At 41.7% G+C, this 1,153,433-nt stretch overlaps 5 protein-coding genes, 2 long non-coding RNA genes and 3 other non-coding genes across 45 annotated transcripts; 4 read left to right on the top strand and 6 right to left on the bottom strand.

The window, feature by feature from the left end:
- Window positions 1-216,774: 216,774 nt before the first annotated feature.
- USP46 (ubiquitin specific peptidase 46) lies at window positions 216,775-277,878 on the bottom strand. 3 transcript variants are annotated; one of them, XM_060012559.1, is made up of 9 exons: window positions 277,701-277,878; window positions 251,796-251,876; window positions 249,090-249,303; window positions 247,446-247,675; window positions 233,293-233,369; window positions 225,678-225,761; window positions 223,398-223,595; window positions 220,076-220,154; window positions 216,775-219,226 (listed from the first exon to the last, which is right to left on the bottom strand). In XM_060012559.1, exons 1-9 carry the CDS (start codon window positions 277,734-277,736, stop codon window positions 219,125-219,127), a joined length of 1,101 nt encoding a protein of 366 aa, XP_059868542.1. In that variant the 5' UTR covers window positions 277,737-277,878; the 3' UTR covers window positions 216,775-219,124. The 3 variants fall into 3 exon arrangements, with proteins under 3 accessions (XP_059868542.1, XP_059868541.1, XP_059868544.1); XM_060012558.1 differs by lacking the exon at window positions 216,775-219,226 and having other exon boundaries at window positions 219,784-220,154; XM_060012561.1 differs by lacking the exon at window positions 216,775-219,226 and having other exon boundaries at window positions 219,784-220,154; window positions 223,521-223,595.
- Window positions 277,879-299,132: 21,254 nt separating this feature from the next.
- LOC132425977 (uncharacterized) lies at window positions 299,133-304,743 on the top strand. The gene is made up of 3 exons (XR_009519560.1): window positions 299,133-299,193; window positions 299,483-299,619; window positions 300,326-304,743. It is a non-coding gene; the product is annotated as an uncharacterized lncRNA (long non-coding RNA).
- Window positions 299,886-300,007, top strand: LOC132426363 (small nucleolar RNA SNORA26). The gene has a single exon (XR_009519660.1). It is a non-coding gene; the product is annotated as a small nucleolar RNA SNORA26 (small nucleolar RNA).
- Window positions 304,744-321,413: 16,670 nt separating the features above from the next.
- LOC132425979 (uncharacterized) lies at window positions 321,414-338,214 on the bottom strand. 3 transcript variants are annotated; one of them, XR_009519563.1, is made up of 6 exons: window positions 338,014-338,214; window positions 336,879-336,990; window positions 332,034-334,711; window positions 328,522-328,659; window positions 323,338-323,394; window positions 321,414-321,802 (listed from the first exon to the last, which is right to left on the bottom strand). It is a non-coding gene; the product is annotated as an uncharacterized lncRNA (long non-coding RNA). The 3 variants fall into 3 exon arrangements; XR_009519561.1 differs by lacking the exon at window positions 321,414-321,802 and having other exon boundaries at window positions 322,946-323,394; XR_009519562.1 differs by lacking the exon at window positions 321,414-321,802 and having other exon boundaries at window positions 322,951-323,394; window positions 332,034-332,098; window positions 338,014-338,213.
- LOC132426364 (small nucleolar RNA SNORA26) lies at window positions 328,149-328,270 on the bottom strand. The gene has a single exon (XR_009519661.1). It is a non-coding gene; the product is annotated as a small nucleolar RNA SNORA26 (small nucleolar RNA).
- A 75,404-nt stretch (window positions 338,215-413,618) lies between the features above and the next one.
- On the top strand, window positions 413,619-418,357 carry RASL11B (RAS like family 11 member B). Its single transcript, XM_060011746.1, has 4 exons — window positions 413,619-414,165; window positions 414,777-414,833; window positions 416,005-416,081; window positions 416,873-418,357. The coding sequence occupies exons 1-4, from the start codon at window positions 414,024-414,026 to the stop codon at window positions 417,341-417,343; spliced, it is 747 nt and encodes a 248-aa protein (XP_059867729.1). The 5' UTR covers window positions 413,619-414,023; the 3' UTR covers window positions 417,344-418,357.
- A 4,969-nt stretch (window positions 418,358-423,326) lies between these two features.
- On the bottom strand, window positions 423,327-821,350 carry SCFD2 (sec1 family domain containing 2). The gene is made up of 9 exons (XM_060012557.1): window positions 820,392-821,350; window positions 805,660-805,828; window positions 773,793-773,920; window positions 751,339-751,514; window positions 654,142-654,391; window positions 462,403-462,548; window positions 450,800-450,934; window positions 435,859-435,978; window positions 423,327-426,232 (listed from the first exon to the last, which is right to left on the bottom strand). The coding sequence occupies exons 1-9, from the start codon at window positions 821,227-821,229 to the stop codon at window positions 426,140-426,142; spliced, it is 2,055 nt and encodes a 684-aa protein (XP_059868540.1). The 5' UTR covers window positions 821,230-821,350; the 3' UTR covers window positions 423,327-426,139.
- Window positions 766,676-766,748, bottom strand: TRNAE-UUC (transfer RNA glutamic acid (anticodon UUC)). Its single transcript has one exon. It is a non-coding gene; the product is annotated as a tRNA-Glu (tRNA).
- Window positions 821,351-828,700: 7,350 nt separating the features above from the next.
- On the top strand, window positions 828,701-894,605 carry FIP1L1 (factor interacting with PAPOLA and CPSF1). 30 transcript variants are annotated; one of them, XM_060012526.1, is made up of 19 exons: window positions 828,701-829,017; window positions 830,197-830,241; window positions 830,345-830,384; window positions 834,022-834,079; window positions 835,187-835,290; window positions 840,046-840,110; window positions 840,660-840,767; window positions 841,447-841,577; window positions 841,869-841,937; window positions 849,606-849,715; window positions 856,680-856,787; window positions 863,975-864,068; window positions 865,771-865,927; window positions 875,312-875,338; window positions 877,370-877,424; window positions 878,821-878,876; window positions 885,257-885,470; window positions 892,761-892,898; window positions 893,666-894,605. In XM_060012526.1, the coding sequence occupies exons 1-19, from the start codon at window positions 828,933-828,935 to the stop codon at window positions 893,811-893,813; spliced, it is 1,812 nt and encodes a 603-aa protein (XP_059868509.1). In that variant the 5' UTR covers window positions 828,701-828,932; the 3' UTR covers window positions 893,814-894,605. The 30 variants fall into 30 exon arrangements, with proteins under 30 accessions (XP_059868509.1, XP_059868508.1, XP_059868513.1 ...); XM_060012525.1 differs by having other exon boundaries at window positions 840,657-840,767; XM_060012530.1 differs by lacking the exon at window positions 830,197-830,241.
- Window positions 894,606-895,032: 427 nt separating this feature from the next.
- LNX1 (ligand of numb-protein X 1) lies at window positions 895,033-1,047,678 on the bottom strand. Of its 3 annotated transcripts, XM_060012521.1 has the most exons (11): window positions 1,047,641-1,047,678; window positions 1,015,644-1,016,136; window positions 942,862-943,100; window positions 942,205-942,357; window positions 935,937-936,139; window positions 932,577-932,948; window positions 912,395-912,529; window positions 905,973-906,150; window positions 904,088-904,319; window positions 896,019-896,177; window positions 895,033-895,622 (listed from the first exon to the last, which is right to left on the bottom strand). In XM_060012521.1, the coding sequence occupies exons 2-11, from the start codon at window positions 1,016,033-1,016,035 to the stop codon at window positions 895,487-895,489; spliced, it is 2,199 nt and encodes a 732-aa protein (XP_059868504.1). In that variant the 5' UTR covers window positions 1,016,036-1,016,136; window positions 1,047,641-1,047,678; the 3' UTR covers window positions 895,033-895,486. The 3 variants fall into 3 exon arrangements, with proteins under 3 accessions (XP_059868504.1, XP_059868506.1, XP_059868505.1); XM_060012523.1 differs by lacking the exons at window positions 1,015,644-1,016,136; window positions 1,047,641-1,047,678 and adding an exon at window positions 1,000,692-1,000,711; XM_060012522.1 differs by lacking the exons at window positions 1,015,644-1,016,136; window positions 1,047,641-1,047,678 and adding an exon at window positions 1,000,370-1,000,461.
- Window positions 1,047,679-1,153,433: the final 105,755 nt, after the last annotated feature.

Here is a 1,153,433-nt window from a genome sequence, read left to right as displayed (position 1 = left end):
ATTGGGGAAAAGGCAGTGCGAAGTCTTCTGGGTAGAGGAAATAATTTGTGCAAGTAAGAAGAGTGAACAGACATTTTAGGAAATGACAAGTAGTTCTTTGTAGCTTTGGAGATGAAGGTAGCAATGTGGGAAAGGGTCAAATCATAAATGGTATTCTATACCAGAATAAGGAGGTTAGATATTATTCTGAGGGCAGTAGGAGACCACTGGAGAATTTTCAGCAGGAAGGTTCCCTGAACAGAAATGAGCATTGGAAAGATGTATTGGAGGAGGGATTCAAGGCAAGTGGAGGGGGCCACTGATGGTAGACAAGACCAATGGTATTGAGACAAGCTAGGAAACCATTGCTCTTTAGAAAGAATGAGACAGGGAATCCTGGCTCTGCTACTTACTGCCTGTGACCTTAGGCAACTTACTAAACCTCTCTGAGCTTTAGTTTACTCAACTACACAAATGGGAATATTACTTGACAAACTTTTCATGAGGCTTACATTAAAGAGTAGTGGTAAAATTACCATTTTATCATTTCATGAGGATTACAGTAAATAAACGAAACGGCAAATGCAAAGAGGATTACATTAAATGGTAGGGGAGAAAGTGTGGCTTGTAGCAGACACTCAGTCTTAATCTCCTCTCCTTCACAATCTCTATCCTGATTATACGGTTCCAAAGTGCATCCCCAAATAGTGTTGCAAAATAATTAGCTATCCATCTACAGTATGATAACATCACTCCTCCATACAATCTGAATAAAGCATAAAAAGAAAAGTAAAAAAAAAAAAGGAAGTAAATCAAAACTGGAAAAAAATAATGGCATTTCCTGCTTCCTCATAAACTGGAAATAAAAAGTTGGCTAAATGTTTCTTTATCCATGAAATCAGCATTAAAAAACCAGATAAAGAAAATAAATGTCAGTTGTATCTGTTAGATGAAACTCTATAACCTCGTTGAGAGTATTAGAGAAAATCTAATGCCAGGACAGCAAAGAGAATTTTACTCAGTTAAGACTGTGCATTGCATGGGTGGCAAGGACAATTCTGAAATACATGATATAAATCCCTTATCTGAAACTCATGACCAGATGTATATCAAATTCAGAATTTTTCAGATTTGAGAGAGATAATGTGCTGTGTATTCCATAACACCCCTGGTGTGGGGTTATTACTATTTCTTCAGTGAAATATGAGAATATTCATACTAAGTGGGATAAATAGAAACCCATAAAGACCTTCAGCTTAGTATAGGTGAGGTTTTCCTACTAAATGAGTTTGTGTCCAAGTTGGAAATAACTTTTCTTGTTCAGACTTCGGGGATTTTTGAATTGTTTTTAAGAGGTTGGGGATCTAATGCCCTTCCCTGGATTTTGTGTACCCCTTAACCCAACCCCTTCCTTCACAGGGCTCACAGTGGCTGCAGGGGGCCTGGGTGGTAGGGGGTTCAGACCCAGCCCTGCCTTAACCCTGACGCCCTCGTCCTTCTGACCTCCAGGCCCTACTGCTGACCTCAGCCGCCGCACTGGAGCCTTCTTCATTCATGAGGTCCTGGAGTCGCCCCCTGAAATCAAACCTCTGACTCTGTCCCACCCCGTCTACCATTCATGTCTGAACTGCAGTCCTACATAGCTCAAGTGTCCTCCTCCGGGACCCCCGACGTCCGGGTATGTATTTTGGGACAGCTAAGTGATTTGGGGTCTGCACGGTAAATCTCTGGGGCGGGGTGAGAAGCAGCTTACATCATCAGTCTGCATTTTCTAATCCGGCTCCAGCGTTTCCAGACACTTTTATATGTAAGTTTTGGGGTGGTAATTCATTCAGACTACGTTCAGATGTGCAGGGAAAAAACAGTAGTTTCTTTACTAACTGATGATTGATTTGACTTTCGTCACAAACTTCCTACCTTGCTCGGTAGAAATGGGGGTTGGATAAATTTAGTCCAATCTGATCAACTCTTCCATGTTAGGGACAGTCTGTTTAGGTAACAGAGTCCCTTGTGGATCTATATACCCAGTTTTTCAGACTTTTTCCTCATCTACTTCTCATTCCTGAGGTAGCCATCAGAGTATGATGGACAGTCGGGTCCCTTGGTTACAGCAGCAATTTTCCAATAGCAGATACAGGGAACTGATTATAGTTAGAGAAAATCACACCCGGCCTTACGCTGAGTAACTAAGATTTATCAAGTGGGCAAAAGTCCTCTATCCTTGGGATTCCTCTCATCCTACCTGACATATCCCTCTGTCTTGAAGTAGAGAGACTGAGCTCTACAAGTCTTATCCCACCTGTTTCTCCCTGTTTCTCTCCATAGTTTTTTTGCACATGGATGTGGGCTTTTGACTTTCTCCCCTCTTCCAGTTATAAAATAAATAAGTCATGGGGATGTAATGTTGAGCATGGTAACTATGGTTGATAATACTGTATTGCATATTTAAAAGTTGCTAAGAGAGTAGATCTCAAAAGTCACAAGAAAAAAAATTTGTAACTACGTATTGTGACAGATGGTAACTAGACTTACTGTGATCATTTCACAGTATATACAAATATTGAATCACTATGTTATATACCTGAAGCTAATATAATGTTGTATGTCAATTGTATCTCAATAAAAAATCCTCTCTCCTTGAACAAATCTTGGCTCTTACATGCACTGTCTGCAAGATCCTATTTGAGTCACGAACATGAAAATGCAAAAGAAAATACTCATTAATAGTTTTTAAAATATCACCTCTCATGATACATACAAAAAAAAGGGGGGGAAAGGATTTACATCAAGGTATTTATACTGTTTATAACTGTATGACAAAATTATGTGATTTTAAAATTTTTCTTATTTTTGTTATTTTTTGGCTTTTTTATGATGAACATATACTGCTTAGTTAAATTTTTTTAAGTTCTTTTAAAAATATGCCTGTAGCACTATCAGTTAGGAAAAGGCAAATTATGGTCTCTGTTGGAACAAATTTAAACTTGTCAGAGCAGTTAAATTAATTAGGTCTTAAGTGACATTTAATAGCCAGGGTGGTAGGCCTGATACAACTTAGCAAAGACTTAGAAAATTAGGCATAATAGCGTACAGATTGTACTCCTGCAAAGCACGCTCAATTCAGGGGAAACAGCGCGTCAAGCAGGGTTCCTCAAAATGCTTCTGCGTCTTAGTTTGTTCTTTCTTTTGGAGAGGGGCATGGGTGAAATTTCTAAGATGAAACACACGCCCATTTTTGTTGGCATCCCTCCTTCGTGTATGATGACAAGGGAATCACTGTGGGCTGTGCTGGAATATGTCATGTATGGATCATTGTAAGTAAATCCTTTTTTCCCCGTAACAAAGAGGGACATAAAGCTCCCTTTTTTTGGTAAGTAGATTTCCTTGAAAAAGTGAAATATAAGAGTTAGATTTATAATGTCCAGGAAGGTGTGAAACTCTCGAAGTAGAAGGAAGAGAGGGGCTTTGTTGCCATCACGCTCATCCTGCCTGGCCAGTCTGGGACAGATCTGGGTGAGGGAGGAAGGAGAGGGACCAAGCATGCCTTGTAGAGTCATCTGAAAGAAAGTGCAGCTGAATGTCCCAAGCAGGAAATTTAAACCTCAGCCTTCAGGAAAGGAAAAAAGTTCAGAGGAAATTCTAAACTATATTTTTCTTCAGGTAGGTCTGGTGGGAGCATCTTGCCCCTTGCGTGTGTGAAGCAATCCGAAATAGCCCCCAACTTCAGAGTGCAACGTTACTTGCTAAGGGCTTTTCATTTTCCACTGTGGAAACCTCCACAGCCATGTCAGACACTGAGTCAAAATATAGCAAAGGGGGATGCCAGACACTTCTAGGGCAAAGGTTTCTTTCTGTAGCTCTACCGGGCCCCGACTATTACCTGTCTGCTGCCTTCCAGACTGGGTCTTAATCGCTTCCAGCTGTGCTGGCTCCTACAGTCCCTCTGGCCCCTCCCCGTCTGGCCTCCCTGCCCTCTGCCTTTTGTGTAGGAAAAATTAAGTATCACACTTAAATCCCCCCTTAGGACTTGGGGATCCTGAGCAGGAGCCTGGCCACAGTATCCGTCTCCAGCAACAGATGAGGGGGCTGGCTTGCCTCACATGGGGTCTCCTTTCTGCCCTGGGGCTGAGTCCTGTCCCTAAACAGTTACAGCTAAGCACACAAAGGGACGTAGGTACACAGGGCTCCAGTGCACACCCCCCCTCCCCTCAAACGCCACCCTGGTACCCTGAATGCCCTCAATTCCTTCCTAGGGATTGGTTCTTTAGGGCTAAATTTAACCCTCTCCAGGTTGTCATCTTTTGAAATATATATTTTTCTGCCAGGGTGGCCGGTATCTCCATCAAACCAATGCCACACAAGCCTTGGTGAATTGGGGGGATTGAAAATCTGTGGCTGGAGTGAGACTGGAAAGGGCCTGACATCGTGCCACGAATACCCTATCCCTTACACATGTAGACATCATAGTCAATTGTGGAACGGTTCTCCTGCCCAATACACCAAGGCTAAGGCTTCAGCACCCTCAACACAGCACATCAGGTAGACACTAAAGCCTGGAATGATTGACAGATTGTGTGAAGTCCCTGCCATCTTTGGGCTAAACCATAGGGTGTATGTTGGGCCGTAGGGAGCTACGAGTCTGGGTCAGTGGGCAGGGATTGCCTACATTAGTGCATCTCAAACTTGGCCTTACATCGGAAGCACCAGGAGAGCTTGCTAAACACAGATGGTTATCCCCACCCCCCCACCCAGGGTTTCTGATTCAGTAGGTCTGGATGAAGGTACAGGCGATGCTGCTCCTGGTCTGGGGACCACACTTTGAGAACTGCCGGTCTGCATGATATCAAGGAACTTGAACTCTGTTTATCAGGCAGTGTGGGATCCTTGAAGGACTTTAATCTGGGTGCAAGCGGGTCGTGAGGTCAGGTTTACACTTTCCAAAACTCAAACTGCCATAGCGTGGAGGGTTGCCTTGAAGGGAGTGCAGTTGGGGGCAGGAAGGCTAAACAGAGGCTGTTGGCATGATCCAGATAATCTTACAGAGGGAGATCCTGGCAGCGAGGTTGCACTGGGCAGCCTCCAGAAGCCTGAGAAAGATGGTTTAGGAGAAAGCACGAAAAGGAGATAGGGAGCCTCAAAGACATGGTGGCCATTCCCCAGTTTTGCCAAGGGTGGGCTGGTTCCCAGAACAGGAGACTGTGACCCTGCAGAGGGGTCTGCAGAAGTGACACTCGCCAGGCAGACCTGCCAAATCCGTGTGGCTGACTCTCTCCCTCCTCCCCTCCCTCTCTTTCCTGTGGGGAGATGTTACTGGGGGTAGGGGGGGCTGCTTAGAGAACAGGTGGTGATGATTACCAGGAGACCAGCAGTTTCCCTGCCTCATCTTTCAAAGTGTCAAAAAAGGCTGACTTAGGAAATTATGGAGTGTAGGAAGCTTCCCCGATTTGTTCAGTTCAGTAATATTTGGCGGAGCCTGGTCATTCCGACTTAGTGGCTGATGTATAATTCTGAAAGGACACTGAAAAATATCTAAACTCTAGTAGCAGTGCTTTCCTAAGGAGGGTAGGCCTAGAATTACCAGCATACACACAGTAAAAGAGAATTCAGAATTTTACTACACATTCCAGATACGTAAGTGAAGTTACATCAGAATCTGAACAAACAGTAATAATAATAATAATAGCTGTGAGAGGTATCATGTCAGGCCCCTGCTCACCAATTATCCGTGGATTCATGTGGCCTTTGATCTACCTTGACTCATCTACAAGCCACAAAATAGGTCAGACTGGCCTGCTACACTGCTCGGAATCTTCTTTGTGCATTTTCACCTCTGGCTCTGCCCAGGCATTTCTCCAGCTGTAAGATTCCTGAAACTTCCCTCCTTGCCTTAAGGTCTCTCTTAAGTTTACTCGCATTCATAACTTTTCTTTGAGCACACCGACTCATGGCCATTCCTCTCCCGTCTGAAGTCCTATGACATTTACTGGCTGAGTGTACCCTTTGGGCCTTAGTAGTGGCCTTCTGGTATTAGTTCCCTTTTTAGGAGGAAAGTTCTAGCTCCCCAGTGGATACTTTGAAGCCTGGAGCAGCCAGGTCTCATTTGTCTGAAAGTGAAGCATTACACTCACATGAAACTTACATGGGTGACATGGGGAATGTGGTGAAGGTCCAGGGGATGGACCTTCCATCATAAATCTCAGGAAGATGAAGTCTGCGGTTGGGTCCCACCTGGAACCAGGGACATGAACACTGCCAGCATGCTCTCTCTTCTTCTCCATCTCTTGTTTCTGAAACTTGCTGCATTCTGTCAAACTGGTGTCCTCAACAGCACTGGGAACTTGGCCATCGGCAACTCTCTGGCTCATTTTGACCATCAAGACACCAGGGAGGCGGTGGCCTCCTTCCTTGTTTTCAAGCTCAAAAAATTAGATTGACCTGGTTTAGGACATTCCTAGCCTTGGACTAATGAGTGAACTGTGGCTGTAGGGGAAGGGAATGTCTATTTCATGCTTGCTTCCTCCTTTCCAAAGAAGCCCAGTTTGGTTATATCATTCCCCTCCTCCAGGTGGCTAAGTGCTTCAGGGGCACCAGCCCCAGCTCCAGCCTTGAGGGTGGTCCTGAATGGTCAAAGCCAGGAGTCAGCAAACCTTTTCTGTAAAAAGCCAGAGTAAATATTTTAGGCTTTGCAGACCATGTCTCTGCTGCAGCTACCCAGCTCTGCCATTGTAGTGTGAAAGAGGCCATGGACAACCTAAATGAATGAAAGTGTGACTCTCTTCCAATAAAATTTTGTGTATAGGCACTGCAGTTTGAATTTCATATACTTTTAACATGTCATGAAATATTATTCCTCTTTTGATTTTTTTTCAGCCATTTAAAAATATGAAAACCATTCTGACCCCTGGTCTAAGCTAATCATCCCCCTTGCCAATGGCAGGTTTAGACCAGAACACGTGATACCCTTGGGCCAGTTGGATGTGCAATGAAGTCTGCTGGGAATCTTCGGGAAAGGTTTCCTCACATGTAAAAAGACGCATGGCAGACACATCTCCTTTCTGTTCCTGGGCTGTGTCTAGCATGGATTTGACTGCTGGGAATCCCGGGGCCATCTTATGACCAGCTGGGGGGTTGGGCTGAGGACAAAGCCCTCATGCGGACACTGGCCAAGCTGAAAGATGGAAAGTGACTGGGTCTTTGACGAAGTCTTTGAGCCACTGAATTAACCACCCTGGAATGGCCCCACCTACAGCCTTCTTGTTCTGTGAGTTTATAAATATCTTTGTTGTTTCAGCAATGGAGTTAGATTGTAGCTATTAAATTGTAGCCGAAAGCAGCCTCATCTGTGAATACCCCAGGACACCACGAATGGGAGCTCCCAGAGTCTCCCCTGATTGGAGTGAGGGGCGGGGAGCAGAACACCTAGAGACCAGTCTGGAATCTCATTTTACATTTCCTCTTACCTTGTTAGACTACACCCTCACTATTACCATTTGACTGAGCGCTTCTATTCCCTGAAATTCTATCTCTCCGACATTCTCACTGTCCTGCCACTGCGATATTGATGTTTTTAGTTCCTGCTACCGACTGAAATATTCCCAGAGATTGCTCCAAATGCACATCTGAAGCCCCGTCAGAGAGAGGCTCAGCATGACCTCAGGTCTCCCAGATCACTCACCAAAGCACAGCCCAGAGAACGCCCTCTTGTGACCCGTGGCTTCAAGCATCTTGCCCTCCGCCCTTCCTGATTCCAGCCTCCCCGGCATGATGCATTCACTTCTTGAGTTAAACTCCTCTTCCCGGGGTTCCAGCCACCTTCCACCACATCCTTCCGCTCTCCCCAGCTTCTCCCGGGGAGAAGGTGCGCTCAGGTGCTTGTATAAATACAAGGCAGCCATTGTTGCTCAGCGTCTGACCACAGAGATGGCACAGGCTCCCGGTCCCAGAAAACACCCTGATTTGACCTCGGACGCAGCAGCAGGTCCGGTTAGGCGGGGGGTCTTCTCCATTTACATCTCAGGCAGCTATTCAGCCCGCTGCCCGCGTTTTCCCACCAGCAGCTGCTTTTCTCTCTTTCTCCTCTGTGTTTATTTTCTTTGCCTGCACACCTTGTTTTTCTTTCAGGGGACCCCTACCCAGACCTGCCATCTGGTTCCCCTTGAAATAAAGTGTGGAGTGTGCAGAGGTAGCTGGGGAGTCGGGGGCGAGTCCATTGGAGCTCAAGCGGCCGCCTGCAGAGAGGCGCTGAGCCCCAGCTGTGGAGAGGAGAGGGGGTCCCAGAAAAAGTCCAAGGCAGGCCACACACCTCATTAGTTCATTCTGATTAGTCTCTTTTATCTGGTTGTTAGGAACGATGAACAGTGATAGATGAGGCAGTCCTGAGATTTTCAGCCCCTGAATTATACACAATTTGGCAAGATTAGATAAACCATGGAGAAAGTACACAGAAGTTGACACGTATATACAGGCTGACTTGTAAGATTATAGAAGATTGCCTGAAATCCCAATTCCACAGCCCTTCCTCGTTTTTCCTGCAAATTTGGAGGGGCTTATACTTTGTTAGTCTTCTTTGCCTTTTGGCTCCTTGCCCATTTGTGCTGTTTCTTCTTCCATCAACCTGGGCTGAGAACCAGGGCCACTGTCCACCTAGACACAGCATGGACCCTGCACACAGGCGCCCTGTCCAGAGACAGGATGGCCACTAAATCTAGCTCCAGCTCAGCTCTCCAAGGAAAGCCCAGAGGAAGGAGTGTTTTAGGTAACTCCTCCACCCAGAGAGTATACCATTTTGTAATTTGTTTCACCTGAGGGGTATCTTTTCTAATTTGTACAAAGATATCACATAGACTGAGGGTCCTGTGCGGACCTCAGCCCTTCACTGCTTCCTAGAAGGGAACATCCATTCACACCAGACGTAAATGAGTTTCTAGTAAACCAAAGATTTGAAGGGTCCTGGGTAGGTGGTCACTTTGCACAATACACAATCTCTCACTCTTGTTCTATCTCCTTTGTCCCCTTCTCCTTTCTCTGGGGGTTGTCATCCTTGCTGCTTGAATGTGCCCTTGGGAATCTCACCCTCCATTTTCAATGAGTTATCCAAGGAGTTCTTCCAAATGAATGCAAAGCTCTCCTTACAGTGGTGTCTCCTTTGTCCCCTTCTCCTTTCTCTGGGGGTTGTCATCCTTGCTGCTTGAATGTGCCCTTGGGAATCTCACCCTCCATTTTCAATGAGTTATCCAAGGAGTTCTTCCAAATGAATGCAAAGCTCTCCTTACAGTGGTGTCTGGTGAATAACATTTTCTCTAACTCAGTGTGTTGGCAGAATCCAAAAAAAAGAGTTTATCTTTGCTAAACTAGAATACACTGCATGTACCACATTGCTAAACAGCATTGGTCGTAGAAGTAGAACTGGTGAGTTTAAGAGCAGGAAACAACGCAATTATTCTCCCCTCCTTTCTCCCCTGACTCACTATTCAAACTTGTTCTATGTAACTACTACGTTTTCCTCACAAGATGTGTGTTTATTTTCATTATAAGAACAGTTGCAAAGCAGAAACTAACACACCCCTGTAAAGCAATTATACTCCAATAAAGATGTTAAAAAAAAAAAAAAGAATAGCTGCACTTCTGTGATTAAACTCTAGTCCCATCTAATAGTGAAAACTACTTCCTTTGAAGTGGAAGCTCCCATCCCCCAACCCCTACAGGTGTGCTTGATGAGATTCCCCTGCCAATGCTCTGCCCGCCACCTCTGCCCCCAGCCCACCAGGTGGCCCTGGGTCGTCCAGGATTGAAGTGGAGGAATAGGGGGCATCAAGGACAGGAGAGGTGTGTTTGACACCCGTGTAATCTTGTGTTGGTTCCCTCTGGCCCTGGCAGAAGGTTAAAGCTGAGTCTCTTTGAGCCTGCTGGATGTTCAAAGCTTTTCCCTTTATTTTGAAGTGCATTTGTGGGCTCTTGGGGGTTCCCTTGCTGGACCCCACCGACTGTAACTTCAGCAGACAATCCTCCTCAGCTTTGCATCGGAAGGTACTTCTCCAGCCTCCTTTTTGTTGTGGTTTCTACCAACATTTACTGTGTCTTCTGCATTTACTCTATCTTCTGCATTTCCTGTAAAATAGTACATAGAGTTAAAGGTTTGATCAGAACCGGTTTCCATGTTCTGCAAGATTACTCTTGGAGATGTTGAGAACTTCCTATTGCGTTGCATAATGTCTGGCAGTCTTTCTTTTTTGTGAGGTTAAGATTGGTCAGTGGGCTCAGATGTTATCAGCCTGATCTGGGCATCTGCTTTGACCTAATGATTTTAGCAGTTATTAGTGATTATTACCTAGATCCATAATTTCATTAGAATATCACCCTTTTATACCCACTCATGAAAAAAAGGAGTCCATTCTAATTCTAACATCCCAATGCATTAATTGGCCTAATTTCTCCTGTAAAGAAGGACTTTCCTTCAACAATTACTTGGTTTCCCTGGGATACAATCCATACAGGAAAGGCAGAATAAATGCTTGATTGTTTCCCTTTATTTACCAGTTTCTAGAATAATAAGTTGGTTCCCTAGCATCCTCCAGAAATTACCAATTAGAGGGTTTTTTTTTTGTCTCATTATAAACTAATAGATTCTAATATATTTGGTGTGTCTCAATCCACTGCAGTTATTATTTTTATTGCTGCTTAAATTGTCCCATCTTTTGTCTGTGGGAAGCTCTTCAGGTTGGCTCCTGGGTCAATGTGACATGACATTAATGTTCTTTAATACCTTCCTTCCTTTCTAGTAGAACAATTAATTTTGGCCCATTTAAAATATTTTCTCTCCCAGACCCAAACTACTTTTTCAAAGAGCCCCGGTTCTTTTCAGTGGGAAATAGTATTTAGAGAACACATCTGGGCACTACAGATACTTATTGTTATTGGGTGGGTCATTATTTCTATACCTTTTCATTGGTCAAGGCCAGGAACCTGTATTTAAGAAAATATTTATTTAAGATGGGAAGGGAACCAGAACAGTTTTTTAAAAGTAAAAGAATTGAATGGGAGGATCAGTGCATTTCATAGGTAAGAAGGGTAAGTATTCATTTATGAAAATTCTGTTTTATTTTATTTTATGTGCATGTATACCAAAGACAGATTATTCAATATCTAAAAATTATATAATTTAAATCATGGGTCACACTCCAAGAAGAGATTTGAAAGCGCTGGAAAAGATCAGTTGTTTGAGCTGCGATAAAGAACAGCCCCATATATTGGAAGATTGCTCATCACCTTCAACCAAAAGATCAATCAGGTGTTGAGACTTGAAAATCAAGAATCCCTTGTCTAGGTTGCCCACTCTCACCACTATTACTCAACATAGTTTTGGAAGTTTTAGCCACAGCAATCAGAGAAGAATAAGAAATGAAAGAAATCCAAATCGGAAAAGAAGTAAAACTGTCACGGTTTGCAGATGACATGATATTATACATAGAGAATCCTAAAGATGTTACCAGAAAACTACTAGAGCTAATCAATCAATTTGGTAAAGTGGCAGGATACAAAATTCATGCACAGAAATCTCTTGCATTCCTATACACTAATGATGACAAATCTGAAAGAGAAATTAAGGAAACACTCCCATTTACCACTGCAACAAAACGAATCAAATACTTAGGAATAAACCTACCTAAGGGGACAAAAGACCTGTATGCAGAAAACTATAAGACACTGATGAAAGAAATTAAAGATGATACAAACAAATGGAGAGATATACTATATTCTTAGATTGGAAGAATCAACATTGTGAAAATGACTATACTACCCAAAGCAATCTACAGATTCAATGCAATCCCTATCAAACTACCAATGGCATTTTTCACAGAAATAGGACAAAAAATTTCACAGTTTGTATGGAAACACAAAAGACCCCGAATAGCCAAAACAATCTTGAGAAAGAAAAATGGAGCTGGAGGAATCAGCCTCCTGGACTTCAGACTATACTAGAAAGCTACAGTAATCAAGACAGTATGGTATTGGCACAAAAACAGAAAGATAGATCAATGGAACAGGATAGAAAGCCCAGAGATAAACCCATGCACCTATGGTCACCTTATTTTTGATAAAGGAGGCAAGAATATACAATGGAGAAAAGACAGCCTCTTCAATAACTGGTGCTAGGAAAACTTGACAGCTACATGTAAAAGGATTAAATTAGAACACTCCCTAACACCATACACAAAAATAAACTCAAAATGGATTAAAGACCTAAATGTAAGGTCAGACACTGTAAAACTCTTAGAGGAAAACATAGGCAGAACACTCTTTGACATAAATCACAGCAAGATCTTTTTTGACCCATCTCCTAGAGTAATGGAAATAAAAACAAAAATAAACAAATGGGACCTAATGAAACTTAAAATCTTTTGCACAGCAAAGGAAAACATAAAGAAGACAAAAAGACAACCCTCAGAATGGGAGAAAATATTTGCAAATGAAGCCACTGACAAAGGATTAATCTCCAAAATTTACAAACAGCTCATGCAGCTCAATATCAAAAAAACAAACAACCCAATCGAAAAATGGGCAGAAGACCTAAATAGACATTTCTCCAAAGAAGATATACAGATTGCCAACAAACACATGAAAGGATGCACAACATCACTAATCATTAGAGAAATGCAAATCAAAACTACAATGAGGTATCACCTCACACCAGTCAGAATGGCCATCATCAAAAAATGTACAAACAGTAAATGCTGGAGAGGGTGTGAAGGAAAGGGAACCCTCTTGCACTGTTGGTTGGAATGTAAATGGATACAGCCACTATGGAGAACAGTGTGGAGGCTCCTTAAAAAACTACAAATAGAACTACCATATGACCCAGCAATCCCACTACTGAGCATATACCCTGAGAAAACCATAATTCAAAAAGAGTCATGTACCACAATGTTCATTGCAGCACTATTTCCAATAGCCAGGACGTGGAAGCAACCTAAGTGTCCATCAACAGATGAATGGATAAAGAAGATGTGGCACATATATACAATGGAATATTACTGAGTCATAAAAAGAAATGAAATTGAGTTATTTGTAGTGAGGTGGATGTACATAGAGACTGTCGTACGGAGTGAAGTAAGTCAGAAAGAGAAAAACAAATACCGTATGCTAACACATATATATGGAATCTAAAAATAAAAAAAGAAAAAGGTTCTGAAGAACCTAGGGGCAGGACAGGAATAAAGACGCAGACGTAGAGAATGGACTTGAGGACACAGGGAGGGGGAAGAGGGGGAAGGGTAAGCTGGGATGAAGTGAGAGAGTGGCATGGAAATATATACACTACCAAATGTAAAATAGATAGCTAGTGGGAAGCAGCCGCATAGCACAGGGAGATCAGCTCCGTGCTTTGTGACCACCTAGAGGGGTGGGATAGGGAGGGTGGGAGCGAGGGAGATGCAGGAGGGAAGAGATATGGGAACATATGTATATGTATAACTGATTCACTTTGTTATAAAGCAGAAACTAACACACCATTGTAAAGCAATTATACTCCAATAAAGATGTTTAAAAAAAAAGAATCCCTTGTCTGTATTTTATGGGGTTTTTTATTACCACACATCATATTTGTAATGAGAAAATCAAAACAAATAGTAAGGGGAAAACTTTACAGGAACAAAAGAGTGAGTTTAGTGTCACACGGATGCCGTCTGAATGTTTTTTCTAGACTTTTAATGTGGTCATAAAGCTAATTTGTTCTAGTTCTTTCTTGGAACTTTAAGAACCAACATTTCAAATGTTTTAAAAGGTAAGAGTAATAATGGTCCCTAGCCTGGAGGGAAGAATATATGGGAGAGGTGACAGCCTACTCACTAGGTTGACAACCAGTGACTTTGCTGTCCTCGAGACTTTACTATACCCTCGCTTCCACATTTGAAAAATAGCTTGCCCATTAACCACTTTTAGCCTCATTGAAGTTGTTAAAAAGAGAATTATACAAAGTCCTTTGAAAACTATAGTGCCTTCTGCTACTACCCAGGAGACAGGAGATAGGAGTCTGGGGTCAGCTTTGAATATGAAGGTAATTCAATCAGGCTTAGTTTTCATATGCCATAAAGATGGACATCAAGCAGTGGAAACAGGGCCGTTTCCTCTTCGTTCTAATGTAGATTGCAGGTGCACGTATCAAAAGATAATGAAACTCTAAAAGCCCTAGGAGAGCCTAAAGCTACACTGGATTGACTGTATAACAGAATTCAAAACTGGAATAACGGACAGGAGAGCTATAAAACTGACGGGACTCATTTTTAGATATGAAGTTTAAAAGAAACTGTTCTTGAAACTCAACGTTTGCGAGCCCTGCCGCTTTTATACATTTTAGAAGCAGTGTGTGAAAACTCACAGACATTTTCTTTCAATAAGTCACACCAGGAAATGTGCAATAAAACTCAAAACTGCACAAATACCTGCCCAAAGGCCCCTTACTCTATACCCGTGCTTCGAGCCACCTGCACTTTAAACAGCCCTGGGGACACCACTCACCAGACAGAGGGGGGTGGGTGTTTTAGGAGAGTGATCTCTCTCTGTCTTCTCATTCTTTCATTCATACACATGTCACTTCACTCTTCCACGCCTGCGTGCTCACTCGCTGTCCCTCTCTCCCCTCTGTGCGGTCATGGGGAACTCAACACCTCTTTGAATCCACTCACACAAAAGCATTAGTAAGAAAGGCAGCTTTTGCTAAACACTGAAAGAGAGACAGAGGAGAGGGTTTGCAACACCCATCCCACAGGAAGCCACTTTAAAAATTCCTTTAAGATGTTCACAGATATAAAGAACAGACTTGTGGTTTGCAAAGGGGAGGATGGGATTGTGAGTTTGGGATTAACGGTTGCAAACTATTGTATAGAGAATGGATAAAAAAACAAGGTCCTACTGTACAGCACAGGGATCTATATTCAATATCCTGTGATAAACCATAATGGAAAGGAATATGAAAAGTATAACTGAATCACTTTGTTGTACAGCAGAAATGAACATGACGTTGTAAATCAACTATACTTCAATAAAATAAATTAAAAAAAATGATGTTTATGTACTCCAAAGTCCTGTCTCAACCTCACCCTCCATCCTGAATGATTTTCTCCCCCCTCTTCTCCGTTAAGTGCCCCCTGTCCTTTCTCCATACTCTCTCACTAAGATGATCCCAGGAAGTTCAAACTCTTCCAACTTCTATTTGACAGATCAACTCAGCTGCCTCTGTTCCTGCCTCTCACCTGAAACTCATTGCAAGGACCCAGCACAAGAAAGGATTCTCCAGTTAATAGAACCCCTACTCCTTAGAAAGCAGACTCCATTATTCATACATTCAACAAAGACTTACTGAGCGCCTGTCATTTGCCAAGGATTATTCTAGGAGGTGAGGATATAGCAGTCAGTGACCATCATTTTCTACGTGAGCAGGCTTTTTGGTGTCTCATCCCTACCCCATCCATCTCATCAAGACATTTCTTCCTAACACACATAATATTCTCCAAGAGAATTCTGATGGATGAAGTCCACATCTCACTGTATTTATTAATGTTTCATATATTCTTTTATATTGTTAATACGTTTTTAATTAAAAGACAACGCCAAACTGAGATAATACTATTTCCTATCTAACATAGTAGAAGAGATTTTTTAAAGTAATACAAGCTGACTTTCAGTCCCAAAACGGACTGGGGTGAACACAAGCACTGGTCTGAACTAACCAGCCCTTTGGCAAGAAAAGAGAGCTCTCATTCAGAGTTTTGGAAAGCAGCCTGGCAAAATGGATCAAGAGCCTGAAAACTTCCCATATTCTTTGACTCAGTAGTCCTGCTTTGGGGAAATCTCTCTTAAGAAGTAATGAAGTAATGCTAAGTCTGAGAGAGACTTATGCATCAACTTGTGAAGTTAAGAAATAGAAACACTCCAAATATTCATCAGTAGAAGAATGGCCAAGTAAACTCTGCAGTATTCCATCAAAGGAATATTGTGAAATCACAAGGTATGATGGTAATACATTAGTCTTCTCCGCTGCCATAATGAAATACTAGGTATTCTAACAATAAACTAGGTAACGTAAACAACACTAATCTATTTTCTCACAGCTCTGGAGACTGGAAGTTCAGATCAAGGTCCAGCAGGGTTGGTATCTGGTGAGAACTCTCTTTGTGGCTTCTGCTGATGAGACAAATTTGCAAGTGGAAGCAAAACTGGTTTCTTCCACAATGGGGGAGGAAAGTCAAGTGAATGTCTACGTATGCGCGCGTCTATGTACAAGAACTATTTTTGCATTGCTATCAGTTATTTACAATTTGCAGAATTGTAAAATAGCTCAAAGACAATGGAGGGTTAGAACAGGATAATTTGGAAGGGTGTGATCTAAACAATGCATAGCTTTGAAGTGCAAATTTTTCCCTATCTTAGCAAGAAAAAAACCCAATATTTATTTATACTTATTATAAATAACTCCTCCTAAACCTATGCATATTAAAAACACTAGTAGAAAATCTTCCCTCATTAAAAGAAATATATATATACATACACACACACACACGTGTGTGTGTGTGTGTGTGTGTGTATGTGTATGTGTTCGGGGGGGTTATTTTACTTTTCTGTAATTAAAAAATTTTTTTTCCTTAATGAGCCTGCATTATTTTCTTAAGAAAAATAATTTTGGAATCTTAGTGTATGAAAGAAATTCTGTCTCCAGACCTTACTTCTTCCATGAAACTTTCCTTGATTAATTTCAATCATTTCCCTTCCGTTTTCTGCTGACTCCACACTTTCATACTGATTTTCATCTGTTTGTTTGTGGATATTCCCTGTGTGTGTTTCAGGACTGCCCTTCCTATTAGATTGAAAGCTCTTCAAGAGGAAGAATCTGTCTTCAGTTCCCTGTGTATTTTGTTGTCTACCTATAAAACTACTACCTGTTTGTTGAGCAAATACACTGATTAGATTTTACTAGGTCAGCATTTCTCAAATTGTGTGCCAAGAGATCCTCCACAAATGAAGAGTTTCCTAAACAAATAACTTTGGGAACACTGCACACTTTATATCCCTGTTGAGGATTCACAATGCATATTAGCACACTAAAGGTTCTGAAAAGTCCTGCAGTAAATAAACCTGCTTAACTTACTTTAACTCAACACTTCTCAAACATATTTCATATGAACACTTTTTTTTTTTAATGATACCTATTGACATTGGGTGTTTTCTGGGATACTTTGAGGGAAATAAATTATTAACTTCAAGAAGACAGGGATAGAGATTATATCTTATTCATCTTTGTACTTGACCTTTCATGATGTTGTCTGATACATATAGTGTTGGACAAAAGTAAGTATTTTTGTGTGAGTGAAGAAGTGCCTGAAGGTGAGCTTCTGTGAACCAGTGTGATGTGTGTTAAGCAGCTGTAGGGAAGGGAGGGATTGATCAGTTTTAAAATACATTTAGGAGTTTGTTGGGGGTTTCTTTTGCGGTACGCGGGCCTCTCACTGTTGTGGCCTCTCCCGTTGCGGAGCACAGGCTCCGGACACGTAGGCTCAGCGGCCATGGCTCACGGGCCCAGCCGCTCTGCGGCACGTGGGATCTCCCCAGACCAGGGCATGAACCCGTGTCCCCTGCATCGGCAGGCGGACTCTCAATCACTGCGCCACCAGGGAAACCCTAAGAGTTTTTTTTAACCTGAGTCCACATGAAGCTGGCCAATAGAAAAATGTATGAAAATATCCCAATCCCAGGATGAAGACTAACTCAGACCTGGAAGATTTGCTAAAGATATTGTAGCTTACGGGACAGGAACCACGTATGCACAGAATATCCAGACTGCAAGCAATATATAAGATCACCAAGTTCAATTCTTCTCAAATTTCTCCCTGACATATGCCTGTGGGCCAAGGATAGTGAACACGTACTCTGAGGGAGGTCTCTGGGAGAAATCTAACTGGCCAAATACAAGCAGGAAGCTTTTTGGAGTTTTGTATTTTATCTTAAAATAAAAATGTCAGTTCTATGGATAAAGAAGATTGTGGTATATATATACTGTGGAATATTGCTCAGCCATAAGAAGAATGAAATATGCCATTTGCAGCAACATGGATGGACCTAGAGATTATATACTAAGAGAAGTAAGTCAGAAAGAGAAAGACAAATATCATATGATATCACTTATATGTGGAATCTAAAAAATGATGGAAACAAACCTATTTACAGAAGAGAAACAGACTCATAGACATAGAAAACAAACTTATGGTTTCCAAAGGGGAAAGGAGGGGGATAAAAAAAAATGTAAGTTCTACAATTGCTCCATAGTATACCTGAGTTTGTTTTAATAAAAAAGTAATGCTTTACATTTTTTAGTTGAGTGGTATAATACTTCCATTCAAGATGCAAGGACTTATTCCTGCTCTCTCATTTAACATGGGAGAAAACTCACATCCAGAGAAAGAAAGTGACGTGTTCAAGACCATACAGCAAATCTCTGGCAAACCTGGGGTTGGAGCCCAGGTCTCCTGAATGCCAATTCCGTGCTCTTGCCCGACTAGATGCACCCTTCCACCTCACCCTACACCCACAAAATGCCATTTGATCCAGTAATTCTACTTCTAAGAATCAAGCCTAAAGAAATAGAGCTTCAGGGAAAGACCCGAAGATGTTATTTATATTAGCATTAAATTAGAAACTACCTAAATCTTTAACAATGAGAAAATGGCTAAACAAAATACATGACAGGATATTTTGTAGCTATTAAAAATGATGCTTAGAAGAATTATATACAGTATTATAGTATTAAAATATATAGTATACTATATATTAGTATATAGTATTTTAAAAGGAAACAAAATCAAGCTTTCCTACTCTGTATAAAAATATTATATAGACATCTATTATTAATTTTTCTATCTCAAATGCAATACCTTAAAACATTGAGTTGTCATCTTTAGGCAGTAAGTAATGGATGATTCAATTCTTTTCTTCATACTTTCCTATGTTTTCCAAATTTTCTCTAATAACCATATTATTTTTATATTTAGAATTAAGCAGAGCATGATTTTAAAATATATTTGTAATTCCCAAAAACAAAATTCATGGAGAGACAAACACAATGCTTGGCTATTTTAGCCATGTGATGCCAAGTTCCCTTCCTGGTCTTGCTTTCTCTGATCTACCACCCATTGGGCCCCAGTTGCATCTGTTTTCTCCCAAAGGCTCCAAGCCTGGTGGTAAAGACCGGGCAGCTGATAAGACAGGGTGCTCTTCTCAAAGGTAGCGCATGCCTGAGTTTCCCAATGAACCTTGGAGGAAAATCCCTCACGTGGCTGGCTTTGTCCTGATACTTCCCTCTTTCACCATTCTTTCTTTCTTGTCTCTCCGGTTGGATTTTCACTCTAGAAAGAGCCAGCCTGTAGGTTGTGCACTGTCTGTGGGTGTCCTGGGAGGGTCTTGCCCATTAGTATTTGTCAGTGAGGTAGACTCATCATCCCAGGAGGCTGCAAACACATGTATGGTTTCATTTACAAACAAATGAAGCTGGACTCCTATTTCCAGAGGGGAGAAACAAAATATCCTGGAAGAAAAATGTCTTGAAATAAAACACAATAACACCGCAATACTCTAGCACAGTGGTTCTCAAATTTGAGCACGTGCAGCATCACCTGGAGGGCTTCTGGAAATACAGATCGCTGGGCCCACCATCCGAGTTTCTGATTCAGTAGATGGGGGAGAGGTCTGGGGAGCTGAGAATTTGCATTTCTACCCAGGTCCCAGATGATGCTGAAGCTGCTGGTCTGGGGACCACACTTTGAGATTCGCTGCTCTGGCAGAATCACAGACCTGGTTAAAACAAGGGAGAGGGGGCTTCCCTGGTGGCGCAGTGGTTGAGAGTCCGCCTGCCGATGCAGGGGTCACGGGTTCGTGTCCCGGTCCGGGAAGATCCCACGTGCCGCGGAGCAGCTGGGCCCGTGAGCCATGGCCGCTGAGCCTGCGCGTCCGGAGCCTGTGCTCTGCAACGGGAGAGGCCACAACAGTGAGAGGCCCGCGTACCGCAAAAAAAAAAAACAAGGGAGAGGAGGGCATCTGTGACTTGGGACCCATGTATGGCTTTTAGCAGAGGAAGCTTTTGCATGTGTTTCTTTCCTTTCTTTAGCCTAATTATTCTCTGTATTTCCATATTTCAATGACATTCATTTACTCATTCAACAATTTAAAGGGTACCCATAATACACTAGACACTAGAGATACAGCAATAAATAAGACGGACAAAGTCTAACTTGTGGGAGCTTCTATCCCAATGGAAATGGTTTGCGTTAAACAGTTGTGATGTGTGTTTCCAGTATCATTTGAGAATATTCGATTCTACTATAGGAGATGTGAAACTCATGAGATAACACAAGTATAGATAATGAGTAAGCAAGCACCTTGTGAGATGTAGTCAGAGTTTTATAAGTTAAATATTAAGTTAATAAGCAAAACAAGCCCATCAGTGTTGAACATAGAAAGGGACGGAAGGACCAAGAGAAACCTAATATTCATGAAACACTAAATAGACACCAGCCATACAAGGCCTTTAATATTCATGGTTTTAATGTGAGAAAACCATGGTGAGATCCACTCTGTTTCCATGTATCCTCTGCCCACAAAACACGAGTACACTCCAAAGGCGCTCATCAGGGTGATTGGCAGGCTACCGCTGTGGCCAAGGGGACTTGTTCCTGCATCTGTCCCATAAAGCAAGTGTGTATCTTGGCCCCAAGTACAGGCAGACCTCCAAGATATTGCAGATTCAGTTCCAGATAACTGCAATAAAGCGAATATCAGAATTAAGTGAGTCACATGGATGTTTTGGTGTCCTAGTGCATATAAGCTATGTTTTCACTATACTGTAGTCTATGAAGTGTACAAGAGCATTATGTCTAAAAAAAGCAATGTGCCCTCCTTAATTTAAAAATACTTGTTTGCTAAAAAATGTTGACCATCAGTGGAGCCTTCAGTGAGTCATATTTTTTTTTGCTGGTGGAGGGTCTTGTCTCGATGTTGACGGCCGCTGACTGATCAGGGTGGTGGTCGCTGATGGCCATTTCTTAAAATAAGACGACAATGAATTTTGCCACATTGATTGACTCTTCCTTTCACAAACGATTTCTCTGTGACATGTGATGCTCTTTGATAGCATGTTACCCACAGTAGAACTTCTTTCAAAATTGGAGTCAATCCTCCCAAACCCTGCCACTGCTTTATCAACCAAGCTTATGTCTAAATCCCTTGTCATTTCGACAATCTTCACAACATCTTCACCAGGAGTAGATTCCATCGCAAGAAGCCACTTTCTTTGCTCAGCCATAAGAAGCAACTCCTTATCCATTAAAGTTTTATCATGAGATTTGCAGCAATTCAGTCACATCTTCAAGGCTCCGCTTCAAATTCTAGTTCTCTTGCTATTTCCACCACATCTGCAGTTACTTTCCCCACTGAAGTCTTGAACCCCTCAAAGTTATAAGGGTTGGAATCAACTTTATCCAAATTCTTATTAGTGTTCATATTTTGACCTCTTCTCATGAATCACAAATGTCCTTAATGGCATATAGAATGGTGAATCCTTTCCAGAAGGTTTTTTTTTTTTAATACAGCAGGTTCTTATTAGTTATTTATTTTATACATATTAGTATATATATGTCAATCCCAATCTCCCAATTCATCCCACCACCACCACCCCCACGCCGCTTTCCCCCCTTGGTGTCCATATGTTTGTTCTCTACATCTGTGTCTCTATTTCTGCCCTGCAAACCGGTTCATCTCTGCCATTTTTCTAGATTCCACATATATGCGTTAACATACAATATTTGTTTTTCTCTTTCTGACTTACTTCACTCTGTATGACAGTCTTCAGGTCCATCCACGATGTCTCTACAAATGACCCAATTTTGTTCCTTTTTATGGCTGAGTAAAATTCTATTGTGTATATGTACCACATCTTTTTTTTTTTTTTTTTTTTTTTTTTTTTGCGGTACGCGGGCCTCTCACTGTTGTGGCCTCTCCCGTTGCAGAGCACAGGCTCCGGACGCACAGGCTCAGCGGCCATGGCTCACGGGCCCAGCCGCTCCGCGGCACGTGGGATCTTCCCGGACCGGGGCACGAACCCGTGTCCCCTGCAACGGCAGGCGGACTCTCAACCACTGCGCCACCAGGGAAGCCCATAATCAATGTTTTTAAATCCACTACCACCCCCTTCCCCCACCAAAAGATGAGCCCCCTTCTAATTCACTAGGAAATCATAAGAATTCCCTTCGTATTTGAAATGTTCTATAGCACTGACATCCATGAGCTCCACTAAGCAGCTCTCTGGGTTGGGACAGGAAAAGCTGGAACACCTTTAGCAAGGTTTTGTTTTGTTTTTTAAAATGCAGTCTTCAGGGATCTCCCCACTTCTTGAGCTGAGGAACTAAGCCGTTGAACTCAGCTGAAAGCAGCAGCTCGTAGGAGCAGCTGAAGGTTATTTCACAGTGAAGCCAACCTTGGCAGGCCTGGAAAACTCCATATGGGCTGCAGCTCTGGTCTCCAGGAAGCACCTAGCTCATCGTCCCCACTTGGTTTTCCTGGCATATAATCCCAGAATGTGTGCTTGAAAGGCAACTGTATAGAAAAAATGACTTGCTCTGCATTTTTTTTCTTTTTCTGTTAACCTTCATGTGAATCATTCACGGAGATGCAATTTAATATTTATTCCATCTATGTATTCTCTATCCATTTAGGTTGTAAGGTAGCTAAGCATGTCCCAAGTCAAGAAGGACTCAAGGAGGAAAACATCACTGTTACCCTCAAGTGGCCAGCGCATGGGAAATGCGTCTACCTGTACTGTGGAGGCCTCCACAACACTGAGTCCTCCTTCATTCCCCAGCTCTCCCACCTTGCTTCCCAGAAAATGACTCTCTCCCAGCCCCCAATCCAAAGCCCTTATGCACATAGAGACCAGCTCTGCCACTTTGTCAAACCCACAGAGACAGACGTGGACTCTCTCCTGCCTCAGCCCATGCAGAAAGCACCCTGCTCAGACTCCAACCTGATCTCAACGGAAATGTAGATCCTGTGAATTACCTTAGAGAATCTGCTCTCACCTTTCATCACTTGATAGAAAAGCAGAGAAATTTCAGTCCTTCTTTACTACCGAAACTCAAGTGTTAGGTCCATGCTGTGCAACAGAAATAGAATACAAGCCCCAAATGCTTGCTGTCCTTGGACGAATGTGGTTTACAATGCTCTAGAAGACACATTAAAAAAATTAAAAGGAAATAGGTAAAAATTAACTGTAATAATACATTTAATCTAACCCAATATATCCCAAATATTACCAATGCACCCTGCAATCAATACAAACAATTATTGATGAAAAAGTGTTCTCTGTTATACTAAGTCGTCAAAATCTGATGTGCCTTTTACACTTAGAGCACATCTCAATTTGGACTAGCCACATGCCAAATTGCCACATGTGACCAGCTGCTACCATATTGGACAACGCATGGGTGTAGAAGTTCAAAACAAAATGGGTGGGGGAAGCAGAACCTCTGAGTGAGAAATTTCAGTGGAAATAGCATCCTCTTTTATATGTTTGGGAATTCCCTCCTCTGGAGAAGAATGTGTTCATCAAATCCTAACGCCCTTGGGATAAAGCTGGCCTGTATCTGTAGGAAAGAAGCTGGCTTCTTCATCTGCCCCCTCTTTTCCAGAACAGTGTTCCTCTCACTCTCCTGGGCACACAAATGCCCCAGGACCTTCTTAAAATGCAGATTCTGATTCAATAGATTTAGAGTTTTGCATTTCTAACAAGCTCACTGATGACCCCATTGCTGGTCCTTGGATCCCACTTTGAATAGCGAGGTTCTATAGGCTGATGCCCTCCAGAGTCCTGTGTGTGATTAAATGGAGGTGGTATGTATTGAGGTTGGAGGAACGTGAACTTGGACTCAGACCGCCAGGGCCTGGGGCTTTGGTTCACCACTTAGCTGTCTGGGTTGGGCAGGCTGCTTACCCCCTATAATCCTCAGTCTTCTCATCTATATAAACACAGGCAGTGACAGGGCTGCCAGGTTGGGTGGTGCTGGTACACTAGGAAACAACCAAGGTCAAACATTTTAGCTTTTGGATGTGAAAGTACAAGCTTACCTTGAGAAAAGCAGGGACTTAACTTTCCTTGATTTAACCCGAAATGGGTCCAATGTAAGCATCACCTCCTCAAAGAAACCTTCACTAACCTTCTAGTCTGATGAGGATGTACATGAATTCCCTGTTTCTTAAATGCTTATATCTCTCTCATAGCCTTTATCACAGAATACTGTAATTATGAACTTAGTTCTCAGTCTCTCCCACTGGAATTGAAGTAATTTGTAGGCAGCAAGAACAGCCTACAGTGTCCTTCCAGTGCCTTCTAATTGCTGGAGGACCAATTCTGGTTTAGCTGCATAAAATCCCTTGAGGAATTTGTTAAATATATAGACTCACAGGCTCCATCTTGATAGTTGGGTTCAGTGGGTCTCATTTGGATCCAGACATCTATATATTTTTAAAGCTCATCAGAGTTCTGCTGCCCAACCAGGTTTGGGAACCACTGCCTTCTTCTACTTTGTATCCTCAGTACCTACCCAATGCCTGGCATAAAGGCAGCTCCCAATAAAATGTTTGCTGGATGAATCAGTCATCCTTTACATCGACATATGAGTCACAGCTTCCAAAGGGCCATCCCATATATTTTATATATAATCTTATCTTCAGGGGTAGATCATGTTTTGTAGACCTGATCCTTATTCAATTTGGAAGGCCTTCTTTAAGTAAAGAATACAAAATTAGATGTAAACATGAATATTTACTTAGAATGAGAAAAATCACAACAAATTCAAGTTTTGAAAAGCTGACAATACATCACAAAAATCAGTGAATACTTTAATCAATTACCTGATACATCTTTATATTACTTTTTCCCTAACTTTTTTTTGGCTGCATATTCTTTTATCACTTCTTCAAGTCACAAGTTTCATAATATTATAATATAATTTCTCAATAGAGAAATAGCAATATAATTTAGTCATTCCTCTAACATCATTAATCAAAAAATTTTTTTATTATAGGTGACCTAGGATGCCTAAAACCTGTGATTTTCCTAAACTGGAATGACTAGAAATAACTTTATTATATCTGAAAATGACTGAAAAATCTAATAAGTATTCCATTAAACCTAAACTACATGTATTCTTAACTTGGCTTCCCCTGAGCTGAGCTCTCAAAATACCTTTGGCCGCTCCATTTTCACCCAAGACAAGGGAAAATGTGATAAAGGGAAAGCCAGAGTGGAAAGGAGCAGCGGTTGTAACCAATTACTATTAAAATCTTCCTTTTGCAGTGAAAACATACAACCATGTGAACACACTGCCGGGGCTCATATGAGTGCCTTGGAAGGGGTCCTGATGCCCAAGCTCAGAGAGCTTTCCCAGTGAACCTATCTTTGCCCATTTGATACTCACAATCCCTATATTAGTTAGAGTCCCCTGGTTGTGAGCAACAGAAACAACTCTGGGTCAGGAAGAAGGCATTTATTGGTTGTGATGTTGGGTCCTTGCAGAACTGAAGGAAAAAGGTGAACAATAATTTCTCAGAAAGCAGCACTGGTATCCAGGAAATAGAGACAGATAGTCTCTTCATACTTTCCCTGTGAGGATAAATGAGATACGAATGTTTTTCAGCCTTTGCTTCCTTAGCTCAAAAATGTAATTCTAGGGACAAAATGGCTGATTGGACAAGCATGGCTCCCGGGCCTGCCCTCAGCCAGGAGAGAGCTGTACTGCTTGATGGACACTTCCACCAAGACTGGGTCCAACGGGAGAAGCCTAGTTCCCCAACGCTGAATTGGGTGCTGCTATCAGAACAAAGGGGACTGGGGTTCGGTGGATGACCTCCACATCTCCTCTTCTGGGCTCCCATCAGGCTTCATGTAGCATTTATCACTTTATGTTATAAACAATTGAGTGTATGTGTGTGTTTCCAGTTGAGTTTGCATCATGCATCTTCCATTCGTATGTATGGAATACATGTTTATTAAATGAATGAATATTGTGATGAGGTAGTGGAAAGGTATTATTCCTTCAAAGTTACTTATGAAGCAGTGTGATCTAGAGAAGGTTTACTAACTTTCGCAGGCCCACATGATCAGAGAACGTTCAGAGATAGAACCAGATAACTGACCTGGAGACAGAGGGAATTTGCTGTATTCTCTTCCCATTGGGGTTTGAACCTGGGTCCACTAGTAAATGTCTAGAAGCTGAGGAGACTCTCATGAAGGAAAAGTCACAGGTTCTGGAAACTTCAGTGCCTGTCCACCCCGCCTGCCTCAATCACATCCCTAGAGGACCAGCCAGAGAGAGTACTGCTTCATATCATGCCATACCTTGTGGCAGGGCCATGGACCATGGAGCCAGCCCCTTGCAGGGAAGCGTTAAGCTCACACTCCCCTCTGCTATGAAAAAATTTGTCATTCAAAATGCCTGGGGGTTTCCCTGGTGGCGCAGTGGTTGAGAATCCGCCTGCCAAGCAGGGGACACGGGTTCGAGCCCTGGTCCGGGAAGATCCCACATGCCGCGGAGCAACTGGGTCCGTGAGCCACAACTACTGAGCCTGCGCGTCTGGAGCCTGTGCTCCGCAACAAGAGAGGCCACAACAGTGAGAGGCCCGTATACCGCGATGAAGAGTGGCCCCCACTTGCCGCAACTAGAGAAAGCCCTCGCACAGAAACGAAGACCCAACACAGCCAAAAATAAATAAATAACTAAATTTAAAGCCTGATCACATCTGAATGTGTGCCATCTGGTGGCATTTCTCCCCCCAGGTGGCTCTCAGCAAGGCGTCTTGTAATAAGAGGTCTAAGTCATAACGACATTTGCTTTCTGCAGCTAGAGGTTGCCTAAGCTCCTTGAAGCATAGAGCTGCTAGCAGGGAGATTCCTGGGCTGAAAAGATTGTCAGGAGTCCCCACAGCTGGGCCCAAGCTAATGCTTTTCCAAGTGCTATGTGGCAAAATCTGAGTTGTGACTATTGTTCAGTCAGCGGTTCTCAAACTACAGCCTGGGTTTGAATCACCAGGAGGGCTTGGTAAAATGCAGATTGTCGGGGGCTCACCAACTCTGCATGTCTGGAGTGAGGGCCTAGTTTTTGCATCTCTAACAAGCTCCCCGGGAGGTGCTTATGCTGCTGGTCTGAGGACCACACGTTGATAGGAACTGGTTTAGATACTTCAGGAGCTCCCCCTCTACGCCACCCCCTTTGAAACTGCTGCAAGGGATTTCACACCCTCTACCTGGCTCAGCTCTCCAGGAGAAGATTTCAGGGTGTGTATCAGAGGATTAGCAGCTATCAAGTCACCCAACAACTGCTCTCTGGCTTTAAGGCTCAGGGTGTAAGCATATGTACACATCAGGCGTTCTCCATCTCAGAACTATTGACATTTTGGATCCGGTAATTTGTGGTGAGGGGCTGTCCTGTGCACTGTTAGATCTGTAGAGGCACCCTGGCTTCTGCCCTCTGGGTACCAGTAGCATCTCTGCTTCCTCTCCCACAACCATGACTGTCAAAACTGTCTCCAGACATTGCCAATGCCACTTGGGTGGCAAAATCGCCTCTAGTTGAGAATCACTAGTATACATAAAATAACATGCTTTGGTGGGGTGGTGAAGGACATTAAAGATTTCTCCGGCTGGGTTCCATACAGCCCCCCGAAATAAACTGTAAACTCTAATAAATAAACTCCATGCAGCCCCCTGACATAAACCACAATGATGCCTTTCCTCTGGAACACACCTTTTAGGGCTGTTACACATATTCAAGTCCTTTGATCCTGACCCGTTTGGAAGAGCAGATATTACCACTGTCTCCGTTTTAAAGATGGGGAGACTTAGTCTCAGAGAGGTTCGGGATTCGCCCAAGTTTACACAGGGAATAACTCTCAGCAGAGGACCAGAACACACATCTTCTAATTCTTAGGTGAGTGATTTGTCCATCCCATGATACAACCTTTGTTCAGTCTACAAACATTCCATAAACAGTACCAGGTAATGGCATTTACATAATTTTTGGTGGTGGAGAGGCAGAAAGGACAGGAGAACATTTGTTTGTACAGACTGTGGGCTTGGGGGCTTCGAAAATCCCAGGAGGGGGCTAATGAAATCTATATATCCCGGGGACAAATTGATAGCTGTGGAGGCTTCTTGGAGTATGGGATCAGGTAAGCCTAAAGTTCCCTAGGAAACATGCCTGACCAGGCTGATGAGGTTCTTCTGATGACTGATCTGGATCCTGTACCCATAAGCAGAGCAGGGACACCCTGCCTCAGTGTCCCCAAATTACCTCTACCCTTTCCTGTGTGTCAAACCACCTTTTCAATGGATGCCATCATGGCCAAGTAACATCTATGAAACAAATTCTCTCTCTCGCTCTCTCTGTCACACTCTTAGTTTATTCCGGAGAGGATTTGATGCCAAATCCCCAGTTAGAATATTGCTCCAGACAGAGAGCCCAGGAGGTACTAGAAATTGAGGGTGCAATGTGTAGACACTACATTGTCACCTCCCACCATAACTACCAATTTGCACTGCATTTTGCTGCTCTGGTTTGCTGGGATGAGCATTTAGGCAAAGACCAAGCCTTGGGAAAGTATTTTCACTATTATTTCAATTTAGCCTTCCTGCCTATCTAACTTCCATGTAACTTGCAAAGAAATTTAGATAAGAACAAATCCAGGAAATCTTAATTAAGATGAGCAAGATACAAGTATGGAAACCTAGCACAGTCTTTGTGTTTTTACGCTAATTTGAAAGTGTCACTGTTAAAGGGATCGTGTGTGTGTTTGTGTGTATCTATGTGTTTATGTATATATGTAATGTATGGTGTATGTGTGTGTATGTGTCAATGTGTGTGGTGAGGTAGTGTGTGTGTGTGTGTTTGTGTGTGTGAGTTTTGAGGGATTATTATGGGGGAGGAGTAAGACTTACCGGTTAGAACACTATAATTGAGACACAGTTTGCCCACAGTTTTCAAAGCTGGGTGCTGTTTACGTCTCCTGCTTCCTTGGGTCAAGAAAAGCTTTCAGTATGAAGCTAAAATGGTTGAGGGTTGCTGAGTGACCCAATAGGGCCATCCCAGAGAGAGTAATGGACTTCACCCCTAGTGAGATCAAAACAGACCTCTCAGCTGGAAAGGACCCCCATAAGCCCCAGAGGAACCCAATAATGGAAGAGCTTGGATTCCCCCCGACCAAGGTGAGATTGTCTCAATGTACCTGCATGCTATTGGAGGCTCTGGTGATGCCAGGCAGATGGAGTTGCAAAAATAATCACTCAGCCAGAACACTCCCTGCCATGTGGCAATGAATTCATGTCACGCCTGCACTTGCCAGTGATTTACCCTCCAAACAAGATGAAGTGACTCTAATGGCTTCCACTCAGCTCCATATGGCCTCTCAGTATTCATTATTCCCTTCAGTGGGCTTTTCTTTGGTCATATATTTTTTCTGTGAAATCTGGGAAGAGGAATAAAAGGAGAAAGGATGAACTCCTAAATCCTTACTTACCTGAGTGTGGTAGAAAAAAGGAAAATTTTATGGAAAATATATAGAAAGAAAAGATGAAATGAAATTAATACTTTTTCAGACTTTGAATACATCTTATAATAATAACAAAATAAGAGCCTCGGGCTTCCCGGGTGGCGCGGTGGTTGAGAATCTGCCCGCCAATGCAGGGTACATGGGTTCAAGCCCTGGTCTGGGAAGATCCCACATGCCGCGGAGCAACTGGGCCCATGAGCCACAACTACTGAGCATGCGCATCTGGAGCCTGTGCTCCGCAACAGGAGAGGCCGTGACAGTGAGAGGCCCGCGCACCGCAATGAAGAGTGGCCCCTGCTCACCGCAACCAGAGAAAGCCCTCGCACAGAAACGAAGACCCAACACAGCCAAATAAATAAATAAAACGAATTTATTAAAAAAAAAAAAAAAAGATAAGAGCCTCTTGAACTACTATTTTATAATTTTTTTTTGTTCTGGGTAGATTGTGTGTTTCTGTCAATACATGTGAAAAACGTTGTGTCAATATATATCGAGATCTGAAGTCATTAACAACATTAATTTCATTGGAAATGTTCTAATAATTGAGGTGAGAGGTTAAGGGCAAGTATGTTGAGTTACCAGTTTCATCCTTGCTAGCTGTGGCATGTGGCCCTAAACTAGGCATTCATTCATTCACTTATTCATTCATTCAACTGTTTATTCACCACACATTTATCAGGTTCCTACTATGTGCTGGGCACCATTCTGAGTACTGAGGATATAGTGGGAAATAAGAAAGACAAGGTCTCTCATGGAATTGACATTTCTGATGGGGTGTAGAGACAATTAAAATATACACAAATCAATAAATGAAAATACCAGCTATTGAATGATACTTACTAATAACTCTTTCTTGTCATTCAGACCACAGCTGAAATGTTACCTCCTTAGAGAAACTTTGGCTTTTCTTTTAACCCTTCCCTTTGTATTTGATCTAAATTAAAAGGAAGGACTGAAAGACAAGAAAGTGTCATCCATGGACATGTGGGGGAATAGCATTTGAAATCGAGGGAATAGCAGATACAGTCACTTAGATGGAAGAGAGCTTGGAGTGTTAAAGAATGAGAGAGAAATTCAGCCTGGCTGGAGCCCAGTGAGGTGGGAAGAGGGTGCTACAGGAGTTGGTCAGCTGGAGAGATAGATAAAGGGCAGTTTTAAAGGCCTTGGTAAAGGATTAAAGACTTCATTCTGAAAGTGTTGGAAAGTATATACATTATGTACTGCTGTGTAACAAATTATGGATTGCTGCAATAGAATTGATGTTCCCTCAAAGCCAATTTAAAATTTTATTCTTTGTCATTAGAAGCAGCTGAGAATTTTCAAAACCTGCAAGTCCAGACTCCTTTTGTTTAAAAATCCTTCCTCAATTGTATCTCTTTCCTCTTGCATTTAAATATAAGCAGGAAGAAGAAAGCAGGAGGCTCCTTCAGCACTGCCTGGAAATTTCCTTCCCTAGTTCAGCTAGTTCACTGGGCACATTTTTTTTCCCCACAATCCCACAGTTTAGGGTTGCTAAACTTTCTACCATTGCGTACCTCTTTCCTCCAGTTTCCAAGGCCATTTTCTTCCTTCCCTTTAAATTCTCTCTGGTAGCCTCCTCTAGGACCAGTGGGCTTCTGCTAAACCTTAGTCAAAACTCCTAGGTTTTCACTAGCACAATTTCCTAAAAGTTCTTTCACCCACTTCCTGATTACAAAGTTACTCCTTTTGTCAAACCCAAGTTCATGTGCCTGACGCACAGTGAAGCCAAGCGAACTTTGAAATGTTGTCAGAGTTTGGAGCAGAGAAATGTTCATGCAAGGGCCATATAAGGAGAATGGGTGGCTCGTGCTCAAAAGACCTGAGCTCCCCGATGGGTTGCAGGGAAGAAGTTTTTATAGACAAATTTTGGTGTGTAACACTTCTCTGATTGGTTGACAGTGAAGTAACAGTGTGGTGTTCCAGGAATCTCGATCATCAGTCTTCTGGTTCCAACCAGTCTGGGGTCCACATGCTTGTGCTCAGCCTCAACTTACCATCCTCCACCTGGGTGGGGTCCTTAGTTCCTGTAGAAGAACTCAGAGATTTGTATCAGGTTGTTGTGAACATGCCCAAAGAAGGAACGGGCCTGGGCCCCATCGAGGCACTATTGTTTCTTTCTGCATTCCCTCACTCTCCTACACAGTGATTGTTTATGTGACTTTTGGAACTCAGGGAAGGTCTAAGAGGCTGAAAGCCTTTTTCCTACAAACTAGAAATTGGGGACACAGCAAGGCCTTTATATTTGGGAGGTCCCCACAGGGTCCTGCTTGGTTTCAATCCCACATTTTGTTTTTGTTATGTTAGCACCTGACTTCCATGTACCAAAATCTATAATGGTTATCAATTACCATGTAACAAATTTTCCCAAAATCTAGTGGTGTAAAGCAACAGATATTTTTTATTTCACATAGTTCCTGTGAGTCGGGAACCTAGGAGCAACTTGGTTGGGTGGTTTCACTCACAGTCTCTCATAGGTTATAATCAAGGTGTTGGCAAGGGTTGCAGTCACCGAAGGCTTGATTGGAGTTGGAATATCCACTTCCAAGATGGTGCACTCAAATAACCGGCAAGTTGGTGTTGGTTGTTAACAAGAAGCCTCAGCGCCTTGTCATGTAGTCCTTGCCAGGGGCTGCTTGAATGTCCTCATGACATGGCAGCTGGCTTCCCCCAAAGCAAGTGATATGAGAAAGAGCAAGATGAAAGCTATGGTGTCTTATGTGTTAGCACTGGAATTTTCAAAGCATCGGTTCCACAATATCCTAGTGGTTGCACAGGTCAGCCTTATTCAGTGTGAGAATGGAATCCACAAGGGCATGAATATAAGAAGGCAGATATCATTGAGGCCATCTTAAAGGGTGACTACCAAAAATGCCCTGAGGTTTTTAAGCAAGTGAGTGACATGATCTGATTTATATATTTAAATGTTAGTCTGCTGATGTGAAGAGAATGGATTTTGTAGGGGCAAGAGTAGAAGGCCAGAGATTAGACCAGAGCCCAGCAGAGTAGAGAGATGTTGGTGGCTTGGATTAGGTTGATAGCAGGGAGGGAATTTAAGTAAATGGATTCAGGATAGGTTTTGGAGTTGTATAATCAAGACTAGCTGAGGGATTGAAACCATTCAGGACTCTGCGGGGCCCTCCCCAATACAAAGGCCTTTCTGTGTCCCCCATCTCTTGTTTGTAGGAAAAATCTTTCAGCCTCCTAGACCTTCTCTGAGTTCCAAAGCGCAGATTCAAACAGTAATTAGAGGAGTGAGGGAATGCAGAAAGAAACAACAGTGCAGCATGGGGCCTGGGCCTGGTTCCTTCTCTGGGCCTGATACATATCTCTGAGTTCTTCTACAGGAACTAAGTCCCCCACCCAGGTGGAGGATGGTAACTTCAGGCTGAGTACACTGACGTGGACCCCAGACTGGTTGGAACCAGAAAGCTGAGGGTTGAGATTCCTGGAACACCACCCTGTTAACTTACCACCAACCAATCAGAGGAGGGTCACATACCCTGCATCCCGCGCCTAAAATTTTGCCTATAAAATGCTTTGCTCAGAGAGTTCGGGCTTTTTGAGCATTAACTGTCTTGGACTACTTGTATAGTGCCTTACAATAAATGCTGCACTTTCTTTCACCACCACCCGGTACCAGTAGATTGGCTGTACTGGGCATGGGTGAGTGGGCCGAAGTTTGGTTTGGTAACAAGATGTGGGAGGAAAGATTATAACTGAGGATGGCAGCTGAGTTTTTGGCTTGCCCAATTAGGTGAATGGTGATTCCAGTTACTGGGATGGAGAAAAGTGGAGAAGAAGCAGATTTGGAGAGGATCAAGGGTTCAATTTGAGATATGTATAGTTTGAGATGTCTACTGCAAATCTAAGGACAAAGCTGCCGACAAAAATCAGTTCAGGGGAAATGTTAGGGGCACAAAAAGGTTCAGGGGAGATGTGAAGAACTAAACAATATGGTACCAAGTGGGTATTCAATACGTCCAGAAGATACTGTAGTTAGGAAACTTCCTCACTGATCTTCCTCAAAATACAACTGTGCCTGGGATCTCAGATTCCTTTTTCCTTTTTTTAAAAACTGCTTACTATTAAGACATAATTTACTTACCATAAAATTCATTTGGGGGTTAAATTCCATTTGGTCATGTTGTATAATCCTTTTTAAAATACATTGCTAGATTCATTTTATTAGTATTTTGTTGAGGATTACTGCATCTATGTTCATAGGGGTGCTGGTCCCTACTTTTTTTTTCTGTGATGTCTTTGTCTGGCATTGGTAACAGGATTATCCTGGCCTCATAGAATGAGCTGGGGACTATTTCCTTCTTTTCTATTTTTTTGGAAGAGTTTGTGAAGAACTGGCATTACTTCTTCTTTACATGGTTAGTAGAATTCAGTGGTAAGTCATCTGGGCCTGGGCTTTTCTTTGTGAAAAGTTCTTAAATTACTAAGTCAATCTGTTTACTTGTTCTAAGTCTATTTAAATTTTCTACTTCTTCTTGAGTCAGTTTTGGTATTTTGTGTTTTTTAGGAATTTCTCCATTTCATCCAGATAAACTGATTAATCATAGTATTTCCATATAATCATTTTTATTTCTGGAAGGTCAATTCTAATATCTTCTCTTTCATTCCTGATTTTAGTAATTTGAATCCTTACTCTTTGGTTCTTGTTAGTCTAGCTAAAGTTTTGTCAAGTTGGGTGATCCTTTAGAGGAACCAATATTTGCTTTTGTTAATTTTTCTCTATTGTTGTCATATTCTCATTTACAGCGAGAGGCTCAGATTATCCACATTTGCACTCCAACTATACGACATCACATTGTGTAGAGCACTGTAGAGTTAGCAATCAATCTTTTGTGGGATCCTTCTCCCAGCTTGTGTATAAGGTCAAATTCCAAAGAATTTATATAATCTTCTGCAGAGGTCCAAAAAGACCAAGAAAGTCAGTAGGGAGAAATGGATGCCCAGTTCCTATGCTGACGTTATTCCCTGCATCTTGAATGCTCCCAGTTTGTAACAGTGAAACATTTCCACTGGGAAATCCTTGTTAACTTCAAGGCATGTACTCATCATTCCAGATAATAGCTATAAAGTTTCCCCTAGTAAAAAATGAAGTTCCAGCCAACATTTAAGATGAGCTCAACAAGAGACAAGTAAACAAGTAAAAAAAGTTTTACTTGAGATTTGCAGGTGCATATTTTAACAATAGGAGTCAGTACAGAAATCTGTAGTGTTGGAGAATAACTAAAATTGTGATTATCCTTGCAAAAACATGAACACAGTCACTGATCTTTGCACACCAGGTGTTTCTAATTACCTCACCCATTTACAGACTCTGTCTCTCCTCATAATTCTCTGTCCTCTTCCCAAGAACGATCTTTATGCCAATATGTTATAAACCTAATGCTTTGGGTTTGCCACTCTCTCCTACTAATCACTGAATTTCTCATCAAAACTCTATTGACAGGAGACTGTAACATTTATTGAGCATTTACTGTATGCCTGTAGGGCAGTAGGCACAATAAAGGGAAATCTCAAAGAAATCAAACACTTCAACAATAAATTTAGTATGTAGGGGGGATTATTGTATGCTGGAGGATGAGTTGAACTTGTACCTTTCTCAAAATACAGAAAGAGAAAAAATGTGTAACATTAGAAACATGATAGAACTGTCAAAAATACACTAAATATACTGTGATAAATCAGGACTGGTTTTATTTGTTTCTTCTACAGTGTAAAAGTACAAATTGCTCTTGGAGAGAGAAACAGAAAGCAAGGAAATTTAGTGGCACTTTGCTAGGACAACTGACAATGAGACTTCTATTGAGACCAGTAACTGATATAACATATGCTAGTGGTCCCAGGACCATACTTTGGGTTACTTGGACTCACTGTGGTCCTGCTCTATGCAAGGCATAGTCTCTGTCCTAGAGTACCTGAAAATCTAATTGGAGAGTAAAAACACAAAACAAAACAAATGATAAAGAAAGAAATAGCAATATTTATTCACTCAACAAAATTTATCAGGTGCCTATGAGCCTGGCAATTTACGAGCAAAATAACGGGGTGTTAAAATTGGATTCTTCCGGGACTTCCCTGGTGACGCAGTGGTTAAGAATCCACCTGCCAATGCAGGGGACACGGGTTCGAGCCCTGGTCCGGGAAGATCCCACATGCCGCGGAGCAACGAAGCCCGTGCACCTCAACTACCGAGCCTGTGCTCTAGACCCCGAGAGCCACAACTACCGAAGCCCGCGTGCCTAGAGCCTGTGCTCCGCAAAAAGCGAAGCCACTGCTATGAGAGAAGCCCGTGCACCGCAATGAGGTTTAGCCCCCGCTCGCCGCAGGGAGAGAAAGCCCGCAAGCAGCAACAAAGACCCAACACAGCCAAAAATAAACAAATTAGTTAATTAATTTTAAAAAAATTGGATTCTTCTTGTTACAGTTTACCTGAGGTGTCAAGATACAGAAGCCACATTCCCAAGTGAGATGTGAGACCATCAAGCAGGACTTGCAATAGGAAGTTGTGGAAAACTGGGATTTTCCCTTAACTGACCATCAATCTCCAGCTTTTGAAGCTGAGGAAAGAGTTGGAGGCATGAGAAAGCTTGTCGGAGACAGAATTGCTGGTGTGCGGTAAGGTCCACCCTCACTTCCGGGCAAGGGTGCTTCCTCCTAAACAAACGTCAAAAGGCAGGGGCTCTGCGAAAGTTAACATGGGTCCCTGCAGTTGGGGGACAAGCGGATTGTCTTCTAGCTAATACCCAGGGAACCTAAGGGGTGGGAGGGGAAGGGCTTTTTTGCTGGAGGGGTCTTTCTGCCACAGCTCTTCCTTTTTCGCTGAAGGGGATTTCTCTCTCCTGCCCACTTTTGTGGCCCTTTTCAACCAAGGGCTTCAATGTGATTAATTGTTGAACTCTTCGATACCCTGGTGAGAGAGTTGGGTGTCATTATCCCTAATGTCCAGCTGGACAAACAAAGGAGGTTGGCTGTGTTGACCTAGATCACACAGGGGCAGGTTTGGGAAGAGAAATGGGCTGTATCCTCCTGCAGCCAGAGTGGGAGCTTCGGTCAGGCCTCCTACAGAAGATCTCCAGTTCCTAGGCCAGGACTTTGAACGTGCCTCCTTCAAGTGCAATGGTTCCTGGGACATTCTGTAATTGCCGGGGTGTGTGAGCTGAGAGCAGCTGTGTGATGAAATCTGAGGGAGGGACAATTTTTCTAAAATATCCTGTTTCTAACTTGCACCTGGTTGGCAGAGAGGAAGAAAATCTTGCTGCTTTAATTGGCAAGGGAAATGTACACCCAAGAGACTGGTGTTCCCTGGCTTTAAATTTTCAATTAAAAGATTTATGTAATGTTTGAATGAACACTTACACACCTTAGCTTGCAAGCTTTTGGCAGCAACAAACAGTGTCCCTAGAGCTCTCTAGAAACGCTGTCCTGTGCAATGGGATGCTTAATGACTACAAAACAATTCAATTAAACCAACACTGAGCTAGCATGGGAGTGGAGTGGGGGGGTAGGCGGACACAGAGATAAATGTAATACAGTCCCTTCCTCCAGAAGCTTACAACCTAAATGTGGATAAACATAGTGGAGTTCCACTTTAATTGGGGTTAGCTTCTAAAATGAGTGAGTAAATAGAAAAATCTCACTTAATCAAATTAATCATAATTCTTACGTCCTTCAAATTTTAAGAACTGTAGGAGTCGTAATCTGAGGAACAAAAGAAAGATCGTGTCGTTTATCTGAATATTCAAACTTGCCTACCTGTAAGACAGCTAGCCAAGGGCCAGCTGTAAATGGGGCTCGGACTGTAATATCATACTGCGGATTGGCTTAGATTCTCTGCATAACAAACAACCCCAAGACTCAGTGGGTTACAATAGCAACAACTTATTCTCTTGGGGCTGATGGCCAGTTGAGTGTCAGCTCACTTGCCTGGACTGGGCTGGGACAGTTCAGCTTTGCTGCATAACTTCTTCATCCTTCCCCTGAGACTAGGGAGATAGCCTAGGCATGTTTTTTTCATGGCAGTGGCAGAGGCTCAAAATCACAAGACCAGAGAGTCATGGGCATAGAGAAGATAGTAACAGAAAGAGCCTTTAGTTATAATAAAACTAAGGAAACTTACCTCTGGTGTGCAATTGCCTAAAAGGCAAGGAGCTCATCTCACTCAGCATCAGGTCCCTACCCTTGCCGCACCTTGCTCTTGGTAGGCGCTCAATTAATAGTTGTTGACTGATGAATGTTAATTACATTGGACCCTCAAGGACCTTCATTCATGCTGGTCCCGAGAGCCAAGTGGAATCACACACTGGTGCCATCTGTCCAAGCTGGGATAGGAACACAGGCCTGATTACCAGGAAGCTTAGATCCCAAAGGAACTTGTGACATGTTCTGAGAAACTTGAGCTTGTGAGCTCATCGAGGCCAGGCACGTCTCTTAATTACCATCTTTCCAGAGAGTAGCACAATGTCACAGGGGAGCTAGACCTTTACTTCTATACTTATCCATAACCCTGTGTGATCGGTGACATATTTTCATGAAGAACGGAACCCTCTGGAAGCAAGAGCATTCAGGTTAATTCTACGTGGGAACATGGCTATAAAAGGGAGTTATTCAAGAAGATTTCAGAGAAAAGGTGAAGGCTTCCTCTTCTTTTCCTGCTGAAAGGCAAGTCCATTGTTTGTTTGTTTACTACAAAACACCTGCACCTTTGATCTCAAATTACATCTATGGATAGAAAATGAGCACTTTGACAATCTTCAACAAGGGAACAGAGGGCTAGTCTGTGCTGTGTATAAAGTATCACATGTCTCCTGAGCTCTGTTCCTTCAAGCCTTCCTCTCAAAACAGCACAGTCCAAACAGACATCAGATAGCATCTAATATCAGGACTGAGTGGAAGTAGAGGCAGTTTCACTGCATTTATTTCAGGCAGCTGGGAAACACAGTCTGGCTTTCAGAGAGCCTCGTTTCCTTGTCTATTAAATGGATTGTAAATAGCCATGTGCTTGACAATGTTGACAAGGCAGGAAGATTGCTTCCCAGGGAGAAACTTGACATTGACCTTCAGATCAGGATGGGACTTAAAGTTTGGGAATCGTTCCCCAAGTCACAATATTTTATAGAGAAACTAAGAGTTGAACAAAACCTTGAAGTCTGTAGAATTTCGATAGAATTTAAACAAGAAGAAAGAGAGGAGAATGCCTCTGGGAGGTGAAATAAAGAGACTCAGATGGATAGCTGGTGAAAATGAGTAGGTAAAGAGAGGCAAGAACTTAACAAGTCACTAGTGGGAATTCATTAAAGGTTGTTAAGAAGGGGAAACTATAAGTTCTATGGAGACCCAGACTCTGTCTGTTTTGGTCATCATTTTTTTCCCAATATCTGGCACATTACAATGCATGAATGAAGATAGATAGATAGATAGATAGATAGATAGATAGATGAGATATATATCTATATACATACATAGATAGATATACCTATATACACACATATACATATATATATATGTATATAAGTATAGTTCAAATTTTTAAATTATATAAGTAGTACATGAATTGATTTTTATGAAAAAGTCAAACAATAAAGAAGTATATTAAAAAGTGGAAGCTCTTCTTCACTAACCCCCAATTCCACTCTCTCTCCCAGAATTAATTGTGGCTATGAATTTCATATATGACCTTTCAGATAGCTTTCTTTGCAATTATAAAAATATATTTCTTTATAGCAACACGTGTTTTAAAATTTTTTATAATGGGGTTATACTGTAATTATTGTACAGCAATATCCCTTTCTTATGTAATATGTCTTGAATCTTTTGATTGTAACATATATGTAAAGCCATCTGATTCTTTTTAGTTCCTGCATAGTATTCCATTATATGGAAGCACAGTAATTTAGAGTAACTTACTGAATATCTGCTATCACCACAACATCACCACTAGCTCTTTCTGGAGACTACAGTTCCCAGAATCCTCTTGCCCAATGGTTCCCCTGTTGGGATTTGCTAATAAGAGACGCTCATGTCAGTTTGAAAGCCAACCTAGAAGGAGAGGCCGTTAAGCCTGGAGGCAGCTGTGCCAGAGGAGGAGCTTGTGCACTTCGTAGTGGCTTAAGGGGAATGAGCCTTTGAAAACCAGCCACTTCACTGCTACAGACAAAGGCAGTGGCCAGAACTTCCTGGGGGTTCTTGAGATTTGCAGAGGCTTCCCGGTGAGCTCCTGAGAGCCACCTGCCTCAGGGATGCAGGCTCGGATGATCAGGGCGGCTCCCCCAGCCTTTCCAACAATTCTGGAATCCTCGTATTCCTTGTATTAAAACCTTCTTTACCTGGAAGACAGGAGGTGTTTTTGTTTTCCTGACTGAAGTCTGACTTTAAAATATTACATTTTTTCCCTCTGTGTCTATATTTATTTACTTTTATATTATGGGCCCCATCTCAAGTCGTTAAACATTCCTTGGAAACCTACTGTAAATGAATATATCATAACTCATTATATGCATTAAAATGATTGATTTAAACCATTCCTCTATAGTTGAGCATTTAGGCTGTTTCCACATATAACATATATGTCGTGGTAAACATCTCAATATGTATATCTGACTATCTATTTTGAGGCTATGGAGACTGGCAGGGTTTTAGTCTGAACACTGAAATTAGAAGAGACACTGAACCGTGAAGGGAAAGACAGAAGATGAGCTCACGTTTAGTAATATCGAGTGTAAGCTACTGAAAAAGACATCCAGGGCTTCCCTGATGGGGCAGTGGTTAAGAATCCACCTGCCAATGCAGGGGACACGGGTTCAAGCCCTGGTCTGGGAAGATCCCACATGCTGCGGAGCAACTAAGCCTGGGCACCGCAACTACTGAGCCTGTGCTCCAGAGCCCGCGAGCCACAACTACTGAGCCTGCGTGCCACAACTACTGAAGCCCATGCACCTAGAGCCCATGCTCCTCAACAAGAGAATGCACGGCAAAGAGAAGCCCGCGCACTGCAATGAAGAGTAGCCCCCGCTCGCCTCAACTAGAGAAAGCCCGCGTGCAGCAACAAAGACCCAATGCAGCCAAAATAAATAAATAAATGAATAAAATAAAATACATTCGTGAGAAAAATAATTCTTTAAAAAAAAAAAAAAACTCCAGGGACTTCCCTGGTGGTCCAGTGGTTAAGAATCCACCTTCTAATGCAGGGGAAATGGGTTCGATCCCTGGTCAGGGAACTAGGATCCCACATGCCGTGGGGCTGCTGAGCCCACATGCCACAACTAGAGAAGCCCGTGTGCCACAACAAAGATCCCTGTGTGCCACGACTAAGACCCGAAGCAGCCAAGTAAATAAACAAGTGAATAAAAAGTTGTTTAAAAAAAATCCAGGTGTGCTTACCTAGCTGCTGTTAGATGTAATGGACCAGGTCAGGAGCTAGATTAGGGTTGACAATCAGTGTCTAGAGAGTTGACTCCAGTGTCAATCAATACAATGTCTGCTGTAAAGATTATGGAAAAGTAAAAGCAGTAGAATTGATAAGGGACAAGACAGAGGGTGGAGGGTGCAGATCTAGGATAATATCTATTTACCAGCTTAAGTAAAATGTACTTACTTAAGTAACATAGTGCTTTTCAAGTACTACTGTGGTCTCTCATCTACCATTCCAATTCAGAGTGCTTAAATAAACTCCATCCCTTGACAACTGTGTCTCTTTAAATTAGTCAAGGGACTGACTAGATTGCATAGAATGTGAAATGTAACTCACTCTCCACCTGATTGATTCACATTACTGCATAAATCATGTTGAAAGCAGTAAATTTATTTGTAATCTGTATTCATCCTTCATTCATTCATTAAATGACACTTTGCTCTTTTTAAGCAGAGCATACTATGCCAAAGCTTCCAAGGAGGTTGGCCATCCTTAAGATGTTTGAACCTCACTTAAAATATCCTATTAGAGCTATTTAGTCCTTTAGCCAACCATAAACATTGTGTGTGTACTCCAAAATTCCCTTTTTTATATTGAAGTATGGCTGATTTACAATATTATATTATTTTCAACTATACATCGTAGCAATTCAGTATTTTTGTAGATTATGCTCCATAAAAAGTTATTACAAGATAATGGCTATAATTCCCTGTGCTATACAATACATCCTTCTTGCTTATCTATTTTATACACAGTAGTTTGTATCGCTTAATCCCATACCCCTAAGGTCCCCCCTCCCCCTTCCCTTTCCCCACTGGCAACCACTAGTTGGTTTTCTACATCTGTGAGCCTGTTTATGTTTTGCTATATACATTTGTTTGTATTATTTTATAGATTCTACATATAAGTGATGTCATACAGTATTTGTCTTTCTCTGCTTGACTTATTTCATTAAACATAATATTCTCTAGGTCCATCCATGTTGCTGAACATGGCAGGATTTTGTTCTTTTTTATGGCTAATATTCCATTGTATATATATACCACATCTTCTTCAACCATTCTTCTGTTAATGGACACTTGGGTTGCTTCCTTACTTTGACTCTTGTAAATAGTGCTGCTATAAACTTTGGGGTACATGTATCTTTTCGAATTAGAGTTTTTGTTTTTTCTGAATATGTGCCCAGGAGTGGAATTTCTGGATCATATGGTAGCTCTATTTTTAATTTTTTGAGGAACCTCCATACTGTTTTCTGTAGTGGAAATTTACATTCTCACCAATGCAATTCTCCACATCCTTGCCAACATTTGTTATTTGTACACTTTTGGATGACCGCCATTCTGACAGGTGTGAGGTGATATCTCATTGTTTTGATTTGTATTTCCTTAATAATTAGCAACGTTGAGCATCTTTTCATGTGCCTGTTAGCCATCTGTACATCTTCTTTGGAAACTGTCTAGTCAGATCTTCTGCCCATTTTTGAATTGGGTTGTTTGTTTTTTTTAATATTGAGTTGTATGAGCTGTTTATATATTTTGGATATTAACCCCTAAACATTCTTAAATTCTCTAAAATTTAGAAAGAAATGCTTTTGAGGTTAATCCTACATTCTTGATGTTTTAGTTTGCTAGGGCTGCCGTGATAAAGTACCGCAACAGAAATTTATTGTCTCACAGTTCTGGAGGCTAGAAGTCCGAGTCTAGAAGTCCTCTAAGAGCTGAGAGAGAAGGATCTTTTCCAGGTTTCTCTCCTTGACTTGTGGATGAATGTCTTCTACTTGTGTCTCTTCACATTGTCTTCCCTCTATGCATGTTTGTCTCAGTGTCCAAATTTCCCCTTTTTATAAGGATACCAGTCATATTGGATTAGGGTTCACCCTAATGACCTCATTTTAATGTGATTACCTCTGTAAAGATGTTATCTTCAAATAAGGCCATATTGTGAAATACTAAGGGTTAGGACTTATTTTTCAGAGGACACACAATTCAATCAATAACACTGGACGACCTCAGATAATGTGTAAAGCACTGTCTGAGAAATCATTCTTTTAGTTGATTTCAGTTATTTTATTTAGAGGAAGTCAGACCATTAAAGGGCCTGAACTACATTATTTTGGCCACTTGTAGCTTGGCTTTTATAAACATCTCTCACCCATTATCAGGCACTTTGTTTATCAGATTTTTTTTCATAAAAATGCACATCCAGCTTAGCTAATGAAGGAGATAAGATGGGTCGGAAGGCCACCCTCTCACCACGCACCCCCCCCCCAACTTTAATAGATGAATTCTGGCTACACCAGAAATTAACTTCACTACATTGTTTACCTCTATTTCCCCCAAAGCCTCACCCAATTCAAAACAGAGTGGTTTGAACTTTGCTGGTTGTAAACTAGTGTTTTCAGTGAACTGTTAAATCTTACCACTTCCCAGAGAAAGCTGTACTTCAGAGGTGGGCATTTGGTTCAGACGTGTCACTCCAAAGTGATTGGTGGAGATGCCACCTCCTCCACAGACTGACCTTGTGGAACACATCCTTTGGAATATGGAAGCTAGGGGAACTATTGAATTGAAAGGTGGGATTCAACATGAAACTTGTGGAAATGTATTGACATCTGTGACTTCAACTGAGACAGCCGATGTACCCTGCCCAAGTTTACTGATACGTTTATTCAGCGACCACTTTGAAGGAGGTGATTTCTCTATGCCGAATCCAGGAGATGATAATGTTCCTCCATTAATTTATTCTGGTTCCAAATTTTATCTCAATGTCTAATGTCTTTCTTCCAAGAAATTTTCCTTTATTTAAAACTCTTTGCTGGTAAAGTTGCACCAAGAAGGAAGAGACCATGGAAAGCGGGAGTGACCACTCTCGCACATTAGCTACGGGAAGGAGGACCCCCAGTTCAGTACTAGCTCCCCAACTAGTACTCACGAGCTTTTCACAAACTCCTCAGAACCACCAAATGAAAATTAAAGTTTGTTTACACGTATGGCAAACCACTTTAATTCAATCAGTAGTAATTCAGAGACTGTTTTAATGGGTCAGGGAAATGAGGGAGGAAATTTTGGAAGGAAGACCTGAGAGGGACGGAGAAGTTTTAGACAGAGAGAGAGAACTCCCCACTGAGGTGTATTAGTTTCCCGAACCTTCCATAATGAATTACTACAAACATGGTGGATTATAACAACAGAAATTTGTTCTCTCATGACTCTACAGAGCAGAAGTCTGAAATCAAGGTGTCAGCAGGGTTGGTTCCATCTGGAGGCTCTGAAGAAGAATCCACTCCATGCCTCTCTCCTAGCTTCTGGTGGCTGCTGGAAATCCTTGGTATTTCTTAGCTTAGAGCTTCATCATTTCAATCTCTGCTTCTGTCTTCACATCACTTCCTGCTGTCTTCTTCTCTTCTTATGAGAACACTTATTATTGGATTCAGAGCCTTCCCAGGTAATCCAGGGTGATCTCATCTCAAGGTTCTTAACTTAGTAACATCTTGCAAAGACCCTTTTCCAAAATAAAGTCACATTCACACGTTTTAGGTGGATATATCATTTAAGGGCTCACCATTGAACCTACCACATAGGGAGATAAGGAAGAAGAGGACAGCTGTGGGAATGGGATTCAGAAAAGAGCATGGGAGTGTGCCAGGGATCAAATTTGCCCTCTATAATTTTGCCTTGAAACCTGAGACAGCTGATGTACCCTTGCAAACTGCTGCCTGAGGTTACTGATACCTTTATTTAGTGACCAGAATTAGTAATGCAGCCTCATCTCAGGGCTGCTGCCTCACCTGGTTTTCTTATCATGAGGCTACATTACCATTACTGGCTCAAAGTGTATAAAATTTTATCAGGGCAAAGTGCAAACTTGTTACACTCTCTGGGTGAATCCAGGCATTGAAGGCAATCATCTATGCCCCATATTACAGAGCAGTGGGGCCCAAATCAACTTTCCCAAGGCTCCCAGGGAGGGGAAGAGGGGAAACCCTGCTATTTTGTAAATGCGCCTAGTGGGACTTTTTTTAGCATTTTTATTGGAGTATAATTGCTTTACAATGTTGTGTTAGTTCATGCTGTATAACAAAGTGAATCAGCTATACGTATACATATATCCCCATATCCCCTCCCTCTTGCGTCTCCCTCCCACCATCCCTATCCCATCCTTCTAGGTGATCACAAAGCACTGAGCTGATCTCCCTGTGCTATGCGGCTGCTTCCCACTAGCAATTTATTTTACATTTGGTAGTGTATATATGTCAATGCCACTCTCATTTTGTCCCAGCTTACCCTTCCCCATCCCTGTGTCCTTAAGTCTATTCTTTACGTCTGCGTCTTTATTCCTGTCCTGCCCCTAGATTCTTCAGAACTTTTTTTTTTTTACATTCCATATATATGTGCTAGCATAAGGTATTTGTTTTTCTCTTTCTGACTTACTTCACTCTGTATGACAGACTCTAGGTCCATCCACCTCACTACAAATAACTCAATTTCTTTTTTGTTTTATGGCTGAGTAATATTCCATTGTATATATGTGCCACATCTTCCTTATCCATTCATCTGTTGATGGACACTTAGGTAGTTTCCATGTCCTGGCTATTGTAAATAGTGCTGCAATGAACATTGTGGTACATGACTCTATTTGAATGATGGCTTTCTCAGGGTACATGCCCAGTAGTGGGATTGCTGGGTCATATGGTAGTTCTATTTTTTAGTTTTTTAAGGAATCTCCATACTGTTCTCCATAGTGGCTGTATCAATTTACATTCCCACCAACAGTGCAAGAGGGTTCCCTTTTCTCCACACCCTCTCCAGCATTTATTATTTGTAGATTTTTTGATGATGGCCATTCTGACTGATGTGAGGTGATACCTCATTGTGGTTTTGATTTGCATTTCTCTCTCTAATGATAAGTGATATTGAGCATTCTTTCATGTGTTCGTTGGCAATCTGTATATCTTCTTTGGAGAAAAATCTCTTTAGTTCTTCTGCACATTTTGAATTAGGTTGTTTGTTTTTTTGATATTGAGCTGCATGCACTGCTTGTATATTTTGGAGATTAATCCTTTGTCAGTTGCTTTGTTTGCAAATATTTTCTCTAATCCTGAGGGTTGTCTTTTTGTCTTTTTTATGGTTTCCTTTACTGTGTAAAAGCTTTTAAGTTTCATTAGATCCTATTTGTTTATTTTTATTTCCATTTCTCTAGGAGGTGGGTCAAAAAAGGATCTTGCTGTGATTTATGTCATAGAGTGTTCTGCCTAAGTTTTCCTCTAAGAGTTTTACAGTGTCTGGCCTTACATTTAGGTCCTTAATCCATTTTGAGTTTATTTTTGTGTATGGTGTTACGGAGTGTTCTAATTTCATTCTTTTACACGTAGCTGTCCAGTTTTCCCAGAACCACTTATTGAAGAGGCTGTCTTTTCTCCATTGTATATTCTTGCTTCCTTTATGAAAGATATAGTGACCATATGTGTGTGGGTTTATCTCTGGGCTTTCTATCCTGTTCCATTGATCTATATTTCTGTTTTTGTGCCAGTATCATACTATCTTGATTACTGTAGCTTTGTAGTATAATCTGAAGTCAGGGAGCCTGATTCCTCCAGCTCCGTTTTTCTTTCTCAAGATTGCTTTGACTATTCGGGATCTTTTCTGTTTCCATACAAATTGTGAAAATCTTTGTTCTAGTTCTGTGAAAAATGCCATTGGTAGTTTCATAGGGATTGCATTGAATCTGTAGATTGCTTTGGGTAGTATATTCACTTTCACAATGCTGATTCTTCCAATCCAAGAACATAGTATATCTCTCCATCTGTTGGTATCATCTTTAATTTCTTTCATCAGTGTCTTATACTTTTCTGCATACAGGTCCTTTGTCTCCATATGTAGGTTTACTACTAGGTATTTTATTCTTTTTGTTGCTGTGGTAAATGGGAGTGTTTCCTTAATTTCTCTTTCAGATTTGTCATCATTAGTGTATAGGAATGTAAGAGATTTCTGTGCATTAATTTTGTATCCTGCTACTCTACCAAATTCATTGATTAACTCTAGTAGTTCTCTGGCAGCATCTTTAGGATTTTCTGTGTATAGTATCATGTCATCTTCAAACAGTGACAGTTTTACCTCTTTTCTGATTTGGATTCCTTTTATTTCTTTTTCTTCCCTGATTGCTGTGGCTAAAACTTCCAAAACTATGTTGAATAATAGTGGTGAGAGTGGGCAGCCTTGTCTTGTTCCTGATCTTAGTGTATATGGTTTCAGTTTTTCACCACTGAGAATGATGTTGGTTGTGGGTTTGTCATATATAGCCTTTATTTTGTTCAGGTAAGTTCCCTCTATGCCTACTTTCTGGATAGTTTTTATCATAAATCGGTGTTGAATTTTGTCAATATCTTTTTCTGCATCTATTGAGATGATCATATGGTTTTTATCCTTCAATTTGTTAATATGGTGTATCACATTGATTGATTTGCATATATTGAAGAATCCTTGCATTCCTGGGATAAACCCCACTTGATCATGTTGTATGATCCTTTTAATGTGCTGCTGGATTCTGTTTGCTAGTATTTTGTTGAGGAGTTTAACATCTATGTTCATCAGTGATATTGGCCTGTAGAGTTCTTCTTTGTGACATCTTTGTCTGGTTTCAGTATCAGGGTGATGGTGGCCTCATAGAATGAGTTTGGGAGTGTTCCTCCCTCTGCTATATTTTGGAAGAGTTTGAGAAGGATAGGTGTTAGCTCTTCTCTAAATGTTTGATAGAATTTGCCTGTGAAGCCATCTGGTCCTGGACTTTTGTTTTTTGGAAGATTTTTAATCACAGTTTCAATTTCAGTGCTTGTGATTGGTCTGTTTATATTTTCTATTTCCTCCTGGTTCAGTCTTGGAAGGTTATGCTTTTCTAAGAATTTGTCCATTCCTTTCAGGTTGTCCATTTAATTGGCATAGAGTTGCTTGTAGCAATCTCTCATGATCCTTTGTATTTCTGCAGTGTCAATTGTTACTTTTCATTTCTAATTCTGTTGATCTGATTCTTCTCCTTTTTTTTCTTGATGAGTCTGGCTAATAGGTTATCAGTTTTGTTTATCTTCTCAAAGAACCAGCTTTTAGTTTTATTAATCTTTGCTATCATTTTCTTCATTTCTTTTTCATTTATTTCTGATTTGATATTTATGATTTCTTTCCTTCTGCTGACTTTGAGGGTTTTTTGTTCTTCTTTCTCTAATTGTTTTAGGTGTAAGGTTAGATTGTTTATTTTAGTTGTTTCTTGTTTCTTGAGGTAGGATTGTATTGCTATATACTTCCCTCTTAGAACTGCTTTTGCTGTATCCCATAGGTTTTGGGTCATCGTGTCTTCATTGTCATTTGTTTCTAGGTAATTTTTGATTTCCTCTTTGATTTCTTCAGTGATCTCTTGGTTATTAAGTAGTGTATTGTTTAGCCTCCATGTGTTTGTATTTTTTACAGATTTTTTCCTGTAATTGATATCTAGTCTTATAGCATTGTGGTCGGAAAAGATACTTGATACAATTTCAATTTCCTTAAATTTACCAAGGCTTGATTTGTGACCTAAGATATGATCTATTCTGGAGAATGTTCCATGAGCACTTGAGAAGAAATTGTATTCTGTTGTTTTTGGATGGAATGGCCTATAAATGTCAATTAAGTCCATCTTGTTTAATGTATCATTTAAAGCTTGTGTTTCCCTAATTATTTTCATTTTGGATGATCTGTCCATTGGTGAAAGTGGGTGTTAAAGTCCCTTACTATGATTGTGTTATTGTTGATTTCCCCTTGTATGGCTGTTAGCATTTGCCCTATGTATTGAGGTGCTCCTATGTTGGGTGCATAAATATTTACAATTGTTATGTCTTCTTCTTGGATTGATCCCTTGATCATTATGTAATGTCCTTATTTGTCTCTGTAATAGTCTTTGTTTTAAAGTCTATTTTGTCTGATATGAGAATTGCTACTCCAGCTTTCTTTTCATTTCCATTTGCATGCAATATCTCTTTCCATCCCCTCACTTTCCGTCTGTATGTGTCCCTAGGTCTGAAGTGGGTCTCTTGTAGACAACATATATATGGGTCTTGTTTTTGTATGCATTCAGCCAGTCTATGTCTTTTGGTTGGAGGCTTTAATCCATTTGCATTTAAGGTAATTATTGATATGTATGTTCCTATTACCATTTTCTTAATTTTTTTGTGTTTGTTATTGTAGTTCTTTTCCTTCTGTTGTGTTTCCTGCCTAGAGAAGTTCTTTTAGCATTTGTTGTAAAGCTGGTTTGATGGTGCTGAATTCTCTTAGGTTTTGCTTGTCTGTAAAGGTTTTTAATTTCTCCGTCGAATCTGAATGAGATCTTTGCTGTGTAGTGTAATCTTGGCTATAGGTTTTTCCTTTTCATCACTTTAAATATGTCCTGCCACTCCCTTCTGGCTTGCAGACTTTCTGCTGAAAGATCAGCTGTTAACCTTATGGGGATTCCCTTGTATGTTATTTGTGGCTTTTCCTATGCTTCTTTTAATATTTTTTCTTTGTATTTAATTTTTGATTGTTTGATTAGTATGTGTCTTGGCATGTTTCTCCTTGGATTTATGCTGTATGGGACTCTCTGTACTTCCTGGACTTGATTGACTATTTCCTTTTCCATATTAAGGAAGTTTTCAACTATAATCTCTTCAAATATTTTCTCAGTCCCTTTCTTTTTCTCTTCCTCTTCTGGGACCCCTATAATTCGAATGTTGGTGCATTTAATGTTGTCCCAGAAGTCTCTGGGACTGTCCTCAATTCTTTTCATTCTTTTTTCTTTATTGTGCTCTGTGATAGTTATTTCCACTATTTTATCTTCCAGATTACTTCTCCGTTCTTCTGCCTCAGTTACTGTGCTATTGTTTCCTTCCAGAGAATTTTTAATTTCATTTATTGTGTTGTCATCATTGTTTGTTTGCTCTTTAGCTGTTCAGATCCTTGTTAAACGTTTTTTGTATTTTCTCCATTCTATTTCCAAGATTTTGGGTCATCTTTACTATCATTACTCTGAATTCTTTTTCAGGTAGACTGCCTATTTCCTCTTCGTTTGTTTGGCCTGGTGGGTTTTTACCTTGCTCCTTCATCTGCTGCACATTTCTCTTTCTTCTCATTTTGCTTAACGTACTGTATTTGGGATCTTCTTTTCTCAGGCTGCAGGGTTGTAGTTCCTGTTGTTTTTGATGTCTGCCCCCAGTGGGTAAGGTTGGTTCAGTGGGTTGTGTAGGCTTCCTGGTAGAAGGGACTGGTGCCTGTGTTCTGGTGGATGAGGCTGGATCTTGTCTTTCTGGTAATCAGGACTGCATCCACTGGTGTGTTTGGGGTGTCTGTGAACTTAGTATGATTTTAGGCAGCCTCTCTGCTAATGGATGGGGTTGTGTTTCTGTCTTGCTAGCTGTTTGGCATGGGTGTCCAGCCCTGGAACTTGCTGGTCATTGGGTGGAGCTAGGTCTTATTGTTGAGACAGAGATCTCTGGGAGAGCTCTCGCTGATTGATATTACATGTGGCCAGGAGGTCTCTGGTGGTCCAATGTCCTGAACTCAGCTCTCCCACCTCAGGGGCTCAGGACTGACACCTGGCCAGAGCACCAACACTGTGTCAGCCACATGGCTTCTTGACCCCCAAGAAAGCTGCTCACTGGACACACCATTGCAGTGGGGATATGAGGGGCTGCCTGGGAACAGGAAACGATGCCACCGCTTGGCCTCAGGCACCTGAGGGACGACCTGGATGCTCCAGGGGCACTGTCCAGGGCAGGGTGAGAAGAGCTCCCGTATGCATGCCTTGTGTTTTGTAATTTAAAATAATGAGTAGCTTCTGTCTCCAATGGTTTTAAATATTAGTGAATATAGTGTATGTGTTTGTATCTGCACAGGCTTTATTTTGGTCTGAGGTTTTTCCCAGACTATATTATCGCATGAATCAAGAACATATATGTTTCATCTAGGGAAAATAACTTCTGCACTTCTATGTTGGGTTTTAATCCTGAAATGTCTGTACAAATTTTCCAGGATTACTTATTACATTAATATGGAGAACTAAAGCCAAAGCCTTCAATTTTAAGTAGTCTTTCTTCAATGGTGAATGGATTCTGCCTAAATAGGAAATGTTACACAGGGTTATAGAAAACCAGTAACTTTGAAAGAGAATTTATAATAAAAAAAAAACTATAAAATTTCCAAGCAACTAAAGAAAATAAAAACCAAATAAAAACAATAACCTATTAGAAATTTTTTGAGAGAAAAATAAGTTTTTCTTAGTAAATAGAATAAATATAAAACAAACTTTTTCCTTTTTCACGTTTGGAGAAGATTTCTACTTGTAAAATAACACAGTACCTCTTTAAAAGGCACTAGCACCAAATGGGTTTACAGGTGACAGATAAAATAATGTCCCAAGAATGTATAATTCTCATGTTACAAAAATTGTCCCAGAATATGAAAAAAAAAGAAAACACCTGAACTCAATTTTAATGCCAGCCTAACACTGATTCTAAAACCAGACACAGCTGGTACAAAGAAAGAAAATAGCAGGCTAATTTCATTTTTAAACACTGATGCAAAACCCTAAATAGAAGGTTGGCAAATCAAATCCTGTAGTGGGTTGAAAGAATATCACATCATAACTAAGTAGGATTTAACCTAATAATGCAAAAATAGAGTTGAAAATGTTAAAGATCTTATAATGTTACTCATTGTACTAACAGATTAAAGGATAAAACCACATGAGCATCTCAATAGATGTGGAAAAGCATTTGCTAAACTTCAGCAGCCATTTCTCATTAAATAACCACAACACATAAACTAGGAGCATGAGAAACTACCAGAAAGTATCATGCTAAAACATGAAATAAACAAACCAATGATCTTCCTATAGAGCAACAGTAACTGGTTAGAAGGAAAATGATCTCAATCACAGCAGCAATAAAATGTGCAAGAGGTACAAGAAAAAAGCTATGAAACCTTACTGAGAAGATATTAAGGAAACCTTGGAGAAGTGGAGTGGTAGTCCATGTTTCTAGAAGGGAACACACAATATTATAAATATGTCAACTCTTCCCAAGTTAACTTACAAATTTAATGCATTTCAATTGAAAATATTAACAGGATTTTTCATGGAAATTAAAAATTTTTTCTAAATGTCATCTGAAAAACCTTAAGTAATAGACTTTTGGAAAACAGTGATGAGAGAGATCCTAGGCTGCCAGATATCAAAATATATTATAAAGTCATCAAACTCAAGACAAGAATTAAGACACAATACACACATAGATCAGTGGCCAGACAGAAAGTATGAAAAACAGATTCACATATATTTGAAAATATAACAAGCAATGAAGGTGACATATCTAATCAATGACCTCAAATTTGGACTCTTTAACAGACGGTGTAAAAATTGGCAGTCCACTTAAAAAAAAAAGAAAAAGGAGGTCCTTAATTCACCCCATATATAAAAGTAAATTAATGATAGATTAGACAATCATGGGTTTGAGTGTGGTTACAGGCATCTCAAGAAATTATGGGGGAAGGATATGCCTCTAAGATCACTCGTGGTGGTTGGCAGGATTCAGTTTCTTGTGGGCTGTTGGACTGAGGTCCTCAATTCCTCACTGGGAATCTCACAAAATGGCAGCAGGTTTTCTCAAAGTGGGCAAATGAGAGAGAGCCAGAGAGTGCATCAAGACAGATGTCAGAGGTTTTTGTAACCTAATCTCTGAAGGGACATCCCATCACTTTTCCTGTGTTTTGTTTGTTAGAGGTAAGTCATTAGGTGCAGCCCACGCTCAAAAGTGATTACACATGGGTGTGAATTCACACCATTTCCTGGCTGTGAATAGCAAGAGGAAGAATCATGGGGTTCCGTCTTACGGTGCACGTGGTCCACAGTAATAAGCAATGGTTACAAATGGGAAATTCACAGAAGAAAATGAAAGCCCAGCACACAGAAAATAAAATGGATATTCTCACACTGACCAGAGCAATTCAAATAGAAACAACAGCATTCCACTTTCCTCCCATTTTCCTGGCAAAACACAATTCTGGGCTCATGTTGGGTGAATTACTATCCCAGCTTCACCACTTAGTAACTGTGTGACTTTGGGCATTCACTTAACTTTTCTTGCATCTATTTCCTCATCTGTAAATAGGGGATAATAACAGTACCTACCACATAGCATTGTTCTGATAATAATTAAATTGATATACACAGAGCATTTTGTTCCTGAGACATAGTAAATATTCAATACATGTTTTTAAAAAAACGTTGCTTTCAAGGTACAGAAAAATGACATACATCACTGGTAAGAATATGAATTGGTAAAGTATTTTGAGCTATATATTTGGAAGACTTTTTTACTAGTTAATTGTATATCCCGTTCCACTGAGCAATTTTTCTTGTCCCACAGTTACTTGAAAACACATGTCTAAGAATTTTTATTGTAATCTTGTTTATAATAGAGAAAAAACTGTCCATCAAAGTGTTCATTAATAGGGAAAGGGTAAATATACTCTAATATATTCATACTTTGTAATTTTTTGCAGCAGTAAAAAAAAAAAGATCTTTAAATGTAGCAACTAAACGCCCAAAGTTACAAAATGACAGCAAACACTGAAACCTGTTTGTAATCAAGGTGCTTAAAAAACAAAGCAATAGCTTTGAAATGCTACAAAACTTCTGCTCATATTTCACTGGACAAAGTAAGTCACATTACCAATTCTGATATCAAAGGGGCAGGAAAACTCAATCCTCTCACAGGGAGGGGCAGCAAATAATCAGGAATGATAATGCAATCTATCAAATTATTAATCAAATGTCAAAGCTGTGATGCATAAGGCCACATTTTTTGACATCTGTGATTTTGCTGTCCATGCCTGCAAAAGTGAAAAATGGTGGAGGGGATGTTAAATTCATCCACATCCTATGTTCTTGTTTTTTCTTCCCTTGTTTTAAGAGTCTGTGACAGGATTCTATATATTTTCTTTCTCAATCTTTCCTTCTCCTAAGGATGTATGGGATGTGGTTTGATGTTTCTTAGCTTCCAGGAATATAAAAAAAATTTGGCGGGTAGATCATATTATTGCTCTTAGCCCTTCACTCTTCCTTCCTATGGAAGAATTGCACTTCTCGTCTGTTGCCATAGACTTTCCGTGACTCCTCTGAGAAGAGGAAGATACAGTCCCATCCCCTCAACGTAGGGCTTGGCCATGTAACTTGCTTTGGCCAATAGAATGCAAGCGGATATGAGTTATGCCACCATTTAAAGAGAAGTCCTTTGCCATGAGAATTACATGTTGTAAATAAAGGCTCCTCCCTCAGCCTGTAACCCAAATAGAGCAGAGTCCAGCAGGGTCATAGTAGACAGAAGTAAACCTTTGTTTTTGCAAGCCACAGGGAACTGGGGGTCACCTGTTATCACAGCAAAGATGCTCAATGTGCCTTTGGTTTAACCACCTCTGGTATTCACACAGTTACCTCTAGAGCCCGAAGATGGGAGGTAAAAAATCTCTATTTACTGTTCCTCCCTCCAGTGACCAGCAGCAGTATTCTTCACTGGGAAACATTGTTCCATGAAGCGTGGAGTTTAGTTCTTTTTCCAAATGTCCATATTTGCCTCCTGTGAAAAGAGACTCCTAGGAGAGTAACACCAACTGTAGTGTTGCCTTCTTTTTCTCTGTGTCAGAAACTAATACTCATCTATGATATGAGATTTGATTCTCCTTTGATGCTTTGAAATCTTTAAAAAAAGTTTTCCTGCTTCCTTCTTGGCTGTCTCCTTCCATGCTCTCCAGAAGCACTTAGTCTTCTCTGATGAGCTGCAGCCACAGAGGGCAGGTGAACATAGTGAACAGCAGACAAGGCCCTGCCTCCAAGAGCTTAAATTCCAGTGGAGAAGACACACAAGAAACAATAAACAAGTAAAAATGTACCATACTGCCAGGAAGGGGTAACTATGTAGAAAAATGAATAAAGGAGAAAGAGAATTGCAGGAAGTTTCACCTTAGATGGGGTGATCTGGAGCGATTGCAGGTATAACGGGCTTTGACACAGGGCCATCTGGGTCCACACGGGTAGACCACACCGCTACACTGCGTGCTGTCACCAGCTAGCGCTCCGCAGGACTGTCCGCTCCTACAGCACATTCCACCCCAGCCCCACCTGAGAATATCCCCCTAGATTCTACTCGCTGCTCTGAAAACCTGAATGGGGCTCTTTTCTTAACCGTGGGCCAAGGTATCCGCGACTGACCTCAGGTTTTGCTTATCATGTTATTTTAAAATATTTCTCTTTGTGCCTCAGATTTAGAATGGAACTCAAGAGGGCACTGGGGAGATGATAAATAAGTGAGAGGAAATATTTTTATGGCTTGAAAAGACAGCAGCCGAAAGCAGCCTTGACTGTGGTCCTTCAAGACTTTGTTCCTGGGGTTGGGGTTCATTGATAACAAGGAAGCAGCCTGATAAGAAATGAACTTTTATCTGTAATATTTTACTTATTAAAAAAAAAAAGACTGGAAAGAAATATGACCACAAGAAATGACTAATTTTGCATAGTAGAAAGGTGGGTGTTTGTTATGTTCTCTCTGCATTTTAAAAATTTCTTAAAAGAATAAAAAGAAAGAAAGGAAGGAAGAAAGGAAGGAAGGAAGGAAGGAAGGAAGGAAGGAAGGAAGGAAGAAAGAAAGAAAGAAAGAAAGAAAGAAAGAAAGAAAGAAAGAAAGAAAGATGGAAGGAAAGAAAGAAGAAAGAAAGAAAGAAAGAGAAAGAAAGAAAGAAAGAAAGAAGAAAGAAAGAAAGAAAGAAGAAAGAAAGAAAGAAAGAAAGAAAGAAAGAAAGAAAGAAAGAAAGAAAGAAAGAAAGAAAGAAAGAAAGAAAGAAAGTTTCTTAAGGAAAAAGAAGAAGATGAGATTTAGCATTCAAAACCTTTGGTCCTGCCATTGCATTACCCTCTGCTGGCTGTGTGTCCTTGAGCAAGTAACTGAAATTCCATAAGCTTCGTTTTCTGTGCCTGTAAAATGATGATAAGGTGTGCCGTTTAGGACGTGATGGATGTTAAGTGAGAAAATGGATGCAGAGTGTTCAGCATTGATCAGTCCTTAACATGTGGTGGCTGTATGGCTTTGTGATTTCCCAAAGTGTGTCTGTGGGACATTAATACCATAAGAGGTTCCCAAGTAAAGGATTCCAAGGTCAAAAAAGTTTGGGAAACTCTACATATTACATTCCCTTCTTGGGGACTCAGAGTGACATTAGGATATTAAGGCCACTGAGAATATCTGCTGTAAAGACATCTGTTTTGTTTCTTCATTTAAATCAGTGTTTTCCAGATGTTGAACATGAAACGCTGGCGGACGGTGTCCTTGCCTGAAAAGAACAAGGGAGATACACGGGGAGTTCCTGAACTTTGTGAGAAAAGACTACGTTTCTGTTCCTTGAAGAGCTTGGTGCATAGGGTAGGGGTGCTAATGGTGAGGATGTTCTCTCCACGGGGATGTGGCAAACTGTAGAGAGGGGTGGTCACTCAGAGCTGAACCTGACGTGGAGGCCACCCAGAAAAACATCGAACTCTACTGGTGGGTGCCCGTTAGCTGGTTGAAAAGCTAAACCTGGTATCTTTACAGTTGGGAAATGATGGGAATATTTGAAGATCCCACAAAGCAAACAAAATATACATTTTAATGACTTTGTATTTCTAGCTACTGAAAACTACCCAACAGGCAAGAATCAGCTTCTACCAAAAGCACGTGATTTGTGCCTTGTTTTGCAGGCAAGAGACTGTTAATAACAGCCCTACCACTAATCCTATTGGCAGAGGGTCACTCGGTGTGAAAAGGACAAATATAGATGGGTGTCATGCTTGGAGCTCATTTTTATGATCCGCTGGAGCACTTGAAGAGTTTTATCATGAAAGGGATTCATCCTCCCTGCTCTGGGTTATGCATCTGAGGAGGAAAGCTGGGCTGAAAGGAACCTGCATTATTACTGGCAGTGGGTCCTGGGACCGTTGGCTGAGCGTGACCTCAGAGGAGGCAGACGGATCTTCAAAATCGAAGACAGCATGTCTCCAAAGAGGATGAAGAGGCAAGGAGAAAAGCAACACGTTCAGCAGCCTAGGCAGGAGCAGAGGGATGCAGACGATAATGTCTCCTTTCCAGGGAGGAGGTTTCTTTCCCATGCATTCGTCTTTTCTAAACAGCGAAGGGCTGAGTGTTAGGAAGGGGTGGAAGGAAACCCTTACTAGGAGTGGAAACTCGGGTCAGGTAATTATCGTCTCCAAGGCTTGATTTCCTGATCTATAAAACTGAGATACTAGTAATTGTATCTCCCTTGTGTGGTTGTCATGCGGATTCTATGAGATTAAATCTGGAGTCTTAGCATGGTACCTGGCTTCTAGGAGGAGTTCTGTTAACGTTGGATGTAATTTAGATTGTGATAAAAGAGAATTTAACTGGCAGGTCCCATGTCATGTGCTGGCCACATTTACCCTGCTTTTCCCAAGAGGCACCTGTGTCCCAGCAGGCACTTGGCTGAAGCATGCTCCTTGTAATTGAATCTAAGGTCTGGTCATGCTGTGTAAAGATTAATTGATATGCAGAGACTCTGAAACAAGCTTTGGGAATCAAACATCTGGTTTGGAAGGCGGCCTTGTAGGCCAACCCCCTGTAGACCTGGGTAGGAGAGGAAAACAGGAAGTCTTATTCAGCTTAACTTTCTTGGTTTTTCAAGTTATGGTCTCCAGCTGTTTACATCAACTCTGTTTTTCCTAAAGTAAAGAGAGAGAGAGAGAGAGAAAGGGAGAGCCACTATAAAGAACCATAAGTCACAATCTTTCCATGAAGTAGGCTTTTGTGGAAAATCAGAGTTATTCTTTTAACTTGCTAGCTCAACTTTTATTTTTCTCTACTCCTCCCAAAGCAAATATCATTTCCCTGGCTGCTTTTCAGGCCTAAATAAGTTGTGGAGAAGAAGGAGAGAAAGGAAGTCTACGGAGAAGGTAAGGAAGAGGCAGAAAGAAATAGAAAAAAAAAAAAAAAAAAAGCCTGGAGAAGAGGAAAGAAAGAGAAAGAGTTCATGCCCCTGAAATTAGAGATGGTTTCAGGATTGTAGTTTCCGCCACAGGAATGGATGGATGTATGTGAATGCGGTGGGCATCACAGATGTGGGTAGTTGGCCTCAGAGCTGAAAAGAACAAGGGCAAAGAAGCCCTCAGAGCATAAGCGAAAGACTGTTGCTGTGTTTCTTGAAAATAAATGATATTTAAGTGTTTTATCCCGAAGTTAACGAAACACAGGGCAAACATTTAATGTGGTATTTCCTAATGTGCCCTTTGTTTGTGGATCCTCATCTTCTAGAATAGGGGAGAAGCCAATGTTGCCTATTGTCCTAGACTACAGGGGCTCAAACCCCAGCGGGGCTACTTACTTGCAAGCTAGGTGACCTTGAGCAAGCCACTGAACCTTCTGGATCACAGTATCTTCGTTTGTAAAATGGGGATAATGGTGGTGATGATGACGATGAAAGTAAGAGTTTGTCTACAGCTTAGGCTGCTGTGGGGATAAAGTGAGTTAATATATGTAAAGCACCTAGCCCCAAGATAAGTGCTCTATGAATGTTAACTATTATTGTCCTATCCCACTCTAATGCAGGTATTTAATCCTATGCCACAGAGTGGCATGCATTGGCCCTTTATAGCATTTGCAGGCACTGTCCTGAACACTTCACACACCATTTCATCTCACACCAACCCTGGGAGGCAGGTGTACTATCATTATCTCCCAAGTGATAGGTGAGGAAACTGACACACAAAGAGATGGTCACTTGCTTAATTTCATACATATGATAAATGGCTTAGCTGTCCTTAAACCCAAGTAGTTTAGCTTAGAAAGGGGTCTCAGAGAAGGCATGGAAACTCCATGCCCCTTCCCACATCCTCGCTCCATGCGTCTCTCCCATTTGGTCGTTCCTGAGTTGTAGCCTTTATAATAAACAAGTAACTGTAAGTAAAGCATATTCCTGAGTTCTGTGAGCCATTCTAATAAATTATCAAACCAAAGGAAGGGGTCATGGGACACCCCCTCCTCAATTTATAGCCAGTCAGAACCTGGGACTTGCTCTTGGCATCTGAAATGGGAGGAGCCTTGTGGGACCAGGTTCTTGACCTATAGGTCTCTACTAGCTCCTGGAGGTTACTGCCATTATTGAATGGTAGCACACCCAACTGGTGTCCAGGGAGTTGGAGAACTGGCTGATGTAAGAAAAACTCACACTCTAGCATCAGAAGTGTTGAGAGTAGGAGAAACAGGTTTTTCTTTTATGTATATATAACATTATATTATAAACTTTTGGGGTCCATATTAAAATTTGCCTTTTAATGTCTTCAAACATAGTGAGTAACACCAGAGAAACAGATGTGTAACTGATGAAAATATGAAAAAGATTTGTACAGGTTAGGATGGCTCATGTAGTTTGGCCAGCTTTCTTCAAGGAGGGCTACTCAGGGATGACTCCAGAGTTTGCAACAGCTCATTCTTTTTTTTTTTTTTTAATTATTTTGAATGTATTTAGAGTTTCCTTATTTTAATTTTTATTGGAGTATAGTTGATTTGCAATGCTGTGTTAGTTTCAGGTGTACAGCAAACTGAATCAGTTATACATATACATGTATCCACTCTTGGAACAGCTCATTCTTGAAAAGGTGGCATCCCAGGGTTTGAAAGAGCAGAGGTTTATTTTCCAGGGAGATGTTTACTTTTACTTTTCCTTCCCCATAAGACCTGACTCATTATTATTCTTTCATCCCTCCCTCCTTGTATATAACCTTTCAGTAAAGGATCAAACTCTGGCCTTGTTCCCCCCTGACACCAAGGAAGAAAAAAACAAGGGAAAAACTTGGACCCGAAGAGGTCCAGGGAGACCTTCTGTAACTAGGAAATGTGCTATTTGCATTTATTTATTTTATATATGGTTTTGAATTCTTCAAGATCCTCAAGGACTTTGGTTTGGCAGACTTTGGGGCACATCAAAAGAAGGTCTATGTGGTTCAGCATTTGGTTGGCTACCTCTCCTGGTCTCTGCTTTGCTATTCTTCCTGAGACCTGCTTTGGGCTGTAGACAAACATGAGTGGACATGTGGGAATTGGGCGTTACAATGGAGTCCAGGAATTAGGTGAAACTTAAAATGGACAAAAGTTTAAAAAGATGAGCTATTCATCTCGATGGCAAGTGTATACCTCATTCAAAAAGAAAGTATTTTACATGTAAAACTGTCTCATAGTAAGGAATATACAATACCTAAAGATCAAATTAAGTAAAGCTCAACTGTGGCTTAAAATGTTTTAAAATAAATGGTCGGGGTGCGGGAGAGAGAGAGAGAAAGGGAAAGATGTTAAGAGTCTGTTGTATAAAAGACATTATGTTATATTTAGCATAAATCATGTAACCGGAGGATTTTTGGTGTCTCTGTAGGTTTTCCCTCCTCCCTAACTATTTTGAACACTGTCATTATATTAATCTTCCCAAAAGATTACTTCCATCTTTAAAGAGCCAGAAAATATTTGCTCCAACCATCTCATTTTGGATTTTAGAAACTGAAACCCAGAAAGGTGATTTGGCCAAGGCACACAACTGCTACATGAACTGAAGCCCAGATTATCTCATTTCCAAGTGCAACACTATACTTCCTGAAGACAGAGACATTGCAAGGCAGTGCAGGAGACCTGAAGAGATGTGCAGAGGAGCTAGGAGTCAAGAGACCCGAGTTATCACCCAGGCGCTGCCATTCCTTAGCCGCATTTGGAATAAAATCTAAAACCCTTAGCCTGGTGATTGGTTCCCATCAGAAACTGACCTCAATCTCCTTTCCCACCCACCTCCAAATAAATTCTCAATTCAAGCAATATGCATCTAGTTATTCTAGATCATTCCCCTTGTCCCCCTCCATGCTTTTGCTCATTCAGTTCTCCCAACTTTTTCTCTTCTCCATCCTTCAAAGCCCCCCATCCCTTGAGACCCAGTTCAAGGGCTCCATACCTATTATATCCCCACCCCCATGCACCCCTGGCCCACCAAAACACCAAAACCTCTATCTTTCACAGCAAGGGATGACCAGAGACTATTTCCATTTCTTACCTGATCTACATTAGAGTCATGGCCTTCAGAGATGCTCTAGAAAGTTTATTGCTGCTGAATGTTTGTAACTATGTCCATCATTCTCTGTCTACTAGAGGGACAAGAGGATGATCCAGGAAAGGACCACAGGGCTCCTTCTGGGTTGTTTGCCAGTGGCCTCTCCAGGGCAGTGTTGGTTTTTACCCAAGCAGTGCCCAAACTAAACTTTCCATGGGACTGGGAGCTTCCTCTCCCCAGGAGGGGGGCATGCTGTACACACACACCCCATACACCACGGGCCCCCATGGAATCCAAGTACTGAGCATCTTGCGTTCTGCAGCTTCTCCTAAACGTCTGGCATCCAATTCAGACAGACAATATCCACTCCCACTCAAGCTGAAAAGCCTCCCCCTCAAGTTCAGCTCAAAAAAGGGGGAACCAGAAGAGGGCAGAGCACCTCTCCTGGAGTGTAGCCCTATGTGTTCAGCAAGCTGGCCTGACACTTCTCTGCAGAATGGAGAGAGATCCGGGAACCACGTGTGTCTTATCTTACTAATCCTTGACTTCCAATCTGATGAACCGTGTTCTGTGACTCCCATGGCATGGCACTGCAAGAAGCCTCTTCTCCCTCCTGGCCACAGCAACTCAATGCAAATGGTCCCCAGCAGACTTTGGAGTCTCCAGAGCTTCTGCTGTGAATGCTCTGAGTTAAGCTTCCAGTGAGTTCTCCAGACACAAATCAAGGTAACGGACATTCTGTTATGCAACTTAGCATGCAACGCTCATAACTTTGGAACTTGTCATATCAACAGTAGCTACTTTGAACTGAACGTGTATTGTGTGCCTGCTCCCAAGATTTTTTCACTTAATCCCCATAACAATCCAATGAGGTTGGTACTATTTTTTAATTATTATTCAAACAGAAAGTCACAAAAATTATAATCATACTCATCAGTTCACTCGGTCCCATATAATTAATTTTTTTTAATCTTGATCTTTTGTTAGCCCTTTTATGAATTCATCAGTTTTCCACTAGAGTTCTGAAAATGCTTATTCATTCAGTTCAGCAGTCTAGTCAGTTATCAGAGGTTGGTGGTATTATTATCTTCATTGTATATTTGATAAAACTGAGACTTGGTATATTCAAGAAAAATATATAAGCTCAAGGCCCCTTAGTAAGTGGCAAAGACCAAACCCTGAACCTATTTGACTATATGCATATATATATATATAATATCATTAATATATATATCATCATTATCATGAGTTTGTTGTATATCCTTATAGTTATATTTTGTAGTTTTACATAAATATATGTAGATCCATTAGCAATACAGTTTACCATGTGTGTGTTTAAAGGTTACATAAATGTCATCAAAACAGATATAGCTTTCCTAAAGCCTGTCATTCTCACTTTCTTCGTCCTCACCAATTGTCTCCTCATGTCTTTTTACAGAGCAGCGTGGTGATGGGGATGAGTGGACAGAGGCTGTTCTTAGATGGCTGTGACCATAAAGCAGAGAAATCGTGGTTGTACTGCAGGATGCCTTCACTCTGGAACGCTCTGCTGTCCGGGTCAGTAGGCCCTTTAACTGTATGTATGTGTGTATTAGTGACTGTGTATTAGTGGTGTTTGTGCCAAGGTGGTTTGAAAAGCTCCAATTCAATAAGATACTACTGGTCAAAGTTGGACAAGCCTTATGGTCTATTCCAGGGTCGTCTGGTGCTAAAATCCTGGTAGATTCAAATTTGTTTCCATAGATGATTGTGGGTCCATTTGTAGCCTTTATCCATAAGGTCGGTGCTGTATCTAGTAGCCAGATGCGAGTCTGGGTTCCAGTAAACAAACAAACACAACTTCCAGAACTATAAAATCTACTTTTTATTGATTCATAGGTTTGAGCTGCATTTCTTAGGTTGATTTTTTTTCCTTATTGCCTAGTCATCCTTCAATAATAATATTTTTCCCCAATAAATAACATGCTGCTGAAGTGTGTCCTTTACCTTCCAAAGTCTACAGAAAGCTGTGGGAAGGTTCTGGCTTTCTAGCCCTGGCTAGAGAGTGAGGCATCCCATTTTCCAGGGCGTATGTCAGCTTACTCACAAGCCAGCGTGTGGTTAGCCATGAACTGCCCTTAGATGATTTTGTTCATTTGACTTCAAAGCTCAGTTTTTAAAAATGTAATATCAACTTTTCCCCTATCATCCAGGGTTAATAACTTAACATTTAACTAAACACACAATGTGTATCCATTAGCAGTATACAGCTTACCTTGTTTATGGTTTAAAAATGACATAGAATGTTAAAGATTGCATAAAAGATTATATACAGTGTAATCTATACTGGGCTAGGTTTTAAAATCAGCACATAAGGGAAATCACATAGAGACATGTTCTCCCTGGATCCTCCTTAAGTAGCCCATAAAGTACAGCATGGAAATGTGACACTCAAGATTTTTAACAACAGGTTCAGCACAGTCACTGGTCAATAAACACCCTGGTTGTAAATACCTTGGGGGTGCAATCACACCCATACATGCAGGTGCATCTCTGCATGGCACAGGGCACCCCTGCACATCAGTGGTTCTCAGCTGGGAGGGAGCATGCCGCCCCCAGGGGACTTAGGCCATGTCTGGAGACATGTCATGACTGGGGCTGGGGATGCTACTGGCATCTAGTGGTTAGAAGCCATAGATACTGCTAAACATCCTACTATGCACAGGAGACCTCCCCCACTGCCCCCCACCTGCCCCAATCAACAAAGAATTACCAGCTACAAAATGCCAATAGTGCTGTGGTTGAGCCCCACTGGTGTATATGACTTTGTGTGCAGTGCTGTGTTTGCATAAAGGTACCATATTGACAGTCATGTATAATTGAAAACTATCACTTTAAGCACACAGGGAGCGACACAAGCAATAAGCCTAACCTCAGCGTTTCCAGCTCCACTCTCTGAGGGGTTTGCTCATGGAGTGAGTGACTGGTGGGTGGAGCTATTTGCTCTCCTAGATTTTTCTGTGTGTGGTCATGCATGTGCTTCCTCTTACAGGTTCTTTCTTCAGCTCTGGAGTGAAAATTTCTTTAATAGTAAGGCCTTAACTATGGACATCTTTAAAGAATCCACAACTGTAAAATGGTTTATACTTGGAATATTTCCCTCAAAATTTTAATGATCAAAATAATATATCATAATTATGGAAAACTTGGATTGTGTAGAAAAGTAGAGAAAAGAAAACAAAACACTGCCCATAATGCCACCCATCACCCAGAGAATTGACAGTGAAAATCTTAATGCTGTTCTCTTTTGTATTCTTTTGCTTTTTTTCCAGGTTTATTGAGATATAACTGACGAATAACATTGTGTAAGCCTAAGTATACAAAGTGATAATTTGATATGACATATGTACTGTGAAACGATTACAACAAAGTTAGTTAACATATCTATGGTGGCACATTGTTACTTTTTTTGCGTGGTGAGAACTTTTAAGATCTACTCTCTTAGCATCTTTCAAGTATAGAATACAGTATTACCAACTAGTCACCATGTCTTGTACATTTTGTATTTAATGCATGTATATTTTCCTCTGCTTGAGATTCGACTATAGTTTTACTCTGTCCCTTAACTTTATGAACAGTTCATGGCTATATAATTAAATCATGTGGGTTGCAACGTATTTTACGTATCAATTTTCTTTTTGTGAAAAATTTAAATTCTTTACACCTTTTTCTGATGTAAGTTGTACTGCAGGGAATACTTTTGTATATGACCCTTTTCCTATATTTTTTGATTTTCAATAAATTTCCAGAAATTTATTTATTGGAACAAAGATTATGCGCCTATTTAAACCTATCATTGTGAAAGTGCTTTTGTGAAAAGTTGTATCCACTTTATATTCCCAAAAGTAGTGCAAAAGTGCAGTCACCTCCGCCTCCTCTCCTGTGTTGAACCATTCATTCATTGTTGTCTTAAAGCTTTGCCATTGGAGAGGTGAAAACTGGTATGTTGTGTCTTAATCTGCATTTTTCTGATCTCCAGTGAGGTCAACGTTTTAAAATTAGTGTGTTAGCCATTTTTTCATGTTCTCTTGATGATTTCCCCTTGTCTTTTTAGGATTGGGTTCCATAGGCTCTTTATCTGATGTCAGTACTTCATGATTCTGAAAAACTATAAACATTTCTATAAATTTACAAGAAATTGACTCACCAATCCTTTAGAAATAAGCTTACTCACCTTTAAGTTTGACCTTGGGGAAAGAGGGCAGCTTCCTCTTTCTTTGCATGCGGTTTGGGAGTTCTCGAACTTGTTCTTGGAGATGAAACACCTGAAGATCGTGTGATCCTTATGGAACAACCTAAAACATTGACATATTCCTCTTAAAATAACAAAATAACTTTATGCTAAATCAGTTGCCGTCTTTCCTTAAATCTAGTATTAAGCCTTAAGAAGAAATTTGGGTAAAATCTTTAACATTGAGACAGTGCATCCTATTAACACACTTTATCCATTAACTGGGGCAAAACCTCTACTGTGCACTTGTTTTTAATGGGAAAACACTGACCTAAAACACAAGCATCCCACAAAAGCGTAATTTCAGATATAATGACCCAGGCATCAAATCCTACACGTTGCACTAGAGTGGAAAGTCCCTGAAGGCAGGGATTTATGTCTGTTTTAATTACTACTGAATTTCAATGCTCAGAATAAGCCAGGTACATAATAGTCGCTCAGTAACTATTTACTGAACTCATAAATTCTGCCTCCGTCAGGAGACAGTGTGGTGTCTTGGAAAGAGCATTGTCTTTTGGATTACACAGACCTTTATAGAACTATGTCAGACGCCTACCTGCAGCCTTCACCAACTCATAGTCATCAGAAATAACTGCTAAGTACCAAGGGTACCACACCTGCTTCCCTTCACTCTCTGAGCTAAGAAAGACAAGGGCTCTCCCAGGGATTTCTGGGAAAATCCTCTGAAGCAGCAGCTCTATCAGGGAAGAAGAAAATGATTGCATATAAAACTTGTGTATATTATCTTCTTCCCAACTTGAGTACAGTCCTTTGTAAATATTCAGGCTATTTGTAATGGAGCAGATGTTTTGTTTTGCATTTTTATCATCGCAGACCAATACCTTTATAACGTACAATACTAATGAATTACTAGCAAAATTAAACTTTAAAAAATCAAAATATATGGCCAGTTTTTAAATTATTAGATTCAACAGACATAAAGTTACAGTTCAATAAACGTAGTCAGAACAAACATAATATAGGGGAAAAGAAAAAAATCACCAAAACTGTGAATGCTGTTCATTGAAAGAGTAGGCATAGGTGATTAAAACAGAGTTGTAATTTACTTGTAGATTTCTATTTTCAGCAAGAATAATAAAGAATTCATGAGTGAAATAACCCATATTAGTTATCTGTATGCACACTTAGAACAAACCCCATGTATATCAATTTTTAAAGTATTAATGTGACCAAATGAGCTTGTTTCTTGCTGGATAATTTATGTCATCTAGGTAGGATTGATGGCAAATGACCCTCACAGAGGATACTATATATCTAAATAGTTTATACATTTTGTTTTAACACTCATAGTAGAGAAACTAATCTCACAGAGGCATGTTGATAGAAATGGAAGAAGAGATATTAAAGCAGTTTCCACAAGCTTAAGATATTTATTTTTAGGGACTTCCCTGGAGGTCCAGTGGTTAAAACTTCGCCTTTCAATGCAGGGGGTACGGGTTCGATCCCTGGTAGGGGAGCTAAGATCCCACATGCCTTGCGGCCAAAAAACCAAAACATAAAACAGAAGCAATATTGTAACAAATTCAATAAAGATTTTACAAATGGTCCACATCAAAAAAATCTTTAAAAAATATTTATTTTTAAATTTTATCCAAAATTAAGCAAGTAGGAGGACTTCCCTGGTGGTCCAGTGGTTAAGAATCCACCTTCCAATGCAGGGGACATGGGTTCTAGCCCTGGTGGAAGAACTAAGATCCCACATGCCGCGGGGCAACAAAACCCACGCGCTGCAACTACTGAGCCCATGTGCTTTGGAGCCTGCGCGCCACAACTAGAGAAGCCGGTGTGCTGCAACGAAGATACAAAAGAAAAAAAAGGCAAGTAGGGCTATAATTTCAAAACTTTCATCAGTAACCGGTACACACACACACACACACACACACACACACACACACACACCCCTTGGCTCTGCTTAAGAGCCTCTCCCACCCCTGAATCTGACAGAACAAGAGCTCAGAGCCATAAGTGAATTTGAATTATGGAAAATGTACAAAGTTATATTTCTTTTACACTGAAGTTTGCGAAATGAGATTCACATCCATTAAATATTTCATATATCAAAAAGTGATTCAACGGTATCTTGAGAAACTTAAAAAATATCTACCAAAGACAACTGTTTTGTTTGATGTAATCAGTGAACAAAAACCTTCTGAAATGTAACCTTTTCGAAGACAATCAGCTTTGGTAAAATGTCTTCTTTAAGTGAAACTCGTTCTTTGTATTTAATGTATGGAAGAAGCATATGTTTTAGAGAAAGGTATATTTTATAAGGCGTTAGGTTGGGCCCCCAGCCAAATGGAGCGGGGTGAGATGTAGAAAGTGTAGCAGCCAAAGTGACTCTGACCAGTTACTCTTTTTTTTTCGGTACGCGGGACTCTCACTGTTGTGGCCTCTCCCGTCGCAGAGCACAGGCTCCGGACGCGCAGGCTCAGCGGCCATGACTCACGGGCCCAGCTGCTCCGCGGCATGTGGGATCTTCGCGGACCGGAGCACGAACCCGTGTCCCCTGCATCGGCAGGAGGACTCTCAACCACTGCGTCACCAGGGAAGCCCGTGACCAGTTACTCTTGAGCACCTTCTTCTAGGTCCATTTAAAGCCCAAATGAAGCCCAAATGAAAAGCATTGGGAAAAAGCGGGAAAAAACATCCCTTTTTCCATCATCTCATTTGGTTACAACTGAACTCACTTAGCCAACAACAAAAAAGTAAATTGAATGAAGTTGTTCTTTCTAATAGCTGACATTGCTATTTTGATCTTTTCCCATACAACAACAGGGCAATCGTGCAATAATGGTTTTTATCCTGTTCACTGACATTTTCTTGAAGGAGTGCCAAGTTTAATAAAGTGAAGAAACATTTCTACCAATCTCCATAAAGCTTTGTCTGTAAGTAATAAAATATAGGAGAAAACACCTCTATATTTAGTCCAATGTTGCTGTGTTTCCCCAAGGTGGTTGATTAACAAACACATGAAGTCAGCAATAAAATTCAATGATGTGTCCACCAACAAGACAAAAATTATGGCTGAATCTACTGTAAGAAATAATTAATGTAAGGCAAATAATGACACTGTGGGATTAGGAGGAGGGAAGAAAACCCACTTGGTATGGTTTTTAAAATACTCTTGGTGTACTTAAAGGAGTTTGCATGTTTAAGTGAATTACACTAGAGAACATTTACGCTAAGTATCTGTTTTATTATCCACTAGGAACCTGTGCAGATACCTTGGCTAACCTCTTCCTTGTCTGCCAAGGTAAACATGCCAAAAAATGGACTGGGTTTGGCCAGGAATAAGCCTGCTCTGCTCCATCAAGCATTTTTTCTTTGTCGTGAGGCAGCACTCAACAGGTATTCCAAAGGCACACGTGCAAAATGGAATTCTCTCTGCCTGGTCGTGGTGCCTCTTCCTGCCTCAGGACACTTTCAGAGGGCTGCATCTTTCCCCAGTGGGACCTGGATGATTTATAACTCTGGAGAGAAGCTTACACTCCATCTAATCGGGTGGCCAACATTTGGACTCAATTTTGAAAAATTTTTTTTTTCTGTTGTCCTTATAAACCAAACAGGATAAAAACAAGTATAGTTAATTTGGATGTGTCTGGGCTGTAATTTTTATCCATTTGTACCTTGCAGCTTAAATTTTGAAACAATTGAACCAGAAGACTTTTGCTGTTGAAAAATTGCTCTCTTAAAGGATGTGTGTGTGCATGCATGTGTGTGTGTGTGTGTGCGTGTGTGTGTGTGATTCCAATAAAGAGACATAAGGAATCATTAAATTGTAAGTTTCTTGAGGGTATGATCTTGTTTTATTAAACTTTGTATATTTTATGTCCCTAATTTAGTAACTGGTACAGAGTAGGCACTCATAAAATGTTTAATTCCGTCACTTTAATTCATTCCTTTTAATCAACGAATATTTACTCTTTTCCTAACACTACCAATCAATTGATAAATGAATAAAGAAATAAATGAACAAATGAATGAATAAACCACCAGCTCCATGATATTACCATATCTCTCTAATATTACGTGCTCTTGATTTTCATGTCCTCAGAAAATATAACAATTTTTTAAAGCCTGTTACAGTCCATAGACCTTATACTTGGGAAATAAAAACAGCAGTAAATGTCACTAGTATCAAGGAAAAACATTTTTAATGTACAGTACACATAGCTTCATGGTAATTAATGATTCAGTTGAGTACCTTCTGGCTTTTCACACACTGTGGGTATTCTAATATCAGTCAACATTAAGCCTTTACTGTGGATGAAGGAATATTCTAAATTTATGTATATTTTCTAATGTAATTCTCATGACAATCCTACAAGGTGGGTACTGTTACCTCCCCTTCAGAGTTGGGGAACTGAGGTGCTAGTACGTGAGGGAACCCTGGCAGTCTGACTCTAGCACCTTAATCAGGCCATACTTCCTACCCTCTCTGTAGTGCCATCGACCGGTCCAACCACAGTAAAGAGTCTGGCCTGTTGCAAAGGGCTCTATCTGCTTAGAGCAAACTTTCTTCTTTACCCACAATCATCATAATCATAAACTTCAATAAGGAAACAGAAGGTTTGAGTTGTACTGACCAGCAAGCAAAAAGAGCTCCATGAACCGACATTAGCGTAAAGATTTCATTTGTGCAACATGGTGTGTGCCCGTGTGTGTGTGTGTGTGTGTGTGTGTGCAAGCTCGCTCATGCACATAAAGGGATGCACAGAAAAATAGTTACCAAATATGAACGTACATTATCTCAAGGTGATGGCATTTCAGGTGAATTGGACCCTTCCTCTTACATTTTCCTGTGTTGTTTGAATTTTTACAACGAGTAATATGTCATTTATAAAATCAGAAAAGAACATACTAAATTATTTTTGTTGTGGAATAAAGAGTGGGGCTCTGGAGTCAGCTTGGGTTTGAGTCACTGTGTTTCTGAGCTTGGGCAAGTTTCTTATCCTCCCTACCTTGGGCTTCCTTATCTGCAAATAGGGCTAATGGAAAGCACCTGCTGTGGGAGTGGAGGGAAGGATATGACAGAGCGGTGTATAGTGCGGAGTCCCAGTCACTCTCACAGGCCTGAGGAAGAATGTCAAAGGAAGATGGACCCTGCATTCAGGGAAACTCCTGCCGTTGGCTTCTGAAGAAACAAATAAAATTTGCATCCCTAAGACCTGCCACTGGGTCTCATTTCCAAGGAAGACCAGGCCACCACCACAGGTCAGGCAGTTAGATTTGTTTCAACTCCAGTTTGGATTGTCAAAACCCCTTTTCTGTTTTATATCAGGAGTTCAAAACAGCTCCAGGCAGCAGTGGTCCAAATGACTCCACTCTTGGCCATCCTTGCATGGGAATCGTGTGGGAACAACATTCCAGAATGTTTAATCCATTGGTCTCCTTTTGTCTGGCCAAAGAGGAGGCGTGTCACATAAAACAAGTATAGCAGTTCTTGTCTTTAATGCTGACAATGCAAGTTTGCTCTTTGAAAAGAGCAGTGATTGGCAGTAAAATCCATCCGAGGACCTGATGATGGAGACAACTGGCAAGACTGGTTTCACTGCTGCTTGTGGGTGGAGGATACTCTCAGAGAAGATCGTGGCAGCTGAGAAAAGAAAAATGCAGGAGCCAAGGGCCTGAGCAATAATACCACACTCTGTCACCTTCCCTGTCCGTGGAAGAACTTTGCGATATTTGGAGGAATTCCCGGACGTCTATGGCCAGGTTCAGTGAAAACCTGCAACCCTTGGTTTCCAAAACAGCCAGGGCAGGTCATGTGATAGAGGCTCCTCTAACCAGGCTCACTCGGGTGACACTTCTACTTTGGGAGATCAAGTCTATTGGTAAGGGTGGCACCGGGGGTGTCTGGCTTCCACAGAGGTTTACAATGTCAAGTTCCTGGTGGGGCAGTAGCCCCAGTGGTTTCTCTAGTGTCTGGTGGAGCAGCAGTTGCAGTTTCCTCATCAGGCCATCCTGGGCTTGGTTTTGTCCATGGCTCCTGGAAGCCTTGCCTCAAGTCATCCAGTATCTTTTTACAAACTCCTTCTGCTTAGTTAGCAGCAAGCTTCCTTACATATAACTAAGAAGCCTGAAAGATACAAGTGCCGAATACCAGGGAATTGTCTTCAGCCTTCCAGGAGCCCGAGAAGCGCTACTGGGCAGAGTTACTGCTAACGAGTCATATGCACTTTGAGACTCTGAGCACAAGTGCACTCTTCACCCGCCTGTTTATCACTGTCCAGAGCAACGATCTTCTGAAAGGGATGGTTTACCACTTCACACACTCGGGGATTCTGATGCCCTCATTCTTTTTTTTTTTTTTAAGCTTACATATATATTTTTTGTAATTTTTATTTTGTATTGGAGTAGAGTTGATTAACAGTGTTGTGTTAGTTTCAGGCAGAATGGCCGTCATCAAAAAGCCTACAAATGCTGGAAAGGGTGTGGAGAAAAGGGAACCTGACGCCCTCGTTGTTCTTCACATACGAGTTTCTGTTCCCATATCAGTGGTTCTCAAATTTTGTTACACATTACCATCACCTGGGGAGATTTAAAAAATCTCTTCTGCCCAGGTCAACTTCCATACAAATTAAATGAGTCACTGGGGGTGGGGTGCAGGCATCATTAATTTTTATGTAGCCAGGTCTCAGAGCCAGTTATCTAATCTAATCAGTGGTTCTTAAAGTGTCCTCCCCAGACCAGCAGCACCTGAGAGCTTGTTAGAAATTCGGATTCTCAAGCTCCATTCCAGACCTACTGAATCAGAAACTCTAGGGACTGATTGCCACCCCACAGCAGCGATCTGTGTTTTAATAAGCCCTCTTTGTGCCTCTGTTGTACACTCAAGGTGGAGACTAAATCGCTCTCGTCTGTCATATAGGCATTTTTAGAGCTTACTCTTTCAGGTCACTGCTTAAGAAAACTTTCATTATTTCAATGAATACATCGGGATTCAAATTTCTTCACAGACAGAATTTTCCATGTCCCAGAGTCAGTACAGATTCCAAACCAAACTCCATCCCTGATAAGTTTTGATGAATTCATTTTTTAAAAAAGCCTAAAATATCTATTTCATTGTGTCTATTCCATGAGACTTTGTTTACTTAATTTGGAAATGTTGACCTAAAAATAAAATAAGAGGAGCTGCTTAACATAAAGAACACAACCAGAGACTTGAGCTCTAGCAAACACACACACCTGTGCGCCCATGCACACAAATGCACACATGAACAGATTCTCATGTGCACGCACACAGTTCCATGAGGTGAATGTCGCCCGTCCCTAGCAGCCCTCCTGGATCTAAGGGACAGGATGAAGTTGGTAGTTGACCAGGAGAGACCTGTGTGAGACACTGCATTGCCTGGCACAAAATCGTAGAGTCCTAGGTGAGGACTGTGACCTTTTATCCTGTGACCTTTTCTGTAATAGACGATTGGACTTGCTTTCAAAGCCAGCTTCTGTCACTTACCAGCCGTGACATGAGAATACTGATGTTCCTCCTCTAGTAACAAGTACCATCAATCAACGGTGTTATAGCTGTTCATTTTATTATTGCTCTTAGCATCATAACGGCAGTGGGCACCGGGGGTGCTTCCAGATACAATCGCCCACTTGAGACTTGCAAGCACAGAGAAGGATTTCCCCATCAAACTTATTTTTTGGTTCAATCCTGAAAAAGTAGGCTTCAAGAAAGCCTGAAAGAGAGGAGAGTTTGGATAAATTTTCAGTACAAGCCACCCTTCCCAACCTCTAAAATAAAATAGAGCACCTGGGTTACAGGAAATCATATAAGAAAGTGAGTAATCAGCTTAAGAATGTTCTAAGGTGTCTATTCTCTATGTAATGTGCTCACATTAGCTATTTTGAAAACAGCATAGTGATCAGTAGCCAACACCCTTCCATGAAGGACCTATTAAGGGACTAGTGGGAAAAGAAGAGATGTTTATATCACATCTTGCGCAGTGAAGTCCTTGGAGTAGATTGCAGCAGCTTCAAAATGAAGAAAGGGAACGCCAGGGGTCTCAGAAGTGATAGTTGATCATCACAACCAACATTAATTAAACACTTCAATAATGCAAATTAAGCATTAATTGTCAGGTTCTGGGATAAGAGTTCCCACCCATTTTAGCCAGGTACCATCATGAGCCCCCATGTTACGGATGGAAACTGAGGCACAGAAAGTTTACCTAAACGCAGTTTCCCGATTGGCGAATGTCTGAATTTGAAACTATTTGCCACACTTGACCAGCCAAAGATTGAGAGGTGACTTCCATCCCCGCCCCACCCCTTAATTAAAATCTCCAGGGTCCTGTTCATCTCTTCTCTACAGATACCATCGCTTTTATTGCCTACCAACGATGCAGCAAGTATTGTCTTAGTTCGGAGTGGAAATAATGGTGGGTAAGACAGGCACAGACCATCTTCAGGTGGGCGTACAGGAAATAGTGTCACCCTGGGGGCTTATTAGTGGGAGTTACAGTTGAGCTGAGAGCTAAAGGAGTTATCACTGGCCGAGGAGGGTGATCCCAGGCAGAGGGAATAGCCTGGATGAAGCCTGGAGGCTGGAAACCACGGCCCTTTAGCAAGACACAAGAGTTCAACATGGCTGGAATGCAGGTCAAAGGCCCTTATTAGTTTTTTTAAGGGCTTTTGGATAGGGAGGGTGGGAGGGAGGGAGACGCAAGAGGGAAGAGATATGGGAACATAGGTATATGTATAACTGATTCACTTTGTTATAAAGCAGAAACTAACACACCATTGTAAAGCAATTATACTCCAATAAAGATGTTAAAAAAAAAAAAAAGAGATTTTGGCTTGAGCCTGACAACTAAGGAGTCATTGAAGGCCCTTAAATAGGGAAGGGTCTTGATCAAATTTGAGTTGTAGAAAAATTGTTCTGACTGCAGCATAGGAAATGTATTGGGTTTGCGTAGTTCCGGACCAGGGGCGTGGGGAATATTAACAAGTATCAGTCGAGTGTTTCCTCGCCATGTGCCCATCACCACTCTGGCCTTGGGTGCTGTGGTTAACAAGACAGCAAGAGCCGGGCTCTCCTAGGACTCACATGTTAATGGGGGGAGGAAATCAAGCAAGTCTCCACATACACAGAGGTGATGGTGAGAGGTGCGGGGTGTTTCCCCCATGCTTCTCAAACTATCTGTACTGAAGATGAGAAGTTCTTTCCAGTTCAGCCTAGACCAATATGTGATTCTAATGGGCACGATGAGCGCACCCTTACACCACATGTGACCCACCACTTGGGCTTGTTCACACCCGAGTGTCCTCTACTCCATTCCAGGAGACCAGTTCATTGATTTTGCATGGCAGTGTTGCAGCGACGTCAAATTGCAACCAAAGTTTTTACACCTTTACTCTCATTTACTCACAGCTAGGGAGGGGTATGAGATAGAAGCAGATCTGGAGGAAGGTTCTATGTTGGAGATATTGATTACGGGGTACTTAGTGGAGTACAAGAGATGGTGGGACAAATGAGTAGGTGGGGTTGAACTTGAATCCCCGTACTCAGACGGGAAGAGCAATATTCATTGTCCTTTCCATTCGTTCCTTCAAGTCAACTTAAATCTGAATCTGATTCACTGTCCCAGAATTTTGGATCAACTAATTTAGATGATAAAGCCAATTTCAACTGACTTCACAGTGAAGAAGAAACAATATTGCTAACCGAATTATGCTCGTGCACCTACTGAGTGAGAACGTAATAGGGAAGAGAAATGAGAGAAACAGACCCAGAGGCAGCAGGATCTCCAGTATACACAGCATAGTGAACTGGCCCCTGCTGGTAGGAAGCTGCTTTTTCCCAAAAGGCCTTGACTCTCCGGATGAGGTCAGTGGTCCGCATCTTGAGCATAAATCCTTGTTCGTCAGTGTCAGGAAGCAGAGGCAGGCCCTGGCTTTCTCCTTTCAGGTAGCCAGCCCCGCAGGCGCTATCTCCGTGGCCTTCCTTCTGCTCTTGCAGCCAAGTTCTGGGATCAGGGCTTGGCTGCAGGCTCTTGTGATGACCTTCAACCCTGGGCCAGCCCAGAGAAGATGTGAACAGAGGCACGTAAGAGGCCTTCCTACCCCCATCTTTTCTAAAAGTGCTGACATCCAAGGGAAGAGGGTCCCACAGCTTTTCACTTGGTGGTGGTGTACTGGGAAGACTGACCAGGGACGGTGCACCCCCTTCCTCGTACTTCCCGTGCCTCCTCCACTGCCCCTCACTGGAGGCCCTGTGAGTGCGTCTCCTCAGTGCTATCCCTGGGAGGGAGGGAGGCCACTGACCTCACCTCACCGTGCCAAAAGCCTTGCCATCATCCCAAAGGCGGTGCTGGATGCAATTAGGGACCAAGATGGATTATGAATGAAAGAAAACTACTTTGTCTTCCATCCCTAGACTGAACTGCCAGCAGTGTACTTTCAATCGACACTTTCACAAATCTAATTATTTTGTGGAAGCACCGTTACAGTATTTTGTATTTGTGTGTGTTTAAAATACGAATCAGCTAAATATAAACACGTTTTAAGTATCACAACTTCCATTTCTTCATTGTAAAAGGTAAGTAAACTGAGAATCTCAACTAGTGGAAATTGTCTGACCCTATCTCCCCCTAAGATGCTTGCTTCTCCCTCACCCATCCACCCCCAGGAACCTGCCCTTTTATTTCCTTAGTGAAAGAAAAGAAAGAAAGAAAGAAAGAAAGAAAGAGAGAGAGAAAGAAAGAAAGAAAGAAGGAAGGAAGGAAGGAAGGAAGAAAGAAAAGAAAGAAAGAAAAAGAAAAAAATACAAGCAATAGTTTTCCCAGCAGGGGGCAGCAAGAGACAAAAAATATGATGCTCCATTGGGCTTCCCCAGCCCCCAACTTTGTCTGAAATCCTAGATTTAAATTGGGAAGAGGGTGGCGGTGGGGGAACAGGGATGCAATCCAAACCACAGAACCCAAATTCATAAAGTTAAGTGGATGCAGAACTTGCTGGAACAAGATTTACTGAGGACAATAGCAAGATTGCTTTTTTAAAAAAATTTTTTTAAAGCTTTATGGAAGAAGGCGGGCCAGTGGAATTTTTAAAAGAATCTGGTTCTCTGTGGTGACGTCCACAAACTTGGTAATATGATTGTTCTTTAGGAAATATCCCATATAAGAGGAAATCATGTTGTTCTCTTTGAATAAAATCCCCCAACCTACCTTCACACAACTATGAGCTGGAAACATGGGTCTCACAAGCCAGAAGTACCTGGGTAGCTGGGATATACAGCACCCAGCATGGGGCATCTTAAATAGGACTCACCTGATCCGGTGAGAAGTAATATGGGATGCTGGAAAGAGAGTGAGGTCAGGTAGGCTTTGTGGTCCAGGACTGAACCTCTCACTGGCCCAAGAATCCTTGTGGTATGTAAAAATGTCAGCCCTGATACAAAAAAGCCTAAACCAGAAGAAGAGTGTAAGGAGAAACAGGAAACGAAATGACTGCAATGGGAGGGTTCTGCTTGGGAAATACTTATCCGGGCTCCCAGGCTGTAAATGTTGTAATTATAAGTCCTGGCAACAACAGCTGGGAGCGCTTGGGCTTGTGTCCCTTTCAGGGAATCTTACTAGTTTCTTAGGGCTGCCATAACAAAGTACCACAAACTGAGTGGCTTATAACAACAGAAATTTATTCTCTCGCGGTTCTGGAGGCCAGAAGTCCTAAATAAAGTGTCGGCAGGGCCACGTACCCTCTGAAGTCTCTAGGAAAGACCTGTTCCTCTCCTCTTCCTAGCCTCTGGTGGCCCCTGGCATTCCCTAGAGACCCTTGGTTTGTGGCTGCAGTCCCTGCCTCCATCCTCACGTGGCCTTCTTTCCTGTGTGTATGTGCCTGTGTGTCTGAATCTCCTTCCTTTTCCTCTTATAAAGACACCAGCCATTGGCTTTAGGGCCCACTCTAGTTCAGTATGACCTCATTTTAATGTAAATCCTTACATCTGCAAAGACCCTATTTTCCAAATAAGGTCACATCTTGAGGCTCTGGATAAATATAACTTTAGGGAACATTATTCAGCCCAGCACAGACCCCAAATAGCACTTATGTTATGGTGATAAAACTAGACAATGCTGCTCTCAAATCCTGGCTCTGCCTCTTCCTGTCCCTTCATCCCATGAACCTTGGCTTTCTTATCTGCCAGATGGTAGCAGTAATCCCCAATGGGACTGTGGGATGGGTCAGAGGTTCCATGCTTGGTACAGGTGGTATAAGACAGTAGGGGAGGCTGGTGGAGCTGCGGTAGGGGCTCCTCTCTCCCATTCACAGGAAGCCCCAGGGCACTTGCCCAGGCTCGTCCTCAACTGCTTTGCCCCAAACGCTCCTCTCAGGAGCTTCGCTCACCAACTTACCAGCTGGAAATCTGGTACATGGATCTTCGATCTTCGTTGATGAGCTGTTGTTCGTCTCCTACTGGATGAGATACATTTAAAGGGATACTTCCTACTTAGATTCTGCTTTGGCTTCTTGGGGGATGACAGGTGCCTCAGAGACTGTTACAGACCAATGAAGGAAAGGGGGCTGGGGGACATTTGAGCAGGGCCATGATTCCTCGGCCTCTGATGGCATCCAGTAGTGACACCTGACCTTGCTGCTGGTGGGGCCGGCCTGGCTATAGCGGGGTTTTGTTTTGGAAATTTGGCACAATCAACAGTCACCAGTCCTGTGGGAAGAAAACAGGCACATCCTGAGAATTGTGCTGCAGGCTTTTATAGGAATATTTCTAGTTTCCAGGGGCTCTTACCTTCGGGCTCGTTCGGGCACCGTGTTTGGTAGGGCCAGGAGCATGGTTTCTCATCCAGTGTCCACACTGGATGCCCTGAGATGGATAACTGCAAAGGTCCTTTGATATTTGATAGTGTTATTCACTCATTTACTCGTCTGAAGTCCTTCTTGTGTCTCTGTTGGGCCAATTTATTGATTCCAAAAGGGAATTTTTTTTAATGTGCAAATATGGTCACCTAGGATTTATTTATAATCAGGAAAAATAAGAAATAGCTACATAAGCATTTTGGCCAAGGAAGGTTAAAAAAATGCAGAATTTTTAATAATCTTTTCTTAAAAGCAACCTGTCAATGTGCATTGAGATATATATATTTTTAAGTATTTATACTCTTTTTAAAAATTTTTATAAGTATAGTTTATTTACAATGTTGTGTTAGTTTCAGGTGTACAGCAAACTATATCAGTGATACATGTATCCACTCTTTTTTTAGATTCTTTTCCCATATAGGCTATACAGAGTACTGGATATAGTTCCCTGTGCTCTACCGCTGGCTCGTATTAGTTATCTATTTTACATATAGTAGCGTGAATATGTCAGTCCCAGTCTTCCAATTTATCCCTTCCCCTTTCCCTCCCCCCACCCCAGTGGTCATAAGTTTGTTTTCTACGTCTGTGACTCTACTTCTGTTTTATAGATAAGTTCATTCGTACTCTTTTTTTAGATTCCACATATAAGCGATATCGTATGATATTTGTCTTTCTGTGTCTGACTTACTTCACTCAGTATGATAATCTCTAGGTCTATCCACGTTGCTGCAGATGACATTATTTTGTTCTTTTTTACGGCTGAGTAATATTCCATTGTATGTACGTACCACATCTTCTTTATCCATTCGTCTGTGGATGGGCATTTAGGTTGCTTCCATGTCCTGGCTATTGTAAACAGTACTGAAATGAACATTGGGGTGCATGTATCTTTTTGAATTATGGTTTTCTCTGGGTATATACTGAGGAGTGGGATTGCTGGATCATACTGTAGCTCTATTTTTAATTTTTTAAGGAACCTCCACACTGTTCTCCATAGTGGCTGAACCCATTTACATTCCCACCAACAGTATAGGAGGGTTCCCAAAAGGGGATTTTTTTCTTGGGCTCATATCAGTCTTTTTTGGTTTATTTAAGGAAAGGGGTTTTTTATACATGTATATGCCCAAGATTTTTATAAGCCTGAACCTTCTTGAGCTTTTAGCCTAAATATATAAGATTCATGAAACTGACCAAAAAAAGTGATTTGGAAGAACTTTTAATTATGTGAGATATTTCTGACTGCTTGGAAATGGCTCACTAAGAACTTGAAAATATGCATAGATTTCAGAACAAAAGGTGCCTGGAAGTTGGATTAGAAATTATTTCAGATGAGATCAGCCTCTATAAAATTCAACTTTATTAATGGAACCACTGTAAATAAAATTAGAAGAGGAGGTAATGAGGTCATCCCACCCATTTCTGTTACTTCCTTTTCCATCAGTAGTATGTTTTCTGCTCTAGAGTAATTGCAAAACATACACTATAAATAAAGTACACAAATAATATTTGTGCCAATAAGAATAGAAAGACTTTGAAGGAAACCTCTTGTTAAAATTTTGGGCCAGGATTCTCCGACTCCTATGAAGTCAAGGTCCTGAACTTTAGGATCTGTTGAAATTTCCTGATTTTCTACTCTGTTTATACCTATGTTCCCAAATTTAATTCCAGAAAATTAGCTTGCTACCCAAATGCACTGGAGAGAGGCAGTTGAATCGAAGCATCTCGGGTTCAGTAGAAGGGTCCAAACTGGATGAAATGGAGTGGTGGAGAGAGAGTAAAGAAGAAATCCAAGGACTGTGGGCTGATAAACTCCAATGTTAGGAGGGCTAGAAGCAAAGGAGAAACTCAGAAAGAAAACTGAGAAGGTCTAGCTCGGCCCCATCCAACACAGGATTCACTGGGAGGGAAAAAATGTTCATATTGATTCATGAAGATTGTGTCCTTGGTTCTTTCTACCCTCCATCTATGCTCTCACCCTTAGTTATTTCGTTTATTCCCTTGACTACTATATATTCATTCCCATGAAAATGATTCCAAAATTTATGTCTTTATTTCTACATTCTGGACGTCTCTACCTGGATATCTATACTCAAGTGGCATCTCAATGCAGCATGTTCCAAACCAAACTCTCTCTTTTTAAAATTTTTATTGGGGGATAATGTTTTTTAAATTTTTATTGGAGTATAGTTGCTTTACAATATTGTGTTAGTTTCTACTGTGCAGCAAAGTGAATCAGCTATACATATACATATATCCCCTCTTTTTTGGATTTCCTTCCCATTTAGGTCACCACAGAGCATGGAGTAGAGTTCTCTGTGCTATACAGTAGGTTCTCATTAGTTATCTATTTTATACACAGTATCAATAGTGTGTATATGTCAATCCCAATCTCCCAATTCATCTCACCACCATCCCCCCGCTTTCCCCCCTTGGTGTCTATACATTTGTTTTCTACATCTGTGTCTCTATTTCTGTCTCGCATACTGGTTCATATGTACCATTTTTCGAGATTCCACATATATGCGTTAATATACGATATTTGTTTTTCTTTTTCTGACTTACCTCACTCTGTATGACAGTCTCTAGGTCCATCCACGTCTCTACAAACCAATTTTGTTCCTTTTTATGGCTGAGTAATATTCCATTGTATATAGGTACCACATCTTTATCCCTTCATCTGTCAATGAGCATTTAGGTTGCTTCCATGATCTGGCTATTGTAAATACTGCTGCAATGAACACTGGGGTTCATGCGTCTTTTTGAATTATGGTTTTCTCTGGGTATATGCCCAGTAGTGGGAATGCTGAGTCATATGGTAATTCTATTTTTAGTTTTTTAAAGAACCGCCGTACTGTTCTCCACAGTGGCTATATCAATTTACATTCCCACCAACAGTGCAAGAGGGTTCCCTTTTCTCCACACCCTCTCCAGCATTTGTTGTTTGTAGATTTTCTGATGATGGCCATTCTGACCAGTGTGAGGTGATACCTCATTGAAGTTTTGATTTGCATTTCTCTAATAATTAGTGATGTTGAGCAGCTTTTCATTGTCCTCTTGGCCATCTGTGTGTCTTCTTTGGAGAAGTGTCTATTTAGGTCTTCTGCCCATTTTTTGATTGGGTTTCTTTGTTTTTTTAATATTGAGCTACATGAGCTGTTTCTATATTTTGGAGATTAGTCCTTTGCCCATTGATTCATTTGCAAATATTTTCTCCCATTCTGAGGGTTGTCTTTTTGTCTTGTTTATAGTTTCCTTTGCTGTGCAAAAGCTTTTAAGTTTCATTAGGTCCTATTTGTTTATTTTTGTTTTTATTCTCATTACTCTATGAGGTGGGGCAAAAAAGACCTTGCTGTGATTTATGTCAAAGTGTTCTTCCTACGTTTTCCTCTAAGAGTTTTATAGTGTCTGCTCTTACATTTAGGTCTTTAATCCATTCGGAGTTTATGTTTGTGTATGGTGTTAGGGAGTGTTTTAATTTCATTCTTTTACATGTAGCTGTCCAGTTTTCCCAGCACCACTTATTGAAGAGACTGTCTTTTCTTCATTGTATATCCTTGCCTCCTGTGTCATAGATTAGTTGACCATAGGTGCATGGGTTTATCTCTGGGCCTTCTATCCTGTTCCATTGATCTATATTTCTGTTTTTGTGCCAGTACCATATTGTCTTGATTACTGTAACTTTGTAGTATAATCTGAAGTCAGGGAGTCTGATTCCTCCAGCTCCGTTTTTTTCCCTCAAGACTGCTTTGGCTATTCGGGGTCTTTTGTGTCTCCATACAAATTTTAAGATTTTTTGTTCTAGTTCTGTAAAAAATGCCATTGGTAATTTGATAGGGATTGCATTGAATCTGTAAATTGCTTTGGGTAGTATAGTCATTTTCACAATATTGATTCTGCCAACCCAAGAAGCTGGCATATCTCTCCATCTGTTTGTGTCATCTTTGATTTCTTTCATCAGTGTCTTATAGTTTTCTGAGTAGAGGTCTTTTACCTCCTTAGGTAGGTTTATTCCTAGGTATTTTATTCTTTTTGTTGCAATGGTAAATGGGAGTGTTTCCTTAATTTCTCTTTCTGATCTTTTGTTGTTAGTGTATAGGAATGCCAGAGATTTCTGTGCATTAATTTTGTAGCCTGCCACTTTACCAAATTCATTGATTAGCTCTAGTAGTTTTCTGGTGACATCTTTAGGATTATCTATGTATAGTATCATGTCATCTGCAAACAGTGACAGTTTTACTTGGGGGATAATTGATTTACAATGCTGTGTTAGTTTTAGGTGTACAGCAAAGTGACTCTGTTATACAAATACATATATCCATTCTTTTTTAGATTCTTTTCCCATATAGGCCATTACAGAATATTGAGTATAGTTCTGGGTGCTATACAGTATGTCCCTGTTAGTTATCTATTTTGTATATAGCAGCGTGTATGCATCAATCCTAATCTTCCAATTTTTCCTTCCCCCCTTACCCCCCCAGTAACCATAAGTTTATTTTCTACATCTGTAACTCTATTTCAGTTTTGTAGATAAGTTCATTTGTAGCCTTTTTTCTTAGATTCCACATATAAGTGATGTCATATGATTTTTGTCTTTCTCTGTCTGACTTACTTCACTCAGTATGAGACTCTCTATGTCCATCCATCAAATCAAACTCTTAAATCTCCCCACAGATGCCATCTTCTCCTGAAACACCTTCCAGGATCAACTTACCTAAAAATCCTCCTACCCTTCCCCTCAATCACTATTTCCTTAAATTGTTTTATTTTTAGTAATAGCACTTACCAACATTGAACATTACATTATGAATTTATTTCTTTGTTAATTCTCTCTCTCCCACACTAGACTATAAGCCGTATGAGGGCAGGGACTTAGCCTCTGATTCCCTGATGTATCCTTTGCTCCAAAAGCGGTCCCTGGCCATAGTAACTGCTCAATAAATATCTCCTGATTCAGGTTTTTTGAAACCTCTCATTACTGGATTTTAAAAACTAAATTTATTATTTTTAGATAATTTTAGATTTATGTGCAGTTCTAAGAAACAATACAGTAGGGATCCAATGTAGCTTTTACCCAGTTTCTCTCAGTGATAATGTCTTACAAAACTGTAGTGCAATATCACAACCACAATACTGACATTGATGCAGTCAAGATACAGAACATTTCCATCACCACAGGGATCCCTCACATTGCCCTTTTATAACCACATCCATTTCTTCTTGCCTCCACTCCCTCCTTAACCCCTGACAACCACTAATCTGTTCTCTAATTCTATAATTTTGTCACTTCAAGAATGTCGTATAAATGGAATCATATAACATGTAACCTTTGGAGATTTGATTTTTTTCACTTAGCATAATTCTCTGGAGATTGGTCCAGGTTTTTACATGTATCAACAACTTCTTGTTGCTAAGCAGTGGTCCACAGGATGCATGCATCACAGTTTGTTTAACTATTCAACCATTACAGGACATCTAGGTTGTTTCCAGTTTGGAGCTATTAAAAATGAAGATGCTATAAATATTCATGCACAGGTTTCCATGTAAACAGAAGTCTTCATTTCTCTAGGATAAATGCCCAAGAGTACAATTGCTGCGTTCAATGATAGTTGCATTTTAAAGAAACCATCAAACTGTTTTCTAGAGTGGCTGTACCATTCCTACTAGCAATGTATGAATGATCCAGTTTCTCCACATCCTTACCAGCATTTTGTGTTTTCACTATTTTTTAGTTTATTTTTTCTAACATGTGTGTAGTGATATCTCATTGTGGTTTAATTTGCATTTCCCTAAAGGCTAATGATGGTGAGCATCTTTACATGTTATTACTTCCCATTTGTATATCCACTTGGTGAAATGTCTGTTTAGGTCTTTTGTCTATTTTTTAACTGGATTACTTAGTTTTTTAACTGCAGACTTTTCAGACTTCTTAATATATTTGAATACTAGGTTTTTGTTGGGTATGTGCTTTGCAAATATTTTCTCTCAGTCTGTAGCTTGTCTTTTCCTCCTCTTAAGAAGGTCTTTCATAGAGCAAAAGTCTTTAATTTCTATCAAGTCCAGTTTATCAATTTTTGTGCTTTTGGTATTACATCTAAGAACTTCTCTCCTAGCTCTAGATCCTGAAGTTTTTCTTCTTTGCTTATTTTTTCTAAAAGTTTTACAGTTTTACATTTAAGCTCATGACCTATTTTGAGTTAAATTTTGTGTAAGCTGTGAGACATAGGTCAAGGTTCACTTTCTTGCCTATGGATATCAAAATTTGTTGAGAAGGTTATCTTTCCTCCCTTGAATTACTTTCACACCTTTGTGAAAAGTCAGGCGTATTTTGGGAACTCTATTTCCGAGTTCTCTATTCTGTTACATTGGTCTGTGTGTTTATCCCTCCAACACAATCCAATATAACAAAATCCTGATAACTGTAGATATTTAATGTCTTGAAATCAAGTAAACTGATTCCTCTCACTTCATTCTTATTTCTCAAAAATGGTTTCAGCTATTGTAGCTCTTTTGCCTTTCTATATGAATTTTAGAATAATGTTGCTATATCTGCAAAAAATCTAGCTGGCATTTTGATAGGAATTGCATTAAATCTGTATATCAAATTGGGAATAATTGACATTTTGCTATCTTGAAATCCATGAACATGGTACATCTCTCCATTTATTTAGATCTTCTTTGATTTCTTTCATCAGCATTCTGTAGTTTTCAACACACAAGTCCTGTACATGCTTTGTTAGATTTATACCTAAGTTTTTCTGCCCCCCGCTTCTGCAATTGTAAATGGTATTGTATTTTTAATTTCATTGTCCACATGTTCTATGTTTTATGAATTCTTTACTTGCTAATATTTTATTAAGGATTTTCTGTGTCTGTATATTTTTGAAAATATTGGTCTGTAGTTTTCTTTCTATATAATATATTCCCTTGGTTTTGGTATCAGGGTAATGTTAGTCATAAAGTGAATTGTGAAGTATTCTTTCCTCTTCTATTTAGTGGAATTGATTGTGAAGAATTGGTGTTAATTTTCCTTTAGACATTTGGTAGAATTCTTCACTGAAACCATGTGTGCATGGAGATTTCTTTGGGGGAATTTTAAAATTACAAATTTAAATTTTTTAATAGTTATGGAACTATTCCAATTATCTCTTTCATATTGAGTGAGCTATGGTAGTTTATGGGTTTTTTTTTTTGAGAAATTGGCCCATTTCATCTATGTTTACCAACTTAATGTCAACATGATGTCAAATTTGTTGTCAACAAATGTCAAATTTATGTGTGTAGAGATATTCAGAGAATTCTCTTTTTATCTTTTTGGTGTCTGCAGGATCTGTAGTGATATTCTCTATTTCATTCCTGTTGTTGGTGATTTGTGTCTTTCTCTCTCTTTTTCTTTTTGTCAGTCTTGCTAAAGATTTGTCAAGTTCATTAATCTTTTCTAAGACAACTTTTTCTTTCATTGATTTTCTCTGTTTTCAATTTCAATAAGTTCAGCTCTTTATTTCTCCCTTTCTTTTACTTGCTTTGGGTTTATTTTGCTCTCTTGAAATGGTAGCTTATATTATTCATTTGAGACTTTTCTTCTTCTCTAGTGTATGCATTTAGTGCTATAAATTTTCCTCTCAGCAGTGCTTAAGTGTCTCCCACAAATCTTTTCCAGATTTATTGAAATATAACTGACAAATAAGAATTTGTACAACTTGATGTTTAGATATATATATGTAATAATCACCACAATCAAACTAATCAACATATCTATCACCTCACATAGTTACCATTTTCTTCTCCTTGTGGTGAGAACACTTAAGATCTACCTTCTTAGCAAATCATGCATACAATACAGTATTATTAACCATAATCATATTGCTGTACATTAGATCTCCAGAACTTAACTTGCATACCTGAAATTCCCATGAATTTTGATATGTTGTATTTTCATTTTTGTTCAATATATTTTTTAAGATCTCCCTTAAGATTTTCTCTTTGATCCCTGGATTATTTAAAAGCATGTTGCTTCCAAGTTTGGAGATTTCTGTTATCTTTTTAAATTGATTTCTAGTTTGACTCCTTTAATGTCTGAAAACACACTCTGAACACTGTATGATTTCAATTCTTTTCAATTTGTTGAAGTTTACTTTACGGCCCAGGATGTGTTCTGTTTTGTTATATATTCTATGGGTACTTGAAAAGAATGGGTATTCTGCTATTATTGGGTAGAGTGTTGTATAAATGTCCATTATATCTTGCTGGTTGATGGTGTTGTTGAGTTCTTCTGTATCTTTGCTAATTTTATTCTATTTCTTCTATCAATTGTAAGAGAGGACATTACATTGAAGTCATCAACTATGATTGTGGATTTGTCTGTTCCTCCTTTTAGTTCTATCAGTTTTGCTTCACATCTTTCGTACCTCTGTTGCATAAACATTTAGAATTACTTTTTTTTTTTTGGTGTATTGGCCCTTTTATCATTATATATGTTCCTCTCTGTCTCTGGTAATTTTCTTTGCTCTGAAGTCTACTTTATCTGGTATTAAAATAACCTCTTCTGCATTCCTTTGATTAATATTTGCATGATGTAACTTTTTCCATTCTTTTGCTTTCAACTGGCTCCTATATCGTTATTGACGCATATAGTTGAGTCCTGTTTTTAAATCCACTCTGCCAATCTCTGTCTTTTAATTGGTGCATTTGGACGATTTCCATTTAATGTAATGATTGATGTCAGTGCATAAATATGCCATTTTAATGTTTGTTTTATTTGTTATCACTGTTTTTCATTTCTCTGTTTTCTTTTTCCTTCCTTTCTGTGGATTACTTGGACAATTTTTAGAATTCCATTTCTGACTTATCTGCAGTATTTTTGAATGTATATTAATATGGATATTTTTAGTAGTTGTAAATATTACTTTATATAACTTAACACAATCTACTGGTGTTGCCATTTTAGCAGTTCAAATCAAGCGTAGAAAACTTACCTTTCTTAATGTCCCTTTACTCTTCCCCATTTATAATGTAATCATTGTAAATATTTTCTCTACATACACTTAGAACCAAAGCAGACAATGTTATCCTTTCTACTTCCACCATCAGATATACTTTAGAAAACTCAAGAGAAATAAATTCTATTGTATTTATCTGTACTTTTGCTGTGTTCTCTCTTCCTTCTTGATGATCCAAAGTTTCTTCCTTTATTGTTTTCTTTCTGCTTAGAGAACTTTAGTTAGCCATTCTTTTAGCGTAGGTATGCTAGTGACATATTCTCTTAGTTTCTTTATCTGAGAATGTTTTGATTCCTCTTTCATTCCTGAAAGATATATTTTCACTGGAAATAGGATTCTGGGTTGATAGTTCTTTTTTTTCAACATTTGGAAAATGTGCCACTGGCCTCCATGGTTTCTGATGAGAAATCCAATGCCATTCCATTTGTTTTCCCCCTTTAGATAAGGTTTTGCTTCCCTCTCATTACTTTCGAGATATTTTTCTGTCTTTATTTTTCAGAAGTTTGATTGTGATGTGTCTTGGTGTTAATTCCTTTCAGCCAATTATGTTTGGGATTCACTCAGCTTCTTGCATCTGTGAACTTATATCATTTGCCAAATTTGGGGACTTTTCAGCCATTATTACTTCAAGTACTTTTTCAGCTTAACCCTCTTTTCCCTCTCTTTTTGAGACTCTGTTAACATGAATGTTAGATTTTTTTTTATAGTCTATCTTGCATATAAGTAACGTCATTCTGATAAATTGCAGGGATGGAGTTTACCATTTTTCTTACAGTCACAGCCAGGCACTGCCTCCAGCATGTATTAAAAAAAAAAAATTCCATGCCTATTGTAAATCCATTTCTCTCACAGTGTGTGACCTTCTGTTAGGGCTCCCATATTTCTTTCTTTATTAAAGGCAGATTGGGACTTCACAGCATTTAATAGGCTCTTTATCTCTTAAAGAAAATTTTATGAAGGAGTTATAGAAAAGGCAAAATGAAGCTTGAAATAATGGAAATAATATTTAGAGAAAAAGATCAAAGTAGTAAAAAAGATTAAATATAATGCTTTGTTAAAGGGCTGGCTTTGAACATAATACTTTCTCAGAAAGGCTTTAAGAGAAATAAAATGGTGCTCAAAATTCCTAATGCAGCCTCAGAACAGAATGATTTACCCTTGATTAACAGTTGGAAAGCCCTGTTATGAGCCAGTCTGAGCCTCCCTTATTGAAGACAGGTGCTTGCTGCTAAACAGTTTATCAGTGTTCATAAAAACAATCAAGGTCATCCCTTATGTAAGGTCTGGTCCCCTCGAGTGGGTTCATGCATTTGCTGTCAGGCCGAACTCAATCCTGCTGGATTGACAGGTGTTAAAACATCATCATTTGCTCCTGGAACAAATCTGAGAGTGTCCCCCTACCCCAAAAGTGGCTTCAAAGCCCCCAGAACTTCCCCTGTTACCACTTTTCACACTTTACTGATACTCCTTCTTGAATGTCTGTCTCCTCAGATACACTCTGTGCTCTGTGACATCTGACAAAATCCCGTCTTTTTACTCAGCACATGAACCGTATACTGGCACATGGGGGCACTGAGTAAATGTTTGTCTAATAAATGTCTAAGTGAACAAGATCTCTCTATAGGTATAGAAAAAGATCTACCCACTCCTAACTCTATACTTCATTCTGTAATTTATTCCAAGAAAGTTTTATGGTTGTCTACTATGTGCCAGGTGAGGTGTTAGACACTGAAAGTACAAGAAAATAAAATGTGATTTATATTCTGACCAGGAGTCCCATGGAAATATCCTGCCTGATAGACACTGAAAGTACAAGAAAATAAAATGTGATTTATATTCTGGCCAGGAGTCCCATGGAAATATCCTGCCTGATCTATGCTCTCACATGTTGGGTTGGGCTCCTACATGTGTCCCTAGATTAGGGTTTGGCAAATTATTGTTGGTGAACCAAATCGGGCCACTACCATTTTTGTAAGTAAAATTTTATTGAAATGTAACCATGGTGATTTATTTGTGTATTGCCTAAAAACGCTTTCACACTAGAATGACCTGTAAAAGCCTAAAATATTTACTGTCTAAACATTGACAGAAAAATGTTGCCAACCTCTGCCTTAAATCATAAATTGGGGAATGTTGGATATGCCCTCCCCTTACCTGGAAATTCCTGCGATGCCAAAAAGCAGGCAAAGACATGGCTCCATCCGTTAGCCAGCACATCCTTTGGTCAAGACTGTTAGGGAAAAATATTTAATTAATAAACAAAATATATATTGTTCCCTAAAAATCTGCAGATCACATATTACTGTTAACAACCTGATTTTACTGGACTGTCTTCTATCTGCATTAAGACTCCTAGGATGGACTCACAGGACTCGCTAGCAAAGGCGGTCTGTAATCAGAGTTCAGGGCAATTGTTTGTTTCCCATTATATAGAGGTGGGGGACACGTGATATTTAAGCATGTGCAGTATGCAGCTAACACCCCATTGGCCTTGAAGTCAGACCGTGCCTGACATGTTTGAGGAACTGCCAGGGGTTCAATGTGGCTGGAGGGAAGTGAGTGAGGGGATGCAGTGGGGGATAAGACCAGAGAGCTGGGAGGGGATGAAGAGCTGGCCACTGAAAGGACTTGTACTCTAAGATGGGAGCCATCAGTAGGTTTTGAGCAGAGGAGTGATCTGATCTGATTTGTGTTTTAAGAAGACCACTCTGGTGAACACGTGGAGACTAGACTGGGGCGGGCAGGGGGGCGAGGGTGAAGCAGGGCCATTGGTGAGGAGGCTGTTGGAATGATCCAGATGAGACGTGATAGTGGCTGGCTGAGCCCAGGAAGCAGTGGTGGAGGTGTAAGAGGTGGTTGGATTCTGCACTTTGAAGATGGAGCCAATAGGATTTTCTGAGGGATGAAATGTAGGAAGAAGAGTCAAGGAAGGGTCCGAGGTTTTTGAACTGACCGACCGGAAGGATAGATTGCTGCTGACTGAGATGGGAAAGACAGGGAGAATTGGGTTTTGGGGGGTGAAATCAAGAGTTCATTTTAAACATGTGTGACACGTCTTATTTTTCCCAAATTTCATCCCCTTCCCTTGAATTACCCTTCTTTTTTTTTTTTTTTTTTGCGGTACGTGGCCTCTCACTGCTGTGGCCTCTCCCGCTGTGGAGCACAGGCTCTGGACGCGCAGGCTCAGCGGCCATGGCTCACAGGCCCAGCCGCTCCGCGACATGTGGAATCTTCCTGGACCGGGGCACGAACCCATGTCTCCTGCATCGGCAGGCAGACTCCCAACCACTGCGCCACCAGGGAAGCCCTGAATTACCCTTCTTTAAAAACCAGGACCTCTACATTCTTTTCTTCAATAGTTGATTTACAATGTTTCAGGTGTAGAGCAAAGTGATTCATTTATACATGCATACATACATATGTATTATTTTTCAGATGCTTTTCCATGATGGATTATTACAAGATATTGAATATAGTGCCCTGTGCTTTATAGTAGGTCCTTGTTGTTTATCTATTTTATATATAGTGGTGTGTATCTGTTAATCCCAAATTCCCGATTTATCCCTCCCCCCGCCTTCCCCTTTGGTAACCAAATGTTTGTTTTCTATGTCTATGAGTCTATTTCTGTTTTGTAAATAAGTTCATTTGCATCATTTTTTTGGATTTCACATGTAAGTGATCTCATATGATATTTGTCTTTCTCCTTCTGACTTGCTTCACTTAGTATGATAATCTCTAGGTCCATCCATGTTGCTGCAAATGGCATCATTTCATTCTTTTTTTATGGTTTAGTTGTATTCCATTGCGTGTGTGTGTGTATGTAGACCTCATCTTCTTTACCCATTCATCTGTTGATGGACATGCAAGCTGCTTCCACAGGCCCTCTACATTCTGGTTTCTAGACCTGTCCCACTCCCTTCCCTTCATTAACACCCCAACCAAGAGATGTCAGTGTAGCACAGTGGTTGAGAGTGTGGACTACAGAGACAGAATTCTGCACTCACATCGGTCTGCCACTTCCTAGCTGTGTGACCTTGGAAAACTTGCTTAAGTTCTCTGAACTTCAGTTCCCCTATTCGTACAATAGAAAAAAATAGTCATTGCTTTCCCCTCGTGGTTGTGAGGATTTCGAGGGAGATTATACGAGAAACTGGCAAGTGTACTGTCAGTGTTCTCTCCCTGGCTATATCCCAGTTTCCTGTATCCAAATTTTTTTCCAGTTTCTTGTGCCATATCTCAGGACTGGGGTGTGAGGATGAGGTTCTTAGGGGAGGGAGACAATGTGGGGCAGGTGAGAGGGGAGGAGCCAGCATCTAGTACAAGGATCTTTGTCTACTAGACTGGCCTGGGGCTTGGGTGCAGGTATGATTGACCAAAGAGAGTTGCCCAGATAGACGAGTCACGTAAGGACTTAGCACCCTGCCATCTCTTGGAAATAAACCATAATGCTTCCCAGGAGTAAGAGGGGCAGATGGGGACGCCAGGACCTGACTTGAGGCACAGCTAGGAGGAGAGGGCAGTGGGTTAGTAGCTAAGCAAGTAATGTCTGGTGTCCAGGAACAAGGCAAGAAGTATTAAGATTTTACAATGGCCTGCAAAGGGCTTCCAGGAAGAAATGGTGGGATTCTAACAGAGGCTGGAACACAGTGATGGAAGGTAGGCATCATCTGGAAGGTTTTTCTATGGCTGGGGCTCCCCAGCAGAGCCCAGGCCCTTGTGGTGAGTAGGTGAAAATAACAGTTATTCCTCCAGACCCATGACCCAGGTGTCCCCACCTGAGTACTGGGCTCTGAATCTCTGTCCCTCCTATGCCCATACACCCTAGTCCCTGGGACTGAACCACTGCCTTTTTTTCAGGAAACTCTTCCCCTACCCAGTTCCGCTGTTAGGGAAATAACAGCATGTTATTAACCTCACCCTTTGATGAGCAGTTGAGTTCTCCAGCTTTGGAGTCAACACTGGTCACTGCCCTGCTATATAACAGAGCACTTCTCTCATGCTCTCAAGCCTCAGTTTCCTGATCTAGAAAATGGGTATACTAGTAACACCTCCGTCTCAGCATTAGTTGTGTGGATTCAGTGAAACTTAGCACTGAAACTGTCACACTGCAAGCGTTCCTGGGATGGCAGCTATGATTATGATCATGAAGTTGACTTGCCCGCCCAGCCTACTTTTCACTGCTTGGTCATCAAACTGGGTGATTACCTCCTATGGTACAGAAAAAGATGAAAGGAGTCTAAATTCCTTTTGTAGTTTAAAAACTGGATAAGAATGCAATTCTTTAAAAGATTTTCATGTTTTTAGCAATTACATATGATGTTCTTATGGAAAGACCACTGAAAGATGGTCCTTGTTTGCATGTAAGAATTCCAGTGTGTTTATTAAGAACTACTCACTGGTTTTATAGTCACACCTAGATGTATGAGGTGCAAAATTCAGGAGGGGGAAAAAAGAAATCCCTCTATTACCATGATGAGCATTCACATATCTAGAGCAAAATATTTTTGCTTCAGAAAATTCTAATCAAGGTAGCCTTGGTGTTAATTTTTCCTATTCGGGCAACCCGTGAGGCTACCTCACAAATGCTGTTTAATTCTTTTTAAGGAGACGCTGCACCTACCAATTGTCCAGCCCCTCACCCTAAGGAGAAGTCTGCACAGCGTTTGTAGGAAAACATTTTCCTCTAGCTCCCATCTGGTTCTCTAAATTAGCAGAAGTGCTTCTGCAGAGCAAGATTGTATTATGCAGCAGAAGCTACAAAGATGTCAGAAATTCTATTCCTAAGAATTTATTCTAAGGAAATGTTAATAAGAAGGCAAAAACTATATGCAAGAAGATGCTTCCGGCAACATTAACTAAAGAGGAGTAAAAATATGAGAAATGAACTAATTGCACAATAATGTGGGAAAGTTTAATAAGTCATGAAATATTGTGAAGCCATTGAAATTTTTAAACATGAAGGCTTTGCAAACATAGAAAATGTTTTTGATGGAATGTTAAATGAAACGGCAGAATACAAAATAGACATTGCTTTGTGGTTGCAAGCGTATAAAATGCTTATATGTGGATGAGCATGGGTAGATAATGGGCAAAAATGAATCATTACTTGAGGGTGCTGGAAATAGAATCTGTCCCTTCAGAATATTTGTCCATGCTGTTGCCATGACAACTTTTCAACAAAAATGTTTAAAATAATTAAGTAAACCAGAGGGACCAAAGATGTGGACTCCCTAAGGCTTTGTGAAATGATGCACTGCTTACGAGAGAAAATGCCTCCTCCGTTGCTTAGGCATACTTACAGATCACCTGCTGACATGCATCTTTTCACTGAGGCAGGAAGCTACTGTTGCTGGTAAATCTTCAGTATGTGCCTCATAGACATCAAAGGCCCCAAATCTATGTAGCCAGAGCTAGAAACACTTGCTGCCTCCACCAGGAATTTTAGTGATTGATTTCCTGTCCAGAGAAACTGGGTCTGGGTGAAAGAAAAAGTTTGACTTACATCCCTTTACCTATAGGAATGGTAGGGTCCATGCTTTGAATACTTAGTTCTTTAAGCCAGACTAGGCTTGTAAACAAATTCATTTTTCCTGCTCTGTAGTCGTTCACTCATTCATTCATTCACTCACTCGCTCACCAAGCCTTTTTGAAACATCTTTCATGGGCCCAGCATTTGCTCTGCATGAAGAATTAAAATGCATAAGAAATAATCTTATCAAGAACTCAAAATCTAATTGGGAAAGACAGACATATCCTCAATTTTACATGATGAGTTAAGGTCTTGCTTTCATCATCTGTGAAGTGGAGAGAGGATTTAGTGAGGTGACATGTGTAAGAAACACCCAGGAAATAGATAATACTTGGGAAATACTGGTTTGTTTCCTATTGACATTGATCATTGGGCTGTTGTGGTCATTCTAACACGGAGGAAAAGCAGAATTCCTAAGATTTTGCTGATTATAGGAAGGGAAGGCTCCTCAGATGCAGGGACGCTTATCCTGGACCCAGGAGGATGGGTGGGATTTCTCCAGCGAGAAGAGAAGGGACAGGACCATTCCAGACAGAAGGAACTGGGTACACAGGTACAGAGGGGGTAGAACCATGCTACATGCATGCAACCTCCATGAGTATTGCTCTATCATGTTTGACTAGCTTGGGGTTCAAAATCAGGTGACAATACTTTCAACATTCTCTGGAAATAAACGAAGACCAACCAAATGAGATCAAGCAAAGAATATTTATTCGGAGCTTGCTATAGAAAAGGAGTCAATCACCATCATTTATGTTTTGGCAGAGACTCAAAGGCAGAGGGGTAGGAAAACTTTATAGTGGGGAAAGGGGAAGGCTTTGGGCGTGCCCTGATCAAAGGCTGCTGGCATGGGGAAGCTGGAGGTGGGCTAAGGAAGCAGGCATCCTCTGTGATTGGCTAGGAGTACATATCCGGCTTTCTCTGATGGGTCCTAAGTTGCAAGCAGAGACAAAAATTAGGGAAGCAAGGCCTGGCCGTTTAGGGAAGATTGTTGCAGGAGTTACTGTTTGGCTTCCTGGTTTGTTCCTAGAGATAGCCATCGGACTTCCTACAAGTCTGACTTACAGCAGGCTGGCTTCCTGGGCTGGTATGTCTCAATAATGGGTTGATTTCCTGAGCAGGTTGCTGCAGATTGTGGGTCAGAGTTCTATTCTTATAAATGATCTGGCCGTTGTCCATTTGTATATTGTCTCTCAATTGAAATTAAATGTCCTGGGTCCCCCATCTCACTTAGAGTGAAAATGTTCTTCTTTCCTCCTAGGGTTCCCCTAAGGGCTCACTTGTGTCCAAAGGACCGGTTCTGAAACCATGAAAGATGTCTCCACCCTGACTTCAGCCCCCAAGCATGCCCTGTTATCCCAGAACATGCTTCATTCTTCTGCATGCAGTTGTCACCAACCTCTCAGGAGTCTGAGGAGACATGGATCTTTCTCTCCCGCCAGTCCTCATCCTGGGCTTGGAACTAGCCCACATTCAGTTCAAAGGCACATTCTAGCTTTTCCTGCCTCACTGCCGGAGCCAGAACTCAGCTCACTCTCAGGAAGCAGACACTGGATTATAATTGGCAGCAACTTTAACTATGATTTTGCAAAAGACAGATTTTTCCCACAGATGGGTATTTTTTATATTTCCCTCTACCAAAAAAAAAGTTAAATCACAACTTTTTCCCCACCAAACGCACTTCTGTGAAAAGCTCAAATAATAGAGCCCAGACCTGCTGTTTTTGAAGAATAGAGCCCAGACCTGTTGTTCTTCTAGTGAGATGACTCTGTACTGGGATAACACTTAGAGAATGAAGAGGAATGGGGAGTTAATATGCTGTTTAGACCATCTGAAAAATCAGATGTCTCCATCACTCTCTTGGCAAATGTTGAATTGCAATCAATTCTTGGATGAATTCTCTGACAGGTGCTCAAAGTGATGACATTCTGGGCTGTTGATTAAAAAGTGAGCCGTATGTTTTAGATGCCAGTTGTGCAGACAGCAAAGTCAATAGTTAGTTGAGAAAATGTAAGAGCCTGGCTGATATTTCCCCCAGATGGATGGCAGGGTTGTCGGCAAGTGAATGAAGTATTATTTTTTTAAGGGTTAGGTCATAAAGAATGAAGCGATCATTCTTGCCAGAAAAGATAGAAAAGGCATTTAAAAATCATTTTTAATCTGCTTGGATCTCCACCAGTTTATTTTCGAAAGGTGAATTACCCTTCCATTTAAGAAAATAAATGTCCACCGAATGCCTGCTAGGCTAGCTTTTGACTTCCTGCAGGAAACAGAGATTTTAAAGGCAACCAGAATACAAAGGAGAGGGTGACTATTACATATTGGTTGTTCCTCATAACATGATTCTGAGCCAGAGCAGGATTGCTGGCTAATAGAATAAGGCACTTCGGTACAAAGAAGAGCTGTCCTCAGATCACACACAGACCTACTATGTGCAAAATACCATACTTAGCTCTACGGTAGATGATAAAAGGAAAGTGACATCTATCTAAAGCAGTGGTCCTCAACCAGACCATTCTGCCTCCCAGGGGACATTTGGCAATTGTCACACTGTGGGCGGTGCTACCTGCATCTAGTGGGTTGAGGCCAGGGATGTTGCTAAACATCCTACAGTGCACAGGACAGGCCCACAACAAAGAATGATCTGGCCCCAAATGTGGTGGAGATACCCTGGTCTGGAGGAAGCTGTGTGCTCCATTCCCTGAAGAAGCTAAAATTGCTGGTAAGGGAGATGGCTCTGTGATATATTGCTTAGAACAGGGAGGCAGCCTGACACTCAAAATCTAGCGGGAGTGGCTTATGGGCTAGTGATGGCTCCCACCCTCCTCCTCTTCCCTGTCACCTCACCTTTCCAGCCTCCCCTTCCTGGGATGCCCCATGGAACAGCTATCACTTTCCCGGCAGCCCATGACTCTTGACCTCTGCCCCCACTCACTCTCCTCCTTGCTCTCTGGCAACTTCTTAACTATCCTTCAAGAACCCATTCAGGGACTTCCCTGGTGGCACAATGGTTAATAATCCACCTGCCAATGCAGGAGACATGGGTTCGAGCCCTGGTCCGGGAAGATCCCACGTGCCGCAACTGAGCCCGTGCGGCACAGCTACTGAACCTGCTCTCTAGAGCCTGCGAGCCACAGCTACTGAGCCCACAAGCCACAACTACTGAGCCCGAGAGCCGCAACTACTGAGCCCATGAGCCACAGCTACTGAAGCCTGCATGCCTACAGCCCGTGCTCCACAACAAGAGAAGACACCACAATGAGAAGCCCGGGCACCACAACGAAGATTGACCCCCTCTCGCCACAACTAGAGAAAGCCTGCATGCAGCAACGAAGACCCAACACAGCCAAAAATAAATAATATATATAAATAAAATAAATACATTTTTAAAAAGACCCTATTCAGACGCTACACACCTCCTTTGTGACACCTTCTCTTACCCCCACCTCGCAGTCCACTCTGTCCTTCTAGGCAGAGAAAATTCCCTGCCCCCCTCTGTCTCCCACTATAGCATTCATTACATCGTATTGTGATTGTTTTTTTGCATTTTAGAGAAAAGTGAGCTCCTGAAACTTAGACATGGAGCCTTTCCCATCTCTGTATTCCTAAGACCAAACATCACGTCTGGCATTAGTAAGTGAGCAATAATTTTATGCCAAATTACTCCTTTAAAAAGATCCCCAAGTACTATGTCTTTCCCACAGTGATCCCAAATTTCAAAAATAGAGAGAAACAGCTTTTGTTGTGATTCAGGGAGAACCTGTGCTGTCTGGGTTTTATGGAAATCTCCTAGCACAATGCCTGACACAGATTTGATTAAATGAGCATTGTTTTCCTTTCCAAGCAGCCAGGGTGGCCAAATGAGTTGCATGGTAGAGATCTAGGGAACACGCCGGTGTGACGGTGTCACACCACACTGCTGTTATAAAGACTGTTGATTGTTGTCGAGAAAAGTGTAATTCTGCCCAGTTCTTACCATTGCCTCCCTCCTCCATCCTGGTCCCTTTCTTCACTGACAAAGAAGACCAGATGTACAACCAGATCCATCCACACAGAGGTGTAGCTGAGAAGGGGCTGCCTAGTTAAGAACTACGTGGTCCATCCTCCTTGATTCTAAGTGGATATAAGACTAGATCTCGCCAATAGAATGCGTGCAGATGCCACATGTGTGCTGCTGGCCCAGTGCTTTTAAGAAGCAGGTATGCCTCTTCCACACTCCTATTCGTCTTCTGCCAGCCAGGTGCAGATACCAGGGCAGCCCCAAGGGGTGGCAAAACCATAGGATAGGTCGAGCCTGGGTCCTTGAATCACTGCATTAAGGAGAGCCATTGCCAGAAACCTTGGACTATTATACTAATGTGAAATAAACTTCTATTCTATGGTATATACTTTAGGATCAATTTGGTACAGCAGTTCAGCCTACCTTAATCAACACACCATGTTTTTATAATTAAAACAAAGATAGCAGTGTCCAAGGTGACAGACTGAACATGATGTTTATCCCTTCTCCCTCCCATAATCACACTAAAATGACATGAGGAATGACAGCCAGGACAGGAGGGGCCCATCAGAGTCTGTGAGATCTCAGGACTTTCCGGGATATAGGAAGCAGGTGGAAGAACACTGACTGAGCGGCGTGGACAAGGCAGCCCCAAGTCCAGTAGGGTGCACCAGGAGGGAGTCTTCCGTGTCTTCGGGATTCTGCCTACTAAAGTCCCGTGGACCCGCCAGCCGTGGAAAGATACAGTGGAGGGCAGGAGTGAGAAGGGAGGTACAAAATAAAGGTATTATTTAAGAATCAGTCTATGGAGCAACACGCCCACCAGTGACCTCCCCTCCCCAGTACTGTGCTCAGAACAAGCAGCAGCCAGGCATCTAGCTCCCCCTCTGCCACAAAGAGAGACTTCTTTTCTAAAGAGACCACATAAGCTGCTTAGGAATCACCAGGGCAGCTAGTGTGAGTGTTGGTGTCCCAGATAAATTCTCTGCATTCCAATGTTTGGAGAGGCCTCGGAATAAGAGACAGCCCCCTTTTCACCCTGAAGTGAAATCTATTAGCCGACAAGCTCTGCTCCCATAGACAGAGCTCCGAGCCCTCCTGTTTATTGATTGATATCCAAGTATGAATTAGGAACTGAGGATCTCCAGAAATTTGAAAACAAACTGAAATGTCAGAGAAAGACTACGATAAGCAAACTCTTGAGGAAACAGAGTAATTCTGTGAACTCAAGAGATCCTCCTTGCCAAAATCTCCAATGATATTGTCAAAAAATATTAAGACAGTGTAGCATGTGTTTACTAGGGAGAAGAGACAAGCTTCCCATGCAGAGAAATTCCAGATAATTTATGTAAATAATTTCATGTTCTCCTCTCGGGAGAGGAAACATAACTCCCCAGGCCTTAAGTGTGGGCTGCACATAATGACTTCTTCCAAAGAGTAGAATATGGAAAGTGGGAGAGGGAGAGGGTAACTCCACGTGGAGAAATATGGCAAGCACTGCCTCAGGCAGGTGGCCAAGACCAACCTCGACCATCGTACATCATGCTGATAGAATGCACCCTTGATAGGATGTGGTGACAATGGCATTCTACCACTGAGGTCTTCCTCCCAATAATCCCTAACCCCAGTTTTATGATAAGGAAAACATCAAACAAATTTCAGTAGTGGGACATCCTGCAAAATATCTGACCAACACTCCTCAACACTGTCAAGGCCATCAAAGACAAGGAAATTCTGAGAAACTGCCACAGCCAGGAGGGACCTAAAAAGACATGATAACAAGTGTAGCATGGGATCCTGGATGGGATCTAGGAAAAGAAAAAGAGCATTAGGTAAAATCTAAGGAAATCTAAACAAACTGTGAACTTCAGTTAATAATAATGTATCGATATTGGTTCATTAATTGTAAACCATGTATCATACTGGTGTCAGATGCTCATAATAGGGGAAACTGGGGGCAGGGTATATATGAGAACTCTCTGTACTATCTTTCCAATTTTTCTGTAAATCTAAGGCTGTTGTAAGAGATCAGTTCTACTTTTAAAATGTGGTGCCTGAATTCAAAGTGTCAATAGTCAAGTTTAAAGAGAAAACTGAAGAGTTTTCTCAACCTGTAAAACAAACAAACAACGAGAAAATGGGACTTTGCAGTAGAAAGGTAAGAGATATAAATGATTAATTTGAGAGATTCAACTTACCACTACTGTGGATTCTAGAAAGAGAAAATGAGGAAAAAGGGAGGAGTGGAAATTACCAAAAGAGTACAAAAACATTTATGAAATAAGACATGTCTTTAAAATAAAAGCATCTACCAAATGTCAACCAGGATAAATGGGAAAAAAAGACTATTAACTGTAATGTTCAGTTGTTGCACTGTTTGAAAATATGCAATTCTGCTACAGAAGAAAACAAATGGGTTGGATAAAACTCATAACATGTCTAAAGCATAGGTAAGTGGTGAGTAGAGAATGTGTGTGTTAGACATAGAAGGGATGGAAGAACTAAAAGATAACTAATATTCATGAGACATTAATATACATAAGGCACCTGGATACTAAATATTCATGATACATTAAATATACAATGGACACTAAGTGCTCATAATTCACTGAGTATACACAACTAGTATTCAGAGGCCTAATTCAACCACCCATTAGTGACGACCATTCTGGCTCCATGTGTCTTCTCCTCAAGAAACAACAATAAAACCCATGGCTACCAAGCTGGCTAATTGGCTAATTATAGCTATAGCCAGGCGTACTTGTCCTGCATTTCTCCAGCAGAACACGTCTCTGCCATTGGCCCAGGGTAGCTTCCATCTTCAGGCACCATTGCATAAACACATCCAACTCTGCTCCTAATAACCAACCATCAATGGGGAAGGCTGATGCAGCAGAGAAAGAGGGAGAGAGATGACACATGCACGTGTGCCCCAGGAAAATCAGGGTCATTCACAGTTACAAGTTCAGCCCGCACATTCTGCAAAACATTTGTTCCCGTGGAAGGAAAATGTTAAAAAAATTAATAAATAAAATAGGAAAAGTTAATCTTGTTCAGTCTGTTCATCACACATCAGAAGTTCTTTCCTCTCCTGAGTGTCCCCCTTTCCTATCTCTACCAGCTCCACTGCCACACACACACACATATTCTCTCTCTCTCTTATATACGCACACACATAAATCACATACATACACACACACTCATACATACAAATTCTTACTCAATCTGTTCACCCCTCTGAGACTTTTCACATAGTCTCCCCTCTCCTGAATGGCTTCTTCATCCAACGCCACTATCACACAGACTCATACACACAATTGGTGCACATGTTTTACCCACCTGGCAAACTCCTAGTCATCTTTCAATCATTCTTAGGGTACCTGGTCCATGGTAAGATCTTGGAAAAATATTTATTGAGTGACTGTGTGAGGGTATGAGTTAGGTGTGTCTGTTTCCCCACTATCACTGATCTCCTCGAAGCAGAGACCATGTTTTTTTGCCATGAGTCCACAGCAGAGTGATTTAAGGCCTAATGGCAATAAATGAAAATAGATTTATGAAATTGAAAAGTAGTGAATGTTAGACAATTATGTAACTCAAAGAGTTTTTTAATTCAACAAAAATTCCATAAATGTCAATGTTTTAATCCTCTATTAATTCATACATTTTGGCTAAGTCATTGTGTTTAAGTCAAACTCAATACTTTTGACTCAGAATAGTTTTTTTTCAAAATTACCTTTACCATTTTTACACTTTGAAAGAAATTAATTTTCTCCATAATTTAAGCAGGGTATATTTGTTGGTTTGATGGTACAAGCCCAAGCAAAAAGTAGAGTCTCTGGAAACCTGAGTTCTAGAGTTAGATTACCTGGGTTCAAATTCTTATCTTTGACACATAATAAGTAAGTATTTGGGGGCAGATTACTTGATCTCTTGAGTCTTTGGCTCCTCATCTTTTAAACGGGAGTAACAATAATAAGACCTAATATGATTATTAAGCAGATTAAATGAATTAGTGCTTATGTTAGTCTGCTTGGGCTGCCATACAAAATGCCACAGAATGGGTAGCTTAAACAACAGAAATTTATTTTCTCACAGTTCTGGAGACTGGAAGCCCAAGATCAAGGTGGCAACAGGGTCAGTGTCTGGTGAGAACTCTCCCCTTGGGTTGCTGATGGCTGCCTTCTTGCTGTGTACTCATGTGACCTTTCCTCTCTGCATGTGCTTGGAGGGAGAGAGAGTGAGCTTGCTCAAGCTCTCTGGTGTCTCTTTCTATAAGGGCACTAATTCCATTGGATCGGGGCCCCACACTGTGGTCTCATTTAACCTTAATTACTTCCTTAGAGACCCACCTCCAAGTATAGGCACATGGAGCAGGGGATGGGGCCTGTGTTAGGACTTCAATGTATGAATTTCTGGAGAGACACAAACATTCAGTCCATAACAGTGTATGTATGTCAGCAGAATACCTGTTGTCCATGGGCAACAATGTTAACTGTTTTTGTCAGCCACTTTCTGTTTACGAGAAGAATCAAGCTGGACCTCTCAGATTCCATCCCACAAATATTTATTTTACGTCTCACCCTATTGCTGGCTTAAATTTGACGCATAGTCTGGACAAAAAGATTGACTGTTAAAACAAGGGGGTGAGTGTAAACCAGGCAAAATGTGAACAGTGAGGGAAAGGAGCCAGGAGCCATGTTGAGGTAGCAGATCAGAGCAAAGCAGAGAATTCAAAAACAGATGCGAGAGGAAGGAGAAGAAAGAGAAAGCAGAGAAGGGGGTAGGCTGTGAGAGAGACAGACAAAGAGACAGGAGAACAGTCTATTTGGTGACCCAGCAGGACCTTACAAACACCTCTTAGTGTTTTTCCATCATTCCTGGGCTTGGCTCAGCACTGTAGCCTCAGAATCTTGATTTTGTCTTCTCATCAAGAATGGGTCACCTTTCAGAAAGCAATTCCTAATAATCAAGTCTATGAAAATAAAAAGAATTAATCATATAATCAGTATATTTATTTTTAATAATAGGTGTATCTCCCCGGAGTCATAAATGCCAGATGCTGCTCCCCAGGTACCTAGTATTGATGTACTTGAGAAATAAAATCAGTAATCAGGATTGTTCTTGGTAAGCAAAACATCGGATCAAAGAATGGTCTAGAAGCAGTTTCACATGGGAGGAACCCATTGTAGAATGGTCTTCACTTGCTTCTGGCATATCCAGAATGTTCATACAGGGTTTTCCCCTTACTTTTTTCACTCACTGTCTCTCAGACAAAAGAACTAAAGCTTAGAAAACTAATCTCATAGGAAGTTTACTTCAGTGTCCTAGAGGCAGGACCAGATAGGCATTTAGAAAAGTCAGACTCCCATCTAGAGATTTTTAAGGGAATGGAGGGTTCAACATGTATCTGCCTACATACTACATATGAAGCACTCTGCTGGGTGCTTGCAATATCTTATGATATTTAATCCTCACAATAACCTTGTATTATCCTCTAATTTTCAGAGATGGAAATTAAGCTCAGAGATATTGCAAATAATCTAGGCAAGATCACACATCTGGTTAGACTTTAAAGCACGTGTAACTATGATACATAATTGTTGGAGATTTCTAAACTCAGAAAGATGCAAATATTAAGAGACCACTGCCATTGTGAGAACTCAGTGGTTAGAGAATGCATAGATGAACTAGAATTATCCATAGTCTAACAAATACTAGTAATCAGCAAATATTTAGTGTTAGCGTAGTTGCGAAATGTTTTATATTTGAACTCTCAGATGGAATAAAAACCTCAGTGATTTGTCAGAAGGCAGAGGACAGTTATGATTTAAAGCTTATTATCAGTGGAGGCTGTGTACCTATGCTGAGACGAGGAGAGCCCAGCTGAATCAAAATAGATGTCTTCTAATTAAAAGCAAATGCAAGGCTTTGACAAACATGATGAGGACAAATCACGTTCGATAAAAGGAAAGAGAATCTGAGATTGTGTGATGGCAAACATCTGGATTTGGGGGAATGGATGGCTGGTTGAACCGAATTATATGTGTTTGGACAGCTGGGTTATATCATATTTAGGGCAGGATCTTCTCACCACCCTTGCCCCAGCTTCCTAGCAAACAAAAATAAGTTTCTTCTCCAAAGCAGTCCCAGGTCACGTTTCCAATCTCCACTGGTGAAGATAGTTGGGACCAGAGGCTGTCACTTCATCAAGCGATTGACCTGCAGCCCGAGGCTACCGGGGTCATGCAAGGAGTTGAAAGCTTTCCAATCATAATCATAGCATTCATGAGACTTTGGAAATAAATATCTCCTGGTTTCTGAGAAGGCAAAGTCATGTCATCTTGCTGCCGTTCTGTTTCTCTTTGCTCTCTGCTTAGAAAAGGAAACAAGGTCATCAGAGCCAAAGGTATTTTTTTTACTTTCAACAATTCAAGGTCCTTGTTTAAAGTGACATTTTGGAATGCCCTTGCTTTCTCTTAGGCTTCACTGTTTGTTTAGTTTCCTGCAAGGTGAGATAATAAGAAAGAGATCAATGGGGTGATCTCCGTTCGCGTACAAGAATTTTCATTGTAGCAGTCTTCAATATAATGAAAAAACGCCAACAGCAAAAATAGCTAACAATAGGAGTAAGTTAAATACATCATGGAATATCCATAACTACATACTTTGGAGCTATTAGAAATCTGGAACGTTTAGAGAAACAATGGCATAGAAAAATGTTCTCGATAAAACATATTAACTGTTAAAAATCAGGTCATCCCCAGTTCTGTTTAAGAAACACAATTAGATATAATAATGAAAGGATCTATTCTCAAACTGTTAACAGTGGTTGTATCTATTGATGGGAATATGGGTGGTATCTATATATCATCCAAACTGAAACATTTTTGAAAGTAAAAAGGGGCACCAAAACTTATTAAAATTATGTAACCTTTGAAATAGTCATTTGTTAACAGACCAATGGTTTTATCATATTGGTAAGTCTATAAAATAGGTCTAAAATTATCTTCAAAATATAAAAAATAGTTCTTAAAAACTAAAAATAATACCTATTTTTGTATATTAAAGCAACATAAGAAACTTCTTCAATCATTAAAAATTACCATAAACAATGATTATTTTGGTACTTACATGCTTTGGTACATATTAATGTACTTTAATCTGTCTCTTTGTACATCTAATATCATATCACTGGTATTTTTAAAGAATGTACTTATTCCAATATGGCTTTAAATTTTCCAAAAATATTGTCTGAAATCTTTTTCAAAAATGCATCTTAAGTTTTCAGTACATTGCAAAATAGCCCCAGTTCACCATCTATCCATGTATCCACACTCTTTGACAAGTAACTTTGCCATGCCCTCCCACTCTGACTCTAGGCACAGCCATATGACTTCCTTAGACCATTGGGATGATAACAAATGATACAAGCAGAGTCTCGAACAGCCCTTGCCATGAGAACATACACAGGCTACCTGCTAGGGAATAAGGGACAGGGCAGCAGAGCAGAGGTTGTACCAGCTGAGGCCAGCCTAGATCATTGAACAGCCAGCCAACAAGGCTGCAAGGCCAGCCAGGATCAGCAGAGTCCCTGGCTGACCACCCCAGACATGTGAATAACAAGCACTTTTTGTCATATGCCACTGACATTTTGTGTGATTGTGAGTTACCGAGTATTGCTGTTGCAATAGATAAATGACATAATAATTAATGAATTAAAAAATATGGACACTTTTGGGGACTTCCCTGGTGACGCAGTGGTTAAGAATCCGTCTGCCAGTGCAGGGGACACGCATTAGAGCCCTGGTCTGGGAAGATCCCACATGCCTCGGAGCAACTGAGCCCGTATGCCACAACTACTGAAGCCTGTGTGCCTAGAGCCTGTGCTCTGCAACAAGAGAAGCCACGGCAGTGAGAAGCCCGTGCACCGCAACGGAGAGTAGCCCCCGCTCGCCACAACTAGACTGTTCTGCCTATGTTTTAAAAAATATATATTGATTCCTTCAATTAACTCTTCTCTGAGATAACATTTTAAGTTAAGAATATTTTCTCTCTGTAGATGCTGACGTACTTGGTAGTTTTGGAGTCAATTGTGGTAAATGGAGGATATCTCTATCCTATTTTTTATATATTGAAATGTATAAGTATTCCAACTGAACTATTTTCTTTTTTCCTTTATTCAGATTACCATCCTCTAGAAAGAAAAACGGAAAGGAAGAAAGTTGGAAGAGAGATGGGAGAGCCATGAAAACAGGCAGAAGAATTTAGAAGTAACGAGGTAGTTAAGTCACAAGTGTCATCTGTTCCACAGTTAGAAACTGGCAGAAGAAAAGTGGGGTTTGTGTGTATGTGAAGGGTTAACTGGAATTAAGATGGACTGGAAGCATGGACCCCAGGTAGGATGCTGTTACAGCAATAGAGACCCAAGGTGGTAAGGTCCTGGGCTATAAGTGGGGATGAGGGTAACGGTGAGGAAGGTGGTGAGATATTGACATGCATTAATGATGGTGATGAGGTAATGGATCAGGTGATGATGAAGAGGATGTTGATGATCACGTTGGTGATGGTGGTGCTGATGGGGCAGTTGGGTATCAGTGGAAGAAAAAGAGGAAGCAACGGCCACTGTGTTTCTTTAGAGAGAACCAATATGTTCTGAGTAACACCCACTCCACTCTCGCGGACACGTTTAACTTCCATCAGTGGTCCTGAACAAATGGGCAAACATGAGCCATAAATGTGCCACCCTCACAGTTCTGACATATTCATGAGTTATAGTCACGTTTGCTTCTTTAAATCACTTACTTTTTAAACTCAAGGAATGTCGTTTTTAAAGAAGACAAAGTGAGAGAGTGGCATGGACATATATACACTACCAAACGTAAAATAGATAGCTAGTGGGAAGCAGCCGCATAGCACGGGGAGATCAGCTACGAGCTTTGTGACCGCCTGGAGGGGTGGGAGGGAGACGCAAGAGGGAAAAGATATGGGAATATATGTATATGTATAACTGATTCACTTTGTTATAAAGCAGAAACAGCACACCATTGTAAAGCAATTATACTCCAATAAAGATGTTTAAAAAAGTTTTATTTATTATTATTCATGGGAAATTTATTTTTTAAAAGATACCGAATTATTTTATTATTATTAAGTGAAAAACAGTCTATCTTTGGCATAAATTGGAAACGCTAGTAAAATTAAACACTGTGAAAACAAAACTTTATAGTTAAATCTTAGTGTGCCCAAGACTCTGAACCTGCTCTCTGCTCTTTCTTTGTTAAAAATGAAGGCTGAAAGCAATAGAGACTTGTTAAAGACACAATAGTGCTAAACTGTAGACTTTCCCCTTCATGAAATCAAAAGCACTAAAGAGAATTGAAAGGGAATGATTTTCTCAGTATGTGATAAAATGTCATGTCATGGAGGATCAGTATGTCACCTACAATCACTTAAAATCACATTCCACAGTTTGGGAACGCTGTTCTAAGAAAAGATCGTTTCTGCACATCTGGAACACTGCGGACTCCTGTATCTTAGGAATGATGGATGCGTAAGGGAAGGGAGGAAAGAGGGAGGGTGAGCAACAAACAGGCAGGGTCTAATCACGTGGCAAAGTCACTGAGAGATGGAGACAGGTGGTTGGTAAAAATACCTTTGTTTTTATTCTTACAAAAAGTGCCATTAGCAAGAAAGAAACCATATATGATCATATAAGTACCTCATGGTGAAGAGGTCAAAGGAACTGAAAGAGAAAAAGAACTTTGATACCACAAGCTTTGTAAAACGTCCACTTAAATAAACAAATTGTTGCGGGGAGGCTCCCAGAATGCCATCTGGGAAGTGATGGCAGAACTGAGGCCCCAGCATCTGCGGAAACATAAAAGTGTATATTTCTTTCCTATCTGAAAAAAAAAAAACAGAATCTTGACATATGCCTTCCAATTTGTGTCGCTGATTTCTCACACTTTGAACAGTCTAATCATGTCTTCAACAGCAAGAAAATTTTTTTTCCTTTGGGAAGTTGATGTAAGGGATGAGACCGGCCTCTTCGTGTCTTCCCCAGCACTTCGCAGATGTTTACATGAATATTCTCATTTTTGGCAGCCCTAACAGCTAGGTAATGTTAGCCATACTCTTGCGCGGATCTGAGCCTCATGAAGGCTAGAGCAGCAAAACTGAGATTCATCCCAAGTCCACGCCTTTGCCACCATCCTGACTGCTCCCAGGTAAAGTGAATGAACTTTGGTGGTTGTGTGTGTGTCTTTTCTTCTTCGTGCCCATAGGGACTCCTTTGCTCAGCATGGCCATTATGTGACGAAGAGCAGCGCTCGGCAATTTGATGGTTATTCTTCACCCAGATATTAAGCTGCCTTAGATTCTGGTCAGCACACAGACATCTCAAATAAGTGGGTGGAAAGCAAATGCCCAATACTGTTTCCAAATAATACCCAGAAAACCCACGGAGTCATTTGATTCTTAAGACTAGGGTTTTCGCATTCAATATATACTTTTCTTTAAAAGTTGTTATTCAGGAATTGAGAAATGTCTTTGGGTTTGATAAATAGATATTAGCACCCTCGAGCAACATTTATCAAGAGCCCACCCAAGCATGTGAAAACTGCAGTATTGTTCAGCGTGCATGCAAATTAATTAGTGCCTTACATGTTAATAGCACGTATCTTAGGAACACCTCAAAAGAAGTTGCCAAATAAGTGTCTGAAGCTGACTCAGGGGAGTCCTGTGGTTATAATCAACACAGAAGTGCTGAGCTACTTCCTGTGTTCTGAGATATTTTTTGCTCTCCCCCGGGCACCATTTAAAATACCCAAGGAGAAAATAAAATGTATTGAGTGAAGGACCTTCTGTTTACCCACACGCCTCTACTAGGAGACTATTCTTCCTGCCTCTGAAAGTACCATACAGCTTGATGGTGAGTCAGTGGCACTACAGACAGTTGGTGAGTCAGTGGTTAGGGGCGGTCCATATGCCCGGATCTGTTTTCACAGAGGATCCGGGTGATTATTATTCAGGAAGGCTATGTGGATGGGAATCAGGACACAGATTTCTATTTCCACTTTGGCTAACTTGCTGGGTCTTATGAGATGGGTTACATTTTACCTCTGTAAAAAGAAGAAATGGGTTAGAATCTCTCCAGTTCCAAAACCAAACAAACGTACAGTAAAAACAAAACCTCTGGAGCTCGAATGTTGATGTAGAAAGTCTATAAAGTGCAGCGTTTCTTAGTGGGAACTACCATAGTGAAGCTGAAATGTTAAAGGGACTTTGTGATTTATCAGATCTACCAGAAGCCGGAGGGATGTCATGCTCAAGGCATTCTCTGCACAGGGTGATTGCCTGAACCCCTGCAGGGCTCAAGGTAGTTGGAAGAAACAAGTCGCAGAATCCTCATGGGAACCTGATCCCTCCAGCTCCATCATAGACTCGCCGTGGCTGCCTTTCATGAGCTGATTTGTGCAGTCAGTTTACAGATGAACCTTGGGAACACAAATTCTTTTGTAATTAATGCTCCCTGCTATCCAAGCAGAATTTGGAGATAAGAAAACACGTGTTCTGGGATAAGCATATCCGAACCAACCAGCAGCGTCCGCCTCCACTGTTAACTTGGACGCCAAGATTTAGTTCTACCTAGGTTTCAAGTAGATGAAGAAGGAAGGGTGTTTGTTAGAATTAGATTTGGCTAAAAGAGACAAAAAAAAAAAAAAAAAAAAAACCCAGAGAAACATCGGCTCAAACAAGTTGAGAATTGATTTCTCTTTCAGGTAAGTGCAGATTGTACATGTGCAGAAGAGATAATACAGCAGCCCTGAAACTGCTCTCCTTAGAAAGACCTGCTTGCAAGGTCAGCCTTTCGCTAGCATCTGGGAACTTGGCTCCCAGGGTGTCCAAGTCGACAGTAAGCCGATCTTAAGGAACATTAGCCATCTCTGGCACAGAAGACAAGAAATAGCGGGTGATTCTTTTTTAAAATTGTGATCAAGGGTCTTATCCCACTAAGCCTATGCTTCAACTCTCTGTCCACTTCCTCATGAGAGTTTGGGATTTGGGTACGTCCTGGGCAGAGAGTGCCTAACAGAACCAGCTCCCAGTGGGCACGGAGTCTCTGCTGGGCTTTCCTGTGCAGAGACATCTCATGCACATTGCTGCATTTTCACTGCTAAGGGAAGAGTGGTTCTGTGTTACCCCTCACGGGAGGCAGAACGCACAAGGAAGCCTGCACGTGGATTCTTCCAGACTCCACCTATCCGTTTTTCCCTTACGATTGGCTGTATACCCTCATGACATGACGGTAATGAATCTTAGCAGTGAGCACACCCATATGCTGAGTCCTGCGAGTCCTAACAAATCTCCAAGCGTCAGGGTGGTCTTGGGGAGCGGAAACCGTTCGGGACTGCTGGGGCAGCTCCACAGTGATAGAGACCTGGGCTTCCACTCCCTCTCGTTTGCTGTCTTCAATGAGCATCTGGTCCTTGTGGTCCAGGATGACCCTTCCTTACGTCTACATTCCAACCAGCAGGAAGGAGAAGAAGAACAAGAGAAGAACAACCCTCCCCACCACGATTTAATTACATTTCCTAACTGTTATACAAATCAATTACATCCCATAAGCCAGAATTTAGTCAGATAGCCACACCCGGCTGCAAAGGCAGCTGGAAAATGTCATCTTTATTCTGGGCAGTCACGTGTCCAGCCAGCATCCCAGAGTTCTCTACTGAGGAATGAGGAGATGGATACTGGGGGAAAACTAACAGTTTCTGACACAGAAGGCAAGAAAATAGTGGGGGATTGTTGTTTTTTTTTTTTAATTGAGATCAAGTTACGAATTTTTATACCATTTATACCATTAAGCAAAATTAGACAGCTCAGTATTACATCAATTTTAGGCTGGATCTTCTAACAATGAAAATGAGGCAGGCTTCTTGCCTATTAAAAGATTTATTCTGGGATCAGTGACCAGCTGCTAAATCATTTATAAGCTATTAAATGATTTACATATGGATGGAGTTGAGAGTTCCTGGACGTTTTCCTCACTCTCTTTCTCACCTCATTTTCTGAATATTTCTAAAAAGAAAGTATTTTGACTGGAAATCTTCAGGTCAAATGGAAAAATCAAGGCTACTATGCTTGGTTCTGTATACAGCTCATAAAATTGTACCAGGCCAACATATTATAACTCTTGTCCTTAGGGAATTTCAAATTTAATACATGACAGTATTGAATATTATGACATATTTTTATGCAAATCTATTACTATCTACCAGACACCGATGCATGCGTTATTAACCTGGGTATTCACAGATGGGCTTCGTGGAGTTCTATGTCCAGCCTTGAAATGTGCAAAATTATGTACAAATATGCATTTTTTTCTGTAGATTTCATCAGCTAATCAAAGAAGTCTAACTCCCAATGATTACAAATCTTGCCATTCATAGTTTAATTCCTCACTGCCTAGAGATGATAGATGTTCTGTGATCCAGCATGGTAACTTCCCAGTGTCCTGGACACTAGTGGTAAGGGAGGAAGAATTCACCAGCCAGCCGGTCAAGACCAGAGGTGTCGTCCAGGGAAGAAACAGAGCCAAGCATCGCTCCCTAGAGGGTCAGAACTCAAAAGCTAGGTCTTAATTATAGAGGAGCTCTACCAAGCAACACCATTTTTTTAGGACAAGCAACATGTCTGACTTTCATGGAGTATGGCCCACGGTCTCCTGGCCCAGCAGCTAATGCCAATCCAACGACATCCATTTTTCGTATAAATCCCAAGCTTCTTGCACACAAGCCCCTTGCAGCAGTCTCCTATCCTGAGCGTGACTTCTGCTTGTCCTGGTGAGGGCTGCAATAGATGATGAGGGCAATTAGAGCAAACTTCAGAAGCCCAGGTTTAAACAGGTAGTGGATCACATCTGCTGGGCTAGCCGTCAGCAGCCATGAGAAAACAAATAATATAGTCAGTGTGTTAGAACATGGTTGATGAAATTGCTTGCTTTGCTTTTGGGGGGGGGGGCAGGGGTGTATGTTTTCTTCATATGATAGAAAATTGCAGGGCAATGCATTGGTGACCTGAGCCATTCTGCTCAGTGATGGGAAAGCAGACTTATTCTCGTGAGATTAGCAGTTTGGATGCAAGGATGAATAGCCTCCTGCCGTCTCGTGTTAGGTATGTGCAGGACGGGGCTTGTCATCTGAAGGCTGCAGCAGGCTTCTAAAGCTACAGGGACATCCAGGATCACACTGTTTAGGGACTGAGCCTGATGATGTCAGGGGCAAACAGACCTTTGTCAAAGGGCCTTGAAGTCAGCAACCCATCACAACTTGTAATTTTTACGTATCAAGAGTGGGCCAGCTCTGACATCCTAGGAAACTGTGACTAGCATTCTTGCATCACGGAAATTGTATCAGTTAGGGAATAATTTAGGCTACAAAAAGCTACAGTGGCTCAAGTCAACTAGAAATTTCTCTCACTCCCTGCCCAGAGGTAGGTGCTTTGTCCAAGCTCTCATTGTCCAGGGACTCACACTCCTTCTAGCTTGTTGCTCTACCATATCAGGGAAGGCCTCCAGCACTGCCACCATGTTCCAGGCTACAGAAGGGAAAAAGAAAAAAAATAGCGGACAGCAGGTGGTCTCCCTTCAAGGATGTGCTGCCCAGGTAACCCACAGTTACTCCTCGGTTCTACTGGGGAGAAGTAAATCCCAAGGTCACAGCTTGCTGCAGGGCGAGCTTAGAGACGTGAGCTGCAGCTGGGAGGCTGCATGCTCTGCCGAAACGGGCAGGGGGAGGGGGCGGGTAGTCAGTTCTATCACTAGAAGGAAAAAGGGGAGAATGGGTTCTGGGAACAATGCTCAGTCTCTGACACAGTGTGGATTCTCTTTCGTAGCGTTAGTCGGAAGCAGTAAAGTGCAGTAGAAAGAGCAGGGCTTCTGACTGAAACAGACACCTCTCAATCCTGTGTCTCTCACTTCAGGTCTGTGTGATGGTAAACATATTATTCTATTTCAATGAACTTCCATTTCCTTAACTATAAAATAGGAATAAGAACCCCACCTAACTCACAGACCTATGAAAATTGAGTAATTATATGTCCACGGCGCCTGATACATAGAAAAAAATTGTGTGTGTATCTGTACAGACACTTGTCTATATCTGTATCTCTATCTACATATATATCCATATCCATTTACATATATTTTTGCCAGGTTATGCAAGGAAGAAGATACAGAAAAGGCAAATGATCAAGGTTGCACTGACCTTGAAAACGGAAATGAAAGAACTTTCCCTTTTAAAAGTTCCATTGAGTCTGTGTCCTTAACTAGAGGCCATACTCATTTCTGAGAAGGAAAAGAGACAGACTACATTCCTTGCGAGAATAAGGCAGCAGATTTACCGTCTAAGACACTGTCAGATAATGAATTGAAAGCACCTGAGTTGATGTTACACATGACACTTTGGGTAGAGCTTCATGACAAATGTCAAGAGTGAATATTTCTTGCTTCTCTGCGGTATGCTTATCTTCTCAGGTTTTCGGAATCCTGCTCCTTGGAGGCCCAGCTTATAGGCTGACTCTCCCCCCTCAAAGCTTCTCCTCTTCTCTCAAAGGCAGAATGAATGCTTCTTCCACTCTAGTTCCAAAACTGCACCTTCTGCCCCTATCAAGTTCTTCTGCCTTTCTGACTGCTGGTGGTTTACACATCTGCATTCTCTAGAAGCCTACAAGCCCCTTAAGGGCAAAAATCACACTTCATGTCTTCTTTGTCATTGTCTCCCCCCTCCCTCTCTAGTTCCTAATACAAAACTTCGCACGTACCGCGTGCACAATAATCAACGGTAGCTACGTGAATAAATGAAGGGATTCCTCTTTGACCACTCCAGGTCTATGTTCCAGCAACTATATATTCTGAATTAAAAAATTAGGACTTGTTATCTGAGACAGGAACATATCGGGATAAGGAAAAGATTGCTTTAAATCTTAACTGTCCTGGGGAAGATCTGAGATATTTGGCTGTGGTCAAAAAACATGCATCTTTCAGTGAGTTAATACAGCTTTAAGTTTTGTTTACCTTAAGTAAGTCATTTAACCTTTGTAGCTTCTCATTCCTCTTGGCCCAATGAGAGGAATAATACTTGACCGGCCTGCCACACAGGGTTTCATTGCGATGAAATCACGATGTGGGTGAAATCTCTAACTCACTGTAAGAGCTGAGGTCATAGTTACAGAAGTAGCTTCCCATTTTATGGAACATAAAAATTAAGCTCCCAACTTTGACTTTTCTGGTCCCACACCTCCATAATCCTTCATGGCACAAGCTGGTGTTTCTTCTTGTTTCGGAGCAGTGACCTCTCACCTTTCATAGCTAGGAAGTTTCAAGACTTAGAAGACACTTAATAAATAAGTCTGAGTTAATCCAGTGAGTCAAAAAATTCAATGATCTGATTCAGCCTCTTATATTACCCCATAGAGATCAGACCAGCTAGTTCCTTTTTCTATCAGTGATGGACTTTCCTCTCTCACCTTCTGCCCCAGAATGTATAGTAATCTACCATCTTGAAAGAAAATTCTGCAAAAATAAACTTTCACGGAAAAGATGTATGAAGGCCACCCTCGCTGTGAAGATGTTAGGTTTCCACAAAAGCAGAGCAGACTGTAAATTTGAACCTTAACAGGGGCAGCATCCACCTAAGGTATGGTCTAGTTTCCTAAGGCTACAATCTATTAACATTACAAAGAGGGTGTGATTAAGGACGTGGGTATATGATTTTAGAATTATGCTGAATAGGAGGAAGGAGAGAGTAGAATCCTTCGGGAAACAGGAAATGGCCTGGAAGATCAAAGGTTCTTGTCCCCGAAGTAAGATTTCATTATTCATACAGTCCTTTTTAAAAAATGAGAAGGGTCCTGGGGAAGCACAGTTAGATAAATGATAACCAAGTCCAGGAGGCCTCCTCTTGTGTCTGAGCCACAGAGAATACAGAAGAGTCATTCAGCAGAAGGGTGCAGGATTTCTGCTGGTGGACGAAGCAGGGATGGGGTGCTGCAAAGCTGTGAAAGCCTTGGAATGTGATGTATTTTTTTTTTAAACTTTTTTTTAGAGCAAGGGTTCTCAGCCTCAGCACTAATTGATATTTCGGACCAGATAATTCCAAAATGTCATGGGAGGCCCTCCTTTGCATTGAAGGATGCTTAGCAGCCTCCCTGGCCTCTACCCAGTAGATGCCAGTAACATCCCCCAGTTATAAAAACCCAAAATGCCTGCAGACATTGCCAGTGTCCTCTCATTGCCGAAATAGCTCTCCTCTTCCCAGCTTGAGAATATTGTTCTAGAGCCTATGAGTATTGGGGGGTCAGTTCTTAGAGAAAAGTTCAATGTGGTTTAAAAATGTAAGACTTCTCTTTTGTTTTACTAAGACATAAACAGAGTAGGCAAAGCTGGTGCAGAGGGCATAGACTTGGGAGGAGGGCAGGACTGTTCTAGAAGGAACCGTAGGGATAGCAGGTAAGGGATGGAATTCTTGGGAAGGGTGGTCTGGGGGGGTGGGCAGGGGAAGAGATCTACTGATAATACTGCAGGGAAATATCCCAGCAGGGAAGATTGCTTAGGTAAAGTCAGCTCAGATAGGAAGAATCTGGTCAGTACCACAGGCCTAGGCAAGCAAGATTCAAGAGTGCAGAGGATGAGAGAACCAAAACCAGCAGCAGTCATGAGCAGTAGCCAGTGAAACAGATTCCAAGCCCAGGAACTGGCACCCAAACTGTGTATCCCACCTCTAAGTTTGACGCCCTTTTCACTGGCTGCACTTCATAATTGCATCTTCACTATGCGTTAATGATCTATGTGGTGATGTCCTCTTGGGATGCTTTGGGCAACATGTATACAGAACCCAATTTAAATTGGCCTAAACAACAAGGACATTTATTATCTCAATAGGACATGTATTATCTACAATAAGACCAAAGGTCAAATGTCTTCAGGTTTGGATAATTCAATGGCTAAGCAATGTCATTGGCCATGCAGGTTCTTCTCTCCTTTCCACTCTGCCATTCTCAGTGGGTTGTCTTGTCCTTAGCTAATTCCTTTCATGGCTCCAGAATGGCTGCCCAGCTCCCAACATCACAACATAGAAGAAACAGCAGAAAGAATCAGTTCCTATATATCTCTGACAAAAGGAGAGAAATCATTTTAATTGGCCTCCCTGGGCCCAGAGGTAGAGCTCAGCTATCTTGAGCCTGTGGGTGGTCTGCAAATCCCCAAGCAAAACTGTGATCTGTGAACAAGGAAGAAATAGAGAACTATTGAATAGGCGTCCAAGGGAATCTACTACCCGTGGATGATTTCGTTTGTTTTAAACTTCACTAAAATTCTGTGAGGGTGGTACTATTATTAACTTCATTTTACAGATAACGAATTAAAGTTAAATGTCTTGCCCAAGGCCTTTCAGCAAGCAAGTGGTGGGGTGATGTTTCAAATAGGGTCTGACTTCAGACACCATGCTCCTTAAGAGTCATTCTATGCTGTACGGATTGCCTCACACTCACACCCCACATCATTTGTACTGAAAACTGGGCTACTGCTAGCACCCTGTCCCATTAGTTTCTAGGAATAGATCACAATTTCAAGGTCCAATCTGAAGAACTCCTAAGTTTTTGTGAGTGTGTGTGTATGTGGGTGGGTGTGTGTGCAAACACAAAAGCCAATAGGAGAGTTTTTACTTTCTTTTGTTTTTCAGTCTTCCCTCTCTCCCTGCATCTCTCCTGACTTAGTCTTTCACTCTCTTTCTTTAAATAGCTGTCAATAAACAGATACTTTATGAGAATATTACTTCTCTTTGTTTAAAGCCCCACCCAGAAATCTGCAGTAATAGCTCCTGGGCTACCCAAGACACTGACACCATTTCTCCAAGTTTCAGAGAGTTTGGTCATGATGTGTTAAAAGGAGTTTAATTAAGCAAAAGAAAATTCAATAAACATATATTTTGCAACATACCATCATAGTGTACTGATATTTATTTTCAATTTATCCATGTTGAAAGAAAGAAAAAAAGAAAGAAAGAGAAAGAAAAAAAGAAAGAAAGAAAGAAAGAAGAAAGAAAAGAAAGAAAGAAAGAAAGAAAGAAAGAAAGAAAGAAAGAAAGAAAGAAAGAAAGAAAGAAAGAAAGAAAGAAAGAAAGAGAGAAAGAAAAGGGGAGGGGAGGGGAAGGAAGGAAGGGAACAATTCACCAAAAGCCAATTCACTGAGTTATATGTTTCTCTTAAGTACTTACAGAGCATACAATCCCATTTCTGAATACAAGTGAATCTTTGGGAAAATTACTTAAGTCTCTAAGCTTTGTCTTTCTCCTGCGAACATAGGACAATGGTGCTAACCCTCTGGGCAACGGTCACGGTCAGTGATAACGGAGACGCTGTGTTTTGAGCACATAGCAGAGGCTGGTCCAGGTAGGAGCTCAGGTCACGTTAGTTCTCTCCACGCTCCTGCTTGCTAATAAGTTACCCATCAGGAAGTTCCTTCTCTTGAGGTTCACCCTACCTCCTAGCCCTGATGTACAGCAGTTCGGGGATACCCACTTTCAGCTGCCTACCCATAGGCTCCTTCTGTATGAAACCCTTCCCCCACCCACTCCCAGGTCTCCTCTTGAATAACTCGTATTCATCCTCCGTGTTTCGGCTTAAACATCACTTCCCTGAGAAAGCCTCCTCTGATTGCCTCCTAGACCAAGTCAAGTCCTGTTGAATACTCTCTTGACGCCATGTATTTCTCCTCCACAGCACTCAATACATTTGTGATCAAAGTATTGCCATGATGAGCTATGTCATGTCTGTCTTTACCTCCAGACTGAAAATCATCCAAGGGAAGTTACTCTGTCTTGTTTGCAGTTGTATCAGCAGCATATAGAACACACGCATAGAAATATCAATTAAGTGAATAAATGAACTCCAAGTAGTACCCTGCCCTCTGCCCCCCATCCCCATCACCTCTTTAAGAAGTAAGCTTCAGGGCTTCCCTGGTGGCGCAGTGGTTGAGAGTCCGCCTGCCGATGCAGGGGACACGGGTTCGTCCGGGAAGATCCCACATGCCGCAGAGCGGCTGGGCCCGTGAGCCAGGCACATGGCTGGAGCTGGGACAGAAAGGCCAAGAAAGGCCAGGCTGTGTGTGATGGGACGGGGTGGAGGGTGTGAGAGGGAGGGAGAGGGGAGCAGGTTGCAGGCTGTGGCTGGGACTTGATCTTCCTGTGCTGCCATGTTCAAGCTCAGATCTCAGAGGAGTCCAGGAATTCTGAATTCAAACCCAGGCTTCCAGGTCTTCGTAAAGGTATATTTGTCAAAGTATATATATTTTTTGTTTAACAGTTTGTGAGGTTATTTATACCTTCTAGATGTTTAGACATAATGTATGCAAACCTCCATTTGTACCTTGCCATGGGCCCTGCAAATATTGGGTGCAGGCCTGTCTAGCAGGTTATGGAAACTTTCTGGGGCCCCTTCCTTTCTCCCCATTGATTCAAATATTCCTCTTTAGGTCCCATGCCTACCTAGACGGTGGTTGGCCACGGCCCCAAGACCTCCATTTAGTGAGAGTTACCTAGGAAATGGAGTCCCCTTTCTCGGGTCCCTTAGAGCCGGCTTGCTGAGGCCAACCTCTGTCCTCCCTGAACCAGATCATCAGAGGCTAAGATTGTCGCCATGGTGCTGGGACTAGATAGAAAGGTGGAGGAGGGGGGAGGCTACTTCAGGGAACACCTGGCGGCAGGAATCACTGCTCTGAACCCTCAGCTTCCAAAAGAGCTCCGGGTGGAGATTAGGGGCTTAACAGAGCCTCCGTGTCATGCCTGGATGTGGACCAAAAAAGGCAAGACCTTATTTTTATAAATCAAGCACCAATCAGAGAGGAAAAATTCTGTGAGACCATCTTCAACAGTAAACGGAGGTGGTCACGGTTCACTACGGAATGGAAGCTTAGGGATGAAAATTAGATTTCTGTGAAATTCATTGAATGTTAATCCACTGAGAAAATTCTTTGCATGCAGTCAGGTCAGACACTAGACTAGCAACACTGACACCCAGGATGATTTGCCTCTTAGTATTCTCAAAGCTTATTAAATATTTTCTCCTAAACACAGACTGGTCCTGATGTGTTTAGAATGCAGAGAGGCCAAATCAACTAATTCCCTGTGGTGTGGCCCCTTCTCTGTTACGTCTTGGTAGTGCAAGCACTAACAGCTGTACATTCTCTAGCACCTGGATTTTAGAAATTGCTAGAACTAGCCTGTAGCAGCTTGTTACTTACTTGGGAGTTAATTGGCTGGTTAGTAGATTATCCAGAATGCTGAGACAATAGCCAGGTCAGCTAATGACTTTCTGCCTTTGTAGGTAGAAAGCTCTCTTCTATTTCTTTGCCTTTGTCAGGATTTGTCCATATTTAAAGGGGTGTGGGGGTGTGGGGGAAGGGACCTCTACAGCCGTATCTGAGCTGGGCTTCACAGAAAGTGCCTCTTTTTGGGGGATGACTGACTTTCAAAGCCCTCTTCCTGCTGATGAAAGTTCAGGGGTTTAGAGCTTTGTTTTTACCATCATCATGAGCTGTGTTATTGATTTGCCTTTATTTTTCTGAGGCTTAGCTATTAAACACTGAAATTCATCCAAGTGTCCAAATTGTAACTTTATCTTTTTTTTCAAGTATCCAAGGACTTTATTTTCCTCTCCAGACAAGTGATTTTTCATTCTTTTGCTATTAAAAGATTTTCACAGTACCAGTTAAGGTTAGCGTTCTGAAGTACTTGAGGGGAAGTATACTGATGTCTGCAACTCCTTTGAAATGCATCAAAAAGCAAGATGGATTGATGGATGGATAGGGGATTGGCTAGATGGATAGAAATGTGATAAATCCCGTATAGTAAAATGTTAAATGTAGAATCTAAGTGGTAAATATGTGGGGGATTGCTGTAAAATTCTTTCACGTTTTCTATATTTTTTAAACTTTCATAAGAAAATGTTAAGTAAAGTAAAAAAGACTTTCACAAACTCCCTGATTATGAGTAGTCCAACCATTCCCTCAGTCAAAACATCTGAATTGTTATCAACCTCAGGCTCCATTGTGCAAATAACAAGGAAAAAAAAAAGTGCATATTTGTGTCTGGATTAAGAGAATAAAGAAATAGTTTTTTTAAATAAAGAGACTTTAGAACAGTTTTATAAAGTCAAAGTATGTGGTGATTACACACACTTGAATAATATCCTTAAACTTGTAGTATCATATAATATCTTGAAAACAAGATTTACTGTAGCAGCAAGGTGTCATGTTCTATACATAGTTGCCTTGTATTACATAACCTGTATAAACTTCCAAGATGGTCGTTTCAATAATACACATCCAGAGAAATGATAGCCTACATTACTTCATTAATTTCCTCTTCCACTATCTAGACTGCTTTTAATCTTTTAAAGCTATGTATCAATTAAGATTTGTAATCTTTTATAATTTCCTTTATTCAAATTTGAACATTACATGTCCATGAATTGAAAGATAAAAATTTTATAGGCACTCAATCTAACCATCATGTATTTTTTATCTCATTAGATTAGTTTATCACCTCTCTCAACCTTAACTGTTCATAAAAATCTCAGTTCAACTAAGACATATAAAAGGAAATGATTTTCAATTCTCCACACACTTTCCAAGTAAAATATAGACATAGAAAAACTAAAGATACCATGCTCCCCAAAGTGAATCTCTATTTTGTTAAATGTATAATTACTCAATAATTTTCCCTCTTAAGATGGTCTTACACTAATTCAGCTGCCTATTTAAAAGTTCAATTAAAGAAAAAAATAGAATCTTAAAAAATATAAAAGAATACATTTTCTTTGGCTCAAGATTATCAAAATACAATTGCTGTATTTCTAAAATAGCAAAGGCCATTTCCTCCTTCATTTTTTAAAAGTTTCTTTTACTTATTGAAAGATGTTAGATTCAGATTTGACAATTTTGTCTAGCAGAGAGAAAATTACACCTATTTAAATATCTAATTCAGTTAATTTAGCCAAGAAGCATTAGTCAAGTTAAACAATATGCTCCTGTTCACAGTAGCTACATCTTTCATTAAGTGAGCAGCTTTATAATACTGAGGAGTTTGAGAACTACTTCATATGAGGATGGAAGCAACTTAACACATATATACCTACACAATCACATGTGTATTCTGGGGCTGCCTCATGCATCCTAGAAAGGGAGGTGTATGGTGCATGCAAGGTATGACACTAATAACATTTATATATTGTCTACATACAACCATTCATTACATTTAAAAAAATAAAAATGAAATAGCAAGAAAAGAGATTTGTTGTATAATACTTGTTCCATTTTTATAGCATGAAAGCAGGTCAATCCACTGTTTCTTTTGCAGTAATTCTTACCAACGACTTAGAATTTAGATGAGGGCCATGAAAATGGCCTGCATTTGCATTTATCCTTCAACAGATTCTAACATATACTCTGCATGAAGTTCAGTTTCTCTGTATTTAACATTCACTATTCAATGCACATCTCTTGCTTTTTACATTGTCTCATGCTTTCCAAGGAAATTTTCCCTGAAAAGAATAGGTGAAGGTAACAGCACAAGGTGAGCTAACACGGGGACCACCTGGAACACAGCTGCTCTTCTGTACATGATTAGAATGTCTCCACATGGAAGGAGCACTCAGAGAGAGAGGAATCTGTGGATGCTACGCTGCCCAGGATGAGACGAAGCTGGTTTCTGTTTTTCCAAGTAAAAGGCCAAGGATTGTTAACCTCGTGGGTTCAGGTGCTGTGCACAAGGCCACTCAGGATCAGGCGAGACTAAGGTCACCCCCAGTGACTTCTGTGAAGCCTCAAGACAGGACACCACATTTATCCTTAAATGAGCAGAATCTTCTAGCAACATTTAGTATCACTTTTCAGAGAAAATGGATAAGGCTGCAGAAAGACCGGGCTGCAGCGGGAAGCTGTTGCTTATTTCTACACTGGCCGAAACGATGTTCCCGCTGGTGACAGCAATTCCATTTGTGAGAAATTATAAGCTGCTGTGGCAGAACAATTAGTGCAGCCATTCCTTTCCAGGACAGTGCATCCACTGTCGCAAAATGCATCCTCTTACAACAAAAGAAGTTTTCAGAGTTGAAAACATTCTAAAGTCATCTTATTTTGTATGTCTTCATCTGATAGTGGAAGCCAGTTGTCATGGTGGCCAGCAACTACACTGAGCTGCACGTGAGGTGGATGACTGAACACTTGACAACATCTCCCCAAACCATCCATTAGCCTAGAAGGAGCCCCACCTTCCTTTCTTCTGAGGCATCAATCAGAGCAAAGATGGTCTCAGGTTGCAGCAACTATGCGTGGTCTGGAAGGTTCTCTCTATTTGCCATTTTCTTCATAATCCATCTATCTCGTGACCTCTTATTTCCCCTAGTAAGTGGCTATCAGCCAAAAACATGATCCGTATTAGCGCAGGATCAAGAACCGAAAGCTGACATTTTCATCTCAGGCCAACCATATTGAAAGATTACTAAGTAATAGATAAAAAATTCACAAAATAGAAGAACTGCAAAGAGAGCAGCCGTGAGCATCAGCTGCAAAACTCTCTCCTTCTTTAATGGAAAAAAAATTCTGCCTTCTAAATCCTAAACTGATTGGAGCCTTTTCTTCTGCATAAGCTGGGTTCCAGTGTTGACCTGTTGAATCCAGGTCAGCATGATATGATATCACGTATCTGTGGAATCTAAAACAAAAAAAGAAGAAGATACAAAAAAACCCTTTTCTTTCTAATTGTTCATGGTACATAGAGAGAAATACAATTGGTTTTGTACATTGATGTGTATCTTGCAACCATGCTAAGCTCACTTAATAGTTCTAGGGGGGCTTCCCTGGTGGCGCAGTGGTTGAGAATCTGCCTGCTAATGCAGCGGACACGAGTTTGAGCCCTGGTCTGGGAAGATCCCACATGCCGCGGAGCAACTAGGCCCGTGAGCCACAACTACTGAGCCTGCGCATCTGGAGCCTGTGCTCCGCAACAAGAGAGGCTGCAATAGTGAGAGGCCTGCGCACCGCGATGAAGAGTGGCCCCCGCTTGCCACAACTAGAGAAAGCCATCGCACAGAAACGAAGACCCAACAGAGCCAAAAATAAATTTAAAAATATAAATAAATAAATAAGAAGACCCCAAGATCACTATTAAAAAAAAAAATAGGGCTTCCCTGGTGGCGCAGTGGTTGAGAGTCCGCCTGCCGAAGCAGGGAACACGGGTTCGTGCCCCGGTCTGGGAAGATCCCACATGCTGCAGAGCGGCTAGGCCCGTGAGCCATGGCCGCTGAGCCTGCGTGTCCGGAGTCTGTGCTCTGCAACAGGAGAGACCACAACAGCGAGAGGCCCGCATACCGCAAAAAAAAAAAAAAAAAAAAAAAAGTTCTAGGAACTTTTTTAGAATCCTTGGCATTTTCTATGTAGAGAATCATGTCATCTGTGAATAAAGGCAATTTTATTTCTTGCTTTCCAGTCTATATGGCTTTACGTCTTTTTCTTGACTTATTGCACTGACCAGAATGATGCTGAATAGGAATTGTGAAAGTAGCCAGCCTTACCTTGTTCCCAATCTTAGAGGAGAAGCATCCAGTCTTTCATCCTTAAATATGATGCTAGCTGTAGTTTTGTTTTGTTTTGTTTTTTTAATAAATTTATTTATTTTCTATTTATTTATTTTTGGCTGTGTTGGGTCTTCATTGCTGGGTACAGGCTTTCTCTAGTTGTGGCTGTAAGGCCAACTGGCCCGAGGCAGGGGAACACAATCAGATTCACAGGTTGCATCAGACCGAAATTCTCCGGACCACCCAGTTCCAGAAACTGCCCTGGAGACAATCTGGACCACCCAGTTCCAGAAACTGCCCTGGAGACATTCCGGACCACCCAGTTCCAGGAACTGACCTGGGGACTTTGAACCCAGCCCAGCCTTCCCGCCTTTCGAGGGGCGGACTAACAGTCCCCCAGGATACCCGAAAAGACCACCAAATAAGGAATACCCTGCACCCTCCCAGATTCACCACACCCCTTTCCCTTCTTCCCCTATAAAATCTTGCCCAACCCTCACCCGGGTGCGACTTCTCTGGCCCCTTTCTCTCGGACCAGTGACCCTCGCCCGGGAGCGCTCCCTAATAAAGCTCACTTGAAGCTTTCCTCTGTTTCGCGGTGCCGTTTGTTAAGATCCGACCTTACAGTGGTGAGCGGGGGCTACTCTTTGTTGCGGTGCGCGGGCTTATTGCGGTGGCTTCTCTTGTTGCGGAGCACGGGCTCTAGGCACACAGGCTTCAGTAGTTGTGGCACATGGGCTCAGTAATTGTGGCTTGCAGGCTCTAGAGTGCAAGCTCAGTAGTTGTGACACATGGGTTTAGTTGCTAAACTAAATCTGTCTGAACTGCAGTTTCCTCATCTGTAAAATAAGAATCATTACACAAACTTCATAAGATTGTTGTGAGGATTAAATCAGACATTACGTGTGTAGCGCCTGCCAGTGCTAGGCACATAAGACATGGTAACTATTTTTATTGTCAGGAACAGTTTGCATTTTTCATGTTTCTTTAACCAATTCTAGTCAAAAGACATTCTCCTTTGCTTTGTGGTCTTGTTTCAGTGCTCATTATATCAATAATAATCAGACCTCATTCAAGATCATTGCAGGCTATGGATTAAATCAGTCAGAAGCATCTTGAAAATGAAGATTCATAAGGAATCTGTTTGCTTGTGTATTTTTTGAGGATGTGGTTATGGCAGATGGCAGTGACCCAACAACCAGCAAAAAACAACGTCTTCCAGAGAAACATTTACCAGAGGTTTGACCACCCAGAACGGAAGAATCAAAATAGCTGTGGAAGCACAAAGGAGGGCAGAGAGCACAGTGACATCTTCTACCTTTAGCAGAAATCTTTTAGCACAGTAGTTTGTTTTAATATTGTAGCTTGGACTCATTTATTTCTTTGTTCCCTGAAATATCCTGATACCAATTATTTTCTATTCATCAATCCTCATTGTAAGTTTAAAAGATTGTCACTGCCTGGAATTTCTTTGTTGAAACTGAAGAAGCATTTTTAATAATTCAGCCTTCTTTGGGGCCCCTAATTATCTTTTTCCATTTGCTAATTAGTGGTCACACTGTTTTTTTTTTTTTTTCATCTCTTTTTGATTTTCTATTGCCTTTCTCATATCTGGCAAGTTATAACTTGCTTCAGCATTGGCTTCTTGAATTTTTTCTTCTTGCTACCTCTCTTGTTTATGAGCTTATAATGCTTGCTTGGGACTTTTTAATTGCACTCTATTTGAACACAAATGGCTTCTGAACTTTTTATTCTTCATATTTCTACAAGTTATAGAGTCAAATCTAACTAGAGAAGAATATCGCAAGTTCTCTAGAGCAGAACACAGAATAATACAGCATTTCATTAGTTTTCAGCACCCACGCTGGAAATTTCACGTGCTGTTAATTCTTTTCCATTCCATTGCTATTGCTACTGCATTCAAAATTTCTGCCATGATTTCAACAGTGCCAAAATAAAGCGATGATTCCTTCCACAGGGAAACGTAGGGCTGGAAATTGAGCTGACTGCTAATAAAGGGAAAGTATCGGTTATACTGAATGTTGAAATTCCACATTAACCAATAACCAAGTGTCTATTGTCTACATGAGTGCCTACTGTATACCTAGCAATGTACGAAAATGAAATATGTCAAAAGCTCCTCCCTTCTCTATACCATCTCCTGCTTCCTTTCATTCTAGCTAATCAATTTTTATCCCAAATACTCTTTCTTGAAAAACATGAACCTTAAAAGCTTCCCAAATTTGACTTTCCAGCCCCCGAGAATGTGTAGGTACAAAGAATCCTGAGAGTCCAAAGTGTGGGCCACCAGAACCCCGCTATGCAAATGTGGAAATGTCATTCAGGTTTGTGAGCGGAACTGGATTGTGAGGGAAGATATCGTGTAGCTCTTCTGTTTTGGCCGAACAGTCAGGAAATCTTCCATGAAACTGGTGTATGTGATTCATTTCATTTTTTTTAAAATGGTATTATTGTGATGGTAAGGGGAGGAGTGAACATCTGAAAAGAGACCTGCATTAGCAAAACATTCTGAGCTGTGATCTGCGTTTATTGCTGCCTTTTGTTATTTCCAAGCTTGTTAAGCTTTTGTAGTCAGCTAAGAAAAAATATATCTTAAATTGATAACGTTGTGTTAAAAATAAATTCCTAACAAAGATAATAAAAATAGATGTCTCTCGGGCTTCCCTGGTGGCACAGTGGTTGGGAGTCCGCCTGCCGATGCAGGGGACACAGGTTCATGCCCCAGTCTGGGAAGATCCCACATGCCGCGGAGCGGCTGGGCCCGTAAGCCATGGCCGCTGAGCCTGCGCGTCCGGAGCCCGTGCTCCGCAACGGGAGAGGCCACAACAGTGAGAGGCCCGCGTACAGAAAAAAAAAAAAAAAAAAAAATAGATGTCTCTGTAACCGGCTGTCAAAAGCTAAACTAAGAATTTGTTTTCTTCCCAACCTGCTGGAGTAATTGGTCTTGAAACAGCCCTCCTGTTGAAAACAGCTATAAAACTGAAAAAGGTACACAAAACACCGAATTTCTTTGACTACAGGAATGCAGAACTATGATCCCAGAGTAAAGGAAAGCAAAGGAGGTGAGCCCCACAACCGGCCTAGCACTTACTGGACTGGGGTGCAGGAAGCAGAACAGTCATGGACACTGGCCATCTCAGAAAGTGGAGGGACACGGATTAGAATGCAGATACTGAGTAGGCCGGCAATGATGGGGCCCACCTGGTCTGCAGAGCACTGCCCCATCCATTGTCATGACCTTCTTGAAGCAACCTGCAAGGAAAGTGAAAATATTTGGCCTAAAGCCCTAAACAGCAACACTGGCTCCAAAGTCCCCTGCCTGCCAGGTTAGCCAAGGCTTGTTGGGCCTTCACTAAAGTTTAACTTCTAGCTTTACCCAATACTCTTCCCTCTCCAAATAGAAGTGTCGATCACAGGAAAACATCTTCCATCCTCAAACTCCATCTCGGCTTTGCTTACAGAGATTCCAACCTGCCACACTGGTGAATTCTAACATTTAAGCAGGAAATAATAACAATCTTATACACACTCAGGAAACAGGAGAAAAGAACACTCCTGATCTATATTATATGGCCAGCAGATACCAAAGTCTGAGAAGGGCATTAGAAGAAAACCAAAGATCAATATCCCTCATAAACATGTATGTAAAAATCAAATTTCATTGACTATGTTAACGACAGAGCTAAATCATATGACCATCTCAATAGATGCAGAAAGAGCTTTTTACAAATTTCAACATGACCTCATGATTAAAAATTCTAAACAAAATAGAAATAGAAAAGAATATCTTCATCTGATAAAGGGCAGCTATGAAAAATCTACATGTAACATGATATTGAAAGAATTAATTAATGAAATTAATGAAAGAATTAATTTTTCAGAAATTAGAAATTAGTGAAAGAATTAATTTTTTCCTCCTAAAAGATCAGGAATGAAGCAAAACTGCCTAATCTTATACTCTATTCAGCATTAGACTGGAAGTTCTAACCAGTTCAATAAGGCAACAGAAGAAAGTAAAAGGCAAAAAGTCTGGAAAGAAAGAAGTATAACTGTCTTTATTCACAGACAACATGATTGTGTATGTATAAAATTCTAATAAATATATAGAAAATGTTCAAACAATTCAGTGAATTTAGTAATGTTGTAGGGTACAAGGTCAATATGCTAAAATCAAATATGTTTATTTATACCAGCAACAAAAACCTGGAAAATATATTTAAAAACAGAACCATTTATAATAACAAACAATGCTAAAATACTTAAGGATAAATGTAATGAAAAACACACATTATCTCTGATGAAGCCTGAGAAATTAAAGACTGAAATAATTGGAGAGTAATCTTACATTCATAAATTGGAAGACTTGATTTTATTAAGGTATCATTTCTCCCCAAACTGATCTATAGATTGAAAGCAATGTCAATCAGAATCCCAACAGGTTTTTTTGTAGTAATTAATAAGCTGATTCTAAAATCTATATAGAAATGATAGGCATAGAATAGTCAGAGCAATCTTGCAAAGAAAATCAAAATTTGAAGGCTTACACTACTTGATTTCATGACCTAGTATAAAGCTATAGAAACCAGGACAATATGTTGTTGGTGAAATGCTAGACATGTAGATCAATACAGACCAATCAGTATAGTCTGGAAATAGACATATATGGCCAATTGATTTTGACTAAGTCATCAAGGAAATTCAGTGAGGAAATGATAACAGGTGGTGTTGGAACAACTAGATATCATAAGGGGGAAAACAATCTCAACTTTTAACTCATACTGTACAGAAAAATTAACTTAAAATACATTATAGAACCGTGCATAGAAGTTAAAACTCTAAAACTTCTGAAAGAAAACATGTAAGAAATTTTTCACAATCTTAGAAAAGGAAAAGATTTTATAAACAGGACACCAAAACCAAACAATAATAGAAAAAATTCATAAATTAAATTTGCATCAAAATTAAATTTTTCTCTTCTTTGAAAGACATTAAAAAATAAAAAAGCAAGCTACACACTGGGAGAAAATAATTGCAATACATATACTTAACAAAGAACTTATTTTAAAAACTCAGCATTTTTTTCTTTTCCATTATGTTTTATTACAGGATGTTGAATGAAGTTCCCTATGCTATAGAGTAGGACCTTGTTATCTGTTTTATGCATGGTAGCTTTTATCTGCTAATCCCAAACTACTAATTTATCCCTCCTCTACCCCCTTTCCCCTTTGGTAACCATAAGTTTGTTTTCTAAGTCTGTGAGTCTATTTCTATTTTGTAAATAAGTACATTTGTACCATATTTTAGATTCCCCATATGAGTGATAGCATATGGTATTTGTCTTTTTCTGCCTTACTTCACTTAGTATGATAATCTCTAGGTACACCCATGTTGCTGCAAATGGCATTATTTCATTCTTTTTATGGTTGAGTTGTATTCCATTGTATATATGTACCACATATTCTTTATCCATTCCTCTGTCAATGGACATTTAGGTTGCCTCCATGTCCTGGCTATTGTGAATAGTGCTGCTATGAATATTGGGGTGCATGTATCTTTTAGAATTAGAGTTTTCTCCAAATATATGCCCAGGAGTGGGGTTGCTGGATAGTATGGTAACTCTATTTTTAGTTTTTTAAGAAACCTTCATACTGTTTTCTATAATGACTGTACAAATTTACATTCCCATCAACACTGTGGGAGGGTTCCCTTTCCTCCACACTGTCTCCCACATTTGTTATTTGTAGATTTTTTAATGATGGCCATTCTGGCTAGTGTTAAGTGATACCTCATGGCAGTTTTGATTTTCATCTCTCTTATAATTAGCAATGAAAAACAGTGAAATTTTTTAAAAGGGAAAAATATCTGAACAGGTACTTCACAAGGAGATAAAAAAATAACCAGGAAGCAATGAAAAAATGCTCAATATCAATCGTTATGAAAATACAAATCAAAACTATGAGATACCACTTTACATGCACTAGGATGCTATAATAAAAAAAAACTGATAAGAACAAGTGTTGGTGAGAATATGGAGAAATTAAAAACCTCATGCACTAATGGTGGGAATGTAAAATGGCATAGCCACTATGGAAAACAATATAGTAGTTCCTCAAAATGTTAAAAACAGAGAAACTGAGCTCTGCTCACCAGAGCAACAGCAAGCTCTACCCTCCACCAGTTCTTCCCATCAGGAAACTTCCACAAGCCTCTTAGATAGCCTCATCCACCAGAGGGCAGACAGCAGAAGCAAGAAGAACTACAACCCTGTAGCCTGTGGAACAAAAACCACATTCACAGAAAGATAGACAAGATGAAAGGCAGAGGGCTGTGTACCAGATGAAGGAACAAGATAAAACCCCAGAAAAGCAACTAAATGAAATGGAGATAGGCAATCTTCCAGAAAAAGAATTCAGAATAATGATAGTGAAGATGATCCAGGACCTTGGAAAAAGAATGGAGGCAAAGATTGAGAAGATGCAAAAAATGTTCAACAAAGATCTAGAAGAATTAAAGAACAAACAAACAGAGATTAACAACACAGTAACTGAAATGAAAAATACACTAGACAGAATCAATAGCAGAATAACTGAGGCAGAAGAACGGATAAGTGACCTGGAAGACAGAATGGTGGAATTCACTGCTGCGGAACAGAATAAAAAAAAAAGAATGAAAAGAAATGCAGAGAGCCTAAGAGACCTCTGGGACAACATTAAATGCAACAACATTCACATTATAGGGGTCCCAGAAGGAGAAGACAGAGAGAAAGGACCTGAGAAAATATTTGAAGAGATTATAGTCGAAAATTTCCTTAACATGGAAAAGGAAATAGCCACCCAAGTCCAGGAAGCACAGAGAGTCCCATGCAGGATAAACCCAAGGAGAAACATGCCAAGACATATAGTAATCAAATTGGCAAAAATTAAAGACAATGAAAAATTATTGAAAGCAGCAAGGGAAAAATGACAAATAACATACAAGGGAACTCCCATAAGGTTTACCAGCTGATTTCTCAGCAGAAACACTACAAGCCAGAAGGGAGTGGCATGATATACTTAAAGTGATGAAAGGGAAGATCCTACAACCAAGATTATTCTACCCAACAAGGATCTCATTCAGATTCGATGGAGAAATCAAAAGCTTTACAGACAAGCAAAAGCTAAGAGAATTCAGCACCACAAAACCAGCTTTACAACAAATGCTAAAGGAACTTCTTTAAGTGGAAAACACAAGAGAAGAAAAGGACCTACAAAAACAAACTCAAAACAATTTTAAAAATGGTAACAGGAACATACATATTGATAATTACCTTAAATGTGAATGGATTAAATGCTCAAACCAAAAGACACAGCCTTGCTGAATGGATACAAAAACAATATCCATATATATGTTGTCTACAAGAGACCCACTTCAGACCTAGGGACACATACAGACTGAAAGTGAGGGGATGGAAAAAGATATTCCATGCAAATGGAAATCAAAAGAAAGCTAGAGTAACAACACTCAGATAAAATAGACTTTAAAATAAAGAATGTTACAAGAGATAAGGAAGGACACTACATAATGATCAAGGGATCAATCCACGAAGAATATATAACAATTATAAATATATGTGCACCCAACATAGGAACACCTCAATACATAAGGCAACTGCTAACAGCTATAAAAGAGGAAATTGACAGTAACACAATAATAGTGGGGGACTTTAACACCTCACTTACACCAATGGACAGATCAGCCAAACAGAAAATTAATAAGGAAACACAAGCTTTAATGACACAATAGACCAGATAGATTTAATTGATATTTATAGGACATTCCATCCAAAAACAGCAGATTACACTTTCTTCTCAAGTGAGCATGGAACATTCTCCAGGATATATCCCATCTTGGGTCACAAAACAAGCCTCAGTAAACATAAAAAAAATTGAAATCATATCAAGCATCTTTTCTGGCCACAACACTATGAGATTAGAAATCAATTACAGGGGGAAAAAAGTAAAAAACACCAACACATAGAGGCTAAACAATACATTACTAAATAACCAAGAGATCACTAAAGAAATCAAAGAGGAAATCAAAAAATACCTAGACAAATGACAATGAAAACACGACAATCCAAAACCTATGGGATGCAGCAAAAGCAGTTCTAAGAGGGATGTTTATAGCTATACAAGCCTACCTCAAGAAACAAGAAAAATCTCAAATAAAAACCTAACACTACATCTAAAGGAACTGGAGAAAGAAGAACAAAGAAAACACAAAGTCAACAGAGGAAAGAAATCATAAAGATCAGAGCAGAAATAAATGAAATAGAAACAAAGAAAACAATAGCAAAGATCAATAAAACTAAAAGCTGGTTCTTTGAGAAGATAAACAAAATTGATAAACCATTAGCTAGCCTCATCAAGAAAAAGAGGGAGAGGACTCAAATCAATAAAATTAGAAATGAAAAAGGAGCAGTTACAACAGACACAGCAGAAATACAAAACATCCTAAGAGACTACTACAAGCAACTCTATGCCAATAAAGTGGACAACCTGGAAGAAATGGACAAATTCTTAGAAAGGTATAACCTTCCAAGACTGAACCAGGAAGAAATAGAAAATATGAACAGATCAATCACAAGTAATGAAATTGAAACTGTGATTAAAAATCTTCCAACAAACAAAAGTCCAGGACCAGATGTCTTCACAGGTGACTTCTATCAAACATTTAGAGAAGAGTTAACACCCATCCTTCTCAAACTCTTCCAAAATATTGCAGAGAAAGGAAAACTCCCAAACTCATTCTATGAGGCCACCATCACCCTGATACCAAAAGCAGACAAAGATACTCCAAAAAAAGAAAATTACAGACCAATATCACTGATGAATATAGATGAAAAAATCCTCAACAAATACTAGCAAACAGAATCCAACAACACATTACAAGGGTCATACACCATGATCAGTGGGGTTTATCCCAGTGAAGCAAGGATTCTTCAATATATGCAAATCAATCAATGTGATACACCATATTGAGTAATTGAAGAAGAAAACCATATGATCATCTCAATAGAGGCAGAAAAAGCTTTTCACAAAATTCAAAACTCATTTATGATAAAAACTCTCAAGAAAGTGGGCATAGAGGGAACCTACCTCAACATAATAAAGGCCATATACAACAAACCCGCAGCAAACATCATTCTCAATGGTGAAAAACTGAAACTATCTCCTCTAAGATCAGGAACAAGACAAGGTTGCCCACTCTTACCACTATTATTCAACATAGTTTTGGAAGTTTTAGCCACAGCAATCAGAGAAGAATAAGAAATGAAAGGAATCCAAATTGGAAAAGAAGAGGTAAAACTGTCACTGTTTGCAGATGACATAATACTATACACAGAGAATCCTAAGATGCTACCAGAAAACTACTAGAGCTAATCAATGAATTTGGTAGAGTAGCAGGATACAAAATTAATGCACAGAAATCTCTTGCATTCCTATACACTAATGATGACAAATCTGAAAGAGAAATTAAGGAAACACTCCCATTTACCACTGCAACAAAAAGAATAAAATACCTACGAATAAACCTACCTAAGGAGACAAAAGATCTGTATGCAGAAAACTATAAGACACTAATAAAAGAAATTAAAGATGATACCAACAGATAGAGAGATATACCATGTTCTTGGATTGGAAGAATCAACATTGTGAAAATGACTCTACTATCCAAAGCAATCTACAGATTCAATGCAATCCCTATCAAACTACCAATGGCATTTTTCACAGAACTACAACAAAAAATTTCACTATTTGTATGGAAACACAAAAGACCCTGAATAGCCAAAGCAATCTTGAGAAAGAAAAATGCAGCTGGAGGAATCAGGCTCCCTGACTTCAGACTATACTACAAAGCTACAGTAATCAAGACAGTATGGTACTGGCAGAAAAACAGAAATATAGATTATTGGAACAGGACAGAAAGCCCAGAGATAAACCCATGAACCTATGGTCACCTTATCTTTGATAAAGGAGGCAAGAATATTCAATGGAGAAATGACAGCCTCTTCAATAGGGGGTGCTGGGAAAACTGGACAGCTACATGTAAAAGAATGAAACTAGAACACTCCCTAACACCATACACAAAAATAAACTCAAAATCGATTAAAGACATAAATGTAAGGACAGATTATAAAACTCTTAGAGGAAAACATGGGCAGAACACTCTATGACATAAATCACAGCAAGATCCTTTTTGACCCACCTCCTAGAGAAATGGAAATAAAAACAAAAATAAACAAATGGGACCTAGCGAAACTTAAAAGCTTTTGCACAGCAAAGGAAACCATAAATAAGATGAAAAGACGACGCTCAGAATGGGAAAAAATATTTGTAAATGAAGCAACTGGCAAAGGATTAATTTCCAAAGTATACAATCGGCTCATGCAGCTCAATATCAAAAAACAAACAACCCAATCCAAAAATGGGCAGAAGACCTAAACAGACATTTCTCCAAAGAAGATATACAGATTTCCAACAAACACATGAAAGGATGCTCAACATCACTAATCATTAGAGAAATGTAAATCAAAACTACAATGAAGTATCACCTCACACCAGTCAGAATGGCCATCATCAAAAAATCTACAAACAATAAGTGCTGGAGAGGGTGTGGAGAAAAGGGAACCCTCTTGCACTGTTGGTGGGAATGTAAACTGATACAGCCGCTATGGTGAACTGTATGGAATTTCCTTAAAAAACTAAAAATAGAACTACCATATGACCCAGCAATCCCACTACTGGGCATGTACCCTGAGAAAGTCATCATTCAAATAGAGTCATGTACCACAATATTCATTGCAGCACTATTTATAGTAGCCATGACATGGAAGCAACCTGTGTCCATCGACAAATGAATCGATAAAAAAGATGTAGCACATATATACAGTGGAATATTACTCAGCCATAAAAAGAAATGAAATTGAGTTATTTGTGTGAGGTGGATGGACCTAGAGTCTGTCATACAGAGTGAAGTAAGTCAGAAAGAGAAAAACAAATACCGTATGCTAACACATATACATGGAATCTGAAAAAAAAAAGGTTCTGATGAACGTAGGGGCAGGGCAGGAATAAACACGCAGACGTAGTGAATGGACTTTAGGACATAGGGAGGGGGAAGGGAAAGCTGGGACGAAGTGAAAGAGTAGCATGGACATATATACTACCAAATGTAAAATAGATAGCTAGTGGGAAGCAGCCGCATAGCACAGGGAGATCATCTCGGTGCCTTGTGACCACCTAGAGGGGTGGGATAAGGAGGGTGGGAGGGAAAGGCAAGAGGGAGGGGATATGGGGATATATGTATACGCATAGCTGATTCACTTTGTTATACAGCAGAAACTCACACAACAATGTAAAGCAATTATACTCCAATAAAAATGTTAAACAAAAAAATAATAAAATAAATCAATCAATACATTCAAAAAAAAATGAATGAGCTTTTGATACATGCAAAAACACAGGTGAACCTCAAGGCGAAGAAAAGTGTACATACTCTATGATTCCATTTATATAAAATTCTAGAAAAATGCAAATGTAAACAGAATGACAGAAGATCAGTGGTTGCCTAGAAATGAGAGAGGCAAGACAGGGAGGGAGGGAGGAATTAAAAAGGAACACAAGGAAACTTTTGACAGTGATGGATATGTTCATTATCTTGGTCGGGGGTGATGGTGTCATTCATGTGTTTATATGTCAAAATTTATCAAATTGTACACTTAAACATGGGTAGTTTATTGTATTTCAATTATGCCTTAATAAAGCTGTTTAAAGAAATAACTATATTTTCCAAAACAAATTAGTGAGAAAAGTGTCACTGCTTGACAGTTTTGCACATCTGTTTTATGTCACGCTTAATAAAAGACAGCTGGATTCTCATACATGCTTGCTGCATTCAGTATGTTGCATTGCGTTGTTTCAGTTTACATATATAAAGAAAACCCATCTTCATACAAATATATGGTTGGAAAAGGGAGAGATTTTTCAGATAATTGTCCTTGATACCACGTCAAAACTTGACAAGTGGTAGTTTCTTAAGTGTTAACTTCAGTGTGGATTAAACCAGATGAATGAATTTTCCATACTCTGTTATATTAAAATCTTTTGATCCATTTTATAGTTTGGATGGATCTTTTCCCATGCATGGTTGTACAACAGCATGCGTTGGTCACTTAGAAAATATTGGTTCACTGAGTTATGCAGCTCTTTCAGATGTTGACACTTCATTTTATATATAATATCATTTTAATCAATATTATATATAAAATGAAATGTATCAACATCTGAAAGATCTCTGTGTGTAGGTATGTGTGTATCTATTTCAATAACATACCACGGATCTTATCACAAAGTCTTCAAGTATTGGAAAGCTGTCAAATTCTAATTTTCACTTGAAAACTCGAATTTTGTAAATGGCAACAGATGCTGTTAGCTGTTTTTCTTGAAATAACAGTCTCATTTATTTTCTAGAAAATGTCTACCGAACATTCAAATCAAAATAACCACAATTTCTATGTCAGTCATTCCTTTAAAAAATGGTTTCCCCTAAAGAAAGTGGCTAGTTCAGCCTGCAACTTGGACAATCTCACAGAGGCTTTTCCTTGAGACAATCATTATACCTTGGTATGCAGCAAACATACTTCTCATTTCCTAACACCAAATGTCAAAAAGTTATTTACTTAAGGGTTGAGATTTAATACAGTTAGTTTTTACATCAAGAACATTCTTAAGTGAAACTGGTAATTCTTTTTCCTACAAGCGTATGATGGTAAATTAGACATTGGGTGCAATGCTAATGGTACAGTTTCGTGCCACTGCATTAATTTTTGCTACATCATCAGCAGTTTTACTCAGCATTGTTTTGAACTTCTCAGTCCAAATAGTAACAAAGTGAAAAAAAAAGTCTCTAGGACCCTCTTGGGTCCAGAGACCACACTTTAAAAAATGCTGCCTTAGCCTGAAAACACAACTGTTTGTGCTTGACCCACATCATCCTTCCTAGAAATCAGTGCGCCCTTAACAAGACTAGCCAAGCTTGAAGAAGCCTGCCTCACTCATCGCTTAAGAATTTACTGAGTGCTTTCTCTGGGCCAGGTCCTATCCTAGGTGCGGAGAATAGTGAATGCAACCTAAGACTCACTCCCTTAGCTCTTACATTCTAAAAGCGATAGACAGCAAACAAAAAAGTAGCAAGAATAAGCAAAAAGTAAATATTTAGGATGCCTGATGGTGACAAGTGTTATGTAGAAAAAGTAAACACATTTAGGGAGTGGAGGGCAGCTTTTTTGAATAGGGGTGTCAGGGAAAGCCTCACTGATAGGATATCTGAGTTAAATCCTAAAAGAAGTGAAAGAGCTAACTGTGCTGTAAATTATTACAAAATGGAAGCTTACACATGGGCATGGCAGTAAAGAATCGGGGAGGTAATACTGTATAATTCTTTGAAGAAGAATGTCCAGTTTTGAAAACTGATGGAGCATTGCACAGCAAATATCGACAAGCTTAGGAATTAAATTTTTACCACCATCACCTTTGGTGGAAAAGAGCACTATTTTCACACGAAACTTCAGATGAACCACTCATTAATAAGGAAGATTTTTAAATTAATTTCCTTGTGTTAAAAATACAGCAATAAAGTACATAAACAGGCATTTTGAATTATAAACATATCATGAAGCCATGTTCAGTTTCTTGTACTATTTCTACAAGTTACAAGAACTGTCAGAGGAAACATTAAAATGTTATTGTATAAATTTATACTTAAAATTAAATTCAGAATTACACGAAGTAGACTTCTTTGAAGAGTTAAATCTTTTTAGAAAAATTGTTCTGTGAGAATCATCAACTCTAGATGTATGAAAATTTATATTTTGAAATAACTTATCAAAATGTATCCCAGTTTTGTTACAAACTATAAAATAATCTTACTAAATCCAATAACAGTTGTGTCAGCAGTAAGATCATTTTCAAAATTAAAGATGATCAAAAATTATTTGCAGGAATTCCCTGGAGGTCCAATGGTTAGGCACTTTCACTGCTGGGGCCCGGGTTCAATCCCTGGTCAGGGAACTAAGATTCTGCAAGCTGCATGGCGTCGCCAAAAAAAAAACCCATATATATATGTTTTCAATCTTGCATTTGCCAAGAGCAACTGATATCTCTTTCAATTATATCAAATGAACTAATAAATGAATTTTCAGAGATGTGAGCCAGAAAAATCTTATGATCAATCAAGACATCACGTTAATCAAGTATTATGTGTTACTTTACATAAAAATACAGCACTACATTTCTTTTTCAGTTTGCAAGTTTTTGTTACTCATGTATCACTCTTACCCCTATTAAATTTTATAAGTGAAAAAATGTTTTTCACGGGAAAAAATTTCGGTTTTAGTAACATGAACAAAACTTTTCCCCTAGTGTTTTAACAAAGAGCGCTTGTCTGACCAAAAAAACCTGACAAAGTTGTTGCTGGATCTCAGGGTACTCTAACCAGAGCATACTTCAGACTCTCCACATGGTCCACAAACCACAGGGCAGTGACTGTATCAGGGCCTTATATTCAGGCGCCCCTAAATTAATACTGAGTACTGCACAGTCACAGGGATATCTTGGCTTCTTTTACAGGCAATGCCAGGACACTCAGAAACTATTTTTCAAAGGATATTGATTTGAGTATGGAGACTAAATAAACAAACCAATTATCACACATGTTTTATTTAACTATGACCACACCCATCTTAGAGTATGGATATCTTTTCCATGCAGAAGTAGTTTGACTCACGACCAATACAAATGTCATTGACTGAGGTCAAAGTGTAATGAAGAAACTTATTCACCAGATCTATAGGTTCCAGCTGTAGTCTAAATGAGAGCCAGACACGTCTGGGCACATCTGGCAAATCGGCTGGGGGCGTCTGCCAAGTACTGACTGGCAGGAGAATGGGAGGCCTCCCAGGAGAGCTCGTTCTGGGAAAAGAAGATGCTGGATAAAAACAGCTAAGTTTTGGGGGCTTCCCTGGTGGCGCAGTGGTTGAGAGTCCGCCTGCTGACGCAGGGGACACGGGTTCGTGCCCCGGTCCGGGAAGATCCCACGTGCCGCGGAGCGGCTGGGCCCGTGAGCCATGGCCGCTGAGCCTGTGCGTCCGGAGCCTGTGCTCCGCAGCGGGAGAGGCCACAACAGTGAGAGGCCCGCGTATTGCAAAAAAAACAAAAACAAAAACAAAAAAAACAGCTAAGTTCAATAAAGCATCTGTAGTGACTGGAGAGGAGGTGTGGCTCTGTTTCAAGCATGGTGATTGTAACTCGGCTTCCTCTCTGGTCCAACCCCATAGCTGGGTCCTAGGGTTAAGAGGACAGTAAAAACTGTAATAGCTATTTGGCTAAACTATGTGATTGGAGCCTAAGCAGCACCAGTACAGGGCACCATTAACAGAGTGTGGCACGATGGAAGTACAGACAACCACATAGTGAGAGGTGGTGGAAGGGCATGGGTCTCCATCCACTTTCCCTTACCTTCAGTTGGTTCTCCAACCAGCAGCCAGAGGAAACTTCACAAAACAATCAAACAACCTCTGCCTAGAACCCTTCAGATTGCTATAAGGACACAGTTTATCTATGGTAAGATCTTGGGATGGAGACCAAGCTTAAGTCACAAACATGTACACTAGACTGCTATGCAGAGGACAAATGAGGGGAATTAATGGACTCCTAGATAAGACGGAGGAGAAGAGTGAAGAAATAGGTACTGCATCCCAAATCATCAGTAGAGTGCCCAGTACCCATGGATGCTAGGTGATGAGGGCACAGCCACGGCAGCATTGCCGGTAGCTGGTGTCCAGGATACAGAAGAGGCCAGAAGAACCTGAGTTCCCCTGACATTTGATGGAAATCCCTGGAAGATCTTTGGACATTCACATACCGTGGAATGGTGGTGTTCAAATAAATCTCATTTAGATCTCAAAGAATGGGGAGTTCCCGGCTGACATCTGAGATAACACTGAATGAATGGAATGAATGAGGGAAAGAGGGAATGAATGAATGAATGAATGACAGCATCAGGTTCTATGAAGCTGAACTGGAGAATTTTAGAATTTTATATACTTCAATTCTTATAGAATAGTCTAGAAGAGTGATGTCTGAGTATCAGATACTCCAAAGTCTCCCCATTTTACTAGAAATACATCTTGAGAGTACTTCTTGTACTTTAGCCCTAGATTTCTAGTTATTATGAGCCTGAAACATTGAGGTCAACCTTGTCTCCTCTCTTGCTCTCACAACCTGCCTCCAAGCTGTCTGTAGATCCTAATGAGTCTGCCTTCAGAACATATCTAGAGGGAATTCCCTGGCAGTCCAGTGGTTAGGACACGGCACTTTCACTGCCGTGAGCCCAGGTTCGATCCCTGGTTGGAAGAACTAAGATCCATGCCATGCGGCCAAAAAAACAAAAAACAAACAAACATATCTGGAATCTAACCACTTCTCACCAGCCCACTGCTAACCCCCTAGTCCAAGCCACCACTATCTCTTACTGGGTTACTACTGGAGCCTCTTCACTGGTCTCCCTGCTTCCACACTTGCCTTTCTTGGAATCTTCTCAACTCTTCTAAAAGTTGTTAGGTCATGCCACTCCCGCTCAAAACCTTTACCAGTTGTTTCTATACCTTAGCTATTGTAAATAATGCTGCTATGAATACGGGAGTGTAGATATCTCTTTGAGATAATGATTTGTTTCCTTTGGATATATATCTAGACGTGGGATTGCTGAATCGTATGATATTTCTATTTTTCATTTCTTGAGGGGGCCCCCATACTGTTTTCCACAGTGGCTGTACCAGTTGACGTTGATGGATGTGTTAATTAACTCAGTGGGGGAAATCTTTTCACAGTGTATACGTATAGCAAATCATCACCCTGTACACTTTAAATATCTTATAATTTTGTCAATTATACCTCAATAAAGTCCTTTATGGCTTACAAAGCCCTAAGTAATGTGCCTACCCTCCCCCTGTCCATTCACCTTATCTCCTACTATGGTCCCACTGCTCTCTTCCCTTCAGCCACACTGGCTTCCTGGCTTTTCCTGCTGCAACTCAGGACATTACACTAGACATTCCTGCTGCCTGGAACATTCTTCCTCCGAAGAGATGCGTGGCCTGCTCCCTCGCTTTCCTCAATACTCTGCTCAAATGTCACTTTCTCCATGAAGGCTTCTCTGGCCACCCTTTACAACTGCAAAACTGCCCACCTCCTGAGATACTTCCTATTCTTCTTCCCTGCCTCATTTTTCTCTAAATAGACATCACTGTCTGACACAAGGTGTATTTCACTTAGTGGTTTTATTTATTGTCTGTCTCTGCCCAATAGAGTGAAAGTCTCATGGGAGCAGGGATTTTTGTCTAGTTAATCAGAAGTGTATCTCTAGCTCCACTAACAGTACCTGACCCTGTAGTAGGTGCTCAATAAATCAATGAATTAATGCATTGGTCATTCTAACTCTGATTTGAGGCCATTGTTCTTTGCACATCTCAATTTATTTATAACCCTCTTAACACCAGCCCTATCCTGGAAGCAGATAGTGACATGTGAAGTAAATTGTGCCTGGAAAAACACAGTCCCTCTCAGAAGCCCTAAAGGCATTGCTAGGGCAACAGAGATTATGTTTTTAGCTAGTTTCCTCTCATCATTCATAAATCTAGAGCAGAGACTGGCAGAGAACAAGTTGACCCAGGCTGCGCAGCAGTTAGAAGGGGCATTTGATAGGTCCCCCTGAGGAGCCCAATGACCCTATCTGAAAACCAACTGGACTCTGGCAAAACCCCCAGAATTCTGGGAAGCTCTGCCTCAAAACAGGAAGCACAAACCCTCTTCTTCTGGGCCTGCTAACTGGCCTTTCCCCACAGGAAAGTCCATCTCCATAAACAGCAACAACCTTTATGCCAAAACCAGACCAGTGTCCCTGCATTGCTTGGGCTATTTATGTTCATTGCTTATCCTTCGGTTTTGAGATTAAAACCATGATATTTTAGACTGGCCTTGCCTCTGTCCATGAAACACTATAATTATAACTTGGCTTTTTGTAATGCTTTCTGTAGAAATGGTCTCCGTGGGGGGCATTCTGCAATGGGTAAGCTAACCTTGCCTGCCCAATCTGGGTGCTAACACTGGGGGAACCAACCCAATCCCCAGCAACTCTTCTTTACTCTGACTCACCAAAACAATAGGAAGATTAGGCAAGAAGCCTTGCTGCCTCGACAGATCTCACTACCTGTTACAAACTGAATTGTAACCCCTCAGATTCATCTGTTGAAGTCCCAATACCAATATCCCAAAATGTAACTGTATTTGGAGATAGGGTCCTTAAATAGGTGCTTAAGGTGGAGCACCTAATCCAATATGACTGGTGTCTTTGTAAGAAGAAGAAGGGGTGAGTGCACAGAGAGATAACCACGTGGGGACGCAGGGAGAAAGAGACCATCTGCAAACCAAGGAGAGAGGCCTCACAGGGAACCAACCCTGCAGGCACCTTGATCTTGGACTTCCATCCTCTAGAACAGTGAGAAAATTAATTTCTGTTGTTAAAGCCACCCAGTCAATATGATTTTATTATGTCAGCCCTAGTAAATGAATACATGAATTATTTCTCCTGTTCTATTTCTGTTCCTATCTGCTTTACCACACATCATGAAGTGTTGAAAATTCTGAAGATGTGTGTGTCTTCCTATGCAAAAGCCCTTCTTAAGCACCTGCTGCAAAGTTCTTGTAAATGCCTTGATAAATAACGGCCCACAACCAATTCCTATGGCAATGATGAGATGGTCTTAAAAATAAACTTCCGGGCTTCCCTGGTGGCGCAGTGGTTGAGAGTCCGCCTGCCGATGCAGGGGACATGGCTTTGTGCCCCGGTCTGGGAGGATCCCACATGCTGCGGAGCGGCTGGGCCCGTGAGCCATGGCCACTGAGGCTGCGCGTCCGGAGCCTGTGCTCCGCAACGGGAGAGGCCACAGCAGTGAGAGGTCCGCGTACCGCAAAATAAATAAATAACTTCCATGGTGAGTAGGGAAAACCATGAAGTTGATTTGCAGGAGAAATCTGATCAGAATCTTGCTCTTAATTTGTTAGTGTACAAAGTTGGTTGAAAACCAAGAACGCTGATTCTTGTCATTTAAGCTCATTGAAATATATAAAGCAAAGCACAAATACATTACTTTACAGTGAGAGTTACTTCTTTCTAGTGGCTAAAATACTGCTAGTCCTTTATGAAGCATTCTCTTTCCACTCACAAATACCGGGGAAGACGTACTGGCAACAGGCGATCAGACTTGGGAGTGGGGCATCAGATCAGAGGAGAGTGGTGGATGGACAGTAGTAGAGGTGTTTTTCCAGGGCGTGGTCCCTGTGCCAGCAGAGCGTTCCTCACCAGGCACCAGAAAACTTATGCTCTCCAGAGAAGCACCTCTCTCACCTGGAGAGTGCCAGGTATACACTTCCCACTTTGCATGCTCCAAGTTGACCCTGCTCTTTCTGTTCGCCTACTCTTTATCCAAAAAGGAGACAATTCAGTTGATTAGACTTTCTTTTTCTAACGACAAATCACGTTCGGGTTGGAGTTTTAGCTGTTCCCAAATTCTTGGAGCCCTCGTTTACACACAGTTTCTTGCTTTACTCGTGAAGACATCAATCGTACCGATCGGATATGGATTTTATTAGATGAACACTGAGGACAGCCATTTTTCCAGGGTTTAGGGAGCACATTACTAGGATCTCATGAATGGACAATAATACCTGGTTTTCAGTAGGGAAAAAAAAATGTCCTACGCACCATTGTCTATTGTATCCCCTTCAATAATTCCCAAGCTGAGGCTGCCCCTTGCTGCTCTTTAACTTCCATGCCCAGTCGTGTCTGTGCTCTGCTTCTGGGGCAAGTTCCACTCATGGCACTCCGCATCCCTCTTAGCGCACAGGGCAATAGAAGTCACAGAAACTCCAGGTGCTCTGGTCAGGATTTGCTTGGTTGCCAGAAATACCCAAACTAGCTCGAATAAAAATAGGACTTCTTACATAGCTACGCAGCCTTCGGGAACTTGAAGGTATTAGACCCAAAGCTCACCCAAGCAAAGCAGCCCCAGTTTGGCTCCAGTGTCCCAGAGGGAGGAGTGGAGAATGATGAGACAAGCAGGGGCTCTCCCAGGACTGCAGCTGATAGACCACACCTTCTGTGAGAGCTTGTGTAAAACAAACTTCAAAGTTACTTGGCGGCCTAAGGAGAAAAGAAAATTGTTAAAATATGTATTTTATGTGACTATTTTTTAAATTATAAAAAGCACTCTGCTTTGTCTCCAGGTGAAGGAGTATGTTTGACTGCATAGACCCCCCTCTGTTCATGTCTCCTGCTCTTTTTCAAATAGCTGTTGGCAGATGGATTCCTAAGAGTCTCTCCTAAGAGTCTCACCTAAGAGTCTCTCTCTCCTAAGAGTCTCTTGAGAGCTCATGCAAGGAGTCTCTCTCTCCAGGTCTACGTTGCTCTCCTCTGGTCTTTCATCTCCATCCTCTCTGTGCCTCTTGGCCATGCTTTTCCCTCACACACTGTCTCCACCAGCTTGCGTTCTCAACTGCACATTCTTCTTTAAGTTTAACTTGGCACATGGCTGTAGCATCCATTTATTTAGCCTCAATATTCCAAAGATCATATTCCATATGATCTTTCAGTGCACATTAGCAGTCTCTGTAAATCTCAGGTGAAGATTCTCCCAAGAGGGAGAATCTAATTGGTTGCAGGCCACCCAGCTGCTGAGTAGGTCTGGGTCAGGCATCCACCCATGATGTGATCAGCAGTGACTGAAGAAAGAAGGTGACCACTAGCTAGCTGTAGAGGATGAGACACAAGAAGCCAGGAGGGAGTGTTGGACATGGCAGCAAGAGATCAATATGTCCTCTGCTCCTAAGTCTCCCAACGCCCCTGAAAAAAAACAGCCCTGAAAGCCAGGGCTTCTGATGCCCAATCCAATGCCACATCCACTGGAATATTTATAGTGAGTGTACTAAAAGTAGAGTTTCTCCATCCAGAAATAGATCCACATATATGCTGTCATTTCATTTACAACAGAGGTGTCGTCATACTGCAGTGGGAAAGGATGGCCTTTCCAATCAACAGTACTGGAGCAATTGGATATCCATATTGGGGGCAGGGAGGGGGAGGATAAGCCTTGACCACTTCCGCATATCACACTTAAAAGCTAATTTGAGACATGTCATAGATATAAATGTGAAAGGTACAATGATGAAGCTTCTAGAAGACACGTAGGAGAATATTTTCTTGACTTACGCTAGGCAAAGATTTCTTCAACAGTACACAAAAAAGCACGAAATGTGAAAGTTAAAAAAAATTTGTTTGATAATTTGGGTCTCAATAAATTAAGAACTTCTGTTTTTCACCATCAATATAGAAAATAGACAAGCCATAGAATGGGAGAAAATATTTGTAATACATAATATAATGAAGGACTCATATCAAGAATATATAAAGAACTCCTACAAATCGGTAAGAAAAAGACAATCAACCCAAAATAAAAATGGGTAAAAGAAAGGTACTTCTCGGGCTTCCCTGGTGGCACAGTGGTTGAGAGTCTGCCTGCCGATGCAGGGTACACGGGTTCGTGCCCCAGTCTGGGAAGATCCCACATGCCGCGGAGCGGCTGGGCCTGTGAGCCATGGCCGCTGAGCTTGCGCATCCAGAGCCTGTGCTCCTCAATGGGAGAGGCCACAACAGTGAGAGGCCCACGTACCGCAAAAAAAAAAAAAAAAAAAAAGATATTCCTCAAAAAAAAAGTATTCAGTTGTCCTATAAGCTTATGAAAAGCTTGGTCAACAATATTATTCACCAAGGAAATGCAAATTAAAACCACAATGATCATAAAGAGAAAGACAAATATCATATGATATAATTTATTTGTGGAATCTAAAAACAATTATACAAATGAACTTATTTACAAAGCAGAAACAGACTCACAGACTTAGAAAACACATTTGTGGTTACCAAAGGGGAAAGGGAGGATAAATTAGGACTTTGGGATTAGCAGATACAAACTACTATAAATAAAATAAATAAGCAACAAGGTCCTACCATATAGCACAGGGAACTATATTCAGTATCTTGTAATAAACTATAATGGAAAAGAAAAAATAAAAACCACAATGAGTTACCACTATATACCCACCAGAATGGCTAAAATTAAAGACTGAGACACCAAGCACTGGTAAGGATATTGAACAACTGGAACTCTTACACATGGCTGATGGAATCTCAGTCATTTTAGACGACTGGCAATAACCACTGAAGTTAAACTTACACCTACCCTAGAAGACAGCAATTCCACTCCTGGGTATATAACGAAGACAAGGGAGTGCTTGTGGCAACTAAAAGATAAATGCCAATGTGTTCCTAGCAGCTTTATTTATAATGACCCAGTATTGAAGACAACCCACATGTCCATCAACTAGAGAATGGATCCATTCTGATATAGTCACATAAGGAACTCTATACCCAATTTAAAAAAGAAAAATCTACTGATGCAGGCAACAACATGAATAAATCTCACAACCATGTGGAGTAGAAGAAGCTACACACAAAAGAGAAATAGTGTTTGATTCCACTGATATGAGGTCCATAAGGATGCAAAACTGTGAATTGTGGTAAAAAATCATATTAGTGGTAAACTCCAGTAGAGGGCCAGGTATGGACAGGCAAGGGGTGAAGGAACTTTCTGAGGTGCTGTAGATTTTTATATCTTGATCTGAATGGTAGTTACATGAGTGCATACATGTAAGTAAAAAGTACTGAGCTTTACACTTAGGATTGTATATTTTGTGCACTTTGATGTTAACTTAAATTTGGTACCTCAATAAGAAAATACATAAATTCTAAGTAAAAGACTAAATGGTGGAAACAATGATTCTTCTTATTGTTTGTCTTTTCTAGACTGTGTTTGAAGCCATAATGAAAGAAGGGGGTAGAAATTAATAGTATTGATACAGTAATGAATCATGAATAGTCTTTAAAATAATGGTGGCATTGACAATCACATGTACAAAAATCCATATATCCTCTCATAGGGAAATGGAAAATACTGTTCCTTTTTCAGTGTTCCGGGGTCTTAATTTTCTTCACAATATACTGGTTTTAACAATTAAACACACAGCACACTCTCTACCCTTAAAACATTCTGGAAATCAGTTAGATCAGGAAAAGTGAAGCAGGGAAACAGTTTTTATCTTATCTAATCTGAAAAAGACAGACCAATGGATTTCTATAAAGAACATAAAGGAATTGTTAATGCTATCGATATATAGTTAGGCTTGTTTGCAATCCGCCTCTGGAGGGCAAAGCAACCATAATACAAACACTTCCCACACTTGGCCTCCTGTTTGCTAGGAAAACAGGAAACAACGTTGACATTAGGAAGATAAATCTTGCACGGAACGCTGCTCCAGACAAAATGGCAATAGAAGCAGCCACCAGACTGAATGGGAGACGAGGGGTGTTGTATACATTGAGATAAAGTCTAGGAAGCATGAGGCTATATCTGAAAGCAATGTACAGAAAAGCAGAAATAAACTGGAGCAGGTGGAAACACTTGGGTCTGAATGACAGCTTGCCTTCATCCTTAGTGCCCTCGTGCTAACCTCCCAGAAAATTCGATTTGCATCTGAGGGAAAAGTCCGCATAAGTTTCCTTAGCCATAATTTATTTTTTAAATAGTATTAGATAAGAAAATAATAAGACTATAAAGAGGAAAAGAACAGAGTGGCAGGATGAAATAGAAAGAACTTTCCAAATATTTCCTGAAGGCCTGGTTCTACCATGAATGGGTTATATGGCCTTGTGTGAGTCCCCCAACTTTTCTGGACCTCAAGAACATTTGCTGCCCTAAAGTTTAGATCAAATCTGTAAAACGTCTCTGAAACAGAAACAATTCACATTTTGTGAATTCAATACAAAAGGTATTTAACTTTGGATAAATCCACCAAGTTTCTGACTCAAGATATATATATATATATATATATATACATACATATATTTTTTTTTTTGGATGAAATTGCCTTTTCTCCTAGACAACTCAGTTGAAGATAGTACCACTAGCTGTACTTCATGATTCAACTAGACCAGGAAACCATTTGACACAATCTCCTAGGCTGAGTAAGTTTTAAAAAAATCTTTTCATCATAACTCCTTCTTTGTTTTAGCTGGGGACCAGCAGGAAGACATAAGGTTAAATGTTTTGACCACAGTTGACCTTGAAGGTGGTGGCTGGTCTTAATGGCCAATGATCACAACCTTCAACAGAGCTCATCAATATGAAGGAGAAGGGCAGATTCAACCTCACACTCTCTTCTAACACTTCTATATCTGACGCTCTGCTCTTATCTTTTAACCTTTGTCTGCTTCTGGAATTTGTATTTAAAATCCTCAACCACAGTCACAAAACAGCATTTAAAAAAATATGATTCCCCCCAAACATGATCCATGGACAGCCAGCATCACAAAACCACTGGGTGGGGAGGTGGGGGATGCGGTCCTCGTGAACATGCAGATTCCTGGGCCTAGGCCCAGAGTTTCTGAGTCAGAAACTGTGAATATGGGGCCTGGCACTGTGTGCTTTTGACAAACATCCTGAGTGATTCTAAAACACAGTGAATTTGAGAACCATTTATACAGCTTCCCAGCCTGAACAAAACTGAGGCTTCACTGTTAAATTTTAACAGCAACTAAAAAAAAAGATGGGAGGTGGGAGGTTAGAAGTTTAAATCATCATAGCTTTGGTTCTATAATATGGGGTATCATTTTTTAAAGTGTTTTTTATGTGCTCAAGGCTCACCCGAGGATCTGGTTAAAATACAGATTCTGATTCAGTGGATCTAAGGTGGGTCGTCATGTTCTACAGTTCCTGCAAGTTCCTGGGTGATGCTGGTGCTGGTGATTCGTGGACCACACTTTGAGCAGGAAGGGTGTAGAACTTTGAGATCCGCTCTGGACCTGTGCATCCGTCTCATACTAAGGGATCTGGTCTCTGGCATTCTCTTAACCAGTAAAGCCTCTTGTCAACATGTCTGCATCTGGAACGTTATGGTAGTTGACTTGGGAACAGCCCTTCCAGGTGTTGACAGTATTCTAAAAATAGTGATTAGCACTTGGGGGTTATCAGTTTTGGCTTCATGTCCCACTTTCACCACCTATTTCTTGTGTATGACGTTGGGCAGAAAACTTAATAACCTGTGCCTCAGTTTCTTCATCTGTAAAATGGGTACACTCCTGATGCCTAATCCTCTGAGCTGTTGGGAGAATCAGATGAGAAGAAAAGTAAAAACACTCTGAGCTACAAAGTGCAGCATGAGTATGGATGATGGAGAACTCCATCAGGCTCCAAAGTTCAACTTTCCAGTTGTGGGACTTTGAATGAATCCCTTAATCTCTCGGGGCTTTGGTTTCTTCATCTGTACGATAAACCTGTCTCAAGGAGTTGTTAGGAGAATTAAATCAGACACTGTGCAATGCAAGGCACGTAATATATTTGTTAAATGTTAGTTAAGATAATGTGTATTATTGTTTATTTCACTACTACAGGTATTTTAGTGCACTCTATTTTTTAAAGAAAATATGTAATACATTCATTAATTAGATTAATGAATCCTTGCTCCTAATGTGATAACCTTCCCTGGGTTTACCTAATGCCTAAACTCAATTAAAACATGAATCTCCTTATCATCTCACACCAGTCAGAATGGCCATCATCAAAAAATCTACAAACAATAAATGCTGGAGAGGGTGTGGAGAAAAGGGAACCCTCTTGCACTGTTGGTGGGAATGTAAATTGATACAGCCACTATGGAGAACAGTATGGAGGTTCCTTAAAAAACTAAAATTAGAACTACCATATGACCCAGCGATCCCACTACTGGGCATATACCCTGAGAAAACCATAATTCAAAATGAGTCATGTACCACAATGTTCATTGCAGCTCTATTTACAATAGCCAGGATATGGAAGCAACCTAAGTGTCCATTGACAGATTAATGGATAAAGAAGATGTGGCACATATATACAATGGAATATTACTCAGCCATAAAAAGGAACAAAACTGAGTTATTTGTAGTGAGGCAGATGGACCTAGAGACTGTCATACAGAGTGAAGTAAGTCAGAAAGAGGAAAACAAATACCGTATGCTAACATATATATATATATGGAATCTAAAAAAAAAAATGGTCAGAAGAACCTAGGGGCAAGATGGGAATAAAGATGCAGACCTACTAGAGGATGGACTTGAGGATATGGGGAGGGGGAAGGGTAAGCTGGGACAAAGTGAGAGAGTGGCATGGACATATATACGCTACCAAACATAAAACAGATGGCTAGTGGGAAGCAGCCGCATAGCACAGGCAGATCAGCTCGGTGCTTTGTGACCACCTAGAGGGGTGGGATAGAGAGGGTGGGAGGGAGGGAGAAGCAAGAGGGAAGAGATATGGGGACATATGTATATGTATAACTGATGCACTTTGTTATAAAGCAGAAACTGACACACCATTGTAAAGCAATTATACTCTAATAAAGATGTTTAAAAAAGACAAAAACAAAAAAAAATCATGAATCTCCTGAAAAGACCATTAAGAGGGATCAATGATGGGAATTTGGGCAGAGGCGGTATTAAATTAAAATGAGGCCTTATGGGTGGGACCCTAATCCAACACGACTGGTGTCCTCATAAGAAGAAGAAGAGATACCAGTGGTGCGTGCACAGAAGTACGGCCATGTGAGAGCACATAGAGAAGACTGCCCTCTGCAAGCTAAGGAGAGAGGTCTCTGCAGATACCAATATTGTTGACACCTTGATCTTGGACTTCCAGCCTCGAGAACTGTGAGAAAATAAATTGTGCTCTTTAAGCCACCCAGTCTGTGGGATTTTGTTATAGTAGCCGTAGTCAACTAATACAGGAAGGAAACACTTGGGCAAAAGAAGCTTTTGTCATGCACAAACCACACCGCACAAATATGTTGCTGTTTTTCAGCAGTGCCCCCGTTCCACATAATATTTGCTGTGTTCAGTAAAAATATTTAATGCACAGCTAGCATGCGTCATCTTCATACTTCCACATGAGTATGAACAACTCTATGAATATGGAGGGAGAAATCTTCGCCAGTCCTCTGTATAAGTTTTGATTCATACTCTGGTCTCCCTTCCTGTAGCAGGTATGAGGCTCCCACAGAGAAGCCACGCATGGGGGTGCCTCTAATACCTGGCAGGCCTGGGGTGTAACGGTCCCTCACAGACGTCCACGTCCTAATTCCTATAAATGTGGTAAAAGGGATCTTGCAGGTGTGATTAGTTAAGGATCTGGAAATAGGGAGATTATCCAGGTGGGCACAATGTCCTCCTAGGCGTCCTTAAAAGAAGGGAGCAGGCGGTGAGAGTGAGGTGTAGGAGATGTGATGATGGAGGCAAAAATTAGGAGTCGTGTGAAAAAGGGGCCGCAAGCCAAGGGATGCAGGTAGCTTAAGCAAGTTGAGAACAGCCAAGCAAACGGATTCTTCCCTGAAGCCTCTGGAAAGAACACAACCGTGCCAACACCTTGATTTTAGACTTCTGAAGCCCAGCCCTGTGAGATAATACATTTGTATTATTTTAAGCCACTAAGTCTGTGGTACTTTGTTACTGGCAAGCAGCAGAAAAGTAACATAACAAGCTCCCACTCTGGTTTGCGGAGGTGACCAGATCCCAGGGAGCGGACCATCTCTGCAGTGAGTGCGGTCCGGGGCTGAGAGACTCAGTGAGGGGCAGAGGAGGGAGGCCACCTGGAGGAGTGTTGATTCCACCCCTGCCTGCTAACAACTGTCCACAGCACAGCTGGGCAGTGTCAGCCCCCTGTTCCCTGTCCAAGCACCTCCCTGACCTGGGACAAGTCTCAGCACCCCAGCATTTTCTGCCCTGCTCATGGGCACCAAACTGTCTGTGCCAGGTACTGGAGCAAGGTCTCGGGGGCCCCAGACGTACAGGTACTACTCATTTGGTTGCCGGTTCATAGGGTTCCTGAGGAAGGTGGTCTGGGTAGCTGGGGGCAGCAGAAGGACATTGAGGGGCCCAGGTAGCGGCTATGGAAAAATGTCGGTATTTTTGACAGCCTCCCTTATGCGACCACCTGATAATACAACCTGGCCGTGCTCCTCATGGGGCTTTGTCCCGGGTTTCTCCCAGAGATGGAGGCCCAACCATAGGAGCAGGACAGATGGAGTGTCCAGCCTGCTGATCCTTAACCTGGCAGCACAAGCCTAAATTAGCTACCCTTGGGTTGGACTCCGTCTCTGTTCAACAAGCTGTGGCCCTGGAGGCGGTGTCACATGGCACAGAACCTGGTTATTTCTGTGCAGGGACCCAGAAGCTTAGTGCAGTGCATAACTCTGACTATAGCCCTTTATGGGAGCGGATGGGGGTGGTGAGTTCCGAGGCCTCTCCTATCCCGTGTACATCTGCTGACCTCCTCCAACGCCCACCTACAATGGCTTTTCTTGTCAACTGCCCATTGTCTTGATCAAAGATCCCATGTTGTAGGTTGCCCCCTGCCCTACTTGGACAGAGGACTAGTCTTTTCTCTCTAGTTGAGAGTAAAAATGAGAGGGGGGAGAGCCAGTATAATTTGGCTTCTTCAATCAAAAGAGACCTCAAGGAGAAGGCAGTGTTTCATGGTGATGTGTAACAGCACACATGCCTCGTGCAAATGCAGTCGGTGGGGACTCTTTCCTTGGGAAGAGTTTCCCAGGAAGGAGGAGAGGCAGGGTGAGGTGGGAGGTGCTTGGAGAGTAACCTCACGCATCACTGTCTTTTTTCCTTCAAGACTGCTGGTCCTCCAACTGTCCAGACTTCACATCCTGGGACAGTGCCAGCCATGGGACCACATGACTCAGTCAGCCTTTTTATGTAGTCCTTGAGCACAGACCTAAGATCCCTCCCTACACCCCCCACCCTGACTTATAGTCTCAATCTTCCATTTGCTTTAAATAGCTGTCAGGGATTGTGCAAAGACTCTTCTCAGCCTTACATTTTCCTCCTCTTGGTAGCATTCTCATTATTCCAGTGATGTGGACAACTACACTTCTCTGCAAAGTTCCAGCGTCTGACTCCTGCATATCAGGGGTGACCCTCGCTCTACTGTTTAAACACCAGGCTCTGTTTTCTAGTAAAATCCAGGGTTCCGAGGGCATAAGTTCCTACCACGCTCCAAGCACTGCTATAGGAACCATAGGTTCCTAATATTCAAGACAAATGTATCTGTTAAGGGAATTCTAGAACGTGTAACAAACTCAAGCACGTGCAATGGCCCAAACGTGACGGATGTTGATTTCTCCTTCACATACAGTTCACAGTGGGCATTGCTCACAAGTGGATGCCTCATCTAAGCAGAAATCTGAGGATCCAGTCTTCTTCACCTCATGGCTCTGACAGGTTTAGCACGAGGCTTTCCAGGTCTCTGCGGAGCGTGGAGGACGGCCTGTAGGGGCCTAGAGGACAGAGCAACTAATTCTATTGGGGGAGTGGTTTAACCACGTTAAATAAGAAAAACCAGAACCGTGTTGAATAATCATGATATTATTAGGTATCTTTTTTTGCTTCTTGAACTTGATGTCTAGGCTCCCTATGTTTTACTGTTAAGTATCTGTGGAGATGTCCCCTTTCTCCCACATTCAGAGAGTATCTCTGTAACCTTAGGTTTGCTTTTGAAGCAGATCCGTTAAATGGGGACCAGAGATGACTGGTTATGGGAGACAGCATGTGAGGCAAACAGGCAGCAGACAGGAGGCTGTTTCCTTCTTCCCAGGTGCACTCAGGAGGACCAGGACCAAGGCCGTGGCAGGCACCGGGCCAGGGCTGGAGCCAGGACACATCTGTGGATCCCAGGGCTTGGAGAGGGGGTATGAGGGACTTTGGGTATCTTTATAGCTTCTGCCTTGGGAGAGTTACCCCAAGTGTGCTTGGGAAGAAAGGAGGTGAGATGGATTAGAGGAGGAGGATAGCGGGCTCTGGTTGGGGACCGGCAGGACATCTAAGGTGACATAGTAAATAGCTAGTTGGAAATATAAATCCGGAACTCAGGTAAGGAATCAAGGCTGGGCAGAGAGCGACATCAATGTATGTATTGTGTGGGCAGGTAGCAGTGAAAGTCGTGGCAAGTAGAGAATGAAGTTGTTGCGTTTTTTTTGGGGGGGGGTTCCATTTGTTTTTTGGCTTGCGGGGTCTTAGTTCCCCAACCAGGGATTGAACCCCAGGCCCTAGAAGTGAAAGCACCCAGTCCTAACCACTGGACCACCGGGAAATTCCCGGAAGCTGTTGTTTGGAGTGTGTTAGAGACACACACAAAAAGGAAAGGTGTCCCTTAAGGGTCGACCCCTTGAAGATCAACACATTCCAGCATCTGGGAGGAAGGGAAGACAGGAAATCAGGCAAGGCAACAAGATAGATAACCCGTCTCTAGGCCAGCACGGGTGCAAAATGACCCTCCTCGGGCCAGAATTCATTCTGGACTCTGAGCTGCTCTGCTGTCCTGTGGTTCTTATTCTTCTCTGGAGGTTGTGTGGCTTTCCCTTGATTCCAAGGGGGCCTGGCCAAGAGCTTGAGATTATGTTTTCCTTATCTCCATATACATACTAGCAAAACCCGCCTTACTTGAAGTAACACAGGTAAGTGTACTCCTTTGCGTTCTTTACTACCAAGGAGTGTGTGTGGGGGGGGGTGTTTGTAGAGTGTGTCCTGTGTTGGAAAGATGAGGTGAGAAGTGAAAAGGCATAGAGGGCAGCAAAGCGGTGATGAGATTGGGAGGACTGAGAGGTGATAGAGTAGGAAAGTCTGGCCAACGGAGTAACGGAAATGGACAAAGTCATCATTCCGGCTTCTTGACACATTTGTCTGGCACCAGAGCCGTGGCTTCCTGTGTCCCTCAGATTCCCTTTCTCTTAAATATATCACATAGGCAGAGAAGAGGGTACATATCCCTTCTATTTACATTACTGATCCATCGTTGTATTTACTCAGAAAGTCAGCTCATCTTCTTCTAAAGAGCTGCTTTGTAGACCATATTGGTCAGGACTCCTGTTCAAAGGGGGAAGAAGCCCAGTCTGGACCAACCTCTGGCTTCTCCTGGCCTGTCAGTCACCTTCCCACGGACCTGCTGTCTCCTTGGGGCTGGGACCATGAGGGGGCGGCTCCTGCATCCACATCCTTGCAGCTTCACCTGCCCAGACCACAGAAACCCTTAGAGTGAGCACTGTAACCAGAATGGAGCTGTCCTATTTGCATCACACGTGAGAGCCTTGAAAAAGGTTTGGGGCAGACCAGGCAACCATGATAGGGGAGTTGCTGGGATCCACACACACACAGAGCGTCTGCCACATGAGCTGTGGGCCTGGCTCTGGATGTGACCAGCATAGCCGCCACTGCCAGGGACACCCCACTGTAGACTTGCAGCTTCCCTCTATCCCAGTAGGAGGCAGCATTGCCTCTCCTTGTCTGCTCAGCCCGGGCCTCTCCACAGGCTGTGATTCCAGGGTTCCTACTCAGCAGGAATGGAATTGGAAAAGAAGATTTTATCTTCAGAAAACTCTCTCACCCCTCAAATGTCAAGACTCTCCAAGAGTAATCTAGATTTCCCTCCTCATTTTAAGGTCTCAAATTTTAAAATGGAATCATAAAACAGAAGAAGCCTTTGGAATTATATCACTTCCAACACTCTGGTTTAAAGATGAAGAAATAGAAAAAATAAAGAAATAGAAATACATGAAGAGAGGCAAAGAGATTCAAATATATACTTTAGTATTTGGTAGCAAATTTCTAAGTCATCTGAACCAAACATAAAGCAATCAAGGAGAGAGAAAAATAGCTAAATGAGGTATCGGTTCTCAGTTTCTAGAAGGTAGGAACTAAACTTTTCATAGAAAGACAACTTATAAAAAGCACCCAAGTAACCTTGAAGAAGAAACACTTGTACAATAATTTGGACAAGCACTGTGCACTAGAAATATCATTTGAGCCACAAAGGTTAAGTCATAGACATAATTTTTTTTTTTTTTTTTGTGGTACGCGGGCCTCTTACTGTTGTGGCCTCTCCCCTTGCAGAGCACAGGCTCCGGACGCGCAGGCTCAGTGGCCATGTCTCACGGGCCCAGCCGCTCCGCGGCATGTGGGATCTTCCCGGACCGGGGCACGAACCCGTGTCCCCCGCACCGGCAGGCGGACTCTCAACCACTGCGCCACCAGGGAAGCCCCATAGACATAATTTTAAAGTGGCTGCCAGAAAATTTTTGAAAGATAAAAAGAAACAGGTAAAATTAATTTTAATAATACTTTAATATTTAACCCACATATCAAATATATTATTTCACCATGTAATCAATAAAACATTATGAATGGGATCTTTCGCAGTTTTTTTCTGTACTGAGTCTTTGAAAGCTGGTGTGTATTTTACCCTCAGAGCACCTCTCAGTTTGGACCAGTCACATTTCAAATACTCAGTAGCCACGTGCTGGTGGTTCCTGTATTGGACTGTGCAGGATTGAACACCAGGTTCATTCCAGACCTTGCAAAGCCTTCAGGACACACTGTGCAGACACCTGTGCTTACCCAGAGCCCTTCTGAGAAATGTTTTATCTAAATGGAGTATAATGGACTGATAACCTTTGATCAAAAGGAGCTTCCTGTTTCAAAATAACCTACTTTTAACTCCACCTCTCCTCCTCAGATAAAGTCCAGAAGGACGCATGATAATCTCATCCTTGTTATTCTTCAACAATGAGCTAGAGTGGACACGGTCAGGTCAACGTCCACGGGAGTTGGATGGAAGAGGCTGTCCTGCTCTCTCCCAGAGGGATGCCACACTCCATGCCACAGGAGGGATTCACACGCAATCAGCAAGCCTGCTGAGAACAAATGTGCTGAAAACACCAGGGACAACTTTCACAGAACCACCCTTTCTTTATAGGGGGTGGTGGGAGAGGAAGCTGTCATCAGAGTGTGTTATGAGGACAAACAGAACACCTCGGGCAGATTGCTCCTTTTGACAAAAGCCAAATAAGCAAACTAGCTTTCAGGATTTCCAGCCACTTTCACATGCTCAGGAATGGATAGCGGTTCCACACCCAGCGTCAAAATGGAGAAGAGTCAAGGCCAACCTGGATGCCAGCAAGGAGTGGGTTAAGAGGCCCTCGAGCGCTTCCCTGGTGGCGCAGTGGTTGAGAGTCCGCCTGCCGATGCAGGGGACGCGGGTTCGTGCCCCGGTCTGGAAGATCCCACATGCCGCGGAGCGGCTGCGCCCGTGAGCCATGGCCGCTGAGCCTGCGCGTCCGGAGCCTGTGCTCCGCAACGGGAGAGGCCACAACAGTGAGAGGCCCGTGTACCGCAAAAAAAAAAAAAAAAAAAAAAAAAAAAAGAGGACCCCGAGCCCCACCTTCCCCAGTGGGGATGGGGGTGCACGTCAGTGTCTTTTGGGGGGAATGGGCGGTTTGCACTCTGCTCTCCTCAGCAGACTTGGAGGTTTGTTGTTACTGTTGCCTGGCCCGGTCACAGGGCCCACGTCTGCGCACCCCCTAACCATCTCCCCTAGAGGCGGCTGCATTTCTGTCATCCTTGCAGTGGCCTCTGAGACTGAGGGTTTCTCACCAACCAGTGAGCAGAGCTTCAGGCAACCTTGACCCGGGCTCATCCTCACTGCATTGAAGTAAAATAAGCATTTGTCCTAAAAGGAGGCAGAGTCTTCCCTCTATAGGGAGTGCGCGCGCCCTCCCCCAGAAGTCTGTGATGAGGGTATTTGTCATTCAGAGCCTCTCAGTCTTTTGTTCTAAAAATAATGACTGACAGCTACTGACCACTAACTACATTCCGCACTGGTTTCTTGTAGCAACTCATTTAATGCCCTTTCTAATAATACTAATTCCAACTCAATCTAAGTGCTTTACAAACCGCTAGGGCTGCTGTAACAATGTACCACAGACTGGGCAGACTAAACAGGGATTTGTTTTCTCATTGTTCTGAAGGTTAGAAGTCCAAGATCAAGGTGTTGGCAGGCCTGATTCCGCCTAAGGGTTTTTTTGTTTTGTTTTCTTTTTGTTGTTGTTTTGTTTTTGGATTTTTGAAAATCTTTTTAGATATTTTATTTACTCTGATAGCCAAAAATTTACTTTCTACCCACTATTTTTCATATTTTTAGCTCCTAAAAATGTAATATAAAAGATTACTTTATCTTCAAGTGTATTTTTTAACATCTTTATTGAAGTATAATTGCTTTACAATGGTGTGTTAGTTTCTGCTTTATAACAAAGTGCATCAGTTATATATATATGTATGTCCCCATATCTCTTCCCTCTTGCGTCTCCTTCCCTCCCACCCTCCCTATCCCACCCCTCTAGGTAGTCACAAAGCACCGAGCTGATCTCCCTGGGCTATGCGACTGCTTCCCACTAGCTGTCTATCTTACGTTTGGTAGTGTATATATGTCCATGCCACTCTCTCACTTTGTTCCAGCTTACCCTTCCCCCTCCCCATATACTCAAGTCTATTCTCTAGTAGGTCTGCATCTTTATTCCCATCTTGCCCCTAGGTTCTTCTGACCATTTTTTTTTTTAGATTCCATATATATGTGTTAGCATACGGTATTTGTTTTCCTCTTTCTGACTTACTTCACTCTGTATGGCAGTCTCTAGGTCCATCCACCTCACTACAAATAACTCAGTTTCGTTCCTTTTTATGGCTAATATTTCATTGTATATATGTGCCACATCTTCTTTATCCTTCATCTGTTGATGGACACTTAGGTTGCTTCCATGTCCTGGCTATTGTAAATAGAGCTGCAATGAACATTTTGGTACATGACTCTTTGAATTACGGTTTTCTCAGGGTATATGCCCAGTAGTGGGATTGCTGGATTTTGAGAGAGAGTCAGTTCCATGCCTGTCCCCCAGTTTCTGGATGTTTGCTGGCAATCTTTTGTGTTCCTTAGCTTGTAGAAGCATTGCCCCAATCTCTGCCTTCATCTCCACATGCCATTGTCCCTGTGTATATCTGGGTCCAAATTTCCCCTTTTTATAAGGACACCAGTCATCCTAGATTAGGGCCCACCCTAAGGACCTCATCTTAACTAATTACATCTACAATGACCCTATTTCCTAATAAGGTCAATTTCTGAGGTACTAGGGGTTAGGACTTCAACATATCTTATTTAGGGGCACAATCCAACCTATAACTCATACATTAACTCATTTAGTCTTCTCAACGGCCCTCTGAGACATGTTCTTTGATAGTTTCTCCCCCGTTTGCAGAGGAGGGCACCTGAAGCACAGAGAGAAGAAATGACTTGCCAAGGTCACATGATATGTGTACAACCCTGAGATAAGTACTGTTCTTACCATCTTGAACTTAACCCTTGAGGAAACAAAAGCCTGCAAGGGTCACAAATCCCACCCCAGGTTACAGCTAGTCATTGGTAGAGCTGGAACTTGAACCCACTGCTACTTGGCTCCAGTATCCAAGTTGTTGACCACTCAGCTATACAACTTCTCTAAAATAAAATAAGACTTCCCAGAACTCAGGAAAGGCTAGTTTACCATTTCACACTTTCCAAAGTCTGAATAATGTTTTGGTGTGGGTGGTTATATATCATATTAGTGCTTGGAAAGGAACCGTGATGATATTTTGTACCAGTGGAACCAGGTGAGTATCAAGAAAGGGTAAAGGGACCTTGGAGGTTTGCAAGTGCTTGAGCCCCTATCCCAGCACTGCCGTGAACCACCCCAGGCTCTGCCATGGAACAGGAAGAGGATGGACAGGGCCATTCTGGGCTGCTTTGATTAAAATAAAAGTGGGACGGGGAGTAAAAGGATTCGGGTTGCTGAAAGAGTCCCACAGATCTCCCCTTATTCCTTCTTCATTCCTGGAAGAAAGCGGGTCTCATCTTACTCACTTATGAAGAAATGGGGGAGCCTGGCTCCTGACCAAGCAAACCAGTCTTGCTCTGAGTCATACTGTAATGATTTTTCTCTAAAAAAATAAGTGAAGAGACACAGAAACTAGGAGTTGAGAGCTGAGTCTCATTAATGTCACAGTTGGGGTCCACATGGCCCTCAGGACTGGCTGTTCAACTCCTCCTTGAATTCTGAGAGGAATCCATTGAATTCCCCTCGCCCAACACGGCTACTTGTAATTGTTACTGAAGAGCGCTTGAGTTGTCTTTTCAGTACGCTTGGCTTGAGTCCTGTATACTCATACAAGTCGTATCACTACCTTTTATTTCATTGATTCTAAAAGATCATCTCCCAATTTAAAGAAGTGTCCTTTATTTAGTTCTTACAAACAAGACACCATACTCTAAATAGTAGTGTCTAAAATAAATCAAATTTATTTACACCCTTAGTGTAAAAGCTCCCCAAGGGCATTGATTTCATCTGTTTTGTTTACTTCTGTATCCTGAGCACCTAGCAAAATGCCTATTACTTAGTAGTATTCAATAATAATAATAATAATAATGAACAAAGAGCTATGTATAAATATTTTCTCCCATTTTAAACATGTGGTAACTTGCCATATATACTGTTCTGCATGTTGCTTTTTTTTCTTGAAACTTATTCATATACAGTAGATATTGTCAACAGAGGGGCAGGAGGCAGGATTCGTTTAATGAAAGAGTTCTAAGCAGAAAAAAGCAGCTCTCCATCCGTGCATTAGTGTACTAATCCCAGGAAGCAGCCATCATCCAGCATGAATTAAACCCGCTGGGCAGGGCATGCGTGGTATGTGACACAGCCCCACTTTGTTCTGTTTTTAAGTGAGATGGCCCACACAATAGCCTACATACAGAACCAGTTAAATTTTTAAATGTCTATTTTGCCCTGTGGAATCCTTTTATCTTCCTACAAAGCTAAACATGAGTGACTTACACATTATAGGCACTCAAATGTGTAGGGGGTGAATTAAAAGTTAAGGTCTACTAAAAGTAGCTTATATTAATTTTTTTTACGTTAAGGTGATTAAAACAACAATGAGATACCACTACGCACTTACTAGAGTGGCCAAAATCCTGAACACGGACAACACCAAGTGCTGATGAGGTTGAGGAGCAATAGGAACTCTCATTCATTGCTGGTGGGAATGCAGAACAGTACAGCCACTTTGGAAGACAGCTTGGCATGATAAAACTAAACATATTCTTACCATACAATCTGTCAATCGTACTTTTGGTATTTACCCAAAGGAGATGAGAACTTATGTCCATACAAAAACCTGCACACAGATGTCTATAGCAACTTTATTCATAATTGCCAGAATTTGAAAGCCCCCAAGATGTCCTTCAGTAGGTGAATGGATAAATAAACTGTGTTACATCCAGATAAGGGAATATTATTCAGCACTAAAATGAAATGAGCTATCAAGCCATGGAAAGGCATAGAGGAAACTTAAATGCATATTTCTAAGTGAAAGAAGCCAATCTGAAAAGGCTACATACTATATGATTCCAACTATTTGACATTCTGGAAAAGGCAATGCTATGGAGACAATAAAAAGGTCAGTGGTTGCCAGGGGTTGTGGCAGAAGGGGTGAGTGGGGGGATGAATAGGCAGAGCACAGAGGGTTTTTAGGGCAGTGATAAAACCACTCCGTCTGATACTATCATGGTGAATACGTGGAATTATATATTTGTCAAAACCATAGAATGCACAGCTATGGACTTTGCATGGTAATGATGTGTCTGTGTGGGTTTATCAATTATAACACACATACCGCTCTGGTGGGGGATGCAGATAATGGGGGAGGCTCTGCATGTGTGGTGCAGGAGGTATGTGGGAAATCTCTGTACCTTCTGCTCACTTCTGCTGTGAACTTACAGCTGCTGCAAAAAATAAAACCTTTTTAAAAAAATCAACACATTTAAATTTGTTTTTAATGAGGTAGCCTTTGCAATAACATTGGGGTTCAGCACAACAGGCTACTTGTAAAATCATTTAGGTGATTTGTCCCCGGTGCCCACTTATCCATCAACTTCATGACCTAGGGCCACATTTTTCTCTCTGCAGAAGTGTACCACTTCTGTAAGAATCAGCTAATGCAAGAGATCCGTTCCCAGATGGCAGGGTCAAAGTTTTCTTTTATGTCCAAGGACATCTTTGTTGCTTCCAAGTTTTGGCAATTACAGTATTATAGGATAGAAAGTAGGATATAGGCAGAAGTATTGGAATCTAGAAGTGGCAACAGTGCGAGATGAATGGGTCATCAGAGATCAAAGGGGACCCCTTTTTGGGGTTACTCTTATCATAGACTTGAGTTTCTTCAGAGCACTTACATCACCTCCTGAAATGTTCATGCCCATTAGTTTATTTATTCTCCATCTCCTCCCACTGGAATGTACACCCCATGAGAGCGGGACCTTCACCTTTCTTGTTCACAGCTGTATCTCCAGTGCCTAAAATAGGTCCTGGCCTGTGGTAGATTCTCAATGGTTATTTGTTGAATACATGAATAAATAAAACAAAATGAAGGTGACTTTCGGCTTCATACCATTCCTGGTGTTTAGGAGTCGTTCATTTTGGAAATGCTTCTGGAAATTACCTAAGAAATCTTTTTCCATACAGACAAGAGGGTCATTGAGAAAGGAACAGCCACCTGGGGTTCAGTGGAAAACTCTCTCTTAAAATGTAAAGTTTGATTTCAAGGGCCTCCTGCCTCTGAGTGTAGGGGTAGCAGGTGAAGGTGCTGTGCTGATGTCTTCAAAGATGTACAGGTGTGACATAGCTACATAACATTGCCTGAGAAAGAAAACTGGAAGTGGAGGAGGAAGGGGAAGAAATGGAGTTGCTGTCTCTAAGCTGAACCTGGTCACCTTTTTTGAGCAAAGAGCCCTGGGATGTGAAGAAAAGGAGATAACAGTCATACACCCAGGTAGGTTATTACAGACTGTTGAGGAGAGTTCCCTGTGCTATCAGCCATGTGGCTGACAGGGTCTTGGTGCTCTGGTCAGGTGTCAGGCCCGAGCCTCCAAGGTGGGAGAGGTGAGTTCAGGACATTCGTCCACCAGAGACCTCCTGGCTCCACATAATATCAATCGGTGAAATCTCTCCCAGAGATCTCTATCTCAATGCTAAGTCCCAGCTCCACTCAACGACCAGCAAGCTACAGTGCTGGACACCCTATGCCAAAAAACTAGCAAGACAACAACACAATACCACACATTAGCAGAGAGGCTGTCTAAAATCATAATAAGTTCACAGATCCCCCAAAACACACACCGGACGCGGTCCTGCCAACCACAAAGACAAGATCCAGCCCCACCCACCAGAACACAGGCACCAGTCCCCTCCACCAGGAAGCCTACACAACCCACTGAAACAACCTTACCCACTGGGGGCAGATACCAAAAACAATGGGAACTATGAACCTGCAGCCTGCGAAAAGGAGACCGCAAACACAGTAAGTTAAGCAAAATGAGAAGACAGAGAAATACACAGCAGATGAAGGAGTAAGGTAAAACCCCACCAGACCAAACAACTGAAGAGGAAATATGCAGTCTACCTGAAAAATAATTCAAAGTAATGATAGTAAAGACGATCTAAAATCTTGGAAATAGAATGGAGAAAATACAAGAAACATTTAACAAGAACCTAGAAGAACTAAAGAGGAAACAAGGATGAACAACACAATAAATTAAAAATTCTCTAGAAGGAATCAATAGCAGAATAACTGAAGCAGAAGAACGGATAAGTGACCTGGAAGATAAAATAGTGGAAATAACTACCACAGAGCACAATAAAGAAAAAAGAATGAAAAGAATTGAGGACAGTCTCAGAGACCTCTGGGACAATATTAAATGAACCAACATTTGAATAATAGGGGTACGAGAAGAATAAGAGCAAAAGAAAGGGACTGAGAGAATATTTGAAGAGACTATAGTTGAAGACTTCCCTAATATGGGAAAGGAAATAGTTAATCAAGTCCAGGAAGCACAGAGAGTCCCATACAGGATAAAAACAAGGAGAAACACGCCAAGACATATTAATCAAACTATCAAAAATTAAATACAAAGAAAAAATATTAAGAGCAGCAAGGGAAAAACAAAAAATAACATACAAGGGAATCCCCATAAGGTTAACAGCTGATCTTTCAACAGAAACTCTGCAAGTCAGAAGGGACTAGCAGGACATATTTAAAGTGATAAAAGGGAAAAAACTACAACGAAGATTACTCTACCCAGCAAGGACCTCATTCAGATTCAATGGAGAAATTAAAACCTTTACAGACAAGAAAAAGTTAAGAGAATTCAGCACCACCAAACCAGCTTTACAACAAATGCTAAAGGAACTTCTCTAGGCAGGAAACACAACAGAAGGAAAAGACCTACAATAACAAACCCAAAACAATTAAGAAAATGGGAATAGGAACATACATATCGATAATAACCTTAAATGTAAATGGATTAAATGCTCCAACCAAAAGACATAGACTGGCTGAATGGATACAAAAACAAGACCCATATATATGCTGTCTACAAGAGACCCAATTCAGACCTAGGGACACATACAGACTGAAAGTGAGGGGTTGCTTAAAGATATTCCATGCAAATGGAAATCAAAAGAAAGCTGGAGTAGCAATTCTCACATCAGACAAAATAGACTTTAAAATAAAGACTATTACAAGAGATAAAGAAGAACACTACATAATGATCAAGGCATCAACCAAGAAGAAGATACAATAATTGTAAATATTTATGCACCCAACATAGGAACACCTCAATACATAAGGCAAATGCTAACAGCCATAAAAGGGGAAATTGACAGTAATGCAGTCAGAGTAGGGGACTTTAACACCCCATTTTCACCAATGGACAGATCATCCAAAATGAAAATAAATAAGGAAACACAAGCTTTAAATGAAATATTAAATAAGATGGACTTAACTGATATTTATAGGACATTCCATCCAAAAACAACAGAATGCACTTTCTTCTCAAGTGCTCATGGAATATTCTCCAGAATAGATCATATCTTGGGTCACAAATCAAGGCTTGGTAAATTTGAGAAAATTGAAATTGTATCAAGTATCTTTTCCGACCACAATGCTATGAGACTAGACATCAACTCCAAGAAAAAAACTGTAAAAAATACAAATACATGGAGGATAAACAATACCTACTAAATAACCAAGACATCACTGAAGAAATCAAAGAGGAGATCAAAAATTATCTAGGAACAAATGACAATGAAAACATGATGACCCAAAACCTATGGGATGCAGCAAAAGCAGTTCTAAGAAGGAAGTTTATAGCAATTCAATCTCACCTCAAGAAACAAGAAAAATCTCAAATAAACAACCTAGCCCATCGACAGACGAATGGATAAAGAAGATGTAGTACATATATACAATGGAATATTACTCAACCATAAAAAGGAACAATTTTGGGTCATTTGTAGAGGCGTGGATGGATCTAGAGACTGTCATACAGAGTGAAGTAAGTCAGAAAGAGAAAAACAAATATTGTATATTAACACATATATGTGAAACCTAGAAAAATGGTACAGATGAACCAGTTTGCAGGGCAGAAATAGAGACACAGATGTAGAGAACAAATGTATGGACGCCAAGGGGGGAAACTGGTAGGGGGAGTGGTGGTTGTGGGATGAATTGGGAGATTGGGATTGATATATATACACTAATATGTATAAAATAGGTAACTAATAAGAACCTGCTGTATAATATAATATAATATAATTAATTAATTAATTAATTAAATAGAAAAAACCACAACCTAACCTTACACCTAAAGCAATTAGAGAAAGAAGAACAAAAAAATACCCAAAGTTAGCAGAAGGAAAGAAATCATAAAGATCAGATCAGAAATACATGAAAAAGAAATGAAGGAAACAGTAGCAAAGATTAATAAAACTAAAAGCTGGTTTTTTGAGAAGCCAAACAAAATTAGTCAACCATTAGCTAGACTCATCAAGAAAAAAAGGGAGAAGACTCAAATCAATAGAATTAGAAATGAAAAAGGAGAAGTAACAACTGACACTGCAGAAATACAAAGGATCATGAGAGATTACAAGCAACTATATGCCAATAAAATGGACAGCCTGGAAGAAATGGACAAATTCTTAGAAAAGCACAACCTTCTGAGACTGAATCAGGAAGAAATAGAAAATATAAACAGACCAATCTCAAGCCCTGAAATTGAAACTGTGATTAAAAATCTTCCAACAAACAAAAGCCCAGGACCAGATGCCTTCACAGGCAAATTCTATCAAACATTTAGAGAAGAGTTAACACCTATCCTTCTCCAACTCTTCCAAACTAAAGCAGAGGGAGGAACACTCCCAAACTCATTCTACGAGGCTACCATCACCCTGACACCAAAACCAGACAAAAATGTCACACAAAAAGAAAATTACAGGCCAATATCACTGATGAACATAGATGCAAAAATCCTCAACAAAATATTAGCAAACAGAATCCAACAGCACATTAAAAGGATCATACACCATGATCGAGTGGGGTTTATCCCAGGAATGCAAGGATTCTTCAACATATGCAAATCAATCAGTGTGATACACCATATTAACAAATTGAAGGATAAAAACCGTATGATCATCTCAATAGATGCAGAGAAAGCTTTCGACAAAATTCAACACCCATTTATGATAAAAACCCTCCAGAAGGTAGGCATAGAGGAAACTTACCTCAACATAATAAAGGCCATATATGACAAACTGACAGCCAACATTGTTCTCAATGGTGAAAAACTGAAAAAGTTTCCACTAAGATCAGGAACAAGACAAGGTTGCCCACTCTCACCACTATAGAAATAAAAGGATTCCAAATTGGAAAAGAAGATGTAAAAGTGTCACTGTTTGCAGATGACATGACACTATTCATAGAGAATCCTAAAGATGCTCCCAGAAAACTACTAGGACTAATCAATGAATTTGGTAAAGTAGCAGGATACAAAATTAATGCACAGAATTCTCTTGCATTCCTATACATAACAATGAAAAATCTGAAAGAGAAATTAAGGAAACGCTCCCATTTACCACTGGAACAAAAAGAAAAAAACACCAAGGAATAAACCTACCTAAGGAGACAAAAAACCTGTATGCAGAAAACTAGAAGAGACTGATGAAAGAAATTAAAGGTGATACAACAGATGGAGAGATATACCCTGTTCTTAGATTGGAAGAATCAACATTGTGAAAATGACTATAATACCCAAAGCAATCTACAGATTCAATGCAATCCCTATCAAACTACCACTGGCATTTTTCACAGAACTAGAACAAAAAATTTCACAGTTTGTATGGAAACACAAAGGACCCCGAAAAGACAAAGCAATATTGAGAAAGAAAAACGGAGCTGGGGGAATCAGGTGCCCAGACTTCAGACTATACTACAAAGCTACAGTAATCAAGACAGCATGGTACTGGCCCAAAAATAGAAATATATATCAATGAAACAGGATAGAAAGCCCAGAGATAAACCCACACACATATGGTCACCTTATCTTTGATAAAGGAGGCAAGAATATACAATGGAGAAAACACAGCCTCTTCAATAAGTGGTACTGGGAAAACTGGACAGCTGCATGTAAAGAATGAAATTAGAACACTCCTTAACACCATATACAAAAATAAACTCAGAATGGATTAAAGACCTACATGTAAGGCCAGGCACTATAAAACTCTTAGAGGAAAACAGAGGAAGAACACTCTGACATAAATCACAGCAAGATCCTTTTTGACCCACTTCTTAGAGAAATGGAAATAAAAACAAAAATAAACAAATGGGACCTACTGAAACTTAAAAGCTATTGCACAACAAAGGAAACCATAAACGAGACGAAAATACAACCCTCAGAATAGGAGAAAATATTTGCAAACGAAGCAACTGACAAAGATTAATCTCCAAAATATACAAGCAGCTCATGCAGCTCAATATCAAAAAAACAAACAACCCAATCCAAAAATGGGCAGAAGGCCTAAACAGACATTTCTCCAAAGAAGATATACAGATTGCCAACAAACACATGAAAGGTGCTCAACATCATTAATCATTAGAGAAATGCAAATCAAAACTACAATGAGGTATCACCTCACACCAGTCAGAATGGCCATCATCAAAAAATCTACAAACAATAAATGCTGGAGAGGGTGTGGAGAAAAGGGAACCCTCTTGCACTGTTGCTGGGAATGTAAATGGATACAACCACTATGGAGAACAGTATGGAGGTTCCTTAAAAAACTAAAAATAGAACTAGAATTTGACCCAGCAATCCCACTACTAATCCCACTACATATACCCTGAGAAAACCATAATTCAAAAAGAGTCATGTACCACAATGTTCATTGCAGCACTATTTCTAGTAACCAGGACATGGAAGCAAACTAAGTGTCCATCAACAAATGAATGGATAAAGAAGATGTGGCTGGAATATTATTCAGCCATAAAAAGAAATGGAATTGAGTTATTTGTGTGAGATGAATGGACTTAGAGTCTGTCATACAGAGTGAAGTAAGTCACAAAGAGAAAAACAAATACCATATGCTAACACATATACATGGAATCTAAAAAAACAAAAAAAAAGGTTCTGAGGAACGTAGGGGCAGGGCAGGAATAAAGACACAGATGTAGTGAATGGACTTGAGGACATGGGGAGGGGGAAGGGTAAGCTGGGACGAAGTGAGAGAGTGGCATGGACATATATACACTACCGAATGTAAAATAGATAGCTAGTGGGAAGCAGCTGCATAGCACAGGGAGATCAGCTCGGTGCTTTGTGACCACCTAGAGGGGTAGGATAGGGAGGCTGGGAGGGAGACAGTAAGAGGGAGGAGATATGGGGATATATGTATATGTATAGCTGATTCACTTTGTTATAAAGCAGAAACTAACACACCATTGTAAAGCAATTATACTCCAATAAAGATGTTAAAAATAAAAACAAATAAATAAAAAAAATAGAAAGTTACAACCCAGTTCGGTAGACTTGACTTCAGGTATCTCTGCATTGTTTAGGCTTTCACTCTCATGCTTCTCAAAGTCCTTCTGTCCATTACCCCATTTCAATGTCACACTCGTAGGTTCAGGATTTTGTTTTGGCAGCACCCCACATCTGGATTAGTTACCAACTACTGAGTAAAATAATACCTCAGAGTTTAGTTTGGCTTAAAACAATTGTGGGACAATGGAGAATATATAGAGTCATCTTTATCCACAGTTCCTGGCACACAGCTTCTAAGACCCTTGGAATTTCTACAAGGATGTGTCTATTTTTTTCTTTTTTTTCTGCTTTCGGGATCTTAGTTCTCCGACCAGGTATTGAACCTGGGCGACCGCAGTGAGGGCACCAAGTCTGGACCGACAGGTAATTCCCCAAGAGTGTCTTTTATATGCTAATGAGATGACTGGTGACCTGGGACCCCTAGGTAGCTTCAGGGTGGGGCTGGTGGCCAGAAAGACCAAGGCATGGTTAGAGGGTTGGAAATTTCAGCCCCACCCCCTCAATCATTTCCCAGCCCCTCCCTGGCCCTCAGAGGGGAGAGGGGCTGGAGGTTGAGTTCAATCACTAACAACAAATGATTTGATCCAGCATTCTTATGTAATGTCACCTTTGTCAAAATCCTAAACCACGAGGTTCAGAAAGGTTCTGGCTTGGTGAACACATCAAGGTGCTGGGAGGGTGGTGCTCCCAGTGAGGGCATGGAAGCTCCACCCGCTTTTTCCATATCTTGCCCTGTGCAGCTCTTCCATCTGGCTGCTCCTGAGTTGTGTTCTTTGCAAAAAACTGGTAAAGAGACGTCAAGTGTTTCCTCCGTTCTGTGAGCTATTCTAGCAAATTTTATTATCTCACAGTTTCTGTGAATAAGGAATTTGGGAGCAGCTTCACTGGACGGTTCTAGGTTAGAGTCTTTCTGGGAGGTTGCAGTCAAGAAGTCTCGGAAGGCTACCGTCATCAGAAGGCTTGAGTGAGTGGGCCAGGAAGATTTACTTCCAAAGTAGCCCGCTCACGTGACTGCCAAGTTGGTGCTGGCTGTGGCCAGGAGGACTTGGTTCCTCACCTCTGGGGCCTCTCCTGGGGGCTGCTCAGGACATGATGTCTTCCCCCACAGTAAATGCACCCCAAGAAACAAGATGAAAGATATCATGTGTTTTCTGTCTTAGCCTCCTAAGTCATACCCTGTCATTTCCACAAAGTCCTCTTGGTCACCCAGGTTGGCCCCAAGGATTATAGAAGGAAACTACCACATAAGAACATAAATAACAGGACAGCCGTCTCGGAGACTGAAACAGTGTTCAAATATATTTTTCAAATAAATTAATGAATGATTTAATCATCTCCAAGTCCTCTAAACTCAGTCCATTTGGATCTAGTGTTTAGCATGAGAGCTCAGGCTTCTGGCAGCATGAAACTTTTTATTGGCTTTTGTGTTTTCACTCTGGAGGAGCTCAAATGATCTGCTTTCATTGTGTCTCAAGTCTTAAAACGGGGGTTGTAAAATCACCATGAAATTAAATAATTTTAGAGCCATGAAGAATGTTCACTATTAAAATTCTCCCACGGGGCCAGCCCCAGGCAAAATTGTGAAGCGAGAGGAACTTGGCTTTTCTACCCCAATTCTACAAATCTCCACAAACCCTCCACCCACAACCATTACCTAAGTAACACATGCAATATCCAGCTCCATGGACAGACATGTATTTTGCAGGGTTTGCTTGAGGAAGAACCAGCTAAAAATCATAATACTATATCACTGCACATTTTAGTAAATTCAGTAAGACCAATTCTTCCCCTGGCTTTGAAACACATCGCTCAGTCAAAGTTGAGCATCTGATAAAATTATTGGCTTACAACTAGGAGTTGAGGCATATGGAAATCCTTAACACTAGGAAAGTTCATCGTGGGGAGATAATCAATGTCTAGATCTCCCTAAGGTGCAGCAGATTCCCGCACCCCATCTCAAGCTCACTTGAAGAACACATGCATTGAGTGGAAAGATAGAGTTTACTTATCTGTTCATTTAACAAATCTTCTCTGAGCCACATATTGTTCTAGGTGCCAGGTTACTCTCACTTCCAGTCTTTGCTCAAATCTCCTTTCAGTGAAGACTAGTCTGACCGTTATATTTTAAATTGCAATTTAAATTGCAGATTTCTTGTATCTTTTACTCTGCTCTATGCTTTCTTGTTTCATAACATGTGCTACCTGCTAACATACTATAATTTACTCTTTTTAAATTTTGTATTGGACTATGGTTGACTAACAATGTTGTGTTAGTTTCAGGTGTACAGCCAAGTGATTCAGTTATACATATCCATGTATCAATTCTTTTTCAAGTTCTTTTTCCATTGAGGTTATTACAGAATATTGAGCAGAGTTTCCTGTGCTATACAGTAGGTCCTTGTTGGTTATCTGTTTTAAATACAGCAGTGTGTACATGTCAATCCCAAACTCCCAATCTATCCCTCCCCCTCCTCCTTCTCCCCTTATAATTTACATCTTTATAGCTTTTTTTTTTTTTTTTTTTTTTTTTTGTGGTACGCGGGCCTCTCACTGTTGTGGCCTCTCCCGCCGCGGAGCACAGGCTCCGGACGCGCAGGCTCAGCGGCCATGGCTCACGGGCCCAGCCGCTCCGCGGCACGTGGGATCCTCCCGGACCGGGGCACGAACCCGTGTCCCCTACATCGGCAGGCGGACTCTCAACCACTGCGCCACCAGGGAAGCCCTATTGCTTTTTATTTGTATCTTTCTCCCCCATCCTGACTCCATGCTGGAAGTTCAGCTCCAGAAAGCAGGAATCTTAATCCATTTTGTTCACTGATACAGGGCCTGGCTCATAATAGGTACTGAATAGTTAGTGAGTGAACAGAACGAGGCCTGGGGGTACAAGAGTGAATAAAACAGACACAATTCTCTGCTTTCTGCAAACTTAACCGGCTGCCCCACTCTCTCCATCCATAAGCAGAGTTGCGATTCACTGGGTTTAATCTAGCAATGATGGATTTAACACATGGTCCTGAACTTTCTGCTGTTTTCTGCAGATGCCCCAGGCAATCTGTGGCTTCTCCTTTCCAGAGAAGCCTAAGTGCCTTGGCTGCAAAACCTACATCCTCCAGGTCACTCCAGATTCTAATTTCACACTTGTTCTTAGGAAAATAGAGTTTGCCCTTCAAATGTAAAATGTTCCAGAGCTCCAGCCCTGTTTCCCGAACTCTCTGCGTGGCAGTACTTCTGGGCTTAAGGAAGAAAACCTGCTTGTTTTTACTCTCAAATCATTCAAAACAGGGTTACAAAGCTACACTCTTTTGTCAGTAAAGTTAAGATTATCACCCGTCCCTTTCCAAACTATGAAAAAGACAATGCCCGTTCCTCTCCAAAAAGCCACATTAAAGGCAAGAACATTCCAGTGACAGTTTAATAAAAAACAGACCATGCCAAAAGGAAGCATACAGAGAATGACAACTGGAATTAAACAAGGGGGCCAAGAGAGGCCAGATTAAGATTCTTAGTGAGCATGTCAACAACAGGCATGTTTTAAGGCGGGTTTTCATTAAAGTCCATGAAAATGGTAACTGGCTTAAGTAACATCCATGACCTTTCAACAGAGATAATTCCATTAGTGTATGTGATACAGATTAGACATGAGGAAGTATTTTTCCAGGTAGAAAACAAAATGAGAACAAAAAGCATTATATGTGGAAACCAACTGGGCAGAAAAACAGAGGAAAAAAAGAGAGGATATGAGTAAAAGAGGAAAGATGCTGAAACCAGCAACGAAGGGCTGTCTCAGGAATTTAAAGGAGTGTTTTGGTGGGAGGGTGGGAGCAGAGAGGAACACACACACACACACAAAAACCTTTGCGGCTTTTGTTTCTTTTGCTGAAGAAAGGCCAGTAGTATGTGGTCCTGCAAACCTGGGACAGAATTATAACAACCCCGATCCTCTAGAGCTCAGTCCAGTAAGGTAGCCACCAGCCACATGTGCTATTTAGAATTAACTAAAATTAATGGAAATGAAATAAAATTTAAAATTTAGTTTCTCAGTCACATTAGCCACATTTCAAGGGCTCAGTTGCCACATGTGACATAGCACAGTGCAGATAGCGATAGTCTCTATCACTCCAGAAAGTTCTCGAGGGCAGCACTGCTATAGAGCTTGATAGTGAAAAAGCAAATACATGTCAATACCTATACCAGCTTGACCTATTCTCTTATCCCCCTAAAGAGAGGCAGACTCGTAATGTTGCAGTTGGCAAGGACCTTGGCAACCTAGGTCGAAATTCTTCTTACTGCTCCTAAACCTTTTTTTTTTTTAATAAATGAGGCCCTGGGCGGTTAGTTTAAGCCATTTATTGAACATATATTTATAAAGATGCCAGAGACACTAAAGTGAATAAAACACAGTCCAAAACCTCTAGATGCTCACATCTAAGTCAGAAGAATGGACATGAAAGAAACTAATTGTATCAAGTTGGTAAATATTATAATAGAGGTGTGTATAAAGCGCTGTAACAGATGGATTTTCTAAAAACAGCCACGGCAGTATTTTCAGTTCCACATACCTTTCCAGAGCCCTCTCTCCCCCATCAAGAGGCAGAATCAATTTCCCCACCCTCTCCAACCTAGGTGGGCTCATGACTGCTCTGCAGGATACAGTATGGCAGAAGTGATGCTATGTGACTTCCAAGACTGCTAGATCATATAAAGAATACAGCTTCTTCCTGGCTCTCTCTCTCTCTCTCTCTGTACACCTCTGGAGCCCTGAACCACCTTGGAAAAAGTCCAGCCACCTTGAAGTTGCAATATGGGGAAACAGCAGAGATATAGAAAAAGAGGCCAAGGAAGCCCCACTGTTCCACCCCACAGATGTTTGGCCCTTTCCATCAACCACCAGCCAGGTGAGTGAACAAGTCATCAGATGATCCCAGCCCCACCATCAAGCCTTCCAACTGAAGCAAGGACAAGTCACCCTGCTGTGCCGTGTACAAATTCCACGGAATCCGGGAATATAATAAACGGTTATTTTCACCACTAAGTTTTGGAGTAGATTGTTACACAGATATACTGAGTGAAACAGCCACTCTGGGAGAATGGAATTCTTCACTCTATTTAGAGAAGTCAAATAAGATTGTCCAGAGCGGCTGACATTTGAGCTCAATCCTGAAGGAAGATGCACAAGGAATTCCCTGGATGAACAATAAAGGGATATTCTTCCAGACACAGAATCAATGGTGCAAAATGCAGAAGCCAGAGAGCAAGTCTGCAAACTGTTCACCGTCAGATACAGCTGGAGTGTGGGAAGCTGTGCTCGAGGTAGGAGTTTCATTCATTCATTCTCTTATTCATTCATCCAATAAATACATATTGAGCCCATGGTGTCTGGTACCCAACTCATGTATCACTGAGGACTGCTTTTGACTGCAAATCCCCCCTCCAAAAAAGTGGTTTCAACACTAAGGAACTATTGTTTACTTAATGAGAAAATCAGAGGTTGCCAAGGCAGGCAGCATCAGGTAATGCAATGCAGAGCCACGGAAAGACATGGAAAGGTTGCAGGCAGCACACTGATTTTTTTCAGAAACACAGTGGGAAACAAAGGAGAGGGAAAGAAGGGGAAGCAGAGTATAGTAATTTCCACATCACACCTTCACAAAAGTCACTTTTACACACGCACACACACACACAACATACACACACAGAATCATATAATTGTTATTTAATTCAATAAGAATAATAGGACACATTAGAAAACTCTGGTGTTGTATGGGAGATGGATTGGCTGTGACTAAGTCAGAAGCAGGAAGACTAGACTTGTCAAAAAAAAATCCACCTTAAACAGACATTTCTCCAAAGACGACATACAGATGGCCAAGAGGCACATGAAAAGATGTTCAACATCACTAATTATTAGAGAAATGCAAATCAAAACTACATTGAGGCATCACCTCACACTGGTCTGAATGGCCATCATTAAAAAGTCTATAAGTAACTGCTGGAGAGGGTGTGGAGAAAGGGAACCCTCCTACACTGCTGGTAAGAATGTAAATTGGTGCAGCCATTATGGAAAAGAGTATGAAGCTTCCTTAAAAAACTAAAAATAGAGTTACCGTATGATCCAGTGATCCAAATCCTGAGCATATATTTGGAGAAAACCATAATTCTAAAAGATACATGCACCCCAATATTCATAGCAGCTCTATTTACAATAGCCAAGACCTGGAAGCAACCTAAATGTCCATCAACAGATGAATGGATAAAGAAGATGTGGTACATATATACAATGGAATATTACTCAGCCATAGAAAACAATCAAATGATGCCATTTGCAGCAACATGGATGGACACAGAGATTATCGTACTAAGAGAAGTAAGTCAGACAGAGAAAGACAAATATAATACAATATCACTTATATATGAAATCTAACAAAAAAGATACAAAAAAATGATACAAATGAAATTATTTACAAGACAGAAATAGACTCACAGACATAGAAAACAAATTTTGGGGGGAAGAAAACTTCCCCCCAAAGGGGGAAGGGGGGAGGGACAAATTAGGAGTTTAGGATTGAAATATACACACTACTATATATGGAGTAGATAACCAACAAGGACCTACTGTATAGCAGAGGGAACTATACTCAGTATCTTGTAATAACCTATAGGGAAAAGAATCTGAAAAAGAATATACATATATATATATGTATATACATATGTATGTATAGCTGAATCACTTTCCTGTACACCTGAAACTGACACAACATTGTAAATCAACTATATTTCAATAAAAATTTTTTTAAAAACACAAAAAATCCACCTTAGTTTTAAAGCAAACTTGAAGCCAAGTTTGAAGAACCTACTTCATTATTATATGATCTACAGAAGCATAAAAATTGCCTTCTCCAGAATTCCTTTCGATTTAAATATTTTCTATAACCAAAGCAATAGAGAAAGAGGCAGAAGTAAATTTCTTTAGATTCAAAGAACTTTCCAGTGCATTAAAAAGGAACAAAGGAACTTTGTAACACAAAGAGTGTCAGCTCCAGAGAGGATGCCCGCCCCCTCCTGTACCAACTGCTCACCTTCCCCCAGCACAGGAGGGCAAAATGCAATTCATTTTTCACTGAACTGCCAAAGCACATTTTCTCTCCACCAAGCTCAGTCCTGAGCTTGATAGATAGAAAGCGTTCAAATAAGAAATGGCTCTGAGATGTTCTAAAATAGTAATTAAGCTGCATACACAATTGCTCTAGCCAAAAGGATCTCTAATCATTTTTCTGCGGATAAGAAACAATTACCCAAAGGCTTCTGAGTGTTGGTGTTCAAAGGGCATATTGAGAGTGTAATTACAGTGGAAGGCTAGACTAAACATAAAAGTAAACTGGCTCATTCTTCTAGGAAAAGTTACCTTTTTGCTGAAAAATGAATCTGACTGCTAGGTCTTGCTTTTCTCCCAAATCAGTGTTCAACCAGGAGATTGGAAGTATCTACAGGGATGAAAAAGGAACATGTGTGAGTGCTGGGTGTATACGGATGGAAGGGAATGGGCACAGCTTTTTGCTGAGGGTGGAGAAGGAGGTGAAGGATCGTACGTAAGAAGTGAAATCTCCCTGACAGCTGCTCTTGTCCCTGAGTTGCCCCAGCCAGGTGTAGCTCTGGGTGACTCCAGCACAGCAATGTGGGGCCCACCTAAGACAGGCAAGTAAGCATCAACCCAGCTGCCCAGGGTTCTTGGTGTCCTGCAGAAGCCACTGGAGCCACACTCTGCCCCTCCTGCAGGCTCCCCAGTCATCCCCTGCATTCAAGCCATGCCCCTCGAAGGAAGGAGCCACTCAGACCGGGCAGGGTGGTGGCACATGTTAGAGAGTGACCTGTTTGGTTGGGGAATAAGGGAAATGGGAGACTGAGAAACTGCACCTCCTCCACCCCAAGGTCTAACCCTTCCACCCTCTCTCACAGGTATGAATAGTGATGGTTCACGCGTCAGCTTGGCTAAGCCACCCTACTCAGATATTTGGTCAAACATTGTTCCAGATGTTTCTGTGAAGGTATTTTTAGATTAACGTTTAAGACAGCAGATTTTGAGTAAAGCAGATTACCCTCCATAATGTGGTGGGCCTAATCCAATCAGTTGAAGGCCTTAATAGAACAAAGAGTGACCTCCCCTGAAGAAGAGGGAATTCCGCCAACAGACCTCCTTTGGACTGAAGCTGGGTGTCCAGCCTGCCAGCCCACCCTACAGATTTTGAACTTGCCAGCCTTCACCGTTGACTATCGTGTGAACCAACTCCTTACAATTTTTCCTCTTTTTCTCTCTCTCTGTCATGCTGGGGGGAAGCAAGCTGCCATGTATGACCAGCCTGACGGAGAACCCCATTAGACTAGGAACTGCTATCCCCAGCCAATATCCAGTGAAGTTCTGAGACTTGTCAACAGGCATAGGACTTAGCTTGAAAATGAATATTCTGTAGCCTGTCAACGGCGACCTGAGTGAGGTTAGAAGCAGATCATCTTGTAGTCAAGCCTTCAGCAGCCCCAGCTTAAATGCAACCTCATCAGAGATCCTGAGCAAGAGGCTCTCAGCTGAGTGACACCCAAATTCCTGACCCATAGAAACTGAAATACTGGATATTTGTTGTTTTAAGCTGTTAAGTTTTGGGGTAATTTGTTACACAGCAATAGATAACTAATACACTGCTGAAGAAAGTACAACCACTTGGAGGGCAATTCGGCAACATCTAGTAGGGCAGACAAGCCTTCGAACCAGAAATTCTAATCCTGGGTATTGTGGTAAACATTTATTATGCTTTTTAGCCACCAAATACCCTTTGAAAACTGTCCTCCATTTGAGGGATTTCCCACCTTTAGCTCCATCTCCACGGGGCAGAACCTCGTGCTGCCTCTTTCTCAGCCCCCCTTACTGCTAAAGCATAGGATTATGACCCAGGCTTCACCATTTAGATACACTCATGTGAACCTATGATTTAGAAGAGAATAGGGTGGAAATGATTCAGGCAAGGGGGAACCACATGACGCCGGCCTTTCAGAGGCAGTAGACATGGAGTTCCCAGTGATAAGAGCCATGCCTGGCATCATGATGAGAACGGCAGTGCCCCTGCTAGAAGCCTCAGCAGCTCCTCTCCCCTGGGGCAATCTGACAGTGTTGGTGGATATTTTCCCTCACTATGAGCTTCCAAATCTGCTTCTCTGCCCTTTCTGGAGATTCTGTTTGAGTTAGAATCCTCTAATACATCCTTTTTACGTGTACCTAAGCCAACTAGGGCAGAGTCTATTTTTTGCTACTAAGACCCCAAAGGAGTTCAAGGAACTGTTGGGTTGAAGGCCTTAGTTCCTCACTGGCTGGTCATCAGAGGCTTCTCTGAGTTTCTTAGCTGATTTGAGTTGCTATAACAAAATGTCGTAGACTGGGGAGCTTAAATAACGAACATTGATTTCTCACGGTTCTGGAGGCTGCGAAGTTCAAGATCAAGGTGCCAGAAGATTCAATGTCTGGTGAGAGGCTTCTTCTTGGTTTACAGAGGGTCTCCTTGTTGTATCCTCACATGGGAGGGAAAGAGGGTGGGGAGGAAATGGTGTCTTCCACCTCTTATAAGGACATTAATCTCATTAGGGCAGGTCTACCCTCATGCCTTTCAAGTTGGCACTGAACTATACGTTAAGTGCCTGTGATGTGAACACTGAGTATCCTACATGCAACTGGTGCTCCATCAATGCTTTATTGGTTGCTAGATTTGTGGATTCTTGTGTCTATAATGTCCAGGCCTGTATGCTCTCTGTCCTCTCGTCCCTACAGTGGGGCCAGCCCACTGAACATAACTAGAATCTTTTTTTTTTGGCTGCACCGCAAGGCTTGTGGGATCTTAGTTCCCCCACCAGGGATTGAACTGGGGCCCTCGGCAGTGAAAGCGCGGAGTCCTAACCACTGGACCACCAGGGAATTACCCATAACTAGATTCTTAATTAAAGCAGTCCCTATCAACCCTCTACTGGATAAGGCAAAATTTCACCACCTAAAAATTTCACCTGATGCCACTGGACACTGCAGAGAAGGTGCAAGTCAGCTCTGGACCTCTCACAGCTCCTCTCCAGTTGCCCATGCTGCCAGCCCTACCACCCCTTCCTGAGGTTCAGGGACAAGGAAAGTTTTGTGGGAGTAGGTGGTGCCGGCTGTTAGACAGTAGTAAAACTGGGTGTCAGGGAGAGTGAAAAGGCACATCGAACCCTCTGTGAATTTCTTTTTTAATTTGCACTCGAGTTACTAAAGCTATATGATCAGAATTTTTAAAGGATGCCCAATCAACATGATCTTATCTCCTATTCCAGGTAAAAGGGGAAGCATAGTTTTATTTATTTTTTTAGTATATTGGCCAATAAATTTGCATGGGCTCTTAGAAGAACTCTCCTAGCACTCCCCCTTTTCCCCTCCACTACCTTGGCCTAACTATATTCTTGTCCTTTGGATCTTAGCTTAGAAGTAATCCCCCCCAGCATATTAATTTTACTGCCACACATCATACTGCATGTACTTGCCTGTATACCTGAGAGCAATATCCATGACTTACTCATGATTAAATGCCTAGGTCCTGGCAGAATGCTGAGCACATGCTAGATAACTGTTGAGTTTAATGAATCTTGCCCAATCCTTTACCATGCCCCAACATCATTTTATCATGTTTGCTTTACTAGGTGGGAACAAGGCACTCCCCACCCCACAAGACAGCTTGCTCCAGATTTAGAAAGTTCTAGGTATCAGAAAAATAAGTCTTCCTTAAAATGGACTTACAGCTGCCTTCCTGTAATTGTTTCCACCCACTGGCTCCAGTGCTGCCTTCCTAAGCTACGCAGAATAAGCCCAGTACCTATTCCATCAATCAATCCTTGAGCGTTTGGAGCCACACCCTCCCTTCCCAGACTGGGCGAAGCTCCTTCTCTTTATTCTTTAGATCAAGCATCTGGATACTTATCAACACGTGTGAGGTATGTGTTTTCCTAGTGAATACTGTTTATAGGAAACCAAATAGACTTCAGACCCAAAAGAGGTAAGACATTTCTTAAGGCCAGCAGTTGAATGTTACTTTTCTTTATATCTACTTCCCAGGGCTCAATAGATGTTCAAATTTAGCTATTTTGGCTATTCTTTTTCTTTTATTGTATAAATGTGAAAAGACAAGCATGGCTCCACAAAGTCTTCCCCTACATTGTCCCTCCTCATGCCCACCCCCAGCCCTGCTGGAAAGAATTCATTGATCCTTCAGGTACTTTCACAGCCCTTTGTACAAACCTATGTGAGAGTCCTGATCACAATGTATTATCATGAAGTTTCCTGTGTGTGTCTATTTCCACACTAGACCATGAACCCCTTGAGGAGGGCAGGGTCTTATTTGTTATTGTATCCCATTACCTAGCACAGTGCCTGGTACATCATAGATAGTCAATATATGTTGCAAGTAAATTCCATAGAGTATCTAAGCTAAAAATACCTTATTTGTATACAGGATGCCTTGTCTTATCCATTTTAAATAAAGGGATAAAGTTCTCCTTTGCTGGGCCATTTGGGGGCAAGAAAAATGACTGTACCTATATTGTAGGTATAATGTTCAGATATTTGGGGGCTCTCAAAAGGGAGTCTTTGCAGGTTTTCAGAAGAAAAGGTATATATTTTTTATGCTTCCGTGTAGTAAATTTGCAGAGCACAGGCTACGCCCTGAGCTGAGTTTAATGGCATGACGCTTCATTGAGGGCACTCTGATGTTCCAAAACATGATGCCTGGAGAGTGCAGAAAATGTCCTCGCCCCTTTAAGGAAACCTCTGTGGGAAACAGCAATCCAAGACAAGACTCCCCCCGGGGAGTCAACCCTTACAATGAAATTTCTTTCTTTCTTTTTTAAAAATGAATCTCTATAGTCACTTTAATCTTCTTTAGCGACCTAATGGATTGGTGGGTTAGAAGTCAATAGCCATGAAAAGCTTTTCCCAAGAGGCATCCTCACAGCTGCTATGAAATCGGAAATGTGTGTGTAGCATGGAAGTGACGGGTCAGGGGGACTTCAGTTCAAAAAGGACCAGAGGGTACTAGAATTTCACTGAGATGCCCCCAAGGACAGACACTCAAATTTACAAAAGTGAAGTCCAGACAAATTCCATGGCAACCATCGTTAGGAGATGTGGGGTTAGTAAGGGAGAAGAGAGCTGGAAACAACAGATGAGTTTTTATCTTATGGCTATTGCAAAGCATGTAACTGTCCATTTCCCTTTTGCAGTTGGCTGTTGAGTGAGCCAAATCTGTGGTCCACCCTTAGGAAGTGTGAGTTTACCTTCTGTGTACGACCTCTTTGTTGAACTATCTTACGTGTCTACCTTATCTTTATCAGTCCTCATAAATTTGTTTGGGAACAAAGTCAGAAATAGTGGAAACTCTCTGTACACAGGGCTTGTTGCCTGGTGGGCTTCTCTGGTGCGACAGCAGGCTAGAGATCACTAATTCTTTGCATGCTCGGGCTAGATACCACTAATTCTTTTCTCTTGGGCCGACTGGTTTTACCAGAGAGGCATCTTCTGATTTCCTGCCTAGGAGTAGAGAGGGACTTAAAGCCTCTTTCCCTGTCTGCATGTGCTTTCAGAACCCAGTGAGAAGGGGAACTAGGGAAGAGGGTAGTCACTGTTCAGTTGATGTCCTCTTGTGAATTCCCCCTTTGGTTGTCCCTTTACTAGATATTAGTGATGGGGGGAAGGGTGGTGGACTGAGGTAAGCATGTGTTTTCAACCTACCATGATGAATTGCAAGTCCTTCCAGGGATGCCAGGGCACGGTGGGGCCCTGTAAGTGATTGCATGATCAGGAACATCAAGTATGACCTGTATCAAGTATCAAGTATGATCTGAAGAACACTCAGCTGAACTTTCTCTTTGGAAACAGAGCTGCTATTCTTCAGGTTACCTACCATTCCTTGGACCATACTAACCTAGTATATTCCTGGGGGACTTAAAAGATCCATCAGTGAAAGTTCCAGAAAAGGGCCAGACACTGTCTGCTGTGTAGGTTCTAAGCCATCCCCAATTCATCTGGGGTGGCCTCAGCCTGCAATGACTTGAAGCAGGATTTTGGTCCCTCGGCTGGAGGTTGAAATCAGGCCGCAGCAGTGAGAGCGCTGAACCTTAGCCACTAGTCCAGTGGCCAGTGACAAGGCCCCTGGCCTGTTGTCTTTGTAGAAGTGAATTCCCACAAAGAGACAGAAAGTAGTAAAACAAGTGTTTATTAGGAGAAAAAAGGGTACGTGTGAATAGACTCACACGGGTGGGCTCAGAGAGAGAGTTGTGCCCTTGTGGTAGTTTGAATCACTTATGTGGGGCATTTCTTCCCGGTTTCCTTTGGCCAATCATCTTGCTTTGACTGGTTCTGAGTCCGTATTTGGTTTGTCTCAGGGTCCTCCCCTGTGTGCGTGCACATCTCTTAGCCAAGTTGGGTTCCAGCAAAGAGGCCTATGGGTAGGTTGACATCACTCACTTTTTGACCTCCAAGGAGCCTTTCTGTGCATGCATAGCTGGGAAGGTCTCATTGACCTTGAGAATGAGAAATATGTGGTTTCTCTTTTATCTGGACAGGGCCCAGCCTCTCCTATTATCGTCCTGCCATTATCTTCATCTTGGAGTATCTGTCCACAGGGGACAAACTCCAGCTGCTCAGCCTGGAGCCCATCTATCTCCCGCCTCACAATCATTAGGAACCCCATGGTCTTTGGAGCCATTATTGAGAGAGGTTTGTGTACACACCAGGACTGTCCTGGTCCACTTCCTCAAAAGGGGTACTCCAGATCAGATACCAGGCTAAGGTCCTGCTAGGGGTGCCTACTCTCCTTCTCTGTGATTATCAACTCTAGAGAGTCCTAGTGTCCTCAGGTGACCCCCAAGCAAACTCAAACCCAGGAAGCTCTGGGAAGCTGGGAGAATGTGGAGAGGCTTCCCACGTTGTACGAGGCACATTTCTATATACCAGGGATACAACAGGGAAGAACATAGGAAAAAATCCTGCCCTGGTGGAGCTGACATTCTCAGGAGCATGAAAGAGAGCTTAAATTTAAAGGGAGCAAGACCAACTTTAGGAAAAACCTACCCACTCATTCTAATTTGGTAAGAAAAATAAATACAAGTGGTGCATGTAGGCTTCTAAATCTTAGGAAACACAGGTCTTTATAAACTCAAAGAGTGAAGGTGGTGGCCACAGGGGAGCAGAATGGCAGGTTAGCAGGTCAGCAGTGAGTCAGCAATGTTCCCTGAGCCCCTGTGAGGTCTGGACTGGATGTTCGTCTCCATCCATTGCTGAGCTGGTGATCTAACATTTTAATTTTTCACATTTGCACTTTCTCTATTGGATACAGAAACACAGGTAAAGTGTTGTACACATGCTCAAAGGATAGATGCTGATATTACAGCCACTGTAATGAACTGTTCTGCTTCTACCCCTTATTCAAGTCTTACTGTGTACACATATGTTTCCAGACACACTCCTGTTATCTGAAACTTTGTTCCCTTAAAGCACTTGGTTTATGCTCTAGATAAAATTTCTCATTTAACCCCATAAAAACACATTTGGAAAATTGCGGTCTCCTTTGACTGTTTAGGGTGTTGACTTCTTTTGTTATCTTAATGCAGAGATCAGGTTTAGGCAGGTCTGGTAAAGGACATTTGTTGATTTGGGGTCATCCAGTATCCATTCACCCTACTTCCACTAATAGGCCGTGCTCTCATTTTCTCTGGGGAATCCACACTCCCTTATTCTTATACCATGTAGATCAGATGTACACCACCCCTCATCTCCCCGTGACACCATATCACCCCCGCTAAAGCACAAGGGGTGAAGCATGTGAACTCAGCTAAGCCGCTCATTCAAACTCCCCACACACAGTGATTGAGCTAAGGTACCAACACACATTCTAATCAGAACTATGGAAATGCAATGAGACCTTCTGTGGAAATGCTACGATAGGAACCAGTGTTCTTTCCTGATGAACCTGAACCTCAGACATTGGAAGACCTAGGGCCACAGACATCTTGAACCAGGAGGACACTGAGAATAGAGCTAAAATTGAGGAAGTAGAGCTGAAAGGGTGAGAGAAAATAGGGGAGACAAAGGATATAAAAGGAAAGAGGAAAGAGAGATTGGATCCTGTTGACGTTATATGAGCCCTGGATTGACCTGTGCTGGAGCCGGGAGAGAGCGCCCTGGACTTTTCAGTTATGTGAAGCAATCACCTCCCATTTCCACTTAAACCAATTTGCATTACACTGATTGTCATTTGCCAAGAAAGAAGCTTACTTGTTAAGCTGGTGCGGCTACCAGCAGAATGAGGAGGAAAGGATGCCTCACGGATGTGACTTGAAGGACACCAGGTCCAGGACCAGCTGACCTGATGGGAGAGAAGTGCACACATCAGACCCTCCTGGTCATCCTACAGGACCTGGGACTGCTGAGAGCTTGGAAAGAGGATACACTGTTTGTGTCAAGTAACACTGAGCCTATATGGCTATAAATTTGGAGAGGACATGTGATTTGAGAGATTGCAATTAGGATAATAACAAAGTGCTTCATAGGTAGATTTCCTAAGTCTCTCAGATTCCAGAAAGGAAATGATTCTCATAGGGTTCTAACACATGGATTCATCAAAAGATCACTGGGTCAAAGGAAAGAACCCAGTTCCCACATTCTAAACCCCAGAAACTCTTTTTAATGTGAGGTACAAAGTAAACCACTGTCTTAGCTCAGGCTGCTATAACATTAAACAGGTGGCTTAAACAACAGACATTTATTTCTCTCAGTCTGGAGGCTGGGAAGTCTGAGATCAGGGTGCCAGCATGGTGAGATTCTGGTGAGAACCCTCTTCCTGGCTTGCAGACAGCTGCCTTCTTGCTGTGTCCCCTCATGGCAGGGAGAGAGGAAGCTCCAGTGTCTCTTTCTTTTCTTATAAGGGCACTAATCCCAACATGAGGGCTGCACCCTCATGACCTCATCAAAACCTAATTACCTTCCAAAGGCCCATCTCCTAATACCATCACATTGGAGGTTAGGGCTTCAACATATGAACTAGGGGGAGAGGGGAGGCAGGGAACACAAATGTTCAGTCCATAACAATCACCAAGATGTTGCAGATATTCAGAAGATTCCTGGCTGGTGCAGCTATTTAAATTTCATACTATTACAAACCCCTTCTGTTTTTTCAGAGGCTGCTGTGGCAATTTTGATAGCTGAGATTCCGGACCCTCAGTTTCAACCTAGCACCCCAAACCAACGTGCCCCATTCTCATGGAGTCAGCAGGTTTTCTCCGTGTTTTCCTTCCTTCCTTCAGTTCCAAGTTTGGCCCTGTTTTCTAAATTGGTATGCTGCCCTTGGCTGCGGATCATAGTGACCTGCTAAAGGGGCTTAGCCAAGAAAATAAGCCTCGTTCATATGAAAGACCCCTGCTGGAAAAGCTTAACCTAAACCACATTCCACAAATCACACCACCCCCAGAGAACCCTCCGTTCTAAGAAGATGATTGCACTTTTTGTCTATTAAGTAGAGCTCAAACTCCTGTACATTCTGTCAGGGATTCTCCATGGGATAATGAGATTTGGGAATAGGATGAACACCAGAGTATGTATCCCCAAAGTTTCAAAGAATTACTATTCTTTAAATCCTGTTTTTCATTTTGTTAGAAAATGAAGTTAAAGGGACAGCAAATTACTCACTGGCTTGTTTGTTAATTAAAACAATATGGAGCAAAAATTCCATCTTTGGTCAGCTTGAACAAAGCATACTCTACCCAGTGATGTATCCTTAAATTCCAGAGTGTGATTTCCATCTGGTCCAAGCCAAAAAGTAAAATAAAAAAGAAGAAAACTAGGCAGAGATTCTCATCTCCTCTATTAGAGTACACTCATTATTGCAACAAACAACCCCAATCTTAGTGACTTAACATTAGTCAATTTTCTTTCTTGCTTATGCAAAGCTCAGTTGTCTGTAAGGCGGACAGTGTAGTGGGGCTACAGACAGTCTTCCAGCTGAGCCCTGGGGTTGTCGCTACACCCTCTGCTCCTGGCCAGCAGATGATGGCAGGAGGGAGAAGAGGAGGAACATGCAGGAGGATTCAGGGGCAGGAGTCCCTACTAACTGCAAGGGAGGCTGAGAAATGAAGTCCCACTCTGTCCCCAGGGAGAGGAGGGCATGGGCCCTCTAGCTGGACTCTGTCACCTCTGCTCTGCCCAACACTCTAAGTCAGCATACAGGCTTCTCTTCTGTCTTCTGTGTAGTTCTTATCAAAACCACAATATTTGCCTCATACTTTGCAGTTTGTAAAGCCCTTGCCTGTGTACTATTTTACTAATCCTCCCAGCCATTTTAAGAGATGGTGATTAATGTCAGTGATCAATCCCCACGTTAATGATGAGCAAATTGAGGCAAGAGTGAATGAGCAGCAGAGCTGGGTCTGGAACCCAGGGCTTATGGCTCCAACTGCCCTACTTCCCCAGGGGGACAGGGTAGCGAGGTGGCCAAGGGACCTGGCTCTGGCACCAGACTACCGGGCTGCAATCTGAGCACTGCCACTGGTTGACCACAGGATCCATGGCACTTGTCGACTCTCCAGCACCAGTTTACAACGTGGGGCAATTGGAAAACAGCCCTCATAGGGCCACTGATGAAATTCCAGCTGGTGATGTCCAAGGGGCCTGCAAAGCACCTGGCTTCTAACAAACCTCCTCAATGATTGCTGACAGCAGCCAGGGGGAGGAGACTAAGGAAACATCCAGACTCTCGTAGGGCCCCTACTTAGAGCTCCACGGTTTGCTATTGAATAACATTTTCATAAATTTCATTTCCATGCAGAGAAAAAGCCTTCTGACTGCATTTTCACTTTTCATCACCACAGAGGGGTGCCCTCTGGTCTCTTGGTGAGGGACCCGCGGAGCTGGTATTCTCTCTCCAGGCTTCCGTCATGACAGCCCTTCATTCATTGCCAGGATGCGCTCAACCCAGAGGGAGACTCCAAGACTGGAAACAACTTCTGAGGGTCCCATGACGAGGACCCATGCCCAGGGACCCAGCCCAAGGTGGCCTTCAAACTGGGGACTCACAAACGCTTGGACTATTTCATTTCAACACCATGGGTAATTACTAATGATACCAAGACCCCGCCAAGTTTCCGTAGACTCGGTAATTTACAAAGACATTCTCCACTTGACTGCCCCACACTTCCCCCATGAGGGAGACATGAAAGATGTTATTACTGGCCATTCCTAAGACTAAGGAAACTGAACCTCACTTTAATAACCTTTCCAAGGTTGTATGGTTATTAAATAGCAGGGTCAGCACTAGAACCTTGCTAGAATAGAAAGCGTGACTGTCTTTTTTTGTATGGAGTCCTCAGATGCAGACTCTGGACGAGAATTTGAAGGAAAGTAGTTCATTTTAGAGACCATCCCAGGAAGTGAAGAAGGAAAGAAGAAAGGGAAGGGGCCAGCGTGTCCCCTGTAGGCAACTGTGCAGCTTATCCTGCTGGGGAGCTCTGGAAGGTGGCGTAGAACATGCCACCCCAGGGATGCTTGTCCTGTAACCCCCATCTGTCATTGGTCAGGGGTCTCAGGGACATTAACTCCCGGGCCCGTTCAGCCTACCTCATACCCAGGCTGAGAGCAAGCCTCTGTGTGGAGAACCCTGGGGCCTGCAGTAGGATACTTCTGACATGAGCCCGGACGGGGGGTGTGAAGGGGAAATGGGTGGGGTACCCACAGCATCTGCCGGGTTCAGTGTGGGACCAGACGCCTCCTGCCAGTGTCCCCTCCTTAGCCCCCAACCTATTCCCACTGACAATCTCTACAGGGGGTCCATAATGGAGACTGGATTTTCCCAAGGGCTGCACATGTTTCCTGAGAGAGACGGGATTGGAAATAGTTGATGATAGAGATGTAGATTGAATCCAGCTCTGTCATTTCCTTGGGTAAATCACCTTAACCTCTTACAGCCCATTTCTCCACCTGTAAAATAGGGATAATATATATTGCAGTGGATTTGGGGGAGGATTAAAAATAGAAAAACTAAAGCGTAAGCCCCCATGACAGCAGGGACCATGCGTGTTGTAATCAATGTATTCCCAGCATTGAACACAGAGCTTGGGAATGAATGAAGGAAGGAAGGAATGAGTGGAAGGAAAGATAGAAGTAAGGAAAGTGGGGGTGGAGAGAGAGAAAAGAAAGTGAGACAGAAAGAAAGAAAAAGAAGGAAGGAAGGAAGGATGGAAGGAAGGAAGAAAGGGATGATGTCAAGTAGCTGGACCACTGAAGGCTCTCAAAAAGGGTTGGTTCTCGGGCTTCCCTGGTGGCGCAGTGGTTGAGAGTCCGCCTGCCGATGCAGGGGACATGGGTTCGTGCCCCAGTCCAGGAGGATCCCACATGCCGCAGAGCGGCTGGGCCCGTGAGCCATGGCTGCTGAGCCTGCGTGCCCGGAATCTGTGCTCCAAAGCGGGAGAGGCCACAACAGTGAGAGGCCTGCGTACCGCAAAAAAAAAAAAAAAAAAAAAGTGTTGGTTCTCATTCTGTCTTCTGGTTCTTGGCCTGGTGGTGTACTACATTATAATAGCTGAACCAGAAGAAAATGAAACCTTTAAACCCTGATAAATATTGTTTCATTTCTCAGGCGAGCCACAGAGTATAAAGTTTAAAAAGTGTTTCCCTAAAAAAGAGGCTCAATGTCTCTCTAGCTGTGGTCTGTCAAGCATTGGGTGGACTTGCCCTCTCTCCTCCCCTTGCCTCCGTCCTGTGGTTCCTTCTCCCACCTGGACTGGTGGTTTTTCGGCCCAGGACTGCCGGGTGCAAAGGACAAGGGTTGGGCAAAAGCTCCAATTTTCTTCCTGCTTTCTGCACCTTTCCTTTTATGTCCTGCCTGCCATGCACCACCTCTGCTCACCTCCCTCCTCTCCCATCTCCCACCTTACCCTAGCAGTGGACCCCAGCAGTGGACCCTGGCAAGGTACCCCAGCAGTGGACGCCAGCAGTGGACTCCAGCAGTGGACTCCAGCAGTGGACGCCAGCAGTGGATGCCAGCAGTGGATGCCAGCAGTGGACGCCAGTGGACGCCAGCAGTGGACTCCAGCAGTGGACCCTGGCAATGTACCCCAGCAGTGGACCCTGGCATTGTATCCCAGCAGTGGATGCCAGCAGTGGACCCCAGCAGTGGACCCTGCAATGTACCCCAGCACTGTTCCTCAGCAGAGTACCCCAGCTGTACTGTGAAAACTCGCCTCACGTGAGAAAACTCGCCTCACGTGGAATCTCCTACTCATCTCGGGTCCCAGTGAATGTTGCTGTGAACGCTCATATATCCCCCAAAGCCAGAAACACGCTCTGCATTGACAGTCGTAATGACGATGCTGAGACACCCCAGGCTGATTCACTCCTCCCACAAGCCTTTACTGAGCCCCTGTCACGTAGCCGGCAGTGCGCCCGGCTGTGGGGAGACAGTGGCAAATAAGGTAGAACCTGTCTCTCCTCTCACGGAACTTGAAGCCTAGTAGGAGAGGCAGATAGTACACAAGTAATCACCAAACAAATACATCTTTACAGTCATACGCAAGGTGAAGGACACGTACAAGAGCCTGCAGTAGGGAGATGACGCCTCTCCTGGGCAGGTTTGCTGCGGAAGTGGCGTTTGGTATGCAGAGGCTAACTAAGGTATGAGCAGGAGATGGGGACTGCCTGGTAAAACCCTAGAGCAGGAAGAAACCCACTATGTGCCGAGACCTGAGAGGCCCATACGACTAAGGCGCCGTAAGTGAGGAGCACGGGGGCGCCGGTGAAGCCTGAGAATTTCAATGACCTGTCCCGAGGTCACACGACCAGTACATTTGGGGACTGGACTGGATCCTGAGCTGGACGATGCAGAGCATTATAGGTTTAAGTCATTCATTCCATGGACACGTCTTGAGCACCTACTGTGTGCCATGCACTGTTTTAGGCATTGAAATAGAGAAGAAAATAAAGTCTCTTCTCTCAAGGAGTTTGGTCTTTGTCCAGAGCCCTGGAAGCCCCAAGGAAGGATTTTTAGGCAGGAGGTAACAAAATCAGACCTGTATGGAGACTGGGCTGCTGGCAGTGCGGTGAAGGGTGCAGAGGCCATCTGGAAGGCAGCCCGGTGGTCAGGGTGAGAGCCAACAGCAGCTTGGCCCAGAGAGTGACAGAGGACGTAGAAAGAAGTGGACACATTCCAGAGACATTTAGAAGGAAACAGTTATAGCACTTGGTGATTCATTGGTTGTCAGGGTGACGGTGATAGAGACATCACAGGTAACTTCCAGGTCCCCGAAGATACGCAGTGCCTTCTGAGTCACCTAAGAATGAATAGTTTGTGGCAAGGTAGTGTAAATATTTGGATTCCTAAAACCATGAACACTGGTATGGGACACCGTAGTTAACCAGAACTCACACTTTTCTCACCTATGTTTAGCTTAGGATAAATGAAAGGTGCGTGTGAGGAGGGGGTGTTATTTGTATTGGCAGAAGTATCGTTGCTGATTAAAAAAAAACGTTCAGAATGTCCTTAATCATCCTGAGGGTTATATTAGTTTCCTAGGGCTGCCATCACAAATGACAACAAACATGGCAGCTGGAAACAACAGAAGCGTATTTGCTCACAGTTACAGAAGCCAGAAGTCTGAAATCAAGGTGTTGGCAGGGTTGGTTCTTTCTGGAGGCTCTGAGAGGGAATCCACCCCATGTGCCCCCCTCCTAGTTTCCGGTCACTAGCAGCAATCCTTGGCCTTCCCTGACTTGCAGACGCAAAACTCTACTCTCGACCTCAGTCTTCACTGGCTTTCCCCCCGATAAGGTCTCTTATAAGGACCAGTCATTGGATTTAGGACCCACCCTACATCCAGGATGATTTAATCTCAAGCTCCCTAACTTCTGTACATCTGCTAAAACCCTATTTCCGAATAAGTTCACATTCATAGCGTTAGGACTTGGACATGCCTTTTGGGGAGATACCCTTCAACCCATTACAAGGAAATAACCACAAATATTAGGAAATATGATTGCAGGAAACAGACTCAGGGAGAGACATTTATGGGTTTCAAGGATGTGCATAGAAATGCACCAGTTTTCTCTTTGTTGCTAAACATTAATTACCATAGTCTTTTTTCTTCTTCTTCCTGAAGTGCCTTAGAGGAGAGACGAGATTTCCATAGTTCTAGCTCACAGTTTATATACAAACAGAGGAAACAAAGGATTTGTTTCATTGTACATGGCCCTGGAGATTCATACAAATTATTTCAAGCCAAGACTAATTGTTTAGTTTTAAGGTTGGTAATTTATGTGCCTAAGAGTAAGAAAATAACCAGAGATTAAAGAACAGCTGTGGATGAATTAATTTTATCCCCAATCACGTGGCTGAGAGCTGGAAATGTGCCAGGAAGAAAAGCAAATAAATGAATTGAAAATCCTAGTCATTTACGTCAGACTTAAGCTGATCGATTCCAATCTATTCCCCATTGCAAAGAATAATAATAACAACAGCTTACAATATTGAACATTTACTTTGTGCTTGCCAACTACTGTTCAAAGCACTCTACACATATTATCTTATGTGATCCTCACAACAACGCTATGACAATTATCACCCCCATTTTGCAGAAGAGAATATTGAGGCAATAAGAAACTTGCTCAAGGCCACAAAGCCACTAAGAAGTAGAGAGGCCAGGATTTGGACTCAGGGAGACATCAGAGCACCTACTTTAAATCAGTATGCAATTTTTTTTTTTTTACGGTACACACGCCTCTCACTGCTGTGGCCTCTCCCGTTGCGGAGCACAGGCTCCGGACGCGCAGGCTCAGCGGCCGTGGTTCACGGGCCCAGCCGCTCCGCGACATGTGGGATCTTCCCGGACCGGGGCACGAACCCATGTCCCCTGCATCGGCAGGCAGACTCTCAACCACTGCGCCACCAGGGAAGCCCCAGTATGCAATTTTTAAAGTCTTCTTTATTTCAAAAATATATAATAACCACTATTTTTTTTTCTGCTTAAGGCAAAAATGTTGGATAAATTCCTGCCAGTCTCTACCAAGATCCCAAACTTCTAATCATCCTTCATCTTCCTTCCTTCCAAAATGATCATTTGACTGTATTTAATGTCTTTCTACAGAAAATGTTAAGTGTAAAACTGTTTTTTAGGGCAGGCGGTCTCTGTTTGCATATCTAGCCAGGATATAAAGGACTTCAGACATTGGGGCAAGGTCACATAAAGGACACTCTCCAAGATTAAAACCAAGAAAACTCAGATTGTGGATTTTGTTTAAAAAAAAAAAAAAAGGATGAGAAGAAACCTGCTGATTAAAAGAGACTTAAAAGATATAACAATTTTTTAAATGATCAAGTCTAAACAAACCGTAGTGTCCATAGATGCACACCGGGTAATAAAACTATTTTTAAAAACACAAGAAAGTGGGCTTCCCTGGTGGCGCAGTGGTTGAGAGTCCGCCTGCCGATGCAGGGGACACGGGTTCGTGCCCCAGTCCGGGAAGATCCCACGTGCCGCGGAGCGGCTGGGCCCGTGAGCCACGGCCGCTGAGCCTGCGCGTCCGGAGCCTGTGCTCCGCAACGGGAGAGGCCACAACAGTGAGAGGCCCACGTACCACAAAAAAACAAACAAACAAACAAACAAAAACACAAGAAAGTGATAGCAGTTAGGTCAGCAGAGTGGTTACCTCTGGGGAAAGACAGGGTGGTGATTAGGATGGGGTATGTGGAGGGGCTTCTGGGTGTCTCCCTAAGTTCTATCTCTTGTCGTGGGTGATGGTTACAGGGAGTTCAATACGCTCTCCATGTCCCATTAAACCATTCATTGGCTTTATGTGGTGTTCTGTGTCTGTGTTTTATTTTTACCTTAAACAGGTTTTATAATTTAAGAATAATTTAAGCATATTATTTACAAATACAGAGATAATCAGGAGAAACGGGTAAAACAGGAGAGGGTAGTTCCTTCTAGGGGGTGTATGGCTTAGGGGTGATGAACTCCTATATTTCATTGTAAATCTTTTGATGCTGAGTCTTTCTGATTAAAAAAAATTAATTAATCTTAAAAATAATATAAACTAGGTATCGTAAAAGCTTACCTGCAGGGCCGTCAAAAAGGATTTAATGCTGAATACGGAGCACCCAGCCCAGTGCCTAGCTCTCAGGAGGCACTCAGTAAATGATGGGGATTCTATTCCTTCTCCCATGCCAAACTGAGGGATGGAGAAAGGTGTCCATGGATCCCCAGCACTGCCTGGCACGTAGTATGCACTCAATATATATCTATTTATTGAATGAATAAGTGAATATAGGGGTCTCTTTATATAATTCAACGTATTTTCAACATAAGCTTCCTAGCAAATCCTTGCTAGTTCTGGCTGTGAGCCACCTCGGAAACACCACATCATATTAAGGCATTTCTAATTAGCGTGAGGGAGGTATTGAAGCAGGGTTTGATTAAAATATTTCAGAGGAATATAGCCTCTCTCTCCCCAGAAATAGTTGAATAAAAAAAATATTAAACTCTAAATCGCAAAAGTAACATGTATACTAAAAAAAAAAATTTTTTTTTTTGGCCACGCCCTGTGGCTGGCGGGAACTTAGTTCCCCAACCTGGGATTGAACCCACACCCTCAGCAGTAAAAGTGCAGAGTCCTAACCACTAGACTGCAAGGGAATTCCCAATATATTAAAAATTTTTAAGCTGCCTTTTGCCCCTCCCCACCACACCCCTAAATGTGGGCTGGGCTTAGTGACTTGTTTCCAAAGAATGGAACAAAAGAGGAAAAATAATAACATTACAGTGGCCAAGTCTGAGAGACCACCTTAACCCAGAGACCAAGATTAACATCTACAGTGATAAGTCCTGTTGATGGCTAGCAATGAGAAGGTGGATGCCTCCTCTCTGTGGAATTCTTTCCCCGAATTCACAACCTCAATCTAATCATGAGAAAGTCAAAATTGAAGGACATTCTATAAAATATCTGACAAAACTGTCAAGATCATGAAAAAACATGGTAATTAGTTTGATCGTTGTAATCATTTCACGGTGTGTATATATATATATATATATATATATGTATATGTATATTAAATCATCACACTGTACACCTTTAGAAAAAATAAAAGTCTGCTGAATGAAAACAAAATCATGAAAAACAAGGAAAGAATGCAAAACTGCCCCACACTAGACTGTGGCACATGACAACTAAATGTGATGTCTGTCGTATCCTGGATTCGATTTTGGGACAGAAAGAGAACAGTAGTGTAAAGACTGGTGAAATCTGAAGAAAGTCCAGAGTTTAGTTAATAATAATGTACAATCTTGGTTTCTTACTTCTGACAAATGTACCAAGGTGATGTAAGATGTGAACATTAGGGGAAAGGGGTGAGGGCTGATACAGGAACTCACTGTAATATCTTTGCAACTTTTCTGCAAATCTAAATTATTCTAAAATTAAAAGCTTATTTTTTTTTTAACCCTGAAATCCTGTTTTTACTAAGTCTTAGTGCATGTGAAGGTGCATAAGTTTATACAGCCTAAGATCCATTCACTGACATTATTACTTTTTTTTTTTTTTGCGGTATGCAGGCCTCTCACTCTTGTGGCCTCTCTCGTTGCGGAGCACAGGCTCCGGACGCGCAGGCTCAGCAGCCATGGCTCACGGGCCCAGCCGCTCTGCAGCATGTGGGATCTTCCCGGACCGGGGCACGAACCCGTGTCCCCTGCATCGGCAGGCGGACTCTCAACCACTGCGCCGCCAGGGAAGCCCTGACATTATTACTTTTAAATTTATTTATTTTATCTTTGGCTGCGTTGCCTCTTCGTTGCGGTGCGCGGGCTTCTCATTGTGGTGACTTCTCTTGTTTCGGAGCGCAGGCTCTAGGTGCGCAGGCTCAGTAGTTGTGGCGCGCGGACTTAGTTGGTCTGCGGCATGTGGGATCTTCCCGGACCAGGACTCATCCCCTGCATTGACAGGCGGATTCTTAACTACTGCGCCACCAGGGAAGCCCTAAAAGTTTATTTTTTTAAGTGTTGCCTTTAAGATTCGCTTATTACAAAAAGCTTTCAGAAACAAAACCAAACCCTAAACATACCGCATAGGAGAAGGGTTATACTTCGGAGTGCGCTGAGGGCATTATGGACCATTCTGCCTTTTGAGTAATGCAGCATGAAAGCAATGAAGCAAAGAAAACAAAAGACAGGTAGACTTAGGGAGGGAAAAATATTTTGAACACAAATCATCTTGCAGTGACTTCCATTTCAAGGGAATGGCAATTCCTCACACTCTTCCTTGGGTAAACTCCTGGAATGTGCAGACTGGACAACTGTGAGAATGGAGGGGGGAAGAGCTTTCCACGGAGAGGGATTGATCGGCTCAGGGAACTGGAGGAAGCCCAGTAGAGGTGATGTGGCGAGGCTAATTCAATGACATGCCTCTGGAGGGAGATTAACCCAGCAGAACCACACGCTGATGACTTTCCATGGTCCCTCTGACCCCTGTTGTGATGCTCGGAGAAGGAACCTATCCAAAATGAATCACCCACATTTATTTACTCACGAGGAAACCTCTAGACGAACCCAAGCGGAGGAGTGTTGTATAAATGACCGGTCTGCACTCTTCAAAAGAGTCTAATGTTACAAAAGACAAAGTCTGAGATTAAAAAAGGCTAAAGACATAACGACTAAATGTCTGCTGGGGACTGGATCCCTGAAGAAAAACTAATTTTATAAAGGGTATTTTGGGGACAATTTGTGAAATTTAAATATGGACTGTATATTAAATAATAGTATTGAATCAATGTCAAATTTCTGAATTCGATCATCGTACTGTAGTTCCTATGTTAAGAGGATGCCCTTGTTCTTAGAGGATACGGGCTGAAATATTTAGAAGTGAAGGGCCATGATGTCTCCAGTGTACCCTCAAGTGGATCAGCAAAAATAATATACAAATAATAATAAGAATAATAATAAGACATATATTGAAAGTGATAAAGCAGATATGGCAAAATATTGCAATCGGTAAATCCAGGGAAAGGGTAGACAGGTGCTTATTACTCTGTTCTTGCAACTTTTCTGTAGGTTTGCAATTTTTCAAAATAAAAAGGGAAAGGAAATCCCTCAGGCTATTGTACCGTGAGTGGATTGGAGGGAGCAATAAAGAAGGTTGGTCCAGGTAAGACAGAACGGTGGCCTGGACAAAGCATTTGACAATGGACATGTAGAGATGCATGTATGGTTGACGTACATCTGGGATGTGAAGGAATGAAAGGAAGGAGGTATTATGTTCACACTTGACATGTGACAAGTCTACACCTCAGTTGCTTTCTGACTAGAGTATCGGCAAAATATTACCTTTCAACATGTTACAATAATCATTAAAATCACCATAAGCATAAATGTAATAAGTGTTATTGTGAATGTTATTATTACAAACTACATACTAATAATTTGTTTCCATTGAGATAATAAATGCTCATGGATGAACTGTAACCACAGGCTGAAGTCTATGATCCAGTTGGTGTTGGAAGGAGACCCGGGACATTATGGTGAAAGCTTCCTGCCGGTTCTGATGTAGTCAGGTCACAGAGCCACCGCTCTAGAAACCCAGATCCATTCTAGTCTGGGTTTGGATTCCAGTCTCTCATCCTGTTGCCTCGCAGTGTTTCAGAGGAAGCCCACCCTCAGGCTAAGTGGATTTATTAATTACTGTTGCAGGGATTGTCCAACAGACAAACAAGATTATTCAAGAGAACTTGAAGTCAAAGCAGGGGAAGATATCACCACTCTCATTAAGGACTTTGAAAGAGTAGCTTCTTTTTTTTTTTTTTTTTTGCGGTACGTGGGCCTCTCACTATTGTGGCCTCTCCCCGTTGCGGAGCACAGGCTCCGGACGCGCAGGCCCAGCGGCCATGGCTCACGGGCCCAGCCTTTCCGCGGCACGTGGGATCTTCCCAGACCGGGGCACGAATCCGCGTCCCCTGCACCAGCAGGCGGACTCTCAACCACTGCGCCACCAGGGAAGCCCAAGAATAGCTTCTTAAATTCTCTCTCCAAGTCCTGCTCCTCAAGTTTCTGATTTCTAAATTTTATCTCAAGGATAGTGGAATAAGAATACATGTTGTGGCATTTACAATTTAAATCATGTGACTTTGGCAACAGTTACAAAACAACCCCAAATCAAGGAAAAACACTGCAGCAAGAAGACAAGTTTCACAACTGGACCCACTGGAAATCCCAAGCCCTGGTGAAAGTAAAACAACGGAAAAACACACACTATCAACTTTCAAGCCACTCTCCGCTCTCGGACACTTGCAAGAATTCCAGACACCAGATGAGGATAGACATCAAGTCCATTACAATGTAATGATGGCTCCTTAGATGACGGCTCTAGGTTCTGCATACATTCAATCAATGTGAATCTAAGAAATCTCTTTTGGCGTTCATAAAACCAACTAGTTCTGAAGTTCAGTGTTCATTCTTGTCCGAGATTTAGAGACCCTCTACTTTTCCCAAGTGCTTCCCCGGACTAATGCAACCTGTGCACATAGATACAGCTAACTCTTCCGAGCCTACCGGTGTAAAGCCTTCCTGCCTTAAGAGGAAAAGTTTTAAGCTTAAATGAAAAATGCTGTTTGCCCAAAGATATATGTACAAAGACACTTACTTCAAGGTTGCTTATAACAGCAAAAAAGAACCTAAATGTTCTTTAAATAAGTTATGGTATATCCATATTATGGAATTATATGCAGTAATTTTGTTTTCTTTTTAATGAAGTAGCTCTGGTACAGAAAGATCTTTAAGACTATTAGGCTGCGGGGGAAAGCGAGTTGCAGAATAACATTTTTAATTTTTTTTAACATCTTTATTGGAGTATAATTGCTTTACAATGTTGTGTTAGTTTCTGCTGTATAACAAAGTGAATCAGCTATACATATACATTTATCCCCATTTCTCCTCCCTCTGGTGTCTCCCTCCCACTCACTCTATCCCACCCCTCTTGATGGACACAAAGCATGCAGCTGATCTCCCTGTGCTATGTGGCTGCTTCCCTCTAGCTATCTATTTCACATTTGGTAGTGTCTATATCTCCATGCCACTCTCTCACTTCGTCCCAGCTTACCCTTCCCCCTCCCCATGTCCTCAAGTCCATTCTCTACATCTGCATCTTTATTCCTGTCCTGTCCCTAGGTTCTTCAGAACCATTTTTTTTTTTTTTTTTAGATTCCATATATATGTGTTAGCATACGGTATTTGTTTTTCTCTTTCTGACTTACTTCACTCTGTAGGACAGTCAAAATGGATTAAAGACCTAAATGTAAGGCGAGACACTATCAAACTCTTAGAGGAAAACATAGGCAGAACACTCTTTGACATAAATCACAGCAAGATCCTTTTTGACCCACCTCCTAGAGAAATGGAAATAAAAACAAAAATAAACAAATGAGACCTAATGAAACTTAAAAGCTTTTGCACAGCAAAGGAAACTATAAACAAGATGAAAAGACAACCCTCAGAATGGGAGAAAATATTTGCAAACGAAGCAACTGACAAAGGATTGATCTCCAAAATATACAAGCAGCTCAATATTAAAAAAACAAATAACCCAATCCAAAAATTGGCAGAAGACCTAAATAGACATTTCTCCAAAGAAGATATACAGAATAACATTTTAAAATATTTACGTTTAAAAAATCAAAACTAAATACATATGTACATGTTAATATTATCTCTGTGCATATATATGTATGTTAATGCAAGAAAAGGTCTGGAAGGGCCTTCTACAAACTTTCATTAGCATTTACCTTTGGAGAAGGAAATGGAGTTGGCAGAAAGCAAGGGGAAACTTTCATTTTTACTCTATTTAACTGGGTCTTGTTGAATTTTTAATTATAATCATGATTTGTACGTCACTTCTGTAATTTTCCAAAAATTTGTATGTAAGTCAAATGTACAGAAAATAAATAGCAAAAAAGCTTTGTGAAGATTATTCTATTTCTATTGTGTTCTCCTAACTGCAGACAATGAGCATTTACTACTTTTATTTTTAAAATAATACAAAGTGTTTTTAAAAAGAAAAGACAATCATATTCTCTAACTGGAGCTGGGGAAAACCAGGCTGTTTCTGAATAAAAGAGCCCAGTAAGGGATCCCTAAATGGTTCAGGAAAGGGTTGCCAAACTTGCTTCAAATTTGCCACAAAGTTGCTACAAGTGTGGAGCAGTTGGTTTGCTGGGCCGACCTTCTGTGGACCTACAGGAATAGAGAAGCCTTCACCCCGGGGCCCTGTTCCCTGTCCCTTTGGGCCCAGGAGGGAACAGTACCTGGGAGTCTGGGCCACTGTAAGCAGACTGCCCCTCACTGAGCCCCATGGTGTGTGCCCATCAAAGGCCTGTAGCCGGCAAGCCCCACTGTCCTTCTGCAAGGACAGAAACAGCACCTGAGGGGACAACACTGACTTCATTAGATGCCAGCAGCAGGAACTGCTCCTGGGGGTCAAACTGCTCCCAGAGTGACTTATAGAAGTTTGCACAAAACACAAGAGTGACAACTTGATGATCTCAGCTCTCTCTGCTCTTTTTTATTGGCTGGCCCAGACAGCATCCCCCTATGCCTGAGACTCTGACCTGCCCAAAAGGAAGATACCAAACATTAACTTTAGAACCAGGCCATGGCAGAGACCCAGTATGAGCTGATGTCTCTCAGAGAGGCGACCATACCTCCAAAGAATCAAAGAATTAAGCTAGATGGTTTTAGCATCATCTCCTTTCCTTAAATTAATCCAGGCAACCTCACTTATTCCTATTTTAAATATGTGCTTAAGTGGAAGATTTAATGGGTACTGTTTTGTTCAGCTAGGCCTATTAGTGAATTAACAATGACAAAATAACACCTAACACTTACAGTCCAGCATTGATATGTATTGCACGCACTGAACACGTGGGCAGGTGTTGTGTTCTGTGCCTGACATACTTCATCTCATTTAATCCTTACAACAGCATTAGACCTGGGTGTTATTATTATCATCCCCATTTGACTGATGAGGAAACTGAGACTGACCAAGAATACACAGCTGGTAAGTGGCAGAGCCTATAGCCGAATTTGTGTACATTTGATTTCAAAGCCTGTGCTCTTAACTGCTGTGTTATTTGGGGGAAAGATCTGTTCTTCAGATGAACAAAAGTCCTAAACTACCTCATCATTTGTACCTGAAATTCAAACCAGGTAGCTTGAGAGGTCCCAAAACAAAATGCTCCCAAAAGGCTCTCAGCCTGAGTTTTCTCATCTCGAGATGGGAACGGTAATACTAGACGCTATCTCACAGGGTCGTGAGAACCCAAGGAGGAAACTCACACAAAGGGCTTAGCTTAGTATCTGGCACATAGCAATTGTTCAATAAATAAGTGATCAAAATAACTAACACTTCAAAAGCGTGCCAATAAATATATCACCTGGATGAGTTTACCAATACAGCCAGCAAACACCTCAGAGAAAGCAGGGTCCAAGCCATGCGATACTGAAAGGGGAAGTCTTAATGGAAGGACTGAAGAAGTCATGAGAATTAAGTCCATGTACTAGGCAATGCTCCTTGGAACTGGAACCCACCCCCTTGGTGCTGGGCAGGGGAGCAGAGAGGAGGGAAGGGAGATGGGAACACAGGGACCCAGGCAGAACAAGCTGGTTACTGAACCTTCCTCTCCATCCTCCCACCAACAGGGCTATCTTAGTGAAACTGAGGTACAATGAGCTCAATGCTATTTGAAAGTTGCTAAGACAGTTCTCACCACAAAACAAAACGAAACATTGTAACTATGTGAGGTGATGGATGTGTTAACTAACCTTACCAGTGGTATTTATTTGTAGTACATACATATGTCAAATCTTTATGTTGTATACCTTAAACATACATAATATTATATGTTAATTATATCTCAGTAATGCTGAAAAAATAAATTAGTTCAATGCCCTCTCTAAAAGGGGGGAAAGCCATGAAAGGGCAGCATTAAAAGCTGAAAGATGTTTGGGTAAGGGAATAAAAGGAAGCCTTACCTTTTTAGCATCAGATTGGAGGTTTTCAAACTGTGTTCCATGGAACCCTGCTTTGCGGGTTCCACAAATGTTTTCATTAGGATTTCACTTTTTAAAAATAACTAGGTTAAATAATGAACAGACATGCTTAAGAGTGTTATAAATCAAATTTAAACTCATTAGAGACCCCCAGCTGAGATAACTTGGGAGGTTAACTTATTTTTATGAAGACCTCAAAAGTAAATGTTCTGGGGAGGAAGCTTCGGAGCCGCGGAGGAGAGCACAGCAACAGGGGTGCGGAGGGCAAAGCGGAGAGATTCCCGCACAGAGGATCAGAGCTGACCAGCACTCACCAGCCCGAGAGGCTCGTCTGCCCACCCGCCGGGGTGGGCGGGGCTGGGAGCTGAGGCTCGGGCTTCGGTCAGAACGCAGGGAGAGGACTGGGTTTGGCGGCATGAACACAGCCTGAGGGGACTAGTGAGCCACAGCTAGTGGGAAGGAGTCCGGGAAAAAGTCTGGACCTGCCTAAGAGGCAAGAGACCATTGTTTCAGGGTGCACAAGGAGAGGGGATTCAGAGCACCGCCTAAACGAGCTCCAGAGACAGGTGTGAGCTGTGGCTATCAGCGTGGACACCAGAGACCGACATGAATTGCTAAGGCTGCTGAAGCCACAAAGAAGCCTGTGTGTGAGCACAGGGCACTATCCACACACCCCTTCCGCAGAGCCTGTGCAGCCCGTCACTGCCAGGGTCCTGGGATCCAGGGACAACTCGCCCGGGAGAACGCACGGTGCGCCTCAGGCTGGTGCAACGTCACGCCGGCCTCTGCCGCCGCAAACTCCACCCGCACTCCGTGCCCCTCCCTCCCCCCCCCCCCCCGCCCCAGCCTGAGTGAGCCGGAGCCCCCGAATCAGCTGCTCCTTTAACCCCGTCCTGTCTGAGCGAAGAACAGACGCCCTCAGGCGACCTACACGCACAGGCGGGGCCAAATCCAAAACTGAGCCCCTGGGAGCTGTGAGAACAAAGAAGAAATAGGGAAATCTCTCCCAGCAGCCTCAGAAGCAGCAGATTAAAGCTCCACAATCAACTTGATCTACCCTGCATCTGTGGAATACATGAATAGACAACGAATCATCCCAAATTGAGGAGGTGGACTTTAAGAGCAAGATTTATTATTTTTTCCCCTTTTCCTCTTTTTGTGAGTGTGTATGTGTATGCTTCTGTGTGAGATTTTGTCTGTATAGCTTTGCTTTCATCATTTGTCCTAGGGTTCTATCCATCCGTTGTTTTTTTTTTTTCTTTTAAAAAAATTGTTTTCTGAATAATTATTTTTTATTTTAATAACTTTCTTTCTTTCTTTCTTTCTTTCTTTCTTTCTTTCTTTCTTTCTTTCTTCCTTCCTTCCTTCCTTCCTTCCTTCCTTCCTTCTTTTTCTCCCTTTTATTCCGAGCCATGTGGATGAAAGGCTCTTGGTGCTCCAGCCAGGAGTCAGTGCTGTGCCTCTGAGGTGGGAGAGCCAACTTCAGGACACTGGTCCACAAGAGACCTCCCAGTTCCACATAATATCAAAGGGCAAAAATCTCTCAGAGATCTCCATCTCAATACCAGCACCCAGCTTCACTCAACGACCAGCAAGCTACAGTGCTGGACACCCTATGCCAAACAACTAGCAAGACAGGAACACAACCCCACCCATTAGCAGAGAGGCTGCCTAAAATCATAATAAGTCCACCGAAACCCCAAAACACACCACCAAACGTGGACCTGCCCACCAGATAAATAAGATCCAGCCTGATCCACCAGAACACAGGCACTAGTCCCCTCCACCAGGAAGCCTACACAACCCACTGAACCAACTTTAGCCACTGGGGACAGACACCAAAAACAACGGGAACTACGAACCTGCAGCCTGCAAAAAGGAGACCCCAAACACAGTAAGATAAGCAAAATGAGAAGACAGAGAAACACACAGCAGATGAAGGAGCAAGATAAAAACCCACCAGACCTAACAAATGAAGAGGAAATAGGCAGTCTACCTGAAAGAGAATTCAGAATAATGATAGTAAAGATGACCCAAAATCTTGGAAATAGAATAGAGAAAATGCAAGAAACATTTAACAAGGACCTAGAAGGACTAAAGATGAAACAAGCAACGATGAACAACACAATAAATGAAATTAAAAATACTCTAGATGGGATCAATAGCAGAATAACTGAGGCAGAAGAACGGATAAGTGACCTGGAAGATAAAATAGTGGAAATAACTACCGCAGAGCAAAATAAAGAAAAAAGAATGAAAAGAATTGAGGACAGTCTCAGAGACCTCTGGGACAACATTAAACGCACCAACATTCGAATTATAGGGGTTCCAGAAGAAAAAGAGAAAAAGAAAGGGACTGAGAAAATATTTGAAGAGATTATAGTTGAAAACTTCCCTAATATGGGAAAGGAAATAGTTACTCAAGTCCAGGAAGCACAGAGAGTCCCATACAGGATAAATCCAAGGAGAAACACGCCAAGACACATATTAATCAAACTGTCAAAAATTAAATACAAAGAAAACATATGAAGAGCAGCAAGGGAAAAACAACAAATAACACACAAGGGAATACCCATAAGGTTAACAGCTGATCTTTCAGCAGAAACTCCGCAAGCCAGAAGGGACTGGCAGGACATATTTAAAGTGATTAAGGAGAGAAACCTACAACCAAGATTACTCTGCCCAGCAAGGATCTCATTCAGATTTGATGGAGAAATTAAAACCTTTACAGATAAGCAAAAGCTGAGAGAGTTCAGCACCACCAAACCAGCTTTACAACAAATGCTAAAGGAACTTCTCTAGGCAAGAAACACAAGAGAAGGAAAAGACCTACAATAACAAACCCAAAACAATTAAGAAAATGGGAATAGGAACATACATATCGATAATAACCTTAAATGTAAATGGATTAAACGCTCCCACCAAAAGACACAGACTGGCTGAATGGATACAAAAACAAGACCCATATATATACTGTCTACAAGAGACCCACTTCAGACCTAGGGACACATACAGACTGAAAGTGAGGGAATGGAAAAAGATATTCCATGCAAATGGAAACCAAAAGAAAGCTGGAGTAGCAATTCTCATATCAGATAAAATAGACTTTAAAATAAAGACGATTACAAGAGACAAAGAAGGACACTACATAATGATCAAGGGATCAATCCAAGAAGAAGATATAACAATTGTAAATATTTATGCACCCAATATAGGAGCACCTCAATACATCAGGCAAATACTAACAGCCATACAAGGGGAAATCAACAGTAACACATTCATAGTAGGGGACTTTAACACCCCACTTTCACCAATGGACAGATCATCCAAAATGAAAATAAATAAGGAAACACAAGCTTTAAATGATACATTAAACAAGATGGACTTAATTGATATTTATAGGATATTCCATCCAAAACCAACAGAATACACATTTTTCTCAAGTGCTCATGGAACATTCTCCAGGATAGATCATATCTTGGGTCACAAATCAAGCCTTGGTAAATTTAAGAAAATTAAAATTTTATCAAGTATCTTTTCCGACCACAATGCTATGAGACTAGATATCAGTTACAGGAAAAGATCTGTAAAAAATACAACCACATGGAGGCTAAACAATACACTACTTAATAACGAAGTGATCACTGAAGAAATCAAAGAGGAAATAAAAAAAATACCTAGAAACAAATGACAGTGGAGACACGACGACCCAAAACCTATGGGATGCAGCAAAAGCAGTTCTAAGAGGGAAGTTTATAGCAATACAATCCTACCTCAAGAAACAGGAAACATCTCGAATAAACAACCTAAACTTGCACCTAAAGCAATTAGAGAAAGAAGAACAAAAAAACCCCAAAGTTAGCAGAAGGAAAGAAATCATAAAGATCAGATCAGAAATAAATGAAAAAGAAATGAAGGAAATGATAGCAAAGATCAATAAAACTAAAAGCTGGTTCTTTGAGAAGATAAACAACATTGATAAACCATTAGCCAGACTCATCAAGAAAAAAAGGGAGAAGACTCAAATCAATTGAATTAGAAACGAAAAAGGAGAAGTAACAACTGACACTGCAGAAATACAAAAGATCATGGGAGATTACTACAAGCAACTCTATGCCAATAAAATGGACAACCTGGAAGAAATGGACAAATTCTTAGAAATGCACAACCTGCCAAGACTGATTCAGGAAGAAATAGAAAATATGAACAGACCAATCACAAGCACTGAAATTGAAACTGTGATTAAAAATCTTCCAACAAACAAAAGCCCAGGACCAGATGGATTCACAGGCGAATTCTATCAAACATTTAGAGAAGCGCTAACACCTATCCTTCTCAAACTCTTCCAAAATATAGCAGAGGGAGGAACACTCCCAAACTCATTCTACGAGACCACCATCACCCTGATACCAAAACCAGACAAGGATGTCACAAAAAAAGAAAACTACAGGCCAATATCACTGATGAACATAGATGCAGAAATCCTCAACAAAATACTGGCAAACAGAATCCAACAGCACATTAAAAGGATCATACACCATGATCAAGTGGGGTTTATTCCAGGATTGCAAGGATTCTTCAATATATGCAAATCAATCAGTGTGATACACCATATTAACAAATTGAAGGAGAAAAACCACATGATCATCTCAGTAGATGCAGAGAAAGCTTTTGACAAAATTCAACACCCATTTATAATAAAAACCCTGCAGAAAGTAGGCATAGAGGGAACTTTCCTCAACATAATAAAGGCCATATATGACAAACCCACAGCCAACATAGTCCTCAATGGTGAAAAACTGAAACCATTTCCACTAAGATCAGGAACAAGACAAGGTTGCCCACTCTCACCACTATTATTCAACATAGTTTTGGAGGTTTTAGCCACAGCAATCAGAGAAGAAAGGGAAATAAAAGGAATCCAAATCGGAAAAGAAGAAGTAAAGCTGTAACTGTTTGCAGATGACATGATACTATACATAGAGAATCCTAAAGATGCCACCAGAAAACTACTAGAGCTAATCAGTGAATTTGGTAAAGTAGCAGGATACAAAATTAATGCACAGAAATCTCTGGCATTCCTATACACTAAGGATGAAAAATCTGAAAGTGAAATCAAGAAAACACTCCCATTTACCATTGCAACAAAAAGAATAAAATATTTAGGAATAAACCTACCTAAGGAGACAAAAGACCTGTATGCAGAAAATTATAAGACACTGATGAAAGAAATTAAAGATGATACAAATAGATGGAGAGATATACCATGTTCTTGGATTGGAAGAATCGACATTGTGAAAATGACTCTACTACCCAAAGCAATCTACAGATTCAATGCAATCCCTATCAAACTACCAATGGCATTTTTCACAGAAATAAGACAAAAAATTTCACAATTTGTGTGGAAACACAAAAGACCCCAAATAGCCAAAGCAATCTTGAGAAAGAAAAATGGAGCTGGAGGAATCAGGCTCCCTGACTTCAGCCTATACTACAAAGCTACAGTCATCAAGAGAGTATAGTACTGGCACAAAAACAGAAATATAGATCAATGGAACAGGATAGAAAGCCCAGAGATAAACCCATGCACATATGGTCACCTTATCTTTGATAAAGGAGGCAGGAACGTACAGTGGAGAAAGGACAGCCTCTTCAATAAGTGGTGCTGGGAAAACTGGACATCTACATGTAAAAGTATGAGATTAGATCACTCCCTAACACCATACACAAAAATAAACTCAAAATGGATTAAAGACCTAAATGTAAGGCCAGACACTATAAAACTCCTAGAGGAAAACATAGGCAGAACACTCTATGACATAAATCACAGCAAGATCCTTTTTGACCCACCTCCTACAGAAATGGAAATAAAAACAAAAATAAACAAATGGGACCTAATGAAACTTCAAATCTTTTGCACAGCAAAGGAAACCATAAACAAGACCAAAAGACAACCCTCAGAATGGGAGAAAATATTTGCAAATGAAGCCACTGACAAAGGATTAATCTCCAAAATTTATAAGGCAGCTCATGCAGCTCAATAACAAAAAAAAAAAAAAACAAATAACACACTCCAAAAATGGGCAGAAGACCTAAATAGACATTTCTCCAAAGAAGATATACAGATTGCCAACAAACACATGAAAGAATGCTCAACATCATTAATCATTAGAGAAATGCAAATCAAAACTACAATGAGATATCATCTCACACTGGTCAGAATGGCCATCATCAAAAATCTAGAAACAATAAATGCTGGAGAGGGTGTGGAGAAAAGGGAACACTCTTGCACTGCTGGTGGGAATGTGAATTGGTTCAGCCACGATGGAGAACAGTATGGAGGTTCCTTAAAAAACTACAAATAGAACTACCATATGACCCAGCAATCCCACTACTGGGCATATACCCAGAGAAAACTGTAATTCAAAAAGTGTCATGTACCAAAATGTTCATTGCAGCTCTATTTACAATAGCCAGGAGATGGAAACAACATAAGTGTCCATGATCGGATGAATGGATAAAGAAGATGTGGCACATATATACAATGGAATATTACTCAGCCATAAAAGAAATGAAATTGAGTTATTTGTAGTGAGGTGGATGGACCTAGAGTCTGTCATACAGAGTGAAGTAAGTCAGAAAGAGAAAGACAAATACCATATGCTAACACATATATATGGAATATAAGAAAAAAAATGTCACGAAGAACCTAGGGATAAGACGGGAAGAAAGACACAGACCTACTAGAGAATGGACTTGAGGATACGGGGAGGGGGAAGGGTAAGCTGTGACAAAGCGAGAGAGAGGCATGGACATACATACACTACCAAACGTAAGGTAGATAGCTAGTGGGAAGCAGCCGCATGGCACAGGGAGATCAGCTCCGTGCTTTGTGACCACCTAGAAGGGTGGGATAGGGAGGGTGGGAGGGAGGGAGACGCAAGCGTGAGGAGATATGGGAACATATGTATACGTATAATTGATTCACTTTGTTATAAAGCAGAAACTAACACACCATTGTAAAGCAATTACACTCCAATAAAGATTAAAAAATTAATAAAAATAAAGATGTAAAAAAAATAAAAAATAAATAAATAAAATAAAAATGTTCTCCTACTACCTTTCTTTATTGAAAAGAATCTTGGATAATGCAAGACAACTGTTTAAAAAACAACAGAAACAAAACAAAAGCAGTACTTTCAATCATGTATTTGTGTGAAGTTGGATTTTCTTAATCCTCTGTGAGCAAAAACAAAATTCAGATACAAACTGGTTGCCGAGACCAATAGCAGACTGCCAATTCCAAATTTTCATGTTCTTCAAGTAGCTGCTTTGTTCTGATTAACTTTATAAAATTAACTTATAAAATAACTGCACAGTAATAAAATACCATAGAAAATACTACATACATATGTAGTAAAGTTCTACCTAAGATTTTATTTTTCACAAAGATTGTGGTACTAAATGGAAAGTTTGGAAACTTCAGCCCTTGATCATTTGGACAATGGGACGGGGAGGGTGAGGTTCCATGCATAAGACCCTCTGGTTCCTGCTCTACCCCTGAATGTTAAGACCACCTCTTTCTCTTTCCTGTCCAAGCCCTGTGGCTCTGCAGGAACCAGGAAGAGACGGAGATTCAGAAAGCTGAAATGGAGCCTGCAACCCTTTTCTGCTGCACGGGTCCACTACACAGAAGTGACCCTGCTTCAATGCCCAGCAACTTCCACCAGCCCCTCCTTCCTTACTCTAGGTAATACTGACTTAGAAAACAATGCAAGCCAGTCTTGCTAAGATCTCAGGCCTTCCAGGTCTGGAAAGTTTGCACTCTTATCCAGGAACTTCCTTCCCTCTCTGGCATTCTTCAGTTTAATCCATTGATTAGTGAAAACTGCTAATGACACGCCATAAGGAAAAATACCAACAGGAAAAGGTAGAGACAAACAGGAACGTTGAGCCTGGCCATCTCTTTGGGAAAATTCCAGAAGCAAGGGGTAGACGGAAAGGTGAAAACCTACAAGAGAAAGCATGTGGGAGAGCTGTAGGCCTTTTCACTTTTGTATAAATATACGTAAGAAAATATACGTGAGACCATATTCTATATTCTACAGTAAAGTGCCATTATCTTTGTTATAATTTTCCAAGTAAATGTGGTCACGTTCAAACACTGCAGCTTCAGCTCCACTATATTTCATATTATTTAGCCACTATACCCAGTAAGCCTATTTCAACCATAACATCTCTATATCACACACACATAAAACGTTTCTGCACTCTGCATTATGCCAAAACATTTCAAGTTGGAGGAATGACACATCATTTCAAGTCAGAGGAATGACTAAGTAGATAATTCCTTAGAGGTGGTTGTTAATCTGAATTGAACTACACCTCGCATAGTTATCCTCTACAGGTTTAGAGATTCTGAAAAGTTGGAAGCTTGTGAGTTTGGTGACTTTCCAGTACAATATGAGAATTCTATCTGTCTGAAACAGGAATAGCCATAGTTAACTGGTGAAGCTGAATCATGGGTTCATGGAGGTTCAGAAATGCATTCTATTCTGTATCCTACTTTTGTACATGTTTAAAATTTCCCATAATGAAGTTTTTAAAAATAAAATGTATCTGCCTTCCTTGAGATCTATTTTAAAATAGATTCTATCAGCCAGCTTCATCTAACTCTTCCTGTGACAGAAGTCACACACTAACCAGCCTCGCCTACGAAGACTAACACGTTCTTTCTGTTCCCTTTGGCCCTGCTTTGCAATTTTTCTTTATTGAATGTTCTCACACTTCTAACATTCACTTATTCACACTCTTCAGACGTCACTAGAGACTTTCTGTCCAATACTTCACTTCCCTATATACCCAGACAGAGAAGAGAAAAATCCTGAGCCTGATGTAATTCAAATTCTATTACATATCCTAAAGTTCAGGGTCAGCAGATATGATTACAAATAAAGGTCAATACAAAAACAATGTAAAACTGCTCCAAAATGCAAACGAATTTTCCAGAAATTCTAAAACCACTGAGTCCCTGTGAGGCCTCACAACCTTTATCACAAAAATCAGTAGCTTATAAAGAATTTTAGCCAAAATGTGCACAGAAAATAAAACAGTATATTTGCCCTTGGGTTGGGCTGTAGGGAGTAAAACGATGCCTTGTCACCTTAGCTGGCTTGCTGTGGGTAGCTCTCCTGACACCTCCCCAAATAAGACAGAAGCTCTTAGCTCTTTGATTTAAACCCTTACATCGATTTCTCAAAGTTGCCATTTTTCTTTCCTTCCTTATCCTTTCTTCCCTTCCGGCTTTGTGACATTAACAAGCTAAGTAGGACGAGAAATCAATTGTCCTTTACCCTCCTGACTTAGTTCCTCCACGCCAGCCCCTGCCTGATCTCATGCTCTTGTTTTCACTCAATGCCCTTCTCTGGCCATGAAGCTTCAGAGGTGAACAGGACACTCTCTGTCTTCAAAGAGGTCACTTTCTTCTCTCCTTTGACCCTGGGTTCCTGTGTTCCAGTGCCCCATCTTGCTGAAAGGTGAGGGCCTGTTTAACTTAAGACTTGGCATGGAGTCAAGGTAATTGTTGTCAGGTTTGGGGTTTGTTTGTTTCTAACAAAAACCCATGGACAAATAATGTACATAAAATAAAAGCGAGACGTGTCTAGCAGTTCTTTTGAGAAAAATCAGGAGGTATTTTTGGCCATTCCCACTAGAGAGCACTAGACCCAGCACAAGTCCTCAATCACCTCTTCTGCCACCTGCCTTCACCCCTCGCTGCCCCTTATGCCACCCAAGCTGTATGATTCTAAAAACCTTTTCCACATACACAAGGTCCGTACAGAACTGGGACCTTGCCTGTTGTAGAAAGTTGGAATTCCTGAAATAGATTTTATACCCTTCCTACCGATGGAGCTCAGGCCCCATCTTATTGGTTTCAGACCCTGCCTCAAATAGGGGTTCTGACACTGCAGTGAATTCAAGGGCTCTAGAGACAGACACAGCTGAGCCTGAGGGATTCTTTTTTTTTTTTTTTTTTACATCTTTATTGGAGTATAATTGTTTTACAATGGTGCGTTACTTTCTGCTTTATAACAAAGTGAATCAGTTATACATATACATATGTTCCCATATCTCTTCCCGAGCCTGAGGGATTCTAAGGGTAGGTGTGGAGGTGCCAGGAATAGATAAACAAAGAACAAAGCTTGTCAGGCTTACCATATCCTGCTCATAATCACATTATATACCTCTCGTGCTTTCTAGCAGTTTCTACACATCACAACCCTGTTCTCTCTAACTTTATTTTACAGGTTAGGAAAAACCGAGGTCCAGATTCATCTAAAGTTACTTGGCATCCAGTCCACCACCAGCACCCCTCTGGGCAGGAGTCACTGAAGATCAATTAGGTCTCAGGACACTGATGACAACCTTGAATGTGTGGCCCTTTCTCCTTTGCAACCATGAGATCAGCAGACAGGCCGACCACAGGAAGCGTCTGATCTCTCAGTCCAGCACAGTCCTCTGTCCGTGCTCTCCAGCCAGACCTCCAGGAATAAAACTGTGTTTAACAAAATTGTGTTTAAAGCTCAGAGAGCGCTTCCCTGGTGGCGCAGTGGTTGAGAGTCCGCCTGCCGATGCAGGGGACACGGGTTCGTGCCCCGGTCCGGGAGGATCCCACATGCCGTGGAGCGGCTGGGCCTGCGGGCCATGGCCGCTGAGCCTGCGCGTCCGGAGCCTGTGCTCCGCAACGGGAGAGGCCACAACAGTGAGAGGCCCGCGTACCGCAAAAAATAAATAAATGAATAAACAAAATAAAGCTCAGAGAGACCACACACTGTGGGGAAGCGTGGGGGCATTTCAGTAAGAGGCTGCTAGAATTTACAGGATTGGGGCTTTGGTTTGGTGGTTTGGGGGAGGGTTCAAGGAACAGAGTTTCACTCTGGACTGGGTGCTGTCAGGAAGGGGGGGCTAATCCTTTGATCATGTATCTTAATAAATCTCATCTAGGACAGATGGGAGCAGTGCTAAAGCCGTCACTGGTACAGCAGCAGCGGTGACTGGGATTTGGCAGGAGAGGGGTGTTTGGTATTTTGCAATCTGCAGTGATCTTGTTTTTGTCCATGCTTAGGTGAAATTACAAAGTGGTCTTGTTTATTGTTTCACTTCATCATGGTCATACCATGACCTTGTCTCAGGTTGGTGTCCTGTGAGGTTGTTTACGTCCTACTAGGAAACACCATGGTCCAGCTGGAGTTGCTGGGCCAGCTCCAGAAAACATCCCAGGTGTAGCTATCGCTGGCTATTTCCTGGCTATCGGGGGCTGCTTTCCCCCCTGCCACCCCTCAGCTCTCTTTAGTCTTGTCTTTTATGCCTGGAAGATGTCGTGGGGATTAGGTTAAATGAAATAGTACAGCACAATACCCCACAACTTCCTGTTTAAGTAACTAGCTCTCGTATGCTCTCTGTTGTTTTGGCAATTGTGTCTCTACCTCCCTGAGGACCTGAGAAGGGCCCTTCCGACAAATGCCTCTCATTATCATCCCAAACCCAACATTATGACCAACGTCTGACTTAGGTGACAAACCTCTAACATCATCCAACCAGGAAGCCACAGTCAGGACTCGAACTCAGACCTTCTGCTTCCTGACCCTTTGCTTTCCGCACATGCTGTGACAATGGCCCCAGCTAGTGACAGCCCACGCCAGAACCTGGACTTGCAATTCCAAGTCCAGTAGGGCTTTTTCACAAGACTATTGACTTGAGTCTGAAATTCTCCTATTAGAGATCAAGGTCAGAGCAACGACAGAAAGGGCACAGAGTCCGTACGTTGTCTATCAGATAGGGGCACTTGTGGGGCTTGCTGCAATCCCTCCTGACTCTGCAGGGCAAAGGCACAGATTGGGACAGACATTGCAGTGAGACCTGAGGCCAGGAGCTATGCTGTGTCACATTAGAAGGGTCTCAACCTTATTCCCCTCCTCTTACCCCCTGAGATTCACACCCCACCTCCTCATTCTTCTACATTCTCTACCAGTTCCCATCTGAGGGCAGATTCTGCAGTGAGTTTGTTCTTTGCAGACTCTTCAAATGACACAAAGATCAGAACAATCAATGAATGTCCAAGAGGAGGGTCCCTCTCCATTCTGCAGCCTTCACCCCTACTTCTGCTGGAGGCTCGTAAGTCAAAGTTGGAAAAGACAACATATTTAGGCTAATTTATACTTATTTCTGGTTCTCTGGGCTTTGGGGTAACAAAGATGGAAAAATATGCAGAAACAACTTCTTTTCAGGGTTTTCAAACTATTCTATGGGGTTGGGGGGCGGCAAGAGAATGAGTTTCTCCTTTACACAGCTTTTATAACCCACTGAAAAATATTTTTCTACCCCTCAGCTTGGGAAACAGGCAATTCTCAACCCAAGACGGGCTCTACAGTGAAGAGACCTAGCTTTCTGCAGAAGACTCACTCTCCAATTTTCCTTGTGTTTATTTTCAGTTATCTCAGCACAGAATGTTCTCTCAGGCAAGGTCAATTAAGAGACACTCTCTGAAATACAAATACAGTTGAGTTGGATCATAGAAAGAGGACTTGGTTAAATATATAGAAACAGTGGTTTCAACTATTAAATTATTTTGCTTCCTGTCAAGTCAAATCTGCATCTCAGTTTTCTTCTCCAAGATCCCTAACTACCAGGACGAGGTAAGAACAAAATAGGATTTCCACCAACAACACAAATGCCCAACCTTCCCGTGCAGAGCTTCTGTGGAATTCCACACCACCTTGATACAACCTGTATGCTCACTCCAGGGAGAAATAAGTGAAAGACACATCCATGTAACTTACGACATGAGTATGATACCCCCAAGGTTGTTAATAAATACTTTATTATGAATCATCACGTGGGAAATGAGTAGAAAATTAGGAATCCTTTTTACAAAATCTAATGTTTCTGACTCTGGTGTCTTAGGACCAAAATGAAGCTATGTTTCATTCATTTGTAAGCTCCTAATGTGTTTTATTCAACGCACTATTAAAACATAAGGGAACCCAAAAAGGGAACATAGGTTGATAAGCCAATAAAATCATTAGTCACATAGCTTAAAAACTCATGCTGGATTGATTTTGGTTAAGTTCGGAGAGGCTCTAATTATTTGGTAATCATGGAAGGAGATCGTTTAGATAATTTATTCATAAAATCCTCTGTTAAGACTTTCAATATTCTGGCTCTTTTAACATGAGAATTAAGAGGCAAAATGTTCAAGTCCATCACTGTACCCTAATGGATTTAAGCATTGTTTTAAAAAATTGTGTCGTCCCTAGTAGAAGAAGCTAAAAGGCAGGCTAAGGCAACATGGAGAGCAGGCAAGGAGGAAAGTGGGACACAAGAAGGGGACCCAAGGTCAAGAAGGAACCGGGCTGCTTTACCCACAGCACCAGCTGGAGCAGTGTCCATCTGTTCAGGAAGACCCAGGCTGAATACCAAAATGAGCCAGATTGTGATGAATTTCACCGCCCACGTTATCTCCACAATTTAAATTTCTTCCCCGCAAACCTTTTTTCTCTGAGGGAGGAAACTAGAAGAGGGATCCTAGATGCTTCACCTTTTTATCCCCCAACTCCTGTCCCCTTGCCTAGCATATAACAGGTGCTAAATAATGGCTTAATTAAAAATCTCTCCACCTGGGGCATCTCTAGGACAAGTCTAAGAGGTCTGAGTACCATCTCCACAGTCAAAGTCTTCCCTCGGGGATGGGGGGTGGGGAATGACTTAGCAAGCTTTTTTTATCTTCGTGGGGATACAAGGCATGGAAATGGAAAGCTTCGTTCTCTGTTCAAGGGGTTTTAAGTCCCAATGAACAGAGGGAGGGAAATTTGGAGAAATGGGCAACTCTTTTCATTCCCCAGAAACTGTGTCATGCTGGCGGTGACGGGCCTATCCTATAAGCCCTATAGGACAGATGGACAACAGAAGGCCGAGAAAAGAAAACCCCTTTTTCCTGAAGTCTTCCATTCCCATGGCCGTCATGGTGGATGCAGGCTCTTCCCCAGCAAGCCTGTCCCAGCTCAGCCAGGTTCAACTGAGCTGCCCTGGGAGAAGATGGATGCAAACTGGGAGACTTCAAGGCATATTGCCTCGCTCTTGGTCTGTGGGGTTTTATTCCCATCACTGGGCCCAGGAAAATGCATTCAAATGACAATCTCCTGTCCCCACACGGACCCCTTGAAGTGACTGGTTAGGGGGGAAGAAGAGCCTTACACATTTTAACAGCAAGCTTGAGTCTCAGCCCTGGGAGGGCCACGCTCTGAGACCTTAGAACATGGGCCTGCACTGGTCCGCTTCTGGCAGGCCAATGGAAGGAGCGGTGCGCACCCCGCTGGGGTCACTGCAGCTCAGACCCCGCCCAGAAGCCTGGGGCTGCTGGCAGTACACCAGGGCCCGGACCGCACTCCTACCCTTTCCTAGAAACCAAATGCTGATGGGATCAAAGAGCTGGAAGCCACTTTCTTATTTTGGGAATGGATCTTTTATTTCGTAACTGGTAAAGGGTATTTTCTATGCAAAATCGCTGCTAAGCAATTCACTGTGATGCCTAATATACCTACCCTAATACTTTTTTTCACTGATAGTCTCAGTTTGCTCTTCCCCAGACAAAGGTTTCTGGATTAATTGTGCTGATCTTTCTCAATCAGAAAAGAGGTGAGATATCTCCAGAACACTAACTTTATGAACGTGGACAGTACGTTATTATTACACGTCCATTATTACAATGACCAGAATATTCTCTACAATGCTTCAAAATTGGGTTTGTAATGATTACCTGGACAGGAGGCTTACCAATGACTCACATTTTATGAAAAGGATTTTAAGTCCATGTGTATAATGCTACCGAGATAGAATTCTCTAGGAAGAGAATTCCTCTTTATTTATTTATTTTTTGCCAACAATTTTAGAGGCAGGGTGTTAAACTGATTGAAGTTTCACAAGATTGACATTATTGCTTAAAGTGCTTGAATTGGTTACATTAAAAAAAAAAGGTACAGATTATTTTAAATAAAAACTAAAAAAAAAATTTTTAGCAACAAAGTCAAATAAATGAATGCCACACAAATACAGTAACTCTTTTGGTTATACAGAAATGGAAGCCAAAATAAATTAATGCAATACCGAAAAACAAATTTAATTAGGCAGAAACATAGGAAATCATTTTCCCTGACCCATGCCACTTACATGAGTTAATCACACTAGTGCTGATAAATGCCTTGACCATATAATAGCAAACGAGGGCAAAACATTTAGTGCACAATATTTTAATACACATGAATATACAAAGTTGATCAAAATGCAATGTTTAAAGATAAAATCCATCTGTAATAAAGCTACACTCCAATATCTAAAATAAGCCCTAAGCCCCAGTTAGAACATAGTTTCATTGTTAGGCATGCCCATGAAAATTAAGGGTATCCATGAAAATAAACGCACAGGGACCATTTCCGTCATTTTTTTCCCCATTTCATCTGAAAGCCAAAATATACCAGGCTATAAAACCAATATGACTGGTTTCCTAGTCAAAGCACCACCCTCTTGGGCTGCTCCTTGGCTCTCTTCAAACCAGCCCACTTCGTGTTGCCTCGGAATGGAAAACGCATCAGAATAACAGGACTGGGCGTCGGCATTCTACCAACATGGACTTTCAAACAAATGAAGGTTTTATCACACTGTAACATAATCTAGATGTTAAACAAGAAGTAACCAATAAAGCAAATATTCCTTCTCTTTTTAAGGTGGAAAACACTGCAACTTATTTTAAAACACCCAGCAGTTAAAAGGAATACAGCAGGCCTGCTCACTCCTGCCAGAAAACGACACACAAAAACCCTGGCCACTTGAGGGAATATTGCTGAGCCTTTGTGCTATTGTTGACCTCAGAATGGTCTCACACATCCCACACCATCTCTGCTTCACACAATGAATGAGGGATGAAAAATAAAGAAGTGTTTATGTGCTCTAGTCTTCACACAAAGTGAAATGACTGAGGGGGAAATGTAGCTGCCTCGTGTTTCTTTCGTTTAGTAAAGAGGAAGGGGGAAGAAGTTCCCAGATAGCTCTAAAGTTTAAAAAACTGATGGAGTGTTGGCGGATAAGTGTGTTTTGGTCTTTTTTTCAATCTTCTTTTCCTGCAACACACAACCATTTTAGTGTCTCTGTGTTAGCTTCGATACTTATTTTTTTAGTCCAAGAATTTATCCGTGAATATTGAATTTTAACTGACCTTTTCTACTAAAAGGCATTATTTCAGTTAAGTCACTGGGAAAAACTTTTTACACATCAAAAAAAAAAAAATGAATCTATGACTTAGCATTCAGATATTATTTCCTTAGACTTCCAACTGAAATTTTTTTTCTAATAAATTAGCTTCAAGAGTCATTTCAAAGATAATTTTCATAGTTTTTCTCATGTATCAGTTCCAAATATATTAGGGATCAATCAGGGTTTTTTTAAACTTTGCAACCTGCAGTCAAATATATGGTTTATGTATAGTACAAACAGTTCCCTCTAACAGTCACCTTCAACTGGAAAGTGTCTCTCCTTAAAAGAGAATAAAAACACACCTTCCAGGTACGCCATTACTGCATAAGTTTTGTGGAGGAAAAAAAGACAAACTATTTATAAATATGAATTCACCTCTAAACAAGGCAAGGTATATTTTCATCACTTTTATAAAACAATAACATGAAGATCACCCTGCTTTTGTCTTCTCCAGTGAAAAGTAAAACATTTCACTTCAAGCATGAACAGATGAAGTGTTGGCATGCTTATGTAAGTTGTGAGCGACAAACAGTTCAAGATACTTCAAAGATAAGAAATCCAGTTTTCATCTAGATAAAGTGCTATGCTCTTAATTGTCGCAAAATGGCCAGTAACATTTTCAATTTCAATTTTAGTTCACATTATGCCACAAGTTTGCATGTTCCTTCGCTGATTTATTAGGTAACAAAATAACAGGTTCACAGTATATTATAGCGCATGGAAGTCAACTGTCTTCCCAAAGGAAGCCAAGATCTACAACTCATAACATTTGTAGGAAACCAAAAACCAGCTCAACAGCAAAACACTGTATCGACCCTTTTAATAAAAGGTGCCAATACTCAAAAGATTTAATAAATACATACGTAACAAAAAGTAACTACGGTGAGATGAGGTTCTTCCAAAAAACTCCGTTTGTCAAGCATCCTGGGAGTCTGAGCCAAAGAAACGCCACCATTTTGTTCATCCCTCCACCCGCCCACTGACACTTCCTTTGACCCACTTGCATCCCCAGCTAACTCCAGTATCTCCTGTAGGGAAGGTTCCATGTTAGCCCTGGAACTTGCCAGGGCCTCAGTACACAGACTGAAATGCTAAAACGTGAACAGCTGTACAATGTGGCTGATGGGAGGAAAGGTGCAGAGCCTTCGTTCTTCCTGGGAAAGGACGGTGTTGGTGCTGCCTAGCTAAGGAGAGCTGGGCGCAAGGCAGTCCCTGTGGTGTCTCAGCTCTGCCACCACTGACTGCGAAACACCAGTAGGATCGGAAAGATACCTTGGGAAGCTTAGCAGCGCCGGATAAAGGAGATACAACTCACAGGACAGAAGAAAAGCATCACTAAAAACAAAGAGCATAGAGCTATTTTCCTGAAACTTGGTTTTGGTAGAAAGATAAGAAAAGCAACTTTCCACTGTGCACAAAAGCTACCTCCTCTTGCCTTTGCCTGCCCTGAGCCCCACACCTCCTCAGCCTCTGGAATTCTCATGGCTGGGTGAGCTCAGCCCCGGGCAGCCGCTAGCAACCACGAACGGCTTCTGTTCACCCTGTTCCACCCGGAGGATGAATTCAGTTTCGAGGTTACTCACTTTTAAACATTTTCACTGGCAAAACTTAAAGCTATAGTTGCAGCTCTAAAAGGTGAGTATCTACCCCATTCTTCTGTCCTTCTGTCAGAAAAGAGGCAGAGAAGCTAAAAACGGGAAGCGGTGTTTCCAGGGACAAGTTAAAGGAATGCATTGAAAGGAGACCCCGGAAGCCATTTAGGAAGATGAGCAAAGACCCCAAAAAGACTGTCGACGTTCATAGGAAATGTCATTCTAATTCAGCCAGACACAGCCAGTGGCATGGCATGTACCTGATCCTAAAATTAGCAAATGTTATTCATCTAAAACTTACTACAATCTGATTGCAGTTACTCTACCTCAGACTAACATAAAACCACGAGTAGTGCTGCATGTAGAAAAACGAAGGGGGAGAGTCACACAGCCAGACCCCTGAACTCGGAGCCACGCCGCTGGTGGGCCGCTGGGGAAGAGGGACGTCTGCAGTGAAACCAGGTAAGAGTGCTTTGAACATTTCCCCACTCGAATTAGTCCCACAGTCCTTTAAGTTATTCTCTTGACTGATAGAATAAAATATATCCAGATTCTGAATTTTTTGATATATCTGATGTCAGGCCATAGAATTCTTCAATAGCTTGGGCATCTATTTTCTGCAAGCAAAAGAGAAAACAATACAACGGTTTAACATGATTCCTGGGAGAAGGAAAGAAACACTAATGGAATGCACAAGAAAATGTAAGAAACACTATCATAAAATTGGGAACTTTCAATAGCAAATGGATAGCTCCACAGACCTGACAGAGGGACATGATTACATACATTGCATATCGTTGGGGAAGAAAGCCACCCTTTAATCTATCAGCAACCATAGGTGGGCGCTCTTGGAAGAAGCCAGGACTTGCATCTTTCAAATGGTAAACTGGGGGAGCTCTTGGGAATAACCTTAATTCTTTCAGGCCATCAGAGTTTCTTCCCTTTAGTGCTACCTTAAGTGGGCTAAAAGAGACCACGTCTTTGAGTGTGGAATTCTCTCCAGCTAGTATTCCTTTAAAACAAAATGAATATGTGGAATACTTTGGTATCATATAAAGATTTCCAGGTTTAACAGATTGAAAAAATATTTATTTTAAAATAATAATCAATACAAGAAAAATTTGGTACAATAAAAGAATTTTAATAGAACTTTGAAGTTTATTATCTGGTCCCAGAGAGGGCTTTAGTCACTGTAGGAAACAGGACTTACACATGGGCGGCAAAGAGATCCCACGTCTACGGCTAATCAGTTAACAAGAACGCAGTATTGATGAGTCCACGATCACACCCCTTCTCCCCTTCCAGAGAAAATGGGGAGCAGCAGAATTTAGTTTTGAGAGAAATGTAAGTTGTTTTCAAGTCAGATTATGGGAAAACAGGCCTACTTTAGAAAATGTCCACACACACACATCCCCAAACACCGTCTCTGCCCCACTTCTCTCTGATACAATCATCTGCATACCGACCTCTACAATGTCATCATCAAACAGAAGCCAGAAGCCATGACTTTTCACAATAGTAATATAATGCCCACGATTAGGACCACTGGAAAAGAACAAAGAAAGTCACCAAGTTAACATTTATTTCTCCATAAAACTCTATGTAGCTCTCTACATGCAGTGATTTACTAGGGGAAAAAACCCTCTATCTTCAGGACAGAGAACTTGGTATATATGTCTATTTCCACATTCCTTTGTCCATAACTCACGGAGGGACACCCAGGGGCCGGAGCTGTGCTGGGCATAAGAGAAAGATGAGAAAAACCTCATCTTAGTCTTCTAAGGACTCGCAATCTGCTGGGGGAAACAGACATTCAAATTCAACGAATATTAACACATAATTTTGGTACACCCACTATGTGCCAGACCCATCCTGGCTGTCGGGCTAAAAAGCAGAAAAGGAAACAAAGCCCCACTCGCTTGAGATGAGGGTTGGAGAGGTAATAAACAAACTAAAATACAAATATATTTCAATTGGTGGCAAGTGCCGTGAAGAATACAGCAGAGCAATGGGCTGGTGAGCGACAGAGGGAAGGCGGTATTTGATATAACGTGGTGAAAGAAGGCCTCTCTGATGACAGGAGAGTTGAACAGAAGGAATTTCCCTGACGGAAGGGGAAGGGGCGTGTGTGTGTGTGTGTGTGTGTGTGAGTGAGAGGGGGGGGGGGAGAGAGAGAGAGAGAGAGAGAGAGAGGAGAGGGAGAGAGAGAGAGAGAGAGAGAGAGAGAGAGAGAGAGAGAGAGAGAGAGAGAGAGAAGCCACGTGACCACGTGATGGAAGTGTCGGGAATGGGAAAGAGCAAGTGCAAAGGTCTGGGGGAGGCGTAGGGGTGGGAATAGTTCTTGGCGTGTTCCCCCAACAGCAAGGCAGCCAGAGTCCAGTGAGCCCGGGGTGAAGGAGGGACGGGAATGGGATATCGCGGCGAAGATTCTGGACTCTGCTGTGAGTGAGCCAGGAAGACACTGGGGAATTTTAAGGAATGACGTGATCTGGTTCAAGTTTTAGAAAGATGTGACACTAAAATGTATAATAACAAGCACGAAAACAAAAAGATACATTACACAAAGCAGAAAGAACCACCAAACAGCTGCTACTATGTAGTTGGGTCTGCACAACTGAGGGTATTTTTAACTCTAAATCTAGAGTTTTGTTTTGTTTTTTCGACGCACCATCAAAATTGGAAAGCTGCATTTGCCTTAGCTTGCTTTCTTTAAATACAGCATGCCCCAAAGGGTCTGTTCGCACCTTTGTCAGGCCACTCTCTCCCCTCCCCCCGAGCTCCAGCCCACAGGCCTCCTCTGTTTCATACACGTCACCGTTCCCATCTCGGTGCTGTGCCCGCTGGAGCTTGCCTGAAACTGCCTTCACCCATGTTTGCCTTCTCGGCTCTTTTTATTCCTTAGGCCTCAGCTCAAATGTCACCTCGGTAGGTAAATCTTTGCCGACCACCTTCCCTAAAGAGGTGTCTCCGTTGCTCTCTGTCATTGCCCCGATCGTTCCTCATAGCACTAATCAAAATCATAAAGTGATTTTGCGGTGGTTTGGTTTTGGTGGTAGCAGCCTGGTGCGTTTACTTATTAACTATCTGTCTTTCCCACTAGATGCCCAGCTTCGTGAGGGTAGGGCCCCTGTGTGTCCCGTTCACTGCTGTAACTTCAGATCTTGCTACGGAACCCAGGAAACAAGGGTTTAAAAATGCTTGCAGGAGAAATCAATGAAGGAGGCTGTGCACCTGGGGCAACTGTGGGCTGGGGGTCCTGGCACAAGAAGGGCTGAGCTCCCTAACCTCAGAGCTTTCCAGAGCCCACGGCCAGAAGCCACCTGCTCCGTGTATGGGAACAATTCCACCTCTAGTGGGGAGGAATTTAAAGAATCCTCATTAGTAGCATGCGTGACTTGGCACCAGCTCAGCCTTGCTGCCAGGGCTGCTCTGACCTTGTGCCCCAGGTACAGACACTGACTATTCTAGAACTCAACCTCCTACTTGTCCCCCAGTTCTCATAAGTGGGTCTCTGCCTTGCCCTCACCAGCGTTCCCAGGGACCAGAGTCAGCACCCACAGAGATCCATACTGAAAACCCCTGCGTACCCCATGCACCTCCACCTCCTGTCCACACTGCCCACCTCGGCCACCAGAGACCCTCCAGGTACCAGGCTCTGCCTGCCCCCAAGACCTCCTCCCGACCCAGCGTTCATGGCTAGTCTCCAGATCGCTGAATCCCTCTGTTCTTTACAAGAATGAACCGCTAGAAGTATTCTTCAGGGGAAACAGAAAGATGGCTTACAACTGACCGACAAATACAACTTTCTGAGAATGTAAGGCAATAACCCATGACTTAAAGTTACTCTGCATGGGACAAAACATGAGGTGCTTCAGATGTGAAGCCACAGTTTCTGATACCATCCACTCAGTACAGGGCAAGAAATCAATCCATCCATCCCTCCACAGGGAACCACGCATCCTCTTGGTAATGGTCTGTTCACCACAACCCAATCCAGGAGAATGGAGAGGAAAAGACACCTGCTCTGTGACAGGCCCTAACCTGAAACCTATAAGGGTGACGGCGTGCCGATCCCAGGGAGGGGACACAAACCCGTCCCAGCGAGCAAAGGATAGCAAAGAGGTGAATTTCCGGCAGACTTTTCCAGGCTTTACACCAAATTACGGAATACAAAATACTTCCTCAAAAGACTTCCAGCAAAGACACTTTGCTTCTCTACATCGAGGGGCCCTCTCTCTTACTCCCTTTTTTTCTGATTATGTACTTATTATAGAATATTGGGGAAAGACTAAAAACTGAATAAAGAATATTTGTTAAGAGTACATTTCAATCATTCAAAATGCCAAAAAATTTTTAAATTCCATCTACTGCTTCCAGTCTTTATTCACACATCTTAAACCACTTCTGAGATCATACTATACGTGTAACCTGGTTTCTTAATTAAAATCATAGCATAAACGTTTCTTTCTCCATGTGATTTCAAACTCCATAAGCGTCATTTATATCCAATGGAGACTTAGTATTTCCCTTATGAGAGAACGTTTAGATTATTTTTATTATAACGCAACTGTTTTATTTTTTACTTTTTAAATTTATTTTTTATTACCTTATTTTATGTATGTACGTTTAGATTAATTTTGAGGTGACAGATAAACCAGAGCTTGGAGGAGACTCCCCAAAGCACCATTACCGCTGAGTCTCACCAGCCGGGAAGGGTGCGGCGGGGTCCACCTGGCCCGGGAACAGCCCTCCCGCTTCTCCCACGCCGCGCTCCCCACCTGCCCTCACCTGCCGCAGTGGACCACCACCGCGACCAGGTCGTACATGCGGTCCAGGTTCACCGCGTCGCTGGAGGTGTTGAAGAGCCGCAGTTCCAGGGGGAAGACCACCCGGTAAGACAGCTTGGTGTACCTGTGGAGCTGCTCCATGTACTTGAATCGCTTGAGGTGCAGGGCCAAAATCATGGGCAGCTTTTTGACTCTCATCCTAAGAAACCATGACGTAGAAAATCAGTGGTAGCCAACCCCCATGAGAGGAAGAGAATACAACGCCACCTGCACAAATGGAGAGCAGGAGGGGTCCAACAAAATTCAAACCAGCAAACGGCCAAACCACTCGCAAGAATGAAAGGATGCTCGCTTACGCAGAGCTGACTTCTACAGGCTCGGCTAGCTGGAGCCTAGCCAGCAGAGAAAAGCACTACGGGGGCGGGGGAGGTGTCTCTGTTTGGTCAAAGGAGACATCCCAGAACTTCCGTACCAATGAAAATATGTGCAATTGCTCTGCATCACTGCCCTCTGCCTCCCAGGGAGAACAGTATTTGGACAAACCCCCTCACCCTGAGATAATGGAGACGAGGGGGGAGAGTTTCTGAGAGAAGGAGGTTGGGGAGAGGACAAGCGGAAAGGTGCAGTCTGGACGCACAGGTTCTGAGGACCGACCAGCAGGGATGCCTCAGATACTGCCCACTGCGGGCCATCAGGTAACCAGGCATGCTGGGCCCACTCTCCCTCCCTACCCCTGTGCTTCTGGGCAAGTGGTTTCCCTTCTCTGGCTCTCAGGTTCCTCGCTTGTGAACGCAAGGGTTGGCTTAGGGCTACATTTACCCAAACAGGCTCATGAGAGCCCCGGAGATGTTAACGGATGTGGGGTTTCTGGGGCCAAGTCTGCACAATGCTGCCTTCTATTCTGAAGTTCCTCCTCGCACATTGGCATACTGAGGGATTTGAGAAATGCTGCAGAAAAGGATTTTCTTTTGTGTTTGATGCAGCATTTCGCCAACTTACATAAACATGGAAAGCTTTTTTCACTAGATGACCATTAATATTCCTCGGTAGGAAGTCACAAAGACCAGTTTTACGTGGATAACTCTGCTAGGATAGAGGATTTTCTGGTTGCCTTCCAGGACCCCCCTCTATGAAGGTCCTGAATCAGTGTAAATGCTGTTCAACTAGTGCACATTTTCAATGCATATTATTTGTAAAGGACAAATTTTAAGAGAATATCACTCAGAAATCTATGGAGTAAAAACCCTGTTCATAAAAATAAGCAAAATAACAACATCAGCAGAAACATTAGATTTATAGTGAACCCTGTATTATTCAGGAACACGACATTTTAATGTATAAACCTCCAGGGCTAAACAGAAAACACCTTCATGCCCCATAGGAAGACCTAGATTACATGGGTGGGAGCAGAGGTGAGTTCCTCGACCACTAGCAAGTGCTAACTTGCTGCCACCACAGTGACTAACCTGTCTTAAGTTTTGATGCACCAAGAAAAGACGTGCATGTCTGAGGACGGAGGGCTGGGAGACTGGGCAGAGAAACTATTTCGACCTCGGTTCTAGACCCCTGAGGGTTTTAGGCGGCAGGAATGGGCGTCTGTGAGTTACCCCGAATATACCACAACCATGGGCAGGGTAAACTTAACTCACAGTAAGGCTTCACAGGATAATTAAAATGTCAAGTTTCTTGGCTTCTGGGTGACAGAATACAGGGAAGGACTGGCTATTTCACACTGTCCAAGAGCTGGAACTGGCTGGTGCTGGTAAAAAAGATGGGCAACTCTGGGTCCTGTATCAACTCAGAATATGATAACTTTCTTATCACCTATCCACAAACTGATGATATTGATTTCCTCATGATTCCTTATTAAATGATTTTTTTCTTTTTTCTTTTTTGCCTATCTTCTAAATAAGAAGTTCCAATATTTAGGCAACACTAACAATATTATCGGGTGACCACTATGTGTTAGGCACTATGCCCAATCCGTTTTATAATTTGTCTTTCACCCCAAGAGGAGAGTGCTTATGCTGGTTCACCACTTGTTTCCCCAGCACAAGTATCTGGCACGTTGAATGAATGAATGAACAATCAGACGAAAGGGCAACTTCCCCAGGTAGGCATTCTTATCCTATTTTACCAGTGAGGAAGGTAACTGACTTCTCCAAAGCTACTTGGCTACAAGCCCATGGAACTGGGATTCAAAAATCAGATCTGTCGGGCTCCACTGTCTGGTTCCTTCTGACGACACAAAGCCACCCCCTGAGCTAAACCCTTTACGTACCTTTTCTGGGCTTCCTGTTTGCTACAACACGTTTCACAATAATACTTCTGTTCACTACACAGTGTTTCTGTGTTGCTGAAGTCTCTGCAGAGAAAAATATTTTCAACTTAAAAGAAGTCCAAAATGCACTCAGTTTACCATGTTTTAAACCCCCAATTACCTGTAGGGTAATTTTTAAGTGAATGTGGGGAAAGAAGTAATGAGAAAAGATCCTTCTTAGAAGCAGGTGCTATGATGTATGTCCACTGGGCTGGGTTATGATTTCACCACGAGAGATTTTCAAGTATAGCTTTATTTAATGGGACATAGATAGATCTAAATCAGGATTTCCAACTGATTCAGAAAAAAAACTCAGGGTTTAACAGAGAGTACCTGTAAATTGGAAATAAAATTACAATGGAGGGCTTCCCTGGTGGCACAGTGGTTGGGAGTCTGCCTGCTGATGCAGGGGACACGGGTTTGGGCCCCGGTCCGGGAGGATCCCACATGCCGTGGAGCGGCTGGGCCCGTGAGCCATGGCCGCTGGGCCTGTGCGTCCGGAGCCTGTGCTCCGCAACGGGAGAGGCCACAACAGAGGCCTGTGTACCGCAAAAAAAAAATAATAAATACAAAATAAAATTTAAAAAATTACAATGGAAAAATACTAACTCTAGTAAAAGCCAACCATTTCACTGAAAGTCGAGTCCAAAAATGTCAGTCATACAAAATGCAAGGTGTCCTTATTACGTGGTTAATGAAAAATGGTCTGTCTCAGGTGGTCTGTATTTTCAAAGAGCACAAAAGTAAAGATAATAAAATTTAAAGCATGTTCAGTGGCTCTTATATTGAACTAAGAAAGTCCCAGATGATCAGGAGATGTCTACCAAGCCCTTACTCCCCACCTCCCCACACGCCGGAAGATAACGTCAGCCTGCCTCCTGAGAACAAATGCCACTGGGATGTTCTATCTGTATTCACCTTATCATGAGGTTTTACTGTACTACCTATGGTTTTCATTTTTTAAATGTCATGGCTTTTCATTCTTCTCTGGTCACTGAGATCCTACTTAACATTCCTGTGGTACTGCTTCAAAGGCTGAGTAACATTCAGAACATCATAATACCCCAGAGTCTTGAAAAAGTCTATGACATTTCCTTATTCATAGGGAGTGTCCTAGCGCCAGAATGATCAGATTTATGAAACAGAAAATGGTATTTACATGGTGTCAATGACTCAACCGCTTAAACAGAGCTTATCAAGAGAACACATAGGTTGTTCATTCATTAAATTCCCCAGTGGCTACTGACAGTACCCTGGGCTAGGGGCTGGGGATCCGCAGAGAATGCCTGCCCTCACATAGCTCACAGTCTACCAGAGACATGTGCAAGAAGCCGCTGGCAACACTTAGTGTTCACTGCAGGCTAAACATAAATCATTTCACACGATTGACTCCCCTGCCTAAAATCCTCCAATAGTTTCTCGGTGCAATCAGGAATAAAATCCAAATTTCTTACCATGGCCAACAGACCGCCTGTCCTCAGAGTCCTGACTGCTCTTCTGACCCACCTCCCGCCCCACCCCATCTCCTTCACTCTGCTCCAGCCCCGCCGGCTGGCCTTCTGTGTAGCTCCAGAGTGCCACACTCTCCCTGCCTCGGGGCATTTGCTGCTGCAATTTCCCCTGCACTGACAGCTTCTTTCCAGATGCTTCCATGGCTGGCCCTGCTCACTGCTCAGAGCTCAGCTTAAAAGTCACCTCTGGAGCGGACTTCCCCAGCCACTCTCTCCAAACCCATCCAGCCCCTACTCTACTGCTGTCTTGTTTTCTTCTGAGCACTTATCACTATCTGAAGCATCCTCCTGTTTGTTGGATCAGCCGCCTCCCCTCTGTGTGAGCAGTGACCCTGTCTGTCTCACTCACTGCTAGAACCCCAGCACTGAGAACAGGCCCAACCCATAACGGCCCTCAATAACGTGTGTTGGCTGAACAAAGGAACAAAGAGAGAACCGTGTGTATAAAGTCCAGGGGAAAGCACAGAGGACAGAGAAATGAACTGGGATTATTCAGGACGTTTCCCCGAGGGGTGATATCTGAGTCAGGTTCGCAAAAAGGGAAAGTGAGCCAGGGGAATAAGAGTCCAGGGTCCCAGACAGAGTGAAGGCTGAGGCCCAAAGGCATGAATGCAAGGTACAGAGCACGCTTCTTAGAAGCTGTGTGGACCCTGTGGCTCTCTAACTGGTCTCTGCAGGGGCGACAGCATCAGACAGTGCTTTTTGGATCACTTCTGGCAGCGCTCTGGGGGAAGGACTGGAGGGGGTCGAAAAGCAAGGAAACAATTTAGAAGGCAATTACACTCAACCCCCAGATTTCAAGCGCTTGATGCCTCATACAGACTCAAACTTAGCTGAATGCACACTAGCCAGCTCTTCACGGAGTAACTGATGTGAAATCTCTTCTTGGCCCACACACGGTTTATTGGGGCGGAACGGAACAACCAAGGAGAAGGGGGGGATGAGCCCGGGTGACGGTGGAGATTCACATTTTTGGAAAGTCTACCACAGACAAATCTCTTTATCCAACTAAAGAATCAGAATAACTAAGGCAAGCACAACAACAAATAAGGAATTAAACACTTTCGACTCTCTCTTATTCCCCGCCCCCTGCCAAAAAAACCAGCAGTTTTTGTAGACCCACTACGTAGAAATATAGCAGAAGTTGGTACCTAACGTGAAGACCTGATTCACAGATAACCACCATCCTGCCCAGCCCTAGCTGGCTGGAAGCTCAATGACACAGGAGAGACAGGGTGATGCTTTTGGAGCATCTGTGAGTTGAGAATTGGAAAATGCGGCTAAGTTAGGAAAACAGAGTGGCCCTGGCAAGAAACTGAGGCAGAGCAGATCTGTCAGGTGATGCTATACAGTTGTGGGAACAAAAGCAGGCAACAAAGGTTGAGGAAACTTTTCAATGAGAAAATCAAAGAGAAGAGGAGAGAGTAGAGAGGTCTTTTTGACACGGGATAAATTACAACAAAGCACAGAGGAGAGGTTACTGGGAAAGCACAAAACCCTTTGTAGTTCTTTAGAAAGAATCAAAGTGGAAATGAAACACTTTTTAAAAATACACTTTGGGAACAAATCTAATACGAAACACATACCTTTAAATGGAAACTATGAAACCTAATGGAAATGTATACAAGAAAACTTGAAAAAAATGGAGAAAAACTATGTTCCTGGGTAAGATGGCTCTAGGTTGTAAAGATAGCTACCATGTCCATGTTTAATGTCTATGTTTGATACATTTTTAATTAAAATCTTAACTTTTCACTCCACACAATAGCTAAAAAATTGAATTTAAAAGAATTCTCAAGCTAGGCTTCCCAATAATCTTCATGTCATGACCCACATAAAATAATGGTGCTACGTAGAAATGAGCTGGGGTACCCGATGCGGCTGCTCCTCTGGCAGCTCCAGGCTCTGCCCAGCCTCCCAGAAGCTGAGGGGATCTACACGCACCTGTAACCCATCTTCTGGGGCGCACCAGCTGGGAAGCTTTGTTCTAGAATCTGCAGCAGTGGTTCACCCAGCTGCTCATCAGAATCACCTGGGGAGCTTTAAAAACAATCTCAATCGCCCCTCCCCCTCCCCCAAGCCTAATTACAACAGAATCTCTACAGGTAGAACCAGGCACTATTGTTCTTAAAGCTCCCTAGGTGGTTCCAGTATGCTGCGTGGGCTGAGAGCCACCGTCCCCAGTGCTTTGCAAATACTAACATGCACTCATGCACCGGGAAATCTTGTCAAGACGCAGGCTCTGAGTCACGCACTCATTCTTGGAGGAGACCTGAGATGCTGCCGTACTAATGAGATCCCAGGTGATGTCAACGGCACTAGTCCACAGACCCCTGTTTGAGTAGCACAGATCTAGAGCGGGGGTTCTCAAACTCTGGTGGTATCAAAACCACCCACAAAAATTAATTAAAAATAGATGCCCAGGCTCACAAAAGTCGAATATGGCCTGGGCCTCAATTTTTACCAACTTCCCCAGGTGATTCTGATATGCACCAAAGTTTGAGAACTACTGACTAGAGTATTAAAGAAGGTCAAAAAAAGAAATCCAAAAGAAAGACATGTCAGATATTAGCAAGCACCATATATAAATAACAACCAAAACCAAGACATAAGTGAGGGAAACAGAGAAACTAATAGATGAGCATATGGCAATGGATGTGTGATGGGGATGCGTGTAAACTTAGCACACAGAGGAAGTTTCCAAAATGAACAGAAAAGACATTTCTTTAAAAATAGAGTAATTTAAAAAATAGAGCTTTGGGAGAACTAAAAGGCTGACCTCCCTGGCCCTGGGGGAATGGGAATTTTTCATGACAGGAAGAGCAGAGTGGTTTCAGAACATGGAGCCCTTTGAGGAGAACGGTAGGTTTCTGTGCAGGAACCACAGGGAGGGACTAAGTCCCTGAAGCAAAAGACAAAAAATACCGAAAAGGACATGGGGGGGATAATTAAGATAAAATTCACGTATTTTAAGTTTTTGCCTGAGGCCATCCCTGAACTTTTTAAAAGGAAAAAAAAAACTTTCTCAGTATCCTCCTATGATACAGATGGCTCGCTCTGCCTAAGACACGGTGCTGAGATGTGAAATATTAGAATCATAGCTCAGCTACAATATGGCTTTAGTGCTTCCTCTAGACCTGTATCCTGAATTAACCACCATTTATATCATCATTTCTCTGGGACAAAAGTTCACTGAAAACACACTGTAATTGATCATCTAAAGCCCTTCAGGAAGGAGGTGGCAGAGATCTTACATTTAAATCCTACAGTGTTAGCTTGATTTTTAACTTTTCTCAAAATCAAAACAAATGATAAAGTATCACATCAGAAGAGATAGGCAGGCATGATGTTAAAGAAGAAAACTCCTAATTCTAGTTTGAGAAAGAAACCCTAAAGAATGCAAAGCAAATTAAACCATGAGAGGGGCCAAAAAAGATCACGATCATTCCTCCTCTGTTGTCTCAAACAGAAAAGGCTAATGCATCAGCTGGCATCATTTATTCCCTGGAACTTTCTCCTGCACTTGGTTCTTTTGGGAAAGGCTGGAAAGCTGCCACCCCCATCACAGAACTCTCAGCGGTGAATGGCGACACCTGGCAGGGCCTCTCTTTATGTTGGGGAGGTGAGACCTTAGGCATATATGAGGGCAGGTCTGGGTAAGTCAGTCAAGGTCTATTTTAAGGATGAGGTAAGATGGGGTGGGGCAGGCCCTTCAGGAATATCAGCCTTGACAGTCTGATGAGAATCTGATGTTGTTTAGAAGGTACTCTGAGGCTATTCCGTACCCACCCATCCTGCTTTAACGCCTCCACGTGCCTCTAGCCTGCCTTCATCAGGTATGCATCGCCAATATATACACTTCTCCAAGGAAAAGAAAAGGGCGGGGGGAAACATAATTCTGGGTTACGTTTGTTTATAACAAGGTTCCCCAAAGTTTGGAATTATAACTAACTAGAGTTAGCCCTTTACCTGGTTGGTCTCAAAGCTATAGTCACTGCCATCTGCCCTTCTGAACAGCCCAGAATTTCTTAGAGGGGAGGGGAACAGTCAGCCTCCCAAACTAACTCCCCTTCTCAAAGAAGCACAAATGGGCAAGTAATACCTTTTCTCCCTCCCCCTCACCTACGACCGGCGCTGGCACAACCTTACCTTTTTCGACTCCCTGTGAACACAAAACCCGGAGGAAATCAAAACCGGCTGCTTTTCACAGGAATATTAGGAGCCCGTGCCATAACCTTAACCATTCAGAAGAAAGAAAGGCCATCCAGGCCCACAAAACGCTTTACAAACAAAGAGGTAACAAATATACCCTAGACACCTGGACCCAAGGCATCTGGAGACAAGGGATGAAACGTCAGACCAACAGGAGGTGCTGCAGTAACTCTAAGGGGTGAGGGTAGGCTCAGAATCCTGGGAACTGGAGAGTAATCAGCCCCCAGCTCACACGATACATGACCCTCAGATGGACCAGGACGCTCTTCCAGGTTGGAGTTGGTGCCTTTGCCCTGAAAAATGACTTTCTAACAGCCAAATGGCCACAGCAAGTCTCTTTAATCTAGTCTAAAGAGTTCTAAGTAACCTGAACTCCTGATAGAACAATTCTGTTACACAATTCCCACTGATAAAGATCAACAGTGGCTTGAAAGAGAAAGACAAATACCATGTGGTATCACTTATATGTGGAATCTAAAATGTGACACAAATGAACTGATCTAGGAAACAGACTCACAGACATAGAGAACAGACTTGTGGTTGCCAAGAGGGAGGGGAGGGGGGGAGGGATGGACTGGGGGTTTGGGATTCGCAGATGCAAACTATTATAGAGAGACTGGATAAACAACGAGGTCTTACTGTATAGCACAGGGAACTATATTCAATATCCTGTGATAAACCATAATGGAAAAGAATGTATATATATATATAACTGAATCACCTTGCTGTACAGCGGAAATTAACACAACATTGTAAAGCAACTATACTTGAATAAATTTTAAAAAATAAACAAAAAAATAAAAATCAATAGTGCCTTGTAGTGACACAATAAAACATCTCTGAGCTGAGGTATCATAAGCAATGGGAAGGCCCACCCGACCACCTGGTCTACACTGGCACCCCCAATACCAGGCACTCTCTAGACGTGTTTAATGTCCTTCAAAGCACTGATCCCTGTCCATGGATTCCCACTAGACTGTAAGCGCCATGAGATGCATACCTGCTGCTCACCCTTGACCTCCAGTGTCCAGAACAGAGCTGGGCTAATTATAAGCGCTCATGACCACTTGTCGAAAGGAGGAGAAGACAGTGAGGACAGGAGAAGGGAATTGTGCCCCTACATCAACTTTGAGCACATTTTCAACACATGAGTCAATGCACAATAGCTACACTAATGTGTTGCTCTTATACTCTGGGCTCCTTGCCTTTCCTCAACCCTAATTAAGAGGAAGTTTTTTTCCATAAGTGAGCTCCATACAATGCTGAAAGATGGAGGAAAAGGTAATGCCCTCATTGGTTCTCAGCTCAAAAGTGCATAATTTTTTTTTTGGCCGCGCTGCACAACTTGCGGGATTCTTAGTTCCCCGACGAGGCATTGAACCCCGGCCGCAGCAGTGAAAGCTCCAAATCCTAACCACCGGACCGCCAGGGAATTCCCACAATGTTTTAAATAACAGAATAGATGAGCTTAGAAAAAGAAAGTAATGGTAGGCATCTGTAGCACTTTTTAACTTAATTGTGTGACTCTGTGATTGTGTGCGTCTCTGTGTGTGAGAGGGAGAGAGGCCGATGAGAGCCCAAAGCACACATCTATATTAAAGATCAAAACCTTATTTTTAAACGTAATGACTAATGACTTCCACTTGATCCTCTCACTCCTCAGCAGGACTCTTCTCCAGACCACATACACTTATTTTTAAATCTCTCTTAGGAAAGAAGAAATAGAAAATAATAGGATTATATTCGTTTAACAGAAAGGAAGATTATGTCCTGAAGAAACACAAGAGTTTTCCCCCCATGTACTTACTAGCCTGATCAAAAGCTCAGACCACTGTCAGAATTCATGAGGTTACCTTAGACAGTGGGTAATAGATGTATTCTGCTCCACATCAACAGAAAGGTCAAGAAAATCTTCATCTTTGCTACTAACCTGGAGCAAAAAAAAGAAAAAAAGCATTAGGCACAAAATACATAATAGACAAGTAGATAAAACTTTGAACACCTACAGGTAACCAAAAACCGTAACTGCAGTCAGTCAGGTATGGCTTTGTATACTCTCTAGCTACCAGTTACCTTGAAAACAATCCAGAACAAGAGAAAATCCTAAATTCTCCATTTAACCTCATCTGTGTCCAGCTTTGATTCAGGCTTTTCATAATTAAAACTCAACCAGATTTCTCTTCCTGTCCATTCATTGCCCCCACTGTTTCAAAGCAGGAAATATCACACAGGTATCCATATAGCTCAGCCTGGCAGAATGATAACAATGGAAATGGAAAAAGGACAAGAGCCTTAAAAAGCCTACTGCTCAGGGCTTCCCTGGTGGCGCAGTGGTTGAGACTCCGCCTGCCGATGCAGGGGACATGGGTTCGTGCCCCGGTCCGGGAGGATCCCACATGCCGCGGAGCGGCTGGGCCCGTGAGCCATGGCTGCTGAGCCTGCGCGTCCGGAGCCTGTGCTCCGCAACGGGAGAGGCCGCAACAGTGAGAGGCCTGCGTACCGCAAAAAAAACAAAACCAAAACCTAATGCTCAGATGATCACCCTCCATTCAGCTGTCTGCACTTCTTGCCAGTCCCCAGAAATCACTCCCTTCCTCCTGTGCCTAGTCATTCAAACTGTGTGGGGGGCCCGGGCGCTGAATGTGCTATGGGCTGGAGGGTCTCTCTCTCTCTCTCTCTCTCTCTCTCTCTCTCTCACACACACACACACACACACACACACACACACACAGAGCTGTCCTCTGGCCCAGGAAGTGTTGTCCTTTGTAGAACACGCCCATGCTGTCTGTGGTACCAGCCAGACCTGGAGCTGGCCGGGAGCCTGGGCTCACACGGGCCCAGCAGACTGGACTGCTCTCAGCCACACCCATCCCCAGCCCTGGCTGTTTCTTGGCCTGCACAGCTGACACCACACCGATTCTGGGTCTGTACTTATCAAAGCTCACCGAGTGGTGCCTGCCTTCCAGCAGCTCACCAGCTTGCCTGGCATTTCACTGTCTTGGAGTGGGAGGGACAAACTAGCCCAGCAGGAACTTTGAGATGCCCAGTCAATTGGCAGCAAAACAAAAATCATACTCCTGTAAGTGAGACAACTATCCTATGACCCAACACTCCAATAGTCAGAGATGTGGACACAATCCTTTATACTTTCATTTGTGTACCCAAGAATGGGTATTGGCAGACTGCCCAACTCCATATCCTGTCCCTGCCACTTATAAAGCGGATGACACTAGGCAAGGTACTTAGCCTCTCTGTACCTCAGCTTCCTCATCTGTAAAGTGGGAGCAGTAAGAGTATCTATTTCATAAGGTTGTTGTAAGGATGAAATAAGATAATACATGTAAAGTGCTTTAAGAAGTAAGTAAGCATTCAACAAATCAAGGATGGAAAAAACATTTAAAATGGCCTAAAATGGTCAAAACGTTGGGAACGGGTTACTACACTGTGAGTATCATATTAAATGAAACATTAAATGAAACATGAGACTGCTCTCCTGCACTTCCACCGTCACCATGAGAAGGGTAACCCAGGCTAGCCCACTGCTTCCTAGAAAAAGACGAGAGACCCACAGAGCAGAGCTGTTCTCACTATAAGGTGCCCCAGCCAGGCCCAGACAGGAGCACCATTGCCACCGGCCTCAGACACATCGTGAGACAGCTGAAATGCAGACGTACGGGCTCAGCCCAGGCCGGCTGGATCAGGCGACCCCCCGCCAACCCGTGGTTGCATGAACTACAGTAAAAGAATCAGAGTGGATCTAAGTCTCAGAGAGTTTTAGGGAAGTTTGTAACAAAGCAACAAATATAACCAACACAACTACAACTAGCATGACAGGCATTCCTCCTTGTACTGAACTTGGCACATAGTGTGTTTCTTTCAATTTGGAGTTTTGTGGCAACCCTGTGTCGAGCAAGTCTACTGGCAGCAACATTTGCTCACTTCGTGTTTCTGTGTCACATTTTGGTAATTTTCACAATATTTAAAACCTTCTTCATTATTATTATGCTTTACGGTGCTCTGTAATCAGTGATCTTTGGTGTTACTACTATGACTCACTGAAGGTTTCAATGATGGTTATCATTTTTTAGCATTAAGTATTTTTCAATTAACGTATGTACATTTTTTAGACATAATACTATTGCACACTTAATAGACTACAATATAGTGTAAAAATAACTTTTATATGTATTGGGAAACCAAAACATGTGTGTGACTCACTTCACTGTGATATTCACTTTATTGCAGTGATCTGGAACCAAACCCACAATATCTCCAAGGTATGTCTGTAGGTATATTTTATTTTTATTCATTTATTGTCTATTTCTCCCTTACTAAAGTGAAAGTTCAAAAGTTCTGTAATGACTAAGATCCTGCCCTTCCAACACTCCTCCAGAAAAGTATAAACTCAAATAACTATAAACTAACAGCAACTACCTGAAGGCAATGGAGGCAGATGGGGAGTCCACACGTGGAGGAAAAGAGCTACAAAAATGAGTTCATGGTTTCACAGCCTTTAGTGGGATCCAGGGGGGAAAATGCAGTCTTTCTGGTCTAGGAGCCAGAAAATCCAACCTGGGAAACCATGTCCACTGAGAAGAAGGGAAGGAATCTGAGAAAGTATCCCCAACTCTGTCTACCCACATCTCTGGCTGACCCCTGAGCCACACACATGCACAGAGTACACTCACAGCAACCTGGCTGGTTACAAAAGGGATGACCCAAGAGTCAAACGGCTGCCTAGGAAACAGTTTGAAGTGAGTCCAACCAAGATAACTACCTGCTAAAACTAACTGAAGAAAAACAGCAGAACCCAGAGTCTCTCAAACTGAACATTCTCAATGTCCCAGATATGACCCAAACTTACAATATGTGAAGAACCAGGAAAATGGAAGATATTCTTAAAATAAAAGGAGGCAACTGAGACCAATCCTGGGATGACCCAGATGTTGGAAGTAACAAACAATGATTTTAAATAAGCTTTTATAAATATCTTCAATAAAGTGAGATATATTCACAGTGAACCAAAAAATAAGACATCTCGGCAGAGAAATAGAAACAAACAAAAAAAGACTCAAATGGAAATTCCAGAACTAAAAAATTAATACACTGGATGGACTTAACAGAGAACTGGAGATGACAGAGGAGACACCAGGGGACTTGAAGACAGAACAATGGAAATTATCCAAGGAGAAGAATAAAGGAAAAAAAAGAAAGATTGAAATAAAAATTAACAGATACTCAATAAACCTGTTAGATATCATACACATAATTGGAGTCCCAGGCGGGGAGGAGAGAGAATAGGGCAGAAAAACGATTTGAAAAATAATGGCTGAATATTCCCTAAATTTGGTGAAAGACATACATTTATAAATTGAAGATACTCAACAAACACCAAGCAGGATAAATACAAAGAAGGCCAGCCAAGGTCAAACTGTTGAAAGCCAAAGGTAAAAAAGCAAATCTTAAAAACATCTAGAGAAAAATGACACATTACAGCTAGCTCCCTGGTGCCCTAGTGTTTGGAATTCCAGGCTTTCACTGCCGTGGCCTGGGTTCAATCCCTGGGCGGGGAACTGAGATCCCACAAGCTGCGTGGCATGGCTAATAAATAAATAAATAAACTTTTTTTTTTTTTAAATGACACATTACAAGAGAATGATTCTGTTGGAAGCTGGCCTCTCATCAAAAATTACAGAGGCCAGAAGACACTGAACATCTTTAGTATGCTAAAAGAAAAAGCTATCAAAACAGAATTCCTGCATCCCATAAATATATCCTTCAAGAATGAAGATAAAAGTGAACAGAATTCATTATTAACAGACTTGCACTACAAGAAAGGTTACAGGAAATTCTTTAAACCAAAGGGAAAAGCTAGCAGATGGAAATCCAGATCCTCAAGAAAAAGTGAAGAGCATCAAAACTGGGAATTATGACACTGTCCTGTGGGGGTTATAACATACGTAAATGTAATACATGTAGCAACTATAGCATAAAGGACAAGGTAGGTCGGGGTGGAAGGAATATGCACCTACACAGTTATAAGTTAACTATGTCTTATGCGAAATGGAACATTATTAATTGGATGGGGACCATGAAGAGTGAAGAATATACTGTACTCTCCAGAGCAACCACTAAAAAACAACGTACGAAGATATACTAGGAGGAAAATTAAAATGGAATTGTTCAATGTAATACACACACACACACAAATAATCCGAAAAGGGAAAAACGTTTAAAAAGCAGAGAAGGAGGAAGAGAGAAACAAAAAGCTCCGGGGGAATAAACAGAAAACAAATAATAAAATGGGAGCCTCAACCCAACCATATCAATGATTATAATAAACACTAATGTAATAAACTTTTCAAGTAAAAGTCAGAAATTGAGTTGAATTTTTTTAAAAAGCAAGGCCAGCTACACACTGCCCACAAGAGCTATACTGTAAATATAAAGAAACAGATAAGCTGAAAAAAAATGGATGGAAAAAAATATACTATGTAAAGAGTTAATATACATATATAGTGGGCTATTTAATATAAGAAAATAGATTTTAGACAAAATTATGAGAAATAAAAATGGTATTTCCTAATACTTGGGTCAATTTACTAGAAAAACAATCAAAAATATGGAAGTCCCTCATAACAGAGCCTCAAAAATATATGAAGCTGGAGCAGTATTCACCAACAAAATGGAATGAACCACATGCTACAACACACATGAATCTCAAAAATGTTATGTAAGTGAAAGATATCAGACACAAAAGACCAGATCTTGTGTGATTCCATATATATGAAATGTCCAAAAAAGGCAAATATCTAAAGACAGAAAGTAGCTTAGCGGCGGCCTAAGGCTTGCAACAGAGATTAACTGCCCAATACAAAGGATCTTATTGGTGTGATGGAAATGTTTTAAAACTGGATTGTGGGCACAAAAGCAGAAATACAAATCAATGGAACAGGCTAGAAAGGCCAGAGATAAACCCACGCATATATGGTCACCTTATCTTTGATAAAGGAGGCAAGAATATACAATGGAGAAAAGACAGCCTCTTCAATAAGTGGTGCTGGGAAAACTCGACAGCTACATGTAAAAGAATGAAATTAGAACACTTCCTAACACCATATACAAAAATAAACTCAAAATCGATTAAAGACCTAAATGTAAGGCCAGACACTATAAAACTCTTAGAGGAAAAGATAGGAAGAACACTCTTTGACATAAATCACAGCAAGATCCTTTCTGACCCACCTCCTAGAGAAATGGAAATAAAAACAAAAATAAACAAATGGGACCTAATGAAACTTAAAAGCTTTTGCACAGCAAAGGAAACCATAAACAAGACGAAAAGACAACCCTCAGAATGGGAGAAAATATTTGCAAACAAAGAAACTGACAAAGGATTAATCTCCAAGATATACAAGCAGCTCATGCAGCTCAATATCAAAAAAAACCAAACAACTCAATTGAAAAATGGGCAGAAGACCTAAACAGACATTTCTCCAGTGAAGATATACAGATTGCCAACAAACACATGAAAGGATGCTCAACATCACTAATCATTAGAGAAATGCAAATCAGAGCTACAATGAGGTATCACCTCACACCAGTCAGAATGGCCATCATCAAAAAATCTACAAATAATAAATGCTGGAGAGGGTGTGAAGGAAAGGGTACCCCCTTGCACTGTTAGTGGGAATGTAAATTGATACAACCACTATGGAGAACAGTATGGAGGTTCCTTAAAAAACTAAAAATAGAACTACCATATGACCCAGCAATCCCACTACTGGGCATATACCCTGAGAAAACCATAATTCAAAAGGAGTCATGTACCAAAAGGTTCATTGCAGCTCTATTTACAATAGCCAGGACATGGAAGCAACCTAAGTGTCCATCGACAGATGAATGGATAAAGAAGATGTGGCACATTTATACAATGGAATATTACTCAGCCATAAAATGAAACGAAATTGAGTTATTTATAGTGAGGTGGATGGACCTAGAGTCTGTCATACAGACTGAAGGAAGAGTGAAGGAAGTCAGAAAGAGAAACAAATACCGTATGCTAACACATACATATGGAATCTAAAAATAAAAAGTGGTTCTGATGAACCTAGGGGAGGACAGGAATAAAGACACAGGGAGGGGGAAGGGTAAGCTGGGATGAAGTGAGAGAGTAGCATTAACGTATATACATTACCAAACATAAAATAGATAGCTAGTGGGAAGCAGACGCATAGCACAGGGAGATCAGCTTGGTTCTTTGTTACCATCTAGAAGGGTGGGGCAGGGAGGGTGGGAGGGAGGTGCAAGAGGGAGGGGATATGGGGATATATGTACACATATAGCCGATTCACTTTGTTATACAGCAGAAACTAACACAACATTGTAAAGCAATTATACTCCAATAAAGATGGTAAAAAAAAAAAAAAGCAGTAAATGGCTGTAAGAATCCCACCCCCCAAAAAACCTGGATTTTGGTCATAGTTACACAACTTAGCAAATCACCCCCCCCAAAAAAATCACTGAATGGATGAATTTCATGGTAATTAAATTGCACCTCAACAAAGTTGTTTTTAAAAAGTAAAAAAAAAATCATGAAGCAAAAACTGACAGAATTAGAGGGAGAAATAAGACAAATCCCACAATTATAGTTAGAAATTTTAACACTACTTTCTCAGCAAATAATATAAAACTATGGGGGAAAAATCAAGAAAAACACAGACAATCTGAATAACTCTACCAACCATCATGACCTACTGATAACTATAGAGTACTATACCCAACAACTACAAAATATAAATTATTTTCAACTCGGTGGTTCTTAACAAGGGAAACTGCCTTTCAGGGGATATTTGGCAATGTCTAGAGACATTTTTGTTGTCACATTTTGGGGGATGTTACTGGAATCTAGTAGGTAGAAGCCAGAGATGTTGCTAAACATGCACAGGGCAGCACCCCACAAAAAAGAATGATCTGATCCGAAAGGTTAATAGTTCTAAGGTTGAGAGACCCTGTTTTCAAGTGCATTTACCAAAACAGAACGTGTGTTAGGATACAGAACATGTCATGATAAATTGTAAAAGACTGAAATCATACAGAATATATTCCCTAACCAAAACAGAATGAAATTGGAAAATATTAAGATACCTAGGAAAACACTAAATATTTGAAAATTAAACAACACACTTCTAAGTAATACATGGGTCAAAGAAAAAAAGTCACAAGAGAAATTAGAAAATAATTTGAACTAATGACAAAGAAAATATCAAAATTTGAGAGATGCAGCTAAAACAGTGCTAAAAGGAAAATGTATAGCTTTAAATGTGTATATTAGTAAATAAAAGAGCAGGGACTATCTTTTCTGTTTGTTTTAACTGCTATATCTCTAGTACATAAAACAATTTCCAGTATTTAATAGGTACACAATAAATATTTACTAAATAAATGAATATATAACTGAACAAAAGACTAAACAAATGAAAAGATATCTAAACGCCAATAATGGCATCTGGGTGGAAGAATTATGAATGATTTTCTTTTTATACATTCCTGTGCCTGTTTTTAAAAAAATAATTCACAGGTATTATATTTTTTAATTAGTAAACCTTTTTTTAAACCTAAATGGCCTTTCTCTGAGAGATAATAAAACGATTATAGCCAACTGAAGTCATACATAATTTAGATAGTTCTACTAAAGGTCCTGTACTTGAAGGGGGATGAAAACAAAGAAACACTGTCTCCCTTTAGATGCAAATCTTTCCCTGTACTTGTTTCAGGGAGAGGGAAGAAAGGTACAGATCTAATTAAAGAACTGGAGAAAGTTACTGTAACTTTCTCAATTCCCAGTGCAAACTGCTTCCAGAATTAAGAGAAAGCACTCACTGCTCAGGTGGATGGCCCTACCGGTGACATCAAAACATGGCACTAAACCCTTCCATTTGGACTTTTCTCTCTCCCCCTGTCTCAGACTGACATAGTCAAAAGCAATGAGTGATCAAGCAATTTTTTTTTTTCCTTTTATCTCTTCCCAGAAAGCTGCCAGAAAATAAAACCATTTTCTTCCCACACACAAGGATCTCATTCTGGTCTAAGTGAAAACACAGCTTGTCTCCAAGGAAACATATGTATCACTAAGACTGATACTCTCGGCAGGTACAGGCTACATCTTATTCTTTCTTCTCCCCCGATTTTGGGCATGGAGTTCCCCCAAAACTAGTTTTAAAAGGATGGAAGAGACCCTACTTGCTCTTGGTTTTAATTCATTACAAACCAATTAATAGAACAAATTAATATACAGGGCTTTGCTAAGTTCCTGAGTAATTAAAAAAAAAAAATCATGAGCTTTGCTAAGTTCCTGAGTAATTAAAATCCTATTCAAATGTGCTTCTAAATCCCCAGCCGCCTTTGCCGGGCTTAGCAGAAAAGGTGACCAGGTGGCAGCTCCACGCTGCTCAGCCAGGGACTGAAAACGTGCTGGCTCAGAGTCGGTGCCAAGTTGTTGGGCTCAGGAAGAGTGGCAACCACAGCCCACCTGAGTCCTGGGGACTCAGAACCACCTGACCACAGCGCCCATCCCCACTCCTCTTCTGTGAAGGGCTCAGAAGCTCTACTGAGTCAATTTTAACCTCTGCAAACAAAACAAGAAGGGGCATACAATTGGTACTTCATAAAGCAGCTCTTTAGACAACCTTTTGGCTTCTCAGTCTTAAAGCCACTGAGAAGCACTGAGAACCACAGATCTGCAAAGCAAAAACTCAGTTGAAAGAGAAAGTGGGGGCGGGGGGGCGGGAATTAACAACAACAACAAAATTAAGCTCCAACCAAGGGAACACTGAGGCTAGACTGGAAAATCCCCAGGCCTCCGTTCTGGAGTGCCTTGGTTACGGTTATCTGGGACAGTCAGCACTGAATGACCCCCTTAAAACTGTCTCTCCAAGTCTACTGCAGAATGAAACCGTTTGTCTCCATAAACCCCTCAGTTGACATCTGCACTGCAATCACAGGCAACGTTTACAAAGGGTGAGACCCAGAAAAAGAAAAAAATTATCGTCTGAAAGCATGAAGACTGGCACAAAGGGTTTTGCACAATTGGAGGAACTACCAGCTGAGGCCGCCCCTACAGCGAGGCTCCCCCAGGGGCTAATTTGCTGCTCCAGATCTAGTGCAGTTCAATCCCACTGTGAGTGTTCACTAATGGTCTTGGCAATTCTGCCGGAAGCGCTCTGTAAAGGCTGCTTGCTCTGGGCAGAGGACGTTACTTAAACGGGGCCCTATATTTCTCATCCTGTGAAGGAAAACTTTTAACTTAGGTCTTCTTTTACACTAAGTTCTCAACATTCTACAGTAACAACTAAAAAGCCCGCACACTATGCATTTTCTTAGAAAGTAGAGGGCTTTCTAACAATTAGAGCTTTCTAAAAATGGAAGGCATCGCCTGGGAAGATTGAGTTCCCTATCTCTGGACAAGATCCAGCAGATGCTGGTGACCAACTGGCTAGGACGTCACAGAAGGGACTTGGGCACTGGGAGAGGAAGGATTAGGTGACTCGTAGGATCCCGTCCAGTTAAAGGATCTAAGAAAATGGAGGTGATTATCCAAGTAACTCCAGAGCGGGGAAGGTGGAAAGCACTCCTGCCTCAAATGTAATCATTTCAGGGGATAATAAATGTACGTTTTTCAGAGTGCACCATCCTCCACAAAGACACACACACACACTCTCATTCTCTTCCACAAACGAAGTATAAATGGTTGGAATCCCGCTAAAACAAACTCTGTGGTGTGATCCAAACGTTTTGGAGGAAATCTTTGGGCACAGGCTTCCGATCCGTGGTAACCCTCCACGAGAAAACAGGCTCTGTAACAGCTTCTGCAATACAATTATCTGCGGGTGCAATTTTGCATTTGTTGGGATCAACTGACCTGTTCTCAGACAAAAAAAGAAACTACAAATGTGACTGAGCCTTTCTGAAAATCTACACAGAGAATCACAGGACGGATGTAGTAATTGTTAATTTCAAAGATAACCAAAAGAATTAGACCAGCTGTACAGTCTGGGGCAGGTTTCCCGGCTAAATGTAGAGATGTGATGCCCCATTGTTCTCGTTCCTGTATCTAAGCTCACAGAATACTCTGTACTCCTTCACGGAACTTTGCAATTGTAACCACAAAATGAATTAGCCACTTTGTTATTAACGTCTGCCTTCCATGCTCAAAGTTTCAGAAAGGCCAGGCTCTCACTGCATCCTCAGTGTCTATACCTTTACTTAGCAGATGTGGGAAGAAAAAAAAAGTATTTATTGAATAAAAGAATACTTGTCTATACAACAGCCACTATACTACCAAAGTGAAGAGACATCTGAGAATAGTGGGTATAGACAAGAATGTGGAGAATAAGAATGCTCATGCACTGGGTGTATAAAATGGTACAACCACTTGGGGGAATTTGGTATTTTCTAATGAGTTTAATGGTAAGCCCATCTTATGACCTAACAAATCTACTTCTGTGTATATATCCTAGAGGAACTAGATTTATGTACACTAGATTGTATATGTATTACAATGTTCACAGCAGCATTGTTCATAGTTGCCCCAAGTTGGATACAACCAAATACCCACCAACAGTAAAATGGATTCATGAATTGTGGTATATTCAGGCAATGGAATACTATATGACAACGAAAATGAATGAACTTAAGCCTCATGCAACAGCACAAATAAATCTCACATGGGATAGTGAGAAAAAAAACGAAAAAAAAAATCCAGGACACTAAAGAATACACACTGCATGATTCCATTCATCTAAAGAGCAAAAAAAATCCAAACGGCTATTTATTTTAGGGATGCACAGGTAAGTTTCGAGTTCTAGCAAACATTCAAAGAACAGATAAATCAAAACGTACACATACTCTCTCAAAGAAGATAAAGAAACTGGAGGCCACTACTCTACTTTGGGCAGGAGAGTGACATGGAAAAGGGCAAGAGAAAAGCAAGAAAACCCAGTAGGAAGTTACTGCTGTAGCTTAGTTGAGACGGCCAGTCACGAGCTGATGGGTTCCTCTACCCTTCTAGGTTCTTCTGGCTGCTCTAAAAAAGTAAACGGGCATGAGGCATTAACAGGAGAAAGTGGTGATGGGTGGCCTGAGCCAGGGTGGGAGCAGGAGGGATGAAGAGGATTAAAGAGACACAACAAGACAGGACCTGGTGACGGAACAGATACAAGAGGTAAGGTGAGCATGGTACCAAGGGATACTCCCTTATTAAAAGAAGGGAAGAAAGCAAAAAGACTGCAAGTCTGCAGATTATACTACGTACAATATAGCCCTAATTTTGATGTTTAAAAAGGACATGAATTTACTCTAAAAATAAATTTAGTATCAAAAAGAATAAAAAAACTGCAATGGATTAAAACACATAAAATGTTAAAACTCAGGAGTTCATCACAAAACTATAATGCAAAAGAAGGAAAAGAAGATGAAGGGTTCCAAAGGTTCTAGCATTGCTGGGAAAGTGGAAAAAAAACAAACCAAGTTAAGGATGTGTATTGTAGTCTCTAGAGTAACCTCTAAAAGAATTTAAAAGTAACAACAACAACAACAAAAAAAATAGGAAGGAAGACAGACGTTTCATTGATACAAAGGCAAGAGGAAAAAAAAAAAAGAATATAAAATAGGTGGGTTGAATAGAAACAAAGAATAGGATGGTAGAAACGTACTGCCATTTCACAATACAAGTTAAACACCACAGGATGTTTCCAGAATGTGGGAAATTCTTTCAAACAACCTGATTTCTTCAACAACTAAACTACGAGGGAAAAAAAGGAGGGGTGGTAACTCATAGATTAAGACACATACTGACCAAATGCAATGTGTGGACCACGTTTGGATACTGATTTGAATTAACCAGCTGCTTTAAAGAAAAAGTGACATAATCAGAGAAACGAACACTGAGTGAACAATGATTTAAAGGAATTCTTTTTAGGTGTGATAATGGCATTGTACCAATGTTTTTTTAAAAAAGATTTCTTACCTTTTGGAGATATATAACAAAGTAATGAAGAAATTACAAATGGAATGATGTTACCTGGGACTTGCTTAAAAATAGACCAGTTCTGTGAAGTGGGAGGGGGCGTGAAAGGAAAGATGACTGAGATGGGCCAGCGTGTTAACAATCATTGATCCTCAGTCATACACATATGGGATGTATTATACTATTCTATTTCTGTATGCATTTGAATTTTACTGGAACAGAAGGAGAAAGGGAAGGAGGAGAGATCTCTAGATAGATAAGTATGTGTAGAAAATGTTTTGGCAGGATATATTTCAAAATGGTTATCTCCGGGCTAACGTGATCACAATTTTTAGAAAGTGTTACAAATTTATCATCTCTGGGTGGGGAGATTACTGGTAACTTTTAGTCTCTTTTTGCTTAGCTATGTTTTCTAATTGTTTCTACAAGGAACAAACCAGAATGCTTCAAATGCTCCAAATGCTTCAAAAATTGTTTAGAAGGATAGAAGACTGCCAAAAAACAAAGAGCCTCCCACTTAAATCCACATTTCTTAACCATTTCTGGGTGCCAGTCCCTTGGCAGAATCTGATGCAACTACTGTCTCTCTCCCCAGAAAGATGCACAATCCTACAGAATTTTTCATATGACGTTATTAAGAAACTCTGAGACCTCAGATGAACCCATACTTTCTATGTTATTAGTAGTCATCATAAATAGTAATAGTTGGCTTTTACTGCACAGTTGGTATGTGCCAAGCATGGTTCTAAGTGCTTTCCAAAAGCTAACTCATTTAATCCTCCTAGCAACCCTACGAGACAGGCACTCTCATCATCCCCAATTTACAGATGAGGTGAGGTCAGAGAGGGTGAATAATTTGCACAAGGTCCCACAGCTGCTGACTGGCAGAGCCAGCATACAAACTGAGCAGCCTGGCCCTAAAGCCTTTAAAAAGCTTTTTTTTTTTTTTTTTTTTTTTTTTTTTTAGTTAAAGCTGGGCTTTTAACTACCACATTAAGAGGCCACTCAGAGAGTTAAATCAAATACAGAAAGCCAAGGCAACATCCTGAATCACGCCCTGGAAAATGTCTTCAAATTCAACTAACACTAAGTGCCTACCTACCATGTGCCAGACTCACCCAGACACATAAGCTAACCCAGCCCTGGCAACAGTGCTGTCAGGGACTTGTCCCATACACCCAGCTAACTGCTAGAAAATCAGAAGCCAAGCCTGGGGGCTTCCCTGGTGGCGCAGTGGTTAAGAATCCGCCTGCCCATGCAGGGGACACGGGTTCGAGCCCTGGTCCAGGAAGATGCTACATGCCATGGAGCAACTAAGCCCGTGCGCCACAACTACTGGGCCTGTGCACCACAACTACTGAGCCCACATGCCACAACTACTGAAGCCCGTGCGCTCTAGGGCCTGTGTGTTGCAACTACTGAGCCCACGCCTAGTGCTGCTCCGCAACAAGAGAAGCCACCACAATGAGAAGCCCACGCAACACAAGGAAGGGTAGTCCCCGCTCGCCGCAACTAGAGAAAGCCCGCACACAGCAACGAAGACCCAAAGCAGCCAAAAAAAAAAAAAAAAGTCAAGCCTGTCTTCTGACTTCAAGTTCACCATACACAGCTGATTCCCTTTATGTTGGGGAGGTGGTCTGTTCTAAGTCACACATGACTCCCCGTGGCCAAACTCATTTCAAGATAACCCGTGGAGGTCCAGTTCAATACTTCCAATTGGTAGACCCTAAAATTAGTCCACGATGCACAGCAATCTAGTTCTTGAGATTTTCCCTCATCACTCTACTTCAGCCAGCCGAGACGTCTTAGATGGAGACATGCTTCCAAAAGTTGGCATCTGAGGCTCATACACATAAACAGAACGGTATGCACATACTGAAGACAACTGCCAGGTGCTATGATACCACACTACACTCACGCACAACACAGTTAGTACAACTATACACAAGCAAATCACATGAAAGCCCTCCTGATGCTTACAGTTTCACAGTTCAAGCATCGAGTTTCATTGGTGAGCGTTCCCTGAAAAATCTCATGGACCCAGGTGAGTTCTGGTTTATTATTCTCCGCAGGTTCGTTCATGTTGCCATTTTTTAATTTTCCATTTTGTTTCTCCTGTTTCTTCTCTTCCTGCAGGATGTCCGCAATAGTGTTTAGCAAATAATTTAAAAATTCGTGAGCATCCTGCTGCATGTAGTTATCAAAGAGATCTGGAAAGGAGAGGGTCGGTATTTCAATCTCTGGCTATTGAAAAGCAAAGAAAATGCTCATTTTACAAACCACACTTCCATTTTTATATTGAAAGAGTGGACACGTATGGAATACGTTCACCTCTATTTTGCAACTTCAATGGATAAGTTTTTAAAAAATTTTTGTTCACTTCCACTTTTTACCACCCACCAAGAACTAAATTTCCCATATCTTCCTGAAGTCATCATATATATAAAAAGCTACCAACATTTTTATTTGTTCTACAAAAAAAAAAAAAGAAAAAGAAAAAGAACAGGAATTACTTGATAAACTCCCTGATAAAGTATCAGTATTTAATATGATGTGACCACCAATGATCAATTATTCACTTCGTAATTTATGCAGAGCAACAGGGTCTCTTCCCAAAGATCATATTAAACCCTGGACCAACCTGGAAGCAGCTTAAATGAAACACATAAGGGAGATGAGGGATATATATGAGAATGTATCTATCTGATAGTGTTCTGAAACCAAATACAAATGATTCCAGCAGCCTGTTCCCTGCCATAAGGACAAACAATCAAGAGATGAATGCAGCTGTGAAACTTCATTATTAATCATGTGCACAAGGAGACTTGGGAGGGCTCTGCTTCCTTCTCAGATTATTTCTATTCTGGTGTGTATAAACTACAACAACTTCAAAAGACGGCAATCAAATTAAATGAGACTTTATAAAACAAACATCTGATTAACTGTGCAAGTCTGTTGCAGTAAGGCTGAAATCTAGGCTAAACACAAGTTGTCATATCAAATATTTCTATAGTCATAAAAATTACCCATGCAGAACTTCTGGAATAACCTCATCTCTACCACCGCTTCTCACACACACACAAAAAAGAATATAGAAAAAAAAGAAGAAAATCAGGTGACAGCAAGACATTTTTTATCACAGAAAAATATCAGCTTGATATCCTTCAACTTAGGCAAACAAGAATCAAAGGTATTATTTTTAAAACAGCAGAGCCTCTGATTAGACAATCTGCATTTAGTTTAATCACTTATGACAAGTTTATAAGATAGTACTATTTTATTCAATTATTGCATCAACCTATGTATTCCAATCAGTGTCCTGCCTTGGGCAATTTCTCCTCTTACAATGATCCTACCCAGAAAAAACTCCTTCCAATGTGGAGCAAAAAGAAAAGGTCATTCCAAAATGGAATGATAAATTTGAATTTTTAAGTATATCTTTAATTCAGTTTTGTTTTATATACTGGGTGGAAAAGGAGAACTATCTTTTCAAATGATAGTTGAGTAGTTGGCCATACTATTTTCCCATTTAAAAAAAAAAAAAGGTTTCGTTTTGAGGATATACAGAACTGTCAATTCTCCTTATTTCAGAGCCTGAAACCCATTCGTCTCCACGCTACTCACCATTTTCTTTTCTCAGCCTCGAAATGAACTTCTTTGGTGGGATCACGCCAACCTTCTTCTTCTGCGTGGCGATGCTGTGGAAAAGGTCTGCCAGGCATGTCAACAAGTTTTCCTTCTTTTTTTGCTGGGCCTTGTATGCCAGCACATTCTCCCGGAAGGGCCGGCAGAAGTACAAGGCCTGAAGCACGGAGTTACAGTAGCATGTGTTTCCGAACTGCCAAAGGACAACAGGGATGGTTCAAATCAGGGTCCGGGGCTGCACCACCTCCGAACCAGGTGGGGAGAGGGAGAGGGCCACCCTCCATGTGAACCAGCCCAGATTCCGCGTATCACAGCCCTGCTCACGGTGGTAGAAGCCCAGTATGGCACTCTGAACATCACCAGGAAAATGAATGCTAGTATATGCAAGCCTGGTAGCTCTCTAGCCCATTAAAAGTCTCTAAGATGATAAGCAGCACTCGGCCTTGATTTTAAAAAATCTAGTGAAACTTTCTGGTGCTTAAAAAAGAGAGAGACACTGAAGAAGAAAAAAATCGACATGATGTGGAGACGCAGAAAAGCAGCTGGCTACACAAAAGATGTCACAAGGCAACACATCAAAACTCCTATGACAGGGAAAATAAAAATCTCAATCAGAAAGAAATCCAGGAACTAGGAACCACTTGCTCAGCTAAAACAGTCTTCACCGAATGGGGACTTGTTTTAGTTTCTCTCTTTCAAGATTCCAGCACGCCTGCCATTGGCTTCAGACCACATTTCCTCACTTTCTCCAAAGCAATCTTATTTCCGCCAAAGTAGCAATTGTCTCAATACAACAGTACCACCCAGTTCCTGGTCTCCTGCAATCTGATTAGGGCCCACAGAGTAATACTATGACCTCTCAAAAGCCACGGATACTCAAGATTATGATTAACGAGGGAAAAAGTAAGTCATCATCTCCCTGGTTTTCAACTGACCATATAATAACCAACTCTGCGGGTGAACACATAGCTGAGACATTCACTTTAGAATTTTTCATGCACGTTAAAATGAAAAGGAAAACAAACTAAGGAAATCAGAAGATTAATAACAGATTACGAACTGCTGTGTAAGATTAAAATAGAACATGAGCATTTCAAGATTGGTTGTTGGCTTGTGTGTTGTCTGCCCAAGAGCAAGGCAGATGCACCACCATCCTTAACGTGACATTTCTACGTATGTTAAGATAGAACACTTCCTATTTTTATATATTTTAATCTACTTTGACACAATTATGCAATGAGACAAACCTCTTTTTAAAGAGAAGCTGTAACTTTCATGAATTACCATTCGAAACAAACATAAATGAAACTATTAATAAGTTTAGGTCTCACAATGCTTCCACAGACTAGGAGATGGCCTTAGTTCTTTTTTCCTCCATAGTCTGCACTTGTCTTTTCCCTGCACAAGGTAGAATTCCAGCAACTTGAATAACTATCCTCACAGAGCTTAAGCAAGAGGCCTTTGCACTATGCCTAAAAAAACTGCATTAAAATTAGGAGTCAGTATTTCATCAACACAATGTCCTATATTCCAGTACTGGAGCCTCCTCCTACCATTCTTTTCTCTGTTACTCAGTACCTCACCTTCAGCCAGACACCCTTTAGTAACACTTGGCCCTGGGCCAGTGGACAACGTCTGGGAAAGAAAAGGAACTAACATTGACCGAGTGTCCACATATGTGCCTCAGTCTCATGTCAGTACCTTCAATAGGAGCTCTCATGGATCCTTCATTATAGGCCAAGAGGTAGAAACCATTATGGTCTCCATTTTACAGAGGGGGAAAGGAGACACAGAGAGGCCAAGTGACTTGCCCAAGATCGCACAGCTAGTGAACGGCATAGGCAGAATTCAGACTTAGGTCTGTACTACCGCAAAGCCAATGTCCACTCCATTATCCCACAGGCGGCATTCACTCAGAGAATGGTCCCAGCGGAAATTACCACCTATCACACCTGAACTGACAGACCACACTCAGAGCAGTTGTTCCAGAAAACCAGGTGCTTATGAGTTAACACCGGATGTCACTTAAATCCTCCACCCCAGAGAGAAAGGATCGGGGGGGAAGAAAGCTCACGGGGGTGGTGGGCAATACGGCCTCACTACTTGGTCATAATCAACTTGTCTAGGACACAGGCCCTGGCAAGTATGGCCATCTACAAGGGGACCATTGCTGAGCACAAGCAAATGAGGCCGAGGGATTTTGAGGTAAACTGGCCCCAGTTTTCCCCTGACTCCCCACCCATGCTTCAAATACCAAGTTGTGCTGTTAAATCGCTACTGGTGATGAGCTGGAAACGCTTTCGATGCTCTGGTTGAACTGATGCATACTGAAACAAAGCTACCAAGGAACCCACCCAGATGGTGAAGGGAGAACGTACAAAAGCAGATACTGCTACAAAGGCTAATAATATCACTGTGAAAGTTATGGGTGCAGCAGAAATCTTTTAAAGCACAGGGGAAAAAAATGAGAATCTGACCCGATAATGCACTCATTAAACACTTTCTTCTGGGGCAGCTCATACTTTCAAAAACTGGACTAAATTTCCCCCACCCCAATATTTGCCACTTATGGTAACCAAGGAGTATGAACGATTATTTAAAGCTTGATAATAACGAAAATGGGAATGGAGTTGCTTCAAGAACTCTAAAACATTTGATTAAGATAGTACATTTTAAAATACTTACATTGACCAATCCGAAGTAGTGTTCATTGATTGGAAACTGCTCTGGACCAATGTCTTTTTCCAGAGCAGAGGCATTGGTGCCCTAAAAGAGAAAAATAACAAAAGTTCTGTTGTGTGTAGAATAGACAAGAAAGCAAAATGATACTTGAGAGAGTCCGCTATCGAGACCAGCATCTCCTTGGGTGGCCTGGAGTTTGGTGACGGTCACGCTGAAAGAACAGGTGTCAGAAGTAAACCGTCGAAGAGGTAATGACATCAGCCTACTCCTCTCCTCATCCAACTTCATCATCCCCTCAAACCTGTTCTACCCGGCTTCAATTCTCCTCTATTAGGAAAGGAGGTTTGGGACAGGCAAATCAGCAAATCATCAGTCAGAACTTCCGAATGAAACATTCTGAGCTCAGGCAGCTGCAGTAGCTTTTATACTACTGGTGTATAGAATCGTACCACCACTTTCAAAGTCAACAGTATCATCCTGATAAAGATTTATCTACCGTACACCCACTATGTGCCAGGTACTATTCTAGGCTCTGACAACAGAACAGGGGACAAAGACAGGCTGAAAGAAAAGGCAAGTACACTGGACAGTACATCAGAAGGTGACAAGTGCAGTGAAGAAAAACAAGGCAGGAAATGAGGGTAGGGACTCCAGGGAGCAGGGGGTGAAAGGGAGGCACGGAGGGGGAAGGAGTGGAGGGTAGATCATTGCCGCTTAAATAGGGTGGTCGGGGGGGCCTTACGGAGAAAGTGAAATGTCCAAGGAATATTGTAAATAATGGAGAAATACAATTTAAAACCTAACAGTTCCCAAATGCATCAAATTGGTGAGCCATGTGTACTCAAGTTCAACACTCCAACAGGATGATGATAAGTTCCTGGGTACTCCCACTATATATGCCAGGAACTGCACTATTTATTCTCACAACATCCCATTAGGTAAGTACTTACTCTCATAATCCCCATTTAACAGACAGGAACTTAAGGCTTCGAATGGTTAAGAACCTGCCCAAAGACCACAGAGCTAGGACTTGAACCCAGGAGTCAGACTCGGGAGCCCACGGTCTTAACCAAAGGCTATGCAGAGCAATCCTATGACAAAACCATTTACTGAGCCCCGCTAAGGGCCAAGGGGTCATTGGCAAAAGCACACTGATTATCACTGCGCCCCACCCCACCCCCCGCAAGGCCTGGAGGGGTCTGCTGGGATTAGGAAGAGCGACCAAAGTTCAGTCCAATCCGGTGAGTAGTTAGGGGGTGGGTAGGACCACAGGCCCCACGTATACCCGTGGCTCTAACATCATCCTACAGCTTCTCACATCCTCAGGCTATCACGGAAGACTCACAGCTCACAGAATCTCAGGGATTTGGGAGACAGGTATTTTAAAAAGAGACTGTTATGTTTTGTAAAAACTAAATCTGCTGCTGCTACTTATTCTGGGCTCATATAACTAGAATCTCCCATCCCAGAAAGAAATGGCCAAAAGGTGGGCTGAGAACCAGTTAAAACGGTCACGTGTCAACAAGCAAACATGAAATGCAGAATAACTCAATTCTAAGCAAACACCACCTCAGCAGAAATAGTACATTCCATCCCCTTATCATACTATCCTTTGTTTCCACTTGTTTTCTAGGTCCCTGATACTGCTCCACCAATCTAAACTCCTTTACCCGTCATCGGAGACCTTGAGTTTAGCGGTCATCTTTGCGCACAACAGTTTCACTATCTTTTTCATGGGGGCGGGCGGGGGAGGCAGGGTTTCATTGCCTTCACAATAATGTGACTCCATATACAGGCTGAATTTTTAAAATAATACTTATATGAAAGCAGGATTTTATGGTATAGACAAAAATCACTAAAAGTTTTCAATAAAGCTACATCTCAATCATCAATCGATGTAAATAATGTGTATTAAATATACCCACAGCCATTTTTGAAACAACATTAGAATATATGGCTTAGAGCCCAGGAGGCATGTCAGATATAAAAGTAGAGCACATAGAGACAGATCTCATTAAATCTAGAGATTCAATCCCTGACTTCTGTTATTCGGGAATTCTTGGATGGAGTGCTTTTTTCTACCTTAATATTTTCCCACTGGAGAGGGAGCTGGTGGGGGGCGGCTGGCTGTGACTCAGGCTAAGTACGGTGACCCAGGGGAATAATACCTGGGTGGGAGGAATAATATAATAATAATTATTATAATAATATGATAATACCATGGAGGTAGCAGGCCAGGAGCACCCACAGCACAGCTCGGGGGAGAAGAAAGTGAGCTAGCCGTGTCGTCAGCGAAACCTGGCCCTCCCTCCGGTCAGGCCTGCTCACCCCCTCTCACAGCCCCCGCACACACATGGTCTGGAAGGGTCAGGAGGGGAGGTCAACCGCGCTCTGATCCCCAGCATCGCTTCCAGACCCCTGCACCGTCACCCATCTCGTCAAAACATCCACCCTGTGCAGCCCGTGCCTCCCAGCACCGTACAAACCCCTTCCCTTCTCCTCGTCTCGCCTGACCCCTCCATGCCCCGACGACCTACCTTTACACCCTGTCTCCTGCCATCGTGCTGGGTGGCTTCAAGATCCACGTGGCGGTGCCTTCCCATACCCTGCTCTCTCAGCAACTCATGCCCTCTTTTCTAGCTGTCTTTTATTTCACTCCACTCCAGCTACCCACTCCCAAAGACGCACCCCGGACCTGGTCACCACCCCAAAACCCAGCCAGGCTGGACTCTGTCTGTCAGCTCATCCCATCACAGCCACTCGTACACCCGCCAGGACCCGTCACTCCTCTCCTTTCTCATTCAGCTTAGAGTCCATGGATCACGATGTCAGTGGCTCTTATAAACACCCCTGACCTTATGCTTTGCTCACACCACCTGGCAAAAAACCCACCCAATGGGAACCAAATTATTCACCTTCTCTGAACATACGCCCAGACAGATGTGCAGCGCTAGGGGGGAGAAGTTGCACCTCAGGCTGATTGCATTCGCTCGAACTCACCAAATTCAAGCAGCCCACGTCCCCACCTTCCAAGACCCTTTCTCTGAGGCACTCATTCTCCACTCCACAGCGACCTTTTCCAAATTTCCCCAAGCGCCTCAAAACTATATACCTCTCTGCCCCTCTCACTGGCTTCCCACTCTACAGGAAAATGAAGAAAAAGAAAAACATTAAACCAGCAGAGAGGAACTCTCTTAATTTCACACTCTCAAACCTTCAAACCTATGCGCCTACCTCTCCCAATGATGGAGACCTCGCTCTCGTGCAGGTCAATTGCTCCCGCACTATTAGATCCTGCCCGGCAGAATTTAACATGCCTCCTTGTCTCTCATGTTAAAAATACACATACACGTCTTCTTCCCACCTCTCCCAGTCCCCACCCCCTTTCTCACCTCCCCTTCATAGCTAAACTTCTTTAAACAATTGTCTATTCTGACACATTTACAAATGAATCAGATGATTTCTAAGATTTATTTCAAATGATCCAGTGGGGAGAAGTGGGAGGTGGGTGTGAGGGGCTTATTATACTATTCCATTTATACTTTTACATATATGTTTACAGGCAGAGTAATGGTCTCCCAAAGATGCCCAGGTCTTCATCCCCAGAACTTGTGATGACGTCACCCTACATGGCAAAGGTAAATTTAGATTGTAAAAGGGCTTAATTTGCTAATCAGGACTTAATTTGACCTTAAAATAGGGGGACTGCCCTGGCTTATCCAGCTGGGCCCAACGTAATCACAAGCATCTTTAGAAGCGGGAGACAGATCAGAACAACAGACCGGAAGGACTCAACTTGCCTTCGCTGACTCTGTAGGCAGAGGAAGGGGCCAGGAGCCAAGGAACCAGGCAGTCTCTAGAAGCTTAAAAGGCAAGGAAAAAAAAACAGTTTCCGCTAGAGCCTCCAGGAAGAACACAGCCGCACACTGCCTTCATTTTAGCCCGGGTGGGGCTAGTTCAGACTTGTGACCTCCAGGCTATAAGGTAATATACTTGTGCTGTCTAAGCTGCTAAGTTCACGGTAACTTGTTACAGCAGCAATAGACTAATACAATATGTCTGAAGTTTTCCATAATACTCGCTAAGACCTGTCTCTATTTCCTCACCTCCCCATCTCTCCTGAAAATATTCCCTTCTGGATTCTACCCCTGATGAGCTCCACACATGGTCAACTCAGGAAGACACACTTAGCTGTTGGCTTTCTCCAGGTGCTGTCTAAGGCCCTCTTCCCTCCCTCCATGCCTCTTTCTGTAGGGTCCAGGCAACAACCAGGCTTCAATCAGCAGCTACGTGCCAACCATTTCCAACGCTTCCCCTTCATCCCAGAAAGCTCATTTCTGAGCCCATTCAGGCGGGGTGAACACACAGTTCCACTTGCTTGTCTCACAGGCCCTCAAATTCACTCTACCCCGAAACTAGAGCTTTCACTTCTCCTTCCCCTCAAATCCAGTCTCTTCCTGGTGTTTCCCCACTTGTCCATGACGATGCCACCTTCCACCTGGCTCCGGCTAGAAACCTGAGGGCCACGCCTAACGTCCTTCTCCACACTCGACGGCCATCCACCACAGCACACTACTGACCGATTCACTCTCCTTAAATCTCTCAAATCCCTTCGCTTCTCTTGAACCTCCTGCCACCAGTGGGACCAGGCCACCAGCATCTCTCATCTGAATTACAACAGCCTCCTAAATGGCCTCCGACACCCACCTTGCTCACCTCTAACCCCACCATCAACATGGCAGCAAAACTGCCTTTCTAAATACAAATCTGCTTCAAAATGCTCCAGTGGCTTCTACGGCTGTCCCCAATGCCACCTGCCACCCATGCTCTCATACACTTGGCCTGCTAGGGTGGCCTTTGCTCTGGTCCTCAAGTACCTCAAGTTCCCTCCCATCTATCACCTGAATGCTCTTCCCCTGCTTCTTCACCTGGCTGTACCCTATCATCCTTCTCAGGGAGTTCTTTACCGGCCACCCCTAGATTCAGGTAGTCTCTGTAATGGACAGAATAATGGCCCCTCAAAGATGTCCCCACCCTAATCCCTGGAACCTGTGAATATGTTAACTTATGTGGCAAAGGGACTCTGCAGGTATGACTGATTTAACAATCTTGAGGTGGGGGGGGTGCAGTTATCCTGGATGACCTCAATGGGCCCAGTGTCATCAAGGGTCCTCATGAGAAAGAGGCAGGAGTATCAGAGTCAGCGAGGAGATGTGACGACAGAAGCACAGTTCACAGAGAGACCGGAAGATGCTACACTGCCGGCCTTGACGATGGAAGGGGCCCAGAGCCAAGGACTGCAGGCAGGCCCTAGAAAGTGGAAAAGGCTCTCCTAGAGCCTCCAGAAGCTGTGCAGCCCTGCGACACCTTGATTTTAGGAGTTCTGACCTCCAGGAGCTCGAAGGGAATAAATTCCTGTCATTTTAAGCTGCTAAGTCTGTGGTCCTATTTTACAGCAGCAACAGGAAACTAACACACCCCTCCCCCAACAACCTCCACTCTCCACTCATAGCATACTGTCTCCCTTACAGTGTTTACTCCAATTCTTATTTATGTAATTATTAATATGTTTCCTATCCCCTCAACTACATGTCTCACAGGAGCAATGACTTATGTCTGACCTGCTTAATACTGCACTCTCAGTGGCTAGCACAGATTAGGCGCAGGCCTGCTGGGTGGGTGGGTGGATGGATGGATGGACGAATGAGTGGATGGTTGGTTGGATGGATGGATGCATGCGTGCATAGATGGGGATGGTTAGGGCTGTGCAAGTTGCTTCCACGTCCATGATCATTTGGACACAGGTGTGTGAGCTCTCCCGATCTACTGTTCAGTGAGGCCTACATGGTGCCCTCTTCCATTTCCCCATTCTCCCTTCCCTTTTATAAATATACACCCTAGGAATTCCTTCCCATGGATACAGAACGTCACTGATACTGACATTTGGAACCAACCTCTTGCTTCACATGCTAGCATTTTCCATTGGTAACGTGAATTTTTGTGCATCTTTAACAGATTTCGGAGGTCTCTACGTTAAATGTAAATCTCTGTATGATGAAAGGACACACACATGATGGGGAACGTTTCATGAGAGATGGTGGGAGCTTAAAGATCAACTAGACAGTATAAATCGAAATTTTCAATGAGCACCTCCTTCAATCCTGCAATTCTTCTTTAAGCAATTTGTTCCACATCTATACTCACACGGGTAGAAAAGATACAGAGACTATAGCAAGGACCAAAATAATCCAGGCCTGGCTTAAACAAGACGGAAGTTTACTTCAAGAGGAAGCAGCACAGGCCTGACGCGGCAGCTCTGCAGGGCCGGGGACTCGGGCTCCTTTTATCTTGTTGTTCTGTCATCCTCAAGAATGTATCTTGGGAACCAACATGGTCACTCCGGCCCCTATCATCAAACAACCTCCGCCAGGGGGAAGCAGACAAGACGGGGAGAGACTGCGCCATCTCTTCCAAGAATGTTCCTGGAAGTCGCATACATCACTTTTGCTCATGATCCCAATGGCCAGAATCTCACCCAGCCACATGGCCACACCTAGCTGCCAGGGGAGCCTGGCAAATGGGCTCTATTACCAGCCAAAATTAGAGATGGAAAAAGGATACTGAAGGAACGAGCAGCAGGCAACATCTCGGACGGTCCCCGCCCCCCCGGCAAGGCTTGCAAGAGGAAAACGTTAGAAATAACTGGTCAAATAATTACAGTAATAAACAGGATGGAATACCATGTAGCTACTTAAAAAAGTAAAGCTACTCTATAGGTATGGCTATGAAAATCTGTCCAAGATACAGCGATAAGTATCAATAAAAACGTGTGAGAGAGTAAGTGTGTGTACAGGACAATTACTGGAAATGTCCTCCTTTCAAGCAGCAGACGCTGAGCCCTTTTCGTGTCCAGCGCGACTCTACTTCTGAGGGACCCAAAGGGACAGAGCGGCTCGGGCCTGCCTTCAACACCTACATTCTAATGGAAATTCCAGAACGAATATTTGAGAAATTATTAACACTTGTCACCAGCGTCCAGGAAGCGGGGCTGGCAGATGACAGGCCACCGGGGGCTTTTTGTTTTCTCAACTGTGCAAAGTTTTTACCATCAGCGTGTATTATTTTTGTCATAAAAAATGTCAAAGAAAGTCAGCAAACTAATACCCTGCAGACCAGCTGTCGAAGGCCCACGGCACACAGCTCAGAGCTTTATGAGGCCATTTTCCCCGCCGGTGTGAATTTGCTTTCCCCTCTCTTGGCCTTAGCTTCCTGGCTGAGAGGTGGGATATTCGGCCTGCCTGTGGCTCAGGGGGCAGAGAGAATCAAACAAAACGGGGAACATTATCAGCACTACGTAAACTGCAAGGTGTGCTGCAAACCCAAGAGCCTGCAGTCCTACCGCGGGCACCAAGTACTGTGACACATAAGGCAAACGGGAGGCACTGAGAATAACTGACCAGATGCTGAACAAAAAACTAATCCAGAGCAGCAAATCACAGGGTCTGGAGGTATAAGAAACACAGTTCTCATTCTCGTCAGTAAAAAATCTGGTAACCTTTGAAAACAATGCACCACACTTTATTAAAAATAGAATCTGGGCTGGGACAAGTTCCAACAAGAAGACTGTAATGCTAGCTCTTCACAGCACTTCTGAAAGCAACTGTGTGACTGCCAAGGGGTGCTACAAAAACACAAAACCAACAATAACAACAACTTGTGAAGGATGAGTCATAAATGTATAAGATGGGTGTAGAAAGGCATTTCTTTTAAAGCAATTTTAAAAGCAGTTTATAGGAAAACATGTTAGAATGCCTTCCTTCTGGGGAGGGGGGAAGAAGACAGATTCTTGCCCAGGAGGATATAATCAGAATGATGGCAATGAGAGTATCACCTCACACCGGTCAGGATGGCCATCATCAAAAAATCTACAAACAATAAATGCTGGAGAGGGTGTGGAGAAAAGGGAACCCTCTTGCACTGTTGGTGGGAATGTAAATTGATACAGCCACTAGGGAGAACAGTATGGAGGTTCCTTAAAAAACTAAAAGTAGAACTACCATACGACCCAGCCATCCCACTACTGGGCATATATCCTGAGAAAACCATAATTCAAAAAGAGTCATGTACCACAATGTTCATTGCAGCACTATTTACAACAGCCAGGATGTGGAAGCAACCTAAGTGTCCACTGACAGATGAAGGGATAAAGAAGATGTGGCACATACATACAATGGAATATTACTCAGTCATAAAAAGAAACGAAATTGAGTTATTTGTAGTGAGGTGATGGACCTAGAGTCTGTCATACAGAGTGAAGGAATTCAGAAAGAGAAAAACAAATACCGTATGCTAACACATATATATGGAATCTAAAAAAAAAAAAAATGGTTCTGATGAACCTAGGGGTAGGACAGGAATAAAGACGCAGATGTAGAGAATGGACCTGAGGACACGGGGAGGGGGAAGGGTAGGCTGGGACGAAGTGAGAGAGTAGCAATGACATATATACACTATCAAATGTAAAATAGATAGCTAGTGGGAAGCAGCTGCATCGCACAGGGAGATCAGCTCCCTGCTTTGTGACCACCTAGAGGGGTGGGATAGGGAGGGTGGGAGGGAGACGCAAGAGGGAGGAGATATGGGGATATATGCCTACATATAGCTGATTCACTTTGTTATACAGCAGAAACTAACACACCATTGTAAAGCAATTATACTCCAATAAAGATGTTAAAAAAAAAAGAAAATCAATGAGAACACTGTATAATACGCAGGAGCCTAAACCAAAAACAGAGACCAGGAAGGGATCTTGGAGATCAGCTCCATTCCACAGATGAAAAAAACCAAGGCCCAGAAACATAAACCTCCTCCCCCAGTTCTGCATCCTAAGGCAGGCAGGATCTCTTTCAAGTCTGTACAAAGTGGAGAAAGGCCCGAAATAACATGTAAGGATTTCTAAGTACACAGAGAAACAGTCACTGATTATAAACCATGAATTAAAATATACGACAGGAGAGGTGAATATTGTTGCTAAAACTACAGTTTTGAGTCTATATTCAAAAACAGTTATTTCACTTATCAAGTACGTTTTCAAAGTACAAAAGTACATAGAGGACTAATTCTCAGAAGCTCTAGTATTCCCAGACTTCTGATGACAAAAGGTCATTCCTAGAGCCTTAAGGAGAAAGTGAAGCAAAAATGAAGTGATGCAGCTCAAGATTTCAGGATGAGTCAGAAGCACTTGCCAGAATTCAAGGATGGTTAAGGAGGAATTACAGTCACTGGCTTCCACATAATGAGTAATAATAACAGACATCACAAAAATAACACTTACTGTGTCCAGTCACTGCTCTGAGGACTTGATGTATATTTTACTCATTTTAATCCTCACAATAATGCTGTGAGGTGGATGTCCTTATTGTCTCCATTTTAAAGATAGGAAAACTAAAAAAAAAAAAAAAGATGTAAAAAAAAAAGGGCTTCCCTGGTGGCACAGTGGTTGAGAGTCCGCCTGCCGATGCAGGGGACACGGGTTCGTGCCCCGGTCCGGGAAGATCCCACATGCCGCGGAGCGGCTGGGCCCGTGAGCCATGGCCGCTGAGCCTGCGCGTCCGGAGTCTGTGCTCCGCAACGGGAGAGGCCACAACAGTGAGAGGCCCGCGTACCGCAAAAAAAAAAAAAAAAAAAGATGTAAAGATAGGAAAACTGAGGCACAGAGAGGGTAAGTAACTTCATCCAAGTTCACACAGCTAATAGGTACTGGAACTAGGTTTGAACTCACACCATCTGACTCCAGAGTGTATGCTCCCAAGCACTACACAATATTGACTCTCAAGGTGGCAGGGTCCCCTCAGAGTCCCAGAATTGCAGGAATGAAAAACCGAGGAAACGGAAGGGGTCACAGAGTTATATAGGTAAACCCCTGCCTCTGAGGCACCATTCAAAATATTCTAGAATGAGGAGCACAGGTGTCCTTCTCTGTAAAATCACCACAGAACACTGCAACCTGTTTAAGAGAATATAAAATTGAGGTTGAAAATCAGGAGAAACTTGAGATGTAGTCAAGAGGAAATAGGTTTTTTTTTCAAAATGGTTTCAGGCTGTGGATTTTTATCTAGCCAAATAGGAAAAGAAAATAATATTGTTTAAAATAGGAGTAAGTGAAAACAAGATCAAAAAGCAGAAATGAGTTCTAAGAAGTAAACCATTTTACACCTAATACTAGAAAAATGTGCACTCTCACGTCCCTAACTTCTAAATTTTTGGATACTGACAATAGAAGAAAAAAGAAAAGAACAGAAAGAGAAAGGACCCACCAGAAGTATGCAGAACAAAATGTGTTAATATATTAATACAGCTCATCTCTCAGTGTTGGGATTATTTGGGAGGGGTGAGTTGGGAGAAGTAGTATGAATTATGTATCAGGGGAAAAACCGCCATTATTTTCTTATCCAAAGAAACTGGCAAAGCATCTGTTGTGCCTCTACAGAGACAGAAATGCAGATTGCGATTCTGAGCCTCTTGGCTCAGAACTAGTGTGGCCAGTTCTCTGGCCCCTCAGAGCTGTCCCCTCTTTCCCCCCATCTCCTACTCAGCATTTGCCTTCAATGTCACTTCTTCACAGCTACCTTCCCTGACCCTTCCCTCTCTCAGAATCCTGTGTGTCTCTTCATACAACTAATCACAATTTGTAATAACTTACTTATTTGTGACTATTTAACACCTGTCTTCCCACTGGACCACAGGTTGGCAAATGACAGTCCATGGGCCAAATGTGGCCCACCAACTGTTTTTGTAAATAAAGTTCTATTGGAACACAGCTGCGCTCACTCATTTACTTATGGTAGCTACTTTCACAGTACGACAGCAGAGTTGTATAGCTGCGACAGAGATATCATGGCCCACAAAGCCTAAAATATTTACCATTGAGCCCTTTACCAACAAGCTTGTCAACCCCTACACTAGACCATAAACTCTATGAGGACAGGGTTGTGACTGACTGGTCTCCTAGGACCATGCAGAACATCTGGCATACAAAAGCACTTACTAAATTTGCTGACTAAATAAACTTGGTAAACAGGGTAAGCAGTATGTGCCACTCGTTGTTCAGAGAACCTCACGTCTCTATTCATCGACTCCACCGTCCGCCAACCAAGGCAGTCCCACTTACTGTCCCCGTGCCACTCACGCAAGAACAGAGGGAACCTGCTCGGGCTCACTCAGCCAGTAAAGGCAGCGCCAGGACTCAACCCCAGGCCATTCAGGTCCAGAGCCTGAGCTCCTGACCACAAGTCAGAGAAGATGGTCTTCTCATTCATACTTTTAGTAATTCCTTAGCTGCAGACGTAGAGACTGGGCAGAGGGCCACAGCTTCTGAGAGTGTCCTCTTTGGCTGCTGGCCATCACACATCACCTAACCACGGGCGGGCAATACCCAGAGGGGCTATGGATGCCGCCCGTCCTGCTCAGAGAGCACACACATCACCTGGTCCCATCCAGCCACACTGATGCTCTCCCTCCAGAGAAGTCACACACTCAGACTCACTATCCCCATTTCATAAGTGAGGGAAATGAAGTTAATGGAGGTTAAGTAACTGGCCAAGGTCAAGTGTTAGTATGAGGCAGAGGTCAGCTGTGAACCCACAATCTTAATACCATCACGACTCCAACTCCTGGCTCAACAATGCTCCTCTGCCCCGCTCCAGGCTTCCACAGGAAGGCAGTTAAAGGGCATTTTCATTCTGCGCCAGGATAGCACGTCATTTCCATGCCTTATACGATACTGGGGAGAGAGAAACAACTCTGGAAAAAACCTCAACGTGACTTCACTGAATCATGTAACGCAGAAGCAAAAATGTCTGCAGCTGAAGAAAGATGACCCTGGGATACATAATGATCCGAAGTCATCATAGGAAGGACAGTAAACAGCAGCTAGAGCCTCTGGCTTGTAAAACAACTCTCTTTGTGGCTAGACACAGCATAACAAAGTCCTCAGGCAGAGATGACATTTCAACTCAAAAGGAGAGGGGCTTCCCTGGTGGCGCAGTGGTTGAGAGTCCGCCTGCCGATGCAGGGAACATGGGTTCGTGCGCCGGTCTGGGAAGATCCCACATGCCGCGGTGCGGCTGGGCCCGTGAGCCATGGCCGCTGAGCCTGCGTGTCCGGAGCCTGTGCTCCCCAACGGGAGAGGCCACAACAGTGAGAGGCCCGCGTACCACAAAAAAAAAAAGAGAACAAAGAGCTGGGTCTGTCTTCTAGCAGAAGGTGGAGGAGGAAGTATTTACCCCAGTCCCTGACTTCAGTGACCTGGAACCAAGAACCTCACTCCCAACCCAGTGTTCTGCAGAGGCACCAAGCTGCCTCCTCGACGATGAGGTCTCTTAAGCTCCTACTTTACCCAAAGGTACCCTTCTCATCGTTTCCCTGAAAGGCAGCATTGGTGTCACAGGATCCTGGCAAAGCCCCGGGTCAAAGAGGCCAAGTCCTCAAATTTAACTAACAGGGTGATTTCAAGTACTTCCCTCATCCCCCTCTGTAGTTCGAGCTCAAGGTCTTCATCAGTGAAAAACCAGGACAGCAGTATCCCCACCTCACAGTGTGGAATCCCTGCCCTTGCATCGGTACTGCACTACCAGAGATATTTTAGTCTAATGTACTGAAACCACCCTGTAATGTATTGATTAGGAAACAAAATATAAAATTCTGTGCTCTCTTCTCCCCTCCCCAGACAGGATGGCAAGGGGAGAAAAGAGAGGTAGCAGGAGGTCTTCACAGCGGTACTGCTCAAAGCATTATTGCTCTGCCCGGGAGCAAAGTTCAGAAACTGAAAACATGTACAATGAATGGACTGGGTAAGTTTGCACCTGTAGAGTTTGGTAATAAAACAACTGGACCCGGTGTTTTAAGCAACTTTGAGGTTTCTATTCCATTTTGCAATTAATGTTCTATTGTATTTTACAAAAGTATTAGTCTGTGACAGATTGAAAATAAAAATAAAACTGGTCCTTCCCTACAGACTTTGAAAATAATTGCCAACAGCAAAACAGTTAAATGAAATTGAGCTTGTTTTCTGAAATGTGTGAAGAGCTGCTCAAGCTCACTCCTAATATGATAAATGCAAACTAAAAATATACCAAGACACCATTTTCTCCCCCACTGGCAAAGATAAAAAAGCTTTTGGAGAGCACCCGACTTTGGCAAGGCTGTGGGCTACGAGAGTCACACATATTGAGAGTGGAGGGCAATCTGGCAGTTACAAATGCATCGAAGTTACAAATGCAGATCCATTTCTAGGAAGTCAGCTGACAAGATACACCCCAAAGTATGCAAAATGATGTAGGGACAAAGTTGTTCCCTGCAGCCTTGTTTGTAAAAAACCGAAGACTGGAACACTACCTTCAAGCCCATCAGTTGGGGGCTAGTTAAGTGAATTCAATATGTTCAGGCAACTGAATACTCTGCGGCCATAAAAAAACAATGAGGATGCTCTGTACTTACTAGCACAGACCCAACCCCAAGATACAAAAAGCAAAGGGCAGATCAAGGCTGTTCAGTATATGCTACAAGCACTGTTTGTGTTTTTAAAAACTAGGAGAGAAGTATAAACATTCTTGCTTGGGTATGCATGAGATACCTCTGAAGAGAAGCAGAAGAAACAGCAAATACTGCTGGATGCCAGAGACAAGAATTGGATGGTGGGTATAATTGCAACATACATCCTTTTGTACAATCTAAAATTTCTACCATGTAACTCATAGTCACCTTTTCAAAAACTTTCTTTAAAAATTCTTTTAAAAAAGGAAGAAACTGAGCTTAGTCGCCTCACGTGTTTTTGTTAGGAATACCTAAGTGTACACCAGATAACACAAGAGGGTATGTTTATGCTTATCAGATGACTGAAAATCGTTTACCACATGATGTGCCCTCATTACCAGGAAAGGAAAAACACAGTATCCTGACTGATGATTACAGAAGCTTTGCCACACACCCTCAGTCCTGCGCCTTCCAACATCTCAGTCGGAAATCACAGCTTCTTCCTCCTTTTGTCCGCTCCACGCACTTCCCCTCCCCGGGCTTGTCTCAGATTGGAAGCCACGGTGAGCTTACAACATGCTGGCTCACCTTCTCAGCACTGCTCACCAGGAGGAATGGCTCTCATACAGACCCAGAGACCTAAACTCACCTGCCCAAAGCCACAAAAGTGACAAAGTGGCAGGATCGAGATTGGAACCCGGGACCTCGGATCCCGAGATCGGGGCTCTTTCCACTACAGCCTTTGGACTCCTTTGCTAGTGGGGAGGAGGGGGCTCTAGAAGAAAACTGCAATAAAATGGCCAGGCACCGGGCTAAGCGCTAGACACAAATGATTCCACTTACGCCCCACAATGCCCCAGGGAGGGAAGTTCTCTCATCACCCACGTGCCATGGATGAGAAGCAGAGTCTCTGAGAGGGTGGATGATGGCCAGCTCTCACATCCAACCCACCGGATCCCATCCACACGCTGACCTGCCTCGGGAGGAAGCTCACCAGCCTGCAATCCGCAAACCAATTTAACAGGGCTCCTCCAAGAGCCAGTTAGGTGAACCACCATAAAGAACCTCTTACCTGAGCCGATGTCTCCTGAACTACAGACCATGAATGCCCAAGGGAGGGGAGATAATCTTAGGTGGCACGAATATGAACATTTTTAACTTTAGCAACGACGCTTTTGCTATGTATTTAAAAAGCACATAACCAGCTCATCAAACCCGTTACTTCACAGATGTCATAGCACAGAATGAGGCCAAATTAAAAGAAGCTGAACAGACTTAAGGACAACTACTAAATAAACAAGTTCAGGTGGTTCTGAGATATAATGAAAACCGTGGAGGACAACAAACTGACACTTGAGAATCACTGGTCTAACGAAGTGGATCCAGTCCATGGCTTTTCTCTAGAGGAAGAGAAGCTTGGGAACACCCCAGCACACAATACACACGAGTTCTAAACGTCACTTTACTTGTATTTATTTTATTTTCATCCGCCCTCCACTCTCCACACCGGCCGGCCTCTCTCAGATGGATGAGGCAGGACCCCAGTTACCAAAGCATCCTGAAAACTTGTACCTAAATGACAGTGTCCTGTGGTGGCTTAACCTTGGGTTGACCACAGGCCTAGTTTGCCCTGAATAGCTCTGATTACACCTATAGATCAATGAGTATCAAATAATTAGTTTGAGCGTGCCCCCTCTCACTTTAAGTGTCTGACCTGGGGAAGAAATTGGAGAGCTGACTGGGAGAGATGTGACCTCATTCTAGCCCTTCACACTCAAGAAACAGTGAGAAGGGACACCCACTTCCTCAGCACCCGCAGTCAGAACCGCACCATCTGATGAATTTTGCCTCTGCTCTTGCCCAACCTCCTTCCCCAATCCTATTTTTCCCAAAATGCCCACTAAATGTAGATGGCAGGTCAAGATGAAAGGATCCCATTGGCTCCTGCAATACCAACAGCTCTGTGCTTTGAACAAACTGAAGGAAAATGTTCATTCGCTAAAAGAGAATTATGAAAAAGTAATATGCGTGAGGGCATCACAGCTCACAAAACGCTTCCGCAGGCAAGATATCCTTTGATTCTCAAAAAAAAAAAGCAGTGAGGAGGGTATTTCATCATGCCATTTTGTGTTGTAAAGAGATGGGGAAACAGGCCCTGAGATTTACCAAGCAGGATTTTAAACCCCAAACTGCTCCACTTTAGAGCTGTATGGAAAAAAGAAATTGTTTTCCTTTTCTCCCTAGGGTCTTAAGTGTGTTCCCCAAACCAGGAGCATCTGGTCACGAGAGAGGATGCTAGAAAGGCAAAATCTCAGCCCCACTCCTAACCTACTGAATCAGAATCTGCATTTTAACGAGATCCCCAGGTAACTCCTGCAGACAAGACAATTGGAGGAGGGATTTCCCTGGAGGTCCAATAGTTATGACTCCATGCTTCCACTGCAGGGGGCACAGGTTTGATCCCTGGCCAGGGAACTAAGATCCCGCATGCTGCACGGCATGACAGGGGAAAAAAAAAAAAAAAAGTGACAAGACAATTTGAGGAGCACTGCTTTACTGCAAGGCAAGCCTTCCATTCTCCCATGCTGCATCTCTTCATTCATTTATCCAATAATAATTTACTGTGAATCTACCACACTGTGCTGAATGCTGGGAAATCCCCAGTGAATAAGATAAACGTAGCTCCTGCCCTCGTGGGGTTGCCAGTCTAACACAGTGGTTTTTTTCAACCTTGGGTGCTGATCAGAATCAAGGGTGGCACTTAAGGAAAAAATGCAGGTGCCTAAAACCCACTCCAGACCTACCTACACCTCCATACAGTCAGAAACTGAGGCTGAAGCCCTAGATGCTGCTTCTCAGACAAGCTCCAATTCATGCAACTACTGTGGAGAACAATTTGACAATACCTAGGGAAGCTGCGGGCGAGCATATCCTAAGAGCAGCATTTCCAATTCCAGGACTATATCCTGGAGAAATGGAGGCATGTGTGCAAAGAAGACAGGAACAAGAACATTCACTGCAGCACTGTTTCCAGACAGAATATTCTGGAAACTATCCAACTGTCCCTAAATAAGGGAATGAATAGGTAAACCATTGTGAAGTCAAAAAATACTGTTAAAGAGCCCTTAGAATGAATAAAGAGAAAATAAATAGATGTATATGTGTCAACATATTCTCGAATATAATTGGTGAGTGAAAAAAGATAGTCACAAAGGCTATACAGTTGTACACACACAGATATACTGCTTACGGATTCAAAAATAGAAGGATAAAGACATGCATGGTAAACACATACCATCTTCGGGAAAATGGTCAGTTCTAGGAGGAGGGGATAGGAAAGAGATAGGGGTGGTTAGTGGTTTTTTTAAGGTAGCATATCTAAAAAATGATCTTAACCAAATATGATTAAAGTATAAGTCCGTTAAATCTGAAGGGGTGGCGTTTGGGTATATAACATATATTAAATTACATTCTTTTTTTCCATACTTTTTTGGGTGCTAATGTTTTGTGATTTAACTTCTTTAAAATTACTTTCAAAAGCTTCACAGGGGATGTGATATATAGCCAGGGTTGGGAATCCCTGTTATAGGAACATAAAGCAATAAAACTCTACTATTTAATATCAGGAAATACATCTACAGAATGGCAACGATCTATAGCTCTTGAAGTTAAATTACTACCTTAAATAATTTTATATAGATTTAAAAAAACCTTTCACATGGCAGATAATTTCTATAGGCTATATATTTTTTTTAGGAGGCCAAGGTTATTACCCAAGGAAAGCAACATTTCTCAAACTGTGACCCTTAGCTCACCTGCAACAGAAGGAAGCGGGAGTGAGTAGAGGAGGGAATATTTATTAAAATGCAGATTCCAGGTTTCCTGCCTTAGACCTACTTAATCAAAATCTCTGAGGGCAGAAGCCCAGAGGCTGAATTTTTAATAAAAGAATGCACCTGTGGGCACAATTCTTTCGTACACCAAAGAACCACTCAAGTATATTCTTTAAGTTAATGTTACTCATATTTTTAAAACCATACGTGTCTGCGTTCAATAAGGTAACATTCATCATACTCTGAAAATTAAAATAAAGCACAGGGAATGTTTTCTAAATACTTGAGATCATAACTCCATAAGTACATTCAAGCAGATCCTGATAAAAACTGGTTTCCTGCACAGTGTATCTAACCTGAAGGACAAAGAAATGTATTTCAGGAAGAACATTAACTTCACGTTGCCCTTCTAAAAGAACTTCAAACAGCAACTGGGTGAACAAAGCTCCACAGGTCCAGCCCTGCTGCTGTTCTCACTGGCAGAGGCCCCAGACACGATTTTCACCAAAGCCAAATTCGATTAAACAAGGCATGAACGATGTAACTTGAACTGAGGCCTGGCTAGCACAGTAAAAGATCCCAAATTTCCTCTCAACACTCAAGACTATCTTCTCCATTCTAGTCTATAATCCTTTTGCTACATTTTCCCCACCTTGTTATCATGTCCTCAGCCTCTATCTTCCATTCCATCCTTATCTTGCTTGACTTTTTCTTTGGTCTCCCTGATGCTCCCCTTCATTTTCCTTTTCCCTACGTGCAGACAAAACCAACACGGCAATCCTGACTTTCAAGCCCTAGAAAACTGCTCTCGAGCCCCTGGATTCGAGCCCCTGGATTTAAAACAACCCAGGGCTTCCCTGGGGGCGCAGTGGTTAAGAATCCACCTGCCAATGCAGGGGTTTGAGCCCTGGGCCGGGAAGATCCCACATGCTATGGAGCATCTAAGCCCGTGTGCCACAACTACTGAGCCCGAGCACCACAGCTACTGAAGCCTGCACACCTAGAGCCAGTGCTCCGCAACAAGGGAAGCCGCCGCAACGAGAAGCCCGTGCACCACAACGAAAAGCAGCCCCCGCTCTCAGCAACTAGAGAAAGCCCGCGCGCAGCAACAAGGACCCAACACAGCCAAAAATAAATAAATAAAAATTTAAAAAATAATAATAATAAAACAACCCAGCACAGGGACTTCTCTCAAGGTCCAGTGGTTAGGACTCGGCGTTCCCACTGCCAGGAGCCCAGGTTCAATCCCTGGTCAGGGAACTAAGATCCCACAAGCCGTGTGGTGCGGCTGAAAAAGAAAAAAAAAAAAAACAGCACAAAGGGTGGTGGTGGTGGGGATAAATTAGGAGTTTGGGGTTAACATATACACACTACTGTATATAAAATAGATCACCAAGAAGGACCTACTGTGTAGCACAGGGAACTCTACTCAATATCTTGTAACAACCTATAATGGAAAAGAACCTAAAAACCAATATATATATATATGTGTGTGTGTATAACTGAATCATTTTGCTGTACACCTGAAATTGACACAACATTGTAAATCAACTATACCTCAATAAAAAGTGTTTTTTTCTAATAAAATTGAAAAATAAAAACAACCCAGCAGGGATGAAGGGAGAGAGTGGCATGGACATATATAACACTACCAAATGTAAAACAGATAGCTAGTGGGAAGCAGCCGCATAGCACAGGGAGATCAGCTGGGTGCTTTGTGACCACCTGGAGGGGTGGGAGGGAGACGCAAGAGGGAGGAGATATGGGGATATATGCCTACATACAGCTGATTCACTTTGTTATACAGCAGAAACTAACACACCATTGTAAAGCAATTATACTTCAATAAAGGTGTTAAAAAAATTAATAATAAAAGAAAGAAAAAAACAACCCAGCAGGGCTTCCCTGGTGGCACAGTGGTTGAGCGTCTGCCTGCCAATGCAGGGGACACGGGTTTGAGCCCTGGTCCAGGAAGATCCCACATGCCGCGGACCAACTAGGCCCGTGAGCCACAACTACTGAGCCTGCGCGTTCGGAGCCTGTGCTCCACAACAAGAGAGGCTGCGACAGTGAGAGGCCCGCGCATTGCGATGCAGAGTGGCCCCCGCTCGCCGCAACTAGAGAAAGCCATCGCACAGAAACGAAGACGCAACACAGCAAAAATAAATTAATTAATTAATAAACTCCAACCCCCAACATCTTCTTAAAAAAAAAAAAAACCCAGCAAAATAAACACATGAAAAGATGTTCAGCCTCACTAGGAAACAAGAAATTGCAAATTTTAAACCACAAAGATATCATTTCACACCCATCAGACTGGCAAAACATTAAGTCTAACAATACTGAGTGTCTGCAAGCATGTGGAGCAACTGAAACTCCCAAACCTGCTGGGTGGAATGCAAATTGGAGAGAAATAAGGCAATATATTAGAGTCAAAGATGCCCATTTCCTTTGACCCAGCCATTTCCCTTCTAGGTATGCACCACAGAGAAACTCTAAACAGATGCACAGGGAGACAGGTTCAAAACTGTCACGGCACACACACACACACAATTCTAATGCAACAATAAGATGAATTAATATACTGTAGCACATTCATGTGATGGAATATTATACAGCAGCTAAAATAACCTAGAATTACATGTATTTGCATGGATAAACCTCAAAATCATTATTTAAACAAAAGCAAACAAATTGTTCAGCATTACAAACATGAGGAAGCAAAACTCAAATCTGGTTTAGGAAGACCTACATATCTAGTAAAGGTATAAAAACATGTGATAAACACCAAATTCAGAAGAGTGGTCATTGTCTGGTAGGAAGGGCATGAGATGGGGAAATGTTCACTTGTATCTGTAATATTTCATTTCTTCACAGGATGGAAGATACTGGGTGTTCACTCTTATCAGTCTCCATATTTTTCTGTAGGCCTGAAATTTATCACCACCTAGAAAAAGGGCCCCAAGTCTGAGCTACTTGAGAGCATCTGGGGGTTCTGAGAGTGGAATCAGAACTTGACGGGGACCTCCCTGGTGGTCCAGTGGCTGAGACTCCGCACTCCCAACGCAGGGGGCCCGGCTTCGATCCCTGATCAGGGAGCTCGACCCCGCGTGCCGCAACCAACACCAGGCGCAGACAAATAAATACTTTTTTTTTTTTAAAAAGAATTTGATGGGCAGGAGGAAGGTTGAACCTACAAATGGAAAGCTCAGAGAACCAACAGGGTTCCCCTCTCACTCTTCAAACTACCCATGGCAAATAATCATTCTCAGAATTGTGGTAAAATTCCATGTAGAGGACTTACGACATCCCCAAAATTCGAAGCCACAATCCCAGAACAGAAATATTCCAAAAAGCCTTTAGTGCCGGGGTTGGTTGCTGACACAGAATTTATCTGCCTCAAGAAACGTTTTTGCTGGTTCATTTTGGGGTGGCCTATTCTCGTAAAAGATCAGCAAGGCCTTTCAAACCCTTAGACTAGCATTTGGTTCCACCACAAGTGAAGGTTTCTTGTAAGAAGTTACATTAAAATACTTAGGTCAGAAAAGTTAACTAGACTAAAAGACACCATTTTTTTACATCTCTCCCAATCGATTCGCTTTGGGCTGGCTCCGTGGGTAGGCAAATAAAACCACCAAGAGATACCTTTCTGATGAAACCACAGAATTAAATACCATCATAAAACCTCAACTCATTCAAACTAACTAAACAGACTGGGGCAGGGGGGAGAGGGAGGGGGAAGACGTGAACTAGACAATCTTCTCTTAATTGCTCAAGAGAATCAAAACTGAAAATTACTTTCAGTTACAACCCAAACACACCAAAATTCCACATTAATGAAAAATAAATAAATAGGTTTTATTGTTTGGGTGAACTGGAACACACATAGTTGATATCCAGAAAATGGTATCACATTAATTCTAACTAAATATTGTCATTCAGCTTTGTTTTCCCTTACGATTCCAAGAAAAACAAAGAAGAATCTGTAGACCTAATTGTCAGGTCCTAACCCAACACAAACTCCTCCATATTAGATCTGAGAGGCCAGAAGAACAGAGTTTTTCTTTAAACATTAACCCATGCCACCTCAGGCTGCAATTTCTAAATCTGACAAGTATCAGTGGAGACACTCACACATGACCTTAACCTCTCCGAGCTGACATATTAAACTCAACTTACGATTTCCAATTATCTTTGACAACGGGAAGGAGTAACAGTAATAGAGGAAGAATCAAGTTATCTCTTCCAAATTTTGAGATTTACATATTTTTAAATAACTTTAAAATTTTTTTTCAACTATTCTCAAAACACTTGCCTCAAATAAGTAACTGACTTACCAACATAAAGTGATCTCTATAAAAATCCTCTAGCGTTGTTACAAATGTTTACTAATTTTACTTCCCCTTCATATCAAGGTGACTTCATCTATGTACAAGAATTCAAATCTGGCACTCACAGTGGTGTCCAATAATATCCTGGGGTTGTTCAATGAATGCTGAAATGGTAATATCTGGTAAATTCAATACAGTTTTAAACAAAGTGGTTAGCCACTCAAGTCAAGACTCCAGAAACTACTACTCACTAAGAAGTTTCTGACAACCAAAAAAATATATATCAGTTTTACAAGCTGAGGAAAAAAACTAAGGTCCCAAGAAATATAACAATTTGTCCAGAGGCACCATTAGACTCAGGCTTAGCTGGAGAGACACTCAATGGCACAGATTCCAGTTCTAAGTTACGCTGACCATAATCATGTCCTCATACCAAATAAAAAAAATAGTCAAACTTGAGTCAAATGCAAATTATATTACAGAAACATCCTGCTGTGTTCATCAGTCCACTGAATCGCTTCTGAGATTTTGTTCAACCTTTAACCCTGTGGATACCACACTGCATTGAAATTGTTTCATCTTTACCAATGTTTTACCCACAAGATAAGAAACCACTGAGCTCCTTGGGGACAGGGACTCACCTCATTCAATTAAGCACCTGCACATAATATGTGCCCACACTAACATAAAGGTCCTCAACAGAGGGCCATTTTCAGGAACAAAATGTAATCTATTTGACACACAGCATTTCTTCCATGGCACAACTTACAGCGCTATTAACAAGTGAAATTAAGATTTGATGATTTAGGCCAATTTGCATCAGTACCAGTCACATTTCTAGAGGGCACACTTGGTTTCTCCTAACAAATGCTTCCTCTTTAGAAAAGTCCTCAGGCTCTTCAAACAGAAAATCTACCCCCAAAACACCTTCCATTTGTAGGGCCATAAAAATATGTAGGAAGTTAAATCCATTGGTCTGGACAAAAGTCACAAGATTATCAACAAGGAACATTTCCTTATGCTTGGTAGCGGCTAGTACATTTTAAAAATTACAACACACCAGCCAAACAAGCTTTACTATCTCTGAACCAGACACGCTGTGTGGCTAAGCTGACAAGCCCTAAGCAAGCTGATCAAGAATCACTATGGCAGGAATTCACACGAAGTGAAATTAAAACAAATGGGAACTCGCATTAAACTGCCAATGGAATGTAAAACTTCAGTGGGGTAGGGACAAGTGGGGGGATGTGAATATTTTCCACAACCCCTGTATCTAAAACTGGCACAAGAAGTGTGGGGAAAAGAGAAGGTGTTTATTTTTCAATCACACAAAGGATTTGCTACAAGGTTTTTCCTGCTCTGCTGGGTCCTTTCTTGTCCGCTGGATGAAACAAATCCACTTCTCAATGCTAGGTTGGTTTGTACAAGTCTTACCTAGAAGGATGATATCTTTTAACACTCTTTCTGGACACACATCAGCCTGTTTAAAATAAGCCAAATGACCTGCTTAAAAAAAAAAACAAACCTGCCACTCGTTCTAACTACGACTCAGACCAGCTGGGACCAAATGGAGTTGGGAGTGGGAAGGATCAGTAAGAGCCCCAGAGAGAAATGAAACAGTGAGGAGAGACCCATAGAAAACCTACCTGGAAACAATGCATCATCAAGTGAAGAATCTAAAGAGAAGTCCAATGAAAAACGTATGTTTGATCAAGTGAAAAGACAGCAGTCTCCTCATCACGGAGCCTCCTCTGTGGGAAGCAAGACTGGGAGGGGCCACGATGACCTGAGCAGCCTTTTATAAGGGGCGGAGTTAAGGATTCCCGTCCCAGCCTCCCTATACTGCAGTCAGCTTGGTTTGCATAAATGAACATGTGGGTTATCTTAGTGGCTGCTTCCATCAGGTACAAGAAGACATCAAACCCATTGTCCTTTAAACCACTGAAGATGACATAATAACGAGAAAGATGATGTTGATAACAACTAACACTCAATGAGTACTTGCTACATACTAGGCTCAGTAACTCATTTAATACAACAGTCCCATGAGGTAGGAACGATTATCATCCCCTTCTTATAGATAAGGAAAGTAGCAGAGTGAGCAACCTGTTCAAGGACGAAAAGCTAGTATGTTAGAAGCAGGTCAATGAACCCAGGAAGTCTGACTTTAGAGCCCAAGCTCTTCATATCACTTACTACAGTCACAGTGTCCATATAGAAACTAGAAACGTAAGACTCCCTAGTTATGAATTATTGGTTCCTCACCTCACCTGGGTGATGACCCTAAATTTGGGGCCTTTTTAGGGACTCCATATGAGATGCCAACTTTCCAGACACAGTGCTAGCCCGCTCCTCTCATGTCCTCCCTGCAGCTTGCCTCCCTGGCCAAGTTTCACTGGAAACAGGTTGTGACATTCTACTCAGGTGTGCCACCAAGAAGCCCCAACTGCACTGAGGGCCAAAAAAAAAAAAAAAAAAAAAAAGCAGGGGACTGACTTCATCTTGGGACGTGCTAGCTCTCAAGTTTCCAGCCTGCTTCAATACAGAGAGGTGTCGCCACACACAAGCAGGACAGGAACACCACCAAGAGCTTCACTGCCCTGTAAGCCCGAGGCCACCCCAGCAGGCACGAAAGAGAGTATTGGAGATGCTCTGGTTTCAGAGCTCCCCTCAGGAGCTGGTCTTAGCAGACAGAGAGATGGAGAGGAAAGGCATCATCTTTTCACTGCACCAAGCGACATTAATGCCACTCGACAGGAAGGAGCAGAAGACCTCTCTCTGTGTGGAGAAGGAAGGAAGAGAGGAAATGTAAACGTCCCAGGAGCCACTCACCACATCTGGTCCTGCACCAGTACCTTTGCAGCTATCACTCTGGGAAGGCCCAGCAACTGCTCTGCCGACCACAGCGGTAGCCGCGTCCAACGGTGCTGAAAACTGAAGCCAGCACCAGTGGGTCTTGGTTCCACCCCTGAGCTAACACATGGCTCCTTAATGCTCCTTTCCCATGTGTTAATCTTGCAACAGAATGTGGGACAGAAGATTTATAAAGCTGGGTGATGGGGGAAGGGCAGCCAGATCACCTTACTCCCAGGCTTCTCAATCAAGCCTCCTCAGATTCCCTTTAGTGGCCTGTATTATTAGCTTCAAGGGAGGTTCCCCCAAACTGGCATTAAAAGAGCATGTGTTCCACTCAGCTGGGGGGAGGGGAGACTTGATGCGGGGCGGGGGAACCCTGGAGAGCTAAGGCAAAGCACACACTCTCTCATCCTGCACAGGAAGACAATGCCTTACTCCAGGGGGCGAGCTGTGCTCTCCAAGGCTCTGACAAGTAGAGGTACCAGCAGGATGCACCCTGGGGACCCAAGGGCTGGCGGCTGTTCCTGCAGAAAATGAAAACGAAGGGAAAGCAATGGGAGAAACCCAAGTTAAAGTGATCACCACGTCATGGACCCAGTCCAAATTGGAGCCCAGCAAGGTCCCCTTGCGGTGTCCACGCCCACCAGTCCGCGCTTAGGTCTACAGTGGATCAGGCAGGATAATCCTGGAGACCAATTCCACGCCCCCAGCCGGCCCCACCCTTAGGGCCTCTAATTGTTACTGCCTTATAACCTTGTCCCCCTTTCACAGATGGGAAAACTGAGGCATCCAAAGCAAAGGCCATGCTTTCCTAAACCAGGCAGAAGTTCACTTCCCTAACCACAATTTTGCACTTTTTTACAGCTCTATCATATTTCAGATTTCACCAGATACACCTACTGCCTCTGCAAAGTGAATCTTAAATACAGTTTAAGGAGTGAACTAAAAAATGAGATGAGGGCGGTCAGGGAGTCCGGCAGGGCTTATCTGTGGCAAGGACAGGATGGGTGCCCCCCCCACCAGCTTCTCCTCTAACCCGGTCCCCCGGGACGTCCGGGTTCTGCCTCCCCCCCAAGACGCTTCCACCGCAACCCGAGGGCGGAGGCGCAGCGGCTCGGCCCGGGGACCGGCAAGCGGGGTCCCCGGTCCCGGGGCCGAGAAGGGGGCGGGGGGCTCGGGGCCGCGACCGGCCCGCCCTGCCCCGTGGCCGGGAACTTCTGGCGGCGCCGCGCCGCCCCCGCCGCCCCCACCCCCACCGGCCGCCGAGCGGGCGTGCGACTCGGGTTTCCCTTTCTTCGCCTCGCCGCGCCTGGGGCGCGACCCCCGAGGCGGCGGCGGCGGCGGCGGCCACTCACCATATTACAGATGGAGGCGATGTTTCGGACAGTCATTAGTCTAAAGGTTACAGCGATCCCGCACCGCCATCTTTATAAGGTGAAAACAGAACCGGCCATGGTGAAGCGCTCGCGGGGAGGCCGGGCGCGGCGGCGGCGGCGGCGGCGGCGGGGAGGCGGCCTGGGGTCCGGCTTTCAGTTTGGCTGGGAGAGGGAGGCCGGGAGGGAGGAGAGGAGGAGGGGAGGGCGGGGAAGGCGGGAGGCGGGAGGGAGAGCGGAGGGGCGGGGAGTGGCGGAGCGAGGGAGCCTGGGCCGCGGCCGGCGGCGCCGGGAGGAGGGGCGGTCCGAGCGCCGCGTGCAGCCCGCGCCCCGAGCGCTCCCGCCGCGCGCCCGGCCTCGACCCAACCCCGACCCGGCCCCGGCCCGGGTCCCCGCGGCTCCTCCTCCCTCCTCCGCCCGCCCGCGCCCCCGGCCACCCCGGCTCGGCCTTTTTTCTTTTTCTCTTCTGATGTCCTGCTTCACTCTGAACGGGTTGGAATGCGCGGCCAGGCCTTCGCTCGCGCGGCTGCCGCAGGTCCCCCGCGCGGACCCCGACGCGTCGGCGGCCTCCTCCGCGCCGCGGCACCGCCCGGGAAGCAGGGACCACGCCCGCGTGGGGTGTCGGCCGGCGGAAGGGGCTGCCCTCGGGCCGGGGAAGCGGGGCGCGTCGCCGGGGACAGGGGGCCGCTTTCGGTCTTGTTCTTCTTTCCTGCCGCGCGGCCCCCAGCAGCCCCGGGTTTTTATGTTTGGGCAAGTAGAGGAGGCAAGGGGTAGGGGTGACTACATCCAACTTTTGATTTCTCCCCGGGGCTCCAGCCAAATGGCACCCGCAGGGACCCAAGAAATAAATGGGGTCAGGACACGGGAGTGTCCAGAGCCCTGGACAGTGCGGGCCGGCTGCCTGATCGAGGGCGCCGGGAGGGGACAGGAATCTGGGTCTGAGGGGAAGCCAGCCACGGCGCGCTCGGCCAGTTTGTGACATTAGCAGGTACAAAGGGAAAGTCTCGGTTCTGGACAAGGACTAGGGACGGTCCAAGGAGCGATTTGAATCTAGAAAGAACGAAAACCAAACTTTTCCGCGTCTTCTAGAAATACCTACCTCTCATGCGGGCACCCAACCTCTTTAGGTTTTGACAAGGGTCATTGTATCGGCTTATACACATTTCCTGCATAAAAGGTTGTGGGTTTTGACTCAAAGCGCGAATCCACACCATTTAGCAGATATGTTCCTGTGAAGTGGAGGAGCCCATTTCCGAAGGTGTGAAACAATTCTCATACAAGGTTGCAATTCAGTGCTTTCAACAGAGAAGTTGTACAAGCGCAACGCATGATAATTCTTAAACCAATATATTTAATGACAAATCGAATTAGAGGAGAAGTTAATATAGTTAAAGATAGCTTTTATCTAACCAAGAGGAACATACTGGGAAAATAGCACGCTTCCTGTCCTCCATTATCTATTTAGTGTTAGGCATTGTAAGATTTGAGAACCATCGATTGCTAACATCCCTAGGACCTGGGATGGAAATAAGACAAACAACAGCGACTAAAGTTTCCTTGGGGTCATCTTGGCTCTGTATACTTAATGGATGTAAGGAATAAATTCCTGCTTATGTTGAGTCATTCTGCCTACATCTTATTTCCAAACAGATCCTGAGGAGGATGATAGCTCGCTTTAATTTTTTGCCATTGTCAATCATGATGCTCTTTACATTCATAATCTTCAGGCACCAACATAATCATCAGATAATAGATGCTATTATAATCGCCTTTTGTAGATCAGTAAAATAAGGCTTAGGGTATCAAGTATCCTACCTCAATCCTGTTCACCAAATGTTACAACTGAAGTTAGTGTGCTAATCTGGCTAAGCACCTTAAAGAGAGGAGAAGGCAGCAAAACACCCAACTTACGGCCAGTTGGGTAACTGACACCTGGAAAGGTTTAAATACTTGAGGAAAGTCATAAAACAAGTTCAGGAGCAACCTCAAGGCTAAAACTCAGGCCTTGGGACTCAATTTCACAGACATTCCACTATGAAGGCATTAATCCAAACCCTTAAATGATATGGAAATTTTATACCATAATAGAGTTCAGTATTTCTGCCAACATTGGCATAATGGATGGCAAAGTCCACAGGATTGAAAATGCCATTGACATAATGAAAACTGAACATCACTCGATTACTGAATGCTACGTTAGCAAGGCATCCTTTGCATGCCTTTTAACAGCCTAAAGCCTAAAACTGAAGTGTTCAATATAGACAAACATCCAGATTGAAACTCAGGCAGTGAATTACAAACACAGCAAATCAATTTAACACAGCAGATCTTGTCAGACTCATGAATAATTAAATACATTTTTACACCACTACAAGGGTGGTATTCACAGATCTAAATTGGAAAAGGCATCAGTTGAAGAAGAATAATTGTAACCTCAGCCTTGTTCAGGGAGGAAACATTACTTGGAGGTGGTAAGAGGTAAAATGATGAAAATGTTGACAAGCTAATGAGAGAACTTTGAGGAAAAGTGTTCCACATATAGGGGCCAGCTGGTATAAAGGTATAGAGTTAAAACTGGGAAAAGTGGGCAAATGGAGAGACGGAACATAGGCTAGCACTAAACAGATGAAGGCACATGATCCAGGCCTGGCCAATGAGAGCACCTCGTGGCCCAGCCACAATGACTGGTTCAGCTAGGAGCCAATGAGAGTTGGCCCTGGGTCTTTGGGGAAAGAAGTGCTCCCCTTCCTGAGTTTGCTGAGCTGATATGATAAAATCTAGAGCTGCCATCTTTCCACTTGCTGAGAATGAAGAAAAATAAAGCTGAGAAATGTAAAAGAGATCCTAACGACATCAGTTATCCTGTGGCTGCCAGATCTGTATCCTGGACTCTTCAGCAACTCAAGGTGGTAAAGTCCTTGTTTTCTCTGGTAGTTCAAATTGAGTGTCTGCTGCTCACAACTGAAACAATTCTAATACACCATTGTCTCCCTATGTCCAAAATTCATCAGGTTCATTCTGAATTCATGGTGTTTCCTTTTCCTCTCTTCTCTACCCATTCCATAGATTTTTCCAGGTCTTCCTCTTCTAGATCTGCCTCCTCCGTGATGCCGTCCAAGATTGCTTCCCACCACCACCAATGAACTATATCCAGGTGTTTCCATGCTCACCCTTCTGTCATTACCAGTTTTGTGTCAGTGCCCCCTCCTGCTTCCCCTCTTTGCTTAGTTAACACCACTCAGCCTTCAGATGACTTGAGACAAGATGGGATGCCTTTGTCGTATGTTCTTACAGCACCATCAGTCTTCCCTTCACGGACCTTATATTTGTGAATATGCTTATGCCATCTAGCACACAGCATGGAGGCAGTAGAATGGGTGGTTAAAAAACGAATCCTGGATCCAGACTCTCTGGAATAGGTGTATGATCTTGGGCAAGTGTCTTAACTTCTCTATGTGGAAATTTCTGTATCCATAAGAAGAGGCCCCTTCATAGAGTGTTACTATATAGAGTACAAAAAATATGCCTGACATGCACTAACCACCACATAAGTGACACTGCTATCATTATTGTGCATGTGATTGATTGATTAATGTGTGCTTCCCAACCCTCATTAGATGTGAAGTGAGAGAGAGGTCTGTTTTTGCTCACCATTTTACACCTAAGAAGGACACGGTGCCTTGTCCGTAAGAGCAGCCAAGAAATCAGATATTAAATATTTGGACAGTTGCCTCTCTCCAAGTGGCCTGGAAGCTCCTGGAGGGAAGGAACCTTGTCTTGTGCATTAAAAAAAATCTCATTCGGTCTCAGGCACTGTGCCTGGCACATTCGTTCCTTTCCTTTTTTTCCTCATTGCCAAATAGGTTATTGCAGCTCATGTGAGATGCAAGTGCTAGTAAACATTTGGCTGTCTCAGGGGAAAACATTTTCCTGACTGTACTTTAAAACCAAACTGGTTTCTGAGGATTATATTTCAACTCTGTGAGGAACTTTATGACAGCCTTTTCCCTTTTTCATCATGTATCAAACAAATCCTGAAGACCTGCTTTGGGCCAGATGCTTGCTGTGTGAGGTGCCGGTGGTCCGAGGATAAGAGAAGGCAGTCACAGCACTCATACTGCTCGATTTCTCATGTGAAACTGTTTATGAATGTCTTCACTACTTTTTGCACGTACTTAGTGTAAAATAAGGATAAGCTAACTTTGGAGTGAGTCCCTACAACGGGGAAACTGCATCTAAAATCATGCGTGTATTTATGCGTGGTTAAGATTCCCTAAGTCTTTGAAACAATTGGCTTATTCTGAAGTGCCGACTGAAATGCCATTGAAGGACTCTTAAGCTAGGTTGGAACATGATTCGATTTCTATTTGTTAATACATTTTGATTAACTGAAAGAAGAGATGACTGTAGCTGGCTACTGTGTGGGGAAAGACGGTTGAAGGAGAGCAAAAGGGCTCTAGGGGAGGTCAGTTAGAAATCTGTGGAAAGGGAGTCCCAGAGCTGCTGGGAGCCTGGGTTTAGGTAAGGAATAGCAATGGAAAGGGGAGAAGCAGATAGATGAAAGACATTTTTTTGGAGGTAGTTAGCTGAATTTGGTGATTTACTGGGATGAGGGACAAGGATAAGTCAAAGATGAGACCCAAGTTTCTGACTAGAATGAAAAGGAATGTCATTTTTTATAATAGGGAATGCTGGAGGAGAAGGTGCAGGTGTAGGTGGTTGAGAAGTGAACTTGGTTTCAGAGGTGTTGAGTTGGAGATAACCATGAAACACCTGAAAAGTTATATCAGGTACCACTGGGGCTCACAAGAGATGTCTGGACTGGAGATAAACCTAAAGGTAATTAATATATAGAAGATAACAGAGGACATGTGGTTATGGATGAAATTGCCTAGGAAGAGTTTTGCCAAGGAGGTTTTCTTTTTTTATGAATTTATTTATTTATTTTTGGCTGCATTGGGTCTTCCTAGAACACAGGCTCTGTAGTTGTGGCGTGCAGGCTTACTTGCTCCGCGGCAGGTGGGATCTTCCCAGACCAGGGCTCAAACCCGTGTCCCCTGCGTTGGCAGGCGGATTCTCAGCCACTGCACCACCAGGGAAGTCCTGCCAAGGAGTTTTTTTTTTTTTTTTTTTTTTTTTTTGCGATACGCAGGCCTCTCACTGTTGTGGCTTCTCCCGTTGTGGAGCACAGGCTCCGGACGCACAGGCTCAGCGGCCATGGCTCACGGGCCTAGCCGCTCCGCGGCATGTGGGATCTTCCCGGACCAGGGCACAAACCCGCGTCCCCTGCATCGGCAGGCGGACTCTCAACCACTCCGCCACCAGGGAAGCCCTGCCAAGGAGCTTTGACTGAGAATAGATAAAGGGCTAGTCAGAAAGAGCTCCACTATGCAAGATCAGATGGAGGAAGAGCAGCCAAAGAAAACTAACACAGTGCTGCTAACCTGGTAGAAGAAAAGCAAACAAACACGCAACATCGCAAACTCCAGAGTATTTTAAGATGGGAGGAGGTAGTCAAAAGAATCAAATACAGCTAAGAGATCAAAGAAGATGATTAATAATAGTAATAATGTTCAATTCTTGACCAAAACTTTAACTACATTTAATCCTTCTGACAGCCCTATGAGGAAGGCATATCTATAATCCTCATTTTAGAGAAAACTGAAGCTCAGAGAGTTTAAGTAACTTGCCCAGATTCATTTAAGCATTATTTCACCAGAACCTATTACTCAAAAGTTCTTTGAATTCTATCAAAGGCAGTTTGCATGGAACAGTTAGGATACTGGATATTAGATAATCCATATTGGAATGGATTCATAAATAAGAGGGAGGTGAGAAAACAGACTAAAGGTGTTCGGCTTTCAAGGGGAGAAGAGATAGGGAACTAGACAACTGAAGAGCTCAAAATTACCTTCATGGAATGGGTCTCTGCCTTGTTTGCAAGCGCCTCCTTTAAATCAAATATTTACATCACTCTCCATGCTTCCAGGCCTGCAGCCTCACCCTCCGATGATTATTCTTCCTTCTGTTTCAAGTCCACTCACTCCTCAAAACTCCGTTCAAAGCTCACTTCCAGAGGAAGACTTCCCAGTTTCACCTTTCTTGGTAGGTTTTTATCAGAGGTCACTTCTGACGTTTCTTTAAGATTTTTTTTTTTTTTTTTTTTTGATGTGGACCATTTTTAAAGTCCTTATTGAATTTGTTACAACTTTGCTCCTGTTCCATGCCTTGGCTTCCTGGCTGCAAGGCATGTGGGATTCCGGCTCTCCGGCCAGGGAGCAAACCCACACCCCGCCAGCCCCCCCGGATTGGAAGGCAAAGTCTCACTCACTGGACTGCCAGGGAAGTCCCTTGACGTTTCTTTAGAAACTTGAAATGCCTGGCACAATGCTAGGTGCACACAGGATAATTGACAGGTTAATTCTTTACCTACAACACTTGGCTCACTTAATCAGAACCATTTTACTCACCACCCTGCTTTCCTGGTGGTTTTCTCTTTCCTCCAAGTTCTGATCTGAACTATATAGAATTTACAGCCCTCACGGGTATGAGGAGGGCAGGGTTTAGAAGGTAAGTGTGTGGCAAGGAAGTTGAAGCAAATGAGCTTCCCTCATTTAGAAATAAGACTTCTAGAGAGATTTGGTCATAAAATAAGGAGAGATCTCAGCACCTTAAGGGAGGCAAGGGAATCAATGGAAGGGTTTGGTCATCTTATTTATCCCTTTTTCCATAATTATTAGTACATTTGTCATCAAAATGTGAGGAGCTAGTGAATCTACAAGTAAGGCTTGATGGAGTGCCCTTATTAGAAGGGTACGGGTCACGTCAAGGGCCCAAGAGCTTTGGAAAGGAGGAAGTACATCCCAGATTGAGGAAATTAACATGAGATGGCCTCCATCTTCTTAGTAGACAGGAATAGACGCTCCATCGCTCCTTAGAGGTTTCGACTGCATTGTTTACTGCCATACCCCTTAGAATAGTAAGGCACATCGAAGGCACTCAATAAATATTTGTTGAATGGGCGATTGAAAGGATAAGATTAGAAGAAGACTCTCTAGGGTAAGAGAATAGTTGTTCTAATAGCCTAATCAGATTTCAAACAGGCTTTCTTTGGGGGCATTTACATTCCTTCCATGTCCATAAACACTATTTACAATAAAGGAAAGATGTATGCCTTCTCTAGTATGCTCTAGTATGCTCCCAGCCCATATGTGATCACTTCCATAGTTTTAACAGCCTCCCGACCACCACTGCCACCTGGTGGAAGGGCAGGGATTCACAAGTGGCACCTGGAATGAGACTTCCCTCAGGCAGCAACACCTGTAATTCTCCTTTTGTGATCATGCCCTTCTAGAAAGCTGGCAACCATGTGGTTCATCGAAAACAAGATAAGACTGTCCTGAACTCTCTCACTGTACAACTTTGTCCCCAGTGAAGGTTTAGGGTTCTACTCTTGCATTTCTTCTCAGAAAATAGGGTCAGACAGCCAAATGAAGGGTGACACTGATAAGGCCACATGAGCAGATCCTCCTACTGGTGGCTGTGGTGCTGTGTACCTTGAAAAGCACTATACACATGCCAGTCATCACTCGCTGTTACCAGTGACCAAAAAGAGAGAGGCTCTGAGGAGCTGACAGCTCTGAATGCTATACATACTCATTTGATAAGCCTTTCAAGCTCTGCATGAACTAGGTAAATAGATTCAAAAGTTTCAAGAGTACTAATTGATTCAAATTATTACAAGTGATTTATGCTGTTTTTGATAGAATTCTGGTTCAACTGGAACCTTTGAAACAATGATACTGTAGATGTTTCCATTTGAAGCACACTATACTCATTGCTGTTTAGACTTTATTTTTGAATAAAAAGGATAATTCAAGATAGCTTACTTATCTTCTTTTGGGGGTGGGTAATTATGAGCCATTTAGTTGAAGTCACTGTTATAAAAGAATGTTTCAGCAACAGCTATTATTGATTCCTATAGGTTATTACTAAAAGAGCTGTTGATATCATGTCTAAGCACAAAACCTTCCTATGTTTTTAATATTTTAACTTAAAACAAACATTCAGAAAATTTAATTTTTAATTAAAACATAAATACATGCATAAATCTTAAGTGAATTGTCACAAAACAGGCACACCTGTGCACCACCACCCAGGTAAAGAAATAGAACATAACCAGCACCCTGAAGTCCTCGCCCACACTCCTCTCAACCACTATGCTCTCTCCCCCAAAGGTAACCCCTACACTGACTTCTAAATCCATAGCTTAGTTTTGCCTGAGTTTTCTGTTTGTGTTGCTATAAATAAAATCATGCAGTGTGTAACTCTTTTTTGCCTGGCTTCTTTTGCTCAGTATTATGAGATTCAGCCATGTTGCTCAGAAAAGCTGCAGTTTGTTAGTTTTTGTTGCTGTATAGTATCGTGTTGTATGAAGATGTCACAGTTTATATACAAATTCAACACCATCAGGTATTTGGTTTGTTTCCAACTTGAGGCTATTACCAAAAATGCTTCTATGGGGCTTCCCTGGTGGCGCAGTGGTTGAGAGTCCGCCTGCCGATGCAGGGGACGCGGGTTCTTGCCCCGGTCCGGGAGGATCCCACATGCCGCGGAGCGGCTGGGCCCGTGGGCCGTGGCCGCTGGGCCTGCGCGTCCGGAGCCTGTGCTCCGCAACGGGAGAGGCCACAGCAGTGAGAGGCCCGCATACCGCAAAAAACAAAAACAAAAATGCTTCTATGAACGTTCTTATATGTGTCCTTTGGTGAACATGGGCACACATTTCTGTTGGATATACATTTAGGTGTAAGTTGCTGGGCCATAGGGTAGGCATGTGTTCAAATGGGGTGATAATGCCAAACCGGTTTTTAAAGTGGTCATACTAATACTTGTACTAGCAGAGTGTCAGAGTTCCTGTTGCTTCACATCCTACCTATACTTAATATTATCAGACTTTTTTTTTTTTCATGGTCTAAATCAGCATTGTTTTAGGTCTGTGAAGATTGAGAAGTATAAAATACAGGGACTGCCTCGACCAATTATTGCATTTGCATAATTTTTAAGTGAATGCTCTTCCCTCTTTTCAACCTGAAAAACTCCTCCTTTTCCTTCAAAATGTACCTCATCTGTCTCTGAAGGCTTCCTTGATCCCTTCCTGCAGTTAACCACTTCCACCTTTGAACCTCTTTTTTTTTTAATTAATTATTTTATTTATTTATTTTTGGCTGCATTGGGTCTTCGTTGCGGTGCGCAGGCTTCTCATTGTGGTGGCTTCTCTGTTGCGGAGCACAGGCTCTAGGTGCGTGAGGTTCAGTAGTTGTGGCACATGGGCTCAGCAGTTGTGGCTCACGGGCTCTAGAGCGCAGGCTCAGTAGTTGTGGCGCACGGGCTTAGTTGCTCTGCGGCATGTCATGTAGGATCTTCCCAGACCAGGACTCGAACCCGTGTCTCCTGCATTGGCAGGCAGATTCTTAACTAGGACTCGAACCCGTGTCTCCTGCATTGGCAGGCGGATTCTTAACCACTGCACCACCAGGGAAGTCCCTGAACCTCCTTTTCATAGCATTTATTATGTATGATGAATTTTTAAAAATCCCATTCTTATTAAGCCATTTCTTGGTGTTAGGGACTTCCTCATAGGCAGCCCCTTGCATATGGACATACTCCTCCGTCCTACATATACAAAACGTTACCTATCTTTCAAAATGTGGCAAAATATTACCAATATTAAACTGCCCCTGATCTTTCAGCTATAAAAACTTTTCCTCTTTTTGTTGATCTTTCATAATATTCTCAATCAGCGCCTCTCAAGCTTTAATGTGCATATGAATCACTGAAGGATGATCTTGTCAAAATGTAAATTATGATTAAGGCAGATTCTGCATTACTAGAGCCCAGTAATGCCAATGCTGCTGGTCTTCCGCGTCTGCTGAGGAGACAGAGGTGAAGTCCCCGTTAGTGGGGGACTACGCCGGGGGGAGGGCCCCGCGGCTGCATCTCGCGGCCCCTCGGAGCTCGCGGCGGAGGAGGAGGCGGTGGCCGAGCCCAGGCCCCAAGGCCGCCGCGCCAACCCCCGCGGGCACCGGCAGTGACCCCCTAGCCGAGATGGGTATCCCGGGAGCGAGGCCAGAGACCTATCAGACTTTTAAACTTTAGCCATTTTGGTGAGAGTGTGTGTGTGTGTATTTCATTGTGGTATTAAAATACTGTATTTTAATAAACAACGATTGTGTTTCCTTTTACAGCAGAACAGAGGGAACCATATATAACTTAATAATGCTCATCAAAATATTTTTGGTACTGATTCCACATCATCATATTTCCTTTTAAGCCCATCTCAATGAGCAGTCCATGTCCCAACTAGTATAAAAATAATAACATAGATATGTGACAGGTCCATCCATTTTTTTTCTAGCAAACAGAAGGATTCATCTAATATCTCCTTGAAATGAAACAAGATAGAAAAATGAATAGTCAACGACTATAAGCAGTAACAGAAAACAACCAGCTTAAAAAAAATGAAGTTGTAGAACAATTGAATATTACAGTTAGATTCATCTAATTCAACCAACTTGGAACCAGGAGAGGTTAAATGATCAAGACCCATATCGTTTGCAGACAGAGGTAGAACTAGAATTCTAGTCCATACACCCCTGGTCTTTTATAGGATACCCAAAATTTTATTCAATGTGCTTTCTTAAGTCTAAAATTTCTCTTTAAACTCAATCTAATTTCCCAGAGTCCAGATTAATTTTGTAAGTGCACTTAGTTAACCATGAAAGAACACTCTGTCCACATGTTGTAATTATATAGCCATGCTTTCTCTCTCTGACTAATTAGAAGACAACTCAACACTGAAATCCAATCTCAACAGAACATGCTATCTGGCTATCACTCTTCAGAAAGGCAAAGCAGTCTGCCTAAATTCTCACTACTTTCTTTGCCAGCAAGTCAAGGCTTAGAGTTTTATAAAGCAATCCATGTAAATACTCTGCTCTGTCTTCCTCTGAGGACTCAAGGGGGTCAGGGGGCTAGCTCTATAATGTGATGGCTTTCTTGTAGGAAGATGTCACCATTGACCCACAATCAATAGACCATGGACTTTGAATTATGGTTCTGCAATGATCTATATACATTGATCCAGAGCTTCTAGATGACAAATGGCACACAATTACAAATGTCTAGCCTCTGGCTACTGACCAAAACATAGCTAATTTATCCCTATAAAGTTCATGGTTTGAGGGCTTCCCTGGTGGCACAGTGGTTAAGAATCCGCCTGCCAGTGCAGGGGACATGGGTTGGAGCCCTGGTCTGGGAAGATCCCACATGCAGCGGAGCAACTAAGCCCGGGCGCCACAGCTACTGAGCCTGCGCTCTACAGCACACAAGCCACAACTACTGAGCCCGTGTGCTGCAACTACTGAAGCCTGCGCACCCAGACCCGTGCTCAGCAACAAGAGAAGCCACCACAACGAGAAGCCCATGCACCACAACGAAGAGTAGCCCCCGCTCACTGCAACTAGAGAAAGCCCGCGCGCAGCAACAAAGACCCAACACAGACAAAATTAAAATAAATAAATTTATTTTTAAAAAAAGAAGGAAAAGAAGACATTCTTGTCTTCTTTAAAAAAAAAAGTTCATGGTTTGAGTCTCTGCTAACAGCATCAGCAAACCATCTATAGACTCTAACTTTTACCATCTTGGTCTGGGAAATACAAGCTCTCCTCTATTTCACTGCGGTATTAATTTAAGGTATTGTATTTCCTTAAATCAAAAGCCCCAAAACAATGACGCACAGACATATTTAGTTTAACCATTGCAGTGTTTAAAATCTATTTGAATTAATGCCAACATTTGAAATCTAGAGAATTCACATAAAAATTCAGATTATCTGCCTTTCTTGAAATATCAAAAGCTCTAGCCATTCAGGGACCTTGTTCCTGGTAACAGCCAGGAGAAGCTGATGGGTGGCTTCCTTCGGTGGGGACATATTTCCCTCATCTACCAGTCTCCTGTCCAGGCCTCTTCACTCCTTTATGCTGCCTTCCTGGCCCCCATAGGCATTTGAATTTATGACTCCTGCCCTTATCAAATGGTATCAAGGCCAGGTTTCTGCCTGGAGCTCCATGCCAGGGCTTTGGCAGCAACTTGAAGAATCTCGAAACAGGCTGTGCATGTAATTCCGATCCCCTGCAGGGCCCTGCTGGATTGCCCAATGCTGTCCTTTGCCATGCTCTTTCCATGGACTGGATATTGGCATAATACAGAGCTTCACTGACAGACAATGGGGATGCGTTCATTCAGGGAGATCTGGGACTTCTGTTATGCCCCAGGAGCCTGATTCCCATTTTCTCTTCCCAAGTACATGGGTAGAAACATGCTGAGAGACGTAGTTTAGCTTTCTCTAATCTGTAGAAAATTCAATTGGCAAGGTCTGCAAGCTTGGCTCTTCTTCTAAGCATCTGTATTCCCCGCCCCCCAACCCCCATGAGTCAGTGCATTCAACAATGCTATTTAAAATTCAATAAATAAAGGCAAATGAAATTACAAAAATGGATCATCACTTATATAAAAAACCAACTAAACAAATCTGTTGCTCAAAATGTCAAGCATTCGGGGACTTTAATAAAATACTGAAAGTATGTTCCCTAGAGGAGATAAGCAATTCAAAAATAGGACATATGAGAACAGTACTAAGTGATCCTTCAAATACAAATGGCACCCCATGTCCTAATGGATACAGAACCATGTTACCTGATGTGATGACACATATCATGCAGTGGGAGTCTCTGGAGCCCAGTGGACAGCAGCTGTGCAGGATCTGAGGCTACAGATGTGAACAACAGTGGTCCATGGGAATCCACAGGAGAGATTAGTTCACTGTCATGTAGAGCCACGCTGTACAGGATTTACTGTTGTGAAAGTTTCCCAGAGTTCTAGTAACAATGGGTAGTCAGAACCTAGATTGTCTCAACCAGGGTAGAGCACTGTATGGGGTCCAGGACTGCATAGTACTACTCTTGTCTGTTGGGCCCTTCTTGAAGGAGTTAATGTATCCATCCTCTGTTTTCTTGAATTATCAGTGGTCATTGATCTTGTGACCTTATCTATTTTATTTATTTATTTATTTATTTTTGCGGTACGCGGGCCTCTCACTGTTGTGGCCTCTCTCGTTGCGGAGCACAGGCTCCGGACGCGCAGGCTCAGCGACCATGGCTCACGGGTCCAGCCGCTCCGCGGCATGTGGGATCTTCCCGGACCGGGGCACAAAGCCGTGTCCCCTGCATCGGCAGGTGGACTCTCAAGCACTGCGCCACCAGGGAAGCCCTTGTGACCTTATTTTAAAGTAACTGCTCAGGTGTGTACCCACTTGGTGTTTTGTCCCCAAGCTCTGATGAGGTAATCCCATAAGGCTATCCATTCCATAGCTATTTTAGAAATCCCTAGAGAAGTTTGTTAGAAATGCATATTCCATGCAGATTCTAGGGCTCTACTCCCAGAAACTCTGACCAAGTAGGTCTTGATGGGGACCAGGAATTTACATATTAACCAATGCCCCAGGGGATTCTGATATATACGGTCTGTGGCCATACTTTGAGAAACGCTGTGTCAGAAGGCTGATGCCAACGCTTCATGGTTCCATCTCCAACATCAATTTTAAAAACATACTTTTGATGAATATAAAACCTGAATATAAAAACCCTGAATTCATGATAATATGAAACCCTCCTGTAATTATCGAGGTTGTATAACTCTGAAATTGGGGGGGGGGGGGCTAGGCAAAAAAAAAGAGTTTACCCTGCCTTTCCCATATGACCCGTTTTTTGGGGGTAATCAAATAGTGTTTGAGAGAAAGACGAGTGATGTTTTAAAATTTGTAATTTATTTTACAGCTATGAAACAAGAGTTTAAGGAATGAGCATAAGTGGAAGCTAAAGCCATTCGGTGAAAGGGTAATGGCTAACTTGGTAGTGGAGGACACCACCTCAACCCACTAATAAAACCTAGAAAAATGGGACAAGTGTGCCATTACGGGCCTTGCAACGTGATGCATCAGAAGTATGGAAGGTTTTCTCGACCCAAAATTCAACTTGAATCTCCCGTTTATAGAAAACAAACAAGTTAAAAAAAGAAAAAGAAAGAAGTTAAATGAAGATAAAGAAACACACTAAATGCCAGTAAGGGGAAACAGACAAATCCAGAATGTGGGTCATTTTACAGGAGAAATTACCCAAATTCTACAACAAATCAGTGATCAGGTGAAGGAGGAGGATCGTTATCAAATAAAAGAGACTTAAAGACACAGCCAAGTGCTATGTGTGGATCTTGTTTGGATTCTGATTGGAAAAAAACAACTGTAAAGAAAGAGTTTTGAGACAATCGGGAAAATCTGAACATAGACCTGGTATTAGAGGATAAGAAAAAAAAATTATGAGGTGTAATAATGGCAAATAGTTATGTTTTAAAATGTTTTTATCAATCTAGAAATGCATACTAAAATTTTTACTGGTGAAATGACATAATGTCTGGAATTTCCTTGAAAATGACTGAGTAAAAATAAAGGTGGGTGGGCAGATGAAATGAGATTGGCAAAATATTGCTAATTGCTGAAGACTGGTGCTGCGTATGTGAAGCTTCTCCTTATTTGGGGGTATGCTTGAAATTTTTCATTATAAGAAGTTTTTTAAAATATACTTTTGCTGTAGGCACTCACCCATTACAAGTCAGGGTAATGAGTCAAGAAGTTGAGGTTATTATTACTCAGGAATTAAGCACTCCCTTCTACTGGCAACTCCCCTATAAATGCCCAGAACTAAGTTTTCATATCCTGAAATCCATTTTTTTTCTCTCACAGCCCAAAAAAGCACGGGTGGTTTTTTTCCCACATTATGGAACTCCATTTGCTATTGCTACTTTGGCTGCTCAAGAACCATTAAAAGACCTTTAAATCATCACTCATCTATTAAGTGAAAGAAAATCCTTGAGACTTCCCTGGCAGTCCAGTGGTTAAGACTTCACCTTCCAATGCAAGGGATGAGGGTTCGATCCCTGGTCTGGGAGCTAAGATCCCACATGCCATGCAGCCAAAAATCCAAAGCATAAAAACAGAAGCAATATTGTGACAACTTCAATGAAGACTTTAAAAATGGTCAACATCAAAAGAAATTTAAAAAAAAAAAAAGAAAGGAAGGGAGGGAGGGAGGAAGGAAGGAATAAAACCCTTGTCATTAAATTAAGGGAAAACCACTCTTCATACTCAGGAGTTTGGGGTGTTTAAAATGCACTATTTAGATAGTGAAAAAGTGTTGCAGCAAACATGGTTGTACTTTGTTGTAGCCTATGTCTAGAGGAGAAGAGGAGTCCTCTTAGAATATTTACAACCTACTTTGTTCTTGGTTACCTAACAGAAAATGGCTTCAGATTAAGAATTAAAATTTCCTGAATCAAGAAGTATTCTAATTAATCAATCTGAGCACATTTGTAAATGCTGAGGTCAATACTGTAAAGATTGGTGCAGTAATTTAATTCTTAGAGGCTATTTGGCTTTCATTGCCTTTAAAACTAAATTTGGCTACTTCACTCACTCCAGGGTGGCTAATTAACAACCACAACACAATTCTCCTGGCCATCATTCCTGCAAACGTCTAACTCCAACCCAGAAGACATCAGCCAGGGTATTAACTTAGGCCCTTTTTATTATAGTAAGCCTATAGTAATATTTCCAACTTTGTTTTTTAAAAGTCTTAGTCAATAATCTACCAGTTGCGGGCTTCCCTGGTGGCGCAGTGGTTGAGAGTCCGCCTGCCGATGCAGGGGACGCGGGTTCGTGCCCAGGTCCGGGAGGATCCCACATGCCGCGGAGCGGCTGGGCCTGTGAGCCATGGCCGCTGAGCCTGCGCATCCGGAGCCTGTGGTCCGCAACGGGAGAGGCCACAGCAGTGAGAGGCCCGCATACCGCAAAAAAAAAAAATAATAATAATAATAATCTACCAGTTGCTATTATGGCTTTTCTGTGAAAGGTCAAGTGCTATTAAAATCAAGGCTTAGGGACACCTAGCAGAATTTCTCAAAGTGTATTCTGGGAATACCTGCATCAGAATCAACTGGTGGGTTAAAAATGCAAATTCCTGGGTCCCCTCTCCAATCAGACTACACCAGACTCTCCGCTGATAAGCCTGGAATTCTGCACCTTTAGCAAGTGTGGCAGGTAGTTCTTTCACACACTAAAGTCTGACAACCAAGTCTTCAACAATGTGAGGTTTCTCTCAAGTCTTTGAGAGAAGGATAAAGACACAAGTTGAACAGCAGCAGGAAAAAGCAATCAGCCAGCATGTGGAACACACCACAGCACAACTGACCTGTCCACCAGCTGATAAACACGTAAACAAAATTTAGTATGTCCAATCAATGGAATATTATTCTGCCATAAAAGGAATGAAGTCCAGCACTGCATAGCACTACTCTTGTTTGTTTAGCTTTGAAAACATTATGCTAAGTAAAAGAAGCCAGAAACAAAAGACCACATCTTGTATTATACAATCCCATTTATGTGAAATGTCCAGAATAGGCAAATCCAACGAGACAGGAAGTAAATTAGTGGTTGCCAGAGGATGTGGGGAGGAGAGAGGTAGTGAGTGGCTGCTAGTGGGTGAGAGTTTCTTTTTGGAGCGATGAAAATGTTCTGAAATTAGATAATGGTGATGATTGTACAACTCTCTGAATATACTAAAAAATACTGAATTGCACACTTTAAAAGGGTGAATTTTATGGTATCTGAATTATATCTCCAAAACTGTTATTTAAAAAGTTAAAGGTGTTGGAATAAAAAAAAAAAAAGAAAAGAAAAAAAGGAGGACATTTTTTTCTTCACCAGAAGAGGCTTAAGCTTTGAAGACATAACTAAATACAAGAAGTAAACCTTGTTTGAATCTTGATTCAAACAAACTGTAAAACAGACATTTTTAGACAATGGGGGAAGTCGAATATGAATTTGGAATTATTGTGTACTTTCTTAACAATCATGCTGGCATTGTCAGGTACGATTATGTCTTTTGAGATTAATACTGAAATATTGAGGGGTGAAATAACATGATATCTGGGGGTCTTCTTTAAAATATTTCAAGAAAAAAGGTAGATAGATGAAACAAGTATGCAAAATAAATGCTGGTTTTGGTTGATAGCTGTTGACTGGAAGATAAATACACAGGGACTTGCTGAATTTTATCATTGGGCATATTTGGGAATTTTCATGATAAAAATTTAAGAATGAAGGAACTCAGGGCTTCTTGATTATTTTAATGTGTTGTGATTCCAAAAATTTCAGTTGTACCTGCAGTGTTAGGGTGAGATTGAAGGGCAAATATTAGAGGCAGGTTCTTACTTTTTAGCTTTTCAACAGGAAAAGGTCAGAGGGAGAATTGAGAATAATTCCGTAAACTCAGAGAAATTAATGGACAGACTAGAAAGGCACTGAGCTCAAAGTTCCTTGGTCATTTTTAGAAAAGAGAAAAGCGGGACTTCCCTGGTGTCGCAGTGGTTAAGAATCCACCTGCCAATTCAAGGGACACGGGTTCGAGCCCTGGTCGGGGAAGATCCCACATGCCGCGGAGCAGCTAAGCCCACGCGCCACAACTACTGAGCCCGTGTGACACAACTACTGGAGCCCATGCACCTAGAGCCCGTGCTCCGCAACAAGAGAAGCCACCGCAATGAGAAGCCCCTGCACCGCAATGAAGAGTAGCCCCCGCTTGCAGCAACTAGAGAAAGCCCACACGCAGCAACGAAGACCCAATGCAGCCAATAAATAAATGAACAAAAAAAATTTTTAAAGGCCACTTTAAGTTCTAAGAGGATAAAATTCTTGTTAACCGAATATTCAGTTGATATTTACTCTAAGCAATGAATTAACTTCACATCAAAACAAATTTGTACTTTGATGTGCTGTGCTGGACTTAGGATTTTATTGTTGAGAACTTCCTAATTTTATAATCTTGTTAAAGATTTAGTTGTCTTAAAAATCTAATACTGTACACACACACACACACACACACAAATTAATGCTGACTCTTTGACCAGGGAATTAACCCAAATTGCCATATCTTTCTTATGGGAGCATACTACTTGTTTTCGATCACTGATTTCAGTATTTTTATAGAGTGTGGCCTATCTGCTTCATAATCAGATGCAATTTCCTTCTCAAATGTCACCTGGCCTGACTGATAACCATCTTGCCACATGATAATTAGGACTTGGGGAAAAATTGTTTTAAGTGAGTTTAAGTATGTGAAATCACCTTGACTAGGAAATCCTCTGCCTGGGTGTCAGAAATCTCGGACATGTGAATTACAAACATTTTTTTAGGTCATTGATATTGAGGAAGTTGGTTGCAGTGCCCTCTTTATGAAGATCCGTGGAGGAAATTTCCTTCCGGAATCTTTGTGCTTCTCTTGAGTGTCTCATTTGTTTCCATTTTCTGATTTTCGCATTGACTGCTAAGCAGCTCAGAGCAAAATTTTTGGCCTTCTTTCAGCAAGTGTACAGCGCTTCATGGGTTATAGTCTGTGTACTGGCCCCAGACTTTTATCTTATTTTTCCTGCAATCCAATTTCCTCACTGTTTTTAAAATATCATTGTAATATAGTCTTATAAACTACATTCATATTCTTTTTGGACTAAAATGGGATATAAACAATGAGTAAATGAATGAACAACAATAAATTATTAAAAATTACAAATATCAAAACAAATACAAAAATATTACAAGTCATTTTCATGTTGCTGGTTAAATCCATCTCACTTTTCACATGTACCACTTCTTTCTTTATACATGGATGTCAGCCTCTCTTCTGACATTTATCAACTATGAACGAGCTGGGCTTTACCACAAAAATGGGACTAAGAGAGCTTCAGGTTTATTATTAGGACTTTTCTACATTGGAAAAAAGAAAGTGGATTAAAAAAGGTCTGAGGAAGGGGACTTCCCAGGAAGCCCAGTGGTTAAGACTCCACGCTTCCATTGTAGGGGGCGGTGGTTCAATCCCTGGTCAGGGAACTAGGATCTCATATGCCACACAGCACAACCAGAAAAAATTTTTTTAAAAAAAGGTCTGAGGAAGATACTAGGAGTAATGTGTTTCTGTGCAAGGCAGTAAAAAAGAAGAGGAACATCTATCTTCCTACAGCCAGGGTCATGTTGTTTATTCTCAGCTTGGCAATCCAGAGCCTGCTCCCTGCTACGGAGTCTCTGTTTGGAAGACTCTGAGAGAAGAAGGATGAAGGGACAGTGAACGGGTGTTCCCTCTGCCACCTTAACCCATTTTACTATGATCTTATGAATATCTGCAAGGTAGTGACTGGCTGCTAGGATTTACTGATAAATTTTATTACATTTCTTTTCGTCAAATCATCTTAATCACATCTTTAAACCACAGCTTGGGGGCTTCCCTGGTGGCGCAGTGGTTGAGAATCTGCCTGCCAATGCAGGGGACACGGGTTCAAGCCCTGGTCTGGGAGGATCCCACATGCCGCGGAGCAACAAAGCCCGTGAGCCACAATTACTGAGCCTGCGCGTCTGGAGCCTGTGCTCTGCAACAAGAGAGGCCGCGACAGTGAGAGGCCCGCGCACCGCGATGAAGAGTGGCCCCAGCTCGCCGCAACTAGAGAAAGCCCTTGCACAGAAATGAAGACCCAACACAGCCAAAAATAAATAAATTGATAAACCACAGCTTGCATCAGGTCCTATCATCCTCCATTTTAAAATGCTTGAACATCTACACACTACTATATACAAAATAGATAACTAATAAGGACCTACTGTATGGCACAGGGAACTCTACGCAATACTCTGTAATGACCTATACAGGAAAAGAATCTAAAAAAGAGTGGATATATGTATAACTAATTCACTTTGCTGTACAACAGAAACTAACACAACATTGTAAACTAACTATACTCCAATAAAAAATTAATAAGGGCTTCCCTGGTGGCACAGTGGTTGAGAGTCCGCGTGCCGATGCAGGGGATGCGGGTTCGTGCCCCGGTTTGGGAAGATCCCACGTGCCGCGGAGCGGCTGGGCCCGTGAGCCATGGCCGCTGAGCCTGCGCGTCCGGAGCCTGTGCTCCGCGGCGGGAGAGGCCACAACAGTGGGAGGCCCGCATACCGCAAAAAACAAACAAACAAACAAAAAAAATTAATAAAAAATAAATTAAATAAAATGCTTGAACGGCTTTCCATTGTTCTCAGCATAAAACACAAGCTCCCCCAGGGCCTCCTGCATGGTCTAGCCCCAATCTCTTTATCAGGCCACTCTGCTCCTACATCCTTAAGTTCCATTTACACTCTGGGTTCCTTAACAGGTCAAGTGCTTTCCAGTCTACCTCCGGGCTCTACCATAAGCTGTTCTTTGTGCCTGTAGACCCCCAACTCCACTGGAGATGCCTACCTTGATCAGCCAATCAAACGCAGGCCACTTGTTTCCCTTCGCTCCCGACTCCACCCACCTGAGGAGAGCAATGTAGTATAGCATTTTGAGGGGCTCTGCCTTCAAACTGTTAGGGTTCAAATCCAAAATCCACCACTTGTTAGCTTCTCTGTTACTTTGGAAAGTTACTCGACATGTCTCGGCTTCCCCACCTATAATGTGGGGATGATTAAAAATATTTTGAGGATTAAATTTGTTAACAGAAGGTAAACTCTTAGAACAGGAATAGAAGTTCTCACTTTAGCACATACTCCAATTTAAACCCACTTAATCGTCTGCCAAGTTTGAGTCCGTCACCTCGGGAAGGATTATAGTGCCTCCCTCCCTCCCTCCCACCTCACCCCCAACATAGCCCCCCCGCGCCACTCCCACCCCTCCAACATACTTATTGAACGCTGCGAATGAATGAACAGAGAGCATGAAGAAAGGAGGCTGGTCCTCCCAGGTTTAGGAGGGACCATGGGGGTGAGAGTGTTCAAGAAGCTTACAGTTTAGCAGGACAGGTTCTAAACACATACTGAACTTGTGTAGTCGTAAGAAGGGGAATCTCTTGGGTCCTGCCTCAGCCCTGGGGTAACTGCTAGAGCCTCCTAAGGAGAGTCCAGAGGAAGGCACGTTGGCCTCAGAGAACCAGATCCACGAGCGCCAAAGCCTGGGGAGGTGTCAAGACTCCTGGAGCTTCCGAGAAGCTTGCTCCGCGTAGGCTTAGCTCATGCTGCCGCCACGGAAAGACCAGAAAGACCCCTGCCGGCAAGGGACCGCGGGCACCTATGGCCGGACCCGCACCACCCGCCTCCGGAGACTTCCCGGGGATTGGCTGCCCGCCCCGCCCCTACCCCCTCCTTCTCCTCCTCCCGCCCCGCCCCTATCCCCTCCTTCTCCTCCTCCCGCCCCGCCCCTACCCTCTCCTTCTCCTCTTCCCGCCCCGCCCCGCCCCGACTGCAATGTCTCGGCGCCGCACGCCCGCATCGCCCTCAGTCTTGCTGAATTGAGCGGTGAGTGTGGGTCAGCGCAGTGAAGGGGCGGGGGGGTGGCACTCGGCCGGTCCCCGGGCCCGGGTGGGGCTGGGCTTGCCCCGTGTCCCCTCGAGCTTTGCCCGCCCGGAGCTCCACTGTTCCCGGCGGCCAGAACGCAGGGGTAGAGCAGCCCTCGGCGGCCTGGGGGGGGCGGGCGACCGTGCCCGTCTCGGGGCCGCGCTAGGCACACGCGCCGCGCCGAGCCGCCCCGAGGCTTACCGGCGGCCAGGCCCGGGCGCGGTAACAAGTTTGCGCTTTGCTTCCCCAGGGCGCAGCCGCGGCTACTTTGCAGCGGTTTCGGGCCAGGCCCAGCGGCGGGGGCAGCAGCGGGTCTCGGACCGACCGTGAGCCTGGGGAGTTTGTCTCCAACGACTGTGGGTGCAGCGGTCTGAGTTCTAAACGCAGGTATGTCCCCGTCCTTGAGTGAGGTGAAATGACCCGGGCCCGAGCACGTGGCCAATGGCGACCGGAGGGTTCCCAAGCACGTGTTTGGTGCAAAGGCCCGAATCCGGCCCTCCTTTAACAAAGGAAACGGACGTTCACAAGCAGAACAGCTGCTTCTAGTGGGTTTTCAGACTCGGTTAAAGAAACTGCTGAGGTCCACGGACACTGACGAGAGGAACGCAGGAAATCGTAGAGAACCCTGTGAAAAACCCAAATCGCCCTTTCTTGTGCCCTTTTAAGGTTGACGCAGTGCCTTAAGAGGCTAACACAGAAGGGTAAAGAAAGTCTCCATAAAACCCAGAGAAGAGATTGTAGAACTCCTCTTTGGATCCTGTCTGGAGTCACAGCTGAACCAGAAGGTTTTCATTGTTTTAGCACCTTAGTGATATTTGTACAGTTAATAGCAAAGTGATAAACTTATCCTTAGGTTTGACGGGTACCTTCAGGCCTGCTTTTTAGACTCCTCTGGGGATACCATACAGTATAGAGTATTTGGATCTTGTGGTCATCTCTGAAGGTGGAAAAAAATCTAGATGATGGAACAGGTGTACAAAAGGCTTTTTCTGGATATCCTTTGAGACAAACTGAAAAGAATACCTCAAAGGTTTTTTTGTTTGTTTGTTTTTCTCTATTCAGAAAGGTAATTTTAAAACTTTTCTTTTTATAGGTTGAAGACTACAAGTACAAGCCAGTGAAGCTGGAATGCCCTGACACTGGTATTTTAGCTGACTTAAACCAACTATCACTCTGCAGTTGACAACACACAAGTGCCTCCAATGAGGTCAACTATTCTCACATAACTTGTAGCAACCATGTATCTGCACTGGCTTGGGAGTTTAGGGCAGTGGGGTAGTGCTGGTGGTTTAACTCTCACAACTCTGTGAAGTGGATACTGTAAAATTACAGATGAAGCAGTAGTTCAGGTAGTGAATTGAGATTCCATCACATATGCCTAGCCCTGAACAGGGAGCCTCATATGTACCTTTTTGGCTATGTAAACTATGAAAAGTCACTTATCTCTTGAGATTTAGTGTCCTGGTTAAACGGTAGAAGTATTCAGATGGGGATTAGGTCAGTTTGGGGGCGGGGAGTGTTAAGGACCAGAGACTTACTGTTGAGAACATAAGCTCTTTATAGTATATAATTACATTGAACCTAAAAGAAGTCAAAATTTGATACAAAAGGAGCATCCATCAGCATGTTAAATGCTTCCGATGAATGTAGCATAATGAGCTGTAAAAAGGAATTTAAAGGACGCAATGATGCTAGATAGTTAGAATTTGAAAGTATTGGAGGTGACGGGAAAGTTTTCATATGGGAAGAAATGTGTCAGTGTAGCAAGATTAACAGCCCAGTGTGTGCTAGGAGTTACTCCTGTTGATCAGCTCTGCATGTTTACAAATACCTCATTTTCCAGAAGTCTTAAAGGTATTCACCTTGGGTTCATTTTTAATGCTTATTTCAAAATATTGTTTTAGCCTCTTTTTAAACGTCATTTCTTTTTATATTCCATATTATTCTGTAAAATCTAGCTTCCTAATATAGGAAATTTATTGAACAAATGTTAGTGTAATTGCTAGAGGGAAAACAAGATAAGGGAAATAGGAAGGGCGTGTATATGCACTGAGTGGACCACGTGATAATTTCAGATGGAGCTGGTCGGAGAATGACTAACTACAGAAGACCTGAAAGAGCTGCGGGAGATAATGTGGTTATATACAGTTGATCCTTGAGCAACATGGATTTGAACTTTATGGGTCCACTCATACACAAGATAATTTTCATTTGTAAGTACTACAGCACTACATAGTCCATGGAGGGCCATCTATAAATTATGCAGATTAACCCCTACATTGTGCAAAGGTCAACTGCATATATTTGGGTGAAGAGCATTTCAGGCAGAGGAAAAGTAAGTGCAAAGGCCCTGGGGAGGGATGTGTTTAAAGGTTTGGGGGGAAAGCAAGGTGAAGATGCAGAGAAGTGACCTTACGGGAGGATCTGACAGCAGTTTGTGTGCAGGGCTGAGGTGGGTGTTTTACAGACCATTCTAAGATGGCAGCTTGCTTTCTGGCCCCTCAGGCTTCTGAATGCTGTAACTTAACCTAGAATGCACCCATACACTTTCCCACGTTTCTATAAGCACTGTCTTCCCTCCCAAGTGCTCTTGTTATGGATTTCTGTAGCACCCTGTAATGGCCTTATCGTACTTGGAAGCACATTTTGTAGTTGCCTGTGAGCTTGCCTAATTGCCCCTGCCCATAAAGTCCCTCTTGGTTCCCACTATATTCCTGGGGTCTAACCAAGTGCCTGGCATACTATAGGTTCTCAGATATTTAACTTGAGCCCTAAACCCATGATGACTATAGTACAAGGAGCAGTATCATTTATAATTAAGTTTAGTACTATCGTTAATTGTGTTGGAATGAATTATAAATTTCACTCAAGTGGGTGGCTTACTTAGAAGTGGCATAATAAGAGCCTAGATTCAGATCCCCACCCTGTATGATCTTAGACCAGCTACTTCTTAACTTCAGTTTCTTATCTGTAAGTTGATAATAATGACAGTTACTAAAAATACCCTGGTGAGTAGTAAGCACTTAGTAGTGCTGTAGGGCCATTTTGACAATACCGTATGATCACTGTAATATTGAATCAAAATGAAAATGCTGATATTTGATATTTATATGGTACTAAAATGCTGGCTTTAATGTTCATAAAAAACGATACAGCACCTCCTAGGGCCAGGTACTATTCTAGGTGAACACATCCATGAACATAGCAGATCAGTGGATGTGATTGCGACTGGTCCATTGACGGAGGCCTCCAGTGTAAAGGCTTGTGATGCTTCCTTAATTGAGTGCTGTGACTAGTTAGCAGTGTGGTGGTGGAGAGGGTATTCGGTAGGCTAAAAGCCTAGATGAAGTGACTTCAAATGCTAACTACAAAAGTCTGAAGGCTCTAGCAAAGATCCCAAGGATGACCACTGGTTTCACAAGTGGCTCCACTCCACTGAGTCCTGGTGTTGGTTCTTTGCCCCTTGAGGAGTTACTTGGGCTGGGTAGACAGGTGGAGACCCTGGGTCTGCCACAGATCCTCCCCCTCCCACTAACCAACTTCAGCCAGTTACAGTCTTGTTCATACTTTGATTTTCCAGATAATTTTTTTTTTAGTAACAAGGCTTTTGGCTAAAAAGCTTTAAGTCCACTAGACTAAACAATAGCAGGTGAAAGATGTGAGCAGTTTTCTAGCCAGGGGGTAAAACTTTGGAGGAAAGACAAAACACCTCTTTAGTTGCTTTGGAGTCCAGAGTTTAGAACTATAGAAACACTAGATCTGCGCTGCCCAGTAGGACAGCTCTTAGTCACACGTGGCTATTTAAGGCAAAACTAAAATTAAAAAATCAGGCCCCCAGTTGCATTAGCCCCGTTTCAAGCCCCTAGCCCACCTGTGGCTAGGGGCTACGGTACTGGACAGCAGATACAGGACATTTCCATTGCTACAGAAAGTTTATTGGCAGTACTGTTCTAGAGGTTATATGGTGAAGACAGAAGGAAAACCTAGAGAGATGGTGTAGTAGGCCCCAAAGAGATCAGATTCTCGAACCTGTAAATGTTACCATATTGGAAAGAGGGTCGCTGCAGATGTGATTAAGGGTCTTGAGATGGGGAAACTATCCTGGATCATCTCTGTGGGCAGGCAGGAGATTCCATGAACAGAGGAGGCCATGTGAAGAAGCAGATTTAATGTTGGCCTTGAGATTGGAGTGATGCAGCTTCTAGCTGAGGGATGCTGGCAGCCACCAGAAGCTGGAAGGTGTGAGGAACATGTTGATTTCCGGTCCCCCAGAGCCTCCTGGGGGAGCATACACTTGATTTGATCCAGTGGAGTTGATTTCTTACTTCTGGCCCACAGAATTGTGAGAGAATACATTTCTGTTGTCTCAGTAAGCCACCAAGTTTGCGGTAATCTGTTACAGCAGCCTCAGGTATCCAATACTGATGGAAAGCTTAAGATCACAAATACAGCCAGAGCTGGAACCTCACCACACCACACCACACCACCTCCTATGCTGTGTTTTCACTAGTACCTTACTGGTGGGTAGGTGAGGGTAGATCTTAACTGTTAGTCAATTTAGAAATTTTCAGAGGTATGGCAATTGTTAAAATTTACTTAGATTTGCATCACAAGAGTTATCAGCATGTGGCTAAAATATGGAGGATTAGCAAATACTTCGTAATAAAATACAGATTATCAAAACAAGTATAAGAAATCAATGTATGATTTATTGGAGTGTCATTTATGTATACTTTTAATAAATTTCATTACACAGTACAAAACACCATCCAAAGTTCAAGTTGTAAAAATCTGGTAACGAAACTAAAACAATAGGAAAAAATTATGTTGGTTATATAATTTTTGCCTTGTAGGCCGTACAGCTTTGGCTAGCAGCGTCCCAGAGGTAACACAGACTTGTCTCATGTTTCCACAAAATGTAAAACTGAATTTCTGGGAGGTTTAACAAAAACAGTATTAACTAATAGGGTCACTACCACAGGGCTATGACTTGTCATCCATACACTGGAATTTTGATGTACTGAATATCTAGGTTACAACAGTACTGATACTGAATAATGGCAGCTTCATGCTAGAGACTGGTAAGGAAACTAGGGCAAAGACCCAAGTTTCTGAATAAGAAATTCACACTTGTTGAACTCAGTGTTCTTATGGGACCATCACACTCAGTCAAATAAAACATGGAAAACCTGAAGGTCAAAACTCAGTCCTTGTTGAAAAGATTGTGTGTTGTTTACATGTTGCTATTCACAGTATTGCCTTTTGAAACTCTTCTCAACCTATGGAATCTCATTCTGATGAAAGAAGTTAGGATCAAACTGAGCCCTATTTGTCTACCTTTCATACCAAGTTGCAGACCTGAACAGTTTATATCTGAAAATTTATTTAAAATTGGAATTTACATAACGAATAGGAGGTTTCATTAACTTTTGACCAAAATCAGGTCCTGACTGGGGGCTTGGGGGAGGGGGGGTAGAAGAGGAAAGTGTCATAAACTGCCCACCATTCCTTGCAGTCTCTTCTGATTCTTTTCTTGCTAACAGACTTGAATACCTGTTTCCAACGTCTCCCACAACAGAAAAGTTTCATTATTACAAGTCTGAATATTTCTGCCTAAAAGTGGCCACGATTTTTTGAGATGTTTCCACATAGTTACATTGATCTCTAGCTCCCTGTTTAAGGTTTAACTCCCAGCCTGCAGGTAACCCGATTATTCAAATGAACTCAACTTGAAATTAGAAATGCTCCCATGTTGAGTTCCTCATTCTGAGCTAATGATTTGCTAGGTTCCTCCTAATAAACTTCTAGCTCCATGCTATCTACTTGCACACTCAACTCTACAGGTTTCACTCTGCTTAAATCACTGTTAAGTGGCTTAAACCTACAGAGCCAATGAAGAATGTCTGAAGCAGCTCAGCTCATTTTAGCTTCTCCAAAACCAATGAAACAAAATTGTAGGCCTGCCCTGAATATGCACCCAAGTGGCAGGTTCCTGTGCAAGCTCTATTTTGGTTTGGCCTCTACAGGATCACTGACCACAACAGCAGGAGAGATCATCTTGCTAGAAAATTTCTTCAGGTGCAAGTTTTCTTTCAGAATGAGTTGGTCTAAGTTTTTACCCGTTTTTTTCTTAGTTGGTTATTTGAGCAAAACAAATTACGACCCTCTCAGTTTGCATATGTCCCGTGGTGACTGGCCAGCCACTTCTTGCATCATCGTGGGTATCATCTCTGCCTTCTTTGAACCTTTTATGCCAAAGACTCTTGCTCTTGACATTACTTCACCATAAACTACATTTAACATTTCAAGTGTCTCGCTTGCAGATTTACTTAACTTTACACAAAGTTTAATGTGCATTCTTTGCTCTAAATTATGGTCACTCATTTTTATGGTTGAAAAAAAAACCTGTCATATCTACTCACAAAGATAGCTGGCAACCTTGAAAGCACTGTTGTGGCCAGCTGAAACGTGTTATAATAATATCCGTGCAGCAACCACTCATCTGATGTCAAAAGCCACACATGAAAACTTAGTCAAAATTAAAACAGAAGAGTGCAAATAATCTTTGAAATACATTAACGATGTGCAGGGAGCATTTACCCCTACCCTCCCCCCGCAAAGAACCTAAGATAAAAATACATCCTAATGACATTATGGAAGCTGCCACCTGGCTTGGCTGTATATTTAGAATGAGCTAGTTCAAAATCTTTTTTCTAATTGATAGGCCAAATGCAAGATACCAAAATAGTTTACTCCCAAATATATAACAAGGGAATGGATGCTGTTGTCTCCAGTCTGCTTTCAATTTTGGTTATATACCAAGAAGCTGAGTTGCGGGATCATATGGTAACTACTTTTTTGACAAGCAAACTGTTCCATGGCAGCTACACCATTTTACATCCACCAGCAACGCACAAGCGTGCCAGTTTCTCCAGCTTCTCTTGTTATTTTCTACCAAGTTTCACAGTGGTACATGAAAATGCAGGTATCTACAGGTCTAAGTATTTTCGCAATCCTCGTCTGCCTTTCCCCCCGCCCTTCTTGGCAGTGCTTTTTCTTCAGTGAAAATACAGACTCAGGCTCAAGACTTTTAGTTAATATTAAGTATAAACTACTTTAAAATAACTTTTTGTTGTTTGCCATGCGCAAGAATTCAATACATATTGACACGCTCCTTTACTGGAGGAATCTGCATTACCTTTTTAGGAGGTGAATAGGGCTGCTTTTAAGTGTCTGCATTAGAAACGAACTTCAAAATGTAGATGTGACCTTATCCTCCCTTAACTATCGGTACAGCAGCCGAATAAGCACGAGCTAGAAACAGGCTGGGACAAGAACCGACCATTTAAGCAAGGCAATTCATTCCTCTAAGCATTGTATCTCACCGTACTGCGTGCACTCAAAAGTGCGTTAACCATAGAACCACAAACTCGCCCACTATTTTTAATTCAAATGTCCCTTCCAAGGTTGCAAACCGTTCAACACAGACGGAGCGAGCGTCAGTACCCGGCAAGGCCCAATCAGGTCGCGCTTTACTACCTTGGGTTCCTCCTGCTAAGCGGCAGAAGAGCCGCGCGGACCGCGAAACTCCGCCCGGCGGAGGATAAGGCATGGGAACGCGAGGAAAAGCCCGAGCTCGGGTGGCTAAGAGAGCCCACGGCCCGGGCCCCGCCTCACCTCCGCCTCGGGCACCGCAGGTCCGGGGTTCGAGACAGGCAGCTACCTGCCTGCGGCTAGTCAAACTCCCTGGCCGCGCCCACTGTCCCTGGACGCCACTCGGCCCAGGTTGGGAGCGGACGGACGCTACCAGGGGGTCCGAGGTACCGGAAGTGGGCAAACCCCTCGGCAGCGAAACCAAGTGCCCAAGGACCGGAGAAAGACCCGCACCCTCGCGAGAGTTCTGACAAGCCCCCACAGGCCGCGAGAGCCCTGGGGGACGCGGTCTGCCAATCACCAGATGGAGGCGGTCCTGGGCGCACCCAATTGGCTAAACACGGGAAAGCTCGCGTCCCGTTGGCATCTTTTCCGGCCCCAACTTCACCTCCTCAGCTTGAATCCCCGCCCCATTTAGCGGCCCCATATCTCAGCTGAGGAGGTGGGGAGCAGGAGGGGAAATGCCTACGCTTCCCCCCAGTTCCTAGTGCAGGAGCTCGGGCTACCTGAGTAGAATCCCAGCTCTTCACCCTAGAAATGGCATTTTAGGACCATTTCACGCCCAGATTCTGACATGACCTGTCTCATTCCTAAGCTCAGCATTCTACCCTGTGTCCCCAAACTGACCCAGTCCTGGGCAGAGAGCTGATTTTACCTGTGCTTGGGAGAAAACAGGCTTCCATGGACTTTGCCAAATTAAAATATTTCTCTAAAAGCTTTCTCATCTCCATACCTACGTCTTGCTCTGCATAGTATGCAGTGAGAATTAAATTGCTTTTTTTTTAACAATCGCTAATCCTCCTGTGCCTTAACTCATTAAATCATCAAAATAATCATCAGTGAAGTAGGTACTGTTAATATTTTTCAAGTGAAGAAACCAGAAGCACAGGGGAATTTAGTGACCTGCCCAAGTTCTGTGTTTGCTCTCCAAATAGGAACTATACTCTGTCCTCTTCACCCCTATCTCCCTTACTTTATTTCGGGACTTCATAATTGCTGGATTACTTCTACAAACAGCCCCTTAACTCCTCTCCTTGCCATCCTCTACAAAGCCAAGGATTAATCTTCCTAATGCAAATCTGATCATGTCTCTCAAATCCTTCTGAAGTCTCTGAAATGTCAAATCTGTCTGTGGCTCCTTATTGCCACTCTCTGGCAGACAGTGCTATTTATTGAAGTATTCACACCTACAGATAAGTACACAAGCCATGTTGGGTATATACCCAGAAATGGAATTGTTGGATCATAGTTGTGCCAGGTCCAAATTTAGTAGATATTTTAAAGCAGTTTTCCAAAGTGTTGGCACCGATTTACACTCCGATCAGCAACATCTGAGAGTTCCAGTCGTTCCACAGTCTCATTAACTCTGGGTATTTCCCATCTTTTTTCATTTTGGCCATTTTGGTGGCTGATAATTATGTCTCCTGTGATTTTAATTTTCATCTCCCTGATTAATGAATTTGAGCACCTAGTCATATGTTTACTGGGTATTTAGAAATACCTTTATGAAATTTCTGTTCAATTCTTTGCCCATTTTTCTGAGTTGTTTTTTGAGTTTTCCTAACATTTGATTATAAAAATTTTCAAATATTTAGCAAAGTTTAAGGAATTTTAAAGTAAACACAAGTAAACCTACCACACAGATTCTACCATTAATATTCTATAGAACCTGCTTTATTACATTTCTATCCTTCTCTTTATCCATCTTCATGTTGTTGCATTTCAAAGTTAATTGCAGATAGCAATACATGTCCTCTAAATACTTCAGCATATATGTAATTAATTAGAATTCAGTATTTAAGGTTTTGATGTAAAACTTACATCAAATTAGTGTAATGTAAAACTTACATTAAATGCACAAATCTTCAGTGTAGATTTGCTGAGTTTTGAGCAAAGGAGTTTTTCAATGCCACCTCCCAAGTCATTCTCCATTTCCACTTTCCTGGGGGCAATGACAGTTCTGATTTATTTTTTTCCCTGCTGTAGATTAGCTTTACCCTGTTTCAGAATTTCATATAACTAGAATCATACAGTATGTGCTCTTTTGTGACTTCTTTCACTCAGCATACTGTACTCCTCCATGTTGTTGCATGTGTCAGTAATTCATTTCTTTTTACTGCTGAGTAGTATTCCGCTGGATAAGTATACCAGTTTATCCATTGTAAGAGGACTTTTTCTATATGCATCCTTTATCAAGTGTATGTGTTGCAAATATCTCCTCCAATTCTGAGTTCCTTTTCATTCTTTTAAGGATGTCCTTTGAGGGGAAAAGTTCTTAGTCGTATTTTTTTTAATTTTATTTATTTTTGGCTGCGTCGGGTCTTCGTTGCTGCACGCAGGCTTTTCTCTAGTTGCTGCGAGCGGGGGCTACTCTTCGTTGCAGTGCGCAGGCTTCTCATTGCAGTGGCTTCTCTTGTTGTGGAACATGGGCTCTAGGCGCATGGGCTTCAGTAGTTGTGGCACGTGGGCTCCGTAGTTGTGGCTCGTGGCTCTAGAGCACAGGCTCAGTAGTTGTGGCACACAGGCTTAGTTGCTCCGTGGCATGTGGGATCTTCCCAGACCAGGGCTCGAACCCGTGTCCCCTGAATTGGCAGGTGGTTTCTTAACCTCTGTGCCACCAGGGAAGCCCCCCAAAAGTTGTTAGTTTTAACACTCCAATGTATCAACTTTTGATGGTGACTGGTTTTATTTAAGAAATCTCTTGCCTACTCCAGGTTATGAATATTCCTTCTCTGTTTTCCTCCAAAAGCTTTAGTTTGCCCATTTAGAATTGTAATCCATTTTGAACTGATTGTTGTGAGTGATGGGATATAAAACTGGGTCCACACATCTTTTTTTCTATGTGGCTATCCAATGAATCCAGCGTGGTTATTTAAAAGATCACTTCCCTCCATTTGCAGTTATCATAAGTCAGGTGACCACATATGTGTAGACCTATTTCCCACTCTATTCTGCTTGATAGGTTGGTATTGTCTATCTTTGCACCAATACCACATGGTCTTCATTACTACAGCTTTATAATTATTCTTGAGAGTGTACCAGTGAACTGAATTTTTAATTTAATTTAAATTTAAATAGCTATGTGGCTAGTGGCTACCATATTGGACAGAGCAGATATAGAACATCCTCATAGGAAGTTCTGTTGACAGCACTGCTTTAGAAGACATCTAGAGGCCAATACCAGATAGTTCATTTTATAGCCACAGGCCATCTTGAGTTATGGCTGGGCTGCTCTTCAAAAATATCTGTGTAATATCTTTTTGAAAGAAATTCAAAATGCATCTTCCCAAAGATAGGTAAGGTGTCCAGCTCTTTTGATCTTGCACTTTTAGCAATGAAAATATTATTTCAAGTGTGGGAGAGTTTAATGCTTTGGGAGACATTTCCTGTGATCAGACACCATAAAATTTGTAGCCCCAAATCACATGGAAAGATTCTTACTCTAGTACCATTACCTGTAGTTTATTATCTGCTGTCATCCAAGGTCACACTTAATAATTCTCTTTCAGAGGGCTTTCCTGGGCTGTCACTAGCTGTGTTTGAGGGTTTGCCCTCAGACCTGCAATCAGAGGTCTGAGTCAGATCTGGCTCCTGTGTGTCAGGGATTCCTCAAGCCATATTGTCCTGTTTATTCCATCAGTGACACTAGAGTCTTTTGACTTGTAAATGATACATGTGTACTTATTATGTCCTTCGGGTGTTTCTTTTTACATTAAATGTATTTATTTCTCCCCACATTTGATACCTTTCTTTTCCAATGTCTTGTGTTTTATAGTTACTGTGATGGCTTTTTAAATTATCGTTTCCAGATCTGAGAATAGCACAGGGCTATAGTCATGATCTAAGTTTCCACTGGGGCAACAAATATTTATTGAGCGCTTACTCTACAAGATGCCCTGTGCTGGGCCCTGGAGATAAACTCTGACAACCAATAATACTGGGTTGGCCAAAAAGTTCGTTTGGGTTTTTCCATAAGATGTAACAGGAAAACCCGAATGAACTTTTGGCCCAACCCAATAGTTACCGTTGAGCATCTGCTCTAGCCCAAGCACTTGCATTTGTTATTTTTAATGATCATAATGACACTGTAAGGTAAATACTGTTACCACACTTTTCAGATGATAAAACTAAGGTTCTGGGGCTAATAAGTGCTGGAGCTGAGATTGAAGCTATGAATCCCACCACCACCACCTCTACGAGAGCTATCAGACTTCAAAGGCGCTTTGTTTCCTCTTGAGGAACATATTGTCTAATAGAGGAGGCAAGCCCACAATAACCACAACCCCCAGCAGAACAGATACTACAAAAGGGAGAGGGGGTGAAAGCACAGAAGAAATGAAAGGTGGCAATGAATCCTGCTGGCAGGTCTGTAGGATGTCACAGTTGAAACTAACCTGTGGGAAATGAGCCAGATGGCCCTAGCAACTTGGTCTTGTAAATGCCTCCTGAAATCCTTTCTCCTCCATGAAGTCCTTCTGGAATGATCTGAGGAGAAGCAACAAGCTTCCCTCTCCCTCTCCTCAGTCCTCAGCGAGGCTTTTCTCTGACCCCCACTTCTGAAGAGGCGGCATTGCTAACAAGTGGCCAGTGTCCTCTTTAGGAGAACAACTCTCCAATGACCACCTCAGAACCAGAATCTGTTTGTGCTAGGCTGCTTTGAGACACCCTCCAGAGCAAATATTCAAATTAATGTGCAAAAGGACCTGCAAGGATGGGCCCTTTAAGAAGACCCTGAATGTAAATGTGATGGCTGGATCTCTAGCTGCTATCTTTGACCATACCCTCGATGTTATGGGTTGGATTGTGTCTCCCCTAAATTCACATGTCCAAGTCCTAACCCCCTCAGAACGTGACCTTATTTGGAATGTGATGTTATAGGGTCATTGCAGATGTAATTAGGTAAGAAGGTCATACTAAAGTAGAGGGAGCCCCTAATCCAATATGACTGGTGTCCTTATGAAAAGGGGAAATGTGGGCAAAGAGACACACACCCAGAGAACACTGTATGAATATGAAGAGGAAGGAAGAGATACTCCACAAGCCAAGGAATGCCCAAGGTTGCCAGAAAACCACCAGAAACTAGGGGAGAAGCCTGGACCACATGCATTCTTCCAGCCCCCAGAAAGAACCAACCCTGTCGGCTCCTTCATCCCAGACTTCCAGCCCCCGGAACTGGGAGACAATACTTTTCTGTTCTTTAAGCCACCCAGTTTGTGGTACTTTGTTACAGCAGCTCTAGGAAACTAATACACTAAAGACCGCAGAGAAATGAGGTATAAGGAATCTGAGCCCCTGAGAACTGTTATGGACCACAACTTCCGCATCAGCCTTGGTCCTGGTAAACATCTGCCTTGTTCAAGGCCCTGTGATACTGTGATTTATAATAAGAAACATACATCAGGCCTTCGTCCCTGTTTCTGGCACAGAGCTCCTAAAACCCTTGGGATTTCTTAAGTGTGAGATCAATAAAAAGTGTCTTTTGTTATGTTAATGAAGTGACTTTTGGAAAGCACCTAAGGATGGGGGCTGGTTGCCTGAGGACCCAACCCTGTGGTTAGAGGGTTGGAGCTTTTAGTCCCTCCCCCGCCCCGACACACACACGGGGGAAGGAAAGGGGGCCGGCGGTGGACTCAATCACTAAAGGCCACTGATTTAATCAATCATGCCTAAGTAATGAAGCCTCCATAAAAACCCAAAAGGACGGGGTTCAGAGAGCTCTGGGTTGGTGAGTGCGTGGAGATTCTGGGAGAATGCCTCAACGAGGGCATGGAGACTCCACCCCCTTCTTAATATGTTGCCCTCTGCATCTCTTCCATCTGGCTGTTCCTGAGTTATATCCTTTTATAATAAACGGGTAATCTAGTAAGTAAAATGTTTCTCTGAGGTCTGTGAGCCACTTTAATCAGTCGAACCCCAGGCTAGGATCGTGAGAACATTTGATTTAAGCCAGCTGGTCAAAAGCACAGGTAACAACCAAGACTCACAGTTGGCACTGGATGGGGGGTGGGGGCAGTCTTGAGGGACTGAGTCCTTCAGCTGTGGGATCTGATGCTCCCTCCAGGCAGACAGTGTCAGAATAGAGCTGAACTGCAGGACAGCTAGCTGGTATCCAAGCATTACTTGGATGTGTGTGGGAAATCCCCCCACATCTTAATTGGTGATCAGAACCTTAGGCACTATTACTGGGCCTCTGTTATTTGCATTAAAACCAATCCTGATACTAAGGGTAAAGATCAAACTCCTTAGGATGACATACTAGGCCCAGTAAGACGTGTCCCCTGCCTTCTTTTCCGCCTTCCCCCTTAGAGCCCACATACTCAGTCACATGGCACTACTTAGCTCCCAAAGCCCTCTCTTAAGCTCTTTCCTCTGTGCATGCTTCTCCCTCTGCCGGTAACATCTTTCTTACACTCTGCCTGTGTTCTTTCTCACCCTTCTTGGCCTGGCAACTTCTTAACTTAGGTTTTTGCATTCTCCAGAATCCTTCCCTGACCTCCCTGGGACTGGCTTCTGATCCCAGGCTCCCAGTGCTTCCTGCTATCGCAATGTTTATTAATTATGTTGTAGATGATGAACTACTTTTAGAGTTCAGTGCCTGACCCATCATAAATACTCATTACATCTTTGCTCAACGATGAAGCATCGCCAGGGATTTTCCTTGGCCCACCTATGGGAAGGTGTGTTCTGAATTCCTAAAAAATTTTAAAAAAGATGTACATAGATTTTGTTCGTTTGTTTGTTTTTTGAAGAGCAGCCCAACAATTAACTTAAGATGGCCTGTAGGACTTCCCTGGTAGTGCAGTAGTTGAGAATCCACCTGCCAATGCAGGGGACATGGGTTCGAGCCCTGGTCCAGGAAGATCCCACATGCTGCGGAGCAACTCAACCCTGACCTGCACTCTAGAGCCCACGAGCCACAACTACTGAGCCCGTGGGCCACAACTACTGAAGCCCACATGCCTAGAGCCCGTGCTCCACAACAAGAGAAGCCACTGCAATGAGAAGCCCGCACACTGCAACGAACAGTAGCCCTCGCTCACCATAACTAGAGAAAGCCCGCGCACAGCAACGAAGACCCAACGCAGCCTAAATAAATACATAAATTTATTGGAAAAAAAAAAGATGGCCTGTAGCTATGAAATGAAGCATCTAGAATTGGCTGCTAGATGTCTTCTAAAGCAATGCTGTATACAGAACTTCCTGTGAGGATGAAATGTTTTATGTTTCATATGTCATGTTTCATATATACAATATGGTGGCCACTACCCACACAGATATTTAAATTTAACTAAATTAAAAATTCAGTCCTCAGTATGGTAGGTTGAACAATGGCCTCCAAATAGACCCAAATCCTAGTTTCCAGCACCTATTAGTTGTACCTTATATAACAAAATGGACTTTGCAGATGCGATTACACTAAAGATCTTGAGATGGAGAAATTATCCTGGATTATTCACGTGGACCCTAAATGTAATTACAGGTGTCCTTATAAGAAGGGAAGAGAGAGAGATTTGACTGCAGAACAGAAGAAAAAGACAATGTGACGGCTGAAGCAAGATGCTATGCTTCAAAGCAAAATGCTTTGAAGATGGAGGGAGGGGCCTTGAGCCAACCTATGCACGGAATGGAGCTCTAGAAGCTGGGAGAGGGACAGAAACAGTGTACCCTACAGCCTTCCAGAGGAGCGTGGCCCTACAGACACCTTGATGTTGGCCCAGTGAAACTGACTTCCAACTCTGACCTCCAGAAAAGTAAGATAATAAACGTGTGCTTTAAGCCAACAAGTTTGTGAAATTTGTTACAGCAGCCATAGGAAATTACTATACTCAGTAGCACTAGCCTCATTTCAAGAGCACACTTCTAGACAGTGCAGTTCTAGAATCCTCTGCCTGGTGAGGAAGCATATCCCCTGGACAATACACCTTTCAGAATTTAGAAACTCTGAATATGCTCCTGGCACCCACGATGAATTTATGATACCATTACTTTGCATAGGAAAACCAAGCTAAGAAAGCTCACCTGTCTTCTGCTCAGGCAGATTATCAGACTCGTAAATCAAGGCCTTTCTTTGACATCGTGATCCATCTCTTTCAAACAGTCAAGACCGTTTATAAATGGCCTCATTTTTGTCGTGAAACTTGATACCAAAGAGACTTACTTCAATTCACCTTTCTCTTTGGAACACCAGAAACATCGTCAAGTCCAGTACAAATTATATTCTCTTGCTAAATGCCTCACATAATAGTGATCTCGATGTCTTTTTGTTTGCTGTGTACACGTGCAGTCCAGGCAGGAGTACATCAAAGGTGTGAGGGTGAAAGAGACTCTTCTGATGTTTGCTTCAGAAGGATCCTCACACAATAGTCTTCACGGCATTGCACTGCGGATTACAGTTTTACTGCCTCTACCTGTCTGCACACGTGCGGAGGTTTTATAACAGTTAACAATTGTTAGGAAAGTAAAAGAGCTACCTTCTTCAAAAATGGTGTGGAGAGAAAACCACCACCAAACAAACTCTATTAAGGTCGTTACTAAATCACTCTGTACCACATTCCTTACCATCAACACTCTAAAACCAGCTGGAAAAGGTGGCCCATAGCCCACCACCGGCAACTTTTAAAAAATTTTTTTATTGTACTGAAATATACATAACATAAAATTTACCAATTTTAGGGCTTCCCTGGTGGCGCAGTGGTTAGGAATCCACCTGCCAATGCAGGGGACACGGGTTGGAGCCCTGGTCCGGAAACATCCCACATGCCGCGGAGCAACTAAGCCCGTGCACTGCAACTACTGAGCCTGCGCTCTACAGCCCGCGAGCCTCAACTACTGAGCCCGTGTGCCATAACTACTGAAGCCCGCGCGCCTAGAGCCCGTGCTCTGCAACAAGAGAAGCCACCTCAATGAGAAGCCTGCGCACACAACGAAGAGTAGCCCCCGCTCACTGCATCTAAAGAAAGCCCACATGCAGCAACAAAGACCCAAGGCAGCCAAAAATAAATAAATAAATTTGTATAAAACAACACAAAAAACACACACAATAAGAAAAAAATTACCATTTTAACCATTTTTAAGTGTACAATTCAGTGGCATTAAGAACATTCACAACGTTGTGCAATCCTCACCACTATCAATTTCCAGAAATTTTTCATCATCCCCAAACTGAAAACTCTATACCCCTTAAACAATAACTCCCCACGCACCCTTCTCCCAGCCCCTGGTGACCTCTATTCCACTCTCTGTCTCTATGAATTTGACTCTTCTAGGTACTTCATATAAGTGGAATCATGCAAGATCTGGCTTATTTAACTCGGCATGATGTTTTCAGGGTCCATGCATGTTGCAGCATCTATCAGAATTTCATTCAGTTTTAAGGCTGAATAATACTCCATTATATGTATATACCACATTTTGTTTATCCATTCACATCCATCTGTGGGTATTGGATTGTTTCCATCTTTGGGCTCTTGTGACTAACACTGCTATGAACATTGGTATACAACAGCGGCATATTTTACTACTAGGCTATGCAAACCTATTTAACCAGAATTTGTGCAGGGTGAGAAACAGGTTTAAAGTCTTCCCTAATTAGTGGTTATAAAATTTGGCCATACATTAGAATCATCTGGGGTGTTTTAAAAACTTTCCAGTGCCCATGCTACAGCCCAGACCAATTACATCAGATTACCTGGGAGTGGGACACAGGCATCAGTATTTTTTGTAAATCTTACTAGTTTATCCCAATGTGCAGCCCAGTTTGAGAACTAGTGCCCTAAACAGTGAGCTAGTAAACACTGTTTCATCTAAAGTATTCTTCCTTTCCCTACAATATCTAAATCACACTTAGATTTCTCATACTTTCAAATCCAATTTAGCTGAATTAAATTCATCTTTATATTTTTAGGGTCTTTTAAGGTCTTCTAGCCAGAGCACTTACACTTATAATTTAAGTTTGGCAGGGTGGTGGGCGGGGGGAAATCTCAGATGTACGTACCATTAGTACAGAAATGTGTGCTCCTATCAGACAAAATGAATACGTTCACGAATACAAAAATTAACTTTTATGCAATTAGATCTAATAATAAAACTAGACACATTTTCTTTCATTTTAGGCATAAAAATTAGCTCCCACTTACACAATTATTTAATATCGCTTTGGAAATCCCATGCTAATGTAATTACACATGAAAAGAGAAAAGCACCATTATTTGCTGGTGATGCAATTGATAATCCTAGAAAATCCAAAGGAATTAGGTTTAAAAAAAAATCCTGGAGGTATAAAAATAGGTTAATGGTGAGAAAAGAAAAGAAAGTCAATAGGATTCTTGTATAACCAGTCATAACCAGCTGAAAAATAAGAGATCCAATTGAAAACAGTCACAAAAATATATAATACTTAAAACAACAAAAGATATAGTATATATTTGTTTAGTCATCAACTATACTGGGTAGTGCTACAGAGAACAGCCTCTGGAGCAGGCTGCTTGGTGCCCACCCTGGCTTCCACCCTTAGTAGTTGTGGAAATTGGGAAGTTATTTAACCTGAGTCTTAGTCTAACCATCTGTAAAATGGAGATGATAACAGTATCTACCTCATAGAGTTGAACAGGTTACACGATTTGAAAATGTAAAGTGCTTAAACAGTCCCTGCTACATAGTAAGTACCATTTCTGTGCTAGCTTTTAACTTTATTACTGGCAGTCTTTTGAAAAAGAAATTGGACAGCTGGAGAACTATAGCATATTCTTGAACAGAGTGAGTTTACAAGCATAAAGGGTGGAGGGAGACAGAAAATAATGAATCACTGGGTGCATAAGAAATGAAATCTGAAACTTGAGACTAAGTATTTATATGTCTGTTTACCCTATTTAATTTATAATTGCATAAATGTGTAAATTATAGCATTTAGATTTTAATGTAATTCTAATTAAATATAGAGAGAATACTAAATATAAAATTATTTAAATGGAAAAATAAATGGATTCAAATATAATATATATTATACATAATATATGGGAAAGAAAAGGGCTATTACCAGCTTTTATAGCCTATTATGCAGCAATTACAGACTAGTAATGGTATAGTAGAACTCTACTTCAATTTAGAAGAATTCAGAAACAGGCACAACCCCAAGAAGTTTAAAGAAGAAAAAAACAGAAAACCTGGCTGTGTAAGAGTTTTCAAAATCAAAGGGATAAAGGAAACCCATGAATACATTTTGATAACTGGATAGAAATTTGAAGAATAAGAATTTAAATGTAAAAGCTTAAATTAATGGAGAATTATTAGAGAATGATTTTTTGAAACACATCAGTGGAAGAAAAGTCAATTTCTCCTTTGAAGAACTCAATAGAAAAAAGACATCTGAATTTTAAATATCTGTAAAATGGAAAACAAAAGCACAATAACAGAATAGGAAGTTTAAAAATCAAGTATGACACACAGTTAATAAATCACTTCTCCCAGTCTTCACTTCTGCGATCCTGGCTCAGAGTCTCTCTTACCTTGACCTCTGAAATAGCCTTGCCGCTAACTTGTCTCTCTGGTTCCACCCTTGCCTTCCTAAAAATCCATTCTCTGCATGACAAGCTGAGAGATCCTTTTTAAAGATCTTAGTAAGACCTGGTCAACTCTCACGCTTAACACTCTCCCTTGCTTTTCTGTGGCTCTTAACATTTAAATCCCTCGTCAGGCTCACATGGCGGCACGTGATCACTCACCTCCCCCCAGTCTCTGCTCCTGAATGGCCCCACCTGAGTCTTGTACCAGTTGTTTCCTCTGCCTAGATCACTCTCTCCAGCCCATCTTCACGAGGCTGGGTCCTTCTTGTCCTTTAGGTCCAGCTTAAATATGTCTTCCTCCAAGAAACTTTATGAGTCCCCAGTTTAAGGTAAAAATAAAAAACTAACATTTGGGAAGTGTTTTTCTGTAGGTCAGGCACTTTCTGACACTTTGCATGCAAAATTCAAGCACTCTCATGAGAACCCAATGAGACAGACTCTATTATTATCATTCCCATTTTACAGTAAGGAAACTGAATCGCAGCAAAGGTATGTAAATCCCAATATACTGCAAGAAAGTAGCTTATTAGAGTAGTAGTGCCAGCTCCTCACAATCATCACTACAGCACTTTCCAAAGTGTAATTTTGTGTGGGCTCCAGACTCGCTCTGTCACTAACACTAAATGTGCTGGTTTTCATCAAACATCTGGAGAAACTTCTGTACCTTTCTGTAAATTCTCTTTTAATTTCTCAGAAATGTCTAAAAGGGGAAGAAAATGTCCATGAAAACTATAAAACTTCATGCTTTTAGCCAGTGAGAAGGTAATAAACCCTGCCTACAGAAGGTGTGTTTTCATGCAAACTATAAAAACAAACAAACACACACATTACATTACATTCTGTCTCCTCTTGACAGAATGTAAACCTATGTCTGCCTTGTTCACTGGGGTATGTTCAGCTCCTAGAACAATGGCAGGCACATGGGAAATACTCAACTAATGTTTCCTGTTAAACAAATGGATGAGCACATAAGGGAATAATTAAGAAATCAACTTGATAAGAAAAAAAAAAAGACCAGGAGAACCAAAGGGTCACTTTTATTCTTTTTTTTCCCCAACATCTTTATTGGAGTATAATTGCTTTACAGTGTGTTAGTTTCTGCTTTATAACAAAGTGAGACAGTTATACATATACATATGTCCCCATATCTCCTCCCTCTTGTGTCTCCCTCCCTCCCACCCTCCCTAACCCACACCTCTAGGTGGTCACAAAGCACCGAGCTGATCTCCCTTTGCTATGCGGCTGCTTCCCACTAGCTATCTGTTTTACAATTGGTAGTGTATATATGTCCATGCCACTCTCTCACTTCGTCCCAGCTTACCCTTCCCCCTCCCCATGTCAAGTCCATTCTCTACATCTGTGTCTTTATTCCTGTCCTGCCCCTAGATTCTTTTTTTTAGATTCCATATATATGTGTTAGCATACGGTATTTGTTTTCCTCTTTCTGACTTACTTCACTCTGTATGACAGACTCTAGGTCCATCCACCTCACTACAAATAACTCAATTTCGTTTCTTTTTATGGCTGAGTAATATTCCATTGTATATATGTGCCACATCTTCTTTATCCATTCATCTGTCGATGGACACTTAGGTTGCTTCCATGTCCTGGCTATTGTAAATAGAGCTGCAATGAACATTGTGGTACATGACTCTTTTTGAATTATGGTTTTCTCAGGGTATATGCCCAATAGTGGGATTGCTGGGTCGTATGGTAGTTCTGTTTAGTTTTCTAAGGAACCTCCATACTGCTCTCCATAGTGGCTGTATCCATTTACATTCCCACCAACAGTGCAAGAGGGTTCCCTTTTCTCCACACCCTCTCCAGCATTTATTGTTTGTAGATTTTTTGATGATGGCCATTCTGACTGGTGTGAGGTGATACCTCATTGTAGTTTTGTTTTTTTTTTTATTTTTATTTATTTATTTTTAGTTGCATTGGGTCTTCGTTGCTGTGCACAGGCTTTCTCCAGTTGCAGGCTTTCTCCTCGGCAGGCGGATTCTTAACCACTATGCCACCAGGGAAGTCCTCATTGTAGTTTTGATTTGCATTTCTCTAATGATTAGTGATGTTGAGCATCCTTCCATCTGTTTGTTGGCAATCTGTATATCTTCTTTCCCACCAGCCATTTTTAAACCATCTGCTAGCTGCAACCTTATCTCAAGGTTGTTCCCCCGTGTAACCATGCAACCATTTCAGACCCCAATCAATCCTTATTTAACAAGCACCCTTACTTCCTGCCAGCTCCCACTATAATTCTTGATAAACAAGTTATGTAACAACTGTAACCTTGCAGTTTTTGCCTTGATAAGTCTCCCCTATTTGGTAGTCTGGTGGAACACAATTCAAGTGCTTCTTGAAGCTGTCTCCCATCTTAATTCTATTTGTAGATTAAGGTGTTCAAATCATTTATCATTGTAACAAATATCATTCAAAGGATTACTGTTAATTCTAACAGAATTGATTACAATGGCCCCTGCTTTCTGGCATCTTTCATTGAGTCTTGGTAAATGTTGATAAGTAATTCAATGAAATGTTAAAACATCTGAGGATTTTCAGTTGGCTAATAAACTCTTTTGCCAACTAATGTATCTTGTACTCCATCTGTTACAAAATGATGGAAAGAGAGTATCCCTCCTACAAAATAACTTAAGATCCAAGTATCAAAAATGTGTCCATTAATAATTTTGAAACTATTTTCTGTAACTTTTCATGCCCTACAAACTTTACATAAGGAAGCAGAAAAGGTGCATATCCTTTAACGCAATATTGTGTGGCTAAACACACCTCAAAATCGCTCATGCCAGTTGACAGAATAAGACCTTATCCTTCCAAGAGACATTTTCTAACATTCCAATTACTACACTCTCATTTCACAACTTTTCCTCCTAACTTTGTTAGAACTCAATGGTGTGAAACAAGGGCTGAATAAGTAGATTTGCACATATGCATTAAGGTTTCTAATGTACCCGAATACTTGAAAAGGGAAACAAAGTAAGCCATGATCAGAACTCCAAAATGGCATATAATCAACTTTATTCATAAGTTTTTGGAACTTTACATCTGACAACAACCAGTGCCAAAGTTCAAACCTGCTACTCATATTGGCTGTAAGTGAGCTCTATCTTACGTTTAGTTAAGCAATGCCCAAGGTCAGCTTTACATGCATTACTTAATCCTCACCACAACCCTCTTCACTGTGATTCAACAAATATGCCTGTCCTCGTGAAGCTTACATTCTACCAGGGAACAGACAATAGGTATACAAATAAGTTTATAATCTGGTGTGCCTCAAACCTCTTTAAAAGTGACCCTTGAGCACTGAATTCCAAGGGTCAGTAGCTGTCAATCTTCTCCTGAAAGGAAATTCGTTAACAACAAACTTTGTATCAGTTTTTGTCAAAAAGGCCACAGAGAAAGCAGTGGTGGCCTACCTACCCTTTACTGTTTTTCTCCATTTTACAGAAGAAAATTGAGATTGTGTCAAGAATCTAGATTTCTTTTCCGATCACTTCCCCCAATTGCTTAGAACACTCCTGCCACTCTAATTCAGCATCCCATGACCCTCATCTATCCAGGTACCACAAAATACCCAATACTGAAAGCAGAACGCTCATCTTTTAATGGTTTCTCTAGTTTCAGTGCAAGAGTTTAACTACTGTTTGCTTACACACACAGGAAAGGAACAATAGAGGACTTCTGCTCAGGAGCCCCCCCTCTTACTATGCCCTGTACCACTGGAACAGTTTTCGTATTTTATCTTCTTTTGATACCAATATCACTATGAACAATAAACCCACCTCTAAGGATGTACCCAGAATACTGTTCATTTTTCGGCACAGCTTGAAATAACTTTTGAAATAATTTTCTCTATGTGAAGTTGTCAATTTGCTATAATGTTCATTAGTTCGTTTATATTCAACTTTCAGTTGTCTTTTTGCAAAGCTAAGTATATGTACGTATACATACAGGCATACCTCGTTTTATTGCTTCACTTTATTGCACTTTGCAGATACTGCATATTTTACAAATTGACGGTTTGTGGCAACCCTGTGTGGAGCAAGTCTGTCGGTTCTATTTTTCCAACGGCATTTGCTCACTTTGCATCTGTGTCACATTTTGGCAACTCTCGCAATATTTCAAACGTTTTCATTATTATTATATTTCTTATGGTGATCTGTGAAGTCACTATTGCAAAAAAGATTGACTTGATGAAGGCTCAGGTGATGGTTAGCATTTTCTAGCAAGAAACTATTTTTAATAAAGGGATGTGCATTGTTGTTTAGATATGTTGCTGCTGCATACTTAATAAACTACAGTATAGTGGAAACATAACTTTTATTTACACAGGGAGACCAAAATATTTGTGTGACTCCCTTTATTGCAGTGGTCTGGAACCAAACCCGCAATATCTCTGAGGAATGACTGTGTATTTTTTCTTCTTTCCTCTGCTCTATGAAAGGTTGCACACTCAATACCAGTTCTGCATCTTGCTCTTATTTTCAGTAATCGTATAGTCTTTTTTTTTTTTTTTGGCTGCGCTGCACGGCACGTGGGATCTTAGTTCCCCAACCAGGGATTGAACCCATGCCCCCTGTATTGGGAGTGCGGAGTCTTAACCACTGGACCACCAGGAAGTCCCAGTAATGGCATAATCTTTAGCAAGTTATCTACCCTTCCAATTTATTCATCTGTAAAACGGGAAGAACACTGTGTGAGAATTAAACGGAATAATGTAAGGACAGGAGCAACGGAGTGACACGTGCAATACGATAAATGCTACCTCCACTTGGTCCCTACAGCCCCCCCTCGCTGCCGCTGCCCATAATCATAAGACAGCTACAACTCATATCTGACAAACGACCCTTTAGACCGTAGATTAAATGCTCACGGGAAATCAGGAGAGTACAGCAGATCATCCCAGATTAAATGGTCTACAGCTTTCTCCCTAAGGGAAATAAAAAGGAAGTTTTCAGTTAGTTATTAAACACAGTTTGAGTCAAATTTAAAAGGATTTCCACAGAGCCTGTGTACATGTACACTGGATTCTTTCACCTTCCAACAAAATCAAGGTTTCCAAATTCCCTTATGTATTTGAACACATTCTCTGGAGTATCCAGAAAAGTCTAAAAAGTGTTACTGGGACGAAAACTTTTTCTTTACCAACTTAGGGTGAAGTACTTGGGGGCCTGTGAATTAACAGACAGATTAATAGGAGCCAAGATTATTATACATGTAGGCAAGAGCATGCTGTAGGGAGTAAGGATTTATATACCAGCTTAATAGGATGGGGGTGGGGTGGGGAACAGTATTAAGGCCTCAGTGAGAAAGTATGGAAGGTTCTCCCAGGATGTATTTACGCAGTTCCTTGGCAGGTCCTGATGCAAGAGAGGGCTTACAGCAGCTGAATACTTAGAAAGACCTGCTTTACTTATCAAAGGGAAGTTCAGAGAAAATTTTTTGGTTTTTTAGTGTTTTTTTTTTTTCCCAGCAGCTGCTGTTTGTTCAGATGGTCTCAGTTTCAATAGTCATTATGCCATTTTGGTGAGGTTAGTCCCTTCATTTCCCTGTTATAACCTATCATGAAGTTTCACAGGCAAGGAGCTGGGGAGATTGCTGTGGGGACACATGGATTAGATGTCGGGAGGTAAGAGATCTGCGAACAAAAACACAGGTAACAAGGATGAATAAGCATAAAAGGGCAAATCCCAACACATAGCCCCATCTTTCACTGAACCAGTCTCTTATTCTCGAGGTCAGTCCAATTAATTCTTGCTTCACTCGTTTTATGTATGATGTCAACCCGTTCTTTTATACGGTTCAAACTATCCTGTACTTCTTTTGATTTATTTACATACGAGCAGCACTGTCTGCCAATGACGGCACAGTGTTCCCTGTTGGGCAGCCTGTGTAGCCAGGAGACGGCGATTTCAGAGCACAGAGGTGAAACTGCTAACCCCTGACGGACGTGCTTTCAAGGTCTGCAGGGTGCCAGTGAATCCTTGTTCCATGACTTTGGAAACAGAATTGCTCAGAATTGCTTCTTGTAGATCAGAAGTTTTCAAGCTTGGAAAAAGGGTCCTTACTGAATCAGTACTGCGATACATGAGTGGCTTGCCTACAATGTCTGGCTGGATGCGTCTACGTGGTGCTACTTCATGCCTGAAGGAGCCCAGGTTTATAATCCGGCTAGCATTTGAAGTGGGATAACTAGTGAGGGAAGGTGCCAGGTAGCCGAGTCCACAACGCCCTGACCATTTAGGTGGGAACCCTTTATACACCTTATTGCCACACAAAATAAACAGACCAGAGGTGTTCACAAACAAGGTCAGAGTGGAACCTGTGACCCACCAGGATGGAGTTCGGTGGCCATGGTGGCCTTTGTCATTAGTTATGTTGGCATCTGTATATCTCCATTTCCCATGTGCCTCTGTCAGGCTGTAAGAGCAAAACAGGCTACGAAATATCGGGTAAGAGGAGACCTTCAGTCTGGTTCTAGCAGCTACCGAGAAAGGTCATTCCAGAATTTTGGTCGACCCATTTGTGGCCTGGGGTATCAGGCAGACCAACCAGGGGAACAGCTGAGCTGTTCCAGGTCCTATTTGTGTGGACTGCAGGCCAGGAATACTGTCCAGTGACTACGCAAACATTTGTATCATTATAATAACCAGTCTGGAACTCATTTATAACGTCTTTGGAATCAAACCAGTGTTTGATTACAGTATTGTTTTGGTATGTTACCTAGGAAGGGTCCAGTGCCGTTTTTATTTTCAATGCAAAGAGAAAATTTTCCCTCCAATACCCTCACCTGAGTGAAGGACAGACCTCAAGCCTCCATGGGGGTTCCCCAATGCCAAGTCACTCTGCCGCAGGAGGAAGCAGAGTGCCTTCCATACATCCGCTGTCCAGAATGGGTCCACCAGGTGCTTGCACTGGCAGGGACAAAACCTAGTTCAGGTTCTGGTGCGTAATTTAGACGCTGACATAACCAGCAATTAGACTGATTAGTTAAGATGGCCAGGGTCTGAAAGACTGGTGTGAGTGGGTGTTGTGGCCATGCTAAAACTGTTGAAAAAGCAGTTAAGAATTCGCTGAAGCAAGACATAGTCTGAAAGGGAGCCCGCAGTGGGGGAACAGAGGGAGGATAGGTTTAGACAAGCAACCTCCAGTCAGTCCTTCTGTAACTGAAAGAGGAAGGGTTTTGTTTAAATTTCTATGTCAGAAAATTCTGCAGGTCAGGCAGAGGTTGCAAGGGAAGATAAACAGAGACAAAATTCTTGATCAGAGATCTTGGGTAAAGCTGTCTACTCTGTGGTGTCGTCTGCTTCTGGAGCCTGAGTAAGCTCTTGAAATCCTCAATTTGAGGTCACGCATAGGGATGGCCTTCTAATTGTCCTGGGGGGGGTGATGACATGGATCTAGCTTGGTATCGCATGTGAATCCAGGAGGACTTTTATTCTGATGACAGGGTAGATGGTTAGCAGTACTTCCTAAGGCCTCTCCCAGCAAGGTGACAATGTACGTTTTCTTCTAAAAATGTTGATGTACACTCATCTCCTGGAAGAAAGGGATGGCAAGGCCTGTCAGTGAGGACCATGCTTTTTTCACCTGTTGATGAGATGCACCAAGTATAGACGGTCTTGTATATAACTAGTTAAGAGTACTGAATTGTTCACTCAAGTCCCCATGTTGCTTGCCCAATCCAGGAATGGAAGGTTTAGAGATGCCAGCTGGCACTGGGGTGACTAAAAACTATTTCAAAAGGGATCCATTTGGTTTATCCTGGATCTGTATAAGGGCCAGGGATAATGCTTCTAGCCATATAAGTCTAGTTTCTAGATAGATTTTTTTTCCCCTCTGGCATTCTTTTTTATGTCTACATTTTAAGGTCTTCCTTCCCCTGAGGATAAGGGATGGTAGGGAGTATGAAATGTTAACAAATATCCTCTCAGAGTCTTTGTGAGCAAGTGATTTGTTTCTGCTGTAAAGTGAGTTCCTTGGACAAACTAATGGTTACCAGTGGAGGCGGGGGGGAGGCAGTATAGGGGTGGAGGACTGGAGGGTACAAACTATTGGGTTTGTAGGCTACAAGGATATACTGCACAACACGGGGAATACAGCCAATATTTTGCAACAACTGTAAATGGACTGTAACCTTTAAAAATTGTATGCAAAATTTAAAAATTAAAAAAAAAAGTTCCTTCGTCAGATTCAGTTCATAAAGAAATGCCAAAACAAGGAATAATCCAAGGTACTAGTTTGTTACAACTGTTGTGGCAACAGTATGTCTAGCTGGCTAGCACAGACCATCCACTAAACATGCAGACAATAACTCAACAGTGAAAAGAGCCTAGGGCTGGAGGTAAGTCTAAAAGTCCACCTGGAGTGCCATAAAGGACAGTGTGGGTCTTGGAAGACTCCCTGAGCTACATTGGTTCCCTCCAGAAACTTGGTAAGATTTATAGGTGGTACACTGGGAAATAATAAGTACCAGTACCTGCAGAGGTCAAGAATCTGTGGAACTGCCAAAGTGTGCTAACAGCCTGACAGACTCTAAAGGCTCATCTAGTCGGTATAAATGTCTGTAGCTTTCCCTTTTGCCAATGTATCAGCTCTAGGAAGAGCTATGAGTTTTGTAGCTTGGGCTGATTTTCTAGTGGGCAGCATGCAGCAATGTTTGCTCTGGGATAGTCAGCTTCCCTGAAAATTTTGTTTACAAGAGCCATCACATAGAAGAGCATGTCTGGCTTGCTAAAGGACATGTCCAAGAGGTCTTCTTGTGGTTCAGAAATCATCTAGATGGTTGTAAGGTAACCATGTGGAATGGCTCTTTATCATGAGGGGTTTAAGAGTATTAGGTACAAGGTGAGGTACAAGATGATGGAGGGGTAATTAACGGGCTTGTTCATAGGTGGTCTGTCATTGAGTAGAGAGGTGTTGTGTTTTATGGACTTGTAAGAACTGATACAGCATGGGAACAAAAAGGTGAAAAGGGGAAACTTGTGTAAGGCTACTGGCTTGTGAATCAGGGTGGCAGCCAAGTTAATGTACTTAGGCACAGGGGCATGTCTGATCCCATAGGATCCCAACTGACATGAGAAATATTCTATGGGGTGTATGTGAAAGGGAAAAGGTTGTCCTGGAATACCTGCATCTATCCCACTCTTCTCATGGCAATATAGGTGGAAAGGTTTGTCAAAACTGAGTAATCTGAGGGCTAGGAGATGGACAATGTGAATTTCAATGCTTCAGTAAAGGATTCTGTGGTGTATCTGGGAGGAAGGCATATAAGGGTTTGGCAGGGGCAGCGAAGTTGGTAATCCACTGGTGGCAAAAGCCAGCTACCCACAAAGATTTGCATAATCGTTCATCTTTGGGAGAGGGATGGACAAAATTGAGTCAAAGCATTTGGGGTGAGTTTTTGCATACCCTGAGATATTTCATGACAGGAGGAGGTAACTCTCGTTTCTACCCAGTGAAATGTGACTCTGGAGGTTTTATGACCTTTGTCAGCTGGTGCATTTAGATGTTCTCAATTTATAGTCTTTATATCATTCTAGCAGGTTGTCCCTGCCTTCAATGACAAATACCAACACTTGTACTATCAATGCTAAGGTTAAGTTTGAATCCATCGCTTCTGCTTGGAGCTGTGTAAAAATATCACAAAGGTGCTCACAATGAAAGGAAATTTTCTTCTGGTTCAGCTGTGACTCCAGACAGGCTCCAAAGAGGAGTTCTACAATCTCTTCTCTGGGTTTTATGGAGACTTTCTTTACCCTTCTGTGTTAGCCTCTTAAGGCACTGCGTCAACCTTAAAAGGGCACAAGAAAGGGCGATCTGGGTTTTTCACAGGGTTCTCTACGATTTCCTGCGTTCCTCTCTCGTCAACGTTCGTGGACCTCAGCAGTTTCTTTAACCGAGTCTGAAAACCCACTAGAAGCAGCTGTTCTGCTTGTGAACGTCCGTTTCCTTTGTTAAAGGAGAGCCGGAAACACGTGCTTGGGAATCCTCCAGTAGTCACTGACCACGTGCTCGAGCCCGCGTCATTTCATTTCCCTCAAAGACAAGCACATACCTGCGCTTAGAACTCAGGCCGCTGCACCCGCAGTCGTTGGAGACAAACTCCCCAGGCTCACGGTCGGTCCGAGACCCGCTGTTGCCGCCGCAGGCTGGGCCTGGCCCGAACCCGCTGCAAAGTAGCCGCGGCTGCGCCCTGGGGAAGCAAAGCCTAAACTTGTTACCACGCGCGGGCCAGCAGGCCGGGAAGCCTCCGGGAGGCTGGGCGCAGTGTGTGTGCTTCGCGCGGCCCCGGGACGGGCACTGCCGTCCCCTCCCTCCCACCCCTCCCCGGACCGCCGAGGGCTGCTCTACTCCTGCGTTCTGGCCGCCGGGAGCAGCGGAGCTCCGGGTGGGCAAAGCTCGAGGGGACGCGAGGCAAGCCCAGCCCCACCCGGGCCCGCGGACCGGCCGGGAACCCTCCCCGCCGCAAGAGACCGCAGACTAGGGTAACACTCACCGCCCAACTCCGGGGGACAAAGAGACCCACGACCCGCGGAGACCCAGCAGGTGGGGCGGGACCTGGAGGAGGGCTGCGGGGCGGGCAGCCAACCCCCGGGACGGTTGGGGAGGGGGCAGGACGGGAGGAGGGCCGTGGTGTAGGCAACCAATCCCAGGGAAGTTTCTGGCCGAGAGGGGCGGGGCCCCCGGCCTTTCGACTTTGGCTGAGGCGGGAGAGCTAGCTGACTGAGCCGAGCGTGCTTTTTGGAGCCACAGGGAGTCCGCGCGCGGAAACCGGATTTATCTGGCGCTTCCCCAGGCCTTAGCCCTCGTGCATCTGGTTCTCCCAGGCCAACGTTCCTTCCACAAGAACTCTCCTAGCGAGGCCTTCTCCTGTATCCTCTCCTCAGGTTAGCGCCTGGTCCAGGGCTCCCGGTCACACAACCCCCTAGAATGCAGAGCTGCTCGTTCCTATGCCACAGTTTAATTTGAGTGCCTACTACGTGCCATGCACCCTTCTAGTCTTTAAAAAGGTGAAACAAAGGCCTTTGATATTCTAGTGGAGAACAAAAACAGAATCAAGATGTAAAAATAAAATGTCGTAGGGTAATAAGTGATAAGGAGAAAAACCTAAGTATTTTATTACAACTTGGAAAACTAAAGATAGAGACAGTAGTCTTTGCTGTGAACAAATGCCCCTTATGGCACTAAGAAACAAAGAAGCAAAACTTATCATGACTAGCGTTACTGTGCTGCTTTGGAAAATATATTTCACTGTAGAAATAACTAAATATGATGGAAGGCTCTTTACCAGAGATCCCGAGTAGGGTACTATTTGGATCCATATCGCAGAGGGGACCAAGATGGACAAGGACAATGGCCCTGGGCTGCGGGACACATGGTCCACAGTCCTGGTGGCAGTCACTAGTGAGAGGCTGCTTGGGAAGGAGGCTAACTGTCATGGGGATGGGATAGTGGTCTTCAAACCCTTCAGATTCCCAGGTCTCCTCTCCCAGCCCTGAATAGGCCTGCAGCCTGCTTTATCCTTCCCAGTGTTCTCTCAGCTGGGGGGAACCCTTCCCCCAGAGCAGCACCAATCCCACTGCTCTGGTCTGGGCTCCAGTCCTATTGGCTTCCTCAGCCCTCCCAGGCTATTTATTTTTTATCTCCTGCCTCTTCAAATTTCTCTCTCTTTTGCTCTTCAGTCTGGCTCAAGAAATGGGTGTAACCACTATTCACACTGCCCTTTGCTTATGCTGATTCACTGCCCCATTTATAACTCTGTTTATTTCATTGATGTCTCTTTTCCTCCCTCTCCCTTCTAAATTACCTTTTATTTTCCCCAAGCTATTTTTACCTTCCAAAACATGTGTGTTTTCACAGTACAGCTGAGTAAAGCCAGAGGTGAGGGGAACAGTGATTGTGAAATAAAGTGGAAAGACAGAAATGCTCAGTCCTTGGAAGGAATTGCCTCCTGTTGGGCTGTGTTTATTCATTTATAGAACTCATGTGTATTGAGAACTACCATATGCCAAGCCCTGTGGTAGACCTAGAGGTACACAGATAGTAAGAAAAAGAAAAACAAACAGAACAAATCATGGACCTTGCCCATGTGGAACTTTTAGTCTAGTGGGTAAAACATATTAATACAAGAATCACATTTTTAAAATGTGAAATTACCACTTAAGAGCTAAGATGGAGGTCAGAGACTCAGCTGTGAGGTTGAGGAAGGGGTGATTAAGCAGAAAATTGAAGATGAGTTTATGAGGCAAAGCAGAGGAGCCTGGGGTTTAGTTCCACGTAGAGGGAAGAGCATGTGCAGAGTGTGGGCTCCAGGAAGGAGCTCAGTGCATTGATGGGAATGTACGAAGGCTGCTGTGATTTCTGCACAAAGAGCCAAGGGATGGGGATGGAGAGAGATGCAGGATAGGCATGATATAAACTGGGCTTGGGGGTAGGGGACTGGGGTGTGGAGGGTGGGGTTATCTGGAGGTGCTGGTGGCTGCCAGAACTTGTAGACCACAAAATTGCCCATATATTAATGCTCATTAACAATGTGTTGTATACATGCAGGTCAGTAAAAGTTGATGTTTGCAAGGCTGGCATGTGTTCAGGCCAGCATGTTGAAGACAGTAAGAGCTAACCTTTATTGCCCACTTACTACATGCTCTGAACTCCTTAAACTGCTCTACACAGATTAGCTTATTTACTCCTTTCAGCCACCTACTGGGTACACGATTTCTCATTTTGTACCAGAGGACCCACATATTGCTAATATTTTTTGAGGGCTGTTCTCCTGCCACTCTAATAGTTTAGGTGGCTGGTAAACATATTAGGAATTGTGAGCACATCCAAACAGTGGGTCAGGTTCCTCCCCAACACGTGTACACAAACATAACCTTAGGGAAGGAAACTGAAATCATAGCTGCAATGGCCAAATGGTGGACACAGGATGGCAGCATGGAATTCTCAATTTCTGTAACTTTGAAGGTGCTTTTCCCTAAGAGTGATTGTGGAATTTCAATTAGAACTCTGAGAAAATCTAGAATTATGTTGATAGCCATATTAGAAGTTGCATGTTGACCAGCTGAACCTGAACAATGGTACTTGCTGTCCTATAGTATTTGATTATACTGGATTTTAAATATTGCTTTTTCTTAAAAAAAAAAGCGCTCTTTAAAATAATTACATGTTATCCATGAGAAATGGAGTATTGCCTGCCTTGTCAGTAAACAAAGGATGTCACAGTCATCAGCGATTGCAGCCGCAGCTGAAGGTAACCTGGTGAGCCCCAAGGGAACTCAAGAAGGAAAAGAATACCTGCCATCTAGCAGCCATCAGACTGCAGCCACTCCCTATGGTGAGTCCTGAGGAAACACCGATGTGAAAACACTGGATACTGGCCTGGAGAGTTGAGGTGCATATCAAAGGAATGATTTCAGTGAGCCCAGATTCTTGCATCTTCCTATGCATAGAAAAGCGCTAAATTCCTTAACTTGAGATATCTGGTTTTCTTTAATTTACAATAATCTTTTGACATTCAGACTACCTGCCCTTTGTTGCAAAACTCCTATATGTCCCGGCCCTTACCTCGCCTCCTTGGAGCAGTTCTCTCAGGGTTACTTGAGATGCTGCTACCTCCCAGGCTTGAAGTCCTAAAAATTTCCACCAAATAATACATAACTCTCAACTTTTAGGTTGTGAATATATATTTTTAGTCAACATCCATTATGCTTAGCATCCAATGTACTCTATGAAAGTAGTATATAAATTATATTTGGCCAGTTAAACTAATTAGCATAAGGTATCCAATTGAAAGTACAGCAAAAAATGGACTATTTAATTCTATTAAAGAAAATGGAGTGAAGAGCCAGACCTGCTTCTTCAGTAGCACAATTTAATGAGACTGCTTCAGATGAGTCCTGTTCTACATCAGAAAAGGAACACAAATCCCTCCAGCTTCTATTTCTGGCTCTACCACACACAGGCTTTGCTATTATACCCAGAGCAAGATGGAACCTGCTTTTTTTCCATCTGCAAAATGTAGGCAATGCTTTTAGCCTTTTTCACAGGAGGGGCAGGATTAATGAGAGCCACAAATGACCTTGGCCTGTTTTGTAACCGCAGATACCTTTTTATTGCTATATTTTCATGAAAAATGAAAATCTGCTGGATTTTTTTTTCTGACGAGTTAATATTAGGCTAAAACTTTAAAGTCTGGAATATGTACTTTATCAGCTGCTCTTTAAAATTCCAGTATCCAAATTTAAAAAAAAAGGAGAATAAGATAAATCTTTCAAGTGATAATCAAAACAGTAGGAAGTGAAAGGGTTGCCTTATAAATTGAGGTCTATTTGTTTTTTCAAAACTGTTATTTTCAGTAAGATTAGTAAGACTGAAATACATTATTAAAGCCATGTTGAATGAGGCTAGCTTGCTGGAAAAAACATGCCAGAAGTAAGTTGGCGTGTCAGGATATGGTCCACGTGTTTACATGTCAAGCCAGTTGAGAAGTTTGTGATAATGTGCTTTAGAATGATTGTTGATCACTCTGAGATCTTTCCATCAATCCCAATATGATGCCGCAGGCCTGGGATTGATGGTACATGAAGGAAGAAAAATTCTTAAACGTGGTGCTTTTGCAGAGCTCTGACTAGTCAGAGAGTATCTTTTCCATCCTAGGCAATGGTTACTGGTCTACATCACTGTAGGAGAACGCAGTCCTTATTTCAGCAATTAGGTCAGATACACATTATGATTTACTTGTTTCTGAAAGACAGAATCTAGGTCAGAATCATAAGGAACGAAATCAACTATTTCAAAATACATAGCTGGTTAGTGGGAAGTGCTTAATTCCCTATGCCTAGAGGTTCCAGGTGGAGGTATTTCTAGTAGAATAACATGCTTGTCTGTCTCTGCTCCCTTCCTTCCTCTTCCCCAGGGAAGGAAGGGCTTCTCTCCTGGATGAGTTTGAAGGAGGAGCAGAGCAGGAAGGGGCAGCCCCTCCCTACCTCCGGGGCTCTGAGACCAGCTGAGCTGCAGTTGCTGATGTGAATTCTGTTTACTGCAACTGAGTCCATGTAACATATTTGCTTTGTGCTTCTGGCCATGCTATTATTAATGTTTGTTATCTGGACTCTGAGATGAATTTTACACAATGAAGAAAATGAATCCATATTCATAAAATTCTCCCATATCAAGTCTTATCTTATTTCAGAAACTCAGAGGAGAAATCACCCGTTTTATAGATGCCAGAACCCAGATGAAATGTAAAATAATGGATATTCTGTCTTTTGCTTGTGTTCACAGTCTTCCGTATTCTTCATGGCAGTGGCTGTTAGAAGTATAGAGGGAATGGGAAAAGTGCAACATTTTTACATATACTTTTCCTACTTTAATTTTAACTAAGACCGTGGGCTGTACGAGGCCATCTCCTTAGATCTAACATAGTAGCTAACACACACTTGAAGCTCAACACATATTTGTTGACTGAATGAATTATTAAATTCAGGGCATTTTAATTGAAAATGTTTAAAAACCATTTTAAGGTATTTCATAATGCCCTTAATCAAATTCAATAATAGACTACTTACAGGTAATCTGATCCAGCCTGAGGGTCTTACCAAGCTCCTTTTTGGGCAGACCCATCATGAAGGTCATGAGTGTACACAACTGAGGAAGCTTTTAAGCATTTATCACACAAAGGAGGGAACTACCACATTACCATAGACCTCACATAAATAATACAGAAATACAGAATCCTAGCCAAACACTTCTGGATGGGAAGAGTTAAAAAGGATAGCATCTATCATCGACACTGATTACAAGGAAAATGATATCAGCCCTCTGGGGCCTGAAGCTCTAGCGTGTGCCCAGTAACGGCTGTCATTCATCATCTACCTCAACTTAGCCTGTGCCTCATGAGCCCCTTTCTACTTACTAAGTGTACTTCCTCTGCCTCCCTCTGACCTTTCTACATCACATCCTCCAACTGCCTGTCCTTGCTCCAGATGACATATACCGCTAGGGGTTCTCCTTCTCCTTCCCCAGACTCCTGGGGGCTCTCATTTTCAGCCTCATGGGTGAAGGGTGCTCTCACTTCCATTTATGCACTTAATTGGGCAACAGGCACTAACTGAGCACCAGCTGTGCTGAGCACCGGGCTACGTGCCTGGGATACAAAGATGATCCAAACATAGTCCTGGTTCTCCAAGAGTTCATGGATGATGGTCAGACAGTAAGTGATGTGGTCGAGGTAGCACCGGGCACTGTGGAGACAGAAATGAGACACAAAACCAGCCCCAGAAGAGTTCCAGGAGCAGGGCCTCCTTCCTCAGGTTGCCATGTCCCAGAAGAGATGGAGGTGGAGGTAGGCTTGAGAATTTTTTTTTTAATTTTTAAATTTCTATTTTTTTTTACAGTAGGTCCTTGTTGGTTATCTATTTTAAAAATAGCAGTGTGGGGCTTCCCTGGTGGCGCAGTGGTTGAGAGTCCCCCTGCCGATGCAGGGGATACGGGTTCGTGCCCCGGTCCGGGAAGATCCCACATGCCGTGGAGCGGCTGGGCCCGTGAGCCATGGCCGCTGAGCCTGTGCGTCCGGAGCCTGTGCTCCGCAACGGGAGAGGCCACAACAGTGAGAGGCCCACGTACCGCAAAAAAAAAAAAAAAAAAAAAAAATAGCAGTGTGTACATGTCAGTTCCATGCTCCCTAACTATCCCTCCCCCCAACTATTCCCTCCCCACCCCGGTAACCATTAGTAACCATAAGTTGGTTCTCTAAGTCTGCTTCTATTTTGTAAATAAGTTCACTTGTATAATTTTTTTTTTTAGATTCCACATATTAGCAATATCATATGATCTTTGTCTTTCTCTGATTTGCTTCATTTAGTATGATAATCTCCAGGTCCATCTATGTTGCTGCAAATGGCATTATTTCATTCTTTTTAATGGCTGAGTAGTATTCCATTGTATATATGTACCACATCTTCTTTATCCATTCCTCTGTCAATGGACATTTAGGTTGCTTCCATGTCCTGGCTATTGTAAACAGTGCTGCAATGAACATTGGGGTGCATGTATCCTTTTGAACCATGGTTTTCTCTGGATATATGCCCAGGAGTGGGATTGCTGGATCATATGGTAGCTCTATTTTTAGTTTTTTAAGGAACCTCCATACTGTTCTCCATAGTGGCTGTACCAATTTATATTCCTACCAATAGTGTAGGAGGGTTCCCTTTTCTCCACACCCTCTTCAGCATTTATTGTTTGTAGATTTTTTGATGATGGCCATTCTGACTTGAGACTTGAGAATTTTGAACAAGTTCCAGATCCAGAACAAAAGGCTTTGTGAAGCTGAGTTTGTGCTCAGATGAAGAGGAATAGTTAGATGTGGGCTCAGCAGAGGAAGGAAAGGAAAGTTCTGCAGACGTTACAGAAAATGTCAGTTTAGATTTGGGGGCTTAGAAACAGCACTCATCCCTCTTTTTGATGGGGCCTTATTGGCACTTTTTTAAAGTTGGGGTTAGAGAATCAGGGCTAAGGCATAAAAAGGGTCCATTTACTAAAATTCTTATAATACATCAGGAAAAATTATGTGTGTGCTGTAGGTATTTTACTGCCATTTTAGAGGAGGTTTATGGTTTCTTAACAAGCTTCATTCATTATAACGTGCATACTTGTATAGACAAGTTGAGGAGAAAGCTTAATTGACATTAATCCCAAAGGTGTTGATGGGAAGGGCTTTTTTTGTTTGTTTGGTTGTCTTTGAAGTGAAGATCAGAGGTGATTCTTTGTCACCCACAAAACTTTGATGTTTCCCTGCCCTAATGCTCACAGTCAGGATGTAAACACAAATATACACTGGCAACATCCACAATCACTTTAGGACTAGGTGAGAAGTTTGTTAAGGAAAATATTTGTTACTGCTCAATGTGGCTTTGAAATGTTCCTGGGCCCCCTGGAGGGAAAGCTAGTTCTAGAACAGAAGTATTAACATCCATTAACAAACAAAGTCTACGTAAAAAGCCAGTTTAACACGCTGCAAATGAATGTATCAAAATGGCAAAGAAAAAATAAAAAGGTTGGTGGGGGGATGGGGGGGACACTTGCTTTAGTACAGCTGGAGTGGGAGTGGATATGGATGTGAGTCTGACTGAGTTTTGGAGCCGGACAGGCTCAGCTTTGAATCCTGGCTCTGTTATTTGCTAGCTGTGTGCCTTCAAGCAAATTACATCTTCTCAGCTTCCTCATAAATAAAATGGAGATAATGATATTGCTGTTAGGATTAACTGCAATTACATAGTTAAGGTGCCTAATATATAAGTACATGCCCAAAATGGTAGATATGTTGATCCTGAGCAAAACAGTCATTTCACAAAATTTTAACTGATGTCTTAAAGGATATGGTATGAATTTTAAGTGTACTAAATGCCCTACCTTGCCAGCTCTTCATGGTATGATATTGGCTTATGTGTTTCATTGTTGCCATGGATGCTGAAGATGCCAGAGAGGATTCATCAAAGGATATGGATGAAACCTGGTAGAGAACCTGAGGACCAATTTATTCACACACATAACTACAATTATTCCATATGTTGTATTAACACAAGCATCGATGAGTTCTGGTTATATCTGGCTGTCTCTTACAAATATTATCCTCTGCTTAATTTATAACCTGATATACCTAGGTGGAAGTAGTACTTTTGTTAGGTAGTTAGACATTAGCAGCAAGGAGGTGACAGTGGTGAGAAAACCAAGACGAAATCAAGTCACACACGCAGTCATCTGGGGACTCTCCCTTGACACCACCCAGACAGGTAAAACTATGGTCGTGTGGGGGGCAGTTTATCCTGATAATAGAGGGGCACAGTAACACAAGGGAAGGTCCCCCGGCTGCGCATGCCCAGACCAGACAGGCGTATAACCTATAGTAAACCCAAACTCATTATACCATAATTATAAAAAATCTACATGTGGTTTTGCCGCCCCACCCCCACCCCGTGGGCGTTTCTTAGCGATCCAAGGGTGAGAGCATGCGCAGCAGTAAACTTGTTACATAGCTCGGGACTGTCAATCAAATAATGATCCCCTGTCACTCACCCCCGCCTCCCTGCAAAATGCTCCTTAAAAGCACCCTTAAGCGTGTATAGCAATGCTGTTTTCCATTCGCAGAAACAGTCCGCTCTCTCTCCCTCTGAGAGTGTACCTCTGGGTCGATAAAGTTTGCTTTGGCCTTGCTTCACTTCGCTGAAACAGCCCGCTCTCAGAAACAGCCTACTCACTCTCTCTCCCCCCTTCCCCTCCTCCCCCTCCCCTCCTCCTCCTCCCGCCTTCTCTCTCCTCCTCCCAGAGTGTACCTATGCTTAAATAAACTTTGCTTTGTGCTTAAGCTTAACGGGGTAGTTTGCAATTCTTTGCTTACTATCGTGAACCGAGATTGCTGGTCCGGGCCTTCCGTTGACCTCCTCGGTTCAAGCTATTTTGTTATAACGTACGTCCACCCCGTGACACTGCTCTTACCGTCCACCCCGTGACACTGCTCTTACCGTCCACCCCGTGACACTGCTCTTACCGTGAGTCGAATCCGCAACGGTACGTTTGGGCCACGGCCTAGTAGCTCCCCCGGCTTCCTGATCAGAGGTATGTTTGCGACGCCTACTTTGCGGCTTCCCCGCGCCTGCTTTGCAGCTTCCCGCAGCCTGCTTTACGGCTTTCCCCGCTTTCACGTTCGCTAAAGGTAGGATTACGCCCGCCGGCTGAGTAGCACCTTCCCGGGGTTTCGGCCATTTGCATGACAGTTGCCCCGCCTGCCTTACATGCCTCTGCTCCTTGCCTCATTCACCTGAGAAGGGACTACTCTGTCGCTGCTAACGTGAAATGGCCCTAATGCTGTTTTATTTTCCTACAACTCTCCTTCCCGGCCTCTCGCTTGAGTCCTTCACCACTGCCGGCAGCAACGGTGGACGAATTGCCACCTTCTGACTCTGTTAAGTGTTTACACCTCTCCTGTCAAACCGACCTCCTGATCAGCTTCCTTGAATCACGGCTATAGAGAAGGCTTCACACCTCTCTCTGGATCAGCTTACTAGACCTCCTAATCATTTTTTCTGTCACTGACTGGAACCGAGATCAACAGTGGGACTCAGGGAGGTCTTTTTCCCACTTTCATTTCGGGGCCCTTTTTTCCGTTTCTGAGACTCGAAGGAGCTTTCTTCTGTGGATAGGTCAGGCTGATGGCCGCCCCAAACACCCAATCTGTTATATTTGTGAGGACTTCCAGCAGTTCCATACACCACTTTTTGGCCAGACTGCTCTAATTTGGGATCCCCTCATTCTTTTCCTTGTCGTCTTAAACATCTGTTTTACATGGTCCCTAAGGAAAACCAACTCTTCCTCCCCTCAGCCACCTAGAACAGTTTCCATCACTTACCAGACCTTGCCAATCGCCAGCCTGTCAGGAGTCTCCAGGGACTTGCCTTTACGGTCCTGATCACCTGCATAGGAGCCTTGGCCCACTGGCAATGGGAAAGAAGGAATAGCCACGCTATTATGAGATTCAGGAGCCAGAGAGTACAAACGGCTCGTTAAGGAGAGGGAATCTCTCTTGGTGACACAGCCTCAATGCGGTGTGTTCCCTCTACCTAAAAACCAGTTGCTCATCCAGGTGAAAGAATCTCTGTAGGTGACAGAACCATTGGCACATGGTCTGTTCCTCTCCCTGAATGTTGCGTGTCCTCACTGCCAGTAACGGCAAGGAAAATGGAGTGAGATTCCCTATGTTCAAGCCTATTTCGCTCTTAGAGATAAGGAAGAACTCTGCAAGACTTGTAAAATTGACTCTGCTGTGCTAGTCCTGATGAGACAGCCCCCATCCTCTCCTCGAGAGGATCCATCTGAGCGGGGCCATGCTAAAAGGGAACCTGAACCAGATAAGAGCCATAGGGAGAAAATCTTTAAACCTGGGGATAGCACTAAACCCACCCCATTCTCCATCTAATCCCCCTTTGCCACCGATAGCCCCCTTAACGCCTTACCTGGGAGATCTGACTCCCACAAGGCCTCCCCCTAGAATTTGCCCTTTGGTGGAGACAATGGGTGAATTTGGACCCCAACTCATTCAGAAGACTTTTACTCTTCTAGAGTTAAAGCACATCAGACAGAAACTAGGTAAATTTTCTGATGATCCTAACCACTACGTTGACAACTCGGCTTTTGACTTAGCCTGGAAGGATGTCATGATAATCTCAGAGCGAACTCTATCAGATACTGAGAAAGTAAAGGTCCTAAAGGAGGCCTGCAACTTTGTGGACAGCCTCCATTTATCCAGCTCAAAATATCCTGTGGGGGATACCACCATTCCCCATAAGGACCCTTACTGGGATTACAATAACCCAATGGACAATGGGAAAAAGAACATCTTATAATCTGTATAAAAGCTGGACTCAAAACAAGAAGAAGGAAACCCATTATTTCCTCAAAGTTTTCTGCCATCAGCCAGGAACCCAATGAAAACCCTACAGCCTTCCTGGAAAGGCTCAGGGAGGCAATAATTAAATATAGCAACCTAGACCTGGACTCCCTTGAAGGAAAAACCATTTTAAAGGATAGGTTCCTTACCCAGTCTGCACCGGACATCAGGAGGAAGCTCCGAAAGCTTACGCAGGAGCTCAATGTTAATCTAGATGAATTTCTAGCTACAGCCACCACTACCTTTTATAACTGGGACCAGGATAAGGAGGTCAAGGCTTGGGAGAGGGAAAAGAGAAAAAAAAATAGGCAGGCCCAATTATTGGCAGCCCTACAGGGGCAAACCTCATCCGGAGAAGCCCGGACCCGTCCCAACGGAAGCCAAGACCGGTGCCGAGTCTGCAAAAAGCCTGGCCACTGGGCGAGGGAATGCCCCAACAAGGACACGCCTCCTAAGATACCCTGTCCAAAATGCCAAAGAAGTGGCCATTGAGGAGCCAACAGCCCTTGGGCTGAAAGGCCGAGGGGCCAGGGGCAGCCCTAGATTGACAGGGGCCTTCCACTCCAGATGGACCCCCTGTTTAATGTCAGTATTACTGGACTGGAGCCAAGGGCAAACCTGGATGTGGCAGGTAGGACCATATCTTTCTTATTGGATACGGGGGCTGCCTACTCTGTCCTAGTTTCCTTCTCTGGACCCTTCTCCTCCGACTCCTGTCAGGTTACAGGCGTCTCGGATAAACTTACTACTAGGCCTTTCACTCTCCCTTTGTATTGTTACTGGGAAGGATATACATTCTCTCCTTCCTGGTCACACCTGAATGCCCCCACCCACTGTTAGGTAGGGGCATCATGAACAAGCTGTGAACCAGACTGCTACTTGGGGGAACCACTGCAGTAACACCCCTCCAGTTCTTAGTCTTAGAGACACAGCCCCCTCTGAGGACTGGCACACCAGCCTTAGCTGAGTTGCCAGTAGGCCCCCAGGTCTGGGCCGATGGAATGCCAGGGGGAGTTATAACCGCCTCCCCAGTGCTTATCACCTTAAAGGAGCCAAACTCTTTCCCCAGTCAGAAACAATATCCAATTCGCCCAGAAGCCCCAAGGGGACTGCAGCATCTCATATCCAAATTTTTACAACATGGGCTACTTATTCCTTACAGTTCTCCCTGCAACACCCCTATCTTCACTGTGTTAGACTTAAAGGATGCCTTCTTTTCCATACCTCTGGACCCGCGGTCCTACTACCTCTTTGCCTTTGAGTGACGTGGGGAAGGGAATAGAGAACAACAACTCACCTGGACAGCCCTACCCCCAAGGGTTCCGAGACAGCCCTCACCTTTTTGGCCAGGCCCTGGCCTAGGACCTCCAAGATCTACGCCTGGAAGAAGGGACTGTCATCCAGTATGTGGATGACCTTCTTGTTTGCTCCCCAGACCACGAGAGAGCCTTAACTCATGCTACCCAGACCCTTAACTTTTTGGCCAAATGAGGCTATAAAGTCTCTAAGTCCAAGGTCCAATTGGCACAGCAGGAAGTCAAATATCTGGGAGTAATCCCCTCCCCAGGGCAACGCAGGATCTCCCCTGAGAGAATACAAGGGATTTTGGATCTGCCAGAGCCAGCTACCCAAAAACAGCTCCGAGCCTTTTTAGGCCTCACAGGTATTGCAGATTATGGATTCCTAATTATGGACTAAAAGCACAACCTCTTTATGAGGCCCTGAAAGGAAAATCTGACTCTGAACTTCTGCTCTGGGGCCCTAACCAAACCCAAGCTTTCCAGCAGCTAAAGACATTACTGTCTCAGGCCCCAGCCTTGGAAATCCCAAGAACTGATAGACCTTTTCAACTACTTGTGGCAGGAAAACAAGGGATGGCTTTAGGAGTCTTAACTCAGGAACTTCTCCCTGTCCGGAGACCTGTAGGATATCTGTCAAAGAGACTGGACCCGGTGGTCACTGGATGGCCCAGCTATCTTAGGGTAGTTGCTGCTTTGGCCTTATTGGAGGAAGAAGCCTCCAAGCTTATGTTGGGGCAACCCCCGACAGTATATACCTCCCATCAGGTTACCTCTCTCTTGGAAAGGAAAGGCCATTTCTGGCTCACAGATAGCAGGATCCTCAAACGTCAGGCATTACTGTTGCAGAATCCAGACCTACGTGTCATGGTCTATTTCTTTTTAAATCCAGCTACACTGTTCCTCTTCCCTGAGGAAGGTCTACCAGTTCATCAATGTGAAGATATAATATTTCATTCCTTGTTGCCCCGACCCGATCTAACCGATACTCCACTACAAAACCCTGAGGAAGTTTGGTTCACTGATGGAAGTAGTTTTGTTTCCGAAGGATGTAGAAGGGCAGGGTATGCAGTGGTCTCCTTGACACAGGTTACTGAGGCCCAGACTCTTCAGAACCTGGAGGGATGGGGACACATCTTGGGCTGGTTAAATGACTCCTTTTGTAACTATAACCTCAACTTTAATCAGACTAGCCTGGGGTGGGATTCCTGGTCAGAAGAAGATGACTACAAAGTATACGAAGGTAATTTCACTTTGTATTGGGGAAACTCGAGGAAAAAATGCAACGATGCATTTGTTACATTTGTTATCTTCTACATCTGTAACTCTATTTCTGTTTTGTAGATAAGTTCATTTGTAGCCTTTTTTAATATTCCACATATAAGCAATATCATATGATATTTGTCTTTCTCTGTCTGACTTACTTTGCTCAGTATGACAACCTCTAGGTCCATCTGTGTTCCTGCAAATGTCATTATTTTGTTCTTTTTTCTTTTTTTTTTTTGCGGTACACGGGCCTCTCACTGTTGTGGCCTCTCCCGTTGCGGCGCACAGGCTCAGCGGCCATGGCTCACGGGCCCAGCCACTCCGCGGCATGTGGGATCTTCCCGGACCGAGGCACGAACCCATGTCCGTTGCATTGGCAGACCGATTCTCAACCACTGCGCCACCAGGGAAGCCCGTGATGATCATCTTTAATCTATTTCCTAGAGCTAATCATGGTTCAAGAATCTTGGAAGGCTACAGCAGCAGCCATTGAGCAACAGTGCAGGAAACACAACAACCTTAGGGTATTTCGAGAAGAGAGGCATTTAATATAGGGAGTTAGTTAACCATTAACATTTTGGTGTATTTCCATTAACATTTTGGTGTATCTCCTTAAGGTCTTCTGTGTTTGTAACAATAATGAAATAATGCAGTACATAATTTTATGTCTTGTTTTATTATTCGCTTAACATTATATCATGAGCAAATTTCCTGTGTAAAACTTAAAAATATTACTTTTAGTAGTTGCTTGATGTTCCGTTCTATAGATCTATTAAATTAATTTTTCCTAAACATTTAGATTGTTCGTTTTTCCCTTCTTTTTTTTTTTTTTTTTTTTGCTTTTAATACTAAAATAACATCTTTAAACCAAAAATTGTACCCAAATCTCCTTAGGATTTCCCCTTAGATCGCTAGAAGTGTAATTTCTGGGTCAATGGATATGAAAGTTTTATGTCTTTTGCCAAATAGCTTTCCAGAATAGAAAAGATTCCATTCTAGAACATCTGGAAAATTTAAAAATCGTTTAGCTCAGTGTTTGCTGTCATGCATATCAATCACAATGCCATATTTGGCTGAATAACGGTGTCTTCTTACAGGTCAATGTTTGGACACAAGCTTTTTAAATTATAGGTTTTGAGAGGGTGACTTTGAGTGAACCATGCTGAAAACAATGGACTTTTTTCTTACTCTTCTTATTCATATCATTTCAAACCCTCCACCCCATTTCCATGCCTCCACCTATGCCGGTAACCCATCCTTCCATGTTTTTCCTCAAGCTCACGTAATCAGATACACATTTATGCAGACACATGCATGTGCACGTGTGCACACACAATCTTGTAATTTTACAGAAATGCTATCTCATTATATTCACTGCCACATAAAAGAAAGGAAAAAGAAAGCAGTGCCTCTGGTGGTGAGTTCAGCAGGATTTTCTGGGAATCATTACTGGAGGTCCAGCTTAGAGCCAACTGTCTTAGTTCTTTCAATAATAACTTCTGGTATTAAGTTTTTAAGTAAAGCAGCTAGAGTGGTGCCTCTTTTCTTCACATGAATCCTGGCCTTATTCAAATACTCTCCTGCCAAATCCCATGATTAATATATGTCACTGCTCTTTGAAATTCTTGCCAGTATGATGGGTATTAGTGATATCTTGGTATTGCTTAATTTTGGATATGAGTCTAAGCATTTTTTTTCTTTCTTTATCTTTGCCATTTGTGTGAATTGCCTATTCATATCCTTTGCCATTTTTCTTTTGGGTTGTTTAACTTTTTCTTATCCATCTTGAAGAGCTCTTAATAATATATTAAATTCTAAGTCTTTGTCTTTATCAACAGTAATTTCCACCCTCAATGTATTGCTTTTTAAATTGACTTTGTTTCCTAGATATAGTCAGGTCATTTGATGTACAGTAGTATTTCCTAACCCTTTCTAAATACTTCCTGATCACAGGGGTGGAAAGAGAAAAACACATTTCACAGACTCCCTTGCAGCTAGAATGTGATGTGAATTAGGTTGCACCAATGAGACGTACTCATGCAAGGTCTGGAAGATAGAAGTGCTATTTTTGCTGGAAAGCAAGTTGGAGAGACATGAATATTTGTGGCCTTACTTAGCATTCTGTTGTCTGATCACCAGCTTCCTGATCATGAGAGTTGAGGAGGCAGTAGTGGTAGCAGCAACAAATTTCTCACATCTGGATTGTAACTCTGTTAATGTGCCCTTGAAATCAGTCATACGGTGGCAGCCACCTTACGCTCACTGGTTCTCCTGGCCCTCTCAATACTTTTATAAACAACTAATTCCCTATATTAAATGCCTCTCTTCTTGAAATACCCTAAGGTTGTTGTGTTTCCTGCACTGTTTCCTGACTGATACACTTTAAGATATCTTTTACCTTGAGAAGTTTAAAATTTTTATATGGTCAATATGTCTACTACTTTTATTTTATGAAAGTTTATGAGATTCCTGACTTGGTTAAGAAACATCCATGACCCTAGATTACGTGGAGTCTCCTGGATTATCATTTAAGATTTTTATGATTTAATTTTTATAATTAAGTTTTTCTATCTTATTCTATAAGATAAGGGTTGAGATTTACTTTTTAAGGTGGTGTTATGGACTGAACTGTGTCCACCTCAAAGGCATATATTGAAGCTCTAAGCCCCACATGTGACTGCATTTAGAAATAGGGCCTTTAAGGAGGTAGTTAAGATTAAATCAGGTCACAATGTGGGTCCTAATCCAATATAACTGGTGTCCTTATAAGAAGAGGAAAAAATACCAGAGATTTGTGTATACAGAGAAAAGGCCATGTGAGGACACAGGAGGATGGCCATCTTCAAGCCAAGGAGAGACCTTAAGAGAAATCAAAGCTGCCGCCACCTGGGTCTTGGACTTCCAGCCCCCAGAACTGTGAAAAGATAAACTTCTGTTGTTTAAGCTGCTTGGTATTTTGTTATGGAAGCCTTAGCAAACTAGTATAGGTGGATAGACAATTGTATCAACATTACTTATTACTTAATCAGCTTTCCCTCATTGAACTGAAATACCATTGTATCATGTATAATTTTATATATATATAAAGGGGTCAATTTATAGATTCTCTAGTCTGTTCTTCTCTTCTGTTTATTACTATGTCTATACAACACTGATTAGATTATACTGGTTTTATGGTATGTTTTGATGTTTGATAAGGCAACTCCCCACTCTGTTCTTCTTTCTTCCCCCACCCCCATGGGTTACTCCTTGAAAAATATCATGATACATGTATACAGTTGGAAAAACCAAATAGTACCATAAAGCTTGTAACTGAAAAAGGAGTCTCTCTTTGGCCCTTAGTGGTATGCTTGTGAATGTTTAGCAACTGACTGACTGGAAAAAGAAAAAAAAGCTTTGATGTATAGTGTTTTCTGTTCCAGTGATATAAATACTCCCACCATGAGTGATTTCAAGGTCCCACTGTGATACCACTGAATAGGGAATTGGGAAGAGATGTGCCCAGCTGGCTTCTCAAGCCAGAATTAAGTCAGCTCTAGCACACCACAGCCCACTCCTGAATTCCTCTTCTGAAACTCTTTCTGGCGTACATCCATACCTTTAAACAGTGTGCTTCCATTACTATTTCCAGGGTATACATTTTAGGCGTTATCTATTGATATCCTATGATGGATGATGGGATACCATCAAATACTTTTCTATCCCCATGCTCTCACGTCCTCTCCCAGTAAAGTTCTATCACAATTTTTGTTTAAGTGAATAGTCAGTGTTTATTTTATTATAATTACCTATTTATATGCCTAATTACATGCTGAGTTACAATGTGATTATTATGACCACATCCTACTTGGTGAGGCAAGTAACTTACCATGATAAAATTTCCCTTATTATACATTTTTAATTTTTTATTTCTTATTTATTTATTATTATTATTTTTTGCAGTACGCAGGCCTCTCACTATTGTGGCCTCTCCCGTTGCAGAGCACAGGCTCCGGACGTGCAGGCTCAGCGGCCATGGCTCACGGGCCCAGCTGCTCCGCGGCATGTGGGATCTTCCTGGACCGGGGCACGAACCCGCGTCCCCTGCCTCGGCAGGCGGACTCTCAACCACTGCGCCACCAGGGAAGCCCTATACATTTTTTAAAGCTCCTTTTTCCTGATGGCTAAGTTCCTCAAGTCCCTAACCTGCTTCTCCCAAACTTTCCAAGAGTAAAACCTGTGGTAAAGCTGGGAGCTTGATAGGCTGTCATTCAGTGAGAATGAGGACTCACCTGCTTGCTGCTGCTGCCACTTGAGGTTATGAGGAGAACCATTTGTTTCTATCATTATTCTGGGTAGAAAAAATAAAAAAAATTATTTCACGTGAAAAGTGACAGCACCTCCAACGCGCGGCTGTGGGATGTAAATTTGTATTGCTAGTGCAGTCAGGGGGAACCCCAAACTCAGAACTGACGTTATGCGGCTCACAGTTTGCAAAGGCCTCCAGGCGTGTGGCCAAGCCTCTGTAGAGAAAAGCACCTCCCACTGGGCTCAGGGTTTCCCCCAGATCAAGTGCAATAAAATAGAGGCTCACAATAAAACATTACCCAGCACAAAAACTGACTCCTCAGAACGAGAGGCAGCAAAAATGCTAAAAAAAAAATTGACTTCCCAGAATTTAAGATATTGGCATTATTAGCTACAGAACATACATGATGCATAAACATTTAAAGATAAAAGATGAAGTGAAAATTGAGAAAGGAAGAGAAAATTTTAAAAATTAAAGTCTGTTTGAGGAAGAATCAAATAGAACTTCCAGAAATTAAAAACAATATGTATATATATGTATACATATAACCATTGAAATTACGCCCATCCTCTTTGAAGACTTCCTTCTCCTTCTTTATCTAATGCAATTGGTATCTTCCCCAAGGCACTGCCCTACAGCCTTCTCCAGAGCTGGCTGTTGTTTCTCCCATACCTCTCCCATGTGTCTGAGTATCACTGCCACTCTTTCTCCCTCTTCCCCAGATTTTACCACCCTGCTACCGTTTGCAGTTGGTATCTTCTACTGATTCATAGGTTTCCCCCCTTCATTTAAAAACTATTTTAGCTCCTGCTTCCTTGATACTCTCTCCAACACTACTCCTATCTTAATTCATGGCATATCAGTATCCGTGCAGGCAATACTTCCAGTATCCTCACCTCTTACTGTTCATTTCTTTCGGTTGCTGAGTTGCATTTCATTGTATGTATATAGCATCATTTGTTTATCCACTTACCTGCCAGTGGATCTTTGGTTTTTTTCCAGTTTTTCACCCATTGTAAATAAAGCTGCTATGGACATTCATGTTGGTCTTCACAGTCAGATACAGTGACAAACAGACTCAGAGGTCATCCACAGATTCCAGCAGGCCCTTGCTATCCTTTGTTCTGCTTACGGCTGTTTTTTTTGTTTTTTTTTTTAATTGAAGTATAGTTAATTTACAATGTCATGTTAGTTTAGAGTGTACAGCAAAGTGATTCACATATATACCTAAATCTACCTATCTATCTATCCATTCTTTCTTTTTCAGATACTTTTCCATTATAGGTTATTACAAGATATTGAATATGGTTCCCTGTGCTATATAGTAGGTCCTTGTTTTTTACCTGTTTTACATATAGCAGTGTGTATCTGTTTAATCCCAAACTCCTTATTTATCCCCACTATCCTCTTTGGTAACCATAAGTTTGTTTTCTGTGTCTGTGAATCTATTAGTGTTTTGTAAGTAAGTTCATTTGTATGCCTCTAGCTCTTTCAGAGCTAGTCCTGCTAGCTGGCAGTAGCCCCCAGACCCACCGCAAATGCTTGGTGGTGGACTCACAGCAGGGATAGCTACATAAAGACAGCAGCTTCCCACAGACCTGTCCACAAGCTCCTTCTTTATGATCCCATTGCAATAGCCGGCCATGTTTAGCTTCTCAAGAATTACAGACTTGTCTACTTACACCAGGGCACAGAGCAACTGCTTGTGCCTTTTTCTCTAATCCACTAACTCCACCTTTTAGACTCTCTCCCCAATCATTAAGATCTAAATCCTATAATAAATCCCCTATTCCATAACACCTACAGTGGCTTTGCTTCCCTGACCAATATATGCCCCCAAAGCTGAAATAAACCTTATTTCTTTGGTGTTCATTTCCTTTTCCTTCTTCTTCTTCTTTTTTAAAATGAGAATGTTTTTAGCAGCTTGATTTGTGATAGCCTCAAGCTGAAAATAGCTCAAGCATCCATCAGTAGTAGGAAGGGCAAATAATGTATATTTTATTCATAGAACGAGATGCTACTTAGCAACAAAAAGAATTACTAATATCCTCAGCAACATGGATAAATCTAGCAGACAAATGCCGAGTGAAAGAAGCCAAACAACAAAGAGAACATACTGTATGATTCTACCTATATGAGGTTCAAAATAGAGAAAAGTGATTTATGGTGACAGAAATTGGGACAGAATGTTCTTGGAATACCCTTTGAAAAGGGCTATGGACTGGGAAGGGACATGAAGATTTTTTCTAGTGAATGAAATGTTCTATATTGTGGTCTGGGTGATGTTCACAAGGATATATACATATGTTAAAATTTTAGCAAGTTGGTCAATGTTGATTAGTGTACTTTGTCTTTGTATATATGTGGAGAGAGGGAGAGACAGAAAGGGTAGTCTCCTAGTCTCTTGTCTGGACTCAAGCTCATTTTTAAAAAAAAATTTTAGGGGACTTCCCTGGTGGCGCAATGGTTAAGAATCCATCTGCCAATGCAGGGAACAATCAGGAACCAGGGTTCAATCCCTGGTCCGGGAAGATCCCACATGCTGTGGAACAACTAAGCCCATGTGCCACAACTACTGAGCCTGCACACCACAACTGCTGAAGCCCGTGCACTCTAGGGCCTGTGCTCCGCAACAAGAGAAGCCACCGCAATGAGAAGCCCGCACACCGCAACGAGGAGCAGCCCCAGATCGCTGCAATTAGAGAAAAGCCCGCACACAGCAACGAAGACCCAGCACAGCCAAAAAAAAAAAAAAAAAAAAAAAGGCAAATTTTTAATTTGAAATGATTGTAGATCCACAGGAAGTTGCACAGATAGTACAGAGAGGTCTCTTGTACCGTTTACTAGTTTCCCTCATTGGTTACATCCTATGGTGTTCATTTCTTCAGAATCATTTCCATCATCATCATTTGGCTGCCCACTACCAGTGGATTTGGAACAGCAGTGTCATTTCCTGACAAAGAAGTCCAGAAAAGCTTGTTTCATCATTTATCAATAATGGTTAACATTTTTTAAAATACAGATTTTAATTCCCTAATTTAGTTAATAACAAATAAGTTAAAAAACAACCTTGATTAAAAATTAAAATGTATAAAAATAATGAATTATAAAAGTAAATGCTTACATTTTATCGGATTTTTATGCACATTTGTGTTACCCTTGACAACCTAGCCTCAAAATGTCACATATTGTCATATGGTTCTACTGCGCATGCCTAATACTCGGCTCCCTCACATGTGGCGGAAATCTGACAGCTCCTGACAGGTCTAGACCATGCTCACTGAGATACGTCCACAAGTCACACACCTAGAGGTAGCAGCAACGTCAAATTGCTATAAAGTTTCTTAGCGCTTACTCAATTTCTCCACTGGTAACAAAGAATATGCAGACAGAGCTGGTCAGTAGACTGATCTAGAACATTGTTAGTTCTGGTGCCAGAGGGAAGAAAAAGGCTCCTGATGGGTTGTGCGAAGTCAATTAAATGCATGGCTGAAGTGACAGGCAAAGCTGTGGTCACTGTTCTAGCTCCAAGCTCCCTCTGTTTTTGGAACTTTCTTTCTTTTGAGGATGGCCATTTTAAAGTGCTCTTTTTATGTTTATCCACCGTATCTATGTCTTTGTATTTTGGAGTGGGGTCTGCATTAGCTCGGTAGTCAGATTGCCTGGGCTCTAATCCTAGCTCTACTAGATCGTGGCTGCATGACCCAGGGCAAGTTACTGCATCCCTCTGGGTCTCTGTTTCCTCACCTTTAAAATGGGAGAGAAAAATAAGAAAGTTATGGTAGAGATTAAATGTGTAAAGCACTTGGTACAGGGTATGGGACATAAGTATCAATGAATACATTTTTGTTATTAATGTTATTAGAAGTACTACCCTTAGATATGTTATGTCAAGCCCTTGGAAAATTATTATCCAAGTGTTAACTTTTTAAAATCTAATTTGAAGGAAAAAGCTGAGAATGTCTCTTCTGTACTAGATTGGGTTTTGCCTTTTCCAGGAGCCAATGAATACTGTTGGTTTAATGAGGGGTGGTGGGCGGAGCTGTGGGAAACTAAGAACTAAGGACTTTTGGGAATAAGATTACATAGGTTTAATATTCCCAGCTATCTTCAGAATATCAATGTTTGTTTGATAATTTTGGATACACTCATCTTTATTGACTTTGTTAATTCTTTTGTAACGCATGATTTAGTAAAATATTAATTTAGACACAAACAAAATAATAAGGTGTAAGAAGGGATGACTGACCTCTGTAATCAGATTGGGCTAACATGAAAACGGAAAGATTTTTGCTGTTGTATCTATCAAGGTAAAATATGTGAACATCAAAGCTAAGAGATGCCTTTTGTTGTGGTGTGGTAAGCTTGGTTCCACTCTCCGAGAAATAATAACTATCATTTACCCAATAGCTTCCAAAGTCAAAGACAATCCTTCCTTTAATAGGGTTTTCCCATGCAGTCGCTAGATGTGTTCCTGATAATATCAGAGCTCTGATCTACATACTGTGTTTCTTTTCTGTGTTTTAAGAAGTTGGCACTCATATTCCCTTTGGTTTCCTTGTTGTATCTGTAGCAGTTAATTCTCTCTACTCTAAAATGATAAAAAAAAAAATGCCCCCAAGTACTTAGTGTGTTTTTCTGGTGAGATAATAAATCAATGAAGTATCTATGACTTGAACCAAGGTTTTCATTTGGTCACTATTCATTTTGCTTGGGTACTTTTCATTTTTCAATGTGGTAGAGCCTATTTAAATACATTCATTATTTTTTAGTCTCTAGCACAGCATAAAACTCTAGCTATTTAATGGGAAGTGGGTCAAAAGAGTTATTCTTTTAAATTATCTATCTATCTATCTATATCTATCTATGTATCTATCTATCTACTAAGGAAAGAATTTGCAATAAAGGTTTAAGGAAATCCTCATGGTGATTTTTGAACTGGAAATTGTAGAAAATGTATCCAGTTTCCTCATTACTTTTAATTCCCCGTGACTACCAAATGCCTCCTGAAATCTTCCCTCTCTCATCTTCAGGGAGGCTTCGCAGAGCAATTAGGGGAAGACAGAGCCGCCCTATCATATTCCAAGTTCCTACAAAAGCATTGGTCTCTTTGGAGCTGCCTTCTTTTTCCATGGATATTGTGTCTAATACTATTATAGGTTTAAAATACATCTTCATGTCCTGAAGAGTGATTCTCCCAACTATCTCAGAGTTATCTTGGCTCTTCTCAAACATTTATTGTTCCATATAAATATTATTATCAGTTTTTCAAATTCCCCAGAAAATCTAACAGGAAATTGGATTGGGATTGCAGTGAATGTATAGCTTAATGTGGGAGAATTGAAATATTTGGAACAATTTTATAATTGATGATTTGGCAAAAGTTGCCCATAAAAACCATTTGAACATGCTGTCTTTTGGGGAGAGGAAGAAATTTTAAAATTTTCTGTAATATTTATTGGTTCTGGTGGATTTTTTTTTTTTTTTTTTTTTTTTTGCCATCCAGCATCTGAAATACATTCCTTTTGGGGAACTCCCTATTGTTTGAATCTTGGCTAAAGGCAGGACCTGTATTCCATTGTAAGAGTTGAAACAATCAGATATACACTTTCCTCTGCCCTCTAGCATCTAGGACCTGGGAATGTGTTTTTGGCTCAGCTCGTGGGACCATCGTGCCCAGGATTTTAAGTGTGGAGCCAATGAACAGAGAATCAAGGACATTCTAGAGAGGTTTTTTTTTTTTTGTTATTTTTGTTTGTTTGTTTGCACGTGGCAATGGCATGAGAAATAGCATCGAATGTTTAGGAACAACAGTGCCTAGTAGTATCATGGTGTCCTTTCCAATTATGGCATGATTTACCTTTGGATCCTTTTTTAAAAAAATTCATTGCTGCATTCAGTGAACTAATATCTCATTTTGGCTATTTGTAGGTATGTTCATAAGAGATATTGGCTGGTAACTTTCCTTGCACTATCCTTTTTTCATTTTTTATTTTAACAAAGCTAAATTATTTTCTGTTGTTTGAACATAGGAACCATGACTAACAAAGTATTCTCTTCAGATCTTCTTTTTCACACTGAATAAATTTTAGTATTCATATTTTTCTAGAAAATTATTCCACTCTGGGAGGAGACGAGGGTGTCCAGGTGGAGGACTGTCCTTATGACTGTATGATTCAAGAGTGGTGGTCACACACAGGATTAATACAGTGGGAGTGTCCCCACGCTCTGTGTTCCCTTCTCCTACCCTGGTCTAGCTTTGTTGCCTCAACTTCTCCCCTGCCCCACGTTGAGGAGAGTCGTGTCTTGATTTGTTGATTTCTGGGTCTTTGGGATTCTACATGGAGAGAGTGCGTATGGGTGACAGGGCAGGAGAGGAGGGAGGAAAGACAAAAGAGAATGAAGCTTCCAAGAAAGAGGAGAGCATCAAGATTCTGAAGCAGTGTCAGCATGTGAGCAAACAAAATCCCTTAATGACAAGGAAGTGTTGCTGTGGGATATGACTCAGACTCTGTTACTGATCTTTGAAAATACAATCAATGACTAGAGTTACTTTTTAACTATTTCTGGTCTTCAGACTTTTTCCTTCGAATGTGCTTAATGTTTAATTTAGCAATATGAGCCCCACCTTACATCCAGGTTACAATTGGATAACCATCCCCTTTATTTGTTCCATTGACTCTTATCTCTGACTAGTTGATTCTTCTCACCCAGCGGGGAGCTACCCAGTATTAGGGGGTAGGGAAGCACCTTTAAGGAGCCGAGGGTAGACTGGCTCCTCCTTACTTGGCTGGAACTTTTTAATTTTTATTTGGATGAACTTTCCAGTGAGGCTCAAGAATTCTAACTACTGTAGTTGACTATTGTTGAGTAATTCTTGAAATGTATTTTATCAGTGTCATGGGAATTTTCAGAACTTATATTTCATTGTTTTTTTATTTATGTATATGTAGCATTAATTCCTAATTATCCCCAGTATCCTTTTCCCTTTTTGCCTTAATAATAAAATTCCCAATGTCTTAGCTCTCCAGAATAAGGACCACATTGTCCAGCCTCTGTTGCAGCTAGGTGTGGCAAAGGAATTTGAGTGGAAGTTAATATTGTCCTTCTAGGAAATGTCTTTAAAAGGAGAGCACACCCTTCTACAGGCCTTCCTGTCTTTCTGCAGGTTGAAGTGTGGCACAGGGATTGGAGCCAAACAGCCGACTTGGACCATGAGGCACAGAGCCTCCCATTTAGGATGGTGGATAAATGGGATAGACATCTGGGTCCTTGATGATTGTGGAGCCGCCCTATCAGGCTGGCCTGCCACACTATGGGCTGCATACATGTGTCAAAAGAGAAATACATTTCTGTCTTTTAAGCTACTGTTATTTGGGTCTTTTGTCACACACAGCCAAAGCTAATCTGAAATGATACATGTACCAGATATGTAACCATATAGTGTTTGATGTGTCAAAAAATTACTAATTTTGTTTTTAATGCACATTTTTAAATCACTGGGAACCCAAAAAAACATGGCATCATAGTTATAGACTAGATAACTACTTAAGAGTATAAGCTGCAAAGGAGCCAAGGTTATTATCATTAACACTGATGGTGGTCTAACCAGCAGGAGAGTCCATTCTTCTTCTTTTTTTTTTTTAATTTATTTTTATTTTTTATACTTGGTTGCGTTGGGTCTTCGTTGCTGCACGCGGGCTTTCTCTAGTTGCGGTTAGCAGGGGCTACTCTTCGTTGCAGTGCGCGGGCTACTCATTGCAGTGGCTTTTTTTGTCGCGGAGCATGGGCTCTAGGCATTTCAGTAGTTGTGGCACGTGGGCTCTAGTAGTTGTGGCTCGTGGACTGTAGAGCACAGGCTCAGTAGTTGTGGCACACGGGCTTAGTTGCTATACGGCATGTGGGGTCTTCCTGGACCAGGGCTTGAACCCATGTCCCCTGCATTGGCAGGTGGATTCTTAACTACTGCGCCACCAGGGAAGCCCCAGAGGGTCCATTCTTCTAACAGAAACTTAATTTTGTTCAGATACCTACTCACTCCTGTTCAACACAACCTGGGATAAGCAAACTTCACCCCCACTCTAGGGAAGGTCTGGGGAACTAAGTGTTATGCCACATCTCTGCTCAGAATCTCTGCTCAGAATTTGGATCATCCAAAGTGGGTTCTATCTCTGGCCTTCCAGTGAAGGGAGCCAATCAACTTCCCTGTTATTGAGGGAAGATAAAATTGGGTTTTCTATGACTTGCAGTTAAAAGCATTTTTGTTGCTGTTGTTTTTTAATTGTAAATTTTTTAACCGTTTTTAAAAATTAATTTTTATTGGAGTATAGTTGCTGTACAATGTTGTGTTAGTTTCTATTGTACAGCAAAGTGAATCAGCTATATGTATACATATATCCCCTTTTCTGGGGATTTCCTTCCATTTAGGTCACCACAAAGCATGGAGTAGAGTTCTCTGAGCTATACAGTAGGTTCTCATTAGTTATCTATTTTATACATAGTATCAACAGTGTACATATGTCAATCCCAATCTCCCAATTCATCCCACCCACCACTTTCCCCCCTTGGTGTCCATACGTTTGTTCTCTACATCTGTGTCTCTATTTCTTCCCTGCAAACCGGTTCATCTGTACCATTACTCAGATTCCACATATCTGTGTTAATATACAATATTTTTCTCTTTCTGACTTACTTCACACTATATGACAGCCTCTAGTCCATTCATTTGTCTCTACAAATGACCCAATTTTGTTCCTTTTTATGGCTGAGTAATATTCCATTGTATATATGTACTACATCTTCTTTATCCATTCCTCTGTTGATGGACATTTATGTTGCTTCCATGTCCTGGCTATTGTAAATAGTGCTGCAATGAACATTGGGGTGCATGTGTCTTTTTGAATTATGGTTTTCTTTGCTTATATGCCCAATAGAGGGATTCATGGGTCATATGGTAGCTCTATTTTTAGTTTTTTAAGGAACCTCCGTACTGTTCTCCACAGTGGCTGTGTCAGTTTACATTCCCACCAACAGTGCAAGAGGGTTCCCTTTTCTCCACACCCTCTCCAGTATTTATTGTTTGTAGATTTTTTGACGACGGCCATTCTTACCGGTGTGAGGTGATACCTCATTGTAGTTTTGATTTGCATTTCTCTAATAATTAGTGATGTTGAGCAGCTTTTCATGTGCTTCTTGGCCATCTGTTTGTCTTCTTTGGAGAAATGTCTATTTAGGTCTTCTGCCCATTTTTGGATTGGGTTGTTTGTTTTTTTGATATTGAGCTGCATGAGCTGTTTGTATATCTTGGAGATTAATCCTTTGTCAGTTGTTTCATTTGCAAATATTTTCTCCCATTCTGAGGGTTGTCTTTTCATCTAGTTTATGGTTTCCTTTGCTGTGCAAAAAGCATTTTAAAGTAATATGGCCACACGGTGGAAATAAACCCTCAGCTGGAGGAGAGTACTTGGTTCTATTCCAAGCCTTGCCACCAATTAGCTGTGTGACCATAAGCAAGTCACTTCACCTCTCTGAAACTCAACTTCCTCATCTGAAAAGGTGAGGCTTTTGGACTAGTTCAGTGGTCCTCAATCATGGGTGGCTCTGCTCCCATGAGATATTTGGGGAAATGTGGGGCATTTTTCATTATCACAATAAATGTGGAGACACTGCTGACACTGAGTGGGCAGGGAACAGGGATGCCAAATATCTACAATGCTTGGGATGATCCAATACAATGAAAATTTGTCTCACCCAAAATGCCTCTTGAGATACTGTGCTAGATATTCCTCTTATCTCTTACTTCTCTTCTGACTCTGGGTCATTTATTCCTTTCTCTTGATTTCTGCTTTCCTATTCTTTGCCATCTGCTGGTCTCCCTTTGACTGCCTAGACAGAGACTTTATATCGTGTTTCTCAGTTTTGGTCCCAAGGACAACATGCATCAGAAGCACCTTGGGGAACTGCTAAAAATTCAGTTTTATGGGCCCAACCTATGCCCCACTGAATCAGCATCAAGATCCCCAGGTGACTCATATGCAGTCTATAACTTGCTTTACATGTTTCTCCATGTCACCAGGCCACAAAATGCCAACAATATAGAAGTTTTCTTAAAAAACTTGAAAATCTTTAAAGTCACTTATAAGGTTTAAAAAAATAAGGTTATCACCCATCTTGGTATTTGAGTTCTTTGCATAAGTTATTTCACTCACCCTCACAGAAACCTAGTAAAAGAAGTCTCCTATTCCCATTTTACAGGTTAAGGAAAGGGCTTCCTTATCATTACAAGTTAGCAAATGCAAGCACTGGGACCTGAGCCCAGATATGCTTGACCCCAAAGCCTGAACTCGCTCCATTATGCTATAGAGTCTCATGGTGTTCTCTGTCTTTGTGATACTGGCTACCAAATAGACACACCAGACAAATGCCTGGCTGCTACTTGCAACGATGCTCTGTTCACACCAGTGATGTACATCTACAATACATGTGACAGATGTGTGATTTGATTTATTGTTAACAAAGAAAGATCCAGGTCATAAAATAGTAAGTGTATATAGTATGATCCAGTTTGTTAGCTATATTCCAAATGTTAACAGTAGGAGGCATTGCAGAATATATTTTTAAAATGTAATTATATTACACAGTGTGGCATAGATGGCTGGCTAACCCTTCCTTAGCTCAGAGTTATTACTTGGACACAGCTGCCCAATGAAGGATTACATACCCCAGCCTCCTTTGCATCCAGATCAGGACATATGGCTAATTCTCACCAATGGGATGTGAACAGAAGTGCTGTGTCACTTCTGAGTTGGGTTTTAAGTAATAGGCTGTGCCTTTTTCTTTGCTCCCCTCTTCCATCTGTCAGCCAGGTGCAGAGGACTCCAAGGAAACTGGGGCTATTTGACTTGGAAGGTGCCCAGATCCCTGAATGACCGTGTGTAGGAAGAACACCTACTGTCACATGAGCAAGAAACAAGCTTCTGTTGTGCTGTCTTGTGGAAATTTGGGGGTTGTTATGGCACCCTACCTAATACAAGCTATACAGACTGATCAATAATTATAATCTTTATTTTCTTCTTTTTATAAATGTGTGATTTAAAAAAAAACAATAACATTTACGGGCTTCAATGCTCTAGTTATAGCAATGAGCATCCTCACTGGTTTTTAACTCTCAAGACTCCCATCATCTAAAATATATTGGAGAGATCCATAGAAGAAGGAGTAAAAAGCTGGCAGGGTGACCAGCTGCCTCTTTCCTTTTACATAGAATCAGACCATATATAGAAAGTCATTTAAACATCCTTGAGTTAAACATCCAAAGGGACAAAGAGGTGTCAAGGATTCTGAATCAACTACCAAAAATTTGTTTTTCGTTGCACTGAGTGGCACTTTATACACAATAAGTATGTATAAACATGGGACAACAGTTTGCAAAGTGCTCTTAAGTCATAAAGAAGAATGGATAAAAGATTTGCCTATCCTTTATCATTATACCTTGTATAAATAAAGGAAGCTGGGCTTCCCTGGTGGCGCAGTGGTTGAGAGTCCGCCTGCCGATGCAGGGGACACGGGTTCGTGTCCCGGTCCGGGAAGATCCCACATGCCGCGGAGTGGCTGGGCCCGTGAGCCATGGCCGCTGAGCCTGCACGTCCGGAGCCTGTGCTCTGCAACGGGAGAGGCCGCCACAGTGAGAGGCCCGCGTACCGCAAAAAAAATAAATAAATAAAGGAAGTTGAGTTTAATACCTAACTGACTGCAAAGAATCACAAGTTTTTGAAAAGTTGGGCAGTGCCTTGGATTTAATTTCCAGTCAGTTATGCTGCAGCGTCTTATCCAACAGCTCATATGAATTGCAGTAACATAATCCAAAGGCAATTACAAACAAAGCTGGCTTAACCATGAGGTTTGACAAGAACCATGAAGCGTACACACTGGAAGCATTTTAATAGGTTTAAGATTTCATGAAACATTAAAAAGAAGATGAAGGAAAGGTTTGGAATTGCTTGAGGTAACAGAAGACATCAAACTAGTTTAACTGTTTAGAATGAGAATTAACGCACGAAATGAAAATTTTGTGAGCGGGTTTAGCTCTAAATATAAGAGAATATTTATTTTCATGGACAGTATCAAGGTAAAATGGCAATGACATTTGGTTTCTCGTAGTTCCGTGATTACCGTGTTCTCTCCCTTAGTATCTGTATGGGGATGGAAACAGACCTTTTGTGGACAGAGACTTGATTTTAAATGGATCCTTCACACTGCCTGGCTATGTCTGCATGAAACCAGAATATCTAGATCAGGAGTATAAAGCTTTAAAAATGCCAAATGATGCCAAGGTTTCTGATGTTTCCAAAGATCCAAGCGTTTGTACAGATGTTTCCAAATATGTAGATGCTGATGTCGACAGTTTAGTTGACAAAATTCAGATAAGTGCTGGGACTTTTTATTTTTAGCACAGCTATTTTTAGCACAAGCTTCTATCAGTGTTTAGTAATGGATGATAGGGTAACTGCTTCAAATTCTTGACCCCAGGAAAAGCCCAGGTATTCAGGGAGGCATTTGGAAACGTGCCCATCCCTCCAGGCTTCTTTGGGTACCCCTACCCCTGTCCCTTGAAACCTAATAAGTCCTCTAAACATTCCTGAGTTATTCCAGAGAGGTGAAGGCATGTCAAAGCTGTGGGGAACCTGACAAAATGATCTGATGGGCAGCCAAGTGCAGTAGACACTCAATAAGTACATGAGAAAATGTGGCAATCAGAAGAGAAGGTTCACAGCCTCCTTTTCCACATCTGCCCACTGACGGCATCTGAAGCCACGTCTTAATATAGGGAAATTTCCTACGCTCCCGTCTAAAGCCAATTCTTCCACTTCGCACTAGAGCCCATTCACTCTTGCCTACTCAAGATTCTTAACCTACTCTCATCAGGCTTTTTGTTCTGCCCACTCCATCAAATCTGCTGTCATCTGCCCACTCCATCTTCAATCTGCAGAATCCATATGAACCCATCAGTTCTCCGTCCTCCTCCTAACTTGACCTCTTTGTAGCCTTTGACCCATTGGATCGCTCCTTCTTCCCTGAGCCTTTCTCTTCACTTGGATTCCAGGACTTCAGACCCTCTAGTTTTCTCTCTACCTCGATGCTGGCTCTTCTCACTCTCCTTTGCTGTGTTTTCCTCTTTCTCCCATCTTTTGAAGGTGGGTTATCATCAGAGTTCAGTCATTGACCTTTTCCTCTTTTCTAGGCAAATGCGTTTTCGTGGCGATTTTACTTCATCTTGTAGTTTAAAAATTATACCTATGACTCCGGAAGTTACATCTTCACCCTAGCCCTGTCTCCCAAGCTCCGAATGTTCATCTTTCTAACTTCCTTCTCCATGTCTCCACTTGGATGTCTCACTGATTCCTCAAACTTAGCACTTTCCAAACCCCACGCCTGATCTCTATCTCAATGAAAGGCAACTCCTTTCTTCCAGGTGCTCAGGTCAAAAGCCATGGAATAAATCCCTGACTCTTATTCTTCTCACACCCCACAACCAATTCACACCCGTGGGAAATCCTGCTGGTGTTACCTCCACAACAGGTCCAGAACCTGCCCACGTTGGGCCACCTTCACTACTTCCACATAATCGGAGTCACTATACTCTCTCACTGTGGAGGCCCCTTAACAGACTCCCTGTTTCTACCCTTGACCGATACAGTCTATTCCAACACAGCAGCCAGTGATTCTTACAACACGGAAGCCACGTCATGCTGCTACCCTGCTCAGAAGCCCGCAGTAGCTCCCCACTCCATGCAGGGGAAGAGGTCCTATAAGGAAACACGTGATCTGCCCCCCACCTCTCTTGTGTCACCTCCCCCCTCGCGCCTCTGTCCCCACCAACACTGCCCCTTGCCAGCCTCCGAGGCTCCAGCACACTTCTGCTCTGAGCCTTTCTCCCGTTATCTGCTTGTCTGCTCTCTCACCCCCTTCACGTCTTTGCTCAACTGTCACTTTCTCACTGGCGCCTCTTCTGATTACCCTTCTTAAAATTCCAACCTGAGCCCCCAAATTCCTGAAAATCCTTCCGCTGCCCTGCCTTGTCTTTTTCCATAGCATGCTCATTATCTTCTAAAGTACCATACACTTATTTCTCTTTCAGCTCTATTATTTATTGTCTATCTCCTCCTCCCTGCCACTAGGATGTGAGCTCCCACTCAGGCCACGATCTTGGTCTGTTTTGCTCACCGATGTACCCCGAGTGCCGAGAACAGAGCCTGCCACATGGTGGGCACTCACTAAGGATTTGTTAAGTGAATTGAATCGATGAGTGGAAGAACCATCATCCCAGGCCCAAGCACTTTCTCTCATTTAATCCTCAAAATAGCCACATGACATAAATGTATGTGTTTCCCCCATTTTTCAGATGAGAAGTCTGAGGCACAGAAAATTTCTATCATTTGCCCAAGATCGCATGATGGGAGGGAGGCAGAGCCCAGGTTCGAGCCCAGTCTGCACGTTTGACTTCCCCACTATCCTTATCCATTCCCGGAGTGAGTGTTAATTGGTGCAGCTCTTCTGGAGGGTAATTCTGCCTATGGATAAACAGCTTTACAAAAGTTCATACCCTTTATTTTTGAGAACTGATCACGGAGGTGCACAAAGACCTATCAAAACCATTGTTTGTAATGGCAAAGAAGCAAACAAAAAACCAGGAAAGAAGCCAAGTGATGCATAGCAGGGAACTGATTTCTTTTTAAAAATCATGGTACCTTCACACAACGGAAAACTACGTAGTCAGCGCTAATGATGGTATAGAAGAACGAATAATGAAACGGAAAAACCTTCCCAGCATATGTTAAATATAAACAACAAAGACGACAAAGCAGGATACAAAATTGTATACACATCATCATTCCCCGATTTTGAAAAATTACATTATTTATGCACACACACAGAAAAATGACTAGAAGGAATATACCAAAATGTTAATAATAGTTCTTCCTAATGGTCTGATTATGGGTGATTTTTATTTTCTCTGTAAATTTCTGTGTATCTTTTTATAATAAGAAAACGTCATTTTTAAAAGGAATCTCTGCCTCAACATTAAAATATGCCTTTCTATTTATACGCTACATTAATAAATGTTATGAAAAAAATTCAGCATACCTGAATAGGTGAAATGAAATACTAGATCCCTGTGAAATACCCAAGGGTTCTAAGAAGTTAGATTGTTACAACTGTATTTCATATAGCCAAGACTAAAATAGTTTCATTGTACTGTAATATTCTTATCTAGGTAAACTGTACTCAACCACTTCATTTAAGCCCACTAGATTTTCCAAGTTTTAATAAGGTTTAGTTTTTCTTTTCCTTTCTTTTGGAGATATCCCCCAAATAGGCGTTATATTCTTTTTCTCTTTGGAGCTAGAATCTCTTAATTGGAGAGAAGTATCTCATTCCACAGCACAAAAGTACCGCAAGTTGTTTCAAGAAATTGCAAACAGAACATTTAGACTGTGTCATCACATTAAGAAATCGCTGTATTAAGGCACATTCCTAAGCAATTACTTACATATAACTTTTCTCTTTTAACTCCATTCCTGGAGAATAATCTTTAAAGCCCATCTTGGAAAATGTCACTTGTGGGTTTTTTTGTTTTTTTTATTTTTTCTGATCACGAGCCATTTTAAAAGCTTTCAGAAACCGATATAGTGTGAAAGATACTGTGGGGTTTCTTAACATCGAAAATGAGGACAATGCCAGAATGATTAGTTAACTTACTAAACAAAGAAGGAAAAGGACACATTTAGGTTTGCTTGCTGAACAACTGGAAAGATTCAGACAGGTTAATGTTTCTACATTAATGGTCATGCAATTGGAAGTGACTTTTAAAATAGATAATTCCTGAAGCCCAGATAGAATCTTAACATTCTTGTGGGTTTAAAGATAAAATGTTTCAAAGGACTGGGATGAATTTATTAAAAGAGAGGCTGCGAAGAGAGTGGAGGGGCTGACAGGAGGGGCCACACTGGAGAAGGACACAGAGGCACACACACATGTGTACGCACGCACACACCCGACTGTGCACACGGGCCCCCAGCAAACTGGCCTCACTTCTGAGACCTGAATATGAGCTAAACGCCTGCTCGAAAGAGTGTGTTCAGCACACGTCAACGTAGCCCAATAGAAGGGGACAGCTACTGAAGAGAGAACAGATGCACCATCAACCTTGAAACGGAAGACAGGGGCTTCGGCCTGAATGCCACGGCTGGAATAGAGGCTATAAATGAATGGAGAGGTGACTGCCAGCATATCACGCACCTATAAACAGGGATAAGAGAAGAAAACTAATTCGCTTGGGAGAACCTAGTGGTCCAGTGGTTTTCAGCAAACGCCCGGGCAGGGCTGGAGCCTAACAGCCGCCCACCTCCCCCAGCTCTGTTTTCACTCACACGCCGTCAGCACAGTCTTACCTTTTCGGTGCCGTCAGGGCCACTGCCCTTCTCACCTCAGGCCCCCTTCCGACCCTCCAGCAGAGGTAGAAACGCCTTCCTAGGACACCCCTCTCCCCGGGGAGGAGCAGGGAACATCGGGCCAGGCCATCAGGCTTCCTAATCCCGCAAGGGGAGGAAAGGCCCACCTGCATCCTCTCAGAACAGCCCACGCTGTGGGGCACACAGCCTGTCCACCAGGTACTATCACACCTGTTTTTACTCTCGAGGAAACGAGGCCTATTCTAGCTCATTCAGCTGACAAGCAGCAACGTCAGGACTTAAAATCAGTTCTGGGGCTTCCCTGGTGGTGCAGTGGTTAAGAATCTGCCTGCCAATGCAGGGGACACGGGTTCGAGCCCTGGTCCAGGAAGATCCCACATGCCGTGGAGCGACTACACCCATGCGCCAAAACTACTGAGCCTGCGCTCTAGAGCCCACGAGACACAACTACTGGGGCCCGTGTGCCTAGAGCCCGTGCTCCACAACAAGAGAAGCCACCGCAATGAGAAGCCCATGCACCCCAGCAAAGAGCAGCCCCCGCTCGCTGCAACTAGAGAAAGCCTGCGCGCAGCAACGGAGACCCAACACCCAACACGGAGACCCCACCCAAAAATAAATAAATTTATTAAAAAAAAAAAATCAGTTTTGCTTTCCTCTAAAACTCAGGTGCTTTTAATCACCCCATGATGCCACATCAGAGTTCTAGTCCTAATGGCAAATCCTTAACAAATGGCGGCAAGAATTTCTGACAGAAGCTGGTTTTAGAAATTCTGGTTGTGCTTTTTCTTTCCCCCCTTCTGTCCATTCATCCTCTCCCTCCTTCTAGTCTTCTCTCTCCCTTTATCTTTTCTTTTTTCTAATCTGAAGGGGCAGCTTTAGCCCACAACTCTTAATATCCAGCCTTCCATCTCTGATATGGACAACTGAAGTTTTCTGCCTCCTATATAAGGTGCGGCCTCAGAGCCCTTCCCCTCCCCGTACACCCGCTATCAGCCTGGCTGGCTAACCCCATGTTTGTAGAAGTTCTGTGCCAGGCCCACATTTCTGTGCACCTATTACCTGCTTTCAGAGTATCTGGAATACTGTGCCTCTCAGGAAGCAAGGCACATCACCCAGGCTGCCTGCACTATTCCTGCTGTGCCCTTTCTGGATCTTTCTTGCTTGCAACGCGTTAAAATCCCAGGCTTCTCATTTTTCTTTCCCCTGCTGAGAAAGAAAAAGAGAAAGAATGTTCAGATGGGTGGATGCAGGACATGGACCCTTCCATGTAGGACTCCCCCAGAAAGCAATTGAAAATTGAACACATGCTTTAATTTTTTTCCATTTCAAGCCTTGTGTTTTCCAACAGAAGAAAATGTTCTCCATGGAAACAACTATTGGGATAAAATATGGGAGTGAAGGTCAGAACAAGCTTGTGGTGAAGTAACGTGAATAGCAGAAAGAACAATCTGGTTCACACCTGGGGCCCAGGCTCTTCAGATGGGCGGGGAGCAGGGAGCGGGGTGCGGGGCCTGGCTGGGCAGGGAGGCCCAGAGCGGGCGGGCCGGGCCCAGGTGTGGGCTTGCCTCTGTTCTCTGGATGCTTATGTGAGGCTGCCTTTTGCTCCAAAATCTTCTGGAACCTAAGAAGAAACATGATAAAATAAATGGGCTGACCCAGGAAAGGCTGAGCCTTTCCTGGGGGCTGAGTCTTTTATGGGGGCTGAGTTTCAGGAAAGCCCACCCAGCTGTCCTTACCAATGGTCCCTGGAGCTCTGTTTATAAATAAATTAGGAAAATAGGACTAATGGATCAGAAGGGTGAAGTGTAAAGCCGTAATATCTGTGTACACGTGTGTGAGCATGAAGCCTACTATTTCAGATACGTCAAGTGTGTTTGGATCAGGGACCTCAGACGTGGCTCATGCATTGCCTCCTCCGGGAAGCCCTCCCTGACTGCCCCCAGCACAGTCTCCAGGGTGGATTAGGCCTTCCTCCCCTGTAGGCAGCACCCACTCAGCATACCCAGCAGCGCCTTTACCTGGTGTACTTCTCCAGCTGTAAACTTCCTGAGGACCAGCGCTGGTTTTGGTTTTTGGTTTTTTGTCTTCACGGTACAACACCTAGTCCAGGACCTGGCACACACTAGGCCTTCAAGACCTGTGTGCTTGGAAGTGAAGCATCTTAAGACTTCAGGTAGCTGCATGCAGGGTAATTAGTGGTTTATATCCAATTGCTCTGGAGCCAGACTTCTTGGAACAAATAACGCTCTCAGACTGTAGGAACTGTGGACTCTTAGACCTTAACTGCCTCATCTTTAACATGGGGGCATGATTGGCACCTGCTTCTTTGGACTATTGAGTGTTGAATGAGGTAATTATTTCAAGAGCTTAGCCCAGAGTCTGCCACTTAGCTTAGTAGGCAGTCCATAAATAACAGCTAATCTTCCTGTATTGTTCGGTGGAGGGGAACTTTCAGAACAAGAACCAATGAACTCTAGTTCTGTCCCTACTTTGCCTCTAAACCAGGTTTTAGAGACCGCCTCATCCTAAATCCTCTTTCTGTGTGGCGTGGTCCAGCTTTCCTGGAAACGACATTCTAGTCACTTACCAGCAATCTGAGCTCCGTGACCAAGGCTCGTGACTGCTCACTGCTCAGGGAGCCAGTCAGTTTAACTTTGGCATTTCCAAGGAAGCTGACGATATCAGCCTAATTCTGTCCACCTAAGGACAGTGGACGTTATCGCACTTCTGTGCACTTAAGGACTTCTTGCTGGCTGCTGGGTTACAGGATGAACATCAGACAGATGGAGTGTTGTTTGCTTCCTTGGTGCTTCCAAATCTCTAAATACGTCACAGATGGGGAATTTCTCAAAATTAACATCCTCCATTACTCACCCCTACCCCCTGCTAAGCCCATTAATTATTACCTCACCAGCTCACATAACAATTTTATGCGATGGGCAGGCTAGCCTCCCTTTTGCGGATGAGAAATCAAAGGCCCAGAGAAGTTAAGGGAATTCTCAAGGTCACCTTGAGAACAGTGTTGGGGGGAGGGGCACTGTAGAACTCAGGACTCTGGACAAAGAAACCAGTGTCTTATTTTATAACATGTTTTGGCAATGTTAGAAATATTCCCTTCCTTAAAACCTTTCAGTACTATAGCAGAGACTGCTATATCCATTTCCCCCTCTTTCTTAGTAATAACGCATCCAATTTTTAACCAGGCACACGGGCAACGGGAGAAAGACTATTTCCCAGCTTCCCTCGCCGATAGATGTGGCTACATGATTAAGTTCTGGCAATGAGAGTAAGTGGAAATGATGTGTATCCCAAAAGGGAGAAAACATATCGTCCCTCCTCCTTTCTGCTGACTGCCATGTAGATATGATAGCTGGCACTCAAGCAGCCATTTTGAACCATGAGGTAGGGGTAACCTCTTTCCTGAGGATGGCAGATGAAAGGTTGAAGGTGCTAGTCCCTGATACCGTGGACAGTCATCCTAGCCTCTGAGGGATCATGCAAACCTTAGTTCATGTGGGGAAGTGATATATTTCTGCCTTGTTTAATAGATTGCTATTTGGGGTTTCTGTCACTTGCAGCTGAACCTAACCTAAACAAAACAAGTGGTTTCTACTGCACTAAGAAAAAAATCTTAGATACTCAATGAGGGCTGCCATGCCCTGCATGACCCAGTCCTGGCTTACTTTTTCAGTTTCGTCTTGCATCCCTCTCTCATCCGTACATTTTAACCCCACTCTCCTTTTTTCTCATGCGCTGTTTCTTCTGGGTGGAATGCTATTCACCTGGATAACTCCTGCTCATCATTGGGGTCTCAGTCTATGTGCCCCATATTCAGAGAGGCATTCTTTGACCAAGCTTCTTTTATGCTCTTCCTTTCTGGCACCTGGCTTTCCAATGTGGAAATATATATTTTATTGCATGGTTAATTGTTTAATGTCTGTCTTAACTACTAGATATTAGCTCTAAGGACTAAGGGACCCAAGGCTGTATACCCTGGCTGTACACAGTGCCCACCTGTGGCAGATCGTAGTTTCCAACGATGCTGGTAACAATATTTCCCATCCCACATACGCTTCTGCAGTGTGGTTTTCCACTCTCCCATCAAGGAGTGGAAGCTATTTCTCCACCTCCTTCAATCTGGGTAGGCCCTGTGACAGCGTTCACTCATAGGCTATGGCAGAAGTGACACTGTACCTGTTCTAGGTGTGGCCTTAACTGGGCTGGCAGCTTCCACCTTTGGAAGCCAGTTGCCATGTAAGAAGAGCAAGTACCCTGAGACCACCATGCTGTGCGAAGCTCACGCCAAGTGGAGAAGGCCTGGAGGGTGAAATACCACATGAGGGGAGAGGGAAAGTCCATGGAGCACCTGCTGTGCGAGGGAGCCGCCCTGGTCGTCCAGCCCAGATGAGCCTTTGGATAAGTCTAGCCCCAGCCACGACCTGATGGCAGCCACGTGAGACCCAAAGCAAGGACCCCTGAGCTGAGCCCAGCCAAAGGACACATTTATAAGAAGTAATGATAAATAGTTGTGTAAAGCCATTTTCTTTCGGGGTGGTTCGTTAGGCAGCGATAGATAATGTGAACCCGGGCACAGAGTAGGCAACTGGTAAATATTTGTCAAATGAATGACGGATAGATTTGTTCTTTTCATTCTTCGATTGCTGGAAGCTAAAGGTCCACAGTAATGCTGAGACAGATCTAGAACCGGTGTGTCTTCTAGGCTGGAGCTCTGGCTCTGGGCCACACCCTTCCTGGAGGCCCGTGATTTGATCCTTGCGAGACTAATGCAAGAGGATGATTTCTCCGCAGGAGTGGGTCCAAGAGTTGAGGACACACGTGGGAGAAAACACTGGGGGTGTCAGCTGGTTGTCACCGGCCTCCTTGCCTCCTGCGGCACATGCCATCTTTAAACCGCCCTAAACACACCTAAAATATCTGAACAAGGAGTGAGATGGGCGGGAAGTTCATGAGATACCAAGAGGTGGTGGTGAGACTCAGCGTGAACGATGGCCACGGCTGTCTCTGGGCAGCGGGGTTATAGGCTGTTTCAAATACTTCTTCTTTTTGCTCATCTGCATTTCCCAAATACCCTTCAAAACAGCTCTTACTGTTTTACTAAAAATAAGAAATATATTTGTATTTAAAGACTTCATTTGTGCTCTGAACTTTGCAGAAGGTGAAAACAACCAAACCAAACTGAGATAAGACAAAACAGCTACACAGAACTCAGGCCCCAAAACTTCATTCTCAGCAGCCAATTGTTTTCTAGCCTTAAAGGCCATTATTTCAGGAAATAAAGAAATAAACATACCCCAACATAGCTTATAAAGGACAAACAAGAGTGAGCGTCAGAGCGGGGTGCAAAGCGGGAGGCGGCAGCCTGGAAACCAGGTACAGAGCATGCCCCCATCGTTATTCTTCCGTGGAAGATTCGGTTTGCTCAGCTTGGGCCATCAGTGCCCCATCTAGCAGCATCCTGGAGTCATCAAGCTCCCTGATTTATAATTATCGAGCTTTACGTTGCTCTTTGGAAACTAGTTTCGTCATGATGCTCCTTGGTGTGATTAATTATACCTTATTAAGAGACTAACATATATTCTCTAGAAATGTAACCTTTTCTAATTTGGGGGGAGTAATTTTCAGCACAGCCAGCTCAGGAAGCACGTTAATACTGAATCACCAATGGAGAATCACTGCTCCTAAAGTGGGCAGCTAAATCTGGTGAGTAAGAAAACCCAAAAGCAACAACAACAAAAAACTTGACAAATTAGCTTGGGAAGGGAATCACTGTCTTTTCAATAGGATCTCCCAGGATTCTCCTAAGGGCAAGTTCAAGACTGTTTAACCTCATTTTATTCAAAAGACAATTGACTCTTGCTTGTTATGCCTGGAGCTAGTTGGGCGACTGTCTCCCTGTAACACATGACATTCATTTATTCATTCATTCACTCATTCTGTAAGAAGTTAGTCAGCACCTATTCTGTGTCAAGCATTGCTCTACGTCTAGATTCTTGTGTTACATCAATGAACAAGACAGACATAAATCCCTGCCCTGGTGAGCTTACATTCCAGTGGGAGGGGAGAAGAACTATAAACCTTATACATAAGCAAATGATAGAGTACATTAGAAGGTGGCAAGTACTGTAGAAAATAAGGAAATAGTAACAGGATAAGGGGTATCAGGAGGACCTGGTGTGTGTGTGTGTGTGTGCACGAGAGTTTATAGTTTTGCAGTTATTAAATAGGGTGGTGTAGTGGGTTGAATAATGTCTGAAAGAAATGTCTGAATCCTAACCCCTGGAACCTGTGAAAGTGATCAACCATATTTGGGAAAAGGGTCTTTGCAGATGTAATTCAACTAAGGGTCTTGCATTAGAGTTCTCTAGAGAAACAGAACCAACAGGATAGAAATAGAAATAGAAATAGATATAGGTATATAGATGGAGATGGAGATAGGAGTGGTAGATAAGAAGAGATTTATTATAGGAATTAGCTTACACAGTTATGGAGGCTAAGAAGTTCCATGATCGGCCGTCTGCAAGCTGGGGAGACAGGAAAGCCAATGGTATAATTCAGTCTGAGTCTGAAGGCCTGAGAATCAAGGGGCTGATGTCTTAAGACCGATCCGAGTCTGAAAGCCCAAGAACCAGGAGCGCTAATGTCCGAGGGCAGGAGACGATGGATGTCTTAGCTCAAGGAGAGAGAAAGCAAATTTGCCCTTCCTCCACCTTTTTGTTCTCTTCGGGTTCTTGACAGCGTGGTGGGTGGTGGCACACTCCTGCTGGGGAGGGTCCTCTGCTTTACTCACTCTACTGATTCAAATGCTAATCTCGTCCAAAAAAGAGGTGTGGCTGGATTTGAATCCGGACATTCTGGCTCTGAGGCTAAGGCTATAAAGTCCTACATTCTCATCAGTGGTGGACAGAGATTCCTCAACAAACCTGAAAGCTCCTATTTGCAAAGAATTACAGTGTCACAGTTGGTGCATATATACATACACACATGGCATAGAGCTGCCAAAGGTGAAACAGTGTTGAGTTTTGAATTTTAGTGCATTTGCATGTGTGTGTGTTTTAACTTCCCTAACCCTGAGCAGATGTGTTGCAATATGGAGCAGACTGTTTCCAAGATGGTTATGACAATATCTGGCAAGCCCTTTGCCTCTCCTCCAAGGACAAGAATATGAAAAGAATGCATATACATAAAATACACATATATACATATGTATGTATAACTGAATCACTTTGCTGTACAGCAGAAACTAACACAACACTGTAAATCAACTCTACTTCATTAAAAAAAAATAAAAGAGGGACCATCACTAAAAGCTATACAGACATCAAAAGAATAATAAGGAAATGTTATAAAAAATCTTATATCCATAAATTCAAAATCTTCAATGAAAGGGACAGATTCCTTGAAAGATACAATCGACCAAAGTTCATTTAAGAAGAAATATAGAACTGGAATAGCTCTGTATCTATTAAATGATGTGAATTCGTAATTTAAAACATTTCTACAGGGCTTCCCTGGTGGCGCAGTGGTTGAGAGTCCGCCTGCCGATGCCGGGGACACGGGTTCGTGCCCCGGTCCGGGAAGATCCCACATGCCGCGGAGCGGCTGGGCCCGTGAGCCATGGCCGCTGAGCCTGCGCGTCCGGAGCCTGTGCTCCGCAACGGGAGAGGCCACGACAGTGAGAGGCCCGCGTACCGCAAAAAAACAAAAAAACACATTTCTACGAGGAAAAAAAAGAGATAGAGTCTATTTCTCTTCCCTTGGATCTTGCTCCAGCTAATTAGAAAATGGTGGAAATGACATTCGGGAACTTCCAAGGCATTCCTTAAGCTGCTTTTAGTTTCTGCTTTCACCTAGGAAGAGCAGCCACCATGGAGAGAACTCGAGGCTATTCTGCTAAAGAGAGAGGACGCCTGGAGAGAGAGGCCCTGGAGGACCAGACAGAATGAATCCAGAGAGGCCACAGGGAGAAGCATGGAGCATTCCAGACAGATGGGTGAAGCCATCTCGGATCTTCCAGCCCAGCTGACCTGTCAGCTGAGTGCAGCTGGTGGAGTGAAGGAGCCAATGCCACATGAAGTAGAGTCTTCACACAGAGCCCTGCCCAAATTCCTTACCCACAGAAACATAAACAATAATAAATGGTTGTTGTTTTAAACCATTACGTTTTGGGTGGTTTGTTATACAGCAACACATAACTGATAAACTCTATCCGAATCCCCTCTTTCTATTCCTGAGGAATGGAAGAAGTCAAGACTGAGCCTTTTACCCTGACTCACAAACCTGCGAAAGACCTGGAAGGCCTGGGCTGACCCGCTCTGTCTCCACTTATCTTCATGTACCCAATAAAGGAGATCTAACTTCGTTAAAAGCTACTGCTCTGACACCAAAATATTATCAGTGGATTTCTCTGGAAGATGTGGTTATAGGTAATTGCCTGCATTTTTCAATTTTTCTAGAATTAGCAAAAATTGCTTCAATAATGAGGGCAGACATGCCATAGCTCTCTTCCATAATTACGGCAGCCACTCCCAATCCTTCTCTTCTTTCCTGTAGGGCCTTAAAGAGACAGGTACTCACTTTCCTAGTCTCCCTTGCAGCTTGAGGTGACCAGGCAACCAAGTATTATCCAATAAGATACAAAGGCAAGACTGCTGAAGGGCTTTTGAGCAACAGTTTTCCTTTCTGGAAAAATAGAAAAGAAAAAAAGAGCTACACAGGAGAACTTTCTCTTGCTCTCCTCCCTCTGCTTCCTGGCTTCGGATGTGGTTATTTAAGATTGGGATGTTTGAAGCTCCAGTACCCATCTTGTAACCATGAGGCAATAAGTCTATAGATTAAAAAAATGTCTGCTTAAGAAATAAAAGAACAGAAGGATGGAAAGCACCTGGCTTCTCCATATCTTGGTAACACCAATAGTTGCTAAACAACCCTGAGATTTTCTACCTGTTCACTCCTTGTTAACTGACAAATGTATTGATACTTACGGCTTAAACCACTGTAAGATTTTTTTTATTACTTGCAGCTGAAAGCATTCCTAGCTGATACAATAAGCCTGTGGGTATTTAACATTCCATTACCAGTATTAATTTTTTTCCATGTAGCTAAATCCAATTTCTCGCACTTGTAAATGAATCCTTTTCCTCTTATTTTGTCTCAGCGGAGACAAGGACTTGCTGGTAATCCATCTTTGCATTGTTAAACCTGTTAGATATGTAATGGCTCTTGTCAAGGGTTAAACTTTAGGTACAATCCAGTTTATGGGACCTACTTGTCTATCTTCAGCTGTGGTGGTGATAATGTCACTACTATGTAAAACTCCTGGTGGCTTTGGTAGGTGGCATGTGTCCTGTTGCCTTTCATCTTGGCTTCCCCAAGCAGGATGGCATCATGCCTTCACTGGCCACTACACCCCCGTACAAGTAGGCACACTCAGGAAGGCACGCAGAAGGTCTGCACAATTCTCCAGAAGCAAAGGTAAGGGAAAACCCAGGTTAATCTCAGTCACAATGACCTAAACCATTTAGAAAACCTAAAATAGTTTTCTACCTTTATTTTAACTTTAAGTTATGGCAATTTGCAACATATACAAAAATAGAAAAGTATTACACACCCTCACGGACCTCGCATTCAGCTTCAACGATTATTAAATCATGACCTTTCTTTTTTATACTATACACCTCCCCACTTAACTATTTCCCATATTCTTCTTTTTTTTTTAATTAAAATTTTAGCCATGCCTCGAGGCTTATGGGATCTTAGTTCCCCGACCAGGGACTGAACCCGGGCTCCTGGAGGTGAGTGCCGAGTCCCAACTGCTGGACCGCCAGGGAATTCCCTTCCCGTATTCTTTTGAAGCAAATCCCACACATACCATTTCATCTATATACATGTCAGTACGCATCTCTAAAAGCTAATGAATCTTTAAAAAATATAACCACAATATCATTAGTACACTTAAAGATAGTTCCTTAATACCATCAAATATTCTGTCAGTGTTCAAATTTCCACCGATTATCTTTTTAAGATTGATTATATTATATATCATGGTTTTTAGTTGACACAGAAGTAGCACATACTCATTGAAGAACTTTGGGAAATCATGAAAAAGCACATAGAAAACAATTTAGACTCACGTTCCCAGAGCTAACGCCAGTCTCTATGGTGCCATGTATGATTAGAAAAAGATGGCCCTTCTCGGCAGGGCCAGCCCTGTGCCAGGGTGTCAGCCACTGCTGTTCTCCCAAGGAGATGCTCTTGCACGGCGCACAAACTGGCCATTGTGTGTTCGTGGCCCTGAGTATTTCATCGATGTCTACATTTTGGAGTATAGCCTTCCAGATTTTCAATGGATATATACCTAATTTTTGCATAATTGTTTTCATACTGTACATTCTGTTTTGTAAGCAGCTTTTTTCACTTAATAGAAGACCACAAACATTTTCTCATGTCATTAAATTTGCTTCCAAAGCGTGATGTTCTGTGGCTGCCTAGGGGTACACTGGGTGGCTGTACCGTAATTGGTTTAAGCAGTGGCCAGTTGTTTAGACCTATTGCCTTTGCAGTGCAGTGCCTGCCTTTGGTAGATAAAACACAGGCAAGAACATTATGTCCTTCTCAGGAGGAACATTAAAACACACACAGGGGAGTCTCTGCACACACACTGAATGATCATGACATTTTAAATTGGTTCCACCCATTGGTTTGGGAAGAAAGCAAAGGTATGGTTCCATTTAGTTCAACTCATGCCTATGGGGAAGGGAGCATTGTCCCTTGATGTGTTTAGATTCCTAGCAATTCCACAGTAAACAAGAAGCTTTGGTGAAGAGCAGTGAGGCAAGAAAATAGAACACGTCTATTAGAACAGTTACTCCCAAAGTTACGCGACCAGGAGATTTGGGGTTTGGGCGACTGACCTCAGCCAATGTGTGAGGCTGACAGAAAGCAGTGGGCTCAGGGGTTCTCATGGACCAGTATTGTGGGTGTTAGTGCACGAACACAGCCACCCCTGGATGCAAACCACCAACTGACTGTAAGAAACCCCACAGACTCGGGAGCTGGCCCATGGATTCTTGGGAAATTGCCAGCGCTTGAGAATTAAGAAAAACATTAAGGTTAATTGCAAAGCATCCATTTGCCCAAACCCCCAGCTCACAGTCAGGCCAAGCCTGAGCCACAGTACTTTTTTTTTTTTTTTTGCGGTACATGGGCCTCTCACTGTCGTGGCCTCTCCCGTTGCGGAGCACAGGCTCCAGACGCACAGGCTCAGCGGCCACGGCTCACGGGCCCAGCCGCTCCGCGGCACGTGGGATCTTCCCGGACTGGGGCACGAACCCGCGTCCCCTGCATCGGCAGGCGGACTCTCAACCACCGCGCCACCAGGGAAGCCCGAGCCACAGTACTTTTATGCCAGCTCTTATCTTCTGTACTAAGTCCACTAAATGAAAGGCCTCAGTTTAATGAAGTCATTGGGACAGGGTGAGCTCAGAGAGTAGATGTAAACCAGGAATTCCTAACCCCAGAGGCCACTCCCATGGGTCACAGAATTTGATAAGTGCCTTGAAATCCCTCAGAGGGGAAGGCCACTTACATGCAAATGATCAGAATTATGTTGGGCAGCCTAAAGAAGGATTAGGAGGAAAAGTCCTCCAATATTACATCAATTCGTAAATTAAGGTTCAGAAGTTGATAAGGAACCCAGGGCGTCTCTGGAGGGCACTCCTCCGGATAGGAGGAGGTACAGAGTGCCAGGCCCTACTCAAAGGCGACTTGCACACTAAACATGGTCTGGAGTCCAGACCCATAATGAGCCATCTCTCATCACTTCCAAGGAGCTGCGTTTTCACCCAGAATTTCACTCACCTCTCGCATCAGAAACGCTATTGGATGATGTATTAGTTTCCCAGGGCTGCTGTAACAAAATACCATAAGCTGGATGACTTAAAACAACAGAAGTGTATTCTCTCACAGTTCTGGAGGTTAGAAGTTTGAAATCCAGGTGTTGGCAGGGCCATGTTCCCTCCAAGCCCCTACAGGAGGACAATTCCTTGCCTCTTCCCGTTTTAGTGGCTTCTTCCGGCTGTTCCTTGGGTTGTGGCTGTGTAATTCTAATGCCTGCCTCATCTTCAAGTGGCTGACTTTCCTCTATGTGTGGCCCTCTATCTACATTTCCCTCCTCTTATAGGAAACCATCATATTGGATCAGGGTCCCCGTAATGACCACATCTCCACTTGATTCCATCTGCCGAGATTCTATTTCCCAATAAGGTCACATTCACAGGCACCGGAGGTTAGGACCTCAACATTTCTTTCGGGGGATACAATTCAACCCATAACAGATAGAAAGTCAAAGGTCTGGGGTTATAGATGCAGCTTCATCGCCAATTGCTGTGTGATCTTGAGCAAGTCACTTACCATCTCTGGGCCCCAGATGCCACAGGTATCCTTGCTGCCTGCAGATTCAATGCAGTATGAATAAAAGCCTAATTTATTGCAGATTGGTAAAAGAGAAAGGACTCACTGTGGAAAGGGTCTGCCAGGGTGGGAGCAGTATCACAGCTCTGAGAGGCAATGCCAAGTCAGGGTGGAGAGGGCTGTGGAATGCACTTCCTAGCATGGCAGATCTGGTACCTCGAGTGGGGAATCAAGGGCACAGGATCCCTCCAGCAGCCAGGCCCTCAAGTAAAGAATCAGCAGCAGAATTGCCATGCTCCTCCCTCAGGTACCCGGGGCTGCTAACCGCCGGGACAGCATCCACGATCATCGGTCCTAGAGCCCAGTGAGCACAGTCCGTGACTCTGGGCTTCCAAAGCTCATCATGAAGCCAGCACTAACAGGTGAGACCCACTCAGCTCCGACAGCTCAGTGTAATCAATCCAATTACATATGTCTCCCCCTTAGCCCAGCTTAAATATTTAGACAGCCACAGCGAATATGCGTTCCAAATGCAGAGGCTGGGAGTAGGTGAAAGGGTTTTAGCTCTGGGTGAGATTGAGGGAACTTGACATGTTATTGAATCGAGGGCCGCAGAAGGTGAAGCCGGGCAGTTACACATCCCAGGAATGCGGACGTAGCGCTCAGTGTGTATCTGAGGCCGACAGGGTTTAACAGTCTCCATCTGGGAACAATCACCCGCCAGCGGCAGGCCGATCCGCCGGGAGGGCTGCCCTGGCTGCACGCCCCCTCCACCTACCGGGCCCTCTTCCTTCCCTCCCTGTGCAGCCGTGGGCTGTGGACTCCGAGTGGGGTGGGGAGGTGGGGAGGACGCGAATTACTCTGCCCGTTACTCTGCGGGACCGGCTGCACGCGGGAGTCCTGGAGAAGGCAGGGCTGGGGGCCGGCTCACCGAATGCCTGCAATTCCAGGAGCAGCGGGCTGAGGAAAGAATCCATTCTCCCCCCGTCCGGGAGACCTGGGTGGAATGCCACGGGGGGAAGGCCGTCTGGGATGCCAATGGCTCACCCGGCCGGCTGCAGCGGGCGGCAGTGAGGCCGGTGAGGGTAGGGGAGATGTGTTCACGTCCCGTGCCGTTTCGTACCTCTGGCTTTCTTTGTGCGAATGGGGGAGGGGGCTTTCATCTGTGAAGTTCAAAGCGCCGTGCACGAATTTCCTCTGCTAATCCTCACTCTGATCTGAATTTTGTTGTGTAACCAAACTGATTACAGGAATCTGGTGAATCGGGCGAGGCTGGGACCCTCGGACAGGCTTCCTCAGGCTTTGCCCCAACGAGGCCCACCAGCCCTGGGGCAGGGCAGTGGAATGGGGAGGCTGATTTATGGCCTGGAGACGCTCGGAGGAGGAAGGAGGCTCCGGGAGCAGGTCCCATAGCCCAGCATAGCCCTGTTTTATACATGATGCTGAGGGTAGCCCGTGTGCGAGGACAGATATATGACTTCAAAATCTTCCTTCTGTGCCCCCGAATGACAGCTCTGACTACCTCCTGGTTAGCGCCACAGGCCCTTCAAACACAAGCTCCCCAGCACTAAAGTCAGTATCTCCTCGCACCCTACTTTCTCCGGCCGGTCCTGCCCTTACACCGGGGTCCTGGGACCTCTGCCCCAGGGCACTTGGAGGGCCCCCTCTCCTGCTGACTTTTGGCTGTGCCCCTTCCCACTGGGACGTGCTGACCCCCGAACCACCTTATGTTCCCAGGCCCTAGAATTCCCCGCCCAAACAGCGTCACGCTTCTCCCAGAGTCTGCGAAGGCCTCTGGGCCGGGTCAGTCCCCCAGAGGATGCTTTCTGCTTCAGGAGAAGCTGTTCGTGTGACCGGTGGTGTGCAGGGGCTGCGCGGGCCGGAGTGTCCACATGCCTGCCTCCTCATGATACAGGGGAAGGGGCAGGCTTCAGCCACGGGCCCTGGCCTGTTCCGCTGTGTTATCCAGCCCTGGGATACACCACCAGCCAGTTTCTGAAGCCGGGAACCCTGAGCCAGAAACCCGCCTCAGGTCTGGATCCCTCCTCCTGTTCCAAACAGACGATCCTCACCAACCAGTCACCACGTTCTCTGGACGCCACCTCCAGGATGCCTCTCGTACGCCTCCCTTCTCGCCATCCAAGCTGCCTCTGCCTCTCCTGCTCTCCTGGATGGAGGAACAGGCTCGTTGCCAGTTTCCCTGCCCCCCACACTTGCCCCTCTCCAATTCCTCCTCTGCACTGTGGCCACAAGGATCTTTCATCCTCTGATCTTGTGACTTCTTTGTTATTCACAGTCTGAATAACCCCTGCTTGAACTTCAGCTCTCAACTTGCAGGTCACCCCTGTGGAAGCCTTCCTGACACTCCTGGATAGGGTCAAAGACCTGCCGAGGAACTGCCAGGGAGCCTCACACACTTGGCCCCCAGCACCTCTCCATCATGTATTACCAGTGCCTGTGAATTTCCTATACTGTGAGCACCGCGAGGGCACTGACATTGCATGTGTTGGTTCCCAGGTCCACAATACCTAGCGCAATGTCTTGGGCAGGTTAGATGTTAAACAAATATTTGTCGAAATAATAAAGGATCCAGACTGGTGGTGTCTTTGCTAAGACTAGGTGCTGGGTCTCTTGTCAGAGCCAGGTAACTTCTCAGACCAAGAGTTGAGGGGAGTTTAAACATGGCTGTTAAGCTAAAGCATCCTTAGACATGTTCTGACATGGAACAAACTCTATTTATTAGAATTCCTCTGTAGGAGAGTACAGTATAACAAAGATGGGAGAAATCTTAACATTCTCTGGGGGAATATTTGAGCAACAAGTAAATACGGTGCTTTATGAAGTGTTTTTTTTGGCTACGTGGGTGTGCAAGTTTGGGGCCAGAGCAGAATTGCTCAGGACAGAAAACTGGAGCCTGTGCTGCTGCTAACAGTCCTCATTCTCCCCTTTCCCTCAAACCACTCTCAGTGTCTCCGTAGGTAACACAGCATCCTCTGCAGTCAGGAACAGCTGTGTGGCTGAGCTCTGGCTATTGAGATGTAAGCAGAGCTGTTGTATGGGACTTCTGGGAAGGCTCTGTAAAAGGTAGAGCGTGTGAATGCTCTTTCTGCCCTTCCTTGGTTCCTCCTTCCTGTTGCCTGGCATGTGGCTGTAATGGCTGGAGCTCCTAGCAGCCATGTTGGATCATGGAGCAACCTTGAAGGATAAAAGCAATGAACTAGGATGGTGGAGCAGAGAGCTAAAGAGTTTGTGGAGCTACTACAGAAGCCCTCTAGAATTCTTTTATGTAAGAGAGGAATAAACCTCTTCTTGAAGGTACCGCTAAGATGAGCAATTAAGCGCTATTTCTTTTTTTTTTTTTTTTTTTGCTGTACGCGGGCCTCTCACTGCCGTGGCCTCTCCCGTTGCGGAGCACAGGCTCCGGACGTGCAGGCTCAGCGGCCATGGCTCACGGGCCCAGCCGCTCCGCGGCATGTGAGATCTTCCCGGACCGGGGCACGAACCCGTGTCCCCTGCATCGGCAGGCGGACTCTCAACCACTGCGCCACCAGGGAAGCCCTAAGCGCTATTTCTAATTGAGTCAGGAGTCAAATGGTTAGCTTGCCTGGGGTGCTATATGCCTCAGTTGGGTGTGCTCCTGATTCCCAGCCCAAGGCTCTCTTACTTTTTCTTCCTTTACTTCCCTCTTCCCGCGCTGGCACAGCCCCAGGAACCCAACGATTCCTACGGGCTGCCTATAAGCAATTCCCTTCCAACTTGGCAAGGTGCACCCGGGCTCAGGTAGTGCACTTGCGTGCAGCGGGAGATGGAGTGCCAAAACTATTACTAGTAGGGGAAATGCAAACATAAGCAAGACTCTACAAATGTTGTAAACAGAGACTCTTTCTCAGAAGTTTGGGGCTTCTCGTCACTACGGAACCTGTTTCCTGGAATAAACAGATGACATGTGATTGTTTTCTTGAAATTGTAGACAAAGAACACCACCAGGATAGGCTGTTCAGAGCACTCTGTACAGCTCTTGCAGGGACTCAGGGTGTAAAGGAGAAGTGGGGGGACTGGAGAAGATACCCATGTTCCAGTGGGAAAGGGAAACAGAGTAAGGGGAGCGAGGGCAGCCTTGCCACCTCCCAGCCCCTTCACCTCCTGTGCGGATCCCCCCCTTCTGACAGTGCCATCACACTTCCTGTAAGGGCCTCAGCGGTCACCGGGCCTCTCAAATGTACGGCTGTGGAGTTTTCCCCACTCTCAGAGCCTGGAAGGGAGGGCTGTTCACGGACTACTGTGAGAGCACCTCCGAGGACAGGAGCCTGAGGGCTTTGAGAAGTGGGGCGACATGCCCAAGATCGCAAAGCTAATTGGCAGGGTCAATTCAACAACAACAAAAATAACAGCAACCAAGAGCTATAGTATTGCTAACACAACATGAAATAAAATATACCTTAATTTGTGACAGACGTTCTTCTGTGTACTTTACCCATTTCAACTCCTTTAACCCTCAGAATGACCTCATGGGGCACTCAGATACCCATTTCACAGATGAGGAGACTGAGGCACAAGTAGGTAAAACTTGCTCCCGAAGCCAACCTGCTGGTTCCTGGCAGAACCAGGATGGAGGGCCTCTCACTCCAGTGTTCCTTCTACCACAGCACAGGTGCTTTTAAAAAAGGCCTCCAAACTAGAGTAATTTCTGAAAAGGCAAACTCTTTTAGTGTCTTCCTGTGATGGCATGCCTCCGTCTGCATGGGACTGGGAGAGAGAGAGAATTCAGTGACAGGCTGGACTCACAAGTGGTGCTGGGGGACAGGGCCCAGAAGCAGAGAAAGCCTTGCTTCCTCCCTACCTGCTCTGCTCTCATCCTCTTCCGGGGCACAGAGCGCCTGGATGGGCAGCTTGGCAGGTAACATTCCCACGGGGTGGTGTGAGCAGGTGACCTTTGCATATCTCCGCTTGGGGACCGGTGACCCTTTGAACAACAGGTGCACTGATAAAAGCTGGGGCCTTATTTTTACAGACAGGATCCTGTTTGAAATGCCCGAGAGGGCTGTGTGTGAAGCTTGACTGATAGCAGGTCTGTGGGAACTCATTCACACAACCTATTATCACCCCCTACTTTATCTCTCTTGAAAATGTAGGTTTTTGATGTGATTGTTTAAATTTGAGTATCTCTGTATTTATGATTCTGAAACATAATCACCTAGGGTGGGGGGCTTCTGGAGATCAGTGACATTCCCTGCAACAGGTGAGTGCTCGGGGAATGTAAAAGTGGATCTTTGGCCCAGGCCATTAGGGAGACACCCCTACGTCCAATGGGGAGGCCCATGCTCAGCGTGCTTTGTTTGACAAATATTACTGAACCCCTTCTCTTTTGCATCTCGACCCACTCCCTGTATGATCTCATAGCTTGAGTGACATCTTTTCACCCATGACTCCCAAAATTATATCCAAGTCACTCAACACTTCCACTTGGATGTCCAGTGTCCAGTGGACGTTACACACCAACATGTCCAAACGGAGCTCCCATTGGACATGAAAAGGAAAATGCCTCACCCACAGCTTCCCCATGTCAGTTAATGGCAACCATCTTTCAAGATTTCAAGCCAAAATCCTTGGAGCCAACCTTGACTTTCTCTCTCTCAAACCTGATATTCAGATTCTCAGAAAATCCCACTGGTTCGAATTTCAAAATATTTCCAGGATCTGACCACTCTCACCACCCTCCCTGCTACTGCCCTGGTCCAAGCCGCTCTCTTCTCTCACTTGGATTATTGCAGTGGCCTCTGATTGGCCTCCCAGCTTCCACTCTTGGTCTCTTCGTCTACTCTCAACATGGCCGCCAGAACAAACCTGTTAAAACGAAAGTGAGATCATGTCAGGCCTCTGCTCAGAACCTTCCAGGGGTTTCTTAACTCCTAGAAGGAAGGCATAGTCTTGCTGCATGCCCAGGTGCCCTGTGGTTTGCCCCCTCCCTCCCCATTCCATCACAGACCTCCTCGCCTGCCCCCCACCCAGCGCTGCTCTGCTCCAGCCTCCTTCCTCTGCCTGTAGCGCCGGGACCACATCAGAGCCCCGGCACTGACGCTGCCTCCTGGAACCGCCCCCGATGCCCTCCCCACCTTGTCCACCCCCAGCTCCCTCACCTCCTTCAGGTACTTTCTCAGCGAGCTCTCCCTGCCCAGCCTCTCTAGGATTTTACCTTCTGCTTGCACTTTATTCCCCCTTCCCCCGCCAAGGTAGACACTGTTGTCGCTGCACCCAGATTGTTTCCTGGGCCAGTGCACTCACCCCAAGCTGCTGTGAGTGTGGCCGCCAATGGCTCTGAGATGCCCTGCTTCTCTGGGGAACTGTCCTCTACCAACAGGCTCTGCCTTGGCTGAAAAGTTACAGCCCCTTCCTCACCCAACCCAGGGCAGTCCACAGCCAGGAAATGCCCTCACAGAAAACAGTATTGTTTGCTATTACTGAAACCAAAGAACATATACTGCCCAGAAACCAAGCCCAGGAAGGTAACTAGGTCGCTGACGAGTCAATAGCACAGAAACTTCAAGATCTGAGCCCCACCTGACTGATTCCGCATCTCCAGTCCCTTAGTCACTCCTGGCTGGCAGCAATGCAGCCTTGCTGGAACACAGCCCTAAGACACCCCTGTGAAATGTGCCAGAATTAACCTCTAGAATGAGTTAGGCGATGGCCCTCAGCTGGCTTTGGCAGGGCTCCAGCTCAGGAAGAAAGGAGCTTTCCCCCTTGCCCGTGGCCGTTCCTATCTCCGCCACGCGTTCCGATCCCTCACCCCAATGAGGAAGCACAGCATCACCTGGGTGCCTTCTACCGAGTACCTTTCTTCATCCACCTAGTTTTCAGATCCCATCTGGAGGCAGATGCATAGACTTCCCTTGTTTACCTTATCATTTGACTGAGACCTGAGTGGGCAGACTGTGGGAGGCCAGTAGTCCCAAGAGGAGCTGACAGATGCCTTTGGACAAACAAGCAAATAAGCTGCGTTACTGGCAAATCATCCAAGATAGGGAGGAATAGCGCACTGGGATCAGAAGCCAGCTTTCATAGGCTGGAGAAATTAGATGAGAAGGTGGAATGAGCTTGTGGGCAACAGCATTAGCAGTTCAAGACTCCTGGCTTGACCACCAAGGTCAGGATTTGTGCAAGTGCTGGGATGCATAGAGGCCTGAGGACTCATTTATTCCTTCAACATACATTTGCTGAGCACCTACTATATACCAGGTGCTGTTTTATCTACTGAGGATGCAGCAGGGGACAAAGCAGACAGAGTGACTTCCCTCCTGGATGGACATCTTAGTGAGAGAGAGATGGACAAAGTTAAATATATGTTATGTTAAGTGAGCACTAAGAAGAAGAAAAAAACAACAGGAAGGTCTTAGGTTGGGTTCCCTAGAAGCAGAGCCTGAGACAGGGATTTGGTGAAGGTGGGTTTTTTTGTTTTGTTTGTTCATTTATTTTGAGCGAGAGTTCTTAGATGAAAGGGAGTGAAGGAAGCAGATAATGAATGGAAAAAAGTCAAGAAGAATGTGGGCTTAGGTCTGATCCACGAGAGACTCTGGAGTATTCATATAACTCTTACACAATTGTCCCCACCTTGAAGCATGAAAGCCAGCACCTTGGGTCCCCTTATCTTTCAGTCATTGGCTGTGGGCTGCCCTGGGTTGGGTGAGGAAGGGGCTGTAACTTTTCAGCCAAGGCAGAGCCTGTTGGTAGAGGACAGTTCCCCAGAGAAGCAGGGCATCTCAGAGCCATTGGCGGCCACACTCACAGCAGCTTGAGGTGAGTGCACTGGCCCAGGAAACAATCTGGCTGCGGCGACAACAGTGTTTACCTTGGCGGGGGAAGGGGGAATAAAGTGCAAGCAGAAGGTAAAATCCTAGAGAGGCTGGGCAGGGAGAGCTCGCTGAGAAAGTACCTGAAGGAGGTGAGGGAGCTGGGGGTGGACAAGGTGGGGAGGGCATCGGGGGCGGTTCCAGGAGGCAGCGTCAGTGCCGGGGCTCTGATGTGGTCCCGGCGCTACAGGCAGAGGAAGGAGGCTGGAGCAGAGCAGCGCTGGGTGGGGGGCAGGCGAGGAGGTCTGTGATGGAATGGGGAGGGAGGGGGCAAACCACAGGGCACCTGGGCATGCAGCAAGACTATGCCTTCCTTCTGGGAGTTAAGAAACCACTGCAGCCTGGTTCTCCATCAGTTCTGTGTAAACCTAGTTTCCTTCAACACATTTACTTTTGCTTCAGTTAAGCACAAACTCTGGAGTGAGAAAACTGGATTCAAATCCTAGTTCCACCACTAGCTAGTTCCACAATCTTGGGCAAGTTGCTTAAGCTCTCTGTACCTCTATTTCCTCCTCTGTAACAATGTGTACAACCGGACATACTAGTACCTACTTTATAGGATTACTGGGAGGATTTAATAAGTTAATATACAGCAACACTCAGAATTGGTCAGCCTTATTTAATATGGGGGTGGGGGGACCCTAAAGGGTGTGAATACCGGAAGGGGAGGCTCATGGGACCATCTGGGAGACCAGTTGCCATGTTCCTCGCAAGGAAACCAGTGTGTGGTTAGGAAGGAGGATTAGATGCTGCAAACCCCAAACAGAACACCACACACACACACACACACACACACCCCAGATATCTACTGGTTTCCTACCAGTAAAATGGGGAAATACTTGTATCTACCTTGCAGGGTTGTCCTGAGAATTACTGTGGAGCTGGTTGCTTGGCACGCTGAAAGCAATAAACAGATGTTAGTTGTTGTAGTTGTTTGTTATAGTTATCAATTTGCTAGTCCCTTTCTGCCCTGACTGAATCCACCCTGTCAAGTTTCAGCTGTACTTTTGCCCTAATTGGCATCTGCTACCTTCACTTCTCATTTTCTGGCCCCTCGGCCCTCAGCACCCGCTGCAACCATGGCAACTGTCCTGCTGCCCTCCCGTCACCTGGTCCACATCACCTCCTCCTTCCTGAGAATGTGTGAGCGACTCAGGCTATCTTTCCTTTGCTCTCTTTGAATCCTTCTCTCTACCCAATTTCTCATCTTCCCCTTAATCATTTCTCCCTGTGAGTAACTGGTGTAAGTTATCCCCTGGAATTTCTATCTGTGCTAGATGTTAATAGGTCTTAGAAAAGAGGAACCCTAAAATCCTTCCGTGGCACTCTCAGTAGATGCAGAAGCGGGGCTTACTCGTGTAAAATGTAATGAACGTTACTATACTCTCTAAGATAAATGCGTTATTTTGTGATTTACAAAATAATTTCATATTCACCAAGGGGCAAAATTCTGTCCTGGTAACACAGTAAGAGCTGTTTAAATTCTAAAATCCCACTGAAGTTGCATGAAGTTGAGCTCTTGGAGGGTCGACCCTAGGGGCTGGGTGATCTCCTAGACTTTATGGAATGTGTGGTGAGTTTAAGTGCTACTGTTTTTAGATTTTAAATCCTGCAGGCTCTACTCTGAGAATCCATTGCTTGCACGATGGGCAGTACACAACAATTCATTCATTCAATTATTCTTAACAAATGCACTAAAGAATCAGCTAGGAATCACTTACCATGCTGGGTGCCGTGTTACAGCAGTGAATAAAGCCGACTCCGTCCCTGCGTTCATGGAGCCTAGGGTTTGCAGTGCTGGTGGTGTGGAGGAGGTGAAAAAGATATTAAACTAATAATTACGCAAATATTTAATTCTGTCGTTTAACTCTGGTGGTTGCAGAGGGCAGAGCACAGGAGGTGAGGAGACTGTTTCACAGAATATCTGACCCCCTTCATCTGCCCCAACTTGCTCTGCCTTGTTCCACTCTCCCTGCCAGGCCCTGGCCCCTGAAGACCGTACGCCAGGAGAAGGTCGGAGGCGAGGGCACGGGGAGAAAATCTAAGATACTTTTATACCCTTTCCCTCCCCGCCTGGGTGCTGCTCCATGATTCTAACTCCCACCAGGCAGGCCTGCTTTGGTTTTCGCTCCTGTCTGGGGGCTCCCGCCTCGGCTCTGGTTCTCCCGTCTCCCTTCACCCCACACCTCCCCAGCCTTCAAGTGGTAGCTGCTGCCTGCTATTGCCAATTCAGAACTGTCTCACCCCTGTAACAAATTCCTCGGCACGCGCTCCCTGTTTGAAATCCACAGCGGCTTTTCTTTGCCTAGCTGGACTCAGACTGATGGAACGACTCTCTGTATTTTCAACCCCGTCTCTCGCACTTGCTGTAGTCCCTGCTGCTGATGCGGGGCTGGGCTGTGACTTTTCATGAACAAGCAGGCAGCCCTGGGCTGCGGGCAGGGATGGCCCACAGCGCTGTGCAGAAAGCACTCGGGTGGCACAGGGACTGGAATCGTGATATTGATATTAATTTCCTCCCTTTAGAGGTGAGGAACCTGTTCTAGAACCTCACGTTTCCTGATTCCCAGCCCCTTTCCTTTAGGAACCCACCTGTCACCTCCAGGGTCCCACCCATTACCCAAGGCCCTGCAGTCCTTACACACTCACCGCCCGATTCACCTGACTTCATTTCCATCCAAGCGAGGATTATTTGTCTGAGCCCACAACCCATAATTCCCACCCGGAAGTGCTGCGGTTTCCATGGTGTCCTGGGGTGAGGGGGTTGGACAGTTATTTAAGCAGAACAGAGGCCCCAAGTCCAGGGGATCAGCCTGCAGCGTGATCAGACAGCAAGCTGGGACTGCCGATGGAAGGGCAGGAAGAGGTGACGTGCCCGTCAGTGATTCTCTCGTCTCCGAACCCCAGACCCTCCCAGGCAAGTGCCCAGTGCCCCGAGCAGCAGCAGGTTAAAATCAACTAACAAAGTAAGTCCCCTACATATGAACGAGTTCCGATCCGAGAGTGTGTGCGTAAATCCAATTTGTTCCTAAGTCCAGCAAAGTTAGCCTAGGTACCCAACTAACACAATCAGCTATACAGTACTGTACTGTAATAGGTTTATAATACTTTTCACACAAATAACAGTACTCTGTACAGTACTGTAAAGTACACAAAAGCACAACCACTTGTAGAGGATGCACGCAGGTGACCAGGTACACCAGACACGTGAACTAATTTATGTGATTGGACATGTGGACACACGTTCGCATCTTTGAAAGTTCACAACTTGAAGGTTCGTAGGTAGGGAACCTACTGTACAGTCTCTTGGTCCCGAACTGGCTGCTAGAGCCCAAGGGAGGATGAAGACCAGCCAGCGTTTTCCACTGGGGACAAAGGTTTCTCTCATCCAGCCCTGTGTGCAGAAAGCCTGACCGCCTCAGACACGGCAGCCAGAAAAATCCACACTCCTCATAATCCTACAGTTTCTCGCTAATCAGATGTCTAGACAAGAGCGGTCTCTGCCCCCTTTCCGGTTTGCAAATCTGCCTTGACAAGTCGTATCCTCTTGACAATACCATTAAAATGCTCTTTTATTTGCTCTGCGGGCCTTCGGCGACTTGGTTGCTGGAAATGCTATTAGTTTCTGGATCAGCTCACTTCTCTGGAAATCATGCTCTGATATTCCTCTGCTTAAGTTTCATTCTCTTGAGAGGAGGTCTGTTAACAAGGCAATTAGTACTCTTTGAGCATAAGTATAGAGTACTGTGGGGTTCACAGCCAGACGGCCTGTGAATCAACTTGATTCAGGGTTACGGTGACTCTGGAGAGGGTGCCATTCTCACTGCAGCCCTGACGGGTTCAGAGAACACAATGTGCTTCTTTAATGCGGTAAGGAAAACAGGGGAGAGGGGTTTCAATTTCCATCCATCCACTGGAGACCAGGAGAGGCTCTCAGTTAATTTCTCCCCCTTGGTATGCTCACATAATGAAGGCTGAAAGCAAGATCTATTTAAAATTAGCAATAGGATAGTAGGGATCAAGGCCTGCTAGAGAATCAACCCCAGCTTCTCAAATAAGAAGCTGGGGCGGGGGACTTCCCTGGTGGCGCAGTGATTAAGAATCCGCCTGCCAATGCAGGGGACACGGGTTCGAGCCCGGGTCCGCGAAGATCCCACATGCCGCGGAGCAACTAAGCCTGTGTGCCACAACTACTGAGCCTGTGCTCTAGAGCCCACGTGCCACAACTACTGAAGCCCGCGTGCCACAACTACTGAAGCCCATGCGCCTAGAGCCCATACTCTGCAACAAGAGAAGCCACCACAGTGAGAAGGCTGTGCACCACAATGAAGAGTAGCCCCCGCTTGCTGCAACTAGAGAAAGCCCGTGAGCAGCAACCCAACAGCCAAAAAAAAAAAAAAAAAAATATATATATATATATATATATATATATATATATATCCTCATGCCAAAGAGAGACATTAAAAACAAAAAAAAAGAAGCTGGGGGACCTAGGCACTGGGCTCACAGTCCTCCCCCCCACCACCTCCCTCCAAACCCCACCCAACCCACCCCTTATTCTTTGAGAACTGGACCCAGGGGTGGTGTCACCCTCAAGGTCTGAGACGGCTGCAGCAACTTCACTTGACATAAAAAAAAAAAACCCAGCATCTTTATTATTTTTGAACACAGTACGTGCATAGCATATTTGGAGCCTCTCTATTTGCAATCAAATGCCTGCTCTGTCACGTACTAGAGGTATACACTCTCTGTGCCTCAGTTTTCTCATCTGTAAAATGGTCATAATAAGAGTTCCTACCTCTTAGGGTATGGTGAGGATTAAATGTGTTTAAACGTGTGAAGTGCTACAACAGTGCCTGGCGTGTAATATGTGTCAAATCCATGTTAGCAATGGTAACAATACTTTTTAAAAAGTTTTAAAATTCAAACACTATAAATGGGTAGAGTGAAAAGTAAATGTTCTTTTCAACTTGATCTGAAGCCTCCTAGTTTTCCTCTCCAGAAACAATCACTGTTACCAGTTTACCAGTTATCCGTCAAGAGCTATTCAAAGCGTATTCATGCACAGATATAGTTATTTATATAGGTATACACACAATGGAGAGAGAGAAAGTTATAGCTACAGGTAACTCCCAATTAAAAGAAAAAAGTAGATATTGTATACTGGTTTGCACTTTTAAAAAAGAGTACAGGAAAAAGGTTTGTTGCAAATCAGAAAACAATCAAAAGATTGTTCCTTATTAATCCCTACAGATCCAGCTCATTCTCAACAGTTGCCCAGGCCCCTCTGTCTGGATGTGTAGGGACACCTTTAACCAGCCTTATGGCATTTAGGTTGTTTCACCTCCTCTGCCTGGATTGCTTTGGCTCCTACCCTGATGCTCCTTCCGTTCCCTCATGTTAGTTAAGTGGGAGGACTCTTCATGAGTCTTTTCGTGAGGAAGTTGAAGCAGACCCTTGCTTCTCCTGAAATAATTAGGCCTCAAGCTGACTCCAGAGGGGAGCCAGGCAGCTTCTGGAAGCAACTCCATCTCCAGGTTGCCAGCCCTAAAGTCCACGAGGAAGAAATTCACAGACATTGAAAACAAACGTATGGTTACCAAAGGGGAATGGAGGTGGGAGGGATAAATTAGGAGTCTGGGGTTAACATATGCACATTACTATGTATAAAATAGGCAAACAATAAGGACCTACCGTATAGCACAGGGAACTGTATTCAATATCTTGCAATAACCTATGGAAAAGAAGCTGAAAAAGAATATATATATATATATATATATATATATATATATATATACACAACTGAATCACTGTACTGTACACCTGAAACTAACACGACATTGTAAATCAACTATACTTCAATTAAAAAAAATTCAGAACACTTGGGTCTGGTCAGCCTTCCAAAAGTTTGCTGAGTTTTAAAATGGACTTGAATGATTTTCAAGAAACCATCCCAAGAAGATAGATGTTGGATGTATAAATAATTGCAGATCATAGACAGGTGAAAGTCTGCACATGTATTTGTACATCAAGCTCGTTTTTCTGGTCTTTGGGAACCCGAAAAACAAGCCATTATACTTGCACAGCCATTTATCTCACTTTCTGAATTAGGTTTTTTTTTTTTTTTTTAGTTGCTCTAAGAGAACATTTAATTTTAACATCACAATAATGAGAGCTCTGGAAAATAATCCCCCTCCCACCCTGACAGGCTTTGCTGTGCAGTAACTTCAGGTACAAATAACAATTGGTACGTTAGAGTATTGTCCAAAGATTAGATAATATGACCGGAAGGGAAAAGTATGTCTCCATTTCTCTCTAGGATGGGGAACATTCCGAAAGCTACGCCTTGACGCAAGATTTTGAACGTTGGTAAATTTGTTTGAAATAACCAAAAGGTCACCAGGGAGGCAGCTCGGATAATCAAAGGTCAAGGTTTTCAGCCAGATGGGCCAGCATTCGAACCCCCGCGGGCTGTTCCACCACTTATTAGCCGTGTCACCTTGGTGACTTGACCTCCATAAACCTCAGAGACCTGAGCTTTGACGCGGGAATCAGGTAAACCCTGAGATGAGTGAAAGGAACGAGAGGGGAAATGAGGCCCACCGTGGATGCGCCTGGCAGGTAGGAAGCGCTCAATAACTATGCATCACTTAAAGGGCCTGGCATCGCTGCATTGCTAAGCCCTTGGAAGCACAGAGATGATAGAAGAGAGACCGACCGGCAGCCTTCCTCATCTCTCTTTCCTTTTAAATTTGGTCTCTGTTGAATTTGAGCGACGGGGCCAGGGCCCCCCACCTCACACAGGGCCAGTGTCTGTGGGCTCGGTGACAGCTGGGAGGTCCGTTAGGCTGACCTGGGGCCCCAGAAAGTTCTCATATGGTTTTCACATCACCAGGCTTGTTTTGACTTTCCTGAGCTTTCTCACCACAATCCCTCTGTGACTCTGGGAGAGAGGGAGGGAGGCCATCTCCAGTGAGAGCTGCACACAGACACGCAGCCGATGGCACAAGGAAGGAAAACACCTCCCAGGCCTGCGCCGAACACCCCAGAATGGTCCCCTGCAGCGACTCTCCCCTGGCTCTCCTTCCCAGGCTCCCAGCCTCTAGCCTGCGTTGGCCTCCCAAGGACTCAACTGTGTCTGCTTTTTCTTCCCAGAGGAGGACGGGTGGGGGAATTTGACAGGCCAACAAAAGCCATGAGCAGCGTCTGGTCTGGCCAGGGAGGTCCTTGGGCTCTGCTGGGCTGACGTGGGCTGGACCCTCCAGCAGCTGCTCTGTGACAATTGCTCCTTGGGTCAGTTCCAATCCTGGCAACTGGTCATCCAGAAATAAAGATGGCTCAAGGAAATGAGACCCTTCCTAGGTGCTGGGTAATGGAGTGGGTTCTGGATATAGTGTGTGAGTACTGTGTGAAGCCTCATCGATAATAACGATAATAATGATAATTCAAGCAATATGTGTTGAGCTCCATATTTACTGAGCTCCAACTATATACCCGGCACTGGACTAGAGCTGAACAAAACAAGTAACGGTGAAACTTTATTGTGTCGGCATGGGTGCAAAGCACTTTTCATGCGTTATCTTAACTGGTCTGCTCCTTAGCCTCATGAAGTGGAGACTGTAATTAGTCCCATTCTTCAGCTGAACAAACTGAGGCTCAGAAAAATACAGCAACTTGGCCAAAATACCATCACTAGCATGGAGGCCACAGGTAGGATGGTGGGCAAAAAGTGAAGCCAGGACCCTGACCATTGAGGAGTGACCATTACCATGTACCGTGGACCACCCGAAATGTCCACCCTAAGACTTCCGTTATGTGCAGTGCATCTAACTTTAATGCCTCCGAGATTCCTTCCCATTCTGGAATCCTGACTATGAACACAATGTCCAGCTTGGCTCTCAGCCCTTCACCTTCTAACCTTTGGAGCCATGCAGAGCTTCACCCATTCCTCTACTTTCCCCTCCACCTCAGACTGGGGGCCTTCCCCTGGCTAAGGGAGGAGAGGGCTTCCCAGCCCTGGCTTCCCTCCCCCTCGGCCCGGGGGAGCATGTCTCCACCTGCTCTTGCAACCTCTTCTAATTCCTGAGTCCCCGCCTTGTTCTGAGACGAAGCTGCCATTTCTACCATGACGCCCCCCTGCCCGCCAGGGTCCTCCTTACCCATCTTGCTGCCTGTCTGGTGCTGGGGGGCCCCCTGAACTGGGCTCCTGCTGGGAGTTTGCTAATAGGGATACAGGGAGGGAAGGAGAGAGTCTGTGAAGCTCTGGAGAAAAGCTTCCAATTATTGGCTCTAAGGGGTCAGTTTGGTGGGAAATGGAAGGCTAGTACTTTTTTTTTAAGATTTCTCTTACTTTTTCAGTTCTTCTTTTTTTTTTAAATGTATTATTTATTTTGGCTGCCTTGGGTCTTAGTTACGGCACGCGGGATCTTTTGTTGCAGTGTGCGGGCTTCTCTCTAGCGCACAGGCTCAGTTGCTCCACGGCATGTGGGATCTTAGATCCCCGACCAGGGATCAAACCCATGTCCCCCACATTGACAGGCAGATTCTTAACCGCTGGACCACGAGGGAAGTCCCTGGAAGGCTAGCATTTTGAGGTTTCAGGCCTTAGGTCTGGGTATCTAACTTCAAGGGAGGAGGGAGCATAATCTCTTCTGCCTGCATTTCCACTCTGGACACCGCATCTTTAACATCAACAGTTGACCAACAACTGCACCTCCTCCTTCAGCTCAGTTTCAAGCATCCCCCTGACCACCACCTCCCACTTTTCCAGCTCCCTTTCCCCACGGCTTGTCTCACACCATTCTCTGGCCTTGGGGGGCAGAGACTCCCTTAAGTCTACAGGCAGCGTACCCCCTACCACACGTCCCTTCCTCAGTTGCCTCTATCCCCCATTTGGTGCCCGTGGTCCACGTCTATGGTCACTTCCTTGCAAGAACCCTCAACCCCTTTCCCTCTCTCTTTTTGTTGTAGTTCCCTGGCAAAACATGAACCCTACTTAAATGTTAGTCCACGTCGGTGTGCAGGCCGATGAACAAGGCTAGAGGAGAACACCTCCCATGCTGGCCGGTCTCACTTTACCTCTTTGACCACGAACCTCAGGTCAGTCCTGAGTCTGCTCACTGATCCTCGTATGTGTCCCGACCTCTCCTTCCACGTCCTCACTCACAGCTGATGGCCTTGCTTTCTGTTTCACTGCTAGAATGGGAACAGAGTGATGGGAAGAGACTCCCACGTGGCCCCCCCGCCCCCACCCCACCTGCTTCGCTCCCATATCCTGACTTCCGCCAGTTAGGAGAGAGGCCAGTGCCAGCTGCATCAAAGCCAAAGATTTTCCTGAAACTCAACAAACCTCCACTGCCTTTCATTTCACTGGCCAGAACCGTGTTGCATCCTCCTTGCTGCAAAGGAGACTGAGAAAGTAGAGGTTGCCCTTTTCTGCTTCTGTAGCAAAAGGAGCGAGGGCCAGGGGGTTGCGACTGGCTGTTGCAGTGTCTGCCACAAATACAGTCTGATTCTCTGAGACTCATTCATGGCAGCGAAGCGGTTTCCTGTATTATCTGATGTTCTCCCAGAGGCTCCCTCCCTTCTCAAAGTGGGGGGCCGCTCATGGACACTGTCGTCCTAGGTGGAGGAGGGTCCTCAGCCAGGCTAAGAGGAAGGGGACAGCTCTTCCAGGCCTTTTGACTTCCTATTTCCCCCTCAACCTTAATCAACACCCTAACTACTACCTTATTCAATCGATGGGATGCAATCCCTACAACCTAAACTTGAGCATGGGGGTTCTGTTTTGTTTATGCTTCTTTCTTAGGGATTGGTAGCCACTCCTTCATATTCCCTCAACCACTTATTTATGCTGGGAATTGAGCTTGCTTTATTAAAAAAAGACAGAGATACAATGAAACTCTAAACCAATTAAAACAATGAAGGCTTAGCAATGAAGTTGTGGAATAGTTACACCAGGGTGTTCAGGATGAGGAAAATGCATCCAGTTAAGTGCAAATCTCACGTCTGAGCTTCTTAGGAGACAAAATAGCGTGTGGTAGCCACGAAAGAGTGAAAGGGTGTCAGGGGTGGGGAGAGAGGGGATTGGATGAAGACGGTCAAAAGGTACAAACTTCCAGTTATAAGATAAATAAATACTGGGGATGTCGTGTACCACATGTTAAATATGATTTAACTGCTCTATATGAAAGGTGTTAAGAGAGTAAACCTTAAGAGTTCCCATCACAAGGAAAAATATTTTAAAATTTCCTTAAAGGCTTCCCTGGTGGCACAGTGGTTGGGAGTCCGCCTGCCGATGCAGGGGACACGGTTCGTGTCCTGGTCCGGGAAGATCCTACATGCCGCGGAGCGCCTGGGCCCTTGCGCCACAACTACTGAGCCTGCACTCTAGAGCCCGTGAGCCACAACTACTGAGCCTGTATGCCACAACTACTGGGGCCCGTGTGCCTGGAGCCCATGCTCTGCAACAGGAGAGGCCGCCGCCGTGAGAAGCCCATGCACAGCAGCAAAGAGTGGCCCCCGCTCGCTGCAACTAGAGAAAGCCCGCATGCAGCAGCGAAGACCCAACACAGCCAAAAATAAATAAAATTTAAAAAAAAAGAGGTTGTTTGAACAGTAAACAGTAAATAAGGTCATGAGAGAGAGGCACGGTTTTGGTAACCTTCAGTGACCACGGTTCTGTGCAACCAGTTATTATCCAGGAAGGCCACACTGTGGATGACCACGGAAGTCCCACTGCTGTGAAGTGAGGTGAGCATTGTATGACTGAGTGTTGGCCAACTTTTCATCCAGCCCACTGTGGACTCTTTGGTGGTGCCTAAGAGTTGATTTTGACAGAATGCACTTTCTTGATGGGCAAAAACTTCAGTGGTTATGGTGGCAGCCGTGGCAGAGAAAGTGAATGATGTGGGAATAAGGAAGGGGCAGAAGCTACAATGCCCTTAGGCAATTACAATTAACCTTCAAATTTTGTTTCAGGAAAGAACCAAAATGTTGGAGGCGGAAACCCTGGCTCTTATGGTGGTAGAGGTCACTCTTCTGGCAAACCACAAGCCCCAGGTGGCTCTGGTGGCTCCAGGCTGCGGCAGGTGCCGGGGTGGGCACCGATATCGCCGCTGGGAGATAAGCCTTGGCAGGGGTGGCAAGAGGGAAAAGTGACAGGGCAGCTGCACTTCAGTCAGGGCTGACAGCCATCCTACGTGCACCGTGTGGCACCCCGGGTCCCTGCTGATGGGCAGTTCTTATTGCTCAGGTTTTGTGCCCTAAGACTGATGAATATTTCCAGTGTCATGCCTCAATAAAGCAGGCTTGTGAATTCAGCCAAGCAGTACTTAGCCCTCTAAGCCATATCTGACAGTATGTACCTTTAGGCCAAGGCCTCTGAAACAACCCCAAGTGCTCCTCCTGTGGGGCCTTATCTTCACTTGGACTCAATGTCTTATAGGGTCCCCAGAGGTAGCTGCAGAATCAGGGAACCTCAGAGTCCTGAGGAGACCTCAGAAATGTTCTAAACAACCTTATTTTACAGAAGGGAAAACTGAAGTACAGAGAGAATTACTCTTTGGGTTCAAATAAAAACTGGCTGGACCAGTTTATTATTAATTAATTAATTAATTAATTTTAGATCTTTAAATTTTACTCAGTTGAATTTTGTTCTTTTTTTCCCCCCACACCTTTATTGGAGTATAAATGCTTTACAATGTTTTCCTAGTTTCTGCTGTATAACAAAGTGAATCAGCTATACGTGTACATATATCCCCATATCCTCTCCCTGTTGCGTCTCCCTCCCACCCTCCTTATCCCACCCCTCTAGGTGGTCACAAAGCACCGAGCTGATCTCCCTGTGCTGTGCGGCTGCTTCCCACTAGCTATCTATTTTACATTTGGTAGTGTATATATGTCAGTGCTACCCTCTCACTTTGTCCCAGCTTCCCCTTCCCTGTCCCCCATGCCCTCAAGTCCGTTCTCTACGTCTGCGTCTTTAGTCCTGCCCTGCCACTAGGTTCATCAGTACTGGTTTTTAAAATTCCATATATATGCGTTAGCATACGGTATTTGTTTTTCGGTTTCTGACTTACCTCACTCTGTATGACAGATTCTAGGTCCATCCACCTTACTACAAATAATTCAATTTCATTCCTTCTTATGGCTGAGTAATATTCCATTGTATATATGTGCCACATCTTCTTTATCCATTCATCTGTCAATAGACACTAGGTTGCTTCCATGTCCTGGCTATTGTAAATAGTGCTGCAATGAACATTGTGGTACATGTATCTTTTTGAATTATGGTTTTCTCAGGGTATATGCTCAGTAGTGGGATTGCTGGGTCATATAGTATTCTATTTTTAGTTTTTTAAGGAACCTCCATACTGTTCTCCATAGTGGCTGTATCAATCTACATTCTCACCAACAGTGCAAGGGGGTTCCCTTTTCTCCACACCCTCTCCAGCATTTATTGTTTGTAGATTTTTTGATGATAACCACAATGACCTCACTGTGGTCTTGATTTGCATTTCTCTAATGATTAATGATGTTGAGCATCTTTTCATGCATTTGTTGGTCATCTGTATGTCTTCTTTGGAGAAATGTCTATTCAGATCTTCTGCTCAGTTTTGGATTGGTTTGTTTGTTTTTGTGATATCGAGTTACATGAGCTGCTTGTATATTTTGGAGATTAATCCTTTGTCAGTTGCTTCATTTGCAAATATTTTCTCCCATTATGAGGGTTGTCTTTTCTCCTTGTGTATGGTTTCATTTGCTGTGCAAAAGCTTTGAAGTTTCATTAGGTCCCATTTGTTTATTTCAGTTTTTATTTCCATTTCTGTAGGAGGTGGGTCAGAAAGGATCTTGCTATGATTTATGTCACAGAGTGTTCTGCCTATGTTTTCCTCTAAGAGTTTGATAGTGTCTGGCCTTACATTTAGGTCTTTAATCCATTTTGAGTTTATTTTTGTGTATGGTGTTAGGGAGTGTTCTAATTTCATTCTTTTACTTGTAGCTGTCCAGTTTTCCCAGCACCACATCTTGAAGAGGCTATTTTTTGCCTCCTTTATCAAAGATAAGGTGACCATATGTGCGTGGGTTTATCTCTGGTCTTTCTATCTCATTCCATTAATCTATATTTCTGTTTTGGTGCTAGTACCATACTGTCTTGACTACTGTAGCTTTGTAGTATAGTCTGAAGTCAGGGAGCCTGGTTCCTCTGGCTCTGTTTTTCTTCCTCAAGATTGCTTTGGCTATTCAGAGTCCTTTGTGTTTCCATACAAATTGTAAAATTTCTTGTTCTAGTTCTGTGAAACATGCCATTGGTAATTTGATAGGGATTGCATTGAACCTGTAGATTGCTTTGGGTAGTATAGGCATTTTCACAATATTGATACTTCCAATCCAGGAGCATGGTATATCTCTCCATCTGTCTTTGATTTCTTGCATCAGTGTTTTATAGTTTTCTGAGTACAGGTCTTTTGCCTCCTTAGGTAGGTTTATTCCTAGGTATTTTATTCTTTTTGTTGCAATAGTAAATGAGATTGTTTCCTTAATTTCTCTTTCTGATCTTTTGTTGTTAGTGTATAGGAATGAAAGAGATTTCTGTGCATTAAATTTGTATCCTGCAACCTTACCAATTTCATTGATTAGTTCTAGTGTTTTCTGGTGGCATCTTTAGGATTTTCTATGTAGAGTGTCATGTCATTGGCAAACAGTGACAGTTTTACTTCTTCTTTTCCAATTTGTATTCTTTTTGTTTCTTTTTCTTCTCTGATTGCTGTGGCTAGGACTTCCAATACTACATTGAATAATAGTGGCAAGAGTGGACATCCTTGTCTTGCTGCTGATCTTAGAGGAAATGCTTTCAGTTGTTCACCATTGAGAATGATGTATGCTGTGGGTCTGTCATATATGGCTTTTATTATGTTGAGGTAGGTTCCCTCTATGCCTACTTTCTGGAGAGTTTTTATCATAAATGGGTGTTGAATTTTGTCAAAAGCTTTCTCTGCATCTATTGAGATGATCATATGGTTTTTACTCTTTAATTTGTTACTATCGTGTATCACATTGATTGTTTTGCATATACTGAAGCATCTTTGCATCCCTGGGATAAATCCCACTTGTTCATGGTGTATGATCCTTTTAATGTGCTGTTGGATTCTGTTTGCTAGTATTTTGTTGAGGAGTTCTGCATCTATGCTTATCAGTGATATTTGTCTATAATTTTCTTTTTTTGTGATATCTTTGTCTGGTTTTGGTATCAGGGTGATGGTGGCCTCATAGAATGAGGTTGAGTGTTCCTCCCTCCATGGTTTTTTGGAAGAATTTGAGAAAGATAGATGTTAACTCTTCTATAAATGTTTGATAGAATTTCCCTGTGAAGCCATCTGGTCCTGGACTTTTGTTTGTTGGAAGATTTTTAATTACAGTTTCAATTTCATTACCTGTGATTGGTCTGTTTATATTTTCTAATTCTTCCTGGTTCAATCTTGGAAGGTTGTACTTTTCCAAGAATTTGTCCATTTCTTCCAGGTTGTCCATTTTGTTGGCATATAGTTGCTTGTAGTAGTCTCTTATGATCTTTTGTATTTCTGCGGTGTCAGTTGTAATCGCTCCTTTTTCATTTCTAATTTTATTGATTTGAGTCCTCTCCGTTTTTTTCTTGATGAGTCTGGCTAAAGGTTTATCAATTTTGTTTAACTTCTCAAAGAACGAGCTTTTAGTTTTATTGAACTCTGCTACTGTTTTGTTTGTTTCTATTTCATTTATTTCTGCTCTGATCTTTATGATTTCTTTCCTTCTACTAATTTTGGGTTTTCTTTGTTCTCCTTTTTCTAGTTGCTCTAGGTGTAAGGTTAGATTGTTTATTTGAGATTATTCTTGTTTCTTGAGGTGAGCTTGAATTAATATGAACTTCCCTCTTAGAACTGCTTTTGCTGCGTCCCATAGGTTTTGGATCGTCATGTTTTTGTTGTCACTTGTTTCTAGGTATTTTTTGATTTCCTCTTTGATTTCTTCAATGACCTCTTGGTTATTTAGCAGTGCACTGTTTAGCTTCCATATATTTATGTTTTTTACTGTTTTTTTCCTGTAACTGAATTCTAATCTCATAGCAGTGTGGTTGGAAAAGATGCTTGATACGATTTCAATTTTCTTAAATTTTCTAAGGTTTGATTTGTGACCCAAAATGTGATCTATTGTGGAGAATGTTCCGTGTGCACTTGAGAAGAAAGTGTATTCTTCCGCTTTTGGGTGGAATGTCCTAAAAATATCAATTAAGTCTATCTGGTCTATTGTGTCATTTAAAGCTTTTGTTTCCTTATTTATTTTCTGTCTGGGTGATCTGTCTATTGGTGTAAGTGGGGTGTTAAAGTCCCTCACTATTATTGTGTTACTGTTGATTTCCCCTTTTATGGCTGTTAGAATTTGCCTCATGTATTGAGCTGCTCCTATTTTGGGTGCAAAAATATTTATAATTGTTATGTTTTCTTCTTGAATTGATCCCTTGATCATTGTGTAGTGTCCTTCCTTATCTGTTGTAGCAGTCTTTATTTTAAATTCTATTTTAACTGATATGAGAATTGCTACTCCAGCTTTCTTGTGATTTCCATTTTCATGGAATATCTTTTTCCATCCCCTCACTTTCAGTCTGTATGTGTCCCTAGGTCTGAAGTGGGTTTCTTGTAGACAGCACAGATAAGGGTCTTGTTTCTGTATTCATTCAGCCAGTCTGTGTCTTTTGGTTGGAGAATTTAATCCATTTACATTCAAGGTGATTATCAATATGTATGTTCCTATTACCATTTTCTTAATTGATTTGGGTTTGTTTTTGTAGGTCTTTTTCTTCTCTTGTGTTTCCTGCTTAGAGAAGTTCCTTTAGCATTCGTTGTAAAGCTGGTTTGGTGTTGCTGAATTCTCGTAGCTTTTGCTTGTCTGTAAAGCTTTTGATTTCTCCATCAAATCTAAATGGGATCCTTGCTGGGTAGAGTAGTCTTGGTTGTACATTTTTCTTTTTCATCACTTTAAATATGTCCTGCCACTCCCTTCTGGCTTGCAGAGTTTCTGCTGAAAGATCAGCTGTTAACCTAAAATAATGATAACCATAAAATAATGTATGTACTGTCTGATACATACCTCTTATCATTACTAATAATAATCCATCAAGTACTTTAGCATGATTTCAAGCATAACTTCAAGTATTCACATCCTCACTGGTCTTTGAGGTAGGGAGTATACAGTAATTCCTTTGATTAACCTAAGATCACATGGGAAGCAGGTGGTAGAGGTGGAACTTAGACCTGGAGACACAAACATCTCTACCCTCTGCCCATCCCATGATGCTTTGATTGTCCAGTGCATGTGGGCCAGTCATTGGACGTGAAAGCCCTTTGAGAAATGTCATCTAAATTCCATTTTTCTGTCTTCCAGAGAGACACACAAAATGCAAGCAAGAGAAGTAGAAAGCTCCCAAGGACTCTAGGGCAGTGTACGCTGGCCCAGGCAGGCCCTGTTCTACTTTAATGTCATGAGCAGGACCCATATGAGCCAAATAAGACCCCAGAAGAGACTGTTCCTTTACACATGGTGCGGGGCGGGGAGCATGAGTTGGAGTTCTGCTCTTTGACCTGCCTGGCATTCATTTCCTAACTATAAGCAACCTGTTTTCACTCCTGGTCCCAGGGATCCAGTGGGGCTGATCTCACCTACTCTGCTCCAGGGCTGGGCACATAATCTACACCTGGCCAATCAGGATTTTCTATCCTCTTGGCCAAGATGACTGCCTTTGGGCTGGGAATGTAACCCAAGCCAGGCCAGTGAGACTCAATCCTGGAACTTTTACTGGAGATACTGGGAAAGAGGTTTTTCCTTTGAGCTGAGAGTTGTGAGCTATGTGGCTGAGGTAAGCCTGGAGCTTCCAAGGACAACCACCTGGCCAGAGCCTGCCTGAGAACAAAGACAGGCAAGAGAGGAGAGGCTGGCCTGGGACCTGTGGACCTATGGACCTATGGATGGTATTGGAGCCTACGAGCCCAGCCATACTTGAACCCACCAAGTCTACCTGTGGATTTTCCAGTTACACAAGCCCAGAAATTCCATTGTGATCCTTAAGCCAGTTTGAATTGAGTTTCTGTCATTTTTATCTGCAGGAAGTATCCTGAATGCTTTGAAAAGAGAGATTCTTTTCCTATCTTCCCTAGATAAGATGACGACCACTCCACCAGCCTTGTTGTTCTTCTGCTCCTTAGCTGAGATCAGTTCTGCTCTCTCAGCTAAAGGCATCATGGATTATTCTTCAGCATCACAGGCTGACACTGTGATGACCCCATCTCCAACAATGACCTCAGGACTGAGGGATTTCAGTTGGAATGGGAGACAGCTGTGAGCAGAGGCTTTCTATGGAAAAGACTCAGCCTTTCTATTGCTTTGCTGACTCAGGCTTTCTATGGAAATCTCTCTTCATCGTTTTAAGCAATTAGACATCAGCTGTGACATTAAGCCAGCTTCCCACTATATAAGCCATCAACATGACAGTAGTATCCACTTCCCCAAAGCCAGGGTTTCATTCATTTATTCCCTGCACTCACCAGATACCAGGCTTGTGACTGTTAGCTGATGTTCAGTAAATCACACAGCTGATGAGAAGGAAAAGTTGAAGTTTTGCAGAAACTAGGGCAGAGCAGTCCATAAATTTTTACTGACTTCACTTTTCTCACTCAAGTAAGTGTTTAATGAGGTAGAGAGAAAGGTATCATCACAGGTTTGGAATTATTCTCCGCCACTGGCCTTCCAGAGGGAGTAAAGCTATTTATTCCACAGCACAGGCTGGAGAATCAAACCATTTCAGGTGTCTGGTCTGTCTCCAGAGGGGCTGAATCTGTTTGTACTCATGCTGACCTTTCATCGTGGAAGGAAGGCAACCCCCTGGGGGCTTTGTAGAGGCTAGTTTGTAAATCTAGCATCTGTCTGTAAATGTGCTTTAATTTTCACCTCTCCCTCTTTGGCACCTCTCCACCTGCAGCCTTCTTCAGATCTATTCTATTGGGAGGACAGGAATGAGTGGGCACAAATAAGAACTGGCCCAGTCCCTGGAGTCTGGCAGGATCTGGTTGGCTGGTTCCTATTCTTGGACTTGACCCTGAACCTAATACTTCTGCACCTACAGCAGTGCCTGACACATAATGGCCACGCAATCCAGGCTAAGTTGAGGCACAGCTCCAAAGGCCCCATTCAGATTTATTCTACAAGGTGCTCCAGCGGTGCCATTTATACAGGAAACAATGTGAATGGGGTTCCCTGGAATTGGGCAACTCAACGACTGCACGCAATATATTGGGTGGGCCGAAACGTTTGTTCGTTGCCCGAACGTACTTTTTGGCCAACCCAATATTTTGCTGCTGAATAGACGAATGAATGGATGAATGCACTCCTGGTTGGTCACGCTTTGGCTTCTCTCCTTGAACACCCAAGGTTCTCCTTTCCACTACCTTGCCTTTACATTCTATTCACAGATCTTGACTGGATGGCATCAGCCTCTGGATGAATCCTGTTTCCATGCCAATCCGCTTTCCATTTAAGCAATTTGATTGTTTACTTTAGCTTCTGGACACGTTCTGCTCCAGCAACCAATTATTTAGGGTTCCGGGCCCTCACCATCCTCCTGCAGATTTGTGGTTCCCTTTACCCCCTCTCCCCTATCTCTCTTTCACTCCTGCTTGATCCTGCATGTGGACTTTTGCTCCTAGAATGTCAAGGCACCAGGGTCAGTGGTTTTAGCTTCTTTGTTTCTTGTAGAAAAACACATGTCAGAAATGGACAATCATTCAAGTCGGTCATTAAATTGTGGTCCATTTTTGACATTAACTATGGTCACAATGTTTCTTCTCTTATTTCCTTTGGTTCCTCAAACCCTACTGTGAGAGCACCTCGTGCCTATTGGAACCTTGAGGTTCCCCACTAGGTTTGGGCACTAGCAAGTTCAAATACAAGTCTAAATGCCCTGGCTTCCAGCTTCTAAATCCTTCCATCATCTGGCAGCATCTTACTCATCCAACCCAAGTTCCCACTCAATCCTGGCACAATTCCTTCTGTCATTGCAGCCTTTTCCACCCCTCTCCAAGATGCCACATTCATTCCTCCTTCAAATGCACCCTCTCATCCAAATCGCACTCCTCCCTCAAAGTCCAGCTCAACTTCCAGCTCTTTTAAGAAGTCTCCTATGGCCACTCCAGCCCTATTGATCTTCCTCTTTCTCCTTAAGTACAATTGACACACTTTGTATGCATCACAATACATCATCCATTCCTTCCTCTGTAAATCTTGCCTTCCTAACTAGCCTATACATTCCCTGGGAGCAGGGATCATGCCAGATGATTTCATTGACCTTCACATGGCCTCACACACATGATAATGTAAGCAAATAAATTTGACTAATCCTACTTCATGGTTAAATACCTAATATTTCTGGTGTATCTTCTTTTATTTTTTATAAATTTATTTATCTTTTATTTTTGGCTGTGTTGGGTCTTTGTTGCTGCACACAGGCTTTCTCTAGTTGAGGCGAGCAGGGGCTACTCTTCGTTGCAGTGCGCGGGCTTCTCATTGCAGTGGCTTCTCTTGTTGCAGAGCACGGGCTCTAGGTGCACAGGCTTCAGCAGTTGTGGCGTGCGGGCTCAGCAGTTGTGGCTTGTGGGCTCTAGAGTGCAGGCTCAGTAGTTGTGGCTCACGGGCTTAGTTGCTTCATGGCATGTGGGATCTTCCTGGACCAGGGCTTGAACCTGTGTCCCCTGCACTGGCAGGCGGATTCTTAACCACTGTGCCAACATGGAAGTCCCCTACTTTTTAAACCATTTTAAAAGCACTGGCTTTTTCAACGTTTCAGCATCACGTTGATGAGGACAAGTGAACATACGTTTGCCAGGGCTGCAGAACAAACTAGAATACTCTCCTCTAAACCCCTGCTGGAGCCTGTTACCTATACATAATGGTCACATGGGAAGAACACACGAAGCAACCAAGGTTCTGCAGATGATTTAATGCTCAAGTGGGGCTGTGGCATTTGTCAACAGCCACCAGTGTTCAGCAAATGTGCTTCTGGTCACTGAGCACCGGGACTATTGTAAAGCATTATCTCTGCTCTGAATGGGGCTGATGTTATGTAATAGAAGGACAGAAGGTGGAAAAAGCAAAACACCAAGAAATAGATGAATGCCACTTTTCCTTTTTTAAAGCACCTTTCAGAGTACCTGGCTTATCGTTGGAGTTAAATTGAATTTCACTCCACCGACCCAGTTTTAAGTACACAGTCCCTCGGTACCTGGGAGGCCCCTCAGTTGCCCAAATCTGCCGATGCTCAAGTCTCTTATATAAAATATTGTATACAGTCTGGCTTCCTCTTCTGTGGGTTTTGCATCCCTGGGTATGGAGGGCTGACTGTGGTTTCTTTTTCAGGTCTTGAGACTTCTGGGCAAAATGCAGAGGTGGTTGGATTGAATGCTTAAGTTAAGTTCAAGAAGTGATAGTCTTTCCTCTTCCCACCCTGGGAATAAGCTGCAAGTCTTCATTTTGTTCTCGCTTTTCCGATTAGCCAGTCCTCAACTTTCTATGCTCTGACCCTAAATTGACATGCTAACATCCTGATCAAATTCCAGCCCTGTAGCTGTGGTCGGGTGCTCTTACCCTGGTGGGTTAGATGAGAAGCAATTTTCTAAAATATAAATGAGAAGTCATTTTTAACAACTGTAGCTCCTACCACACACCACACACACACACACACACACACACACACACACACACACACAGAGCTTGGGGCTCCAGTCTTTCCCCAACCTGCTGCTTTCTTCATCCTTGCATTTCATACATTCCTTTCCAAACATAAAGCCCCTCCACCTGCAAGTTGCATAGAAGATGAAAAAGCAAGAGGAAGGCTGAGGATAGAGGCACTTGGCCCTGGAGAGGCGGGACGGTAGAGCATCCTGAGAGGCAGGCGGCAGGCTGTGGGTGGTAGGGCTCTGCAGCCGGACTGTCTGGGTTCAAACATTGCCTTTCCCACTTCCCACCTGTATCATCTTGAACAAACCACTGAGCTTTTCTGGGTCTGTCTGTAAATAGCGGGACAACAGCATTAGCCGTGTCTTGTGTGTTTGTGGTGACAGTGAACTGAGTCAATACATATGGAGCTCTTGGAATAGTGCCTGGGACATGGTATGTGCCTAATCGGGAGTATCATTGTCAGGGAAGGCACGTGAGTCCCCTCGGTACCAGGATAAGACCCACACGAGACAGCGAACAACGGGAAACAGTCCGACCTGTTCCTGCACAAAATCTGCTCTATTCATTCATTTTACTATTTACTGAGACCTAGTATGGGCAAGGCACAGAGAATACAGTCCCTGCCCTCGTGAGCTTACGGGCCAGCCTGTCTGTACCTGCACAGACTGGATGCTGGCTGTGCAGCAGGGTGGCCAGCCCCCAGGAAGGTCCAGGAGTCCCTCCCCGTCACTCTCCCTCCTTGTCGACATCCTTCCCACGTAGATTCCAGAATCAGCCACCCATCCAAATCCCAGACAAACTCACCCCCTTGGTTCCCTGAGACGCCACACCCCTTCCTCTGCTTCTGCTTCCCTGAGCCACACCCTCCCTATTCCCATCTCATTTTAGCTGGTCCTCTGGTTCCCGAAGCATTTTCAGTGGATGTGACCTACCTGTTCTGTTCTCCTTGCGCCGTCCTCACCATCGCCCTGTCGTTTCCTCGTCTTATCCCCCAGTTTGGGCCGTTGGCCTCAATTCTGCTTCCCAAGACACCAGCCGGCCAGCCACAGCACCCTCTCCATCTTCTGCCCCTGGCAGTGGCCTCCGACTGCAAAGCCATCCTCTTCGTTCGTCTCCTGGAATCAGTGAAAAGACTGAGCCAGTGCGTGGTGCAGCCCGGGAGCCTGCCTCACGTCCACAGCCCTTCTCCATCTGTGTTCTCATGCCCACACTCCCTGTGCCCCCTCCGGTCCTGACTCCCCTGCCATCCCCGTCCACAGTTCTAGCTTCCCCGGGCTCTCTCCACTGCCTCTTTTCTCAGTGCTTAGAAAATGCACAGATTCTTTCATGTGTTGACTTTTTCACGACACCTAGAAGTGCCACATTTACCCTTCTAGGTTCTGGAGACGAAGCAACGAAGAACACAGCATCTCTACTCCTGTGGAGTTTACACTGCAGTGTACAGAGCTGGACCGTAAACAAGCAAATAGTGTAGCGTGAAGGGTGAAGGATACGGCGAGTTGAAGCACAGCCCAGTGGCCCTGGGCCTGGGGCTGAACTGGGAAGGAGGGACGGAGGGACAGGGGGACAGGTCGTGCCATAGAAGGGCCTCCTGTGGGTCAGGCTATTTCATAATGATGAGGGAGAAGCTGCGAAGGGCTCCCTTAAGATGCCGCTTGGCCAATTGGAGGAATTTCTTGAGCCGGCTGCTGTCCAGCACAACTGTCTGGAAATTGTTCTCCACAATGTTCTTGGGCTGGGTGTGTGCTGTTACCTCAGGGAGCCTGCCACATTCTGCCCTAGAATCACAGCGGGTCTGGTTGATAAGCAGTGCACTAGCTCATCCAGAAGACATGGTTCCATCTGTTGCCTGCAGATAGGAAGAGAGGAATGCCTTGGCTCCTGGCTCTATCGGCTGTTATGGCAAATAAACATAAGAAAGGCTTCAGCCTGGCTCTTTTCACCCTATCTCCTCATCCAGGTCCAGGTAAGGAGGGATTTGGGAGAGGATTTGACTGAGCTGTTAATAGACGACTTCCCTACAATTGATCACGGGACAATCCAGGCTGGAAAAAGAACTCCACTTCATTTTCATAACGAAGATATAAAAGGATTAAACGTTTACAATTTACCAGGTACTTTCATGTGCCTAATCTCAATGGACATTCAACATATGTATGGCACAAAATCTGTTATAATTTATTTACCATTGAGCTAAATATATTTTTTCGTTAGAATGGGGGTACACATTCTTTGCAAAAAAGTTAAGTTGTTGTTGTTTGCTTTTAGAGCCAGTTAAGAATTGTCTCAAAATACACGGGAGTTTTCCTATCTTGAAAAACAGTTAAGATCCTGGAGCAGCTAACTTTACATTCCAAATGAATTAATAATGGACCTCACAGAACATTCCCAGCAGAGATGCCCCAGCATACCAAACTTCATGTTCCTCAGGCTTGGAATGTGTAATTCTTCTACAAGCTACTTTCTGCTATGTGCAGCTCTATTTTGGGACTAGGTTGCTTCTTTATATAGAAACCGGTACTCCTGTCAAATCAAGTGAGTACGTGAGTCATTTGTGCATTTCCTAAAAACGATCGCATCCAATTTTTCTCATCTGCTATCCATTTTCTTTTTCAATCAGAAGGGAGGTGCATTAACAATGCGGATGTCTTGGTGAAAATCCTAAACTCTCACAGAATGCCGTTAGAATGAAAATGCTTTTAGCAGTGACTGAATTTCATGCTTGTTAAAGAAATGATCACATCACCATTTCCACGTTCACAAACCAAGTAACTCACATATCTCTGCTACCTTGGGGCCCCATTTCTATAGTTCACACTATGACCCATGATATTTTCGATACTCCTGAATACCCTGAGCCAGGGAGGCTGATGAGAGCTTAGAAAGGATTTGATGGTTCCTGTGATTTTTGAGAGCCGGACAAAGCAACGAGAATCAGTGGCTTTGGCCCCAAACAAGGTTTCATTCCACCATCCAGGTGATTCAGGCAATGGAGGAAAGTGAAGCTTGTTCTCTCATAACATAGGTGGATAGGTATGAAGTTTTGATTTCCTTTTAGCTTCGAACATTATGCTAAGGAGTGGAGGCTGTGAGGAGAGGCTTTGTCTTCTCTGCAAAGACAAATAAGGAGGCCTGAAGTGTCCTTAGGTGAACTTTCTAGCACCCCAAGGGAAAGTCGGAGGGCAAATATTAGATGTGTCCAATCTACGGAGGAATTTGGAACCAAAGATTCTGCTAAACAATTGGCTCAGTTGTCTGAATCTTTCTGAACCATTTCTGTTTGTGCGTATCACCTGATCCCAGTAGCCCGTCAAGTGTCCCAAGAGCAATCATTTCTGGGGGACCGATACTTATGCCCCTCGGCTCCTTAGTCTTCTGTACAAGTGATGGGCTGGAGAGAGAAGCGGCAGGATCCTTGTATGCTTGAAGGGTTCTTTCCACTGGAGAAAAGAAGAAGAAATGATCTCAGAGAAAGTCAGCACTGTCTAGCTCCAATATTTTAAGACCTTTCATTTAATGACGAGAACTCCTAACCATGGCTTTATCAATAATGCAGTCCCGTCAGTTCCTAATGCTCAACGTTTTAAAAGCCTTTGGGAAAACGAGCCCTGTGAGTTTCCCTACCCTCCGTGAAAACACAGTGAAAATTCACTAGCTGTTCCAAGTAATGTTTAAAACTTGAATATATTCTGAGTTCTTGCCACCAGATTACTTATCAAATAGGTCTTCTGTGTTGCCAGAAAAACGACTTTGGCTATTAAGACTTAAATCATTGAGAGGAGAAGAAAATCTCAGATTTTGCCCTGAATGAAAAGGAGAATTATTTCCACTTTTTCTTTTACCTTCAGTTTATATATTACATTGAAATAGAGAAAGAGGGTGGAGGAAACCTTCCAGAATAAGAAAGATAAAACCTGATAGAGTAGCAAGGGAATATAACTGTAGAACACTAGTCCTTCTTTCTTCCTGAGTGTGCAAAGGGAGGGGGGAGTGTGGGCCATTTGCTACCATAGAAACCGACCAAGGTATGCGGAGGGGAGGGAAGGCCCATTCGAGGAACTTAAAGATCTTACTTTTTTCAAAGTTAAAGTGTTCTGGTCAGTTGGTGATCTTTCTAATGGCAAGCGGTGTGTGTGTGTGTGTGTGTGTGTGTGTGTGTGTGTGTTGTGTTCTTTTTATTTGAGTTCCAATCTGCCTTCCCTCCTTTGCCTTTTGAACTTAGTGATTCTACCTTTCATCCCAGCCTCTACTAAAAAGAAGGTTGACAATATAAAAAAATCATCACATCCCCACTGTGTACCAGGCATAGCTCTCTGTAGCGGAATCCATAGAACTGCAAGACATCCGACACATGGTGCACAGAGCCATTGGGTGAAGACCTTCCATTACGCTTACTTCTATCTCTTTCTATTTCCACGCTTACAGAGCTCTTAGAAAATGAGCAGCTCAAAATGAATTCTCTCCCCTCTTTCATCAGATGCTGCTTCTGAGCCATGGTTCTTTTTCATTTTTAAAATTGAATGATAAAAACTCTATCACAAGTCATCCTTAGTGAAGATGCAGGCGACGCATCTCTGGTGTTTCCTGTTCCTTTACATGTCCATGCATAGGCAAGCACCTTTCCTTTTCCCTTATCTGTCCTTTAGTCCTTTCCAAACTACTATGGAAGGCAAAGGAGCAATGGATCAGGTGTTTGGAAAGCTGGTGAGGATGCCAATGTCTGCCTTTCAGGAAGGGGGCTCTAGGAGAAAAGATAACAGCTCAGTATAAATGTGCTGCTGTGGATGGTGAGTACTTCCCATCACTGGAAGAATTCTAGATTAGGTTGGACAATCTCTTAGCAGGGATACTGCAGGAGAAAGTTGGACTAGATGCCCTTTCATATATATATATATATATATTTTTTTTTTAATAGATTATTTTTCGAGCAGTTTTAGATTCACAGCAACATTGAGCAGAAGGTACAGACTTCCCATATGTAGCCCGTGCCCCGTCCCCCAGACACAGAGTCTCCCCCAGTTATCAACATCCCTCACCAGAGTGGTACATTTGTTTCAACTGATGAACTTACAGTGACACATCACCATCACCCAAAGCCCATAGTTTACATTAGGGTTCGTTCTTGGTGTTGTACATTCTATGGGTTTGGACAACTGTATAAAGACATGTAACCACCACTGTAGTATCATACAGAGTAGTTTCACTGCCCTAAAAAGCCTCTGTGTTTCACCTGTTCATCCCTCCATCCCTGGTCCCCATGGCAACCACTGATCTTTTTGCTCTTCTTAGTTTTGCCTTTTGGAGGATGTCATAAAGTTGGGATCATACAGTATGTAGCCTTTTCAGATTGGCTTCTTTTACTTAGTCATATGCATGTAAGCTTCCTCCATGGCTTTTTGTGGCTTGATAACTCGTTTCTGTCTAGTGCTGAATATTCCATTGTCTGGATGGACTAATATCCTTTCAGTTGTGTGCGTATTTCTATAGATTGCAGGGTATGGCTGAGCTCAGATTTCTGAATGAGGGATGTTGCTGATGCTTGTGCAGAGACCACAATTGCACACAAACAGGGTGTGTGAAGCCGTGTTCAGTGCAGGTGACAGAGATCCAACTCAAACTAGCCTAATCTCGAAAGCAACTGTGTTGACCCCTGTAACTGGGAATTTCAAGGAGTGAGTCTGGGTTTTGAGGTATGGCTGAATGCAGAGCTAGAAAAGATGCCATCAGGGTCCTGCCTCTCTGCCTGTCAACTTTGCTTTCTTGTGGGTTGGCTTCATTCTGAGGCAGACTTCCCCACATGGTGGCAGGATGGTTACCTGGAGCTCCAGGCTCACTTTCTACCAGCTGATTAACATCAGTGCAAATGAAGCACCCCTTCCCCCAGCAAAACTCTCAGGCAGGGGCTTCCCTGGTGGCGCAGTGGTTGAGAGTCCGCCTGACGATGCAGGGGACACGGGTTCGTGCCCCGGTCCGGGAAGATCCCTCATGCCGTGGAGCGGCTGGGCCCGTGAGCCATGGCCGCTGAGCCTGCGCGCTCTGCAACGGGAGAGGCCACGACAGTGAGAGGCCCACGTAGCACAAAAAACAAACAAAACAAACAAAACTCTCAGGGAGATATTTCACTGGCCCAGCCCTGAACGAATCCCTGAGGCTTATTGGTATCTACTCCTGCAGTTAGGGATTGGTATCACCCCATTGCCATCATCAGAGCAACATGAGAATGGGACAGGGGAGTTTTCCAAAGGAAAATTGAGGAGCTCTCACTAAAGAATGGAAAACGATCTGAGCAAGTGACATCAGTAAATAATCCCTGTGCCAGGCTGTAGGAAAACAGTTCAAAAAAGCAGAGAGGGGTGTCAATACAGAGTACATAAAAGCAACGAAAACAGTGGTCTTGAACAGTGGTCTCAAAGCCATCAGTTGAAAAAGAATCTCATTATACTCTTTTATAATTGAAAATTAAATGTAAGGTAGGGCCCAAACTCTCCTTTGTTGGGCCCCTATGTTCTTTGGGATGCTGAGAAAAGTGTGGAGGAAATGGTGGGTTCACACCCACCTTCCTTTCCATTTCTAGTGTGTTAGGTTAACCAGAGGTGGGTGCCGAGAGAGAGAGAACAGTTTAACCGCTATAGCATGGCATCACAGGAGACCATCTCATTGTGAACATCCCGGATATTTTCTGTGTTACTCATCCTTTTCAGATTTGGCTCTGTTTTTTTACAGGATATATGACCCTGAAGGAGTTTTAAAGCAAGACTTTGTTTCCTCATTTATAAAATGGAAGGGTGGTGAATTACAGATGGCCACAAATTCTTTGACATTACTCCCCTCTAAAGGTGGGATCTATGCCCCTTGCCCTTTAATCTGGGTGGGCTCTGGGACTGACCATCAGAATATAGCTGAAGTGATGCTGTGCCAGTTTCCATGCACTGGCCTTAAGACATTGACAGCTCCCGCTTCCTTTCTTAGAATACTCCTTCTAAGGGAAGCCACCTGCCATGCTGGGAGGGGGCCTGAGCTAACCAAAGTGGGAGGCAGGCAGGGAGAGATACTGGCCAGTCCCAGCTGTTCCAGCCATTCCAACTGAAATGCAGACATGTCACTGAAGAAGGCATCTTGGACATCTAAAGCAGCAACAGAAAACTGCAACAGGAGGTAATGATGACACCTACCTCTTAGGAAGAGGTAAAAGGTAAAAGGAGATTTTTGTTTGCTGAATCCCTAGCCCACAGCCTGAAATAAAACAAGACTTCAATGTATATCAGTTCTCCTGCCCCTTCCCCTTCCTTTTTATTAATTCTATGAATTTCTTAGAAGGGGTAGCTCTCGTGTCGTCCACTGAGGCAGAGTGGCATGGAGGTGGGCTATTTGCTAGATGTTTGGAATTTGAAGAGATTTTCTCCATCTTTCTCTTCTTTCTTTCTTTTCTGTGTTCTTTAAAGCACAGCCAGATCTCTTAGACCTAAAATAAGAATACCAAATTCAGCCTTCGTGTTTCAGACGGAAGAATCACAGGCTTGGTACAGGCTCATGGTACTGAGAATCAAGCCCCAGAAGCTAAAATGATTCAAAGCAAAATTCCCCTTGACAACTTTCGTCGTGTCTCTGTGTGTGGTGTGTGTGTGTAAAAAGCAGTTAAACAAAAACTTTAGACTACATAATTATTTTACACATAAGCATGACAGAATTACAGGCTTTTTTTTCCTGGGGGGGGGGCGTTGAAAAGTACATGGTTACCTGTAATTATAGTCTTGCTAAGTTTGATTTTATGGCAAAAAACATAGTGCATTTTTGCAATTTTTATGAAGAGCAAAATTCAAGTTTGATTTAAACCATGCAGAAAAACATAGTGCATTTTGGATATACTCTTTTCCCTTCTGACTCAAATGGCTGAATTTCTTTCATTCCTGTGACCTCCCCAGAAGTCAACCTTTTCTCGTGTTTATTAAGGTTGTGCACCTTGCTAATTATGTTGCCCGTCCTAGAAGACTTGCTGCTGAGCCATTTGAGATTACTCTCCTATTTCGTCTTTGAATTCCTGCAAACATCTAAACCGTGATAGGCCCGAGGGTTCATCTCAACGTCTGAACTGGGTCTGCATCATAAATTCTGTCAAATACCTGGTCAATTAAGTCAAGGTTGCAAGGAGGAGTCAAACTAGATGCCTGGCATGTGTAGATAAGGGAATTGGTTTACTTTACTTTTACGTTTCAACCTTTAACGTGGGTGTGGACCCAGTGCCACAGTGTTTGCTGTCATTTGTCTTTAGGATAAAAGCCTCTGGAACATTTGGGGGCCCACCAGGTTAGGAGGGTGGGAAGGAGAGGGGGCGAGATGGAGGGAATGGGGAGGTGGTCAGCCTGAGTGTTTGGTGACATTTTACAGCAGTTCCAGCCACAGAATGTTGCTTGGATGGGGAATTCAGCTTACCACTGAAGATGCCTTTCTGTGGTGAGAATGTAAGGGGTGGAGCTTGGGATTTTATGAGCGCAAATTGGCATCAAGTCACTTAAGTAAACTTGCCATTCCTCATAACCAGAGACTAAGTGCAGACCCTTTCTGATATCTGCCTCCCAATCTAGTCAGTATCCAGAGACAGCTGGGATAACTGTTGCTTTCCTTTTCACAGCTCTTGGAGGAGGTGTGAGTGCGTGTGAGGCGCTAGAAAGCTTGTTCTATAATTACTTCTAGATTTGCCTCTGGGTAGGCTGTACATGCACTCGACCGTATGTGTGTTCACGTGAGCTTGTCGGAGGGTGAGTGATCCGCCACCCTGCCAACAAGAGCTAGAGCAAACTGGGTGACTTTATTTTTCCCCAAAGTTAAAGTCACATTTCAGGGGAGCGGGTACGGGGGTCTTTGTTACTGATTGCCACTGTAGCCAAATCTATGATCCAGGATGCCACTCCGGATGCACCCAAGTCAGTACAATCACGACCCAAATTAAGGAGACAGGCACGAAGCCGGGCAGCCAGACGGGCGACCCCGAGCGCTCACACCCTCGAGGCCCCGGCCTCCCGGGCGCAGGTTCCCTGAGGGTGGGCGGAGCTGGCCGATCAGTCAGTTGGCTGCGGGGAGTGGGTGGGCGGGCGGGCGGGCTGGGCATCCGGGCGGGTGCAGATGCCTGGGAATGCTAATACGGGGTCCGAGGCCGCGCTCTTCGGGGACGGCAGGCAGACAGGCCAAGAGGCATCCCCCACAGCCGCCCCCAGACCGAGCCCCGCTTCCCGGGACCGAGGCGCCCCCAACCCCGCAGCCACAGCACGTGCCCCATCCCGGCGCAGCGGAACCCCGGCCCGTGCCCGGCGCCGCCCTCCTGGGCGGCCGCCATTGGCTGCGCCGTCGGCTCCGGCCCACCCGTTGCCTCCCGTTGCCGGCTGCCCCATTTTCTCCGAGCCTCACGGGGCCCCGCACTGGCTCTGGGCGACCCCAGGGGCGTGGCGCGCGCAGAGCGGCGCCGGGGGCGGGGCCTCGCGCAGGGCGCCCAGGGATTGGCCGCGGGAAACAAGGGGTGGGGCCGGCCCCGGAGAAAACAGCGCGCGCGCAGCCCTGCTGCAGTCCCAGCCTGGAACCCGAGCCAGCCGGAGTCTCCCGCCGCGCCCGCTCCGGGGCTTTTTTTCTTTTTCTTTCTTTCTTTTTTTTTTTAATACCGCGGAGCCCCCTGCCCGGTCCACCAGCCCGCTCCTGCGTAGCGCGAGCCTCTTCCTGTCTCGCAGGTCCCGTCCCGCGCGCTGAAGCCCCTGCCGAAGCGGCGATGCGCCTCATTCAGAACATGTGCACGATCGCCGAGTACCCCGCCCCGGGCAGCGTAGCCGCCGCCGATTGCTGCCTGGGGGCGGCGGGCCGCCGCCTGGTCAAGATCGCTGTGGTGGGCGCCAGTGGCGTGGGCAAGACAGGTGAGTCTTAGCGCTCCGGCGAGAACCCGCTTACCTCTGGGGCTGGAGTTGGGCGGCCCCCACTGAGAGTTGCGGTTAAACGAGGCGTGGGGGAGAGGTGGGAGCTGCAGCCGGATCGCCCACCCTCTCCTACTGATCCGCTGCCCCTCGGGAGGGACCTCAGCCATCTTCGTTTCCACTCTCCTCCTTCATCAGATGAGGGAAACAAACTGCTGAGGGCCAGACGACCCTCTACACCACCGACACAACGGGGATTCGAATTCTGGGGTTCTTGAGCCTCTGGCAGTCCCTGGCACAGAAAGGGGAGTTAGTGAACGTAACCTCTCCTGGAGTTCTTTAAGGTTAGGAAAGACATTTGTCTGCGGGAAGGCTTAGGTGTGGCTCAGCCGGGCTCCGAGGATGGTGGTGGACCAAATGACCCATCCAGCTGGACAGAGCCATAATTCACGACGCCTTCCAGCCCCCTCCCCGTCGCTGCAGGGTAGGAATTTCACGTGGTGGTCGGCTGGCTTTCTCTGAGAGTTGCTTTTTAGGTTGGGGGAGGGGTGGAGACCAACCTAACTTCTTGTGCCAAGGTTAACTCTCTTTCCCTTCTCTTTTCTGACCTGCAGCTCTGGTGGTCCGGTTCCTCACCAAACGATTCATCGGTGACTATGAAAGAAATGCAGGTGAGGAAATGTATTTGAGGAAAATGCTTTCAGCTTGCACCAGTACTGCTGTTCCCTTTTTTCTTTTTTTCAGTGTCTACCAGGCAGGTTCCTTCAGAGTGACAGTCTGAGCACTGGGATCCTGCCACTTGCAACTTCCCTTGCCCCCGTCCCGTGCTCCCCCGCTTCCCATAACTGCCATCTGGCCTCATTCCATTCCAAGCCCATTCATCATTTTATCAAGTGCCTGAAAGTATTCCCCTTGGTATGTTTTAACTATAGGGACCCCAGTTGGAAGCACCCTTTGTACTCAAGAGCCTCTCCCTTCAAAACACTCCTGCAAAAGTCATAAAAAAAAAAAAAAAAAGATGGCCAGCTCCTCCCCCTACCCCTTGCCCTCTCTGCTGGCTGCCTTTCAGAGGTGACCTTTTAAAGCAAAGGCCAAAGGAGAGCAGTTGTAAACCTAAAGTTCTCTTTTCTTAACAAAGAAAAATAACTAAATGGTAAAATTTTAGGAGGAGAGTTCCTGAATAAATGATAGAACACTTTTTCAATCCCTGTGATTAAGAATGTCCACTGGGGAGGCTTAAGGACTTTCTACCTATGCTCTGTTAGCAAATTGTTTAATTCCTTAGACCATATGAAGTACCTACAGGGGATTATTTGGAACGCACTATATAAACCATCCCAAGATAAGGCATGGCAGCCTTGTGCTTTGATGTAGAGTCAGCTATGTTATGTTACACTTGTATTCCAACTGATTATGTTGGTTGTGAATTTACTAACAATATTTGCCCACCAAACCATTATATCTAATAGCTAGAATATAAATTTATGCCAAAGAGCGATAAGTACTAAAATAAAACAAATTCCACACATGCTGAAAAAGAAAAATTTTTTTCACGGAAATTCTCTAAACATGGAACCTTCGTTTAAAATTCGACAGCTAAGGTTCCAAAAATGTACAAGCTTTGTCCTAGTTTTAATAAACCTGCTAAAACGGGGTTAAAATTGCAGTTGTTTAAAAAAAAAATCTGAACTAAGCCCATTAAACAGAATAAACTATAGCATATTTTTGTGCATTGGTTCAGGTTATAATTTCTAAGTTAAAAAAATATCCCACAATGTTTTAAAAGTTGTACAAGAAGGAAGGACATAATCTTTTTTTTTTTTTGAAATTTTGCCTTTATAGGTAATCTCTATACCAGACAAGTCCAAATAGAAGGTGAAACCCTGGCTATTCAGGTTCAAGACACTCCAGGTATTCAGGTGAGTATCTGAGATATGTGACTAGATCAAAGGGGAGTCTGCTTGGCCGTGGAATTGTTCGATTGTTTCCAAAGTACCTCTTGCTGAAGGAGGAGAGAGACTTGGGGAGTCACTAGGCTTTTATATGTTGTTTGACACTTCAGTTGTATCTGGCTGTTGGTCAGTCTTAGCCTGGCTTAATTTGGGAGACTTGGCTAAGGGGCAGAAATCTTCTCGTAGGAGGATTCTACCCAGCAGGAAAGACCAAACCAAACACACTTGGATTTGGCAAAATGCCCTTGCTATGGTTAAAAAGGTCAGTTTTTACATTTGTGTTTTGGGCATTAGAAATCAAACATCTAGGTATAGTCTCCAAACACTTGGAATCATTTTTATATGGTGGAAAGTTACGCTATAGACAAAGAGCCATGCGCGCGTGTGTATTTTTTTTTTTTCCCTCTTGAACTGGGCAGTTATCCAGGTTTAAATGCTTCCAGCTCCTATCTTTACTTCCCCAGACTTACTGTCTAGCCAGTTAATTTCCCATTTTATGCAACTACAAAGTCTCTCTGCATGGAGTTCTCTGCAGGTCAATTTTCCACTCGAGTGTGGTGAGCTGCTCTGTTATTTATTCCAGCTCCATGCAGCTGGATCAACATATTGTCGAGAAAGCTGAAGCGTGGGGGGGATAGAACTTGTTTACGGCCTGCAACCTGGTGTTCCCGCTAAGGGCTTTTTGAATTCTCTCTCCAGCTGAGCCAGGGCTCTCTCCGGCCCTCACCCTTCACCTTGCCGTCATCCCTCTCTTTCAGGTCCACGAGAACGGCCTGAGCTGCACCGAGCAGCTGAATAGATGCATCCGCTGGGCAGACGCTGTGGTGATCGTCTTCTCCATCACCGACTACAAGAGCTACGAACTCACCGGTCCGCTCCACCAGCACGTGCAGCAGCTGCACCCGGGCACTCGGCTGCCCGTGGTCGTCGTGGCCAACAAGGCCGACCTGCTGCACATCAGGCAGGTGGACCCTCAGCTTGGACTGCAGCTGGCCAGCATGCTGGGCTGCTCCTTCTACGAGGTGTCCGTCAGCGAGAACGACAACGACGTCTACAGCGCTTTCCACGTGCTGTGCAAGGAAGTGAGTCACAAACAGCAGCCCAGTGGCACGCCAGAGAAGCGACGGACCTCCCTCATCCCCAGGCCCAAGTCCCCCAACATGCAGGACCTGAAGAGGAGGTTCAAGCAAGCGCTCTCTGCCAAAGTCAGGACTGTCACCTCTGTCTGACGCCGAGCTGCTCGAGGGGGTTTGGTCTTCCCGGGAAGAGGCCCGAGGTTCTGCAGGAATGTTGGATGCTGGCCGTTATTCATGGTTCCAGGAAGGGCTGGAGCAGAGGGGCCAGGAGGGCCCATGGAACTGCTGCAGACGAGGAAGCGTTGTCCTGAGCAGGGGGAAAGAACTGATGCAGCTTGAACGAGCCCACTGCCACCCTCCGAATACGTGAAACATCCTCCATGTCTTTTCCTCCGGAGTGGGGACGGGGCACGATCGCTGGGGATTTTGTTAACTACCTTGTAAATGACAGTCAGTTGTAATTTCAGCCAATATATTGATGTGATTTACGTTGGGAATGAAAGAATGGATTAAGCATTCACAGGCTTTCCTCTTTTTTTTTTTCTTCTTTCTTTCTTTTCCTTTTTTTTTTTTTTTTTTCCCTCCTCCCAAGAGGAAGAATTGCTTTTCTTACGCGAGTATATGTGTCTCTGGAATACGCTTCCTTATAGAATGCCCTTCTAACCTGAAGGATACCCAGATTTCTTTTTCTTTTAATGAACAAGGAGAAAATACTACCCCACCCCACTAAAAAGGGTGGAGTTTATGGGCCGAATGTTATATATACAGACGTGTGTAAGCTTATGGGCCTGCATCCTCCTGCCATGGGGTGAGTATGCTGAGTTGGGTACGTGTTGAGTGGTTGAGAACACAAACTCTTCAGCCCCAGACTTTGAGTAATTGTGAGACTGTATAATTTTTTTTTTTTTAATCGTTGCATCAGGTACAGAAAAACAAAGTGTGTCCATTTATTTTGGTCTGATTTGTGTAAACACAGCAATGACGCTGGGTTGTTTCTAGGCCTGGCCGAGTTGTGGCTTAACTGCGGAAACACTATCTTAAAGCGAGTGAACAGATGCAGGGGTGACCGCCAAATCTCCTACACAGATGCACTTTAAAAAGCCACTCATGCTTTTGGCTTAAACTGTAATTAATTTATTTTATGTACAATAAAGCTCATTTTAAAAGAGGAGACGTCTGACTTGGTCTTAATTGAAACGTTCACCTTCTGTCCTTCAGACAAAGTATTACTCGGCACCTTGTACTTCTTGGGCACGTCGAGTCGGGCAAGATACCTTCCTGGGGTGAGCACTTAAGTCTCACAACAAGCCACTGAAGCGCATTCTCTTCTTATCCCCATTTTACAGATGAGGAAACAAGCTTGAAAACAAGTTAAATAACTTGTCAAAGGCCCCGGCCTGCGAGAGTTGTAAATTGTAATCTGCTGCTTTCTAGTCAAGAGTATAGCACATCTCCTATTCATTTCCTTCCTGATCCTCCAGGTAAACCTAAGACAAATGTCTGGCCCTATATTTTATGTCGATCAGAGATCGCTTGGCTAAGCCGTGAAGATCACGCTTCTACACAAGACCACTGTTTCTCCACATGTGCTCTATTCGGCAAACCTTCCTTGGGTACGCTGCTTTCAGAAAGTGCACTCTGTTCTCATTCTGCAGAAGCTCGTAGCAGTTGATCCGGGGCTGTTCAGGAACCCCTCCCATGTAGCACCTGCCCCAGGTGATGTGCTCAAACTGCCAGGCCTCTCATCGGCTTCCCTCCGAGCCTGGGAGGCCTTTCATACAAGCTAAGTGAGTCACCACCTTTATGGGCAAACAGTCACACCTTATATTTGTCTGTGTAGTGCTTTCACACACCTGATCTCATTTAACCCTCAGGATAAACCAGTGGGGAGGGCGGGGGAGGTAATACGACCATTTTACAGATGAGAAAAACGCTCTGAGTTTCGAGTGATGTCCTCGAGTTCACACAAAGGGCATGAATCAATGTCTCCTGACTATATTCGATTTTCTTAGTCCTTTATAATATTTCATATATGGGCCACTGCCACATATAGGGGGCCTTGGGACCAAGAGAAGCAGCCATAATGAATAGTTGAGGGCCTACTACGGAATGGTACCAGATTTTCAAATCTGTTTTCCCACAGGGTAAGTGTCCTGCCTGCTCTTGACGGGGCTTCTGGTGATGTCCCAAACCTTCCTTACATGGAGAGCAATTTTCTACACTTCAAGCCTAACCGAACCTCTGAGAAGGTGTTGGGGTGAGGGGGGGTGAGGGAGGGAACAGCGCTCACATGAGATTCTAAAAACGTCTCATTTCAAAGGCAGTGAGACAAGGATCTCTGACTAGATTCTGTTCACGTTTGTTTTCATTCATTCTATGTGGCTATATTAGTAATGTCCGGTGAGTGAGAGGTTCATCTTTATATACTTACCAATGGTCTTCTACCCATGTTCTGGAATTAAAGAAGATGAACTGTCCCGGGGGCTTTATCTTGCAAAGGTGCTGAGCGGCGCCAGACGTCCTCTGTCTATGAGAGGCGCCCTGCTTCCTCCTCTCCTTTCCACCTGCTCCAAGAGCCTGCAGACCTCACGGCAGGCCTCTCCTCCTTTGTGAGCTGCCCTTCCTGACCTCCTGGCACTTCCCCGTTGCCCCTCACGTCCCCACAGCACTGGACTCGGTCTCTTACGTTTCATTTTAGAAATTCACGTTGAAAGGGTCTCAGGGCTCCAGTCTACCCTGGGGATAAAGTGGTTTGTTGGAGGCCGTTCTGGGAGAGAGAGATTGACTCCCAGCTGGAAACCACCCAAGTCCCAGTTCTGTCCACTGTCTCAGGCTGACTTGACTATTTATAGTTCTAGAATACACCATGTTTTCTTCTCATGAATTTAGTTTCATATTTCTTTACCTTTGTTCATCCCTTTCGTCATACTCTGAATTCCTCTTTGGTTTTAATTTCTGTTCTATAATCATACGGCACTGAGAAATGGCCTTCTCCCACCTGGGTAGGGGAAGGGAGGGTTGTGTGGGTGTGTGCAGGGGAATGGAGAAAGGAATCAGAGTTTACTGAGCATTTACAGTGTGCCCAGATTATAATCCACCTCCTTGAATCTTCTGAAGAATCCTGCAAGGAAGGTAATAATTCCACCGCCAGTTTAAAGATGAGGAAACTGAGGCTCAGAGAGATGAAAGCTGTGGTCACACAGGCGGTAACATTCACTGTTTCTGAAAACCTCTGTGCCAGGCACTGTAGGGGTACTTGAAATAACTTCCATTCTCCACACCAACCCCACAGTCCATTTTCAGTCCCTGCTACAGATGCGGAGAAGGGAGGCTCAGAAGGATGAGCTCCTAAGTGGCGGATTCGGATCCAGGACTCCGCCACGTCTGCCTGATGCCACGGCCTAGACGCCAGGCAGCCGGCCCTCCGCTGCCCAGCCCCGGCTCCTCTAAGCAAAGCCCCCAGCGCACGGAGCTCTCCCCTCCTCTGCTTGCAGACGCTGGCCCTCCCTGCCCGGCCCGTGGTCCCTGTCGGGCTTCCCTCCACCTCCCTGCTGCTACCCTGGGCTCGTGGCCCCGCCTGGCTGCCGCGGCCACATCTGCTCTTGCTATCAGCCTGCTGCACACTGGCCTGCAGTCCCAGCTCAGTAATAAAGACGTCCAGGCTGGGGCGGGGGCCAGCACAGCCCACAGCCCGTCCGCCTCAGCACCGGATCCTTGTCCGTCGAGATGTCTGGCTTTCGAGCTTCCTCCCTGCCGCAAATCAAAACCATCCGAACACTCTGCGGCGGGCCTGGCGCTGCGCCGGGGACCACGATGGCTCCCTGTCAGCGCCCGGCCACCGGGCTGCCCTGAGCCCCAGGTTCGAGAGCTGCGGGCCTGCCTACAGTGAGCCCCTCGTTCTGGTGAAAAGCGGGATTCCGACATTCATGTTACACCCTGCAGGGGAGAAAGCAGATGTGCTTTCTGGACAAACGCACAAGCCTCTGGGCAGATCCCTCAGGGGCGAGCAGTTGGGTAACTCCAGGGCTGCACCAGCGGGGGACGGGCTGCCCGGCCAAGTCTCTGCCGGTAACTCAAGACAGGGCGCCTGGCAGTGGCCACGACCAATGACAGGGCTTTATTTGTTACAATAAATAACCCAGGAGAACTGGTGTTTTCTGCACTCCCTTCAGAGTCTAAAAGGAGAAACTTCCAGAAAGTTCTTATTGTCCTCATGACTCTCCTAATTTGGTGAGAAGAGCACAGGATGGGGGTTATCGCTGATTGTGGCAAAGATCCCGACAAGTACCCCTCACGCCTCTGCTCTCACATACCCCCCGTCGTCTGGTTTTGTCTCTTAAAATAGAGATGGAGTTTCTCTTAATGTTTCCTGGGCAGCAATGGCAGACGATATTTGTAATCCTGGATTATTTGTCGTTGGGATTCTGTTTCTGGTAACCAGGGTTTAATAAATAATAGTAGTCTTGGGGCGAGCCTGATGGAAGTCTTTGTTATTGGGTAACGCTGTAATGGAGGGGTCTGGGGTCGACGGAGCCGTATCCATAGGCCCCAGCCCTCTGGGGACAACCCCTGGCTGCCGTACCTCCAAACACCTGTCGTGCCTGCTATGTTTGCTGGGAAGCAGACTCCAGAAGGAGGGTTTACAAAAGTGGAAGTCAATCGCTAAGGAGTAGTTACACCTCTATCAATTGTGTATATGAAGAGTGGCTGATGAGATCCTTGGCAGAAGGCTTGCATTTGTCTGTGCTTGTTTTGGCTCTGACCAGCCAGGGTTTAGGGGGTGAACACTCAGACCCAGGCGGAGAGAGGAGAAACCACAGTAAACACCCAGCTCGGCCTTTTAAGCCACCTTCAGGTGGCTGACATCTGGCGGGGGGGAAATCCCTTTAGAACTGGTGCATTTGGATGAGGTTGAAATGGTTCAGTCAGGGTGTCAGTCTCAGAGTCCACATAACTACATTATAGCTAACATTAGGGATGGAGGAAGTTCTCTCAGGGACAGGGCTCTGCATGGGCAATCGTTAGACATTTGCTGCCAATCATGGTGATTCTTCTGTGCTCTTAGCAAGCCTGCCAAGTGCCACGTTCTAAATGCTTTACACGTATTCACTCTTTTAATTCTCACAACAACTCAACGTGGTATGTCCTATCATTGTCCAATTCATAGCCAGCTGAGACCAGGAGAAGTGCACCATTGTGCGGAGGAGGCGGGATTGGAACCCAAGCCATGGGATGGGGCTCCAGGCGCTGCCCCTGGCCTCTGGGCTGTATCATCCTGGAAGTAGGTGGAACCAGGGCATTATTCCTCCTCCGTCTTCTCGTCTCCTTGTGGACCCTGGGAATGCTTCCAGATTTTCTCTTCATTTGACATTATCCGCCTTTTGAGACTTTATCATTTTGTGGGGTGAGTTCCTTGGTGGTGTCCTGTGCAGGCTGTGTTAGGGACGGCGTCCCCCTACAGCAGCCCTCTCATGAGGTAGGTACCACTCATTACTATCAGGATTACAGATGGAGGCACTAAGGCTTGGAGAGGGACACACTGCTGCGAGTGGCAGAGCTGAGACTTAAACGCAGACAAAACTACGGAGCTCTGTTCTAACCACTACTTCACAGGACACCAAGAGCACGATCGTTTCTCCCTCACCCCCTCCTCTCCCGGGCAGTGAGCCCAAGAAGAAGGCAATGCCAGAGAGGTTTCGGGAAGCTCTGCCCAGGGGCCCGATGCGCTACTTCCAGAGTCCCCCCTTTTTTCTTATCTGGTAAAGGCTCTTTGCAGGATTTACACCGAGTCGTGCCTCCCACCTTCTTATTCAAACTAAACTCTGATCCCCAGGGTCTTCTTTCAGCTTACATTTCCTCCAAAGCCTTCTGCTACCTGATTGTCTGCCTAGCTCAGTTCCTCCAACCAGCGACCACAGAGATGGAAAAAGACGATGATAAACTCAACCTTTCATGTTCCCCCCATCACTCAGACACTCAGGACCATATTTAATCTAGTACTGAGAGCATTTTCGGGACATAGTAACTGCTGAGTGATAACATTTACAATCAGTTTATCATTTCAGATGAGAAGCTTTTGAATATTCTTTTATAAAAGAGAAAATTAACTTGTAAAAATACATTCAAGGCACGGAAGTAAAACACAAATACATGTCTACTGTGAAACATATTCAAATGACACAAATATATTGAGAGCGAGACGTTCCCTTTTCTTAGTCCTCCTATAATATGCTGCTTCCCAGAGGGAACCACTTGTTAGCAGTTTGGTTTTTCTATTTCCCGAAAGTTTCCTTTGCATATAGACATATGGTTTAAAACTTAACCTCGGGAATTCCCTGGCGGCCCAGTGGTTAGGACTCTGGGCTTCCACTGCTGAGGGCCTGGGTTCGGTCCCTGGTCGGGAACCTAAGATCCTGCAAGCCATGGGGTAAGGCCAAAAGAAAAAAAAAAAAAAAAAAAAACCAAACACTGATCCTTGAGCAGATCCTCACACAGGGCTCGAGTGTCAGGAGAAGCACCAGCTGCTCGTTCTGTGAGAGCCATTGTGCCCGGGATGCGCCGCTCTCCTTCCCCATATCATGGGCAGAAGCTCTTGGAGTGCCTGGTACATACCGCTGGATAGTTGGGAATGAATGAGTTAATGAATGCAGATTGAAGACACACAACAGGTTACTTCTTTTTTAAAAAATTTTTTTTATTTTTGGCTGCGATGGGTCTTCATTGCTGCGTGCGGGCTTTCTCTAGTTGCGGCGAGCGGGGGCTACTCTTCATTTTGGTGCATGGGCTTCTCATTGCAGTGGCTTCTCTTGTTGTGGAGCATGGGCTCTAGGCAGGCGTGCTTCAGTAATTGTAGCACACGGGCTCAGTAGTTGTGGCTCGCGGGTTCTAGAGTGCAGGCTCAGTAGTTGTGGCGCCCGGCCTTAGTTGCTCCGCGGCATGTGGGATCTTCCTGGACCAGGGCTCGAACCCATGTCCCCTATACTGGCAGGCAGATTCTCAACCACTATGCCACCAGGGAAGCCCCCAGGTTACTTCTTTATTTTTAGAAACGAGTGATCTTTGCTTTAATGATCATCTCTTTGGGGTTATTTGCCATTTTCTTCCTTATTCAAATTCAAACTTTTAACTGAGTGGAATGGGAAGAAGCATCCGAGGTCTCCAGTATTTCAGCATTGTGAAGGAACTGGTGTTAGGTGGAAAACATACTTGGGCAAAATAAAGAACGTTGGTGTCTAGAAAACCTGCTTCAATGACATCTCAAAATGATTTCCAACCTCACAGTTTTCTCATAACAGTGTTTTGTAGAGCACTAAAAGCAGAGACACGTGAATGTTTCGGTTTACATTTTATTTCCTCTGTTTAACCCACACTAGCCACTAATTTTGCAGCTCTGTCTCTTTATTACAAACTTCTTTTAGAGATGTTAGAAATTTTCATGAACTATACACCTACAAATGTGTGGGTTCCAAGCAGTTCATTTTTGCTGGAGCTCTTATATAATTTCACTCTGTCAGTCTAGGTTTTTCTGTTACGGCTAGAAGGAAGCGTTAGACTCACAGAAAAGAAAGCTTTATACTTCTATAGAAATGTGGTATCACAAAAGTCATGGGGGCTGAGGTTCCAACCTAGACTCCCTGGACTAGGTGTCTTTATTGGGGCCTTCCTTGGGGAGGAGACGAAACCTTCTACAGGCAGGCACAGCCCTCCAATCAACCTCTCTCCCACTCCTGTTCCAAGCAGGCTGGCAGCCCTGCCCAGTAAGCAAACTGGAACAATGCAGCCCTTTGTACAGGCAGGCGATTTACAACACAGGCAGACAATCAGCACAGCCCTAGCCGCTACCCCTCCCTTCGGGCCTTTTCAGAAATGTCTCAGATCGAGAGAGAAACAAAGCCTCAGCTCCTGTTTGCAGCATTCCCTCCTCAGCTACATAATCTTAAAAACCAAACTTTCCTCACAGTCACGATTCTAAAGCATGGGGAACTTCTCCTTGAGCAACTGCGGATCAAATGTCTTGTAATCTACCAATACTCACCAACAGGCACTCATTTAGAATGAATGAACTTGCAGGCGGAATCAGAAAGATCACAGAGAGAGGGTTAAGGATAAAGTGGAATTAACATGAATTAGGCCAGCTGAAAGGCAGTTTGATGCCTTTAGAAAAATGATTTTTTTTTTTTTTTTTTTTTAGAATCTCAGCAATGCCAGCAAAGTACTTCACTGTGTGGGTATCAAGATCCTTTGGGCAAAGCAACCTAAGTGTCCATTGACAGATGAATGGATAAAGAAGATGTGGCACATATATACAATGGAATATTACTCAGCCATGAAAAGAAATGAAATTGAGCTATTTGTAATGAGGTGGATGGACTCAGAGTCTGTCAAACAGAGTGAAGTAAGTCAGAAAGAGAAAAAGAAGTACCGTATGCTAACACATATATATGGAATCTAAAAAAAAAGGTTCTGAAGAACCTAGGGGCAGGACAGGAATAAAGACGCAGACGTAGAGAATGGACTTGAGGACACGGGGAGGGGGAAGGGTAATCTGGGACGAAGTGAGAGAATGGCATGGACATATATACACTACCCAATGTAAAACAGATGGCTAGTGGGAAGCAGCCGCATAGCACAGGGAGATCAGCTCGGTGCTTTGTGACCACCTAGAGGGGTGGGATAGGGAGGGTGGGAGGGAGATGCAAGAGGGAGGGGATATGGGGATATATGTGTACGTATAGCTGATTCACTTTGTGATACAGCAGAAACTAACACACCATTGTAAAGCAATTATACTCCAATAAAGATGTTAAAAAAAAAAGATTCTTCGGGCATAATTCAGTCATACCCACGATTAGTAACAGGGACACTGGTTTGGGAGGCATATCTTGGATGGGGACAGAAAGTAGTATTGGGATTTCCAGCTCGGGTAGGTCTCCTCTTCTCAGCAGATCCTCAGAAGCCAAGGTCTGGATGCAGCCGGTCAGTTGTAAATAACAGTTCAGGGATACTAGTTGGCTTTAGGAGTCGCGTGGACAGCACGATTACCTAACAACGGGAGGGGCAAACACACCGCAGACAATTAGGAGAGCCAATCCCAGCTTATTAGATGATGAGAAATAAAATGCAACACATTTCTTTGGGGGAAGGCATGGAGTGGGTACTGTGGAGAAAAAGGCAGAAGGCGGCAGCTTGAACGCCACCGGATGCTAGCATCCTGGGTGTAAGGAAGGGCGCACAGGCTGGGAAGGATGGCTGGAGGAACGGTGGGCTGCGTCTGTTGAGCCTTTAACCAGTGGGCACTGAGCAGGGCTGAGCCCAGCCACCACCTCGCTGCTGAATTGAACTTGATCAGACCGTTGCTTTGTGATCCAGTAATGTGACCTCAACAGAGAGGTCTCTCCCTCTTCTAGGAAGCCTTTGCTCCTTCAGGGAAAGAGAGAAGGCACACTCAAGAGCTGGCTGTCGCTGTGCGTGATAATGATGACGGCTGTATTAATTTCTTAGTACCCCAAACTTCAATAACAGAAAGTTACTGTCCCACACTTCTGGAGGCCAGAAGTCCAAGAGCAAGGTGTTGGCAGGGTTGGTTGCTTCTAAGGGTTGTGAGGGAGGATCTTCCCTCTTAAGCTCCCTTATGTCTTCACATTGTCTTCCCTCTACGTGTGTCTGTCTCTGTGTCCACATTTCCCCTTTGATCAGGACACAGTCATATAGGATTAGAGCTCACCCTAATAACCTCATCTTAATTTGATCATCTGCAAAACCTATTTCCAAATAAGGCCACATTCACAGGTACTAGGGGTTCAGACTTTAACATCTTTTGGGAGGGACACCGTTTGACCCATAACAATGATGATAATAATGATGATATCTGCTAATATTTATTAGTTCTTATGGTGGGCCAGGCACTGAGGATGATCTCATTTAATATCCATTTAATCTTCATAACAACCCTATGAAGTAGGTACATATATTACTCCTATTTTGCAGATAAGCAAAATAAAGTACAGAAAGGTTAAGCAACTTGTCCAAGGACACACAGGAAGCAGAAGCAGTTGAGTCAGGATTCCAACCCAAGCAGGCTGGCTTCAGCATCCAAGCGTCTGTCTGGTCACTCCTCTATCATCAAGGGCTCTGGGAAGGCTGCTTACTTCCCTAGTCCACATGGACCTTTGGGCCTCTCTGGCCTGTCGTCGTGATGTCCCTCTCTGCTTCCCTGAGACTGGGCCGTTCTTCTGGGGCAGATTTCCCTCTGCAGCACTGGGAGAGCTCGTTCCCCAGGGCTGGGCTGGAGCAGTGATGTGCTCTGTCAGGCTGGTAAGGTTTTGCCAAGGCAGGGGTTGTACACCCAGTAGCTAAGGGGGTGACTATGGGAAGTGGGAAGGAGGTATGAGTCAGATGCCAGAGCCTAGCCCCTGAGCGTGGGGGGGTCGCAGGCCGGCAGCAGGCCTGGCTTCAAGGGGCCACACCGCCTGGCCAGGCCTCTTGCGGGGAAGCAAGTTGGCACTCACACCTCACTCTCTACCCCTCCCACCCCCAAAGCTATCCCAGGTGGAACCAAAGCAATGAATTAACCAACTCACTGGCCAAAACCAGAGCCTACGCTCCAATGTGGAGGAGAAGCTGAGGGAGGGGAGGAGAGAAGGAAGCATTTTATAATTTTCTTGTGCTTGTTGTTGTTAAAGAAATGAGGTTACTAAAAAGTTTTCTGTTTAAAACAGAAATTAATCTTTGAAAGCAGTGATGTTACTATTTTTTGAAAGAGAATTATCCTTGAAAATATATGGCTAATGTCAGCCAAGTCATATTTCTGGTAGAAAAAAATACACTGCAATCTGTGCTCACATCCTTCCTAGAAAGCCATGCGATGAGAGTCTGAGGGCAGACAGTGAATATTAGCACCCCCTTATCACATGGTGTAGATACCATTTGAATATGTGGCTCTGGAGAGAGAGGACAGGGTCTCTACTCACTCCTCGGGGGCTTCTGGGCCAGGTCCAACAGATGGTTGAGAATGGCGGTGCCCAGACCTGCACGCTCACCAGACGCTAGTAGAGCCCGCCTCCACCGCGGATGGGCTACATGCCCTGGGGAGGGTCACTTCCCCTGGGGCCTCACTCTATCCTTCCCAGAAGAAAAGCAACAGCCCCGAGCTCGTAGCACTGTGGCAAGGATTGCAGAAGGCCAAGCGCGCGGAGCACGTGAGGTGCTCAGCAATTCTGAGCTGCTATTTGGTTGTGTTTTGTGATTGCGTCATAGGCCTCCTTTTGAATCTTATGAAAGCTAAAAACTCTCTAGAAAGATATGCATATGTGTACACACAAGATTCTGAATATAGTTTTAGGTGAGGTTTAGGTGGATAACTAGGACTCACAGACAAGTTAAGAATCCCTTATTCAGATATTTTAAAAAATGCACACATAAAGACAAAAATCCTTTGCATAAGAATAGACTCTTGAGAGGTAGGAGAGGCCAGGGAAGCTGATGGCCACAGCCCCTCCCCTGCCCGCCTGCTCGCCAGGCTCCACCACCGCTGCCAGCCCCTGGGGTCCTTAGTTCCAATGCCAAGACGGTGAATTCCTCTCTGGCTGAGGTGAGGGCAAGTGTAATGGCTAGACTGAGTCCCACAGGATGGTTAAGTCTTATTAACAGGGTTGAGGAACTTGGAGGGGAAAGGCTGTAGACTCGGTTGATGTGGACACTTCTAGAGCAGTGATAACTAAGCTAAAAGAATCTGTCACTCTCAGGCCGTGTGCTGGGCTTTCAGTCATGGCTGGCAGTGACTATGGGTTCGGTCACCTCCACCAAGCTGGAACCAAGGACCAGGACCCTCACATCTAGACATATGGGTATTTAGACAGCATGAGGGCTAAACCTGAGGGTGTCTGGGGCATGCCCTGTGGAGGGCTGTAAAGAAGCAGATGGAAAACAAAGGCAGCCTGTGAAGTAACTGAGGGGGTCTTTGAGGAGGGGAGGAAAGGAGGAAGCTGGGACCAAGGACTCTCGCCGGATAGTACAGTCATTAAGAGCACAGACTTAGGAGTGTCCAGTTTGAGCTGGGCCCCAGCTGGCCACCTGCCAGATGATGGACCCTGGAGAATTTGCTTAATCACTCTGAGCCTCAAGTCCTCATCTATAAAGTGGGAATAATGATATCCACCTCACACGATTATCATGAGGATCAAATGTGAACATACATAGAAAATACTTAGCACAATGACAGGCTCTGGAGGGGCTTAACATGGTACCTGCTGTTATCGTCTTCATTATCATCACCATCTTCACTATTCTCATCCTCTGCTGCATTCCCTCTATTCAGCTCACAGCAGTCACTGGGGTGGACTCAGAGGAGATAAACGTGCCAGAGCCATCTTCCCCAAGTGTAAATCTGATTGTATTTATTCATAGTTTAAAATCCTGACTGCCTTCTCTCTACCATTTATAAGCCTGACCCAGTGCTGTGGAATAGAATAAAGAAAGAAGCATGAAAGAAATAAGGACAGTCTAAGAGACCTCTGGGACAACATAAAATGTACCAACATTCATATTACAGGGGTCTCAGAAGGAAAAGAGAGAGAGAAAGGGCCTGAGAAAATATTTGAAGAGATAATAGCCGAAAACTTCCCTAACTTGGGAAAGGAAACATTCTCAAGTCCAGGAAGCGCAGAGAGCCCCATACAGGATAAAACCAAAGAGGCACACACCAAGACACATACTAATCAAACTGACAAAAATTAAAGACAAAGAGAAAATGTTAAAAGCAACAAGGGAAAAGCAACAAATAACATACACGGGAATCCCCACAAGATTATCAGCTGATTTTTCAGCAGAAACTCTGCAGGCTAGAAGGGAGTGGCAGTATATATTTAAAGTGATAAAAGGGAAAAACCAACAACCAAGAATACTCTACCCAGCAAGGCTCTCATTCAGACTGGATGGGGAAATCAAAAGTTTTACAGACAAAGCTAAGAGAAATCAGCACCATCAGACCAGCTTTGTAACAAATGCTAGAGGAACTTCTCTAGAGGGAAAAGAAAAGGCCACAACTAGAAAAAGGAAAATTACGAATGGGAAAGCTCACGAGTAAAGGCAAACATACAGTAAAGGTAGGAATTCCTCCAGACACAAATATGATATCAAAATGCAGGATGTTGGAAATGCACTTGAAATGAAGAGACCGGCAACTTAAAACAATCTTGTATGTATATAGACTGCTGTATCAAAACCTCATGGTAACCGCAAACCAAAAATCTGTCAGTCCAACCGTCTTAGAGAGCATTCCAGGACTTTAGAGACTGATGGCCGTTCAGTACTCCACACCCCACCACACCCCCTGGCCACCACACACCCCTCACCACTGGTTCCACATTCCAGCCACCCTAAATGATCTGCAGTTTCACAAATGGCACTTTGGGGATGCTTCTTCATCTGGAACAAGAGTTCCCGACTCTTTGCCTGAAGTCCTCTTAATCATCCTTCAATAATCGACTCAGGCATCACCACCTCCCAGAAGCCCTCCCAGACCACCCCTCTCTGAAGACTGAGGATGTTCCCATGGCTGTTGGTATCACATTGTATTCCTTGTTTCTTTGTAGTGTGCTGGCACAGTGCCTGATACCTAGCAGGTCCTCGATATAGTGAGTTAGCCAATGACTGATTAAATGAATGAACAAAAACAAGACTAGGAAGGAGGCAGTGAGTTTAGCCAGCAGGAAGTTTTTCACACCAGCAGGCTCTGGTATCTCAAATAGCTCTGCGTAAATTTGTTTCAAATCAGTTCAGCTGAAAACCCACTTGTCTAAAATTCCGATTTTGAAGAACAAGCAGGATCACATCACTAACATTTCCTTTATAGTATAATAGCTGATGGTCCTTAAGCATTTTCACATCTTAGGCGTCTTTTGTTCTTCAGAACGCTTTTGAGCATTTTCTGTTTTTGAGCGTATTCGACAAAAAGCATTTCTGCCTTATTTGACTGAAATAGTCCTTAAAATTATAAAAAGTTAGCTAAATGGGGGGAAATGGCCCTCAAAAATGAAAAAGAAAATGCTTAAAGCAATCTGAAATTGGCCTGTTGGATATGAAATTTAAATTTTATGAACATAGTCATCAAATGTGTGATATGAGGTAAATTAAGCACTAGAGCTCCTTTCGGAGGACTGGCTTTTTCCCAGGCAACCAAGGGCACTGATGAAAATTTCCATCGGGGAGGCAAGGGTGAAGGACACCAGGGTGCCTCTGAACCAAGCCCCTAAAAGGCTGCCTTTGGGGCTCCACACAGGCTCTCTACTCCAGCTGAAGGAGGGGCATCTTGTCTCTGTCCTCAGCCCACCCTGGCTCCTGCGAGAGTGACCCAGCCTGCTAGCTTTCTCTCCACCTTCTGCTTCTCCGGGCCGTAACTTGTAGGTGCCAGCATCTTCCTGTTCCATTTCTGCTGAACAGGGGGAAGCCGGCAACCCAGGATTTAGACTCCATATCCCTCTGGTTTCTAACATTGTGAAGTGAAAGGAGAGGGGGGTAAAAAATAGTTTTTCTCTATTTTTCTTTTGACCTTGGGAGATGCTTCCCAGTAAAAGCGACTAATACGCACAGGTACCAACACGCATATTCATCCAGCTGATGAACTGGTTTTGGAGCACATGTCAGATTCAAGGCACCACTCACCCCCATTAGCACAGGTGCTGCATGTATACACGCACGTACACACGTGTGTTAAACATAAAATGTTTGTATCGTTAAAACAGTGGGGCAGTGGATTAATTAAACAGACATGACGAGCTTTCTGGAAAACTCACTGCCTTCTCATTGCCTGAGGGGTGAGTGTGCTGTGCTTAGGCTCTCCTGAGGAACCTGATGAGATTTCAGATGCCTCTTCGCTTTTGTCCCTCATGATGGTTGTTCAAAAAGAAGTCTCTTGAGGGAAAACAACAAGAACAAAAACCTTCCATTGTAAATGACTTCAGCGTTGTTACGTGGATTGCTGCAAGTATCAAAGACACATGAAGTGCGTAGGAATGAAGGGTAATGTTAAGAGGAACAATATGAACATGTGTAATGCCGTCTAATAGTTCAAATGATAAGGGCCTAAGCTAACTCAGGTAAACATAAAAATTTTGAATCTCACTGACGTTTTCCTTAGAGTAAGAAACTTCAGAACAAATTAAACGTAGACCAAGAAAAGAAAAGGAAGTGGCTTGACTCTTCTCTTTGGGGTTTCAAATTTTAGAATAACCTGGAGCTATGGTATACATCCAGGATTTAGGTATCCTTGAACCTCCACAGTTGTGCAAAATTGTACGCGTATGAGCATATTTCCGGGTCTAATTTTTTTTTCCTCCTACATTCTCACTAAATGTTCAGCTCCAGAAATGGAGATGCACATGAGAGTGTGGCTGGGCAACGTGTACCAGCCCATGAAGAGCGTGATGGCAGGGTCGGCTTGGTCACTCGGCCTTCCTCTGTTTCCTGAGCTGGCCTTTCCCTGTATTTTCCGGAGGGGTCCCTCCCTGTTATTTTCCTCCCACAATCGCAGGCTTCTGCTGGCCTCTTGGCCACGACCCAGCTACGGGGTTCAGCCTGCAGAGCTGTCTGGAATGAGAGAGGTCGGTGCTGAGCACATGCACCCCAGACCAGGGCAAGCCCGCGAACTCTCCTGCTCATGGCTGTGGCTGTTTGCAGTGGGGTTGAGAGGTTGCCTCTTTGATCCTTTTTTTTTTTGTAGTCAGGAAGGAGGGCCTTCTCCAGCTGCCCACTTTCTCTCAGCACGTTTACCAAGCACCACAGATGGAGAGCGGAGAAAACACCCCATTTTAGAGTATAGCAACCATCCTCTAGGACTAGCAGCTGCTAATGCGGTTTCTGGATTCCACTGTTTCATGCTATCCTTGCCATCTTTTGTAAAAGAGAATTCATTTCTGGATGTGCCTTAAGTGACTTCTATCAGCAGTTTCCTTTGAAGAGCAGATCCCCGGATGCCTTGCAAATCTCAGCTCACCAGCCTTCTGCTCCAGGGGAAGCCGGTGCCGTATGAAGGAACCTCTTGCCTCCAAGCCCCCAGGTATTCCCATCACAGCACCTGCCTATGTTCCCGGAACACTCATGTCTAGCTGGAGCTTCCGTGTTTAATGTCAGTCAATCACTTACTATTAGAATGTAAGTTCCATGAAAGCAGGAACGAGTCTGGCTTGGTCACCGCTCTATCCTCAGCACAAAGAACAGTGCTTGGCACAGAGTAGATGCTCAATAAATGTTTACTGGATAATTGACTAATCCAGTTTAAGAGACTGTAAGTTCCTGCACCTGGGTCCAAAAAGCACCCATGTTGATATACAGTAGGTATGGATCATAGCAATTGATACAAAAGACAGAGTGGTTTTAGCTGTCCATAATCCCAGAATCAGTAACAGGTTGGCGTAGTCTACAGAAAAGCTGCTTTTATCTTATGCTTCAATAATGCAAGTACGGTTTCTAGTATTCAATATGCAATGAATAATCATGACAGCTGGTGCCAGGTCCTGTTTGAGGGATTAAAGTAAGTGCAAAGTCCTGAGGCTGGAGAGGAGCAGGCCAGCAGAAGGGTGGTAGGAAAAGAAGGCCCAGCGGCAGGGAGGGGCCGTGGTAGGAGGAGGAGGGGGCCCCAGGGCCTCTGCACTGATCAGCCCATGGCAAGGGCGCTCAGTTGTAAGTGAGCGTGAGAGGGAGAGACCTGGGGGCCCAGGAGAGCTGCCCGGGAGCTGAGGCACTCGGGTCCACGGCACGGGCTGGGGTGGGGAAGCTGGAAGAACTGAAGATACTCGGTTTGGAGAAGAGTGGCCCTGGGGGAAGACCTGTGGAGGAGGGAAGAGGCTGATCTGCTCGTAGATTCTGTGTGGCCCAGGAGTTAGAGGCCGCAGCAGTGACACAGCAGCAGGCAAGGCTGCTTCGGAAGCCCCAGGTTCTCTGAGCCACTCTCTCTGCAGATGATCGAGCACAAGGTCAGTCAGACTGCAGCCGAGCCACTGAGCCACTACAGATGTCAGGTCTCTGCTGTCAAACTCAGGTCACACGGCTTTGAAAACGTCTGCATTTTATCCTTTTAGAGTGGGGATTAACAGTCTGGCAGGCTATTAACAATGCATCGCTGTTCGGAAGAGCTAAGAATTTGGTCCACCGTGTCAGGGGCAGTGAGAAGTGTGCTTTCTGATAAAAAACAATGTCTTGCTCAAAAAGGCAATTGCTCACCAAACAGATCCTGAACACTGCGGACAGAGAGGGTGTGAGACGAGGCGGAATTTACCACTTTATCAGAAATTCCACCAGCTATGACCATGACAGGTGTGAGTAATGGTAGGAATGGTCACAGCCAATGACTGGCCACTCCCTTGTTCAAGAACATACCATGGCTCCCTAGATACAGGTCACCTTCCTAAGTAGGGTGTCTGGAGACCCTCGGAAACCAGGCCTTCTCTACGTCTCAGGTGTCCAGGCCACCCTGACACCAAGCCAGTTCTCCTGCCTCACATCAGGCCGTCAGGCCACAAGGCTTCCGGAGCTCCTGCCCTGTGCTCAGGCCTGGGAAGGCCCAGCCTCTGTCCTCAAGGAATTCGTGTTTGCTTGAGGATGCTTTGTCAGCAACGGGAAGCAGTCAGTGAGCCCGCTGAGTGCTGCACTACGGAGTACAGATTACGGATGCCAGCAGAGGTGGGGGCTCCTCGGCTGGCTGAGTGCGTATACACAGAGTGGGTGGAGCTGGGAGACAAGGGCACTGCACACTGCCCCCCACCCAGACCAGCAGCCAGGCGTGGCTGGAATACCCCCTGGGCTCCGTGTGCCTGTGGTGGACAGTCCCCCACGTGAGCCAGGGTCCTACCTGAAGCACTGCACTGGCATCTCTGTTCTGCTTTCTCTAAACCACAGAAAGCCGCTGGCTGCATGCAGACATGGCAAAGCTGAAGACAGGCCCCGAAAGCAAGTCTCAATTGGGCGGGGGGCGAGGGTCAATGGGAAGGTGTCCCAGGCTCCCGGTGCCCCAGCAGGACAGTTCTGAGGCCCCTCAGCCCCCAGAGGACAGAGCCTCGGTTGCCCATAGCAGTAAGCAGCTGGGCAAGGCACTCTTTTCCCAACCACCCTGCCCCGTAGCCTAAATGAGAAAACGGAGGGCTTTTCTCACTCCAATCACCTAGCTAGTAAAAGGCGGAGGGAGGATGCAGACTCGGGCCTGGAAAACCTAGAGGGCTGTGTCTTAACCACCGGGCATTTGCGTGGGGAGGAGGACGGGACCTGGCAGGAGGCTACAGAGGAGAAAGATACTACACTTGTCATTGTCATGACAAGGGGCCTTCCCAAACTCCTCCAGCCCCGTCCTCTCCCTGCCACAGGGCGGAGATGGTCCCCGGGAGTCACCCTCAATTATCTGGAGCCTGGAAAGCAGCCAAAACTCTTGAGTAATTAAGCACCGATTGGACGCCAGAGAATACAAGCCCTGTAGGAACTGGGAATAGCGCTTCAGCACTTGCCACCCAGAGGTAGGAGAGGTCTCCCCCTTCCCTCCACCGACAGTAGGTCCTGGCCCTGGGAAAGGAGGCAGCGGGATGGAGATAGGAGCGCGGGGGAGCCTAATGAAGGCCCTGGTCTGCCCTCCCCACTCCTGCCTCAGGCCTCCCGTTCAGATCATATCACTGAGGACTCGGTACCTGGGTTCCTGGCTTCAGGGATGGCACAAGGTCTTTGATCATTTTGGCTTCCGAGACTGTGACCCCGCCCACCACGAAGAGAATCAGAAGAGGGTGGTCGCTGGGATGAGGCCGGCTCACCTGCAAAAGAAACCACCGCCGGCGTCAGAGGCGTCTTCAGGTGAGATGAACAACCCTCAGAGAGGGTGGGATCTGTTAGGGGTCGGATGTGTTAGTGGTCTGTGAGCGCACTGACCAGGAACACGCACAGCATGTCACCTTCCTACAGCCCTTTCAATAAATATTTTACTGAAAGCAAAGTTACAGGAGTGGGCACTATTAAATACGCAGAGAAGACTGAGGGCAACTTCCCCTCTTGTTCGGTCTGCAGGTCTCAGCATAAGCGTGCTCCTGCCTTACAGAGCTCCGTGCATCTCCTTCCAAGCACGTGTCACAGCCTGGGGTCAACGTCTCTCCCCTGACGGCCGTCTCCTCTAATGGAACACAAGCTCCACGAGGCGGTGATCTTGTCTGCCGGCTTCACTGCTAAATGCCCGGCGTGCCTAGCGCAGTTTCTGGCTCAGAGTAGGTGCTCAGTAAATGTCTGTGGAATTGACGGATGGTTAGAGCCCTAGGAGGGGGCGGTGGAGGGTGGGCAAAGATGCAAGAGCCCTGCACCCACCCTCGAGTGCAAACTTCACGCCCTTACCTTCTGCAAACCAGCCTCAGTCAGCTGAGGTTGGCCTCAGCCAGAGCTGAGGCCCTGCTCCGCGTGCAGCACTGCACTGGAGGTCGTGGAGAATTCCTCCCGGTGCCTCATGATTTCACCAGTGAGGCAAAGTATTATAAAACAACTAAAATGAGGGCTTCCCTGGTGGCGCAGTGGTTGAGAGTCCGCCTGCCGATGCAGGGGACACGGGTTCATGCCCTGGTCCGGGAAGATCCCACGTGCCGCGGAGCGGCTGGGCCCGTGAGCCATGGCTGCTGAGCCTGCGCGTCCGGAGCCTGTGCTCCACAACGGGAGAGGCCGCAACAGTGAGAGGCCCGCGTACCGCAAAAAAACCCAAAAGAACAAAAACAAACAAACAAAAAAACAACTAAAATGAGAATGTCTCCCAGTAATCTCTCAGGAAATGTGCAAGGCCAACATATAGACCTAGTGACTAACTGAAGGGGACGAGAGGGGGTTCCTGAAGACAGTGTGTTTGAGCCCTACCTGGAAGCCCGGGACGGTTCGGTGAGAAGTGGGCAGAAGTGTTGTGAGCCGAGCGCCGCAGGCAAGCGGTCACCAGGTCGGGGGAGCAGGCCAGAGGCCCAGCCGGGACAGCAGCATGGAGTCATTATGGGAAGGATGCTGTCAGCTGCTGCATGGCCACTGAAGCCCGAGGTGGGAGAAACAGGCTTGACTCCAGCCAGGAGAGGGTAGACAAAGGTGGTAAATGTCTGTACTCATTCACACCCACTAACACACAAGCCATCTTTGGGCCAAGGGACGGTCCCCTGGAGCAGCAGGGTGGGACATCAGGCTGACAGGAAGAGAGGAAGCCCCTGCTCTTACCCCAACTCCAACTCCTTTCTCAATTTGGTTCTTTTGCTCCCCTGCCTAAATATACCCACTTTTCAATGTCTTGTTTTAAAAACACTTAAAAAGGTAATACATTAAGTATTTCCAGTTATATAAGTTGTTCCTTGGCTTCTGGAGAGGAAACTCAGAGTGGACGGGGGGGAGGGAGGTAGAGAAATAGGGGAATGGAGGGAGAGAAATGAAAGGCAGAAAGAAAGAAAGAAAGAAAGAAGGAAAAGTAGGTCTAAACTCTTTCAAAATGGGTGGTGGTGAACACTGAAAAAGTTACAAAACTCTTTGATCTTTACCTCACCCCACCCCCCAACCTTCTGCGCTGCAGCTCCAACCCCTTGACTGCATTTGTTGACTGCTGTCTTCCAGTTCGAGTCCCACACACCCACGGCCATCCTGCTTTTGCTCCACTGCTCCCCTGGAGCTGCTCTCACTGCAGTCACCAATGGCCGTCACATGTAGGAGTCGATAGACAGTTCTTTGTCTTCATTTAACTGGACATTTCTGTGGCATTTGTCACAGTGGATAACACCCTTCTTGGCTTCCACAGTAGCACACTGTCTTGGTTATTTCTTTTACCTTTCCACTGATTCCTTCTCAAACTCCTTCATAGGTTCCTTTTCTTGGTCTGCCCTTGAAGTGTCGACGCTCCTCAGGGTTCCATCTTTGGCCCCTTGCTTCTCTCACTTGAGGACCTCGTCTACTCATATGCCTTCAAGAATCCTTTATATGCTTCCCAAATCTACGTCTTTAGCATCACTGTTGAGTTCCTGTGGCCATCTCCACCTGGATGCCTCCTGGGATCCCTCAACCCAACAGATTTCAAGTTTGATGCGTGATCTTTCCCCAAGTCTATTCCTTCTGTTGACTTTCTAAGAACATCACCTCCTTCACAGTCACCTGAGCCAGACCCTTGAGCGTCATCTTGGACTGTGCTGTCTTCTTCATCTCCCAGATCAAGTCCTGTTCATTCTTCCCCCTCCGATTCACTGATCTCTCCTTGATTTCCACTATCCCTGCTCTGGTCGGCTCTCATTCCTTCTTTACTAGATTATTGTTAGAGTCTTTCTAATTTGTCTCCCTGTCCCTGGTCTGGCCACACACACCCCCACCCCCACCCCAATCCAGTCTCCTCGTTCCTGCCTAAGTAAGCTTTCGAAAGTGCAAATATTTATTATTGAAGTTTTGTGCGTTATCTTATCCGACTGTCAAAAATCCTTAGGAGGCAAATACAATCATTGGCGTATTTTACAGATGGAGAGACTGAAGTTTACACGTCGTGACTAAACCTTAGAGCCAGGGGCCAAACTGCAGAGGCCACACTCTTAAACACCCCTCAGCTCCATCACATGCTCACATTCTTTCCGGGGAGTCTCCTAACTCTGAGGATAAAGTTCAGACTCCTCAATTCAGTATATAAGGCTCTTCTCACATGGCTTTGCTTTATGCCTCTATTTTCATCTCCTCCATATGCACTATTTGCTGGAGTCACTCACGAGGACTTGAGCCATCCATGAATGCAAGGCCTTTTTTTTTTTTTTTTTTTTGCGGTATGCGGGCCTCTCACTGTTGTGGCCTCTCCCGTTGTGGAGCACAGGCTCCGGACGCGCAGGCTCAGTGGCCATAGCTCACGGGCCCAGCCGCTCCGCGGCATGTGGGATCTTCCCGGACTGGGACACGAACTCGTGTCCCCTGCATTGGCAAGCGGACTCTCAACCACTGCGCCACCAGGAAAGCCCTGCAAGGTCTTTTTTAAAAAACTTTTTGTTAAACATACAACACTTTACTGAACATTTGCGCTGAAAAGAGCATTTATCACAAGTGTGCAGTTCAATTTATTTTCACAAACTAAACAAATCCTTGTGACCAGTACCCAGATCAGGAAACAGAAAGCCAGCACTCTGGATCCCCACGCAGGCCCCCTTCGTGTCACTACCTCACCAAGGGGTAACGGCCATCTTGACTTCTAGCCACTCGATATCAGATTTAGTTTTGCTCAGTGATATACCCTGGGGATTTGTCCATATTAGTAGGAAAGATCTTTAGCCCACAGGCATTGGTTGGGACCACACCAGTGGGTTTTGGTCTGTCCGTGCCCATGACATTCCAGTTATTAAACGGTTAGAGCACCAACTGCGTCATCTCGTTTTATGTGGCATGGACAGTTTCCTCTGTGTAAAGTACCCCTGCCTCCCCTTCTGTACCTCCTTCCTTTTTACTCTCTTTAAAAGGCACCCTCGCCTCTAAAAAGTTCTCCCTAACCACCTCTCAACTCCTGCCCCATGACCCGAATCTGACAGATACCTCTGCCTTGGCCTTGTCACACTGGACTGCGACCTTGATAGACCTGTCTATCTCCTCTCCTAGGCTGTAAGCTACTGGAGGGTAGGGATTGATATTTATCTCGGTATTTTGGGGTCTGAGCGTAGAGCTAGCTCATGATAAACTTTCAACAAATGTTGCATGAATAAAATGAATGAATGAATGAATGAGGTCCACAGGGTAACTGGAGATATTCTTCTTTTCTTTGAGATCTTTTAGACACTCTCTCTTTGCTTTACGTGTGGTTCTTCCTGGCTGAGTAACTAACCGGGGTTCCTTCCAACCCTACAAACAATTGTTTCTCACTTAATGCTGGGACAGAAATACAACTGGCTCCAGAACTTCAAGTGGTACAGTACGTTCCCAAAGACATATGCTTTCCATAAGAGAGTCTGGACTCTGAAGTACATTGTGAGAATCTTGGAAGGATGTATTGAAAGATGAAAAGGAAAAAAGAAATGAACAGCAACAACAAAGAACAATACCCTTTGGCCAACGAATTGAGGGAATGTTGATTGTGGTACAAATTAACGGGCCCCATTAATGCATGTTGCTGTTTGCCATTTTGGTTTCTGTTTAGATTTATGTTTTGATACCAGATTTCCTTTTAGAACATGTCAAATCGGCAGGCTATTGGGAAGTGGAGCCTTTCCAGTCTTTTCCATCAGAATAACACATTCCTTATAACCAGCCACATTCGGCTGAGTCCCACTTGTATGTGGGTTCATGGTGTAAGGCACTTTGATGATGAAAGATTTAAGCATCATGACTGCCATCACAAACACACAGATTAATAAAGCAAGTCAGACTCATTGCTCTTTCTTTCATTTTCTAAACCTTCGCTGGCTGGGATTTTAAGACGTCAGGTTCTGGTCAGAGAAGATAGTTTCTCCCCACCATCCATCCAGCCTTTGAAGCAGGGGCTGCCGACACCTTCTCTGCAGCTGTGGTCCCGAGAGCACTCTTTGATGTCCTGACTGGTTTCTATGAGAAGGGTTTCCTCTGCTCCCCGTTTCTCTGGAGTTCTCCAGGCGTTCCAAGAACCCAGCTGCTGATTCTCCTCCAATCTGTTTCTCTACATGTGTGACTTACTTGTCCCCAGCACAGGCAAGGGTCAGGTCCCCCACCCTCCAACGATGGGCCGGGCCTCGTAGGAGGGAGACAGCGTAATGGGAGCGTTGGCCCAAAGGGCACTGGGCCCTGAGACCCGCCATGCTGACTTTGAAGGTGGCTTGGTAATGGCTTTTCTCCCAACAGGAGGAAGTAACAGCACTGCCACTGCCGCCAAACACTTCAGGTCTAGCACAACCTTTTACTCATTTATTCATCCAGTCCACAAATATTTATTGAGCAACTACTATGGGCCAGACACTGCTCTAGGCACTGGGGACTCCGCAGCGAACGAACCCAAGAGGACTCCCTGCTGCACAGAGTTTATATTTTCGTTGGGGAGAGTGACAAAATACAAAAGTAAATTGGTAAGTGAAGAAGGTGATAAGTGTTGCGGAGGAAAATAAAGCAGGGGGTGGGGCAAGCGTTACTCTGCACAATCTTAGACTTTATGAAGTAGGTAGAAGCTCCATTCTACAGATGGAGACAGTGAGGCTTACAGAGGTGAAGTGACTTGTCCCAAGTTTTCCAATTGATAAGCTGTAGCGTTGAGACAGAAATCCAGGTCTGTCTCATACCAGAGTGGGATACATTCCACATGCTCTCATTTATAAACAGATTCTTCAAACTGACAGCATTTTTACTAGCTTTCATCTCTTAAAACTCTGTACTTTTAGTTCTTCAGCAACGTCAGCCAATTACCAGGTTCCTCGTGGGTCTTTATTTAATCTCATCGCAAAGGCTGCCATCTGCCAGAGTCACTCTGCCATCAGCTCAGCCTAACTGTTGCATTTGCTGCAGTGGATGGCTTCTGCTTTCCAGAAACTTCCTCCCCAACCCTCTCTGCTCTCTAAGCCCTCTCAGTTTCTCTTCTTCCTCATGGATTCTCCTCTTGCTTGACCTGCCCCATCACGTACTGTGTTCCTGACTGCTTGGGCCTCTTCTCGCAAACACCGTCCCTGGGTGGCCCTATCCTGTCCACGGTCTGGCCCTCACATGGGCCAGTGGCCCCTCAGCTCTGCTGAGCTGCAAAGCTGTCTCACAGGCACCTAAATTCTAAAATGCCAGTTATTTTCTTCTCCATTCCTGCTTCCGAGTCAGAGAGAACGTTAACACCTGCCATCCAGCCATCCCTGACTGGGTGACTGACCCTGGACAATGTTCTCTCATTTACTTCCACATCCCATCAATGCCCGGTCCTGTGGGACCCTCTGGCGCTGCATCACTGCCCTCATTCCCTCGGCCCCTACCTCACCCCAACTCTCATCTTCTCACCTTCTCTCCCCAGCCTGATGCTAGTCTGGCCATGTTCCCCCACCCCCTCTCTCAGTGCTTCCAGGTGATCTTTATAACACATACACTGGTTATAAATTCCTAAAAAACATTCCATGGAACCTCATTGTTTTTGGTCGAATGTCAAGCCTCCAGCCCTTCGTGATCTGCGTTCCGCTTATTTCTCTATCTTACCTTCTTCCACTCTTTACAGGCTGCTCTTAGACCCAGCCATTTGGAGCTACCTGGAATTCCTTTCATGTAGCCCGGCATTTCATCACTTTGTTCCTCACTCCTACTGGTTGGACACACTGAGCTCCCCCTTCTGTGTCCTCACACCCCACCCAGATACCACTTATCTCTCGTCCCCTCAACCCTCAGTGTTCTTGTCCATCTCCCTAACAAACTGTAAGCTCTCCAATGTACGCCATGCCATGGAAGGTAGGATGGCTACTTTGTCTCTGTATCTTCCTTCCCCACAAGAGCGACTAGCACACAAGAGGCTCTTGATAATTGCTCACAGGCAAACAAAGTTCGTCGCCTGCCAAAACCAAGTTTTTGTTTCACGATTCCTACCCAAATCCATCTCACTAGACCTTATGGATCATATTTAGCGAATGTTAGACAAAAATCAAACCACAGTATGTAGCATAATTAAGAAGAAGAAAATACAAACAACAGTTATAAATAGTATTGCAAATAGATTCCAAGACTTGTGCTGATTTAATCAACAAACACCAAATGCTAAGATGTTTTCCTCTTGTCAGAAATGCCACAAAGTATAGTGGACCTAAGCCAACTTTTCACGTCTGAGTCTCATTTTTCTTGTGCAAACAGTGAGGAGCTGGACTAGATGACCTCCAGGCACGTCCAGCTTTCCCAGTGCAAGGATCTGACGTCAAATGGCACCTGAGGCTCATCACTTTGGCCCTTTATCCTTACAGCATCCTTCACCGCTGCTGTAGATGCATCTGTCCCGCCCACACATGAATAGTCTCCTCCATCCCCATGGCCATGGGGTGGGCTCCTGGCAGCCATGTAATTATGGTGTGATCGTGCCCCCCAACTTCAACTGAACGGTTCAGGAATGGGCCCCGACCCAGGCTGGGCCCACTCGAGACCCTTCACTGGGAATCAAGACTTGACCTAAGACGGACGAGGCCCAGTCAAAGCTGAGCTCTTAAGAAGCACCAGAAGCTGTGGCAGAGCTCTCCAGCCATTCACTCAGCTCATACTTATTGAGCATGTACACAGTGCTAGGGCTGTTCTCGGCAGCTTCTGCAGGCCACAGCAAGCCTTCAGAACTGTCTGGTTTCCTGCTGGCTTTCTAGTTCTCGGGCCCAATCCTTCCTGAGGCCCACCGCATTGCCGCCCTTAGGTTCCCGGAGAGGCCCCCTCGGTCCTGATAATGAGGACTTTCTTTGATGGAGTTCGTGCAACCTGGTGGCGGCTTAATTGCCACTGAAGTGTTTCAACTCTTATCCCCTCACCACCTCCAGCTTTTTAGGGCTACCCTGAGCAGTTGTGCCCTCTCTCCTTGTGGGCCCTTTTCTATTGCTGCCTAAGGCCATGGAGCTCTCGCAGGAACTCATACTAAGGGCCCAGAGGCAAGCACTGGGTCTTCTTTGAGTGTTTTTCATAAATCTTTTCCTTTTTCCAATGAAGCACAGCCATATAAGAAATGGAACAACAACAACACGAAGTTTCACAATGCTCTTAAAAGGAGGTAAAAGGGCCTCGCATAAGTTCATTAGATACAACCGACGGCCCTCACAGCAGTTCCAGCGGAGAAAACATCTTGACAAATCAAGTCCTTTAGTCAAAACAAGTTGGAGTCCAAACACATGGAGTAGATATAAAATATATTATTTTCAGGAGACTGAAATCCAAACCACAAATTCCAGAAACGCATTTTCAAAGTGCTGCCTATTAGACATGCTCGTTTTAAATTAAATTGTGAGAGCGGTAAGGTATGGTTCGCTTTATTTATTAGATCACTATCAAGCTTTTCTCTACAGGGATCAAGGTGCTCCACGCACAGGCATTTGGAGAGAAGACTTGACTGTTTAAAAAATGTGATGTTCTGTCAAAGCTGTTTCTCTCGGAGTTTGATAGTCCCCTCCCCCCAGGGCACCGCCCTTTGAAGCCGACAGCTCCGTGTGGCTAACCACAGGTCTAGCCTCTGGTGGAGGAGTGCGCTGAGCTGACTCCAAACACTTGCTCAGAACTGCAGGAAGAATGATCGCGTGGGCACCCAGCTCTGCTCCCCAGCCTGCCTGCTTTCCTTGACAGGGCCTGATGGGGGGAACCTGGGAGAGCAAAGTCCTCCAGCTCATCACTCAGAAAGGTTTTTTTTTTCCCTTAGATTATATTATTTAAAATGATTGTGGGCAAATAGCAGGCATGCCTTTGATTATCAAAGTCTTTCTGGGCTCACTTATTTTGAAAGCAGATCAGAAGCCTAAGTACATTTTCTGTCCTTGAGATCGAAGGGAAAACTCCTAGAATTAGCCGAACACTGCCCTTGATGGGCCGGACAGCCACTCCTACATTGAGGTAAAGTGCGGACTGCATTTTCCTAAAGCGGCCTCAGCGATAGTTTCTGCTTCGCACGCTCTGGTTCCCTTTTTCATAGGAAGACAGTATATCCCTCCCCTTGAATCCAGGTGGGCATTTGTGACCGCCTCAACCAACAGGATACTGAGGAGTGATGCCCTGTGGCTTCTGAGGCTTCCCACCTGGCAATTTCTTTTAGGATGCCTGTCCCTGGGATGCTGTGAGGAAGCTCAGGCTACGTGGCGGGGCCTGTGTGGAGAGGAACTGAGTCCTGTAGCTCACGGGCCGGGTTGAGCTACCAGCTGGTGATCAGCGTCCATCTGCTGACCACGGGAGTGGACCATCTTGGAGGCGAATTCTTCTCTGCTGAGCTCTGCCCAGAGAGCAGATACATGAACAAAATAAATGACGGATAATACTTTACGCCAGTGTTTTGACACGGCTTCTTACGTAACGAGCGATAACCAGAACGGGTTGGGCGGGGGATGAGAGACTTCTGTGGAGGGTCTGATTTATACAGGAAAACAAGCTAAAGCAATGAAAAGAAAGTGACTTTAACAAGTTGTAGCCTGACACAGATGAGGTTCCGACTTTAGTAAGGGCAACATACAGCTGCCTGGATTCCCTCTCACACAGGGTTTATTTGAGGCAGAGAATCTTGGACACACAGGCATTTTTCCTAACTTTCACTGTCTGCGGACATTTACATCAATAAGATTGATTTCTGCGAGCCACTTCCGAGGCCTCCCTACAGCACTGGGGCTGATTGAGGAGTGCTTGCGGGGCAGAGGCGGAGCTTCTAAAGTGCTCCTGGTGGAGCCTGGGGTCCGAGTTGTCTTGGGCTTCTGCCTCCGTGCCAGGTGGCCAGGGTCGAGCCCAGCTGGCCTCTCTTCCCTTGAGCCATTTTGTCACGGCACGGGCACAGAATTTCACCGGCTCCCACACCTTGCTCCGGGAAGGAGGGTCTGTGTCTGCTGAGACCGAGGACATCAAGCCGGGACTCACAGGATAGACGAGAAAGGGGGTCTGGAAAAACACCGCACAGCCGTATAAACATGGCTGCCCACAGGCAGAGAAAGTCCATGTCTCTTAGCAAGAGCAAGTCGGCAGTGAGACAGGAGATGCTTGTGACTTTGGGGGAAGGTGTCAGTTCTCTTCTGTGTGATTCATTTGTTCACTAGCAGTTAATCTGTATGCACCAAATGCCCCCACGCGGGCTCTGTACAGCAATACAAAGACACTCAAGGTGGCTCTTTTCCCAAGAGCCACAGTCTGGCCAGGATCACGAACTTGTGCAAATAAAAATAGCAAGTACATACTTAGCACTTCCTGTAGGCCAGGTACTGGTGTGAATCCTCTGTACGTATGAACTCAATCCTCACCACAGTCCTGTAAAGTAGGTACTATTATCATCCGCATTTTACCGATGAGGCAACTTAGGCACAGAGGGCTTAAGTGACAACATACCCACGGTCACACAGCTGGTAAGTGCGGGAGCTCGAGTTCTAACCCAGACCATCTGACTCCGGATGTTACCACCACTCCCTATTGCCTCTTGAAAACAAACATGGGCAGTAGAAGGAGGTCAGTGGTGTTAATAGAGCATAAACTAGATGGCCTTCTATTATTTACAAAAGCAAACAGAAAAGTGAGAGATGTGGAATAGAAAAGCGACCCCCAAAACCTCCCCTGACAACATGCACCCCCCTGCCTAACATTGTTCGGACATTTCTCCTGCTGGCTCCTCTGAGTCTTCACACTACAAAACCAGCCTCTTTGCTTCCGTTCTCTTCTCCAGAGAGACAAAGAAGGTGGAAAAACAGATTTCCATGCTGTCTGTGGACAGAAGATGAGCCCACCAGGTTTCTTCGACAGAGGCGAGGTGGGCTTCCGTCTCCCCCAGCAGGGCAGTGCTGGGTGGTGAGCGGGAGCCCGTGGGCCACTGCTTCTCTGGGGTGACATAATGACAGAACAGTGACTGGCTTCGCCTTGCTTAGTAGCTGCTGCAAAGGAGGGTCAGGGAATACGCTGAGGGTCACTGGAGTTGCCTGGTCTGGCTGCTGCCTTCTCTCCCTTGTGAAGTTGCTGAAACGTAGCTTCGGCTTAAGGGCAGTAAGCTGGAAAGAGGAACCACTGACTGAAGCCTGCTGCTCTCTGAATGGGCGTCCTCACAGGGCCACTCCCAACCTTTAGCGGGTGCCTGCTGTGTGTAAGGCCCATGCAGGTGCCCCATGCTGAGGATGCAGGAAAGAATGAGACCCAGATCAGCCCTCCTTTCGCATAGCCATAGCTTTCACCTCCTTTTTTTTTTTTTTGCGGTACGTGGGCCTCCCACTGTTGTGGCCTCTCCCGTTGTGGAGCACAGGCTCCGGACGCGCAGGCTCAGCGGCCATGGCTCACGAGCCCAGCTGCTCCGTGGCATGTGGGATCTTCCCGGACCGGGGCACGAACCTGTGTCCCCTGCATCGGCAGGCGGACTCTCAACCACTGCGCTACCAGGGAAGCCCTCACCTCCTTTTGATTGTGGCCGAAAGCAAGAAATTCATTTAAGTCACAAGTGTGTATGTATGTGTGACTCAGTTTTTGGTTTCACGTTGCTAGCCTGTTCTATTTTTCTTCGTTAAGAAGTGCTGATTACAACACATTGAACTGAGATCTTGATTCACCGATGTGCAGTGGATGAAGCCGTTCAGTTAGAACATGCTAGTCTGGAGAAAGATACCTAACACGTATAATGATAAAGCAAGGAATGAGTGCAGTCACACAAGTGCGCACACAAGGTCCAGAGCCCTGACGAGACACTGGGGCCTGGAAAACCCTCTCCTATGTTTTTCCTATCACCGTCATGGGGACCCCCGGTACACTCTGCGGTAATGTCTGCTGGTCTCTTTCCCAGAACATTTCCTGCTGGCTTCTCACCCCCCGCGTAGGCTACAGATACTGCCTCTGGTGACTGAGCCAAAGTCATCTGTGAAACCACCTGTGAGTCCACAGACACGACGGGGACAGATGAGCAGCTCAGCTCCCTTTCCAGCCCTACAGCTCTCCCATTTGGGCGACAGTACCCCAAGCACAGAAGGAGCCCACGTGGACACCTTTATTTCATCAGGCTCTGTCTGTTTGTTCCCTTCAGGCACAGCATCAGTGGGTCTTGAGTGAGAAGGGGGGAAGCAGGTCCCAGAGGCAAAGAGCAGGGCAGCAAGTGGCCCGAAAGCAAAGGCTGTTGGCTGCTGATACAGAATGAAGCTGCAGTGTGTGGAAGCAGCTCACACCACTGCGCAAATTTCTTCTCCTGGGGCTGTACTGCCAGTGAGTCCCGGGACCAAGTCCCAGAGAAGCAGACAGGGTAACAGCAGATGACCCCGGGAGAGCTCCCTCACATGGATGACCAGTCCGGGCGTGGAGTGGACTGAGGAGCTGCATAGATACTGGAGAGGGAAAGCATCTGTGCTAATGAGTCGTCAGGAAGAAAAGAATTAATGACACATGAATATTTAACTTCCAAGAAAATACCTGGCAGCATCCTGGCGCCAAGAAATGTGGTTAAGAGCGCGGGCTCTGGAATAAGACTGACCTGGGAACCAATCCTGCTGTCCCATTTCCTGTGTGCTGTCTGGAAAACACCTGAGAACGGAGGGGAGGATGACCCAATTTGGGCCTTCTGGAAGTTCACATCTACTGCTTAAGCTTTCTGAGCCTCAGTTTCCCCACGGGGAAAGCAGGGATAATGAAAGGGGTGTTGTGAGGTTTGAACCTGAGAATGGCTGATTCCCTGGTACAGCCGACCACAGGTTAGCTGTTTGACTTTGGTAGTGAAAAGCATCAGAGAACAGGACCAGGGAGACTGGTGAATGGCCGTGGCCATGAGAGGCTCCATCTCTTCTATCCACATCCTCTTCTTTCCACTGGCCTTAAACCAACGTAGAAGACACTTCTCCTGATGGCATCATCCCCCATCTCAAAGACGGAGGTCTTTGAGAAGTCACTGTTAGGTCCTCAAAGCCCTGCAGTTCCTTTTTCCATTTATCCCAATTTTGTTTAAACTTTGAACACATGGGCCAGAGGTAACTTTCCTTGCCAAGTTCTGTGGAATGATGGGAAGAGCCGGCCACAGAGGCCCACGTAGAAATGGAACAAAATGATTTTCCCTTGGGCTGCTGGGGTGAGGAGGGCTACTGGGCCAGCCCACCAAGACTCTCCCACCCCCTGCAGAGAGATGAGAGCCCCTGGCTACTGAGAGCAGAGGCCCGGCAGCTGCGGGCCGAGGAGTGGATGCTGACAGCTGCTGGAAGAACACACATTCCTTTTTCTTAAATCCATTACATGGAAACCTCTCTTTGAGATCAGTCTCCAGGGGCGGGGGCATCTCTTCATGAGCTCTAATTCCAAGGATTTGAATGGAGAGAAACACAGCAGGCCAGTGCTGGCCCAGGACGGTTCTAAACATCCTCTCAGGCAAAGCTCCCCTTAGGACAGCGAAGCTTCCGACCGCAAGAAGAGCTGTAGAAAACACTCTGTGTAGTTTAAAAGGGTAATTTAAAAATGTGATGTCTCACGGTTCATGAAACAGTGATGGAAAATGCAAGTGGACAGTCCTCCTACGACAGACAGTCTATGCTAGCCTCCAGAGAGTTGCAAAGTCCGTTAGCACATTAAAGGCACTGTGAAATCTGACAGCAAAGAATTTCGGGTTAATTTTCTGCTTATCCCATGGGTTCCCAAACATATTTGGTCACAGAACCCTTTCGCCAGGACACAGTTCTTTCCGCAGAACATCACTGGCCTAAGAGCGAGTTAAGGCCTCCTCTCACTGACACCGTGCCTCCTTGCAAATTAGAAACTCCTGCAGTAAGCAGAGTGCAGACAGGTTCGAGCCTCCACGTGTGCCCTTGCCCTGCCCACGGACGCAGCAGCCTGACTGGGAAAGGACAAAATGAGCCGTCCTCAGACTTGATGGATCAGGGCAGGAAAGTCCACTCTTGTTATTTTAGTCTCTCTCCAAGGTTAAGTCCAAGCTTATGAATGAAGGAATAGGGTGCTCGGGTGGAGAAGGCCAGAGACCACCTCTAGCCTGGAAGCTTCTGTACAAACTAGCCACCATGAAGGGCTGTTGGACAACCCTGGGCTTACATTTAACATGGGAGTCCACGAACACTTTTGAGAAGCTGAACTGTGCTGCATTGTTTTAAAAAAAAAAAACAAAAACAAAACAGAGGGAAAATGCACCAGCCGCGCATTGCATCAGAAGCTGATGGTAACTGGGACCACTGGGAAGGAGACTGGGTGTCCATTCCAGCCGTTTACTGCTTGGTTTAGAGTCTGATTGGCTTCCGTCCTCCAGCTTTTGGAGTGGACCAGTTTTCCTGGCACATGCGTTTATTGAACTCTGAAAGGCCTGATCTTCTATGCAGATTAATTCATGATTTCAAAGATGCTTTGAAGCTGGCAAAACATTCTGTTATTTCCAAGAGTTATTACAACTGAAATCCTGGCACAGAAGAGGAGGTCAGCCTGTAATCTTGTTTAGATCTTTTTAAATTTAGAAACTTTATAGTGGGTTAAAAATAGATCACATTTGTGTACTTTTCCTCCTTTCATCTCCACTGCAAAGGCTGTTCAGTAATTTTGACCTACCCTTAATACTAGCCAGGGAAATGCTCATGCTTGTCACCCAGGAGTCTGCTAAGCCCAAATAAAAGTCATTTTCAAATGGATTTTGGGGTGATGCTAGTTATACAACTGAGCAGAGTTACTCATTATCCCACATAGTAAGTTCTAGAATTAAGAGCACCGGGCTACCACTAAGATCTGTGAATGGTATGTGGATTCCTGTTAAGTGAAAATGTGGGCCACGAGGGAAGTTTTCAATGGTGCTACCTGGAGGGCTTGTGTCCTTACCTATTGATCAGAAAAGATCATAATGCTTAGGTCAAGGGAAGCTGTATGAGGCTGGAAGGTCAGGCTGCTTATAACCGAAAGTTAAATGAAGATCGCACCCGATTTCAGAAGGGCCAAATACTGGACGTTCTCCTTTGTGGTACTCGCCAGGGTTAAGGGGGTACCAGCACTTTCAAGCCCAGCAAAGACAGCATTACACTCAGGATTACCTCGTCATGGTTACTTTACCTTCATGAACATGCTAAATCCAGTTTTAAGGAGATCAGTGAGGCCTGAAGACATGTGTTCAATGTCAACGGGATCTGGCCTCTCGGGATTAAATATTTCCTCCACAACCTGCTTCAACAGCGGCTTATAGGATGCCTGCAAAGACAAAACATTGTGCTGTAAGTAAAAGGGTTTGTTTGATTTGCCTAGAGAGAGGGTAGCTTTCTCTGCACCAAACGAAGCAAAACCAGTTTATTCTGATACTGAGCAATGGCTGTGATTCTCCGTGTGTGAAAAGACAATATGACAATGATTTGGGGGGAAACTTTTATCCCACTACACTAGCACTATTTTTTATTCCTCACACTCCCTTCCATAAGCAAATGCCTCTCACCAGAGCTATAATCCTAGTATGGCTAATTTTTCAATCTAGATTTAAAGTGACAATTTTTTGCATGAAGTATACTGAAAAGCAAAGTATTGTCAGTTGATATAGACAGGAAGACAATCTCCTAAACATTCTTAGAATTATGCTCCCTTCTGCTAGGATCCCGAATGTTTTCTTATAATGTATTGTCACTATCCAAGTCCAAAGCAATCCCTCCGTCTTTTAGAGAGGTCAACTCCAAGTACACACTGGCCAGAAAAAGCAGCCAAGATGCCCAAAGAAATCTGACCAAGGTCAGGGCTTAGAGAAAGCAAGCCACGCAGACTATGAGAATTTCAGTAGAATTAAGCTGATGTGAATTTACAGCAACTACAGTTTGGTAAATGGTGCTAAATCTATCCACATTTAGGTAGTATTTGGAGGCAGCTGCCTCTGACCAATGTATATTCCAAGCATGTTCCCCCACCTCTTTCCTTGTGTCTCCTCACTACCAAGCTTTTCCTCTCTCCTTCCCTTCGCATCGGCTGGACCACCTTCCTCCCAGTCTTGTTGCTACCTCTGCTGCTCCAGATACGTTCGGCAGCCCAGTTTGAGCATGAAGGGTGAAGGAAGAGGAATGTCTTCCCTCAAAGCACTCTGCTATATCTGTTACAGGCTCAGGAAAGCCAGGCTATGACAGCACTGTAGAGATGTCATGAACTGTTCCTGTCTTTGCACTGGCCAAATCTGTGACCGGCCTCTAGCCAGTGTGGAGGATATCTGGTATGTTAACTTCACCTCTGGCTTCATCTTGCTTTTCGTAGTCATTTTTTACTCTTATTTCCCCCTTATTCCAACTTTCTTACTTGAAATACCTTAGAAATATAGCAGGGTATAAACCATCAAAATCATAAACAGTCGTTTAGCTAGAAGGGAACTGGTGCATTTATCAAGGATAAGATGCAGGGAGAAATAGCAGCTGTTGAGTTGAGGGTGCAGCTCTCCTCTGCTTATTAGTCAAATAGACCATTGCGTGCCCAGAGATCTCATAGGCAAATGCTCACGAAAGGGAAAGTACTGGGCAGAGACACCGATAACACAGAAACTGAAAAAACCAAAAACTGTGAGTCAATCTTCCTAATACCAACATAGATTTTAAAAATTTATCATACAGGCAAAAATACAGAGGTTTGAAAGTATACTTTTTTGATGAGACTGTGGGGAAACAGACACGCTCATATACTGCTGGTGGGAGTGTAAATTGTTACAATCGGTGTAGAGATTGTAATCGCTGGCAATATCTATCAAAGTTACAAATGCATCTGACTTAGCAATTCCACATCTAGGAATTTATCCTACAAATATGCTAATATATTCAAATGAGATCCACAAAGGACTGTTTATGGTTTATAATAGCAAAAGATTAGAAACTCATGTGCCCATCAGTAGGGAGCTCTTTCATAAATGGGATACATCCACACGAAGGAATGCTATGGAAGCGAAGAGGGAAGTTCTGTGCTGATGGTAAAAAGCAAGGTGCAGAATAAATCGTGAGTGGAAGAAGCAAGGTGAGGAACAGTGTGTATGATGGGCGTTTGTGTAAAATGTGCCAAAGGGAATATGAAAGTTTGCATTTGCTGAAACATGCAAAAAATAAACTCTGGTGTGATATACAGAATCACCATGAGCAGCGATCATGGAGTGGGGGACTGGACAAGGGACAAAGGTGAGAGGAAGCTTTTTCACTATATTCTTTTTTTAAAAAGCACAGTTAAAACACCACTACACACACACACACACACACACACACACACACACACACACACACACAAACGGCAAGAATGGCCTTTTTTTCCCCCACCTGTTCAAAATTAATAGATTATTTATGCATGGAAGAGATTCGAGTAAAGCACACCAAAATGTAAACAAGGGCTAACTCTAGGTTCTGGGAGTAGGGGACATTATTTTCTTTTTTTTCTAAATTTTAGAAATTGACAGGTATACTTCTGGAATCATAAAACAATCCAATAAATATTTTCAATGTTAAAAAAAAAAAAGGTCATGGAATGGCCTCTGAATTCTACAAATCCTCTTCCCTGAGTAAATTGTCTTGAAAACTTTTCTACCACCTCAGCCTTTCCGGATATTTAATCTCTTAAACTTTAATCTCTTTAAACTGCTCTCCATGGAGAAGTCCTTTGGCCAATACTCTGCTACCTTATCATCATTATCATCAAATATTCATTGACTGCTTCTTTAGAAATAGAATCCAGTTTTTGGACAGGCACATGATCAACTGGCTGAAAGACTCCATTCTCCAGCCTTCTTTGCTGTTGGGTCTGCAAGTTCTGGGCAATGGAGATGTAAGTAGAAGGGGAGTGGGACTTTCAGAAGTCTTCTATTTTTAAAGGGGAAGGGTATGCTTTCCTCCCCTTTCTCTGTTTGCTGCCTGGAACATGGAAGTGATGACTGGAGCTCCAGCAGCCACTGTGTAAGACAGGGCCATTCTTTAGAGATACTGGAGCAGAGGGCTGGAAGAAACCCAGGTCAGTGGAGACTGGTGGAGCCACTATAAACATAACACGGATGTACTGAATCAGGACCTACTTATGTGACAAGACAAAACCTTGCATGTTTAAGCCTTACGTTTCAGATCCTGTTACTTGCAACTGAATGCAATTCTAACTGATACAAAGCACAAAGGGAAGATAAAGAAATAAAAAGGCCATTTCTTCTTTCCAGGAGTTTACAGTTATTTGTTTTATTAGTCTACATATAGTTATATAGAATAACATTAAGCAGAACCACAGAGAAGTACATATACGCTGTCACATTTAAGACAGGAGAGAGTATACCCCAACCTACAGAAAACAAAAGAGGCAATTGCTCCCCGTAAGATGTACCTTCTGTAAGAAGAAAGAGTAGTGATCCTGAGAAGAGCTCAGGTATAGGAAAAAGTTGGTCCTGTTGTCCAGCTAAAACACTATGCCTAGGGCCTCCTCTGTGCAAAGTACAGTGTACCAGGGTGACAGGATTGCTCTCAGGGCTCCAGAAGCCCCCATGTAGACTGTGAGACAGGGAAAGAAGGAAGCGTAGAGGGTTAGGGATCCTGCTCTCTCCCTTGCTCCAATTTCAGCTTTCCAATTTCTTCTTTAAAACGACTAAGCACAGAACCACTAAATAACATTGTCCATTTAAAGAGCACGATTTGGGAAAAGACTTTCTTAGGTACAAAGCAGTACTAGTCTCGTGACTTCTTAGCAAACACATTTCTCAGTTTTCCCAAGTAGGGTTTTAATCATGAGAACTTTTGGCTCCTTCCTCACTTAGTTTGGACTTTTTTCTGCCCCAAATCATGTCACTGAAATCTGATTGAAATGAATAGCTTTTGGCAGTAGCTTCTTAGATGACGATCCTCTAACTGTCATGGAATTTTCTATTCAGCCAGAAGCTACCCAATTCTCAGCAAAGGACCATAGAAGGTGGTGATGGGGAGACAGATGTCTTGCCCTAGTGCCCTGCTCACAAGTTTTCCTCACATGTTAAAAAGGACCAGAGGGGAGATTAGTCGTGTAGTTTGTCTACATAAGAGTGTTAACCAGAGTAATTTAATTTTCCTAATCAAACGTTCACTGTTAGTTCATCTTTCAGGGGGGGAAGGAGAGGAATTAAAAACACAGACAAATTCATCCTTATTTCTCGCTTATACCACATCCAGTGTGTGCTGGCAGGAAGGGGTCTGTGCCCTACGGTGCAGGGCCTACACAGTCATTCAGACACCCAGGTTCCTGCTATGGAGTAGCCCCACCAGTCCCTAGGGCACTGGAATCCCACACTGAAGCCTTTGCATCTCATCAGCAGAGGATGAAAGAGAGCGAGTATGGAGGATTTCCAGAGAGATTCTATGGGTTCAGCCTGAAAGTGATCTGTATTACTTCTGCCCATTGTTCATTGGCCAGAATTGGTCACAAACCTACATTTACCTGCAAGAGAATCTGGAAAATGTGGTCTAACTATGCCAGAAGGAAAAGGAAATGGAGTTTGGGGAACATGTATAGCATCGTCTCTGCCACAGACACACCGTAAAGTCTGGATTGAAACATTAATATAACTATTTCCTTAATAACTGGCAGGTTGCTTGTTGTAGGCGAAGGATTATTAAACCTCTCTTCCCTTCTACATAAGAATCTGACCTTTGGTTAACTTTCTAGCTCTGTTTCCTTGGAAACCTGATAAGGGAAGAATGTCAAACTCTAGCCAGGCAAGATTGCTTATGATAAAAATGACCGTTGCTTAGTAAATTGCATTAGACTGGGGGAACTATAAATACTGGACAGAAAGCCAGGGCTTTGGGCTGCTCTGAGTATGATGACTCTTGTGTGGTTGGCCATGGCCCTTGGAGGAATGCTGGAAGTCATGTCAGTGGAGTTGTTTCAGAGAAATTGGCTCCTATAGGATATGAGGGTTTTAAGCCAGAGGACTCCTGCCCCTACCCTTCCCTCCATGTGAGTCTAGTTCCCTCACTGCTCAGCTGTCACTTCAGGACCAAACCGAACAGCTCCTGGGTAGCTGCATGGACTGCTTCATGATGGTCACAGGACTACCTGAGAGGAGAAAAATGCCCGCTGTTCCCTACCACGAGCTATGTTCCTGTCCTGGGCAGACGGGTGAAAATGGGGGCTATGACCACAGAGATGACTTATCTACTAGGCACAGAATGCACGATGCCTAGGGCCCACAGGACTGTTAGCGATCCATGAAAATGGATTGATTTCTTTTAAAATGAGAAGAAAAAAATGAACTTTTTGGTCAAAGATAATGTTTTTTTTTTTTTTTTTTTGCGGTACGCGGGTCTCTCACTGTTGTGGCCTCTCCCGTTGCAGAGCACAGGCTCCGGACGCGCAGGCTCAGTGGCCATGGCTCACGGGCCCAGCCGCTCCGCGGCATGTGGGATCTTCCCGGACCGGGGCACGAACCCATGTCCCCTGCATCGGCAGGCGGACTCTCAACCACTGCGCCACCAGGGAAGCCCAAAGATAATGTTTTGATATATAATATTATTTGTCTCTATACCAATGAAACTATAATATAATTATATATGTAATTGCATATGTGTAAATATAAGAATATATTCAGTAATCAAATAAATATATTTAATTTTTATTATAATATTTAATAAATATTTCTTCGCATAAATATATATATATAGAGATTTTGATACAGGAAGAGGGCCATGAAGGTAAAAGTGCTAAGGGCAATGAAAATCACAGTGTGGCCCTGTATGACAGTCTCATGAGGCTAGCCTGAAGGTTTGGTAGAGCCTAATGAGACCCCCATGGGTGTTACACATGAAATAGATGAAGTTTCAAAAAAAATCAGAAACTCTCTTTTTTTCTTTAAATGACCAATATCTGTTCCAGAACAAACTGGGCTTTTAATATACCAGAGTTAATCAAAATATGAAAAATAAAATACTTGTTTCTATGTCTCTGGTTACTCTTTTGTGGTATATGATTAGATCTAGAAAGTTCTTACTGACCTGATTCCAACTCTTGAAGAAAGGTGTTGAGCATAGCGACAGTTGATGACATTACACATAAGTCAGAGACAATTTTGAGAAACTAGTCTAACTCCAACAGCTTCGTTTTTTTTTTTTTTGCGGTACGCGGGCCTCTCACTGCTGTGGCCTCTCCCGTTGCGGAGCACAGGCGCCGGACGCCCAGGCTCAGCGGCCATGGCTCACGGGCCCAGCCGCTCCGCGGCATGCGGGATCTTCCCGGACCGGGGCACGAACCCGTGTCCCCTGCATCGGCAGGCGGACTCCCAACCACTGCGCCACCAGGGAAGACCCCCAACAGCTTCTTGAATTTGGCGCAACTTAAAGATGGCCTAGGACGGGGGTCCCCAACACCTGGGACACGGACCGGTACCAGTCCTAGGCCTGTTAGGAACCGGGCGCACGGCAGGAGGTGAGCGGCGGGCGAGCGATGCATCATCTGCCGCTCCCCATCGCTCGCGTTACTGCCTGAGCAATTCCCCCCCACCCCACCCCGTGGAAAAATTGTCTGCCATGAAACTGGTCCCTGGTGCCAAATAGTTTGGGGACCCCTGGCCTAGGATATCCATTTCCGAGAAAACTGGAGTTGTTGCCACAATCACACCCCCAACAGTCATGCTGCTGACCTTGGCTTTGCTGGTTGGTGTTGGTGCAGCCAGGACCTCTCTTGGTCCTGCTATTGCAGATGCTTCTCTCTTTTTTGCAAAACCGACTCTGAACAACCAAGTTCTCAGAACTAGATTTGTACTGAGAGTATTTATTTTGTTTCAATCCAAGATTGTACAGAAAAACATTTGTTCAAAACTGGTCTTAGCTTTGACTACTCCATGGCTTATTTATTTTTATTTTTTGCTGCAGTATGACTGATTTTTTTTCTCCTTTCATCTTCTTAAGGAAAATGGTTTGCGCTGCAGATTAAAAAGTGGTTCATTTGTCTATCTGTTCATCCATCCATCCATCCTTCAAACCAGCAGCAGATTACTTAAAATATCTTTTGATTAAAGTCCCTTCAACTTCAATATGAGGAAATCAAAGCCCAAAGCTATTAATTAACTTGCTTGAATTCACACAGGCAGTTAGAAGTTAGACTACAGGACAGAGCCAAGTTTCCTGGCCCCCAGCATAGCCCTATCTCACGCAGAGCCTTTCAGAAAGGATGCTAGCAGGTCTAGGGTGAGGTAGATAGAATCAGAAGGAAGAACAGAGCTTAGTGCTTGCAAAAGACCAGCTGGTGGCCAGAGCTGGGGATTGTTGATGTTGATGAAGAGACTGGGCCTACAGACTGTTCAGAGCGCATATTTCACCGGGCACAAGATGAATCAGGCCTCCTTGGGCCCTGCTGGTTCTAAAGGCTCTGGTTCAACATGCCGGAGGCACAGAGGACAGTGCGCATCTGTGGGAAGTTTCCTCCAGGGAAGCACAGCACTTTGAGACTTCTGCCAAAACCCGTCATGCAAGAGCCGTGCAATATTTTGTCTGAAAGGGCTCATAAGCTCCTTGCCCTGAGTCATCTGAGAAACAGCAGCACATCAAACACTGACATTTAGGAAGGAGGTTAAGCCTCCCATTAAACTGGAACATTTGTAGTAAGAAATGAAAGCATAAGAAGACTTGCTGCACACGCAAAACTGGGGCTTATGTTTCCGGTCAACAGAGTCTATGGACAAACATGACTTTTCCAAACAAACGGGTGTCAGCAGTAGACTCTGACCAAATGCCACAGCTAACAGGACAGTCAGCTTAAGAATGACTCCCTTTTTGTGTAGGCCATCTCCTAATAAAGGAAATGATGAAATGCTACGAAAGAGGACAAAGAGAAGGTCTATTTTGTCCTTTACTACAACTGTTAGAGACAATGCTTACATAGCACTGTCTATGTGTCAGCTCCTATCCTGAGAGCTTTATATATATTATTCAGAGCACGTTTATGAAGGAGCTACTACTGTTAGCTCCTGCTTACATAAGAGGAACTGGGCACAGAGAGGTGAAGTAATTTGCCTAAGGTTACACAGTTAGTAGGGAGCAGAGCTGGGCTATGAACCCAAATGTTGCTGTTAACGTACATGCTAACCTCCCTCTCACTAAGAATTAAGAACATAAGAAATGCCTTTCTGGATAAGACCCACAGTCCAGGACCCACCCATCCATCCACTCTCCACCCACCCCTAGGTGGCAAGCATTGTGCTGGGCTCTGCATGCACCGTGGTGAGCAAACCCAGAAGCTGTTTCCAGCTTTGGTGGTGTGTTCTTCAAATAAAGAGCTTCAGGGGCAGCTTCACGGTCCCCATCACTCTCCTGGCTGTGGCAGAGGTACTAGCTTCCTTGGAGGGCCACGTGTGTGGTGATGTTCTGGGCTCACTTCTGGAGACCTAGTCTAGATCCCACTCCTCTAGCTCTTTCAAGATTTTACATGTACTTAATTTCTTGCATGGAATCCTGCTCTCCTTAAAATGACGAGAGTGGTGTCTGCTTTCTGCATCTGAGCTGTGACTGACACATTTTCCGAAAGGGCTAAAGGATGAAGGTTAAATAAGAAGTGCCTCAGGCTAGGAGTGGAAACAGGAGTGGCTCTAAGAGTCAACTCATTTGCATCGGAGCAGGAGAGAGGTACCTGGGAGGGAGGCTGGGGCTGGTAGGGGCCCTGAGATCCAGGGGAGACAGCCCGACACATAGCACTGGTCCCAGGGAGCCCGGGACATCCCAACTAGATTCTGTGTAGGAACAGCATGGAGCTAGATAGAAAGCACAGTTTTTTCCTGGAGCTGAGGACCAAATTGGGAGAAGGGATAGACAGAAAGTTGCCTAGCCAAGGTACATCTTCAAAGCTAAACAAAGCTGGACTCTGTTTCTACTCTGGACATTTGTTGTTTTCTATCTATACACATTTTTGTCCCAACAAATCCTCCAACATGTGATAAAAATACATGTAGCACATTTAAGATGCACCCAACAAATATTTATCGAGTATCCACTACGTGCAAGATACCACTCTAGGCACTGAAGATATGGCAGTGGACAAACCAGATCAAAATCCCTGTCCTCAAGGGGCTTCCATCTGTGATTGAAAACTTCTTCTTTTTTTTTAAATAAATCTATTTATGTATATATGTATGCACGTATTTATTTATTTGGCTGCATTGGGTCTTCCTTGCTGTGTGTGGGCTTTCTCTAGCTGCAGCAAGCGGGGGCTACTCTTCGTTATAGTGCGCGGGCGTCTCACTGTGGTGGCTTCTCGTTGCGGAGCACGGGCTCTAGGCATGTGGACTTCAGTAGTTGTGGCACGCAGGCTCAGTAGTTGCGGTGCGTGGGCTCTAGAGCGCAGGCTCAGTAGTTGTGGCGTGTGGGCTCAGTTGCTCCGCGGCATGTGGGATCTTCCCAGACCAGGGTTCAAACCCGTGTCCCCTGCATTGGCAGGCAGATTCTTAACCACTGCGCCACCAGGGAAGTCCTGAAAACGTCTTTAAGTTCAAAAAGTGTTGAAAAACTCAAACAGGTAAAAATTATCCATAATCCCATCAAAAATTCTTCCTCTACATATGTGAGTATAAAGCAAGAAGCCACAGTTCCTCCTTGTGCATCTAACCCTTTCTGTTCCCCACATGTAACCATTATAAAATTTTCCTAAAATGTTAAAGACTTATTAAATATATACACCCATGTACTTTTTATTTTTAAACAAAAATAGGATAATGCTTTACATAATGATCTACATCTACACCCAATAGATGTACATCTACACCCAATAGAACATGAACCCGTTTTATTCTGAATTCTCCAAGCAGAGCCCAGGACAAGGACCCAAATACAGTCCTTGCCAAGTATATTTAGATTCCACTCATTTTATTGGTTGCACAGCATTTCACTAAGTGTCTGTATAATTATTATTTAATCTCCTCAAGATACACATATACTCCCTGCCTTGAACCCACTTCCACTCACTGACATTTAGGATTTTTGGTGAACGAGTTGATGTTACTGACTCACTGTAAGGGAAGTGTATGCAACAAGGGAAAGTTCATTTTCCAAAGGCGATGTCTGCTCAGACAGGGTTCTGAGGTCTGGAGCAACTGTGTTGCTAGCAGGGAGATAAAGTCTAGGAAACTTATCACTGTCCTTATTATGCCCAAGATTTATAGCTAATACATGTTTATGTGAAGTTGGCCAAATTAGTCACCATGATGATCACAAAACTGAAAAGACCTCATTAATTTAGTGGTTTATCTTCCCCTTGCCAATGATAGCAGACACTTGCTTCTTGATATCCTTTGGTCTAAATTTCATCATATGTCAGCATTTCTATCACGTCTTCTAGGACCAGTCCATACTGCCATATTTAAGACTGGTAATTGTTTCATGACAAAACTACAACTGATTAATTATCTGAGTGATTTTTTTTTTATCTGAGTGATATTATCTGTATTTCGTGGTAGTGATGGTCTCAGATCATTGAACAAAAGATGGGAATTTATATTACTAAGTTGAGTGCCAATTTCTAAGGTCTTTTGTGTCTTGGTGGGTGATTTCAGTATCTGAGATCAGCATTATCAGTCATAATTCCTAGACCCCCCAGGAGAACCACGGTGCTGCAAGCAGGGAGGTTTTGGGTTGGCAGAAAAGACCTGGCGTCAGGCCCTGGCCCACCTGTGTGCCTGCTTCCTGGGTCTCGGGATGAGAATACCTCTCTGGCCTACTTGTCGTGAGGATCAAAGGGAAAACCAAATGTAGGGGACTCTTCAAGTATCAGCTACTATACAAATATATGGGAGGAAGAATCTGGATTTTGCTAGGTGGTAGCAGGTAACCTTAGCTGTTGTCGACATGCCCACCTTAGAGAGTCAGAACCCTCAAGCTGAACCCCTCACTATGTCCTAGTCGCCACTAACAGCTCATTCAACTCTCCAAAAAGCCTTAGCAAATGGAGCGAATTTTACTGACTATTTCATGGGGAGATGGAAGAGAAGATTCCTTCACACACTCCACAGCAAAACCCAATGATCTTTTCTGTCAGAAACATCTGTTCTTCCTTGAAAGCTCACCTCTGGCCACCAGGAACCTGCGGGGTGTCTCTTCCTTGTCCAACAGAGACTGCCCAGCCTCGATGGCCCCAGCTTTCCTTCACCCCTTCATCTTCCCTTTGGGTCTTTCCGTGCCTCCCCGTGCCTCCCCCGCACCTCGCCCCACGGAGTTTTGATAGAGCAATTACCCCTTCAATCTTGGATTCTCATACCGTCTTCCTACTCCCTGGTCAAAACATCCTTGCAAGGTTCTCCTACTCTCCTAATAAAGCGGTGGGGGCATTTTAAATAACAAACATTTTTGCTGGCATCAGCTTCTTTTTCCCTTGCCATAACGTTATTAGGTAATTTTGCTACTCTTAGATCCAGAAACGTGGGCACTAAGGCCACCCCACATCTGGCGCTTAGGGACTTGCTTAAGGTGACAGAACAGCTCTGGGGCAGTTATAAAGCAGCACTGACCCGTAATCCAGTGCTCATCTCACTGCATCGAGCCTGAAATACAAATAAACTGGGAAGCTTTCAGATTCAGGGGAACCCAGAACTCTGGACTACAAGGGCCTTGGATTTCATCTTGAACAGATCCTTCATTTTAGAGAGGTTAAAATGGAAACTTTTCTTTCAGTCTCTGAATCCTAAAAACACAACACAGATTAGACGGTTACTTTAAAACATATGTACTTGCCTGGTGGGTATGATTTCCAGGAACATATACAGACTTAAACTGTTTCATGAGATTCCGAGCTCCAGCAATATCCCGAAGCGAAGTAAAGAGTTCATCCACGGCCCTTCTGGACTTGTGAAATGTCAGGTTAATTGAAGAGTCACAGCCTGAAACAATCCAGAGATATTTGCTTCGCTGAACAAATCTTTACAGTGAGTTGTAATCGTGACAGGTTGAGCTCATGTAACGTAGTTGTTGTTGTTGTTTTTTAACCCTATTTCCCCCTGGCTGTTCACCAACTGGGCTGTTTCAATCATCCCTGAGCAATGAAACACATTGAGTGTAAACGCCTTTGACAGAAGCAGAACTCAGAATTGCCTGGGATTGCAGCCACTGGCTTCAACCCCTAGACTGCAGAGGTTTCACAAAAAGAAAGCTCCCCAGGGTCTAGTGTCCTCTGAACGCAGCTTTGGGAAAATAGGAGACACAAAGGAAAACACAACAGAGTACTGTGATGAACCGCTCTCACTTGAATCCCAACAACAGTTTCCATAAAATAGAATAGCAAGAATGAGAAAGATCATAGAGTTGCTCCAATAACAGAACTTGCTGGGATGGGCATATAATGCGCTAACAAAGCTTATGGCGTATTTCAAAAGGCAGCCATTCAGAGCTGATCAAACACAAAGGGGGCCTAATGAGAAGACTGTTCTCGGAAGTGGTTCTATTTCTTTTTGAAACTCATAATAGATGCATTGCTTCTCTGTCTTGTTACAAGCTCATGCAGAAGAGGAATGATCATGGTAAGTCAGAAGTTCAAAAAATAGAGAAAGATTCAAGATGAGTATTTTTGACTGTTGAAATATTGCAGATACATGAACTCATCAATCCCCACATCACCCTTATGAGACAGGAGCTATTCTTTCCCCCATACAAAGGATGAGGGAGCTGAGGGCCAGAGAGATTAAGGAACACTCCCATCAGCACACTGTCTATGTTCAGCCCATGTTCGTTCAGTCATTCTGGACTGGTTCACCTGTAGGTTTGGGGAACAGTTCTTGTGCCCTCTGCTTCCTGCCTCAAGTACCTGCATGTCTGCCTCTGTGTCTGTCTGTCTCTGTCTCTGTGTATCTCTCCTCCTGTCTGGGGCCTTTCTCTGGTTAGAAGCATAGAAGTCAGCACTCAGAAACAACAGAGCTTTCTCATCGCTTGGGGGGTACCATTCTGAATTGTGGTCTCCATAGCCTTATGGAGGGGGCAGCAGGACTGAGCCCCAGTTGCCCCCAACAGTAACTCACTCATGAATGCCTCCTCTACTGGCTTTCCTTCCTCTCCTGTCTCACTTCCCTACGTCCTGACCACACTGCCTAGGACATCTTCTCAAATACAGTACTTGCACCCAAATCCTTGTCTCGGGACACCAGAGCTGCCAGGGTGATTTTAACACAGGCAGCTTGGGTCCAGAATCTATATTCTTTTTTTCAGAACACATTTATTGAGGTTCAGTTCATACACCACACAGTTAACCCATTTCAAGTGTACAATTCAATAGCTTTTAGTGTATTCACATAGTTGTACAATCATCATTCCTACAATCAACTTTAGAACATTTTTATCACCTCAACAAGAAACTCCATACCTGTTAACTGTCACTCCCCCTTTCCCCCTACCCCCAGACCCTGGCACCACTGATCTGCTCTCTGTCTCTATGGATTTCCCTACCCTGGACATTTCATATAAATGGAATCATAGAATATATGGTCTTTTGTGACTGGCTTCTTTCACTTAGCACAATGTTTTCAGGGCTCATCCAAGTTGTAGGCTGCATCAGCACTTAGTTTCTTTTTATTGCTGACTAACAGTCATTGTATAGATATACCACATTTTAAATATCCATTCATTGGTTGGTGAACATTTGGGTGTTTCCACATGTTGGCTATTATGAATAATGCTTCTAGTTTTACATGTACAAGTTTCTGTGTGGACATACATTTTCATTTCTCTTGGGTACATATTTAGGAATAGAATTTCTGGGTCATGTGGCAACTCTGTATTTAACCGTTTGAGGAATTGCTAGGCTGTTTTCCAAAGTGACAGCACCATTTTACATTCCCACCCTCAGTGTAAGAGGGTTTTCTCTGCATCCTCAAAAATGCTGTTATCAACTATCTTCTTGATTGTAGCTCTCCTAGTGGATGTGAAGTGAGGAGATACTTGTTAATTTTGATAAAGAGAGAAGTTTTTAGGAAGTAGAGTAGATCCAAACAAGCTTCAACTAAAATGGAGTGTATCTAAAGTACATAGGAACATCCAAAGGAACCCAATGGCAGCAGACACAGTGTGTAGATAGTTGAGCCTGTACTTTCAATAACTGTGGAACACTGTATATAACTCTTAAAGGGAGGGCAAAATTCTGAACTGTTTTTACTCACACTTCTGACACCAAATGTGTGGACTTTTCCCCCCATACCAACCAATTCTCTAACTCTCCACACATCAACTGAGTGTCCTACAATTCAAATCAATTCTGCCACTAGCTATGTAGAGTTAGTGCAGACCCCACCCAGACTGCCCCCACTTCAGATGCCAAGTTTAAATCCCAGGTTGCCCGTTGCACTCCTGACCTATCAATCAGGGGTTCCCATGACCCCTTCCTCAGGTTCAATGATTTGCTAGAACAGCTCACAGAACTCAGGAAAGTGCTTTACTTACTGGGACCAGTTTATTACAAGGGATGCAACTCAGGAACAGTCAAATGGAAGAGATGCAGAGGGCCAGGTATGGGGGAAGGAGAGCAGGACTTCCATGCCTTCTCCAGGTGCTCCACCTGCCCAGTATCTTGATGTGTTCACCAACCAAGAGGCTCTTCAAACACTATTGTTTAGGAGACTTTATGGAGGTTTCATTACATAGGCACAATTGATTAAATTATTGGCCACTGGTGATTAATGCATCTCTCAGCGGCTCTCTTCACTCTGGAAGTTGCGGGGGTAAGGCTGAAAGTTCCACTACTCTAAACATGCCTTGGTTTTTCCGGCAACCAGCTCCCATCCTGAAGCTATTATTCCCCCAACCACCAATCATCCCATTAGCATATAAGACACTCTCATCATTCTGGAAATTCCAAGGGTTTTAAGAGTTGTGTGCTAAGAACTGTGGACAAAGACCAATATGCATATTTCTTATTGTATCAAAAAAATCCTCTGACTAGTCTCTATTTCCTGGTCTCCAGAAATTTCCAACTCACTGTCATTAACAAAATCAGGGGCTTCCCTGGTGGCGCAGTGGTTGACAGTCCGCCTGCTGATGCAGGGGACACGGGTTTGTGCCCTGGTCTGGGAAGATCCCACATGCTGCGGAGCGGCTGGGCCCGTGAGCCATGGTCGCTAGGCCTGCGTGCCCGGAGCCTGTGTTCCGCAACGGGAGAGGCCACAACAGTGAGAGGCCCGCGTACCGGAAAAAAAAAAAAAAAAATCAAAAGGGTGGTCAAGCCTAGTGAGAGGAAGCCTCCCCGTGTTCAGTGAACTCCAGTGGGGAAGCAGGGATTCGACAGAAAATTCAGGGAGTTCGTGTACACTCTCTAGAATTCTATGCCAAGCTTTGTGTCATTTTCTGAGAAGCATGTCCACAACTTCCTCCTTATTCTTAAAGAGGTTCATAATCAAGAAAAGGTGAGATCCACAGGTCCAGAGCATCTATGCATTAGTCAATAATCAGCCAGAAGAAACCCTGGAAGGTTATGGCTTCTCACTGATTCATGTGGCTTCTTTCCTTAAACTCCCAGCCTGAGCCATTCAAAATATGGGAAATTACATCAATTATATCTAAGTGTTGTATACTATGTACTACTACTCCTTTAAATTAAAAATGGCATGAAAACAAGAAGAAAGCATTACTAGTTCTAACACCATGCACGGTGTTTCAATTCTTCTAAAACACAATTCAGCTAATAGGCTAGACTTCTTAAATTTAAAGTAATTCTACAGAACAGAAAGGTTCATACAAATTTTCATACGGTCTCCTTCAACTTTTTGAAAAGTGAGGACTGTAATGTTCATCTATTAGGCTGAGTGGAATAGAATCATCTCCTGGATTATAGAGTACTGAAAATTATAAATTATACATGGAAATTGTAGCTTATACATTGGAAGTAGTTTAAGCAAAGGCTGTGTAATTCTGAAGAGTTAGGTCAATTGTGGAGCAGGTTGTTGATAGAAGAAATGTTTACAGATTACAGGTAAATTGAACTCAAAGGAACCCAACAGAAAAATAACACTGTCAAAGAAATTGCTGGAAGAAAAAAAAAGTACAAAATTTATAAATACACTAAAACCTTCCTGAAAAACAGTCAATTATCTCCATTGTTCAAACCAACTGCACAAGGGCAACTTCTGTCCAGTGGGTCTGTCCAGCGATCCTTTCCGACGTGTCTGTTACCCTCAAAGCAAGTCCTCTAAAATGTACATGTTTCTGGGACACCAGGCCAAAGGGGTCTCATCTCTGAGCATCTTCATAATTATATCAATCTTCACCAAAAGCAGAATTTACATTCACTTACCTAAACCCTATAATGAAAGTCTCAACACACACACACATACACACACACACACACACACAGAAATGGGGATAAGAGAAGATAAATGACGTGTAAGATCGCATCACCATCTCCAGCAAAATGTCTCTCTGATCACAGCCCTGACCTCCTCCACGTACACTGCCTCCCACCATTCAGAATATCTCCTCTGTGAGTGCAGCTCATTCCATATCATGCTGCAGTTAATAGCTAAAGGAGATGCGGGTGCAAAAGCTATGAAATGGGATGAATTCTTTTTTGGTGTAAAAGCTATAATCACTGAAAGCTCACGTATAGAATCACTTATGCCAGACACTATTCCAAGAAGTTTATACATATTAGCTCACTTAATCTCCTCAGAAACCCAATGAGGTAGGTACTACTATCATCCCCATTTTGCAGATGGGGAAACTGAGCCATAGAGAAGTTAAGTGACACACGGTCACTCAAGTAGTAAGTGGTAAAGCTAAGATGTAAACTCTTGCAGTCTAATGCCCAAGACGGTTGTGTTAACCACTCTACTCTGCTGTCTTTCATATGTGCTGGAGTCCACATACATAAAAGATCAGTAAAGCACTTAGTTCACCCTTAATATCGAAGAAGTGCTTTAACAGTGGAGTGAATGGCAGATGCCTTTCTTCTTGGGAAGATCTGGGCCTGTCTCTGGGGGTAGACGCTAATAGTATGGTTTGCAGTTATACCCCAGGCCCATCTTTTGTGGCCACACAAGGTGTGGGATCTCCCGGGCCTGCCCCACACCCTCCATTGGATCTCTGCCCTGTAAGGCACTGTATTCAGTTACTTCTAATAAGCCCCGGACAGCCTGTTCCATTAAGCCAGCTTATGAGATAATGGTGTTTTGTAAGGGACCCCTAAGTGTACAATTCCAGTCAATTCTCATTTAATCCACTTAGTTAAATAGATAATAAACCAGAAGCTGATCCTAGCCTTTGGCCAAGCACAATCTGCGTACTTCAGTTGCCTGCTCCTTGATAAGGGAGGCCCTCAGTCCCGCAGGGCACCCCTGTGTTCGCCTAAAATAGGGGATGACTCATGCCCCTGCAATTTCTTTCTTTGGAGGGCTTGGGGATCTCTTGGGCAGGGGTCCAGTTACTCCTCGGAGCAACAAAATAGGGCTCCTGTGTCCACATCTGCCCGCCCTCGGCCCCCTCTCACCCGTCTCCACTTACTGGAGTTGCTTTACCTCGGCAGAGGGAGGACAGCGGTTTCCATGGCTCTGTGCACTGCAGGGACCCACATTTCCAGCAAAAACAAAGGTAAAATGGAGAGAAGGCTGAAGAGCTCAGGGATCTGAAACCGTGCACCTCAGACTGGGACTTGAACCCACGCAGCCAGGACTCAAACCCGGCCCAAACTCAGATTGGGACTCAAACCCAGCCAAAACCCACAGTCTTCCAACTGAGATCACACACCTGGTTTCAGGACTTAATGAAGCTCAGCTTCTTGATGTCTCATCACAGAAAGAGTTTAATGAGAGACAAAGCGATAGGTAAGAAGTGGATTTATTTAGAGAGAAACACACTCCACAGACAGAGTGTGGGCCATCTCAGAAGGTGAGAAAAGTACCAGGGTATGGGGTTGTCAGTTTTTAGAGGGGTGGGTAATTTCATAGGCTAATGAGTGGGAGGAGCATTCCAGCTATTTCGGGAAGGGGTGGGGATTTCCAGGAATTGGGCCACCACCCACTTTTTGATCTTTATGGTCGGTCTTGGAACTGTCATGGCGCCCGTGGGTGTGTCATTTAGCATGCTAATGTAGTACAATGAGCATATACTGAGGCTCAAGGTCTAGTGTACGTCGACTTGTCCACCATCTTGGACCCTTTTGGTTCTAATCAGCTCATGTCATGTCCTCAGGCTATGTCATTCTTTCAAAGGTTGTGCCCTGCCCCCTCCCCTCCTGTTTCAGATCCTCCTGGGAGGGCTGAAATAAAGCTGGACTCCTCACTCCGGTCTGCCTAAGTCCTTCTGTTTGGTTCTCTCACGGAGCAGCCTTGAACCTTTCTGGTGCATGGGGAACTTTTTCAAAAGAGCCTGGCTTCCAGAAGTTTGGTTTTATTTCTTAGGTATTCAGGAAAATAAAGAATCTTGTATCAGGAGGCTGCCTTATCCAAAGCTTCAGTCTGGATTAGAGATGAAGCACCCTCACCTAAGGCCTTCACACACACACACACACACACACACACACACACACACACACACACACACGGAACCTGTATGGCTGGATAAACTGGGGGACATGGCTGGAATTGGATTTTAAATGTCTCCCTATTGAGTGATATTATTCTCGTCACAGTTGTAAAAGTCCCTTACATCTGATTGAGAAGAGCTAGGGTCAAAGAATATCAGTTGAGCCTGTTCAAGGGGTTCTTTTCTTATCTGGACCCAAATTATCCAAGGATGGCCTCCTCATCCTACTTCTAGCCCAGAGTTTGAGAACATCAGGTCCATTTTCCAATTTGCATCCCACCCTTGTGTCTCTCAGCAAACCCCTGGCAGCAGGGGACCCATCTCTGTGGGCTCCTGGGGCAGTTAGAGAAAAGGCTGGCTTGGGAGGGCAATGCGGCCAGAAAGCAGAAAGGGCAGAGCGCTGGGAAGTCATGACCTCCCTCATCCATCCGGCTGTCCGACATTGCCTTTTCTCTCTTTTCAAACCATTGTTTTAAAGATGGAGCCCTTTTTCATGGCTCTCTATAAAAGGTTGGCAAATGAAAACAAAACCAAACAAAATAAAAAACCAAATAAACCTTAGCAAGTGGTGTCACATCTGAAATCTTTTCGGGAGGTTGACTGTGTAAAACCACTCTTGAGTAGGGAAGTCCTGGTAATATTTATAATAGAAGTTCTCTTTTTCAAATGTGATTGGGACCAATAGGTGATTAGAAGTCATTTAAAGAGGGGGATCATGAAAAATTGATCTCTCTCCCACACGTATACATACACATATATGTGTATTTGTGTGTACGTACAACTTTGTTTAAAATTAAAACACAAACATCTGTTTATTCACTACTATTTTGAGAAAAGTCTTTTGTTTGAGTATTATCTGCTGATTAGAGTTCTTTTTTTAAAAAAATTATGTACTGTGTATAATTTCCAATTTTAGTCCATTTAAAGTGGAATAAGAAGTTAGACCCCTGTAGCACAATCTGAGAACAGAATTCTTCTAGATTTTAATGGGTTTTTTTCCCTTCAATCTTTCACAATCATCCTGTTCATACCTAATTCAAAAGCATGTTTAAAATGATTCATCTTTACTGAGTCTTTCAAAGCATTCAATTTGGTTTTCTCTGAAACAATTTATTTTGAATTCATATTTCCTCAGAGAACATTTAATTAAACATTTAATTTAATTTATTTAATAACAAATACAACTGGCATAAGCAGGTTTGGGAACAAACATAACTGGCTCCTGGGAATCACACGGCTCAACCAGGATGAGCAGATGTGCCCAGGCAAGCGGAGGTTGCCTTAGAGCTCTGAGGGGGTCAGAGTTTTGGCCTGAGTTGTTCTACTTTATTGAGGGATCGCAGGATGTAAGTTATTTTGGTGAATGGGTCGTGTGGAGGCTGGTTGAGAACACATGAATTATATATATGTATTATTTATATTATACATTATATTGTATATAAATGAAAAATATTATACACACGTATTTCTGAGGTCTCATATTTATACTACAGGGCAATGTATCTGTGTTATCAATCTAATATTTAATGACCTAGTGTGACTTCTAATTTCTTCTAACATAAAAAAACCATAATCTGTTTTTTTTTAATCAGCCTTCAGGTCTTACAGGGCTGACTTCCTCTTTCCTTGTAGGATCGTTGATCTACACTACACGGCAGGGGCTCCTCAGTGGGTGCGGAGATAACGTGTGTATGCTTGGATGACAGTGTTAGTGAGCCTGGCCTAACAAAGAAAATCAGGGTCAGAAGGTGTCCCGGTGAGGCCACAAAGGGCCCAAGGCAGGGCTCGTGGAGACTGGACCACCCCCGGAAGTCCCTCCATAGGTCTCCCCTCGGGCTCTCAGGCCACATCGGTCCCATGCCCCCTTGGTTCACTGGATCCTGCTCAGTGTCCTGGAATCTCCTTAGCCTGTGGCCTCTAGTTATTGCTCCAGTGACAGAGGAGGAAAGGAGGGGAGGGGTGGCGACATGCTCCAGGGAAGCCGGGGCTCTCCCTGGTTCTCCGCTGGTCTCTAGCATAGCGCTGGTTCTAGGAACCGCTGGTTCCTAGAAGCACCCACGAAATATTCCTTAAATAAATGAATGGGGAAAACAGAGAGATAATGGGAAAAAGAGCTGAATCAGACCAAACACGCCATAAAGTGTGATTCTTGAGGAGCTGATAAACTATCTCTGCAGGAAATTTCAAACAAAGGGCTCGCAGATGGGTCTGAGCAAGTGCAGCCTCCACGTGTGAGTGGATCAGCTCTCATAAAGGCTTTGCTCGGCGAAGAGCAACTCAATTGGCTGCATAAATTTGGCTTGTCTGTTTAATAAGCAAAACTAAACTCTACGTGGTTTGGGTATACGTGCATATGAGATAAAACTGTTTTTAAAAGAAAGGCAGTGATAAATACAAGCTTCAGAAAGTGGTTACCGCTGGGGGGAGGAGGTGGGCGGGTAAGGACCCTTTGGGATAGGGCGATGAGTTCATGGGTGTTTATTATGTAATTATGCTTTATAATATATATATATATATAGTATAATCTTTTAAATGTATCAGCTATCATCTTAAAATATATAACAGAACACAAAACCAGTCCCACTACTTTTTTAAGCCTCCAGCAAATTCAGCTTTTTATAACAGTTGGAAACAGGGAAGAAATGACAGCTGAAATCTATTATTATTAGGCAGTTTGGGGAGGTGTGGCGGACGTGGAAAGTCTTGTACAGCCACGAGAGAATGTGACTGCCCAGAATTCTAGCCCAAGGTCTGACATGCGGTGCGGGAAACCTGAAGGAAGGAACGTCGTCAGGAATATGCTTTGGAACTTGCATCTTTCATTAAGGCAGGGAACAAAGTCAAGTTGCCAGTGAGGCCCAGGAGGCAGGATGGAGGCAGCGGGACAAGCAGCCTCTTGATCCTGAACGTCTGTGCTGCCTCAGGAAGAGCCAAGGAGGCAGCAAGACCAATAACCCTGGGTCACTGCAGAAATAAGGAAACGGCCCCAACCATTCCAAAGCATTTCCTCCAAGATGCTTCTGAAAAGTCTCTCCAAAGCAGCTTTTATGACTACCCTAACTATACCAACACAGTCTCTTTATCTTAAGAGTTTATGTGGTTAATTAAGGAAGGGTTAATTAAGTATAAAAACTGCTGTGATGCCGCATCATGTTAAGTAGTACAATTTCACGTCGGTTATTATGTTATCCTATTAAATCAATCCAAGTCACCTTAGACAAGGGGACTGTGAAGTTCAGCATTCAGAGTAAATAAAATACCAGGTTTGAGGCTATTTCTTTTCTTTCCTTTTGGCTGCGCTGTGCAGCACGTGGAATCCTAGCTCCAGGACCAGCGATCGAATTGCAGTGGAAGCGTGGAGTCTTAACCACTGGACCGCCAGGGAAGTCCTGAGGCTATTTCTTTCAAAAGGTAGGCATTGATTTTTGATCAGTTACACAATCTCCTATTATCGGAGCTATCACCATAGGAAAAATCAGATTTCCCTCATATCATTTCGACTTTGGGCCCCTTTTCCAGGAATGAAGCCTGCCACAAGTGGGAGAAATGCCCACGTAACCACTTAAGCTCATGGTCATGAACCTGCCCAGTCCCAAGGAGGGCAGCTCCTTAACAGTAATCACAGACACCATCTCAAACCCGTATCTCACTCCCAATGCTTCCTAATAGGTTGATTGTTTTTATTCTGTTGAATGAACTCTATTGATTTACTAACTTGCCATTGATACCATAAGTCCCCGTTCAAAGCGTGCTGACATTTCTGGTGGTTCTGAATAGCTGGACATGGAGTGCTGGCCTCTCAAAGCTGACTTGAGAGATCACCTGCATCTGGTTCTTTTCACAAGCTGTCAGGTGACACAGCACCTGGGAGCCTCAGAGACCACTGTGACAATGACTACTGTTGATCTCGTTTTCCAGACCAGGAGAAAACAAGGCTATGCTACACGCACGGCAAGGCGGCACCAGAGCACGGCCATGAGCTGAGCACAGCTGGCAGCTCTTCTGTTAATATTTGCTCACTTCTTGTCTGTTCTTTTTGGGGTGCTACAAAAGCTGAAGCAGCAACAAAGGTAAGAAAACACAGAATAGGTAGAAACTTACGGTGGGGTAAACCTGATCTGCTTTATTTTTCGTTAAATTGAGTGAAGACCGCCATCATTTGATTTTAGCAGGGAATAGTATTCCCCCAGGGCACAGTTTCAGAACCAATGAGCTAGTTTGGCATTTCAGAGAGAGGGAAATGGAAGCCCAGATGCTCCTTCCAAGACCTGCTGAGGCCAATCCCACCTGTCCTCCTCATGTACCACCACCCGCTACCAGCCCTGCATTTCGTTACCCTGCACACTCTGTCCCTCCCTATTCTCCAGTGCAGAAATGTGTGTGTGTTGGGGGTAGGGGTGATTCTACCTGACGCAGCTGCAGCAGAGGCCTAGGGCTCCCCCAAGAAGATGGCCTGGAAGGCTTCCTGGAGGAGTAGGCCAAGAAGGAAGCTGTGAAGGACCACATCAAGGTACACTCTTTCTGCTTCTTTCTGAATCTTACTTAGCCCAGGCCCAGTCTTGTTGCCAGTTTTACAAACAGTACCAAAGGTCCATTGCCTGTGAAGGATTCTTAAGAAATAAGGTTGTACCTTATTCTAGAAATGCCAATAAAATTGTGAGTGTGGGAATAATACGGTGTTGTTTTTAGCTGTGATGCGCCACTGGGAAATGCTTTTTTTTTTTTTGGGCTGTGCCGCGTGGCACGCAGGATCTTAGTTCCACTACCAGGGATTGAACCCATGTCCCCTGCAGCGGAGGCGCGGAGTCCAAACAACTGGGCTGCCAGGGAAGTCCCTGGTCAATGCTTTCTTGTCCAAGTTACAGTGAATAAATCACTCAGGGTTTGGCCTGTCTGCTAATTACACAAACCTGTGCTACAGCTAATCGTTCGTTTGTAGAAAAGGATGAAATCAGAAGTCCAAATCATGGCACATTTAAAAGCCTTTCAAATGACTGTCTGGCCTTCCCCTGCCTCTTATTCTCACCATCATTTAGAGGAGCTTTAAAAAAAAAAAAAGAAAAAAAAATCTAAGTTTTTTCTTTTCCATTATATTTCCTGAGCTCCAGCCTCACTGAGCTTGTTGTCATGAGGTTTGTAAGTATGGAGGGACAGTAGTGTCTCTTTATTTATATTTTTGGGGAAGGCTAGGTGGTTAATAATATGGAATCATTTTCTGATCTATCTGAGAAAAAGAGAAGAATGAAAAGGGAAGCTTATAGGCCTCAAGTTTCTTTCATCCCTTTTGTTTCTTAAAAGAATGGAAGGGCAAATGGAGTTTATTTTTCTTCTGGTAACAGCCAGATCAAATGAGACCCCGCCCTGCCCCTCCCCCAAGACACACAAAAATCACTCTCAGCCTCAATCTAGGCTCCCCTGCACCTGTCGTTGTAAATCGCCATTGAGCTGAGCCAGCATTGCTACGCCTGAAATTTAAGCTCCCACTAAATGAGGCCTCTTATCTATCACTTTTCTGTATTTTCTTTTGGAGGCAGCATGGTTTAGCGTGGAGGTCAGCCGTGCCTGATTCGGAGATGGGACACAGTCCAGAGAGGTTTGCCAGTGGCCCCTGGCATGGAGGGGAAGGCGAGAAATACCACCATTGCCCTCCTCTCTTTTGGGGGCAGGAGGAGCCTTGAGGGCGGACCCCAGAAGCAAAAGCAGGGAACCCAGGAAAGCTTATAGGCAGAGGCCTGCCTTCTGCAACTCTGAGCTCAGGTCCCAGTGAAAGGGGGAGCTGGGGTCTGGAAGGGGCAACCCTGAGGACAGAGCCAGGCTTCCTGACGGGCGGAGCGGGCTGCTGTCTGCAGGCTTCTAGGCGCTTCTACCTGTGCCAACCCCAGTCCAGTCTCAGGTGGGCTCTCACCCATCTCCTCCACCCTCTGATGGAGATGGCTCAGATGACTCGCACGTCTACGGGGCGATTTAAACTCTGCCGACAAAAATGAATTATCACAGAGGCTCAGGGGTTCCAGGTTTTCACTTGCTTCTGGGCAGGGACATTCTTAAGCCCACAGCTGTTTTCGCAGTTACTCTATGTCCACCATGTGTCATGGAGGGTGAGTGAGGGGCCTGGCTCAGAGCTCTTTCCCCTGAAGGATGGGTAAGGGGAGGGTGGAAGAACCGCTGAGCTCCAGCCGGCTCTGGGACCTGAAAGTGGGATATACACTGAAGAGCAAACAAGGTCTCAGCTTCTTGTTTCCCTGAAGGGCAAGGGAGTCGACAGGGAGTTTAGAAATAAAAACTCCAAATGGCTAGGATTTCTTTGGGGCCCCCACTGGGGAAATTGTCCAGGTTTGTAACATCTGAACTCTCTCTTCACATACCAGCCCACAACTGCCTTCATTTCTGCCCCCAGTGCTTGCCTCCCTGCAGGTGAAGCAACTGGGCGATGATAGCTCAGGACCAGGTTTACGGAACAGTCGTGTCCCTCAAACGGTTCATTGTCAGCTGGTAAAATGAGACAGTTCTCAGAACCGCAGTGGGTTTCGTGCCTCGTGCAGAGCCAGGCACCCAGGATTTGGTCAGTAAATGGAACGTGCAGCTAGATCACAAACGTGTAACTCTTCCGGAAGAAAGATAAAACCCAAAACCAAAAAAGAAACCAAAAGGAAACCAGACCAAACCGAACCTCTACGGAGAACTGCTGGCTGTCGCCATGGCAGTCTGGTTACTGGCTGTGAAAAGCCTCAGGGCCCATTCGAGGCAGGAAGCCTCTAGCAGCAGCCTCATCTTGCCGTGGCCACTCCAGGGGCTTCTGCAAAGCCCACACGGCCACTCCAGTGGCTCTTGCTGTGGGTACTGAGCTCTTGCTGTGTGCTCAGCAACTTGCATGTGTTGACTCAGTCTCCTTCGCGAGGAGTGGCTTCGCGGCCACCAGCCTCTGTGTGAGAAGTCAATGTTGTCACGCCAGGGTCACCCACGGAGGGTGCGAAGAGAAGGGCAGCCCGTGAAGCCCAGGATTGGAATGGGCGGCAGAATTTGTTGGAGAGTAAGTTGGCAAGTGAAGGGAAAATTAAAACCCCTGGTCAGGGAGGTCAAGAGCTGTGCTGACCTGAAAATTCAAGGTTGGCTACGGTACATTTGAGAGAAGGAAGTTCTCGTATTATTCCAAGGAAGGAATCGAGGGTTAGGCTGGATTTAAATTTCATCAGGGCAGAGCCCATTCATTGATTCACTCAACAAATATCTACTGAGTGCCTGATGTGCGGCTCTGTTCTAAGCAACAGCAAATAAAACATAAAAACTTCTTCCTGCATTGGATTTCCTTTGTATTTCCACCACTTTGCCTAAAAATGATGATAATAGTTAACATTTATTGAGCGCTTATGTGTCACGTACTATTCTAAGTATTTTATAGGTATTAATTTATTTAATCCTCAGTACTATCCTATAGGTAGATGCTATCATCACCCCCATTTCACAGCTGAGGAAAATGAGGCACAGAGAGGTTGAGTAACTTGCCCAAGGCCACACAGCCAATTAATGGCAGAACCATAATTTGAACCCAGGCAGTCAGGACCCAGAGTCCAGACTCTTTTACCACAGCAGACAATCAATAAACAACTAAATGATTATGATAAAAAGTACAGCATAAACACAGTAAAATAGCCCAAATTTAAGCAAAGAGCTAGAAGGGTCAGTTTACATTATGACAAGTTTAAGTCCTAGGTTATTTGGAAAGAAACGTATTTTTACTACCTGCAAGCGCATACTGAGACTAGGGCTAATCTAGTGATCAGTAATCTAACAAGCAGAGGGCTCTGCTGCCTGTTGTGATGAATATTAAAGCCTGGACTGCAACTCGAGTGCCCATAGCTAATAACCAACACTTAATATCCTTAAAATGATCTGTTTTCTTGAGAAGGCTATCCAGTCGTCATTACAATCTTCCTGACTAAGATTTGCTCAACAGTCCTCACTCTCAATCGAGGTCACAGTAACTTAATATTTCATGGTACTTTTAAAGTTAACTCATCTTAAATATTACAGGGTGGTCACTGGTGTTTAATCAACGACACCCTGGTCTCCTCTTTCTGGTGTGTGGTAGGATTGATTACACGTGTCCCTGAGTGAGGTGGGACCGTGGGGCTTACTTTGGGCTGTCAAATATGAGTGGCAGTGACATGTGCCACTTCTGAGGGGAAGCCTTTAAAAGCCTGTGTGCAGGTTACCACCTCCCCTTCCCCCTGCCTCAGTGATCATGGAGGCCAGATGGAGAGCAGGTCTCTGGCTGTCTGGCAGAGCCCCTGCACACCAGAGGTGGACGCAGAGCACAGAGAAGAAACTACCAGTGTTGTTTTAAACCACTGAGATTCTGGGGTCATTTGTGTTTAGCCCATTGTAACTATTACAAACACCTACCCTCCAAATTTTGGGTGCAAAGAGGAATGAATGAAGAATCTATAAAGCCAATTAGAAGGGAAAGGAAAACAAACATTGACCATTACTATATTTTAGGTATTTACATGTTATCATACCTAATCTTCTTGGCAACACTGAGAAGTAGGTATGACCTCCATTTTACAGACATAGAAACTGAAGTTCAGAGAGGGAATGGGACTTAGCCAAGGATATATAGCTAGTAAGTGACAGAGGTGAGTTTCAAATTCAAGTTTGTCTGAATTTTCTGATTATACAGTGCTGTCAACAAAAGCATATGCAACTAGATTCCTCTAAAGGCCAAACATAGGACCACTAGGCGGGAAAGGCATTCAGTCATCCAGTCATTCACCAAACACGGACAGCATGCTTACTGTGTGTCAGGCACTGTAGCAGGATTCTTGGAGTGAAGAAGGTGGCTATGGTCCCTACCCCGAGGAGCGGACAGTCCCGTGCCGGCTACAGGCGAGGAAAGCAGCAATTTCCGTGTGGTGTATGAGCTATTTGGCTAGGGCAAGGATGGGGTGGGGCTTGAGAGTATACTCCAAGTCATGGAAGGAAAAAACAAAAAACCAAAAAACCCCCCACACAGCGGAGAAGGGAAATCTAGGAAAGCAAATGAGAGAGGAGGGCCAAACAAAGACATGCCCTGCACACACTTGGTGAGAACGTGCCATGTGCTTCACCCCGACACACACAACTGTGGTGGCCTGCTGCCACTGGCTGATGACATCAAGGCGCCCGCAGAAGCCGAGAGAGGCAGCTCCACCCTGCTGGGAACAGCAGCCCTCACTCCCTCCACAGCTGGCTCGGGAATTCAAACCCAAGCAGAGAGCACGCATTCGCTGGCGGCTGGCACCCCAAGTCACGAGGACTGAGGGCAATTGGCTTGCTGGTCTTCCCTGCTCATCTACGACTCTTTGCCACACTCACCAGGTCTTATGCAGGGCCTGACATGAAACAGTCACTCAGCCACTGTTGACCTGATGATCTGTAGGGAATGAACAGAAGCTGCAGAGGTAGAAAGGCGCCTAGGGAAGCTTGGGGACTGTTGAGCACCAGCCGGTCTGAGGCCTGTGACGACCAGGAATAGACCCCAGAACGGCTCAGGCTTCTTCTGACTATACTCAGCAATGCAGGTCTGAATTCTGAGCTTCAGAAGATCCCTCCCATTTAGAAATGAAGAAATACGTGGCTCTCCTGGGTGGAATGTCTCAGGTTAGGGGCCACTAGGCCACATCTAGGCTCGTGGGGTTGGGGTGAGAAAAAAATTCTACTTTGGAGGTTAATGGTATAGTCTGTGTCTTTGGGCAATTTAACACTAGAGGGAGAGGGGCTGAGGTCGAAGGAGAAAGCATTTTACTCTAATGAATACCTCTCAAAACAAGTGGGCCACTGGCTTGGCCTTGGAAATATTTTAGCAATCCTGAGCATTTTGATATGAGAATATTCCTCATCAAAATAGGATTTGCCCAGGATATACAATGGAGAAAAGACAGTCTCTTTAATAAGTGGTGCTGGGAAAACTGGACGGCTACATGTAAAAGACTGAAATTAGAACACTCCCTAACACCATACACAAAAATAAACTCAAAATGGATTACAGACCTAAATGTAAGGCCAGACACTATAAAACTCTTAGAGGAAAACATAGGAAGAACACTCTCTGACATAAATCACAGCAAGATCTTTTTTGATCCACCTCCTAGAGTAATGGAAGTAAAAAAAAAAACAAAAAACAAATGGGACCTAATGAAACTTCAAAGCTTTTGCACAGCAAAGGAAACCATAAACAAGACGAAAAGACAACCCTCAAAATGGGAGAAAATATTTGCAAATGAATCAACGGACAAAGGATTAATCTCCAAAATATATAAATAACTCATGCAGCTCAATATTAAAGAAACAAACAACCCAATCCAAAAATGGGCAGAAGACCTAAGTGGACATTTCTCCAAAGAAGACATACAGATGGCCAACAAACAACATGAAAGGATGCTCAACATCACTAATCATTAGAGAGATGCAAATCAAAACTACAATGAGGTATCACCTCACACCAGTTAGAATGGGCATCATCAGAAAATCTACAAACAACAAATGCTGGAGAGGGTGTGGAGAAAAGGGAACCTTCTTGCACTGTTGGTGGGAATGTAAATTGATATAGCCACTATGGAGAACAGTGTGAAGGTTCCTTAAAAAACTAAAAATAGAACTACCATATGACCCAGCAATCCCACTACTGAGCATATACCCTGAGAAAACCATAATTCAAAAAGACACATGCACCCCAGTGTTCACTGCAGTACTATTTACAATAGCCATGTCATGAAAGCAACCTAAATGCCCATTGACAGATGAATGGATAAAGAAGATGTGGCACATATATACAATGGAATATTACTCAGCCATAAAAAGGAATGAAATTGGGTCATTTGTAGAGACGTGGATGGATCTAGAGACTGTCATACAGAGTGAAGTAAGTCAGAAAGAGAAAAACAGATATCATATATTAACGCATATATGTGGAACCTAGAAAAATGGTACAGATGAACCGGTTTGCAGGGCAGAGATAGAGACACAGATGTAGAGAACAAATGAACGGACACCAAGGGCGGAAAGTGGTGGGGTGGTGGTGGTGGTGTGATGAATTGGGAGATTGGGATTGACATGTATACACTGATGTGTATAAAATGGATGACTAATAAGAACCTGCTGTATAAAAAAATAAATAAAATAAAGTTCAAAAAAAAAAAAAAGACTTTGGGCTTCCCTGGTGGTGCAGTGGTTGAGAGTCCACCTGCCGATGCAGGGTACACGGGTTCGTGCCCCAGTCCGGGAGGATCCCATGTGCCACAGAGCAGCTGGGCCCCGTGGGCCATGGCTGCTGGGCCTGTGCGTCCGGAGCCTGTGCTCCACAACGGGAGAGGCCACAACGGTTAGAGGACCGCGTACCGCCAAAGAAAAAGAAAAAAAAAGGCTTTGCCCATATAACATAGCTTAAGATAGCTAGGGATATGACCTATATAAATCTACCGTGGAAGAGAAAAGAAAAAAAAATTTTAAAAAGCACTAAGCAGAAGGGAATTTGACATTATTTAAATAGGACATTACCCTGCTGCTGCTAAAGAAAAGCTTCTGAAATGATAAAAGATAATTAAAACAAAACAAAACAAAGGTGTGAGAATAAGCCAATGATTCAAGATGGTGTGACTAACCCAAGAAGGCAAGTGTCAGACTCCAGCCTTGCTGGCCTTTGTGACCAGAGTAGGACTATGGCATTCTCAAATCTCATTTTAAAGTGTCAGTCACTTAAAAAATCCCTGCAGAAGACAGGCATTGGGTTTATCCATTATGTAAACGAAAACCTAGCATAACAGGGCTAACATGAAGAGAGACCCTGACTCACATGGCAACGGCTCTGTAGGATCCATCCCAACTCCCCTGTTCTTTCCCAACCCTTCAGGATGTCTAAAAAAGAACCACAGAGAAGGGGTGAATTCAGACACATGGTACACCTTTATTTTTAGCCCACTGAGAACATTTTCTTTACCAAACAATGTAATGAAATGAAAGCCTAAACATAAAAGCTCCAGGATGCTGAAATATCAGTGGTGTAGACAATGATTCAGCAGATGAGGCTTTAGAAATTGACAAGGATGATATGCACTAAAAATATTCTCAATAACTTTATTGAGGGACAGATAACACTTGTAGTTTTAAACACAGTCTGTCTTTTTTAGTTGTGTCTGGATTAATATAATTAAGCATAAGCCCTCTCAATACTTAATGTCAATTGAGACTAAGACCGAGAATTCTTCTATTTCTTTATTCATCCAAATGACATATTATCTCATTTTTAAAAAGATTTCCATGCTGCAACAATGTTAGAGAACTCATCACCCAAAAGGTCAGGGTCTGGGAAAGACACTGGAAATGATATTGCTTTATAACAACCATGTCTTGGAAATGTTAAGCTCCCTCTCATGCCCCAGATGTCTGGGATTTAAGAGTAGAACCTTGACAAATAGGGTTAAGCAATAAAGGAAGAGACCATCAGGCAAAAAAGAATACCAACTATATTATTCTAATCCTTCAGAATCCATGCCAGAGAACCATGCAACCCTATAAAGAAATAGATGTTATGACTCTTCTATAAAAGAAAATCAAATTGCCTGTATCTGTTGTTCTAATGATACATTTATCTTCCAAACTTTGCTCTCAGTGACATAATTGGCTGGCCTCTCTTCTCATGTGTCTTACATGACATCACAGATGAGCTATTTCAACTTTTAATCTGGTTTTAAATACATTGCAGTTGATTAGCTGGGCGCTGACGCCTAATGCTTGAACAGAAACATCCCTCTGAGCAGAGCTATAGGCAGATGAGGTGACGGCCAGGTTAATTGGTGGACGTGGAAAGCGTCCTCCTAACCATGTCCCTCCCGCAGTCAATGTCTTTAAACTGCCCAAAGGTAATCAAACCTTGCGTCAGCCCTTGCTGCAGAGATTTCTTGACTACCTCCTCCCTCCTGAATTCCATTCCCCCAAGGCCTTGTGTTTCCTGTCAACTAGCTAATTTCATAGAGGAATCATGGAACATTCGAGCTGAAAGGGCCTATGGAGGCCATGCAGTGCTCTCACGTTACGGACCAACTCCTTTCTGTTAGTGAAGGTCTCTTTGCAAAGGGTGAGTCCTTAATCTAAAGGGACTTGTTTTCTGAAAGAAATTTCCAGGCATCAATTTACACCAGTAGGAAGGATATTTTCCAGAAGCCACTGTCTACCTCACCTCTCCTCATGTAATAGTCACCCCTTTACCCCCAGAATCTAGCGTAATCTGGTCTGTCTTCAGACTGGGCTCTGGAGGAAGTACTGACTTGAGGCTAGAGCATATGGGCAGACAAAGGGTTCCTCTGCGCATGTGTGTGTGAATTTATTAATATGATAATTCTCAAAAGGCATTAAATATTAAGTCTAATTAAATCAAAGTATGTATTTTTTCCTTCACCATTAATTGCAAGCATTTTAAAGCTTGCTCATATCAAGCATGATGGTAATGTACAGGGCTGGTGGAAATGTAGATGTGTAAAGTCATTTTGGAGGGCAATAGAATGGCACCTACTAAAATTACAAATATACAGGCCTTTTGACCCAGCAACTCAGCTTTTAGGAATCTACCCTAGAAAGAGTCTTACTTGGGTACAAAGAAGCATATAGAAAGGTGGTTGTAGGACTTCCCTGGTGGTCCAGTGGCTAAGGCTCCACACTCCCAATGCAAGGGGCCCGGGTTCGATCCCTGGTCAGGGAACTAGATCCGCATGCACTCCGCGACTAAGAGTTCACATGCCGCAACTAAAGATCCTGCATGCCACAACTAAGATCCCACGTGCCACAATGAAGATCCCGCGTGCCACACCTAAGACCCAGCACAGCTGAAGTAAATAAATAAATAAACAAACAAATATTAGAATCTTAAAAAAAAAAAGGTGGTCGCTATGCCTGGCTTACAATTGAGAATAATTAGAAACAATTATTTAATATGTGCATCAATGCATACGATTAAATTAATAACACAGAATATGATGCAGCTGTTAAAAATAGAATGGGTCACCTGGAAAAAACTCTAAGACATATTAAGTGGGAAAAACCAAGTTGCAGAATAATATGTAGACTATGATATCACATCTACTTTCAAAATCCCTGTATACTTCTAGGTGTACCTTTGCACATACATTTGAATGTGAATACTTAGAAAAGAAAGTGGAAGATTATATCCAAACTGATGACTGGGGTTACTTCTGGAAAGAGGACTGGAATTAAAAAAAGAGAGACATCAAGAGGAACTCGTGTTTTTACCTGTATTGGTTAAATTTTGTTCAATGAGACTATATTCATATATTACAAGTGTTATAAATTGAATTTAATTTTACATTTAACGTACCTTTCTTTAGGGAACTCAAGACCTAGCCCTAAATCTGGTTGCCTCCTTATTTCTATAGCTTGAGCCTCTGCTTAAGATTTTCTTCTCTCAAATCCTCTTCCCCCAACACATACATTTGGAACTTAGGCAAAATCAGACCATATCCTTGTCATGAAAATAAGCATGAGGATGTAACACTGATCTTTTCATAAATGTTTCTTTTTTCATCAGTTCTTAGTGTTAATCCGTGGGAAAATGAGTTGTGTTTCTGCTAAAGTTAAGGGCAAAAAAACTCAAATCCAAAAAACATCACCACTAATAAACAAAACCAAGCGGACAGATTCCTTATTGACACAACGTTACAGCTCCCACAAGGACATGGCTTTCTCACAGGCTTCAGTTATCAGATATTTCTGGGCATACTTTCCAAGAAATGTAAAAGGACACAAGTTTCAAATGGAATGATTCTTTTGCTGACTTTAAATTTAACTCTCTTTTTCTTTCTCTAACTTTCCACTTACAGAAAGACCCATGAGAATTGGTCTTTTCTCTTTTTTCAAGAAGGAATAATGAGTTTGGGATTTATACATCAAATTTTTTTGGTCTTATTCTTATATTAACTGTATTTTAAAAGCAAATGGTGCATCCTTTATTATTATTTTTTTAATTTGGCAGGGGAATGCCCAAGATGGCCCCCATGCCCCAAATGCTGCATCCTTTTTATTTATTTATTTATTTTTGCGGTACGCGGGCCTCTCACTGTTGTGGCCTCTCCCGTTGTGGAGCACAGTCCGGACGCGCAGGCTCAGCGGCCATGGCTCACGGGCCCAGCCGCTCCGCGGCATGTGGGATCTTCCCGAACCGGGGCACGAACCCGTGTCCCCTGCATCAGCAGGCAGACTCTCAACCACTGCACCACCAGGGAAGCCCGCTGCAACCTTTTTAAATCATCTTCTAGGTCTTATAGTTTAAGGAGAAAACAAAAGCCTATGCATTTTGAATGATTAATTATAGTGGAAAAATGGAATAGGTTACTTGTAAGAAGCTGAGAATAAGATGCTTGCTTTCTTCAAAAGCATAGAAAATTGTCATAGGCGGGTAACACAGAATCCCTTGCAGTGGGACCTAGGGATCTGTGGTTTTAGTGCCATAGTTGGTTCTGATGGTCAGAGCCAGGTATGTTTTCCTTCTTGGTGTAAAATTCATCTTCAAATAAGCGATAATCACCCATGGATATCACAGGTGTACCTCGGAAGAAGTGCAAAAGTATCCTCAAAATCTCATAGCAAAATATTAAAAAAATTTTCATTAAAAAATAAATATATTCCATTGAGTACTTTTACAAGGTTAGGGAATGCTGTGTTTCAAAATTACCGAAGACTAGAGTATTTCAACTCTAAAAAGGCTGGGAATATCTGTCCCCTAAAAAACGTTTGATGTATAAACCTCAAATTCATTATTCCTTCTTGAACAAAGAGAAAGGAGTATTACAATTCTCATGATAATTGGAACTACAAATAACTTACCATGAGAGTGACTATGATTAAAGTCACGAGCAATCACTACAGTTTTTTTTTGGTTTTGGTTTTTGCGGTACGCGGGCCTCTCACTGTTGTGACCTCTCCCGTTGCGGAGCACAGGCTCCGGACGTGCAGGCTCAGCGGCCATGGCTCACGGGCCCAGCCGCTCCGCGGCATGTGGGATCTTCCCGGACCAGGGCACGAACCCGTGTCCCCTGCATCGGCAGGCGGACTCCCAACCACTGCGCCATCAGCGAAGCCCCATCACTACAGTTTTTATTCCCCCACTCAAAAATATTACATGTGTTTCTATAGTGTAACATAATACAGATGCTTATTTTATTTTCTTGAAAATCTTAAGAGTTAAAAGAAATAGGCTCTCATTCTTTAAAAATCCTCATTTAACAAATAGTATCGGAGCCTTCCAGAGTAAAGGATTAGTATTATTACTTTTCAGAATGCAGGGATCGTTTTTTCTTTGACTCTTAGGTATTTATGGTAGGAAAGCTGGGAGGAACAGGAAAGTACTCATCAGAGGAGAAGGGTAATAATCTTTGGAATGAAATTGGCTGGGACATGTCAAGCTCAGCAGGCTTAAAGACACTCTTCTTGTTTTCCTATTATTCTATTTTGAATCTCTTATCCTGCTGGCGGAGTTTCCAGCCTGCAAAGACTGCTCACTGTGCCCTGATGTGTATGAGCGTTCTCAGGCAGGCCATCACGGGAATCCAGCTGTCAGAGCTGAGTTGGCCTTTGCACTGTTCTTACATGCTCTTTTCTCCCTATTTACACATATTTGATCACTCAGATAGTAAAAAATCTTGGCAAATTGCACTACAATAATCATTTTCCACCTTGGCTCACCGTGGAGAAAAATATCTGTTGTAATGCATCCAAAGTTTAGGCAAGGATGGCCATTTGGAAAGAGCTCTCCATTTACAGGGAAACTGCCAGACAGAAGTCAGGTGTCCCTTCATTATTCAGAGCAAGGTCTGGCCTTCATGAACCTGTGGCTGATCAAACTCAAGTTCCATTAGGGATTAGGACTGTAAATATATCAGTTCTGTCCAAATTAATCTATTAACTCAGTACACCTTCAATGCAAATCAAGAAAGTGAAGGGGGTGTGTGTGTGTGTGTGTGTGTGTGTGTGTGTGTGTGTATGTGTGTGTGAAATTTAACAATTTGATTCTAAAACTTCTATGGGAGAGCAGAGGGTTAAGAATAAGCAAGAAGGGACTTTTTGGTGGCGCAGTGGTTAAGAATCTGCCTGCCAATGCTGGGGACACGGGTTCAAGCCCTGGTCCAGGAAGATCCCACATGCCACGGAGCAACTAAGCCCGTGCACCACAACTACTGAGCCTGCGCTCTAGAGTCCGTGAGCCACAACTACTTAGCCCACGTGCCACAACTACTGAAGCCCGCGTGCCTAGAGTCCGTGCTCCACAACAAGAGAAGCCACCGCCATGAGAAGCCCTTGCACCGCAATGAAGAGTAGCCCCCTCTCGCCACAACTAGAGAAAGCCCGCATGCAGCAATGAAGACCCAATGCAGAAAGAAAAAGAAAGAAAAGAAAAGGAAAGGAAAGAAAGAAAGAAAGGAGTAAGCAAGAAAAAGTTGAAGCTGAACAAGGCTCATTATACAGATATAGTAATTAAGACCGTGTGGTACTGCCAAAGGGAAAGACCAAAGAATGAAATGAAAACAGAGGAGCCCACGGACAGTCACACATACATGGAAACTTGATAGACAACCAAGATGATGCCGAAATTCAGTGTGGAGAGGATGAACTATTCAACAAGTGGTGTGTGGACATAATCAATATAAAATTTGATCCCTGTATCATTTATTATATGGAAAAAAATCCAGAGATATTAAAGACCTAAATGTGAAAGAAACAAAAATTTTTAGAAAAAAATGAAAGATGCCATACACAAAGTGAAAAGACAAGCCTTAAACTACCGTAAGATATTTGTAACATATAAAATCAACAAAGGATTAGATAGACAAAAGAAGACATCAGTAAGAAAGTCAATAGAAAAAAGACAACCAAGTAGAAAAATAGGCAAAGAATATGAAGAGGCAAATCAGAGAAGAAATCATGTGAATGGTGAAAAACATGCCCATATATGCAACTTTACACAACAGTCAGGGAAATGAGAATGACACAGATATGAAGTCTGACACTACCCAGGTCCCTGGGTAGTCAGGGATACAGCAGAGGCAAGGAGCCTCAGGTGAGAGAGGGCAGGGCTGTAATAAGACAGAGATGAAGGCTGAGTGCTCGGAACGCAGCATGTGCTCCGCAGATGCGCTGTCTTCCCTCTTATAACTCACTGGAGCATGGTTCTGAATCGGCAGAGCTGCAGCTTTCCCAGCACTCTCACAAGGCCCGGTGCCCCTAAAAGACTGGAAAGCCACGGCAGAGGCAGCTGCATCGTCGAAGAAGAAACAAGGCATTTTGAGTCAGAGGATCTGGACTTACTGTGGACCTTTGGACAGATGCTTTAACTCAGCATTTCACTTTCCTCTTCTACAAAGAGAGAGAACGACAGTGACCTCAATGTGACCTTGAAGAGGCCAACCAGCTAGTGAAAGTACAACTTAAACTGTACCGACCGCACAGAGGTACATTGGGGCTGATATGCCGCTGCTAGTGGTCACATGCCAAGTGTCTTCACTGTCACCAATGGTTCACATGTGGAAATACCATTCTTTCCAACTCCTACTTACATGTATGAAGCGATGACCCTGGATGATGCAGCCACCAGCATAAGCAAACAATAGGAGTAAATGCTGGATCCATTCCTTCTCCTGTCAGTGTGTAACCTTCATGGGGGTGGACAGGCTAGATTTAAAACAATGGGCAGGTTGGTTCCTTCTATGTGTCTATTGCCAGGGTTGTAATGTATATTCTCTTCCTCCCACATCCTGCCTTCTATTTTCTTCCCTCTACACAAGCACTTTTAATACCAACTAATTAAAAGCAGGCATCTTAAGATATGGCTTAAAAGACTCTTTTGTATCATCAGGCTGAGCTAGAATTCTGAGCATAAAGGCTTCTGGAGGAGAAACAGGATGAAGAGCCAGAGAGACTGACTTTGATAGATGTTGCTGAGCCATCAGCTCTCTGAGGGACCCAGGCAAAGCCACGTGACCTCTTTGGGGCTCCATGTTCTCACTGTCAGTTCTTAGAGGACATTAACATACCCTCAGAACACTAGTTTACTGTATATACAGACAGGTTTATTTTTTACATTTAATACTTATATTTATGTATTTATATTTTAAGAGTAGGATCTTTTCCAATAAGTACATTATAAAAATCTTGTTCGGGATTTCAGAGCCAAGGAACCCAGGGACTGCACAGGGCTGCTCTTCATAGGAGGTTAGCGCTTGTCTCCAACAACCACGTGTGGCTTCAGCTGTTTCTGAAAGCTGTGCTTTCCCTTTTGATGTCTGAGGCCCATTACTTTCATTTTTGACTGAGCCAACAGGTGTTCTCAGACTCTTTTCTTTATGGGCTGTCTTCCCTTGGGGTTCGGGGTGGACAGGGTTTTCCTACAAGATGACTGAGAAGCATGGAGAAATAAATTTCCCCTGGCCCACTGGCTCCACTATTGCCTCTGCTGTGACCACCTTGAAGTCTTGACCTTTCCCATTTCTTGGAAGATGCAGGGGATAGACAGCTGAACCACAAGGCCTAGACCTAAATGCTCCATGGAAACAATGGAAGTACAAATCTTTCATCCTTTGATTTAGGGCCTAAATGCACCGGGCCTGTACCACCAAAATGCCAGAATGGGCAAGATGTCTTTGAACCTTGGTGCAGAATCCAGGAGAGCAGAGGGAAGTCCAGCTTCTGGGGGAGCCTCCTGCTGGGCAGGTGGCGCCTGGCATGGCAGCAGGCATCTCGAATGTGCCGGGCAAAGCTGACCACGCCTCCGCCCTGGGCAGAGCTGGTGAACTGACGGCCTCAACACACACACCTGTGCACCAGCAGGACAGCAGACACTAGGGCACAGGGTGTGAGACATGATGAAGGTGTCCCTAGACTACATCTGGGGACAAAAGAAGAAGTAGGTAACCCTGAGAGTGGCACTACTGAGGCAGGATAACAATTTAAAGTGTTAACGAATTTCATATACACGCACAGAAGCACATTTCCTTTGACCCTACAACCCACCCCCTGAGGATATTCAGGGGACTGACAGAGGCAGAGGCAGGCTTCTAGTCCCCAAGACTAGAGAAAGGTCCCTGGGTTGGGGGCGTCCAAGGGAGAAGGAGAGAACCCTTGGATATGTCTGTAGGTTTACAGAACAAAGGGTGTCTACGCTTCACCTCTCTAATGGAGCCCAGGGAAGCAGAAGCCCCAGCGCGGTAATGGCTGTGTCATACATCAGACGAGGTCACAGAGTCTTCCATGGCCCCACACTGCATGCGGCCTGGAGCGGCCTGGCCATAGATGAAGCTCTGAAGAGACTCACAGAGCTCCCTGGGCCCTTGCTTAAGCGCAGCAGAAAGCTTCTCTTGGCCTAATGGAGTTCTAAGAGACTCAGAGAGATAGAGAACTGGGCCCAAAGAGGTCTTGCAAACAGCTAGCCATTAGGGCCTCATGGACTGACAGCAGAGATCCTGTGGAACAAGGATGCTACTGGGGTGCCTTCAGGGACAGACAGCGCGTGTAGCACAGGTACCAGCTCCACAGAGCCTTAGATATGGCCCTGGGAAAAAGGTGGGAGGACCTGGAATTGCCAGACAGTAAATTTCCCATTTCCCAGGGGAATGGGAACACATGTATAAATTAAGAGAGTTAGAGAAACAAAATTTTAAGACCACATTTGTTAGATACCTAAACATTACTGGTGCCTAGTATACCGGTAGAAATCAGCCCATAATAGATCAGTCTAATTTATGACTAACCCACTCCAAGAGGTGGTTTTGCTTGTTTATTTGACTGACTGATTGATTGATTGATTCATTCATTCATTCCCTCCCTCTCTTCCTCCCTGACCTACCAAACAGCCAGATACTCCACTGAGGACTAGCAAAGCTTTTAGAAACAGACCTCAAATGCCTGTTTTCTACCCTCAAGATGTAGTAATAGGGGGAGAGGCAGGGGGGTGCAGAAATGGAGACACTGACAACTAAATCTAACGCACTCTGGTAAGGACTGTGATGAAAGTGCATAGGAAGTGGTCTAGGAGCACAGAGGAGAGCTTGCTAGTCTAAGACTTGGGAGTCTGTGTAAACTGACAACTCCCATCTATCCAAACAGTACCCTTAGGAAGACGACCTTAGGATCAGAAAGCTGTCATCCACTCAATCACATGGAAAATGAGGGAACGGGCTGCGGCAGAGACATCATCTGTACACCGAATGCCCATGGGATCTACCTCATTTTCCAGCCCTGCTTGCAGTCAGGAGAGGCCATGTGACTAGTTCTTGCCGCTAGGCTATAAGAAGGGGGACTCCGGGATCTTCTATGAGCCTCCAGCTCAGCTCTCCTCTTTCCCTTCCACGGTACCTGTGGAGGCCTCTTATTCCAGGCGGTGTAGCTTCAAGATGTCTGAGCTTCCATCGTCCTGAATCTTTGGGAACACGTGTGGAAAAGAGACTCCACTGAGCCACAATCAACATGTAATCTGAGCGAGAAATAAGCTCTTAACTGAATTAAGTCCCTTAACTTCTAGGGTTATTTTGTTACTACAGCAAAACTTAGAATATCCTGACCAATGGTGAGATGCTAGATTAAAAGGGGGAGGTGGGTTATTAAAATGCACTCCAATACTGTTCAGAGGAAAAGGGGCTCTGCCCCCAGGTGACCAGTATTTTAAGAACAATCTCCTGAAAGAGATGAATGTGACAGGCAGTAGTGTGATACCTGTACTTAGAGCTGGTACCTGGACGTGGGTCCTGATGACAAGTTGGTAAAGAGAAGGCTGAACAGAAGACAAGAAGGGGCGGAAGATAAGAGGAAAGCAGGAAAGCCACACTTCTGCGTTCTCTGTCTATCTGTCTACGTAACGGTCAAAAGCCACTCCCTACCCCTACCCTCTCGCACCCCTCGACCCCAGATGGTCCCATGCGGGGTCCAGACAGTAAGGCACCACCATCAGGGATCTCTCTAGGGGGCAGTCTAAGGGTAGTTTCTCCTCTCTCTGCAGCCCCCTGAAGTCTACTGCAAGGGAGTGAATAGCTTAAGAGCTGACACCTTTGAAAGGGTAACAACTCCGGTGAGAGAAACAAAGCAAAGAAGCTAAACGAGGCCAGTTTAATTTCACTCTGGAATATGGTTTCTCCCCCCACCCGCTGCCATACCAAACATAGACTTTAAAATATTCTCATTACTACTGCAGCAGTTAACTTTAAAATATCGTTTGAAATAAGCAGTAACCACATATGGGCCACATCTAGGTGAAGCAAGTGTCAGTGAGATGCTGGCCAGATTGCAGAAGGTATTTTTCTTTCCTGATATGTGACTCATGATTTAGTGTGGAACAGGAGGGTTTATAGCTTTACAATCTGCTAGTGACAAGGGGACACATGGTGGAAACAGGTCCATTGGAAAAATGATAATCCTTTCGTTCCCCCAAATGTTATTCAAATTCTCCCCCGCTTTTTCCCAGATAAAAATAGAAATCTTCACATGACCTAACTGTTCCTTGGGAAAGTCACTAAATAGCAGGGAATGGATGATAAAATGACAGCTGGAGTCCTGAAATCTAGTAAAAGTATTTTTTTTTAGTAGCCATGGAATAGCAGAAAAATGTTTACAGGTTTATAATGTCCCATACGACTAGAAACTTCCTCTGCTGGTCAGGTTGAATATGAAGGCCCGTTGGACAAGTAACACCACCACAAACAACAGCAACAACTACAGCAACAGCTACATCACCTGAGATCTTGTAAAGCACCAGGCCCCGAGCTCCACCCATCACCTCCTTCAATCTTCATACAGAGCCCTCTAGAGAGTCAGTATTATTATTACTGTCCCTACCTGGCAAACGAAGACTCTAAAAGCAGTCATTTCACTACATTAGTTTACAATGAGAGAGTGGTGAAGAATGTGTGCTCAGCTTAGTTTGTTTCATACCCTGTAGACCTGGTGTCAGTATGTGCCAATGGCTGTGACTCAGTATCCCAGCACAGCCAGCCTCGAGTAGAGCGGAAAGGAAGGACTACACCTCTGGTGTGTCTACTATGTAAAGAAGTTCACAGACAGTGATGAACACCAATCCTGGAGGTATGAATACCTCCATCTAAAAATAAAGAAACAGAAGCTGGGGGAGGGCAGATCGCCTCACCAAGGTCACGCAGCCCTAAGTGTGGAGCGGGGTCACTCATGTCTTTGACGAACCAAGTGAGTCCTGGGGAGAGCCTCCCGTGGAGTGACGGCCAGTGTCTGCCTGACGGGCGTCACATGTGTGACTTGGGAAAGTCCTTTCCGTTCTCAGTGCGCTAGTTTCCTCGTCCAGGAGATTGTGAGGGATGGGTGAGAAGATGAAGGTGAAAGGCTCTGGAAGTCTTAGATGCTGCACACGCGTGAGATGAAAGGAGGAGAGGGAGGTGGTGGTAAAATGCCAAATACAAATAAAATCCTCAAGTAGGTAATTATTAATGGATTTATATTAAGCTTATCCAGAAAAGCAACTTCATCCAAGCCAACAATAGCTGACAGTGCTGGGCAGGAGTATTTGATGAATGATAACAGTGCAGTCTGCAGCAATGGACCCATGAACACTGCTGACTACTCCATGGTTTGCTCAACCGTTTTTTTTTCTGTCTCATCTGCATTTGTTTTTATTTAAATTTATATTCTTTTTTTAAAAAATTGAAGTATAGTTGGCTTACAATGTTGTGTTAGTTTCAGGTGTATGGCATAGTAATTCAGAGATATATATCCTTTTTCATAATCTTTTCCAATATAGGTTATTACAAGATATTGAATATCGTCCCCTGTGCTATACAGTAGGTCCTAGCGCTTATCTATTTCATATACAATAGTGTGTATCTGCTAATGCCAAACTCCTAATTTATCCTTCCCTCTCCCCCACTTTCCCCTTTGGTAACCATAGGTTTGTTTTCTATGTCTGTGAGTCTATTTCTGTTTTGTAAATAAATTCATTTGTATCATTTTTTTAGATCCCACATATAACTGATATCATATGATAGTTGTCTTTCTCTGTCTGACTTACTTCACTTAGTATGATAATCTCTAGGTCCTTCCATGTTGCTGCAAAGGGCATTATTTCACTCTTTTTTATGGCTGAGTAATATAATATACTGTATACATATATACAATATATCCATCGTATATACGTTTGGTCAAACGTTTTATAGTGTAGTGGTTAAGCCACTGACTCCTGAGCCAGGCTGTCTGGGTTCGAATCCCAGTTCTGCCACCTGCTGGCTGTGTAACGGTGGGCGAGCTCCCTGACCTCTCTGTGCCTCTGTCCCCTCATCACAGAGGGGGACACCCCGAGTACCCATGTTTGGGGGTTGGTGTAAGGGTTATGAACAATAACATAGGAGCAGTGGCTGGCACAGAACGCTGCTGGCTAAGCGTGAGCTGTGCTGTTCTCATGTCCCTTCTCTGCTCTGGGCAGTTAACCAGCTTTCTGTCGCCATCAGGCTACACCTCAGTGGTGGGTCCTCAGAGCACGTGGCTTTGCCCCACTCCTCTGGAAACTTACGGTTATAACCTAAACTTGAAAAAATTCACTTGAACCCTATGAAATGGCTGTTTTGGTAGGTCAAAAGTGGGGTAAAATCAGCAATTTCATATTCTTCAACCTAACATACATGGACAAACAGATCCAAAGCTCAGAAGAGCAGGAAAAAAAAAAGAAAAAAGGGAACAAGCAGTCTAGCAAAAATCAGAAAGGGAGAGTCAGATGAAATGTAAATAAAATAACCATGGCTTACACAGCTGCATCTGTATCAAAGAAATGCATAAATTAAGTCCAGGATTTAATCATGTCTTTTAAGCAGAAACATTAGCTCAAGGGGCTGGTGGGTTTGCAGATGTACATGTCTGAGTAAGAAGTGGGAAGAGGAGGCTTTTTTTTTTTTTTTTTTTTTAGGGCCATGAAAGAGACACGGAAGGGAGCCAGGGAGCCCGTGCCTATGTGCATGGCCGCACACTCAAGTCTTTCATCGGCTGCTTTTCTTCTCTGCTCCTTTAGAGCCACAGAGGAGAATCTCAACCCACCCTCTTCACCCACACTTCCCGCTCCTGACGTCAAGCCTTCTCCCACGCTGCACCGTCTTCTCGAGACTTCCTTACTCCATCTGTCGGCGACTTTTCTCCCACCCTTCAAGTTTCACCTCCCATCCCCTCTCTCCCACCAAGACAGCCTGTTTGGGGGAAAGCAGAGAGCAGATACGTGGCCAGGCTTCCCAACACCAGGTGGCAGCTGGTGTTCAAGGGTTCTCCCTTTGCCCTTGTACTGGAGAGGGGGGCTTAGGGCGGTGGGTTTTAGCCCAAGCAAGAGGTCATGCCAGCATCTGTCTCTTCCTGCACCCCACTGGCCTTCTTTCTGCCAAATTTGCCAAGTCCCATTTCCCAGAAACAAAATACCTGACCATAATGTGAGCAACCAGATCCCACAGGCTCCATGTGAAACAACTGTTACTACTGTTGGTAACATTTTTTTTTTTTTTTTTTTGCGGTACGTGGGCCTCTCACTGTTGTGGCCTCTCCCGTTGCGGAGCACAGGCTCCGGATGCGCAGGCTCAGCGGCCATGGCTCACGGGCCCAGCCGCTCCGCGGCATGTGGGATCTTCCCGGATCGGGTCACGAACTCTCAACCACTGCGCCACCAGGGAAGCCCTACTGTTGGTAACATTTACTAAATGATTGCTAACGTGATAGAACCTACGCTAAGGCCTTTATGTCTTTTAGAACATTCCCTCCTCACTACGGTCCTGCAAAACAGGTGCTGTGGTTATCTCCATTTTTCATATGTGGGAACTGAGACACAGAAGGGTTAAGAGACTGGCTTCAGGGGCCACCACGGGTAGGTGATAAAGCTGAGAGTCCAAGCAGGCAGCTGGACTCCACAGCCCCTGTTCTTAGCTTAACTCTAAATAGCCCCAAGAAACCACCTCCTTTTGCTGTAACCTTGTAGGACATTCATCAAAAGATTCCGGCGGCAGAGTCTGCCTCAGGGTTGGGAATGGAGAACATAATATACTTAACACACACGGAAGTAGAAAACCATATGCTTTTCTGTGATAGTACTCCAGGACAAAGGCAGTGGGCAACCACGATGATCTGGGACTGAGAAAAACAGTCCTTGTATTGCCTGAAATCGAATGCTGTATTCAAGAAAAGGCAGCTATTTGGCTGAGGGAACACTTCCCAAGGACAGAAGACGGCCGACTGTATTAAGTTGGTATCCCACGGTAGGCTGAGATACGTACTGCTGTGGTCAGCAACTCTCCGGGAACCTTAGATGTGTTGGTCAAGGAAGGCTATAAGGGCTCCCAATTTTCCTCCCGGCTTCGGAGTCTCTGAAGTATCATAAGAGGGGCCTTGGCATGAACTTCTCCACAGCCAGAGCTCTAAGTCTGGGAGAAGCCCAAGACCATCTGTCATCCCTGGAAACAGTGGCCGTCTCCCCAGCAGCATGCAGAATCACCCGTCACATTTGGAAGGAAAACCTCCCTGCCCTTGGAGACTGGCAGGGGAGATGCTGTTGAGGGGCCAGAGGAGAGTGGAGAGACTTCATAGCAGAGGTCAAGGCGACTGCATTAGCTAGGACTCTTGATCGCAAGTAACAGAAATCCAACTTAAATTATCTAAAGGCAAAGAGGGGAGTTTATTGGCTCAAGTAACTAAGCTGAAGGAAGGGCAGGTGGCCAGCTGGGTCCTGGGACAGTGAAACCAGGGCCCACACTGCCCTTTCTGTCTTTTGTTTCTTCTCCTCTCTGATGATCAGCTGAACTCTCCTGCAGACTGGCATCTTCCATGAAGCGTGAGATGTGGCTGTCAGCAGCTGTCACGACCCCAGCTTCACAGCCAGGAAGGGAAACTCTGCATCTCAATTAGTAAAGTCCTAGGCAAGAAATCCAGCTGGCCCAGTTCTGTGGCCAATAAGGAGGATAGACAACCCCCAATAAAATCAAACAGAGGACGAGGAAGAGCAGTTCTTCACATAAGACGCCCAAATGCAAGACTGGTGAGGGGCAGGCAAAACCACAGATGGGGCTTCCCTGGTGGCACAGTGGTTGAGAGTCCGCCTGCCGATGCAGGGGACGCGGGCTCGTGCCCCGGTCCGGGAAGATCCCACGTGCCGCGGAGCGGCTGGGCTCGTGAGCCATGGCCGCTGAGCCTGCGCGTCTGGAGCCTGTGCTCCGCAGCGGGAGAGGCCTCAACAGTGAGAGGCCCGCATACCGCAAAAAAACAAACAAACAAAAAAAACCCACAGATGGCCACCAAAGGATCTTGTAGTCTTAGGCCGTCAGGCCTCTACAGAACTGAGGGGAGCTGCCCCAGGGTGTCCAAGGGGGAAACGACAAAGGGGACAGAGTTGCTGAAATCCTAGCAAAATTGGATCGGAGGTCAATATGAAATACTTCTTTTCATAACCCAGGTCTTCAATGTTCTGGGGAACTCACACAGCCTGCGAGACTAAAGTCACATGAGGGAGGAGGGCAAGTAGATTAGAGGTACTCCATAATTATAGAAATCATCCTGAGCTTCAAATGCAAATGTTGCCCTTCCAGAGGAGTGGGATGCAACCATCATATGTGCCAGGAGGGTTGGAAAATGAGAGGGACCCAGTCTGGGCTGAACACCTCCACCTGGGCGGTGCAGAGGCCACTACGACAGCCAGCCTGGGAAGCACACACCTGGGTCCGTGTGTGCTGGGTGTGCGAGTCTGCTGACATAAATAACCCCGGCGCACCATGTACACATCAGATGAACATGAAAGCTGCAACGTCTGGAGAACTGTCACCATCTGCTACTCAGAGAGGAACACTGAAAGAATCAGCAGGATAGGAGCAGTATGGGGTCTGAGTTTAAAAAAAAAAAATGTTGGCAGCTGCCACCAGCTCTCCATTGCTGAGAACAGCAGCGATCTTCCTGACATGGCAGGTTACGGGCTCTCACAAATCCCAGCTGACCCCTCACAAAGGCTGGGGTCCACATACCAAGAGGCTCCGATGGGCATCGCTCACCAAGCCCATTTACAAGCTTTTGTTCCCATCTCTTCTGTAGCCTCACAATGGCAGGCGCGCACAGGTCCCATAACAAGAAAGAGAGAGGTGGCATGTGGAGATCTCAGCAAAAGCATTCTCCTTGTGCCTGACTCCTTTGACCTGCTCATCATCTGATTTTATCCACAGAGAGGAGACTTGCACTTAGTGCTGGGGTTTTTTTTTTTTGTTTTTGTTTGGCCGAGCACGCGGCTTGTGGGATCTTAGCTCCCCCACCAGGGATCAAACCTGGGCCCCCTGCAGTGGAAGCATGGAGTCCTAACCACCGGACCACCAGGGAATTCCCTGAGTGCTGGTTTAGATGAAACCCCAAACCCGGGAGAGGGATGTGCTCACGTCAGACCAAGGTGATGCTTATATTTTCATGTGTTAATATAAATCTAAGTTAACCAGCCCGAGCAGGACTCAGCCAGGGCTGTTTTTTATTAACTGGCTGGTCGTTCCTATTTTTAAAAGAGAGGACCATTAAACCCGACAGACGGCCCCCTTGTGTAGTTGAACAGTAAACGTGATTGTTAGGATCCCAGTTGCCATCCAGGCTCTCCTTGGAACACAAGTTCTTTGTACATGAGAAATAGAGTCAGACACAAAGGAAAAAAGGTTCATTTTCTCCTACTGCATCAAAAGTGCTCCTTTAGACTGAAAGGGGCTATTTTGCTCCCCAAGGTGGGAAGGAAAAACAATGACACTCTGAGTGCAGTGAGAAAATACGCCCCTGCATAAACATTTGATCCCCGTCTGCATTACAAGGTTATGAACTTGTGCTCACATATTAAAATCTGCCTGGGCTGTGAGGCCCTTGTTGATACTATGAGTAAGGTACTACGAGTTTGTTTATTTCTGTTCAGGAAGGGAATTAACTGGGCTCTTATCCCAGCTCTGTCTGGGACCAGGTACTTTTCTCACTTATTGATTGAGGGAGGGAAGGCGCTGGACAAGGGGTTTGCTGTGGTGTCTTTTAGCACTAACCTTCTATAACGTGGTGACTTTTTTCATGTGCTAGAGAGGTTCTCATTACTGACATTTCTTAGCGTTTCACTCCCACCCTCAACAACTGACTTTTGTCTGCTTACCATCTGATCCAACCATGACTACGACAGACTGCCCTGCTCACAGCCACCACAGGACAAAGGAAAAGCTCCCGTATGGGTGGCCTTAACTTGGGGACAGTGGAGTCCTATGTCAGTCACCCACTGCCGAAACTGAGGAAGGGGGTCTGTGCCCAGCTCTGGAGAACTTTTCTTCCTCCCCAGGGACACCTTGCCAGTCCATCCCGAATGGCCCTGGTACCTTTTGGCAAGCTCTACAGGCAAACAGAGTTCAATCAGGGAAGTAACTTACCAAAAATAATAGCAATAAGCTGATAATAATACTTAAGCATTAACTGGAACCTATCATGTATTAGGCATGCAAAGTGCAAAGGGCTTTACGTATACTGTCATATGGAATCCGCCCAATAACCCTGGAAATAGAGAACACTATTACTCCTGCTTTAAGGAATAAGGAATGGAGGCTTATAGAGGTAAAGCCTATTTTGGCAGCGCGATGCCCAATGGGTCATTCAGAACTACTGGATGAAGTGTCTTCCCGCCTAAAAGCAGGAGGTTGGCCTGGGTCAGTATTTCCCAAAGTGTGGTCTGTGACCCATTCTCCCCAGTCCCCAGGGAAGCTTGTTGAAATGCAGACTACCCAGGTCTACCAGATTGGAATCCCTGGGGTGAAGCCCAGGACTCTGTCTGTTTAACAAGAACCCCAGGTGATTCTTAAGCATATTAAAGTCTGAGAAACCAAGGTATACGATTCGCAAATCTCACCCAGCTCTATTATGATGGCCTGTGGTTTCCTTTTCTTAGAGACTCTTCAAGAATGCAAGCTTTCCTCTTTCATCAGACGCAAAGTTAACCCCCAAATATCCTGCACATCTTCTTTAGATCAGCTGTATACAACACAAGACCTTGTTTCATTTGTAGGACACAGGCACGTTCTTTATTCTTTAAAATGTTTAAACCATACGAAACAAATCCCTCGCATTTAGAAGGAATGCAAAAACAAGATGACATGACCTTAACCAAAAGAATCTTCTTAACGTTATTTTACAAGTATAAGTCAACAAACATATGGAACTAGTTACTGAGAAAAGGTCACTGGATCAGAGAACATTGACAATGAGAGAGAGAGAGAGAGAAGGAAGGAGGGAAGGAGAGAGAGGGAGGAGGTATTTCTAAATCAAAACACACACACACTCAGATCATACACATAGAAGAAAACAGGTAAAATTAGGCTGTAAGGGAAGAGCGTGAGAGCAAAGAGGCCTTCTTCTCACGGAGAACAAGTAGCTCTTGTCACCACTGGCCATGGTCTTGAGTTTCCTCTTAATTTATTTCCTTATTTCCCCTAAAAATGTCCCTCTTACTTTTTGTCTTCATTCTTTTCTCTGATTTGCCTTTTGGTCTATTTTTTTTTTGTCCTTTCCTGCTGAAACCGAGGTCAGAGTGACAAAAGAGTCTGCACTCAGTGCACCTTGTAATGTCATCATCTTACTGCCCGTCATGGAAGGATGCAAAATCCTCTTAGCCGAGGCCTCAACCCAGGCTACCAAGATGGCCAAATGTCTGCATCAATCATGCGGCCACCAGGCTCAGCAGCTTCCTGCTGCTACGTTTCCATGGAGACACACATCTGCTTTCTCCATGCACCTCATCCCTCTTTCTGACACACACACATGCATGCTAATATTAGCCAACATCTCCACCACAACAAAAATTTATTATGCGTCAATTGTGTAAAGCACAGTCCTAGGTATAATGAGAAAAATCAAGAAGTAAAGATGCATTATATCTTTAGTGGTCTCCCCCTTCAAGGACCTCAGCACCTAGTGTAGAGACACTGAATGCTCCAGAAAGCAAGCACGGTAGGAGTTCAGGGGTCATAGTGAGTAGGCTGCTTACAAAACAGCCTCCTGGGGGAAGTGAGACCTGGGTTGGGTTTTGGAGAAGCCGAGGAGAGCTGGTAGAGCATGTGGGGTAGAGGGGATGTCTGCAGTTTCCCTTCCCACATCTTTTGATAACAGTGCCCTGATTTTCCTTAAACTCACCCTTAGCTCTGTGATTCAGGTGGGCCTGAATCTGACCTTGTTCCCCAAAGCACCCTAACGACCTGGCCACTGTGAGGGTTCAGAATGTGTACCTGATCCAGACCAGTCCAATGAGACTGGATCCTGAGACCTTTGCAGGAACCATGGGTAGAGAGAAGCTGTCCTGCTCAGAGGACATAATCCTGGAGCTACTGGTGGCCATTTTACTACTACGTGGAGGGGGCCGACCAACACAGAGGGAGGAAGAACCAAGACGGAGATCTCTGTCCTGAGGACAAAGGTTGAGGAAAGCAGCTCTAGCCCTGGACCATTTACTTCATGTGAGTTGGCTCTGTTTTTGCTTTTTAAAGCTAGTTTGGCTGGTCAGCTTTTGTCACTGTAGGCGTAAATGTCTGAGTGTTCATGGAAGAGTGGGAAGACGAGCCTCACTGGTTGATGTTGGTGAAAGGACAGCTGGAAGGATAAACTGGGGCCAGACTTGGCAGGAGATGAGAGGGAAGGCATGATTGCACAGCTAGGGAGTAAGAGCTTTATGTCCTATAGACAGGAGGAACCACGATGACCTCTGAGAAAGGGAATACCGATAAAAGAGGAAATGTTTTAGTATGGGGTCAGGCATGGGGTAGGAGGTGGAACAAGATGAATTTTCTGGTTTCTTCCAACCTTGAGACTGTGTGGTAGATGGTAGTAGCTGGTGATAGTCTGCATCATGGCTCAGAGGGGTAGGACTGGAATCAGTGACATTCACAGGCAGTTACTGACAGGCTGGAGGTGACACCACAGTGGCAGTGGTGGGGATGAGGCGGGAGGCGTAGAATGACACTGGAACACTACTAGTCACTTTGATGACTAACTGTGGGAGGCAAAGGAAGGAGAAGGCAGGTGGTATTGAGGGTCTGCTCCTCTGAGTTGGGAGGATGATGCTTCCACTGATGGAAAGCAGAGGTGGAGCTGGTTTGAAAGGGGGGAGTACTTCTCCCCCGCCGAGACTTAAGGGGCGGTGTTGAAAGGAGTGGGACCGGAGCTCAAGGGACCATGGCGGTCCCTTAACCTCTCTGTCTAGGGTTGGATAAGATGGCCTCTGAGGTCACGGCCAATTCTATAGCTCCCTGATTCCAGGATGGAGGACAGGGTTGCAAATGCAGATTTGGTAGTAAGGGAAATTCACAGTTCTTAGTGGCCTTAGGGGGTCCGTAGCATAAGCTCCAACCCAAAGCAGGAATCTCCTTTCCAGAAATGATAACACATTCAACCGATTCAACCCGAACAATTTTTACTCCTGGCACCTTATAAACTCTTAAGGCCATCAAGAGTTTGCCACCAGGTAGCTTTAATATAAACGATTCCTTTCATTGAGCTAAATGGACTTCTCTCTAAATTCAATCCACAGGTTGTACTATTTCCTCCTGAAGATGACACAGTTAAGAAGAGCATAGCTGGGCTGGACAGTGGCATGGCGGAGGTAATTTTCCTTGGCCACACTCTTAAAAAGTGGCTGTCCTCTCATCTATTTTTAAAGTAATATGTTATAATGACAGTTGTGTTAAGACTGTGATGTAAACAGTTTAGGGGAAACAGAATGACCATGAGCTGGAGTACGAAAGCAGATGACAGTTGTATATTCTTGCCTCACCCTCCCCACTCTTTAATCAGTGGTAGGAAACCTGCCTCATCTCCAGACTGGCTTCCCAGATGATGGAATTTGGCTGTCTCTGAAACAAGGTCTAATCCTTTGTACCCAGAAAAGCCTATCCAATATTTTACTCTCATGGTCAGTGTGAATCTTTCTTTCCCAAATTAATTATCTCCACAGATGACACAGCTTAAAATTCTGAGCTTGGATGAGATCCTAAAAGGAGAGAGACTAGGAGAAGGGCCAAGGCCTCGAGTTCACATAAAAGTGAGTTGTTTATATACAAGCTCACTGATTTCCTTCTTTCTCCTCCCCCAGAACGACACACACACATACTGGCTTTGCTTAAACAAACATGGGTTTGACCAAGTTTAAATCTTCACAAGTACTCCACTGGCTACTAAAGCATTTTAATTATCCTCTATTAAAAGAACAAATGTATTTCCCTAAGTCTGCAAATTATTATCAGAAATGCCCTAGTCACTAACCAAGAACAAAAATTACGAGTGAGATTACTACCGGGATCATATGGGTTCATCAGCTTTCTGACTGAAAAAAGAAACGATTTTACTTTATCATCATTATTTTTGCTGTTGTTGTTTTCTTCTGATGCAACACGAGGTCAGAGGAGCAGAAGGAATATTTGGGGTCACTTGCCCTACCGCTTTAAAAATGTTTACATGTACTTGATTCTTCTGCACTAAGAATTTGCTGGAAGGTCCTTGAACTGCCGTCTCTTCCCCATTTCTTAGAGCCAGGTTCTAAAAGGCACTCTATCAGGGCTTCCCTGGTGGCGCAGTGGTTGAGAGTCCGCCTGCCGATGCAGGGGACGCGGGTTTGTGCCCCGGTCCGGGAAGATCCCACATGCCGCGGAGCGGCTGGGCCCGTGAGCCATGGCCGCTGAGCCTGCACGTCCGGAGCCTGTGCTCCGCAACGGGAGAGGCCACAACAGTGAGAGGCCCACGTACCGCAAAAAAATAATTATAAATAAATAAATAAATAAATAAATAAATAAAAGGCACTCTATCTTCCTGAGAGCACCCATGACCTTGACTTGACATTTTGTTTTTGTGATTCCCTCCCCCAACATTCTTGACCATAAATGAAACTACTTCAGACCTAAGTTCCAAAGGTAGAGTTATTAACTCAACTGTGTTCAAAAGTGTCTCCATCGAAGGAACTCAAATTCTCTCTCTTCTGGCCACAATTATCTATTTGGTTTTCTCAGGAAGAGGGGAAAAGAAGTTCTCCGAGACAGGACTCTCTTCCGTAAACCTGATGGGCAGCAGTGTGTGTTTCTCTGTCAGCCTTAGTTCCGCTCTCCACAAGACATGCAGTTGATAAGAACAGAGGTGGCGGGAGGAGAAAATGTTGCTCTCTGATTTCATAAACTGGACAAGACAAGAAGCAATAACTATGTAACTGTAAAGTTTCATGTTTAAGACCTTGACTAACTCACCTCAGCTACTTTGATTTTATATTAGATCTCATTTAAGTTATGTGTGGAAGTTATAAGGTAGGTTAGCTGTGTAAATGTTTGAAATCAAATTTGAAAAATCAGAGGTGCTTCTCTCACCCCAGTTGTTTAAAAATGCATGAGTATATGATTTCTGTAATTGCTTACTGCATAAGAACCGATCCCTGTGAATTTCTCTTGTTTTGCCAGCTCTTTAAATAAAATACATATGTTTCCTGGGAAACAAACAAACAAACAAAACAAAACAATAAAGTTGCGTGTTGTGCAGTTATCTGAATGGTTAATCAAATACATGGAACTCAAAAGATGCATAAGAAAAATCAGACATGGGAGTGAAGGATTAGTCATACATTTGTCCTTCCCAAAGTACATTATGTTCTTGTTATTAATTGGGAGAGAAAGTAATACAAAGGTTTTATTGAATTATTCCCACTGAAAAGCCCAACGATGGATTAATGAAAACCAGCACATCTTTCCCTAAAGCAAACCACTTAGCAATGTTCTGGACACCAATTTTAGAAATGGAAAGCTTCCAGGCTGTAATGTTCCAAGACTTTTCAGTTAATTAGTACAGAGAAATTATTTTTATCTCTGCATCATGTGAAGATTCAAAAAATAGGTCAGGAATTTTTTTCTTCCTATTGTTAGTTGTTTAAGTTCTGGACTGGTTGAAGGCACAAGCGGTTAGCAGAAGGGTAAAGTTGTATGTATCACCAGATCAGATCTGATCCAGCATTACGTCATTAGTACTGACTACTAACTGCTTTAGCCAACAGGCCCAAATTTTTCAAAATATTAAAGAGAGACATTTTACTAGACTAAGAGGAGCCTCACCTTTTCCTAAAACCAGTGTCTTTGCCAGTGTCCCCTGAAGCTTCCTGGTTATCTCCATCCACGTTCCCAGGCATATTCTATAAGAGTTGCAACTGAGTGGCTGGAGTTTTCATTTCATTAAATGGATGGCTAAACAATATTGGTTTGCAATGTGGAGACAGTATACTCAAGTACTACAATCCACCTGTGAGTGGATTTGCAATATGATTATAAAGAGAATATTGACCTCGGGGGATTTGGGGGGTGGGTCACAGAAAAAAGGACTCAGAGTCAGAAGGGATCCTTGAATTTTTTAATCCCATTCCCATCCACTGTAGTCATTTGTCCAGTCTTTATGAGTGCTTCTAATTATGGGCCAGCATGAAATAGGATGGGTTAAGATAAGCATTTTAAATAAAATATCACCATGTTAACTTAGTCTGGAATTTAGAAAACTGTATCAGTTTAGATCCCATCGCACAATGGAAAAAGCCTCACAGAAGCTGTGAATAGTTACAAAGATGACATTAACTACATGATTCCTGACCTCAAAGGCAGAATATGTGGTGGAAAATATTAATAGATACATTAAAAAATAAAACAAAACGGAAAACCTCACATAGTAACCCAAACTGCACACAGATACCCACACTCACACACACACACAAACACACATACACACGCTGATGCTGCTTATTCCATGTTGTAACCATTCATTCAAAAAGCATTTCTTGACCACCTACTATGTGCAACACCATCATGGCCAGTGGAGGCTGCGCTGGTGAATATTAAGTTTCATGCTAATCTTTCCAGACCATTTTGGCATTCTGGTGCATGTCTTTCCTTTTCTGGGAGCTGCACTGAAAGTATCCCAATAAATGAAGTGGACTACGAAACCTCAAAAATATGAGGAGTCTAGTACTGACGTTTCTCATAGCATCTTAACTGATTTTTAAACATTTCTTCACTTATGGCATAGACTGTATTTGCTGACCTCCTGCCTCAGCCCAGGGCCCTTGGTCCCTCTTGCAGCCCCACCCTAATGTCCACTTTCCTGCAGCTGCTGAGGGCATGTTCCCCTTATTCCACCCCTGTCACAGTAGGCCCACATCCTTTCCCCCTCATTCTGCCCACGCTGTGACATGTGATCCCGCATCCCTCACAACTTCCTCACCCTCTTCCCGTGTGGACTGGTCAGAATCTGCGCGTGCCCAATTTTTATTTTATTTTTGCACATGCCCAATTTTTACAGCACTGTGCAGATATTCAAAACGAGGCCCACCTTACTGATATTTTGGCACCTAGAGGGGGAGGAGCAGGGCATACATTCTGTAAAAAGGGCTGTGCTGTGCCCACATCTGCTCTCCAACGCCTCCTCCAGGACCTCCTCTGTAGCCAGAATGTCTGGCTTGATCAGCCCTTTAGGCAAACTCCTCACTGCCTTATATGATTTGATTTCATTTGGTTTAACAGGTGTCATGGAAGGAGCTTAGAAACTCACAATTCGTTCATATGGTTAGAAGATCATAGTTTGCTTCCTTCCTCTATCACGTGTTACTCAAATGATTTGAGTCTAGTTTCTTCATATAATACTCTATGGTAATACTACTACTAGCTATTATGAGAATTAAAATGACATGGGCAGACATGCCAAATATAGAACTTCATAGGTGCTAAACGTGTTGAACTTAGATCTGATTCATAAAGACTTCCTAGGGACTTTTAGAGACAAGATTTTAAAATGGTAAATCTTACTGTAAAATGACATCTGATTTACAGTATCAACACTTTACAGTTCAGCCCTGACATGCTTAGGTGCTCAGATCTACTTGGACCCACCAGACTACCAGGATTCTGAGGCCAGGGCCCCCTGCCCTGCTCTATACCATTCTGTCCATTCCTAATTGTCGGCTTTCTGTTTTGCGTTAAGGAAATGTCCAAGGATTCAGGGTTAGTACTCTTCCCTCTTTGGAATCTGAAATGCCCTTGACTGACTGCATGTGTTTTGTTTTGTTTTGTTTTGTTTTTGCGGTACGCGGGCCTCTCACTGTTGCGGCCTCTCCCGTTGTGGAGCACAGGCTCCAGACGCGCAGGCTCAGTGGCCATGGCTCACGGGCCCAGCCACTCCGCGGCATGTGGGATCTTCCCGGACCGGGGCACGAACCCGTGTTCCCTGCATCGGCAGGCGGACTTAACCACTGCGCCACCAGGGAAGCCCTGCATGTGTGTTTTTATGATTCTCTCCTCTATACATGTAAAGTGGGACTGGGGTGAGCATGAATCCACTTTGAGGACCTGAATCCTTTCCCAGTCAGTGTCAATGGTCATCTGTTCCCCTGCTTAAGGAACCTTCTGATTCCTTAAGTCCCTTTCCTCCTTACATGTTACTTCCTAAGCCATATGTACAATCTCTGTTTTCAGACTTCTAATGATTTCTCCAGCTATCTCAACTATCCCTCACTCTAGCCAAAGCAGCTTTTCATCTGGTTTTGCCCATTTTCTAGAGCTATTAAAAAAATAATAAACTTTACTTTGCAGAACAGTTTTAGATTGACCAAAAAATTGTGAAGATAGTACAGTTATTTCTCAAATACCCCTGAACCTAGTTTCCCCTATTATTGACATCTTATACTAGTATGATACATTTGTTACTATCAGTGAACCAAAATTGATACATTATTATAACTAAAGTCATATTTTATACAAATTTCCTTAGTTTCTAAACAAATTGTGGTAAAATATACACAACATTGACCATTTTGACCATTTTGAACTGTACCATTTAGTGGCATTCAGTGCATTCACATTATTGTACAGCCAGCGCCACCATCCATCTCCAGAAGGCTTTCATCTTGCAAAACTGAGACTCTGGGCCCGTGAGACGATAAGTCACCATTCTCTCCTAGTCCCAGCCCCTGGCAGCCAGCATTCTACTTCCTGTCTACTTTCTGGACTAGGTATGCCAAATCAGTGGAGTCATCCAGTATTTGTCCTCTTGGGACTGCTTTCCTTCACTTAGCATAATGTCTTCAAGGTTTATCTATGTTGTCCATCTTCGGCATCTTTAACCAACGTCAAAAAGGTGCGTTCTTGCATATTCTGACTCTCTACCATGGCTTCACTCGACTTTCTAACTGATTCTCCACTCTCGAGTTGGCCCTAGTGAGCCCTAGCTTGCCTCTCTTTCTGGGACCTATCCTAACTCCCATTTAGCATCTGGGATCCAAGAACCCCTCACAGGAACTAACATTTTAAAAGCACTTGCTCTGTGGCTCCTTGTTCTAAACGATATACACATATTATATATTATGTATAGTATTATATACATATAACACACATGTATAACATATATAATAACAAGAAACACATACTATCTTGTTTAAACTTCACAACACCCCTGTGACGTAAGTACTATTATTAATCCCATTTTACAGATTAGGAAAGTCAAGCATAGGGAGATGAAGTAACATGCCAGAGGAATACTGTTAACAAGTGGTAGCCCCAGAACTAGAAGCTAGGCAGCCCTATACGTCCTGAAATGTCTCCTAGTTCCTGTAAGTCCTGGCTTTCCTTTCATGGGGGAGGCAGTTCAGTTCTCTGTGCTTCTTATATGTCCACAAATGGACACATTTCCTCATTAAACTACAGATGTTGCTGATTCATCTTGGACTCCCTCTCCATCGCCTATTTGCCAGTTTGGGCCTGGTGGTGTGTGTTTTCCTGAGCCTGGTCTGAGCTTACAAGGCCCCTTTGCTCCAACTGTGTGGACCACGTGGGCTCTGGAGCCTATGCCTCATGCCCTGCTCTGTACGATTCTAATTTTACTACTAGATTCTGTCTCTTCACCTTCCCTATCTCACCCCCATGGGTGCTGAGTTGCTTCCCAGTTCCAATATAACTTCAGGCAGATCCTCTCACTCATTAATTTTTCAGTTAAATGTAATTACTCAACTACAGGCCAGGTGGCTCGGGTGCCCCATTAACATTTTACTTTGTAATCTGGAAGACTGGCCATACAACATAATTCAATTCAAAAGCCACAGTGGTTCTCTGACCTGGATGAATAGAGGCAGTTTTATCACTGGGCAATGCCACTGGCTTCACAGAGACAGCACAACGTTTAGTGTGTCCTCACTTCATTTCTAAAGTCACTTCTGTCTCATTTAGACATGACCACTGTGCTAGGTGCTGCGCTCGGGCCGCGCGTCCAGGCTGCTGCCATGCGGCTGTGCAAGGCTGCAGCAGGGAGGAGTGAGGCGCTTAGGACAGAAGTAGCGTTGAAACGGAGCAAATCAGAACGCGCTGGCGTACTGGCTCATACTGCTGAGCCGGCCTCTGTTAGCGTCTGGCCTTCCAGGCTGTGGCCACAGGGCAGACAGGTGATCAGAAGTGCGTGTATGGGAGTGAGTGAGAGAGAGAGAGAGAGAGAGAGAGAGAGAGAGAGAGAGAGAGCGAGCTCATACAGGGGCAGCCAGACGTTGCTTGGTGATGGTTCCATAAAAATCATTCAAATATATGCTCTAAAATCCTATGTAAACTCACTGCTTTCGGCATGAGTATTCACCAGTAGGAAAACAGTTTAGTAAATTACAGTTTGTGGTAGAATATAACGCAGCTGTGGAACAGTTATGGGCTGTTTTCAAATATCCCATCTTTCGTCCTTCCAGGTAGGTACACAGTAAATGTACAAGCCCACCTCCCCTGAAGCTGGCTTGGCCGTGTGTCGCTTTGGCTGGCGGAAAGGAGCTGAGGTAATGGGTGTTACTTCCAGGCAGAGTTTTAAGAGCCTGTTTGTGATGTCCTGTTTCTCCTTCCCCTGCCTCAGTGATCTTGGAAGTGCGCACCACGATGGGGCCCAATCCCTCTGGTCTGCGCCTCCGTGACTGTGACCAGTACAGCCTGCTTGCTGGCTTGAGTAAGAGATGCAGAGTGAGTGGGATATGAATTTGAGTTGCGTTAAACTCCTGAGATCTGGGGGGCGGCGGGGTATTGGAGTTACCATATTGACTTATATGAGCTGCAAGTACATTATGGAAAACATTAATAGCCTGAGCCTGGGCTGGAAGACAACATGCAAAAATGAAAATCACTGTTAGTTTTTCTAAAAAGGGCAGGTTTCTTTAATATGGTTATATATTTTTTTCACTTATAAAAATGTTTTAGAAGGATAGAAAGCTCAAAGAGTATAAAAAACAACTGGTTGATTCTAAGATTCTATTCTTGTATAAATTTGGATTTAGAGTAGAAGGCTTTATAAAAGAAAGCACTGGGAATAAATTTCAGCTCTTCTGCCAAAGGGTGCTACTGTATTTAAATGAAGCAATGCATACCCAGTAGCTTTAACAAACAATTGCCCATCGCCAGGGAGGCATTTCGCTTTTCTTCTAGAGTCAAGTAGAAAATTATTTCCTCCTTCAAAGTCACAGGAAATTGTTGCTCCCCTCCCTGCAGCTTGCTCTTTAATCAGAAGTATAATCTCCAAATAAAGATCTCTCTCCCAGGGCTTCACCTCCTCCTGAAATACTGAAAAGTCTGGTGGAGGGGAAGGGTGGCTACAGGACAAAGTGCAAAGCTTGAGGAACGATAGAGAAAGTGGGTTCAGTAAAGCTGGAATGCTCACAGACCCTGGCATCAAAGGAGCTCGCATTCCTAGGGAGCCAAACACCTGTGACGTGTGACAACCTGCCCCTCCCGAGGCGTGGATTGGCGTGACTTGGGCCAATGGCAGGTGTGGGAGCTCCACTCTCAGTGAGTGAGCCCAGCTAACCCCCAGCACCTACAGCTCATCACAGCTGTATCATTTGCACCCATCGTTTGCTACAGCATGAGAAAGATTGGAGCAGAGATTTTGGCATTCACTCTGGGCACAGGCAGCCTAGATCTGAATCCTCATTCCACTTCTTACTCGTTGGGTCAGCTTGGGTGAGTTACTTAACCTCTCTGTACTTCAGTTTTCTCTTCTTAAAAAGGGGAATAAAAGAAACGAAATTGAGTTATTTGTAGTGAGGTGGATGGACCTAGAGAGTCTGAAAGAGAAAAGTCAGAAAGAGAAAAACAAATACCGTATGCTAACACATATATATGGAATCTAAAAAAAAAAAAAAAAAGGTCATGAGGAACCTAGGGGCAAGACGGGAATAAAGACACAGACCTACTAGAGAATGGACTTGAGGACACGGGGAGGGGGAAGGGTAAGCTGGGACAAAGTGAGAGAGTAGCATGGACATACACATACTGCTAAATGTAATATAGATAGCTAGTGGGAAGCAGCTGCATAGCACAGGGAGATCAGTTCAGTGCTTTGTGATCACCTAGAGGGGTGGGATAAGGAGGGTGGGAGGGAGGGAGATGTAAGAGGGAAGAGATATGGGAACATATGTATATGTATAACTGATTCACTTTGTTATACTGCAGAAACTAACACACCATTGTAAAGCAATTATACTCCAATAAAGATGTTAAAAAAAGGGGGGGGGGAATAATAATAGTGCCTACCTTGAAGGTTTCTGGAGGACTGAGTCATATACATACAGCTCTCAGCTTAGAGCCTCACACACAGTGAGCACCGTGTCAGCTACTGCTGTAATTACTCTTACTCAAGTCACTGTAACTCCCTTGTGGTGGGAACTCTTACTTCCAACCATAGCCCCACAGGAGAGTTACCTCCTTGCACTGATGCTGGGAATGGAGAGAAGCACAAGGGTTGTGCATAACTGACAATGCTTAGAAGAAATTCAAATATTTGGGTTCAATATTTACAGTATCATTAAGTTTCTAAGGGACCACTTACACTTGACTGCACTTTATAGGAGAAACTGTGTGCGATTACAGCATCATTTATGAACCTGAACATTGGCTAAGGGCTTAGGACTAGTTCCTAAGAACATTAAGGAGGGGTCTACCATATTCTTCCCTAAGGTACAAGGTCAGCAGTCACACCCTTTCCCCCTTCACGAGGCTGAGGGAGACTGTCAGTACATTATTGTCAGATGATGACTGGAGCAGTGTCTGGGGGTGGGGCTGATGTCTTTGTATCTACTGAGCTCAAGGAGCCAAACCACAGGCCAGAAGAAAGATACAGGCATCTGGCAAGGAAGGACTAGCAAAGGGGGCATTTGTTCTCTTCTAGATTATTCCATGCTGTTAAAGATGGAAGGATCTGAGGCAGACACTTTGTTCAGCAATAAAGTCTATATAACTGGCTAGTTTCTCTTGTGTTTTAGCTACTGGGAGAATGAACATATAATAAAGAGGGAAACTGATATAGAAGAGCTGGTAGACCTGTACAACCGTGCTCAGTATTTAGGCTTGTGAGTGAGAAACACCGAGGCCAGCATGATCCCTTCAATGAATTCTCATAGCCTAAGAAGGAGAAACAGACCACCTATGGCAGGTGAGAAAAGGCCCTTGCAAGGTTTTTTGATGTGAAACCTGGATTCAGGTAGGAGATGGAAAGGGGGTTTGATTTAAAAGATTCAGGGTGATTTCTTTACTTCTTTATTTTCTGCCATGCCCGACAGAATTAAGCTCCACAGAACAGAGATGGACAGAGAATAGTGGGTTTTGTTCACTGCTAGATCTCCAGTCCCTAGAGCAGGCTTGGCACGTGGAAAGTGCTCAATAATGACTCATAGAGAGAACGGAGGAACGACAGGAGTGTTGTCGTTCGGAGGGCAGCAGGGGAGAGCAAGTGGTCATCATACCTGAGGAAGAACTGGATCACGAGCCCCGATGCCAACAGCACCAACACGGAAGTTTATTCTAGAAGTTGCAAAGAGTCGGGACTGAGCAACACTGAACGTCACCCCCCGGAGCAAGGGAGTGGACTCATGGCCCGAACAGAAGTCCACTGGGTGCCTGGCCACCCCTCTACCTGGCACCTGTTCCTGCTCTCAGACGGCCTGTAGGCATTTCCAACCAACACTCTAATCAGCGTCTGTATATCTGAGCTCAACCTTCTCATGGAGAAAATGGAAGTAATGGATCTTTCATTGTGGTTGTGAGGATTAAATACAGTAATATGCGTAAATGGTGTAGCACAGCACTTATATATGATTAGCCTAGATCTGAATGTTAGTCGTCGTTGTTATTATTATGATTGTATCAAATTGTACAGATGGCTTATTTCTTTAAAGTTTTATTTATTTAGATTTATTTCCTAATTATTGGATGTTTATTATGATTAGTTGGGTTTTTTTTTGTTCTGTGTTTTTAAAATTGCATTGAAGTATAGCTGATTTACAATGCTGTGTTAATTTCTGCTGTACAGCAAAGTGGTTCAGTTATACATATATATTCTTTTTCATATTCTTTTCCATTATGATCTATCACAGGATATTGATTATATTTCCCTGTGCTATACAGTAGGCCCTTGTTGTTTTACGCTTAGTTGTTTCGAAAATTAAAAGCGTTTATTTTTGCTTTAAAGCAAACAAACTAAGGAAGGAGCAGTGGATAAAGGATAAGACATCAATCTCAGGTAAAGTATGTGCTTTACAGAATGGACCCTGGAATGTGATCAAGGCATCGACAGCTCTGGTTCTTGTCCCTTAGGAGTAAAGCTACACTTCAAATATGGCCTATTTGATAAGCACTTAGGATAAAGCAGGGACAAAAATAAGATCCCCTTTCCCCCCGAAAGTGTTTCAGCCAATGTGAGCTATTAAACTAACTCACAAGTAAGGTAAAATATGAAAGATATTTTGGGACTCAAAAGGGGCTGAGGAGTCACCCTGCAGCCCTCCACCTGCCTGCTCCTGGGGAGGCAGATGTCTCCCAAAATCCCAAACCAATGGGTGTGAATGAAATACCAGGGTTGCAGACTTGCCAGGGGTTGAGGGAGTGACACAACATTTTTCTGTCTTTTCTATTTTCAGGATATCCTGAGGTTGTCTTTACAAAAGGATACACATAGAGAATTTTTTTCTCCTCTGTCGTTAAAACTTTATATTCTCTTGCCCTGTGATGAGGTACTGTAAACATATACTAACAAGATGAAAAACCTTCCCACAACTACTAGGAGACTTCATTTGTATGCACCACATTTCACTTACAAGACGCCTTGGGTGACTGAAATCATTAATTCAGAAATAACAGGGTCAGTCTTGCCAGACTGAAAATGGCTAGAATGAAAATCAAAACAGGATTCTGCCGTTCGTCCTGGCACTGACCCTCACTGGGCTATGTTATTAAGAACACAGTCAATCCCAGTTATTGACACTCCTAAGAGGAAGAGACACACTAAATTAAAAAAAAGGTCACTAATCTAAAACCGTGTTTATTTTCTGTTTGGAAAGAAGTTAGAGACACATATTCAGAAACATACAGTCATCCGAGTTGATACGCTTACCCCACGTCTCCACTCAGCTCACCTACTCAGGCCAGAAACGTGGCAGCTGATCAAGTCTGCTGCCACTGCTTTACCGTCCTGACCCTCTCAGTCCCTAGTTCCTAAGCATCTCTCGTAGCCCCTTCTTCTCTGCTCCCCCCATTTACGTTTTCATCATTTCTGGATGACTTCCTGTCTCGTTCCTCTGAGAGCTGTTGTGCGGCCTGGGTCCAAGGGGCACTTACACACCGACTACAAAGTGAACGGTGCCCCCCGGGGTTGGCAACACCCCAGCCTCCCTTCACCCTGCCATCTTAGACACCTTTTAACATGCAAATATGGTTATGTTGTTTCATTTCTTAAGATCTTAAAAATTAATTATAATGATGATGTTGAAGATGATAATAATGGCGGGTACATACCACATACACGGCACCATGCTAAATATTTCATATGTTCTAACCTTAGTTCTCACAACAACCCAATTATTCCCATTGTACAGATTATTCCCACTTTACGGAGGATGGAGGGAGGTTCAGAGGTGTTGGGTAACTTGCCAGCGTCAGAGAGTTTTACCCTTTTATCTTGGAGGCAGAGTAACAGTGGTTCATAGCAGGGCTGAAGAGATGGCAGACGTGGGCTGGAATCTTAGCTCTGTAGGATTACGTAAGTTATTTCATGGAAAGTGGCAGTTAGCGATTACTATTTCAGGATACAGTCAAACTTTAGGGAGAGCACATGGATCATACCAGGCCTGTCACAACATGGTGCCTGCCTCTCTTTCCAGCTTTATCTCTGGCCACAGACCCTCTGGAACCCCAGCCGTTCCCCCAAAGGACACAGGTATTGCACTCCTGCTGGTCTGCATACCCGACTCCCTTTCCTGCAATGTTGTTTTCTCCTTTGACAGGTAAATACTATTCGTCCATCACACTTTGCCTCATCCCTCCACACTGAGATAAGCACTGTTGCCCCAGAGACCACAGCACCTTCCTTTATTTTTTCATCGGATCTCTGACATCATTGATCTGCATCTGGGTCTGCCTGCTGGACTGTGAGCCCTTTGAGTGCTGGGTCCAGGACCTATTTATTGTAGCCTGGTACTTGATAGGTACCAGGCATCTAGGAGATACTCAACAAAGTTTGCAGAACTGGATTGAATTGGCGTGGGGTTGGCTCAGTTAATAAACAAATGTATTTCAAGAATTCACCTTCGGGGCTTCCCTGGTGGCGCAGTGGTTGAGAGTCCGCCTGCCGATGCAGGGGACACAGGTTCGTGCCCCGGTCCAGGAGGATCCCACATGCCGCGGAGCGGCTGGGCCCGTGAGCCATGGCCACTAAGCCTGCGCGATCGGAGCCTGTGCTCCGCAATGGGAGAGGCCACAACAGTGAGAGGCCCGCGTACCACACACAAAAAAATAGAATTCATCTTCATTTTCTGTGGTAGACTGGTTTAGGAACGTCTGCTATAGGTGACGGAAGAAAGGAAATCTGGCTCCGAATTCTGGTTTGGGTGTCTGACAATCTGAAATTGGAAACCTGACAACACTGTCCTACTGATGAGAAAAGGATAAACCCTGAAAATACACTTTTAATACAGGATGGTGAGAATGCCAATTTAGCGAGGCACCCCCATGTGACTGGTGCGTTCAGATAGAGCCTAGGGAGAGAGCAGTAAATTTACTTTCTAAGGATTAAGTCTGCTGCCCTGCTGTAATTTTAGACTTTCAGGCTTCTCGTACGGTATAAACATCCCTCTATTAATTGAAAACAGTGCTGGTTAACATTTACATCTCAATTTCAAAGCATTTTGTATTCCTGTACTATCCTTGGAAACTATGTTCCGATGGACATGTGGCTAATCTCTCCTATACCTCAGGATCAGTGCTTGGTAGAAGGGTATTAAAAGATAAATTCAAGAGAACTTGTCTTATCAAAGGAAATCGGAAGATCACTGCTGGAAAACAACCAAGCTCCCTCTTTTCAGAGGAGGAAACCAGAGCCCAGAAGATTGAGTGACTTCCCCAAATCACATAGCCTTTGAGCAGAGGTAGCATCATGTGGGAAGGTCCTGAGTCAGAAAGAACTTGGAGTGGGGGCAGGGTAAGCCCGGAGAGCTGGTCAGGGCTTGGTGGGCAACTGTCAGGGGTTTGCTTTGCATTCCCAGCTCAGTAGGCAGAAGCCCAAGGGTTTCACTCAGGAGAATGCCAGGATCCGATCCATGTTTTCAAATATAAAGACCACGTTGCTGCTGGGAGGAGAAAGGACAGCTGGAGGCTCTGGCAGTGGTGCAGGTGTGAGGTGATGGCGGCCCAGGTGGGGATGTGACAGTGGAGTGGAAAGAAGGGGATGGATTTGAGGTATATTTTAGAATTGGAATCCAGAGGACTTGCTGTTGCAGGAGGTAAGGAAGAGGGAGGGTCAAGGATGATTCTTACGTTGCTGGCTTGGGTGGACGCAGGGACCATTTACGAGATGGGAAGAAACATGGGCAAGGAACCAAGAATTCAGTGGTGGACGTGTGGTCAAGTGAGGCTTGAAATGGAAACAGCACAATAGATGTGGACCGCTCCATGTCTGGCAAGAGTAAGCGTGGTGGCAGTGATGTTGGTTTTTGTTTGTTCGTTTTTACTACTGCTGCACTCACTGCCACCCCAGTGGGGTTACCAAGGCCAAAGGGAAACATCAGAATTATGGTGTAGTTTCTACAAAGGCTAGTTTGACTACATAGTGAGTGGCAAACACATTTATTGGTAAATTGATGGAAATGTCCTGAATGTTCCATATAAATTGGCATTCACCGAAATGACACTGATTCTGATGACTCTCCTATATGCTTGGTCTGAGGCCTGCTTTAGATTATAGCTATTAATGATGATGGAGCTTGTCCAGAATTTGTTACTGAATATTTCCACTCCTCCAAAGTAAACAGCTTTAATTCTAATAAACAGCTGATCAGTATATCTGCTGGTATTCCTATTCCAATATACATTAGGTGCAGACAAATACTGTTTGATTCCACTTATACGAGGTACCTAGAATAGTCAAGTTCAGAGAGTCAGAAAGTACACTGGTAGATGCCAGGGGCTGGGGGGTGGGGGGCTTGGCAGGGGAAATGGGGAGTTAGTGTTTAAAGGGACAGAGTTTCAGCTTAGGAAGGTGAAAAATTCAGGAGATGGCTGACGGTGCGAGCTGCACCACAATGTGAATGTACTTATGCCACTGAACTGTACGCTTAAATATGGTTAAAATAGTATGTTTTATATTATGTGACTTTTACCACAATAAAAAAAAATTAAGAAAATACTCACATTCCTGTTTGACAGCTTATTGTTTGGATGTTATTTAGCCATTCTCTAAAAATGGATACACTTACGATATAGTTCAAAAGTGTCTTTCCCTGTCGGTAGAAACCGAACATCTTTTTAGGAGAACGTGCCCTTATTCTGTTTTCCGGCATCTTGATTTTTGTCCAGCTCTATTCTCTGATACTCTTCTACTGCACTCTACTGTTCAAAATTATTCAGCAACCAGCTAAGCTTACACACATAGCAATCTACTGGGGAAGAAGTAACTTTACTCTCTGCATTTCATCCTAATTTATTTTAGGGAGATTTACATGACAGAAATATTCAAAATAATGATTCATGAGGGACAACAAATATTTTTCAGAAAAGCCATTTTCAAAGATTTCCATTGGGGGCTTCCCTGGTGGCGCAGTGGTTGAGAGTCTGCCTGCTAATGCAGGGGACACGGGTTCGAGCCCTGGTCTGGGAGGATCCCACATGCCGCGGAGCAACTGGGCCCGTGAGCCACAATTACTGAGCCTGTGCGTCTGGAGCCTGTGCTCCGCAACAGGAGAGGCCGCGATAGTGAGAGACCCGCGCACTGCGATGAAGAGTGGCCCCCGCTTGCCGCAACTGGAGAAAGCCCTTGCGCAGAAACGAAGACGCAACACAGCCCTAAATAAATAAATTAATTAATGAAATTTAAAAAAAAAAGATTTCCATTGGGTACTATTTATGATCATTATTCCCTACTCTCTCTTAGAGAAGGTATTTTTATTGAGTTCTAGTGTGAACTACTCGATCCCTTGCTTCATTAGAAAGGCTTTTGACAATGTAATGGTTCATCCTACACAAGGTATTGTTCAATGCCTTTAGCATAAGACCTGAATGACTGCTAGACAAGAGTCTGCAAAAGTTCACAAGTAAAGGAACGAAAGGGCATGATAACTCTGCCTAGCCACTTAAGGACACTAAATCCTACAAAACCAGATTCAAACGTTCAATATATACATTTGTCATTTTCCATGCCTATAGAATTGGGTTTAAAGGTAGATATGACTAATGCCGCAGTGCCTCAGAAATTTGCAATAAGTAATATTTCTGACTCTTCTTTTGGATTAAATTGTTCTAAAGGGGGAAAAAAGCCATATTTTAAAGCAGCCAAAATAATTTAAAAACAATAGTTGCATGTGTATTTTCATGCACGTGCATGAAAATATTCGAAGGAGATGTATTTACTTCAGCTCAGTGGAGACATCTCAGATTTCAAGATCCAATTTAAACACAGGTTACTTGAACAACCTACGTTTTCCAGACAATTGCTATTTTTCTTTATCCACAGAATAAAGTGTCCTGTAGAGGATCTGTTCTCAGTTCCAGGAACTGAAGGCTCAGTTACGACGGTCCTTTCAATGTGTGGCTTCTAACGCACAAAACCCATCCAGATCATGAAAATGGTGACCTCTACTGGGAAAATCAAGAGGAACCTCTCCTTTTCTCCGGTTTGGTTCCATTACCTGGAACATGGAAAAAGAAACATTCACATTTGCTTGGGGGTAAACCTCACATCCTAGCCTGCCAGTAAACAGGTGCTCGTTAAGACTGACGCTCTATCTGATCTCATCTACCCTGAAGAATTTAAATTCAGGCTGTTTTGTTGGACATCTATTTTCCTAAGAGAAAGCTCACTCCAAATAAGGACCCCACATAGCTTTCTGACTGAGTACACAGGGTATCAGGTTGCCACTCCTCTGCAGAGCAGCAGCAGTGACTTGTGTCATGAAGGATGGCATCGGTGGAATCATGGACCTTTCAAAAAGCATGTCTCAGGCCCACTCACTGTTGCCTTTGCTGGGTTCCCAAACAGGAAGCCAGTGAAACAAGTTGTAATTATGACACCAGTTGGTGAGTTATGCCAAAGGTACTTTTTGTAAAGCTCTAACTTTGGGAGAGGCAGGGGCTGTGTTGGATGCATTCATATTGAAAGGAAAGGGAGGAACACGTATAATGTCAAAATCACTGACATAACAAGTTGGAGAGTTTTTAGTGTGGCTTCTAAGAGCCTTTTTGTGCTGCTCTATAAAATAATGACCTCAACGCTGAGTCACAAAGCCACCACTGTCCAGGGTGTCCTGCAAACAGCGCTGTGAGGATCCAACCCACTTTTAATTCTTATCAGGGAAACAAAAGAGCCGAAAGCTGATTGACACTGGAATCGAACGCTTTCCAACGGGACTAGACTCATAGGAGAGTCTGCAACTTACAAAGGATTAAGTTGCTCTGAAACCAGGGTCCTTTGGGGGCATCTGTGACCCAAGAGTGATCACTATATGATAGAAAGAATTGCTTGTAAGCTGTGAATCCTAACCAGGCCTAAGTAGGTCTTCTGGCTGAGTCATCAGTGACAAAACTTAGGTCAGCAGAGGCCTGAGACTGTCTGTGATCCTGATACAGCAGGAGAGGGGCAGTCAGAGCCGTGTGCAAACGTGTAACCTTAGGTACCAAGGACTTATCTGGAGTCCTCTTTTCCTCATGAGCCATCTTAGACTCCCCCAAATCGCTCTCATGAAATGCAACTGGATTTCGTATCCTTCCCAATCATGTGGAAGATGGGAAAAATGATGCTGCTTTCTTGCCTACACCTTTTACGAGCTAAAGTGTGAAGGAACTATCAAAACCTTCTGAAATTTATTAAGCTGAATTCTGTCTCCAGTAACACATTTATAGCTTTTTTAAAAAGCTATGGGGAATTTTCAGTAGGGCATGGGTATTTAAAGACACAGCTCACTCATTTAATTGGGAGCTATACAGCTAAGCCTCAGACAATTTAAGTTTTCACATTTCTCTTGAGGTTTTAAGAGTATTGATCATAAATGCTTCTTTAATATTGTTCGACTGTGTGACTGCTCCCAGGCAGTAGACGTAATCCTCCCCCACTCCTACCCAGCTCGAGCGAACTGGGCATGACATTCAGCATGTGTTTGTGAAAACATATGAACATGTTCAGCATTATTCCACAGAGTACAGTTTTAGGATCTTTCTACTGCAGCAAAGTCATTTTGGTTATTTCCAATAAATATTTATTTCATTTGGCACAGTGCTCAGCTCCATACTTTATTAATTAGCCTTATGTTTCATCCTAATAGAAGCCTTTCAAGTTACCGAGGATCCCAAATGCATTTATAATAAAATGCTAATATCATCTTTGTGACTGGGGATTTTGGCGCTGATAAACCTGAGGGTGTTTTGAAGCGGTGTCTAGTGAAAATCCTAGCAGAATTTTACAAAACTGGCAGTTTTATTCGATTAAAAAAATCACACCCCCAAAGGTGTCTGGAAAACTTCCTTTAGAAGATTTCAAAACGCCAGATGTAAATATTTTTGCATTCAAAAAGCCAGTTCAGGAACACAAACATCAAATGTTTATGATTTTAGAAGACCCACGTATCTGTCTGGAATTCTGGGTCAGAATTGGCAGGTTAGTGTCAAGTTAGGTTTTAAAAAGCTTCTCCAAATATGCAACAGATGACACTCTGCAATTTCAGGTATGTTCACGCATTCTAGAACAAAGCCCTAAACACACTCGGGAATTTCCAATCAGATCACACAAACACCAGAGAGAGCGGGTTGGGACTGGCTTTTTTTCAAACGATCGCCAAGAAATAATTTCTCATTAGACAATGAGCGGGCAGAAGGGGCGTACAATTCCTCTCAATACCCTGCTTTTGCTCTTGTCCTTGTCTGACATCAGGGAGGAGCACAGGAAAGCAGGCTTGGTCGAACTGCCTCCCTCGGATCTGGAGGGTGTCTGAGGCTGGAGGCTGGACATCCAGCCTGGAGCCGGTTCCTCCCTCCACAGCTGCCCCTCTTTGTATCCTGGAGGGGGTTCTATCTTTCCCTCTCCCTTTCCCTCCCCTGGCCAATTTACGAGGGAATAGTACAAAGTTTTCTTAAAGTTGCCGAGCACACGTAAGGTTTTTCAACTTCTTGTACTTTCTACTTTCTGTATCAAGGGAAAGTTTGATGATTAGAATCGAGCTCTGCAATTCTGTGGCCAATAATGAGTTCCAGCATGACTCTCTCAGATCGTGGTATGAGCTAGTAAGTTTCTCTCAGCAGCCACTGTGTGCTGGGTACTTCAGGGAATGCAAAGGTAAGTGGTTGCCATTCCTCGTCTCAGGAAGCTTAGGATCTAGTCGTGGGATGATAAAAGTAAAATTTAAGTTTTAAAATTTCTAAACTACAAGGCAGAATTCAGTATTAGTGATGAGAGGGAGTCAAAAAAATGTCTGAACCAAATGAAATTGCCAACATTTGAACATTTTTCTAGTCTAACAAAGTCAGAATTTTCCATGGCTCAACCCCAATACTGTGAGAATTTAGAGCTTGATACACAGTGCTCTGTAACTTGGTTGCAAACTCAGTAGTTTGAAAGGATTTTAAAATGAATGATGATGTATCACTCCCTTTCTCCCTTCATTGCTTCATGATTTGTTTTTCTAAAACAGAGATGAGCAAACTCATTTTCAAATGGCCATCCCTTTCCTCACAAGCCTTCCTCCTCAAGACAGCACTGGAAGATCCTGCTCTCCTTTTCCTACCCCTCACATCAAAGGAACTGCAGGTGATCTCCAGGGACATGGGTGCCTCAAAAGCCCCCACCAAGGTGCATGTAAGAGAAAGAGCAGGTTGAGACCAGACAGTGTCAGGAAGGTAACAGTTTTCCTATCTCTGGAACCTTGCAGGAGTTGGGAACTGCAATTTATCAGCTATGGGAGGAGTACCAGGAACCTTACAGGAGGGAAGAGAGAGGCAGCTGGCCACACCTCCCTCTTCAAGGGAGCAAAAACAGGCAGAAGCTGGGAGAGAGAGAATGCCTCAACTTTAAATCAGGCTTGAAGTTTTTTCTTTGGCTGTGCCTCATGGCATGTGGGATCTTAGTTCCCCCACCAGGGATCAAACCCTCGCCCCCTGCAGTGGAAGCACGGAGTCTTAACCACTGGACTGCCAGGGAAGCCCCAAGCTTGAAGTTTTGACTATTACATGGGATTAGACATATAAATTACTAAATTAAGACGTTTGTATTTTCTAAGTGTGACCAGAAAAGTTATGGACTTGCCCAATGTTCATCCAAAAACAGGGAAAGAACTAGACCCCACTGAATAACTGAAAGTAACACTGAGAAACAAAATAAGATTGCTTTACGATCTGACCTCCTGAGCCATGCTTATTCGACGTACTAGTTACAGGATTTAGAAGGCCTATACGACCCGGGGCTCTAGTGAGGATTTACGTGTGGATGATCAAGTCCAAGAGGAAGTGGCTGCTGCTAATATCCAGGTTTTTCAACATCAAAAAATCAAGCTTCAACCTATGTAACACTTGTTTTTAGAGTTTCGTTTCCACTTATCTCTTTACCTTAACCTTAAGGTACAGATTAGACATCTTCTGAGGGATGGCAAACCTCCATTTGAATAGCATTTCTGACGTCTGATGTCTGAATTTACTCCATTTCTGTACTCATTGCCATTTAGGTACACTGACTCAGAGCAATAAAGAAATACATTTCCCTTTATAATACATTGACTCCAGCATGCTTTTTCACGTGATTATTTTCCTTCTCTTCCTTGATTTAATCTTGCCACCCTATTCCCCCCTTTCTTGGCTGATGCAATGATGCTTTTTCTTGACTAAAAGATGTATATTACTGGGTTCTGTTGCATGAAAATAATAATAGGTAATATTTATTGACCATATACTTGTTCCAAATCCCTTATATATTTTTATCTCTAATAGTCATAATGATCCTGGGGAAAAAGTAGCAGTATCCCCATTTTACAGAAGGAGGAAATGAAATTTCAGAGAGGCCGAGTTAGCTGTTCCAGTTTATAAAGTGAATACATCAGGGTGCCTGGACTCTCACCCGAGTATGTCCAATCCCCAGCTTCATTTGTTTCTGGAGGATGCATAGAGTGGGCGTCACTGTAAGAATGGAACAGGAAACCTGATGATGTTCCTAGCTCTGCGAATGACTTATGGATTATTTGACTAGTCTTTTAATCTCTTTTGGTGAAGTAAATACCATGCTACACGCATCTGTTTATCTTAAAGGGATGTTATGAGACAGATATACCACCGATAAAGCACGCTAAGAAGAGGTGATATAAACAGTCTTATTAGCAGTATAACTTCAGTTTTTCTTTACCCATATTATAATTTCCTTTATAGTATTATATTGTATTATATTCTATTAATTTCAGCATTTGAAATGCTATAACTTAGGAGTTCAACTTATGATAAAGATACTCTTTAAGTTTCCCTAGAGTGTCTATTTCAAATATAATGCAAAAAAAAAAAAAAAAAAAGGATGAAACTGTCATGGAATGCTTATGGTAGTGACTTCGGAGGAGCTCAGTAATCTCCATCACGCAAAACATTTGCTCCTTTGTTTTATATAAAATAGCCATAATCTAATATGTGTTCTCCATTTCTGCATCAAATTATACTCATTCCAACTTTCTTTTTCCATTTCTTTTGTTCCACTTTCTTCCCAATCTGCCTGATGTATTTTGTTTATTCAGTATTCAGCCTTTTCGTTGGTGAACGATGACTTCTCTCTCTCTGCACCCTCTTTCCCCTCACCCTCTGATGCCCCCCTCCTGCCCTCTCTGCGCAAATGTTTCCAACTCAGCCGCTTGCCTCCCTTTATGTTTTCCTTCCCTGACTCTCCTCCTCTGTCTTCACAGTTAACGTTCTGGCATCACTTCCCTCCCTCCCATCCTTCATGCCTCCTTCAACTTTTCCTCGTTATTGCTACACTTATAAATAGCCTCCGAGTAATCTATCATTTATCCAAACACTCTCAGATAATCTCCTGACGCATCTCACAGAAAGCAGTTAACTGCAGCAGGAAAACTCACCATGTTCATTTATTACCCTCTTAGAAGGAGTGCTGAAGCAGGGGTCGGAACCGAAAGAGACATCCTACCTGATTCAGCAGCTCCTGAAGGGGGAACGTGCTATAGTTAATAAGAAAGCTGTCTTCTTACATCCAAGGAGGGCTGCAAATGTTTCTAAAGAGATGAGCTGCTGCAAAAATATACAAGGCCCTGAGAGAGTCTCTGCATGCCCAATGTGTTTTATGACTATAATTAATAATAACTTATCATTGTGCACTTACAATGCACCAGGCTTGTTTTAATTACCGAAAGTGAATTATCAAATTCAGAGCTCTTCATACAGCTGTGCAGTTTGTGTACTGCACTGAGTCCCGAAGAGGGGAGAGCTGAGGCTGCTTGTTGAACTGTAAGTAGAAGCTATCATTATTCCATTTTTCAGATGAAGAAGATGAGGCACAGATGGGTTAAGTAACTTGTCCCAGTGGAAGAACCACATAAATTACAAAGTTAAACAGGGCCTTTAATATGTTTTGACAAATATATAATCTATCACCCTGTATACTAGTCCCTTACTAAACAGTAAGCAAATTTCGGGCAGGCACTGGGTCCATCTTGTTCATGCTTGTAGCTACTATTTTTGGATTGGATGAAAAAACGAAGGGTAAAAGTCATGAAACACCAAAAGGGTTGTTTTTTTCCAACAAAAGAGACATACAGTGATCTTGAAGAAAATGCCCACTCTTTTAACTATTAAGCATTAGTTCTATCTTTACATCAGAACAGGGCTGAGGTGGTGGGAGGAGAGTGTGGGAGAGTCTAGACACACACCCTTGAACGCGGAACAGACGTGGCTGCAGGGGAACAATGCAAGGCAGGCCCCTGGTGTGCAGAATCAGGACATCATGCTGGTGGGGGATGGAGAGTGGGCTGGAGGAGGGAGGGAGGTCCAGCAAGGGGTACTGGAGGGCATCATGGGGGCTGAGTAGATCTGGCCCGCAGGAAAGCTTGTTTATAGGCAATACGGGAAGACTCAGGAGATACATGGCTGCTGTCCGGTATGCTTAGGGAGGGGCAAGTTTAATTAACAATGGTGACCATGCATTAAATACTCATGTATCAGGCCCCGCGTGTTGTAGGTGTTATCTCATTTCATCCTCACCAGAACCTCTGGGATTGGTACTACTCTTCCTCCCATTTCAAGATGAAGAAATTGAAGCTAAGCAAGTTGTTAAGGTTTTAAGGACAGTGAAAGGCAGACAGACTCTGGATTCATTCCCAGAGCTGTGATTTCTAAGTCTATATTCTTTCCCTTCACCTTAGGAGGAGAGATTGGGGTTCGAGGGGGGACCCCCTGGGATCAGGGTTCAAGCGGAGAGCTCCTACCCACAAAGACGACTAGGGACAGGATGGAAGCTTCCTGAGCCTGGAGGACCAGGAAAATCACACAGGTTTTTGAGGATGACCTCAGCCTTGGGGAACAAGAGAGATAAAACTTTGAAATAAAACTTTGGTTAAGGTCAGAGGAGAGGAGTTGATCACCAGAAACTGATTAAGAGCCTGGTTATTACATCTGCACACCTGAGCAGAAGCAGCTTCAAGGTCATTTGGCTTTGCTCCACCCAACCACCAAGTCGGGGAAATGCCTTCAGTTCTCTCTTTCTGGAAACGGGGGTAGAGTTGTAGCTGTGTAGCCCTGGGCTGGCAGGAAGTCATTCTGGCATGAAAATGTTGAGTTCAGATGGTTCTATCTGCCAATATTTGTCCCGAAACGATCTCAAATCCTTTTGGAATAAGGCAGGGTATGAACTTTAAAAATGTACATGTCTGTGCAGTGGATACATTTCCCCAAGCAGCCTTAAAAAGTCCATTTGTATTTTCCGTAAGTATGTTTTTTTCCTTTAATTGGATCTTTTATTGACATGCTGCAACTAAATCATCACAATACTCATTACGATGCATGTCTAAAAGCAGCTCTGTGTTTTGGCCTCAACTGTGTTTACAGGCTCCATGTAATTTTTAACATATGCTGTTTCTCTCCTCAAAATGACTGCTTCAAGAAAACTGAAGACACAATGACAGTGGCAAGGGGCTGGCACACACGGGTTTTGGGTCAAAACAAAATGCCATGCTGCACAGCCTGGGGAAAAGTGGGCAATATTGCTGGATTGCCACCCCAAGTTTCCAAACTGCAATGATAAAAATGGCCACAAAATAACTGAACTCATTTAAACTCTCTGACACAGGTACTTTTCTTTTGACACTGAAATCATTTAGAGAGCTTTGCGCTTGACAGCAGACACCTCGGGAGCAGAGTTGGAGACAGGAGGGAGAGTGGGAGGTCCTCGGGGCTGTGAAAAGATGACCTGCGGCCCGAACTGTGGGTCTGCTGCCAGCACCGTGGTGAGGGCCCGAGGGTGCAGATGAGCCTTCTGCCCCTGTCTGGCCTCCTTGTCCTGAGGCTGGCCCTGCTCTGGGTTTGCAGCAGGCGGCACTGGAGGCCACTCCTGGTCAGAGGGGCACTCTCAGGCCAGTGGCTGCCCTGAATGGCTGGTGGAGGGATGACCAATACCCTCAGGGCTGTGGATCCCAGTCGAGTGTACCTGAGGAAGCCCAGGTACTCTGGACACATTTTTGGATGAACCATGACCAAACTTTGAGGGTCCCGATTTTTTTTCTTCACGTTGCTTTGTTACTTTACTTTTCTGCAAAGCCCTAACATTTCACTAATATCTTACACTGCATCTGACCACCCTGAAATTATGACAGGGGAAGTGGAAAGGACGGGGGATGTGGAAACGACAGGGGACTTGGAGCCAGAGAACTGGATTCTACTTCTGGCTCTGCTACTACTGACCTCGGGCGGGTTAATTAAACTCTCTGGCATCAGTGTCCTTATCTGTCAAAGGTAGAGGATGGATGCAAGACCCAGTGTTCAGTGAGGAGCTTGGAGATCGCCTGGCCCATTCGACACAGGGACCTGAGGGGTGAGGAAGCTGAGGCATCACACCGCCTCGTGCTCCCCTGGAATGTCAGGTGGTGGGTCCTGCACTGTCTCCAGAGCTCTCCCGCGTCCTCACCGCTCTGCACCCACACCATGCTGTCGCAGATGAAGCCCTGTCTGCCTGTGAGAGTCCATACAACTACGTAGACTGACATCGTTTCTGCCCCCCACTGTTGACGACACAAAGGAACTCACTCCTTAACACTAAGGGAGGAGTGAGGGTTCCTGCATAAAATCATAAAGCATATTTACCATCATCATCAACATAAATAGAAAACTTTCCTAATATCTACTGTGTTAATGATACCATCACCATCTGTTGCTGGTGAAATTACTTGACCTCTAATAATATCTATTGTAAGAAAGGAAGCAAACTGGTACCATGGTAACTATTGTGTTTACTTATGTTTCCTTTTCTAGATTCAGCTTCTTAAAGGCAAGGACTGAGTGACTGCTGTTTGAGCAGCACTTATTTAATTAGCATCATGCCTGGTCTCTGTAAAACAGAAAGAGAAATAAAGTTTGTAGATAATCCAAAACCCTTTAATCTCCCTCACACTTTTTCCAACAAACCTTTGTTGAAAACTGCTAAGTACCGCCTGCTTTGAGGAACTAACAGCTCTCTTGATTCCACATGCAAGGAGAGGGGCAAAGAGAGCGAGTGTGCCAGAGGGAGGAGAGTAGGGGAGGGGTCTGACGAACTCTAAGTCTTCAGTAGGGAGGGTGGATGTAAGTGGATCACCGTGGTTTTCCCTGCACATTCCACTGCGGGGCTGTCTGAATTGGAGGCTGCCTCGTGCCCCGGCTCTAGAACCCAGCAAGGCAGGGGGCTCAGAAGCTGGCTCTGAGGCCCTGGTGGTGGCAGTGGGGAGGACTGGTCCTGCTGATGGCAGTAAAGACATTGAGCTGGGGTCTCTCTCCACCCCAGATCTAGCCAGAGTGGCACTCGGGTCGCATTTAGCCTCTGCTCTGCGTCTAAACAACGTTTAACAGATGCCTGAAGTCTTGGTCCTGCCTTTTGAGTTGCTTTCTTCCCCCATCTTTGGTTAAAAGAGAGTAAGTCTCAAACAAACGGTCACTTTGGACTGCTGAGGCGCTCGCCCTCACACATTCACAACTCCGAGTCAGGCAGGGACCAGGCTTGTTATTTGAATTTTTAAATGCTGAAGGAGACAGAGGGGCCCGCAAGGTCACGCTGACATTCCAAGCTCTCTAGCCTTTAGTACCCACTGTCTCCTGGAGCTGGAGGAAAAAGATCTTAGGGATCTGATGCGCAGATGATAACAGAGCAGTGATAAAAGCCCTCCAGCTGGAGGGGACGCCCCTCAGCATCACTGGAGCCTCCGTCCCGTTTCCTGTGCGGAGCATATTGGAAACACATTGGACTTATTTTCCCTTTTAAAAACGCTGTTTTATGTTTCAGCTTTCAAGATGTCCTAATTTCTGCATCACAGCATCTTCACATACCAACTCAATGTGTTTCATGTTCATTTGGGGAGAGCCCGCCCTCCCCTCTCCTTCTAAGGCATCAAAGGGAAGATGCTGGCTTAGGGGATAAGCGGCTATAGGGGTGTATGGGGTTTGGGGTGAGAAGAGGGAGAACACAATGAAATGATGACTAATTTGGTCCATCTCATCCCAGAGAACCAGAACCCTGTGAATTATTTATGATCCTCTGACCCCCACAGCAATTCCGATTGTGGAGCCTGCCAAGAACAGATTAGGCTGTCTGCATCTGTTCCTCTTCCCAATCAAGCAAACCTCCTTGTCTGAGGAAGGAGAAAGGTCAGCAGCCAGGACAAAGGATCAGCCCGAGAGAAGAAGAAGATAAGGCTGCATTCCGGGGCTTCTCCTGAAAAGCCCCTCACTGGAGGCACAATCAGATCATTTTTCAAAACCCAGATCAAGTACCTGGGTGCATCTGCACATCTAAGAAACTCAGAATAGCAGCGTCCCCAGGAACATTCCAGATGTTTAACCTTTATCTTGCTTCAGGGGCATGAGTGACTTCAGGTCCGTTACAGACTAGGTTTGGCTCAGGGGACCATGACCTTCTTCCCCCCAAACCGAGGACCCCTCCATGCTGCAGCCCTGGATATGTTACATTTAGGACTGTATCCCTCCGAGCCCACTCGGAGCTGTTCCTGTGGGTGCCATTCATAGCTTCTGAAGGTGCCTCATGACAAGAGACTAAGTGCCCCTTATTCATTCTCAAATGCTTATTCCCATATTCATGAAAATGAAAGGGCATGTTAATTTCAAAAGAGCTATTTCAGCTTTCCTAGTGCCTACCCCTTCTCATCAGCATCTGATTCAATCCAACTTACATTTCTTGAGCATCTCCTAAGGCCCTGGTATGGTTCTAGGCAATGAGTCGAAGGGTACAGACGAAGGAAAGACAATCCCTGCCTCTGGACTTAAACGTCTGTAAACAAATACATACATAATCGGTCCCCCCTATATCTTAAGCTATACAGGCACAGAGACCTTGTCCCTCCCTCCCCCACTACTTCATTCTCTCCTTCCCGTCACCTGTCAGGCATTGCTCTTGGTGCTGGGAGTACAGCGGTAAATGAAAGAGAAAGATCTCTGTCCTTCTGAGGCATACATTCTAGAGCTGTTCAATACAGTAGTCATCAGCCACATGTAACTACTTAAATACACGTTGAAATTAGTAAACTTACACAGTTAGCCCCTCAGTTGCACTAGCCACACTTCAAGTGCTCCGTAGCCACAGGGGGCTAGTGTCTGGTCACCCACAGTTCCACGAGACAGTGCTGTGCTGCAGTCTTGTTTGTGATTAGATCTTCAGAGTCCAGCACTGTGCCAGGCACAGAGGAGGCACCATTAAACAGCTGCTAAATGTTAAGTACAACAGTAAAGGTATGTTCCAGCACAGAGACAGCAGAGGATGAAATGTTTTCCATAATAGATGGAGGTCAGGGAATACTTCCCAGAGGAGAGAGGAACTGGTGATAGGGTTTGAAATATATTAAAAGGTTTTATATACATTTGGTCGACAAAGGCAGCTTGCGCCAATTCTAAGGGGAGAGTGGAAGAGGATTCCTTTCCAAGTTAAATTGCCACTTTAATGGTAGCACTGGATAGCTGCCCCTCACACAGGGTAGGTTGTGACGTGGGAGAAGAGGAAAAGGCCACAATAACAGCTTTCAGACTCCTGAGGAATTCTCATTAGGAGGAAGTAAACAAAAAGCATGTCCTCCTTATTTTAGGAAATAAAGAGTTTGCAGTAAATGCCTGGAATAGTGCTGGGTTTTAAGTATCACTATGCTCTTCAAAATGGATGCTCTATGAGGCCTCCCTTTTAATCAGAAAATGTGCTAGTCAGAGCCTTCCATAAAAAGAAGCAATACTTAGGTGTCCATTCCTTAGCCACAAAGGAAACTGAATAACAACATACACACGACATGTGGTCAGTGATGGAGACCTCTGGGGTCTGATTCAGAATCGCTCTCGTCTAGAGCCGTCTGATCCAGTGGGTGTCTTAGCTACATAAGAACCAGAAGGTTGGAGAGCGTGGAAATAAGACATAAACAAGCGTCATGCAGAGGCCAGGTCAGGCTGACTTCAGTTACCAAGGTCTGCTTACCAGAGAAGCATGAAGACAACCTGGCTGTGTCTTGTATAAAGGTGACCTCGTGGCTGGCCAGACACCCACTGTCACTGTCATCAAAATACGTCCTATAACTAACAATTATTTAGCTCTCACTACGTGCCAGACATCGTTTAATTCATTTAGTTCCTACAGCAGTGCTGCAAGATGGGTACCATTATGATTCTTTTTGACAGACGAAGGAAATAAGGCACAGGGAGGTGAAATGACTTGCCCAAGGTCACACAACTAATTGGCAAGTGGAAGAGCCGGTATCTGAAAGCAGTGATCATATGCCAAGCGTGGTTGGGGACAGACAGGTCAAAGAAGGCAGAATGGTGGGAGGGCTCAACCCTTGCTTATACTGTTGGGGGCATCCTAGAAACTTTCCAGGGTGATTCCCTTGCCTGAATCCCCAAGACAGGTGATGCATCACCGGGAGAGTAGAGAGTAAGGGAAACTGCTTACCGCCAGGGGGCGTTTTTAAGTCTAATGCATCCCTTTTTTGTCCCCTAAAGGCTCAGTGTTCTCAGGAGAGATGGGGATTTCTACTCAACTTTGGTCATGACTGTACTCCCTGAATCCATGGAGGCCAAAGCAATAGATGCTGATGAGATCTGCAAATTCTGTATTTTTCCATGAAGTCCCAAGGGGGGTGAATAAGCGTGACCCATCACAGCTGATCTCTGCTGGTGGGAAAGCCCCTGACTTGCCTGATGGAGGTCAGGCATCTGACCCTGCTCAGCCAGGACCAAGAGCCCCAAGTCGTGGCCAATGCTGCACCCGCAACCACTGGCAGTTTTTCCAGTTCACGAGGAGGAGTTCGTGAGGGCCCCCTGTCCTTGCACATTAAACTGAAGACAGCTGCAGGCACCAAAGGCTCTTCATACTCCTTGATTGATAGGTATGCCCATTGCATCATTACAAATACACCAGCCCCCGTCTAACGAAAGACGATTAATTTTCTTAAATTGGCATCTATTTCTTGAAGTCCTTTCGTCCCATAAAGGAGTGTCAACTGGGCTTCCCTGGTGGCGCAGTGGTTGAGAGTCCGCCTGCCGATGCAGGGGACACGGGTTTGCGCCCCGGTCCGGGAAGATCCCACATGCCGCGGAGCGGCTGGGCCCGTGAGCCATGGCCGCTGAGCCTGCGCATCCGGAGCCTGTGCTCCGCAACGGGAGAGGTCACAACAGTGGGAGGCCCGCGTACCGCAAAAAAAAAAAAAAAAAAAAAAAAAAGAAGAGTCAACCTATAATAAGATGGAATAATAAAACCTGCAATCAAAGAGACGCAAAGAGTATCATGTTGAAAAAAATAAGACTTATGTGCTCTTAACATGACTGAAGCAAGCTTCTTAGCTGTGCTTTATGATGACATCCAGATTCTACTGAAATTGCCCACATTTAATGTGCATTCAAAAATGTGAAAGGCATCATCCCCAACAGGGCATTCCGCTGCGTACCTGCCTTTGAGTAAGCGTTCCTGTACGCTATGCCCTCCCCCGCACACTTCGGGAGAAAAGAAGAAGAGGGGGCCCAGAGCTCTGGGTGCCCCTGGAAAAACCTTTCCCTTCCCATCTCTGCCTCTCCCTCAGCACTCAATGCCTTGGACACCATTAGGACTAACCCCAACATATCGCGCACCCCCTTTTTGTATCTGTCACCAAGGTTCCCAGTTATCCCTCAACAATCCTGTTCCCAATATGGCTCTGCACATCCCTACTCTGCTTCCATTTCCCCCTGCCCAACCTCCAAATTCCTGTGCCTTCTGAAACCCATGTCCCTCAGCAGGAAGATCCTCAAAAGTCTCAACTTCTGCTTTGAAACATCCCTTCACCTTCTTGCTCCACCCAGGAGTAGGCTCTCCCCTCACTCACCACCCTCTCAAGCAGTGACTGTTTCCTCTTCTACAAATTTCACAGCACTGGGCCTGGAGGGGATGTAGATTCTCCTTCAGCTGGGAGCAGTAGCAATACTGCCCACAACAGCTGTGTTTTAGGGATATGAACAGACTTTACTTGTTAGGCTTTCCAGGCAAACTGTTCTACGGGATTAAACCCAACCCAAGTGCAAGGATGCCTCCCATGTCCTGGCTGAGTTACCTAAGTTACCCTACTCTGTGAACTTGAGCAAGTTGTTTTCTTCCAATCGACAGGTTTTTATCAAGTACAGCCTACTCTGTGCTAGGTGTTGAGACAACTTTAAAATACGGACTCTACCCCCCTCAAGCCTTATCTAGCTGGGGAAACAAGAGTTCATGTGGGAAATGACCAAAGGCATGTGAATGGTTTCTAAAAGGCCACACATAAAAATCACTCTCATTCAGGGGTCCCAGACTCAGTGCTCCAGAGGATGGGAAAGAGCATGAATGTAGGACCAAGCTGAGAAGAGACCCTCACAAGCTGGAGAGCATGCCGCCCCCTGAACGCGGCAGCTCCTACTGACCTCTAGCCAACCGCTGCCATGGCCTGTGGGTCCCAACAGCCAGATGGTCCATTCTTTCAAGAGACACTAGAAATGCAGATTGTAAAGTGAAATCTGAATTTTAAGTGATAACTGGTCATTCAAAAACTTAAAAAAACAAAACAAAACACTGTGAGAGGTAGCTTAGTGTAGTGTTAAGAGCATGGATTCCAGAGCTAGACTGCCTAGGTTCAAATCCCAGCTCCAGAATTTACTGTCGGTGTGTCCCAGGACAAGCTACCTAACTTCTCTGTGTCAGCATCTGTATTTGTAAAATGAGGATAATTAACTGTATCTCCTGTTAACTCTATAATCTGTTTAACAGTGCCTGGAAGCACTCTATAAAATGTTGATAACTGGCCAACAGCAGTCAGTCAGGTTGCCAGTTGGCAACCTCTACTCATTAGCCATGCATCTTGTATACCCATGGGACGTCAGACCTACGCACGCAGAGCATCAGTCCTAGTGCAGTTAAGTCGGTATACAAGACAGCATTCTTAGGTGCTGATGAGTGGGGCGGAGTGTAGGGGCTGGGAGACCTCAAGAAGAGACTCATGTGGAATGCAGACACTTCTTGAAGAAGGCGAACCTGTGCTGGGCTCTACTGAATGCTGCTATTGGCTGGACAGCAAAAAAGACAGAAGGTTACAAGGAGGTACGTTAGAGTCTCTGCAGGAAAGAGATGACTCAGTCCAACTGGGTAATTTGGGGAGAGTTTAATAAAAGGGCTGTTTACAAAGATGTGGGCAGGGCTTAAGGAAACTAACAAGTGGAGGTACAGTGCTCCAGGGCTAGAAATGACAGAGGCCACGTGCAGGTCTGAAGAGGCAAGGGAAGGAAGCTGTGTCCAGAACACGAGAAAGGATCTCTGTGGAGAGGGTGGCCTGACAGGAGGTTGGGGTGGATACCTGAACGTCATTCTCCTCCTACAATCTCCAGCTGCTGCCTCTCCATTAGCCGAACCCAACAGGAAGCCACAGGGCAAGGGAGCCCATTGGTGCAGTCCATACAGGACAGCCTTTCCCTCCCCATGCCCGCACGAAGCAGAGTGAAGAAGAGTGGGTAGTGGAGAATGGCCAGCATGATGGGATGAAGGAAGAAAAGGAACAGAGGTTAAAACGTGTTAGAAAGCAAGAAAGCTCTTCTCAGCTGTAGTCTTTCAATCTACCATATTCATTTGCTCTCCCTAAAGTGCAATAAATAACAGGAAAACATTTTACGATGTTGGAAGGACACCGTGGCTATACACACGTGCTCAGTGAGGTGGGGAAGTGAGAGAAAGGAGGAAAAGTCGGCCAGTGGCTCAGCGGGTGGAGAGCTGCATGCATAAAACACTTTTTCAAAATAGCAAAAGGTTTCTAGGGAAAAACAACACAAGCACACAAGTCTACAAAACTGTTGAACCTGAATCCTTAGCCAGGTTCTTGGAGACAAGCTATAGAAAACAACTGATATGGTCTTAATGGACCCGAACTCAAACCTTGAATAATGGAATGTGACAGGCAAAAGATCCAAGAGAAGTGTTTTCCAATTGTCTATAATTTCATTATGATGCAGACCTATCTTACTTGATTCAGCCAAAATTTAAATGAGCTGCCTCTATGTACTTTCTTTTTTGATGGTGTCTATTATGTCCTGATAACAACAATCGAAATCCTGATACGGAGGTCTGGGTCTCAAGAGTAGCTCCCCAAAGCACTGTGTGGACTCGAATGATTTTCCTTCATATTGTGAACCTGACCTCCCAATTACCTTTGATAAACCTGCCATCGTCCATCACTGGCTATAAACTCCTACTCCTTGTAGACCATGTTTTTTTTTTTTTTTTTCCCTGTATCAGCTCTAGAAGTAACAAGTTTCACACTGTCAGGAAGCACTTCCTCTGTCTGGGACTAACTGCCTTCCAGGGACCGTAAATATCTTGGAGTCCATTCTTCGCAAAAGCATTTTCAAAAGTCCTCATAGGCACTACGTGAACTAAAGATTCCACGTGGTCAAATGAGTTTGGGAAATACTGATTGAGAATCACAAAAGTTAAATAGATTTTCCTTAAGGATGAACTTCTGAGAGCTTTTAGTATCAAATGCAAAGGGTTAAGCTCCTGGAAGAAGTTACGGTGTGGAGAGATTCTCAAATTTACTTGGCTAAAGAATACCTTTTTCCCAGCAAGCATCTTGCAGGACAGGTGTGCTGCTGAGGACACTTTGGAATGCGGATTACAAAATAAGAAACTTGGTCCCCAAGAAAGGAAATGCCTTGCTCAAGGCTTCCCAACTGATATGGCTCTCTCCTGCTTCTAGTAATACCGAGATTTAGCATTGACCTTGTATGTAACCTTCTTTCATAGACACAACTAGTCTCAACCTCCATTTCTACAGACTGAAGAATCTCAACCTTTTTGTTTTTTTCCTACTGTGGCGTGTGTCCTCTCTCACCATCAACCTTTGCTCCCTTTTATCATTTTAATTGCATTTCTCTGAATCTTGCCCAATTCTAAACTAGTTTTCTTAAGGAACAAGGCCAGGAACAGCATATACATTCCAGGTAGGAACACAGGATAGCTCTGGACATGTTTTCAGTTTGGCTTCTTGTAACTTTCCCAAGGCCCAAACATTTCATTGGCCCTCCGGCCTAGAAGAGCCAGTGCTCACTGTACTTTCCGGGGCTGCACTGATAGCTTGGAGCACATCGACTTCTAAGTCAAAGGCTTAAGTTTCATCTCCTGCCCTAGATTAGGCTGGAGACCATCTATCCTTTGTCATATTCTCCCACAGTGTCCAGTCTCCCACGTGAGTACTGAGTCCCCAAAAGTTCTGCATTTGCTTTGCTGAGTTAATATTTTAGAAGTTTCATTCCAAATTATCCTGCTCTTGCCCCCCCCCCCCAAACTACATGGACTGCATTTCTATAGCTTTGCAGGACCTTCTTGATGTTTGTTTACCTTTGACAGTTAACTTTGGAATTATGTCAAATTTGCAGTTCCTTTCTTTAAATGATTCAAAAATATTTTCTATAAACTGTTTCTTAGGGCCTTGTACTGCTTCTTCTAGATACAATAGAGATTTCAATCCAATTAGAAGATTGCCTTTAAAACGAATAATGGCTTTTACACAATAGCAAAGATGCTGGCAATTAAAAGAACAACAGCCAAGCAAACAGGTTTGTGCTTTTAGATGCAGACACACTGAGTTCTGCTGAATGTCAAGGCTGAACTGGGGGATCCAGCTGCTCCTTCCACTGCAGCAATGAGGACAGAACATTCTTGGCAGGAAGCCCTGTCCTTGGGGGCAAGTTGCCTTTAAATTAGACCTCCCAGTACCTGGCAACGTTCTGGGCTCAGAGTAGATGCTCAATAAACATTTCTTAAAGGAATAAGTGATTGAATAAAGGAATGAACAAGTGAACAAAGAAACACTCTGGAAAAGATATATCTTAGGCGTGGGGTTGGTCTCAGCTCCCAAGCATGAGTTTTCAGTTCCCTTTGCTCCATTTTCCACTCCTTGGGATCTAGCCCCTCCAACACATCCTTTGTACTCTGAGGACATTCCTCAGGGCACCAAACATCAGGAGGCAGGCTACTTAGCCATGTCTTCAGATCATGAAAGTATAAAATTTCTCCACTTCTTTCGTTCTTAGGAGAATTAAGGCTGTAAAAACATTAATGGCAAACTCTTCAAAATGCCTTTAGGAAATAAAGGTGACATTTGTTTCTACAGAGTACCCTGAAAAACCGTTCAGTTCAAACACTGTTCTAAAGCACTAAAAATGTCTACTTTAGTATTCACACTTGGACCCTATTTTTCCCTCTAAAAAAGCAAAAAGACAGCAGAATATTATGTTTGCCAATTCATGGAACAATAGTTATTATACTGTATCTATTTCTATGAGGATATTGTGATGGGGCTGTGCTCATAATAGAACCTTCATTTTAAATCCCTGTACACCTTATGAATTTCACTCCGTCTTAGCTTTCCGCCACCCCAAAAAGTCGCACAGGTTCCTTTAATAACCCCAGTAAATAGCTGCAGCCTTCCACAGCTGCAGAGTTTAAGTCCTGGGAGATTTTCAATGTTACAATTCATGCTTCCAATCAAAACAGTGACAGAGTTGACATGATTTACTGAGGAGAAAGCCTTGACTAGGGACTCGCACACTACCCAGTAAATATTAAACAACTACAGGGAATTTTTAATATGCAATGCTCTCTTTGTTCACAACAACAACAAGCCAGAAATAATTTCCTGTGCTACAGCTAAGTGAAATGGAAACTCGTTTCTAAGGTTCCTCGCTGTGTGTTGTGCACGTTTCAGCATAGCAGCCTTCACCTTGGAGAAGTGCTGGCTCCTTAAACAGCTCCATCCTTCTCATTTCAAATGGAAACCAGCTGTACTTTCAAACTGTAACGAGAGTACCTATCCAGGAGGTCAAAACCGGGCAAAAGGCACCTCACTGGTAAACGCATCAAGCTTCCTTATCTGGGTTAAAGCTTTCGGTGAATCGTCAATGACAACCTGCGACCCGGAATGCAGTTCCTCGATGCTTTCAGAGCACTATCATTTCTTCCTCTCGGGAGGTAGAAATAAGCACACAGTATACTATTAATTGGGGGCTGCAACAGACCTTGATTTGGGGGGAGAGAGAATGATTCTGGAAAGACAAATCTGGGGATTTTCCAGGGAGGATAAATAATTTTGAAAACCAGTTTTTGACTTTTAAAAAATGGCTTAATTCCTTCACTGGGATGATTTGAGAACACCCCATGCCACAACTCTCTGCCCCCAAATTTCCAAAAACAACAGCAAAAAAGATCCTGGCAGAAGTCAAAGGGTCAACGGCTCCTAAATAGCTTTCGGGCTCAAGTATGCAACGTCAACGAGAAAAGTCCAGCCGTGTTATATAACGAGTCACTCCTTGACAAGAAAGAGACTCTAGAATATAAAACTGAACAACTACATAGTTAGTACTATGAACTGTATGACTTACAAACCTCAACAGGGTAAGTTTGAAATTGAGAAAGGCTGGGATAGCTTATTAGCATAAAATCACACACACACACACACACATACGGCAGCAAAGGCAGGGGAGGTGGATGCAGAGACAGCACTATGATCCTGGTCATGTAGGTTGTCCTCTGTGATGGGCTCCATAATTCCAGAGGAACCCAGGGCTAGCTGTCTGGCCTGGGGACCACTCTGATGGACTTTCTGATATGGTTCTTAAAACAAGGTTAAAAAAAGAATACTCTCTCTCCCACCCCTTCTCTTTCTCTTTGTTTCTGTGTTCATGTAGGATAAAATTGGTACCCCTTTCTGCCTCACTGAATTTCTGTAGCTTTTCAGAAGAGATGAACTAACTAACGCCTTTCTGGAACTGCTCACAAGCCTGTTCCAGCCAGTTGGCAAAAAAAAATCCATCTGGATTTATGGAGTTAATTGACGTCTATTAATTTTGCTCAGATTCTCTCTCCTCCTTCCACCTCCCTGTCCCCGGCTTTTTTTTTTTTTTTTTTTTTTAAAAAGAGAGAAAGCTAATGAAAACCATGTTTATGTGCTCAAAGGCACAGAGGAAATTCATTACTCTGAGGAATAGCACACTCCACAAGTGAAATGAAAGTAATCTTATTTATGACAGGAAGGGGCCTCAGCTAGACTGAACGCCACCACACTTAGGCTGTTACACAGAAAAGAAGCGACAGAGCTCCTGCACCAACTCCAATTCGATGACAACAAACACATTTGCAGTCTGTGCTTGAAAACTTAGAAGCCCCCCTCCCTCAAGACAGCCATCTAATAGAGACAAGGAAAGAAACCTTTTTAGAATGGGCTGTTCTTCTTAACACTTTCCTGTACGTTCCTGGGACTCCTTGCTACTAAATTTCAAAAGGACACTTGGTCAAATCATTAGTTCATGGCATTTATCAAGTACTGGCTTGTACGTGCAGCTATACTAGTTTCTTGACCTAATTCTCTTATTATAAAGGCTTTTTACTATAGATTCATGGGTCATTTCCCATGTAAATAAATAATGCAACTGTTTAAGTAACACGTTTTCACAATAAATGTCTGCTTCTGCCCTTGCAGACAATTCTCCCTTTCTTTCTTGAAAATCCCATCAATGGTACGTATATTTCTTACTGAACGACTAGGTTTTTCCCCCACTTGTTTTTTTCACATTGATTGATTCAATGATTCAACAAAATCATTTAGGTTTTGTGTGCTGGAGGCTCTTGGGGAGACAGTCTCTTCACTTTTTCTTCTAAACTACTCATGAGTACTTTACAAAATCGTAGCAAACATTATGTGGAATTTTGGCAGTAATAAGATGGTTTTATAGTATTTACGGTGTGGCTTCCTAGAACAACTTTTGCTGGAAGGTCCTCTGAGATAATCAGGCCCACCCCCTCATTTATAGAGGAGTAAACAGGCTCAAGGGCATATCGTAGACTGTATATCTTCCTTTTTATTAAAAAAAAAAATACTTTCCTATACTCCCAGAGACTTCCCATGTTTACCACAGAAGGAAAGGACATTGCTCGGATTCTATGCAGTGAGAGGTTTATATTCCCCTCATTTATATGAGAAGGACCTGTCTCTTCTTTCAGCATAAAATAAAAAGGGGCAACTAAAAGAATCTGGTTTTCTGAGACACAACACCAGAGAGCTATTGTTAATTAATTAATTAGCTAATTTGATCAACACATCTTTATTAAGCCTCAAGGTGCCAAGCAAGTGCTGGGCCCTGGAGGAAACAGTCACACACTCTTTCCCATGCAGCTCCCAGCTGTGTAGAGGAGCCGGACAGGTAAGCAGGTGAACCTGTTTACATGACGATGTGGCAGGTGCTATGAGGGGAAGCCCAGAGCCCTACCAGAGAGACAGAGGAGGCCCCTCCAGGATGAAGGGAGGAGTTGGTCTGGAGACCGTGTGGCCGTGACTGTTCCAGGCAGAAGTAACAACTTTTATCAAAGTCTGAAAAAGAAAATTTCAGAGCTTTTGATAAGTCAGCGTCACTGGTCCACACCGGGAGGCGGGGGGCTGAACATAAGAAAGGAATTATAGTCAGAGTCTCTGATTTTAACTGGCCACACCTAAAATCCACATGTTCCTTCCTTGCCTTGCCTAAAGTAAACGTTTTAAGTGTGGTATGGAACATTATTTGCCCGACTATTCTCCCCTGTAAGTCAAGACACAGATCTCAGTTTGGCTTTGCAATACACAGAGGTGCTTCCACTTCCCTTAAAAAGTCCTTGAATTCAATTCCTACAGCATTGATCAAGCACCTCAGAGGCACTACTCTCTCCACTATCTCAGCCCTGTGTGTACAGATCACCTGCATTAGGGCTCCCTCAGCCTTCCCATGAGGTCCAGGGAGGACTGTCTCACCCACTTCTGTAATCCTAGCACAATGCCAACCACACAGAGGGGATCAATAAACGTTTGTTGAATGATCCATGTGTTTGGTGGGACATAGCTCAATTCTCAGAACATAGTTAAACATACCTTAAAAAAAAGTGTTTCCTACATAGCATGTTTCAGTGCAGATGGGAAATGGACAGTAAAAAAAAAATGGTTTGCAGCGGTGGGGGGGTGGTCCCTGTTCTCTGAAAAGCAGCATAACTCAGCATTCCCTGCTATTAGGGCAATGTGACTACTTTTTCTCTGAGCTTATAGCACTCACTAGAAGATTTTACTGGTGTAGTACTGGGTGGCAGATGTTTTTAATAAAAAGTAGACATTACAAACTAATGATTTAGCAAAACAAACCAAAAGCCAGCAAGTCAGGAGGGAGAAGAGGAACTTAGTGAAAATGCCCAGCTTTATTACAGCGTTTACTATTTACTACCTCAGTTTCTCATTAAGTAAATCTCACTGTATTTAAGGCAATTTCCAAAGAGCTAAGTACAGAAAAACACAGTAATAAAGACTAACCATACACTTGGAATGTCAAGACACAGGTCAAGATCATGGATTTTATGTCTCTGATCCACCACTGTTGGCCCTTAAACACCCATCACTCATCAGCATTTTTTGAGGACCTACTATGTGCCAGGCACTGTGCTGTTCCTGGGAATATAGAGGTGAGGAACACAACAGCTCTGGCTTGAAGGAATTTATAACCTAGTTAGGGATACAGAAAAGTAAGTTTAAAAAAAATACAACTAGGACTTCCCTGGTGGCGCAGTGGTTGAGAGTCCGCCTGCTGATGCAGGGGACATGGGTTTGTGCCCTGGTCTGGGAGGATCCCACATGCCGCGGAGCGGCTGCACCCGTGAGCCATGGCCGCTGGGCCTGAGCGTCCAGAGCCTGTGATCCGTAACGGGAGAGGCCACAAAGGTGAGAGGCCCGCGTACCGCAAAAAAAAAAAAAAAAAAAAATACAACTAATCTAACCTTTGGAGGAACAGAGAGAAACAGAATCTCTCAAAGGCATGTTGTCAATCATTGGGTGGTTCAGATAAGACTTTAAAAACTGATCTCCGCATGTCTCCCATCACTATTAGAAAAATATCTCAAGTAGAATGCCCGTTAACACTATCTTATCTTCCAAGATGGTCAAATAGCTTTATGGGCTCTCAGGAGCTTTGTATTCATACTACGTCCTCAAATAATATGTTTATGAAAATATATTTTGCCTTTAAAAACATATGAAGTTTGGGGGTGGGGAATGGAGAGCAAACTGGCAGTTTGGATACTCTCATCCTCCTCCTGTATTAACCTGCTCAGGCCACACAGAGGCGCTCTAGATTAAAGAATGAGCGAGCTTCTCTTTCCCACTCTACATTCTTTCTCTGCTCTACGAGGGGCTTTCAGATACCAAAATGGGTTTATCTAACATCAGGAAGGCCGGCAGCTCTTGTAGGAAAGCAGCTGTTTTGTTCAGCACAAAGTACAGATGTTTTTGACTGAAGTTCCAAAATAAATCTTATTTATGCAGGAAGAATTACATGAAGGTGGAGACTGCTTCTTAAGAGAGGGGGCTTCTATGACTAAAAATAACTATTTTTCCACCCGATCACCTCTGGGGGAGGACGGGATAAATAAGTGAAGCAAACAAACAAAATTAAAACATTAAATAATAACAACAACAAAAACCCTCACAGAATAAAACAGAACTCTCAGGATAATGAGAACATTTTTGAAAAGGACTCCCTGCTGGAAGCAGCTCTGACAGTATTCCCCTCGGTGCTGGTTTTGGACGATCTTGCTTGAATAGGAATGAATCTTCCTTAACCTTCATCCTGAACCAGTCAATAATCCAATGTTTGTAACATTACAGTCAGTTGCCATGGAAATAAATCTGATGTCACGAAATTCTTTTTGGTTATCGTCCTGGATCATATAGGAGCAGAAAGCAAGAAAATCATATCCGCCCTGTGTTAACGTTTTCATTTGTTAGCGGTCAAACAAATTAAGCCCCTATTTAGAATGTACCTTGTTATAATATGAATCTTTAAAAAGTCTTCAAAATATTTATGTAGATTTTTAAATAATGGGCAAAAAAAGTTTTTTTATTTAAGTATCTGTTGTTTATAGGGCTTATAAAATAAGCTACTGCTGAGTTTCTGATTTTATTTTTCATTTTATTGTTTTTATTAATGTACAAAATTTTTATCTAGCTAAAACACCTGAGTGCTTTAGCCATCAGTGAGTATTCTAAATATTCTTTGTATGAGACAAAATGAATGAATCAAGTTAGAGATGAGTAAGAGGCTCTAATTAGAAGAGAGGTGAAAGAAAATGTATACTTGTCACTTTGAGGAACATTTAATTTTAAATTAGGTTTGTATGGATTTTTTTTTTTAAGTCTCTTAGGGAACCTGAAAAAACATGAATCTTTCCCGAGATGGTATTTCAGGACATTCAGAAATGATCAAAATCTTATCCTCCCTCCTGTTTCCATCCCCATTCCCGAGAAGAAGCAAAAGTTGTTGCATAATACTCATGTTTGGGTGGGCACCATTGACTAATTATAACACAATAGGCTATTTTCTGCTTCATAAAAATAAGGAGGGCAATTATCCAGGGGTAGGGGTTGTTATGCAATGGACCACATGGACCACACTTCACCCACTGGAAATAAATGTGGAAAACATTTCAGTCACATATAAAAAAACAAGGAGAGAAAAGATGAATAAAAACTAGTTCCATAAAAAACATGCTGAAATAAAAACATATGAAATAGTGAAGTAACTTGCCCAAATTTCTGCTGCTGCTGCTAATGCTGTTTTGTGTCTATATTTAACATGAAAGATGAAAAAGTAAGTGTTGTATGGGTTTTACAAACCTCAATAAAGTTGCTACAAAGTATTTTCCCCAATTTTCTTCTATCTTCTAAAGTTAAACCAGCTAGATTACATCAGGATAGGGATTTTAAAATATCCAAGATTAAGGTTTTTCTAATTACTTTTTGGGAAAAATAAAGAATACTTGTTGTAGTATAAAGAGTCCTGGGCCGGGGATCAGGAGACAGGAGTTAGGGTCAGCTCTACAACTCATGAGTTCCGTGCCTCAGGCAGGTCACTCTAGCTCACTGGTGGGTTTTATCTGTAAAATGGAAAGGGTTGGACCACACGATTTCTGAGCCCTTTCTAGCTCTATCAGTCCTCCTATACAAGGATTTTGGTCCTTATAACCAAACTCTTAGAGTCATAATGTACCAAGACTGTCAAAGAAAGTCCGCCAAGGGCTACTGGTTGGAGGCTGAAGAAGCAGCTGGCCAAAGGAAAATTTGAAAAGGATTTCAGAAAACATTGTATCCAATTGGTCCTTTACTCAAGTTACTGATGATCCTGGCACTGGTGGCCGTATCAATTCTTATTCCTCCTGCACTTCTCCAATCAGTCTCCCACCCTCCCAGACCATTACTACAAACCCTCCCTCCTCCTTGACCCTCCAATGCCTCCTCCCCCAACCTCACTGCCGGCTGGCAGCCTGGCTTCCTCCTTCACCAAGAAGCAGAAGGCATCAATCAGGCCCTCCACGCATTCCCACCGCCCATCTTCTAAGCTCTACACCTGTGTCTGTGGGACTCTGACTTTCCTCCTGTTTCAGTGGATAAACCACCTCTGCTGCCAATGAAAACTGAAGTCAAATCGTGTCACTTCTCTGCTCAAAAGACTTTGTGACCCCCTTCTCACACAGAGCCAAAGTCTCTACGAAGGTCGACTAGGTCCTACCTGCTCTGCACTCTGCCACCTCTCCTCCCACCCCGACCCATTCAGTCCACCCTCCTGGCTGCTGTTCTGGAATAGACCAAGCTAGCCATTGCTTCGGGGCCTTTGCACGTGCTCTTTCCTCTACCTGGCATGTCATTCCCCCAAATACCGAAAAGACTCACTGCCTTGCTCTCTTCAGGGCTGTTCCAATGTCTCCTTTCCAGGGAGGCCTGTCCTGACCATCCCATATAAAATAACACACCCATATCCCCTCTGCCCCTGTATCCTCCCTGCCCCCTTCTCCTGCTCTATTTTTCTCCAAAGCTATTATCAGCATGTGATATGCTACATGTTTGTTCACTGTCTTCCCATGCCCGAATGTAAGGTCTATGATGGCAGAGATTCACTAGATTGACTCACAGTTCTACTCCCGGGGCATGTGATAGCGCCAGATACTCACACTCACTGAACGATTTAATTGATTTCTGTGACAGTTAAGCATTTAAGAAAAAGTTGGTGGAATTTTGATATTGCTACAGAATGAACCAAGCATTATAAACTATAATAAAGTACTATAATCCATTGTTCCTAGATTGCTAAAATGGCAAAGAAAATACTTTGAACATTACACCCAGAGGAAGGTAGAGCTAAATCTTACAGCACTCCAACACTGCTCCAAACAACATGAGATCCGAAATAAGGCAAAAATGCCACGCTCCTGACAAGCATTGCTCCTGACGGCGATAATCCAATGTTCTCACACTTCAGAGGCCAATTTCCTTCTGGTGATTTCTCTCCAATTCATCCTGAGTGGACAGAATCACTCAAGTCAGAGTGATTTACATTCAGTCAATCAATTCCCTGTCAGCAGGAAAACTCCACTGGGCTCATGATGTGCAGTTTTCACGCTTGGAGTTTCCCTTATTGCTAGACAGACATTTCAGGGCACTGGACCCAGCAGATCAGCTCTGGAGACCGAATACAACCCTCCCAAAGGATGCTTAGGACATATAAAAGCAACAAGACTCATACCAGCCTGACTTTGCTCATTAAGAACTACGTAATGCATGTACTCGTGCTGGACGTATCTTAGATTGCCCGTGTCTGTCTTACTGGTCTTTAGACGAAGGGCAGCTGTAATGAGGTTTGCTGTAATAGCTTTTCACAGAATGTACTCAAGATGGCTAGATACGAAGCAGAGCAGCCTGTAAAGCTACAGAAGTGATAGCTCAGTTAAAGGTTCCAATTCCCACTTGATGAGTAAAGAATAATACTCAATGCTGAAAAGATTTTTGGTCAGTCAGTCTCTCTCATACCCAGATAACAGGAGTGAATGGCAGAACATTTCCTAGGGTATACACAAAGCGACTTGTATTCACTAGGAGTCTTAAAAAAGGTTGCAGCCCTTGACCTAGTAATTCCATTTCTATGACTTTATCCTCAGGAAGTAGTCAAAGATAAGTACAAAGATTTATGCACAAGGATGTTCAAAATCTAGAAACAACTGAAAAGTCCAAAAATAGGAAATGCTTAAGTAAATAACAGTAGATCTTAGAACATCATGCAACTATTAAAGGTAAATTAAAAGAAAACTAACTTGGGTAGTATTCCTGATATCAAGATTAATCTATACTTAAGCCTTATTTATATAGGTATATGTAATTTATACATACACATGCCTATGAATTGAAAGAAACTTACCAAAACATTTATAGTAGTTGTCTCTAGGTGATGGGATTAATGTTGATTTAAAATCTTTAGTTTCACAGTTTGCTACCATAAACACATATTACTTAATTTTGAAAAATATCATTGACCTGATTATAAAATGACATTTATTCTTTCATCATTAGGAGAGGAAATAAGGAGTAAAAGTCCCATTTGGATTTAAAGGGATCGGAGAATCTCAACACTAGATGAGCATGTGATCATAGCAGTATTGCTGAAATTCTCTCATCCTATCAGACTAATCACTCTTGTAAAAATCACCTCCAGACAGACTTCCAAACAAATGGTGTACAAAGTTACGCAGCCGTGCTACTCAGCTGCCCACCCCCAGCTTCCCAGCGGGTCCTCTGGTGGTCACTCATTGATTTAATTTAGATTAATATGGTAGGTCTTAGGTGGCTACCCTGCTTTGGATCCCAAGCAGTGCTAATTATTATCGTAAAAGACAAGCGTCTCAGGAGTTTAAAGTTCAGGCACAGAGACCGCCGTCTACACTTCTGCTCGTCTGCTCACCAAATTACAAGAGTCTGGTGAGTCAATATGAAAGATTCCAAACACAAAGGTCAACACTGGGTTGCTGACCTTCCTGACCCCACCTCAGAGCCAAGAGCTGCAAATCGGTTTTTCCTCCCACACCAAAACTATTAGCAACCAGCTCTTCTTGGTTGATTCTTTTCTTTGACAACTATTTTTGAGTAGAGAATAGTTCTTCCGGTGCCCACACACTAAATGAGCATGCCATTTCTTGACTTTTCTTCTCGGCCGTTAATGTACTTGTAACAGAACTGTACTTGCTAATGTTAATTCACATTAACTAGATGATATTCTCTTTCAAATCAGACTGTGGTTCCTCTAAAAATTCATCTGGTCTAGAGTGGATGTGAAAAGCCAGTTTATACACAGCTTATGAGTTAACAGGTCACTGTTTCAGAACAACTTTGTGATACACAGACTTTTCAGAGCCTTGTCCAGTTGCTTTTTAGAAATCATTTTCAGAGGGCCTAAAAAGGACAGACACAGGGAGAAGTTAGAAAACTGTCAATAAATACTCTTCTTATGTTTCTACTTCCCCATCCAGTCAGTCACTAAATCCTGATGATTCCCATCTGAATAGCTCTGGTGTTTATATCTTCCAGTCCACAGACACTATTCTGTACCTGGAACTAGGTTTCCTAAGAGATGAGTTCAGATCTCAGGGACTAAATGCTGTTCCCTCCCCATAGTGCTTTCCTCTTCCTCCTGGGCACACAGCTAGCCCGTGTTTCCCAGCCTTACTTGCAGGTAGGAAGGGCCATGTGACTGACTGTGGGTACAGGAGATGCTGTGTGCCACCACCACGCCTGGCCCACTGGGACCTCCCCAGTGTGGTGACACTAACATGCATTGAAGAAGATGGAGCCTGGGGGTCGAGGTTACTGCTCAGATGAGAGCCTATCATGACTACCAGTCTCTGCCCTTTGATGAAAAGTTGTGTGGTGGGTCTTAATGCCAGGGTAGATGGTTTGGCTCTTTTTTTTTTTTTGAGTTAAATTTTTGTCCCAGACATTCCTCCTTCCAGAATTGCTCCTGTAGCCACTTCATCATCTCTCCCTGAATTGTCTAAGCCAGCAACAATGTGAAAAAAATCTTATATTTAAAAAAATCTTATAATCTTTTAGAAATAGCTTCTAAGAATATACTTCACTTATGATGAAATACTAATAACGTGAACATTTCCATTAAAGCAGAAACCCACTTTAGAACCACAAGCATGAACTTACTGGGCCATTTAATTAATGACAGTGCTGTCAAATGTCTGAGGTCAATTTTAAATGATACTGACTAGTTTCAAATATCCTGTTAGTTTTCAACAATGAAAAGTTCAGTTGTTTTAAAAATTGTTTTTAAAAGGATATCCTAAAACCCCAACACTGAACTTCCTATTGCTAACTTTTTATAAAAGGGAAAAAGGCATTAACAAATTCATTTTTTAGAATGGCAAATTTCAACATAGTTTACTCCTGTAGATTTAGTTTAAAACTAACGGGAATTACCATTTTTTTCTAAACTTGCAAATCATTCCCTAAACAGAAAAACATACTGAATGGTATGAACTTTAAAAGACACAGTGCATGTTTTCCTTTGAAGAGTTTACAGTCTAGTGGGAGAGAGAGAGATACAAATAAATAATTGCGACACAATGCAATACGAAATAAGTTCTCCAGGGGCACATGGAGGGTGAGGGTGTTGGGAAAAGCTCCTTAGAGAAGGTGACATTTGAGATCTGTCAGAATTTGAAGATGTGGAGGAGAGGAAAAGAAGAGAGATGGTGCCTAGACTTTTTTTTTTCCCAGTAAATTTCTTTTATATACTTCAGCAAAATCTTGCTTTGTTCACATAAAGTAAACAGTGCTGACAGATGAATAAGGTAATTGTTCTTCTATAGTGTCTCTAGCCTTGGCCCTGAAGACCAGAAGACAGAACCCAGGTGACACTCTGACGACTGGTGCCAAGCCAGCAGATGGAAAACATTACGGGGCCAATTCTACTCCAACGACTGGATGCCAGCATCCCTGTTTGAAAAATGAGGAGGGGCCACAGGTCCATGTATCATAGAGCATGATAGTTAATGCCACAGGGGATGCTGTCAAGTGATTTGTCGTGTTGTCGGAAACCTTTCTCCCGCCATAGTTTCTTATTCTTTAAGCTTTGGGGGCATGAAAAATGTTGTCTCTGGAGGGTTAGGAAATGAGGCTGAACTCCAAAAGGATGTCGAATGCAGGTTAACTATTAAGAGGTGCATATGAAGAGGAACAAACATTGAAGGGTGTCATTTTCCTTACTGGGGGCCTGGAGTTTTTAAATTGATAGTGACAAGGAATAAGAACACAGTACCTTTCTGTCCTCTCTACCCATAGGTAGCCCTGGAAATATGCTGGAACCAACATGCCCAGGGACTCTGAGGCCATTGGAGGCTGACATTAAATCAGGCAGCAGGTCTAAAAAAAACTTGTGCTCTGATTCCTCGTTATTTGGTTTTCTGAGAAATTTGTGTGTCTGAATCTACAGTATCATAAAGAACTGCTTATCTCCGTCCATCTAGCAAAGGTCAGAAAATAAAGTAAAAGTACTTAATTGGGAAAATGGTATCATAGAGAAAGGTCTTAGAGTTAAGAGATCAGGTTTTGAATCCCAGCTCTGTGTGACCTTGGCAAGATTACACTTTTTCCTGATCTCTAAAGAAGGGATTAATTCCTGCCAAACTACCTCACAGGGTAATTTAGAGATCAGAATAGTCATGAGATAATACTTCAGAGACTGATTGGTCAGCTAGAAAAAAATGCAGGAAGGGTTGAATTTTTCTTCTTAACGTTAAGTAACGACAGCAAAATAATAATTATAAGCTGTATGTGTACAGAGATTTTGACATTTTTATTCATTGCTTTATCCCCACAGAACCTGGCACAAAGTTGGAGGGTGAGAATTATCTATTATATAAATGAATGAATGGGGCCAGGTAAATCTACAGATTAAGCAGTGCTTCTAACGACTTTTTGAAAACTACCCAAAAGGCTAAAGAAAGGCACATTAAACCTCCTTAGTGCATCATAGGCAACGGACTTAATTTATGGTGCACACGGGTAGCTGTGTCTTCTTGAGAACTTAGTGCATAGAGGGCCCAATAAATATTTAGACTCATGGGTACATGGGTTTCAATGCAGAACTAGACTCCAGGGAGGAAAATCCTTTCCTATGATACTACATCTAATTTTAGACTCTTAGTTCACTTCTCATGCCTTCCTTCTGATTTGAATTTGCTCCCCCAAAGATGAGTATTGCTGAGATGAGTTGAAATTTGCATGTGTGTCTCGAATTCAATGAATTCTCGACTCTAATAGTGCACTTGGGAAAACTGGGACACCAGCTTCCCAAGGCATACTTTGGGAAAAAGGAATTGCAGACCCACGTGAACCTGGCCCTAAGAATAATGGTGTGGCTGCAGATGGTTCCAGGAATCCAGGAGACTTAGCCCATACTTAGAAGGTGGAGTCTGCATGGGCAAAATACTGTGACATAGTCCCCTGTCCCAAATCCTAAATAATCTTCATTCTCTTTTTTCCTTGGCTGCTAAGTATCTCAGCGCTGAATCTAGACCAATCTCAACTATATAGGACCCTACGGTTTTTATTTTATGTTTTATAATTACATCAGTGATTTTCTTTATCTTACCTTTAGCTTCATTTTATTTTCTACTTTCATTCTCTTTTTGCTCTGGCATTATCACAGTTTTTATAGTATGTTTCTCTGGAAACCACTTTGGATATCTTTTGGCATAATATTAGTAAATGCGACTCCAAGTGCCGGTCTGGGAGGTTTCCCTAGTGAAACCTGAAGATGAGTGTGAAACCCGTCATGTGTGAGCCCTGACCCCACTGGCTGGGGCAGGGTCTCGCCGTGTGAAGTTAATCGTCCGAGAGAAAAGTTCATCCCCAACACTGAGAACACGACTCTGTTTGGGTGGGAGATCACAGGTGGTGGGGGGAAGCCCTGCTGGTGTCAAGTCAGAGTGTTCTAGAGACACTGTCATTCAAATGGATCTGCTCTGACTTGGCACCTAAACTCCACAGTCAGCAGCAGCTCTGTTCTCGGGCATCTGGAAACAACTAGCCAATGGAAACCTGCTGTTTTCAAGATGTTTGCTTTCATTAAGTATTTGTGGCTGTGTTTCTAAAAGCCTAACGGCAAGTCCTGGTCATCACAAGGAAATCTGAAGACTTGAAGATTTGCTTACCTCACCAATATGAAGGGTTCTGGGCTAAATTTTGGCTCCAGAAAAGTCCTCTAAAGAGGTGATGGCTGGCTCGACTCTTTTCTGTTCAACTCAAACAGGCTAAAACCAATGGCTTTTTAATCAGCCAGTCCCAGGTAATGAGCTAACAGAATTTAAAGCCCTGTTCAAAAATGGCACGATTGACTTGGAGGAATACATTGATGAAAACGATGGAAAAGATGGGGGAGGGGAGGAAGGTTGAGGAAAAGAGATATAAAGTAGCCAGTTAGCAAGTATTTGCTGAATAAAGGGTGGAATGAATAAATGGTAGGCTAGGACACGACCAGTTCTTTATAAACCCTTGGTTTGGCCTGTTTTAAAGACTGGCTATCCAAAATTTAAAAAAATACAAATAACAAAATAAAAAAATTCCATTTCTTCCCCTGCAATGACTGACAGTATTTTTTCTTTTTTTTTTGCGGTACGCGGGCCTCTCACTGTTGTGGCCTCTCCCGCTGCGGAGCACAGGCTCCGGACGTGAAGGCTCAGCGGCCATGGCTCACGGGCCCAGCCGCCCCGCAGCACGTGGGATCCCCCTGGACGGGGGCACAAACCCGTATCCCCTGCATCGGCAGGCGGACTCTCAACCACTGCGCCACCAGGGAAGCCCGACTGTCAGTATTTTTATTTAAAGGTTATTTTTAATGCCTACAGCCATTTCCTTTGCCTTCAGCTACTCCAAGTAAGGTTCTTAGCTGACCCATGGAATGATGTTACTGCAAAAGGGTTCAAGTGACCCTTTGCTTCTGTCCTGTCACCACTTCAATAATCACACATTGGCCCAGATTACCCCATGAGCATGAGCACTTGGAAGGAGGCAGCCCCTGGTAACCTGGAGGCATTAAAACATCTTCTAAAATTGTAAGCCCTCCTCACGGCCAGAACATCAGCGTGGACTGTATCTGATACACCTGGCCCACTGGCTGCACTGTGCCTTACCTATTCATGGCCGAACGGCATTATGATTGATCCACGCTGTGAGCATGTCCACAGCCCTGCTGCGCTGCTCTGCTGAAAGCCTCTATTCTGGTAGTTAGGAATACAAGGAATGGAATGAAAAGGAGAAGGCGGTGGCATAGAGGGGAAGGTGGCTTAGTCCTTCTGGGTGGCCACCTCTTAAATAGAAACCTATATTTGCTCATAAATATACCATGCTAAGTTTTTCAAATTCTCAAATCACATTTAAAAATACCTTTATTTCCAAGCTGTCCTGGATGAAGCACAGATGGGGATATCCATTTTACAACAAAATTAGACAATCAACACTAAAGCAAACATTTCTGTTAATCCACAAAAACATTTTTCAGTTTAATTGATGCCAAACAGCACTGATATTTCCAAACCGAGAAATACATCAAAGAAAACCAGATATTCTTGTGCTAATAGAGAATGCCCAGTAAGTACAACTTCCAGATCAACCCTACAGGAGGAAGACCGCTCCTCTCCATGCACAAGCTGTCACTTCGAAAGCCTTCTCAGTGCGTTCTACTATGGTATCGCACCTCCCACCTCCTCCCCAGTTATCCATTTCCATTGTCATCGTATCTCCATTGTAAATGCTAAAGACTCAAGTATTTAGAAAAGAATTTGAAAAAGCTACTCGGTTCATGCAGGGGAAACTACCACACTGTGAGTTCCTTGAAGACAAGCCAAGTCATCTTATTCACCTGTTCCTTGAAGACAGCCCCCGTGGCCTGCTGCTGTGCCCCACAGAAGATAACAAAATTTATTAATTGGAGTCATGTTATTGAGTTCATGGATTTAATTTGTAAAGAAAAGTTTGTCAAAATCCAACCTTTGTTAAATACACGTGTAAAACTAACTTGATTTGCACAAGGACGCTTTCATATATTAAAAGTTTCAAGAAATCTTTTAACTTAGACTGAATTATATTCTTAAAACCTACTTCAGTTAGTATGGATGATATAAATGACTCAAGTTTTTCATTTTCTTCTCTCCCCTTCTTAGGAAAATTCCAAAATTTTTTCCAAAAAAACAAGCTATCACCACCAAAACAACAACAACGAAAGTCCCCAAATTCCTGTGTTAAATTGTTGTTAGTTTTTTTTTTCTCATACTGCTTAAGTTAACCCTCTGTTCCCCTCAGAGACACTGGAACTCTCTGCTTTTAGGAATGGAATATTCTAGCTGGAAAGGACCTTCCAAGAACATTCAGTCCAGGTCCTTCCTTTACAGAAAAGGAAAACTTGCCCGGCCGCCACTGCTAATTAGAGGCGAAACTGAAGCTCCACAAGGGCAGGGACTAACATTGTGCTTTCAATGCCTATCTAGCACGATGCCTGGTACACAGAAGACATTCAACAGGTATTTGCTGGATAAACAGATGACTTAACAGGAGCTAAAAATGCTCTCTCTGAGTTTCCTGTCCAGTCTTACTATGGCACCATGGCCAAGCCGTAAGATCAGTTTGCAGCGATACACTAAATGGGAAATAAGGAGGTCAGAGCTCGTGCTTGGAGATGGGCTTCTCCAGGGCTGAATTAATCTCTTGCCAGTTGTGGATACCAGGATGACGTTACAAAGAGAATCCTACAGATGCATCCTGGCTTACCGTCGTACTTCTATTTCCTAGCCTCTATTTTTTAGGCAGTCACTCCAGGAGCCAGATCCTTCTGGATGTCTGAACCCCTCCATACCTTCCACGCAACCAGAGTAGTAGCAACTGCTTCTTCAAGGTCACTGGAATAAGGTGAGGTCCAGGGCACTAGAAAGAACTTAATGAAATGCAAACTTTCAAACTTGAACTATTTAAAACAAAATAATTTTTTTTTTTTTTTAAAAAGGAAAAAGCAAGGAATGGAGAATGACAAATTCCAAAGTTGAAAATGGTTACTAAACTGTTGTAGATTTTCCCTACTATTAAAAATGTGAAGTTAAAACTTCTCTGACTAAATGAGATGTACATGCTTTACTCTTATGAAACAGCAATGTAGTAACTGTCACCCTGATGACCTGAGAGAATTAATATACAACAACATAATAGATCCTCTTAAGGTCCTACTGACTATAGTAGCAGTGAAAGATGAGCCAGCCTCATCCAGAACTGTGGACTGGAGTGCTCTAAACTCAAGAGCTCTGAAAACACCTCCCCTCAGACAACCCAATTCTCCCTAGTCTTCCAGGCTCACGGGCAGTGACCTAGTAAAATGGGTGCATTTGCCCAGCATTGGTTTCCTGATGGGCTTAGATAAGCCCATCAGAGAGGCCCCTCTCAGCTCCCAGTGTCTATAATTTCACGTACTCTTTGCATGTGTCACTTTGGCAGTGCTTTAAATTCCTCACCTGGAAATCTGCGGATGGTTTGTAGAATAGTAGGAACAATTAATATGCATATATTTAATGAAAAATGTATAAAATTTTGTGCTAATTCAGATTCTATTATTTTTTTCTAGGATAGACTAGTAGCAAATACTAAAGTTTTAAGAAAATCATGTGAGACAAAATGCTTAAAATTTTATATAGTAACTTCTTTGTTTTTGAGGGGGAATACTCAAATTAGACAAAAGACTGCCAGTATTTTATTTTCTTGGAAAAAAGATATCAGTGCAACTTGGTAAAACTTGGTTTTGGTAGAATTCTTTGTGAATCATACCACAGTATTACTTATATATTCTGCAGATATGTATTCTCTGTCCAATTAAATTATCAGTGAGGGACTGTGTCACATTGCTTCATAACATGACTCAATGCTACGTATTCAATATGGATGGAAGAGAAGAAGGAAGGGAGGAAAAGAGGAAGGAAAAAAGAAGTAGAAGGAAGAAAGATCTTCTCTAGGTTTCAAGGTTTCTCCTGGTCAAGCATTTTATGGGTTAAGTATAAAGGGGGAGCACCTGCCAGGCTGTTTTCATGTTTGCTGAAGTAATTTTTTTTCTGAATTTCTCTACCACAAGTTTGATTACCTACTTGATGAAACATCCTCAGGGCTTTTGAGGGATAGGCAGGCCAGTGTATAGTAAGCTAGCAACCTGAAAATGTGAGACAGGTAGGAGGGGGGTTATTTTCTGAACCACTTCCTTGATAAATGCATGCTCCAGATACTTTATATCTTGCTCTGGGATGCTATTGGTTGAAACCTCCCTTTAAAAATGGCAGTTTCTAATACTCTGTTCTAATACAAGAGGAAAGACATGCTTTTAGTAATAAAAAGTTTATATTATTTGGGGCTTAAACAAATATCAAATGTTTCTGAGCTATAAAAATTTCCTTCTGATGTGTGGTGTGTGTGTGCACGCATGCATGTGCATTGAGTGTAAGGGGAATCATTCTGTAATTTCACACTTTCACTATTAGGAAGAATCTGGAAAAAGTTAACACCAATATTCAACTTTGAAAAAATTCTACCAAAAATATTTAAACCAAAGGGCGCACACATTGTTTTCCATTAACTTTGTTCCTCTCCCTGACCAATTCTGCCTTAAACAATGCACGTTTTTATGACCTGGGCTTAACTAAAAAATGCATTCACTTTGGCTTCATTAAGCAATAAACAAGTGAATGATCTAAATGGGATTTGGTAGCCTCATTTCTTGGGATAAGTTCAGCAGCAGTATGGTAGACATTTAAAATGCATCACTCTGGAAGAGAACAAATTGTCTAGAAATATATCCACACACACATGATCAACTGATTTTGATAAATGTGCAAAGGCGATTCAATGGACAAAGGATAATCTTTTTCGTGAATGTGCTGAACCTACTGGACATTCATAAACAAAAACATGAACCTTAATTTAACCAATACCTTCCATCTCACATGAAAACTAACTCTAAACGGGTCATAGGTCTGAATGTAAGAAGTAAAACTATAAAACGTCTAGAAGAAAACACAGGAGAAAATCGTTAAAGTCTCAGGTTAGGCAAAGATTTAAATATGACACCAAAATCATAATCCATTTAAAAATGATAAATTGCACATCATCAAAATGTAAAGCTTCTGATCTGTAAAAGACAGTCTGAAAAGACAAACACAATCTGGGAGAAATATCTGTAGAACATTAACTGGTAAAGAATGTGTATCCAGGAAACACAAGAACTCTCAAAACTCACTAAAAAGAAAACAACCCAGGGACTTCTCTGGTGGTGCAATGGTTAAGAATCCGCCTATCAATGCAAGGGACACGGGTTAGAGCCCTGATCCGGGAAGATCCCACCTGCTGCAGAGCAGCTAAGCCCGTGCGCCAGAACTACTGAGCCTGCATTCTAGAGCCCGCAAGCCACAACTACTGAGCCCAGGTACCAAAACTTCTGAAGCCCGTGCGCCTAGAGCCCATGCTCCACAACAAGAGAAACGCACCACAATGAAGAGTAGCCCCTGCTCTCCGCAACTAGAGAAAGCCCGCACACAGCAACAAAGACCCAACACAGCAAGAAAGAAAGAAAAGAAAGAAAAGAAGAAAGAAAAGAAAAGAAAGAAAAAGAAAGAAAGAAAGAAAGAAAGAAAACAACACAGTAAAAAAAAATGGGAAGAGATCTGAACAGACACTTTACCTAAGAAGGTACATGAACAGCAAGTAAGCATGTGAAAAGATACCCGACATCATTAGTCACTAGGGAAATGCAAATTAAAACCACAAGATACCACTACACAGGTATCAAAATGGTTCAAAAAACAAGAAACTGACAATACTAAGTGCTGGTGAAAATACACAAAACTGGAATCCTCACATACTGCTAGTGGGAATGCAAAATTGCATAGGCACTTGGGAAACAATTTGGCATTTTCTTTTATTTTTTAATAGATCTTCATTGGAGTATAATTGCTTCACAATACTGTGTTAGTTTCTGTTGCACAACAAAGCAAATCAGCCATATGCATACACGTGTCCCCATATCTCCTCCCTCCCATCCTCCCTATCCCACCCCTCTAGGTCATCGCAAAACACTGAGCCCATCTCCCTGTGCTATGCTGCTGCTTCCTACCAGCCAGCTATTTTACATTTGGTAGTGTATATATGTCAGTGTTACTCTCACTGTGCCCCAGCTTCCCCCTCCCACCCCATGTCCTCAAGTCCATTCTCTATGTCTACCTCTTTAGTCCCGCCCTGAAACTAGGTTCATCAGTACCTTTTTTTTTTTTTTTTAGATTCTATGTATATGTATTAGCATGGGGTATTTGTTTTTCTCTTTCTGACTTACTTCACTCTGTATGACAGTCTCTAGGTCCATCCATGTCTCTACAAATGACCCAATTTCATTCCTTTTTATGGCTGAGTAATATTTTATTGCATATATGTGCCACATCTTTATCCATTCATCTGTTTATGGACATTTACGTTGGTTCCATGACCTGGCTATTGTAAATAGTGTTGCAATGAACATTGTGGTGCACGTCTCTCTTTGAATTATGGTTTTCTCCGGGTATATGCCCAGTAGTGGGATTGCTGGGTCATATGGTAGTTCTATTTTTAGTTTTTTAAGGAACCTCCATACTGTTCTCCATAGTGGTTGTATCAATTTACATTCCCACTAACAGTGCAAGAGGGTTCCTTTTTCTCCACACCCTCTCCAGCACTTATTGTTTGTAGATTTTTTGATGATGGCCATTCTGACCAGTGTGAGGTGATACCTCATTGTAGTTTTGATTTGCATTTCTCTGATACTTAGTGATGTTGAGCATCTTTTCATGTGCCTCTTGGCCATCTGTATGTCTTCCTTGGTGAAATGTCTATTTAGGTCTTCCACCCATTTTTTAACTGGATTGTTTGGTTTTTTGATATTGAGCTCCACGAGCTGTTTGTGTATTTTGGAGATTAATCCTTTTCCTGTTGTTTCATTTCCAAATATTTTCTCCCATTTTGAGGGTTGTCTTTTTGTCTTGTTTATGGTCTCCTTTGCTCTGCAAAAGCTTTTAAATTTCATTAAGTCCCATTTGTTTATTTCTGTTTTTATTTCCATTACTCTAGGAGGTGGGTCAAAAAAGATCTTGCTGTGGTTTATGTCAAAGAGTGTTTTTCCTATGTTTTCCTCCAAGAGTTTTATAGTGTCTGCTCTTACATTTAAGTCTTTAATCGATTTGGAGTTTATTTTTGTGTATGGTGTTAGGGAGTGTTCTAATTCCATTCTTTTACATGTAGCTGTCTAGTTTTCCCAGCACCACTTATTGAAGAGACTCTCTTTTCTCCATTGTATGTTCTTGCCTCCTTTGTCATAAATTTGGTGCCCATATGTGTGATGGTTTATCTCTGGGCCTTCTATCCTGCTCCAATGATCTATATTTCTGTTTTTGTGCAAGGACCATACTGTCTTGATTACTGTAGCTTTGTAATATAGTCTGAAGTCAGGGAGTCTGATTCCTCCAACTCCATTTTTCTTTCTCAAGATTGCTTTGGCTATTTGGGGTCTCTTCTGTTTCCATACGAATTGTAAAATTTTTTGTTCTAATTCTATGAAGAATGCCATCGGTAGTTTGATAGGGATTGCAATGAATCTGTAGATTGTTTGGGTCAGTATAGTTATATTCACAACATTGATTCTTCTAATCCAAGAACATGGTATATTTCTCCATCTGTTTATGTCATCTTTGATTTCTCTCATCAGTGTTTTACAGTTTTCTGAGTACAAGTCTTTTGCCTCCTTATGTAGGTTTATTCCTAGGTATTTTATTCTTTTTGTTGCAGTGGTAAATGGGAGTGTTTCCTTAATTTCTCTTTCTGATTTTTCGTTGTTGCTGTACAGGAATACCAGAGATTTCTGTGCATTAATTTTGCATCCTGCAACCTTACCAAATTCATTGATTAGCTCTAGTAGCTTTCTGGTGGCATCTTTAGGATTCTCTATGTATAGTATCATGTCGTCTGCAAACAGTGACAGTTTTACTTCTTCTTTTCCAATTTGTATTCCTTTTATTTCTTTTTCTTCTCTGATTGCTGTGGCTAGGACTTCCAAAACTATGTTGAATAAGAGTGGTGAGAGAGGACATCCTTGTCTTGTTCCTGATCTTAGTGGAAATGCTTTCAGTTTTTCACCATTGAGTATGATGCTTGCTGTGGGTCTGTCATATATGGCCTTTATTATGTTGAGGTAGGTTCCCTCTATGTCCATTTTCTGGAGTTTTTATCATAAATGGGTGTTGAATTTTGTCAAAAGCTTTTTCTGCATCTATTGAGATGATCATACAGTTTTTATTCCTTAGTTTGTTAATGTGGTGTATCACATTGATTGATTTGTGTATATTGAAGAATCCTTGCGTCCCTGGAGTAAATCCCACTTGATCATGGTGTTGATCCTTTTAATGTGCTGTTGGATTCTGTTTGCTAGTATTTTGTTCAGGAGCTTTGCATCTATGTTCATCAGTGATATTGGTCTATAATTTTCTTTTTTTGTGATATATTCTTCTGGTTTTTGTATCAGGGTGATGGTGGCTTTGTAGAATGAATTTGGGAGTGTTTCTCCCTCTGCAACGTTTTGGAAGAGTTTGAGAAGGATTGGTGTTAGCGCTTCTCTAAATGTTTGATAGAATTCACCTGTGAAGCCATCTGGTCCGGGGCTTTTGTTTGTTGGAAGATTTTTTTTTTTTTTTTTTGCGGTACGCGGGCCTCTCACTGTTGTGGCCTCTCCCGTTGCGGAGCACAGGCTCTGGACACGCAGGCTCAGTGGCCATGGCTCACGGGCCCAGTCGCTCTGCGGCATGTGGGATCGTCCCAGACCGGGGCACAAACCCGTGTCCCCTGCATCGGCAGGTGGACTCTCAACCACTGCGCCACCCCAGAAGCCCCTGTTGGAAGATTTTTAATTACAGTTTCAATTTCATTACTTGTGATAGGTCTGTTTATATTTTCTAATTCTTCCTGGTTCTGTCTTGGAAAATTGTACCTTTCCGAGAATTTGTCCATTTCTTTGTGATTGTCCATTTTATTGGCATATAGTTGTTTGTAGTAGTCTCTTATAATCCTTTGTATTTCTGCAGTTTCAGTTGTGATTTCTTTTTCATTTCTAATTTTATTGATTTGCGTTCTCTTCCTTTTTTCTTTATGAGCCTGGCTAAGGGTGTATCAATTTTGTTTATCTTCTCGAAGAACCAGCTTTTAGTTTTACTGACCTTTACTATTGTTCTCTTTGTTTCTATTTCATTAAATTCTGCTCTGATCTTTATGATTTCTTTCCTGCTGCTAACTTTGGGTTTTCTTTGTCCTTCTTTCTCTAGTTGTTTTAAGTGTAGGGTTAGATTGTTTGAGATTTTTCTTGTTTCTTGAGGTGAGACTGAATTGCTATAAACTTCCCTTCCTCTTAGAACTGCTTTTGCTGTGTCCCATAGGTTTTCAGTCGTTGTGTTTTCATTGTCATTTGTTTCTATGTATTTTATAATTTCTTCCTTGATTTCTTCAGTGATCTCTTGGTTATTTAGTAGCACACTGTTTAGCCTCCATGTATTTGCACTTTTTACAGTTTTTTTTCCTGTAATTGATTTCCAATCTCATAGCGTTGTGGTCAGAAAAGATACTTGATACAATTTCAATTTTCTTAAATTTCTGAGGCTTGATTTGTGACCCCAGATGTGATCTATCCTGGAGAATGTTCTGTGTGCACTTGAGAAGAAAGTGTATTCTGCTACTTTTGGGTGGAATGTTCTATAAATATCAATTAGATCTATCTAATCTATTGTGTCATTTAAAGCTTGTCTTTTCCTTATTTATTTTGTTTGGATGATCTGTCCATTGGTGTAAGTTGGGTGTTAAAATCCCCTATTATTATTGTGTTACCGTCAACTTCTCCTTTCATGGTTGTCAGCATTTGCCTTATGTATTGAGGTGTTCCTATGTTGGGTGCATAAACATTTATAATTGTTATAAATTATATATCTTCTTCTTGGATTGATCCTTTAATCATTATGTAGTGTTCCTCCTTATCTCTTGTAACAGGCTTTATTTTAAAGTCTATTTTATCTGACACGAGTATTGCTACTCCAGCTTTCTTTTGATTTCCATTTGCATGGAATATCTTTTTCCATCCCTTCACTTTCAGTCTGTATGTGTCCCTAGGTCTGAAGTGGGTCTCTTGTAGAGAGAATATATATGGGTCTTGTTTTTGTATCCATTCATCCAGTCTGTGTCTTTTGGTTTGGGCATTTAATCCATTTACATATAAGGTTATTATCGATATGTATGTTTCTATTACCATTTTCTTAATTGCTTTGGGTTTGTTTTTGTGGGTCTTTTTTTTCTCTTGTGTTTCCCACCTAGAGAAGTTTCTTTAGCATTTGTTGTAAAGCTGGTTTGGTGGTGCTGAGTTCTCTTAGCTTTTGCTTGTCTGAAAAGCTTTTGACTTCTCCATCGAACCTGAATGAGATCCTTGCTGGGTAGAGTAATTTTGGTTATAGGTTTTTCTCTTTCATCACTTCAAGTATATCCTGCCACTCCTTTCTGGCCTGTGGAGTATCCACTGAAAAAATCAGCTGATAACCTTATGGGGATTCCTTTGTATGTTATTTTTTGTTTTTCCCTTGCTGCTTTTAATTTTTTTTCTTTGAATTTAATTTTTGTTAGTTTGATTAGTATGTATCTTGGTGTGTTTTTCCTCGGATTTATCCTGTATGGGACTCTGTGCTTCCTGGACTTGGGTGACTGTTTCCTTTCCCATGTTAGGGAAGTTTTCCACTATAATCTCTTCAAATATTTTCTCAGACCCTTTCTTTTTCTCTTCTTCTGGGACCCCTGTAATTCGAATGTTGGTGTGTTTAGTGTTGTCCCAGAGGTCTCTGAGATTGTCTTCAATTCTTTTCATTCTTTATTCTTTATTCTGCTCCTTGGCAATTATTTCCACCATTTTATCTTCCAGCTCACTTATTCGTTCTTCTGCCTCAGTATTGTTATTGATTCCTTCTAGTGTATTTTTCATTTCAGTTATTGTGTTGTTCATCTCTGTTTGTTTGTTCTTTAGTTCCTCTAGATCTTTTTTAAACATTTCTTGTATTTTCTCAATCCCGGTCTCCATTTCGAGATTCTGGATCATCTTTATTATCATTACTCTGAATTCTTTTTCAGGTAGATTGCCTATTTCCTCTTCATTTATTTGGTCTTGTAGGTATTTACCTTGCTCCTTCATCTGCGACATATTTTTTTGCCGTCTCACTTTTCTTTTTTTTTTTTTTTTTTGAGTGGTTTGTGTTCCTGTCTTACTGGTTGTTTGGCCTGAGGCTTCCAGCACTGGAGTTTGTAGGCTATTGGGTAGAGTTGGGTCTTGGTGCTGAGATGAGGAACTCGGTGAGACCTCACTCCGACGAATATTCCCTGGGATCTGAGGTTCTCTGTTAGTCCAGGGGTTTGGACTTGGAGCTCCCACTGCAGGAGCTTTGGCCTGACCCTGGGCTTGTGAACCAAGATTCCACAAGACACATGGCGTGGCAAAAAAAAAAAAAAAAAAGAACAATAACAACGTAAAAAATAAAATTAGACTAGGAAACTAACAACAGATATGTTAGAAAGAATACAAAAATAAAAATATAGATGAATCAACAACTGGAAGGTACATTAGTACCACAATAGTAAAAAAGAGGAGAAGGGAAAAGAAAAAAAAGTGTGGGGGGGAAGCCCTTGGCTGTGGAGGGCGGGGCCTAAGCAAGGGCAAGGTTTGGGTGGTGGGCAGGGCCTATGCTCAGGAACAACAGGGCTGGAAAGGGCCCTGGGGGCTGTGTGGGTGGGGCTTAGGTTCAAGGAACAGAAGGGGCCCAGGCGTGCCCCCCACCCTGGTCTCAGTGGGCAGGGGACCTCACCTGGGAGCCCAGCAGCCTTCTTGGGTTCCAGTGGGTGGGGCAAATGCCCTCTCCTCTTCTGCTCCTCCTGTCTGGGGTCTGGGAGGACCCCTCCCGCCTGCCTCTCCTGATCTCCTGGCCTCCCTCCTAAGCCCTCAAGGACCCACGTGGCCTGGAGGGGGCTTTGGAGGGCAAGGGATCCGCCTGGGAGCTCAGCAGTCTCCCCTGCCTGAGTGGGCAGGGCAAACGCCAGCCGCTCCTCTGCCACTCCTCCTGGATGGCTCCTCCCGCCTGCCTCTCCTGATCTCCCCCGCCTCAGGGGTGCCGATCCTGTCTGGCCTCCACTTCTCCTCCCCCCTCAGTCCCCCTACATCCTACCGGTTCACTTTGGGCTTCCTCCCATCTCCTTAAGTGTCAGAGTTTCCCACCAGCGGCCGGCAGGCACTGTGGGTAGACGCTAACTCCATGGCTTCCCACACCACCATCTTGACTCTGCCTCCTGGCATTTTCTTATAAAGTTAAACATACACTTATCATGTGGCCCAGTAATCTCACCCCTGGGCATTTACCCAAAGGAAATTGAAGCCTACGTTAACATAAAACCCTATACATGAACATTTAGAGTGGCTTAATTCATAATTTCAAAAACTGGAAGCAACCTAAATGTCCTTTGATTGACAAATGCATAAACGAACCTGCACCTCCACACAGTAAAAATAAATGAAACTACTGATGTACACAATAACACTGGTGGATCTCAGACATATTATGCTCAGTGAAAGAAGCCACATCCTGCCTAATTCCATTTTATGATAATCTGGAAACAGCAAGATCATAGGAAGAGAAAATAGATTGCCGGGGCTGGTGGTGGAGAAAAGGGTTGACTACAAAGGGACAGTACAGTACAGGGAAACTTTCAGAGTGATGGAAGAGTTCTGTATCTTAATTGTGGTGGTAGTTACATGACTGTATTTGTTCATCAAAACTCATAAAACTAGGGTTTCCCTGGTGGCGCAATGGTTGAGAGTCTGCCTGCCAATGCAGAGGATATGGGTTCGTGCCCCGGTCCGGGAAGATCCCACATGCCGCGGAGCGGCTAGGCCCGTGAGCCATGGCCACTGACCCTGCACGTCTGGAGCCTGTGCTCCGCAACAGGAGAGGCCACAACAGTGAGAGGCCCGCATAGCGCAAAAAGAAAAAAAAACTCATAAAACTTTACAACAAAAATAGTAAATTTTTCTGTATGTAAACAAAAAAGTGAATAAACAATCAATATCTCATATAAATGTCTAACAGAGGACCGTCCAAATAAATTATGGGCCACTTCACAAAGGGATAAAATATTCCTTTCAAAAAAGAATAAGCTAGGTTTAAATGCAATAGCCAGAACACATGTCTAAGAGAGAAAAACCAAGTTGCAGAAGTGTAGGCATATGGTGATTCCATTTTAATGAACCTATGCATGTGTATGTTAGTAGCTCTATGGGAAAAAAAAAACTAAGGAGAAATAGTCACCCAAATAGTAAGACAGATATTTTCTGAGAAGTTGGATGATAAAGGACTTTCATTTTCTATGATATACATATTATAATAATGTATGAAGTTTTTAAACAGATTTTTTTCATAATACAAAATCATAAAGATATAAAATCTTATGTCTTGAGCTGAAGATATCCATGTATTTCCCCATAAAAGCATAGAATTTAAGTGATTTCCTGACAGGCAATTAAGAATAGGTTTTAGCAATAATTTGAAATGGAAGCTTGATTCAGAGTCTAGAGTCAGATCTGAAGGTAAGACTGGGAGTTTCCCCTTGAGCCAGCATTTGTGCCACCCATTAGCAAGTGCTACCAGGTTTAAAAGAACATTTTAGTAACCAATGAAAAAGGAAAACCAACATGAGACAATGACCTACAAGCAAAGGTGCATGAAAAGTGAAGTTTTTTTACAGTTTCCAAACCCTATAAGTGCTTTTTTAACACTTACGCTCTCTCGAATCTGAAGTTGCTTTTTCACAGTAAAATGTCTAATCTCTCTAAAACCACGTATATCCATTATAGGCCAGAGAACTCCTCTTGGCCAAGCAAGGCAAGAAAATCTACGATAAACATGACAACAATCCAACGATGAACATAATATCACAGTTCAACGAAACCCTGGGAAATGTAGATCTTGAATATTTTCTTGGAACCTTCTTCTTCCATGTAAGCCAGAATATGGAAGTTTTTATTAAGATTGCATTCAGTGAAAATAAAATGGCGATGCTATAGATTCTACACAAGTGTTGGTCAATGTTAGGCTTTGAGTGTAACATTAAAAAAAAATATTAATTGGAAACACAGATTGACTCCTCAAGAGTCACATGGTTCCCAAGATTTTCCTTAAGGAGAACAGCATGTTGAAGAGATACTTCTGAAAAGAAAAACGAATACAAGTCTAGAAACATTCCTATTTTCTGATTTACTGGGCTATTTACTGGCATTCACTGGAGTCCAGTAAGAAAACTCTACAGATGAAGCTGTGAACCCCTGGGGTTGGCAAATCTTTTCGTGAGTCTGAAGAGGGTTCCACAGACCAGGGAGTCTGCCGAAATGAAGCCCCCTTTCCTTGGCTCATCCTCAACTGTAAAGGAAACTGTATTTTTTCCGATACAACTTTTCAGATCGATAATCGGGCTCCTGTGTATTTCCTTACAGATGTTCAAATGTTCCCAGAAGAGCTTGTTTTAAATAGCTTTCTTTTTAAAACAGTCTGGTTTTAATGAAAATGGGCTTGAATGAAGAGTTTTATGTAGCAATCATGGCTTATGTCTGAAGCCTCTAAGTCTTCTCCATTATGAGTTTTACTCTAAGTACAAAAGGATGAAGAAAAGAACATAGGAAATAAAACACCTAACAGAAAAAGAATATGTTTATAGTATTTTAATACTGACAAAAATATTCCTTCAAAAAGAATTTGCATTCTGAGATTTCCTTCTACCACACCATAGATTTCCTCATTCTACCATCAGTGGTAGTCTGCATGCTCTAGTCTACACCCTTCAGACTTTTGAAAAGCTCTTCTGTACTTTCACTTTCCATTCCATTAAAGAGGAAGATTGATTCTTCCTTAGAGGGAACCCCTTTTGGAATCAGAGGTTGGCTCTCAGGCCATGATCTAAAACATATACCACAGGTGTCCAATCAATGTCCGTTCTCCCTTTCTTTCTCACTCTTTGCTCTTGACAGTCTCATTTCCAATCCAGGTTGCACATCTGATTATCAGATGCATCAAAACAAGACCCTTAAAATACCAATTTCATCAGATAACTTCCTTGCTCAAAATTTTTCAGTGGCTCCCAACTGCCCACAGAATGTAGGCTGAACTTATCTTCCTGGCATTCAGGGCCCTCTGTAATCTGACTCCAGTTACTTTAAGATTCTCTAGCACATTTTTAAGCACATTCTAGTGGACCAGTTTTCTCACTGATTCCTGTCTTTAGATGGCAAGCCCCAAGCAAAACCTTCACTGTCCTCAATTTCAAGCATATCTTTTGCATGAGGACTGGCTGCCCTACCCCTGCTCTGCTAGATCACAGTAGCCATAGTAACAGATGCCAAATAATGAGTGCCTCCTGCACATCATGCACTTCCCTTATGGTATCTCATTTCATCACGGTAACAATCTGTAAAGAAGGCATTTTGATCCCTGTTTTACAGACAAGGAAATTGGAGCTCAGTGACATTGACTTAAGACCATGTTGCTGCTGTAGAAGGGTGAAAATGAGATTTTCTCCTAAGACTATCTGACCCTAGAGCCACTGCTGCCTTCTTTTCCTGGCTCTGTGCTGCCTTCATCTATCTCTTCTGCTCTGAACCTTGTCCAGATTTATTTTTGAAATTACTAATTTGACACTTAATCTCATTCTGTTTTGAACGGCTAATTACATGGTTCACTGGTGCTTATACCTTCCCAATGTGGCTGTTAGACGGCAGTGACTTTACACTACCAAGAAACCACCTCCAGCAGCCTCTAGCACGGTGCTATGGACGTAGCAAGGATCAGCGGGTGAGTGTGGCCTGAAATCCTACATATATGTTCCTTTTTGAACTGGGTTCTCCCCCTGGCTTCCTGTTTCTGTTAATAGCACTGTCACTTTTTGTGGAGTTAATGTTATCAAATGAAGAGTATGTCTTTATGCCTTTAGCCCATGTAACTAGCACAGGGTGTGACTCATAAACGATGTGAAGAGGGAGGTTAGCTTCACTGTAATATCAGTTGTCTAGCATGAATGAAATATTGAATGAATGGGGTTAAGGAAATCATCTGAAGAAGGGTCTTTATAAATAATCCATATTGGAATTTCATATTTTTTCTCTAAGCATACCTCAATTTCATAAGGCAGCATTCATTCAAACCAAAATTTAGTTTCCTACAATATAATAAAAATGAAACAATTTGAGATTCTATAATGTTTTCTTATGGAAGCTGGCTAGCGTGAAAGTTGGAAAGCATACAGCTATGTTTAACACAGCTACTTTGCTCTGACTACTTTGGCTGAAAACTTCTTTTCAATGTTCTAAATTGTGCAATGATAAATACCTCTATCTTTTTTGAAAACCACAGCCACATTAAGTTCTTCCAGTGGACACTCCTTACTCATTGCCTCTTAGAGCAGGTTCACTGTGGAACGTCCAGCATCGTCAACAAGCATTGTGCTTTTCCAATGACTCATGCCTTACTGATGAATTTGTAAAGGATCTTTGCTAAGAGTGAAAATTATAACTAATTTTGAAAATGGAGGTTAAAAGATTTTATGTTTGTTGATATGAAGTCTTTTGTGAACAAGATAAAAGCCTCGCTGAACCGAAATAATTATTTAGGTTTTGGATGTTTATTCATTTCCCTTATTTGGTGGAGAGAGAGAGAGAAAACCACAGGGACTATTTAGTCTATATATCTGCTACCGGACGATCTGTGAGTATTTTTATAGGCTTCTATTATGTGGTCTTTAAGCAGCATATTCATGCCAGCTGGGTGGACTGGAATAGAAAACACATCTCTGAGAAGAAGCTATTATTGGGTCAGTAATATGCTAACTAAAAGTGCTTATGCAACCATCTGTGGGATCCCCAATAGCAGAGGCTTGTTTCTAGAACCCTCAGTGCTGCTGCATCTTACGTGGTCTCTACTAGTTTTATGGATGCCTGAAACGTTTTCTCTGATGATGATGGGAACAAAGGTGTTAGTGAACCTGGTGGATTCATAAGGTATGTTTTACACTTAATAGGGATTTACAATCATGGCCTATTAACTTGGTAGACGTAGAGAGTTTCTAGGGAGCCAAGTTGCCCTAATGACAGTTCTATGCAGAGGATATCAACATCACATTACATTGACCTATTTACAACACTTGTGCATAGTAAAACAGCATTTAAATCAGGAGATGAGATGTCCTGTGTGAGTAACTAAGTGAATAACTTGTGCACCCGGTCTGGCACTTTGGGAAGTGTAAGAATTTAGTTTTGCAAGAGTAAGTGTTGGGTGAAGATGAGAGGAACAAAGAGAAGGAGCCTCACCGTCTCTGGCTTTGAACATGGAAGCAGTCCCTTTGTACGTGTGGTTTATGGTTGGTTTGATGTAGCTCTTAAGAAATGCACAAATTATTCCTTTAAAAACTGTGCTTCATTATTTCAATGGTAATACAATTACTTGGAACTGGTAGTGTCAGAATAAGTTTTGTTCTTGTCAAGTACTCCTCAGCACAGCTCTATTTCCTAGGCCTTACCCAGCTCTTCACTTCCATCATCTCCAGCCCCCAGGAGTTTCCTTATTTCTTTATCTGCCCTCTTTTCAATATAACAGCATGGAGCAAAAACCACTCTTCTTTGTTAAGATAAGCCGAGGGACAAACAGGCTGTGTGAAAAAGATAAAACATGTCTCAAACATACTTAGAGCCAAGACCTGGTCTCATGGGTCTTATTAAGGCAGAGCTGGATGGTGCTTCCAGTGACTTCCGGGCCCTTTGGTAATTGATAATCCTGATGTGGTTTACAAAGTTGGTCTTGGTTGGACTGTTACACGATTTTCTCTCATTCTCTACATGCCATGGAGGTGGAATTGCCATCAATTCCCCAACCCAGATCTGGAAGAGTATAAAATCACTGCTCTGGTTTCAATGACCTGACATTACAGACATTTATTTCTATGCAGGTAGTAGATGGCTTCTCCTAAAACAAATAAACAACAACAACAACAAAACCCAAAGATCTGAGAACCCTGAGCTCTGATTCCCACGTGGCCATAATCAGCTAGAGCTGAGCTGAGCCCAGTCCCTACGGTATAACTCAGGTCCCCTGATCATATTTCCATTACCTATCTGGTCCTTGCAAGCATGTGAGTTTGCTATCTCTGTAGAATTTACAGTAAGATAAATTGCACAAGGCCTTTAATACTCTTATGTTTTCCATATTTGTATAAATCAAACCAAACCTGGATTTTACCAAGGTATATGACGAATTTTAGGACACCATCGAAGGCATAAGTGTGTTTGAGAGTTGATGGGAACAGAACAGATGAAAAAGCACTAAGTTTGGTAGAAGAACCGAGACCTTGTCTTGGTTCCTTTCATCTCATTTCTAGGCCTTAGTTTCCAAGGAGTCTATACGTGTCTGATGTGCATCATTAAAACAATACTAAAGCCCAGAACAACCCAGATGCATATTTATGTGTGTTACTTATCAGTTGGAGTTGACCAAAGCACCGATATGTGCCACATAGATATTTAGTTACAGAGTATTCCGATATTCAAGGCAAGACATTTAAAATAATAATAACCACCACCACCACCACCATTTGCTTATCTGCATGTAGTAGTATTTTGGTAATATTTTGCAATTGCTGCTGCTCAACAATATCTATTTCCCAGGGTCTCTTGCCTTAGGTTGGCCACATGACTAATTCTGCTCAGTGTAAGTGCACACTGCTTGTGTAATCTCCAGGCTGGTGCACATGCTCCTTCTCTCCCTTCCTCCTTCTCTCCTCTTCTCCCCACCCCCTCTACCTCATTTGCCTGCTTCAAGTGTAAGTCAGCAGAGCCTCAGGATGGAAGCACTTGGGTCCCTAGGCCGCTAATTAGAGGGGAGTTGCCTGACGCATGTCAGAATTTGATGTGAGTGAGAAATAGTCTTCTGTTACATTAAGACACTGCAATTTCAGGATTTATTTGTTATCACAGTGTAACTTAGCTTGTAATATAACAATCAGTCAAGATAGATAAATTGGCTGCCAAAGCTGATATAAGATTGCAACTGTCGTCTATAATCCATAATTTCAACTTTTTATATTTATCAAAATGCCTTGCTTTATTACAAGCATCATATTAAGCTTATATTAAACTTATGAATTTTTAAAGACCTTGCTGCTGTTACTTATTGTTTTTGTAATATATTTTAACTTATAAAATGTATTTATACTAATAAAACATAAAATAATAAGATTCAACAACAATAAGTTCAGTACTTCCCTCTCTACAACAAAAGCACAACCACTGCCTTGAAGCAACACAAGAGGTAGAAACCATACCTACGAAATTCGTGCTATCCATTGATTTCACATTCTGCTAGGTGTAACAGACAGGAAGAGTTACCAAGAGCTGTAGGAAATCCTAAGAGAATGAATTAACCCTGTCATTTTTTAATTTAGTTTTCAGAAAAGGGATGTGAAGCTGTTAATAATAGAACTCCCAATAAACATGTGGAACTAAAACATGTGACCACACTTCTATGTCTCAATTCCACATGTCAGGATTGTGATACTTATCTGTCTTAGTTACCTATGTCTGAGTAATATATTACCTCAAAAATTAAAGGCCTAAATAATAATAAAAAATTATTATCTCAGTTTCTGTGGACCATGAATTCAAGAGTGGCTTAGTGCAGGGTTCTGGCTCTGCAGGCTGTGCTTCCAAAATAGCCCATCCACACTGAGAGCAAGTTGGTGCTAAGTGTGACAGGGGCTTCAGTTCCTCACCACATGGACCTTCTCCATGAAGACATCTCTCACGACTGAGTGTCCTCATGATGTGATGGCTGGCTTCCTCAACAGGGGGTGATCCGAGAGAGAGAGCAAGGTGGAAGCCACGGTATCTTTTTTTTTTTTTTTTGCGGTACGCGGGCCTCTCACCGCTGTGGCCTCTCCTGCTGCGGAGCACAGGCTCCCGACGCGCAGGCTCCGCGGCATGTGGGATCCTCCCGGACCGGGGCACGAACCCGCGTCCCCTGCATCGGCAGGCGGACTCTCAACCACTGCACCACCAGGGAAGCCCGACGGTATCTTTTATGACCTAGCCTCGGAAGACATACTCTGTCACTCTGTCATGTCTGCAATATCCTACTGGCACAAAGGCTTACCCTTTCCAGCGTGGGAGGGGACTACACAAGCATGTGAATACCAGGAAGTCAGAATCATCAGGTGCCATCTTGAAGGCTGGCTACCACACAGTACTCTTCAAAGAGGAATGTCTCATCCAAAATTAAACATGTCAAGTAGACACCTGTTCAAACTGTGTTTATCAGCTGGGAGTGAAATATCTCTCCAAATATATTTATCTTAATCACACTTTTCAAAAATGTCATATTTGGGGGAAAACACTGGAGAATTTTCATGAAGACCTGTATATTCACAAAGGGACATGCTGGCCTCCAAACAATGGACTCTCCCCTGGAAAGTATGCAGTTGAAAGGAACCAGAAATGTCTTGTTGACATAGCAAGTCTGTTATTAATCTTCTCATGTACTGATAACCAATTAAACAAAGAAACTTCTCAGCTTAGTTCAACGTATCATGTAGTTTGCCTTTCTCAATCCAAAAGAAAGAAAAAGGAAGTACGTACTGGCCTTCTTAGAAATTTGAACTTTAAAGCTGGATCTAAATATCACAACAACAGGGCTTCCCTGGTGGCACAGTGGTTAAGAATCCACCTGCCCGTGCAGGGGACACAGGCTCGAGCCCTGGTCCAGGAAGATCCCACATGCTGTGGAGCAACTGAGCCCGTGTGCCACAACTACTGAGCCCATGTGCCACAACTACTGAGCCCACGTGCCGCAACTACTGAAGCCCATGCACCTAGAGCCCGTGCTCTGCAACGGGAGAGGCCACTGCAATGAGAGGCCCACACACCGCAACAAGGAGCGGCCCCCGCTCGCCACAACTAGAGAAAGCTTGTGTGCAGCAACGGAGACCCAACGCGGCCAAAAATAAATAAATTAATTAAAATATCACAACAAGTAAATAAATGATGCATCCAGGAAAACATATATGGAAAATTCTAGTATGATATAATATTCTCTGGGAAAAAAACCCACTTATTAAATTAGTTTCCTCTTTTTTTTTCCCAACCAATTTTTTTTTCCAGCTCAACATTTTATCCTAATTTCCTCCATTTATGAAAATGTCATAATGGAGCCCCAGCATCACTCTGAGCTGACCGCCTTTCTTGGAGGTACCTCTTACAGTCTCTTCTTGAGATGACAAGATTGCCATCCAAATGCTATGTCTTGGAGCAAAGCTGGGCTGAATCTTCACAGCTTGAGGTATTAGGGCTTATTCTGTCTATTGGAACCTGGAAACCAAAAAGCACCTAGATTTTATATGTTAGAGCAATAATGGAGCCATAGGCACTATTTCTAAAAATAAATACCACCTCACCATTCCTGACCATGGCAATGGGTTTAGCTATCGACCAAAACCCAATTTTATTATAAATTAATTGACTTTCAATGGAAGAAAACAGGAGTGAGAGAGGAGGCTAGGAAAACATCTCTGTCAAGCTCTGCTTCAAAATGCGGACGGCAACAGCAGATTGGATGGAAACAGGAAAGGTACTGTGGGGAGTCAGACAAAGCCCACGTCAGTGAAGAGTGAAGTAAAAGTGAAGGCTTCGAGCCAAAAAGAGGCTGGAAACAGATGGCAGCAAAATGAAAGCATCTGATTAGGCTGGAGATCTTAGGTGGCTGTCAGCTAACAAATATAAACAAATTGGGGAGACTTGACGTATAAGAAACAGTGTTAAGAAAAGAACTCAGTCATGCTTAACTCTCAATAATCATTGACCACGTTACTGTGAAGTTCCATGCATTTGTAAATAAAGATTAAATTGAATAAATATAAAGTACAAAAGTAATAATTATCTGGAAGAACATTTCTAGATAATTATAACAAAACATGGGGGGTTAGAATGGGGAAAGATGTTAATGTATTCTAGAGGTTATCTATCCTGCTGAATATAAAAAGCAATTTGTAAAGTAGTATTACTTTTAATATCGTTCTACTTTTCTATATACAAAATATGTAAGTATATATGGCAGAGAAAATGCTTTGCTAGGACACACACCAGATTTTTGAAGTGGTAACTGGGAGAACATTTGTGCTCTTCTGTATTATTTAAATTAAAAAAAAAGAAAAACTCTTTAAAAAAACATCCTTTTTAAATAAAAACTTTTAAAAATAGCAAATTTCCCAAAATATAGAATCTCTTATTTTTTGGCATTGATGTGCTGATTGACGTTTCCTGCATTTTGTCAGTAAAACATTCACAGTTCATGCCAGACATTATGGCAGCCCTGGATGTGCTCTCCCTTCAAGAAAGCACTTGCCTTTGAGCTGGATGGAGTGTAATTAGTGGACAGCCTTCAGCTGTCACCCACTGGCAGCCTCCTCTGCTTCTGAGCCAAGGCCAAGGCCACACTCCTCCCGGCTGGACCAGCCAATGACTAAGGATGGTGAAGGCATGATCCTTGAGGGCCCCGCCACTCCCTCCAAGGAGTCTCCCCTTCCCAATCTGTTTGGGAACAGATAATCTCTGCTCCCAAATCCCCCTTGCGTTGGTCACGTCTTTGTCAGATCTGCATCCAGATCTGAGGCTCTCCCTCCCTGGTCCTGCTTCCCCCTTCCTTCCTTTCACAGTTGTCTGATACATATTTTAGCCGAAGGTTTTCCTGCTCAGTCCTGTTCCCCCCACACCTTTTATCTTTCAAAGCTATTACCAGCTACCCCACAACCCTGTCTCAGCACCTGCTTCTTGGAGGACCCAACCAACAAAGACATCTTTTGGGGACTTTATACACTTTACAAGAACTCTTCTTTTTTCTGAGAACTCCTCTCTCCACCCTCACCCCATAATCCCTTGCCCAGCCTTGTTTTTCTCATTTGGCTTTGTCCTGACAGTATTGGCTGTGGAGGGAGCAGACACATAATCCAAGCTACACCAATTACTATTGTTTTAATCATCTCTTTCTTTATGTTTTTCCCCATGTTCAATATTAGTTATCTATGTTATACATATTAGTGTGTATATGTCAATCCCAATCTCCTAGTTCATCCCACCACCACCACACCTACACCAATTACTACTGTAACCAATAAATTCTTCCGTTTCCCCCACTTTAAAAAAAATTTTTTATTGATATATATTTGATTGACAGTGTTAATTACTGCTGTACAGCAAAGTGACTCAGTTATACATGTATATATATTCTTTTTTCATATTCTTTTCCATTATGGTTTACCACAGGATATTGAATGTAATTCCCTGTGCTATACAGTAGGACCTCGTTGCTTATCCCAGTTTCCCCTTTATGATGTACATGCTACCTCAGTTAAACTTCTCTCACTTGTAACCACAATTCTCAGCTAATACGGTCAATGACCGTGTCTCTCACTTCTAGTATACGCATGTGCTGGACTTATATTTTATGGAGATTCCTGAAAGGCAAGCTGAAAAGAAAGTATCCATAAAGAAAATCCCATTTTCCCAGTGATTTCCGTCATAAAATGACAAGTTTAGACCTTTAAAGGTTTGATCCCAAGAAATGTAGCTTGGATTAAGCCCTGATTTTGAGCCTGGAGACCCAGTTACAAATTCCAGCTTTGCCGTTAACTGGTTATGCATCACTGGGCAAGCCACATCACTTTCCTGGGGCTTGGTTTTGTGATTTATAAAATGTGGGGACTTTAGCCTAATTTATTTCTAAGGTCTCTCCCATCTCAATAATTCAATAATGTGCCTAACACTGTTTTTCCAGAGACTATGACAGTGTCTGGCACATAATATGGGCCCAAGAAATATTTTCTGAATTGAATAAATTAATAAGTAATTATGAATTTTAAGGATATTTTTGAGACTTTAGAAGTAAATGAAAATATTTAATCTTGCGGGCAAAAGAAATATGATTTAAACTTGTCTGTAGTTTCTGGAATTTTGCTTTCTTCCCTTTCTCCAGCCCACACCTCGTCATCCAAGTACCCTCAACCCTGTCACTCCTTTCTCCTGCTAAACCTGAACTCGCGTTAAGCCCCTTCTATCCTCCTGTCCTACCTCAGGTTTTCTGAGCAAGTAGCATAAAAAGTATCATGCAATAATAGTAAATATTGTACTTACTTGTTTATTGTCTCCCCCAGCTAGAATGCAGCTCCATGAAGGGATGGATATTTGCCTGTTCTGTTCACTGTTGTGTCTACAGTGCTTAGGGCAGTACCCTGCACTTGGTAGGTACTTAATAAATATTTGTTGATTGAATGAATGAATGAATAGTAATTCTAAATATGGAACTGTCTTTCAGAAAGCTATCTGGGCTGAAGATTTAAATGAGGACTTTGAAAAGGGCATAGGAAAGGGGAGGGGGCATTTGTCATTTTAATAGGGCAGAAGACATTCCAGCAAGCACCTGAAGCAAGTGGGGGAAGGAGCCACTCTTTCACTTACTGAGGTCCTGGACCCTGTGCTTGGCTTGAACACAGTCCAAAACAACAAGAGCAACAACAGAAGCAACAACAACCCCTACCCGAGGCAGAGACAGCAGCAAGTCCAAAGGCCCTGAGGCAGGAGCAGTCCTGGACTGTTTGAGGGACAAGTGGAGGCCTATGTCGCTGAAGTGAAGTGACCTAGGTAAGAACAGTAGGAGGCGAGGTCAGAGGGAACGTGGCAGGTGGGGCTTGTAGGCCACTGAGGAGACTCCAGCTTTTACTGAGTGAGGTGAGAAGCTACTGAAGGATTTTCTGAGCAGAGGAATGACATGGTCTGAATTCTGTTTTTAAAGGCCGATTTTGGCTGCTGTGATAAGATTACAGAGGAGCAAAGGCAGGAGCAGGGAGACCAGTTTGGAGATAATATAATTATGCCTATTAGACAAATGTTCCACAGTCATTCCCAAACTACTGGAATCCACTGTGTCCTCCCCAGATGTTACCTACTCTTCCCATCTTCACAAATAGCACTACTTGACCCCTAGTTGCCCAGTTTAGAAACCTTCTTTTACATCTCACACCAGACCCTGTTGAGTCTCCTCCTTAAGGACCTTTGGAAGCTATCACCTCCTCTCTACCCCACTGTGATGGCTCAATTATCACTGGCCCGAACTAGGACAGTACCTCATAATGGGGGTCCTTGATTCCAGTTCTCCTCTTCAGAAGAGTAATTTTTTCAAGACCCAAATATGAACACAATGGTCCTCAGCTTCCATGACTCCTTAAGGAATAAAACTATTCTGGGTAGCAGGTCACACAAGCCCCTTCACGAAGTAGCCTTGCCTGGTCATTCAGATGGGGCACTCACTATTTGCTCTCTTGTAGCCTATCATCCAGCCTTAGTAGAAAAGTTGTTCAGGGACTTCCCTGGCGGTCCCGTGGTTAGCACTCCGCACTTCCTCTGCAGGGGGCACGGGTTCGATCCCTGGTTGGGGAGCTAAGATCCCGCAGGCCGCTCAGTGTGGCCCAGAAAAAAAAAAAAATGTTGTTCAAAATATTCTAACCACAGAGACTGTGATTTAGTAGGACTTACAGTTCATTCCTCTTCTCCCTCCTCCTCTTTCTTCCTTTTAACTTTACAAAGCTCCCTCAGTGACTGAGTGCAGCCAGGTTTAGAATGACTAGTTATCACATTATATGCTTACAGTTTTGTCCCCATCTTAGACAGTGAGTCCAATAGGAGGCAAGAGTATTTCTCTTCACTGTTATTTTTTTTTTCCTTTTTGCCAGCACCTAAGTGTATCCACCTATCTCCCCACCCCAATTCCTACCCCTACTCCCCCCAAAAGAAAGCCTGCCTTGGGTCTGGAGTGAGTTGTATGGACTTATAGTCCACTTAGTTCAGAACTATGCTACTAAAAAGAAACAAAGCTACTGCAATGGAAAATTCAACTAAAGAGTCTGTCTTTTGTATTCCATGGACAGTAACAAGACAATAGCATGCTGTTTCCTGGTGGCAAAGTGTGCGTCCCACCACATCACAGCAAAGGGGTGAGACTCACAAACACTTGGGTTACCTGGAGAAGAATTCAAGCAGATTTATAGCACTGTACTTTTTGCTTGTACTAGATTTTTTTTTTGCGGTAAGTGGGCCTCTCACTGCTGTGGCCTCTCCCATTGCAGAGCACAGGCTCCGGACGTGCAGGCTCAGCGGCCATGGCTCACGGGCCCAGCCGCTCCGCGGCATGTGAGATTTTCCCGGACCGGGGCACGAACCCCTGTCCCCTGCATCGGCAGGCAGATTCTCAACCACTGCGCCACCAGGGAAGCCCCTAGATTTTACTAATATTGTTGCTTTGACTGCATGCCCTCTACTGGAATTCATTTTTGTTTTATAATGTGGCTTTTTATTTATTAGTGTTCAATGACATTTAGTACTGGTATTTGCTTTTCTGACCCCATAAGTACAGTGTAGTCACTTTGTTTATCAATGCAATTTGTGTTTTGTTGGTCTGCTATGCACTAGTATTCCATGGCCCATGTATTTCTTATTAGATATGTAATTTAGCTCTAAAAATGTAATTTTGAGGGTTAGTAACATATTACCGTATATCCAGAGCCTGTGATTTCATACACTCTACAAATATATATATATGTATATATATACACATACATACACACATATATAATATCATTTTTCACTCTCTGTATAATAAAACATATTTAAAATCTTATTTTCCCCCAAATTTCCTTATAAAATTAGATTGACTCATATATCTATATATCTTATATTCTCCAAATAAGGTATTTTTCTTTGTGGGATTAACACACAATACCTGGTGCATGTATAGCAGGTACACTTATTGAATGAAAAACACTTATTTAATGAGTGAATGAATTTATCTAATTATTTACCTACTTTGGAGAATAAAAAAAGCCTATGACTATCTCAATGTACATTCCTATTAACTAGGAAAACCTTTAAAATGCCTTGAAATGCTCTTTATAAACAAATTCTCTCATAGTTACAATCTAACTTCTTAAAATATAAAGGTTTAGTGTCCATGGAATAAAAAAAATCATAGCATTGAAGAGCTGAAAAGTCTCCCAGAGATCACTTAGCTGACCACCCCATTTAAAAAAAAAAAAAAAAAAAAAAAAAGGGCTTCCCTGGTGGCGCAGTGGTTGGGAGTCCGCCTGCCGATGCAGGGGACGCGGGTTCGTGCCCCGGTCCGGGAGGGTCCCACATGCCGCGGAGCGGCTGCCTCCGTGAGCCATGGCCGCTGAGCCTGCGTGCCCGGAGCCTGTGCTCCGCAACGGGAGAGGCTGCGGCAGTGAGAGGCCCGCGTACCGAAAAAAAAAAAAAAAAAAAAAATTTATTTATTTATTGGCTGTGTTGGGTCTTCGTTGCTGCGCACAAGCTTTCTCTAGTTGCGGGGAGCGGGGGTCACTCTTCGTTGCGGTGCGCGGGCCTCTCATCGCGGCGGCTTCTCCTGCTGCAGGGCACGGGCTCCAGGCGCGCGGGCCCAAGTAGTCGTGGCACGTGGGCTCAGCAGTTGTGGCTCATGGGCTCAGTAGTTGTGGCTCATGGGCTCTAGAGCACAGGCTCAACAAGCCCGTTGTGGTGCACGGGCTTAGTTGCTCCGCGGCATGTGGGATCTTCCCGGACCAGGGCTTGAACCAGTGTCCCCTGCGTTGCCAGGCAGACCCCCAACCACTGCACCACCAGGGAAGTCCTGACCACCCCCATTTTAAGGATGAGGAAACTAAAGATCAGAGAGGTCACTCAACTATTATTCAAGGTCACACAGCTACTAAAGGGCAGAAGTGGGACCAGAATCCAGCTCTCTAGATTTTCAATGAAATTTTTGTTTCTACTCTACTATGAGGTTTAAAAACCCATATTGAAAAATCTTTTCAGAACAAATCTTCAGTGCCTATAATTGCAGAGTCAGCAATGGCATAAAGGACTCATAACATCATTTTTAAAAGAGCATACATTTTTTGAAAGAGCATACACATTTTCTGTGATAACTAGAAGATCATAAAATAGGAACAAGTCTTGGAAAATAATGTTTCAAAAGGAACCAGAAAGTTCTAGTTTTAATGGTACCTGATATTCCCATTTTAACAATGCTATGTGTTCTTGCAATGACGTGTATGGTAATTATTTCCCCAAGTTTTGATTTCATTTTTTATATTCAACAAATGTTTACTGAATGCTTAGTCTATTTCAAAAACTGTCCTAGGACTTAAGCAGAGCGGATGAAAAAAAGACAAATTTCCTCCTCCCATGAAAGTGCTTTTTGCAACATAAGATCTACCCAATATGAATGTACCATTACACCTCTCCTCTGCTCTTCTCAAAAGAGTAAAAACACAGTTCTCTTCCAAGCATTTTCTTTATAGGTTATGTTTCCTCTTGACCCCTTAACTATCTGCTCCCTATCATATCCCCTCACCTGTACACAGTCACACACACACACATCAATGATACACACATGTGGTATGTACCTACAGAGGTTAAGTAACTTTAGCAAACTCACACAGAGGAACTGAGATTCAAACCCAGGCAGCCTGGCTTCCTCATACTCTAAACCACATGTGTCACTGCCATTAGCTACTCCCTCCTCCTCATTTTGTTCCCAAATGACAGGATGACAAATAAGAGTGAGCAGAGGGGCAGCAGTGCATGGTAAATGAAAGAAATCTGTCAGTTGGAAGCATGGGACCTTTCCTGGCCCTGCTCCCTGCACCCAGCCATCTAACCTGAGTCTATTTCTGTATAAAAATTTCTGATAATGGTATCTGCTCTGACTACCTCACATCAGAAAATTATATGCAATATTTTAGATAAAAGGTCATAAAAATGTTTTTTTTTTTAGAAAAGCAGGACACAGAATGCTCTATTAAAACTATGTAAAAATGCACAGGTAAAATTTGTTTTTCAGTGGAGCAATTATAGGTCCTTTTTTTGTTAAAATTATTTTAGGTGATGTAAATTTTCTTCTTTTGGCTTTTCAACATTTAAAAAATTTCTTTGATTAACGTATATTCATTCATACGTTCATTGACTCATCCAACAGATATTTATTTATTTCTGCTATAGACAAGATACTATATTGAAGTTAAAAAAAAAGAAAAAACAATGGAAGATATTTTGATATGCATACACAAGTCTACAAATATTCTAATGTGATATGCAAAAGTAAAAACTGTTGTCCAATAGAGTTAAGGACTTTTTTTCCTTTAAAACTCTATCTTTAATATTGTTTCTATGTCCACTTTTGAAATCAGAAAATGTTAAAAGTCTTAAAAACACCTCTGAGTACTTAAGAGAAACAAGATCTCATAGGCAACAGCTTATCCCGGAGTAATGCTGGACGAATGAGGTGTTGATTAGACTTTTTTCAAAATGGCAGACGGGGCAGTCATGGGCACTGCTTTCTACCAGCTCCAGATTAAGTGGCGGCAAACCTCGCCGGCAAGGGTCTGGCTAAACAGCTGACGTGACTGACTGAGTCAAGACAGACAGTAGAGGCCATAAGGAATATTTCAAGATGACAAAGAGCTCAGAATTGGATTCGATTATTCTACTTCAATAATACAGATAACATCTCCATGTCTGGAACTGAAAATTCCAGCACTTCCACTGGAGCCTAACGGTTTTATGTACAGTGGTGGGAGGCTATGAAGGAAGAAGAGAAACCAGAAGGAAGCCATAGAGATAATGTACCTGGACGCTGACAACCATCTCTGGCCCCATACCAATCCATCCTCCACGTTGAGGCCAATGTTTATAAAACACATTTATGATCATGTACTCCCAGGCTGAACCTCCTTCAGTGGCTTCCCACTGCTTTATGTCCCCCATTGTTTGCTTCTCATGGCCCCCCATGCCCTGGATCATCTGGCTCCTGTCTCCCCATTCTGTGGGCTTCAGCCATGCTTCCTTCAGTTCCTTAAACTCCCAGTGCCCCTTCTTGCTCCCTCGGAAAGCTGCCCACTTCTTTTGTCTCTCCACTCCCTGTCATCTGTCAGGAGGCAGCTTAACTGCTTCTTCCTCAGAGACGCTCTCCCTGAACACTTCTTGACTGGTCAGGTGCTCTCTCCTAACATCATGCTAGTTTCCTTCACAGCCCTTATTACAATGCTATAGTTAAGCGGCCATTGGTGTGATTGTTTTATTTCTGTTCCTCTCTCTGCTAAACTGCAGAGACCATGTCTGTCTTGCTTCCCACTGTATTCCTAGCACCTGGCACAGTGCAGGTACTCAGGACCCTTAGTGAATAAAAGAATGAGTAAGTGGGGCTTCCCTGGTGGCTCAGTGGCTGAGAGTCCGCCTGCCGATGCAGGGGACACGGGTTCGTGCCCCGGTCCGGGAAGATCCCACATGCCGCGGAGCGGCTGGGCCCGTGAGCCGTGGCCGCTGAGCCTGCGCGTCCAGAGTCTGTGCTCCGCAACGGGAGAGGCTACAACAGTGACAGGCCCGCATACCGCAAAAAAAAAAAAAAAAAAAAAAAAAGAACGAGTAAGTGTAATTTGTAAAAAGCAACAAAAGTTGGAGCACATTTTGTATCACTATGGCAGACTGGCTAGATGCTGACTCCTTAAATCTTCTTCCCAGCACTCAGGAGGTCCCTTGTCAGCCTGCCTTCCTTCCAGCTGGGTTCTGGGAGCGTGAGACTACGCTCTGGCCAATAGAATGTGTGCAGAAGTGATGGTCACCCCTTCCAGGACTAGCAGTAGAACAACCTACGCAATCTTCTGGGCCACTCTTTCCCCAGCAGTGTGGTTAGACGCTAAAGACTCTGAGATGATGCAAGCACCTGCGGGAGGGAGCCCAGGTCCCTGAGTTACCTCTTGGAGGAGGGCCACCTCAATCATAGTGGGCTGGAGTAAGAAAATGAAACTTCAGATTAAGCCATTTTGACTTTTTTTTTTTAAGTACAGCGGCTAGAGCTAATTAATACAATTGCTGTCGTTAAATTGTTTCTCAGTCTGGATACAGAGTAAAGCTAGTGACACTGAAGTAGACTAATGGTGTATCAAAGTGTTAACCCACCTGAAGTTAAAATCCTGAGGTTTTCCATCATTAAAAGAAGACTTCAGTTAAAGAATAAAGCCAGGATTTTAAATTAGTTCTGCATACACTAATGTGAGACTTACCCTGACATTCTAGTCAAAGGGAAGGAAGTTCTGAAAGTCTAGGATGCAAGGAAGAGAAGACATACAGAAAAGACCTGAACATATTAAAAATGAGATGAGGCCATCAAAGAATAATGACTGGTCCCTCAATTAGAGCTAAATTTCCTACATGGTCCGAACCTATAGGTCAGATATTCAGCAGTAGGACCCTTGCTTTTAATAAAAGTGCAGCAGGGAATCTAATTATTTAAAAGATGCAAAACAGATCACATCACTCTCCTGTTCAAAGGTTTTACACTGCCTTTGTAATAAAATTCAAGATCCTTAAGGGGCCACGAGCCCTCACATGCTTGGGTCGCTGTCTCTGTCTCCAGCTCCAACTCTGCCACTCTCTCCGCTTTGCGGCTGCTGTTCCCCCTCCCTTCTAGCTAATTCCTGCTCATCCTTCAGTTCACAGATCAACTGTTACTCCTTTAAGAAAGCGTTCCCCAACCCTCCAGATTAGGATGGAATCTTGACTGACTGCTTATTACAAACTTCTTGTCACAAGTCCCAATGTCTGGCACCTTGTCAGTTCTCAATAATCATTTGTTAATTGATGAGGTGGAAGGTCATGGGAGACAGTAAAGAATAACAAGAAAATAAAGAACTTACTTTATGAGCTGGAACACCCTTGAGCCAGTCTTCCCTTGAGGTGGCAGGATCTTAAATGTTCTAGTTAGTGACAGATCCTTGGTCTTTCAGATGGGACAAGTGGGACCAGTCCAACTTAAAGCCCAAATGGAAATCACAACTTATACTGTGTGCATTTTGTAAAGAAGGTGAAAATGGAAGTGGAGAAGGAGTCCATTCTTGGTCCACTTTTAGGCAATTTTAGGTCAACAATTGAAAAGAAACAGCAGTCACAAGTGACTGCAGAAGTATTTTCATACAATGCAGGCTACACAGCATTCAGAAAGGAACAGGCTACGGCACATACAACAACATGGATGGCTCTCACAGGCAAAATGTTGAATAAAAGAAGCCAGACAGAAAAGAGCACATACCGTATGAATCCAGTTAGACAAAGCCGAAAACTGGCAAAACTAATGTAGGGTGAAATAAGTCAGAACAGTGGTTACCTCTGGGGAGACTGACGGGAGGAGGTGCAAGTGAGCTGCTGGAAATACTGTCCATACACATAGGTGTGTACACATGAAAAATTCATTAGGCTGTAGACTTATGATTTGTGTACTTTCCTGTATGTAAGTGGTACGTTAATGAAAAAGAAAACAGGGACTCCACTGCTGAAACCCTTGCAATGGCCCCATCACAGTCTATAGGATAAAGTCTAAATTCCTCAGGAAGGCAGACAAAGCTCTTTGTAATCTAGCCCCTCCAGACGCTCTCATCTCAACATCCAGCGCCCCACAGGTGCACAAAACACTCCAGGCACACGGTTCCCCCTGAATTCTCTAGACGGGCCATTTCATTACTCATCTCCATGCTTCTGCATCTGCTGTTCCCTCTGCCTACTGAGGAACACCTGCTGTGCACCTGACACCCTCCTGTTCCTCAGGGAATAGCTTTGCTCTGCCCGTTCGGTGAAGACTCCCTGGCCTCCCTGGGGCTGAGGCAGGAGCATCTTCTCCTTAGCCGCCCTCCTGTGTATTTTTCATCCCTCCTATAATTTATGACAGTTATCATTCTATGTTTTAGTTGACATTTTACATGTCTATTTCCCCACTAAATATAAGGCTCCTCGAGGGCAAGAATCATGTACTGATCAGCTCTGTATCCTTACCTGCTGGCATGGTGCCTACCAGACAGAAGATGCCTGATAAACATTTGCTGAACTTGAACTGGATAATGCACAGTAAGGCGCATAACCGGTAGCAAAGAATAAGGACATTTTGACCAATGTTAGTTTAAAGAAACTAAAACCTTTTAGAGCATAAGAAAGCAGAGATAAGTGAGGTAAAGAATCAAAATGAGGGACTTCCCTGGTGGTTCAGTGGTTAAGAATCCACCTTCCAATGCAGGGGATGTGAGTTCGATCCCTGGTCGGATAACTAAGATCTCACATGCCGCGGGGCGACTAAGCCTGCGTGCTGCAACTACAGAGCCCGCGTGCTGCAACTACTGAGCCCATGCGCTCTGGAGCCTGTGGCCGCAACTAAAGAGAAGCTCGTACACCACAACAAAGATCCCGCGTGCCACAACTAAGACCTGATGCAGCCAAAAATAATAAATAAATATTTTTAAAAAAGAATCAAAATGAATAGCTTAGTCTTCAAATATGAGGTCTTAAAAAAAGAACAAAAATGAGGTTTATTTTTAAGTCCAAGTTGAAAATATTACACTTAACAGATTAAGAGGAGAGAAGCAGTCATGACAATAATTTAGGGGTTTGTGTTTGTGGGTGTAGGGCATGAATTAGGTCAGGATATTCACAGTAATAGCGGTAATAATATCTAATTGCATATCTAACACTTACTGAATGCTTACTATCTACTAGGCAATTTACATTCATTACCTGATTTAATCTTCAAAGCAACCCCCTGAAGGTCTGCTATTAATCTCCACTTTACATATTAGGTAACTAATGCTCCAGGAGAGTAAGGAGCTTGCTGGAGGTCACACTGACAGGATGTGTCAGAGATCGGATTCTAACCCAGGCCTCTGAGTCTCCAGGGTCTGTGGCAGTAAGACTTTTATCAATGACACTCTCAAATGAGCATCTCAGAAGCTCATACTATGGTGCAGTAATAGGCAGAAAAGTGACACAGCCTCTCTCCTGTGTTTACTTGTAGTACTTACATGTCCGTAGCTGGAGACTTACCCTTGGGAAGGAACTCCCAGGAGTCCCAGAGGTATGGAAAATAGCCCAAAAATAGGCCCATTACAAAACCACATATGAAGCTGTGTGGCAATTTCCTGTAAGGTACTCAATCCAGTACCTGCTAGGACAAAAGAGAACCACCCTAGAGGAACTCACAAGAAGACATATCTGAAGAAATGGTTACCAATGGCCACATGCCAAAAAGAAAAAAAAAAGAGAGAGAGAAAAGAAAACACCTGGATTCAACAGAATCTTATGACAGACACATGGGTCCTGCAACAACCCGCAACACACACTGTACTAAATGTCCTGGCAAGCTGAATGCCATCTGGTTTATTTTGGGCAAACCTTGGACACAGTGTGTTTAGTGTGGCTTCCTAGGGTGCTGGGTATTGGAGCATGTGTGCCCATTTACTTGGCCTCTCTCCCGACTGGCTGCAGTGAAAATGACCTCTCTGGCCACAGCAGACCACCATCAGAAGAACCACCAGCCTCTTAGAGACTCTTCACGTGGTTCATGCAGGCTCGGTACTTAACTGAAAAGGAAGGGTAATAAAGTCCCCTAAGATGAGCGTGTGCATCCCTGGCCTCTTTACCAAATTATGTTGCCAGATATTTCTATGTTATTCCTCAAGGTACCTTCCCAAACCAACATTTCTAGGGTGTCCTGCTACTCTGTAATATAACTAAAAAAAAAATTTTTTTTCAGGTCATAGGGGAAGGCAAACAGACACATTTTTTTACATTGACAGGCCTAGAAAAATAACAATGCACTGCCTGTATTACACAATGGGGCCTTGTATTTGTACAGCTAAGCTGCATTAAAATACCACCAGTGGACCCAAACTAAATCAATTTAATGACCTCAGGTGAGGACCCAGGGGATGTCCATTGTTACAGCAAATCTCTACCATGCAGCCTCGGCCACAGTCATTGAGCCCCATCAACGTCTCTAAAATGTTACTGTGAAATGTATGTTTTGGCCCCAAAGAAATAACAGCAGCTCCTGGACTTAAGGAAAGGAAAAACAGTTGATTTATAGGAAAGTGCTGATTCTGTTTTACTCACAGCAAAGAGACTTACGTCTAATTTTTTTCTAAATATTATTCAATTAACTTGCAGAACTGTACATGAACTACAATTTGAATAATAGCAAGGAGAACTATCCCGACTCCCTCCTAGAGACAGGATTTTCCATAATATACTGTTTCTTTCTAATTGTTAGCTTCTCTAGTAATGAACCACTTTAACCACTAATAATTTGTTGCTATACTTTCTTCCATGTCCTTCGGTTTTAGATTCTTGTATATTTTGGAACACAGTGATGGGAGGGAAGAAGAATAAGGGTGTTGAGTGGCGAGACTAAAGGATGGAGAAGAAAGAGAAATAGTGAGGACGTAGAAGGAGATGTTGGGAAAAGGAGGAAAGTTGAGTGCAGCTGATAAAGACAAAAATACCAGGGACGGGGCGCTTGCTCATCAACACAGGGAGAAAGTATGTGCATCAAGGCTGGGAGGGAGGGTAACGAAGGGCCTCTCATTAGTTTTCCAATGTGGCTGAGCCTAAAAATAAAGTCATACATACCTTGTGCTGTGTTAGCCGCCAAAAAGTAAAGTTATCAACACTACTGTTGAGCAGCTAAAGGGCAATGCAAAAACTAGCGGGAACTTGACCCCTACAGAAGGGAGACAGCTTAGAGGGTAGAAAAGCACTCAGCATTCTCAGCGCAAGCCGTCTCCAGAATTCGAGGGAAAGGTGTCTCGCCCTCATCCTCAGCACCTCATTTCCCAGTGTCTCTGAGGCTATCAGATAAAACCTGACCATTCAACAGGCAGCTGAATTTATTACGGACTCAGCTCATTACAAATCTAATTACAAATGTGATGAATTTTAACAGTCTACTTTAAGTAGCAACGCTAAGGCAGAGAGGGCAATTTTAGTATTCCATGCTATTAAATAGATTATTTAAATGAGAGTCCTATTTCATTTATAAGTAATACTTCACTGGAATGTTTCCATGTAATTGTGTGGCATAGAGCAGGAGATTCCTTATTTTAAGAAGAGATCTAAATTAATGTTATATTTAGTAAAACAAAAATAATATATGTTTTAAATATACAAGTCAGTCAGACAACCACATAGATAGTTGACTGTGTCTTCAGTTCAAATGCACATAATGTTCCAGGGAAAATGGCTGTTTTAAATATATGCAGAATTTCAGTGGACCGGCTACATACTGGAGTCACCTGGAGAACTTTAAAAATTGTTATTCCCAGGCCACGCTCCAGGCCAATGACTTCAGAATCTCTGCAGGTGAAATCAGGTGCCAACAGCTTTAAAACCTCAGGTGATTCCAATTTGCAGTCAACGTTCCAAACTACTACCAAAAAGGAAAGCCAGATTGCCCCTAACACACTGCCCTCAACTGAATCTTATGGTTGTGGCCTATCACTCCATCTTCTTTTACCCCTCAGTCTGGAATCTTACCTACCACCAGTTTTGGGATTTGCCTCCCCAAACAAACAAACAAATATGCAAACAAACACACAAAGCTGCGGATAAAATGTCTTTTGTATGGTACACAATGGTATAATAGATGTTTCAGAATACCTGTGTAAATAAGAGTACTAATATTAGTAATTTTTATTATCATCAGTTGAACTCATACCATACGCTAGGACTTGTGTTGGTGAAATCTTCCCACAACTGTGAAAGGGAGGTGTCATTAGCCCCATTTTACAGGTGAAGAAACCTAGTTAAGGACAGAGCCACCATCTGGAACTACCATTGACCTGGCATGACAACATCTTGTTTCATCCAATCTTCAAAGCAACCCCATGAAGTAGACATTGTAGAGAGAAGGAAACTGAGGTTCAGAGATACGAACTATCCCGAGGTTCTGTAAGTACCAAGCTGCAGAGTTGGGGTGTGGATCCTGGTAGCGCCTGACTTCAGAGCCTGCCTGATCACTTAAACACTAACTTATAAAATAAGCAGAGCCTGATTTACTAATATCCATTTCGCAAATACCTTCTGGTAAAATCTTTTCTTTTTCCTGACTGTGGCTGGGAAGGGGTAATCTGCAGGCCTCCTCTTCCATATAGCCAAGTTTCAAAAACGAATTCAGAGCAGTGTAACTCAACTCGAGACTCTGTGACGTGGCAGGAGGTTGGCTGAGATGACTTCAGTTATTCTCAGAACAAATTTATTGCTCCTTGCAATTGTGCAATCTGAAATTTTATGCATTAAGAAGTCCCTAGATCTATAGTGACTAGATACATAAAGCAAATTCTTCTTCTTTTTTAATGACAATCTATCCACTTTAAGTGGGAAGAATAGAATCTCGTAACGAAAGGGTTTTTGGACTCATTTGGTCCAATTTTCTCATTTGTTTACAAATGGGGACACTGAGGTCCAGAAAAATGATTCTTTCAAATGAGCCAAAATTTTTTTCCAGAATACTTAGACCAAGACAATATGCCCTGCTCATTGGATATGGAACTAATGAAGAACACACATGAGTTTAAAAAAAGAAATTAAACGTAGAATTAGGTCAGAGTGCTAAGGAACTAGAGGCCTAGTTAATTCCACTTCCTTTCCATGCACTTCCTCTTTGAAAAAGATATTGTGCTCTGTATTATTCCAAAGCCATCATAGGGCTACCAGGGAGGGCCATTTTCAGGCTCTGATTTATGAAGAGCCTCAACGTTTCATGTGGCATGAAATGTTGTCTTTTTTCTTTCTCATTCTCTCATGAGTACACAGTGGCTACCTGTCATGTGATATCACAACAGACCAAATGCAAAAGGAGATAGGAGAATCCACCTGTCTTTCATTGAAAAAGACATTAAGGAAACTTGCAAAAATTTAAAACAATGACAGTCACTACATATGTATTTTTTTGTTTTTGAAAATATAGTTGTTTTTTATGAAGATACATTTACTTTCTATGTTTACACAGTTCCATATGTTACTATGTTAACATGTAATGAGTTTATTATCATCAGGCTTAATTTCTAATACATAAACAGTAACAGATAAAACATATAAACAAAAGCTCTCTGGGGTTTCTGAATTATTTATAAGAATGTGAAAAGGTCCTGAAGAGCATAAAGTTCAAGAACTGCTGCTTTACTGGGTCATAACACCTAGAGTGAGCTATGAATTCAGAAGTTATCCTGTAATTATTTTGTGAGTAGCAAAAATAAACTGCATTGTATTTTCAGTTAAACGCATTAACCAAGTGCTTTTATATAAATAGCATACACTAGAAATGTCAATAATGAATATATCAATATTTAAAACATATTTTTGTAAGCTTGTTTTGACATTCTCTATTTTAAATGTGCTAAGAGCTTAAAAATATTCGGCCTTTCTTGAGTTTTGAACATCCATTAGTGAAGAAAACATGGAATTGAACTCAGGTTTTGGCAATGCCATCACTCACGGCAAGTATTTATTGAGCACTTACTCTGTGCCAGGCCTGTTTCTAAGTGTTTTCCACTTGTCCTCTCATTGAGTCCTCACAACAGTACTAGAGGATGGCTTGTTCAAGGTCGTCTTCTGGTAGGTGGGAGAGCCAGGATTCGGAACTGTCTCCAGAGCCTCTGCTCTAAACTACTGCGTGGACCACTGCAACTTATCCAGTCCACTCCTGTGTGAGGAACGTTCCTCTCCTTCTTGCCAGAGTAGAAGGCATTTTGAGTGCAAATGAGGAAATGGGAAATACAAATCAGAAAGGCTCTTAAGTATGTGACGGAATGCGGATGAAAGTCCACAGATCTGCCTTCTGTTGCCTTTACATTGTGGGTTCCTTTAGGGCAGAGTTGTGCTTACTCCAGTGGTGTTATTTATTCATTTGGAAAATAACACCCTATGTGTGAAATGCTTCCGGGCTGGGAGATCAGATGGTAGTTTTTAAGGACTTTTTCCCTGGGGAGGTGTGACACAAGAAATTCTCATATAGGCAATATGTCCACCTATTTCCATGATGCAAATCTGATTGCCTTACTCAGTCCTTCTTCAGCACTTTAAAAGGAAACGTGATACTAGTAGACAATGATACAAGAGAAACAATCACTTTTCCCAAACCCACATTTGGACAGAGGGGTGAGAGAGCCAGCTGGCCTGATGTTATTACATCCAGATGTGGCACAGCCTTTAGTCTGGGGAGGTATGCTACTAGGTGCTTTTAAAATATACATTATCATTATTGCAGTTATAAAATACAATATGTACCATCACCATCACTGCTAGTAGCAGTAGTCTCTCATGGAAGAGTGTCAGGCACCTTACTTCTGTAGAGACAACCGCCGATTTGGACGTTTTCCCCTGCATTTCTGCTCACTCTAATCCTAGTTATCAGAGAACCAAGCAAAGAATTATAGGTATTCTTTGCTTAAGCATCTTAACACACAATATTATTTCTAGTCAGTCGGGCAACTCAGGAGTGGGGAGAGTGGTATTCCGACTAATAACCAAAATCCTACCTGTGCTTTCTAAAATTTACTCTAATTTTACAACTTTTATCCTGCCATGATATAAATGTAATAGCAGGGAAAAATCATGATTCAACTGTGACACAGAAAAAGAAAGTATTTTCACTTCAAGTGAGAGGAGATGCAATACCACATGTGTGATTAGACACAAGAAAATTTGCTTTTTGAGTATCCTCCAGGGATTTAGTCTCTTGAGTAACAAGACTGCTATCATTACACGGAACCCATATAATTTAATAGGTATACAGTGATGAAACCACTATTAAAAATGTGAAATAACCTTGGCCTACCAAAAAAAAATCATTCATCTAGTAATGTCCTGAATTCCTTTCACATTGAGATGACAAAATGGAATTTTAATTTATGAAAATATACGCTCATACTTAAAATGTGTTAAGACCAAGCCCTGCATATAATAATAGGAGCTTAACATGGTGAGGATTAATTTAGCAAATTTCATTTTCTTCACCGTTGGAAATAATATTTGGAATAATGTTTTTGTTTGACTTTATTCATAATTTATTTGTGAATACTGATATTATGACTTTCAACTTAAATGCACAAAACTCTATAATCAATCTTTATATTAGAAGTCCTAATAAAAAAAACCCAGAGCAATTATTCTGTATGCAATTTGTGCCCCAATGTAACAATTCTCCAAAGTTAATAAGAGGGGTAGAGTTCCTTAAAGAAATGGCACCATACATTAAAAATAATAATTCCCATTTTAAAAAGAGATAAAAAGGGAAGGAAAGAGAGGGCTCTGATTTCACTTTCACAAATTTATCGACTGATCCGTGGGAGCAAATACTGTTATCCCCTTTAACAGACAAGGAAAAGTGAAGGTCAGAAAGGTGAAACTCACCCAAAGTCTCCAACCTGATAAACAGGGAAGTTAGGATTCAAACTCAAATCTGTCTGGCTCTAGGGCAATACTGCTTATCATTAACTGATAAAAGTGAAAGACAACTACATAACCTGAATAAGATTCACTGTTATTTGATGAAGGTGCCCAGAATCTGTTCAAAGTTTCTTCATCTCAACTGACTTTCTTAATGACTAAAATTAGATTCACTTGATTAAATTAACCCTCTAGGCCCAGATGAATATAATCAGCTCTTGGAAAAGGGCTCCTGTGGCAAATTCTCTGCTTATCAGAATTTTTTCCCAGCTCAACTCTAGGCGTTAGCTGTCTATTCTGGATTTCCTATCATTTGTGGCTAATTTCAAGGCAAACTGCAGTTTCACACTCCCTTTTCCTTTCTTAACAAGTTTGTTCTTTATATAAAATATCAGCGTTATCTCAAGTTTACCTTCACCATTTCGGCAATAGCTCCCAACACATCCATTTTTTATCAAACACTTGAAGCAGTGGGAAAGGTGTTGTTAAAGAAACTTCTATCAATGTCCTGGTAATGCAAATGAACTTACGGAAATTGTAAATGGAGGGAGGGATTTATTACTTGGGCAGATGTCCTGAAGACATAATTGAGCTCACTTATGCCTCATTTTCAAAACTAGAAGCAACATTATTAACTTTCTATATCAAACTATATCACTGAAGGTCTTTGAAAACAGACATGAGACAGTAAGGTATAGAAGATTCCATTATTGAACAAGCTCACTTTCAGAAGATGCGCTAACACAATGAAGTGTGACATTATCTACGTGGGAAAAAAAAAACAACACCACACTCTTAAAATATGTCCCTATGAAGTTTCAATTCTAGCCCCACCACTTACTATTTAAAAGAACTTGGATAAGTTTCTTGACTTCCTTGAGCTTCAATTTCCTCATTTGAAAATGAGGCATTAAAATGGCACAGATTTCATAGGGTTCAATGAGATAATCCACATAGAGGAGTTAGTTTAGTGCCTGGCACATAAAAAATGCTCCATATATACAATGGAACATTGCTCAGCCATAAAAAGAAACGAAATTGAGCTATTTGTAGTGAGGTGGATGGACCTAGAGTCTGTCATACAGAGTGAAGGAAGTCAGAAAGAGGAAAACAAATACCGTATGCTAACACATATATATGGAATCTAAGAAAAAAAAAATGGTCATGAAGAACCTAGGGGTAAGACGGGAATAAAGATGCAGACCTACTAGAGCATGGACTTGAGGATATGGGAAGGGGGAAGGGTAAGATGGGACAAAGTGAGAGAGTAGCGTGGACATATATACACTACCAAACGTAAAGTAGATAGCTAGTGGGAAGCAGCTGCATAGCACAGGGAGATCAGCTTGGTGCTTTGTGACCACCTAGAGGGGTGGGATAGGGAGGGTGGGAGGGAGACACAAGAGGGGAGAGATAGGGGGACATATGTATATGTGTAACTGATTCACTTTATTATAAAGCAGAAACTAACACACCATTGTAAAGCAATTATACTTCAATAAAGATGTTAAAAAAAAGAAGATATGCAGATGGCCAACAGGCACATGAAAAGATGATCAAAACAAAAAGAAATTAAAAAATAAAAACACTAAAAAATGCTCAATAAATTACTATTTATAATTAAAATATTATTAATATTTTATTTGGGGCCATCTCTAATTTTCCACTAGGATGACTGCTTCTACAAGCTTACTTATACAAGCATGTTTCTTTTTAGAAAATAGTCAATTCGCTTTTCCAATAGTTACAGAAGGCCAAAAAAAGCAGGGGGGGAGCAATCAGAAAAATATAGAGAAAGGGAGGGGAAAGAACTCTAGTCATGGCAGCAGATACCTTGAGAGTGGCAGGGAAACTTTCAGCAGAAGATGATTTCAGTAGAATAATTATTACACAAATGACAATCATGTAGTTAGCAGTGGTCATAGATTGCTTATACCAGTTAGCAGAGTAAATTCAATACGGCTCTTACAAGTTAGGACTATATATACCACATATAAATTAATTCAAGGATATAGACCAGTGAAGTAACCCAGGGAAAAAGATAACAGAGATAAGCTTTGGTCAAATATAAAAGGGAGATCTGAAAAGAAAATGAATACTTCTACTGAAGAACACTTATGATACAAATAATAAGTCAGCTGTCAGATTAGGAGAAAGCATGGAAAATCTCTGCAATCCTTCTGAGAAACTATCCTAGCAAACCATCAATAATACTCTGGTTCATCTAATAGATTTTATTATTTTTCTTAAACTATACTTAGTCATATTTAAAGACATTAACTGTTATTCTGCTTTTATACTAATAATATCACACTTCAAAGTATGTCACAGTATCTTTTAGGTCAACATTATTCAAAAACACTGACACTCTATTTCAAAATTTTTTGTCTTAGAAAAATAATTTAATAATAATTTTCTCTTTCCATTTGGTTTCTGTTACTGTATCTTATCAAAATAGAGTTTGGTTTCTTTCTAACTTAAAAAAATTAAATACACATAATGATTCCTGTTGCATTCCACTACCACACTATATGTTTTGTCATTTTTCAACAGTTTGAATACATGCACAACACAACCCTATACACTGGAGAAATAAATAAGGTGGATGACTGAAGGTTTAAAAATGAAAATGATCAACTGAACCCCTGAATAAGAACACCATATGTTTTTCATCCATTTTCTTGCTACTGTATTCATTGAATAGCTCTTACAAGAATAAAACCTTAAGGAACACGAACTTGTGGCAAGACCAGACAGAATATTCTGGAACTATGCTTTGAAGTAAAATTATTCCCTTAACATCAGGAGATTTAATACTACCATTTCACCATGAAAATAATCACAGATGAATGGTCTGACCAGGACTAATTGTCTTTGAAGTCTTTAAATTCGAGCATTAAAAACAGCACTTGACAAAACTCTTTACCTTATCAAAATATTACAAAGAAAACAACTTGCGGGCAAAGCTCAGTCTCATTTGGCTTGTATCTAAAATCAAAGCTGCAACGTTAAGCAAATTAAAAAGTGTGTGAGAATCATGTTATGAAGACAACCTAAATTTGAGAGCCTGACCTTTGGTGCTTATTTTACATTATCAAGGTGATGAAGTAACTGCTGGGTGACACTGGTCGTTGAGCAATCAAAATCAGAACAATCAATAGTTGTAGTCTTTCGTTTTATGATATGCGTTCAAATTCTGTACCAGAAAGTGCAGCTGTAAAAACAAATTTTATAGCTGAAGCAAAACCCAAAAAATGAATATACTGGGTTCACAGGAACATTTGCTTGCACCTGGATGAGTCTTTTGGGGTGTTTGAGAGTCAGAACATTAAAAACTGAAGGCTTTCCTCAGTGCTCTAGGAGCCCCCTTCCAAACAAGATTAGACAAAGCTTTAGCACATGCTGTTCCTTCTGTCTGGAAAACCCTTCATGCTGCCTGCATTCACTTGACTTATCCTTCAGAGCTCAGCTGAAGTGTCACTTCCTTGAGGATGTCTAGCCTGACTTCCCAGATTCAACCCTCCTACAACAGTGTATCTCTCCTCCACAGCACTTATCGCAGCTGCTACTGGACATTTTTATGTGTGGTTATTTGATAAGTTCCCTTCCATTAGACTATACGCCTCATGAGGGAAAGAGGACATGGATGCTTGTTCTCACCTTACAACCCCAGAACCTAGCACAGAGTTGGGCACAGAGTAGATGTCTAATGCATGTTTATGGAATGACAAAAGGGAAGGGAAGACGTAATTACAGTTGGTTGGTAAGGCAGTTGGTTGGTTGGTTAGGTAAAAATGATGACTAGAATTCTACCCCAAGGCAAGCGTAGGACAGTGGTATCCCCCTCACTCTGTCTTACTTGGTCCCCTTCTACCTTCTTCCCTCTTTCTTCTCTCTGCAGCTCATGCTACTGAGAACATGGAGCAAGTCAATACTATATATCATAGCCTTCTAGTTCCCTCAGTCATCTTTACATGCTTTACTCACCCTGGACCTCACACCTTCCTTTTGGTCAATATGGTCAGTATTCATTCACACTTGCACTTCAATAAGGGCTTTCTGGAAGTGGGTCTTAACCAAAAGAGTGGCTGTAACAGCACGGTGGCAAACTTTCAGAGCAGGGATGTGCACTGAACTGATTTCACAGCAGGGCCACTGATGACAGATCCCTGAGGATAGGGGTCATCACTAATGCCTATGGGAATCCAGGGGGTACAGAATCTGCTTTGTTCTATGGCTAGGAGTGGAAGGGGGCTGATAGTGTTTGAGGTTTAAGAGGCCAAGAAATCCAGAATATCAGATCCTAACAGTCTACAGAATATTCAGCGAGCCTTTACCATTCTCTGGACTACAGTTAGAACCATCTTGCTCATAAACACTGCCCTATGGCTTGTGAAAAGTCAAGTATTAATGTAACTTGTGCTTACCAACATAACCTGTGATGGTGAGAAAATAAAAGATGGCCAAGTAGAACAAGTGTAAAGGGGCTTTTAAAATTTTTATTAATAGATTTTATTCTTAGAGAAGTTTTAGGTTTAGAGGAAAATTGAGTGGGAAGTACAGGGAGTTCCTGTATTGCCCTCTGCTCCCTCTCCACAGTTTCTAAAGTGTCTTTTAAAAAATATAAATTTAACTGCCAGAAATAAAATGCTCTAAAATCTATCCCCTTTGTTTCATATTAATTGGCAAATTTTCTATTTTAGATAAGGATCAACACTAATAAACCTTTTTTTTTTTTTTTTTTTTTTTGCGGTACGTGGGCCTCTCACTGCTGTGGCCTCTCCTGTTGCAGAGCACAGGCTCCGGACGCTCAGGCTCAGCGGCCATGGCTCACGGGCCCAGACGCTCCGCGGCATGTGGGATCCTCCCAGACCGGGGCACGAACCCGTGTCCCCTGCATCGGCAGGCGGACTCTCAACCACTATGCCACCAGGGAAGCCCTAATAAACCTATTTTAAATGACTTTGTAGTTTGTTTCAAAAGTAGAAAAGTTAATAAATATTGATAAAAAAAGAAAAAAGAAAGAAAATGAGAAAGAAAAGAGAAGAAGGGAAAATTCAAACATAATTCTTCCACTCAAAAGTAACTACAAAAAGTTTATTGGTACATATCTTTCCACACTTTTACCTGTGTATATATTTTTAATTTTTAAAAACAAAATGGGATAATATTCTATGTATTATTTTGGTTAAAAAGGTGATAGTTATCCATTCAATAGCCATTTGTGTACTTCATTAAGTATTCTTCAACATTATTTTTAATGGTAGCATAATATTCCATTTTAATGGATAACCATCATCTATTTAACCAATGCCTCCTAGCTCTGGATATTCAATATTTATTTGTGAAACTGCAAACATCTATTTTCCCAAATTCACTCTTTTATACATCTTTAAAGAATGGCACTTTGTAGGGTGAGAAGACCAATGCAGTGAAACACTACACAATTTATTTTAATCTTTATACAAGATACTAGTGTTGGCGAGGCGGGGGGGAAAAAGAAAAGCTCTTCCTATGACCCTTGTTTAACTTTAGACAGATGTGCATGTTTCAAGGCCAGCAAAGTGATAAATAGGTTTTGGCAGCTCATTCTCCCTACCTTGAGTAGGATTACAGTGTGTCATTGGAGTGGATCATTTAGAGCAGGAAGCCAAGGACACTGTGTGGTGTTCTCCCAGGAGAAATTCACAGATACCTCATAGAAGGCTTTGGCAGGATTCTCAACATGCACAGAGAAGCACAGAAAGTGGCTTTATTATAATGCTCGGATTCAGCTGAAGGATCCGCTAGGGAATCCAGAGAAAGGAATGCCTGGGCTTGGGTTAAAATAGCTGGTTTATTCTTGCTTTCACAGAGCACAAAAGCTTTACTCATTTGCCCTGCAGTCATTTGCTAATCTCACACCTTGAGATAAGTAACACACACACATCCTCATTAACATTGAGTCAGTGACTCTGAAGGGAAGGAGATCCAGGAGACTAAATTCCGAATTCACAATGATTTACTCTACTTCATATCTCATTGCAATTCAGTGTAGCTATCAGCCCAGCACAGACAAGGCAAAGACGTTTCTTCAGCAAAAGCAGCAATATATCAAGTTTGCTGTGAAATTTCCCAAATGCTATGCTTTAAAACTGTAGTACTCAGTTATGGGTACATAATTTTACCTTCTAAGTGACTTAAAAAAAAAAATTATTATTATTATTTTAGTACATATGCTGCCAAAGCGAGCACTATGACTTTTTTATTTTTAAAGATAGAGTTCTGCAGTGGGAAAAAAAAAACCCAAAATGCTACCTTTGTTTATTCATTTTATTATAACTAACTTTTCTTCAAAAAGGGGAAAGCTTGCTAGTTTGTTTTTTTTTAGCCTGGTAATAAAAGCAATGCAACATGATACTATACAAATCCATACAACATGGAAAGGAATACTCTAGAAAGTAAAAAATCACCTTTAATCCCATCATCCACAGATAAATGCTATTAAATGGTTGGTAGCTGGTGTATACTGTTAGAGATTGTTTTCCCCTGACACTTAAATATTTAAAAAAATATATCAGACATACTAGCTTTGTAACGTTCCTTTCTACTTTAACAATATGCATATACATCTTTCTTTATCAATCAAGTTTAAATGGCTGCATAATTAACTATTTTTAATACTTAAAAAAATCCTGACATATTTTTATTTTGACAATTACATTAGTAAGACTTTTTTCTTCTTTTTTTTTGGTCATGTGTTTAATGTTCACATCTGACTTGTTTCTAAAGAGAGAAAAATTCTTAGTAGAAATTAATTAAAATAAATAACCTAACCATTTATAGTTACACATTTCTACATAAGCAAAGACTATGCACAATAAAAACAAAACCATTAGAATGTCTAATAAATGTTTACTTCTTTTGAGTTGGTTTTGTCAGTTGTTTATTTCTGAAATGAATTAAATTAGAATTTTTGACAGTTTATGTGTTGCTTAACATGCGTTACTTAAAATGAGGTATAAACAATAAGATCAGATGATCTGTACAAAGTAAAAGCATTAAAAGAAAAATTCAATTAAACTAAGAAAGATACTCACTAGACTTTATAAATTTGAAATTAAATTAATTATGAAAAGTAAAAGTCAATTAATTCTCAAAAAGAATCGTGATTAGTATCCAAAATGATGAAAGAAGAAGAGTGTACAGATAAAATTTTAAATTGCTTAAGAATCTTTTAAGTAATACATCATCAGTAGAGTGCATGAAAAAGAAGTCATTGACTTATGATATGTAAAGTGATTGATTTAAGAGGGTAAATTAAAATAAGAAACCAACATTATCAAATGGTTTTGATGCTATATACGACAGCACCAAACCTACGCTTACTGATTATCTCCTATGCTCCTGCTCACAGCACAGACTGATGATGATCTAGAAAGATATCCCTAATCTATATGTTTACATAGCAAACGGCTGATTCTGCTTTGAAACAGTGTGTTTTTTTAATGTTTATAAATTATAATAGATCTCTTTAAGATTCTGATGAAAGCTGTATTTGAAATACATATCCATTTTAATACAGACACAGACGATTCTTCCTCTAAGTACTCTCCCTTCTTGCTTAGTAATGGATGCCTTAGAAAAAAGACTACATTTCTTAGCTGCTCTTCAAGTGAGGTGTGGCCATGTGACTAAATTCAATGAGATACAAGCTTAAGTGTCATGTTCAACTTCCAGGAAGTGTTCTTAAAGGCAGGGATCATGGCCTTCTTCCACTTCCTCCCCACTTTCATCTTTATTGCTGGCTTGAGTGTTTAAGCTGTCATTCTGGACTATGAGGAGAAAACCAGAGGCTTAGTAAAGCAAAACAACAAGAGGGAAGGAGCTTGGGCCGCTGATGATTGTGGAACTGCCATACCTGTCCTGGATGGCTTATCTCTGGAGTTTGTATAATTTGAGAGGAAAGTGGACTTACATTTTGTTAGGTCACAGTTACTTGGTGTTCTGTCACTCACAGCTGAACCTTATATTAAGTGATACAGGTATAAACACATTCGAGTTTGCATATAATTTTGGGGCAGGGGGAGGGATGTTCATGGAACCCAAATTATCACTTTAGAAATAGGATACAATGATAACTACTTAATGTTTGTACTCTGTAATTAACAAATTTTTTCACATCCATTATCTCTCTTGATCTTCACAATCAGTCTGTGAAATAAATATTGTTTTTAATCCCATCAGTTTACAGATTAAGAAACAAACAAACAAAAACACCCCCAAAATTTATTTAAAAGCAAAAACAAACACAAAACTGAGGCTCAGGGTATATCTCTTGCTCAGTTAATAACAGAATGAAAACTGTAACCAAGGGAATGATTCCAAACCCCATGCTCTTATCACTGTTCCAATGACTGTATCACATGTATAGGTATTCCTAACTTTCATAAAAAATCATTCTTAAAAACATCTAAGCAAGTTAGATATATATATAACTTGAGAGTAAGAGTTATGTTCTAACAGGGGGATTCTATTCCCATATAACTAAATAAAATTTTAGACATTATAAAGTTCTTCATTATATTAAAATTGTTTCTACTTTTTTTAGCACCAGATAGTAATAACAATTTGCATATGATTATTTAAAATATAAAAAGCAAAAAAAAAAATCCCTATCAAACTACTACTGGCATTTTTCACAGAACTAGAACAAAAAATTTCACAATTTGTATGGAAACACAAAAGACCCTGAATAGCCAAAGCAATCTTGAGAAAGAAAAACGGAGCTGGAGGAATCAGACTCCCTGACTTCAGACTATACTACAAAGCTACAGTAATCAAGATGGTATGGTACTGGCACAAAAACAGAAATACAGACCAATGGAACAGGATAGAAAGCCCAGAGATAAACCCACATACATATGGTCACCTTATTTTTGATAAAGGAGGCAGGAATATACAATAGAGAAAAGACAGCCTCTTCAGTAAGTGGTGCTGGGAAAACTGGACAGATACATGTAAAAGCATGAAATTAGAACACTCTCTAACACCATACACAAAAATAAACTCAAAATAGAGTAAAGACCTAAATGTAAGGCCAGACACTATTAAACTCTTAGAGGAAAACATAGGCAGAACACTCTATGACATAAATCACAGCAAGATCCTTTTTGACCCACCTCCTACAGAAATGGAAATAAAAACAAAAATAAACAAATGGGACCTAATGAAATTTAAAATGCTTTTGCACAGCAAAGGAAACCATAAACAAGATGAAAAGACAACACTCAGCGTGGGAGAAAATATTTGCAAATGAAGCAACTGACAAAGGATTAATCTCCAAACTTTACAAGCAGCTCATGCAGCTCAATATCAAAAACCAAACAACCCAATCCAAAAGTGGGCAGAAGACCTAAATAGACATTCCTCCAAAGAAGATACACAGATAGCCAACAAACACATGAAACAATGCTCAACATCACTAATCATTAGAGAAATGCAAATCAAAACTACAATGAGGTATCACCTCACATCAGTCAGAATGGTCATCATCAAAAAATCTACAAATAGGGCTTCCCTGGTGGCGCAGTGGTTGAGGGTCCGCCTGCCGATGCAGGGGACACGGGTTCGTGCCCCAGTCCAGGAGGATCCCACATGCCGCGGAGCAGCTGGGCCCATGAGCCATGGCTGCTGAGCCTGCACGTCCGGAGCCTGTGCTCCGCAACGGGAGAGGCCACAACAGTGAGAGCCCGCATACAGCCAAAAAAAAAAAAAAAAAAAAAAAAACTACAAATAATAAATGCTGGAGAGGGTGTGGAGAAAAGGGAACCCTCTTGCACTGTTGGTGGGAATGTAAATTGATACAGCCACTATAGAGAACAGTATGGAGGTTCCTTAAAAAACTAAAAATAGAACTACCATATGACCCAGCAATCCCACTACTGGGCATATACCCTGAGAAAACCATAATTCAAAAAGAGTCATGTACCACAATGTTCACTGCAGCACTATTTACAATAGCCAGGACATAGAAGCAACCTAAGTGTCCATCGACAGATGAATGGATAAAGAAGATGCGCCACATATATACAATGGAATATTACTCAGCCATAAAAAGAAACGAAATTGAGTTACTTGTAGTGAGGTGGATGGACTGAGAGTCTGTCGTACAGAGTGCAGTAAGTCACAAAGAGAAAAACAAATACTGTATGCTAACATATCTATACGGAATCTAAAAAAAAAAAAAAAAAAAAATGGTTCTGAAGAACCTAGGGGCAGGCCAGGAACAAAGACACAGATGTAGAGAATGGACTTGAGGACATGGGGAGGGGAAGGGTAAGCTGGGACGAAGTGGGAGAGTGGCATGGACTTATATACACTACCAAATGTAAAATAGATAGCTAGTGGGAAGCAGCCACATAGCACAGGGAGATCAGCTCGGTGCTTTGTGACCACCTAGAGGAGTAGGATAGGGAGGGTGGGAGGGAGACGCAAGAGGGAGGAGATATGGGGATATATGTATATGTATAGCTGATTCACTTTGCTATACAGCAGAAATGAAACTAACACACCATTGTAAAGCAGTTATACTCCATAAAGACGTTTAAAAAAAAAAAAAAGCAAAAAAGAAAAACCAGAAACTTTAATATGCAATGCTTCACTAACATCACCCCTATCTTTCCTCTGGTGACAGATCTTTTCCACAGCAGTGTGTAACCCAAGACAGGACAATTCAAGTGCTCCCATAACAATTTTATAAATGGAGCTGGTGGGACAAAATTTCTTCTCTGGTGAATGATTATTAGGATATGAGCCTTGGGACTCAGATACTTAAAGAAAACCTCATGTGCAATAAAAGATCATCATACACATATAAGAAGAGGGTGAGACAAGAGACAAAGATGGAGAGAGAGAGAGTCCTGCTAGTTTTAGCCCCTGAGATGTCCAGGCTGCCCTGGCTTCCTCTCTGTGATTGGACTGAGTCTCCTCCTAATAAAACCATCTTCTTTGTGAAGGTGGTCTGAGTTGGGTTTCTGTTACTTGCCACCTAAAGAATACTGACAAATATAAACATTAAACGTAATACTGTAAATTAAATTACTGAGTGTTCATCCCTGCACTCTTTCAACATTTATTTTATAGGCACCCACTAAGTGAGGGGTACAGGGTTAAACTCTGGGGATACTGTGGTAAGACAAACAGACATGGTGTCTGAACTTTGGGAGAGGAAAGGTTTCAAGGACGAAATAAGCACAAACTAAGTAACTAGCAAAAGAGTGGTTTTAATCTTGAGAACTGGGATTTGCTGACAGGAATTCTGCAATCCTAGCTCTGATGATCTTAACCTCAAAAATTCTGTCACGAAAATGTGGACCACCTTCTTTTCTTGGCAGAGAATTCCAGAGTGGACTATATCCCTATCAACATTCTGTGAACTTCTTTAGCATTTGAAAAACTAGAGGGATACTTTCAATTCATACTTCTAGAGCGCTCTCAATCACTGTATCACTACATCTTCAATGGCATCTTGTATATCTTACTTAGATTTTCTTTCTTTTTTGACAATAAACATTCAGGTGATCAGTTTAAGGATAGTGTCCAATTGAGCCTAAAGATTCACTGTTTTTAATGCTCCTAGTCGTTTCCAATTTGCATCAATGAAACTTCATTTGTTGATTTCTTGCAACCATTCAACAAGTATGTATTGAGAGCCTATTATGTCTCATATTCTTTTAGGTGCCTGGAATAAAGCAGGGAAGAAAAGAGCCAAAATCCCCAGTTCTTAAGGATTTTATATTCTATTAAATTCTAGTAGAAATCTCACTAACAGCAAAACTTTCATTGTTCCATTGCTCATTAATTTTTATGGATAAGAATGAGATACAATAAAATAGTCAAATAATTGTCAAAACATGGCTGAACGAATACGGTGACATTGTCAAAACGGGGTTGCTCAGTATGAGACCATGCCATCAAGAGTTAGAGATCTTTATCAATTAAATTGTAAGCCCAACTACAGAATTTCCTTTAAGCGTTTTAGTTCATAATGTATAAAAATGCAGTTTTACAGCAGTTCCACTTTTGGGGAACTATCCTATAGAAATAACAGTGAAAGTACATAGGCTCTATATACAAGAATGTTAATACTGCATTGTTTGTAATGGCAAAAAACAAGTGGGAATAACTTGAGTATCTGTCAATAAGGGAAGACCGTGGCCATGTGACCAAATTCTGGCACATGGGGGAATAAAGGCAATGTTTGTAACTTCCGGCTGTGGCCGTTGAAGGGAAGGGTCATACCTTTTCCTACCCCTGTCCCCCTTCTAACTGGCTACAATGTGAAGTGGTGGAGAGCCATCCTGGACTATGAGGATGAAAGTAACACCCCAGGAATGGTAGAGCAGTGAATCAGAAGGAGCCTGGGGCCCTAATACACCAGAGCAGCCACCTAACCCTCACTGCTTTTGCCTGTCACTTGAAAGAGAAGTTTCTATGATAAGCCACTATTAGAGAAATCAAACTTACATCCCTATTAATATATAGATAATGGAATACTTTGCTGCTATTTTTAAGAATGAGTTAGGCCCGTGTCTATCTACTGGGGGATGTCCTTGATGTATAAGGTAATTAAGTGGGAAATAACTAGCCCAAATTTTGTAAAGAAAATAAAACAAAAAACACCAAAGCCTGTACATGTGTATAGAAAAATGTTCATATGACTGCAGAAAAAAAGTGTGGAAAGATACCCTGATTACTGCAGGAGCAACAGGAATATGGGAAAGGGGATGGTGGAGGCCAATATTCTAACACTCTCACATTACTTTTGTAATTAAAAAAGTACGAATTGTATAAAACTCAAAGACTAGTTATATAAGCTAAATATTCAGAGTAAACACTGGCTAAGACTTATTTTGTTCCAAATAGCAGAATTAAAAAAAATTAGAGTTGTAAAGACTTCTGTGATCTTGTTCCAATTTTTTTTTACGTTTTTTTTTTTATTATGGGAAATTTGAAACCTATACAAAAGTAGAAAGAATAGTACTATAATAAAATCCCTGACACAACTTCAACAATTATAACTCATGGCCAATCTTTTTTTATCTCCATCTATCCCCTCTCAAATTATTTTGAAGTCAATCCCAGATATCATATAATTTTAGCCACAAATATTTCAGTACACATCCTTAAAGATAAGGACCTTTAAAAACACAACCATAATAGCGTTACCATGCCTAAAAAAATTAACAGGGCTTCCCTGTTGGTGCAGTGGTTGAGAATCCGCCTGCCAATGCAGGGGACACGGGTTTGGGCCCTGGTCCGGGAAGATCCCACATGCCGCAGAGCAACTGAGCCCGTGCACCACAACTACTGAGCCTGCGCTCTAGACCCCGTGAGCCACAACTACTGAGTCCGCGAGCCACAACTACTTAAGCCCACGTGCCTAGAGCCCGTGCTCCACAACAAGAGAAGCCACTGTAGTGAGAAGCCTGCGCGCCGCAACAAAGAGTAGCCCCCGCTCGCCGCAACTAGAGAAAGCCTGTGTGCAGGGAAGACCCAAGACAGCCAAAAATAAATAAATAAATTCATTTTAAAATAATTAACAATAATTTCTTATAATCTGATGAAGTAGAAACCAATGAAGGTTAGAGACTTGTTGCTGGCAAAAACCACAGTAAGAACCCAGGTCCTCAGAGCTTTAATCCAGCAAGTCTTCATTCATTCAAAATACTTTGATTATGAGTTAATGTTAATGAAGCCCTTACTAATGAAGGCTAGATTCTGTGAAATGTACTGTTTGGTCATACATTATCTCATTTTATCCCCTCAAGAACCACATGAAGTACATAATATTTTTGAAGAACTAAATAAGATGTTGCAGATCGAATGAGAATTACATGAGATAGTACATATAGAGTGTTTAACCCACGACCTGGCACAGAGAAACTATTTAGTACATAGTGATTTTTTGTATTAGGGGGATCCAAGGACAACAAATGAATGGGTTTGGCTCAGTTAGTAAGGTTCACTTTCTTGGGAATTTGAAACTGGGATGCAAAGATTGAGCTAGTTAGCTGTGAGGAACAGAAGTATAAGGCCATATAGAACATAGCCAGGGAGTTCTACATGGCACATCAAAGCTCTTTGTTGACTAAGCTTATTGGAGAAGCAGAAACCAAGGGAGAAACAGAAGATGCTGGCTTTCTAGGAAGAGGGCAGGCAGATGTACACAGATAATCTAGACAAGAGACAGTCTCGAGATTGAGACCTTCTGAATGAGACTGAACACTCAAAGATGTTTTAGCTCCTCTTAAACTTGGCTGTACTTCCTATAACTGGATTCAATAACATTTCCAATTTTTCCTTATAATCAGTCCCCTTTCCACTTGGTCTAGTTCAGATGGGTTTCTGCTTCTTTCTACCAACTTGTTCTTCTCCTCGTATTAGTAGTATTTCTACCACAGCTACTCTCTATCACTGTTCTGTACCCTAGTACACCTAGCCCAGTGTTTCTAACACAGGACATTTCCGATGAATGCCTACTCAGGACTTAGGCTTCTCATCCCTTCTGCTAAACATTCAGACACAAGAGCAACCAAAATTCACCTCTGAGTTGACTACCACTGGCTTCCTTAATGGTTTCATGTACCATGGGGTCCCCTTCAGGCAAATCAGTCAGGCAGAGCAGATCAGGCTGAATTTTCTAGGGGGTCATCAGAGCACCACTGGTGACCACTGTAAAGAGGGATACTTTGTTTCAGAAATTACACGGGAATCATATTTTAATTAATGGGACTATATTTTGCCTCAGATTTACTTGGTCTTCAAACCTCAGAGACCTTTGCTGACAAAAACCACAATAACATCAGACATTTCTTTCTGGTTGCGTTATGCGTTCTCACTGTATCGTGCAGTCATTTCTTAAACTCTGTAAATGGAATTATCTCTATAGACGTTAACAGTTTGCCACTTATTCTCATCGTCAAGTAATCATAATCTGAATGTAAATGTAGGAAGGTATCTAATCACCACCTAGTTTATGTGCTTTTAATGTTTCTATTTTTATATATTAGAGCTCCTTGAAGTAGGACATACTTATGTTTCCACTACATACACATGACAGTAATATATGTGTTGTTTTTCCCTCTGGAAATGTACAAAGCTTTGAAACATTCACTTTCTACTGCTTGGATAAAGCTAATTTTATGGGTCCAATAGGGTTGATGGGGTCCCTATAATTTACCTGAGCCATGTTTAGCTGCCAGCAGTAAATACTATTGGAATGAGGCCAGCATACTCAGCATTCCAAACCCTGCTCACCCTGTGAGCACTACATTTGGATTGCCCTTCTGCAAATGTGATCAAGATGCCAAAAAGAAAAGGTAGGAGACAGTAGTTCGCCTGCCAAAAGATCTGTAGACATAAGAGGGCAAACTGACATCTATGTGCAGGGATTATTTACCAAAAAAATAAGGGAAAGCAGTTTTAGAGCAAAAGGTATAATTTCTTAATGGCATTTAATGAAATCTGAACCTAGAAAGGGTTCTCCTCAGTCTTAATTTTCATGCGTTACACGAAAAAGCTTCTATCATAGTTACAATTTTTCACTTGGACATCTGGTCTGGCTACTCCACCCCCTTTTAATCTTTTCCAAAGAAACCTTTTATACACAAAAACATTCAGTTATTTTCTTTTGGCTAAAAAAAAAAAAATTCAATCTTATAAAGTAGGTGTTCTCTACAGCATCAAGGTTGATGAAAACCATACTCTTGCACAGGAAGTTCAAAAGACAGAATGGCAGGCAAGAGCTGACCCATCTGCTATGGAAACATGTTACCATCCTTCAAGGGCCAAAACCACTGACAAGAACACACGATTATTTATGAAAAGCCTCTGCTCCCCAGCTCTGGTCAGCCTCCTTCCAAGCTGCTGCCGGGCTGAGGGGGCCTGCTGATATCTGGCTGGCGTTGAGTCCTCATAACTGTCAGAAGCAGAGGTGCTAGTGAAATATTAAGAGCAAAATGAGGTGGGTGGACCAATCAGTGGCAAAATAAGTCTTTAAAAAGCTGTGAGGAAAAAAGGACCTGCCAACTCTAAGCATTTCAATATAATTCTCCATCAAATTTGATGAGCCTTTAAATGGTAACAAACAGGGGCTCCTCGGCAGCATCTCTTTACACTGGCCCGGAGTCGGCTGCTGACACACTTGGGTTTATCCAATGGGGCTTCCCTTCCCTACTGGCATTACTTTTTTCAGGACAAATTATTTCTTCATTCAGCAGCAGAGGAGAAAAACAGGCTTGGTAATTACCCTAATTTAAATGCACTGGAAGAGATTTTGTATATTGTTCAAACTTTGCCAAGAAAAGGTCTTAAGAATGCAATTCAGTAAAGACGCAGACGTAGAGAATGGACTTGAGGACACAGGGAAGGGGAAGGGGAAGCTGGGACCAAGTGAGAGAGTGGCATGGACTTATATATACTACCCAATGTTTTGTTTTTTTAGCTAGTGGGAAGCAGCCGCATAGCACAGAGAATCACCTTGGTGTCACCCTGTGTGTCCACCTAGAGGGGTGGGATAGGGAGGGTGGGAGGGAGACGCAAGAGGGAGGAGATATGGGGATATATGTATACGTATAGCTGATTCACTTTGTTATACAGCAGAAACTAACACAACATTGTAAAGCAATTATACTCCAATAAAGATGTTAAAAAAAAAGAATGCAATTCAGCTATCAAAAGTATATTGTTCTAGCATCCAATAGCATCATCATGGAGCTTACACTGTATTTTCTTCCCATTAGGAAGAACCTTCCTTTGTTCTGAGAAAATCTAGCATGGGGGATACAGATGCAGGTAATCAGCCTAAGTGTGATCACTTTTAACTTGAAGACCCCACAGTAAAAATAACATAAAAATAGAAGTTTTCCACATGTAGTCAATTCAATATTAGATGAGTGCTTTCAAAACTTTATTAAGATGATTTCTTTAAGTGCTTGACTGTTTAACAGATTATATTGCAGCTTTAAGATCTAATTTTCACTCCTCCCTTTCTCAAATCCACAAGTTTTCTGAACAAATCACACTGGCAAACTCTAGTAATACTTATATGCTTGTTTGACAAATGCTGAATCATCTCCATGGTATTAAAAGCTTATTCTATCTTTCCTGAACTCATGAATATTTATTTTTCAAAGGTCGTCTAGTCCAATCATCCTATATCAAAAACGAGGCATAGAACATTTAACTTGCACAAGATCACATAATTAGCTGTCGCTATTAGTTTCCTGGATTTTACATCTAAAATATATACTAGTTTTCTTTGTGATACACTTCAAGTTTTGTTTTGTTTTGTTTCCGTGTCACGCGGCATGTGGGATCTCAGTTCCCTGACCGGGGATCGAACCCATGTCCCCTGTAGTGGAAGCGCAGAGTCTTAACCACTGGACTGCCAGAGAAGTCCATGATATACTTTAAATTTTTAAGTTTCCTTTTCAGGCCAAAATTCTACACGAGAGCTTGCGAGCGTCAAGTTCAGCCAGGCGCACCGTGATCACTGTTAAGCTCCCGCATGTTCAGGAGCACCGTCACCACTGAAACTGCCACATAAAATGGCTGATTTGTCTGAACCCTCTGCATGGTTAACAGGAACTATTTATTGGCTAAATTATAGGAACCATTTTCTGAGCACAATCATTTGCGTTGAAATATGAAGCCTTAATTAGCTTCATTTTACAAACAAGGAACTGAGGCTCACAGAAGTTAAGCTCTTGCCTGGGATCACAAAGCCGTAAGTGGCAGAACAGAATTTTACAGCCAGGTCATTATATCACCAAGCTTATATTCTTTCTACTATACTAAATTGCCTTTAATCTCAATTTACCCTTTTTTTAATAGCAAATAATTCAAATTATCAAAGTACTCATAGGTCAGAAATCTATTTTAGTCCCAGAAATGGAAAGAGAGTAGTCATACTAAGGAATTAATGAATTATTTGTAGCAAAGCCTGATGTTAAAGGTGCCATTTTGACAAAAAGACAATCCATAATTTTAAAAGCTATTTAAATTTTTTTTATTTGGGTGAGAAAATACTCCCAAGGTTTCAATTTTCATTCTGTGCTTTGCATGCTTCTCTAAACAATACGGTCCAAACTAGAAGTCCTCTTTCTCTCTTTCTCCCTCCCTCCCTTCCCTCCTTCCTCTCTCTCCTTTCTTCTTTCCTCCCGTCCTTCCTCCCATCCTTCCTCCCGTCCTTCCTCCCGTCCTTCCTTCCTTCCTTCCTTCCTTCCTCCCTCCCTCCCTCCCTCCCTCCCTCTCTCTCTCTCTCTCTCTCTCTCTTTCCTTTTAAGGGACTAGGATTCCAGGTCAAAGTTCACATGATGGCTTTCACTGTCCAAGGCTACTTTCCCAGCTCAGGCCCTTGCCCAGTTCCAAAGACGGTTTTCCTGATAACTTGGTTTCTACAGCAAATCAAGAAGCATCCTTGGGCAATTACTCTATGTGCTGGTATGTTCTAAGAGGTTCACTTCATTATGATGATACTGCTATATGGCACATGCTATTGCTAGCCCTACATTACAAATAAGAATCCTAAGGCACAGAGAGGTTAAACAACCTGCCCAAAGTCACACAGCTAATAAACAGTGGAATCAGAAATGAACCCACATAATCTGATTCCACTATCCATGGTCTTATCCACAATACTGTATTGGCTAATATAATAAAACAATCAACCTGTCAATGGCTATAATCAGTTCTTTTACTGACACTCACTGAGTTAAGATGGAATATAGAATGAGGTGTAGGTCAAGTAAGACTTACACCTCACTGTATCATCCTGGGTCTGAAATGAGTTTTTCATCAGATATCCTGCATCTAGGCCATATGTGCCATCACTGGCTATGATGGCTAGCTAGGCAGACATAGCACTGAGAATTTATTGACCTCTTGTGGTTGTCCCTGCCCTCTAAGAGCTACTCCCCTTTCACCAGGAGGAGTCTGAACAGTGCTGGAAAGAAAGTGGGAGAGGAGAGATTGTCTATTCCATGTGCTCATCCAAGCACCCGAAGTATTTTTCAACAAGAATCCAAACTGGAAAGAGTATTCAAAGCACCCAATAATTACCATTATATGTTTCCTGGCACAGCAATTATTAGGCTCTTACTAAATGCTTCCACTTCCCTCACAATGTGCTTCATAACTTGGACTTACTATCCAATATTAAGTCTTCAACTAAGAGCATGAGAAAGTCACTTTCTCCATTACAAATCACCATTGAGCCAAGACCTTAGGGAATAGTTTGATGGCCATAACAGCATATACAGATACATATCTGTGCTATATAGAAAACATATATAAGAAGATATATTATGTATAAATACTCTTTTTAATAATACACGTGAAGAAATTCCTTTCTTCACTATTGTAATAGTTAGGTATTCCTGCTGTATAACACACAGGAACAGATGGCCTGGGTTATATATTTGTTTAAAGGCAATGCCAGAAATGCTTTGCCTTTGTAAAAGGATACTATCACACAGAACCAAGCGTTCTAATAGTGAAAATACTCCCTCCCTCTCTACTTTCCTTGACAACTGCTTCTTAGCTTATGTACGCTCTGAGTTTTCATTTTATGTTTATATTTTTAAGAAGTATTGCCATTTGTAATGACCAGGTTCTCTCTGTGTTTAGGGGTAAAACAAACATTTTAAAAACCATGGATTAACAATATCCTCCCCAATCTCCACTCAGAAATCTAAAACCTTCTGCTTCCAAAGGTCTTAGAGAAGATACCTGGAAAAAACTTGAATTCTATTGTATTACAGGATTTCATGGTATCCTTAAAATAGGTTATAGCAATTTTTTAAAAAACTATTAAATTATGGTCTACCATAAACACTTTCAAGACTTCATTCTCAAAGTTTCAAATCAAAATATCACATATAGAGACAGGATTTTTTTTTAACTTGAACTTTTAATTCAAGTTTCCAGTTAGTCCTTCAAATGGCCCAATGTGACAGAAGGGAATAAGAAGGTAGGACAACTTGAGAGGCCTTTCTCCCTTCAGTCCACAAAGAACTGGACGGGAAATGTGGGAAGCCTTCCTCTAACCTCTGAGAACTACTTTTTATGCAATTAGGAGATAGGTCAACAACCGGGTTTCAAAGCCTCAAAATAAACATACCACTGGGGGTGCACTAGCAATGATATTTTAATATAAATGGCCTTTTAGGGAAGAGCAAAGTTAATTTTGTACGGCTAACTGCTCTAGAAAGGCGCTAAAAGCAAACACACACAGTACAAAACTGCCGTATTTCATCCAAGTCAAGATACCAACATTTGTAAGATATATCCCAGAGATGTTAAAATTTGGAAAAAAATGTGCATCTTAGAGTAGATGAAATACAGTAAGTATGTGATGATTCCAGCTTTGGGGGTTATCCACTACATTATTTCAATTAGAACTGCAAACTACAATTCACCTCCTGAAGCCCGGTAAATGAAACATATGGTTAAATCTATACTTGACCACACAGAATTTCAGGCAATTATCTTAGTGTGTGGGGTACCAAAGTCTAGGTGGTTTCTGTATAATCAATCCTTTACATTCTGGGAGGGATATTTGTTGTCATAAACAACTTTTTATTAAGACCTCAAGGAGCAAACACAGCTGAATGACAGTTATATTTTCATATCAGGATTCTTACTTCGTTAATTAATTTTTTAAATAGATTTTCTATGTTGATTTTTTAAAGTTAAGACACAGTTCACATACCATAAAACTTACCATTTTAAAGCATGCAATTTAGTGGATTTTAGTGTGCAACCATCATCACTATCTAATTCCAGAACATTTTCATCACCCCACAGAGAAGCCCAGATCCATGAGCAGTCATTCCCTATCCTTTTCCCGCCTCCCTCTTCCCCACCATGCAAGCCGCTGGCAACCATTAATTTACTTTTGGTCTCTATAGCCCTGCCTATTCCAAATATATTTCACATAAATGGAATCATATAACCCTAACACTGACCCTAACCCTTTTGTGTCTGCCTTCTTTCATTTACCATGTTTTTGAGGTTTATCCAGGTTGTAGCACACGTCGGTACTTCATTTATTTTTATGGCTGAATAATATTCCATTGTATAGATATACCACATTTTGTCAAACCGTTCATCAGCTGATGAAGATTTGGGTTGTTTCTCCTTTGGGGCTTTTTTGAATAATATTACCGTGACCGTTCACATACAAGTTTCTGCGCAAACATACATCCTCAATTCTCTTGGGTATAGGAGTGGAATTTCTGGGTCATATGGTAGCTTTATGTTTAACTTTCTGAGGAACTGCTACGTATTTTTGAAAGTGGCTGCACCATTTTACATTCTCATCAGCAATGTATGAAGGTTCCAATTTTTCCACATCCTCACCAACATTTATTATTACACTTTTTGAAAAATACAGTCATTCTCATGGGTGTGAAGTGTCATCTCACTGTGGTTTTGATTTGCATTTCCCTCATGGCTAATGAAGCTAAGCATCTTTTCACACGCTTATTGGTCATCTTCTTTGCATAAACATCTGTTAAAATCCTTTGCCCATCTTTCAGTTGGGTTGTCTTTTAATTGTTGGGTTGTAAGAGTTCCTCATACATTCTGAATACTAGACTACTATCAAATACAGATTTGCAAATATTTTCTCCAATTCTATGTATTGTCTTTTCACTTTCTTGATAGTATCCTTTGAAGCAAAAATTTTTAAATTTTGATCAAGTCCAATTATGCTACTTTATGCAATTAGAGATATGTCAACAACCAGGTTTCTGGTTTAAATGATTTCTCTGTTTAATTCTATAGTTACAAAAGAGACAACATCTACGAAGTAGAAAAATTACAGAATGCATAGTCAGAAGACACCCAATTAATTTTCTCATGAGACATTTATAATAAAAGAATTGTTCTTCTATACAAGTTAGGGCAAAACTGCTTGACAAGACATCAAAGTAAATCTGAGCAATTTCTTTGACAGTGAATAAAAGTTAGGACCATCTCTACATGGCCCACCTGCTTATAGAATTTTCATATTTTTAAATATTTTAGAATCTGTATCTTGACTAAATGCTAATATTATTAATTCACAGAACATCTTTGCATGGAATCATTTCTAAGGAATGTGGAGTTATACAAACATATTTCCCCTGTGACATCTCAAAACATGCTCAACCATTAAAAGAAAATTAATTTAAAAGACATCTGTGCCAATATGTGTATTTGCTGCTTCTACAGAGAGCTACAACAGCCAGAACCTCACTTTGGTAATAATAAAAAACGCTATGGTGACTTCCAAGCACCGTATAGTTTTTAAATGGAAAACAAACTGGAGAATCTTTGAAGGTTTGTCAGAAACTGCAACGTCTGGGTGGCAAGTGGGATTTCACTGGGCCCAAGGGACATTGCAAAACCCTCTTCCCAGCCATCTGTTGCTTTGTATCTGCAATTCTACTGGAAGCCAGTCAAAAAGAGGATAACAAGTGAAAACTATTTTGGCAACAAAATGAAAAATAAGAAACCCGAAACAAACATCTCCCCACAAACAGATTTTCTGTTGGATTCAAATCATACATGGCAGCAATTTTAGAAAATGTACAAGCTAAACTCACTGAAAATGCCGGGAGAGATAGAATGAAGAATGAAAGGAAACCAGGAACGGACCCCTCTCCAGGAAGCAACTTGTCTGTTTAGTTGTTTTTCCTCATAAGACAGAAGTTCCTTGAGGGCAGAGACCAAGTCTTCTTCACTCTGTCCTCCTAGAACCTCAGGTATGGCTAAATATGTTAGGAGACGGTGTAGGAAAGGATCATATGATACAGATAGGAAATAAATGAGCTTGAATGAAAATACCTACAGTATGTGATTTGGGATGGGGAAAGAACAGTGACTGTGGAAGTGGTATTCTAGCATGAGGTCTTTAATAGCCGTTCATTCACTCATTCAGCAAATACTTGTGGAGAACTTACCATGGGTACTGTCTTACACGCCAGGGATACAACTATAAACAAAATGAATCAAATCCCTGCCCTCATGGAGCTTACAATTAAATGCTAATATTTATGGAGCATCGATCTGTGCCAGGCATTGTATTCAGAGCTTCATATGTGATCTCTCCTTTGATCTTCATGCCACTCCTACGGGATAAGCTGCTATTATTATTCTCACCTCACAGGTGAGACAACTGAGGTTTAGGTTTAGGGACTTGCCTAGGTCCAGGAACCAGTGACTCAAACAAAGGTCTGCCTAGCCACTGAAACTCTAATCTTCACAGCTGCACACTCCATCAGAGATTTATGTGACTCTAAGACCACAATCTTATAGCTGCTGTCATGCTGTTTAATTTTGGGTGGCAATTATACAAATGAGTGTTATACCATCTTGTCCTATATTATACCAGTATAGTCATTAACAGATGAGAGAGAAAGCCTCAAGATTTGTAAAGTTTAAAGCCATGGACTCCAAAAAGGAAACTGTGTGTCTGTCTGATTGTTGTTGAAAGGAGAGAGGAAAGAGTTAGGAGATACAAAGTTAAAAGAGATATTCATATGGGAAGAAACAATGCTATGAGTTTTTCTAAGATGGAAAAGTGCTATCTCCCAACGGAAATAAAGAATTGACTCTTGTCACCTAAAGAAAAGAAGAAAATAGGTAAAAGAAGAAGTCTGGCAAACCCTGTGCTAGGGAGGTGTGTAAATCCCAAAGTGACTATTAACAGGAGATTGAGAATGCAAAAAGAAACTAAAAAACACTAGAGTATACATTATCTCTAATGGTCTTTCAGTAATTCAGACCCTGGAAAATAACTTGTATTTTCATAATCCTCCAAGAATATCTACATAAATCTGATTGTTACATAAAAGTTAATTATGGGTTATTGTTCTATCAAATGTCAGTTTATTTCAACCTTCAGTTCAAAAATTTAGAACACCCAAAGTCCCTCTTGAGTCCTGTGGCTACAACTTTCATAAAAACAACTTAGGTGGCCTGTGACAGAACACAGGCAGACTGAGTATTTCTGGGAGAAAAGATACACTCTGAAGTATATGGCTATGCAGTCTGGTACTTTTTAATCTGTTTTAGCAATATCACATCTTCACTATTAAGACACAGTTGGTCATGCCTTTTTTTCTAATTATAATAATTTATAGCTTTTCTCTTAAAAGTAATTCTTATAGTTTTCATTCTTCTGGGATATCAAAACTCTCAAAAGATGTAGAGATTTAGTAATTAGAGAAATACAAATCTCCCAAGGTCAAAATCAACATCACTGAAGGTTTTTACGTAAGTGTGGCAAACAAGGAGACATTAAAATGACAACAGAATGCTATACATGTAAAATAATCCCAGTGAATCAGAGCTAAATGAGAAATTGCCGTATGATGTGCAAATTGCAGCCCAGAGGTGTGCTTCATTTCATTGAACAAATCTTTACATAGTATAGTATAACAGGCTTTGTGCTACACATATGTAGACAGAGACATAATGGCACATTCTCAGCCTGTGATGAATTTACATTACAATTTGTTAAAATACATCATAATATACCATGTAATATTAATTAATATTAATATAACATGATAATACACTATGTAATATTAATTTATTACGTGAAAAAAGCCAGGCAAAGTCCAATGCTAACATTTGCATAAAAAGGGGGAAATGGAGAAGAAAATATATATGAGTTTATGTATATATATGTATATATACATACACACATATATACGTGTGTGTGTGTGTGTGTATATATATATATATATATATATGTATATATCTCTGCAAGAAAACCCAATATGTATCTGTTGTGCTTATTTCAACTGTCTCCAGAAAGATAAAAGGTGTACCAGGATATTGCTTCCACCATTTCTACCATGACCATTAATGTTAGAACTACAAAAGCAGTAAACAATTACAAGTCTTCCCCACTTTTCCAAATCACTAATGTCACTCATAGGACTGTTTCAGCAACCTATTTTTTCCACATGGGATCACAAAATTTCACAAAGCTGAGAGTTGAAATAGAAAAGCATAAACTATCATTACATTCCTCCTACTCTGTGCCTACTGCACACAGAATTATCAGCCATTTCCCTCATTAAATGCCCCCTAGTGGGTGTTAATGTAATGGAAGGTTCCGTTCCTTAATAAAAAGAAGTATTTATGGATAAGCGGTATGTGAACGTTTATAAAACCCTGGGCATGACACTAAATTGAACCTCATCCCAGTTATGTGAAAATGGAAATATAAAGGAAAAACTTAGTGTAGAAACACCAGAAATACCAACAAATGATGGTACATGTAAATTAAAAGGAAGCCAAAGTGGTTATCAGGGAACTGGTGGAGAAAATGAAAGTAACAGGAGTTTTATCTGTCATGTTAGTTAGTAACCAGAGTTCTTAGCCTCACTTTTGCTAAGTGGTTACTTCTCTGGTGGTTAAGAATCCAGGGATTAAATTACCAATAATTATTACCTGAGTGAGCTTGGGTAAGTTATTTAACTTGCTTCAGTTTCCTCATTTGTTCAAAGCAGGATAATAATAGAAACCAGCTAATACGGCTCCTATGAAGAATAAATAAATCATTTGGAATAGTGCCTGGCACAGATGTGCACAATAAATATTATCTACTATTATTATTTACTATATTCTAAAAGTATCAGCATTCCAAATGATGGTCCAGGGGTTATTAAGAATCAGAAATAAAGATGATACACACAGATGAAGAGACATACCATGTTCTTGGATTGGAAGAATCAACATTGTGAAAATGACTATAGTACCCAAAGCAATCTACAGATTCAATGCAATCCCTGTCAAACTACCAATGGCATTTTTCACAGAACTAGAACAAAAAATTTCACAATTTGTATGGAAACATAAAAGATCCCAAATAGCCAAAGCAATCTTGAGAAAGAAAAACGGAGCTGGAGGAATCAGGCTCCGTGACTTCAGACTATACTACAAAGTTACAGTAATCAAGACAGTATGGTACTGGAACAAAAACAGAAATATAGACCAATGGAACAGGATAGAAAGCCCAGAGATAAACCCACACACATATGGTCACCTTATTTTTGATAAAGGAGGCAAGAATATACAATGGAGAAAAGACAGCCTCTTCAATAAGTAGTGCTGGGAAAACTGGACCGATACATGTAAAAGCATGAAATTAGAACACTCCCTAACACCATACACAAAAATAAACTCAAAATGGATTAAAGACCTAAATGTAAGGCCAGACACTATTAAACTCTTAGAGGAAAACATAGGCAGAACACTCTATGACATAAATCACAGCAAGATCCTTTTTGACCCACCTCCTACAGAAATGGAAATAAAAACAAAAATAAACAAATGGGACCTAATGAAACTTAAAAGCTTTTGCACAGCAAAGGAAACCATAAACAAGACGAAAAGACAATGCTCAGCGTGGGAGAAAATATTTGCAAATGAAGCAACTGACAAAGTATTAATCTCCAAACTTTACAAGCAGCTCATGCAGCTCAATATCAAAAAACAAACGACCCAATCCAAAAGTAGGCAGAAGACCTAAATAGACATTTCTCCAAAGAAGATATACAGATAGCCAACAAACACATGAAACAATGCTCAACATCACTAATTATTAGAGAAATGCAAATCAAAACTACAATGAGGTATCACCTCACACCAGTCAGAATGGCCATCATCAAAAAATCTACAAATAATAAATGCTGGAGAGGGTGTGGAGAAAAGGGAACCCTCTTGCACTGTTGGTGGGAAGGTAAATTGATACAGCCACTATGGAGAACAGTATGGAGGTTCCTTAAAAAACTAAAAATAGAACTAGCATTTGACCCAGCAATCCCACTACTGGGCTTATACTCTTAGAACACCATAATTCAAAAGGAGTCATGTACCACAATGTTCACTGCAGCACTATTTACAATAGCCAGAATATGGAAGCAATCTAAGTGTCCATTGAAAGATGAATGGATAAAGAAGATGCGGCACATATATACAATGGAATATTACTCAGCCATAAAAAGAAAAGAAATTGAGTTATTTGTAGTGGGGTGGATGGACCGAGAATCTGTCATACAGAGTGAAGTAAGTCAGAAAGAGAAAAACAAATACCATATGCTAACACATATATATGGAATCTAAAAAAAAAACAAGGTTCTAAGGAACCTAGGGGCAGGACAGGAATAAAGACGCAGACGTAGAGAATGGACTTGAGGACACGGGGAGAGGGAAGGGTAAGCTGGGACGAACTGTGAGAGTAGCATGGACTGACATACAGTACCCAATGTAAAATAGATAGCTAGAGGGAAGCAGCCGCATAGCACGGGGAGATCAGCTAGGTGCTTTGTGACCACCTAGAAGGATGGGATAGGGAGGGTGGGAGGGAGATGCAAGAGGGAGGAGATATGGTGATATACGTATATGTATAGCTGATTCACTTTGTTATAAAGCAGAAAGTAGCACACCATTGTAAAGCAATTATACTCCAGTAAAGGTGTTTTTAAAAAAAAGAATCAGAAATACCATCACAGCTGTAAGAGACTAAATAAATTATATAAACAAAGAAATCTGTGCACATGCATGCATGTATATAGAGAAACAGTTTCTTTTTTTTTTTTTTTTTGTGGTAAGCGGGCCTCTCACTGTTGCGGCCTCTCCCGTTGCGGAGCACAGGCTCCGGACACGCAGGCTCAGCGGCCATGGCTCACGGGCCCAGCTGCTCCGCGGCATGTGGGATCTTCCCGGACCGGGGCACGAACCCACGTCCCCTGCATCGGCAGGCGGACTCTCAACCACTGCGCCACCAGGGAAGCCCGAGAAACAGTTTCTTAATCTGATTATTCAATTAGTCATAAGAAAATTTTTCTATCCAGGCTAGTTAGCAAAATTTAATTGCCTTCATTAAATGAGGTGTTGAAAAGTCATTAGGACTACATTACAAATTCCTATTATCAAAAAGATGCTTTAAAAGGTATTCTGACAAAATACGCATGAGAATAAGACTTGGATGAGGGACGAATAGCTGGAGATGGACAAACACAGAAAGTTCCCTACGGAATCTCATATGATCTCAGCCAAACCCAGCAAGTATCAAGAGATTGTAGAAATTGAACTTCTGGTTTTATTTCAGCCTTATTCTGAAAATCCCCTTTCTTTTTTAGTATTTTCTAGTAACTCTCTTTTCTAGTGAGTGTAAAGTTTACTAATGTTGGAAGTAATGTCTAAAAAAGTTTGTAAGTTGTCACTGAAATCTCATGACTATGCAAATGCTCAGAGTTTTAGCATCAATAATCATCACTACCCCAAACTGTGTTGCCGAATGAACCACGCAAACCCACAGCTGTGAGATTAAGTACAGAAAGGACAGATCTCCACTTCTGGCACAACTTCAAATGCCTCATCAGAGACAGAGAAATGTCAAACACAAAGTTTACACTGAAGCACTGCAGCTCCCAGGGACAGGGAAGAAACTACCAGTGCGTTCTGTATGGTAAACTACTTAACACACTTCACCCCTCATGCATTGTAAAAAGGACTGGCTTGCAGAAACTCAGTTTGAGTGATTTTACGGGGCTACGTGAGTCACTATCATGTTGTGCGGAAACCCAGCTTGACAAGCTGCACATCCAAATGTGGCTGTTCCAGTAAGATCTGGTGTGATCTCTGGTCCTGTTCCTTTCTCTGACCGTGGTTATACCATTCCTGTTGCACTAATCCAAAGAGCAACTCACAGAGCTTCCAGAATGAGATTCTCCTTTTAATAATAGCTGATCTTCTGAATTCTGGATGGTGAAGGTTCTAGTGGATTCTAGTCCACCGTACATGTGTAAAGTTTCAACCTTATCTGCTGACACAGAGAAAGTTACTCATGGAAGAACTATCTTTGATGCATTGCACACAGTCTGGCTGTGCTGAGATAGTTGTTTGAAATGAAGAAGCAAATGTGTTAAGCATTGCTTGTAAATAGAAATGTTAAAAACACTGGTTGAAGTTAAAAGATATAATGGTAGAGAAAACTCCATTTACAGTAACAATGAAAAAGGTAAACTTAAGGGAGGACAGAGGAGATGCAGCAGGCACGGAGGGCTCGTGCCAAGGCCACATTAACAAAAACAAAAAACAAACAAACAAAAAAAACCATAAGAAGTTTCTTCTTAAGGGAAACTCAGAGTGCACCTGCCCCCAGATTTTGGCACCCAAGGCAAAAGGGATGTCAATTTCCTATCCAGGCTTCTTGTTGGAAGATTTCTTTCTTCATTTTTGGAAAGTTTTCTCCTTGTTAGAAAGTTTCTGGAGCACAGAGAGCCAGCTGCCATATCATGAGGACACTCAAACAGCCCTATGGAGAGGACCATGTAGTGGGAAACTGAGATCTCCAGGTAACAGCCTGTTAGGGACAGAGGCCACCTGGCAATATCCTTGTGAGTGATCTTGGAAGCAGATTTTCCAGTGGTGGTAAGGCCTTTAGATGATTGCAACCCCAGCCAACACCTTCACTGCAGTGTCATGAGAGATCCTAAAACAGAACCATCCAGCTAAGCTGCTCCTGCTTTTTTAACCACGGACATAAGAAAATAAATGTTTGTGTTTTAAGCCATTAAAAAAAAAAAAAAGGAAAGGGTAAACTTAAAAAGAACTTAAATAAACTTGAAAAGCTTAAAACTTATGTGAAAAACACTGTTTTAAAACACTGCTCTAAAACACAACTGCAGATTTGAACGAATGGAAAGATATCCCTGGTTCTTGGTTAGGACATCTCCATCTCAACATTATCAAAATATACCTGTGATCTCTAAGTCAATTTATAAATTTTGTGAAATCCCAATAAAAACACCAAGGAGCCATTTTTTTCTGGAAATAAATTGACTTTACTAAATACTAAAGTTCATATGAAAAAATAACTGCACAAGATTATCTAAGGAAAACAATGTAAAGAAAGAGCTGTGAGGGAATAGCTAAAAGAAATATTAAAACCTACTACAAAGTCTCTATAACTAAAATGGTGTGGTCTTGGAGCACAAATAGACCTATGAAACAGAAGAGCAAGTCCAGAAGGAGAACTGACAGATGGAAGTTAGTATATGATAAGGTGCATCCCAAAATGTGGAAATAAAGATGGCTTTTTAATATAGGGTATTTGGACAACCGGATAGTCATTTGAAAAATGATAAATTTTGATCCATTCTTCATGTTGCCCATAAGCACAAACTCCAAATTAATAAGATATTTTTAAAATAAAATTATGCAATTAATTTTTTTAAATGGGTGAATTCTTAAATAATTCTTCTATAACCTGAAAGTTAAAAAGGCTTTCTAATTATGACTCAGAATCCAGATGCAATTTAAAAAGACTGATATATTCGATTATCCTAAAAAAAATGCATGGCAAAAAACACTGTATGCAAAGACAAAAGACAACACATTAGAAGAAAATATTTGCGAGTACATCCTAGATAAAGGACTAATATCCCTAACTTATAAAGAACTTTAAAAAACTGATCAAAAACAGACCAAAAATATTATAGAAAGATGTACAAAAGATATGAATAAAAAATTCCCATGAAAGATATAAATGACATTAAAATATGATAAGATGTTCAACTTCACTTAAAAGAGAAATCATATTAAAACAATATTGAAATACCTCACCCATCAGATTGGCAAAAAATCAAAAGCTTGACAATACAGTTTGTTGTGAGGCTAAAGAGAAACAGGCCTTCTCCTACATGGCTGGTGGGAAGGTAAAAGGGTACAACCCATATGGATGGGGAATTTGGCAATATCTAACAAAACTAAATCACTTACCCTTGACCCAGCAATACCATGACTACAGTTTATCCTGATCATATATTTCCAACATGTATACATAGGGTTACCCATTGCACCATCATTTGTAATCACAAAATATTAGAAATTACCTAAATATCCAACCACAGGATGTGGTTAAATAAAGTATGGTGCATTCGCACCATGAAATATTAGGCGAATGTAGTAAAGAACAAGAAAGCTCTCTGTGAACTAATATGGAATAATTTCCAGGACATATTAAGTAAAAAAAGCACAGTATAAAACAGTACATACAGTATGTTGCCCCTGTGTAAGAAAAAGGGGGAAGTAAGAAACCATACATTTCCCTGCTTATTTTTGCAAAAGGAAACACAGGAAGAATAAATCAGAAACCAGTAAAATTGGTTACCGACCAAGGAATGAATGAGGTGAGTGGAATACAAGTTGAAAGCGATGGAGGAGTGAGTAACATTTCTGAACACATCTTCTGTATAATTTTAAATGTGGAAGAATGTTAATGTTGCACATATTCAAAAGTACAATTAAATCAATAAACTTTGCAGAGAACCCTGAAACTGAATGCAAACAAATAAACATATGATCCCAACTGAAAAATAGAACCATGTTGTGGCACGGGTGGGCAGGTGAGGGAAGAAGTGATCCAAGTAACTTGAGAACACAATGCTTTGATAAATACCTTCAGTCCGGGAAGAAAAAGAACTGCAAGCAAACCTTGAACTATATTTCGTAGGCTTCGTTTTCATAGTGCTATGAGTATAGCAATTCTGAAACTGCTTTTTTCTTTTTGTTTGTGCACTGTAGGAGTAAATGGAGTAGCAAATGGAGTAAAGGTGTTGACATTGCTGAGAGACAGGGCTCTCGCTGTGAAAAAGTGAAATGCAGCTTTTTAAGGAACCTCCATACTGTTCTCCATAGTGGCTGTTTCAATTTACATTCCCATCAACAGTGCAAGAGGGTTCCCTTTTCTCCACACCCTCTCCAGCATTTACTGTTTTTAGATTTTTTGATGATGGCCATTCTGACTGGTGTGAGATGATATCTCATTGTAGTTTTGATTTGCATTTCTCTAAATTAATGATGTTGAGCATTCTTTCATGTGTTTGTTGGCAGTCTGTATGTCTTCTTTGGGGAAATGTCTATTTAGGTCTTCTGCCCATTTTTGGATTGGGTTGTTTTTTTTGTTACTGAGCCTGCTTAAAAAACTACAAATAGAACTGCCATACGACCCAGCAATCCCACTACTGGGCATACACCCTGAGAAAACCATAATTCAAAAAGAGTCATGTAAGCAACCTAGCCAGGACATGGAAGCAACCTAAGTGTCCATCAACAGATGAATGGATAAAGAAGATGTGGCACATAGATACAATGGAATATTACTCAGCCATAAAAAGAAACGAAATTGAGTTACTTGTAATGAGGGGGATGGACCTAGAGTCTGTCATACAGAGTGAAGTACGTCAGAAAGAGAAAAACAAATACCATATGCTAACACATATATATGGAATCTAAGAAAAAAAAAGGTCATGAAGTACCTAGGGGTAAGATGGGAATAAAGACACAGACCTACTAGAGCATTGACTTGAGGATATGGGGAGGGGGAAGGGTAAGCTGTGACAAAGCGAGAGAGTGGCATGGACATATATACACTACCAAACGTAAAATAGATAGCTAGTGGGAAGCAGCCACATAGCACAGGGAGATCAGCTCGGTGCTTTGTGACCACCTAGAGGGGTGGGATAGGGAGGGTGGGAGGGAGGGAGACGCAAGAGGGAAGAGATATGGGAACATATGTATATGTATAACTGATTCACTTTGTTATAAAGCAGAAACTAACACACCATTGTACAGCAATTATACTCCAATAAAGATGTTTAAAAAAAAAAAGTGAAATGCAAATATGGAATGGGACAAAGGCAAGGAGGAACCATGGGCGTTGGAGTAGAATGGCAGGTACATATATTCATCTACTAGACATATATATAGTTATATAACTATATAACTAATGATATAACTATATATAGATATAACACCCATTTTCTAATGTACATATGCTTCTAATATGAATTTGTATGTATGTGCGTTTTTATTTATTTGTATGTATGTTAAAAAAAATTATTTTTTTCCTAATTTTGTCTGCTGAAGGGCCTAGAGGCTATGACACATCATTAACAATGAGTATACCTAGTGCCTAGATCTTGGTTTCTATATACCACTCCCCACTGAAAGGAACCAGGGAATTAAAAAAAAAAAAAAGGGTAATTCCAGGGATGAAGCAAGAAAGGCATAAGATGAGCCTGGAATATCTTGCTGTGCCAGAAAGTAAGGAAATGTCCCAAAATAATGAGGCATGTCAAATGCATATGGGAGCCAGCTTGAAGAGGCTAACACCTGACAGGTCTGAGACAACTGGCACCAAAATTAGTGAATTATAATACATTGATTAAATAGGAATCCATACTGATAATAAATAGATAAATACATACATAGACAGCTAAGGGAGAAGACAGCTTTTCCTTCTCGTAGAATGTCAACTAATGAGTAGAGATATGGTGGAGTTAAACACCATTTTTTTGGTAGCCATCACTGTAAGAACGGTATGAGCAAGAATCAATGGGTGATAGTTTTATGTGGAGCAAGATATGTGCATTGTTTCAAAGCAAATGACCATAAATTGCTTTATTAGTTGCAAGGGAGAACACAGTAACTATATCACAGGAAGAAACCCAACAAAACCTTGACCAGGTGATTAACATCACAACTGAAGAGGGATGGTTCTGTATATGGTACCCTGAGAAATCTACAACTTCACTTATGTAGTATCCTAATGGAGGGGAACGGTGTGTAAACTGAATCTAACCCATTAAATAAGTGGATGGAGGATGGTGGAAGCCAGGTTTCTAACTGTTGGTGTGGAAGTATACAGAAAACCAAGGGGAATGAGGTTAGAATGAGCCACATGGTAATGAATTAGAGTTGGAGACATCAGTATAAACTAATGTTTAGCTTAATCTGAATAGAGATGGTTTTATAATGGAAATATTCATAAATGTGTATATTTACGTGGCTTTATATACATACATATATTTCCTTGCTTTGTTAGCTGAGAGGGTCTAGAAGAATAACATCCCAACAGCAGTGAGCATACTAAGCACCAGATGTTGATTTCTAATACCATTCTCCAGTGAAAGGAACCAGGGCTCCTTGAAGAAATAGCTGATTCTAGGACTGAGGCAGGAAATGTAAAGAAAACCCATAACTCCAGGCTAATCATGAGAAAAACATGAGAAAAATCTCAGTTGAGGAACATCCTACAAAATACCTGCACAGTACTCCTTAAGAATATCTAGGTCATCAAAAATACCGAGTCTGAGAAATTGTCATAGCCAGGAGAAACCTAAAGAGATATGATGACTAAATGTAATATGGAATCCTGGAGGGATCCTGGAACAGAAAAAGAATATTAGGCAACACTGCTAATTTTACTATTTAAAAATTTCCAGGACTTCCCTGGTGGCGCAGTGGTTAAGAATCTGCCTGCCAATGCAGGGGATACAGGTTTGAGCCCTGGTCCAGGAAGATTCCACATGTCGCAGAGCAACTAAGCCAGTGTGCCACAACTACTAAGCCTGCGCTCTAGGGTCCACGAGCCACAACTGCTGAAGCCCGCACGCCTAGAGCCTGTGCTCTGCAACAAGAGAAGCCACTGCAATAAGAAGTCCACACACCGCAACGAAGAGTAGCTCCCGCTCACTGCAACTAGAGAAAAGCCCGCGTGCAACAACGAAGACCCAGTGCAGCCAAAAATACATTAATTTAAAAAATAATATTGTTTTAACAAATTTCCATATTTGAATATATTAATTTGGGTTTCTGATTTGTTACATGGATTTTATGAACGATTATATTTCAAGACCACTTGTATTTCACAGTTTATCATGTTCAAAAACCAATGTCATATAAAGATTAAGATAAAACATTTATTGTTCTATTCTTGAATGTATTAGGAAGTAACTGCATACTTAGTATCATGATGAGTACATTACGGAAAGTGAAAGAAGTAAAAAGTATGAGCTCCCTATTCTCAAGAACAAGCTACAGAGGGAAGTAGGAGGTTAGTCTAAGATAAACTGCACTTAAAAATAACCACAGTGAAAGTCATTCAGAACTCCTCGGCAGAAGTGGAGAAGGCTTCATGGACTGGTGGATATTGAGCTAGGCCTGGAATTCTGATGTCAGCAGAAGGTATGGAAAAGGGTTTACGGAAGGACTTTGGAGTTCTACTTTATGAATCACTTTGCTATACTGCTCTGCAATAAACGTCACTCAAAAAATGATTAATGACCAAGTGAATGGATGAAAGAAAGAAGAAGGGAACGTAGAATGGAAGAAAGGAGGGAGAGAGGAAGGAAGGAATCAGGATGCACTAAAATCTCTAAAGAACTTTAACCCTACGACATCAAGCTTCTAGCATTAATGCATAAATTAATTTAAATGGAAGCATTTAGATAAGATTCTCAACTTTGATTTTAACATCACCTCACTATAAGCATGACTGGGATTTACTGTGCAGCCAGTAGGGCTCAGGAGCCCAGGCCCATATAGGTGAGCAGAGAAAGTTGGAGTCCTGGCATCTGCCATCCAAGGGTCTGCAAGTACCATCTGAGCCAAGTGGGAGCCCTGACCATTTGCAATGTAAGCTCTCCAGCCTATTCTCCATTCCAGGGACATAAACTATTCTCAGTACGTTCCACTGAAGTAGTGTGATATGGCAGTTAAGGGTACAAGTTTGGGAATGAGGTCAGGTTGGAATTCCTGGTTTGCCACTCACTAGCAAAGCTTTGTTATTTCCCCAAGCGTTAGTTTCCTCATGAAGAAAGTGGAGACTAGTAGATTCTTTGGGATCACGGAGGATTATTCCATCCACCTCTAAACCCGGTTTCTCTAATCCACCCATTTCTGTCAATCGCTACTGCCTAAATCAAATTACCATATTCTCTAGCCTATACTACTGGGACAACAGTGTTCTCACTGTTGTCCCAGTAGTATAGGACACCTATTCTTACTATCTCACCTATGCTTACTCATTCTCACTCCCATCCCATCCACTCTCTACACCAACCATAGGATCCCATTTAAAGTAAAAATCTGATTACGTCCACTCAAAACCTCTTGCTGGCTTACCATAGCTCTTAGAATAAAACCCAAACCCCTTTAACTTACCAGACCTCGTATAATTCTGTTTACTCCCGTTACTTTAGTCACATTTGCCTTTCCATCTACTTCCCAACCCCAATCCCTCTGCCTTTTGCTTAAGAATTCAACCCAAACGATGTCTCTTAAGGAAGCCTTCCTTGACCTCAAGACAAACCTGGTGATCTTAATGCTGCTCCCCAAATATTTCTGGGTTTCCTTCTTCTAGGCACACAGCAGAACTACTTCTCCTGTCCCCTGTAAGTTAGGACTGATCATATCCTCACTCTGGTCAATGAAATGTGAGCAGAAGCTACGGTTCCTTCTTAGTAAAAGGTTCAATAGTCAGTCCTGTCTTCCATGCTTTTTCCTCTTCTCCTGAGAATGGCCATGTGCTTGTTGGTGGCTGCTCTGTCAGCCTGTGTCCCTGATCGAGGAAGACAAAAATACTAACACAGAACAAAGCCTTCGGCCCACTCTTTGATGGACATGCAGTATAAACAAGAAATAAATTTCATTGGTTTAAGCCACTGAAAATTTCAGGTTGTTTTTTATTTCAAAATAATCTATCCTATCATGACTGGTAGATTTTAAATTAGAAACCCCACTAGAATGCTCTCCCCATTAATAGTCTCCTCTGTAACACTTTTCACATTGCAATCACATAATTACATGGGAGTCATTTGTTTAACAACCCTTCTGCTAGAATACAACCTCCACCAGGGCAGGGAACTGTTCTCTTGCTCGCTTCTAAGCCCAAGCACTTCACACGGTACCTAACATAATTCTCAATAAAAACTGCATGAATGAACAAATCAATTCAATGAGATGATGTGTATAAAGTTATTAGTATAGAACAAAGATCTAGAAAGTGCTCAATAATGATGAGCTATTATTTTTTCCTTTCTTCTTCTTATTTTTTATATAACTATATAATTATAACAATTTAATTAACAACAGTTTAGTGTGATGATTAATGATTAAGAGTTGGACTCTGAACCAGACTCCCCAGGTATCTGAATCCTAGCTCCCCACTTGCTAGCTATGTGACTTGGGCAACTTAAAGTTTCTGTTCCTGAGTTTCCTCATCTGTAAAATACAGGACAATAATTGTACATGCCTCATAGGACTGTCGTAAGTATTAAATTAATTAATTTGCAACAGACCTAACATTATGCTTGGCACATATATGTAAGTAATATGGGTTTATTAAATATATACATATATACATACATACCACACATACTTTATTAATATATAACAGTGTTTAGCAGCTTCTGTTGAACTACATATCCACTCCTCCCCAAAACAGATGCATAGAGAGGCTCTGGGTTAGATGAAGTAAGCACACTCCATCATTTATCTCCCATTACAAAACCTGTACAGAGTGCATGAAACCAGAATGCAAGAGACCAGACTTTGAAATCCCATCAAACTGGTGGGAAGTATACCATTTCCATCTCTTGTTTCCCTCAGACTGAGCTAAAAACATCCCCAAACCCAGAAATTAGAATGACTGTAGACTTCTCATCAGAAACCACTGGAGTCCAGAAGAAAGTGAAACAACATTTTTTAAGTGCTAAGAGAAAAGAACTATATTCAGTGAAAGTATTCCTTAGGATTGCAGGTGAAATCAATATTTTCAGATGAAAGAAAATTAAGAAAATTCATTTTCACTAGACCTGTTTTTAATATATGTGAATAATGTTTCTATGTTCCATTTGAAGTACTAAAATATTAAGTTGATATATTAAGTATGTATATTGTAATCCCTAGAGCAACCTCTAAAAACACTATACAAAAAAATAGAGTCAGGGCTTCCCTGGTGGCACAGTGGTTGAGAGTCTGCCTGCCGATGCAGGGGATGCGGGTTCGTGCCCCGGTCCAGGAGGATCCCGCATGCCGCGGAGCGGCTGGGCCCGTGAGCCATGGCTGCTAAGCCTGCATGTCCAGAGCCTGTGCTCCGCAACGGGAGAGGCCACAACAGTGAGAGGCCCGTGTACCGCCAAAAAAAAAAAAAAAAAAAAAATAGAGTCAAACAAAAAATATATAAATTAAAAATGCAATACTAAAAAGTGCTCAAACCACCCAAAAGAAGGAAGGAAAGGGAAAACAGAAGAATGAGAAATACAAGAAACAAACAGAAAACAAATAATAAAATGGTAGACCTAAATCCAAACATTTCAATAATTACAATAAATGTAAATGGTCTCAACACAGCAAATTAAAAGATATACATTATAGAAAGGATTAAAAAATAAAAGGAAAACAGGTTTATAGACAAATTGGAGCACAAGATGAAGAAAATAGTCAATATAGTTAGGAGACTTAGAAGCATGTCATTCAAGAAAAAAATTGTAAAAAATAAGATCAACCCAAAGAAGAAAAGATTGAGACACGTATCTTTAAATTATTTTTAAAAATGTACAGTGAGAACCTGCTTGTTACCCTATGCCAGATTCACGCTAGAAACTTCCACACACATAAAAGTAGTATAAGATTTGCTTTCATCCTGATTCCCAGAAGGCTGAATTAATAAGCATCAATCAGAGGTAGAAAGGTTATCAATCACTGTAAGAAGTCAAAGAGAGAGCAGACATGTTCTCTCATTGGTAATATCTTCACTAGAGCTGGACAAATATTGAAATTGGGGGATACTGTGGGAGGAACTTCTGACAAGAAGTGACACATGCCTCTTACGTACATATTTTATTGGTCAAAGTAAATCACATCACCATACCTAACTTCAGGAGACAAAGGAGCATAATCCTACCATGTACCCAGAAGGAAGAAAGGTGGAAATATTTTATGAACAACTAACAGTTATACAGGCTATAAACCTGGAATCATTAGGCGTGTAGCGAAGAACACGGGCAGAGGTGAAGGAGTCCGGATAACACAGTTTGAGTTTCTGGATCCAGCTGTACCTGAAGCTGGATGGCCTTGGACTCTTAGTTTATGTGAAACAATAACCTCTGTTTTTTCCTTAATTCAGTTGGATTTTCTTCCATGTCTGACAACTGAAAGAATCCTGAACCACATGCTTCTCAACAAACAACAGAGCCAGAACAGTACTTCTGGACTGTGAGGAAGATGGTAGAAGGAGGACAGACGTTAACATATCCTTGAAACACCAACAGGTTTTTAAGCAACCACAGAGCCTCTAGCTGCTACCACCTTGTCACATATCTTGGATTCTGTATGGGATAAAAGTTGAAAGCATTATTGGACACAGAAGGCCAAAGGTGCATTAATTGTAACTGCACCTACACAAAATTTCTGCATCTTAACAGACTCTAAAAAAACAACAACAACAACAAAAGACCAAGGAGAGGGATTTTTTTTTTTTTTTTCCTACACTCGGTGTAACTCAAAACCTGCCCAGAAACCAAATCTGTGGAAACTTGAGAGAATCCCAGTCCATGCTGGCTCCTCTTGAGTCTCTGTGTCCCAGCCCAAGGAGAGCTGAACACAAGAGCACACTTCAACTTACCACTTCCAGGATCTGTCTCACCAGCCTCAGAGCAGCTTTGAGGAGCAGAGTCTTGACTCCTGCAAGACTTACTTGAGACTATTAATTAGGTAGAGAAGGGGTGCAGCCTTGTCTTCAGAGACAGAGCCTTTGGGTAGGCAAGCCTGGGCTCAAATCCTGCCTCTGCTACCTCCCAACTGGGTGCCCTTGGGAGCTTCTTAACCTCTGATCCTCAGATTCCTCATCTGTATTGAGGATGGGGGTGGGGTGCAGTGGTGAATAGCATCTACCTCAGAGGTAATAGGTGATTCTAAAAAGGTGAAGCGTTCTCTACAAGGCCAAGCACTAACAGGCCTTCGCCTGCTACTTCCTTCCCACCCTACCACCTGCTCTGTTTCTTCTTAATTTGCAGGTGTAGAAGGGGAGGCTGCTGGTGTGCAGGCAGACTAAGAATTCTGTGCCCGTTAGAGAAAGAGCTCTTGACGAGCTTTGCAAAAACTGGTCACGTCCAAGAACAAGTCCACCAACCCTGGTTTGCATTTCTGTTCATTTCTCCTTTTACACATTTCTTTACACATACAAGCAGCACAGATAATTATCTATATATATGGAAAATCAACAAAGGGTTTCTTCAAACAGTGAGAAGATAGTAATCAGCAAGACCTATTTTTCTATCCAACCAGATGGATAGAGACTGTTAACAAATAAAACATAAAGACGAGGGGACCTTTCATGGAAAATCTTAGATTTTTTTTTTTTTCCTTAAAGAAAAATTTCGAGAAAGAGCACACTGGACTTCCATTTCAGTAAACTGCACTCAATTCACCAAAAAACCCCCCACATTTATTGAGTATTTCCTGTATGCCAGGTACTGGGTAGAATGAATGGGATATAAATACGAGTAAGAAGTAATGCTGCCATTAAAACATTGTACAAGCTCCTTCAGGGCAGGGGCTTTCTCTTGTTCTCCACTGTATCCCCAGAACCCACTCCTGTCTGGCACATAGTAGGCACTCAGTAAACACACGGTGACCGGTGAAATGATGGGCTTGAGTCCATCACAGTCTACCAGGAGTTAAAAGTACATAATATCAGTCATATCAGTGACTGCAATATCTCCATCTATAAGTAGATGGTGATTAGATCAAGAGGTTTGGTGAAACCTAAAATCTGAAATGAGATATGATCACAAAGAGAGCTCATTCAAATATTTCTATCAGAAAAAGTGTTTAGAAAATGTTTTGATGACATAAGATCTCATAATTGAATACGTGGAGTTCAGTCTAGAGCACGGCACAATAATAATAATGGTAATCATGGTAACATATGATTTACTGAGTACTCACTGAGGGCAGCCCAAGCATTGGTCCTCCCCCACTGTGTGAGGGTGGTACCCGTGATTCCTAGCTTCACAGAGGAAGAAACTGAAAGCTCCAGAAACTGAAACTGAAACTGAAAGCTTCAGAAACAGCCAAGGTCACGGGCCTAATTGGCAGGGACACTTTCAATTCTGACTCTCAAATACTTCCTTCCACACCTCCCTCCCCTCTCTTTCATCCACCACACACATTTACTTCCTCTTATAACTGGCAAGGCATCCACTTTTTTTTTTTAATGGAAGGCTTTTGTTTCAGTAGTATTCATATCACTTGGGGTTCAAAAGCCACTTTGGGAACCAAATATAACTGATCAAATTTGCTTTTCTCTTGTAGACCTGAAAGGAATCTTTAAGAAACTGGAAAGAAAAGGTCCAACACGACAATGTTGCCCCTGAAATTGAGTTTCTGTCCAAAGTAAGTAAGAGGGTGGACTAGAGGGAGAGATGGTCATAAAGCCAGTTTAAAAATCCTGTGGTTTGATGGCTAAGAAAAAAAAATCGTTCCTTAAGGTCAACAGACACTGTTAGCCTTGTGAGGACTGCCAGTGTTTGGGAGAGCCATGTCTTCGTCCTGAAGTGTGCTTTCATTTCAGAACTTTCCAAACTCTTAAAGAGTGCTGTGATCTCCTGTGGAAAACAGATAAATTGAGGTATTCCAATAACACAGACAAAACCCAGACCCCTGGGGCCAATCAGCAGTGACATCAGACCAAATTCCAAAGTTGGCCTTTACCACAAGGCGCTTACACAGAAACCAGCGTCTTGTTTTCCCTCAGTAATCAGGTGTGAGAGAGTGTTGGCTTTTATAGAATAGTAATTACTATGGGAAGATAATGACCTTCCCTCACAAAGGCCTCATCTGCCTTTCATAACCAGGAAAGCAATTGGACCCTCGTGTGTGTCGCTGACAGTGTCTTTTCTATCAAATCAAAGTTGACCATAACAATTGTTCAGTGAAATCATCCCAAAAGATAAATCAAATCTCATCACTTCTTTGATTAAAACTTTCAAATTAAACATGGTTATTTGGTTATTTTGGGAGATCTGAATTACAGTTATCAATGGGAAATTAAAAAAAAAAAATCTTGACCATGCATTAAGGGGGGAAAAAAGTATCCAATATTTTTACAATCTGGTGACAAAAGGACTTTGCTATTCTCCAAGTATTCAATGCACGTAAGACAAAACTAAATCACAAAATAGTTCTTAGTGGCTACATCCTCATAACTCAAGACAGATACGACTGCTGTTGTCACTACCACCACCAAGACAGCAGTTGTCATTTACCGAGCACTCACAATGTGCCCGGCACAGTTTTAACAATGCTATGATGTAGGTGCTACTAGGATACCCATTTTGCGGATGAGAAAATGAAGACACAGAAATGATACATAACTTGTAGGGCCACATGATGAATAAGGATTTCGACTCAGGCAATCTGTGGGACTCTAGTCCTAAACCACTGTGACAGGGCCATTAATAACTTGTTTTGGGTCTGGTAGGGCAGAGCCAAGGTGCTAGTAACAAAATGAGGGTTCACGGTTGACACCAAAGGTCTCTGGGGCCCAGAAGTCCAGACGTGGCAGAGACGTGGGATGTAGTCCCTGTTTCACAGCCCACAGTGAGAGAAATAGACAGTATCAGGTTAGAGAGACGGTCAGACCCAACTGAACCCAAGAGGACTTTTTGCCTGGATGAGAAGAAAGAAAATCTGTTGACATTTTATAAGGTCACTAAAGTTTAAGGTCTCCAAAAGGGCTTCAATATAAAGTGGTCAAGGTATCCCATCACAAAATAAAAGTAAAGCCCCGTATTTCATGGAAAGTAAAAAAACTGCTGTCTGTCTTCCAAGCTCTGCGTGTATTTAGAGTGCCGTTAATATTCCCAAACTGCCCCGTGATGTCTCTTCTTCCAGCCAAACACATGACCTTGGGTCCCCAAACACCTGGACCTCTAGTTGAAGATTCAATCATTTAGCAGATGTTTGCCAAGCGGCTACTACGTGCCACAGCTTGTGCTTGACACATTCTTCTAAAAACACTTAGAAATGTGTGGATCTCAAGTTCCTGTTTATAAAAACATGATGCAATGATAAGTGAACTACTTCCAAACTAGTCAGGACGGCCTCTTGTCCTTCTCTTCCATTCCGCTAACAGGCAGGTGGAGGGAGAACACGGCAGTGATGGGAAAGCAAAGCCACAAACTGCCCTGCAGCTGGGGACCCGCAGCTACTACAAGAGAAGGAAGCAAGGGACAGATGCTTGGGCCGGCTGGAGAGCACAGGCCCTTCTAAGAAGCAGCCACGACTCAGCCCCAACCAATTCCTGCCATTCTTCACATTTTTCAAAGAGAAACCAGAAAAGAAAAACAAAACAAAACCCAAAACCCGCAGCTATTTATCTGAAGCTGCTCTATTCTAGTTTGGCTTCCAACTGAAGGTTTCACAAACACGGAGGAGGCCAAACACAACAGGGCCACAGAACAGCTGAGGCTTGCTGGATACGAGCCTGCAATCCAATTTGCTTCTGAGGTGCAGAAGGAAAGAGGCAGGCTGGCTTGGGAGAAGGCTGTCATGGGCAGTTCCTCGGGGGCCCTTCCAAGTCCACAAAAGAAGCGACTCTGAATCACGGGCAGAGCTGCCTCAGTGCTGTGCTGTGACCCGGTCACACTCAGAAGCGCACGCCACAGAGACAAGGTCTGGAGAAGCAGCAAGGTATGTACTCTTGACTCCCTCCGTGGACGAAAGTGACATTTCAGCCAGCCCTGCCTGTGTGCTGTTTAATATTACATAAACACAACTAACTGGTTAGGACTGGTGCAGTGACTGGAGATGCATTAGCGATTTGATTTTTTAAAAAGCAGACATTAATCAAGAATACTAACATAAGCAGCTACCAGGATTGCTCTCATTTTTCTTGTCTTCTTTTCCAAAATGTGTTGTTGCTTTAAATATTTCAGCTGCCATCATCACCTCCTATTATCCATTTAAACCAGCTTCTGAAGTAACGGGATCACCTAAGGAATAACTTCCCAAGACTCACTCACTTTGGTGCCAAGTAAAAAAAACCTAAAGGGAAAAAAACTCCTGGGCCCTGACTTCTGAACCCTGACCTGCAGACAAGCTCCAGCTCACTCACCACAAAAGGAAAGGAAGAGTCCAAGCATAAACACTGTCCTGGCAAGAACTTCAGCCACCAAATGGAACAGCTGTGTCACAATAAACAAGGAGAAATAAACAGAGTAGATAGGTAGGAAGGAGTGACTGGAGCCACTCAGTCCGGAATTAGTAGGCAACATGGCACAGAGACAAAGAACTCTGGTACTGGCCCCAGACAGGACTAGGTTTGAATTCTAGCTCCTTCACTTAATAGCTGTGTGACGGGCACTGACAGACATGGCCAGCAAGTCACCAGTTGAGTGCCTGTAAGATGCTCGCTGATACCTGAGACTCTGCCAGCTGACCTACTCCAAGTTGACAACGCCCACCCCGTTCAGTAACCTGGGACCTTGTTTAAGTGCCCTGGAAGAGAGGGTGAGGTCCCAGATATCTCCAGTGGGGTGATGTCTCAAGGGAAAGCCCTTTCCCATGCCTGATCCAGGGGGCTCCAGATAGAACACACTGCTCCAACTCCAGACAGATCCCCAGACCTGGCCCCTCAACTCTCTGACAGAGTAGGGCTCAGATAGGACCTATGAAGCTGTATGGTGAACAACTCTCTCCAGTGATGCTGATATAGCTGGTCTGCAGAACAGTACTTGGAAACCACTCTAGAGAAGAATCCAAATGGATCTTCACAGGCACATCTGTGGTAACAACAGTCTAAGAATTCCCATCCCAGGGAACCAGAGAACAAAGGCTCTGTGTGCTCCGGTGATAAGCCTGTTGGAGTAGAGTACTGCTGGGGTAGGGCTCTGTCCTACTAGAGGGCTGACATCTCACTGTATCATTCAGACTCTGAGTTCAGCGAGCTAGATCACCCCACAAGATGGTTCTGGGGCCATGTCTAGACATTTCTGGTGTACAATAAATATTAATTCTTATTAGTGCTGACTGGCATGCTAGGAACATGGAACCAAGCATTTGAGAAGGAGAAAGACCAACTCTATCAGTGCCCTTCTTCTCAAACAGGTAAATGCATTGGTGTCTGGTAACCCAAATCCACATAGTTGGACCAATGAAAGCTGAGGTTCAGGTGATTATACCCCAACGTATAAGACTTTCTTCAGAGAAAGGAAGTATAAGAAGAAAGTTCATCTCAACTACACATGGGTTAAATTTCCTTTTCTTACAAAGTTAAAAGACAATTTTTAAGTTCCAAATATGTATGTGTGAAAGAAAAATGTGAGAGTCAATTTCTAGATGAGCAAAGTAACTTTGGAGGAGAAGAATATCTAGATTTACTCCCAAGAAGATGATATACTGTTTACAGTGTTTGGTTTAACAGGAATAGAAGAAAAAGTTTCTGCAATACAGCAAACAGAGATTTATAAAGCAATATTTTACAGAAAATAGCACTCATTATCAAATATTCCTTTCACAGCATAACATCTCAGAACCAGTTCTAGACCCCAAAGGCCAGTCTAGCCTCCATTCCATTTGAACCAAGTCTAGGAATAGAGAAAAGTGAAGAGCATTATGAAAATATTATAACCCGGCCTTTACTTCTTCCTTCATGCAGAACCACAATTTTAAAATGGGAGCTGAGAATACAAAGGTGAATAATAAACAGTCGCTGCCCTCAAGGAGCTTAAGGTAACAGAAGAGAAAACAAACAATAGTAGCGGTATACTGTTAAGTGTTATATACAGCGATCCAATGTGATAGGTACTATTATACGTCCATTTTAAAGATGGACTAGTGGAGGTAAAGAGAGAACAAGTAACTTGTCCAAGATCACCAGGTAGGAAGAACACACATGTGCAACTATCAAGCACATGAGGCAACATAAATGTAAGTGCCCTAGGACTGTCACAAATCAACACTGAGGCATGGGGTCACTTCGGGCTGGGATGACTAGAGAAGGAATGAGAAAGGCAATGATATTTGAGTTGCATCTAAAGAACAGGTAGGAGTTTTACAGGTAAGAATGGGAGGCAGGGAATGTATTTTATGCACAGGAAATGGTATTAAAATATAGCACAATTTAGAAAATACTTTATTGTAGAGATGAAAATAAAATTATTTAAATCCTGAGGAGAGAAAACTTAAGGGTTCTTAAACATACTATATACCTGGATCTAAAGTTTTTCTCATTCTCCTTCACTAGTATTTTGCAATTTTCCTATTCACTGTAGCAACAAAAAATTATCACATATTCTTCTATATGTATGAAAAGCAAAACGTGCTCAGGCTAGTCAGCTCCCGCCTTGAGAAGCAAAACTCTGAAGCCAGGATGCATGCTCCTGTTTCTATGAATGGGCACACATGCCTGACGATGGGGCCTCAGGTTACACATAAGCAGGCACCAGATACATGGGGCTGGGAGCAAAAACCCTCCTCCACTTTATATTAAACATTACATCCTCTAAGTCTTTTTTTTTAAATCAATGAATACTGAATAGAATGCTGTAATTTAGGAATGCTAATTTCATGACTGAACTCCCATGGTTTAGGGCCTGATTATTAGGTGTGGAGGTGGGCAGTAGAAGGGTGGGAGCAGCAGATGTGGTGCAAAAAAAAAAAAAAGTTATTTTAGAAAACATTTCTGGAGAAATGGTTCTATCCAGGCTGGGAGGGGGGAAGGTTTGGGAGAACAGCCGGAAAGGACTACAGAAGCTGGCTGAGGAAAGATTTGCTAAGAAACATTAGTTAGGAGGCTATAGCTGGATACTACTGACAGGCATTAAGGATAAAGGGAAGGGAATCGTGCTGAGGGGGTTGAGGGAAAACTGGAGAGATTAAGCTAGAACTCAGGGACATCTGTGGCACTGAAGACCCTCTCCCCTTAAAAGTCACCCCCTGACAACACACACCTTGCCCACCCTGTTTATATTGCACCTCTTGTACTTAGCACCACCTTAGAGGCATGTTGTCCCTTCATAAAAACTGGCTGAAAAGAAAGAAGTAAGGAGGGAAGGAAGGAGAAAGAACCGCGGATTTAAAAAATAAAAAGTCTGATTGTATTAGATTATATGACACTGGTTTTCAAATCATGGTTTATACGTGACATTTACTTTCCTTCATGGAATTGGTCCGTTGAAGCACCTTACAGTGTGAGACAAATGATCAGCCCACCTAACTACAGTTATAAGCTGCACGGATGAGACAGTCGGATTCCCAAGAATCACCATCTTGAGAGGAAGCTCTCCTGCCCCTGTGGTTCTGTCCACAGGCCAAAGAACTTCCCCAGACATTCTGGGGCTGGTTTCTTCCTTGTTATATTCAGGTTGGAAAAGAATTGTCAGAGGATCTAAAAGTTAAGTTAAAAAATGTTTTGCACTCCAGGTATGGCTGAACGGCAGGCTCACTAGCAGGCAAGGAAACAAGACGAGGGGATGAAAGAGAAGAAGGGCAAAGTAATAAAGATGAAAAAAAATAAGGGGAAATGGGGAAACAGCAAATTTAACCAAAAACCTCCGGAATTTAAAATCTGGTAGGATAAAAATATTAAAGCACAAAATAACAGTTCCATTAATGGCTGATACCATTTGTCTTCACTGCATGAAATATTTTCTTAACTATATTGCAAACAACGGGATTTCCAAACTCTCATCGATAGGGCATGGCTTCCTTTTGATATTCCATTCTCTTCTTCAACCAACCTTTCTGTTCTCCAAAGCAGAGTTCCTCTGGGAAAGCTGCAACATATCTGTAGCATTGCAGTGTCAGATGAAGCACTGGAGCTGAGCCAGAGCTGCTTTCTTATTCCCTCCTTCATTCAATAAATACTGTACTTATGAAGGGCCTTCCATGTGCCCCCAAGCATACTCGGTACTTGAGATACAATGGTGAACAAAACTGATGGAGTTTATGGTCTGGGGCCGGTGGGGGGTCCGGGGGGGAGGCAGACACTAATCAAATTATCACAAAAATATATAATGAACTGTTCACTAGACACATGATGAGGGCGGAGGGTGCTGAGCTAGTAAGGAGGGGCAGAGGAGGCTGAGCCTAGGACATGTGGCCTGAGCTGAGCTCTGAACGGGTTAATTGGACTAGGGTGGAGAGTTAGTTGGAGGGAATGTAATGTATTTAAGGAACTGAAAAGCCTGTGGCTGGAACAAAGGGTACAAAAGGATGAAAAGCCTCCAGAGTGAGAAGGTGATCATGGAAAAATGACATTCTACTGCTCTGAGAAGTCCAGTGCAGGGGGTGTGTGCCTTTGGTCCAGACACAGAGGACGCTGTGGGTGTAGCACAGTATTTGGTAACCATTTCTAGCTCCTCCCTATACCCTGGAGAGTAATGACCCAGATATTTTTTCAGCCTGATCATGTTCATTTTTGCTCTTCCATTATTTTAAGCAAAACACTGATTATTTTTCACTGCCAAATTGGAAAACAAGAGCCATGTCCTTAAAAAGGCCCATCAAAAAGCCAACAAATCTATGTTCCCAGAACTTTTCCCCGGATCTTTCACATGTTGAATCTGTATTTTAAAAAATGATAAGGCATAAATTGGCTCAAGAAAGAACTGCAAAGACAAAAGCAATAAGGAAGTAATTAGAGAGCTGATATTTTGATTGTAATTTGCACATACCCTACCAAGAAGTTGCAACAAATACACCCTGGTGGTTTTGTTCTATTCTAAACTCTGGGTATAGCGGCCCTGACATATAACAGCGTCAACACTTCCAGCCGAATATCTGGAAGGGCTGTTGCTCTGAAATGCTACAATCACTCTATAATCAAAAGCCATTAAATACCCATTTCCAAACTAAAAGGCTGTACTCATCCTGGATGATGTCATTTTGTCTGGGCTTCTGCATTCTCAAGAACAACTTGAAATAATCAAGAATACAGTGTGCAAACTCCCAAGGTGACCAGTTTTATGAGTTCTCTCACAGAAGTGTGAGATTAGGAGGAAGGAAGGGAGAAGGGGGATGGGAAACAAGAGATTAAAGTATAAAAATAATAACAAAGATACAATCACAGAAAAAAATCGGTGTCTTGATATCTGTTTCTGGGAACGAAATGTAAAGCGTTCTGCTTTTCTGATAGATGAAAACATGTGCTTCACTTCTTGTACATCAAAGAGATGCCCTGAATACTGTAAATTATAACTGAAGTGTTATTGTTTACATGGTGCATTGTTTCTACACTTTGACAGAAAGGGTGTGCGTTCCCAGTGAGGAAGTATCCAACTACATTTTAACTATGAAGAAACCTTTTTTAGCCAAAGATTAAATTCTTTGCAAGGTGGTGATTTCTACAGAAAAGAAACCCCCAATCCTACCTCACCGTATGAAAAAAACAGATCAGATTTAACTGTTGTTCTTAACCACCACAACAAAAATAAGGAAATAAAGAGTCCAATTATTTTAGAGTATAGTTTGGACAAAACCACAGCATCTAGAATTAAGCATTTTACACGTTGGAAAATGTAAATTGTTAATGAACGTTGCACCCTAACAGTTTCCTTTTCCAGATGGCTCTCTGTCAGGTTGGCAACAACTCAAGAGCTTGACGAATAGGTGCAGGCATATGTCTTGTGTTTAAAATGAAAGGGAAAAAAAGCAGAAGGGGGCTTCATTTCATAAACACTTCAGGGAAAATTACCATTCCTTTTGGGACCAATTCAGTCCAGGTGCTAAGCACAGAAGAAACAGGCAACACCCGAAGGCAGAAAAGAGTCAGGCTTCTATGGGAATTACGTTCTTGGTTACATTTACAACTAAATTTCAAAATACAAATGAGCATCACCATGGTTGTATACATATGTTCTCCTCCTGGTTTTTAAAATATTAATCTTCTCTTCTCACATAATAAAATTATAAGTCAGAGCCTAGAGCCTGTTGTGTCTCTCTTTAATTTTCTTCTGCCACAATTCTAGGCTGAACTACTTGTACCTAAGTGTTTTTCCTCCTACCCAAGGTCCTAATGGACCTCCTTTTTGGCTTATTCTCCTTTATGATCTGATTAAGGGTAATCTGACTTTTGAGGGATAATGTCTCTTAGAACTTGGGACATGGATTCAGAACCAACATTCTCAACAACCATCTTTCCAATGTTAGTTTCAGAAACCGTATGTGACATTATACCTGGGGCCCTATTTATCCTAGGCACTCTGACCTTAACGGATAAACTAAAAAACACATTTAAGACAAAATCTCACCTGCTATATTCACTTGGGACGCATATATGGGATCTGAATTTCCACTTACCAATAAACAGATCACCAAATACATATCAAAATACTAACAGTAGATTTCTCTGGGTAGTGGGTTCATAGGTAATTTTAAATGTTATTCTGTGTTTATTAAAGAGCAAAAGACCTTCCAACTATACTACAGTGAACAAGTATATGGCTGTCAGCAGGGAAGAAAATCCGATTATAAATATTTTAAGGAACACATAAATATGAATGGAGCTCTAAAATTCATCCAGATGACAATCTCTGTCCTTCTAATTCTTATATTCAAAGAATTATATATAATTACACAGCCATGCATGACAGGCACAATTACTGCTACTCGAGTGTTGAGGGGCAATTGCATGGTGAAAGCAGCTTGAGTTCTAAGAATTCCCTTAGTCCACAGTTGTTCTGATGCTGTTTTTTAAAACATTAGTGAAAATTCAGACAATTATTTTTAGGCATACAAATACCTACTCTTGAAGCAATTATTCTGGTGCCAATGACATCTTTATCCATTTACAGGCAAAATACAAAACCCAAGAGGGAGAAGATAAGATGTATTATTTATTTATTTAAAACTTTTTTTTGCGGTACATGGGCCTCTCACTGTTGTGGCCTCTCCCGTTGCGGAGCACAGGCTCCGGACGCGCAGGCTCAGCGGCCATGGCTCACGGGCCCAGCCGCTCCGCGGCATGTGGGATCTTCCCAGACCGGGGCACGAACCTGTGTCCCCTGCATCGGCAGGCGGACTCTCAACCACTGCGCCACCAGGGAAGCCCAAGATGTATTTTTTAAATATAAAGAAATAAAACTGGTTTATTAGTGAATGTTCTCATGGTAGACATATCTAGCTTTTGTACATCAGTATCCCTTCCTCTGTGGAATTACTCCAGACCCTATGTTAAATGGCAGTGCTGGACTGTCGATCACAGCCCACCGCCCATTTCTGCAAATCCCTGCCCCGACCTCCCTCCTGCTCACTCCCAACACAGCTATGAACACAGGACTCAGCTTGGCCAAAGAGAGCCCCATTCCCCTGGCAACAGTGAGTGGATCAGTAACAGTGACAGTCAGCTTCGTTTCCTAGGATTGATCTACAACCCCTGGAAGAAAAAAAGCTCTCTCTTTTCCTGAGTTGCTATTCTGGAATGACATAAGCCAGGAATGTCTGGGAGGGAGAGAGGTCACACAGAGGCAGCTGTGATAGAAAAGAATGAGGTCAATACTTAGAAGGATGAAAAGCTTAAAAGATGCAGAGAGCCCCAATCACACTGTTGGAGCCCCTCCCCGAAAATTCCTAAATATAGCTCTGTCTCCAGACTTGCCATATAAGCAAATATGAACAGCAAATACCAGCTAGGAAGACATGCTAGCAAAATATATGACTAAGATTAATAACCTTAATAATACAAATGCTCTGATCCAAAATCATTAAGAATAAAATTAATAATCAGTAGGAAAAAAGGAAAAGACCATGAGCCGGCAATTCACAAAAGATGAAAACAAATGGCAAGTATCTGCTTTTCATCAATATTCAATAAAATTGTATGTGGCTTCTTCTACACTGTTCTTGACATTTCCAAATTTTCTACAAGGAGAACGTATGACTGTAATAGTGGAGGAAAAACTTTAAAGATATTAAAATAGAAAATTAAATTTAAGAATGTTAACCTGGTATCAGCAGGCAGGATAAATGGGTGGGCAGGCGTGGAGTCAGGGATTTTAGAGGGAAGGCCATGGAAGAACAGGGAGCATTTTTGGAGAGCTGTAAACAGCATCTCAAAGGAAACAGAACTGGGCTGCTCTCTAGGAGCTGAGGTTGAGTCAATGAGTCCATTGCTTCCCTCCTGAGATGACAGTGATAGCATGGAAAAGATAGAATGGTATTGAGGAGGAGCTGATTTAGAGATAGGGAAGGGAGTACATTGATTCCAATAAAAATAAAAAGCAAAAGAAGCTAGAACCATAGAATGGTAGTGAAAGAAGAGACCTTAGATTCACCTAATAAAACTCTAATTTTATGATGAGGATCCTGAGTCCAAAGGAAGCTAAGTGACTTACTTTCAGGTTACACACCTATGGGCATATTTAGGAATAAACATCAGGCCCCTTCCCATCTGTGCTCTTTTCAACCATACCACCCAATCACTCCTATTTGATCCAGAGCTATGTGTTTAAGAAAATTACCCTGTATTCCATGCATTCCATTTGTTCTCTTTCATGACTGAGAAATTTATAGTCTAATGTGCAGTTAATAAGAATCAGCAAGTATTAATCTCTCTGTCACACACACAATTATTACTATTGGCATCATGTGCAGACATAAAAATTAACGATATGGACAGTCTGTCTCTGCATTTGTGCATCTATAAATACCACTGCAAGAAGATACGTTCCAGTGTCTTAGTTAAGAATGACTGTTTTTATGAGCTGGTATGGAAAAATTAAGTACTTGAGAAAGTAATTTGTAGTGATCTCTTAATATTTTTGCAAAATTACATAACTGGTTAGCTACCTTAATAGGCAGCTCTAAATATTTTTATACACAGCTTGTGATATATTTTAAATATGAACTAAACATTGTAAACTTCACTTGATATAGCTGTTTTGTAATATGTGCTGTGGTTAACTATTTTAATATGTTGGACAGTAAAACTAAATGTAACAGTTCCAACATTTCTCATGGGAGTGATTTAGGGCAGACATATGTTTTTCATTAGAGTTTCCAGCAGAAATCTTAGAAATCAAGAGGAAAAATAGACCCTATTATACCAAACAGTGTTACAAACCATAATAGAAAACAACAGTCTTTAAAGCTTTTGTTTTGTTTTGTTTTGACAGCCCTGAAACAAGAAATCTGAAACACTAGAAATGAAGGTATATCCCTTAATGAAAAGTCTAATACTGGAATGCCACAATAACTGAGAATCCATAAACTAGAACCAAGAGGTGAGGCAGAATCTTTGCTGAAATGAATTTCCCCCTGCATCCTGAAGCCCTCTTTCATCTGAGTGAGTGGATTCTGCAGTCATGGTTTTGTACACTGTCACCTACTGTAATGAACTGAAGTTTTCATTCAAGTGTGGATAACATGAAGGCTGGCAATGAACTTTTAGGATCACCCTTCTAGTTACCACAGCAACATCCTTTGTCACTGGCAGTCCTCAAGGTCCAAGGAACAACTTTGCAAGGGAAAGATTTCTGAAATCTTGAAAGCTATTTTTCAATTGAAATAGTGCCCCTAGGAGCAGAAATCTGCAGAAATGCATATCTGATGAATTACTGAGGGAAAGCTGTGAGAGGAGGAAAGAACGCAGAGGTGACAGAGTAAAGGAAGCACAGGAGGGGAAATTCTCGTTAGTTCCTCACCTTTTACAATTCTCTGTTGGGAAGTGCTTTATATTTTACAAAGAAGACTGACTTTCTACACGCTGGGAAAGTACTTGACCAATGATGAAAAATGCTTTGGTTGAAAGACATAGCTCTACTAACATAATAAACAAAACGTCTATGCCTTGTGTTGATGGAGATGAAAGTTTTCATAATAAAGTGGCAGCCATAAATAGCAATAATGATTTTATATGGTCTATGTTTACCTGAACTTTTTCAAAAGAGGAAAGCTGTCAAAAATAAATCATTGCGGGCTTCCCTGGTGGCGCAGTAGTTGGGGGTCCGCCTGCCGATGCAGGGGACGCGGGTTCGTGCCCCGGCCCGGGAAGATCCCACATGCCGCGGAGCGGCTGGGCCCGTGAGCCATGGCCGCTGAGCCTGCGCGTCCAGAGCCTGTGCTCCGCAACGGGAGAGGCCACAACAGTGAGAGGCCCGCATACAGCAAAAAAAGAAAAAAAAAAAAAAGAAAAAAAAAATCATCGCAAATAGATTTGTACTCTTGGTTGTAGAATGTGGCTTTGTCTTACTAAGGAGATAAGAGTAGATATATATGCTTTCCACTGGAAAGCAGACCTGAAAGTACCATAAGCTGCCTTCCACAAGCCATTGAAAATAAATTCTCAGCTCCTTCTCATTCGAAGTCCTCTGTTAGATTTTCACAGGAATGCAAGTGGATATTGGTTCAGAGCTCACTAGACTATTCTTACCTTCAGTGTCCCTAAGAACAGTGCTTTCCAAACTGGACCTGCCTTTCCTCATTTATTATCCATGGTTGATCTTAAACAGGACAAAAGACAAGTGGGAAGGAATAGAGAAGAAAAAACTTAGGAAATAAGATCCCTTAAAATCAAAACTTTAAAAAAGTTAAAGATGATTTTAAAAATCATGGTGCATCATGAAGGTAATTTATACATTTTATCACAATCAATGTGAAGTTCAGATTATTCCAGTTAGAATAACAGGAATCCTGCCATTGTTTTATGCCAAAGTTTTGAGAATTACATAGCAAAGGAAGCACAACTATGGATCTAGCTAGAAAAATACCGTCTTCCCAGAATTTGAGGAGAACTTATGCACCATCCCTTCCACAGAACTGACTTTTCACACCGTAATATTTTAAAGTCCTAAAATGTCTTAGTAAAATTCCTACTGACACAAGTCTCAGTGTCAGTTCCCTGTGCTGGTAAGCTCTTCTCATGGGGGTGAGTCAGACTTGCTGGCTGGCTTTATTTTCCTAAGTTGTCTTCCTAATATTAAACCCAAAATTGCTTCCCAGCATTTTCCACCCAATAGACAGAGTTCTGTGGGAAGTCTACTTCCACTTATATATGGTATATTTACAAGATCTATTTGGAAGGAAAACCTATGCTACTTCACTGGTAAACTCATGCCAGATTAAAATGTAAACAAATGTGATTTTTTTTTTCTTTTAGTTAAAAAAAGTCAAAAAAGGAGGTCACTAGGTCCTTTCCTTTGCTTTCTGACCGAACTGTAGTATCTAATTTCATCTGCCTAGAGATCTTTCAGATTTCTAGTAAGTATTAGAGATTTAAACGCTTTTCTTTGTAATCAATACCTGAGGCAGTACCTAGTATAAAGATTGCAACCTGTATGCTGGGTTGTATACTAGATACTAAACTCTAGTATAAAGATGGCAACCTGGAAGCGTACAGGCTGAATTCTGCCCTTCAATAAAATCTCTTTGACTCATGCAGTGTTTTAGAAAATGAGCCAACTTTTTAAATTTGGTTAATTAAGAATATTAAAAAAAGCCCCTCAGATTCCTGATTTCTTGAGAGACTGGCAATATTAGACTCATGCTCTCCTGGAAACAATTAGAGGATCTCCAGTTTGACACAGTCATCACCACTCCCTATTGCCCCCTTTATTAAGACCAACTATCTTTTGCTGATTATCACTGTACTTTCACTGTTGTTTTTCCAAAACCTAACCTACTTTACTTATTTATATTAGTTGCTGGTCCCTGTAAGCATCTGAGTTTGAGACTCCTATTGCAACTCATGATTTCAAACATTTTTAAAGTGTGGGGATATCTTATAATTATGTTTTTGGTATCTGTTACCTAAAAGATACAAAGGAAAAATTCTATAGCTTCAGCAATATCTTTAAATGAATTTCTATTTTATAAATTACAATTGTATCTACAAATATTTGTATATTTATATGTGCAGGGTAATACTGAGTATATGGATGAAGCACAAAGCACACACACAGGAGTGAACCTTTTGTTCTAACTCCTAGATTTTCCCAGGGATCCATGAGACAAAGGTTGGGAATCACTGGTCTAGTAAAAAGAATTCTGGACTGGGAATCAGAAAACACAGTCTTGAGTTCCATCTTTGCACTGGATAGGCTATTGGTTGGTGGTTTGAGGCAAATTAGTCAACCTATTGGGGCACTGATTTTCTCTTGTGCAAAACGAATAAACTGGATAATTGTTGAGAACCTTTCCATTCATAAAACATAATAATATATGCCTTATGAGTTGTTTTTTTTTTTTTTTTTTTTTTTGGTACGCAGGCCTCTCACTGTTGTGGCCTCTCCCACTGCGGAGCACAGGCTCTGGACGCGCAGGCTCAGCGGCCATGGCTCACGGGCCCAGCCGCTCCGCGGCATGTGGGATCTTTCCAGACCAGGGCATGAACCCGTGTCCCCTGCATCGGCAGGCGGACTCTCAACCACTGCACCACCAGGGAAGCCCTGCCTTATGAGTCTTTACACCTATTACAAAAACCCAGGCAACTATGGGACCTCCCCAAAGTGTACCTGGGTTTTACCTAAAGACAAAAGGTTTATTAGGGAGGGAACTGCCATGGAAAAAATGGAAACACAGGGAAAACTGCAACTCTCCTATTTCCAAGTTTATATACAATTTTATATTCTCTGCTCCAAACCATGTTTGAAAAACTAGCAGTATATTTATGAGTAAACTGTCTTAAAGAGAACTCAGCATTATAGATATATTTCATTTGAGCTCAGATATTTGGGGTATAATATTTTAGGCATATAAGTTTATGGGTTCAAACGTGCATATTCTTTTCAGATCAAAGGCGATACTGTTTACAAAAGCACTTTGAACACTATAGTATTATCTAGGATTATCAGATATTATAATGCTGCTATTACCTGATATTCCCACCTGACTCCAAATCCTGTGCTCAGAGCCTTTACTCCACCACTGCCGCCCCCAGGGTTTCTATGCTTAGAGAGAATAATGCCAGATACATAGACATGTTCAATGAATACTGATAAGTTTAAAATATTTGTGCTATAAGTCCAATGATACTAGCACACAATAGTGTGTTTTTTCAGTATATATTGTAAAAGAAAACTAATACTTTAACTGCACCCGGAGCATCACTCCATCTCACAGTATATTATATTGCCTTAGAATTTTCTCTGTCAGGGAAGCCTATAATAATAACTGCAGCAAATTCAAGTTTCTTACATAATGCCCACTCTCACCTTCTTTCTTTTAACAGAACCCTGACTTTGTTCATGACTAATATGTGCCCAGTTAAAAATATTCATCAGATTCTCTGGTAGCCAGAGGTGGTCATGAAACCCAGTTCTAGGCAACGATTACAAGTCTTCTGGGTAGGACTTCCAGAAAGCTATGGTTCCCCTAATATAAAAAAGGGCAGACACCACTAGTATATTCCTTTTACTTTCATCCTTCCTCCCTCCTTGCCTAAAGCAGGGACACAATACATGGAAGAGGAGTGTCCACCTCATGACCATGATGATGAAATATACTGACAGGAAAAAAAGGAAGAAAGGGAGGAAGGAAGGAAGCCAAAAGGAGTGTGAGTTCTGCTGCCTGTCTCTTAACTTCCTGCTGAGAAAAAAAATAAATCCCTATTTATTTTTATTTATTATTTAAGCTAATCTTGTAAATTTTCCATTACATATATCCAGGTACAATCCTAATATAATACAGAAATTGATAATCCCAAATTATCAACAGGAAGTAAAATAAGAATCTAATAAATATAAATTACAGTTTCTGTGGTATTATCATGCCTCTCTCTTGAACCATAGAGTTCTTAGATATTTTGAATCTTTCATTCCCTAGCATTACACTGAACCTAACTAAACAGATCTAGCTCTTATTGACCTGATCTTTAAAGACACTATAAAAATTCAGGGACATAAGTTAATGAGTAATATAAAAATTGTTTACCAAAAAAATTGTTTTCCAAGAGTGTGGGTGTCAAAAACCATATGCAAGTTTTGTTTTTCTTTGTTTCCTGATTCCAGAGCCTCCTGACCAAATACCGTAGAGCACCGATTTGCCCTTAATAGTTTACAGGTGTGCCAAGTTGCTGCTTCAGTTCACAGGTCTGGCGGGTAGGGCCTGGGGTGATCAAGCCCCTGCTGCTGCTTGCCCCCGACCACACCAGTCTGTCCACTTACCTCAGTAGACTCTGCAAACATTCTTACTGCCTGTGTGCAAAACAGCGTTAAAAAGGCTGGGAAGCACTGCCCTATATGACAGCTAGATGCCATCAAAATAATAACAGCAATGGAAAAAAAATTACCTATTACAACGCTCTGTGGATCAAAAATTAGCTCACACACGTCACACCATTTTATTCTCAGGAAAATCATGAGTGGTCAATAGGGCGCTTATATTTATTATCAAGGTTCAGAGACGGTAATGTGTCCACTAACACACATTGCTAGGAAATGACAGAGCCAGGACTTTTGAATCAAGGATTTCTGCTCTAAGCCTATGCTTTTTCTGACATAGCTCCCTGTATGATGATAGTCCACATTTGCACAGATCTTTGAAATGAGTGTTTTGATTTCATACTCTGAAGAAAGTTCAAATGGTTTTCGTTTGTTTTCTCTTGTGACTGCCATGCAAATACTAACATACATGGAAACTGATACTCTCTTTGAACTTAGCAAGACTGAGAAAGCACAACACTAAATGACACATTTAGGCCGTACCAATTTTCTTTTTACAGCTCCCATCCCTGACACCCTGAGAGCCAACCCTTGTTATTTTGTGTGAGTAGAAAAGAGTTTTTGCCCACCACTCTCCCCAAGAGTACCTATTAAAAAGAAAATAATACGTTGCCGTTGACCATGCTTAAGTTTTGCTTTGTTTTGCCGAACACAATTTCTCATTGCCCTTTCCATAAAAGGGAAGAATAGAGAGAAATGAAAGAAACTATCAAAAGTAAATTACATTTTTAACATATAAAAGGAAATATGAATTTTAAATATAGGGTAATTATTGTCGAGAGGTATTACTGAAATAAAAGGAATTTAAGTTTGCTACTCCTGTTTTAGAAAGCTAGACAACCAATAGATTTCAGTGACTAGATATAATATTTTAATTTCTTTATAGCAATGGAGAAACAAAGAGGATACATGCACCAAAATAGGAAGGTATGAGGAAACTCCTATAAGTAGCTATTATAGACAGATTCAAAAGCACAAGTAATATCTATAATATTAACCAAGTATTAATTCACTGTTCAGAAAGTGAGAATGCATCGCATAAAACAATAAGTTTAAGCAAGCATAAGTTACAGAATACAATATGCAGTGGTTATGGAAGTGAGCCTGTGGCAGGTTTAGAATTCCATGTTTAAAGACATGGGCTCGAGATCCAGAAGGTTCAAATCCTGGTTCTATCACTTAGCAGTTGAGTGATGATAACGTGCTTAATTTTTAGTACAGAAGAAGTATTGATTGCTTGATTCTATCAACAGTTAAGATTAGTAAAATTACAGCATTATATAAAAAGTAGAATTCTTATATTGATTGCTTATTTTCAATAGTACTTTTAAACTAAATCTCATCAACCACAAAATGTCCACAAGACATAAAGTAATTTCTGCCAACCAGTAGCAAGTAAGCTGAGATTATAAACTGGAATAACATAAGTGCAACACTGTGGGCAAGTTCATGGTAAAAGCCAAACTAACCTAGTTCCATGAAAGGCTAAGCACATTTGGAAGACAATTCAATTCTTCCAATACATACTGCGTATTCCATCCTATTCTACAAAACTGAGTCACCACTGCCTCAATGCTGTCCTATTACTCCTTATCCTGAGATGTAGATTAAACATTCTCTTCAGCAGCTAACTGTAAACATAAACCCTACTTCTCAGGACACGTGACTTTTCAACATACTTAATAAGGGGCATGTCTATACTGGCCAAGTAAAAATCTACCTTCAGAAATCAAGCCCTTTTGGTGGCCACAAAGGTTGATGTGTGTTCCACTGGCAAGCTGACTTATGTCAAGTCTAAGTAGCACATCTTATCCACCCTGTTTGAACTGTACATCCAAATCTAATCTAGGGCATTCTTCACAGAATTAGAACAAAAAATTTCACAATTTGTATGGAAACACAAAAGACCCCAAATAGCCAAAGCAATCTTGAGAAAGAAAAACAGAGCTGGAGGAATCAAGCTCCTGGACTTCAGACTATACTACAAAGCTACAGTAATCAAGACAGTGTGGTACTGGCACAAAAACAGAAATATACATCAATGGTACAGGATAGAAAGCCCAAAGACAAACCCACACACATATGGTCACCTAATTTATGGCAAAGGAGGCAAGAACATACAATGGAGAAAAGACAGCCTCTTCAATAAATGGTGCTAGGAAAACTAGACAGTTACATGTAAAAAATGAAATTAGAACACTCCCTAACACCATACACAAAAATAAGCTCCAAATGGATTAAAGACCTAAATGTAAGACCGGACACTATTAAACTTTGAGAGGAAAACGTAGGAAAAACACTCTTTGATATAAACCACAGCAAGATCTTTTTTGACCCACCTCCTAGGGTAATGAAAATAAAAACAAAAAATGAACAAATGGGACCTAATGAAACTTAAAAGCTTTTGCACAGCAAAGGAAACCATAAACAAGACGAAAAGACAACCCTCAGAGTGGGAGAAAATATTTGCAAACGAAGCAACTGACAAAGGATTAATCTCTAAAATATATAAACAGCTCATGGAGCTCAATATCAAAAAAACTAACAACACAATTAAAAAATGGGCAGAAGATCTAAATAGACATTTCACCAAAGAAGACATACAGATGGCCAAGAGGCATGTGAAAAGATGCTCAATATCACTAATTATTAGAGAAATGAAAATCAAAACTACCATGAGGTATCACCTCAAACTGGTCAAAATGGCCATTATCAAAACATCTAGAAACAATAAATGCTGGAGAGAGTGTGGTGAAAAGGGAACCCTCCTGCCCTGTTGATGGGAATGTAAATTGATACAGCCACTATGGAGAACAGTATGGAGGTTCCTTAAAAAACTAAAAATACAACTACCATATGACCCAGCAATCCCACCATTGGGTATATACCCTGAGAAAACCATAATTCAAAAAGAGACATGTACCACAATGTTCACAGTAGCACTATTTACAATAGCCAGGACATGGAAGCAACCTAAATGTCCATCAACAGATGAATGGATAAAGAAGATGTGGCACATATATACAATGGAATATTACTCAGCCATAAAAAGAAACGAAATTGAGTTATTTGTAGTGAGGTGGATGGATCTAGACTCTGTCATACAGAGTGAAGTCAGAAAGAGAAAAACAAATACTGTATACTAATGCATATATATGGAGTTTAAAAAAAATGGTACTGATGAACCTACTGTCAGGGGCAGGAATAAAGATACAGACACAGAGAATGGACTTGAGGACACGAGAGGTGGGGTGGGAAGCTGGGGTGAAGTGAGAGTAGCATCGACATATATACACTACCAAATGTAAAACAGATAGCTAGTGGGAAGCAGCAGCATAGCACAGGGAGATCAGCTCAGTGCTTTGTGACCACCTAGAGGGGTGGGATAGGGAGGATGGGAGGGAGGCTCAAGAGGGAGGAGATATGGGGATATATGTATGCATATGGCTGATTCACTTTGCTGTACAACAGAAACTAACAGTATTGTGAAGCAATTACACTCCAGTAAAGATGTATAAAAAATTAAAAAAACCCAAAGCTAATCTAGGTAGGAATATATACTTTGTATTATAAAATAAGATGTCTCCAAAATTTAAAGATACACTAAAATTTCCACAAATTCGTATTTTTTTTACCTTCAGCTGCTAACTTTACAAATTTTCCTAACATAAACATGAATGTACAGAAGTGTTTTTAAACGTGAAATCACATTTAAAAGCAAGAAAATGCAATATCCTGAGCAATCATAAAACAGAGAAACCAATAAAGAATGAAATTCTGGGTCAATAAACACCTTGAGCGAGTATCGAATGAACACTGACTGCTTGACCTCAATTCTCAAAATAATACAGTAACACACTAACGCTGCAGAAAGCTATCCAAACACCCTCGTTAGAACACACCATCTTTGTTGTCTGTTTCTGGAATTATGTGTGTTAAGAATAACTTCCAATTATACTCTCCTAGTGTTCAAATTGACTTTGAATCAAATCACTGTTCTAAGCTGTATATAAACCATATTAAGTCTTTCTAAGTCAATATTCATTTATAGCCAAACACACACGTGAAATCACACTCAGTGCTGTACCCTAATGAAATGGGAACAACTCCCACAAGCTTTCCTTAGGTAGATTTTAAGTTGGCAAGCAGGTTCTGTACTGGGCAAGGAAACGTTTCATTTCTGTGGGAAGTTCATTCGGTTTCCACCTTGTCAGGGTTTCGTTTTCCATGACCAGACACAGGAAAGGTCAGCATTGGGCACAAAGGAAAGCACACATGCACGGGATGCTCAGGTGGACAGAGACACAGCCCGCTTCTGAGAAAGCTGGGCCCCCCCCGCAGGGAGGCAGGACAGGGGACAGGAGGAAAAGTCAGATGATATGTAACCTCCCTCAGCTGAGCCTTCCCCAGTGGAGAGGTCTACATGCACCCACACACACATATCCATGAATGAGCGGCAACCTGGTATGTTTTTAAAGTATTTACGTTTTACATGTAAGTGTTAATAACTTCTCACTCTCAAACAGGCCCAGGCTCAATCCACACTACTAGCAATAAGCTTTACACAAAATATAAAGAATATTGAATTTGATATGAAACAACACAAATGAATATCTCCGCAAGTTATACCACAGTTCTCACTAGAAGTGAAAATGGTTAGATTTTAGGATATTTAATTAGGTACTTCCCCCAAATCAACAGCCTACTTTACTGGGATGTTTGGGGATTATTTTGGATAGTACCCATTAATTCAGATTCAAGATGAAATATGAGAAGTCAAAATATGAAACTGTTCTTGAAAATGGCAATTTTCATCCTATAACATTGTACATCTTAGGGAAACAGGTTTTTTGTTTTTAAGTTTGAAATGACAATCGCAAAGAGAATATGTCAACAGAAATCCTTTGAATAGGATGGATGCACATCATTCTATTTTTCCTTAAAGATATTACACCCTGTGGGTATTCTTCTATTTTAACAAGGCTTAGGCTCTAAGAATATGAATACTGACAAGCAGCTAGAAGGCCATTTCCCTACCACAACTGGAATAAAAAAAAAAAACCTACAACAAAAACCTCTAATCCGAAAGGCTGGCTAGCATTCATCAGGCCTCATGAAATTCGGAACAACTCCAATGAAGATGGTTACATCCTATTTCCAAATGCCTTTATTTTTAAATCTGTTTTCGGTATCAGTGATGTTTATGTCCTCTATTTTTGTTAAACACTCACCTGTGATTTTTTGCAGCAAAGGTGACAATTCAGACTCCTCACAAAAGACTCGAGCCAACGCTTTCTTCACTTTTTCTTCACCTTCACCCAGGTCTTTGTCCACTGAGAACTCTCCACTGACAGAATAAATATATATCAGGAGGACCAGCAGCTCTTCGGGGCTGTAGTCATCATTAGTCCTCTGGTTCGAAGGCTTAATCATGGGAAGCAGCTGATTTAACACAACAGACATTGTCGACTCCCCAATGCTCTGAAATAAAAGGGGGGAATAGGCACATGTCAGTCTTGTACAGACGTAATTTATGCACTACATCAGCCCAAAGATAGCTTGCAAACAAGTCTGTGATGTTCACTGACTAGATAGCTTTTTATTTGTATGTTTCTTGTCCTGGAGAGAATACTGCAGGCAATTTGGCATTAGAGCTGTTGTTTTGAAAGATCTAGTTCATAAAATGGCTGGTCAAGTTGCATACCCTTTTCTATTATCTTACATATTGCTTAAAGAAATAAGAGCCATGTGTTTTAAAAATAAAAGTGTACGTAGTTCAGATGCTAGAAATTTTAAATAAAAATATTTGTAACATAATATGATTAAAAATAAAAACATACCAGCACCTATATGCTGACATTCCTTCAGAGGAATTACTTTAGATTTTATAGCATATTCTTTTAATATTCTTTAAGGTGGCAAATATTAGTCAGAATAGATTTTCTTTTTATAACAATGAAAAGTCATTTTCTGCTAAATCTGGTCAAACTGGGTAATGACACTTCAGGATATCTTTGGGTTAGTCTGAAGAGAATTCACATTTAAAGTTTTAAAAAAATGTGCTTTTAGATATTCCACCAATTTCCTGAGTGATATTTAGCAGAGAATTTCAAAATTCCTTTCATGTGATAACAGCATTGCATTACTGAGTTAGCTGCATAACTTTCAATGCACATTTCTAGTACAAATTCTGAGGTTTTTGGTGAATAGATAAATCCCCATTTTAAACAATGTGATTTAATTCTACTTATAATCTAAAATAACCCTGTAAAATAAAACTCAACGATTTGTATTTATATTAAAATCAGGGGCCAAATGATCACGAGTTACAACTTTCACGTTATTTATTCAGAAGCATTCACTGAGCAGCTACTATGTTCCAGGTACTACTCTGGGTCTGGGGAAGACAGCAGTGAACGAAACAAATCCTCTGCTATCACAGAGCTTACATTCTAATGGGGGAAAACAGACAATTTAAAGCTAAGGAAGTAAAATATATAGTATTTTAAATGGTGGTAAGAGCTACTGAGAAAAATGAAGCAGGAATGAAAGACGGGACTTAAGGGTGTGTTTATGTCAGTAAATATGCACTATTATATTTTTTAAATTTTTTAGACCATAGTCTTTTATTTATTTATTTGTTTGTTTGTTTATTTATTTATCTATTTTTGGCTGTGTTGGGTCTTCGTTGCTGCGCGCAGGCTTTCTCTAGTTGTGGTGAGCGGGCGCTACTCTTCCTTGCCGTGCGCGGGCTTCTCATTGCGGTGGCGTCTCTTGTTGCGGAGCACAGGCTCTAGGTGCATGGGCTTCAGTAGTTGCAGCACATGGGCTCAGTAGTTGTGGCACGCTGGCTCTAGGGCACACAGGCTTCAGTAGTTGCGGCCGCGGGTTCAGTAGTTGTGGCTCGTGGGCTCTAGAACACAGGCTCAGTAGTCGTGGCGCAGGGGCTTTGTTGCTCTGCAGCATGTGGGATCTTCCCAGACCAGGGATTGAACCCATGTCCCCTGCATTGGCAGGCGGATTCTTAACCATTGCGTCACCAGGGAAGTCCCTGCACTATTTTAAAGAGGAAAAGCCGTGTTAAGAAGGGAGTATTGGAATAAAGAAAGACCTATAGAAACTCTCTCTCTCTGAATGAAGTTGATGGCAAGCAGCTGAATGTGGTTCTGTATTGGGACGACTACCCAAAATGAGCTTTTCAAGTCATTTCCACACCTGGGAAAATCTGGACATATCATCTCAAGGTTAAGGTTCATAATTACATTTTTTGGTACATGGGAAACAGCTGTTACCATTTATTTCAACTAAAAATCCTGGATGTTCACAATGTACCAAACAAAACTAAAATGGAATGACTAAAGTACAAATGGAAAAGAACAGAATGGAGATTTTAACTGTTATGTGGTGACAAGACATGGTTTATCAAGTATAAACATACCCACTTCTCAAAGGAAATGGCTGAAAGGTTTGAAGGCATCCTAGGACTGTCCTGTAGCCTCAGGAGTCTCTTGGGAGGAACTTTCAAGTGTTTGTTCTTTACTTTAAAAGCTGCCCGAAAGCAATTTAAAAGAAAGGAGGTGTGTGGCTGGCCTGTTAAAAGAAGGGCCATGGGGGCTGCAGCTTTCGCTTTTTATTTTTTACTCTATCACCAACTCCTTGGATGACATTAAACAGATTCTTTCATTGCTTTATATCCCATTTCTAAAAAGTAGGTGTATACATCAAGTATCTGTCCTATAGGAACCCTGTGATTCTCTCCCCAGAGCAAAAATATATATTTTTTTGCTATAGTTATAAAAAGTAAAACAGGGCAGGGTAATCATCATAGTCATTTAAGAAGATTCACTCACTAACATCTGGCCATCAGAGCATCATTTTCAAGTTGTTGATCTGTCACTGGAGAGCAAAATCCCTCCTCAGTGACACTGCAGCGGATTTCCATTGGCTAGCTTGTACCTCTGCACACCAATTTCTAAAATTACACTTTAATCTGCTTAATGCATCCAAAGAAGTTAATAACTGAGCTGAATACAAAGCCAAGAATACTGATTAGTCTTAAAGAGGCATTAGATATTGTGGAAATAAAGAGATTCCGTTTCAAAAAGCCAGATTCCAATCTTGACTGTTCCACTAGCTAGTATTTTAACCTCTTTGGATCTCAGTAAACTTCTTAGGATGTCTTCGTCTCTAAAATTACATGATCGGACTAGAGGGTGACTGAGTTCTTAAGTCATAGTTACGCTAAGATCTCCATTTTTACTTTCTTCTCCCCCTACCTTAAAAAATTACCATTGGTGGTAGAAGGCAGTGAATCTTGCTGTTCGCTACACAGCAAAATATAACAATAAATACTTGAAAAAGAAAAGCCTTCCTATAGAAAGAAATGTAGATGCAGAAATATTGTAGATATGTGTGTAACATGGGCTGATATACATTCACGTATTTCCTAACTCTGTCCACTGAGAAGATGTAGAAGTAGTTACATCCCAGTAGCAATGAGCACTCCAGTGGTCAGATCTTAGTTTCTAATATCATTCTCCAATAATAGGAACCAGAGATCCTTGGAGAAATGGCTGATTCTAGGGATGGGGCGGGGAAAATACAAGAAGAACCTGGAATATCTTGTAGTGCCAGAAAGTAAGGAAGTCCTTAGAAAACAAACAAATGGGGGCATGTCAAAACGACACAAGAGACAACTGGGAGATCTCCCAGTGGTCAAAGCTGGAATGATTTGCACAAGAGAATAATTAAAGTAGTAGTAGTAATGGATTATAACCCAAAGTATAAAATAAATATGCATCACTCCACACTGGTAATGAATAAGTGGTTGCATTAATTAATGTAGGAGAAGAGAAATATTCCTTAACAGAAGAATTCCAAATAACTTACCTACATAAGCTACTTCTCCTCCTGGAGACAGAACTTAATCGCCCCACATCTTAAGTGTGAGCTGAACATGGTGACTTGCTTTTAAAAAACTGTGTATGGAAAGGGGAGGGAGGAGTGACTTTACCTTAGTCAGAGGATCAAGGTTCACATCACCAGTGATAAGTCACATTGATATCACCTGTCCCAAATATGATGTGATGAGATTGGCACTTTACTTTTGCAGTATTCTTCTCCCAAGCCCATAACCCCATGACAAAAACATCGGATAAATCCTAATTGAGGGACATTCTACAAAATGCCTGACCAGCACTCCCTCAAAACCGTCAAGGTCATGAAAAATAAGGAAAAAATGAAAAACTATCACACACCAGATGAGACTAAGGAAACATAATGACTAAATGTAATGTGATATCCTGGATGGGATCCTGGAACACACAAAGGACTTTAGAGAAAAACTAGTGAAATCAGACTGAAGTCTGGAGTTTATAATTAATAATAATGTACCATGTTGGTTTCTTAGTTTTGACAAATGATTGAGGATACACAATAGTGTAAGATTTTAACAGTAGGGTGAGGGGTATACATAAATTCTCTGTATTATCTTGGCAAGTTTTGTATAAATCTAAAGCTATTCTAAAATAAAACATTTATTGGAAAGGGAAGAAGAAGGGGAGGGGAGGAAGGGAAGACAGTAAGAGACAAAGCCACGTACATTTTGATCTCTTTTCTGTCAGACTGAAAATTCCAAGACAAATGATTTCAGCTCAGTATGAGGAAGAACTCCTACAACCAGAGCCAAGGTAAGAGACTGACTCAGGAAGCAATGAACTTCCCATCAAAGCAAAGGGAAGCAGGGTGATCTGGCAAGGATGAAGCAGAGAGAATCCCATGACACCTTGGCTTAGAAGGTGAACTAGACCTTCCTAGTGCTGTCCATAAAAGCATGACTCCAGACTGGATGCATATACCCATCTTCTGATCTTCTCTGCTCTTAGAATGAAACCCCAACAAGAAGGAAAGAAAACATCCTGGACGAAACTTCCTAGACTGAAACTTTTTTAAAGGTAAAAGAAAGAATCTGAGGTGGATTAAAAATGAGGAGATGGGAGTAAGATTTTATGCCTGGGTTTGAATTCTGGCTGTACCACTTATTAGCTGTATGACCTTGGGTAAGTCTCAGTTTTCTCATCTATATAAAATGGAAAGAGTATCACAAAGGCCTGAATATCAAGCAGTCCCAAGCCACAGGCATTTTCTTTCTTTTTTTTTTTTTTTTGTGGTACGCGGGCCTCTCACTGTTGTGGCCTCTCCCGTTGCGGAGCACAGGCTCTGGATGCGCAAGCTCAGCGGCCATGGCTCACCAGCCCAGCCGCTCCGCGGCATGTGGGTTCTTCCCAGACCGGGGCACGAACCCATGTCCCCTGCATCGGCAGGCGGACTCTCAACCACTGCGCCTCCAGGGAAGCCCGCCACAGGTATTTTCATAATACTGGGACGATTGCTTAAACTACTTTGTGGTTTAAAATAGAGTAACCCCACAATGGGACAGTCTTTGTAAGGACTCAAACATAAGGGGAGGCCCTCTTTTCTGAGGGTTAATTTTAAGGAAAGTACTTTCCCTTACATTTGAGGATACACAATAATAGTTCTTGTTTCATAAGGTTATTCTAAAGATTTAATAATAGGAGTCACAAAGCACAGTGCCTGGCACATAGTCCCTGATAACTACTAACTATTACTATTGGGTTGGCCAAAAGGTTCGTTCGTTTTTTCCACAAGATGGCTCTAGTAGCACTTAGTTGTCTTTAACTTCATTCGAAACAATTTGGTTAGACTGTATGTGACAGCTGTCATATCAGCACACATTTAAAAAAGACATCAAATTTGGTGAATTTTTGTGTAGCCATTTTGATATTGAAGATGGAAGAAAAAAGCAACATTTTCGGCACATTACGCTTTATTATTTCAGGAAAGGTAAAAACGCAACTGAAATACAAAAAAAGATTTGTGCAGCATATGGAGAAGGTGCTGTGACTGATGGAACGTGTCAAAAGTTTGCAAAGTTTTGTGCTGGAGATTTCTCGGTGGACAATGCTCCACAGTCGGGTAGACCAGTTGAAGCTGATAGCGATCAAATCAAGACATTAATTGAAAACAATCAACATTAGACCACACGGGAGATAGCCGACATACTGTAAATATCCAAATCAAGCGCTGAAAATCATTTGCACCAGCTTGGTTATGTTAATTGCCTTGGTGTTTGGGTTCCACGTAAGTTCAGCGCAGGAAACCTTCTTGACCCTATTTCCACATGAGATTCTCTACTTAAACATAACAAAAACATTCCATTTTTAAAACAAATTATGACAGGCGATGAAAAGTGGATACCGTACAATAATGTGGAACGGAAGAGATCGTGGGGCAAGTGAAATGAACCACCACCAACCACACCAAAGGCCGGTCTTCATGCAAAGAAAGTGATGTTGTGTATATGGTGGGATTGGAAGGGAGTCCTCTATTATGAGCTCCTTCCGGAAAACCAAACAAATAATTCCAACAAGTGCTGCTCCCAATTAGACCAACTGAAAGCAGCACTCAGTGAAAAGCGTCCAGAATTAGTCAAGAGAAAACTCATAATCTTCCGTCAGGATAACGCAAGACCTCATGTTTCTTTGATGACCAGGCAAAAACTGTTACAGCTTGTCTGGGAAGTTCTGATTCTTCTACCGTGTTCGCCAGACATTGCACCTTTGGATTTCCATTTATTTAGGTCTTTACAAAATTCTCTTAATGGAAAAAAATTCAATTACCTGGGAGACTGTAAAAGGCACCTGGAACAGTTCTTTGCTCAAAAAGATAAAAAGTTTTGGGAAGATGGAATTAGGAAGTTGCCTGAAAAATAGCAGAAGGTCGTGGAACAAAAGGGTGAATACGTTGTTCAATAAAGTTCTTAGTGAAAATGAGTCTTTTATTTTTACTTAAAAACCGAAGGCACTTTTTGATCAACCCAATACTACACAACTACTACTACTATTGCCTACTACCCCACTGACTCCCTTCTTACCCAGCAGAAGTGATTAAGATGCTTGGTAAGAGAATGAAATATCTTCCAGGAATAAGAAGTTAGCAGTCTCAAAGGAGGCAGGAGCAGCCTACAAATACTGGATGTGTAACCACATCTTGGAACTTAACTGCAAAGTTAGTCAAAGGTTAAAGGCAATATAAACATTATTAAACACTGCCATTAAAAAAGCACACACAGAGTAAACCACAACCAAAGGAAAAAAAATGGCTTCTTTATAAAGTACCAGGGATTAAATTTCTCATTCATTTTGATATAAATGGGCTTACTAGTAGGAGGTGGAAGACTGGAGCTGTGTCTGGAATGACAAAAACTTTTTTTTTTTTAATTCTGCAGACTGGGACTTCTGTTATTTTTGAATGAATCCCCAGTAACTCCATACAAAAGGCCCTCTGTAAAATGCATGTTGTGTTTAGAAAAGCCAACTTTGGGGCTGAATTAAGACACCTCTGCAAAGTCAGAGTCAGTCTCTGTGCTGGCGACCTCTGCAGGCATGAGGTGCAAAGGGGCCATATGCAGTGTGGCTGCAGAGCAGGCCTGCGGCTCCACACCTGTTCCTCTGGAATGCAGAGCCTGCAGACACTTAGGGGAACTCTAAGCCACTCCAAAGTGCTGCTCTGCAGAGAACCCATCTCTACAATTCCTCCAAGCTTCCGCTCAGTTAGCGGGTGCGGGCTCAAGGGATGCTGCCAGGGAGTGCCTAAGGCCCTTCTGCCCCAAATATCACTTGTGTTAATGGCCTTTGCCATTCTTGCATTAATACTTGCCACAAGGCCTTAAATTCCCATAAGTAAAGCCACTCTGCTTCTTTGGGGAATGGGCTTTACATGTGCCAGGGAAAATGCAAAAATGTAACTTGGTGGGTATAAAGATAATTAATTGCTGCTCTCATGCATTCATCAACAAATATTTATTGTGCACATACTACATGCCAGACACAAGATTCAATGAACTTACAGGAGAGTGGGGATAGGAACAAACAGTCATGATGATGCAGTAAATAAGTGCTTTAGTAGAGGTATTCATTTACTTTGGAAATAGAGCAGAGCAACACCTAAATCCTCGAAGAGGTGGTACCTCAATTGAGTCTTAAACAATCAACATCTAATATCAGGGAGGAGCAAAGCTCTGAGAAATGAGTGATGGGATAGGATCCTTCATTCCTTCCTTCAACAACTATTTAATGCACACTTTCTAAGTGTGTGGTAGGCAGAATAACACCCCCTCAAAGAGACCTACACTCTTGTCCCCAGAACCATAAACGTTATATTATATGACCAAAGGGACTTTGCAGATGTGATTAAAGTTACAGAACTTGAGATGGGGAGATTATCCTGCATTATCTGGGTGGGTCCAATCTAGTCACATGGGTCCTTAAAGTAGAGAACCTTTCCTGGCTGTGGTCAGAGAGAGACGCAATGATGAAAGGTCAGAGAGAAGAAGCACAGTGTATGTTTTAAAGATGGAGGAAGGGAGACATGACCCAAGGAATGCAGGGGGCCTCCAGAAGCTGGAAAAGGCAAAGAAACAGTTGTCCCCTTAGAGCCTCCAGAAGGGAATGCAGTGCTGCCGTCACCTTCATTTTAGTCCAGTGAGACCAGTGTTGGACTTCTGAGCTACAGAATTATAATGTAGTAAATTTCTGTTGTTCTAAGCCACTAAGTTTGTGCAGCAATAGAAAATTGATGCAAGTGGTTTATGTGAGATGGGGCATGTGAAGCTCTGCATCAGGCCCATAGCCCAGTCAGAGAACCTGGTAAAAAGTAGGGCTCCATAAATACCTGCCCAATGACTAAACAAACAAGCAAGAGCAAGCAAGAACTGGTTCCTGGGTGGTACGTATTCCATCGTGCCACTAGGGAACCAGTGAGTGCCTTCAGGGTTGTCATAGAAAAGGAAGGCACAGAGACACACCAAATTTAAAATTTGCTACTTAATAATTTGCTCCCTAATTGGCTACTTAAATTTGCCTAGAATGAGTCCAAAATCATGCAATTGCATAAGCCAATATTTAACAGGCCCAGGATAATCATATAGGACAGTGAGTTTCAAAGTGTGAGCCACAGAACTGAGATCCCAGAGACCTTTTCAAGAGCTCCATAAGGTCAAAACTATTTTTATAAAAATATTAAGGCTTCCAACACCTGTTCTCCTCAAGATTGAGGACTATCAAAGAAAAGGGGGGATCACAACTGAGCAGGAGGTCCCTCGGGTACAAATTCTTTCCACATCCCCCGTTTCTTGTTTGTAGGAAATAGGCTTCGTTCAGCCTCCTTGACCTTCCCTGAGTTCCAAAGGGCAGGTTCAAAGAATTACTAATTAGGGAAGGGAGGGAATACAGAAACGAGGGAGAAGCAGTCAACAAACAATAGTGCAGCCTTAGGTAAGGGTCCCGGTTCCTCCTCAAGGAATATACATAACAATATCTTTGAACTCTTCTGCAGAACTAAGGCCTCTGCCCAGGTGGAGGATGGTAACTTCAGGCTGAGCACAAGATTCCTGGAGCACCACCCTGCTACCTACCTCCCCACCAACCAATCAGAAGAAAGTCACACACCCTGCAGCCCTCATCCCCAACTTTGCCTATAAAACCTTTTCCCCCCAAGCCATCAGGGAGTTCAGGGGTTTTGAGCACAAGGCACCCGTTCTCCTTGCTTGGCCCTGCAGTAAACCTTTCTCTGCTCAAAAAAAAAAAAAAAGAAAAGAAAAGAAAGAAAGAAAGAAAAGAAAAAGAACAAAAAATACTAAAGTATTCTTTGCCTTGTTGACATTTGCACTAACAGTACAAAAATAATGGTGGGTAAAAGTGCTGGTACCTTAACACAGATCAAGGAGAGAGGCTCCAAACTGTGATAACATTGCATTTTTGAGCACTGTGCTATGTACTCACAGTTGGAATTTTTTAAAAAGCCAGTTTCACTTAAGAGTGCTCTCGATGAAGCAGTGAAAATTATTAATCTTACAAAATCTCAAAGCTTAAATAAATGTCTCTTTAATATTCTGTGTAACAAAATAGGAACTATGCATAAAATGCTTCTGCTATATACTAAAGTACAATGGTTATTTTGAGGAAAAGAACTTGTGCAAGTATTTGAGTCATAAACTGAATTGTTCCTCTCATGCAATACCACTGTTACTTGAAAAAATTTCAGATAGAGAAATTATAATTAAAACTTGGGTATTTGGCAAACATTTTCTCAAAAATGAACAAAGTGAGCCTGTTTCTTCCAGGAAAACAACTTACATGTTTATTGCCAAGGATAAAATTCTGGCTTTTAAATTAAAATTCAGATTTTGGAAAACTTGTATCTGCCACTGCCAGATTCTCTATACTTAAAGACGTTTCTGATGACATCTACGGCAACATTAAATATGTGATTTTTTCTTTGAATTGCACAATGAAATGTGTCAACGTTTGGAAGATCTGCATACCTCAGTGAGCCAATGTTGTCCAAATGACCCATGCATGATGTAAGGAAATCAGGCATAGGCAAAAGATCCATGCAAAATGCAGGATAGACAAGTGGATTTTAATGTAAAAGAGTACAGAAAGCTCACTGATATGCTTTCCAATTCCACATTACAAATTACCTTTAAGAAATTACTACTTGTAGAGTCAAGGTATGGTATCAAAACACAAAGTCTGTAAACATGAAAAGGCGATCAAAATATTCCTCCCTTTTCCAACTATGTATCTGCATGAGGCTGGATTTTCTTCAAATATTACTTCAACCGAAACAACATATGGCAGCATATTGAATGAGGAGGCAAACACAAGAACCCAGCTGTTTTCTCTTCAGGGAGACATTAAAGAGATTTGCAAAAATATAAACCAATGCCATTCTCACTTTTCTGTTTGTTTGTTTTGGAAATACAGTTCTTCTTCATAAAATATATTATTTATGTTAGCTTGTAACAGGCTTGTTATTTTTTTATTTTTTAGCGGTACGTGGACCTCTCACTGTTGTGGCCTCTCCCGCTGCGGAGCACAGGCTCCGGACGCGCAGGCACAGCGGCCATGGCTCACGGGCGCAGCCGCTCCGCGGCATGTGGGATCTTCCCGGACCGGGGCACGAACCCGCGTCCCCTGCAACGGCAGGTGGACTCTCAACCACTGCGCCACCAGGGAAGTCCGGCTTGCTATTATTTTTAAAGGAATTGATAAATAAATATTTTAAACTATTCTCAGTTTTAATTTCTACTATAGTAAATAATAATATTTACTGATTTAAGGATGTCACATCCTAAAAAGAAAGCTCATTATTTTCTACTGTCTTTTCCCCTTCTCATGCAACATAGGTCCTTTAAATCAGAGCTTCTCAAAATTTAATGTGCATGTGGATTACCTGGGGCTCTTGTTAAATGCAGATGCTAATTAACGGTTTGGGGATAGGGCCTGAATATTCTGTATGCCTAATAAGTTGTCAGGTGATACCAGTGCTGCTGGCCAGTGGACCACATTCTGAGTGGCATCTGGACTGGATCACTCAACAACTTCTAGATTGCAGTGTGTATGGGAAATAAACCATCTTGCTTGAGTCACTGTATTTGTGGATTCTCACCTTAATCTGAATACTAAGTAATACAACTCATAGATCTACATCTCCAGCCAAATTTCTCTCCTTTGCTTGCTGCCCATACAGTCAACTGAGTATTGGACATCTCTACTTGTACTGAATATATCTCATCTGCAAATATAATTCAACATGTCTAAAACTGATATGAAGATTTTTACCCCACTATCTGTTCTGCAGTCTGTATACCGTACTGTTGTGTGATACTATCATTCTTCCAATTGAACAAGACAGAAACTTGGAGTCTATCACAGCTTTCCCTCGTCCCTGCCACATCAAATCAGCCACCAAGTCCTAATGATTTTATATATGCCTTCCTCTACCGCCTAGGTTGCAACTACTATTATCTCTAGTCATGATTTATCTCATTCTGAACCAAAATTTTGATCTCCTTAAAGTTATTTCATGGTTTCCACTGTCTTCAAGATAAAGCTTTTATAGGACACATGCATTTATTTTAGCTTTGTGGCCCTAATTAACCATTCAGCCTCATCCAGCATGAATCGTTTCCTTACAGGCTACATTTCAGTTTTGCTGAACTACTTGCATTTGCCTCTGTGCTTTTGTACATGCTTATATCCCTGCCTAGAATGTTTTTCCCTCCTTTCCACCTGGTCTCACAATTCAACTAAAACTTTATCTCCCCCGACTTTCCCTGTGTGTTAAGTGTGCCTACTTTGTGATCCCTGAAAAGACTCTACTTCCCTCTACCATGGCTCTTATCACCCTGAATTTAGTTGTTTATTCATTACATTGTTTATTCATTAAATATCTACCCCCCTTCTAAGACTGAAAAATTCTTGATGGCAAGAACCACATCTTACTCCTAATGGTATCTCCAGCTCAGTCCTTTGAACGTAGCTCAAAAGTATACTCATCTCTACAATGAAGTAGTTGACATCAGAAAAAGAGAAATGAACATTTACAAGGATATAATTATGATTATTTCATTTAATCCTCCTGATTACCCTGTAACATTGGGCATTATTATTTCAGAGGAAGAAACTGAGGTTGAAAAAGGTGACTTGTCAAGGGCGTCAGCTGGTGAAGAGTTGAGCTGGGATCCAACTTAAGACTGTCCTTCTCCAAAACCTACATCTGATCCACTTCACATTTCCTCTCCAGTGCTTCCCAGTCAGAGGGAAATCAGAGTTTGTGGGGAAGGGGAATCCAGAGCCTTGAGACAGGCTATGATGCTAGGATTCTGACTGGGACAAATCACCAAGGGAACTCAGCAAACAGCAGTAGACCAACTTAGCATGTCGGAGGCGATCTACTGACTTGCAGCTCTTTAGAGTCCCCCGGTAAGGTAGATGACTGGCCCCAGAACCTCATTCAAGGTTAAAAATCTCTGGTGGAGGGTTATGTACTTCCAGTCACAAACGTTAAGGCAGAATTTCTCATTCAGGGTGTTTCCGTGCCATGTTTACCCTACACCCCTAAGCCTAAGGGACAGCTGGCTGGGGCTCAGGGCAGCCAGTGCCACTGGGCCAGTGGCCTCCAGTCCTGTGTAGCTGTCAACCCAGTGTGTCCTTTACAAACAGCATAATTTTCTATGTATACCTACAACTATGTAAAAAAAAGGATGGGACATGCTGAAGAGATATGAACAAAAAGGAATCAAATCCTGAAGTCATCAAAGATGGTGGAAATGGTCTCCAGGAGCAGCTAATTTAAAGATGGTAGATTGGGACCACGGCATGGGCTTCAGATGAGAAGCAGCAGGAATAGGGTCGTATAGATCAACGGTGTGGAAGTTGAACAGGCTCAGTTCCCTTAGCAAGAGAAGTGGGAAGAGGGTAAGACACAAGACAGAGAAGGGCAAGGATCATTCAGGGCCACATAGCCCATTGTTAGAACCTTTGCTTTTCTTCTGAGATGAAAGGGATTTTGAACAGAGCAATGGTATGGTCTATGTTTTAAAAGGCTATCACTCAGGTTGTGGTGAAGAGAACAACAGACTTTAGAGAGGCAAGGGAAGCAGAGAGACAGGTGAAAACAATCTCAATAATCCAAGCAAGAAAAAATGGGGCTTAGACTGAGATAGGCACATTGGAGTTGGTGTGAATTGGTTGAATGTGGAAATATTTTGAAGCTAAAGCCTGCACAGTTTACTGATGGATTGAATATGAAGTATGAGAGAAACAGAAGAGTCTAGAATTATTTCAAGGTTTTTGAAGAGGTTCTGAGTAGGAAGAGGTGTTTCAAAGGAGATAACAGAGAAGGCAGAATTGGAGTGAAATGTATGAATAGGACAGATACAAATATTCCAGAAAGGGGGATGGGTGTCTGAGCTCAGGACAGGCAGAAAGGGACCAAAATGAATGGCAGGATTCTGGAGAGAGCAAAATAAGGTCATAGACAAGAAAGTTGGAAGAATGTATCAGAAGACAATAGAATAAGCAGACGTAAGGTAGCACAATGAGACTGATCTCAAAGTATGAAAGTGTTTCCTAAAATTTATCCCTCTAAGGGGCACTTGGAACTTGCTGGCATTCTGTGTCTGTGGAGCAAACGATTCCCTGGCACCGGGAAATGGTGAAATCCTCAGCGGAAGTAAAGACAGATTCTACAAACTTTCTCTCCCACTGAAAATGCCCATGAGAGAAAACCTGTAGTAGAATCCCACAATGAAATAGTACACAGCAATGAGAATGACCTCCAATTTCATAAAACAACAATACGGATGAATCTCACAAATAAAATGTCGAATGAAAGAATCCACAACAAAGAACATATTATACAATTCCATTTATGTAAAATACAAAAGCCAGGGAAAACTATCTATGTTTTTAGAAGTTCCTCCCCTTTGAAAGGAGGGAGTAACAGCGAGGAAGAAAAAGCAGGGCTTCCAGGGCTGCTGGTCATACTGTATTTCTTGACCTGGGTGCTGATGACACAGATGTTTTCAGTTAGGAAAAATTCATTGAGTTGTACTTTTCTACAGTATTATATTTTACTTCAGTAAAAACTTTTTAAAATGCCATTATACCGGGACACATTTCCTGCATCCTGGGAAGAACAGAGCTATCTACTTAGAGTTCTTATTACAAATTAGCATTTACCCAAAGCAAGAGCAGGAAAATATAAGAAGCTTACAGGAGTTATCAAATTATCTAATTTGACTGCACTTACCTTCAGCTATGGGTAAAGGCTAGGGCCTTGATTTCAGAGAAAGATGGAAAGAACAACTTTTAAAGGCTGTTCATTTTAAAACACACATATGTTTTAGGGGGGATAGAAACTTTTTTTGTAATATTTTTTCCCCATCTCTTGGGAAATGATGTTACGCTGTGCTTTCAAACAGAACTGCCAAGTTTAAGAGGCCCTTTTCTGTACACAGGCCAGCTGGGCCATAAGTTGCATGAAACGAGGGACAAGCTACTTCTTCAGAGAGCAGAACAGAATACCACAGGGAGTTGGGGACCGTGTATCCAACAAAATCTCCAGCCATTTGTCTTTATCTGGTCACCTTTAATGATTTAAGAGCCCTCTCTGCCATGTTATCATCAATCAATTACAATGATTGAGCAGTATCTAAAAAAACCAGAGTTTTTAAAATGCAACTATCCGTGACCTAAATTTCCTGCTGGTTCTGTTGGCCCCAGGTTAGGCCAGTTTGTCTATCATCAAGGGAGGCAATAAAAATAATAAAAACAGGTCAATGCTGGGCTTTCTGAAGCCTGTATAAGAATATTCACACTCCTCCAATCAGCGCCAAGTCAACGTGTCCACTCTTTGCTTGAGCTCTTGATAAATGCTGTTCTTACTAACAAAATATCCCATAGAATGTATACATTATCTAAAAATCCATTTTTTTCTTCCTTGCCTGCTTGCTTTTTAACCTGGCTAAGCAACAATTTAACAGCTCTTAACAGGCAACTGAAAATGATGTCATTTTGTTGACTCCAGGAAAAGAGTTACATTTTGGCAGATTAGGGGATACATGAGAAGATGAAAATATAAATTTTAGCTATCTTAATGGAGAAGGGGATACTGCACTTCAAAGACTATGAGAGAATTTGAATTCCAGGATCCACAGTGCAGAGCAAAGACTACTGAATGGGGAGGAGACAGAAAAATGTAGGGCAGAGTGGGAGGGAGATGCAAGAGGAAAGGGATATGGGGATATATGTATACCTATAGCTGATTCACTTTGTTATAAAGCAGGAACTAACACACCATTGTAAAGCAATTATACTCCAATAAAGATGTTAAAAAAAAAAAAAGTGCAGTGCAGGCATGGGTAAAAGAGGCCAGCTTAGAAGTTGCCTGTGAAAACCACAACAATTATCTTAAGTATTATTTCAAAACATTTTGTATCACTTGACAGGAAGTAAGAAGGAAAGGGAGCTGCACTGTCCAAGGCCTCAAGCCCCCTTAGGAAAGTGACCAGCAACACAAAAATTCTACTCAGTAACAAAGCACCATTCCTCACATCCACCACCTGCCTGCAGAAGCCTGTGAGCTGGGTGGCAACCCCGACCATAATCTCAGCGGGCTGGGCCATCTTATTCAGAAGCAAGTCTGGAACACTCTCTGCTCCAGAAGGGAAGTTTGGACAAACTTCAGAACACGTCTAAATGCCAGATTAGAGACACACAGGCACAATCGTGAAGGCAGCCAACTTGACTTGAGTGGTCTCTCCTTTCCTTTCTCTGACTTTGCCCCTCCCTTTCTCCACCAAGTACTCAGAACTCACTGGCTTCTTCCTAGCACCAGTGAATGAGCCATTCCTCCTCTAAGAAATGAATGACTGGATGGCCGAACTCTTCCAGGATTCTGCATTTTAAAAGAAGAGAAGAAAGACAGAATCTAAGAGGAAGTGAGATGACTCTTTAATGATTAAGCTTCTGGTTCAGTGGTAGCTGGGCAGCAACCACCTGTCATAGAAAGTCTTTCTAGAGCTCCTCAAATAACATTTTACAGAAATTAACTAAATGCCCTAGTACAGATTCAGAAGTAAGTATCTCATTTCCTTAAAGAGACAGTATGAAAGGGTGTGATTTAAGTCCCACTCTACCACTTAAAAGGCATTTAACATCTCTAGGCTTCAAGGTCTCGGTAAAAAGGAGGATACTACCACATCCCTCACCAGACTTTTAGCTCAGACTCAGACTTTCATGGAATATCAATGAAATGAGTACTTTATAAACTGTAAAGCAGTTTGTACTTGCTTTACTACTACCTTTATTACTACTTTACCACATTCTTCACCAAAGCCATATTTCTATTCAGACAGAGGCCTGAGGTCCCAGATGTACTTATGCACCTCCAAAGATTCAGCAGCGCACTGCCCTCCACCACCTGGACTTGGCCACTTGTTGAGCGCTGTGCTTACGCCACTGCTACACTGCCTCATCTCCACACTGTCAACGCTCTCAGGCTCCCTGGGCACAACGTGATGGCTCCCTCATCCCTACCTAGTGGAGGCCACACCAGCAACATGCCCACATCCAATCCAATTAGTCCCGTGGAGGCTCTGGCCTCCCTCTTGGTCACCCTGAGAACACCACCTGAAAGAAAGGGCAGTTAACCCTCCTTATAATAAACTTTAAGACCAATGAAAGGCAGGGGGAATGGACAGAAGTGGCATAAAGTCTTAACCTAGCTCCTCCCCTGCAAACAGTTACAAGCAGCACGAGTGCTACATACAGCTACAAGCAGCTGTGTTTCTTGGGAGGCAACTGCCAGCCCAATAATGCACCCTCTCGTATCTGCTTTACTTCCTTCCTTGACTCATTTTCCTTTTCTCCTCAGTATTGCTGCTCTGCAATTCCACGTTCTGCCCCTTTTAAAGCATTTTCATACAACTTTTGCCTCAGACTCTGTTTCCTAGGAAAAGAAGACAAAGATAATTAGAGAGGCCGCAAAGATGAATTAGGCAATAGAGGGTCTTGATATTGCTCAAGTGTTAGGGAGGGAGGGAGGGAGGGACGGAGGGAGGGAGGGAGGGAGGGACGGAGGGACGGAGGGAGGGAGGGACAGAGGGAGGGACGGAGGGAGGGACAGAGGGAGAGAGGGAGAGGGGGAGAGAGAGAGAGAGAGAGAGAGAGAGAGAGAGAAAGAGAGAGAATGAGAGAGAGAGATGTGGCCACAAGTGTATATTTATAAAATTTTTGGAGGAGAAAGTCCTTGAGGAAAGGGGAAATCTCTGCCTGTGCTTCTGTAATCAATGAAAAATAAACAGTAACCAGTGTGATGAAAAAAAGGATCTAATTGTTACTTTAAGACTGATGGCATTTTAGTCCGGGGGAGCTTTGGAGTGCAAAGAAGTCTACACTCCTTGCACTGACGTGTAAGGCTCTCCAGGATCAGGTTTGCCTCCCTCCCCACCTTTACCTAGTACCACTCCTCTTCCCCCACCCCCTTCCTTCAGTCTGTTCTGGCCACGCTGGTCACCACCATTCAGTTCTTTTCAAGAGTCAGATCTGTGAACAATCTGAGTAGAAAACTCAATGTTAGACAAGTGCTATGAAGTACATGGTACCCAAGGAAATAACAGTGATTATTTTGGACCTGCTCTATCCAATACGGTAGCTGTTAACCACATGTAGCTGGTAAATGTTTAAAATGTGGCTAGTCCAAATTGAGCTAATTGTAAATGTAAAATATATACCATATTTTGAAGACTTATACAAAAAGGAACATATCTCATTAATAATTTATTTTATCTTATTGAGATGATAATATTTTGGATATATCTGGTTAAATAAAGTATATTGTTAACATCGTTTCACCTATTTCCTTTTATCTTTTAATGTAGCTATTACAAATTTGAAATTACATGTGTGGCTGACATCGTAGCTCACATTATATTTCTATTGCACAGTGCTGCTCTAGAGTCTCCTACTTTCACCAAACCTCGAAGTTCAAAACTAGCACCAGGTATTCAACACTTATTGAGTTAGATATAATATATATCTTCACATTTAATTTTAATCCCTAAAAGTGAGATCTCATTATCTTTATTTTACTGGCAAGGAAGCTAAGGTTTAGAGATGGAGTAAATTGCCCAGAGTAGAAAATCAAGCACACAAGACTATTAGACCACAGAATGATGGACTCCCAAAGATGCCCAGGTCCTGATTCCCAGAACCTATGACTATGTTACCTTACTTGGCAAAAGGATCTTGAGATGGGGAGATTATCCTGGATTATTCACATAGGCCCAATGTAATCACAAGGGTTCTTATAAGAAGAAGGCAAAAGGGTCAAAGCTAGCAAAGACAATATGTGACAACAGAAGCATAGATAGGAGTAATGTACTTTGAAGATGGAGAAAGGGGCCATAAGCCAAGGAACGCAGGCAGCCTCTAGAAGCTGGAAAAGGCAGGGAAATGTCTTCTTTCCTGGCATCTTCAGAAAGAACGCAGTTCTGTCAACACCTTGATTTTAGCTCTGCAATACCCATTTCAACTTCTGACCTCCAGAACTGTAAGATAATAAATTTGTGCTGTTTTAACCCACTAACTGTGTGCTACTTTGCTATAGCAGCAATAGGAAAACTAATACAGAAGACCATTACTAATGCAGAGTCAGGGATTTGGAACCTGGTGAGCATTCTGGATTGTAGTCATGGTCCAGGGCTAGTAGTCAGGAAATAGTAGCAATAGTGACAATTATGATTTTAGGATATAAATTCATCCTCAAATGAAATGAGCCTATTTTAACTATAAAATGTAAAGCATGTTCATCTGATTTTTTTTAAAAAGACTAATTTTTTTAGAGCTGTTTTAGGTTTACAACAAAATTGAGAGAAAGGTACAGAGATTTCCCATATACCCCCAGCCCTGACACATGTATAGCCTCCCTCATTTTCAACACCACTTACCAAAGTGGTACTTTTTTTTTTAAACCAAGAATGAACCTACACTGACACATCATAATAGCCCGAAGTTCACAGTTTACCTTAGGGTTCACTCTAGGTGTTGTACGTTCTATGGGTTTGGATAAACATGTAATGTCATATACCCATCACTGTAGAATCATCCAGAGTATTTTCACTGCCCTAAAAATCCTCTGTGCTCTGCCTATTCATCTCTCCCTCTGCTCCTAACCCCTGGCCACCACTGATCTTTTTATCGTCTCCATAGTTTTGCCTTTCCCGCAATGACGTATAATTGGAATCATACGGTATGCAACCTTTTTGGACGGGCTCCTTTCACCTAGTGATAGGCATTTAAATTTCTCCATGTCTTTTCATTATTTTGGCATGGAATAATACTCCATTGTCTGGATACACCACAGCTTATTTATCCATTCACCTACTGAAGGACATCTTCGTTGCTTCCAAATTTTGGCAGCTTTTAATAAACATCCATGGGTGGGTTTTTCTATGGACATAAGGTTTCAACTCCTTTGGGTAAATACCTAGGAGTGTGATTGCTGGATGGTATGCTAAGAGTAGTTTTAGTTTTGTAAGAAGCTGCTAAACAGTCTTTCAAAGTAGCTGTACTATTTTGCATCCCCAGCAGCAATTAATGAGAATTCTTGTTGTTCCACGTGCTTGTCAGCATTTCGTGTTGTCAGTGTCCCAGATTCTGGCCATTCTAATAGGTGTGTACTGCTATCTCATTGTTGTCCCTGATGACATATGATGTAGAATATCTTTCCATATGCTTATTAACCATCTGTATATCTTCTGTGGTGAGGTGTCTGTTAAGGTCTTTGGCCCATTTTTTAATTGTGTTGTTTGTTTTTGTATTGTTGAATTTTAAGAGTTCTTTGTGTATTTTGGATAACAGTCTTTTATCAGATGCATCTTTTGCAAATATTTTCTCCCAGTGGCTTGTCTTCTAATTCTCTTGATACTGTCTTTACAGAACAGATGTTTTTATATTTTAATGAAATCCAGCTTATCAATTATTTCTTCCATGGACTGTGTCTTTGTTATTGTAACTAAAAAAGCATCACCATACCCAAGGTCATCTAGGTTTTCTCCTATTTTACCTTCTAGGAGTTTTATGATTTTGCAGTTTACATTTAGACCTATGATCTATTTTGTGTTAATTTTTGTGGAGGTATAACGTCTCTGTCTAGATTCATTTTTTGTTTGTGGATGTCCAATTGTTCCAGCAATTTTTTTTTTCCAGCACCATTTTTTGAAGAGACTCCACTGCTCCATTGCATTGCTATTGCTCCTTTATCAAAGATCACTTAACTATATTTATGGGGGTCTATTTCTGGGCCCTCTATTCTGTTCCATTGATCTATTTGTCTATTCTTTTACCAATACCACACTGTCTTGATTAATGGAGTTTTATAATAATACTTGAAGTCAGGTAGCATCAGTCCTCCAACTTCATTTCTCTCCTTCAATATTGTGTTGGCTATTCTGGGTCTTCTGCTTCTCCATATAGACTTTAGAATTAGTTTGTTGATATCCATAAAATAACTTCCTGGGATTTTCATTCAATTACATTGAATCTATAGATCAATTTGGGAAAACTGACATCTTGACAATACTGAGTCTTCTTAGCTATGAACAAGGACTATCTCTCCATTTATTTGGTTCTTTGAGTTCCTTCATCAGAGTTTTGTAGTTTTCCTTATATAAATTTTGTATACATTTTGTTAGATTTATAACTAAATATTTGATTTTGGGGGTGTGTTAACATAAATGGTGTTGTGTTTTTAATTTCAAACTCCACTTTTCATCTTTGCAATGTAGGAAGGCAACTGACTATTGATATTAACCTTCTATCCTGCAACCTTGCTATAGTCACTTATTAGTTGCAGTGATTTTTTTGTCTATTCTTTCTGATTTTCTATATAGGTGATCATGTCATCTGTAAAGATAGTTTTATGTTTTCTTTCTCAATCTGAATACTTTTTATTTCCTTTTCTTCCCTTATTGCTTTAACAAGGACTTTCAGTAAAATGTTGAAAGGAGTAGTGAGGGGACATCCTTGCCTTGTATCTGATCTTAGTGGGAAAGCTTCGAGTTTCTCAACATTAGTAGAAAAGCTTCCGAAGTTTTTTTCATAGATAGTTCCCTTCTATTCCTACTGGGAGTTTTTTTTTTTTTTTTAAATCATGAATGGGTGCTGGATTTTGTCAAATGCTTTTTCTGCATCTATTGATATGACCATATAATGTTTATGCTTTTTTTAGTCTGTTGATATGAGGGATTACATTAATTGATTTTTGAATGTTGAACCAGTCTTGCACATCTGAGATAAATCCCACTTGGTCATGGTATGTAATTCATTTAATACTCCTTTGGATTTGATTTGTTAATATTTTGTTGAGGAGTTTTGCATCTCTGTTCATGAGAGAGATTGGTTTTAGTTTTCTTATAATGTTTTTGTGTGGTTTTGGTATTACGGTAATGCTAGCCTCACAGAACGAGCTAGAAGTATTCCCTCCACTTCTATCCTCTAAAAGAAATTGTAAAGAATTGGTGTATTTTCTTCCTTAAGTATTTGGTAGAATTCACCAGTGAACTAATCTGGGCATGGTGTTTTCTGTTTTGAAAGATTATTACTGATTCAATTTCTTTTAACTGTAGGACTATTCAGATCATCTATTTCTTCTTGTGTGAATTTTGGCAGATTGTGTCTTTCAAGGAATTGGGTCATTTCACCTAAGTTATCGAATTTGTAGGCAAAGAACTGTTCATAGCATTCCTTTGTTATCTTTTTAATTTCCATGGGACTTGTAGTGATGTCCCCACTCTTTCATTTCTGATATTAGTAATGTGTGTCCTCTTTTTTTTTCTTAGTTAGCCTGGCTAGCACCTTGTCGATTTTATTGATCTTTTCAAAGAATCAGCTTTTGATTTTATTGATTTTCTCTACTGATTTCCTATTTTCAATTTCACTGATATCTGCTCTAATTCCTATTTCTTTTCTTTTGCTTACTTGGGTTTAATTTGCTCTTCTTTTTCTTGTTTCCTAAGATAGAAACTTAGATTATTCATTTTAGATCTTCCTTCTTTTCTAATATAAGCCATCAGTGCTGTAAATTCCCTCTAAGCACTGCTTTTGCTGCATCCTACAAATTTTGTTAAGTTGTTTTCATTTTTAGTTACTTCAAAATAGTTTAAAATTTCTCCTGAGATTTCTTCTTAAACCATGTGTTATTTAGAAGTTTGTTTACTCTCTATGTATTTTGGAATTTTCCAGTTATCTTTCTGTTATTAATTTCTACTTTTATTCCATTGTGGTTTGAGAGCAGATATTATATTATTTCTAGTCTTTTAAATTAGTTGAGATTTGTTTTATGATCCAGTTGTGGTCTAATATTCACATGTGTGAATTTTCCATGTAAGCCTGAGAAAAATCTGTATTCTGCTATTGCTGGATGAAGTAGTTTACAGATGTCCACTATATGCAGTTGACTGATGGTATTGTAGAGTTCAGCTATGTCCTTCCTGACTTCCTGCCTGCTGGATCTGTCCATTTCTGAGAATGGTGTTGAAGTCTCCATCTATGATAGAAATTCATCTATTCCTCCTTGTAGTTCTTGCCTCATGTAGTTTAATGCTCTGTTTTTAGGCATACACATTAAGAATTATTATGTTTTCTTGGAGAATTGACCCCTTTATTATTATATAATGACTTTTATCCCTGATAACTTTCCTAGCTCTGAACTCTGCTCTGTCTGAAATTAATACAGCTACCCCTACTTTCTTTTGATTAGTGTTAGCGTAATATATTTTTCTCTATCCATTTACTTTTTATTTTTTTTTAAATTTTTTTGGCTGCATTGGGTCTTTGTGAATGCATGCAGGCTTTCTCTAGTTGCGGTGAGCAGGGGCTACTCTTCGTTGCAGTGTGCAGGCTCCTCATTGCGGTGGCTTCTCTGGTTGTTAAGCATGGGGTCTAGGCACATGGGCCTCAGTAGTTGTAGCATGCAGGCTCAGCAGTTGCAGCACACAGGCCCTAGAGCATGCGGACTTCGGTAGTTGCGGCACATGGGCTCAGTAGTTGTGGCTCGTGGGCTCCAGAGCACAGGCTCAGTAGCTGTGGCGCATGGGCTTAGTTGCTCCGCGGCATGTGGGATCTTCCCGGACCAGGGATCTAACCCATGTCCCACTGTGCCACGAGGGAAGTTCTATCCATTTACTTTTAATCTATCTGGGTCTTTACATTTAAAGTGGGTTTCTTATAAATAACGTATAGTTGGGTCATATTTCTTTTGATCCACTCTGTTAATCTCTTTTAATTGGTACATTTAGACCATTGACATTGAACGTGATTATTGATATAGTTGGATTAGTATCTACCATATTCATAACTGTTTTCTCTTTGTTTCCTTTTATCTTTGTTCTTATTTTTGTCTTCCAATCTCTTTTTGCCTTTGTGCTTTTAACTGAACATTTTATATGATTCAATTTTCTCTTCTTTCCTAACATACCAGTTTTATAGCCTTTTTTTTTTTTAAGTGGTGGCCCTAGAGTTTGTGATATACACTTGCAACTGTTCCAGGTCTACTTTCAAATAACATTATGAAACTTCACAGGTAGTGAGTCCCTTATAATAATAAAAAAATGATCTTAATTCCTTTTTCTCCCATTCCTTGTATTATTGCTGTCATTCATTTCACATATATGTAAGTATACATATATATATCATAAGCATAAATATGATATATAGATAAGCATACAAATGTATTATAATGTTGCTATTATTATCTTGAACAAACTGTTCTCTATTAGATCAATTAAGAATAAGAAAAATAAAAAGTTTTTATTTTACCTTGACATTTCTTCTTTGATGTTCTTTTCTTTATGAAGATCTTAGTTTCTGACCTATACTATTTTCCCCCTCTCTAAAGAACTTCTTTTATCATTTCTTGCAAGGCAGGTCTACTGGTAACAAATTCTCTTTTGTTTGTCTGAAAAAGTCTTTATTTCCCCTTCACTTTTGAAGGATTATTTTTCAGGATACAGAATTCCAGGTTGGTGAGTTTTTTCTTTCAATACTTTAAATATTTCACTCCATTCTCTTCTTGCTTGCACAGTTTCTGAGAAGAAGCTGGATGTAATTCTTATATTTGTTTTTCTATAGATAAGATATTTAGATATTTTCTATAGATAAGATATCCCTCTGGCTTCTTTCAGAATTTTTCTCTTTATCTTTGATTTTTCTGCAATTTGAAAATAATACACCTAGGTGTTAATTTTTGGCATTTATCAGATATGCGTGGTGTTCTCTGAGCTTCCTAGATCTGTGACTGTGTGTCTGACATTAATTTGGGGAAATTCTCAGTCATTAGTGATTCAAATATTTCTTCTGCTCCTTTCTTCTCCTTCTATTATTCCCATTACACTTTATGTTACACATTTTGTAGCTGTCCCACAGTCCTTGGATATTCTGTTCTGTTTTTGTTTTATTCTTTTTCCTCTTTGCTTTTCAGTTTCTGAAGATTCTATTGATATATTCACTAGCTCAGAGATTCTTTCCTCAGCCATATCCAGTTTACTAATAAGAACATCAAAGGCATTCTTCATTTCTTTTGCAGTGTTTTTTATCTCTAGCGTTTCTTTTTGATTCTCTCCTTGGATTTCCATCCCTCTGCTTACATTGCCCACCTGTTCTTGCATTCTGTCTACTTTATCCAATGCAGCCCTTAGCATATTAACCATAGTTGTTTGAAGGTCCCAATCTGATAATTCCAACATCCCTGCCATATCTAGTTCTGATGTTACTCTGTCTCTTCAAATTGTGTTTTTTACCTTTTGGTAACCCTTGTAATTTTTTGTGATAGCTGGATATGATGTACCAGGTAAAAGGAAGTGCTATATACAGACCTTTAGTAATGTGGTAGTGAGGTGTAGGGGTTGGAGAAGAATTCTGTTGTCCTATAATGAGATCTCAGAGTTTTAATAAGCAAATGCCTCTGGACTGTGAACTTCAGAAGCATTTCTCAGTCCTTTTCTCCTCCCTTAGGTGGAACAGGATGGCTGGAGTGAGCTGGACTTGGGTATTTCCCTTTCCTAGGTTCTGATAATACCCAGCAGGTTAGGCTCTGTTTAACTACTTTCCCCTGAGGGTAGGCCTTCTTGAGAAGAATAGAGTGCTCTGGCATACTTTAAAATGGTTCCTTTTCCCTTTTGAAAGCCCAAGGGGAATTTTTCTCCTATATTTATTGTATAAGTATAGTCAAGTTCCTGGAGGTAAATATCCTAACACTGTAGGGGCTGTCCTACGACTGGATTTCCCTGGAGTTTTCAACTCTCTGAGTTAGTTCTTCACATTGAGCCTCCAGCAATTCGTCAATTACAGCTCCTGTTTCCCTACCCAGCACTGGTCCTTGTGGCAGTTTCCACTTGTGAGTCTCTGCTCTGAGGAGCTGCAACTCCCTGTGTTTGTCTGTGGGTCTCTCCAATCTCAAGAGCAGCAGTTTGCCCTCCCCTCTCTTGCAATCCAAGGAGGGTTGTTGATTTTTTATTCTGTTTAGCTTCTTGTTTGTTATGCTGGAGTGGAAATTTCCAAGTTGTGAAACTAGAAACCAGCAGTCTGTTTATGTGATTTTTATTATCCTGATCACAAACCATTTCATTTAAAAGGGCCCCCATGACATTCTAAGGGAATGCTTTTAAATGCTGAGCAACTCATTCTTTGGGATACCCAATTAATATTGTTACCCTTGTGCCATAGAAGGCCACATGGAAAAGCAGAAGAACAGAGACGTCTCGTCAGACAGACATGGCTACAAATCCAACAAATCCAGGAAAGCCTGCTTTCCAACAGGCTAAGTGACCTTGGACAAGCTATGGCGACTTCAAAGAGCTTCAACAGCCACATCCAGAAAAGAAGAGCTGCTTGCAGAATTATTCTGGAGATTAATAATAAAGCATATATATATATATATATATATATATATATATATATGAGATGACAGATGTTAACTAAACTGAGTATGGTAATCATTTCACAATATATGTTAAGTCATCATTAGGCTGTACACCTAAAACTTACACAGTGCTGTACGTCAATTATATCTCAATAAAACTGGAGGGGGGAAGATAAAAATAATACAGTATATAAAGCCAGTGCTTAGCAAGTGAAATCTATTATTATTACTATCAGTCAGTCTCAAGGCCTTTACCCTTGCTACTCTCTCTTCCTGGAACCCTTCCCCTCAGACATCTGTGTGGCTGCCCCCTCACCTCCTCGGGTCTTACTTAAGTGCCACTTCTCTGGGAGTAACCTGACAAATTACAACAGTCTTCACCTAATCCCAATTTACTCCATCTCCCTTCTCTGCTTTATATTTCTCCATAGAATTTTCACCATCTATTTCCTACATATTTTGTTTATTTATTTACTGTCTGTCTCACCTTACTAAAATGCTCAGTGAGGCTAGGATTGTTGTCTGTTTTGTTCACTGCTATATCCCTAGTGTCTAAAATGTGTATGATACGTAGTAGGAACTCAATATTTGTTGAATGAATGGATGACTGAATAAATAGTCTCTGAAATAATCACCCTAGGCACAATACAGTTTTTTCTAAGTCGTCTTTCCTCAGGTGCACTTTTTTTGTTCTGGTGGTAAAAACAAACAAACAAAACACATAGCACAAAATTTGCCATTTTTAAGTGTACAGTTCAGTGGCATTAAATACACTCACATTATTGTGCAACCATCACCACCATCCGTCTCCAGAAATTTTTCATCTTCCCAAAGTGAAACTCTATGCCCGTTAAACACTAACTCCCCAAAGCCCCCTCCCCCAGGCCCCAGAAACCACAACCCTACTTTCTGTCTATGAATTTGACTACTCTATATATCTCATTTAAGTAAAATCATAAAATATGTATCCTTTTGTGTCTGGTTTACTTCAGTTAACAAGATGTCTTCAATGTTCATCCATGTTGTAGCATGTGTCGGAATTTCCTTCCTTTTTGAGGCTGAATAATATTCCATTGTGTGTATACACATTTTTAATCTATCTATCGGTAGACATTTGGGTTGTTTCCACATTTTGGTTATTGTGAATAATGCTGTTATGAACAGGGGTGTATCAAATGTACTTTTTATAGAAAGTAAAAACAGAATGAGGCCTTAGAGGTCATGGATATCATTGGCCAATATGCCAATGTCCTTTCTTTGCCTTAGTGGCAAATAGAAAAAAATCTGTGAAGCAAATTAGCTGCTTGAAGAATAGAAATCATTAATTCTACATTGGTAATGCCTAATATATTTTTCCTTCACGCTTGTGAAACATGCCTATTGTATGAAAAGGTCCACAGAGAGATATGAAGGTTGGAAGACAAAACAGAAAGAAGATTTGAACTTACAAGAAAAAAAATTGAGACAAATATAAAGTAATTCCCTAGCTTGAAAAAGGCAAAGTTTCTGAAAATGAGGAAAAAGGATTATGGCAACCTGAAGTAAAATAAAGTGCTTTCCCTACTCCTCACACAAATGGTGATATGTGAACACAGGAAGCAAGGTGGAGCCCATTCACCACCAAGGCAGCCAGCAATCAAGACTTGGCTTGAAGGTACTAGAAGGACCAAAGATCATATCCTGAGGATCAGAAGTTGCTGTAATATCGAAGATGCTGACAAAGAAAGACTCTCCACATACTGGATTCTTTGTAATCTAGGCCCACACAATAAGATTAAACATTTAGTGGTATTTGGGAAAAGGGGTATGTGGGGGTGAATGGAAGAAATATAATAGAAGAGTTGTGATTCTGTAAAACACTAACTTCATGGCTTTTACCCCTTATAAAAAAATGAATGTGTTATACTATTAATCAGCTCTTCCTCTGGAAAATCTTTCTAACCTGCTCCATCTGCTCCATCTTTGCTTAGAATTCCTCATCCTCCTTTTCTACCTGGTAATTCCTACTTATTCTATAATATCCAATTTATACGTCCCCCTCCTCTGAGAAGTCTTCTCAGACTGGTGAGATCCTCAGCATCACAGATACTGATGTTTCCTCCTAGGCATCCCCATAATATTTTGTATCCTCTTCTAGAACTTAGCCCACTGTACTATAATTATTTGTGTACATGACTTTCCCATTTGGCTACCATGTCCAAGGCACATGTTTCATTTATTTGTAGGTTACCATCTCCTAGTAACTGATCCAGCTGGACTTGAACAATGACAGGGGAAGCAAAACTAACTTATGAAGAATCAACCAAATATTTTGCAGCAACACTGATATGGCCAAAGTATAAATAACAGATCAAAAAATTCCAACCCTAAAACAGTGTCACATTTCAAGATATCCAACTGGCCAGTTGCTTCTAGGCATTTCCAGATGCTACTTGTAATCTGGCAAGTGAACCAAGACACTTGATTTGGGTTTTAATTTTGTTGAAAAATCATGTAAAAATTACCTGGTAACCTAGGATAAAGACAGTACCAGATGCTAAAATTTTGCATTAATTAAACTGTCCATCAAAACCAGGAGAAGAAAGGAAGAGTTTTTTCTTCATATGAGACTAATCTCTGTAACTTGAAATGTTTACCCCAAGAAAGCACTTCATTATTTGAAATTCTCAAGATTAATAATGTCATATGTTTTATTTTCTTAACAGCACAGATTATTGGTGGGCTATTTATTACTAAAGGGGGACCACAGTGTTCTAGAGTATTACTGTGCTAGATACTATGATAAGCTCTTTTGCTAAAATAATGCACACACACAATACAATCATTTATAAATGATAATAAACACGTTTTAATTCATTGCTGGCTTGTAAGAAAGTAAAGAAAATCTGTTCAGGCAAACAAACTAAAGCACAGTGAGGTGGCAACCAGTGAGCTGAAACCAGACTTTGGTTAATGAGCCAACAGAAAGCTGGTGTTGCCTTGGGGAAACTAGTGGCTTTTGCATAGGAATCCAGAAATTTGGCCTTGAGCACCCTTCAAGGTGAGAGAGCCGAATCTGCATTTGCTACGTTAATTCAGGACACTGAAGTGGACTACAGCAGTCGTGGCATATTGGTAGTGTCCCTAGAGACCCTTAGCTCCAAGGGAGGAGCCTAACCAAATCATCTCTGAAGGAACACACTCCTCATTCAGGCCTGCAGAATTACCAAATGTTATTCTCCCAGAAATGAGCTCACAACCAAAAACTATAAAACACTCAAGGAAGCAAGCCATGGATGAGTCAGCAGACACACCATTAGCAGATTCAGACCCAGTGACTTCAGGACTGAAATTATCAACTAAAGAATATAAACTGATTATATATAAAATGTTCAAAGAAGTAAAAAGTGAAATTTTTTTAAAGGTGGGAATAATAGACTATCAAAAATAACCTGAAGTTTTTTTTAAAAAAAGGAGTAAAGCAGAGTTTTTAAAAGAGAAAAACACAGTATTTGAAATTCAAATTCAAATGTTGACTCCAAATACTGAAGAGAAAAATAATGAAATAGAAGATAAATCTGAAGATATTACCATAAATATGGCAAAGAAACAGAAGACAAAAATATGAAAAGATGATTAAATTAGAAGGTCTAAAACAGGTCTAATTGGAGTCCCAGAGTGAAAAAAATAGAGAAGAGACATAATACTAGCAGATATAATACATGAGAATTTTTTAGAATTGAAGAAAAGCATAAATCCACAGACACAAGAAATACAATGTATACCAAGCAGGGCAAATGGAAAGAGATCCACAATTAGACACTGTAACAGTATAATGAAATTGTAAAATAATAATAATATAAACAGATACACACAAACACAAATCTGAAAAAAAATCAAAGAAAAATGGATTACAGTTAAAGGAATTGATATTACAGTGACTACAGATGTCTCAACAGCAGTAATAGAGACTGGATATAGAAGGATAAATAATATTGTCGAAGTCCTGAGTACTAGTCATCTTTGTGCAGTTAGCTCCTGTTCTATTGCCAATCACACCCTAAACTGCTCAGAAAACACTGGTTGAAGAAATCAACTTATTCTTCATCTCTATGCCAATTAAGTGATTAAATTAGCCACTAGGAAGAATAAACCGAGACTCATAGTAATGAAATCTGAAATTGGCTTATTTCCTCATTTTTTTAGAGTCTTGGGGCGGGAGAAGGCAATAATACATTCACCACAAAGTGAAAAACATCTGCTAATATGAAACAGTTAGTCCCTGTACCCTACATCTCACTCCTGCTGTCAGTCAAGAGAAATGCCTTTTATTCAGCACAGTTGGCATGGAATGTTTTTGCTTATAATAAAGATTCATATCATCTACACAAATGCTGCTGCCTGTACTGTGCAGCACAGATGGCCGTTTTGAATGTTTGTGACAGACCATTGCACCACACTGTCTGAAGAAAGTCTGACTCAGCTCCAATTTCAGTTTACTTTGGGGTTTCAGGTTCTGCTGACTGCACACCAAACTTTTTTCCCCAACAATGGCTGCACATATTTAGCCATCCCCATAGAATTCCACAGGAATTTGAATTGAAATTCAGGAATGCGTAAGGTACCTAACAAATAGCAAAAACTTCAGATCACTTTTAGAGTTAATAATTTTTCCACTAAGTAAAAAGCAAATACTATTAGTACAGAAATAAAATTTATTTCTTAAAACAAAGCCATGTAAGCTGATATATTGTAGCTTCGTTTGAATTTCCTGTTTTTGGAGACTAGGAAATTGGATGTACAATTCACTTGAGACAAAAATTGTAGTATTTTCCAAATTATCCAAATATAAATGCCTCAAAATCCAACTAAATTTAAAATTTCATTTGCACATGGAGTGAGACTAAATAAATGGTTTAATCTGCAAGTAATTCATTGAGTTCATATGATAATCATGTTTTTCTGAAATCTTTCCATTTTCTTTAGCATTTATTGTAGGCCAAAATTAACTCCTGAGTTAAGTGAAATATTACCATGAATCATATTTATATTTGCAGTTAGTTTATTTATGCCTTGTCTCTTTCTTTTTTTTTTTCCAAAAGGAAAAAAATAAGACAGTGAAAAAGGAGCAGTGACTAATTTAGAAACACTGTGGTATCTTTAAATTTGCCTCTATGGAATATTTTATCAGACTACAGGCCATGACAGTTTTAGAAATTGAAAAGCACGTATCTATCATGTAAAACAACTGCCCCTTCCAGTGACTTTGGATATGTCACTTAGGCACTGTCCTCATCTATAAAACTAGAGCACTGCACAAGTGAATTTCAAAGGTTCCTGGTTCCAGCTTTACAATCTCATGATACTTATGGAATCTTTACACCTCCAAGTTCCTGCCTTCCTTAATTATTCATTAAGAATCCATCACCAGGGCTTCCCTGGTGGCACAGTGGTTAAGAATCCGCCTGCAAAGGTCAGAGACACGGGTTCGAGCCCTGGTCTGTGAAGATCCCACATGCCACAGAGGAACAAAGCCCATGTGCCTCCACTACTGAGCCTGCACTCTGGAGCCTGCAAGCCACAACTGCTGAGCCCGCGTGCCACAACTACTGAAGCCCGCACGCCTACAGCCCGTGCTCTGCAACAAGAGAAGACACCGCAATGAGAAGCCCACGCACCGCAACAGAGAGTAGCCCCCGCTTGCCACAACTAGAGAAAGCCCGTGCGCAGCAACAAAAAAAAAAGCCAAAAAAAACACAGCCAAAAAAAAAAAGAATCCATCACCAAGGCTGTGAAATCATAACCAGAGTGATGGTTTGTTGCCAATTCCATTCTTTATAGCTCTCTACCTTCCACATAATAGCCCATTTTCAATTATTTCTATCTATTCAAATGATATTTCTTCACTTTATTTTACAGAAGTTACATTAAATTGAGCAAGACCTCTCAATGTTGAAGATAATAATGGAATGTACCATAACAAAAATGTATCATTGAATATTTAGATTTAAATTAAATAACACAGTCAAACTAAAAACATGCCTATCTCCAAAAACTTCTCCCGAAAGTCTGCAACTTAACGCGTAAGTAGAATACACTTTGCTAAGCTGAAAAATATTAGATAGACTTTTAAATAAAGATACAGATAATCTGTATCTGAAAATACAGATAACACCGAAAGGAGATTCATTTTGTGAACTGATGGAATATAGTACATAGTTGAAATATATTGCTCAAACACACCTTCAAGCTCTCCTTGGGGCTTTTTGGGAGTGAACCAATGCGATACCTTGGGGAGGAAATGGGACTATTATCTTGGCCAGCAGATCACTGAGCCAACACACAAATGCTCTCACTCCCACCACACCGAAATCACCTCTACTCCCATAAGCCTAGAGGAAGGACCCGAATGGGGAAAATGGAGCAACCGCCAGGCTCAGCAAGTGGGCATCTGAGGACAAGCCTTCTAGACCACTGTCCTAACTCTTCCGTGAGCAGGCTGCCAGCCAGGTGAGTCAGACAGAAGCACTTACCAAACATGTCGACATAAATGAAATCAAATGTGCTTCCCCCTCCTCTACTTCATCTTCCCTTTCTATTAGCTTTATCCCCCTCTTCTCCCTTCTCTTCATCCATTCTTACATTTATTTAACAAATATGTATCCAGGCACTAGGTGCTAGACAGAAGGGACATGCCCCCTTACACAGCTCATTGTCTAGTGGGGGGAGTGACATATGAACAGCCAATTACAATACAGAGGGTTGGTCTGAAGCTAGTGAATAGAATTCCTGATGTTATGGTACAGGACATTTGAGGCACCCAATCCAGAATTGGGAAATCAGGTAAAGTTTCCTGGAGGAAGTAAAGACGATGAAAAATCTGGAGGAAAGATGGTCAGAGAGTAGACTAGGAGAGGGGAAAGAGGATTAAGGAATGTTTTTGGAAGTTAACATAAATCAAGGGAAAAAATCCTAAGAAATGAAAATTACCATTTAGCAGGATTATAAGAACATACCCAAGCTCTGGGGCTCTTATGAAAACTTCCATCTCCCTTACATTTTGGTTATTTGGATGATGGAGCTACATTCCATTTCTACATCCACAGGTGGCCTGAGAGAACAATAGGCTGTCTGCTCTTGGCTTCATAACTGCATGACACTGACACACAGAACAGTTAATCCGAGCAAGTACCACAGTTAATCCGAGCAAGGACAATGACACAGCCAATTCCATCAGCATTTTCTGATATAACAAATGCCTTTCAAAGATTACTAAATTAACTAGGAGATGTAATCTACTCCAAAGAAATGTCCCATAGAAATAAGTAATTCATTTCACTGACTTCAGTGCTGTAACTAATAGTAATAGCCATTTTAGTAGAGCTTGTTTCCTATGCCCCAGTATTCTACGTCCTTACTTCACGTAGTAATACAAACACCCCTTTAGCCTGGCACATGGCCACCCAGAAAAAGACTACATTTTCCAGCCTCCCTTGCAACTAGGTATGGCCATGTAACTAAGGGGTGACCAGTGGGATGGGGAGCTGTGGTGATAGGTGGAACTTCTGGGTCATGATCTTAAAGGGAACATGCTGTTCCCACCACTACCTTTCTGTCCCCATTTTTTTAATCTGTGGGATAAGGAAATGCTTGTGAAAGTTAGAGCAGCTATTTGGGATCATAAAATGGAAATATAAAAACAACCAAATTGAGGATGCCTGGGCCCCCGGCACCAAGAAGCTGCCTTATTAGTCGCAGACCACTGATGGAGATTCTTACATGAGAGAGAGTGATATTTCTATCTTGCTTCTGTCTACCGTATTTTAGAGTCTACTTATTATAGCAGCCTAATACGTATCCTAACGAACTGGACCATCATCTGCCTTGTGAGTCCAAAGGCCTTTCCAGATGGTCGGTGCACTGCCCCGAAGCAAATATTTGGCAACAAGGAACTCAACTCATCAACACCTCATTTTTGTACTTATTATTTGCTTCATGTCAAATGGCAACAGTGTTAAGCAGAAAGAACAAACTTCATTTGTTATCATGAGTCCTTGCAGAAGCTTGGAAACTCTTTACTCGCTCTAATATACCCAGGCCGCCCATGAAACAATCTTTCTAGCAGCTACAAGAGATTAGCTTTCCTGATGAGCAAGCATTCTCTTTGTAGGTTGTTTTATTGTGATGATTTTGACTCATCTCTTGCTCAGGGTGAGAAAAACTTTTAAAACAAATTAAATGAAATACAAAAATGGCCTCCCCAAACAGAAGCCAGTGAACATTATCAATTGCTAATCAACTCTTACACATTACAGAGTCTATTACCTCAGGCCACAGGGGCTGACTCAGTGGGACTCACAATTCAAAGGGAAGTATGGATAGTAATGAATTCTCTGGAAATAATCCTTTGCAATATTAAGTTCAAGACAAGAATGTATATAAGAACCATATCACAAAACATCTTATCTTACTCCCTTAAGTAGTAGAACCATGGCAATTTTGACCTAGAATAATATTTTGCACTAGCAAACCAACAGACTGATATCCTTAAAAATATCGGTCTGAACAGGAAGCTAGTATTTTTAGATAGATTACAGAAGCAATTTCCAATTTTCAATATACTTTGAATTATAATACACAATATCCTTATTTGTTTGATTTCAAGTAGCTCTTCATTACGCAAAGTGCTTTCACAAATTAAAATTTTAAAATTTTAGCTGACCTAGTAGAGAAGGGAGAGAAAAACCTCCCAGGAAGATGCAGGGACTGTGCTGGACTCTGTGGATCCCAGGAAGACAACATTATCCGCGACCTCAAACTGTTCAAAGTCTAATGAGGGAGGCGGGGTAAGGGCGGGCTGGACAGAGACAGGCCCTCAAACCCAAGCACGTGCAGTGTGGTATTTGCCCTAACAGCTGTCAACAAAAGCTGCCATGTGGGGCACAGAGGAGGGGTTGATTCTATCCAGAGAAAAGACCAGAAATATTCACAGAAGAAGTGACATGAAGGATGAGCCGTTATGCATGGCACCCTCGAAATCTTTCAGAATGAAGGATTAGTACTGTGAAGCCAGAGTAGAGGTTCTCAACCTGAATGATACTGTCTCTCTCGGGGGCATCTAGAAATGTGAGTTGGGGGTGGTGAGGGGGATTGACGGAATAACTGGGGAGCACTACAGGCTTTAGTGTGAAGGTGGAAAGGGGGGCTAGGGGCACTAAATATCCTTCAGTGCCCATGGCAGACTTGCACAAAAAAGTCCAAAGTGCCAATTGCATCTCTCCTGGAGGACAGGGTAGGTGAAGTTATGTGGTGGGATAAAAGACAAGGGTGAAAGTGTCTTCAAAATGGCCTTTATAATTTTTCTCTCTTCTCTCCCATTATGCAGGCTGTACTCCCCAGGGCTGTACGATATGGCTGTATACTGTTCATTTAGGGGACACAATTAAAATTATAGACATCATAGATTTGTATATTGATTATGAACATTTTCCAGCAGAAGCAGTGGAGTGAATTGAGGAAAGAGGACCTTTTCTTATTCCTATTAAGATATCATCTAGACTAGTGGTAGTTCTATTTTTCTCTCCATCTCCACACATGTAACAATGACAACTGGTCCTAGTGGGGAAGGAAGTGATAGTTCTGATAAGTATAGATGGAGGGAAGAGAAGAGTAAAGCAGATGGTCTGGTTTCTCACTGTGTCCCACCCAAGTGTTCCATGAATGTTAAAGATTATCAACAGCTGAGCCCAGCCTTCGGTCCACCTACACTGACCTTGTGCCTGTAGCCTGCCCTCAAAGCTTGGAACTGGCTTCTAGTCTCAAGGTATGATAGAGCAAGGTCTACCGGTCATCATCTATTTGACCTAGTCCTAGCCCCAGGTTTCACACTGCTATACAGTGCTGTTCCCAAGTTCCCATTCTGGGTTTCAAGTTTCCTGCTTCCTAGTTTCCGATTACTGTTCCCTGGCAGGGGCCTACCTCCAACGGAGAGAGTCCTCCAAGCACCAGGTCGCCCAAAAGCAAAGGTATCAAACACGGTTTTTTAACTCTATTCATTGGCTAATTGAATTATTCCAATACATTCATTTAAGCTACTAGTTACTAAGGGTAATTTAAAGCGTGCGTGCATCCACACATGCACATAACTGAAAATACTTAAATTTAACTGTGATTACAATCTATGAGTGAGACCGTCAGACACTCTTAATTAAACAGAAGTCTAAGGTTAATTTGTAACAAATGAACCTTTTTCAAAATAAAAGCATGATACATAAAAGTTAATAAAACTGGCTCCACATTAATTAAATTTATTTTCCTTCAAATTTATTTGCCCCCCTCTGAATGCAACATGAATAGCCTTGTGAAAGCAAGGTAGAAAATCACAAAATATACAAATCAGTAGCTACTAACAAAAAAATCAAGAGGGATACTCTAACGTATAAACAAAAGTCTACAGATAGGACTTATTCTAGAATCAGCATTTTTCAAGATTTTGCTCAAGTTGTGATCAAGAAGGCAATGCTTAACATTGACCCAGCTCTTAACAGCATGCCAGGCACTGTCCCACACACTCCGCAGGTTAACTCATTTGATTTTTACAACAGACCTATGAGATGGTTCTATTATCATACTCATTTTACGGTCTGAGTCCTTCCCATCCTTCAAGGTCTGGTTTAAATTTTACTTCCTCACAAGTCCTTTAATTACGCCTACCTCTCCCTTTCCACTATTTTATTTGTCTCTCTTTTATAGGACTTACCACAGTTCACCTTAAAGTTCTTTATGTATGTTTCTCTTTCTTGCCATTACATCACAAGTTGTTGGAGAGGTAGACCCTATCTCATTCATTGCTGTATGCCCACACGGACTAACAGAGATTCTTGCACAAAGTACATGCCCAGCAAATGTTAGTGGAACTAACACTAGCATTAATAGGAGAAGAAAGAAAAGAATTTGGCAGCAGCTTTAAAACAAAGAATCATGAATAAAAAGCAACTAGCAATTATTCTCTGTGTCTGCAGATGAGAGACCAAAGAGATCCAGAGATTATGGGATAAAACATTTAATTAAATAATAGGTAAACAGGTAACCATAATTATACTGAAAGAAAACGGGAATGTTTACATAAGCTTGAGAGGTGGAAGGCATTTCTAAACATGACACCAAAAGCAAAAGCAAGCAAAAGAGGAATGAAATAAATGGTCAAGATTGCCAGCTCTGAGTCAGGCTGCACGAATTCAGTTTCCAAGATGCCATTTAGGAGTCAATTTCTTCACTGTAAAATGGGGGTGATAATAATCATACCTGCCTCATACATTTCACAGGGTGGAATGAATGAGATAAAAGTTCTTACCACAATGCCTGACACAATGTCTTCCATAAATGTTTAAAAGCAAACCAACAGAGGAAAGATAGATGTGACTGCATAAAAATGCCTTTGTATTCTAAAAAGAGTATCTATAAATAAATATATATCAAATAGCAAACAGGATGAAAAAAGATGGATATCCTAAATATATAAAGAGCTTTTACAAATTAGCAAGAAGAGTAAAACCCTAATAGAAAATAGGAAAGCAGAATTGAGCATTTCACAAAAAATGAATATATACAATCAAATGACCAAACATGAAAAAATATCCACCTTAATTAAGCAATTGAAGGGTGTTAGTTAAAATGAGATATAAATTTTGCTGATTAAATCAGCAATACTGATGATGGCATGAAACAATGGCATGCTGACAGAGCTTTGTGAAGAGTTTAAATTTGCACATTTCTATAGGACATTTTGCCAATGAGCATCAAAAGCCTTAAAAAGCCTTTTTGACCAAGGAAACCTATGGAAACCTTTTTATAACAAGGAAACCAAGGAAACCTTTTTATAACAAAGCAATAATCAAATATATAAAATGAACCCTTGTTTATAAGAGTTAAAAACTGGGGCTTCCCTGGTGGTGCAGTGGTTCAGAGTCCGCCTGCCAATGCAGGGGACACGAGTTTGTGTCCCGGTCCGGGAAGATCCCGCACGCCGCGGAGCGGCTGGGCCCGTGAGCCATGGCCGCTGAGCCTGCGCGTCCGGAGCCTGTGCTCCTCAGCGGGAGAGGCCACAACAGTGAGAGGCCGCGTACCGCAAAAAAAAAAAAAAAAAGAGTGAAAAACTGGATGAGAATAATTTTACAATGCCTTTACAACACTGAATACTGTAATCTCATGTAAGATATTTAATGTCATTAATGAAAAAAACAAATGCTAAAACAGCATTACTACATGATTTTATTTTCATTAAAAAACAATAACAGAATATGTGTGTGTGTTTATACAGACACATAAAAAAGATCTGAAACATACCAAAACGCTAACATCAATTGTCTTTAGATAATGAAATTATGGGTGCCTTTGGAAAGCTATAACATATTCTAAATTTTTTGATAAATATATTTTTGTAATGAAGAAAATAAAAATTGTCTTTTTCAAAAGAAAAAAATTAACCATTAGGAGATAGTCCTGCCCTATCATTCAGAGACCCCTGATGTTATATGGTGTTCATCACCACCAATCAATGGTGGCTGCACTGTGCTCCTTGGAAGGGGCATACAAGAATGAGAATCAGCCTACAGGTTCTATGGGTATATAAGCATTTCAAGTAGTGCAACGGAAAAATTCAATTAAATAGCAAACCAACTCAAGGGAACATCACATGCTTAATGGTTAAGTGGCATTAGGGGAAAAAAAACCAAAACCCACAACTAAGCAGTACTGGATAAAGTTAAAACTTTAATCTCATGCTTACTCAGCAGCAAAAAGAAAAAAACAAACATTAATTATGAAAGATTTAGTGATCTGTATGGTTATAATTCTAGAAACACTTCAGTGTGTGTTTATCTATGCTATAACTCATTGCTTTCTGCAAATTTAAAGGGACCTCTTGGCTGACAGTTCAAATGCTTGGTCACAGCTAAGGGAAAAAAATCAGTTCAATCACTTCTGGAAACAGGCAAAAGGAGAAGGTCCTCATGCTTCAAAAATGGTGTGTGTGTGTGTGTGTGTGTGTGTGTGTGTGCGTTTAGTGTGCCTTTCCAACTTTATAATAAATCTAAGAAAGGCCCAACTTCAGAATGAAGCCAGTCTGAATACAAATACATTTAACCCCCTCCTCCCCACATGGAAGGGAGGTAGCACGCACAGCACTGTGTCACTAGATTGTACACTGATTCATTCTTACAACTATTACTGAACAAAGGTCTCAAGAGTTCAGAGTAGACCTATGGTATTGACTTGTGCCTTTTAAAACTAATGAAAGAATAGATCCAACTGAAGATTCTTAATTTCATCTAGTAAAGTAAATGTTGAACACAAAAGGCTAAAAAAAAAAAAAAAAAGAGAGACCAAGTAAATAACTGCTTAAATTGCTATCCATTGTCTACCCACGTAGAGTGGTCACTTGTTTTCTTCTGCCCAGCATTGACTGCCCCTTCTCTGGTTAAGAGCACCCAGGTTTCCTTTGGGGGACTTCTGCTCACATTTTGGCTCATATGATGGGGATAACCTCATTCCTAACCTCAGGAACTAATGAGTAACCCAGGAATGGTCATGCAATATATTCATTCCCCTGGACAGAATGAATATTCAGCAGCCACATGGCCCAGGCCAGGACCATCTGGGGCAAGAATTATGAGACTTGAAACTTTTCTTTAAACTCTTGGGAAAGAAGCACATCTTTTCTTCCCTAGCTCCATGCATAGAGAATATAAACCTATTGCTGCTGGGGGCATCTTTGCCATCACTTGGAAAGAGTCTACCTAAAAATGAAACTAATAAAGAAGGGAGTAGAACCAAGAAACAGACTCCTAATAAACTATTTTGTTTTTAAGTTGGGTCAAACCATGCCTGAAGCCATTCATCATCATTTGATTTGGATTTCTGTCACACAAAACCAAAAGGAGACAATAAATATGGGGAAAGGGAGGCTAGACGGTTTTCTCCTCCCTCCCCAGCTGATCTACCTGTCTTAGTCAGCTGGGGCTGCTTTAACAAAATACCACAGACTGGATGGATTAAAGAACAGACATTTATTTCCCATAGTTCTGAAGGCTGGATGTCTGAGATAAGGGTGCCAGCATGGTCAGGTTCTGGTGAGGATCCTCTTCCTGGCTTGCAGAATTTGCTGCCTTCTTGCTGTGTCCTCAGATGGTAAAGAGAGAGCAAGCTCTCTGGTCTCTCCTAGTTAGAGCACTAATCCCATGGCGAGGATCTCACCCTCATGGCCTCATCTAAACCTAATCACCTCCAAAAGGCCCCATCTCCAAATACTATCATACTGAGGGTTCAGGTTTCAACAAATGAATTGGGAGAGGACACAAATATTTAGTTCATAATACTACCTAAACTGCCCTTAGACACACACAAAAATAGACTGGAGGAGTTTATACTATGACACTTCCAAGCACACCTGTGTAACCCTTCACTGTACCAGAACCCATCATTAGAATGTTGGCTATATCCTTTATGTATAACACTGCTTACTCCAAAGCCTAGTCCAGTGTCTGGCACATAACATCACTCAAAAGTATCTGCTGAAAAATGAATAACATGATATAAAAATAAACAGGAGGGGTATAACATACAGGAAACTAGAGATTCTTTTTTTGACATTTTATTTTCTTTATTTCATACTAAATCTTTGAAATCAAGTCCATATTTTATGCTTATACTACATTTCAATTCAGATGCTAAATTTTCATTACAGATGTTTGATCTGTATTATTTATTTATTTATTTTTAAACATCTTTATTGGATTATAATCACATTACATTGTTGTGTTAGTTTCTGCTGTATAACAAAGTGAATCAGCTTTACGTATACATATATCCCCATATCTCCTTCCTCTTGCGTCTCCCTTCCTCCCACCCTCCCTATCCCACCCCTCTAGGTGGTCACAAAGCACTGAGCTGGTTCCCCTGTGCTATGCGGCTGCTTCCCACTGCCTAGCTATTTTACATTTGGTAGTGTATATATGTCTATGCCACTCTCTCACTTCAACCCAGCTTACCCTTCCCCCTCCCCATGTCCTCAAGTCCATTCTCTACATCTGTGTCTTTATTCCTGTCCTGCCCCTAGGTTTTCAGAACCTTTTTTTTTTTAGATTCTGTATATATGTGTTAGCACATGATATTTGTTTTTCTCTTTCTGACTTACTTCACTCTGTATGACAGACTCTAGGTCCATCCACCTCACTACAAATAACTCAATTTCCTTTCTTTTTATGGCTGAGTAATATTCCATTGCATATATGTGCCACATCTTCTTTATCCATTCATCTGTCGATGGACACTTAGGTTGCTTCCATGTCCTGGCTATTGGAAATAGAGCTGAAGTGAACATTGTGGTACATGATTCTTTTGGAATTATGGTTTTCTCAGGGTATATGCCCAGTAGTGGGATTGCTGGGTCAAATGCTAGTTCTATTTTTAGTTTTTTAAGGAACCTCCATACTGTTCTCCATAGTGGCTGTATCAATTTACATTCCCACCAACAGTGCAAGAGGGTTCCCTTCTCTCCACACCCTCTCCAGCATTTATTGCTTCTAGATTTCTTTATTATTATTTTTATTTATTTATTTTTATAGATTTTTTTTGATGATGGCCATTCTGACCGGTGTGAGGTGATACCTCATTGTAGTTTTGATTTGCATTTCTCTAATAATTAGTGATGTTGAGCATTCTTTCATGTGTTTCTTGGCAATCTGTATACCTTCATTGGAGAAATGTCTATTTAGGTCTTCTGCCCATTTTTTAATTGGGTTGTTTGTTTTTTTTGATATTGAGCTGCATGGGCTGCTTGTATATTTTGGAGATTAATCCTTTGTCATTTGCTTCGATTGCAAATATTTTCTCCCACTCTGAGGGTTGTCCCTTCGTCTTGTCTGTGGTTTCCTTTGCTGTGTAAAAGCTTTTAAGTTTCATTAGGTCCCATTTGTTTACTTTTGTTTCTATTTCCATTACTCTAGGAGGTGGGTCAAAAAGGATCTTGCTGTGATTTATGTCATAGTGTTCTGCCTGTGTTTTGCTCTAAGAGTTTTATAGTGTCTGGCCTTACCTTTAGATCTTTAATCCATTTTGAGTTTATTTTTGTGTATGGTGTTACGGAGTGTTCTAATTTCATTCTTTTACATGTAGCTGGGCCAGTTTTCCCAGCACCACTTACTGAAGAGGCTGTCTTTTCTCCACTGGATACTCTTGCCTCCTCCATCAAAAATAAGGTGACCATATGTGCATGGGTTTATCTCTGGGCTTTCTATCTTGTTCCATTGATCTATATTTCTGTTTTTGTGCCAGTACCATACTGTTTTGATTACTGTAGCTTTGTAGTATAGTATGAAGTCAGGGAGCCTGATCCCTCCAGCTCCGTTTTTCTTTCTCAAGGTTGCTTTGGCTATTCCAGGTCTTTTGTGTTTGCATACAAATTGTGAAATTTTTTTCTTCTAGTTCTGTGAAAAATGCCATTGGTAGCTTGATAGGGATTGCATTGAATCTGTAGATTACTTTGGGTAGTACAGTCATTTTCATGATGTTGATTCTTCCAATAACATGGTATATCTCTCCATCTGTTTGTATTGTCTTTAATTTCTTTCATCAGTGTCTTATAGTTTTCTGCATACAAGTCTTCTGTCTCCTCAGGTAGTTCATTCCTAGGTATTTTATTCTTTTTGTTGCAATGGTAAATGGGAGTGTTTCCTTAATTTCTCTTTCAAATTTCTCATTAGTGTATAGGAATGCAAGAGATTTCTGTGCATTCATTTTATATCCTGCTACTTTACCAAATTCATTGATTAGCTCTAGTAGTTTTCTGGTAGCATCTTTAGGATTCTCTATGTATAGTACCATGTTCATCATTGTTTGTTTCCTCTTTAGTTCTAGGTCCTTGTTAAACGTTTCTTGTATTTTCTCCATTCTATTTCTGAGATTTTGGATCATCTTTACTATCATTACTCTGAATTCTTTTTCAGGTAGACTATTTCCTCTTCATTTATTTGCTCTGGTGTGTTTTTACCTTGCTCCTTCATCTGCTGCATATTTCTCTGTCTTCTCATTTTGTTTAACTTACTGTGTTTGGGGTCTCCTTTTTGCAGGCTGCAGGTTCGTAGTTCCTGCTGTTTTTGGTGTCTGCCCCCAGTGGGTAGGGTTGGTTCCGTGAGTTGTGTAGGCTTCCCAGTGGAGGACTGGTGCCTGTGTTCTGGTGGATGAGACTAGATCTTTTCTTTCTAGTGGGCAGGACCACATCCGGTGGTGTGTTTTGGGGTGTCTGTGAACTTATTATGATTTTAGGCAGCCTCTCTGCTAATGGGTGGGGTTGTGTTCCTGTCTTGCTAGTTATTTGGCATAGGGTGTCCAGCACTGGAGCTTGCTGGTCGTTGAGTGGAGCTGGGTCTTTGCGTTCAGACGAAGCTCTCTGGGAGAGCTCTCGCCGATTGATATTACATCGGGCTGGGAGGTCTCTTGTGGTCCAATGTCCTGAACTCAGCTCTCCCACCTCAGAGGCTCAGGCCTGACACCCGGCCAGAGCACCAGACCCTATCAGCCACACAGCTCAGAAGAAAAGGGAGAAAAAAAAGAAAGAAAGAACAAAAATAAATAAATAAATAAAATAATGTTATTAAAATAAAAAATTGAAAAAAGTTATTATTAAAATAAAAAAGTAGTAAAAAAAGAGAAAAGAGCAACCCAACCAATAAACAAATCCATCAATGATAATAAGCACTAAAAACTAAACTAAGATAAACATAAAGATCAGAAACTAGTCAGTCGCATACAGCAAACCCCAAGTCTACAGTTGCTCCCCAAGTCCACTGCCTCAATTTGGGATGATTCATTGTCTATTCAGGTATCCCACAGACGCAGGGTACATCAAGTTGATTGTGGAGATTTAATCCGCTGCTCCTGAGGCTGCTGGGGAGACTTCCCTTTCTCTTCTTTCTTTGCACAGCTCCTGAGGTTCAGCTTTGGCTTTGGACCGGCCTCTGCCTGTAGGTCGCCTGAGGGCGTCTGTTCTTCGCTCAAACAGGACGGGGTTAAAGAAGCAGCTGATTCGGGGGCTCTGGCTCACTCAGGCCCGGGGGGAGGGAGGGGTATGGAATGCAGGAAGAGCCTGCGGTGGCAGAGGCCAGCGTGACGTTGCAACAGCCTGAGATGCACCATGTGTTCTCCCGGGGGAAGTTGTCCCTGGTTCACGGGACCCTGTAAGTGGCAGGCTGCACAGGCTCCCGGGAGGGGACGTGTGGATAGTGACCTGTGCTTGCAACACAGGTTTCTTGGTAGCGGCAGCAGCAGCCTTAGTGTTTCATGCCCGTCTCTGAGGTCTGCACTGAGAGCTGCGACTCGCCCCCATCTCTGGAGCCTGTTTAGGCAGTGCTCTGAATCCCCTCTCCTCGCGCACCAGGAAACAATGGTCTCTTGCCTCTTTGGCAGCTCCAGACTTTTTCCCGGACTCCGTCCCAGCTAGCCGTGGCGCACTAGCCCCCTTCAGGCTGTGTTCACGCAGCCAACCCCAGTCCTCTCCCTGGGATCCCACCGAAGCCCAAGCCTCAGCTCCCTACCCCCGCCTGCCCCAGCAGGTGAGCAGACAGGCCTCTCGGGCTGGTTAGTGCTGGTAGGCACCGATCCTCTGTGCGGGAATCTCTCCGCTTTGCCCTCCGCACCCCTGTTGCTGCGCTCTCCTCCATGGCTCCAAAGCTTCCCCCCCACCCGCCACCACCCCCCGTCTCCGCCAGTGAAGGGGCTTCCTAGTGTGTGGAAACTTTTCCTCCTTCACAGCTCCCTCCCAGAGGTGCAGGTCCCGTTCCTATTCTATTGTCTCTGTTTTTTCTTTTTTCTCTTGCCCTACTCAGGTACGTGGGGAGTTTCTTGCCTTTTTGGAAGTCTGAGGTCTTCTGCCAGCGTTGAGTAGGTGTTCTGTAGGAGTTGTTCGACATGTAAATGTATTTTTGATGTATTTGTGGGGAGAAAGGTGATCTCCATGTCTTACTCCTCCGCCTTCTAAGGGTTTTCAAAACTAGAGATTCTGACGTTACATTCCAACACTTAATCAATCTGAATTACCTCCTGATATAGTCAACCTATTCTTCATCTTCTCTTTAGCCCAACATTCAACTGGCACAAAATAATTTAATAATGGAAAATAATCTCCATTCAGTGGCCTCTTCTATTTTACTAACTGGGGAACAGTTCTGAAATTTTAGTGGAGACAGATGCTTGTGTGTGTGCGTGTGTGTGTGTGTGTGTGTGTGTGTGTGTGTGTGTGTTGTGTATGTGTCCTTATCATAGCCTATAAAGTCCCACAGGGTCTTTCTGACCTCATCTCCTTCCCATGCCTGCTTTGCTCCAGCCACAAAGGCCTCCTAAGTCTTCTCTGAAAACACCTGGCACCTTTCACATGAGTACCTTTGCTTTTGCTATAAACCTCTGCCCGCAAATGATCTACATGACTTACTGCCTTATCTCTCTTTAGGTCTTTGCCCAAATGTCACCTTCTCAGTGAGGCCTTCTCGTCTATTCTATTTACAAAATTACAAATTTCTCCACCACTAATACTTCCTATTCCATACCATTCATCACCTTTTAATATACTACATAATTTACTTATTTATTTTCTTTATCATCTATCTTGCCACACCAGAAGATAAACTCCATGAAAGCAAAGATTTCCATATGTTTTTTGTTCTCTGTTGAACCCCCAATGCCAGGGAAATAATCAATGCTGGATAAATGAATAAAAGAATTATTCTATAATAACCTAAATGGGAAAAGAATTTGAAGAAGAATAGATACATGTATATGTATAACTGAATCACTTTGCTGTACACCTGAAACTAACATAACAGTGTTAATCAACTATACTCCAATATTAAATAAAAATTAAGAAAAAGAATGTGAAACAGTAAAACCACAGCTGGATTATTAAATGCTCTGATTCAAATTAAATTAAATATGAATAGTTTCCAGTCCAATAAGCTACAGTAGGTTATATCTGTGAACTCTTCCAGAAGTTGAAACCAGAGATTTGCTGTATTTTTAAAACGAGAATTGCTATAAAAAGGTCCCTGAGGGCTTCCCTGGTGGCACAGTGGTTGAGAGTCCGCCTGCCGATGCAGGGGACGCGGGTTCATGCCCCGGTCCGGGAAGATCGCACGTGCCGCAGAGCAGCTAGTCCCGTGAGCCATGGCTGCTGAGCCTGCACGTCCGGAGCCTGTGCTCCACAACGGGAGAGGCCACAACAGTGAGAGGCCCGCGTACCGCAAAAGAAAAAAAAAAAAAAAGGTCCCTGACATTACAGAAATTAAGATATATAAAATTATTTAATAACCAAAAAATATATTATCACAAAAAACTATATTGATAACCAAAAAATATAAGGTTTGCACTTACTTTGCTTTAGATCTAGAAAAATATTAAATGTAAAAGTTGAGCAATATTTGCTTGCAGAAAAATCAAGTTTGAAAATATTCATAAATTATTTTTTCCTACATACGTCAAACATGACCATGATTATTTATTTGGCTTCTCAACAGAAATAGGTAAGGCAGTATCATAGAAAGCAACAGAGACAACACTTAGTAACCCCAAAAAGGGTTTTCTATAGGAAAATTAAAAAACATAAATTAGAAAAGGGTTTCCTAGATGCCACAAGGTTCCCCATCCACTGTCTGTAACCTTTCCCATCCTAAGAGCACCCCTTTCATGGTCTCTTTCCAGGAGAGACCACCCCTGGAACAGGGAAAGATGAGCTCAGCCCCAGGGGTTGCCTCAGCCCTGGCTGCTCCTAACTGCCTATACAGAGAAACAGTAATATTTATGTCAGGGGTCCCAAGCTGCAGGCCCTGGGAATCAAATGGTTTTTTTTTTCCACAAAAAGGGTATTTGAGCGCGCCCTGCCGCGCGTCGGGACCGGGGTCCGGTGCGGAGAGCCCTTCGTCCTGGGACACGGGGTGCGGCCGGAAAGGCGGCCGCCCCCTCGCCCGTCACGCACCGCACGTTCGTGGGGAACCTGGTGCTAAACCATTCGTAGACGACCTGCTTCTGGGTCGGGGTTTCGTACGTAGCAGAGCAGCTCCCTCGCTGCGATCTATTGAAAGTCAGCCCTCGACACAAAAATTAAAAAAAAAAAAAAAAAAAGGGTATTTGAAAATTAGGAAATTTCCCATAAAATATTCAAACTTCCAACTTCTCTTAAAAATCTGCAAGTTCAAGCAACACTGAGGCTCAACTGCTGAATAAAAGGAGAATCTAAAGAGTCATCGTCCCCTTGAGGCTGGGCATCTCCCCTTAGGGTCACTACTGTTTCCACAGCTCCCTATTGTCTTCCACCTTATTTACATCACCTACCTTGATGCCAAATCCAACACACTCTCTTATTTTTGTTTTTTCAGAGATTATAAAAAATTACTTTTAATCAAAATTTCCAAAATAAAGTGAGTGATTTCTCCATCCCCCAAGATGCAGTAAGTCTTGTTGGCTCTCCCTCAGGCTTATAACAATTCAAATGGAAAGAAAAGCAAGAAGCAGCTGTGAAGGAGAAAATGAGGTCCAGAGCAAGGGCGGATCACACTCCCTTACTGGTTCTAAGCAAAAACCCTAGATTTAAATCCTGCTGCAGAGAACCGTGAAGTCAAGGTCAGAGCACTGAGTTGTTCTTCCGACCACTAGACCACTAGACCACTAGCCGTGTGACTGCTTGCAAATCATTCATCCTTGTCTATGAAATGGGGATGACGACTCCTCCCCTGCCTTCCTCACAGGGTTGTTGTGATGACTAAATGGGATAAGGGATGTAAAAGTGCTCTACAGAGAAGTGGTGTTGCCACACAGCAAACGTGAATCTTTCATTAGGGTAGCACATTTAAAAAATATTATAAAACAACAGCATCTTACATGAATTTTTGAGGTTGATAAATGGAGAAAGCTTGATTTTCTATTCACAGTTAATGGCACAAAAGAAATTAGTAAGCCTAAGACTACATACTCAGGAAATGCAAATATATATTTACATATACTGAAAACCATCTCCTTTTAAAAAACCCTATAAGCATAAATAACATCTAACTTGTCAGATTGCTAAACTGGGAAACGACTAAATTTCCTGAGAATTAAAGATAAGTCTAAGGTCAAATCAGTTCAGCCAGAAAAGGTTTTTAGGAACAATATATAATGACCAAAAAAGTCTATCTAAGAATGACGATGTAAGAAATGAGCAAAAATGGTGTGTGCAGAAAACTAAGACAAATACTGGTATTAAAAGGGATGTAATGAGCCAGAATTATCAACCACTCCAAAGAGAGCATAACAGGATTTCATAAGTGGTTAACCAGCTTTAAGATTTCAGACAGTCAAGGTTGCTGTGATTATGTTACAGAGAAGCAGACTTCCAGAGTACAAGTATATTCCGGTAACAGTAACGAAAAGGCAAAGATAATCTAAGAAAGTCCTTGAGGCATCTTGTCACTACATCCATCACTTAAATCTATGGGTCTCAGTAATTTGGAATTGAAAATTAATCAAAATGGTCCACAGGTCATTGGTCAGGTTTATTTAGTCATCAAAAATGGTGGCCTAATTAACCAGATTATGAAAAATTGTCTTTTCTGGAAACTTCACCTTACCAACAAAGGGAACTTCTGAGACTAAACAAAACTAAGAGTAGTTACTTAATTTTTCAGATCCCTGCTTAAGGGGGAAAAGGAAAATATAATGGAGTGCATAAGGGGATATTTTGTTCTCTCTCTTTTTTTAAAGTAGAACCTTGAGTGTTCTTTTGGTTTTAATCAAAGTTCTTTTTTAAAAAAATTATTCTTATCAAAGCAAAATATGAATATGGTTCATAAGATTTGATTCTAATAGTTAAAGGGGTCGTAATGGACAGCAACAGCCTCCTGTTCACCCCTTCCCAAGCCCACTCCTACGTCTCAGAGAAAACCACTTTTGGTTGATTTTTGGTTTTGGTTTCTCTAGAGATCACCATCAAGTCATTAAATAAGGTGTTATAGTTATACTACTTCTTTTATAAATCACCTTTTTCTTACATTACTATTGATTTCCTACTGTGAGAGACTAGAATTTAGCTCACCTGCATCCCTACCCCATTCCCCAAAATATAACCACACACATATAGATATCACCCATTTCTATCACAACTCTGGTTTCTCTACTGATTACCTCCTTCATTTTATTTTATTTTTTGTAAATTGATTTTACTGAAGTATAGTTGATTTACAATGTTGTGTTCTTTCTGGTGTACAGCAAAGTGATTCAGTTATACATATATAATAGTTTGCATCTGCTAATCCCAAACTCCCAATCCATCCCTCCCCCATCCCCCTCCCCCTTGACAACGACAAGTCTGTTCTCTATGTCTGTAAGTCTGTTTCTGTTTCGTAGGTAAGTTCATTTGTGTCATATTTTAGATTCCGCATATAAGTGACATCATATGGTGTTTGTCTTTCTCCTTCTGACTTACTTCACTTAGTATGATAATCTCTAGGTCCATCCATGTTGCTGCAAATGGCATTGTTTTGTTCTTTTTTATGGCTGAGTAATATTCCATTGTATATATGTACCACATCTTTTTTATCCATTCATCTGTCAATGGACATTTAGGTTGCTTCCATGTCTTGACTATTGTAAACAGTGCTGCAATGAACATTAGGGTGCATGTATCTTTTTGAATTATAGTTTTCTCCGGATATATGCCCAGGAGTGGGGTTGCTGGGTCACATGGCGACTCTATTTTTACTTTTTTTAGAAACCTCCATACTGTTTTACATAATGGCTGCACCAAGTTTTTTTACAAATCACTTTTTTCTTATGTTACTATTGACTTCCTACTGTGAGAGACTAGAATTTAGCTCACTTGCATCCCTACCCCATTCCCCAACATATAACCACACACATATAAATACCATCCATTTCTATCAGAACTCTGGATTCTCTACTGACTACCTCCTTCATTTTAAATACCTTAAATACAATAGTTATACCTTTGTTTCTTCTTCCACCCACTCTAGATCATACACCTCATCTCACACGTCTACATGTAACGAGAGCAGGGTTTTCTTCTTTTCCTTCTCATCCTCCTCTCACCACTACTAGCACTCTGTTACCTTCTAACCTTGGGATTTCCTTTTTTTTGGGGGGGGGCAGGGGGTTGTCCAATTATGTAAAGAAGAAATTCACTATTATCTATCACAACCTCTTTAGAGCCTAAAATCATATGTTATTGCTGGTGATGTATTTGTGCCTTACTTTTGAAGACTGGCTGCTATTCATTATGAAAATCCATTTTAATAGCATATACATTCTGTTCTTCATGTTACAGGTGAATATAAATCAAATTTCTCAAAGAACAATGATTAATAATTCTGCTGCCTTCAAGATTAGGTCAACTTATCTTTGAAACTAGAGGTCTTCCTCTAGTAAAATTCTAACTCTCACTGGTAGATATTACGGATTTAGGATAACTTAATTGTTTGGAAGGACAGATCACAGACTAGCTGCAGATTAACAAGCATCATCCTTTATCTTAGTCCTTCTGTACAGAGTAACAGAGAATTCTTTTCATCACTACCTGACAACCTCTGGCACAGTCATTCTATAGCCCTCCTGCCTCCATCTCAGCTCACAACACAAAACAGTTCATTATCACACTCAGGGCCACTCATCTGAGTATCATGGCTGTAGGGACAGATAGAGCTGCCGATAAAAAGTCTGGGCAGTGTTTGGCATTAACAGGATTACAGGTTAGTGATGTGCTATGGAAACCCCACGTGTCTGCCAAAACAGGAAAAATCAACGTGTATCATGTAGTGGTTAAGCAAGCTAGAAGCACGGCTCTGGAGTCAGAATTTCTGGTTGCAGTGACCAGCTCTGCCACTATCAATGGTGTGACCTAAGCCTCTGTACCCTGGGTTCCTCACTTAAGAAACTGAGTTGTTGCAAAGATAAAAATAATGATATATGTAGAGCATTTAGCATGGTACATAGCATATAATCAGAGTTTAACAAATGAGACTCACTAAAATGGTTACTATTATCACTATTATTATGTTACTGGCCAGAGAGCCTTGATTGTACCTTATTCTTTCTTTTTTTTTTTACATTGAATCTAATTACATCTCCCGCTTCTGCACACCTGGAAGTCAATGACTGTCCTTCCCTTTCAGAAATCTGTCTTTACTTCCAATGGCAGTCACAGCCTACAGGCCTGGTGGGCAAATAGCCAAGCTGGCCCTTCTGGGCTGAGCTCCTGAGATATTAACCCCACACTCCTGCAGGTTCTGGTTTCATGTTATGTCCTTCAAATGCTTTCACCATGTCGCTTCTTACAGTCAGCCCTGATTTTTAAGGTTTTTAGATTTTTAGGTTTAAGCTTTTAAGATTTTTAAGGTTTAAGAATAACCTTACATTTGGAATCAGCTAACAATGCTAAAACCAGACGTGCTATCTTTCAGACAGAGGGAAGAAATCCTAAGAAAAACTGATACAGTACTACCTGGATTGTGGCTGAAGTCCACCAAATAGTAGCTACTGCTAACAAGCCTAAAGAAAAAAAGATAATTTTGTCTAAGGGCCCTATTAGACATGTTTGGGGCAGAGGAAAGTACATTTCTATGGAAATTCTCAAGATATTAAAAATAAGATAAAAACAAATGAGAAGAAAACAGAAATTTAGCTCATGGACTTAAAATCACCATATGTGAAAAGTGAAATAAATAGCCACTCTAATCTCAACTGGTAATCTTTCCTTGCAGCCTTTCTCATTTTATTGGATCAAATATTTCAAGCCTCATCTGTGTTCTATTACAGCCCTAAAGACAACATGAAATCTAGGATAGTGTTTATATATAAAAATCATTTTAAATTAGGAGGTGATATAAACTGACATCCAGATTCCCCTTTCCCCAAGTCTTTATATAATTATATTGTCTTTTTTTTTTTTTTTTTTTTTAATCCTGAAATGACAATTTTCTCCTTTGGCACAGAGTTTTTTGGCTCCACTTTTGATGCCAACATAGTCTCATCAAGAAAATAAATTAAAAGTAGGTGGTCTGGTTAGTCTTCACAATGCTACATTTTAATCAAGCGAAGCAGTGAAAAAGATGATTGTCGAACTGCTGGCATATCTTCAAACATCAGTGCAAGCTGTCCATTTTACTCACAATGAAAAAGCTCTTCAAGAGATTTCGATAAAGGTTTCCCTCCTACTTGCAGTCCATATTTGTAATGTTTATATAAGTGGGGGATATAAATCTTCCTCCAATGAACCCCATGGTTTTTAAAGCAGACTTCACGTTATAAACTGCCTGTTTCCGTTTTGCCTGCCTAAGCAAGCCAGGCGAAGCCCCGTTGGCGAGAGACTGAAACTAATTTAATGTGCTCCAGGTTTAAGCCCCCAGCCTCTGCGCCTTTACAGAGAGATTTTACACAGTGGATTACTGCTGACTTTAACAATGATTCATATGATAAGTGGCTTTTGATTTGTTTTTTAATGTCAGAAAATGTGCATTGGCAAAAGAAATGTCATCAGAATCATTTTTTTAAAGCAGTACCCACAAAAAAAGAAAAATTTTTTAACTTTTAGAAAAACAAAACAAAAAGGCAGCCTAAATCGTATTCATGCCAAAGGCTTGTTCACATGAATTTGTAGCTTTACTCAATGTAAAAGAATACAAAGTTGTTTACAGACAGTTAGATTTAAGACTGGATAAACTCCAAGATATGATTGGTTGAGTTGATATACTTTACCCCAAGACTCATTCCTGTTATTAAAAATACCAAAGCCACACTGAAGATAGACAAAAGCATCATTCTTTATCCAGCCTCAAAGATACCCTGTGTGCTTTTTTCAAAGATGCAAAATTCCTTGAAACTAACACTAATTAAAACAAAAACACATTCACAAAACCCCTGGTAAGATCCATCATCTCGAAGTACGTCAGGGGAGGAAAGTTTCCTCTGTTTACCTCAAAGGAACAGAGCAGCAAAGACATTAATTCGAAAGAAAACAAACTGAGAAACAAAAGTATATATTGTACTATTATTCTAGATTTCTGCATTTAAGGGGCCTGAACCATTCATCAGAATATGCTTTTAAAATGCCAAATGTAATAAGATCTACTTGCCCCAGTCATCAGTTAGTTTCTCCTATTTTTTTCTTGATGTTCCTTTGAAAGGGCCCAGTAAAGTCTTACAGTAGGGGGCAGTATTGTAACATCATGCATATACTTGCAACGCTTGGCCTGACCAAGGGAGGAAAAAGAACCATTATTCTTCATTAAGATTTAACCATGTTGCCATAATTATCCTAATTTATTACAAAATTTTAGATTTTTTTTTCTCCTGACGTCCAACTTGCTTTTTCACCACCTACCTACAATATTAAGATGTCTTAAATAATACAAACAAGCAAATGCTTTTTACAAAAAAACCCACCCAGGCATCTGAGACATGCTGATTGTTACTTAGCAGTGGAAGGAGAACTATTTATTAAATGTTATATTTCAAAAGCATGAAGACTTCTCCAATTGCAAATATCCAGATGTTCTTTATTGTAAATATATTATCACATTGGGAGATGGTAAAAAAAAAAAATAGAATGAATATTTCATCTTTGTCTAAAATGAAGTGCAGAGCTGGTTTATAAACACAAGTCAATGTGACCCATGCTAATTGATGTTAATTTCAAAAATATGGGGTAGGAAAATATTTACAAGTACAAGAACATATTTGTATTTTCCAGAAATAAAGTTTTTCTTTGCATTTTCCTAGGATAGCTCTTGGCTGGCCTGCTAGGAAATATGGAAACTGAAACTGTTTGTACTGAATGCTTGGCTTCCAATGACTTACTATGCTTTGGGAGTTTGTAGAGGAAAAAAGCAAATTCTTTGCCAGGTCCCAAGAATAAAACCTATAGATACATAATGGAAATTTTTTTATCATACATAATGATAATCCATATGGCTTTCTGCATATTTGAGTGACTGGAACTTTTATTTAATATGCAAAAGTCTTAAGGTCACTAAGAAAAATAATAACTAATTATTTGACCTTAAAAGAATCAAGCCTTATACAGTCTTAACAAGTGTTTATGCTTATCTTTGTCTTTAATTTCAACTCAAAGCTTTGTTTGCTTGCTTGTTTTAAGAGAGTGAGGTATTATAGATTCAAACAAGGATTTTTTCCCCCCAATCTAATAATTCTACTGAAAAATTCAATATTAAAACTATTCCTTTATAGATATATAAGCTAATATTTTTAAAGGTACAAAAAGAGATACTAAAAAAATTGTTGAGACATCAAGAAAAGCCAGCAAGAATTCATGCAATTATGTTTAAATGCTATGAAATTTAAATTTCAGTGCTTCAAGTTATGTCATAGTTTATTCCTTACTCTTTTCGCTACTTCTCCACTTCTGTTTGTTTTGGAGTTAGAGCTTTTCTGATTGTGTGTGTGTGTGTGTGTGTGTGTGTGTTGTGTGTTTGTACATTATCCTACAAGACTCTACTGTGTATGTTTCTTGGAGAATGTGGTCTGCCCCTATGCCTTTCATCAAGGTCTTCTCAATTGTGATAGTTTCCTTTTTCAAGGCTTAACAGAAAAACTGGGTCTCTAATTACCACCAAACTTCCTTCAAATTGAGCTAAACAATGTACATTTCTGTTGCCAGCTGGGACATAATTCTTCATAATTATTGTACAAAAGAGCCTGTGACAGTTGCAACAAGGTAATTGGCTAATGGAAGAGCACCAGGTTTGCATTTCCCTGAAACATCTGTTTGAAACTCTGGGTCATTTAAAGAGTATGTAAAATTGTCTCATCTTCTAATTAGTTTCTCACCAGCCAAAATATCATTGCCAAAGTTGTTTTAAGTAGGATACAGGGGCAAGGTTCTTCTGTTCTGTAGCAAAGCTGATATAACCACCCAGTTCTCCAAAGGCAAGAACCATTTCCTCTCCAAATGCTGGCATTTGTGACAGAGAAGGTCGTGGCATTTTCTTTCTAACAATAACATATTTTCCATATTATTTAAGACATTTCTCTCTTTCCTAGTCAAAAAGCACCCAGACAAACCACAGAAATGTTTACTTACTTTCTTGCTTTCTTCCTTCTTTACAAACCTGATGAATGATTGAGGAGCTGACCCACAAACGAACAGGGTATGGGCTTTGGGTTGTAGTATAACAAAAAACATATTTGGTTTAAAAACTGTGAATCACTATGTTGTACATAGTGAAACTTTATAACATTATACATCAACTACACCTCAATAAAAATAAATAAAGCAATACTTAATAGCCTCAAAAAATAAAAGTATATATATGTATAGTCTTTGTATTATATATGTGTATGTATGTATGTGTGTGTGTGTGTGTGTGTGTATATATATATATACATATATATATAAAATCTCTGTCTCAGGTTCCTGGCACAGAGGTCCTAAAACCCTGAGTGACAACAGTGTCTTTTGTTATTCACAACAAGCCCCTTTGATGATCACACCTGAGCTTATACTAATGCAGTGACTTGGGGTAGGGCCCCTAGAGAGCTTCAGGATGGAGCTGGTTACTAGAAAGACTAAGTGATTACTGGTTAGAACTTTCTGCCCCACCCACATTCCCATAGGGAGGGGGCTAGAGATTGAGCTCCCTAAAAACTCTTGAACAAAGATATCTGATGGGCTTCTGGATTGGTAAACACGTTAATTAACTTGCTGGGAGGGTGGTGCAATGAAGAAGGTATGGAAGCTCCATATCCCCTCCACCCCTCATACTTTGCCCTATTCATCTCTTCCACTTGGCTGTTCCTGAGTTGTATCCTTTGTAATAAACTGGTAAATGCAAAAAAGTTAGTGTTTTCCTGAGTTCTATAAGCCATTCTAGAAAATTATTGAAATTGAGATGCTTTATACCTTTTATACAATTTATAGCTAGTCAGTCAGAAATATGAGTGGCCTGGAACTTACAACTGGAATCTGAGGTAGGGGCAGTCTTGTGGGACTGAGCCCCTTTAACTTGGGGGATCTGATGCTAACTCCAGGTAGATAGTACCAAAATTGAATTGAGTTATTGTACACCCAGTTGGTGTGTGGAGAACTGGAGAATCAGTTGGTATGAGAAAATATCCTCAGTTATATTTCCAGAGTACAGATGGGTTGAAATCAGGCTGTCTCCCATTTGACCAATGAGTTTCCAAGTGTATTATCAGCTTAGGCTGCCATACAAAATACCATAGACCGGATTGCTTAAGCAAGGCTAGAAGTCAAAAAGATCAGAGTGCCAGCATGGTTGGGTTCTGGTGAGGCCTCACTTTCTGAATTGTAGACATGGCCTTTTCTGTCCTCACATGGCAGACAGAAGGACAGCAAGCTCTCTGGTGTCTCTTCTTGTAAGGGCACTAATTCCATCCTGAGGGTCCCACCCTCATGACCTCATCTAAACATAATTATCTTCCAAAGGCTGCATCTCCAAATACCATCACGTTGGGCGTTAAGGGGCTTCAACATATGAATTTTGAGGGGGACACAATTCAGTCCATTGCACTAAGACTGTTGGCCAAAATCAGAAATAAAGCTTGTAGTCATATAATATTTCTTTCTATGGGTAGGTGACTATTCTGCACTTGAACTCTTTAAACTAGGATATACAAAACTAGAGTCAACCCTAGAGTCATTATAATAGATGCTCACCTCAATTCCTACCTAGCAACTACTCCTGATCCTCTTTCCACCCCTCTACCTGCAAACTCACCCTCAACAAAACCTCACTGAGGATGTAAGTAGTATTATGAATGTGAATCTCTGAAAACTTTGAACTGTTATTTAAAGTGGATTGCAAATGAAAAAATTACTACAGTGTCCTGGTATAATCAGATTTGAAAGCAAATACAAGTACTGTCTCTGTGACTAATAACAGAGTTTTTTCTCTGCTTAAGGTGAAAGCAAAAAATCTGTTTCTGGAAAAAAAGATTGGGATCTCCAGTTTGGAAAACCAGGAGCTGGGATAAGCACTCTTCTAATAACTGGAAGAAGTTTCGCTCCATGAAGTACGGAGTCTCTGGATGCAGCAAAATGTGTTCACATCAAATCCTGACTACATATTTACTGTTGAAGGATGAATGTAGATAAAAATATATTCTGGGGGCATACATTTAATCTATATTAGGGCATGTGTAGCTTCTAATAGACTAAATCTCAAAACACACACACACTCTTTCTCTCTCTCTCTCTCACACATTCTCTCTCAATGAATTCACCTCAGTTATTCATCTCTGAACATATTTAAATTTTCTCTAATTCATCAGAGACATATAAATCTATTCTTAAAATCCAAAGTTTTAAATTTTAGTAAAGTACGAGTATTTGCTAGAAAATATAATTGATATCATCATTTATAAATGACAGGAACACAGATCTTAAAAAGAGAAAAGTATGGTCAAACATTCCCTTTAGTTTGACTCTAGTGAGATCAGGGAGTGTAACTGAAGATCCGTAAGTAAGATTTTCCACTTTAGAAAGATCAAAGGAATTCAGGGTTAAGATGGCAGATTAAACATATATCTAAATATGCTACCTCCCAAAGCCCTAAAATTACCCAAGAAAGATAACAGAAAAAAAAAAAGTTGTTTTTTTTTAAATACAAAACCCCACATATACAAAGAAAACTAGAGATGAAATAACAGCAACAAAATTTTGGAAGCTTGAAAGTCAATGCATAAGTGTTAAAGGGTTTAGGAGAACCAAGAAAGTCAGGCTCTAACTGGTGGAAAAGCTAAGAAGCAAACCTACTTACACTGCAGAATCCACAAAAGGCTCAGCAAATGGCAGCAAGAGGTTCTTCAGAAGTTGGGAGGGAACTGGGATACATTAATAATAGGTGGGATGAAACTGTATGAGTCCCCTCCAACACGCCACATCACTTGGCAACCACCTCTCCCTTACCCTGGTAGCAGACAGGAGGGTTATTCTCTGGAGAGAGTAAAACAGAGGGTTTTGGTCTAGGGATTGGCTGGCTAAGACCTGGGAATTAATTGATTGTACACCAAAAGGTGGATGCTGACACTATCCACCTGCTATGATCTGAATGTTTGTGTTCCCCATAATTCATATGTTGAAATCCTAACCTCCAAAGATGATGGTATTAGGAGGTGGGACCTTTGGGAGGTGTTTAAGTCATGAGGGTGCAGCCCTCATGAATGGGATTAGCGCTCCAGAGAGATCCCTAGTCCCTTCCACCACATGAAGACATAGCAAGAAGATGCTGGTTATAAACCAAGAACACAGCCTTCACCAAAAGGTAACCATGCTGGCACCCTGATCTTAGACTTTCTCGGCCTCCAAAACTGTGAAAAATAAATTTCTGTTGTTTATGAGCTACCCAGTCTGTGGCATTTTGTTATAGCATCCTGAATGGACTAAGACACCACCCTTTCTTCTATGTGGCTCTCAAAAGATATATCTAGACCTTTTCCACTCCATGCAGGAAACTGGAAGGGTACCCTTTGGGGGAATACTTCTAACACAAGAGAAAAGACCTAATACTGATTCTGATGGCTTATCAACAAACAACTCACTTGATCACCTACCGTAAACCTCAAATTTGCAAGCCTACCATAGGTTCAGCACATCCAATAAGCCGTTTAGACATCTATTCTTAATCTTTACTACTAGGGATTATCCAACATCCGAGGAAAGCTTTTAACATAGAAGATGGAGGAAAAACAACTTAGGAGAAAAAAAGGCAATGTGGAAAAGGCATGCAGAAAGAAGATACTGTATCCATAAAACAAGAACAAAATGATATTTAAAAATAATTATAATATGTAGAGTACACACATGCACACATACAAACACACTCACAAAGAACTCTTGAGAATGGAGGTTTAAAACAAAAAACAAACAAACAAAAACTTGAAACCCTGACTCTGATGTGATTAATCTTATGGATACTTATAGGACCAAAAAAAAGGCTATTGAAACATGTACAGAAAGTTAGTAATTGGTACAAATCAAACAACAAGTTAAAAACAGTTATTTATTAACAGTTTCAGGGAAGTTAAAGAAACTTGTCCAGAATCACATAGCTAGAAAGTGGTGAAAAGTACATGAATCCAGGTTCTAGGATTCTAAGACTTGCTCTTTCCACATCTTTTGCCTTTAAATACCTTTAATTCATTGGTTCTTAATCTGTTCTCTTTGCAATCCTTTCAGTTTTTGAAACTAGCTGAAAATATCCAGAAAACTCCTAATAGATAAAATAAAGGACATAAATGTTTGGACGTTCCAAAAAGGCAGGAACCAATGTTAATCCATGTGTGTCTAGTGCCTAGCCCTGAACCTGGCAAAACTTGGAACTTAATAATACATTTTTTGCTAAAAAAGAAAATAAAAAATTATGAAGGGAGGTAGGCAGGATTAAAAAAAAAAAGTGTTCACATTTTACATTTTTCAAATTGCTCTGTTGACAAAACTAATAAGCCTTAATTTCCAAAAAGGCTAAACTTAAATAATGTAAGTACCTGGGTCATGGACCAACAAAAATGTGGCTGAGTAGTTTGAAAAGTCAGTAATAGAAAGCAGTAAGTAGTTATAACAGGAAATAATCACTTTTTACATCTATTATGTTCTAAAATTAAAACTTGACATTGGAAGCAATACGCTAGTTTATCCGTGAAGTAACAGCTGGGTACTGTGGATATTATCAGCAATGGCTCTACAAATGTTTATTGAATAATTCATTATATGTCATACACTTTCCTGCAAGTTATTTCTCTTAATAATCAGAACAATCTGTGACATTGCTATTATAATTGCCCCCATTTTATAGAAAAGGAAAGCATGGCCCAGAGAAGTTAGGTCACCTGTGCAAGGTCCCCAAACCTGGATTTGTGGCAGAGCCAGTGTGCAAACCCAGGCTTCTGACTCCCAGCCACGTGTTCCACGCTGCACCATGGCTAGCAGGGCAAGGGCAGCGGCCTCTCCTCCCAATCAAAGTCATAGCTACTTGACAGAATTCCAAAGAAATAGAAGGGTATACATTTTCAGAATGAAGCCCAGGAAGAACTGGAAAAGTCTTATAAATGAAATATCAGAGACATGTAAATCTATTCTTAAAATCAAAAGTTTTAAATTTTAGTAAAGTATGAGTATACTTTATATACATATACACATACATATATGTATGTATACATACGTACACTTTTATATACATATAAAAGTGTATCTTGAGTTAAATGATGAATTGAGTGGGTAATGTTTCTGTGATTTTTGGCCAAAAAAAAAAAAAAAAAAAAAAAGATTCCAATGGAATAGACTAAACCCAGAAGCTTGACCCTTTGAGAGACTGCCTGCCTTAGGCAACTAAAGGGCTCTTAAAAAGAGGTTCCTAGAACGTGTTCTATGGAGGCAATTCAAATTGGCCATGGTAATGGATCCAGTATTTGAATTCCTAACAAACCCTAATTTGAATTCACTGCTCCTGTGCACAGATTTAGGGTGGTTAGTGTGACCAAACCTCTCAGTTTGCTGGGATCTGAGGGAAATCTCCAGACTTAGGATGCTCAGTGTTAAACCAGTGCTAACAGTGGAGCGGGAAATAATTTATAATGAACGTAATTTCATTACATAGCCTCTGCTTCATTCATTCACAGATGTATGCCCTCACTATGGACTCAACTAATAAGCTTTCAGGGATTACCTATGCTTGTTGGGCACTGTGTTAAGACTAGGAACAAGAAGACAAGATACAGTCTCTGTCCTCAGGAAACTACACTACAGAGAAGTGACAGATCAGTGTTTGTAGAGCCCTTAGCCTGTTTGGCAAGTGACTTTAAGATCTTACTCCACATTCTAAAATTACAAAACTGGAAACAATAGATGATGCATTTTGAGTGTAGTTTATGCAAACAGGAGGATGGGGAACTCCAATCAGGAAATCCTTACTCAAAGAAAAGACCTGGCACTATATGAAAAGATTGGCAAATGAATGGATATGTTTTATATAAGTTTTTAAATGCTGATGTGTGGATGCAACTTTTTTATGTTTCTCTCTTTTGAACTGCTTTTTAAATTAAAGAGTCATCTTCTAGCCCTGATCACCATGCATAAGACTTCAACTATAGTTTTAACTTCAGAAAGTGGGTTCACTCATTCTCAGTTCACTCTTTTGTTATTTTCATAATATCTTCAGGTGAACCCCTCCATGACAGACAACTGTACTGCGCAGACACTATTTGACTCTAATGCTTAAGATTCTGGTCTCCAAACTGTGGGCAGCTAGGGGGGCAGGTGGGTGGGAGTGGGGAAAGGAACAGGCTGAAGTGTTGATACTAAGAGGCTGCATGGGGAATTGACACAAGAGTGTGACTGGAAAGATTTGTTTAGGCCAATAGTTCTCAAACTGTGGTTAGGGGACCCTGGGGAACCTTTTCAGGGGGTCCACAAGGTCAAAATTATTTTCATAATAATACTAAGACATTATTTGCCTTTTTTCCACTCTCATTCTCTCAGGAGCATACGGTGAAGTTTTCCAGAAGCTATGTAACATGCGATATGACAACAGATTGAATGCAGAAGCAGATAGGAGAACCCAGCTGTCTTCTATTAAGCCAGACATTTTAAAGAGATTCGCAAAATGTAAAACACTACCACTCTTCTCACTAAATGTTACTGTTTTGAAAAACAGTTATTTTTCATGAAAAATGTATTATTTATATTAATATGCAATGTATTTATTACTGTTTTTAATGACTCTTTTTTTTTTTAATTTCTAAGATGGTTGATAATCGATAGATATAACCCATATAAACAAAAGCTCTTTGGGGTCCATAAAAATGTTCAAAAAATGTAAAGGAGTCCTATGAGCAAAACGTTTGAGATCCACTGGTTTAAACTATAAACTGAAAGGTCAATAATGTCAACTAAGAGTTTGAATTTTAGGCTTAACGAGGCTAATTTCTACTTTCTATGTTACTACTTCACCTTCACTTTTCCTTCCCTTCTTCAGTTGTCTTATAATATCGGATGGGTGGTATATGCCCAAGCTAAACTTCCTCCAGCTGAATTTTAAATTACTCAGGCAAGGCACCTCTGTTCCTTCTGCTGGGAAAAAAAAATTCCAGCACTTAGTAGAATTCACTGTTGAGAAAACATTCTCCTGCCCTCAAAACCAAATATTCCTTTCCCTCCCCAAAATTGGTAAAGTTAACCACGTATCATAGCTTTAAAAGGACCAGGACTTGAAAGAGTCAAAAGAATACAAAATGTGAGAAGTATGTTTAGCTTGGTATTTTCAGTGCACCCAACTTGACACAACCATGATGAAAGCAATTAGCTTGTCAGTAAGAATTTGCCCATTTCACTTCCCAAAACAACAACACAGCCCAGGACAGGCTGGAGAGAGCATCCAAATGAAAAGAAAGCAAAAGCTGCTTGCACATGAACAAAGAACAGCACAGAAAAGTATTAAGAAGATAGTGAGTGTGTGTGTGTGTGTGTGTGTGTGTGTGTGTGTGTGTTGGGATGGAGGGGAAAGAGATAAGGAATTATGGACAAATGAAAAGGAAACAGTTCATATTAGACATGAAGTTTTAGAGGAGATATTTTTATACAATTGCTATGTGGGATCATTTGTTCTTTTGAAATGATGGCAGTTTTTAAAAGGAAACCAATTGAACCATTCAAATTCTGCTTTACAAGTGAACCTTAACTCATTTGCAGTGATTACAACAATAAATTTTTTAACAAGCACTTTTGACTTTTTCTATCTTGTTAGCAAATATAGTTGATTAAAAAAAAAATCTACACATAACTAGGTGCGGGTAGACAGTGGGCCAAGAAAAATATTCAGCCTGAATGCATTCAGTATGGCTTTTCCAATTGTTCAAATATTGAAACACTTCTGTAGTAATGATAAATGAAGTACGTGTAAACACATATGGTACACATCAATAGTTTCTAACAGTGGCGATTATACTAGAATTATTTACTAGGTTTAGAATAAAAAGCACTACCTTTCTACAAAGTTTACTGTCTAAAAACAACCTAACTGCATATAAGATTTTAGATATAATTGTCTCTAGCATAAACATAAAGAGATGATGAGTAACGATAGAACTCAAGTTCACAATCCTTTTATGTTTTATTGTTGCAGGTGTATAGGAAAAAAATTTCTCTTGGAGATGCACAGTGCCAAAACAAAAACTCTAAAACCTTCTTTGGAAGAGAATAAGAAGAAAAAACACCTCTGACTTAATTCACTTCTCTTAAGAGACCTGACTTTTGTTACAAAGAGCGGGGTGAAATTCAAACCAGAGTGAGTGGGACCTGCAAAGTCTAGCTGCCTTCACTTAGGCCCTGTAGTTTTTTTGTCACAACTCTTAAGAGTCCATACACAAAAACTTCATGCTAGTTCAAGCTAAAAGACAATTTAAGAATTAAGATGGACAAGCAAATAATGCAGCATACAGGAGCACCAGTGGAATTCTGCTTCAAAGAGTTCTTAAAATTTTTTCATTCATCCAATTAATAATGCCATGTGTTTTTTTCCCCCGTGTTTAACATAATTTAAGATATACTAGAATCAAAATACCAAATGATAATAATAATGGTTACTACCACCACCACTACCACCAGAGCCTACAAGGTCTCAAAATCTGCCCACCACCTTCCTCACCACACCTGTGTGAGCTCATCCCCCACTACCCGACACTCACTCCTCAGCAGGGGCCCCCAAGCTGCCTCAGAGTTTTGGCCCTTCCTGCTGCCTCTGCCTAGAACACTCTTTCCCTAGATGGCCTCATGGCTCACTCCCTCTCTTCATTCAGCTCTCCACTCAAACGTCACTCCTTCAGAGATGTCCAACCTTCACCAGATGGTATATGATATCTTCTCAAATCCCCGCTACTTATTATTCCCATGACCCAGACTCATTTTCCATCAGAGCACTTATCACTAACAGTGACACTCAAACTACTTAAAGCCAGTAGAACAAGGGAACCAATCAATGGAAGAGAGCTATAGACAACCTGTCAGTTTATAAGCTCATTATCATAAATGCTTTATATATGTGTTTGTTCGTTTACTGTCTGTTTCCTTAACTAGAATGTGTGTTCTATCAAAGAAGGGACCCTGTAATATTCACTGCTCTAGTCCTACCATATGGAACAGGACTATTAGTCACATAGTAGGCGCTCAATAAGTACTTGTTGAAATGAGTAACTGAGTACTTTCTGTGTGTCTATGTATTAATATATTCTAACAAATTATCAGAAAGGTGAAGAATATTCTTATATGAAACAAAGTTGGAAAAAAAGAAATATAGTTGGATATTGAGTTATTCAAAGATCATATATATGTACACACATGCAAAATTTTATAGCATTAGATACAAAAAAGCAGTTAATAATAACACCTTACTAACCATAAGTCAATATTTTTGATGATTCAGAGGTCAACTGCAAGGCTTCACATACAGAACAAGAATCCCAAAGACTTAGCCAGTTCTGACTGATTCTACTGCTGAGCGTCTAGGGGAGGGGGGGATGTCTCTAAGAAAATATGGCATACTGAAATTAAAAATTTGAAAAGCTAATCTATATTATTAGATTTAGGGGGTATTTGAAATGCTATCTTCGCTTTCCTTTCAACAAAGCAAACAAAACTTCCCATACAGGAAGTAGTACAAATGAATCTCAGCCATATCATGCTTATTTTAATCATGGAAAGAACTAGTATTGATAAAGTCCTGGCAAATAAGGAGGTAATGGTAGTACTAGTAACAGCACCAGAGTAGTAGCAGGAGCAAGTGCAGCAAGTGCAATGGTCAAATCTGTCTTTTGAGGACCCGTCGCCTAGCAGGCACTTTGCCTAATGCGGTGTATACATTATTCCTAATGCCCAGAGCCACCCAAAAGCTACCTCAGTTACACAGCTGAGGAGAAGCAGCTTCAGAAAGATCAAGTAACTCCCCTTGGAGACTTGAAAGTAAGGTAATATTGATCATTAGAGCATTTCCTCAAGGAAAGGAGGTAAAAAAAGTAATGTCCCTGTTTGATGAAGAAATTAAGAAGCAAAGGATTTAAAGACGGAGAATCAGGTCTCCTGACTCCCATTCACAGGAGTCTTTGTCTATTGAGATTAAAAAAATACCCCACACATTCTTAAATTTGTTAAGACCATGCCTCGTAACAAAAATTGTAGAATTAAATTAAAACCCTACTCAATCCAAATCTTATAAATTTAAAGGTCTTGCTAGTAGTCATCTATTCTTAAGAATATTACAATAGTTTGGAATGTTTATGCCTCCCCATCTCTAACTCCTTCTTCAGTGGTGTTTTATGATATGAATTCCCAACTAATAGATATTTTCCAGATTTTGCATACAATTTTTAGAACGTGATTGTCTTGATTGTTTGCTTACTTTTTACTTATTACTTATATGACCCTCAAATCAAGGCTGTTGTACTAGAAAGAAAAATAAGTTAAGATTAAAACAGCATCACCAGGAGACAAGTTAGAGGAAGGCAGAACAAGAGTAACAATGCTGAAAGATGGTGATGAGAAGCTAAGGAATAGGGAGAACCCAGCAGTTCTACCGGAGCTACATTTCCAGTCCTTGACCCCCATCAACACCATGGGAGGCTACAAGAAGAGGCAGCAGAGGAACAAAACAACAAAAACCTATGTTTAGCAACACATGGGACTGATTCTGTTCATCGTGTCCCCTTGTTCCTGGTACCTGACATTACTGTGAAAGAGTCAAATTTCAGTATCACCGAGTTTCCTGACCACATTGTTTTCCCATTAGGCTTATTACTAAAACAGCTTTTCACATCAGTTAACACTTTGAAAATATCTGTTTCTATACAACCAATTCCATTTTATCTGAATTATGTCTTTCCCCCTTTTCCCCGCTTTGTTTCTTTAACACAGGAAAAATGGTACAAATTTTAATCCTGTTCTGAAACAGTGAGAGAAGCAACAGCGACTCAATGAGTTAAGAAGAGAATAAAAACCCTGGTGTTGAAACACAGAACCCCGATTGTGTTACCAGCACAGTATTGCACGTGTGTTTGCTCCAACATTCTTCTCACAACTTTGATCAAAGAAATTATTTTTAAATGACTGCAAAGCATACCAACATAAGTGGTTGCCAAATAGCTTAATTGTCAGTTTTATCTATGGGACAGTGGATATCTATGATAAATTTTAAAAATATTAAGTGATAAACATTTGCTAATAATATCTTGAACTTACTTTTTTATTTGAAGTTTTTATTTGGTTTAATAACTTATTGAGAGGATTACTTTAGTGAGTTAAGGAGGAAAAACAAAGACACAAATTAAATTCATTAAATTTAGAAGAACTTTTCTAAATAGCAGTTTTTAATCTATAATATTGATCCTGAATGACTTGCCCAGTACAGTAAGTCAGAACTAGCTTTGGCTACATATTTAATCATGATTTCAGAGATATGTCAAAACATCAAAGGGCTATCATCGCAAGTAATAAGCTGGAAGAAAAGAACTGGTGCCAAAAAGTTTAAAGCCCTGATTTGTATCGTGTCTTATTTAATTACTGTTATCTTTGAAAACTAACATAATTTCAGCTTTATGCATTTAATTTGGGACCCAGATATTTGTAGACATGGGCAGTAGCAGATTCTACAGAAATGTATTTATGTAGTACCTCAAAGGAAATTTTGTTTTTCGCCCCCAAAAGAGCATGGACTGGTCACCAGATGTGGAGGCCATATGGCACATGAGCATGAGAGCCCTGGGACAAAAGAATGGAGCTAATAAGCCCAACAGACAGGGGCAACCACTCTGAGATGATGGACAAATGTTCAGTTCTGTTGACTTTCTGGGAAAAAAAAATATATATATATATATATACACATATATACACACACACACATATATATGTATATATTACACATATATATAAATCACTTTATTTTTAAACCAAGAAATACAGCTTAGCCAGTCATTTTCTCCAACTCTATTTTTTTGGTTTGAAATGAAATTTATCCATGTGTAGTTTATTACTTGCTCTGAATTCTGTCTTTTTCGCATGCAATTCATGTTGAAACTAAAAGAAAGAAAACTGAATCAGGAACAGAGAGTAATGGCTGCTTTAACTAGTGAACACATAAATTTTGTTTTCTATAACTCTCAAGGAACTGTTACAGCTTATCAGTCACTAAGAACTGTATGTTCTGTTTCTGGATTATCTCTTGAATTTAATCCTTCCTCCCCAAGCCTCAGCCCTTTCTCCACAAATGTGCATCTTATATTTGAACCCTGCTACACTAAAAGGTCCTGCAGCACCCACGCTCTATCAGAACTCTGTGACTTGGAATATACAGCTCCTACTACTCTGAGTGCCTTTCCCACCCTTCCCTAACTGGTAAATTCCCTTTTATCCTTCAAAGCATAATTTAAGAATCAACTGCTCATGAAATCTTGTTTGGCTTGCCCAGGCAAAATTATGTCTTTTTAAATGCCTTTTTCAATGAGCCACTGGGAATAAACCCACCAATACATTTCTACTCTAATGAGAAAGGGATAAAGATAACACTGATGGCAGCTGGCACTTACAGAGGACTATTATTTATGCCAGACACACTGTTAAGTACTTTATGGGAACTATCTTATTCAAGGTTATAAACTTAATATATAAAGAACTCTTACAAATGTACAAAAAAATGTACAAAAAAATAAATTCAATCCAATTGAGGTAGATTAAAGATGGTCACAAATTCTTTCCTTCTCCCCTTTTGAAGTCCAGTTTTATCCCCTCAATCCAGTTGCACCTTTTACCAGTTCCCCTGGAACACTTTCCCAGGGAGACCCGAGCCTCCCGGTAAGAAGTCTGAGGACCCTGAGACTGCCATGTGAAAGGGACATGTGCAGGCACTGCAACTGAGCCCATCCTCCCAGCTGTTCCTGTCAGGCTCAGACATGTAACTGTCGCCATCTAGGACCCTCTATTTCAGCCCCCCTCCCAGCTGAATACTACCAAGTCACCTCACTAGCTGCCATGTGGAGCTGAAGAACTGCCCAGCTGAGCTCTGCTTGAATTCCTGCCACACAAAATTATGAGCTATAATAAAATGCTTGCTTTAAAGCCACTAAATTTGGGGGTAATTTGCTGTTGCAGCAATGGATAAACAGAAAGCCCGCTACTCACTGAAAACTATAATCATTTTCATGTGTTTTTTCCATTATTTCTTCTAATCTTGTCTATGTACCTAACTTCCCTTACTTCCTTCATCCTTTTGTTGTTGTTGTTATTTAACAGAGCTGGATTCATACTGTATATGCAGTTTTGACTTTCATATCCATATGAATAAACGTGTTTTCCATTAGCATTACACGATTAATATTTTGTCATCTCATTAAAAAATATTCTTCAATAACTTGATTTTTAATGACTACATACTGCATTCTAACATTCGACTGTGGAATATTTAGGTTGCTCCTAATTCTTCATTATTATAAATAAAACTGCAACGAAAACCTTTCAAAGTAAATCATAACAGCATCTCTGATTGTGTCCTTAAGACTAATTACCAGAAGTGAAATTACCAGGAAAGTTATAAATCTTAAGAGTCTCGTCATACGTTGCCAGCGTGCTTTGACAAAATTCACTCTCCCAGAGTAATGTTTCTTGATGACCATGCCATTGAGCTCTGCCCAACACTAAATTATCAACTGTATCTTTGCTCATTTGAAGTGGTAAACTGCTTTTCCGTGTAGCTTGAGTTTACTTTTTTTATTACTAGAAAAAGTAAATATTTTCTCATATGCTCATTAGCCATAGTTCTTTCTTCATCTGTATAATGGCTGGCCACATTTTTTTTACCATTTTTTTCCTATTGAACAATTATGTTTTTCTTATCCATGAATGAATTCTTTACATGTCATGAAAATCAATCTTTGTCTTTATGGCAATACTTCTCCTATTTTGTTTGCCCTTTATAGGGGGTTTTCATTTACTAACAACCTATATAAAATTTTAAAAGTAATAATAATGACTAAAATTTCTTGCATTTTTCATGTGATTGGCAAAGGGCAGGTACTTTACATAAATTTTTGTACTCTAAAGGCTTAATGAGGTTGCTATTATTATTAACCCCTCCAATTTATAGATGAGGAAACTGAGGCTTAATGAGGTACATAATTTCCCATAAGATCACTTGGTAGGGGTCAAAGGCAAAATTCAGATTGGACCATCTGATTTTATTTTATTTTACTTTATTTATTTATTTATTTATTTATTTTTTGAGGTACACGGGCCTCTCACTGTTGTGGCCTCTCCCGCTGCGGAATAGGCTCCAGACACGCAGGCTCAGCGGCCATGGCCCACGGGCCCAGCTGCTCTGCGGCATGTGGGATCTTCCCGGACCGGGGCACGAACCCGTGTCCCCTGCATCAGCAGGCGGACTCTCAACCACTGCGCCACCAGGGAAGCCCAGACCATCTGATTTTAAAGTCCTTTCTCTTGGGGCTTCCCTGGTGGCACAGTGGTTGAGAATCCACCTGCCAATGCAGGGGACACGGGTTTGAGCCCTAGTCTGGGAGGATCCCACATGCCGTGGAGCAACTAAGCCCATGTGCCACAACTACTGAACCTGCACTCTAGAGCCTGCGAGCCACAACTACTAAGCCCGCGTGCCACAACTAATGAAGCCCGTGTGCCTAGAGCCCGCACACCACAACAAGAGAAGCCACCACAATGAGAAGCCCACGCACCACAACAAAGAGTAGTCCCCACTCGCCGCAACTAGAGAAAGCCTGCGTGCAGCAACGAAGACCAAAAGCAGCCATAAATAAACAAATAAATTTATTTATTTAAAAAAAAAATAAAGTCCTTTCTCTTAACCACTAAGCTATAGTTTCTATATCTAGTGATTTTCCCCCTTTGTGATTAGTTCCATGACTTTTATGTTTGGAATGTTCTTCCTTATCCCCAGATAAAACATATGCTTTCCAATATTTTATAGTAGATTTCTTTTGGTTTTGGTTTTTAATTTACCCTATCGATACAGCAATAACCACCCACCACCAATTGCTTTTGTCCATAAATATTCTTTCTTTTCCCACTGGCTTGTGGTACTGCCTTTATTAGACACACTAAATTTATTAATATACTAAAATACTACAGCATCTATTTCTAAACTATTTTGTAGCTGTACAAATTATTAGTAATTATTGTTATGGGAAAGGAAGTGATTATTATTGAATTAAAAGGGTAAATAGAAAAACAAAAACAAAAAATACTAGAAAACATTAACAAGCATTATTGATATATAATTGATATTATATATTGATAAGTATAATGTGGGCTAAATGGACAAGTCTTTCAACCAACACTACTGTTTTTCATGTTTTTATTGGCTATTTTTAAGAATAACTTAATCAAATTCTTTAAAAAATCATTCACTGGAATTCTAAATGACATTGCATTAAATTCATAAGTTGAGAGGAAATTTTTATTGAACACCTACTATGTGCCAGGTGGAAAAACAGCAGTAAACAAAACATACAGGATCCCTATCTTCAAAGAGCTGAGGAGATACGAATAAATTAGGCAATAAGAAGACAGGGTGATCCGTATAAGATGATGGCAAGCACCTGTGGAAAGGCAGCTAATTTGGACTTGAAGGATGAGGGAAGGTATTCCAGATAAGTAGAGAAAATGATCTAGTAAAAGAAAACATCATGTGCGAAGACACAGAGGACAATGAAATAATTAGATGTGCATATTAAGATCACTGTGGCTAAGCATCTCATTAAAACACCTCTAACACCAGAAACCAACCAACCTACAAAATCCCCTCTATCACCAACAAAATTATTATTATTATTATTTTGTGTGTGTGTGTGGTACACAGGCCTCTCACTGTTGTGGCCTCTCCCATTGCGGAGCACAGGCTCTGGACACGCAGGCTCACAGGCCCAGCCGCTCCGCGGCATGTGGGATCTTCCTGGACCGGGGCACGAACCCGTGTCCCCTGCATCGGCAGGCGGACTCTCAACCACTGCACCACCAGGGAAGCCCTAACAAAATTATTTTTAACACTCCTTGCACAGTTGTCAGGTAACTACATTTGCTGTGCATTATTTGCCCCCAGGTGAGAAACGGCAGCCCCCGCAGAGGGACATTTGGGAGATCACCTAGCTGTTAAGGATGTCCTGGATCTTCTCATGTCTTTTTACTATTTTGTCTTGCTGAGGGAGAAGATGAAGCATGCAGCTGCCAGAATGGAAAGGTGGCTAGTATGGGTGGCCACTGCGAGCCTCTCTTCTGGCCTCTCTGTTGAGTTTGAGCACCCTCTGTCCTTCAATAATAAAGATCCTTCCTATCACCATTCAATAATTTTGTATGAAAGAGCACCAAACATAATTTCAGGCACAGAAAGAGGACAAAATTAAGTACAGTTTGAGAAAAGCACATTGTGTGTGAGAGACACCAACATAAAATTTTAAATAAAGAGCTTTTAAAAAAAAAAAAGGCAAATAGTCCATTGCCTCAATTACATTACCCCTCAAACTAACAATAAAATTTGTGTGTGTGTGCAATATTTAGAAAGAAAATCTAGGTCTTAAATAGACTCACACAAGCTGTCTATAGTGAGGATTTGCCCTACAGGGGTTCTTATATAGATGACTGCTAAAGTACCTCCCAGGAATGAGAATCTATGGATGATACAATAAAATATGGTTGAAATTTCTGAAGTAAACGAAGATAATACAAAGTTTTTGCAAGCACTCAAAAACTGTGTTTGTTGTTTGGATTAAACCTCACTATATTTGAACATCCAGGTTTCAGAGTTCACACTATGGAGCCTAAACCCTCTCCTCCTATATGCATTACTCGTCATTCATGATGTACGGACAGAAACTGGCAAATAAAATGAATTTGATATACTGAAGGGGCTTGCTTCTTGAAAAAAATACAGGGTATATTGTTTATTCATTAAGGGAAGACAAAGGCTGATTTCTGCAAAAAATCAAAAATCAGTGAGCCTGACTTTATATTTTCTGGTAAATTGAGGTACAGATGATTGTCTCATAAATAGGCAGACCTTCATGTCCTACACTAGATATGTAGCTTGACAACAACATTCATTTAGCTTATATTTTCAAATAAGCCTTTTGAAGTAGTGTAGTATGATTGCTGAGAGCACAGTCTTTGGGGTTGGGCAGAGTCAGGACAGAATCTAGTCTCTACCACCTACATATAAACTTAGGCTGACACTGCTCTACGCTTCTGGTTCTTCATCTGTCAAATAGTTGCTAGAATCGTAAGATTTCAATAGAACAATGCATGTAAAGCACTTAAGCCTGGTTCTTGGCACTTAGCAAGAGCTCAATGGTTGTGGTAGTGAGGATCGATTATCTTATAACTTCAGTACAAACATCTTGTACAAACTTCAGAATGATTTCACAGAGTAAAAGGTGAAAATGGGAGTGGTTTGGCAAAAGAAAGACTGTGAGCTTTTGGTGAGATTCGTAGATTGGACAAAATTAGACCAACTTATATTAGACATGATCAGCTATACCCTCCTCTATGACGTTTCACAATAAAAAAAGGGAAATTTAGGTCCAAACTAGGATTCTTAAAGTTGGCTTGCCTATGATCCATGATTCTTTCATATGTGCATAAAAACATATATATTTTCCATGTGACCATAAGTAGTCACTAATTCTTTCATGTTCTGTTGCTTCAACCACAAAATTACCCCATTTATATGGGTTTGGTGAAAATCAATTTGAGATAAAAATCAGATGAAGATGTCTCACTAACTGTGAAGAACTACATTCACTGAACCAATATGCACTGTGAGCCTCTCTAATATATCATGTAGGTAAACTAAGAGTGAAGAGGAAGCATGGGTAAATAAGTCTTACGACGCTGGTCTGTCAGTACTGGTGTGGCTATAGCAGAGGGAGATGGATGTAAGTAACTAGCACTCATGTTATAACAAATATGCATATTATGGATGCATGTGAAAGGGGCTTATGGCATGCTAAAAAAGAAACTATTCATGTGTTAAGACATATATCTTTTATCAATTGAAAACTAACCTTTTAAAACCCTTCTTAACATCTAATATGATGTTTCATACCCAACAGTTGCTCAAATTCTGTGGTGACTGCAGTCCTTATTATTTAACTGTTTACTGTTTGACTTTACTCATTATATAATGTAATCTCCACAACAGCAGAGACCTTATTTTACTTGTTTACTGATGCAGCCTCAGCGCCAAAGAATGGTGTCTGGTGTCTGGTAGGTGCTCGATAAATATTTGTTGGTTGAGCAGATGGATTTTATATTCTGGTTAAATAAGAAATAATCTCCAGGAGACTGGTTCAAGATGGTGGAGTAGAAGGACGTGCGCTCAGTCCCTCTCGCAAGAGCACCAGAATCATAACTAACTGCTGAACAATCGGCGACAGGAAGACACTGAAACTCACCAGAAAGGTACCCCACATCCAAAGACAAAGTAGAATCCACAATGAGGTGGTAGGAGGGGCACAATCACAATAAAATCCCATAACCCCTGGTTGGGTGACTCACAAACTGGAGAACTTATACCACAGAAGTCCACCCGCTGGAGTGAAAGTTCTGAGCCCCACGTCAGGCTTCCCAACCTGGGGGTCCGGCAATGGGAGGAGGAATTCCTAGAGAATCAGACTTTGAAGGCTAGTGGGATTGGATTGCAGGACTTCAACAGCCCTGGGGGAAACAGAGACCCCACTCGTGGAGGGCACACACAAACGAGTGTGCGCATCAGAACCCAGGGGAAGGAGCAGTGACCCCATAGCAGCCTGAACCAGACCCACCTGATAGTGTTGGAAGGTCTCCTGCAGAGGCGGGGGGTGGCTGTGGCTCACTGTGGGGACAAGGATACTGGAAGCAGAAGTTCTGGGAAGTACTCCTTGGCGTGAGCCCTCCCAGAGTCTGCCATTAGCCTCACCAAAGAGCCCAGGTAGGCTCCAGTGTTGGGTTGCCTCAGGCCAAACAACCAACAGGGAGGGAACCCAGCCCCACCTACCAGCAATCAAGAGGATTAAAGTTTACTGAACTCTGCCCACCAGAGCAACACCCAGCTCTACCACCAGTCCCTCCCATTAGGAAGCTTGCACAAGCCTCTTAGATAGTCTCATCCACCAGAAGGCAGAGAGCAGAAGAACTACAATTCTGCCACCTGTGGAAGGAAAATCACATTCACAGAAAGACAGACAAAATGAAAAGGCAGAGGACTATATACCAGATGAAGGAACAAGATAAAACCTGAGAAAAACAACTAAATGAAGTGGAGATATGCAGCTTTCCAGAAAAAGAATTCAGAATAATGATAGTGAAGATGATCCAGGGTCTCAGAAAAAGAATGGAAGCAAAGATCGAGAAGATGCAAGAAATGTTTAGCAAAGACCTAGAAGAATTAAAAAAACAAACACCTAGAAGAATTAAAGAACAAACAGAGATGAACAACACAATAACTGAAATGAAAAACACACTAGAAGGAATCAACAGCAGAATAACTGAGACAGAAGAACGGATAAGTGACCTGGAAGACACAATGGTGAAATTCACTGCCATAGAACAGAAGAAAAAAGAATGAAAAGAAATGAAGACAACATAAGAGACCTCTGGGACAACATTAAACACAATAACATTCACATTATAGGGGTCCCAGAAGGAGAAGAGAGAGAGAAAGGACCCGAGAAAATATCTGAAGAGATTATAGTCAAAAAGTTCCCTAACATGGGAAAGGAAATAGCCACCCAAGTCCAGGAAGTGCAGAGAGTCCCAGGCAGGATAAACCCAAGGAGAAACAGGCCAAGACACATAGTAATCAAACTGACAAAAATTAAGTACAAAGAAACATTATTGAAAGCCACAAGGGAAAAACTACAAATAACGTACAAGGGAACTCTCATAAGGTTCACAGCTGATTACTCAGCAGAAATTCTATGAGCCAGAATGAAGTGGCACAATATATTTAAAGTGATGAAAGGGAGGAACCTACAACCAAGACTACTCTACCTGGCAAGGACCTCATTCAGATTTGATGGAGAAATCAAAAGTTTTACAGACAAGCAAAGCTAAGAGAATTCAGCACCACCAAACCAGCTCTACAACAAATGCTAAAGGAACTTCTCTAAGTGGGAAACACAAGAGAAGAAAAGGACCTACAAAAACAAACCCATAACAATTAAGAAAATGGTAATAGGAATACACATATCGATAATTACATTAAACGTGAATGGATTAAAAACTCCAACCAAAAGACACAGGCTCGCTGAATGGATACAAAAACAAGACCCATATATATGCTGCCTACAAGAGACCCACTTCAGACCTAGGGACACATACAGACTGAAAGTGAGGCGTTTGAAAAAGATATTCCATGAAAATGGAAGTCAAAAGAAAGCTGGAGTAGCTATACTCATATCAGATAAAACAGACGTTAAAATAAAGAATGTTACAAGAGACAAGGAAGGACACTACTAAATGATCAAGGGATCAATCAAAGAAGATATAACAATTATAAAAATATATGCACCCAACATAGGAGCACCTCAATACATAAGGCAAATGCTAACAGCTCTAAAAGAGGAAATCGACAGTAACACAATAATAGTGGGGGACATTAACACCTCACTTACACCAATGGACAGATCATCCAGACAGAAAATTAATAAGGAAACACAAGCCTTAAATGACACAATAGACCACATAGATTTAATTGATATCTATAGGACATTCCATCTAAAAACAGCAGATTACAGCTTCTTCTCAAGTGCACACGGAACATTCTCCAGGATAGATCACATCAGGGTCACAAATCAAGCCTCGGTAAATTTAAGAAAATTGAAATCATATCAAGCATCTTTTCTGACCACAAAACTATGAGATTAGAAATCAATTACAGGGAAAAAAATGTAAAAAACACAAAAACATGGAGGCTAAACAGTATATTACTAAATAACCAAGAGATCACAGAAGAAATCAGAGGAAATCAAAAAATACCTAGAGACAAATTACAACGAAAACATGACGACCCAAAACCTATGGAATGCAGCAAAAGCTGTTCTAAGAGGGAAGTTTATAGCAGTACAAGCTTACCTCAAGAAACAAGAAACATCTCAAATAATCTAATCTTACACCTAAAGGAACTAGAGAAAGAAGAACAAACAAGACCCAAAGTTAGTAGAAGGAAAGAAATCATAAAGATCAGAGTAGAAATAAATGAAATAGAAACAAAGAAAACAATAGTAAAGGTCAGTAAAACTAAAAGCTGGTTCTTCGAGAAGATACACAAAATTGATACACCTTTAGCCAGACTCATCAAGAAAAGGAGGGAGAGGACTCAAATCAATAAAACTAGAAATGAAAAAGGAGAAGTACAACAGACACAGCAGAAATACAAAGCATCCTAAGAGACTACTACAAGCAACTCAATGTCAATAAAATGGACAATCTGAAAGAAATGGACAAATTCTTAGAAAGGTATGACCTTCCAAGACTGAACCAGGAAGAAATAGAAAATATGAACAGACCAATCACAAGTAATGAAATTGAAACCGTGATTAAAAATCTTCCAACTAACAGAAGTCCAGGACCAGATGGCTTCACAGGTGAATTCTATCAAACATTTAGAGAAGAGCTAACACACATCCTTCTCAAATTCTTCCAAAAAAAACTGCAGAGGAACACTCCCAACTCATTCTATGAGGCCACCATAACCCTAATAGCAAAACCAGACAAAGATACTACAAAAAGAGAAAATTAAAGACCAATATCACTGATGAATACAGATTCAAAAATCCTCAACAAAATACTAGCAAACAGAATCCAACCACCCATTAACAGGATCATACACCATAATCAAGTGGGATTTACCCCAGGAATGCAAGGATTCTTCAATATATGCAAATCAATCAATGTGATACACCATATTAACAAATTGAAGGGGCTTCCCTGGGGGCGCAGTAGTTGAGAGTACGCCTGCTGATGCAGGGGACACGGGTTCGTGCCCCAGTCCGGGAGGATCCCACGTGCCGCGGAGTGGCTAGGCCCGTGAGCCATGGCCGCTGAGCCTGCGCGTCCGGAGCCTGTGTTCCGCAGCGGGAGAGGTCACAACAGTGAGAGGCCCATGTACCGCAAAAAAAAAAAAATTTGAAGAACACAAACCATATGGTCATCTCAATAGATGCAGAAAAAGCTTTTGACAAACTTCAACACCCAGTTATGATAAAAACTCTCCAGAAAGTGGGCATAGAGGGAACCTACCTCAACATAATAAAGGCCATATACAACAAACCCAAAGCAAACATCATTCTCAATGGTGACAAACTGAAAGCATTTCCTCTAAGATCAGGAACAAGACAAGAATGTCCACTCTCTCCACTATTATTCAACATAGTTTTGGAAGTCATAGCTACAGCAATCAGAGATGAAAACTAAATGAAAGGAATACAGATGGGAAAAGAAGTAAAACTGTCACTGTTTGCAGACGACATGATACTATACATAGAGAATCCTAAAGATGCCATCAGAAAACTACTAGAGCTAATCAATGAATGGGGTAAAGTTGCAGGATACAAAATTAATGCACAGAAATCTCTTGCATTCCTATACACTAACAACGAAAGATCAGAAAGAGAAATTAAGGAAACAATCCCATTCACCACTGCAACAAAAAGAATAAAATACCTAGGAATAAATCTACCTAAGGAGGTAAGAGACCTGTACTCAGAAAACTATAAGACACTAATGAAAGAAATCAAAGATGACACAAACAGATGGAGAGACATACTGTGTTCTTGGATTGGAAGAATCAATATTGTGAAAATGACTGCACTACCGTAAGGAGTCTACAGATTCAATGCAATCCCTATCAAATTGCCAGTGGCATTTTTTACAGAACTAGAACAAAAAATCTTAAAGTTTGTATGGAGACACAAAAGACCCCGAATAGCCAAAGCAGTCTTGAGGGAAAAAAAACAGAGCTGGAGGAATCAGACTCCCTGACTTCAGACTATATTACAAAGGTATAGTAATCAAGACAATATGGTACTGGCACAAAAACAGAAATATAGATCAATGGAACAGGATAGAAAGCCCAGAGATAAACCTACGCACCAATGGTCAACTAATCTATAACAAAGGAGGCAAGGATATACAATGGAGAAAAGACAGTCTCTTCAATAACTGGTGCTGGGAAAACTGGAAAGCTACATGTAGAAGAATGAAATTAGAACACTCCCTAACACCATACACAAAAATAAACTCAAAATGGATTAAAGACCTAAATGTAAGACCAGACACTATAAAACTCTTAGAGGAAAACATAGGAAGAACACGCTTTGACATAAATCACAGCAAGATCTTTTTTGACCCACCTCCTAGAGTACTGGAAATAAGAAGAAAATAAACAAATGGGACCTAATGAAACTTCAAAGCTTTTGCACAGCAAAGGAAACCATAAACAAGACAAAAAGACAACCCTCAGAATGGGAGAAAATATTTGCAAATGAATCAATGGACAAAGAATTAATCTCCAAAATATATAAATAGCTCAGGCAGCTCAACATTAAAAATACAAACAACTGAATCAAACAATGGGCAGAAGACCTAAATAGACACTTCTCCAAAGAAGACATACAGATAGCCAAGAAGCACATGAAAAGCTGCTCAACATCACTAATTATTAGAGATATGCAAATCAAAACTACAATGAAGTATCACCTCACACCAGTTAGAATGGGCATCATCAGAAAATCTACAAACAATAAATGCTGGAGAGGGTGTGGAGAAAAGGGAACCCTCTTGCACTGTTGGTGGGAATGTAAATTGATACAGCCACTATGGAGAACAGTATGGAGGTTCCTTAAAAAACTAAAAATAGAATTACCATATGACCCAGCAATCCTACTACTAGGCATATACCCAGAGAAAACCATTATTCAAAAAGACACATGCAGCCCAGTGTTCATTGCAGCACTATTTACAATAGCCAGGTTTGAAGTAACCTAAATGCCCATTGACAGATGAATGGATAAAGAAGAGGTGGTACATATATACAATGTAATATTACTCAGCCATAAAAAGGAACGAAACTGGGTAATTTGTAGAGACGTGGATGGATCTAGAGACTGTAATACAGAGTGAAGTAAGTCAGAAAGAGAAAAACAAATATCATATATTAACGCATATATGTGGAACCCAGAAAAATGGTACAGATGAACTGGTTTGCAGGGCAGAAATAGAGACACAGATGCAGAGAACGTACGGACACCAAGGGGGGAAACTGGTGGGGGCCATGGGGGTGGTGGTGTGACGAACTGGGAGATTGGGATTGACATATATACACTGATATGTATAAAATAGATAACTAATAAGAACCTCCGGTATAAAAAAATAAATAGGGCTTCCCTGGTTGGCGCAGTGGTTGAGTCCGCCTGTCGATGCAGTGGTTGAGAGTCCGCCTGTCGATGCAGGGGACATGGGTTCGTGCCCCGGTCCGGGAAGATCCCACATGCCGCGGAGCGGGTAGGCCCGTGAGCCATGGCTGCTGAGCCTGCGTGTCCAGAGCCTGTGCTCCGCAACGGGAGAGGCCACAACAGTGAGAGGTCCGCGTACCGCAAAAAAATAAATTAAATTAAATTCAAAAATTCAGAAAAAAAAAAGAAATATCTCCATTTGGAGGTAATTTCACCCCTACAAAAGCAAAATACCTTTGCTTTTAAAATTTGATCTATCGGTGCTTTGTGACCGCCTGGAGGGGTGGGATAGGGAGGGTGGGAGGGAGGGAGACGCAAGAGGGAAGAGATATGGAAACATATGTATATGTATAACTGATTCACTTTGTTATAAAGCAGAAACTAACACACCACTGTAAAGCAATTATACCCCAATAAAGATGTTAAAAAAATTTTTTTGATCTATATTTTCCTTTTCTTTCTCTATTCTTTTGTCATGTTAAGCAGGAATACACTGAATTAGTCCTTTTCACAATGAGTATGTGCATTATTCATAAAGAGAATTTAAATCAGGTGGGTGCCGTTAGAAACTGTTCTGGTCAGTTGAGTGCTGATGACTTATACCTTGGTTATTGTATTTTATCATATTTAAATAGGCAGCTTTCTTCTTTTTCTTTTTTCTTTTAAATTTTATTTATTTATTTTATTTTTGGCTGTGTTGGGTCTTCATTTCTGTGTGAGGGCTTTCTCTAGTTGCGGCAAGCGGGGGCCACTCTTCATCGCGGTGCACAGGCCTCTCACTGTTGCGGCCTCTCTTGTTGCAGAGCACAAGCTCCAGACGCGCAGGCTCAGTAGTTGTGGCGCATGGGCCCAGTTGCTCCGCGGCATGTGGGATCTTCCCAGACCAGGGCTCGAACCCGTGTCCCCTGCATTGGCTGCCAGATTCTCAACCACTGTGCCACTAGGGAAGCCCCAGCTTTCTTCTTAAGAGTTATATTTATGGGATTATTGGTAATGTATCTTTTTCTTTATTTTTCTCATTTAGACTACAATTATAAAAAAAAAAAATTCTATAGGAGCAAAAGAAAAAAATCCACCAAACAAAAGTTACTTTAAAAAAAGTGAACTGAAAATGTTACATATATTAAAGTTTCATGTAATTATCTTCCTTCTACTCCCCAAATACCATGATGTACTCTACTTGTATAAATGTTATAATGTTTTAACATTTTATATTTTTCTACCAATACTTTAAATTTAAAGTTAAAAAGTATGGGTATCAAGTATTTGACAAGATACAAGAAAAATTCTATATTTTTCAGTGAGAGTTAATAACCAGGAATACCAAACCCAAATTTTTCCAATTTCATTTCCTCATTTTTTTAAAAAGTATGAATCCAAAATGTTTCAAGGAAAGCAAACTTCAAACACTAATATATCAAACAAAACAGCAACACAAAACAACTCACTTAAAAAAAGACTATATCTATCAACTCTACATGGACTAAGTACAAAAAGGAATCTTTTGTCTGTTGTCAAACCACAATAGATTTTTTTTAAAAAATCACATGACTGGATAATAACAGAAATATCTCCATGTGGCAGGGTGGTAACCTATCAATTTTTAACACATTTTGCCCCTAAGAATAGGGTTTTTGGCAATTGTTTTGCATATTTGTTACTTTTTTTAAGAGCTCAAAATCAGGAGATTTAAAAAAAGTAAGAATAGTTTTCCTGCATACTGTGTTAGGGAAAATTCCTGTTAAAAACATACAGTACAACCAATATGTAATCACCCAGCTGTGGATTTTTTTTCTGCATACATATGAAATTACATCAATTACTCTAGAAGAAGTATTTCCATAATGTTTGTAAAGTGACCCTGCAACAGTATCCTGCAAGTTATAAGCTAGCACTGCCCCTACTGCCTCCTAACACCGAGGAAAGAGGGTGTAGAGGACTGCCCCGTATAGTACTCCTCATGAAGGATGTCTGCTTTAGGATTTTCAGATCATTCGACATTCATCACAGCAAGGGCCAACACATTCTAGAGAAAAAGGGACAGACTGTTCAGCTTCCATTCAGTACTCTTCCACTTCTGCTTTCAGTCCCTCCCCTTAGAAGCAAAGATGGGAGCAAAGAGGGAGTACCAAGGCAAAGACATTCAGTCAAGGTGCTCAGGTAAACCAGGTGTGGCCAAATCCTCACGGTGTCCCTCGCCAGAAAGAAACTTGAGATCCTGAACAAATATTTCTCCTACTTCTGAGGACTGGCAGTACTGCCTTCTCCCCACACCAAAAAAAAAAAAAAAAAAAAAAAACCCTCAGTAAATAACTCATTCTAGGGACTTCCCTGGCGGTCCAATGGTTAAGAATTCACCTTCCAGTGCAGGGGGTGCGGGTTTGATCCCTGGTCGGGGAGCTAAGATCCCACATGCCTTGCGGCCAAAACAACCAAAACACAAAACAGAAGTAATATTGTAACAAATTCAATAAAGTCTTTAAAAACAGTCTACATCAAAAAGAAATCTTAAAAAAAAATAATAATTCATTCTATGTAGCTCTTCGAGAGTGGTAAAAAATAGAAAATTTTTTAGATTTCTCCACACTCAGGCCCAAGCCTACTGTCTAGTCTCACGTGCTCACTAACGTCAAGCGAGCCTCTAGCACCCTCGGAATCTTAAGTCACAAGTGAAGCCGTGGGGTCCTCAAGATATTCAGCCGGCCTTAGGCATAGCCTTCCTTCAGAGAGACCTGCCATTCGGTTGCACCCAAGACATCCTGTGAATTGGCATACGTAAGACTTGGTTTCTCCAAGACTAACTAACATTATAAACACATCAATTAGATGGTGTTATTGCCTTCCATTCTTAAAAACCCAGATATTTAAAAAAGGAAAAAAGAATCCCAGCAACCGTTGGGGTGGCCAGCATAGAACAAACAGCTAGAGGGAGTGGCTGGTATAGAAGATTCAGTCAGTGCAGGGAAGCACAAACCATTATTATTTCCCTTTTGGTCAAGCAAACCAGAATGGTTGTACCCTTCTTGTTTTTCACAAAACCAAGACCCACCCAGATGTGCCTTTGGCCACTGGCATGAGGTCTGGATTTGAAACTTTTTTGGTAGACCCACAAAATGCTAGAACCAAAATTGTTAGCCTTGAACTTACTTTGCTTGATTACTAGCTCTAGCTTCCAGCTGGAATAACACATGATATCATTGCTTCTAAGGCAAACCCAGTTTAAAAGCAATAGTTTACTTAGCCTATATATTTAAACTCTCACTTTCTAATCAGACATTTGGCAGAAATTCACGTAACTCCAAAACCTGGCAATGTGCCCTCCCTGGGCAAAGGAACAAGAAGTTCACGTGTGTTTTTATTCTATTTTCCATTTGTCTTTCTCTTTTATTATTAAAAAACACAGTACCTTAATGTGATAGGAGAGAAAAACAACATTAAAATAAAATATTCTGCTGGAGAAAAGTGAAATCGAGATGCTATATCCTTATGGAGAAATGTGTAAGTTTCATAAGGTTTCAATAAAAGGCTTGCTGAGGAGCAAAAGTCAAGATGAAATTCTAACCTGGAGGCCAAATTTATAGATATATCAATAACAAGCAAATTAGTAGAAAACATTAAAATGACCTCAATATTCACAGAGAAAGTTGTCAGCTTAAGTGCATATAAATTGAAATCTACATTAATGGGTTATGTAGACCCTATTGTGTCTTGAAAACTTTTTTATCCTAAAGCCTGAGAACAAGCATAAGTGGAGTATGAGAAGAAAGTGGCCAACAGTCATTTGACGCCTTGCCCCAGGACAAATAGTCTAGCAATACACAGCAGTAAAGGGCATGGCTTCAGTATCAGACATGCGGGTTTTAACCAGAAACATGTGGGTTTTAACCTGACACTTACCAGTGGTAGGACCATGGTAGGTCAAGTTCATAACCTGTCCAACCTCTGGTATACAGTCCTCAAGGCTAAATCAGCAGCTCAAGAAATTTATTTATAAAATACTATAAATGCAGTACTCAGGTACTCCGACCAGCCCAGGAAATCCTACTTGGTCCTGTATCCCCAAAATTAGCACAAATGGTACTAACGTACTGATATCTAATACACATTACAAAATAAACTATATGCACATCCAAGAAACCATATATGTTTTGGTTTTATAACTTCACTACCTGACAGGCAGCATGCATTCAAGAGATCATTATTATGTGGAATGGAACAGAATATTTTCTTCTGGAGAAGGCATTTTAACTTTTTCCCTCCACCATTTGGAAGTGACACCTCTCTTGGCAAGAAACTAGAGGGCAGAGGCTTCCCTAGAGGAGAGAGAAAGTGATGAAGAGATGATTTATATTTCTGAGGACTAGAAAAGTTTATTCTATCTACAGATGAGACAGTGTCTCCCCAGGTGTTCTGAACTGTGGGGGAAAAAGGGGTAGAGTTAATAACCTCAAAAGGGTATAATCACATGAGCCCCTGAAGAACCAACATATTAGGCTACTCAGATCTCTTTAATTCCAAATGTCCTTCATCTGGAACTTTTTCCCATAAATATCTGTGGAAAAATTTTTTAAACTCTAATAATTTAGTGTTTCATTAAAATAAGTTATATCTCCTACACTATTACCAATTATCCCAGAATCTAGTGATGTTTAAGAGTGCAAACATCAAGACAATCCATTATTTTGCTAACTTCCCCATGAGATCATAAATTATCAGGATTACAAGACTTACAGTACAAACTTCTGGGATGAAAACTGCAGTAAAAGATGGCCATGTTAATTGGAATGTTTGGCTGCTATCACAGAGGCTCAAAATTATAGTGACTTAAACAAAATAGGAATATATTTGTCACTCACATAAAGACCAGGTCAGTGGTCCAGCAAACCAACTATGGTTCTTCCATCCTTCCATTCAAATATCTTCAACACATAGCTTCCTCTCATAATTCAAGTCAGCTACTCCCATTCTTGCCATTCTGGCTGCAATTCAACACACAGAAAGGGGAAGAGGAAAGGCACATACCTCTCCTTTCAGTGCACAGCCTGAAGGTGGCCCACATCAGTCCTACTCATGTCTCACTCACCAGAACCTGGTCACATCGAGCTGCAAGGCTAACTGCGAAATCACTGTCCTTTTGGGTGACCATGTACTATGTAAAAAGGTGACACCAAGTGGTGAGAACATTAAGCCTCTGCCCTAAAGGCCATAAACAAGACATCCCTTTAGACTCACGTAAACCACTCAAATCTTTATCCATTTATTGCAAGCCAATCAATGGGAAGTAAACTCCATGTTTATAACAAACCTCTCAAATTCCCACAGGCAGGCAGTAAAGCCTGCTACTGTAAGTGTGAAAATGAAGATTCTGTATTCTGGGACATATTCAAATACCTGAATCAGGTCAACAAGGTCCCCAGTTTCAACTGTCTTATAATCTAGCAGAGGGAGACAATGACTATGTAAACAAAATAACGTCAGAAAATGAAAAGCAAATATAAAACAAAGTGATGAGGAAAGCTATTCAGGGAAGGCTTCCCTGAGGAGATGGCATTTCAGTTTTGATCTGACCATCCATGAGAAGAACTGGAAAAGAACATTCTAATAAGAGGGATTAACAATTGTTAAAGCCCCAAGTTTCCCTATTTGTCAGAATCAAGTTGCTTTAGCTCTAGTTTTCTTTATTTAGGCCTGCTACACATGGGAGAGGAAGAAAGAACGTGTGTGTGTGTGTGTGTGTGTGTGTGTGTGTGTGTGTGTGTGTGTTTTCAACCTCAGGAAGGGGAGATCTATAACACTACTACTGGAATTATTAATACTTAACAGCTAGGAATAATGTGGAACACTCCAAAACCAGGAAGAAAGAGGCCCTAGGGCCATCGATAGAAAAAAGAAGATAAACAAAGCAAATGGTTAGAGAAGTTGAGAGACAAGTATAGCCTTTGTATTCAAAAATTATTTTTTTTCACTTGTTCTAAATAGTGCTTCTGGGTGTATATATTTCTTAAATAAAGTTAACTAATTTCAGGTATATTGTTCTAACTAAATTTTAGTTCCAAATCAGAAATCAGCAGTTGTAAATAAAATGCCTTATACATTTTTAATCAAAATGAGTTACATACAAAACAGGTAAAAAAAATAAGCAAATTTAATAATATTTGTACATTAGTATCATAAATTAGTATTATATTTTAAATATTACACAACTTATATTTCACTATAGGGACCCAGGTTAAGTCAACACATTCTTAAGCTACTGAGAATCCACTCATAAAAATCTTAACCTAAGACTTAATAGCGCCAGCCTAAGAGATCATCCCCAAAGCATGTATTTCTTGGTCCTAGGGCAGTTTAGGGGAAATTTCAGTATTACTTAAATTATCATGATGTATTCACAGCATAGTCTAAGAGTCACAAAATTGCCTAAAAGAAAGACCACCTTCTTAAATTATGAAAGGTGCTCCAGTGAGATGACTATCCCAAGTGACAAATCTTTTATCATACTCATGGCCGGTGAAGGCAATATGCCACTCAAATGCCACTATTTTAACACAATGGCAACAGAACAGTCAGGAAAATACTAAGTCAGACCCAAGATCTGGGGAAATTTTCATCCACTTCCTACTTTCAAAACCCCATTTCATTGACTGGACGACACAACTGATTATAACACACACCATTATTTTATGTACCCTAGCAAGAGAAAAAAATACTGCACTTAGAGTGAGAAATGCCATTGATTCCAAGATGCACCCCAGTTTCAGAAATGTGAAAATGTGAAAAAATGGATATTTTAGAATCAATAAGAAATGGTAGTATTCTTCAAGCCAAAGCTGCCCCTTTTCTTTTCAGAATGGAAAATGACTTTAACTATTTTCAGCTCAACCAAAAAGTTTTCTTCTGTATTAGGTTCATTCCTACCTCTCTTTGTATACAACTGTTTAATACAAATGTCCAAAGAGGCAACTGATAAATCCCCATTTAACCTTTTTCCAAAAATATTTAAGACATTTCATTCAAAACAAGCTGCTGCCAGCTTGCTATAAAGAATAAGATGGGTGGAGAAAGAACAGGCTGCCAGCCAATGAGGGCAGATTCTGATTCTGAAAGCGCTGAGCCCCACAGTGCTCTCCACACGCAGGGCCCCTCCCAAGAGGAGAAAAGACAGATTTCAGCTCATTCATTTGTCCCGAACTTGCCAACCGGATAAAACACCCCTCTCTGTAAGAGAAGAGGGAATAAAGGGTCAGTGACAGACCAAGAGCGTGCCTAGGAAAACCTCTCTTGGTGGAAATCGGTGGTGGGCTGGGGGATGTTCTCCTCTGATAAATGGCCTTTGCAGTAAATTTGATGTAATACTGTGAAAACCACTGTGACATAGTAAGAAACATATATTTGGTCTCTGTCCCCAGTTCCTGGCACATAGCTCCTAAAACCCTTGTATTTTCCTGAGCAACAGGGTTGCTAGGAGCATCTTTTGTTCTAATATTTTGTCTTGGACCCTGATTCCTGGTACACAGAACTCCTAAATCCCTTGGAATTTCCTGGATGATAGGAGCATCTTTTGTTCTAATGAGGTGATTCTTGGTGGGTTCCTGGGTAGCTCCTGGATAGGGGCTGGTCACCAGAAAGACCAAGCCAAGAATAGAAGCTTGGACTTTCAGATTCACCCACCCTGCCCCATCCTCCAGGAATGGGAGAAGGGCTAGAGACTGAGTTAATAATTAATCATGTCTACAAGATGAAGCCTCCATAAAAATCCCTAAAGTATAGAGTTTAGAGAGCTTTGGGGCTGGTAAACATACCCATGTGCTGGGAGGGTAGGACACTCCAACTCCATGGGAACAGAAGCTCCTGCTCTTAGGACACTTTCAGACCTCACCCGAGTTCTAATAAGCTGAAACTTAAATAAATGTTTCAGGAAGGGTAAGTTGGGACGAAGTGAGAGAGGGCATGGACATATATACACTACCAAATGTAAAATAGATAGCTAGTGGGAAGCAGCCGCATAGCACAGGGAGACCAGCTCGGTGCTCTGTGACCACCTAGAGGGGTGGGATAGGGAGGGTGGGAGGGAGACGCAAGAGGGAGGAGATATGGGGATATATGTATATGTATAACTGATTCACTTTCTTATACAGCAGAAACTAACACAACATTGTAAAGCAATGATACTCCAATAAAGATGTTAAAAAAATAAAAAATAAAGTGTTGAAAAATAAATAAATAAAAATATAAATGTTTCCCTGAGTTTTGTGAGCCATTATGGCAAATTATGGAACCCAAAGAGGGGGTCGTGGGAACCCTGATTGATAGCAGGTTGGTCAGAAGTATGAGAGGCCCAGACTTGCAACTGATGTCTAAAGTGGGGGGCAGTCTTGTGGGACTTAGCCCATAACCTGCGGGGTCTGTGCTAACTCCATTTAGTTACTCATAATTGAATTACAGGATACCCAGTGGGTGTGACACCCAGTAGTGGGTTGGAGGATTGCTTGGTGTGGGAAAAACCCCTACACATTTGGTGTCGGAAGTGTTAAGAGTAGAGCATAAAGAAACAAGAGATTTTCTTTTAACATGCTCCACAATTTTCCTTCTCAGCAAAAATCCTATGAAAAATCTCCGTAACTGTAAACAACACTCAGGTCTGACTTTAGGGATCACCTTGTTTTGCCTCTTCCCTCACTCTTCATCCAAATAGTATCACCAGCACTTTTGCAAGTGACAAATCAGGACCTCCCAGGGTGTTGGTGAAGTCAGGAACAGACCTAAAATGAGCCATTACATTTCCAAGCCTAGCCGTCTGGCTTGGGACCTAATAGAAGCTCTAGAGGACTGAGAAGGTAAAACCCACCAATTTGCTATAGGACAAGCAGACATACTGTCATTTAGTTTCGTTAAACTTGATCTGTACAGAAGAGATACTCTGAAGTTTAGTATCTCATAAAGAAAACTAATTCTACCTATTAAAAACTGCTTTGGCAACTGATAAAATGCTGTGCCGACTTTTCATTGCAAAGACAGATAACATTTAAAACTAAAGCAACATTTACCTGGAAAATCATGAGTGGCTCTATAAATCATTTATATTTTATTTAAACGTCATTTTCCAGACTTCCCTGGTGGCACAGTGGTTAAGAATCCGCCTGCCAATGCAGAGGACACGGGTTTGAGCTCTGGTCCAGGAAGATCCCACATGCCACGGAGTAACTAAGCCTGTGCAACACAACTACTGAGCCTGCGCTCTATAGCCTGCGGGCCACAACTACTGAAGCCTGCGCACTCTAGGGCCTGTGTGCCGCAACTACTGAGCCCACGTGCTGCAACTACTGAAATCCGCATGGCTAGAGCCTGTGCTCTGCAACAAGCAAAGCCACCACAATGAGACGCCAGTGCACCGCAATGACAAGGAGCCCCTGCTCGCCACAACTAGAGAAAGCCTGCTCATAGCAACAAAGACCCAATGCAACCAAAAAAAATTTTTTTTTAATTTAAAAAGTCATTTTCCAAGTTGGATTTTTTTATTTAGAAATGTAAATTCTACCTAAAAAAAAACTGGAGATAGATACTACATATATATTTATAAAGTATGTATTTTAGAAAGTATAAACACAGCTGCTTCCTCTACTACATAGTTTGCTATCGTTTTATAACCACCAAAAAATTATTGTCAATAAAATTTTTCTTTGAAACAATTAGCATAAAAACGTCAGATATACAATGTAGAAACAATGAGATTTAAATCTGGATTTAAGAAAAATACTGCTAAACATCATCAAATAGTAAGTAAGAAAAGACAGTAACAGTTTTCTATGTAACAGTCTCATTCTTCCTCAGTAAATTTTAATTTAGAAAAACAAAATCTAGTTGAGAATATATTAAAACTATTACTTGCATAAAGTAAATTGGCATTTGCAATATTTTTGGCTCAGCTAAAAGAATAAATAATGACTACTATTTATTGAGCATTTACTAGATGTCAAGCACTGTACTTAGTGATATACATATGTAATCTCATCCAATCCTGACAATAACACTATGATGTAGGCACTTTATTCCCATTTAGATGAGGAAGCTAAATCAAACTTTCTTTTTTTTTATAGTAATAAAAAAAGACTTCTTCAAAGGCTACCACAAAATTAAGTAAATCTGTACTTTGATTAAAAGAAAAGCAGGGCTTCCCTGGTGGTGCAGTGGTGGAGAGTCCGCCTGCCAATGCAGGGGACACGGGTTCATGCCCCGGTCTGGGAAGATCCCACATGCCGCAGAGTGGCTGGGCCCGTGAGCCATGGCCGCTGAGCCTGCACGTCGGGAGCCTGTGCTCCGCAACAGGAGAGGCCACAACAGTGAGAGGCCCGCGTTCCGCAAAAAAAAAAAGAAAAGAAAAGCTACTTTTACAAGTGAATACATTCATTAATAGAATCATAGATGCAGCCACGTTCAGGTTCAACTTCGTCTCTACATTTTTTAACTTGAAATACAAACAGAATTACTTGTTAATTAGCACATATGTGCTGAATGCCTAAAACACAGACTGTGATATTGGACCTTGATGAAAATGGAGAGAAAAAGGAATTGAGAAGATGCTTTATCCCCTTTGGTTTTTAAAAACATTCACTGCAAATAATTATTAGATTTTTCCCAATAATAATCAAAAAAGTTTTTCTTTTGAGCACACAGTATTATCTTTCTGTCATATTCCAGGGCCTGAGTCAAACATAAGTCTTATGAATAGTACCCAGATCTCTTGCTGACTAGTCATTAAATCGCCAGAACCACTGAGCCAGGAGATGGCAGTGAGGAGAAGGAATGCAGTAACCTGTGTTTAATTATACATTTCCAAGACCAATTTCTTTTTCTTTACCAAGGTTGTCTACAGGGTTACTTAGGCCATGAAGTCAACACTGAGGTTCAGTGACGGAGGCTGGGGAGAGAGTGGTGGAAATGAGTCTCCAAAGAAATACACAGCTCTCAGCGCTGGCTGAGGTTTGCATTAGGTGGCTCTCAAGCCCATAGGAAAAATCTAGACATTGTCCTCACGCTCCAAATAAACTCAGATGCTCTACTTTCATACCGGAGTCTGTAAATAGGGCAACTAAGCATATATTATGACTCATTACAATAATGGATGAGTGTATACTAGATAAAATAAGCCTGTTCATAAACAAAGAGCAATTGCTATGGCTGGTGTATAAGTTCGCCTGTGCGAAAACACTAACTTATGAGGACCCAGAAATGACTGAGAACACAGTGCTGGTCAGGGTAATGTGCAATTATGATAAAAGTGAGGTTTTAGCATTTTAAATGTTACTTCTTTTTCCCTGTCTTTTTATTCCTTCTCCACTTGCTGAGAGAAGCACACCAAGTACCGTGGTCACATCTGAGGCAGTCTAACATGGAAAAGGATTCCAAAAATTAATTATAAATATAAGATGCCACAGAATTAATACTGTGTCATGTTTCTTCAGAAATCTCTGGTGAGCTGAAGGATTATCATTCTTGGGAGAAAAGTGCTGTGCCTTGTTTTGAAACACTCTTGTTAGATTTTGCTGCTAGAGATTCACCTTGCAGGGTGTCAGTGGTGGGCAGGGGTGAAGAGGTTGTCCTGGTGGCAGGGCAGGAAGAGGGAGGGAGGTTGTAGCAGTGGCCTAGAGCAGGTTGCCAGAGCCCAAGGGAGTGCATGGCGGGAAGCAGGGGCCTCCCAGTGCAGGGTGTCAGCATCAAAAGAGGGTGAGGAGGGCATCTTCGCATAGTGGGTGGCAGAGCTAAGCAGGGGTTGTTGGAACCCAAAGTGGCAGAAAAGAACCTCACAGAGGCTGGCGGCAGTGAAGACCCAGTACAGGGTTTCAGAACCTGAGCAAGATGAGGGGTGTGTCTAAATGGCGACCAAGGCCCCTGTGAGATGAGGAGGGAATCTCTGTGAGGGAGTGGGGTGGGCAGAGAAGGGAGGGGAATGAAGCAGCAGCCCTAAACAGGTTGTCAGAACCAAAGGAGGTGAGACAGGCATCCATGGGGAGGTTGGAGGACAGCAATTTCCCAAGATTGAGTGTCAGAGCCTGAGCAGGGAGGTGAGAACATGCAAACAGGGCAATGGCAATATTCTGGCATGGGATGCCTGAGCCTACAGAGGGAAGACGGCATCTGTGCCATGGGAGCAGCAGCGGGGCTTGGTGTGGGGTCCTGGAGCCTGAGAGGGGTGAGGAGGGCACCCACACAAGAGGTGGAAGCCAGGCAGCACAGCACTAGAGGTCAGAGCCTGAGTGAGGCGGGAAGGGCATTCATGTGGAGAGGTTTCAATAGGGGCACCTTTGTGTGAAGTAAAAGAGAACATCCTTGTGGGCCTGGCCATAGCCTGGAGCAGGAAGACAAGCCCAGGTGAGGTGAGGAAGGCACCTGTGAGAGGGGCAGCAGTGCTAATGGAGACTGGTTACCTACAGAAGGGATTTATAGATAAGGAAAGGGAGAAAACTAGAATGAACCCTGTGGTACTACATTAGAATTGTGACCTGGTTTTTAATAAGTAGATATAGATATAGGTGATATAGATAGATATAGTTACAGAAAAAATATAAGGAATAATTGATAAATCCACAATCATAGTGGGAAACTTGAAAACACTTCTGTCAGAAGCTAGTAAGTAAGGAGATAAAGAATTTTTAAAAAATGTATCTTGAATCATTTATATTTATTTGAATTATTTATATTATAATAATATATATTTTAATATATATTATATATGATTACTGTAAGCTAAGGGACATTTATGTAACACTACATAAAACAATTAGAGAATAAACATTCTTTTTGAGTATATGTGGACCATTTAGAGAAATGAATCACATACAAAGGAAGTCACATAAATAAGGAGATTATATCATTCAAAACACATTCTCTGACCATAATCTAATAATCAAGTAAAAGTAAGTTTTTTTAAAAGACCTCATATAGGGCTTCCCTGGTGGCGCAGTGGTTGAGAGTCCACCTGCCGATGCAGAGGACATGGGTTCGTGCCCCGGTCCGGGAAGATCCCACATGTTGCAGAGCGGCTGGGCCCATGAACCATGGCCACTGAGCCTGCGCATCCAGAGCGTATGCTCCGCAGTGGGAGAGGCCACAACAGTGAGAGGCCCGCGTAAAGCAAAAAAAAAACAAACAAACAAAAAAAACACCTCATATATTTATAAACTTAAAAAATATCATGCAATCTAAATAATAAATAAATCAAAGGGAAAATCATAATAGAAATTGTGAAATATTTAGAACTGAATAACAACAAAGACAGTCAAACTTTTGGACTAAGCTACAGCAGTATTTAGAGGGAAATTCATAATCTTAAATACATTATTTGAAAATAGGAAGTTAAAAAAAGAACAACAGAGTAAAACCAAAGAATACAGAAGAAAGGAAATAAGATAAAAACAGAAATTAATGAAAAATAAAACAGAGCACAAATGAGTATATCAAAATAAAAAACTAAAGCTGATTCTTTAGAATGACTAATAAAATTCTGCTAATATGAACCAAAATCAAAAGGAGAGTTAATTTTGCAATAAAAATACCAGGTATTGAAAAAAGGAATTACAACTATATACTCAAAAGAGATTTAAAAATTTTAAGAGAATTCTATAAATAAATTTATGCCAATTTGAAAATATAGATGAATGGATTTAAACGAATATAAACTACCAAAATAATCTCAAGAAGAAACAGAGAATTAAATAGATCTATAAACACTTAAGTAATCAAATTGGAAGTACAAATCTAAGTCTAACAACAACACAGCAGGTCCACATGATTCTAAATTTAGGCATATTTCACTTTTAAGCAACTGAAAATTCCTTTCTTATACAAATAGCTCCAAAGAATACAAAAAATGAAACTCACTCTGATTTTACCTAACTACTGTAACCTTTGTTGCGAAACTGGACAACATCACCACAATGAAGAAAAATTGTAAGGTAATCTCACCTACAAGCATAAATGCAAATGCATAAATAAAATATTAGTAAACTAAATCTAGCAGTGTGTGTGTGTGTGTGTGTGTGTGTGTGTGTGTGTGTAGGATCAAGTTAAACTTATCCCAGGAATGCAGTAATGATTATTTAAAAAACTATAAATACAATTCACCACATTAACAGATTATGGGAGAAAAACCATATATATATATTCATCTAAAAAATTTCAGAATCTGTATTAAGTGAAATTCAACACTCAGGCAGGATAAAAACAGCAATAACAACAACAACAATTCAGCAAAATACGATTAAGAAGGAACTTCCCTAGCCTGATTAAAAACAAAACAAAACATAATATTTAATGGTAAAATATTAGAACATTGTGTTTAAAGTCAGGAATAAGATGAAAATGCCTATTTTCATTGCCTCTGTTGAGTAGGGTTGTAGTATGCCTGGTCAGTGCAATAAAAAAGAAAGTGGTATGAAGTGTGTAAAGGAAGTAACAAAACTGCCATTATTCACAGATAATATTATTGCCTGCAGAGGAAATACAGGACAACCAATGAATCACAGCAAGAAATAGGAAAACAAATATTAAGAGAAAATGCAAGGTTGGACAAGTGATCACCAGTCAAAAGTCAAGCCAAGAGTATTCCAATACACTAGCAATGAGCAATTAGAAAATTCAATTTACAACTGGTATTAAAATCATTAAAATACCCATAAGAAATCTAGTAAGTTTCTTTTACAGAGAAAGGCATAAAACTGGACATGTTAATTTTAACACTGTGGTGTTAATTCTGTGATGGATAAACTGACCACTGAAACAGACTAGAAAGTGAGATACAAACCTATTTTTATATGAGATCTTAGTGTATCATGTATCATTGAGAAAAGGATGAATATCTTTTGGTTCCAAATAATAGAAAACCAACTAAAATGGCTTAAACAATGAGAAGAATCATCATCTCACAAAACAAGATATTCTGAGGTAAGACTCAAAGTCATCTTTAAGGATTTAGGTTCTGTTTATCTTTTTCAGGATCTCAGTGAGCTCCCCTCATTATTACAAAATACTCAAAGTGTCACAAACATATATCAATAAAAAGGAGCTTGTTTCTTCATTATGTATTTTTCTACAAGGGCAAAAGAAAATCTTTCTTAGGAGCACCTCCAGCAAACTTCGCTTTGCCTCCCTTAGGCTAGAACTGCTAAACCAGTCATTAGGTGGGGAGATGAGAATATTAATATAGTCTGAGACCAATCAGGATTTGCCTGAATCATGTGGGAAAAGAGTGGACACTGGAACAAAACTGGTGTTCTGCCAACATGAGAAAGAGGGAAATGACTGTTAGGTAAGTAATCTACAGCACAATGGAATATTTCATAAATGGTGTGGGGAGAATAGGCTATCCATATGGAAGAAAAGAAAATGAGATCCCAATAATATAAACAATGATAAATGCCAGGTGGATTAAAAATTCAAATGTCAGGGGGGGCGGGAGGGAGATGCAAGAGGGAGGAGATATGGGGATATATGTATATGTATGGCTGATTCACTTTATTATAAAGCAGAAACTAACACACATTGTAAAGCAATTATACTCCAATAAAGATGTTAAATAAATAAATAAAAATTCAAATGTCAAAAACAAAAATTAATTTTTAGTGGAAAATACTGAACAAAAGATTTAGAAATTAGGGGTACAAAAAGATTTCTAATATAAAACATAAATAAGAATAAACTATAAAAGATAATATTCATTAACTAGAGTACATCAAATGCAAAAATTCTGTACAACAAAACATATAGGAATTAAATTTAAAAGCCAAACCACAGTCTGGGAGAAGTATTTGCATGACATAAAACAGTTTTTTCTGTTACCTAAATAGATAAATAAGTATAAAAATGAGCAATTGGTAGAAGAGGAAAACTGAATAGCTAATAAATACTACAGAAGGTGCTCAGCCTCATCAGTAGCCAGAGAAATGCAAATTTATACAAAGACAGTATTGACCCATTATAAAAAAATGTTTAAATTTGATAATACTGAGTGCTGGACACTATGCTGGGAAACAAACTGTCATCCAGTCCTAGCAGAAGAGTCAACTAGTTCAAAGTCTTTGATGATCAGTTTGGTGATATTTGGTAAACTCAACAATATGCATGGTCAACAAAATAACATTCCTCTCCAAGGTATATGCCCTAGAGACACTCTCTCACATGTGGACCAGAAGACAAGTTCCAGGATATTCATCTCATTCTTTCAAACCACACACACACACACACACACACACACACACACACACACACACAAATATGGAACAGTCTAATTATACATCAATATGGATTCCATAAATTGAATATTTATACAATTAAATCTATACATGTCAATTTGGATTATCTTAAAACAGAATGCTGAGAGGGAAAAGCAGGTTGTTTAGGGATACTTATAATGTGGTATCACTTACATAAAAAGTAAAACCCATAGCATAATACTCTGTATTATTTATGGAAAAATAAATATTTAATAAACATATAGAAACAAGGAATCAAGCTTGTGATTACCTCTGGGAAAGGAAAAAGGAGAATCAGAGCAGAAAAAGGGTATAGTATCAGAGATGCTTCAACTTTATGTCTAGTTTTATTTCTTTAATGAAAAAGGATATAAAGTAAACATAAAAAACTAGTAAATTATATTGAATCTATGTGTAAGGTACATAAATATTTGTCATATTATTTTATGTGTTTGAAATACTTTATAATTTTTAAAAATACATCTTCTTAAAAGTTTCCCATGAAAATATTTTATCAATAGTGAAAAGGTCCTACTCCACATACATCTCTCTTCATGAAAATTACAAATGAGGACTTCCCTGGTGGTCCAGGTGTTATGACTCCACCCTCCCAATGCAGGGGGCCCCGGTTGGATCCCTGGTCAGGAAACTAGATCCCACATGCCGCAACTAAGATCCCGCATGCTGCAACTAAAAAAAGATCCCGCACGCCACAACTAAAGATCCTGCATGTGGCAAGGAAGATCCCATGTGCCACAACTAAGTCCCAGAGCATCCAAATAAATAAATAAATAAATAAATAAGCTAATACTTTAAAAAAAAAAGAAAATTACAAATGGAGTTTGCCTCCCTTTCGTCTATTATAAGCATCATTTTAAGCCACATGCTATATGTTGTTTAAGGATTAGAAAGTAGTGTCAGAAGAAATGTAAACAGTAGCAATATTCTACAGGAAAAGTAGCAAGGATTAAATAAAGATGCCATGAAGATCAAGAAAGGCCCAAATGGCATAAAACTGAAAAGAGATCTTCAAAGTTTAGTCAAATACTCAAAAAACATTCTAAAGTATTGAATGAGAAGCCAAAGATGTTACTGTCAAAAAAAAAAAAAAAAAAGTAGATACAGAAAAAAACTGCTACTTGAATTTTAAATTGGGGGCACTTAAGAAAATATGATATAGGGCATATGTCAACAATATGATTTATTACTAAGATTATAATAAATATCAAAGATTTTCCCTGGAATTAAAAACTTTAATTATTAATATCCCAAGAAGCTCCCAGAGCAACATACCTGGAGAAGGAGCCTTTCAAAAGCCAGAAAGTTGTCCCACTTGGCAGTCTGCGGGTGTTTCAGAGTTTGAACAGTGGCCAGCCCAAGCTGTAGGAGCCCACAGTGATTCCCTAGAGCTTTGAGGTTGTTCTTGAAGAGATGAATATAGGACGTGAGCTGTCCTGGAGTGACTCTCCCTGGAAAAACATACAATTTATCAGTGTACCCTCTTCTGGGAGTGGTAAAAATAATGAAGAGAATGCCATTAATATTAATGCCATTAATACTACTGCAGGGCTTCCCTGGTGGCACAGTGGTTAAGAATCCACCTGACAATGCAGGGGACACGGGTTCGATCCCTGGTCTGGGAAGATCCCACATGCCGCAGAGCAACTGAGCCCGTGCACCACAACTACCGAGCCTGTGCTCTAGAGCCTGCGAGCCACAACTACTGAAGCCCGCATGCCTAAAGCCCGTGTGCCGCAACAAGAGAAGCCACCACAATGAGAAGCCCGTGCACTGCAGCGAAGAGTAGCCCCCGCTCACCACAACTAGAGAAAGCTTGTGCGCAGCAACAAAGACCCAATGCAGCCAAAAATAAATAGATAAATAAATTAATTAAATTAAATAAAAAAATACTACTGCCTTACATCAGCACAAAACTTCAGAGTAAACTGCAAGCTTGCCTAAGCTATCGTGACTCTTAAAACAACATGGTGACAACAGCAAAGTTGAAACTATTAACTGCGTTTTGCAAGCAAGAAAACACATGTTAAGTGATCTTGCCAAAGCCATATTGCTAGAATTCATTTCATAATTCTGAAATACCCCATAAATAAGTTATCAAATAAAGTCATATGAATAAATATTTCTTGAGCTCAACATGGAGTACCTCTCCAAGACAAATGATATAGCAATCTAAGAGGCAAAAAAGCAAGGTTTCTAATTGTGTGTGTATGTCTATAAAGGAGAAATCTGTTATGACTATAGCTAAAACTTTATCACTGATATTCGTGGGTTCATGACAATATTCATAAGCATAAAAGCTGGCTGTTTATGGAACAAAAATGTATGGAGAACTAGAGTGGCAAAAATCCTGGAAGATGAGATATCAGAAGAAATGGTTTGGTATGGGTGACACGGTACATTTACTACAATGGTCACCTCTATCTAGAATGAGACCCCCACTTCACAGAAGACTGGAGTACCAAAAACAAACAACAAACAAACAAAAACAAACAAAAAATCACCTGTTGAAGATTCACTCTTTCAGAGCTTCTAAGTTCAACTTTTGCCTATAGCAGTCCTTCCATTTACTCGCTTCCCACTCTAATACGTCAAATTTCACTCCTGCCATTCATCAATGCTATGGACTGAACTCCTGAACACCACAGATTCTCCTCATTGGGCAAGAAGATGGCAATGGGGCCAAACATAGATGCAAGTCAAGTAATTCTTTCCTTTACATCTTACCTACACCCTGTTTGTGGTTTACTCTCTGATGCCTGAAATCCCAGTTTGTTTGTTATGTCTAGTTTGTTAATATTTGGCAATGAGACCACCTGTATTTATTTAGCACTTTATCGTTTATACAGTGCAAGTATGTCCTCTTGATTTTCACAGCAGCTCTACGGAGTAGCAAATAAGTGAGAGCTCAGTGTCTTACATGGTGCTAAATGGCATTTGTCAATTAATGGTTTTGCCACAGACTATAATACACAAAAAATAAAGACCTTGTTTCAAGAAACTTATACGCCTGCAACATATTCTATCTTTTCATTACATATTTTGAAGAGATTAAGGATTTTGAAGTGCCTTATTACCTGTTTATCAGGGCGAGCATGTAAAGAAGAAAAACAGTGGGAATGATGATCAGGGAGCTGAGTTTCACTAGTTTCTTTGGTCCCTCAGCAAAGCATGGTTCATTCCTGATTCCCAAGCAGCAAGCTAATGATTTACTTGCTTAAGTACTAATAGAGAAGAGCCTCATTAACCCTTTCTCTGCTCGGTTTTGAGTCAGGTTGATTAAGGTATAATTTACATACAGTAAAATTTATCCTTTTCTGGTTCAGGGTGTTCTCAAATCAGTTCTATGAATTTTGACAAATGCATGTAGTTGGGTAAGCACTGTCACAATCAAAATACAGAATATTTCCATTACTCCAAAAAGTTCCCCCTTTGTAGTCAATTCTCTTTTCCCACCCCCAGCCCTTGGTGAACACCTATCTGCATTTATCTGGCTTCTGTCCCATAGTTTTGCCTTTCCAGAATGTTCTATAAATGGAATCATATAGTATGTAGCCTTTTGAGTCTGGCTTCTTTAACTTTAGCATAGGTATTTGATGTTCATTCATGTTGTTGCTTATATAGGTAGTTTGCACCATTTTCTTGCTGAGTAGTAATCCATTGTATGAATGTGCCATGGTTTGTTTAGCCATTTATCCATTCACCAGTTAATAATTATTTGAGTTTTTTCCCAATTTTTAGAAATTACAATTAGTTATGCTGAGCATCTTTCATGTGTTTGTTGGCCTTCTGTATGTCTTCTTTGGAGAAATGTGCCTTTAGGTCTTCCACCCATTTTTTGATTGGGCTGTTTTTTTGATACTGAACTGCATAAGCTGCTTGTATATTTTGGAGATTAATCCTTTGTCAGTTGCTTCATTTGCAAATATTTTCTCCCATTCTGAGGGTTGTCTTTTGGTCTTGTTTATGGTTTCCTTTGCTGTCCAAAAGCTTTGAAGTTTCATTAGGTCCCATTTGTTTATTTTTGTTTTTATTTCCATTTCTCTAGGAGGTGGGTCAAAAAAAGATCTTGCTGCAATTTATGTCAAAGAGTGTTCTTCCTATGTTTTCCTCTAAGAGTTTCACAGTGTCTGGCCTTACATTTAGGTCTTTAATCCATTATGAGTTTATTCTTGTGTATGGTGTTAGGAAGTGTTCTAATTTCATTCTTTTACATGTAGCTGTCCAGTTTTCCCAGCACCACTTATTAAAGCGGCTGTCTTTTCTCCACTGTATATTTTTGCCTCCTTTGTCATAGATTAGGTGGCCATAGGCGCATGGGTTTATCTCTGGGCTTTCTATCCTGTACAAATCAAAACTACAATGAGGTATCACCTCACACTGGTAAGAATGACCATCATCAAAAAATCTACAAACAATAAATGCTGGAGAGGGTGTGGAGAAAAGGGAACCTTCTTACACTGTTGGTGGGAAAGTAAATTAATACAGCCACTATGCAAAACAGTATGGAGGTTCCTTAAAAAACTAAAAATAGAACTACCATATGACCCAGCAATCCCACTACTTGCTATATACCCAGAGAAAACCATAATTCAAAAAGACACATGCACCCCAATGTTCACAGCAGCACTATTTACAATAGCCAGGACATGGAAGCAACCGAAATGTCCATCAACAGAGGAACGGATAAAGAAGATGTGGTACATATATACAATGGAATACTACTCAGCCATAAAAGGGAATGAAATTGGGTCATCTGTAGAGATGTGGATAGACCTAGGAAGTGTCATAGAGTGAAGTAAATCAGAAAGAGAAAAACAAATATCGCATATTAACGCATATACGTGGAATCTAGAAAAATGGTATAGATGACCTTATCTGCAAAGCAGAAATAGACACACAGACGTAGAGTACAAACGTATGGATACCAAGAGGGAAAGGGGTGGGGTAGGAGAAATTGGGAGATTGGGATTGACACATATACACTGTTGATACTATGTATAAAACAGACAATAAAGGAGATTGGGATTGACACATATACACTGTTGATACTATGTATAAAACAGACAATAAAGAGGAACATACTGTATAGCACAGGGAACTCTGCTTAATGCACTGTGGTATCCTAAATGGGAGGGAAATAAAACGGAGGGGATATATGTATATGTATGGCAGATTCATTTTGCTGTGCAGTAGAAGCTAACACAACATTGTAAAGCAACTATACTTCAATAAAAATTTAAAAAATAAATAAAAATAAATTGAAAAAGATTCACAAATCAAAGTGCACCAACATTTTCCAAAAAAAAGAAAGAAAGAAATTGTGAATAAAGCCTTCACAAACATCTTTGTTTTTTTTATGTGTGTATGTGTCTGTGGACATATGGTTTCATTTTTCTTAAGTAAATTTCTAGGGTTGTTGGGTCATATGCTAAGTGTACGGTTAACTTTATAAGAAACCGACAAACTAAGTTCCAAAGTGAGCTGTCCCACCAGCAACAAATGAGATTTCTATTGCCTCACATCCTCACTAGCACTTGGTATTGCCAGTTATTTTGGTTTTAGCCATTCTATTAGGTATCTAGCAACAACTCACTGTGGTTTTAATTTGTATTTTTCTAATGACTAATAATGTTGGTCTTTTCAAGTGCTTATTTGTCACCCTATATCTTTTTTGGTGAAGTTTGTTCAAATCTTTTGCTCATTTTTATTAGGTTGTTTATTTTCTTCCTGTTGAGTTGTGAGTGTCATTAACTTTTATCAATCCATTGGCTCAACATATATTTCTGTGCCAGGGACTGTTCTTACTGCTAAGAATAAACCCATGAACAAATCAGACAAAAATCTGTCCTCATGGCCAACAAATAAAGAAGGCAAATGATCCCAGGATGCTCTCCTAATTAATTCAGCTCATTACATCTCATTCTCTTCTTAGGAGATGGGGATCTTTTGTGCAGATGATTAATATTTTTACACAAAAACATCTTGACATATTAAATATTAACATTAAATATATGAAAACAAATTTTCACATGAAATGTGTTCAAATCTAACATTGCCATGAGCTCCATTTATTTGTTTATACACTGTGCTGCAGGTGACGCAGTGTGGTCCCTGGACACACAGAGCTTTGTGTATCAAGAGAGAAAGTCATAAAACAATTATACAAACAACTGCTTAATCATTATTGTGGTAAGTATTGCTAAGGCAAAAACTAAAATGTCCTGAAACCATGAAAGGCTCTATGTGATATGTAATTGCCCACCTCTCCAACCTTATCTCCTGGACTGAAGGAGGAGGAATTTAAAAGGCTCAGAATAGGGCTTCCCTGGTGGCGCAGTGGTTGGGAGTCCGCCTGCCGACGCAGGGGACACGGGTTCGTGCCCCAGTCCAGGAAGATCCCACATGCCGCGGAGCGGCTGGGCCCGTGAGCCATGGCTGCTGAGCCTGTGCGTCTGGAGCCTGTGCTCTGCAACGGGAGAGGCCACAACAGTGAGAGGCCCGTGTACCGCAAAAAATAAATAAATAAAAATTCTTTAAGAAAGGCTCAGAATACATACAATGCATTCATAACATAACTGTGCTTTAGAGAGACCTCAAGAAATGGAAATCATCCGAGAAAGTCACCAGTCTGTTTAGATTTTGACTGCAATAACCATATGTTCAATTTAAAGATAAGAATGTCTTCAATTCAGGGACTTCTCTGGTGGCGCAGTGGTTAAGAATCCGCCTGCCAATGCAGAGGACTTGGGTTTGAGCCCTGGTCAGGGAAGATCCCACATGTCGTGGAGCAACTAAGCCTGTGCACCACAACTACTGAGCCTATGCTCTAGAGCTCACGAGCCACAACTACTGAGCCCACGTGCCACAACTACTGAAGACTGCATGCCCTAGAGCCCGTGCTCCACAACAAGAGAAGCCCATGCACTGCAACGAGGAGTAGCCCCCGCTCGCCACAACTAGAGGAAGCCAGCGCAGCAACGAAGACCCAACACAGCCAATAAGTAAATAAATAAATAAATATTTTTTTAAAAAAGAATGTCTTCAATTCAAAAACATAGTTATTAAACTTTTTATCCAGTTAGCAATTTCCTAGCTCAGACTTGGACTCAGTGACCATATTTACATAACACTGCCTTCCTACATAAGGCACGAGATCCAAAGGAACAAATGGATATATTTCATAACAGGAAATGCCAACAGAACACTACCTTGTGAATCAGCAATTATTCACCTTTGCTGCTCCATTCTGTTCCCCTCTGTATACCTTTTTCTTACACACACAAGCCATTAATACTTCCTTATATATGTCATGAAAGCAGGGGGGTTTTTTGGTAAAAATTCGTAACATGTTAATTGGAATTTAGTAAAAGAGTACTTCACACAAATGCTTTAAAATATAGGCTAGTGACATTTTTAAAATATAAATTTAATCACAATCTTACATAAAACAAGTCAAAATCAACTGACTACCAAAAATGCTATACTGTGAGGCTAACAACTTGAGAAAACTTCTTAGTTCATATCAACTAAAACTGCAAGCAACTAGAACCAGGTGTTGAAAAAGTATTAGAACATTTATTCACATCTCATATTACCAAAAAAAAAAACAAAAAAACTTGTCAGGCAGATTTACATGGTGATTTTAAAATGTCAACCCAAGAAGGCTTTGCAACACATTTTTTTAAAGTCCTAAAAACAAGGGCTATTTTATATCAAAACTGCATAATACATAGCAACTCTTTGAAAAGGGACAATTTTGAAATTTGAAAAATAGTTTTCAAGTAAGAAAATCTATTAGGCTTTCTTTTTCTTTTTTATAGTTTTTAAGGAAGTGAAATGGGCTTCTGATTTCAATTTAGTTAAGAAACAAACACAAAACTTTAACCACCATCAGTTCTATGTATATTTTGAAACTCTTATTGAAATAGAATTACCTCTGGGGAGAAAGGGGACATATCTGGAAAATAAAAGGATTTAATGTATTTATATTGTCTGTGATCCTTACAATATTGAATTCCGTTGTATTCAAATCAATTATGGAACTTACTCTTCCATTTATTATATACATTTGATAAACTATAACTTTCTGAACCTGCTTTGTGGCTTGGTAAGATATATTTAAAATATCTACACATATATGATTCTTTGTTGATTTTCTTAAAAAAAAAAAAAGTATTCTGTCAGTGCTAGATTTGATTTAATCCCCAAATTGTGTCTTAATGGTAGAAAGTAACCATCTTTCTACTGGTGGTAGACTCTCAACCACTGCGCCACCAGGGAAGCCCCATTGCATGTTTTTTATTCATCATTGTCCTGAAAACACGAATGAAAACCCAGTGTGTGAAATGTGAATAAACAAAGTTATGTTGTTTTGGGGGGGGGTTTGTTTTTTGTTTTTTAATAAATTTATTTATTTTTGGCTGCATTGGGTCTTCCCTGCTGTGCGCAGGCAGGCTTTCTCTAGTTGCAGCAAGCGGGGGCTACTCTTCGTTGCGATGCACGGGCTTCTCGTTGCGGTGGCTTCTCTTGTTGTGGAGCACAGGCTCTAGGCACATGGGCTTCAGTAGTGTGGCACATGGGCTCTAGAGCGCAGGCTCAGTAGTTGTGGCGCATGGGCTTAGTTGCTCCACGGCATGTGGGATCTTCCCGGACCAGGGATCGAACCCATGTCCCCTGCATTGGCAGGTGGATTCTTAACCACTGTGCCACCAGGGAAGTCCTCAAAGTTATGTTTTAAGACATGTATTTCCAGAAATCAAATATCAGCATTTCATTTTTCTCCTTTTTAATCATTTTTCTAATATAATAAAGGCAAAGTATATTAAAATATTTAAATATAACATTCTGTTAAAACTCTGGTTTATTAACTCACATAATTGGCAAACATGAATAATTTTAATATTACACAAAAATATCTATTCATTTGTCATTTTTTCTCATTTTAACATTTTGTGCCGCCAAATAAGAGCAGCTGGACACAAAATAAACAAACATAGCTGAACCCTGCAAGCCACAAGAGGAGCTGAGCACTGATTACATTCCTAGTTCTTCTTGGCTCTGCTTGGCCACGTGCACTGTCTTGGAAGTGCTTCCTGTTTGGTTCTCCCTGACCTTTAGTGCATTTTGCCTTTGCCTCCATAACCAAACAGCCTCAGCTCCTCTTTACATTACCTTCCAGTGAGCTACCTTCAACTCTTTTGTTCACATAAAGTCCCATATATGCAGTAACGTTTCTTTATCTATAGTCTTTATCTATAGGAATTTAGCCAATCTTTTTAACTGTGCTAGTATTTTTTATCGTTTACTTTAGTGCTCTAATTATAAATTTGTATCGATTTTTGAATGGGCTTCTGCTAGTGATTTTTGTTTGTTTGTTTGTTTGTTTGAGGTACGCAGGCCTCTCACTGTTGTGACCTCTTCCGTTGCGGAGCACAGGCTCCGGACGCGCAGGCTCAGCGGCCATGGCTCATGGGCCCAGCCGCTCTGCGGCATGTGGGATCTTCCCGGACCGGGGCACGAACCCGTGTCCCCTGCATCAGCAGGCGGACTCTCAACCACTGCGCCACCAGGGAAGCCCTGCTAGTGATATTTATTTTATCACGAGCCCTGATAACTAGTATGTGATTTTGCAAAACAAGTTTTCCAAGAATGCGTGTAAATTATAGCAAAAGCACTTATACTAATATGTAGACAATGGTGGCAACTCTACTAACATTAAACTGTTGGTTGGTGGGCAGCACTGTCAGGGAAAATTTCAAATGTTAATTCAACAGTTGGCATAACAGAGCCAGAATCTTGTGTACCAAAGATGGTTTCGGAGTTTTGTAAATAATGTACGAAAGGTTCAGAGGGTAGCATGAACACATCGGTTTACATCCTCTTCTCATTTCATCAGAAAGACAAAAAGGGATTAAAAAGGGAAAGGAACACACAACAAAGAGATCGTGAGATAGTCCATAAGCAGACAAGACTTCAAGCACTTTTCCTCCCCATCTGCTGGTTATCTTTGTAACTTACATTACATACTTAAACTTTCTTCTTTGTTCTGTCAACTACAGATGGTATGCTATGGCTTTTCGTCTTCTAAGCAGAGGATATTAGTTCCCCTTACCCTTCCCTCTACTTCGTATTTCCCCCTTTCATCTTCCAAATCATCTGTACTTTTATTTTCATCCGGTCAAGATTGATAGCATTTATATTTTGTTTTGTAGCCATAATTTAGTCTAATGTGCTTTTTCTATAGCATGATTCGAAACTTCAAAATTAGTCAATAGTGTTTGTATCATTATAAACTATATAACTATTAATGACAGACCCAATGTACAAGCTATGATTACATTTCCTTATGCATAGAATACACTTGGGTCCTAGAATGCATATGGGCTTTTTCTGAGGGGGCGGGGGAGGAGCATTCCCTGCTTTAATCAAAGTTGTAAACTCTCCTAATTTCTTATACACTGTCTTATCTTTGAAGTCCGTGTTGTGTTGTGTTGTTTGTTTTTTTTTAATTGAGGTATAGTTGAGTTGTGGGGTTTTTTGGGGTTTTTCCGCTCCCTGAATACTTTACTACCAAACTCCTTCATTCCCCTGTTCCATCATGGGCCGATTGTTCTTTAGGCCTTTTTGCACAGTCAGCAGCCTGGAATGCCTTTTATTGCTCTCCTCCATTGGAACACCGCTTCGCTAAATCCCTGATTTTTCTTTCTTGCTATACTGCCTTGTTTTGTTGGACACCCTCAAGTAACTTCCTCGGAAAAGATGTGTGGAAAGCAAAGTTCTCTTATCTCTGAAAAGGCTTTTTCTTGCCCTCAAAGTTTAATAACGGTTTATCTGGATCTACAATTCTAGGATGAAAATAATGCATTGCTTCATTATCTTCTGGCTCAGCGTTGCTCATAAGAAATGTGTGCTAGTCTCATTCTTGTTCCTTTGTAGATAAGCTTCTTTTTTCCATCTCGAGGTCCATAGGATCCTCTCATTCTCTTGTAACTCTGAGGAGTCACAGTGATTGTGTCTAGTTTAGAGAGTTTTTATTCTTTCCACTTGCTTTTCAGTTAAGCCTATTCTATATACTTGATATGTCTTTCTTCACATCTGGGAAAGTCTTACATTCTTTCTTTGCTAGTTTCCTGTCCTCTGCTTTCTCTCTCTTTCTGAAACTTCTAATAGTTCTTGGGCCTCCTGACTTGGTTCTCTATATCTTTTATCTTTGGTATCATATTTTCAATGTCCTGTTCTTTCTACATTTTAGGAAATTTTCTTGATTTATCTTTAAACTTTGGCTGAATTTTATTTTTACAATAATATCCTTATTTCTAAGAGCTTCTTTTTTTAACAAGAGCTTTATGAGCTTTAACTCACATACCATAAAATTCACCCTTAAAATGTACAATTCACTGATTTTTACTATATTCACAGTTATGCCACCATCACCACTATATAATTTGAGAACATTTTCATCATCTCAAGAAGAGAGCCTATACTCAAATTTCCCCAGTTATGAAAAAGACATACAGCTATAAATCCATACATATTAGAATACAGCCTGAATAAAATTTTCAGTTGGGAGATATAACTGTACTTAGTTATACTAGGAAACTGAGAAATAGCAGAAATGAGAACATTCAGGTAATTATAGCTATAAGAGAATTCTGGCTTTTTTATATGTAATAATACTATGGTCATGCACTAAAAAAATGTTTTTAATTGAAGTAACAGAGGAATAGAAGAGTACTAAATCATGCAGCAAAACAAACAGTAAAAATAAACTTCCTCCCCTTCCCCCCCCACCAAAGGCTTTGCCTAGAATATGTGACAAGGCACTGCAGCAAAGAGGGGCCATCTGCCCAGAAGATACAACCAATTTCAGACTCAGAAGCCTCAGGTATAATGGAGGTGAAAAGTGAGGGGTATAACATAAAGTAAAGCTTACACATCTTAAGTATGTAGTTCTGTTCACTGTTACACACACATCTATCCACGTAACCACCACCCAGATCAAGGTATGGAATATGTCCAGAACCCTAGAAGATTCCGTCAATACCTACCTAGTCAATAAGCTCACAACAGCAAACTATTACTTTGAACTCTCTCAACACAACTCACTTTTTTGTCTGCTTTTGAACGTCATAATAAACAGAATTATACGGATACACTATTTTGTATCTAGCTTTTTTAAATTCAACATCATCCAAAATCTCAATCTTTTTTTTTCTCACTGTGTTTTATTGTTCTATATGACTATAATAGTTTCTCTATCCATTCTACTTTGAAGGATCTTTAGGTTTTATAGCTCAGGGTCATTATAAATAATGATGCTATGAACGTTCTACTACATGCCTTTTGGTAGACTCATTTCCATTGGATACATGCCCAGGCGTGAAACCACTGGATCAGTGTACACTTATCTAAAGTTGATACTGCCAAATAGTTTTCCATGGTTGTATCAATATAACCACACATTTTAAATATGATCAAACTTAACATAATTTTTAAAGTATACATACAATGTTTAAAACCTCGCACAACTGTATAATTAAGTTTCCTTCATGGTATTTTATGCTGGGTAGCCAAAACTCTAATAAGAGAGAGAGGAGAAAAAAAAAGTCACAATGGAAACCACATTGCCATACTCTTAGTATGCACCTTTATTTTATTTTTCTCATTGTTTGTTTACTTGCTTATTTACTTACTTTCTTACCTAATTACATACAAAAGGCCTGGAAGGCAAGATACTGATTTCAGAGCAAAGGTTACATTGAAGAGTAAGATGATAGGGAGGGGGGACAGACAATTACTTTTTATTTTACTAACGCTATGATATGAATTTTAAAGACTATTTTACTTTTTAAATAGTCTCTTGGTTCTGATATAAACTAATGTCTGTTTCATGTGAAATGAACAGACCAGTATTTTTCTCTGGGAAATCTGAGTCTATCACTATCACTGATTTGTACAATGGATGAAGCATTGGCTTTCAACAGAAAAAGAAATATAAGAGTAATAGTAACTGTCGGTTTCCCACCTCTACTGAGGTCAAAGGACAAAGAAATATGGTTAACATGCAGGTGGAGAAACTTAAGTCAGACATGAGAAAAAAATTCCACGATCGTGATGACTATTAGGCATTGAAACAGGTTATTAAGGGGGGGAAGAGGGAAGACAGTATAAATCTTCTCCCGTAGGGATTTGAAGGGCAGTATATACAGCCATCTGTATAGTGAAACTTGGATAAAACCCAGCTGGGAATTGATGTCCATTTTTTTAACACTATGAATACTGAAGAAGGATTTCCTAGGATATCCTTTAAACAGTATATGTTTCTTGTTACACAAATTTTTGAGCTCTGTAGTATTACAAGGACAGAATAAGAAAGTAATGTGAAAAGATCATTTTAATTATATGAGTCAATTCAATCAAATGGATCCAAAATTGAGAAATCTATTGCAAGATATGTTTTCAGGATAGTACAGAATAAAGTATAACTGCTGCAAGACCACAGGTCACAAACAGAAAATAAACAACTCTCCCTGAAATTTTTACAAAAACAGTGAAATATAAAACCACCAGAAACACTTAGGGTTTGGCTTTCTTTGGAAATGCAGCCTTCCTGAGGCTAAGTTAAACACTGCATCAGTGTTTATAAACTCAGCAGAGAGCACAGAAAGGAACAGACAGATTACCCCTGTTACCTAAGGGGCAGATTACCAGCCTGCCAGGTAAGCAGCCTTTCCTTGGTGGGTCTACCCTGACTTGGAAAGAATAGCCTCCAAGTAAAGCAACTCCCACCCCACAGCAATGGATCTTCCCTTGGGGTTTTTAAACTCCTAGCCCATATTCTCATATGGTGAGGATCCCTTCTGTTGAGAAAATATAAAGATTAATAAGAGGAGGAGGAGAAAAAAATGAAGAAAAAGATGCACCAATTAAAGTTAAAAATATAGAGCCAGAGGGCAGATGCTTGAAGATGGGATATTAGAAATCCAGATTCCCATTTTGTGGATGGGGAAACAGAGAAACAGAGGCAATTCAGGTTCTGTTTTAGGTGATGAAGTGTAAGAAAGAAATATGTGCTTAGTGACCTTAAGGCTTTCGGGCACTATTAATCATTAATTCAATAAAAACTCTTTCTGTCTCTTTCTCTAGATCCTCTTCTTCTTCACGCCCCTAAATGGATGTGTTCCTTACGACTCTGCCTTCAACCCTCCTCTCACTCATTCTACTTTCTTTTCCTGGATGATCACCCTTACGTTATATTTCCTTTAGAAATTCACTACTTAGGCTCCAACATAATCACTAGGTAACTAAAACCCCAATCTCCACTTTCACTTCTGGAAATCATTACTCTAGTCACATGTTTTCCAACTAAGATGATCAGGAAGCAATCATACAGGCAATGTAATTCCACCCCTAAATCTGGTAGAATAACTCTTCATATGCAATTGTATGACCATTGGTCATTATTTTTTATAATGTCTTTTATCTGCCCAGGAGGCAGTAAATAATTTTATCATGCTATATCCTCCTTTTACAGAACACGCTGAATTTCACAAACATTTATATGTTACATAATAAATCATCTCATCTAATTGTCGGGTTAGCAGACAATAGAATCCCCATTTTGAAGACAGGAAAACAGATCAGAAAAGTTAATTAACTTGTTCATTTGAAAATAAGACAGTATTTTTTCATGTTTCCTATCCCCTTCAAGGACCTAATTATATACTATGAACACTTAATAAATACCTTTTAAATGAATGAGAACAATTGTCTATTATGGCTAAATCTGGATAATGTATAGAAAAAATTTCAATGAGTTTTCCCCCTTCTACTGATTCCAATGACCTCTAGAAAACTGTGCTAATCTTGGACCCCTTGGATACTCTTTTAAATAATGGTTCTCGAAGGTGTTCCATGGACCCCTGGGTCCTTGAGGCACTTTCAGGTAGTCAGAAAAGTCAGAACTATTTTCATACTAATACAAAGATGCTACTTGATTTTGTTACTATCCTGTGTTTGCATTGACGGTACAATAACAGTGGTGGGTAAAAGTGCCAGTGCCTTAGCACCAATCAAGGCAGTGGTACCAAATTATACGAGTAGTCAGTTTCACTTTCAGAATGGCTATGATGAAAAATCAAATGTTACTAATTTTATCAAATCTCAACCCTTAAGAAAACATCAGTATTTTGTGTAGAGAAATGGGAAATATACAAAAAGCACTTCTGGGGCAACCAAAGTATCAGTGCAAACCATTGCCTCAAGGAAAAGCACTGATATGATTACTTGAGTTGTGAACCGCTGTTCACACTGTTTTAATGGCATAAAATTTTTACCGAAAAGACAACTGAAAAAGTATGGTTCTTCGCACATTTTTTCCAACAAGTAAATGAAGTGAATCTGTCACTTCAAGGAAAACAATTAACAGTTTGTATTGTCAATATCGAAACTCAAGTTTTCATGTGAAATTATAATTTTGGAAAACTTGTATCTGCCCCTATATCTTTACATTCCTAATACTTAAAGATTTTCTAATGATATCAGTGGTGATATTGACAAATGTGGCTTTGTTATATTGTATAATATATGTCAACATTTCGAAAATCTGCATAACTTAAAGAACCAATATTGCCCAAGTGATAATGTACAATGCTATAAAATAATATGTGCATAAAAGAGCCACTCAGGGCTTCTCTGGTAGTGCAGTGGTTGAGAGTCCGCCTGCCGATGCAGGGGACGCGGGTTTGTGCCCCGGTCCGGGAAGATCCCACATGCCGCGGAGCGGCGGGGCCTGTGAGCCATGGCCGCTGAGCCTGCACGTCCAGAGCCTGTGCTCCGCAACGGGAGAGGCCACAACAGTGAGAGGCCTGCATACCGCAAAAAAAAAAAAAAAAAAAAAAAAAAAAAAGAGCCACTCAAAGTGCAAGAGACACCAATGGGTTTTAATGTACCAGAGTATGGAAAATTCAGCAATATGGTTTCATATTCCACATTGCAATTAACCTGTAAGAAATTACCTCTTGTAAACCTGGTGTAGTATCAAAGAATATCTGCAATTTTCTGGAAAGTTATTAAAATACTCCTTCCTTTTTCAACTACGTATCTTTTTAAGGTCAGCTTTTCTTTATATACTTTATCCAAAATAATGTATCACAACAGATTGAATGAAGAAGCAGATATGAGAATACAGCTGTCTTCTATTAAGCCAGACGTTAGAGATGTGCAAAAATGTAAAGTGGTACCACTCTTTTCCCTACATTATTTTATTTGAGAAAATATAGTCATTTTTCACAAAAATATGTTACATTAACATGTAATAGGTTTATTATAATATTTTTATATTAATTAATAAATATTTTAAAAATTTTCCCTGCTTGAATTCCTGATGTGATATTTTCTTTCTATCTGTCTCACATGTATCAATAGATATACTCCATCCATTGTAAAGCAATTATACCCCAATAAAGACGTTAAAAAAAAAATAGATATGCTCCACATAAACAAAAGCTCTTGGTGTCCACATAGTTTCTTTTTTTGTTGTTCATAGGTTGTTGTGAACCTCAATAGCTTTTTTTTTTTTGGTCGCACCACATGGCTTGCAGGATCTTAGTTCCCTGACCAGGGATTGAACCTGGGCCCCCAGCAGTGAAAGTGCCGAGTCCTAACCGCTGGACCACCAGGGAATTCCCCTCAATAGCTTTTAACAATGTAAAGGGATTCTGAGACCAAAAAGTTTTGAGAACTGATGTTCTAAATCAGTGTCACTCTTGGATTCCATAGGAGGGAGATAGAAAAAGCAATCCATTAAATAAATACATAACAAATACCAACTGACAGTATTAATTCAAGAATTTATTTATTCATTCCATAAACACTTACTGAGTATATAGTAACTTCAAGGTCTTGTGTTAGGTGTGGACAATACTAAGAAGCACAGATAAGAATTCTCAGGCCCAACTACTCAGGGTCTGGTGGTAACTGCTATAATAGAAGTATGAACAAAAACAGTACCGATAGGGAGAGAAGATGTCATCTTTTAGAAAGAATGACAGGGGATGCGAGATATGATGGAGAAAATGTTGGGGGAGAATTTTAAAAGCCTGAAGGATGAAATGAGCATTCTTTTTTTGGAGGGAGGAGGGAAGTAGGGTCAGGCTTTAAGATCAGTAGCAATTATTAACCAAGTATCCATGTGCAAGGCACAATAGGGGATACAAAAATATCTATAGTCTTCCAGGAAACTAGAATTAAGGGAAAAAAGCATCAAACAATTATCAGAAAGAGGAAGATAACCAGAAGAGCAGAGTGACATGAAGACCAAGGGAAGAGCATCAAGAAAGAAGACATGATCAGATGCTACAATATATCAGGAGGAACAAGAAATATCATAAAGGAAAGTTGTAAATAGAAATATTAATGCATATAACTGAAAGTAGAAATACACATTGTCCGTCTACTACTCATTCACACGCATCAGGCAATCCATTCATTCAAGCAGCAAGTACTAAGCCACACACTATATACCAAGCCAAACAGCCAATGGAGAATATGAAATGGACACTGTCTAGCAAAGTTTTGGATCCACACACATTTAACCATTTTGCACTGTGGTAAGTGCTAAGACAGAGCACTAAGAGAAATAAGAGAAAGAGCTGTGGGTCCTCAGAAGCCAGAGCAATCAATGCAGCTTGCTGAGGAGGGTGTAGGAAGAAGGTTAAAGGGGAATTAGATATGGTTCCACAGAGAAAGTGACATTTGTACTAGATCATGAAAAATAAGGTGGGTTTGACAGGAAAGTGTTTGTGTGTGTGTGTGCATGCGTGTGTGCACAAGCACGTAGTGTAAAGTGAGTGGTTATATTAGTCAAGGTCCCAGCAGGAAAAAGATGGCACTCTAACAGGAAAAATAAGGCAAACATAACAACAGGAATGCCTAAGAAGTTAGGCTAAGGGAAATCAGGGGTGTTAAGGAAAACTAACAAGGGAAGGGTAGAGGGAAGCAACCAATTGCATCCTAGCAGGGATGAAGCCAGGCAAACAATACCCTAACCATACTCTCCCCCCACCCTCTAAATCTCCTGCCCATGCCTCCCATTGGCCAAACCGAACTGAGAGGCCAAGGGCAGAAAAGCGTGCTGAGGCAGTCCATAACGGTTAGCCTCCAGAAGCACAGGTAGAGAAGGGTGGAGGAAACCTGGAGGGACAATCAAACGAGAATATTTCAGGTGAAAACAACAAAGACCTGGATCTACAGAAGTTCCTGCTGAGGAATGGGGAGTAGGGAGGAAAAGCAATTTGAGTGGATGGATGAAGCATGAGGCTAGAAGTCAGAAAGGTTTCTATAAATAGCATGCTAAGGAGTTGGGACACTATCTTCAGGCAATGGGGAACCATCAAATGGTTTTAGACAGAGGAATGGCACAACCATATCTGTGTCTGTGGCTCTGTAGCAGCTCCCCACCCCCCACCCCCAGCAGTTTGATTCCTGATACAGAAGTCAGACAGACCCGGGTTGTATCCTGGCTGGGCCCAGGCAGAAGGTGGAAAATACACCAGTTATTTGAGCAGAGAAAATTTAACATACAGAATTGTTAACTGGGTAACTGAAAGGTAAACGAGAACTCCAAGGTATCATGCAGGCAGCAACTGTTGGAAGCAGCTACCACCAGTAGGATGGAAGAAACACAGAGGCTGGAATTATACCTCTTGAGAACGGAGTGCTACTTGGCTAGGTTGGTGCCTCTGAGGAGGGGGTGCCATGAAGCAGGTTCTGCAAGTACTGGAAGAACTGCAAACTGGATTCAGTTGCTCCCACAGGAAGGACCTGCCACTGCCGCGGTGAAGAAGTGCTGCTGGCATGACACTGACAAGCAGAAGCAAAATCCACAGGCAGCAGGGGGAAAGAGGCAAGTTGCTTCTTCCCCTTCCAGACTTGCAGTTTCCCTCTGGCACCCCTCATCAGTGTAGCCCACCAGGAAGCCAGCTGAAGAGCAGGATGTGGTCTGCCCAGCGCCAGCCCCAGCACCGCACAGCAGAAGGGTGGGTTGAGATCTGGGGAGGGGGGAGAAGAGTACCAAACTGACAAGACTACTGGGAGGATTAAATGAAACAAACTATGTAAACTTGTTATAATGCCTGAAACAAAGTAGCTATCCAATAAAAGTCAATTCCCTTCCTCATTCCCCAAACTGCGGCAAGAGCTAATACATGAAGACAAGGATATGTGAGAGTTCAACAGTGCATGTTCCCTATGAGGCATCCAGATTTTCTTATCTCTTATCAATTACCATATATCAAATGGTACGTTAGTCTTATTAGGTTTTAACCTATCCATTTTGCAAAGTTTCACAATCTCCACACCCAGTTCACACACGCACGTACACATGGATGTGTATGCATACATGTTCCCCTTAATACCAAACAAAATTCTCCACAATGAAGGCAAAAGATATAAATGTGATCAAAACACAGAACTGGATGAACTCAATACCAATAGTAGGAAACAGAGTACTCTCAATAATGCTGAAAAAAGTACACATCGAATAAAATTTTAGTGTTTTGATTTAAGCTATTTTTCAAAGCCGTAAAAGTAGGAAATGATAGTGGGTGTGGCACTGGTGGGAAGCAAAAATCACTAGTTTCATCTGGGGCTTCATTAAGAGAAGTATGGTGTCCAAAAAGAGGCAAAGAACAATACATCTTTACTCAGCGCTGGACATCACATTTTAGGAAGGACATTAACAAACTAGAACTTTGTCAGTGGCTCAGAGCTAGAAAATGTGTTGGTTAAAGGCTAGTCTTTTCACAAATGGTTGAAAACACTCATCACATTTCATTTAGAAGAGAGACACTGATGGTGATTATGTGGACCTAACACTCCAGTGCTGCCAAACAAGGAGAGTGAATTCAGAAGCTTCACAACGCAATGGATCAGATTATCCTCTGGAAACGTAGCTCAAGAGATGTTCCTGTAAAAGTGTGACCACTGAGGCTTGGGAATCCCAAATACAGCCAAGGTGATTTGGGGGGTGAACAGAGTCAGGGAAGAGGTAATAACTAAGCTGAAAATGGAAAAACTATTTAGAATTCTGCTTAAAGAAAGAATGTGTTATCAAAAGGGAAATATTCAGCGTAAAGTCTAGAAAAAGACAACTTAAGTGGAAAGAATGAATTGGTACATTTCCAAGAAAGAAAGGGGGAAATCATCTAATTTGATTTGTTTGTTTTGATTTTACAACCCTCTTATAATATAGTTTCCCACGTAGATTTCCCCACAGATAGAATATAACTGCAGCACACCAATTCCAGTTTGTCTGACTTCACTCTGCTCAGAACTTTCTTTCTCCTTCAAAATTCCAGGAAATAGTTTCCCCATTTTTATGGATAAATAAATTGAAATTTGGCTAATAAGTAGCAGAACTGTGATTCACCTCCATGTGTAACTGACTTTGCACTCCATCACAATCAGGAGAGCCGGAAGTCCCAGAAAACAGAGAGAGATGTACAAGAAAGTGGTGACAATCTGGTAGTGAATATCGCAAAGAAATGAAGAAGAATGAGGGCTGAGAAAAATGCCCTTATATTTAGTAGCCCAGAGGACTTGTCAGCAAAAAAGTACCAGAAGCCAGACTACACTAGATTAATAAGCAAGAAAATAATAAAGAAACAGGCGTTGAGCATAGAATACTTTTTCAAACAATCTGGCTGCAGAACAAAGAACAGTGTCATAAAGAGATCTGTTTCACTTTAGCCCTAATAGGCTCTTTCTGCCAGCCATTAAATATAGCCACTCTGCAGAGAGCTATGGGAAAACCGGTGAAGATCCCCCAACCACAGTGTCAGTCCAGAGGAACAGATTCTCTGTAAATGGAGAGATTGAGATGGGCATCTTACTCTGTGAGTGAACATTTTGGGTCCAAACAAATGGGTTTCTTAGAGTCCATTTGTTTTTTACTTTCAGAATACATTTTCCATGATGTAAAGCCAGTGGGAAAAATGCAATTCAGTTTACAATGTTTTAAAAAACCACTTTTCTGGAACATATATGTTTAGTTAACTGACAATTTAATAACAATCTCTTGGAAAGAAGGCATATGTTTATATGTGAAATGATAAAATGAATTTTTTTCTTTCTTTTGGCAATTCAACTTTTTTCCCCTAAGAGAATGATGATTATTTCTCTTGGTGCTCATGATGTTTTAATATTAACTTACCTTTTACTGAGAAATTTTATATAATGGGATCCCTCCCAGTGAATTTAAATATAAGAAAAGTCTTCAATCTAGAATTAAAATATCTGTTTAATGTCTCAAAAATACCAGAAGCCTCTATCACAGTCAAAAAAATGTGTACTTCAGTAGAATTTACAGCAGGGGTTGAGAGAACAGTGCATAGTTTAAAGTACATTTCATAGCTTTCAATGCTGCTAGAAAAAGCATTCCAGCCATCTAGGATATCAGAGCATGATTTTTCTTTTTTTAATGATAAGCAGATTTCAAATATCAATGTTTTATTATGTTTAAATTCCAGCCCTTTTCCTTACTGTTCACAGTTATGTATCTGTTGGTATATGGAAATGAGACACACCAGAAATTCTGACCCGTGATATGAAGCAGAAATGCATAGCCACAGTGTGTTATCTTTTACTAAATTATAGTTGGCACACAGATAGAATAAGATTTGGGCCAATCTTTTTGGTCCTTCTTACAACAAAGTTGGCTAACAATTGTCTGATTCTTTCCTTCTTTTTTATTTTTCCTCTCCTCACCCTCCCCCATGTCTGGAGCTTGGGGATAAATCAAACCATCTTATCTAAAATTTTTTTGGTTGACAGAAAACTCAAATATTTAAATTGAATTCCTTATGGGGCTACCCGCTTTTTTTTTTTTTCCCTGGCTCTGATTATTTTTAAAAGATACAGAGCTTTAGAAATGTAAAGTGTTTTGATCTTTCAAGAGTCCTGCATTGATTGAGCAATAAAAACTGATTTATGCTCTGTGATAGCATCATAAGGCTTTATCACTGCAATGCAATATAAATTAACCTTATCACCCAGACCCTTTGCGCATTCCTACTTTTCTCTATTCATGATGTGAATGAATTAGTTCTTATTTCAACATATTCACAGATAAGGAAATATTTTAGGTAAACATATGTTATTAATGTGTACCTATAACTGTGGAAAGAAAAGCCAAGAAAAAATGAAAGGAAGGAAGGAAGGAAGGAAGGAAGGAAGAAAGAAAGAAAGAAAAGAAAGAAAGAAAGAAAGAGGGGAGGGAGGGAGGAAGGAGAGAAAGATACAAGAATTATAGTCGAATGCCAGGATGATCTCAAAGAAACAACTTTATTTCTACTTCAAAACAACATGTAGGACTCTGGCCTTGGTTGTATGAAGTTAGGATAATTTTATAAATAAAAAGCATATTCCCTCACATTAGAATGTCTAGATTTGAATTCCAGTCCTACTCCTTATCAGATGTATGGGCTTGGGCAACTTAATTTTTCTCTATTCCAGCTTCTTTATCTGAAAAATGGGATACTCATAGCACCCGTCTCAGAATTACAGTGAAGATTAAATAACACATGTAAAGAGTTAGAAGAAAACCTGGCACATCATACGTGCTCAATAAATGTTAGTTATTTTCACTTTTCTTATCACCCTTCATGTTCCTTAAAGCCCTCATATATAATCACCTAAGACACTGAAAGTTATGATTTTTGTTCATATTACGACCCTCTAACTTTTTTCCTTCTAGGTTCATCCACGTTCTTTTACTTCCAAAATTCTGTTCTTCTATTTCAACTTGACAGTTTGATTTTTTTTGTACTCATTAGGAATCAAGAATTTGGGTGAGAAATCTCAACAAGAAAAATTTACCCATCTAGTAAAATGTACTAATATTTATTGGATACCTAAGAGCAGATTATAAGAGAAACCTTATTTTTTAAATAGAGAAATAAACTTTTACAAGTTTCCAGAAATAAATTCTACCTATTAAAACCAGATTCAATATCCATATCTAAATATTTCCATACTAATAAAATTATTTAATTTAAAAAGGGTAAAACCCCAGATTCCTTTTCTCCAATAAAAACATTAGTTCTCTGACATTTTAATCCAAAGAAAAAAGCCATTTAAAATTTAAATTCCTTGCAGCCCCATTTTTCTAATACTAAGGACAAAGCTCCATGTGAAAAAAAAAGGAAGTGAGAAAAATCAGGCATTTCATACTGTGGTGAAGAAGGGGCAACACTGATGTGACCAGACAATCGGCAGACCACTCTAAGGGTGAGAGGCCGGGACAGAACGTGTCCATCTCCTCAACTGAGTTGTCAGCACAGTCATTCATTCATCAAGTCTAAACTAATAAGCGATCACTTCTGCACAGTAAGTGTGGAGGTGGAGGCAGGGGTGTAGGAGTGGGACAGAATGAAGGGGAGGAAGTTCAGACCAATTCTGAGAGTTCTAGATCAAATAACTAACAACATGATGCCTTGTAAGCAAGGACTCTGTTGGACTTCCCAAAGTTGAGTCTAAGAAAAGAGCTCAAGGTTGAGCCCCGAGGGCATGTGTATAAATTCCTTCCCCACTCTTTCATCAGTTTACAAACGTCTTCAATACTTTTACCTAGATGCCATGCTGGCTAGGTCGGCCCACAGATCAGAGCAGACTTAAATGAACTTCCTCAGAGCCGGCGGTCACTGTCTGTGGGTAAGTGGATAACTTACCCATACTCATCTTGATTGGCAGGTTTTCTCTGCTTGCTGCTTCCACTAGATGTCTCCGGACTTCCATCACTGCCTCTTTGTGCTTGGTGTTCAATAAGGCTTCCCACAGGGCTTTGGCTGCCGGGTCACTGCAATAAAACCACAGAAAGAGCTTTAGGTAAATTTCTACTGGATAACGGAAAGGGCGGCGAGCAAAATAATTTCTTAAGCATCTTTTCTAAGTACTAACGTAGTTCTTCCCACTGACAGTTTTAAGTATTAGGATTAAATAAAGAACATCTCACCCATTCTAATCAGCACAAAATATTGAGAAATTAAGGAAACAATAAAATCAAGCCACCTAAAAGGGGGGGCATGCTGTGCTATGAGAAGTATGGGAAAACGGTATGACTTTTTTTTTTGAGAATTTGCACTTAAAAGTATTTCAGAGTATAACTGAACATTGCTAGAGTAACATATAAATGTTATGTAAGCCAAAATTAAATACATGTCCAAAAATGATGTATCAGTGATTACAAGCATATAAATTTCAGGTAATGTACTTGTCTGAGAAACAGAAGGCAATCAGCAATGAGAATTTCTATTCAAAAATTACTCAACAGAATTCCTAACAAGTAGATTTCCTAGTGAATGACAATCAGGAATTAGGCTATGAAACGATGGCCTTAAGTAGCCCACTTTGGGCCTTGGGTTGGAAGGACATTACTGACAAAGCCCTTACAGTTAACCGTTGATAAGAGCACGAAGCAGGGCATTATGCAGGGTCTCATCTGGGCTCACTTCTCCAACAGCCCTCTGTCTCACCCAAAGTGCCACATCCCCATTATAAATGAGTACAGTGTTCTTTCCGGAAGATCTCTGCATGTAGCCAAGTATACACATTTGTAGTAACGTTTTAAAAACTGAGTACAAAGAAACAAAGATGACTTCTTTCCCTTTCTAAGGACATTTTCCTCTACTTAAAGCTCCAGAAACACCTCCTACTATCCAGTTAGCAATAGTTTAAAAATTAATACATTTTCAAAAGTTTTATCTTAAAAGTTGTATCTAATAAGATATTAATTTAGCTCTAAAATTATACCTAATAAGGTTTATCTTTCACATTTGAATTTGATTTGGAATGATGTATTTCAGACTGAGTTTAATGTCTGACACATAATAAAAACAACTACTAATGAAAGGTTATTATTATCTATTTTTTCTGCATTAACTAACATCACTGCTCAACATATTCCACTTCTTTTGATCTGACCAAAACTGTCATCATTAATATTAAAATTAATATTCTAAGTTTAATTTAAATGAGCAGGTAACTGCATGCCAAGTCCTATTCTCCGTGGTTGGAATATAGAACAAAACAGGGCAAAAGCTTTCAATGATTTATTGTCTGGAAGAAGAGACAGACATGTAAGCAAAGTTGCTCCATGCTAAGGTGGAAGGGGAGGGGCAGTAGAAGTAAGTGTAAAAGAGACGGTGGGAGCTACTCTAGGAGGGCCCTGCCTTCCTTGCCAAGGCTTGTTGACTTCAGTCTGTAAGTGATGAGCAGCCAATCAACATGAGATTGATTTCACTTTCTGAGAAGGGTAGCATAGTTCAGCAGTCATGAACAAAGTCTTTATCATCACTCAAAACTAGGTCTATACTTATAAGTGGAATCTAAAAAATAATACAAATGAGTCTATTTACAAAACAGAAACAGACCCACAAACATAGAAAACAGACTTATGGTTACCAAAGGGGAAAGGGAAGAGGGGGAGAGATAAAATAGGACTATGGGATTAACAGATACACACCACTATATATAAAATAGATAAGCAACAAGGATTTACGTATTGCACAGGGAACAACATTCAACAACTTGTAATAACTTATAATGGAAAATAATCTGAAAAAAATATATATATATAACTGAATTACTTTGCTGTACATCTGAAACTAACACAATATTATAAGTCAACTATACTACAATAAGAAAAAAAATTCTTTTTAAAGCTAGGTCTATTTGCTATGGGGCTTTGGGAGAGTTACTTAATTTCTCTAAAGCTCTGAAGGCAATGGAGAACCACTGAGGAATTTTGAGCAGGGGAGGTACACTCCTCCCAGTTTCCCAAATTTACGGTCTGCAATCATTCCCTACTTTTATTCTCCAAAGCACCGCAAGCCACAGGGATTTCTTCTATACTCTCAACTCTACATACAGAACCTCTAGAGTAGAACTCTACTGCCGCCCTCTTTTCCATGAGAATAATACAGTGTCTCCAAGATCACAGTACATCAGCTAATGCTGTGGTTGCCCCATCAGACTACTGCAATGGTTAAAATAGGGGTTCTGGGGTCAGATAAATCTGAGTTCAAATCCCACCATTCTCCCTTCACCCACAGCAGCTCCATGGCCCCTTTGAGCCTCCGCAGGCACTCCAAGCACAGGGACCTCTTTCCCTCCTTTGCCAGGAATGCTCTTCCTACCAACATCCCTCTCTCTCTTCAGATGTCTGCTGAGATGTCACCCTCACCACCCGTGTAAAAGAGTAACGACAGCCCACCCCAGCAACTTACTCCAGCATACCCTTCTCCCTCACACCGTTTTAGTGTCCTGCATAATTCATATTACCATCTGATTCATTCTATGTTTCCATGTTTCTCTGTTTCTTGTTTAGCTCCCTTATGGAAAACATAAAGTCCTTCTATGAAAGCAGAGATTTTTTTATACTCATTGCTAATTCCCCACTACCTAGAATAGGGCCAGGTACACTCAACAAATACTGAATGAACAAACAATGCTTGCTAGTTGCATAACCTCATGCATGTAACTAATCCTCTCTTTTCCTCTGTTTTCTCATCTGTGAGATGGAAGTAACACAGTGACCACCTCACAGGGCGGTTGAGGGTTAAACAAGATAACGCACATAAAGCAAATGTGAGGAGTTGTGTGGTGGTGGTGGTTGTTACTATTATTACTATTGCTGTGAAAGATACTGTCTTAAAATTCAATATGCTCAAGGGTTTGTAATATATTAAATGAATCCACTTATATTGAGTATGTTTTTCATACAATCTCGATTTGTTCACGTATACTGAAGTCACCTGGGACTTGTACTCTCAGGTTCTTTTCTATTAAAACATTAAGAAGAAATATATAGTTTACATGGTCTCTGACACCGATGTGGAGCCAGGTCACGAAAATTGCTTTGTCGATATAAACAATTCTGATTGTCTAGATACGACAGTTGCTAATGTCTACTTTCTCTCCATATCAGTTTTCTGAACATATACCCCCGCATTACACATGATCATTTAAAGTTTACCAAGCTAACATTCATGGACTAATTCTGGTTCTCTGAATAATCAGCACTGAAGAAGATCAGAGTCATACTTACCGGCAGCTCTGCTGTGTCCTGCGCCCACTTCTTCACTAAGTCATTCTTACTGCTGCTTGGTGGCTTACACATGTACTCCTATATCTGCATCTGAGTTGAGCTTAGGAGTTAATCACTGCCTTTCTCTAATATCCTCATAAAAGTTGATCCAATAGACATTTCACACTATTGAAGTTCCACATGAAATCATGTGAAACTTGGACACATGAGGTCCAATTTTATAAGTCAAGGAAAGTTCACTGAAATTCACACTATAATTATGACAGTATATTTTATATAATTCTCTATCCTCTCCAAACTAGTTTCCTAATGAGGGAATAAGCAATACACAGAGGGCTATCACAAAAGGGTCAGTGCACTAGTGGTAGCAGCACTGTAGGCTGGTAGAAGCATGGGTTCTGGAACCCAACCACGAAGGGTTCTGGCTCTCCCACTTGCTGGCTCTATGACCCTGGCAGAGTTAATTAACCTGTCTATACATGTTTCTTCCTCTCTTGTCTGGGGATGGTAATAGTACTTATTCAGTGGGTTGTTATGAGAAATGAATGTGCTAGTATATCTAAAGACCTAGGACAATGCCTAGCACATAATAAGTGCCCAATAAACACAGCAGCAGCAGCAGCAGTAGTAGTAATAAAAAGATTCATGGTCAACAGACAGCAGAAAGTAACACAACATTGTAAAGCAACTATGCTCCAATAAAAAAATTTTTAAATAAAATAAATCACTAAGATTTCTAGGAAAAAAAATAACAGACATAGAGAACAGACTTGTGGTTCCCGAGGGGGAGGGGGGTGGGGAAGGGATGGACTGGGAGTTTGGGATTAGCAGATGCAAACTGTTATATATAACGGATAAACAACACTGTACAGCACAGTCCTACTGTATAGCACAGGGAACTGTACTCAATATCCTATAATAAACCATAATGAAAAAGAATATGAAAAAGAATGTATATATAGATGTATAACTGAGTCCCTTTGCTATACAGCAGAAATTAACAACATTGCAAATCAACTATACTTCATTTAAATTTTTTAAAAAATCAGTGGTCAGGATCTTTTCATAAGATATATAGAAGGAAGCCTGTTTTAGAAGTACATTAGTCTCTTCCACATACTTACATACACATATGGATAACCACTGTCAGTAGGTTCATTTTCTAATATGAAAAGGTCAACAATATATAATGCAGAATTCATAATGAAACATATTAAGTCCAACTCAAGCAATTGCCCTACATAAGACAGTTTGATGTGAAGAATTCTGATTTTCAGGAATAAAATAAGAAACTTTACTACAGATTACTTAGAGAATCAAAGCTACAGGGAGTTAGAGTTTTTCGTACAAAGATTTTTAAGCAGTGACTTTGGTGCCAGCTTCTTACCTCATCAATTTAATCCTGAAAATCTGTAGACTGCACACTACAAGACATTTTAAAACTACAATTGTTACTTTTATGAGGAGTTCAGGTTCTATAAATATTTCCAGACTGACTTATAAAGTGGATGTACAACTTTTGGGGTAGAAGTGAACATCAGAAGTAATGTTAATCATCTTTACATCTTCAGCAGGATGCTACCTAACCCAAAACAAACAAATGTAAATCTATTTCTAGTTTTTGAAGGCATCTAAAAAAAATTTTATAATATGCCTGAGAAAAACACTACAGCTTCAAACAAATCAAATTGTTATTAGATACTATTTATACCTAATCTAAACTCTGTGCTCTACTGTAAACCTACTTCATCTTGCTTAGTCTTTTAGCCTTTTCTCTTAAATTCAGGAACAGCTGGACAACATCTTTTTAATAATTCGGCCCACCCAAAAACAATTTCTTTTTTTCACGACTGACTTAAGGAAGAGTTTTTAAAGGTAAATAAAATATAATATTAAAAAATACTGTTAAATACCATCACTACATTCCATTTTAGAAGCATTTCAGAATTAACAAAACAAGTTCTTAGGTCTCATGTGATCCTCACCTCATGAGCTAAGCCAATATCACTGCCCCAATTTAAAGAGCCTCAGAGGGACTTCCCTGGTGGCGCAGTGGTTAAGAATCCGCCTGCCAATGCAGGGGACATGGGTTCGATTCCTGGTCCGGGAAGATCTCACATACAGCAGAACAACTAAGCCCGTGAGCCACAACTACTAAGCCTGTGCTCTAGAGCCCGCGAGCCACAACTACTAAGCCCACATGCCACAATTACTGAAGCCCGCTCTGCAACGAAAGAAGCTATTACAATGAGAAGCCTGCATACCACAACGAAGAGTAGCTTGCCACAACTAGAGAAAGCCTGCACACAGCAACGAAGACCCAATGCAGCCAAATAAATAAATAAATAAAATAAGGAGCCTCAGAGAAGCCAACTGACTTATGTAACTACACTCAACCTATAAATGGCAAAACCAGGACTCATTCCCAAGTAACTGGCTCTGAGCCAGTAATCTTTCTACTATACCATGCCATGCCTGTATTATGCAAATCATCAGGGAGAAACCATTATTTATAATATCAGTTATTTTAAGCTTTTCATGTTAGCTTTCTTTTCCAATTTTTAATACATCCTCTATTCTCCCTTTAAAGTCACATGTGGGCCCACGAAGGATAGAATGGGACAGAGTGAAGAGCAAAGTAGATTCACATTAACTCATAAGCGGGTCAAGCTTGCTCTCAAGATTTTACACATTTTTTGTTTCAAACAATATCATACTACTCTCCTTGTGGGTCACCATTAGCCACTGACAGTCACTTGTGACACAAGGCCAATCATGTCCCACTTTTAGTCAACTTTCTTCTTTAAATGTTTCTAAGAAGACTTCGCTGAATTTTAAATCATTCTACATATATATCATTTATATAACTGAACTGACAAAAAACTAAAGTCTAAATTGTACTGAGGTATTATTAGCTCTTATTTGATGTTCATTATCTCCTTGGGAAAGAAAGAAGGAGAAATAGCCTCTAGCTACTCTACCACAGATAAAACTGAGACAAAATGAAGCCACTTGCCTAACACAGCCCACAGTTAACAATAAAGGAAGGAAGATTTACACTCAAAGTGCCAGGGGCTGCTTCTGTGACCTTGGGTAATTCAGTTTACTCTCTGGGGCTTTACATCTCCTTATAAATATTTTTATTTATTGAGAACTCACTATGTCACAGGCAATATGACCATATTATCTCATTGATCAGTAACCCTCCAGGATAAGAATCATTGCCCCATTCAAAGGTGAGAAAGCTGACTCTTAAAGAGATAAAATAATTTACCCAAATCACATAGCCAGTAGATAAGGATTTGAACCCAGGTCCCTGTGAACTCCAAAATCCAACTATTAACCATGATTCTACACTATTCTGTAGACAAAGGGTCAAACTAGAATGCTGACTCCTGAGATTCCTTGGGTCCTTAACAAGCTATATTCATATGGTTTCCCTTAGACACTGGTACTCCAAGTTCACGTGTATGAATTTGATTAATTTTGTAACACTCAGTGAAAGATAGGGGAATATCCTATGCTGTTATTTCTTTTATTACAACCCTCTTTCTTTTTCACAAGTCCAGTGGTAGTAAGAAAGAGAGTTAACAAAAGAATATTCCCAACAGCTTACGGAATATTTTAAACAATTTTCTACCCTTTTCTCTGTTTTTAAAGTTAAGTTTTCCAATGAGATAAACTTTATTTCACTGTAGCTACTGGAATACAACTTTGTTTCAATAGATCCCTTGAAAGATATAATATAAAAGTAGAATATTCATCCTATGAAAAACTCCACTTTATTACTATGAAATGTGATTAGTTTCTATATTGTCAGTAACTTACAAAAGATGTCAAATACATACTGAATTTATGTCCTTTTTTAATAAACTGATTATCTTGTATCCTTAAAAGTCAAACTATTATGACAAATTATCATGTTTGAAGAAGACTACAGGCCGGCAATATACACATAATAATAACCTGCTAGAATTAGCTTTGTTAAGTCTCAGGAGACTTCTGTACAGGAAGATATGGTCCCTTCAGTTAATTCCTGACTTTTCATTCACCAGAATTACTCAACTATGAATGAAATCTTAGAAGCTGTCTCCGTTTGGCATGTATGAAATGTCAAATGCAGTCTGGTAGAAACTAACAGGAAATATTCATCATCAACTAAAATATAAAAAAGACAGTATTAATTTTTAAAAAGTGGCTAAATGTTGAATCATGGTGCTACTTCAATCAAACGGAAGGCATGCAATTAAGAGACTGAGTGGGGGTAAAATGTGAAGATACACCATTATCTTATGACTAAACTCAGAGAAATGGTTTCTCCGTGGCATGCACAGGAAGCTAAGTTTACTCACACAATTTGCAATAACAGTCACAGTATTCCAACAGAAATACAGTGATACAACAACAACAAAAACCACCAAATAACCATTTTCAACTAATTTTAAACAGAGAGCAATCTGAGTCATAGTTTTTCACAGCAGGTTATAATGGTTTCCATCAGTGGTGAGCTTAATGAGCTGTGAAGGCAGGTTTGTTAATTAAATTATTCACAGAGGTTTCAACAGTCATCTTTCCTCTTGACTACTTTTTAAAACAATTACCTCATCTTAAACAAAATTATCCGTTAGCCTTCATCTCAACAGAAGAGAAAACAGCTAAACACAGAGGATACTGAAGTAGACCCTTGGCACTGGAAAGCAGTTTCGTTGATTCTTTCTCAGAATATGAGCACTTCCCGTAGGCTGGGCACTCACAGAGGTGCTGCAGCCACAGCTGTGAGCAGTCTCCAGTGCCCTGTCCTCACGGAGCTAACAATCCAGCAGGGAGGTTGGAACTGAGCATGTGCCTGAAGACTGGGTGACAAAAGCACAGAAAGGAAGCTCAGGGAGAGAGTAGAACACCGAACCTGGTCTGGGTGTGAGAGTGGAGGTCAGAGGGTAGCTGAGGATGTGACAGTGAGGCCTGAAAAATGAGCAGGAATTAGCCAGTCAAAGAATGGAGTAAGATCAGTCTAGGTAAGAGGAGCATCATGGGCAGGGGTTCTGAGAAGAGAACTTGAGACCTTTTCAAGGAAATGAAAAAACGTATGAATGGAACATGAAAATCTAGATGGACACTGCCCTCAGCATATGTCAAATTATCCAAGGCCTGAACCCACATTAGGGATGGTAAACATTTTTTCAAGGGCAACTGAAGGGTCTTCAGCAACAGACTGACCTAATCAGATTTGCATTATTAAAAAATCACTCTGGCCCCATTTTAGAGACCGGATCTAAGGACTGTGCAAGAGGCTATTGTACGGTGAAGGCAAGAACTGATGGCTTGGACTAGGGTGAATTCCTAAAGCTATCACATCATATCATTCCCCTGCTCAAAACCCTTCCACGTTTCCTACTACTGTTACACTGAAATCTAAGTTCCTTATTTTGGCCAACAAGCCTATATACTTTGGTGCTTTTCTTTATTTACATCTTCATCTCTCAGCTTCTCACCTTCTCAGCTTCATCCATTAGGTCTCAGCCTCACTGGCCAGATTTCAGCCCCTTGAATGGGTCATAGTAGGTTCCCAACTCAGGGCCTTTTTATAGGCTATTCCCTTTGCCTAGAACCCGCTTCCTCTAGATGTTCATTGATTAGGTCTCATTCATTTAACAAATATTTATTGAGCACCTACCAATGTCAGTTCTATTGTCAGAACAGCTCAAGGCTTCCCTCCTTGACCACTCTGGCTAACGTGGTACTTCCTATTCCAAATCCCACTTGCCCTATTTTAAACATTCGTCACTAACTCAAATTAGGTATTGTTAAATAGAATTTATTTTAATGAATTGGGAGGAAATTGGTCGCAGGGCATTAAGGACAGAAATATTCTGGCTTTATCAGAATGTCAGCATCCTGTGCCCATGGGTGGCAGTGCACTCAGACCATCAACACCCCATGGGCCATGGACTGTGCCAGTCACTGAAGATGTAACAGCGCACAAGGGTGAACAAGTCAGGCACAAACCTTCTCTCAGAAAGCCTCCAAAGCCCAGCTGGGGAGAACAGACACTAAACTACTAGTTATAAGCTAATGCACTAAGAGCTGTTATAGGAAATAAAAGATGAGGAGAGGAAAAGAGTAACACCTGGGATGGCCAAAAGGTGGAAAAGCAGGACATTGAGGACCTAAAGAAGTTTAGTGTAGCTGCAGCCAAGAGTGTGAGCACATAGGAGGGAAGGGAAGGAGGTGGCAGGAAAAGATGGGGAAGGTGACGGCTGAAAAAATAAGCAAGGTGCAGATCTAAGAAAGCTTTCTAAAACAATCTGAAGTTTTACTCTTTACTCAAAGGGCAACGGAAAGCCACCAAAGGATTTTACCAGGACAGGGTTAGAATCAGATTTATTATTACTTGCAGTTAAATGTATGTATAAATAGCCAGTCTTACAAAAGTAACTCCCCAAGATGGACATTAAAACTATAATGCTTTCAAAGTATGCAGATAAAATTTAATTTTTAAATATAATCCATTTATTTCTTCCTATTGAAGTTTCTTCTGTTGGGTTTTGTTCATTTTTTTCAACAAATATGAGTGCTTACTTTGCACCAGGCCTTTTTCTTGGGACTGGGGATACATTAGTGAACAAAACAGACATAAAACCACTCCCCTAACGTAATTCATGTTCTGAAGTTTATTTTCCAAACACAGCACATGAAAATCATAAAATAAAAGGAATTCAAATCAAAGCTTCCTTAGAAATCATCCACTGTACTTTCTCTTTTACAGAAAAGAAAACTGTGACTGTGAGAAATTAAGTACCTTGTTCAAGGTCACAAAGTTTTGGTGGAAAAGCCACTATACTACAATAATAAGTAGAAAACAAAAATTGCACAGAAACTGTTCTAGGACCCCCAAAAAACCACATCAACACAATCGGCCTTTCTTGTTCAACTGAAAGGAAGAGATTGTTTTAAGGAGGTATTGTATCCACTGTCCCATTTCTTAAAGAACGTTCCCATAACTATCAAATACATTGCTGAAAAAGATAAGATCCCTTCAAAACGTTAAATTCAATATTGCTTTGAAGTACATTTCAGGGAAGGAGCAGAGTAGAATGGAAAAAGCAGGAACCCTGATGCAGCTCCAATATATGATCAAGTCACTTATATCTACTTCCCAAGTCTCATCAATCCTATATATCTCTTAGGAAAGTGACTTTCATTATTTGCTCAGGATATTCACTTAAGAATAAAGTACCATACAAATTTACTATGTACTGTTCTACCTGAGGAAAGAGCTGTCATTTTATTTATTTATTTGTTTATTTGTTTATGGCTGAGCTGGGTCTTCGTTGCTGTACACGGGCTTTCTCTAGCTGCGGCGAGCGGGGGCTACTCTCTGTTGCAGTGCACGGGCTTCTCATTGTGGTGGCTTCTCTTGTTGCAGAGTGCAGGCTCTAGGCGCGTGGGCTCAATAGCTGTGGCTTGCGGGCTCTAGAGAGCAGGCTCAGTAGTTGTGGAGCACAGGCTTAGTTGCTCCACAGCATGTGGGATCTTCCCGGACCAGGGCTCGAACCCATGTCCCCTGCATTCACAGGCGGATTCTTAACCACTGCGCCATAAGGGAAGTCCCTGTCATTTTAAAAGCATGAATAAATGTATTATCTGTTATCAACTTTCAATTAGCATAATAATCTTGTGAACTACATACTTTTAATTTGGTATTCAAAAATTTTAAATGTCCTAAAAAATGCATGTGCCTTCTCTATCAAGCTATAGCTAATAGAAATCTACTGGTGTGACTGGTTTCACATCATAAATGCACTAGAATGACTTTACACTCCAGAGATCACAACCATGTGTTAAGAAACTAAACACAGTGCAGGATAAAACACTGTTTAAATCCAGGATAAACAATTGCACACAAGCTTTATAATGTTCATAGTAATAAAGGAACAATCTCCACATGATATATAATCAAAGTTTCCTCTCTTTCCAAAGAATACTCATCATTTCTTCCTTCAATATGATGCCTTCACTCAGCACAGCAATAGGCCTACAAAACCTCTTAAAAAATAGACCGGAATATAACACATAAACTATTTGACAATCATATAAAATAATATGGGAAACTGAACTTCATCTCAGTACAGATAAACATATTTTATTCCTACTCTCTACCAGCTCATTAGTGATAATAACCATAATCGATACAAACGTATTCATAATTTCCTCATACCAAACAATAAAATAAAGGAAAGACTGTTTTACACATGGATTCCTAATGCATAAACAGATTAACTCAATGTGAAGACTTTAAATTACTAACACAATTAGATTACTTAAAAAACCAAATACACATCCCCTCCATGAACATTTTTCTGACTCTGAGGCTGTATTTTGAGTTCCATGACCCATTCCGAAGGCCAGCGCTTGCTCCACTGGGGAATTCTACTCTAGGCTGGATTACATCTGTGTGTTTTGGCTTGAACTCAAGACTTGGAAAGTTGCGGATTAGTTCACGTGTAAAGAAACTCTAAGATAAAGAGTTAGTGATAGCTTTATAGAGGCTCTTAGAAACAAAAACTCAATCTGTTCACTTTACCCCTTCTATCGCTCCACTCCATGAGGAAGGATAATTTCAAGATCAGCACACCCTATTATTCTATTATCATACAGTGATTCCAGAATCTATTACTCTACTCACCCTGTACCTTACACATATAAGTGTGAGGTTTCAAAGACACTAAATCGAGAAAACTTGATTTGTTGAAATTATTATAGTCTTGTTGGTTCAGGTGGAATATGAATCTATGTTGCTCCTATTATTTACCATCTTAACTCCCATTTACTTTGTTAAGGCATTTTGTGCCATGTCCCTTGGCACCTTAGAAATACAGAACCTCGCTAAAGTGTTAATAAGGATGTAAATCTGAGGAGAGAAGAATATATAATAGTTCTTTCTATAAGCGTGGTTTAGGGGTCACCATCTGTTTAGGGGCTAGAAAAGAGAACCTGTTTTGAAGTTGCATTTGCACAGCAAGCATACTATGTTTGCTTATAATGAGGATGAGGTAGAGTTTCTCACAAAGCTAAATTATTTGAATTCAAGTGTTTTCAGTACTGTAAGATAAATAATCTTCCGTGTGTGTGCTGTGTGGAAAAACTAGAGGACTTCACATGACTAATAAAAGTATGGAGCTTCATGGTGTTGAATTTCTCTGCTCCTTGAAATCCAAAAATCTGAGAACCACTTCACAAAGATCCATTCCTAAGGAACAGAGTAAAAAGGAATCATCAGGTTTTCTTCTAGATTTTTGTAGCCAAAATTACACTGTTAGTAAAAGAGATAGGAATTCAGAGTAAAAACTCAAAATAAAGGGATTATAAGGACACAAGTCTGAAACACCCCCGATTAAAAACACCCATCACGGAAATAATTCAGCCAAGAAATACTAATAAATGCTAAAGAGGTGGGTTAAAGTTTGATGAGGAAAAGGATATTTACATAATCTCAAAATGTCTCCTTTAATCAAGTGATCAAAGTTATCACTATGAATGGTCAAAGTTAAATTGTGTGCCACCTGACAGAATGCAACAAAAAGAACACACCATCGCTTGCATGCTATGGCCAAAAATGCATAATCTGAATCTAATTATGAGGAAACATGAGACAAACCTAAACTGAGGGACAATCTACAAAATAACTGGCCTGTACTCTTCAAAAGTGTCAAGGTCATGAACATCAAGGAAAGACTTATGAACCGTTACAAAGAACACTAAGGAGATGTGACAACTAAAGGCATTGTGTGATTCTGACCAATATCCTTTTGCTTTGATAAAGGATATTACTGAGATAAGTGGCAAAATTTGTGGGTTAGATGGTAGTAGTACAACAGTGTTAATTTCGTGATTGAGATTACAGTGGAGAATATCCCTTTGAGAGAAATACACACTAAAGTATCTGAGAGTGATGGGCACAGGCAAATTATTCTCAAATGGTTCAAGGGGGGAAAAGTAGTTTCTTGTACTATTCTTGCCACTCTTTTGTACGTTAAAAAAAACTGCAAAAAAATTTTTAAGGCATCAATCAATTCAAAGAAAAATATCAAGTAGCTTTGTAAGGTCAGTATATGAATAAGGTACTCTTCAATTAACAAAGTTTGGAAACACTGTTCTAAATAAATGCAAGGAAAAAAACTCAGTAATACCAAGCACCTAAATGCTAACAACACTTCCTAAGTTAAAAATTACGCTGGGAGCTTGGCCAAGGTGGTAAAGTGGGAAGACCCTGAGCTAACCTCCTCTCATGGGCACACCAAAATTACAACTGTTTACAAAGCAATTATTGATGAGAAAGACCAGAATCTAGGAGAAAAGATCTTCTACAACTAAAGATATAAAGAAGGAACCACAATGAGAAAGGTAGAAGGGGTGGAGGCATGGTATAGCCAAGACCCACGCCCCTGGGTGGGCAACCCACAATTGCAGAGGTTCTCCCCAAGAAGCAACGGGCTCCTTGCTCCACACAACAGGCCCCCCACATCGGACTCCACTGCCTAGGGGTCCAGCATCACCAAGACAAGCTCTCAGAACACTTGGTTTTGAAGGTTAGTGAGGCTTGCTTTAGAGAGACCCAGAAGGATGTGGGAAATAGAGACTCCACACTTAAAGGATGCACACAAAATCTCACACTCTCTGGGACCCGGAGAAGCAGCAGTAATTTGAAAGGAGCCAGGGTCAGAACATTCTGCTGATCCTGGGGAGTCTCCCAGAGAGACAGGAGACAACTGGAGCTCACTCTGGGAATACGGATGCTGGAGGCAGCCATTTTGGGGAGATCGTTCTCCCAGGTGGTAGGATCTGGTGCTGACAAGCAACATTTTCAAATTCTCCCTCTACCTCATTAGCACCAGGGCCTGGTCCCACCCACCAGAGAGCCCACTCTAGCCTCAGGACCAGCCTCATACACCAGTGGGCAGGCACACCAACCCCAGGATCCCCTGGGCCCCAGCCCCACCCACCAGTGGGCCAAGACACAGCTCCACCTACCAGTGAGATGGCACTAGCCCCAGGACCCCTGAGCTTCTGCCCCAGCCACCATAGGACAGGAACTAGCCCTGAGACCAACGTCACACACCAATAGGCAGACACTAGCCCTAGGACTGCTGCCACGGCAGAACGTGGCCCATCCAGCTGCATGCCAGCAACACCCCAGGGACTCCCCAGATTTCCACAGCCAGCCGTCCATGACCCGGCCCCAATAACCAGTGGCCAGGAGCCTCTGCACAAGGCAGAGCCTGGCAACCAACAGGACCAGGGCCAGCTGTGCCTACCAGACCACCAACAGTAGTCAGCCCACTAGAACAGAAGGACCCACGGAGCCAACACAGGGGGCACCACTAGAGCTTATAGCTCTAGTGATGAGAGGCGAGTGTGCTGCTGGGACACACAGGGCATCTCCTGCAAAAGGCCATTTCTCCACGGTCAGGAAACGGAACCAACATACCGGATACACAGAAATAAAAACAAGTTAGGCAAAATGAAGAGACAGAGGAACACATTCCAAATGAAGGAACAAGATAAACCCCAGAAGAGGAAAGAACTAAATGAGGTGGAGATAGGCAATCTACCTGAGAATGAGTTCAAGGTAATGACGGTAGAAATGACCAAAGAACTCAGGAGAAAAATGGATGCACAGAGTAAAAAGTTAGAAGTTTTTAATAAAGAGTTAGAAAACATATAAAAACAACCAAACAGAAATGAAGAATACAATAATTGAAATGAAAAATACAGTGGAAGGAGTCAACTGTAGACTAAATGATACAGAGAACCGATCAGTGGGCTGAAAGACAGAGTAGTGGAAATCACTGATGCTGAACAGAAAAAAGAAAAAAAAAATACCTGCAATCCAAATCCAACAATACATTAAAAAGATCATACACCATGATCAAGTGGGATTTATCCCAGGGATGCAAGGATTCTTCAATATATGCAAATCAATCAGTGTGATACACCACATCAACAAATTGAAGAATAAAAACCAGATGATCATCTCAACAGATGCAGGAAAAGCTTCTGACAAAATTCAACACCAATTTATGATAAAAACTCTCCAGAAAATGGGCATAGAGGGAACATACCTCAACATAATAAAGGCCATATATGACAAACCCACAGCAAACATCATTCTCAATTGTGAAAAGCTGAAAGCATCTCCTCTAAGATCAGGAACAAAACAAGGATGTCTACTCTTGTCACTTTTATTCAACATTAACTAATGCTGATGAGGATGTACAGAAAAGGGAACCCTAGTATGCTGTTGGTGGGAATGTAAATTGGTACAGCCACTATAGAAAACACCATGGAGGTTCCTTAAAAAACTAAAAATAGAACTACCAGAACTACCATATGATCCAGGATTCCACTCCTGGATATACAGTAAAGAAAATAAAAACATTAATTCGAAAAGATACATGCACCCCAATGTTTATAACAGCATTATTTAAAATAGCCAACAGATGAATGGATAAAGAGGATGTAGTAGACACAATTGAACACTACTCAGCCATAATAAAAAGAATGAAATACTGCCATTTCATTTACTGCCACAACAACATGGATGGACCTGGAAGGTATTATGCTTAGTGAAATGAGACAGAGAAAGAGAAATACTGTATGTTATTAACACTTATATGTGGAATCTAAAAAGTAAAGCAAACGAATGAATATAACAAAACAGAAAGAGACTCACAGATATAGAGAACAAATTAGTGGTTACCAGTTTGGGGGTCAGGGCGAAGATAGGGTTAGGGGATTAAGAGGTACAAACTACTATGTATAAAATAAATAAGATACAAGGATATATTGTACAGCACAGGGAATATAGCCAATATTTCATAATAACTTTAAGGGAAGTTATAATTTATAAAATTTTGTATCACTACGTTGTACACATAAAACTAATATTGTAAGTCAACTATACTTCAATTTTTTTTAATTTATTTTTGGCTGCGTTGGGTCTTCGTTGCTGTGTGCGGGCTTTCTCTAGTTGTGGTAAGCAAGGGCTACTCTTCGTTGTGGTGCACTGGCTTCTCATTATGGTGACTTCTCTTATTGTGGAGCACGGGCTCTAGGCATGCGGGCTTCAATAGTTGTGGCACATGGGCTCAGTAGTTGTGGCTCGCAGGCCCTAGAGCGCAGGCTCAGTAGTTGTGGCGCACGGGCTTCGTTGCTCTGCGGCATGTGGGATCTTTCCGGACCAGGGCTCGAACCCGTGTCCCCTGCATTGGCAGGCGGATTCTTAACCACTGCACCACCAGGGAAGTCCCTCAACTATACCTCAATTATTTAAAAAAGAAAAAATTATGCTGCATGCTTCTGAAACAATTTAAATTCAAAATGCTCAGAATAATCTCTCTGTACAAAACATAGGCTCTGAAGACCTGTGGCTTCTTCCTTGTGGAACTTGACATTTTTTTAAAGCATGGGCATCCTTGAAGCAAAGAAAGTCCTAAATTACAATAAAGCCAAACTCTAAATTGTGTAAAGCCCTCAGAAACTCTTATATTGCGCTCCTCACAGAAAAGGAGAAATGTAGTCACAGACTAGTGTTAGGGAATAACTGTTTGGGGCTGTATCCTGAAAATCCCTTTTCTCACTCCACCGTTAATACTGTCCATAAAGCAATTATCAAAATTGAATTCTAATATTAGAAAAGCCATAATTGGAATAGTTATGCAATGTATCACTCAGTGATAAAATCCCAGAAAAAGAGAAAAAAAAAGTAAGGATAATCCTGACAGGAAAATAAAGTGATATTATTCCACATACGGGGCTTCCCTGGTGGCGCAGTGGTTGAGAGTCCGCCTGCCCATGCAGGGGACACAGGTTCGTGCCCCGGTCCGGGAGGATCCCACATGCCGCGGAGCGGCTGGGCCCTTGGGCCATGGCCGCTGAGCCTGTGCGTCCAGAGCCTGTGCTCTGCAAAGGGAGAGGCCACAGCAGGGAGAGGCCCGCGTACCGCAAAAAAAAATAAAATAAAAAAAATAAAGTAACAGCCTTCTGTAAACAAAGTACAAACATAGAGGTTGTTTTTAGTAGAAGAAAAAAGAAGAGTTCTGTAATTAGAACTTGGGCTCAAAATCCAGGGCACAGCTTTGCCAGCTCTGTAGGCTTTAACAAGCTAATAACTTCTGTGAAGATTTTTTTTCTTTCAAAAATAAAAATGATACTCACTTTAAGGACTGTTTGGATGACTGAATTAAGTACTTAAATAGCTAATCTCTGATGCACACTAAACCCTGATGAAATACTATTTTCTCTCCAGAAGACTAAAATCTCTAGGTTGTGAAAAAATATAGAGAAATCTGAACTCTGGGGTCCGTGCTTTTGCCAAAGAGAATAATTTAATTGTCAGTTATGAAAATGGGCAAAATGTTAGATAAGAGGAAGGTCTTGCCTAGGGTATATCCTTAGAAAATACTTGATTAAACTGAGTCATTAAGCAGACACTGAATATTCTAAACTGATATCACTTAGGGAAAAAATTTGGAATTATAAATGCAGATAATCATAATTTATTAAAAATTCCAAAGTGCTGAGGGTACTGCATTCACTCTGTAAAATGAAATTCGTAACTTATATGAGTTTATAGTTTATCAGTAAGAATAATTATTAAAAACATATGGAAGATTACTAGCACAAATACTGCTCCTAATTATTTTTCAACTTTTAAATATTTTTCCACAATAAATACAATTTTATTGTTTTTTTCTGAATATATAAATGATATGTTTAAAAGAATTCAAACAATACATAAATATAAAAGGAGAGTAAAGTCACCTGAAATTCTACCACCCTGGTATTTTATTACCTGATGTTTCAATCAAGAGAGGCTAGGTAATATTGTGATAATAAATGACTCCAAAAATCTCAGAGGCTTACGACAACAAAGGTATATTTCCACTCGTGTTTTAGGTTTACTAAGAGTTGGCTGAGCTCTGCTCTGTCTCATCTTCACTCCAGGATTTAGGCTGAACATTACCAGTTGTTGAGACAGAGAGAGAGAGATGTCAACCACGTGTTACCTCTTAAAGCATGGCTTCAGCCTATACACCAAAGGCCTAAACAAGCAATAATGCCAGGCCTTGCCTGGGGGGCCTTGCTTGGGGGTGGCAGGAGAGTAACCAGAGGGAAAGGAGGGAAATTGAAGTATTGAGAAAACAAGTATATAATCTACCAAACCTAAATGTGTATTAAAGAACCAAATGTGAGATTATTTAAGGATCTCTCACCATGGCTTACATTATTCAATTACTTTTATTAATGATGTGAAATATACATAACATAAAATTAACCATTATGAAGCACACAAGTCAGTAGCATTTATTGCACTCACAATGTCGTACAACCATTAACCTCCATCTAGTTCCAAAACATTTTCAGTATTAAAGGAAACCTCATACTCATTTAGCAGTCTTTTCCTCTGTCACTTTCCACCCACTTCCGACAACCACTAATCTACTTCTTATCTCTATGGATTAATCTACTCTGGGTATTTCATATAAATGGAATCACATAATATGTGACCATTTGTGACTGGCTTCTTTCACTTAGAATCATATTTTTGAGGTTCATTCACACTGCAGCATGTATCAGTACTTCATTCTTTTTCATGGCTGAATAACATTCCATTTTATAGATATACCACTTTTGTTTATCCATTTATCCTTTGATGAACATTTGGTTTTTTATAACTTTTGGCTATTGGAAATAGTGCTGCTACGAATATTCATGTATAAGTTTTTCTTTGAATACCTGTTTTCAATTCTTCTGTGTATATACCTAGGAATGGAATTGCTGAGTCATACATTAACCCTAGGTTTAATTTTTGAGGGACTCCCAAACTTTTTTTCATAGCTGCCGCACCATTTAATATTCCTAACAGCAAGGTATGAGGGTTCTAATTTCTCCACATAATAAGTACATGAGAAAGTGCTCAGTATCATTAGTCCTAAGGGAAATGCAAATTCAAACCACAATGGGATACCATGTCATGCCCCCATGAATGACTAAAATTAAAATGATAGATGTATTAGTCTACCCAGGCTGTTACAACAAAATACCACAGATTGATGGCTTAAACAACAGAAATTTATTTTCTCACAGTTCTCGAGGCTAGAAATCTAAGATCAATGTGACACCAGGTCTGATTTCTCCTGAGCCCTTTCTCCTTGCCTTGCAGATGGCCACCTTTTTCACTACATCTTCATAATGCCTTTCTCTGTGTCTGGTGTCTCTATGTATGTCCTATTTTTATAAGAACACCAATCATATTTGATTAAGGGCAACCTTAAGGGGCTCATTTTAACTTATTACCTCTTTAAAGGCCTTATATCCAAATACAGTCACACTCTGAAGTACTAGGGTTTAGAAACTCAACACATAAATTTTAGGGAGACACACACAATTCATTCCAAAACAATGAACAATACAGTCTTGTCAAGAATGTGGATCAACCAGCACCCATACGTGTTGCTGGTGAGAGTGTAAAATAGTAAAAACACTTTAGAAAAACATCTGGTGGTTTCTTTTAAAACTAAACAAATACTAACCCCATAATGCAGCAATTCCACTGAAATGAAAGTATAACCCAGCAATTCCACTAACATGAAAGAGAAATGACAGCGTATCTCCCCCAGAACACTTCTTCAAGAATGTTCACAGTAACTGTATTCATAATAGTAGAAAACCAGAAACAGACGAGGTTTAAGACAGCTAAACAAACTGTGGTGTATTCATGCTATGGAATAGTACTACAAAGCATTAAAAAGAGATAAAAACAATGTGGTGAATCTCAAAATATTATGCTTAGCGAAAAAAGCCTGACACAAAAGAGTCCATACCATATGATTTCATTTGTACATTTCACAATTTTATAAATAATGCTTCAATTAAATAGTCCACTCAGGTGGGCCCAATGTAATAATAATAGTCCCTATAAGGACACAAGAGGAGGCAGAGGCAGAGGAAAAGGCAATGTGAAAATGGAAGTTCAGATTAGAATGATGTGGCTACCAGTCAGGGAATGCCAAGGCAGTCTCTAGAAGCTGGAAAAGGCAAGGAACAGAACCTACCCTGTAGTCTTCAGAATAAACCAGCCTTGCCAACACCTTGATTTTAGGGTTATAAGACCGATTCTAGACTTCTGAACTCCAGAACTCCAAGAGAATAAACTTGTGTTATTTTAAGCCACTAAATTTGTGGAAATTTGCTACAGCAGCAATAGGAAATTAATACACCTATCACTGGCATCTCAGAAGAAGAAAGTAGGTGGAGCTGAAAAAGTACAAGAAGAGATAATGGCTGAAAACTTCCCAAATTTGCAAAAGACATAAACCTACAGATACAATAAGCTAAGTGAACAACAAACAGGATAAACTCGAAGAAACTGACACCAAGACACATCATAACTAAACTTCGCGAAACTAAAGACAAAGGAAAAATCATGGAAGTATTAAGAGAATTGATACCTTAACTATAGAGGAAAAACAATTCAAATGACAGTGGATTCTCATTAGAAACCATGGAGGCCAGAAGGAAGTGGCACAACATTTTTCAAGTGTTGAAAGAAAAAAACTGTTAATCCAGAATAATATATGCAGTGAAAATATCATTCAAAGATGAGGGGAGGGACTTCCTTGGTGGTCCAGTGGTAGAGAATCTGCCTTACAATGCAGAGGCTGTGGGTTCGATCCCTGGCCAGGGAACTAAGATCCCACATGCCACAGGGCAACTAAGCCTATGCGCCTCAGCTAGAGAGCCCGCATACTGAAAAATACAGAGCTCACGCACCCTGGAGGCTGCCCGCCACAACTAGAGAGAGAAAACCCGCATACCGCAACTAGAGAGACGCCCGCACGCTGCACTGAAGAGCCTGCATGCCGCATCCCGCATGCCAGAACGAAGATCACACGTGCCATAACTAAGACCCGATGCAACCAAAAATAAACAAATTAATAATAATTTCTTTAAAAAAAAAGATGAGGGGAAATAAAAATATTCTCAGATTAATGAAAACTAAGAGATTCTGTCATCAGCAAACTTATTCTAAAAGAATGGCTAAAGGAAATTCTCTAAAAAGGAAAGAAAAAAGAGGAAATCTTGAAACATAATGAAGAAAGAAAACAGTAAGCAAAAATATAGATAAATACAATAAGCATTCCTTCTTCTGAGTTTTCTAAACTAACAGAAGCAAAAATTTTAACACTGATGCAGTTCTAAATGTATGTAGAGGAAATATTAAGATGATTATAAGTGTAGGACGGTAAAGGAAAATAATGCATGGTAAGCTTTCTACATTTCACTTAAACAGGTAAAATAACAACACCAATAGACTGTGATAAGTTATGTATATAAAAAATGTAACGACTGGTGCAACCACTGAAAAAACTATACAAAGAGATACACTACAGATAAATCAAATGGAATTCTTAGAGAAGTTCAAGTAACTGACAGGAGGGTTAGATTAAAGAAACAGAAATGAAAGACAGAGATAACAAACAGAAAGCAAAAATTAAAATGGCATACTCAAGTCCTAACATTTCAATAATTCCATTAAATTTAAATGATCTATATACACCAATTAAAGACAGAAAGCACACGACAAATTCAAGTTTTGCTTTTTTGGGACTCTCTGGAATTTTTTTTCCAATATTTTCAATCCATGGTTGGTTGAATCCACAGATGTGGAACTCACAGATACAGAGGACTGAGTGTATATAAATTTGACAACTTAGATGAAATACACCAGTTCCTCAAAGTATATCGCCACAATTCATCCAATACGAAATAGATAATTTGAATAGTCTTATAACTATTGAGCAAGCTAAATTTGGAATTTAAAAACTCCAAAATAGAAGTCTCCAGTCCCAGATGGTTTCACTAGGGAATACCAAAGATGTAAGAATTAATACTATTTCTACACAATCTCTTCCAGCAAATAAAAGAGAAAGGAATACTTTTCAATTCATTTCATGAAGCTAGTATTACCCTATTTTAAAAAAAGACAGTACAAAAAATAAAATTACAAATATCTCTCATAAATATGAATGCAAAAATCTTTAAGACTTTGACAAAATTCAACACCCATTCATGATTAAAAAAAAAAACCGGGACATCCCTGGTGGCGCAGAGGATAAGACTCCATGCTCCCAATGCAGGGGGCCTGGGTTCGATCCCTGGTCGGGGAACTAGATCCCACATGCGTGCCACAACTAAGGAGCTGGCGAGCCACAACTAAGGAGCCCTCCTGCTGCAACTAAGACTCAGCACAACCAAATAAATTAAAAAAAAAAAAAAACTCTCAGTGAAATAGAAGTAGATGCACACCTCCTTAATGGATAAAGAACATCTTTTAAAACACCTACAGCTAGCATTATATTTAAAGACGAAAGACTGATGCCTTTCTCCTAAGACTGGGAATAAGGTTAGGATATCTGTTCTCACCATTCTTATTCAACATAATGCTGGAAGTTCTAGCCAGGTCAATAAGGCTAAAAGGAAAAAGCTTGCAGGCCATAAAGGAATAGATAAAACTGACCTTATTTGCACATAACATGATTATCTACACAGAAAATTCCAGGGAAGCTAACAGATGAACTCCTAGAACTAATAAGTGAATTCAGCAAGGTTGTAGGATATAACATAAACATTAAAAAATCAACTACATTTTTATACACCATCAATGAACACGTTGACACTAATAAAATTACAATATCATTTATAATCACTCAAAAAATGAAAGATTTAATGTATACATCTAACAAAAACACGTATACAGGGACTTCCCTGGTGGCGCAGTGGTTAAGAATCCACCTGCCAGTGCAGGGGACACGGGTTCAAGCCCTGGTCCGGGAAGATCCCACATGGTGCGGAGCAACTAAGCCCATGCACCACAACTACTGAGCCTGCGCTCTAGAGCCTGCGAGCCACAACTACTGAGCCACGTGCCACAACTACTGAAGCCCGCACACCTAGAGCCCATGCTCCGCAACAAGAGAAGCCACCGCAATGAGAAGCCTGAGCACCGCAACGAAGAGTAGCCCCCGCTTGTCGCAACTAGAGAAAGCCTGCATGCAGCAACAAAGACCCAATGCAGCCAAAAATAAATAAATAAATTTATTTTTTAAAAAAACATGTATACTCTATAAGACTTGTATACTGAGAAGTACAACACACTGATGAAAAATGTCAAAGATAACCTAAATAGAGAGAAATACCAAATTTCTCTCATAAGTTTAAAAGTCAACAGATGTCAACTCTCCCCAAATTGCTATATAAATTCATATAATTTCTATCAAAATTCCATCAATATTTTTATATATACAGATTATTCTAAATTTTATATAGAATGGCAAAGGAACTAAGATAGCAAAAACATTTTTGAAAAGAAGTTAAAGTGGAGAAATCAGTCTACCTGACTTTGAGACTTATTGTATAGCTATAGTAATCAAGACTGTGTGGTACTGCTAGAGAGACAGACATGCAGATAAATGGAATAGGATAGAAAACCCAGACATACGTCCAAACAAATATGCTCAACTGATTTTTGTCAAAGGTGCTAAAGTGATTCAATGAAGTGAAAATAAGGGTTAGGCAGGGTTCTTAAACTTGACACCAAAAGCACAATCCATAAAAGGAAAAACTGATACACTGAACTTCATCAAAATTAAGAACTTCTGCTCTGTGAAAAGACCCTGTTAAGAGGATGAAATGACAAGCTACAGACTAAGAGAAAGTATTTGCAAATCACTTATCTGACAAAGGCTTATGTAACCTCAATATTAAAAAAAAATTCCATTAGAAAGTGGGCAAAAGATGTGGAGACATTTTATCTAAGAGGATATGCAGATAGAAAATAAGTACAGGAAAAGATGTTCAACATCATGAGCCATTAGCAGAAAGCAAATTAATACCCCAATGAGTTATTTTTGAACACTTAGTCCTTTCCCGAGGCTGGAGTGTTTTAGCCCCAGATATCCACAAGGCTTACAATTTACTTGACTGAGGTCTTTGCTTGAAAGACATCTCCTCTGAAAGGCCTTTTCTACCTCCTCCATGCCCCTCCTCACCACCCCCCGTACCCAGTTACTCTTGATTCCCTTGCTTTATTTGCTTCATAGCATTTATCCTCACCTGACATTGTATAGTCACTTGTTTACCTGTTTGTTGTCTGTCTCCCCCATTAGAGTAAGTTCCATGAGGGCAGAGATCTTGTCTTCATCAAGTGTCTGGCACAGAGTAGTCAATTAACAAATATTTTGGATAAATAAACTACAACACGGACTTCCCTGCCGGTCCAGTGCTTAAAACTTCACCTTCCAATGTAGGAGGTGTTTGTTCGATCCCTGGTTGGGGAGCTAAGATCCAACATGCCTCACGGCTAAAACACCAAAACATAAAATAGAAGCAATATTGTAACAAAATTCAATAAAGACTTTTAAAAAAATCTCAACTTGCTTTGCAAGAAAACAAATTTTATTAAGAAAATAAAAACCAAAAAACTACAATACAGGACTTCCCTGTGGCGCAGTGGTTAAGAATCCACCTGCCAATGCAGGGGACACGGGTTCAAGCCCTGGTCCGGGAAGATCCCACATGCTGTGGAGCAACTAAGCCCGTGCACCACAACTACTGAGCCTGCGCTCTAGAGCCTGTAAGCCACAACTACTGTGCCCACGCGCTGCAACTACTGAATGCTGCGCGCCTAGAGCCTGTGCCCCGCAACAAGAGAAGCCACGACAATGAGAAGCCCGCGCACCACAACGAAGAGTAGCCCCCGCTCGCCGCAACTAGAGAAAGCCCACGCGCGGCAACAAAGACCCAATGCAGCCAAAAAAAAAAAAAAAAAAAAAAAAAAAAAAACTACAACACACATTTACATGCTCAGAGGATTTGCTTTCATAGTTCCACCCATGATGTTTTATTCAAATAAACTTCCTGGATTTCAGACCTCATCTGCCTGCAGCCCCCAAGATGCCTTCTTTCAATGCTAAAACCGTTGCCTTGTTCTTAGTTCTTACTTTATCCTCCTCCCAGCTTTGTTAGAAGGATGCCTACCCCCACCTTGTTGATTCCAGCCCCCCATCCCTATCACCAGTGTGACACTGTTAATACAACGCAGAGTGAAAAAAGAAAGGAAAAGGGCCCTCAGACAAGAATACCAGCAGGTGTTAGAGGAGAGAAGCTATAGCCAGAGGGACAATCCTGGCACACTGTTGAATACACCCTGGTCTATACTATAACATAAGACTTAGAAGCACCCCAATAAAGGCTGTGGTTGGCTAACTCACCGGGAGTTAGATTTTTAAACTGGTGGATTTTTGCTTGGCAGTGAACATCAACCTAATTAAGAACTTGTCATTCAAATGTAATGAGTCTTTCCATTCCTCCTTATCCATTTTAGCTACTAACTTCAGAGTGTTCTTGGCCTTATTTAAAGGAGTCATAGTTTCTTTAGATTATGGATCCCAAAGCCACAATGACCCAGAGTTCAGTCTTCTCACAACATGGAGACCACAAATCATTTAAAATTTTTCAATATGAACAAGATTCTGGGGATTACCTGCACATTCCTTAACTAACAAATACCATGTATGTGAGCAATTGTAGAACAAGAATCTCTACCTTCAAACCTTCTTTTCTTAACATGCATTTTTAAAAAATTCTGAAAAGTACTCTTAAACAATTCTTTATCAAGAAATATAACTTAAATGTCTCTGGCATACTAAATTATTTAACTATTTCTTAGTAGACACTCTTATCCCTTCATTTACAGAAAAGAATCCTGCTTTATTTCACCCCACCATCCACAAATTACTCATCAATTCTGTTTTCTAAACCTGTAACTGAGACTAGATGATTTTTAGAATTCCTTGAAAAAAGTTAAATATAGCAAGCTGTATGCTGAGAAGAGGTAAGCCTTTCTCCTACTCATTTTGCAATGTTTACTTAAAAAGGAAAAACATAAAATAAAATAAAATGTCATTTTTGTAGGGAGGTCCAAGTGGGGAAGAGAAGATGCCCACAGTCTGTACCAACAGTAAGGTCGTTCATAACACTGCTATGTGATGACACACCCTCTTGTGTGCTGGCTTTTCACCTCAAAGTCAACACTAAATATACAGTTACTTAATGTTTCCATCTGAGTTCAGTAATTCTACCTGCACGTAAATTCAAAATCAAAGTAGTATCTCTGATTCCTCTCTAATAAAAATTACCTTTCTTCCCTCTGAAAAATGTTAGTGTCTTTAACAGTAATATTTAATTGGTATTAGGAAACCAAGGAAAGAAGAAAAAACATTACCACTATTTAGGGGTAATTTAATGATTTTTTTAAATGAATTTATTTATTTTTATTTATTTATTTTTGGCTGCATTGGATCTTCATTGCTGCACGCAGGCTTTCTCTAGTTGCAGTGAACAGGGGCTACTCTTTGTTGCTGTGCGCGGGCTTCTCATTGCAGTGGCTTCTCTTGTTGTGGAGCACGGGCTCCAGTAGTTGTGGCTCGCAGGCTTTAGAGCACAGGCTCAGTAGTTGTGGCACATGGGCTTAGTTGCTCCGCAACATGTGGGATCTTCCCGGACAAGGGCTCAAACCCGTGTTGCCTGCATTGGCAGGCAGATTCTTAACTACTGCGCCACCAGGGAAGCCCCCAGGAATTTAATGATTTTTGACTTTGAGTTAGTGATTTAATATACACCATTATCAGGTCACTTAACAATGTGAAAGTTAACAAAAAACTGGCTCATCAGTGTTTAGGGTAAAACCACTGCTGCATTTGTCTCTTACTCCAAGATCTATTCTTTTTATTCCATTGCTCTATAGTCTAAGAAAAAAACATTCCCACTTCCAACATAAAAGTTAACAAGAAAACTGGACTTAAAATATTGCTTTTTTAGGGACTTCCCTGAGGCATCAGGGTAAGGGTGCTTCAGGAATTGAAAAAGTAATAGGCTAGGAGACTGGAGCTGGGGCAGAGAATAGAAACCCAGTTCAACAGAAGGAAAACATAAGAACAGAAAAGATTCTGCCTCCTCTTGGACAAAATATTCCACATAATCCAGGGACCAATGGACAGGAACTGGAAAGCCATGTTATAATGTACTTAAGTTATCAATTTTTCATCTGCATTGGCAGTAACTTTAATTGCTATAATTATAAACAACCTTTTATAAAAATTATTTTAGCAATAAATTTTGATTGTCAAGATTTAAATCCTAGTCAGAGACTTGCTTTTTAAAGATTATTCCATTGCAGACAAGCACCCATCTGTTTTGCATTTCAGTACTAACGTTTTTAGCCTCACACTCATTTCACTAAGAACTTTCTGGGGGTGGTGATAGTAGTGATTATTATTATTTTGACAAAAGTACAGTATACACTAGGACAGCTGTAATTTATTTCAATATCTCTTTGCAAATAAATTAATCAGCACAATTCCCTCAATCTTCAAAGCAACTGTAAAGAAAGTACCATTTTTTTCTCCCATCTATTGCTGCATGCTTTTATTTGGTTACAATTTTCTCACTACCTATCTCTTTATCATCGGCAACCTGACTTCTGGTCTCACTATTTCACCAAACTTGCTCTCCTTAAAGCTTTCTTCAGATCCTTCTAGAACTCATCACTTCCTCTGACATTTATGACCACACTCTCATACTTGAATGGCACTGAAAGCTCATACTCCATGGCAACATTCGCTCATAGTCTAATGAGAGAAAAAGGCACCCACTAAAAACAAAGACCAGGAGTGGAAAATACATATGAATGAACTTAGTTTCAAGTGCTCAGAAGCAGAGCTGAGTCACAGCAGGTACTCAGTTGAGAAGAATTTTTATTTTAAACTGAAAAGCCTTAGAAGTTATTTAAGCCAATGCCCTCATTTTATAGCTGAAGTACGGAAAGTTTGTCGGTTAGGATGACTTTGGTTGCAAGTAGTAGACAAGAGCAAGTCAATTTGACTTAATAAGGAAACATACTCTCCTACATAGTACGAGGTCCAGACACCTCACTGTAACCCACTGCTGCTCTTACCCATAGCACTCTTGGCCACACCACCTTCAGTGTGTTACCTTCAACTTCTGGTTGCGAGCAACAAGGCCTGTCGCAGTTTCAGGATATACATCAGAGGAGCTGGGGGAGAAGTGTAAGAGGAAAGGGAAAGTGTGTCTCTTCCTTGAATCTCTTCTCAAAAGCAAAGAAACTTGACCAAGAAACCCTAAGAAGACTTTTCTTTTGCCTCCCCATTTCTAAAGCAACCACTGGCAAGGAAAATGGGATTCCAAGACTGGTTTGGTTTAAGCCTTGGACTAAGCTTGGGGTAGAAAGAATGCTGAGGCGTCAAGGTTAAATAAATTGGCCATAATCAAAATATTACTTGTAGGACTTCCCTGGTGGCACAGTGGTTAAGAATTCGCCTGTCAGTGCAGGAGACACGGGTTCGAGCCCTGGTCCGGGAAGATCCCACATGCCATGGAGCAACTAAGCCCATGTGCCACAACTACTGAGCCTGTGCTCTAGAGCCCACAAGCTACAACTACTGAGCCCGTGTGCCACAACTACTGAAGCCCGTGCACCTAGAGCCCATGCTCCGCAACAAGAGAAGCCACCACAATGAGAAGCCCGCACACCGCAAGGAAGAGTAGCCCCCGCTCACCACAACTAGAGAAAGCCCGCGCGCAGCAACTAAGACCCAACACAGGGCTTCCCTGGTGGCGCAGTGGTTGAGAGTCTGCCTGCCGATGCAGGGGACATGGGTTCATGCCCCGGTCTGGGATGATCCCACATGCCGCAGAGCGGCTGGGCCCGTGAGCCATGGCCGCTGAGCCTGCACGTCCAGAGCCTGTGCTCCGCAATGCGGGAGGCCACAACAGTGAGAGGTCCGCGTACCGCAAAAAAAAAAAAAAAAAAAAAAAAAAAGATGGATTCAACTCTTCTCTCTTTTGCCACCTTCTCTGGGGCTCACATGTTCCTTTTGTAACTGTCTTAGGCGTCTGTGGAGGTGGCATAGGGTAACAGTAAGCACTGACAGCACTGACTTTACAGCCAAACTGCCGGGGTTCAAATATAGGCCCCCATCACTTGTGTGTGTCATGTTACTTAACCTCATTCCTCATCTATAAAAGGGGAGGATAGTAGAACTCACCTCATAGAGATGTTGTGAGCATTAAATAAGTTACTATACATAAAGTGCTCAGAACCATGCCTGTTACACAGTAAGTCCTCTTTAAGTGTGTGCTGTTATTATTAAGGGGCATCTACTGTTTCTGCCTTCCCAGTATCCTTTTCCCTTTCTTCTGATAAATGTTTCAGTTTCCCTTTGGAGAACCACCTCTCTGCCATGCCATCCGATCCTGACACAACTCTCAGTCAGTATGAACTGCTCCCGACCCCCATTGGGCAAAGGGTGACCACAAGGCCCAAGGTAGGCCAATCTTGCCTTTTCCCCTGGAATCTGACTCGTAAGCAGAATGACTCAAGACAGAAAGCAGTTAAAGTTCAGTCTCTCTGGTGTCAGTGCCTTGAAGAGCTTTTCCTGAGTTCTTGCCCCCTAGGCCCCTGGAACTGTATAGTCCTTTACAAAATTTGATTAACAGTTCTTCCTTTGATTCTATTAGCTTTCCAATCCCCTTTAATAAATCCCCTTTTTGCTGAAATTAGCCAAAACTGATTTCTGTTGTTTGTGTAACCATTATGTTGAACAAATAGGCCTCCCCAAATTAAATCATGAAGTAACCTTATTTTTCTCTCTCATGTCTCTTTATAGCTATTCATGAGCCTAGCTTCTCTGGCCCCTGCATACACAGCGTATAAGTTAAGACAGTGGCTCAGAAATCAAACATTCTGGGCTCAAATTCTAACTCCAAGCCCTGCTAGCTATGTTACTTAATGTCTTTCTGCCTCAGCTTCCTTATCTGTAAAATGGAATAAAGACACCTATCTCATTGGGTTATTTTAAAACTTAAATGACTTCCCAAATGTAAAATGCCTGGAAGTGTGCTTGGCACACAGTAAGTCCCGAAAAATGTTATAGAGCTGATGACAGTGGTGTCCAGTGAGACGTCCTTTTTCCTCACAACCTATCACATTAGGCCCTGACCATTCTTGTTTCCACACCTATGCTCATGCTAGCCCTCTTTCCTTTTCTAAATCCTTCAAGACATAATTGAATCAAGCACCACCATTTCCACAAAGCCCACACTGATCTACAAAGACCACATTAACCTGTTACTTCACTTACAGGAATTATAATCTGTAGTAGACACAGGAGTCTTGATTTCATATCATTCTACCGGTTTTTAATTGTACCTTATCTAAATCACGACTAGAATAAGAAAAGTGTTCCTTGAAGGCAAGAATGACATTTTATATTATTCTATGTCCTTCATATTACTTACTCCAGAGTAAGGCTCATAGTAAGTCCTTAATAATTAACTTCTGAATGGCCCTCTGAGCAGCTAAAAATATTTCCAACCATAATTACTTCTGGGTTTGCATAGCTTCAAGCCCTTAGGCCTATGTTTTAGTACATATGTTGCCAAAGTGAGCACAGGGCCTTTGCTTTTATTAAAGTGTGCATAAGCATACAAAAACGACAGGGTACAGAACTTTTTTCTTCCCACACTGGCCCATACACACTGGGCATCCAGTAAATGTCATTAACTAACTACAAAAAAGTTGAAAACTTCAGGAGCTGGAAATTCATTCCAAATATGATAGGAAATTCCAAATGTATCTGTTACTGTTAAGATTGGAAACTATAAGGCTGAAAGGCCCTGTTTTGTTTAAAACTTGGAGATAAGGGAAACGGATACTCACACATTTTTTCTCTTCTAATATTTTTTTTTTCTCAAGAACTGTTGATGAAGGACAAAGTAGAAAAGGTAACTATTGTATCTTTTTATTGTCATGTTTCTGAAGAAATATTCTTTTATTTTTGGAACTCTGCATAACCTAAAGTACCCCATCTTCTTTCTCTGGTTTCTCTAACCATGTGAAAAAGTATAAGTAGAAATAAAAACATTTCACACTGATGCCCAAAAGTACATCATTTACATATAAAAAGATGGCACTGTTTCAGAGCTATGTGGGCAGTATTTTAGTCATGTTGAAAGGTCAACTGGGAAAGAGAAATTGAGTAAGCCTAGCCTCAACTCCATGTGAAGCTGTCTGTGGGTGCGTAAATTGACTCACTTAGCTGACCCTGGGAACAAGTGTATATTACATCCAAATGACACCTCTATAAAATTCCATACTTTTTGGCTTTCGTTGTTTAATGAATATGGTTATTTCAAAGTTAAGAAAAAACTCTTTTTTCTAAATGCTATCCACTATGAATTTTTCAACCAGACTGATTCTTCATCGTTTCCTTTCTACAGGAACAATCTACAAGAGAAAGAAAAGGGAAGAGAAAGAAAAGGATGAGAGAAAAAACTACACATCTTACTTGGATTGTGCGAGACAGCCGGGTGCAACCATATTCTGATTCTCCTCCTCGGCCTGGAGTGCAGTGAGCTCCACCATGTTAACCATCACATCATTGGTGTGGCCCGGAAGCTGGGGAAGCACTGAAAGGATCTTCTCCACCAAGTTGTCTCCATGATGTCCAACCGCCCCTGTTTAAGCAGACAAGAAAATATGAACTCACAAAATGGGAGGAAAAAAGCAGCTAAATTAATGTTCTATAATACTCCTTCTATCAAAAACAGTATCCATTTTTAGCTTCTGTTACACAAATCAATAACATAAACCTAACATTCTGCCCTTAGTAACACTAATCAATCTCACAATTACCTACAAAATGTATGTCTTGTGTGTTGGACTTAATGGTCCCTGAGAGCAGGCACTGTGTCTGCTCTGGTTACTGCTATAATTCCCAGCACCTAGCATAGTGCCTACACATAGTAGGCATCAATAGGTATTTAGTGGATAAATAAATAATAAACATTTGGAAGGTCAGGTAAATGGCGTGATAGGACAACACTATCCTGAAATTTTAGAGCCCAAAGGATTTTCTTTATTTTACTGATGAAGACCTTAAGACCCAGAAAGGCTTAGAGACCTGACCAAGAATAGCAGATCTCCCCTTTGCTAGAAGTTTATCTTCATCATGGCAACCATTTATCTAGTTCACCCTCTACCCACCATGTCTAGCAGGCAACTTGGCAGCTAGCAGGCTCACTAATTATTTGTTAGATGAAGGAAAGAACAAATGAATGAATAGTAACAGTTTGCAGTGATAAAAGCATTTATACAGTGCTTTCTGTGTACCAGGCACTGCTCTAGGTGCTTTACATATATTAATTCTTTTAATAACAAATGAATTAATAAGCTCAAATTAAAATTCAAGACCAATGACACAGTTTAATGCTTTTTCCATGAGACCAAGTTATCTTTCCAAAAGCCATCAATGCTTGGAAGACATGATTCCAACAATGGGTGGGACTGGCCAAATCAACTTGTTTTGATCCCACCCACTTCAAATCAATTACTATTTTACTTCCTAATGTCTATCTCTATTGTTTTTGCCATGTCATATTAATTGCACAGAAGAACTAGGTAGAAAAGACTAAACCAGAAATCCAAGGAATCACTGTCAGCACCATCGTCTTCCTCATCACAATAGCTAATATTTATTGAGAGCTTATGATGTACCAGGTATTAACTTCCATACTGTACATTTATTATCCACTTAATTCTTGGAACAACTCTAATAGGTAGGTATTATTATGCTCATTGACAGAGTAGAAGATTCAGTTTAAGTAACTTGCTCACAATTATATATGTTGTAAATTACAGAGCAAGAATTCAAACTCAGGAGGCAGAACTCCAAAAACCACGCCATTAAAAAAAAAAAATCAGGCCCATAAAAATGACTTAAGACAGAACCAGCATGAGTGCTTCTAATGTGGCTTCTGATGCTAAAGAAAAGAGTTCTAATTCTACCAGTAAAATATTCACTTATTAGGCCTGGAAGGAACCATGTCTTATTTATGTTGTCTATAGTTTATGGTTGTCTCCCCAGCACTCACACTACAAGCTACTCATTAAATACTTGCTGAATGAATGCCTAGTGACTATAAGTGGCCCTGAGATCCACAGGGCAGTCAGAAGTCTCTAAGTGAATAATATCTTTAAGCCTGGAAAGAATGGAGATATGACGATTACCCCATAGCATCATTTCTCTCTCCACTAGTAACCTCCTCACTTATTTGAAAACTTCCACTCATCACTACAATAACTCTTCTTTGAACCTGGTGCCCAAATTCTGAGCCCTGCCCCCAAGCTATTCTTATTTTTATTTGCCATTCACAGACACATGGTACAGACAAGTAGTCTATATGTTCTGCCTTTCTTTCCTAACTTCTTTAGCCCCTACAATCTAGCTGCTACTCACTCTTCCTCCCTATGCTAAATGCAGGGGTCTTTGGCAAGTCTCAGTTCATTAAACCTTTGGCAAATTAAAACTGTTGACTAATCCAGTCCTCCTGAAACTCTCCAAATATGAGAAGTCAAGACATGACATACTTATTTTTCCTTAAGGTTTAATAGCTAATAGTTATTTTTACAGAACCAATGTATCATTTACATCCTTAAAATATTATACACTAACACCCTAAATGTTCAGAAGTAGAGGAGTAGTTTTTTTAAATTATGGCATATTTACTGAAGCAGTTCTCAAATTGTGATTTTTATTTTCTTCTATTTATTTATAGATTCTAAACTTTCTATGGTGAACATATATTCCCGTTGTAATGAAATGAAAAAACATGCTATACACACATATAAATATCCCAAAATTTTACCAAGGGTTATCTTTGAATGGTAGGACTTTGGTTGATGTAAACTCTACCTAAAATTAATTTTTCCCCCGTGTTTTCTGCAAGGAGCACATGAGACTGACCTAAATTAATTAGAAAAATAATTTACACTCTTTCAGAAACTGTTTAAAATATTATATATGAGAATTAACAAAATGCCAAATTTACATGAGCAGGATTACTCAACTTTTTAGGTTTAGTCAAAAGGAATGTGTATTTAACATGCGTGATAATGAAGGATAAAGCAGGTAGGTATAGGATTTCAACTCATGTCCTGCTCTTCCCTGAATACAGTTTGTTGCATGTCCAGCTTTAGAGGGTTCAATATACATTTTAAAAATTTAATTAGTGCCAGTTACATGACTCAAACATAGACTAAGCATTTGGGGCCTCTCAATGTCACGGTAACTTCAGATTCTTCCTCTATGAAATGAATAAAATGCCAAGATTTGTATCACACTTAAATTTTCAGAGAGCTTAATTTTTCCGTTATTATAGAAATTTTAAAGTATTATTTAAGACGCTGAAGAGTGGAAGTCAAGCTGAACCCAGTTATTTTTCCCTGTCCAACTGTTAATCTAGCCAAGAGCAATGGGATCTAGTCTGGCCAGAGAATGGTTTATTTCCCAATGCCTTCTTTTCTAAAGAGGGTATAGGAACAAGAAATTGGATACATGGGCTCTAGTGGTCCCATCCTCCATTAGCTCCTTGTGTGATCTGAGGCAACTTCCAAAAATGTGGTGCTATTTTACCAAGCTAAAAACTCAGAGTTGGTCCAACCAACACCTAAATATCTTTGAAGCTCAGTATTTGAGATCCTAAATTCAGTCAACTGTTTCAAAGGCTAAACTTTTATAGTTAACAGCACCGGAAAAATAGCAATCCTGTATGACCCTGTGGATCACATGTGAATGTATGTGCCAGTATCATCATCATAAGGCATATAACATCTACACTTGCCTCTACTTATAAGGAATAAAGTGAGAAGCAAGAATTGAGGCATCTTCACAAGAGCTCAGTCATACTGTAGTAGGGCTTAAAGATAAAAACACAAGAGCCTTCTCTACATTTCACAAACAGGATATTTTGGGATTATGCACAGTGTCCCTTTGTGTTGAGATAGGGTTACTGGATTCTTGGAATTAGTATATTCAAAAACTCACCTCCTGGGACTTCCCTGGTGGCGCAGTGGTTAAGAATCCGCCTGCCAGTGCAGCGGACGCGGGTTCGAGCCCTGGTCCAGGAAGATCCCACATGCCGTGGAGCAACTAAGCCCGTGCACCACAACTACTGAGCCTGCGCTCTAGAGCCCACGAGCCACAACTACTGAAGCCCCGCACGCCTAGAGCCTGTGCTCTGCAACAAGAGAAGCCACCGCAATGAGAAGCCCGCACACTGCAACGAAGAGTAGCCCCTGCTTGCTACAACTAGAGAAAGCCACGGGCAGCAACAAAGACCCAACACAGCCAAAAATAAAAATTAATTAATTTTTTAAAAACTACACAATACACAAATCTTAAAAAAAAAAAACACCTCACCTCCTTTCTGATTCCCCATGACTCTTTCTTAAGAATATTTGACCATCTTTCATTATTTTGAGATGTTTCAGTATTTGATGACATTTCTGTCTTCTAAGAACAGAATATTTCATTATTGCTCCTGATGTTTCCTTCTATGTAGAAGGACAACAATTAGCATAACATTTCTGAACTTGCCTCACCTCATTCAATCAATCCCTTTCCCCCTGGGTTGTCAGGTTCTACTCATTCTGCCTAGGATAGGTTCTGCCCTTGGAAAAAGGGAAAAAGACTTTCTCTGGTCCACTCCTGATGCTGAGTGGGTAAACCTTCCAACCCAAGAATTTGGTGTTAGGAATCTCACTTGCCCATAGATGTAAGCCACATTCTTTAAGGTTCACTGTATCCACCATAAAACTGGTATTTTGGCCTCTGCCTGCCAACTCTTTACTCCATATTCAATTTAGAATCTGGATGGTTAAAGGAGTGTTAGTTATTAATTACTCTTTAATACTACCATTTCTAACACTACCTATGGTTGGCTCATATCAGTCAAATCTAGTACAAAGGGGATGTATTAAGGTAGATAATACATACTGGTCAAAAGGCTGTTTCAGTTTGCCATATACCAGGTAGGACCCTGGGGGGATGGAGGCAGGAGAATAATAAGGCAGTACTTCTATAGGTTTATTCAGTAAGTAGTTTTCACCACACAGTAATTTTAGATAAGAGTCACATAGCATTCATTATACTGCCCTAACTTAAATCTTCTCCTACACTCCCTCTTTCTGTGAATGGATTCTGAAATTGCCCAGGCTAGAATACTTGGCATGTCTTCAAATTCTTCTTAACCTTCTACCATTATATCAGTCACCACTCTATTAATTCTCTCACTTAAATATTCAACTACTCCTTTCTTCATCCTTCCTATTACTGACTTGGTATAAATTCACATCATTTCTTACCTAGATATTTTAATAGTCTCCTGATCAATAGTCTCCTAGCCGCCAGTATTTCTTGCTTTTATCTCAAGGAGCCCACTGCTCCTAGGCTGGGCTCCTCTATGGGTGCATGGGAGGGTTGAATTTTATGAGAAATATTTTAAGTTTATGCTTTTATCTAGATAATCCACAACTTTGACCAGTTGCTCAAAAAAAAAGTTCCTTAATTTCAAAACAGTTAAGAATCACTGGAAAAATAAAAAAAAAAAAAAGAATCACTGCACACCACACAGTATTAGTTGAGCCGACAGCTATCAATGTTATTCCTCTCTACACACTTGAAGGATACAGCCCAACTGATGAACAAATTAACAAACTGTGCTACATCCATACACCTGAATATTACTCATTAATAAAAAGGAGTGAACTACTGATAGAAGCTACAACATGGATGAATCTAAACCGTATTATGCTAAGGGAAAGAGGCCACTCAAAAGGCTATATACGATATGACTGCATTTATATGACATTCTTGAAAAGATAAAACTCTAGGGACAGGAAATGGTTCCATGGTTGCCAGATATGAGAGTAAGAGGAGAGACTGCCTACAAGGGGTACAAAGGGAATTTTTCGGAGCGATGGCACTCCTCTTATATCTTGATTGTGGTGGGTGGTTACACGACTATATGTTGTTTGACAGAACTACACACTATTTAGGATGAATGTTGCTATATGTAAATTATACTTTAATAAACTTGACTATTAAAAAAAGCAAGCAAAACAATAACAAAAAACCTACCCATCCCCCCTCAGTTCCCACTTTGGAATCAATAAATCCATCCATCACATCATCCACCAGAGAACTCATTCAACAGAAAATCTGTACATGCACTTTGCCTGCCTAAAAACTTATTATGGCTCCTCACCAAGCATGAAATTTAAAGCCTTTATCTTTCCTCATCATCTTTATCACCCTTCCCTCCTGATCTCTTACCTCTCCCTCAGTCATTCATCCCAACCTTAAGCTCTACTAAAAAATTACCTAAAAAGAATTCCCAGAACAACCTATGCTCCTTCTTACATGTTTGCAAACATAGGGAGCTTTTAAAAGAATACTGGTTCCAGACTCTGCCCAGACCACTTTTAAAAATCAGACTTTCTGGGGTGGTTCGAATGTGAGAACCACTGGTCTAGAAATGGCCACCCCTTAAGAGAATATTTGTACCTAAACCATATGAAGGCACATATCATTCATACGTGAATTTGCTAAGCTTTGTGCTTCCTCATAGATTATGACTTCCTCATAGACAAGAGTCTTCTTAACTGTTTGATCTTTATGCGTGCACTTCTCAAACTTAACGGCACATTCAGATCACCCGAGGATCTTGTTAAAATTGTGATTCTTAAGCCTGGGGTGAAGCCTGGGATTCTGCATTTTTAATTAGCTTCCAGTTGGGCTTGAGGCTGCCAGGACACACTGAATAGGGAGGCTTTATGTCACTATCACCTAGCACAGAGCCTGCATATAAAAGTTGCTCAATAAACATTTATGAAATGAATCGAAATCATCCATGTCATTCTTTACACTCCCCTAAGTAACCAAAATTGTAGTGATCTTGCAGGATTGTACAGAAAGACTCTTTCACTTACTGCACTTCATTTTTTTTTCTCTAGGTATGACAGAATACAGTTTGTGACAAATGGTTAATTCTAACCAACTCTCACTTACTTTAGTGGCAGATAATAGGTCAGGTAGTAAAATTCTTCTGGGTTACATGTGTGGCAAATTGCTCTTGTACTTATGTTCTTGGTCTTATACTTAGGGGGAAAACATACATTTAAAAGAATAAAACATTAAATCATTTTAAAGGCATATCATTAATTAATAAAAGTATTAATACACATATTCCCCATTATGTACCAGGCAGTGTTCGAGGAGCTAGACATGTTAACTTATTTTACCCTCTCAGTCTTCTGGTGGGTACTATTATCCTCATTTCACAGATCAGGAAACTGACTTATGACTAGGGAGGGGCAGAGCTAAGGCTACTGTAACTAGCCACTCATGCCTATTACACAACCTAGATAAGTGGTAGCAGTTACCATATATTGAGGATCTACTGCAATCCCCTTACTCCTTACATATATCATCCTGTATAATGTAAATCTGAGCATGTCATCACAGCTCAAAACCCTCCAACTTTCCCATCATACTTTGGCTTTTACTCTAAGTCTTTACTTTGCCCTACAATGCATTCCTTCTGCCTATCTCTCCAACATTATCTCCTATCACCACCCTCCTTGCTTGCAGGGCAAGCTGAAGGAAGCCATACGAGCCTCCTCAAACATGTCAAGCATATTCCCACCTCAGGTCCTTTGCACTTGCCATTCCCTGGGTCTTATATGTTCAATACCAAGGCTGTCACATGGCCTGCTTCCTCTCTCTTGTCAATCTCTGCTCAAATGTCACATCCTCAGAGAGGTCTTCCCTAGCTATGCTATCTAAAATGGAGACCCGGGCTTCCCTCGTGGCACACTGATTAAGAATCTGCCTGCCAACGCAGGGGACACAGGTTTGAGCCCTGGTCCGGGAAGATCCCACATGCCGTGGAGCAACTAAGCCTGTGTGCCACAACTACTGAGCCTGAGCTCTAGAGCCTGCGAGCCACAACTACTGAGCCCACGAGCCACAACTACTGAAGCCTGCATGCCTAGAGCCCGTGCTCTGCAACAAGAGAAGCCACCACAATGAGAAGCCTGCGCACCGCAACGAAGAGTAGGCCCAGCTCAACGCAACTAGAGAAAGCCCACACACAGCAACAAAGCCCCAACACAGCCAAAAATAAATAAAATAATTTTTTAAATGCTTAAAAAATAATAAAATAAAATAAAATGGAAACCCTATCACTTTTTAATCTCTTATCTACTGTTTTAGTTATATAATGGATGGATGGATGGATGGATGGATGATTTCATATGTTTCCAACAGCACTTCAAGGTCACTCTTTTCCCCTGTTTACAAATGAGAAAACCCTAAAAAGGCTCAATGAGAATCAAACAACAAGTAAGTCACTAAGCTAAGACTTGAAGTTATTATACTGGTCTGGATCTAACACCTGCAATCTAGTCAGAGCCTTAAATGGCTTCTCAGTTGTTCCTCATACCTATGCTTATTTTAAACAGTATCCTCTGAACCCTAAAATAAAGATATTAATTGGTTATTTTGCATTTTGTGGAAAATCAGATTGGGGGAGATGGGGGAGGAAAGAATAAGTCACTTCTTTGAATACTAAGGCAGCACCAGAGTCCAACAACTGTGTTTAGTCTTGGAAGGTGCTAGCTTCTAGAGGTCATATCAGCATCATCTCTACTAACCAGGACGATGATAGCCTCACATATGAGAGAGATTATGAGCACATGCTCTAGAGCAAGCTGTCAAGGTTCAAACCCTAACTCTGCCATTTACAAGCTGTGTGATCTTGGGTAAGTTAGTTAACTCCTATATGTCTCCGTTTCCTCATCTGTGAAATGGGGATAATTATAAAAGAATTATTATGAATATTAAAGGAGTTTATATATGTAGATTGCTGAGAAAAGTAGTATGCTCTCAAATGTCAGCCACTATTAATAGTCTCAAATTTCAAGACTTTAACAAAATAATATACAATCACACCTTAAAGCAAATATAAATGCACAAGTATACCATAATCCCAGGATTAAGAACCACCCATTGGATTGGGAGTTAACCTTTAACTGACTAAATTTAATTTAAAAGTTTACATGAAACTAAAATTCAGGAGAATTGAACCAAGAAAGGAAATTTATTTCCCAGAGTTACCGCCACCTCCTATCTTTTGATCTTGAACTTGTAGACTATCAACAAAGCTCTCTAGTCGATCTCAAGAGCCAGAAAAGAATGGAAAGAAAACCAGACTCAAACTTTTCGAGATTCATAAATCACGTCTACCTTTTTAATTGTCCCTTGAAACAAATTAGAAGCCAGAACAGTCCGTAGAATGCTGTATTTAAATCCCCTATGCAAACATGCCTGAAGCACTCTGCAGAGACACAAGCTTCTGTGTGGGCTAGACATGGTAGAAGTATGCCAAAATCGTAGCAACAGACACTGGTGGCCATTTACTTCTCAAACAATTGCAACAAACTTTCTCTATTTTTCAGCCCTGAGAGCTTATCAACTGCTTCAAGGGAGCAAGGAACTTGTCTATCTTGTTCACCACTGTTTCCCTAGACCTGGAACAACGCTTGGCACATAGTAGGCACTCAATAAATGTTTACTGAAAAAAAAACCCAACTATTAGACAAAGCGGTATTACTTTCAGCAAAGATGATGACAAAAAGAGAAATTTCTCAAAATTGTAAGCATGATATTAACACTGCCGAATATTTATGAACTATTGGAGGTTATTTTTGGTAGTGTCAGTTTTACATCCAAGAATATATACATAGGCATATAAATCTTCTAATGGTAAATTATCAAAAATGGCATGCAAAATATTTAACAAATAACAAATTAATATACTAGGTATATAAATTAACATCTAAATAAAAAACTAAAAATGTATTTCCCTTTGGCCGCTATATTAAAACTGCTGGAGCTTCCCTGGTGGCACAGTGGTTGAGAGTCCGCCTGCCGATGCAGGGGACACGGGTTCCCACATGCCGCGGAGTGGCTGGTCCCGTGAGCCATGGCCGCTGAGCCTGCGCGTCCAGAGCCTGTGCTCCGCAACGGGAGAGGCCACAACAGTGAGAGGCCCGCGTACCGAAAAAACTGCTGTCACATAATTTAAATTGAAATTCAAACCATTCAAGTCATTCCGATCATTTACAATTACCTTTTGACTTTTAGAAACTGTTGGTGTAATCATCTATATGCTACAGCTATCCCTGGCTAAACAATGCCCCACATTCTGTCTAAACCCCAATATGATGCAAGAAACCACACCGGTATATGTATAGCTGATTCACTTTGCTGTACAGCAGAAACTAGCATAGCATTTTTAATCAACTGTACTCCACTAAAAATTAGAAAAGAAACGACGCCAATTTTTTTTTTTTTTTTTTTCCATAACGCGGACCTCTCACTGCCGCGGCCTCTCCCGTTGTGGGGCACAGGCTCCGGACGCGCAGGCCCAGTGGCCACGGTCCACGGGCCCAGCCGCTCCCCAGCACGTGGGATCCTCCCAGACCGGGGCACGAACCCGCGTCCCCTGCATCGGCAGGCGGACTCTCAACCACCGCGCCACCAGGGAAGCCCCACGCCAGATTCTTGTAACAACAAGTCATGAGCTCCCCAGCTCCTTATGCTTGTTGCATCCAGGAAAGATCAGTAAAAATATTGAGCATGGTGATTGGGTATGTTCCTGGACGCCAGAGCCTGGATCAAGGTTGGAAAGCACCCGCACCAAAAATAATGCCACCAACACCACCTACCCTACCACCCCATCCAATTTTGGGCCACTCTGGAGCAGAGGAGAAGTGCTGAATCTCTACAACCATCACTACCAGCATGAGTTCCCTCTGCTGCCTCAACACCCCTGGGGGTCAGCTGCATCCACACCACAATGCTCCTAAGCCCTATCACTCGCCTCCACCAGGCAACAGTAACAGGTAATTCTCAACAAGTAGAGAATTTCCCTTTACTGGCTAGTACAGAAGTACTTTAGTATTTAAAAAACAGGTTTGACAATACAGCTACGCACCAACTGAAAACCAGCCCTGAGGATTACCAATATGAAATAATAACACTATGTTGAAACATTTTTGAAATAAATGAACCATTAAACTGACCATCTGGAAGACAGTATGGAGGGTTATCCAAAAGGTATCCATTAAAAAAACTTCAATTTATAAGTTATTAGGACATAGTAACAAACTTGCTCCAATTAGTATCTATCCTCCAAAATCTACCCTCCACCAGCCAGATATAATTTAGATCCCTTCTGAAGGAGAGAATGTCATAATTTTAAAATGGGAAGTAGATCATGGACCTTTTCTTGGCTACACTATGCCAAAGCTTACTGGTTTCAGAGGGGACCACAAATCAAACTCGTTCCATGCACCAGTAGAGAGGTAGATAGTTACGCCCCAGGGACACCCCTTTATGCCACCCACTCTGGCTTCCCTTTATCTCCTATCCCACCAGGCCACTGTTGCTGCCACCCACCACCTCATGCAGGCACCTCTCCCCACTCAGGAGATCTCACCCAACTTGAGCTCCCTCACCCAGGCCTGGTAGCGCTCTCCTCCCTGCATGGACACCTATCTTGCTTAGCCCCACCTAGATGCTTTTCCACTGAATTATTCAGTAAAGTAGGAAGGAAGCAGAGTCCTTATAATTTTAAATGTACTTGGGAAATACCTCAAGGAACTTTTGGGAAGTTCACTCCCATTGCTTTATCATCAGCTTGCATAGTTCTCTTGGCATTCTATTGAAAACAATACTTTCATGGTTCGTCCTAAGCCCTGGACAAAGTAAATGAATTTTTCTTTCTCTTTACCTGTTGCCTTGAATCTACCCAGAGAGACCTCCCATTTGCTCCCTTTGAACAATGCCCCTTTTAACATTAAATATCCTTTTACATGGTCTCATGTACCTAAAATGTCTTCTCCCACACCAGTTTGCTTAATGAGTACCATCACCAATTTAAAGCACACCCTGGAAGCCCACCTACTGGCAGAAGGATCCTAAACAAGTACAAAGAAAGTGAGCACTTAACTCTGACAATTCAGAAAACAAAAGATGCTGACCTCGGTCACTAATAGAAATAATGGAGCAATCCTGTCACATCTGGCCTACCACTTAATGTTTCTGCTTTTCTTTTTTCCAGTAAAGAACTTCAGAGCCTCAATTTTTTATTCTTGAAATGATAAATAATACTTAACTCACCTAATTTGTTGAGAAGATCAAATAGGTAATGTGGAAGTGATTTTTATCCATTAAATAATCACATAAATATGATTAGTTAATATTATTATTTCCTTTCTCAAATACTACTGTGGTCCCAAATTGTCAAATTTTAGAATATTCAGAAAATGTGTGCCCCGCTGCATTTGTGAATGACTAGTGATGCAACTTAGGAATCTCAGAAGTATTTTCAATCAGAAAAAATAAGTACACTAACCTCAATGAAAGTCTAGCTGTCAGCAATCTTTAATTCACCTGTTCATTCATCCATTCATTCAATAAATATTTACTGAATACCTACTATTTTCAAGGCACTCTTCTGAGTGCTAGTTAATAAACAGTAACCAAAATAGAGCCCCTCCCTTCACGAGCTTCCGTTCAAATGGGAGGAGACAGGCAACTGACAATCAATTAGCATGTTAGGTAGTGGTAAAGACTATGGCAAATAAAGCAGGGTAAGGGGTTAGAGAGTGTCTAAAGAAAGTGGTCAGGGAAGGCTTGTCTGAGGATACATGTGAGTGGAGATTCGAAGGAAGTGAGCGACGAAACCATGTAGACACCTGAAGGAAGAGCATTCCAAGCTGAGCTGCACAAGAACATCAAAGGCCCTGGGGCTGGGACATACTTCGCATGTTGAGAAATGGCAAGGTGGCCAGCATGCCAGGAGAGCAGTGTGTGGGGGGAGATCAATAAGGGATGAGGTGGGATAGGTACACACAGGCAGGTGATGTATGGCCTTGGAAACCGTGCTAAACCGAACTTAGATTTGATAGTGGGTGTGATGGGAGGGTTGTGAGCAAGCAAATAACATGTCGCCAGTTTTATGTTTTGATCGGATTACACAAGAAACTGCATGATCTGTATGTCTTCTGTACTTCTTTAATATTTGTATTTTTTTAACTATTTACATCCTCTACTCTGTTGTGACAAATGCTGCTTTCAGACTGAGTAAAATGGATTCTGATAATTGAATATTGGATTTGGTGACATGGAGGCCACCAGTGATCTTGACAAAGGAAGTTTCTGAGGAGTACTGAGGGGCAAACAGCCTAATTGAAGTCAAGGGAAAATTGAAGCAGATGATTGTAGAGACAGCAAGTACAAATTTCTAAGTTTGCTAAAAATGGAGCAAAAATGAAACTGAGCCTGAGGGGTCAAGAAAGGAGATGTTCCATTCTGTGTGTATTTTGATGGGGAAAACCTAGTAGAAAAGACTTTTTTAAAAAAATGATGATCTAGGAAAGGGGAGGGTATTTGAAAGAAGTAAACCTATGAGAGAAGTGAAAAAGGAAAAGATCTAGTCTGCAAAGGAGGAAAAGTTGGCATTAGATAGTAGCAGGAACAGTACATCTTTTAATATGAAGGAAGGAAAGAAAAATATGTGGGGTACAGAGGTAAAAAGGTTGGTAGACTTAGTGATAAGAAGATACAGTTTTCTGGTGGCTTATATAAACCAAGAAAGCTGAGGGGGTGAACATGGGGAGGGAAATCTGGAGGCTTGAAGCGAGAGAAAGTATAAAATAATTGTGCTGAATGGCAACTTTGTCTTCCTAGCGCCCTTATTTTCTAAATCATTCTTGACTACTTCGTATTGTAAGCTTTTAGAGGACAAGAAGCTACACTTACCTTGTTTTTTTCTGTATTTAGAAGAGTCATATACAAGGAAGAGATGCATAATATGTAAAGGAGTAGTTGCTATGATGCTGGACGGCCAGGACATTAAAGTTTGCCTAACTGGAGTCTTTGCGGGGGGGGGGGGGACACAAAAATATGTGACCTTGATTAATTATGAAACAATATGTCACATTTTGGGCAAAAAGAAATAGAAGCATAAGCAGTATATACCACGCACTCAAAAACTCAACAAGCATATACTCACTCATCAGGTGTTTTTAATCCTCTAAGAGTTCAGGGGTGTTACAATGATTACTTTTATTTAAATCACACTGACAGGCTGAGCACCTGGTTACTTCAGTCACATAATTAAGCTTACATCTCAGTATTACCACTTAGCTTACTTTCTATTTTATGATCTGAAAATGAATCTTATAAGGTCAAACTTCAAATGCACCTGTTGTGGTTTTTTTTAACTTCATTTGACATTTTTTTTTAACCTACTGAAGGGAATGCTTGCCAAAGTCAGTTTCCTGATTATTCTCCCTGAACTTGGGTGTGGCCAGCCTACACTACCAGCAGCATTACATCTACCTAATTAGAGAACAATAAAGTTGACCTTTGAAAATAAATGCACATGTCAAATATCAGAAAATGTTTTTTCTTCACCTATTTTTAAGGGTAACATTTGTTACTTATGTGTATAAATATTACAATTTGGGATTACCCAATCTTCAATAGAATGAGAGCTAAGAATAAATGAACGTTTGAAAATATTTTCACCAGAAAATGAGACTAAATACAATTGTACATATTTTCTACAATTCTGTTTAGCCTCATTTTTCTGGTGAAATTTAAGTTCAGACTCATTTATTAACACTCATGTAAAGAAACTTGAAAGTCAACTAACTGTAATATTTTCGTGTTTTGTGGTACAGGTTACCTCCACTTGTTCATCTGTTAATACTTCTCCAACAACTTAAAGCTTTCTTATGAAGGATTGTTGTGAATACTGATATCTGCACATGTCTAAAAGGTTCCCAGGTGGACAGCTCTCCTCCATGTCAGCATAAGTCTGGTTTTCCAATCTCTGGGCTAGATGCAGTTGTTCTTGTTTAAAAGGGCAGTGCACGCTGAGGATGTATTTACCCAAGATAGCATTTAACAAATTTGCTGATTTGCTTGTCTGTATCCCCCCTCTAGACGATAAACTGGGGGATCAGGGACTGTGTCCATCTAGCTCTTCTTTGACTTCTCAACCTGACACATAGTTAGAGGTCAATAAAATATATGTTGAATCAATGAAAGTCCCAGCACTTTGGAAAGCGGTTATGAAGCCTTCCACAGCAAACGCCACTTACCTGTGAGATCCAGAGTTCTGTCCACAAAGACCACTGATGCCCTGCCTGTGGCGGTCTTCCTCCTGTTCTTGGCGGGAGCAAAACTGGCCAGATCTGCAGCGATGATCCGACTGAGGGAACCTACAGCAAAACACTCCTCCCGTACCCCTAAATGCTCACACAGGGAACTGAGGCCGGACACCAGGCACCTAATCGTCAGCAGCAGCTCAGGGGTTAGGGTAGTGGCATCCACCTCAGCCAGGTTTCCCAGCCTCCTCTTGTCCGATCGGGCACGATTGAGGATATGCACATCCTGGGGTAATAGTGGGAAAAGGGAAGCAAAAGCTGGAGTCAAGGCAAGGTGGGGAGCAGCACATGCGAGTAACAACGGGACGTGCAGCACCTCAGCCGTGTAGTTCATGTTGCCCATCCACTCACACAGCTTCTCCTCCAGTTGCTCGAACACTGGCTGCTGCCCTTCCAGCTCAGCCGCCGCCGCCGGCGGCACGTGATTAGCCGTGAGGTGGACTGCGTGATTCACAGCCGTGACCACCACACAATACTGGAAGTGACTGCGGCAGATGATGTCCCGTAGGGTCTCCACGGTCCGGCCTTTCAGCAGGCAACTCAACACAAACACCGCTTTGGGCTGCTCGGCTCCGCCACCAACTGCGGCTGGCTCAAACTCCCGCAGGTAACACGCAGAGTTCCCCACCGCCTCCAGCAGCCGTGAGGACCCGCAGCCCCAGTGCAGGCTCTCGGCGCAGGCGGCGTCCAGGTAGACCACGGCCCGTTTCACTTTGGCCAGGACCTGCTCCCAGGCTTGCTGGGTGAAGGTCAGCACGCCTGGGGTGCTCATGGTGGGTATTCGCAGACTCAGGGCACCGAGCGCAGGAACTTCTCTCAGAGCTCACAGCTTCCGGGAATTGGGCTCCCGGAGACATTGACAGTCAACACAGTACACGTGGGACGGCCTCCGACTCATCCAGTGTGGGCGCATAGTAATGACGTTACGGAGCGTGATTGGCTAGCGTAGAGACGTCGCGGAAGAATGGTGAAGGCTGGGAATAAACGGGCGGGGCTTGGAGGCTCCCGGGTGCCTCGAAAGTTCGGGGAAGTGGAAAGGAGCTGCCTAAGAAAGAGCTGAGGGATTTTCTTTTCGTCTCCCTCTCTGCTCGGATTATCTTCGCTGCTCCTTGAGAAATCTCAGGAATGATAAATCCTAATTCGAAATATGATATTTTCCTTGGATCTGAACGCATTTCTTTAAAAGTGATGTGTTGCCCAGCAAAACTAAGAGCAGCCAGAGAAGATAAAAACAACCAACTGCTGTGTGATGTTTCTTAGTTTATACAGTACTATCACATACATTATTGGACACAAACCTCTAACAGACAACGGTTTCTCTTTCACTTTCTCCATCTTCCTTCCCTCATCTCATTGGCACTAAATCTTGATCCACTTCAAAAATCTAGAATCCAGCCCTTTCTCCTCATCTATCCTTCCTCTCACTGCCTTAATCCACTGTCTTCGGTCAACTGAACAATAGCAGTGACCCTCACCCCGCCATCATTTCCCAGTTTTCCATCTCTTCTCCCTTCCATTCAGTTTGCTTCCTAGTAAACTAAGCTTGTTCAACCATTTTTCTGCTTAAAATCATCTCCTGGCCCAGTTGCCTACAGAATACAGCCAGATGTGTTATAATGGCACCAAAAACCTTCATGATTTCTCTATTTCTCTCCAGCTATCCCAGCTTAGAACATTAAACAGCTGCACAATGAAGTCAACAGATTGAGCCCAGAATGTTTTACAGGTTCAGTTCATTCAATCACTATTTATAAAGCACTTATTAAGTGTAATCACTGAGTTAGGCTCCAAAATACAGTGGTTAATAAGATATATTACCTGATCCATGAAAAATTTACACCTCTGCTAAGTACTTGCCATATCTGGGGTAAGTTTTAACATACCTGTTTTCCTTAACATATCTGTTCTGCTAGATGGTGCGCTAGAAGCTTGGTATCCCCAACACTAGAAAATAACAGGTGTTCAATAAATGTTTGTTGAATAAATGCTCAGTTCATATCAGTATAATAAATAATATATTCAACCAACTTTTAATGGACATGTACAATATTCCAGACACCGTGTTGGACACTGAGGATATAAATAGAAGTAAGCCACAGTCTTGCCTTCAGAAGAATCTGAAATAAAAGAACCCACACACGTAAAGCAAGCAAATGCAATAAAACATTACAGAAGCAATGTTTTTAATTTTTTGTTTGTTTGTTTGTTTTGCTGCAGCATGCAGGATCTTAGTTCCCCAACCAGGGGTCGAACCCCTGGACCAGAGCCCCCTACATTGGGAGCACAGAGTCTTAACCCCTGGACCTCCAGTGAAGTCCCAGAGCAACGTTTTTATAAAAAAAAAAAATGTTCAAGAGTTATAAAGTGGGAAAAATAAACTCTGACTAAGTGAAGCAAAAAGGGAAGCGGTCAGAAGAAGTTTCATATAGGACATAAGTTTTGAGTTGCCTTCAAAGAAAACCAGGTGTTCACCAGGTGTACAGGATGGGGAGGAGCATTCCTGGCAGCAGAGCAAAGAGTGCAGCATGGGGCTTCGCTGGTGGCGCAGTGGTTGAGAGTCTGCCTGCCGATGCAGGGGACACGGGTTCATGCCCTGGTCCGGGAGGATCCCACACGCCACGGAGCAGCTGGGCCCATGAGCCATGGCCGCTGAGCCTGCACGTCCGGAGCCTGTGCTCCACAACGGGAGAGGCCACAACAGTGAGAGGCCTGCGTACCGCAAAAAAAAAAAAAAAAAAAAAAAAAAGAGTGCAGCATGAACAAAGGTATAGAAGTATGAAACCTTACAGCATGTTCTCTGGAGCTACAAATGGTTTAGTATAGCTTGAATGTACTGTTTGAAGAGAGGCCCATGAAGAAATAGGAGCTAGGAACTAGAAAAGAAGGGGGCAACTTTCAAAAAGAATAGAGTGGTCAACAGTAGTGAGTGACAGAAAAGGGAAAAGTGAGATGGAATCTGAAAAAAAAAAAGTTGGCAGAATATGAAATTAGGTTCAAAGAAAGTAACTTGGCCCCTAAAATTCAAGGAGGGAACAGTTCTAGGATATAATGGGATCCATAGTGTGGCCCTAAATGCAGACTGCTGATGTGGATGAATGAAGATTGTTGAATAGTTAGATTCTAGGAGATCAAAAAACAGATGAGCAGAATGTGCAAGTTACTTGTTATGATGCCAAGTGGTAAAGGAACGGAAGACTGTGTACCAGACCCCAACATCATCTGTGAATAAGGGGAAATGAAGAGAGAGAGGCAGAGGTGGTTAATAAGGAGGTATGCAAGGAGGAGGATTTTCAAAAGATTTTCAAAAGAAAGTGGCACCACAACAGTCTGGTAGTGGCCCACCAGAGCGAAGGAAATGGCAATACTTCCTCCAGGCTCCACAGTACAACTGGGTGAAGAAAAATGGTGGGTCTACAGTAGAGAAGGATGAGGATGATGTGCTGTCCCTGGAGGGAAGTTAGATTTCTGTTTCAGTGAATGAGTAGAGACATCTCTGCTAAAATGCTGACATGTATATATAATGGACATGTGGGACATGTATATATAATGGAACAAAGTTAGGGACTGAGAGTTAGATACAGAGTTGGAATTCAGGCCTGAAGAAACTGGGAGGGGATAAGCATAGAGTATGTAAGGGAATGACACTTAAAGAGTTGACAAAAAGTGACTCAGAATGAGGAAATGTGGGGGGCTGCATAAAGTTGGGCAATACACAACCTGTACAGCCACATGCCACCCAAAGGGCTGCCAGATCATGAAGGGGCTTATAGGTCACGTCGTAGGAAGTTTGGATTTTATTTTATGTGTAACAAACTATTGAAGGGTTTGTGTTACGTGAATTGCAGTGGAGATGGAGAGAAGTAGACAGTGGAGATGGAGAGAAGTAGACAGATTTGGGATATATTTTGTAGGAAGAAGTAACAGGTCTTGCTAATGGATTTTTATAGGCGTGAGAGGGACTCAAGAGGGAAAGAGGGGAATCAAGGATGATTCCTTAGGTTTCGGCTGAACAACTAGTTGGATGGTGGTTATTCATAATACGATGGAGAAGCTTGGGAGAGAATGGAAGTGGGATAGGACAGGTTTGGGAAGGGAATTCACAAGTTCTGTTTTGGGCATAAGTTTGAGATGCCTATTAAATACCCCAGAGAGGCATCAGGTGAAGCACCTGAGTGAGCAGCTTGTCCTGAGCTTAACGATAAATTAAGAATGCAGACAGAAAATTGAGAGTCATAGATATATATCACATAGACAGTATTAAAAGTCACGGGGTTGGATGAAATAACCCTGGGGGACAGGGTAGACAGAAGAGAGAAGAAAACCCAGGAAAAAATTGATTTCTTCATCTCAGACATCATGGCAGAGTTAGATGAATTCTTGCTAAAATCGCATGCTTAAGACCATCAGATGTACCTTATTTAAATGTGATTTGTACTTTTCTGCTCAAAATAGCTAGCAATTGTTTTCTATTCTCATAAAATCAAGCCTATCTCCATCTCATTTCTAAGTCCTCTCTGTTCATGATCAACACTTAAGGATTTACTAAGCACTTCCCATTTGCTTGATATTGTAAGAGAGAATCTGGTGAACAAAAAAATTTTGTTTCACCCTTAAAGAATGTGAAGTTTACATAGCAGTGTAGATGTGAATAGATGATACAATTGCCAGAAACAACTAGCAACATAGAATTTAGTGTTAACATATATCAGAATGCAGAGGAAGATGGATAATTGAGGCTTAATTCCTTGTTGTGGTATCTAGAGACAAAGGAAAACTCTACACATGTGCAGTTTCTCAGGATGTTCAAAGGACAAAAGGCCTAAACCATAACATATGTTGAAGAAAATAATCAATAAACAATTTATAATAGCATAGCAAAGAGTTTTATTTGCCAGACTGAGGACTATAACCTGGAAGACAGCCTCTCAGATAATTCTGAGGAACTGCTCCAGAGAAGCATAGTCTTCAGCACAATTTTATGTCTTATCAGAAGAAAGAACATCAAACAAGTCAGGGATACATTCTTACGTGGTTTCAAAAAAGAGAAAAAAGATCAGCAGGTACACAGCGAATTGTATGGCCTTGGCACCTGGAAAGTTAGTCTTATCATTGAAGGAGTACCAGCTCTGGTGTCCCAGGAAAGGAGGCATTTAATATTATTTATTTATTTATTTATTTATTTACTTACTTACTTACTTATTTACTTATTACTTTTTGGCTGCATGGCATGAGGGATCTTAGTTCCCTGACCAGGGATCAAACCCACGCCCCTGGCAGTGGAAGCGCAAAGTCTTAACCCCTGGACCACCAGGGAAGTCCCTAATCTTTATTTTTAACATGGACATTCTTTACTTCTGGTCAATGTGCCCTTTTCTTTCATAATTAAAGAAGAGGTACAAAGTATGTTTCATAGGCCACAAACAGGCTAGTTAGCATAAAATTCAAGTTAACTCACGGATAAACCAGAATGACTTCCCCCTACCTCAATATATGAAAACTTCTTTTACCAGTCACCTCTAATTTGTCAAATGCTTTCACGTTTGAAACTTCATTTTACCTTTGTTATCCTTCCAAGAAGTGGGTATAAAATGCTATTTTAATATATCAATTTACTGATAAGGAAAGTGAGGAACATTGAAATGACATAACTAAAGCTGGTAGCAAATAGTATAGTCGAGCCTAAATGCCATATCTATTCAAAACACATCTATGTGTACTTACTATCTACTAAATACTGAGCAAGGCACCTTTATTTGATCTTTACCTCCTGTCATCATTTTAATCATCATCTACTGAGCATTCCCTTTCAGTACTTCTCAGAGGTAGATACATTAAACCTGTTGCTTTGTTGTTTTCGGCTTTTTTTTTTTTTGCCAAGAACCAGCAGATCTCTCTCACACACACACCAACACAGACACACAGACACACACACAGACACACACACACACACACACACACACAATGGAAAACAAATATCAGAATATATGGAGTATCGTAGTTTGATAAGGTCATAATTTTATATAATATCTTCAAGCTACCTGTCTTTGAAGTCTCCCCTGGTGGGAGATAAAGATACTTTTAACTAAGGAAGTCTATCCAGGCAAAGAACTCAGTTTGGAAGCAAGGAAGGAAGAGGTTTTTTAAGAGTGCTTATTAGTGATTTATGGGCTTCTCTGCTTGTGAAAATCTTCATTTCCAAAGCTTAGCTCAAATGCTACCTCCACCATGAAGGCAATTCTGATGCATCAATTATTATTCATCAATTCTTCAGTTTAAGTAATGCCTTGAAAGACAAGCTCATTTCAGGCAGCTGAAAGGAGAAAGAGGCTCTTCAGCAAAAGGCAGTTTGTTCTCCCATGAAACCATCATTACAGACTCATAGAATGATAAATAGAAACATAAACAGACAGGAATGTGAGTGAGTGCCTTATGACACTCTCGAGCAGAATGTAAAATCTTCACTTTGTTACTGTCAGTAGAGGCCAAGAAGATCTCCTAAGTGCTAGGCAACACACCAGGAATTAGAACGACATATAAGAAGATGCCCTGTTTGAGGGAGGATTTGGTGAAGTCTTAGGAAAACAGATATGTAGTCAAATAATTACTATATGATGTGATAGACACATGCCACGGAATCAGCATACTGTGCAGAAAGGAATGATTAGCTCTGCACTACCCACTCCGGAATAACTCTAATCTCATCTACATATCCTCTCTCCCTCACTCCACTCCAGCTACATTTGGGGTTCTTTGAATGCTCCAAGTACGCTTCTGCCTCAGGGTTTTTGCACTTCCTATTCTCTCCACCTGATAGGGCTTCTCCCAGAAATCCACAACGGTTTACTTCTCTCCATTCAGGTCTCTACTTTTGAACCACCTCATTAGAGTGGCTTTCCCCGACCACTTGATATAGAATTGCATCCTATCCCTCTTCATCACTTTGCTCGGGGTCCCCCTTTCCTGCTTACCCTACTTTATAATCCTTATCACTATCTGACATACTGTACATTTATATGTTTATTGTCTGTCTCCCTTTCATTAGAATGAAAGCTTCACGGGAGGAAGGACTTTGTTTTACTCATTGCTGAATCTACATAATTTAGAAGAGTCCTTGGCACTTGGTAGGCCCTCCATAAGTATTTATAGAATAAATAAAGAAATGGGGTTCAGGAAAGATTTCAAAAGTTGACTATATCTCAACAGACTTCAGAAATACACAAGGGATTATCTATCCCCTTCAGATAAGGGAGGCTGAGAATAGCAATAGAGGAATGTTCAAAGGTTAGGGAGATTAAAACCACATGATTTGTTTAAATAGCATGAGATGGTGTGGCATTGGTGGTGTAAAAACACTTTGTGCTTCTATTAAGACCCACCTTTCCCTTGTAAGTGAGTTAATTGTTTACCACCCTTCTGCCTTTCTCAATAAATTGAGAGCTCTCAAGGGCAGGGGCTGTGCTTTACTCATACTTTTATTTCCTAAGTTCTTAAACAGCAGATATTCAATAACTGTTAAATAAATAAATGAAAAAATATGATGAAGCACTTAAAAAATGAACATAGTTTGACATACACAAATATGGAAAGGACCTCCAAGACACTGCTGAGAAAAAAAAAAACAACCAAACCAACCAATCAAATAAACAAATCTACACAATTATACATACAATATTGTACCCCTTAAGACTCATTCATCTCAGGTTCTTTCACCAAAACAATACACGTGTAGCAAATATGTATAAAATGTCATAATGCTGCACATGAACAGAAAAACAAGGGCTACTTCTGGAAAGGAGGGTAGTGGATGAGAAGGTCTTTGACTTTTTGACAAAGAGAATGCATTATTCATTTTTTAGTTTGGCTTTTGTTTGCTGTTAAAATTAATTTTTCAGGAAAGTGGGCACGAATTATGATTTCTTCTCTAATGAGAAACAGGGACTGATAAGGCGATTCTGGATCAAGTCTGATACAAGTAAAGAATGAAACAAGGCCTTCCGGGAGATTTTAAAAAAACAAAACGAGAAAGCAAGCATCACACGCAGAAAGTAACGACGGTGCACTCTCCAGCAAAAGCAATACAGGTTATCAGAAGGAACGTTGGGGGAGGGGAATCGTAGCCTACGTAAGACGTCACGGGAGAAAGCCACGCTAAAAGGCAAGCGAGATCCCGTGGAGGCGGGGCCAACTACGGTGCGCAGGCGCAACCAGGCTCAGGTGGCCGCCGCCGCGGAAGCGAAGCCACCTAGAGACTCCGCGCTGCTTGGGTGCTGCTGCGCGGGCGCGGGCGGAGCGGCGCCGGAGCCGTGTTCTTTGCCGCCTCCGCCGCCGGGGCCACCTACCCTGGATTTGAGTCTCGCGCCTTCTTCGTTCGCTCGCCGGCGGGTTCGCGCCCCTCTCGAGACCCCGGGCAGCGAGGCTGGGGAAGGGTTGGAGGGGGCTGTTGATCGCCGCCTTTAAGTTGTGCTCGGGGCGGCCATGTCGGCCGGCGAGGTCGAGCGCCTAGTGTCGGAGCTGAGCGGCGGGACCGGAGGGGATGAGGAGGAAGAGTGGCTCTATGGCGGTACGGAACTTCCTGTCCCTTCTTTCTCTCCCGGGTTCTCTCAGGCCTCCCTTCCCGGCCCGCAAACGGCCGGCGTCCTGGGGCCCTCTCGCCGCCGCCTGGGGCCTCTTGCATGGAGCCTCGTGCGGCCTGACTTAGGCCGAGCTCGGCGTGCGCGTCCCCCGCCCCCCTTGCCTCCTCCCGCCTAGCCCACGCCCCCAACACGCACCCACCAGGTGGCGACTGGGACCCCGCTGGGCAGGGGGCTAGGGGCTGGGCCCCCAGCCTCGCCGTCCACTCCGCCCAGGCTTCTCGGCCGCCTCGCCTCTGTGCGCTTTTCCTCTTGTTTTCTTATATCGATTCTAAGCTGTGTTGGTGTGTCTCTTCTTGCCCCTTGACTGTGGGATGCCCTTCCTGTCCCAGGAACAGTCATTCTGTAATAATAGCTAAATAAAGTTGATGCTGTAAAACTAACGTCTTGTTTCTTGATGGTCAGTTTGTATGGAATGCACCTGCAAGGGTACCTCCTTGTGTGAAAGTCGTGCTTTAAAAATAATTAATTAAAAGAGAGAGAGAGAAAGAAAGAGATGGAATACATTATGGCCCATAAAGAAAACCCCGAATGTCTCCTGTATTAAGGTGAAGTTTTTCTTTTTTAAGAGACTGCGTTTTAACCCACGTAGAAGTACCTCATGTCCCTTAGGCTTACGGTTTTCAGTATCACTTCGTGTATATCTTTTTCATAAAATAAGTTTACTGCATCTTTTACTTCCCCCTTGAAAGGGACATCTGGCTTTTAACTTCCATGAAGTCACAGTCCCTTCTTGTCTGTTGCCGGTACTAGATTTGAAAGTTAATGTTTGTTCCTTGCCTAAAATGCGTATTCTTGATTGTCTTTAGGATAGTTTAGTAAAAGTGCACGTTTGGGCACCACGCAGCTCCTTGATAATGTGACTTCGACAAACTTTGATTTTGATAAACTTGTAAAATACGTTGTCTTTGGCGGCAAGATTTAGCATTCGTAGTACTGTTTGAAATGTAAATGTATAGGGTTTCTTTTACAAAGGTCTAGAAATCTGTAATGCTTCTTAAGTTTATTTTTATAGAAGTAAAGTCTGATTTTTTTATTTCTTTATTTTTCATAAAAGACATATCTTGTTAAGTCATTATAAGGTGATCTAACTTTGGATGTGCTTATAGGCCCATGGGACGTGCATGTGCACAGTGATTTGGCAAAGGACCTAGGTTAGTGCTTGTGATGATCACTTCAGATTTTCATAATACTGGTTTCTTTAAGAGTGGTTTGTTTGTTAATTTTATTTATTTATTTATGTATTTTTTTTGGTAGATGAAAATGAAGTTGAAAGGCCAGAAGAAGAAAATGCCAGGTTAGTGAAATTTCTTGTTGATGCTTTTGCAGATTGTGCGGTACAGTGCTTCTGTCAGCAGATTGTCAGAATTATTTTGTTATAATCATTGGTTTGATTACATTTTGACAAAGATAGCAAGACGCTGAGTCCTTTATAGTTTATTACTATTTCAGGACGTAGTCTTGTACCAATTCTGTTTATTTGCTAGTAGCCCAGGGGACAAAATGTTTTTGAAGTAAGGGTTTGGATATTTTTCACTATTAAATAACTTTGTACTCTTAAATGAGCTCAATAATGGAGTATACAGTATAACCATCAGACTACTAAGAAAAAAAAGTTTTAACTTAAAAATTTTTTAAAAATAAAGAATTCCTTGGGTAACTACTTTTACAACTTAATATTTTTGATGGTGTAATGCATTGTGGTTATAATTTCAATGTTTCGTATTTATTTAAAATTTGAAGTGGAATTAATGAATTTGTTATAAGATTGATTGCCTTTGTTAGATTACTAGAAAGGTCTGAGTATCATTTACAGAACATATCAGGGAGCCAGAAACTTATTCTAAATTTCAGAATAGCTCATGGGTACAAGTGCATGGATATGCTGACATCACTGACCAGATGCCTTAGTGTCTTATAGTGGGGGAGGCGTGATTACAAAAAGGACTTTTAAAGAATATTTGGGTTTAAAAAGAGGGGGAAATACGACTTCACACCCACTAGGATGGCTGTAATCAAAAAGACAGATAGTTAACAGGTGCTTGTGAAGATACGGAGAAATTGGAACCCTTATACACTGATGGTAAGATTGTAAAATGGTGCAACTATTATGGAAAACAGTCTGATAGCTCCTCTAAAGGTTAAACGTAGAGCTACCATATATAGCAACATTATTCATAATAGCCAAAAAATGGAAATAACCCACGTGTCCATCAAATGGATAGATTTAGAAAAGTGGTATATCCATACAGTGAAATACTATTTGGCAGTAAAAAGAAATGAAGTACTGATAGTGTTACAACATGGATGAACCTTGAAAACATGCTAAATGAAAGAAGCCAGTCACAAAGAACTACATATTGTGTTTCTTATTATATTAGATGTACACAATAGGTACATCCAAAGAGACAGAAAGTAGTAGTTACCAGGACGGGAAAATGGAGAGCGACTACAAATATATAAGGTTTCTTTTTGGGGTGATGAAAATGTTCTGGAATTAGATAGATAGACATACATACACTATTCTGTAAATATACTTAACCTTTCAGTTGTACACTTCAAATGAGTGGATTGTATGGTACAGGAATTGTATCTCAAAGCTGTTATTTTTTAAAAAGTTAATGGAGGGAAGAAGTGAGAAGTGGAAACAGCTCAGGGGGTGCTGAGATTATTGTTCCTTGCTTAAAAATACCCCTATAGGGCTTCCCTGGTGGCGCAGTGGTTGAGAGTCCGCCTGCCGATGCAGGGGACGCGGGTTCGTGCCCCGGTCCGGGAAGATCCCACATGCCCGTGAGCCATGGCCGCTGAGCCTGCGCGTTCGGAGCCTGTGCTCCGCAATGGGAGATGCCACAACAGTGAGAGGCCCTTGTACCGCAAAAAAAAAAAAAAAAAAACCCTTTGTTGGAAGTTTTTTTTGGTTTTATTTATTTATTTATTCATTTATTCATTGCTGTATCATCTGAAATCTTGTCATTTAGGGTTTTTTGTTTTTGTCTGCCTTTGGTGGAATGCGGAACATCCCCCTGGGATCGAACCCCCGCCCCCTGCAGTGGAAGCTTGGAGTCTTAACCACTGGACCACTAGGGAAGCCCTTGTCATTTCGTTTTGAAATGGATATATCCAACCCAGTTCCTAACCCTACTCTTAGTTAACCACAGAGTTGGGATTTGTGTAGTTTAATAGTTATGAAAGTAATATTTCTTCATACCCTGATTTTTCAGTTGATCAAGAAATTAATGATAACAATCAGATACACATTTTTGTGAACTAATTTTTATTTTACTTTGTTAATATTCTTAGATATAATTCTTGAAGCTTATTTTGTGATTAAATATTCCTTAATTCCTCAATACACAGCTTGATTAAATTGATTGGAGAGGAACCCTTCTCCCTTCCCTATCACTGTCAAAATGTCTTTATATTCCTTATTAACATTTTATTTGGAAAGCTGTTAAGTTTATTTCATCCAAAGGAAAAGATCTACCCTTAAAATGTTATTTTTCTAGATAAAGCTTATAATTTTATCATGTTTCTAGTGTTTTAATGGTGAAAGAGAATTAAAACTTTCAAAAGTCTATTGGGGAAGAGAGCTCTGCCAAACTGTGTTCTACTATCCAGTGCAGTACCTACTTCGTTGCCCTAACTGAGCCGAGTCTTTGCTATTAGAGTTTTCCCCAGCTTCTTTGTGATTGGCCCATTGTCAGAACTGTTCTTAACCATTGCACTGTGCTGTCTCTGATTGTCTTGTTTTATTTCAAAGTTGTGGCTAAACATACTGTTTTGTGACATAAAGAACAAGCTCAACTTACATCTGAGAAATGTATTGAATAATTATAATTGCATTTTTGGGGGGGGAGGGTCAAGTATTAGAACTATGAAAATTTAACAGATAAGTTTTCAGGTTTTGTCCTTCATTTTGCTTTGTTTGGAGATTGTGTTACAGAATACCACTATAGAGATTAAATTAGTTTATATAGAAACTGCTTGACAAAAGTGAAGTTTAGAGATTAGCAGAAACCCAGTGAAAACAGCTTTGAACTATATCAACATCTGGACATTTTCCCTAGAAATGCTACTAAATAATTGTCAGTTGCCTTGTATTTCAATTTCTTCATCTATAAAATGAGGTTAATGGTTAATTCCCACTTTCAAAATCATAATTATTAAAAATATAAGGAACCATTTGCACCGTGGTACTAGAAGTTTTATTTCATGGTTAATGGCCATATGCTTGAGTCTCTTGAGAATAAGTGTTTATTGCTATATGTCAATTTTGTTGTAACAGGGCAAATTCAAGTATTAACTGGCTTTAAAAAAGTAATTATTTTTTAATGCATCAAAATTAGATCTGGAGCTCCTTAGTGTCAAATTGGAAGGCAGTCTTTACATGAAAGTAAACTTTTTTTTAAATCTTAAAATTTGTTTTTTATACAACAAAGGACATATATCTAATAAGACAGGTGAAACAGAAAACTAGGAAGAAGCATGTGTGTTAACTCAGTACTGAGTTAACGTCATCATACTGCACATCTGAGTTCCTTGGGCACCAGGGAAAAGAGGAAACTGTGTGTTACATAGCCCTTGGCAATTCCTAGAGTACCTTGAAGTTCAGTGTAGTTTTAGGATAAATAAAATTGATTAAGTATGATGCATATTTTAAAAATGTAAAAACTCAAATTATACCCCACCGTCAAATTGCAAATTTGGCATCGTTAACAAATTGTGGAGGCAATTCCATTCTACTTCCAGTGTTGAGTGTAAACGTTTTATGTAGGGCATTAGGAATAGCAGAATAGGACAGGCAGTTCTCTTTTCATCTCTGGTGGAGACAGTAATTTCAGGAAACTATCAGACATAGATTAAAAATACTAGTATGCTCCATCTGTACTTCAGAAAAATAATACCAGTTGTGTACTTATTTTTGTTGTTTGTAGTGCTAACCCTCCATCGGGAATTGAAGATGAAACTCCTGAAAATGGCGTACCTAAACCGGTAACATAAGGCTTTGAGATCTGGTTACTTATCTGTTTAAAATCTTTATCAATAGCTTCCCGTTCACTTAGGAAGAAAACCAGAATTTAACATGACTGCCAATATTTTGCATAATCGGGCCCCTTTTGTATCTCCTGTGTCATCTGGTGCCGTCAAAAAAGTGTAACCATGAGAAGAAATAGTGGGAGGAGAGTTCAGATGAAATGGGGCATGTGCAAAGGCTTGATGTTTGTTGCTACCAAGGAACCCAGTGGTCATAGGTCAATTCGATAGATCATGGTGAGCCTGGTTTTCAAAGCAGACATAGAGTTTTTCAACTCAAATTTGTCAAGTTTTTTAGCAAAAATTACTGTTTATATAAATGACAGTCTGACCTCATGCCTGTTAAATGTGATATTTTGGGGGGTGAACAAATCATCGGTCCCATGAATATTTTAATGTTTTAATCTTGTAAAAAGAAGGAAATTCTTATTCTGCAAGCTTGAACTTGTATACAAAAAAGTATTTAGCCTTGGTGATCTACTTTTTAAATTTACTATTATGTGACTAAGCACAGAACAGCCTTTTAGAGCCAAAATAAAGCTTTCATAAATGTCCCTACTTTTACTCATAGAAACAAAGTATTCCCTCAATCATTTGCATGCAGGACCTTTTCTATGTGTACATGAATGTCAAGAATAAGTGAGCTGCTTTTTAACTATTTGATGCTTTTAACTGTGACACTGTGACCCTTAAAATTAGTTGTTTTCCTCTTACCTTCATGTTCTTTTTGCTAAGAATTCCTCAAACATTTTAAAAATATCTTCTAGGTATTTTAGTACATTGCCTTAGATCCTTTGTGCAAGAGGAGCAGTTATAAATAGTAGGAAAAAATACATGTGTTATTTACAAAAAGACAATGTTGAAAAAAAGGTTTACTTCACATTCTTATCCCTTTTTATCATTGCAAAACATCAAAGTTGTAAATGAGTTGAAGTAGGTAGTAGTACTATAACTTTTTCTCTAGAATTAGCTCAAAAAATGCAAAATGGTTACCTTTTCAGTTATTTATATCAGACGTTGAAATGGATTATTGAGTGTATTTTGTGGTTGTTTATGTTGATATAGAAAGTGACAGAGACTGAAGACGATAGTGATAGCGACAGTGATGATGATGAGGATGATGTTCATGTCACTATAGGAGACATTAAAACGGGAGCACCACAGTATGGGTAAGTTATTTTTAAGTAACAACTGTGTGCTTAAGTCAAAGGTGGTGTGTCTATATCAAACAATTGGTGGTTGATTCCAATGTTTTTACATTTTTTCATCTTACCATGATATGATTTCACGTGATGAGTTGCTAAGACAGTAGGTAAAAGCTGTTGACACAAGAAAAAAAATATTTGTATCTATCTTTGGTGATGGATGTTAACTAAACTTATTGTAATCATTTTGGCAGTTTATATATATATCAAATCATTATGTTTTTTACCTAAAATTAATACAGTGTTATATGTCAAGTATCAATACATCTCATGACTAAAAGGAATTTCACCATGAAAATATTTTTTTCTTAAACATAAAGTTAATTAGGTAAAGTTACATGGAAGCAGCAGTTTTTGATTCCTGAAATTGAAATGTTTTTACAAATGAATTGAGTGATACAGATTTTTTTTTTTTTTTTTTGGGGTGGTACGCAGGCCTCACTGTTGTGGCCTCTCCCGTCGCGGAGCACAGGCTCCGGACGCGCAGGCTCAGCGGCCATGGCTCACGGGCCCAGCCGCTCCACGGCATGTGGTATCCTCCCAGACCGGGGCTCGAACCTGCGTCCCCTGCATCGGCAGGCAGACTCTCAACCACTGTGCCACAAGGGAAGCCCCAGATTATTTTTTTTTAATTTATTTATTTGTTTATTTGGCTGCATTAGGTCTTAGTTGCGGCACGCGGGATCTTCTTTGAGGAGCATGGCCTCTTCGTTGCAGTACGCGGGCTTCTCTAGTTGCAGCATGCGGGCTTAGTAGCAGTGCGCAGGCTTAGTTGCCCTGTGGCATGTGGGATCTTAGTTCCCCTACCAGGGATACAACCTGCATCCCTTGCATTGGAAGGCAGATTCTTAACCACTGGACCACCAGGGAAGTCCCCAGATTCTTTAATTAGAATTAGAAAACCTTAATTTGCTGTTTACATCTATATTGTTCTTACATTTTATTACTTATCCAGACTTCAGTTTAGGTTTTTAATTTTTTTGTCCGATAAAAACAATATCAAAAGTATTTCTTTTTGCTTTTCATAGTGTATTTTTCAAGTGGTTAATTATCCTGTATGCTATTTATGCCAATAGGTTGTCTCAAAGTTTATAGTCTGTAAAGCTGGATCAAGTGAATGGCCTGTCATTGACTCATTGAGCACATAAAGAATCTTACAGAAAAATTGGAAGGGAATAAAGTACATATTGTGATTTTGTTATGGTGGTAGAATATGAGTTGACGTTTTCTCTATCCTTTTCAGATTGGATGTATGATGTGGTACTAGTGCGTTGGGAATATAAAGTAAACTTTTCATTAATTGCACTATAGTTCATTAAGTAGCCTTATCTGAAACGGACCAATATATACATAAATCCTTTTGAATTTTTTATTTCTTCAGTAGAGAAAGTTTTTCAAAAGTTATTTCAAGAAGCTTAAAGGTAATTCTGTTGTCATAATCAGTTTTGCATTATAATAATGACTGCTGATGTAATTTTAAGACCCTAGCAACTTTTTTAGGGAGCAGGTTTGAGAAGAGACTAAATTATTCAAGTTAGGATAACTCTTGATGTTCTTCTCATCCCCACTTAAAGTAAATAATTAGTGTTGAGCTATGATATTAGTAAGCCTTTATGCTAATAGGCCTTTATCTGTCTGCATTATGCAGAAGGAACACTTTAACATAATACTATAATAATCAATTGCATATTTAGTAAATACTTATATTTAATATAAAATTATTTGTATTTTCAAGTACAGAACAATTAAAGCAAATGGTGATTACTTTTTATTAATATGACCAATTTTGGGGTGGGACTTGCATGCAAATATTAAATACATATAGCTCCCATAGTACTTTATCTGAACTTTATTTCTTATAACAAAATTTCCGGTTTCATGGATTGAATTATGTTCGCACGTGTTTATTACCTTTAGATTCTAAATTCTTTGAGTGGTTTATGAATTTTCCTATTCCTTACATTGCCTTAAATATAGTAAGTAGTAAGTGTTTATTCACTAAATTGACTGCGTATTAAAAACACAATTGTCTTTGAACTTTTTTTCTCAACATTGATTACGAAAATTTTCAAACACTCGAAGTTTAATGAACTGATGTGAACACCCATTTATTTACTCATCACCTGGATTATACAATTTACATTTTGCTGTGTTTGCTTTATCACCTATCTGTCTATCTACCTACCTGCCTATCTCCATGCCTCCACCCACTCATCAATCCATCTTTTTTATTTTGTATTTTTTTTAAAAAAAAATTAGTTAGTTAGTTAGTTGTGCTGGGTCTTAGTTGCGGCTTGCTGGCTTCTTAGTTGTGGCACATGGGCTCCTTAGTTGTGGGATACAACGACTTAGTTGCGGCTTGCATGTGGGATCTAGTTCCCTGACCAGGGATCGAACCAGGGAGCGTGGAGTCTTAACCACTGTGCCACCAGAGAAGTCCCCTTATTTTGTATTTTTTATGCATTTCAAAGTAAGTTACAGATCTTTCTGAAAAGTATAAAGCTTGTTTAACCTTAATATCTCAAGATATATCCATTGATAACTGAAAGAAAGCCAGGGAGAAAATAAAATTTGATGAATATTTACTTTGTGCACAGCATTTCAGAGGCAAATTTAAAGAGCAAATTGATTTCAAGGAACAATACTAAATTGGTTTATTATAAGCTGTTAGAAGGTAAAGACTAGAATTTCTTTTAGGTGACATACTTTTGTTACAGAGTTTATTGTATCTGTAAGTAAGGTATGTGGAAAATCAAATCTTAGGGTAGGAATAATTTACCTTGTATAGAGGAGTGGTTTCTTAGCTGTATCTTTGAAATTCAGCCTCTCATTCATTAACACTTTTCAAAGGCAGTTTGTGTGGCACTCTAATAATTGATGATGGGAACATCAACTGTCCTTATTTATCAAAAGTAGTGAGGGAGATAGACATGTGAGCAGATACTTTCCTTGCAGTGTAAGTGCTTGAATAGAAACATGTACAGGGTGATTGGAAAGCTTTGAGAGGACAGTTGCTAAAAGTGCATGTGTTGAAGAGAAGATCCTAGAGGAGGTAATATATGAATTTGAATAATTCTCGAGACAGAAGGAAGAGGACTGATGATTTTGGCAGAGGAAACTACTTAGATGTAGTGGAAGCATGACTTAGACGAACCACAAGACTGGAGGATAAGGTAGATGAGAGAGGATGCTTGAAACCACAGAAGAGGGGAGTTAGGATGTTTTTGCTGTGCCATGATGGAACCTTAAAGGTTTTTAGGCAGGTCACATTGTTTGAAAATATAACTCTAGCAGTAGTAGTTGAGATGGACTAGATAGAACTTAGTTAATAGATTTGAAGTAATCATCCAGGTGGGATGATAGTCGAAACTAAACCAGCAGCAGTAATATAGGGATAGATGGAAGAATTCAATATATTTGAGTGAATAATAAATGGAAATAACATGGGTAATGGGTTGGTTGTAGATGGAAAGGGAGACAAAGGATTCAGTGACTTGGAGCTTTCTAGAGTAGTTCAGTGTGTGTATATAACAGTGTATTACCGTATATGGCTAAGGTGGGAGGAGCAGGTTAAGATAAAATTTTTTGATACATTTATTTTTAAGTTTTTGTAGACATCCAAGTATATAGGATCTAGCCCCTAGAGAAGCCTGAGACCTCATGGTGGGTGCTATTGAATGGGGGTATCAGATTTACTTAAGCGCAGTTTTCCAGACAGCTAAGGTTCTTTACACACAATGAATGTGAAGGCTTGGAGGCATTAAAAAAGAAAAGTAATGTTTTAAAGGGCAGAATGGGGAAGGAAGGAAAGTAGCTGGGTGGGAAGCAAAGAAGTTCATTTAATGAACTATGGTAAGCCTTTTATAAATACTGTTTTGGTTTATCCTTTAGCAGTCTGTAAGAGGACCATTTGGAGACAGTCCTTGGTTTTTGTATATTGACTTTCGAACAGCTAGGACTTTTGTACATCATATATAGATACCTCAAAGTGCTTTGGCTGTGCTGAATTTAGCTTGTTGAAATGTAAGCATCATGCGGCAGGAACCATATTTGTCCAGCTCCTCATTCTCTCTCCTTGGCTTAGAACTGTATGTGATGTATTGCTGGTGCTTAAGCACTTATTGGAGAATTAGTCAATGAGATGATTAAACCTTTCAAGTTGGTAATGATAGTACAACTTGACAGTGACAGTTTATTTTAGGCTCCTTCATACTTCTTGCATTTATAGTAGTGGATCTTTATACAACTATTTGAATATTTTATTGAATATCCTTATTTTTTTAAGCAGAATAACCTAGGTCTCATAAATTTAATACATTGGAGACAAAAGATGGAAATTGTTAGGCAGACCAGAAGCAGTGAGTTTTCACAAGTCCAGTTGAATGACTGGGAGGCCAGGAAGTGAAAACAAGGCATATAAACTATTCTTCCCTTCCCAGCCAAATTTCTCGAAAGTTTGTTAGAGTGGGATATTGAGTTAATCGCGGGTAGGTTTTTGAGATGGAAAATTAGTGAGACTTTTAAAAAATATTCTTTTTATCTTTTATTAAGCAAGTGACAGGCTTTTTAAATTAGTTTAAAACATTTTCTAAAATGTTTGAGTTAGTGTCAGTCTATCTAGTTAATATGTGGGTATATAATTTATGTGTACATATTGAATATATTCTGCTTTTGTTTACTTTAAGCATCTCAGGATAATTTTTTTGATTTTGCTTTTAGGAGTTATGGTACAGCACCTGTAAATCTTAACATCAAGACAGGAGGAAGAGTTTATGGAACTACAGGTAAAATTTGTATTTGCAGTTGCATCAATAGAAAATAGGGCATATATCTGAATAGGTCATGAATAGATTTTAATAGCTATTACAGCTCAATTAAAAAGAGCAGTTTTTGACCATGTATCATAGAATGGGCACTTTTCTATAAATGGCTAGATAATGAATAGTTTAGGCTGTGTGGGTCACATAGGGTTCCTGTCATGTGTGTGTGGGTTGTTTTTGTTGTTGCCGTTGTTTTTTGGTTCTACAACCCTTTCTTACAGCTCACAGACTGTACAAAGACAATGATTTAAAACATGGAAATTAACTTCTTGGTACAGGAATCCCTTATTATAAACAAGAAGTCTCTAATCTCTCTATTTTATCTTATAGCTACACCATAAACTTTGACCTCACTTTTTATTTGTGGTAACCATTACTACTCTGTTTGGAATCTTGGCCATATTTAGTGCTAATAGTAGTAAAAAAAGGTGTCATTGTTTTCTGTTTGTCTCTGGTATCTCTCAGCTTCTTATTAATATAGTTCCTTCACCATTTTGTAATTTTCTAAAGTAGGAACGAAAGTCAAAGGAGTAGATCTTGATGCACCTGGAAGCATTAATGGAGTGCCCCTTTTGGAGGTAGATTTGGATTCTTTTGAAGATAAACCATGGCGTAAACCTGGTAAGATTATTGTGGATTGGTTTCAAAAGATTTTTAGTCTAAACTATTAGAAAAGTTTTTTTTCAGCATCAGTTTAGAATATTGTTTTTTAAATGTAATTTTCATTATCTTAAGCACATGAGTAATAATGAACCTGTATTATTAAATCTTACAGGTGGCCTAGCATTGTATAAAAGTAGACTTGCATATTGTTTTATTATAATGCCAATTCTTTTTTTTAACATCTTTATTGGAGTATAATTGCTTTGCGATGGTGTGTTTCTGCTTTATAACAAAGTGAACCAGTTATACATATGTCCCCATATCTCTTCCCTCTTGCGTCTCCCTCCCTCTCACCCTCCCTATCCCACCCCTCTAGGTGGTCACAAAGCACAAGCTGATCTCCCTGTGCTATGCGGCTGCTTCACACTAGCTAGTTATGTTACGTTTGGTAGTGTATATATGTCCATGCCACTCTCTCACTTTGTCCCAGCTTACCCTATAATGCCATTTCTAAAGGGAGTAATTTTGATCAAAAATTTGTATAGTCCTGTTGCTTTATGGTAGTAATTGGGAGAATTGGTAAAATTAGATGAGACTAATAGAACTCTAAATTTATTTTTACAGTTTATTATATTTTATGTGCTGCATAAAAATAGAATTGAAATATTCATACACTAAAAGTGTGTTTTATCTTTAGGTGCTGATCTTTCTGATTATTTTAATTATGGGTTTAATGAAGATACCTGGAAAGCTTACTGTGAAAAACAAAAGAGGATACGAATGGGACTGGAAGTTATACCAGTTACCTCTACTACAAATAAAATTACGGTAATTAGTAAATATTCCACAATACCCCAGCCTTTTCTACCATCCCAGTTTTGCTCCCTAAATACATCAGTTTTTCCCTATAAAGGTGGTTAAATGCTATATGATAGTTTAAAAATTCCATTTTACCTTGTTTGTTTTTTTCCCCTTCCTTCCCTTTCACAGTTTCATATTAATGATTATCTGATGTTTTTAGTTTCAATTCACAGACTAGCCACAGCTGGTTTGTCTTTATGTGGCCTATCAATTAAAAATTATGTGGTATCTTAATGGGGAATATGTTATTTAACTTAGGCCGAAGACTGTACTATGGAAGTTACACCAGGTGCAGAGATCCAAGATGGCAGATTCAATCTTTTTAAGGTGAATTTTAGTAAATTATCCTTGGTTGCTCTCATTTTTTGTTCTTGAGTCTGCTCCCATACCACTACTCGAGGGACAAGATTAAAGTGGAAATAGCTACCTTTTTTCCAAACCTTCAGCTTCCTGGTGACTTACAAATTTGCTGATTGTTGTTTTATCTCCACTTTTGCAAGCATGTGAATTATAGCCTATTATACTAACAAATGCAAAGTAAAACTATTCTTGCTATATGTTGTGATTTTATTTTGAGTCAAGTGTGTGTTTGCTTGTAGGATATAAAAGTTCATGCCAACAGGCTAAGCACTCATTGTAGATCCCGCTATAATCTTTATCAGAATTGGAGGCTTATTTGTCCTAATTTTCTGTTAAAAAATGGTAAGGTAGATGACATACTGCTTATTATCTGTATGAGACTGAAATCATTGGTGTAATGTCTTCTGCAGTTTAAGATGGCTCAGGAATCTTAGGTGTTCTTTGCCAGTTGCCAAGAAAGACTCAACAAAATTAGGATAAAGTCATTGATTTTTTAAATTAATATTAAAAGGAGCAGGTTTAATGAGGGACTTGCAGGTTGATACTACTTGAGTATCAAGTCTGACTTCTGGCTTCTCCATTCCATAGGATCAGTCCCAAGAATAATAATATATTTTCATACTTGTGTGATACACAGCAACCTACAAACTTTTTTCAAAATCTGATTGTAAACTCTTCTTCCTTTACCTTAATTCTTAATTCTTGATTCTTGTATTGAGTGACACTGGGATGAAGACTGGGAGTGACTTTTAGATTGGGTTATATACCCAGGGAACTTTTGTGGGCAGGAACTTCTCTGTGTCCCGTTTGGGGCTACAGCCCAGTCCACCAAAATACTGCCTTATGCAATGCATGTGCTATATCCGCAGATGTAGCCGCTCTGCTGGACACAGTTCTGTATAGAGAATTTAATTTTAATTTACATCCTACTTTGGGTAAGTATTTGGTTCTTGTTCTGCTGTAAATATTTTGAAAGTGTGTGATGATGTCTATCTTATTTTAAATGGTCATCAAGTTCTTTTTGGTGATATCTACTTATTGAGACATTGAATATATTGTTTTTCATGATTGCAATGAATAGTTAGAAAAGTTATCTTGATGAGGAAATAGTTTGTTTGCAATGGTGCTTTTAATTTTCTTCTAACAGAAATGAGAACTGCCTTTTTAAACTGCCAGCTTCTCTATGCTTTGTCTTTTTGCAGTAAACTTCTAAAACTAAAGGATAAAAAGAAACTCTTAGGGTCTGGTCTCTTATTGAAGGTAGCCACTGTGAATAAGTTATATACATACAGTCTACTGAAAAATTATTTTGAAGTTTCTTTTGATCATGTGAGAGGAGGTCATTGTTCAATTCTGATTTATTTAATTCTGAATGAATAAGGACTTGAATTTAACAGGTATAGTCAAATTAGTTAAGAAATCAGCTTTATTGGATCAGAGAGTTATTTCTGGAGAAGAACAGAAGACTTGGCTTTGTAGAGTGTGGTTTAATTTTAGAAAGCCTAGAAACCAGAAAGATGAATTGGAGGAATTACTCCCTGTTAATGATCAGGAGAGTGACTTATAGTAACAGTATTCTGGCAGCAGTGTATGGTGTGGTTGGATGAAGTCCAAGCTCTTGTCCACTTAACTACCATTTGAACTATAATTATTAGGATTGGTGAGAAAGAGATAGAAGGAAAAAAGCTTGCCCAGCTTTCTTGATGTATCTGAGTACCTTCAGTGTGCCCAGCACTGTGCTAGATGCTACAGTAAAAGAGGGTCTTTGTATTCAAGTAGCTCATGGTCTGAATGATGTGTACATGTGAACTAATAACCATGATGTATTGTGACAAGTGTTATGTTGGTGTATTGACAAAATGCAGTAGAAAGTTCAGAGGAGAGATTGGGTTATCCTGCATCACAGAGTCTAGAAGGATTCAAATGGGATGTGATAAGTGAAAAATGAGTGAGTTTTCATTAGTAGGAGACAGGGGAGTATAGAACACTGTAGGCAGAGAGCAATGTGAACAAAACCAGATAGCATTAAAGGAGAGTTGGGGTAGATGAGACATAGAGGAGAGAAGCCTGGAAATGGTAGAAATGATGAGAAAGATCTTAATCTAAAACTAGCTTGCAGACATATGTATGGGCAGTAGGAAGCCATTTGAAAGTTCTTGGGTAGGAGAATAGTATGAGCAAATCTGGTTTTTAGAAAAAGAACTGGTACCAGGGTAAGCTATAGAATGTAAGAGGGAAAAAGGGAGACAGAGACTAGATAGGGAGCTGTTGGAGTACTATAGGTACGAAATGAAGAAAGACCCAGACTGATACTGGTGGATGGACAAAGGAACAAATTTAAGAATCAAAATTTTAAGTTATTTTCATATCTACTACAAAGATATTTTTTCATCCTTAGTCAAGTGAGAGGCACCTCATCAGCATCTTTAAAATAATTTTTTTTTTTTTACTTTTTATTAAGTAAATTTTCAAGCATTCTAACAGGTAGAATAGTACAGGTGAACTGCCATGTGTTTATTATGGAAGTGTCTCAAGTGACTTATCAACATTTTAACATTCTTAAAGTCTTTTTATATACTTTAATATAAAAGATTTTTTATATATTTTTTAGCAAAATGAAAGATGAAATTTAATAAGTGTAAAAATAAAATCACTCAATTGGGTACAAAAGCAGTTGTATAACTACATAATTTGGGGTGAGGGCGAGAGAGGAGTGACTAGTGAGAATGGGTGCACACCTGCAAAGATGTTTTTTTCCTCTGTGGAAGCATGTATGAGTTTTGTCACTAGTGTTGTGAATTTCATAAGCATGTATCTTGGTCTGTTATCAGTCATTGTACCAAGCTTTCATTTGTACCTTTTTAATCTGAAAGTACATATCCTTCATTTCTGGGATATTTTCTTACTTTGTTATTATTATTATTTTTTTACTTTTTCTCTGCTTTCATCTGCCTTTTGGACCTCTTATTCAAAAATTAGACCTCCTTATGCTGGTTCCTTTAATTTTCTTAGTTTTTCTCTTTTCCTTTCTCTTTGTTTTCCATTATCTGGGAGATTTCTTCAGCCTTAGAATGCTTCTGTTCACTTTTTCATTTCTGCTATTGTATTTTTGAATATCCAAGAAGATTTTCCTTCAGTATTTAACTTTAGCCTATTTGTATTCATGCATGCAGTAATGCAGTATTTTTTCCTCCCTCTGTCTTTCAAAAGATCTTAATGTTAGATTGTTTCTGTTAGGTTTTCTTTTTGTGCATGGTCTGTTTTCTACAAGTTCATCTTTAAGTTTGTTGTTTTTGGCTTCTGACTTCGACTTTTCTCAAGTATTTGTTGATCCTTGCCCATTATTAACTGGGCCACTGAAAAGGTGATCGGAAGCTCTGTGCATGTGGGTAGAACTTGTTGACTGTAGGCTTTACTGTAGGGCTAAGTTTTTCTCACAGTCTCCAATGTCAGTATCTTTATCTTTGTTTTACTTTTTGTTTTTTCTTTTTGTGATAATCTGAGTTTTCAGAGAAGACATTCTAGTATCCTGCCTAGAGGGTTTATATTTATATTTGGCTGCTTGAAATGTTCTGGGAGTTAGAGTTGTCAATTCCTGAATCTTTGTGGGTCTTGCTGTGAAAATCAATATGTCTTTGCTTTCTCATTGCTGACTTAGGATTCAGATTCTTTGGTCTGCTCAGTTACTATTTTTTCGTCTGCTTTCAGAGTCCTAACTTTTGTTGCCTTCCCAGTCTTTTTGTTCTTGTGAGTTGAAACAAAATTGTAATAAATAATTTATGTGATTTTCTATTTTTTCTTTTTTCATCTTAACATGTAAATGTTTTCCTAGGTTATTAAAGTTTTTTGATAAATAACACTTTATAAATAGTTGCATAATCCATTATTTGGGTGTTTCACAGTAATTTCTTTTTAGATATTATTTTGTAGTATTAAACTTTTATACATAATGCTGTGAAGGGCAGTTGAAGGAAATTTTACAAAATAATTAAGTTTCAGCAAATTTGAGTAAAAATATGATAATTTGTTTTTATAAAATAAATCATAATGTCTTACAGTCATTTCTTAAAATATTAGATCATGTGGAAAAAATAATCTCATTATGTTGTGATTAAACAAGTTTTGAGCCTGTAATGCTGAGTGCAACATCTGAAGACAAAGTGATAATGATAATGCAGGTTGATTAGGAGGGTTGCTAAAATGGTGAAGATTTTCAGAATTGTTTACTATAATGAGTATATTATGAAGAAATTAACAAGAAAGGAAAACTAAGTTAGGAAACACAAGCAAGTTTTACATGTTTGAAAATGTATCTTGTCTTCCTGATACCTTTTCTCACTTTTTCCCCTATTGTAAATACTCTTTAATTTATAATCTCTTGCCCCTCTTTCTACCTCTTTCCAACCCTTCTCCCTTCCTCCTTCCCAATTTTTATTATTTATTTGTTTACTTACGTGTTTGTTTATTTTTAAGATTTAACATATTATTTTATCTTTATTACTTTCTTTAACTTGCCTTTCCAGAGATATTCATCTTTATGCAGTTTTTGACAGAATAACATTAATACCCCACGTTTATAAAGTGATTTTCCATTATCTCACCTGGTCATCACAAGAGCTTGATGAGATAGACTGAAGAGTTGTTACTGGTATTTGATAATAGGGGTAGAAGGATTAAAGACTTTCTCAAAGCCTCAAGAGCAGAGACTAGAATCCAGGCCTTCTGGTGCCCAGTAGAGCTCCCTTTCTGTGAGACTAGATTTGCTGCTCTGCTCCAGTACTAGGGTTCCAGTTGCTCTCCAGATCCCAACTTTTAATTGAGCATTGTCTATGCCAGGAAGTGTCTTAGACTTGGGTGGAGAGGGGAGGTAAGAATTATAGACATAGACTTTGTGGTCTTAAGAGTTTATCTGACTTAATGGGAAAGATAGGTGGTAATTAGATTATCATGCCAAAAATTATATAAACTCCATGTTCTATGAAAGACTTTAAAGAAGTGACATTTAAAGCTGAATCCCAAAGCCAATCAAATAGCAAATATATTTGAGCACTCATTACATGCCAGGCAGTGTATTTAGGCACTTAGGATACAGATTTGAACTGGATGCCATCCATGTCTTCAGAGATCCTATGTTATAGTGGCAGCAGGCAGACAATAAACATAAAATAAGTAAGAGGACTTAAGATAATGTGAGAAATTCTATGAATAAAATGCAAAATGTTATGATAGAGATAATATGATAGAGGTTGGGATTGGCCACTTCAAGGAGACATTTGAACAATACTTGAGCCATGATGATCTTTTAAAGCAGAATGAACATCTAGTGCAAAAACCCTCATAAAGGAGGAACTTATCTGTTAAAAAGAACAAGAAGAAAGGCCATTGTGACTGGGCGTAGTTAAGATAAGTTGGGGAGGAATAGAGGAAAACAAAGTTGGAGAGGTAGGCAGGGCCCATACCATAAATCCTTGTAGGCCATGATAAGTTTAGGTTTTATTCTGTTTGCATCGGAAAGTTATTGGAGAATTTTTTTTTTTTTTTTTTTTTTTTGCTGTACGCGGGCCTCTCACTGTTGTGGCCTCTCCCATTGCGGAGCACAGGCTCCGGATGCGCAGGCCCAGCGGCCATGGCTCACGGGCCCAGCCGCTCCGCGGCATGTGGGATCTTCCCGGACCAGGGCACGAACCCGTGTCCTCTGCATCGGCAGGCGGACTCTCAACCACTGTGCCATCAGGGAAGCCCCTATTGGAGAATTTTGAGCAGGGGAGAGATGTGAGCTGATTTATTTATTTATTTATTTATTTATTTTATTTTTTTTTTTGTGGTATGCGGGCCTCTCACTGTTGTGGCCTCTCCCGTTGCGGAGCACAGGCTCCGGACGCGCAGGCTCAGCGGCCACGGCTCACGGGCCCAGCCGCTCCGCAGCATGTGGGATCTTCCCAGACCGGGGCACGAACCCGTGTCCCCTGCGTCGGCAGGCGGACTCTCAACCACTGCGCCACCAGGGAAGCCCTGATTTATATTTTTAATAAGATTGCTTTGGCTGTGTACAGAGGATGGATTTTAGAGAGGTAAGATCAAAGCAGAGACACAGTGTAATAGAACAAATGAGATGTGGTGGTGGGTTTGACCTGAGTTTTAGGAGTGAACAGAATGGTAAGTGGTTGAATTTGGTATATATTGTCAAGGTAAAGTTGACATTGGTTGTTCATATGTATTGGATCATTGCTAGTTTTTTGTTTTTGTTTTTGTTTTTATTTTCTTGAGCAACTTGGTGCCATTTACTCATAGGAAGAAGACTTGGGGAGGATCAGAATGGGGGATAGTGGGAAATCAGTAGCTTTATTTTGGCCATGTAAGTTTGAGATGCTTAGAAGACATGTGAGAAGCTGGGTGTAAATTATTGGAGCTCCGGGGAACAGTTGAGACCATAGTGTCAACTCTGAGTATTCCTGACATCCCCAGGAACAATAGTGCATTTCTTCTTCTGTGTTCTCATAGTATCTTTTATCCCAGGGATATTTTTTTCATAACAGTTGTTGTGTTGCTTTGGTGGTTTGTGCCTGTCTTTTCCCACAGTGTGGAATTTTGTTGTATTTCTCTCTGTGGTCTCAGTTTCCAGTACATAATAGGTAGTCAATAAATGTTTGATGAATAAATCATGTTTATTTCCCCTGTCACCACATTGGGTCAGTTTTACCTGTCAGATGTCTAACAAATCTCTTTCTTTCTTTCTCTCCTCAGTGTCTTAGTGCTGATCCTTATCATCCCTCATATAATTAGTATTAACATTAATACCTTATTTGAAAATGAGTTCCACATAATGTTTATTTGAGAGGTAGATGGTTTCTGGAATTGGATCAGTGGTTTGGATATATCAGAGTCAAGGTGTCTGAATTCTCTTGGCCTTTGCCTCATAGGAAGGAGAGTGATGCTGAATTTAGACTGAACAGGGACAGTAGAATTTAAATAGGGCCTAAGATATAGTGATGTTATTTAAGTATAGGGCAACTTGAACTTTATTTAAATTTAATAAATTAATGACGATTTTTAAGATAGGAAGGTGAGTATAAAAGCAAAAGAGCATAAAGAAGATTTTCACCAGTCTAAAGGAATATGACTGGACCATACTTCAGAGGATCTGACAGGAGCACAAAGGATGGGCAAATATGGGAGAAATTATGAAGTAAGTAGATAACTGGTTTGAAAGTGAACGTAAAGAGTGAGAAGAGGGATTAAGGAGACAGATGACTGACTCAGGCTTCTGGGTATACTGAATTCTTCAAGGCCTTTCTTGAACTCTGAAACATGGAGTCTTAACTGAGTATCTTGGACTTACTTATAATGATCTGAGGGAATTTATGAAAGTCCTTAAGAGTTATAGTTTATTGGACTTTTAAGTGACATTAATTTGAACTTTTTACTAGTTGGGAACATTTTGGTCCCATAATCCATCTTTGGTGCCTTTCACCTAATGCTGTTCTAAAATAAGTTTAATTTTATTATATACTGGGCAACGAAGCACTCTTCATATTTAATTTCAAATGAAGTGTTATGAATTTATTTTAACATCTTTACTGTGTTAGGTTTGAGTGTTCCATTGAATTAAACAAGCTAATAACCCTTTTTTTTAAGGTACAGCAGGGAAGAACTGGAAATTCAGAGAAGGAAACAGCGCTTCCATCTACAAAAGCTGAGTTTACTTCTCCTCCTTCTTTGTTCAAGACTGGACTCCCACCAAGCAGGTTAGTGAGATATTGATGATTCAGTTTATTGAAGGCATCGGTATCTTCACCTTTAGTGCTATATGAAGTATAAAGACTCTGAATGATATACCAAAAAACTGGAACATTCTACTTGGTTTTAGTACAAAATGAATTCTTCATGAAAAACTCTTCTGGGTGCTATTTCATCTAAAAAAATCTAGGTAAGCAAGAAATGAACAGTGGAATATAGTTACATGTATATATAAAGAAACAACAGTCTCACATTCAGGACAGGTGGTGACAGCAAAGGTTGCACTGTTTTCTGTGCTTATTATTCTTACATAAAGAATTATTGAACTTCCTAAATCTGTATATACTGGCCTAAAGATGTTTCACTGATTTTAGTAAAAGAGGTGGTAAAAATTTCAGCCTGAGAAATTTTTCAAATTAAAACCATTTTCTTTTCTTTCTTTGGTTTGTTGTGATAATACCTAACTTTGAGTTCTACAGGGTACCAACTGTAAGAGGCAAAGATGTTGGCAAATGTCCTTTTAACTTAAACATAACAAGTGATTAGCCCATTACCAGGAAAATGGTAAAGGATAAGCCAAGACTAGGGAAGTTTTATGTCAGCAGTTTAATCTTGGGTTAAAGATGACTTAAACCAGTTATTTCTCTGAGCCTGAAACAAGTCAGTAACTCAACTATTACGAGTTCTCAGCCAGATCATTTACCTTTTGTGTTACTTACTTAAATTTATTTTATGTAGTTTACTGATTTTGTCATTCTGATATTTCATACTATATGAATGCAGAAAGAAACCTTGTAATTTAGCCCTAAAATAAAGATTTTTGAAACTTTCAGCCAAAATTCAGTATCATAAAGCCATCTCAGATTTTGACTGTCTCTTCTTAACAATTTCTAGTCATGCATATATACACTACCAAATGTAAAATAGGTAGCGAGTGGAAAGCAGCTGCATAGCACAGGGAGATCAGCTCGGTGCTTTGTGACCACCTAGAGGGGTGGGATAGGGAGGGTGGGAGGGAGACGTAAGAGGGAGGGGATATGGGGATATATGTATACATATAACTGATTCACTTTGTTATACAGCAGAAACTATAATACAGCATTGTAAAGCAATTATACTCCAATAAAGATGTTTAAAAAAAAAACATAAGGGGAAAAATGACTAAAACAAAAAACAGAAAAACAATTACTAGTCATGGACTTTTCCAAATAAGGTTTTTTAAACCAAATGCAATCTCATAAAAGTGTTTATCTAAGAAGTTATGATAGCTGAGGAATATTGATTCTTTTAGTTTGTAGTATTCTCTTTTTTTTTTTTCATATTTTAAAAGAGGCCAACCTTCATTCATTGAGTTTATGGTGTTCTACATTCTAGAATGATATTAAGAGCTTGGACTCTAGAGCCAGACTTCTGGCTCAAATTCTAGCTCTGTTACTTACTAGCTGTGAATTACACTAGCTGTGTATTACTAGCTGGTGTGTATTGGGCACATCGCCCAATCTTCTTGTTCTTTCATTTCTTAATCTATAAAATACAGTAATAATACTACATAATACCCTCACTGGATAGTTATGTATATTAAATGGATCAATTTATGTAAGGTGTTTAGCACAGTGGTACATACATAATAAATATTCTATGGATGTTTGTTATTATCATAATTAAACTAATTGAACTTTTAAAAATCAATAGCAGTTTTTCTGTATTTTGCCCATTTCCACCCCCTCCCCTCTTTTTTAAAAATTTGGGCCAGATTATGTAGGACATTGTGCCATTATATAAGTGTTTTGGCTTTCCCTGTAAGTGAAATATATGGGGAGTCACCATCAGATTTTGAGCAGAGGAATGAAATAATCTGATTTAGGTTTTTAAAGTCTCAATTTAACTGCTTTATTAAGCTCAGACTACAGAGGAATTAAGGGCAGTAATGGGGAGGCCAGTTAGGAGGCTATAACAATTATCTAGACAAGAAATAATGGTAACTTAGACCACGGTGGTAGTGGTGCAGATGGTGAGACGCAGTCAGATACTGGACACATTTCAAAAGACACAAAAGATCTTTTATATCTGAGGCAGAAAAGACTATAGGAGGAATGATTTTTGGAGGGAGGAGACCAAAAGTTCAGTTTCGAACCTGATAAAATTGAGATGCCTACTAGTTATACAAGTGGAATATTTGCATGGGAAGTGGATAAATAGATCTGGAGTAAGGGGAAAGGTATGGACTGGAGGTACAAATCTGGGAGTGATCAGTGTTTAAATAGTACTTAAATGAATCTGTGAAATTGAATTAGATTGTAAATGAGGTAAGTATTACTAGAGAAGTAGTAAGAAGACAGAGCCTTGAGGCACTTCCATGCAGGTCAGAAAAATAAGGATAGAACAGTAAGAGGAGACAAGTAGAGAAAAATGACTAATGAAATAGGAGGAAAACCCAGTGTATATCTTGAAAAGGGTGTGTTTCAAAATAGGAAGAGTGTTTTAACTATCAAATAATATTGATTGGCCAAGAAGAAGAGGACTGGGAATGACTTGAATTTTAAATGCAAAGGTTGTGGTGATTCTGACCAGGACGTTTTCAGTGGTATAAGGTGAAGATTTAAAAAAAGACTTTGTGGAACGGATTCAAGAGAGAATAGGAGGAAAGGAATTAGAATGAACAATTTTTTGAGTTTTTTTCTTTTTTTTTTCTTTTCTCTCTTTTGAGGGGGCAGAGAAATGGGACAGTCTGGAGGACAATCTGGAGGGAAATGTGGGGTCAGGAGGAGGGTTTTTTGCCAAAATGAAAGAAATTACAGCATGTTTTTATATTTATGAGAATGAGTTACTAGAGGGGAAAATTGATGATGCAAGAATTGAGAAGGGACAGTTGTTAGAGCAGTGTCCTTAAGAAGGTCAGAGGGGGTGGGATGTAATAAGCAAGTGGAGGATTTACCCTTAAAGAGAAGCATGGACAATTCACTCATTGTAATAGGAGGAAGGGCAGGTGAAGGTAGGTGGGTGGTTAATGGTGATGGAAACAACTGAAAGTTCTCTTTCTGATTGCTTCAGTTTTTCCCAGCAGCATAGAATGCAGACTTATCTGGTGAAAGTGAGAATAGTGGAAGAGGGTGTTGAATGTTTGAGAGGAGAGGAGAAGGTCTGAAATAGTTATGTAGAGGTGTGTGAATAAACCTGGGGGAAAGGAGCAGGATTGCTAGGCAGTTACCTGGAGGGAAGTGTGGGGTGAAGAGATGGCTTTTCTTTTCCAGGTGGGAGAAATCACAGCATTTTTATATGCTGATGGGAATGAGCAGAGTGAAAAATTTATGACACGGGGAGAGACTGTACATTTCCAACTTTTCTTGAGGTTAGTGGCCAGAGGTTGAAAATGAAACAAGTCAGCTTGTTTGGGTGTGTTTGTCTTTCCCTTGTCAGGTATTCATGTGTTCATGAAGAGTAGCCAGAGTTGGATTTAGCAGGGGTTGAAGTTATACCAGGCAAATATGCCCAAGGGAGAGAGGGGCAAGGAAGGTGAGAGTGTACTTGAGAGAGTGATTATAATGATGGATCATGGATCTAAGGAGAGATGAAGGAGAGATGGATAAGGAGTGATGGGAGGACACTGGTGGATAAGGCACAGTAAGAAGGAAGTAAAAAAAAAAAAATGACAGAAATTAGCAGATTCATCACTTATGCTGAAAAGAATGGATAATTACCACCACAGTTTGTAGAAACAGACGCAGCATGTTAATACTGCCACTTTGGGATGCAGAGAACAGTACTCATTGCTTATTAGGAAAGTTTGTTTTCTGGACTCATCTTCGCTTGATCAAAAGGATACTTCTCGGCCCGCATACCGCAAAAAAAAAAAAAAAAGAAAAGGATACTTCTCAGCCACTGTGAAGTATTTCCCTAAATAAATATCTGTGTTTTATTCTTTATATTTATAAAGTATTTCCATTTTATTCTTTGTATTTATGGAAATTAGGTGTTTTTAAAAGTAAAATTTTATTGACTTTAGGGAGAAGACAGTAATGTCATGTAAGTCATAATAGAGACTGTACAGCAAATATTTAGCAGTAATGAAGTGTACTACTGACCTAATCACTGTATTCCTATTGTTTAAAATCTTAGATGCCATATTAACATATAAATGGCTACTGGTATGTTTGCAAAGAAAAAAAAATTTTTAATGGTTCTTTGTACTTTATCAGTAGGAATGTTGGATTTCTAACTTTCTGTACTGCCCAGCAAATTGTTAATATTTGATATATCAGAATGTTTTTTTAATCTTTAAAAGTTTTCATATAGATCAATAAGAATATTACCATTACTACCAGAAGCCCCTGTTGTGCCCCCTTCATTTATTGTTTTCATTTTTTAATGTTTTATTTTGAAAAAAATTCAAACTTAGAAAGAGTTGCAAGAAAAGTATTAAAGTCTATACACTGTTCACTCAGATTCACCAGTTATTAACATTTTGCCATATTTGCTTTATAATTTCTCAAAAATATTTTTTTTCCTGAATCATTTGAATGCTAATTGTAGACATTGTGCCCTTTTACCCCTGAATACTTAAGCATATATTTCCTAGGAACAAAGACATTGTGTTCCGTAATTATAGGAAACAGTTAATCAATGTCTGAACATCTCATAATGAATCAGTACTTTAATATACAAGCCATAAATTTTGCTGATTATTTCAATAATATCTTTCATGGCAGTTCTTTTCTTTCCTCCTTGATTTAGGATTTAGTCCAGGATTATTCATTACAATTAACTCCTTTATCTCTTTATTCTTTTTTGATCTGGGACAGCTTCTTGAACATTCTTTGTATTTGTTGACATTGACTTGAAGAGTACAGTCTGGTTATTTTGTAAATCATCCTTCAGTCTGGGTTTGCTTGATGTTCCCACGTTATTAGATTCAGGCTTTGCTTTTGGGGCAGGAATACTACATAAGTAATGTGGTGTTCTCAGTGAATCAGCCTGTAGGTACATGATGTCAGTTTGTCCCGTTTTTAGTGGTGATAACTTTAATTACTTAGTCGTGGTGGTGTCCTTTGCGTTTCTGCAAAGTTACTGTATAAATAAGTAATCTGTGAGGAGACTGCATAAATATTCCGTTTGTCTTTGAACTTTCCATGAATTTTAATGTCCGTTTTTGATTTAGTCAATTATTACTGTAATGACTGAAAATAGTCATTGTCTAACTCTGTTATTCCTGTTACATTTATTAGTTGGCATTCTACTTTAAAAATGAGCTTTTCCACCTCCCTTACCTACTTATTTATTGTTAGACTCATTAATTTTTATTTTATGTGTGAGAGAGTTTGTGTGTGTGTCTTATAAATGGGGTATATAAACTATATATATACACATACACACACGTATATGTATACACACATATATATGTACTGTAATTCATGTTGATGCTCAAATTGTTCCACATTTGGTCCATGGGAGCCTCTTCAGACTGGCTCCTCTGACCTTTTGACATGTCCCCATCATCTTTTTTTGAGGATTTCTTTATTTTCTGATGTTTCAGTCTTATGTTGTACTTTCCCTGCCCCTTCCCTAGAAGCAGCCATTTCTTGAAGGAATCCTGATGCTTTTTAGTGGGAAATGGTAATTAGAAACCACGGTCTCGGCAATAGTTACGCTCATTGCTGTTGGGGTGTCACTATTTCTAGGTCTTTTCAGCACTCAGAGCTAGGAAAAAGCAAGCAATTTTAATGTGAAATTGCCATATATATGTTATTTTTATAAAATTTTAATCATATAGTCACATTTCTTCTACTTCTAGCTTGACACCACAGGTTCTACTCCTCTTTCTCTATTTTGTATTGTATCTTCCTTTTTCCCACAGTTAGAACCTAGTTCCAACAAGTTCAGTATATACACTCATTTGCTTAATACTGAAATACACACAAAATAGATTAGAACTGTGCACCTACCATTACAAAAAACAAACCTATTAAATAGAGTTCAAGATTTCTTTCAATTTTTCTTTTTCTTAGATTGAGGGTATATAGTCAAAATATTGTGTTCAAAAATTTCCTTCAGAGTGGTTATATGTATTAGTCACTTAAAAGATAATTTGATCCATTGTTTCTGTTTCTTTTCAGTACTAGCATTTCTTTTCCTCCATGCTTATTGACTTACTTTCTACATATCTAGAACATTTAACATAGTTCCAAAGGCAAGACTATGCAAAAGTATACTCAGATTAGTCATTCTTTTTGCAATTTTTTTCACTCCTGTCAATAAACAATTTCATTTCATCTAGTTACTGGCTTGTTCTTCCTGTGTTGTTTTTTTTTTTACATAAATAAGCAGCTACATAAACATGTTTTTCCTATTACTTTGAAAGAGTGTCTTATTACTCCTTTAAAGGATTGGCAAGAGTGTATATAGGTGAACACCAGGGATAAAATTAACTTTTTTTAGAATTTTACTTTGAAAGACTTTAATTATTCTGAAATTGAATTTTAATGAAATATATATTTAATATAGGCTTTTATGAAACACAGAATGATGCTGTTAACTGGTTACACTAACAATATTTCTATTATTGAAGAATTAGGGAAAGAAATACCAACATTTCAAATAAGGTTTTATGAAACTGCAGAAATTAATGTTATTAATTTGTAGAAGCACTGAAATTTATTTCTGGATAATATATATAACCTGAAGTAAGCCTTTGGTTCTTTTCTCATTTCTGCATTTTGACATCATACTGTCTATGTTGAGAAGTATTTCTAAAAATATTCTAGAATTAATAAAATGTTGATAACAAAGACATCTATATTTGAATACCACTAGCAGTCTTAGTTCCACCACAAGTATTTCATATAACTTGAAGAGAATGATACTATCAGAACATGCTAAAGGACTTTAGAAAAAGCATGTCAAGGAAAAAAGAAACAGATCAAGGGGGGTCAGAGACAACAGTATGTAAGAAAAAACATAGAAAATTTATCTCACCAGAAACAGCACCTCTTCTCAGTCTCAGACAAGTACTGCCTCCAAAAAAGCCAATTCAAGCGTTGGGAAGTGGCAGGATCAATATGGGAGGGCCGAATCACCTGATCTAAGGTAAGGCTATTTTTAAACATTGGATACTCCTGATGTTTAGGTCATCAGTGTTGTTTTATCTCATTAGAAAGATAATAAATTTTGACTAGGCTGTACCATTTTCCCCCCTGAATTACACTGTTTCAGTATAGAATTGAGGGTTTTTACACTTACCTTATGAATCAGCCCTTATCACCTCATGTCTCGCCCCTTGTCTCTCTAGCTTTTTATAACATAAATTGCCTGGAACCATGCTAATGGGTGCTCAATAAATGTTTTCCTTCCCTTTGCTGCAGGTTTAATTTTCCTTTCTCATATCATACCCTATTCAAAAACCCCTGGGTGCTTTTCAGTATCTGGAATAAAATTTAGCTCTCTGAGCCGGTCTTTAGGACCTATAAAATTGGACGCCATTGAATCTTTCCAATCTTTATTTTCCAACTACAGTGCATAAACCTGCCATTCTATTAAGTGGGTCTAGGAAGTACTATCTCCCTTATTGTTGCTATGCTTTTTATTCATAATCCACCCTCCATAGAATTTTGGTTTGTGTTCTAAATCTTAAATTTACAAAGCATACAAACCTTGGATGGATATTGTAAACTGAGCCTGTGAAAATGGGAATAATAATTTCTATCCTAAGTGATGTAATGAGAAGCAAGTGTGTTAGGGTATGAAAATGTATTGCCAACAATAAGCAGTTATACTTTGCTTGACTAGAAATACAGACTAAGATACCTTCTTAATTTATCGTTTGAAGTTTTAAATAAGGTAATAGTATATGGGAGTGTATTTTGTTTGTTTTTGTTGGTAAAGAATTTAAAGCTTTCTTCCTGGGCAGCTTGATGCTGTATTAATGTGTGTTTTGTTTTGTTTTTTATGTATTTTATTTTATTTTTGGCTGCGCTGGGTCTTTGTTGCTACGTGGGCTTTCTCTAGTTGTGGTGAGCGCGGGCTACTCTTCGTTGCAGTGTGCGGGCTTCTCATTGCGGTGGCTTCTCTTGTTGCGAAGCTCGGGCTCTAGGTGTGCTGGCTTCAGTAGTTGTGGCTCGCGGGCACTAGAGTGCAGGCTCGGTAGTTGTGGTGCACAGGCTTAGTTGCTCCCCGGCATGTGGGATCTTCCCGAAACAGGGCTCGAACCCATGTCCCCTGCATTGGCAGGCAGATGCTTAACCACTACGCCACCAGGGAAGTCCCATGCTGCTATTACTTTAACATCTGAAATTTCTTTTATATAAACCATTTGACTTATAATTTTTATCTTAAAATAGTTATGCTTTTGATATAACAGCTTATTTCTTGAAATAAATTGGCCATTTTATAAGGAAAATATTAGTTTTTAAATCTGAAAGTGATACATTTCAGTACTTAGACTATATAACTTCCCCCTTGCTACCCGCCCCCCCCGCCCCCCTGTGCCCCAAAAGATGGTTTGGTAACTCAGAAAACTCCCTATTCTGATTTTGTGATTAGTCTCAGGGAGTATAGGTAGTAGGAAATTTGACACTGTATTTTCAGTGTGTATTTTGTGCTTTTGAAAATTAAAAATTAAAAAGAAGAAACAACTGTAGATGAAAGCTACATACACTTTTTTATAGCATAAGATAAAAAATGAGATTCCAGCTCTTGTAATTAATGTAACTGAGAAATGGGGAGTTTTTTTTAAAGCATTCCTTAAGTCTCTTTGTAAAGAACGATTAAATGATGGTTGAGATGCTTTTCATAAATTACTGTATTTGGAGACCCAGACTTTTCTCACCCTGTTACTCTTAATTTATATATTATAGTGTTTTTTAAATCTTTAACTATAGTATATAACAATAACATTTTATTGGTGCAAGTTTGTTTTGTACAGATTTGTAACTCTTGTAAAGCGAATTAGTGAGAAGAATGAAGTAGTTTAAATGAACACAGAAAATTGGAATAGGCAGTATGGATGATTGCTATAACCTTATGCCAGTGTCCAATTTATTTCTGTATTTTGTTTTCATTTTACAATCTTAAACTATGCTCCTTTTAGGTAATTAGTTGCAAATTCTAGGTTGTTTTATTAAGCTTGTTTTCCAATATCAGAATACTTTTAAACTAACCCAGACTCTTGAAGGAGGAATGGTAAAAATTGCTTTACAATGTATAATCACTAAAATATTTAAACCTGCTCGCATGTTTTATAATAGACAAACAAAACTTAAAAGTGGATGTTAAATGAACATTAAATCTAAGGTTGACTCCCTCATTTGTTCTTGCTGCTTACTATTATGTCTTGATGAAATCGTTTACTGAAAAAACATACCTGTACTTCATAGCATTTGAGCACTCTGCATGCATGTTGCTATATTGTGTAGCTTGTAAGATTTTATGTGATTGGACATGTGAAGGCCTTTTTTTTTAATTACCTGTAGAAACATATCTTTTCCTATCAGTGATACATTTAAAAAATGCAACTAAGCACAAATGTGGCTGGTAAAGCTTTATTCCAAGCTCTGCACAAAAGTAAGTAAACTTGGCTGCCCTAATAAACACAATTTATGTCCTCCAGTGAGTCAAATTTTAGCATATTTCACCTTTAAGTATTCAAGGTTTTTTGTTTGTTTTTAATATAGCTTAACAAGTAATGTGACATTTTAAAAATTCAGGACCCAGAAAATTAGCATGGAAAACATTCTGAGGGTAGGAGGGGGTTTGGAGTTGGTCATACCCAAGCCTGAATATTGACGTTGGCGTGGTACTTCACAAAGGAGCCTCTTTCCACATCTGTGAAAATGAAACTGATTGGACTTACACCTTACTTTCAGTGTACTTACGGATGAAATAATTTTTAAGCCTGTGAAACGCTATTGCAGGGCACCCACTAAAGTGCTAGTTCCCCTTGGATCTCTGCTCCCATCATAGGCTTTACCAGTCTCTTTGAATATGGTGTGATAGGAAATTACATGTCCTGAAGACAGTTTTTTAATTCTGTGATTTTTTTGGGGGGGACGTGTATCACTTTTCTAGACAGAATTCTTTTTTATTAAGTCTCCACTTGAAAAATAGAATATAAGTATAGAAGCAGTACTGTCAGTCCACAGAACTCAAAAGATCAATATGAAAATATGTATGTAATGAAATCTTTACCATAATTGTTAAACCTTTTTAGATATGACTTTAAATTTATTGAGTAATAAAAACATTAATTTTTATTAACTACTTTAAGTTCTTACTAGAAGAGGACAAAATATAAGTCTCTTCTTTGGGCATGCCATTAGTTGTAGTTCTCGACTTTAGCTCTGTATTGGAGTTACATGGCGAGCTACAAAAAATATTGATGCTTAGGCCTGAGAGACTCAGATTTAACTATTTGGTGTGCACTCTGGGCATTGGGGGTCTTAAACGCTCTCTAGATGATTCTGATGTGCAGGCAAAGTTGAGAACCCCTAATCCATTAGTGGGGTGTGAAGTCAATTTGCTGGTCTCAGCCACCAAATATTTCTTGGTTTTATTTTGGGTTTTTTCCTGTGTTATTTGTAAATATTAATAAAATCATATTTGATATTAATGTTCTTTTTCCTTTATAGTAAGTGTAAGTAAGTACTGTTTTATGAAACATTTGTTTTTTTTTATATAATGTATATACTGGATTGCTGTGCAAAATGTATTTCCTAAATAACTGTTTTGTGGTTTAAAAAGTTTAAAAACTACTGTACTGTATCATACTTTCACTTAAGATGGACTCAGAGGAGAAACTTGTTTCTTTTTACTTTCATCTTTAAAATGGGAATAATAATAGTTGCTACCTCTTAGGATTATTATGAGGAGTAAATCTATATAAAGTGCTTAGAACAGTGCTTTCCTAGCACCATAGTAGGTGTTCAATAAATACTAGCAATTGTTATTACCAAGAAAAGTAATCTTCAGAGCTAGTGCTTTGTTTTTCTCTTAATGCACATTAAAGACTTTTGTTATGAAGACTGTCCTTTATTTTGGCTGGTAAAAAATGAGCTCAGAGATAAATTTGTGGCCAAAGATTAATAACTAACCTTTTATCTTGTTTCCCTTGTTTCTGATTTTGTTACTCTTAGGATTTCTATTGTATCTATGTAAGCAGCTCTCATACCCTTTCTGGAACATTAGAATCCTCAAAATATGTCATTTTAATTTAATTCCACTAAAATTTCAGAGATGTTTTCATATTCATCTGTGCTAGGAGGACAGGTCGAGGTTCTTGTGAATATTCACTGCCTGTATTAAATTGTAGATTAATGAAACTGTAGCTGTCCACTGTGGTTAGTTGCTCTCTCTTTCAGCTTTTTACTCTATGATTGAGTCCAGTATAGAGAAGGGAATCTTGATAACTGCATTAGCTGTCTGCCTTATTGAACAGTTTGTAAACCCAGATAAACCTGTGCTATGTAGAAATCCAGGTTACAGTAGATCCTCGTGGTGAAGCTCTACTAAATTTTTTTATTCATTGAAATAGAAAGTGGTACATCAGAAACTTTAATAATAATATGGTTCAATATTGTTTTCCGTAATGTGACATCAGAATTGATGTTTAATTATTCACCTGTGTTAAATATTAAGTGATTTTTGTTACTTTGGTACATATGTGTCTGTTGTAAAATATTTCTAACAAAATTTCTGATTAAGGTAAATCAATTTGTGTGGTAAAAATGCTTGGGCAGGGAGCTGTTACTATTATGGACATGTAAGGAATTGCAATTTTCTAGACTCCCTCTAGTGATATACATTTATTAAGGCTAATTTCTCATTTGTATGTTTTTATTTTATTTATTTATTTTTAAAAATATTTATTTATTTATGGCTGTGTTGGGTCTTCATTGCTGTGTGCAGGCTTTCTCCAGTTGGCGGTGAGCGGGGGGCCACTCCTCGCTGCGGTGCATGGGCCTCTCATTGTCGTGGCCTCTCGTTGCGAAGCATGGGCTCCAGGCGTGCAGGCCTCAGCAGTTGTGGCACGTGGGCTCAGCAGTTGTGGCTTGTGGGCGCCAGACCTCAGGCTCAGCAGTTGTGGCACACGGGCCCAGTTGCTCCGTGGCATGTGGGATCCTCCTGGGCCAGGGCTCGAACCCGTGTCCCCTGCATTGGCAGGCAGGTTCTTAACCACTTCACCACCAGGGAAGTCCTGTATGTTTTAGAAACATAATATTTGCCATTTTGACTCTTTAGTGATAGAGCAATCCATTTAAAGCTGAAAAAGGTAATCAGACATCTCTGAACATATTGAAGATAAACTTTAATAAATGAGTACTCCCATGTGTCCCAGAATTTTTGAAAACATAAGTCCTTAGAAATCCATGGTCAAAGGTTATAGAATCTTTCCCCTTTTGCTACTTTTAACAATTCAGAGAATTTATAATCCAAGTTGCAAATCCAAACAAATTTGTGAGAATTTGTTCTTGATGGGAATAAATTTAAGAAGATGGAGAGGGGAGAATCCAGCGATTGAGAATAGAAGAGAATGGAAAAGAAAATAGTAGGGTAGAAATAAGGATTTTTACTATGAAGTTTAGGTAGTAATAAATGGTGAGGGAAATCCTGGTTTCAGAATATACACCTTTATCGTTTGGGCTGTTGGATCTGAGATGTGTTTATATATGGGAGGGCTGATGGCACGTGCTTTGATATGAAATTATAGTGGTCATAGCTTTGTAAGTTTTAGGCAAATTTTAGGCAAAAATTAGAGCAATATTTGTTTTGTCAGAAGTATTTCAATTTTTCTAATGTGTGACTGTTAGGATAGTTTCCCAGCTGCACTGAAGGGTACAAGTTAAGTAAAATCACTTTTGATCTTTGAGATCATGAGGGAACCTAGGGGGTCAATGACCTAGGCATAAAATCAGAAAGGCTTGAACATTTTTTAAATGTATTAACAAATCTTAAGTGGCAGGATAGTAAGCAGGAATTAACTATGTAGTTGAAGACATTTCAAATGCCATTATAGACTTTTTGTAGGTCTTCTTGTTTTTGTGAGCATAAAATTATTTATGGGGCTTTTCAAGGTTTACTTGAAACATACCTTCAGTAGTTCTTGATTTCCAAAAGTCTTAAGTTTTTCAAAGGCTGCTTATCTTGCTAGAAGGCAGCATGGCTCAAGGGAAGGGGTCTGAGACTTTGGAATCAGGAAGACTCAGGTGTGAAAGTTAGTTTTGCCATGTAATTATTACTGAGGTCAGTGACATCACTCTGGCTCTAGCTTTATCATCTCTAACAAGTATATATTAATTTTTTAAGTTAAGGGTTATTCTGAGGTTTAGGTATAGAATGTAATCATTCAATAATTGGTAGCTGCTGTTATTAGTCATTTTAGGAACCTAACTTAGTGACCTGAAGGATCTATGGTACTTTGATTGTTTTACTTCTGTAAAATTTTAAAAACAGAATTGTTCAGAACTGAAATATAGATGAAGAGAAATTCATCTAATTTGCATCCACTTTTCATTGCCAGTTCCTACAAGTGACTTCTGTATCTTGTTAAGCATATATATTTTTATAAAGTTCTTAGCTACACGTAAAAATGGCTTTTAACGTTAGTTTCTTTTATTGTTAGATTTTCCTATTGAATTTGCAGCATTATTTTGTGATAGACTGTTTTTCCATCTACTCACAAACTTTAATGGTTGTAAATACAATTGGAGGTGGTGCTGGCATTTAAATATTTGAATTTTTCTAACTAAAGGCAAGTTATCAAGAATGAAAAAGTGGTTCCCTATTTATTTTTTCTAATTCTCAGAATAAATCACTAAGGAACATAACCTTTATGTATCAAAATGAGCATTATTTCTTTTCAAGCCGTTTTGAGGAATTTTTAAGATTTCTGTAATAGAACTATGATATGTGTTACAATTATAGTGGCCAAAAATTTTTATTTCCATTTGTTTAACATTTGCTACTGATTCAGTTCCACAAAAATAAATTCACTTGGAGACTATTAAAAAATAGTAAATTTTGAAGAAAACCTACAAAAATACTTAAAATTTAGCATTATGATCATTGTTTGGTGTGTTGGTCTTAGCTAATTAATAAAATTTAGTTTTTATGACTATGCAAAGTAGTGAGATCTAAGTGAAGTTTTTTCGATGTGTTGTGATCTGATTTTATTTTAAATTACATTGCAAAGGGTTTTAGCCTTTATTTCTCACCTAATATTTGTGTTATTGTCCAAACATCTAATTAGGTGAAACTGAAATGATTCAATTTTTATGTTACAGGAGATTACCTGGGGCAATTGATGTTATTGGTCAGACTATAACTATCAGCCGAGTAGAAGGAAGGCGACGGGCAAATGAAAACAGCAACATACAGGTTTAGTATTTTAAAAGTTATTATTTTTTTTAAATGAAGGATTATATCTGTGTTCTAATTTAATTTATTCATTCATAGCACTATGCTATATGTAAGGTGATTTAGGTACTACAAAGGGGATTTAAAATGTGGAATCAATCACCATGTTATTACGAAAGCGGTTCCATTTAAAATTTATAACCTTTGGATCTTTTTCAGTAAGATATTTTTTTCCTTGCTATAAATGTGATATATAGGCTCATTGGGCTAAAAAAGGAAAATATGGGAAAAGTTTAAAGAAGAAAATAAAACCGTCGATAGTTCTGCCATCTAAAGATAACCACTCTTAACATTTTGGTACATCTCTTCCTCATCACTAAGCAAGATTGGGATAGATACTACTATGGTTATATTTTTGGGTATCCTTTTTTTTTCCATATAAAATTATCATTTGCATTTTCCCATATTCTTAAAAATATTTAACACCTCCTCATGATAGATTTATTGTATGGCTATACCATAATTTATTTAATGTGACATTTCTGGGTGAAGTAGATCTCTTTGTTTTTCAAGTGAAAGAATGAAAGAAGATGAGTTATTAGCTTGTATAATTCAAGTTTAAACTTTGAGTAATTGAGACTTTCAGCTATTAGCTTGACCACACTTTTTTTCATTATTTATTTTCTTTCTCTGAGTACTTTAAAAGATGTCCAGTGTTTTGATTCTTTATTACCTTCAGTAAATTATGTAAATGTTCTTTTTAGCACCTTTTAAGGTAAATTATTTCTAAAATGGAAGATAATCCTCTTTTTTACCCCCACCATTAAAATGTCATGCTTTCTTAAAATAATACTGCTTTCTACTTTAAGAACTAGCTTATCAGCATAAGCTTACAAAAATTACTGTACTTAAATGTAGGAAAAGTTAATGAAAGGTTATATGTTTAAATGATATGCTTTAGCCAGCAAGGATTTGAAAAGTATACATTAAATATATAAAATCATGTTGCCTGTTTTTTCTAGTTTTCTCAAACAGAATCCGTTAGGGAGCTTGTCAAAAATTCAGATTTCTAGGTGCCACTCTCCTGTAGGTTCGGTTTCTGTCCCTTACCTGTTCACATAGATCAGTATTTTGTAAATACTTTTTAAGTATAAACCCTTGTTCTTAAAGTTACAAGGCTCACATGAAGAAGTTTTTTATGTATCTGGCTGCCTGTTAGTTGCACCCTATTGATGCATGCCTTATAGTCTCTTACTTTGCAACCTGATAATGACAGGCCTTGGTACAGTGAATATCTGGTTCTATTGCCATGTTAATTTCTTAATGCTAGTATCTATGACTAATGATTATATTGCCTTAATTTGAATACTTTAACTTTGGTTGAGTAACAAAGATAATACTCATTACATTTTATTTATGAAGTACTTAATTGTCTCGTTTAGAATATTTTTAGAACAATTATTCCTTAAGAATTTTATTTGTAATGATTCAGTTTTGTCTAGGCTTTGAATATGAACATTTAAAAAAGTGTGTTTGAGAGTGAATACTCACATCTGTATAATATACACACACATCACACACATAGAAAAATTACTCCTGCTTCCCCAGAATATATGTAAGTGAATAAAACTTATTTCTTAGATTAAATGAGATTCATTTACTGAGTTTAATCTTAGATAAGAACATTTATTCATCTTTTTAATTAACTGTGCTCTAATTTTAGGTCCTTTCTGAAAGATCTGCTACTGAAGTAGACAACAATTTTAGCAAACCACCGCCATTTTTCCCTCCAGGAGCTCCTCCCACTCACCTTCCACCTCCTCCATTTCTTCCACCTCCTCCCACTGTCAGCACTGCTCCACCTCTGATTCCACCACCAGGTAAATAGTAAATAAGACATTTGATTTTGAAAGAAAAATAACCTATGAGTGTTTTTAAAATTTTGAATTTAACAAGTAAAGTATGTATTTGAAAATAGCATCTTCATTGATTTCACTACATTAATCTTCATTGATTGCACTACATTAAAAGTAATAGAATATGAAATTGATTATGTAAAATCTTCAGTAGATTCACACTGAAACAGATGTATATGTGTCTTACTTTTTCAGTAAAGCAAAGAAGCAATGTACTAAAATAGGGAAGAGTGGACAGACACTAAAATTGTGATCCAAAAATATGATAGTGATCCCCAAATTAAAGTTGCTAGTTGTGTATGTATAAATTCACATTGAATCATATTAACTTGTTTTGAAAAAAAATTTAAAGATACTTTCAGAATGGTGTAGGTCAAAAAAATTACATCCTGTGAAGGGATTGAATTGAAAATCTCAGTCTGTCTGGTCATCTTTCTTTGTATACTGGTTTCCTTTTAGGAGACTGTTTCTGGGTGCCAGGTATCTGATATTTACTTCTACTACACAAGAGAGAAAATTAATGTCATTTTTTATCATATTCTTAGTCACTTTTGGTTATTTATTAAAAACTAGATCAGTGACAGTAGAAAAAAATTCACAAATAATTACCAAATTTTATACTTTCATCCTTTTGTCTGAAGACCTTTTTTATTTTATTCATGATAGGCTTTCAATATTTATATCCCTTAATCAATTTTTAATGAAACTAACAGGATTGATTGAGATAATAATTACTTTCTTCCTAGGGAGAATGCCAGTAGTAAATGTTAAAAATTAGCTCCTGGTCCTAACCAGAACTACATGCACTACATATGTTAAAATTTGCTTTCTATTAATAAAATCAGTTTAGGGCTTCCCTGGTGGCGCAGTGGTTGAGAGTCCGCCTGCCGATGCAAGGGACACGGATTCGTGCCCCGGTCCGGGAAGATCCCACATGCCGCAGAGTGGCTGGGCCTGTGAGCCATGGCCGCTGAGCCTGTGCGTCCGGAACCTGTGGTCCACAACAGTGAGAGGCCCGCGTACCGCAAAAAAAAAAAAAATCCGTTTATACTAGAGAGGCTTGTCCACATACTTTGAATTTGCAAGAGAGTTGTCTTTGTTTTAAGCGGTGGTGATTGTGATTAGAGTACAGAAGCACTTAAAGGGTGTGACTAATCCTTCCCTGTAATACTCATCCTGGCCTCGAAAATTCACCTACTGCATTAGCCCCACAAGCACAATGCCTTTGATTTTCTTCTGAGATTACTTCTGCTTTCAAAAAGGATAATTATGAAACCTGACTACGGCTTTAGGGAACCTGTTGTCTCAAAAATAGAGGAAAGAGAAGACTGGAGAGGTTACTCAAGAGAACATTATTTCTAAAGTTCAGTGAATTTCTTGTTCCAACAATAAATTGCTTGTTCTGAATCCGAACCCATTCAGAAGTTGTGCCTGGATCTGTGACTCTTGAATCTTTAATGTGGTGAGAATTAACTAAATGAAAAGAGAAAGTAATGAGGACTTAGTGATCCATATATGAGTCCTTTGCCCTATGAAAAAGATAAAATGTAGAAATAGTTAATTTTGAACGTATTTGATTTAATGAGACTAAAAGATGATCAATGTATGTGATAATAGTCTTTACACTACATTGCTTTGTAATCTTATTTAAGCTTTACCAGCTACTAAAGGTGATTTAAAAGAATTTTCTTATTTGCTAGCTAATATAGTATATTCCCAGATGGCTAACATATATTTCAACACTTGCTATTTATTAAAGTAAGTGAGAGAGAGGCGGTGTGAACTAATGATAAAAAAATAAATACTTCCCTGGTATAAGAATATTTAGAAGCCCTGTAGGATATTGATAGGCAATGGCATTATCTGGATGTGCGTTCTTTTTCAAAATGGCAAAATCATTCCATTTCTTTGCCGTATAACCTCTGTTTATAAGGATGACAAATCTTTTAATTATGTTTAGCTTATCTATGACATTATACTGTAGAGTACCAGTGATTATTGCTTAAGCTGTCGATTTAATATTAATTTTCAGCTACGTGCTTTCCATATTTTAAACACCTGTCCAGATTTCCTTTGATGCTTATCCTTGAGAACATTTCCATGTCATCCTGTCAGCATTGAAGGAATACAAATTCAGATGAATTCTAATGCTGGTTAAGCAGTACCTATCTGTGGTATATTTGCTGGGGGTGGTAGCGAGGGAAAGATACCAATTCATATTGAAACCAAATATTTGTAAGTTGAGACTATCTGGATTACTCCTTATTTTACTAGATTGTGAGCTGTTGGAGAGAGCATAGGCTGTGTATTTCCATTTATGTTTCCCTGCAGCGCTAATCACAGAGGTCTTGTGTATACTTGACATTCCCTTAATATGTTAGCTAATTGAGTTAACAGGATATTTATGTATCCATAACACCAAAGGGATTATCAGATTAACAGTTGGTCCAGGCACTTATTAATCAGAATGAGCACGGGCTTTAAACTACAGTATGGCTGCATAGATATATGTACATATACCAGATGAACGTAGGCCTTGATTAAAGCCACATTTTCAGTTACCATTTACCACAGAGTCACATGATTACAGTATATTCTGTATAGTTTGCTGTAATTTAGATCACCTTAAGAAGCATGAGCAACTAATGAAAGAAAGCTGTGGTTCAGGAGTCTTTTTGTAAGTACTGCCTTAAAAAATACTCCATTTGTCTTTGAGAAACCTTGGGTTTTCTTTTTGCTTCCTTGAGAAATAATTAAAGGAGAAATGAAGAAAAATCTTTGGGGAATTAATTTGAACATTTTAATGTTGCATTTGTTAACATTAGCTTTCAAATGCTTAAGTTTTTAAGACTGTAGTTCTGTATATGATGGAACAAATATAGTAATGATGTATTATGCCTTTAATTTGGGGTGTTATCCAGATTTGCTTGGAATAGTCCTATTATACGTTTTGTCCCAGGTTAATTATTACTATTCACTCTCAGAAACGCCCTGGTGTGGAGGATTAAATTTATGGTCAGCTCTTGGAGGTTTACAGATGTGGCTTCTTGCATGAGTGGACAGTTACTCCTTAGCAACAGTGAATTGATAGAGACCGCTTCATTCAAGGAACTTTTACTGTCAGGTAGTTAACAGAAAAGAAGAGGTGTGTTGCTTCCTCTCCCCCTCAAATACACATACATCTAGAACATACATGAAAGTGACAGAGAGGCCAAAATCATATTTCTGGCCACAATGGATTTGTACGGAGAGCAGAGGAGGTTTTGTTTTGGAGAGTACAACAAACATGTAAGGTCCTAAGTGAATGTTGTGAGTTCTGGATTAACTTTTTTAAATGAAAAAGTATTTAATATGGTTCCTTGCCACCATACTAACAGTAGCTTGAAAACAAACACTGGTTATTCAAGATCTTCCTTAATTTTCAGAAAATCTATTATTTTCATTTTCTAGTGAACCAGAAAATTAGATTATTAGATAATCTAAAATTAGATTATTTTCCTGTTAGCAGTATGGTTTCTAGCATAGCGGCTATCAAACTTTTTGGTTACAGACCCCTTTATACTCTTAAAAATTACAGTAGACCCCAGAGAGCTTTTATTTATGTGTGTTATATCTATTTTTTATTAGAAATTAAACCTGAGAAATTAAAATACTATTTTTATTTATTTATTTTTTTGCGGTACGCGGGCCTCTCACTGTTGTGGCCTCTCCCATTGCGGAGCACAGGCTCTGGACGCACAGGCTCAGCGGCCATGGCTCACGGGCCCAGCCGCTCCGCGGCATGTGGGATCTTCCCGGACCGGGGCATGAACCCGTGTCCCCTGCATCAGCAGGCGCACTCTAAACCACTGCGCCACGAGGGGAGCCCTAAAATATTATATTTAAAATATTATTTTGAGAGTATGCATAATAATCCCATTACATATTAAGATAATATTTTTATGAAAAATTATTTTTCCAGAATGACAACATTTAGTGCAAACAGTGGCCTTGTTTTACACTTCTGCAAATCTCTTTACTATGTGGCTTAATAGAAAAAAACCGGATTCTCCTATTTGCTTCCGCATTAAATCTATTGTGATTTCACATGTCATGTAGCCTCTGGAAAACTTCATTGTATACTTGTAAGAGAATGAGCATGAAAATGGCAAATAACAGCCTAGTGTTTATGAAAGGAGTTTTGACCTTGCAGATTCCTAGAAGGGCCTTTGGGACGCCCAGGAAGCTCCAGATAACACTTTGAGAACTGCTGCTTTGCCAGAAGCTTGGCCTGTATTCGATGAATATTTTCTGCATCCTTGAGGAAGTACAATTTTGTCCCTTTATTTGAGAAGCTGTTTTGTAAATATAACATTTATTAAGCTGATTTTATAGTTCCATGAAGATTTTTGGTCTTACACAGCAAATCCACATATTAACTGATGCTGTTTGCCAAAAATGTAAGCATTTTAAAAATGTAGTTTCTAGAAATACCTTTTGAAAAATAATTTCTTGAAGTTTTTGAGAACTGTACTCGTTTTCTATTTTGTTGTGTTTTTCTGTATTTTTTTAAAAAACCAAGAGTCTGTCAGTGTTTTCAATAAACTCAAAGTAGGGTGTAATGCTAATTATGTGTAACGAATAGTATTTTTTGGCACAATTAAGTTAAATTTAAGTTTTAATAGAAAATAAAAGCTCCTTCAGGATGTTGATTTTTTTTTTTTTTTTTTTTTTTTTTTTTTTTTTTTTTTTTTTTTTTTGTGGTACGCGGGGCTCTCACTGTTGTGGCCTCTCCAGTTGTGGAGCACAGGCTCCGGACGTGCAGGCTCAGTGGCCATGGCTCACGGGCCCAGCCGTTCCGCAGCATGTGGGATCTTCCCGGACCGGGACACGAACCCATGTCGCCTGCATCGGCAGGCGGACTCTCAACCATTGCACCACCAGGGAAGCCCCAGGATGTTGATATTTTTAAATGTCTTTTTTCCCCATGGATGCTCCCTTTATAGTTATATTTTTAATACACCATAGATGCTGTATTTTGTAGAATTTAATTATGGTTTAATATTTGCCTTTTGTTTGTGCTACTCTTCCAGTCACTTTGCCATTAGACGTGAGCTTGTAGAGATTAATTCCTTTACAAGTTATTTGTAAAAATATTGATATTTCTATCAGAGACGTTTTTGTCTAACATAGAATTTTTGTTTTCCATAGGCTTTTAGATTATAATAGGATTAAGAGATCTTAATAAAGATAAAATAGTTCACCCATTTTATAGTTAATGTAAAATTATCTTTTTTACTTTTTAGGTGTGGAGTATGCTGATAACTATTTTTGTTGCTTTAAGTTTAGTGACCATATCACCTTCTAACATTTTTTCTTTAAAATTACTTCCATTCCTTTTTGTACCTTTGTGATTAATTATTTTACTTTATTAAGAAATAGTTTTATAGTAGTCTACATTCTGTTTTTTTTAAAAGGGTACATGGTAGATGATGTATATGTATATATAGTATTTAAAATATTGATACATAGAAAAGCATGTGGTGGAAGGTAATATTTAAAGATTTTTATAAAACTTTTTGTACTCAGTTTTTTTGTGCAGAATTTACTTACGAGCTTGATGACTTGACAGTAGAAATTGGTGAGACATAAGGAAAGTGATCAGGCTATCAATTTGTAACATGCTAGTGTTGATGAAATTTGTCATTTACAAGTGAGAAATAGAAAGCATAGTTCACATAGTCCTTCTGGTGTGCTTTTTTCTTTCATTTGAACTGAATAGAGAAGTGATAGGTAGTAACTATATGTATTAGCTCTTGCTCCATAACAAATTACTGTAGAACATAGTGGCTTAAAACAACATACATTTATTATTGAACAGTGTTTGTGGGTTAGGAATGTGGGGACAGCTTAGCTGGTCCTCTGCTTCAAGTTCTTTCAGAGGCTTTGAGATGGTCATCCCAAGGGCTTGACTAAGAAAAGATTTCTGTTCAAGTTCACTGACCTCTTTGTTGAAAAGATTCACTTCCTCTCCAACAAGGTAGCTGGCTTCATCAGAGCGTGAATGCTGAGAACACAGTAGAGGAAACCAGCAAAATAGAAGTCACTCTCTTTTGTAACCTAGTCACGGAAGTGACATCCCATCATTTTTGCTGTATTTCGCCTGTTAGAAATAAGTCATTATATCTAGACCACACTCAAGGGGAGGTTATAAATACCAGAGGTATAAAAAGACATGAATACCAGGAGGCAGGGATCAATGGAAGCCATGTCAGAGATTGCTATCACCTAACTCTTTTTTGCCATAGCTATATAAAATAATGATGCGATACATTGAGAATGCGTTCATAGATAATTTTTATTCATTTATCTTTTGAGTACAGACCCTCTATTAACTTCGTGGGAGTTTTTGAAATATAGATGAGTTCCTTTTGATATGATGTTTTGCTGGTCTGCTGTCTTTCTGTTTCTTTGCATCAATTCCTTCAGTCCCTAAATAGGATTTTAGGTCCCCCCCACCCCATGCTTCTTTACGTTTACAAGTACTTATTACATACTGGAATTAGTTAAATCCTATTCTCTTTCTTTTGAAGATGCCAGATAGTATAGGCTGTCATACAGCTGTACTGTTTTACTTAAGAATGTCACATGCTTTGTTTGTTTCATAAGAATTTGAAATGGAATTTATGTTACGTGTTTTGAATATTGAGGTGCTCGGCAATGCAATTAGTAGAGAAGTTTGGATGTAATCCAGTGATTTGCAAAGTATGGTCTCTGGTTGGCAACATCATCATCTCCTTGTTTGGAATGCAAATTCTCTGCCTCACTCCAGACCTACTGAATCAGAAATTCTAGGGGCGGGGCCCAGCAATCTGTGTTTTAACAAATTCTTGAGGTGATTCTGATGGCCACTGAAGTTTCAAAACCACTAATCTATTCATTCCCTTTAGAACTTCAATATTACTTTTCCAAAAACTTTTGGCCTGTAATAGAAATCTTGCTTTTACTATTGTATGCAAAACTTTCCAGGAAAACAAACATTTTTTCCCTACTCATTTTACAGATAAAGGATACAAAAAAGAAACACAGTACGTGCTTTGTGTATTTCAAGCCTGTTGGCTGGGCAGCATGTATGTTGGCCAGGACAGGTGCGATTGTTGAGGGAGACAGGACGGGGAATTTTGAGATGCATTTTCTTTTTCATTACACTGTTTCTTTTGTTAACAAAAGTCAAATACCAAACGGTGATTATTTTAGATGAAAATTGTATTGGTTTAACATTATATCACATATTAAATTTTCTTAGTAGCATTTTGAAAATACATTTGCTAATTGTCAAAGAATGGATTGTATAATGTTTCGTCAACTTTTAAGTTCTGTTTCAGTGAACACTTACCAATAAAGATTTGCATTGAATTATCTTAGATGAAATATGGGTCTCACAAGAAGGACCCTTTATAAGTTCTCATGCCAGCTTTCTGATGTGTAGATACTGTTTGGAAAGACATCTATATCTGTCTATCTATGTTGCATAATTTTTGTGTTCTTAATTCTTTTCAGTTGATTTTTTAAAAATCTGTCCTATGATACTACTGTAGTAAGATTAAAATTTAAAGCAAAATGTTTGTAATTTTAACTACCTTCGTAGCATACTTAATAGTTTGGTTATATTCTTTTATTTTTATGTTTTGTGAAAGTTTGATAAATGTTTTTGAGGACTAAATTTTGAGAGGTCTGACTAGTATTTTCTTACTTCACATGAATTCACATTGTAGTTAGCTGGAGTGATGCATGTTGCTCGTGTATTGACTTAGGGAAAGTTATTAGGATTACAGAGTGGGTTGCTGAAGTTGGTATGGTTTTTTATCTTACACACCTAGGACAATAGTCATTCATTTAAATAGTCATGTATTTAAATGTGAAAACTAGGTCACATAGTGAAGTCCAATAGTGCTCTAAAAAAATCTATACTGTTCTAAAGAAAATCAAGTAATAGTAGACATTAAGAACATTTAATATGCTCTGCCTTCCTTGATTTCCCATTTAGTTTGGTGTCTGGGACTCTGCTAGTTTGTATTGTTTGCTGGATTCTTTTAGCTTAGTAATATAGGAAGCAGCAAGGTACCTCAGGATGGATGAGAATTACCATGAAGTGTAGCTCATTTTAGTAGACTTGTGGATGCCTAATGATTTTTGAAACATGATGGCTGCCTTATATATCTTTTTCAATCTTCTTGGTTTTTGTAAGTTTAGCATATCCTTTTATTGCACGGGTGGTAAAATAAGGTGCTTCATTCTTCATTTTAAGGCCATTTGCTGCTTTAAGATCTTTTTGTATAAACCTCTTATTCTGGTAAAACATGCACAGAAAAAGTTTAAATAAATTATTGGCAGATGTTTCATTGACAAGCAAACACTTGAAAGCCGTTTTTTCCCTATGCATTTAGTTAATGAATTAGATTACTTTTTCCTCTTTAGGAATAGTTTTGATGCAGTTTTTAAGATTGGATTTAGTAAACCATTCTGACTTTGTTGAAGTTATTATGGTATAAAATTTTCCTTGAAAAAGTTATTTGTTTTTTAAATTTTTCTACTTAGAAATGTCATTTTTCTTCAAACAAACTTATAATTTGTATGACACATAAATTTTAAATTAGGGTTTATAGGCACATTTGACCAATGTAAATTGAGAATGTTTATACATAGCTTATTTCTTAAAGTTTAATAATGTGTGCCAGTGAGTGAGAGTCACTCAAATTAGTATTTACTGACTTCTATAGAAGTAGACTTAGTGTGCCCTAGGGGTTTATATATATGAATTGGCTATACCCCCTATCCTCCCACAAGTCAAGGGAAGTAATAACCTTTCCACACTTCTGTCAACAACAGTAAAACAATTCACACTAACACTTGAACCTCCCTCGTAGCTTTACTAAAGTGAATATCCATCATCTTCCAAGTTACCTTGCACTACCTGCAGTATTTAAGAGCCCATTGATCACTTTCCCTATTAAACTGTTAAAATAACAAGATCAGATGTTGATTATCAAACTTAGTGTTAATTTCATGGAGTTTGATATTTGTGTATGCACAAGTGTGCTGTTTTAACTGATGTCTCACTTCGTTTGTGATTACAACTAGTGGGGGAAACCTTGTTATGAAGTTGTTAGACTGGGATTTCATCAGGAAGTCTGACGTTACATTTGAATTGTTGGTCCTCTGCAAGAAAACAGAATGCTGCTTTTGACGGAATAAGCCAGGACAATGAGGCGAGGGGTTTTATTTCAAGGTTTTCTTTGGTGATGGCATAAATACATAACAGGTTATGAAATCCAATTACTATATTAAATTTCATCACTTGTTTTTTAGGTATTCCAATAACTGTACCACCTCCAGGTAAAACTTTTTTTCATGTTTTCTCCATCATTGTTAATAAACATGAAATTTCAAGCTTACAGTTACAGGAGGGACAGTGTTGATGTGGTTAGAATGTGGAATAGGCTATTGGGATTTCAAGGTCCTATTTTCAGCTCTGCCTTTGCTTCATTCGAGTTTTGATTAAGATATTTAGTTTTCTTATACTTGTCTTACCCATTTCTGTAGAAATAGACATTCTGAGAAAGTTTTTACCATATCAATTTATTAAAGAAAACAGTATAGGCTTAAAAATAAAATTTTTATTAAAAATTGTTTTTTCAGACCAATGAATTTTTTATGTATGATGAAGTGACTGCAAGAGAAGAGAAAGATCATTTATCTTGACTTTATCATGGTTTCTGATTTTTTTATTTTTACCCTGCTGGCATAACTCAATGTTGTGAGAAAGTATGTTCTGAACCACACAGATAGGTTGACAGCTGGACAGATGGTTGTTCATAGAGCAATGATTAAATTGTTCATTGTTGTAAGGATATGATCAATAGGAGTTTATATGTGGCCCAGTGTTTTTTACATTTTTTTTTCAGTACTTTTTAAATTTTTTTATTTTTTGGTAGTGTGATACAAATATGATAGCAAGTGTATTTACTGAGTTCAGTATTAAAAGTCAAGAAGTATAAAGAGAATGAGAGGTGACAATGCTTGGAAGGGTGGGTCTAAGTTCAAAATGACCTTGATAAACAGAAAATAGTGGAGTTTAGATAGCATGGGATAGTATACATATTTAGATGTGGGATAGAGAGTCACTGATTATGTATGAATATGGCTGAAAAAGACGTACTAGGAAAAGTCATAAAGGAATCATTGGTGTGTCTTTATAGGTTAAAAAGAAGTGATTGTAAGGCTATATAAAGTAGGATTGTGACTCTAGGACTAATGTAGTAATTGCTAAATTTTACACTGCTAAGATGCTTAATAGAGGAGAACCTAAAAACTGGACACAGTGAAGATGAGCATGGTGAATTTGAAACAGCTTGAAGCAGGGCTAAAAATGGATTTAAATGGACTTTTGAGAAGGGTTAGGAGAACTGGGGTTCATTTTTACCTAGAATACTAAAAAGGCTTAGTGGAAGTGTTTTCAAACATGTATTTCAATGGATTGCTTTTTGTCCTCATGCAGATCAGCATATGAATTGTAGTGAGAGAGATTCGAATTATATAATTTAATGTGCTTCCTAATAGGGTTATTAAAGCTTGGCAGGAATTGGTGTCATAAGGAATTGGTATCATAAGTTGTAGAATCTTCAAGTCTTGTTGGGATATTTTATTGCCTATCTGAATTTGAAAGTGCAGAGTAGATTTAACTGTTAAGGTCCCTTGTAGCCATACTCTGTGGTATTTCATTTAGGTTTTGTGAATTATTCACAATGCAGACCTCATGATATAAAGGTGCAAATTATTTCATTTCTAAACTAATTTAAAAACTATATTATGTGCTTTTCTTTATAAATTAGTTCTTTAGGGTTGTGCTATTTAAAACGTATTTTATGATGGATGTTCTCAGCCTTAAGCATTTATATATTTACTGGTAAGATTTTATTTATAAATTATACATTTTAAGGAAATTTATATACATCTAAACTCTCAAAATATTTTTTGAAAGAGGTAAATGCTATTTTATTTGCTTTTCTTCTAAAATACTTAAAATATATCTGGTGGCAACACTACTACTGTTTTATATATGGAAAAGGTAAGGCATTGAGATTAACTTTCTCACACTCACAAAATGGGCTGTGTGTGGTGCTGAAAATAAGACCGGGTGTCCTGACTCCCAGTTTGTGCTCTGTGTATTAGACCAGACTGTTCATTTAAAGTTATATTCCTCCAAAAATCTGTTCATAAATTTAAGCTCCACTTTTTTTCTGTCCATTATAACATAGAGAAGCACGTTATATCCCCAGAGAAATTTAGTGACACACAGCAACCTTAACTCTTGGCATTAAGTGTACATTCTGTTAACTTTTTTTATCTTATGATTGAATGTTTCAGGTTTTCCTCCTCCACCAGGCGCTCCACCTCCGTCTCTTATACCAACAATAGAAAGGTAATCAGTATGGGTACTGTAAACTTTATCATTGATAGGCTTCTGACAGAAGAATCATATGTATCTTGGTAATATTTTCAAAGGTTTAATTTTATAAACAATAGTACCTGCCTTTTAATTCATAAGTCTAGATCTGTATTAGTTACTTTTATATAAGATGTTGGACCTATAGCCTAATAACAAAACAGGACAAAGAAAACTAAATGATAGTATTTTGAAATATCTTGCTTTGATTTACGATACTCTTATTAAAGAAACCCCTAGATTGTAAAATCTTGGCTGTAGTCAAGTTTTGTGGGATGTACAAACAGATGATTAGTAATCATGAATAATGCATGTCTGTTTTAGGATTAAGTAAGGATAACTATTTTCAGGGACCACAGTAAAGCAAAGCTGCCTTATTCCTTGCTACCCAGTGCAACTCAGCTTCCACAAAGGAAGATTGGATCCCTTCTGCGTGGCAGTAGCCTTATTTTTTATACCCTGCTTTTATGGTTTATGTTATTTGGAATGCTGTGGTAAAGAACATTTACCTCATGGATGGCAATACCATGTTTAACCCCATAGGTTTTGGAATCACACTAACCTGGTTCAAATTTGGCTTCAGAATTTCCCAGCTTTGTGTTCTTAGGCAAGGTTCAAAACTATTCATTGAGACTCAGATTCCTCTTTTACCAAATGGGGGGTTGATAGAGTTGTGAAGATTAAAACAGCTAGTGAATATAAAGCATCAGCACCATTGTTTGCAGATAGAAATGACTAATCAATGGTAGCTATTATTATTTCCTCTTAAGTGGCAAATAAACTCTATAAAAAATACTGTATTTCTGAAAAAGTGATTTAAACTATATAAAAAGAAAAATTGTGAGAACTTTATATCAATAACATCAAACCAAGCATATGATTTTCAAACAAAATGATAAAACTCGGTGAAGTGTGACTTGTGAGACCATAGGATTTAATTTTAAGTTCTTGTTAAACATATATTTGTTTTCACAATCACAATGTTAAAAAGTAGTATTCGTTGATTCTATCAGTAGCGCTGAATTTCTGATTTTTAATTATTAAAGTCAGTTTTTTAAGGCAAAATTTTAACTAAAGTCTGAAATACTTTGTTAGCCTCGAAGTTTCTGTTACTTATTGTGAGTCAGGCTGAATTGATTGGATTACTCATGTTAATACTAACAAGCTATATTTTCTTTACAAGTAGGTCTTAGGTTTTGAGGTTAAACAGCCTGTGTTTTTAAGTATTAAAAAATAAAGTTACAGAATTACAGGTACCATTATATGGTGATTAAATAAAAGTCATAATTCTGCTTTATGTTTTGCATTTGCACCTAATTATTAAAATTCAGAACTTCCTTGCAACACATAAAAATATATTTTTCTTCGACAGTGGACATTCCTCTGGTTATGATAGTCGTTCTGCACGTGCTTTTCCATATGGCAATGGTAAGTGTTATTTTTTAATTGCCCAGATTCAGTTTGAATCAGTAAAGTACTTAAGTACTTCTAAAACAATAGAAACATAGTTCCATTGTTTAAAGTACTATCTTACAGAGCAATTAAAAAATATTTACTACAGGAATAACTAGGTCTTACATATATTCCAGGTCACTTAACAGAATACTTTTCATTTCTTTACCAGCCATACTTTTAAAAATTAACAAATGGTGGCACAACAGGGATATTTGTCCCTTGCCTTTTCCCAAAAGGATTTAGGATTTGTCACCAAATTGTCGATCTTCACTGTCCATAATCTTTTTTGTTTCTTAACTCACGGTATCTGACTAACCTCTTTCTCATCTTTCCCCCTCACTGGTTTATCTTTTCTTCTAGATCATTTGGCAGGTTCTCCTTCATGTTCACTCTTGACAACTTTATCCCTTCTAAGGCCTTCTAATACCACTTTCTGCTTAGATTTCTTGATCCATTCATTTATTTTAAAAGAGCTGTGCATTGTACTAGGTTTTAAGGATACAGTAAACTAGACATAGGTTTGCTTGCCTTCAACAAATTATAAGCTAGTGAGGAAACAACCAGGTGACAGAAGAGGGTATCATAGGAGCATGATGGAGGGGTCTCCCACTCCACTGGAGTGGGGTGTAGATGATTTGGGGTTCAAATCATGTTCAGAAACATGGGGGTGTGAGAGAGTGTGGTAGGCTTTATGAACTGAATGAAGTGTGGTGTGGTTGGAGAGTAGAGAATATGATGAACATCTAGAGATGAGATAAGAAATGGTGCGGGGGCATTACAGCCATGCTGTAGAGTTTAGACCTTAGTCAGAGGGCTGTGAGGAGCCATTTAGTTTTATGCTGATTTGCATAATTGTTAGGTTTACATTTGAAAAGCGTCCATTCTGGCTACTTACTGTGAGGAGATTGGGGATTTGTAGTGTGGGAGAAAGGTGGGAAGGGCAGAGATGCCTGCTTGATTGGGAGAACAAGAAGCTGTTAGAGTAATCCAGGGGAAGAAACTTATAGTCCTGAATTCAGCGGATACCATGGGGGATGGAGAAAATTAGTGGTTCCAAAGGCATTTAAGGAGTAGAATTTGTAAGGCTTGGTGAGAGATCAGATATTTGTATCAGTCATATACTTTCAGTTAACCTTCTAGGTTTCTGTGTCAGGGTTTTGTACTGTCCTTCAGACCCACCTTGTTCAAAGCCACATATTCCATTCATTCACATCAAAAGGTAGTCTTTCTGTTATTTGTTTCAGTGGTTATGTCACATTTTTTCCCCTGGGCTCCCAGGAAGTCATACTCTTTGGGTTGGAATCTTGCTTCCCCCTCTCATTATTTATGTGACTTTTGTAGATCTTTAACCATTAAATGGAGAGCATGATTCTTCCTCATAAGATCAGAGAGAATACACTGAAGCATGTTAGTCCTGCCATTTAATAAACACTCAAATATTAGCTGTTACTTTTCTGATTATCCCCATCTCCAACAAGCTCCAAGTTCCTTCCCTTTTCTGTACTTGGAGGCGGTTATTTTTCACATCTGTTAATTGAAGCTTGAATATAAAGGACTCAGCACAGTACCTGTAATATGTACATACTCGATAAGCATTACTTATAAAATTAATTAAAATTTATTTTTACCTTTTTTATGGCACTTAACATTTTCTGCTTTGTCATTAAATTCCTGTATATTTGTTTCAGTACAGATGAACTTGAGGAATAGCCCATATCAGAAAGAATAAGACTTTATTCTTGAGATTACCTGCTCAGTTTCCTTGTGGAAGATTTCATTTTTAAAAAACTGGCTAATTAAGCATTTAACTTTTTCTCAAAGTAATACATGCACATTTTTAATAAAAAAGCAAGAGTTTTCTGCTCACTCTTTACCACCCCCTCAGAGATGAGCGGTTTTCCCCCCTTTAATGAGGATGTCTTTAGTACTAACAATGATAAAGCATAGCACAAGAATTAAATAGAGGAAAGTTAGGTTTCTTTATTCCAGTCAAACAAAGCCTTGGGATGAAGATGATAAATACTACTTCCTCTTTATCGGTAATTCTGTTTTACCTTTGTTTATTTTAGAATTTTGTAGTTCATCCTCAAATACTACTAAACTAAGTAACTGTAGATGGAAAACAATGATTTTTCTTGATGTGCATATTAAGATTGTGCTTACAAAGTAATACCTAGTTTAAAAGTAATCTTTGCAGGAATATTGAAGAACTGCAGAGACAGACATTTTTAATGGTTTTTAGTTCTTTTGATGGTCTGCATGGCATTTCTACATAGGCTTATCACCCTATTTCTTGATTATATAACTTTAGATACCATCTGTTATCTTCTTATTGTGATGGATGTATATTTTACTCACTTACCATCATTACTCCTCTCCTGTTCCCCTGAAGTGAAATTATATTACTCTTTCTTCCTCTTTTTATTTATATACCTACCCTCTGTTTCATGTACCATCAGTCTCTACTACTGTGTCTTTCCAAGCCTTCACCTCTTTTTCCACCTCTGCCTCCCTGCTTTGATCAGCTGTACTTCTAACATTCTGTCTTGTAACCAAAATTATCTGTGCCCTGACAAATATTTTATTCTAAAAGCTAAACAGTAAACCATAGTCACATTATTATGACTGTGTAAATATTCTGTACTATAGCGATAATTATACTCAAGCTCCTCAAAGAAGAAATTTTCTATGGCAAATACATTAAAAGTATCATTTTTTTTAACACTTCATCAACTGTGCAAAGTCATACCACATTTTAATTGGGTTCATATTTGAACCATGAGTTTCTCTACCTCAAGTATACAAAGATATTCTTTAATACATTTTTCCCCAAAAAAAGTTTTCAAATTTCTTTTTCCTGTGTAAGTTCTTAAGCCATCTGGAATTAATTTTTGCCTACGTTATGAAGTAAAGATGTAATTGTCCCAGTGTTACTTGTTTATCCTTCCTGAGGGATCTACAGTGTCATCTCTCCATTCGTGTATCAAGTTTCCCTGCATGCATGGATCTGTTTCTTACCTTTCTAGACTATTCATTTGGTTAATTTAACTGTCCCTGTGCTAATAATGCCACACTACCTTAATTTTGAGTTCTTAGTAAATCTGATACCTGGTTCAGCGAAATCTATCTACCTTATTCTGCTTCAGAAGTATTTTGGGGCCATTGCTCTTATATATCTATTTTAGAATCAACTTTGCAAATTCCATGAAAAACTCTGTTGATTTTTGTTAATAATTAACGCTTATATTATGCATACAGTATGACAAACACTGTTAACTCATGTAACCCTCACAGTCTTATAAAGCAGGCATAGTGTTACGACCCTCATTTTATGGACTAGGGAAGTTAAGAACAGCCAGATTAAGGCCATTTTCCCAATGTCACACAATAAGTGGCAGAGGCAGGCTTTGAAACCTTGTAGCCTTGCTCCAGATTCCTTTCTCTTACTATACCATGTTATTTGTTACATTGATGCTCTAGAACACTTTGTAGGAATTCATTCATACCTTACAACATTGTGTTAATGTATGAACGAGTACTCTCCATTTAGGGAGGTGTTCTTTAATGTGTTTCAGCTGAGTGCTATAATTGTCTCCATACACTTCTTGCACATCTTTGGTTAGATTTAGTCATAGGTACCTATTTTTTGTTCTTATAAATGGTATATTCACTTAAGCTCCATGTACTGTTTGTGTTTGCTTGTATTTAGAAATATAATTGGTTTTTGTTTTATTTATATGTATATATATTGATCAATATATATGTTGATCTCCTAGCCTGTTACCTGTTGAACTCTCACTATAATTTGTCTGTGAATTCTCTTCAGGCAGTATCATCTGCAATTCCTTCCGTTTCAGATTCTTATTCCTCACCTCCCCCCGCCCCCAACCCCCTTTTTTTGGTCTTATTGTTCTGGCTAGGATCTCCATATAATATTGAAGTACTGAAAGTGGAGTTCTTGTCTGGGGATACCCCCTCTTTTTTTTAAAGGAAATGCTTTTATATTTATACTACTAGATTTTTACTCTTAGGTTTTTGATAAAACCCTATGTCAGTATAAGGAAAATCTCTTCTTGTTTTCCAAGGGCTTTTAAACTGTGAACGGATATTGAGCTTTATGAGATGCTTTCTGAGTTGATCATACTGTTTTCCTTCTCTGTTAAATGTGGCAGATTTCTAAATTTTTCTAATATTGAGCCACCTTTTATTTGCTGAGGTAAACCTAACTTGGTCATGATTGATTTTACCTTTTTATTTTTAAAAATAAACACTGACTTATTTAGGATTTTGACAACTAAGTTCATATGTAAGATTGTTCTGTGATTCTCCTTTATTTGTACTGTCCTTAACTGGTTTTAGTATTAAGGTTATACAAGCCACATGGGATAAGTTAGGCAATAATCTTTTTTTCCTATTCTCTGGAAGTTTGTATATTATTAGAGTGATCTGTAGTAAAAGTCACCTGTAAAAGCCATCTGGTCTTGTGGGAAGGTTTTAAATTACGGGTTTAATGTCTTTAATAATTATGGTACTAGTCAAGATTTCTTTTCACTCTTGAGTTACTTAATGTGTTGGTCTAAAGTATATAATATTCTCTGTATTGTTTAATCGCTGCAACATCTGTAGTTGTAGTCCCTTATTGGTTCTGATAATTTTTATGAGGTCTCTTTTTTCTTAATCCTGTCAAAAGATTATCATGTTTTATTCATCTAGTCTTTAAAAACCAACTTTTAGCTTTGTTTATTGTATGGTAGTTTTCTATTTACTTGATTTCTACTTTTATCTTTATTATCTCCCTTCTGTTAGATTTTTCTATTTTTTCCTAGGTTCATAAGTTGAAAGCTTAATTCATTCACTTTCCATCTTTTCTAATGTAGTGTTTTTTAAGATTAATTTCCCTCCAGAACAGTTTTCATTTCTAGACTTTTGATATATTGGGTTTTTGTTTATGTTCGGTTTTTAAATTATTTTAAATTTATGACTTTTTTGACCCTTGAGTTATCAGAAGTGTGTTTTAAATTTGATATATATGGAGATTATTTTCCCATAATTTTTAATTTTTACTTCTAATTTAAATTGTATGGTGGTCGGAGAACATGGTGTCTATTACACTTATCCTTTGAAAGTACATAGTATATTTTTATAAATGTTTCATATGGGTGAGAAGAATGAGTATTCTTTACCTGCCCTGGGCAGTATTCTATGTTATGTCCATTAAATCAACTTTGTTAGCGGTATTTTGCTCGATCCTCATATATCTATAGTGATTTTTTTGTTTGCTTGAAGTGTCAGTAATGGAAAGAGTATGTTAATCTCCCACGATCATGGTGGATTTTTCTATTTCTACCTGTATTCTGTTAGTTTTTACTCCGTAAAAAGTAAGGCAATGGTGTTAGATATTTGGAAGTTTAATTTGTTCTGTCTTCTTGGTCAGTTGCATCTTCCACCTTCAAGTAGTCATCCTTTCTTCCCGGAGTAATCCTTTTTGTATGAGTCTGCTTTAATACAGCTACTCATATGGAAATTGGGGGATATTAGTATTTTATTTTATTACTATTTTATTAGTATTTTATTTTATTAGTATTTTCCTTTTTTTCTCCCATTCTTTTACTTTCAACCATTTTGTGTGTTTTTTATGTCTCTTATCTTCAGCATTTAGGTAGAATTTTTAAAAGTACAAATCAATAATCTCTGTCACTTAACTGATTGATTAATTCAGTGTCTTTTGTATTGTGATTTTTGAGCTATTCACACTTGTCTCCCATACCCCCATTCTTTCTAGTTCTGTTTTGAATTGACTGAATTTTTCAGGTGATTTTTTAAAAATTCTATTTTTCCCTACATTGTTTTGAAATAATATACTTATTTCTGTTTTTTAGTGGTTACTCTTGAAATGTAATATGCATATATCTGGTAGAAGTTTTTTTTGGTGAACTCTGTTGTTTATAACTTTCGCTTATTTTTGTTTATGAATGCCTTTGTTTTAATCTTATTCTTGAAATATAATTTTGAGTACATATTTCTAGGTTGTTACTTTCTTTCAGCACTTTGAAGATGTCCTTATGTATTCTGGTTTATATTTTTGATGTATTGGGAAGTTTGTGGTGTATCTAATTCTCATTTGCTGTTCACCTTGCAAAATGAAGAGTCTATATGTTAGATCTTTAAGGTTTGTTTCTGGGTATTTACCCAGACTGTGGGTATTCACCATATGTTATTTCTCTATTCTATATATAAAATAATTTTTTTTAATCTAGTGAAGCATTTTTGTGGGATATTTACTTTTTTTGGTCTTCTTTGTTTTTTAGGTACCATAACTTTTGTTTTTAATTATTATTATTTTTTCTCTGTAGTTGCCTTTCCCCACCTTCCTGGTTCTGCTCCTTCATGGCCTAGTCTTGTGGACACCAGTAAGCAATGGGACTATTACTCAAGAAGAGAGAAAGACCGAGATAGAGACAGAGACAGAGACCGAGAACGAGATCGTGATCGAGACAGAGAAAGAGAACGCACCAGAGAGAGAGAGAGGGAGCGTGATCATAGTCCCACGCCGAGTGTTTTCAACAGGTATGTTCAGCGTGCAGTAATTTGTACACCTGTATTTTATATGCACTTTAGAATTTATATTCAGTGCCAGGATGGAAGATCCACTACAATTGGGAAAGGATTGCTTGAAGAGTAGTTAGGATAGCCATTTTAAAAGCATCAAGGCTGTTTATTCATAAGGACTTCCCACTACCTAAAGCAGCAGTCTTCAAATTTGTTTGTTCATTTCTTCCTTAAAACAATTTTGAAAATGTCATACCCCCTCACATATTTTTATCTTGGCATCAAAAATTTTTCACCTTAAGTATAAATAGTTGGCTATATAGATATAATTTCCAGTCTGTTATAAATCTCACAATTTTAAAATAAAGTTATCATTACTCTATTATATATCCATTGGATTAAGAATACTATAGTGATTTGCTGAACATCATTATCCATTTTTAAAAAATACATAAACAAGCTCTGTAACAGTTGGAAATTCTGCGTTTCTTTTTGTGCTTGAATTCTTACTTCTGAGCCATGTCCCCCAAAGAATTTTATTCTAATGCAAAATATTTTTTTTCTTGAAAGTTTTTTTAATTGATCCATCCTATCAGTCTTCCCTGCAACATACCTATGTAAGTTAAAATGTATTAAAAAATTAATGACCATAAGATTAAGTATTTAAAAATTTTTTGATTTTAGTTATTTATTTTTATATATAAATATAATACAAATTCTGAAAAATAATTTAACATAACTACATTCTTTAATGTGATGGAAGCGCTTCTTCCCATCCCTAAATAATATTTGCATCCATGAATGAATGTTACTACTGTTAGGGGAAAAAAGGCTTTGCCATTGATTATATTTCTTTCTTTCTTTCTTTTTTTAATATATAAATGTAAGCATTGAGAAACCTTGTTCACATAAAATATGTAAATAAGAATTGATGGAATTTTGTTGCGGTTCTGTCACTAAGTTATTTGAGCACTTTAAGATTTAGTGATATGTCAAAATTACACAGCTAACCTGTCATGAAAAGTTACTTTTAAGAATCTATTACCTCATGGCTCAGTTTTCTTAAAAGCAGATAGTTGGAAACCACCTGATTGTTACTTGGTGAAATTGTTTTCTACGGCTGCTACAATAAAAGTACCATAGACTGGTTAGCCTAGAACAACAGAAATTTACTCTCACAGGTCTGGAGGCTAGAGGTCTGATATCAAGGTGGCAGCAGGTTTAGTTCCTTTTTGTAGGCTTTGAGAGAATTTGTTCCCCGCCTCTCTTGTAACTTCTGGTGGTTGTTAGCAATCCTTGGTATCCCTTGGTTTGTAGATGATGCTTCACTCCAATCTGTGTCTGTCTTCACACAGCATTCTCCTCTCTGTGTCTGTGTACAAATTTCCCTATTTTTATAAGGGTAACAGTCTTTGGATTAGGGTGCAGCCAAATCCAGTCAGACCTCGTCTTGCCTTGATGATTACATCTGCAAAGACCCTGTTTCCAAAGTCTTTAGTTTTCTCAGTTTCTTGGAAGAACACCAAAAGGGCTTTACCAAGACTTATCAGAAGACTACCAATTATACTTAATACTCTTTATTTTAGAGGTACCCTGTTCAACTTAATATGCTTAGAAAGGGTTAGGAAAATGGAAATATATCTTCTCCAAAATGTCTGTAAAAATGAAACACCTTTATGTGTATTTGATATTTATTTTCATGCAAACCTGGAGCTGCAAATTTCCCCCATTCCATTTATGGAAAATAGCTACCAAATAACTTAACTGGTAAAAGACAGCTCCTATTGTCAAGCCAGCAGCCACATCACACCCAATTTCTATGGGAAAAAAGTCTGACTTCATTTTTCTGTTCAGTTAAATGAGTTTAATCCATATTTCCTGTCTAAGTCTAAGATAAAATAGTCACAGAATTCAAAATAAGGTGCTGCCTCCCCAGCACTTTCTTTTGCTTTCCTTCAGAAGGAATTTTTGGTTTTGTTTTTTTACTAGTTCAGGGAAAATTCTTATGACTCCACACTACTCTACACGATATCTGACGTTAGAACATCCCAGGACACAGGCCAGAATATTCCATTTCTTACTTCATACTTTGTAGCAGACAGATGTATAAGAGAGAAAGGCCTAAAGCCCTATAGAAGCTTTATGGTTCTTTGAATAAAATAGGTCTTACTGACACTAATATTTTAAATTAGATCTTCTTGATGCCATGATGGTTTTTATACCCTGAGCCAATAATGTACTGTAGTAAAATTGGTGAAAAGAATGCCTTTCTTTTGTAAAAGGCCAGGAACGTGATGGAGGAGAGGTTAGCCAGAGAAGTGGCATATGTGTTACCTGCAGGTGTATCATTAGGCAGTTCATGTTCAGGAAAGAATAAATATGGAAGTTGGGGACCTAGAAGTTGATTCCCTAAAACTTTCTGTGCCATTGGAAAGAATTCATTTATTGCTAGCATAAAGAATAAAGTCAAAATTCTTTTTATGATCCGTAAGTCACAAATTCAGTGCACCTTTCTATATTTTAACCCTGGTTCTCTCCCAAGGCAATATACTGCATGCTCTAGCTACACTGAACTACTTGCTCTTCTGGAAAGCCTCATAGTTTAGCACTTCCCTTCTTCATGTTATTCCTGTCCTCTCTGCCTCACAAACTTTCACTGATTCTTCAAGGTTCAGCTCGTATTTGTCTTCTGTGAGCAACTCTGAACCTGAAAGAAAGAATTAATTATTCCTTCACATGCTCCCTAAGCATTTTGTGTATTTTCTTTAAAGCATGTCTTTTCTCTTTCAGGGTGTTGACTATCATTTTTCATCTCTGTATCCTCAGCACTTTGTATAGTAATGCCTGGAACATAATGAATGTGTCAGTGAATAAAATGACTTAACACGTATCAGGGAGGAGGGTGAATACAATAGAGAAAAAACAATCTTGAAAACTGTTGGTGAAACTGTGTTAGCCAGATAGGTTTTGAAATGGATAAAAATCAACCCTTATATCAAAGCGTTAATTTGGGCATCTTTCTAATTAACATATCCATTTAGGTACCTTCACAATGTAGAATGAAATAAGTTAAAGATAACTTTTTTTTGTTATCAGCTATTTTTATGGATAAGATAAATGTAAGGTACACAGTTTTCTGATTTTGCTGGATGAGATGAAGTAATATATCAGTTCAAGATGTGAGCATATGCTTGATTCAGACAGCATTTGTTTTGTTAGATGTGATCATGTAATCATATACTTCTTAATCCAGAAAGGTCCTTAGGGGTTATCCAGTCTAAATTTTGATTTGTCAGATGAGGAAATGGAAGCATAGAGAAATTAAAGCAACACTAGAGCCATACTGTCTACTGGAAATATGGTTGAGATATTACTTAAAATCCTTTCTAGTCTTGAAATTAGGTAGTTTAAAAATTTATTACTTTTCATTTGTTTTTATTACTCTTTCTGTACTTGATTTTTTTTTTTCTTCCTCTTTCGGGGGTGGTGGGGAACCAGATTCATTCTTTCATTCATGTAAACTGACTTTTTTTTCAACATCTTTATTGGAGTACAATTGCTTTACAATGGTGTGTTAGTTTCTGCTGTATAACAAAGTGAATCAGCTATACATATACATATATCCCCATATCTCTTCCCTCTTGCGTCTCCCTCCCACCCTCCCTGTCCCACCACTCTAGGTGGACACAAAGCACTGAGCTGATCTCCCTGTGCTATGTGGCTGCTTCCCACTAGGTAGCTGTTTTACATTTGGTAGTGTGTATGTATCCATGCCACTCTCTCATGTAACTGACATTTTTTGAGTTCCTGTTATGTACCAGGCACAGAGTTGTGTGCTGAGGATACAGAATTACTCATACACTGTTGTTACAGATTTAACCATGTAATATTGTCACAATATCTAGGACTGGTTAGAAGTTTAAAACTTTATGTAAAAAAAAGTGCAAGAAGAAACTCCATAGGATTTATTAATCTTTTTCCTTCCTGTAGCTCCTAATAATATGACTTACACACTGTAGGCACCTGGTAACATTTTATTGACTAGATAAGTAAAGGTATGGTACATACATGCATGTTTGTGTGTATGTGTGTGTTGAAGTGTATGTTTTGAGTTTGTGTGGTGGGACATGTGCTGTTAATAACTTCAGTCACATAAGTGCATGAATTCTGTTAAGTTCAAGCGCATTACTTTCTGGGAAGTTGAATTGTTTCTAATGTAGTTAAAATTAATATATTTGAGATAGTACTGTTATCTCTAGAATGTACATGTTCACAAGGTAAGGAGCTTAATGCAGAACTTCATAGGAAACAAGTCTGAAATGAATTGCTTTGCTAGAGCTCGTAACTTTTCTTTGCATAAATTATAGTGTTTATAAAATTCTTTGTCCATTTCAAACACACTCATGCACAAATGCTACTTAATTTTTATTGAAGCTAAAAGTGTTAATGGTTAAACCATATTTGATTTTCATGTTGCTAGCTGTAGGGCATCAGGCGTAATGTTTACTTAAATCTGACTAAAAGTTCAAGGCCAGAGAGGGAAAAAAAGGTGGAAGAATTTTGTGTTGTTCTGAATTATCCCAGGAATAAAGTGTTCTCTGGAAAATCCAAATGAAGTATAAGGAAAGGCCTTTTTTTTCCTCAAGACTGAGATTTCAGCAATATGGCATGTAGTATGTGTTGTTACAAATTAGAGTCATTGTTTTGAAAATTACAGACCAGTTTCAACATCTGTTTTTTAGGCCGCTTAACTGTGGGCCAGAGAGAAGGCTGGTCATTCTAGGGTGTTTGAAATGAGTTCTAATGATTTCCAGGCTCAGAGAAACCTTTGTGCTGCAGCTGCTTATCAGAGAAGGGGTCTTTACATTTTGTGTACGAGACCAAATCTTCCACCATCTGTAGGAAGGGTCCCATCAGATGGCTGCCTTCAGAATCTTAAAGGCCTCAAAGCTAACAAGAATTGGTGTGAGGGTGAGAGGGAAAAAACAGGGTTACAAAGGACGAATTATGAGATAATTGACCTTAGTTATCTTTAGGTAAATCCAGTTGGAATCATTACAAAGAACCTCATTTTTAAAGAGGATAATATTAATGCTAATACTCGTTTGTCATGGTAGGTGTGAGTTTATTCTCCTTCAGAAACTTTATTAGAAACAGTCACCTTTACAGAAAGCGTTCTGCTTCTGAAAATTTTAACATTAAATTTAATGAAGATGGTGAGCCTGCCTGTTAGCGGCCATTTGAGGGCCTGCTCTTGTTCCAAACACTTTATAAATGTTATTGCCAATTCTACCACTATCCTGAAAAAGACTGTTGCCAGTTTTACAGATGAGAAAACTGAGTGTTCACAGAGGTTAAGTAACTTACCCTGGGTCATACACTTAGGAAATAACAGTCAGGACGTGTTCCTGGGCCTGCTCTGCACGGACTCTTCCTGCTACTCCACACTGCCTGTCATGGTGCATTGCCTTTCTGATGACACGCTTCCACCTCCCCAGTACCAAGTACACATTTATGATTAGAAAAACAATCGTGTTTGTATGTAATATATGTGTCCGTGTGTGTGTGTGTATCATCCATATATATATGCATATATGAATACTCTTTAAAATAACATTAAAAATGTGTCACAGGCAATAGTAACTTGGTCAGCAATATGACTTGGCTTTAGGTGTCGCACTCCTGAATTATCACTTTTGCTAAGAGACCACAGTTAGGCTTTGTTTTTATATGGCTTATACTTTCACCTGATTCTGTCTCCTGTTATTCTCTCTCAGATTCCTTAACATCTTGAGGCTATGTACAAATTCTAATTTAATAATTTGTATAAAACATATATTTCTAGACACCAAAGCTCTTTAGTACACAGTGTTCTAAAAGATATTTTTATTCATTCTAAGAGTTTACTGACATTAGGATGTAGAAAATGTTGACTTCTGTGCTGAACAAAAAGAAAAAATAGACTTGAAGGATTGAGAGAAAAACAGAAGTATGTCTCCATTTTCACGAAAGGACATGGAGAGACAGGTCTAAGGAGGTAAAGATGACTACCATCAGTCCCAGTTTCACTAGTCCATTCTCTCCAAAATCAGAAAATGGAGGCAGAGCTTAATATGGATTTGAAGTTGTTCCCATGGTCCCCTCCCTCCAGCTTCCTCCTCCTCACTCCACCCCCCCAACCCGCCTCCCTTACCACACAGATAGCGTTAAGTTATTGGGATGTCACAATTCAAGTATGTCCGTAGGCAATTTTCTGCCTGCATTTTGTGTGGATATTGTGGAAATTGCTTTTTTTCTTTTCAGTCTCTTGTATGATACTTTATTATCAGCGCCACTTTTCGAACAGGATTTGCTCACTTCGTGTTTCTTTGTCACATTTTGGTGATTCTCACAATATTTCAAACCAGCAAAACGTTGACTTGCTGAAGACTCAGGTGATGGTTAGCATGTTTTAGCAATAAAGTATTCTTACATTGATTTTTAGACATAATGCTATTGTACACTTAACGGACTGCAGTATAGTGTAAACAACTTCTATATGCATTGCGAAATCCAAATTTCGTGGACTTGGTTTATTGTGATATTTATTTTATTGGTCTGAAACTGAACCTACGGTTCATATCATTGAGGTATGCCTGTATTCATAAATTTGCACATCTACTAAGAATGCCAATATATGGCGGTTTACAATTGCCTGCTTTCTAATTTGCACTGGAAAATGGAAGTTGCTTTGATGTCACTCTGTTCTTAATGTTTATACCACTTCATTAGATGAATATATACTTTATGTGATTCAAAACCTTAAGAACCTTTATCTACTTGGACTATGTCGTCATAAGCCAAATATTTTTAATATATTTTTAGAATCTTAACTGTGTGCCTAAGATTTTATAAATATCATTAAGAATTTTGGTTGGAAATCTGAGATACACAAACATGCTTTTAAGTCTAAAAAGTAAAATGAAGCTGCTGATTCAAATTTAAATCAGTTACAGCTCCCAAATTTTGAAGAAAAACAGCATTTATATAAAATTTCTACCCTATAACAACTGTGAAAGCACAGAACTTGGCCCTTTAACATAACGTGTAATCATTATATATTTTGTATTCTTGTATTAGATCTAGTACTAATTTGGGAGCAGCATTGTTTTCCTCTCAGTTCAACAAGTATATACTTTGCACCTATTCTGTGTAAGATGCTAACATTAGGACTTCTGGTTTGGACTCAGGTCACGTCTTTTGTAGCTTGAAGTCATTCAGAATCAACAATCCAGTTGTCAAGAAAACTTGTTTCTATTCTGATTTCAGTGATGAAGAACGATACAGATACAGGGAGTATGCAGAAAGAGGCTATGAGCGCCACAGAGCAAGTCGGGAGAAAGAAGAACGACACAGAGAAAGACGACACAGAGAGAAAGAGGAAACCAGACACAAGTCCTCTCGAAGGTTTGCTCTTTAATAGTGAATCATTTTGAAGCCAAGAGAAATTGATTTGTTTTCAGGAAGTAAAAGCAAACATTTCTAAGTAACCACTAGAGCATTATATGTGTTCCTAATTGGAAGACTTATAGTTGGTTCCTTATAGGTTTCAACAAAGATATTGAAATCTAACCAGATTATAATGCCCATAAGCCAAAATTAGCATGGAATAAAAAATATGAGAATTAGACTTACTACATTATCTTGGGTGGGGGGGGGGGATTTGTCATATGAATCAGTTTTTAGTAGTAATTGTTATTAAACAAACTGATGTTCAGTTTAATCAAAGAAAATTCAGGGCCTTATAGTCCCCCCCACCAAAAAAAAAAAAATCAGCATTAAATTTTAATGCCTATTGTTTGCCTAAAATCAACTCTAGGAAGTATTTCCTGTTCTGATCTAGTGCTTCAGTTTCTAATTTGTAATTTAGTCTTTTAGAATGAAGTATATGGGCCCTAGTGGCCCTCTTGGCATAGTGGGCGGTGCGTTGGTCTCATAATCTCATGTATATGGTCCTTAGGATTCTAGGAAAATATTAATGAAGGTGAGCATTAAATGTAAATATAATCTCAGCATAAAGGTCACATAAAAAATAATTACTCCCCAAAATGTGTTTGAGAAAAAGAAAGTATTAGATTATTTAAAACCCACTGTTATACCGAGAATTTACCTAAAGTAGGTTGATCCGTCACTACTTAAACATTTTTAAGAATACACGTTTCTTTTTTCTTTAGTAATAGTAGACGTCGCCATGAAAGTGAAGAAGGAGACAGTCATAGGAGACACAAGCACAAAAAATCTAAAAGAAGCAAAGAAGGAAAAGAAGCTGGCAGCGAGCCTGCCCCTGAACAGGAGAGCACCGAAGCTACACCTGCAGAATAGGCATGGTTATGGCCTTTTGTGTACAGTAGTGCCAGAAATAGATACTATAAATCTTATTTTTCTGGATAATGTTTAAGAAATTTGCCTTTAATCTTGTTCTTTTAGTATGAAAAGTTAACTTTTTTCTTCTAAAATAAAAGAGTGAATTTTTCATGTTAAGTTAAAAATCTTTGTCTTGTAATATTTAAAAAATAGACAGTAATGACTTTGTATCGAAGAAAGTAATGTGAATGAGTCACTCAGCAGGGAATTTAAAGAGCTATGTTTAGCTGTGTACATAATATCTGATTGATAAAGGTCAAGGTTCCCTCTTAGCCAGTTTCCTTGAGGAGTTAATCAAATACCAGTCTCTTAAGAAGTTGCACTGCAAAATGCATCAAAAGGCACCTCTGAGTCTTGAGATTAAAACTAGTCTTTTATCACTGCTGTGGCACTATTGCTTTGCATATTAAAGAACTCATACAGTTTTGATACTGCAACTTTTTTTTTTTTTTTTTTTTGTGGTATGCGGGCCTCTTACTGTTGTGGCCTCTCCCGTTGCGGAGCACAGGCTCCGGATGCGCAGGCTCAGCGGCCATGGCTCACGGGCCCAGCCGCTCCGCGGCATGTGGGATCTTCCCGGACCGGGACACAAACCCGAGTCCCCTGCATCGGCAGGTGGACTCTCAACCACTGCGCCACCAGGGAAGCCTGATACTACAACTTTTTGATAGCAGGTTTTCAGTGTTCTAAATTTGGGTTCATGGTGAAACTAAAGGGGAACTTTTCTATCCAAAGTAATAAAATCTAATGGCACTTGGGTGACCTCTGAAATAACTTGCCCTAAATGTACTTTCTGGCAGGCACATGGACAAAATACTCGTCACTGTGACATATTTGAATTGCCTCAAAGCCATCTTTTATGAGCTAGGTCAAGCTGGTTTGGCCTTTCTTGATGGTTCTTCCAAGGCTCATTGGTTGAGCAGCACGTAGAGTTTGTATACAGTTACTAGCTATACTGTGAATAAAAATAAACAAGCTTTAGATTAGTCATTTCCCATTACATTTAAGAAAGTACAAGTTTATAGAATTCTGTGAACATTTTTAGGGATAGCCCTTAGAAGGTATTTGTCAGTGATGGTAGCAACATGGTTTTGAAAGAATGAATTACTAGGAACTTTTAAATAGTGATAATAGAAATGAACTTAGTATCACATACTAAAAGACAGCTATATAATTTTTGAAAAATATTTATTTCTCATTTGATGAACGCTTTTCAGCAATGCACTTTTAAAATCCTCTGTCTGGAAATTGTTTTTAAAATGCCCATAATGTACCCTTTGCAGACCTCAGCATATACCAGGTTTTAATTTAACTGTATGATTTGAATTCAGTGGGGGCATACAAACCATGTCAGCTGTTTAAGAGCTTTTTATTGAATAGAAAAATATAAACTTAAAGTTCTAGAGTAATGAGAAATGCTCCACACTGAATAAAAACTATTAGTAATGTTTCTATTTTGAGAATTATATTTTCTGAGGTGTAATTGGCTTTTCATTAGATCCTACTTTTCCTGACATTAAAGTTTATATTTTTACATTGTAGCCTTCAAATACAAAAATCGATAAGATAAATACATTGTTTCAACTTAGCTTATTTGTGATTTCCTGTTTTTCTATGACCCATCATTGATTCTATAAAAAAGTGCCGGGCCAAGAAGCAATGGTGAGAGTAATTTTTCCTTTAAGTTCTTTTAGCATCCTTGCCAAGCAAGCATGTATCATTCCTGATGTACTTCTGCCATTGACAGCAAGAAGAATATCACCACATCTAAAAAAAATAAAGGTACATGATTAACATTTTGAGCCACAGCTGAAGTTAATGCAAGTTTTTTTTTGGTGGTCCCAGTTTTTGTTCCATCTGTCCGTTTTAATTATGTTATCAGTACTTCTAATTAAGGTTCTCCCCCTCACTTAAATTCTTCAAATTCTATTGTTCAGCTTGTTTTAGAAAGAATGCTAAAAGTATAGGAAGTTGCTGTATGGGACCAAGAGTAACAAATCATTTTGGATTTCTTAGAAATGGAATGCTGCATAAATGTTTTAAATTTCTTACCAATAAAAAAAGATATAATAGGTGCCTTATTTCACATGGGGCCAGGCTTTTTGCATGTATAAAACACAATCTTTGGATATAAGTTTTTTGTTAAGTAGTCATTATTATTACCTGATTCTTCCATCGTTGTATGCTGGTGTTCCTTCAACAATGGATTTGATAAAGAAAGGTTTGTTCCCATTGTATTCTTCATAACCTCCTACAATGCAGAAGCCCAGACTTCCAGCTGTGTTCCTTCGCAGTATAACATCTTTACAGTTGTACAGGTACCTGAAATAGAACGAAATCAATGTAAATGCGCAGTTAATTCGAACTCTTAGTAATTACTGTGATTCATCTCCCGTTCCCTTTATTGGCATTATTTTTTTTAGGTTTAATAGCACTGGATGGGTCTCATTCAAAATTGTGTCATAGCCCAGTTACCTTTGTGCTTTTAGCTGGCTCTTTTTTTTTTTTTTTCCGGTATGCAGACCTCTCACTTTTGTGGCCTCTCCCGTTGTGGAGCACAGGCTCCGGACGTGCAGGCTCAGCGGCCATGGCCCACGGGCCCAGCCGCTCCGTGGCATGTGGGATCTTCCCGGACCGGGGCATGAACCCGTGTCCCCTGCATCGGCAGGCGGACTCTCAACCACTGCGCCACCAGGGAAGCCCTAGCTGGCTTTTTCTAATTTTTCTAAAAATTTCTAATTTCTAATTTTTCTCTTTTCTAAAGCTAACCACCCTTTTAAAAGTGACACCATCTATTATGTTCTGTTTATGTCTACTGGGAAAGAATCATTTCTGGCTTAAAGATTTAATTTCTCAACTTATATTAAAGTTATGCCTAAATCTTTACTGATGAACCACATTCAAGCATACTTACAGTTATCATATTTTTATTTCCTTATGGATGTAAATAATTTTTAATGAAGGAAAAATTCTTTGAATCGTTAGTATCTCAGTGGAAAAATTTTTTTTTTTTTTTTTTTTTTTTTTTTTTTGCGGTACGCAGGCCTCTCACTGTTGTGGCCTCTCCCGCTGCGGAGCACAGGCTCCGGACGCGCAGGCTCAGCGGCCATGGCTCACGGGCCCAGCCGCTCCGCGGCATGTGGGATCTTCCCAAACCGGGACACGAACCCGTGTCCGCTGCATTGGCAGGCGGACTCTCAACCACTGCGCCACCAGGGAAGCCCATCAGTGGAAAAAATTTAAATGTAACCCTAATTCATTGGCTGAAGTTCTGACTTTTGAAAGATACCAGTTTATACATAGTTTTACATGTTTGATAGGTTATATAGAAGCATGCAGGCAGCGTAATATACTGAATGGAGACTGAGGTGCATTTAAAGATTGTAAGAATGATTCATACTGAAGGAGAAAAACCTGGCAGTAAGTTAAAAACTGAATAGCAAGTTATAACAGGAATGGGAGAAAGACCATAGGTCTTTTGTAAATGGGTAGAACCCTCAGCTAAAATAGAAAATTTGATTGAGGAAGCTGTTCCTTTTATTATTCAGTGGCAGTTGGATCAGTGTTAACGTAGGTGCAGGCTAAGTACAAAACTGTGTTACAGTTATGACAGAGGTATGTCAGGAGCTGGATTTGACTCCAAAATCCCCCAAGTCCAGGAACTGGTTTGAAAGAGAATTAGCATTTTCAGTGTTGGTAAAAGTCAAGATTTGGTGATTTTGTTTATAAACTGTACCTTGAAATACTAATTTTTTTGAAAAACCAATAAAAAGTCTCTTGAGAAATGTTCTGGTGATGAAGCTGGTCATTACATTTGTTACTGACCTTGCTAATCAACGTAACATGACTTTTTCATGGCATTTCGACTCCCATTTGAAGTAAAACAAGCTTTGGGTTTGTCTGGTGGGTAACTTTAAAATGTAGTGCTAAAATGCAACTCAATTTTGCTTTGTATCTGTTGTCATACATATATATCATTTACAATAATTTCTTTTGCTGAAATTATTGCTGAAAAATATGAATTCATTAAAGGAAACAACCGTATTTTTATTATAAAATATTCATTTGCTGTATTTCACAGTAATACTTGATGTTAGTAAATTCATCCTGTAGGAGTTGTGGTGTGTTTGATACCACATTTACACAGTGGCTCACTGACTGCTCATGTTCAAAGCAGGTAATTGTTCCCCAGACACTAGAGCATTATGTTCCCACCTATGCCCAGTGTTTGGAGGAGAGCTGGTGGGTGCTTCTTACCCAAGGTTATGATTAAATATGTCTTAACGTTCTTTAAAACATATAAATGGGTACATGGAGCAATACTCGAAACTTAAGTATTTCTCACCCTTTTGATGAAAAAAACCCATTGGGTTTTTTCATTAATTATCACTTTGGACCTTGACTCCTAATATTTTATTCCATGTGGACAAGCTATAAAAATAATCATCTAAAATTTCTATGTTACCAATACAAAAATTTCAACATAACATTAATGAGTCATTCTCATTTTCTTACAAGCATATGGTGACATTTTCCAGAGGACATGTGGTAAGTGATCTGGCAGGACACTGAATGCAGAAGTAGATATGAGAGTCCAGTTATCTTCTATTAAGCCAAACATTAAAGAGGTTTGCAAAAATCATACACTGCCACTCTTGTAATTTTTAAAAATACTACTTCTTATAAAAGATGTTATTTATGTTAATATATAATGGATTATTTTAAATGATTTAATAAATAAAATTATTCAGATTAATTTATAAGGTAAAATATTAGCAGGTATAACCTATATAAGCAAAAGCTCTTGGGTATCATCAATACTCTAAATAAGTGTAGGGGTCTTGAAAAAAAACTTTGGGAATTGCTGCTCTAGACATGTTTATCAAACTTGATGTTCCACTGGTATCTCAACCTCAGCATGTCCAAAACAACTAATATCTCCTCATTCTTCCTTACTGTGTAAAATAATTACATGAATGGCCCAAGTCATCACCCTTCCCTGGTATCATCCGTGCCGCTTATTGTATAATTTTGTGGTGCCCCCCTCCGATTCTGGATTCAGCCATAAGATCATCAGTGGGACATTGGCCAGAGCCAGCCAAATCTAGACACAGGAGCATGGCCAACCAAGATTAGCAGAGCCACCTGAACGACCCAGAAAGGACTGCAAATGCATGAGGGAGCCAGCCAAGATCAATCACGCCTGGCCTGGGTCAGCTGAAGCTGATCTGTGTCTGATGTTCCCTGCAGAATGGGCATTCTGCACATCAGAGGGGCCGCTCACTGTGGGCCCAGGGCTCTGCAGGCTTGGCCTGCACGCTCCAGATGTGGGCAGCCTCACTTCCATCTTCCCTCTTCGACTTTCACTTTCTGCTACTGAGGTTTTGGGGCTAGTTTGTTACATAGCATGACTGTGAAAAGTAACTGATATTCTTAACTCTCCTAGTTTGGTTATGTCCTCCAGCTAGATGAAACATACCACCATTCACTCCAATGTATTTCCTAGGTTCCCAAAGCACCCTGTGCCTACGTAATATTTTAATTATAACTTCTTTAATTCATAATTTTTAATAATTCACTATGACATGTTGTTGCTTACTGTATTATGAAGGCCATGAGGGCTATTCCTAGAACCTACTCTATTGATTATTTCATTCAACAAATGCCTGCTAAGCAGAGCCATTTAAAGACCTACAGAGACACTAGGTATTCCTGTGGAGGCTCCACCCACTATTACAACAAACACATTAAAAGTGCATTCATATCCCACCAGAAATATAGGTGAGTTTGGGATAATTATAAAAGACTAATTTTGCTCCTTAAATGACTTCGCCAGGAGCTACTCATTTGATTCTGGATTGACTGTGACTTATTAGCAAACATCACACAGGGAAGGTAATGGTGGGAGGTGGGGAGGAGAATGGCAAGAAATTTAAGGCCTAAGAGGCTAAGCAATGAAGAAAAATACATACGGTGCTGCTGGGTGCATGACACATCCACTGAATGACAGAAATCTGAGGCATTTACACTCCTGCAGAACTTGTTTATGGTAAAGAGAGACACGGTAAGACTCAAATTATAAAAGCTAAATATAGGCTTCACATCCTCCTAAAGGATGCTCCCCAAACACTGCATAGTGGTTAAGATCCCAACCAGGCAGCCCGGTTCAAATCCCAGTTCTGCATATTAACTAGCATGTTACCTTGGGCAAGTTACTTAACCACTCTGTGCTGCAGTCTCCTATCTTTAAAGTGGGGATAATATTAGTACCTAGATCATAGGACTGAGGTGAGCTTTAAATGAGTGAAAAATGCAAAGAACATGTAAAGCTCTTAGCAGAGTGCCTGGCACACAGAAAAGGTTATATCAGTATGAGCTACTGTTGCAGTTGTTATTTCTATTCCGGGTTTGGATGTACTTGACAGTGTCCCTGTCCTATAGTTAAAATGTAAGTTTTAAGTTTTTGACTTAAAAAAAAAAAAACAACCCATGATATTTGCCTCCCTGCTCTTCGATACAGACAGTCCTCAAAATGCTTTCTGAAGTTCAGGAAAGTGAAAGGTTCAATACTTAGGCAAGAGAAGAAATGAATTAATGTGTATCACTATCATACTAGTCCGGATGAGAGCATGTTTTCAAAGACTTCCAGATGTGGAGTGTGGGCCCTGAGAGCCAACAGTGAATAAAGCAGAAGGTCTTCAGTGTTTTCTGAATCCCCTCCAAGTGAATTGCATCTGATCATTTGTATAGCTTAGAGCCCATGTCTGGAGCTACTGCCCAGGGGTGTACAAAAGGCATCCCTGATAAGGGTGAGACACATTTGCATTGTCCTTAATAACCTACTTTTACTCTCTGCTACTGTTTGTTATATCTGACACCCACTGGGGCTCAGCATACTAATGGTACCCTCTTCATATACATTCATTCTACGTGTTGGACTGCACTTGAGGACATGATCACAATGTCCTAGAAAAGAGATTGTTTCTAGACCTGCTGACATATCACTTTTCTTCACTGGTAGGGAATATTAGGTAAGTGGCTGGATCATACTTCAGGGCAAATAGTTTTCCCTCAAAATCTGTTAAGCAAAAGGGGAAAAGGTTTGACTGGGTAAATGTATAACTTGGAGGGAAATGTCTTCTTTGTGAATTAAAAAAAAAACTATTTGCAGCCTAAATCTCTAGCGGTTCCGGCAGGCAAGTAACTTTTGCTAAGGCCTGAAACTCTTAGGACATCACTAATGCCAAATGACTAGAGACTTTTATGCCCATGGTATTGCATCAGTGAGGGAGAACCTGGCACCTTTGGGGCTCTATGCAGTCAAGATCAGAAATGCCAACCTGCAAGATGGCCCTGGTTCCTTCCTTTTATTATAAACCTCCAGCAAACAGCCACTCCAGGAAAAATTTAGCTCAAAGGTTAAAAAATGAACCAGAGACACATATAAAAGAAAAGGCGGAGAGTAACAGTAAAAACAGTAACAGACAAAAACCACTCACCAGAAAAATGCTGCCACAGAAATGAAATGCTGCTAGAGAAAAGGAAATTTATAACCAACCCTATTCCTGTGAATTTAAAATACTTCTGAAACAATGGCTCTGTAAAAGAGATCAAGGCAGAGATATAAGATTTCAAGGGGAGATATAAGACAAGAGGAGAAGAAATGGGCCGAGAAGAAAGACGTAGAAGGGAAAAATAACACAGAAATGAAAGTGAGTACAAAGGCAAAGATGTACTGAAAACACAGTAAGGGTTATGAAGGACAGACCAAAACAAGCAAAGAAAGCAGAATGAAAGTAAATAGAATTGAAAAGGATTCGAGAGAAAATGAAAGATATAAAACAAAAAGAGGTAACATACATATCTGGACTCCCTGAAAAGAAGATGCCAAATAACAACATTTATCTTGAACGTTAGGTAGAAAGACCAAGCCACATAGAGAAGGAAAGAAATGAGACAGGCCTCACTTCTCCACATCACCACTCAGTGCGAGTCAGTGATGCAATGCCTACGAAATCCAAAAAGAGGTGATCAGATAGTTTCATAACCAGGTAACCTATCACAGGGTTGTACAGATATAGCATGATTTCTTTAACCAGTTCCTATTGGTAGTGGACACAACAACGGTGCAATGAACACCACTGTACCTTCCTTATGAATTCATTTTGCAACATTGCTTACGAAAGATGAAAACAACCTAAGTGTCCACCATCAAATTAGGTCTCGACAATACTATCAGGACTGGCTGAATCAATATGGTACTTCTATACAAGAGAATACTATTGGCCATAGAAAAGAACGAGGAAGCTTGATGTGTACTGATGTGAAATGATACCCAAAGTATATTCTTAGATTAAAAAAAAATTATGGTACATCATAGTGTGTATGTTACCATTGTATGTGTGTGTGTACATATATACCTAGACTAGGGGTCAGCAAACTACAGCCCAGCCCAACACCCAATTTTATAAATAAACAGGCATGCCCATTCATCTATGTATTGACTGTCTATATGGCTGCTTTCACACCACAACAGCAGAAATGGATAGTGGCAACAGAGACAGCATGACCCTCCAAATCTGCACTCTCTGGCCCTTTTCAGAAAAAGTTTACCAACCTCTGACATAGACACTCCCTGGAAAATTACACAAGTCATTGGTAACTGTGACCTCTGTTGAGCGGATCTGAGGGGCCAAGGGTGGAAGACTCACTTTCACTCTCTCTCTACCCTTTGGTGCCCTCTGAATGTTCACTGTGCTTATTACTACGAGGAGAGGAGGGGATGAAGGAAACTAAGAATTGCCGGGGGGACTGCAAACCAGTGTTGTCTTTGCTGGCTTCACACTTTCTATTCTTCTAAAGGAAATGAGCAAAATCCAGATTGGACTTCTGATAAGATCAGGGAAGTGCTGTGCCCAAAGTCAAGGGCAAAGGTAGAGGGAGAGAAAGCCATTCACTTGGTTGTACGTGAAGTAAAACACATCTCACATTTGTTCTGTCTGTACGTGAATGAACGGCAAGGAACTCTGTTTTATAAGACAAGTAGCTTTCAAGCACAAAAAATTTTTTTAAATGATCCATTTTAATAGATTGAAGTTTTAGAAAATTTTTTTTCCATACGATTTTAGTTAAAGTAACATTCTCTTCTTCCACCCAGGAAGAAAATTTTTTTAAAAAATTAAATTTTTTAAACTCAATGCTCAGTTTTTAACTTAAAATGTACTCATTTAAAAAATATTTTATCAACTAGTGAAGGCTAAAAAGGGAATCTCAGTGTGTATTTGAGGTAGGGATGTTTTTTAAAACCTCATTTAAAATTAAGAGACAGAGAGAGACCAACCTATCTCCACCCTCGAGAAAAATGTACTAAAACCAAACATCCTACTTTCATTCATTTAATCCTCTGCCAGCATATCATCATCAGTGACTCTAATGTTGAACATTTAAGTCATGCATTTGGAATTATTAAGGCAATCCTTTGAAGGCCAAGAGCTTACGCTCTGATGCAGGTGAGCAAACCCCAAATTATTTGTCCTTCGAATATTTGATTTCTGTATCTAGCCATTTAGCAAGGCTGCCCTCAAATCCTTTCCTGAACTTTCCGAAACATTTATCTGGCTCCCCTCTAAGGCTCTAGTTACATCTCACTGAGATGACAAACTAGTTGCTTCCTGAAGGTTTACACCAGGACTTTTCAAGAGTAGGAACAAGGGAGAGGTGATCTGAGGCCCTCAATCAACACAGGACCCAGCATCTGGGCAAAGGCAAACTGTGCTGCTGCGTTGCTCTGGGTTTAGCTGGGGCCACCGGAGAGCTGGAGGCGTGAAGCCACAGACTGGTTTTACCTCCATGCAAGTTCCTAGGCCCGCCACTAGCCAATTGAGAAAAGCTGACCTTGCCCTGCTCCAGAGTGTGTGAAAACAGCGCCCTCTCTCTGTCGACTGAGCTTCCTGACGCACATACAACCCACACAATCGAACATGGCAGCCCTACGACCTCCTCTCCGTGAAGGCCAAACAGTGTTTCCACACCCAGGCTTTCGTCCCTGCCCAAGAATTGCTGCAGTTTCAGTTACCAAAAGGAACACAAATTCTTTCAAATAGACCCACAACCAAGCCTGGGTCTCGTTAACATGTCAGTGCCCTGAACCAGCCCAAGAGAGTGAAACAGTGGTCTAAGAACTATCATCGTTTCCTCCCACACCTCCCCAAGGATGTCACGCTGGGACTCACCGTGGTAATTCCAGCCACATGACCCAGGAGGGGGACCGGTTGCCAGGTGGGGCCGTGTCTTTGTGGTTGAAGTCCAGCGCTGCTGGGCTGCTGCCTTCTTCCTGGGGCTCACATTCTCTGACTTCCAAAGCTTTAAGTACCACCGAGGAGGATGTGCTTTTCAATAAAGCAACCGCCTCGCTCCGGCTGACCTCTGTTAGTTCAATCCCGTTCACATTCAACAGAACATCACCTAGTGACCGGAGAAGCAGAAGCCATTCTTAGTAAGAGTGCAAACTGGAAAGGCAAAGGGGCAGGGACTGACTGGGATGCGGGTACGTGGAGGGGGCAAGGGGCACTTCCTTAGCCTCACGTCAACATGCGGCTGGGTTTTCTCACATCAAATCGCGAGCAGTGCGCATGTGCCAAGGCGCTGGTAAATCACGTGAGGGGGATTCTAACGCACACCTATTGGTATTTGGCTCTTGCCTTAAAAAGGGGGAGAGGGAGGGAGGAAGGGAGGGAGGGAGGGAGGAAAGAAGGAAAGAAGAGAGGGAGGGAGGGAGGGAGGAAGGAAGGGAGATAAAATAGCCACGTTCACTATTTAATCAAAGAAAACCTCCTTTTTTTTTTTCTTTTCTTCCCATTTTTAGCACAAAGGCGGAGCATGTGGCAAAAGCGCCCAGCACCCACACGGAGCCAGGCATGTAGTAAGCACCCAATAAATAAGGGTTGAATAAATAAATAATAAGCTTCCCATGAGAGAGTCTGACAGATGAGTCTGCGGCAGTTAAGAACGATGGGCCTGGAACTGTGTTCCTAAAGAGGTGGGAAGAAGAGGTTCCATTTCTATTCAGTGCAAAGGTTCTGACAGCTACCACTGGTTAAGCCCCTACTGTGTGCGGGGCCATCCTATCATATAACCCTCTGCTCACATTCTCTCACTAATAAGTCACTTCGTAGTTGACCTCATCGTTCTCCACCCGGGTGCTTGAGTGAAAAAGAAAAGAGAAACTAAAGTACATACCTCCCCTACCTCCATTTCCTATCTTTTTATCTCCCTCCTGTCTTTCTGCCTCCTTTGAATATCAACTTTCTCGCACAAAATAACCATAGCAAGAGTAAAAGGACAGGAGGAGAAAGATGGGAAAGGCCTTGAGTTCATCCTGAACCCCAGAGAAGCACCGTTAGGTTGGCTGACTGAAGCCCTTCACACATGCCATCCCCCCGTGGCCCCTCAGGCTGAGCAACTGTACTTCAAAAACTTCACATTTTATTTCTTGAATCTGAACACCCTGAAAGGGCATATCGGCTCAACCATCAGCTACCCATCCATGGGAATTGACAATACTATCAGAGATACAAATTGGACATCTCTTTCCTTCACTCTAAGGAGCCCAAATCATATAAGATTAAAGTAGTGAAACACTTTTCATCAATGGGAAAGTACCTGGCTTGGTATTTTCACTTAATAAATATTCACTGAATCAAAATCTATCAAATTATTTCTCCTATCCAACCCATAAAGGGAACAATTCATGAACAGTTTCATCACTGGATCAATCCACCGAAGAATTACTTAGAACGAATGGAACCAAATTATGCCGTTTAATCAAGGCAACTTGCTCATAACTGTAGCCCTTCCCTATTAATTCTTGGCATCGTTTGCAGATACTCACTTTACCAGCAAGCAAGGTGGCCCACATCAACCCACATGAACCAAGAGGGGTGAAACCCGGTCCAGGAACTATACTCAAACCAATCATGGTCAATGGGTCACAGATGCCCTGGCCAGATCACCCTCACATTCTCTTGTTAATTCTGGAAACAGTTACCTAACCCAGTAAGCCGCTAATTCCTTTTAACACTCTGCTGCCCCAGTACCTTAAGTCTCTTTACTTTTTACCTGTTTTTATTCTTCCATCTCTGCTTATGACTCCTCCGGGCTCAACACTGATGACATAGATTGGCAAATTCCACTCCCTATGTGATGCTCCCCCTGCAACGGTCATGCCGAGTGATTCACTGGGGTCTTTTTGGACACTTACCACCTTCTCATGACAAGTGACCACAGGGTGGAGGGGCTGAAGGCACAGACAGAAAAACAAATATAGCACATTTATTCGTAAGTGGCTTTGCATTTCTTTCATACAAAAAACTACCAAGATTGCATAAATATATGATGGTGGTTCTTGGTCGTACATAGAGAGAAGGAGGGAGAGAGAGGCAGAGAACGCCTCACTTGGTCCTCACTCTCAACAGAGTTACATTGTCCCAAATTCCTTAGGCTGACTCAGAGAAAATTTATATTCCAAATGAGAGAAGTAAAAAATGGGAAGAGGAATAGGTTGGAGACCACTGGAGAAATATTAAGTATACAAAGTGAATTGCACCCAAAATTTTTCAGGTGATCCATTTATTCCTGATACAGTGAATCAACGTTTCGTAAAACTCTCGTCATGCATGAATATCAGGAAGTTTTTCTAGGTTAAAATGTAACCATATTTAAATTAAATAGTTCCAGTTTAATTTATGCAGGTAATCAATTACAGAAATCCTCAAAGAAAAATAATGAATTTCCTAGATATTATACTCTAAAATCTCACCAATATCTAGGTTTGCCCCAGCTGACAACTTTACTCTTACTTTAGCAGTCCTAAATAATGTGCAGTTATAGCCTTTAATTTTATTACATAAAACATAATATATACATTATGTAATACACAATGTAGACCAACTTTTCAAAAGCAAATTAATTGTGGTTTGATTCAACAACACTAGATTAAAAACATTGAAGCCACATTCAACATTATCTTGAAGCAATAAGAGTAGGTCAAGGGTACTGCTTTATCAATGAATATGTATCAATATATATTTTTCAAAAAAGCTATTCTCCTTCCTGCTTGGGCAGTGACCTAGGAGACTAGATGGGCATTTGCTCTGCAAATAAATACTTATAACACTTGATCAAACCTCCAAAAGTCTATGGTTCAAAACATAGCTTATAGTTCTATCTAAAGAAAGAAAATTTAAAAACACATCTGACAAAAATAACCAAGCTACAGAACAAAATACAAGTATACTACCTTTCATTTTTTTTAAAAAAAGGAGGGAAATAAGAATTTGTACTGATACTTGCATTTTCATAAAGAAATTCCGGAAGAAAAAGTGGCTTCATGGGGGTGGAGGGGGAAACTGGGCAGATCAGGGAAGGGTGAGAAACTTAATATATACTTTCCATTTTTTGAACCCTGTGAATATATTATCTATGCAACAAATCAAATGAATTATAATCAAACTTCTGTAAATTTGATGGTTGACATTATACAGAACTAATGCTTGCATGTACAGAATCAATTTTTAATGCTTCATTATGAAGCAAGATAAGCCTAGGATTTTTGTGCATTTATTATCTGATGATTTCCTATGGTTTTAAATAACCCACGTCTGTTTTAATGGCCTTACTGTATACAGTAATGCCCTGTGACTGTATCCCTAGCCCTGAACATTGTGTTTAACACATTGATGATGATAAGTACATGTTTGTCGAATAAATGGATGGATGAATTGCAAATTGCCACATTGTTTTTGATAGTAATAGAATAATAAATTGGAAATTAAGATTATAGCAAGGTATATGTTACAATTAGTACTTGTAAGGTCTGGGTTGTGTTTATATGAACCTTAGAACTTTGAAGTGCCCGGTAGAGATTGGTTGTCAGATGAGGACTGTAAAACTGAAATGGGGCTTTCTTCAGAGAAAAGTTTCAAGACAAGACAAGCAAGTAACAGTATGAACATAGTGGTCCTAGCATTCCAGCTGAGGCAAAGGAGTAGACTTGGAGAGGATCTCAAGATCTGTCCTTAGTACATGACTTTTCCTTTTTAAAAAGCAATTAGATTCAGAATGTCTCTTCCTTTAACCACAAATATCTCTCAAAAGATCTTGGGCTTCCCTGGTGGCGCAGTGGTTGAGAGTCCGCCTGCCGATGCAGGGGACACGGGTTCGTGCCCTGGTCCAGGAAGATCCCGCATGCCGCGGAGCGGCTGGGCCTGTGAACCATGGCCGCTGAGCCTACGCGTCCGGAGCCTGTGCTCCGCAATGGGAGATGCCACAACAGTAAAAAAAAAAAAAAAAAAAAAAAAAAAAAAAAATATCCCAGCTTGGAGATGCAGGCAGTTCTGAAATGCCCCCAACTCAGGGCAAAGCTTTAAACCCAGAGACTCCAACAGGCTGCCCTGCTGCTTCAGCTTGTTCCTGGGGATATTCATAAGGCATTTATTCCCTGTGCTCTCAAAGAAGGGCTTAACTCCATTATTTCTAGAGGGCCTGGGGTATTGTAGGGGTAGTTAGTCAATCTCTCAAGGTGATGCCTTATACACATATGGAATGCTCTGGAAAATAAGGACATCTTTTATGATGTAAATACACACACACACACACACTCTTTATCTCTTCTTGAACAGCTGCCTAGTATTTCATTGTGTGAATATGCCATATCCACCATTAGTGACCTTTTGGGTTTTTTAGTCTTTCACGAAATTAAACAGTGTCACTGTGAATATCCTTAGACACACATATCTTGTGCACTTGTGTAAATATTTCTTCAGGCTAATGTCCTAGAAGTATAACTGCTAAATCAAAGAGCCTGAGCATTTAACATTTTGATAGATATTGATAAATTACCTTTGAAACAGCTCTATCATTTATAATCTCAACAACACGCTGTGAAAATGCTAATTTCCCACAATTCATCCAGTACTGGGTTTTAGCAATACAGTATTTATAACGTTTACCCAGGTGAAAAAAATTCCAATAATTTAATTGCCTTTCTAGTAGAAAGTTTGAACATCGTTTGTTGCTATTTGGGTTCTATATAATTTTAAAAAATTAATTAATTAATTTTTGGCTGTGTTGGGTCTTCGTTTCTGTGCGAGGGCTTTCTCTAGTTGCAGTGAGCTGGGGCCACTCTTCATCGCGGTGCGCGGACCTCAGTGTCGCGGCCGCTCTTGTTGCGGAGCACAAGCTCCAGACACGCAGGCTCAGTAGTTGTGGCGCACGGGCCTAGTTGCTTGGCGGCACATGGGATCTTCCCAGACCAGGGCTTGAACCCGTGTCCCCTGCATAGGCAGGCAGATTCTCAACCACTGCGCCACCAGGGAAGCGCTATTTGGGTTCTAATAGTAATAAGCGAGAGATTTTATAACACTGTAATCACTCCAGGTTCCTCTGACTTCATCTATAAAATGGGTCAGAATGCCCACATACAGCAAACCTGTGGCTAAAAGAAATGCAGTTAAATGGAAGATACAGCTTTTATCTGAGGATACTTTGGTTAAAAAATGTGTTATTAAATTCATGTGAAAGCAGCAAAATGACATATCCTATGAAATATTCCAGAAGTTCCATTGGCTTCTCTCCTGCCACTCCAGTTAATAGGGCGTGTTACTGAGGCCTTACTTATTTTGTCATGAATAAATATTGCCTGAATAATGTACAGACTGGACAGCTACTCCTTTAGGAAAAGAAAAAATTATTTGTTGTTTACTTCCATGTGTCAGGCCAGGAAAAACAAGGCTCACCATTAAAAAAAAATTTGATCAATGAATCACAACTGGCAGGAGAAAGATTGAGTGCTGAAACCTAGGATGTCTGACCCTAAATCCTTGCTCTCCCCTGTACACCGCTCTGCTTTTAGAGGTACCATTTAAACACGTGATATAAATTAATCTATCAAGTTTCAGGTGATGGTCAGAAAAACACACATGAAAGAATTAATTACCCAATTATTCCAGAAAGAATTTGTCTCACTGAATAGAGAACTCAAACCAACTTTAACGCTGTCAAATAAAATACATGACATATAAGATTTGAATGCTGAAAGCTATGTCCACCCGGCTGCAGAGATGTGCTGTCTATGCTTTCATATACAAGTCCCTGGAGACAGAGTCTTTCCATCACACCTCCTCAGTGCTTACCAAGCAGTCTTGCTGCACTGAGCACAGGGATGTTTTGTCGAGCAGGTACAGGCTCAGCATGAATGTCTGGGCTACCCCAAATCAAGGTGTCCTGTGCCTCTGACAGCCACTCGGTTCCCCACCAGAGAGAGATCCATGTTAGGGACAGAAAAACCCGAGTCATCATCCCTTGACACCCCGAACCCTTCACACCCAGAGTTGCCTAGCTTTGGTTGGGAGAAGAAGAGCTACATACGACAGAGATCTTCTTTTCCACCCGTGTTCTGTCCCCACCCCCTTCCCTACTGTGGAGACCTCAGACTATTCCCTAATGTTTAAAAATATAATTTTTTATGACACAGTTCAAACTGATTAAAAAGTATCACGGGCACCTGTACACTCATCATTCAGCTCTTAAAATACGTTATGGACTGTTTGCTTTGGATTTTTAAAAGAAAACATTTCAGACGTATAATAAAAGTATAAAGATGAACATAATGACCTACCCGTGTACTCTGCAACGCAGCCTCAGAAATACAGGTCCTGTGTGCAGCTCAAGTCCCTCTGTGATTTTCCTCTGGTCACGTTCCCTTTCCTCTCCCACAGAGGTAACCACACTCCTAAATTTGATGCCTGTCATTCTTTAACTTTTCAATTGGCTAAAAACTTCTCTGTCTCACAAATCTTGGTTTGCCGCCTTTGGTATTTCTTTGAATCATTTAAGCTCCTACTTTCAAAAAGCCATGTTGCTTCCTAAATAAAACTTTAGTAGGATCATAAAAAACTAAGTCATCAAATGTCTATGTGTCTTAGTTTAGTTTTAAATATGCCAGTGTGTGTGTGTGTGTACATTTCAGAAGGCAGATAGAACTATACATTAAAATGAAAATAATTACAGGTTCCCACTAGGCCAGTCTGTTATATATGTTTTCCAGGAACTGGACACATGACAGGAGGTTGCAGCAAAAATATTTTCAGATGACTTCGGCTGTTTCCATGATTCATGATGGTTAGGCGGAAGGGAATATAACGCCCCCAGTGCTGGTGGAAGCTGTGTTCTTAGCGGTGTAATGAACCAGAATATAATATGGTCTAGTTAACTCAACTATAATCGGATTAAAACTTTAATTAATTGAGCTAACAAGCTAGTTTTCCATTAATAAATACCATTGGTTTAATTTAAACACTAATGGTATTTATTAGCCAAAAGACACCAGGGAGTCCTTATCCATAAGAGGTTTTAGCAGGAGGTACTTGGGTTTTCTAGATTGTTTATTGTAAATAAACCTGAAATTTATGGATTTATGGGGCATGGCTGTCTGGCTGGCTGGAGAAAGGAGAGGTGGTATAGCTCTGTAGGCTGTGCAGTTAACAGTATATAAAAGCAGAGGTATTCCAAAATCAAAAATTTGAGTACTGTTTCTGTATCCACTGCTCAAAAACTCAAACTCATGAGCTATTCCAAACTGAAACACAGCCTTATGTAGAATGTAGGCATTCCTTAATCTCTGTTGCAAGACGAATGGGCTACCTATAAGATTTTAGCGACAAGTGATTTAACGAAACCAGGTCCCAGGAGGAATGATGGCTAGAAGCTCATTGCCATCACAACAGGATGCCAAGCTAAGGCTATAGGACACTGAATTTGCACTAAACAAGGTTTGTGTTGCTTAGATCCCCATCCAAATGGAGAGGTTACAGTATTGCCTCTAATAAAAGCCATGACAGAAGTACGTATCGCACTGAGTCACCTCACTTAAAGATAGGCTACACTTTGCTGCCCTGAAGGAGGCATTCTGCCTAGAGATGCATTCCGCTTCATCCACAGTGTTTTAAAATTTTTCTGGAATTTAACGCCAGAAGGACATATGCTCTCTGGTTTGTCCCAATCCCACCGCTCCCTAATGTTACATGAACTTCAAGTGTTTTTATTATCTTCCTGGGTCCTTCTTGCAAAAACAAACTTACTAAAGGGGAATCATTAATTTTCAGGCAGACTGGGAACTTCAAAAACTAGAAACCAAGCAAACCTCTTGCTTCACTGCAAAGTGAATGGGAGCAGTCCTTAAACAAAATGCCTGTTGGAAAAACACGACATCCATCTGGCTTAGGCTAGAAATTAGGTCCCCATATGAGGTCTGGTTTTCAAGATCAGGTTTCAACACTCTCATGCACCTTCCTCTCTCCTGCTTGGATGAAAGACACCTGTTATCTCACCAGTTCTCAAAGATGGGATTTGGCGCTTTCCATTTTACAAGACAAGTCAAATAGTGTTTAAGTGATGAAGTACAGAGGTGACACTCAAAAATGTTCAAGTATGCAGCCTTCCCAAGAAAGAGCTCCCTGCAGGAGCTGTGGACTGGGCCTCACCTTGGGAGTGTTGCTCCTGTCCCCTGGGCCTGGGGACCAGCTGCCGCTGCTGTTCCAGCCAGCTTCCTGAAAGATGTCAGGACTCCGCTGCCGATGCTGGCGGGACACGACGAGGTGAATGCGCCTTTCACTGGCCTGTGTGATAAGACACAGGTGTTAGCCACTCTGAGCTTCCATTCAAAGCACCCAGCACCAGTGGCTTACCAAGATATGAGTTTGGTTTTACTTTTATGAAAAAAAATTATTTCTAGTATTTTCCATGGCCATGCCCGCTTTGTAATTTAGCAAGAACTTGAGTTATTTCCTTTATCCCTAAATCGGGTAATGAACGTCGCTTCAAGGGAAAAACTAGGGAAGGTTTGACTCATTCAACAGTCTTTGAAAAGACACTGTTGGACGTCGCTAATTTATGTTTAATGAATGGGCGCCACTGCACACAAGCCATGTCTGTAGGACTTTCCAGCTAGAACAGAATGTACAGCGTAAAGTGGTAGCCCAGCCCAAATCCCAGATCAAAGGTCTAAGACACAGGTAAACAATAAAGAAAAAGAAATGGAGTTGGTGGCAGCAACACCACCACTGCAGGAAGAGGAATCCTGTGTCTGACAGTTTCAAACATTGGGGCATTGGAAAGGATGAGCGTTTCAGAAATCTGAGGATGACGGCAGGTTATAATGCAGCCTGATCAAACGCCTTTCCCTTGATCCTTTTTTATGTGACAGCCGCTAATTGTGATGACTAGTCCTCTCTGCTATGTACCCTGACACTTGGACAGAGCATTGCAAATAGCAAATGCACTGATTATTAGGAAGGTTCATTCCACACCATAAATTTACCTGTTGGCTCTCTGCCACAGATGAGTTTCACTTGTGTCTGAGAGTGTGGGTCATTATTCCAGAACTGCTGACTATTGAGGTTCCAGATCTGAAGGCCAGATAGAACAGACCTTGGACCTGTGAGACGTCCAGAACAAGGCTCCCTGATGGTCCAAGATGAAGTAGTCTGCTGACCTCCCTGTCACTTGAGTAAAAGCTGACCGTGGCTAAGTCATGACTAGATTTGATTAGAAACCAGGAAAGGCTAGGTTTGAGGACAAGGAAGGCGGAGAAGAGAGGAATAAGTTCTCCCCTCTACATCTCATCCCCAGATGGCTCCGTATCACAGCACAGACGGACAGTGGCCTGCCTGCCCTCTTGCTTCACAGGCACAGATGTCACACCATGGACAAGTCAGGTCGTGAAAGGAGGCCATGGAAAGTCCACGCTCTTCTCCATGGGCTCAGACAATGGGAGTGGAGATATTCGCTTCCTGCCTCTCCGCAGCTTCCTTCTCATCGCTCCCACTCTCCGGAACAGGGACCTTGTCTTACAACCTTAAGCAATAAGAACCCACCAATAGATCAAATCCCCACAGTTGTCCAGCCCAAACCTTCATGACTTAGCCACTGCACTAAGAGCCTTATATTCTTATATTAATGTCTCTTCTCGGCGATCTCTTGAAGAAGCTTAGGGGTCATCAGTTGGGTGGCTATACATGAGATGAATGTTTAAAAACACCTGCTGAAGTGCAGTGTCTATTGTAAACATCATGGTGGATGGTGGGCCAGGAGGGTTGACTCATTTCACATAAACGTAGGAAACCCTACAAAGAAAGTCTAAGTCCTTCACTCACTCTCCTTCACATCATCACCTCTGCTGCCCTGCCCAGTCATCACTTACATACCCTTCCTCTGCTCATTTGCCTATCTTGAATTCCCTGGTGTCTCTCATCATATATAAAGCCTGTGTCACAACAGGATAAAAAATAACAAGCCCAGGAAACAATACTGAAGTAAGCTGACATGAAGAACTATGGTATTAACCAACTAAACTGAGTTCTTGGAAGAATATTTTGTAATAACTGTCTCTTTCTTTATACCGTAGGCCTCACTTATCCAAATGAGGTTATCTCATTTGGAACTTTCTGAAGGAAAAATTACTAAAAGATAAGAAGTGGCAAACATTCAAGTCAAAACTTCAACTGCTGAGCCCAGATGCGCTCCTTATCTTCAGGGAAACTCCGACGTTTTGAAGGATCTCAGTGGTGGCGGTGGGTTTGTGTCCAGGCCCACATGTTGTACCATGTCAATTCAGGACCAGCAGCAGTGGCAGGCCCAACCAGCTCATGATAATTGAGAAAATCTGAGACTTTTACATACTGAATCAACTTGCTATGCAAAATCCCAAATGCCAAGAAGTAGCCTAAGAGCTATTTAATTCGCATTTTCCAGCACGAATTTCTCACTGGATTTTCAAATGCCGACTTTGGCGGGAATACACCCCAATAAATAGCCCTGGTATCAACTTACTTGGAAATAAATTCCCTGCAAGGCTGGATCTCCAGCTCTTACCAGCCACCTTATAAATTGCTCTCAGAGAGATTCTATTTGATGCTTTCTTACCAAGCATTTGAAGTTGAAGGTGGAAAATGGGCTAATGTGTTTATCCTGGCTCTAATTCTCAGCAATAGCTGGATTCAGTGTCAAGAAATGGCCCTTAGCACCAGATAGCCTTTCTTTCCACTGGTGTGAATGTGAGGTGAGTGTGAGAAGAGGGGCATCACAGAAAGACTGAATGAAGGAGAGAATGGCACGAACTTGTTTATTTCATACTCACATAATCTGTGCCAGGAAGATGGGGGCAGCAGGCCTGTCATTTAAATGACAAACCTCGGGACTTCCCTGACTGTCCAGTGGTAAAGAATCCGCCTTCCAATGCAAGGGACACAGGTTCTATCCCTGGTCGGGGAACTAAGATCCCACACGCCATGGGGAACCTAAGCCCGCAGGCCACTACTACTGAGCTCGCGTGCCTCAACTAGAGAGACTGTGTGCTGCCAACTGCAGAGCCCACGCACTCCGGAGCCCATGTGCCACAACTGCAGAGTCCAAGTGTTCTAGAGCCCACATACCACAATTAGAGAAGAGAAAACCCACACGCCACAACTAGAGAGAAGCCCGGGCGCTGCAACAAAAGATTATGCATGCCTCAGTGAAGATCCCGCATGGCGCAACTAAGACCGACGCAGCCAAAAAATAAACAAACAAAAATAAATTTTAAAAAAATAACCAACACTCAAAGGAAGAGGGAGCACAGCATCTTTCTTGCATTTCTTGGGATGCTGTAATTTGGGCAAAAGGACTGTTAAACAATTGTGACTCTTTCAAGTGGCAGACCAGGCTAGAGGTAAATCCTTTTTACTTTTTCCTCTCCTCTCTTCTCTTCTCTCCCTTAAACATTCTAGATCTAGACAAATTCTGGACACAGTGGTTACCAGTTGCACAGCCTGGCTGCTGTATCATTTTCTTTCTACTCTAAGAGCCCAAGCATTAACTCCCTCTTCTCCTTTCTTTGGCTAGGGGGAAGGGATTCTGCTGGCCTCTATGTTCTCCCCTGTGGACCTCCGCTTGTTGGCAGGTCTCTTCTACAAACATTCTGTCCCTGTGGCTGACAGGTGCCTGCTCTGGACCAGCCACTGCACTAAGAGCCTTGGGAACATGGCTCCTGCCCTCAGAGAGCTTGTCCTACTTCAGGGAGAGTCAGAAGCAGGGGCCAGGAAAGAGATATGGGTAGCACACAAAGGAGTCTCCTGAGGTGGGACCAATTGCTTCCAGCTGAAAAAAACAGGACAAATCTCATATTCAGAGAAAACCAGAGGGCTAAAACCGAGTAGCATTTCTCATGGAAAGGCTTGTCTTTGTTTTGTGTGATGACTTTCTCTCTGCGCTTTTGAGATTTGACTCAAAACTGCCTATATTGTTTATACGATGGGAGTAAGCAGAGGTCACGGAAGGCAGCCATAGGCCGGCAGCCTCATTTATATTTAGCCCATTTCAAAATAATACGATCCCATCTCTTACAGTTGGAAGGAAGAGTCTGAGAGCGCTACACTAATGCCTCACAGGGCAAGCATCTTCCATCGCGTTCACCTTGGAAACGGCTCTTTTCTCTACAAAATCCACTATGGTTCATAAGAACGGCAGGATGCAACACGGACCAGAAGCTTCACAGAGAGATGTAAATCAAAGATGCCACTGCACAAGGGGCCAGGAGAGGCATTTTGCAGAGCTGTGAGCCCAGGGAGACTTTGTACTGACCCAGTGTTGCATGGGCCCATGCGGGGGCTGTTTAGCCAGTAATAACTAGGGCAGAGCAAGAGTTGATAGAGTACCTGTACTTCAAGGTGTGACGTAGCCAAAGGCTCTACCTATTCATTTGCGAAGGAAGACTGGAGTTAAACCAAATGTACTCTAGCATTTGCTGCTTTTTAACCATATATATATATATATATATATATATATATGCATATGCTTAAAAAAAACATTTGGTGAACTGTAATTCATGTGGGTTTGGTCACTGCATTGATATATTAGCTTCATAAAATATCAAGTTAAGGGCTACCACACTCGTGCCCCCTCAATGCCACAGGGTATAGTTCTACACAAACACATAAAACAGAGGACTCCAAACTGACTGTTGGGCATTGAGATTGTGCTGCCCTCAGCAGACAGACCATGTACACGGCCCCCTTTATGACATAGTATAGACCCACTTGACTGGAGGTCCCTCTTCTTACAGAGATAAGAGCTGTAGTTGGATTTATAATAATAAGCTATTTACAGAGTTCGTCTCTACTTAGTGCTCCAGCCATTAGCATCAGAGGTCTTTTCTTTTTTTTTAACAAATAATTATAGTTTTATTTTTTATTTCCAAAGATACTGTAGTATATAATAGAACGTTACATGTCACGTGCAAGATGCAATAACTCTTCCTATCCCTTCAAAGGAATATCCCAGCCATAGGTCACTCTGTGGGAAGACTGAAAAAATTTGCTGCTATGTAACTCTTCCCATGGCATTATAGTTTCTATCCTCAAGAGGTCATAGACTCCACTGTATTTGATAGAATCTGGGTCTAAGGCTGGCTCAGGTCTGGAATCTGAGAGAGGGATTGTGATTTTTCAATACCAGCTATAAGCCAAGAGAATTAACTGTTAAACTATGAAAAGCAGTAAGAGTTTGGTTATTTTACGGAATAAAACACCAACACTAACAATCAGCGATTTTCTTATATATCTTTTTTTTTCAAGGTAACAGTAGTGTTTTTTAATTACACACATCTATAAACCTAATAAATAGATTTTCTGTATTTTTTTTTTATACAGCAGGTTGTTATTAGTCATCCATTTTATACACATCAGTGTATACACGTCAATCCCAATCTCCCAACTCATACCACCACCACGATCCCTCCCCCAACCTGCCGCTTTCCCCCTTGGTGTCCATACGTTTGTTCTCTACATCTGTGTCTCGATTTCTGCCCTGCAAGCTGGTTCACGTGTACAATTTTTCTAGGTTCCACATATATGTGTTAATATATGATATTTGTTTTTCTCTGACTTATTTCACTCTGTATAACAGTCTCTAGATCCATCCACATCTCAACAAATGACCCAATTACGTTCCTTTTTATGGCTGAGTAATATTCCATTGCATATATGTACCACATCTTCTTTATATATTTGTCTGTCGCTGGGCATTTAGGTTGCTTCCATGACCTGGCTATTATAAGTAGTGCTGCAATGAACATTGGGGGGCATGTGTCTTTTTGAATTGTGGTTTTCTCTGGGTATATGCCCAGCAGTGGGATTGCTAGACCATATGGTAATTCTATTTTTAGTTCTTAAAGGAACCTCCATACTGTTCTCCATAGTGGCTGAATCAGTTTACATTCCCACCAACAGCGCGAGAGGGTTCCCTTTTCTCCACACCCTCTCCAGCAGTTGTTTGTAGATTTTCTGATGGTGCCCATTCTAACTGGTTTTGATTTGCATTTCTCTAATAATTAGTGATGTTGAGCAGCTTTTCATGTGCTTCTTGGTCATCTGTATGTCTTCTTTGGAGAAATGTCTATTTAGGTCTTCTGCCCATTTTTGGATTGGGTGGTTTGTTTTTTTAATATTGAGCTGCATGAGCTGTTTATATATTTTGGAGATAAATCCTATGTCCGTTGATTCGTTTGCAAATATTTTCTCCCATTCTGAGGGTTGTCTTTTCATCTTGTTTATGGTTTCCTTTGCTGTGCAAAAGCTTTGAAGTTTCGTTAGGTCCCATTTGTTTATTTTTGTTTCTATTTCCATTACTCAAGGAGGTGGATCAACATAGAGCTTGCTTTGATTTATGTCAAAGAGTGTTCTTTCTATGTCTTCCTCTAAGAGTTTTATAGTGTCCCGTCTTACATTTAGGTCTCTAATCCATTTTGAGTTTATTTTTGTGTATGGTGTTAGGGAGTGTTCTAATTTCTTTCTTTTATATGTAGTTGTCCAGTTTTCCCAGCACCACTTATTGAAGAGACTGTCTTTTCTCCATTGTATATCCTTGCCTCCTTTGTCATAGATTAGTTGACCACAGGTGTGTGGGTTTACCTCTGGGCTTTCTATCTTGTTTCATTGATCTATGTTTCTGTTTTTGTGCCAGTACCATATTGTCTTGATTACTGTAGCTTTGTAGTATAGTCTGATGTCAGGAAGTCTGATTCCTCCAGCTCCATTTTTTTCCCCTCAAGACTGCTTTGGCTATTCGGGGTCTTTTGTGTCTCCATACAAATTTTAAGATTTTTTGTTCTAGTTCCGTAAAAAATGCCATTGGTAATTTGATAAGGATTGCATTGAATCTGTAGTTTGCTTTGGGTAGTATAGTCATTTTCACAATATTGATTCTTCCAATCCAAGAACATGCTATATCTCTCCATCTGTTGGTATCATCTTTAATTTCTTTCATCAGTGTCTTATAGTTTTCTGCATACAGGTCTTTTGTCTCCTTAGGTAGGTTTATTCCTAGGTATTTTATTCTTTTTGTTGCAGTGGTAAATGGGAGTGTTTCCTTAATTTCTTTCAGATTTTTCATCATTAGTGTATAGGAATGCAAGAGATTTCTGTGCATTAAGTTTGTATCCTGCAAATTTACCAAATTCATTGATTAGCTCTAGTAGTTTTCTGGTGGCATCTTTAGGATTCTCTATGTATAGTATCATGTCATCTGCAAACAGTGACAGTTTTACTTCTTCTTTTCCCATCTGTACTCTTTTTATTTCTTTTTCTTCTCTGATTGCCATGGCTAGGACTTCCGAAACTATGTTGAATAATAGCAGTGACAGTGGACATCCTTGTCTTGTTCCTGATCTTAGAGGAAATGCTTTCATGTTTTCACTATTGAGAATGATGTTTGCTGTGGGTCTGTCATATATGGCCTTTATTATGTTGAGGTAGGTTCCCTCTATGCTCACTTTCTGGAGAGCTTTTTTTTTTTTTTCGGTACACGGGCCTCTCACAGTTGTGGCCTCTCCCTTTGCGGAGCACAGGCTCCAGACGCGCAGGCTCAGCAGCCATCGCTCACGGGCCTAGCCTCTCCACGGCATGTGGGATCTTCCCAGACCGGGGCACGAACCCGTGTCCCCTGCATCAGCAGGGGGACTCTCAACCACTGTGCCATCAGGGAAGCCCTTCTAGAGAGTTTTTTTATCATAAATGGGTGTTGAATTTTGTCAAAAGTTTTTCTGCATCTATTGAGATGATCATATGGTTTTTATTCTTCAATTTGTTACTATGGTGTATCACATTGATAGATTTGCATATACTGAAGAATCCTTGCATCCCTGGGATAAATCCCACTTGATCATAGTATATGGTACTTTTAATGTGTTGTTGGATTCTGTTTGCCAGTATTTTGTTGAGGATTTTTGCATCTATATTCATCAGTGATATTGGGCTGTAATTTTCTTTTTTTGTAGTATCTTTGGTTTTCGTATCAGGCTGATGGTGGCCTAATAAAATGAGTTTGGGAGTGTTCCTTCCTCTGCAATGTTTTGGAAGAGTTTGAGAAGGATGTGTGTTAGCTCTTCTCTAAATGTTTGATAGAATTCACCTGTGAAGCCATCTGGTCCTGGACTTTTGTTTGTTGGAAGATTTTTAATCACAGTTTCACTTTCATTACTTGTGACTGGTCTGTTCATATTTTCTATTTCATCCTGGTTCAGTCTTGGAATGTTATACCTTTCTAAGAATTTGTCCATTTCTTCCAAGTTGTCCATTTTACTGGCATACAGTTGCTTGTAGTAGTCTCTTAGGATGCTTTGTATTTCTGCTGTGTCTGTTGTAAATTCTCCTTTTCCATTTCTCATTTTATTGATTTGAGTCTGCTCCCTCTTTTTGTTGATGAGTCTGGCTAATGGTTTATCAATTTTGTTTATCTTCTCATAGAACCAGCTTTTAGTTTTACTGATCTTTGCTATTGTTTTCTTTGTTTCTATTTCATTTATTTCTGCTCTGATCTTTATGATTTCTTTTCTTCTGCTAACTTTGGGTTTTGTTTGTTTTTCTTTCTCTAGTTCCTTTAGGTGTAAGGTTAGATTATTTATTTGAGATTTTTCTTGTTTCTTGAGGTAGGCTTGTATAGCTATAAACTTACCTCTTAGAACTGCTTTTGCTGCATCCCATAGGTTTTGGACTGTTGTGTTTTCATTGTCAGTTGTCTCTAGGTATGTTTTGATTTCCTCTTTGATTTCTTCAGTGATCTCTTGGTTATTTAGTAACATAGTGTTTAGCCTCCATGTGTTTGTGTTTTTTACGTTTTTTCCTTGTAATTCATTTCTAATCTCATAGCATAGTGGTCAGAAAAGTTGCTTGATATGATTTCAATTTTCTTAAATTTACTGAGGCTTCAATATCACTGAGGCTATTCTCCAGGATAGATCACCCAAGATGTGATCTATCCTGGAGAATGTTCCATGCACACTTAAGAAAGTATAATCTGCTGTTTTTTGGATGGAATGTCCTATAAATATCAATTAAATCTATCTGGTCTATTGTGTCATTTAAAGCTTCTGTTTCCTTATTTTCATTTTGGATGATCTGTCCATTGGTGTAAGTGAGGTGTTAAAGTCCCCCACTACTATTGTGTTACTGTCGATTTCCTCTTTTATAGCTGTTAGCAGTTGCCTTATATATTGAGGTGCTCCTATGTTGGGTGCATATATACTTATAATTGTTATATCTTCTACTTGGATTGATCCCTTGATCATTATGTAGTGTCCTTCCTTGTCTCTTGTAATAGTCTTTGTTTTAAAGTCTATTTTCTCTGATATGAGTACTGCTACTCCAGCTTTCTTTTGATTACCATTTGCATGGAATATCTTTTTCTATCCCCTCACTTTCTGTCTGTACGTGTCCCTAGGTCTGAAGTGGGTCTCTTGTTGACAGCATATATATGGGTCTTGTTTTTGTATCCATTCAGCAAGCATGTGTCTTTTGTTTGGAGCATTTAATCCATTCACGTTTAAGGTAATTATCGATATGTATGTTCCTATGACCATTTTCTTAACTGTTTTGGGTTTGTTTTTGTAGGTCCTTTTCTTCTCTTGTGTTTCCCACTTAGAGAAGTTCCTTTAGCATTTGTTGTACAGCTGGTTTGGTGGTGCTGAATTCTCTTAGCTTTTGCTTGTCTGTAAAGCTTTTGATTTCTCCATCGAATCTGAATGAGATTCTTGCCGGGTAGAGTAATCTTGGTTGTAGGTTCTTCCCTTTCAGCACTTTAAGTATATCATGCCACTCCCTTCTGGATTGTAGTGTTTGTGCTGAGAAATCAGCTGTTAACCTTATGGCAGTTCCCTTTTATGTTATTTGTCATTTTTCCCTTACTGTTTTCAATAATTTTTGTTTGCCTTTAATTTTTGCCAATTTGATGACTATGTGTCTTGGCGTGTTTCTCCTTGGGTTTATCCTGTATGGGACTTGCTGCACTTCTTGGACTTGGGTGGCTATTTCCTTTCCCATGTTAGGGAAGTTTTCAACTATAATCTCTTCAAATATTTTCTCAGCTCCTTTCTCTCTCTCTTCTCCTTCTGGGACGACTATAATGTGAATGTTGGTGCGTTTAAAGTTGTCCCAGAGGTCTCTTAGGCTGTCTTCATTTCTTTTCATTCTTTTTTCTTTATTCTGTTCCGCAGCAGTGAATTCCACCATTCTGTCTTCCAGGTCACTTATCCGTTCTTCTGCCTCAGTTATTCTGCTATTGATTCCTTCTAGTGTAATTTTCATTTCAGTTATTTTATTGTTCATCTCTGTTTGTTTGTTCTTTAATTCTTCTAGGTGTTTGTTAAACATTTCTTGCATCTTCTCAATCTTTGCCGCCATTTTTTCCCCAAAGTCCTGGATCATCTTCACTATCATTATTCTGAATTCTTTTTCTGGAAGGTTTCCTATCTCCACTTCATTTAGTTGTTTTTCTGGGGTTTTATCTCCTTTCTTCATCTGGTACATAGCCCTCTGCCTTTTCATCTTGTCTATCTTTCTGTGAATGTGGTTTTTGTTCCACAGGCTGCAGGACTGTAGTTCTTCTTGCTTCTGCTGTCTGCCCTCTGGTGGATGAAGCTATCTAAGAGGCTTGTGCAGGTTTCCTGATGGGAGGGACTGGTGGTGGGTAGAGCTGGGTGTTGCTCTGGTGGGCAGAGCTCAGTACAACTTTAATCCACTTGACTGCTGATGGGTGGGGCTGGGTTCCCTCCCTATTGGTTGTTTGGCCTGAGGCAACCCAACACTGGAGCCTACCTGGGCTCTTTGGTGAGGCTAATGGTAGACTCTGGGAGGGCTCACGCCAAGGAGTACTTCCCAGAACTTCTGCTGCCAGTGTCCTTGTCCGCACCGTGAACCACAGCCACACCCTGCCTCTGCAGGAGACCCTCTAACACTAGCAGGTAGGTCTGGTTCAGTCTCCCCTGGGGTCACTGCTCCTTCTGCTGGGTCTCGACACACACACTACTTTGTGTGTGCCCTCCAAGAGTGGAGTCTCTGTTTCCCCCAGTCTTGTCAAAGTCCTGCAATCAAATCCTACTAGCCTTCAAAGTCTGATTCTCTAGGAATTCCTCCTCCCATGCCAGACCCCCAGGTTGGAAAGCCTGACGTGGGGCTCAGAACCTTCACTCCAGTGGGTGGACTTCTGTGGTATAAGTGTTCTCCAGTCTGTGAGTCACCCACCCAGCAGTTATGGGATTTGATTTTGCTGTGATTGCAAAATCACCCCTCCTACCGTCTCATTGTGGCTTCTCCTTTGTCTTTGGATGTGGGGTATATTTTTTGGTGAGTTCCAGTGTCTTCCTGTCAATGACTGTCCAGCAGCTAGTTGTGATTCTGGTGTTCTCACAAGAGGGAGTGAGAGCACGTCCTTCTACTCTGCCATCTTGGTTCAGGCCTTAGCATCAGAGGTCTTAATGACCATTTCTTTAAAAAAATTCATCCTGCATCCGCATTCTCCACTGGTCTTTTCCAAGGATCCCAGAGTGAGACAGCCTAGCTTTAACTGTGGGGATGGTTCTTCCTGAACTTTTAGGGGCTGCCCCACTTTAGCTCCCCTTCCAGCTAGGGCTCAAGTATCATTTTCAGTTCATCTATCTTGTGCTCACCAAGCCCCGGGGAACTGTGGAGCACTGGTTGCACACAGCCAGGAAGCCACAGCTACGGAAGAGATGGCAGACATCATCTAATCCAACATTTCCTCTGTAGTTTGTGCTTTAATTCCACTCCAAAATCCTTGCCGTGTTGTCACCCAGCTCATGCTTCAGTGCCTCCAATGACAAGGAACTCACTGTGTCCCAAGGCAGTGCAGCACTAATAAGCAAGTTTTTTAGACAGCACTAATTAGCAAGTTTGTCCTTAGGTTGAGTTTAAATTTGTCTTTCCCTTGCTTGCCCATTGGTTCTAGTCATGCCCTCTCGGGCAACCCCAAACCAATTTCCACGTGACAAGCCTATTTGAAAATAGCTCTCATTGCCCTCCCTGATCCCTTTTCCTTTCCAGGTCAAGTATTCCTAGTTTCTTCACTATTTAATATGTTTTCAAGTCCCCACAAAAACTTGATGAACTCTTGACGACTTGCTGTAAAAAAGCTGAGTTGGGTGTGCGTATGAGATTTGGACCTAGAAGACAAATCCTGGTCTGACCGTCAGAGCAGGGACTTTTTTTGGATGGACCAGCTGCACCTGGGACCCCACTGATGGGGTTCCCATTTTGCCATTTCACTTGTGCACAGGGATTGTCTCTATGTTCTATGGAGCCAAGAACTCCATAGATGTCTGTCTTCATTATTACTGCATAACTGAAAGATGACAGGGAAGCTCCCAAGACGCTGCTGTGAAACACATCACAGCAGTGCAACCTGGCTCTGAGATCACATGTGGCACACGGACCCTACCTGGCAATACAGACAACAGGAGGCATCTGAACAGGGTTACCCACTGATATGCTAGAAAAATAACAAAGTTGTCAGCCATTCCTGTTGACATGGCAACATACTGCACAATGAAGTACAGAAACAAAACCCTTGCCTAACGGTCCTGCCAGTGAGCAAGAGAACATTTGAGAAACAGAAATCTCTCTCACTAAAAGGAAATCCTCCTGCACTGTTGGTGGGAATGTAAGTTGGTGCAGCCACTGTGGAAAACAGTATGGAGGTTCCACAAAAAACTAAAAACAGAATTACCATATGATCCAGTAATCCCACTCCTGGGCATATATCCAGACAAATCTGTAATTCAGAAAGATACATGCACCCCTATGTTCATAGCAGCACTATTCACAATAGCCAAGACATGGAAGCAACCTAAGGGTCCATCGACAGATGAATGGATAAACAAGATGTGGTATATATATACAATGGAATATTACTCAGCCATAAAAAAGAATGAAATAATGCCATTTGCAGCAACATGGATGGACCTAGAGATTATCATACTAAGTGAAGTCAGACACAGAAAGACAAATATCACATGATATCACTTATATGTGGAATCAAAAATATGACACAAACTTATCTACAAAACAGAAACAGACTCACAGACACAGAAAACAGACTTGTGGCTGCCAAGGGGGAGGGGGTACGGGGGAGTTTGGGATTAGCAGATGGAAACTATTATATATAGAATGGATAAACAACAAGGTTCTACTGTATAGCACAGGGAACTATATTCATTATCTTGTGATAAACCATAATGGAAGAGAATATGAAAAAATATATGTATAACTAAATCACTTTGCTGTACAGCAGAAATTAATACAACATTGTAAATCAACTATACTTGAATAAAAAAAGTTAAAAAAAAAAAAGTCTCACTAAGCAATAAGTTAGGGCTCCAGAATTACAACTCTAGGATGAGCTGATGGTGTGCTGTTTGTTGCTAGTCCCTATAAAATGAGCTTAGTGAAAGCAAATCTGGTGTGTGTTGACTTGCTCACCACCGAGACTTTAGCACCTGGCATACATAGAGCCTGGTACATTCTGAAAAGAATTGTATCTTCTCTAGAGAGGCAGCAGCTCCTTTAGTGAGTTAAGGGTGACCAGAATCTCGCAAAGGAAAAGGGAAATTAAGGAGGGTTTGAGGAAAAGTGCTGAATAGGACCTTAGGATTTGACAAGGGTAGAAAAGAAGATTTGAGACAGCAATTTGATCTATTTTTCCCACTAGACTTTAGCTCCAGGTACATCTTTATGTTCCCAGAAGCATATCTTATAAGTGCTAAGAAATTAACGATGACAGTCTGACTTATACAGGGTCATACAGATGTCAGTGACAAGTTCAAAATAAGAAATTAATTCCTGAGTAAGCAGAATGACCTAAGTTCTCAAACACCATTTCTTTTATGGTATCTGGAAGTTACTCTGAGTCTGTTCCGTGGTAAAAACAGAACAAAATCATGTAGGGGAATATGAGAGTTGGAGAAGGGTAGTGAAGTTTCAAGATCTCCTACTATTTGGAGTGTAGCTGGGCAGGAGATTCACTCATAAAATTCTGAGTCGAAAGGCTGAACAGTTTTGCAAGTCATGCTTTAATCATGAATGCATGGAATTTGGAGCCCTATATAAAAATCATTTGGACTCTAAGAATTCAGCTCAAGAGAATGTTTTTAAAATTAAAAAAAACTGTTTAGTCTTATGTGCATTAAATTTACTACCATACTGCATTAAGAAAATTTGTTTAGATAGGGATTTGATTTTATATTAGCTGTGCTAGTCTATTAGAAAACACACACATACACACAGAACTGTCAGGTCTTATTTCTTGGCCATTCTTACTGGCTCCAGGGGACAAAAGTTCTGCCCCAGAACTCATGAGCTGGAATCACATATTTAGAACAAATGTAGGCAATGGAGTAGTCCATTATTTAATTTCTAGCTCTGTCTAAAGGCCTATCACATTCTTTTAAAAAGTCTGAAGAAGCTGCTTGTCAATTGTTCTTTGGTGAAGTAACTTCTCATTTAAATATTAATTCATGTGAGGGGAAAAAAAATCACACAGGCCAGTATTAACAAAAACCCCTTGTATCACAACCTCTGCGAATGGCTTTGAATTATTTCAACTTCTGCATCGAGTCTGGGAAGCTGGCTAAGAAAAAAAGGCACAAAAAAGAGATACTCAAATTTGAAATCCATCATTGCTTTCTTCATTTATTAACTGTATATATTTGAACTCCTAAATATGAATTCACTGATCCATAACTGCAGGTAGATGAGGGCATCTCAAAACAGGCCTAACTCTCAGCAGAGATCATTCTCATATTGAATATTGCGTAGATATATGCGGAACCTCCCAGGTTTGGGATGTTGAAATGTCTTTTTCCCCCCTAGGGTCTCAAACCTTTGGCCCATATATCTTTGTTCTATTATTTTAGGTATGACACCAGACAGTTCAACAACTCTCGTAGAGAGATTTTAGTCAAAAAGCTTAAATTGACAAGGGAGAAATATAAAGTTGTACTAAGTTGCTAAATAAGGCAATTGCCCCATAATTGAAGCTTCTGTCTCCATCGCGTTTGTCTCTGAGAGGAGTGCAACTCTCCATCTGTCTAACTCTGGAGCCTGGCCCTTAGGGCTGCTGCTGAGTGAGCCAAGGTTAGGGCTCCACATATGGAAAGCTGGTCAAAGTTAAGACAGTTGTGGCTTCTCTGTAATAACTTTTCCCCGAAATAATGTAGAAAAAGGCAGAATGTGTGGGACTGTGGGAGAAAACATGACCAAAAGGACATGTTGTTTGGGAATTTCTTTGTAAGGCAAATATGATTCATGCAGTGGACACACAAGGCCAATGCAGCCACGGATTGGTTGGAAATTTGAGTCTCAGCTTTTGAAGGGCACTTAGTTTAATCGCCCCAGCTTGGTGTGTGTTACGAGTATCTCACAAATAAAATTCATGCTTGAGATCGCTTAACTGAGTTTGCCCAGCATTCTACCTTTTCCATTTCTTTTCCAACTAGTTTTGCCCAAGCTTGTTTTTTTTTCTCCCTCCTCTTCCTCTGCCTATAAAGCACACTGGCTTTGTTTGGTAAGCAGAAGAATCGTTGAGGAAATTCCACTGTTAGGCAAGATTTTATTTCATAAATTAATTTTCTCAGGGAAAAAATAGTTTCCTCTTCTGTTACTAATCTACAAAAGTAGAATGTCACGTGTAATCAAGAATTTTCCAAGTGACGTGAGTAAGGGAGTTTTTCTTTCACCTACTGGGAAGGATAGCTGGCAGATCATCTTCAGAATGTGAGCTGCACTGACTGACCTGCAGAGGGAGTTGACAAGTGTAACAGGGAAAAAAAAACTGATGATCACCCAAGAGTCTGCTTTTTAAGGAGAAGAAAATCATGCTTAGAGTGCAGTTTCTTCACAAAGAAAAAACCAAGGGCTTTTCCTTTTCCATGGATTAATATTTTCAAAAACATTGTCTATATCCTGTTCTCACCCATTGGCACATACAGGCTACACCACCTGCTCAGTGCTGACTTAACTGTATTTGAGGAGAGGTGGGAATGTATTCCAAGCTCCAAGGGGCCAGGACTGTGTCAGTCTTGTTCACCGTTGTACTACACACCTCTTGGCACTTAGAAGGTGCTCAACCAATAATCACTGAGCAAATTCAAGGCGACAACAAGTAGAGTTCTATCTTGGGGACAAATAACGTAAAAGTGGATTTGGTGCTTGTTCTTCAGTAAATGGTTTGACAAAAAATATCCCTATGAGATGGGATTAATGTGTGAATTATATATAATTATACATTTTTATAATTTGACTAAACTTATTCATTCAAATATTTATTGAGTGCCTATTACTGCCAGGCATATCTCTAAGTGCTTGAGATATAATACTCTATTGTACTATACTATGCTAGATTGGCAGGTAATAATACAATAATTTGTTGGTAGAAGATAAAGAAGATTAGGGACTTCCCTGGTGGTCCAGTGGTTAAGACTTAGCACTTCCAATGCCGCGGGCATGGGTTCAATCCCTGGTTGGGGAACTAAGATCTCACAAGCCGTGTGGCATGGCCAAAAAAAGAAGATCAAGAAGATTAGGGGATACAGAATTGAGAATTGAGGGTGGGAGATGCCACTTTAAGTGGGATTGTCAGCGAAGGTGTCTCTGAGGAGGTGACATTTGAGGAGAGACCTGAGTGAAGTGTAGGAGTTCTATAGACATTTGTAAGAGTCTTTTGATCAGAGGGACAGCAAGAACACCAGCCTTGAGTTGAGAAAGTTCTTAAAAATATTTGAGGAATAGCAAGAAGGCAGTGTGACTGAGCATGGTTAAACAAGGGGGAGAATACCAGAAATTCTCCCCCATCTGCTTAAGATGAGGTTGCAGAGACAACTAAAGACCAGATTAGCATGGCTTTGCAGGTCACTGTAAGGATTTGGAGTTTTAATCTGAGTGCCTTGGGAAGCGCCAGAGAGCTGAGGGCAAGAAAGCGACATGGTGGAATTGACTCTGTAAAGTGGTCATTCTAACTGCTGAGTCGAGAGAGAGGCGAGGAGCATGGAATATGGAAGCAAGGAGACCAGTTAAGAGGTTCTTGCAGTGGCCTAGACCAAAGATAATGGTGGCCTGGCTGATCCAAGCCATGGAGTTGGTGAGAGATGAATTGTAGGCTGGGGATGCAGAAGAGTAACGATTCTTTTTGGTCCAAGTAACTGAGAAAATGGCGGTGCCATTTCTAGAGGTGAGGAAAGACTGAGAGGAAGAGCAGGTTTGGAAAGGGGTGGAGCGGGGAGAAGTCAAGGGTTCACTTTTGGACATTAAATTTGAGATGTGTTTTAGACAGCCACATGGAGATACCAAGCAGGCAGCTGTCTATGCAAGTGTGGTGTTCAAAGAAGTTGGAGCTGGGCATGTGAACTTGGGAATAGACGGCATAAAGTGCAGAAAGGAAATGTCTCTTGTAACTCTGGTTTTGTGCTCCCCCGGCTCCACAGGGCGTGACCTCAGGCCCCACAGGGCAGATGGACGGCCATCAGGTTAAGAATCACCTTGGAACTGGGGCACCATCAGAAGTCCCAGCTTGGGGACCAAAGCACCACATGTACTTCCTGTCCTGGTGGCTGGAGGAAGCAGGGTAAGTCCCCTTGCACCCTCTGCCTCAGGCTTTCCACCTTTAAAATGGCAATAATTTCATCCGCTGCTTGGTTCTCCTCAAAAGAGAGGGATAAGATACCACACATACGACAGTGAAAAGAGTTGCCGACACCTGGAAGAGCTCCATGACTGGAACCCAAGGGTAGGGAGATGTGTTTGTACTGAGATGATCAAGTCCTTGAGAGTAGGCTCTGTCTTCTGAATGTCATCCTCCATGGAACTTGGTACAAGGACCAGTCAGCTACTGCTGCTGACTCTGTCTATACTTGAAGAATTAATACCTCAGTCACTAAGTGGAAGCTGACGTGATGTGCCGGATAACTGCAAACGCATCTTAAGGCCTCTGGTCTTGCCCCTCTCCTGTCAGCTCTCCACTGCCTCTAGAGAGATCTTGCTAGGAAGTCATGTCACTTCATTTCTTAAACCCTTCCAATGACACCGCATGGCCTTGGGGGTAAGGTCTGAGCTCCTTATCATGGCCAGTAAAACTCTACATGATCTGGCCCTTGCCTACCACTCTTGCCTTATCTATTGCTGCTTTTAAAATGTATACCACTCTCCAGATGTTAACCATTTCCCTAACTGGCTTTTGGGGAAACATTCTTTTGTGTTGTGTCTCCTTAGAATGACCCTCCCTGCCTCATGCACCTAGAGAACGTCTGCTGATCCATCAAAACCCCAGTTCAAGATTTTCCTCCTCTGTGAAGAATTTCTAGACCCCATCTCAGTTAAAAAAAAAAAAAAAAAAAAAAAAACCACTCTCCTTTGTCTATACCAGCACTCTACTTAATTTCACCATTACACACTGTCACACCACATGGCAGTCATTTAGAAAAAGTCCACCTCCTCTACTAGACTGTGGACTCCTTTGGGAGACCAGCCTAAGAGGTCATCATCTCCCTGTTCTCTGCACTTAATCCAGAGCTAGGCAAGCAGCAAAAACTTAATACATTTTGGCTAAATGAAGTGGATTAAAGGGTTAGAATACAAGAGCCCAGAACAAAGCCTGTCTCTCTAGGAATAAAGCTGGAAGCTCAGAGAACATTAGAAAAACTCATGATGAAAAATAAATAACCCAATCAAAAAATAGGCAGAAGATCTAAATAGACATTTCTCCGAAGAAGACATACAGATGGCCAACAGGAACATGAAAACATGTTCAACCTCACTAATTATTAGAGAAATGCAAATCAAAACTACAATGAGGTATCACCTCACATCAGTCAGAATGGCCATCATCAAAAAGTCTACAAATAATAAATGCTGGAGAGGGTGTGGAGAAAAGGGAACCCTCCTATATATACTGTTGGTGGAAATGAAAATTTCCGGAGAAGAGTGTGGAGGTTTCTTAAACTAAACAGAGTTGCCACATGATCCTACAATCCCACTCCTGGGCATATATCTGGAGAGAACTATAATTCAAAAAGATACATGCACCCCAATATTCATTGCAGCACTGTCTACAATACCCAAGACACGGAAGCAACCTAAGTATCCATTGACACAGGAATGGATAAAGAAGAGGTGGTACATATACACAATGGAATATTACTCAGCCATAAAAAAAATGAAAAAAAAGTCATTTGCAGCAACGTGGATGGATCTAGAGATTATCATACTAAGAGAAGTAAGTCAGACGGAGAAAGACGAATATCATGATATTGCTTATATGTGAAATCTAAAAAAAAAGATACAAATAAACCTATTTACAAAACAGAAATAGATCCACAAACATAGAAAAGAAACTTATGGTTACCAAAGGGGAAGGTGGGAGAGGGATAAATTAGGAGTTTGGGATTGACATATACACACTACTATATATAAAATACATAACCAACAAGGATCTACTGTATAGCACAGGGAACTACACTCAATATTTTGTAATAACCTATAAGGAAAAAGAATCTGAAAAAGAATAAATTATACATATCTATGTAAAACTGAATCACTTTGCTGTATACCTGAAACACAACATTGTAAATCAACTATAGTTCAATGAAAAACAACAACAACAAAAAGAAAAACTCATGGTGACCCAGCCAAAGTCAACAGGATGCATGCTGGGGCTTGGTAACATCGCGCTTGTCAGGAGAGTGAATTAGGTTGAACTAATGTCAGGCTATCACGAGCTCTATTTGCCTGACTAATGATAATTTGTATGCCTCTCCTATAGGGGGACTTCCTTAGGTTCATATTCGAGTTCCCTTGGGCTTTCGAAGGGGGCCGGACTCAGCCATGGAGACAGGGCTCAGCCTTAGCCAATCCTACAGTGGTTTCTTGTCCACAGGATCCCTGGAGGGCACATGGTGCAGCTTCTTACAGGAGTTGGTACCACCAGATGTCTTGGAAGTGTCCAGAACACATCTAAGTGAGCCCTGAGTCTATGACTATCATACTAGGTACAGGGATGACACAACCCCGCTGACCTTGAGTGATCTTAACCCGGTGGGGTTGCAACACCTCGCCCAATGTGTTTACCTGCATTCAAGACTGGATGACTGGCAACACCAACGGAATGGCCATGACCCCAGGACACACCATTTGCTGGAGTAATATTCCTCCCTGGCCCTCCACCCTCAGCTCCTCGAAAGGGAGGCACTGTACGTCACACGGGGTAGTAACAGGGTAGGTGGGTCAGGGTGACGAGTGTTCCTAATCATGCCGGCAACTGCTGACTGGGATCTTGTAATGACCTGTGACCCACCTGAATCAGATGAGCTGCACTTTCTGGGCTGCCGTACCGAAGGTCATGTCCATTGATGGCTAACACACGATCGTTCTCCTCCAGCTGACCGTGTCGGTCTGCCACGCCACCATCCAGAACGTTGGAAATAAACACCCCAGGCTCGTCCACCTTGCGCACCAGTTTTATTCCAAGCTGCTCCTCCGGGCTGCTTTTGTTGAGGATCACGTGGAAACTGTCATCCCGGGGCCCGTAGGTGTCCAGGGGCTGCCCATCAGTCCTGCTCCGGAACTTCTGCTCCCGCAGCACCGTCAGCCACAGCACCTGGCAGGGCTGCCGCAGGAGGTGCAGGGCATAGTTGTGCCGTACGTTGCCGATGTCCATCCCGTTGACCTAGGGCAAGGGGACCTCAGAATCTGCAGCGACCGAGCCGTCCACGCCACCGGCCACAAACCTGCCCCAAAGGCCCAGCCCACAGACACCCTGGGGCCCTTCCTGAAGGACCACTCTGCTCTATCACCTTCTTCTCCGTCCAGATACCCCCATCTTCCAACAGAACCTGTAACCCGGTTTCCCTGAGTCTTAGCTGCACACCTTTTCAACTCTCTCAGCAGACACCATCTTTCTTCAGTCTTGTCCTTACACAGGCCCTTGAATGTATTTATATAGTCCTAACCCTCCTTTCTGTTGCTTGCTAAACTTATTTTTCAGCTGAAGGGGGGAGGAAAAGGAAGACAAAGTGGGAAAAGGCAAAAGAAGAAAAGAAAATTTCTGATTAATGATTACATTAAACTGCTGTTTAAATCAAACTGAGTTGGCATTTTCTTTCCAAACATCTCCAGATGAATTTTTCTCCCTGGATCACCTGTACTGGAACTTCCAGGCCCCACTACTGTGTGTGTGTGTGTGTGTGTGTGTGTGTGTGTGTGTGTGTGTGTGTGTGTGTGTGTGTGTGTGTGTGTGTGTGTGTGTGAGAGAGAGAGACAGAAAGAGAGAGAGAGAGACAGAGAGAGACAGAGAGAGACAGAGAGAGACAGAGAGAGACAGAGAGAGAGAGGGAGGGGGGGGGAGGGAGGGAGGGAATGTGTGTGTACATGAAAATATTTGAGTGTTGGCAAGTGTGTGTGTGTGTGTGTCTGTGTGTGTGTGTGTCAAGTCTCCAGGTGTTCACCTACAAGGTCTTTTGCCCATGTTCTCAGCAAAGGAGAGAAAAAAAATCTCTCCAGTTTCAAACAAACGGATGTGAATGGAAGCTTCTCGGCTCTTTTATTGAAAGGCTGGATCACGTTATTAGGCTGCTTAAATGTCCTCCAGCTTGGCCCACTCATTTGTGCCTCGCTAATGATCTTCAGGGCTGATGCTGCATGGGGCTTTCTGGTTTTAATTACTCTAGGCAGGCCCAGCCTGAAGGCTTCAGATCTCAGTGCTGGTCACTGCCTGGGAAGAAAATAATTTCACAGCAGCACTACACTCTGTGCTTAAGGAAGGAGGCCTCACAGAAGAGAAACAACCTTCTTGAATTTCTATGGTTTGGTAAGATTTCCTGTACTTGCAGCCAACAGTTAGAAGAATCTTGGAATGAGATTTCATGGGCCTGCCTGCAGCGTGCCATCGCTAGTCCTCTGTTCCATCTCCAGGGATGGACGGAGGCTCCCTCGTGCTCGGACAAGGCTCATCACCTCTGTCCAAGCACAGGTGAGCTCAAAGACCTGGCTCTGCTCTGACACCTTATCCCGGGTCTGGTTTTCTCCATCACACCGAGGCCAAAAGAAAGTCAGGGTCGCCTGCTAAATACTCCTGGCACCTCTTTTGCTTGCAAGTGCCAGTTGAAGGTCACAAGAAGCAAAAAGGTTTTCCTTAGGCAACCGTTCCAGGCAGCATAGTTTCCGCAGAACTGGGAGGAAGCCATGCAGAGTGTCGCTGATTGCACGGCTGACCGTCCCTTGAGGTTGACGGGCCCTGCCTCGTACTCCACCTCGGAGGCCAGTGAGAACATCAGTGTTTCTACAATAACTGCTTTAAGTTCTTTCTCCTCTTATTCCAAACAATAAGAATTTCTTTGCCAGAGAACCAGCGCATGATGTATCAGTAGCTGGCCCCTCAGCAACCCAGAAGGGATGGGATGAAACTGTCATCTGAGTTTCAGACAGGAAATATATGACCAAGGCAGGGATTTTTTCTTATCACTTTTGGCACATGTTGGACTTCTGTCTGATAAACAACTCTTCCTTTATCCTTTCTCTTCTTCTGAAAATTCCTCCCTAGCATCCTTCCCCTCAGTCAAGCCTCAGAGGACAGTAATGCCCCACGTGTTCTCTTCCACCACCTGTCTCCCCTGGAATGTCTGTGGGTTGGCAGAATAGCTTAGGGATGTGTGTGTGTGTGTGTGTGTGTGCGCGCGCGTGTGCGTGCGTGTGTGTGAAGGGCCATTAAGCTCTAGGAAATTTACTTTAGAGGGGTGTGTGAATGTAAGTGATTAAGTAAAATATAAAATGTTCCATTTATCTGCTCTAAAAACAATTTAAGAAGATATAGGCTTCGGTTTTATATTGTTTTATGTTAGTGCTACTTAAAGTGGGAGGAAAGGGTGAGAGAGGAAGAGAGAGGAGGGAGGAGGAAAAGGAAGAGAGAAGAACGCAGAGGTAGAGAAAAGGGAGGGGGAAGATAGCAGAAGGCAGAGGAAGGAGGGGAACACAGAGACAAAATGATGCAGAGGGTCTTCCCTGGTGGCGCAGTGGTTGAGAGTCCGCCTGCCGATGCAGGGGACGCGGGTTCGTGCCCTGGTCCGGGAGGATCCCACGTGGCGTGGAGCGGCTGGGCCCGTGAGCCACGGCCGCTGAGCCTGCGCGTCTGGAGCCTGTGCTCCGCAGCGGGAGAGGCCACAACAGTGAGAGGCCCGCGTACCGCAAAAAAAAAAAAAAAGATACATGATACAGAGACAGTATTTATAGAGAGAGAAAGAGATCAAAAGAACGAGAATGGGAATTCCCTGGTGGTCCGGTGGTTAGGACTCCATACTGCCCCTGCAGGGGGCACCTGGTCGGGGAACTAAGATCCCGCATGCTGTGTGGCAGGGCCAAAAAAAAAAAAAAAAAAAAAAAATACAAGAAAGACAGAAGGGTTAGGGACCTATCTCAGATTACAAATCTTGTATGAAGAGCCATATCAACATAAGAACTATGGAAAGTGACGGCTCCACATTTACGTTAGTGCTTTACGCATGCGTCCGTCCGCCTGTCCGTCCGCCTGTCCGCCCATCCATCCATCCATCCATCCATCCATCCATCCATCCATCCATCCATCCACCCACCCACCCACCGATTTGCTCTGAAGTGACTTTTGCTAAGACCCTCTTCATGGCTCCACAGCCGTGGTCTCTACCTTTAGGATGATGTCTCCTGGCAGTAGCCGGCCGTCTCTGGCAATCACCCCATCACGATAAATGTGCTGGATAATGATGTGGACCAGCGGGGTTTCATTGCCTCCCACAAGCCTAATGGAGAGGTTTTCATTGGGATCCGCTCGGTTGATCTTGACTCTGGTAATTTCACCATATGGAATCAGGTGATACAACCTTGGAAAGACTAAAATGGACAATGTTTATTTAAGACACCCCCCCAACGGACATTTCCAACCACTCCTTTTCTTGCCAAACTTTGGTTCCAGCCAAACTAAACTATTCATTGTTCCTTGTACATGTTTTCCATCTTCCTGCCTCTGTGCCAGCATAAGTTTCTCTGCCTGGAATGTTTTCCATTCTAGGCCTAAACCCAACTTTTCCTTCAAGGCCTGCATGAAATGATCCCTTCCAATTAAACTCTACCCTGATCCCTTTTCCCCCGCTCTCTCTAAACTTCCCATTTCCCATAAAGCTTTATTTCTCATGGCACCGAGCCTTCTATTATTATTATTACTATTATTATTCATGCCCATTTCTTATACCCACCACTGGACTCTAAGATCCTTGAGGACATAATTTCTGGCTGTTTTGTAGTTCTGTGCACAGATCTCTGTACACAGGAGACTTCAGCCTATGTTTACCGAATGAAGAGGAATGAACGAACAGTCATCATGCAAAGGGCTGCAGTTTGATCACTTACTAATCAAGGGGCAAAACAGAACAAGCCTGTTTTGCTCTTTTTGATCATTTTGAAGATCTCCTCCTGGGAGGACCTGCTTTTCAGGCTTAGTGAATCAGTCCTCTCTACCCTGTTGTCAGTAAAGGGAAGTCAAATGGCCTAATTCACGATCAAGGAAAGAGGCCCAGGCCCAGCTGGTGGCATCCAGAGGTTCGTCCCTGATCCGCTTGTATGGCTGGATTCAGAGCCAAAAGGAGGTTCAGAGACCCAGGCTGGTGTTTCCAAACTTCACCTTTTCACTGAGGACTCTTTCGCCTTGAAATCTGTCACGGGTCCCCCGCCCTGCTGGGCCCACACACAGAATTGCTTCTCAGGCTGTGTAGTTTGACAGTGACAGTCAGACCTTTGTTTCACAAGGGAGGATGCGTGAGCTCGGAGAGGAGAAGTGGCACGACTGGCTGGAGGTGGCAGTTAGGTGGTGGTCCTCAGAGCCAGGTCAGAACCCGGGGCTCCTGATGACAGCTCCTGTCACCTTCCTCAGAGTCCCCTGAAGCCAGGGGTCCACAGCCGGCAACGGGTCCACAGGGGACTTGGTCTACAGACCCACAGCCAGCAGCAACGACTGGCGCTGTCCTCCACCTCGGCTGGAATAGAAGCCTACAGGGGGACACCAGGAAATGCCGGCCACGTAACACCTAGTTTGACGGGAGCTGCAGCTCCTCCCCAGTTGCTTGAGGCTCGAGTTAGGATGTTGAGAGCACTGATGCTTTTGTCTCCTGTAGCTGCTGACAGCTGCCTCTGCCCTATGATTCTCCCTTAATTATGTCATCGGGAAAGATCAAAACTGCAGGCCTGGTTCTACATAAAACACTCTTTCTATTTTCAAAACCCATGACCTTAATGCATTTTCCCTAGTGAACTATGAGTTCATGGATGAGTACTCAACTCTCTAGGAACAATACAGCAAGAATTAAAATTATTTCTAAGTATTGCAGAACATGATACACAAAGCAATTTAGCTGCCAGAGGAAGCTGGAGCCGTTGTAAATGTGGGTCTTTACCCCCCACTGGGAGTTAATTTAATGTAAGCAATTGGGCTTTGCTGTAAGGCTGTGGGCAGCAGCCTTCATCTGTCAGCTCCTGGTGCTAACAGAGCTTGGGTGACCGAGTTCAATTAACGTTTAAACTATCTTGATTACCTTAAGTAGGCTCTATCCACAAGTATTTGTTGGAACAGGTCTGGTGACAAGGAAATGGAAGTTCTTAAAAAAAAATCATTTTGAGCAAAGAAAGATTTGGAAATTATCATCAAAGCTGCTGGTTTTCTCTCTCTCCTCCCTCTCCCTTTCTACTCTTTTTCCCAACAGATTTACAAAAACCATGCGCCCAAATCTAACTGATCAAGGATGTTTGATAGTCTGAAAGGACATACTCAGTCACACTTGGAAATGTTAATTAGAGCTACAATAATGAGACCCTAGTGACCTTCCCTTTGAGAGTTACAGTAATTTTTAAACTGCCAAACTAGTGCTGGTCTGAAAAGAAAGTTTTTCAATATTGTGTCCTTACTTAAGGACTAAAGGATATAGTATCATTTACCAAGTGTTTATTATATGCTGGCCATTGAGCTAAGCAAGTTGCATGACACTTTGTTGTTTGTTTAGTCCTCACAGCAACCCTTTGAACTAGATTATTATCACCCCTGTTTTTTTGGATGATGAAATACTAAAGCTCAGAGAAGTCAAGTAACCTGGCCAGGTCACACAGCTAAGTAGTGAAGCCAGTCTCTTTACTGATATGAAAAGGATGGATAAAACCATGGGCGTTCACCATACTAACTGCGGGTTACTTACTGAAGCAATGAGATCCTAAGGCCCTTTTTAAAAGCTTTGTTGCCTCACAAATCCTGTACCAGCCTCACTGAGTCATAATACCTCACCCCACTGTGGAGTAATAGCTTCCTGGAGCACCTGAGGAAATCCATTCTCTCCTACTTGAAGCCCCTGCACACATAACACAGATGCCATCTTCATCTTCCTGAAACACAGCTTCCATCCTGCTATAACTCTATGCAAAAGCTTCCAGGTGTGTTCACTGCCCCAAGTCAAGACTCCTAAATGGCATCCAGAACCCTTCTAATCTGGCCTTAACCTCATCTCCCACTACTTTCCAACACACAGTCGAGATGGAGATGCCCATCCAGGTCATAACCACTCCTTAAACACGGATTACACCGTCCCACTGGGAAGAGGCGCGCCTCTCTTGACAGCTGTCATTTTTGTTTATTTATATCTCACTCTTTCTGGTATTTTATTTTTTGTCTTGAATGAACTTCTTGGAACCAGGAGCTGGATTTTATAATCTTTATATAAAAGTACAGAGCTTACCTATATAAACAGCTCATACAACTCAATATCAAAAAAACAAACAACCTGAGTGAAAAACGGGCAGAGATCACGAAAAGGCATTTTTTCCAAAGAGGATGTACAGATATGGCCAACAGGCACATGAAAAGATGCTCAACATCGCTAATCACCTCACACCTGTCAGAATGGCCATCATCAAAAAGTCTTCCAGGGCTTCCCTGGTGGCGCAGTGGTTGAGAGTCCGCCTGCCCATGCAGGGGACACGGGTTCATGCCCCGGTCCGGGAGGATCCCACATGCCGTGGAGCGGCTGGGCCCGTGAGCCATGGCTGCTGAGCCTGCGCGTCCGGAGCCTGTGCTCCGCAATGGGAGAGGCCACAGCAGTGAGAGGCTCGCGTACCGCAAAAAAAAAAAAAAAAAAAAAACGGGTTTCCCTGGTGGCACAGTGGTTGGGAGTCCGCCTGCCGATGCAGGGGACACGGGTTCGTGCCCCGTTCCGGGAAGATCCCACATGCCGCGAGCGGCTGGGCCCGTGAGCCATGGCCGCTGGGCCTGCGCGTCCGGAGCCTGTGCTCCACAATGGGAGAGGCCACAGCAGTGAGAGGCCCATGTACCGCAGGGGGAAAAAAAAAAAAAAAAAAAAAGTCTTCAAATAACAAATGAGGGCGAGGATGTGGAGAAAAGGGAACCCTAGTACACTGTTGGTAGGAATGTAAATTGATGCAGCCACTATAGAAAACAGTATGGAGGTTTTTCAAATAACTAAAAATAGAACTACCATATCATCCAGTAATTCCATTCCTGGGTATATATCCAAAGAAAACAAAAGCATTAATCTGAAAAGATACATGCACCTCAGTGTTCATAGCTGCATTATTTACCAAGATAGGTTGCTTCCATAGCTTGGCTAAGTGTCCATCAACAGATGAATAGATAAAGAAGATGTGGTATGTATACAACAGAATACTACTCAGCCATAAACAAGAATGAAATTCTGCTGTTTGCAACAATGTAGATGGACCTGGAGGGTATTATGTTAAGTGAAATAAGTCAGACAGAAAAAGACAAATATTGTGTGTTATCACTTACATGTGGAATCTAGAAAATAAAAACAGAAACAGATTCACAGATATAGAGATCAAACTAGTGGTTACCAGTGGGGAGAGGGAAGAGGAGAGGAACAAAATGGGGTAGGGGATTAAGAGGTACAAACGACTATGTATAAAATAAATAAGCTACAAGGATATATTGCACAGCACAGGGAATATAGCCAATATTTTATAATAACTATAAATGAAGTATAATCTATAAAAATATTGAATCACTATGTGGTACATCTGAAACTAACATAATATTGTAAATCAACTGTACTTCAGTAAAAAAAAAAGTACAGAGCCTAGGCCAATGTCTTACACATAGTAATATTTTATTTTAAAAGTTTCTGCAATAAACATGCAAATCAATCTTATTCAGGTAGGAGAAAACTTTACATGGAATGGAATTAAGGAGCCTTTAATAAGCGGGGAAGACTGGCAGAAAGGAAGTTATAATCCTTTTACTCATTGCAGAAACATTCAGCAAAAACTATTATGTGTCATATATTGTGCTTGGACTTGAGAACACAAAGACTTAGATAAAGAGCCCCTGCCCCCATTGGTACAGTTACGATGAAAGGTGACATTGCCATAACAGAGATACAGGTGCTTTGAGAACACAAAGGAGAGAGGACTGAGGGAGTCAAGGAGGGCTCCCAGGAGGAGGCAAAGCCTATGCTGGGCCTGGAAAGAGGAATTAGGATGCCAGCTGAAGGGGCGTGAGAGTACAGGACGAACAACAACATGGAAGTGAGAGAGACACAGTATTTATAGGACAGCAATAAGTTCAGAGTAGTCAGAGCATGTAGCGTGTGTACAGGGTGAGAGGGGATAAGCAGGGGTCTTATACGACTGCTCCAAGTTCTCTGAGAACATGATAAGGACGGTGGTTTCGGATTTACCTCCCAACCTCGAAGGAGTGGAGGGTGCTTAATCCAGTGGGTAAACGAGTGGGCTCTGTAGCCAGAGGACCCAAGTTAAAATCCTAGGTCTGCCATTTTCCAGATGGGTGACTTTGGACTAGCTACCCAATCTCTCGGAGTCTAAGTTTCTTCTGTAAAATGAGAATCACGATCACTGTCCTTAGCGCTGTGACCTTTAAATGACTTAAAGCACTACCTGGCACCCAGGAAAGCTCAAAAAAAAACTGAAGCTACTATTATTACTGCTGTAAAGGTCTAATATTAGATGAAAAGAAAGGACAGGACAGTATTTTCTCAGCTCCATTTATATTGGGGAAAACACATAGGATAAGATCCATAAACTTCCTTTGCATAGATTCTAGAACCAAATTAACCTGGATTCCAAGTTTAGAAGGGTAATTTGGGGCAAGCCAAGTAACCTCCTGGTGTCTCAGTTTCCTCATCTGTAAAACACGGATAATAGTAGTAGCTACTTCAAAGAGTTGTTGAGGATTAAATGAGTTAATGCATGGAAAACACTCAGAACCACACATCACACAAAGTGGTAATAAGAATAAATACCTACATAGCATTTACTATGTGCCAGGCACTGTTCTAAATGTTCTTCACTTAACTGTATTATTCTTGGGACTTCCCTGGTGGCGCAATGGTTAAGAATCTGCCTGCCAGGGCAGGGGACACAGGTTCAATCCCTGGTCCGGGAAGATCCCACAGGCCGCGGAGCAACTAAGCCCATGAGCCACAACTACTGAGCCTGCGCTCTAGAGCCCACGAGCCACAACTACTGAAGCCCGTGCACCTAGAGCCTGTGTACCGCAACGAAGAGTAGCCCTCGCTCGCCACAACTAGAGAAAGCCCACGCGTAGCAACGAAGACACAAAGCAGACAAAAATAAATAAATAAATTGAGGCATAATTCGGTTAAAAAAAAAAACTATATTATTCTTTACATGCACTAAGCTAGCATCTGAAGGTAAGGGTTCCAAAACCTTTTCCCTCAATCTATGTAAGAAGAGAACAATAATTTCTGCCTTTGGTTACTTATGCAAGAAGAGGCCAATCAAGGTAAGAAATATTTATGCCCTTGGGAAGAGAGGTATCATAGAAAGCGGGGGGTGGGGGCGGTCTGGTTGTCATCACGCCTGGAGTCGTCATTCCGGAAGCCCAGCCTTACTGGGAGGCCACTTACCGTCAGGGGCAGTGGTGTTTTCAGAATTCTCTCTGCCCTGCTCAGCTTGGTTGACAACTGTACTTCCACACTTTGTCCTTCGAAGAACACTCAAGGCTCGGTTTATTTTTTTAAAAGATCTGCTTCTGATGGTGGATCGCTCAAAGGGCCGTGCTGAGGACAAGAGAGAAGGGAGGGAGAGTAGCTACGTATTCACAGAGGTCCTCTTTTATGGACGCGGCTGGTAAGACACGCACAACACATCATGAACGGTGATTACTTCTAGGTGGTGGGATGATAGAATTTGCTTAGCTGTATATTCTCAGTTTTCTACAATGCAATATGGATGGTTTATTTAAAATCTGCTTGGTTTTTTTCCTGGGCTGGATGGAATATAACAGCACTTTTCTCGAGCCACCTGGATGGGAAGGTAGGGACACCGAGGGAGTGATGAATCACTAGGTCTAACTTCAACCCCTTTCGCCAGGTCAGGTTACACACATGTCTAATGATCTCAGGTCCTCGCAGTTTCATTTCACTCTGGAGAACTGGATGTTGGGTTGCTGCCCAAAACTACCAGAGCGTTTTTCCCTTGAAAAAACATTTCTATAACTTTCCAGACAGGGCAATCCCAAGGCCAAGGAGTCCATTCCCGGACAACCACCCCCTTTGACTCACCCCTTGTTCGGTTGCTCCGGCCAGAGTCCAGGGGGCTGTTTGGCTGACCATCTTCTGCTGTGGACACGTAGGCAGGGTTGTCTAGGCCAGGCTCGTCTGTCATTAAGGAGATAGTGGCAGCTGCAGAAACCTCTGGGGACAGCGCTGTTGCTGTGAGGCTGGCACAGCCGTCTGGACAGCCCTCCTGAGAGTGCCTCTTCCGGTCTTTGGTGAGGCCGTAGTGGGAGGCACCTTTGCAGCTGCAACAAAACCAGCAGGAGGTCAGAGAAGGCTTTGCGCATTGTTCAACCAGGGCTCTTCAAGTCCACGTGCTTGCCACCCTTGGAAATTGACTTACTCACCCCTGGCTCCTCTCCCTTCTCACATGGACGGAAGTCAATATACACTTGCCAACCAAATGAATGAATGACTTGAAAGAACCATTTTTAAAAGATGTCTACAGCATTCTGTTAAAGCACTCTCTACACTGGCCCCTGGAATGCAAATTACGAGAGCTGTCACGGGGTCTACAAGCCTAGGGCTTGAGGCTGGCAGTCTTCAACTATTTGGATGTAATTCCTTCTTGCTGGTGTTTACTTTGACCATGAAAGTCCTTAGTCACCCTCTCAGTCCCTTCTTTTGGGTTTAGTTCCCAAACCACTGACCATAAATACAAAGCTCCTCCCAGATTCCATATTTAACTGTCCATGGAAACAGAAATGCCCTCACTACAAAGCCACAGGAGCTGGTTCAGCTTCACATTCTCTAGAGGCAGGCTTGCTGGTTTCCAGTCTCCACCTCTGGGGTGGTCTGAGTGGCCAGGACCAGGGGCTCGGGGCTCCCATGTGCTAAAAGTTTTCATGTCTTTTAATGTTGGGAAGGTAAAACAACATTCGTGGTCTTTAAAAAACAGGTCTCTATCCATTCACCACGCATGCTAAAGAGCAAGCGTAAGGGCCAGGACACCGAGGTTTGAGCCCATCTAAGTCCATATTTTGCTATGGACGCACTTCCACTGTCACTGGGCAAGTCGTCTCAGCTCTTAGGTCGGGTTTTGATCAGCAAATGGGGAGGATTTAACTCTCATTCACTGTGGTGAGGAAGTGCTGCAGACAGCCAAACCACCTTCCCAGGGGTTATGAAGGCAAAAATCAAATGGGCGAGTCCCTTTAAGAAGTGGCCATTTGCATATAATGGATGTTAATTTATAAATGATTTTTACCAACTCAATACAGAAAACCTTACATGGTTGAGCTATTTTAAATAATGCTTTGAGAGTCTGTTTGGAGCGGTGCTCATGAATGGAATCATACAGCAGTCTGCAGTTGATATGCCCATGATTTATATGGCCTACAGAACCAAATCTATGGTTTTTGTCTGGATGGGAATCCTTGCTCTGAAATTTACCTAGCTGTGTGATCTGGGACACGTTTGTTAACCTGGTTAAACTTTCTAATCTGCACATACATCTTGGGTTGCTGTAAGGTCTGGTTGACATTAAGTCAAGAGCTTAGTTCTATATATCTTGCCAGATATATAGAGAATTCTCAACAGACTGTAGCTACTTCCATAATTCAACCATTCTAAGATGCCTGTTCTGTCACATTTTAACTTCTCTGAGATTGGGATGCGTGGGTGACTGACGGGGTCCCACAGCTTCAGGTTGCCAAGCTGCAGTCATGACACAAATGCCACTGTCCAAGGAAACATGGTCACAGGTGTCCATCTCGTCCCTTCCATTGAGTTGCCGCCACTCTTGGTACTATGCCATTGAGTTTAATTGCTCTTCAATGTCTTAGAAAAGATTACATTATGATTAAGCATTGTAATGAAAAGGTACTGTATATGTGGAAAGTCTCAAAAACGGAGCAGTGGCATGTAAATTTGATATTGGTGGTAAATATTTGTCTTTAGAAGGAGGGCATCAATTTCTGATTTTCTTGCAAAGAGACAAGCAAATGCTTTATTTGCTTAGCAAGAGAGATACCCCCAAGGAGATGAAAAGTGATGTCACACTTTGTTACTGAGATCATCCTAAAGGACAGGCCTAGTTCATGCCAAACAGTACAACTAGAGGGCAGGAGATGTCGCCATATGTGTCTGAATGGATTTCAAAGTCTGATCTGACCAACCCATGCATTGCAGGGATATCTTTAAAGGTGTTTTGGAATGATTTAACCAGTGGCAGTTTTAAAATTTTCTTGTTAGGGGACTTCCCTGGTGGTACAACGGATGAGACTCCATGCTCCCAATGCAGGTGGCACGGGTTCGATCCCTGGTGAGGGAACTAGACATGCATGCTGCCGCAACCACGAGTTCGCATGCCACAACTAAGAAGCCCTGAAGCCACAACTAAGGAGGCTGCAAGCCACAACCAAGATCCGGAGGAACCAAACAAATAAGTTAAAAAATAAATGAAAAAAAATTTTTTTTCTTGTTGGTACATAAAATATGATGCTTCTTATAATCAATGATGATGATTTGATGAAATGTGTGTGTTTTCTTTGTGTGTGTGTGTGTGTGTGTGTGTGTGTGTGTGATACACGGGCCTCTCACTGTTGTGGCCTCTCCCGTTGCGGAGCATAGGCTCCGGACGCGCAGGCTCAGTGGCCATGGCTCACGGGCCCAGCTGCTCCGCGGCATGTGGGATCTTCCCGGACCGGGGCACGAACCCGTGTCCCCTGCATCAGCAGGCGGACTCTCAACCACTGAGCCACCAGGAAAGCCCTGAAATGTGGTTTTAATATTAGTAGAAAAGGACTCTGATTTTACAACCCTACATCCTTATCTCATAGAACATGAAACAGGCCCCCGGTTTCTAATGCTAGTTTTTCCCTCACTGAAAGAGTACAAGCTCCCTGCTTGAATTGGTGAGGTTTTACTGTTCTGATTAGCTACTTTGGCTTTGAATTGTTCTGCTTAAAAATAGCAAAGTGGTTGATATGAGAAACTCAAAAATTGGAAGAAACATTGTGTGATGGAAAAAATGAAAGCCAGCGTGCATTTGAGCAGCTCCAAAGTCATAAACATAGGAGTGGAACACTTCTCTGTAAGCCAGCAGTATCGGTTAACAACGCATGGTTAGGAAGTTCCTAGGCTATTTCGTTGGACTGGAAACAGTATTTCTTTTCTTGGGGCAGCAATGCCCTTGACCATGTGCCCTGCCAGAGCAGGAAATGAATTTTCCAATTAGACAAACGGCTGGCAAAGGCACACACCATGGCTTTCTGAGGAGACACAGCATATCCCAGTGGAAAAAAAGTAGCATCTTATTCTGCTGCCACATCTGTGAGAAGAGTTAAGGTATTTAAACATCTCTGAATCCCAAGACTATGCCATTAAGAAGCCATTTCTGTTTCAAATCCTTGGGGTTCCAAAGACACAGTTGAGTCCAGGAAAGGAAAACCTCATAAAATGACTTAGAAGCCTCCCCTCTGGCCTCGTATCCCAGACATCCTTGCAGTATCTGGGGAGGGTAGATTTAAACATTCAGACTCATAAACCTTGTATAAAAATGGTCTGCTGAAGAGGCTCATACTTGTGCAATGTTGCTTGTTTCAGCTTCCTGGCTTAGCTCGAATCTGAGGCACACGGTGATCTATGAAGGTAGCAGCTTGTACTTACTAATTATCTCTTTTGTGTTGACTAATCCCGGGGTCTCTTGATTTACAGGCACGAGTGAGGGGAGGAGGGGAAAAGAGCTGATTAGCCTTGGCCAGTACAGGAACATATGCTGAACCCTGGGTTGTGTTCAAAGCAGGCAGGATTTATTCGCCCTTTAGTTATCCCTGAGCACTAAGTACTCTCAGGTGGTGATGGGCGACGGCCATGAACTTGAAGGATGCACACAAGAAACATGGAAAACCATTTTTCAACCACTTTGGATATGCTAACTGTTCAAAGCAACTCTGACGACCAGTTGTGTTAATAACAGAGTTGAGATCCTGAGCTCCTATATCAAAGTGAGTAGAGGCAAATCTGTCTTAATATAAGAATGCTGACACTGGGTGGGGGTGCCATGGAATTTTTGTCTTTTTTGCAAGGATAGGCGGGGGGCGGGGGGGAAGTAAGAAGAGAAAATGAGCCTCCTTGCAAAAATTCCTGAGTCCATGAGTTCACTACTAATGGGGGTTGACCTGAAGCAGGATGGACCCCCGGCATACTTCACAGAGGCTCTGAGGGGCTCAGAGCTCGGCCAACCGGGTGGCACAAGCTAGTTTGCAGGGGAGGCCTCCTTTTGTTTCTTTTCTTTTATTTTTAAGGTTATTTTTTTTTTTTTGTAAGTCTATTGAATTTGTTACAATATTGCTTCTGTTTTATGTTTTGGTTCTTTGGCGCCAAGGCATGTGGGATCTTAGCTCCCGGACCAGGGATCGAACCCACACTCCCTCCACTGCAAGGCAAAGTCTTAACCACTGGACCACCATGGAAGTCCCGGGGAGGGCTCCTTTCTGATGACAGAAGAATAAAAGTGGTCCACGACAAACTGAGCCTCAATATACTCATTATAACAGTCTGGGTAACTACACAACCTCCCCTTTAGCCTTCTAACTTCCTTTGCATTCTTTCTTTCTCAGTTCACTTCTGAATTAGGTAAACATTGAGTCTACTCTCATACTGAGTTCACTAATTGCCCAGTCTGCTCTTACTTGAAACCAGGGCTTGCAAATTCATATGCTAATCAGGCCAGGTGGGGGACTGCGTGGAGCGGTGCTGTTCCATTTCAAGGGTGCAGCAACCTCTACAGACCTTCACTGAGTGTTGCCTCAATAAGACCAGCCCAAGAGCCACTAATCGAGAAATGAAAGTTATCCAGATTGGAAAGGAAAAGTGAAACTGTCACTCTTTACAATGACATGATATTATATATAGAAACCTTCAAAGACCCCACCAAAAAAACTGTTAGAATAAATGAATTCAGTAAAGTTGCAGTATACAAAATCAATACACAAATATTTACTGCATTTCGATACACTAACAAAGAACTGTCAGAGAGAGAAATTGAGAAAATAATCCCGTGTACAACTGCATGAAAAATACCTAGGGATAAATTTGACCAAGGAAGTGAAAGATCGGTACACTGAAAACTGTAAGACACTGATGAAAGAAACTGAAGATGACACAAATGGGAAAATATTGTGTGCTCATGGACTGGAAAATATTAAAATGTCCATACTACCCAAAGCAATCTGCAGATTCAACGCAAACCCTATCAAAATTCCAACGGCGTTTTTCATAGAAATACAACAAACAATCCTAACATTTGTATAGAACCACAAAAGACCCCAAATAGACAAAGCAATCTTAAGAAAGAAGAACAAAGCTGGATGCATCACGCTTCTTGATTTAAATCTATATTACAAAACTATAGTAATCAAAATAGTATGGTATTGGCAAAAAGCCAGATGTAGATAGATGGAACAGAGTCCAGAAATACACCCACACATATATGGTTAATTAATTTATGACAAAGGAGTCAAGAATATACAATGGGGAAAGGACAGTCTCTTCAGTAAATGGTGTTGGGAAAACTAGACAACCACATGCAAAAGAATGAAACTGGACCCCTATCTGACACCATACACAAAAGTTAACTCAAACAGATTAAAGACTTAAATGTATGACCTGAAACCATAAAATTCCTAAAAGAAAAACAGATGGTAAGCTCCTTGATATTGGTCTTATAGATGATTTTTTGAATCTGACACAAAAAGCAAAAATAAATAAACTAAAAAGCTTCTGCACCACAAAGGAAACTATCAACAAAATGAAAAGGCAACTACTGAATGGGAAAAAATTATTTGCAAATCGTATCTAATAAGAAGTTAATATCCAAAATATATAAAGAACCCACACAGCTCAATAGCAAAAAAATAATACGATTAAAAAAAAGGAATATCTGAATAGACATTTTTCCACAGAAGACACACAGATGGCCAACAGGTACACGAAAAGATGCTCAACATCACTCTCTAATCAGGGAAACACAAATCAAAACCACAATGAGGTATCACCTCACACCTGTTAGAATGGCTATAATCAAAGAGACGAGGTTACAAGTGTTGGTGAGGATGTGGAGAAAAGGTGAGGATGTTCCTACTGCTGGGAGGAACATAAATTGGTGCAGCCACTATGGAAAATGATATGGAAGTTCCTCAAAAAATTCAAAATAGAACTGCCATATGATCCATCATTTCCACTTGGTATTTATCTGAAGAAATCGAAAATGCTAACTGGAAAAGATATATGCACCCCCCTGTTCACTGCAGTATTACTTACAATAGTCAAGGCATGGAAACAACCTAAGTGTCCTCCGATGGCTAAATAATGAAAACGTGGTGTGTGTGTATATATATATATATATATATATATATATATATACACACACATACATATATACATATACCACGGAATATTATTCGGTCATGAAAAAGAATGAAATCTTGTCACTTGCAACAACATGGATGGACCTTAAAGGTCCTGCATCACCCGCTGCAGGAAGAGGTGATCACTGTCAGAGAGCGGCAGGCTCTCCTTCATGTCCTCAGACAAGGCACCTGGGAGACGGGCCATCGGGAGCCTCAAGGAACCACAGTGCTCTGGCTCAGAGAAAGTCTGTGTCAGGGTGCTGGTGACCCTGGGGGCTGAGGGTGGGCCTCGGCCATGTGTGCCTGGCTCCCAACTCCATCTCCAGGCCTCCACCCTGGCCCTCCCGACACCATGCCTCTAGGGCTTTGCAACACACCCTAGCCCATCTCCCTGTTCCCAGTCTTTCCCTTCCTCCCCACCATCCAATCCATCCTAACCACAAACATACCAGCACAATTTCTTTTTGCTCGAAAACTTCCCATGGAAATATTTCCCAGTGCTTACCAGGTCAAGTCCCAAGTCCCCAGGCTGACATCCCAGGCCATCCCTGAGCCGTATTGATCATGGCCTCACCACAGGGTCTGGCAACACAGAAGGGGGCTGGGAAGAGCTCACATCTATTGGTCTACTGTGTACTACGCGTTATGCTTCACATACGTGGTCTTCTTAAACCCTCCCAGTGGTCCCAGCTGTCAAGTCAGTTAAACCACCTCCACTTTGCTGATGAGGGTGCGGAAACTTGGATAAGGCTTTCTTCCCTTCTACCTATCAGAGTGGAGCTGGGATTTGAATCCAGGCTGTGAGGTCATGCTTTCTCCCCTCCCATGGCCTGGCCTCCAGCCCGGAGCATCCCCTGCACTCCAGACTCCTGTATCAAACTGCTTATGCCACATCTTCACTGCCATGTCCAATAGGCATCTCAAACTTCACATATCCAAACACCCCAAGCCTCCCTGCTCTTCCCACCTCTTCCGTTTTACCTTACATCCTTCTTGTTGTTCAAACCGAAAACCCCAGAGTCAGCCCTGATTCCTTTCTTTTTCTCGACACCCCAAGTATAATCAAGCAATATCTATCCAGGATTTAACGCCTTCTCATCACGTCCACCGCCACGGCCCTAGTCCAAGCCACCATAATCAAAGCCTGGGTTATTGCAATGGCCTCCTGAGAGGTCTTCCTGCTTCTACACTCTCTGCCCTGCCCCGTCCCCATCTATTCTCAACACAGCAGCGGTGTGATCCTTTTAAAATGGCTCTCCATGTTACTAAAACACAAGGTCCTCACAATGGCCCACAAGGCCCTGTATTCTCTGTCCCTGTGACTTGTACCCTCATCTCCATCCCCTGCTCATCTGGCCTCCTGCTGGTCCTCACACTTGCCCAGCACGCTCCTGCTTCAGGGGCCTTGCATTCTGCTGTCTCTCCACGGCCCCCTCCACCCCTCTCCGCAACACTTGCTCCAGATTCCTGTCTGGTCAGCTCCCTCATCTCCATCAGGTCCGTGATTGAAGTCTACCTTCCCTGAGTACCCTTCTTAAAACAGCAGCTTTTTCCCTGGCACGTCTTAACCCTACTTATTTTTTCTTCTTCCTCCTCCCTGCTCATTTTTTCTCTATAATAGAGTACAAACTCCAAATGGGGTGGGAGTGGGTGGAGTCTAGTTCCATAATTAAGCCGATAGAACCAAACTTTGAAAACTTTATCCCTTTAGGATCAAGAAGGCTTCATCATACTGGTGGCTTGGGAAAGAGGAAGCTCATGGATTCCCATGTCCCTCCTGGCTGACGGTCAAGACACACCAGCCCTGCCTCAGCTGCCCAGTCAGCTCTGGGCACATCTTGCTCCACGGGGCTGGAGGGGACTGGAGAGAAGGGACAAAGTGTTACTCACCTGGTGCCTTTCAGAGGGTCCCCATACCATCTAGATTTCCTAGAGCAGGCACTCAGCAAACATTTACTGAATTGAGCTGAAGTCCCCTTTTGGGTGTTCTGTCTATTGAAGTGACCAAACTGGGAATTGATTCACCCCCACAGTCCTGCTAACACATAATTGTGGTTGGTTGTGATACCCATGCCAGGCTCCCTTCTTCCCTCAGCAAGCTCATGATTTCCCTGCACTCCGACCCGAGATGAGAAAAGGGAGAGGAAAGAGGGAAAAGTGAGACTTTTTAAGAATTCTTTTTTCACATACTTCCCTGATAACTTGAATAGGATTTTATTGGGTCTGGGTTGCACAACTATTACGTATATAGGAGGAATAGTCGCCATATACCTTCTTTTGATGTATTAAGCTGCTGCAACAGGATGGGTGATTTTGAAATACTTTTTTTTCATTCAATGAGCACATAAGGAGGACCTTGTTTTTTTCATTCACTGAGCACAGGAGGGCGGCCCCCTGACAAAGAGGGTACAGTGATGTGGAACAAGCTCAGGCTTTCAAGTTTAAAACATCTGGGTGTGAATCCTAGGTCTGCCACTGCCAGTCTGCGACTTTGGACAAATTCCATGATTCCTCTGAGCCTCATTTTCCAGATGTAAAATGGGCACAAGGTTTATTTACAGTGAGATTTAAAGATTCATGCCAAGTCCCTAAGGGTACCTGGAATACAGTAGCAACTCAATAAGCAGTAATCAACATAATTATTGTATATCAAGCATAATGTTAGACACTATAGATGCAAAGAAACGTACTATACAGTGTATGCATGTGAGGAGACTGACGTGAAAACAGAAAACTGCCACGCCACATTATCAGAGAGATGGAGGTATGAGCCAAGTGTTGGGAGAGCTCAGAGAAAGGGGTCACCTCACTCTGCTTGGGGTAATCAAGGAAGGCTTCCCAGAAGAGGTGACATCTGAGCTGAGTCTAGGAAAATGAGTGACATTGGTCTGACAGACTAGGTGTGAATGTCACATTTAAAGACCCGAAGGATGCAAGTGCACGGTAGATGCCAGGTTTACTGAGTTCGGTGCAGACTTTATCTCAAGGGGTAAAGTAGAAATGGAGAAAGTAGAAATGGAAAAAGTACAGAGCTGAAGTGAGACCAAAGAGGAGGACAGATGCTGGGGGTGGTGCTGGAGGCCGCCTGACTACCCGTCTATTGCCGTTTCTGGGGTTCAGCAGGGCTAAAGCCATGCCCGTGGGCACAGGAGACAAGTGGGCATCGAGAAGTCGGATGCCAACACGGGAGAGAGTAGGGGAGAGCAGGAGGGACGAAGGGAACAACAGAAAGCTCTAAGTCACCTCCTCACGGAGGCTCCGTGACTGTCGCTTAAAGGATCGTCTCTCCCACCAGCGCCCACTTTAACTTCCCAGCACTTAACATCTTTGGAAATGACTGTGTGTTTACTTACTTCTCTTTTTTGAAACACAGGCCCAGCGGCCATGGCTCATGGGCCCAGTCGCTCCGCGGCAAGTGGGATCTTCCCGGACCGGGGCACGAACCCGTGTCCCCCACATCAGCAGGCGGACTCTCAACCACTGCGCCACCAGGGAAGCCCTACTTACTTCTCTTTTAAATCACTGTCTCCCCCCAACAGTAAAAGTCCAACGTGTTTTGCTCACCACTAAATCCTCGACACTGCACACAGCGCTCACAGACACGGGGTCAGCCATGTGTCAGAGCAGCCTGAGAGATTCTGGGAACAGCTGTGTTTCTTTCTTGCTCCCTTTATTAGATGCTTTCTGTTTATGCCTTTAATTGTGCTCGCCTAGATACGTTTTATTCCCTTTGATAGATTTTATTGAGGTATAATTGACCTGTAACATTATATTAGTTTGAGGTGTACACCATAATGATTCGATATTTTTATATATTGTAAAATAGTCGCCACAGTAAGTCTAGTTAACGTTCACAGTTAAATTTTTTTCCCTTGTGAGGAAAACTTTTAAGATCTAGTCTCTTAGCAACTTTCAAATTATTGTGCAGATTATTAACTGTAGTCCCCATGCTGTATAATACATCTGCATGACTTACTCTATAACTGGAAGTTCATACCTTTGGGCCCCCTTCACCCCTGCCTCTGGTAACCAATCTATTCTCTGCATCTGTGATTTTTTTTTTTTTTTAAGATTCCACATATAAGAGAGATCATACAGTACTTGTCTTTCTCTGACTTATTTTACTTAGCATAATGCCCTACGCTATGTTTTTTCTAGCTCCTTTTATTAGATGATTTCTGTTTATACTTTTAATCATGCTGACCCAGATATGTTTTCATTGTTGCAGGCTGTCTTGATTCTTTTTTTGGAGGAAGGCAGGCTATGTTTTTTAAATATGTGATAATATTTCATGACTTTTTGAATGCAAAACACTAGAAATCTTTATTATGTTTAAGATAAAAATAAACGCATTCGTCATCTTCTTCCAAAACAGATGCATTTGAGCTCTCCAAGCCCACACTCCAGCAGGACCCACCCTTGCTAATTAAGTCCTGATCACTTTACTTGGAAAAGACTCAACACTAACACAACTTCTAATAATACGACCGCCCTGGTTTTCAGGCAGCCAGGTCCTAAGTACCAGAACCCTTTGGAGAATTTTCTGAGTTCAGATTGGATAACGGTATTCTATATTTCACTCACTATACCTGCAGCTTCTGAACTAATCTCTCTTTAGTTTAAGGATGTTAAGTAAAGTAATTCTTCCTTGTTTGGATTTTTCTCCTCTAGGTTAAAATTCATGTACCCTGGGATCGAATGATACATGGCCACTCATGAAGCTACCAGAAGCCATACATTAAAAAAAAGTCATTAGCACTTTTGTGTACTCATGGGTGAAGCAAACATCGGTTAGTAAGTAAAAGGGTCATCAGCTGGGCAAGCCCACCATCCGGGAGTCAGCTTAGTCCCTGAGTATGAACTTGAGTGAAAGGCCCTCACCCTGCAGAACTGAGGGACTTCTTACATCACCACCAACCATGCTCTCCTTCCTCTCATTAGCCCCATTCTCCTGCCTCCAAACCACGGGGAAAACATCCCCAGAAATTCCAACCGCCCCTGCCTCACTTATTAATGAATCCCAGAAAGGGAAATTTAAAACAAACTGGAAAGCGACGTGGAAGCGCAGATCAAACTTTGGGCAGCTGAAACCCCAGTCCCTTGGGCCTGGTGGGGTGGAGTGAGGGGCACGGTGCTCTTACGGTGGAATTAGCTCCAGAAACAAACGGTCCAATGACAACTAAGCCAGCACACGTGACTCAGTTTACCAAACATGTCGATGTGTTCCTGTGGGATTGATGACCCGGTGCTGTACAGGCATGAGAAACAGCTGGCCTGTCTCTGCACAGTGTCTATTTTATTTTGGGGGAGGCAGGGAAAAGCAGATACCCTTTCACCTAATGTTAACAGCTCTCCTTTATTTTTTTCTGTCAGTTTGCAGAGGTAGGTCTGTCAGACAACCCGTGGCTTCATCTTTTTATCCTTCAAATCTCAACTCACATATTAGTAACAACTTATAATTACAGCCAGCACTTACTGTACACTTACTATGGACCAGGCACTATTCCATGTACTTTATGCATATTAATTCATTCGGTCCTCACATCACCCCAATGAGGAAGATCCCTATCGCCACTTTGCTAATAAGCAATTAAGGCACAGAGAGGTTAAGTAACTTTCCCACGGTCACACAGCTGGTAAGTGGAGGGGCTGGGATTTGAAGCCAAAGCAGACAGGCTTTTGGTTGAGGCGTGTACCTCGGAACTGTACTCTGGTGGCTGATGATCTGGAGGCGACTGCAACGCAGCAGGCAGGGAAAAGGCAAGGAACATGAGAAGGTTCTTTATAACCACATACTCTTCACTACAGCTATCGTTCACTGCCAGCTACTGAGTGGCTGCTATGAGAAATACAAACAGCATGAGCTGGCAAGTGTGGCCCGTTCCAATCAAGTCGGCATCTTCAGGCCTGCAGCTGACAGCCGTGAGCTTTGAGCTGCTTGCGTCTTTGCTTCTGCCCTGTCAACAGGGCCATTTGTCAGCAGAGCACACTTGGTGGGCCGGTGGTGGAGGGAGGCAGCTGCATGGTCCCCATGTGCCCTGAGGTTCCCTGTCTCCCTGCCGTTCTTCCTCTCCAAGCACAACCTAATTACCTGAGAAGAGGTGCAGCTCCAAGCATCCTAAGAGGCAGCTGCTTAAAACGATCTCTACCCGGTGGGTGCCTAACTTCTTGTGATTTACTTCTTCCTCCTCTAGAGGGAGCTCTTTAGTCCAGGTATTCAGATACTCAAATACACAGCATTTGTGGTGGAAACAATTTATCAGGGGAAAAGAGGCAAACGTATCCGTCCCATGCCACCTAGGAGTGCATCATTCTCCTGTCCTATTAATAACAAGTCATAATAGTAATCACCTGAGCTGTTACTTATTCCATGTTTGGTCTTTATCACCAGGCATAGTAGCGGGGCTTGTGCTATCAAACACTGCCCCAGCTGGCTTACATTATCCCCATTTTACAGAGGGGGGAAAACGAGGCTCAGAGAGGTTAAGTAATTTATCCAAGATGACACAGCACTAAGGTAAAGGAGCTGAAAATTAAACATAGCTCTGTCTGGGATTTTGTTGCTGATTTAAACCGTGTGTAACTATCAAGTTATCTTGGTCCTTAACATGCGTCAGGCGGTTTTAGGCACTTTCCCCTCTGTTCATTCAATCCTTACAACCACCTAATGAGGTAGACGTAATTATCATGCCCACTTTGAAGATGTGGAAATGTAATACAAGGGTTCACTTGCCCAGGGTCACACAACACCTAGGGTGATTGGCCGCCCCAGCTTGCCTTTGACTGGGTTCCTGAGATGTAGGACTTTCAGTTTTAAACCCAGGCCAGTCGCAGGCAAACCAGGATGAGCTGGTCACCTTATAAGGGGCAGAAACAGAGTTGAAAGTCAGAGTCATGACTCCAAGGAACATGCTCTTCACCATGTACTCTATGACATTTGTTCCCTTTTATTTGGCCCAAAGTTTCAATAGAAACAAATGAGTGAGGTGGGAGCTTTTGTGGTTTCAGGTGCCTCCCAGTGTGTGCTCAGATGACACCCTCTTAGAAGGGCCTCCAAAAGGCCACCCCCAAACCGCTGCTTCAGCTCAGCCTCACAGCAGCCCTGGCAGGTCCAAAACACACAATTCCAGGGCTTTTCAGCAACTAGAAGAATCGACTCCACTGTTTAATTAGGAAGACCCACACGGATAGGCAGGAGTGCCTGATAAATACCCGTGCTGCTCCCTGGGGTGATGCCTAAGAATTCCAAAGCCCAAAGCAGATGTGAAGTTGACAGTGGTTAATGAGGGATGGTCAAGGGATCGGGTATAGTCCACTCGCCAGGTCAATTCCTCACAGAGATGTCACAATAGTTATCCATTCTGCGAGTCTCCAGCATCTTTGAGGGTCATGGAGTTGTTCTCCTGGACATTTTGGGGGAGGGAGAGCAGACAATTCCCATACCATAGATGATTGGAGTTTTCCGTCAACTGTCCATGGATATGAGTGAGAGGGGGGGAGAGAGAGGGGGAGAGAGGGGGAGAGAGGGGGAGAGAGGGGGAGAGAGGGGGAGAGAGGGGGAGAGAGGGGGAGAGAGGGGGAGAGAGGGCGGGGGGAGGTTGTTTTCTCTTCGGCTAACATTTAGGTTCATGCAATTCTTGGTTCCATTCAGAATTATCATCTTTACTTTTCTTTCCCCCCCCTCGTTGCGGAGCACAGGCTCCAGACGCGCAGGCTCAGCGGCCATGGCTCACGGACCTAGCCGCTCCGCGGCATGTGGGATCTTCCCGGACCGGGGCACGAACCCGTGTCCCTCGCATCGGCAGGCGGACTCTCAACCACTGCGCCACAAGGGAAGCCCTATCATCTTTACTTTTAAAACACTTAGAAATGACCAAAGTCCAGCTTCTCGTGTTTTGGAAACTGGGCTACGGATCAATTGTGCTTTCTATTTCAGGGTTGAGTAGGACATGTTTTTAGGAGAATGGGAAAGGGTGGATTTCACGGTGGTGAGGGTTTCTAAATATCGGAACTGACCGCCCAGTGAGGTTTTCCGACCAACTCTTCCAGCTGCCTGGGATGAGTCTTTGAGGGCCCCAAATTTCTGTGAAGTCTGCACAACCCTGGGGGCTGTTCAAAGGTGACAGCTTGGCATGGGGATGGGGGAGGGGTGGGAGAAGGTAGCAGGGCATTCGAGTGGAAATCATTTCCAGATGACATTTTAAAGCGTTTCCTTCTTTCCTCAAAGTGCCCTCCATTCCAGCCCTTAGGATAATTACGAAATGCTCCAGTGTTTCCAAGCGCTTTTTGGGCTGGGTGTCCGGAGCCCTCCTGGATACACTTTACACGACTCTCAGGTACTGAGAAAGTGGGTTCCTCCTCACTCTGTGTTTGAGAATACGTCATGCAAAGATATTTTGGCTCTTTTGTGCCAAATCTTTTTGCATGAAACAAAACTCCTATTTTTCCAGCTAGCTTCTATTTGCTAAATGAGCTGCTTCTCCCTTGCAATATATTAAGGAAACAACCTGACTTCTGTGAGTCATATTTCATTTCCCCAAAATTGTGTTATGCAAATGGCAGAGGGAGAAGATGCAGGAAATCCTGACTCTCTTATTTACTTATTGGATAATAGAACACCTCTTTCTCCCTCTCTCTTGCCAGGCCTACTTTTTGGCTACGGCTCTGCCCGATTTCTTTGGTGTGGCACACAGTCACTGCACTCGACAAGGCTTCTGCAGTGGAGCACATCTGCAAACTGTCCCTCCTCGTACGCAATGACCTCCACCACAGGCCTCTCACTTGGATCTGTTTGAACGGTGGCCACTCCGACTCATTTTATCCAATGATAAATCTAATCTCACGTCTCATTTCTCCGTGGACGCTTCATAGTAATCTCTCTGTTCTCTGAACTCATTCCTTCCTTCCACAAATATCCGAGTGGCTTCCAAACGTAAGCCCCAAGGCTAGGTGCCCCTAAGACTCTGCCCTCTAGTAGCTAGTGATCTAGCACAGAAACAAGACAGGCAGATGAACACACATGGTCTGAACCACACCTGCTTAACCCCAGGACTCAGTGTTTCATTACATGTTGACGGACACTGGTTACATCTCTTTGACTAGATTGCAAACCCCCTGAGACCATGTCTCCTGTAACCTCCACCATGCATACACAGTTGAGGGCATGATAGATACTCATGAAATACTTCTTAGTTTTATTAGAATCAAATAGAAATAGTCCCTTTCTTAAATTTCAAAAGCAATAGAGGTTCAGAGAAGAAATTTTTGAAAATATAGAAGAAAAAACCCATAATTCTACCCCCAAAGAAAATTCTTGCTAGTCTGTTAGTATTCTTCTAATCTTTTTTTTCTAATCTCTTTTTAATACATAGACACACATATACATGTTTATCTTGTGTTTCTTCCATAACTGGACCAAATGCACATTCTTAAGCCATTTGAGATTAGTAAATAAATCTATTATCAGTGTATGGACATGCTTGTTCCCCTATCCAGTGGTTCTTAACCTTATGAACAGAATCACCTGGGAAGTTTTTTAAAAATCCAGCCTATCAGATACTTTAGACAAATTAAATGAGAATCTGAGTGGGTCTACCATACATCAGTGTTTTGTAAAGCTCCCTGGTTGACATCTCAACCAGATGTCAACTGGTTGAGAACCACCACCAATCCTTTCCATCTCACTGATTATTTTAACTGATTGAGTTACAGAATCTGCTTAGGATTGCCCATCGGCCAATCACTGCTGTGTGAATTCTTGAAATCATACATTTCTCACTCTTGATGTCTGAGTGACCAGGTGTCCCGGCTTCTAGGGTACCACTGAGTTATTTCCCTCACTCCTCCCAGAAGGCTGTGCTGGGAACCATCTTAGGAGATAATGTCTGGGGTAGTGGGAACTGGGTGTACAGCTCCCTCAGGGAAAGAGGTGGGGTGGAATAGGGTTTCTTTCCCTGCTACGGCATCATCTGGACTTGCAAAAGGGAAGGATTAGGTCTCACTGCCATTTACTCCACTGGAGAGCATCCACTTAACCCTGACCTTCCACAGGGCATGGGCTGGGCCGGGGGCGTGGGAGTGCGTAGAGGGTGGTGGCTACAACGTGCTGCACAAATCAGTGTTTCATCTAAAACGTAACTAGTTGAATTCTTACAGTGTTCTTTGCATGATATACTTAAGATATAATCAGGCAAACAACCCATTAAGAGATGGCCAGCATGATCACAGCATATTCCCGAAACTTACAGATAGCTCGAAGGGTAAATCGAAAGTCCACCTCAATAGACACAGTGATGGATTTTTATGGCTTAAAATAAGCCACGTTAAAGTTTTCCCTATTATCCTAGATGGTTAAAACTTTTTTTTTTTTTACGGTACGGGGGCCTCTCGCTGCTGTGGCCTCTCCCATTGCGGAGCACAGGCTCCGGATGCGCAGGCTCAGCGGCCATGGCTCACGGGCCTAGCCGCTCCGCGGCATGTGGTATCTTCCCAGACCGGGGCACGAACCCGTGTCCCCCTCATCGGCAGGCGGACTCTCAGCCACTGCGCCACCAGGGAAGCCCGGTTAAAACCTTTGACTAGAACATATTGGGTTCTCTTTCAGCTCTAACTTCTATAAGCCTAAAATAATAAATCCCTATTGGGAGCTATGCTGAGTGCTTGATATATGGTAGGCTCTCAATGAACACTTGTTAAGTGATGATGCAGGAAGATTTTAATAATTAGATTCCTGATTCCAGCAACCTACGTAAAAATGTCACTCTGTTCCTGGTTTGATAGTCTCATTTAAAATTGAAATAACTTTAACAATACTCCTAACTTTTCCATCATCCCATTTATTTCCACACACTCTCAAAAATCTTCCCAGGTGATTCCATGGTTCATCCAAGGTTAACAGCCACTGGATAGGGGAAAAGGCATGTTGATACACTGATAGTAGGGTTCTTTCCACACCCCTTCTCCCACTCTCCTTTCTTTCACTCACTCACACACACACACACACACACACACACAGCTTATAAAATCCTTGAAGTGGGTAAACGTCTTAAGGTACTATTTACCAACCATGTGTTCTTAATGATTTCCAATCAGCAGAGTTTAGGGTTTGCATCCTGTTAAACGTTCTGTCTGTACCATGACCCTTCAACACTTCAGTGTTCGGTTTCGACCGTTACTACCCTGACTGAATCCTAAATGTGGCAATAGCCCCGACCTTCTATCACTTGTGAGCTCAGAAGTTGCCTTTTTGGTTTCAATCCATTTGATTCGTTTTCCTTTTATTTCTCTAGGAATTCAACAATCCCTAGGGAAGGGATAGCACAGAAAGGGAAAAGAAAAAGAACATAAGGGAAACCTAAATTTTGGCCGCTTGCCAACCATCTAATTTATCACTCAACCTGTTCATGACTAAAATCTATCATCGGAGAACTGCACTGAAATCAATGGGGGTCAAACAGTTTAATCTGTCCAATTATTCCACAGGGAGTAAACAGAGTTCCCAGATTTATTAGGACAACGTGGACTTCCAAGTTGTTCAATCCAGCTTTTACCCATCTGCCAACACTGGGAGTTGGAAATAGGGAAGTCAAGTCACAGAATATTATATAAAACCACAGGAACTCACGTCTTTATAGGATGGAATTTGGTGCCAACATCCTTTGGATCTGAACTCTTAGATATTTTAAACTTTTATTAAGATGTTAGGCATTTCATCTGTTATGAGTTGTTATCATATAAAAATTGCACAGATCTCCAAGCAGATTAAGTAACAGGATCCTCTGGAAATCTTCCAAGGAAAGACCGAGCTAGGCATGGGTTTACGTTCCTGACTAAGTAGAGGATTGTTATAGACAAAGAATATTATATTTTGATCTTTGAAAATGAGTATCTCAAGCTGTATAAGGAGCTTTCAAGTATGAATATGCACATCTCATGTAAAATTAGATAGTGGTCTACTAGGAGGAAACCATGGATTTTCTGGTTCATAGGTGAACTTGGAAGTATAGTTTTGGCCTCTTCAAATGAAGACAGGCCCAGATACATTGCAGAAATCACTCTGGATTCAGATAGTTTCACACACTCTTTCCAGCTGTCCTAAAATACCCGCTGAGGGCTCCATTTACACTGTTCCCCCATCTTCCTTCTTTCCTGTCAGTGACAGAGGATTTGGGTATTTAAGGATTTCATTAATTATAATACTTAGAACTGATTTGCAGAAGAAAACTTTTTCTATTAACTTGTCATCTGGCTGGTCGGCCTATTCTTAAATTGACCATCAATTGGATTACATAAAACTGACATTTTGGATAAGAGCCTTTGTTCTCCCAGAAAACCAGGAGATCTGGCTCACTAACATCTGTTCTCTTAACGTCAATAGCATCGATGTGTTTTGGAAGATACGGTTTGATAAGAAACACTCCCAATGTTTAAACTAAAGTGGGCTTTCCCCCACTGCCCCCGTTTTAAAATTATAGTCAACAAAGCTTTCATTGGACCTTGGTAGCACTATGGTCATTATCTTGTTGAAATTATGTGGTGATCTGAAGAGCTAGTGATGGAAAGTGAGGTTTCCTGTCCCAGGAATAACCAATGAGCCAGGTTGGAAGCAGGACTCAGCTGGGCGGACATTTGTTGAGCCCTGTGCTACTCTTTCACACGTGGTATCTTTCACACTTACTGGGCAGCCTACGTATTGTTGGGTCTCCATTTTATAGATGGCGAAACAGATTCAGAGACACTAAGTCACTCACCCAAGATCACACAAGAAGACCACGATGATTTTCCTGGAAGTCATTCAATTCTAACAGCTGGTAAATGGCAGATCAAGAAATGAAAAACGGGTCCATATGACTTCAAGCCCGTATCTTACTATCGGTCAACATGACCTCTAGAACTAATCCAATACCTGGGAAGTTCACTGCATTTCCTAAGGTTTAGGGGAAACACACACAGTTGGGCAGTTTCGATCCTGCACAAAGGTGCCCAAGCGAGGGCTTGGGGGGGGGGTCAACATCCAGCTAGTGCTTTGCCTCCCAAGCCAAGTGCCAGCAGAGGATTCATCTGCCAAGAGGTAGGGGCCCTTTTTGTAAAAAAAAAAAAAAAAAAAAAAAAAAAAAATTAAGTCTCTGTCCACTTGCGAAGGGGTTGCTTTATTCTAATTTGCACATGATCTAAAGGAGGTTTAGTGTGGAGGGAATCTTAGAGTGCACAGGTGGGAATTTCTGCTTGATTTGGAAGCTTCCAGAAAGCTCTCGTGTGTAGCACAGACAGTAGTCATCTATATTTTGTAGCCTCTGCAGCCGCAGGGCCTTCACATACTCTCATGCTTCTCTTTCACTCTCATATAGAGCTCCGAGAGCCACTCGATGTGGGCTATGGGCCCTCCTTGTTACGGATTTTTAAAAATGAAAGGCTCTGCCGTTTGCCCAAAGTCATAGAGCTGGTAAACCAGGAGGACTTAAACATGTCTTTTCCCACCTCCTTCCTTCTAGTTTTTCAGTTCTATGCTTTCAGCCTAGCTTATCTAGCTAACCACACAGAAAGATGCTTGCTTTCTTGTCTGCAATTTCAGCTCTATTTTGATCTCAGCAAATCTCAGAAATATGTCTGTCCCTTAGTCTACAAAGTTGACTGGCCATCACCACCATAAGGAAAGAACTGTCAGTCAGGCTGGTGACTAGAAACAGCTCAAGTTTCAGATTTCTTAAAGGTAGAGACTCAGTCACAGAAGGTTCTTGAATCAAAAATGTGGTGGTGTTGGTGCAGCCATTATGGAAAACAGCATGGACGTTCCTCAACAAACTAAAAATAGAATTGTCATATGATCCAGCAATTCTACTCCTGGGCATGTACCCAGACAAAACTATAATTGGAAATGATACGTGCATCCCTATGTTCATAGCAGCACTATCTACAATAGCCAAGACATGGAAGCAACCTAAATGTCCATCAACAGATGAATGGATAAAGATGTGGTACATATACACAATGGAATACCACTCAGACAAAAAAGAATGAAACAACTTTCAGCAACATGGATGGACCTAGAGATTATCATACTAAGTTAGTCAGAGAAAGACAAATACCATATGATATCACTTGTATGTAGAATCTAAAATGACATGAATGAACATATCTACGAAACAGAAAGACACACAGACATAGATAACAGACTTGTGGTTGCCAAGGGGGGTGGGAGGGTGGAGGATGGAAGGATTGGGAGTTTGAGATTAGCAACACAAACTATTACATATAGATTAGATAAACAACAAGGTCTTACTGTGTAGCACAGGGAACTATATTCAATGGAAAAGAATATGAAAAGAATATGAAAAAGAATATGAAAAAATATATGTATAACTAAGTCACTTTGCTCTACAGCAGAAATTAACATAACATTGTAAATCAACTATACTTCAGTAAAATTAAACAAACAAACAAACAAAAATGTGGTAGTGAATGCTATTATCCTGTGGCTGAAATAGCGCCTTCCTTTCAGGGAGAGGACTCAGAAGGCCAGGAAGGGGGTGTCCTTGGGGGAAGGCACTGGCAAGCTGGGCTGATTGTTAAAATAATGAGGTTCTTTGTTAGCTCAATCACATTTTTAGGAAATACCACCTGATCAGTGCTAGCATGTACCCTGTCATTTAATAAAAAATGGGCAAAGGGGTAATTTGCAAATTGGACTTTGCAGATTGCCAGCGTCTATCTAATTACTGTTTAAGCAAAATAATCGCTTGGTTACGGGTATTCAGTTTTTTAAAAATACAGGCTATTTGTTTAGAAACGGCCTAAAAGAAAATTATATCATGTTTTGGAACTTCTTAGAAAGAAAAAAATGTAATAAAGATTCCAGGATAATTTAAGTCACATTCAACAAGAAACCTCTTCTAATCAATGATGATATAAACGAACAAAAAAACTTAATCACTGGACACATTCCTACGTGTCCATTCCTACGTTTACGTTAGAAATTCAATTTGGGAAATTTGTACATGTCCATGTAAGATGATGACTGGTTACTGTGTAAGTGACACACAACTTCTGAACTTTTTCCATGACCCTGAATTCTCATGTCTGAATTACCAGTGAGTCAATCCACCCACGCCTGGCACCCACCGGGGAACTCAACAAGTGTAACTTCATATTAAAATGGCAATTTCTGGAAGAAATCTTGAAGTCCAACGAAAACTGTTGGCCAAGCATCTAGTAAAGGTACAGAACAAATTACACCCCTTTGCAGCCACAGCCATAAGGGGCTCTCCCTCCAGTAGCCAAATGGCTACCACCTCAGTGCCTCTCTATCTGCTCTAGTCTCTGCTTGCTTAGCCTCTACTAGGCTTCTGAAGGTAAAAGTATTCCCCCTTTTCTTTTGAAACTTTGTAACCTTTGGCATTTATTAGTTGTGAATTCCTCAGTCTCTCCAGTTAAACTGTGAGTACCTTAATGATAGAGGGTCTTAAGGTCTTTATACACTCAGCAGCTAGCTCCATGGAAGGCTCACAACGCTTGTAGAATGAATGAAAATGTAGAGCAAAGCCCTCTTTGTAAGGTATACACTCAGAGAGTAGTAGAAAGTAATAGAATATGAAGTAATAGCAAATGAAGCCTAAATGAGGGGTAGGGAATGCATGAATTAGAGACCAAATACATGCTGGGTCAAATAAAGTTTCAGACTCTCCGACCATCTCTCCCCTCCCCCCACCAAAAAAAAAAACCCAAGGGGGGAAAAGAAAACAAAAAAACAACCCAAGCTTGTGTTTATAGACCTTAGTTGCAACTAAAATATATAGCTAGGAATTTATAGAAATTCAGTTCTATATTCTCAGCACCAGGTCAACTTCTTCATTGCATCTTTAACGGAGATACAACTATATCCATTCACTGAAACTACTTCTACATATTCAATGAACTAGCTGACTTCCAGGTTTGTACCTTGAACTGTACAAATAAGCTATTTTTTTTTTGAAGTCAAGGGTTGTTTAATTATCCATTGGAACTAACTTTCTTCTATTTTAGGAATTTATGCATTTAAATGTTTTCCTAATTTGGTGTGGCACTCTCTGATGGCTTCAAAATCCTTGAGAAGGGGTCTGCCTGATTCCCCGGCAGCCAGAATCAGACACACACACCCACACACACACACCCACACCCTGGTTGGGCTCTGTTGTTATAAAGGTCTTCAGCCCCAGGGCATCCCTGGCTCCATTTTGCAGGCACAGCCCAGTCCCTTTTCAAACTCTTCATTATGCCCAGGAAACGCTTTGATGCTTCTGGACACTTCCTGGGCCTTTCTCTTCTTGGGCACTGTCCCCATCACTCAGCCAAGCCTGAATTCTGGCTCCTCACTGGATCGGTAAAACCCACGCCCACAGATCCAACAGCAGAAGGTGGAGAGTGCAGCAGGGGGTCGCAGCAGGGAAAGGCAGTGCTGGGGCTGACAGCTCGCGGACTCTGAAGACAAAGACCTTGTGAAAGCTACCCTAAGAGATTCAGCTCTTCCCCCCAAAATCAAAGAGCAAACAGAGGGATTCTAATCCCATTACACGGGCAAAATGCCTCCAGCAATTAGATGATGATGATTGTGGTCTGATATAATCTACTTCTTTCATTCATTCATTCAACCCCCAAAATATTAATTTTGAACCTACTACGTTCCAGTTTCTGGGAATAAAGTTTTAAGTTTTCTAAGTTTACCTAAACTTAAGTGCCCATGTTCAATTAACTGTCTTTCTAATTTGTCTTCTGAGATGCCTTAGAATCTTGCCTAACGTTGTTGCCTAACCCTTTGTGTCTGTTTTCCCTCTGAGAATGGCTCCTCCATTTGAAGGGACTTCAAGCAACCAGTCATGTAGGCTAACCCGGGGATGATATGGAAAAGATTTAAAAATCTAGCGTGAGGTTCTGGCAGATCCTGAGTTCACTTCCTCCCAGAGACACACTGAATCTATAGCTACAGTTTGGAACAATCTCTATGGAAAAAAAGACGAAGAACTAGCTGAGTGACTCCTGCACTGGGAGCATATGAGAGGGAAACCGCACGGAAGCACGAGAGAGAGGCTGAGACGCAAGCTCGCCATAAGCCCGATCCCTGGCACAGCGTCCCACAACCAGGAGGGAACTCAAATCCGGAGCTTCTCCCTGAAAACCCCACATCAGGCACCCAGTCTTTTAAGACCTGCACCTGAAAGATGAGTCCCTCCAAACACCCGGCTTTGAAAACCAGTGGGGTGCATGCGCATGAGACCCATGAGGATGTAGCAAACTGAGAAACGACCCTAAAAGGGCTCTCAAGACTGGAGTCACCCGCCCCAGGGCACAACACAGAAGCAGCTCTTTGAAAAGCACCCAGACTTTAGGGGAAAGACGTTCATTTGCTAATGTCAAAGCAGTGTCCGCCAGAGGGGTAGGGGCTTGCTGGGATACTCTCCAGGAATAGAGGCTGGTGGATGCCAGCCACATGCTCTCCCTCTGCCTTGCTAAAGCCTGCGGGTGCCATTGTTTCCTGGTGGGTGCCACACTCCAGACTGCCGGTATCAGCTGGAGGGTAGCTTCCATGTACACATCGGGTGCTGCGTTTACGCAGCTGCCGCCCAGGGGACGTCCGTTGACTGGCCGGCTCTGAGGCCAGGGGAGCTTGCCTCCCTGTGTCCCATGGGATTGCAACGACTGGAGGGAGAGATCCTGGCAGGTCACGCCAAGGCACTGCCCAGACCAGACTGAAACACACCTCCAGTCTTTCTGAGAAAGACGCCTATTGCTTGCCCAGGAGCTCAGCTTAGTACAGCCTCTGGTCTGGCAAACTTCTAAGAGGTACGGAGGTGCACTCGGGGAATGGAGGCTGGGGATGCAATCTTTGCACCCTCCACCTACCTGCCTCCAGCTCAGCAACATCTTCTAGAGATGGGCTTATACCCTGGTCTGGCACCCCGATTTTTTGTGGCTGGGGCCAGGGGGACACCTCTACATCACCTGGGTCTGGTGGCCTGCGAGGCTGATTCTTGTGGGTCCCACAGGACGGTAACCACGGAGAAAAAGTTCTTAAACCGCTACTACCCTCAGGGCACGGCAACAGACTCAGGAGCTCATTCTCCTGAAAGAGGCCCATTAGCTTATCATCTTAGCTGCAGCCTGAGGGGCGGGCATCGACTTAAAAACACAACTGAGGGCTGACTGTAATCCTTTCAAGAGACCTGGGAGGATGGGCACCATCTTCACGCTCTCCAGAGCACCAGTATCACTTGGAGGGGAGTTCTTACAGGCCTGGTACCTCAATTTTTACATCTGGTGCCCTGATTTTTTGCGACTGCCACCCAGGGAATATCCATTGATCATCTGGCTCTAGTAGCCAGAAGGGCTTACAGTGCTGGGTCCCACAGGACAGTAACGATCAGAGATAGCTCTAGGCAGGCTGCCACCCCCAGGGCACTGCGCAGACAGCAGACTGAAACACACCCCCAGCCTTTCTATGAAAGAGGAATACTTGCTAGTCCTGGAGCTTTGGCCTGAGGGGCCAGCTTCAGATTCGGCACACACCTAGGAGCCTACAGAGGTGCTCTCAGGGGGAATAGATGCTGGGGGACACCATCTTTGCGCTCTCCCTCTGCCTCGCCATAGCTCACTGGTATCTTACAGAAAGCAGCTTATACGCACATCTGGAGCCTCACTTTTTGCAGCTGCACTCAGAAGACACCTCCAGATCACTTGGCTCTGGTGGTCTGCAGGACTGTATATATTTGTTTACTTTAACAGTTTCTGCTGGAAGCTCTGGCTTCCAATGAACCTGAATCTAGATGCTGACTAAGATCCTTCTCGTTGAAGCACTGACAGGTCTTGGCATACCCTCAACTACGGGGAGCTATTAAAAATAAAATAGGCCGTTGGACAATCAGAAAGTTTTGAGAGACAACCAAGAGCTCAGGCAGTGCTGAATGATGAGGTTCATCTCCTACATGAGCCCACTCCTTCAAGACTGGGACAGGTGGCTGTTTCATCAAGCCTTAGAAGCCAACAGAGAGAGTCAAGCAAAAGGAAGAAACAGAGGAATATGTTCCAAATGAAAGAGCAAGCTAAAACCTCAGAAAAAACCTTAATGAAATAGAATTCAAAGTAATGGTCATAAAGATGTTCACTGAACTTGGGAGATGAACACAGTGAGAATTTCAACAAAGAGAAAATATAAGAAAGGACCAAATAGAAGTCATGGAGGTGAAAAATATAATAACTAAACAATAAAAACAAAAAACCCACTAGAGGGGTTCAACATTAGACTAGATGAAACAAAAGAAAAGATCAGTGAACCCAAAGACAGGGCAGTGAAACCAACCTAATCAGAGCAACAAGAAGAAAAAAGAATGAAAAAAAAGTGAAGATAGCTTAGGGACTTAGGGGATAACATCAAGCAGACTAACATTTTCATTATAGGGGTCTCAGAAGGAGAAGACAGAGAGAAAGGGGTAGAAACTTATTTGAAGACATAATGGCTGAAAACTTCCCTAACCTGGGGAATGAAACAGACATCCAGATCCAGGAAGCCCAGAGAGTTCCAAATAAGAACCACAGAGACCCAAACCAAGGCTTCTTATAATTAAAATGTCAAAATTTAAAGGCGAGGAGGGAGGGACTTCCCTGGTGGTGCAGTGATTAAGAATCCACCTGCCAATGCAGGGGACATGGGTTTGATCCCTGGTCTGGAAAGATCCCACATGCCATGGAGCAACTAAGCCCATGAGCCACAACTACTGAGCCCGCGTGCCACAACTACTGAAGCCTGCGTGCCCTAGAGCCTATGCGCTGCAACTACTGAGCCCACGCGCCTCAACTACTGAAGCCCATGCACTCTACGGCCTGTGTGCCGCAACTACTGAACCTGTATGCTGCAACCATTGAAGCCCGTGCACCTAGAGCCCGTGCTCTGCAACAAGAGAGGCCACCGCAATGAGAAGCCCATGCACTGCAATGAAGAGGAGCCCCTACTCGCCACAACTAGAGAAAGCCCCTGTGCAGCAACAAAGACCCAATGCAGCCAAAAAAAAAAAAAAAAAAAAGACAAGGAGAGAATCTTAAAAGCAGCAAGAGAAAAACAACTGTTACATACAAGGAAACCCTCATAAGACTATCAGGAGACTTTTCAGCAGAAACTTTGCTGGCCAGAAGGGAGTGGCACAATATAGTCAAAATGCTAAAAGAAAAAAATGCCAAGAATACTCTACCCAGCAAAGTTATCATTCAGAATTGAAAGTGATGTGTTTTCTAAACAAGCAAAAGCTAAAGGAGTTCATCACTACTACACTGACCTTGCAGGAAATGTTAAATGGACTTCTTTAAGTTGAAAAGAAAATGTGCTAGTCACAAGAAACATATGAAAGTATAAATCTCACTGGTAAAGGTAAATATATAGTATAGGTAGTGGGTTAATCACTTGTAAAGCTAAAATGAAGGTTAACACAAAAAAGTAGGAAAAATAATAACTATAATTATTAGTTAAGGAATACGTAAGATAAAAAAAGATGTGAAATGTGACATCAAAAACATAAAATGTGACGGGAGGGGAAGAGTAAGATGTAAAGCTCTAGAATGTGTCCAAACTTAAGTTTTATCAACTTAAAATAGACTGTTATAAATATAAGTTTTTATATGTAAGTCTCACAGTAACCACAAAGCAAGATCCTACGGTAGATACTCAAAAGATAATGAGAAAGGAATCTAAGCATAACATTAAAGAAAGTGATCAAACTACAAAGGAAGAGAGTAATAGAAGAAAATTATTGCAAAACAATTAACAAAATGGCAATTACTACATACCTATCAATAACTACTCTAAATGTAAAGGGATTAAATGTTCCAATCAAAAGACAGTGGTTGAATGGATAAAAAGAACAAGACCCATCTACATGCTTCTTGCAAGAAATCCACTTCAAATGTAAGGACACACAGAGACTGAAAGTGAAGGTATGGAAAAAAATATCCCATGCAAATGGAAACCAATGGAAAGCTGAGGTAGCTATATTTATATCAGAAAAAACACACTTTAAAACAAAGACTGTAAAAAGTGACAAAGAAGGTACTAAACAATGATAAAGGGGTCAATCCAACAACAGGATATAACATTTGTAAATATCTAGGCATCCAGAATAGGAGCACCTAAATATATAAAGAAATATTAAGAAACCTAAAGGGAGGAATAGACAGCAATGCAATATATAGTAGGGGGCTTTAGTACTGCACTTACCTCAATGGATAGCTCATCCAGACAGAAAATTAATAAGGAAACACTGGCCTTAAATGACACATTAGACCAGATGGGCTTAGACATATACAGAATGTTCCATCCAAAAGCAACAGAATACCCATTCTTCTCAAGTGCACATGGAACATTTTCCAGGATAAATCATATGTTAGGCAACAAGTCTTAGTAAATTTAAGATTAGAATCATATTAAGCACCTTTTCTGACAATGGTATGAAACTAGAAATCAATTATGAGAAGAAAATTGGAAAATTCAAAAATATGTGGAGATTAAACAAATGCTACTGAACTACTGGGTCAAAGAAAAAATCAAAAGAGAAATTTTAAAAATATCTTGAGACAAATGAAAATGGAAGTACAACATACCAAAACTTACGTAATGCAGCAAAAGTAGTTCTGTGAGGGAAGTTCACAGCAATAAATGCCTAGCCTCAAATAACAAACAAACAAACAAACTCTCAAATAAATAACTTAACTTTACACCTCAAGAAACTAGAAAAATTAAGAACAAATGAAGCCCAAAGTTAGTAGAAGGAAGGAAATATCAAAGACCATAGTGGAAATAAACAAAATAGTAACTAAAAAGACAATAGAAAAGATGAAACTAAGAGCCAGTTCTTTGAAATGATGAAAAAAATAGACCAATAGTAAGGAGATTAAATCAGTAATCAAAAGTCTCCCAAAAAACTGAAGTCCAGGACCAGATAGCTTCACTAGTGAGTTCTACCAAATATTCAAAGAATTAATAGCAATCCTTCTCAAATTCTTCCCAAAAATAGAAGAGGAGGGAGTACTTCAAAACTCATTTTACAAGGCCAGCATTACTCTGAAACCAAAACCAGACAAGGCAAGGAAGACACAAGAAAAGAAAGTTACAGGCCAATATTCCTAATGAACATAGATGCAAATATCCTCAAAATATTAGCAAACCGAATTTGACAATACATTAAAAGGATCATTCACCATGATCCAGTGGGATTTATTCCAGGGATGCAAGGATGGTTCAACATCTGCAAAATCAATGTGACATGTCGTATTGACAAAATGAAGGATAAAAATCATATGATCATCTTAATAGATGCAGAAAAGGCATTTGACAAAGTTCAACATCCATTTATCATTAAAAAAAACCTCAAAGTGATATAGAGGGAATGTACCTCAACATAATAAAAGGGCATATATGACAAGCCAACAGCTAACTTCATACTCAATGGTGAAAAGCTGAAAGCTTTGCCTCTAAGATCAGAAACAAGAAAAGGAAGCCCCACTCTCACCACTTTCATTCAGAACAGTATTGGAAGTCCTAACTAGATCAAGTAGACAAGAAAAAGAAGTAAAAGACATCCAACCTGGAAGGGAAGAAGTAAAACTGTGACTATTTGCAGAGGATATATATAACATAAATGTTATATATATACATATAGCTATATAAAATCCTAAAGGTTCCACCAAATAAACTTTGTTAGAATAAACGAAGTAAAGATGCAGAATACAAAATCAATATACAAAAATCTGTTGCATTTCTATACACTACTAATTTCTCCTTTCAGACAGTTCATTTAAAAAAAATCCCATTTACATTTACATGAAAAAGAATACCTAGGAATAAATTTAACCAATGAACTGAAAGATCTGTACACTGAAAACTATAAGAGATTGATGAAAAAAATTGAACACAAATAAATGGAAAAATATTCCATGCTCATGGATTGGAAGAATACTGTTAAAATGTCCATACTACCCAAAGCAATCTACATATTCAATGCAATCCCTATCAAAATTCCAATGGCATTTTTCACAGAAAGAATCCTAAAATTTGTCTAGCACCACAAAGACCCTGAATAGCCAAAATAATCTTGAGGAAGAAAAAAGCTGAAAGCATCATGCACCCTGATTTCAAACTATATTATAAAGCCATAGTAATCAAAACAGTATGCTACTGGCATAAAATCAGACACATAGGTCAATGGAACAAAGTCCAGAAATAAACCCACATGTATGTGATCAATTAATTTATGACAAAGGAGCCAAGACTATACCATGGGGAAAGGACAATCTCTTCAATAAATGGTGTCAGGAAAACTGGACAGCCATGTGCAAAAGAATGAAACTGAGACACCATACACAAAAAATAACTTAAAATGGATTAAAGACTTGAAACCGTAAAACTCATAGAAGAAAACATAGGGAACAAGTTCCTTGACACTGGTTTTGGTGATGATTTTTTGAATCTGACACCAAAAGCAAAAGCAGCAAAAGCAAAATTAAACAAGTGGGGCTACATCAAACTAAAAAACTTCTGCACAACAAAGGAAACCATTAACAAAATATCCCACTGAATGGGAGAAAATATTTGCAAATCGTATATCTGATAAAGGGTTAATATCCAAAATATATAAATAACATATAACTCAATAGCAAAAAACAAACAACGTGAAAATAGGCAGAAGATCTGAAAACACATTTTTCCAAAGAAGATACACAGGTGGCCAATATATACATGAAAAGATGCTCAACATCATGCTCTAAATTGTCAGGTAAATGCAAATCAAAACCACAACGAGATATCACATCACACCTGTTAGAGTAGCTATAATCAGGCTTCCCTAGTGGTGCAGTGGTTAAGAATCTAGAGACACGGGTTCAAGCCCTAGTCTAGGAAGATCCCACATGCCGTGGAGCAACTAAGCCCATGTGCCGCAACTACTGAGCCTGCACTCTAGAGCCCATGCTCTGCAACAAGAGAAGCCACTGCAATGAGAAGCCAGTGCACCACAACAAAGAGCAGCCCCCGCTCGTCACAACTAGAGAAAGCCCAGGAGCAGCAACAAAGACCCAACGCAGCCAAAATAAATAAATAAAATAAATTAACAACAAAAAAAAAGACTAGTGATTATCAAAAAAGACAAGAGATAAGTGTTGGCAAGGATGTGGAGAAAGGGAAACACTTGCGCATTGTTGGTGGGAATATAAATTGGTGAAGCCACTATGAAAAACAATATGGAGGATCCTCAAAGAATTAAAATTAGAACTACCATATAATCAGACTCTAATTCTGGGTGTATATCCGAACAAAAACTTGAAAAGGTATATGCACCCCCATGTTCACTGCAGCATTATTTACAATAGCCAAGGTGTGAACACAACCCATGTGTCCATCAATAGATGAACACATTAAGAAAATGTGATATATATATACAACGGAATATTATTCAGCCATGAAAAAGAATGAAATCTTGCCATTTGCAACAAATGGATAGACCTTGCAGGCATTATGCTAAGCGAAATAAGTTACAGTGAAAGACAAATATCATATGATCCCATATGTGTAATTAAAAAAGAAAACCAAGCTCAGAGAACAGATTGACAGTTGCCAGAGGCAGGCGTGGGTGGGGTGGCACATGTGGGCAAAATGAGTGAAGGGGTCTGTCAAAAGGTACAGACTTCCAGTTATAAAATAAATAAGTAATGGGAATGTAATGTACAGCACAGTGACTATAGTTAATACTGTATATTTGAAAGTTGCTAACAGAATAAACCTTAAAAGTTCTCATCACAAGAACAAAGTTGGATAACTATGCATGGAGTTAGATGTTAACATTATATTAGCTTCAGGTATACAGCATATGATTCTATGTTTGTGAACACTGCAAAATGATTGCCACAATAAGTCTAGTTATATGTCAATTGTATCTTAATTTTAAAAAATAAATAAAAAGCAAGAACAGCCTACACAGCAACCAGTGAGAATAGATCATTGACCAATATGAACTGAAGCCAGCCTATACGGACTGGTGGACCATATCTACCCTGGTACCACCTTTCTTGGAGGAGGGAAGGGCAAGGCATGTGATCTAACTTACCAATCAGGGTACCCATAGCTAAATGGATTGTGTCCAAGATGGAGATGTGACTCCCATCAGATCAATCCAAGTTGGGACTCTGCATTTCAGTTGGTAGGAAGAGGCTGCCTGTGAAAGAAGCCATACTAGGTGAAAGCAGAGCGTGAGACAGTGAGAGAGAACCTTTCTAATGAAGGCATGGAGACCCAAGATCCAGTGATGCCTGCTGTCTTCAGTATGAGCCGTCCTAGTTTTGCTTGTTTGACATCTACAGCTAAAGAGTTCTGACCAACACACACACACACACACACACACACACACACATATGTGAAAACAGAGGTCAACACAACACAATTAAGGCATGAGAGGTGGGTGGGGAGAGAGAATGAAAAAACTTAAAACACCAAAACTTAGGCAATGAACTGACACAGTCTAGGAGATAGGGGTGCTGGAGTTGGATTGAGAAACCCAACAGCTACTTTGCCCCATACGCACTGATTCATGAAACAGAACAGAATCTGCCCAGGGTTGGGGAGGAAGAGAGAATTTTTCCATGCCTCTGTCTTCTCCCTGGTCCAGAGACAGAGACCAAGAGACGTTATTCCAACTGAAAAAGAGGATAGTACAGGTGCTGATTTTTGAGGCAACCAATCTACTAGAGTCACATTCACACATTTCTACATTCATGTGGAGACCGAGATTCCCAGGAAACAAGAGAACAAAGGTCAAAGGGAGAAGGGACAACATGTACTTAGCCAGTGAAACAGAAGAAAAAAATTGTTCAATCTCACTTGCAATTAAAGTATAACATTATAATTAAAGAAACAACATGAGATAGTATTTTCATGTATCAAATTGGCATTGATAATATCCGAACTACTGGTCAAAGTGTTTAAAGTGAAGCACTGTGATAAAAGCTTATAGCAGGAACTTAAATTTTTAGAAAGCAACTTGGCATATGTATCATACTTTTAAAATCTCCTACTTTGAATAAGTAGTTCTACTCCTAAGACTTCAGTCTAAAAAAGTAGGGATTTATATTAAAGGATGTTCATCACAGATTACCTAGGAGAGTTAAAATTTGAAAATTTAAATATATGGCTAAGTGGGCTTCCCTGGTGGCACAGTGGTTGAGAGTCCGCCTGCCGATGCAGGGGACACGGGTTCGTACCCCAGTCCGGGAAGATCCCACATGCCGCGGAGCGGCTGGGCCCGTGAGCCATGGCCGCTGAGCCTGCGCGTCCAGAGCCTGTGCTCTGCAACGTGAGAGGCCTGCGTATCGAAAAAAAAAAAAAATATATATATATATATATATATATATGGCTAAGTAAATGTCCCTATGTCTAGAGAATAGTTCAATCAATTATGACATGCCAAAAGACAGAATACTAGGCAGCACAGTGAAAAACATTTTGTTGAGGTATTTCTGGGTAAAATTATTTATTTCTGGGTAAAATTATATAATGTCTGGAATGTGTTTAAAAATATTCCAGCAACGAAAAGTGGGGGGGCAGGGATGAAATAAAATTGCAAAACGTTGATAATTGTTAAAACTGGGAGATGTTCACATAAGAGTTCATTAAACTATTCTCTCTACTTTTGCATATGTTTGAAAAACTCTACCTTACAAACTTAAAATCATAGTTTTAAAGAATAGCAAATAAAATAGAAACATGACTCAATTATGAACATTAGGAAGTACAGTATTAAATAAGTGCAAGATAGAAAATTGCTTATTCATATAGTTTCTAACCTTTTCAAATATATTTTAATATATATTTTTTATTTAAATATAAATATATAAATACATAAAATATACTAATATATATATTTGAAAAGGTTAGAAACTATATGAATATATATTTTAAAATATATAGTATAAGCTTAATTTCATTCTTTTTCTCCATGCATAGTTAAGAGCATAGAGCTGTCCAAAAGAAAAATCAATGAAAGTCACATAGGTAATTTAAAATTTCCTAGTCACCATATTTTATAATGTAAGATTTTTAAAAACAAGTGAAATTTTAACATATTTTAACCCAGTATATATTATCATTTCAACATCAATAGAAAAATTATGAGATAATTTACTTTTTTTTTTTATACTAAATCCCTGAAATTGACTCTTACATCTACAGCTTATCTGGACTTGGAAGTGCTACATTTCCAGTGCCCAATAGCCACACGAGGCTGGTGGCTATCATAACGGTAGCACAGAACTAGCCCTTTTAAGCCTCTCCCTTCGTACTGGACTCCTGGGTAGTCTAATTGCACACTAGATAAATCAGCTAGGACAATGCTGCTCTAACCCCTAGCCTGTTCTCTTAGAAGACTGACACACCACACTCAAGTACACCCGGCCCTGTCAGACAATGATAAGGAGTCCTCAGGGCCCATGTACTTGACCAGGTAGAAGCCCAGCTTCCCTTCCTTTCTTATTTCTTCTTTCTCTCGCCAAGGTCCTGGCAGGAAATGATTATGCCTCTCTGACAGGCCTCCAAGGGACCTTGTTCATGTTCTTCTCTCTTTGTTACTCTCTTCCATTTTCTCTTTTGCACAAAAACATGCATGTACCTATGCTGTATGGACTGAGTTTTGTCCCTCCAGTTTTATGATAAAGTCCTAACCCCCAGTACCTCAATATGACACTATTTGGAGATGGGGGTCTTTAAATAGGTAATTGAGGTCATTAGAGGAGGCTCTAATCTGACTGGTGTCCTTAAGGAAAATTAGGACACAGAGGGTAGAAAGGGAGGGCCACATGAAGCCACAGGGAGGAGATGGCCATCTACAAGCCAAGGAGAGAGGCCCAGAACAGATCATTCCCTCATGGCCCTCAGAAGAAAACAACCCTGCTGACACCCTAGTCATAGACTCCTACTCCGAGAACTGTGAGAAACTACACTTCTGTTGTTTCAGCTCCCCAGCCTGTGATACTTTGTTATGGCAGCCCAAGCAAACTAATACACACTACAGGCAACTTCAGTCTTCTCTTTCCTCTAGTAAGCTAAGTTCAGTTGGCATTGGTTGAGAATTTTTCTCTACTTCTGTCTAGAGAGGAAGGGAAAGAACACTTTATGGGCAACAGAATTCTGTGATTTGCAGAAAACTGGGTCAGAAATTAAGATATGCCACCTGTCCTTCTTCTGTACCAGCTTACTCTGTTCTCTAAAGCAAACCACTTAATTTTCCAGGGACTCAGTCTTCTCATCTGTAAAGTGAAGGCTTGAATTAGATCATTTCTCTTGCCCCGAATAATCTTAACATTCCACAGCTCAGCCTGGCTCAGACACGAGTCTGTCTCCTATTCTACACCCACAGCTTCCTGGATGAGGCACAGAGAAACAGACAGTGGTTAGGACAATATTTAGCTTTCAAAATGTTTTTAGTATAAATTATTTTAGCTTGAAGCTGGTTGTTTGCATTTGCCTGCTCAGATGCTTCCCCGCTATGTAAACATATAAGCTTGGGGAGAATGTAAAGGGAGGTGAATGAACTTGCGATCATTGTGTAAACTGTGAATGAGCATTAAACGTGAGAGTGAAATGCCTCAACGTTTGTGATACGTTTGAACCACGCTGCTGGTAAACCACGATTTCTGCACTTCATTTTTCTTGACATGGGACCATAACGAACGCTTGGAGTTCTAAGAGGGAACTTAGGACTTGTCCTGTCACATCACCATCTTGGTGATGTATTTATTTCTATCTCTTCAGGGATGCTTAGGAGACACAGTGCGGCCTCTCTGAGGATTAGAAACCACCTTCTGCCTCAGTTGTTCTTTTTTCTGGAAAGGAGTTAAAGGCCTCTGGTGTTATAAGAAATATCCGAGTCACGGGCAGACACCAAAGCATCTATGCCAGCCTTCCAATGAGAAACAAATAAAGGCAACATTATTTCTAAATATAACTGCAATGGCTTAAGTTCTTCAGAAAAGATGGACCGGGACTTCCCTGGTGGCGCAGTGGTTGAGAATCTGCCTGCTAATGCAGGGAACACCAGTTCGAGCCCTGGTCCAGGAAGATCCCACATGCCACGGAGCAACTGAGCCTGTGCACCACAACTACTGAGCCTGCGCTCTAGAGCCTGTGAGCCACAACTACGGAAGCCCGTGCATCTAAAGCCCGTGCTCCTCAACAAAGAGGCCACTGCAGTGAGAAGCCCATGCGCCGCAACGAAGAGTAGCCCCTGCTCGCCGCAACTAGAGAAAGCCCGTGCGCAGCAACGAAGACCCAACGCAGCCAAAAATAAATAAATTTATATTAAAAAAAGAAAAGGTGGACCAAGGACACCAATGCCATCAATATAGGCAGTGTCCTCTTCGAGAAAGCACCTGTTGACACAAGGCCACCGGCTACAACATAAAGCCTCAAGGAAACCCACAGACCAGAAACCCTTGTGTTGCCAACTGCAACCAGGCTTAAACAAAATGTTCGCTCTTGGTAGAGAGCCCCACAGAAGGCCTTCCCGCCTTGAATGCACAAGCTCGGCCAGAGCACAGCACTTACAGTCACCATAGGAAATTCTGCTCGTGCCAGTTGTAAAATAACATCCCCAATACGACTGTTTGGAGAGGAAGTTCCAACCACAAGACACAGACTAAACAGCTGAATTCCTGAAAGCATCCAAGTCATTCACGCTAGGGCAAAGGCGTCAGATTCGCCTTTGCCGGTGCCCAGCCTGTGCTGGGCTGCAGGCTGATGGGTCTCTGCTGAGGCTACCTCACCTGCCCACGAATCCAGGTCCAATCTTCCGTCAGGGAAGGCTCCAGGCTGCCCCAGGAGTTGCTAGCAAGCATCATCTGCTCTAGACATTTCCCCCTCCACAAGCCAGCTACACCGATGCTCTTTTCTCCCTTTGGGTCCGAAGATCCCATCAGGGGAGCCTATTTATTGTTTTCCTGGCTTATACAACAACAGCAGGGACGTTCCCCCGGAAAGGGCTCTGGTTTTAAGCCCATATGCTCCCTGGATGCAGAGAGAGCCACTCAGCAGCACAGAGCAGGATTTTGTTTATTTAGTTAATTGCCTCTGGGCAGCACAGTTGGCCTGGCCTGGGAAGGGGAGAACCGAAATTTACCTTTTATTAAGACTGTAGTAATCCTCTAGGTGACCGTGGAAGCGGGGGCTGAAGGACACGGGGTGTTAGAGAGGCCCCATAAGTCACACGCAGCAACTCGATTTGCCCGAGAAGCATGTTAAAAAGAGAATCCTGGGCTCCAATCTTCCATGAGGAATTAGAATCCCAAAGACAGTAGTTCTCAGCCAGGGACTCTCTTGCCCCCCAAGAGATATTTGAAGATGTCTAAAGACATTTGTGGTTGTCACAGCTGGGGAGGGTGCTAGTGGCATCTAGCGGGTTGGGGTCAGGATTGTTGGTAAATATCCTACAATGCACAGGACAGCACCCAACACAAATCACCCAGCCTAAACATCAATACTCCAAGGCTGAGAAACCTCGCTGTGCAGGTTAGAGGGGTGCCAAGTACCTGTGTTTTTAAATAAACTCTGCAGGTGATTCCAATGTAATCTGAGGTGTGAGAACTTCTACCCACGTGTTGTCAACTAGCTGACAACATCAGGTTGTCAGGGCAATGAGGGTGGGTTGAGGTAGACATGGAATACACTCAAATCGGTAGCACTGAAGACAGTCACAATATACTTTACAAAATTAGTCCACATAAGACCCATGGGAGACTTTAATAGGACTTACAATGGGACCGTAGGCATGAGTAAACATAGGGTCCAGTTACCCCAAGCAGAAAAGCAAGGGAATGCTGAGCAGCTGTGACTCTGAAACATCAGCCTCACTGCCAATTTTCCCATCATTATAGCTTTGTTGGCTTCATTGATTCTTCAAGAGTTTGCAAGTCCTCTCTGGCAGTGTGCTATGCTTCTGGGTAGGGCCATATCTTCAACCTTAAGTGTCATAAGTGGACCGTGGGGAGAACAGGAGTTACATCTAGGGCTTGTATTTTAGTTATTTCTCGTGCCACAGAAGGCTAAGGGAAAGATGTGAAAAAGTTCAGGAGAAACATCTCAACTATCTTCTAGTGCTCAAGAGTACCACACTGAGAGTCAAATGATTTCTGCTCTATTTTCTTTCTCTTCAGCAACCATACACTTGGGCCCAGCTGCTATCTCTGGGGGCCCTGGTGTCCTTGCCCAAGATAATGCTTGACCTAACTCGCTGAACTGCTGTAAGGATCACTGAGAGAAGGTCTGAGAAAGGACCTCTTAAAAAATTAAAATGAGGACTTCCTTGGTGGTCCAGTGTTTAGGACTCAGTGCTTTCACTGCCGTGGCCCCAGGTTCAATCCCTGGTTGCGGAACTAAAATCCCACAAGCCGTGTGGAGGGACCAAAAAAAAAAAAAAAAAATGTAAATGGAAAGAAGTGATTGTGCTTGTGGGTGGAAGGAAAGAAACCAGTAGCGGTAACCTGTTGTAAAACGGAAATGTTTTTCTGTTAAGTCATGGAGTTGAGATGATGGAAGGTGTTTATCATTTTCTTGGAATAATTATGATTCCTCGTGGCTGTAAAGAATCCGAAGAGAAATAGAAGCAGACTTTTCTTTCTGCATCATAATTTGAAGGTTTAGACTTTTTTTTTAAGGAACACAAAGAATATAATCAAAGTCATATGAGACCCACCAATATTTCCATTACAAGCTCAGCCTGTTTAATTAGGCTCTGTAGACCCCGAAAACAACTGAGACCAGGCTTTGTTGTTTTGTTGCTTAAGGCATGATTCTTTCTCCTTTTTGCAAATTCTACTACAGTTGTTGTCTTCCTCCTGAAATATTATTTCCGTGACATAAAACTTGCATCCTGATATGGCCAGAAATGAAATAGCTCCCCTCCATCCAGGATAGCAAACTATTTTACTCTGTTTTCCTACAAGGGCACATGAGAAATCAATTCAGTAAAATCAATTGGCTCACTACATTGTAATGAAACTGAACATTATTTTTATTTTTAGTTTTACCATTCTATTCTATTAGTGAATATTTTAAAACACCACATTAACGTTCTCAAAGGTAAACATATTTTTTATAATAATGTTACTCCCTTGATATAGACTGGAATGAAATGAGGGATGACAAAAGCCAGGGAAATGGGAGTTGGTTCAATGGTCAGCCACACCTCCCTGAATCAGCTCCCCAGCCCCAGCACTGTATGGATGCCAAGTAAATAAATACTTCCCAGTCACTCTCCCCTTCCTGCTACATCAACCTCATTTCCCCTGTGACTTCTCATTCATCTATTGGCTCAGATCATGAGCACAAGGGGTTGGGACTATCTTTACTCCTATGTTTGGTAGAGCATCTAATAACTTGATAAAGGCACCAGCACCCCCATTTTGCAGAAGGGTAACCTCAAATACTAGAGTATTAGACTTAGTCAAGGCCAGTACTTCTGAGAGGTTTTCAGGGACCGCACCAGTGTAAGCCTTGTGCGTTAATCACTTGACCCTGACCTGAAGTCTTTCTACCTGCTTTTAATAAGTAACTGTCTTACCATTGTTTAGTTAGTTATTCCACATAACATGGTTTTCCTTATTTGACCACGAGGAAATAGGTAGAGAATAACTAAGGCCATTTCTACATAAACGCAATGCCCTCTGTGAATATACCTCCTCTAGTCTCAAGTTCAAATCAAACAGACTCTCGTGGGAATCTCATGGGAAATGCCCAACAGGATTTCCTCCTTTAACTGAAACCACTCATCACCCAGTGGAGAGGAAGAGATTCTCACTGCACCCCTCCTTTGGAAGACGATCCTAACACAAATGGTACGGCCCCTGAGGTTGCCCCCGAGGAACTGTTACTTTGGCAGACAAGCACAAAATGGTCGTAGCAAAGTATCTAGCAATGTCCCTGAATGGAAGGGTGCCTAGACCAAAAGCAATTCCTGACCTAAAACGGTTTCCCCTTTCTCCTCCACCTTTGTCCTAGAACTCAGTGTGTTCTATAATTGTGCTCTATCAAAACTTGCTTAGCAGTGTTAATGTACCAACTCCGGATTAGATCTCAGGCCACGACATTCCTAGTCTAGTGCTTCTGTTCTCACGTCACTTATTTACAAAGAGGTTTAGATACTGAAGTGACACAGCTTCCTTGGATGAATGCTCTAAATGCCTCTCAAGAGACTTTGATTGCACTGAGGAAGCACGAAGTGTTCACGAGAAACTTCTCCTTTGTTTTTCTATAATTAGCCAGCTCTCTTCCTCTTCTTGATTCTCCACCTAATGATGCATTACCTTGGGTGAACAACAACACAAAAGATGTGGGAGACTGCATTTATTACACTATGATGCAAATATTAGCATCAGGGTGGAATTTCTGCTCCAACCCCAGGAGCATTACTTTCTCTGCTGGTAGCAGATTCTAAGTATGGCGAACATGCTTTCAGCAGCGATCACTTCCTGGTTACTCAGGAAAATTTACCCTTTCATTTGGCTGCTTTATTTCTAGCCTAAGCTGGTCATTAGCACGCCACTAGTGAAAAGACTCACCTCTAGGTCTGTTCCCTTTGCATTTTAGGGTGGCAGTGGGGAAGGTACATTGATTTTCCTGTAAAAAGTGATTTGCCTTAAACTGTGCGAAAAAGATATATATTTAAAGGCAGCCACCTGCGTGAACACCTGGCACTTTTTATGCAAACACCCAGCAAATCATAAAAGCATTGTGAGAATGCCTATAAATGCTTCGAAATGGTAAACAACACCCTTGAAGTTCTATGTGTACAATAGCCGTAGGTTCATCCTTTCTTAATTGAATGAATCTTTTGTCTGAGGGCCAATTGCTCATCCTATGTCCAGTCCTACTCCTGGGTGGAGAAGGGAGGGAGGGAGGCTGTGGTGTTTCTATCAATTGGTAGCCAGACGCTGGTTCTTTGGAAAGCATGGATTCGTTTTATTCCTTTTAGAGGAGGGCACGTGCTCATGCACACATATCGTGAGAAGTTACAAAGGATTGGGATGTGGCCACTTTTCAGGCTCCGTTAGTATCTTCTCACTCCCTCCACTTTCTCTAACCCAACTTTGCACCCAGCCACCAGGCTCTGCCGTCAGCCTCATGAGACTCAGTGATGCCCAAGTCCCTCAGCAGTGGGCAGCCCTCGCACCTTCCTTTGCATTGCCTCCCCGTCTGACAGGAGTCCCAGCAAACCACATCCTATCACACAGCCAAGGCAGAGAAGGTCTTTGCCATTGAAAATGGAAAGAGCTCTCCATGAGTAGCACTCCTTCCTCATAAAAATGCACACTCTGGTCCACCCAGTTCCTTCTTTTCAGGGGCTGATCTGAGACAGTATCCTAAGGCTGGGTGGAGCTCGGCCACTGTCAGTAACTGCTTCTCTATTCTCATTCAGAATGTGAAATGTTAGGGGACCCAAAGTATGTAATGAAATTTGCATAGTAATTGGTTTCAATCAGCCACTGGCTAAATATAAATGTCTCATAAAAACCGAAAAACAACCCACAATCACAAAAAAGCCCATTCCCAAGCCCATTACCCAGAACAGAGAGGAATCGAAAGTGAGTAATACACAGGGCCCTCAGGGTGAGTGCCTGGATGGCTCCTGGGGCTGGGACACTACGGTGTCTGGGCTTTATCTGCACCCCTTTCTACTAGCCTGGCCACAAACCCACTACGATGAGTGAGACCTCACCCTCAAGCCTAAAAGCCAGGATCAGCAGGGACAGAAAAACACCTTTGACACCACCATCTTTTGCTATTTAGAACAGCTTGTCTTTATGGTTCTGCTGCATTTGGGGCTCCTAACTCCAGGTGAAATGCAGGAAAGAGACACACACATAACTGGAGGTGGGGTAGGAGATCAGAACCCCCATGCTTCCTTGCTGAATGGATTAGGGTTCATCTCTGGAAAAGCACTAAATTACAAATTTGGTCCAATTAATCTGAGTTGTCTTACATGTTAGAAAAGCAGTCAATCCGCTTGCTCTGCCGGACGGCTTAAGCCCACTATCATAGCATGTGTTTGGATAAAAGCTCTTCCCCATGTAGCCCAAGTCTTGCTGGATTCATCTGCAATTCAAAAGCTGTGATTGAAAGAGACTTCAAATTCGCAGGTGTACAGCTCACTGGGGACATGACACAAGATTCAAAATGCAGGTGTCATTAGCGTCTAGTCTCATGATTTTCACATGGCCAGGAAAGGCCAAACATGAACACACCGGAACAAGGGCTGTTTTTTTGGGGGGGGGGCAGGGAGAGAGAGGCAGGGTGGGGGGAGGAAAAAAGGTAACTGAAGACCCTCAATAGGGACAACATGTCCTACACCTTCTGGAAGCAATCAGAGGGAGTAAGCCGAACAGCCGACTGACATTCATGCACTTTCACCTGCCCGACCCCCAGAGAGCGGACTGGCTGAAGGGGCTCCAGAAGGAGGATGAAATCAACTTGGTCCCGCTGAAAGCAGGGTCAGTTCCAAGGGCTTAATCTATTTCAATTCTTTTTTCTGCTTTAAATAAGGTAGATTTCCTGCCTAAAATCGGATCAGCCCTGTAACCATCCTGCTTTATCTAAGGAGCCCACACGGGTGAAGGGCTCCCTCTGGCACGAATGGGGCCACAAGGACCCTCTGCCAGGTGAAGCTGCCCAAGGCTAGACCTGAGCTAGAGAGATGTCCGCTGTTCCCTTCCCAGAAGGTCCCCAGCAATATTTCCTACCCTTCTGGCCCTCTAATCATGCAGAGACTCAAGAAGTGGGAACATTATTTTACCTCCTGTCCCTAAGATGTACATAGATATCTACCCACGAGTTATGTCTGGGCTGATAAATGCTCACAAGTTCCTTAGTTCTTTTAAAAATGACTCGTTTCAGTATAAGATTTTAGAACTTTGGTAAGTAATATTTTTTTTTTTTTTTAAAGGTGAAAGCAAGTTTATTTAGAGAGATACAAATTCTGCAGGCAGAATGCAGACTGTCTCAGGTGAAAGTGGCCCTGAGTGGAGGCGTGGTTAGTTTGGGGCTCGGTAAGTAATATTTTAGAACTTTGACATTTTTCTTCTAGTAGCAGGAACAAGATTATACAAACATTCTTTCATTTGCAGAAACGGATTCAGCTCTCACTTGTTTGCTCTAACCACTGCTCTGATGCCTTTAGAGTGATCAGAAGCCTCCAAGTACCAGGACTTCTGTTATCTAAAACTGATGCTATCAAAGCCATTGTTTACTGCATGTTTTAAGAGTAAAACTTGCTTTCAGAGGAGAGTGACAACAGCTTCTTGTAAGCTGCAGGGGAATCCACCACTGCATTAGCGGTAGTTGGTGTTAATTTCTGCTGTCCTTGCATGGATCATTCATGACAAAGGTTGACTTGGCCACAGTTAAAACTGGATGTTGACTATTTTGAGTTGTTCCAGTTCTGTTTGCTCAGGCTACTAATCAATACCACATCCAATGCATTTAAATAAAATAAAATGGCACAGCAACTACACTGTGCTTACCGACAGCTTCAAATGACAATGCAGCTTCACTTAAATGTACTCCGACACCAGCCTGCAAGTCAAGTGCTACACCAGCTTGCAAAGCTCATTAAGAAGAAGGATTGGGGCTTCCCTGGTGGCACAGCGGTTAAGAATCCGCCTGCCGGGCTTCCCTGGTGGCGCAGTGGTTGAGAGTCCGCCTGCCGATGCAGGGGACGCGGGTTCGTGCCCCGGTCCGGGAGGATCCCACATGCCGCGGAGAGGCTGGGCCCGTGAGCCATGGCCGCTGGGCCTGCGCGTCCGGAGCCTGTGCTCCACAACGGGAGAGGCCACAGCAGTGAGAGGCCCGCGTACCGCAAAAAAAAAAAAAAAAAGAATCCGCCTGCCAATGCAGGGGACACGGGCTCGAGCCCTGGTCCGGGAAGATCCCACATGCCGTGGAACAACTAAGCCCGTGCGCCGCAACTACTGAGCCTGAGCTCTAGAGCCCGTGAGCCACAACTACTGAAGCCCACGCACCTAGAGCCCGTGCTCCGCAACAAGAGAAGCCACCGCAATGAAAAGCACACCCACCGAAACGAAGAGCAGCCCCTGCTCGCCGCAACTAGAGAAAGCTTGCGGGCAGCAATGAAGACCCAACACAGCCAAAAATAGATTAATTAATTTTAAAAAAAGAAGGATTATTGCATCAGGAACAGAGCTTTCTGTTGGAGTCACCATTGGCAAAGAGTTGTTACAGATTTAAGTGTCCTTGCTTATTGGGGTCAAACATTTGTCTTTAGTAAAATAAAGGCGTTGGAATAGATTCTAAAAATAACTGGCAGGAATGTGTTCTACGACTTGAGGCTTCTCCAGTGGCTGGGTGGAGGTATCGACCAAGTCAGGACACAGAATAAACTTCAGCAAAATGCTCTCTAAAATCATTTGACTTGGCAAGGTCATGTTAAAAAAAAAGAGGCTGGGTTGAATACAATGATTTCTCGGAGGAAAAGAGTGAAAAACCAGTGCCAAATTATTCGCATGGTGGAAAGTTCTACACTTTGGGAAGATGAGACTTGGTTTCTAAAAAGCTGATCAGCATATTCCATTGCTTTTTTTTCTGAAAGAAATTTACAGTTCATAATTCTTTAATTCCAGTCTCTATTTATATCAAGTGGAAAAAGAGGACATCTATTCAGATGTGTGTCAGAAACTCTTAGGATCACCAAACAGTTCTGAGTACTTAAGAACAGTCAGACAATGGACATTATTAAGCTCAACAGAGAAGAATACACATAAGTTGAAACAGGAGGATTTAACACTTAGCAATAGCTTTAAACTCTGTAAGCTCACCGAGTCATAAAAAAATTAGGCCAAGAAGCTTGAAAGAACACAGATCTATGTTTTTAAAACACGCAAACACTGAAATGAAAATGTTAACACGTGAAATGCTAAACTCCTTAAAAAATATCTTTATAAGTATAAATAAGTATAAATAAAAATTTGAAGAATTAAACTAACAGAGAAGTTTTGACAAGAAAAAATTAGGTACAGGAATATTTGGCAAATACACACACACATAAATCAGCTGCTCCGGATGACATATACCCCCAGGGAATAAAAGAATTTGACTAACATGCTTACTGAACAATGGTGCAGTAAAGATGAATAATTATTTCTGAAAAATTACCTTGCACACAGGGGGATGTCAGAAGGTTGGAAAAAGACCAACAACATGTGATAGTGATGTAGAAAGAAAACAGAAGGAAAGGGCAGTGAAAAATTAGTGTATATAGGAATAAACATTACAGAGGCAAAAAGTAAAAGGTTCAGAATACCAGGGATGAACAAACAAAACAATCTGCATTTAGAGGACCGCACATGAGCGGTCTGAGATTATGTTGAAGACTTTAATACAGTTCTTGTTGTAGTTAAGAATGTAAAGGGATGGGGAAGGGGGCATTAAGGTGAACATGCCGTGTCTTGGGAAAGATTTTATTTCCACTAGGAGTCTAAAGATTCAGAAGGGGGGCTGAAAATGGACAGAAATTTCAAACAAAGAAGGTATTAAGCACAGTCATAGGGACGTGTTTCAGAAGGTGTCTTAACAATCCACCATCACATCAGTCTCAATCGTTACCCTGATGGATGACCCGAGATGGGGTGTCAGAAAATTTATGGATGACACCCAGGTGGAGAGAGCCACAGAAGATGGGAGACAGGTGGAAGAAAAAGAAATAAACTAGGTTAGGTTAGACAGAGACACATCTGCAACTGGAGAGAATCCACTGAAGACAATGATATGAACAAGCTGGAGAAAGAGAGAAAACAACACAATTTAGGGATGAGAAAATTAACCATGAATTCACACCAAACAAGAATGGGGGTGTGTGGAGAGGGAGGTCATCGGTATTTGACGTTCCAATGTAAACTATATTCAGAGCATGAGACCCAGAGTAAGGTTTAACTAGGTACAAATCCCTCCCCCACCCTCGTTCAGGAATAATCCAGCAAAGAAAGATGAAAGCAGAAGCAGCGGGAAGTTACATCGCCCAGCACGCCCAGATGCCAGCTCTTTTTCCGCGGGTATCACTGGCTGATCACAGGAATCCTGTGCTGTAGGACTCACCATTCCCATTTCACAGATGAGACAACCGAGGCCAAAGAGGTTAAGGCCACATAAGGAGACGTAGAACTAGAAAGTGTCAGATCTAGGGTTTGCAAACAGCACAGCCTGACTCCAAAGCCCACGCTCGTCCCAACATCAGATGCCCTCACAGCTCCCTCCCTCACTGCCTTCTGGTTTCTGCTCAAGTGTCTCTTCCTTTACGTAAGAGAGTCTTCCTTATAGCAATAAACCAGGGCAAAGAGATGCTATTTCACAACGCTTATTTCTATTTGATATGCTATTGTCTTGCTTACTGCCCTCTCACTGGAATATACGTTTATTGCACAATCCTCAGTCTCGAACATGCCTGCTATTTCATAGGCACTCAATAGATATTTATTAGATTATACGCTTCCCAGAAATGAATGCTTTCTTTTCCTTACCTAAATGCACACTAATTCATCTACCACTGGTTGCCTAGTTTGGAAAATTTAAAAAAAAAAACAAAAAAAACCCCACACTTATAAAACAAAACGCTGAACAGAGAATGAGAACTTCTAAGAAGTGGGAAATGTCTCGCTGGATTCTTCCAGAATATTAATTTATGTCTACTGTACCAAGCAGTCAGTCTGTTTCTGTAAGGTACTGTTTTCATGAATAGAAATTCCCTGCTTTTGTTAAATAAAGAATCTGAAGGCGAACCAAATCACTGGATTCCTCGGAGGTCCACATGCCTTGATCTAACTCTGTCAACCAAACCAAGGAACTAAGGGGAGATGGACCTGTGTGCAGAGAAAGTGAGTGAAAGGTGAGAAAATCAGTTCATTGACCGGATGCTTTCTTTACTGATGCCAAGCAACTGAATGGGGGATTAAAAAACAAATTGACCACATTTCCCACAGAATAACCTATATTGTCCGGTTCTTTTGTAACTAAAGAAACAATTGCCTGAGTTACAAAGAATGCTTTTTCATAGTCTCCTTTACCCTCAACCATCCTGTATTTGAGTCCTAGATACCATTGCCGTCTAGTTGCTACTTGGACTTCCAAATTCTCTGAAGCTAACTATAAGTGTTTGGGGCCTTTTCAGGGAGAATCAGTACCTCTCAGGGGTTGAATCGTTTTTCTGTGTTGTTAAAAGGAATTATAATTCCCTGATGGAGTTGGGCTGCTATCCTGAGTAGAATCCAAGGAGATCAAAAGAGGGGAACCTCTTCAGGGAGAAGACTTTAGAACTCAGACACTGACACCACCACCCAATCCCACCACATGGGTATCTTTTTAAAATAGAAAAATACGCAGGGAGCCAAGAAAGGAAGTTGGCTTGTAGAGCAGCAAAGACGGAAGCGTAAGAAGAGCTCGCATTGGTCATTAATGCTCACGTGGCAGGCATGGTACTGGAGCGGCATGTGATCTCACTTAGTCCTCCATAAGGCCGATCTCGGAGGTTAGGGCAGCTAAGACACACACTCAGCAAGGGACAGGTCCAGGGTTTGTCTGGTTCTCTGGAGTCCACACTCATGACCATAATGCTACGTGACTTGCACATCCCTGATGACACTTCCGACCTTCACAGGGTTTGTCACATGGGGTGGGGAGTGAGGGTGCAGGGAGCTTCTACTTTTGATGGTGCCCAGATGTTTTTCTATAAAAACTGCAGCAGCATCTTGGAGGGAAGGGTTATTCCAAACGCATTTGCAACAGAATCCCTTTGATCCTCTTAATCTATCGTCAATTAGCTCATGAGGCCAAAAAACATTTTTGGCTGACCACTTTAAAGAACGTCTTTGGGACCACTTGTAGTCAGCCCCCTTATGCCTACTCCAGTGGAAAAAAATAGTTGTACATGCTAGAAAGTCTTCAGCGTAATTTCAACTGGCCGGAGAAACTACCCAAATAGTTCACCCAGAAAAGTTTCATCTATAAAGCAGTTTACTTTGTGGGTTCAGAATCCATCTCAGTCCCCCAGCCTGGCTCTAGTGAATTGTAAAGGCTTGGAGCAACCCGAGACACACCCCAGCAATGCCATCTCCATGGCAGCAAAGGGAGATGCAGAGGAAAAGCAGCCCTGGTCCTAGAATCAGGATGCCTGCATTCCAGGATGGCTGGATCATCTCAGGGAACTTCCTTAACCTCAACGATGCTTAGTTGTCTCATCAATAAGATGGGGATTCACTACATTTGCTATGAGGTTCAAATGAGGTAGTTTACCATCACCATGGCTAATGTTTACAGCGTCCTTGCAATGCTCCAAGCAACTACTAAGTGCTTCGTGTGTATATTTAATTTTTACCCCATGGGGTAGGTACCATCATTAAAAACTGATGTAAGGATGAGAAACTTGGGGCCCAGCTGAAGTAATTAATCTATCCAAAGTTACACAGCTGGTAAGTGATGCGCCAGAACTTGAACTCAGATCGGAGTGACTTCTGAAGCCACGGTTCTAATTGTAACTGCTTCATGATTGGGCTCCGCCTCTCTGCTGCCACCATTTGTATATGAAAGCCTTGGAATTATGTGAAAATCCTTGGACTGCCACATTCCAGTATGAAGCTGTATTATTGTCAAATGGCCTCAGGTCGCATTTGTACAAAATTGATCAAGGAAGTCCCACGATAGGCCTCTCTGAGCATGCCCAGGCGTTCATATACCCTCAGAGGACACTCACTTCCTTAAAGGCAACGTGTGTGGTCCCACGCATCATTATATCACATCTATGCCATTGCTTTGCCCAAAGCTGTTAAAGTTTTAACAACTAACTCCAGTTTTATTGTTTCCTGAGGAAACATTAGAATAATGAATGCGTTAGCAGTTTCCCCAAAAATGTCATGACTTGTTTGAGGTCACACAGCTTGTTACTGGTAGGACTGAGTTATTTGGGTGAATTACTAGACCTCAGTTTCTTCTACAAAATGGGCAGACTGGGCTGGATCATCTCCACAGCCCCCTTTGGCTCGGAAAAAAACCATGGCTCTGGGCCACGGACTCCACCAGCCAAGAGACATGCTGGATCCAGCGTTCCTATGCAAACTGGGGAAGGGGGAAGATGGGTAGGAAAGAGGAAAAGAGAAGTAGGAGCTGCAATGTCAAGGTAACAAGGAGCTAAGTGGTGAGGAATGACTGCAGGGAGGAAGCGTGGAAGAAGGTCCAGAGAGAAGGACCCACCACGGAAGCAGAGTTGTGTAGGAGGCGAGGCCCTCATCCACTGACAGATGGCTCAGGTGCCTCCCCAGGCTTCACCCAGGAATGCTAGTCACCCCTTTCTCAGCTCAGGTAAGGCACTTACCTACCTCTTCAGTGAGGGAGGGAAGGAGGGAGGGAATGTATGGTTTCAACAACTCCATTTCCCTGAACTTAGCCCATCCCTGCTCACAGTGGATGAAGTTTAGTTATTATCAGATGTCATTAAATCAAAGACCCCATCTATTGTAGGTGCACCATTATTTTACAGAAATAGAAAAAAGCAGCACTTCCCATTATCTTTGTATAGTGCCACTTACAAGATGCAGCCTACTCTCATACTAAGAAGTATCTTAGAATTGATGAGTTGTTCTAATAACTACTGCTATTACTACTAATAAAACCCATAATTTAAGGGTTTGCTATGTACCAGGAACTGTACTAAATGCTTTATTTAACTGCATTCAATACTCACAATCTGTGAGAGAGGTGTTACTACTCTCATTTATAGATGAGAAAAAGCTCAGAGAGGCTAAGTAACTTGCCCAAGGTTGCTCAGCTGGCAGAGACTGAATAGGAGGCTGAGTCAGCCTGACTCCTGAGCATGTGCCTTTAATCACCAAGTTATCTCACCTCCAACCTTCAAGTGGTGGGCCACTTGATTACGGGTAGAACTGCCAATGAAGGAAGAGGGTGGGGAAGGGGCCACAGGTATTCCCTTGGCCCACTGATCATCAAGAAAGCTCTGGTTAGGCAGGAGTTAAACACAGGAGCAGTGGGCTTAGAGGGGCACCAGAGTTCCCAGAGCAAGTGCTATAGGGAACTGAAAGAGAAATAAGAAGGGGGAGGGACACAGACAGACGGTTGGTATCTCAGTGCTGTCACAGGAAGGGGGGTTACTCTAAGACCTATGATTATACCTCAAGGCATGCATGAGCCCTTCCAAGAACCTGACCAGGGACCTAGCCAGTGTGGATTCATGATTCTGTTTGTTTGAAGAGGACTCCTCTAAATGCTTCAGTTTTCTGTATGAACACCAAGGGGGGAAAGCGGGGTGGGTGGTGGTGGTGGGATGAATTGGGAGACTAGGACTGACATATATACACTAATATGTATAAAATAGATAACTAATAAGAACCTGCTGTATAACTAAATAAAATTAAATTTAAAAAATAAATGCTTCAGTTTTCATAACCCTGGAGCCCCCCCTGGACCCACTCTTGGGGTTTATGAAAGCAGGTGCAGTTCGGGGTAGAGGAAGCTGGAAGAGAGTGGGGTCCACATGGGCCAGGCAAAAGGAATGATGGTCAAGAAGAGGGAAAATAACTAGGAGAAAAGAGGTCTGATTCTCTCGCCTGCAAATTTTCGTTGGCTTGCAGATAAAGGCCATTTCCTGCCCTTCCAAGGCCAATCCCACAGACTGGCAGTGGGAAATTTCCTGTTTACTTTAATGAAGGGGTTGTGTTCTGATGCCAACCAGTCCGGAGAGCCTGTTCCTCCACGGTGGTCTCCAAAGTGATGACACCCGTGAGGAATGTGGGGAGACGGTAATAGAACTCTTATGTAGAATTTCCTGATCCTTTAACAATATTTTTGTATGTCTTATAATGGATATAATACAGTACTACATGTGCATAATTTATAAATAATCATACGTATGACAGGCATATGAACAAATTTATTGATACAGGTCTGTGATGAAAAAATTGGGAGATTATCACCTTAGGGAAAAGATATTTCCCCATCCTCTTTAAATTCCCTCTCTTCAAGCTTCTGGGTGACAAGGTCATCAAAAACACCCATCTTGGTTAAATTCACAAGATTGTTCAGTGCTTTGGACCGTGTCTTCCTTACATTTCCTTCAATTTGATAGGAAATTAAAATAATTGCTGTATTTTTCTTTTTTAGCTACTAACCCAGTATCGGGAGTTTTCCAAAGTTATATTCCTCATAATTTACCTCAAGAACACCTTTGTTTCCATGGAGTCTGGAGGGGGAAGGGAGGAGGACTTGGGATATGGCAACCAGCTGTAATGTGTAAAGCTTATTTAGATCACGATTCAAACAAACTATAAAAAATTATGAGGCAAAAGGGAAAATTTGAACTGGCTGCATATTCGATATTAAGGCATTATGGTTGTTTTGGTGTGATATTAGTGTTATGGTTACATTTCTCAAGAATCTTTATCCTTTAGAGGTAAATACTAAAACGTTTCGTATTAGCAGATGAAGTATGATGCTCGATATGTGCTTCAAAGGAGGATATAGAGGAAAACAGATATCCATGAATTGTTAATTACTGGAGGTGGGTATTAGGGTACATGGGGATTCCTTAGACTCTACTTTTGTGCTGAGATTTATCATAAAAATAAAATAAAAAAATCACCAAACATAAAGCAATCAGTGAGGCCTGATATAAAAAAAAAATCCCCACTGTCTCTCATCCACCTGACATAATCAGGTGACACCAGGAAAGACACAATTTGCCAAGCACTGAAGTGGTACCTGGAAGCCCTCGGGTTTTGCCTTTTAGACCAGAAAGCAAATGGTTTGGGACTGGTGTTGCGTTTCTGCTGGCAAAAGAGAACTTGCTAATTCTCAAGGAGAAAAATAAGACCATTAAACGGGATCACTATGCTCTTTGGACAAAGAATCATTACAAAGCACCATTTTGATGAGTGAAGTGTAAATAAATCAGGAACATGCGGCTTCAATTTCCTTCCAAATGCACAAGTTGTAGATTTAGGGAAAAATGCCCTATTAGACATGTGTGGAGCTGCCACGCTTTAAAAGACATCGAGAGTCACTGAACCCAGATGGGCCCTGGCTTTGCTCCTCTCCATTGGAGTAGGATTTCTCCACCTCACTCCATTTCCTCTGTAAACTCTCTCTCCTTCCTTCTAAGTCCTACTCTAAACTCAACTTCAGATTCTCAAAACATACGATGAGAAAAATCCAGAGATCAGCAGTTTTTTCTTTTTTCCCGCTTCAATTTTGATGAAAAAGAAACAATTTCTTTGAGACTCAACTTGGAAAGCGTTTCCTGGCAAACCCATAGAATTCGCCCTATTGGTTTAAACTTGGAAAGTGTTGGGAGTCGTTAACACAGTGCAAATGAAGTGGGGAGGAAAAGGATGCTGAGGTCATCCCACTGCACTCCTCTCCCTCAACCCTCTTCCAACTCATTCACACAAGAAAGAATCCAACAGCAACAAACTAGATATGCCTTGTGCCCTTAAAAAAAGATGCCTCCCGGGCTTCCGTGGTGGCGCAGTGGTTGGGAGTCCGCCTGCCGATGCAGGGGACGCGGGTTCGTGCCCCGGTTCGGGAAGATCCCACATGCCGCGGAGCGGCTGGGCCCGTGAGCCATGGCCGCTGAGCCTGCGCGTCCGGGGCCTGTGCTCCGCAACAGGAGAGACCACAACAGTGAGAGGCCCGCGTACCGCAAAAAAAAAAAAAAAAAAAAAAAAAAAAAAAAAAATGCCTCCCCAGGCTGTGTAGTTCATGGCCAAGTCTGGCTGAAGCCAGCAGGGAGGAGGCCAGTGCTGTTGCATGACCTTTACCTAGAGAAGGGGAAATGGAGAAGTCGGACCAGGGCAAACCATCTCCTCATTTAAAAGCCCAGAATGCCCAGCTGGGTGTGATTTAAGGCTCTTTTTGGCCCGTGAACCCCAACAAAGACGGTGGGATTTGTCAGAGGTATGTTTTACAGGTTGCTTCAAGGAAGTTCTGCCAGGGAGGCTATGGGAGGTTGGGCTCCTTGGACCCGAGACATGTGTCCCAGGAACGACACACACAGGGCTGCCTCATAACTCCTGCTGCACCTGGCAGTTTCTCCAGGAGACATTTTTCCACAACCTTAAATGATTCAAGTTGCAAAACTGGAGTTGTTCATTTTAATTTCCCGAGCACAAAACTCTAGGGGGAATAAACCTTCCCTCCTTAGAGCTACTGTTTCTACAGGAGTCAGGGGACAGAGTGTAATTTTTGTCTCCAGATACGGGCATGGATACTGTTCATAGTGATGCCGGTTCCCAACCAAGAATGTTTGGCTGTAAGCTAGAAAGAGAGCCAGCATGCCCTAGCTTTCCGAGAAGCCACACAGCTACAGCAATAGCACCAGTTTCAGGGACCTCTCATCCCCCAGCGACCACACCTAGCTGCCTTATCGATACCTTCATCTCTAAAACAAAGGACAGTTACCTACTTTGAGAAACAGGGCTCCAACTCACTGTATGCCTACTCAGAACTCACTCAAACTTTACACCATGGGCATGAACACAGCATCTACCAAAATAGGACACAAAGTAAGAAATCTTTTCAGGGGCTGTAGGAGCTAGAAATGTGAAAGGCTAAGGAAAGATGACAAAACTTTCAATTTTCTGTCAATGGCTCTTGAGAGTAGGGGCTGGACCATAAAATGCATCTCACCACCCCCCCAAACTCTAAGGTTTTTCCCTGGGATTTTTGCTAAACAAAATATTTAAACAAACGTTACAAAAGCCATGGGAGATCACTGACCACAGAAGCAGCCCTCTCAGTTATTCATGCCCAGTGCTGCTTCCTGCAAAACCTGAGATAGGCCAGCTTGCCAAGGAAGTAGCCAAGACATGAGGCAAATCCATTTCATTTAGTTCAACTTAAGCTTATACCGCACAGAAGCTGGGTGTACAGAAATTAACATCTCTCAAAAAGCTCTCCTCCTAAGGACTCACCAGGCAGAGGAGACGGACAGGAACGCTGCTGGCGATACACAGCACAGGAGACGCACAGAGACGATCTTCCATGGGGGGGAGTCAGAGTGAGTCTGCATCTGAACTGAAGCTAAAGGTTCTTAAATGATAGTGCCCATAAGGATCACCTGGGGAGCTTGTTAAGAATGAAAATAGGATGGGCTCCATAAGGATCACCTGGGGAGCTTGTTAAGCATGAAACTAGGATGGGCTCCATAAGAATCACGTGGGGAGCTTGTTAAGCATGAAAATAGCATGGGCTCCATAAGAATCACGCGGGGAGCTTGTTAAGCATGAAAATAGGATGGGCTCCATAAGGATCACCTGGGGAACTTAAGCATGAAAACGGATGCACCCTCTCCTGCCAAGATTTTTGTTTTAGCGAATTGATTTAGAGCCCAAACATCTGCATTTTAAAAGACAAAGCGGGACCTCGGTTCTTCTGTGGGGGGGGGGGGGGTCCTCAGAACCCCCGCTGTTCCAAGGACTTCATTCACCTGTAAGTCTTGTCACGCGTGAGGCTGTAAATAGCCCCAGAACGATGAGAAGGCTGGATCCGTGCTCAGGTCCACTAGACTCAAAGTCTATTTCATAAATTTGCTTGGGGGTCTAGGAAGTTCAAAAAGAGTTTGTGGGAGTCCGGCGGGTGAGGGCTTGTAGAAGAAAGCATTGCCCTTGATCCTTATGGCATGTTTTTTGTAGACCCCGGGAGTAGTCCTAGACTCCCTGTCCCCTAAAGTCTGACTGGGACTCCTTTACACCAAATATTCTGGTTTTAGGCTCCTTCCATGGAATTCACTCTCCTCTGGGTCATGGCAACAGGTGTCCACGGAAATGTTTAAAGAAGCAGCTGTCCAGGGTCATAAACTCTTGGCCCTCAAGGCCAAACCGGGCAGAAGCGATCTGCTGGATTGGACATGGTGTTTTTGTTTTATTTTGGGTTTAAATACCTTCAGACATTATATATATATATATGTATTTTCTCAGCAGTTGTTCAGAGGCCTCACCTCTTCCTCTGGTCTTATACCCGAATGAATCCCATGTTCAGGTAACTCCTGCCTGGTTCCTGTAGGCATTTGAGTTTGAGACCTCTAGGTGCCACCTCTTAAGTTTGAATCCGTTTACTGGATTAGCTCCAGTTTTCCAGTGGGGCCCTGAGGGAACAGGACTCAGCCTGAGAGAGCCTTAGCATCAGAGAGAAAGGAAAATCCAGGAGGAGCTCTGCGGCTGGAAGTTCGGGACACAGGGCCAGCCTCACCGGATGCCAAAGCTCAGACGAGGGTGGCAGGGGGAAGCCTGGCTTCTCACGCTTCCCAATGAGTCCCCTCCACCTTCGAGATCCCAGCGGCCTATGGTAGCACCTCATCACCCGATGGCCCCCGCTCTGAGAATGCTGAGCAGACCCACGGTACCACGCACGGCTCTCAGTTGTTTTCCAAACCTTTGCTGACCAACCAAAGGGTTAGCCAACTCCTAGCCCTTTTTACCAGTGCAACTGACCCTGCCTGAAACTGCTTTCTCCCTCCAGTTCTGACTCTGCCTAATTCCTCCCTAATTACTTCAAGATCCGACTCAAACCCCCAACTTCTCCCCAAGCTTTCCCTGATCAATTTCACCGAAATGCACAATCTCCACCTCCTCTCAACCGGTTACCTGCCCTACTGTTTAAAAGACTTATCTTCTTATGCCTTGGATCATTGTTTATATTTCTTATCTGCATAAATGTTGTCTTCTCAATCAGATCCTCGGCTCCTAGAGGGTGGGTAGTGTGACTAATTTTTTATTGCCCGTATTCCTTCCAGCACCTGCCACAGTACCTGCAATGTGTCATTAATTCACCAATTAGTTCATGATCACCAGCAGCATCAGGTAACAGCTGCACAGGATTCTCTTATAAAGCATCCCTAGCAACTGGACGCTTCCAAGAAAGTTCTGTCAAATCAGTATGGGAACATGGTCTTTGCACTTTTCTGGCGTCACGCTTCCTGGATTGCTTCACATTTCAGAAAGAATGGGCAGCTTGCGTTCGCTCAGCTATTCAACACAGAAGTTGCTTTTGATTCATGTGTGTGCAGAAAAGAAAACGGTAAGCCAGTATGAAGAGCCTTCCTTTAATTAGGCTATAAAACAGAAAGTAACTCAATGGAAAGGCTCCTCATTAGCACCTGTCGTGGGTTGGATGGTGGCCCCCAAAAGATATGCCACCCAGAACCTGTGAATGTGACCCTACTTGGATAAAGAGTCTTACAGATGCAATTAAGCTAAGGCTCTCAAGATGAGATCATCCTGGATTATCCAGGTGGGCCCTAACTCCAGTGACAAGTGTCCTTATAAGAAGAGAAGAAGATGTAGAATTAGAGAGCACACACAGTGGAAGGCCATGTGAAGACGGAGGCAGAGACTGGAGGGATGCAGCCACAAGCCAAGGAATGCCGGGAGCCACCAGAAGCTGGAAGAGGCAAGGAAGGATTCTCCCCTACCACCTTCACAGGGTGTGGCCCTATTGACACCTTGATTTCAAACTTCTAGCCTCCAGAACTGTGAGAGAATAAATTTGTGTTGTTTTGTGTATGTAATTTGTTACAGCAGCCCTAGGAAACGAATACAGCAACTAACAAGGATAGCAGATGGGGGCTGGGGGTGGAGGTGGAGGGGTGCCGGTGACAAGGGTGGGGAGGAATGCTTTTGGGCACTAGATTTCATAAGTACCTTCGGCATCCATCAAGAGAGAGGAAAGGGCCTTTTCACCATCCCAGTTAATTCTGCCATTGCATATTTTTCTAGAAAAGCTTCCACAATGTCATCATCACCCCGGAGATGCTCACTATTCAGGCTTAAGCTAGGTACTTTCTCTTTGAACCTTCTTATCCAAGGTGGACTGGGGTAACATTCCAATAAGGTAGGACCAGGAAATCCTGAAATGAAGAGTCCTCAAAATGAATGACGTGCCTCCAAAGACCCAGGTCATTCATTCTTTTCTCTACTTATGGAGCATTTATTGAGCATCTACTGTGCTGGGCAAATTGGTTAGTCTGTCTAACTATAACAGAGGCACTGGTTATATCTAAACATGTGGGGATTAAATCTGGCCAGTCAAGCTTTTCTAGTCTGGGCTCTTTGGACTCTGTTTATAGAGTCCTCTTCATTTGCCCACTGACTCTGATTTATACATAAGCCAACTCTTGCTATTTTTACCGCTCTGGTGAGTAAGGAGAACTACATTTTTGTAAGTTCTGCAAACACTGAGGCACACACAGCAGCACCTTTCACCTGATTGCTAGAAGCTGTTCACATCAGTCTGCAATCCTCTTTCAAAGCTTATTAACAAAAAAGAACCAGAAACATATCACTCTAAAGGTTGGAGACATGAGTCATTTCCCCTTACAAAATGGACATAGGTCATGGTGGAAAACGTCTTTCTTTTTTAGAGATGCATAATGAAATATTTAGAGGTAAAATGTTATGATGACTGCAATCTACTCCAAACCACTTCTGTAAAAAAAATAAAACAAATGAGGCAAAAGTGACAAAATGTTAATCATTAAATCTAGGTGACATGAATGTGGGTGTTCACTGCAGCATTCTTTCTGCTTTCCCATGTATAAAAATTATCAAAAATAAAAACAAAATGGATGTAGAGGTTTTTTTTACCTATAGGGCTATCTTGCCCCTGTACTGATACTCTTTGTGTTTGCAGGTATGGAGACCGACTGTCTCAAAAAAGGATGCTATCTGCTCATAACTAGAAATGCCTGATAGAGACTGCACATCTGTGCATTCAGCCTCTGTTCTTTGGTTCTATTTATGGAAGGAAGAGAAGACACATCTATTGAGAAAAAGCAGAGTACCAAAAAAGAGAAAGCAGTGTTGGCACAGAAGCAGGGAAAAAAACGCCTTGTTGGGAAAGCACTGCATCAATAAGATGGTGGTTTTTTTGTTAAGTCACAGACAGCTAAGCACGTTGCTTTAAACTGCCGGCAGTGTGTTTCGTCCAAGTGCATCCAGTGCATGTGGAATTTATTCCTCTAAACCGACATACCAGCCAAGAAACGGACTCAGGTCCCACCCCCGACCATACCCAATACACAAACACAGGCAGGCACGGTGAGAGGGGGACTCACAGTTCTGAGTACAGGAAGTGTAGGTTGCCCACATTGTCAGTGTAGTTGGCAGGGCTGAGCCAAGGCAGGACCAGCAACAGAAGCGCCTTCATTTTCCGATTAGAGGGCAGCTTTTTCCCCAGCCGCCTTCTGTCTGTCAGCTGCAGGGGCCCAGCCCAGCCCAGTCCCTTTAAACAACCCTTGCCATGTTCCCACAATCAGTAGATCATAGAGAATCAGACTTAGAGCCCTGAGCTGGAGCTGTGTTGCTAAATCATGGGCTCATAGGAGGTTTGTGTGCTCTGATTCTCGGATGGGGAGAAGTGAGAACGGAGGGACCCACCGTGGTTGGCGAGAGGGCTGAGGCTGAGAGCAGGCAGCAGGGAAAGGGACCTGGGAAAGGGACCTGCCCCTCCTACAGGATGCCGACTGGTTCTTGGGAAGCAGCTGGTACATCTACATCACTGGCTGGGAGCAGATGGGCGGGAAGCTAATCTGTGTTGGAAGAGGGCGTGAACATGGCTTATTCAGAGCCCACCGTGTGAATAAGCAGATACTCAGAAGCTGTCCTCCAGCTTGTTGGAGGAAGACACTGGATGAAATCAGCATTTCTAGAACACAGCCTGGAGCTCTGAGCTCAATGTCAATCTTTGGATACTGTGACACAGGAATGTTAAAGTGAACCAACTCCACTTATACACGTATATTTAGAATATGCATTTAAGGTATTTTACCTGGTGCTGTCCTGACTACACTGTCAGAGGCGAGAGAAGTGATGGTTTCCTTGTTAAGCTGCAAACTGTCCCTATGTCAGAATAGGCGCTGTCATTCTCTCTGAGACTAATAAAGAGCCTTGACAGACAGACAAAAAGTTCTGTCCAAACAGTGTATATAGGCTCCTGATCTGTAAGAACAAGTCACTCCATTCATCCTGCATAACCCCTGAATAACTGAATTAGGCTCTGGTACTAGCTGTCGGATTCTGGGCATTTCACTGAAGCTCTGAGCTTCAGTCGTCTCCTCTTTGAAATACAGCTAATAATGCCTTACCTACCTGGTTCTGTAGAGGCTGGGCCATAACATCTCTTCCAGCACTGAGATCTGTGATTCTAGACTGTACTGTCTATCTTAACACTCGGGCTACTTTGCATGCCTAAGCTCTGGAATGCCACAGAAGCCCCAGACTCCTCTCCTTCTAGCTCATATTATATTTACGAACATTAAAATCCATTTTGCTAACTGAAGGCCTAAACCTTAATAGAAATGGCTCAAAGGGATGAATGGATAAAGAAGATGTGGCACATATATACAATGGAATATTACTCAGCCATAAAAAGAAACGAAACTGAGTTAGTTGTAGTGAGGTGGATGGACCTAGAGTCTGTCATACAGAGTGAAGTACGTCAGAAAGAGAAAGACAAATACCGTATGCTAACACATATATATGGAATCTAAGAAAAAAGAAAATGTCATGAAGAACCTGGGGTAAGACGGGCATAAAGACACAGACCTACTAGAGAATGGACTTGAGGATATGGGGAGGGGGAAGGGTAAGTTGTGACAAAGTGAGACAGTGGCATGGACATATATACACTACCAAACGTAAGATAGGTAGCTAATGGGAAGCAGCCGCATAGCACAGGGAGATCAGCTCGGTGCTTTGTGACCACCTAGAGGGGTGGGATAGGGAGGGTGGGAGGGAGGGAGACGCAAGAGGGAAGAGATATGGGAACATATATGTATGTATAACTGAGTCACTTTGTTATAAAGCAGAAAGTAATGCACCATTGTAAAGCAGTTATAGTCCAATAAAGATTAAAAAAAAAAAAAGAAATGGCTCAAAGGGATAGTTACATTAATGACAACCAAGCAATTACAGCAAACTCCACTTCACAGGAAGAAGACCAGACAAAAATCTCCGGGATGAGACCACGTGCAATAAACAGTGTAGTCAGAGGGAATTTGGCATCAGAGATCTGCATTCACCCAAGGCAGGGCTGAAAGAGTTAACTATGGTAGACCCTGAGAATGTACAGATTTAACTCCGACACTTTAGATCTGAAGATAAGCAACCTTGAGAAAGCATGGCATCTATTAATTTATAATTTTTTGAGGTCCTAATTTGAATTCCATTCTCTTTGTCTGGTATGCAAGAGTGAGTCAGATCCAGTGAAGAGCCGTAAAAAGGAAATTAGGTTTGGAATTTAGATGCTGTAGTCAAACAGGCTTGAATCTGAACCTTAGCTCTGCCACGAATGAGCTGTGTGACACTGGGCATGTTGCTTAACCTCTCTGAACTTCCATATCCTCCTCTGTAGAGGAAAGACAATGATAGTATGCTTAACTCACAGTGTTGTTACGAAGGTGGAATGAAATAATGCCTGTAAGAACAAAGGACTCAATGAGTGTTAGCTATTGTTATAAATGCTGTTATTAACAGCCACTAGTAATAGTGGATAAGCCTAGCTGGCAGCTAGCTCAGCATCTATTTTCAAGAGGCTTTGCTATTCTGGTCCTGACCTTTCTTTCCTGCTGCTCTATTAGGGATGTGGCATGTTACAGTCTTTTCTTGAATATAGAGTTTCAGAGTCCTGGGACATACTCTTCTTGAATGTCCAAGATCTACTGTATAGAGCATAACTCATAAACAATTTCATATATAACACATACTGTGGGCTTCAGAGTGTATTGGATTGTATTTCTGATAACCTTGGTAAGGTCAGATTGCTTCTCCAAGTCTTTGTGAAAAAAGAAGGATGTCTGCCTTTCACCTCCTTGTATTTCCATAGGATAAGATGCAGTAATGGATATATGATGCAATATAAAAATGAAGTTATTGTTTTTTGTTTTTGCTTCTGTCGCTCTTGCAGAAACTGCTGGTCTCTTATCCAATATCTAATTTCCTCTTCTTCCTTTTTTTTTTTTTTTTTTTGCGGTACGCGGGTCTCTCACTGCCGTGGCCTCTCCCGTTGCGGAGCACAGGCTCCGGACGCGCAGGCCCAACGACCATGGCTCACGGGCCCAGCCGCTCCGCGGCATGTGTGATCTTCCCGGACTGGGGCACGAACCCGCATCCCCTGCATCGGCAGGCGGACTCTCAACCACTGCGCCACCAGGGAAGCCCTACTCTTCTTCCTTTGAACAGCACCCAGGTTTTGTTCGTGGTGGTGATGCACTTCGCCTCTCCTATAGATAGGCAGCCATGTAACATGATACTAGCCAATGAGGTATAAGAAGAAATGACTGGGTTAGGCATCCCAGAAAGCTCTTTAAAGGAGGGAGTCTCAGTTTGTACATTGCATTTTGCCCTTCCTGCCTGGTTCTTTCCGCATGGAACTTGGATGTGATGACAGATTTTGAACAGCCATCTTGCGGTCATGAGGTGACAAACTTGAGGATGAATGCTAATCGAAAATCAGGAGCCTGGATTCCTGACGGCATCATGGCAACATCATACTAGTTGTGGGCTTCCTAGCCCCTGACTTTGTGTTAAATGAGAACAAGAAAACTTTTACACAGTTAGAGCAATATAACCTGAATTTTTTATTACCTGCCATCAGATATAATCCTACCTAATACAATCTTTTGCAAATAAAATCCTACCTTCAAATGCTCATGGATTGCTGTGTAGCTTCCTTGCTAGTAAACAGTCCTAACCCTAATCAATGCACCCAGGCTCTGCCTGCCTGAGTCCTATTTATCCTTAAATGTCAGCTCAGACATCACCCATCACCAATCACCTCCTGTTTTCCTGTCTCTTTTCTCTTCACTAGACAGGGAATTCGTTTAGGGCAGGAGTTCTACTGGTCCTGTTCTCTATTGTGTCCTCACCACAGTGCCTAGAATGCAGTAGATGCTCAATAAATATTTGTTGAATGAAAGAGAATTCAACTCAGTTAAAGAGACCATTTTTTGGACCAATCTTTCTTGATCAGAGGCAAATTAGCAAAAAAGGACTTCATACTTTATGAGAGTGATGGCAGAGACTGAGCATGTATATGGACGGATAATAAAATGTCCAGGAAGAAAGGAAAAAGGTAAGGAAGATTTCTGGAAATAAGTGCCCAGGAGCCTGTGGTTTCTTTAAAGAATTGCTTGGAGCATAATCTGATGGGCACTCAATGGTTCTCTCAGAAAGTAACGCAAAGGCATTGCCCCATCTCTTTTGTGCCCAGGAGAGCTAAAAGAGCAGACCTCAGCCAGGTAGGGCCAGGAGAAGATTGAGTTCACGGTTAGAAAGTCACATGAAGGATGTATGTCAAACACAGTTAGGGTGGAGATGTTGACCCAGGCTGAAATGGCCAACATGACTTGTCACCTGCCCACCTTTCCGTAGGGTAATACTCCCCAGACCTTCACTCTGGCAGTAAAATCTTCCCTGCCCTGTAGGCAGCTAGCTGAGCCTGTGTTTATGGAACACACTCCAGAAAAGGGCCCCTGATAGAAGAAAAGGTCAGGAGAGGTTCCAGGGTAGGCCTTTGGGGAAGAAAGTTCCAGGACATTGGGCTTAAAGTTAATCAAGAAAATAACCTCTAGAGAACCTTCAGTCAGGTGTGCTAATGCATCACGTTTTCATTCAGGGATGTTTTCAAAACACTGAACAATGAGCTCTTTATTCATGCCAGTAAATGCTGAAGGAGGGTCAACTTCACTATCTCCCATTTTTATTATCTTCCATGAGACAGAAACTCTAGAGCAACGTGACTTGTCCCATGAAAAAATTCAATGTGTATGTGTTTTCAAATTCTCTCTTTTACCTTTCAAAGGTCATTTTCTCAGAGGCAGAAATCATGGCTTATATAGATTTTTCTTTCATTCTGGGCCTGCCCTGTTGTGGATCCTTGATAAATATTATATATGCAGATGATGATATTGCATAAAGCTGTAGCCTTGAGGCTAAGATAACTCGCACTCAGGATCAAGGAAGGAAAAGCTTCGCCTCCACGTGCCCTCTCACTGCTGGTCTGGGTCAAGAGAGATGCATTGAATTAACCCTCTACTGTGCCCTCACCATGTCCACTGCCAACGTCCCTTGGTTGGGGAGGCTGCCATTTGACTCAACAAGCCCATCGCCCTCGTGGGCATTCTTTAGAGTAGACTCATGTGACAGGAGTCTGCTAGCATCTAAGAGGGCAGAAGTCAACAGAATTATCCAGAAAATTCCAAACATTAGCTCACACGCTCAGATCTACTTCCACAGAAGAACCCTCTAGTCGGAAGTCAGAGATAGTTGTCCACGTCATTGCTGGTCCAACTAGGCATGCACACTCACAGTTGGTCCTACACGTTTGACTTCAGGATTTACATTCAACCCAGGGTCTGAAGTAGTAGGATAACAATGTTTACAAATGACATGAATTCTGCAGAAACACAGCCAGCATCCCTGGCTCAAGTCTACTGTTATCATTAGCGTGATCCTATGGACAGGCCATGAACAGAGACCTTGGGAAAACAGTTCTCGAACACATGTTCTTTTCTAAAGGGACAATGGAAACATTCTAAATGTGATTCATTTCTGCAAGAGCTTAGTATCCAAGGAGCCAACTGACATAAATACCCATTGTACAGGTGGAGAAACCTACATGCGGAGTTTCTCATGAAGCCCTGAACCCTTAGCTCTCTAGGACCCCCTGGGAGGGCGTGTGTGGGTCCACATCGGTCTCCCAGTGGTTCTCAGCCAGAATTACAGTGAAGTTCTCCATTCTAGGTCGATTCTCAGCCTGCCTAGTTTATATTCATCAAAGCGCCATCAGCCAAAGAATTTTTTTTTTTTTTTTTTAAGCTGCGCCACATTGCATGCGGGACCTTAATTCTCTGATCGGGGATCAAACCCATGTCCCCTTCAGTGGAAGCCCAGAATCTTAACCACCAGACCACCAGGGAAGTCCGAAAGAATATTTTTTTTAACTCATTACATTTTAAATACTGAAACCAAGAATGCAAAAGTGATAAATAAATCTGTCTTCTAGTACAAACATATGACCACACTCACACACAAGCAGCCACCAGCCTGGAGGCGTCATACAGGAACGTAAGGCAAACGCTTGCCTTCTGGTAACCTCTGAGTTTTCCTAGTTTAAGGGACTCCAGAGGTAACTAAGTAACTACTTAATTACTTTTGTATTAAGTAACTACTTAATCTAACCTCTCTTCTAAGGGGAGGAAGAGGTAGTCTACCCGCCCAGTCACAGGCCCAAGGCCCAAGAGGGAGGAAGAGGTAGTCTACCCGCCCAGTCACAGGCCCAAGGCCCAAGAGGGCTCTAGAGTCAGGCTCTGGATTAGTTCCAAATTCTGAATCCTGGCTAATGCTCAGGAAGCCTGAGGGAAGGAAGTGTATATTAAGCATTTGATGACTAACAAATATAACATATATATATTTGCAGTACATGGCCCTCTCACTGGTGTGTGTGGCCTCTCCCGTTGCGGAGCACAGGCTCCGGATGCGCAGGCTCAGCGGCCATGGCTCACGGGCCCAGCCGCTCCGCGGCACGTGGGATCTTCCCGGACCGGGGCACGAACCCGCGTCCCCTGCATCGGCAGGCGGACTCTCAGCCACTGCGTCACCAGGGAAGCCCAAATATAACATATTTTTGGAAATGTTGGTTTCAACCTACTCAGGAAGCCCAAGTGTGGAGAGACTCACAGCAAGCATGGGGCCCAACACCTCCCCCATGAGAGTTTCCTCATCGTCGAGGGTGCTGAGGGGGCCTGTGAAGGACTCTGAGGCCGCAGCTCAGAGAGATGATTTCAACTAGCTTTGGGTTCTTTCCTCACTCTTGTCTTTCACATGTGCATCTCGTTATCAGTTGAGTGTTCAGCAGGTCTTTTCCCCAGGCTTCCTTGAGGTGTGTGGGTCACACGGCCTGCGTGGGCAGGGGAACAAAATTCCCACTCTGGGCAGCTGAGGTGCACTTGTGTCATCTCTCTTCTGCACCCCAGAGCACACCCCGCCTCCCGCCTCTTCCCAGCCCTTCCCCTGCACCACTTCTGCTCCGGCCTTGCTCCCAGATCCAGGTGCTATCTTATCCCAATTTTTAGGGATATTCTTGGCCCCAAATCAGTTCTTGATCAGGGGCTGAGGAAGGACTGCTGTGTTTCCACTTTCTCTCCAGAGAGTGCTCCTATTTCTTTCCTTGTCTCTCTCCTCTCTACCCTTCCCCCCTGCAAAACTCCAGCAGTGGGCAGAATAATGACCACCATCCCCCCCAAAAGATGTCCACCTACTCATCCTCAGAACATGTGAATATGTCACCTCACATGGCAAAAGGGATTTGCAGATGTGACTAAGTTAAATCTTTTTTTTTTTTTTTAGCGGTACACGGGCCTCTCACTGCTGTGGCCTCTCCCGCCGCGGAGCACAGGCTCCGGACGTGCAGGCTCAGCGGCCATGGCTCACGGGTCCAGCCGCTCCGCGGCACGTGGGATCTTCCCAGACCAGGGCACGAACCCACGTCCCCTGCATCGGCAGGCGGACTCTCAACCACTGAGCCACCAGGGAAGCCCTAAGTTAAATCTTGAGATGAGGAAAGGAGCCTGAATTATCCAGGTGGATTCACTGACTGGATCCCAGTGTCCTTATACAAGAAAGGCAGGAGGATTAGAGTCATAGAAAGAGATGTGGTGATGGAAGGAGAGGAGAGAGACAGAGAAAAAGAAGGGAAAGGTGGGAGAAGAGAGAGAGAGATTTTACGCTGTTGGCTTTGAAGATGGAGAAAAAGGCCACAGGCCAAGGAACGCAGGTGGCCTCTGGAAGCTGGAGGCCGTAAGGAAAGGGATTCTCCTCTAGAGCCAAAAGGAACTAACCTCCCAACACCTTGATGTTAGTGAGACCCGTGTTGGACTTTGAATCCTCGGAACTGGAAGATAACACACTTGCACTGTTTTAAGCTACTAAGTTTGTGATCGTTTGTTAAAACAGCAATAGGAAACGAATACACCTCCCAAAACAAATATATAGACGGCAAACATCGGGAACACAGGAAGGTGGGAGGGAGGTCTACCAGAGCCTTTCTCTTCCTCATCTCCTCACTTCCCCTACCCAGCGTGACCTCAGTCTTGGCTCTGGTCCCCCATCAGCATCTGTCTGCATCTAACCTCTGACCCCAGACCAACTCCCCCTCCAGACAATGCCTCTCCTACCTGGGTAAAACTTGCAGCAAAAGTCACACATCGACTCCCTTACCCCTTCTCCTCTGGCCACACTTCCTTCCGGGCAATCAGAGAAGAGCCACATCCTAGTTTACACACCAACAATCACAGAGGGTCAGAGGCAGCCCAGAAACCTGAGATAGATGCATGTGGTGCAACATCTTAGGGGAGAAGAGTGAATGCACTGACGTAATTATACGGAAAACATGTGTGAAGCATTACACCCAGGCCATTGCTTTGGATGCAAACTTCCATGTTAGAGATTCTGTGTGTGCCCAAAGACAGACTCAGATTCATGACTTAAGGAATGTGACCTTTAAAAAAAACACCTGCACCTGCCTCTTGCCCTTGTTACAACAGGAACCAAGATAAATACCAGCTTCCAAATTTCCTCTTACAAAATAACTGTGGTATTATTGTTCACGCTTTATTAAGCACCTTAAACGCTCTAAGAGAGTAACTCCTATACCCAAGACCCAGGGGTGCCCCTGGGCCGTCCACACGAGGAACATTCAGGACCATGACAATGTGAGTGGACGAAGTAAGAGGCGGACAGGTGGAGTGGGTGATGTTGGCCACCAGCAGGAGCGGTCAGACCAGTGTTCTACCACCAGTGTGTGTACCTTGGCTGAAAAATTTGCAGAACAAATCGCTTGAAGGACAAAAGGTTTCTAAATTTCTCCTTTTAAAAACTTAGTTGAAAATACCTCACATCTCCTCAAAGGACAGTTGGATGTTGCCAATTCTCATACAGAGAAAATTCTAATAATCATGGGCCAAAGTGGGAGACATTTTTTCCTTACATAAAAAGATAAGCAGGGCTTCCCTGGGGGCGCAGTGGTTGAGAGTCTGCCTGCCAATGCAGGGGACGCGGGTTCTTGCCCCGGTCCGGGAAGATCCCACGTGCCGTGGAGTGGCTAGGCCCATGAGCCATGGTTGCTGAGCCTGTGCGTCCGGAGCCTGTGCTCCGTAACGGGAGAGGCCACAACGGTGAGAGGCCCGCGTACTGCAAAAAAAAAAAAAAAAAAAAAAAGATAAGCAGACTTACCTGGTGGTGCAGTGGTTAAGAATCCACCTGCCAATGCAGGGGCCATGGGTTTGAGCCCTGGTCCAGGAGCATCCCACATACCATGGAGCAACTATGCCCGTGCACCACAACTATTGAGCCTGGGGTCTAGAGCCCACGAGCCACAACTACTGACCCATGTGCCACAACTACTGAAGTCCACATGCCTACAGCCCATGTTCCAAAGCAAGAGAAGTCACTAAAATAAGAAGCCCGCGCACCGTAACGAAGAGTGCCTCCACTCAGGGCAGACAGCAGAAGGAAGAAGAACTACAATCCTGCAGCCTGTGGAACAAAAACCACATTCACAGAAAGATAGACAAGATGAAAAGGCAGAGGGGTATGTACCAGATGAAGGAACAAGATAAAACCCCAGAAAAAAAACTAAATGAAGTGGAGATAGGAAACCTTCCAGAAAAAGAATTCAGAATAATGATAGTGAAGATGATCCAGGACTTTGGGAAAAAAATGGCGGCAAAGATTGAGAAGATGCAAGAAATGTTTAACAAAGATCTAGAAGAATTAAAGAACAAACAAACAGAGATGAACAACACAAAAACTGAAATGAAAAATACACTAGAAGTAATCAATAGCAGAAGAACTGAGGCAGAAGAACGGATAAGTGACCTGGAAGACAGAATGGTGGAATTCACTGCTGTGGCACAGAATAAAGAAAAAAGAATGAACAGAAATGAAGACAGCCTAAAAGACCTCTGGGACAGCATTAAACACAACAATATTTGCATTATAGGAGTCCCAGAAGGAGAAGAGACAGAGAAAGGACCCGAGAAAATATTTGAAGAGATTATACTTGAAAAGTTCCCTAACATGGCAAAGGAAATAGCCACACAAGTCCAGGAAGTGCAGAGAGTCCCATACAGGATAAACCCAAGGAGAAACACACCGAGACACATAGTAATCAAACTGGCAAAAATTAAAGACAAAGAAAAATTATTGAAAGCAGCAAGGGAAAAATGACAACATACAAGGGAACTCCCATAAGGTTAACAGCTGATTTCTCAGCAGAAACTCTACAAGCCAGAAGGGAGTGGCATGATATACTTAAAGAGATGAAAGGGAAGAACGTACAACCAAGATTACCCTACCCAGCAAGGATCTCATTCAGATTCGATGGAGAAATCAAAAGCTTTGCAGACAAGCAAAAGCTAAGAGAATTCAGCACCACCAAACCAGCTGTACAACAAATGCTAAAGGAACTTCTCTAAGTGGGAAACACAAGAGAAGAAAAGGACCTACAGAAACAAACCCAAAACAATTAAGAAAAGGGTAATAGGAACATATATATCGATACTTACCTTAAATGTGAATGGATTAAATGCTCCAAACAAATGACAGAGGCTCGCTGAATGGATACAAAAACAAGACCCATATATATGCTGTCTACAAGAGACGCACTTCAGACCTAGGGACACATTCAGACTGAAAGTGAGGGGATGGAAAAAGATATTCCATGCAAATGGTAATCAAAAGAAAGCTGGAGTAGCAATACTCATATCAGATAAAATAGACTTTAAAATAAAGAATGTTACAAGAGACAAAGAAAGACACTACATAATGATCAAGGGATCAACCCAAGAAGGAGATATAACAATTATAAATATATATGCACCCAACATAGGAGCACCTCAGTACATAAGGCAACTGCTAACAGCTATAAAAGAGGAAATCGACAGTAACACAATACTACTGGGGGACTTTCACAGCTCACTTACACCAATGGACAGATCATCCAAACAGAAAATTAATAAGGAAAGACAAGCTTTAAATGACACAATAGACCAGATAGATTTAATTGATATTTATAGGACATTCCATCCAAAAACAGCAGATTATACTTTCTTCTCAAGTGTGCACGGAACATTCTCGAGGATAGATCACATCTTGGGTCACAAGTCAAGCCTCGGTAAACTTAAGAAAATTGAAATCATGTCAAGTATCTTTTCTGACCACAACGCTATGAGATTAGAAATCAATTACAGGGAAAAAAACGTAAAAAACACAAACACATGGAGGCTAAATAATGTTACTAAATAACCAAGAGATCACTGAAGAAATCAAAGAGGAAATAAAAAAATACCTAGAGACAAATGATAATGAAAAGATGACAATCCAAAACCTATGGGATACAGCAAAAGCAGTTCTAAGAGGGAAGTTTACAGCTATACAATCCTACCTCAAGAAACAAGAAAAATCTCAAATAAACAATCTAACCTTACACTTAAAGGAACTAGAGAAAGAAGAACAAACAAAACCTAAAGTTAGCAGAAGGAAAGAAATAATAAAGATCAGAGCAGAAATAAATGAAATAGAAACAAAGAAAACAATAGCAAAGTCAATAAAAGTAAAAGCTGGTTCTTTGAGAAGATAAACCATTAGCCAGAATCATCAAGAAAAAGAGGGAGAGGACTCAAATCAATAAAATTAGAAATGAAAAAGGAGAAGTTTCAACAGACACAGTAGAAATACAAAGCATCCTAAGAGACTACTAGAAGCAACTCTATGCCTATAAAATGAACAACCTGGAAGAAATGGGCAAATTCTTCGAAGGGTATAACTTTCCAAGACTGAACCAAGAAGAAATAGAAAATATGAACAGACCAAACACAAGTAATGAAATTGAAAGTGTGATTAAAAATCTTCCAACAAACAAAAGTCCAGGACCAGATAGCTTCACAGGTGAAGTCCATCAAACGTTTAGAGGAGAGCTAACACCCATCCTTCTCAAACTCTTCCAAAAGATTGCAGAGGAAGGAACACTCCCAAACTAATTCTGTGAGGTACCAAAACCAGACAAATGTACTACAAAAAAAGAAAATTACAGACCAAAATCACTGATACTATAGATGCAAAAATCCTCAACAAAATACTAGCAAACAGAATCCAACAACGCATTAAAATGATCATACACCATGATCAAGTGGGATTTATCCCAGGGATGCAAGGATTCTTCAATATACGCAAATCAATCAATGTGATACACCACAGTAACAAATTGAAAAATAAAAACCATATGTTCAACTCAATAGATGCAGAAAAACTTTTGACAAAATTCAACACCCATTTCTGATAAAAACTCTCCAGAAAGTGGGCATAGAGGGACCCTACCTCAACATAATAAAGGCCATATATGACAAACCCACAGCAAACATCATTCTCAATGGTGAAAACTTGAAAGCATTTCCTCTAAGATCAGGAACAAGACAAGGATGTCCACTCTCGCCACTATTATTCAACATAGTTTTGGAAGTCCTAGCCACAGCAATCAGAGAAGAAAAAGAAATAAAAGGAATACACATTGGAAAAGAAGAATTAAAACTGTCACTGTTTGCAGATGACATGATACTATACATAGAGAATCCTAAAGATGCCACCAGAAAACTACTAGAGTTAATCAATGAATTTGCTAAATTTGCAGGATACAAACTTAATGCACAGAAATCTCTTGCATTCCTATACACTAATGACGAAAATTCTGAAAGAGAAATTAAGAAAACACTCCCATTTACCACTGCAACAAAAAGAATAAAATACCTAGGAATAAACCTACCTAGGGAGACAAAAGACCTATATGCAGAAAACTATAAGACACTGTTGAAAGAAATTAAAGATGATACCAACAGATGGAGAGATATAGCATGTTCTTGGATTGGAAGAATCAATATTGTGAAAATGACTATACTACCCAAAGCAATCTACAGATTCAATGCAATCCCTATCAAATAACCAAAGGCATTTTTTACAGAACTAGAACAAAAAATCTTTAAATTTGTATGGAGACACAAAAGACCCCGAACAGCCAAAGCAGTCTTGAGGGAAGAAAACGGAGCTGGAGGAATCAGACTCCCTGACTTCAGACTATACTACAAAGCCAGAGTAATCAAGACAATATGGTACCGGCACAAAAACAGAAATATAGATCAATGGAACAGGATGGAAAGCCTAGAGATAAACCCACACACATATGGTCAACTAATCTATGACACAGGAGGCAAGGATATACAATGGAGAAAAGACAGCCTCTTCAATAAGTGGTGCTGGGAAGACTGGACAGTTACTTGTAAAAGACTGAAATTAGAACACTCCCTAACACCACACACAAAAATAAACTCAAAATGGATTAAAGACATAAATGTAAGACCAGATACTGTAAAACTCTTAGAGGAAAACATAGGAAGAACACTCTATGACATAAATCACAGCAAGATCTTTTTTGACCCACCTCCTAGAGTAATGGAAATAAGAACAAAAATAAACAAATGGGACCTAATGAAACTTCAAAGCTTTTGCACAGCAAAGGAAACCATAAACAAGACCAAAAGACAACCCTCAGAATGGGAGAAAATATTTGCAAATGAATCAATGGACATAGGATTAATCTCCAAAATATATAAACAGCTCATGCAGCTCAATATTAAAAAAACAAACCACCCAATCCAAAAATGGGCAGAAGACCTAAATAGACATTTCTCCAAAGAAGACATACAGATGGCCAAGAGGCACATGAAAAGCTGTTCAACATCACTAATTATTAAGGAAATGCAAATCAAAACTACAATGAGGTATCACCTCACACCAGTTAGAATGGGCTTCATCAGAAAATCTACAAACAACAAATGCTGGAGAGGCTGTGGAGAAAAGGGAACCCTCTTGCACTGTTGGTGGGAATGTAAACTGATACAGCCACTATGGAGAACAGTATGGAGGTTCCTTAAAAAACTACAAATAGAATTACCATATGACCCAGCAATCCCACTACTGGGCATATACCCAGAGAAAACCATAATTCAAAAAGACACATGCACCCCAGTGTTCATTGCAGCACTATTTACAATAGCCAGGTCATGGAAGCAATCTAAATGCCCATCGACAGATGAATGGATAAAGAAGAGGTGGTACATATATACAATGGAATATTACTCAGCCACAAAAAGGAACGAAATTGGGTCATTTGCAGAGACGTGGATGAATCTAGAGACTGTCATACAGAGTGAAGTAAGCCAGAAAGAGAAAAACAAATATTGCATATTAATGCATATATGTGGAATCTAGGAAAATGGTACAGATGAACCCGTATGCAGGGCAGAAATTGAGACACAGATGTAGAGAACAAATGTATGGAAACCAAGGGGGGGGGGAAAGCAGCAGGGGTGGTGGTGGTGGTGGTGAGATGAATTGGGAGATTGGGATTGACATGTATACCCTGATGTGTATAAAATGGATGACTAATAAGAACCTGCTGTATAAAAAAATAAATAAAAGAAAATTTTAAAAAAAGAGTAGCCCCTGCTCACCACAACTAGAGAAAGCCCACACGCAGCAATGAAGACCCAGCACAGCCAATAAATAAATAAATAAATAAATAATATAAATAAATTTAACAACAACAAAAAAGGTAAGCAATGCCCTCCAGGAAATCTTTTTGGGGATCAGGAGCCTCAGAGAAAGCTGCCCATCAGATTGTCCAGTATCTTTCACATTTCAAATGGACACAAATGAACTAAGCCAATCACAAAAGTACAGGCGTTGAATGATGCTTCTTATATGAGGTTCCTAGAGCAGTCAAATTCATGGAGACAGAAACTATTGTAGAATGGCGATCGCTAGCGGCTGGAGAGGAGGGAAGGGGAGTTTTTTTGTGTTTGTTTGTTTGTTTTAATGGGTATGAAGTTTTCGTTCTAGAGGATGAAAAAAGTTCTGGAGATGGATGGATGGTAGTGGTGGATGCACAACTATCTGAATATACTTAATGCCACTGAACTGTATACTGAAAATGGTAAATTTTATGTGATGTATATTTTAACAAAAAAACCCAGTCCTATAAACACACACGCGCAACTCACACCCCACAACTCTACCGCATACTGTTTCCTCACCCTGAACCACAGCCATTAATACCTAAGACCTTTCTTATTTTGAATGACTCCTTGCATTGGTTGCAAAGCAGAAGGCAGAGAAACAAGCATCTCGGGAAGCAGCCGGGCCCTGGAACACCCCACCCTTCCAGCGGCCGCCCTGAGGGCGGGACTTCACTGGATTGGCCGAGGACAAGCCCCTCCCTACCTCATTTGAAAGTGACGGTCAAGATCGCAGCGCTGCAGGACCTGCGCGCAGTGCTCTGTGAACGGGCAGGTCACCAGCAGCTTGTTGAGGAGCTTGTTGACCAGGATGCTCGATTTCTTGCAGTGCTGCAGGATCACAGGCTTGCGATCCACAGGGCAGAAGTCCTTTTCCACCAGGAAGTTGGTGAGGCAGGGTGTGCAGTAGGTGTGTCCGCAGGGAGTGTCCAGAGGGTCCAGCAGAGCTTGCAGGCAGATGTGGCAAATGAGGTCATCGTCCACTTCTTCCGTGTAGGTGTAGAAGTGGTTTTCCTCAGGGGTGTGGGCTTGGCCGCACACCACACAGCGGGGGGCAGGGATGGCATCTGGGTCCTCAGCAGGGTCCAGCTGGTTCATGGTTGACTGGGAGGGGGCAGGGCAGTGTGACAGGAAACCGACCAAGGAAAACGATGTATCCTCCGGAGAGAATCAAGATCTTCTAGGAGCCATCCACAAACCTAAAAGAGAACAAGACTGCTTATCTTGGTTATAGATGGGAGGCAGTGCTGCCAGGGGACAGAGCTGGGCCGTGACTCAGAAGGCCAGGGCTGAGTGCCCACTCAGGTGACTGACATGACCTGCGGCCAGCAGCCTTGCCTCCTTATGCCTCAGCTTAACCACCTATCCCAGCAGGAATAATATTTCCCTTTAATGTCCTCATGTTGGTGTCGTGAAAATTATTGGGGTAAGATCTGGGAAATGCCCAGAAATACACCCTATGAAATGTAATTTGTTAACAAAATAGCCCAGTGATTTATAAAACTCTCTGTCAGAGCAGGACAAGAAGAAAACCAGTTAACGCTGATGGCTTTCTCGTATCTGTCTTCCTTACCGTTCTCCGAAACTCAGAAAATATAGGACCTCAGAGTCTTCAGCTAAATCATCTGAGAAGAAATGAGAGCTCTTTGGGCAGTCGTATTTTTACGATGACAAAAGCATTGCTTTCTTCTGTATGCGTTTCATTTACTCAGTCATGTAGTGGTAAAGTGGGTCCTGGAGCCATACTGCCTGGGCCAATCCCACCACCACTGTGCGCCAATGATTTAAGCCTCTGTTTCCATGTCTGTAAAGTGGGGACAGACTACCTCAGAGGGTTGTTGTGAGGATTAAATGAGATATGAGGCATAAAGGTCTTAGAATTATGCCTGGAATATAGTAAGTGTCCAATAAATATGAACTATTCTTACATGTATTTGTTACTGAAGTCCTTCTGTCTCCAGTCTAGCTCAGTTGGCCTGGAAACTGAAAGCTATAGTTCCTCTAAGGGGTCTTTTTGCTTTGTTCTCATAGTTGTCTTTCATTCAATTATATATATATATTTTCAAACTAGCAGAATACTATCACACTATGTATTTTCCTTTAGTATCAGAGTTTAAAATGGAGTTTTCAACATGCCTGATTAACATCTAGGAAGTCTCCTGATCAGTCAATAAACATATTTTTTGGCCTTCAGTCATTTTTATTAATGAGCTGCAGTAATGTGAGATGAATAACAATGATAATCATAAACATCTCTGTTTTCAAAAAACATTTTTTGAGCGCCAACCTTGAGCTAGGTAATGAGTTGCCTATGGGGGAGACTTTCAAGAGAGCTTTAAAGGACATGCCTGCCCTCATGGAGTCCCCAGTCCGGAGGAGGTGGACATGAACACAGTAATGAGAAGCCTGGGTAAGCAGTGCAAACAGAGGTCAGCGCTAGGGGACTCTGGGTCAACGCTCATGACAACAAAGAATCCTGCAATACCCCAGCCCCCAACTCAACTTTCTTCTTTTCTGAAAGTAAATAAAATAACTTTAAGCTTTCCACAGGAACATAAGGACACATGAATAACCTAACAGGAAACTAGCCACGTTTGGAAACAGCACAGCAGTCATTAACTGCCTTGCAGTTTTTTTTTTTCTTTTCAAATAAAGTCCGAGGTTGTTTGTACAAACATAGCCTTATCTCAAAAAGAAAATACATTGACTTCAACCTTTCACTGAGTCAGCTTCGTGTTTACATTTCTGTACTGCAGTAATATGGCTTGAAGAACGCTCTGGTCAAGAGGTAGAAGTAAAGTACCCTGAATGTGAAACATTTAGAAATCATAGCATTTTATTTAGCATCAAAAGAGACCACAGGCAGCTAAGGTAGAGGGTGCAGGAGGGGGTGAAGTTGTTTCTAGTCAAATTTCATGGAAACCTACACAGCTGCTCTTTGTCGTCAAGGCTGATAGAAGGTACTGGAACCACACAGGAAATGCTTTAAGTGGCATGAAAAACGGTTGAAAAATAAACATGAAAATGGAAATGGCCACCCAAACGTTATCATCTGCTATAGGAAAAGATGTTCACATATTTTGAACTAAAGCTCTAGATATTTAGACCTGGAAGAGTTGGGTCACATACTCCCACGTGTTCTTTCTTGTTGTGCAGTACTGGAGACTGCTAGGAATGCAGGTGATAGCTCTGGTTGGACAGGTGGAAAAACAACGTCACATTTCTAGGCCATTCCCTTGTTGGTGAAAAGGTGGAGTTGGACCAGAGTTTTGGTTTTCACTCTGCTCTGGAAGGGGTGTCAGTTGCCTCAGGGTCTTCCAGGGAAGGGAAGGGGGATGGTGGGCTGTGTCCACTTTTCCACTCCACCCAGGCCCAGCTCCACTTTCATTTCACACATTAGATTCCTCATAATATTTGGTTCAAAGCACCGTGGCTTAAGTTAAAAAAAAAAAAAAGGCAAACCATCAGACTAGATACTATGAAATCCCTTTCAGAAATAGCGTTCTATGTATCTGTTCTAATAAAGTGGAGGTGTTTTATTTTGGGGTGGTTGGCTTTTGGGAAAATCTTTTTTTTTTCTTTATAACAGCTTTTTGAGTATGCCAGGCACCATGTGCCAAGCACTATGCTGGGGCCTTATATATATTATGTTATTTAATCCTTACAAATCCCCAGGGATTTTGTTTTGTTTTTAATTTAACAGATGAGGAAACTGAGGTGCAGTAGGTAAGTAACTTGTCAGTTGCACAAAAAAAGAAACAAACCAGCAAGGGCTCCTGACTCCTTACTGCTCTTCATCATTTTGCCACTTTTCTCCCAGCATCTTTTTTTGATTATGATCAGTGAGAATCCCAAAATGTAACTCACTAAATAAAAGAGCCCCAGGAAATTAGAAGGTGAAAAATCTCTTTAGGCCACATCGCAGATGGGTTTTCCCAACATCTCTGAATAAAAAGATTCTTTGACTTTACTGAGTGTTAAAATGCCTGACACGGGATGAGTGAATTGGGGCGAGCAAAAACGGCAGGTTTTAGCTCCAACGCTCATTTGTTTTTGTTTGCTTTCTTTTTTATCTGAGACCAATTTGAAGTCCCTAGCAATCGGCCCTATGAGAAAACCAGATTCTTCACATAATATTCATGTAAACACTGCTGTATATATTTTTCAACTTCGCTTTAGACTAAATAAAGCCTATATGAATAGACACAGATTAAAAGAGCACTGGCTGACAAACAGTTTGGGCTCTAAAGAAAGAACTAGGTAGACTTTAAAAAAATATGATTCGTATAATTTACCTGACGTTTCTTATTTCCAGTTTACATCTTATAAGCGTGGATGATGTATCATGTTTTGAGACATATATGTGCCTTGCTGATGAACTGAGAGGAAATTATCAAAAATCATTAAGGCTTAAAAGGTAAACTCTTTTCTCCCCTAAAAGTGAGCGAGAGGGCCTATCCATCCGCATCAGTCAGTGTGTCAGCTGTCAGCACCCTGATCCTGGCTGGGGTAAGGCACGGGAGCCGCAGGGTGGCTTTTTTGCAGTTTGGAGTGAAAAAGAGCAGGAAGTAGATTGCCTCCTTGGGTGTGTGGTTTGGGGTGGAACTCTTATTCTGCCTTGATACAACGCTCTTGTGACTCAGGAACCATTTTTTCCTCCTTCTCCTCTTATGTGGGGGTGGAAGAGACACCCGAGGGGACTTTTACAGAGATGTGTAGTCCACCAATGTCACGCCAGGAAGTATCAGGGAAAATAACAAAATCTCCATTTCTGTTTGTCCTTAATCCCTGCTTCCTTTCCCACTGGTTTATCTTGCCTGAAATCTGTCCAGAACTTTTCCTACCTAACTTTCAAATTCTAAACGTTTGCGGCTTGTCAACAAAGATACATTTCATAGCAAACGTGAATCAGCACCGTCCTCGGCCAGGAGGGTCGTTAGAGGTCATAGGTGCACTGTCGCCTGTGCTGGAAAATTCAATAGACTGAAGGCTTAATAGCCTTAAGAACAGGCTTCAGGAGGGAGATGAAGAGGTATAAACTTCCAGCTACAAAATGAAGGCGTCAGGGGGTGAAATAATATAGTCAATAATAACGTGTAGGATCTTCATATGGTGACATATCATAACTAGATTATCGTGGTGAACATCTTGTAATGTCTAGAAATCTCAAGTCACTATGCAGTGTACCAGGAACTAACATGGTGCTGTAGGTCAATCATACTTCAACAAACGAACAAACTCAGAGAAAAAGAGATCAGATTTATGGTTACCAGAGTCGGGGGAAGGGGGTTGGGTCAAGGTGGTCAAAAGATACCAATTTCCAGTTATAGGATAAATAAGCACTAGGGATGTAATGTACAACGTGATTAATAAAGTCAACACTGCCATACGTTACATATTAAAGAGAGTAAATCCTAAGAATTCTCATCACAAGGAAAACAATTTTTTCCTTTATTTTATATCTATATGAGATGATGAATGTTCACTAAACTTACTGTGGTAATCATTTCATGACGTATGTATGTCAAATTATAATGCTGTATACTTTATACAGAACTGTACGTCAATTATATCTCAATAAAACTGGATGATAAAAAAGCACACACACAAAAGAACAGCCTTTGGGATATGGCCTATCTGGAAGTAGAAAAAAATTTGTATGAGATAACCTATCAGAACAATGGGGTCCCTGGTGGCTATTGTCCCACTAAGGTTCCTTTAAATGCACACTGCCTTTATAGAAAATGGTTATCTGATGTAGTCAGAATAATCCATGTACTCCACTTTGGAAAGGTGCTATAAACACGTCATCTGGCATGCTGCACTGACAATTTCACATTTTCCTTCTACTGAAAGGTCAAGACATGACTCTAAAGCATCTCTTGAATAGTTGCGTGAGTCACGTGCGCTATTCAAACAATAGTAACGGGACCTCATACTATTAAAAAGAATGTATCCTTGTAGTCAAATGGCAGCGTGTCTCGCGTTGGTACTTTACCCTTGACAAACACGAATCATGGTAGCCAGAAACTTTTTGGGTTGAAAGGGAGCCTCGAGAGATGGTCCTTAGATGAAATAGGCCTTTATTACTTTATAAAATAGATCATTCTTCCTTTGGATACCTCTAATCTCCTAGGGAGGGAAAGTCCATATATTGACCAAAAATTTGCCTCCCTGGAACTCACCCACCCCCTCATGGGTGCCATTTAGAATATGTCTAATTCCTTAAATCCCTCAATTATAGGAAGACAGCCCCCAAGCCCTCCCCTAGGTTCAGTAGCCTTAGATGCATCTGACATTCCTTCAGGATTCCTTCAGACTCCAAGAGGCTGACCACACCCTTCTGCAAGCTCCCAACTTAACAGTGTCCTCCCTACAATGTACGGATAGCAACCGGGACAGAATGAAGCGGGAATTAACCAACTGCTCCCACAGCCAAAGACTGCATCTGTTTTCTTGGTGGCAATACACGCCCTGGCTGTTGCTGCCGTCCCCTCGGGGCTGAGCACAGGACACTGCCCTGAGGCCTGAAGGAATCTATTAGCAATTCTTGGCCACAGAGGGAAAAAAAAATGAAGGGTAATCAAGTAGAGAAGTAAATACTTTTAAAAGCAAAAGCAAGGGCTAGGAACAGTTTAGAAAATGCAAAGATATTTAGTGGCATTAGTTAGATTGATATAAACAGCATAAAGTCCTTAATGGCTAAACAGTTCCAGTATTAGAATTCTCAGCGTATCATCTGATCTGAAGAACGGATGGTATTTGGGGAATTAGGAGCTCTCCCATTTGTCTGTAAGCATTCCTTTATTTTGACAAACCTTGTTGTCCTAAAATATCCTGACATATGTAACACAAAAGAAATGGAAATCATTGAAAGAAATGGTAAATCCGAGATAATTTTTCCTATGCAGAGCATAAACATTGACGAGCTTTCACTGAAATTCACTAATAAATGAAAAAATTAAAATAGTGGCAGGCCAAGGGCAGCTGACGGTGGGGTGGGCGATGGGATAAACTAGAAATCCTGAAGCTCCAGATGCTCTTTGAGAAGGAAAGTGTGTGAGGAGCCTCATTAGTCAGGCACCTTGGACCATTAGCGTTCTCCCCTTATCTGTCAGAAAGCCTTGCTTCTGGAAAATTCCTACTTAGCCTATGACAAACAGTGTCAGAAAAAATCCACTGAAGACATTCCTAAATAACAGATACTTTTATCCCATCAGCACTATGTGGTCCGTGTTGCAGCCTAAGGCAAAAGGAAATGTGAGTACTGATATACATGTTTTTGTGTATTTTTTTAATGGTTAATTTTTCCCCAGATCACTAAGACAGTTGAAAAAATGTGGGAAACATGAAAAATATGTATATTAAATGTACAACGTTATTTTAAGTTTAAATATTTTACTTATACTAAAACCAAAATTTTTTCGCCATAGTTTCATTTTCCTGGCTTTAAAGGAAGCAAACCCATCAATACTATTTTCAAAATCTACCTCTTTGCCTGTCTGATTTTCAGTTGAGGAAATTGCCTTTTTTTTTTTTTTTTTTTTTTTACGCGGGTCTCTCACTGCCATGGCCTCTCCTGTTGCAGAGCACAGGCTCCGGACGCGCAGGCTCAGCGGCCATGGCTCACGGGCCCAGCCGCTCTGCGGCATGTGGGATCTTCCCGGACCGCGGCACGAACCCGCGTCCCCTGCATCGGCAGGCGGACTCTCAACCACTGCGCCACCAGGGAAGCCCGAAATTGCCATGTTTGACAAAGTGATAATCTTAAATAACCTTTAGCTAACTTGAGCTACCAATCCTTGTCTTTATTTAAATTCTGATCACCATGGATTTTTTTGCATTAATTTTGGTTTTTAAAAATAATACATTAAAATATTATCTATAGGGATTACTAGGTTTTTTTTGGTGCCCCCTTAAAATCTGCACCCTAAGGTGAGCGCCTCATTTGCCCCACCTACTCATGGCCCTGTCACTGTTATTTTTAGAGACTCAGGTAGAGAGAGTAGGGTGTTGAGGCTGTGGTTAGGACCCAGATCAGCTTCCAACACCTCCTGTGGGCCTCAATCTTTTCCTTGCACCTGCCCTGGTTCCCAGCCAGGTGCAACGGCAAAAGTGGAGAATTACAACCTTGTCACAGGTGTGCCACTAAATTTTAACCAAGGTCTAAATTGACTGCTCTGATTGTTATACTTGATAGAGGCACCAGGTGAGCCGTTTCCTGAAGGGCTCACGAGGCAAGAGGAAGAACTGGCTTCAAATGAGAGGAAGAAAGTGTAACCTACAGCCAGGTCCCCAAAATGATCACAAAACTATTGGATCCTGAAAGAGCTTTGTTCTGTGAGTGTATAAGAGAGCCCAGTCAAGTGATAGAAACCGTCCTCCAGAGCAAGGACACTCTGCGGCTACACAAACGGCATGAGACTCTGCCCTACTGTAGTCAGTGTGCTTCATAATTTTTGCTGACTTATTTAATGTTCCAAATCTTTGAATCCCTTCAACCAACCTTCATGTTTTACAGTGTGTCTCAAACATGTAAAGACTTAGAATCCCTTAGTCTTTCCCTTCAAGAAACTATGCTTGTGGGGTTGGGGGGGAGGGATAAACTAGGAGGTTGGAATTAACATATACACACTACTATATATAAAATAAATAACCAACAAGGATCTACTGTATAGCACAGGGAACTATATTTAATATTTTCTAATAACCTATAAGGGAAGAGAATCTGAAGAAGAATATCTATATTACTGAATCGCTGTGCTGTACACCTGAAACCAACACGATATTGTAAATCAACTATCCTTCAATTAAATTTTTTTTTTTAAATCCAAGATGAATTAGCCATTCAAACAAAACTGAGCTTAAGGTTTTCCTGTTGTTGATGGTACTTTAAAATCTGGATGAAGCTGCGCAGGGCAGAAAGGCTGCAGAGTTGGTTTGAAACTGGTCACTAAAGGCACACCTCCGTTCAGAGATCACAGTCACAGTCAGAAACACCATCTGGGACCATGAAGACCAGAAATACACCCACAGAGGAATAGGGTGGACTAGTGCCAATAAATTCTTCACACCAGTGGCCTCGTCTCTCTTTCTAAAATGATTATCTAGCAGGCATGTTTGTCTAACCACTGCTATAGCTCTGGCTTCAACTCTTAAATTAGATTATTGGGGGAAAGTAATTGCCAAAGTTAGGGCAAACACTATCTTCCTCTATTAAACAAAGTAAATTTACAGTTACATTTTAAATTATAGATAAATTTTGTGAGACTGGGAGATATCAAAGTGCCATCAGTTTTTTTATAAATACCAACTGGTGGCGCAGTGGTTGAGAGTCCGCCTGCCGATGCAGGGGACGCGGGTTCGTGCCCCGGTCCGGGAAGATCCCACGTGCCGCGGAGTGGCTGGGCCCGTGAGCCATGGCCTCTGAGCCTGCGCGTCCGGAGCCTGTGCTCCGCAGCGGGAGAGGCCACAACAGTGAGAGGCCCGCGTACCACAACAACAACAAAAAAACCAACAGTGAACTAAGGTGTATAAGAGGATGAAGAAATGCTCTGTGGGCTATTCCTTAGCTTATAGACACCTATGTAATAGGGAGAAATTAGTGCTTTAGTGACCTGAATAAAACTAGTCACACATGGGATAAAAACTGTCTTTGAACCAAGAGCCTAGGTTGGAAGTGGAGGCTGGGAAGGCAGGGGCGCCATATGCATTGCAGAGGACAGACAGAGGGAACAGAGGGAGGGCAGGTGCGTATGAGCTGCTGCAAAGGTCAAGGTGAGCTCTGCCCCTACTTAATATCTAAATCAGTGTTCTCGGAGAGAGTAAGCAATTCATTAACGCAGGCTGTGAATGACACTAGTCTGCATAGTGTTGCCAACACTAGAAAAGACAGAAAAAAAATATATAAATGGTCTTTAAAGAAGTTGAAATATGGTCAGGAAATGAAAGAACTGAACTAAAAGGAGACAATGTAATATATCCGGAGTCAATAACTGAGAACATAGATGTTCAGAAAGTGGGGAAAACAAGGGAAGTGTTAAGTGAGAAGAGTCCCGGGTGGCAAGCCAATTAGATGCAAGTTTTAGAAGTTATTGATGGACTTTCCCAAGCCCGAGGAGCTTTGCCTCTCTTGACAGATTTTACTGTCTTTCCCCCGGGGTGTCATGGCACCAAACTTGGGTTTGTTTGTTAAGAACTCTGGCCCAGAAGAGATATCCTTCCAGTTCCTGGTCTACCAACACGGTGAAATGGAGCAGACCCCCCGCCAATAACAAAAGTGAAAGTAGGGTATTTTGCATTGACCAAGGGCTCTGTTCATGCAGCTAGTTGCCATAGGGTCCTGGGCAGTACTGATGTCAGAGGAGAAGCACGGTAAAGAAGCAGGCTGGCCTTCTTCCACTGAAGGCTGAAACACATACTCGGGAAACGCTTATGGTTTTTTTAAACAGATAACCAAGCTTTAAGGAAGGAAGGACAAGGTGGAGGAAGGTATTTGAATTCTCAACATTTTTCTACTGTTTCAATTCTACAGGTGTTCACGTATCACCTATTACCTGCCTGACATGTGTCTGCATTTCTGTGGGAGTTCCCATAGCAAATCAACTTCATCCTCAATGAGTTTAAGTCTATTATGAAAATGGAGCTTACATATAGAAAAAAAAAAAAGTTAAAACACTGCAAGAGAATCCACAAGGAGTATGGTCCTCCAAAATTGAAGCCAGGGACGCAAGCGTGGAGGGAAAGGAGCAAGAGAGCAGCGTAGCCTGGCCCAGAAGAGTCAAGGAAAATTCATGGAACAGATGGTCCTCAGGGAGGATCATGAAAGATAAATGGGATTTGGGCAAGTGGGAAGAAATCCAGATGGAAGGAAGAACCTGAGCAAATTCCTCAATCAAGGAAGAGGAATCCACTCGCTGACGTCTGATGTTCCCACCTGATGATCTGTATTTGAGATTTTAAAATTATTTAGAAGTCACAGGATTTTGAGTTGGGTAATGACCTTAGATTCTCACCAAGTGCAAGAAGCCTCTTTACAACATCCCAGACGAAGGACCTATCAGCTTCTGTTTGAAACACCTCCAGTGATGGGGAGCTCATCAGTTTGCCAACAGCTGAATGCTTCCCTCTCGTTAGTATGACCTTTGGCTCTTGCTACGCCTTTCAGTGTAACATAGATCACATTCGTTCCCTCTAAGCATGACAGCCCCCCAAATTAAAGACAGCATTGTGGTTTCTCTCTTGTCTTTTTGTCTCTGGTTCTTCCAGTTGTCTTCCTGGGTAGTCCAGGTAGTGGTCAAGTGTCCACTCAGGATGCCCTCTAGTTTGTTAAGGTCCCTTTGAAAACACGGTTCCTAGAAGTGAAAACTTGTGGTTTGGGCTCAGGGTTCAGTGGAATAATCACTTCCTCAACCAGGATATTACTTGTCTATCAAAGTAACCTAAAATGACCTTTACTGATTTGCTTTTGTAGATAAATTACACTACTGACTAAAAAAATTCAGTAGGTCTTTAGAATATAAAACACTTAACTATTGTACTTTGAACATAGGAATTAAATAATGGTAGTGGTGAAGGCTGCCAATTCTAAGTCTCCTTGTTGGATTCTGCACAATATTTCAGCCTCTAAGTGGAGAAGGAATTTCTCTATAAGTAGTGGGAGGGGCCTATGTGAAGGAATGTCCCCCCAAAAGATATAGCCATATCCTAACCCCCAGAACTTGTGACTTTATTAGAAAAAGTCTTTGATGATGTAACTAAGTTAAAGATCTTGAAATGAGATCATCCTGGATTATCTGATTTATCCTAAATCCAATGACAAGTATCTTTTTAGGAGACAGAAGAAAAGACACAGATACAGAGGAGAGAGTGATGTGAAGACAGAGATAGAGACTGAAGGGATGCAGCCACAAGCCTGGAACACCTGGAGGCACCGGAAGCTGGAAGAGGCAAAGAAGGATTCTTTCCTGGAGCTTCCAGAGGAAGCAAGGCTCTGCCAACACCTTGATTTCAAACTTCTGGCCTCCAGAACTGTGAGAAAATAAATCTGTGCTGTTTTAAGAGGCCAAGTTTAATTCGTTACAGCAGCGATATGAAATGAATACAGGGTCTCTGTATTTCCAGGGGTATTCCCCAGGAATGGGGTACATATTCCGCAGGATCCTCTCCAACGCTTGTCTACACGGTTTAGGGTTTAGGGACAATATGCTGAGTGGCAGCCACTTAGATAGCTACATACTTAGGGATAGCAGTTCTGCCCTGGCATAAAAACCTAATAATTTTCTTTTAATCCATTGCTAAGTTAGAACACAGATGTCTTCAGAGATGACTGTTAAACCAAATTTGCTAGGGCCCCAAAGGGGAAAAAAAGACTACAGGTAGAATAGCTGAGTTTGTGTGTGTGCTGTGGAAGACATAATACAAGCATAATGATAATAATTAATGAGGCGTTTGAAAACACCAAATGACTCATGTATTAACATGAGTATGCAGAAGCCTAAGCACTCAGCATACTATTCAAACAGGCCATGCGACTGACCGAAGGAGTCACGAGCAACTTATGTAAATCATCTCAACAAATAGCAAGGACATATTTAGTCCTCACCATCATATGTGTGCTGTTGTCATGCTCTGCACCGAGAGGCTACTAAAGAAAATTCTTGGAGAGTTTCCACTCTGCTGTTGGTGAAGTCCTTTATGTCCTTGTGACGAATGCCTCAAACACAAGAAACGACTAAGAGTCATTGGAAAATAATGGTGGAATTTAAGTCCACACATTTCAAGTCACATATTAGTGATACTAAAAAAAAAAAAAGTCTCTGGTTGAATGGGACAGAACCTAACAGTGGCTCAATCTACCATGTCAAGGAGCATGGCCCCCTGGAACAGGGGGGAGAAGTTCTTCTAGAAAGACCGACACAGAAGGGCAGGGGTGAAGAGAACAGGAATAGAGCGATAAGCGCAGAAACCGCAAATCTCAAATTTGGAGGTCATCTCGTCTACCCTCTACCTGAATCCCAGGAATCCCTTCTCTCCTCTCCCTTTAGAATATAATATAAAATAAAACATAATGATTATTACTATTTAATGAGCAGCTCACTAAGTGCAAGATACTATGCTGGGTACTTTTCATGCATTTTCTCAGTTAATCTTTAGAATGATCCTATGAGATCAGTGATTATAGTCTTTATTTTACAGATGAGCGGTATATGCTGCTAAAGAAACACAAATCTACTTTGCACTCATTCATTCAGCAAACATGTACCAGGTACTAAATATACCAAAAAACAATCACCTTCAGTGACAGGGAACTCAGTGCCCTAAAAGGCAAACTACTGGATTTTTGGACAACTCGAATTTTTAGAAAGTTCTTCCTTATATTGATCTGAAATATATCCGTGGGTAACCAAGCAACAGGTCACTGTGGTGTCCTCATGTCCCTTAGAACAAAATAAGAGGGAAAGATGGATGTAAAAAGTTTATAGAGGACAACCAACATTTTCTGTTTTTGATTTCAGCTCAGTGCAGTCTTTGCGCTTTGCAATTTGTATGGCTTTCATGTAAACCTTTATTCTTTGGAGATAATAGATGGTTAAATCCTATTAACCCAGAAAGAGTGATGTAGTCTTCCTTCCAAACGGTTTTGAAAAGCCCTTGATACTATGGAGGCCCTGCCAGAGGACAATAAATTTGCCACCCACATAAAAGTGAGTCTATGTGTTGCCAGCACAGAAATATCAAGAATGGTTATGTCCCCCCAGGGAGTCCTCGGATACTGAGACAATGAGGAGGACACATTTCGGAGCATCTCTCATATGTCCCCTCTTGGTAGCATCTGACGAAAACGGCCTTTTAAGTAGTCAGAATCCTAGCAGACCCTATTTCTCCACTTTAAGTGAGGAATTCAAATCTAAAAAGGAGACACTGCAAGCCAGGAAGCCAGGAGTCACTGCTCCAGGAAAACCCACTGTTTGTTTACATCGCAGAATCCTACTGCCCACAGTTCTGCAAAGGTTCAGGCATTTCAACTGGCAGTTCCCCTCCCCTGGGAGTCCAAGATAAACAAGATAATCTTTGTTAATCAGGTTCTCCTTTTAAGCCTTTGGGGGCCTTTTGGGAAGTCTGTTTTGCTCAGAGAATCTTTGGTTCTCAAGTTACTATTGTTTCCATCATTATCATATCCAAACTGTAGCATGACCTTAGAAGTCTAGCTGTATCCAATATAATAACTGTTTCCTATAATAATATACGATTTAACATTTATTGAGTGCTTACTATATACCAGGCACTTTATATAAAACCATTTCAGTTATTCCTCGTGACAGCACCGGGTTTGGTAAGTATTCTGTTTTCCAGATGATGAAACTGAGACAAAGAGATATTAAATTGCTTCTTTAGTTTAGTAATTACATGGCGGGACTGGTTCTCTAACCCAGATCTGACTGATTTTACCCATGGTGCCTTCCTTTCAAGAAAATGATACTAGTAATAGCTGACATTGTGCCTGGGACTATTCTAAGCACTTTGTACCTTTCAACTCATTTCAAACTTCACAATAAGCCTATTTCACAGCTGAGGTAAAGTGAGGTTAAATAACCCATCCCAGGTCACAAGGCTAGTAGGCGGTGGAGCTGGGTTTTGAACCTAGGGAGTCTGGTGGCTGAAACCGGGCCACTCTTCTAAAGCAGTAGCACCATTCCACCTAGAATTCAATAAATAAGACTAATATTTCCTAGGGAGGAATTGCCCACTCCCCTGCAGTCAACCTGACCTACCCACCTAGGTGTGCAGCCCCTCCAGCTTCTGTTATGGGGCCCAGGGGCGTGTGAAGCACACCATGTTAGCATCCCTTTTGCGGGAAAAGGTAAACAAGGAAACTGATGGAAAGGGAGGTTGAGGTGCTTCTCCAGGTTCCCCTCAGCAAGCTAGCAGTCGGATCAAGGTTTTGAACCCTTGGTCTCAACCCACTAAGCCGTTACTTTGCTCTTGAATGGTGAATAGGTGCCTTATCTTTTCAGGATGGGGTGACACCTGGAGAAGGTCCCAGGGCCCTGGGAACATGCCTGCCCTCATGTCCCAGGTCATCAAAGGACACACGATAGTCCATTGGAATTATCATATCCAAAAGACCTACAAGTCCCCCTTCTTCAGTCCAGGGCAGGCTCCTCCTCCCAGCGACTTGGCCCTGCAGCTCACCAGGCTGTGGCCAAGGGTGTTTATCTGCAAGCCTGGAGGAGAACAAGCACCAGTCTGCCCTGCAGATAGCACAACTGAAGGCAGAGAGGTCTGCCTGCCAAGTCAGATTACAGCAAATGACAGCAGGACATTTCCCCCAAAGGTCTGCGAAGGACAACATTTTGTGGGACTGTTGTGGGATGAGAGCCTTGAGGAGGGAGAAGGAAGGAGTAACAGCGGCGGACAGCAGCTCCTAAACCCTGCCTGGGAGGTCGGTGGAGACCAATCGGCCTGGCCTGTTCAATTACACAGTTTAAGCATTTCCCTGCCTCCTGCCTGTTTCCTTTCTCTGCACTGTGCACATTGGTGTTAATTACTTACAATTAATAACCATAACAAGAACTATCAGGGCCCCTAACAATTGCAATCACATTAGACCTTTTATCTCGGTAAGGCCAGACTATCTCCTCCAAGCAACCCAGATAAATGCCTTAAAGAAGGATGTATATAGATGCTCCCTATATGTTACATCATGTACTTCTCAGGACCACTTTATATTGTAGGGATTATTAGCTCTTGTTTTACTGATGAAGAAACTGAGGCTCAGAGAAGTAATATAAGGAAGATGTGAATGAAAGAGACTATACATTTTGCAATCCAGCTTTTTGCCACTTAACCAAGGGATGGAGTTACTACAGGAAGGGAACCACTGTGGGTCTTTTCGTCCCTTTGGACAAAACTCATGTATACATTATCCAAGACACCAACTGCATTCTGGATCACTGTGAATTCCAGTCTCTGTAATTTTTTCCCTTTCTTATATCTGGGGGTGTAGGGACTTCCCTGGTGGTGCAGTGGTTAGGAATCTGCCTGCCCATGCAGGGGACACGGGTTCGAGCTCTGGCCTGGGAGGATCCCACATGCCGCGGAGCAACTAAGCCCGTGTGCCACAACTACTGAGCCCGCGTGCCACAACTACTGAAGCCAGTGCGCCTAGAGCCCGTGCTCTACAACAAGAGAAGAAACCGCAATGAGAAGCCCACACACTGCAAGGAAGAGTAGCCCCCGCTTGCCGCAACTAGAGAAAGCCCGCACGCAGCAACGAAGACCCAACACAGCCAAAAATAAATAAGTAAATAAATAAATTTATAGCTGTGGGTGTAGTGTCCTTAGCTTTTTTCCTTTAATAGCCAGGGGCTCTGACATATAGTGATGTCACTATATGGTTTAACCATACATGAACTACTATGCAAAGAACAAACAAACCGTGGCCAACAGAGGAAAGGCAATCTTGTCGAGAGGTTTGTGACTTTAAAGACACAGTTTTATCCGGAAGATTCAGGATCTAAGGGATCTTTTTCTCTCTTCTGCTGACAAAACTCGGAATCAAGTGAGCACACTGGTGAGGGACAAGCAGCCGTCACCGCCCCAGCACAAGGCTCAGGGGAAAAGGACAGACTCGAAGGTCACTTGAAGAGCTATATAAGCCTATGAGGAGTAAGAGAAACTGGCAACAAGCACGGAGCTGAGTCTCGGGGGAGAAGCAACTGTCTGAGACAACAGCGTTCTCAGCTTGTTTCAATCTATACTTCTGGAGAACGGCCATGCACTTTGAATTTCTGCGTGGAGGAATATGAGTAGTCATAGGAATATGAATATTCCTAACATATTATTCCCTCGCTAACTGAGTTTGGAGATGGGTTCTTTCCCCCTAACAACAGAACTGAGTGCAGAGTGTGGCTATTGGGCTGTTAAGAACAGAAGTAGCAACAGGCTGTGTGGTCAGGATTAGGAAAGCAAAAATGGATCCTAGAGGTAAAATTACTGAAAAAAGAAAGGTCCTGGCAGAACAATCTCCTTGGTATATTTGCTAAGGAAAGAAAAGAGAGAAAAAAATGGAACAGTTCCAAAAAATTACAAATCAGACCTGAATTTATATTCTTGTAAACACTGAGGAAATCATCTTTACTTTAACCAAAGGTCAGCAGGCAGGCGCTCAGGGTCTGAATGTAAACAATTCTAATCCAGACTGCAAAGTGGTTTTAAAAAGAACAAAGAACAAAGAAAAGAGTAGACTTTTTTAGAGAAGAAAGAGGGAAGAACACTGGAGCGCAGGGCTGCTGAGTAAGGGCAACAGAGCTTACCTGTTGGCGGAACAGACTTTCAGGAGAAAAAAAATTGAGGTCATCTCACAGGTTTAGATGCAAATTGCCTCCGGTGAACGCAGAAGGTAAGACAAAATAAGGCAACTCTGAATTCAGCCCCCTCCCAACACGGGCTGAACAGGTCTGCATCTTTGGGTTAAGTTTCAAAAAAAGTCCCCACTCCACTTCAGAGTTTAAAAAAATAATAATTAGTTCAACTTCCCAGACAAGCAGAGGCAGGATTAATGATTAAGAGAAACAAAAAGGATTAAATATCTGGACTGGGAGAAAGTTCCGGTGTCACCAAAATGTCAACGGCATCTCTTTTCCTTTCAAAAAGGGCTTCTCCCGCTGGGTCAAACACTCAGGGCTAAACCATTCAGTTTATATTTTTCATTCAGATTCTTCCTTCAGATCCGTCAGGGGCCAGTGGTCTAAATGCCCGGAGAGAAAAATGGAGGGTTTCAGCTCACCTTTTCGAGTGCTGCCTGGGGCTCTCAAAGCAGCAACAACCCTGCAGCTCTCTCGCCTTGTGGGTTAACCCAGCAGCTCCTTGGGCCACCTGAGCAGGACCGGCCTCCACCGGTCATATAGGTGCCTTGAGGAAGGAGGAAGGCACTGGTCGGTGGAGACCAGGAAATGCGTGACATCACGGGAGCCTCAACAGATAAAACACTGCTGGGACCTTAGCTATTGAAACAGTCAGGTAGGTCCCGCCCACCTGTCATTTACCTGAATACCTGCGAGCAGGTAGGTGGCGTCTCTGCGTGGACAAATGAATCAGAGCAATTTGCCCTATGGAATTTACTTTCTTTCCTGAGCACAGCGGGTGTCCAGCTCCGTGGACAGATCTGAATTTATACGCCTGGTTGCTTCCTCAGTCCCCTCCTCCCACCCCCCCCAATAGTTGCCTACAAAAGAGTTAAAAAGAAAGTTTATTTACTTTTTTATTTTCAAAACTTTATTTTTAAAAATTGAAGTATAGCTGATTTACAATATTATATTAGTTTCAGGTGTACGACCTGAATATGGAATCAGGTGTAGTGATTCAATATTTTTATAGATTATATTCCATTTAAAGTTATTACAAAATAATGGCTATACTTCCCTGTGCTGTACAATATATCTTTTTTGCTTATTTATTTTTTACATAGTATTAGTTTGTACCTCTTAATCCCCTACCCCTATCTTGCCTCCCCACTTCCCTCTCCCCACCAGTAGCCACTAGTTTGTTCTCTATGAGTCTGTTTCTGTTTTGTTATGTATATACAGAAACAGACTGTTTTATCTTTTAGATTCCACATATAAGTGATAACATAGGATCTTTAAACACAAAACAGACAGTCATTTAATGAGCATAAAAGGGAAGTGTGTGAAGATTGACTGCTTGGAATATATCAGATTTATCCCCAAATTGCCTTTCTTAATGGCATCCATTTGGATCCCAAGTGCTTCTCTGTTCCAGTAAAATAAATGAGAGGTGACATTTCAAATTCATTTAAAAAAAATCTAAATATGATGACTGTTAGCAGTTTCAGAGTCAAGTTTTCAAACACTTGACTTTCAAACACTTTCACACTCTCCCCCTCCCAGCATTTCATCCCATATTCAGGTGTTTGTAAAACTTCCGTCACTCCTACCTCCCTGACCTGGCAGAGTCACATAGAGGTTACAGTTCACCGCTGGCCTGCAATTAGGAGCAATTTAAATGATTCAGATTCCAATGATGGTACAGTAATAAGGTGGCTTTGTCAGCTGGTTAGAGCCCGGAAGGAGCAGTTAGGATTATTTCTGTCCCAAGTGTGGTGTGTGTGACCCTGGGCAAGTCATTGTGTTGCTTCAGCTTTTCAAGTAGGAAAAGATCGGAAGACTACAACTCATCTGGTGTCACAGTGACCGCTCTGAGCTATCGCGACTGACTGTTAAACCCTTTCGTCTTTCAGATGAAAGGCATCTTTCAGAGGACTGTAAACAGCTTCCATCATTGTATTTAAATGTCGTGTATTTCTGTGGCCCCCGTCCAGTATCTCTGGACAATTTATCTACTCTCTGGAATGTACTACCTGGGGAAATCGTGGGTTCTCCCTCCCGGGAGGATGGCCTGCTTACCCAGAGATACACTCTATTTTTTTCCCTTGAAGAAAAAAAAAAAAGTTGAAATTCCGTCTTTTCCCCCCTACTCCAGCTCCCTTTTCTCTTGATACTGGAAACGCTTTGGTTCCATAGTTCTAACACTGTCCTTCTTCAGAGGTTTTTGGATTGGTTGGTTGGTGTTTTGGCTGGGGGGAGGGGTGGAGGAAGAAGGATAAGTGGGAGGGGGAGGGGAGGGAGGGAGGGAGGGAGGGGGAGGGGAGGGAGGGGGAGGGGAGGGAGGGGAGAGGAGGGGAGGGGAAGGGGAGGGAAGAGGGAGGGGAGGGGGAGGGAAGGGGGAGGGAAGGGGGAGGGAAGAGGGAGGGGAGGGGAGGGAAGGGGGAGGGAAGGGGAGGGAAGGGGGAGGGAAGGGGAGGGGGAAGGAGGGGAGGGGGAGGGAGGGGAGGGGAGGGGAGGGGGAGGGAGGGGAGGGGAGGGGAGGGGAGGGGGAGGGAGAGAGGAGGAAGGTGTTGATTCCATTCTCTTGGCCTCCACATTGACTGGGTGTCGCCAGTCATTTGATACCTTGTAAAACAACCAGGGAGGGAAGGAGGAGAAATTCTAGTCAAGGGCTGGGGTGCAGGGCGGGCTCTGGATACTTCACTTGCAAAAAAGAGCTGGCTTCTCGCCCCAGCCGTCCCAGAGTGCTCTAGACTACCTGCCCCACCTGGGAACTGGGTGCACTTTGTAGAGAACTGAAGCTTAAAAAACAAAACAAAACAAAAAAACCCATTCACGTTTTTATCCAGTAGAAACTGTGGTAGGTGTGGCTACTACTTTATTATTAACAACGACAACAAAATAAGACTAAGGGATCAAAACCTTCTACTTGCCGGTGTTTCCGGAATAAGTACCGGCCCGACAGCAGGACGGCCAGCCCAGCGAGTCATCAGAAGGCCTGCGTACAGTTGCCTTCCGTGTGTGTCAATCATCTTTGAAGGGCGCCAGGCCCCACCGGGTAGGGGGAGAAGATCACAGACTTAGGGAGGGTAGACGGGGAACACGGTTTCTGAGTGAAAGAATTTGCAGCAAGTGACAGCGCAGAAAGCGTTTTCTAAAGCCATCGAGGTGATGGGGCTTCGCTTGCTGTATTCAGAGACACAGCCTTCTGCTCCTGTGGTTTGATGAATAAAAATTGAGAACAGAAGTGGAACCATGAGTGGAGCTTACTCCCAGAAACGGATAAAAGGAAAGGAGGGCTTCCCTGGTGGCGCAGTGGATGAGAGTCCGCCTGCCGATGCAGGGGACGCGGGTTCGTGCCCCGGTCCGGGAAGATCCCACGTGCCGCGGCGCAGCTGGGCCCGTGAGCCATGGCCGCTGAGCCTGCGCGTCCGGAGCCTGTGCTCCGCAACGGGAGAGGCCACAACAGTGAGAGGCCCGCGTACCGCAAAAATAGAAAAAAATAAAAAAAAAATAAAAAAAAAAAGGAAAGGAAAAAGTAGATGTATCTCACATAATAAGCCCCTCGACTTGGTACTCCTGGATCTAGAATAATCTTTAAAGATTAAAAAAATCAATATGGGCTTCATTATTCCATTAGGGCTGTTGCATTATTTATGGAAATGCTATTTCTAAAGTACTGGTGAAAAGATATACACAATAATCATAAGAAACAAACACTGAATAAGTGCTTAGCTGGTGCTACTTAGTGTCGTAAGCACTTTGTACCACAATCCTATGTTAGGCACTATTACTATTTGCATAGACGCTGGAAAACCGAGGCATAGAGACGCTGAAAGCCAGCCCAGCCAGCAAATGGCAGGGCCAGAGCAGTTTAACCCACTGGGAAAAAAATGGGGAAGGGTTCTGATCTCATGCTTCCTGGACAACTTCCTGGACACTAATCAAAGTTCTTACCCATCCTCTATTCAGAAGGAAGTGTCTTGTAGAAGTAGCCCTGGGAAGTGTAGTTTCTGGGAAGGACTGTCTCCAATTGCAAATGAATTATTAATCTGGTTTATACACTGAGTATGTAAATATAGAACATATAGACATATGGATACGTTTATACATATATTTATGAGAAAACACACCAGGAAATCCATCGTCCCTGGGGGCATCCTCCGGGTGCATCATCTTTTTGGAGTCTGTCAAACCAACCCCAAGCAAGGAAGGCCAACTTGAGGGGCCCCTCCAGAATGATCGGTTGTAACTCTCTATGACATCATTTATGGTTATTTCTCTCTAAAACTTCAACAGTCAATCCCTTTAAAATCTGCAAATGTTATCAGAAGGGTCACAAGAGCATAGAACTACATACAACTGGATTATATGGACAACATAAAATTAAGTTCCAATACAACCACTACCAAGTTAGATGGTTTGGACCAGGCTTGGCAAATACTAGACACATGCCTCTCCATTTCCTCCTCCCATATCATTCTCACTGTCATTGCTAGAAGGCCGTGATGCCCTTGAGCTCAGAGGTGACCTTGGAATCTTCAAGACCCAAGTCCAAGCACCATAGCAATTTCTATCCTTGGTTTAAGAGTAAATGGGAGGGATAATCAGGAAAGGAAAAGATTGGTGTTGGCTGGTGTCATTAGGCAAGATTTCATGGAGAATGGAACATGAATCAAACCTTTTAGGATTTGGAGAGATAGCTGAGAAGGGCACACAAATCCAGACAGGACAGCAGGTAGAGGCAGGGATGATCCCAACTTGTGTGTGTTGGGGAGGAAGGTATGAGAAGGGGATGAGGGAAAGGACAAGACCATGAGAAGTGCACCTTGTCGGGGTAAAGAGGAGCCATCCTGTGCTTGGTTTGGATGGGTAAGGTGGGCCAGATGATAAAGAGCCTTAAGAGCTCACCCTTCACGTCTTCACGTTACTGCTGGAGACTTCTCTCATGATGATGAAACCGCGAAGGGAAGAAAGACAGACAGAAAGAGGGAGAAAGAAAGACAGGAAGGAAGGAAAAGAAAGGAAGGAGGGAGGGAGGGAAGGAAGGGAGGAAGAAAGAGAAAGAAATTCAGCATCTAGGGCATGGGTCATTTATTAAGAGCGACCGTATTTTTGGTGTTGAGCTAAACTTCTACGATATGCCATTTCGGCTACCATATGATCATCTCACTCTTTAGAAGCAAGCCTCCTTTGCCATCAACATATCCTGTAAACTTTGTTCTCTGGAGAGACAGGTGGAACACATTAGAAAGCTCTCTGAACTCAAGGCTGGGCCTGTCCTAGTTAGCCAGCCAGCTCACTTGGGCTTTTTCATTAGTCTGAATTCTTTTATGTATCTTGACAGGGAAATCTATGGGGGGAAAGGAGGTCTGTTTTCAAAGCTCTTTCCTTCTAGATCACTACAATGAAGGTTGGCATTCTCAAGGTTTCTTCCCGGCAATGAACTATTGCTAAGACCGTACCTCAAGATTCGTCAGAACTACTTCAGCCCCTCTTTGCTTCCTTTTTCTCCCCCCACAGCATATTTGTAGAGTTGTCTAAGACGACTGAATGCCACAACAAAAGTGCACATATTCCATCTGATTTTAATAAAAGGCATCTCTTTAGCTGAAAGTATCTAGCATTATGAGATGGAATTGCTGTACATACTGCATCATGTTGGCCTCAGTTTCTTTTCTGAGCTAGCTTAGCTCCAAATCTTTTAATGGCTAATTACAAGTACTTAGCAAGGTACAAGTAAGCAGAACCCAGAGGGCAGTTACGGAAAATAATAGTGATAATCACAGATATCAGCTGATGGGATAGATGCCCTCTGGTTCTGTGTATGTGGAAGAGACTGCATTTCTCTCACAGACTCACAGCCCATGTGTTATCTGGCCTGCAGACGAGCTTCTAGGCTACTCGATGAACGTACAGTTTGGGAGCCCTCTCTGGGTTGTCTGCTTTTGGCGAGAGAGGGAGTGCATTGGTCACTGGAGGTGGCACACATTTTGTGATGGTTTCCTACACAGACCTGCGGCCAGCATGGCACATTCTTCTTTAGTAGAAAAAAGACATCGTTATTGCTCTCTCTGTAAATGTCACAAGGCCTGTCTTCTGCAAATGTGGATATCTACGCTTTCATGACTCCATCCTTGCGTAAACCAGGTGGGTTAGTCAATTTGGGGGCTGATGGCTGTTGCTATTTTGAAGGTTTTCGTATCTTTCTTTCTTGGTTCCATCATCTATAGCTACTATAACTGACCCAATACCACGTGTCAAAGGTGTAAAATGTGTCTCCTCCTTTTGAACTGTGGCCTCATCCTGGGAGCTTCCATGTCCTTGTAGACACCCCCTCTACATCCTTGACCTTGTCAACTCTAAGGACAGTTATCACTACTCCTCTTAAGCTGCCCATTTTCGGGGCCACCCCTTGGATCTTCTTATCATGCAAAAATCTTCAATTTCAAGAAAAAACTCTGAGGATGCTGCTCCCCCCTGTATTCTTTTAGCCATTCAGATTTTCCACTCCCCTACCCAAATCCTACCTTCCTCTTTGAATTGATTGTGACCCCTGGTTCTTGACTCCTAGAGGCTGCCCAAGAATACTGTTCCCTACTGTTTTCACTTCAAGCCTGTCTGGTCCAGATCCCACTTCCTTGTCTGCATCCTCAACTTCCTAATGGCCTGGCAGAACCAGGGTGCCAGGCTTCCCTCTTCCTATAAGCACGGTGGTTGGTGCCACTATATCTGTACGCTCTGCAACGCCAGCCATGCTAGTCAAGCCTCCTCGGCAATCCTGGCCTGTGACCCTTCTCTGCAGCCATCCCACCTTCAGTTCATTTGCCTTGCCTGGTACACTAGGCTTTTCATGACCTGGTCCCTGCCTGCCAATCATACCTCATCAACACCTCCACATCCTTTCCACCCACAGAATACCACCCACGCCCCAGCCCCCATGCCCTGGTAACACTGTGTCAGATGGACTGCCCCCCCATACCCTCATTTCCGCAGGAGAGTGGTTTCCAAAGCAAACTCCGACCGTGCTTCGCCCTTCACTCATTCTGCCCCTGCAAGTCCATCGCTGGAAAAATGGAAAAAAAACCACAGGCAAGCTTGGCTTCTCTCCTCCCCTTTCTGTCTTGGGAATGAGCCCGAGTTTTCCTCTGCAGCTCCACCTGCTGAGTCTTCCCCAGGCAGGCTTCTGTTTGAGAAGCTGCCGTGCCCAGATCTGCTCAGGCTGGGTGCGTTCAAGCTCTGTTTTCCCTTGTTCCAGGCCTCGTTCTCCAATTTAGCTATTACCATTTGAAAGGCCATATTTTGGCCTCCATAATTACTCCTTTGAGTTTTTCTCCAATTATTCCAAACTCAGGAGAGTCACTGTTCGTTGGGGTCCCCTTGGATATCCCAAAAAACCTGAGTGTGGTTCCCATAACAGCCAGGGTCTCTCACTGCTAGGCTCTTACCCATGCAGCACCATCTTAACAGTTCTTGTTCATTTACCATCGCCCAGATTGATGTTAGGCACTTTTATATATTCTCCTACAGAATCCTGGCAGAAACCCCATGAGCTAGCTCTGCTTAGCAGAGGAAGAAGCTGAGTCTCTGAGTGGTAAAGTAACTTGTCCAACATGCCCAGCAGGTTACAGGCAAACCTGACACTCAGGTATTTCCCTTCCTTCAGCTTGGGTAACTCCTTCTCCCTCTTCGTGTCTCAGCACAGATGCCACCTCCTTTGTAGAATCTCCCCTGGCTTTCCGACATCCGCACCTGTGCTGTGCTCTCCTTACGCCCTACTCCAGCAGTTATTGTGCTGATTGTAATTTATTACAGACAGTCCTCTCTCTAGGCAGTCAGCTAGTGAACACGACTTTTCATAGACCTTCAGGACGTAGCCCAGTGCCTGGAAGGAACACAGCCCAGTGCCTTCAATAAATATTAGTTAAAAGAACTAAAGATGACTATAAAACAAGGGAAGGGATGAGGGAAGGGAGGGAATTCCCATTGTTAGGTTAAATTTGGAAGTATCCCTCCTTCCTTTTCCCAGGAGTCTGGGCTTGTAGACTTTGGGAAGGGAACTAACTTTATTACATTTAATTTTCACAGTAATACTACATTCTAGACATTCATTCTTCATTCATTCACTTATTCAAAGAAAATTGTTAAACACTCTCAAGGATGAGAAGAATCTCTGTTTTCAGGAACTCATAATCAATGGAGAAGCAGAGTTAAAGACAAAGGATTAAAGCACAGGTGGAAATTACCGGGTGCTTGTGCAGTTGCAGGAAAGAGGAAGGTCAGCTTGTTTCTTCTCATGTAAAGGCTTTAAGTTGTTAAAGAGTTCTGCCCAAGTTCACCCAGCTAGTAAATGACGGCGCTGACACTGGGGTGCAGATCTGCTTACTTCAGAGCCTCTTTCCCGGGCTCCACATAGCCTCGCCTTGGCCCTTAGGCAAGAAGGGGGCTCATGGGAACAGGGACTTGCCCTGCTTCTAGATTCTCTGTGTGTCACTCCAGAGAACCTGAGGCTTCTTATGCCTTAACGATTTTCACGAATGTAGAGGCGGGTTCTCTGAGTGGGTAGAAAAACGAACAACTTCTCAAATGTGGTCTCAGAGTTTCATGCCCACAGTCAGGATTGGCTGACACCTTGAGAAGAACTTGAAAAAGACCTGTGCTCTCAGGTGACAGTAACATCTGTAGATATTTAGACGAATTGAAATTCCTTTAAAGAGGAGTTGACGACTTCGGTAAACCTTAGTTAAAATCCTCACCTCAGGGCTTCCCTGGTGGCGCAGTGGTTGAGAGTCCGCCTGCTGATGCAGGGGACACGGGTTCGTGCCCCGGTCTGGGAAAATCCCACATGCCGCGGAGCGGCTGGGCCCGTGAGCCATGGCTGCTGAGCCTGCGCGTCCGGAGCCTGTGCTCCGCAACAGGAGAGGCCACAACAGTGAGAGGCCCGCGTACTGCAAAAAAAAAAAAAAAAAATCCCCACCTCAAACTTCATAAGCTTTTTCAGTGTTGTATAATTTAAATCCCACTTAATTCTATTTCTTGTACACTCAGTCCTCAGTGAAGAAGACCGTATGACCATTCTCTTCACCAACCTCCATATACTTGCTGCCTTTTATGTTGTCTAATAGAGTGCTCTGTCTAGGCCTAAGAGTCCAACTTCTTCAAACTTTTTCCTGAGAAAGTTGAAAGTTCAAAATAACTAGTAACATACGGTGACTCACAGATACACACACAAAACGGCCCAGTAAGGGATGGAGTGGAAAAGGCAAAAGCAAGAGGGGAATCACGTTGCTGGTTCCTTCGGGTGTGATAAGTACAGAAGCAGCTAACTTTCTAGGTAGGGAAGTGTTTTCCTTCCCACTGAACTTTTGCTTCCATCCAAGAGAGGCCATGTTCTCAAAAACGGGGATCATTGCCAAGAATCCTGTCCTTCAGTTCTCCTAAGTCAAAGAATAGAAGAAAGGATATCAGGAAAACCACTCACCATTAATGTGGAGACAGCTCTTGGTCTGATTCTGACTACCAGAGTCTCAGCAAAGGGAAGTTCGTTTGTCTGTTCTCAGATCATGAGCAGGTGAAGATGTTCCTTCTCAGCTTGGACAATGAACCTGGATGGTTGCCTCTCTTTTCAGCCCTTCTTAGAGCTGAATTTCCCTGGACACCTGCCACTACTCCATGATGAGGTGCCCGGAGTAAACAAGGGCGCTTCCCGTTGGTCGTGAAGCCACAGCAAGGCGGCGCAGTGAACATGGATTCCGGTGATGTGGACGAAGGCATCTCCACGGCCAGTTCTGGTAACTCTGGCTCCAGGAGCTGCCAGCTCCTCCCAAGTTCAGCGTGGAAGCTGCCCTTGCAGTCGAAGTTTAGATTATCACCGAGTGATGAATACTTTCCCCTCCTACTCGCCCTCGCCAATTATGAGAATGTGGGGTTGTTGCCATCATAAACCTTTCCTGGAGTCCCCCGTTACTGGGTGGCTCAACTGATCCTGCATTGGAAATGTTGACCTCAACTGCAACCAAGGTGCCAAAGTGCAGACAGCAGAAGCTCGTTCTCCCTGGGGTATGAGACTGTCTGAAAGATGCCTGCATCTTATTTTCAAATCCCTTCAGCTCAGTTCAAGGAACATTTGCAGAGAGTTAAGAGCTAGAAGCAGTGTTATAAACCGGCCCGGAGAATAGAGGCCCCAGATCTCCAAGTTCTCTGTTTGTACTGCCTTCATTGAGGCTTTGTCAATATCAGTACTGGCCATCAGCCTAGGGCGGCTAGGCTGGTCTTTTCAGCTCACCGTGTCCCCCTGAAGTGGCATGGTCCACGTGGCAAGGGAGAGGCTGGCCTTCAGTCGTTTCTCCCACTTTCTCTGAGTCGCCCCAGGAGGTGGACAGAAGTACGGCTTTGACAAGTCCTGCCACGGGTGTATTCCCACCTCTGCATTGGGTGACTCTCACTGAAGTGTCTCCCCAGGGTGGCCAGTCCTTTTGCATTATTTGGCTGCACCTGGATCAATACTGTTCATGTTCCATCCACCCACCTATAAACTCGCAGCTGTGACTATGGAGTGTGTGGGGCAGCAAGCCAGGTGTACCTCAGGATGCTTTTCTTTTCTTTTTTTTTTAAATATTTATTTCTTTTTTTTATTTGGTTGCACCAGGTCTTAGTTGTGGCAGGCAGTCTCCTTAGTTGTGGCTCACAGGCTCCTTAGTTGTGGCAATGCGAACTCTCAGTTGCAGCATGCATGTGGGATCTAGTTCCCTGGCCAGGGATCGAACCCGGGCCCCCTGCATTGGAAGCGCAGGGTCTTATCCACTGTGACACCAGGGAAGTCCCTGCTTTTCTTCAATGTCATATAGCTGTGCAGTTTTGGCAGAGGGGACAGCAGACGTGCGGGGCATGTCCCCTCCTCATCTCTGCCTCAAGGGGATGCTGCACACACCAACTCCTTTGAACTTGAAGGTGGAAGAAGACCTGTGAGTCTTCTGATCTACCCTCTACCCATCTGAAGGTAGCATCGTCTCCAGAATAAAGGAACCAGGAAGCACATGCCAGAGGTCACCAGCAGGTCAGTCCCAAGCGCTAGTCATCTCAAAGCCAAACGTTCTAAACTGATTGCCATTATTTCTCCCTGCCCCCATCCCCTCTCCTACAAATCTCCTTGTTCTATAGAAACTGTATACTACCTACCCTCTTCATCCGTGCTTAAATGGAAAGAGGAACATAGAAAGAGTAATCAGGGTCTGTCAATGCACATGCCCAAAGTAATGGAAATGAAGTAACCCTCTGTAATGATCCAAGGATGGATTGACCCAAATGTAACAAGAGAGCTCTGCTGTCTATGATCCTGACACCACCATTAGGAGTTAGTCTGGGTCCTGTGAGAAGCAGATGCCAGGATGAGGTCAAGCACGCAAGGACTTAATTAGGGAAGATGCCTGTGTGAGCGACAACAGGACAGGAGCTGAGAAAGGTTGGGAAAGCACATGGAAAAGCTTAATCATGAGTTTGTTGAATGAATGGGTGGATGGATGGATGGATGGATGAATGGATGAATGAATGGGCAAAGTATAGTTTGGAAAGGGGAGGAGAAAGGAAGCATCTGGGTACAAAACGATGTGAATTAGCAGAGTTGCTATTAAGTTATAGGCAGGGTAGATATTCAGCTGGGGCTGTACTGGGTGTTTTACTCCTGACATCTCCTCTGATTGTTCAGGTCTATTCAGACTGGTTGAGGCCTGTGCTGTACTGATTGCTAAATATTTTGAAAATCATCCCTAGTTACATGGACTATCATATCGCCTAGAATACCTGGTGATGTTTCACAAACGGAAAGTTACTTATTTCTGATGGCCGTCCCACTGCAACGTGGGGCCACGACACATGCTGAGAATTCTCGCAGATGGTGGTGGCGTCATCATCAGGGCAGCCGCCCAAATCCATTTGCTGTTCTGTGACTCTGATGGAGGGCAATTTAGCAAATTGAGGCTATGTCCATTCCAAGTTTCTGAGGAGCTGCTGATGTTTGCTCTACTCTCCCTAGGAAAGAATTTATATTACTTCCCCCCCCCCCCGCCCCAGTAAAAATATACCAGCAACCAGCGCTGGTGGACTTCTTTGTTCTCTTATAAGCACAGGACGGCCTCCTCAGACTGGAGAGTATTTGAAGAAAAAATAAACTGAGACCAAGTGAAATGTGACCTGTTATTAAAGTTTTTATACTCGCAACATGCTGAAGTAATGGGAATACCTGGGGGGCAAACTGATGAAATGTCTAGACTTAAAAGCCAGGTGGACAAGAAGAAGAACTGGCAGATCCCATGAGGATGTGGGAGCTGGAGACAGGGAGGAACAAGAGAAGGGAACTCAGGAACCCCCGGAGATTGTACCAAGGACCCTGAACTCTCATGGGTGGTGGTATTGGGGTTTAGGCCAAGTTTAACTAGCGCTCCAAAGAGTATATAAGGGGATACACCTGGTATCTGGGGTGTACTTAGGTTAGCTGGACTTGTTTCTTTTTCTTTTTCTTTTTTTTTTTTGCGGTACGCGGGCCTCTCACTGCTGTGGCCTCTCCCGTTGCGGAGCACAGGCTCCGGACGCGCAGGCTCAGCGGCCATGGCTCACGGGCCCAGCCGCTCCGCGGCATGTGGGATCTTCCCGGACCGGGGCACGAACCCACGTCTCCTGCATCGGCAGGCGGACTCTCATCCACTGCGCCACCAGGGAAGCCCTGGATTTGTTGTTTCTTGTAACCAGAAATGAATTATGAATATCAGTCCAAAGTCAGAGACAGACTAATTTGGCTTTCATATAATTCTCCAGGACTGAAAATCTGTGCCCATGTCTGGGATGGGGCTGAACCACTTGGGTGGGAATAGCAGGTCACAGGTCACCAAGAAAAGAGCAATGCAGGAGCAGGAAACTGGAAAAGATGACGCTTTGGAGGTATAGAATTCTGAGGGAAGTGACATGCTTTCTTACATGCATTTAAACTCCCCTTCCAGAGTAATAGAGTGGTTTCATTTTCTGACACAGGGCACAAGCTCTCTTTCTCTCAGAGTTCTAGTCATTGCTTCTCTCCTGCGTGGTAATGCCTTCACCCACCCACCGAAACACACACTGTCAGTAGCCCTGAGTCTGCACTGTCCCTCTGCTCACCTGGGAAATGGCCCCTTTTCATAAGCTGTTTTCAATGACTGGATTTGTCTACAGCACCTGTTTGCCACCCAGATTGGTACAGTGGCCCAATGTCACACACAGCCCTCTTCTTTCCTCTGTACCAGAGGTCTGCAGGAAAGAATAGCTAAAAATCCCTGCCTTTTTGTGGCAGGTGGAGACAGAAATGAGTTTAGGGCTGGGCAGTGGAAAACTCAAGGAATTTAGACTGCAGATATCCCACCTCAGATATTGATCAAATCCTCCCTCCTTTAATTCAGACTCAAATGTCACCATCTCAGTGGGGTCTATCATGACCACTCTGTTTATAATGACAAACTCCTCCCCCTTGTACTCCCAATCTTACGTACCCTGCTTTACCTTTTTCCGCATCATTATCACTTCTAACACGTTATGTTAATTGCTTATTTATTATGTGTATTGTTTATCGTCTGTCTCCTCCCATAAAATTTCTTGAGATCAGGGATCTTTGTTTTTTACACCAATGCCCAGATATAGTCTAAGACATAGTAGGCGCTCAATAAATATTTGTGGACTAAGTAAATTTCGGAGGCTTTCAAACACAAAGTTTAACTAAATGCTGTTAATGTGACGAAACGAGGGCAAGAAAAGAGGCGAATGAAACGATAAAAAGACCTGAAGTAGCGTATTCACATCAGCAAAGGTGAAATTTAAGTTTAAAATCACTAAACAGGACCAAAAAAAGATATTCCATTATGATAAAAGATACTTTTTATAAAGAAGGTATAACAGTCATAATCCCATTTGCATCAAACACCAAAGTACGCATCAAACGTTAAACATCTAACTATAAACCAAACACTTTTAGAAATATAACAACAACTTGATTTTTAAAAAACAGTTCTGGTGGATAACTTTAGGATGCCATTAGAATGACCTTGGAATTGTGAACAGAAAATCAGACAAGACAGAAGAGATGCGCAAAAATAACGCAAGGTAATGTGACGATCTATAAGAGTTGTTGAAAGGATCTATAAATACTTGAGAATAGAATCAAGTAACAAAAAGATGAACAGGCTGTAAACAAGTGCTAAAACAACCTCTCTCTCTTCACATACTCATCAGAGAATTAAGGGAGAATCCAAGGAACCTGGATCACAAGATCACTGCAAGACTTGGAGTCTCCATTAGCCTAGTGAAGTGGAAGCTGCCGGGTCAGTTATGGTCTATGACCAGAACTTGTATAGCATAACTTCTCCCATATTCTAATGGTAGAAAGAGTCACAAGGCCACCCAGATTCAAAGGGATGAAAAAATACTTTCTATATCATGATGGGAAGTGTCAGGGTCACACTGAAGAGCATATGGGATGGGAATTGTGGTGTGGTACCCATTTTGGAAAATACAATCTACGACAACAGATAATTGGAATATTTAAAAAGAAATTTTAATATATTTTCTTTACAATTTACCATGCAGTTGAACATGTTAAAAAATTTAATAAGTTAAGTTATAAAAGTACCCTAAGGGGCTTCCCTGGTGGCACAGTGGTTGAGAGTCCGCCTGCCGAGGCAGGGGACACGGGTTCGTGCCCCGGTCCGGGAAGATCCCACATGCCGTGGAGCGGCTGGGCCCGTGAGCCATGGCCGCTGAGCCTGCGCGTCCAGAGCCTGTGCTCCGAAACGGGAGAGGCCACACCAGTGAGAGGCCCGCGTACCGCAAAAAAATAAAAAAAAAAAAAGTATGCTAAGAAGGGATTATATGTGTGTGTGTGTGTGTGTATATATATATATATTTTTTTTGCTAGATTTATAAATTAAATAATAATGTTTGTAAATTACACTTAAAATCTAAGTAGGTGGATTCTTCTTAGAATATAAAAAACTGGAAAGAACATCACTCACACCCTAAGAAAAAGTAGAATAATCTACAAAATCATAACTCTTCTGGGGTCCATTAGTGATCTGAAGTTGTAGGGCAACCAGCTAGCCTGAAATCTAAGAGAAGATAGGCACTTCCAAGGAAAAAAATATGAGTACTATCTAATCTGAAGCAGCGCATGGGAAGAAGGCAGATCTGCCGTGAAAGCAAGTAAGAAAAATTCAGCTAAAATCTGTAGTAAATTTCTAAAGTCAAGTTTGGGCTATCATGAGAGTATAGACATATATATGAGTCACATATGAGAGTATAGTACAAATATATGAGTCACAGGTAAATAGAGGAGTCATACCTAATCAGAGGCTCTTCTCCACAGACCTCCTGAGAAAGACTGATGCAGGGTAGAAGGTGGGAGAAATGCTTCCTCATGGATCAGGCCTGTGGAAGGAAGATAAGGAAGATCAGACTTCTCATCAGAAAGGAATAAAGCCTAAGGCAATGGGGGAACATCTTTAAAATGCTGCAAGGGAAAAACTGTCAACCCCGAATTCTACACCCGGTGAAAAAGCCTTGCAAATATGAAGTGAAATTCAGACTTTTTCAGATAAACAAAGACCTAGATCACTTATTACTAACAGACATGAACTACAAGAAATCTTAAAGGGATTTCTTTAGGGAGAAGGAACGTGATGTGAGACAGAAACTTGGATTAACACAAAAAATGAATGGCACTGGAAATTGTAAGAATGAATGGACTGTGGAAGTCAGTACATCATTTTGGGAGCACATCTGTAATCCAATGTGATTATAACAGGCTATTTAATTTGCCTGAACTGCTCTGAAGGAAATTCAGCATTCTAAATTATAATGAGAATGGTTATTTATGTACTATTTTGGGGAAAAGGCAACTTAGTTAAGGAAGAATGAGATTGGGACTAAGTTTATTAAAGGGCAAAGAAATTTTAATTTGTGTGGTCAAATGTTAAAAAAAAAAAAAGTAATGGAGATAAGAAAAATTCAAGGAAGTAAAATGAGCATTGAAAATCTAAAGAAAAAAGGATTACATTTAAAAATCTATCACTTTAATAATTTAAAGCGTAAATTAAAAGAAAATAGTACCAGAATAATGTTCTGACACACGAGCCATCCTCAAAAACACCAAAAAACTTATACTATAACAAACGTAGTAAGGTAGATAGCTAGTGGGAAGCAGCCGCATGGCACAGGGATATTGGCTCGGTGCTTTGTGACAGCCTGGAGGGGTGGGATAGGGAGGGTGGGAGGGAGGGAGACGCAAGAGGGAAGACATATGGGAACATATGTATATGTATAACTGATTCACTTTGTTATAAAGCAGAAACTAACACACCATTGTAAAGCAATTATACCCCAATAAAGATGTTAAAAAAAAAAAAACTTATACTAACCCAATATATCTATTTGACTGTATTGGACAATTCTGGAGAAAGAAGGAAATAAGGGCATAGATCAATTGACTCATTCTTTTTGTTTACAAACAATTAATTATATAGCATTTGGTATGTGCTAATTTCTATTCTAAGTATTTTATGAATATTAAATAATTTAATTCTCACAAAGACCCTATGAGGTAGATACTATTATTTACATCTTACAAATGTGGTCACGGTCACATGGTAAGTTCAAGATTGAAAATAAACATATTTTCCCTAAAGACTTTGCTTTTAATCTCTGTGCCATACTGCTTCCCAATACAATAACTGAACAAAACCCTACATTTCAAATAAAGATAATTTTTGTTACTTTTTATATGCCTGCAGAACATTTATAAAGACTGATCATGTAGCTGGCTACAAAGAAAACTTCTGAAATTCAAAAAATAAAGATTTTATAGGTTATATTATCTGATCCCAATTCAATGAATAAGAAAAAAATTATGAAAAGATGACCAAAAACTGTCTACTTGAAAATTAAGAAATACTTAGAAAATATTTGGCTTAAAGAAGAATCAAAAGGGAAATTACCAACCATCTTGAAAGCTATGAAAAGGCAACCTTTGTAAAATACTCTAAGACTCTATGAAATGATACTAGAAAAATTTTACAACCAAAAGCCCTTCCTTGTGAAAGAATAAATATGAGAAGTAAAGAAACTAAATCCACATTCTAAGAAATTAGAAAAAGAACAATAAAGAGTGATTATAAGGGTAAAATCTTAATATAATAGAAAGGAAAAAAGTAGTTGAACACATAAATAAATTTAAAATCTTGTTGTATTAAAAATCTATACATTTGATAAACAACCTAATTTTTTAAAAGGAGAAAAAGCAAAATTATAAAAGATCAGGGAGTAGAAAGAACAGATATTAAAGTGACTAAACATATTAAAAGAAAATATAATTTGAAACTTTATGGCAACAAATTTGAAAACTGGAAAAAACATTGGAAAGGAAGAGGAAAAATGATCTATTTTTGCAGATGATATGATTGTAAACCTAGAAAGCCCAAAGGCATCTGGTAAAAATCCCCTAGAATTAAGCAGAGAATTTTGTAAAGTAGATGGATCCAAAAATATGCCAAAAAAAAAAAAAAAATCATTAGCTTTTCTCTACTCTAGCAATAAAATAGGAATGGAAAAAAATCATTTAAAATCAACCCCTATGGAATATTTGGACATAACAAAAAAAGGAAATAACAAAATCATACTAAAATATGTAAAAGGAGAAATGGAAAGACATGCCATATTCTTGGATGAGAAAACTCAATGCCATAAAAATGTTCCCTCAGATTGTGTATGGATTTCATGAAAACTCACAATAAGGTGGGTATTTTGGTTGTTTGTTTTTGGCAATTGCATAAAGTGATCTTAAAGTTTCTAGAAAAATATTAAATACTAAAGAAAAGCTAAGTAATTTTAGAAAAGTAAAAATGGGGCAGAGACTTCCTCACCGGTTATTAGAACTCTGTAGAAAGCCACTGTATTCAAATAAGTACCTTATTTGATCCCAGTTTGATTGCACATCCAAGGATACAGTACAAATATATGAGTAAAAAGATAAAGCAAAGCTTTTGCGAGAAAATCTAGTAGATTATATGTACTATATTGTGCAGGAAAACTTCCCTGATCAAAACTGAGAAGTCAAAAGCTACGAGAGAAAAGATAGGCATATTTAACTCTAAAATTATAACTTTTAAAGCAAAGATGTCATAAAAATATCATTGACCATAATAGGTTTGCAGAAATACATATCATGCAGATAGTATATTTAATTTTTATAATATACAAATATTTATTATAATTTGACAAGAGAAACAAGAACAAACCAGGGGACTTCCCTGGTGGTCCAGTGGTTAAGACTCCATGCTCCCAATGCAGGGGGCCCAGGTTGGATCCCTGGTCAGGGAACTAGATCCTGCATGCCGCAACTAAAAGAACCTGAATGCCGCAACAAACATCCCGAAGATGCCTCATGCAGCACTTAAGACTCGGTGCAGCCAAATAAATAAATAAATATTTTTTAAAAAAGAACAAACCGGTAGGAAAATGGACAAAGTCTGTGAATGGGCAGTTCACAGAGAAGCAAATCCAAATGTCCGAGAAACAAGGAAAGACCCTCAAATTCACCCAAAGTGAGGGGAATGCAAATTAACAATGAGATATCATTTTATACCTACCAAATTGTCTAAAATTTAAAAGATCTGAAACACTTCTTGCTGGCTGGGTTGTAGGAAAGGGATCACTTTCACGGTCAAAATGAAAAATGCTACAGCCTCTTGGGGAAGCAGTATGGTGATATCTACTTCAAATTTAAAATACATATACTTTTTAGGCCAGAAATCTTTTTCCTGGGAAACTCTCCAATAGAAATAAAGTCACTAGAACATAAGGGTTCATATAAAGTGTTTTTTTGGAAGGAGGGAGTGGTTTTGTTTTGTTTTTTTCAAATTGTCTGTGAAAGCTACAATGTTTCAAGCAATAGGGAATGGCTGAATAAACTATGACGTAGCCTGTGACAGAACACAGCCATCAAGAAGAAGGACATAGAGTTCTGCTAATTGACAGGAGGAATTTCAGAAGGCATTGTTGACTGAGTAATGCACAGTGCAGAAAATAAAGGGTAATAGTTTTCTATTTTTGTAAAACAAACGATGATCAGAAAGCACCTGTGTATGTGTGCATCTTTATGTGATTACATAGCCATGGGTAAAAATAGGAAAGATACATATTAGATTATTAATAAGGGTTATCTGGGTAGGTGGTGGGTTGGGAATTGATATGCTTGTAAGAGAAGAGGAGGCACCAAGCCTAAAAAAAGGAAAACAAACAAAAAGACCACCCACACATGACCACACACATGTACCTATGTTTAAATCCCTCACATACATGCATTTGTGAAAATGTATGAATGTGTATTGTTCAGACATAAAGAGCTCACCCGGCCAGTTCAAAGGACTCTGCCTCCCAGATAACTTTTTCCTTTCTAGGAACATTTGCTATTCCATTTGTACCCCTGTACCAAAACATTCCCCAGGTAAGAATTTCTGATTCTGGGATTCCCATTCTTAATTCTAAGACCTACCCTCTCATGGCATAGTGTTTCATCTCAGAAACAGCGCTCAGAAGGGCTCCAACTTCCTTCTAGAAATGAATATATTTTGGCTTTTCTACCTCTGTCCCTTCTTGTCCATACTTCCTTCTGTGAAGTGACTCCCAGGTTAACCTTTGTAAGTAAAGCAAATCACAGCATTTGGGGCAGCTTCTCTAGGGGGGTCGGGTCATGGTTCTTCTCTCCCCACAACAGAGAAGTCAGAAGGTGAAGGTACCTGGAGAATGACCAGTTGCTCTTTAGGTCATAAGTCCAAGAACTTTAAAGTTGTCTAAGTTGTGAACTTCTTCAGAATCAAATATGGGGTAAACTATAAGAAGACAAGAAAACGAACACGAGATACCATTGGTCAGCCCACGCTGCTGACCGCGCCCTCGGTGTTTACAGAATGTTTACTAGTTTCACATTCCGTGCTCACATCCACCTGCTTCCCTCCGCCTCCTTGTGGTGGAACAATTTCCTTCACTTCAAAGGAAGCTCCAGGTGCAGGGAGGACCCAAGGGGTGTGGCCCCCCCTCAGAATCTGGCTCCTCTTCTTAATGAAACATCTCCTCCCTTCATCTTATCCCAAGTTGACTTTTGGAGCTATTCCTCAATTCATTCATCTGCTTTTGAACTCTGAGAGCGAGAAAGAAATGTAGTTTTCTTTTTTCCTCAAGTCACTGACCCTAGCTGTGTCATGACGTTTCAAACTGATTAACTGCAGAAACAGGAGGGATAATTACACATGTCACTAAAGAGAAAATGACACAAGTTAAAGGAAGGTGAATAGGCTGTGGGAGATTAGTTTTAAGCCATAACTTTTGGGATGGTTTGTTAATGCAGAATTAGTTAACTGATGCTGTGTCAACCCCTTTACCATACGATATGCTTCTCCCAATAAGAATTAGGGACAATTTGTCCACCTCTGTGAATCTGCCTGCGCTGGGAGTTTCAGAGCCTAGGCATTGAGGGACTTTGCAGCTTCCACTCTTGCCCTCCTGGAATGCTGAGATAGACAGGCTGTAAAGGAGCTCAGGCAAGTGTACTGGTGAATGAGAGACCTTTGGAAGAGAATGGAGGCTCTCACGAACGGCCAGCACTGACTCCCAGACTTGGGAGTGAGCCCATCTTGGACCTTCCGGCTGAAGGCAGCCTCACGAGTGATCCCAGGCAAAAGCTACAGAGAAGTAGCTCAGCCAAGCCCCAGAATTAGGAGAGATAATAAACGGTTGTGGGTTTAGCCACTGAGTTTGAAGTGGTGTATCATACAGCAATAGCTGATTAACAGAGTGGCTTGGATGTTTTAACTGAGTATATATCTTTTCTTGCTCTATTCTAGTGTTTCCTGTATAACAGGGCTCCTTTTTCATTTTTTTCCTAGAAATCTGGGAAAACACATTCTCTGCATGGACACAACTAACTGCTAAATACCACGTATTTAATGGTTCCTGGGAGATAGAAGATTGCAAAGGCAGGTACCACATCTTATATCTACTCTTCAGGAACCCATACCCAGGATAGCATGGCTGGTGGGAGGTTAGCACATGTTGACCAAATTAAGCGTCTCCTGGGACACCTGTTGCTGCTTTCATCTCCTTTTCTTAATACCTGCATGTGTCACAAAACGAAGAGTGACTTGTTGATTTGGTTTAGCTGGCCAGCTCTGCAGATGTTCCCTTGTTGCCTCACTTTTCCACATAGAAAGCTCTCAAAGATCCCAGCACGGAAGAAGAGAGCCTCTCTCCACTTGTGGAGGAACTGATCTCATTGGTCAAGAGTGTACTGATTATAGTACTACTATTGGCAGGAGCGGCAGAAGCAGCAGCTAATGTTTGTTGATACCTTATCATTATGCCAGTCATCACGTTATTCACTTGACATGAATTAACTAATTCAGTTAATTAGTAATCTATCATTTCCACAAGGCAACTGAGGCACAGATGGGCTAATTTATCTGCTGAAGCTAGCACGGTTACACGGCAGAGCCCTAGTGCTTAGCAAACACTCTTGACTCTTCGTGGCTAATTGTATAGTTACAGCTGAAAGGTTTAAACTAAGGAATGTTAAACATAGTCATTTATAAAAGTTATCTAACAAGAAATCACCTACAAATGACAATCTCCAAAACTTTTAAATATCACTGTACTTCTCATTAGTCAAGAAACAAGTATTACTGAGAGTATGTGTCTGTGTGTGTACACAGAAAATTATAAAACATATAAACAAATACAAAAAATAACATCATATAAGAATCTTGGCTTTAAAGGCATTTACACTATTTTGAAGAGAGCAGACTTATACGATGAAATGGCCAAAGAATAAGACAAGATACAACTGAAAAAAGAGCAAAGTCGTTCTGAGACCTCACCTCTTGCAGGGAAGAATCTGAGTCATATTTCAAATCTCCCTTTCACCTCGAAGCAAAACCACAGCTTTCATGTTTGGATGTCACGGCACTAAAAGATGGTTCAATAGCCCAGACTAACCTGTGTTAGTAACTAGAGTAATCTCCAGAAAAGAAAATTTACTTTGGGATTTAAGATAATCAAAATTGATTACTTTTCAAGAAGTTTAGCAACTCAAAGCTGAAAACACAGCTGGGGAAACACTTGAATGGGGGTCCATAAAAACTCCAGAGAAAAATCCATCCTTCTGCCTCGTGACGCGGATGCTACACAACATACATGAGCCTATGGGGAAGCAGTGAATATTTTTACACAACCTTGTCGGTGAAGAGAAGAGAAAAATGTAGAGAGACATGCCCACCCACATCTTTGATGTGTGTAATGTAAATATCTTTCTTGTTTTATTGAAGTAAAGGCTAAAGGATTACGTTAAGTCCACCTAGTAAATTGTAACATGGGGATATTATAACCAAACTTGTAAAAAGCTGATTTATCTTCCCAAAATTTAGTGCCAGTAGAATTATTTTTGTTGGGTGAAAAATAACTGTTCTATTTTTTGACCAGCAGTTAATAGAATTGGGGCCAATTTTCTCTATATAGGATTATTTTGACCTTTCTGTCCCTGGAAAGATAGGCCTCTATATATTAACAATGATTATCTCTGGTAGTATGATTAGGAATTGTTGGTTATTTACTTCTCTTTGCTTTTCATTATTTTTGAAATTTCTCAAAATAGCATATATTGTTTTTATAACAAAAAGATATTGATTTTTTTAAAGCAATCAACCTACCTAATTTCCTTGCTGATAGACATTTCTACAGTACTCAAATAATTTGCCCTTAACTACTTTGCCTACCAAATAAATCCTTGTCTTCATTTTATTTAAAACAATTTTCCAAGGAGGATGGACCTAGAATCTGTCATACAGAGTGAAGTAAGTAAAAAAAACAAATACCGTACGCTAATGCATATATGTGGAATTTAAAAAAAACGGTACTGATGAACCCAGTGGCAGGGCAGGAATAAAGACGCAGACGTCGAGAAGGGACTTGAGGACATGGGGAGGGGGAAGGGTAAACTGGGACGAAGTGAGAGAGAGGCATGGACATATATACACTACCAAAGGTAAAATAGATAGCTAGTGGGAAGCAGCCGCATAGCACAAGGGAGATCAGCCCGGTGCTTTGTGACCACCTAGAGGGGTGGGATATGGAGGGTGGGAGGGAGACGCAAGAGGGAGGGGATATGGGGATATATGTACACATATAGCTGATTCACTTTGTTGTACAGTAGAAACTAACACAACATTGTAAAGCATTTATACTCCAATAAAGATGTGGACAAAACAAATTTTCCCTTCCAGAAGAATTCTTATGACCAGTTTTCACTGATACCTAGAAATTTATGCCAAGGCTAAAAAAACTTTGACACAGGACTTGAGCCTTGGAAAAAAATTACTGTGACGAGGAAAGAAATTATGCCTTAAATTTTTTTTTCAGATGACTTGCTGTGTAGTTCATTAGCAAGAGACACAAGAAGTACTTTCTAAAATAATGGTCCAGAACCTTGCTCTTTGAGATAACAAGGCTCTGTTTTTGCAGGTGGCCTTCTACTCAAAGAACAAAAACTGGAAGCATCCATTGAATTGCCCTGTTTACATGTGTTGAGTCATGCTAATGGAAGAGAGCTAATCAAGCGCTGGGTACAAAGCCCTTTATGTAAAGGAAAAGGACCAGCTTCAGATTCACTAACCCCAGATGCAAACACTTTCATGTGTGTCTACAAAGACTCCAACCTACTGAGGAGGACCCTGGAGGCAGATCAGACCAAAAGAAGGATCATGTGAACCAGAAATGTGAGCCACATACAGAATTTTAGATTTTCTAGTGGCCACATTTTAAGTAAAAATAAACAGATAAGTAAATGTTACCACTATATTTTATTTAACTAAATATATCCAAAATAGTATCACTTCAGTATTAGAAAGGTATTTAGATAATGTACATTCTTTTTTAAAAAACAGTCTTTGAATTGCAGTGTATATTACACTTACAGCACAGCTCACTTCGGACCAGCCACATTTCATAGTGGCTGCCTTACTGGACAGTGCAGCTCTAAGATGAAAATGTTATTCTCACCAAGTAGGATTACAGGGTCTTAAGTAATTTTTTTACATTGAGATATAATTCACACACTGAAATTCATCCTTCTAAGGGTACAATTCAGTGGTCTTTAGTATCATCACAAGACTGTTTATCACCACTCTCTATCACCACAATCTAATTCCAGAACATTTTCATCATCCCCAAAAGAAATTCCATACCATTATCAGTCACTCCCAATTCTCTTCTTTCCCTAGCCCCAGCAGCTACTAACCTACATTCTGTCTCTATGGATTTGCCCCTTTTGGGCATTTTATATAAATGGACTCATTTATATGTGGCCTTCTGTATCAGACTTCTTTTACTTAGCATAATGTTTTCAAGTTTTATCCATGTTGTAGCGTGTATCAGTACGTCACTTCTTTTTAAGGTTGAATGCTATTCCGTTGTATGGGTATATACCACTTTTTTTTTTTTTTTTTTTTTTTTTTGCGATAAGTGGGCCTCTCACTGTTGTGGTCTCTCCCGTTGCAGAGCACAGGCTCCGGACGCGCAGGCTCAACAGTGGCTCACGAGCCTAGCCGCTCCGCGGCATGTGGGATTTTCCCGGACTGGGGCGTGAACCCGTGTCCCCTGCATCGGCAGTCGGACTCTCAACCACTGCGCCACCAGCGAAGCCCACCACATTTTAACTATTCATCAATTGATGGGACTTTGGGTTCTTTCCACGTTTTGGCTACAATGAACAATGCTGTTATGAACATTCATGTAAAAGTTTTTGTGAGAACATGTTTTCAGTCCTACTGAGTATATACCTAGGAACGGAATTGCTGGGTCAAATGGTAACACTGTGTTAAACTTTTCAAGGAAAAACTTATTAAACCGTTAAACTGTTTTCCAAAGTGTTTGCACCATTTTATGTTCCCACCAGCAGTGTATGAAGGTTCCAGTTTCACCACTGTTTGTTATCGTCTGTCTTTTTTATTATAGCCACTTTTTAACAAATGTGGCGTCAGCTAGTGTTTCACAGATTAAAAAATATTAAAACTGTGCTTACAAAAATGCAACAGGGGCTATGATATTCCTGCAGATTTCAGAAATTAGCGATTAGCCTCACATTTGCCAAGTTTACCTGTAAAGAAACACATTGCAGCTTTGTTACAAAGCTGTTTTATTCTCTCTGTGCCATCAGCCATTGAGGTGAGTTCTTTTAGCAACAACGATGAATACTTATCAGCAATTCCCCAGTGTTTTATATATAGTAGCTCGTTAAATCCTCACACTGACCCTAGGGGGTAGGTGTTATAATTACCACCTTCATTTTATGGTGAGCATTCTGAGGCCTGGGAGGTTAACTAATTCCCCAAGATTCCACAGCTTAGGGTCCATGCTTTTAAGCCATTAACTTACTTTATCTCATTTGTTAACACTGCTTGGTAGGAAGTAATCACAGCTGCATCTGCATCACCTGTGAACATGTTAAAGCACAAACTCTAGGGCTCCAGCCCAGAATTACTGCATCACAAACTCTGAGAGTGGGATCCAGCAATTTCTGTCTTAACAAGCCTTCCGTCATTCTTATGGATGCGAACATTTGAAAACCACTGATCTACAGCAAGAACATCATAGGATCACAGTTTATGGACAAACCCCTATATGTCAGGTACGGTGGCAGGTGTTAGATGCATTCAGTCTTGAGGCTTCAACACTGCAAAGGACATTACTGTCCTTCTAATGCTTAGAGTCAAGTGAATTTGATAGATGGTTGGCTCAGCATTACCTTATAGTGTGACTGGCTCTAAATTAAGGTATGCACGTGACACTCCGCCCAGGGAAGGGTGAGAAAACTTCCCGGAGGAAATGCCTTATGGAGCCTCCAATAAACTTAGAAAGCCGACATCAGTTTCAGGTCATTCAAATCTATTTGTTACTCCTGTGACTTTCCGGAGAGAATCCAAATTCTAGAGCATGACCTTCAAAATACTTTACTAATCGGCTCCTACTTCTTTCCCTACTTCATCTGCTCCGTAGCTCCTTGCTACTCAAAGCAGGGAGGGGTGGGGTGTGTGCACAGCGCGCTGACATCACCTGGGAACTTGTTAGCAATGCAGAATTTCAGAGCTCACTCCTGACCTACAGAATCAGAATCTGCATTTGAACAAGAACCCCAGGTGATCTGCATGCATACTGAAGTTTCAGAAGTACAGCTCTAGCTACTGAGAAGAACTGAGCCATTCTCCAGAGCTGCCTAACTATAACCTCTGTGCAGCACTGTCTGCCCAGAATGCCCTTCCCTCCTTTGGCTTCTCCGACCCCCAGAGAAGTTGGACATCCTTTCATGACAGCACCCGGACTGCAGGTTGTTTATTTACCTGTCTTCAGTACTAGACTGAGAGCATCTCAAGGTCAGGGAGATCATTTTATTTTCCTCTGTAATTTGCAGAGATTCGGGACTTACTTGCCGCGTTGCACATAATGGGTGCTCAGTCAATGTTCCTTTGATGAAACAACGTGTGGGTGAATGAGATGTGACAAGTACTCAATGTAGACACCACATCTTGGGTGAATTTACCTCGGGGCTTATACTCCCCTCTGTCACGGTCACATAATTCTGGTCAGTTTTCTGGTTCATAAGCATCAGAGAGAACCAGACAGAAACTTAGGGCGACAGGGGACTGGGAAGTGGCCAGGAGTTAAAAGAGAAAATCTAGTTTCTCCTTTTGAAAAGATCGCTTTATGATTTCTCATTACATTTTGATTTACCAGATCCCACCTCAAAAGACAGAGACCGGGACCTGACAGGAAGTGAGCACGGGGTTGAGAGCTGGATTCTGAATACGGTGCTGATCCGGGGTGAATCACTTTGGTCCTTTCATTTCACCTCCTTGGGCTCTCTCTCCTCATTAATAGGTGAGGGAGTTGGACTAAGCAGTCCCTTAGGTTTCCCCCCACCCCATCACAGATCGCTTTAAACACTAAAGTTCTAATATTTGTTAGATATTAATGTAATCTAATGTAGGCAACTTTGGGAAATTAAGGTTTTACATGAACAGGCCTCTGGAGCGTAACCAGTTTGCAAAATCTCTTTCATAGGCAAGTAACACTAAGCTATAAGCTTCCCTTATTTCCACAGACATTTTAAAAAACATGGTATATTGTATTTTAAGGTTTTCATGAGAAGGAAACTATTGAATGGAACCTGCTTCAGAAAGATGTAGGCGTGTCATAAGCCAGGAAGAGTGGATTTTGATCGAGAAAGTTGGCATTTGCAATAAACCCAACTTTGTTCTGAGTGACTAAGTACTTTAGAAACCCCATTGATGCCTCAAAGAGGGCATCGATTAGAAAATACTGACAATTTTCACAACACTAGCCTTGCATGTTAAGGCCCCGGTGTCGCGGGAGGGAACAGTGAAGCCCTGTTGGCACACACTGGGCGGCTCTCACACACGGAGACCGTCAACCTGGCCGGGCTGGGGAGACTAGGGCTCCCCTTGTTTCCCTATCACTCCCCCACCCAAGGGCTGGCAAAGGACCATTATCTCTCATTCTGACATCGGAAGAGAGAATCTGAATGCCAGGAAGGAAGTTTTCCAAATCGGTATAAAAACAAAATCCTCTTATTACAACAGGATGCAGTAAAGAAAACAAAGAACGATGCTCATGAGAGGGAGAAGGTTTAAAAGTATAAACAAAACATTTCTGAGAAAACGAAAAATTTCTGAGAAAACCAAATACCCCTAACGCAGTGCAGTTACTTGTATTTGCTGGGGAAAAACAGCATCTCTGGAGAGAGGAGAGAATGAGTAGGGCTGATGCATATGTTGCCAGAAAGATCGCTCACCTTTGTCTATGTCACAGGACTTTCAAATCTAACTTCAGTAACTGGAAGTCAATGGCATTTTCTTTCACAATTCCATTTCCCTTAGAAGTAAACTATTATTCTTTGGGAGGGAAGTTTTCATGAGTTTTGCCCAGAAATGAATATGGCTGTACAAGAAAGGTGGAAAGAGCTTGTCTTTTCATTAACCAGAGATTAAGGAAAATGGTATGTGGTAGTATTTAGTCATAAAGAGCTTTAATAACTTATGCTAGCTCGGGCTGGAAGAGATTTCAAAATAGTGAAATGAGCATGCAGTATGGCTAGAATACATCCAAGTCCGCCACTGTGAATTGCTCGACTAAAATGAGGGCTAACTTCATCTCCTTTACTCCAGGGGATGGAAGGGGAAAGAGGTTTGACTCCACAGAACATGAATGAAAATGAGTCAAGAGCCATTCTTACACAAACCGTATGTGCCTCTCAGATATTTGTCAAGAGTACTGTGACTAAATGGTAGGAAGAGGGTTAGGATAGAGTAAAATATCATTTCAACCACTTGAATTCTCAACTGAAGTAACATGGATGTGTTTCGTTTCTGCTAGAGCTACAGAGAATGTGTAACTATCCAGAGATTTATATGTAGTCCTCCTAGAATCCTCATGCAAACAGCCCGATGAGGTAGGTCTATTATTGATCCCATTTTATAGAAGAGTTTAGTAGCTTGCCCACGGCTGCTTGGCTAACGAGTAGCAAAGGTAGAATGTAAACACGGGTCTGTTTGCACCTGGAGCTCAAGTTCTACGTTTTGAACTTCTTTTAGTTTAAGTGACAACCCTGCACTGAAAAATCTATTACATTTATAGGTAGTTACTCCTTAAAGGAGTATAGGTTTTTCTGATTTCCAAGTTACTTTCGTAACCTATGCTCTTATCGCTGTCCTTTCTGCTTGCCTCTGAGAAGCAGACTCTCAGTTTCTCCTTTTCCTGAGGATCTTCAGTGTCACCTTCTTACTGGCTGTCTCCTCTCAATACACTCATGCTCCAGTTTCTCTTGTTCTGAATAATTCTTTACTTGACTCTTTTGTACCTTCTAATAATTACTCTATTTCTCTCCTTTCCTCAACAAGTGGTCTCTTTTGCTGAGACTTCCTGTCTCTCACTGTCCACCCCCGACTCTGCTGCAGTTGCATCCTCACGGGCACTTGTGATCTCTAACCACCAAACCTGAAGGCCTTTCCCTGTTGTCGTTCACCTTGATCTTTCTGCAGCATTTGGTCCTGCAGATCATCCACTGCTTGGAGAGCTGCTTGTGCACATTAGACACACAAAAATTTAATAAATGATTGGTTAAAAATATACTCAAGATTTTATAATTCTTAAATACAATGTATATATGATTAAAAACAAGAAAAAAAATTTTACATGTAAACGTCCTTCCACATTTTTAAAGAATTTATAAGGGGCTTCCCTGGTGGCACAGTGGTTGAGAGTCCGCCTGCCGATGCAGGGGACACGGGTTCGTGCCCCGGTCCGGGAAGATCCCACATGCCGCGGAGCGGCTGGGCCCGTGAGCCATGGCCGCTGAGCCTGCGCGTCCGGAGCCTGTGCTCCGCAACGGGAGAGGCCACAACAGTGAGAGGCCCGCGTACCGCAAACAAAAAAACAAACAAAAAAACAAACAAAAACAAAAGGAATTCATAAGAAAATGATTCTAGTTAAGGAAACTGCCCAACATTTCAACAACAGCCCTCTTTTGCAGAGTAAGGAATAAATTCAATAGTATTTAAAAAGATTTATATATATTTGATTAATATTTTAAAAATTATAGGTATATAACATATAAAAATTAACTCAAAATGGATCATTGGCATGGTGACTGCAGTTAACAAAACTGTATTATATATTTGAAAGTCGCTAAGAGAGTGGATATTAAAAGTTCTTACCACAACTTTTTTTAATTAAAAAAAAAATTTTTATTGGAGTGTGGTTGCTTTGCGATGTTGTGTTGGTTTCTGCTGTATGGCACGGTGAATCAGCCACACGTATACATATATCCTTTCTTCCTTGGATTTAATGGTAATGTTTTAGTGTATGTCTATTTGAGCTATTTATAAAAGCAATATATTGATAAAAATTTTTTAAACTAGATAATACCGTAATACTATTTTCTAATCTGCCTCTTTAACATAATAAATTTTGTGACTACTTCTTTAAAAAAAAGTTCTTACCACATTAAGAAAATTTTATAACGGACTTCCCTGGTGACGCATGGTTAAGAATCTGCTGCCAATGCAGGGGACACGGGTTTGAGCCCTGGTCCGGGAGGATCCCACATGCCACAAAGCAACTAAGCCCATGTGCCACAACTACGGAGCTCACGTGCCACAATTCCTGAAGCCCACACGCCTAGAGCCCATGCTCTGCAACAAGAGAAACCACCGCAATGAGAAACCCTCACACTGCAACGAAGAGTAGCCCCTGCTTGCCGCCAACTAGAGAAAACCCATGTGCAGCCAAAAATAAATAAATAAATTTATAAAAAAGAAAATTTTCTAACTATATGTAGTGAGGGATCTTACCTAAACTCAATGGTATGATTTTGCAGTACACACATATATCAAATCATTATGTTGTATATCTAAAATGAATACAATGTTATATGTCAATTATACTTCAATTTTAAAAGAAGGATCATTGACTTAAATGCAAGAGCAAAAGCTAAAACTCTTAGAATAAAACATGAGTCAATCTTCATGAATTGAAGATTGAATTAGGCAATGGTTTCTTAGATATAACACATAAGAAAAAACAACAAAAGAATAAATTGGTCTTCATCAAAATTAAAAAACTTTTGTGCTCCAAAGGACACCATCAAGAAGATGAAAAGAGAAGCCATGCAACAAGAGAAAATATTTGCAAAGCATATATCAGATAAGGAACTTATCTTCAGAATATATAAAAACTTTCCAGGTTTGCCTCAATTTCTGTGTTTGAGCAATAAAGTGGAAATAATTTTAAAAAGAATATATAAGGAACTATTACAACACAGCAACAAAAAGACAAGCAAGCCAGTTGAAAACAGGGCAAATGATTCGAATAGACATTTCTCCATGGAAGATATACAAATGGTCAAAACGTACACGAAAAGTTGTTCAGTGTCACAAATTTTTAGGGAAATCAAAATCAAAATCATGAGATACCACTTCACACCCAGTAGGATAGCTGAAATAAAAAAGACAGACAAATGTTGGCCTACAATAAGATATCATTTCACACTCATTAGGATGGTTATTATTTAAAAAAAGCAAAACAGAAAAAAGTCAACCCAGGATATGGAGAAATTAGAACCCTTGTGCATTGCTGATGAAAATGTAAAATTGTGCAGCTACTATGGAAAAGAGTATGGTAGTTCCCCCCCAAAAAATTAAACATTGAATTACCACATGATCCAGCAATCTCACTTCTGGGTATGTATCAAAAAGAATTGAAAGCAGGGACTCAAACAGATCTTTGTACACCATGTCTAGAGCAGCATTATACAGCATAGCCAAAAGGTTAAAGCAACTCAAGTGTCCATCAATGGATGAATGGATAAACAAAATGTGGTGTATACACACAATGGAATACTACTCAGCCTTAAAAATGAAGGAAATTCTGACCCATGCTATGACATAGATAAACCTCGAAGATATAAGGCTAAGTGAAATAGGCCAGTCACAAAAGGACAAATACTGTGTGATTCCACTTATATGAAGTATCTAAAGTAGTCAAATTCATAGAGACAGAAAGTAGAATGGTGGCTGCGAGGGGCTTAGGGAGAGAGGAATGGAAAGTTATTGTTTAATGGGTACAGATTTTCATGTTGGGTAGATGAAAAAGTTCTGGAGATGGATGGTGGTGACGGTTATACAGCAAGGGAATGTACTTGATGCCACTGAACTACTTAAATATGGCAGAAACAAAACAAAACCAACGAAGCAAACAAAAAAGCAAATGTTGGCAAGGATACAAACAAAAAACAAATATTGGCAAGGATATGGAGAAACTGGAAACCTCATACATTGCTGAGTTTTTAAAATGGTACAATCGGGACTTCCCTTGTGGAGCAGTGGTTAAGAATCCACCTGCCAATGCAGAGGACACAGGTTTGAGCCCTGGTCCGGGAAGATCCCACATGCTGCAGAGCAACTAAGCCCGTGCGCCACAACTACTGAGCTTGCGCTCTAGAGCCTGTGAGCCACAACTACTGAGCCCTCATGCCACAACTACTGAGCCCGAGCGCCTAGAGCCCGTGCTCTGCAACAAGAGAAGCTACTGCAATGAGAAGCCCGCGCACCGCGAGGAAGAGTAGCCCCCACTCACCGCAACTAGAGAAAGCCCACGCGTAGCAACGAAGACCAATGCAGCCAAAAATAAAATAAGTAAATTCGTTCATTAAAATGGTACAATCACTTCTGAGTTTGGTAGCTCCTCAAAATGTTAAACAGAGATGCCGTATTACACAGCAATTCCACTCCTAGATAATATATATCCCTAAAAAAATTAAAAATATATGTCCATATAAAATATGTACACAAATGTTCATAGCAACATTCTTCATAATAGCCAAAAAATGGAAACAGCTCAAATTTCCATGAACCGATGAATGGATAAACAAAATGTGGTATATCCATATAATGGAATTTATTCACCAATAAAAATGAATGAAGTACATGCTACAACACGGATGAATCTTGAAAACATTATGCTAAGTGAAAGAAACTCGACACAAAAGGCCCCATATCATATGATTCCATTTTAAAGAAATGTCCAAAATAGTCAAGTGCACAGAGATAGAAAATAGGTTAGAAGTTTTCAGGGGCTGGGCAGAGTGGGAAATGGAGAGGGACGTGACTGGGTCTGGGTTTCATTTCGGGGTGACGAAGATGTTCTGAAATTTGATAGTGTTGGTGGTTGCACAACCTTGTACATGAATTGTACACTTTAAAGGGATGAATTTTGTAGTATGTGAATTATAACTCAGTAAAGCTTTTTCGGAAGAAAAAATAAGTAGGGATTAGCTACCTGCAAGCTAGTGTTCATTTCCTCATTCATTCATTTACCGAATATTTGGGGCGCATCCCTTGAGCGAGGGATTGTGTTAGGTACTGGGCATAATGGCATTTGGAAAAAGATTCATGGTGACCAGATTGGAAGGGCACCAAGAATCATATGGACAGGTGACAATATTGGGAGTTAGCCAATACACAGAATCACATCGCTTCTCAGTCAAAAATCATTTCTTTACATTCTTTTTACCATAAATAGACAAACCAAGGAAGGAAAACAAGCTCTTCTTCAGCTCTTTTGTGATCCAAAGAAAGCTCCGTGGTGTCTGAGGGGCTTCAGAAAAGAGCTTTAGAATCATAAAAACCAGACTTGAATTTTGATTTTGAAATCTAATGAAAAACACACCATATGCCCATCTTTGCCAAGAGCCTGAAGTGAAAAGTGAAGCTAGGAGAGCAGCAAGCGGTCTGGAGGCCTGGATCTTCATTCCTCACACATCGTTGACAAAAAACACTGTATATAGTGAGTGGCCAAGGAGCTGAGGCCAGCTTGGTTGGACAAGAACAGCATGTGAAAATGTCACCTGCTCCAACATGTCTCCTTCTTGTCCCCTCAACCGCATTTGCCCCAGGTACATTCATAGATTTTAATGGGGCTGTGTGGCATGGGACAGTTCGTACCCAGACTTTGTCTCTTAGGCCAGTGGTGTCTTCAGGGAGAAGGAAAGCTTACCTAGTGTAAGAAGACTCCCCTAGATGGTGTGAAGAGGTCCGGGTTTGGAGTTATTGATTACCTATTAACTCTCTTATCACTGTCCTTGAACTTATAGAGTGGTCCTCAGGCTGTATTCATCATCTTTCCTACCTTGAACTGCTTGTTAACATTTATAAGAAAAGCCCAATCAAGTTTTGTTAAACTGATTCTAACAGAGTTGAGCAATCTTGTTGAAAGTTTAATTTGCTTCCAAATAACTTGGTTGACTCTCACATTACTTCCATAAGAATTCCTACGGATGGTGAGCTCTTACGTTGAAAAGAACTCAGTTACAAACAACTCCATCAAAAAAATGAAAAAAAAAAAAAAAAAATGAGATTTTTTTTTTTTTGCTTTGAATTGATTTTTTCCTTTGACTCCAATAAAATGATATAATCCCAAAATAAATGCTCCCAACCTAAAGAAAATTCAAACATTAAAGGAATCAAATAATTGTTGGCTGTATGGAAGCAAAGTAATTTATTTCTCTTTCTAAAATGTGCCAGTGGGTAAGTCGGTCTTGAGTTACCACCCCTCTGAAGATGGACGCCGTAATCTGCTCAAATATAATGCTCTGAGCAACATGGATGGGCTTGGAGGGCATTATGTTAAGTGAAATAAGTCAGACAGAGAAAGACAAATAGTGTATGATCTTACTTACGTGTGGAATCTAAAAAGTACAACAAACTAGTGAGTATAACAAAAAAGAGGCAGACTCACAGATACAGAGAACAAACTAGTGGTTACCAGTGGGGCCGGGGGTGGGCAACATAGGGGTGGAGAGTGGGAGGTACAAACGATTGGGTGTAAGCTAGGCTTAAGGATGCAGTGTACAGCACAGGGAATATGGCCAATATTTTGTAATAACCGTAAATGGAAAATAACATTTAAAATTGTGTAAAAATGAAACAATGCACAACATTTTAAAAATAAAAAAACTAAAATCGTCAAGAAATGTAATGCTCTGAGTTGATCCAGAACCTGTTAAAGGCTCCACTGCCATTGCTGCCCTGCTGAAGGATCCGAAAGTGGTTTTTAGGGAGCCTGCGCCCTCCTAATTAGCCAGTCCTCCTTCTGCACTTCCCACGGGAGGATTCCAGGTGGGTGTTCAAGGGGAGCGCTCAGCTCCTCTGGGTCAAGTGGACCCAGGATTTACATAATTCCAACTTCACCAGTCTTTGAGGGAAACTGCATTTAGGAAGCCACGAAAAGAGAAGATTGTGGGTGTCAAGTTCACAATGCTCCAATCTGAGGGCATTTCTCTTTAGCGCCCCTTCACATTTTCAAGTGGGAGTGAAAATTAAATTCACTGGGAACAGAATCATCTCCAGGATTTCCGTTAGGCAAAGCCTGGAGGCAGCCTTTTGGTTGGAAGGATGGCGCAGGTACAGACTTCTTGAAGCTGAGGGAACGGGGCAAGGGCGCAGGTTTAGGATGTTTGTTTGGCCTGACTAGGGGGCTACCTGAGATGGGAGGGGGGGGGAAGCCCCCTCCGCCCTGCCTCCAGCCATCCCTCGGTGCACCCGCAAATGAAACAGGACTGGAAGCTGCCCTTGGAAGCCAGAATGATGGCCACCAGGAAACAGACCAAGCTCACACCACCTCTAGCAAAGGGACAGAGTTTCAGTGCTAAGAGCTGGCTCTGGCTCCTTCTGGTCTGTGTTGGCCCATCCTTTCAAATATGTCCAAGGCAGTGCCAAAGCGTGGCTTCTCTCCCAGACCTGGAAAGAAAGAGTGTTGTAAAAGATGCAGTGTGCCTTCCAAATGGCCCATCTGCACACAGGCTGCAGCCCAGCCCAAGGGTGCTCTGAACCAGGAGCAAAGCCTTTTGCAACAGAACGGAACCAGAGGTCAGAGACAGGCTCAGACCTGGGAGGGGAGGAAAAAGACACCCACTTCCCTTTTCTGCTCAATCTTTGGGGTGATCAGGGTGGTGGTGGTTAGTCTGTGCCTATTCCCAACAGATCTCAGCTGGACAACACCGAGGCCAACACCCCTGGCTTGGATGGAGTCTTTTGTTTTGTTTTACATGACAGAGAGACACCACGGTTTGATTTTTTTAAATGAATGATATCATTTTGAACAAAGGAAAAAAAAAAAGATCCTCTCTACGTATCCACGATAAAGACCACAAATGTATCTATTTTTCCCATTACAACAAAACACTCTTCTAGCGAAAAGCCAAAATCTACACAATGTACTGATACTTGTTTTTTCTATTATGTTTCATTGCTTGGGGGGGGGAAAAAAACCTTCAATCATCTGTGCAAATATGAGTATTTTTCCACAAAAATAATTTCTTGCTTAAAAAAAAAAAAAAGAAAAAGGGTCACAGCACCGTGTGAGTTTTCTCTGGACCTGAGCTCTATAATATTTCAGGAGCTCTTGCTTAGAACATAGGCTTTTAAATTAATAGCAAGGTATTAAAACATCCCGTCACCAGAACAGGATGCTTACACAATCGATCCTCGTTATTTGTGGATCCCAAACTTGCGGATTCCTCTAGTTACTAAATGTACCTGTAGCCCCAAATTCAATGCTTGTGGCGTTTTCACAGTCATCCGTGGACACGCTCAGACACATTTGCCTTCTTTCATCAGCTCTCATACTGTAAACGTGTCCTTTTCATGGTCTGTTTAAGGCCACATTTTTTTTTTGCATTTTTGTGCTTTCCGTTGTTGATTTCTCTGTTTAAAATGGCCCCCAAGCATAGTGCTGAAGTGCTGTCCAGTGTTCCTAAGTGTAACAGGCAGTGATGTGCCTTGCAGAGAGCATAGGTGTGTTAGACAAGCTTCATTCAGGCTCGAGTTATGGTGCTATTGGTCATGAGTTCAATGTTAATGAAGCAATACTATACATTAAGTAAGGAGTCTATAAACAGAAACGCGTCTAAAACAAGGTTATATATTGATTGACTGCTGAGAATGTGTCCAGAAGCTTTCAGGAAGCTAACCCTATATTTCTCCTGGGAACAATGTTCAGTATTTGCTGATTCAGGGTTTGCAGTGACTTTATGGAATATAGCTACTGGGAATATGGAGAATCAACTGTATCACTTTGAGAAGTTGGAGGTGCACATCAGGATAGGACATGAGCCTACCTGGGTGGGTCAGGGCCTACCTGGATGCAGAGGCCAGTTCGAGCAGGCCAGTCCAGGTAAGCCAGTGAGGGGAACTAGGTGAGAACTTTGCAGTGAGGCCCACCGGGCTAGAAGTGCAGTACTATAGACTGGGTCAATATGGAGAATTGGGGGAGGGGGTGGGGGGAGGGGGGCAGAGGCCCGTGAATGTGAGGGATGCAGTCACTTGGAAACAATTTCAGTACCCAATGGTTGGTTTTCATGGGGTCTGTATATCCAGTGGGGGTGAACGTTCAGGAGCCGGGTGGGATAATATAGGCGCCTGAACAATCTTGATTGGGTAAATTAATTCTGGGCCTGATCTCAGGTACAATAATCCCTTTCTCCTCGCACCATTTTTGGGATGATTCTCCTGGGGACCTCCAACAGAAAACGTCTAACAGAAAGCTTTCCAACAGGAAGACCTGAAGACAGAAAAAGATTCCTGAAAAATCTAGTTTTACTTTATATTTGATAGGAAATCTAATCAAACTGGCTGTTGGCTGTCAGATTAAAAGTGAGAGTTTCTTCTTTCACTTCTGTTGCTACTGTCCACGCAGGCCTCTCTTCTTTTCATTAGGACTCTGATCCCAGCACAGTTCCAAACCACCCTATCCTGACATGCTTCCCCATGGTACAATTCAAAAAAATCCCCCAACTTTCCACACTGGCTGCACATTTGAAGCTTCTGGGGAGCTTTAAACAACCCTGATGTCAGACCCCCACTTCAGACCAATCAGATCAGAATTTCTGGGGGATGGGACCTGAGCATGGGTATTTTTTTTCAGTGCCCGTGTGATTCTAATATATTGGCCCCAAGTGACTGAGGTATGCCTGGTACAGTGATTCTCAATCCTGCCTGCAATTAGAATCACTCTGGGACTTAAAATAAATCTCAGGTGAATTGATTCGGAACCCCCTTGCAGGTAGAGAAAGCCTGGGCACTGGTATATATATTTTAAAGCCCTTGAGAATCCCTGGCTTAGTGAGATGCCATAATTATCACATGTTTGAAGTAAAATCTGCTAGAGAAAAGCAAGGAAGAGAGAGTGCAGAAAATGCTGGTGATAAATATGAATGTGGTGAAATATCTGAATGTGATAAATATATGAATATAGTGAAAGTGAAACCAGGCATTGGGTACCTTCAAAGATCCTGGTCCTCTGATTCTTCTAATCCATTGAATCTTCACCTGTGAGGGGAGGCAAGTGGGCCATTGAGGGGACCAGGGGGAGTTGGGAGGGGCAGATCTAGGGCCATATTGTCCAGGAACTGCCCCAGTGTGAGGTCTACTACCTTCAGTTTGGCTGCTGCAGTTGGCCAGGCCTTTGGAACTGACACTGGCACTCAGCATGGGTCTCCAGTGACCACTGGGGCACTGGTTTCTTCTCTTCAGGGACCCCCTTTCTTACACAGCTGCCCCCCTGAGATGTTACACCCCCCATACCCCTCTCTACCCTGGCCAGGAGGGATGGCCCACAGTCAATGACTGACTAGCAGGGGTGTTGGAGTCTGATTCCCTTGCCTCAAGGTGGGATGAATTCTGAAGGGTAATCCATGTTCTCTGTCAGATCAGGCTAAAGCTAGAGTAACTGTGGCTCTATCTTTGCTTACAATTTCGCTGCCCTATCCTGCTTCCCTCATTCCCCTTCTCCTGAGAGCCCTTCCTCAAGAAATCCTTTGTACAAGAATCCTTGTCTCAGGTTCTGCCTCTAGATAACCTGTCTTATGACAATAGTGACTAGATAGTATGTGGGTGATGGGGAGGTTGGGGCAGAAAGAATATGAACTTGGGAGTCAGATATGTCTGGGTTTAGCTCCAATGTTATTACTTCTTAGCTGCAAGAATCCATCAAGTTACCTGGAAGCTATGATCCTCTGTTTCTTCTCTTTACAATGTGGGATGGCCACACATCCCTTGCAAGGATGTTGTGAGGATGACATTAAATGCAACAAGAGAATGGATGTGAATGTCCATGGCACATAGTAGGGATCCAGTAATGTCAAGTTTTCTTGCCTCCTGGAACCTTCCTGCCACCTCCCTCTAAACTTGGTTCTCCACTCTTCTCTTTGGTCCCCATGCACGATGATTTTCTTAGTCTCTCCATTCTCTTTCTCTTTCTTTCCTTCTGTACCTTCCTTTTACTATCTCCCTTTCCCAGGGTTTCTCACCTCATTTTTTTGTAGTGCTTTCCACTTCCTCCAGCCATAATAGACTAAGGAAGATATACAGTAATATCCAGAAATACAGATCCTTGTTCTGTGGGCCATGGCCAGGGAAGCTGCAGTGAAGTTATCCGTTTTTGCCAGCTCAGCAGAATTAGGCTGCGTTCAGTTTTATCAACAGGACTCAGGAGGCTGGTTTGTGGCTTTTTCTGAGATAGCGTTTAGCCAGGAAAGGATACGCTATTTTCCTTGTAAGATGAAAATAAGGCCATTAAAAGCCAATTACACTAGTGCTTGACATAAAGAACCCTCATCAACTTCAGTCTTCAATTTCTGGGCCAAACAGTGGAGCAGAGGGAGCTGATCCCCACAGCCAGGACTTGAGACAAGAGTTTACTGGCTCAGTCACAAACCAGTTGTGGGACTTTGGGGAGATTGCATAACCTCCTTAGGGCCTAGTTTTCTCCATCACCAGGAAGGTTCTATAGCAAAATACGTGCCAGCTACTCCACAAGCGACCTCCTAGAATTCATAAAATGTTTTTCTGGGGAAGCACTGGAATCCTGTGCAGAAACTGATTGAAAACAATATATTTTGTTACAAATATTCTTGTGAATAACATTATGAAACCATTGCAATTCAACTCTCCAGGGCATGGAGTATATGGTAAGTCATGTCTGTCATGATAACACTCTCCAGTGAAGAGGGTGGGAAATCTGAAAGTCACACACATTAGCCTTGAGCGCCCAATACCAGCTGCTCAAGTGGATTTTTATAATAATAATTATTATCATAAGTCTAATGGAACAGTCTGAGCTAAGCAATATTCTGTGCCTGCCCAACTACTTTTTTTCTCCTTCCGGCATCAGCACTCCCTTTCCCCTGGGGATCTCCGTCTCCACCCCTTGGTCCTAGTGGGGCTGTGATCATGGCGTCTCATTGCCCGACCGGCTCACCCCGCCCCCCTTGCAGGACGGGTGGGCACAGGACCCAGCCTCTGCTGAGCACAGTCCACTTCTCTCTGGTCACAGGCATTGGTCCAAGGGGTAGATGGTTCATCAAGTCAATCGGAACCCTTCTCCAGCATTTTGGAATAAGAGGGAGAAGGACAGCATCCTCCGCCTTTTTGAAAACAAGCTGTAAGGAGGAGGCCTGCCATCCATCTTTCCTGTCACATGGGGTGGGGGCGGATAGAATTCTACCAACACACTCGGAAGCACGAGAGATGTGCAGAGGCCAGATGTGGAGAGAGAAGAGAACACGGACATTCTTTGAACCAGATCCCCCCCTCTGGACTTCCCAATTAGGTGAGCCAATGAAATCTCTCTTTTTCTTTAGTTGGTTTGAACTGAGGTTATGTTACATAACTCACTACAAAGTTAAAAAATCTAATTTTAAAAATATAAACTTCCATTCAGATAGATGTTCTTCCTCAAGTATCTTATAGTAAAGGATATATGTGATTAGGATAGAATGAGTCCATTCAGTGTTAATATATTGCAATTACAATTGACCCTTGAATAACAGGGGTTTGAACAGTGCGGTTCTACTTACATGCGATTTTTTTCAATAGTAAATACAGTGCTACACGATTGAACATTGGTTGAATCCGAGGATGTGGATCGTGTATACGGGGAAACATGGATACCTAGGGCTGACTATGAGTTATATATGGATTTTCAACTTTGGTTAAGGTTGGTGCCCCTAACCCCCAGATTATTCAAGGGTCAACTGTATTTCAATATTATTATAAAGAGAAGTAGAATCAATATCTTGGTGTAAGTTATATATAATTTAATGTAAAAAAAAGTCTCTTGGGAAGTAGGGGCATAATTTGATCAATATTCTTTCCAACACAAAACCCAGCCATCTTATAATGGGCTTTCACTACTTTTTCCAACATAGGATGTTTTAGGGCATCATGAGCTTGGGAAGGCTGCGACACAGAGAACACTTTGCTCATCCTTTTTCATCAGTGCACTTCTAGGTGGGCACAGATTTTAGGTCTCTTAGTCAAAGGTGTAGTCTCTGCTCAGAATATTAAAGAACAACCAAGAGACGGGAAAGGGCAAAGCAGTCGTCTTGAATCTTGGGTCTCCCGGGTTTTAGTCTAGTACTTTTACTATCAGGGGTGCTGTGTCCGTTTAATTCAAGTTTATATTTCTCACATCTGTTTCGCATGCACATGCATATATGTGAAAGCACTTCTTGTCCTAACTGTGATGGGGAAGATATTTAAAGCTGTAAATATTTACTAAGTGTATATAAAACAGCAGTGTGGGCTGCTACGGCCCATGAAGGAGAATTACAGTACTGGGGCCCCACTTCCGGCTCCACTGCTCATTCCTGTGTGACCTTGGGCAGGCCAATTAAAAACTGTGTTCTTGCACTGCATTTGAGCAAAGGAGATGCTAATCTTTATTGGCCAGCTCTCCAGAAGCAATAACCTCTGAGGACAATACCTGCTATTCAGAACAGAAATCGAAGAGGTATCTCATTGGGACCGCACTTCTATTACTTTTTCTCTCTCTCCTTTTTTTTTCCTCTCTCTTTTTTTAAGGGAGGAGGAGTGGTGGGGCAAAAGGGATGTATCCTTGACAGGCTTGCGAAAGACAAAACTTCATTGTCTCAAAAAAATTAGCGAGCATCTGCTTCTGCATGTCACTGTGTGGTAAGAAGACAACCACGTGAATAAAGTAGCCAGTTTTGCAATTCCCCTCAGAGAAGGTGGTAGGAAAAGTGGATGGCAGGGCGATTGTCACCACATCTCAGGGACACTGCTTGGCCCTTCTTGCCCCTTAGAATAGAATAGCAGGGCTTTGAGACAGGATTTGGGTGTTAAGGTGATTCTGTTCCTAACTCTTGTGACTTTAACAGAAATCGTCTCTCCTTTGAGTGCCAGGTTTTCATACTAGAAACATGGAAATGATAAAGCTCATATTTAAGTGTGTTGAAACAGTTATACACAAGCACGTAACAAAATGGCAATTAGAAGCAGCCTTGGTTTTCTACCCCCTTCCATTTATTCATTTACTTTGATAGTATTTGACAATAGGACAGCAGATCTCCATATTTTGTTCCCAGGGAGCAAATGCTCCTGTCCTACACACACAACCAGCGGATCCCATCATAGTCTATGTTTAGACTCCAGAGAAATGTCTTGGATGTATATCGTTCCTTTATATCAAGGAACGAACCAACCTGTATAAAGAAACCAGGCCAAGATCTGTTGTTTAAAACTTCTGTTTGGAGTGAAGGTGTTATAAGCTTTCTCTTATACACATGATCTAGGTAACCTTTCTCCCATCCACCCCCTCCAAAAAAAAAAGCAATTTAGGTAATAATCTGAATGACCTACATGGAAGAATCTTGGGTTGTACTAATAATTTAGGACTGAATTATTGCCTCAATTTTTTCACATCCCTTTTACCACCGAGACAACAGAACATATGCAAAAGAAGTTTTATGAGTGGAAATCCAATTTCCACTGGCAAAGAATCTCAGAATGCAAATGGGAGGATCCCAGGAACCAAGTCCCATGTAACCTCACATTTGCAACATCATAGACATGGAGAAAGGAATGTTCTGGCCTCCGAAGAACTTGTGTTTTGCTTTTCCCAAAGCAGTAGTTCTCAAACTCTTTTTGGAATCTATTTCCAATGACAGAAACATTTCATGATCCACTAAACTAATCTGTTTGTACCAACCACTGCATGAAAAACAGAGTCGTAGAAGATCGTGGGTGCAACTTTCATGAAATTTCCTGAGTAATTTCAAAAGTAAAGGATTGATCTATTCCAGGAGCAAGAAAATACTCCCAGTCCTGATAAGAATCCCCTAATTTGCAAGTGCTTTGCTCTGTTCATATCCTTTCACACTCTATTTACTTTTTCACATCAACCCTGTGAAGCTGTGGTATCGCCCGGTCCTCAAGACAACATGAGGTAGGTATAATTATTCTTGTATTTCATCACTTCTAAGATGCCAAAGGGTGGAATATGCACCTTTATTTTATGTACCACCCAGAAAGAAAACAGTATGTTGCCTGTTAAACAATGACACACAATCAACTGTAAAACAAAACAAAACAAAAAGACCATGCAGTTTCAGATATGTTAAGATGTGAAAACATGAGTGTCTCAGAACTAATGAACACTGGACTTCCCCTTTTACAGAGGAGGAAACGTATGCCTAGTTCAAGGTCAGGCTGCTGATGGAGACTGAAGCCTGAAGCAGCACACTCAAACTCAGACCTTCTGACCTGAAACCAATGTTTGAAGTTTTCAAGAGAAGTCTAGAAAGGTCGAGAATGTTTGTAACATTCTTTTGTTAACATTTCTAATTGTTGGTGCTCCTTTGGAGATTTAGACGTTAGAAAACAAGCCAGATTTTCGGGAAGGGGAGGAAACAGCCCCTGACAGAGGGTGGTGGCTAGGGGAGTGGCAGAGCAGCGGGGAGAGCTCAGTAGGAATTAACTCCCCTGCAGAGATGTCCTCCTCCCTCTGGAGTGCTTCCTTGGCTGTGGAACAAGCTGACTTGATTGTAGAGGAAGCACAGGGCTCTATATCAGCTTCTTGACCTTTTAGCCTTCTCTTTAAAAAGTCAGTAAAAGAAACATGAGGAGGGAGAAGAAGAGGAGTAGAGAAAATGAGCCTGTGGTCTTAGTGCTTTTCTGCTGAGAAGAGAGCACTGACAAGCCTATCGAGCACATGCTTACTTGCTAACAATGAGGGGCACAAGTGATTTCTTTTAAGCCTTGAGGTGAAATTGATGATAAAGAGCCACCAGTTACAGAGGGACCACCCTGCATCCATAACTCTGAAAAACACATCAGCTTAGGGGGAACTGTTGTCAATGGTGGAAACCACCACGGAGACTGTGCCATTGTAGAAATACTGCGCCTCGCTGGTTTGCAAAAGAAATCTCCCCAACTTAGCTGAGGAAGTGGAGGGCCTTGGAAGGCGGTTTGTTTCCTTGTGGCCAGTGACTGATTTTCCACCAAATGTGCATTGGCTAATTCTCACAAGAGTATTTAGAATGAAGGGAGGGTTTCAGGTTCGACTCACATGAGCTGCTTTTCTTTGGACAGTCTTTGTTTCCTCCCGTCTGGTCGGCAGTCCTTCCGGGACCTTCCTCAATCCCTGGCGGGGGCTGAGACCCAGTCCTTGTTCGGGATGAAAAGGTATTGGAAGGCCGGCTGCTCTAATTGGAGTTTGCACCTGCAGACCCCAGCCTCGGAGGCGGCTGGGCTCTGATGCCGCTGTGCGTGTGTGTGTGTGTGTGTGTGTGTGTGTGTGTGTGTGCGCGTGTGCGCGTGTGCGTGCGTGCGTGTGTGTGTGTGTGTGTGTGTGTGTGTGTGTGCGCGCGCGCGCGCGCGTTTGATTTTCTCAATGAACACTGGGACACTGCACGGTTTTTTGGCCTAAGTAGGCTGGAGAGGATCCAAGCTGCTCAGCCACTTTCTCCACTCTGGTGGGGAGGGACCCTCTTTTCTCTCCTGTCTAAGGAGGGATTTTCAGCCCTGCGAGTGTATCCAGTGTATTCTGATCTAATCTCTTCTGGCCCCAAGAGAACTTACCCCGATAAAAGGTGCCCTTCAGGTACTATGAGAGGGTGTCACAGCCGGGCTTTCACCCACCCAGAAGCTGCTGCATTTTTTATGAGTTTCTCACACTTGACTCTAGTAACACAATCCAGGCAGCGCTCAAGAACGACGGCTACAGCTTCTGTGCTCAGCCCGAGGAGAGGGAGATGGAAAAACTGCCCAGGAAGATTTCATTAATGACTGTGCCTCTGTCACCCTCACAGCACCCTGGTGCCTGAGCTCCATCCTAACGCACATATTTAACGTGTACAATCTGATCAATTTTGGCATCCAGATATGCCCACGAAATCATCACCACCGTTGACTGAAAACAAATGCACAACCTATAAGCTGAGAATTATGTTTTACTTGGCGGACAAAACTGAGGACTTAAGCCCAGAAGCCAGCCTCTCAGGTAGCTCTGAGGGACTGCTCCGCAGGGGTAAGGGAGGGCCCAGAACATAGAGAAGTTTTGCAACAAAAACTGGGTAGTTGGAACATCAAAAGATTACTATTAATTAAAGAAAACCTGACATCTCACGTTCATAAATTTAGCACCTTGTATGAGAAGATGCAAGAGTCTGGGCTCAGTGAAATCATTCCTCTGCTATGCACCTTAACTATCTAGGGCCTGGATCTTGCTTTTCTCCATCCTGAATGCCCTCAGGGTGTACTGTTTGTGGGGGCTGCAGTCGCTGCTCCCTGGACGGTCGCAACCTCCTGTGTTTACCGATACGGCAGGTGACACTCTTCGTCCACACCACAGTTGAGATAATAAACATGTCCATCACCTCCCTAAGTTCCCTTATTCTCCTTTATAATCCCTCCTCTAGCTCGCCCCTCCACTCCACATCCCCAGGCAACCGTAAATTTGCTTCCTAGAACTATAGGTTATTTGCATTTTCTAGAATCCTATATAAATGGAATCAGACAGGATGTTCTTTTGTCTGGCTTCCTCCACTCAGCAAAATACTTTTGGGATTCATTCATACTGTATGTATGCATAGTTTGTTCCTTTTTACTGCTCAGTACTTTTCCATGGTGGTCTGTCCATTCATTCACCTGTTGATGGGCATTTGGGTTGTTCCTAGCTTGGGGTGATTACAAATAAAGCTGCTGTGAATATATGTGCACAAGACTTTGTGTGGATATAAGCCTTCTTTTTTTTTTTTTTTGTGGTACGCGGACCTCTCCCGTTGTGGAGCACAGGCTCTGGACACGCAGGCTCAGCGGCCATGGCTCACGGGCCCAGCCGCTCCTCAGCATGTGGGATCTTCCCGGACCGGGGCACGAACCTGTGTCCCCTGCATCGGCAGGCGGACTCTCAACCACTGCGCCACCAGAGAAGCTCATAAGCCTTCATTTTTTGGTAAATTCTGAGGAGTGCAAAGGCTGGATCGTATGGCAGGTATAGGTTCAACTTTTTAAGAAACTGTCAGACTGTTGTCCAAAGTGGTTGTACCATTTTTTTCTCCCACAAGTAGTTGCAGTTCCTATATGCTTTCCAACATTCGGTATGGTCATCCTTTCTAGGTTTAGCTATCCTAAAATGTATGTAATGGTGTCTCAATCTGGTTTTAATTTGCTTTCCCCTGATGACTAATAATGTTGTGCATCTTTCCATGTGTTTACTTGTTATCTGTAAATCTTCTTTTGGCAAAGTGACTGTTCAAATCTTTTGACCATTTCTTAAATTGGCTTGTCTATTTTCTCGTGATTTCGTTTTGAGAGGTCATTATACGTTCTCCCAGGGATATTTTTTATTTACAGAATTATCCTGGAATGTAAGACATCGCGTAGACAGTTTTCATGGAATTTTCAGCACTAAGAGCACATGCGGAACAATTTGGGGGCCCAAGGCCTTCTAGCCCCTGGAGATCACTCTCCCTGTGTGTCTTGCTCTGCCTTATAATGTTGAAAGCAGGCTATGTCAGAAGTTAAGACAGGCCTGGGCCATGCCCACTTTTTGAGGCTCTTGAGATATTTAAAATAAAAGAAATTCCAAAATAGACATGTGAAAAGCGTGATATATTTTAAATGTATATATCGAACAAATTAGTGCTTTTGACCACGTGCAAAAATTCAGCATGTATATAACATGGGAGAGGATGTCAAAGTTTTAAATTTGAGGCCCAATGTGGGGCCTGAGACAAAGGACTCTTGTGTCCCACTGGTCACCTTGTGATAAGCCATGAGACACCAGCACCAGCCTGGGCACTTTCCGCATACCCCGTTTACCCTAAAGTCATATCTGGCATGATCACTCTTTAGTCATTTATGCTTGGGATTAAATGAATGCCACAGAGGTGGCTATGGAAGAAAGGACCATTTCCCAGCTAGACACAAATTTCCTGCCAGAATGGTGACACTGGGAAGGTTAATCATGGCCATCAGGGCCTTTCGGAGGGACCCCCCTTGCTCCACCCACATGTCAGCCTATGGCGCCCGAGGCTTCCTTTGGGTGATTAGTCTTGGCCTTTTCCAGTTAGCTTGAGGTCAGAATGGCAGGGTGACTAGGAATGGGGTTGCTTCGCCTGAAGAATTTCCAGAGGCCTCCCAGCCAGACCCACAGAAACTCCTGCCCTCTGGGGAATTTCGCCATCACCTCTGCAACTTTAATCTCCTTTCACCTCTCGTTGTATCAAGTGCGGTGGTTCTCCGTATGGGGTGGTTTTGCCCTCCAGGGGACATCTGACAACTTCTGGAGACATTGTTGATTGTCAAAACTGGGGAGATGTTACTGGCATCTAGTGAGCAGAAGCCAGGGATGCTGTTCAATATGTTACAAGACAGCTCTCCACCTCCAAGAAATATCCAGCCCTAAATGCCAGTGTTGGCGAGGTTGGGAAACCTCCATCTTGATGATTTAATCGGGTGTCAATCAGAGCGAACAGAGAAAATGACTGATGGAGATTCTGAAAAAGCGGTTCTTTGTCCATTAAACAGACAAACACCACAGTATGGACGCAGAGAGTTGATCAGGAAGCTCGAGGGGTCGTGAAGGGTGGGCTACCCAAGACCTCTCACCCTCTCACCACCTTCCTCTGCCTTCCCTTCTGCCTCCTGTTAAGAGCTTTGAAGTATAACGGACCTGGTTTCAAACCCAGTCCTGCTGCTTGGTGACTTTGGGCATATTACTTAACCTCTTTAAACCTCAGTTTTCCTACCTGAAAAATGGAAATTCTCATAGTACCTTTCAGAATCATGTGAATTAAACAAGATAAGCCAAGCCATGTAAAGAGTTTTATGGTGTCTGGCACATGAGAAGAGCTCAGGAAGTGACCAATTATTATTATTTCACAAGTTGAGCACCTGCTGAACTCAACGTACCTTTTCCAGGTGTTTCCTGGCCACTCAGTGCATGTTGGTGACAAGTTTTTATTAATCTACAAAGCATTTACCCTAAAAGTCTTAGTAATGATAACACTTACCCTTCAGAAACAAAGCCCGATGGGTGTGTTGGATGCACTGTATTCTGAACCTCACTTTAGTGGTAAAAGAAATGAATGAAAATGATTTAAGTTAAAACAGTGTAGTCTTAGCACTATTTACAATAGCCAAGACATGGAAGCAAGCAAAAGGTCCATTGACAGAGGAATGGATAAAGAAGATGTGGTACATATATACAATGGAACATTACTCAGCCATAAGAAAAGAACGAAATCATGCCATTTGCAGCAACATAGATGGACCTAGAGATTATCATACTAAGTGAGGTAAGTCAGACAGAGAAAGACAAATATCATGTGATATCACTTATATGAGGAATCTAAAATATGGCACAAATGAACTTATTTATAAAACAGAATCAGACTCACAGACATAGAAAACAAACTGATGGTTACCAAAGGGGAGATGTGGTAGGGGGAGGGATAAATTAGGAGGTTGGGATTAACATATACACACTACTATATAGAAAATAGATAATCAACAAGGACCTACTGGATAGCACAGGGAACTCTACTCAATATTCTGTAATAACCTATAAGAGAAAGGAGTCTGAAAAAGAATGGATATACGTATATGTATAACAGCTACTTTGCTGTACACCTGAAATTAACACAACATTGTAAATCAACTATACCCCAATATAAAATAAAAATTAAATTAAAAAAAACAATGTAGTCTATATTGAGGTATTTATGCGTGTGTGTAAATGTAAGCCTAAATATTTGTTTATGGTCCATGGAAAGAAATTTACAAAATGAAGTTTGTCAGAAACACAGCACTAGCTGGGACTCTTGGAGCAAATCCTTGGGGACTCTTGGGCTGTCCCGTTCCAGGACGGAGCAGGATTCCATGTCAAGTGACTTGGATAACATCTCACGTGGGGTCAGTTACTTTGGCACCAGAAGGGCCTCTTTGCCAGATGGCCAAGCAGAGACTGTGAGGCTCGAGCCAGACTGAGCTCAGGGTGTTTCTGGAAGGTCATTGATGCAAACCCAGAAAACCAGTTCTGTGAGGTTGGCTCAAAGGGGGTATTTAGTCAGAGTAACAGAGAGGTATGGTAATGGAGTGGAGGAAGTCTGGGTAAGGATTATAACCAGCACAGTCAAAAGGCTCTTCTCAGTTTTCAAAAGAGTGAGGGAGAAGTAATGCTTGGCCCTGGCCCTCAGACAATGCCTCGATTCTTGCCAACTGCAGGAGAGTGAGTCCACAAAATCGCCAGTGAGCCAGGAGAGAATCCCGGTGACAAGCACTCAGCCAGGCAGCCCCCGGGGCCAAAAACGAAGGGCAGAAAATTTGGTTTAACTATATTTCTGCCTGTGTGTTTTCTCATGGGGGCAGGGGGACACCTTTAAAAACATAGGTATGCTCTGTACTTGGGGCGTACACAATGGAGCTAACACAAAGCAAGAATCCTTTGGGCTCCTTTGGCAAGGGAACCCTTAGGTGGCTTTGGACACTGAAGCCATGAAAGAACTGCCTAGGAACGTTCTAGAAGACAGGCTAGATTTCCCAGTGTTTGGTCACCAGCCTAGGAGTGTGGCAGAGGCTTCCTGTGCAGGGGGTGAATGAATAGATGTAGGAACTTCCTTCCCTCACGTGGGCCGGTCTCAGTAGTAAGCAGTCAGGATGTGTAACCATTAGCATTTCCCCGCTGGGCTAGTCCATAAAAAGAAAGAGATTTACTTAAGTCAAAAGGTTCAAGGACCACAGAAATTGCCTTTTGGTAATAGGAGTGGCTGTCACTGAGGAATGTCACAAAGAACTGTTAATTCTACTCTTTACTTTCCCTCTGTCTAACCAGCTGAGAGAAGATAGATTTATGGAAGGAAGGGAGTTTGAGTGACAGGCATTCTGTCCATTCTTTTGATACTCTGTCAATTGAAATCAGCAGGAGCAGAGGTCTGCATGGCATCATCTTGACCTTTCATATAACAATGTTCTTGTAAGAGACGCCCTCATCTCTTATCTCTGGACACCAGGGAAAAAAGGGAAAACAACAGGCATTTTTGCATGGCCAGTGCTTCTGTTAGTGTCTTGACAAAAGGGTTTTGAATGAATGACTGATGAGTGGGAAATACCATACTTCTGTGAATGTGTTGGTGAAGATATTGATCACTATATCACTCACAGTTCCCTTTATAAAGTCTGATGTGGTCAATTTCTACTCCAAGTTTAGGTGAGGAAAGCTTTGTACCTATAAAGGAATGGCTTTCTTTCTTCCTTTCTGAAAATGAGGATGATGTCATTGGACATACCTCCCTTTTGCCCTAGTTGCCAGGAAGTTCAGGTTTAAATCTGATGCCCAGCTCTACCAATGACGAAGGCTCTTGTGGTATGCACACTTGATTCTCATTTCCTCTGCTCTTGTTATCCTAATCTTATTTACATTTCCCCTGTTCCTAATTTAAATTCTTCATTATGTTTCCCATCATTGTATGTTCTTAGTCTCAGTTGCCTCTAATTGCCAGGCAGGTAGCAGTAAATGACTGAAGTAAGTGGGGTAATAGGGCATGGAGTGGACTGTGGCAAACAGAGAGAGGTCCTTCCTGGCCATTCTACTCAAATAGCATTGTCCCCTTCCCCCATTGTCAATCTCTAGCCCCTAACCGTGATTATTCATAGCATTTATCATTTTCTGCAATTATCTGATTTATCTGTTTACTCTCTCTTACCACTGCTATATCCCTAGCACCCACAACAGTGCCTGACACAGAACTGTCACCCAACCCACATCTGCCAGGTGAGTGAATCAAGGCATGAAAGTGGGACCGGTGTGGCTAGGTTTTTACTACATTGTAACAGAATTTGAAATTTGGATTTTATATGAAATCTTCTGGTTTTTAGATGTTGGTGGCAAGTATAAAAAATTAAAAACCCTCTGCTGGCCAGAAACGGGCCATGTTAGCGTGAGCCACTGTTCTACTTTGCATTTGCCAGCTGTAGCCACCAGTTTCTCTGTGGAATGAAATAGAACACAAATAAATAAAAACCCGCATCTATTTTATGGTTAATGAAGCCCCATTGCCCTCTAGTATTTCATTATTGTTCTAGTTTTACATATGAGGAAATTGAAGCCCCTGAGGGCATAAAGTGAACCCGTGAGCTTAGAGGCAGGGCTCCTCCGGGGTCAGAGGTGGCCTCCTGGTCAGATGTTCAGGAACGAGGGAGGAAGAGCCCCTTCTTGTGTCAGTTCCTCTTTTCTTCCTGTTCCAGAACCAGGGGCTGGGTAGATGCTTCTCCCAACACAGGCTGTGACCTCTAATTCAGAGTCAGCCTCATGCTGGGTCTGTTCCTCTGCCTTTCAGTGCAGAAGGGACCATCAGTGTAGATGTTTCTTAAACTCCTTTCACATACCTGGCTCCCCTGCCACCAGTCAAGAACTATAAGCTTAAAATGTTTTAGGAGTGTGTGCGTGCGCGCACACACACACACACACACAATTGAATAACCAAACACACCTTGCAGTGCCTCTTTCATTTCTGTATCTTCAGTAGGATGTTCATCTTATTTGTTTTAGGAGACAGTCTCCTTTATCATTGGTAGAGTTGTAGGTTCTTTGTGATCTAGCAGACAATACCTCGTTTTTGAGAGCATGCCCAAGTTCTGACCAAGACTTATTTTCTTATGTATTTATCTTCCCAGAGAAAAGCTTTAAAATAAAATTCCAGTATTGAAATTTAGGTCTCTAACATTTTTAGGAAACTCTGAGATGTGGAAAATTCTCTAAAAATAATAGGATTTTTTTCCTTCTACAAGTTCGCCTAACCATTTTTGCCAGAATCCCTTTGTTAAGGAAAATAAGCCAGGCTTTATTGGCATTTCTTAATTATTATTTTAAATTGTGGTAAAATATACATAGTATAAAATTGACCATTTTCACCATTTCTAAGGGTACATACGGCTCAGGGGCACTTAGTACACTCACATTACTGGGCAACGATCAGCACCATGCATCTCTAGATCTCTTTTCCTCTCTCCAACCTGAAACTCTGTACCCATTAAACAAAAACTTCTCATTCCCTCCTCCCCCCTGGCAACCACTATTCCACTTTCTGTCTCTATGAATTTGACTACTCTATGTACGTCATATGAGTGGAATCATACAGTATTTGTCCCATTGTGATTGGTTTATTTCACTTAATAAATAATGTCCTCAACGTTCATCCATCTGTGGTATGTGTCAGAATTCCCTTCCTTTTTAAGTTTGAATAGTATTCCATTGTATGTTTATACCCCACTTTCTTTATTCATTCATCTGTCCATGGACATCTGGGTTTCTTCCATCCCTTGGCAATTGTGAATAATGCTTCTATGAACAAGGGTATACACATATCTGGGTTCCTGTTTTCAATTATTCTGGGTATATACCCAGAAATGGAAGTGCTGGTTCATACTGTAGTACTATTTTAAGTTTTTGAGGAATCACCATACCAATTTCCCATTTTCCACAGTGGTTGCACCATGGTGCATTCCTACCAACAGTGCACAAGGGTTCCAATTTTTCTGCATCCTCGCTGACACTTGTTATTTTGCGGATTTTTTTTTTTTTTGATAGCAGACATTCTAATAGTTGTGAGGTGGTATTTCCTTTTCCTTGTGGTTTTGATTTGCATCTCCTAATAATTAGTGACACTGAGCATCTTTTCATGTGCTTATTTGCAATTTGAATATCTTCTTTGGAGAAATGTCTGTTTTGCCCATTTAAAAATTGGATTGTTTTTATTGTTGAGTTGTAGAAGTTCTTTATATAGTCTTCATATTAACTCCTCATCAAGTATATGCCTTGCAAATATTTTTCCCATGCCATGGGCTGCCTTGTCACTCTGTTGATTGTGTCTTTTGATGCTTAGAAGCTTTAAAGTATGATGCACTACTGACATTTCTGAGCTTCCACTTTTAGATGCTGAGCGTCTTTTCATGTGCTTCTTGGCTATCTGTATGTCTTCTTGGAGAAATGTCTATTTAGATCTTCTGCCCATTTTTTGCTTGGGTTGTTTGTTTTTTTTAATATTGAACTGCATGAGCTGTTTATATATTTGGAGATTAACCCTTCCTCCACTGATTCATTTGCAAATATTTTCTCCCATCCTGAGGGTTGTCTTTTCATCTTGTTTATAGTTTCCTTTGCTGGACAAAACCTTTTAAGTTTCATTAGGTCTCATTTGTTTATTTTTGTTTTTATTGCCATTACTCTAGGAGGTGGGTGAAAAAAGTTCTTGCTGTGAATTATGTCAAAGAGTGTTCTTCCTATGTTTTCCTCTAAGAGTTTTATAGTGCCCCGTCCCACATTTAGGTCTCTAATCCATTTTGAGTTTATTTTTGTGTATGGTGTTAAGGAGTGTTCTGATTTCATTCTTTTACATGTAGCTGTCCAGTTTTCCCAACACCACTTATTGAAGAGGCTGTCTTTTCTCCATTGTATATCCTTGCCTCCTTCGTCATAGATTAGTTGACCATAGGTGCATGGATTTATCTCTGGGCTTTCTAAACTGTTCCATTGATCTATATTTCTGTTTTTGTGCCAGTACCATAGTGTCTTGATTACTGTAGCTTCGTAGTATAGTCTGAAGTCAGGGAGTCTGATTCTGCCAGCTCTGTTTTATCCTGCAAGATTGTTTTGGCTATTTGGGGTCTTTTGTGTTTCCATACAAATTTAAAGATTTTTTTGTTCTAGTTCTGTAAAAAAAAAAAAATGCCATTGGTATTTTGATATGGATTGCATTGAATCTGTAGATTGCTTAGGGTAGTATGGTCATTTTCACCATAATGATTATTCCAATCCAAGAACATGGTGTATCTCTCCATCTGTTTGTGCCATCTTTGATTTCTTTCATCACAGTCTTACAGTTTTCTGAATACAGGTCTTTTGTCTCCCTAGGTAGGTTTATTCCTAGGTATTTTATTCTTTTTGTTGCAATGGTGAATGGGATTGTTTCCTTAATTTCTCTTTCTGATCTTTTGTTGTTAGTGTATAGGAATGCCAGAGATTTCTGCGCATTAATTTTGTATACTGCAATTTTACCAAATTCATTGATTAGCTCTAGTAGTTTTCTGGTGGCATCTTTAGGATTCTCTATGTATAGTATCATGTCATCTGCAAACAGTGACAGTTTTACTTCTTCTTCTCCGATTTGGATTCCATTTATTTCTTTTTCTTCTCTGATGGCTGTGCCTTGGACTTCCAAAACTATGCTGAATAATAGTGGCGAGAGTGGACATCCTTACCTTACTCCTGATCTTAAAGGAAATGCTTTCAGGTTTTCACCATTGAGAATGATGTTTCTTGTGGGTTTGCTGTATATGGCCTTTATTATGCTGAGGTAGATTCTCTCTATCCCCACATTCTGGAGAGTTTTTATCATAAATGGGTATTGAATTTTGTCAAAAGCTTTTTCTGCATCTATTGAGATGATCATATGGTTGTTCTTCTTCAGTTTGTTACTATGGTGTATCACATTGATTGATTTGCATATATTGAAGAATCCTTGCATCCCTGGGATAAATCTCACTTGATCATGGTGTATGATCCACTTAATGTGTTATTGGATTCTGTTTGCTAGTATTTTGTTGAGGATTTTTGCATCTATATTCATCAGTGATATTGAACTATAATTTTCTTTTTTTGTAGTATCTTTGTCTGGTTTTCGTGTCAGGGTGATAGTGGCCTCACAGGATGAGTTTGGGAGTGTTCCTTCCTCTGCAATTTTTTGGAAGAGTTTGAGAAGGATGTGTGTTAGCTCTTCTCTAAACGTTTGATAGAATTCACCTGTGAAGCCATCTGGTCCTGGACTTCTGTTTGTTGGAAGATTTTTAATCACAGTTTCAATTTCATTACTTGCGATTTGTCTGTTCATATTTTCTATTTCTTCCTGGTTCAGTCTTGGAAGGTTATACCTTTCTAAGAATTTGTCCATTTCTTCCAGGTTGTCCATTTTATTGGCACAGAGTTGCTTGTAGTAGTCTCTTAGGATGCTTTGTATTTCTGCAGTATCCATTGTAACTTCTCCTTTTTCATTTCTAATATTATTGATTTGAGTCCTCTCTCTCTTTTTCTTGATGAGTCTGACTAAAAGTTTGTCAATTTTGTTTATCTTCTCAAAGAACTGCTGTTAGTTTTATTGACTTTGCTATTGTTTTCTTTGTTTCTATTTCATTTATTTCTGCTCTGATCTTTATGATTGCTTTCCTTCTACTAACTTTGGGTTTTGTTTGTTCTTCTTTCTCTAGGTTCTTTAGGTGAAAGTTTAGATTGTTTATTTGAGATTTTTCTTGTTTATTGAGGTAGGATTGTGTTGCTATAAACTTCCCTCTTAGAACTGCTTTTGCTGCATCCCATAGGTTTTGGATCATTGTGTTTTCATTGTCATTTGTCTGTAGGTATTTTTTTATTACCTCCTTGATTTCTTCAGTGATCTCTTGGTTATTTAGTAACGTATTGTTTAGCCTCCATGTGTTTGTGTTTTTTATGGGTTTTTTTCCTGTAATTTGTTTCTAATCTCATAGCATTGTGGTCCAAAAACATGCTTGACATGATTTCAATTTTCTTAAATTTACCGAGGTTTGATTTGTGACCCAAGATGTGATCTATCCTGGAAAATGATCTGTGTGCGCTTGCAAAGAAAGTGTAATCTGCTGTTTTGGGATGGAATGTCCTATAAATGTCAATGAAATCTCTCTGGTCTATTGTGTCATTTAAAACTTGTGTTTCCTTATTAATTTTCTGTCTGGATGATCTATCCATTCATGTAAGTGAGGTGTTACAGTGCCCCACTATTATTTTTTTCCCACTATTATTGTGTTACTGTCAATTTCCTCTTTTATAGCTCTTAGCATTTGCCTTATGTATTGAGGTGCTCCTATGTTGGATCCATATATATTTATAATTGTTATATCTTCTTCTTGGATTGATCCCTTGATCATTATGTTTTGTCCTTCCTTGTCTCTCATAACATTCTTTGTTTTAAAGTCCATTTTATCTGATATGAGTATTGCTACTCCAGCTTTCTTTTGATTTCCATTTGCATGGAATATCTTTTTCCATCCCCTCACTTTCAGTCTGTATGTGTCCCTAGGTCTGAAGTGGGTCTCTTGTAGACAGCATATATATGGGTCTTGTTTTTGTATCCATTCAGTGAGCCTGTGTCGTTTGGTTGGAGTATTTAATCCATTCACATTTAAGGTAATTATAGATATGTGTGTTCCTATTACCGTTTTCTTAATTGTTTTGGGTTTGTTTTTGTAGGTTCTTTTCTTCTCTTGTGTTTCCCACTTGGAGAAGTTCCTTTAGCATTTGTTGTAGAGCTGGTTTGGTGGTGCTGAATTCTCTTAGCTTTGGCTTGTCTGTGAAGGTTTTAATTTCTCTGTCGAATCTGAATGAGATCCTTGCTGGTAGAATCTTGGTTTTAGGTTGTGCCCTTTCATCACTTTAAATATATTGTGCCACTCCCTTCTGGCTTGTAGAGTTTCTGCTGAGAAATCAGCTAAACTTATGCGAGTTCCTTTATATGTTATTTGTTGTTTTTCCCTTGTTGCTTTTAATAATTTTTCTTTGTCTTTAATTTTTGCCAATTTGATTACTATGTGTCTTGGCCTGTTTCTCCTTGGGTTTATCCTGCCTGGGACTCTGCGCTTCCTGTACTTGGGTGGTTATTTCCTTTCCCATGTTAGGGAAGTTTTCGACTATAATCTCTTCAAATATGTTCTTGGGTCCTTTCTCTCTCTCTTCTCCTTCTGGGACCCCCATAATGTGAATGTTGTTGCATTTAATATTGTCCCAGAGGTCTCAGGCTGTCTTCATTTCTTTTCATTCTTTTCTCTTTATTCTGTTCTGTGGCAGTGAATTCCACCATTGTGTCTTCCAGGTCACTTATCTGTTCTTCTGCCTCAGTTATTCTGCTATTGATTCCTTCTAGTGTAGTTTTCATTTCAGTTATTGTATTGTTCATCTCTGTTTGTTCGTTTTTTAATTCTTCTAGGTCTTTGTTAAACATTTCTTGCATCTTCTCGATTTTTACCTCCATTCTTTTTCCGAGGTCCTGGATCATCTTCACTATCATTATTCTGAATTCTTTTTCTGGACGGTTGCCTATTTCCACTTCATTTAACTGCTTTTCTGGGGTTTTATCTTGTTCTTTCATCTGGTACATAGTCCTGTGCCTTTTCATTTTGTCTGTCTTTCTGTGAATGGGGTTTTCATTCCACGGGCTGCAGGATTGTAGTTCTTCTTGCTTCTGCTGTCTTCCCTCTCTGTTATATGTTTTTTATATGCTATGCATTTTTCTGTGCACTGTGTAAAATCACTAATTTAATCATTACGTCAATCCCATGATGTAAGTACGATTATAATCTCCAGCTTTACAGTGAAAGAAACTGACACAAAATAGTCACTTGCTTAAGATCACACAACTAGTAAGTGGCAGAGTCAGGATTTGAACCGAGAAAGTTGGGCTCCAGAGCCTCATGTCCTAAAGTCTAAAACCCAACTGTGTTAATAAAGATGCAGACATAGAGGTTGGACCTGAGGACACAGGGAGGGGGAAGGGTAAGCTGGGAAGAAGTTAGAGAGTGGCACTGACATATATACACTTCCAAAAGTAAAATAGATAGCTAGTGGGAAACAGCCGCATAGCACAGGGAGATCAGCTCGGTGCTTTGTGTCCACCTAGAGGGGTGGGATAGGGAGGGTAGGAGGGAGACGCAAGAGGGAGGGGATATGGGGGTATATGTATACATATAGCTGATTCACTTTGTTATACAGCAGAAACTAACACAACCATGTAAAGCAATTATACTCCAATAAAGATGTTAAAAAAAAAAATCCAACCATGTTAACCTGACATGTGTGACACACCTCCACCAACCTGCACCTGCCTTTTCAGCCCTCCCCTTGCCTCTGGCCCTTCCACACACCTTTCCCTATGCCTTCCTTCCTGCCCTGCCTTACTTTGTTAATCCCTGCCCATTCAGGGTTCCCCTCGGGCACCTTCTCTCTGCCCACCCCATCTAGGTTAGGTGCCCTCTAGGTTAGATTCAAGCTGTTCAGACAGCTCACATTGCACTTTGCTGCACAGATTTATAACTGTCTGACTCTTGTGTGCATCTCACGGTGGACTGAGAGTTCCCTGAGGGCTGAGACCAAGGGTTTAAATCTCTATGTCCCAACCTAGCCAAGTACCTGGTTTCGAGTAAGTGCTTACTATCTAGTTTTAAATAAATAAATAAGGCAGAGCCCAGACTAGGACTCAGAATAGAAAAAGGAGCGGTGGTTGCCCAAATAGTAGTTTTCAGCCTGGAAATATTGTTGGTACCCTGAGTAGACAGTGAGCAGCCCATGTCCATATAGACTGGAACGGTGTTGAATGGAATAGAATCAGTAGTGTGAACCTCATGCCTTCAGTCCTGGTACTGGGGACATATGCCCAATTTGTATGGAAGAGACTGCTCCCCACAAAACAAAGACAGTGACAAAACATACTCGCACAAATGCTCACCATGGGTCACAGCATGACTTTTTTGAGTTTTTCAAAAATGTTAAAAGTGAATGAACATCTTCTTTACCTTCCCTTCTCTTCCTAAATAATTCAGTCCTTAAAGCTATTATGTGGGCTGAGTAAGGCAGTCACCCTTGTGGGGGGTGGAGGAGATACGGTGGCCCAGACAAGGTAAGGAGATCAGCCCCAGAGAAGGGCTGACCTGCACAAGGGCCAGAGCCCAGATGGGCAGTGTCAGAATCCAAGCGGAATGGGGAGGGCAACTGTGTGGGGAAGGGGGCAGTGGTCATGATAGCCGTTGGTTACATTCAAGGGATTGATCAAATAAGCAAGTGTATTAAGGATGATGGAAATCAGGCTCCATAAGTGTTAGAGAAGGAACTTACGATATGGAAAGGGAGAAAGCTAGGACGAACCCTGTGGTGCTGGATTGGAATTGGAAGTACCAGAGTAAATTTATGGTTTTCAGTATATATGGATCATCTACGGAAATAATATAGATGTATATATACACACACTAGCTCTGTCCACTGAAAGAGTCAGGGAACAGCAATACCTAAGTTAGCAGTGAGCACACCGAGCAGTGAGAATTGGGATTCTAAATAATCCCACACATAGTGGAACCAGAGCTCCTTGGAGAAATAGTTAATTTTAAAGCAGGAACATGTCGTTGTAACAGGAAGTAAAGAAGTGTTCAAATGATGATGGGAACATGTCAGAAGGGCACACTGACAGTTTGGGAATGAGATATTTACATAATTTCAAGGTCCTTTTCTGACAACACTTATTAATTAAAAAAAAGGAAGAAGGGTGACTTTCCAGGGGAGTACCCTAGCAGACATGACTTTAATCAAGTGATCTCGGGGAAATTTAAAATCATCTGCCGCCTGATAGGATGCAATGGGAAGAGCACAGCATCCCTTCTGTGATATTCTTGCCCAAGTTGTAGAACTTGAATCTAGACTTGAGTAAATTCAGACAAACCCCAAGAGAGGAACGTTCTACAGAATAACTAGCCTGTATTTTTTTGAAGTGTCAAGGTCATGAAAGTGAAAGAAATACCAAGGAAAGGTTGCATATTGGAGCAGACTAAGGAGATGTGACAACTAAATGCAGTGCTTGATTCGAAAGTACTCTTTTTGCTATCAAGGCTATTATTGGGACAACTGACAAAAACTTGAATTGATCTGAGGATCCAATGACAGTTAATGAAAACTTACTGGCGTCTGAGGATTAGAGAATAGTAATGTATCAACATGAAGTCCCTGATTCTGCGGTTGTGTAGGAGAATGCCCTTGTTTATGGGAAATGCACACTGAAGTATTTGGGGGAAGATGAGGCATCACTTTGGCAGCTTATTCTCAAAGGGTTCAGGAAAAATATAGTATAAAATTCCTTGTAGTGTATGTGCAACTTTTCTGTAAGTTTGAGATTTTTTCAAAATAATCTATATCTATACCTATATCTACATCTGCATGTAGTGGATATCTTAGGTTGGAATTATAATGTTTTTCAGACTTGCCAGGACACAGGTACCCAGAGGCTGCGTTGGGAGGATAAACCTTGGAGTGGCTGTCCCAAGAGTAGAATCAGGGTATGTCTGCTTCATGTTGGTTCTCTGCTGAGGTGTAGGAGATGCGCATTCTCACCCCACTCATTTAGTAAAGAAAGGACAGGTTACTGAATAAGAGAGAGAGAGAACACAGTATCTATGGGCTGATCACGCCGGCCACTTCACGTAACTGATGATGGGCTCCCTGCCACAACCAAGGAAGTAGGAACACTGAGCGCCCGTTTGTCCTCTGGGGAAGTCTGTGGGATAACTAAGGCCCAGTTCTTTAGTGTCTATCTGGAATGTGGACTGTGCAGGGGATCCCATGTTCATCTGAGGCTTGGTCTAAAATGCTGATAATAACCACCACTGCCTATTGGGTGCCTTCTAAGGGTCAGAAACTGGGATAGGTGGCTCATGTGTTCTTCTTATAATCATCACAATGGTTCTCCTCTTAAAGTAGCGTCCCCGTCTTATAGATGAGGAACTAAAGCTTGGAAAGGCTTAGTAACAGGCTCATTGTTACGGGTTGAGTTGTATCCTCCCAGATGCATATGCTGAAGCCCCGTATCTCAGAATGTGGCTGGATTGGGAGATAGGGCCCTGAAAGAGGTGATTAAGTTAAAAAGAGGTCCTTAGGGTGGAACCTAATCCAACTGATTGGTGTCCTTATAAGAAAAGAAAAATCTGGACATGCAGAGGGACACCGAGGGTACAGGTGCACAGAGGAACGACCATGCAAGGACACAGCAAAAAGGTGGCTGTCTGCAAGCCGAGGAGAGTAGCCTAACCCTGATGTTGGATTTCTAGGCTCCAGAACGATGACAAAATACGTTTCTGCTGTTTAAGCCATGCGGGCTGTGGTATTTCGTTATGGCAGCCTGAGCAGCCTGGCATGGTTATGCTAGGCATCTGGTGGAGATGAAGCTGCTATTCAAAATCAAATCCGTGTAGCTCTGTTCTATGTCACCTTCCTACACACAGGGCCTCTGCTGTGAAAATTCTTCCCACCTCCTCCAATAGGCCGCCCAGAACAACCATCCAAAATCTCACAGACTTAGTAGATCCCTCCTCTGCCGTCCCACAGTCCTTACTATACGGCATACAGTTAGTGGCACACAACTAATGCACAATACTGTATCCCCAGCATCTCCCATGGGGCCAGGCACATGGTATTTAAATAGTTAGTATGTATTGAGCATTTACGTACCAGCAAAGATTTTACATACATTATCTCATTGAAACCTGAAGACAGCTCCTTGAGGTAGGTATCACCATTATTCCCATTTTACATATCAAAAAACTGAGGTCAGAGGGTTAACTGAGTTACCCCAGGACATAGAGCTAGTAGGTGGTGGAACCAGGATTCATGTCCAGATGGTCTAATTCCCCGGTCCATGCTCTTCACCCCCTGCCCTGCTGTCGCAGTCTTGCTGTAAATGCCCACTCCCTCCCTACCTGGGGGGCTGTGCTGATCCGAAATGCTCTCCCTCAGTACAAGTCCCTACTTCATGCTAAGTCCAAGTGTGAAGCTCCCCTCCTGTGGAGAGTCTTCTCACACACAACCTCCTCTCTCAGGCTCCACTCTGTACTCCTTCAGCACCTCCTGGGCATACGGTCTGCACCACGCCCTGACATGTGACCCAGAGCTGGGCACTGGGGCCATCAGTTATCCACATTTGTTGAACTGGCATCCATGCCCAGGGATGGAAGTAAACAGGGATACGTAACATGGCGGCGTAGTCCTGGCTACTGTGACTCTCCACATCTGGATTATCCAGGAGAGTTCCAATTGCTAAAATTCCATCCTCTCATCAGATCGTTTCCCAGAATATGTGGCAGAGAATGTAGTCTGGTATTTGGTTTAGAAAGGAGAGTCACCATTCTACTGAAAAGAGGCAGGAGTGGAGACAAGATGAGCTGTCTGTCACTCACCTTCCTACGTGCTGCTGGGCAAATCACGATTTCTCTGGACTTAAGTGTCTCCGAGGATAAAATTGCAGTGGCAATGCCCATTTCTCCGGTAGAAATGGGACAAAAGCTGTGAATGTGTTTTGAATATTGATGAAGAATAATATTATATAAACCCGGTCACCACTAGTGGGATTACTTACGTTTTTACTGACCTGTTTGGCCAGTGAAAAATGAAATAAAAAAAGTAGTTTTTATTTTTGAAAGTAAAGGAAGAGGTGTCCATGAAGAATGCAGAAAAAAAATCAAACATGAAGAGAGCAAATGTCCTGAGGCCTTTCTAGAGTGCTTTGAAAAAGACAGAACTAGATATTTCTAGGTTCTTCTCAACAAGTTGGTGTGTGTGTGTGTGTGGGGTGTGTGTGTGTGTGTGTGTGTGTGTGTGTGTGTAGTGGGCTGGGTGGAGGCTGGGCTGCCGTAGTCAGGGGCAAACTTTTCCCCAGTTGCCTGAGATACCACCCTGAGGAGGAAGCAGGCCTCTTACCTTTGCTGCATTGTGGATCAGTTTCCAGCCGTGTGAGGCCTCTGGGTAAAGTCCATCTGGGAGCTCAGTTTTTCTGACTCAGCAGTAGCCCAGGAAAATTTCCCTTCTCTTTCCTGTACCCCGTCTTCCAGACACGCACGAGAAGCACTCTGCCCTGGAGTTAATCAGCTCGTCCTGTGCCCCTGCTGCAGGCTTTGCACGGAGTCGATGCATCGACCTGAGAGCAGCCTCTGGGGAGCTTCCAGGGAGAGCGGCCGCCGCAGAGCAGCCACTCAGGGGCATCAACGACAAGTCTGTTCTGGTTTGGATGGGGCCGAGGCTCCCTCCAACTTCCTTTTGCTCTCGCCAAAGCCAGGATCCTTTTGTTCACCTTTAGGGCTGCCAAGTCAGGCCTACCGCACCCCTGGATGTTGTTTTCCTGCAGGCAATGGGAAAATGAGCTTGGAGCCAGGGAAGGGAAATCAACAAGGAAATAAACACAGGGTCACTGCCCCTCCATGTTCTCACCAGACTGGGACATCATCACGCTGGGACCACTTCCTAAAGTGGCAGGAGCTGGCCGCTGCCCGGACGGACCTCAGAGTCCCAGGCATCTTTTAAGTTTTATATATGTAAAGAAGTGTGCATTTATATCAGAAGCGTGAGATCTGTCTCGGACAAATCAAGCAATCCTGACCACTCCAATGTCTTGCCAAATCTTTCAAAGATTTTCCATAGGCAGCCTCTCTTGTAACCGAACACTGGCAAACATTTGTAGACAAAGGAAAAGAAGGAGCAAGTTTACGACTGGCACTAGCTAAGACTTTTAAAGGAAGATATCCTCTAAAGATACAGGATTATTGCTTACATAAAGATTTCTTCTACTTACTCTTCAATGTCACAGTCATCAAAGCGTCAAAAGTCATCAAAGTCATCAAAGCGTCATCTTTGCTAGCATTTATTGAGAACTTACTGTCCACCAGCTCCTGTGCTAATGACCTCACCTGTGTTAGTTCATATAATTCTTTTTTTTTTTTGCGGTACGCGGGCCTCTCACTGCTGTGGCCTCTCCCGTTGCGGAGCACAGGCTCAGCGGCCATGGCTCACGGGCCCAGCCGCTCCGCGGCATGTGGGATTCTCCCAGACCAGGGCACGAGCCCGTGTCCCCCACATCGGCAGGCGGACTCTCAACCACTGCGCCACCAGGGAAGCCCAGTTCCTATAATTCTTGACATAATACTGTCATTCTCATTCCCATTTTGTAGAGGAAGAAAATGAAGATTAGAGAGATTAAGTCACTCCTGCAAAGTGACCCAGCTAGTTAAAAATGTAGAAATTGCCTTTCTGGAAGGATGCTCTTCTGAGCCTTGCTTTTCCCAACAGTCAGCTTAAGCACTTCTGTGGACTGACAGCTCCAGTGATGGCCAAAGAGTTGCTTAAACAAACTCTTAGGGCTGAGAATAGAATTCTAAACAGAAACATGGCTCATTGGTTAGTTAAGTGGTCTCTCCCTGGAGTTATGAACTGGTGCTACCTTTATGTAACTCGTACATAGGACACACCTAGCCCAGAGCCTTCTCTTCTCTTTAATCCAAGGGTGTGCGGCTGACTGCTGTCACCCGGCTCTCCACTGTGATTCTGATTTACCCACAAGGAAGTGCCCTGTATATCTCTTGACCTCTGTGTGTGCTGCAGTTATGGCCTGGTCACAAATTTGTCTTTTTGACTTTAGAAGCCTAACAGTTACAGGCTTCTTTTAATCAATAATCCAGGGGATGAACGATTCTAAGTTCCAGCCTGGAAACTTCTGCTTGATGAGAAGAAATCAGCATGTGTATTTTCAGTCCTCAGGTCCTACTGCAACTTTTTTTTTTTTTTGGCCTCATCTTTACTTCCAACTGTTAGCATGTAGCTCTCCTACATGTGCAGTTACCCAGGGCAGCTGGCCGCTGGTCAAATGAAAGTAAAAGCTTTTATTAGGAGACAGGGAGATGCCTCCCAGCAAAGTCCAAGTTGTCCATTTTTGTAAATATATGACTTGCAACATCAGGGCAGCTGCTTGCCCTTGGGACGCTTGCATTTGGTTTGGTGGAGCTTGGGGGTACTTTGCTCTGGGTCCACATACGCCTTTAAACTTGAGGCTGGTCAGCTTTTCATTCTCAACAGAAACTAAAGACTTATTTACTGGATTTATGGCAATAAAAAAAAGAAGACTGGAAAGGGGCCGGGCATTTAGTTTAGATGTCATTTCATTTTTCTTTCCCAGTGGTTTACAACTAAACACAGTGTCCAGATATGTTTATAGAATCTGGTCTTGGAGTTCTTTGATGAGAAGAGGCAATTTATAACAGTCAAATGGGCCTTTCAACCTTATCGTATGAAATGAAAACCAAAATATTGGAAAGGAGCTGATGTAACGAAGGCTTTCATGTTCCTCATCTGCTTCACAGCTTTTCACCACCAGGGGATAAAGACAGTAGATTTGGGAACTGTCAGACACTTTGGGGGGTTTCCATTAAGAAAGGTAAGTAAGGTAGATGGATTTTATTTCTCCTTCCTCTCCTTTGAGCATCTAGATCAGTACTGATTGAACTGGTTTCAAGAGTTGAGTCCATTCTGGGATAAACAATAAACACACAAACCTCCAAAAACATTTTTTTGCATGGTCATGTAACCAAGGCAGCTGACTATTGGAAACAGAGAGAAGTCACAGATGAAAAACAGGACGTATTAATTTAGCTTTACAAATATGCCCTTTCCAAAGCCAGAATTACTCACTCCCTGGCAGCTCACGGCATGGGGACCTGGGTCTACTCAAACTCCATGGCTTTAGAATGTCCTTTCCATGTGGTGCGGGATGTTCCAGATGAACGACAGGCTCCAACTCAGCAGAAACCTCTAGATGAAATTTAATTCCTCATGTTTTTTAATCATCATGGGAAAGCAAACGCAACTTTGCCATGCAAGGAAAACTTGCCCATTTTTAGAGTGTCCCACAAAAGTAACATGCCCAGTTATATGCAGAGAAAATGTCCTCATTTTGGGGGCATTTTGAAGGAGGGATATTAAATCTGAGCTATGTAAAATGCTAGAGGAGCGATTTCAGTATTATTTTTATTTTATTTTTTATTGAAGTATAGTTGTTTTAGTTTCAGGTGATAGTTTTACAGCAAAGTGATTCAGTTATACATATATATATATACTCTTTTTCAGATTCTTTTCCCATATAGGTTATTACAAAATATTAAGTATAGTTCCTGTGCTATACAATAGGCCCTTGTTAATTTTATATATAGTAGTGTGTATATATTACTCCCAAATCCCTAATTTATCCCTCCCCCCCATATTTCAGTATTCTGTGATCAAGATATCAGAACCTGAGCAAGCTTTCTCTCAGGCTTGTTTTCACTCTTATAAGATGCTTAGAGTGAACATGGATTTTTCAAACTAGGAGGTAGAAAACGGTTTCCTTAAACCATTATGTATTGCTTTTCTTTTCCTCGTCTAAGCACATAACTGATAGTTTGCCCACCCGTGCCCACAAATGGGAGAGGCAGTGAGGAATCGGAAGCTCTACCCGGAGGCTTTAAATCCCATCTCTGTGCCAACAACTCCCATATTTGTATCTCTGGTTCAGACCTCTTTTCTGAGTTTCCTACCGTGTTCTCAGAGTCTCACTACCATCTCCAACCCCACGCATCCGAAAGCAGCTCTTCATCTCTTGTTGTTTCCATGTCAGCCAATGGTCCTTTCAAACACCCAAGTGCTGCAGCCTCTCCCTCCAGTCCCACATCCAATCCATGAGTCCGTTCTGACAATTCCACCTCGCAAACTGATATCAACTGCAACCGCCGCTTCTATTTCCACTACCACAATTGCCGACCCACCTTCAGCTCTCACCTGGATTACTGAGTTGTCTCCTAGCTGGTCTTCCTGCTGCCCTCCTCGCCTCCAGTCCCTCTACCAAATCTATACTCCACATTCCAGCCAGAGCAGACTTTTGCAAAAGTAATTCAGATGATGCCATTAACCTATCTGAAAGCCTCAAGGCTTTCTAGCGCAATAAGGAGGAAACATAAAATCCCTGCTAGCTTTGGCATAATTGGATCCCCTCTCACCTCTCCAATGTTACCTCGGTGACACTAGCTTGGCTTCAGTTTCTTGAACACTCCCAGCTTTTCTCCATCTCACAGCTTTGCTATTCCTGGGCTGGCCTGTACTGATCTCCACCCGCCATCCTTAGCTCCCCTGCCAAAATCATACAAGCTAACTCTCTTCCTGCCTCTTTTTCATCTTTCAGGTCTCAGCTCAAATGTCATTTCCTAGAGACATACTCCCCCCACACCCATTTCCTTGGTAGTACTTGCTGTGATTTGTAAGTATATTATTTATTTGCCTATTTGCTTAATATAGAACTTATATAATTCACCCTCCTACACCCACCCCTCTACCTACAACTAGGTTTCCTTCCATGAAAGCAGGAACTGTGTCTATTGTGTTCACAGCTACATGTCCAGGGCCTGGTACCTACCAGGTTCCAGGGTTTTTTTAAGTTGAATGAAGGAATGAGTAATTGAAAAACAAATTGATTTTCTCTCAATTCAGTTCACTTAAGGAAGAGTTTCTTAAATAGTTGTCGAGAGGTACTTACTTGTTCTTATTCATAGGCAGATATAGTTTTCCCTGTGTAGATGTAGAGAATCTAACCAAGTTCTCCCGTCCAAGGAACCACTTGCTATTGCTTCTGGGAGTGCCACCCCGCAGCCCAGGGAAACGTGGGGGGAGGAGAGGTGGGTGGACTGGTATGGACCCAGGACTAATGTATTTCTGACTTTCCGTGTTGGATTTTGTAATTCATTCCCCACGAAAACGGTAAGGCGGAGCAGAGGCTATACTGCTATAAAAACGTTGGGGGACCAGCTTTGGGAAAGCAAACACCATTTAGGTTTAGAACATCAGTTTATAGGGGAAAATGTGTTCCAAATTCTAACAGCCAACATACCAAAAAACCCCCCAAAATGAAAAACCGAACCTCTCAGAACAAACATTCTTTCTAAGCGGGAGCGGCCGGTTTTGTGTTCATATGAATTGTCAAATACACGGTGACTCCTCACCAGCCACATCCTCCCTGACGGCTCATCTTAATTTGGTTCCTAGGGAGCACGTGTTGGATGGCACTGGGGAGGCCCATGAGATCATTTATTCACACAGGCGTTGTGTTTATTTGGGTTGAGGCACAGCCAGGAAACATTTATTTTCCTGTCCATATTTCAGAAGGAACTTCCTACTCATTCCCCAGGAAGGAGCAAACTGGAACCACACTTCCAGGCACCTCCCTAGCTCCCATCTTGCTGCTCCCAGCAAGGAGAAGTAATGACCAATCTCACTGGTGAAACAGGGTGAGCAGGTCCTTCCCTGGCCCCCTACGCGAGGTCCTAGGCTGCACTGAAAAGCAACGGCCTCTTTCCCTCTGCCACTTGGATTTTGTCTGGTGAGTTTCAGATGAAGGGAGGGTGTGCCTGTGTGGCCCTTGTCTCCCTGTTATAGACAGGCCATGTGGGGACGCCAGGCCTGAGGACACCAGCCTCTGCTTTCTTGCTTCAATTTTCTTCCCTCTCACTGGTTAGAGGAGTCAGACTCTCGTGGGTCTTATAGTTCAGGGAAGGTGGCAGGAAGCTCTGCATTGGTCTCCGTCCAGCTCCTCAGAACGCAGATGCTGTATTAAGAGTCCCCCTTGCTCTAGATTTCTGCCCTCAACCAGGAGACACCTGCTTCCCCCCAACGTCGGTAATTTGTGTTTGTATTTTAACTTGTTTCTTTCATAAACATCTTTTCTATACCTATGTATAAAATGCACACAAAAATAAATCTCACACTGGAGTTAGAAACTGTGTAAATCAGGTGTTTGCCTTGTCTCAAATACCAGTGGTAAAATGAAGTCTTTCTATAGCCTAGATTTTTCAACAAAACCCAGGAAAACTCCCTGAAGAATTTTATATTAAGCAGCTTTGGGGACTTCCCTGGTAGTGCAGTGGTTAAGAATCCGCCTGCCAATGAAGGGTATACGGGTTCGAGCCCTGGTCCGGGAAGATCCCACATGCCGCGGAGCAACTAAGCCTGTGCACCACAACTACTGAGCCTGCGCTCTAGAGCCCGCAAGCCACAACTACTGAGCCCGCGTGCCACAGCTACTGAAGCCTGCGTGCCTAGAGCCCGTGCTCTGCAACGAGAAGCCACCGCAGTGAGAAGCCCACGCACTGCAACGAAGAGTAGTCCCCGCTCACTGCAACTACAGAAAGCCAACGTGCAGCAACGAAGACCCAACACAGCCAAAAAAGAGGAAAAAAGAAAAAAAAGCGGCTTTGCCCTTGAGTCAACCCAAACAAATGCACACAGCCATGCATCCCATCTCCATACCTAGGATTTCTGTTCTACATTTTCGTCATCCATGTAATAATAGGTTTACAATGCTTTGCTCACAAATCAGTATCGTGTCATTGAAGGGAACAGGCCTAGAATGATGTAGGGGATTGCTCAAAACCAGTGAGCAAAGACACTGCTGCTCAAAAGACAGTGAGTCTTAGTGCTGGGCACACAAATCAGATATCCAGCTCTCAAACCTGCATGCCAGGAACCCCAAATTAGTTCACAGGGGCTGCAGTTTCTCCTAACAGGTTACTGGGAAAACTGTTTGCAAGCTCTGGGGAAAGGCTGTCTTTTTCATACTTATACACATTAGGTGCCCCAGATTACTGTCTTGAGGGGGATTTGGGGGCAGAGGTTGGGCAATAAAGAAAAATAAAACGAGTTGTTACACCAAGAAAAATCCAGTTTTCTTTGCAATGTCTCTAAGTTTTTAATCAGAGTAGGAAGAACACATCGATTTGAACTCTTCCACTAAGTCAAAAATATTAGAAATTCTGAGCAGTCTGCTTATGAGCTCCACAAAAGATGTCTTTACACATATATTTCTTTATGCTTTAAATTAAAAAAAAATTTTAATTGAAGTATAGTTGATTTACAGTGTTCTGTTAGTTTCTTATTAGATGCTTTTTTTTTTTTTTAAGTTAAGGATATTTCCCTTTGAGGTGAAACTGCCTCTTTCAGGACTGTATGAAATGTCATGAGACTAAATATTGTACATTCTGGGACAGTCATAGAGAAGAGGACCAAACTGTAATCTATTAGGCAAAGACTATAGTCTCCTCTAGAATTTTGTTTCCAGCCCTGAGGATACTGTAAATACTTAATAAATAATAAATAAATATCACAATAATAACTACTGTGAATGAAAATAATAATGTAAGGGGAACTCAGATTTCTTACAATCCAGAAAGAAATTCGTGGAGTTATCTCAGACTTTAGAAAAAAATATCCCAAGATTTTTATGACACTTATCTCTATTTTCAGGGGACAAAATGCTTTAGATTCCTTATTTTGAAAAGGCCTGGTCAACTGCACTGATGAATCGTTTGAGTCGGTTGATTCTTAAAACCACATTGCAATGAAAAAGCGATTGGAAAACATATAAACGCATTTTGTCTTTAAATGTGATGTTCTCTAAACTGGTTCAGAACAGCTGGACCCCATTTTGTGTTTGTTTTTTCAAACAGATTCTTAGTGTTCTAAACTCGATCCAGCTGTATGTGCTAATTGCATTTCGGTGACTAGGTTGGATGTTGTCTTTTCGGGAAAACCTCATTTAAAAAGAAAACGGATGCTTAAATCTCACTGTTGCCTTATTACTGTAGTCTCGATGCTATCCTTGGTCAGAGAGCCTTCATCTCCGTACACCAAGCCTGTGCTGATGTTCTGAGGGCATGCGGCACAGTTATTAGGACTGAAATGTCCAGAGCAATCATGCCAGAGGGCCGCTGAAGACTCTTAAATGGATTTGTGCCTCTTTCCCCAGCCCAGTTACTCATATTCATATGTACACACAAATGCTTTAAATATCAAGAGAAATTATTTTTGTTTAAAAAATTATAGAAGTAAAACATTCTTAGGGAAAAAACTCAAACAAGTCTGAAGAGAAAAGGGCCTCAACTAAAACATATGTCTTTCTGCCTCTTAGTGCCCCACATCAACAACACGCACAAACACACACTCACTTATTCCCAGCCTCTAGGGATAATCATTAGATAGATAGACAGACAATATTTATCTTTGTGTATGTATATATTTATGTGTGTACACACACACACCCTTATTCCCAGTCTCTAGGGATAATCATTAGATGGATAGACAATATTTATCTTTGTGTTGTATATTTATGTGTGTGTGTACACACACACACACACAGAGGTCATAAATTATTTGCATCTCTTATTATCTAATGCTGTGTAACAAATCACTCCAATATTTTGTGGCTTAAAAGAACGCTAATCATTTACTATCTCTCAGCTTCTATGGACCAGGAATTAGGGAGAGGCTTGACCAAGTGATTCCAGGTTCTGGGGGGCTGAGGGTTCACGTGAGGTTGTAGTCACGTGTTGGGTGGGGCTGCAGTTGTTTGAAGATCTGACTGGGGCGGGAAGATTTGCTTCCACCGTGGCTCACTCCCACAGCTGACATATTGGTGCCGGCTGTTGGCAGGAGGCCTCATTTCCTCTTCATGTGGGCCTCTTCAGAGGCTGCTTGAATTTCCTCATGAAATAGCATCTGACTTCCCCCGTAGGGAGAGGTCCAAGAGAGCAAGGTGGAAGGTGCAAGGTGTGGAATGATCTAGCCTCAGAAGTTCTGTTTTAACAGTTGGTCCAGGTTCAATAAGGGAGGGACTATACAGAGGCATGGATCTCAGGAAGTGAGGATGACCCGGGGCATTTTGGATGGCGGTTTTGAGACAGCAACTCCCATTAAGAGGTGAAGGCTATTTCTCCACTACTTTATTCTGGTCTAGCTTTGCAACTTGCTTTGACCAATAGAAACTGGAGGAAATAACATTGTCAGGGTCCGGATTTCCTTCTTCTGCTCTCACCCTCTTGGACTGCTGCCGCTATGTGAACAGCCTGGACTAGCCTCCTTGAGGATGAGAGAACAGGAAGAGAGAGGGGCCAGGTGGAGGGACCTGTCCCCGTCACCTCTGCTTAGGCCTCAGATATATGAGTGAGCACAGCCAACATCACATACGGCAGAGACAAGCTGTCCTAGCTGAGCCCAACTCAAATTGCCAAATCACAGAATCATGAACAAATATTGTCGTTTTAAGGCACTAAAGCTTTTGGGATGGTTTGTTAAACAGCAGTAGAAAACTGATACAATAGGATAAACAACAGTCCGTATTTTGTTGTTTTTAAACTCAATATACGGTAGGCATCCTTTCATGTCAGTACATAAAGATCTTCCTTGTGTTTTAAAAAATGTTCCAATATAGAAATTTCATAATATGGAAATGCCACCGTTATTTAACATATTTACTATTAATGGACATTTAGGTTGTTAAAAATTTTTTGCTAAGGCAAGCAATGCTTTATGAACTTTATTTCTTGCTTACATTCACAGAAGTGGAATTGCTGGGTCAAGATAATTATGTAGTTAAATATTTCATGTGTCAAATTGCACTTCAGAAATTTTATGCCGATTTCCATCCCACTTAACAGTGTATCAAATTTTAAAGGAAAATCCTAATAGCTACTTTCCGTCCTCTTCCTGAATTTGCCCTAGTTTGAAGCCAGGAGATTGAGAAACAGAGCTGACATGAGGTATAGGACTGTGTGAAACTAGTGCTTGCTTTAAGCTGTAGTGAGAACAGACCAAGGCGTCAGACACACGGGCAACATGAGAGAGGAGTGGACGGAATCTTGGAGGAGGTCGGCACCTCCCATAGGACCCAAAGACACTTCTTCTATCTCTGAGAGCTTTTTTGGAAATAAGTTTAATGGACACGGCTGCCAACTAAAAGCTTTTAAAAATATATGACAATATTAAGCATTAAGTCTGAAGAATTAAAGACAGCCACCGCGGTTAGGGTCCTATAAAAATTTAACATTACAGCAGCTTAAATCCGACATGTCTGTCAAATTTTCGGCCAGAGCATCTGGATGAACCCCAGGCCCCAGGAGACCCTCTGTGATTCTAGCAAATAGCCATGATGCCTAACAGGCGGCATATGGCAGATACTATAAAGGGCTTTTTAAAATCATTATTATTGGAGTAAAATTGCTTTACAATATTATGTTGGTTTCTGCTATACAATGAAGTGAGTCAGCTATATGTATACCTATATCCCCTCCCTCTTGGACCTCCCTCCCACCCCTCACCCCCCATCCCACCCATCTAGGTCATCACAGAGCACAGAGCTGAGCTCCCTGTGCTATACAGCAGGTTCCCACTAGCTAGCTATTTTACACATGGTAGTGTATTTTTGTCAAACCTAATCTCCCAATTCGTCCCACCCTCCCCTTCCCACCCCCACCCCCGTGTCCACATGTCCGTTCTCTATGTCTATGTCTCTATTCCTGACCTACAGATTGGTTCATCTGTACCATTTTTCTAGATTCCACATATACGCGTTAAGATACGATATTTGTTTTTCTCAAAGGGCTTTACATGTATCATTGAATTTACTTCACACAGCAGAGGAAGAAACTAAGGCACTGAGTAACTAAGTATCAATAACTTGCTCAAGTTTATAGTGGTATTAAGGGGAAGAACTGGCGTTCTCCCAGAGGTTCTGATCACATCAACTTCTGCATGGTCAACCTGTTGGCTGCCATCCTTCCTTCCTGGAAGAGGCTGGAGATGTGTTCGCTTCCTGCCTCCCTTGCAGCTAGAATGTGTAATCCAGTATTGACCAATGGGACCTTAGGAGATGTCAGCTGAGGGACTTCTGGGGAAGACTTTCCCTCCTAATAAAAGAAGATGCCTGGAAAGAAATCTCTGTCTCTCTCTCTTTTTCACTGTCTCTCTCTTCCAGATATTGTGGGGTATAAATGTGCTGCCTAGAATGTGGCAGCCTTTTTGCACCTATGCTGCCAACCTTGAAGATGTCAGAGAGGAAAACAGCTTCCATCCTTAATGATGCTGTTGATCTGCTAATCCAACCCTGTCCTTGCCCACCTACCCCTCAAATTCTTGTTTTGTGAGATTACTAAATTCCTTTCTGTCTAAAGCCACTTTTCTTTTTTTTTTTTCCTGTACACGGGCCTCTCACTGTCGTGGCCTCTCCCGTTGCGGAGCACAGGCTCCGGACGCGCAGGCTCAGCGGCCATGGCTCACGGGCCCAGTCGCTCCGCGGCATGTGGGATCTTCCCAGACCGGGGCACGAACCCATGTCCCCTGCATCGGCAGGCGGACTCTCAACCACTGCACCACCAGGGAAGCCCTAAAGCCACTTTTAACGGAGGTATTCTGTTACTTGCAGCTGAAAGCAACTGAACTAAAACATTACTCCGTTATGCTGTCTCCCAGAAAATGTAATAATTGTAACCCAGGTATTTTAAAATTGTATTTTAAACAGAACTAAGAAAACTTGAAAGAAGAATCCAGAGCACAGCTTCCATAAATAATCATGGAACTCCTGCTTGATTCTACTCTTTTTGCTACAAACACAGGAAAGGTTATTAATGACAAGTTTCGACATTTTAAAATGACTCATTAGTGACAAGTACAAAGGGAAAAAGCTAATTCATTTTTTAAGTGATGGAAAATCCTAGTTTTAAAAAGTGCTCTCTGGGCTTCCCTGGTGGCGCGGTGGTTGAGAGTCCGCCTGCCGATGCAGGGGACACGGGTTCGTGCCCCGGTCCGGGAAGATCCCACATGCCGCGGAACGGCTGGGCCCATGAGCCATGGCCGCTGAGACTGCGCGTCCGGAGCCTGTGCTCCGCAACGGGAGGGGCCACAACAGTGAGAGGCCCGCGTACCACAAAAAAAAAAAAAAAGTGCTCTCCAACGTAACTGGCTGTGCAAAGGCCAAGGGAATCAGAATATGAATTGGAAGTGTCCCCACTCTGGACCAGGAAACTTATATTCTGCCCTGCCCTTTTACCATGACCGGTATTCAAATTTTTATATAATTATTCATCAAGAAATGGTCATCTATATTGGGAAAGTTTAAAAATTCAAAATGGCTCCAATTTCTGCTAGTCTCCACTAGAAAACAGAATCCTCATTCTCTGATGTTCTAAGAAAGGATATTATTTAAGGGAATGAAATCTTGAAAGCAGTTTTGATGGCAAACAAAAAAATTTTTGCTTCAGATTGTACTGCCCTCCATGGTAATCTCACTGCAGGTAAATTAGTAGGGGATTAACATGGCAAACTTCACACCATCTGGTGAACCTCCAATAATGGCTGAGGTGATTGTTGGGAGGGGGGCAGTTTAGGATGGATAGTGGTGGAGGGAGAGGCTGAGTAACTGTTGCTGCCCTGAGACCACTGCAGCCATAGGAGCAGTGGTTTGTCCTGCTAACCTCCCTCTTCTCAGTTTTCCCTCAGGAAGAGAGGCCAGTGGGAAATGTGGAGAAGCTACTTCCTGAACTGGTGTGGAGAAGTGGAGCTTTGTGGTGGCACGGAGGTGCACGTTGTGGTTGCATTGTGTCTCCCCCTCCACCATTCAAGTGTTGAAGTTCTAATCCTCAGTATCTCAGAATGTGACCATACTTAGAGACAGCGTCTTTGCAGAGGTAACTGAGTTAAAATGAAGTCATTATCCAAGATGAGCCCTAATCCAGTGACTAGAGTCCTCATTAAAAGGGGAACTGTGATCACAGAAACACATAGAGAAAGACAATGTGGGGACACAGGGAGAAGATGCCATTACAAGCCGAGGAGAGAGGCCTGCCACACCTCCTTCCCTCGTGGCCCTCAGAAGAAACCAACTCTGCTGACACCTTGATCTTTGACTCCTAGCCTCCAGAACTAGGAGGAAATAAATTGCAGTTGTACCAGCCCCCCAGACTGTGGTATTTGTTATAGCAGCCTTAGCAGACCCATACATTGCACTGTTCAGATCTCCCTCAAGAGAACCCGCCATGGGGAGCACCGTGTACTGACAACCCCCTGCTCCCACCATCAGACCCACGGCAGCATTCACACCAAGGCCACGCTGCCTGGGCCACTCCCTGCTGATGACTGAGCAGTGGGGGGCACTGGAACTGGGCTTTCCTGCCCAACTTGGGATCCTCTAATGGGTTGCCATTGCTCAAGCCTTCTTATCAGCCTGGCAGAGACTTTCTCTGAACCTCACTGTAGGTTGAAGCTCTTCCTACTGAATCCTCCTTCCATGTAGCTCTTCTTTCACAGGTATTACACTTTAATTGTGCTGTCTAAGGCTCTCTCCACCTTCTTCAGCAACTTCCTACTTTATTCTTCATAGACTATATATATATATCATAGAGACATACATAGGTATATATCATAGAGATATATTCTTCCTATTTATCTATCTATCTATCTATCTAATTTTCAACCATCCAAGTCTTTTTACTGTTAAATAAGTTTAAAAGCTTCCCAGCTAGTGTATATGGAACATCATAATTCATCAAAGGCAAATAGAAACGGAAGTTGACAAAGAGTTGAGAAAACATCTCAGCATATCATTTTCTGAGCTTAATGACTTCACGAATTTCTTTTAAATAAGAAAATCGACAGCTTGCCAAGGGAATGGTAACACATATTGGCATATTATTGGTAGAAGTTAGTGTTAAGTACTTGGAGGCAGGAGAATGGGCCAGCTAAACCTTACAGGGTGGGACATTTCTGTTTCTATTGACCATATTGATAAAGGGCAAACTCAGCATCTCAGTGAATTTGACCCTTAAATAAGACAAAGAGTTATCTCTTAAATGCTAGGAAGGACTTATCAAGCAAATCAAAGACCTTGAATCTCTGCCTCTACAGCATTGAAGGAGGGGAAGTTTCCGGCTAGCTTCATGTTAATTTTAGAATTGCAGAGCCCAGGACATGCAGCCAACCAAAGTCACGCACACATTGTGGGTAAACAATGCCACGCCAGCTGCTTTGGACCAGGCCAAACATATGGAGGGTGAAAACAAACAAGATTTCCTCCCAAACATTTGCTTATTATTCTTTACAATCTTTGTTCTTGGAGAAGAAAAATGAGATTGGTTAGAATTTTGGATCCATGTGTTGTTTGCTTCCTTATTTATTTTTAAGTCTCTTTATTAGTTTTCTCCCATTAAAAATTAAAAGCATCCCCATGAAAGAAAAAAATCTCAACAACCAGGGTTTCCCCGGTGGTGCAGTGGTTAAGAATCCACCTGCCAATGCAGGGGACACGGGTTCGAGCCCTGGTCCGGGAAGACCCCACATGCCGCAGAGCAACTAAGCCCGTGCGCCACAACTACTGAGCCTGCTAGCCGTAACTACTGAGCCCATGGACCACAACTACTGAAGCCCGCGCGCCTAGAGCCTGTGCCCTGCAACAAGAGAAGCCACATCAATGAGAAGCCCGCACACCGCAACGAGTAGCCCCTGCTCACTACAACTAGAGAAAGCCCCCGCAAAGCCACAAAGACCCAACTCAGCCAAAAAAAAAAAAAACAAAAAACTCAACAACCCAGAGGTAGATAAGGGAACAAATGAAAGCCCCTCAGTGTCTCCTTCCCCAACTCCCATTCTCCTTCTGCCCCGTGGCCGTCCCATCCCACTTGTAGAGGAATAGTCCCACTCTGAGTCCCACTGTTAGCCATTGAGTGCGCCTCCTTCTAAACTTTTTCCTGTGCGCACGAAAAGAAAGTAGACTCTTTCAAGAGAAAAATTCATTGCCCATGTTTTTGAGGTAACCAATACTTTTTGTTACCACTCTCGAACATCTCAGAAAGATGAACACAGGAGAAGGTCCAAGCTCAGGAACTTCCTGTCTGTGTCTGTATGCCTCCAGAGACTCCTATGCCTAATTGAATTAACATAAATTTACATAGTCACATGTGGCTGGCGGCTACTTGTGGGACAACACAGACCTAAGAACGACACAGACCTAAGAAAGTGATCTTTCTCCAACGAAGAAATTCGTCAAAACGGAGAAATTTCCCAATTCGTCAAAAATGCAAGGAATCTGATCCAGGTCCCCCAGCTCCCTCTACCTGGTCTCTTTTTCAAGTGATCTGGCCCTGATCCATTACATAATTTGGATTCTGAAAACTACAACCTTTAGATAGAGGTGATGAATTTTTTAAAAAGCCACACTCGTTGGAAGTCAAAGTAGAGAGGGAGAATGGGGTTGGTCCCCAGTGCTGTTTTCCTCTTGAGATAAAGTAATACATGAACTGTCCGTAACCACACGTTGGGAAATTGATGAAGTCTATTTCTGTGCCTTTCTTAGGACAATCACATAAATAAATCCTGTTAGATGTTCACATGTTTACTGTTAAGAGGCCTGCAAAGACGGAAATCCCCAGCCTGCCTTCATCCTCCAGGCCAAATTTAATTGGCCTCACTCTAAAATACTCAGGGGCATTTTGATTCCTACCTGTTTTGATTCTTGTCTACTTCCTGGTCCTCACCGTGGAGTAGTCATCATCTTTCTTCTTGGATTCCGATTTGGGAAAACCTCACTCATTTTCCCTATTTGTTTTGTGAGCTTCTTATGCTAGATCCTGGCTAATCACAATTAGCTGTAAACTGCTCAATGAGCAAATAGTGGGAAAGTTTGAAGGTGATGCTGCGTGGGGACGTGAAATGTCAGACAGCCTGTGCTTGGAACCAGAAAGGGTATGACGTGTGACTGGTATAACCTAGACACACTCTCAAATTCAAAACCGGGTTTCTATCTTATTTTCTTCTTTTTCTTCTCAAATTGTTTTTGTGGCCAGAGGATATTACTTTACACACAAAGTCATTTTGAAACTTCCAAGCATCCCTGAGGCAGCAATCACATTTGAAGCTAGTGGATACATGTGTGGTTTCTGTTTGCCAAATAACAATGAAAAATGGAAAAAAAAAAACCAACTCATTTTTTCCGATTAAAAAGTAATTCTGGGGCTTCCCTGGTGGCGCAGTGGTTGAGAGTCTGCCTGCCTATGCAGGGGACACAGCTTCGTGCCCCGGTCTGGGAAGATCCCACATGCCGCGGAGCGGCTGGTCCCGTGAGCCATGGCCGCTGAACCTGCGCATCTGGAGCCTGTGCTCCGCAACGGGAGAGGACGCGACAGTGAGAGGCCCGCGTACCGCAAAATAAAAAAATAAAAATAAAAAAATAATAATAATTCTGGCTTATTATTTTTAAAAGTACAGAAAGTAGAAAAAGGAAATTCAAAATCACCAAACCTTTCCACTCTAATCACAACTAGTAGTATTTTTTATGAATATTATTTTAGACATTTTTTTCTGTATGTATACACAAATATATAACTCCTTTCTTAGGCTTGCAATGTCTGGAAGGTTATGAAGGCAGAACTCAGTTCCATAAAGAGAGTAATCATATGGGTCCAGAACATGGTTCAAAGTGTTGCCTTTCCCCTGGAATCGCATTTCAGGCAAACAGAGCCATCTCAGGTGGGAACCTGGCCCGAGCATCTTCTCTGGTCTACTTTCCTCTTCTCCCCATCCCCACACAATTCCCAAGCCCCTGCTTCTTTCCAGAGGGCTCAGATCCACTCTGGAGAGTTAGGGTCTTATCCTGCCTCATCCTGAAAGAGCTCTTCTTCCTGTGAAGGGAAGGGCATGAGCCTTAGAGCAGCAAGGAGAGATCAGCTTTGAGGGCCAGCACTCACCATCAAGTTCATCTTGACGGCCAAACCTCTGTCCACCTAAATGCTTCTGTCTCACGCTCTTGCACCATTCTGTGCTGGAAAGCTGTACAAAGAAGAGGGGGATGTGACTTATTCTAGCACTTAAGGATAAGAAGAGACATCAGTAAAACCTGAATTCCATTGCAATCTTTTGGCAGTCAGGCCAGACTCCTGCCCAGGAATTCCCCTTTTAAGCCTGGATGTTTTCATCTATAAAATGGGGATAGTGATATTCACTTCACAGGGCTGTTTGGAAGGTAGAATGAGATACATGTAGCAATTTACATAAGGCCAAGAGTAAGGCAGACCCCTAGATTCCTGGCTCACTGTTCTCCAAGAGTCCCTACAAAGTATCAGCACCTGGAGGATCTAAGATCTGGTCCTTAGCTTTGCATGTCCAGAATTTGTATTATTATTATTATTATTTTTTTTTTTTGCAGTACCCGGGCCTCTCACTGCTGTGGCCTCTCCCGCCGCGGAGCACAGGCTCCAGACACACAGGCTCAGCGACCATGGCTCACGGGCCCAGCCGCTCCGCGGCACGTGGGATCTTCCCGGACCGGGGCACGAACCCGCGTCCCCTGCATCGGCAGGCGGACTCTTAACCACTGCGCCACCAGGGAAGCCCCAGAATTTGTATTATTAGTTCATCTAGATAGGGCCATGGGGTAGGACAAGTTATTGTGCATAATTTAATTACTTTATGGGTTTTTTGTTCTTTTAGTTGAATTCTCACAGAGTAATCTTACTAAGTTCTTTGGGAGATGATGCAATTTACATAACATACTGAAAACATGAAGCTTGGCTTAGAAAAGGTGCCACAATGTTCCATATACTTTCTTTCATCTTCCCAGTCAAAGGGTAAATCCTAATGAGAGTAGGAAATGGGAAAACTCAGCAGGTTATTTTTCTAAACAGCCTCATGACCCTGGGGCAAGTTGTTTATTCGTTGGACCTCAGTTTCCTCATTTGGAAAATGAGCAGCTATCTCTAAGGTGCTTTCCAGACCTCAGACTCTTTTATGTCTATATTCGACAGGATCTAGAACAGCACTGGAGCAAAGACAGCTCTCAATAAATACTTGTTGATTGAAATGGGGCCGAGGTAACAAGATACATTTTTAGCTGTTCCATGAGTGCCAGAACAAAGTGTTCCCACAAAGTCATGGAAGAATAAAAGGCTAAATGGAGGGCTTTGGGGAAACCTTAAAGCAAGAGGGGAGAGTCCTCCGAAGCAGAACTTGGCTAGATTATCATAGAAGAAATAGCAGGAAATTGCACAATTTTGGAATAACCAGATTAAAAATGCTAACGAAAGGAGACATTCCACTTTCGAGAGACAGGAAGCAGGAGATAAGAGGCAGTTCTTGCTCAGAGTGAAACAGTATAGAAAGTCAACTGGCTCTAAATGTCTTCTCCCCCTCAAATGGTCTGCTCTTCTTGGAGAGATTTAAATATAGGACAAAGCGTTATCACTCCCACCAGCGGACAAAGTGCACTAACGTTTCCAATCTCAGTTCTCTTCCTTGACCCTGCCTTCTCCCCTAATTACCCTTACATTGCCAGTTGCCTCATCCCCTTCCATATTTTATCTCCTCATACCCAAAGGGAAAGACAACTTTTGGTTTAATGATGCTTCCACGTTTTCTATGGATGCCATAAAGAAGCCTTCAGTTCTAGGAATGTACCAGGCTTCTCCCATGTTGCACTGAGTGAAACCAATACTCTGGGTGGAACCAGAGGGGTACAAAAGGGAAATGGAGACAGAAGGGACAAATGGAGATGCTGTATGATTATACCGGACAACAGAACCTTTCCAAATGTGGCTGAGACTGCTGGTCGTCTCCTAACATCTATTCTTCCCTTCTGAAGAGAAATTTAAGCCAGGCATATGGAAGTTTCACTAAAGTATCTACTTCCCTGCATGCTTTGCAGTTAGGTTTGACCATGTGATTAGGATCTGGCCAATGGGATTTGAGTGGAAGTGATGCATTTAAATTTCTCACTATGCCCTTAAAGAGAGGACTTGTGCCCTTCCCTTTTTTCCTTTTCTGCTTTCTGGCTGAGATGTGGATATTGTAGTGGGAGCTAGAACAGCTATGTTGGGACATGTTATGGATGAATTATTTCCTCCCAAAATTCATATGCTGAAGCCCTAACTCCCAACGTGACTGTATTTGGAGACAGCCTTTAAGGAGGTAACTGAGGTTAAATGAGGTCATAAGGGTGAGGCCCTAATCCAATAGGGCTGGTTCCCTTACAAGAAGAGGAAGAGACCCCAGGGATATGCACACACACAGAAAAAAGTTCATGTGAGGACACAGAAAAAAGACAGTTACTAGCAAGTAAGGAAGAGAGGCCTTACTAGAAACCAACCATGTTGGAACCTTGATCTTGAACTTCCAGCCTCCAGAACTGTGAGAAAATAAATTTCTGTTGTTTGTGTCCCCCAGTATGTGGTATTTTGTTATGGCAGCCCTATCAGACTAATACAGGTCATGAGATAAAAGTCATATATTGAGGACGACAGGACAATAAGATTAGGAGGAGCCTAGGTTCATGGTGGTTGTGAAGCTGTTATACCAGCCCTGGATCACCTTCCTGGTTTTCTATATGAGAAAGCACAAACTTCTGTGAAATCACTGTTGTTTGGGGGTCTTTATTAAGGCATCAAAGCTTGTATCCAAACTAATACAGTAACCCTCCTAGGTAAAGAAGGATTGGTGGTCAAAGTGAAACATTTCTATGTTGTATGTTTGTAATTCGTTATAGTGTTTAACTGTATAGTAATGTCAGATAATAATTCAGTCATAGTGAAGAAATCATTTCAAACATATCTTTTTTGTCTTGCAACCTGATTAAGATCCCTAGCTGGAAAAAAGAAATCCCTAACTGGATATTGACTGAAAACAATTATTTGAAACAAGATGATATCAACTAAATATATGTTCTCCTAACTGCTATCCCTACAGGGATGTTCTGGTACATCTTTGTAGTTACCCTGCTCTGCCATTTTCCATTAGATAGAAAAGGAGATGGCATTGGGGATTCAGGATGGTCCCTAGAAAAAGGCTAGGTACCCATGGTGTCTGTGATACTTCTAACTTGTAGACTCATGCACCCTCAAGAAATCAAGCAGAGATGAAAATTATGATCTATAATTGTTATCATCAGAAATGTCACAAAAAGAATTCATTATTATGGAAAGGATTTTGTGGTAAGCTTAAATTCATTATACTGGTTGGTTATCATGTTAAAAAAAACCTCAGAGTTTAAGTCAGTTCCTCTCTTTGCTTAGACTATGTAGACACAGACTCTAAAAGTTATGCCTTAAACTTTCTTAAAAGCAACAAAGTTAATCGTCTTGTAATAACTTTGCAGAGTTGATAGAAGGGATATGTTGAGATAATTTGTTTTCGTGTATGGAAGCCTCTCTTATACCATGATTCTGAAGAATGGCTTGGCGGCCTGTGAAATCTTTATAGAGTGCACATGTGTGTATATACAATACACTTACAGACTCCGTACGCTACTTGTCTTCCACCTCTCAAAAGTCCTCTTCAGAACCGAAGCTACCTCTGCATTTGCTTATATCCTGTGACATTTGCTATTTCTCTGCATCTGACCCAGTATCTTTCCTCTAGGTTTACAATAACCATCCCACCCGTTAAGGATATATAGACAGCAACCTCCCTCCAACGCTTGATTCTGCTCTTTGAGTGCACGGCACTATTTTTGCTGTGTATTTTTAAGGGTTCACAAAATCAAGTACAAACTTCTAATTTGTCATTCTTGAAGTGTGAGAACCTGACCTCTGATATAGAGGCCGTCTCCTACCATTCCATCTCAAGTAAGTTCCATCTCTTCAGCTTTTTAAAAACATACAGTTATTGAGCATCCATTACGTGCCAGATGTCATATTGCTTCTTCTGCATACACTGTCACAGTGAATACTCACAGAGCAGACTCTGTTGATATTGTCTATCCAATATCACATACTCCCTTCTTCCTTGTTTACAGAACCTAGATTTTGTTTGCTGAGGAAATGGACTTGCTTTCCCACTTTCCCTTGCTGCTAGAGGTGACCTTGTGACCAGCTGGCTAATGAATGTAAATAGAAGTATAGCGATGGTGGGAGATTAGCTCAAGATGGCGGAGTAGACAGACACAGGCTCACCCCCTTCTGAAGAAAATACCAAAATCACAACTAACTGCTGAACAACCATCGACAAAAAAAATGCTGGCACCTACCAAAAAAGGATATCCTATATCCAAAGACAAAGAGGAGGCCACAGCGAGACGGTAGGAGGGGCGCAATCATGATCAACTCAATCCCATACCCACCAGGTGGAAAACAATTATACCACAGAAGTTATCCCACAGGAGTGAAAGTTCTGAGCCCCCTATCAAGCTTCCCAGCCTGGAGGTCCAGTAACGAGAGGAGGAGTCCCCAGAGAATCTAACTTTGAAGGCTAGCTCGGTCACAGGAGTTCCACAGGACTGGGGGGAACAGAGACTCCACTCTTGGAGGGCTCACACAAAGTCTTGTGCATTCCAGGACCCAGGGAAAAAAGCAGTGACCCCATAAGTGGTGGGCCAGACCTAGCTGGTAGTATTGAAGGGTCTCCTGCAGAGGCAGGAAGCAGCTGGGGCTCACTGTGGGGATAAGGACACTGGTAGCAGCAGTTCTGGGAAGTACCCATTGGTGTGAGCCCTCTTGGAGGCCACCAAGCAGCCTGTAGGCTCCCGTGCTGGGTCACCTCAGGCCAAACAACCAACAGGGTGGGAACACAGCCCCACCCATCAGTGGACAGGCAGATTAAAGTTTTACTGAGTACAGCCCTGCCCACCAGAGGGACAAGATCCACCTTCGCCCACCACTTATACAATGTTATATGTCATTTATATCTCAATAAAACTAGGGAAAACAAAACCAAAACAAAAAACAATGGGTTTTTTTTTTTCCCTTTCTTTTTTGTATCTCATTATTTTTCATTGACTGCCAGGCATTGTGTCCGAAGAACAGGAGAGATAAGTAGTGTTCAATCCCAGAAGTGGGCATGCCTCTTCTTCTGTCAGGCCATTATTGTGGGGGAACTGAGTCAATGTACTCGGTGGTTGAGCTGGATTGGGGTTTACTGTTGCTGTCGTTACCTTCAGTGCATCACACACGTCACATTCTTCCAGTGGTACCCTGTCTTACCTTCTGCTTAGTGAGAGGGCTTGGGCACCAGAGTAACTTTTTCTGAATGTCTGCTCCACCCTCAGATTTCAGCAGTCACAATGAAAGGGTTCTCCCTCCCTGTTTCTGCTGCTCTTCCTGCAGTGGACTTGTTGCAGTGGTGCCTGTTCCTTGGTGCTAAGCTTCTGATCTGGGGCAGGAGGGGATTCTCAACTCTCCTGGTCCAGCCTCAATCTTAGGCAGGTACTGTGCACTTGGCCTTGCAGGGAGGGCCTCTCCCCATTCCTGCTATTCCCCTCCCTGCCCCCCATGGCAGCAAAACTCTGTCTCATATTGATGTGTACTGTTGGACAGGAGATATTTTTCTGTCCCTTCCCCAGCAGTAGTAGACCTCTGCTTTGTATTGATACAAGATCCAGGCACCAAGAGATTTTCTTGCCCCTTCTCCAGGGAAGATGATTTTTGCTCCTATCCTTCCCCTAGAAGCAGCGGATCTCTGCCTGCTTCCTGGGGGGCAGGAAGGAGGCTTTTATATACCTCCTGCAAAGGCAGATGGGTTTTCCCTCTACCCCTCCCCAGGGAGCTCTGGAGGTGAGATTTTTTGCTGTATTTCCCCCAGCAGCATAAGGCTTTTGCTTTGAATGACAGAAAGGTTGGGGAAGCATGCAGTGGTTTTTACCTGTTTGCAATGGCATCTAATTATTTCCTACACACCTGGGCTACTGAGGGGTGCTCTCTCTGGTCCCCTGCCCTGCCCTCAACTCCTCTGAATACCTGTTAGACGCTCATGGAGAAGAGCTTGAGTGAAAACTCACCTTGTGTCTATAGCTCCCAGTTATACTGTACTGGTACGCCAGCCAAGTTAGACCTTTAGGAATTTGCTAAAATTTTAGCTTGTTTCTTCCAACTCTCTTCTATGGCAGCCACCTCTTCTCCCTGAGTCTTGCCGAAAGTGGAACAGTCTGTGTATCTTGTTTCTCCTAGGATAATCTTGTCACTTTTTTGAATTCGATTTCTTTGGTTGCCTTGAGACGTCAGTTCTCTGACAGACTTAAGAAAAGTTATGATGTTATAGATGTTCCAGATTTTTCTCATTGTTAGTATGGGAGCAGTGTACTCTTGTGGTTTTCTACATCCTAAGTAGAAATGGAACTCTGAGAAATTTATCAGTTTTAAATTTAAAATTTGTCTCAAATCTGACCACCTGAGGGGGACCTTCAAGACTGTGGAAGAGTAGGAAGTGGAGATCACCTTTCTCCCACAAATACATCAAAAATACATCTACATGTGGAACAACTCCTACAGAACACCTACTGAACGCTGGCAGGAGACCTCAGACTTCCCCAAAGGCAAGTAACTCCCCACGTACCTGCGTAGGGCAAAAGAAAAAAGAAAAAACAGAGACAAAAGAATAGGGACGGTACCTGCACCAGTGGGAGGGAGCTGTGAAGGAGGAAAGGTTTCCACACACTAGGAAGCCCCTTCACTGGCGGAGATGGGAAGCTTCGGAGCCACGGAGGAGAGTGCAGCAACAGGGGTGCGGAGGGCAAAGCGGAGAGATTCCCGCACAGAGGATCGGTGCTGACCGGCACTCACCAGCCCACGAGGCTTGTCTGCTCACCCGCCGGGATGGGCGTGGGCTGGGAGCTGAGGCTTGGGCTTCGGTTGGATCCCAGGGAGAGGACTGGGGTTGGCTGAGTGAACACAGCCTGAAGGGGGCTAGTGCGCCACAGCCAGCTCGGGGGGGAGTCCGGGAAAAAGTCTGGAGCTGCCGAAGAGGCAAGAGACCATTGTTTCAGGGTGCATGAGGAAAGGGGATTCAGAGCACCGCCTACACAAGCTCCAGAGACGGGCGCGAGCCGCGGCTATCAGCGTGGACCCCAGAGACGGGCATGAGATGCTAAGGCTGCTGCTGCCGCCACCAAGAAGCCTGTGTGTGAGCACAGGTCACTCTCCACACCTCCCCTCCCGGGAGCCTGTGCAGCCCGCCACTGCCAGGGTCCCGTGATCCAGGGACAACTTCCCCGGGACGCGCACGGCACGTCTCAGGCTGTTGCAACGTCACGTTGGCCTCTGCCGCCGCAGGCTCGCCCCGCATCTGTACCCCTCCCTCCCCCCGGCCTGCGTAAGCCAGAATCCTTGAAGTAGCTGTTCCTTTATCCCCGTCCTGTCTGAGCGAACAGCAGACACCCTCAGGCGACCTACACGCAGAGGCGGGTCCAAATCCAAAGCTGAACCCCGGGGGCTGTGCGAACAAAGAAGAGAAAGGGAAATCTCTCCCATCAGCTTCAGGAGCAGTGGATTAAAGCTCCACAGTCAACTTGATGTACCCTGCATCTGTGGAATACCTGAATAGACAACGAATCAGCCCAAAATTGAGGCAGTGGACTTTGGGAGCAACTGTAGACTTCAGGTTTGCTGTCTGTGACTGACTTGTTTCTAATTTTTATGTTTATCTTAGTATAGATTTTAGCGCTTGTTATCATTGGCGGATTTGTTTATTGGTTTAGTTGCTCTCTTCTCTTTTTTCTCTATTACTTTTTTAAAATTTTAATAACTAAAAAATTTTTTTAAAAATTATTTTATTATTATTTTTTTTCTTTCTTTTTCTCTCCCTTTTCTTCTGAGCCAAGTGGCTGACAGGGTCTTCATGCTCTGTCCTGGTATCAGGTCTGAGCCTCTGAGGTGGGAGAGCCAAGTTCAGGACACTGGACCACCAGAGACCTCCCAGCCCCACGTAATATCAACCAGTGAGAGCTCTCCCAGAGACCTCCGTCTCAACGCTAAGACCCAGCTCCACCCAGCTGCCAGCAAGTTCCAGTGCTGGATGCCCCATGGCAAACAACTAGCAAGACAGGAATACAGCCCCACCCATTAGCAGAGAGGCTGCCTAAAATCAAAATAAGTTCACGGACAGCCCAAAACACACCACCAGATGCAGTCCCGCCCACCAGAAAGACAAGATCCAGCCCCACCCACCAGAATACAGGTACCAGTCCCCTTTACCAGGAAGCCTACAAAACCCACTGAAACAACCTTACTCACTGGGAGCAGACACCAAAAACAACAGGATCTACGAACCTGCAACCTGCGAAAAGGAGACCCCAAATACAGTAAGTTAAGCAAAATGAGAAGACAGAGAAATATGCAGCAGATGAAGGAGCAAGGTAAAACCTACCAGAACAAACAAATGAAGAGGAAATAGGCACTCTACCTGAAAAAGAATTCAGAGTAATGACAGTAAAGATGATCCAAAATCATGGAAATAGAATGGAGAAAATACAAGAAACGTTTAACAAGGACCTAAAAGAACTAAAGAGCAAACAAACAATGATGAAGAACACAATAAATGAAATTCAAAATTCTCTAGAAGGAATCAATAGCAGAATAACTGATGCAGAACAATGGAAAAGTGACCAGGAAGACAAACAGTGGAAATAATTACCTCAGAGCAGAATAAAGAAAAAAGAATGAAAAGAATTGAGGACAGTCTCAGAGACCTCTGGGACAACATTAAACACACAAACATTTGAATTATAGGGGTCCCAGAAAAAGAGGAGAAAAAGAAAGGGACTGAGAAAATATTTGAAGAGATTATAGTTGAAAACTTCCCTAACATGGGAAATGAAATAGTCAATCAAGTCCAGGAAGTGCAGAGTCCCATACAGGATAAACCCAAGGAGAAACACGTCAAGACACATATTAACCAAACTATCAAAAATTAAATACAAAGAAAAAATATTAAAAGCAGCAAGGGAAAAGCAACAAATAACATACAAGGGACTCCCCATAAGGTTAACAGCTGATCTTTCAGCAGAAATTCCACAAGCCAGAAGGGACTGGCAGGACATATTTAAAGTGATGAAAGGGAAAACCTACAAACAAGATTACTCTATCCAGCAACGATCTCATTCAGATTTGATGGAGAAATTAAAACATTTACAGACAAGCAAAACCTAGGAGAATTCAGCACCACCAAACCAGCTCTACAACAAATGCTAAAGGAACTTCTCTAGGCAGGAAACACAAGAGAAGGAAAAGACCTACAAAAACAAACCCAAAACAATTAAGAAAATGGTAATAGGAACATGCATATCAATAACTACCTTAAATGTAAATGGATTAAATGCTCCAACCAAAAGAAATAGACTGGTTGAATGGATACGAAAACAAGACCCATATATATGCTGTCTACAAGAGACCAAATTCTGACCTAGGGACACATACAGACTGAAAGTGAGGGGATGAAAAAAAATATTCCATACAAATGGAAATCAAAAGAGATCTGGAGTAGCAATTCTCATATCAGACAAAATAGACTAAAAAAAGACTACTGTAAGAGACAAAGAAGGACACTACATAATGATCAAGGGATTGATCCAAGAAGAAGATATAATTATAGATATTTATGCACCCAACATAGGAACACCTCAATACATAAGTCAAATACTAACAGTCATAAAAGGGGAACTCAACAGTAACACAATAATAGTAGGGGACTTTAACACCCCACTTTCACTAATAGATCATCCAAAATGAAAATAAATAAGGAAACACAAGCTTTAAATGACCCATTAAACAAGATGGACTTAATTGATATTTATAGGACATTCCATCCAAAAACAACAGAATACACTTTCTTCTCAAGTGCTCATGGAACATTTTCCAGGATAGATCATATCTTGGGTCACAAATCAAGCCTTGGTAAATTTAAGAAAATTGAAATCATATCAAATATCTTTTCTGACCATAACGCTATGAGACTAGATATCAATTACAGGGAAAAAAAACCTGTAAAAAGTACAAACACATGGAGGCTAAATAATACACTACTAAATAACCAAGAGATCACTGAAGAAATCAAAGAGGAAATCAAAAAATATCTAGAAACAAATGACAATGAAAACACAATGACCCAAAATCTATGAGATGCAGCAAAAGCAGTTCTAAGAGGGAAGTTTATAGCAATACAATCCTACCTCAAGAAACATGTCAAATAAACAACCTAATCTTACACCTAAAGCAATTAGAGAAAGAAGAACAAAAAAACCCCCAAAATTAGAGAAAGAAAGAAATCATAAAGATCAGATCAGAAATAAATGAAAAAGACATGAAAGAAACAATAGCAAAGATCAGTAAAACTAAAAGCTTGTTCTTTCAGAAGATAAACAAAATTGATAAACCACTAGCCAGAGTCATCAAGAAAAAAAGGGAGAAGACTCAAATCAACAGAATTAGAAATGAAAAAGAAGTAACAACTGACACTGCAGAAATACAAAGGATCATGAGAGATTACTACAAGCAACTCTATGCCAATAAAATGGACAACCTGGAAGAAATGGACAAATTCTTAGAAAAGCACAACTTTCCAAGACTGGTAATAGGAACATGGAAGAAATAGAAAATATAAACAGACCAATCACAAGCACTGAAATTGAAACTGTGATTAAAAATCTTCCAACAAACAAAAGCCCAGGACCAGATGGCTTCACAGGTGAAATGTATCAAACATTTAGAGAACAACTAACACCTATCCTTCTCAAACTCTTCAAATACAGCAGAGCAAGGAACACTCCCAAACTCATTCTATGAGGCCACCATCACCCTGATACCAAAACAAGACAAAGATGTCACAAAAAAAGAAAACTATAGACCAATAACACTGATGAACATAGATGTACAAATCCTCAACAAAATACTAGCAAACAGAATCCAGCAGCACACTGAAAGGATCATACACCATGATTAAGTGGGGTTTATCACAGGAATGCAAGGATTCTTCAATATACGCAAATCAATCAATGTGATACGCCATATTAACAAACTGAAGGATAAAAACCATATGATCATCTCAATAGATGCAGAAAAAGCTTTCGATAAAATTCAACACCCATTTATGATAAAAATTTGCCAGAAAGTAGGCACAGAGGGAACTTACCTCAACATAATAAAGGCCATATATGACAAACCCACGGGCAACATCGTTCTCAGTGGTGAAAAACTGAAACCATTTCCTCTAAAATCAGGAACAATAAAAGGATGGCCACTCTCACCACTATTATTCAACATAGTTTTGGAAGTTTTAGCCACAGCAATCAGAGAAGAAAAAGAAATATAAGGAATCCAAATCAGAAAAGAAGATGTAAAACTGTCACTGTTTGCAGATAACATGATACTATACATAGAGAATCCTAAAGATGCTACCAGAAAACTACTAGAGCTAATCAATGAATTTCGTAAAGTAGCAGGATACAAAATTAATGCACAGAAATCTCTAATGGTGAAAAATCTGAAAGAGAAATTAAGGAAACACTCTCATTTACCATTGCAACAAAACAAATAAAATACCTAGGAATAAACCTGCCTAAAGAGACAAATGAGCTGTATGCAGAAAACTATAAGACACTGATGAAAGAAATTAAAGATGATACAAACAGATGGAGAGATATACCATGTTCTTGGATTGGAAGAATCAACATTGTGAAAATGACTGTACTACCCAAAGCAATCTATTGATTCAATGCAATCTCTATCAAACAACCAATGGCATTTTTTACAGAACTATCACAAAAAATTTCACAATTTGTATGGCAACACAAAAGAACCTGAAGAGCCAGAGCAATATTGAGAAAGAAAAACAGAGCTGGAGGAATCAGGCTCCCTGAATTCAGACTATACTACAAAGCTACAGCAATCAAGACAGTCTGGTACTGGCACAAAAACAGAAATATAGATCAATGGAACAGGATAGAAAGCCCAGAGATAAACCCATGCACATATGGTCAACTTATTTTTGATAAAGCAGGCAAGAATATACAATGGAGAAAAGGCAGCCTCTTCAATAAGTGGTGCTGGGAAAACTGGACAGCTCCATGTAAAAGAATGAAATTAGAACACTCCCTAACACCATACACAAAAATAAACTCAGAATGGATTAAAGATATAAATGTAAGGCCAGACACTATAAAACTCTTAGAGGAAAACATAGCCAGAACACTGTATGACATAAATCACAGCAAGACCTTTTTTGATCCACCTCCTAGAGTAATGGAAATAAAAACAAAAATAAACAAATGGGACCTAATGAAACTTCAAAGCTTTTGCACAGCAAAGGAAACCATAAACAAGACCAAAAGACAACCCTCAGAATGGGAGAAAATATTTGCAAATGAAGCAACTGACAAAGGATTAATCTCCAAAATTTATAAGCAGCTCATGCAGCTCAATATCAAAAACACAAAAAACCCAATCCAAAACCGTGCAGAAGACCTAAATAGACATTTCTCCAAAGAAGATATACAGATTGCCAACAAACACATGAAAGAATGCTCAACATCATTAATTATTAGAGAAATGCAAATCTAAACTATAATGAGCTATCATCTCACACTGGTCAGAATGGCCATCATCAAAAAATCTACAAACAATAAATGCTGGAGAGGGTGTGGAGAAAAGGGAACCCTCTTGCACTGTTGGTGGGAATGTAAGTTGATACAGCCACTGTGGAGAACAGTATGGAGGTTCCTTAAAAAACTAAAAATAGGGCTTCCCTGGTGATGCAGTGGTTGAGAGTCCGCCTGCTGATTCAGGGGACACGGGTTCGTGCCCCGGTCTGGGAAGATCTCACATGCGGCGGAGAGGCCAGGCCCATGAGCCATGGCCGCTGAGGCTGTGTATCTGGAGCCTGTGCTCCGCAAGGGGAGAGGCCACAACAGTGAGAGGCCCGCATACCGCCAAAAAAAAAAACAAAAAAATAACTAAAGAACTAAAAACACTAAACCCTGAGAAAACCATAATTCAAAAAGAGTGATGTACCAAAATATTCATTGCAGCTCCATTTACAATAGCCAGGACATGGAAGCAATCTAAGTGTCCATCAACAGATGAATGGATAAAGAAGATGTGGCACATAGATACAGTGGAATATTACTCAGCCATAAAAAGAAATGAAATTGAGTTATGTGTAGTGAGGTGTATGGACGTAGAGTGTGTCGTACAGAGTGAAGTAAGTCAGAAAGAGAAAAGCAAATACTGTATGCCAGCACATATATATGGAATCTAAAAACAGAAAATGGTTCTGAAGAACCTACGGGCAGGACGGGAATAAAGACACAGACCTACTAGAGAATGGACTTAAGGACATGGGGCGGGGACGGTAAGGTGGGGTGAAGTGAGAGAGTGGCATGGACATATATACACTACCAAATGTAAAATAGATAGCTAGTGGGAAGCAGCCGCATAGCACAGGGAGATCAGCTCGGTGCTTTGTGACCACCTAGAGGGGTGGGATAGGGAGGGTGGGAGGGAGACGCAAGAGGGAGGGGATATGGGGATATATGTATACATATTGCTGATTCACTTTGTTATATAGCAGAAGCTAACACAACATTGTAAAGCAATTTTACTCCAATAAAGATATTAAAAAAAACATCTGGCCACCTCTCTCCATCTTTACCGCTTCCATTCTGATCTCATCTATCATCATCCTGTGCTCATATTATTACAAAAGCCTTCTAACCAGAATCTCTGCTTTCACCCTTGTTTTTCATGCAGTCTTTTCTCAATGTGTCAGCCAGAGCGATCCTTTTAAAATACAAATCAGATCATGACACTTTCCTGCTCAATACACTCCAAAGTTTCCTCACCCAAAATCAAAATTAAAAGTACCCTCCAAGGCCTTACATGGTCTGTCCTCATTTCCTACTGTTCTCTACCTTGCCCACTCTGCTCCAGCCACTTTGCCTTCCTGCTGTACCCTGAACATGTTCTAATTTTGAAGGCTTTGCAATGGCTGTGCTGGCTCCCTGAATCTCCCTTCCCCCAGGTCTCTGCATGATTTGCCCCCTGTCTCCTCCATCTCTGTGCTCAAATGACTACCCTGACAGACTATTTAAATTGCTGCCCACCCCTTCCCCACAGCACTAATCCTGCCTACTCTGATCTACTTTTTCTCTTTCCATGTCACATTTATCACTTTCTAACATATTATGTAATTTACTTATTTATTATCTTTGAATTTATTTTCTCTCTCTGCTAGATTATAAACTCTAAAAGTAGAGGAATTTTTATCTGCCTTTTTTTGGGATATATCCTAAGTACCTAGAACCACACTTGAAACATAGTAGAGGCTCATATAAATATTTGTTGAATAAATGAATTCATAGCAGGCTTATTTGTGGGTTGAATTGTTGAAGGCAGTCCGCGTATCCATCCCTGGGACAGCAGATGACTAAATGTTGATGTTGCATATTGTAAGATCTGTAACACAATACAACGTGCAAAACTAAAATGCATATGTACAAAAGCACATTATTCGTTTTGCAAACACACGTACATACAAAAACACATATAACATGTTAGAATGGATGGTGATGTGGAAGGGAGATAAAAGCTAAGAAGCAAGGAAGGAAGGAAAATGGAAGGAAGGAAAAGAATGGAAGGGACTTCCCAAGGACATCTTATAATAATACATCATGAAATGAGGAATGTGAATTAATTCCACACTAGGCATGGGAGGTTAAAAAAATAATGCACTTCAGCTATTTTGCTAACTCAAATTGCTCTTCACCTTCACAAATCAGAACAGAGAGTGTTTTCTGTGATTTCACTCCTCAAGTGGGGAATGTGCAGTTCAGGGTGGGTAAGTGATACAGGAGTTAAGCCTGAGAAGACCTTAGACTGTGATGCTCTGTGCCTTGTTCAGGGGTGTGATGCCCCTTGTCTATAAGGGACTGTCTATAAGTGAGCATGTAGCTGAGTCAGCCAACTCTGCAATTAGTTTATTCACATATTTTAGCTTGTCTCAAGACTCATATGTTTTCTGCCCTTAGCATTCACTGTTTCTCTCCCTCTTATATCTCTTACAAATAAAATGTTTTCAATTCAAAGACAAAATTCTCATTTAAATTTCTTTTTTGCTGCTTACAAACAATGGTGGGGTTTTTGAGAGTTTTGAAGTTACCTACATACACAAAACAATGAACAACTGAATATAACAAATCCCAAAGAGGCCAGTTGTAAGAGGCATTAAACAGAAAGCACTCAGTCCCATGTGGTTCATATAATCTGGAATTTTCCTGGAATAGAGCTTCATGTTTCTCTGAACAGGAGACATAAGAATTTGTTATGAAATTCTCCTCTTCTGACCTGCATGGGACAAACATTTTGTTTCGAATAAAACTTAGCAAGTTCTTATCCTGTCCAACTTTTTGGTGTGTTACTATTTGGCATTATTTTTTTAATATCCAAAAGCCTAAAAGAAATCATCTACCACCTTCCATAAAGAGATACATGAAGGAGAGGTGGTCAGAGAAATGAAGCAAATCTCTGCTATTTAGGAAATGACAGCATGCCCTAGGGCTGGGACTGTATCACCTGTGTATGAAGTTCATTCAAGGCAGACCCACTGGGAGATGGGTCTGTGCTCTGAAAAAGAAACAACCAGGAAAGTCACAGGTGAGCTCTGAGCGTAGATTTGGAAACAGGTTAGGACTGAATCAGAAGACTCTGCCAGTGAAGATGGCGACAGGAAATAGAACTCATTCGCAGAGAACGGGTTGAAAGGTCTCCAGCATTTCTCCTGCATGGTGCTTAGAAAGCAAGACTTCCTGAGGTTTTCAGGATAAATGGGCCAGAAACATATGGATGATATTTTCTCAGAAACTCAGATGTTTTTCACAGTGAAGTGCAAAACTGCTCTGAAAATACACACCGGAGGTTACCCTCAGTCTGCAAACCTTCCAAATGTTTTCTAAGCTATTTTGCTGATGTTCATAACTAAGGGGATTTATAGAGATGATTACTTTCTGAGCTCTGATAATAAATAATAATAAATGGTGGCTTGTCAACCCTCCTAGGCAATTTCCCTGGACTGAGCATGATTGGCCAAGCCCAGAGCCCCACAGCCTGGGAAGAATTTCTAAAAAATGGAGGTTATCGCCTCTTCTTCTTCCTGCTCTCATGACCCCCGTTCTCCTCTCTTGTTCTCCAGAAAGGGTGCCGGGTGTGCAATTTACAACAGAGGGAGGATTCCTAAAGAGAGAGCAGGTCATTGGTTCATTCAAGACTTTCCTCACGGGCTTCCCTGGTGGCGCAGTGGTTGAGAGTCCGCTTGCCGATGCAGGGGACACGGGTTCGTGCCCCGGTCCGGGAAGATCCCACATGCCACGGAGCGGCTGGGCCCGTGAGCCATGGCCGCTGAGCCTGCGCGTCCGGAGCCTGTGCTCCCCAACAAAAAACTTTCCTCATGAATTTATTTATCCATCCAACAAGTATTTATTGAACACTTCATATGAGCCAGGCACTTTTCCAAGTGCTGGTCATTTCCCCTTCTCTGTGATGAGGATTGTATTCTTTTCCTAGGGCTGCTGTAACAGAGTACCACAGACCGGGTGGCTTAAATGACAGAAATGTATTGTCTCCCCGTTCAGGAGGCCAGAAGTCCGAAATCAGGGTGTTGGCAGGATTGGCTCCTTCTGAGGGCTGTGAGAGAATCTGTTCCATCCCTCTCACCTGGCTTCTGGTGGTTTTCTGGTGATCTTTGGGGTTTTCTGGCTTATAAACATTACCCTGACCTCTGCTTTCATCTTCACAGACATTATGCCTATGTGCACGCCTGTCTCCAAATGTCCCCTTTTTATAAGGACACCATTTGTATTAGATTAGAGTCCACCCTGATGGCTTCATTTTACCTTGATTACCTCTGTAAAGACCCTATCTCCAACTCAGGGCACATTCTGAGGTACTGGGGGTTAGGACTGCAACATATGAATTTGGGGGACACAATTTAACCCTTAACAGGGACTAAACGATATCAGACTGGCTGCCTGTGTTTCCCTTTTATCCATCCACCCCCTTTTAGCTACAGAGGTGTAGCTCCTTTGCATACCCCGCTCTCCCAATCCTGGGAAGTAGAAAATCTATCTAGAAGGTGCATTTGGACCTAGCAATCTCTTTAGTAGCTTCCTGAAAAGACTGTGATAAAGAATATACCTCCCAATTTGATTCAGAAAACTAATGGGTTATATGGAATTCTCGTTCCTCTTCTAAGATAGGAGACAGAGGCACAAAGCCGGGTGGCAGTATTGCCTCAATGTCCCGGACTACCAGCATTATTTTGCATTGAGTAAAATATGATTTGAAGAGAATTCTCTTCCTCTAATCAACAGATCATTATAATTCAGTTTGCGGTTGGGGGGAAGGTGAATTTATCAATACTAACATGTTACCCAAGGGAAAGAAAACTGTTGTAAAATATTATTTTCAGATATCTTCAGCCAGTGCTAAATAGTTGTATTACACTCATATAATCAGGGAATTTTATTTGATTGATATTTTATTTTTTAGAATCAGGGAATTTTACACCAAAAAGTAGCTTTAGAAATCAACTAAACATTTCATTAAGGAATCTATGTTTCACTAAGGAGAGAGGTTTACTCAAGGTCACAGCCAAGCTAACTCTCACCACGTGCCCGGCGTGTGCTAAGCACACTCAATAGACATCTGGTTTCTCTGCATGGCTAGTACGTGGTGGAGCTGAGACGGAACACAGGGACCAGACTCCAGAGCTGGATGCATAACCACTGCACAGTAGTTGCTTAGTGGCAGGGCTGGGCTTTGCGGCCAGGCCTCCTGAACGCGGTCCAGCGTTTTTCCACTGTCCCACCCTGCTTCCTATCTTGCCTTCGCTCTATCTACACTCTGCACACAACCGCTAGAACAAATCTCTGACAGGTGCAACCTTAATCATAACTTTTTCTGCTTATACTCCTGCAATCTCTTGCCTACAAAGGGGTGGTACAAATTCCTCACCTGATCTATTGAAGGCCTGTGACAAAAATTTTCAGCCTTGTTTCTGAACGTTCCCTGTGTGCACTGCTAAACTCTTCAGCCAACTTGGCACTTCTCTATAAGAGGCCTGTCTCTTCTGCCCTTGCCCAGGCTCTTTCCCAGGCCTGGACTTCCCTCCCTCACTTTGTGTTAGAATAGTCTAAATCCTTCCTCTGTGTACTTTTTCTTGTTCTTCTAACAGATGTAACTTTCTGGGTCTGAGGCTGCTGGTTGTCTATCAATATCCATTCCCCTTTCTTCTTTTAGAAAGAGAGGCTCTGAGCTTTAACTAGGCACACAGATCCCTGGAAGGAAGATGTTTCCTCGCTTCTTGCATGACTTGGTGTGCCGATGTGATTCGTTCTGGCCAAGGGTCTGGGAGCAGAAGCAAAGTGTGCAGTGATGGTCACAACTGAGAGGACACAGGGACTCCCTTCTTTCTCCTCCTATGGCATGAAATGCAGACCCAGTGGATACAGTGGGCACAATGCCATCTTCAACCATGCAGCTGAAGGCAACACCACAAGTGACGTCACAGCCAAGAATTAAAAGGAGCCTGGTCCCCAACACAATGGAGCTGGCATATCAGTCCAGGGTTGCCTACATTTGGACGTTTATGTGTGAGAGAGAAGTATTGCCATCTCGTTTAAACCACTGTTTGGTTTTCGTAATTCTTGGTTCTCTTCGTTATAGCAGCCCACATTTTCTAGATGAATGCATTCTTGCTTCTTCCTCCTGCAGCCCTTGGTGTTTTTCCTAGGACATGTCCTCAATTTACCTCTATTTAGAAAACATGGGATTTTAAGTTGGATAGCCCCAGCTTTAATTCTAGCTCCACCACTTATCAGCTGGGTGACTCTGGGCTAATGACTTAGCCTCTCTGAGCTTCAGTCTCCTTATTTGTAAACGTGGAGTAACTTTCCACTATTCTGAACTGCCTCTCCAGGGTGATTTTCGTCAGGCATGGGGACACCGTGAGTCACTGTTCTCCACTATAGGAAAATAACAACCACAGAAACCAAAATGTTCACATCTGCTCCTCAGGCATCCTCTCTCGTGAAGTCAGCTGGAAATGCTAACATATTCTTCAGTCCTCCCTTGGCTGCTGTCTGGGTAGAGCCTCTCCCCTCTGTCTGTAGATGTAAAGCTATGATTCACCCTTCCTCTATCCAACTCTTTGCATAAAGAGATTATTATAATTCCAAGGTGACAGCTCATTGTTCATATACACATTGATGCTTAGAGTTACAAGACACTTGAGGGTTGCATGGTCAAATCTTCTCTGTCAAATCAACGGGGTCCCGCAAGGCCCACATTCATCCACAGCCAGCCTCACCAATGATCATCTTGCCTCCACAGAATGGTGTCCACCGTGTCACACGGCAGCTTGTCCTGTTTCTCAACAGCACAATCATAATCAAGTTCTTTTTGATATTTTTATCCTGTGCCATTCCTGGAAGGCTCATCACTTAGGAATGTTAATTCCCTACACATGGTGGGATATTTGAGGACTGGGCCCAGTAGAAAGTGAATCTAATTCCTTATATACATCCTTAATAGTGTCAGTTTGGGAGGAACTTAACTACGATCCTTCTTCCTCTACTATCTCACATATGGCTAGTGTTTTCCAAGTCTTTTTGATCAAGCACCTCTGTCAGTAGAGAATTTTTGAGCATGCATCTCCCAAGATACACATATTTATTATATAATAATAGATGTGCTGCTGCATTAACATATTATGAAATAAGACACATACAAAGCTAGATATTAAAGGAGAGAAGAAATATAGAAGAAATTCTATATTTCTATAAGAAATATAGAAGTGGAAGTTCAAATATTTTCTAGCCACATACCAAAGGACCATCTCACCTATCCCTGGACTCCGCGTCTCACTCTTGGGAAGCCTCTAAGCTACACAGGATGATTTTCCTCACCAGTGTGTGAGCTCCGTAGGCGGGCAAAGATTCTGTCTGTTTGCTGCTATATCCCATGGTTTAGAACAGTGTTTGGCACACCAGACACACTCAGTAAATGTTTGCTGGATCAGTGAGTGATTCCCAAACCTTTATTTATAACATAAACTCCTCATTTCCAACTGTCTACCAGACAGCTTTACCTGCACCTCCCTAGATACTTTAAAGCCAACACAGGCCAAGCTGAATTCTGTCTTCCTACCATATAATGTCTCCCTCCACCGAAGTGTCATCTCTCTTTTCTCTCTTCCTACATTACACCTGCACCCATATGGCTAAACTGGCTGGAGTTAAACACAACCAGCCTGACTAAACTGACCTGAGACCATATTATTCAGCCAAAAGGAAGAAGGAAATCCCACCATTTGCAAGAACGTGGGTGGGTCCTGCCGGCATTATGCTAAGCGAAATAAGTCAGAGAAGAACAAATACTGTATGATCTCCTATGTGGAATCTAAAAAAGCCAGACTCCTAGAAACAGTGTAGAGCTACGGAGAGCTGGCGGCAGCGAGAATACTGAAACCTGTGAGTACCTCCTGGCTCCTATCTTTGCACTCTCGGCAACCTGCAGAAGGTGACCAGGAATGGAAAAAAATAGGAAGATACACAGAGCTATGTGAATATAGAATAACAACCTTTTTTGTTTTAAAGGAAACTAAAATGTATCCATTTTAAGCTATCCTTCCCCATAGTTGTCTTGTTGCATTATCCACTTAATTTATTGTCAATGATGGCAATAAAAGTTTTTCGAAGTAATGTGGAACTGTCCAGTTTGCAAGTCACATCATAAGATCTTTCATTTAAAAAAATAAGAGAGAGAGTAGAATGGTGGCTGCCAGTGGCTGGGGGAAGGCCTGGGGGGGGGGGGGATGGGGAACACGGGGAGATGTTGGGCAAAGGGTACAAACTTCCAGTTCTAAGATGAACAGGTTCTGGGGATCAGCATGGTGATTACGGTTAACAACTCTGTAGTATATACCTGAAAGTTGCTAAGAGAGTAGCTCTTAAATGCTCTCACCACACAAAAAAAGAGATGGTAATCACGTGCTATGATGAAGGTGTTAACTAAGGTTACTGTGGTAATCATTTCACCATATATAAGTGTATCAAATCAACATGTCCTACACCTTAAACTATAAAATGTCATATGTCAGTTAAATTTCAAAAAAGTTAGAAAACAAAGACCGTATATCTCTTAAGTGAGCACTCGCAACTGCCTGGCAATTCTAATACATCTGCCACCCAACTCGCTCTCTCAATATAACAGCTAGGGACTTCCCTGGTGGCGCAGTGGTTAAGAATCCACCTGCCACTGCAGGGGACATGGGTTCGAGCCCTGGTCCAGGAAGATCCCACATGCTGTGGAGCAGCTAAGCCCGTGTGCCACAACTACTGAGCTTGTGCTCAAGAGCCCGTGAGCCACAACTACCAAGCCTGAGTGCCATAACTACTGAAGCCCGCGCGCCTAGAGCCCGTGCTCCGCAACAAGAGAAGCCACCACAATGAGAAGCCTGCACACCGCAAGGAAGAGTAGCCCCCGCTCGCCGCAACTAGAGAAAGCCCGCATGCAGCAACGAAGACCCAGTGCAGCCAAAAATAAAAATAAATAAATAAATAAAATAAAAATAAATGAATTAAAAAAAATATCACGGCTCCTCTTTATACTCCCCCTACCCACCTCCGGTCTCTCAAAATTCCAACATCCCTTCTACTTCCTCACTCTCAGCTTTATTTTCCTTTCCTTTCCTTTATTTTGCTGTACTTTACTCTGCTTTATTTTCCTGAGAAAGTAAAACCAACCAGAGAGGACTCTTCCTGGTAGGACCAGGCACCTGTGCCTCCACGTTCTGCCGTTCCTCCTCTTACAACAGGTGGGATCGTACTTGTTCCTAAGTCCAACCCCTCCACTGTGCACTGCATCCCATCCTCCTGCTTAGTCAAGGGTTTGACTCCTGCAGTTTGCTCCGCTTTCTCCTGTATCATTAGCTTTCTCTTCTCTATTGGATAATTCCCATCTGTACATAAATATGCTGTGAAAATAAAACAAGATCAAACCCCCTTGACCTCTTGTCCCCATCCGGCTCTCACTTCATCTCTCTGTACTCTTTTAAAGCAAATCCTTTTAAAGCATCGCCAATGGGCCTTCTCTTCACTTTCTCACCTCTCAGTCTCCTTGTGTTTCGTCACCACCACTTTGCCAAAATAGCTTCTGTCAAGGTTGCCAATCATCTCCGTCTTGCCACGTCCAGTGGTCAATTCTCAGGTCTCATTTTACTAGACCTCTCAGCAGCATCTAGCATAGAAACTCATTCCTTCCTTCTGGAAACGAATTTCTTCACTTGGCCTTTGGGACACCACCCTTGAAGTTTCTTTTACCAGCATTGTCATCTCCTTCTCAATCTCCTTTACTGGCTGCTTCTTCTCCACTCAACTATTATCATCCTGAGTGAACAAGAATCAGTCCTGGCCCACCTTCTCTTTCCAATCTGTATTCAGTTCCCTTGTGACCTCATTCAATCTCATGACATCAAACACCTTCAAATTTTTATCTCCACCCAAACCTTCCCCAAGAACTCCAGACCTGTGTGTCTAGCTATCTTCCCATATTTCCTCCTGGATGTTTAATAGGCTTTCCAAGTGAAGTATGTCTGAAACAAAACCTTTGATTCCCTCCTCCATTGCCTTAAAACCTATTCCTTCCCAACTCTTCTCAACCTCAGTAAAGAGTACCAACATTCACCCATTTTCCCAGGTGAAGAACCTAGGAGTGATTCTTGATTCTGTTTTCAATCCATCAGCAAGTCCTGATTTTTCCACCCTCAATAAGGCTATAGCTACTTCTCAACACTCTCACTGCTACAACCCAAGTCTCAGCTGCCACTTTTCTTTTGCCTTGACTACTGCTTCCATTCATGCATCTCTAAAATTCATTCTAGGGGCTTCCCTGGTGGCGCAGTGGTTGAGAGTCCACCTGCCGATGCAGGGGACACGGGTTCATGTCCCGGTTCGGGAAGATCCCACATGCCGCGGAGTGGCTGGGCCCGTGAGCCATGGCTGCTGAGCCTGCGCGTCCGGAGCCTGTGCTCCTCAACGGGAGAGGCCGCAACAGTGAGAGGCCCGCGTACCGCAAAAACAAAAAAACAAAACAAAAATAAAATAAAATAAAATTCATTCTATACTTCACAACCAGAATAATTTAACAACAACATCAACAAGAAGAACATAAGTCAAATTATGTCTCTCCCTTACCCAAACCCATCTAATAGCTTCCCATCACATTTCATATGAAATCTACACTCACCGTCATGATGGGCAAAGCTGTGAGAATCTAACCCCTGCTACCCACCTTTTTCCTGTGACTTTACTGAGCTCCAGCCACACTGACCTTCTCACTGTTTGTCAAACAAGCCCCCCTTGTTTCAGTCACAGGCTCTTTATGCCCACTCTTCCCTCTGCCTGAATATCTTTCCCTCCAGATCTTCACGTGGCTTTCCTGTGCCCTAATGATTCTTGGGGAATCATTCCTTGTCTCCTGCATAAAATAAACATCATGCTCCCTCTTTTTACCATGCTTTATTTTTTGTCATAAGGCTTAACACAATCTGAAATTCTACTATCTCTTTGTTTACTTATTTACAGACTCTTCCACTTGGGCTTTTCCTATTTTGTTCAAAGCCATACTCCCAGTGCCTAGATTAGTGCCTGGTACATAGGAGGTTCTCAATAAATAGTCTTTGGATGAATTTATATATTTACCTTAATTACCCAAAAGACACTCGGAAGAGTCATGCTCATCTTTTTCTGCTCAAGCCAGTCCCCTCTCCACCCTCCGCCATGGGTCATCAAGTCTTTAGAATCTCCTACTCCAATGTCTCTTAAATCCCTCCTCTTTGTCACACCCAGAGTCACTCTGTAGATCTTTGGCATCTTTCAACAGTTCTACTGAGCAACCTCTGAAGCTGGTCTTCCTAGCTCCCTGCCAACCCAGTTCTTTCCCCATAGGACTTCCAGAGAGGTCTTCTTAAAACATAAATCCCATCATGTTTCTCTTCTGCTTAACAGACTTCAACAGCTCCCCATCACCCAAAGAAGGAAGTCAAAACTCCTTAGCTGGACATGAGCTGGAGTTGGTCCACATTTCCAACCTCATTTCATGCATCCATTTCTCCTATTGTACCCTAACTACCTGTAGGTCCCAAACAGGCATGTTCTTTTGCTTACACTGTTCCCTGTACTTGAGTATCTTTCCCCTTTTCTTCACCTAGCTACTTACTACTTATCCTTTGAGATTAAGTGCAAAGTCACCTCTTTGAGTCAGCCTTCCTGGTTTCTGTATACAGATGAAATGAGTTGTCCGATCAAGAGACCAGAGCTCCTGGAGTCAGCACTGTTTGTTTTTCTAGGGACAAATTTTACAGGATTTTGTTTCCAGTGTGTAGGCTTTGTTTTCTGTTTATCCTAATTGAATGGCCCATAGGCCACATTCTGTGAACAGTATGGGTGTTTGCACGGGGGCCACCACCACCAAAATCTGATTGTGAAATGGTTTTTAAAATTACCTTTGGGGCTTCCCTGGTGGCACAGTGGTTGAGAGTCTGCCTGCCGATGCAGGGGACACGCGTTCGTGCCCCGGTCCGGGAAGATCCCACATGCCGCGGAGTGGCTGGGCCCGTGAGCCATGGCTGCTGAGCCTGCGCGTCTGGAGCCTGTGCTCCGCAATGGGAGAGGCCACAACAGTGAGAGGCCTGCGTACTGCAAAAAAAAAAAATTACCTTTGGACATTTGAAATATGCTTTTTAAAAAGATCAGTAAAAATACACATTTCTCCAAGGCAGGCTGCCTTAAGTAATCAAGCCCCCCCCACCCCAAGACGCCAGGTGCATCTTAGAATACAGTCAAAACTTGTTTGGAACTTAAGGCAGACCTCGGACTGTCAAAACCCATCTTGCTGGTTCTAATTTAAGGATCAAAAAGGAAAAGGCATTTTTCAAAAGATTCCAAAACAGTATTTGGATAAGATCATTGAGAAGGATTCATGAACCTGTGAACTAATTTTTTTTAAGAAAGGGGACATACACAGGGAGGTGTCAGGGGAACTGGGTAGTTCGTTAAATTCATTATAAAAGTGGGTGGTTACTAAGTGTCCATTGACAGATGAATGGATAAAGAAGATGTGGCACATATACACAATGGAATATTACTCAGCCATAAAAAGAAACAAAATTGAGTTATTTGTAGTGAGGTGGATGGACCTAGAGTCTGTCATACAGAGTGAAGTAAGTCAGAAAGAGAAAATCAAATACCGTATGCTAACACATATATGTGGAATCTAAAAAAAAAAAAGAAAAAAATGGTTCTGAAGAACCTAGGGGCAGGACAGGAATAAAGATGCAGACGTAGAGAATGGACGTGAGGACATGGGGAGGGGGAAGGGTAAGCTGGGACGAAGTGAGAGAGTGGCATGGACATATGCGGGAAGCAGCCACATAGCACAGGGAGATCAGCTCGGTGCTTTGTGACCACCTAGAGGGGTGGGATAGGGAGGGTGGGAGGGAGATGCAAGAGGGAGGAGTTATGGGGATATATGTATATGTATAGCTGATTCACTTTGTTATACAGCATAAACTAACACACCATTGTAAAGCAGTTATACTCCAATGAAGATGTTAAAAAAAAAGTGGGTGGTTAGATGGCCTCCCAGAGTTGTAAGGCTTCAATGAGATAATGTACCTAAAATACCGTGCATCAGGCTTACCACGGAGTGGCACTCAAGAAATGTTTGCCCCACCCTGCCTTTTCCCTTAAATGTCCCCACTATTTGCTGCAGCCCCAAATGTTCTCAAGCCACCTGGCCTCCCAGAAATGACAACATCACTTTTCTGATTTCATAACAAGCAGGGCCACCATATAACATTCGTGGGCTCCTTCCTCATGATAATATCAAAATTAAAATTTTTGATAGAGCTTTAAATACTGCAACATTTTATTTATTTTTTCTTTCAGGCAAAACGTCATCGATTTTTAGAAATCCTACGATTTCCATTTTTTGCTGCTGTGAGATAAAATAAAAACATTTTTTACCCCTGAAAGTTCTTTTTTTTTTTTCCTTTTGATTTTAAAAGAAATGAAAACACTTTGGTGGGCCCTAAAAGCATCGTGGGCCTCAGGGGCTGTGCCTAATGTGTGAGTGGCTGAGAGAAAGAGAGAAAAGGGAAAGCAGGTTGAAGCTTCATGAGGAAGGGGTCTTGATTCCATGGGAAGTTGTACTCGTCCCTTCCCCTAAATGGGTTTTCCCCACTCCCAGCCCCCTCATCCGCTCTAGAGGGCTGGCATGGGGAGGGATAATATCATCTCTCTCCCTTGAAACTAAAGGAAAAATAAAGAGGCAGCCTGTAATGGGGTCGGTAAGTGTTAGCTAATGTGAACCAGAGCAAAGGCTCATCTAACAAGGAATGAACTCTTCCCAGGCTCGCATACCCAGGCCTTGGTGTAAGTCCTGCCCCTGGGCATCAGGAATGAATGCCCGCAGCCCCTCCAGATGCCCAGGAAGCCACCCACCCGCAGCCCAACCTCAGGGGCCTCATGTCACAGCTCCTGAGAGCCAGCTGCCGTGTCTGGCAAACAAAACCAAAAGGATGAGCCTGCTCTGGGGGATAGGTGATCCCTGGACCCCTGGGGAGTGTCGGAAGAGATGAACTGCCCACTGAGGGGGACCCTCTAGCCACTTTCCTGCAGGACTGGGCTCCTCCCAGCATCTCTAGAGAATGTCATGAATGAGTGCTTCAGAGGGAGACAGTATGGACAAAAAGCTTCTGGGACTGAGCTAACTAACCACAGTAGCCTTCTTTTCAACCCTCCCAAAGGTCTCTGGAAGTCTCTTATTGCCCTGGAGGATAAGTCTTGGTGACTCGCTAACATGCTTCCTAACTAGGCTCTTTTCCTGGTATCTGGGGGAGAGAATAGTGAGGAAGTAATGGAAATAGATTGTTCTACTAATAACTCATCTTGTCTTTTCATTTCAGTTCCTTTGTTTTATTATCAGTTTATTAACAACAGGCACGACATCCAATCATTCATTCATTCATGCAACAAGTGTTCACTGAGGATCTACTATGTTCCAGGCACTGTTCTAGGGATTTGGAATACAGCAGGGAAATAAAGACCTCTACCTTTGTAGGAGCTGATATTCTAGACGGCAGAAAAGACCAAGAAACAATAACATAACACCGTAGTTTATCATCTCTAAGATTGCAATGATATAAGATGTATCATTATTCTGTGTGCCATGAAAACAGGACAGAACGCTAATACTCACTGTCAATTATTTTTTAAAATCCTGATTTCATGTATGCTAGAATGTATAAAAAATTGTGCAACTTAGAATTGATTACCTATAGTAGATAAATTATATAGTGTATTAGGTGATTATGAGAAACAAAAGCAGAGCAGGCAAAGAAGTTTTGGGAGGAGGAGTGGTGACATTGAACAGACTTGAAGGAGATAGGGCTGTTAAATTTTTATGACTATTTTTTATAGCTCTTTTAGGTTTACGATAATATTGAGAGAAAGTTACGGAGATTTCCCATATGCTCCCTGCCCCCCTACACATGTAGCCTCCCCCATTATCAACATCATTCACCAGAGTGGTACCTTTGTCCCAGGATGAACCAGCATTGATACACCATAATCACTCAAAGTCCACTGTTTACCTTAGGGTTCACTCTTGGTGTTGTCATTCTATAGGCTCGGACAAATATATAATGACATGTATTTATCAACATAATATCATAAAAGGTAGTTTCACCATCCTAAAAATCCTCTGTGGTCCATCTATTCACCCTTCCTCTCCATCCCACCCCGGCAACCACTGATCTTCTTTACTGTCTCCATAACGTTGCCTTTTCTAGAGTATGTTACAGTTGGAATCATAGAGGATGCAGCCTTTTCAGATTGGCTTCTTTCACTTAGTAATATGCATTTAAGGTTGCTTCATGTCTTTTCACGGCTTGATAGCTCACTTCTTTTTAGCACTGAATAATATTCCATCGACTTTTTTTTAAAACAGCTTTGTTGAGGTATTGTTTACATACCATAAAATTCAATGAATTTAAGTAAATCTACAGTTATGCAAACATTACCATAATCCAGATTTAGAACATTTCTTTTTCTTTTTTTATTATGTAGGAACACTTCACATGAGATCTACCCTCAACAGTTTTCATATGTGCTGCACAGTCCTGTGAGCTCCAGGTACTGTTACACAGCAGATCTCTAGAACATATTCATCTTGTACAACTAAAACTTTATACTCATTGAACAGCAATTTCCCATTTCCACGTCTCCTCAGCCCCTGACAACCACTCTCCGCTTCTATGAGTGGAATCACTCAGGCTTTGTCCTTCTGTGACTGGCTTTACTACACTTAGCATATCTTCCAGGTTCAGCCATGTTGTTGCATGTTGTAGGACTGCTTTCTTTTTTGAGTCTGAATAGTATTCCACTGTATGTATATGCCACATTTTCCTTATCCATTCATCCATCAATGGACATTTAGGTTGTTTCCGCATTTTGGCTATTGTCAATAATGCTGCAAAGAACATGGGAATGCTAATATCTCTTTGAGATCCTGATTTCAATTCTTTTGGATAAATACCCAGAAGTGAGATTGCTGAATCATTTGGTGGTTCTATTTTTAATTCGTTGAGGAACCTCCATACTGTCTTCCATAGTGGCTGCACCATTTTACATTCCCACCAACAAGAGTTCCAGTTTCTCCACATTCTTGCCAACACTTAAGGTTTCAAAAATATAATAGCCATGCTAATAGGTGTGAGGCAATATCTCATGATTTTGATGCGTATTTCTCTGATGATTAGTGATGTTGAGCATCTTTTCATGTACCAACTGGAATAGTGGCTATTTATTGAACAACCATGAGATCTGTGGGAGCAGAGATCATTTTGTTCATTGCTCTGTCCCCACTGTTAATGAGTCTGACATGTGTTAGGTACTCAATAAATATTTTTGGAATGAATAAACCACCATGTGCCAGGCACACCACAGATATTATTTCCAAATTCTTATCAAATCAGAGGTAGGCATCAACATCCCCATTTTATGGATAATGAAACTGAGACTTGGAATAATTGCTCAAGATCACAGAGTCAGGCAGGGGGAAGATATAGGACCCAAAACATGGGTCTCCCTGATGTTAACACACAGACCTTTCCTCTATACTTCACTGGCTTCTCTGCTGCTGGCCATTTTAATATCATTTTCATGCAAAAAACCAAAGGCAAATTGGGACAGCAGGCAAGCAAGACCCCTGGATAAAAAAAACAGACTCACAGAAACCAGAATGAAACCTCCAGGAATAGAAAACCCAGTCTCGGAAATGGGTGTGAATTGCAGAGTGGCAAGCAGGTTGGCTTGTTATCTCAGATCTCAACTTCTAGCTGCCTTCACGTTAAAATAAATTATATCGGTGCGTTAAAACTCCCCACCTCAAAAGAGATGATGATTATAAAAATCTTTTCTCCTCTTCGACAGTTTTAGCTCAATCCGTTAAAACACAACTGTTAAAAATAAACTGACTTTGATACTTTACAACGTGTAAGGCCAAATAACAATGCATGTGGAAATCTACCACAATCTTTCTCAGACTTAGTAGGACCTCCAGTGTATAGAAAAACATCTTGGGTAAAACCCGTTAAGCCAATATTGGCTTAATTCAAAAGTATACCTAATTTGAAACAACTGCTTTTTCCATGGTCAAGTGGGTACCCTATTGTTCTTTAATAAAAACAACAGAAAGTCCAAATTAAAAGTCAATTTCTCCCCTAAGAAAGCTATGTTTCATATTAACAAGGCTCTACTGAAAACCACTCATGCTATGAGCAGGGGTCTCCATTATTACCCCATGGTGGGAGGATTGTGAGTGGTTAGCCAAGGTCCTGAAAGACTTGAAATTTTGCTTTCAAATGTGAGGGAATACTTAAACTTGGTTTGAACAAACCGGCCTTTGGAGCAGTGGAGGCAGAGATCAGAATGTAAGTACCAAAGGCCTTGATCAGACGAATACCCAGCATGGATCCTAGGTACCAGTAGCCGTGCTTTTTTTTTATTGCGGCAGAATACTCCATTGTGCGACTTTACTTGTACAATGTTTACTTATCCATTTTTGTGGTGATGAACATTGGGTTGCTTTCAGATTTGAAGTATTATAAGTGAAGTATTGGCTACAGCCAGGGACTGGGGGGAGGAGGAGGTGGTGTTTGTGCTAAGGACTGAACTCTGTTCCCCTAAAATTCATATGTTAAAGCTCTAGCCTCCAAAGTGACTGTATTTGGAGACAGAGCCTTTATAGAAGTAATTAAGGTTAAATGAGCTCCTAAGGGTGGGGCCCTGATCTGATAGGATTAGTGTGCTTGTAAGAAGAGACAACAGAGAGCTCTCTCTCTCAAGATCTCTCTCTTGGTGCACAAAGAAGAGGTCGTGTGAACACACAATGAGAAGATGGCCATCTGCAAGCCAGGAAAACAGCCCTCACCAGAACTCAACCATGCTGGAACCCTGAACTCAGACTTCCAGGCTCCAGAACTATGAGAAATGGGTCTCTGTTGTTTACACCGTACAGTCTGGGCTATTTTGTTATGGCAGCCTGAGCAGAAAAAGAAGGGTAGATTGGGTGTGAGCAAGTCACTGAATAGACAGGGACACAAAGGAACTTTTCACACAAGGGTGAAGGAAACAGTCTGTATCTTGATCTGACTAGTAGTTACATGGGTAGATACATAGGTAAACAGATTTACCTAACTGTTTCAGGTTTGTACATTTTTGTGTATGTAAAGTTTACTTAAACTTCAAAAAGTCCTTCCTAATTCTTAGTCAGTTAAGGCTGCTATAACAAAACACCACAGACTGGGTGGCTTATGAACAATAAAAGTGGATTTCTCACAGTTCTGGAGGCTGGAAGTCTGAGATCAGAGTGCCAATATAAATGTTGTGGGCTCTCTTCTGGGTTGCAGACCTCTTGTATCCTCACATGACAAAGGGACCAGATATCTCTCTGGAGGCTCTTTCATAAGGGCACTAATCTCATTCATGAGGGCTCCACCCTCATGACCTAATCACCTCCCAAAGACCGCACCTCCTACTACCATCACTTTGGGAGTTAGGAATTCAGCATACAAATTTTGGAGGGACACAACATTCAGATGTTAGTACCAAGGGAATCTGCGTTTCAAAAAGATACCAATATAGTCCTCATGCCTTTGAGCAAGGCTGGTAGGAGGGAAATTGACATATATTATTTATGTCTGATGTATTTGTATACCTATTTGCCTGTAATAAATAACACAGGGGATGATACAACTTGCCTTAGATTGAGCAAGTACCAAATGATCGAGCTGGATTCAGACCCTGCCCCCTTCCCTAACCACTGCATCTGACGGTAAACCTATTCAGCCAAGGGAATGCGCAGGAAGGACACCCTGAAGCATCCAAGGCCGCAGAGGAGGCAGGGAGGCCTGAGGTCAGGAGGGCAACTCTGCGGGACACAGAGCCTGAGGAACCCGCTCTGTGGGACACCCTGCCTGTGCTACCCCATAGGAAGGTCGCTGAAGCAAGGCTGACTGGAAGGAGCAGGCAGTGAAGAAGCACGGCTCCAGGAGAGGAGCTGCAAAACCAGCTGGGCAGCCTGGCCAAGAACAACAGGAAGCTTCCACCACACCCCTGCTCGCTGCAGCCCTGGCCCAGAGACCGGGGTCATTTTCTCCAAAGGGCCTTCTGCAGATGTTACATAAACAAAAGCTCCATTGACTCCAGTCTGAATCTGGCCAAAAATAGCCCACGGGCTTTCCCTCAACTCTGCAGTTCACCATCCCTCAAGGTCCCCGGCGTGGATGGGCTTCTTCCCTCCGTGACCCCATGTGCGGACATCACTCTACAGCATCCCCAAGAGTTTTCCCCGGGCAGCAAAAGGCGGGGTCCTTTTGTTTTCCCTGGCAGGCATCCCTCCGCGCTCTAAGACCTTTGATGGCTACTGGGCCAAGGGACACATCCCCCCCACCAGCGAGGCAGGAAGCAGGTTCTGAGAGACAGCTGGGTTGGCCGGCAGCAGGCATGAGAGGGGCTGGCTCGGTCTCTCTTGGTCTCTCTCTGTCTCTGTCTCTTTCCCCACTCCCCTTCACAGGATGGAGTTTGACTGAGAGCCCAAGAGCAAGGTCTCCAGGTAAGAGCACGAGGTTCCCTCGTCAGGGTTTCTTTTCGAGCTTGCTATAGTGATTGAATCCTCTGCTCCTAACATTTTCTCTGAGCTCCTGTAAGCGCCCCTGACTCAACTGACACTTCATTTTGCAGAAAACTGTTCCATCTGTGCACATCTGGAGATGCACAGAGCTGTGACATAGCATGGGGTCACCCTGGGCTTCACCACCTCGACACAGGCCCCTGAACTCATGAAGATCTTTCACCCTGGCGCCCTTCGTTGCCCCAGAATCCTAAGTCATAAAAATAACAAAACACCTACAATTAAAAAAAAAATTTGCTAAGTATTATACTATGTGCCTGATACTATACTAAGCATTTTATGCTGTTTTATTTTATTTCTCGTTGAATAGTCCTATGAGGTCGGTACAATGATCATCTCCAGACTACAGAAGAGCAAACTGTAATTTAGAAATATTATAGGACGTGTCAAAGACGCGGCAGAGGTGGAACGCATACACAAGCCTGTTGGGGTAGTTTTCGTGTCTTAGCCACTGCCTCACATGTCCCAGAACGGTCAGTAGGGGCTTATAGCACCTCTTTTCTACAGCCTTCCTTGTTCAAAGTCTAAGCTACTGTACCTGTTATCGGTGTAATTGATCAATGTTTAATTACACTGTAATTTCTATCAGTGTAATTGGTATCAGTGTAATTACATTGATCAAATAATTATCCAACCAATATTTATTGAGTATGTTATGTTCTCTAGGCAAGATGCTATTTGAGTCTACACAAGCCAAAAAAAGAAAACAGTATGATGTATAGGATGTGAATATTTAGTTCATATTTCATTAACAGTTGTACTTCAGTTGTGAGAGGGTCTTGCATTTCCTAGGTTGGAGATCCTCAAACCAGGTCTCCAGCCAGGAACTAGCGGGTCCGTCAGCCTGGAGGAGGGAGGGTGGGAAGCATATGGGGAGCTGGGAGGGACCCCACCAGATCCACAGGAAAGGTCCACACTCAGGCCGAGGGATGAGTGCCAGGACATGGAGATCCATCAGGGGACTGATGTAACCCAGGAAACCCGGGCATTCAGAGGAATTTAGTTCAGATTCAGATCCTCTCTACTCTGGCAGCCTCTGTGAGGCTGGCTGGTTCCAGGGTTGCTCTAGGATAACGACAGGACTGAGGCAGCTGTGCCCTTAGACCGAGTCAAAGCCTTAGCTTATATCTAGAAAAAAGCCCTTCCTCTCTGGGTTCCCACAGTTTTCTTCTTTATTCATGTTATTCATCCCTCCCTCCCTTCCTTCCTTCCTCCCTCCCAGAAACATTTCTTGAGCATCTACTATGTGCTAGTACCAGGGAGACAGAGATCAGTAATGTGTACGACACGATCAATAGAATCAACACTGCTGTACATTATACCTGAAAGTGGTTAAGAGAGTAGATCCTAAGAGTTCTCATCGCAAGGAAAATTTTTTTTCTTCTTATTGTATCTATATGAGATGATGGGTGTTCACTACACTTATTGTAGTAATCATTTCATGACATATGTAAGTCAAATCATTATGCTGTACACCTTAACCTTACACAGTCCTGTATCTCAATTATATCTCAGTAAAACTAGAAGAAAAAAAGAAACAAAATATTCATCAACTGCTGAACCCAAGAACAAAGTCTGGTATGTCCATACAATGGAATATTACTCACAAGCAAAAGGAATGAAATATTAATATATACAATATGGAAGAATCTTAAAATTATGAATAGTGAAAAAATCCAGATAAATCTTCTCACAAGAAGAAATTCTTTTTCTTGTATCTTTATAAGATGGTTAAAGTTATCAACACCTGTCACGGCAATCATTTCACAGTATATGGAAATCAAACCATCATGCTTTACACCTTAATCTTATGCAATGATGTATGCCAATTATTTCTCAATAAAAATGGAACAACAAAAAAAGCAATGCAATACAATCTTGACTTCCAGGAGTTCAAACTCTACTGGAGGAAGTAGAAAAGAAAAATAGTGGTGACGCAGAATATTAAGGGCAGCGATAGATATCATCACAGGCTATGAAAGCATGGGGAGGAGTCCAGACTCAGTCTTCTTGGGAGGTGCTGGTGGTGTGTGTGTGTGTGCGTGTGCGTGTGCGTGTGTGTGTGTGTGTGTGTGTGTGCCCGCCTGTGCCCTCACACAGGGAGGGAGGGTGAGGATATACGGGGCTTCCAGAGGAGATTGTTGGGGACACTGACTTTCTTCTCTTGAAGCTTCCTTCCATGTGGACACCTTCGCTAGACCACTGCTCCTGGCTTCTTACCACCCTTTATTCATCTCCCTGGGAGGGAGAGGGATTACTTATCTGATCACTGAGTCCAGGAGAGGGAACTGGGACAGAGTGACTCAGTCATTCTTTGGCGGGGACTGTTCCTTTTGCTCCCCTGTGCTGTAAACTTTACAGAGTCAGGCTTTTGCCAGGAACTTACTCATTGTAACCTTCCCGGCAAAAGCCTAGGAAGTAAGTTCAGCACAGAGGGAGCGCCTGGAAAGCCACCTGGCTCATATATTTAAAGCCACGCTCACCAACCCAGCTTTCATCAGCACTGTCATTTTGATCTCCATTCGCCTTATTGGACTCTCTCAAACCCCGACACAGGCAATGCTTACTTGGAGTCTGGGCAGACATGTAGATGTGTGTAGCGGGGCGGATACTCCACTCGGGCTGGGCTGACAGTAGTCTTCACTCCATGTGCCAAATGAGACCAGGATGACCCCGAGCTCTGTAGAGAGAGGAGACACATTTTCAGCGACTTTCTCGGCCTCATCCCCTGCTTTAGAGCTTCCTGTTACAGGAGGAAAGAAGCAGATCAGGACTGTCCTTGCTTAAGAGTCCGTAGCACTTGGACAAAGGTCATGAATGGCCTTCGGTCCAAGCCTGGAACTCACACTGATATCCCAGATCAGACTCTTGGAAGAACTGCCTGTCTTCCTTTCAGTCTGCCTTTATTTTGAAAGGGCCCCTTTTGTGAATGTGTTTTGGCTTATTTTTCTGGAACACCTTTGCCCTGTTGTTTCTCATGCTTGTTGACTTTCTGTGGAGCTAAACTTGGAAACATATTTGTTCCTAGAAGAAAATGCTGGAACCGTATTAACCTGTACCTCTTGGAAGGCCTGTCAGGATCACTGCCCCCTTTTTTCTCAGATGACAAGTTGTTGAGATGCAGAAGGGCCCAATGTGGCAGACCACCCAAAAAGCATTGGCAAAAACCCAGAGGGTCCCACTTATACGCACCCTAGTATTCTCACATCAGACAATGCCGTTTCCTCACTGTTTCTATCAGCTGGTTCCTCAATGGGTAACTGGGCTGGTTCCTTTCTCCCAGGTTTTATGACACCAAAAACTTCAGAGGGACTAATAGCCCAGTAGAGGGAGCTGTGTTAAACAATTTCCCTGAGTTGAATGTACAATACTTTCAGTTAGCCAAGCAGGTGGCCCCTGTGGATATTTTGGAAGCTTCATTTATCAATAGGTGGTTACCTAGTCAAAAGCTCTGAGCCAGAGCAAAGCGTTTGCAAGCCGGTGTCTTGGGGTTTGTGGGCTGCCCTGGATTTTGCATCTTGCTTCCATCAGCAAAACTTGGTTTGGGCTTAACATGACAGTTGCCACAATTCGACAAGCTTGTAGATTCCAGAGGCAGGGCCTGGCTCCAGTGTAGTGAGGGAGATGGGTGATTCCGCTGACTCTGCACTCACACACCGGGCAGGGCTGCTCATGTTCACGGTCTCCGGAGACAGATCCTGAGCCAGAGAAACCTATCACTTAGGAGGTTTGTTAGCGACTGGCTTCGGAGGCAGTGGCTGGGAAGGAGAGACAGTAATAGGAGAATCTTACAGAGATGTTTGGAACTGGTGTTCATCTAACCCATTAGCTCCTTGTGGGGTGTCGGACTGGGCTAAATTCAAATCCTGGGTGGCCCTCGGTAAAGACTTTTATTGAATAAACCTCGGATACTAAGACCATTATGAAATTGGAAAATATCAAGCAAAAGCAATATGTGTGGTGTGTGTGTTTGGATTTATGTAAGAACAGGAATTACCAAAATTGATTGCAGGTCATAAGAGATAATAATGGCAGAGACAGGAAAGCTGGACAGACTAGCATCTTTGAGGACTCACAGTTGCTCACAGTATTTTTAATGAGCAAACCTGTTGGGAAATAAGAAGGAAACAAGATGGTACATGGGGAGGCTTGGCCACATCTATTAGTTTGTTAGGGCTGACGTAACATAATACCACAGACCTGGTGGTTTAAAAAACAGAAATTAATTGCCTACGGTTCTGGAGGCTGGTAGTCTAAGATCAAAGAGCTAGCAGGCTTGGCTTCCTCTGAGGCCTCTCTCCTTGGCTTGCAGGAGGCCACCCTCTTGCTGCCTCTTGCCATGGTTGTCCCTCTGTGCACTAGCGCCCCTGGTCTATTTCTCTCCCTATAAAGGACACCAGTCATGTCGGATTAGGACCCACTCTAATGCCCTCATTTAAACTATATGTCTCTTTAAAGAACTTACAATGATATTCTGAGATACCAGGGGTATCAATGTATCAATATTACAGGGGACACAGTTCAGCTCCTAACACCATGAATGTCTATGACAAGGAAATTGTACTGATTACTGTAAGTAATGCTAGTTGTTATAACAGATAAATCCTGAAGTCTTAGGGCTTACCACCATAAAAAATTATTTTCATCCACATCAAAGTCTGTTTCATTCAGTTAGAGGCGGTGGGGTAGCTGGACAAAGGGCAGTCATTTAGGGACCTAGCAACCATCTTCAACATGCAAGGGACACTTTGGATGAAGAAGTTAGGTGCAAAGCGTGGAGAGGGCACACAACTCTTAGCGGCCTTGACCCAGAAGAGACACATCGCTCTCACTACCACTCCATCAGCAAGAGCTAGTCTCACACTCCCACCTGGATGAAAGGGACTGGGAGACGTAGTGTGTATCTAAGCCCAGGAGAGGAAGCAGGTTGGGTGACCATCAAGCCAGTCTCTTTCATAGGAGTGAAGCAAGCCAGTCTCAAGTCTAAAGATGGGCCAGTTGTTTGGGGGAATGGTGACCAGGTACTAGAGAGAGAGTCCAGCAAACATACTGTGGATAGAGGCAGTAAGGGACCCTTCAAGATTCCCAAAGCCAAGATGAACCTTGATCTTGAGAGGAGCTTCCCAACCTTATTCATGTCCTGGCACAGGTAGAAAATGATCATTCGTGTACTGTGTATGAGACTACAGATGAGGCTATTCAAGGCCAGAGGTGAGAGTTCAAGAGGCTCTAACCACTCCAGGGGGCCACCTGGCCGTTGTGAAGTAATAAACTGGGGGAGAATTACAAAAGAAACCCAGACATGGACATTCATAACCAAGAGAAAATACAATGAAGGACAACAGAACAGAATAGCCTAGAAATAAACCCACACATATACGGTGAATTAATTTATGACAAAGGAGCCAAGAATATACAATGGGAAAAGGACAGTTTCCTCAATAAATGATGTTGGGAAAACAGGACAGCCACATGCAAAAGAGTGAAACTGGACTCCTATCTGACACCATACACAAAAATCAACTCAAAATGGATTAAAGACCTAAATGGAAGGCCAGACACTATCAAACTCTTAGAGGAAAACATAGGCAGAACACTCTATGGCATAAATCACAGCAAGATCCTTTTTGACCCACCTCCTAGAGAAATGGAAATAAAAACAAAAATAAACAAATGGGACCTAATGAAACTTAAATGCTTTAGCACAGCAAAGGAAACCATAAACAAGATGAAAAGACAACCCTCAGAATGGGAGAAAATATTTGCAAATGAAGCAACTGACAAAGGATCAATCTCCAAAATTACAAGCAGCTCATGCAGCTCAATAACAAAAAACAAACAACCCAATCCAAAAATGGGCAGAAGACCTAAATAGACATTTCTCCAAAGAAGATATACAGATAGCCAACAAACACATGAAAGAATGCTCAACATCATTAATCATTAGAGAAATGCAAATCAAAACTACAGTGAGATATCATCTCACACCAGTCAGAGTGGCCATCATCAAAAAATCTAGAAACAACAAATGCTGGAGAGGGTGTGGAGAAAAGGGAACCCTCTTGCACTGTTGGTGGGAATGTAAATTGATACAGCCACTAGGGAGAACAGTATGGAGGTTCCTTAAAAAACTAAAAATAGAACTACCATATGACCCAGCCATCCCACTACTGGGCATATACCCTGAGAAAACCATAATTCAAAAAGAGTCATGGGGCTTTCCTGGTGGCACAGTGGTTGAAAATCTGCCTGCCAATGCAGGGGACACAGGTTCGAGCCCTGGCCTGGGAAGATCCCACATGCCGCGGAGCAACTAGGCCCGTGAGCCACAACTACTGAGCCTGTGCGTCTGGAGCCTGTGCTCCGCAACAAGAGAGGCCGCAATAGTGAGGCCCGCGCACTGCGATGAAGAGCAGCCCCCGCTTGCCACAACTGGAGAAAGCCCTCGCACAGAAACGAAGACCCAACACAGCAAGAAAGAAAGAAAGAAAGAAAGAAAGGAAGGAAGGAAGGAAGGAAGGAAGGAAGGAAGGAAGGAAGGAAGGAGGGAAGGAAGGAGGGAGGGAAGGAGGGAAGGAAGGTAGGAAGGAAGGAAGGAAGGAAGGAAGGAAGGAAGAAAGAAAGAAAGAAAGAAAGAAAGAAAGAAAGAAAGAAAGAAAGAAAGAAAGAAAGAAAGAAAGAAAGAAAGAAAGAAAGAGTCATGTACCACAATGTTCACTGCAGCTCTGTTTACAATAGCCAGGACATGGAAGCAACCTAAGTGTCCATCAACAGATGAATGCATAAAGAAGATGTGGCACATATATATATAATGGAATATTACTCAGCCATAAAAAGAAATGAGATTGAGTTATTTGTAGTGAGGTGGATGGACCTAGAGTCTGTCATACAGAGTGAAGTAAGTCAGAAAGAGAAAATCAAATACCATATGCTAATACATATATATGGAATCTAAAAAAAAAAAAAAAAGAAAATGGTCAGAAGAACCTAGGGGCAAGACAGGAATAAAGGCACAGACCTACTAGAGAATGGACTTGAGGATATGGGGAGGGGGAAGGGTAAGCTGTGACAAAGTAAGAGAGTGGCATGGACATATATACACTACCAAACGTAAAATAGATAGCTAGTGGGAAGCAGCTGCACAGCACAAGGAGATCAGCTCGGTGCTTTGTGACCACCTAGAGGGGTGGGATAGGGAGGGTGGGAGGGAGGGAGATGCAAGAGGGAAGACGTATGGGAACATATGTATATGTATAACTGATTCACTTTGTTATAAAGCAGAAACTAACACACCATTGTAAAGCAATTATACTCCAATAAAGATGTTAAAAATAAATAAATAAATAACAGTTTATAACTACAAAAAAAAAAAAAAAAGGATTAAAGACTTGAATGTAAGACCTGAAACTGTAAGACTCCTAGAAAAGACCATAGGAGGTAACTCCTTGACGTTGGTCTTGGCAGTGATTTTTTGGATGTGACACCAAAAGCAAAAGCAACAAAAGCAAAAATAAACAAGCGGGACGACATCAAACAAAAGGCTTCTGCACAGCAAAGGAAACCATCCACAAGATAAAAAGGCAACTATTGAATGGGAGAAAGTGTTTGCAAATCATCTATCTGATAACGGGTTAATATCCAAAATACGTACAGAACTCACAAACTCGATAGCATGAGAACAATCCAATTTAAAAATGGCCAGAGGAACTAAATAGACATTTTTCTTTTCCTTTTTTTTGAATTTTTAAATTTTTTGGCCACACCGTGCGGCATGCGGGATCTTAGTTCCCTGACCAGGGGTCGAACCCATGCCCCCTGCAGTGGAAGCACGGAGCCCTAACTTCTGGACTATCAGGGAATTCCCTGAATAAACATTTTTCTAAAGAAGACAAACAGATGGCCACTGGATACATGAAAATGTGCTCAACATCACTAATCGGGGAAATGCAAACCAAAACCACAATGAGTTATGACCTCACACATGTTAGAATGGCTATCACCAAAAAGACAAGAGATAGTAGAGTTGGAGAGGGTGTGGAGAAAAGGGAATCCTTGGGACTGTTGATGGGAATGTAAAATGCTGCAGCCACTATGGAAAACAATATGGAGGTTCCTCAAAAAAATTAAAAATATAATTACCATACGGTCCAGCAATTCCAATTGTGAGTATATATTTAAAGGGAACGAAAACAGGATATCAAAGAGATATCTACATCCCATGTTCATAGCAGCACTATTTACAATAGCCAAGACATGGGAGCAACCTACATGTCCACTGACAGATGAATGGGTAAAGAAGATGTGGCACATATATATATACACACACACAAAACGGAATATTATTCAGCTGTGAGAAAGAAAGAAATCATGCTATTTGCGAATGGATCTTAAGGGCATTAAGCTAAGTGAAATAAGCCAGACAGACAAAGACAAATACTCCATGGTATCACTTATATGTGGAATCTAAAAAAAAACAACAGTCAAGCTCATAGACACAGAGAGTAGAGTAGTGGTTGCCAGAGGCTGGGGGCTTAGGGAAATAGGGAGAGGTTGGTAAAAGGGTACAAAATTTCAGCTGTAAGATGAACAAGGTTTGAGGATCTAATGTAAAACATGGTGACTATAGTCGAGAACACAGTACTGTATGATTGAATTTTGCTGAGAGTAGTACTTAAATGTTCTCAAAACACAAAAAAAGGAAGTATAAATATGTGAGGTGATGGATATGTTAGTTAACTAGATGGGGAGAATCCTTTCACAACATATATCAAGTCATCACAATGTACACTTAAATACCTTACAATTTTATTTGTCAATTATACCTTAATAAAGCTGAACTTTAAAAAAAAGAGAAAGAAAAGAAAAGCACAATGAAGGAGAAGAAAACGGAACATAGGTTCCTGAACATTGAAGATAGGTTCAATGTTAAAAAAAATTTATACATGCTATCTTTGGTTTGGTTTAAATCACCTCCACTTTCAATTAACAAATATTTAGCTTCATCTATTAATAAAGTCTCAGTTGATGCTTACAAATTATGGAAAAATATAGGTAGATCACATCACTGCAGAGAGGCTAGAGACCGATTAAAAAGCTCATATGTTTTTAATGGACTCTCCACTGAAGGAAATAAACTTGCATGCCCGTGATTATCAGAGAATCTTTGCAATGTTATTGGCTCTGGACATCTTAGATTACAAATGCCAGGTAACCCTTATAAGTCATTTACAGTGTACTTGGAGATTAAATGGCATTTTTGCCTAAAAACCAGCTCTTTCACAGAAATTATTTTTGCTTCCCACGAAGTTATGAAAAATAAATTGGAGAAAATCTTTTTACTGAGATTTTTAAAGCAAACAAATAGCTTTCAGGATAATATCCAAATCCTTTGTCATTTCCTTCCTCCATTTTCACCAAATATAGGAAAGTTTAACCACACAGGAAGAAGTTGGTGGGTTTGGAAATTTGCTGAATTCTCTTATTTGAATCAATCAACATTAAACACAAGCTGCTGTTTTATGAGCAAGTGAAGGATAAACATAACTTATGTTGAGTGGAATATAGAAGAGAATTCCCTCTTAGCCCAGAGATCCTGGAACAAAAGAATGATTCCATCAGAAACCCGAAAAGAAGGATTTCCTGAGACTGTGTCAGACCAAACCGTGTACA

This window comes from Delphinus delphis, chromosome 5 (genome assembly GCF_949987515.2).
Source record: "Delphinus delphis chromosome 5, mDelDel1.2, whole genome shotgun sequence".
Lineage (NCBI taxonomy): Eukaryota > Metazoa > Chordata > Mammalia > Artiodactyla > Delphinidae > Delphinus > Delphinus delphis.
Note: the sequence above shows the minus strand (reverse complement) of the source record. Positions and strands in the feature narration are given on the sequence as shown.

Bases quoted from the DNA above. Each gene is read 5' to 3' on its own strand.
- LNX1 (XM_060012521.1), bottom strand. From the start codon at position 1,016,035: ATGAACCAGCTGGACCCTGCTGAGGACCCAGATGCCATCCCTGCCCCC. The intron at 942,358-942,861 runs GTGAGTCAAAGG...TCTTGTCCTCAG, and splicing joins CCGGAGCAACCGAACAAGGG to CACGGCCCTTTGAGCGATCC. The intron at 896,178-904,087 runs GTGAGTCCCAGC...GTTCTATTTCAG, and splicing joins ATGTGGCTGGAATTACCACG to GTACCTGTACAACTGTAAAG.
- SCFD2 (XM_060012557.1), bottom strand. From the start codon at position 821,229: ATGAGCACCCCAGGCGTGCTGACCTTCACCCAGCAAGCCTGGGAGCAG. The intron at 654,392-751,338 runs GTATGTTGCTCT...CTTTTATTTCAG, and splicing joins TTGAAAGGCTCCTTCTCCAG to AGCATTGGGGAGTCGACAAT. The intron at 426,233-435,858 runs GTACCGAGTCCT...TCCCGTTGTTAG, and splicing joins CCCTGAAGCCAGGAACCCAG to GTAATCGTGCTGTCCACGCG.
- RASL11B (XM_060011746.1), top strand. From the start codon at position 414,024: ATGCGCCTCATTCAGAACATGTGCACGATCGCCGAGTACCCCGCCCCG. The intron at 414,166-414,776 runs GTGAGTCTTAGC...TCTGACCTGCAG, and splicing joins CAGTGGCGTGGGCAAGACAG to CTCTGGTGGTCCGGTTCCTC. The intron at 414,834-416,004 runs GTGAGGAAATGT...TTGCCTTTATAG, and splicing joins TGACTATGAAAGAAATGCAG to GTAATCTCTATACCAGACAA.
- USP46 (XM_060012558.1), bottom strand. From the start codon at position 277,736: ATGACTGTCCGAAACATCGCCTCCATCTGTAATATG. The intron at 247,676-249,089 runs GTGAGTAGCGTG...TCTCCTTTCCAG, and splicing joins GAGGCTGAGAAAAGAAAATG to ATCTCTTTGATAACTACATG. The intron at 223,596-225,677 runs GTACGTAAAGGG...ATGGTTTCTTAG, and splicing joins AAACAGGAAGCCCAGAAAAG to GATGAGAGTCAAAAAGCTGC.
- FIP1L1 (XM_060012525.1), top strand. From the start codon at position 828,933: ATGTCGGCCGGCGAGGTCGAGCGCCTAGTGTCGGAGCTGAGCGGCGGG. The intron at 841,578-841,868 runs GTAATTAGTAAA...TATTTAACTTAG, and splicing joins CTACTACAAATAAAATTACG to GCCGAAGACTGTACTATGGA. The intron at 865,928-875,311 runs GTAAATAGTAAA...CTTGTTTTTTAG, and splicing joins ACCTCTGATTCCACCACCAG to GTATTCCAATAACTGTACCA.